This window comes from Cuculus canorus, chromosome 4 (genome assembly GCF_017976375.1).
Source record: "Cuculus canorus isolate bCucCan1 chromosome 4, bCucCan1.pri, whole genome shotgun sequence".
In the NCBI taxonomy this organism is placed as follows: domain Eukaryota; kingdom Metazoa; phylum Chordata; class Aves; order Cuculiformes; family Cuculidae; genus Cuculus; species Cuculus canorus.
Genome location: NC_071404.1, coordinates 4394433 through 5547865, shown reverse-complemented (window position 1 = coordinate 5547865; position 1153433 = coordinate 4394433). Strand labels below are relative to the sequence as shown.

The following is a 1153433-nucleotide window of genomic DNA, read 5'->3' as shown; positions in this document are numbered from 1 at the left end:
AAGTTTTATATAGGATATATATAAATTATCCACTAACTGATAATGCCACATGCAGAAAGGTCCAATATTTATCTTTATAATGTGTTCTGAAACTTGTTATAGCTTGCAAAGATATGTGAAGCCAACAAAGCAACCTGAATTAGGGAAAAGAAATTTTAGGTTGCATATCACAAACCCACACTTAATTGTGAAAATTACTAGCTTGCTTTAAACTTAAATACCTCTTTTAATGAAGATGGTCAATGATTCAAAATATCTCCTGCAATTTTGCATACTCTGTCCTTTATAACTCAGCAAAACCAACAATTTTACTCTCAGGATTCACGTATATAGACACAGCCAACTGTTTCCATGGACAAACTGGTTCTGCATGCAAATATTATTCTGTATATGCTTGTGGTTATATCCCTTATGGGTTGAGGTCAGGCTGAATTATTCATGAAAGCTGTTTTAGGTGGCTTTAAGCTTATCTCTTTCCATTAACTATTCAAGGAACTTGGGTCTTCTGAAAACCACTTAAATTAACTTAAAAAAAGCAGCTTAAAGTAGATAAAACAAACATCCTTGCTGTTAAATTTAGATATGAATTCATAGTTTCCCAGTGCCATGTGGATTTTTTACATCTAGATCTGTGATATAGAAGTTAAACTATCTACACGACTCCAAATGGCAGGATAATTAGGAGGAGTGTTATGGTTTGAATGAAATTCTTGTATGTTGTGATTAAATGCTGGTGAAAATTATGCAGTCACCTGAGAATACCTTGTTCAACATATACTAGCTGCTCCACAAAACCACAATTAACCAGAAATTTATAACCCAGGTAAATGTTTAATTAACTTTTCATAACTGAAAGAGCACAAAGCTGCCAGCGCTTCTTTATAAAGAACCCTCAGTGTAGCGACATGAAAATAAGACAGGTCCAGTTGCTATAAACATAACGTCACCTCAGGAGGGCAGATAGAAACATTGCCCAAAGGCTGGACACTTCTATTGCATTCCAATCTTTTACGTAGCCTGGGGCAAGTCACTTTGTTTACATTGCTTTATTTCCCATATGCAAAACACTGTAAACACGGGCTGTTTATTTTGTAGGGAGTTAAATCCTAAGCACACACCATAGATGTATAAGATAGGAGGGGACTTGCGTGTACTGTTACGAGCCCTTTGCCCTGGACTGACTTTAAAGAGCATGACTGCTCTCACAGTATAGACATGAACGCATAGATCTTTGCTTAGAATGCTTCCGAGGTCAATATACGAGATGTGCTATATGAAAGCAACATACAAATACCTTTAACCTTTACATTCTGAAATAAGTGGATTAACCTCTCTATTTCCAATGAAACAGTCATAAATTAGTTCTACTGGCAAAACATCTGGCATTTTTAAAACACTTTTTAACACTCAGTTAACTTGTCACCTCCTGATCTGACTTACAAGGAACTCACCTGGTAAACTTTTCATTTGGTCCCTTTTAGTGCAAAAGGAAACGTTGTCTAAAATTGGGTTGAGTACCCTCCAGGAACAAAAAATTGTGGGTTATTGCTAAACAACTGAGTAGGAATGGCTCCCTAAAATGTAGCTGCTGATTCACCCATGACATATATTGCTTTAAACTGAGTTATATCGTCATTCTTACTTTTTATATTCTATTTTTTTTGGAAAAAGAAAAGGATTTGTATTTAATGAAAGTCCACTGGCAACATGAAGTAATCAGTAGACACCACAGTCATGTTTATAAAAGTAACTGTCTAATCATCTTTGCTTCCCACTATATTTACTGTAAAGAAACATATTTAATTTAAAAAGACCAATTAACTTGTGCAATCACTGTCTACAGTAAGACATTTATTCTACTCCATACTGCATTGCTATTAGACTCGAGCTGAATGCAATAACTAACCCAAGGCTGACATATAGGAGAGAAACAAAATGTTTTTACTTCAGAGGAACCTGAACAACTTTCAGCTTCCAAATGATTAGAGCAAATATGCTTACTGTAAGGAATTGACATCATTAGTCATACATTTTATTTGATTGCTTTCCTTAATAAGCCTCTTCATAGTGCTTGGACATCCCTTTTCTAGTGAAAGTAGAGAAAATTTATACTTAGACATGACTCGCTGTGGTTGCTGTTCACGAATATACCAATATTAATGCACCAAAATCTTATTTATTGTAGCTGACAAATCAGGCAGACCAAATCTGTAATGAAAAACAGTGTTAAATTTTATGACTATGAAATCCTGTCATAAAAATTTAAAGGCCCAAAAACACAAGGGTCAATGGATGTCATTAATTTTATCCTCATCCGCTGCATTGCATTGGTTAGTGTTAGGAGGAAGGTCCAGCAGCTACTGATCAGAAATGAGCAGAATGAGTAAGCAACATAAATCTTTACCTATCTTTATCTGTGAACTATAAGTTCTATCTCCTTATATGCACACTTATACACACAGGAGTAAACAAGTGTCACAAAGTTCCCTCACTTAGAAATCTCCATATATGTCACTTCAGCAAACTCAGTGCCAAAAAAACGGATCTTTTTTTCCTTTCCTTCAAAAATAACGTTCAGGATTTCCTGGGTGTGTGAGACCAACAGTCACAGTCTTCACCCAAAACCTGGTTCCTGCATCTATCATAACAATAAATTCGTTGGGCAATGTTCACTCACAACTCACTCATTGGATCTACTGTCGATTCCAGTGGTGAGAGAATAAAGAATGTTTCACAACATATATGGTCCAGTAGGATTGCATCTTGCCTGCTGAGACATAAAGGTTCCTGCAGTGAATAAGTCGGTATATTACCTACAGGAGTCACTGGTTCAGTTAACCTGGCTCCTCCTCACAGAGTCTGCAGAAAGCCAAGGTTTGGCCAAGGAGAAAGTGAGGATAAAAGTTTTTTTGTCTCTCTTGACTTCAGACTTTGCAGTTATTGAAGTATTTATGTTGGGTATGAATAGGAGGTAAAGTGAAAGCCAGCCCCACAGGTTTAGCCTCAGGCTGCCGTGTTGCTTAACACCTCGAGCAGCACAAATTTTTGAAGACTTTTTATGGTGAAAAAGGCATTTGTTATCTTCTCTGTTGAGCTGGAAAGTGCTTGGCTTTTCATTTTGTTCCAGTAATATCTCTGATTGCTGCTGGAAAGCTTTTTGCAAAGATAAACTGTTTATTAAAATATATATATATATATATATATAATGCAACAATCTATCTTCTGTTTCTTTAATAATTATTGAGAGGAAAATTATTTTTATGTTTGCATATAAGTGTGAAGTTCGTCTCAGTTTTGAGATCCCCCAGTTTCACAGACTTGTTAACATCACTCAGATTTGATTCTAAGAATTGAAATGGTTATTAATTGTTCGCACAGGTTCAGGCACATTTTTGAAGAGAGTTTGGAGGACTGACAGTTGGACTTGGTGATCTTAGAGGTCTTTTCCAACCTTAATGTTTCTATGATTCAGTGAAAGAAAAGGACAGCTGAAAGAAAACTTGTCCGATTTTATGGCATATTATGCAATAACATAGCATGTAGCTTTACAGATTCTACACATTTCTTAGGACAATAAGCCTTCGATAGACTTGCTGAAAGAGTTAACAGAAGATTTAAGTCAGATTATGACTTCAAACTACCAGTTACATAAACAACCTCATCATTTCTTGGTCCATTAAAGAAAGATCAATGCATCATGCCTCCACTACCTTCGTGATTCCCAGATTACCACATCCCACTCAGAGGTCAGACTGCAATTCTTATGATTAAATTGTCTGACAAGTATGAGTTAGAGTCTTTACAAGTCATTTCCTTCTAAGCATATGCATTTTATTCCTTCCTCATCATTTGCTGCTAATCATTACGCAACTGATTGTCTAAATGCATAATCAGTTGGGTTTCAACAACTCGCAATGGCCAATGAATCAAGTCAGGGAAAAGTTAACAATTCTGTTTAAAGTTTAGTAGGGTTTGTAACTTAATATCTGTTCAGATTCTGTTTTGAGCTGGAAAAAATAGTATATTTTTATATACTATTATATATATATATAATTATATATATAAAAATAGCAGCCAATGTATACCTTCTCAGTTATGATAGCTTTCAATTATGCCATGTACATTTATATTAAGCAATGAAAAATATGGGTCACGGTTTCTTGCTACACTATGAGTGTCACACTTCTGACTCACAGTAGGATCAGATGGAGTAGAGTTTGAAAAACATGTCTGGATGAATGTTCAAAAACTAGTCAAAACATTCAAAGAATATTGTTTTCCAGTTTTGGAAGACTGCATGGACAATTTAAAGATTCATGTTATTATGTTTTCACCAAGTTCTGATAAAATTTGAATACAGAAGCTTTCAGCTGAATTTCATTTTGCTCAGAGTGACCTGGGAACTATAGCCCATTGTGAAGCCTAGTGGTTTCAAAGCAATATAAATGAAAGAAAATATTTTTGCTATAATTACAAGTTACTAGGTTTGACTCAGAAACTCTTAAGAACAAAACTAATTTTTTATCTTTCTATTTGTAGATAACATAGCCCAGGTTCATAACTAGACTTGTAGATCTTAACTGCAACAGAAATAAAGAAATGTTCCTAAAGCCAAGATGAACAAAACAGTACCTCCACACTGAACCAAGCTGATCAGTTGTGCTTTTTTTCACTCAGATTTATTGTGTCATGTCTCTTGATATCACACAGTTAATCCAGTAGCTTTTATCTTGCACTGGCAGCAAGGACAAGCAGAATGATGGAGAACATTCTAATTAATTTTCAAAGGGGGAACATTACACACACCCATGGTACATATGATTTCCCCTGAATTCCTGCCCAAGGATTAACAGTGAGGGTTTGGGCATATTTTTCCCCTCAAATCTATCTCATATTTACTTCAGATTGCCATCATAACATTGTTCTAGACAAAACAGACTCAACTTGCTCAAAATTATGTTATTCCCAATTAAAATAGATATGGTAGTGAGCAACAAGAAGGTATATATGTCTGGGCTGCTGAGAGTTGCCTGCTCCAGCACTGCCTCCTACACAGGTAGCAGGGGAATCTCTGACCCAGCTCCTGAAGAACCTTTTCCCTCGTCTCTGCTTCTGACCTTGGTATCTGCAAAGCTGTTTATCACTTTTTTCCCTCATCTCTTCTGCCTGACCAGTGTTTTCTGCTCTTTTTAAAATACATTTTCCCATTGGTGCTGCCAGTTTTCTGATGGGCTTGGTTATGTCCTGCAGTGAGGTTGGTGCTAAACTGGCAGGGAGGAGCTGTGTTCAGCACAGGGCAACCCCAGAGCTCTCCTCACAGAGGCTTCCCCACAATCCCACCCTCCAAACACCTTGCCATGGACACCCAATTAATTAATTAATTAATCAATTAACTTCTACCGGTTATTGCTAACTGACAGTGGGTGATGTGATGATGGGAGTTGCCAGATCCTTATTTAAAGAGTTCATCCTTACTTACGTATATAAAGTTGCTGATCCAAATTTTATTTGCAGTGCTAAGAACCACATCCTATTCCTCTTGTATAGACTTTAGAAATCAGCAGTCATGATTCTACATCTATATATATATTTTTTTTCTTCTAAGTTGAGTTTGTGATGAAACATAGACTTTTTTTCTGAGGCCTCAGGGAAAAGGGCTATAGTTTATAGTGTCATCAGTTCATACCTTCTTGTTAACATAGTCACACCTGCTAATATTTTGATCTGTCTCCAGGGAGAAGATGAGGGAAAACACTGCTCGGTTTTTTAAATGACAAATTTGTAGTCTTAATGCTCTGGAGAGGAAATACTCCACTGGCTCTGCTTGTTCATTACTCTAGCAGGCATCATGACAACTTCACAGAGTCCCAGCTACAGTTTGTCGGCTCTGCTCTGTTTGCCAGTTTGGTGAGAATTTTACACAAAAATTCCTAGCTGCTGTGTTCAGGAAGAACAAGCCCTCCTAAAAACCACATACCTGTACAGTGAACAGAATCTAAATCATATTTTCCCTTAAAAAAAAACCATGATCTGACTCATTGCAGCCTTCAAATAGGATTTCTGGAGGCCGCTTTCACAGTTGTGTCGAAGATAAATAGTTTCTTTGATGTATAGGAGATGACTGGTTTCACTAGATTTGTTAAAGGACAGGGTGTAAAAAGTTGACTAAAAACAATAACTTAAGTTCCCAGTTTGGAATAAAACATGTGTCATTTGGTCTGCCTTAAGAAGTCTGAAGGGAAGCATAGATATTGAAGCATTTGAATGGTTTATCAACAAGGAAACAAACAGGAATGAGTTCTGTTGTGATTGCTCGAACTGCCTGAATATAGCATATCAATTGCAATATATTGTCTGCATTCCTTAGGGGAATATTGCAAGGGAAAAAAAGTCCCCACACAACCGGTTGCTGGTAAGAACAACTAAACAATGTAGCTTAATACTTTTCACTTGCAAGACTTTAAAACAGGCTTATAATTTTCTAAAGCTTAAACTATCCACCGTAATGTATCCTCTGTCTGAAGTTTGCTTCACAGGACATGTGATTTTGAAACTTTCAAATGATACGGTTCAGTCTTCTCTGATAACAGGATTGAGATAAGTTGTTTTTATTAAAAAAAGAGTGTTTACAGACCAATCACACGGAAATAATAGTGCTTCCAATCTTTGATATAGGACCAGGATTTTGAGAGGTGTCCTATTATCAAGGGCAGTGGTAAAGCTCTTTACAATCTTATAAATATATATATAAACATATTTGAAATTTAAATGTTATACATGTTTGGAACAAACTTTTAGGAGTTTGCTAATATATGCAAATCATTCTCCTGGATAATATCTTACACGATGTAAATACTAATGAGCCACAATTCATTGCATCTACCACCTTATCACTTCATCACAAGAATGAACAAATCTCTGAATTAGTAGACTATATATATGCACCATATAGTGGGGAGAAAGCATTGATTGCCTTACTAAGAAGTAAGGAACAGAGGGGTGAACAGGATTGTACAGATGTATACAGAAAATTAGAGAGAAGCAAGACCAGAACTCAGTCAGAAAGATGACCAAGTGCCACAAAGTGTGATTAAAAAAAAAAAAGGGTGGGGGGAATTATAATAAGAATAGATGTAGCTTAAAAAAAACATTTAAATGTGTGGGAACAGAGAGATATGCTGTCATGCCCAGGAAAAAGTATAAATGCAGATAGCAACAGGAACTTGTCCTGGTTTTAGCTGTTAATTTTCTTCACAGCAACAGCTATTTTCTTCACAGCAACTGCTATTTTTTAGGTTTAATTTGAGAAGAATGTTAATAATACACTGATGTTTTTAATTCTTGCTAAGAAGTCAAGTTTTTTCCAGTTTCTCATGTTTTTTTGTGCTATGCAGCTGCAGAGTCAGAGCAGATAACCCAATATGACCAATGGAGTGTTCCATACAATAACAGCATGCTTAGTATAAAAACAGAAATTTGACCAGGGGGCAGGTCGCCAATCCAAATTCCACATTTGGTGTTCTGTGTTCTGTTATTGCTGCACTCACTGTGATCTCTGTGCTATTACTGCACTCACTAAAATCGCTCCTAAGGACAGACAAATCATGGAGCAGTGAGAGGTTGTATTTTAATAGGTTGTTTTGTATTTTTTATTATTCTTTATGATTATTTTATATTCTTTTATAGTTCTATTAAAACTATGTTTATCTCAACCCGCAAGAGGTTGGTTTTTTCTCTTTTCTGATTCTCCTCCCCGTACCACCAGTGGATGGAAGGAGTGAGAGAGCAGCTGCTTATTGTTCAGCTGCCAGCTAAGGGCTAAACTATGACAGAACTGTTGCACTGGGAAAACTCCCAGATTTCTTTTTCTTAACCGTCATGTTTTTGTCAGCCAGCATCACTAAATCCCACCATCAAGCTATATTTTTCTCCTTTTTTCTAATCATTGGCCGTGTGATGGAAAACGACCTCCTACAGCTGTCCACCACTGAGGCAGCTGATGTGATAGATGTTTGTTCTATGGTTTTGAGGTCTCCAGTCTGTCCAGTGATCCAAATTGGAACCCTCCTGATGCCATGCGGTGCGATAAGACACAAAACCCCCTTTCAGATATTTAATGATGAAAACTATTCTACAAGATGTTCTCTAAGGCTGTCTATTCAGGCACTTAAAGCTTACTGAATGCCAAAACCGGCAGCTGCCTTTGCATCTAACCCACTGGAGTGCTCACATTGTGGTAGCCTCCCAATCAAATCCTATGACGTTTTTCTGACAAGATATTTACTTATATAAATTCATAATCTGGAAGGAAATTATTACATAGATTGCTATATATATTTTTTAACTCATCATTTACTGTGCGGTACTTCCAGAACAGAAAAAAACCCACCATGAGAGCTTCCCAACACTCATCTTTAAGATATTTATTCCCATTAAGATTGATTCTCTTTACTTGTACCCTACTTTTCCTCATTTTTTTTGCTCTACCTTGTCTTCTTCAAGTCTCTCACAGGTCTTTCAGTATGGATAAGGAGAAATAATCACAGGTGATTGAGTTACTGTGGCCTAATAGTTACTCAAGTCTCCCAAGTGATGTTAACTGAGCTATTGAGTCTCTTTTAGTTTACCAAATACATTTAAAAAAGCCCCAATAACTGTATTACCATAGTAGCTTGTGAAGACAGCAGAAGCTAATACACTGCCTGTGACTGAGTTGAACTTGTTTTATACAGCCTTTGTTGCTCGGTTCACGATGAATCCTAACTCATTTAAAAAGGAGAATTCAGTTGCATCTGGCTGTCTCTCCTCACGTTTCAATCTACGGTGAAGAACAGATTAAGGGACAAAAGGTCTCCCTGCAAATGTTTCTCTCTTCCTCTAGTTCTGCAAATTTCCATAGCTGTGGCTCGAACAAAAGATCTACTGAGGTTTGTTTGTTTGTTTATTTTTGAATCAGTTAATTACAACTAAATGACTACATTTCTTAAAATGAAGATTCATTTTAAAGGCACGAAGGTTCTGTAAAAGCAAAAAGTATCATTTGTTTGTCTGTTTCTTTACACACTTTTTGTCACAAATTTAATCCTGTTATTTCTTAACAGGTTGAGGCATTTCATCTCTCATCTGGGCTTTTTATGGCTCTCATTTTTGCCACGTGTGATTTCCCCGTCTCCTTTGCTGCTGCTGCTGCTGTTGCTCTAACAGCTCTTGTTCGCTGTGCTGATGAGAAGTGAACCCAAAGCAAACACAGAGCCCAAGTCCCTAATCAGGGCGATCAAACGGGCAGCCCTGAGCTGACCCTCTCTGCCTCCAAGTCACCTTCCTTCCCTTTGGACACTGAAACTCAGCTTGACTTCCACATCTGGCCTCTCTCTGTGTCACTAACTTATATTTATTACTTCGTTAAAGGATAGACACAGTAGAAATGAGAGGGAGTTACACTCTGTGCAGAATAATAGATTTTTATATCCTGTCAACTGAAAATGTTTAATGTGTTCAAGTGGGGATATATGATAACCTGCATGTTGGAATTAAAAAAGAAAAAGAAAACGAAGCTGCAATCTGCTGGTGAGGATTGTTCTAATTACCAATGGACACTTGCACATAAATGAAGACTGACACACGTAGTACCTATAAAATCATGGAAAATAATTACTGAGACCGTAATTAGCCTGTTAATGTGATACAAGTAGCATGGCTGTTGTTTGGAAATAGCCTGGAAGTTATTAGACCAAACTCTGCTTCATTCAGTAATACCATTCCAACACTCCTAGCGGAATATCTCCCCATTTGGAGGTTTTTAGTACGAAGTTTAATTCTGCCAATTGAATCAACCTAAGCAAACTGAAAAAAAAAATCAACCTCGTGTAATGAAAATAAATCATATTATATTATGTATCTTTCTTTATACAAACAAAAAGCATATCTAACCTTCCGAAAGACCCAACTTGAACAACAACAACAACAAAAAATGCTAGCGCTCATTCTAACTTTATCAGATCAGGAATTAGAGCTTTGTTCTAAAGAAAGCCAACCTACAGGCTCAGGTCAGAAACCAAACAGCAGAGCAGGAGGGACAGTCCTATGGCTAATCAGGTGCTATTGGCAGAACATAAACTTCACATAAATAAGTTGGACTACAAATAGGAATGCTTCTAACTATCAACGGAATCGGTCCCTGCCTTTTATTGACATCCATAAAGGCAAACACTATAACTCATTTTAAAATAAAATTTGCTAAGTTTAGGATGGAAACTGCTTAGTAAAATTGTCTCTTATAAAAACAAAAAAGTACTAGACCTGAGAACCTTCGTGCCATCTTCATTTTAAAAAATGTAATCATTTAGTTGTAATTAACTTATTAAAAAACAATCAAACAAATAAACCTTGGTAGATCTTTTGTTTGAGCCACAGCTGTGGAAATTTGCAGAATTAGAGGAAGAGGGAAACATTTGCAGGGAGACCTTTTGTCCCTTAATCTGTTCTTCACTGTAGACTGAAATGTGAGAGCTATTGCCTGAGATCTCTTTCAGTCCTGCGTCCTCTTTTGTTATGATAGTAGGTGAACTGATACAGGTCTGAATTTTGATTTCTGTAAGGTAAGGCTAAATATCCTAATGTTTTTTCAGTGGTTAACCAAGGTGTTCCAGAATTTATCCCCATAGTATCATTTTTTTCGCTTTTTTGGTTTTTTTCTGTTGTGGGTTTTTTTTTTTGTTTTTTTTTTTCTTTTTGCTAGGTAATGCCTTCAAAATCCCTGAGAATTAACTGAAAATGTAGATGTGCTGTGGGAATGGAATCGTGCTATTTATAGTTTATAATCGTTTATGCTTTTGCAGCACCTTATTCAAGAAATTCTTTTTCTCCCTAATGCATTGTGATTTTACTCTTAAAAAATCCCACTCATTCTTGCTGCTAGAGTAGATGTGTACGAGTCCATCTTTGTATGTTCTCTCTAAAACAATCTGTCACCGCAAGGCGCAAAGCCTGGTCAGCTCTGAGAACTGGGTCCTATGCTGTAGCACGTGGTATTATTAAACAAAGCCTTGTCTACCTGGAGTAAGAAAGTCTTTAAAGAACACAAGATTCTCTTACAAGCACAAATAGTTAAACTAATTTACAGTGGCCTCACAGAAATAGTGCACGGATTTGTTGGAAGTACAAGCTGGGGTCTACTCTAATCATTTTTAGATCAAAAATTTCAGTGCCTTTTCCACCTCCCAGAAGCAGTGAAAGGTTTTTTTTTCAAAGCAAATTATACCTTACAGATAAACAGACAAAGCAAGACCCAAGAAGTTTCTGTTTTCCTTTGTGATACTATCAAATTTAAAGCAGCTCAAGGCTTTTACTTCTCTGAAAAGCTTTTGAACTGTAGCGTAAATTCATTCTTATTTTGTAGATATTGAGCAGCTTTGTGTAGGGACTTAGCGAGATTTGCATCACTTGCTTTAGCCATCTAAGTATGTTGGTGTTTTAATACAAGATAATCTGTTAGGCTTTGAAAATATTCAATTTAGGAGTCTAAAAAAGCTATTTTGATTCCAAATATCTTAAAATCTCTCGTTCTTGACACTAGAAGATCCTCGATGGCTAAATTATGGCAGATTTTAAAGTTTATCCATCTGAAGTCAGAGGAAATCCAGAGGTCACCCGAGGCAGACCAGTCTTTTCAATTCATGTATTTTTTAGAGCAAATCAGTGACTTTTACTTTGTTACCCATGAAACACTGGAGCTTTTTCAGGATCTGTGACAGGTTAAGAAGAAAATCAAGCCTCGTGTCTGTAAACTCATACAAGGAACTACAGCTTCCGTGGGAGATGTTTGAGAGTTCAAAATGTGAAAAAGTGTAGTACCATCTGTATTACCAAGACACCGCTCCTTAGTGTCATTAATCTGATGACTAAGCCGTTTATATTTTGGTTTTCTGTGTTTTGAAAATATCACACAAAATCTTAAGAGGAATCCAAAGTATTTGACACCAAGAAGCATAAATTTGTGTTCTCATCGGTGTTCTTTAAAGTCTTTTACACATTTTAAAATTGAAAACTCCTTAATAGTATGCCCTATCTAAACTAGTGACCTTTCAGAGAATTTTGCTCTTAATTAATTTTCTGAAAGTTATCGTCATAGATTTACTCTTTGTGGCAGAAGTATAAAGTTATTTACTTTGACTTGTAGCTGAGAAGAGAACATGGAGGCATTTCACAAGTCCAAGCTCTTCAGTTTGATTCAGAAGATATTTTTATAGCTCTTACCTTGAACCGTCAAAATACTTAACATTCAGAACTCATGTGCTCCAGGATGGGTTTGGGAATTCATTTTGTTATCAACTTCGATTCTTGTTGTTAGAGAAATGTAGGAATTGAGAAACACATTAGCTTAACCCTAGGGAAATGCATATATATGCTAAAAGCTGAAAGAAAGCAGAAGGCTAGAGAGATAATGAATTCACTAAAAGGCATATTTTTTCAACTGTATCTCAAATGTTATGTGGTACTTTGAGAAAGTAACCTTTACCACTGGTTCAGCTCACAGATTAAACTAGCCAACAGGCCAATTTATTTTATGTGGAAAACTGTCAGTCATCTACTTTCTGGTACATGTTTCATGAAAGAACAAAAGGGGACTCAAAACAAATGTTTAATACTATTTTATCTTTGAGAGTTGCCATAGAGTTGGGAATATCTTAAAAGTAAGGCACCAAGAGTCTACATTAATTTTTAAAACTGTTGTGCTTGTCACACCACAAACTTCATCCTTAATTTTTAACAGTGCACAGGAGTGGGAATCATACTACAACTTTTATTTAAAAGGCCTAATGATACTGATTAGATCAGTGCTGAAAACTGGTCATGGCTCTTCTAGTTATCTGCTGGATTAAATTGAAGTCACAATTAAATGAGGAAAACAAACAAAACCAAAATCACCTTCAATCTGATTGTGTAAGGTGCAAAATTTTAGGTTTTTGTTACTGCATGTCTTTTCACATTTTCAGTACTTCCTTATTTGTCTGTAATGACAGCCTTAGTCATTTTTTTCTCTGCAATAGTTATAATTTACCATATATAATGCACCAGAAGTTCATATTATGCTGGTATGAATTTTTTATACTTTTTGGTCTGGAAACACAGAATGCGCTTCTACCGTAGTAAACAAAGATTTGACAACAATTAAGGTCTTGTTATGGCATGTCCATATTTAGAAAGTGTTTCTTCTGAATGAGAAAATAAAATCTTTGATTTCAGGTCACTTTGAAGCTTCCAAAAAATGTGGTGAGACTCATCACATATATTGAAGTGTTAAACCATTTTTTCTAAATTCCTACTGACATATTCATCTGAATATTAAACACCCTGAACAAAAAGGCAATTATGTCATAAAAAAGGTGTTTTCTCCATATGATTAAAAAGCATGGCATTAGGCTTACAGAATTTAATGGAGTCATATTTGAGGCAAATTAACTGACTGAGCTTTATAATACATGTTCTACTCAACATCAGTTTAGGCATTTTTGTGGTTTTTTTTTTTTTAAATTACATTTAATTTAATAAACCATCACCTCAAATCAATAAATATTTATAAAGATGATTTCAATTTGCAGGAAACATGAAATAGCGTTAGCTCGACATGCATTCAAATAGCCTTTTCTTAATGAAACTGCAAGATTTTATTCAATACTCATGTAAGTTCTGTTAATGGAACAAATAGCTCTCTGCTTTGTGGTTCATTTGGATTTATGTGGTTCTCTTCTGGCATGTTTTACAGAATAATCTTTCTTTCTTATTCTGTGACTTTTCCTCCAATCTCTGTTAATAAGTACCATTTACTTTAAAGTTCTTTTGAATAAACATTGAATAGTAAAGTCATTTGCTTTGCTGAGGACATGTTTTCCTGTAATTTTATCTTTAGTTTCTGCTTGTGATACCCCAGCATTTTCAGCTATAAAGTTTTGCGGCTATCTAGTGAAATCTTGTCCTAGAAGTGTCAAGGTAAAATTGGCTTTAACTTAAATTAGAGGACAATTTCATCTATTGGGTTTCAGACTAAGAACATCCATTGCCAGAGCCGTAACTTAGTCATACCTCAAACAGACCATGTAATTTTAGCAAGTCACACTAATTGTGGATGAAATTAAAGCATGTGTTCTAAAAAGATGTCCGGTCATCTTGAAAACATTTCAAGTGACAGAATCACATCCTTTGATAAACTGTTCCAGTGGTTAGTTACCATCATTGTTAAAATACATGCTTTTTCCCTATATTTGGAAAGCCTTGGTTTTCATCCACTGAATCCTGATCCTGCTTTATCTAGTGGACTGTAGGAACAGACAACTGATCCAGTGTCTTAGTTTCCTTCTATCTACTTTACAGATATTTATCACCCATTAGTAGTGGCAGAATAGATTGTAACAGATCTAGTTAAGCTTCTTCTGTCAAACACTTCCTATAAGATGTGTGAGGTCCTAATCTGAAGGAGGATTGTGCTATAACCTTATTTTATCCTGTATGCCATGATTAAAGGCAGATGCTCCAACATCTAAGTTTCTTTTTTCATCAAGTATTTTTTCTACTCAGTTTTCACTAACCTTGGCTGGTTCTTCTGCTACACCAGTCTTTCCCACGATAAGAGACTGCCCATGTCTTTCTGCCTTCTGTCTACAGCTCCCTGTAGGGCCTTTATTTTTTTTTTCCTTTTTAAAATCTTTCATCGAACGCTTAAACTCTTCACGTATCACCTCGATCCTCCATCCTACTTGAAATATTTCTGGATTTCTGATTCCTTCTTTTTGGACAGCTAAGAAAACAAGCCAGTTCCTGGCTTGTTACAGCTGCAATAAACGACCGGTTGAGATTTACTGACCAGCTATTACCACTAGTTCTACAATAACACGGCACAGATATTATCAGCAGTATTTGGCATGTACTCACTTGCATAGATGTATCCAAGATTATGATAGGACCGTATCAGCAGCTTCAGTAGATTGACCAGAATTCATTAATGTGCAGTCAGAACTTTCAATTCATCATAGTGAGACAGAAATGGGTATTTTCTCCCATGTTTGATGACACGTGGTTGGGTCAATATATCTGAGTTTCTCCCAGAACAACAGCCATTCTAACTCTCTTGCAAAACTTGTTTCAGCTTTAGAGCTGCAGGGACTTGGAGATGTAAATCCTATAGCCCTGTAAAAAAATATACTCTGCACTTTGCTTTGGAGGACATAGTAAAAGGCTGAGAGAACTGGATTTGTTTTGCCTTAAGAATGTAAGGCTAGCGAGGGATTATGTTGCTGTCTTCAACTACCCAAAGGGAGAACATAAGACGTGACAGAACCAGACTCTTCTAGGATGAGCACAGGGAAAAGATAAGGGACAGGAGACACAAACTGAAATCCAAGAAATTCCAATTAAATATGAGAAAATGTTTTTCTCTGTGACAGGCTAACAAAACTCAGTCCTTTAAGATATTCAAAGTTCAATTGGACAAGATCACATGTAACATTTGAACTTGCTTTCACAGGGGTTGAAGCAGACACCTCCACAAGTCCCTTATGAGCTAAATTATTCTGTGATTACAGGCTAATCCTTTTCTGAATCCATTTTCCTGTGTCATTACTTATTTTGCATGGTCTTCCTTCAAGACTGCATAAAGCCTTTCAAAAAATAAGACACCTGTGTTACTGCTGGTGTTGTGGGCAGCACAAGGCACTGGTGTTCTGTCCGCACACAGATGGGTTACTCATAGGTCCCAGTTCCCATGTCTACTTCATGTTTAGTAGACAACCATGTAAATTGGTGTATACTTACTTCAGGCTGAATATTAGAAATCTAAGTGTTAATGGTAATCTATGTTTATTGAGCATTACTAAATGATTTCATTAATATGTGTTAATTTATCGATGGCAAAACAACTTTATAGAACTCTGATTTCCCTCCAGCACTCTCAATTGAAAGACTCCTAATTTTAACTTACTGAACCAGCCTAACAATGAAGCAAACAATAAGATTTTTTTTGACCTTTTCATTCTCTTGCTTATTGTTGTGCACTTTACAGAATATTTTAATCAAATACAGAAGCTTGTATAATTCTTAAGATTAACAGTTTGCATTTTCCAATACTGTAAGCGCCATTGTGTTAACAAACACTGAAATGTTAATTACAAGAATACATTACATGACACAGACTTTAAATATATTTTGCACTGAATAAAACAGTACTTTTTTTTCCCAGAATTATGAAGCAAAGCACAAAAAGAATGGACAACAGATAACCAGATGCAAAATCACAAGGCAGCATTTTTCATAGATTCATAGATCTTAGACACAAAAGGGACCAATATCATCAGGTATGTTCCTTCCTTTAGTGTGTCCAATTGTTGTCCCAGAATTTAAACCAGGTCTAGATTGCAAATTTCACCTAGTTGGCTTCTTTTTGAAGGTGGTAAAAGTAAGAGCTATTTTTCATCTTTCTACACTGAATTAAGGAAGCTCTCAACACAAAGCAGAAAGTATAGTAAGTGCATCTATTCAGCTGAAATTCAGACCAGGTTTGTTAAAGGGTATTAAAAAGTAATGTCATGGTAACATGGTCCTCGAATAATTCTTTGCTGTGTTATTAGTCAAGTCCATCATAATAGATTTCAGTGTGACTCTATGCTTTTTCTTTTCTGTCACCTATTTAATTTTTGTGCAGTTCATTCAATTTCAATTTCATACATGTTGAGGCAAAAGCTTTCTTTGCACACAGTTTTAAAACTGCAGATGTATTAACTGTTTCTGAATTTATACAGGTCTCGAAGCTCAAATATAAGTTGTGCTAAAAATTTAAGAGAAACCCTATATAAATTGAGTATATAGATCTTATTTATATATATATGACAGAGGAGAACTTAAGAATACTTCTGTTTTTCAGAAATTTGCCTGTTTACAACATGCACTGTATCTGTAATACAGAGAGATGAGCTGTGCTGTTTCTGTTTACCAGTGTCTCTCTTCTAATTAACATGAATGTACATTAAAAGTTCAATATACATTCTTGTATTTGAAAATAAAATATGTTTCCAACAGAATTCGCATGTCCTATGGGACTAGAGGAGTACATGTTTAATGGACTGAAACGACAATAAATAGTAAGAATAAATAACACAATCTGCTTTGCTTTACTCTTGTATAAGCTATTCAAATCTTAACAGAAGTATTCTGCACTGAATAAGCTTTCAGCAGTGCAGTGTGCATGGAATTCATAAATAGGAAGGTTTTCAAAGCTGTATAGAAACAAAGTGAAATATCTGTGCTTCATGAAGATATGTTAGATACCGGTTACCCAAAATTTGACCTAACCTACATAGATGTACTCACACACACAATCCTGTCTCTGTATGTGTGCACATATACCACATATATATATATATAGTGAAGTCCAACTGAATGTAATAAAATTGATTACCATTCTTACCTTAACCACTCTATAGAATATGTTAATGGAAATCATAGATCTGCCCCCTAGAATTGTGAGAGGTTTTCTTTTCAAGACATTACGTTCGGAAGTTTTAGAGTACATTTTTCAGAGCCTTAGTACACTATATTTAAAGAGGCCAATTATTTTTCCCCACAATAAGATCCTAACATCTTTAGAAAAAGGAAAAGACAGATGATACATCACAAATCATTTTACAATGAAAAAAAACTAAAATATGGGCTTCTCTTAATATGAAATCAAAGAGAATGCATTCTTTGTTTTTCATGTATCTTAAACCACTTACAGTGTTATCTCTTCTAAAGCCAAATATAATACTGGTCGTAATTACTTATTTCCTCTGACCTTTTCACTACTATTTAGTGACATTATCATTTTAACACATTAGAGCGGGATAATTACAAAATTAGCTGGTTTTTTAGAAACTAAAACAATCTTAAATGAGTTTAACCAAAGCAAGAGACCTGTGTTTAGCACTGCAGTGACAGAGACTGACGAGGAAGTAACTCGCCTTGAGCGAAGACCCAAACATAACAAGTTGGTACGTTTCCACATGAAAAAACCGAGGCAATTAGTTTCAATGGTTCTAAATTATTATACAGCTGTGAGGTAATTGGGACAAATACATAAGGATTTGTTCTGTTAAACTGTAAGATTGTTAGGTCCATCATATATTCTTTTCCTATCTGATTGTGAACTAGTGATTCTATTCCCCTGGAAACGTATAAAATGTATAAAATTAGTAAAAAACAGAGCGTAAGCAGAAATTCCTCCCAAAAGCTTGCAATAAAAAATTCATTTTGTTTAAACAGCCATTATGAACAATTTCACATTATGAAGGATGGAGTAGTTGTATCACTTTGCGCAACAAAGTATTATCTACCAAAAAATCATACAGAGGTTGAGTGAAATACACCCTCAAGATCCTATTGTGTCTTTGTTTGTTTGTTTAGTTTTTTTGGGGGGGAGGATTCTAAATGCGATAGGTTTAACGGTGAACTTTATAGTGTTTAAGCTTACTTAACGTGAATTTATATCAAAGCAATATTGACGTTCCCTCCTACGTAACTGGTAGATATTTGTGGGTAGAGATTTAAAACCATGAGTAGATTAATTTCTCACCCCTTCACTTCATAATTCTTTTTCCCTGACATAAAATGCAATGCTCCAGGTTACTTAGTCAAGTCAGCCTACATCTGATTTGCATTTAATAAAGTTTATTGTGAGTAATTATTTCTGTCTAGACTCAAGTATACTTTATTTCAATATCAATATATTCTCAGGTTTTTTTCACAAAGTAGCTGCCCTATACAATTTACATATGAATGCTAAAATAAATGTATTTTAAAATAAAAATTCCTTAACTGATCAGTAAATTAACCCTAAGTGAAACTCAAAACTGTCTGATGAACTGATAACATTATTACTGCACTAATGCTCCAATTAATTTTTCTGCAGTGTCTCTCACTGCAGGTTGCTGTGTGGTAAATAATTTATTTGAAAGATTAAACAGCCCACAGAAGCACTGGATTGTAGTAAGAAAAGAAAGCTGTGATGGTAATTAACTATTACAGCATTTAAGATTTAAAAAACAGGGAAAAATCTCAGTGTTTTGAAATATTACTGAAACAGTTTCTTACTACACTAAATATCCTAATAAATATTTTATAATTTAAAAATCTGTAATAGTGTTAGTTAAAAAAAGGAATATGTCCAAATAAAGGTTATTTTTTACTTACAGATTTTCAGTTGGTACTGTTAGCTGTCACTTTTAGGTCAAACACACCTCAGCAATGCAAACAGCTATGCATAGTTTGCAGTCCGTCCTACTCTCTTTTCAGTCCTCCGTCTATTGTATCTGTCCTTCTCATGCTTTCTCGCTTTTTGTAAAATACAAAAGACAAGTATTATAATGGCTACATTACAATGGCCAAGCACATAACCCAGAAGTCACCATATACCTTGATACACCTCCATCCTACAAAGTTCTTAATAATTATTTTCATGGCTTTTGTGAGTTGAGACAGAAATTACTGTTTGTTGGGCTGTGTCTAGTCGTACTAAGGCTATATGACCACAAAAATAAGCATCATTACTGAGAGATATACTATTTATAATTAGTTCAGAGACTTCTGAGGAAAAAGAGCAAAGTTTTAAAAACTCCTGGAATAATTACTTCTGCATGTCTATCATCCTGGAATGTTGCAGAGCTCAATTATTTGATCCAGTATCGCTTGCATCAACGTTAAATGGAAACCTGTTCTGTTCTTCTTCTCCTGGGCTTCCGAATGGGCACACAGTTCTCATCACAAGCTGCCTCATAAATAAGGAATCTCAGTTATCAAAAATCTCTCAGGCATGTCACACCATCTGCCTCAGCTTGTTGAAACATCCCCTACTATGCTATATTCAAAGAACACTGGCACCCATTCAACCTTCCAAAGGTTGCACAGCTTTGCGGTGTGTCATTCTTAAAGGTAGCCAGAATTGATTGTCCTATCACTGCTTTGTTTTTCCAAAGGACAGTTTTACCTTTCTCATAGTTTAGCACAACCATTTAAGGAGAAAACTGCCGAAAATGTTTATAACAGCCGTCCTTTTTCATTCAAACATCACGGAGCAACTGCTTTCCCATTTTCATGAACTGCTGGGTCCTGTAGCTTGTGATCGTGGCCCAAATGTGAGAGCACAGGTGTCACCGATTACCTTGTTGGAGCACAGAAGTAACCACTTCTGGCACACAAAGTGGTTAAAGTTGTTGGGCTTGTTCAGCAGCATGTTACAACATGACCATAACGCAAACTCCTCCACTGGCCTGGAGGAGCTACTAAAGCAATTTCAAATAAAATGCTTGACAATTTTAGGCAATTTTACAAATGCCTTAGACGACCTTGCTGTCATTTGATTCCTTTATCATAGAATCATAGAATGGTTTGGGTCAGAAGGGACCTTAAAGATCATCGAGTTCTAATCACCCTGCCTTTGGCAGGGACACCTCCCATTGGATCAGGTTGCTCAAAGCCCCATCCAACCTGGCCTTGAACACCTCCAGGGATGGGACAACCATGACTTGTCTTGAGCAGCCTGTGCCTCACCAGCCATACAGTAAAAGATTTCTTCCTAATATCTAGTCTAAATCTCCCCTCTTTTGGCTTATTTTATAATAAGATATAAATTAGACTCTTATAAATAAGATATGACTCTCACCATTCTCAGTGGGTTATTCAAACTCTCATTAAGTCTGCTTTAAGTCATTCTCTAAGGCAACCCTCAAACACCAGTCCCAAATGGAAGGATTATTGAGTGGTGGAGCAGGCCACCAGTCTGTATACATTGTATGAATTCGAAAATTTTGGTTAGACTTGGGTATACTTTTCATTGGTATCATATTGTTTGAAAATGCTTTTCCATAGCCAGTTTCTGCAGCCCAGGAACAATTTGCCATTTAAGACCTTAACCCACTCATCACCTGGAAGGAGAGAGAACATAGGACTATCATAGAAGCTAACAGGAAAGTGAAAACTGGACATTATGGAGTTAAAGGTGGGAAAGTTGCACAAAACCTAAAGGCAACCTAAAGCTGCAGAAAATAGCTTGACTGAAATGACCAAGACATGAGACAGGAACAGTTCAGCAAAATGGAAATTATGAGTCATATTGTTCACTTTACAAATAAAATTAATTGTGTTAAAGGTTCATAGTTGTGAGTCAAGTAATTTTTGAGAGTATGCGTCATATTTAGAACCGTTAAGGAATTTCTATGGATGGAAAGTGAGCTGTTATTTGATGATTATGTCTCTTTTCCAAAGAACCCTAAATTAAATTTTTAGAATGCCAGGCAAATTACCCATGTGTGCACTTCTGAGGCACAAAAACCTTTTAGGGATGTTTAAGACCCGCTATACCTTAATATACTCAGCACACTACAGCATCTGGCCTTTCGAGCATTAAAAGCTTCTGAAACTTCTCAGAGGATAAAGTCATTATGAGGTGTATTTTAAAATTAATCCAATAAATTAAGCAAGAGCTTATTCAATTCAATTTACATTTACTTTTTTTTTTCTAGTCCATAGCTATTAAAAAAATAATAGCATTGCTTTTGTTCCCTGTTCATTAACTACTGCATTGTTAAGTGTCTAGATGGCAAGTATGTAACTTATTCTCTTAACAGCTTTATTTCTTTCCAGGCATTAATTTGCTGGTTTGGGCATTTTTTAAATAACTATTTTTTGAAGATGAACACAAAGGTTATATATTATCTGAATGTTTTAGCACTTTTACTAATGCATTTACATTTTCTGCATGCAGAAAATATAATACATGACAAAAGATCTTACTTGAGAGAAATTAATATCGTTCATTTCATATTACATTTCACGGTGTAGTCCTGGTCATATCAGCTCCTTTTAGGTGATGTGATAGTATAGAAGACAGATTTTTCACCTGGAATCTGCAGAAAGCTTTGCCTCAAAGTTCATAGTCTTATTTCTGCTTAGACAGTGACATTAGCTCTTAGAGGAGTTTGGGAAATTGCTTTCACTGGAAGTACTCAGAACAGAACTCAACATTAAACTGGGGATGTTTGCAGAGAATGAAATCAGTTGTGTGATTAAGTGGCAGACACTTGAGGGGATGCAGGAAGATGTCTCACCAAGGTATAGCACATAGTTCACCTTGGCTGCTGTTTCTTTATAATCCCCAAATCACGGTCTCTGTGGAAATACTCTGGTACAGAAATGCAGCTCTGCCCTTTTCTGATTCGAAATCTGATTCTACTCTAACTTAACTATCAGCACACCGATGGATCCTTACTTTTCCCTGGCTTTATAAGCAGGAAAGACGGTGTAGGTTTTTATAAGTAACAAGAGTAAAATCAACTTTCCATGATAAACAAACAAACGAGCCCATACTGCCAGCATCCCAGTGTGAAGCATCCTAAGGGGCTGTAGGGGGCCTACAGGAAACTAGGGAGGGGCTTTTTATTAGGGATCGCAGGGACAGGATGAGGGCTAATGGTGTTAAGATGAGAGGGGGTAGATTTAGAAAAGATATTAGGAAGAATTTTTTTAATGTGAGGGTGTTACGACAGTGGAACAGGTTGCTCAGAGAAGTTGTGGCTGCCCCGTCCCTGGAGGTGTTCAAGGCCAGGTTGAATGAGGTTTTAAGCAACCTGATCCAGTGAAAGGTGTCCCTGCCCATAGCAGGAGGGTTGAACTGGATGATCTTTAAGCTCCCTTCCAACCCAAACCATTCTATGACTGTGTGAACGGCAAGAGGAGCAAGTGGAACAGGAATGACTTTTATAATGAGTTCCAAACAGAGTCAGGATGAATTACCTTTAAAATCCATTAAAACCTGTTCAAATGTAGACACTTCCATGAAGTTAGTCAAGTTTTCTGAGTCTTCAGGGAACCCTCTGGCAATGGTACCCGACATTCATGGGCCTACGGGCACTGATGTTTAACAAAACCTGCTCTGCGAGGAACACTATACTTTAATGCCTCTCAGTGGCCTTTTTCTTTAAATAAAGAGCTCTTTGACCATCATGCGACTATGAGCAGCGCTGGCCCACAAGCCATGAGATGATAGCATGGGATTCTTCACTAGAAAACTGGCATTTCTGTCTAGATATTAAGTGACTGTTATTCCAAAGCAGAGATTTCTGTTTTGCAGGAGTGACTCGCAGAAACCAGTTGGGTGGAAGACTATAAATATTCATTCTAAAAATGCCAGAATATGTCTGTCTCACCGATGTTTCAAAATTAAAGCATGTTGTTTGTATTGAAGAATAGAGTCCAGGATATTGGATACTGAAGACTGCCTTCCCCTTTACTCGGAAACAGAGCTGAGCAGTCACTGTTTTCATGGCATTCTGACATGAAAATTTAAAACTGAAGGTGCTTCACCTAAAACACATCTGAAGAATCTTCCATGTCAAAAAACACACCACTATGTGCTAAAATACGCTGATATTAGCTGTAAATGCATGAATAGGGTGCTAGACTGTTATTTTTGATTCAGTCTGGCAAGCGTAAAAGACAGATACTGAGTTAATAATCAGTTCCAGTGTTAGCGTAGAGACAAACACATAACCATTCCAGGTAGGTTATATGTGGTGCTTTATTTCGAGGCCCCTGGAACCAGGGGTATTCAAACCTAAATCAGGTTCCAAGACCATCCCGGAGCGTCCGCAATTTAACCCTTAAGTGTTTCATAATCTAATGTATATTCAACAGATTACATCATTTCTTCATGCATATGTATTTGAAGATTGTCTCATCATTTGTGGACACCTGCATTTCTTTATCTTCAGTTGACTGCCCTTGGTATGCTTCTGGCCTTCACAAATGTAGACTGTGTTCAGATAAGGTTGTTAGTGAAAGCGTAGGCTCCGCTCAGATAAGGTTGTTAGTACATTCTTTCTAAGCACTCCCTAATATGATACTTGTGAAGGTTATATGTGGTCTGTGAGAAAACCGTCACTGTCTACAGAAACAGACATGAAGTCTGCACAAACTTAACTATAAAGATCAACAAAATTAAATACTAAATACAATATATATCAATTGCTAAATACAATATACATCAAATGCTAAATACAATATACATAACCTATAATTCTAATCTTACTTAATTGAACCCTAATTCTTCAGCTAAATTAACGTTTTTCCAACACCAGGACTAAGCACACCTCTTTCTTAGCTTCATGCTGGATGACACAGTTGTGTTTCATAAATTCCTACTGTCTAGATCTGAGGAGGTGTGGATTTTTTTTTTTTTTAATTTTCACCCATGTCTGTTGTGAGTAACTTAAGGGGAGAAGAAACCCAGTTATTTTTCCTATTTTACTTCAAGAAATGATTCATTCATTCAAAAAGCAACAGCCATAGGCATATTTTAACTGTAGCTGCTTGAAAAATTGAAATGGCAATTAAAATGTTTAGCTTGGTGATGTATTCTGGGTGGTTTGTGCTTTCAATGCATCCACAGACATATTTTTAAAAGTATTCATTATCATCTGTAAGATGATAATTCTTTCCACAGAAATTAGTACTATATTAGTATTGATTAGGAGCAAATGGAATACCATATGCAAGCAGCATGCAGATTGCTGCCAAGGAGATAACTCATCTCTCCTCTACAGGATAATAAGGAAAAGATAAAGATAAATTTCTAGAGAGCAGTGCCTGATTGTTTGTGCTTCCAAGCTTTGTTAGCGTCGTTTAGAAAACCAGAGGAAGATCTGGATATGTAGCCACTCACTGGAGTCCCTATTGTGCAACATATTCCCAGGATGACCTTGGCAGGTTTTTAAGCATCTTTGGTCTCCCCTTTACTGTAAAATGGGAACAGCCTCGAGGCCAGCTGTGCGCTACCACAGCTCACACGGCTGCCTTCTCTCTACACCTGAAAGGAATACGAATACTTCAGAAGTCCATGACAGTATTTCTCCCGTTGCTCTACACACACTCTCAATGCGTTGGTTTCCCAGGATCAGGATGAAATTTTCAGAAATTTTGATTTGGAAGCCTACTGATTTTTAACAATTGAAAATGCCTGTACAATGTAAAGCATCACAGCAGTTCGGTGACCAGTAATTTAAACTAAAGTGCTTAGTGTCACACACACAGAATCACACAGAATCACAAGGTTGGAAAGGACCCATTGGATCATCGAGTCCAACCATTCCTAACACTCCCTAAACCATGTACCTAAGCACTTTGAGATGACCTCAAGTATCGTGTCTGATCTCCACCTGCCACTCCAGAAAAACAGAAGAATCATGTCAGTTCACACCAGTCAGCTCCATTTGGAAATATCAGATTCCCTACAAAATCTTTAGTGTTAACCTGCTGTTAAGTGGGCAACTGAATTTTACCCTAAAATTTCTCTTTTAACTCTAGGAACTTGAACAAGTCGCTGAGAAAATTTCTTGTAAATACCGTGTCATATTTGCCAACTCCCCTCAGATCAACGCAGAGTAACTTTATTGGAATTAAATGTCTGCTCAGGCAGCTGAGTTGCATGACAGCTTTATAAAATTGAGTAGTGTGATTCAGCTTGCTGATTTAAATGCCTGAATATAGGAATGTACATGTGGGTGCAGTATGTGGGTTGGGTGATTACTACATACAGTGTATCCTGGTAGTACACACAGAGCGTTTTAGAGAGCTATATGGCTCACCCTGAAGTAGGTTCCTACACTCATTCAGTCAGAAAAATTACTGTCTGCATGTCAGTGGGTAAAGAAACGAGGGGCTCGATAACATTGCTAAAACATCAGCTTCTACTGTGAGGTAAGATTTCCAAGATTTCCTGAAGTGTTTTCGCAGGATAGTAGATGTGATACCAAATGTTGTTAATGAAAACAACTTCATTGCCTTCAGAGATAAGACTCCACTAGATCTCCAGCAAAGAAGAAAAATTGAAATTCTATTTCTTCATTATACGTTTATCCATATGGATGGATGGATGTGTGGAACTAGTGGTTGGTGGGACCAGAGCTGTGCTCCACTGATTTCGGCTAAAAATCTATTTTATGACAAGTAAACATGCAAAAGTGTGACGTTCTCTTTTTCTGTCTCAAAATATGTGAATCACAGTGGAACTGAAAGAGACTAAAGTACAAACTAATATTTAGAGGCTTTAGGACTATGCTGTGGGTACTAGGAACACTTGGATAAAATGCAAAGAACTACCTGTACAATGGTGTGAACACCAAAAAAAGCAAGTCTGTTAATGGTACTGCTGCCCCTACACAGGCTTAGGTCAGCCTCCTCTGAACTCTACCCAAGGACAAATTATTCTCTAGCTTCAAGACAATGCATTCAGCTTTTACTGAGGGTATAGTTCCAGGCACTCTTTGATACAGGACACTAATTTAGAGAAAGATTTTTTCAAAGATATCTAAATTCTATTATTCGGTGATTCTGTAAATGGCACAGACTGCAAAGCTCTCATTTCTACAGCACTGTTCAACTCTCATTCATTCATTCATTCATACTAACCTTATTTATCACTACCTGAAGCACTTGATATGACACCATATTCTTTCTTCAACCGCAGCTGGCTGTATTTCTACCTGACTGCATTATCTCATTGAATTAAACAGGTAAAGGTATTGTGCAGATTCATCTCTATTTTGCATTAATTTTATTTTCCTCTGCCTGACATTGTAGACTGACTGTACCCGTGTGTCACTAACCAGTCAATACAGTTTTATATTGCTCCTAAACCTGTGTTTAAAGGCTTGACTGCAGTTAGGTACTGTTATTCCATAGACCAAAAATGTGAAGAGGTTCTGCCTTCCCAAGGAGAGGTGTAAGTGTGGGAAACTCGGAAAAAATCATTGGAATATAACGATATATAAATCCATTAGTAAGGGAGTAGCTGAGGGGTCAGGCCTGGAAAACATAGCACTTCTCAGTAAAGGAGCTGAAAGTGGATAAAAAGAAAATCAATGATCGAACGAAAGACATTGCATTTGTAGCAGTGAATTATAATAAAGAATTTGACAAGATTCTGGTTAAAGCTGCATTTCACTGAAGATAATGCCGAGGGAAATGAAGATGTGAGATTTCTGTGATTCTCATTCTGAGGAGGATTTATCCCTCGTTACAGTGCCTCTGAAGCATAAGGGAGCAGGAGACAGTTGAAGACACCAACCTGAAGACCAGTTTGCTACCTAACCTGAAAGTCGGAGGGCATTTAAAAAAGAAAGACTTTCTCATGTGGTCTTTAAGTAGAATTTAAGTTTTTGTTTTATTGTTATTTTTTTTTTAAATTTAGGGGCACAGGTAATATTTGTTTTGTTGTAATGGCTTCAGTCTTTGGGGCTAATAAAACAGAAAAGTTATTTCTCTGTGTTACCTGTTCAGAGTTTTCACTCCGTTCTTGCCCATGTGCTCAAAACAAACATGCTGCATGTCTCAGCTGCAAAAAATATTACTGCTTTGAGAAGAAGCAGTTCAGTAGTGTCTCATAAGTCCTTTGCCCTACTAACCCACTCCATTGCACATACATGCAAGTGTCATTCTTCTATCTTACTATCCAATCCCCCATTGTCACTGCAAATTCTTGCGACAAAAACTAAACCAGAAACTCACTTGTCAGCCTCCTGGCTAAGATCAAGTGTGGTATCTGTTCTTATCAGTTTAATATCTGATACATGCTTGATGAGAGGACATAAAGATTATTTCTTGCCCAGAGAAATTGTGGCTGCCCCATCCCTGGAAGTTTTCAAGGCCAGGCTGGATGAGGCTTTAAGCAAGCTGATCCAAGTGGGAGGTGTCCCTGCCCATGGCAAGGAGGTGGATCTGAATGATTTTTAAGGTCCCTTCCAACCCAAATCATTCTATTATTCTATGATTTTATGAAACACTTTTACCAAGTAAAGCAAAACCTAAATGCCATCCGAATAAATTCACCTTATCATGTAATCAGTGTTTTCCTTGAGGTAAGAAGTTTCATAGAGTTTCTTTTTTAGATGCTGTTCAAAGCATCACATTACAGAACTGTGTGAGATGTAAGCCAGAGTGTCTTATTTTTGCATGGAATAAGGTATATTTCAGACTATTGCATGTTATCGTTGTGTGAATTATATTTTATAGTATTTCATCACAGCATTCTACATATGTATTTTAAAACCATTTACATAGACACTTCATCCGGTACAAAGCATAGCTTTTTAGCAGCAGATAAAAGCTTCAGGGGAAATACTTCAGAGTGTAAGCTTGAACACATATGATTGTACAGAAATACAGTAGAGCACAAACGATGAAGGAATCTGAGAACACCGCTAATCGCTCTGCTTCTGACACTATGTATTTCACATGTTTACCTACAGGAAACACGAATTACAATCGAAACTACAGAGATTCTTTGCAGTGGGTGTTTCATTACAAACCACAAGTGTCTTGGTTGTTTTTCCAGCAGAGACAAGCTATACCCTTGGAGCATTCTGTAAGGGACCATTTCGGTTACTCACAGCCCAGGTTAAAATAAAAAAAAAAACCAACAATTAAAAGTGGGGCTTTTGGTCCCACTGATACTGGGACCACTCTGAGAAAGGCCAAGCAAGCTTTACTTTTCTTTTGCGAGTCCCAGCATGCATAGTCCTAGAAGGCCATTTTAGCTCACAGTATGTAAAGCATCTTAACCCCATTTCTGATGAAAAAAAACTATACAAGTGGCATTTCAAAATCAATGGAGAAATTCCTCTCACTTTTAGTCTCTGATTTGCTTGATGATCAGTATCATGTTTCACCTTTGAAGCACGACTCTAGACAACACCTGGCAGAAGTGTCGCTGAAAACTCAGCTGAGGGGAAGACACTGTTTGCTTTCTGGAAACGTATTCATACGTGTCTGTTCTTCATCTCTGGACACAACCCAGGCCAGTAACAAAAGCAGATAAGCAAGCTTAGAAGTCATACGCGAATTCAAGGAGGAACCTTCTACTGTTGTGTTTCAACAACTTACCAAAAGTGTTTAAGGAATGGGTTGATGAAGTGCTTAGGGACATGGTTTAAGGGAGGTGTTGGGAATGGTTGGACTCGATGATCCAGTGGGTCCTTTCCAACCTGGTGATTCTATGATTCTATGAAAAGACAAACTGTCCTGAAAACCTAGACCTGCATAGGTGAAAATAGGATTGGTTTTGAAATTTTGCTGAATTGTTTGCTCAGCTGCGGTATGCGGTTTTATTCCATTAAAACTTAATAGAAAGATAAATCACAGAGATAAACACAGAACTAGAAATAGAAAGTAATTTACATTATATATTTGTATAATTTCACTTAAAAATAAATAGTTATGCTGAAATGTGATCAGTTATGCATTTACAAATATCTCAAAGTGTGTTACACGAGCATTTTTCCAAAGTCAGAAGTGGATTCTTATAGAGTAAAAAGAAATTATGAACTAGTTCATGAAATACCCAGGAAATATATTCTTAAAATTTGATGGAATATTACATAAAGATTAAAGGAAGTATTCCATCCAGAAGTTTAATAAAATATAAGTTTAAGATAGCAAAAACGGTCCCCATGAAATGATCTTGAAATAATTATTTCATTATATTGCATAGAATATTAATGAAATTTTATTCCTCAAACATTATAATATTAATGAAGTTTCATAGAAATATTATGAAAATGTCAAACAAAGCATAAAGAAGTAATCAGAGCCACAGAAAAAAACAGCCCCATACATGAAAGTCACTTTTCCATGCTTAAAAAAGCGTACACTTCCTAAACTCATATATAAATAATATGCTTGGATTTTCAAAGAGCTTTTGAATGCAATTCTTTTCAGAGAAAACGAAGGTGTCATGGGGTAAAACGAAAAGTCCTCCCAGATATTAATTACTGATTAATAAATAGGAACAAAAGGTAGGAGTTTTCAAAATGAAGGGAATTGCCAACATAATCCCAAAGGATCTGTGCTAACACCTGTGCCTTTCAGTGCGTTCAGTGGTAATCTAGAAAGGGATATGGATAGTGAGCTGACAGATGTTACTGACAACTTCAGCGTAGCCAAAGGAGTAAAAGGAAAAGCTGACTGTAAGAATGGCAGAGGGATATCAAAGTTTTGAGTGACTGGAAAATAAAAAATGCAATTAGTTGTTGATAAATGAAAAGTGTTATAGGAAAAGAAAAAACCCAAACAGTACAAAGTATACAAATCAGAGCTTTATTAACACTCAAAACATGTATCTTAGGGTTATTTGAGGTAAACCTGAGAAAATATTACTTAATATGCAGTAATACGCCAAAAGGCAACACAATACCAAGTTATTTGGAAAGAAATAGAAAATAGAAGAGAAATTTATTCAGCCACTGTGTAGCTTCTAAGGAGTGGTGACATCTTGAATACAACTTCTCCTCACATCAAAACCCATGGAATAAAACTGGAAAAGGTATAGAAAAGAAAGAAACAAATGCCAAATGCCTACAGGCATGTAGCAGTATCTGTGAGACCTTCATGCCTAGGAGTTTAATTCAAACTGGAGCAATGGGAAGTGTTATGGAGAGATATGCTACAAATGCAGGATTTCTATGTTGGTTCGTTAACTAAATTATGTCCATCAGGAAAGGATTTAAACAAACTCTTAAGCAAGTCAATGCTTTAGGAATCTCCCTGCTCCTCTGTATCAGTGACCATCATCACTAATTCTCACAATTATGCTCAATTTTGCAGTTGTTAAACTGCTATCATCAGTGAAAATGTCTATATCTCTTACATGGTCAAATTTGTTGTTATTTTATTTTTACCTGGAGGAAAACCCCAGATTTTAAATATTGCAACAAAAGCTATAGATCCTACATCTGGTATTTATGGAGTGAGTTTGTAGAGCTGTAAATTCTGCAATGTCTTTCCCACACAGCATTCACACAATGCTATAAAAAATGGATCACCTTGCAAAAAATCGCTGCACACTACTGTTTAGAACGCTTTGAACCTGGAGGAGGCAAAAGAAAGGGTAATTGCTTAGCTGATGTAAAATGAGGCTCAAGGCTACAATTATTTAAACAGTGATGCCTGCCAGCCATGCCTTCAGCTACTAAACTGATCTGCTTTCCTTCCTCGTATCGAGTAAACTTGCAGAGGACTGACTATACCAGGTATAAAAATGTGTCTTTTTCATTCTCAATAAAGTTGTAGTTATGTAACTGATGAAAGAGTGAGCTTATTTAGAAATACTGCATGCACGGCAGAACATTTATTCATTCCTAGAAACAAAACTGAAAGCAAGATTTCAGTCTTTCAGATTACTCTCCTATGAGTTGTTTTTCGTGGTAGATTTTCATGAATGGTTAGACTAACCATTCTTTAACCATCTTTGTGGGATTTCACTGGATTCACTCCAGCATATCCACGTTTCTCTTTCTTTAGGAAACTCAGCACTGGACATAGCAGTCCAGGTGTATCTCACCAGTGCTTAGTAGAGGGGAATGAGCGCATCTCATTAATTGCTGGCAAATCTTTGTCTGAAGTGATTTTAATTTTTTAAAATGTTTTATCAGGATTCTTATGAATATAGAATTTATAAATGAATCCGGATTGTTATCTAGATGCATGTCAGCAACAAAAAGCACCGTTTTCTTTAAAAGAAAGCTGCTTGTCAAATGTCTACGCTGCCAAGAAACAGGTTAGTATCTAGATCTCCTGAAAAGTTATTCTAAACTCTTTTCTTAAGTTGTTACTTCCTCTTCCTGCATTCTCTTCCTATTAAGTTTAACATTTTAGAAAAGCATATATTTTCAGAAATTTAAAAGCACGATTTTCTCTCTTCGGTAGTAAGGAAGGTACATAGCACAGTACTGTATGAGATGATGGGAACAGTATGAAATGAAACAGTAGGGTAAGAGTCAACATGGTAATGTGATTTACTTGAACTGAAATGAGTGCTGACATACGAAACCAAAAGGCTGAAAAATTCGTACCTTTTATATGCTATCATCTGTATTTATTTTGTGTTCTTATATCATCTGAGATTCTTGTGTAAGGTGCAGCCCAAAGGTAAGGCAAAAAAGCATTCTGTGCTCCCAGACAACACAAATCATGTTAACTTGCAATTTAATTGAAGACTTCATCTGTATTTATTGGGAGATTTCTTGTAAAGCTTGAGGAATATGTAAATTCTTAATAAATGCAAAATAACCTTGATGATAAAGTCCATAAATTCTCTTTACTGTGATGTCTTTTATAATTACAGTCAGTGACTTAACAGCTAATTGGAGACAAAGGGCAGGTACTTCCAAAACTTCATAAAATTTAAAACTGAAGAAGTTAAAGGTATTCTCATGGAATTCCAGACTGACCTTTCTACGTTGGCCGAATCATTTCTCCCAGTGAGAGAAGCCTGTACTGATTCCAAAGACTAGAGGTTAAATTAGAACATCTATAGAAAGTTACTCTGTACTGTAAAAAGAATCTTAAAGGCCAGGATTCTAACTCAAGCTGTCAAAAAGGCGTCTAGTATGAGCTACACAAACATGGGCTTCTTCTTACAGTCAGTGAAGTTCAGGAGTTTGAAAAGAGCTGTCTAGGCTAAATGGAACAAAACATCCCAGAAGTATCAATTTTTCTAGATAACTAAATCATGAAGTCTAAAATTAGGAGAAATGCATCCCTCCAACTGTGAATTCCAAGCTTTTTGTCCTCTGCATCCACTGTAAGGTGATGACACTCCTCCACTGACTGAAGTGAGACAATGAATTCCCAAGAGTAACTTGGGTCCTGAGACAGGAGAAGTGGAAATGTTCTCCCATCTGTTTTTACTTCAATGTTTTCTAAAAATCACAGGCAGAAAGCCTTGTCAGAGCTGGAAAGGGGACCCTGATATTCTTTCCTGCTCTCTCCTTTATTGTTTAAAGCTTTCCAAGGTGGCATACCAGGATGCAGTTGTAACGTTCTCAAGGTTCTCCAGACAAACAGAAAAGTCAAGCTACTACTTCATAGCCAGACAAACACGTTTTGCAACCCAATGACTGACAGCAATTGTGCTTTACAAGGTAGTCTTTCCCAGCTTCTTTTCTATTTGCAGACCTGGAGCTGGAAGCATTAATATAATCTCACTGTTAAAAGCCCCTCTTTCCCCAGCTCCCACATCCAAGACTCCAGGATAATATGATATTCCTACCCATCCCAAATAATTTGCATGCTCCGTACTGTCTCGATTCGAAGCTGAGAAGTGCATATAGTCACACAACTGGTGATACCACATCTGCATGAGGGAATACATTCAATATATGAGGTTAAAACTCCAGTTATCAAGTAGCTGTTTAACAAATGCCTGCATACAGCCAGCAGAGCAATAAAAGCTGTAAGTAAAGAAACATCCACAGGACAGTCTGGGTTTGCTTGAATAATTTTAAGAGTGGAGTGGAAGGAAAAGGATCCAATATCTGCAGTCACTCTGGTATAGGCAAGCTATCTGTCCCAGTTCAGCAACACCTCCCTAACCAGGTCAGTGGCTAAAACTGGGCGGCTTTTAGTTTCAATCCCACCAACAGGAAAGTGAAAAGGGAAATGAGAGAGACTTGAGTGTTGGAAACTAACATTAAAATGGCTTTAATGAAACAATAATAATAAAAGGAAGATAAAAATATTAATAAGGAAATAATGTCTATACAAAACCTAATTCAAACTCCTCAATAACCATATGTCACCACTGATGCTGCAGGCAGGAGCTGGACTCGGGAACTGGATCCAGGAACAGGATTCAGGATCACGTGGATGGGTTCAGGAGTAGGCAGATAGGCAAGATCCTCCCTGAACGTCAGCCATCGAGGAAGAGAAGGGCAAGCAGTGTGATCTCTAAGCATTTATACTGAGTATAATGGGAATGGCAAGAAACACTTCATTGATGTTAAAAGATCATCAAGTTCCAACCCCCCTGCCATAGGCAGAGACATCTTCCACTAGATCAGGTGTCTTAGCCTCATCCAACCTGGCCCTGAACACCTCCAGGGATGGGGCAGCCACGACTTCTTTGGGGTCCAGCCCAAATCAGCACTATCAGAAGGAGAAAAGAAAGCTGCCACCTGACAGGGGAATCTTTTTAATTACTGTGCTACTGTTTAAATAAATTCTGTGGTTCTTTTGTTGAATACATAGTGAGTCTTCAAGCTGAATACATAATATGAGATTTCTCAAATTTTAAGAGTTACAGGGTAGTGCAGCAGGAGGTATGGGGCAGTTTGCAGAGATACTGTAATGCGTCTGGAGGCTTTTTTCCCTTCTGTACAACTCTAGGCTTTATTCACTGGGGGTTTTTTTTCTTTATTTTTTATTTTTAATATTTTTTTTTAGCATATTAAACTTAAATAGCAGAAAAAATGTTAAGGAAGCCTAAAGAGAAAAGGTTTTTTTATGTTATAATCATTCTACTGAACACCTGTGAACTGTTGAGTTTAGCTGGGTTACAGCTGGTGCTGGCTGTGCTTAGAGAGGGAGAAATTTGTGTGAGGAGGTGTTTAATGACTTATTTGCCATGTATTTACAGTGTGATGCCTTGCTTGATTCTAGCCATGCCCTCACTTTCCAACTTCCACTTTCACAGCAGCGAATTAAGAGCAGCCTGGACATCAGAGTGACAGTAACTTAGCTTGCATTAGCATTCCCACAGTCCTTGCAAAATGAGGAGTTTATTATAATAATAACACTCATTTGTAGCTTGGAAGCCAGGGTGAGTTGGGTGCCTAGTAGCAGGTCAAGAACAGGAGTTGAATTGCCATGTTAATTTTCCCCAGCCTGATGACCTCTTCAGATTGTAGCCTTTAAAATAGTAATTAAGGTAGAGGGTAACATGTTTCAGTTATTCCCATATGACAGGACAGCTCGAGTATGGTTCAAGGCATACAATCAGTATCCAACAAGGAATGAGCTTAACTTCAAGGCCTGCCTGGTACTGGTCACTTCCAAAGCTGTATGTTGGGAGCAGTCCTACCAGACTTAATGTCTTTGCACTCTTTACTCAGCTGATGATTTCCCAGCAGGTGGAAATGGTTTGTGTATGTTTCTGTGCACACGGATCTCAAGATCTGTAATGGTGATGGTCCTGAGGAATCATAGAATCATAGAATAGTTTGGGTTGAAAGGAACCTTAAAGATCATCCAATTCTACCCCCTGCCATGGGCAGGGACACCTCCCACTGGATGAGGCTGTCCAAGGCCCCATCCAACCTGGCCTTGAACACCTCCAGGGATGGGGCAGCCACGACTTCCCTGGGCAACCTGGGCCAGTGCCTCACCATTTTCATGGTAAAGAAGTGCAGTACGAAACCAGATGGATTTATTAATGAGATTCTGAAACTGGTATGTTCTATATCTGTTCTTAGTTTACTTAAATTTGCAAGTATTTCAGTATATAGTCTTAGCACTAGAATAATTATGTGCAAAAATACATGCTACACAGAATGTCAGATTAGAAAATCTTTAAGGGCCTTCCTGATCTTGATGGAATACTAGAAAAATGTCTGACAGAGGCTTCCAGTACATTAGCTATAAAAAATATTCAACGCAATCGATACAGAAAGTCAGTAAGAAAGGACCATCCTGAAAGGATACTGAGACCTTATCATAATCCTGATAATAATATGATACACCTTATCATAATCCTACATTATAGTTTTCAAAAGCCAAATCCATCATATTACTTGGCCAAAAGTCTGACTAATGATATGATGAAATATTTGATTACAGCAGAGATGTACAAAATATCTCACCATTTACTCCTTTTTTTTTTTTTTTTTTTTTTTTTGGGTAACCATGAGAGATTTCACAATGCGAGCTGCTTTGCTAATTATACCGTGACACAGAGAAAAGGATTTTCTGAAACGGGCAAACCCCATGAGACCTTTAGGAAGAAAGCCGACAAGCAGTCTGCTGTAGTTTCAGTTTCTAAAATCATTTGAGGTTCAAGCCATTGTATGCAGTGCACAATACAGCAGAGTATCTTTCAAGTACAAGAATATTGTCACAATCTGCCAGTTTTAAAATGCTTACCAGTCCTCTTGGTAAGCAGATGAACATCTGACATAGATGAAATCTGAGTACATGTAGGAGATAATACTTATTCCCATTTTTGTTCAAAAATAGATTAAATCCTGATTTTGTCTTTCATTGTTCCTTCTGATTTGCTGCATTATTTCCGCTTTCTCTCTCTAAAGTTTTAACTTCCTTTCAATTCAGTCTTCATTATGTACTGAGATGAAATAGCCATAGATCATGTTCTGATTAAACCCTCGAGCTTAGTTAAAGCTTAGTCAAAATTATCCATTTGTAGACTTACATACCATCTTAATCAGGAACTTGACACACCCAGCAGATAGATTTTGAATAAGCCACTATAGAGGCGGTTGGTTATGTCTTAATCCGTGTATGTTCCTGAAAAATCACTAATCCAAAAGAAAATCTAGCCCTTTGGAAGACAATATGTCTATTTCACAAGACTCTGGATAGTCTTGAGAACACTTACATTCCGTTACAGAACACATACAGCAATGAAGCCATCTGTGTTGAAACACTGACGTGTCTTCTCTTTGAAAACAAATCTCAATAATTTCAACAATATCATAGTTCAGAGATCACAGGTGGAGCTCTACATTCCCCTTCTTTTTTTCTGAGGCTGTGTGTCTACTTTGTCTGCGTATGTTTGTGGAGGTGTTTCTCGTCCCAGCCCTCCTGCATCTACCTCAGCCTCTGCTACCTCACTTCAGTACAGTCATCATCTGCCTACCCGATTATTCCTATTTTAAATCTCCCCTCACTAGGCTGGACAGTCAGTTTGCAAAGATCCATCTGCCCCACTTCCTTGGTAAAGGAGAGACCATGACATTAGTCTCTCTCAGAACTCAGAAATTAAGGTTTACATCCGTGTTGTTCATAGAGTCATACAATAATAGAATGGTTTGGGTTGCAAGGAACCTCAAAGGTCATCTAGTTCCAACCCTTCTGCCATGGACAGGGACACCCTCTTCTAGATCATGTTGCTTGGAGCCCCATCCGACCTGATCTTGAATGTTTCCAGGGACAGGGCATCCACAGCTTCCCATGCCAAATTATTCTAGTGTCTCACTGCGCTCACAATAAAGAATTTCTTCCCAAAATGTAATCTGAATCTCTTCTCTTTCAGTTTAAAATAATTACCCCTCATCCTATCACTACATTGCCTGATAAAGACCCCCGCCTCATCTTTCCGTCAGGCAGCCTTTAAGTAGTGGAAGGATGCTATAAGGTCTGACTGGAGCCATATTTTCTCTCCAATGAACAGCTACAGCTCTCTCTGCCTGTCCCTATACAGAAGGTCTCCATTTCTCTGATCATCTTTATGGCCCTCCTCTGGGCCCTTTCGAGCAGGTCCCTGACTTTCTTATGCTGGGAGCCCCAGAGCTGAACACAGTACTCCAGATGGGGTCTCAAAAGAACAGAATAGAGGGGGGAATCCCCTCCCTTGACCTGCTGGCCACACTTCTGATACAGTTCAGGATACAGTTGGCTTTCTGGGCTGCAAGTACACATTATCAGCCAACGTCCATTTTTTTATGCACAAATACCTCCAAGTCCTTCTCCACAGGGCTGCTCTCAATCCACACATCACCCAAGTTGTATCCATGTTTGAGATTGTCTTAACAGGTGTAGGATCTTGCACTCGGCCTTGTGAAACTTCATGATGTTCACATACGCTCGCCTTTTTAGCCTGTTGAGGTCACTCCAGATGGCATCCCTTTCATCAAGAATATCAATCACACCACTCAGCTTGATGTCATTTTCAAACTTGCTGAGGGTGTATTCAATCTCAAGTCTTTGACAAAAACATTAAATAAGACCAGTTATAAAATGTTAAATAATGCTACCCAGTATGGATCCCTGAGGACACCACTTGTCACTAATCTCCACCCAGATATTGAGCTGTTGACCACAGCTCTTTGAGTGTAACTGTCCAGTCAATTCCTTATCCACTGAGTCATCCGCCTAACAAATCCACACCTCTTCATTTTAGACACAAGGACATTGTACAGGACAGTATCAAATGCTTTGCACACATCCAGGTAGATGATGTCAGTTGTTTTTCCCTAAGGCATCAGATCTGCCACTAAGTTTATCAGTCATGATTTGCCTTTATTGAAGCCATGTTGACTATCATCCATCACCTCTCCATTTTCCATGTACCTTAGCACGGTTTCCAGGAGGGTCTGCTCAATGATCTTGCCAGGCACAGAGGTGAGACTGACTGGCCTGTAGATCCATGGGTCTTCCTTTTTTCCCTTTTAAAAATGGAGGTTATGGTTCCCCTTTTCCAGTCACTGAGAACTCCAGCAATCAGCCACGATTTTTCAAATAGAATGAGTAGTGGCTTAGCAACTTCATCTGCCAGTTGTTTTATGATGCTCGGATGCATTTCATCAAGTCCCATCGATATTTGCATATTCCGGTTTCTTAGGTGGCCACGTCATCAGCGAGTCATTCAAACAAATGTCCTTTCTGAAGGGTGAAGAAAAAGGAGGGACAAAACAGTAAGGAGCTATTCCTAAGTACTTCTAAAACTGCAGACTGTCTCATTGAGTGCAGCACACTTTGTATGTGATGACTGCTTAGCTGAGTAGTACCCTTTCTCTATATACCAAGTCATTCCATAAACAAATAAAAATTACATTCAAATGATTGGGTAGAATGATTAAGTTTCTATTTATTTTACCAGGAAGAGAAACAAAAACTAGCTTTTCATCTGGAGATGCATATTGATAGTAGACGCAGCTTAGAGAAAGAAATTAGATTACACTTCAGACAGCTAATTTAAGCGATGTGAATATGACCCTTGTCAGAGCATCTCATGCCTGTTTAATAAAGGGTACCAGTTTCATTTACATGCACAGCTCTGGTTTTAAGTCACCTTGTGATAAAAACATACTGGCGTGCTCTTCTCTTTTTACAAGATGCAAGACACATTCATGACATTTCTTAACACTCAAAGGAATTCAGTTGAACTTTCTTCCAGTTCAAAGAAAAGATTTAGGTATTACTGAACTAGATCAGTGCAAAGCAAGGACTATGTGATGAACAAACTACATCATTTACAAAGAAAATAACAGATAGTGACATTAATTGCTTAATTTCTAAGCTCTGTTCTGCCTATTAAAAGTTGAATGAAGTAGCTTGACAGATGATTTTATAACGATGCACTTGGGTTTTTCTGGTCATGGTTTTATTTCTAACATGCTCAGGATCTTGTTGGCTTCATTTGTCTTGACTTTTGTAATGTGCAACATGTTATCCCCAGATCAGATAACTAGATTCACTGCAATAACATTTTATCAGCTGCCAATAACTAATAGTTTAAAAGCTAGCGTTAATATTGATGTTGGAGTCAGCCCAACCACATCACAGGCAGAGGCAGAATAGTACCTACCTCCCGTGGCTGGAGCATGAGAAACATTTTGCTGTGGTAAGTACAGTAAAAAAAAGATTACTAGTACATTGGCAGGGGGCTGACATAACAGCCAAATATCCTAATGAGCATCCTCTGGTTGTTAATTCGTGCTGTCCACCTTTCTGATCATCAATTTCTTTTCTCTTGTCCTGTACTTCGAAGAGAAGGTCTTTAGAGGCACATTTAATTGAATATGATAGGCAGGGATTGTATTTAATACCCCAGGGGACCCTTCTCAATCTCATGTTCCTTCTCCGATGACAAAACTGCAGGCCAGTTTTGAGCTTTGTTTTATGGAGTTTCTGAGAAAAAGCAGATTTTAGTATTAACATGTCCATAAGAAGATTTTTTTCCCCTGCCAAGTCATCTACAGTAGGAAAAATCTAGAAGCCAAGGCGGCATGGGGGCTGAGGGGTCGCATATGCACAGTAACTGATGTTAAAATCTAGTTTTAGTAGGATTATAATGATTTACTAAAGTCTCTGTGCCTAAGGTTTCTTTTAGGACATGACCAAAATCCCATTGAGGTTAATTTAGTCAGCATAAAAGCTGAACTTGAGATAGTAACCTTTACTTTAAAACAGTAAGAGCTTCCACGGAAGGGAAAAGAGCTCACATCAACCTAATGCACAGATTGCCCCACCTTTTTCAGAAGCCATTAGAAAATTTTCACTGAAAGGCTTGCATTTGAAATACCATAAAACCCTTAAAAGAAAAGAAAAAAAAAAAACAAGCCACATAGGAACAATATGTTTAAACAAAGTAAAGGATTTTCTGCAGGAGATGTAATCAAATTATTTAGATGATAAAAGAGTTCTGACACTGAAGTGTTCCATATGAAGCTATTTTGATATTAAAATATGGCAACACAAATGTTGTTTATCAGGAAGAGTTTTTAAGTAATGATATGAGGAGGTGTTTGCTACACATTCTATTTCCTGTCTAAAATGCTTTTAAAGATATGAGGTTTAAATGTAATGGGTTGTGAGGGAGTGAAGAAAAAATTACCCTGGAATTCAATTTGTAAAATATTTATATTTGTTCACTTTTTTCTTAATATTATATTATCCCCTTTTAAGTCAGTCTTTCACAGTTGGAGCCCTTAACACTGCAGAAACACAGAGCTTGTAATGCTCCCATAGCCAAATTAGCAATTTTGAGTCTTATCCCTTTGCTTCTGCTCTTGATCCCACAAAACACATATTAAAAGCCATGACCTCCAAACAGGAAGGATTACATGCCAAGATATAATTTCTTCAGTCTACAGTTCATTTAATTAGAAAACAAACAAATGAAAAGAAGGAGCACAAAGAAAGCCTGCCTCAGGCTAGAACAGGAACCACAAAGTTTTCAACCAGGTATCCAAATTTTCACCTGCACAGTCCCAGCACTCACAGACATAAGGTCCTTCTTTCTGGGTTTCTTGCATCTATGTTCTACTAACTTTACTTAAAGATATAGATCTAAATAATAGATCTCGACAGAACTTATATAAACTTGAACAGGAAAATGTACCCATGTACAGGAAAATAACTACAAGAGCTTGTAACATCATGAAGGATCTGCTGCATGTACCCTTGGAGCAGAAACTTCAAAAACCAAGAACAATGAAATAGTTCTTGGATAAAAGAGACCGTATTCAAAATTTATACTGCTCAGTTTTTCTGCCTGCAGTGTTTTGTATCTTAGCGAAATTACCTGGATAGAGAATATTATACTTGAAGGTCATTCCTATGTGCATGATACTACATGACACTGAACTAATGAAAATGAAAATTTGTCTCAGCTCTATCACATAGAAAATGTGAATGTGAATTCAGTTTTGATGTTGTATCCCCAACAGGTTTACAACTGCAATCCTTTAGCTAAATTGTGCTGCCTGCTTCCCAGAGAGCAATTTATCCCAGCAGGTAGTCCCAATGCATTTCTGCCCATTTTTCCCCTCAGCTTCGTCTTCCCAGTGACAGTTTCCCGTATTCCCTTGTTGTCCCTGAGAAATTCCTCTCTAAAACCTTGATGTAAACGTTGGTACACAGCAACGTGGAGGGAGAAATCCAGGTGTCTTGGTTTTCCCACAGCCCCCGTTTTAACACCAGCCAGCCCCCATGCAGGTTTCTTGTCCACAGAGACATTTAAAGTGGCACGAGACCCATAGGCTGCCTGCATGATTCTCTGAATCTCCTCCTTTGGCAGTCACTCATGGCAAATGTCCCCCAATCATTACAGTGGCAACACTGGACAAGCAACAGTTCAGGCTGATCATGAGTGACATTAGCAAGTTTCATTAAAAAAATGACTGGGTAGTTATCTGCAGTTCAAGTACTGAAATATGTGTTCAGGAAAAAAAAAAAAAGATGACAAAATATTTGCACTTCAATATGTAATCATTACATATAGCAATTCATAAGTTAACTACACATAACATTGTTGGAAACATGGACTTCCATTTGAATTGCCTTCAGTGCTCGCTAGATTTCTGCACTAATAGCACTAAGTATAATTGGTTCTGTTACCACCTGTAGTGTAGTAATTTGATTTTAGTCCCATCCCAGCACCCATCTGCTCATAAACATCCGTTACAACAGCCTGAAGGTGACTCTGTATCATGCCAGGCTCAGGTGTATACACAAGAGTATTACAGTAGATGCAAAGTAACTGAGAGAGAATATTTGTCTGTGCTTGGATGAGATGCCCACAGAATGAATAAAACCTTACAACAGGAAAGCATTTAGTTAAGTGGCATGTATAATGTCATATAAGGTTCTATTAAACCAAAAGACAAACTGTTACATGACATGGAAAATTCTTCTCAAGTACAATGTACAAAACTGACTTGTTTGCACAAAAAGGCTTATTCAATGCAAAAGTACAAGTCTTCATCTTCTTGTTTTGAAAGAAGAGTGAAATGAAATGTGCAAGAATAGGTTCTTTGAGGTCTCTCTCTACTTGGTAAGAGATTGAGCACAAGAGAAGTTGTAGAGTTTTCATTTCTCATTTTATTGGATGCTATACAACCACAACCACAACAACAACAAAAAGAAAATAACAGTAAGAAAATTATTAATAAAAAAATGAGATACATACCCTGAAATTTAATTTGCATTCAACAGCCATGAAGATAAAAGTAAAAATATGAAACAAAACCCAGGGATGGAAGTTCAGAGATTGAAAATTACCCTGAAAAACACTGCTTTTTTTATTTCATAGTAAAGCCCTACCAAGCAGGAGCTTTAACTTCCTGCTAGACACATCAGAAAAAATCTAAAATCACAGCTATAAGCAGACTACCGTATCAGTATGCATACAATATTTGGTTTTATGTGTTTCTTATGTAAATGTGTTTCCAACTTTATAAACAAAACTGTAATCTTTCCCATTTTTTTCAATAAAACCCATTTACTTTGTACTTTTAGCTTATAAAAATGTTTAAAGTGGAGTCAGGTGCATTTCATACTCACAGCACAGCACTTCTGTGAAAGCAAAGATTCCAAATAAGTCAGCACAGATACACAATGGCTCCCTGGCTTATCTTCATATGTTAAGAATAGAGGTATTTTTCTCATTAAAGTAAAAGAATCAATTTGCCTCTGCCTAGTGGCAAGCGCGTAAAAGATAGAGACACTACCAGGCGGGATTGATGTCATTTTAGAAAGGGGTAAACCCATAGTGCTTGGTCATATCTGTAATGTCTCAGTGAAGAATCTCAAGGGAGGACAAAGTAGGAATGTAAAGGACTTATCTTGGGCACAGTAAGGGCCATTAATGTTTAAGTATTAAGTCAGTTGTCAATTTTTGATACATGCACACTGAGTTTTCAGAGATACCTAGAGAGCTCAGACCATGAAGCTTTGATTTTTGAGATCCAAACTTCCTTAACCTCCTGCAAAGCTGCAAACATTTCAGAATCAATTTCCCAAATGACAATATTGTTTTATAACTCAGTAGAATAGGTTTAAATTAGTTACCCATGTTTTATCTGTTAACTGCCATTGATGTGAATTAAATGCAGTGAATTCCAGCATTCTCATTCGCTCTGCGATCCTTCCTGCAAGCAGCACTTACTATCTTATCTATTTAATATGTATCATCTTCCTTTTCAGCAAAGCTGAGCACACACACTTCCCTTGACACCATTAAAAAAGCTAAATGCTGGAAAGATTAGGCTCTGTTAGTTTTGTATTTTCTGAGTAGGTGGAGAGATCATTTTCTGTGCTTGTTTGTTTATTTAAAGCAGTACTCTCTGTTCAAAGGAATGGATCATGAAATCCCAGGAAGATATAATAGCATTTGTGTCTTGGCTTTGAAAGTTGACTCCATCATCTCTATTGAATTATGAAAAGTTTCTAGACTTAGCATGTGGAAACAGCGAAATTGCAAACCCTTGGTATACAATAAGCCGTACACCTTCAAGGTTCCCTTCATAACCAATAGCACCCTAGAGTTGTTCTTCATATTCTTTCACTATATAGTGGATGACTTGATCTCACCAAGCCTCATGTGCCAAAATACATTTAATGCAATTAATTTTTACATTCTATTAAGAGGTATGGTTAGCAATTCACTAGATGGCATTCCATAGGAATCAATAGGAATTCTCGGTCTAACACAAGATTAGTTCCAGCCCATAATTTTGGTCAGCCTCAGAATGCAAGGCTCTGTTAGGATGCGTAGTGATGTTTCCTACTGAAGACTTAAATAACGGTCAGTGTATCTTGTTTCCACAGTTATGCTTTTCCTAACCTCAAATTCCAGAGTGCATCAAAAAAAAAACTATTACCCATTTGCTGGACATGCAGGACACAGACAATTTCAGAGTCTGGATGACACTTTTAGTCATATGGTTCAGTTTTAGGTAGTTCTGCAAGGAGAGGGGAGTTGGACTTAATGATTCTGATAGGTTCCTTCCAACCTGAGGTATTCTATGATCCCATGATCCTAGCCAAGTTTTTCAAATGACTCATGATTTTTTGGGATGAAAAATAAAAAGGCTTCTAAGTATCTAATTAAAAAAATACCAGACCTTCTGTAAAATTAATTTTCTAGATTAAAGTTTTCTGTAGCTTTTCAATGAAAAAAATTTTCTCTGACAAATATTGGTTACTTTTGAGAACTATGTGTTCTTTCTGTCTGGTGCTAATTGCTGTCATCTTATCAGATTCCTGCAGGAGCCTCACTAAAAGGGAAATTAAGACACTCAGGGGGTCTCTGCCTCAGATCCAACACAAACCAAATCATTGCAGCCAAACAGAACTGCTAAGAACCAGGCTCCATCGCATGACAGTTAGACCTGAGTGCTGCATTCACTGGGGGAAGTACAGTGACAGGGATACTGCAGTCTGCCAGGAGAAATCACGGAAAGGTACAGAATAGCACATGGAAATTAAAAAAAAATATTTCTGAGAGTGGTCGGGGATGCATGTAGGAAACATTTTTTTCAGGGGTCAGAGAAAAAAAGAAATTGTAGAATTGTTTAGACTGGAAGGGACCTTAGAGATCATCCAGTTCCAATCCCCTGGGACACCTCCCATTGGATCAGGCTGCTCAAAGCCCCATCCAACCTGGCCTTGAACACCTCCAGGGTTGGGGACTTCTCTGGACAAACTGTTCCTTTACCTGTTTCTGTTCCTAATAACTCTGATTGTCTGATCGTCTGTGATTCAGAGAAACATGTATGATCTTTTTCATCTGGTGTGAAGCTAATTTTTTATATAAATCCTCACTTAGATTTTGTTTCCTTTTACTTTCCTGCCTGCATGCCTAAAACGAAAACCCATAGGAATCATATATACAAAGGCACAACACATCTAGGCAAACAACACAGATTCCCTGTCTTTGTAACTGGCCTCTTACACATCCCATTCTGTGTCATAAATGACTTTGTTTTTCCACTTGACTCCCTTAAAAAAGGAGTTAGTTTTGCTTTAAATATAGTAATTTATTCTAGAATTAGGAAATGACAATATGAAAATTATTTTTTCTGCAGGACTGGACAACTATTATTATTCTACCAATTCTCAGTGGTCAAGTGATAACTCTGAGAAATGGCATCTGTTATGAAAACCTCTATTTTACAGTATTTTTTATTCATATCTGTCCCCTTTAAAATAGTCTGGCACATAGCCAGGAACGCTAAGGTCACTGAAAAGATGTGTTTTAAGATGATATGTCATTATAACCCTCTGCTATCTTTGTAATAAACGTTTTAATTAAAGACTAGCATCACATAGTCCAACATCTGGATCAGATTTAATTGTAATTCCTGATTTTCACAGTTCTGTACCCTCAGCTCTGAGAGAGTTGAAATGCTTTCAGCTAATTAGCTTTTGCTATTCAGTATTCTACAAATGCATTATAAATAGAACTTAAATTTTTAAGGTGCAGTATTATATAAAAGGCAAGGGAACTGTACTGTTCATCTTTAACAGCTGTGTCCTTAAAAATAGAAAAATGCCAGATTTGTTAAAATAAAGTGTGAAATAACAAAGTAGAGCACTAATTCATAGAGACCCGTCTTCAGTGACATTCTACAGTCATCTGTCTGCTAAAGTGCAGACAGATATTTATTGTAGAAAGAACAATGTTGGCTCCAAAATTTGAGGCAAATTGTTCTGTTGTTTTAACTGTATGCATTTTGGATCCATGTTGGCCTTCTTTAGCATGTTTCTAAACTGTGTGGAAAAATAGGGTAGCTGAATCATCCATGATCTATCTCAATAAATTAACAATAACAACAACAACAACAACATTATCAATAATTTTTTATTATTATTATTATTATCGTAAAGGAGCCTTCTGACACTTACTTATAACTTCGTAAAACTTATCTGATATGCACCATAAATAATATCACGGAATCTTTTGGGAAATTTGGAGCAAAAAGGTCCATCTTTGAGTAGATGCTGGTAATTTTTTAAGCCAGATGTACATTATAAAGTGTAAGAAACTCAACACCAGTAAACCCCACATGTTCACTTTATTTTATATAAAGCACTATTAGATGTATGCTTTGATATTTGACACAGAATGGTCACTTCAGGAAGACAGTAGTGAGAATTTCTTAGTGAAATTTGGCTTTGATATAATTGGCTGTTCTTTTGTAAACCTTTTTCAGTTTTCGTCTGGGAAAGACATATGTGTGTGTGCTCAACTACATTATGCTGAATTACAGGGGGACTTACCTATGTATAATACAATGAACCAAAATGCAACTTGTCCAGGAGACTGAGCGTCTTCTGTGTGCTCTTTGGTGGCCTTCAGCAGTCACAGTATATTAATGTAAGGACAGATGTCCAATTACTTGCAGATTCATAGAATGGAATGAAATTATTAAAATGAATGGAATATGTGCCTTTTACCCCAACAAACTAAATGCCAGATAGACCTTGTTCAGCGCTACTCAAGTTTTACACCTCATACAAAAGATGACACTTCCAGTAGCATTCTAGGGCAGCTCCATAGAGCAGAACATGGGGTTCAGAAAATTGACACAGGTTCAATACCTAAAAAGATGTGAAGGCTTAATTAAAAAATTGAAAGAAATGACGCCAAAATGCTCTGTTCTACTACAACAGTAGCACAACTATAGTGACCTGACTCTCTCACCTGCCTTCTGCATCAGGAAAAAGGCCGTGCTATCTGTTGCATTATGGTGCCATTGGTTCATCTCTCTCTTGCTTTGTTTTCTGATATCAAGTATGTCTTCTACTAAGAAAGTAGGTCACTTCTAGTTTTATAATGAAAAGACAGGACATCTTTCTAGGCAGTTACATAAACGGTAGACAACCATTTGTCTAGCAGAAGTGTGGGGGCAAAATTTTGTGAGCACAGATTTTATTAATCAGAAAATTTTAATTTGTGAAATATTTTTAGTTTAGGGAGTAGGAAGGGAGAAGAAAATGAATCTGATAGAAAATTTCAACATATCTAACATTTTGTTTTATAATCTTGCTTTTACTGTGAAACGATCTGTCATTCAGAAATGCGCAGATCCTGAGTAAAAATGTTCAAACAGAAAACAATAACCTGAAGACCTGAAGAAAATTGTAATGTGTATAAAATGCATCATAGAGTCCAGAGATTTTAATGCAGAAGGCATTAGACAAGAAAACTATCATATTAGAACTATCTAGACCTCCTTGTTGGCAGAATCAGTTGATATGCCATCTAATTCTTTGGGAAGGCCTTCACAGAACAAATGGAATTCTTTTAGCTGATAAGACTTTATATTTTCTATCTTTATTACAGAATAAATAAGGAATGTGTGCTCCAGGACTGTCAATCCTACAGCCTTGATATTTTAAGGACACTCGATATTTTAAGGATAAAGACGTACAGGGGGCTGAGGGAAATTGTATTATTATGGTTTTGAAAGTTTTCATTTTCAGATGCACTCTCTTCTTCCAAAACATTGTGTCATTAATTGCTTGCAGATACCTAAAATAATGTAATTATTTTCTCTGCTTTAATTCCATTTCTTGCTCTCACCATTTTTATAATTAATAAGATTGTGATCGTTTTGCCGCTCTGCTCCATCTGCAATTGATTTCAAATGCATGCATCTTGCCACTACAGTAGACGGAGCAGCTCTTTTCCACTGTCATCTCATTGCATCATTTCTCACGCAGACTCTAACATTTTGTGATTTACTTTTTTTTTGTTAATATTGAAGTATATTGTTATACATGTCCAAATGGAGACCAGTACTGTCCAAATGCAGATCAGTAAGAAGTGGTGTCCCTCAGGTCTGTACTGTAATTCACACTATTCAATATCTTCATCAGTGGCATAGACAGTGGGATCAAGTGCACCCTCAGCAAGTTTGCCTTTGACACCAAGCTGAGCAGTGTGGTTGATACCCTCGAAGGAAGGAATATTACTCAGAGAGACCTTAATAGACTAGAGAAATGAGTCGATGTGAACCTCACAAAGTTCAAAAAGTCCAAGTACAAATTCTTGCACCTGGATGGGGCAGTCCTCAGTACAGAGTGGGTGATGAATGGATTGAGAGTAGCCCTGCAAAGAAGGACTTGGGGATATTGATAGATGAAAAATGGGACACGAGCCAGCAATGAGTGTTCACAGTCCAGAAAACCAAAAGTATCCTGGGCTGCATCAGAAGAAGTGTGGCCAACAGGTCGAGGGAGATGATTCTACATGGAGGAGAAGGACCTGGGGCTATTGGTTGACAGCCAACTGAACATGAGCCAGCAGTGTGCCCAGGTGGCCAAGAAGGCCAATGGCATCTTGGCTTGTATCAGAAACAGTGTGACCAGCAGGTCCAAGGAGTATACTCTCCCTCTGTACTCTGCACTGGTGAGACCACACCTTGAGTACTGTGTTCCGTTCTGGGCCCCTCACCACAAGAAGGATGTTGAGGCTCTGGAGCGTGTCCAGAGAAGAGCAACGAAGCTGGTGAGGGGCTGGAGAACAAGTCTTATGAGGAGCGGCTGAGAGAGCTGGGGTTGTTTAGCTTGGAGAAGAGGAGGCTGAGGGGAGACCTTATTGCTCTCTACAACTACCTGAAAGGAAGTTGTGGAGAGGAGGGAGCTGGCCTCTTCTCCCATGGGACAGAGGACAGGACAAGGGGGAATGGTCTCAAGCTCCACCAGGGGACGTTCAGGCTGGATATCAGAAAAAAAATTTTCACGGAAAGAGTCATTGGGCACTGGAACAGTCTGCCCAGGGAGGTGGTCGAGTCACCTTCCCTGGAGGTGTTTAAGGAACGGGTTGATGAAGTGCTTAGGGACATGGTTTAAGGGAGTATAATGAATGGTTGGACTCGATGATCCCATGGGTCCTTTCCAACCTGGTGATTCTATGATTCTGCCTCTAGGCTACTGTGAGATTCCATCTGCAGTGATGTATGCAGCTCTGCGTCCCCAGCACAAGAAAGTCATGGACCTCTTAGAGCAAGTCCACATGAGGGTCATGAAAATGATCAGAGGGATGGAATGCCTCTCCTGTGAAAAAAATCTGAGAGACCTGGGGTGGTTCAGCCTAGAGAAATGAAGGCTCCGGGGAGACTTTATTTCAGAATTTCAATACTTAAAAGTTCTTATAAGAAAGGTGGAGAGAGACTTTTTTACCAGCTACAGTATTGATAGGACAAGGAGTAATGGTTTTAAAATAAAAGCTAGATTTAAATTAGATGTAAGGGAAAAAAATATGAGTAGTGAGACAATGGAACAGGTTTCCCATGGAGACATGTTGGCTGTCTCATCTGTGGAAATGTTCAGCATGAGACTGGACAGAACTTTGAGCAACCTGATCTAATAAAAGATGTCCCAGCTCATGGCAGGCAGTTAGACTAGGTGATCTTTGAAGGTCTGTTCCAACTCAAACCTTTCCATGATTCTATGAATCTTTGATCTGCTACTTGATACCTTTGAAAGAGGATCTAAATGCTGTTTTAGTTATTCCAAGAGAAAAAGGAAAAGGTGTTGGCAATTTTAGTAAACCAAACTAAGGCTGTTAAAATATCACATTTATTGCTATTACAATAAACAACATTCTTCCTGGACGGCCTTGAACTAGTTTTAATACTCTGAATATGTTTTTTAAGTGGAAAGGATAGGAAGAAAGGAATATGAAGTCCCAGTGTTTCAAATCAAAACATAATTGATTGTTATCTGATTTAGATCAACATGACATAAAAATATTTTTACTGAAAGTTACTAGAAGTGATTTAGATCCTTAGAAGACACATATATTTACCAGCTAAATGCAAGAACGTAATATGATGTACTGCATCCTATGGGTTCATATCTGCATACTTTAAAAAAACAAAACCAAGTTTAATATTATGTCCTACATTCAACATCTCTCCATGAAGTCCCTGGGGCCTTTCAGTTTAACTCCTAAGAAATTTAAGCTTTCTTTGGTATCTCCAAATAAGAAGCTACAAGGTTTGTTAGTAATGTAGGCTAAAAAGATATTCAAAGGGATGCAAAAGAGAAAGAAATACTTTATCCTTTTTATTATGCAAAAGAAATTGGAAAATCCCCTTCCCTGACCTATCACTGCCCTTTCCCTATCATGTTTCCTCATAGATCTCAAGAGAACTTGTCAATTAGTGAAAGAAAGCATACCAGAAAAGTAAAATGTGAACAGATGAGAGGGAAAGACTTCCCTATTATACCATTCCATTACAGACTATGCGACGTCTTGCTCTGCGTTTAAATTAGAATGGGAAAAAGAATAACAGCAAGGAGACAAGATGAAACAGATAAGAATATAACCTTAGGATTTGTGCTTTTACCATTTTGTGTGAATTTTAAACAATTACATGGGGAAGATTTAGAAACATGCCTGGTGTTCTTACTATATTCCATTTTATTGAATTAGGTGGCAAATCCTAGCTTTTAAATGATGGATTTGTTACTAATTTCTGATGGATGTTTATCCCAGCAGTAGCTGCATTTTATATTATCATTAAAAACTCATTGGAAAACATCTCAGGAGGCTTTGGGACAGAACAGAAGATATAAATGGAATATCCTATTAATATTCCATTAAGTTAATAATATCTGTCTAACTGAATCACAGTTATATTTCCTACCAGCTTTTAAATACGGTTTATTTTATTTTGGTGTTTGTATTCCCTCGTGTAGAGCTGTGCTAATTTCTGCGTGCTAGTTTTAGCTGGTTAGCTTGTGTTCTTCTAAATGTGTGATGGATAAATAATTGAGGTGGAGGTGGAAGTATAATAAACAGAATAGTCCAAGGCAAAATAATGATTTTGACATTGTGTCCAAAGCATAACGACATCTCTCAGTGAATTCCAGACTCTATCTGATTACACATTCACATACTGACGAATGGTTGTTTATCTGCTTTGACAGTGGGTCCAGAAAAGTGCTTGATGAGCCTAAATTGTGCTAATTTATATAGATTAGGGGGTTTTTTCTGAGATTAGATTTCTCATCAGGTTCCAGCCAGACCTCTTCACGCTGGTCACTTCACATTTGTATAGAATGTGTGCCACTTCATCAGATACTCTACCAGGTTTGAAGAGGCAAATAATTACAGAGACTAATAAGAGGGCATCCAATTGCTTCCATCCATAAATAAAATAGAAATAACCATGGCTGTGGCAGAAATCTGGAGAAGGTTAAGCAATCAATGTTATGTGGTTTCCTGTTTTGTTTTTCTAATTATAATTTTCCTTACTGTTGTTATTATTAAATGCAGATACTTCCATTCCAGGTTTTCAATGGGAACTATTCCTTTTCCTGCAGATGCACTTGAAAAAAATATGAGCTAACATTCTATGGATTACTTGTGGACCTCCAGGTTACAGGTCTTTGGTTTTGATTTCCATGTAAGTCTGTAGGGGTTTTTAAAAGTTAAATTTTGATGATGAGTAGTGTTGATACCCTCATTGTGGATTAGCTCTACTCTTCATTGTGGCATGATCTCAGAGTTACCCAGGAATTTTCCTGATATTAATAACCTGCACCTAAGTAAGATCAAAGCTAAATCTGAATAGTTTAACAAATCAAAGCCTAGAAAAGGAACAAGAGAAATTATGATTAAAGTTCTTTGTATGAGGTGACTCTGGAAGTAATGCTGTAAGCTATTTTATAAAGCAACCCAGCAGAAGAAATGCAAAATGAAAAGCCAGAAGCCCTGAAGGTAAGGGGAAAGTAGATATCAACTGCTTCAGAAAGGAAGAGAAGGAGATTAAAGAATATGATAACCAGGTAGACAAATTGAGAAAGATGGTAGAACAGAAGTATTTGAGCAAAGTGGTGGTTGCTGTTCTTCTCCAAGTAGCTCATCATTTCTTTGTCATGGTTGTGTTTATAAATCAGCAATGGATGTATCATCCATGTATGCCATCATTTATTTTTTTTTTATTACTTCAGTGATATCCAGCTGGAAACCTTAATGTTAAAAATAGACAGCTGCGTAGTTATGAGTCACCAAAAGCACTAAAAGAAGATGGAGCTACCAGAGGAAACCTAGTACTAACGTAGAGATTGTAAGCACTGTGCAGACAGCAGGATTTCAGCTCCTGAGCGGTACTTCCTTACAAAAGCACTTTCTCCTGGTGTCTCTTCTAAGTTTCCAGGGAAATTAATGGCTAAACTGAGCATGTACAGACTCTTCTCTGAGGTGGAGACATTACTTTCGCAGATTCGAATTTCTCAGAGGAGGACAAATGAGCCAGCACAGAAGAGTTTAGATGTTTACACTGGAATTTCAGTGGTTCATGATAGTACTATTTCCAGCTTTGCCAGCTCACCTGTCTCACAGTGGAATAATTTAAACAATTTGATGCCACACTCAGTTGTCTGAGATCTCTAACATGAGAAATCTTAAAATATATTAAAAAAAGATATAAAATTTATGCATGTGTTTAAAAGGCACTTTAGCATTGTAGGGTACAGAGGAAACTGCAGAAGGACAGCATTACTGGCTCCTGTTCTTCAATTTTGATGTCATGTAACATAAACTCCAAATGCCTATGTCTCTGCAAAAATTAAGAGACATCACTCAGTTCCTCTTGAAATTTTAAGTCTTATTTTCATAACTTATATTCTTCAGGAACATTTGTTTGTGTTAAAAAATATACAGTTAACATCTCAGTAGATTCTTTTCAATCAGAGTATTAGTAATAAAGTGTCATCTTAATCACACCTAAAGATTTCAAAAGCCTATTTTATATTGATTCTTCCAATATATATTAGATTAAATAATTTAATGGGCACTATAGCACAATGCATCCCTTAATTTTCCTTTCCAAGGAAATCATTAGACTACATTGTCATGTTAGTACTGTTTGCTTTATAACTTAAACTTCAATTATTCCGCACATAGTCACAGCAGTTTATTAAAGGAAATTAAAATATATTTACCAACTGACACATAGGAAAAGCTCATTTAGTGATATTAGAAATAACACGAAGATGATAGGAGTTTTGGCATCGGAGTCCCTGGACAGTCAAAATCAATAAATCCACATCCTGCATGAGATTTCATTCCTAGCACTAGTGACAGGTATAAAAAAAAAATCTCAGCTTGTGATTCTGAGAGGGATTAGGCAATTGATAGACGTAAAAGATCACTTTTATCAAGAGTAAGATGGTTTCAGAAATACTCCAGAGGAAATCCTAGTCTCCCCAGGGTCCTCTGCATCATGAGTCATGTTGCCTACAGATCTTTGGTTTAGGAAACACAGGAGAGTGTTGTCACAGAGAAATGTGGAAATCTCAGTTTAGGGTTTAGGTCTTGAATGCAAGAGTCAAAGCTGACACTTTAATTTCTTTTATGGATTCAACCCTAAATAACTCCCTTTTGTGATTAAGCTGTTCTGCTCACAGGAATCTTGTTGCAAAGTAGTGACTTTGACATAGTATGCACGTAGTAATCTACAGAGGAAACTATCTCTGCTTGGCAAAGATTCTGAATACATTAAAAAAAGGAGAGAGAAGAAATGCCCACTTTTAATGGAAAAGCCAATTTAGCTTCCTGCTGGAAAGACCATAACATATTAAATGAAATTAATGTCAGGAGTGAAGCAACTTATGGTTACTTTATTACTGATTTAGAATCAACACTGTCCCTCAGAGTTAAAATAAAACAGATAAAAAGAAAAACCTCAGTACATAGATAACTACCTGAGCCAAAATTCTCTCATACCTGTGACTCTTCCACCCTCCAGTCCTGTGTTTGTGATTTTGGGATATCTTGGAAAGACTTCAATATTTTTACGAGACCTGTGTTTTGTTGTGCACCCTTTATTTTGGGGCTGAAGCTTACTTTAATGACATTCAATATCATTGACCTTAAATCTGTAGGCCAGAACACAGATGGGATCAGCAGCTCTGTGTTTAGAATAACACAATTATTAATGTTAAGAATACTTCTATACCACAGAAGACAAACTATAATCAGAACATATATTGCCACTAGATGTGCAAATTAATACATTAACCTGCTTGGAGTACAAAATTATCATCAGCAATTGTCACTGCTACAAAGCATTAGTCTGGAAATGGGAATTTAAGCCAAAGTGACTGAAGTCTAATTCAAAAGCATGACAGGAAGAGAGAGAGGGAATGGATATAACTTAATCACATTATAAAGTCAATATCTATCCGCAGGAATACTAACTGTTTACTGTAATTTCCACAGGTTTCTTACTGACTTTTTATTTTTAAACAGAGATTTGCATAGGTTTTCTTATTCACAAGGGTTGTGAAAAAAATACTGTAAAGCACCATAAAAGCTAATAAGTTAAATATAACAATACAATATATTCACATAAAACATAATAGTATAATCATATAATACAACAACATCAGAATATAATAATATACATACAAAGAACAAGTATGCCAGAAGGCATTGGGAACAGCCCTAAGGAGAAGGACTTGGGGGAGCTCGACATGAGCCAGCAATGCTTGCTTGCCACCCAGAGGACTAAACTTATCCTGGACTGCATCAGAAGAAGTGTGACCAGTGGGTCAGAGGGCGTGATTCTTCCCTTCTACTTCACTCTCATGAGACTCCAACTGGAGTACTGCATCCAGCTCTAGGACTCTGAGATATGAAGGGCATAGACCTGTTGGAATGAGTCCACAGAAGGGCCATGTGGGTGACTAGAGGGATGCAACATCTTGAGGTTTAACAAGGCCAAATGCCAGGTCCTACACTTCGGACCCTCTGCAGCGCTACAGACTAGGAGAAGTCTGGCTAGAAAGCTGCACGGGGGAGAAGGACCTGGGGGTGTTGGTTGACAGCCGACTGAACGTGAGCCAGCAGTGTGCCCAGGTGGCCAAGAAGGCCAATGGCATCTTGGCTTGTATCAGAAACAGTGTGACCAGCAGGTCCAGGGAGGTTATTCTCCCTCTGTACTCGGCACTGGTGAGACCACACCTTGAGTACTGTGTTCCGTTCTGGACCCCTCACCACAAGAAGGATGTTGAGGCTCTGGAGCGTGTCCAGAGAAGAGCAGCGAAGCTGGTGAGGGGGCTGGAGAACAAGTCTTACGAGGAGCGGCTCAGAGAGCTGGCGTTGTTTAGCCTGGAGAAGAGGAGGCTGAGGGGAGACCTTATTGCTCTCTACAACTACCTGAAAGGAGGTTGTGGAGAGGAGGGTGCTGGTTTCTGCTCCCAAGTGACAGGGGACAGGACAAGAGGGAATGGCCTGAAGCTCCACCAGGGGAGGTTCAGGTTGGATATCAGAAAAAAATTCTTCACAGAAAGAGTCATTGGGCACTGGAACAGTCTGCCCAGGGAGGTGGCCGAGTCGCCTTCCCTGGAGGTGTTTAAGGAACGGGTGGATGAAGTGCTTAGGGACATGGTTTAGGGAGTATTAGGAATGGTTGGACTCGATGATCCAGTGGGTCCTTTCCAACCTGGTGATTCTGTGATTCTGTGATCCAGTGGGTCCTTTCCAATCTGGTGATTCTGTGATTCTATAATCTCCCATATGCAGACAGGCTGAGAGAATTGGGGTTGTTCAGCTGCTCTGGGAAGACCTTACAGCAACCTTCTAGCATTTGAATGGGGCCTGCAAAGCTAGAGAGGGACTTCAGTAATGGTAGGACAAGGGGAAATGGCTTTAAATGGAAAGAAGATTGATTTAGGCTAGATAGAAGGAAATAACTCTTCGTTATGAGGGTACTCAGGCACTGGAACAAGTTACCCAGAAAAGCTGTTTATGCCACATCCCTGGAAGGGTCGAAAGCCAGGTTTGATGGGGTTTTGAGCAACCTGGTTTCTTGGAAGGTGTTCCTATCAATGGCAAGGAGGTTGGAACTAAATGATCCTTATGGTACCTTCCAGCCCGAACTATTCTATGATTCTTAAAACCACGCAGGGTAGGTAGGATTTTTGAATGGACAAACACAAACTTTACCACAAGATAAAGCAATAAAATGAGAAGATAAGGTTTTAGACTTGTTACTTTCCCAGTTCATAATCCATGAAATGTACTAAAGAATTCAAGCCTTAACTTCAGGTGATTTAAACTGATAAAGTTCTAGAAAAAGAAGAAAATCTGTGCTGATTTTCATCATCTGAGGATGTGCCTCACACAGAGATGCCAAATTTCCTTCTTCACATTGCTGTCACAGGTCACATAAAAGGAGAGAAGCTGACTTTCCTGCAAAAATCAGATTATACAAAGAAGCTGATTGGAGTTGACATGATTTGATTTGGGCTGGAAGATTAATCCAGACTTCAGCTGCCAGAGTCTTTTAGATAAATAACACTTAGCCCACTTATAATGGATGGATTTTTTTTTAAAGGAAGGATTAATTAGAACTACAGTAACTAAGAGTGTAAGAAACCTGCAAAGACTTAGAATTCATGTGACAAAGGTTATAAAATGCTGCTGTCTCTATAGATTATTGAATCAGCATTTGAAATAGGACATGTGCTTCTATTGTCTGGCTAGTAACGATACTTCTGACTCACCTGATGAGGAAAAAATGTGGCATCTAAAAGCACTGAGGAGAAAATGAGATAGTCTACCCTGCTTTGACAGGACTATGAAGAAAGGTTTTAAAAATATTTCAAGTGTCAGTTCTGACCTGAGGCTGAGTAAAACCTTAAATCGAAGACAGGACAAGCATTGTAAAAATTTAACATGCACATGCACTGAATGGGTGACATAAGTTTTGTGTTGGCAGCAGTCAAATGTCCTCCTTCCACATGCATTTCCTTCTGATACATCCTCTCTGAAACATTTTTGTTTTGAAAATGTCATTACCCAAGTGTCTTGTTAGAGCTGGTTGTTCCTTAGACAGCAGAATTTTCTGTTATGTTTTCCTTAAATTAAAACTACCAGATTAAATAAAAAGAAATGTATTGTAAGTTGGAGAAGTCTGCAGTTTAAAATTCTTGGTTTGGAGGGGCACGATGTGGGATTTTACTCCAAGAAAAATGACAAAGTAAGACATAAATTTGGAGGAGAGTATTTCCAAATATTGGCCACAAAAATGATCAGAGGGGTGGAACAGCTCACCTATGAGGAAAGACTGAGAGAACTGGGCTTCATCAGCCTGGAGAAGAAAAGGCTCCAATGAGATCTTATTGAGGGCTTTCAGTACTGAAAGAGGGCTCATAAGAAAGATAGGGACAGATTTTTTAGCAGAACTTGTTGAGACAGGACAAGGGGTAATGGTTTTAAACTAAAAGATGGTGGATTCAGACTAGATGTAAGTATGATTTTTTTTTTTACAGTGAATGTGTACATTGGAACATGTTGCCCAGAGAGGTGGTAGTTGCCCCATCTCTGGAAACATTCAAGGCCAGGCTGGAGGGGACTCTCAGAACCTGATCTGGTTGATGATGCTTATTGCAGGAGTCTTGGACTGGATGATCTTTATAGGTCCCTTCCAACCCAAACCATCTTATTATTCTAAGAAGGTCTCAAAGAAAGTTGGGGGGGAAGAACAGAGATACAACTGAAACAATTTGTGAAACAAGCCTAAAGAATGAACTGGAAAGCACAGTTAATTGGTAAAACCACAGTAATGCTTTAAGGCTGCGATGACTGTCAAAATCCACTGTGTTAAACTTTGAACAAACACATTCCATTCATATATTCTAAAAAGATATAGCACAGCCAAGAGCAATGTAGAGGCTTTATTCATGTTGATAACAGAAATTAATTGCATTCTTAAGTTTCACGCAACAAATCTGAGGCAGAATAATAATTTTGGTTTCCCAAAGCACAGTTAACAACCCATCCTTAAAATCCTGAATGACTAACTCATGTTCCTAGTGATTTCCAAATAAGATTATATTAAAATACCATTCAAAAAGATAAAATTACTGGCAATTGCTGTAAATCTGAGGACAATGATAGCTAGCTTCATTTTATCCAAGTGTCAAGTGTTTAGTCTAAGGTAATACCAAGAGCTCCCTGTGGAAAATCACTGGAGACACGAGTCAGGTACATACACCCATCCTAAGTGTATATGATAGGTAAGCAGATGTGACCATATGAAAAATGTCCAAGAGAACTGTCAAGGTTATTTCTAGATATTTTTAAGTCCTACCTAATGTTTGAAACAGAACTTGGACAATGAAACTGAATCACCCACGGAATTTATGCCATTTAGCCAGGCTGAAGTAACGCAATATACCTCTGCATAAACAGACAGCATGGTTGAACAATATTAATTTGTGTGGTGGTGTAATTGGATGGAAGTTCAATTGCCTTCAAAGAGCTTTGCATAACCCACTAGTCAGGATTAATTAGATATATTCTCTTGGGCCTTCACCATCCTGTGGAGAAAGTCTGCAATTTGTAGTAACAAATTCACTCCTTAGAAATTTAAATTTTAAACTCTGCACGATATTTTATTGATTCACTCTCTGAAAGTGAAGAAAGTTAGACATCTATAAAAGCGAATATCTTTTCTTTCTTTTTTTTTTTTTTTTTATAAAAACTCCTGGAAGTCATGTCTAGGCAGATGAAGTATCCTTTCTAACAGAAATTGTTTTGTGAATCTAAGAGGTGAGACTCATCCTTTACTATCCTGTACTTATATTAAGTTTACATGGACAAGTGTTGTCCAGCTCTTAGGGCATTTGGTTCATCTGGGGAATTTGGATAGGTTCTATACTAATTACTTGCGTTGTCTCATTATCTTTAGGCAAAGGTCATGAACAAAGAATTTACTTCAGTAAATTCAAGTTTTGTAACTGCATATACTCCTTCCCATCTTATTTTTTTTTAATATTTAATTACTCCTACCACTTCATATGGGAAGGAAGTGAAGATTTCAATCCCTTTTGAATTACCAAGTAACATTATTCTAGCAACCAATTCCTAAAATAATGGCTTATTTCTTCTCAGCATTTATTTAGAGCATTAAAGTATCAATTCATTGTTCCTTTGAAGACTAAACACTCATTAGCTACTGCAAAGGCAGAAATACATCGTTTGCACATGATTTTGTTAAATAAAATCAAAGAAACTCTAATATCAGAAGAACTTGCATGATATCTTTATCATATTTATCAATTATATTGACAGCGAGATTGAGTGCACCCTCAGCAAGTTTGCACATGACACCAAGCTGAGTGGTGCAGTTGCAACACTGGAAGGATGGGATGTCATCCAGGGGGACCCGGACAGGCTGGAGAAGTGGGGCTGTGAAAATCTCACAAGGTTCAACAAGGCCAAGTGCAAGGTCCTGCACCTGGGTCGGGCCAATCCCCGTTTTCAGTACACAATGAGGGATGACGTGCCTGAGAGCAGCCCTGCAGAGAAGGACTTGGGATGCTGGTTGATGAGAAGCTCAACATGAGCCGGCAATGTGTGATCGCAGATCAGGCAGCCAACCGTATCCTGGGCTGCATCAAAAGCAGCGTGGCCAGCAGGGCGAGGGAGGGGATTCTGCCCCTCTATTCCTCTCTTGTGAGACCTCATCTGGAATACTGTGTCCAGTTCTGGAATCCTCAATGTAAGAAGCACATGGAGCTGTTGGAATGGGTCCAGAGGAGGGCTACAAAGATAATCCAAGGGCTGGAGCACCTTCCCTACAAGGACAGGCTGAGAGTTGGGCCTGTTCAGCCTGGAAACCTTCTAGTGACCTTCCAGTACCTGAAGGGGCTACAGGAAAGCTGGAGAGGGGCTATTTGCAAAGGCTTGTGATTATAGGACCAGGGGAAATGCGTATAAACTGGAGAGGGCAGATTTTGACTCGACGTTAGGAAGAATTTCTTCACTATGAGAGTGGTGAGACACTGGCCCAGGTTCCCCAGAGAGGCTGTGGCTGCCCCATCCCTGGAGGTGTTCAAGGCCAGGTTGGAAGGGGCTTGGGCAGCCTGATCCAGTGGGATGTCCCTGCCCATGGCAGAGAGGTTGGAACTGGATGATCTTTAAGGTCTCTTCCAACCCTAACCATTCTATGATTCTATGACATGTTTAAGCATGAAAATCCCACTTCTGCAAAAAATAACTCTGATGACTGACTGGCAACATTAAGCGAACAAGGAAAGTTTCTTCACTGATATTCTGACATCTCGTGAACTTATTTCAAAGAAGGCTCAGATAAGACTGAGCCCTGGCTATGCCTGTGCATATATATATATAGTCATATTAAAATACATATATATATATATATATATAATCAAAAGTCTATCAGATAAAGGTAAGAAAGTAATAGAAGTGTAAGTGATAACATAGTTGTGAATAAAACTTGGAACATTGGGGAGGTATGATTTCTCATTTAATAGTTTTCAGAAAACTCAACTCCTTTCTCAATGAGTGAATCCCTTCTGGAGAGAAGAAATTACTGTGTAATAAGTTTGCAGAGTTAAAATGTCCTTTACTTGCATTATGATGGCATATTATAGATTCTTAAAAGCTGCCACAGAAGAATTGATCTTTTTCGTACCTTCCAAGTTATACACTGATTTTGTAGATGCAGCTCTATGTATCAAAATACACATCCACACATTTGAGATATACAGATACAGATATAGATATATAGATATAGATACACATTTATGTATATATATATGAGTATGTGATAATATGATATAGATAAAATTATTTTGGATAAGAAATATATAATATTTCCTATCTGTAATCTTAGTTTCAGTAGACTATCCCCTTCACACTCATTCTCCTTATAGAATAGAATTTCAGCCAAAACATCCCATGGTTCACTGCCCAAGCAAGTTATAGTTAGATACTTTTTCATTAGAATTTGCATGAGAAAGAAATATTATGAGTTGTTGTGGTTGTTTTTTCTAGAGAAGTAAGTTTATTACAGAAAGCACGTTCCCCCCAAACACACATCCTTCAGGAATAGCAATTTGGAGATAATAGGTATAAGTACAAATATCTTTAAGGCCAACAAAATTAAGTTTTTGGAAATTACTTTTGGAATGGTTGTAATGACAAACTCTTTCTGAAAGCTATGGCAGACAGCTTCACACATTTTCTTTTTAAGATAGTTTATGGTTAGAGCTCTGTGTGTAAATCAAGAAAAAAGGTAACAATTTTCATGGGCTAGAGACGGTGAATATAATCAAGTTTCTCTATGATCTGCCGATACATGCATAGGTAAGAAAACCCTTAAACTGCACATTTTCACTCTTAACGTTGATTTGACACTTTCAAGCAATAGAAAGTAAATGAAAACAGAAATCTATGGTGTTCTTCACCATAAGAATATCAGGAAACTATAATAATTTTTTTTCAGATCTCCTGTCTGATGTGTTTATAATAATGTTCAGCTACTACCTAGTGTGCTTTTCATCAGCAAACTTCAAAGTATTTTTCAAGGCAGGTAATCTTTAGAAAGGTTTGGAAAAATTCCCGCTGAAACATGTTTCGTGAAGTTTTGCAGAAGAAAAAAAACCCAAACCAAAATGATTTGATTTCCACTGGTTTTCCAAGACATCAGGTAGGTTTCTCATAGAATCTACAAGCTACATCTGAGTTTTTTATGATGGAATGCTTTGTGTTGGCATAGACACCACAATTGCTTGAAACATTATTAGAGAAGGAATTTGCAATGTGTTTACTACTTCTATAAAATTGCTATTCTTCCAACATTATTGTATGGAGATATCTTGGTTTTGAAGTAATCAATTTACAGTTGTAATTAGGAGATTTACATGTATAAGTATTCTCTGACTGCTGAGCACAGTGATTAATGTGGGGAAAGACAAGGAGGGCATGTCCAGGTCAAGATACTGCTTAGAGAGGATAATGAAACTTCACTATCGGGTCCCACACATGAACAAAATTTTTAAAAGCAGGCTATTGAAAAGGCAAAATCACCTCAGTCCTTAGATGTTTGTTTATCTCCTAATGAATGGGCAGATCTAGTGGCTCGGTATCCTGCAATTTGTCTAATACTGTTTCTTTATTTTAAGTCTGAATATTTTATTATTCCATGTCAGGGAGATGAAAGCTGAAAGACCAAACTAAAGCCATTCACTAAGGTCCTGGCAGAAACTTTTTCACTGGACAACCTGACAGCTGAACAGGATTATTGTCAAGAAAGAAGAAGGAACAAAAAAACCACCTCTTTAACAGAAAGGTTTTCAATGCATAAAAGAGACTATCTGGTGTGATATCAATACAGAATACAGTGTTTGATGACCCCAGAGATGCCCTCGCCTCCAAAGATATATGACACTGTCTCTTACACTTGTCCTAATGGAGTAAAGGACTATATTTCTACAGAGCTCTTGCACTGCAGAGATGAGATTCATTAATGATTGTGGCTTCAGTACTGACTATGTGCTGCAAATAGGAACTGAATTGAAATCTCCATATTCATTTCAAAAAGGTCAGTGGACAGATATCATTGCAATACATCTTTTAAGCCTGAGGGATGTGATTCAATGTTATATCATTTTAAGTTTATGTCAGTTAACTTCTCCAAAATCAGTGTGACACTGAAATCAGTGGAGTTAGAAGTGGTATAAAGCTGGAAGAGAGTAGGGGTGAGTCATGCATTTTTATTTTCATATCTAAGAGCTGAGTGTTTACTGTGGTTTCAGCACGAAGCCAGAAAAAATGGGGAGAACTGGAGTGGGTTTTGGTGATTTGTCTGAATCTGTAACTCAGGAGGCATGAGTCTATGCAAAGCAAAATGAAAATGCAGGGCATTCCATCGAACAAAACCTGCTGACTTTTAGTTGCAAAGTCACATTCATTTGACATATTTTCCTTGATGAATTGTTCACAAAAGCCTCCAAGTAGTCAGATAGAGTGTGTTTGCAGGGAAGAATGGCTTCATAGAAAGAATGCATCAGAACAGATTTGCTGGTATATAAAACAGGTAAAAATAAAAATAAAAATAAAAAAAATTCCAAACGGAAAAGTCGTATTCTCTTCATCTATTTTTGTTTCTACAAATAGATCAGGCAACTGCCCACCCTCAAGCCAGAGTACCTTCTGTAGATTGTTGTCTTTCTGAATTAGTGGTAAAATCTCCAGACAGTATGCACTGAATTCATACGTTTAATGATGTGCAGTCAAGCATGCCATTCCCTTACAATACAGCCTATGGGTATTGTTCCCTTATCAGTCATCCAGGTAGTGATTTAGGACTGAATACCAGCAAGTACTGAGCCGATATTTCCCCTATGAGTATTACAATACTACGATATTGCATGGAGAGTGATGAAACTACAGGTCCTTTTTTCACTCCCCTGAAATATAGCTAGGTCCTGGCCTTAAAGCGGTGCAGTAAAGAGTGTAAGCACTGGCGTGATACACCATACACTCAGTCAATTTGTGAACACTAAGTCTGTTCTAAAGTTTGTGCACTATTTCTAACCATTGCATTAAATCTGGATCAATAAAGGTAGAAGCTCTCAATGTCTTTACGGAAAGAAAAGCAATATCTTTTTTGCGTGTTTCTGGATCAAACTCTTACTTTCCTTCTTTCCTCATACACACAATGCTCAGAGTAAATTTCAATAAAAAGTAGCTTCACCTTCTAACTTATCTGTAGTAAATATCTCAGACTTCATCTAGTATCTGCCATCCTAAGACTGGGAAATACTTTGTGGGTATATTTTCATCATAGAACTGTCCTATACTAATACTCTTGTCAATGCTGTATATAGGCAGAAAATGAGGAGCAAATATTTCCCAAAGCCGTAGAAAAAAGACTGGGACAGGGATGGTTAGAGAATCCAGAACTGCCACATCACACTCCCACGCTTTTTCCGTTTGAAAACATGAAATGCAAATAATGAAGTCCAGCAATTTGAAACCTCTGTAGATTGAAGATATCTCTGAATGCCATGTGGGGCACAGAAATTGCCCATGTGAGATATTTTTGCTCATTCAGGTAGTCCCATGAAAGGTAATAATAATGTTAAACAAGGAGTGTTTTGGGGAGCATAAGCATATTGAGCTGACAAATATGAGACTGCATATCCAATAGTTATTTTTAGAGTACTTGTTTTCACAATGATGATTTAAACCAACAGCTAAAACAATTTTAAAAAGTCCAAAACTATGTCAGGTGCTAATTCTTTAATATAAATTTACCCATACAAGTGATCACACTATATACTACAGATCATTAGTTTAAATATATTGCAAAGCACAAAGCGGAGATCTTATATTCTTTATGCTGTTCATCAAGACAAAGAGGCTATGAGGGAAATAGTGCAATACAGAACACCTAAAATTTGTTCTGTGGATAAGTAGAGTTATGAAGATTCAAAAACTGCCTTGGAAAGAGGAATTTCGCACACAAACAAAAAAGGAAGATGTAACACTAAAGGGAAATGGTTGGTAAATGAGCTCGTGATACACGGGATATATCTTTCAAACTCTGAACAGGAGGCAAAAAAGTATGACATATCTCTGCACTCAGAAAAAAGAGAATTGGCAGAAAGCCAACATGGTAGGAGGATGCCACGAAGCCTAATAGTTGTATGGATTGTGTGTTCCTTATGTAGGAACACTTGAGAACAGATCTTCTCCTTCAGTGTTTTCCTACTCAGCAGGAAACAAGGCAAAGAGGCTCTTCATGGAGGTGGACTGCTAAAGTAGATCACCCTGGACTGTGAAGGAGTTCACCTGGCAGCAGATGATAAATACAAGACATAGGAAGGAAAAGTAAATGAAAATAAACTATAACACTCTTGCTAGCCTTTCTTTTTTCTAAAATGAAAAAATATCTCAGGTGGTTTCTTATTTTTTCCCAGACCACCTGGTAACACAGAACCTTACAGCCAGAATAGCCAGTATGCATTGTTTCTCTGCCTGCTAAATTTAAAGTAGGTTCAGTTGTTTCTGTCAATCCTAAAAGATGCTTGTACAACCTGTTCATAATGATCTCCCATGCTGGCAACAACTTGGCTAACACAGTCTATATAATCCTGTGTATCACAGCCTTTACCGTCTTTTTGCTTCTGATATTTAACCTGCATTTTCCTTGCTATGAATAAAACACACTACTCTTCTTCCTTTCAAGGAGACAGAAAAGAGATAATTTCTCTTTGCAGAATTAGCCTTGGGGAGGTCCTATAATGGCTGTGGTCATAAGCAACACTGGAATATGAATAAGTACTGTAAATGTCAAAAGATGGCTTCACACAGACCAGAGCCTGGGGTAATTCTCTTTTTCTTATACATGTTTGAGGAATACTTTTATTGACATCTTTGGCATGCAGGTGTCAAAAATGCCACTGTAAGAAGTACCTCTTAGTCAACATGCAATAACACTGTGTGTGACTCTCAGCTGTCTGCGACTCTCAGCTGTCTGCTCTCTGGTTTTTATGACATTACTACAATCCTCAATTTTTTTCTCCATCTGAATTTCATTTTTTTTCCCCTCTTACCATATGCCAAATCTCTTCTTCCTGGCTGCTGCTAGTTCCCAAAATGCTGTGAGCTCTCAGAGTGTCTGCAACACTTTCTATGTGAACACAGAATAATATGCCAATTTGTGAATTTATTCCTAATGCTTAGCTTTTCTACTTTTTTTTTTAAATCAAAGTTTATTTGCTTACAATTCCTGTAGAAGTAAATAGAGTTGAAAACATTCACAGAATTAATTTTCCAGTTTTTGTTCCAGTTCTTGTTGAGAGTATTTTTGCCTTTATTTACCTTTCCAACTCCTCATCTACAGCACTGCACAGAATTTGTTGCAGCACAACAAATTCCTCCATGTAACCCAAATCACATAAGCTCTGTAATGCAAAATGTTACATGTGGTGTTGAGTTAGAAATATAATTGCCTGCCTTACCCTGAAACTCACTGGTATGCACTAAAACCTGTCTTATTCTCCCCCTTATTACCAGGTTAATGAAATTGAATAAGGATACTGAGGAAATAGGCCAGAGAGAAAAAACGATTATTAAACCTGGTGGTCATGACCTCACAAAAACAGTGTGTGTCCTCATCTCTGGGGAAAAAAATGGAGGTTCAGCAAGAGGAAATTGCCACAAATGCAGGGTCATGATGGAGAAACAAGTTTTATCACTTGACTTTCAGGTTTTAGGATGACATGGTCATGACATTTCACACTGGTATATGTATCAATCATTCCTCCACAGCGCAGAAGGTGCTGAAGGTTCCCCAAGGCAAGAGAGGTACAGGTGTGTATCACGGGATAGAAATGACATTTCAGCCCCTCTTTAGGAATGATTAAGCCAAGAAGATTCTCTAAAGAGCACAATAACAATTCAGTGGCAAATCACTAGATGCTTGGCAGCACAACATATACAATATATACTGAAATTCCCCTGCTAGATTTTGAAAACTGTCTAGATTGTTTTCCCTTTTCTTTTCCAATAGGAAAACTGTGCATTTTTGACTGTGCAAGTTGTTCCAGTGCAGCTAAAACTTTTCCTGTACCAAAGCATACAATACTGCTAACAAATCTTTATGACTATTATAAAGTAATGGTTCTCCGTGTCTGTGGAAAAGATGAGAAGACTATACTTCAGATGCAAATATTTTCAGTGTAGTATTGATAGTTCTCCCTCATTTACCCATAGTGACTGTGAATCAGACGGCACTATCATGTTTACTACATCCCTGCTTAAACAGGTACTCCTTTTTCAAGGCAGGTGTTATAATATTAATCACAAAGGAGACAGCACTTGTCAAAGATTGCATAACTGAATCAGAAATATTAATTTATACATACATCATTAAAATGGGTGAGTACTTCAGTAACTCATCTGCGCTGGAAGATATCTCCCGCTCCCTGTAGTGATTGACTTAATAGATTTACTCATACTGTGATAGGAAGTTCTACCTGAAGAAGGAGCTAGGATTAAGGTTTAAAGACAGTACAAGCTTCTGGTTTCAGTCCCAGTCATATTATTAACTGCAAAGTCAAGCTGTGCTTTCATTTAGGTATTGGTCCGAGCTCCTCTCTGCTTACATCACCAGGAAGATATGAAACACAGCAGTTTATTGATGAGAAGAAGATTACAGAGAGGAATAATGACAATTCCAGGAAAGCAACACCCCTGCTGTACTGAAAGCTACATAAGACAGGGAACACAGTACTGACCCATGACTCCAGTAGCACAACGAATATTGACTATTCAAAATTAATATTGATCATACAAATAACAACCATAATATTTAGATGCTGTCATGATTTAGCTGCGACACATTGAGGAAATGTGACTGTTAAAAAGCACAAAGAGTTATATTAAACAGGTGATGTTACTGCTTGATAAAACACACATTTGTGATGCTATGACAATCAATAGATGCGTCTCAATGCGTTTAATACAGAGCTGCATATTTATGCAGAACACTAAGGGTCAACATTGTTCGGTTCAGCGTCAGCATAGGTTGTGTAAACAGCTACACAGAGGAAAGCTAGAAGCAGCAAAGCTGAGCGACTATCAGTCAGTCCTGCCCAATGGCAGCCACACATCAGTCACTCATTCTCCTCCTCCTAGGGCAGGAGGATGGATTGCAGCAAAGACAGCAACAATTTAGTGCAACGCTGAGCAGCCTAACACAGCTTAGTTTCTTTTTCCCTGTTTCACTGGCCTCGGAGACGGAGCAAAGGGGTTGCAGAAGGCGGTGCTTTCGATTTCCACAGCTCTGCCAATCACTCTAATTAGTAAGATCCTTGTAAGCCCATTAGCAGTAGATGCAAGGTATCTTACGCTCTTAGGAGGGAAGAAAGCATTTTTATCCCCCTGGGGAAGTACGGACATACTTTAATGGAGAGAAGTGGACCACTAAATGGACAGCCTTTCCCAGAAGTCATTTTTCTTCCTGTGAAAAACAGGGAAGAAAGGTTGTCTTTTCGCCAGTAAACAAGGCCATATAAGGCTGTATAATGCTACCCCTAAAGATCCTCATGATGGACTGTGAGGGGGGGGAAAGATAAAGCACTAATGATTGTTTAAAATTTAGTGGATTGTTCATGTTTTAGTTCAGACATGGGATGGCTTCAGTTTAGGTACAGGAAAAAAAAAAACCGGTGGAAAGACAAGTGGTTAAAAGTTCCAACCTCAAGCCAAAAATTAGATCAAATACTAAGGGAATAAACAGGCTATTGGCATTTTTGGCTTAAGGAGGGGTGGAGATCCAAACGGTCTTTCTTTGGTGACACCAGCGGTGCGGGTTCAGTGGAGGGGCAGTGCTCGCCCCCCTTTTCCCCCCTTCTTGTGCCTATCGGACTGCTGAGGGGGGGGCGGATGGGCCTCATCGTTCTGATGGGGGGGACGGGCGGATGGGCCTCATTGTTCTGATTGGGGGGCGGCCATTATTGTTAACTGCTTTCCCGCCAAAATGTAATGGCGTTCGCTAAACGTATAAAAGAAGAGGGGAGCCTGGACCAGGGGTGCCTCAGGCTGATGTGATGGAGCCTCAGCGCTGCTTCCTTACTTTGCAAAAATTGAATACCTTATAATAAATTTTTCATAATAAACTTTTGTTTGATTGGCTAAAAGATTTTGCATTGTCCGTTTATGACATTTCTTCAATGAAAAGTTTTGGTTTTCTTTTTTCTCCTCATGCGTTGTTGTGAAGTGTGGAAAAAATCCGGTTAGTTTGGTTCCTCGTTCTGTTGTAAGGATTCTATCAAGTGAGGGTATGTTCCCTTGAAAATTATGCACTGGGAGAGTGAAGTGAGAAGTTTTGCTGAGGGATATATAACATGTTATGGTTGGACTCGATGATCCAGTGGGTCCTTTCCAACTTAGTGATTCTATGATTCTATGTTATATAGTTTATAGAAGGAAAGGTAAACTATTGGCAGAAGGAAAGGTAGACTGTTGGCAGAAGGAAAGGTAAACTATTGGCAGAGAATATGAAATTTTGGATTAGTTGGAGCACCTTAAACTGATGATCAGTGTTGCTTCACAAAAGATTCAACAATTGTGAAGAATGCAAAAATGTAAAGTTTCACCCTTGCTGTAATACAATTGCTAACACACACACACACACACAAAAGAAATAAGGAAAATATGTAACTCAGTGAAACCTAAGAAAATATGTAAACTAGTGCTTAATATACAACTGCAGAATGCAGTTATAGAATCATAGAATGACCATGTTGGAAAGGACCCACTGGATCATCGAGTCCAACAATTCCTAACACTCCCTTAAACCATGTCCCTAAGCACTTCATCCACCTGTTCCTTAAACACCTCCAGGGAAGGCGGCTTGACCACTTTCCTGGGCAGTTCCAGTGCCTGATGACTCTTTCCGTGAAGAATTTTTTTCTGATATCCAGCCTGAACCTCCCCTGGTGGAGCTTGAGGCCATTCCCCCTTGTCCTGTCCTCAGTCACTTGGGAGAAGAGCCCAGCTCCCTCCTCTCCACAACCTCCTTTCAGGTAGTTGTAGAGAGCAATAAGGTCTCCCCTCAGCCTCCTCTTCTCCAGGCTAAACAACGCCAGCTCTCTCAGCCACTTCCTTCTTACAGCTTTGTTTTTAAGAGATATGAATCTCAAAAGCCTCTCAACATCTAGGTGAAGGTCTAGGTAAACTACCTGGCTTTATTTTTTCTTTAATGGACAAGAAAAGATATTTCTGACAGATTTTTAAGAGCTGTGTCTTTCCAGCTAGAACTGAAGTTTAAGCACAGATTTTATTGTTTTGTTCAGCAGTGTCCTCTTGACTTTGAATAGTGCCAAGAAACAGCAAGAAAGACAAAACAATTAACCACGCTTTCTGAAATCTAATACTGAAGAAAGATACAGAAACAGATTATAAAGTGGATAAGTAGTCTTATTTACCTCATCGATGCTGTATTTCTTTCTGTAGATCACAGAATCAAAATTTCTACTGAAACAACAACCACAGAAACAAACCCCCAAAACTGCTTTAGAAAAATAAAATATTTCAGGGTTTATTTTCAGGAAAAGAAACAGATCCAGGCTGCATGATGCATTGACCCTATAACTAGCTTATATAGAGCTTATAGAGTCCTTTCAAGTTAAATACTTTCCCTACACAGTGGAAATAACTGAGAAATAAGACAGTCCTGCATTTGAATCATTTCCCTACATTTTATTTCTGAAACTGGTGACCATTTGAAATACTAGGATATCTGAATGACCTTTGAAAATTCATTCCTTATGAGTTAAATAGATGGGTGTAGAAAACCTGTTGTTTTGGAAAACAGTTGCTTAAATCAATGCGTCAATAAAACATTGCTTTTTATGGCAAATCTTCATTTTCTGATGAATATACATGGAATGTTCCAGATAAATATACACCGAATGTTCCAGATAAGCTCTCTGGCTGAAACAGAAACTGCTCTGTTTGGTCCCATATTGTTGAATTGCAAAATAAGATGCACAAGAGGAAAAAACTACCTAAAGCATGATGAAAGCTAATTAATACTTTGCTGGGAGATCAGATATCTGTACTTTGGAGGGAAAATACCAGCTCTGTTGGTTTAAAAATTAGGATGATGAGGACTTGGCACAACTCTCATGGTAGCATGTCAAAGAAGGTCTGCCATGAAAATGGAGCTGGTATTTCTGTGTTTATACATGATACCTACAGCAGTACTCACATATGAGACTTTCTTGAGGTTGAGCCTTAGGAAATATGTCATTTGCCTAATTTAGAACTAAAGATCTGTAGAAAAGCTCTGCACAGAATCGAAGTTTCCAGCACATTGCTTCATCTCCAACACTGTGCTTTGCTTCTCTCTCTTCTCAAATCCTCTCTAAAATCTGTTGCGCAACAGGTGGAGGGAGGCTTTATTGATCAACCAAAAGTACATTAAAGAAAAATATCAAAGCACCTGAATAATTTGTTTATACAAATAAATCGCTGCAGTGTAAGTGATGAGGTGAAGAGTCCCATTTGTTGTGGTGTGCCATTTTACTGATGCGGCAAGATGCGTCAGCAACTGTGATTTTGTCACGGTCTGCTTTCCATTCCTCCAAAGGGTAATAATTCTTGAGCTGTCAGATGCATTGAATATCCCAGTACATGTTGCATGTTTGATAGAGCACTACCTTAGTCATTAATCATGCGTGCAGTTAAATTTCCTCTGTCAATACAGTAATTCTGCAAGGACAAGAATGTGTTATCAATTTTTATTGAAGAAATGACAACAAACATGTGGGTCACTGGGAGGTAGCTTTAAAGCAGTTTCTTAAAATTAAAATTCTACTGAGTAGCTAAATTTCATAATATGATTTAACTTCAAAATGTTTTCCATATCCTGTTACATACCAAGTCTCAAGGATTGACTTTTTCTTCCCAAAGTGCATCCCTTTCTCAGTGTAATATCACTTCGGGCAGAAAAAGGATGATTTAAAACATAATCGTATGACAAGATCATTGGCTATGGCAATAAAAAAGAAGTCTCCAGGGTCTTGTAGGTTTTGGAAAACATGTTTGAAAACCAACTATTCTAACAAAGGCACTTATACAACCCCCCAAATTTCAATAGTCATTCAGATTGTCATACAGACGCAAAGACAAAGATAAAGCAATATGAAACATGCCAGGCATTTCTACTTTATATTCCTGTATTCATTTTACTGTAAGAGTCAAAAAGGTTACAAAAAAATCAAATCAACTTCAATAACATCAAAATTCGACTTATAGAATTATGGATGATCAGTATTAACACAAAAAGATTTCTGAGGGAATAGACTTCTTTGATCTAGCAGAGAGAAGTATAATGAGATGATATGTCTGGAAACTGAAGGTAGACATATTCAGAACAAATAAGGGGAACATCTTTAATGATGAATGTAATTAACCACTGTAATGCTACACTTCTGAGCACAGTGGATTTTTCTTCAGTTGACATTTTGCAATCAGTTATTTTCTAAGAGGACTGCATTAGTGCATTTATAAGTTGTTATGAGCTTGATACAGGAATCACCTTGGCGGGCCGGGAAGAAAAATAGGCAGGTGCTGAGTATGGGTTGGAGATCTGTTCATAGATGAAGCATCCTGTGTCTAATTGAATGCATTTATTTTTATTCTTTCTGTATTTTACTCATTAGAGTGATGAGAACAACTGTTATTTTTTCCCCTCACTTTCTGTGATTAGTGCAGCAACAGAAGAAGGGTTAATTCTGTTGAAAATATTTCATCATCAGTAGTTAAATTAAGAAGCTTTGGTAAGATATGCCATTATCTATAGGAGCGATGTTCAGAGACACTGAAAATAGGAACTGACATTTAGTATTGGTAACAATGATACACAAGCCTTAGAGGATGTAATTTTCCTTTCCAGGAGAGAGTAACTAGCTTGTAGGACAGGTTTTGGAGGTAGGGACGTTAGTAAATATGGAAAATATCATCTGCAGTAGATATAACTGAATCACTTTGAAAAATTGGATATTTTCTTCAAAGAATGGTTAACTAGTGAAAATCTTTGCCTCTGAAGACCCTCTGCTCATCTTCCTGTGGAATATTTGAATAATCTCCGCATGCAACATTTTCATTTGCAGACTGTGAAGTTATCCAGGGAAGAAAATTCATGTGAAATAAATAACTACTTTTTTTTTTTTGTTTTCTTTTTCTTACATTCTCTCTAGTTTTGCACTGAGATATGAGCAAATATTAAAGAAATCCCATAGCTTCCATCAAAAAAGGACAATTTGCCACTACCTGTAGTAGATTTCCTGGTATGCGAGGCAAATGCATTTTCATCAGGGTAAGAAAACATTAAAAATTGCTGAATTCAGCTTCAGCATCACAAAAGACAAAAAATACCTTATGCTTTATTTGGCTACATATCTGATAAAGCTTCATGTTTCACAGAGAAAATGAAGTTTTCAATATTCTCTAAACATAACAAGAAAAGAAATAGATGAGAGCCAAACACGGAACTGCTTATTTTAAGATTTTTATTATACTTATTTTATTTTATTTTTCATATTACTTTTTTTTTCTAAGTTGTCCCTATAAACTATTATTGAACTACAAGAAGCACTTGAGAGAGTCACAGACTTGAACTCTTTTCACTTTACATATTTCAGTTAATGTTCTTTCAGCGAGAAAAAACTGAGTCTGTTGATGCCAGGGCTGAGCAGGATTAGATTGATGTCTCTATTCTTTGCGCCAGCAAGTGACCTTAATTCACATATTCTATTTATTTTAATAAATTGTATTATTTACTGCACTGACTCAGTATAGTATTTTTTTACATATTTATGAAGAAGCCTTTACATACATACCACTGATGTTTATCCTTGGGCTGCTGCCAGAAAATGAGCAGTGTATGGCTTGAACAATGAGTTTGGATTATGCAGTACTTATTGCTTTTCTATTTTATCTCTTTTGCACAGTAGACAGAAGCTTTCATCTGTTGTAAAGTACAATTCTGTTTTCTCCACATGATAGTATTACTGCCTTACCAGATTTTTTCCCTAACCCACCCTGTCATTTCTGGTTTTGAATCTTCCTTTATGCATCTACACATCTTTTTATGTTAAAAGAACACAAATATTTCACTATTTTCTTGATGTCCCATGTTCTACTAATATTTTAAGAATGTCACACTCCATCCAAATGTCACAATGAAGACATCTAGTCTAATCTCTTCTTTCTGTAAGTGCTTCTGACTTCTTTTTTGTCTATATAATTCTGTCTTGCAAGAAGCCTTTTGCAAACCAATGTTCTTAAGAACTCTGTAGATGGAAACAGCTCACCTATGGCATTATAAAGAAATGGAACTGGCAGAGGGTGGATAGCTGGGGAAGTGAGATATTAAATAGAAAAAGAAGTAATGTAACTACAGTGAAAGAGTCTAAAAGCTCATAGCTGAAATGTAGGACAATCAATTAAAAGAGTAACATGTATTTCTTCTAAGTGAGCTAAATTCTGGTTAGAGCTGCCAGATCAACAGTTCTGGAGAAGTTGGCTGTGAAAAAGATACTAAGACTAGAAAAGCACAAGTTTTTTTCCATCACTAGGCATTCGATATGGCCTAGGAGGGTCTTAGTAAGGGCAAAGTATGCAACTAGGTTTTTTTTTTATGCATTCAATCTCTCTTGGTGATTTGGATCTATCACATATTGATCAGGAATGATTAATTTATTTCACATTAGGTCACCTTCAAGTTGTAATTGGTGATGGTTATTTTTATCCTACTGCACAGATTCATGTCTCTTAGGGAATGCTAAACCTTTGTCCAGATACAAAGAAATAGGAATAAACTGAATAACATCAACAACAATAATATATGACTTTATCTAGGAGGAGCTTTGGGGAACAGCTTCTCAGTGTGATAAAACCGTGTGGGGATTATGTTAGAAAACCACAGTTCTAAGGTTATCTATTAATTTTATTTAGCAGGCTTGTGTAAAACATTTCAAAGGCATCTATTGATGATAACACTTCAAGTTTTATCATTTCCCCATAAAAATGTAAAAATGCCGAATACACTAAAATAAATTTCTGTCTATGAAAACAAGGAGCTCAGTAAACTAGTAATAATCATCATGAGGATTCCTATAGTTTGAAAGCGTGGGTAATTTTTTCACTAAATGTACAAAACTGTGAGTGTTTTTATTTAACAAGGCAAAATTTGTCACTGTAAAAACTGCATGCATGCAAAAACTATAACTATACTTTACAAAATTTCCTGGAAAATAACATTAAGTCTTATTGGAAAATGTTTGTGTTTTCAGATGCTGCATCGTGATTAAAGTTGATAAAAATATCATTTCGGGAGTTTATACTTCCTTTCTAAAGAAAATGGAAGAGGACATGTTAAAGGGTTGACAGAAATAAGCTGAAGATTTGCAGAAAAACATTGAGTAAAGTAGTCTTAAATCAGAAGAATTGAGAGAAATTATGTGCATGTTTAAAGACTGCAGACACAAATTATCAATGAGTTCCTCTCTTGATAAATAGATGAGATTTGAAAGTAATGAAATTGTAGTAAAAATAATTAGAATTTCACAGGTATCTTGGGAGTGACTGTGATTTTTTGGGGCCCAAAATAAGATACTTTCAAGCATATGGAGAGACGTCCTATTGTGTCTCTGGTACACTGATCTTTTCAGTGTAATTTATACCATCTTAATGCTGACAATCTGAGTATGCGTATTGGAAACATTTCAATCAGCAGCGGATAGGCCAATAATTTCTTACATGAGACCTAAAAAAATTACTGCTTTTCTTCAACCTCCTGAACCACATCTCTGTTCAATCTATTATTCTGTTCCCAAAAGCATAAAAGAAAGAAGCTTAAGAAACATACATAAAGCTAAATCTTGCCCCTACCTGCAGGGAACTAGACCATCTCCAACAAAGTGTTTGCTATTGTTTTTCTAGAACACTGAACCTGACTGATATTCAACCTATATAGTAGATGTTATCCTATTCCGTCAACAGCTTTTGACTTTTTGCCCTTCTGATCCAGGGAGCAGATGAACTGACATCCAGTATGAACTGAGATGATGTTTTTTCTTTAAGTTTTCCCAATCTCTTCCACTAGAAAACAAAAATATCCTTAGATATTTTCTAATTATTATAAGCAGAGAAGTAAAAGAGTCCAGATAGCTAACAAAGCCTTTGCTCCATGAGAGAAAAAATATGCCATAATGATGCAATAAACATATGTACTAAACTGTGCAGCAAATGACCAGAGCCAAAATTCATGGCTCAGACATTAATGGGATAATTATTTCATAAAGCTTAAAGCAAGTGGTTTCTTTTCTTTTTACTTGAAATATAAAAAGAACAATAATCTTTCAGTGAGAAATGGCATCGTTCTACAGTTTATAAATATCCATTAATGAAATCATAAGCTATTGTTAATTTTTACTTATTCTGTTTTACTTATTCCTTTTGTTTTGGTAGGAAAGGAATCAGTTTAACAATGCAAATTATATATTTACCTAAAATCATTCATAGACATATTTTTTAATCACAGAATTGAATATATTTTGCAGTTAAGAATTACAGAAAATATGTTCTGTTTGTAAATAGGTACTGTATAAATTATGAAGTACTTTATGAGCCGAAAGAATCAAAAGCAATAAATTAACACTAAAAGGTCTACACAGCAGAAGTATCTGATACCTCCTGTCCTTGTATAACTTCCATAAAAAAAAAAAAAAAAGTAAATTTCCATCATTCCAAATAAAACAAAGTCAAGGTTTTCCACTTTTAACTTGACTTTTTTTTTTTGTTTCTTCCTACCCATTAAGTGCTTTTTGTAGCCAATAGTCTGGAAATTTTATCATAGAGGCCACTTTCTGCCTGTTAGGCATTAGGAAGAGAGAAGTGGTAACAGTATATCCCTGCCTGCCATTCTGGGATGATATACTTCGGACATGGCAAGGGGTGTTCTGGCCAGGCAACCAGGAGCTGAGAAACTTTTACGTGTCTCCAGTGCAGGTATGTCCAATAAGGGCAGAAAAATAGGGGGACGTTGGAATATTATACCATACTTAAGGCAATATCTAATGCAGACAACTTTACTCTCAAATATAGTGACAAGGGAAAGGAATGTCTAAAGCTTGGAAGTCAAGCTCTTTTTTTCTGTTTATGGTTCATGAGAAATGCCATCAACTGTACAGGAAAGGTTACAAAGCAAAGGATTTTTAAGCAAAATTTTCCTCAACAGAAATCATCATTAGCATGGTAAACAGTATTGCTGCAGAAGCAACTATTAAAAAAAAGAGTAAGTGGCCCTAAAGACAGGAACCAAGCCTTAGAATTCCCCCATCACATGCAGGATTATCATCTACATATAAATATCCTACAGGGAAGCCTCGATCTTAGTCCGATCACGTTTTATGGATATGCACCATATGGATGAAGGGGAAATGTCTATATTGACAATAGAAACCACTGAACAAACAAAATGTTATCTCTAGGGCCCAAAGATAGACAAATTTACATAAGAAATGAGTTGCCCATTTTAAGTAGAAGGTTAATTAACCATTGCAAAAGTTTATCTAAGAACATGATCAGTACCATCGGCTAAAGTCTCAAAATCAAGATTAGAAGCCTTTTTAGGTTATATTAGCTAGTTTAACTGGAAGGTTTTAGGAAATTAATGTAGGCATCATTGGATAAAATATTAGAAGTAGAACATTCTGGCTTTAGAATTGATCAAAATAAGAAAAGAGTTAAAGATAGTGGATGATTTGTCAAACAAGACTCCCACTGATATGGAAAATGACCCCAAAAGCTAATTGCAAACTAAAAAATTGCCTAGCTTTTGCCAAATATTTGCCTAAGTGATGTCTTTTCTTTGGAAATACTGCATTAACATCTCCTCACTGTGCTGTCTTTTACAATTCATAAATAAGTTCTCATACGCTATAGAAATAAGGATAAATTAACCAGTAATTAATCTGAATGTGCATCTGAATACACTTAGATGGAATGAGAGGTCTGTAGCTTTTCAGGTTTGCTTATCCCTAACTATGATGATGATATAAGTGAATCTGCGACGGTTTGAAGGCTTACTAATGTAAGCATGAAAAAACCAAGAAGCCTAGTTGAATGTATCCATAACCATCTGATCCATAAACTGGATTGGAAACATGATAAACAAGCTATCCCATGAGAGCTTTATATTTTGGTTTCCTGATATATTTTGCCATGCCCTATTTAATATCATTTTCATCCTTAATATTCAAAAACATTTTTATTAATCTTCTTTTTGAACTTTGTACTTCTAGAGAATATTTTTTCCTGATAGTGTATTTGGACATGGAAGCTGTATTCTTCCCCCCTGGTATTATTACAGATGCATGACATAAAGGTATATAAATGTCATTAACTCTCAGAGGACCTTTTATTCTGGTTTTTTGAACCTATCTTTGCTCTTGAAAAAAAGTCAAATTAAGACTGCTAGATGTGATATGTACAAAGAAAGCAAAGAAACTGGCAGGGTCAATAGCCTTAGCCATAAAGTGTATGTGAGCATTCAGCAACACTTTCAAACGCTCAAATAGTAGCACTTTGGGTTTGGGATGAAGTTCAAAACTGCTTTTTTTATTCTTAGGGCTGTACATGCCTAAGAATAAAAGAAGCCTATTAGCCTGCCTCCAGCTTTGCTTTTGCTACCAATTTTCTCTGCAGTCCACCCTGACATCTTCCCTGTTTCTCAGCACGTGATGCCTCCTTGTTCAGACTTCCAGATCCTCCTGTTTCATAGCATCTTGGAAGAGCCTACCAAACTCTTTTCATAGATTTAAAAGTTTAAAGTTATTAGATCACCCAGTCAGACTCCTATATACCACAGACCACTTAGTGTCATTGAATTATCTTTTAACTGACAGCAGTCATTTTTTATTCCATGCACTTTCCTGATTTTGAAGATTTCAGGAGACTAAGAAGTTATCACAGGTTTTGTAGTTTGCTGCATTTATTTTCCATGTTAAAGATTTGTGTTTTGTTTAGAATTTATACTAATCTATTTCTAAATTCCAACTGTTATACTTGATTAAAGGTCCTTTAATACTTGGCATTTTCTTCAATGAGAGTATTTATGTGTTGTAATGAGATCATCTCTCAGTCTCCTTGTGAAAAAACAAACAAGGAGAACTTAATACATTTATCACTCTGTGGTATTTCTTGAGTCTTTAAAGCCCTTTATTTGTGCCTCCCATCTGTGTATGTTTCATCTTTTTAATATCCTACTAAAATCACCAGGCACTCACTGAGTACACAGTATTCCAACACCAGGCTCACAGATGCCACGTGCAAAGCTACTGTTAACATTCATTTTTAATGCACTAATCCCTGGTTTATACATCAGGAATCACAGCCACATCATTGTAGAAAATATTTGATTTTCTTGACTACTCTAACTCTGAAATCCTTATAACCCCTTATAAATTTTCAGCACGCATTCTGCATGGCTGGCATTGGACAGCCTTCATTGTTCCAGGATCTCTAATGCTTTATTCAGATGTGCTGACATACTCTGTTTGAGAGGTCCAAGGTTACCAAGTAAAACAAACTTCTTCATGTGATTGGTGCACTCCCTTTTTATTTAATATAACACAAATCTTTGGGTCATCTCCAAATTCTATCAGAAGTAATTTCAGATCTGTCTCCGGATGATTGATCACCACATTCCATATCACACAGGAGTATTTGCTGTGAACATCTCCATCTCAGTATTTCCTTTCACCTCAATCTTTTGTGAATTTAACCTGGAAGACTATCAAGAGTTCCTGTTTGCTCTGACAGCAGAATAGCACGAGGGATTAAGCATTTGTTGACGTCTCTAGGTAACACCAAAATGATAACTTCACATTTGCATTTTTATAAAGACTAAGAACAATTTGGTCCTTTCCACATAGCACTGATCTCACAAACCAAAACAATCAGGATCCTTCCTAGATGAATAAAGCTGGAAGTTATATGCATAAAATCAATAAATACACATAAGAATGCTTGCATCACAACTGCAGTCGTTGATAGCATGGGAGAGAAAATTGCATCGGCAGCTGAAAACAGGTGGAATCACGACAGAAGTCTACTACTTGTGAATTAAATTTAGTAGCATTAGAAGCTGATCTAATACTGTATCACTGCAGTCGTGAAGCTTATTTCAGGCCTGATACAGGGTTTGGGGTTTTTGTTCCATGATTTTACCATTTACACCTCAGCCATCAGAAAGCATAAATGACCTGCAAATATGCAAGTCACAAAGAGCATCTGACAGCTTTGTGCTCAACCACCCTTCACAGCATGCATCATTTGGAAAATAATATAGGCATACCTTAGGGCACTGCTGTTAGCACCAGCAGCTGCATCAATGTTTCTATAAGGAATGCAGATTTCTATGGATTTTGGTTAGCTATAAAATTTGCTTTCATACTAGTGCTGACTGACTGTCATGAAGGGTTTCTTTTTTTTTAATATATTTTAAAAAGAGAATAAAATTGACAATTTTTTTAAGAACAAGACCACCAGCTGTATGTAAGTATTCACATCAGACAACTTTTTAAATGCAGTACAATTTACAAAGCCTTAACGGGGCATTTTTGTTTGTTTGTTTTCAAGACAGTGATTTATTCATGTTTAATTATCAACTGTTCTACAATCATTGAGCGCATCTAAATTTGCTACAGCAGAGTGGTTTGCTTGACTTTTATGGCACTGGTTTGTCCAGTAAAAGTAGGGTCCAGCCCTCAAACTAGGACAAAACTGCCAAAAGTATCTAGTGTAGTTTCTTACACTCTAGGACACCTTAAATGGCCTGAAACCACCTGTCCAGAGGAACGTGTTTTTCACAGGTCATGTGTCACAATTTACACACTTGTGGGGATGCCCCAGATCTACTACCATGTTTTAAATGGCTACAGGTGGTTGGTTTTCAGTAACTGACTTAAGAATCTCACATATAGGCATCTACATCTCAATTTATCCGTACCTGCAAGCTGAATTGTACCTCAAATTTTCATGTTTCTTCTAAACTAGGAGAAGTACTAAACTGTACAATTATAAAAATAACAGGAACTTCTGGGCTAATTCTGCCAGCAGTCTGATTTTGAAGTCAGGAAATGTTTTAGTATTCACTTTTCCCTACTGAATATTTGGAACAGGGGATATTCCAAATACAGGCTGCTATTTGTTGCTTAATCTTAATTAAGAAGCGCCACTTCACAGTGCCTCTGTGTCTGTACATTTTGTTCTGGTTGAAGTAACTAAAAAAATAGTCACCTGTAGATAGAAAACATAATATATTTGGTTGCCTCATATGAACCATCTTCCTGGAACATTTATGAATAATCAAGTAGTCTCAGCCTCTTATTGTGACTAGTAAGAAAGCTGAAGAGAGTAGTTGCTACTCTCTGAAGTTAGTAGTTTTATGTGCGCATCTTTTTCTGGACTGTTGCACCACCAAATTCCTCCCAGAAATTCTTGATACAAATAACCTGCCAAGTCGTGTGAATAAAGAGATGAGCAACATGGTTGTTTTGGAGTGTTGAAAGTACCGTATTGCTTTCCTCTATATAAAATCACAGTTCAGCAATTCAGGCTATTGAGGTCTGTGAGAAGTCTTTCTTTCCTTTCTCCCTATTCTTTTCTCACTTGCCTTTCTATAAAAATCCTCCAAAACTTCACTGAAGTTAATGAAATGTCACCAAAGTAAAAAGAATCAATTTCAGGCCATTTATGGTGTCTCACATTTGATCTTGTTCTTGATGTTTTACTTGTCTTTGTCTTCCTTTCTTATTTCCCAAGAGAACAATATAAGCAGGATCAGAGCCCAGTTCATCACTGGATTTTTACGCTAGAATAAAACCATTTATATCAGTGCTTTATGCAGTATGAAATTTGATTTATAATATTTGGATGTACACATTCATGAAGTGATAAGCTACGAAGGAAATATGTTAGAGAAAAGTTAATGAGCTGAGATTCATGATGTTATTTTTCAACTTAAAGTTTGTTAAGGATTTGTCTTTATTAAATGCTTGAGAGGTAAGATATCAAATTTAAGATTACAGAATTGAAATACAGAAAAGGTTTTAACTGTCATGACAGAAGCAGATGAAGTATCAATAATTTATATTTTGAGTACAATCAGAAACTGAATTTCTTTTATTCCATGACAAAGTTTATAAGAATGAAAAATGAAACATTCCAATAATGTACATTCCTTATTTCTGAGAATAAATATGATATAGATCTAGATCACTAATCTAGTAGTCTACCATTTCAAGAAGGTGAACTATTTAGTATTCTGCCAGTGAAAACTCTGTAGAAATCTTTATTTGACTATGTCTGTTAAACCGGAGGATATGTTTTGTTAAACATTTAAAATAGATCAAACAAATTTAGTCTTTCATTTTTTTCCCAGAGGGAAAGTTACAGTTTCCTTAATTTAATTTATTCTGGCCTCAAAGCAACTTAGCATTTAAACACATGCATAACTTGAAATACACGCTTAGTCTCCTTAAAGACAATAAGACTTTTGACATGCCTGAGTACCTTACTAGACTGGGACCTATAGACCTAGTTCAATTTCAAACTGCCTCTTCATTATTTTAACGACTATTAGATTGAATGCTGCTTGAATTTATTTCACCATTGTCATCTTCCAGTATTTTACTCTGGGGACTGAGTGCAAATACTTGAGATTCAACATGTGTTGCTCATCACTTCCTATTTGAAAATATGCCATGTTTCCTATCTTCCTGTTCTTTGGATGGAAGAACACAGAAGGGCTTCCCACAGGATGGCTTCCTGCACAGATTTAAGTCTCACTTTCAGCAGACGCTCGTATGAGACTTTGAGTTTCATTCGCTGTGAAAATTTGTGCTAGTAAAACTTTATTGTCTGGATGTGTGCAGAAAGTGAGCACAAAGTATAGGTGAGTGCATGAAACCCTTTACTGCTAAATGGTTTTTACATCTTTCACTGTGGCTGATGAATGGATCAGCATCGTCTATAGGAACTAGCTAGAGAATTTAATTTTGTCAGTCACATCTTTCAGTGGATTATTTGAAATTTCTCTAAATACCAGAGTGCTGAGAAGTTTATGAAGTTCAATACACGAAAAAAATCTTTTAAGAATATACCAAGGCTCAGTTCAGAATGGCAACAAAAATAACAATCAGAGTCTTACACAAAGGAATTTATGAACCTAAATGACATTTGACAGAAAATCTTTGAATATGCATTAATGTTGGGAAATAAGTAAGGCTATTTTTTATTTAAACTCTCACGTTGCACAGATGAAAATTGTTAAACAGCTTCCAGATTCAACTTTAGTGATTCAATTTCAATGGTGAGAAAAGTGTTAGTGAAGTGTTATATGCATGTATGATTTGTCTGCTGAACGGTTATATTTAATGATAACAGTTGTGAATAAATACACCAAATGTTTACACAGGAAAAAATTTCTCTCTGAGACAGGATTTTATCTGATTTAGGGTTTATAGTTATCTCTACATGCAAATGTAATATATTACAAAATTCTATAAAAATACTTACAAGCCAAAAAAATAAGCTTGCTTTATAGACAGCCTCATAAATCGCATAGTGAAGATGTTTGTGTCTACAAATGAAAGAAATTCCCTTCACACTTTAATTAGAAACTGGAGATCAAGGGCATAGATGAGAAAAAAAAGACTAAGATCCATTTCTTGTGGAAATAATATCCTAAAAGCTGGGTTATCAATCCAACAGGACAGATTCCTTAATACAATAGCTAACTTTTAAATTAGCTCCTGTAAATTAACCAGCTCAACTAAACATTGACAGGATCTTATCACAGTAATGCACAATAAAGTCTACATTATTAAAATTCCACTAAAGAAAACTTAGTGTGAGATAAGGCAGACGTGAATGATCGTTTAACGTTAATCCTGATGACAACCATTTCCACTTTGCTATTGAAATTCCCTCCTTCGTCCATTTTAATTTCTAAATACAATACAAACAACATGCTCTAATCAATCACATATACATCCACCATAATTTTTATACAAGGCCTCGTATCTTAGATGTATGAGCCATTGAAGATAATTTAACTTCCCTCTTGCTTTGCAGTCTCACAAAGTGAAAGGAAAGGTAGAGAAAGCTAAGGTGGTACAGAAAAGTAGCAGGCAAGCTATAGAGTTTCAGAAATGCTAGGTAGTTTCAACACTGACTTTTGCATTCAGAATTAATTAAATGATGAATAACAGATGTTGATAAGAGTCAAATATAGTCCAAATAAAAGAAGATCTATGTTACTCTGGCACAGTATCATCTAAAAGTGATTATGTTGCTTCCATATTATGTCTAAATCAGAATAAGCCATCTTGACTGTCTCTGCAAAGTGGTTCCAAGTTGAGGTTTGTCTCATATTGTGTCAGCTTGATTCTCATGGTCCGGAATACTCCTCTACTCCTAAGTGTAAGGAATAAGCTAGAATCCTAGTCATCACAGGCTATTTGTAGACACTGGATGTTGGAGAAGTGATGCCTGTGTGCTACAGTTCAGATTGCTTATGTGACTGGTCTGCTGACTATGCTTGAGTTGGTGTTTGTAGACACGGAATAGGATAAGGGACACTTCTAGTTCATAGCCTGTTCAGGTGGGGTAGGTGGTACAAAGACCTGTTCATAAATCCCTGGTGTTTACTCTGAACGGACCTCAAAATCTACAATTGTATTAGCATTAATCATTTCCACACATGGCCTACTTTTCAGAGCGGAATTTTCAGTGAGAGTATTTAGCATTTAACATGTCCAAGAACAAAAATACATCAGATCACCTTGGTAAATTGCCAATAGATGTCTTAGTTTAGTTCTCTGAGCTTGAAATGGTGATTTTATCACTCCCACCCCCCAAAAAAATCCATCTATCAATCCATCTATCATAAAATAAACATATGTACACATGTGGGTGAAAGGCCCTAAGGGTAGTGACAGGATGAGGGGTAATGGTTTTAAGCTGAAAGAGGATAGATTTAGATTAGATATTAGGAAGAATTTTTTTACTATGAGGGTGATGAGGGCCAGGCACATGTTGCCCAGAGAAGTCGTGGATGCCCCATCCCTGGAGGTGTTCAGAGCTGTGTTGGATGAGGCTTTGAGGAGCTTGGTCCAGTGGGAGGTGTCCCTGCCCATGGCAGGGGGGTTGGAACAGGATGATCTTTAAGGTCCCTTCGAACCTGAACCATTCCATGATTCTGTGAAGTATCTTTTCCCACTTCACCCTTAAAACTTTTAGCCACTCTTTATTTCAACAAATCAGCAACCTAAAATCTACAGTTCATAAAGAAAAATATAGACGAGAAATACTTTATCAAAATATGAGTTATTTCCAAACTTATCTGTTTAAACAATTTCACTGATCTCTAAGGAGACTGGCATAGTGGAGAACAAAAAAAAAGGTTCTTTTACTAAAAATTAGGAGCTTTTTTTCTGTAATATGCCATTCAGATCCATATGATGGTACCATTGAAAATTTTGCTTAGAAAATTATTTGATGAAAATGTGAGTTTCTTTGGTTTGTTTTGGTTTTTTTTTTGGGGGGTGTTGGTTTTTTTTTTCCCTGGAAAAAAGCAATTTGTCATAGCTACCACATGGAATAATTTTCTAAGTGAAGACAGTATTTCATTCAGTCTCCAGCAGAAGATGCAACTGCAGATTGCAAAAGATGAGCAGACTATAAAACAAGAAGGAAAGAGAATACAGCCAACAGTTTTATCACAATTGACAGTGACAATAGAAAAAGATGTTATGGAAAATATATGTAAAATTATTTGAAAATTAAGCACATATAACAATGGCTCTAAAAGAAACATGAACTAAGAACTACAATAAAAAAAAGGAGGATAAAATAAAACTGCTAGGCATGCAAACAAGAACAAGGGTTCAATCAAATCATACAGATGTAAATCAAGACCTTTGGCATTTCGAAGAAAAGCAATACAATACAGCTGGAAGAATTTGTAGACAAGAACACATTGTGGGGACCTGATGAATTCCACTTGAATAGCAATTCACTTATGTTAATCTCAAAAGAAGTATTTAGAATGAGTCATGGTGCCATCTGACTTCTCTCCATATGGAGTAGGTATTGGTAACCATGAACTTTAAACTTAAAATATCAAGAAGAAAAATCCCCGTCAAAAGTGTTTTGAGCATACCTACAAAAAGAAAACTGTTGTTAACAACCAGCATGATCTAGTTAAAGATGGGGTTTGGACAAGATGGCCTGTGAAGGTCCCTTCCAACCCAAAGCATTTTATGATTTTATGATTCTGTGACTCAAAGCACATGCTTTTACCAGTTGTCAGCACACACCAGGAACTTAGGTCCCAGGAAAACAAGTTCTAGAGTCTATGTTCTGTAGTATCAAAATAAAACCGGAATCAAAAGTATCTTAGCAATAAGAAGAAGAAATTCGATAGAGCTCTTATATCTACACTGCAGCCAAACATTGGGAATAAGACTAGGGAACAAAGTGGCTGATTAAAACAAATCCACAGGACCTCTCAAATATTTACCTTTCAGTAACATGCTGTTTACGGATAAGCAAATATACAGCTAGGAAATTTTCACATCTAAGAGTTTCCACTCTTTCTTTGTGACAAAAGTTGAGATGATCACCTCTCTTATTAGATAAAATGCCTTTATAACTAAAACAAGATATGATGTATTTTGAGTATATATGATGACTTTTGTGTATACATGATGCATTTTATGTATTTAAATAAACAGCTGTTATAATCTTCCCAGGTACTACAAATTAAGCAATGCTGTGAATCTCTCATGTGCTTCTGGGCTGACCAAGGCATGTGTAGAAGGCAGACTGAATGTGAGACTTGGGGGCAAGAAAATGCTTTCAGGAGAAAGAACAGATTAAATAAATTGAGAGAGACAGTTTCCAATAGCACATAGGATCGACAAAAAAAACCCAACTACCCAGACCAGAAGTACTAAAAATATTTCAGGGCTTTTAATGTAAATATTATAACTTTTTTTCTTCTAGGAAAGCATGTGCTTTTCGATCCCATGTCCTTAGATCACTGTAAAAATAATCTTGGTAGTGAGTATTCTTCACATTTCATTTTGTTTTAAGATCTCACATGGCAGATCTCTTCCCTCCTAGCATGTCCTCACTGAGCAGGTGATGTCTCATTAAATGATTTGCATAAGAACAGATTACAATTGCAGTTGGAATGCATGGAGATTGAGCCCTTGCATGGTATCTCGTTTCTAACTAGATTTTTTTTCCTTCCTAATTGCTTATTGCTCATTAGTAGGTCTATGTAGACACAGTAAGGTTCTGCTTTATTTCTCATGTACTTATGCCTCCTGACTACGTATTCTTATTTTTATGAAGTTAGGTCACGTTTTTCATATACGTTTGGTAAAAAAATCTCATTCAGAATTCTTTGCAGTTCTATACAGAAGAAGGAAATGTTTCACAAGGAAATAGCAGTTCCCATGGAATTTCATTAAGAAAAGCATTTCAGGCTGAGATACCTGATGTTCATTGCATATATAAATATATTCATGCATAAAAATATGAATTATATACATGCTAGTGCATTTATTTCTTATGTATATGCATAGATATAAATGTGTTAACATGTATTCACACAAACACATGTTTACAAAAAGAAAAAAAGAAACCCAACTAATCAGTAATTTGGTATTTTTGCATACTAACACTATGGACTATGGAAACTGCATTGCAAAACATATTCTAAATCAGACCTATCCATTCCAGGACATATATCCAGTGTAGACAGAAATTCATCCTGGATAGTATATATGTTTTTCTTCTTTCTTCATGTTAAACCATTGGAATTCTTCTTTTCATCTCAATGTAGAAACAATTTTTGGTTTTAAGATGTTACTAATTTTTGTGGAAAATTAACATGTCATTCCCTTGTCTGCTATTGAGTAACATAGAATCATAGGGTGGTTTGAGTTGGAAGGGACCTTAAAGCCCATCTGTTTCCAACCCTCCTGCCATGGGCAAGGACACCTCCCACTGGATCAGGCTGCCCAGGGCCCCATTCAACCTGGCCTTGAACACCTCCAGGGATGAGGCAGCCACAACTTCCCTGGGCAACCTGTGCCAGTGCCTCACCACTCTCATAGTGAAGAAATTCTTCCTTATGTCTAGTGTAAAGTTGCCCCTCTCCAGTTTATACCCATTGTCCCTCGTCCTATCACTACAAGCCTCTGTGAACAGTCCCTCCCCAGCTCTCTTGTAGCCCCTTCAGGTACTGGAAGGTCACTATAAGATCTCCTCTGAGCCTTCTCTTCTCCAGGCTGAACAAGTCCAACTGTCTCAGCCTGTCCTTATATGGGAGGTACTCCAACCCTCTGATCATCTTTGTAGCCTCCTCTGGACCCGTTCCAACAGCTCCATCTCCTTCATATGTTGAGGATTCCAGAACTGGACACAAATACTCCAGAAGAGATCTCACAAGAGAGAAATACATGTCCACATGTATTGTTTTGTTCATGGACAGCAGGGTGAACTTTGATCCCTTCCTCCTGCTTTCATACCCTCTATTCTCACCTTGCTATTTTACATTATTTTCCAGTTTCAGTCAACAGCAAGGAGTGATACTTAAGCTATATACTATTTTGACAGTGAAGTTACTTCAGTGTGTCACTGTGAAATAAAAGGGAAATTAGTAATGAAATCAGTGAAAGGAAAATGAGCATCATTTGACTAGAAGTAAAAACAACTTTCTAAATAGGAAAAAAATCTGCGATTTTAAGTTAATTGAAAGTCTGGCAAAACAGAGCTGCAGATATAATTGAAACCTATGCAAAAAAGGTCACAAGTCTTTTTCCTGTGTGAGAAATTCCTGCACTGGCTAAGAGTGGATTTCTCTTGTTGTTATTAGTGCAAATGTTTAGTCTTAGAAGATGCACAGCAGCATGCAAAAATATCAAGGTACTTTAGTGGGAGTAAACTAAACTAAACTAATCGATGCAAGATGAATTTCCCTGTGCTTTGATTTTTTATTATGACCCATTAAACATCAGTTAAGCTACTCACTCAGAGAGAATGTAGCACCTTGTCACAGAAATGCAGCAGAGCAGGAACATTGCATACAAATCCAACTCTGGGGGATCTTACCCCAGCTGGGCTTTTCAGAAGCATCATAATAAACTATAAATACCTAAAACTAATTTATCAACTGGGCCAATGCAAACTGAAGTGGAGAAGACATGAAGAAAGTCAAAACTGCATACACACTACAGAATTATTTTATCAGCTTAAAAATTAACGTGCATGATTTGAGGAAGAGTTGGAGGTCCAGAGGTATTTGCTTTACCTACACAGTAATACTAGAAAATAGTGACACTTAAAGTGCAGACAGTCTGAAATCTTCATTTAAAGAGCATTTAATACATGTAACTAAGTGCTATATTGAAGTATTATAGAAATAATTTTAGCTTCCAGTGTCTCCAAGGGCTAATAAAATTCATATTTTACAACCCACTAAGAACATTCAAACAATTAAAGACAGAAATGCAATCTCCATCAATAACAGTTTCCTTTCCTTATTTTTCAATTTTAGAAATGAAGGATTACCCCACAGAAAAAAAAAACTTCTCAGTAACCTCTTGATGAATAGGTGTATTCTCCATCCATTTTATGCTATTATTTCTCCAATCAAACAGATTTTGTTGAAACATTTTTTCACATTTTTTTTTACATCAACATGCAGATATGGAATTAAAATAAAAGGCATGCTCTTATTCTCACTGTTGTAGTTTGATCACCTTCTCCATGGTTATTTAACAAGAGTCATGCAAATGGTTTGACTCGGTGAGGAAAAAATTAAAACATAAAAAGGATTGTATTGTGGCTAAGAGCATAGGAAGCAACTGTGAGATCCAGCTTCAGTTTCCCCTTTATTAAAAGCTGGCCACGTTCCTGTAGGCAAGTCTTTTAAATGAGACATTCTAAAAGTGTTTTATTGCCAACAACTGGGGACAGACACTCAAAAGTGCTTCATAAATGGAAGGCTATAAACAATTGGGAAAAAAAAATCTCGCCTAGAGGTCTGTTGTAACTTTGATTCTTCAAGCTCAATTCTGTAGTCTTCCTTCTTGAAATCAGTGCAAGCTGAGGATATTTAGCTTACTGCAAAATCATTTTCTGTCCTTTGGTTTTCCCTATTTCTAAAGTAAAAATAAGAAAATATACTCCCTTCAGCACTATGCAAAGATGATATTATTTATGCTAGGAAAGCTTTTTAAGATTTATGGATTGAAGTTTCTTATAACTACTCTTAATTCAGGTACTTATCCAAACCCAGGTGAAATCTCTAAGCCTTCCAGCTCTCTACATGTGTCAGGTGTTTATTTGAAATCTCTCTGAGTCTCGTTCAAGGACTTTGACATGGTCCCACACAACATTGTTATTACTAAACCGGAGAGATATTGGTTTGATGGATGGACTGCTGATGGATAAGAAATTGGCTGAATGGCTACATCCAGAGGCACAGACAACACTGTGTCAGATCAGTAACAAGTGGTGTCCCTCCAGTCAATACTAGGACTGGGACTGTTCAATATCCTTATTAATGACCTAGACACTGGGATTGAGTGCACCCTCAGCAAGTTTTCAGATGATACCAAGCTGAGTGGTACATCTGATTCATTAGAGGGAAGGAATACCATCCAGAGGGACCTGAGACCTTAACAGGCTGAACAAGTGCGCCCATGTTAAGCTCACAAGGTTCAACAAGGCCAAGTACAAGGTTCTGTTGTGGTTTGTTGACCCTGGCTGAATGCCTGGTGCCCATCAAAGCCGCTCTGATACTCGCCGTCTCAGCTGGAGAAGGGAGAGAAAATATTCTTAAAATCTCATAGGTTTAGATAAGGACAGGGAGAGATTACTCACTAGTTACTGCCACAGGTGAAACAGGCTCGACCTGAGGAAGTTAACTGAATTTATTACTAATCAAAACAGAGTAAGACAATGAGAAAATAAAAGATAAATCTTAACTCACCGTTGCCCACCACTCTGTTCTTCCTGGGTTTAACTTCACACCCAATTTTCTCTACTTCCACCCCACCAGCAGCACAAGGAGATAGGGAACGGGGGTTGCAGTCTTCATCACACGTTGTCTCTGCTGCTCCTTCCTCTTCAACGGGAGGACACCTCACACTCTTCCCCTGCTCCAGTGTGTATCCCTTCTGCGAGGTACAGTCCCTCAGCGACAGACTACTCCAGCATCGTCCCTTGAGGGTTTACAAGTCCTGCCAGGAAACCTGCTCCAGCATGGGCTCCTCTCTCGATGGGTCCAGAGGTCTTGCCAGGAGCCTACTTCAGCGTGGGCACACCACAGGCTCACCGTCTCCTTTGGATGCTCACTGCACCCACTTGCTCCAGTATTGGGTCCTCCATGGGCTACAGGTGGATATCAGCTCCACTATGGACATCCATGGGTTGCAGGGAAATAGTCTGCCTCACCACGGTGTTCTCCACAGGAGAATGCCTGCTCTGCTGCCTGCAGCACATCCTCTCACTCCTTCTTCAACGACCACGCTTTCTGCAGAGTTGTTTCTCTTCCGTGTTCTCACTTACCTCTCTGGCTGCAGTTGCCATTGTGCAGTGTTTGTCCCCTTCTTAATTGTGTTATCTGGGAGGTGACACCACCATCACTTAGGGGCTCCACCTTGGACAGTGCAGGTCTGTCTTGGAGCCAGCTGACATCAGCCTGATTGGACATAGGCGAAGCTTCTACCACCTTCTCACAGAAGCTACTCATGTAGCCAAATTGCTACCAAAACCTTGCCACACAAACCCAATACAGGTGTATAAAAAGCAGCGTGGACATCAGATCAAGGGAGGTGTTTTCTTGAAAGAAGTCTTTCTTCTTCATCTAGAAAGTTAATTCTAGGTGCTCTGGTTTTGAAGGTTAACTTTTATTAAATTCTTAGCAGAAGGAGGAGTTTTCAAGAGGGAGGATAATCTGACTGTTTCGAATGTCAGCTATCTTGTATGTAGGGATTGTAAACGGTGCTAGAACAAATAATATTAAGGTTCTATTTTGCTGTAATATTATTCATATTATTGGTTAAATAACAGAATTATAAACATAACAAAAAGAATGTACTATAAAAACTTAATTCCTATATTTCAGTGTTTAGACTTACTGAGATTTGTATATAATACTTCAAAGCAGGAAGTTCCGTAACTTAATAATTATCCTTGTCTCTGCATTTATACCCTTGTTTCTTGCACCATGAATAAAATATGGACAAAACCATAGCAAATGCATGATTGTGAAAGCCTTTAGTTCTTTCATTCTGCTTCACGTTACAGCTATTTGATATATCAATGTAAAAATCACAGATAAGACTCTAAGAGAGTCTACGGTAAATGGCATTTAATAGAGATATGAAATGAGCACTTTATAGTACAAAGGACTATGATGTCTTTCTTGTCCATCAGAGATCAGAAGGTGATGTGTGAAATGACTTTAAAAGCTAACATGTACAAATTCAACTCAATGAACAGATGTTGATACAGGATCAGATGCATTTGGCTTTTTGTGGTTCAGGGCGTATTTGAGATCCTCTAAAATTTTCCTTGCTATCTTAAATCCCGTATGTGCCACACAGATGAGATTTGAGGCGATTCAATAGGTCTTTCCTAAGCACTAAGTAATCTTTGATTAAATAGAGATTGATAAATGTCAACATTATGTCTGCACTGTACAATCAAGTGCTTGTGATGCTCTCTATTAAAAAAAAACTGAAATAATTCAGAAGCAAACCACCCTCTGAGCTGCAATATATTTCTGCAAATCCTATAGGTCATTTCAGGTCATTGAGCACGTTAAACATTTTTTATGAGAAAACTGTGGCTTTATATATCCAAAAGATTGCTCGATAAAGTTTAGAAGTTTCAATGTCTGTCTAAGTCTGCTAAACCAATCAGGTTTAAAAAAAAATAATTAGTGGTGGATCAGTTGATTCCTTGCAATGAAAAGGGTTCTTGAAGTAGTGTTTTGTGGTAGAAGTGAATTCCTCCAAATCGGCAATGCAAATCGGAATATTCTGTTGTTCACTGAACTCAAACATAATGCAGAGCAGGGAAAACATTCTGTTAAGCAAACTTTCTGATGTGTGTTAGAATGGGAAATTTCTCCTTCTTTGTGCTTGCTGATCTATATACATAAGGCATTAGGACTTGTGTGTTGTCTGCTACTGGGTCTGACACTCAGAAAAAGCGTATTTTGTTATTCCCAGATCTGCAATACATCAGTTAAATGATTAAAATCCTTATCATATTCTCTGGAGCAGTACAGCATAGTGATAGTAGGCTTAAAATTTGCAATATAATTGTAATTAAATTCATCCATACCTTCATCTTTTGAACCAAAAGTTCAGAAGTTCCTTGACAGTCCTGAAATGGTCTTTTTGTTTGTCGTATGGCAAGGCACATATTGTCTTCAGTGCATAGTACAAAGGAGAGATCTGAGCAGTTTCACCTTTCACCAGCTTCACCCAGCATTCCCAAAAGAAGCAGATGAACTTTAGAAACAGAGAGATGTTTTCCTAGAATTGTGTGGGTTGTTATTCTGTCTAGCTTATTTACATGAGATAGTTTCCCTTCTCTTTTTTATCTGTAATGATCTGTAAAATAAGGGCAGACTCCTAATATTTCACAAGCTGCTTGTAAACAATATGTGGTTAACATAGTATATTTTTTACTACACTTATAGCTTTTGTGATCACCTTTTCTTACTTGAATAACTGATAAAAATTTGTCTATGCTTATGAAATAACACTGTCTATGATACACTGTCTTATTAGTTAATATCTTTAGAGGAAGAAAACCAAGTTCAGCTGGGGGCCGTGATGAAGCATTTTCTTTACCGGCTGTAATTTAAAAAGAACACAAAAAATGAAAACCAAACAAAGCCACTGCTTCAGTTACTTCAATAAGTTTATGTTATAAAAGATCAAAATCAATAAGTAATATATGTTTGTAGTTAATGCATCATTAATTAATCCATTCAACCGGTGTTAAACGATAGAGCTTCTTCTGCCACCAACATACCACAGGGGTCACATTGTTAAACTAAAAACACAAAAGGGCTTTTATATCTTCATTTCTTTTTTAAAAACCCCAAACCTTTATTCGTGAAGGTGCAACTCTGCCCTGATAACAAAGCATTTTGCATTGTGTAGCAGTGTAAGTCTCAGTGTGCTATTTCCTTTCTTCAGAGAGGATTTATTAAGATGCAGTATATTTTTGTTTGCTGGACATTGTTTCACAGAAACACAACAACAAACCACATACTGTAAACCTATGAAGAGATTACAATGCACCAAACTATAGCTATTCAATCAAATTGTAACAAGATTTGTATGGTCCTTAAGAGAGTTATAGAAAAAACAATTCCAATATGAAAAGACTTTGTTTTGTTTGTTTCACTGCTTTTTTTAAAAATTGTGAAAGTCTTAGATATGCTGCAGTGATAGATATAACAAAAACAACAGCACTGTTTTTGCTGCTTTTTGATATTCCCTCTCCATTTTCCTATCCTGCACCAATTTTGTTGATAGAAATGTATGTTACTGTTTTTCAACAATTGAATCTGATTCAACATATTTTGCTCTGCCCTAGGGAAGACATAGTTCCATACATCATTCATATAGAAACAAACCTGGTTGGCCTTATACTCATTGTACATGAAATTTTCAGTTTCTTTCATCAAGCTGCAAAGAATTATCCGCTAGGACCTGTGAAATTAAAGGGGAAATGCACTTGTCAAGAAATAATGATGGAGAAAGCCCAGAAAAAAAAAAGACTTGTGAATGATTTGTAGAACTAGTTTTAAAATGTGTTCTCCATTTAGAACTGATACTAATCTATCTGTCAAGGTGGGATACAGCCTTCTCGGTACTGCCACAGTTTGGTAACCACTATATGCTGATAATTAAACCACACCGAAACAGCAACTTTAGAAATAAAAGCAAGCAGTGTCTATGCTGATTATATTTCCTCCTTTTATTCTGATTTTGACACAAATGATGCCAAGATGCATTTTATTTATTTTGTGGGTTTGTTAATGTTTTTCTTTATGGCCCTTAGGGATAGAGCAGTATGGAAGTAAAGAAGTCTATAAATTAAAACAAAACATGTTTTATGGTAAATACTACAGCATCTTCATAATGTGTCAGCTTAATTGTGAGCAAACAACAGTTTTCATGGTAGTTCTTTTACATTTCCTTCCCTGCAGGTTCCCATGTATTTTGAGGTATCAGTACTTAACTTGTAGAAATTATTATAGTGAGAGGAACATTTAAAAAGCACAACAGCATCCTCTGAGTTTTCTCATCTCAACTATTTCTCGTCAAGTCATTTTGTTCTGTGCAGATATAGGTCTTCCTTGCCAACAGGTGGAGATGGAGTGTCTGAACTGAAACCTGCTGCTCATTTATTATCGAGACAGTAGGAATATGAAGAACACGTCTGGAAAAGAGTCCTGGTTTTCGATGCTTATTCATAAAGCTTTAATGTTTTGATCATCAGATGTTAAAAGCTATAATTTCACATCCTTAACAACCACGTGGACTATTATAGACTCGGTGGACTATTATAGACAGTCTTCAATGTGCAAAATCATTTGATAAGAAAAATTATGGTTTTTCCCCTTCCCTAGAACTGTTAGACTCTGCATGAAGGATGAAGAAGGAAAGATTGGGGGGGGGGATATTGTTTGTTTGTTTGTTTGTTTGTTTGTTTTAATGAGTGACTAGAACTAGCATTTCACACTGTAGTAGATATCAATCTGTCAGTCTTATTCTGCAAATTTCTCTGCTCTCCCTAGCATCAGAGCACTTCTGGCCAAAACAGATGCCTGCAAATGACAAAAATCTTACCAGAACACGTTCAGGAAAGGATGCCAGAGATAAGCTGGAGAAGAGCTCTTTATCAGGGAGTACAGTGATAGGATGAGAGGGAACATTTTTAAGCTGAAAGAGGGAATGTTTAGATTAGATACAAGGAAGAAATTCCTCACGATGAGGGTGGTGAGGCCCTGGCACAGGTTGCCCAGAAAAGTCGTGGCCACCCTATCCCTGTTGGTGTTCAAAGCCAGGTTGGATGAGGCTTGGAGCAACCTGATTGTGTGGAAGCTGTTCCCGCCCACGGCAGGGACGTTGGAACTGGATGATCTTTAAGGTCCCTTTCAACTCAAACTGTTTCATGATTCTATGATTCTACAATATGCCTGTACCCCCAAAAATGATAAATGAAATTAGTGGTTAAATTACTACTAATCTCAAAAGGAGAAGGATATCATCTTTTACCTTCTGCTGCTAGAAGTCATACAAAGCATGGAGAATCTCAAAATGTAATATATACTGCCATAAAGAGCTTCTATTGGATAGCCAGATGTGCACATCTTAAAGCACATCTCATTTTACCTATGGAAAATGTGCATATCATAGATGGTATGCATGACATACGATTAATTAGTATATACACATACACCATTATATAGCTTCTTGTTACACTCAGCAAGATTTAAACAACAAATGTTTTTTAAATTATTTATTTTTATTTTTGAACAGAACTACAGAGTGCAACACAACATTGGCTGCTTTAACAGTCTTCCATTACTCTTTCTAGCATGTTTTGCTTCTCCTTTTCCTGAGGAGTACAAGTGTGTCTGTCTCTGTACACACACATACACACTGTTCACACACACATACACGCAAAGATAAGCATATACACATATGTAGCATGTCCGACAAGAAAAATTAGAACATGGAAAAATTGCTAATGCTTTACTGCATCTTTCATAGGTGTGTTTCTCTTTATTGAAGTACTCTCACATTTTCAAACATATATTCTTGTGTTTAAAAAAATGTTATTATGCTTCATTCCTCCTATAGAGTTGGTGGGAAGAAAAGCAAATGTTTCATCTCCATAATATGCAGAAATTAATTGAGTGGAAGAAAGTTCTATTGATTCTATCTAAAAATACTCTGCTTTCAGTTGTCATCCTCAAGTCATATGCTTTTTAGGTTCTCATGCAAGTACATGAGATTAGTGTACACTCCATTTAATCTGATCATGATTGCCTGCTATTTTAATTAACCTTTATTGACATACCTATATTACCAAGAAAATATACTTGGAGAAACCCCATTAATAACACTATTATTTGTTAGTGGGTTTTTTTTCAGTTTCACCCGTCAAATTCTTTAGATGGAAAATAAATCTGTGTAGCCTAGGGTTATTGGTAGGCTGCTTGTTTTGTTATGTTTTTTAACAACACATTTAGGAGTTAATTTTCTGAGAAAAAGATACTTAAGAAAATAATTTTGTCCCTACCTTACAGAGAGGAAAACTGAGGCAGAGTTTATACAGCCTGCCCCCAACTCTACAGCAGATCTAGCCAATACTGGGTTCAGTTTGTGTTCTGTGACAAACAACCCAGATAATTCAAATGTTTAATCCCCCTACTGAATGATGACACCCTCCATACTTTATATCCTTCCTTGCCTCCCACTGGTACACCACTACCTGATCATGGGTCATCCTGGATAGGAGCAAGGAGATGGTCCAGATCGCTGTTAGGGTTTCTACTTGATCTTTTTTTTCACAACAACCAATATTAGTTAAATTCTTGAAACTTTCTTCTAAATCCAGAGGCCACCTGTCAATGAAAACACCTTTTAAATCTCCCAAGTCACTGATTTCCTCACCATAATGGAGTAAACCAAAGCATGTTCTTTTACACCCACCAAGAAGAAGGATACAATTTGGCGCAGCCTTTGAAGCACCACTGTGGCAGAGAAGTACTTATTTCCTTGAATGACATCTCTTCAGGTGATCGCCAGTAACCTGTCACCAGTAAAAAATTACTTGTCACCAGTAAACATTTACATTGAACTGAACCTCAGATGATCAGTCCATCCTTCCTTCTTTACTAAGCAGGATCCTGTGCCTGCCTGTATTTTCTAACATAAAACATGACTTCCTAAAGGCTGTACTTTGGTATATTTTCCAAGATCTTCAAGACATCAGAATTTTTCTTTTCTGCTATTTTTCTTATTTTGCAGTAGGCACTAACTCCATATGTTGCTTCCTGCTACTATAAAGTTAATAAACAAAGCTCAGCAGAGCCTCTTTCGCTCTTAATTGGATCCCTTCCACTTTCATTGGGAAGACAGAGTACTTTAGATGATATGTAGCTGATTAGTTGTTCTCAATGGAGTTTGAATGAACTCTCTTTACTGTCACCTTGCTCTGTATAACCACAGACATCTCAGCAAGAGTAACGTCTGCTGCTCTGCATCCACCATGGATTGCGCATTTTAAAGAATTAGTCTGGTCTCACATCTTTTTTTTATTTTATTTTATTTTTATAGGCCTAGTAAAATACATGTGTTGAAGGGGGATTTCCCAGTTGCTGCCATTTGAATCATAAACACAATCCTCCATGTGAGTACAAATCACAGCTTTGGCCTTATGGGCTACTCCTGAAACAGCCTTTTGAATGAGAAATTACAGCACATCATAAATACTCCCAATAATGAAAGACATGCAGACATAACAAGGAAAGAATAAGTCCTGTTTGTTCTCAGTTATGCTATCACATTTCTGGCTGCTTACCCCTTGCCAAACAAGTAAAATATTTTGTATTTCAACCATGATCTGCAAGCAGAAAGAGAAGGCATAAATTGAGAGGCAGAAATATCACAGTTAACTCTTTAGATTTTTATATTTTTTTTGACTGTTTCTTATCAGTCCTTGCATTGGTATTTAGTATAAGACGAGAAATAAGGTAAAGTCATTGGTAGTAAAATATCAGAGAGAGAAATATATTCCTTAACTGCAAGTGTGGGAGAAGTGGAGACAACAGAATGTTGAAGAGGGTGATTCTGCCACTCTGCTCAGCTCTCACGAGACCTTACCTGGAGTCCTGCATTCAGTTCTAGAGTCATCAGCAGAGGAAGGACATGGAGCTGTTGGAGCAGGTTCATAGGAGGGACATGAAAGTGATCTGAGGGCTGGAGAACCTCACCTACTAGGACAGGCTGAGACATTTGGTGTTGTTCAGTCTGGAAAAGAGAAGGCGCTGAAGAGACATTATCGGAGCCTTCCAGTACTTAAAGGGGGCTACAGGAAAGATGGGGACAGACTTTTTAGCGAGGCCTGTTGTGAAAGGACAGGGAGTAATGGTTTTGAACTTCATTTGGTTAACGATGTCTCTGCTCCTGCAGGGCAGTTGGACTATATGACCTTTAAATGTCCCTTTCAACCCAAAGCATTCTATGATTTTATGATTCTGTGACACAGTGGAAACTTAAAAGGAGAAAGGAGAAGTGACAGTTAACTTTGGACATGTAGTGTTCTAAATGTCTTTTTTCAAAGTTGTTTCTGTTTTCTTTTTGGTGCTATGAGAGAAATACAACAAATAGTAATGGCAGAGTAACACTTGGTTCAAAAGAAATTTTAATACAAAATCAGCAGAAACCCACGGACAAACCAATGGATAACCCAAAATGTTTTCCCCATGTGAATCAGGTGCCATGGATCCCTTATCCTAATGATAAATAATAAGTTTATTAGAATAAAATAAGAATTACTATTCACCAAAGCAGCTTTTCTTTCCTCTACTCATTATAATGCTTATGTGTAAAGCCATTCTCAGTTCTTTCTGGATGTCCCCTCCTGCTTTAAAGAAGGTGTATACATTTTATTTTATATGCTTCTCCTCACTACAATTAAATATACAGGCAAATAAACCACCCACTTTAAATTATTCTCCTTCAGAGGGAGATTCACAGGAGTATCCTTGTGTATCTTCTGTCCCTTAATTCTGAGGTTTTCCAAATACAGTCTGCACCTACAAATGGGGGATTTCAGGGAAATGCAGTGCGATCTATGTGGTACACTCAGTATATGATTGCTCTGGTGATACAGTAGTAGACATTTGATAGTAAAGATTCCTTCTGCTATCCCCCCTAGAAACCAGCCTTCTGGAGTCATTTCAAACACTGTAAATCTGTGGCACTTCCACGAGTCTGGAAGGTGTGACACATAACTGGTTAAAAACACATTTCTTCTGGACTGGTAGTTCCAGGCTATGTAGGATGTCCTAGAGTATCTTAAACTATACTAGATGCTTTTGGCATATATAGGTAATTTGTGCATTCTGATATTTGCATATTTGAGTGGGAAGGTTATCAAGATCACGTAAGACCCCAAAACTCACAAATTGGATCAGATACCCAATTCTCATTTTCTTTGAAAACGTGACTGCAGTATTCTAGTGGGAGATCACGATACTGTGTGTGACACCGTGTCTGGTCCTCTTTAGCAAGGCACTGTATGAAAGCAAGTTCATTAACCATGCTGCAGTGCTGAGTACCGTATGCTTAAACTTCTTTCTACATCCTTAATTCCAGCAGAGAAAACATTTTTCAATGGTCGAGGCCAGCAGGATCATTTCTTAATAGCAAGCACTGTTTAAGTGGTTCCTGGATGGACCATTACCCAACTCAAGGGTCATCATTCACTTGCATAATTCTCTCTTCTTTCTCCTGCCATTAATTTTTAAATTTCTGCCAGATACAGATTAATGTGTCTGACGAGTGATAGATGGTGACTTCCAGATAAAAAGAGTTTCAAAAAAAGCTTACCTACAATGCAGTGTCCTACCTCATGAATAATTATTGACCCTACATCAGTAAGCTCACAGTAGGACTGTTTACAAAGGCTTGTAGTGATAGGACCAGGGGCAATGGGTATAAATTGGAGAGGGGCAGATTTAGACTAGACATAAGGAAGAATTTCTTCACTATAAGGGTACTGATCCACTGGCCCAGGTTGCCCAGGGAAGTTGTGGCTGTCCCATCCCTGGAGGTGTTCAAAGGCCAGGCTGGATGGGGCCTTGGGAAGCATGATCCAGTGGGACGTGTCCCTGTGCATTGCAAGGAGGTTGGAACTAGATGATCTTTAAGGTCCCTTCCAACCCTAACTATTCTACGATTCTATGATTCTATGATTCTATGATTTTATAGAATATCAGATTTTATAGAATCATAGAATGCTTTGAGCTGGAAGTGACCTTTAAAGGTCATCCAGTTCAGCTCCCCTACAATGAGCAGGAACATCTTCAACCAGATCAGGTTGCTCAGAGCCCCATCCAGCTTGACTTGAAGGTTTACAGGGGTAGGACATCTACCACCTCTCTTGGCTACCTGTTCCAATGTATCCTCATCTGCAGTATAAAAATTTTTTCCCTACATCTAGTTTAACTTTACCTTTTTTTTAGTTTAAAATCATTACCCCCTGCCGTATTGCAAGAGGTCTTACCAAACAATTTGTCCACAAAGTGGACATAGACCCATTTGATTTCCTTTCATCTCTACACTTTCCCTGCCACCAAGCTGTAGCAGTTAGATTAATTCACTGGGAATTTGTGTACCTCGTCACTGAAGCACTGCAAATAGTTAAATATTCTCCTGCAGACACGGTCAACTCGGGCACATCTGATCTTGAGGACCTAGGGTACCATGCCAACCTTATCAAAGGTGACTGAAAGGTAACAACTTCACATAAGTATCATATTTTCTACATGCAATGACAATGTGAAATGTTTCTTTGTGAGGAACTTAGTGGCTTTCTTGACATAACTTAGAAGTATGTATCTCTTTCATTGGTCTCAAGTTGATGACAATTTCTAAAAAAATCTTTGATTATATCAAAGGCACCTTAGTTACTCTACCAGGACATACAGTCTAAAACAAAATCATCCCTCTCTTACACCTAGATATCCATCAGCCTGTTAAAAAGTTCTTTATTTTCTTGTTCTGAATTTTTAGAAAGACAAGTTTACTTAGGTGTTATCGTTAGTTATAGTAAATACTTTTGATTTCTTTTGTTCAGAAGGTAGGGAGGAATCAAAACAATTTTGTTTAATTACTGCTGCGATTTGGCTTGCTTAGTGAAGAAAAACGGTGTATCAAGTTTACAGGGATGGAATTTATAAACCTAATTGTACTTGGAATAAAAAATTCTTGGAACTGAACAATTAAACAGAAAGTTCTGAATTCTTAAAATTGTTCAGAATCTTGAACTATAATGGATTGTTCTTAGATTACAAACCAGAAAGAAAAATATGTCATTAAAATGAAAGCAAAGTTTGCTTGTTTTGACAGGGACAGAAGAAGAACTTGATTTTTTTTCAGTCTCACGCTAATGCTTCAGTGCACCGCATTAACAAATATAGTACTTCTGTAGAAATTTTACAAATGCAAATTCACAATATGCCTTCCATTTCATTGTATTAATATCAACTCAGTATATTGGCACAGAAATAAGAGCGAATTTGTAAACTGAAGTGGACTGCCCCAAACTAACACAGTAGGATACGAAAAACAAATTACATGATGTATTTATGCCACCTGAATAATGTTTTACACTCCATTGGTATGGGACGATTGAACAGAGATGTAAGAAATACACTGGCTAATCAGAACCCTCATTAGCTGAAAACTGGAGTAGACTTGCGAAGGAAATAAATACCATCTCAGCATTAGGATAATGACAGTGAGCCTTCGTCTGCAAATCCTCATACATGGCAATTGAGATTTCTCATCTGGCTGCATCTTGTTCAAGTGAAAGAGATGAATATCAGAGTAAAGGCTTATAGGGTGAGATCCACAATGAAGTTTTCATTCTGGTTTTGCCCAGAATGAAGAGTATTGAGTCTCAAGTAGTCACTAAAAAAAAACCCAACAGGTAGGTTATACCGTGAGGACAGCTCATTTTCCTTTACTAAATGGAAACAATGAGGTGTGACAATGACCAGAAGATTTAAGGAACAAGACTGGTCAATCTGTTAATATGAACTTGCCTTGGCAGGTCTAAATGAGACACAGTAACGTGAAAAGCTCAAGAAATTTTCATGGAGGTGTCTTGCTCTTCTAGTATGTACAAATGGGATTTCTGAAGACAGACAACTATAAAATTTCAAGGGCAAAACCACCTAAGGATTTCATAAAAATCCTTCATACTGATGCTGGGGCAGTCAAATGTATAACTGAACTCTGCATGCTTGAATTATTAGTAGTGAAGTGCATTTATAATGAATTAAATTATTTATTCAAGATCCTGCAATAGGTAGGGAGAGGAAATGTAAGCATCCTGTCTTACCTTCTGGGCTGTACATTTTGGGGGGATAGTCAAGATTTCATCACAATTTCTGGAGATATGGTAGCTGTACAATAAAAGCAGGTTCTTTTTGAGAATGGGAGTAAACATTTCCTTTTAGTTAGCACTGAGCAAAAAAAAAAGGGGTATTGCTCCTTTTTTCATTTCACAGTTACCATTTGATACATAACTCCACCTGTTTTGTTTCATTCAGAAACAAAGCAACCGACAACTTTATCTTTTCTGTAAGTTGGAACTACTTTATTAGTCACCTCAGAAATATATATCTGGAATGCAAACTGATCTGGGTGTACAGGATGATTTTAATTTTGCTCCTTCAAAAGAAGAAAGTATTTTGTAAAAGAGTTACCTTAGCTAATGTTTTGGGATTGTTTTCCTTTCCACTCAGTACAGAAGTTTATAATGGATGAGAGAAAATACCACACAATTATATGGTTAATTTTGTCTTGCCACATCCTTTAGTTTCCATCATTAACAAACATCCATAGACTAGAAAAAAAGACTTGTGATATAAGTTAATGCCAACCCTAATTGTGCTGCTTTGATACAGAGAAAGTTCTTCACTAGAACTTCTGTTAAATTCTGAGCGCCTGTGTGGAAATCTCCCAAAGAGTCAACATTTATTTTGACTTCTCACTGATCCACAGTGAGTAAAAACTAGAGGTACAGAATTAGAATTAAAATGATCTAAAATCTGTTTGAAACACCTTGTAGCAACACTTGTCCTGAATTGTATTTTTATTCTGGATTAGAAGATCCATTGGTTGATTAGTCACTGTTTCTTCTTAATTACACTGTGTTTTTTAAATAGCAGACAACAGAGAAGCTACTCCTCATTCGAAAACCAGATAATGCTATTACAAACTTAATTCTTTCCCGATCATGCATAAATATCAGATGGCCCATCGACAGTGACATCCATTTTATTTTAAATAACTTTTTTAACTACCTTTGATTTCAAAGCTTCGTTGATTATTATCATTATGATGGCTTAAAATTAGTGAAGTGATTACTCCTAGTTTACCTTTTTTTTCTCCTCGTAGGTCATTTCTGAAGGGAAATGCAAATATGTGATTAGAAAGTCTAGCATATTTGGCACCTCAATTCAAAATCAATCACTTTTTAATTCTATAAGTTTTTTATTTCACTTAGAAGATTCATCGTATATTTCCAATATTCAGGGGAGATATTATCTCGTTTACCTTACACTAAGAAGTTCTCATTTGAGGGCATCTTAAAACTAAAACTCAAGTGTATAAAAAGACATGAGGTATTACAAGCAGTGAGAAAACAAGAGAGTCCATGACATCTGAGAGCAAAGATACAAACAGATTATTACATTGTTTACAATGGTGTGTAACCGTGGATACTTAGGGAGTAAGAATAAGAAATTCAGCACCCTTACTATAAATATTCAGTATTATAACATCTAAATTCTAGTCCATGTAAAGAAAACCATGATAGATAGCTTTCTTATACAAACAAAAAGAGATAAAGAACCATCAGAAAACCTTTCTGAGATATTATAGCCAATGGAGAAGAAAAAATCCCGGCAAAAAACAATGTTAGAGGCAGAACCTAATCTACCTTTTTCATTAACTGAAGATTCAAAACTCTGTCAAGCTTTTTTGAAAGATGCCTACAATGCTTATGTTGAAATCCAAGAGCGGAATATAAACATCTCCTTTGTAAGAAATTACAGAATGTTTTAAGTTGTAAGGGACTTCTGGGAGTCATCCACTCTCAGTGCTTGAGAACATCTCCAGTGTCCAAAGACTCCTCCATAGCCATGACCATAACATAGGAGAGCATCCCACTTCTTCCACTGCTCATTGGAGAGTCAGAACTACAGTTCTCGACCCCTGGGAGAGGGCATCAATCACCAGCTGAGAGGTGATTGGCACTGGAGATGGAATAATCTATTTTTAATAGGTCAGCTACAGTCCTTTGGCCAAAAAGGAGAATATAAAGAAGGGAAAAGAAGAAGAAAATTCAACAGTTTGCAAATGTGATCCAGATTCTTAAAACTCCACGACTGTAAAACTGCCTTTGGACAGAGGATTTCCATGTTGCAGTTCACACCCCATAAATTATCTGTGCATTTTAGACATCAATCACCCATTCTAACTATGCACAAAGCTCTCAGGGCACAGACTTAAACTCCTGTATACTCATACTATGTTAACCACTAAGTTATGGAGATACATTATGATGTGCTCCTATTTCCCCCTTTCTTGCTATATGTATAAAAAAGTACATACTCAACAAAATACCTAATTTTAACTTGTTCCCCCTTTTACTTTCAGTGGAAATAAAGTACTTAATTTGTTGTGATACTGGAAGACCTGGTGAGGTTCCTATTTACATGTTAATATATATATTTATACCTTAAGATATTGGACTTCCTTTGAGAATCTACCCTTCCTGCTTCTCATGAGATCAAGCTCTGTAAGAATGCCAGAAGAACAGATGAAAAATCACGTGCCTTGCTAAAATAAACATTGTTATATTTTATTATACTATACTAATTAATCATAAACTGCCAGAAAAGTGACAGTTTCAGATTGCAAAAACAATACCTTTGTCCTCTAATTTTTTAAACTGAATAGGTTGATGGATAACTGGAAGCTGGAAGAAAAAGATTTAATGCAACTTCTGCTTTAGTGTTGCACATGATGGAAATGTTCTGGCATGAGTAATGATGTCTGATATTGTAACCTAAAAGTAAATTCCTCATTTTGAATACTGTTGGCAATACTTGTAACTTCTGATAGGTAAATATTTGGTAGAAAATTCAGCATTCCATCAGGATATTTATCAGCATGAAGACAAGTGTGTGATTATTTTTGACTGTTTGATTTTTGTGTTGTATGGAACTGTGTAAAAAAAAAGATACACTTACGTTACTTAGACATAGACGGCCCAAGGGTTCTTCCTTTCCTTTTACAGATACTTTGCAAGAAGGGCAGTAGAATTTTAATTTGTAAATTGAAGGGAATGACTTAAGAAACTTTACTTGCTAGACTCATGAAATGCACAATTTAGTGCTAAGATGAGCCCTACATAAAGATATTAAGCAGTTTCCTTTAGTTAGGGTCTGGTTTTCCAGAGTGACTGAAACTGGTCATTACAATTTCTGCTACCATTCATTGGCTCAATCAAACTATCTAAGTTAGAGTACTCGTGAAAATCCGTAGGACTGTTTAACTCACTAGTATTCCAGATTTTCTCTTCTATGTAGGCTATATAGAATTACTCCTTCTTATCTGCTAATTCCCCTTTAATTTCTTGAATTTTCTTGATGGAAGGTGGTGGTTCCTTGCCCAAATAGCACCATTACATTAGCAAAAAGTGATTTCTCTTGCTTTGACTACAAGAAAATTACAGGGTTTCTCATATGGATCTGAATGTATCTGTGTAGCTGCTTCACCCACAATCAGACCTAAAAACTTTGGAAGTTAATATCTGTTTGGAATAAATATAGCACGTAATTACACCACTGAGTGACTTCTGTGAGTGTAGACGGCGTACTCTCAGACTGAATCTGTACAACAGAATAAAAGCTGCTTGATAAAGGTGTTTAACATCAGATGTTTTCATTCTGGTGTTTTCTTTGTAAAATAATCTGGTTTGCTTTGGATGCCTGTACCCTCTCTAGAAAAAATGAAAGGATAAAAATAAAAATTAAAAAAAAAAAAAGAAGAGAAATAACTCATGAATTTGAATATAAATTTCTGGTCAAAGTTTACATGAGAAAATTGAGGTTTGTATTAATTGAAATCTTATGAATTACTGATGAACTGCTTAATTAAAATCACCTTTTCATTGCCTTTCAGAAGTTGAAGTCTGACTTTTCAACCCAACACTGTCATCTTCACATATTTTTGTGTCAGTTTTTATCTGAGTAAAAAAACGTTAGGTTTTTGGTAAAATGAACAAGTAAAATGAATCTTTCAAATGACCAAAGCAAATGTGCATTTAAATTTTAATATTCTGCTTAAATAGGTAAATTTAAAATTAACAGAACCCATAACCCTGATTAGTCAATTAAAGTAACATTAGAAAAATCTGTTGCCAGTGCAGTTCCAGCTGCTATTCAGTAATAAGTGTATTTTTAGCTATCAGTTAGTTATGGAAAAAAGTTTCCAAATTAATTTTTTTTTTTTAGGAAAAGAAAAAAATTCTGAAAGATGAATATACTTTTTTCTTAATTTAGACATGTTAAAAAATGTAAAGATTGAATGATTTGACAGAAACCTTGCAAGGAAAGGGATTGTGACTTTAAGTACATTAAAAAAACTATCTCAGATTTTCACTTTTATAGATGTAATTTTAAATGTCAACTTCAGGAAAGTACGTATGCATAATAGAAGTTCATTAAAGTACGTACTTGCTCAAGTTCGGTCCAAATGATTGTGAAATTTATTCTCAAATTTTAAGTTAGATTATATTTATTCAGTGATTTTTGTAAATCCCTTTATTAATCCCATAACTTCATGGAATGGGTAGATTTTATGATTCAGGATATGAGCAGAAAATATCTGTTGACTTGTTCACTCCTATTATATTTTCATCTACGTCCACAATATTCCCACTGATTTGGACCCTTTTCAAGAGGAAGATTGAAACAAAGGTCTCTAATTTCAAGGCCATTGAATTTGGAGAGATGTATGAGAATATATATTTTCTCATTTCCTTCATCTCAGTTTTCCTGTGAGATTTTACAGACTCAGTTGAGATCTATAGGTCACAACTATGCTCTTTAATGTGTTCTCAAATCCAGAAAGCCTTTTTTGGTGTAATGCTGATCATAGGAAGATACATTCAGCTTCAGATCTTGTGCTAAGTCTGTCTCTAGCCAGCATGGGCTAGATGAACATAACGCTTAGCAACCTCTAGAAAAGGGTTGTGGTGATAGTCTTTGTATGAGAGAGAAGACTCATCCCTCTCCTGACCATAGAAATCACCACCTGGAGCCATTTTTGGTGAAAGCAATTAAAATTTACTTCTAACATCAAATCAATAACACAGCAACAAAGATTTGTAAAGAAATGGGTTAAAGATTTGGTGGGAAGGGGACAGAAGAAAACTAAGATAACCAAGAATCCTTAATCTAATTATCCTAAGGACAAATCCCAAAGCTCTCTCTTTCCCACTTTGTGTCTATCTGACATACTCTCAACATTTGTCTTACTCTCATGGCCAGGAACATGTTCTCTTGCCCATTCCGTGTGCTCAGGTTGTTAGAACAAGGAACAGGCTTTACTTGGCAAAGCGTGCTAGTTTTTATGTTCAATCCTTTTCTTAAATCTCTCTGGGGTTCCATTTAGATTAAAATCCTCCTTCCTCCCACCAAACATTATTGATCCTTAATTTATTTAGGAGGCAGTTTCAGCACTCCTTCTTCAAGGTATTGACTGCCCTTACTGCCTTGGAAATGATAATGGCCCTTCAGAAAAATAGGTGTTATCTCTTGCACTTGAGTAGACATCAGAAAAATATTAACAGCTCTCCCCACTTGGACAGATAATGAGTAAATCGCCTTGTGAAGATTTTTCTATCCACTGAAACTTGTATTTCATGTTAATGTATAAACTCCTAATGACACATAACTGGAATTGATGCTTGTAGCTTATTAGTGGATGTCGGTTGAGACAGAAGTGAAAGTAAAAAGATAAAAGTAGATCTTAGAAGAGTTAACTAAACAATCTGTTTAAGGAAAAAAAACAAACCAGATTTCTCAGTTCGTTACATCAGGATCTGTAGAAAACCTACATACAACTGCAACATTAGCGTTATCTGTCTGAGGTATCTGCCTCCTGAAGTTACAAAGCACAAGCCCATTATCCTAAAGTCGAGTTCAGGAGTTAATTGTAACACCTGCAGGCTTTGAATGTCCTGTCAGAGATCATAATTACATCCTGCCATGGTTATGAAAGACTCTCCTGCATCCCCTGGTAGAACACTAGTCACCTGTTTAATAGAGTTTCTAAACCCAGAAACACTCCTTGATAACCACAAAGAATGCTTGGAAAACTTCTGGTGCATCACAGTTGACAGCAACTAACTGTCTAGCTTTATTATCCCGACAACATCTAAGCGAGAGGAAATGTGTGTTCATCAGCTGTTGACAGAGGAAAATTCACACTCGAAAAACAACAGCTCTGCAGAATAGAATGTCCACATTCTTAAACACCCCTTGGTCCACAGCAGTGTCTGAGATGCCACAATGAGTGTTAATGAACTAAACCTCACACTATGTCAGTGATACAGGAAAGTCTCAATGTTCCCTGGATTTACTGATGAAGAAAGATATGAAACAGAGAGAAAGCAGAAGCACCCCTTCCACCCCATGGTATAAATGAAGGATTTGGGTGTCCCTGAGGAGTAACACAATGTTCAGGCCATCTCTCCTCTTCTAGCCTTTTTGTATTTACACACACGGCTGCCAGAACAGACACCCTGGCCTTTTAAAAATCCATCATTAAGATTTCTTTGGTGCTTCCACTTTGACATAAATGAAACACAACTACCCTCTGTGACGAACTCTGCTGGGTAATTACATTTGCTATCAAAAAATAAATAAATAAATATGTGTGTTCTCAGTTATTGTTTCATGTGTTTATTAAAATAAATCAAGGCTAATGCAGTTCCTTCTCAGAGTGAATTCATCTCCTGGCAAAGCATTTAATTGCCAGCTAGACTATTGCTAAAGAAAGATGTGGACTTCAACACATAAAAGCAACATGGATGGACTCTGTAATACTCAAAATCATTATTAAGATAGTAGGTATCGTGCCTCATTACTTTTAATGATTTATTAATAACAATTATTAAAGCCATTTCATAATAATTTTGGAAGGGAATAAATCTGCTATTATTTGGCTTGCAAAAGTAAAGCATTAATTTCTAAGTGTTACTGTTTCCTGATCAAGTACTTGGCAGAAACAACTGTTCTCCTTCAACCCACACGTCCTTTGACTGAAATCCAGTGATTAGCTAGATGAGACCATCACTTTCCTGAATCAGCCATTTTATGACTGTCCCTGCATAAACGGAAAAGGGAGCCTGATGTTTCAGCGATATAGAATCGGAAAGCTAAAGCCTTCCAGCCTGAGCCCAGCCATCTCCTGCCTACAGACTGCCCCAAATTGCTCTATAAGAGGATGAAGCTGAGTTATTTGTTATATGTGTGGTGCCACCTTCTCCTCTACATACATCTGTAGAAACACCTGATCCTCCTGCAGAGAGAAAACCGGATATAAACAAGAAACCTTGATCTTCATTTAAATTTTTTGTGTATTTATTACATTTAGACCAATACCTAAAATCTCTGTTGTTACTGATTTCCGATGATCCCCATTGGATTCAGTTACCCCATTAAAAATATTTCTGAGTGCTGACTCACCCTCCTCAATGAATGAGAAAGTTAGGACGCATAGTTATATTCTGAATTTGCTAAGCTAAACATGAAAGCAGGAGAAAGAAATTCCACATCTGTGCAAAAACTGTACAAGAGGAAAAAGCCTACTGGTATTGCAGCTTTAATCAATATAGCTCAATTTCCCTATTAACAACTAATATTACACACGCAGAGAAAAAAAAAAATTACAGCAAAATCCCAAATCCCTATGGTCTGATATTTTGCTAGTATGTAAGAAGTACCTGATTCAAGGTGCTTTAAGTTATGTTCAGCATCATTTTGAGGTAGAGCAGGAAGAAGATTTGAAATGGGCCCCTCACCACAAGAAGGATGTTGAGGCTCTGGAGTGTGTCCAGAAAAGAGCAACGAAGCTGGTGAGGGGGCTGGAGGACAAGTCTTACGAGGAGCGGCTGAGAGAGCTGGGGTTGTTTAGCCTGGAGAAGAGGAGGCTGAGGGGAGACCTTATTACTCTCTACAACTACCTGAAAGGAGGTTGTGGAGAGGAGGGAGCTGGACTCTTCTCCCAAGTGACTGAGGACAGGACAAGGGGGAATGGCCTGAAGCTCCGCCAGGGGAGGTTCAGGCTGGATATCAGAAAAAAATTCTTCACGGAAAGAGTCATCGGGCACTGGAACAGACTGCCCAGGGAGGTGGTCGAGTCACCTTCCCTGGAGGTGTTTAAGGAACGGGTGGATGAAGTGCTTGGGGACATGGTTTAAGGGAGTGTTAGGAATGGTTGGACTCGATGATCCAGTGGGTCCTTTCCAACCTGGTGATTCTATCATTCTATGAAATCACACAAAACAGGTGAGAAAGGTTATTGAAAGTGTTTTTTTCAGCCCTGACATTAGAGCCTTTCAAGAGTACTGAGGTTGTCAGTATTACACTTTAACTGTTGTGCGTTGTACCTTTTTCAAGGGAATACACGTGCTGAGCTCATGCTCAGTCTGGAGAAGCTCCCTGCCCCAAACCCCGGCCGTCACACTGCGTGGGCTTGGAGACGGGCTGCTGCTGAAGCTGTGACTGGCATAACTCACAGGATCATAAAATATTCTTGCGTTTCCACTAAATCAAAGATGCTGTGGTAGCCAAGATGGTAGAGGAATAGCACTGAGTAAAACCAAAATGCTCCAGATATGATTTATTGGTTTAGAAAGGAAAAAGTCATCCTTTCCCCGAAGGAAAGGAGTGATTGCAAGTGGAAGGAGCAACCTGTACGCTTCTGCCATGCTCAGACTCCGGCAGGAACAGTCACCCATGAATACCTCCAGCTGTGGCATCACAGAGGGAATAGCATAAGGTATGACAAATCAGCACATAGAGCCTGCAGAAGAACACAAAAATCTCACTATGGAATGAGTAGTCCTAGTTTGATCCCCGGAACACAGAAAAATAAGATCAGATGAGCAACAAGAGAGGGAAGTGCTGAGCTGTGTGAACCCCAGAAGTGATTACACGTGGGAGGAGAAAGAGCAAAATGATTGTACTGCAAAGGAACAAAGTAGCCTTCCTGTAGCTTCTGTTCCCTGATTCCTTAGTCCTAACATCAAACAACATTTCAACAAAAACAGGGCGAGTACCTGAGATGTACGAGAACATTTACGAGTGTAATGACATAAAGGATGTTAAGGTAAAATTTTTATAAGTAATCTAATCTCTAAAAGCGCAGTTTCAAGATACTGACAGGGCAGAAAAATCAAAATAGGATTTGTTAGTTATAGCTTTAAGCTTATAGCTGCAGGCTACTGTTTTGCCCTTGAACGTATCATTTAATCCCAGATCTTAAAGCTTAAAGCTAGATGGGATTTCCCACTGGAGTTAGATGCTTGTTTGCCTTTGAAGATGTAGGCCTTTGGTTTTTTTAACTGTAATGGGGAGGATAAAGGTGATGGCCTATATCAAAATAAATTCTGAAGAGAACTATAATAAAAATTACAAATTAAATCATGTAGTACAACAGTGAAGTCCAAGTAAAAGCCATGAAAAATATATTTCACAAATTCTCCATTGTATTTCCAGTAGAAGCAGATATTATCCTTCAAACTCCAGGTAAGGTCCTGAATTTTGAAAGTGAAAACACAGTACGCAGCACCACGCTGAGCAAAGAGCCTATCTGGACTACAGCATGCAGAAGTGACTTAAGAACATACGGTGCAGTCGATGATAAAATGTTTGTTGTTACCTCCCTGGAAGTTGTAGAAAATCAATATACCCATCAGTACCAGACCTGCTCATTCTAACAGGCTCAGCCCTGCGGCAGGCTTTGATTTTTTATATTCAGTCTGCATCCAGTGTAGGGAGGGAAGCACTGTGCGTGTGTCAGTGCCTGCGTGTGTGCATGTGAGTGAGAGAGAGGTGTGCAGTGAGCTGGAAACCAATTAAACTGTAGTGTTAGATAGGTGACGAAACGGCCTCTATGAAAGCAGGATGGTGCCAGAAGCTAGAGTTAATATAGCACCTGGCATAATGTGAATAATAATGACATTAAAAATATTCTGAACTAATTACTTACAGGGAGAATTGTAGTTAAAAAAAAAAAAAGAAAAACACAAAGATCAAACAAAATGTCAAGTTCAGGCAGGAAGCCTGGAGGAAAGGATGAAGGAATGTCATACCTGATGCTTAAAAATATGCCCAATAGTATAACACAGAAGTTAATAATGAAAGGCTTGCAGGCTACCAAACGCTGACTGCCAAAACTCCATTAAAAATAACTCTAAAATATTAAGTGATTGTGATAAAGACTCTCATTGGGTGTGTTGGGGGGAGTATGAGTCACTTCAGCCAAACGGACAGGTCTCTTGAATTTGTCATCAGTATTCTCAAAGGATCAGGTCTTCAACAGACCCTGTTCCTCAAAAGACAGTGTGGCTTTTGGGCAACTATTGATGGAAATATGGTACGATTTGCCTAGACTTTTGGCTGACTCCACCATGCTCTTTGAGGCTGCTGCGCCTTCACTTCACTGCCGCTCATTCAGAGAGAAAAGAGCTGCAAATCTTACTGTCTCCTAGTTAGCAATGTGGAAGACAACAGAGACACTAGGAGAGAGTTTTACGTCTCAGTTTCAGCTAGAAAGTCAGATTGCCATGATCCATCTTCCTGAGGCAACGACTTGAACTGTCTAACCTGGAAGTCTAATTGTCAATGGAGATATGTCAATGGAGACATCAACAGAGAGTGATCTCTAGAGGCTGACTGAGATTATAGGAAACCCACTTCATCTTGCTTTGTATATTCTCTCTGTCTTTCACACACCTTCTGCTCTCTTAATTTGCTCTAATCCTAATCTCCTCCTCCTCCATTTGTAGCCCAGTCTAACTTTGACACCAGGAGAACTGCAGCACCATTCTCAGAGAGCATCTTTGCCTCTCAGACTACCACATCCATCAGCTATATAGCTGTGTCAGGCATGTTCACCACAATTTACTGAAGCATAAATGAAACAAAGTGCTCTTTATTTTCTCAGCCTTATAGGATGAGGAGAAGGGAGGAAGAAACCTTTCCTTGGTATGTTCAGTCGTCCTACTTACTCACAGCTGTTGGGAATCATCAGGTTGTTCAGAGAAAGTATTCCAAAACAACTTTCCGCCTTGAGCTACCTATGGCAAGAAGCTGAATAAAATATTGAACAACCATAGTATCACTAAACAAGATAATAAGAGGTCCTTTAGAAAGAGAAAAGTAAAGAGCTAAGCATTCCCTAGTACATACGTACAGCCACGCAGCTCCACTTCCATGCTTGGGCAGTAGATAACAAATCTGCGTACACTAGGGAGTGGAAATAATCACTGGCAATTACTGGACTGAACATTTCTGCCATGAGGACAGTTATTCGGAAGCAAAATCACACATGCGCACATGCGAATACCAAAAACAAGGCAAGAAGGGTACAGAGAGTAAATGGAGCTTTAACTAAACCAGCGGGAGAGTGTTGTTTTTATACAGCCAGACTAATTAGCCTGGTTTTGAATCTTGAAATAAAGAAATAGTTAGGAAAAGATAAGTCAGCATCCTTAATTAGCATTCTGCATTGCATAGAAAAGATATTTGCAGTAGGTTGACAACGGTCATTTGAAAGACAGGAAAAGAATAAAAACTGATTTCAACTTTACTTGTTGCAATCTCATTATTTTTCTACAGGATTGCACTGTTAAAGAAACAGAGTTAAACACTGAATTAAGCTCAAGGATATTGGCAAAATCAGGTGAAATTGTACACAATATTGAAGTTTAGTTTCTTTCATAAAGATCAACAAAAGTTTGAGGCTTTTCAGGAGCTTTCTTTCCTTATTTTTTTTTTTAAATAAGTGTGTTATAGCTGCTGTGTTCACAGACCTGACAGTATCATGGCCTGATGCTGTCTTGAAATCAAAACTCCACTCATTTTTATTGATTCTGGTCTAGTATTGATACCAGTTGCCTGCTGTGCAAGGTAAGTCACCACCACTGAAACCAACTAGAAAAAAAAAGAAATCCCTCAAACCCAGAGAATTTAAAATGAGAATCTGGCCAGTAGTGTTCTGGCATTAGTGAATGAGAATTAGTTGTCCAAGTTTTGAAGCACTTATAATCAATAAAGGTGATTATAAGCATTGCTTTATTAGACGCTTTGAACAAATGCACAGGCCTAAAAAAATAGCCATATTCACAGATTTTGATGTGGCTTCACTGGACGAGCCTTCAGCATAAGACTGAGCAGAAGCAATTAAAAGTGGCACCGGCAGGTTATGACTGTAGAACACCTTTGGAGCTTTTTGTCTTTTCAGGATATCTTAGTAATAATGTTCCCATCGGGATATCCATTTAGAAATCCTAAAAAGACAAATCTTTAAAAGCATAAACGATCCCATTTCACTCCCACAGCGTCTGCAAGCTGAATAGATAGCTGACATAGTCCTTTGAATCTCTCAGCCTTAATGGACAAATATAGGAAGACAGAAAAAAAACCATTCTTTGTAACTGTAATACAGATCCAGTTGGCAGCTCACCATTCAGCAATAACTATTCCATCCTGCATCTCTGAGCAAGAAAGATGGGACATAATATGATTTCACCAAATTTATTATAATGGTAGAATAATTAGAATAAGTCTACCAGAACACCTGAAGAGAATGATGGAGTATAAATATCATTTCTATTAGAAAGTCGATATGAGTCAAGCTCACCTACCAGCCAAAAAGCTCTCACATCTGCCTAGGATTTAGCTATGCTTGGTATCACCTGTTTGATTTTTTGACAGTCAGTGTCTCCTTTTCATGACATATAGGCTTTTTTTCCTTTTCTTTTTTCTTTTTTTTATTTTTTATTTTAAATGAATATGTAGGCCATTTATTATGCATGGTAGGGAATAATGCAGTCACCTGTCTGTGGAAAGAAAAGCACAATTCATGCAATTTGTCTGGTCATTATCTCAATGCAGTTCATATAGACTGCTATAGCAGGCTGCCAAATTGCTGTTCCATTCTGCATAAAGAATAGCACAGGAAAATAACTCAGCAGAGCTTCTCTTTAGCTGTGTTGTATTTTCAGGTCAGTCTTCCCTTCCTCAATCTTAAATACAACTAACTTATTTAATAAAATACCACAGAACCCAACAGAATAGAATGGAGGAGAACTAATTTTGAAAAGAAGGTCCTTTAGAGAAATTTTCAATGCTAATGTGTTGTAAAGATACAATACACAAAAGCTGTTTAAAATGTCTGGGTAAGTAAACACAAACCTCAAGGTCTCAAGAACTCATTGATGACTAATAACTTTTCCTGAGTAACAAAACAAAACAAACAAAAGAGTAGTCAGGGAAAATGAGGAGGGAGTGTTGCACTCTATGTCAAAAACTGGCTAGATTGTACAGAGATTCACTCTGGATGAGGGGCTGACTGTGAGTTTATCCATCAGGACTAAAGGGAAGGCAGAGGCAGGTGACATTACAATGGGATCTGCTACACCCACCAGACCAGGAAGAGCGAGTGGATGAGGTGCTCTATAGACACGTAGGCACAGCCTTGCATTCACAGGCTCTGGTCTTCCTCGGGGACTTCAACCACCCCAATATCTGTTGGAGGGATGACACAGCAGGGTGTAAACAATCCAGGGTGTTCCTGAAGTACATTGATGATAACTTCCTTCTCCAAGTTGATAGAGGAGCAAAAGAGAAGGGGAATGTTTTACAAAGGCATGTAGAGATAGGACAAGGGGTAATGGATTTAAACTGAAGAAGGATAGATTTAGATCAGACATATGGAAGAAATTATTTATTATGAGGGTAGTGAGGCACTGGTAATGTTCAAAAGCAGACAAGAGGGGTTAGAAGCGTTCGTTAGAGCTTGGTGTTGTTCACCTTGAAGACCTTGGAAGTTGATAATGAAGGAGCCAGCTAGCAGCAGTTTACTGATAAGTGGGCATTGGAATGCTGGCTGCATTTCATTCAGGAGTTTGAAAACAGCCAGAGGAGACTGAGTCTGCGCAAAGTTCAAAAGAAATATATTCATCCCGAGGAAGACTTCCTACTTCATCCCTAAGACCCTGGCCCATGACCATCAGGAGGCACTACACAGGCGCAAGACTGGAGCAAACTTTCCAGATCTAATTATAATACGAAGTGGGGATAGGGTATGAATATATAGTAGGCGCTTATACCTATGCATGTCTGTACACTATAAGTAGCTGCTTGTTAAGCTATACAGTGTGCAAGAGAGGAGGAGAACCCCCTTGCACCCCAGCGCTGGAAATAAACATGCCTGCTTTATAACCCATTCAGGGTTATAGGGTTTGATTCCGCAAAATACTGGCACAGGTTGCCCAGAGAAATCGTGGCTGCCCCATCACTGGAAGTGTTCAAAGCCATGTTGGATGGGGCTTTGAGCAACCTGATCTAATGAAAGATCTTCATTCCCATAGCAAGGAGCTTGGAACTGGATGATCTTGGTGTCCCTTCCAACTCAAACCATTCCATGACTCTATGAAAACAGAAGAGGAAGACTGTTGTAGTCTGTTGTTGCACAACAGTTGAATGAAATTGAGGTGACTGCTCAGGATACTTCTTAAATCTTCCGCAGGTCCCTGCACTCCAGGATACTTCTCTATCCTGCTGGAAAAATTGAGTTCTGTATTCCCCAAGGTATCCCTGTATCCCAAATATATCAGAATAGGTTTTGGTGAATTGTGACCATTTTCCCAGGCACATCAGATCATGGCCTTGGAGAGCGGGCCATAGAGAGCTGTCGCTTTCCAGATCAAGCCAACATTATTTATGCCCCAGCAACCTGTCTGCTGCACTCATGATTTGACAAGATATAGGTCATTGGATACAGGCCTGGAACCCACAAGAAACAATTTCTTTAATGACATCTCCCCATTAAGAATTTAATTTGAGATCTGTCTGTTATAAAATTATTAATCCACCTAATGTTCTTTTCTCATTCTATGTATGGAAAACTTCTTTTATTCAAATGTCAGGCAGTCATACATCAAATGCTTTAGAGAAAATCAAAGTTCCTTTATCACAAACAGACCTTTTCAGCTAGACCTGAAAAATTCTGTCAGGCAGACAAGTAGACCATCCTTTCCCAAACAAAGCAACAGCCTGTCTCTACACTCACCATCATAATTCGTAGTCTATTTGCATCTGACATAAGCTGCTGCCTCACCTTCTGCAGCAGCAGTTGTCTCCTCTTTACTTTCTACACAAGCACAAGCAGTCCTCCCCTTCTTATTATCCCCAGACTTGGGGGAAAGCAAATGTGTTTTTAAGATGTCCTGTTTCAAAGTGTTTTAATGCCAATGTCTGTTGTAGTTCACTGCTTCTTTTGATTTCTTCTGCAGTATTCCCATTTTTTTTTTTGTTGGCCACAAATTACTTGCACAAAGCAAACCTTACCAGGTAATAATCATGGGTTAGTTACAGAGCTGCTGCATTTTAAATTAGTGATTAACTTTTTACTGAGAATGTTAAAATTATCCCTTGCTACAGGACTTTGCAGCATTTCTGATGTTTTGAGAATTAAATGGGTTTTGTTGCAATGTCTAATTAATATTCCTCAGCTAAAATTGCTCAGTGTAACACAATTTTTGATGTACTTTAGGTCATTCTTTAGAGAGATTAGGTAGTCTATAATAAATTCCTGCCTAGTAATTTCATTACATGCAACTTTAATGAATTAGTATTTAGAGACCTGTAATTCTCAGTGGTCTCCAATTATGGGCATCTGATATTGACCCCAGTAATTCTCCTTGCATTATGATTCTTGAGAATCATCAGATCCATCGCATTTCTTTGCCAAGTGCAATGTTGGCAATGGTATATACATACTTGCTCTTAACAGGCAATTTGGGGTTTGACTCTGTCAGATGTAAAGGATTTCCAGCTCAGATATCGTGCCTGAGTCCATTTTTACCTTCCTCTCTCTTGTTTGTTTAAAGGTCTCTTGACTATGAAAACATTTAGATGAAGGTCACCACATTCATACAACCTACTCCCCTATACCTCACCGAACATTCCTTGATTTGGTGCCATTTAAACACTTCATTTCGGTATCACCTGGCTCCTTTCCTCCCTATACTGCAGGATAGTAGGCTTTCTGGGAAATTCATGGATAGGCTGGATATTTTTAACATTCCTCTTTCTACTCAGATCATTCAAGATTTCCAGACTCTGAGGAACAGCACCAGATGCTGTGTCACTTAGTCCAATACAGATGGAGCCAAAGGCAGGCTCAGTTTTTGGTCCTACAAACTTGCTGATTCCTGAGTCACGGTGTTTGCCCTCATTCCCAAAAGGGAACATATTTGACTTGATATCGCCTAATCTTTACATCAAATTCTGTCCAGATCTTTTAGCATTCTCCCTTTAGTGACAACTGCCAGTTATGGATACTCTGTTAGTCATATCTGCACCTTATTCTGTTTTGAGTTGAGTTGTTTCACCTACCTCAACCTTTAAAGGCCTCTCTGCCAAGAGTGCTTTCTGTATGGCCTTCATCAACACAACTGTGCCTTTGGAGGAGGAAATAGGCTCTGACTCACTTCAGCATCTGCTGACACCATAAGGAGATCTGAATGGATGGATGGGTTGGTAGATGGATGGACCAAGCTTTCCGAATTCACCTGCCAAACAGACAGAGGAGTCTTTCAGTTCCAGTTACAACTTCTGAACATGCCATCTCTCAGCTTTCACACCCTCTGTTGGCAGCTGAGTTGAGGACCTGACCCACCAATATGTTACACTCAGACTGAAGTTTAAGGATAGAAGAAAGAAAAAGATTGTGGAGCTTCTGGTATTCATAATTCTTCTGCTTCTAACATCTTCCTGGCACTGTTCAATGGGAAGTTAAAAGAAATTATAGTCCTTGTTCTCAGACTTTCTCTTCTCTACTCCCATGTCAGTTTGGACTGCTATGTAAGACAAAAGGATAGTGGAAACTGGTGCAAAGTGTATGACTTTTTCTTATGATGAAAAGGGGCCATTATTCAGTTATCAAAAGGGATTATGAAGATGTTGGTGGAAAACAGTCAAAAGGTGAGGTATGGCACTTTCTGCACACACTCTAATGACACAGAGCATCAAATCAGCATTTCCTGTTTGGTTTTAGTGACCTTCCAGTACCTGAAAGGGGCCTACAAGAAAGCTCAGGAGGGACTAGTGATAAAGGCTTGTGGTGATAGGATGAGGGGGAACAAGTATAAACTGGAGAGGGGCAGATTTAGGCTTGATATAAGGAAGAATTTCTTCACCATGAGAGTGGTGAGACACTGGCACAGGTTGCCCAGGGAGGTTGTGGCTGCCCCATCCCTGGAGGTGTTCAAGGCCAGGCTGGATGGGGCCTTGGGCAGCCTGATCCAGTGGGAGGTGTCCCTGCCCATGGCAGGGGGGTTGTAAATAGGTGATCTCTAAGGTCCTTTTCAACCCAAACTATTCTATGATTCTATGATTCTATGATTCTATGAAATCAGAACATTGCTGACAGTCAATCAAAACCCACTTCCAGGTCACAAAGTTTAATAGACTGAAAGAGAGACTGGATATTTTTAAGACTACAAAAAGTATGTAGAGCTATAGCAGTTTGTGCTAGTAAGTTCTGAGAGGTGATTAACATCATACTTCAGTTTTAATACAAACTTTGAGTATTAGAGATTAGCAGAAGATATAATGTAAGTAATGGGTGATTTCACTTCTGTCTAAAGTGAAACTGTTGTATCTTTTGGGGTGATATCTAGTACTATGTGCTGTAGAATACTAGATTCTCTGCTGGATATCTCAGGTTTGAGCCTACATTTCTCTGCTAACTTGATAGCAAATATTCCTGGCTGCTTAAGAAACAGCACTGATGTAGTTTAAAAGGGAACTTCTCCATAGAATGGTTCTGCCTAGAAGACGCCGCCTTTCTGGAGAGCAGGAATCAAACCAAGAAAGATGGGAGTCAAGTCACATTTTTTTTTCAGAACACCACAGGATAACTGTAAAGGCTGGCAGGTGTAGAAGTGGGTGGCAATAGAAAAGGTTTAGAGACCTCAAGGAAAAATTTTTCAAAGATTAATAATTTCAATTTGTACAGACACTGTTCTCAAGACTCTTTACAAATATTGGTTAGACAACTGAAATTGTTTCATCACATAAGTTCTTAGGACTTTAACAGTCAGAGTTGAATAGAATTCTGCTAAGACCTTTGCACTCCTGAAAACTTTAGTTAACTTAAGCCCATCATCCCTGAAGTGGAATAATTAATAACTTGTTGTAGACTTGGAGACTGAGACAGTGAAGACCATTTATTTTACTGAAAACAACATACAAAGTTTATTCTACCCTGCTTTCTTGAAGGCCTTTGTTTATTTAACCATGCCAGCACTTTTCTTGCTTCTTCACCTGAATCCTATGAGCACAGAATAGTCACTGTTATAATCACGGAACCATAGGATCACAGGATGGTCGGATTTGAAAGGGGCCTCTGGAGATCATCTAATCCAATCCTATCCTCCTGATAAAGCAGGTCCACCTAGAGCAGGTTGCACAGAACACATCCAGGCAGGTTTTGAATATTGCCAGAGGACACTCCACACACCCTCCCTGGGCAGCCTGTCCCAGTTCTCTGTCACTCTCACAGTAAAGCTTTTTCCTTATGTTAAGGTGGAACTTCCTGTGCTCCGGTTTGTGCCTGTTGCACCTTGTCTTGCCGCTGGGCACCATGGAAGAGATTCTGTCCCCATCCTCATGACACCTGACCTTTTGATATTTATAAGCATTGATAAAGTCTCCCCTTGGTCTTCTCTTTTCCAGGCTAAACAGAACCAGGTCTCTTGGCCTCTCTTCATAAGAGAGATTCTCCAGTCTCCTCATCATCATCCACTGGACTCTCTCCAGCAGTTCCTTGTCCTTCTTGAACCGAGGACCCCAGAACTGGACATAATGTTCCAGATGCAGCCTCACTAGAGCATATTCAGACAAGTACAATCTGCTACAAAATTCTCTAACAGAAAGCAGTAACTTAAACAATAATTATCACATTTTCCACATCCTAACTCTTGGTGCTGTCTTGGGGTTTGTTCTTTCTTCCTAAAATCTGTGGGCAACAGGATGATTGACATCAACAGTGGTAGCATAGAAACCTCATATCTATGTCCAAAGATCGCATGTTTCTAACTTAGGTAATTGTACAGACAGAATGGTGAAAAACACGGATAAACAGGTTCTATGTCTTCTGATTGCGTTTAAAATTAGTCAGAAAGTTGCATCTTTTCTTAATGAATTAGAAAAAGGTTGTTAAAAAAATTGGATATTAATTTTAATCCAAAAAAGAATAATTGTTTTTTATTATGTTAAAAAAGCCCCCTATCTTTTATATTCTTAGCATCTGCTGAAGTGTTTATTTTCATATAAAATAACTGTTTGGTCAGAGCTGGATTTCATTTCCCTTGAGTACAGGCTGTAGGAAAACAGTCATGGGCTCTGCTGAAAGCTTTTTACATTATTTGTAGATTTTTTTTTTCTTTTTAAGAAATCAACTACATCCACAGGAAACGAAAGGAATAGTCTTGGGTGGAAAACATTTTGAAAGTTCTGCATTTTGAGCAGCGAAGAAAAATGTCTTTAACAGCTGATACACTGGGCACGTAATTCAAACTGTCCCTCATTACAGACCTAAATTTATCTTCAATCCCACACAGATTTCTACTCTATCACACTTTTTCTACTTGAAATTATTCCTATCAGAAATGTAGGCTCATGAAAAGCAGGGTAGAAAAAGTGTTATTTATGCTAAAGAAACCAATCCCACTTCTTATTTAAGCTTTCTTACTGTGGGTTTATTGTGTCCTCCCTCTTGGGGCTAAGTCCCATATGGTATCTCACATTTGCACCCAAGCAGATTGAGAAAATGGTGTCTTTGCCTCTGAGAGCTTGAATTAATATACTAAGACTCAGTCATAAAGTACTATAAAGAGCTAGAGGCTTTATTGACTTTGAGCGCTCTGGATGCATTTTTGCCATGTGAATTATTTAAAGTCCTTTGCGAGCTTCCCTGGGGCCTTTTGAAAAGAAACTCACAATAGCTTTCAAATATGCCATGGCCAGCCCTCCCTTCAAAAAATCTCTGCTCTCTAAACACCGTGAATTGTGGCAGTGTCTACGCACCCCTGGGAGGGAGGCAGAGTCCAACACTCAAAATTTCCAGACCACTATACAGTTAGAAGTAATTCTGCTCTACATGACTCTCAATTTTTCTTTCCCAAGGTAATGGATAAAAAGTCCTGCTCATAATTATAGTTGTTTTGGTGCCCTGTCTTACTTCTATACACAAGATTGCAAGCACTGTTACTTGAATTGCTCATACACGTCATTATGCGGCCGTACAAGTTCAGAAATACTTGGTTTTAGCAAATTTGCATTAAATCTATTTAATAAAGTAACCATCATTCAGAAATTACTTCAGAATAGTAATAAGATTTTCATTTCAGTCTTTTGCAAGAATAATTTCTTCATGAAAACCAACTCCTAATTGTATAGGGCATTGGAATTCATTATGAAAGAGTTCTGATAATAGTCTGATGATTACCCCAAACAATGCTTCTGGGGAACTTTGTTCCCTAAAGCTTTCAGCTGATGAATCCAAGAGTTCAGTCGTAATATTATCGGTAGGAAATACAGCAATAAAAAAGCTAAATCACCACCAATATGCAGATGAGCTACGGCTCTTGTTCTTTTCTCCATCCAACAGTAGTGAAAGTATTTTATTTTTTTTCTGTTCCTATAAACCGAAGCAATTACTTTTTTTTTTTTAGCAGACGAGGAAATCATATTGCAACACATCAGCCAACTCAGGACACAGGGAAGATGCACCACCACCATGGTTTATCATTTTTGTTCCTCCATCTCTCTTAATCACCTGTGATGATATCAACCCCTTATTCAGGAACAGATATTCACCTCTCCATATATGCTAACTAGACTCTGAATAAATAGTTTTGTAGACTATACCTTCCCTCTCTTTTGACATTTTTCTTTCTATTTTTGAATTTCTGACTCTGGCAGGATTTTTCTAAATGAGTTCATTCGAGTCTTACCAAGGAAAACCTGTCTTGACTTATATTTGTTATGCACCACTTGCAGTGACAGTCTCAATAAATAATAAGTATTGATAATAAGAACACTACCATTACCCCAGCACTTTGCTTGAGCTGACAAGTGTGACACAAGCTGCTAACAACACAACCACTTTATTCACCAAACAATCACGACGTTATCTTCTCCAAAAATAAATAATCATCCAAATTATTTGTAAAAGTGTCAAGTAGCAACCTGTGTTTTGCTTTGCAAACCCCACTTACATGATGAAATTTGTATTTGCAGCATACTACAATATTTAGATAAGATACTACTCTTACTCTGAAAAAGATCCTGATGCAATTTAAGAGTTCTTTCTCAATTGGAATTAATACTAGATACCACTACATGAAGATCTGGCTTACAGTTTTAGTAGATCTCAAACTCATCATAGTGACATACCTACCTATTTTGTCAGAATCAATAAATTTCTTTCTTCCCTGCAGAGAATTTTTGATATTGAGAGCTACATTACCTCAAGCCACTGCAGGGTAATGATAATTCAATCTCCTAAGAAAGGTGGACTTGCAAGATTCCTAGATTTCATGCAGTTTTAGTCTAGGGCTAAAGTTAAATTGTAAAGATATAACCAGAAATTCGAAAGGAGGATCTCATTTCTTACTAGATTGCTTGACAGGCTGAGAGAGTTGGGGTTGCTCAGCCTGGAGAAGAAAAGGCTCCAAGAAGACCTTATAGTGACCTTCCTGTACGTGAAGGAGGCTACAGAGAAGCTGAGGAGAGACTTTTTAGAAGGACATGGAGTGATGGGACAAGGGGGAATGGCTTTACATTGGAAGGGGGAAGATTTAGATTAGACATTAGGAAGAAATTCTTCATGATGAAGGTGGTGAGACACCGGCAGAGGTTGTCCAGGGAAGTTGCGGCTGCCCCATCCCTGGAAGTTCTCAAAGCTGGTTGGATGGTGCCTTGAGCAGCCTGGCCTACAGGGAGGTGTCTCTCCCCAGAGCAGGTGGTTGGAACTGGGTTATCAAGCACTGGAATAGGCTGCCCGGGGAGATGATTGAGTCACCATCCCTGCAGGTATAGATGTGTAGATGAAGTGCTTAAGGGATACGATGCAGTAGTGGACAGGTACGGTTGGACTTGATGATATTAAATGTCTTTTCCAACCCAGGGATTTTATGATTCTGTGGTCTTTAAGGCCTCTTCCAACCTGAGCTGCTCTATGATTCTATTAAACTGAGACAATCTGGGCTGCTGTCTCCAGAGAACTAATTCAATGAAATCTTCCATAAGGAATTTTTTTTTTGACTATACATTTGCAGTAATTTACTTACTCTTCTCTTGAATTCAGGTTCTGATTCTTACTTTAATGTTGTAATTTTTGTCTCAGTTGAAGACAAAAAAACCTCATTATGTTTCAGGTCTATATTTACTTCAAAAAAAAATCACTCATGGATTGTCAGAATATCTCTAATAATGTACTGATACCCCAAACAGCCTTTTCAATGTTGTTAGTCATTAAAAACCGTGAAGAAAACACAATTTCTTCTTTATACATTAAAAACAATCAGTAGGTAGAAGATTTTGGAATCTTCCAATATTGTAGTTTCTTGGATCACTAAGATTGTTATACAGTGATCAAACAGGTCATTGGACAAAACAAACCAGAGGCAAGACATTCCTAGTTCTTACCTGCTTCTGGCAGCTGACCTCTACATGTGTCTGCAAGAATATAATAATTATTTCTTTAATAAGACACCTGTACCTTGGAAAACAGTAGGGGAAGGTCTCTAAATGAAAGTAAAAAACAAATATAAAAAAATAAAATGAAAAATTCCACTGGGAGGAGTGATTCAGAGATTATAAGAGTCACAGTGCTGAAGTCTGTATAGGGAGCTATCAACCAGAACAATAAAGAAAACTTAAAAGTAAACCACGTCCTACTCATATCCTCAAGATCTACCTCTTTTCCGAAAATAACCCAGTCTCAGACAAACACCAAATCAGCACTTCAGCTTTTCCAACACAGGTCATCTTGAAGCTCCAAGGACCTGCCTGAGCAGGAACCCAGAAATCTTTTACAGGCTCTTTATTACCTAAAAATAACCAGAATGAGATTTACCATTTACACTTAACGGGGCCATTATCTATCAAAAAATGATATACACCTAAGTTAGAAAGAAACTTTGTTAGGGTCCTCACTGGCAGAAAGGAGAGCAAAGATTTCAGACTTGTGGAAAAGTAACATTTTTTCTCAACTTGGAGTTAAAAAAACCTCTATATTTTTCTTTGCTGTTGCATTCTCCCCAATTCATGCCTAAAGAAGACACAGGAACAATCTGAACCTTTCTTGTATTTGCATCAGTCATATCATTTCCCGACAGCAGATGCAATACATTAGATTTTGCAACTACTTTGTTTTGTGTTGGCGTAAATTAAGGATAAAACCTCCAGATATTTCAATGAATAATCATATAAGTTCAGTTCTTAGGTAAACAATAAACCATTTAATAAATTAAATTGCTTTACTCTTTCTTCATCATAACACCCTAATAAAATCAGGACATTAAAAATAATTTAATATTACAAAAGTGTGTTTTAATAAAAGATAAATTCTTCAGCAACGTGGTCAAGACACTTCCAGGGACATTTACACTTTGAGTTTCTGCTTTAGCAGTGCAAGTGAGGCTCTCTCATTCCCCCTCTCTTTTCTGGCATATTATTTACCTGTTTAAATCTTAAATAAAACTCATATTTTGCAAACTCTCTGCCCTCAGTTAACTATTAAATGAGCTCCCACTGGATCTGTACAGCTTAATATTCTCTTAAGTGATGCAGTATGACTGAACCGGATGATAAATTTGCATATTAAACTATGAACAAGACTTTAAATTGGGAAGGTACAAAAATAAGAAACTCTACTGACAAAGCTAAGGCCTGGATCTCTCAGTAAGAATTCACTTCAAATCACACTGAAAATACCTATTGAACAGCATATAATCTCATTAACTGAAAGAGAAAATTACGCATAATTCTTATTCTCTGAAGGTATGAGTTATAATAAATCCTACTGACATTCCAGTGCAAGGGCCCAGGAGCTGGGATCTATTATAATCTACTTACCCTCTGAGAACCTAATTTCCACTTGAAATAATAATTAAAAAAAAAAAAAACCCAAGCCTTAAATACATTGATCTCTAATACATTCAAAATGCTGGAATAAATCAAGTAGCAGAGTTAATAATTGACTCTCTACTAATGTGCTCTTATGAAAGGAAAGAATTCAATATGCTTAGTGCCATCCCTAATTTGAAGGTCTGTCTAATAGTCTATTCTTCACGTTATTCATCCTGCCAATTTCCAAGGTAAATGTTTTTAAGTATTTGCAAGAAAGAACAAAGGTGAAATAAAAGTAAACTTGTATATACAGTATGGCGGTTAGAAAGTGTACATAATCCATTATTTTATGGCATATATCCCACACAAGATAAACAATATTTGTCATTTGCCTTTCAATAGAAACTAAGACTGGAGGTTCAGAGTGGCAAATCTTATAACAAGGCATTTTAAATAAGCAAGATATGAGTGAAAGAAATCAGGTCACATTCTCCTCATTATAGAGGATGAATTACGACATGCACAAACAGAAGAAACTGGACAAAAGCCACACTAAAAGATTGGGACAAACCAGAAAGTGAAGGCAGTATTTTCTGGCTGTTAATCAAATACTCCAACTAAATAATCGTCCTCCTTCCCTCATCAGTTCAATGGATGATTATGCATGGAATCTAAAATGTGCATACGCGCAGCCGTTCTCATTCTAAAGTTACAAGAACCGCTGATTAAAAAAAGACAATCAAGTTTATCTATGAATGAGGGAATTTTCAGCATAAATAATAAACAGTAAAAACTACAATGTTATACTTATTTATTATTTGCATCAAGGTGAATGAACAGAATATTTTTTTGAAGAATATAACTTTTTATTAGATACATTATCAGAATTTTGCCCAAGATGCATAAGAAAGAAAAGGGTCATCTAAATAGCATCTGAGTTTAATGTCTAAGTGCATTGAGATGTAGTGCCTGTGACGTTCCCTCAAAACTCAGTACTGCAACAAGCTACTAGGGCAGATAGCATTGACAAGAAAAATTGACATGTATGTGTCAACATAGGTTTTAATTGCAACGTTTTTTGGCTGAATAGGAACAGAACATATGCAAAAGGCAACAGTGATCTGTTTAATATTGTTATTTTTATGTTCCTTTTTTCATTTACATTTATTGTGTAGATGGAAAAAAGTATCTTTTCCCTTGAGACTGGAGACATTTAAGAGATTATTTCAAAATCAGAACCCACTGGATAACACGAAAAATCTCTTGTAGGGATCTGGGATGCTATCCAACAATGTCCATTTTAATACATCTGTACATTTATTAAATAAATTCATTAAGTAAAGGCATTGGTAAAATTCTTAATTGTGATCTTCCCAATGACAATCCTCATTGGTTGTATAGTTACATCAAAACACTTTACTGCATTTGCAATCGCATGGAAAGTCAACAAAGGGAGAATTGCTAAGTGAGTGTCATTGACTGTGTACTTGTATTATGATTTTATCATATTATTAATTAAAAGCATCTGGAAAGTATATTTCTACCGTATCTGTGAAAGTATACACACTACTTTGTCTTTAGCTTTTTGTCATGTAATTCTTCATCATGTAGCTCTTTTTGACTCTTACCAGGCATGGATAATACAAGCTCCTTGCTTTAGGTCTGTTAGTAGGAGGAAAAAAAATGTTTACCTTTAGGACTCTGTTTCTCATTATATTTCACTGTAATTAGGTGCCTGTTGATCTGGTCAAAAGCTCTTCCAAGGATATTAATTTGTTCAGCTTTGCTCATCTTGATCAACCTAGTTTTATTTGCTTGTCCACAATCAGATTTTGTGGCCCAATGGGTCCAGCTCGGTTTCTTAGTTTCTGGAAAAATGTTCATTTATTGAGGATCAATGTCTATTGCCAAATTAACCACTCTGTGTTACTAGTATTTAAGTAACTGAAGCATTTTATCTCCTAGTTTGATTTTAACATTCTCCTCAAAAGTCAGTGCTTTCAGAGAATAAACAAACTGTATCATCAATTAAAGTATTTGATTTCTATAGGTATTATCTTAGATAACTAGCAGCTCAGGCATGTACTGCATCATTCTCTTCACAAAAGCAATTTGTCACTCTGAATTAAACGTACCTGAAGACATATCAAATTGCTAGTAAATTAATGATCTATGACAAAGGATCACAACTTATATTATACCAGCTGGGCAAACTTGTAACTCTGATTCACTTGGAGTTCATTAATTATGTCTTTGCCTGGCATATGTTGATATTTAAATCCATGTCTTCATTGCTAATATTACAGGAGGACTTGTCATATAAATGTGTTTCCAATTTTAAGTCTTCCTGAACTAAGTAAAAATGTGCACGGGTGCATGGACATATAGACAGCGGTGGGAAGGTCTAGAGTGAGCATTGACTGGAGAAAGCATGGAAGTGTGAGACAGCCTCATGGTCTTTTCTTTTGCAATAGCATTGACAAGCATCAGAACTCAATCCCAGATGTCAAATATACAGAGTCAAATGATATGATTAATCATGAAAGAGAAACATAATCAGGATTTGACCTGACAATACCACAATGTTTAACTTTCATGATGAATGAGGTGATCAAGTTTGTGAGTTCACGGGCTTTGAATTCATGACTCTTGTTGTCCCCTAACAGGTTAACATGAAGGGACAAATGACAGCGAGAGGTAAGGAGATAGTGTTAGTCTTCCAGCAGCTGGTGAGTAATCTCGTAGATTTTTCTGAGAATTGCAATAAAATTATACATTTAACAGTAGGAAATGAAAAGGGAGGAGTAGGTCTCCATCCACATCTTCGCTTCTCTGAGTAGCAAGCTAGCTGGATAAGCTACGTTAAAGCAGACTCCCAGAAGCCTAATATGAAGGAGCAGGTAAATACATTCTTCATGTTTTCAATGGCTTTCTGGAGCTTCTTCTGCAAAATAAATGTTGTCCCCAAAAACCTTTTTGCACAATCCACAGAGTCATAGATTAGCCTTCAGTTACTCATTCATGTAAACTACTGATCCCCAACACAATTATTTGCATCCAGACATTAATTCCCACTGCCAGTCTGAGAATGACCACTCCTAATCAAACTAAACCTATTGCTAAATCTATGTGTTAGTGTCTTTATTTTTTTTGCCTTCCTTCTGTCTCTGAGGACTGATAGATAAACTTAATGTTGATTTGATACTAATCACATCTTCCTAGTGTTTTCACTAGAATTATCTTTTATACTTTTCTTTTTCTTTTAATGTTTTGTAGGATTCAATTTTAGTTTTCTAAAACTGTGAACTCCAAAATTTACAGTGATGAAAAAGGGATAATAAAAAAGGTATTAAGTTCAAATGATTTCACGTTCACTTGCCTATTTCAACTTAGAAGCTACCAAGTATGAATGCAGATTCAAACTCATTAGAATGTTTAACTCATTGCATAGAGAGCTTTGCATTGTCCCTGCCTCTTGAAACACTTGACTTCTTGCTAAACGTCCTAAATCTCTGTTGTGATTTAAGCCCAACTAAGCACCACACGGCCACTTGGCTCACAGCCAGTCAGCAAGACGGAAGGGTAAGAAGAATTGCAAGGGTAGAAGTTTAGTTACAACAGCTATAGTCAGTTAGAACAGTTACAACACATTGATAACTTTCAAGGAGAGAGTGATGTTTAGAAATACAAACTCTGAGAAATATGAATTCAGTAATCTAGAAACAATTTGCTAATTATTTATACAAAGGAAATCAAGTCAGTCTTCATAAATCAGCAGTAACTGTGGCTCTTCAGGGAACTGAAATTCATCTAAGGTTGTATGATTTGAAGAAGACAATCAGTTACATGCCCTGTTTAGAAGGACAGCACAACACTCTTACGAAATGCTACCATAAACCTATGAGCATTGGGAAATATTTGAAAGCTACTTCGGCGTGTATTTAGAGCCAGAGGCACATTCTTCTCCTATTAATGTGTGCATAATATGCTACAGCTACTATTTCATACTTACCCTTGTAGCAGAGTAGTAAACTTTTATTACTACGTATGTCATTATTTTGTAATTCATGCGGAGACTTGTATCCTGTTACTTTTTAGGAGTTTGTATAATGGAACCCACTTGTTCTGGCTGGGTTTATTTATTTATTTATTTCAGCTCAGAATGATAAAATGGTTCAGGTTGAAAGGAACCTCAGAGATCACTCTGTTCCAATCCTCCTGCCATGGGCAGGGACACTTGCCACTAGATCAGGTTGCTCAAAGCCTCATCCAGCTGAGCCTTCAACACTTCCAGGAACGGAGAATCCACAACTTCTCTGTGCAACCTGTGCCAGTGCCTCACCACCCTCATGGTAAAGAATCTTTTCTTTATATTTAATCTAAATCTACCTTCTTTCATTTTAAAGCCATTACCCCTTGTCCTATCACTACATACTCTTGCAAATTTCCACACTGCTTTCCTCAGTGATAAGATAAAATATATTGAAGGCTGCAGCAACTGGAAGAAACCTAAACAAGAGCTGACACTCCACAGAGGATGTGATAAAGTTTCTGGATGAAATTAGTTCTGGTTTTTATAGATGTATCTATTAAAAATGGCTGATAAAGCATAGGAGAGGTGAAGAAAAAAGAAGACAGTTCTAACCTGAAAAACGTAAGTGACAGCACAACTGGTGACAGCACTGGAACGCAGGAATGTGAGAACAAGACTCCCTTACAATAGAACAAAGAGCCTTTTAAGATTCATCTTAATGTGGCACCAAGGCACTAGTGGGTTGTCTTTAAGTTCAAAATCCAAGAAAATGTTTTGGGTCTCTGCTTAGATAAGAGATGCAAAGCTGAGCTTCAGAATTCAGTGAAACTTGTTTGCTTTTGCTCATTGGTATTGGGCATAATTTATAAAAGAGCAAAACTCTGAAACTTTTGTGATGGACAATGCAACACAAGGATCAAACCACTACTTACACCAACTGTTAGGAATACTATTCTGCTTTAGATGCTTTGACTCAGTCAAAAAATGCAAATCAGCCATAAGCTTGATTTAACTGTTATTGCTGCTTTTTGCCATCATAGTAAAACAGCTGGAGTATATTGATGGATCTAGCCCATCTCTGTACATATTTTATAACCATCACCTAGTCCATCTGCTTTCATAGGCAGAGATGTTTTTTTTATATACCAGATACTTTTCTAGGTCTTTATTTGATTTTTAGACCATTTTCACACTCCAATAAGTATCCAGCCCAGGAGATGTATTTTTCCCTTCCCTGCATATATATTTCAATGTGTTTGCATTTGTCATTTGCTAAATGCATTACAACACACCATGGTTTTGATTCCGTGAAGAATTCTTCATATGATAGAGTGATTTGGAAAGCAGCTGATGAAGGCACCGGGCTTATTAAGCTCCTAGTAATAGATAAATCCATACGCTTCAGCAAGGTAACAACAGATGTTAAAACGTGTTATTGCCACTGGATAAGTACAGTTTGCAAAAATAATTTCCAGTAACAGGCTTCCAGTTTTCAATTGCCATCACATTTATTCTGGTTGTAAAATATATGCAGAATGCTGTGTAGAAATATGTTCCTAAAGTATGCAGCCATTTCAGAGCGCCTTGATCACTGTTTTACCATCAGGATAAATTTCTGCTTAGTCCAGCTACCAGACCCTCTTGAGACTATCCAAAGAACAATGAGGCATATCTTCATCTTAAATGAATCTGGTTTTAAATGAGAAGAGACTAGTGGGAATAATTCTGTTCCATGACCTAATTGCACTTTCCCATTCATAACTCCTACAGTTAAGTTTATACTACTGGCAATCAAATTCTGCAATCAAGTACGACTCCAGGGTGTATCCAAAGTGATTTCAAAATTAGTTCACAACTACTGCAAAATGGTTCTTTTCGTGGTGAATGGAGTCTCAAATGCAGATGAGGATTTCGGGACTATCATACTTAACATTAGAACTCCTAATTTTGAAGGACTTCACCTCTATTATCCACACAAAGAATTTACTTGGGCTGCCAAATGATTGACAACTTCTGATGTGTTCACCAAGGAAAGATTAAAGAAAAGCAAACAAGGCATTCTCTACAATGTGGATGAATAGCTGTTCCAGCTTACTGTGAGACCCTGAAGCACAAATAGACTAGAATGCCATTTCACCAGTAATTCATTATCAAAGACTACAGGATACAGTATGTATCTTTAGCAACTACTACAAATTAGAACAGCTATAATCAAGTAAGACACTTCAAACGTTATGCATCACCACAGGGGTCCGTGGGTCCTTGTGTTTTTCTTGATGTTATTAGGTCAGAACCTGCTTCCTTCTGTTTCCTTCTTCATTTTCTTCTCTAATTACTAATTTGTTATAGACTCTTAGTTGTAACTGTGGAACAAATTTGTCTGCTGCTATAGAGACACTATTGACTTCACCTTTATCAGTCTTTGTTTTTCACTTCTCGTGGCTTTGACTGTCATATCACCTGCTTATTTTCTTTGGATGTTATTGGGGTTTGTTGTTTACTCTTTATTTCCTCAGTTTCCAGAGCACCATGCTCTGGCTATGTAAAAACAGCCAGATAATACAGGTTACACTTTATTCCAGTGTAAGATTTTCTGTCCAGTTCTTTACCTGTGGGCTTCTCGGTTACTTTATGTCCTGTACTGAAAACAGAGTTCCTTTTAAATCTTAACTCCTCTCAAGAACTGAAGTATTCAAATCGGATATATTTTTTTATCACGAGGCATCAGCACTACAAATCCTTTACTAAAGGCAGGCTTTTGTGATATTTCTTTCAATATCACAGTAGCAGACATGCCTTTCTTTTAGAGAAGAACAATGAAAGAAAACGGTGAGAAAAATGAGACCACACCTTGAGTACTGTGTTCAGTTCTGGGCCCCTCACCACAAGAAGGATGTTGAGGCTCTGGAGCGTGTCCAGAGAAGAGCAACGAAGCTGGTGAGGGGGCTGGAGAACAAGTCTTATGAGGAACACCTGAGAGAGCTGGGGTTGTTTAGCCTGGAGAAGAGGAGGCTGAGGGGAGACCTTATTGCTCTCTACAACTACCTGAAAGGAGGTTGTGGAGAGGAGGGAGCTGGGCTCTTCTCCCAAGTGACAGAGGACAGGACAAGGGGGAATGGCCTGAAGCTCCACCAGGGGAGGTTCAGGCTGGATATCAGAAAAAAATTCTTCACAGAAAGAGTCATCGGGCACTGGCAGAGGCTGCCCAGGGAGGTGGTCGAGTCGCCTTTCCTGGAGGTGTTTAAGGAACGGGTGGATGAAGTGCTTAGGGAAATGGTTTAAGGAATGATTGGACTCGATGATCCAGTGGGTCCTTTCCAACCTGGTGATTCTATGATTCTATGAAAACTCTCATTTAAAATAGAAGTTTAGTGACTAGCTTGCAGCTCTTGTAATGGGAATGAGGGACCTTCCTAAACTCCTTATCAAAGCTATTCCACCCCTCAAGAAATAGGTAAAGTTCCGGTGAACAGCAGGTTTCCTCTTAAATCTGATAGGATATTCACCTATGAGGTTAAGATATCCACACGCTACACTCCAGAGAAACAAGAGCTCTCACCATTAGGTGATGACCATTTACTTTCTCTGTTGGCCAATGCCTCAGTCAACTAACCTCTGCAGACATGAATGTACGTCTAATATGTGGTTCCTGTTAAGGTTTAAACACATCCTGTTGAATAAAAAGCTCAACAAAAAAAGAGGATGAGGAGGAAAATGGTATCAGGTAAAAGATTAGCAAAGAGAGTCTATATTCTCTGCAGCCAGCACTGAAATGCATTCGGGACCCAATGTTTCTCTTTAAACCACACTTGAACACAAAAGATGAAATAATGACAGATGTATTATTTTCAAAGGGAGAATAATGTCCCAGAGGTGTGATGTATTCATCTAGGCAATTAATGACATGAGAGCTTTGGGAGTCTGGTCATGCCAAGAAGCATAAGTTCGGAAGCTGGGGATAATAATATGGAAAGCCAGAGTTTAAGAACATCGGGGTAAAGTAGCAGCTGGATGGATTAAGGATTGCAGTTTTGGTTACAGATAGCCAAAAATGGAGGTGGGATGGGGCTTACCAATGGAGGAAAGATAGCAGGAGAGAAAATAAATATATAATAATTATATATATATATGCCTGTGACGTTTAGTAATTGCAAGAAATATAGTAAATGAATTCCATCCAGCTGTCCCACAAATGACCATTACTCAGTAGATTTCTTATCAGTCTCATACTGGAAGAGGGTGCTCAGGTTTTTTTTTCCCTCTTTTTTAACTTTCCTTTACGGATCACACTAATGAATCACTATTTTTCTGACTATCCTTATGTCTTCTGCAAAGTGGCACTTCATACTTCTTAATTCCCGATTTAATTATCTCTTAAGTAAGAGGCATCACTGTATGTGATTTATTGTACACGGGAATTAAAAATAATAGACAAAGTCCATTACTCAATTCTTTCCTTCTTGCATTTTTCCTGCACTCAATTACAAAGTGGAAGGTGAAAATTGATAAGCATAGCTTTCCAGTACCTGCAAATTTGGTGCCAGTCTTACAATTTCTTAATGTGCAAATTGACCGTGGCTTTATCAAACAATAAGATAAAACAGTAAAATAGCTGTTGCAATTGCTAATAATTAAAGAAGTAATACATTGCTAGTCAATGTATATATGCATATGAAATAATAAAAATATTATGTTATAGTAGGTCTTTTCCTACTTTAAAACTAAAATTATTTCAAAGCCAGAAATATTTATAATTATTAACTATACACGTTATTCCTGGTCTGATAAGTATGTAAGTCACTGCTTATCTTTTGTTCTCTGTTGGCTTTAAACTGAAATGCTATAAAGCTGCTCTACCATTTAGGTTGTTTTTTCTAAGCAAATTCAAAAATCTATGTAGAAGATGGACATTTTGATCATGGAAATAATAATAAAGAAACAAACTCAGGGAAACAAGATAGATCTTGGCAATAAGTAAAATCTTAGTTAGTTCTTAAAGATATTGCAAATGCATATTTCTGTCATGTGTTGATCCAGGCAGAGGAGATAATCTGATTATTTGACAGTAAAAGTATCTTTTCTCACCCTTTTATCTGTAAATTATCGCTGTTTAGTCACTTCATTCACGGAATGTTTTGAACATTTTGCTAGAATTTTCCCCAGCTATTCCCACATCAAAATTAAAAACTTGTGCTTGACCTAGAATGTCTTCTAGAAAGTCATTAATATTCAATTCAAAGAAGATAAATGATAGAGTTGTTGTTGTAATGACTAATGATATTAATTGTTAAAGTTGTGCATTTTGCAGCTTCTTTAGCTTTTTCTTTTCTGATGGACTAAAGTGCCCTTTACTTTCAGAAGTCTGCTCACCAGGCGGATGAATTTACATAGAACATCAGTAGATCTTCTCATAACCTTCATTTTTAAAGTTAAATGCTTGAATGTTTTATGTATGTATTCATTTATTACTGTTAGGCTGATTTTTTTACAGAACAACTACAGTCTTTTTCTTGTTCTGAAACTTATGAATTCAGAAGTGTTGATATTTTAATACTTTATATAGAAACAACAATATTTTTATAGTTAGTCAGTATTGCCTTGATCTAGGCAATCGTGCAAACAAGCAAGGCTATCGTGCTTGCTAGTTTAATGACCGCATCCTCTAGACCTTACTGCTTCTCTTACACTAAGACAAGAAATGCTTTGCAAGAATATACACATCTTTCCTTTAACCTGCTCCTTCCTATGTTGTATCACAATTTGAAATATACGTTCTGAAGTTTCTAAGTTCCCTAATGTGGAAAAATATAAAGATACACATGAACAGTGAATTAAGGAAATGAAGGGTGAGATTTACTATAGCTCACAGACTAATGTGCTCAAAACTTAGCTCTGCAGTGAGGTTGTCAGGTAAGATGCAATATCTGGAAAAGACTCTTGTCCCTTTGGACCAATAACTGGAGATCAAACTGGACATCTTAATGTATTTCTAGTGGCACTAGGAACTTATGTGTGGACAACTGAATAAAGTCCTTAGTTAGTCCAGTCAGCGAAATCTAGAAAGCTACAGAGGTCACCAAAGGTACATCTACTGTGGGAGACCTGAATATCTGCACTGACAGTGCTGATTAGATCTCCTGCTACTACAATATCAGCCTAGACAGCCTAAACCGGTTGTCAGGCTCACATTGGTAAGTAGTTTAGGTAGCTAAATCTTGAAGCTGAACCCCATCTAAAAAGGATAAATTGTGATGGTTTATAAGCAACAGGGCAGTGAAAGAGCTATTTCCCTGCTGCTGCGCAATGGAAAATAACTAAGGAAAATAATATTTGTGGTACCAGACATCAATGCAGCAATTTTTTTCCTGCCTTGTAATGTATACTATATTGTAACATGGACCACACCTTGTTCTCCCTTTTGAAGCGACACAAAGCTTTGCTAGGTTATATTTATATTCAAATCTGAAACTACTGTTTCAGATTTGAATATAATTTTTGGTCCAAATATTTATGGTCCAAGCCAAAACTTGCAGTGGAACTTTCCATTTCAAATTTACTTTCTACCTTTGGTGCACACAACTGGAACAGATTTCCCTGTGAAGCAACACTGTTCTCCTTTCAGTGTTACAGCTATTGTTATAAGAGTAAACTGAGAAAAGCTGAAACTATTTTTTATCTCTAAACTATTTTTTAAAGAAGAAAATCTTAAAACTATGAAAATCTGGAGTGAAAAAAAAACCAAACTGGATTTTACTGCAGTTAGCCAACTAACTCAGCCTGAAACCTTACCTTTTGGTGTGTGCTATTTTTATATCTGCCTGCCTCTCTAATGGCAGGAAAATAACCTTCCAACATTTTTTTACATTGTTCAGAAATTCTTTGGAGTCCATGATCTGATAGACATCTGTTTCATTCAAACTCTGAGCCCTAAGTAACCAGAAATGTGTAACCTGACCTTCTGTCAGGTCCCTATTGGCTCATACTGGGGCTGCACTTGATAGTGGCTCATCAGGTTCGAAGATTCATGGAACAGGACAAGCTTCAGTCTGCAAAACTTTGATTTGGTGATTATCAGGAAGCTGGAATAGTAAAATGCATCAGGGCACTGAGCTTCTGACAGCTTATTTCCAAGCCTACTGGTTTCAACCAGATGTGTAATTACATATAGATCACAAAACCAGTTTGAAAAAATTAGTATTAGCCTCCTTGTTCAGCTCCATTTATCATCCCAATAGTGTAAAATGAAGAAATCCTGAATGACATCTGGTACCTGGGTAGTAAACAGTGTTTTAAAAAAACCACGAATTGGGGGTAAAGAAGTAAAAAGAAGTAAAAAAAGCAGGAAACATATGCAAAGATGTTTGTTCTACAGAAACAATGGAGCACGATTCTGTGTAAAGGAGAGATCGTTTGGGCATTTTCTTCAGTCCTTCCACAAATCCAAAGGAAAATACGATGGTAAAATTAGGTTTCTGGAAATCTGTGAATATCTTTGAAAACAATACAGACATCCCAGAACTGCTGTGCTCTCGACGCTTGGTAGGGTTCCATAAAATAACGAAATGTCATGCAGATGAAAGATCATAAGAATCACAGCGCTTACAAACTTCATCTATCTAGAATGAATCACTATCAGGATTGCCAACCTGTAACAGATGGCTACTCTTAAGTACAACTGCAGCACTGCATACCTGAAGGTGGTTCATTAATGGAAAATGTAAAAACTAACATCTATTATACGTCACAAAATATTTAATGAAGAAAGAAAACAGCCTTTTTTTTTGTGCTGAATTGCATTGCATTGCATTGCTATTACAACTGTTATTTTAAAGTTTAGTACCAGCTTCAAAAAAACAAATAATCGCTGTTATCTGCCTTGAAATTGCACAGTATGGAAGTTCCTATCATGAAATGGAAGATTTTCCAATTGGCAAATTTTCTTATTGAAATTGGATGAAATATGAAAAGTGGTAATTGAAATCTTGAAGCATGTCAAGTCTGTATAATCTTTGAAAAGGTATGTTTGATACATTGATATATACCCATGAAAAATCAGATTGATTTGGTTTATGAACATACTAGATAATCTATTTGATCTTCATTTTATGCATGAATTCCAAGTAGGCAGTTAATAATTCATAACTAGTAGAGGCTTCAGAGTCTATCCAATTTCAGCAGCAACCTCAAGAAGTTATAGTTGAATGGTGGAATCTCTTTTAGGAAAGTCATTTGGTCTTGATCCCCAATGAACACGGACTGAGAGAATATTTTTTCTCTCTGTTTGAAAACTGGATTGTACCCTCCCTGTGGCTTTTCTAGCTTCTGCCTTTGAGCTACTGGATATTAAGATGCTTCTGTTAGCTCAAAAACTCATCCAGCATCAGATACTTTCTCACTTGTGTTATGTCTTATACATCTATTTATAAAGATTTTATAAAACTCTCCAAGCTTTCAAGAGATTTCTGTATTTCCTTCATGAAATCTCCAAATCTGTATTGATATTATGTTTGGATACTATAACATTTACAATTTCAGGCGGTGTTATCATAAAAGATATGAATAGAACTAGAATAGTAACTAGTTAACAGAGGTCTACAAAGGATAGACCATCACTAATACACAGTAATAAACCACTTTATTTAAAATTGCCTTTTGAGGTCCAACGTCAATCAACTTCTATCACACCTTAAATCATGCTAAAGTGTCCTAAGTATGCCATCAACTTTAAAAAAAGAATTAAAATTTGTGTTATTCTCTGAAAAAGAACAAAACAGCTGTGTAAAATGAGAAAGAAACTGCAGAGTATTTTATAGGGATGGGATCACAAGAGGGCTAGTAGCCTCAAAAATTATTTCATCCAGTACAGCTCATCATTCTTCAAATTTTAAACCGTCAGAAGAGAATATAAATATGAAACACCTCCTTTGAGAGGAAACTATCTTTCTAATTATCAGTTCACAGTCATACTTCAAACACAAATATCGTTGGACATGCATCTTCTAAGTGCTAAGAGCAACCTATTATTCACTTTTAGTCACAGATCCACTTTAACCGCATTTCTCAGGTCTGTCATTCAGAAGGTTTAAAGATCACACTCTTAGCACTCAAGAATAAAATTTCTGGAGCTAAAGATAAATTAAATAAAAAAATTGTCAGGTTAAACTATTCAAGGAGGAAAAAATGGGTTAAAAAAAAATAGCCGAGGAGAAAGCATATGCAAGAACACAAAAGCAGGACACCCACAAATCATCATGTAGCTGTACCAAGACAGAAATGTTGGCACAACCTTCTCAGGTAGGTTCCTTATGGTCACAGGACTGTAAATATCAGACAGAAGAATTGAGACAATCCACCTGAACCCTTCAGCTATTAAACATTAAACTGATGTGAATATTATGTGTATGTGTAAAATTTGGAACATAACTCATGAGAAAAAGGGAATATTCCAGGTTAGCAGAGATTTTTTTTCCCACTGCCTGGGTTAATTAAATAACACTTTCACACATTTGTTATGATTGAACAAGAATAACAAGAACTTTTCTGATTCGAGGCAGCATCTTGACATACACAAGATGATAATTGCTTCATTGGGAAAAACATCATATAGGAGAAACATCTAGATATATGAAACCCACAAACCTAACTAAACAAACCAAACAAAAGGATCCAACCAAGCTTAGTGGAATCTTATCTACATTTAATGCAAGAGGAGTTGAAAGGCAGAATCACGCAATATATTCCCAAGGCTACACAGGTTAGACACTAGAAAATATAGTGACCTGTGTAGTAAAGACAAGTAAAGGAGAACAGCTTCTTCTGTCCTAGCTTCCTTCAGGCACTAGTGACTGACAAGGACTGACTCCTGAACACCTTATTTGAGGTGGTGGAGATGACAAGGAAATGAAGTTTCCAATTCCTGCTATAAAATGCATAGCAGTTATTCTTTTTTCCTATAGAGCAAATGAGAGAATTTATGACTATATCCATTTACCACACTGGCATTGCATACAATCAGGTATGATTGTATTTGAATTCTGTACTTAGAGCAAGTAACTGATATCCAGCTTCCAAAATCTGCAGGTTGAACTTTCCTTATAGTCCAGAGTCATTCATAGGAGATAAAAATCTTTGTACTTTAATTTATTACCAGCATTTAGTCCCCAACTGTTCACATTGTTCCCCATTCTCCTTAGTCATACAAGGATTCTTCTCATAAACAAGAAAATGTCATTTCTATATGCAATATGCATTATCTTGGAAAGAGGTACTTGACAGTAAACTGAAGCGTTTATTTTAGTTGCTGTGGGTTCCAGTATACAAACCAGGGAGAATGCTGGCTAGGCTCAACTAAAAAGCAGTCAAAAACCCAAACATCACCAATGAAGCACACTTGAACTTAATTTTCACTTTATCACACTCTTTATCCAAGGATTTTAAAACTCTTAAATATATTTATGAAATCTTACAGCACTCCTGAGAGGCAAATTATCCTGAGTTGCCTCTTTAAAGAGTGGTGCACTGAAACCGAAAGCCAACTCAGCACTAGAGCTTGGTAAATAATTTCACACCTCTAACACCTTCCCTTTGGTCCTGACAAAACTGTCCTGAGTTGCCTATAATGGCAACCACTCAGACACCCTGGCAGCTCTGAGAAGATATATTTATATTTTCAATTAAATTACAGGAATAGATGTTTTATGTTAATTGATTTTCTTTCTTGCTATCCCTTATCTCTTCTAAACTGTCAGCTAAGTGTTAACAGTTCTCAAAACTGAACAGGTATACACCATTATAAATTCTTAAATAGGATTTTTCAATACAGATTCACAGAAATTTTGCTATTACTATGAAGTATTGCTGTCAAGTTAAAATTCAGATAATCCGGAGAATCTTGCTGAAAAACAAGTATCCAGACCACTTATGTCTCAGTACATACTAATCTGCAAATGGGACTGATTTAAAGTCTCATTTCAATGTGGAGGTTGACTGACTGTTCGGTGTCACAGGATATTTTGCTTATCAAACAGTCTCCCAAACAAAATGTGTAAATGAAATTATTAAGTTCATAGAAATGGAATGAAACTGGGAGAACTTTATGATATTCCTACTGATTTGGTTGTAGGTCCTTAGTATTATCTCAGTGTAACCAAGCAGAATTCAACCAACAAACCTGTTTTAACTTTGAGGTACTGAAAAGTGAAATCTGAGAAGGAAGAATCCCACTGAGAAAGGTGGAATATGCTCCTATGTGGACAAGTTAAATGTGGTTTTGTGGTGGCTAATTGCAAATGTGATGGAAACATGAGTAAATCTTAGAACTCTGTTTTTCCATCAATATAGGCATATTTTGTCTAATGAGACTGTAGATGGTTAGGAAAGGAACAACCTCTTTGTACATTTTGCAGATACATAGCCCTGATGCCTATGTTTATAACTGGAACTGTACCATCAGCAACAAACTTACCCTCAATCATGATTAAAATACAAAAAGAATTTTCAAGCATGCAATCTACACAGTCTACAAAGGGAATTTTTCATTGGTCAGCAACGGTGAGGTTTTTTTGTTGTTGTTTTAGTGGCTGTTTTTTTTTTTTCCCCTAGGCTGCTCTTTGGATAGATAAATTAATTCAACAAAGAATATATATTCATGAATTAAACTAAAGTGAAGAAAAATGGGGATGTTTTGATCTAGTACTTCTTGTTTCCTTGCGCTATTTTAGGAGTGAAGAGTGCATAACTCGGAACTGGCTAAGGCTTACTCTAAATTATATGGCTGTGCTTTAACCTATTCCTCAGCTTCAAAAAGAAGAGAGTGGAAATAAGGAGATTCTTCAGATGTAAATATTTCTGAGGGTGTGATGGGTGTGCTCAACCCCTTGACCAGATCGGCAGTGGTTTGGTGCAGGGCCAGCGGAGGTAAAGGCCTGAGCCATAGCAAGGCCAATAACTCCTCTAGTTCTAACCTGATCTCTGCAAACCCAAGAAGGAGCAGGGGGACAACACAGTGAGACATATGACCTTAGGACACCAGTCACGTGATTAATGCATGAATAGCAAGTGACTTTCAGAGATTCATTTATCAATGAACAAAAACCATTGTGGATACAAGGCGCTTCATGCATACCTTTTCCATCACATATACTTTGACTACAAGTCAAACACTTCATCCCACAAATGTGACAGTCTTAACTTTGATTTTGCCTTCTTAAATTTGATTGCACGCTGAATAGATACTAATGAAACATTATAATTCTGTCAGATATAAGCCATTGGCCAAGTCTTAGACTAAGTTTGGACCTAGCTACACCTATGCTCCATAAGGAGTTTAGAAAGAAAGGGAGTCCACTCTGAAGCTTGTGACTCAATGGGAAAGTGTTGTTGACCCTTTGTATCTACGGTCTCTGTGTGAATCACTCTAACTGAAGTCTAATTCAATTTTCTTTTGTGTGTTTCTCTCATGCAGTCATTAATAGACAGAACCTTGCATTGAACTCCGTTAAGTAGTACTTTCGCAATATCATATTAAAACCACTTTTGCTAATACCTTCAATGGTGATTTTTTGAGCATTCTAAATCAATCTGTTCATGACACAAGGGTTGTTTGGTTTGTCTTTTTGTTGTTTGGGGTTGGGTTTTTTCTCCTTTTTCTAAATGAGTTCCATACTCTCTTACTGGGTACCAGAGATGCACACACTTTGTCATAATTTAGCATGGACCTGGAATCAATGAGATGTGAAATTGCTGGACACAGATTACCATTTTGCAGGTTTCTGATTTAAGTTATAGTAACAGCTGAGTTCTAAAGACTGTGAAGGGAAGGTAGAATGTACTTTAAACTTCTTTATTTTTGGGATTTCTTTCCCTATATTTAATACTTACACAAGGGAATTCTTTCCCTATTGTGATAGATGGACCATATGAACACAATTATGTATTCTGTCCTTGAGACTGAAGGCATTCTCAAGGAGTTGTTCTTACTACTAAGAGGAGGATAATAATCGTTAGAGATCGCAACACTTTTTACAGTTTATCAATCCAAATCAGTAGGTCCATCCATTGATTTACTGACAAAGCCTAATAAATTTTTAAGAAATGACTGCATGTCATGGAAAAAAAAAATTACTGTTCAGAATTTTTCTGTCATGAAGGGCATAATTTTTAATACATTAGACTCCAGCATACTCCTCACTGTCAGAATTAAGGCTCAGTCTTAAAGCAGACACATGAATATTTTCTGTTGTATCACTATTGTGTAGACAGTTAGTTTACAGTTCTGCATCTAGTCTAATTTGTTTGGGTTCACATGCTAAAGAAAGTCAGCACCTGTTAATACTTATAATTCCATCATATTAACATAAACACGTCTACACAATTTGCCTACAACATAGTGGTTTTCATAATTATTTTGGTTCTGAGGTAGGGGATTTTTCTGTAGAGAGCTGTGCTAGAATATATGCTCTTAATTGCTTCTTACGATCCATTCTTTTCCCACTCTTTCTCAGTCTGAGATAACAAGATCTGAATATCACATATTCACTGCCAGCTGAATCTCATACCCTTTGAGAAGAAAGGTCTTCTCCTTTTGCAAAGAGATGAAGTGACTTGTCCTCAATTGCTTAGAAAATATGTAGACTGCAAAAGTGACTCTAGTGATCCTTAATCTGTCACAAAGCCACAATCATCCATGGCTAAACCTCCTTCCCACATGCTTGCTAAACGCTTCTCTGCACATGTTCAGCCACGTCGCATGGATCTTTCCAGTCCTTCCATTTTGACCTTTTACTTCTTTTTTTTTCTGTTCTGTCTCTAAATTTCTCTTCCCTTGAGCCCATTTACCAGATGTTGTGTTCTTCTTTATCCTGCTCCCAGACTCTTGTGATCAGCACATATTCTTCTTTGGGTCAGAACAGATGGCCTACAAGATCTCAAAGCTAGACCCTCAGTACACAGCCCAAATAAACATCCTACGTATCTAGCACATCTGCCCAACAAAGATGGAACAACTTGCTCAGCTGTGGACTCCACTTGCTGAAATGGAAGGAACTAATGCTTATCGTTATTCCTGCTATGGAGCACTGGCACTTCATACAACATGGCTTCTGCAAAACAGTGGTGCGAAGACTACTTCAGCCTTCTGAAACATATGCCAGAATTCCCACAGTGACCCACGGTACGGAGCTCATGGCCATCTGTTGCAGAGATCCACGTGCTTGTCACTTAAATTAAGATTACATTTGTTTGCTATAACAATATTAAGCTGCAACTACTTGAGGGTGATACGCCTAATGGACTATTTAGAGAGGTGCAGCCATACACATGCCAAACATAAAAAAGCAATCATGAAACATTTATGGATAAGCCCTGGAAAGTGGCAGAGGCTTCCCATGTCATCATTGAATTAGGAGGAAATAAGAGAAAAATATTGACACCCTTTATCTTTGCCCATGTGAGCCTTTAAAAAGGAAATGTTGTCATATTAATTAGGAGGAATTGTTTAATTTATTGATTCGTCTTTAAAAATGATGGGTGATGTTGTGTACCTAATCATGACATCTTTTCTTAATTTGATGCATTAAGCAATGTTATATTCAGTTTCATTAAATGATCTCCCTTAATTATGACAATGGGTAACGATGGTCATTAAAGTAATGATATTTGTCACCATCGGCAGTAGCAAGGATAATGAATAATGAACAAGGCAAAATTTCCACAGAGACTTTATAGTCTTACATTCCACTTAGCAGCAGGCTAGAAAAACACAGAAATCAGATAGTTCCCCGAGGACAAAAAAGTTTCAGAAAGCCAACAGAGAAGCTTCCCTTTTAAAATACTAAAACACATTAACCAAGAAAAATATGGATTCATGATATTGAATAAAACAATGCACCAAAACTTAAAAATTTTGCAAACAAATCTGTCTTATTAGATCTGCAATAATATCACCCTATACATTCTTTTCATAAAGAAATGTGAACCAGACTGGTATAAGAAAAAACAATTAATTGTGTATTATATTACCAGAAAGATATACAAAAGAAACATGTTACAGTACCTGCACAGGCTGGAAGAGTGGAGTTAACAAGAACAGTATGAATTTTAGCAAAGACAAGTGCAGAGTTCTGCACCTGAGACAGAATAGTAGAGACACCAGACTTGGCTGTGTGACTATGGAACAACCTTTCTGAAAGGGACGTGGGGGTCCTGGTGAACAAGATGAACATGAGTCAGCAGCCACAAAGGCAAATCAGATCCTGGGGTACATCCACTGGGGCATTACTAGCAAAGACAGAGATGTGATCACCCTACTCTACTCAGCACTTGCTGGGTTACATCTGTGTCCAGTTGTGCTCCTCACAATTCAAGAAAGATGTGGACAAATTGGAGATGGTCCATCTCATCTAAGCTCCCTTTCCCATAAAAGGTTGGACAATACGGTCTTTCAAGATCCCCTCCAATCTGTTCTATGGTGCTACGATTTTTACACTGGATCCCAGAAATTGTTTAAATCCTGATACTGAACAAAATAAGAACTGAATTAAGAATGCAGGCACGTATTTTAAGACTAAAGAAAATTATCTTTTTATCCACCCAAAAAAGTAACTGATTCAATCTTACAGTTCACCTGTCTCTGTGATAGCTATTTTTTTCCTCATATAATCACAATGGATTCCAAATATAACTACCTTCTATTATCATTTTTACATGAGATCTTGTATATGCAGAAAGGTACTGCATATATGTCTTACAGTTAACCGTTAGACTCTTCCATGAAAACAGATATAACATGGCATAGTGTATATTTCTGCCAAGAAGCATGAGGAAGTACCCAGGACAAAGAATCCAAAACTTCATACCATAAATATCACCAAACCTCGTGGTGTGTTTGTTTTCTCGGAATGGAAAAAAGAGAATGAGCACCTTACTAGTGTTCATTCTCTTTGCCCAAATTCTCTATCCAGCTATAGGACAGGGCAGAATATCTAGACTGCATGAATACAGTGATTCCAGCTTAAATATCATTATGGATAATCTCTTCTATTCCCTGCGGGACCTATTGCCCATTTAAAAATTGCAAGAACATTAAGGCTGCTCTGACACATGCTTTTTGAGGACATGACATAGCTCTGCTGATTTAAAATGAAAGTACACTTTATAATAGATGCCTTGATAGCTTTTAATCAAATGATGCGTTATTAGCAAAGATAAAAAGAACTAATTATGTACAGCATGGCAGAACGATGGCTAGCGGGGAGACAGAAGATAATTATCTCCCTGTATTTGAGAACTAAGCACAAAGAAAGAAAGGATTTTTAATTTTTAAGGCAGCAGAGGGAGAACATACCTCATTAAAAACAAAACAAAACAAAAAAACCCCACAAATGGAAATTCAATACAGACGATTTTGGGCTTAATATCAAATGTTCCTCAAATATCCTTAATATCAAAACTTCTCAAAGTGATCATGAAATCTCTGTGACTTTGTCTACTAAAAATTTGAGAAGAAAAAGCATTTGAGAAGAATCCAAAGGAGTATTAGGAATATTTGTGGAATATTAAAACCGGATGTCCTGGACATCTAAGGCAGAATGGACAGCTGAGCCAGGAGAAAAGTCAGACTGTGGGCGGTTGGAATGATAATGCTTCCTGCTGCTCTCGTATGGGTGTGATTTAGCTGTTATAGTGTGAGGATCCAAAGGCTATGAGATGAAGAAGATCGTATTATCATTTTCCTTACATACAAACCAGTGAATCTAAGGCTTCTTCCTGCACAACTTTGATATTATTTTTAGTAAATGAAAACATTTTAAACCAAATTTAGATAGCAGAATGACTACTGAGGTAGTCATGTCTTCTGCCTATTAACTGTGCTAAAGCCATACTGGAGGGCTCTCTAACCATGTACTAGTATAAAAAAATTATACTAGGTAATAGGTTTCAGCGTGGAGTGAAAGGATTTTAATAATTTGATGTGGTATGGATAAAGCATTTCCACAATTTCAGAGTGGAATTTAATAATTTTATATGTGCCTGTGAAAGTAGAGGGCTTGGTGCAATATCCCAGGAAATCTCTACCTGCCTCATGTCACATGGCCATACCAAATGAAGGAACACCGTTCATGGACGGAGTCTTAAAAGCAGTGGAAGTTGAAAATAATCAAATATCTTATCTAGGATGCAGCATATATATCCCCATGTACTTCTGGGCAGTATGGAGAAGACCTGGAATAGTATTTCAGTAAATGCTGTGATCTCCTTCTCAAGGGCAGTAAAACATTTGCATTCACTGTTTCTCTTTCCCATACTCCAACTATTGATATAGACAGACATGAGTTTAATGCTCTTATTTCCCCCTCCTCCCCTGCTCTGCTTCTAAAGGGGAAATAGCTGATGCTATTACTCCCAAGGCAGTCTCAGTCCATCATGAAATCAAACGCAAGTCTATGATTAATGTCATTAATTTAAAAAACTCATTCAGCTTCAAGAAAATTTCCCCCCCCCTCCCATTATGAATGTCTTATTCAGCTGAGAACAGTAAACAGTCTTCTGTTCAGTGACAGATGTTACAGTCAAACGGACTGGAAGTGTAATGAACTATCCAGATTTGTCCCACAAAGGCTACAGGAAGTACTGGAGTGAAACACTGATAAAATGGCAACCAACCAGCCTAGTTTTATGAGCAAAACAGAGTTCAGGGAATATGCAATATGATCAAGAGTATTTAATATCTGAACTTCTTTAAAATATTGAAACTTTAGAACGTTATGTTTGCTAAGTAAGACTCAGTTGACAAAGACATGAACAGGTAGAAGCACTATGTGGATTAACTTGGAGATGACTTAAAGCTGAGTGAACAGTCCAGAGTATATTTTCCCTGCTCATATAGCTTTATGTTTGGAAATTGGTCATGCATAAGAACTAAAAAATGAAGAAAAAAAAGAAAAAGAATTGGACCAGAATTACTACGTCACACTATGTTAAAAAAGAATTATGAAGCTCAATTGGAAAGGATAGTAAAACAAACAAACAAATGGATTGTATTTGATGTGGAAAAGGAGGATTCATGGACACCTGGGAAAAACGGACAATACAATCAGAGCAGTGAGGCAGGAAGAACATCTTACAGGAGCCTTTGAAATAAATTATAAGGGTAAGACAAATGTCCAGGGCATGTAAAGTGGAGGTTGTTGTAACAAAGATTCCAGACAATGAGTTTTGTGGATACTACTTGCAATTTTCAATCAGCTCTAGCACAAATGCTATAATCTTTGTGAAGAACATAAACAATTAAGTTGTAAGCACATTCTTTCTTCTGTCCTATGGTATGACTGTATTTTTTTCCTTTAACAGATATTGCAACAGGCTTAGCAGGTAGGATATAAGAGGCCATGTACTTTGTTTCCTTACTGTAATGTCCTCTTTCCCAACAGACAACTACAAACAAAACCAAGCCTAACTATATTATGGTTGATCTCCCAAGCTGAGAAATTACCAAGCCTGAAATTGGAAATATAGCAGACAATTTTTTACTTCCTTATGTTTCCAGAGTGGAGCAGAGTGAGATTCTCAGTTTAACTTGGGTTAAAACCTCGTATCAGATAAGACTCTCATGTCACAATTTTTGTTATACATACCAAGGGTTTGATAATGTTTCAGAAAGCTGGCATTAAAACTAGGGGCTGGATAAAAATGTTTAGGAGCCAAGGGCGTATTTCATCCAGGCCTCATTTTCTGATTTTAACAGAGTCTCTTACTAAAAGCTGGCTGCTAAAAGGCAATCAGAATTTATGCTGGAAAAAAACCACAAAACAACACCCACCACCCCCAAATCCAATAAACAAGGTAAATAAAATGAAATGATAAATGAAGAAACATAACCAAAAGTGGCAAAGGGAAAAAATCCCTTTTGGTGTTAATTCCATAAAATACAGAAATATTAACTTACAGCAACACAATATGTGTAAAAATTTTTTGTGCATTATATTCTGTGATGTGGTAGAAGTGAGATAATTTGTTTTCTTAATGACTAATGAAGTCAGAATTATTAGGGTATGGGTTTTTTCTACAAAGACTCAACCAGATGGATCTGTGAAGGCTTTATAAACTTCAAATTAAAGATGAGGATTTTACTCTCCGCTGTTTGCCTTCATTCTATGATGGAGGAGGGCTGTGAGAAGGAAGACTAACTGCTATTTCTTTGATCGAATCAGTTTAGGACTCTGCATGAATTCTGAGTACACCCTTAGGTGTTCTTTCCTTAAAGCAGTGTTATCAAGCAGGTGAACTATATTTATTTCCTTCTCAAGGAATTTATATTCTTATTTCTTAATAAGCCATTCGCAAAGGCTTTGTAGACGGCCACATTGCAATGAGGTCTTATTGCTATACAGTTGTATTGTCACTAGAATTCAGTCTCTGACTCAACAAAAGTCCTGTAGGCAAAATTAAATCAGTTTAATCTGATTTAACATCCTCCAAGGTCCTTCAGCAGAGGTATCATTGTGTAGGCATCTGGGATCTTTTTAGCTTTTGCAACTGTAAATCAGAGCAAAACACACTACTCCTGGGATTTCTAGAACAGAAATACTTGCCAAAGACATCATACACAGCACACGTGTAGCAACCTTGTTATTGATATAGGTGCACACTGGCGGATTTACTAATCATCACAATTGATGTTCTGAAGTTTCTTAATACATAGTTGTCGCATTGTTGTAGCTCTTGCTTTGTTAAGACTATCAGACTTCCAAATATTTTGAAGACAGGAAATCCTCACTGATGCTCTAAAAATGATCATAAATGGAAATAAAAGCAATGTAAAGCTTACATGCACATTCAGGAATGCAGACCGCTTACTCAGCCTAATATTAGTGCAGATGCTTTATCACACTCCCACCCTCTCCTAATTATAAATTGCCTCTACGGGATTTTTAATAGCTTCCAGACTGAGCAGAAAGACAGCTATAACAATCTGTATGTAGAAATTTGTCTGTCTCTGAGACTCATAAGCCCACGTGGAAAACTGGAATCCTGTGATCTAGGTGGTGTTCTCAGAAACAAGAATTCTGTCCCCCAAGGATGTCTATTTTCTCTGGTGAGGGCTGCTTCTTCCTAGAGCTTTGGGAGTTCAGCAGTGGAAAGGTCACAGCTCATGGAGCCAAACCTTTCTGTTTGTACAGGTAAGCTACAGAACTGCTAAAACCACCTGGGAGACAGAGAAATCAGCATCTTTGCATTAAATCACTGTACAGGAAGCCAAACACTCTAAGGCTTGAACACTAAGCTCTTCAACCCAACCAAAAGGGACTGGTACTGGGAATACATAACAACGGAACAGCTATAGACATGGGAAAATGCAAAGCGGTGTAGACTGACCCAAACTATTTAAATTTGCTCTCCAATAGTCTATGAGACAAGATAATACTAGCACGCATATTGCTTCTAGTCCTGGCATTAATTCGTTCGTATATAGCCAGGCATCTCTTCACAATAATGCATTGACCCACACAGGCAAATCTTAGCAAATTAGTTAAAAGTTTTGAAGATCACAATCAAACTCAGGCAGCAAAATGCACAACAAACACCATGGCGCTCCCATGACTTTCCCCATATCTCTGATTCAAATATTTATCTCAGGTCATTTGATGTGTCCCAATCTGTCACTAATATAAAATCTGCCATCATGCAGTCACTGTAAGGCAAAACTGAAATATGATATCGGAGACTGAAATAAGCTAAAATTAATTGCATTTATCTGGGACTGAAGAAATACCTTGTTATAATTAGAATGCTTTCTTGGACACTGTCTGTTTAATCACACATCAGCAGCCTGCCTGATTAGTTAATTGAATTTACTTAATTAATTTTCCACTGTCCACCACCCTACTTATTCTGAAAAAGAAACCTTTTCCAGCAGATTTCAAACAAGAATTGCATAAAATCTTTTCCAAAACTGTTCCGATGATCAAAATCATATTAGTGAAAACTTGCATACAAAATCTGAAGCAAAATATGAACTTGAAGCTATCACCCATATACCCTCTTTTAAAAATACGCAGGTTTCAATCTCATTGCAAGAAGTTAACTAAAGAGTTAAGAAAGACTTGTAAATATATCTGTCTGCAGTACTAGACTACGTGTTACAAGAGAAGGAAAGGCTGCTGTAAGAATATAAACCTCTAATAAGATGAGAGGCGTTTACTGATCCACTCATGCTTGGAGTCTATTGAAAGATAATCTTTGGTATGGCACTTCCAGAAAAGCAGTGAACTGAAATCAATATTCAGCAAAAAGAGATTAGGAGACCAAACGAAAGAAATCATAAGTCACTCAGCAGAACAGACACACACACCTAAAGATTATCAGTCATTGTGAAAGCATGGGGTCTTTTGGCTCTTGGGAGAGAACAATTTTAAAGGATGAAACTCTGTCTCCTCTTCACTCTCACTAAAGGCACAAGCCCGTATATTTCAAAGAATTTTATATCTCTACATTTTCATTTAAAAATACAGTGTGCAAAAACAGAAGAAGGTTCAGAGATCAGCTAATCATGGGGAAAAAAACTATTTTTGTGAAAAAAAGCAGTTTCTTTTCTCTCACATATGAATATATCTTTGTTTTTTCTTTCTATCTAAAGAGACAATTCCTTTATTGCCAATTTCTTCTTAGACCTTAGGCCAACCTAATTACTCCATGACATCATTTCCATCCGCAAAATGTCTATAGTAATACAATTGCGTCCTTCCTATTCAACTGGCCAACTCTTAGGATCTGCCATATACTCTTACTATGAAAATAAGAGCATGACTTTTTAACACAAACTTCTGTGTATTGTGATGGTACACTCCTATTTCACTTTCAGAACATTTAATCATAGAATCATAGAATAGTTTCTGTTGGAAAGGACCTTAGAGATCACCTAGTTCCAACCCCCCTGCCATGGGCAGGGACACCTCCCACTGGATCAGGCTGCCCAGGGCCCATCCAACCTGGCCTGGAATACCTCCAGGGATGGGGCAGCCACAGCTTCCCTGGGCAACCTGGGCCAGTGTCTCACCACTCTCATAAGTGAAGAAATTCTTCCTAATGTCCAATCTAAATCTGCCCCTCTCCAGTTTATAGCCATTGCCCCTCGTCCTATCACTACAAGCCTTTGTGGACAGTCCCTCTCCAGCTTTCTTGTAGCCCCTTCAGGTACTGGAAGGTCGCTATAAGTTCTCCTCTGAGCCTTCTCTTCTCCAGGCTGAACAAGCCCAACTCTCTAAGCCTGTCCTCATATGGGAGGTACTCCAACCCTCTGATCATCTTTGTAGCCTCCTCTGGACCCGTTCCAACAGCTCCATCTCCTTCATATGTTGAGGATTCCAGAACTGGACACAAATACTCCAGAAGAGATCTCACAAGAGAGGAATAGAGGGGCAGAATCCCCTCCCTCACCCTGCTGGCCACACTGCTTTTGATGCAGCCCAGGACATGGTTGGCCGCCTGGGCTGCGAGCACACACTGCCGGCTCATGTCTATATTTAATATTTGGTTTCTACTTTGTCAAGGCACAGTTTTACCTTCTTTTCCCTGTCCTTTGCTATATGTAAAAAAAATTGATTCGTATTTCACTTTCAAACTGTGACACCGAGGAATGCACTTCTTTAATCTTCTAATTACTAGTATTAAGATAAGAAGATACAAGATCCAAAGGATTCAAAGGCTATTTTTGCAGAAAAGTCTAACAGTGGAGAAAGGTCAAATATCTTAACAGAAATTGCAGGTGGCCTGTTTGATTTCATGTCTAAGTGATTAATATCAGCAAGTAAAATAAACCTGGTTTAGTGAACAGTATAGTTACTTATTTTCACTTTGACACTGTTCAAATCTTGGTCTACCCAGTACTAAAAATTTTAGATAGGAAAAATAATACCAGCAGTAATTATCATAGAAATCTATTTTGTTCTTCATTATAGTCTATTTAGTATTGAACTTTTTTTATATTTCCAACATACGCCCTTATCCAGCAGCAAGTAATGTGTAATCTCAAAATAACAACCTTAACAAGAAATTTATGTATGCAGTCCAACTCTATTTACCGCTGTAAAAAGAAAACAGTCTTTTTAGAACATATGCCATTAAATTTCCTTGTTTCTCTTGTTTTCTGGATTATATTTTTTCTGTTTTTAAAACTTTCTCCTGGTATTTTCTATAAAACTTCTTTTTTTTCACATTCTTAAGTGTTTTTTTTTTCACTGTGCTTCCTTATTCTATTTTTTTTTACCTTTAGAAGTAAAAGTTTAAGTATTTAAGCACATACGAGCTCCCCAAATCTTGGCAACCTTGAAATCCTCCTTCTGTTACAAAAATAGGTTCTTCTTCTCTCCAGGACTGGGTTTTAAATTTGCTACACTAGAGTGAAATTTTTCCTCCCAAGGCCGCTTACACACAGACAATTTTTTTCTCCTTATGCTTTCAAAAGAAAAAGAAATGGTAAAACATGAAATAAATGGTAACTGAAATTGTCTTCCCCAAAAGGCAAAAAGCTTGAAAACACAGCTTGGAGACAGCAAAGATCAGATGTCTGATCTTTTCTTTCTATTAAGAACTAGGGAGACTCATAGATGTACCAGGATGAGTCCAGCAAAGGACCACAATAATGATTAAGGGACTGGAGCATCTGTTGCATGAGAAAAAGCTGGGATCACCTGGATTGCTCAGTCTGGAGAACACTCAGGGGATCTTATTAAAAATCTGATGGGCAATGACGAAGAAAAAAAACACCGGGTCTTAGTTGTGGTCAGTGAATGGACAAGAGGCAATGGGCACTAACTGAAATTCCATGTAAATGTAAGAAAAATTGGATTTTATTTTGAAGGAGGTGGAGCATTAGAATGAATTGCCTAGAGAGATTTTAGAGTCTTCATTGCTGGTCCCTTTCAGCCTCTATGATTCTGGAGTCTACAGGTAAATCCTGAACTTTGAAAAAATAGTGATTCAAATCCTTCATGTTTTTTATTTGTTGTATTTTAAGAAGAGCTAGTAAGTACATTGCATCCCAAGCTTGTTTCTAATATCCCTCACAAGAAAGCAATCCCAGGTGTGCTATCTTAGTTGCCAAAACCTCCATGATTTTAGCTTTTTATATAATCTCCTGGGAAAACTTGCTTCTCTACCCCCAAAAAAACCCCACAAACCTGGGAAAAGATAAATGCTATCTACAAAACATGACCTGTCTTGGAGCCCATTCAACTTATGTAAGCTCACTTAGCTTTTAGACATTTAAAATAATGTTTCCACTGACTTTCTAGCACCAACAGCATATTAACTAATTCTGTATAGTGGTAGGTCACATGAGACTGAATAAAAAGGAGGTGTAAGAAGACTTGTGCTAACTCCTGTGCTGACTGCACCATCCACTTGTTTCTCACATCTTCTGCAATCTACAACATCCTATGACCTTTAGCCTGCCAAATTTTCTTTTGTTTTTTCCCCCTATTTTCCATTGCCTCAAAGTTAAAATAAAGCTGTATTTTCTCCACAGACCTTCATAGAGAATTTCTTATGTTAGTATCTTTCTGAACTGTTCATGGATCTTTCACCTCCTGTGATCAAGCACAGCCTTCAGCCTGAGTTTGTGGTTTCATACACTCTGCCTACGTAGAGGTTTGGGTTTGGGACAACTTGTCATAGTTCAAAGCAGTAGAATATTTCAAGACCAGGCTGGATGGGGCCTTGGGCAGCCTGATCTAGCGGGAAGTGTCCCTGCCCATTGCAAGGGGGTTGGAACGAGATGATCTTTAAGGTCCCTTCCAACCCAAACTATTCTATAATTGTATGATTCTAACATCCACTCTGGAAAGAGATAAAGCGAGTCTTTTGCATTGGCAGCTGTCCCGTTGTTTTCTTCTATTTCCTCATGTGTTCTCATGACCAACACACTTTCTCCTGATTCATCTCCTTTCAAGGTGGCAAACCCAAAAGAATCACAGGGAAAGATATGCTGTTTTCAGTCAGACTTGTATAGCAGCTCCTCCCTCCCGTTTTGACCCAGCAGACTGAAGATGGAGGCTCACAATTATGGCTTAATACAAGAAGAAGGGCAAAGTCCTTACGTGTAATCCTGTAAATGAACTTCACAGTGTAGGGGCTCAGTGACAGGCCAGATTAACCTTGCTGCTCAAATCTGGATGGTGAGTGACTTAAAGTGACTTTGCAAGGCAAACATACTCTAAAATAAAGTAAATATCACAAAGCTCCCAGACAGTTCAAACTAAGGAAATTACAGCACATCCTTATGTGTCTGTATGCCTGATTTCCTCAGGTTTTAGCTAAGTAGCTCTCAACTAAAATAGTGTACATACATTTGCTGATGTCAGAAAGCAAAATATTTTGGAGCTTTTCAGCAAGAGTGGGTTACTGAATGGTGTTTGAGAAGGAGAGTGGAAAGCAGAGGTACATAAAGAGTTGCATCCAGGAAGTGTTCTGTGCAATCATGTTTTAAGTGTTTCTTCCCCAATACATAGTCATAAATGTCAGCCGAAAGTTAACTTTGTTGTTTATTAAATGTATGTCAATAATGTTGGAAATCTAAGTGCTGTATTGATTGCAAATGTAAATTGGCAGCGCTGCGGTCCCCGTCTGTCAGTCAATCACAGCAGTGAGTTAGTAAGGTAAAAGCAGAATAAGGGGGCTGATTACAGAAAGCATTGAAGGAAAAGATAGATGGCAGAGAATGTTTTTGTATTTAGCAGCATTATCAGACTCCCTACAATATAACTCTTCATGCAGCAGTTGATAAAGATCCAATCTCTGTAGCCTATTTCTTTCAACTTATAGCTCCCATGTGCACATCAGTTCCTTTAGGAAAGAGGAAGAAGTGATGTGTGTTATAGGAGGCAGCCCTTCAGAGAGCACCATCTAGACCCAAAACTACTGGATGGAATCAAGGACTCCTAAAACATCTCCCTTTTCTTCCCAGTCATTAATTTACTGATAAGAATGTTACACTTTTTCTGTGCTAAAACTTCCAAAATTGTGACCACATCCTGAGTAAACAACACTGAACAACTACCCACACTTCAAGAGAAGGATCAAAAATCTTCCTTTGGGAAGAGAGAAGACAGCCAGCACTTTTGTAAAGATGAGATGGAGTTTCAAATCTGCTTTTCTATCAGGATCTACAAAGGGTTTTGCAAAATCCTTATTAGTAAAAGTGAACTCCTTAATATCACTTGATTTTGGATAAATTCATTTAGTGTCAGCAAAGACTTGCTAAGTACTAGAGCCAACAAGCACTTAAAACCTCAGGTTTATAACTTACCCCTCTCTGCCTTGCATTCCCAGCTATCAAACAGTATAACATTATTTTGTAAATCATCTACGAATGTCTTCCTACATTGTTTACAATAATAAGGCTTCAAATTCATTTGCGCTTCTAATTACCACTGTAGTTTGAGTAACAGTAAATCAGAACCACATTATTGTACTATTATGCAGACGGGGTCATAAGTGCTATTTGATTGACGCTATTTGTTTCCCGTACACAAATGAGAGTTTCCCTCTGAGCGCAGCAGATACTGTCTTGAACAATATTGTTACGGAGATAAGGCACTGTAGAGTTATCTTTTAGAGGAGAATTAAAATAGCTCATAACCAGCTGAACTAAAGAAGCCTGTTTTTCTGTGGATTTGAGTTCTATCTCCTATCTCCTACTGCTTTCCTTAATCATCTGTTCCCAAAATCTTTTTCCTGTTGCAATATTCAGTACAAGCAAATGACTGCAATGCTCCATCTGCCTTGCCATACATCTAGGCTATTCCCTAGGGAGCTATACCTGTTTTTAAGCTATCTACATGTCATTCAGCAAGCGGTAAGTGTATGCCGATTGATACACTGGCTGGCCAAAGAGAATAGGCTAAGCTTGTACAGTTTCTCTTTAATTAGAAGCACTAATTTGGGTTGTTTGCCTAATTAGACAAATTTTTCACAAAACATTCTGGTCTTTATCTCTCTGGAGACTTTACCACCTCTGACAAATGGAGAAACAATGACCAACAGATTCAAACAGCATAGAGAGGAAATTAAGCATCAGACACAAAGAACTCGACCTGATCAGCCCCATTTACACACAAAATTATCCTACCCCCCCTTCTTCAGATCTTATCTTTAGAAGATTTACTTCAAATTCCACCAAAACTACTAGGACTCAGACAAATACATAATAATCTGCTAATAATTAATTTATATAACTCTATAGTCTGCAAATTTCAGACAACTGTGTCAGATAAAACAACATAATTCTAACACTGGAAAAAAAATCCCAGATAAAGAAAAAGCAGTTTTGTTAGGTACACAACAACAATGCTGTAAAAATACCTGAAATTTAAAATGTCAAGTGACAAATTATTTCATAAATGACTATTTAAGTCAAGTAGTAGTTGACTTGATTTTTCAAAAAAACTATAATTGAAGTACTTCACAATTTTTTTGGCCTATAGAAAATAAAATAATTGCATAATTAGCACATAATTACTTTCAGGAGTGACTAATTTTGGGTTCTATTAAGTGCGTATTAATTACTACAGTGGCAACTGAAAAAAAAAGTCAAGAAGTAAAAATCTTCCCTTATCAAGGTCAGAAATTTGCATTATAAGACAATCAAAATACAGTAAAATCAATTAAATGTTCTAATGTTCAATGGCTGCAAGGCACTAAGCAATGAAATGCAAGGGCAGCCATAGGACTCATAAGGGATTTCTGGCAAAATTCAAGTTGACCTCAGACTCAAAGATCTGGTGTTGCTGCCCTGTGAAGATAAATGCTTCCCAGTGACTTTACTGGTGCAGGATTATGTCTGTTGACATGTTACCTGTTGACTGGTTTTCGTTAGCTATACAGAGTCCATTTTTTAAACCTCTTGTTTGTACTCGATCATACATAAGCACACTTACCATTCAGTCTGAGGAGTTAAGCAAAGATAATTAAGTGTTCAGCTCTTGTTGCAGTTGCTTGTTTTATTTCACCTGTGAATGGGAACAGCTAATAGGAGAAGTGCAATACGAGTAACAAATGAACTGTGCCACTGATTTTACTCCCTGAAATCAAGAGTCCTCTCTTCTCCTTTACTGTTTGCAGCCACTTATCTTTGCTAGCAACCAGCTGCATTAACTAGTCGACTGAATTAATTGAGAAAAAGAAGAGTCAGTAATCCGATACAACATAACAAACTGCCCCAGTAGAGATGAGAAAACAAGAACTACAGGTTCCCTCCACAAAATATCACTGCTTTAATCTTTCTGATGTCCTGTTCTTCATTTCAGCCACTTCATTAATGCCCGGTTTTACAGATCACAATTAAGGATATAAAGAAAACAAGGGACCTAGAAAAACTTGAAGCCAGATATGGCTTTGACAAAATGTTCCCTTGTTTGTAAGGGTAAGGAATTAATAGGCCCAGATAATTCTGTCCTGCAAACCAGACAGGATGGCCCATCAGCCAGTAGAAACAAAAGGCAGAAAACTCCAACTTCCACAGCACTTGCCAATGATTGAGCCCCCTTTGGCTCTACAGCTGGAATTGTTTCCAATAGAGTCAATAATCTTTCTAAAAATCTCATCTGAAACATCATGATCCCATGTAATTCTTAATTTACAGAGTAGAAGAACGTATAGCGTACACATCTTCGTCCAACATGATTGTGATTACAGGAACACTGAAATGAGAATACTGCATAGGCTCAGTTTTTCAAATCTTAGCTCATGTTTTGAGTTCCATTTATGAACAGGTAAGTGTATTATGTGTTCTTGACACCTGTTAAAACAAATGCTAAGCTTTCTTTGGTACTTTAGCACCACGAAGACAGTTTTAACCCATAAATTCTATCTTGTTAAATAGAATTCTTCTACTCTCTCTTCTAGTCTCTGTCTAGAAGTGTGTTTGAGGTTTTTTAAACTATGTTTTATTTCAAATCAGCTGCCAGTTCCCATACTCTGAAGACAATTGAGGATAATCACTCAACATGCATAGTTCTGTCCTCTTCAACCCTACGCCTAGAAGTTTTCATGTCACAATTCAGTGACAGAATTCATTTCAGTGCCAGAATAAATACAGATAGGTAACCGGTTTTCCCTTAGCTTTGAAGAAATCACAACTGGTTTTTATATGTACAGGCATCTTATCTGAAATCCTATTTTCTTTCAGTTCACACACAAACTGAAAATACCCAGTTTGCATTTCTTATGACCTTGGCACTGCTTCTTCTAGGCAGTCCAAATACCTAGCTTTGAAAAACATCTGAAATAAAGTTAAGGGGTATTGACGCATGTTGAGCTTTAAACGAATAACATGTTTGGCTTTCAAAAACAACAACAAAAAGAGAGAAAATCCTCAGCAACCAAGGACCAATGTTCTTCACTCATTTCTTTACCATCCTATTCCACTTGACATTGTGGGTAACAACTGAAGTGTGATGTTAAATTGACTATTCATTATTACAGCCAGGAAAAATGGAGATAATAAGTGGCAGCTTTACACAGAACCATTTTAAAGTTGCTGGGTTTTGCTCTTGCATCTTATATTTTCTATTGGTCTGAATAACTGTTTTTTTCCAGTAATAATCACTCCATATTCACATTTGCAATAGTGTCGGAGGGAGGAGGATAACCCCCACAGATGATACACACTAAAATCCGTCTATCTTCCTAATGTAATGCTTTGGAGAAAAGGAGAAGATACATAGACTGATTGAGCCAGACAACCGCTTTCAGAAATAATTATTCTTATTGAAAAGTAGACATATGGCCTTAAACAAAATATGTATATATGTGAGCAGAGCAGAGAGAGAGAAAATTGCTTTGAAAATATTTTCCTCTTATTATGAAGACTAACTTGTATATTTCCATCATGTATTGTGAAAAAAGCGATTTGTTCAGGTGCACAGAAAGTGGTACATTTAATGAGAGACTGAAGATATTGCTATATTCAAAAGAAATCGATAATCCTTTCTCTCCATGCTGATAAATTTACCAAATTTTGTTCTTCAGAGGTGGCATCTGCCCTACACAAGAGAACCTACATTGACTAAAATTAAGAAAGAGGTGTTACAAATAAGAAAGCATTCTAAAAACTGTCCTCTCAGCCAGCTTTATTTCAAGTAGAGTTGGATATTTAAGTTTGTTGTGCAAAGTAGATTCTCTGTCATTTTCAATACAAAGCCTGCAACATTTTTAAATTAGCTTTTAGTTCTCTACTAATTTAAAAAATTTTACATGATGAAGTAAATATCAGTGGACAGCAATGAGCTATCCCTTTTTTCTCTGTGAGAACATCTATTCCTAGGTGATAAATATTTTTCTTTGGCTTAAATAAATTCAATTAAAATTTTTATAGTGGCATACATAATTAACTTTGCTTTTCAAAGACATTGAAAAAAAGGACCTTTGCTCATAACTGTTGCAACTGAACTGAAAATGCTCATTGCTATATTTATATTTAAGAGAAAATGTCTCTTCTGTATGGATGGGGAGCATATTAAACTTTGTAATATCAATGGAGACAGTCTGATCAACCTTTCATACTTGTTACTCCACATTTTTATTTCATTAGATCCATCTTTTGGCAATTTGAAGCAGAGGGTAATTAGAATTAAGCTAAAAATTGTTCTACTAGGTGCTACCTTACCAAATAATCCCACAGATATTGATATACAGAACTGGAATTATGTTTCCAATAATTTACTTACAATATAAGTAGCAGTAACCAAAGAAGGCCAAATGATCATTGAGAGGCAGGATGGGGGAACTTTTGACCCAATTAATGCTACCAGAGACAGCTAGAATTTGAAGCTGCTCTCTAAATGAACAAAGTTGATTTTTGAAAGCTGCTAGTGGAGAAGAAACAAGATCTTCCACGGCTTGGATGCAAAATCTGGTATGCTACAACTCCGGACTCGATGACAGCATGCATAATTCCTGAACTAGGGGGAAAAGGGTTTAAAGGCTGAGAGCATCAGTTCATTTCTCAGTGTAGCACTGTTCCAGCCAGGGTGTATGAGAGTATCACTTGGCCTTAGCACTCTTCAGAAAACTCATGCCATGTGAGCTGACCCTGAAGAGCTTCTTCTTCTAAGCGCATCTTCTAAGACTTATGCATTCTGCACCCTCCTCTGAAACACCATTTCAGAGAAAAAAACTCAAAAGTGCCAGCTGACTACAGACTAAAAGAGTAAACTTAACCTACTTCCTGGTTTATGCTAATTTTTCAGACTGTTTTCACATCAGTTTTATCTGAAGATATGTTTACCTGCTGAATATTCAATACAAGCCTATATAAAATATAAGCATGCACAATACAGAATATTTCCCTTACATTTCATCCTATCCAGTATCTGCTTACAAATCACCATTGAACTTTGATGTCTCTAACAAATCCAGGCTCTGGCATATATACACACATCACACAGCATAAGCCCGGTCCAGTCTTGACGTCCTTCTGTTAAAGTAAAGATTTTCTTATACTTCTTTACTCTGTCTTGTCTTGACCAGGAAGCAAGTTGGAGATAATCTATTATTTTTTCTAATAATCTAGAGTTTCATTCACTGAGTCACAATGATTTGTGAATTGTTATGTTATTATTCAATCAAAAAGCATTTCACCATTTTCAAAGAAAAATAACTTCAATCACATACCATTTTTGTCTCCTAGAACAACAGGAAAACTTAATGTGATCCAATAGTTACATAAATTTATTAGCACTGCATCTGTTTCTGACAAGACCTACTTTAACAGGAGGTCAAATCCCATGTGGTCTCTGAAACTTGTTAATTTTCGTTTGTTACAGTTTTGATTATAACACATCTCTCAAGATCCTGAAAGCACCCAAGGTATCTGAAGCACTGTTAACATCAGACATCCTGTTTTAGTCACCTTTCATTAATATTACAGTTAACATAAGACCACATTACTATTTTCTTAGAACGTTACAATACAGTGATGTTGCAATACAGTGATCTTCTATTTGCATTTAAATCCCTTTAGAAATAAAATAATACCAGTTTATCTGAACTATTAGATGGTATCCTTGAAAATTTTCAGCCTGATCCTGCTCATGTTAACACCAATCTTGCAGGCAGATATTTTTACTTCCATCCTTCCTACATTTGCTGATTTGCATCCCAACCATATTTCAGGTAACTCAAAGTGATAATTAGCTGTACTGGTCAGTCTCACCTGTAGATGGACCACAAGTCATATAAATGTCTGTGGAATTACCTAAATATGTCAAAAATACTAAAAAACATGTCACTGCTAAAGAAGTTCAATCTACCCTTAGACAGCAGCAGCAGAGGGAGACAACATGAGTAAAACACCTCTTTACAAGCCTTTCATAAAGGGTGAACTTCAATGCACTGAGATTGTGTGAGAGAAGGGAACTCCTGCCAACGAGATTAAATTGTCAAAGTGAATGAGTTTAAAATCTCAGTTTTAACTTTCTACCTATTTACATATCACATGGAGTTTAACGATTAGCAAATTAGACACAAATCATGTGCAAATCAATGCAAATTGCTGGTTCGCACACACAATGTAAACTTCATTTCTCAAGTTGGGTTGTAGCCAATTCCTAGTTAACAAGCATATGGATTTCAGATCTGGGGTAAATGAGCTTCTGCGTCACAAGCCAAAGCTTCCCCTCTATTCCACCCTCCTCCTCTCCTTTTCCTCCACTTGGCACAAACCCACCAGACTTCTCATTCAGTCTACATAATTCAGTCAATACTTGCCTTATGTCAGACTTCGTGTAGGCAGGTAATAACTCCTAAAGTCATTAAATTAGGCTGTGCTTTCTCCAATTTGTGCTCTTTGGTTAGAGTTTTGGGGTCACTTATACTAATTAGATATGCTTGGTTTATTAGCTGAAGATATATATACTTTAGAAGGCCCCTTGAGATCACCATATTATTTATAGATCCTTCTAACTTTTATTTTCTTGACTTTTATCTTATGTCGTATATATCTACCCTCAACTAAGCTGACAAAAGCCCTTTGCTCTCACTCTCATAATTAAAAACCATTGCTTTAGCTGCTTTTCTAGTGCCATTTTTTATTTCAGAGGGGTTCTCCCTTTCCCCAGGAGAGATTATATACCATCAGAATCACAGATGGGCAATAGTTGTGTCTGGAAGTGACTTCTGGAGGTCTGTTCTGCAAATTCTTCCTCAAAGCAGAAGCCACCTCAAAGATAAATCAGATCCCTTGGAAAATTGTGCAGCTGAGTTTGGAAAGTCTGCAGGGTCTAAGATTCCGCTCTCCACTTGCTGACTCTCCATTCCTGTGTGGAAACACAGTGACGGGAGGAAAAATACATTCCAGTCGGAGTCTGCATTGCTGAAATTTGTGGCCTTTTCTTCTTGACCTTTCACTGTTCAACCTCAAAGGAATCTCTTTCTGTCTTCTCTCTGCATCCCCACAGAGAGCAAGAGGTTGCTGTAATTCCACTTGCATCTTCTCTGATCCACAAGCATTCTGTGCTCCAGTCCCCAACTCAGTCTGCTATACTTCCTCCAGTTTCTCAGCTTTGGGGGACTCTGCACAGTCCCACAGATCCCCCTGTAGCAGTTAAAATATACTACTGTACGTTGCTATCCTACAGTCAATTATCTGTGAAATTTGATAGATAAGCTTCTTATGCAACTACCAGACATATTTTGTCTCCCTCTCAGCAAATCAGTGTAACACTTTCCATAAAGACCATGTAGAGAAAAGGGCATCTGGAAAAGTCTGAGTTTCTAACCTTCAAATTGGCTTTGAAGCATTTCACACGGAGAAGATCTTAACAAACAAATCAAGGGAATGTGCCCACTGGTAGCACCCAATCTTTGAAACTCTAGTGTATCTCACAGAAAACCCTGCACAAGATGTATGTGCAGCAAAAGTTGAACTCTAACCACTGCTCAAGTCCCAGCATTCATTTAAACTGCCTCAGGCTGGAACGTCTAACTGGTCATGAGTGATTTCAGTTCCTATCAGATGTGAATAACATAAACAATCAAAGAAATACGTCTTCTCTGCCATAATCCTTAATCATAGCAAAGGAAAATAAAAGAGATGCTGACCTTGATTAACATTGTGCTGCTGAATTTGATATGAGAGATGCCACTGATCATGGATTCAAACAACCAGGGACATACAGAGTCTTTACTTTCTTTCTTTCATTTAATACCTATAGAATATAAGGTACGATCGAAACAGAGGAGAGCATTATACAGGCTGCATCCATAATTTTCTGCTCCCTGCTGAACGTGAAGCCCTATGTCTTTTGTATGAGATAAGAAAGAAATACTCATATAACCAGGGCTCACGAGGAAGTGCCAGTCAAGTTACCATTGAAATGCACATGCAGAGGACAAAGTTTAATTTCTGCAGGTAATATTTTGCCTCTGTAATTTCTGCAATCTAAAAAGAAATATGCAGAATCAAAAAAAAAGCAGGGGATTCTAGGCTCAAGAGTCAGTCTTCAAGCAAAAAAGGTGTTTTAGTGCTCTGCAGCAGAACTGGCACTATTCTACGACATTCAAATCTATTACTTGTGTAGGTTTTTTTAATTGTTAAAATTAACACCTTTCTGATAGCATTTTTTTTGTCAAGCTTTTTGCTTCCACAGGTCATCCTTCTCCATCTAAGTTGCTCTTTCCTTTGCTCCTTGCCTTGCTGCCAAAGAAATTAATTCTGTTACGACCATGGTTATGCATGTATAAAACATCAGCTATCAGCGAGCATTTTATGACCTTCTGCTTCTTTCAGAAGTCTGTTCATTGTTCTGTGGCTTCAAACAACTAGGTACTATTCACACTTTTTAGACTTCACGATCATCTATCTGGCGTGTTAAATGTTTTAGAGGCGTAGCCAAGAAATGTACAGCAAGCTGAAATTCACAAAAAGTAGCTATAGCCTGAATCTCAGCAAAAAATGTCTCGAAATAATTAGAGATCTCTCTCATGAGCCCCAGACATAGTTAAAGAGACTATGGTCATATTATCAATTCAGTATTCTTGCTAACACTTAGAGCCCCAAAAGCTACTGGAAAGGATATGTGGTTGTAGGTGCTGGAAAACAATAATTGATTGCAAACTGTTGGGAATGACCTCAGCAGTGTCCTTAGTCTTAAATCATGCTCTGAATTTGCTTCACAAAAAGCTTGTTAGCAACTTAGGGTCCAGGTTCATGTCACCAGGTGGATGTAACCTATATTCTAGGTCCTGGAGGTAGCAAAGGGGGTGCACATAATGGTTAATGATTTCAACAATAGAAAATCTTTTATAACATGTTGGAAAGTGAATAGGGAGTTACTTGCAGCTTTGGGTACTTAAGTCACTTTTGAAAGCCTGCCTTCCTGCAGACATCCACTTTTTAAAACACCTCAGTGCTTTGGGTTTAGGAATTAACCTACATGGGGACCATAGTGACAGTATTACTTCCTCAGCCAGGAGAGTTCTTCATTTACAGCCGTGCACTTGAGATTTTTGCCCCTGTTGCAGTATATAACAGAAACTCATTAAACGAGATGTCTGCCAGCCACTTGCTTTGTCTCTAAAGATAAGATCTGTGCCTTATTTCCACCATGCGATCAATCCAAGAGGGAGATGGTGTTTTTTTAAGAAATCAAAAGGTACCATCATGAACACTGAGTGTTTTTACATCAGAAACCATATGGATTCACAGAGTAAGTGAAGAGGTTGTGGTGTTCCCCCCCCACCCCTCCTTTTAGCTAGGTTTTTTTTTTACCTCTAACATCTGAGCATTGTAAAGGAAGGTTGAACACTAAACTGCATCCACATAGAGCATAAAGCTGTACCCAGGTTTGGCTCCAATGTGTCTATTGAATCAAAATAAGCTGACATAAGCTGGATAATAGAATGACTGGTTTTACGCTGTCATAGCTTTTAAACTGCTGTTGAGCTCAAGTTGTGATCAGGCTGAAGTTTAACAAAATAAAGCAAAGAAACCCTCCTGAAACAACTCTCTCTAGGTTTGAATGAATGTTATTTTTCACTGGCAAATGTGCCTTTCTTCTATGTGTTCAGTCTGTGCACTTTATCTGCTTTCAGAGTTGCTTCATTGTAAAGATGAAGACAAGTATGATACTGCTCTGAGCCATAGTTCCTTTGGGAGGATCTATCAGACAAAGCTATTGCTTTCTAAGCTTCTTCAGAAAATTCATTCCAAATACGTATCTCATATTAAACACATTTGCTTTTACTTTTTTAAATACATCTCCCTCTCGCCAAGTAAATGCAGCTTCAGTTGTAACTCAGATGTAGAACTTTGGATCTAAAGCAGGGAGAATCATGATCAGACTTATCAGGACATGGTGACTTTGAGTGTGGTTTCGATTCTAAATTACTTATCCCTTTTTGCTGTTCTTTTAATCTTTTCCACAGCCATCATCTCCAGACAGTTTATCAACTATTTTGTCTTTCTCTTGATACGGTGTTCATTCACAGTCTGGTACCAATACGTTTGAATGCAAAAATTGTACCACTTGCACCCCAAGTTTCCAACACATTCTTTCAGTTGTCATTGTAGGTATAGCAGGTCATTTGATCCTTTCCATTTTCCCATCTCCCCTAGGAATGAAGGAGCAGGGGGAGAGTTTTATCTCATGCTCCTAGTGACTGTAGGAACTCTCAGAAAACACTGGGATGAATAAAATTGGGGAAGAATTATTACAATCATAGAATCATTTAAGTTGGAAAAGAACTTTAAGACCATCAAGCTCAACCATAAACCTAGCACTGCCGAGTCCACCACTAAACCACGTCTCTAAGCACCACATTTACACATCGTTTAAATACCTCCAGCTCTCAACCACCTCCCTGGGCAGCCTGTTACCCTTTACCACTCTTACAGTAAAAGCATTTTTCTTAATACCCAATCTAAACCTACCCTGACACAACCTGAGGCCATTTCCTCTTGTTCCTTGACACTTGGGAGAAGAGACCCACATCCACCTCACTACAGCCTCCTTTCAAGTAGTTGTAGAGAGCCATAAGTTCTCTCCTCAGCCTCCTCTTCTCCAGATTAAACAACCCCACTTCCCTCAGCTTTTCCTCCTAAGACTTGTGCTCTTGGCCCTTCACTAGCTTTGTTGCCCTTCTTTGGAAACACTTGAGCACCTCAATGAGTGTCTGGTACTGATGGGCCCAAAACTGAACAGGGTATTCAAGGTGTAGCCTCACCAGTGCCAAATCATAGCATCAGAGAATCATAGAATAGTTAGGGTTGGAAGGGACCTTAAAGACCACCCAGTTCCAACCCCCCTGCCACAAGCAGGCATATCCCACTGGATCAGGCTGCCCAAGGCCCCATCCAACCCGGCCTTGAACACTTCCAGGGAGGGGGCAGCAACAACTTCCCTGAGCAACCTGTGCCAGTGTCTGATCACTCTCATGGTGAAGAAATTCTTCCTAACGTCCAGTCTAAATCTGCCCCTCTCCAGTTTATACCCATTCCCCCTGGTCCTGTCCCCATAAGCCTTTATGAACAGTCCCTCTCCAGCTTTCCTGTAGCCCCTTCAGGTACTGGAAGGTCGCTATAAGATCTCCTTGGAGCCTTCTCTTCTCCAGGCTGAACAAGCCCAATTCTCTCAGCCTGTCCTCGTAGGGAAGGTGCTCCAGCCCTCTGATCACCTTTGTAGCCCTCCTCTGTACCTGTTCCAATAGCTCCATGTCCTTCTTATATTGAGGATTCCAGAACTGGACACAATACTCCAGATGAGGTCTCACAAGAGAGGAATAGAGGAGCAGAATCACTTCCCTTGACCTGCTGCAGGGGACTATCCCTTTCTTGGTCCTGCTGGCCACCCATGTTATTGACCTTCTTGGATAGATGTTAGGTTAAGTTGGAGAAATACGTTGACTGCAAAGTAGAAACAGAGGAATGGACAAAGGAAGTCTGTGCTACAGCACAGGCTGGGGGCTGACTGGCTACAGAGTCAAAAATGACTTATATATCCCACTAGAGAAGAATGTGAGTGAGTGCATACTTTAAACACAGTGATGGTAAACTGCATAGTTGACTACATTTGAAAGAGTTTGACAAATTAGTTACAGGAAATATTTTTGCTCCTCTTTCTAATATGTGAGAGACCATTTCTCCAGTATTTTGTGCAGCTTTGAGCCTCTGCCCCTCTCAAAGGCACATGGAGAAACTGGAAAGACACTCACAAAAGGATAAGGAAACTGGATTTCTTTAGCTTGGAAGAGAGAAGAGTTTATAAAGTTGCTTTTATGTAAAAGAAGGATGACAAAAGTGTACAGTACACAATAAAAGCACAAGAGGCAACAGCTGTGAAAGAAAAACTCTGATTTGGTATAAGAATTGGGACAGGGAAAGGGGAAAAAAATGTTTTTCCTAATGGGAGTGGTTAAGTGCCAGAACAGAGGTCCAAAGGAGTAGTTTTAATCCTCATCCTTAGATATTTTCAAGACTCAGCTGGGTAAAGCCTTGAGGAACATGCTCCAGCTCTGAAGTTACTCCTTTTTTTACTCCTAAGGTCCCTCACAACCTAATTTTTGTATGGTTAGATTACATAGACAATACAAAGTTGGTGACCAAATGTGGGATTAAGTATGTACAAATTAAACCTGCAGATGTATCAAACAGCCTGTTTAGACTTCTAGTTAACTCTATGAACAATTTTTGCTCATTGGCTTCCACAGAAAGGTAGACTGACATACAGGCCAGTGTCTGCAGGTGGTAGTATTTGATTGTGCTGTTATTTAGGAGAAAGAAGGAGCTGATGGCATTGATTTAGAATTTGTGATTTTAAATAACTGACAAGCCAGGCAGCATCTGTGGATGGGTGTTTTCTATTGCAGTCAAATCAAAACAAATAATATAGTTAAGGGGCCATGAAAACTGTTTTGGTTATTGTCATATCATTACATGCTTTCTATTTCTGACAAACATTACTTACATTTCAAAGCATTTTTTTTCCCCCCAGCTTTCCATATGTCAGCTGCTACCAAAATACACTACTCAGAGTTAAGTGGAAAGAAAATTAAATTATTTTTCTCTACTCTCTGATCTCTAAGTGCTCAAAGAAAATTCCATGCACTGCTATATCTGTGCTAAATGTCCAGGTCTACCCACCTCTCTAGGACAACTCTACTGCCTCCAAGGCTTGTCCGAGTGATGGAGGACCACAGCCTCAGCCCTGCAGCAAATAATAAACCCAAGCCTGTCCCAGGCATTTCTTCAATCATTCAAATCTCATCTAAAATAGAAGACTCAAGGCTAGGATCGAGATTCTCTCATTTCATGTAAATGTTAAATGTATCAGTCTCTTTGGAGAGATAACAAGGTGATCCATAGTGTCACCATGCAGTGTTAAAAAGTTAAAAATAAGAATCAAAAGGAACAATATATGTTCTTATAAGAATAGGAACTGTGGGAAAATTTTGCAGAGAAGTAATCTTCTGAATGATAATTCTAGCCCTATAACTGAAATCCCAAACAAAGTTCAGATCAGCCATCCCATGAAGGTACAATCATAGAATGGTTTGAGTTGGAAGGAATGGTTTTAACCACTGGTTTTAACCACCATCCAGTCCAACCCTCCTGCCATGGGCAGAAGGATCTTTCACTATATTAGGTTGCTCAAAGCTCCATCCAACCTGGCTTTGAACACATCTACTGACAGGGCACCCACTTGTAGGGTGTCCTTGCCCATGGGAGGGGGCTTGGAACTGGATGACCTTTAAAGTTTCTTCTGACTCAAACCATTCTATGATCCTTTGAACCTGTCCCCATTGATGGTATATGCAACCTAAGAAGTACATTTGTGGACCTCAAAAAGGCAAAAATCTACTTCACCTCTAATTTTCTCGAACCAGCATGAAAAGTCATTTTGCAATTTTTTTTTAGTCATCCTAACTGAAGGCTTTGCTTACATTGTCCTTGCACAAGGATTTCCATTCATGCTCCAAGGTAGCTTAAAAGCACCTCATCCCAAATCGACACTTATCTGACAATTTAACAACACTGTGGAAGCAGCCTATGAATAGCTGCAATATTTAGTTAATTTCAAAGAAGAGATACTGTTTTCATTACAGTCATACAATACCTAGAAAATTATGCTTAAGAAAATACAGTATTATGTGTGCTGTGTATGGCAGCATGTCCAAAGGGCCACTTTTGAAGGTGATAATACATGGTATAAATAATTAGCCTGAGAAGTTACAAGAGCACATAATCACATATGGTCTTTAAAGTTTCATAAGAATGAGCAAGAATTGCTCCTAAATGGCAGTTTAAAGCCAATTTCAGGTCATAAGAAAGAAGGCATTCATCCAACACGCTTCCATTTCATCTTAAACCAAGCTCCAGGGAGCATGAACAAACACAAAAAGGAGAAAGTCCTGAAACTATTGCAGTTTTAAAGAAGAAAATACTTTTTGCATTACCAGAAAGGATATTATTCTGGAGTTCTCTTGACCTATTATGGAAAATAGTTTCTGAAAATTCAGGTAAGTGGTAGGTAGTCTAGTGGGCAAAGAGCTAGGGAAATCACTCGCTGTAATTAGCAATATAAATGCAGATTTCAACAGGTGAGTGACAAGCAATTGCTGAAGTTAGATGTACTTTCAGTCTTAAATTCAGATAGTAATATGAGACTATGAGACAGCAACAGCATGTTAATGTGAAAAGCTACTCAAAAAGTTAAGATGAAGGTTAAAACCTAGTTTGAGAATGTACACTTGAGTTTCAAATACACTGGTGGATACAAATGGAAGAACAGTTTGCTCATACAATACATTTACAGATCCTGATCTCATGTGTAAGAAAAAATGTTGTTGCCACCCTCATGTTAATAGATTGCAGAGAAGCAAAGGCAAAACAAAATATGATCAACTTTGCTGAGAGACTGATACGAGCAGGGAATTTACTTTAGACAGGTTCACACTACGCAGTCAATAAAGAACTCAGTTCATAAGATTGTGCATATATGAGCTCACAAAGAAAATTTGGCCAACAAATTAGTTGTAAACTTGACTGTGCCACTACCTTCCCATCCATTACCCTTTTCTTTCCTCTCTATAGTAGCATTTACCTTATGTCTCCTTTTTTCTACAAGGGATAACAGAGATTCATTCACTTCTCTTCAGAGCAGCATTCCTAGATTCCTTAATACCCTTAACTGCTATCTTCTTCAGCTGATCCACATGAGAGTTGATTATTTCTGCTTAAGTAATAGAATTTTGAACTTACCTCTGAAGAACCTCAACTTATTTTTTTCAAGCCATATCTCCAGTTTGTGAGGATCATTCTGAACTCTCATCCTGTCCTCCTATGCTCTTAGAGTTTTTTCCAGTTAAGTGTAGCCAAGCCAGTAAATGAAAAATAGTATTAATGGACTACAAATAAACACTGTGGAACAATCCTTTTCTATCTGAATAATCATTTTAGTTGAACTAAGTAAAAACTGAAAAGCTCAATATTTCTGAGAAGGAGGTGGCTCACAAGCTACAACTTTGCCTTAAATTTAGGCACAGAATCATAGAACAGTTTGGGTTGGAAGGGACCTTAAAAGTCATCCAGTTCCAACCCCTCTGCCATGGGCAGGGACACCTCCCAATGGATCAGGCTGCCCAAGACCCCATCCAACCTAGCCAGGGATGGGGCAGCCACAGCTTCCCTGGGCAACCTCTGCCAGTGCCTCACCACCCTCATTGTGAAGAAAATCCTCCTTATATCTAGTCTAAATCTATCCCTCTCCAGTTTATACCCATTGCCCCAATCCTATCACTACAAGCCTTTGTGAACAGTCCCTCTCCAGCTTTCTTGTAGCCCCTTCAGGTACTGGACTGTCGCCGTAAGATCTCCTCAGAGCCTTCTCTTCTCCAGGCTGAACAACCCCAACTCTCTCAGCCTGTTGTCATATGGGAGGTGCTCCAGGCATGTTTTTTTTCCCCTTATTTCCCCTTCCCCCACCCCCCTTCTTTTTTTTTTTTTTTTTAAAGAAAAACTTCAAAGCAATTAAAACCAGATTTAAATGAGGTGATTTAATCAATCTTTGATCTGGACAAATTACCATAGTACCAGAGTTAATGGTGTCTGTTTATTTACACAAGAAGTTACATAAGTCTCAACATAAAATGCCTTCTGTTCCTGCACTTTCTGTGGGCTAAAATACCTAATGTTTCTGTCACATAGCATTTCTCCTCTCTCAAAATACATCTTTATCTGTGTAGGCTTTTATATTTACCCTTGTCCTAATATGCTGATCCAACCAAATAGAGACATCTATAGTAGAAACAAAATCCAGGAAGAAAAAGCTTACTAATTCACTGGGATTCCTTAAATCTACAGATTTTCAATATAGTTACTGCTGACCTTGAAACTTTCTCTCAGATTTGTGGCCTAAAAGATAATGGCAGAAGTGCTGATAGACTAACTAGTGGTTTGGGATATGAATCTTTGTTGAGTTTACTCCCAGTAGCAGTATATCATTCTGTATCTGAAGTATTACTTATTCTATTACTCTTACCTCTGTCAGCACTATGAGTAGTTATCTCCCTCCATATCATTAAGGGAGAAAAATCCTGTAGAGTGGCAGGAAACAATTTACACCTTGGAACAAGAAAAAAAAAAGGAAAGGAGAAAAAAAGAAAGATAACACAATTTGAGTACAAGCCATAAGCTGTGTGGCTGTAAGAAAGGAATGTAGTCTCAAAGACTTACTGAAAACAAGACTCTGTTGTCACTTTACTGTTACAAGAGACTGAAAAACCTTAAGATGCTCTAAGGGGACACGTTTTTTTAAAATTTCCAAATAATTCAAGAAAATTGTTGGTTACCTTAATCCTTTTTATTGAAGACAGAAAATGAAGGGTAAAACTATTATTTTTAAGCTTTACTGTATGAAATCAGTTTATTTCAGTGGCAGGTGATGTGTTCAACGTTTTTTTCAAACTGTATCACTTACCATTTAAGATTCTGAGTCTCAAATCCTCATGACAATAAAAAGCACTGAAGTTCAGTTTAATTATTGGGACCAGATGATCAAAGGAGGCTTACTGATTTACATGCAACTCTGTCGTCACATCAGCTGATATACTATGATTTATTGAAAGAGAACCAAACAATGCATAACAGATTTTTATATCCTAGGAATCAATTGTTTGCACCAGAGCATCAAGTAGCAATGTAGAAATTAAAAAACTCCAATTAATCAGAAAACCCTAGAAGATCATATAGCACATTGAGATGCTTGTAAGATGAGTTAGAGGGATCATTTCTGGAGTTACGAAGTTCTTCCGTGTTCATGACCATCAGGCCTTCACATCTCTTGTAGGAAAATAAGTGCAGACATCTACTGTTACCAGTTTCCATAGTAGTTCATATTTGTCGTTTGAAAAACAGACTGAGATCTCTGACACTCAGCAGACAGAACTGAGACAGCACTGCTACAGAAAGGTTTGAAAGCTCTTTTTTTAGGTGTCTTCCATAAACATGCCAAGATCTAAATAACTCCATGCATTGATTTCCAGTGATCTGTGTCTCCTGGAAGTGGAGGAAACTTTTACTCAAGCGATCCTAAGTAATCCAACAGATTTCTAAGGAAAGGACTGATGATGCTATGGGAGCTGAACAGAGACACAAAGCTTCAAAACTAAGACTGGGGCAAGCTGGTGATTTGTTCAAATGAATAGGCTGTCTACTGAAAAACTAGGCATCCAAAACTGTGAAAGGCCACCTGACTGTTAATTTGTCAGTACTGTGGTCAAGTTACACCAGATTTAAGGATTGCATCACATAATTATGGCTTTATCAATAACTACAACTTGGCTTAGCACAGGTTAAGCCCTGCATATGCCATTCTAGCATGCTCCTAGCCACGACCATAATTTCCTTGAGTTCACAAATGTTCTACACTTTCTCTCCTTCTTCACACATCAAGAGGATACAAAATGGCTCTAGGCATACTCCAAATTATTTCACCTGTTCAATATTAATCTATTCTGGTACATCGGGTCCGGAGCTGTTTGACAAAACAGTATTGAAACGTAACTATAAAAAAATGGACCAAGAGCCAGAAAATACATTGCAAATTGCACATCAAGATGACCAAGCCAGGACAATTTTAAAGCAGACAATTTTCACATGACCCTAGGTGAGTCAAAGGAACATCATTTTAATCAATAAACCCGTCTGACACATCGGTAAAGTTAGATTTTAGACTTAGAGAAGTTCTGAGAATGATCTGTAAACGTTTTGCTATGGAGGTTTATTTTAAAAACCTATAACATAATCTAGATATAGGGGAAAAGAATCAGTGACATTAAAAATACTTCTCAAAATGAAATAAGGAAAAGGAATTAGTTCTCTGAATTTGAGATCAAATTGGCCAAGCATGTCTTAATGCTCCCTGACTTTTGAGAGCCTGTCCTGGGCCCCCAAGATAGACTGACAGAGGGAGGAAAAAGAAGAAAACAAAGCCCCATTGTCCCTGCCAGTGACTTGGGTTGTGAAAGGATCCTGACAATAATTGTAATTATTGTAAACAAGTGAACCTAATGTAAAATTAAGTTTCCCGTTATCGGGCACAGCCATCAGTCTAGGAGAGGGTAAGCACTTGGGGTACCGCAAGGGAGCGGACGTTGCTGGGTAGGTGCTCAGCCCAGTGCACATATCAAAGGGAATATGAAACTATCCAGGATATTACTACTTTCAGAATGTGCATAGCAGAGAAGGCAAATGTTAGCAACCTTTAAATATGCCAAGGATGCCATGGGGCTAAATGGAAAATGTGTCCTCTAAGTGAAAGAGGGCAAAGTTACACATAGTGTTGGAAGGAAGATGGAGGGCATGAGAGAGGAAAGCAAGGAATATACTATCCTTCTTTTACACACTTGCTGTTGTTGTACTCATGATGTGATCTCCATTTTGTTTTCTGACTAAATTTAGGGTAACTGAATTCTATCCTACTCCAGCACATTCATTCTGTTCTAGCAGTTGAATAAGGTTCCAAACATTTCAAAGCATACATTGTAACTATGTACCATAAAGGAAGTGGATGAGTCCATCCCTGGAAGTATTTAAAAGTCATGTAGATGTAGTGCTTAGAGACATGGTTTAGGGGAGAACTTGGCCGTGTTAGGTTTATGGTTGGACTTGATCTTAAAGATCTTCTCCAACCTAAACTATTCTGTGATATTCTGAAATCACAGAACTACTGCTTTTTCCAGTGCTGTTTTCCAGGCTGTTGAGTCAGGACCCAAAAGCCTCAAGTTCCACTTTTTGATCTTCTGTGTGACCTTGGGTAATTACTTTGCCTTTTTCCCCAACATTGCTTCCCCACCTCTGCAAAGCAAAATGATCTGCTTCTAACAAGTTCTGCAAGAGCTGTAGAGAGTCTTTGACTGTAGAAGTACTGTAATCAGGTAATGATACCTACTTAAATTATTTGCTTATCTCTCAAAGCACATATTCTTTTGGCATTAATAAAAATAACCTGTAAAAGGCATGAAGAAAGAGAATTTTAAAATATGAAATTAAGATCACCCTTATGTTCCTCCAAGATTGTTGGAAGTAGTACTCTTCCAGTTAGTGAACACAAATTATACAGCAATGAAATCTTGATTCTATGCTTACAGAAGAGCTCAAACACTTTGTGCTTGCAGGTCACACACCTTTTTTTAAGGAGAAGAGGGTCCACAATAATCACTGCTTATCATTTAAATCCCCTCTCCTGTGGAAAGGGAAAAGCTGTCTAGCTGAACCCTACTAGAGAAGGTACCTGTCATAGTCTGAGTCCTTAGATTTCTCCTAGGATCGCCTTCACACTTCTTTTGCAACCTATTGCCTATTATTTCATGCTGTGCTCTCCTGCCTACCACTGCAGCTACTGCATCACACTTCATCATGAAAGTATCCTGCTTTACAGTGTCAAAGACAATACAGAGCAAACAAATTCTGAGCCACCCAATATTGACAAGAACCTTCAGTGAACAGCAAAGCGTCACCAGTAGTTTATGGCACAACTTTCCTCGTCTTATACATCACCGTTTGCCACTTCCTCAGCTTCCACTGGACAAACCAAAAGCAGTTTAGTGACTGCATGTACGCACCAGAAATTATCACTCCTTTGGGTGCAGAAAGAGTCTGGATGACATTAGAATTTATCATTTGAATATTTTCTCTTTTTTAGACTTTTGAGTGTCACTGCTGTTGTTCTGGAAAGGCAGATAGACAGCAGAATGAACTCTTCCTTGTAAAATTGTATTAATGAATAAAAGAACTGATCTGTGATGTGCACTTTTAAATTTAAGTTTTTAATTTTTTTCTGATAACTGAAATAGTATTAGAACAGTTTCTTTGTACTGAGAAAGTGGAATACACAGTTATAATCAGATTAATTTTTAGTGGTGAGCTAGAAAGAGAACAGAGTCTATCATATCATGTTGTTGCTATGCTTCCACATTCACTGCTTATTTATTTCCCAAGAGCCTAGGATACTTTTACTTTCATCAGTAAATAAAGTGACTTTCATCAGTAAATAAAATTCCCCTAATATTTTTCAGTTTATACAATATCAATATTCAGGCCACCACATTGGGGGTTTTTTTTCCCATCTCTCAGTTGTTTTTTGTTTTTTTTGTTTGTTTTTTGGGGTTTGGGTTCTTGGTGGTTTGGGTTTCTTTGGTGGGGTGGTGGGGGTGGTGAAGAGGGAATAGCATTTGAGAAAGAATTGTATAACTGAGACTACATCCTCTAGCTGTCAGTCAGTAACTCCCAGGCAACAAATTCTGCACTCAAGACTCTCAATTTTAAATGAGGAATTAATTACTGGATTTATTTTTAAAGCAAAGAAGAAGAAGAAGAAGAAGAAGAAGAAGAAGAAGAAGAAGAAGAAGAAGAAGAAGAAGAAGAAGAAGAAGAAGAAGAAGAAAAGCATAGTTATTCCAACTTTCAGTATTATATATTGAATCAGACTATGATTTAATGTATTCTACTCCTGTTTCAGCCTGGTCATGTGCCTCTTAACAGATTTATATAAAAAAAGGATGCATAATCATTAGCAATTTGTCTTCTACTGTCAAAAAACATACAAGTCTCATCCATATCAAGAACGATCTCTCCGTGGTTCTTTCTGTATATGCAGCTGACAATTGTCACATTCTGGAGCTTTAAACAGCACAAAGGCTTCACTGATATGGCTTCTAATGCGTTCACACACTTCTGCACTCAAATTAATATTTGCAGCTAATTATTGTTGTCAATATAGAGCAAATAAATGAATTGTGGTGTTCATTTGGATTTCACATTTCACAGCAATATCTTAAATACATCCCATGAAGTTTGATCAGATGTGTGCCATACAGCATAATGGAAATAAATGCCAAATGCATAAAAAATATAGTCTCATATTGCTCTTTGAAAAACTGGCTCTATGATCAGATTATAGCATAAAATGTAACTTTGTACTTCTAATATTTTTAGTTTCTGCCTATATGCATGAGTGCATTGATAAGATAGTGAAACATGAAAATATGATATAACTGAACAGCTTTCCTGTATGTGCAGCTATGCAAGTTGAAAAGATCAAAATCAGCAGCAGAAGTAAAGCAGCTAAAAATTACCGTTTATGAAGGTCGTACGGGAAGATTATTGCATTACCTACAGTACAGAGGAGATACAGATCTGATTTAAACTGATTCCAAATCCATTTGGACTTCAAAACAGTTTGGAATGATCTGTTTTGCTCTATTTTGCTCTGAGAGCTCATCTTAAACACATATCATAAATAATAGGGTTTCTGAGAGGCATACAATGCCAACCAGTCCACTATCATTTCCCTAGGGTGAGTCAGCCTTACCTAACTCAGTTTTGATTAGAACCACCCACCACAAAAAAAACACACCGTGGTGTAAAATGGGCAACATCCTTCAGGCAGTTCCTGACTGTCAGAGACCAAATGGGGAACCCTGTACCGTATCGCATCCTACCTGTGACTGACAACTACGGACCATGGCCATGCCTTTAAACACAGACTGTGTCATCTGACACGAGATGCTCTGGTAGAATAGAGCCAATAGGACATGGATATTTATGGGAGGTGATAACTATCAAAAATATAGCCGGTCACTTAAAGCAAGCTCAAGGAAAGTTAAACAAGTCAAAGCAGTTTTAAGAAAACCAAAGAGAAAACCACAATTCATCAAGATCTTAAATTGAAACATCTTGAAGCATACATGTTAGCCAATTTTTCCTGCCAAATTCAATGAAGTTTAATTACTAGCTTTCACCCAATTAGCTTTCTCTTTCATATCTCATTTTTCCTTCCTTCAGTTCCCAAATCCCGCGATAGAAATCTATCAAGCAGTTAATGGTTTTCTCTAGCTGAAAGCATGTCAGCTATGTCAGATATGCGTTACTGATTCTCATACAGTTTTCTACTATCAGCTTGTCTTAAGAACACTGGGAGTGAAACTCACTTGCATTAAGTTTATTAATGTAAGATGAACCAGCTGAGCTGAATGCATTACAACAGTAGAAAAACAAGCAATCAAAACAGAACAATGATTCCTTAAGAAACACTGCAATCTTCTCAAACTCATTCCTGCTGAAGTACTTCTTATCCTGAGAGGTTCTCAAATAACAGGTTTTATTCTCTACACTCACAAGTGGCAAGGTGGTTAGTTTTCAGGTTTTATCTTTCAAGTAAGGTCATTTTCCCTAGTGATTCAGCACATTATCATTTCATTTTCTCTCAAAACATTAAAAGGGGGGAAGGAAGGTGTAGTGGGAGCACAGAGGCACACAAAGTTTTTGAGACAAGATGGAGAAGAAAAGGGTCAGATGCTTTCCGTTGTGCCAGGGAGATGATTCCACTAACTGGTTGCTTTATTTAGATGCAGTACAGACAGCTTGCAGTTTGTCCATTAGAACTGTCTTGCTCTTAATTACATTGACTTTTGAAAGCTTTGATTAATTGCAATACAGGGCAAAGGTTTTGAGCAGAGAGATGACTATGTCAGACAGCATCTACTGATCCTGACCAATTTAAATTACTGTTTTAAGTCCTATAATAAACTAGAGACAAAGCTGTCACCAGCAGGACTGCAGATGCTAAGAAACATTTATACTGATCAAAGTAGGCCATAATTGCAGAAGAGTAGCAATGTATATGTTTATTTTAATAGATGGAACTGAATGAAATGAAAGAGATAAATAATGGGCTTTTGGTTCAGTCACTGGAATTAAAATAAATCAGATTTAATACATGTATTTAATGTAGAGATGGATTTTTTTCCTCCCCCATTGAAATGAAAAGAATATTTTTTGGGTTTTTTTCAATTTTGGAAAATTCATTCATTGCTTGGGGATTGCATTAGTCCCTATATTGAACTGTAAGCATTCCAGAGCCTGTGTAAACTGTACAGACAGTCAGATGCTTTGCATTTCTCTATTTCATTTCCATCAAAACCCTCAGTGGCTTTCAGGCATTGGTGCTAGTCCTTTCTGATATCTATGGCTCTATTATGAAAAATGATATGCTTTCCTGAGTTGCATAAGAAAAAAATTTGCATTCAATTCCCCAAATAGTCATAGAAGGTTTATATGTCCTTGAAAGCATCACTTAAAGTAGGATCCTTTGAAATCTAACTGATAGTCAAGGTTTTGAATGGTTTCAGAAAGCCAAAAGAGGAAAACTGAATTGCCCTCTGCAAGTGGTGCTGTCTTTTCACAAACTGTAGATGGAAGTTAGATGACAAGGTTAGGCTTGATGCATAAAGTTACAGGACCTGTGTTTCTCTGCCTCATTTTCTACACCTTTAATTTGGTAATGTCAGTAATTCCCTGGACTACTATATGAGGGCATATTCATTAACACTTCAGGCCCTACTACTGGTGACAAGTGAAAGATTTAAGAGAATGACACTGGCTTCTTATCTGGTTTTATCGTGCTGATATTTGTGGCTTCATAAATTGACTGTTGAAGCCAAACCCTTCTCTGTGTACACTGGGTTGGTTTTTTTTCTCCAACCTTCTGACAATTTCCAGTGTTCTTTTTCTCCTTTACCTGTATGTCCTATTTTGATGTCAGTACCGTGATTACCTACTGTTTAAATGCCCCACAGAAATACATATCCTCAGATTTTTCTTTTTCCTGATAATCAGATATTGGTATTTTTTAGTATATTTAGTCTTAGTATTACTAGTTGAATTGTAAACTGTAACATGCAGTACTAGTCTCAAGACTGAAAGGTAAGTCTATTTGAATTACTTTACATGACATTTTAATTTGTTACCTGTACTGTTACCCCACCAACCTTCAGACAAAAGCTTAGTGGGATTAGATTATGGTACTCTTAGCTCAGGCTTCTAAGTCTCTCTGTTTGAATTTCAAGCTCTGGTTAAATCTGAACTACTTCCCAGCTTTTAAACTGCTCGTGGGCAGCAGGTCAACTAGGGAAGAAAACAGCATCTCAGGAGAGCATACATCAGCAGCTTTGGGGGTCAGGCAGTATAACACAAGAGACACAGAGAAAATTCAAGAGTCAGCTCATGATGTATTGCTTTCCCTGCTACCTTCAAAGGGGCTCTGTCACAAGCACAGTGATATATTGATACTGTACCTTCTTCATCCACCCCAGGACCTCCCCTCTCCAGATCTGACATGACTCTTGATACAAAATACAGCCTACACTTTCTCTAAACTAGTCTCTGGTCACTGGGATGTCCCTTCTGATTTTACTTTAAGGAAAGTTTATCACTAAGAGTTCAAGTTCAGATATTCAGCTGCTTGCCCTCACTGGATTTTAGGGTTAAGTAGTCATGGGACATTGTGAAAATGAAGCATAAGTGATGTCTTGATGCAAACCATATCTGCAAGATCTTGTAAGATGTTGCCTTCAGAGAGGGTATCACTTGCTGCACTACCTGTACTGGAGCAACAAGCAATAGAGGAACACAATCAGTAGGTAGCTCTATCTATTCTTCAAAGGCTGCACTTCAGACACTAATTACAGAGCAGTAAAAGGCTTGTAGCAGTGTCAGCGTGAGACCAAGTTGGATTAGGCTATGAGAAACCTAATCCAGTGGGAGGAGTCCCTGCCCATGGCAGGGAGGTTGGAATCAGATGATCTTTAAGGTCTCTTCCAACCCAAAACATTCCATGAGTCTATGGGAAAAAAACACAAACCTCTAACAACCATCACTTGAAAAATCATATTCCCTACTTCAAGTCATAGTCACGCACATAGCTTTCCAATCTGACATTTAGCATTAAATGGAACACCTGATATACTCTCCACATACAGAAAAACCTTTAGGAAACGCCAAGCACAGGGGAAGACACATAGCCGGTGAGTTGGTAGAAATAATTTGAACATTTGCAAGAACTTCTAAGTGAAAAAAGAACTCAAACTTCTCTGCAATTAGTACTTCCCCTCACTGAATAGGATGTTATTTCTGACAATAAAGCTGTAAGCATCTTCTGAAAATTAAGAAGTCCAACCTGTCATCTACAGTCTTAGTCATGGGAACAAATATTACAGTTTAACTGCAAACATTGAATATAATTTCACCAAGCATTTCAATGAAAAACAAAACTATTAAAGCTAAATTAATAATACCTCTGATATAACACTCGAATAAAAAACATAAGTCTCTTTTGCCTGTACTTGCAAAGACACCCTCAGCATAGCACCCACCAACTTCTCTTTCCTCTTCCTTTTACTAGGGGACAGAATGGGCTGTTAACAGGTCTGCCCATGCTGATTGCCTGAGTAGTTATTTTCTCCTGGCTATCACTGCTATGTGCAATATATTGCGCTTCTAACAAACAAGTTAAGTTTCCATCCTTTTGGCAAATTTGTACATTCTCTTCTGCCTTCTCTCTGTAGGGTAATAGGTTGATAACAGAACAAAAATGAAAGCACTGAAGGATGCCAGATCCTCAGGACTACTGAGTCAGAAATTCTCGAATGATTGTGGAAGGGGCAAAACATTAACATGTCCTGATAGTGATGATCTTTAAATTATTGCCCTAATTAAACAATTCACAGCCTGAGTCCAGAAGTTCTTAATCAGAGGTGAGTGTTTGTATTTCACAAAGGACTATGCTACAGGTATATCCTCTCTGTCTCCTCCTTAGAGTTTGATTTGTTTATATGTGTCTCCAAAAAGTCAGCTCTGCCCACTCATTCTTAACCCATTTATCTTTATCTTCTTTTCTAGAGAAAGAAGCTATCCCTAACAACCCGAGATTCTTTTTTCTCTTCTATAAAGTTTCTGCAGTGACTTTTTGTCCTTATCTCACCTGTCTCAAGCCTCTCCCTCTCTAACATCTATGACAGTTCTTTTAAAGAACTTATTATATTCCCATCAATACCTACCTTCAGCGTGACAGTTTCTAGCTACTGTAACAGAGACAGTACAAATGACCAGGCTCCAGAGAACAAATTCACACAAAATATTACTTGTAGTTTCAGAAGAGAAGGACATAAATAAATCAAAAATAAATCAGAGTCTCCTAGGTTGAGATTGTCAAAAACTACCTTGAAACTGCTGTCCTTCAAATCTCACTTAAAATTAGTGAGATTAAAACATTTGGTAATACAGATTTTATTTTATACGTTTCTATACTTAAGCATCAAGTTCAGCAAAGGCAACAACTTTTTGCTTTGGGTTTGAGCAGTGAAGTCTGAAATTGCTCCCCTTCTGTGCTACAAATGATGATTACAGTCTCTCTTCCCTAGGAGTAATTTATTTATTTTTTCTAAATGATCATTAGTGAGACAGTATTGAACTCATAAAAAAAAAAAAAGGGAATGAAAGATAAATCATTTTCGACTAACAAAGAGATGGAAAGCAATTCATATTTTTGCTGTGTTGTATCTCACATCCCTATAGGAATTTACCAGAAGAAAATTTGATGTAATACCCCATGAAATTTTATTCAGCATACATACAATCATACCCCCACGGCAGGGGGTTGGAACTGGATAATGTTTAAGGTCCCTTCCAACCCAAACCATTCTATGATTCTATACATATTCATACTATGCAATTTGAGAAAAGAGGTAATATAAGAAGAATATATTGAAGAGGTAGCAGTAAGACGAAAGCCTTTAACACAATACTCTAGAAGCCTGGGTTATGTGGAACTTAGAACTACTCAAGATTTTCAAGTGCTAATGAAATTTCACTGCCAAAAGTCATTCCTTTCAATTAGTAGGAAAGAATGTGATGATACTTTTGTAAAATTTTCTCCCTTGTGTTGTTTTCAGATACTTACAGATCTTTCAGATGGCTTTCAAACTTCAAGGAAAAAAGAGGCAAGCGCAACCAAACTTTGAAAACAATGTATGATTTTCTCTTTTTATGTTAGTCAGTCTGTTTAATAACTTCATTACATAATTTCAAAGAAGAAAGGAAAAAATGAAAAAAAATCTTGTTAATACTGCTGAAATATATCAGAATTAGAAGGGCTGAAAACATCCAGCAGGGCAAGAACATACAAAAGAATTTTACAGTGCTTATCACATGCTTAAGACCTAAACCTGTTAATTTGGTTTTATTTTCAGCTTGTATCATGGGAGAGAGGACATTTTTTCCCAGAGTTTCTTTAGAGTAAGTTATCATGACCAGCATCTTGACTTTGAACTCATGCAACATAAAAATGACAGCTTAAGATCTCAGTTCCTGTTTTACCAGTCATGCTGCACACTTTGCTTTAGTCTCAATCAAATCTAGTTGACCTTTGCAACAAAAGCAGGACAGAATCCATTCAATTGCATGAAAAGTTTAGTGTTCTAAGTCTAATTAAGGAAGAGAAAAGCAACAACTTCAAGGACTATTTGTATAACTAACAACATCAAAGACAGGAGAAATTATTGGGCCGTAGCCAGTTCTGTTCCTAGTTACACCTTCTCTTCAGATGAACCAATTAAATCAAAGGACTTTTTTTTATAGTCAGGGAAGTATATTGTCCCTAGTGAGTTTCTTTTATGGCACCATCTCCTGTGTTTTTTCTGTAATCAAACTTTTCTGAGCTGTTCATTATTTTCCAATTTTTTCCCTTCTATCAGTGCAAATTTATTTCAGAAATGCTCCTTAGCTCTTCCAGCTCTCTTTTCTACATGCTGGAAGAGACTTTTCCTGCTATTTTGTGGTTACTTTCTTGCCTCCTGGGACTCCTTTCATAGCCTTTTCTACTAGTATATAGGATAGAAAGAAAGCACAGTTTTAGTCTCTTTCCTACAAAACAAAATAATATATTTACTCTGTGTTTTCGGAACAACTACTTGATCTCTCATATCTTTATCATAATTTGTCTGGAAAACACAAGTGGAAAATCACACAGCCTTACTACATCTTTCCCAGGATAGCCTCCTGCAGAGGTGAGGTTAGCCCAAACAGTGCCAGTCTGCTCACGAACAGACTTTATCACCGTGACCAGGTTTAATTCCATAAGCCGTACTCATTAGTTGCCCATGGGAAGTCCCATTTCACTTTTAGACCACGATCTCAAAAGAACTTAACATCACCAGGAGAATTCATGTCTGTAGTCATTCTCCTATACATTACCAGCTGTGGAGAGCAACGTGGGACTTTGACAGTGATTCTTCTCTCCCTTCAATTGTCAGAAATCAGTTTAACTTGATGGAATTGCATTAGTGGAAAAATAGATAATGGACCTAACTCAATAAGGCACATTATTTGTTTGCTTTTTATCTGGTGCTAGTCCCACTGAAGTTAACCAGCCCTGAATATATTCCAGAATAGCAATGCTTTTTGAGTAGGGACTGGAATATAAAAATATTTAGCCTGAACACTTCACCCCTACTTAATATACAACTATATGCTTAGAATTTAGGAACCTGTGATTTAGAACAGAGAGAGAGAGAGAGAGAAAAAGAAGTGAAATATTTCATTGATGTGCCTGTTAAAAAGGGCTTTCTTTGGAATGGAGAACTATTACGTAAGATCACCAAATTACCAGCCATTGTCAAGGAGAAAGGATTGAGAAAGTGGATTCCTAATTAGGAACATAAGATTTGTAATCAAGGAAACTGAATTTGGCCTGATGATCATATACTGATTGCTAAAAGAAGATATTAAGCTATAAAAGAGATTCCCAAACCCTAGACCAAAGCAAATAATAAATAATTGTTAGTGGTTGCCTAATCTGGTAGCCCAATAGAAGTAAAATTGCCACAGGTCCAGCCAGTGAGGCTTAACATGCATTCCCAAGAGGCACACGTGGTAGACTATAGATACATGTAAAAACACATTTGGATGCACAAATTAAGACAGAGCGTCTCATGCAAACACAGAAGGCACAAACAGCCTGATGCTATACCCCCCCCGGCTGATAAGGATGATGATCCATTTGTGTGAAATATATATATATATTATATACAATACAGATCTCCCCAATAGCTGGACTTAAACAATCTAGTGGGTCATTGATTCTCCATCTCCCCTTGTCTCATGCACACACACGCATACAAACAGGTGTTTCAGTTGACTTCCAGGCCCCAGAATTGCTCCTGTATTTGACTTTGAACATTCTGACCCTACAACTTGTCAGCTTGCAGAACCCCTGTCTATATAGTATCTGTCCCAGACTCAGGCTGTCCTCGCTATCTGGCTCTCAAGTCTCTTACTTTACGTGAAGGATAGACCAACTTGATGTTCACTAGCACACATTCACACATGGTGACTTGTGCATCTACTCCAACCCCTCCAATTCCTCCAGTTGCTGGCACCATGGACATATGGACCCTCTGACCCATGGTCTGACTCTATTTACCGACACTCAGGCACACACATGGAATAGACACCCTCTTACCCAGTAAAAAAGTAAGAAATTAAGTTTAATGAGAAGACAGACCCAACTGCACTGATCATGTGCAGGACATGTCCTGATAAGCACACTATCCAGTAACTCACTTACACGTGATCGGCTCCTTTTATCCCCTAGCAAACCCCTTTGATCCCTCCTTTTCTCTGTCTTTTGCTTCTTCTCCTGAACATCCCATAGTAAGTCTTGTACAAACTCAAATGTCCTCATAAAATGTCTAATATCACCTACACGGCAAGCCTTCTAGGTCTGTAAGGTGATTTGGAAAGCCTCTTCTGTTGACATCTCATGATGGGTGTCATCCTGGCCAACGTGGCTGACAGCCTTCCTGGGACAGCTTCAAGACATCTTAATCTTGGAAAAAGTGAGGTGGTGCAAAAATACACCAGTTAACTCAATCCTGCTGCTGTGGCCGAAGAGTGCTGTCATGCAGACACAACTGTGCAGGTCTAAAAAGACTCTTTTGTCTTAAAACAGAGCTCTGTTAATCCCAAAACTCACAGTTGACCTGTGTCCTGCTGTTTCGTTATTTTTTTTTTGCCTCAAGATTCCGTGAAAAGTATGGAAATCCCCAGGGTAATTCTGTAATAAATGGAAACTTATGGTATAAAAACTTTTGTCTTATGTTCTTTTAAAATAAAATAGGCCACTTGAAGATATGAATGTTGTGCAGACATAAATGCATTGTCTAGATCATACTTGGCTTACCATGAAATACTGATGAGATTAAAAAGTTCTGTTCTCATTTCTGTAAGGTGTCTTCATAAGTGACCACTGATAGAGCCAGTTATAATGTTTAGAGTTTTCTTTCCTCCAAGAAAGCCTTAATTAGCTGTAACTGAAAATGGAAAAAAAATGCCACCACCAGATATCTGAGAACAAATCTGACTATCAAGAAAAAATGCACAACAGAAAAAAACAGTGAAGTAAATAACACAAAGATAATGGTAGAAAGATTTCTTTGATGAGTTTTAGAAAACCTAAGTTAAAGCACTGCTGCTGTGGCAAACTGTTACACATTGAAGGTAAAACTGGGCTACACATTTAGAAGCATACTCCATCTTTCTTTTCAAAAGAATAAATCCAGCTTTCGTTTATACCAGTCCAAATCTAACATACCTCAACTAAGTCACCAGAGAAGTTATTTTTGTAGTCCAGAGCAAAAACAATAGTCTGAGGAAAACCCCAGTTTTCACTAGTTATTCCTTATAAATTTTAATTTCCTCAAACTTTAACTCTAAAGGAAAGGATATTTGTTGTCAAATTAGAATTCCCGTGGTTAGGAGCTCCCTTCCACAGGCTGGTTGGCCTGTCTTATAAAATAAGGGTGGCCACTCACAGTAAGTCTGTACAATCTTCACGTCACATGAAGAACCGCTTTTTAAGCTTTCTCAGGAAAACACAGTTGACTGCCTTATCTCTGTAAGTACTAAGACTATAATAAATCAATAGTGATTTACACAGGTATCCAAATAATGGGGTAAAATGAAGAGGAGATTAGAATGATGTAAAAACTGTTACATACTATTTTGAATGAATACATTCTCAGGACATTAAAAGAAAAATGTTTTGATTGCATTCTATGTGATCAAGATTTTGTCTGTTTTGGAAATGGTGAGCAGTTAAACTATATTAGTGAGAGCCAACTTGTGAAGGAGCTCTGAAATACTATATGCACACAAAAATCGAAAGCCTACAAAGGAATAGGACAGATTTCCAGGCTTGTTTGGAAGCAGGGAAACCAAGAAAATCATTATGCAACTCCTAGAAAAAGGTGTGAAGGCTTAGAAGTTAAACTCACATCTTTTTCTGACTTGAAACCTTCCTGAAGAATAGCAAATATTTAAAAGGAAAAGAGTCTTTACCATAGCAGAAGTTGTAATTTCCTTTAGAATACATGGAGTATGGTTTGAGTTCCGCATTATGACTTTTAAAACAGGTTAAGTTCTCTGGTCCTTGACAGACTTTCTGTATGGTTTTAAGTCCTTATCTCTCATGTTTTCGATCCATATTTCTAAAATAGGTGTAATAGCATTTTTCAGCCTTTCGGGAATTCTGAGTAGATCAATACAGTAAGGATGCAAGGCATTTGGATGTTGTGATGTGGGCTGCACATCTCCTAGATGGATGTTTGCTGAGTGGAAGCCAAAACTAGAGTTTTAGGAGTATGAAAGAGATTTATTATTCTGGCCCTTAAACAGTGTAGAGCCGCATGAAGAAAATGTGACCTTGAGATTCTGCAACTCCTATTTCGATTGCCTCGGTGCCCAGAAAAACACTGCACATTAACCCAGACCCCCTCAATTTTCTGCTTCATTTGGGATTCCCATTAAGTGACCGTTCACCTGAACTGACCATTACCCTCTTACATGGTTAGCTAAAAGAGAAGAAAAACTATCACCTTCTTAATACAGTCGTGTACCTTGCCCTGATGTGTTCACCAAGACTGCAACATCAAGCGCAACCTGGTGATATTGTGGGTCTATAAAAAACTTACAGTCCCACACAGGAAATGTGTCACCCACACATTAAAATGCCTTTCCTCATCTATAGCACTGACTGTCATACACCTTTGCCTCTCAGTTCACCATGAGGCACAAGAAAACCCTATATTTAAAAAAAAATTCTTTCTTTACTCCTATCCCATCCTCCCAATCTGTCAAAATCTTCCAGCAAAGATTACTGCAAATGTAGACAAATAGAATAAACTTGTGAAAAAATGGAGATGGATATGGTCCTACGTGCTTTAACTTTTTCACTTCACTTCATAACATTCAAGCAAGCCTGCTAATATGTCCTATCAAACTCAATGCATGTCTAATGCAAGACAGAATGAATAAAACACTCTTAGAGTTGGAGAACTATTATAGCTGAGTAAAGATTCAGTTCAAGGTCAGAAAGCAGAATTCAGATCATTGTTTCCTGAACAGATAAAGTGGAGATGGGGATATAAAAATCCATACCTGAAAATCCAGAAATATGGCAAGCAAGAACAATATTCGAGAGGCCAAGGTGCTACAAGTTCAAGTTTTATCCTCCTCATTTTAACATGAAGGAGGATTAGAAAGTGTTATTACTTTCCTTAAGTTCTTTCATAAGAGCAGAGCACTGCTAAAATAGCAGAGAGAACTTCTTTTACTGAATGAAAGGAAAACTGAAGAGAAGTAGGGTACAGAGTATATTTTGATCTTAATGAAAGGCTCTCTCATCACATCCTCAGGATAAAGTTCATCTGTTGTCACAGAAATATATTGTGAAACAAAAGAGAAAGGGAACGAGTCAAAGTGGTGGAAATCTCAGGTAATTCAACACGAGTGGTTTCTAGATTCATATTCTTCATACAATAGTTAATGCATTCAGTATTTATTGATTCACTTGACCAATTCATATGCTACATGCATAACAAATAGGAAGTTGGGGAAAGCAGTATATCACTGTCTGCTATTTATGTATGAGCACTCCAAGAATTCTCATGAAGACTTAATATAAGATCACTTAAGCACCAACATAATATATAAAATATTTCATGGTCAGAACTAGCTGGTTTGTCCACTAGAACATTTATAAAACAAAATCATAGAAATTACACAAAAGGATTACTTAAGTACACATAATCAAAACCACAGAAATGTGCCAATGTACTTCAGTGTGCATTGTAATATATTTCCTAATTACATAAGCTCATGCTAATTCTTTTTTATTGCTTTCCACAGAGTGGATAGTGTTCAGTTTCCTCCTGAGCTCTTCAGTGATGCTTATTACTATGGTAAACAAATACTCCATAAACATTAACTAATTTTCAAAGCATTTCTGTGGAATTAAAGCCATCTGGACTTGGCTTTGGACAACTGGTTGTAGGTGGCCCTGCTTGAGCAGGGAATTGGGACCAGATGACCTCCAGAGGGCCCTTCCAACGTCAACCATTCTGTGATTCTGTGAAAAATACTGTTGTCCTTATTTTCTTGAAAGAGAACTGAGGTGGAGAGCAATTAAAACTGCTTTTTTTTTTTTTAATCTCCCTTTCAAAACACTTTTTCCCAATGTTTTAGGCATATTTCCATTTGTCTCTTCAAAGCTCACTCCATCTTTAGTTTAGTATTTTTGCAGATGAGATACAAAGGTTTTCCTTGAGTACTAAGGAACCAGTGGACTCAAAACTGAACCAGCAGTCGCAGTGTTGGCAGCTAGTAAACTGACCTAACGTTGTCTGAGGAGTTCTTAAGATTTCTTCAGGAAGAATCAGTCTCCAAGGAGCTCATAACCATTTTAATCATTAAACAATATAGTCAGTTCCATGTTTCATTAGGCAAATCCATCCAGGAAGAACTTTGGGTTAATTTTACATCTCACACAGTGTATAGAATAATAATCCCCAATGCTGCAAAGGGAAGTGTCTTTTAGTTACTTACTTCTTAATGTAGTTACTTACTACTTAATGTCTTCTAGTTACTTACTGCAATTTCAGTGCATAAATGCACAAAAACTAATTTAAGGTTGCTGGGACAATGACTGTTCTGAGAGTTTCTGACTTTTGTGCTTGAATTAAGACATAGCACACCTATGTTAAAATAATAAATAAAATTTGCATTTTTCTAGTGTTTACAACTGTTAACAAAAAAAAAAAAATCCAGTTGCAGTATAAGAAATTATTCTGACACCCACATGGTTTATAAGTGTGCTCGATGACTCACTTCTATCCTACAGCTAAGTAAGCTAGTTACCGATAGCCCTAGGGGATATCTATGCTTTACAGGAACTAATAGAATAGCAGAATGAACACAGTGATTTTCTCAGACATTTGCTGAAAACAGAACTCTTTCCTCAGACGAGACTTGAAACCAAGCCAATGTGTAAGATGCCCTACACCCCTGGTTACAAATGTGTTTGTTCCAAGACCTGACTTCTTCTTTTATGCTCCTCCTTTTCTTACATCTTTTTTCTTACATCTTTTTGGATATCTCTTGATACTCTCTCCAGTAATCACACCACCTGCTCCCGTTTTCCCCATTTTTGTTTTCTCTTTCATCTGCCTTTCTCCAACCAGCTCCTGCTTTCAAGTGCCCCTCGCTACCTCTTCAGGAGATACCAGCCTCCATTCTCAGTCCAGCTGGTCAGTCCCCAGTCTTAATACTAAACAGTTCCAGATCTTTTGTTTGTATTGCCCACTTTCCAATTCTCAGGATGCTCATCATAATCTATTGATCCTTAAATGTCAGGCTATAATCCTATTAAAGCACTTCTGTCAGGAAGACAGGAAACAATATTAGTGAGTCACTAAAATGTAAAACAATACCTCTTTTATTAAAGGTATTTCTTGTTTGCTAAGTGGGTAACACATCTAGGTGCAAAGAGTGCACTTACCAGATTTGAAGTCGGTGCATTCCTCATGTGACTGAGCTAATTTCCATCCTGTTCTGTCTCTACTTTGTGTATGGAAGTGAATTTCTTGTTCAACCCACAACATCGACTCTAATGTTAGAAATGTATTCTACAGTAAAACAAAACGGAGTGGGCTTGCCTTTTTACCCCTAGATTATTAGATCCCAGATGTGGAAATATGGCTATAACTTCCATAGAATCATAGAATGGCTTGGACTAGAAGGGACCTCAAAGATCATCCAGTTCCAACCTCACTGCCATGGTCAGAGATATCTTCCACTAGATCAGGTTGCTCAGTGCCTCATCCAACCTGTCCTTGAACACCTCCAGGGGATGGGGCATCCACTACTTCTCTGGGCAACCTGTGCCAGTGCCTCTACTCTCACAGTAAAAAAAAGTCTTCCTAATATCTAATCTAAATGTCTCCTCTTTCAGCTGAAAACCATGTTTGCTGCACTCCCTGATAAAGAGCCCCTCCCCAGCTTTCCTGTAGTCTCCCTTTAAGTACTGGAAGGCTGCTATAAGGTCTCCCTGGAGCCTTCTTTTTCGAGGCTGAACAATCCCAACTGTGTCAGCCTGTACTAGGATGGGAGGTGCTACAGCCCTCTGATCATCCTTGTGGCCTCCTCTGGGTTCTATCTAACAGAATCATGTCCTTCCCATGTTGAGGACAAACTATACCAGTACCAGAATGTCAATCTGTCATAGCAATCTATCACAATTGAATTGGAGGTCATAGACTTAGCTGTTATGAGGGAGAAAAAGGCCAAAAGCACAGAAAAGCTTTCCAAAAAGGAAAAAAAAAAAACCCTCAAAAGTAAATATCTAGAAATCAGAGTCCAATACAGACAGAATTTTAATTCATAAGGCATTTAGATAGAGCAGCTTAATTGTAATCTGTTCTCCAGGTAGGCTACAACTGCTCTAAATTAGGATGGGATTTTGTACCAGCTGAGCTTCAAACTTAGAAAGCCTTTGGATATGAGCTTTTGTCTAAAGCTTGGATTCTCTAGGTAGAATTTTAGGGGCTAAGAAACTTTGTCTTGCCCAACATGACAAATGAAATAAAAACAGTTGGTATTACACCAAGTAGTTCAGGGGTTTTATTAGACCCCTGTCACAGCCAAGCTTCCAGCCTAGGGTCAGTGTTACAAAGCCAGAAGCCCCTCCATAAACTACAGTAATGTGCTGAATTTTTCCAGCTAGGCAAAGCTTTACAGGTAGACAGATCCCAGTGCCATACAACTCCAGCCACTTGGCAGGCAGCAAACTACTTCATCAAATTAGCCCCATTGAGTCCAAATTACTAAACAAACCCTTAAAAACTGGCAAGAGATTAGCTATCACAAACTTCCAATTTTGTTATTTATTGCCAGAAAGAGCCAAATAGTGGTGGTTTTGGAAGCCCAGATCCTAACAGACACACTCACATGATTTTATTCTGGTGCCAGATTGAAAGTACAGTTGTAACAAGCAGAAAAAAAATCATTTTTTTTCCTATTTAATTTTATATTCTTCTTTCTAGATGTTTCCAGATACTTCCTAGCTGCTATTCCACACCCCTGTTTGGCACCATAACATCTGCTTCCAGCATGCCCGCATTCACAGTCAAGCTCCTAATCCCTGCAACATGCTGTTCCCCATCTAACCAACTTCACTGGGACATAGAGACATTCTACCTACTTCAACACTTCTCTTCCTATAAAGCACATATCTGGGTCAGGCAGGCAATGCCTGTGCAAACTGTCTGCTAGAATTTAGCAAGTAATGCAGAAGCAGCTGATGAGACCCTCAATATTTTCTTAAAGCGCTGATGACAAGCTCAGGGCTTTGAGTAATAATGCCAACGGAGTAATTAAATGCTGATGAGATTCTAAGAAGCAGGATCAAGTAAAACAATATATTGTTGCAGTGAGAGAAGAGAAATACAGAGTGAAATCTTTTTTCTGGGTTCTTATACCCTAAACTGTGTTGAAAATGTGTCTTATTGACAGTATAGCCTCTATAACGTTTTTTCTTCCTGCATTGTCACAGGTGGACAAAAATGAAGAGGAGTAAAAAGAGCTTACATCTGTTAGAAAAATGAGCATAAAAGTAGCTAAAAGGAAACAAATATTTTATTTCTTTACCAAGCTGTACTTACAGCATTGGATGAATCATCCTTCTCCCATGCTAATTCAATGTCTACACTACTGCTTCTCTGTCCTTTTGCACTGAGGCCACTCCATGTCTGCCTCTCTTACAGTCCTTATGGGATCCTTCTCAGTTCATGTTGTTTCCATTTTCTTAAAGTTATTCCTCTTGCATTAATGCCACTGTTGCACCTTAGCCTTACTGCTTCCCATGACCAGAGCATTAATATGCCCTTTACTATTCACTCTGTTCATTCCAGTACTGCCTACCGAATCTTTATAAACAATAAATCTTGTTTATTTAGGTAAAAATTCTTGAATGTAGGTTTTGTCTAAGTCTCTGGGTATGCAAAATTGAACATTAGTTGCCATATTTTTAATGCCAATAACACAACATAACAAAATACACAAGCCATAGAAGGAGTACTTCAGAATTGAAAATAAGAACAGTTCTAGAAGAAAAGCTTTCAGGTTTGTTCAGTCTTGAAAAGAAAGTAAGAATGGAACTTGTGGCACTGCTTAGGACAGCAATAAATGTGTGTAGTAAGATCCTACGTAGTTTTCATTTTTTGGACTAACCACAATTGCATGAAAATATTACTTCTTTCACTGTGTAAAGTTGAAGTCTAGATAAACCCAGGCTAAGCCTGTTTGCTTTCTTCGAATTTCATAGAAATACATGGTGATACTGCAAAAGCTTGAGTCTTTGCAGGCTTGAGGTGCTAAACCTCTCTAAAAAGACAGAATTTTTTGAAAACTGAGTGGAGTTTCCACTGATTACAAATTGTGATGAATCAGATGAATCAAGAGAATATGGTTATACTGTATAGATGTCATATCTGTGTCCTATAGTTACATTTTAAACACACACACCCCCTTTGAGACAGAAAAATTTTATCATTCCTGTTTTATAGTGAGGATTGAGATACAAAAATAAGTGCCTATTGTCATACTTCAAGCCTGCAGTGGAGTCAAAAATTGAAAGACCCATATTCAAACCATGAGATTCTTCTTCAAATATAAATTGCTAGTCAATAAACATTTTCATCAGTACTAATTGATTATTCAGTACTGCTGATTGCTGCTTTTAATGTACTACAGATGTTTGGATACTTTACACAATAGATTTTAAATCTTCATAAAACAAATGACCAGGTGTAGAGAACCTCCTAAGAATATTTAATGTCTTAGCTATTAGGGTAATTTTTTCTTGCAGCTTCATACAGTGAAGCTAAGAATAACAACATATTTAATTTTCTTTCTCCTCTAATTGTCTTTATAAGTTATCTAATTGTGCAAATATATATACAGAAATATAATATATGGGCATGTGAAAAAGAGCTCTGTGGTATCATAGAATGCTAATGTAGCCTGAAAATGTTATGACTAAGCTATGAATTTTACTGAGAGAGACACTGAGATTACTGATGCAGAAAGGAGCACTTTCTCAAGGTAGGTGTATTTTTTTTTGTATTCCAGTATTATGCCTACCATTTGCACAAAGTGGTAGGCATTCATCCCTTCTGCAGTGATGTTCTGGCCTCATACAAAATGTCTTCACAGCTCTGTTACAAATAACGAAACTCTACTCCCACTTAGGGTTTTGTTGGCCAGAGCTATGTCCAAAGCACAGAAGAGGAGTCTATTCAGATAACTTGCACTGGTGAAACCTCGTATATGCACTTCTGGTTACTTCATACCCATTTAAACATCAACATTCGCAAACAAATCTCATATATATAATATCAGTTTACTCACTACACCATTTTGGGGCAGGCAATTTCTTGAACAGTTGTAAGAGGTGAAACTGGGGAGTTTGAGACAATCATCTCATCCTGTTGCTGTTGTGAAAAGTGACAGTAGAAGACATTAGAAGATTCATCAACCCATATGTGTCAGATCTGCTAAAGTTTTGTAATAGATGGGGCTTGGCAGAGAGCCTGTTCTTGGTTTGCACATGGAGAGGTGGAAAATCTGTTCTGAAGTTTGACAGAAAACAAGACCACTCATGGGCAAAGGAAAAGGAAGAAAATCTCCAAAACTGAAGGAGAGAAGACATATGTATGTCATTTCTGTATTTTTCCCTGTTTAGATGCTGCACAGAAACATGGATGAAGCAAAAGGATTGCCAAGAAAACCCTTCTTTTTCATGCTGGGGACACAGGGAAAGTATCTGTCTCGAAGCCTGTAGCGGAGCAGATATTAGACAGACCTCATTTGCTACTGAAATGTAGGATGCAGGACCAGCACAGCAATTAAGTATCTAAAATCCTAAGTGGATCAAAGTGCATTTAAGAACAGAAAATAGATATTTACGTCTTAAGAATTAAGAGGTTTAGATAGAGAATATATATAAGGATTAGGGAATATATATAAATCCTCCACATTTCCTAAGGAGCTTTCCTTGATGCCATGCATAAAATAACTGCCTACCGTACAGTATTTTGCATTATCTGCCAGCCACCACCAAGCACAAGCTACCGAATGAAATGAAACTTCAGTCATAGCCTGATGAGAAGTCTTTTTCCTATGAATAGTCTTATGAAAAGGTCACTTACACAAAGAGTAACCCAAATAATACCGGTTTTGAATTTCAGTTACAGGTATTCAAGTATCCATGTTTTGGCACTGTGGGCCAAAACAGATAAAGACTGAACAGAAGTGCAAATCCCACATGATTTTAATATAATCATGTTTTCTGAAAGTTGAGAGATTAAAAGACAATATCTAGTTAAAACTTAAAATGAGAAGTAAATTTTCCATTCAAATAATCTAAATAGAAGGGTGCAATTTTAATTATTATAACAGCATGTAATTGTGACTAAATTGAGAAGTTGATTATTCGCAAAATAATTGTGCCATTCTTCTACAAATAAAATGAGACAAAATGCATTTTGTCGTTTGGAAGTTTAGCTAATACTAATGCAGTCACTATATTTACTGATGTAAATCTTATTCAATAGTCAAGTGAGTTCCAATCAATTTTCTCGTATAAGCTGCATGTATGAATTTTAACTGGCAAATTAAATAGATGTCATCTGCTGGTTCTTTGGGGAAATAAGAAATCCCCCTACCAGATCATCAAATTAGTTTTCACCAATTGTATGAAAAAATATTAAGTAATACCAGGCTACGTTTTATTTATTCAAATGTCTTTATCAGAAATTGATAAGTCAAATCCAGTAAAACAATCCCAGGTGTATTTTCTATTAAATGTCTATATCAAACCATTGAGCAAATGTGACAATTTTTAATTACTTGGACACATGTACAACTCACACACAAGCTCTGTAACAGATTAGGAGAAAGCTAGATTTACATCCCAGCAGAACTATTTGTAACTCAGTGATTTGGAGGCATAACCAGGCATAATCTGCTCCTCCTTGATGGGAAGCACCAGATTGTGTAGTTATTTGAAATCATCCGATGAAGGAGATCATCACCCACCAGAAAGCAGTAACATAGGGATGAGAAAGCCTCATAGATTTTGCCAGCAAATTTTTGCATTATATAGTATGACTTCCAAAACTCCTGAATGCTTCACTACAAATAGGTTAAAAACTGGTATCTTCTCAAACTCAACCAGAATCTTTGACTCTCTGAGCCAAACAAAAAATTTCATGTCTCGCATAGAAGTCTAATATATTTTACTAAATTAAGTTACTGTAAGATATATGAATATATTTATTTAATCAAAGTGTATCTATTACAAAAAGCCAACTTTAATGGCATTAAAGGTTATTTTTATATAAAGAAGGAGTGAAATTTGAGATCTGAGAACTGCAGCTATTTAGATATTAATGAACAGGGAACTCCACAAATAAAGACAGCTGAAAAAGGAAAATAACCAGTTTTCCAGTGGTATCATCAAGCCACTTGGAGACTGAATAGGACATACTTATTTTATGGTCATGTAACTAAAAATTATTTTATTTTTACGATTAACACATTTTAAACTTCATCTTAACATTAACTGTTAATTAATTTTAATTTATTTCAATGCTTGTGCCAATCCAATGGTTGGGGATTTTTATAAATTTATTTTGCTTAAAATCACTCAGTTTCAGCCTGGACTTGTAATACTCTAGTTGCTCAATGCCTCTTTGTAGGACTCACAAAAAACCCCAAACCAAACGAAATTAAAAAACTAACAAACAAATCACCCAATTGTTTTCCTAAAAAATTCTTGTGGATTTCCTAAAACAAAAGTAGTGTGTTGTTTCTCCATGTAGTCAATGGGGGGAGGTAGGTAGCTCGAAACAGGTCACAGCACATATTACAGCTGACACAGAGTATATTCCTTCAACGTGTGGTCAGATTATACTATCAGTCCAGCAAAAATGCTGTTATAGCCCAACCTTCACGGAAACTGGAAAACAGGAGGACTAATCTGTTTCTCTTATATATTATTTTATAAATTCATTATACACTGATCTAAAAATACACATCCAGGCTATTTTTTTAAGGTTTTAAAAAGAATATCTATCTGTATCCTTAACAACAGTGCTGACAGATCATTTCAATATCTGGCACCACTTACAACCTTCCAAGTCTTCTACAGTGCCAAAGAATAGCTAGGCTTTTTGCAGTATGCATAAAATACATACTGTTCAAGCATCAGAACAAGCTGCCCGAGGAAGTGGTGGAGTCTCCTTCCCTGGATGTGTCAAAAGATGTATAGACATGCTACTTTGGGAGATGGTTTAGTAGCCATGGTGATATTGAGATAATGGTTGGATTGGAAGATATTAGAGGTCTTTTCCAATCTTAATGATTTTACGATTCTACTCTATTCTATAAAGAGAGACTATTCCCTAAGGATTTCTATGTGAAAAATGCATGTTTGCAAACATGCTTCCAAGGAATCCTGAGTACAACTCTGTCCACAGCACTGGGCACAAAGGGGAAAAGGAGGAGGAGGAGGTCTGAGAGAAACACTCACTGGACTGTGTTCCTCTTCCAAGGCTGCAGTGAACCTGCTCTACTTCTATTTTATGCCATTCTCACTCAGGAAAATGATATTCACTGTGAACATAATGAACACATATTGAGAATTAAGTATAAGTAAACATATAAGGTTTTCTAAAGAAACCTCAAAAATTACACAAACAGTGCAATAACCGGCCATAAAAGAGCTATAAGAAGAAATTCTGAAATGCAGTCTATCCAAAATAGTTTCTATTTTTGCAAAAATACCGGGCGTGCAGCACATAACCAGAGTTCCTCAAATAACTTAAATGTCATTCTGCCAGCATATTCTAAAGGGGGATGACAAATAAATTTATGAAGTATTTATATGGGTCAACAGATAACAAATAGCAGCAACTTCCTATTATTAAATGATGTAACTGTAGCATAAATTAGTCAAGGAGATGCAGCCTCTGAAGCTACTTTAGTTTGTTCTAAAGCATCTAATCTTTGTGTATAGTCATGAATTCCTATGCAGGAAATGAAATATGTATGCTGAACTATTGATACATAATCCATCTAAACAGGGTGAAATAAACTACAAAATGACCCCTAACTTCAATTTATGTACATATATACACACATACACGCAAACATGTATATATATGTGTATAAAACACCTTGTATAGATAGAGTACTGGTTACTGAAGAGAGACTTTGTTCAGAGATTTGATATTTTAGTCTTATTCTCCTGCCTAAGGTCTAGCAATATAAATTTGATCCCACTTTCAGCTGGATTTAGAAAGATCCAAGGAATTTTTTTTCTAGCATAACCCTTAAAGCTTAACTGTGTGTAAGAGCTTCATATTTTTCGCTTTGGAAAAAGTTACTTCTGCTTGCATGGATTTAGTGACGCAGCAAAATGTCACTGAGTCTTCTGCTTGTATAAAGATCCAACATTTCAGCCTGAAAATCAGGCTCTACTGGAGTCAGAAAGAGTTTTACAGCGTATTTAAAGAGAGTCAAGCTTTCTTCCTTGCATTTGAAAGTTAGGACTGAAAACAAATGACTATGGCTGCTGACTAAACCCTAGCTTGAGGCTGGAGGGAATAAAAACGGAGTTATAAGGACAGAGGAAACAAAGCCAAAGAAATGAGAAAAAGGTTAAGAAAGTCTGCACACCACCATCCTAGTATTATCATGTTGGTGCTTGCTCTGGCCACAGTAGCATTGACAACTACTTCATAATATTATACACTAGGCAGAGAAAGCAGTGGGTTATCAGTAACAAGATTCATCTTCTTATTACGGTATAGGTTCAAGCTTATTTAAACTCACCAAGATTCTCCTAATCATTTTAAATGACTTCTCTGAATTAAGATTTGAGTCAAAAAATTCTGATTATTTTCAACTCCAAAGTTCTGAAAAAATGTACATCACATTTTTCGAATAATTTCAATAGGAAAAATATAAAACATATTTCAGAAAGTCCAAAATATTTTGGTTTGATACCTTCAAAGTAATCTTAGTGAATTTTGCAAGTTGAAACAAATTCCTTTCTGCTACAACCACGATCAGCACATAACAGTTTAAAAGAGATCACACACAATGAGATTTTTTGAGGGGATCAACTAAAACCAAACTGAAATATTATTTTTTTTTGCACAGTTCCAGATAGGAGTCTCATATTCAGCCAGCACTGAGTAGCAGGCTCAGCAAGAGAAGGAAATTAAAATGGAAAATAAAATAATGATCTTCTCATAATGGTCCTTCTTCCAGATCACTCCTGAAGTGCACAAAAGCTTTTACTGTCATCATCTACGCAGTACTTGCCTGCTTTGACATTAAGTGGGTGAATCAGTCATCACAGGTCCTGAATTTGCTGGAAAAATATTGGCCAGTGGAGCTATGCCAGCTCAAAAAAAAAAAGCTCATTGACTTCTCCCTTTCAGTGACAAAGGGTGATGTTCTCTCAGTAGCAAGCAGGATTGATGGCCTTTTCCTGTTGATTGTAATGGTCAAAAGTCTGAAGAAAAAATACAGTAAATGGACAGAGAAAAACTATCTTTGTTAAAGACCCCATGAACCATCACCGGCTTAGAATTCTTTGCTTGAGTTTGCATTGAAACTCTCAGCAAGGTTGACTAACTGCCTTCTTTTTTGTGTTATTTACCAAATAATGGTAACAATATATAAACTATGCTGACTTTTTTCCTTGCTACAAGTATGATTCCAAATCTGAGAGCCTTATTGTGATCTTTTGGATTAAAAAAAACATCCCAAACTTGTTTCCATACACCAGTACAGAAATGCAGCAACAGGCAGCACAGGCTGAAGTACCACTGTGTGCATGTGTTTCCCCAGGTCCTTTCTGAACAGTCATGATGACCTCTTGCCGCTTGCACCAGATGAAGCACAAATGATCATCCTCTCCTTTTACAAGGGGAGCTGACGAAACTTTGAGAACAGTTCAATGTTTGTTTTTTTTTCAGCAGTAGGGAGAACGCCGAGCACACCCTGGAATCCAGGCTTTTTAAGTAGCCTCAAAGCTGCAGACTTCCCATTATTTTTGCCCACTACCTCAACTGTCTCAACTCTTCTAATCCAGATTTCTGTAACTGACTCTTAATCCTTACACACTCTGTCCTTCTGAGAGGATTTGCTACCTGCATCTCCACGTATGCATTTTAGTCCTAGAGAGCCTTGTTACCTGGTCTAATAACCTAGGAATATCTGCCATGGTCAATATGAACTGTACATTGTCCTTCTTATTATGTTGAGACCATTTAATCAGGCCTTCTTGTTTACTTGCTGGAAAAACTGGTATATCCTCACAGAACAGCAGTAGATGCTGTACATGATATTGATAGGCCACATAAGACTGTATTTTAAAAAAGATGTTGTGGAGCTGTTATCAGGTTTCTGTTTTTAAATAAAAATACAACTGGAGCTCTTCTCAGTGTTAACTCTGTGCAGAAACCACAGCTGCAACACGTACCATCCCAGTATCCCAGTAAGGTTTCCTGCAAGCACAGAAACAAACCTCCTTAAGCATATTAGTTTATGTGCAACTCCAAACACGTGCTAATTTATACTGATTTATTGATGCCAGCATCTCTACCCAGTGTGGGGCAGCAGCTGCCCCACTTTAAAGAATTCACAATGTGCCAATGGGGGTAAATGGCTCTGCATCCTGACATCTCTTTCCTCCTCCCCGCTACAAGCATCATCCTCTTGCTAGTGCCTGTGCTCCCTGATCTCACTGAGCGGAGTCACGTCTAGCCTACAGCAGGCTCTCTGGAGGGAGCTGGGAAATCTTGTTTGCACTCATCTCCCATTTCCCTAGCACCTACACAGGGTCAGGCACAATCAAGCCTGTTGTGTTTGAACAACTCTTCTATTCATTTTTCTCCCCATGGGAGTTCACAGCTTGAGCAAGAGCTTATCTTTTATCTGGATGAAAAGAGTATCAGCTGAATTTAGCATCTTTTCTTGCATCCAGCTTGCATTAGGGGATCTGATCCAAAATCTATAGTGGCTTTTCCAGTTATCCAAAGAGAGCTGGATTGTGCTTTTAGCAACAGGATTCTCTTCTGATGAACCTAATTATCCCACAGACGCTGATGAGATATGTGCAGCCAAACTGTCCCAGGCTGTCATTGCCACTCATAAGTTAAGTTAGGTAGCCCTGTAACTACGCATAAGAGAGTGAAAAGTGTAATGTGGCATTTTTCCAAGTGCTGTGAATATTTGATTTATCCTGGGTAAAAGAGTCAGTCACTAATTCAGCATGTACTGATTACTGATTCAGTAATTTATTTCAATAACCTTTGGATTCTACTACCACTACGGAGACCAGTAAGTAGAAATCAAGCATTCATTCAGTATGTGTCTTTAAGCCTTTTTCTAAGCTCTACCAGCAATTATGGATACTACCCTGGAGAGAACATGTTTCTGGAAGTTACTCCACATTGAAGAGCTAAGTCTTGATACAAAGGCAATTTTTAAAGAAACACACATTCAAATATCCCTTGGTTCACACAACATATTTTAGCAAGATAACATGACTGCTGGTTCTCTTTACATACATACTAGAAGAGAGAAAAATACATTGCATTTCCTACGTATCTACACAGTAGCTTCCAGTCTTAACATTTGAATGCTTCTGCCCATAGGTCTACAACAACCCTGTGCTAATGACCTCTATACAGAGACGAGGTGGTAGATATTTTTACAACTGTTAGAATAAAGGAAACCACATAAATATAACTTCTTTTTAAAGCAGACATTTACCTTTTTCTTAGAAAAATAAATCCACTTACAAAAAAAGCAAAACACCAACTAGAATTAGATTATTCAGCCTCAAGGCACTGGGGGAAATATCAGTAATTTGTGACATTAATTCCTTCAATAAGTGTTATAAGAAGAATCAAAGAGAAACCAGGGTGTCTTCGTAGCAGAGAAGAGATGACTGCTGAGGACATTTGAAAACCAATCCTGTAATATTCTATATCACAGATCTCTCTACAATTTTATACTTCTGGTTTCATAGCACCAATATCATATGATTCCTGTCATTCTTTATTTCTTTGCCTTTGAGAGGCATGAAGCTCACTGTGTCATTTTTACGAATTTTTTGAAAGTGTCTGTCTAATGTGGCATATATGTAGCTAAAAACATTTTGCAGAAGTATCTGCATCTTGCTGTATGACTTCATAGAAGGAATAATATTAAAATATGTAAAAAATATGGACATCCACCTGCTTTTGGTCATCTTACTAAATCCCTATTTGTATTGTAAGTCACCCAAACACGTTGACAATTCAGATCCTTTGCTGCTGTATAAAGAAAACAATATAAAAATAGGTAGTATCACTGAATGTTGTAACTGTTACAATACCATGCACAGACCTAATTTCCACTCACGCTGATTTTTGGTCTGCCCAGACCAATCAGAGCATAAATTGCATGGCATAAACAGTGCTGTCTGGCTTAACCTGGAACTACAAATTTGTTTTACTTTCTGGCTCAAAGTAACAGAAAATTCCCAACATGCACACACCCCTCCCCAGCCCACAAAATATCTTTAAAGTAGAAGATCATTATTTTATAATTATATAATATACAATACTCAGTGCAAGTGATGTTGAAGATAAACGGCTTTGAAGTGAGTCATTCAAGACCTGTGACCGTAAGAATCAGACCAGGGGATGCAGACCCCTTCAAATTTGTTCTGACCATCCATTTTCCAAAATAAACAGCTTACCTGCCCTAAGTCCACTCGAAAAAACATGTCCCAAACCAACTCAAGTGCATTTCTACTATGTGACTAAGTTGCACAACAGATCTGCTGTAGACCTCATGAAAACAAGTAAGGGCCTCTTTCCAAGTCACTTGCACATCAATTTAGGGGAAAAGAAACCAACCAGTAGGTACCATTTGTATCTGTGTCAGCTGTGTGGGCTTGTGGGAGGTAATTTTTTTTTTTACAGAGCATGGACAACATTAACATCATTTTTTAAAAGAAAAACAAACACAGAAAGTCACGATCCCATCTCACCAATACATCAGCTAGCGGAGCCAAGCCAACCCGAGTTGGCATCTTAGTTGGCATCTAAGACAAACCAAGCCATACCAAGCAGAGATAGGCATAGTTTCCTATCCTCGAGAGCAAAGATAAAGCAAGGACCAAGTGTTTGTACTCCAAGAGTTTACAATTTGGATGCAACTTTGCTGCTAGGCAGGAAAACATAGTCCCTCAGTAAGGTCTAAAATTACTTCCACTAACTGCCCTTGTAGTTTGATTAGCAATATTTAAAGGCATGTTGTATTTTTACAACATAGTAGGCGACAGCATGTTGAAGAAAGAATATGTATTATACTGCAGATGGAGATGAAAATGATAAACACCTGAAGATTTATTTCGTATTTCCAGTGCTCTGTGACCTTACATCACAATGGACAATGCAACGTGCTATGTTAATAAATAATGACTCAGAAATCTGAAACACTTTAGGCTTCAGAAAGCTCAAACCCGATCTTAAAATAAACCACCTCAGATGTTTGCGCCTACAGACAGAAGGTGAGACTGAAGTTTCCCTACACATCAAACACAGCAAGTTTTGCACTAAAATGTCAAGCTCCCAAGGAGAAGTTAGACTACTCATGCAAGAGACTGAAGGGTTAATTACAGCACAGGAAGCTTTTTTCTCCACAGCAAGGGGAAAGTAGGACCCTATGTCACCTTGCACAACCTCAGCTCCTAATTTCAGGATCATCCAATTTCAGTCAGAGCTGCTAGTGACACAAATTAATAGGGAGATGAACAAGCTGGCTAATGTAAATGGGTTGGCTTATTTGTTAGTATGAATGCCTCAGGAGATTAAAAGGTCTCATTCCTGCTACAGGCAGAAACTTTATTATAAGTTACAGAAAGTGGATGAGATCCCTTTTATTTTACTATAATACTCTTTTAATTCAAAATGAAGGATTGAGTTGATACGCACAGGTTTCAGCTATTGATGTGCTGTTGAACACTATCTTTTGCTGCTGTTCATTTCTTCTTTTGTTGTGAAAAGAATAAACCTCACATATCTGCCTCACCCTGCTCACCTTTCTAGTCTTATTTAAATTTTTTTTCTTCTTTTTTTATTTTTTTTATTCCATCACATGTATTTATGGTGATTAGTCAAAACAAATTCAGAATTTTTCTTACTCTTTTCCCCCCAAATCTTTCATTTGCTCCCATATCACCCTGTTTCCTTTCTTGCATTAACATCAAACAGTTCATCTGTGAAGACAGTCACTCATCAAAGTCACTTGGAGTAATTTCAATTTCACACTGATCACGCAGATCTGAAACCTCTCCCAGCAGAGATTTTCATCATAACAGAAAATTTGGTCTCCTGTAGGCACTGTTGGTATTTCAGCTCTGCCTCTTGTTAGCTCTTGGAATAAAAATGTCATGGGAGCATACCTACAAAATTGAATAGATTGCAACAATGATTCAGGATTAAACAAGATTATTGTATTTCTTTCCAAGGAGCATTGGTACTGCATATTTTTCTTTTTTTTTTTCTTTTTTTTTTCTTTTTTTTTTTTTTTTTAAAATCCATTTTTCCACTGCTCTTTACCATTTTGAAACAAACCATTTTGGACAGCATAAAATCAGTTTCTGATTTTGTCCTACCTTCTTACTTCTTCTTTTGATCCTCTTCTTCTGTTGTTTTATGTTGCATCTGAGTACCTCGTTATCCAGTTGTACCCGGGAGTCCTCAAGAGTTACGACAGATACTGCCCTGATTGTGAAGACTGTCCTCACAGCTTTCCAATGCAAAAGCAAAGCCATGTAAAATGGAGCAGAAAAACAAAATGTATTTATTATGATCTTATGATCTACAAATGTGTCACAGCTCTTTTGAATTTTCTAGCCATGTTATATTCAATGTCTCTATCAATTTCAGATTAGAAAGGAAGTATTTTTGTTTGACTTAAAACATTTTGGACACATTTGAAAAGGGACATATTAGATACTATAGTAGTGATTGATCTGAAAAAGACATTAAGTCACCAGAAATATAAATTCGCAGAGCAACCTCAAAAATGTAATTTAAAAAACAAACAAAAAAAAAAAGCCACACACACACACACACAAAAAGAAGTAGATCCTGGACATAAAGTATAAATATTAATCTTTCTTCAATATTCATCAAGAAAGATAAACAGCATATCAATTTACTCCACTTTCTATGACTTTAAGGCTGCCACAAGTAATCGCAAAAGGCTGGAAAATTATTTAAGCTTATCCAACTTAATGAAGTCTTATCTTCCCTTTCATACAACTCCATAATTCAGTGGAAACCTTCAGCCTCTACTGTATTCTATACTGACAAGTCTCTAGTTTACTCATTTTTGTGTTTTTCTTTGTGGGGGTGGAGTTTTAAGGATTTTCTCTGGACACCAATTTGCCCCCAAAAATGTTTACACATCCAGGGGTTTTTTAGCATTTTGATGGCACTCTCTGGAAACAGAGGAAATGCTGAAAAAGTCCATAATCCTCTGGAAGATAAGTAAATGCAGGTAACACGTAAAGCTATCTGAACTCTGGAATATCTGGAAATATCTGGAAGAGTGGCTGGAGAGCTGCACAGAGGAGAAGGACCTGGGGGTGTTGGTTGACAGCCGACTGAACATGAGCCAGCAGTGTGCCCAGGTGGCCAAGAAGGCCAATGGCATCTTGGCTTGGATCAGAAATGGTGTGACCAGCAGGTCCAGGGAGGTGATTCTCCCTCTGTACTCAGCACTGGTGAGACCGCACCTTGAGTACTGTGTTCAGTTCTGGGCCCCTCACCACAAGAAGGATGTTGAGGCTCTGGAGCGTGTCCAGAGAAGAGCAACAAAGCTGGTGAGGGGGCTGGAGAACAAGTCTTACGAGGAGCGGCTGAGAGAGCTGGGGTTGTTTAGCCTGGAGAAGAGGAGGCTGAGGGGAGACCTTATTACTCTCTACAACTACCTGAAAGGTGGTTGTGGAGAGGAGGGAGCTGGGCTCTTCTCCCAAGTGACAGAGGACAGGACAAGAGGGAATGGCCTGAAGCTCCACCAGGGGAGGTTCAGGCTGGACATGAGGAAAAAAAAATTCACAGAAAGGGTCATTGGGCAGTGGAACTGCCCAGGGAGGTGGTTGTGTCACCTTCCCTGGAGGTGTTTAAGGGACAGGTGGATGAGGTTTTGAGAGACATGGTTTAGGGAGTATTAGGAATGGTTGGACTCGATGACCCAGTGGGTCCGTTCCAACCTGGTGATTCTATGATTCTATTAATTCCTGTAGGTAAGAATCCCACGGAAAGAGGCACACTGTTGGATCCAGGTGGCGTGCAACATGGCAAACGTTGTAAGCGAATGGGAAGTGGTCATAGGGGCAAGCATACCTTCAAAATAAGACTTACACATGGCTGCTTACACATGTTCAGGCATGAGTCAGCTCTCGCCTCGATGTATCACAGCCTCTGGGAGACTTCCCTGCACACACTCCCTCCCCTCCCCCCCCCCCTTTTGCCCCGGGCAGCGCACAGATTAATGGCCGAGCTGAGGAGGCACCTGAGGGACTTTGGAGAAGCGGACAACAGAGGAACATTGCCGGGAAAGCACCTACGGAAAGTACCGTAAACAGAAGAACAAAAGAGACAATTGTAGCCTTCTAATGCCCAAAGAATGAATTGGCACTGCGCATGCATAGCGAGTGATTATGGAATCATAGAATGACCAGGTTGGAAGGGACCCACTGGATCATCGAGTCCAACCATTCCTAACACTCCCTAAACCATGTCCCTCAGCACCTCATCCACCCGTCCCTTAAACACCTCCAGGAAAGGTGACTCCACCCCCTCCCTGGGCAGTTCCAGTGCCCAACGAGCCTTTCCGTGAAAAATTTTTTCCTGATGTCCAGCCTGACCCTCCCCAGCTGGAGCTTGAGGCCATTCCTCCTTGTCCTGTCCTCAGTCACTTGGGAGAAGAGCCCAGCTCCCTCCTCTCCACAACCTCCTTTCAGGTAGTTGTAGAGAGCAATAATGTCTCCCCTCAGCCTCCTCTTCTCCAGGCTAAACAACCCCAGCTCTCTCAGCTGCTCCTCCTAAGACTTGTTCTCCAGCCCCTTCACCAGCTTCGTTGCTCTTCTCTGGACACGCTCCAGAGTTACCTGTTGACCAGTTATTTTGAAGTTTGAGCGTGGGGACAGTTTACAATCAGATTACATCATGTTTTTTGAAATTTAGCAGAGTTGCATAAAAGCAGCCTGTTTTTGCAATAAAGGGTCTTCTGTTAATACAAGTTGAGGAGCCCGTGCCTCAGTCCCCTCAGAGAATAAATTAGGAAGTTTATTACTGATTGCTTTCTAATCAAGTAGATTACAAGCTCTCGAATGGGTCAGTATTCAAAACTACAGACTGAGACCGGTGATCATAAATTGCTGCAAAGGAGATTCCAATTAGAGAAAACCATGAGGATTATGAAATACTGGAACAAGTTGCACAAAGAAGTTGTTAAATCTCCATCCCTGGAGAAATCCCAAGGTCAGGCCCTGAATAACTGGTCAAACTTGGAAGCTAAGTGCAACTTTGGTGGCCTCATCTAAGCAGCACACAGAGGTCTCTATGACCTCCAGAGGTCCCTTCCAGGCTGCATGACTCTGAGTCTTTGATGTTGAGTTTATTCTTCAGCTCTCACTCTTAGCCAGAAAAGAAAATTTTCTCCGTTTTCTTTAACAGCCCAGAATTTAACACACTCAGCCAGGATGTGGAATGCATGCCTGATTTACTCTTTCCTTGAGAGTATCCAAAACCACATCTTTCTCCAGAAGAATGCACTAACCATTAGACGACAACTATCCCAGGGAAAAAAGCAGGAAGGAAATCCTCAGCCTCTTTTGGATCTGTTTCATTTCACATAATGCAATTAAAGATTCATTAGGTTAGAGGGAGAGAAAGAGTTTAAATCTCTAGCCTAGTGGATCATGACTTCATCTGGGAAATTTCTGATTTGTGTTTTCCACTCAAAGGACTTTTACAGTATTTTACACCAAATCTGTTTCATTGAGAGGGCATCATCAGTCTTGGATGTTCAAGTACTGACAAGAAGAGTAAGCGAAGTTACAAGTTACAGTGTAATTACAGAATTTTTTGTCTTACTTTCATCCCCTGCCCTCTCGGATGAATCACTGCTTTCGGTATATCATATGGCAAAGGTTCAAGAAGACTTTAACCTTGTCTTTAATTCGTGGAGTCATGAAGATGAAGGACAGAAGGGAGCTAACACCATTTTCCCACAATGCCTTAAGCACTGAGGTGTGTGCAACAGCTTCACATCATTTCCTTACCTCCCTTCCAGTGAATTCAATGGTAGGTACTATGACTTCATCAGATTTCAAGATATAAAGCCAACTCATTGCAGGATAATCTCATCAGGGCCTTCAAGCATGCAGGTAAAGAAATTCCTCCTAACTGGTGACTTCTGGCAGGGCTTGTGTGCTTGGATTTTTGGAGGTAGACAGGAGAACTCTGAAATTCTTTATGGATTTAGACTTGGGAGATGGACCATGACTAAGTTACTCAGGAAATTTGTGGGAAAGCCAAACTCTACTTTTTTAGACCCATATTAATACTAAAACCAGTGAACTCTCTCTCTACCACCTTCTCTCTGAAGAATGCATTGTGTGGAGGTGAGAATAAAGAGGTCAATGAAAGATGTACATTTAGTTTAAATCTTCACACAATTCCTTACATCTCTGTGGTATTTTTTGTGACATATGTCTAATTTCAGCCTCAGACAAACTATACGAATAAAGCAGAACGTTACACTTCCTGTTATCCCTTATTTAGAATACCTGCCTGCCAATGTTACATTACAGCATAGTTTCTTAATATATGTTCTTCTTCTCCATATGTCAAGAAATATCTTCTAGAAAAGCAATAACCTTAACAAACAACCAGCTTCAAACAGCATCTCAGTATTAATCTGACTTGATTGAGAGAACTCTTATATTAACAGGAAAATATATTTATAGGTATTAGTTATGTATAGCATGAAATATTTAACTTCCAAAACTTTAAAGGTTAAAGAGGAATAGATACAATCAGGAATAGAAAGGCTATATCAAATTAGACTGCAGACTGAGGTGCATTTGTCCTATAAACACCCCAGGAAATATATTAGGAACCATACGTTGTTTCCAAGAGGTAAAATAAGCAGCTTTTTAAATGGTGGCGTAGAGATCTCTTCTTTTTTATCTTCACACTCTTCTCATAGTTTAGAAAGTATTGCACTAGGAAATGCTGGACTTACTTTAAAAAACAACAACATTGCAGTTGTGCTAATCCTGGCCTCTTTAGCTGTGGAGAAAAAACTGAACTCTTCTCACAAGACGGAATATATTTTACTCATCTATGTGCTCATCATACTTAATTTATCCTTCAGTGGAAGAGTTGATACAAAGTTCATGTACATCTCAAAAAAGCCTTGACAGTCAGGAAAAGCCATGATAAAGAATTTTTTTTAATTCCTCTACTTCTTATTTAAGAGAAGATTTTTTTATTGTCTCTATCTTCATTAACAAGATGGTGTTAGTCCCTCACCTGCCTATGCATTTGCTAATGCTCTCTTCTAGTGTGTGCAGATTAGGATTCAAGTCTCCTGACTTGATAAAACTCCTGGGTGAGTCACCGCAGGTTCCTTTTATTTGTCAAAGGACAAAAATAGTTATCTTAGCATGTGATTTGCTTGACCAAAAGTAGATGCCTCCTTTCGTATGCAATAAACAGCATCCTGCTCTTGCTTGCTTGCTTTCTTTTACTATAAGAGAAGTCTTCAGTGACCCACTGTAATAATTTAAATAACTGCACTGTGGAGTCATTGTTCAGATAAATCTTTTCCCTTATATTATAGTCACACAAAGCATTTTTAGCCAGTTAAACCTTGAGCATTTAATCTTCTCTGATGATTTAGGCTTTCTCTGGAGACAACCTTGTTCTATACTGCGCACTCTGTGCAATGCCAGTTGCACATGAATCCTTATATTTTCAATCACATTGACTTAAATGCCCAGGAAATTAAAAAAAAAATATGAAGGATATCTGAATCTTTCAACGGCTTCCTTTTCCCAAAATACCAAAGGATTTCACTCAGAGAATGGTGGAGCATTGGAACAGGCTCCCCAGGGAAGTAGCCATGGCACCAAGCCTGACAATAGTCAAGAAATATTTGGACAATGCCCTCAGACCCATGGTGTGAATTTTGGGGTTGTCCTCTGGAGTGACAGGAGCTGGACATGATGATCCTTCTGGATCCATTTCAACTAAGGAGACTATATGATTCTATGACTTATTTGTGGGTAAGACAAACTCCCTGCAGACCCAATCCTAGTGATGCCAACACTTGTTAATCTCCCCAAGGAACAGGAGATAATAACAGCCGCTGCATTCCCACAACACACAAGAATAAGCAAAACTTTTCATAACAGAACAAATCAACACCTTCTCCATAGTATGGCCCATGTGCATGGCAGAGGGAGGCTATTCTCTTTAGAACAACTGATATTTTCTAGTAAGTTACTTTCTACCCATTTTACAGCCACCTTGTTAAAGGATGTAGTTTCACCAAAGTACTTTACATAGGCTTATAAACTATTTCTGTTTCTTTCCACAAAAACAAGCCTTCATGTGGCTCGTGTCTAAAAACCCATCTGTAAGAAAGTAGGAGTTTCTTCCAATTTTTTTTTCCCTTGACAGTTCAGATTTTCTGTGTACTCCTTGTCTCCAATGAAAAGCGGAACTGAAAAATCTGTTGTCCTCAAGGCTGAATCCTGTTTCACTGCTACTGACAAGTGTAAGATTTTCATGATTAAGTGGAAGGGGAACAGGAAAACAAACAAACTAAAACACCAAAACACAGCAAACAAAAAGAGGCCTGTGGTCAAAATTATGAGCTTACAAATTGCAGGAGAATTCAAGGAATAACTTCAAAGGAAACGTAAATCTATAATAGCAGGTCATAAAACTTCTTTAAGTATAACTCGGATTTGGTTGTCTCACAAATTGCACAAACAATTATGACACCATCAAGTGTTGCTGTCAGAGCAGGTTTGCTAATTTAGTCTTCAGTTGGTTTTACTTTTCCATTCATGACAGAGTAATTGATATATTTCTTTTTTCTTATTGGCTTTTCTCTAGTGACTTATTTATTAGATAAGCTCGATTCATACCTTTATACTTTTTTTCATGTGTTCACAGATTGTCAGTCACCATTAGAAAGAAATCTGAATACAGCTAAAAGTATCTAAATCCACCAGGTAATTTCATCAACATCTCATCTATAAGATCCATTCTCTCGTCAAGCCGGCAAAGCTATTATCAAATTTTCAAACTTAAACATGTTATCTTAGGTGATTTATACATCTTTGTAAGCACCATTCCTTGAAATTTTATTTCAAATACTTTGCGTGCTCAAATGATTTGCAAGAGGGAGGAGCAGTGAGATGTAGAAGACCTGTTGGCAGGATAAGAAAGGCTGGGTGGAGCCAGAGGATTTGGGGAAATCAGAATTAAAGAGCACATAGCTGGGAACCAGGGATCTAACCACTATACCCTTATCTTTGAATTACCTGCACGCATATGCAACTGCTACAGTGTTGGCTCAGGCAGTTTTATATTCTTTATCCTCACAAAAACACCACCTTCATCAACTGCATCTCAGAGAGGTCCTCAGTACCCTCTGCAGTCCCTTGCACTGACATAGAGTTCTGACCAAAAATGCAGAAGCCTTAGTAAAATCTTCATAAGTTCTCTTCAGGTATCAAACACATAGAGATCCTGGTCACAAACATCACTAATTGAAATTGGCACAGCCCAAAAAATAAAATACTTTTTAAAATAAAATCAAATCAGAATTATTCTGCTTGGGGATGGATTTAACCTGAGATGACATTAGTGTCTCTCCCAGCCATTCTCCTTCAGTGTTTCTGAACACTGAGATTTATGTCCATGATCACAAATGAATTAAGAGTCAACACTGTACACAGGAAATTAAAAGCAGCACTGCTGAGAAGAGATTCCTCTGTGAAATTTTCCTGCCAACACACGATTGCAACATGTACACCGCTAGCACTGGTAGACAGATAAACTGGTAGATTAAATTTAAACCAGTGGAAACACTTTTTAACTGGCAGAGGCCTTCAGCAGTTTGAAGAATCAATTTCAGAACTGATATTGATTCCTTAAAATGAATGCAAGTAATAAAAAATAAAAAATAAAAAAATTGTACAAGCCATCAGACAGAATAGGAAGCGGGGGTGGAGCAGATGGGGGATAGGGTGGAAAGAGACCATCTTGAGCAAGAACAAGCAGTTCTGGGGAAGGGGAATACTAAATTATACATCTTCAGCTAGTCTGATGTCTGATAGATGTTTCCTGGGAGTTATGTAACACAGTAATTGCGGGGTGTTTTTTTTCATACCATGCTGATTTTATTAAACCATTCAACAAATGCTATAATTTCAGAGTAGCTTTTTCAATTAGTCATGACATTTCATCGGTATCTCTGCTATTGAGTAGATTCTTCAGCCTTTGCTGCTACTGAGAAATGCTTTTACCCCCTCGAATAATGCCTTGTGCTAAAGATGATAGAATCTGTCCTCAATATTTTGCTATATGCACATCATTCTCGTAGTCTTAGGGTCAGTGTCTTTTGGACGTGATGCTCTCTGTGGTCAATAAAAAAGGTATATCTCAACATCTAAATTTTGATAGATGAAAAAGATTTTCGGTAATAACCAGGACTTAAAAAAAGAAAATGTTTTCGGGGAAAGGCTGATAAGAAATTAGTACTTTTCCACTTTCACTAGTTTAGACACAGTCGCTCCCAATATGCATATTCTCTTCTGAAAGATGAAAAAATCCTTGGTAATTCTTACTACAAAAAAAAACAACCAAACAAAAAAAACTTAAAACATAACCTTCCCTTTTTTTTTTTACGATTGATGAAAACAATTTTTTTTTTAAAATAAATGTTCAATAGGACATTTTTAAAACAGTTTTATCAGGCATAATCACAGCATATCATTTGTTCTTTTTTATCACGTAGATATTGCAGCAAAAAATCGTGATATCTGGCACAAGGAGAATGTCTTATCTATTGTATATTTTAGCAATTCCTAGTTTATTTTATTCAGCAATAAACACTAATTTCTTTACCTATGATGCACAATACTGTGGAAATGGCATTTTATGATATGTGACTTTCTGTTGTCTGTAACATAACTGACCAATTTCTCTATCTGCAAAACAGAGATAATGGTTGGGTTTATTTTATTCCTCATATTTTTTCTCCTATTTTATAAATAAAATTTCACCTATGAGAAGTGTTAATGAGCATCAACGTTGTTACTCCTAAAGAATTTTCAGTACAGTTGGATTTTGGTTAAAAAATCGTGATTACTTGCAAATATTGCAGGTTTAAGATTATTTTCACAAGTTTACAGAATACGTGAAATGCTGGGGATTCAAAGTAGACCTTCCTTCATAATATCCCTCAAAGTAAGTTCCAGTATCATAAGGTAAACTTATGTCTCCATTACTAGCGGACACAAAACTTATTCCTCACCACATTACAAAAATGTCTTGACAAAGAAGCTTGTATTTCTTAGGAACAGAGTCAGATGGTCAGCGCTACAGAGATGTTGTTAATATATATACTGTGTGTCTGCACTGATGTTTGCTTTGAGATTTCATTGTCTCCTTCCAGTATTCGAAAAGACTGAAACGTTTTCTTGAGTAAAATGTTTTCTTCCCCCCCCTTCTTTTCTACTTGAAAGACAGAAATTCTGAAAAACTTTCAAATTGTTTTAATAAGGAAAATTAATTTATTTTCGTGGGGTAAAAAATGTTGTAAAAAAACCTTTGCAGATAAAACTCTGTAGCAAAAGTGCTTCCATTTTACATTTACTTGATTTCCCAGGGCTCAAGACAGACAGAAAGCTGATTTTTGTTTCACACATCATTCACTAAACAGGAAGGCCAACACTCACTTAATCAGCTGCAACTCCATACTCCCATCTTTTAGTTTATTAGCCCGTGTTTTATTCACTCTGCCCTAGTTATCTTCAGCTTCAAAATCATAATTATGATTTTCTTCCTGAACATTCTAGGGTTCTCATCACTATAGAAACCAAGTAGATCATGAATATTAATTAAATTACCCTTTTTATAAGGCAACAATATCTCCGTTCTGCTAACAAGTAGCCAAAGCACAGAGAGATTTAAATCAAATATACACATCAATTTGGAGTGTCCACTCTCAACCACCTGGAATACTATTTTTTCAGGATAGGTATTCCTATGTCATATTTTTTTGCAAGCACAATACTCATTGACTTTGGCTGCTACTGTAGGAACTCAGATTCCTATCAGTCATCACTTAGGGTCCGGAGGTGAGAAACAGGAAAGAGAAGGATGCTCAATTAGTGACCATTTGTGCAAAGCTTGGTCTAAGTGACTTCCAGGGTATGACACAAGTTAAAGGCCGGGGTGGAAATATAATTAACTCCCTAGAGCAGCACGCTTCTGCCTCGCCATGAGGCTGTCTCCTCTTTCTGCAGTCCTTTGGCTTGCTCAGTTAAATTTCTGAGAGAAAGCAAAGATGAAGTCTGAATGACAGCCACCTCTGCTATGCAGCCACTACATATCTCCAAAACTCCGTCACATATGTGGAATAAGACATGATCTTGTGCAAAATAAATCGTCCGTGCTTAAGTAATTAAAAACTCTATCATAGTCTAGACCATCCAGGGAAAAGAAATTCAGCTACACAGGTAGCAGGTAGTTAGTCATCTTTAGGTTTGCCTAATTTTGTAATGTTAAAGATGTACTATTAGCTGTGTTTTGTATGCGCACATCAAGTGGAATTTTGATTTCACCCTTGGCAGTCACTAATCAAACTACATTTCCCTAAGAAACATTGCTCAGCTGACAGGCTTTGGTATTCTTCCACTGTCCTATTTACATTCTTTGAACAATATTTAATTTGAGAAGCTGACAGTGTGGACACCTATAAGCAAATCACCCTAAACTGCCTTCAGAACCAACAGTGAGAAATAGGCATTTCTGAGGGCTCAGTTAATCTCACATATTTCATGACTACACGTTAGGACATAATGAACTGGAGCTCAGCTGTACCCAGCAGTGTCATCTTTGACTGCAAGATTTACACATCCACATTAGGCCAGATGAATGTCTGTGATTTCCAATCCTTGAAAAAATAAATCTGAAAACACAGCAATCCGATATGCCCTGCATCCACATCCTTCAAATAGAGATTGTGCTAGTATTTAGATAAACCAAGTAATTACAGGCACATCAGTCTGACATTGGTTCTGAGGAAAATAATGGTTGGCGCAGGATATAAGGTATAAAGACCTGAAGGAATGCACTATAATTCACATTTTGTTCTGAAAGCAGATCCTATCAGGCTAATTTAATACCTTCTTTCATGAAATTGTGCATTTGGTGGATTGTAAAAGTTTATGGTGTCAGTTTTGCATATTGAGATTTCTACAAGGCATTTTTCATGGGATTACTCTACATGGGGGTTAAAAAAAATAGAATAATCTCTAACTCACAGGAGGAATACTTAACATGTTGAAAAATAGCTAACCAATAGCCTTCTTTTGTACTGAAATACAACCATACGCGAAGAATCATCCCTGCAAGGATGTGCTCTAGTAAAAAGTTGGTCCTGTTTCTGTTACCTTTTCCTCAGAGTCAATGTGAGCATCTCTACAAAAGCTATACTGTGCTTTGTAAACATACCCTAGAAGTCATTTGAGTTAATGCTATTATTTGAGGCTGGATATCAGGAAAATTTTTTCACAGAAAGGCTCATTGGGCACTGGCAGAGGCTGCCCAGGGAGGGGGTGGAGTCCCCATCCCTGGAGGTATTTAAAAAATGGGTAGATTAAGTGCTCTGGGCCATGGTTTAGTGGCAGATAGGAGTGGTTGGACTCGATGATCCAAGAGATCTTTTCCAACCTGGTGATTCTATGATTCTGTCAATGGCATAGTGAAGTGCTCCATTTACATTGTAAAGAGAACAAGGCTCACACAGGCAGTGCTCCTCAGAGATACCCACTGGTCACAGGCAAAGCAGGACCAAGAGTTGTGGGTTTGGCCCAGACAACAAAGAGCTTCCGCTGGTTCATAAACACACAGAAGCAAAATGGCCAGCACCCATAAAGTGGTTCTTTTAAAAGCATTGGGTAATTGTTCCAGTATGCAGACCCAGGCGAATCCTGCTTATGATACTGCAAGTGAAGAACATAGTAAATCACAGTGTTGTAAAAATCCTACCAGGTAATAACCAATAAGATCTTAAAGAGATTAAATTCTTACACCAGTGTGTCTATTTTGGCTTAAATCAGATGAGGATCTGCTTTGTGAAAAAGTCTCTGACTCTCTTCAAAGGGGAATTAGTTTGAAAAAAATATTAACTCTGTCTTTCAAAGAAAAAAGGTGTTTTTTTCATAGAAAGCTTTGTTTGATTTAAATTTGACAGCAGGAAGATCAGTTGCTCGCTGTAATCCTTCAAGGCCTCAGTATAGATTTTTCTTACTGAGAGTGGAAATAGATTTGGTATTTTGGGAAAGTGTAGTTATTGGATTTTTTCCCCTAAATAAAATGCTCAAAAATATTTATGAAATAACATAATAAATAATTTTTTCCCCTTAAAGTAAATACTAACATTTTCCTAGCCAGGTATGCCTGAGAAGGATGCAATTCAAAGCAAGGAATAATTTTTAAGTGTTTGTCTTATATTTACTTTAAGATGGAACTGACAGAAGAGAGGGAAGATTTTGCTTAAGGATACAGCATCAAAATACAAAGGCTTCCTCTCAGTTATAGTACTACCCTTGCTACTAGGAAGATATGATGAACAGGAATCTTTCAAGCCTTGAATATTTTCTAGAAACTAAAAACTTCATCAGTATCTCTTAGAAACTTATTACAAAATTATTCTTCATTTCTGTGGCACAAATGTTGATGTGGTACCTCATTTCATAGAATCATGGAATTGTTTTGTTGGAAAGGACTTTTGACATCACTAAGTCAAACCACATCTGTCCGTTACAAAACCATATTCCTAGGCACCTCGTTCACTTGTTTTTAAATACCTCCAGGGATGGTGATTCAGCCACCTCCCTGGACAATTCCAATAATACCTTATTTCTTGTCCTTGTACAAAAAAACGAATATCCAAGCTCTGACCAGTATGGCCCAGAGACTGTTGGATAGACCCAAACTGCCAATAGCTATTAATTGCACAGACCACCACAAGTCTTCTCTAACTGTCCTGCAAACACAGAGAGTGGCAAGAGGCTCCTCAATTTGCTTTAAAATGTTCCAAAACAGAGAAACCAAATTGTTTCCAGACTTTTTCTCTACCTACCTGTACATTTCTCCTGCTTGACATTTAACTCTGTTGCTGTCAAGCTGTTCCATGTTTCAGGAGTTATTCTTAACTCCAAATTTAATATGGACACGTACTGATTAGTAACATGGTTCTCTGAATTCCTTCCTAGTTTTATGATCCAAGAGACAGTGCTGTGCCTCCTATTTGCGGTATACCTCTGAGAGTACGTTTAAATGCCTAGAGCAAGCCCTTTTTGAATAAAAACAGAAATCTCGGTGAAGTCACAGTGCAATAATAAAAAGATACGTGCACGACCACAGCTGTAGTCAACATTAAACCCTTGACCATCAATTATTGATGAAATATTCTCCTTGTGCTTGCATAAGATTGTTTGTTAGGGTCTTATTATTTAGAACTCTCAGCAAGACTTCAATTAAATACAGTTTCCTGCAGTTTGAATACCTTAGAAGTTCACCAGAATCTTTAGGTTGTTTAATGTTTGGGTCGGTTTTGGTTTTTTTTAGCTTATCTGAACTCACTGACTCAAATAGCCTGCTGTTAAACCTGAATTTGCCTAAATAAGGGACCACGTTATGCTCATACTGGCATAAAAGGAAGTCTCACAAATTTGTAGAGAAATACAAGTTTACAAATTGTAAAAAAATGTACACAATGTATACTGTCTTGAAGAATCTGGGAATTTAATTCTGCATTAGTCTAGTTAAGTATCAGTAGTTGGCCCTTTCTCCTGGAGAGGAGCACAACTAATGGGCCAAGTCTTTACCTATGTTATTTTACATATGGAGAATGCAAAAGGCAGAAGAAGAAATACCATGGAGCTGGTATTTCTTTAAAGAGAGTCATTGAATATGATGTCAGAAAAAAAAGGCAGGGCAAGCATGTAAACGTGCTCTGCATGCCGGTCATCCGTGACGTGGTGCTAAACAGTCCCAAGACTTTCCCTCCTTACTCTGGTTCTTCTTTGGCTTCTTGCATAATATGGATTAGTCACTAGCTTACTAAAACCTATCACACAGTTCTCAGCTCAGTAAGAGCAAAAAGCCAGGCTCCAGTGGCCAAGCATTCTCAGAGCTGCCTGTGAAAGATTCTAAATGAAAAATGGGCTAGTATTTTAAATTCTATATATAAAAAAAAAATCCATTGAAACTGCAGTAGGATTTCAAAAACGTAGTGAGCTGCCATTGGCTGATACTAAATTGATTAAAGTAATGAAACATCCTCTTCTTTAAAATAAAAGACAACCAAAGAAAAACCCTGGTCATGGAAAAGATGTCCTTGATTTCTTTGCTAGTGCAAATTTAGATCTGTGTCAAATCACTAGTCAGAGAAAACCGATGTATAAGAACAAGATCTCTATTCATTATCAGCTTATTATAAGACAAGTTAACTTATGATTGAAGGGCCATTATGACAAATTAATTATAGGCAACTTATGCTAAAGAGAGTGTATTTTGAATTTTGTTCTGTTTAATTTGTATACATAAGGGATATAAAGTCATGTTTATATTATTGCACAGGACAAGAATCCAGTTATGAAGCATTAATATTACAAAATGATATACGGTTTTTTAACAGAACCTCAGGCAAAGATAATTAGAATAAAGGATGTTTGTGACAATTTCAAATAAGATTAATTTAATCTCCCGATAAAATTCTTCACAAGGAGTTGCAACATTGGTGATATGACTCGTCGCTTTAGTATAAGCCATTATTTGCTGGTGCCTCATCTGCCAATGTATAGATTTTAATATAGAATTAATTGTGGATAGAAGATTTTACATAGCATATCTCTGAAGTTCTTATTCATTGATATATATGTATGACTTCAGAAATTAGTTTTTGCAATTTCTTGATCAATTCTTGTCAAGTTTGTATTGGTTTCTGAAGCCTCCTTAGGCAGAGAGTTTCTCAGCTCAAGCGGCCTCATACAGATAATACAGTCAGATCATGCAGGTTAATGAGACAGGCAGACAGAAGTGAGAATAAAAGCAAAGCAAACAGATTAATCAAACTTTCACTGAGATTCGCGCTGTTACACATAGGCTGCTTCTGGTACTCAGCTTGCTGGAGCTAACTCTAATGCTCTCTGCGCTGCAGTCATTATTCTGTGCTGCAGAATTATTCTGAACTCGCAGACCGGGCAGAATGAAAAACTGCAGCGCCAAACTTGATCACAAAAGGCAGCCTAAACCTACTCAGTTTATAGTAGAAGTTCTAAGTGTTTTGAAGAGGTCGGATAAACTTCTGTCCCACCCTTATATGTCAATGATGGTTTCTTTGGTTTTCTTCACCAGTTCCCATAGCTTCTCTTTGTTTTTTAAGCAATGTCATTTTAAGAAAGCTTAGTTGTACCTCCAAATCCAGCTGAACCAAATAATTACATTAGATGCCACACTACTCTCTTTTATGTCCTCCTTGCAAAAACCAACCCAACAGTTTATTGTTATTCAGCATAGATACTTCTGTACTGCGGAATGCAAGCAAGTTCTGTGAGTCTTACAAACAAAGGCCTAGAAATGGAGTCAGTCAAGTGACAAGAGCAAATATACTAGCACTTCAAAATCTGCCTATTAATATGAGAGTTTAAAAGTCTAGGAAAAAAACTTACAGGCGAAGGAAGCCTCTGCAAAGAGGGCCAATGCTGGGTAGTTGGTTGCCACAGTAAAGAATTGTGCCATGCAAAGCACAATTTCAGTTCAGTAGAAAAGAACTATTGCAAACTAATCTCTCTTATCAAAGCCCACTTAGTGAAATTGCACCTTGATAAGACGTCAACGATGTGCAAAAAAAAAGAAAAAAATAGTAATGCAAACCACTTGCATCTTGCAAACCACTAAAACCCCAACAGAGCCAAAATGAGGGAAAACATGAGGAAAGGACAGGCATCTTGGGTGGACTACAGGGACGAAGTGAGATCGTGCAGGGAAAAAATCAGGAGGGCCAAGGCCCAACTAGAATTAAAACTCGCTAAGTCTGTGAAAGACAACAAAAAGTCTTTCTACAAGTACATTAACAGGAAAAGGAGGACGAGGGAGAATATCCAGTCTCTAGTGGATGCAGAAGGAATAACAGTGACAGGGGATAAGGACAAGGCTGAGGTACTTAATGCCTTCTTCGCCTCAGTCTTTAATAGCAAAGAAAGTTGTTCCTTCTGTTTACAAATCCAAGAGTTAGAGGGGCAGATTGAGGCTCCCGTGATCCAAGAGGAGGCGGTTAGAGACTTGCTTGCCCAGCTAGACGTCCACAAGTCTATGGGGCCGGATGGGATCCACCCAAGAGTATTGAAGGAACTGGCGGATGTCCTTTCCAAACCCCTATCCATCATCTTCCAGAGGTCCTGGCTGACTGGGGAAGTTCCACTAGACTGGAGGCTGGCTGATGTTGTGCCCATATACAAGAAGGGTTGCAGAGAGGATCCGGGGAACTACAGGCCTGTCAGTCTCACCTCAGTGCCAGGGAAAGTCATGGAACAGGTAATCTTGAGTGCTATCATGAAGCACACGCAAGAGAACCGGGTGATCAGGCCCAGTCAACATGGGTTTACAAAAGGCAGATCTTGCCAAACTAACCTGATCACCTTCTATGACAAAATCACTCAACTACTGGATGGGGGAAAGGCTGTGGATGTAGTCTTCTTGGACTTCAGTAAAGCCTTTGACACAGTTTCTCACAGCATTCTGCTTCAGAAACTGTCAGCCTCTGGCCTGGACAGGCGCACACTCTCCTGGGTTGAAAACTGGTTGGATGGCCGGGCCCAGAGAGTGGTGGTCAATGGAGTTAACTCCAGCTGGAGGCCAGTCACAAGTGGAGTTCCTCAGGGCTCAGTACTGGGTCCAGCTCTGTTCAATGTCTTTATCAATGACCTGGATGAAGGCATTGAGTGCACCCTCAGCAAGTTTGCAGATGACACTAAGCTGGGAGGAAGTGTCGACCTGCTGGAGGGTAGGGAGGCTCTGCAAAGGGACCTGAACAGGCTGGACTGCTGGGCCGAGACCAATGGGATGAGGTTTAACAAGACCAAATGCCGGGTCCTGCACTTGGGGCACAACAACCCTATGCAGCGCTACAGACTGGGGGAAGAATGGCTGGAGAGCTGCACAGAAGAGAAGGACCTGGGGGTGCTGGTTGACAGCCGACTGAACATGAGCCAGCAGTGTGCCCAGGTGGCCAAGAAGGCCAATGGCATCTTGGCTTGTATCAGAAATGGGGTCACCAGCAGGTCCAGGGAGGTTATTCTCCCTCTGTACTCGGCACTGGTGAGACCGCACCTCGAATACTGTGTTCAGTTCTGGGCCCCTCACCACAAGAAGGATGTTGAGGCTCTGGAGCGTGTCCAGAGAAGAGCAACAAAGCTGGTGAGGGGGCTGGAGAACAAGTCTTATGAGGAGCGGCTGAGAGAGCTGGGGTTGTTTAGCCTTGAGAAGAGGAGGCTGAGGGGAGACCTTATTACTCTCTACAACTACCTGAAAGGAGGTTGTGGAGAGGAGGGAGCTGGGCTCTTCTCCCAAGTGACAGGGGACAGGACTAGAGGGAATGGCCTGAAGCTCCGTCAGGGGAGGTTCAGGTTGGATATCAGAAAAAAATTCTTCACAGTAAGAGTCATTGGGTACTGGAACAGGCTGCCCAGGGAGGTGGTCGAGTCGCCTTCCCTGGAGGTGTTTAAGGAACGGGTGGATGAAGTACTTAGGGACATGGTTTAGGGAGTGTTAGGAACGGTTGGACTCGATGATCCAATGGGTCCTTTCCAACCTTGTGTGATTCTGTGATTCTGTGATTCTGTGAAAACACAGTCCAGTTTCAAAAAATGAAAGTTGAAAAATGAAAGTTGTCCTAAAATTGCATGGAATTGCTGCAGAGAAATATTAGGCTTCTATCTTCTGACTTCATGCTGTTGGCCCACAGTGAGGAGGCCCTTAGGTATCTTCCTGGACTATCCCAACCAAGCTACTCTGAGGTACCCAAGACTCAAACTGAACAGGAAGGTTTAGCAAAGAGGATCTCAAGGGTCACTGCTGAGTGTACTGTAACAAGATAGGACAGAGAAAGTTATTAGCCCTTTTCTCAATGTAACCACCACAGAGCATGTAATCCAGAAGAAGCATTTTGCTTCCAACACGTAATGCTTTGCAGATGGTCTGGGATAACCCTGCTTTGGACAATCATAACTCACACGCCTGCGACAGAGAGCACGTTTTCACCCTTCAACAAAGCACGTCAGAGACCCTCAAGTCCTATTTGAACAGACAGAAAAGTGCTAGGAAATGTGGTTAGGAGATCCTCCCTGGAGAAAGGGTGAAAATCAAATTCCAGAATGGGGAGAAAGAAGTTACAGAATAAAGGAGAAAGAAAAAGGACCAGGGTGCACATAGCTCAGAAAATAGCATCTATGAGATTCAGGTAGCAGATATGTAGTTCAGGCATTGAAGGAGATAGAGAGGGACATTCTTTGAGGACTGATTTTGCTATCAGCCAGAAAGGCTGTGATTAATGGAAACTAAGCCTGAATGCAAGGAACCAGCTGCAATAGCATAGTGGACAAAGGTAAAGTTGTTTATACTAGGGATTTCTTTTAAGACACTATCCTGTTTGCTCAAGTCACTTCTGCATTTTGGTTATGTTAAGAAGTATTATGACATACGTTCTAATGAATATTGACTTTTGCAGTAGTTTTGATCTCCTTTGGAAAGAATATTATAGACAAAAGACATCATTTCTTCATTGAAACTCTGAATAACTTGGGCTTTTTTCAGCCACTCTAATAATGCTGCCTATGAGGTTACTTGCATAGAATATGGCTGTGAAGCAGTTATATCGCTTCTGATTTCAGATGCAATCCAGACACAAACAGCTGGGTTATTTCCAGGCCATATTCCATGGCACAAGATAGAAACAATCTCAGAAAACAACACAGAAAATAGAGAGAAACTAAGCTAGAACCTAGACCCATCTAAATTGTTCAAGATTAAGGTCCTGTATCGTGGAAACACTTATGCTATAGAAGCACTTGGTCCAAACTTTCTTTTGCAGAAATGTGTGATGAGAATAAAGCTGTTTGACAACAACCTTTCCTGTATTCCAGGGTACCTGAAAAGCTTTCTGATGCTATCACAGTGGGGTATTATAAGATATCCACTTGTTTAGGTTAATGTAAATAATGATGTTTCCTCCGGAATATGAAATGCTGGGGCATATGAGAGCGAAGAAGTCACAGTTGCTATACCTGAGAGACAATGATAGCGAGTTTTAAACCTATAAAATCATCAATAATTAAGTATTTATTTATGAAAGAACAGAACTTTCAGTAACTTGACTGCAAACCTAACATCCTGTGGCTTTGGCAGGAGTGATAAGAATCTGAAAGTAAAAATTAAAAAGCAAGGTGCTCTGCATGATGGAGTTAATAATGTAGAAAAGATCTCTTGAATAAGAAACAGCAATCCTGAAAGGAAAATAGAACTTCTCTGCAAGCTAAAGCAGTTCATCAATAATAAATGAAATTCGCTTTTGAGTAAGTTCTGTTACCTCAATGTTTCCTGTAGAAAGGCTGTAAATGCAGGTTACCTACCAGGAGTAACCCGTGTGGTATCACAAAAGGTGTAGTCTGCTTTTCCACTCAGCTGTATCTAACAGCCTGAATACAAGCCTTTGAGACCCCTGCCTTCACCTTTGCAGCAAGCATGTCCTCATACCTGTTAGATTAATGTGAAAGCCTCCCTTGCCAATCGCCATTCCTTTACCACACAATCTTGTGCAGGAAGCACCTTTCATTCAACTAAGTAGGCTTTTACCAGGAGTGCCTCAGGGGAAGCAATTAAATTTAATGGGAGGTGTAACTCCTAAATAAATCCATCTCTTAGCCATGGCATCAGGAAGCAAAGGCCAGCTTACCCTCTGCAGCATGCAAGGTACTCTGAGACATTCCCACATCAACTTCTGCATTTCCATTTCTCAAGTTTAATTTATGTCCTCATTTCCTAATGAGCTGCACTAAAGCAATAAGCCTTGATGAGGAGGGCATTATCAAGAGACAACTTAGTATGCCCAACATATGATGCTCTGCAGGTCAATTATAAGGTCAATTAACAAATCATATTCTCAGTCAGACATTTTTGGTAGTAAAAAGAGTATAAATTAACAGGCTTTGGAGCTGCCTTGGTAATTTTCTTTTTCTAAGTCTGAAAAGCATTTGAGAAAGAGATTAAGAAAAAAAAAAAGTCATTTAAGGAGTGATTTCTTCACATCTTCATTAAACCAAAGCAGAAACTTCTGAAATGGAGACAAATGTCAGTCTTTTACAGTTATATTTGAGTCTGGAAGCAGTTTCCTGCTTTATCCTTCTGTAGCTTAAGGAAAGAACTTAAAAATCATCGTGGCTAGCTATATACAACTAGATGAAATGGGAACACGAGTCAAACTACTTTCTCAATCTAATTTATATTTTCACCTAGATTTAACCTGGCCAATACAATTGCTAATGTGAAAGTCTTTATCCATTAAACCAGCTACCTATATCCTGTAATTTCAGACCTACGCTTGAAAATTTTCCATAATGCACAGAATTCATATCTGGAAAATTTAAGACAGTTTGATGTTGAAAGAAGGTGACCACAAAGTGTAGCATTTTAAGGAGGTGAGTTACAGGTGTTGTTTATTTCATTTATGGTATAACACTGGTAGTTCTGTTATTTGGAAGAATTAAGCGACAATTATATATCTATCAGAGTGTTCTTTTTTGGTTCAGTTTGTTTTCCTCTTCCCCCCCCCTTTTTTTTTTTGAGCAGTTTTTATTGACTTGTGCTTGACAGGAAAAAAAACCCAGAAATTAATTTTTGTAAAGATTCTTAGAAATCGCACGGGCTAAATAAAAATTAACTGAGCAAACTGATGGTAATAAAGTAGGATGTAATAAAAATGAATGTCTGCAAATCCAACCCACGACAATGCAAAAAAATTAGATTGTCTTCCTGACAAAATATGCTTAACAAATTAAGGGATTAGTGGGTTACATGTGAATGTCTGGGTGCATGTAGGCTTAGATTAATACTGCATGTTTGGTTTTGGTTTTCTTACCACCACTTGGGTTATGAGTGTTGAGAATCTCCATTATTTGCTTCTCTTTCAAGGGAAACAGCAGCTATGGTGGTTTAGGACTTTTTTAGTCTGAGAATTTATGTAAATAATTTGTTGGCTTTTATTATTTTTACCTTGTATTTTTATTTTCTTCTTGAATAGAGAGATCGTACTACATGGTCTCCAGAGATCCCTTCCAACCCCTGCCATTCTGTGATTCTCTGAATATACAGTAAAACACAATTACCCTGTCTGTGGACCACAGACTGAGAGATGCTGTGGCTGCAAGAGCCTCTGCAGGTGTTACAGACTTCTGCCTATCTTATTCTGACCCTGCATGGCCACGTGCCAGCTGTAGGACTCAAGACAGTTGATGTCTATGTTGAACAAGGTTGGTCCAGCTCTGAACTCCTACAGATGATTTTCATGATAGTGATGCTACAAGAAAGCTGGAGAGGGACTATTCATAAAGGTTTGTGGTGACAGGACGAGGGGGAATGTTTATAAACTGGAGAGGGGCAGATTTAGGCTAGACATTAGAAAGAATTTCTTCACCATGAGAGTGGTGAGACACTGACAGAGGTTGCCCAGGGAAGTTGTGGCTGCCCCATCCCTGGAGGTGTTCAAGGCCAGGTCGGATGGAGCCTTGGGCAGCCTGATCCAGTGGGATGTCCCTGCCCATGGCAGGGGGGTTGGAACTAGGTGATCTTTAAGGTCCCTTCCAACCCAAACTATTCTATGATTCTATGATGCTGTGCTGGCACCTGTCCAAACACTGCTCTGTGGACCTGTGGTATTTACACAAAGCTGGATGGGAAACATTGCATCAGCCTGGGCAAACATGCTCGTCTGCATGCTGATAGCAGTATGAGAAGTCCTTAGGACAACAAGAAAGGGTGCAGAGAGACCTTGAGGATTCATTAAAACTTTGTGTTTCCTGCATTGATCCTTAAGGTTTATTAAATTTTAAATTATAAAATCTCGATACCTAGACTTCTTTTTAAAATTTAACATCAAATAAACTGCATCCAAATAAATAACTAAAGTTATTCAACTCTTTTCTCCACTTATTTTTCAAGGAAATGGGTATTTTTTTACATGACCATGACATAGCTTTGAGCTGACTATACCTGTAGATTTCCTGTTGTATCTTGGGATTTGTTTTTCAGGCTTCATTTACAGAGTGTCTTTTCAGTGATGCTGGAACAAAATGTTTTCCCAGCTCCTCCTAAAGATACTAATTTAAAGTCTTCAAGGTAAAAAGTACAATGGCTTTCAAACAAACGTCATACAGATATGAAATATAAAACCCTTTTCACGACTATTTTAAAAGTAAAGAAATTAGAAAAATTACTGACTTGGTTGTGCAAAACTCAAATACAATCCCTAAAATTTTAATAGGAGAAACAGTTATCCAAGTCCCCTTAAACTGTGAGACTTTAGATGAACTCTACTGTCTATAACACTTATATTTACACTTGCCTTTTTTTATGCTGAAGTTATAAAAGTTTATCTCTAAAAGAGAAAGAATAGGTAGAGATGGATCAGTCAAAGCAGGGAAAAAACAGTAAAGAAATAAAGAAAAAGCAATCAGCAGAGTCTTACCTTATACACACTTTTGTGAGTCAGGATACTGCCTATGATTTATGAACTTATATCACACCTTCCCCTTCCTATAGATATTTCTTTCATGTCATGTACATGGAAAATTGGTGCTGGGATGTGAGTTGTTTTGGCCTTTTTTTTTTCTCCTATTAATCATAAAAAGAGAGCTAAAGATGATTTCTTTGAGCAATAGAAGCACTTGAAGATACAGACACTGAGAAAAGCTAAAATCTTTTCCTGTGGAATGGCGATTGTCCCTTTTGCTCCCACTATACACAATTGTGTGAGCACCCAAATCAGCTCAGATCAGTGTATTAGGGAAAACCGGAGGAGCTTTGCTTCACAGGGTGAATAAATGGCTCACTGAAATACCACTGAGCTCTGCCCAGCTCTTAGCTGTGCAAACTGCAGATTTAAATCCCTGTCTTAAGGGACAACTGAAACTAAGAGGCACGTAGGCTTCACATAGCTCTATGACAAAGTCTAGTGATCTTAATTTATTCCACAATTATGGCTCATATAATAGATCTTTCTTACAGTCTCCACTGTAGACCAGGGTCTAATTAATAATGAAAATTGTATATGACAACTAGCAGGGCTTCTGTTAGATCCTGTGGGTTCCAGACACTGGGCTGTGTAACACTGACTAATGCTGGGCAGTAGCACTGCTGACAAGCTAATGAAAACCAGGAGGCTCGACTTCCCTATAGCTGAATGAAAAATATATCTACAAACATCTAGAGATACACATATACATATCTACGCATATATACCTATACCCATTTGAAAAGTTAAGCATCTCTAGGATCTTCAGAGATCTTAAAAACCTACTATGTCCCATACAGAAGGGCTTGTGACATTCTTGTGATGGTCCAGCTAAATAAAGGCAACACCTGCTTTCGGGGTAGAGGGTTAGATTCCAACTTGGTAAATGTTTGGGCTATCTAAATATCTGTATATCCTGGGAATTTCTGTGTGTGCACGCATGCACACAGAAAACACATATAAATAAAACCAGGCACAGTTATAGAAAAATCATCAAGCAGGTTAAGAGAAATGAAGATTAAAAATAATGGATTTTTTTTCGTTCATCTCCCTTGATGGCAGCCAAATGTATTGTTCAGTGCGGAGATGGAGCCATTAAGACAATTTAATACGATCTTCTGGAAAAGCAGGCCAAAGAAACTTTTTCTTCATAATTTCTGCATGAAATGTTTCGGAAAAAAATATAAATCACATGCACCCTTCTAGCAAAGTCATTACCTCTGAATATTCTAGGAGGTTTTTGGAAGCATTACTCTATTTCTCTATCTTCCTTGCATTTAATTTCTAGCAAGCTGGGATAGAGTAGGTAAATATAAACATCCCACATTCTGCAAAGATGCAACTCTTTTCAAATCCCTTATTAAGCAGAAATTACCAAACAACACTGTACTCTGAAATTTTACCCACAGGGAAAGGCTAATGTTGGGTAGTAGCTACTCACCTATGACATTATCAAAAGGAAACATCGCTCAAGTAATTAAATATTTGTTCCTTTAAAAACATAACTAGAGCACAAAAATACATTTCTACCTCCCACAGCTTTTATCAACCTGTCAAGTTCTCCGTAGTTTGGTGTTAACTGAGTCATAGAGGGAAAAATATCTAAAGCAGGAGATGTGTGAACCCTTGCTTGAGGATGCACTTGGTCATTCAGTGAGGAACTAGAAAAATTCTTGACTATTCCCGATTTCTGCAGGTACAAGTCAACAACAAGCTTGATATGTGCTTAACTTCCAAATCAATGCTTGAATTCACTGCTAAGATGGAATGGGATAATCTGTGTGTCATTGGACACAGCTTCAGCTGCGATGTTTCTCTTCTCAACAAACTACTCTTCAGGTTTGAAACAAAAACACTTCACTTTCTCTCTTCCAGCTTCCACAAGTGTATTCATCCTCTGCCTTGCAAAAACAACTAAACAATAAAGTCTGATGTGAAAGGTTGTTTGAAGACATATTTACAGACTGAAAGTGGATATATTGCCTCATTTCCCTTATAAGCCTTTAATTTTGATTCATACTGGGGGGTTAATTTAAAATAAAAATACTTGGTTTTCACTTGAAAAAACCCATAGAAATCTACAGTTTTATATGCAAAAATGTCATTTTTAGCCTATAAATATACATCTTTTATATTAAACTTGAGTTTCATAGAGGCACAGTAAACTTGTTTTGGCCAACTTTCATGCGGAGATATAAAACAACGTGCTAGACATAAAAATATCTACCCAGTATGTTTGTCTTTGTGGGATTGCTTCCCATTGCATTTCCACACCTTCGTCCACCTCTTTTTAAAATGTAAAAGAACTGAACTATTGATTACTATTTCACACTCTAAGGACACAGTAGCAAGAAAATACTGGATCAAAGTGAATCTGTGCTGAGCTTTATCCCCTGCTTCCTTATTATCAAAGCATTTGTTCAACTTTAAGCATATGAATACTGTCATTTATATGCAGCCAAGCACTTAAACTCATGTATAAGTTTAATGATGTAATTGAGATCACTGGGAATTAAGAATAAGAAAGTGCTATGTATGAGTAATGTGCTAAGTTACTTTACTAAACTCAGGTTTCATTTCTTCGCTTCATCCAAACCCTCAATTCCTTTGTAGTAAAATGTCTTGCTCAGTAGCTGCTCGACTACTAGTTCCTTGAGCTAGAATATGTATTTAGGTATTTTAATTCTTCTCACTTTCAAATTCCTAATTTAATAAATAAACCAATAAGGAAAAAGGAATATCTTAGGGAAATTATTTTTAAAGTTATCTAAAAATTCTCCAGCTTTCATTTTCCTGACTTTTCAATTGAGAAATTGGCTGTTGCTCTTTCTGAAGAAGTATATTATACTGAATATTGTGCTAGCCCTTTTTCTGTATTTTACTAAGATGAGAAGTAAGCTAAACTCCTTTCTGTAGCCTTTTCCTCATGGCCACAGGGCAAAAGATAACCACCATTTCTAGAAGATGCATATAACTCACTGTTGTAACTTGAGTATTTAGTTTCTAGTAGAGAAGAAACAACTCCTGGCATATGCATTACAAGAAGAGTGACTGCAGTTTGGAAGACTACACAAGGATAGAGGTGCCCCTAGCTCAGAGATACCTGCCTAACCTTCATGCTGATGTTCAAACCACTCATTTGCTGCAAATAAATCTAAATAATAATTTAAAACTAACCGAATTCTGTCATCAAGAAACATATAATTGTATTTTCTAAAAACAACAATGTAATTACATCTCTTGTGTTGTACCTACAACTTCATATTTTCAAGGTAGGATGTATTGAATGTTTCCAAAATACACAAACATTATTTTATACCTACACTTTATATTAGATTTAAAGGGCTTCTAAGTCTTTCGAGATGGAAAAATCTGTGGGATGAATTCTTGGTTTGTGTAGTCAATGGAATTGTTATCATTGTGGCAACTGTGACATTGTGAAAATAAATTCCACAGTTTACTTATTTTAAAAAGTGTATTTACTGTTTTTAAATATTGAACTTGCTGTTTGATAATTCACTGTGTCCTCCCTAATTATTGAGTTATACAGACCTTATTCAGTCATCTCATAACCTCACTACTGATGATGCTGATGGAACTGGAGACTCTTACCTTATTTGGTCTCTCCTTGCATGAAAGGAATTCCAGACTTAGTAATTCTTCTCACGTTTCCTTGTACATTTCCAGCCTACACTATTTGTTCTTTCAGATTAGCTAATAAAAACTGAGTGATGTATTCCAATACAGCACATCCCTGATGCATAGTATCATCCAATATTTTCCTCTTTTCCTTTTAACCCCTTCTCATCAATTGTACTTTACTACATAAGCTGAGCTCTCACTGGCCTGTTCTGGTTGGGTTTTTGGTTCTTTATTTCATTTCCATTATTTATCCACACTAAATTTTATTTCATTGTGCGACCATAAAGATATTTAGAGGACAGATGGGCTCCTTCAAAAGACAACTAATCAATCCTAAGGTAATCCTAATTCAAGTGAACTAAGTTGCCTAGGATTATTCTGGGTTTTACCTTCATGGTCTCTGATCTTATTTATCGTTTTGCAGACACCATCACTATTATACTGAGTGACTGATAACGGATTCCTTGTATTAAAGTCTTCCCTTTATGCCATGAAGCCTTAATCAGGGGAGACTCTACAAGTTGAGTTTGTAGATTTCACTGTCTTTCTTCTTTCATGCTTTCTTCTAAACATATATGAGATGCCTCTTATAGCATCAATATGATTTTAAAGGAATCATTTAGTTAATCCATCACAGTTTTAGATCAAAACCCTTCTGAAAAAGCATGATGGCTTTTATTTGTGGCCAATTGTCTATTTTCTTTTCTTGTCCACCATACCAGGACATTTTCGTCTGCCTGCTATATGCTATTTTTTCTTTAAACTCAGTATCCATTTTTTGTCTCTGTAATTTCATTTGTAGACATCCCAGTTACTTTTATGTAGCTTATTGGTACCACAAGTAGTGCCAATCTGTGTCACACTACAGAGCATTATAGGGAAGTCTCTTCAAGGACTTCCCCTCATCTTCTAACATATTGTGATCACGTGTTCTAGTTCTGATTGGGAAACCTTTTTAATATACAGTACAAGAAACCAAAGCAAAAATAGTAAATTCCTAAGCGGCCTCTAAGAGCATATGTCTTTATAAAGACTGTGTAGGAGGGCAATAGAACAAAAAGTGGTACATTGCTATTCTGAGGAATAATCAGTGCATCCGAGACAAGCATCCAAACATCCCTCGAAAGTACTGTAAAGGATATGCATGTGACTTATGGTGTACCTCACCGTTTATCACAGCATTTCAAATCCCTTCTGAGCTCACAAATGTTCTCTTAAGTTGTTTGAATTTAAGAAAAATAAATATGTGGTTATTGTTTTATTTTCATATATACCAAGACCTTTCCATACCAATAATACAATCTTAGAAGTTGAGCCAACTGTGGGGGCTAAAAGGGAATAAAAGTAGCTATATTTCTTTTCACAGTGATTTTTACACAGGTTTGTATTGTGTGCCATAATGGATTATTTTCAAGGTTCTGCGATGTCAACCTTATAAACTTAATAAATCAAATTATCTTTGCACTGTTTCTCAGGTGGTGTATTCAAACAAAAATATTCACCCCACTGAAAACCTGTCTCACGTATTTAGGTTTTGACCTCTGACAAAACTCTGGTTTTGACCCACTGACCATGTTTGGTTATCCTGGTTGCAAAAAATTAGAAAATCAATGTAATGTCTTTCCTTCACTAAATTAAAAAAAAAAAAAAAAAAAGGAAAAAAAAGGAAAGAAAACAAAGGAAGGAAGCAGGAGGCAAAATTAATCACTGTCCACATCAACTATGATGCAGGAGATATCTGGGCATTAAGAGACGAGCTATATCGAGGATTCCAAGGTTAAATGAGTTTATTGAGTTAGTGGTTACAATGGTATGTCAGATACCTGTAATCCAAGCTACACCTACATATTTGCCTCTAAGTTCTTACACTGTCAGTTTCCGTGTTTCTAAACATTCCACCACCAGGTCTTCTATTACTAATATTATAATAATAATCATAATAATAATCATAATATAAAAGGCAATGTCAATCACCATATTGTGCTTCATACTCCACCATAAGGAATTCAATTGGCAAAAAGTAAACCTCTGGTCATATTAATGGGATTAATTGAAATGTGAGCAATCATAACACTACTAGAATATAAAGAACAAAACATGATTTAAAAGAAGCGGTTTTTAAGATGAATTAGTTTGTATCTGTTTTAAAAATTCACATACTATGATGAAGATGACTTAAAAGTTATATCATTTAATTATTGGGCCACACATTTAAGCATATTGGCTAATACATTTTTTCACTGGAACAGAAGCAATACAAGCTTTATGGTCTACCATTACAATTCCATTTTTTTTTTCACTTAATATACCTGCCAACCTAATGTTTCTTGCATGCATAAAAATTTCTGGGTTTAGTCTTGAATTTATTATTCACCCCACACATACCCCCTGTGATGCGGATTCTTTGGCCAATTTAATGCTATAGTTTAAAAAGTAAGCTTGGAATCAGTCCATTTAACATCAGAAGGAAATGCCCTAAATTTTGGCATTGCAGAAAGTTAGTTACTTCAATAGAGTCTCAGGTCACATGCAAATTGACACTGCTTCCCCCCACCCCATGCCAGACGCATACAAGTCGGCAGGTATGCATACAAAAAGAATATAAAACCCTCCTGGTAAAGCTTAGTGTTTTAGAATGAATCCATAGCTTTAAATTCACTTAAGGCCTGTACAGGGGAAATATGTTTCTTCTGGGACCCTCTTCTCACTCTTGTCTGATATTCTTCCGGTTTTTCTCTCTTTACTAGAGGTTTCTTCTCAGGGGCCTTCATCTTCCAAGATACAACTGGTGAGTTCACTGCAGCAGTACCATAGACCTTCTGATACTTAGTGGAAGCCACATATGATGCTTTCACTGTAAGGACCACAGCGTTCATCAGATTTTTAGCTGCCTGGATGAGAGAAGTGGCACTGTCCAGCTACAAATAGAAAAGAAAATGAAATACAGCAAGGTTACTCCACAACTGGATCACTGGATCATCTCCTGACTGAAGTCTGGATACTCTCAGGTACTGAACTGTAAAGGTAAGACTGTTCTGCCTCACATTAATTTTTTTTTTAATAATTAAAAAAATTATTGGCTGTTTTTTTGTTGCTGATTCTTTTTCTGCGGGTGAGGTAGTTGCCTCTCTTTTTCTCAGAAAAATGTTATTTCTCACTTAAAACTTTAAAAATTTACATGTCAGAAATGGCAAAACAAGTCAACAGGGATTTTTCCAAGTGTTCAGGTTTGTTCTAATTATTCCTATTAGGCCCAGAATAACAGTCTCAATGATGTCTACAGGAACAGTGTGAGGCCAGTGCTGAGCTTGTTAGAGAATCCCACCTGAAAAGATGAAAGGAGATTTTGAAACCCCTAAAGAAACAAAAAGATGAAACAGTTAACTGCAGGTTTTTGTAGCTACTGTAATATTTGAGCTCCTTATGCTCACAAGGAATCTTACTTTATGATTAGCAGACGTTTTTTACATAAGCTCTTGCATTTCTCCCATGCACAAGTCTGCCCGAGATTTCTAGGTCCTCTGGATGTAAGAGGCCTTAAGAACTCGCTGAACTTCCAACCACTAAGACTTCCAGTCCTTCCGTTATGCACTGAAATCAAGTACATAGCCCTGGACAAGTGTTTCAAAATGATTTAAGCATATAATGAGACTTCCAAAAAGCAATGTCTCAATGTTCCAAAATGCAAATCAGGCACTTGCTAAATCCATCTGGACATCCTCAAATTAGTAGGCGCTAAAAATACGTTCAAGTACTATAGCAACCCAGATTCCTACTTAGGACTTTTAGTTATACCTTTCCCAAAATATTGAAACAGTGATATACCCTTTGTGATAAAGCCTTTCAGTTCTACTGTGGAAGCTGCCTCACTTTTTTTACAAGTCTTTCCCAGTTTTTAGGAACAATTTTGGTTGTAATATTATTTTAATGTTTTAATTCCATCCCACTTGAGAAGTAAATTTGTAGCTATTTTTATTTAGTAGAAAAGGTCTGTCTCCTTCCAAACCTTCCTTGCTCCATAGTTTGGGAGCATGTGGTTCCTTAACATGGATTCTAAGGAAGGTAACTAGGATAAATACTCATAAGGCAACAAAAACCATATTATACTTCATTTCAAGTATTTTTAATTATCAACAGAAGAAGAGTTCAGGAGAAGTCTCTTTCTGAAGCATCAGTGACTGATGTAAACAAGAATATTCATGACAGAACACCTGTGTCTGGAACCACATTAATCTTTAGACTTACCTATTTTTCGTTATTTCCTCAGCTGTGGCCTTATATTCATTACAATTCATTAAAAACATAAACAGCTACATACAGTGGGGTTAAAAACAAAACAGCATTTTAATGATTTTCATGTACTCGGCGCCGTCCCCTGAAATGCATAGTTAATTGCCTGCCTCTAGTAAATCTTTTTCCTCAGGACTAATTTGTATTTTCTGTTAGTAAAAGAAACAACGTTAAAAGATGGAAAATTACATTACAATGGCAGAAACATGACTGTTCAATAGGGAGTAATGAATTATAATTCAGTATAGTGTTACTCTATAACCACGGTACTGCAGGATTTATAAGGCAATCTGTATGTTTATTGGTAAATAACAGATCATACTCTATTAAATTAGGATATTCTAATTTACTGCAGAGATCTACAATCGAGCATTATTCATTGTTAAATGATTCTTTTTAAAACACTGGTGGATTGATATTGAACATAAAGCGATACTGTCAAGTAGTATTTACTTCATAATCAATGTGGATAAACTGACTGGATCAAACCTATATTGCACATTCTTGAATGAATTATATTTGTTGAAGGTTTCCAATAGCCCCACATTTTCCAGTGGTTTTTAAGAAAAGTATTCTGGTAGCCTTTTTACACGGCTACCAGATTATAGAACAGATATATATTATATATATATAATATATATATTATATGATATATAAGATATTATATATGTATAATATATATATTATAGAACAGAATGATTCTGTATATTATATATTATAGAACATATATTATAGAACAGAATGATTAAAGGAAGCATTTTGAAATGAGGTAGCAACTAAATTAGATGCTTAAAACCTTACAAAGGATGCATCTTCAAACACATTAGTAATTTTATGGAGTACATCGATAAGGGTTTGCAGAAGCATGTACTTCTGCAAGATTCAATGCAGATTCCAATGATGTATTTTAGAGAATGACGTTACATATTTTGATGCCATTTTAATTATCTTTAGTTTCAATCTGCTGTTATAGTAGATATGAGCTCCCTATTTTCACCATCATTAATCACATTTTAATAGGCAGATACTTAGTCCTTACCCTTAATATCCATTCATATTGCAAAATGCTTTCAAGTCTTGGAATCAGAAAAGAGACATAAAACCCCCATAACAGTATTAGGCTGTGAGTGTTCTTCAAAATCTGCTGGTAGCCATCCTACGTATCCAATGTGACCACCTAAGCACTTCCAGTGATTTTCTCATGGCTTCCAGTTCCTTGCCTGTATTGTGGCTGAGTAAAGAAGAATTAAACTGAACGAACATAATTTCAATTAACATTTAGATATTACTACACCTCTGTGTTATTTCAGTTTTAAACTGTGCTCTGTAATCAGCAGAGCTACAGTGGCATAAAGCTGCAATGAGGCAGTGCGGATCAAGTCCTTATTGCATTAATTCCTTACAAAATCTGGGTACAGAAACTTATGCACTTTTCCAAACACATAATTTTAATAATAAAAAAAAAAATAAGAAGGAAAATTAAAATTTCAAATACACGTATGACTAGGAAATTACTGCACAGAAGGAAAACTTCACTATCCACAGTAGTTAGTGAATTATGAATATAACAATAGTTTTCTGTGCTAACAGCTAACAGAGCCTTTCTCTCGCTACACGAAGTAATAGCATTCTGCTACTTAGATCTGCTTACAAATACATTTGCCTCCATTTAGGGAAAAAAACCTAAGTCCTCTTAAACATAAGAGATAAATTTAGGTTATTGGCCCATAAAACTCCAAGAACAGAGAACGTCGGGGAAAGTTCAAAATCCATAAAGAGCTTATGAATCACTGCATTGGAAGCGGTCACTTATTCAGGTTAAAACTACCATCTACCCGGGGAAGGGATAAATCATCCAGAAAAAAAAAAATAGCTTTTGCTATAACTTAACTTTGTAATTAGCGAATGCAAGGGCAGCAGAGCCTGGAGGAGCAGAGCCTATTATCAGCCAAAAATATAATTTCAGGGATTTTTTACCCCCAAAAAATCCATAAGTCTTTGTAAAGTTTTTTATCTGCTTATAAGCCATGATTTATTTTTCCTGCACTACATGGAGGATTTTCCAGAATCATGTGACAATCAAGATTTCTTGGTTATTTTACATATAAACATAATCTATATAAAATAACCAGCAATTATAATACCAAAACAGCTGAAGAGAAAGAATAAAGCTGGAATATATTCTCCTTAACAGTAAAGCAAATGAAAAGACATGGTCTCTCTCCTTTGTCACTGTAATGAGGACAAGTTCTACCACAGTTTTTGGAAAGGAAAAAATAGAATTTCAAGAGATTACTTTATATTTATAATCAGAAATATACCACAAAAAGTAAAAGAAGTAGAGGAAAAATAAAATCTGTATTTCCAGTGAGCAAGGGTAGAGTACAGGCAGTTTTAAAAGAGCTTGTTTTCAAGTGTTCTGTATTATTGCTGATTTTAACAAACCTTGTAAAGTGAGGAAAGACATCAAAAGAATTGTAGATAGTTCCTAGTCCTGAAATATTTGAGCAGCACAAATAAAATGACCTGTGAAATTATAGGCCAGTTCAGCCAACAGCATTCCCAAATAAAATAACACAATGTCTATGAAAGATTCCATAAATAAATGGAGGGGGAAAAAAACATAGTTAATGGTAACCAAATAGTTTCATGCGCAAAAATATTTTCAAAGTACATCATATTTTGATATGATTAAAATTCGGATTGCTTGAAACAGTACTACTGTTATAACTGGAGATTTGAAAGGTGTTTTGTTTAGCACTACATGACATTTTGATTAAAAACTCAGCTGATAAAAAATTAACAAGGCACATACAGAATAATTCCAAATTCTCTGGAAAGCTAAGTTTCCAAAAGCATTTATGCACAAAAAAATATTGCTAAATGGTGACTTTTGCAGCAGGCTCTTGCAGAAACCATTTGTCAGCTTTACAATATTAATGTTTCTGTTATAAACTTGAAAAGAAGTCACTTAACTGATGACATTTGCAGATTGTAATTGGGAAAGTGGTAAGTCATATGGAGGGCAAGTGATTGATATCTCATAAGCTGACAAGAAGTTAGAAATGTAGAATTCAGTCTGGCCAACTTTAGAGCAGATGATACCTGCTTATACAATAAGGAACTTTATCCTATGCAGGATCCTAGGAAATCACTCCCTGAGTATACAAAAAGAAGGACACTGATGAAATATTAAGAGATTATTATCATATTCAGTTTATCATGAGCTTACAGTTATGGAATACTGAGTTCTCAATGCTCGATCAACACTGAGGAACTGGAAAGAATTTAAAGAACCTCAAGAACAAAGAACACATTTATGGTAAAGACTTGGTCAGCTCAATTTTTTCCGTTAATAAAGTGCACTATTAAAAAATCAGTTGATCAAAATCAGCAAACACATAGTAATGTAAGGCTGATAATATTTCAAGTTCAACAAGTTAGACAAAGATATAATGGAACATTATGGCTGAAAGGTGAAGCAGGTCATTTTAGTTATTAATTAGATGAAAAATGTTAGCAGTGCTATTAATTAATCACAAGAGCTCATGAAAGATAGTGATTCTATCTCTAGAAATTGTGAAATCAATATTGCATATTTTTGCTTAAAAAGTACACTCTAGTTTAGGCATGACTACTGGCCATTTTAATACACATTAATTCCAGGAACCTGTGCATCTGTTATGCAGGGAGACGGCTTAGATGATAACAACAGCCCAGACTGACCTTGAAATGTATGAGTGCAAAAAGTATTGTTAGTAATTATTGATAAATAGAGTTTAGTCTGGTTTACTTTGTACAGACTGGGGAGAATAACTGTCATTTATTTAACTTGTTGAAAAAGAACCTATAACCCTTTGGATTCTCTCGGCTGGGGCTCGATTTCTGTGCCTTTAGCAAGTCATTTAGGCATTGCCAAGCCCTTAAGGCTGCCTGTGAACTCTGGATGTGTCCCCTGCTTCTCCAGCTTTTCAAAGCAAGTTTGTACTTTTGTGGACAGGTACAGTTGCTATTATCACAATCCAAAAGTCAATTAACAGCCCCTAGGGCAAATAAGGTTACACGAAGCAATTCTCTATCTGGAAGGTGCATCAGGAATTCCATTTTCCCAGATCACATTCTTAGGTAACAGAATATTTTCCTCTCAGCTGTGCTAAATCATAATCCCAGTCCTACATATGTACATAAATTGCATGTAAGAAAAAGATCTTTGTCATATTTTTTACGTCATATATTTCTGTGGCACTTTTCATACATAAAACACGATACTTTTAGTGATGGCCAATGTGAGAACGGCCTGTTTGCTCTTCAGATGCAGGAGACATCTGCTATTTATCAGCACCACTATGCAATGGCTGAAGCCGTATTTCAGTCACTTGAAAATGTACATAAGTTTTTTACTAGACAGGAGTCCATTGTAAGAAAATTATCCTATAACTTTGAAATTCTATTAATAAACAAAATGTCATTATTTGGAATGCAACATGGTCACAATGATGTCAGAAAGAGATCTGTGTCCACATAAAGAAGATAGTATTATAACTCTCTTTTCCCGGGTGTTTATTTTCACATTTGCTTTTCAATTGATCTACTCCTTTATACATTTGAATATTTATTCCACTCTGGGTATTTATGTTTAATAGGTGGCCAATCTATTGAATAACTGTTATGACCTGCATTTTTGCCATTACTTGTAAGAAATCCATAGGGATTCCCAATGTTGTATTTAACAAAGGTTGCCATCTCTTAGGACAACAGAAAGCACAGAAGTATACAAAGAACTACGGGTATCTTCTGTCTTCTATGGAGCACTGTCATTTTAAAACACATTTAATTTTCAAGGTCAACAGGTTATCAACTACTTTATGCAAGTTTGAAAAAAACATAAGAAAATAAAAATATTCCAAATAAAAGATGACAGACATAATACAGAAAATTTGTAGAGATGCATTTGTACAATTGATATACTTATCCCAAGCTTCGTTAAAAGAATAAAATGTAAAAGACAAAATGAAATCCCAATTTATTAACTTTGAGGAGAATACTTCATATGAAATGAAAAACAATATATATATAATCATAAAGTACAATTCAACACTGGATATCATTAAAATTGGAAGGTTATACATCATTCATTAAATGAAGAGGTTTGAAGAAATAATCTAGTTTTATGATAAAATAAGAACGCTGACCCTGTAAAGTTAAGGAATATCACATAAATGCCCTCAAATGTATCCAGCAGTCCAAAATAACCCACCTAAATTATTTCGTAGCAAGACATAAAGGCTACTTCACTGAAACACCAGGAGCCCTGCACATCTCGTCTCTAAATCAGCATTCAAAATAGTCAGCCACGCACCAACTCAGCAATACGTAGCTAGAAAAGACTATACTTAAATTTCATAGTGGGTGCCAGACAGCTGTTGCTTTTTCTGAGGAAAGCATAAAATCTTTTTGCCTTCTCAGCTGAGAGACTGAAACAGGGGTTTCAACCTCATGATCATATGCCTATTTACTCTGCTTTGCTTTGTCCTCTCTTCTCCCATCAGTAGCTACGAGTGGATGGATCTTTTAAGAAGAAGCCGTGCAAAAAGTCTCACTCATCGGTTATAGCATGAAGGACGCTGAATCTCTCCGGCCCAAGAGCACAGAACATCCCTAGAGATACTGGACATCTCCAACTCTGCTGTCCAGACAGCCCTAATAAGTTATGTAAGCACTGACATTGGGTCATCTAGTAACATAATGAAGCACCCATTTGTAAATTCGGCCGAGCTTTAGGATTTTGCTAAGCATGATAAGCTACCAAGAACAGTTCTGATCTGATTAACCTATCAGTGTGCGTGTTCTGGAACAACAAACACACATGGGGGATATTACTGTTGGAAACGCAGATGCTTTATATGGCTGGAATTTGAGGATAACAGTCCGGGATGAGCTATCTAGTATGAGTTTTATACAGGACTCGAACACTTCTTTTCTTTTAATTTAGTCCATCTAGCTTCACATATGATTGGTTGTACTTGTGGAAATCACTAAACGCCCTTCTGGTTGAGACATAATCAAAAAGTTAGTTTTATATCAACGGCTGATGTTCTATATTGTCAGTATTTGTCCTTCTAATGAGCCAACATGAAGGCTCATATTCTAAGATCTGAAAGGGTGAAATGAAAAAGACCCTGTCAAATGCATCCCAGTACAATTTCCCACTTTCATATACAATTGCAGTTAAATCTGAGAGAGGAAACACAGGATATTAACTAGTCCGTGCTACTAATCTCCCTCCTCCTGACTTGAGTTCTGACTTGGATGTAATTTAGAGATAGATATCATTTTTGAAAGCACATAATAATCTAGTGCTCTTTCAAATTGAGTTTTGGAAGAGAACCTTTTGTTTTTTTATCTGCAGAACAGGTATAATAACAAGAAAAGCGTGTTTTTCTTACAGTCTTACCTGAAGGGAGTCCAAATCGTGTCTAGTTGGCTGGAAATTGTACACTCAGTGATAAAATGCAAGAGACTTTGGATAAAGGGAAAATCAATAAAGCATAGAAACATTATATTCTTTACATGAGAATGTGTTATCTCCTGCTATTCCTCCTGATTCTGTCACAATGAAAACCAAAAGAAAAGCAGCAAAATAGAGGATTTCAGACTGCAATGCCGCAGAATGTGATATTTTTCCAACTTCTTGTTTAATCTGTACAAGTGTCAGAATGGTATCGGTATGTGAGTTATTTCCACATCTTTGGCTGTGAGGATCTGTCACATTTTGAGGCAAATTAGCCCCTTCTGCTAGCTTCATATCTCTAAAGTAACGCTTGCCCAGGTCAGCACAGGGGCACTTTGAAGATAGCTGCTCTACAGGCATAGCTGGCTTTTCTCGGGAAAGGGCTTGGAAACAATGCATAAAAGAGAGTCAAAATGAATAAAACAAAATCCACTTGTGGAATGGGAGATAGTACCAGGACAATTGTTCTTTGCTTCCTAATGTTTGCCTGCTGTTGTTCATGTATATTTTATGTCTCATAGAAGCAGATAAAGGGCTTGATCATTCAAGACCACTTCTGAGACGCTAAAAAGCTTTTAATTCTTTGGAACTGAGGGTCCTTGCAGTGTTGCTTAACTCAGTCAGTGGGAATGTTCCCTTCTCTTTTTTATATCCTGAGCACTTTTCAGGACTTTAAAACAGTAAGCAATGAAATAAAGAAAAAAAAATGCTATTTCCACAGTAGTCTTTAAAAGAGAGTGCCGCTTCAGCTTTTCAGAAAAGTCCCAGCATTGACAGAGCAAGCTTAATAACATGTGGCAAATAATTTGTAGAAGAAATTTTTACATTTTGTTTCAAATACGTCATATACATTTAACGGTTCTATTTCTTTGACCAGCTCAATCAATGGCTAAACAACATTCAGTAAGTGTTCCTTACTGGAAGTTTTTTTTCCCCTGGTCAATTGCTGAATATACAATTGTGAATGTTTTTACTTCCTAAATTTTTAACTATCAGCTAATGTTATTAAAACGCAGAAAAGCAGGTAAGAATTACTGGAGACTGCAGACAAATGAAACCAGAAGAAACCAGAAACAATTGTAAAGGCTGTTGCAGCTCAGAAGGAAAGAACAAGTAAAGATGACAGCAAATTAAGAATGAATTGGAATGAGCAAAATCTTGCTCTGACTCGTAATGGCTCATTTCTATTACTCACATTTTATTATGCAAATATTCTTATAATCACAGAATACTTTAGGATGAAAAGTATCTTTGGAGGTCATCTACTCCAATGCCCTGTTCAAAATAAATTGAGTTAGACAGGGTTCATGATTTTGCTCAAATCCAGAGTATCTCTGAGGATGGAAAATCTTTCACATGTCTAGACTAGAGGCCTTCACCCTCCACTTGGATTTGACTATTCTCGACATAAAACTTTTTTTCTTATATCCAATTGGAATTGCCCATGTTTAAACTTGTGTTCATTGCTCTGTGTCCTGTCACTATACACCTCTTAAAAGTCTGGATGTGGCTTTTCTCTAGATCCTTCTGTTTAAGACAACAACATTTCCCCTTAGTCTTAGTTTAGGAAAAACTGAGTAACTACAGAAGGGAGAAAAAAATGTCACCAATTATTGACAAATATTGAATAGCTCAGTAAAGTAGGTTAAGTCCTAGACTGCTTTCTTCAGAAAACATTCATATTAGGAAATCCTGATTTATTTGGTCTGTATTTTTTTTTTAAGATTCAGTACTTTGGATAGCATTTTCCCTGAAAAACAAATGCAGAAATACATAAAGCCTCAATGACTTACTCATATAACCCAAATAATTTCTGTGCTTTTCACCTCAGAAAGATATTCCCTACACACATACAAAAAAACCCACATTAATTCAACCACATCTCCATATCTTCCCTTTACTCCATCATTTATGTGATGGAGATGAAGGTATAAATTCAGTTATTATTTAGAAGAATGGCAAAATGAAATAGCATTTGCACTGGGTCTTTTCTTATAAAGCTTTTACTTAACAAATATCGTACATTAGTCACGAACATCTATAGACTTGTCTATAGCATCAGAAAATACGTGGCATCAGAAAAACTGCGACTGAATGTCTTTTAATATTAGTCAGGATCCAATAGCTGTTTGTAGCCGGTGGCACTAGAACTCCGTGAAACATTTGTTCAGATGTTTGTAATTGAACAGTTTTTACTGTTCAATTACAAGCAAGGAATGCAGGCAAGAAAAAATAGGGATGCTCGGAAAAAAACATTGATATGATGTGTTCAGTGACGTAGGCAATGTTTTCGAAGTTTCCATCTCTATAAACGAAGTCTTTTCCTGCACTCATCCTACCTAACTCCAGGTGCTGAACGAAGGCATTTCAGACTCCACCTGTGTTTGGTGAAGAAGACGGGGACCCATGGAAAACCTGAGATCTTCCATGGGTTCATTTTCTATGGAAATGGGCCAGAATACCTCACCTTTTTTATTACGTTCAGAGATCTCGAATTGCATTAGAATCCTAAAGACAGTATAGTGAATCTGGGCCTGGATGCTCAACATCCATCACAAATTGTTCTTGGATTTGAATTACTTGTCCAAGAATTCAATCAGATTTAATTAATATTTTTAAGATTCTTTTCCTTAACTCTTCTCTTTTGATCCCCCAAAGTAGGGGAAAACCAAATACTAGGAAGTATATCAATCCCTCTAACATACCAAAACTACTGAGACTGGGAAACTGAGAGAGCTGCTTTATATAGATAAATGCTGCTTGCAAAACTATTGAAATATTTCTATTCAGAAAAAAAATTTGGTAGTTTCCTCTCTCTGACTAAGTTCACAGGAAGTTTACATCACTTTAATATTAATATTTACCCTTAAAAGACCTCCAAGGCTTAATCTCCTGACTCCATGCTTTCCTGCTGCATTCAATTCACCTGCCCATGCCTTAGTCCTTTTTTTAAGATGCTACTAATCTAACTAGTCTTCAGTGTCTATTTGAAACAATAATATGTGCTCTCTAGAAATCCACTCTCTCTTCACCAATTATAAAGGAATCCTAGAGTGAACATCTCAGACACAGATGTTTACACTTGGCTAGATGGATCACACTCCACATCGCAATGGATAACAGTCAAAAACTCCTTATAATTTAAGCAAAATCTTTCTGAAGAATAAAATACTCAGTTTTCATTACACTATAGACTTGCTCTCATATTTTGCACGACCTGAGTGGGGTAGCCTCCCCCTTTTACTGCAAGATTTCTTTCCATAAATATCTTTTTCAAAACATATTTCTTACCTACAGTGAACTCTTTCTCCTGTAGTTTTTTTTTTTTGTGGTTTGGGGTTTTCTTTTTTTTTAATTTTTATTTGACTATCCAGAGGGGAAACTGGAATATAGAACGGAAGAGAGAGAAATGCTGGACCTGAAAATTATCTGAGTCTTGGAGAAGGATGTAATGTTTGAAACTCATCATGGTTCTAAAGATCTTTTCTGCCTTGAGTCTGGCTCACCATTCTCATTTACAGAAGGGAAATAATGTCAAATATTTGCTTTGTTTTCATTTTCACAAGGGTACACCATTTTGTTTGCTTTGAGACAGATAGGATTGCTAAAAATCCAAAGGATTATAATTGAATAGAATCATGCTTAATATCTTTGAGATGCAACTGTCCAAGAAACAGAAGTCCAAGGTGTTAAGGCAGTCCTCGTTTCCTCCAACTGCTATACTCAATCCAAGTCCTAATGAACATTTTTGTTGACAATTCAAATGAGCTGAGATCGAAGCTTAAAAGCACTACAGTTTAAATCAACACAGAGTCCTCTAGAATGTTGTGCACTACCATTGTGACTTCTTTTCCTTAAACAAGATTAAATCAAAAGTAAATCCTTTGGAGCCAATGGTGTTATATCAGCCTAAAACTGCAGCGAGAGAGGGCAGGGTGATGAGCATCTATCTGCCAGCTGACACCATTTGCAAACAGATGGTGCATTTCACAGCTCTCCCTCACTTCTCATGTAGAAAAAGAAGGTAAGAACCAACCCACAAAGTTTTAATTCAACTTGTAAGAGAAATCAGCCCAGCAAACATAGAAAATTTGGGAATTTTGCATAGCTATCTTAATCATACTGAAAAAAAATATGTTTGATCCTATATATGAGCTTACATCATTAAAGTATTGCTCACACCTTCCCAGCATGACTGAGGAACAACTCTGTAGTTTAAATGGTGACCTGCTTAAATATGTATGTATAAATATACTAGTTGCTGGTTTCGCTTTGATTTGGTAATATACAGTGTGGTTGCAAATATAAAACAACATAATTTTTAAGAACGCCTTATTGTAAAGTAACTTCCAATTTGCAAAACACTTCTGAAGATTTAAGTCATTTAACTTAGCGTGTGTCGGAACAAGTTGCTCAGATGTTTGCTTTCAAAAGTTTTCATATTACACAATAAATCAAATTAGCTGAAATCCAGGCCTTATTATATTTTACCTTAACTTATGCACATATAAACAATATACAGTTAAAACAAACGTCACAATTGACTGAATGCACATTCAAGCTGAAGCTGTATAATATAGAACTCTGTGCACTTTATAGATGTTTTAATTTTATTTTAATCATAGCTTCCAGTAAAATAAATTAACAGGGGAATTAGCTCAGTAAAAGTAAAACTAGGCTATTTATTCTCCCAGTGTTAGGTTACTCAGGCAAACCCACATCCTGGGGTTGTATGGACAAAAATTTATTAGATTGGCACAGGGAGATTCCAGGTTAATTACTGCAACAGTTTATGTCATTTTGAATATATTTTCCTCTACAAACTCCCCCCTATACATCAGACAGTCAGCTGCTGATTTACTCATCTTACAAGATAAATTCAGAGAGCAAAATTTTCTGGACTGAAAGCAATCCACTGACATCTTTATTCCATTATATCCCCTCAGTGCTGATCAGTATCTCTAATGCACCTTAATTACTGTATGATACCGATTCTAATTTCCTGTTCCAAATCCCTACATCGCTCGTAAAAAGAATTTCCCTCTCAATGCCACTAAAATGTATTCCAATCACTGAAGTAAGACGAGGGGCGCTGTACAGTCGGTCCTTACGTTCTACCTATTCTGTGCAAAAATTGAAGTCTCCTGCATTATGCAAAAATAACAATGTGCAAAACCAATTTTGCACATTTCAATATGCTAGACAAGCAAAGGATTTGCTTGGGATCTCAATTAAATTTTACCTCAAAGCATTTGTTTCTGAAATGAATGGACCTCAAACCGTCTTCAACAACAGTCATTCCTATAAGGTTTTCCCAATGAAACATTAGAGATTGACTAACCTGCTTTTCCGTTCCTACTTAAAAGATTCCTAGGAAATCGAAAAAAATAAATTTTCTAGGGAAGCTAAATATGCTAGACAAGTTCTTGGCTTTGCAAAGGAAGATTTGGAGACTTCAATGTTGGTTCGCTAAAGGAATAAGCAATAGTAGTAAAACTTCTTGCACATATTATTCAAAGCTAGAAAAGCTACCATCTGTCAAAGAGGAAATTTTTACATTCTTTGTCCTCATTTTTCTTTCTAACAGGAAGGGAAACAGTTATTAGTGAAAGTTTTGGTAGCTTTGTAAACAAGATTTTCATCCTCCTAGCATTTCATTTAGATCTCCTATGCATCGATACAAAGAGTATCACTGAGTCATCAGGGAGGAATATCTATCCATCACTGACCAATCCCCAATACATGCCAGTGACCAGAAGATGGAAGGCTCCGCATCTTATACCCAATTCCTCCAAGCCATCTAGTCACCTGAAAATAGAAGTACTTCATCAATCAGACTATGGACCACCTCTGCTGAAAGGGCTGCGAGTGCACTCTCTTTGTCTTTGATTTATAGAGTATGCATTGCTGCCTTTTAGTGCCTTTCACTGGGATACGACGAGACCCCACATGGAGCTGGTAAAGGCTTTAAATGAACGAGAGCAGCAAGATTTGCAGTATCCCTAGGGGTCAAAATCTCCATATGATCCTTCTTCTGCCCTTTAGTTTGAGAGCTCTGACATCTTGACAGCTTTAATAGATACCCAAGAGGCAGAACAAGAAAGGAAGATCTTCGTAGTCCATCTCGTCTTTTTTTTAAGTGCTGAGGGATATTAAAACAGTGAAGCAGTAATACTTGGTGCAAAACGAAATAGGTAACAGGACAGTGCTTTAAAGTCAAATAGTAATATTTAGGTAAGTGACACAAGCAGAACACTAAGAAATTCAGTTAGTAATATCCGTGCCCATCTTATGTTCTTATAATCAAAAAACCCAAACGCTTTCACTTATCATTTCCAAGGTTAAATCTCAGTTACATCTCCTGGGATGTGATTTCCTGCTTAGTTTTACATCTTCCATAATTTACTTTTGAATTTTATTTAATCTATAAAATATAATTTAAAAAAAGGTCTTATAATTGGCCTATTGCGAATACATTGCTTCACAAACATTTTGAATAAAGCAAATAAGAATAGTAACACATAATACAAAACATAAAACCCCTATCCTGTATAAACAGGCATTATGCACACTTAACAATGATAAATATATAAATAACACCATCTATCTTTAAGCACAATGTACTTTAGAAAAACAATGGGCCAGCACTACTGTAATTAAATTAAAGGAAGTTTAGCAATTGAGTTCAAGGGGACCAGAGTCTGCTTTTTAACACTGAAAGATAAACACTGAAGGATCAGTTTAGCCACCAGTTAATGGACCATCTCTGCAAAGAAATGTGATCATTGCTTTACAGAGGAAATTAACTGTAGGATTTCAGAAAAGGAGGAAATTATTTTATTCAGGTGACTAAGAAAACACATGCAGTTCATTCTGTGAGTCTATGGTTAATGAAAGATATATAAATATATCTAACAAATAAATCCCCCGCTCTCATGTCTTTTCCCTCCGCCCCCAGATCTAGAGTGAAAATTAAAGATATAGATGAGAGAGGAGGTTACTCACCGTCGAGGAGTCACTGCTTCCGGTCTCAAGCGTAGCTCCCTCAGCACAGGTGGGTGGGTGGGTAGAAAGTTGACTAGCCCTGCCCCCATCTATGACATCACACTCTACCTCATAAAAGGTAGTGAAAGTGCTCTGAACTCCAGTCTGATTTCCGAGAGATACAGAAAAGAGATAGTGAGAGAGAGAGCAAGAGAAATATTGTGCCGTAGCGTAGAGGTGAGGAGAGAGAGGAAAACGTGTGCTGAAGGAGCTATGCTTGGTCAAGGAAACAGGGACTCTTCCACGACGAGTAACCCCGCTGTCTGGTGGTTCCTCTCACTTGCTACCATAGCACAGGTTAAGCATGCAAGCCCTAAAGGGTTTGCTGATTGGCAAAGAGGATAAATTTTGGCCCCTTTTGATGAAAACCCACAAGGACAGATAGCTCTATCCCCATTAAAAGACGGTTGACATCAGATCGAGCATCAGTTTGGTTTATTGACTTCTGAGTAGCATTATTTTACTTGTGGTTTTGAACAGCTGTACTGCTGAAAAACTTAAACACTGATGCAAGCAGCTGAAATTCCAATGCCTACAACTGGAATTACACTTGTGTCCACCAGTGCCGAATAAACATTACACAATCCAGCCCCCGGGGCTGACCCTTGAATAGAGTAAGCCAGAGGGTCGGCCGCCTACACCATCACATGAAAGAGGTCAGGCAAAAATTATGTTTTTCTCACATTGAAAATGAGAACTGACAAACTGTGCTGAAAGAACAAGTGAGGGAAGTATAAAAATTCTGGGCATACATTTATTTACAGAGCACACTTTAAAGTTCCAGAAAATATCAACAAAATTGCAAAGAGGTGATGCTTTTGAAGACCGTTCATTTTTAGACAATGACAACCTCACAGGCTGAAGCATGTTTTTTTCAAACAACTTCCCAAAAACTGAAACTGGAGGGCTTAAATTGGGATATAAATTCTAGTTCATTGTAAATGGAATTTTTATTCTGGAATAGCAGGTTCAAGAGTAAACATAATTGGTTTTATTATCGACTTGGGTTTTCTTAATATCCTAAAATTGAAAAAAAAAAATACTACATGCTGCTAAACCTCACTCTAATAAATAAAACTGCTCAGAGAATGGGGGAACTATTCAGTGTGAGTAAAGTATGCTGGCATAAGAGCTTGCCTTTTGGAAGATGAAAAATGAATGCCCCTTAAGTCTCTTTTTAAAAGTATGTGCTATAAGCACACAGAGTTAATATTGATGTTTTCCCTTAGGCTTGCTTCTATAAGGATCATGTAAATTGTAATCTAATCCTGATTATTTTTTCAGTCTTAGTAATGATTAATGTGTATTCCCTGCTCTGTTTGTGTGTTCTTTGTTTCTCTCTCCTTTGCTGCTATTGAAAAAAGAAAGTGTGTGACTAATGTCTGGTACCAGTCACTTCACTTGACAACTGAAGTAAAGTATTTTTGTCTTAACCTTCAAAACTTTTATCATAATCTGCACTTGCAATATTTGCAGATGTTGCTTTAAACTGGTACATTTGTAGATTTAAAAACTCAGCAAACTATTTCGACTAAACAAAGAGTTATGGTGACTGTTGGAGATGATACATAACTTCAGGAACACAATGCAAAACTAGGCTGCATCTGAGTAATGAAAAGTGATGATAGTGCTGCAAATTTCAGTTTTTAATTGAATTACACATATATCTGTCTGACTTCTCATTTCATGATATTGATTTCAACCTATTTGCATGTATGAAGAAAGAGAGGAGGAAAAACATCTCTGGTACTCTGTATTGCATTTACCCTCTAATAACACCTGTCTACTAGTCTGTCAGACAGGAAAGAAAAATAGAACTTTTAAAGTCTTTTATGGTAAAAAGTATGAAGCAGAATTCAGTTAATTCATAACTTAGGTAACCTATGACTTGACTATTGCACCACCGTTGTTTTTGCCAAATAAAGTAGGAATATATTATGAACTCCTATGACCGCCAAACCGTATGAAAGGTAAGCAAGCTTACTTATTCCTGCAATGAAAAGTGTGTTCAGATGCTATATCTTTAAATATGAGATATATTACATTTGTAGTAGCAGTTCTGAGATCTCCTAAGAAGATTTAAGTTGTCTTTTATCGGAATAGAAACATGAGGAAGTAGCACAATTAAACTCCAGAAGATTGAGTATGGCCAATAATAGTCTCCACTAACAAGACAAGGTGAGGAATATGGAGAAACATGGTAGACTCCATCATGATTATGTAATATAAACAGTTCGATAGATTAAGTAGCAGATAATAGGCCAGAAGGTGTTTTGGGCTAGCACTGCTCAATTCTGAATTCTTGTTTTGACCATTTTAGTATGAGATTTGTAGTTGAAGAGCAAAATAAGACTGATTTGTGAACATATCTACAACACAGTACTCACCTAAACAGTGAACAAAAGCAGAGAAAGAACATACCTAACTGAAAAAAAATTAAAGAATGTATATGTTCAAGAAAGGAGGGAAATCCTCCAAGTATTCCAAGGAGTATAGCTAAGATGAATTAAATGGATGCATGGAAATGCAAAGAGACAGTAAGTGAAGACTTTAATACTCCAAAATATAGTTTCTTAAAGGATGCAAGTTTAGCCTAACAACATAAGAAAACTATGTGATCACAGATCAGGTCACTAATGTAATCATTTGGATCTAAGCACTAGAAACCAAGTTGAAAAATGGACCATGTTCATGTTGACATCAAAGATCCACTGGAAATAAAACAGCAAAGTGCTGGCTTTCTTGTTTAAGAAGATGGCCAGATGATGGTGAATGGGCAGGCATCATTGAGGGACCAGTGCCTGCTGTGTATGAGGTTTGAGTACAGCAAGACTGTGAAAAGCTGAGGAATACCAACGGTGCAGAAACACTTTACATACTACTAGTATACCTACCGAAGATAAAAACGGATGCATTTTATGAAATTGAAACAACAGCTTGGGAAGGCCACGTAAAAATGTCAAGCTGGCACATATCATAAAAGCTGGAGACACTAACACAGAGATGCCTTTGACCTAAAGATGTCCTGTTGCTATAGTGAATCAGCTTGATGGGAGAATGGAAAAATCTGCTTTGTTTTTTTTCTGTCATAGCTAAGGAACGATGAAATATGTAATATCCCATCCGAGAATAAGTAAGGCTGTAACTGCTCTAATTTTTTGACAATGGGAATGCTGCATCTATTTGTAGGTATAAAAAAGGATAAAAATGTTTCTAGCAGTCTTTTGGATCAGATATTGTTGCTCTAATATAACTTATTATAGAGTTCTAATTTGGTCTTTGATGAGATTTAGCACAAATCACTTGTATGTTTCATCTCATTTTCTAGTGATAATATTAACTATCTGGCAACCTAGTTTGCAAAGCATTTTGATGATGTATTAGCCAAAATTAGAAAGAAGTGATGTTAAAAGAAAGCATTTGAGAATGCCTAACAGTAGGAGGTTAGCATTGATTTTTCTGATACTGGATAGTTTTTTACTTTGACTCCATATCAATGTCTTGAACAGATAGGAAACAAACCCTTCTTTTGATGCAGCTGGTTATCAGTTGTGCAGGATTAATGACTTGATGTAAGAACGACATATATTTTCCTTTTCTCCTATCAAGTTCATAAATATTTATAGCCATAACAACATATTCCAAGCGTTGTAGGTCAGTTAAAGATATAAGGCAACTTTAAACCTTCCTCACTCAGTTTGATCTCTTCCTAAAGACCACATTTAATGGAAATAGATTCCTATTGTGAGCTTTCTTACAGACTTCATTGAAAGCTGTTTTGTTCAGTATTTGCAATTGATTCTACTCAGGCTGGGAAAACCTGTTGATGTTTTGCCTCAAGGGTATGTCTTCTTGTCTGTGAGTATTTCTATGTGTGTGTTACTCATCTGCAACTCAAGTCTTCAGGAACGATAATTAAAGTGAAAGAAACTGATGAGTTTGAACTGAAGTTGTTGTTCTTTTAATATCTGCAAAAGCAACATCTTATAGTACTTTTAGAAGTGAGATTAAGTCTCACCACTGTCCAAATCAGTAAGTTAAATAATTGCAAGAGATAAAAGATGTACTTCTGTATAAAAAACACAGTTCAAAATCTCCTATTTTGTCATTATATAAATTTAGTTTTCATTATTTTCATGTGCAAGAAACAAACTCATTTTTGTTTAAAGGCACAACATGTACTTATTAGCAAATGTGTGCTGTGCCCTAAGGAGGCTGAGAATGTCCTAAATGAAAGGAATTCTTATTTAACACAAAATAGTGATGCTTGGTCCCAAACCGCCTCCTTTAAAGGCAGTAAGACAGGAAACAAAGTGAGACTGCACTGAAGTCTTCTCTTTCTTTATAGCAATTTTTATAGGAATAGTCCTTTAGGACCATGTGTTACGGTATGTTAGAAGGGTTTCTAGAACTTGCTAATTATTACAAGGCTGGTGCAGTTTGTGTATCAGAAAGCCATAATATCTCCATTTTCTTCCCATCTCATTCAGCGTTGCCTGGAATAAGAAACCAAGCTGGACTGAAGCCATAACCGCTGTAGCTGGTGACCTTTAGATTTAAAATGGTTACTATTTTCAACACAAATGCAGTATATGATGAAACATATACATTAGTATTTCCTTCAATTCTCTAATCCTTTTCTATGATCATATTTGTTTCAAGAGTCAATCCTGAATCCGTAACACTTCCCTTTGTTGCCATAGAATTAAATGGTTTAACATTTTTTTTGGTATCAGAAATGCCTTTCTTTGTGGAAACTCTTCTAATTAGAAATTTCAGTAACTGTAATCTTCAGAAATTCATTAATATTAGTTACCTGATAAAACACAAGAGCAAGTTCCCTGTAGACAAAATGCTTTTTAATAAAGATAAAAGTCTAACCTGCCTCAATTTTAACCTACTGAATGTAGACATATAGATGGTGTGTGGGCTGCATGTCTCCATTAATATATTCTAATGAAGAAAAGTGCAATGTGATATTGCTTTGCAAATGAATTTCTAGATAACATCTTTTCATTTATGTGGGATATCTTGTTTCATATTTATGTGTATGAGTATTTATATGTGTATTTATATACAATGAGATATTTCTTATTCCTGAAAATAGCTTTTTACCCAAATACTGTAGCTTCAAAGGAACTAAAATTATTTCATAAAAAAATATTTTCTTGTTGAATTTTTCAGTTATATCTTCATTCATGCGCTTTTCCTTACATAATGTAAACTCTGCCTACCACCAATCCACCTTCACTCAGCTGCTTCGAAGAAATAAACATAACACTAGTAAAAATAAATCCACCTTTCTAAAGTCTTCTATGCTGTTCTTTATGACATCATACGTATGATCCTCCAGATGCCCAAAGCTCAGGATAGATACTATCGTTCAATCCAGTCACAGTTATAAAGGCAAACCCACGTGAACTCACAGACATAGAAATAAGATCCACTGGGATCTTTCACTTAGCTGAATCAAAACACTTTACAAATGTCACTTGAAAGAGACCTCAAGAGGTCAACTTTGAACCTGAAATGAGTTGATTGCCAAAACTAGATCCGCTCAGCTGCTGCAATATCTACCTGGGGCTTGTACCCCTTCAAAGATGCCTATTTCATACACCCTCTGGGCTCCTGGTCTGCACTACCTCTACTGGGAAGCAATAGGTAAACTTAACCTAATGAACTAAATACTTATTATTGTTACATATTTGAAAGAGATATTATAAATGGTTTTAGAGCCATTCTAGATCCATCTATCTGTGTCTTTTTTTCCCGTCCTAATCTTCGAACTGTTTCATAGTATAATTAGGAATTCTTCACAGTTTTAACTTTCAGCAAGCCTTAAGATAGCATTTCTATTAAATATATCATATATAATGAATATATGACCATGAGGGATTTTATCAGCACTCATTTTGATTAACTTGCATAACTCACTGATGCCTTTATCCTTTAGGAGTAGTAAATTGACTCAGTGTCAGGATGATAAATTTTTTTGTTACCGCACCACCCTTTCTTGGGCAGTATATTGAGGGATACAGCCTGTGCTAGTAGGAGTTTAAGACTCCTATGTTAGTTACTAATACTCAATTTGTTCCAGATAAAGGCTTATCAGAAGTTATATCTGTATAATTATCATGTTTCATATAGCCATATATTTGGGAACAGAATAGTTACTACGGTTTTATTTCACTGTCTCACATGTTAATGTCTGCATACACTCAAACACATATGCAGAGGTTACTCAAATATATCTCCATCCTAAAAGGCGTAGCTGAAACATAGAATCATAGAATGGTTTAGGTTGGAAGGAATCATGAGGGTCATCTAATCCAACCCCCAACATATCCCTGTATTTTTAATTTCTTTCATTTCTTCGAAAACAAATAACGTGAGCTAGTTGAATATACAGTGTAAAATAAGGTCTCCCACTTTCCCACTCTAGATCCAGCCTCCCTGACTCGGAAGCTATCTTTTTACAATGGTAATTTCAGTTGAAATATGGACCCTAAATTTTTACCTTCTCTCCTTCCTTGTTATACCTGGAGTATTAGGAGAGTAGGCATTATTGTGGAGTCCAACCAACTTTATGGTCCTGACTTTATCGCAGTCTTTTCCCACTACTGCAATTCTTTGAGGTCATATTCCTATCTTGCTTTTAGTTTGGCTTTTTCTTCCCCTGACCTTTTCATATCTCATGTTTCAAGATCTTTGGCTTACTTCCTTATTATTTCCAAAGTCCTCTCCTTTCCAAAGTCTTAGCTTAAGTGTTTTCTACTGACAAAACTTGACAGCTTGCCAGTCTAAGCAGCCCAGCCCAGAAATATCTATAAACTCTGGTTTTTATGCTGTTTCTGTGAGTATATTTCATGTAGCATTCTTCCATTTCTGCTACAAATAAATAATAAAACTTACTTTGTTGTAGCTGAATAAAAGGAGTAACCTTTTTGCACACCTGAGAATCTTGAAGAAAATGAACCTGGCAGTTTTGCCAATTTACCAACCCTCCCTTCAGCAAAATTTTCTTTACATATTGCTAAATTCTTGGCTGATTCAGGACAATTTAACAAATTCCAAAATAACATTTCCTCCATACTGTTAAGCATTTTAAACATAAACTTTCTCTCTGATTGCTTCCTTGGATACAAACAAACGAATGAAACACCAAGCTGAGTGGCAGAGTTGCCACGCTTGAATGATGGACTGTCATCCAGAGGGACCTGGACAGGCTGGAGAAGTGGGTCTGTGTGAATCTCATGAGGTTCAGCAAGGCCAAGTGCAAGGCCCTGAGTTGGGGCAATCCCCGATTTCAATACAGAATGGGGGATGATGCAATGGAGAGCTGCCCAGCAGAGGACTTCAGGGTGCTGGTTGATGAGAAGCTCAACATGAGCCAGCAATGTGTACACTCAGCCCAGGCAGCCAACCGTATCCTGGGCTGTATCAAAAGAACCATGGCCAGCAGGGCGAGGGAGGTGACTCTGCCCCTCTACTCCTCTCTGTGAGGCCTCATCTGGAGTATTTTGTCCAGTTCTGGAATCCTCAACGTAAGAAGGATATAGAACTGTTGGTCCAGAGGAGGGCTACAAAGATGATCGCAGGGAGCACCCTCCATACAAGGACAAGCTGAGGAAGTTTGGGTTGTTCAGCCTGGAGAAGAGAAGGCTCTGAGGAGACCTTATAGTGACCTTCCAGTACCTGAATGGGGCCTACAAGAAACCTGGGGAGGGACTGTTTATAAAGGCTTGTGATGATAGGACGAGGGGAAATGGGTATAAACTGGAGAGGGGCAGATTTAGACTAGACATAACGAGGAATTTCTTCATGATGAGAGTGGTGAGACACTGGAACAGGTTGCCCAGGGAAGCTGTTGCTTCCCCATCCCTGGAGGTGTTCAGGGCCAGGTTGGATGGGGCCTTGGGCAGCCTGATCCAGTGGGATGTCCCTGCCCATGGCAGGGGGGTTGGAACTAGACGATCTTTAAGGTCCTTTCCAACTCAAACAATTCTATGATTCTGTGAAAAAAAACAGAAAGGCTTTCTGATGCAGAGACACGTGAGCTGCTGTTAAGTAACTGCTTATGCACAGGCTTTTAATCCAAATTCAATCAAAGACATCCTTACTTGCTTTTATTAGCAGGTAAAATTCAAATTACATGACTTTTCTTTGAGTCTATAGAATTTCTAATTATCTACTTGCTACTCCACATGCATACCAACTTGCTCTTACAGCACAAGGCTTTTTAGGATGATTTGCCCTTAAGTGAAAGAAAACTAGGGACTTTAAAACGTTTTGGATTACTAGATGCAAGATCCACAGGGAAACTGTCGGCTTGCCTGAAGTAACCACTGGATGCATACTTTTCCTGTGATAAATAATAAGGCTTATTGGTTTTTGATGAGGACTACCTATTTCCAGCTTTCTCATCACTGATTAAGAATAAACATACAATTATTTTGCAGTATATCCCATATTTGTCAATATTTTCATGTATTCAATCTCTCAGTTCAGGTAGGATGAGAGTTTTCATAGTGTCCCGCCCACAGTTAATGAGGTGGCTCCAGCCCTTTTACCTTCCTTCTTCCCCCAAAGTCCTATCTTAAATTCACCAAGCAAGAACTAGATAAACTCACAATCTTTAACTAAACTGTCTTGGATCTGCAAAATGTTATAAGACTTCTTCTTTTAGCATCGTAGCTGAGCCTATTGCGTTAAGATAAATGGGCCTTTGAAAACAATTGGAAATTACACCCAGCTGAAGTATGTTTGGAGTGTGCTTCGGCTAGATTCAATATTTTTGGACAGTGTTCAAAGGTACATGGCTGTTACTCCATATGACATTACAGATCTGTCTGGCTCACAAGATTACGACTCTTTGGGCAAATTTTCTGAAAATACAGTTGATTATATCCGTAGAGTTCTAAATCAAACCTGGACCCATAGGGGGCTGCCTTGGATAAGGGATTTTCTTAGATTCTGTTCAACGTAATCCTGCAGGAAAGACTGTTGTGAAGCTACTAACATTAAAATGAATTTAAAAAAATGCAAGCTCATAGCCTAAATGGATAGTAGGTAAATGAGCTGATCGGCTTCAGAGCAGGGGTAAAACAGAACAAGTGGTTATCTATTCCAGAGTTAGAAATGTATATATATATATATATCTGTTTTATTGTAATGAGTGAGACAGGAATACTAAAAAAATAAAGCAGCCCTAGAGTTAGAAGTACTCTGAATTTTTATCCAAATAACAAATATCATGGTTAAAGCTAAGTCTATTCAACAAAAGTAGCTACAACAAAAAGGCTATCTATTAGCAGGAGCTAAGTATATGTAAATGGTATTTACTCAACTGAGAGTAGCATAAGCTCAGCCCCTCAGACAATTCATTCCAATACAATGGTGCAACTCGTTATGAAGTAAGTACACATTACTATAAACTTAGGCAAGAAGCAAAGAAAAAAAATTTGAAGTGCTTTTAGTTGTGATTTTATTAAAGGAAGATGTTTACTCTTAAAAGAGAACTGGGAATTGAATATTCAGATTTAAAATTAGAGATACATGCATTTTTCATGGGCCAAGGTGGAAGAGACTTTTATTAGGAACAAGGTTATAAACGCCACAGATTTGAAATTGTTCAAAAATAATTTGCATTTTTATCTTAATTTCTTTCTGCTTTTATCTAACTTCCTTCTTGCCCCTTCTGTATAATCTTCTTCAGGTTTACAAGGCCTCTCACTGATAACAGGTATCATATAATTTTTCCGTATTTTACTTCTCAAAATTCAACTGAATCGGGAATTAAGAATCTCACTTTGAAACATAAGGGGCCAACTCAACAGACAGTCTAAACTGGCCTTGCTCCATTGGTAATAATGAGGTTAGGCTGATGCATGCTAACTCTCAATTGCCAGATCTTATTTATCTGGTGAAAACCACTTTGCTATCTGCATGCAAGGAATTTGATGGGAAAGATCAAAGGAGGGAAAGAGCTAGGGGAAAAAAGGAACGGGAGAAAGAAAGGGAAAACCAACAGTGGGTTCTTTCTCTTACTGAAATAATTTACACTTCAGGAGTCTGACATTTTCTTACTTTTTGATCTTTTTTCCTATTTGCAGCAAAGTCAATGATGCCAAAAAGAGCCCCTTCTCATGCTATGCTAGTATCATATCAATCTATAGAGGAAAAAGCAAACAAGATCACCTTTATGCTTATTTTCAGAGATAAACCATACTGAACTCCTGAATCTTGTGGGAAAAAAAACAAATAGAAGTTTCACCAAAAGATATATAGTACATTCTACGTTATGTACACCGTATTTTTGAAGTTGTTGCAGAGTATTTTTCTCTAACAGAACTATAAGAACTGTGGGGTGGCTTTCATCTGTCTCTTAGGTTTTAATTAGTTTTATGTCTCTTTCCGTTTTACAGAAATATACACATGCCCACACATGGATTCATACATACATATGCATACATTCATTTCATTTGTAAATATTGATTAATATTTTAATAATGCAAAATTTCAGGCAGAGATTGCACTACCCATAATTGTTCTGAATCATAACTCATCTTTTGGTTCTATCTGAATCATACTCTGATTCTTCATAAGCACAGCAGTAAATTACAATATAATAATAATCATCCTGGTGCTTGATATTTACATCAAAACACTTAATTTTAGTGCATTGACATAAACTTGCTTCTGTAGTCAGAGGTTGGGAAGCTTGAATTCTGGATTTCTATTGCACTTCTAAATTGTACTGTATGCAGGTTGCCAAATAATGGTATTTCATTTGAATGTAAATAAAATACTGTTTATTTGTAACTGGCTATCCAAGAGAAAATGAAGAAGAAGATGGAAGCAGAAGCAGCAGGTAGACAAGCAGATGTAGATGTGCACTCAGATACCAAATCTCTGGATAGCAAAGGAGCATACAGTACCCAACGCCTTGAAGCTTGGAAAACACGATCAGGAAAGCACTGTACTAACTGTGTACCAGATAACAAGATAATGCTCTTGAAAAAGGATGTGCACAGGAGTTCAACTCTCTACTTCACCTCCTGTTCAGAGCAAAACCAGAAGAAGCAAGCTGGGCAGTCTTCAAATTTTCTGTATGTCAGTACTATTGAGTCTTTGGAACAGACCCAAATAATTTCTGTGGTTGAAGCTAGCTTTGCCTTTGCAACTGCCTCTAAAATCCCAACCAAACAGAGACAAAATGGTGATGAAGCCTGGTAAGCAACAGATGCTAACAATGCCAGACTGGAAATGATGAAGTCAAGCAGTTCGGCCACTTAAATTTCACAACGGATGGTGATGTTCCAGTAACGAATAGATGCCAGAGATTCACAATGGCTTATTCAGCATCCATGTACACTGAATAAAGAGACTCGAAAAAGAAACACACACACCACAAAAGCCAAGCTGGTAGAAGCACTGATTTGGGTAATTGTTGTAGATAGATGAATATGACAACTCGATGGGTATGAAAAGCTGGACCCAGATGGCAGTAAGAAAAGATCATAGCGTTTACTATGCAGCAAAGCTGTCAGCGATACAAGGACAGATCACTCCATTAATAGCAGGAAAATGGAAGAGGATCTTTTCATTGCTGTGGGAAGATCAAGGCATTAAAATTACATATGCACATATGTCAAGAAGTGAAGACCAATTGCAGGACTGATACAAGAACATTTAAGCAGCTCCTCTTAGGATTGAATATATGACTTTAGAATGTTTGATCCAAGACAGCCTGGCAAATGTTTAAGACCTTCTACAGTGCTTTGCAAAAAATTAAAGTGTTGTGTAGTTGAGAACAATTGCTCTGAACTTCTGATATGTGGGAGGAAGGCCAGTGATTTCACTGGGGAATCTTATGGATGAAATGAAGGCTACAAGTCAGTTGTCCTAACAATCTTCGTACTTGATTGGGCTTAAACAATGAAAGGGTGCTTCTTCCAAACCACATTTGAAAACAATCTTGTTTCAAGTATCTTGTGTCTCACAAATCACCATCATTTTGAAAACACACTCAGGAGAGTGAAACGTCTATATTTGAGTTAGACGATAATAAAAAAGTCGTGGCGCTAATATTAGGATGAATAGTTAAAAGAACAAAACAATTCATGAAAAGCAGCGGTTGCTACTGCTTAATTCTAGTAATCTCCCAGAGGAACAGAGTCAAATATTAGGCCAAGGAAACAAAAATATTTTTAGATAGTAGAAAACTCATTGCTTACAATATCACTACTGCTGCACATACCTGTCTTTACTCATAAAAAAACCCAAAAAATTGTGTGTAAAAAGTTTGTAGTGTTCATTGGAAATAACTGAAATAATTGTATAGGAATTAAAATATAGTATCATTGTGCTTGCTAATAGTATTTGAAAACAGCACGTGCATCGAAAATTAAAATAATTTGCTGGCCTTCCAGAGTTTTTGCTAAACCTAGTGTGCATTGGAACCTGAGTGAATGAAATCCCATTAGTCATCACCATCTTAACAATATGCACTTCATACAGAGCTGGCTTCTGCACAGAGGAAGGAAATTACCAGTACTAACAAAGGAAAGAAGATTTATAATGAGCAAATATACAAAAGCTCCAAATAATTATAATATTTAACAGCTTGGCAATGACTTTCTAGGCTATGAAATTACTTTTCTTTTTGGAAGAATGAAGATTTTACAAGGTTAATATAAACAAAGGGTAATTGGAAAATCAAATTGCTCTACACAAGTTATTGTAAGGCCTGGAATAATGGCGATAACATTTTAAAAAGCTTGCTTATGAATCACTATCTTTTTGTTTCGTACATTACTGCCATCAAAAAATGCTCCCTTTCAAGTGCTTCATGGGAAACATAAACAGCTAAATACAAATACCAGCTTACCCCTGATACAATAAGCTCTCCTCCCAGGTTCTGAACTTCTGCCTTCACTTTGCTGCAGATATTGAGCTGGTGGCAGTAGAGGGCAATGCGCTGCAGGTAGGCTAGCAGGTCCTGTTTGCAGGCTGAGTCAGGGCACTACAGACAAAAGAAATATTTGATTAGATGTAGCTGAGTTTGCAAGATTTTAGAGAGGTAATCAGAGGACAGAGTGGCAATGTGTGTGTATTAGATCCATTTCACTGTTACTTTCTGTGGGATCCCTGATGAAATATGAAAATTCACTCTACCTTTCATTTAATTCAAGACTGATGAATTGCAATCTGAAAATGCACTATACCTTTTTGTAAAAAGAAGAAACTTCTCTGTCAGCCAACAATCCTAGAATCCTAGAATAGTTTGGGTTGGAAGGGACCTTAAAGATCATCTGGTTCCAACCCCCCAGTCATGGGCAGGGACATCCCACTGGATCAGGCTGCCCAAGGCCCCATCCAACCTGGCCTTGAACACCTCCAGGGATGGGGCAGCCACAACCTCCCTTGGCAGCCTGTGCCAGTGTCTGACCACTCTCATGGTGAAATTCTTCCTAATGTCCAGTCTAAATGGATGTCATAATGAATGCTCCCATATGATATCAGTTTGTAGAGAAGAATCTATGAAAAGTCAAAAGACCAAGTTTGATGTGAAACTCCAGGTTGCCTGCTGTGCAGATTAAGAGACAACATGGACCATGCAAAGTCCAGATATACCCAGTTCTGACTGATTACATCCACTCAAATGCCAACTCTTGACTGTCATGCCAGCTTCCCTGGCATTTGTGCAGACTTCCAGAGGACACAGCTCTGCTTCAGACTTGGCAAACGCCAGTCTTACTGACGCACTAAGGATTCAAGACGTAGAGGTGAGGCTGCTTGGGTTTGTTATTGACAGATTTGGCAAGCTTATTGTTAATGTATAAATACCCTAATATGTGCCAGAAGGAAATTATTTCCTGAAGTGATGTATTACAGAGTCTCTCAGGAGGACATCAGTCTTGCAGCCCTTCTCAAGAACACAATGAGACAAGATGGTCCCTCTACATGCCTAAGGGATAGCCCAACATGCTAGAGGGAAGGCGACCTACAGTCCTATTCCATTTTGGATGCTGTGCATCTCACATGTTTTGATACAAACTACATTAGGTCAAAGGTAGTAGACTCAGTGAAGGTTTTTAATCCATATAATTAAAAAAGGCCCAAGCACAATTTATTCATAGTCTTTGGGACTCTTAATAGAAAATGCATCATCCCACACAATAGCAACAGCATAATAAACCACAGTCTTGCAGTTAATATTCAAGGTCTTGCCTCAAGAGAACAGATCGCAGTTAATTCACTCTGATGAAACATTCCTAAAAGGGTCCATTGCTAACAGCGTGCTTCCAATACATACTCTTTGGGGGTACCCAGCAAAGTCTGACTGACAATGTTCTTTGAATATAAAGCTTGGCAAACAAAGATTTAGGGACTTTCAAATATGTCTTTTTAGCATCTTACAAAGTTTGTGCTCAATTTTTGTAAAATACTATCAGAGCACCTCAACAAAAACAGAGTTAAACACATAGAAATCAACAGCATCACAACCTCTGACTTGAGATCACTGATCTATCCCCAGCAGCCAATCTTAGCAAGGAATATATTTGCAGCAAAATAATTGTATTTATTGCCTTCTATAACACTGAAAACAGTCACTTTGCGTTTTTTTCTCCCTTTCAAACTAACAATCAACAAAGCTGGAGGTTCATAGTGGTTGTTAGTTTTAATCGGCACTATATTTACGATAATGCTATGCCTCTTTTGCAGTTGCTACATCTTTCAGGTGTGAATCCCTAAGAGACCTCTTCTCCCTACCAGTGACAATTGAATATAGAAATATTTACCCAGCTCTTGAAGTCGACGAACTGAAAGAAATGAACTTTAAAGCAATACTTCTAAAGAGCTGACAAAGCTTTAAATACAAGTACCTTGGAGCAAATGAAAATGTAAGATTTCTCTCTTTGGAACAGTAATTAAAAATGCAACTGTCCATAAAAAGTTTATATTGCATGAGTGTCTCCAAAGTTCTATAAAATATCATTAAAGCTCAAGCATTAAAACAAACAATTCATTCTCATAGTGGTTTTACTGTTTATTATTCAAGTGTGCACATTACAGCCCTCTGAAATTTAATATGTGACTCCAGCCAATGCACCTTAGCATAGCAATTCTCTTTACTTCGCGTTTCTCTCTTTAAAATAGTCCACCTCTGCAGATATTGTAGACTAAGAATTTCATCAGCTGACAGATGGATTTCTCCTTTCTTATGCTAAAATGAACAGATGCTTCATGTGAAGGATGGGAATGGGTTAGCCACAGGTAAAATGTTTGCTGACGGTAAAGGAAACCTAAACCCCAAATTTCTGAGATTATAGAAAAAAGGAAAGCTTCAGGTTTCTTGTCACTTTGACCCATATTCAGACTATTACATACTTACTTGAAGAAGAAATGGAAATACTTTTTTTTTGAAGAGAAAGACAAGACACAGGAAAGTTACAGTTCCCGCTTCCAGGAAACTTTCTCCTCATGACAATGAAAAGAAAGAAACAACAGGAAGTCTTCAAGGGCAAAACCAGTTTAATTTAATTTGCCTAAATTTAAATCAGCTACCTAGAACATGCATTGGAAATTTGGCTCTTGAATTTAATGTGATGGTTCCTCTTGCTCTCTAGATGGAATAATAATCCAATCTGAAAGAAAGGAGCTGAATATAGCAAGTTCATCTCTTCATTTTTTATATGAGTTTGGTAATGGGACTGAGGACACAACCCCTAAAACACGGAGCAGGGAGGTGTAGGCTGAAACCACAATAACCTGATGCAAAGCAAAGGGAGTTAGGGAATCTTGAAAAAGTGCAATTTCAATGGAAACTGATGGAAGAACAATGCGAAAAAATATAAGGATTCCTAGGCACATGGCAAGGGTAACAGACCATCTAGGTATTTACTGCTTTCGTAACAGCAAATATATCAGTCTGCTTCTACTACAGTCACCTGGGTCCAGAAGTGAGGCTGTTCAACAATTCAGGCATTGCTGAGGTTTAGAGAGACTCATTTATGACTTTCCTGTACTGTAAATACCAAATTGGTTGATATAGAAGAAAGAACTTATATTCAATGGGTAGATCAGTATCACGGCAATGGTTTTCAGCAGCTAATTTTCTGCAAAGCAAAGATAACCTTTTCCTGCAAAAGGCAACTCGTTGCTAGAGGTTGCAATCTATTTCTGCTCTTTTTTTTTTTTTATTTTCTTTTTTTTTTTGTTACCTGATCAGCTACCGCCCGTGCCAACTTATCCATCCTTGATCCTGCCTCTGCAATCTTCTTGGCTGCATTAATGACATCTGAAGTATTCTTCAGGGGGCCTTTGCCTCTATGAAATACAATAGAGTTATGCACCATCTAAATAAATCATAAAGGCAACAGTGTTAGTGACCCCGTTTAGGTTTTTGTCATTTAAAATAGTAACATGAATGACTTCTTATTTTATTACAACTTCACCTTTTAATTACTTTGTAGTACAGCTTGATTAAGAAATGAGTCTGCTATATTCCCTGTGTCTTATAAAAATGCCTCACTAGCAATTTCGTCTGATGGCCCCTTCCAGCACATGAACTGTACTTAATAGTGTATACATTTTTAAGTGCCCATTAAGCCAATATTCTTTCTGAAATACAACTATTTCAAAATGTTATTTTTGAATCAGTGCTGAACAGTAAGCCTGCCATGTCTAGATCAAAAATGTCATGTTTTAGAAAACGTTTTTTTGGGAGATTTTTGTCAGAAAAGAGATATACCTGAAGCATAATCCTCATGTTACACTTATATTTTACACTTAAAACATGAATAACTTTAAGACTGATCCTTCACTATACTCTTAAGATGATGCACAAAACTCCGAATCTAGTCATTAAAGTTACCAAAATGTATATAGACAAAGAGTAAAAAGTCACTGCAGACTTTTCTGAGTCTGCTTCAGACTCAAAACTTGAATCCTAATTGTAATAATAAATTTGCTACTGCTCCTGAGAATAGCTCTGTTGGAAGCCAGCTGATTTTCCTCTTTATTCCTTTTGGGTTTTTTTAATACTATGAGGAGAAACAGAGCTCCAGATAAGACTTACAGAAAATAATAGTAAGAACATACTTCATTTTTTTTAAACTAAAACTGAAGGCATTTTTTTCTAAGCACAATGTAGCATTATTTTTGTGTTTTTCATCTATAATGCAAAGAATAAGATACTGAAACATATTTCCATTTTTGGCTTATTTCCCTACTTTCCTTTTCATCTTAAACAGATATTGAAATACAAAAAAATGTCCCACTTTCGATGAACTTTAAGTATATCAGAAATCCTTCTTAGTGACCACATTAATTACATCAGCAGATCTGACTTTCATGAACTCCACACATTTGAAAAATTATTCTATTTTAACACTGCTGAGGTTATAGGCAACCGAAAAGGTGCAAAAGGCTTTGTTCTGTTTTAATGGAATATATTAAACGAGGTTTTATTGAATCCAATGTAGGCAGAGGTACACTTTGATTTTTTCTTTCTCTTTTTTTTTTTTTTTTGTAATTTACTTCAAATGTGACAGTAGTTTTCTCCCATTCTCCTATTAGTTCTGTTCTTTTGATGGTAGAAAATGCAATTACAGAACTTTCAGTTTGATGCTTAATGTACCAAAGGTTGTCTGGGAGGTTGCAGAACGTGTTCATATTCTGGGCTGTTGCTTTAGAACATTAGTTCTTCCTTCCATGAAATGATGACATTGTTTGGACAGTTTTTCACTCCATTTTTGAGCAGAAGGATCAGAGACCCAAAGACAACACAAACACAAAAGTAATTAAGATGCCTCTAAAATGTCACCCTTTGTAGGAGGTTCTATACTCTTATTTGGTATATTAGAGTGGTGAGTCTACTGCAAAGAAATATTTGTAAAGCACAAAGTGAGAAATAAATAGAGAATAATTACCTGGAAAGAAGTATAGCAGTACGCTATTAGAGTAAGCAAACTTTCTATATGCACATTTAAATTTAAAATGGATAAAAATGTTTGCTGTTTCCTATTACAAATTAACTATCTATGCAAGCACAAATAGTTAAGCTATTTGTGAATTAATGGTATTCATACACCACCACCAGCCACAAGGTACGTGCAAACTCTAATCGCCTGGAGACTAAGAAATCTTTTTGCATTTTGATGAATAAAAGGATGTCTTATTTTAATTCTGAAGAAAGACATAAATATTTTTGTCCAGTTTTGTCTAATTACATTTTGATAAATATCATTTAAGCTTTTGAACTCACCCTAAAAAGAAACACTGAAAAATCTTTAATTTATTACAGAGATCTGTAATTCAAAGAATCTTGTAAAACGTTCTCCCTGGTGTGATTAACAAAATGACTACATTTAAACTTCTGTTTGTATGATATCGTTAATGAATGGTGTTTTGACACTTTGTAATTAGAAAAGAAGATATCAACAGAAAAAAGAAATGAAAGGGAAAAAAATCATTACTGACAGGTTCCAATAGAGTATAAGTTCAATATAGTTTCATTTGATTGGGGATTTTTTTTTTAAATAAGTTCAGTCTTCAAAATTATATAAATAGTTTTGCCATTATTTTTGATTGACACAAATTGCATTGAAATGTTGAAAGTTCAGAGAGGCACATGCATTTAGATGGGCACTAAATGAAATGTCATTTGAGTGTCTGGAAGGTCACAGACTATCTTTGCTGCCGAAATTCAAGACGATCTGCAAATAAAGTGGATTAGCAAATAGGACAAAAACTTCATGTGATTGATCCCATTTGGTGAAACATCCAGAGCAGTAGTGTAGAGAACTGTACAGCCCATCTTATTATGTATGATGCCTGGCTTTGCATCCCCCAAAGCAGTGCACATCATCTCAATAGGTTATAAATGGCAACAAAAAGGCAAGATGTGGGATATCTAAGTCTGTCCTTACCTAGTGAAGTCTGTCATTTCCATCATAATCATGCACATCTGCTTTGCCAACACAATGATGTCATTACCACTGTCATCCCACTTAGCCACCTCTGCATCCAGTTTGCTCTTTTCTTGGTGGAATATCTCGACCTGCTCAGCAATTTTTGCCTTCTCCTCCTGAGGAAGCTGAGCCATGATAGCCTGGAAAAAAAAAATGGGAGAAGTTGGGGATGAAAAAAGTCAGCTAGAAATCATTACATTTCCAGTGGTCCAAATGGAGTGCCCAACTTCTAGTTTCCTTTTTATGGGAGCTGCACATGCCAAGCAAATCCAGCAGACATTTGACTTCTTTTAGGACAGGTGAAGATAAATACACAGAATGTTTATAGCTCTTCTCACACCTTCAAGAAATTAAAAATATGTGTTGCCATACTATGCAGATTATTCACCAGTGGATATAGGAAGATTAAAGAAAATTCCTGTTAAACCTTAACTTTTAGGAAGAACAAAATGAATGACACCTATGGGAACTGCCAATATCTCCCCCAGTCTCATTCTCTGTCAGAAGTAGAAGTGTTCTTGTTAACCTAATAATAGAATAAGCTATGACATGAAAGATAACACATTTGAAATTAATTGTAATGAATGTACCTTTCAATAATATTTAGCGGTCTAATTGACTCATGGACAATATATGAAGAGGCACTGCACTGGTTGATACTAATCTGCCTTGACACCGCAACTAGGCAGAAAGTTTCCCGACCCCCCTGTACCAAAAGAAGAAAGAAAAGTCTACAAAACTATAATAACTACTTTTGAAGATCACATGGACACTTCCAATAATGACTTCCAAGCTGAGCTACTATTTGGCTTTAGGGGGTTCTCAAGACCACATTATGCATTTAATGGGGTGTGACACATATTTAAGTGTCATTACATTTTTTCTTGTTTATGTCACTTTCAATCAGCTGGAGTCTTTCTCTACATATTCTTAAAATGCTCTTGGCTTTTAAAAATTCATAATTGACCTTTTCCAAAACTGAAATTAAAAATGGTTATAAACAGTAGATCAGAAAATGAGAAATTTGCAAGGTAATCAAATTAAGATTCAACACATGAGTTTTAATTATGTCTTATCAATGTAGCTCAGCACTTTCAAATGTTAGCATATTAGTCTTTTCACAGAAAAAAAAGCAACGTAAGTCAAACTAATAAATAAATATATAAAATACATATAAAACAATGGAACAGATGAATTAACTGAAATTAAGAGAATGTGATAGGTGTAGTAAAAGATGGAAAGCTGATTTGTACGTCTTGCACGTGCTTTCTTTCCATGGACAGATTCACCTGCACACCCGTTTATACTGGTATACAGTGTTTGAACACTTCTATTCCAGCTGCCAAGGCATTTTTCAGAGAGGCTATACCCTATAGCAAATGCAGTTCACATATTCAAGTTCTAATTCTACTGAAGACCATCACTAGTCTTTATACTGAAATACTAATAAGCATTATGGGATAAGCATATGAAAAAAATACATTACATTTCACAAACAAAAATGCAGATTTTCAAAAGAAAAGGTTCTGCTTAGCAAACTCATTTCAATGAATCACTGAACATTGTGGACTGCATGGCTTCTGCTTAGCATGTTTTCATTTTCAGCTTTGCATTGTTTGTTGCTTTTCTCCTTGTGGCATATTGCATTCTATATTATTAAGGAATGGCACTGTCTTTATAATATACTATGTTTATACAGCGTGTAGCCGATCAAAGCATAAGGTATTAAGTGCAGTAGTGATAATAATCGAAATAAATGCAATAGAATTTAAGTCTCCTAAGTCCCTAGGTGAACTAGATTCTAAGTAAAAATATTACTGCAGTCTTTACTTGGTTTTCAGTTCAAGAAAAGATGTTATGTTACCCAGTATCCCAGATGTAACAAAAAAAAATAAAAAAGACTGTGAAATAACTGTGTTGTACCTCAATAATTTTGTAATTCAGATTTACTTTAATAGTCAACTCTTTGACTATAAAACAGGACTCTGTGCTCTTTAAAATATAATAATCTCTCCAAGATAGTCAACTGTATCCAGAAGATAGTTCTGTCATTGTTCTCAGAGGAAGGTATCCAACTATCATTCTGCAATTCTACTGATAGCATGTTTTTCAATGCCAGTTCCTGGTCACCCAGCTCTCTGGGATGGGACCTATCATCCGTCTGCTCTTTATCTATGTGATAATCATAGAAATAGTTTGAGTTGGAAGGGACTTTAAAGATCATCCATTTCCAACCCCCCTGCTATGGGCAGGGACATGTCCCATTAGTTTGCTCAAAGCCTCATTCAACTTGACCTTGAACACTTCCAGGGATGTGGCATCCACAGCTTCTCTGGGAAACTTGTTCCAGTGCCTCCCCACCCTCACTGTTAAAAAAAAATTCTTCCTAATATCTAATCTAACATTCCCCTCTTTCAGTTTAAAACATTATCCCCCATCCTATCACTACACTCCCTCATGAAGAGCTCCACCCTTGTAGGCTCCCTTTAAGTACTGGAAGGTTGCTATAAGCTCTCCCTGGAGCCTTTTCTTCACTAAGCTAAACAAGCCCAACTCTCTCAGCCTGTCCTCATATGGGAGGTGCTCCAGCCTTCTCATCATCTTTGTGGTCATCCTCTAGACTCATTATAATGATGTATACGATATGTCCTTGATATAACCCAGCTTTTCTGATAGATGCTATACTTTAATTCCCATCTATTCAATATTCAAGGAAGCAAAGTAAAGAAAAAAAGAAACCTCTGCCTGTTCCACTGTACCTATGTCTTACATTCCTCTCAGACCTCAAAGTAAGCTTCATTTAGGTTTGCATTACTCTACTGTTTCTTGTCAGGGTGTAAAATGTTTGAATCAAGCCCTAACATAGTGTGGGCCTTCCTACCGCAGCTGAAAACTCCTTCTTCCTGGTCTTCTGAACTGATCTTTCAAAGCGTCATTGTCTTTGCTTTTCAGTTTCTCAGCTCTACAAATGTTCTTTCAGAATTCAAGGTAAGTGATCACCTTTCCAGGTCGTAGCTTTTGCTACAGCGTTTAAGTGTGTATGAGGATGCTTTTTATTTAGCCCATTATTTCACTTTTAGCACTCATCAGAAGAAACCTGCAGACCTGTGCAAAACAGCCAGGAAAATAATTTGAGTAATTCCCAGTTCCCCCCTGGTTCTCTGCTGGAGAATTTTGAGACCTATTTTTTTTTAAATTCTCTTTCCAGTTAAACATATTTTCATGATGTTGTTTGCCCCCAAAATTACATTCTGATGTGTTTGGTGTTTTTTTATAATGTGATCTAAGCAGCCTATTTAGTAAAAGGTAGACATTCATCAGAGGCTGACATAATCCTGAGTGTTAACAAATTTCACTTCTCCAGCACCTGTGACCCCTGAAGCACTCATCAGCTTAATTTGCAATCCCCATGCGCAAGCGGAGGTCGCAAATCACAATGACTGGAGTTTATCATGATGTAATTACCCTGGTAAAATTACATTGACTCAGTAACAAATGTCTTCAATTACAATTAAATTACAGGGACTACTCGGTAGCTTAAACACATCTTCTTGACAGGTTTGCACACTGGGAAACATGACTAATGTAAGATTTCTCTGGATACAGCACATGGTGCCCTGGTGGGATTTTTTTTTTTTTTTTTTAATTTGTTTAATTTGTTGACTACTCCCACGGTTTCAGCACATTCCAAATCTGCAAGGCCTTCTCCTACAGAGCAAATGGCTGATGCAAGGCATCGCATAAGCCTAAGGTAGATCATTCAATAAAGCCAAAGCATTTCAAATAGGTGAGACATGAAAAAACTTTAAACACTTAGGTTAACTTATTCCGGTCCTTTTTTAAGTGACCCCGAAGATTTGAAATCACTGCATTTGCTTTCCAAGGCATAGCTTTTTATTTGTAGCTATACAGACACTTAATGTAGTATGTGGTTTTTATACTCACCCTCGCACTCTGCCCAGCAATAAGCTGGTCATCTTCAGTCTGAACACTTGTTCGACTGCGAACGTCATAATCTTCCTGCTCAAAATCTGAGTCATCTTCTAACTCTTCAGGGGTCTAGAGAGAGACAGGAGAGGGAAAGCAAAAGAGAGGAGATAAGCTTATAAAGGATACAGGCTAAGTCCTATGTACAGTAAGCTCTTATTTCATTGACTACCTGCCCAGGAAATGCTGTTTCTCTTTCTCTTTAAATTAACTTGTCTGCCCAAGCAGTCAAGAACTGAAATTGAATTGGCTTAAAAATTAAGTTGTTCCAACCCTAGTTTTCTTTACAAATGGCATTTATCATTAGCTTACTGCAACTTTTCTTAACTCTGTTAACATGATGAATGCAGTTTCAGGAACAAATACCATTTGGAAACACTAACAACTGGAGTGTGGCATGGCAAAATTATGTTAATTTTGTATATAAATGGATAATAATGCTATAATATTACTGGAATCTCCATGTAACCTTCAAGGGTAAATACCTGGGAGAAAGAAACATCCTGGAAAAAAAGTTATCAAAGTAAGTAAAGATGAATAACTTGAAAGAAAATGTAAACTATGCCAACTGATTTTGAAACAAATATAAAGTGTATCATCTGCTTTAGCTTGCTGGTTCAAATGGTTCATTTCTGATAGGGAACTTCAGAATTTGCCTGATTTCCTAAACTGAAACCAGGTTGCTGGTGCTACGAATGATGTTCACATCTCGAGGCAAACCGTATTTACACATAGGCTGTCTTATCATAGAATTATAGAATAGTTTGGTTTGGAAGAGACCTTAAAGATCATCTAGTTCCAACCCCCCCTGCCATGGACAGGGACACCTCCCACTAGATCAGACTGCCCAAGGCCCCATCCAACCTGGCCTTGAACACCTCCAGGGATGGGGCAGACACAACCTCCCTTGGCAACCTGGGCCAGTGCCTCACCACTCTCATGGTGAAGAAATTCTTCACAATGTCCAGTCTAAATCTGCCCCTCTCCATTTTATACCCATTCTCACTCATCCTATCCCCACAAGCCTTTATGAATAGCCCCTCTCCAGCTTTTCTGTAGCCCCTTCAGGTACTGGAAGGTCACTATAAGATCTCCTCTGAGCCTTCTCTTCTCCAGGTTAAACAAGCCCAACTCTCTCAGCCTGTCCTCGTAGGGAAGTTGCTCCAGCCCTCTGATTGTCTTTGTAGACCTCCTCTGGACCTGTTCCAACAGCTCCATATCCTTCTTATGTTGAGGATTCCAGAATTGGACACAGTATTCCAGATGAGGTCTCACAAGAGAGGAATAGAGGGGCAGAATCCCCTCCCTCACCCTGCTGGCCACGCTGCTTTGGATGCAGCCCAGGACACAGTTGGCCTTCTGGGCTGTGAGCGCACATTGCCGGCTCATGTCGAGCTTCTCATCAACCAGCACCCCCAAGTCCTTCTCTGCAGGGCTGCTCTCAATCACATCATTCCCCACTGTGTACTGAAAACGGGGATTGCCCCGACCCAGGAATTTTCAGATTGTTTAAAATGTTAGAAGGGGGAGAAAAAAATATAACTGATGGATTTATTTGGTTTTTTTTTACCTTTTAGCAAAAAAAAAAAAATAGGAGCAAAATAATATTTCCATATGTATATCCAGAGAGACAGAGTCTACCTTAAATAACTATTTAGTACTATATTTAATCTAGATTGTGAAAAACCAGAAATAGGCTATCGAAGAAAAGATTATTTTCATTTTGTACATGAATAGCATCTATCACAACGATCTGGCCACAAGCAACCTCTGTAGGTACGATGCATGATAGCAGAAGTAGAAAAAGAAGATCACAGTAGCTGTGCAGAGAAATCCTCACCTTACTGGATACCCATATGCCTCAGTGTTAACCTAGAGAGTCAACTATTACAGAAGAAATCACCCATGCTGGCATTTCATGCTTGGAGGCAACGTCAAGTTTGCTAGCAGAGGTGCTAATCATTGCCAGTTGTCATTACAGCTCTGTCTTGAAGATGCTCAGTCACTAGGAACTGGTCCAAACCCTCTAACGTAACATAGAGAAGTCTTTTGGCGGCATTTATATTACAGCCTGGTTTCCAACATAAAGTGCACATCACTGTTTGTAACAGAAAATCAGCTGCTTTGCTAGCTGAACGCTGAAGTGCACATGATGGGGAGAGTAATACACAGCCATCTTTATTTGGCTTAAAGAGAACAAAATAAATTTTGATGTTGAGCACTAGAGGAAGAAATACACAAGTATGACAGTACGGTAATGAAACTCAGGTCGCATCTCTTAAAAGAAGTATGTACTAATACTGTATACAAAAGGATAGACAGGACAGGAGATGAGATTTAGGTGAAAAAATGAATTTGTCTTTTTCTTTTTTTTGCTACAGGAAAAGAAAAAAAAAAGAAAGATTGATACTCATCATCATCATGTCCAAAGGTCTTGCTTTCTAATCAACTTTCATCACTTTATTCTTTCTTCTCACCTGCCTGAGGGCAGGATGTGACCATAAAATCTGGCATAAGCAAGTTACTAAGAGAATCATATAACTCTGAATGAAAGCAATTATTTCCTATCCTGGTGCTTGGCTTTTCATATATCTAGGCTTTCCTGTGAAGAATAGGAACAGTGTGGAGAGTTTCAACCCCTTCTTTGTAAACCAACTGGCTCTTCTCCATCCTCCAAGTCCATTCAACTAGCCAGTTGTTGCACTAGTTATTGTAAAATCAGTACTCTTCCCACTGCAGGCATATTCTTCTTAGTTTCTTCTATTGCCACTTTTATAGATAAGACTATAAAAGACAACATGCAGCCTTTTCCCAGGCTTTCATAGTTGGAGTTGCAGTAAAGTAAGAGCATAATATTAAAAATATTACATCTCAATACTGTAGAAAGTAAGGACACAAAGATTCCTCTTAAAGATCTATCATATTCTGAAAATTCTATGCTTCAGGGATTTAATCTCTAAGAAACATTCGGAAAAAATGTATTGCTGCTACTGTCTGACATTCACAATCTTAATGTCTGTGGTCTTTAAAACATTGAAACAATAGGTACAGACGTTGAATTTGAAGAAATTGTAGTGCAAACCCAAAGGAAAAGTTAATGCAGCTGCCAATAATATACCCAAGCACAAGAAAGCTCAGTATTTTCCCTCTGTACAAGTGATATCTAAATCAAAACTAACTTTCAGATTCACGCGTTTAAGGTTTTTGAATGTGGAGAATTTAACACCCTCATTTTCTTCCCAAAATAGTGACATTTTTCACTAAGATGAAGAACAGTAGGCAACTGTTATCTGTACGCTGCCATTGCAAACACGTGGCATTCTTTTCACTTTTGCATGATTGCTTTGTTTTATCTGATCTCTTGGAGATACGGCCCATATAAAATAGACTCTCCTGTGTTTATTGACAAATTGTGTATTGACACAAAATAGAAAAAAAGAAATATCATATTAAAGTACCTTGACTTTAAGATTACCAGGGCCTTCTAAACATACCAAAACAACTCTAATTTTTGTGCACAACTAACAGAACTTTGATATTTAAAACCCAGTTTCCAAGACAACAAAGTCTGGAACTTAAATTATCTTACTTGGAAGACAGAAGGACTGAATCAGTCTCACAGACACCTGAAATTATGGTCAAGCAGACATAGGAAACATGGATTTGAAATCTGAGACAGCTTCCAAACAAAACTCTGACAACCACCAGCAGCAGGAAGTGCTAGTGTAGTTTTCAAAACTAACAGATTTCAGAAGCTCATTAATTTCATTAGAAAAACTCACCATTTTCATTATTTTAGTCTATGGCACAGGCCATAAGACTTTTTAGGACTATTTTTTTTCATCAAGCCCATTCTTTACTCCTTTCATCTAATTCAGAAGAATTCTCCCGATGTATAAGGATCTTTCACAATCACAAATACATCACCCAGTAAATATATGCTTTCTCTTATATGATGCACGCTTTATTGCTAATATGAATTTGGTGACTTTTAGGTTCTCGTCATCAGATACTATTTTTTTTTTTAAATATCTCTTTGGTTTCTAGACTGAAAGTCTTGCTGTAAACAAAATACCTTCTATCAATATGATTTTGTTTCATTTTTTTGAAACTGCAGTATAAAAATGTGAATTATGCACATGAGTCATAAAATGGCATACACATGCAGATTTGGAAAAAGGCTATTTGTTTAATATTTCACTGATTCAAAAATACTTGATGAAGATAGAAACGCCACTGTGCTACAGTACTGCATGCACTTCAAAACTGTAAAATGCAATTAAAAGAATTTCAGTAAACACCAAGTCAAGCTAAGGAGACAGACTGAAAAGATATTCCTCCATATTTACCATGACCATATCCTCTAATTCAAAAGGCTAAGGAGAAAAAAACCCAGACATCTGTAATACGCTTTTCTATTCAACTCCACACTATTCTGTATGTTTGCTTTTGTACTAAGACAGCTGCAGCCTGAGTGATTCTAAATTCAACCTGAGAAGGAAGGATGTAGACAATGGATTCCAGAGCACCCTTTGGAGATCATCTACTTAAAAAAATGATGGGATTCTGCATCGGACCCTGTTTTCCAGAGGATTTGAGATGTAGCAGCACTTCAGATTTCACCACGGTGGCTACCCCATAGGAGATCATGGCTAAGCCTTAATTATAAGTGTCGAAGAGTAGAATAGCATTCACATATCCGAATTGCTGGGGCTAAGGACCCCACATTTGCACTACCCTCATTTCATTTTTATTCAGACTCACTGTAGTCTTCTCCCGTGGACCAAAAGTGCCTCAAAGAAAGAACAGAATAGAGGTGTATTTAAGATGCTCCTAGAGAACATCTTTCAGGATCAGCTTAAAGAATCAAGCTTTTTATGTGCTAAGGCTACCCTGCAACATGAATTAAAACATGGCAAAAGGGAGCAACTGAAGATTGCCTCCAAAAGTGCACTCCTGGTGCAAACAAATGTAACAATAAAACTAATGTAGATGCAGCGAACTGTGAGGTTGCCAATAGCAGAGTCCATGTGAAACCAGAAGACTGGCCTCAGAGATACATAAGAAGGACAAAAGGAGCCATTGTGGCTCTTACTGACTGTTGAGAAGATTTCTGTCTAATAATAGGGAATTTCATAAACAGCTATGAAAAAAAACAAAGTGAAATTTGATCCTGACCCAATAACAGAAAAGATGTGGGAACGAAGTTATTATTTTCTATCTTATTTTTAGATTCTATAATTATAATCCTAAATTTATTTATGGTACTTCTTAAGTTATAAAAGAGATTTTTTCTTCTATGCAAATCACAATTATAGTCTCCAATGCAAAAATGAGTCTCCTTTGTCCTCCAAAGGGACAATAAAATCTCCTTTTCTCAGGGGAAAAGAGAAGAACAGAGATTATCCCCCTTTCCTTCAGCTTACTAAAAGTAATAATACCAACAAAAATTAATTTAAAAAGTGGCTTAATTTCCTCCATGGAATGGGGGAATCATCTCAGATAAATTCAGTCTTTCACGGCATGCGTGTGAACAGCTACTGCCTGAAAATAATTGTGTCAGAAGTTCTAAAACATTTGCACATTTCTTTTCCCTTTTATAATTCTTCAAGAAGTTTTACAGCCTAAATTAAAGGAGTGCATGAGATTTAATAGATTATTAGATAAAAATATTCTAAAGACTGTCTTTTACAGCTTAATGCTCGCCCTTTAAATAAATGTTCCATTCCAATGTCCGGATGAGAATGCTAAAGAATGTCTCAAAATTAAACTAATTTTGTTTCCTACAGAAAATAAGGCTCTGATTCAGCAGCCTCTGGTCTACGCAAGTTTATATACATGGATTTTTCCCAGTTAACTCACAAGGATAATGAGTCCATTTATGTCCTTCAGTTCTCTGCCTGGGCAAAGAGCGCTATATTTAGCTCCATAAATAAGTTAATTGTCTGAATGCAAAAATACATCTTCCTAATCTGGAAAAGCAGAATTCATTAACTCATATCACACAAGGAGTGGAAAGCGGTAGTGACAGAATTGCAAAAGTAACCTGGGATGCTTCTAAGTGGACTGTAAAGCCTGCCTGCTGATCAGCTTTTCCAAGCTAGTGGTTAATAGAACTGTAAAACAGCAATGAAGTAAGTGAACGTGCCTTCAGAATTTAAAATAGTGCTTTGTGCTTAGCAGAAACATCTCACCCAGTCTGGACAGTCTCATGGCAACCTCTCTGGGACAACTCTGATGCACAGGGGGGAGCTGGAAGCCAGAACGCTGCGTAGGGGATCGTAGGTGAGTCTATAACAGATCCCACCTGATGACTGTGTCTCATGAAGCAGTTTAAAGTGACTCATAGGAGACTATAAAAGAGTAAAACATGCTTAGAAGTAGTTCTTGTCCTAAGAGACGTTTTGAAACTGCTGTTACAGTCTAAGGAACTGGATAATCAAAGGAAAAATAGAGCTTCATCACTATGCACCTTTTGTTTCCATCTCAATCCAGAAAAGTTGCAAATATCCCAATGTTACACCCTTAGAAAATAGAATGGGGTTTGCCCCAACATCAGCCATGACTATAATTCAGACTATCTGAGATTAGCATCGAGTACAGGAATGGAATTTATATTTCACAGTTATAAAATTAAGCCTGTGAAAAGCCTTTTCTTTAAATGTTAATACATAGTGACGGGTGACTAAAACAAAGCTATTTTGGAGTGCTCTAACTGCCTGAAGTCTTATATCAGTGCCATATTATACTCAAAACCACAAGTGTATTTTACCTGTCTGCTCAAAGGGATGGGTTGTTGGTTTAGCACCGTTACTTCATAAGTTTTCTTAGTGTTTTTCACTATAGCTTTATTTCTACGTGGCTTTCAGTGGGGCAGATTCAAATTTTGGTTTCAAAGAAGGGTTTGAATTACTGAAGAGATGTCCAAACCAGCTTTGGTTCGTTGTTTTTTTTAAAAAATATCTTTGTATACTACACTGAAAAGCAAGACACATTTACTCTGACAATAATTCTGTTGCTCTGTGGGGTATTTATTTATTTGGTTGGGATTTTTTTTAAGATACCTAAGCAGATTGAATCAACTGGGCAGCCAACACTGAAATGACACATTCTTTACCTCGGTAAACATTCAAAACCATTCCTGCAGAGATTCACTGGAGCAGCAAGATAATTTATTTATTCATTTAGATTTTAACCAGACTTACCTTATATCCTAGGCAACACACATACATGAGGGAAAAAAAAAGACCCAACAAACAACAAAAACCTACATAGACTTTGAAGAACTTTTCAAATTAATGCTATTACTAAGGTAACAGTAAAGAAGTTTGCATCTATCAGCAGCTGTGATCAAATCTTCTCCTAGGTGATTAACAAATTAATTATGGGTCATCTTCTAAAATATCCTCATCCCCTTGCTCACAAGTTCTTTTTTCCTTTTGTTCCATGTTTGTTTCAATGTCAAGATTTTCTGGCTTATTATGAAACAAAGTCGATTCCACGAAGCTTATTTATTCTTCTCATGCAACATGATACTTTCCTACAAGTCCCAACTTTTATTATCCGGGTGCTTTACATACCCTTATCATCAGCACAGCTTTCCTGATGTCACGAACTCCATCATAAACCAGGCGGGAGGCATCTATGAACTCATTCTCTTCAAATGGCTGTGGGACATTTGCACTCAAAGCTTCAATGGCAACCTCAACTTGTTCAGCAAAACGTGGCATAACTAGATTAAACAAAATGAAAGGCAGTAAGATTAGACACCTCCTTTTGTGAACATTTCCCCCCTGCCCTTGGGCATAAATACTTTCCTGTTGACATGGTACATATTGTTGTTACAATTTCAATATCCAGGAAGGCTCATGGCGTGGGGTTCTACCTAATCTACACACGCAGAGCTATGGCACATTTTCTGACAGCATGAAAATAGTCATCTTCATATTCTTTCCTCCATTTGCACAACAAAGAATCTAAAACTTTCTTTAATAGGTATAATTCACTAACTTTTAAAAGACTGCAAGCTATCTGAGCTATCAGTAAAGTACATTTTAAACCTTTACAAGTTGGAATAAACACATTACATATTTATACCAAATGATCAAAGCAAAGTGCAGCCATTATGCCTACTAATTTAGATAACTAAATGCAGTCTAGCTCATATTGAAAAGTAAGACTTGTAAGGGACAAAAAATGCTTAGAATGCAAAATCTAGTAAATTACTTTTGCGAATGCATGTAAATGGACATTGTTTCTTCACTATCATCACATATAAAACACAAAAAATAGCCATAGCTATTGGCTAATAGTATTATAATCTGTGGTATGAGCTTTTTAAATACATACCTTAAGCAATTATTTACTTATGTAAATAGTTTAAAGGCATTCCCTGAAGTAACCAGAGGCTTTTCTTCAAATGCTATCCAGCCTTTGAAGGTATAATCACTTTCTGCATATCACATATGCAGAAAGATAAATGTTCCCCAAACCAGTCCTCTAAAAACTTAAACCCAAATCCTACAAACAGGAACAAGAATATCAGGTCCCACTAATTATAATGCACCTACAGACCTGTACTTAGTTACTCTTATTCTTCAATATTTTGACTGAGCTTTTACATACTGCAGGACAAACAGAATCAATGCTTCATTAGAAGCATGGATACAAAATCCATTGGGATTACTTAAAAATTTAAAGATCTTCCTTCAGGTTTAAGTTTTACAGACACAGATCTTTTCATTATATTCACATCATTTTTATTACTTGCCTTCTTCTAGCATCTAGATACAAATTATGTACCATTGGCTTTATTATTTTGGCACCATAACTGGAAGAAAAGGAAAAGATGATTCCTAACTCAGTTGGTTTTTTTTGTTATAATGTTATCTTTCTTTATATATTTCCTTAGATCTTATTTTTAATAAGATCGTTTTCATAGCCTGATCTTGACCAATGAATATAAAGAGGAATTTCCACAATTTCCACTGTCATTTTCATCAAGAGCAGTGATAAACTTTCTTAGGAAGTAAACTTTCACTGCAGCAGGAAACCACATTTTCTACTTGACTGAATGTCCTTAAATATATTTTCTTCATAATGAAAACAAATTTTTATGCATCTTAGTTACTATGTGAATTAAGGTAAAGCACAGAAAAACATGATTCAAGAGGAGTTTAAATTATGCAGACGACTGGCATCAAACACGAGCTCAATCTTTCAGTTTCCTGCATTTAAGTATTACTCAACGGATGCTAAAGGGGAACCCTTATGAGGGTATATCTATTCAAATCTTGTTTGTTCTCACTATAGATAAACAAACATATTTATGTTTATTCCTGTACATAGATGAAAGAACCAGATTTTATCTTTCATGCAGATAATGTCCAATAAGTGCAGTAAGAGCTTGGGATATGCTGGAGAAAACAAGAAAAATGAGACAGCTACCATAGACTTAAAGAAAACAAACATTAACAAAACATTGCTAGGCATAGGAAAACATTTTAAGTAGAAAAGGAGTTCGAGAGAGATTTAAGTTTTGGAAAAAGTATTAATAAATGCATATATCAAATTATCTTAATTAATGGAGCACTTGAAATTGTAGTAGGTGACTAATATGATTGCATGAGGAAGGCTTTATCCTGAAAATCAAAAAGCATTCGTTAAAAATATGTTGAAAACAAGTAAACAAAGAATAAAAGAAAATTATTTAGGATCATAGGGTGAAACAAGTAAACCTAGAGATGCAATAATGACAACAGAAAAAGAGGCAAAGAACTCTAATTTTTAAAGTACTTAAATTTCTGCCTAGAATTTCCTAAATAGCAGCGGTAGTCGGGTATTTAACGTAATTAATAGCAAGTGCAACAGACCTGAATTAGGAAAGGGCAGTTTGGAAAACATCCATATAAACATAAATGTATCTATTAAATATGTCTTCGAGTTAATAGAGCATAATATAATTTACCCTGCAGTTCTTAAGAAAATAATCAAAGCAATTTTCAAATCATCTTTGAGAACTTAGAAAAACAATAACAGTGAAAGTTCCAGAGATTTAGAAAAAAAGAAGAAAAAGCACATACCTATTTAAATAAAGGTAGAGAAGAAAAGAAGGGAGAATTATAGGACAGTCAGCCTATGTTCAGTACTTAGAAAGAAAATGAAACATGATGTAGAGCAATTAATGTTTAATTATCTTGTAAATAATGAGCAGATGTCAGAAAGGCAACAGATTTGTCAAAATAGCTTGCATCAAGCTATCACAATACTTTCCTTGACAGGGCAGTTAACTACTGGGTTGGGAGAAGCAGTTGACGCGATACAGCTTGACTTCGGTAAGAGTTTTGACATGGCCACACATGACATTCTTAGAAGCAAGACAAGGGGACTATAAATTAAACTACTGTGAGGTGGACATGGAAGTCATGAGAAAAAGCATCTCAAGGAACAACTACCTGTGGTACATTGTCCAGCCAAAAACATAAGTCAAATAGATTTTTGCAATGTGTTTAACAATGTGATGCTATTGTGAAAAAAAGGCAAAGGTCAATCTACAATGATTATAATATATATAAAAAAGACTTGAGAACAGATACTGTGAAGTTGCACAGTGAGGCCCTAGCTGGAGTGCTACGCCCATTTTTTTAAGTACCCAATAGAAATTTTAGTTGCATGTATATAAGAAAGATGTGAAAATGCGTTTTTTTAAAGCATCATTATTTGTGGTTGTATCCAGATATATATTTCTTTCTGTGTTTTGATAACATAATTTAGTCCAAATAACATAAATGCTTCTATAGTCTCTACCTAAAAGCTATTTCTGAATCATGTTTAAAATACTCAGACGAAGGAATGTCCACCAACTCCTGAAGGAAATTGTTCAGAGCCTGATAGAGTTCACTGCTCAGATATTTTTCCAAAAAGAAGAAGATAAAGATGGTTATTTGGATTAACTATTGCAATTCAATTATCTTCTTGCAATATATATTGTAATTATACCTAACATCTAAACACTATGTTTAGTCTACAGCTATTGTTTCCAATTTGTTTTTTAATGACTTAAGAATATAAAAGGGATACATGCTGTATTTGTTATGCTAGTCTGGTCAAAAGGAAACCCCTTGAAGTTGTAGTCTTAGGCACAGAGATCTACAGGGGAGATAGAGAAGGGAAATATTTTAAGAGATTATTTAATTGCTAAATCAGAATCCCCTGCCCCCAGTATGATGGAAACTGTTAAAACAATTAATTGGCTGTTACAGAGTCTCTGTTCAGCGCTAGAACTTGCAAAATATGCTACAATAACACTCCTCGACAGAAACAGATATTTCATTTCTGAGAGATGCTTTAAACTCATACATTACTTTACTAAAATAATGTTACTGGGCTTACAACCACCCTTTGCTGGAAATGGATGTACAAGATGAAAAAATAGGTAGAGGTCAAAGCAGAGCTCATTTATCTAAGGGTGACAGACTCTTCCATATTTTTTCCATATTCTGTCTGTATGGGATTTTTCCATCCACTCCATCCACTCATTCAAGCAGCAGCAGTAATAGAGTCATAAGCATCAGGTCAAGGAGAGGAGATGGACAGTTATATTTTGTTCATTTCGGTGAACACGACCAACCAAAAGTGAGCACTGTGGGACTGCCCATTGGGTGTGAAAGCTTCTTTCAATAATTTTGACTTCGCAGACCTGGACACAGTTTAGTTCTTAATTTACATTTTTGCATATGAATGATGTCTGGAATTATTTTGAAATAGAAACAGCTATTAGACTGCATTATGAATCGCTTGCCAATTGCATTTTTACATCAGTGCTCATTTTTTATTAGACAAGCAAGTAAAAAGATCTTAAATTAATAAGATGCTATTACTTATAATTTCTGAAAGCATACGTTGTCAGTTAAGTTTTCGGAAACTGAGTTATTCAAACTTCATTATTCCCCAGTTAAGGTTATTGGGTCACATTTGAGGCACGGCAGTGATGTGTGGAGAAATACCGAACTCAGTTGCATCACAAAACTTCATTACCTGTCATTTACTGTACAAAGAAGGACATTCTAACGCTGAGAGTGATGTAGCTATAAGCAAAACCGAGGCAAAGTCATAAAATTGGTACCTGGAGTTGAAACTTGTAAATGCATCAGACAGTGGATGAATCATTTATTATGTATGGAGAGATTGGCTATGAATTTCAGATTCAGAAGCAAATCAATACTTTGGGGGAAAAATTAAATATTGGTTTCTTAGTTTGAGCTGTGGTCTTGAAAACTGTTACGCATAAATTAGATTGAAAAATGTGACCCATTATCATCTCTCAGTCTAACTACATGAATTAATTAGGCACCTGCATAAATGTTGACAGAATCAGGTCCCAAGTTAATAGTAACCCTTCTAATTTACCAACTTTGTCATTCTAATAAATAAAGATTTTTAAAGGCATTCTGTAAATGAGTTTTCAATAACATTGAAAGTAAGATCACTGCCAACAAAATCTACGCTGAACTACTGCTGGAGAAAAACTGGGAAACAAAGATAAAAAAACTTCTATTTAATCTTTTTTTAGTTTTGAGGGTTTTTTTTTCCTACCAGTATAATACAAAATTAGCATCATACACAGATGAATTTACGTCTTGATAACAATCTGCATTTTCTTGTGAACCACTCTACTTCACATAGAAAATATTTTCTCTAAATCTCCTTGTTTTTCTCCCACCTCAGCAGTAGTTCCTACACTTTCAAATTTCAAGTAATTATTGATTTTCTAAGAAGATATTATCTACGAACTTTTTCTTCTGTCTTAATCAGTTTGTACTGCAATGTTTGTACTAAAAAATGTAGCCACGAGTTTTGTATAATGGGAACAATAAGATCACTGATGAACAGGGAAAAGTTTGGCTAGATAATAGCATTATTTAGCTAAAAAAAAATTAAAAAATGTTTAGACTTTATTGTTTATAGCATTAGAATATTGAGTTTCATTACATACAAGATTAAATGAATGCTTAGCTACTTTTAAGCACTTTTAAGTCCTTATTATTGAGGAACTCGAATTCCCCATAATATGAAGTAGATGTGAATGTTCAGTAAACTAGAGAGGGATAATTAAGACACAAAAACCCAATAAAGGATAAGGTCGCTCTTGATGCACAGGTGTCTAATTCTCACCTTGGCCTGGTTTCATCTTACTTCATACGTCTGAAAGTTAGAAATCTATGTTTCCATGTATGCCAAACACAGAGCAGTAGATGTTTCCATGAGATATAATTACACCTACTTTAAGGAAGCATTTCAGCTTCAACTGAACCAAATACTGATATTCCTCTGCCAATTGATTGGAGAGGAAAGACAGATGACTGGCTTAGACCAGATATCTGCCTGGGACAACCAAGTTTAAGCATAAATAAATCCCATTCTTGCACCAGGTCCTAGAACACTTCTGGTTCTAAATCAGAAGGCTGCCTAGGAGGTCAACGGCTGCGTAAAAAGTAATTACTTGCCATTCAAATCTCACTGGAACTGGATAAATTGATCTCATCTATGTGGCCTTTTTTCTAGCAGGAATATTGGTTTTGAGTGGCATCAGCAGAGGTGCTTCTTAGAGCTTCATTCTAAGGAGACGAGCTCCTATTCGACGCTTTCTAGTATGCAGGGGATCGGATCCAAGGGAATCGCCCTTTTCAAACACCAGGGGTTGTTTGCCAAAGCCATACTGTTCTCAGAGAAACCAGATGCTCGAGCCCCTGAGAAATGACCAACCTCAGATACCCCAGCATACTCTGCTTTGACCTCTGGCTACCTCTTGGTAGCTCTGTATTCATTTAAGCACTTGTAATTGTCCTTCAGAAATGTTATTTTCTCCATGCTGTGTTCATAGACATCACATTTTAGGTGCCAATCACTTGGCTGAAATAGCCCTTAAGTGGCTGACAAAATCTAGTCTGATTTGGGCAACATCATTCAAGAATGACGTGGCAGTTTGAAAGTTTGGACTAGAAGTTGAAGAAAGAATCCCTGAAAATCAGACACAAAGAATCTGTGCTTCTACTAAACATGACTTTTGTATATGTCACATAAATCAACAAAAGTATGCAGGACCACTGGCAGTATTGTAAGTTATTAGGGGAGACGAATAAAGCAAAAATCCATGAATTAAAATGTTAAAAAATGATGCTCTATTAGGAAAAAAAGTCCACACTTCACCCAGATTTCAGAGGCTTTAGTACAGGAAATTCACAAAGCTATAGCTTAAAATTTAAGAATTTTTAATAAAATTTCTTCTAGGTTTTTGGGGTTTTTAATTTTTTTTTTTTTTTAATTATCAACCCATTATTTTACTTACCAGAGGAAAGAATAAAACCTACTATTGGGAAGTTTAAGTATTTTAAAAAAATATTAAAAAAATAATTCCTATGGGATGTCTGACATACTCTGTTGAAGACAGCACAGTTTCTTAATTTAGTTTGAAGGATGAATAAGAAATCAAACATGGCACTTGATTTAGCTTGAAGTATTTGTCAAATTCTGTTCCTAGCAGAACTGTAAAATCCATATCACAAGATTCTAAATACTTCATAAAAAGTTTATTAAACTCTTATAGCATATAATAACTTACAACATTTGTCATGATATTATAGTGCTAATTAAAAAGCTTTACAAAGTTGTACTGAAATAATATACAATATAGAACAGTATTAGACCAACTGGTTTTCTGAGAGACAGATTTTAATCTAAATATTTTTTTCCTTAGGCTGATATGTGCTTCTATGTATGAATCTTGGTAGAACACATAGTGCGTAGTCATATCATGCACACGCATACACGTATTAATAATATCTTGGTTGTCACAGTTGAAGAAATGGCCAAACAGAATTATGTCACCCCTGATTCTGACATCAGTGCTTTATGTTACTGAGTGGGTTTTCAGAGTGCTTACCGTGCTGTGCTCAGGGAAGTATTCACTTACTTCTGTAAGAGCTAAAAACTCATCAGTAAAAATGTGAATTCTCATCATTTCTGGACATTAACCCCTATATGTTTCACACTGGTCATTCAGGAAAAAAAAAAAGCTAAATTAGGGTGAAGTTTGCAGCACACTGGTTTAAGTGTTATGGTGTAGAAGAAGATGAAACATCACACACGGGACCACCTTTACTCTTCTTGCTATTTATCCATCAGTTTTTCCTGACTAAATAGTTGAAGCATAGATGTAAAATAATGACTACATTTACTGTATAGCTTTTTGCAGTGAACACAAGATTTTCTGGAAGATTCAGCCTTCCCTGCCAATACACTGCATCACTGATTTAGCTATGGTCTGTGAAACCAGTGCTCTTGGTGTGTCTGACCCTGGAGCCCATCTGTGTTAAATCAACCTTCTGGTACTTCATTGGAGGCTCCTACTTTTTCTGTGGATACAAGTGAACAATCTTACGAGGAGCGGCTGAGGGATGTGGGGTTGTTTAACCTTGAGAAGAGGAGGCTGAGGGGAGACCTTATTGCTCTCTACAACTACCTGAAAGGAGGTTGTGGAGAGGAGGGAGCTGGGCTCTTCTCCCAAGTGACAGGGGACAGGATGAGGGGCAATGGCCTCAAGCTCCACCAGGGGAGGTTCAGACTGGATATGTGGAAAAAAGAATTCACAGAAAGGGTCATTGGGCACTGTCAGAGGCTGCCCAGGATGGGGGTGGAGTCCCCATCCCTGGAGGTGTTTAAAAGACGGGTAGATGAGGTGCTCAGGGCCATGGTTTAGTGGCAGATAGGAATGGTTGGACTCGATGATCCAAGAGATCTTTTCCAACCTGGTGATTCTATGATTTGATATACAACTATGCAGTACCGATATGGTGATGCCACACTTTCGGCATATATTATATTTGCTCGTGTGCAATACAGGTGAGTTGTACGCTATAAAAATGAATAGGCTGTCTGTAGATAGGTTTCTACATATTGTGAGTTATAGACACTTAAAATAAAAAAGAAAACCAACCAAACAACCATTCAAACTTTGCCCTGATTGAATTGTCATTTGTAGGAAGATAAAATGTCAGGGGAAAATCAAGGTCAGCGGTGTCTGCAGGCAGGTGCCTCCTGGCCAGCGTAGTAGGTGGTCGTGTAATGAAAGGGTACGTCACAAAGCATACAAAGAAGGCTAACAAGTACGGGCTGCAGGGACATACACGTCTCACCAATTTCAGATGTCTCACTCAGTCTCCTGCTTCCTTGTGCAAATATACACAATGAGCACCCCCAAAACACTATTCCTACTCAAGGGGACTCCGTTCAATTTAATACCTCAAATAAAAGTTTGCTGCAGCTCTTCGAAAAGTCCCCTCAAGAAAACCGTTATGTGCTGTTAGACATAAAATGGCTTATATAACATGAGAAAAACACTCTTTCTGGCTTTAGTTCTAAGTTTGTGTATATCTGTTCGTAGGTGTGTGTAGGCAAGGGGATGCAAGGAATACCAGTGTTTTTATTTTAAAAGATTATTGTACAAGTCACACTTATCTCCACAAGAAAAAAAAACCAAAACCAACAAATGATGGGAGCTCGTCATTATTCGCTGCATTTTTCTGTTTATATTTTCCAGACTTGATCTAATTTTTTTTCTACCTCTGCAATGGTCCTTCTTACTTTAAAAAATGGCCTTAAGAAGAGAAGATGCTTTTGAGAAAAGTTTTGAAGCGCAACTAACTAATAACGTTTTATGAAAATTAGCACTCATTAAATAATTCAGTGACATTCAGTGAATATCCGCCTCAACAATTATGCTCTTAAACACTGATTTGAAGGCTGTTGTGCAGTGGAAAGGTATATTTGCCCAGCCGTCCGTAATGATGCCATATTGTTTCTGAGAGGATGAATTAGCTCAGAGACTTCCTGTCAGTATAGATAATATAGTTTAAATTTTTCTGTTTACTTAGAGAAATTAATTCAAATGCTCTTTATAGTATTGTCCTTATAAGGAAACTCCCCTGCTCCCACCAGCCAAAACAGGATTTTTTCAGTAAATTTTGCTTCTGTCAATTCACCTGTTAACTAACACACTACACAACACCAATCACACCGCTGAGCCCTGAAGCATCACAGGATTTATCTTTCTGCCTGCTGAGAAATGGTCACTTGTACTTTGCCTTGTAACCAGTTTTTAATCCATCAAAAAGGTTTTATATTCACTCCATGTTTACCTATTTTCCAAACAGCTGTGTGTGCATGACTGTCTGAAAAGCCTTTGAAACTCTAAATCAACTACATTATATTCTCCTTTGGTCTTATCTTCTATTTTTAAACTCCAAAAGTGGAGAGAAAAAGAATAGTATTTAAGCTTTCAGACACCATGATGATTTATTAATCTCATCTGTTATATTTAATTGTTTTATAATATATTTTACATGACTTCTTACTATATTCCTCTGCATATTGAAGGCAGTTTCTCTGTTTAAAAATTCTTTAGATGAAATCAAGCACTGGTGGAACATACTGTTGGGTATTCTCTGGTCCTTTTGTAAAATATCTTTTCTTTAATAATGCATTAAATGCGGGGGGTGGTGGTGTTTGTGATATCCTGACCTTTAGATTTCAGTTTAGAACTTTAAAGAAAATGCTATAGTGCTTTGTAGAATAAAAGCTATAATTTCATCAAAACCCCTGGATAAACAATCTCGTGTTCTCAGGATGATGGTACCCATAAGTTGTACTATAGCTACCTGAAACTCCCATAAAACATGAATATACCATCATTTATTTTTAAAATAGGCTCCATTTTGCAATTTTTAGCTCTCCCTCAGATTCAATATGCCTTTTCTTTGATTACAGCCATGCTTAAATTCATCTTCTTGCTTCTACATTTTGTTTCCCTTCATATCACTGCTGAAAAATCCATCTTTACTACATTTTAGTATTAGCTTTGATAATATCGTTGAGCTGCTTTTTCCAGTGATAAATATCTTTAAAGTTTGTCCTACTGCACTGATAAAACTCTCACAGGCTTATTGCTGAATTGCCAGTAGTGCTGAATCTGAACTTTAGTCCACTCTGATAAAGACAAAATACAAAATTTAGGTCAAAACAGAAGTCAGAGAGTGACCTACTTAAAACCAGCTACTTACAAAGTTACCAGGATATTTTTTAAAACATGCTAAAAGCTGAAACTCAGATTTCTGGTCTGAATCAGACAATTTCAAATTTCCAATGTCCTTCAGAGGAGGAAGAAGCCCAAATACTTTATTACTGCTTCTTCCGGAACGGTTTCAAGACATCTCAACACAAACTGAATGAAAAATATATTGGAAAGTATTCACAGACTTTCCCAGCCAGTTCTGGTCCCATTTGTTCTGCTTTTTTTTTTTTCCCTTCTTCGTTTCCCATCCACTCCCTTTCATTACAAACTTGAAAGTCTATTCAAGTTTCCCCAGTTTAGATTCAACCTTCTGACCTTTAAAGAACGTCACAGCTTTTTCTCCCCTCTGCATTTCAGAAATCTTGAAAAACAATATTCAGCCTATTTGCCTGTTTCTTGATTTCTTTCTGTAGACAATTCTTTTTACCTGTGTGGAAACTCATGCTTTTCCCCTTCTATGGTTACAGCTTCTCAAGCAATTGTTGAGTAGGTTTCAATCCTCTCCTTATTAAAGCCAATGGGATCCTTGCAGCTGCCCTCAGTCGCTGCTAGGACAGAGTGCTGAGCAGTAGGAAAGATCTCAATATTCAAATAGAAATCATGCCTTCTGTTTTCTCTTATTACTTTCCCTTTTTTTTTTCCTTTTCCTTTGACTTTTCTTTCTCCTCTCTTCTCTTTTCTACCCCTCTCTCATACCTTTTTTTTTTTTCACGGACCATTTGTAGCAGTATAATTTCGGACTTCTCTACAAATGCAGAATACCAACGTTTAACAGGAACCCTCAGCACAATCTGTCTACCAATCCTTGGGCTGTGTTTGACCCTGGTTCCCCTCACTGGGCCTGATCCTGACTCCCACTTGTGGGCTGACATCCCAGCCTGACATCTGGCCATCCCCGTCCTCACAGAGGTACCTGATGCCCAAGGCTGGGCTTATCCCCACTAAGACACTGCCCCTTAATCTTTAGGAAATCAAGCTAAAGATACTAGAAAAACCTCACAGCACCCTCTAAAAAAAAAACCTAAATAAATAAATTAAACCCTGAAGCTCTCATTTACTTCTGCACTATTAATATCCACTAAAATCTCTGAGGGTTGTGTTTGTTCCCAGCAAACCCTGTAGACTCTGTGGTTTTATAGTTTTCATCTTGGATTTATAAGAAAGGCAGTGAGTGAGAATCAAGTTTTTATTTTGGCTTTAAAGCAAAAGTGCACAATGTTAAAAAGACACTAACCAATATGTCACTCCCTAATATTGCTGTCAGAGATAAGAATCTTGCTGTTACCAAGTACTTGGCTACAAAGGCAATGGGTTATTCAAGCACAGGCAGGAAAGCTCTAAACCACTAAAAAAAACCCCACCCCATATATTCCAAGGGCTGTAAATGGAAACAACAAACTATAAAACTTTAAGGTGAAATCAGTTATTAAAGTAAGTTTTTTAGAACCTACCAATATTGCTTTCACTAAAGATTAATTTTCTCCCCTCTAAATAACCATTAGCAAGGTGTTTCTAAAATAGTGTATCCATATTTCTGCACTATCTGTGCATCAGACTCGGTACTCATATAGCACGAAATCCCTGGAAAAGGAGGTTTAAAAAGGTTTTCCTTTCCTGAGATAGCAGTTAAAAGTGAATAATATTTAAAAGAAAAAAGTAATGTGCTTATTTGCCTCCCATTGTCCTTTAAATAAATTTTTCCCAGGTTTTAAAAGGACTTAATTTAAAAATAAATCAAAGTTCAATTAAAAAAGGAGAAAGAAAGATGAAAATGATAAGGAGGTGTCCGTCATTGTTTTCCTAAGTGCATCTGTGTGAGGAGCCCGACTCCAAATAATCACTCTCATCATTCTTGAGTGCTTGATAAAATCTGCGCAGGTGATAAATAGAATTGATATATATGATTATATTCGTGGATACCCATGTCTCTATAACTGTAATTATACAGATGCATATGTAGACAGAGAACTGTTCTGAAGGAGAGGGCAGGGGCACAAAATGGAGTAGGATCATCTGACTATCATTTTCACCACTTTATTCTAGAGTGACAAAATGAGTCAGGAAAATCCACATTTTGTAATAAACAATCATAGAGAAATAATAATCAATGCCTTTGTAAATGGCCTGAAAACCAGCAGACAGAAATTTTGCTGTAATATTAATGATACAAATTACTGCCTGGCATGTATTGTTTTACCTTCGTTGGCTACACTGAATTTATGCCCATTCCATCTTCCAAACTTCTGTTGCACAATTTGCACAATGATGTACACTTCTTAACATTTAAAACATGGGTTTATCTTTAAAATATTTGGTTTTATATTGCTCACAAACTTACTTAGAAAGCAAATGCGAAATAAGCAATAACTTTGACTCTGATGAACAGCAGCTAAGTCTTAGGTATTGTATCTCAGCATTAAAGAATTGATATTGTTAAGATGCACTTAGTCCAGAGCTTCTAGCACTTAGTTTTAGTTCAAGTTATATTAAAAAGTGCATTAAACGTGGAACATAAATACATACCCTGCCTAGTACTGTTCTATATAACTGTGCTTTATAACTGTCAGTTATTCTGCTGAAAAAGTATTAATAAAAAAATTACAGAACATTAGGTTAGAATTTTAGCTGAAGAAAAATCTCAAAGATATGTTTTCTTTTGCTTTTTTAATTAAAAAATCTTAATGATAGGGAGAATTCTTCAAAATCTCTCCTTTACTAAATGAAGACTTTAACGCAAGAGTGTAACAAAATATTTTACCATATCAAACTGAATAGATTATTTTCTTTCTGTGAATTCACAATACCCGTTCATCGATTTCTTAAAATAAGCTAAATTTACCGTACTCATTGCATTGATCTCTTATTGGGTGGTTAAAATAGGAGATCTAATAAAAATAAGTTTCAGATCCACTTTCACATCTCCCATGTAAAAAACGTGATACACAGAGATGAGTAAACTTCAAGGGAAACAAGAAGCCAAACTTATTGTGTTATCTTCAAACTGTACAGGGGCTGTACCCAACCAGCTGATTTCAGCTAGATGGAAAACGAACATGAATGTTGCCTGCGGAATAGCTGTGTAGGGCCAAACAGAGCATGTGTCATAGGCTGAAGATCGTGTCACCGACCTGTCCCTAAAGATATCTCAGGAAAGAGTCTGGGAAAGTTAATTCCTACTAGTGCTGAATTATTGGTGCAAATCTACAAGTACTTTGGGTGTGCAACCTGGTCCAGTGGGAGGTGTCCCTGCCCATGGCAGGGGGTTGGAACTGGATGATATTTAAAGTCCCTTCCAACCGAAATCATTGTATGATTGTATGATTGTACAATTGTATGATTCTATGATTCCATGTTCAAGACACAACTTTCTAACCATACTCACCACCACAAGCGTCCACACTTCAGCTATAATTTCCAATAAAACATCAAGAAAAGTAAGAAAAAGAAGAAATTCTTGGTTTTGCTCATTGGGATTTTTCTGTGCAATTAGGGCTTGGGATTCTTTGGTGACAACAATAACACAACAAGTCATATTAAATCATCCCAACATATTTTTTAGATAATTTTGCTGATTTCTGTTCTGAAAACTAACACAGGGGCTGCCAGAGCTGCAACAGTTTTTGCTTTGCTATGTCACAGGGAGATGCCTAGCTGTTTTGTCTGAATGTAACATCTGCCACGTCCTGAACTGATGCACTCTAATTTGTTCCTTCTAAAATAATCTTGATGATTATAAAGTCCAAATGAATAAGTGCAACCAGACAGGGGAGGATCAGCTCAGACATTTTCAGTCACCTACACTACACACATCTCTATCACAGCCGGTCACTTGTACAGTGAGTGGAGACCTAGTATGTAATGTCAATGAAAATCAAAGCATAATTCATCCAAACAAATGTAGACCACTGCTTTAAGATGAGAGCACTTAACAGTACTGCCTGCATGGAACAATTCAGACACACATGGCAACAGATAATACTGAGTATAAAGGAGTCCAAAATGACCAGCTTAGATGTAATCACCTACACTAAGATGAATCCAACCGCTGCTCTGAGAAGGCAAAAACAAGTAAAAAAAAAAAAAATCAATGCTTTTTCTCAGTCTATCCATTTAGTAGTCTTTTGTACTTTTATATAATCTATATATTTTATATAATCTGTCAGACTTTTATATCTTTTCAACCAGATAATAAATTTTCAGTTTCTCAAAAGTGTTTTCAATGACAAATTGTTTTGTTTAGAAACACAACTTCAGTCACCAACAAATACATGCACAGACCAGAGTAATATTTGTAATGATTCTTCTAGAAGCATTTAATACATAATCAACAAACTCAGAAAGAACTTGAAGAAAAAGCTGTCTATTATTTACTCAAACGATTGAAAACTTTGATGAAGTAGACTAGCTTTGATGAGTTCCTGAATCTCCTCTCTTTTACGAGTCTTGTCAATAGGTACCTGAAGGGGCTACAAGAAAGCTGGGGAGGGACTTTTTACAAAGGCTTGTAGTGATAGGACTGGGGGCAACGGGTATAAACTGGATAAGGGCAGATTCAGACTAGAAATAAGTAGGAATTTCTTCATGATGAGGGTGGTGAGGCCCTGGCACAGATTGCCCAGAGAAGTTGTGGCTGCCCTATCCCTGGAGGTGTTCAAGACCAGGTTGGATGGGGCCTTGGGCAGCCTGATCCAGTAGGAGGTGTCCCTGACCATCACAGGGGTTTGAAACTAGATGAACTTTAAGGTCCCTTCCAACCCACACTATTCTATGATTCCATGATTCTATGATTCTATGAATATGATTTCTGAAACAGCATTGATTAGAGTATAAAAAAACACCACTCATGGTCATTAATTTGTTCATTTATATCTTGTTTTCAACGACAAGTTCACCTCCAAGTTACAGATTTCAGAGAACTAACTGGAAGTTTTATGTGACTTAATATTGAACGATATTTCAAACGAGCTTACCGGTTTCGGAGAGCAATTTGGTAGCTTCCAGTACCTTCTCAGTATAAACACCGGTTTCATAATTTTCCATCTCTGCATTAATGATGTGAATAACTCTGGCTGCACGGCCTCGGATTGCACCCGCAGTTCTGTCCAGTGTATCAACATCCCCCTCTTGGAGAGCAATCACACACTTATTCACATCTTCCAGGATATGGTTTTCTGGAACATAGGGGAAAAAAAAAATACAGTTCTCTCTCATAGTAAAACTTACTGATTTGGGTAAGAAGCAAATGTTAGTGCATTAGAAAATTGTTATCTATCTTTATTCAGTTTTGCAAAATAAATACCACTCTGTGATACTATGCCACCTAATAGTAAAAAATCCCAAGTGTACTGTTTGTCTTTATAAGGGACTGGGCTACATTCTTTCACCTATACTGCAAGTACAAACCTCCAGTTCATTGAAAAAGTCACATTAATTTCAAACATCACACTGAATTTAGTTTTAATGAAAGTGTAATAAAACTTGATCCAAAAAAGAAAGTAGTCAAATATTTTGCAGGTGCTCTAATAAGCAGTTGGGTGATTTCCTGAAGATGAATTTACACATTCCTATAAACGTTTAACATATTCGGTTGATTTGTGCCTAAATAAGTTAGAAAATAAAATAAACCATTTTGAAAAGATAACAGCAAAATTGCCTTTGTAGACAGCAGGGAGCCTTTGCAGAAGGAGTTCATCTCCTCTACTCTGTGTGTGCCAGAGATTAAGGTGTGAATTTTTCATGATACACAGAATAATCATATGTGACTCTGCCTATTCTGAAATGAGGGTTGACAACAGCGAGTCTGCTCAGATGATGTAATGTCAAGTAGCTTTGTTGAAATGTTGGGAGCTGCATTGTTTGTTTTTTTTTGGCTCAGAATCAGTCCATCTACTCTCATGTGCTGCAGTATCACATGTAGTATTCTCACATACAGATAATGTGAAAGGATGAAGCAGACTTTGACTATGTCAGATATCACTTCCCTGCAGCCAGTATAGTTAAAATAATTCCAGTGATAAAACCATGACTGAATTTCATATTTGAGCAAACTCACACTGAGAAACTCAGTGATTACAAACAATAACTTACTTTTCTGCCACAGACAAAACCTGTTTTTTGTTAATTATTCTTGGCCACAAAACTGGAATGGCACACTAATCTTCACTGCTAAAAATCCCAAGGTTGGATCATTTGAGGGTTTCAGAAATGTTCTACATGATGTTGAATTTTAAACTACAGCAAATCTGAATGAAAACTGAAAGTCCCCTGAGCTGTGAATCTGAGTAACTTGCAAGGCAAAATTATTTGTTTAAAAACCTCACTATCAACATTTAAAAAAATATTGCTTTGCCAAATTATTTCTTCACTATTTCCTCCTCATCGTCATTAATTTTTTTTTACCACGGCATAGTCAAATTTTACCCAACAAGAATTGCTATAGAGATTTGAACTGAAAGTGCACTTGGAATATAAAGTAACTGATTAAAATTATGGTCAATCTTCTTTTGGTAGACACTGTATTAATAAAACATGCTATCAAATGTGACACTCAATATGAAGAGGAGGAGGTGTCATTTCATGAAGTATGTTTAATCAGACACAAGCCCATTTGGAATGCTTCACTGGTTTAACATCCAAAAATAAAACTACCCTGTATAAGCTCAGGCTTCTAAGCTTACAGCCAGCACCAACAGGATTTCTGGATACATGAGATGTTTTCTCATTTTTAAGAGATAGAGATGTCTATGGACAGTATTAGAAAAAAAACCTGAACTCAATAGAAATACAATTTCTCAGCTGCCTTGGGAAGTTTGTATCTAAGTCAAGACTACATTAGAAGAAAATACTGTCAGGGAAAAACAAAAATGTCATCTGTTCAAATAACTTCTGGTTTTATGGATACAAGTGCTTGGAGTGAACAAAATCCTCAAACAAATAACCAAATGGCCATTTAAGTGTGTTTACCATCTCTTTGGCTTGTGGACTGGGTCTGCAGTTTACAGCTTGATCTGCCCACTCATTGTGTAATAGCAGTAGATCTGTTGAAAAGTGTTTGCCAGCTTCAAATATTGAATAAAAATCCATGTGCCACTGGATTCTGAAGTATCCTTTAAGGTTGAGAGTTCATTTTTATATCCTTGTCATGGCTTGCAATAAACACTCTAGCAGTGCTGTTGAACAGTGGGGTGTAATTACACCAAAATGAATAATTTCCCTGTTACTAATAATAGTGGGATACAACCAAACGAAATAAAGGTGTGGACAAAAAAGAAAATTAAGGATTTTTTTAAAGGATACTTTTTCTCCGAAGATCTTAAACTCTTAAATTTGGGAATTGTCAAAGAAAAGAACATAGAATGAAATACAAACTTAAGGCCAAGCTTTCTCCTGAAGTTTAGCCAGCTCTTCTGTGACATTAGTTTAGAGTAAGCTAACCACACTTGGCACACTCTATGTCCTTATTCACAATTAAATTCACCTCTTTCAAATTGTAATAGGAAAATGAGTTTTCTGCAGCAGACAATTAACCCAAGACATGCAGTACTTGGCAATTATAGTATTCAATTGCACATGGCTATATTATAAAAAATACACTCTGCTACAGGAGTGTACAAATGCTACTCTGCACTTCACAAAGAAGACAGAGAAAAGACTGTGACCCAAAGTGTCAACGTCCTTCTCTTCTCCATTCCTTCTTTACATAAGGACTACTATACATGTCTGGTTTTGTGAAAGAATTTGCTTTACATTGTAATCTTTCCTAGCAGGGTCAGAGAAACACAAAGATTTTCTGGCTTTTATACTACTTTACTACTTCTTTCCATTTGGTTGCATTGCTGCTCCAAAAGCTCTAGGATCCAGAAGTGTCTCCCAGCTCTCTGGAAATGTACACATTGGTCATGTCCAGACAGCATACCTAGATGGGATTCATATGCAGTATCTGCCTATTTCCCTTCTTCCTATCTCTCTTCAGAGCCTGGATACGCACTATGGATGATCAGAAGGCCAAGGACTGTATGGTACATGGGCCCTACTGCTTAGACTCAGCTGATCTGAGCAAAGCCACAAACTAAAGTTCATCTTTCCTTTTCTTCCCTACAACTCCACAAGGACTCTAACACTTGTTTTTTCAAATACTGTCAGCCTGTGACACATCTGTAACACATTTTTAAAAGGTGGCCAAATACCTACCTTGTCCCTGAGTTGAAACAAAACCTCTCTAGAAATAGAAGTACACATAGGATGTTATTTTTCATAGATGAAAAGCCAGCCATTGCTACCAGGTTGCATAATTGCACGGCTTAGTTGCTCCTACTGAGTGTAGAAGATCAGCATTCCAATATGATTAATGGACTATTGATGCTATAATAATTATAACTTTTCTTTGCTCTGACCCATTACTTTAATTTAGCGGTACATTTTTAGAAGAGTTCCTTGATCCCAGTACCTGAAACAGAGAGGAAATCATCCACTGAAGTGATGTCGTCAACAGCTTCGGTGAGAACTCGCACTTGTTTCTCCCATTGATCCTTAAACACATCCATGTTGTCCTGTGCTACTTTGCTCTGGGGTCTGGCAGCCAATGTGAGCGCGGCATTTATAACCTGTTATTCAAAAGTATTTGTTAGAAGGATCAGTGAATCTTTTTCACGAGGGAAAGAACAAATAGATATGGATGGCGTTAAAAATACAGCACTACCACCCATTCGATATTCAGGTCTTGAGATGTGTATATATTTTTCACAGTTTGTGGAAAGCAGGCAGCAATGTAATGACAAAGGCAAGGCTATAATCTTCATCTAGGCTGTTTTCCCTGTCTCAGCTAACTGATGCTTTTTAATGCCAAAAGAGTTCTGAAGTACTGTATAACAGGCATCCCACTTACCTGTGGGCACAGACTATCAATCTGTGTTGCTGCCATACGGACTAACTTCACACCTTCTTCATTATTTGAGATTGAACAGGCGAGATTTGCAACCTGCAATGAAATCAGTAGAATTAGAATCAAGTTTTAGACAAGCAGGCCATTTTATACCTTTCTCTCTTCTTATTGCTTCTTGCCTAGAAGGAAATAATTGTATAAAAGAGGAATGATAACAAAGGAATGATTCTGTGCTGGAGAACAGAAACCCTTGTAGATTATTTCCTTACTAGCAAACTGAATTTGCCATTTTCACTAGATTTTTCTCAAAATACTCCCTCACTGTCAAGTATTTCTCATGCACCTCTATAGCTTGAAAATGTTCTCCTGAGAAGTCATAGAGAGAACACAGATCATCCAGAAAATTATCTATATTTTTCCTTTCCTCATAGTTCCTTTTCCCTTTTATTAGTCATGCCTATTATGAATAATAGCAATCATTAGCTCATCCGTATACTCTGAGCTTTGCAAAATGAAGAATCTTTATGTTCTAACATATGAAACTGTGCTTTTCCACCCACAAACAAAACTCTGACACCTTCAATGATACTGGGAAGTTATAATAGTTCACAAGTACCTTCATTGTTTCAAATCCTAATGCCTTTATGCATGTTAAAAGTGCTTTAGTTCTCAAGTTGACCTTTTTATTTCTATATGATTATCAGAGTAAAATGTCCATTAGCAAAAGAATCATAAGTTGGTCATGTGAACTGTCTCTGCTGAAAGCCTTATTCTGTGATATATACCTAAAAAATCTCATTCAAAAGTGTAGATATTTACATGTGCTTCCTCTGGTACAGCTTTGGGAAGCCTGAAGCTCCCAAGACTGAAAGCCGTTTGGATCAGATGAAGACAGAGAAGACTTAGACAGACACCTAAATTAGATGTAGCAATCAGACCGTGTCTCCAGACATGACAGAGCTTCATTTCTGTGGCTTGGATGCAAGCGGCAAAGGATGTTCTCCCAGCTCATACAGTCCTTGAAAAAAATCCATTCCCGAAAGCTTTCTGCCAAGTTATTGAATCTGCCATGGGTTTTACAAACAGCAATTCATGTCACAGTGCTCATGGTTAAGCTCATCAGTGAATTTTAAATCACAAAGGTACATTCTGGGAAGGGAGAATACAAGATATTTTTTTTTACTCATCCAAAAGTTTGGCTCTTTATTCTAATTTTCATTAAAACAAACATAAAATATTAAGTATGCTTCCTTGATATTATTCACTGTGCCTGAAGGCATAACTATCAGTTGGAAATGATTCATGAATTAGTTCAAATACCCGCATCTTTCCAATTTTCCTCCAGTCTCCCCTTGTGGTATTAATCTGTTCTTGTCTCCAGTGCACATCGCCACGTTAGCCCTTGTCCATCTGTTCTGCATAGAACCTATTTCACTTCACAGTTGTGTAGAACATGGTTTGCATATATCACAGTGCCAAAGCCCAGAGAAGAAAAGAAACTAAGGCTTCAAAGAGTCTTGCAGGCATTTCCTAGTCAAGATTTTATCATAATGTTGTGATTTCTATTTTCATTTCATGGCAAGACAAATGAGTTAGTCTGTTTGTTAACAGCCTTACAGCACTCATGTCAAAAACATTCTCCTAAGCTGACATCTTCCAATTAATTTACCATTTTCTGGAGTCACTTCTTTGCACGCATCAAACAGACCACTTTAATCTTCATAAGAAACAAAAGCTAAGCAGGATAATAATTAGAATGCCATAACACGAGTGGAAATTACAGATCTTCAAAACTAGCAAATGGTATTAAGCTCAGCAAAAGCTATCTTCTGTCTTTTAAATTAGCGGCTTTTCAGATAGCCTTTTCATTTTGTGATTATCATGATAAAAATCTGCCCTAATGCTCCAGGTGCACCATATATCTAACCTTTTCTCAGCCAGCAGTGACATATGTGACTGAAAGAGTCTGGGTGTCATGAAATAGCAATCAAATTATTAACTAGGTCTTTGAGTTCTCATAAAAGAAATCTTTGCAGAAAAAAAATCAGTGAAAATCAAACATTTATTTCTGTCCCTGTTAATTACTCTTTCAATAGCATGTGATGAGATAATATCTGGATATTGTAAAGTGTCCTGGTTTTCCAAGGAAGGATAAGAGACAACCAGAGAAAACTTTTTCTCCTTTCTTGTAAAATAAATTAGAGTTCAGGACGTTGCTTTGAATGTTATTATCAATGTAGGAGGAGTACAAATGTAATCTACAGCTACATTAAGAGAACTTTACAGTTATCCATTTAAAAAAAATATATATACATATCATGTATAATCCTAATAGTTTCCGTAGTATATTTCAACTCTTGCATAAATATAGGGCTGGAGCATCAGAAGCCAGAAAGCAATAATGCCTTCCCAATTCCGCAGGAAGTATGCCAGCCTGTACCAGGGGAAGATCTGATTATGACAAATAAGCATAGAGATAAGCAAATCCTACAAAGGTAGATTCAATCTGGATAAAATTGAATTTAGCACTACAATCCAGAAATACAATAACTGTACCCAAAACTTATTTTTGAAACAGGGCAAAAAGTAGATATTACTTGCTAAAGCCTGGATTTCAGTGTCATAACGTAAGCATGAATATGTGAAACAGTACAAGTTTTAAGTGCACTCAATCACCAGATCTGACACTATTTCATTATTTTGATTGATTTTTTTTATCAAATACCCAACCTAGTTACCATCAATTAATTGGCACAGCAAGGTCCATATTCATACCCTTAATCAATAGAAACTGTGAGGTAATTTAATGAGGTTTAGCCTACCCTAAATTCAAGAAATTCAGGTATTTTTCCTACCTCAACCTATGACCAAAAAAGCTTAGGCCAGTTCCACTCCACTTAGCTGAAACACTTTGGTTAGATGCCCAACTGATCTCTTTGGATAATGGATAAAAAGAGTAAGGCATTGCCAGAGACTGTTTCAGGTCTTTGGTTGACTCTCTCATCCTCTATATGTACGTAGTTTATTTAAACATAGATTACAGCTGGCCCTGAGGACTGTTGAAAAAGGTATTACCGAACCTCTATTAATAACCAGTATTGTTAAGAGTTTTTCATGGTGCATTATTACCTGTCTTGCATGTGCATATTTAATACAACATGTTTCATGCAGAACTCCGACTCTTCAAGGTTGGGAATTCATTTAATAAGCCACTCCTGAGCTGGATGAAGCAGATAGCTTGGAAAGGAAAATAAAAAGGCTGTATCTTATCATAGCTGCCAATTTGCCAAAACTTTGATTTGACAGCCTTTATCTTCATGCTCCAGTACTCTGTCTCCACTGAAGCATTGAAGAGATTTCATGAGAGGCTGAGGAAGTTACCAGGTAATTAATTTTTTTTTCTTCTTTATTTTTTGTGTTGACTAAGTTCCTTGAGCATACTGAATTCACTGTTTGCCTAAACACAACTTAAGTCTGTATTAAGAGCAATGTGAACTGCCTGAAGAGTCTTTATATGAATGAATACATTTTTAAATAGCAGAACCAATGAGCTCTGAACCATCCTCAAAATGCGTGGGGAAATTAATAACACTAAAATTGTTGTGTAGATAAACATCGTCCAGAATTTCAGGTCTGCTAAGCTACTCCTATACCATCAAAACCATTGCTAAACACCTTAAACCTACCCTGCAAGAGCACAGAAAATTAATCAGCATGAAAGTAAACACTTCAGCTCCAGTGATGCTGTATTTTTCTGTAATCACCAAAGCCACTGAACTCATTCTAGAACTGAGAAGGTGAAAAAGTGCATACCAACTCCTTCATATTAATTTCCTCTCACTGGCACCGATAGCCCAAGACACAATTCTGCAGTTTGCCAGGTACCTATCTGTAATCATACAAATATTTCCATTTGTTTAAATTATTTAAAATACATGCAGAATCAGTCCCAATAAAATGTATTTGCGTGTATTTGGTTGCATTTCAGCCTCAAGCAGTTTTTGCTGTGTAGCAGATGGGTGAAGGGAAGGATTTTGTTTCTCAGGCAAGTTGTTATCACTGTTTTTGAAAGGACATACCACGGTCAGGATTTATTCTGAAAATATGCATATATGGCAGCTGGAAGTTTAAGTATGGAATGGATAGGCAATGCCTACACTAGTTTTCTGCTAGCTAGCAATTGAAGCATGGATTAGCATTTTTTTTCATTGCTTTTGCCATGCATACTACCTAGGACAGAAAAATTTCTGCCATGAAATTGCACTCCAAGTTACAAAAGTAATCAAGGATCTTTCATACTAATTTAGTTTATTTTTACACTGATGAAAATCAGGTGCAGTTACCTTCCACTGTGTTTTCAAACTAGACTATTTCCAATTATGACTGGAGCTCTTTGTATTACTAAAGGTAATTATGACAATCAAAATGTATCGCCCTTTAGTTCAAACTTAAATTAAAAGATTTAACATGGCCACTGTGAATTTAATGTAAGTTAAAAGGTTCAAAAAAAGAAATCCATCACTTAGAGAAAACATGGAAAAAAGGGAGCAGTATATGCTATAACAAAGGAGCAGAATATTGCAGCTAATGTATATTTAATTTCTTAACTTTTTCTTTTATTCTCCTTTCCACCACAGACCATTTAGAAGAAATGATATGCAAATAGCTCTAATCAGATTCCCCAACCCTTTAACCATTCAAAGGTAGAGAATGTAATCCATTTATATCTTAGCTTTGTGTAATCTTTGTAAATATCTTTTTCTCTTCACTTCCGTTATATGTGTTTTCTTAATTATGTTATTTATTTATTTATTTTTTTCCTGCAATTAACTGATGGAAATATCAGGAAGAAGAAAATTTACAGCAAGTTATTCTTTTTTTTTTTTTTTCAGGGAAATACAGAATAACTTAAACAGACCTGAGACACCACCAAACTTAACTTTCTACATCACACACTTGAGAAGGTGAAACTTTCTGACCTATTCAACTTGAGCTACACGTGGTTTAAAAGACTTTGATAACATTCACTGTGGACTAAAGCCAAGCAAATAAGCAGTTACTGTGTTTCAGCTGATGAGTGATAACTTGCTGAACTGTGGTATATTGACTACTTGTAGTTATTTATCCATCCACTTAATGATTTATCCAGATATTTTTACAATCTCTGAAGCCTTCGAAATGTTGACAGTTATTAATGCCGGTACTGCTGTAGGCAGCCCAGTGATATTCATGGAGCCACAAATAAGAGAGGTTTTTTTTCTGAAGGAGAGCACAGAGTTGAAGCTAAGTTACCCAAGACCTTAAACTTATTTATCCTCACTCTATTCACTCAAGCATTACATTACAAGCAAAACTCTATTTATCACTAGATGGGATGTTTTTGCACATACATAAATAAGTGCCAAAAAGCAAAATGTCACTGAGAGTACATATTGCAGCAGATTCCTCTTCCTCTTAGTGTAGTGCCAAATTGTACTAATCCCAAAAATACTAGACTGTGGTCTCTTTCTCAATACCTATTCCATACAGCACAGAGGGAACCTCATATTGTATAACATTGACAATATTACCTCATTTATATTAATCAGTCACATAGTCTTATCTAAAGAAGAGGTGTATTTCAAGTTGTTCACTTGTACATACATTCACATGTATTAAAAAATCTAATTGTGTGCACAGCAGTAAAAAAAAGGCATTTCTTTTGTACATTACTAATAATCTAATTTACTGGGTTTGACATTTGCTATGAGTTTTTTTAATAGTAAACCCTGAACATATTTAATATAAATTCCTCAGATAGTCACGATACCTTGCACATATCTAAGCACGTTGGTAACAGTAGGATGTTAGAAAGCTAGAGAGAATTTTAAGCATAACAGTTGAATATTTTATTTCATGTCCTATATGCTGTCCACTGAACCTATGAAAAACTCTTTTCACTTCTCAAAAGGTCAGCAGCATATGCACTCATACTTACTATAGGAATAAGATTTTTCCACTCACTCAAAATCCCTTGAGATTTCCTCCATATCAGATTTAGCTGAAAGACCTATAAAAGGTTTCCGCTTTTGGTAAAGTTCGAACTAACTCTGACTTGAATTAATTCATTTGGTCTCGGACTGAGATTTTTGAAAGAAATTTAGATGTTCGAGGCCTCATGTGCACTGAAAGCTCAATTCAAAATGCCCCAAATCCGAGCTGCGGATGATTTCAGTGAAGTGTTTTTAATGTAGCCTGGATCTCCCCATTTCTAAGACTGTTCTGGTATAGGCCATGATTACTGCCTGTAGGATGGAATAGAAGTGAGATCAAAACTGAAACACCTCGAGAAAACCTTCTAATTGACTATTTTCCTAATTGAAAAATACATACATTGGTTCATATTCAATTATGAAGCTGCCAGTAAAGAATACAAGAAAAGGATACTGCATTATATCTGATCCTTTGCATCTAATATTACACAGTAATAATGATTTTAGATAGGAATAAAAACAAACTTCACCAATTCACCAAATACCGACTCCTCTTTTTTTTTTTCCTTTCTCTTTTTTTTTTACACGGAATTTAACCATACCATTATTTCTTCCTGAAAAAGGTCAGGTTTCTACACCACACCAATGAGCACCAATCATGATAAATATGCCTGATGGCAAGCACAAGAAGCTCCCTACTGTGGCCCAAACCCCTACTAAAGCAAGTGGGGTGCAATGCTAGCGTGTATCTATGATTTTAGACCAACTCCCTAAGATCACTGCAGTTTCTCAGCAGAGTCAGCCCAAGCATTCTCTGTGGAAAACAGGGGAAAGCAAACTGGTCATAGAAGAGGCAGGTGATGGTTCAGAGTTTTTTCCCAGTTTACAACTGAGACAAATAATTCCAGAAACCTCTTAAGTTTCATTTGTGCAATTATTCAAGCAATACTGTTGGGTCCTTAGAGTGGCGCACTGCCCAGAACTTGCATCCTCAGATAAAACAAAGCTCAGAGCTGTTCCAGTTCTCACACATAAAGACCTGATCACACAATTAAAAATCCGGGCATATATCTGTTAGGGGTTCTGTGTTCCACCATGTCTCCAAATAGCTTGGAATTCAAGGACTTTAGAGAAATGGATGCCTAGAGTTGAAATGAATTGGAATATTTTCTGCTTTTGACAGAACACACCCTTAGGAATTACCGATGATCCTCCCTCACTTCCATGAGTGCGTTTCTGAGGCATGCAGCTAGAATCCAAATAGTAGTGGGGACCCCATATGCCTTCCAACTGGCCAGAAGGGAAGATGAGGACAGCAGAAATGGGTTTCTTTCTTGAGGTTCACACCCACAGGACTTGTGAAGTGCAATGGGACACTCAGCTTCAGATGTATGTGTTCTGTCCCTTGAACAATTTGCTCAATATATTGATGTTTTTCTCTGAATTTTCTCTGTATGCTTGTGGATCCATTGCTGAAGAAATAAGCAGCAAACAGCTGTAGTAAACCAAGAAGAATAAGGACAGGACTCAATCTCAAGAACACAGTTAAGACCAGATTTCTGTTTTAATTTTAACTACTTTTGAGCAATATAGCATTGCACTGATAAAATGCTGCAAATTTTTCTCCTCCAAGAAAGCAGTTTATAAAGCTGTAGGAGGTCTGCTTCCTATTTTCCATCTATTCAGGTGGGCCACGAAGCAGATATCCTGTTCAAAACCACATAGATAACACAACTGCTGAGCCTACATTGTATAGCTGGAATTGATTAATTTGATGTACTGATTTTCTGAGTTACAGGCATAAATGAGTTTTACATTGCAATGGTACACATTTATTTTCTTCCTTTCACAGAAAGCAAATGGAAAATGTCCAACCTCAAGAATTCCTGCTGCGTAGGTCAGGGATCAGCGACCCATCTCAGTGCTCTTCTAACTCTGTTAGCAAGAACAGGTTACTATTCTATTTAATTTAACAGTAGGTAGAGGCTTTCTAATACCTTTCTTCCACACTTGGTCTATTCATACTGAAAACCCAGTGAATAAAGAATACAGAACACCAAAAACTTCAGCAACATCTCTGAAATGTCAAACAGCAGAACCTTTAACCAACGATAACTTTTATGCTCCAAATCACGTGAAAAGGCTAAAAGAATGCCTCATTTTGTGATATCAACAAATGAGGAGGGAATTCAGGGTGTTTGTGTAGTAATCCTTCCCGGTCAATTTGCAACCAAGGCCACTGCTATTAAAACTTATAATGAATTATGAACAATGTATAATGAAACACTAAAGGGGCACAAGGGCAGCTGGTGTCCCATGGAAACAAGATTTACAAGACTGAGATGTGTGTGAGTTGATCCCATAAAACAATTTTGACAACATACCCCTGGCAGCGCTATAATTAATAAATATTAATAGCAAGTACTACCATCTATTTAATAACAGTCCACTATTTTGGCAAACTATTCAGTGACCCTATAACAGGAATGCATGCCTGACTAGGCTGTGATAATTAAACGTTAGTTATATTATCAGGAAGCTATATTTTGACAGCTGTTGCAGTAAAAAGGAGGATTGCGGTATGAACTCAAAAAAGTTCATGATAGTAATAGAAGCTTTGAAGATATTAACACAGTGTGATATCAGACACCTAAGGGTATAAACAAATCAGAAATTATCTTTACTGATCCCTAAAGAAATGTAACTCGTGAGTTAGATAAAACCAGTTTTGAGGCTGAAGTTCAGCAGATAAAGAAATAATGGTATAACAATCTATTGTGATTGGTAGCAGGTGTGGGGACATCTTTCAATTCTACATAAGCTCACGACAATAGCAATTAGTTCACATGAAAACCTAAAAATTGGGTATGTAGAACTAGTCACTCTGCTACGCGGTACTGCTATCTACGTAAATACTACTTTATTATCATTAAGGGGAAATGTATTTCTAGTGCTTGTGCTTCATCCATGACCCTGTCTTTGAGGCAAGGTTAAGATTTGTGACCAGTTTGCTGCTCATCCCCTAATTTACATGAAAGCCCAAAGTCAAGATGAGTGCCCCACTGAGGGGGAATTCAGCTTTTTTGCTTTATTTAGACTATCTGACAGTCTGGAAACGCTGGTCAGCATAATCATTTAATCAGCCACAGCTCATGCTGCATTTGTCCAGCCAGCAGAGGAGACACAGCTAGGAAACGTGGAAGCAGGTTTTTAAGATAAAATGAGGAAATTAATGAGGATGAAAGAATACGAGCATAGGTGGAAAACAGAGACGTTGCAAAAGCAGAAATGGGGATCCATCATCATAAGGACTGGAGGAAAATGTGCAGGTATTGCATGAGAAGGAAGATTGACAATATGAAAGAAATCTGAGATTATCACGGTAGAGGGCGTGAAGATGCAAATTTACTTTTTTTTTTTAAGAAATCAAGACTTATTAGTTCCCTTGCTCCCAGACAAAACCCTGTAAAGTACTATGATTGCTTTCATAGGGGTAAGTAAAGATATTTTTATTAAAAGTGACATTTTAGAGGCCTAAAAAGTCACATTCAGAGCAAGATTGATTTTACATGTATCCAATTTTTGTGCAATAATAGTCTATAAGATGTTTTGATAATAATTTATCAATGATTCAACAGTAATGCAAAATGATTTCATCTGCCTAGAACCAGAATATGTAGACAAGGCAACAGAATTAGATGTTCCCTTTTCTATCCCTACTGTCAACCCTGGCACAGAGAGAGCTCGTATTGGCTTGAAACATCATTTAATTTACTCATCTGCTTAGTAGCACTTTTCGCTGCTAATGCATCACCTTTTCCCTTGGAAAAATCATATTTATGATCATGATTCTTACAATATGAGTGCCTGACACAAAAACCCCAGGATATTTCACAGGAAAACAATAAGTAGATATAAGAAATATAAGTTCTCAAGACTAACTAGTCGGTTTATTAATTCTCCCATTTTGTCTATCACCATATACTTTTTGTATGATCAGAAACAGAGAGATAACTGACATACAGTTGTTTAAAAGACAGCATCTGTATTTACACTGGTAAGTTAATCACAGCCAAGACACAGACCTGAGCACTTATACAGACTGATCCACCTTTGTGTACTGTAAACATGATCCCTAGAAGAGATTTAGCCTAAATTAACTCCTGTATGTAACACACATTCTCTCTTATTTCTATTAAAAAGATGTGAGCAAAAGAGACGGCACTGAGAAACATCTCCATCTGTTCTCACAGGTAAGTAAAGGACAATGAGATGAGAAAAACTGCATTTATATTTAGTTCTTTTGCCTTCTCTGAAAGAGGAATACATGGGGAAAAATAATTCACAACAAGAACAAAAACAGCATTCATTATTTGACATGCTGGAATTCATATCCTCAAATCATATTTTCTCTTAATTTAAGACTGGATTATTCTGTTTTTTTTTTTTTTTTTCGATCCTTCGTACTCTGGTTTTCTTCCTTTCAATAAATTTAATCAAAAGTATTGAGATGGGCTAGTGGAGAGACACTGTGCAGTTTTACCTTGGACCCACTGGCCACAGACTTTGAACAAGCAGTTTGCAAAGGAGCCCAAAAGCATACTGATATTGCCATTAAGTCTAATAGCAGAGACAATGGACTTATTATACTGATCTCTGCACACCAAGAGGATCATAGATCAGAGCACAGTGAATTAAAGATCTCTGCAGTCCTACTTAGAATTTTGACGTCAGTTTTCATTTCTTAGATATATGTTTGTTTCCATTTTATGCTTAATGCTAAAAGCCACATGAAGAGCTCTTGATCTAAAAATATCATTATAGAAACTATTTGCGCGTAAGCTACTTTCACGTGACAATTATTTTTTTGAGGGAGCCAAAGCGATAGCCAGAAACAGCACTCTAATACACAAGAAATAATCCTAGTTTGTTCATATGGTTTTGGATATTTAGGAGCTAATGATGATCCTTTGAAAAGGTAATCATATTTCACACATACAGCTGCCTGGCTGCCCAGGGAGGTGGTTGAGTCACCTTCCCTGGAGGTGTTTAAGGGACGGGTGGATGAAGTGCTGAGGGACATGGTTTAGGGAGTGTTAGGAATGGTTGAATTCGATGATCCGGTGGGTCCTTTCCAACCTGGTGATTCTATGATTCTATGAAATGTATTGGAAGTAGGGTAAAATGTGAGACTGAGTCAGAATGTAATAGTTTTTAATCAAATCATACAATTTAGTTTACAACTAAGATGAAGAACAGTTAAATGTCAGTGTCTCAGTGACTATTAAATTCTTAGAAGAGCAACAAAGCTGGTGAGGGGCTGGAGAACAAGTCTTACGAGGAGCGGCTGAGAGAGCTGGGGTTGTTTAGCCTGGAGAAGAGGAGGCTGAGGGGAGACCTTATTACTCTCTACAACTATCTGAAAGGAGGTTGTGGAGAGGAGGGAGCTGGGCTCTTCTCCCAAGTGACGGGGACAGGACAAGAGGGAATGGTCTCAAGCTGTGCCAGGGGAGGTTCAGGTTGGATATCAGAAAAAAATTCTTCACAGAAAGAGTCATTGGGTACTGGAACAGCTGCCCAGGGAGGGGGTCGAGCCACCTTCCCTGGAGGTGTTTAAGGAATGGGTTGATGAAGTGCTTAGGGACATGGTGATTCTATGATTCTTAAAACATCAATGAAAACAAGAACTGTTTTGAGACACAGCTCTAATTAGCTTCCTAGTTTCTCACTGAGGAACGAGTTTGCCTGGTAGCCCACACCAAGGGATCATAGTAAGTGAGAGATTTCACCAATTCTGCGGGAGAACCTTCAGCGGGGACTGACACCTGACCACAAAATACAAATCTCTAAGAAAATAGGATTCATAACGTGTAGTGTTTACAGAACTGCTTGTCTAACAAAATATATTACTTCTCGTTGCAAAATTACAGCAAGAGCTGCACAGCTGAAAAAGCTTTAAGGAGGAAGCAGCAGAGTTACTGTGTTTCTGTGAGGTTAAATGTTGGTTAAGTGAAGACAGGTTTGGAGTAAGGTGTTTTACTGTGCTTTACATGACCTTTGTGCTATGTTGAAACTAACACTTTTAGTATCACTCTGGATAAGTGAAATCCTAGGTCAGGCTGAGGAGTTGCTCCCGTACTTTGGTTTCTTGTTTCTTTAAGAACTTTTCAGGAAATTAGCCAAAGGCAAATGAGTGAATTATGCAGCTACCCTTAATGAAATTACAGGTCAACATTCAGTTTTCCAAGATCTGTCTTTAGATTTAATGATTCCTGACATATCATCCCAGAACTGGGAAAAAAAAAAAATACAGTAAATGGAAGCACACATACAGTGAAATGAAGCACTATTGAGTCCCCTCTTAGGCCCATCCCATGCTGTTTAGAGAGGCAGTAGTTGTACCCATTAATATGTCTAGGTAAGGTGATGGATGCTAACATTACTTTTTAATTTTCTGAACAGATTGCTTATCTGAGGTGCCGGTGGGTAATAACACCTCCCTACGTTCTCCTTTAAAAGTAGGCAAATCAAGTTTCTTTTAACACTGGGAACATTCTGGAAAAGTTTGATTAGTTTTATCAGGAGACTAGATTCCACGGAAACATCCATTTCACTACACCAATATTAATACAATATCACTGCGAGCTATGGAAATTGAAGCCAAAAGGAAACTTGACAGATGACGCTCTGGTCTGAAGGCAAGATCACCTGTAGCTCAACCATTCCTGGCAGATGTTTGTTTCATTTCGTCTCACGAGTTTGCAGTGATACCAATTGTATGGATGTCTATTCTTGAACACGGAACATTTAATTAGGGAAAACGAATCACAATAGTGCCAGGAGGTCAGATTTACTAGACCAAACGCAGTGCGTGTGCACTAAACTGCACTCAGAACCCATTCAAATAAGAGAATAAAAATAAAATAGGCCCATTCAATTAAGAGACTGAATAATAGAGGCAAAAGAAAAACAAAAAAATAAAAACCTGTTTTCTTTCCCCTGCATATTTCTCATTTGCAGAGTCACTCTTAGCTAAAATCTGGATTTGAGCTATTCTACTTTGTTACTGAAGGGAACAAGACAAAAACACCACTGATCTACTGCACAGCAGTAAGGCTATTTGCATGCATTAGGACTATCTTTACATGCTCATAACAAAGCCACAGAACTTTAGCACCTTAAAAACACACAAGCCTAAAAACCCTTAAAATGGAACCTACTGAAAAGTTTCATAATCAGTGTAGGTGACATTTTTAGCTAAAAGAAATTGTGGCATTCCTTCATACTGTCTTTTTTTGCACGTGCATTTCTGTGCTTGAAACTCCACCAACAAAAAGATTATTGGTTAAGTGTAAACAATTCATCTTGTAAATTAAATTTCTACATATTACTCAAGTGTTTACAATATCTTTATGCACTTGGAAGAGCAAAGGAAAAAAATATTACAGCATCTTTGAAGGATTTTTCTTTCTCTGACAAGTTATCTTCAGAACAAGTGATATGCTGGTTCCTCTCATCTGTTTAACGCTTTGTTATCGCTTTCTCTACTCAGATGCTCATAGTATCTTAGACTTCCCAAATAATGCAAATATAATTATAAATTTTTTGATGACTACTTATGTCACGGTATTTAAAATCTACCATAGAAGCAAAGAATGCTTTAGGTTGCAAGGAACTTTAGAGATCACCCAGTTCCAACCTCCTGTCATGGGGAGGGACATCAGCTCAATTCTGTTTATTTGAAAATCAATTCCTGTTCAGAGTGAGAAACACCAACAGAAGCCCTGAACACACTCAAACATGCTAGCAAATTCCAAATATAAATTCTTTAAATAGTGTGAGTGAGAATAAGAGACCGAGGAGGTTCAAGTGCAGCAATAAACAAAAACAGTTAAGCACTTGCACAGTAAATAACTGCAGATCACATTCAACATTTCACTCAATGACATAATTCTAAATTAGAAATATGAAATTCAATAAGTCTAACAGAAAATGACCAAGCCTCTTCATTCAATCCTTCTAATGAGAAAAAGCTGAAGATCCTCACCTGATGTACAGCAGCTTTGTTCCACTTCAGCAAAGCTTCAGTGGTTTACACCTTGGCTCATACAACACACTCTTTGGTCAATAAATTGTAGCTTTGACAAACCAGGGTAGAAATGAATTCCACAATCAATCCACCAACGATACACAAATAGTAGTAAATGTTGCTCTGTTTTCATTTTTCTATATATACAATGGCATTCCAGAAACATTTATGGGACCTCATGTCTCTGTAGTGCCAGTCCATGTATAGAAAGAAGTAAATAAAACAGGATTTTCTAAATGTGGCAATGGATCATGAAAGCTTTTATTTCTTTGGCATAAAAAATGATTGGTTGCCTGAAGAATGTGTAGTAGTCTATAGAAAAAAAGTATATAGCATTGCTACCAGAAATAACGAGTAATGTATTGCAAAAATAAATTGTTTCTATATCCTTTTATTCTTCTAATCCACGTCTTTTTAATGGTTAATTTATTACGAATTCACTGAACAACCATCAGCTTATATTTGAACTACTACAAACTGGAAATTATTCATCTAGCTGCACACTGGGATTTGTTTGGTTATTAGGGGTCAGTGAACATGTAACAGAGTTTTATAAACTGATATTGAACAGGAAGAAACTGCATTAGAATGAAGCCAGAATAACAATAAGCCAAGGAGTCAGGTGAGTATTTCTTACTTCATCTGTTACATACCCATAGTCTTTTCACTGTCAGAAAGATGATGTGGGTTTTTTTTTTATTTTTTATTTTTTTAAATCCTTACTTTCTTTCCATTACATTTTTTTTTTCAACCCCCTTGGCAGCTACCGGGACGACAGCCTCCTGCCAGCTAAAAGGGCAGAGAAGGAGTGGCACAAGAGGTCTGACAGTGTGTGGCTGAACCAGGCATGTAATGGGGTTTTATCCCAGAGACAGGGATTCCCAAATGGCAACACAATGTAATGCAACTTTTCAGTTCTAAAAGCATTTAGTAGTGCTTTTTATTCTCTTTCTTCAAAAATTACAGTTTACTGTCAAACTGTTCATTCTTATCTTTCCATCTATTTAGCATTACATGGTCATCAGCTTCAATAGAATTAATCCTGATTTACATCAGTGTGAATGACAGGAGAAATGAGCTCAGTAGTGTGAGGACAACAGCTGTTGAAAGTGTTTATTTGCATAAACAAAAGGAAACCAATTTCATTTCTGAGTCAATGGAAACATAACCTGCCCTGTTCCCATCTGAGAAACTACCTTTTTTGAGACAATGACAGTCAATAGCCTGCAAGGTATTACCTACTACTTCATTAACATTATGCTCGATGTGTTAAAAAACACATCAAGAAACAATGCAAGTTTATACAGAATTGTGTAGAAGCACAAGAGTGACATTCAAATTAGGTTGTGAATGTGTTGCTGCAAGGCATGCTCACCTGTTTGGTTAAAATTACGACAAATAACATCACACACACAGACACAGCTACTCAGGCAGCTATTCACAATTGTTCGATTACAAAAAAAATCAAGTAAATGTAGTATTCAGTTTATCAGTTGGGGCTAAACTCCCTACATTTTCTTTTCCTAGCTGTCAAAACCCTATATAAGTAATGGTAAATGAGTTTGTGCTGAGCATATTTGAATAGAACATATGTTGAGAAAACAGTGGTGTACTTAAGATCAGCTTTCTTCATTTTAGAAGTTCACAGAAGAATAGCTGATTTTCATGTTGTGCTATTCCCAGTTCAGGCAAGCATTCAATTTGAGAAGAGAGCACAGAGGTGATTTACATTGAATATCTCGATCTCATTTCAAGAGAATGACTTAAAACGCAAACACAGTCAAGTTGAAAGTCTTAATGTTCTACTTCAACTCACATGATTTATGGGAGGGAAAAAAACCCTACAATGTTTCAACAGGCTGTGAAATGCTAGTTTTATCTACATAGGCGAAATGAACCCAAATTCAAGCAACAGACACTCAAACTAACATTTAACACTCCAGCTGACATTCAGCATTGACATTCAAACTAACATTCCAGCTAAGAATAAATCTTCTTTTGAAAAATCCTAAATAAAAAATAGGGCAGATATTCTGCATTCATCTATACTGGTATAATTAGACACTGGACTTAATACATGTACTTACTCTGGATTTACACAGTGTAATTGAGTCCTACTCTTCAGTCTTCAGACAAATGCCAAATATGCCACTGAGAGTGCTCAAGTGACTGTTCTTTCTCCTCGGAAATATTGTTCAAATTGGAATTAAGATGCCCAAACGTGCCAGTGCAAGCCTACAGTATTATCATGAAATATTCCGAAGTATTATGAAGCATTTTTATTCATTTTCAGAATCATTCATTGGCGTTAGTGAGCTGTTCTTCACATTTGAACTGCGCTTTTATATTCCCAAGTGGCCTACAGGGAGGTACTGCCTTTCCTTTTTGTTAATAAATTTCTATTTTTCAATAGCAGTCTCTTCTTTCCATTTCTGTAGATATTCACCTCAATATATGAAAGGTGACCATATAATGGTAGAAGTTGTTAATTCTTACTTGAACTTCTGTGCTCTCACCTCCATGAGATCTTTATGGTTCCTTGGACGTCTAGATCAGACAGCAAGCAGGAATAGTTAGTTCCTGCTATACCGCTATCAGCAAAGCTAATCCCTCACAAAATCAACTTAATGAGAACACACAGTGACAAGCCTATTTTTTTCAAGACAAAAGCTAGTATATCAGATCATAGGCTTCCCACAAAGCTCCCTAAATATGGATAAGAACAAATACATCTCAAGCTCAAAGCACTCCCCGAGAGCCTGGCTTTTATAAGCTGTGTAGCATTTACTTGGTAGAATGGAAGTTATTTATTTATTAAAGGACTACACAAACTCTCCTGTTTTCTAATTCTAAGGGGAAATCTTTCCTTTATACAGTGGTTAAGCCAATTAAAAAAGAATTCCTACCCAACCCAAATAATAACTATTCTATCAAACTTGAGAACAATTTATGAGGATTTGTGGGACTAGAGGTTTCTTCTCTAGATTGATTCACACAAGCTGTTTTCAAATTAACGGAAATAATCAGCTTCCTTAATATTCACTGATAGCACAGCTGCTGCTATCAAGCAGTTTTCTTCTTTAACAAGCTAAAGCTTAAAGTCCACTCTAAAAAAGGTAGATAACGTATAATTAGCAGGTCTAAATTTGGAGAATATTTTAACTTATCAGTGATGTCTCTACTCTGCTTTACGGGGAATTTATCTTTTGTCTGTAAGAAAAAAAAAGTACTGACAAAGATGAACCAGACGCAGTAAGAATCATTGTGTTTTTTTCAGCTGCATTACTGTTTTCCAAGTTAATTCAGGATGTCAGGTGGTTATGAAGGGCTATGCAAGTATGGGAGGGGGGAGCAAGGAGGACTTAGCTTCTGTATATCATGTTATGAATAGTAAAGTCAACTGCTTTTGTGTGCACCAAAGATATTAATTTTTCTCCAACTTTATGAGTTTATTTAACAAAATCTAGAAAGCTATTCTCACTCGCTTTCTCAATTCTCAGCTAGGCTACTTTTGCTTTCTGTAGCCAAAGGAACACTTAGGTTTTTTCATTCAACATTAGTGGTGAAAACTACCTTCAAGATCTCAGAGCAATTTGTAGGAAACTAACTTTACATAATCTCAAGCTGGTTTTGCTCTCATAGGACAGATGAGTGAAGGGAGACAAAAATCCTCTCACTACCACAGTCTCACAACTGATAACACTTTCCAGGAGGTGAGAATTTTTATCCTTTCCCATTTCGCCACCCCAGCAGCAGTGGTGTCTCCTTGATTTTGAAATATGTTGGGAAGAAGGGTTAATATAGTCCCATATTTGTACAACAACTTCATTTTTAGACATCTGGAGCTGCTTCCATTCTTTGCCTGCAGGTGCACAAATCCACAACTTTAATGTCTGTAGACAATGCCCAAACCATCAGGCTAAATGGCCCTTAGACTTGCTGCCTTTGTACCAAAGCTTTAACGCTATCCAGAAAAGCCTTCATGATCCAGTGAAAATCAAGAGAAGGTTTTGTTCTGAACTCAAACACGGTAAATTATACATCATTCAGAATTTCCTGCAAATGGAATTGTAAATAAAATATAGTCACCCCTTGGTAAAACTAAGGCTAAAGCAGTTAAAAGTGCCAATGCAAGGAAATTCTAGTTCTTGAAAATTGAAGCAATCCTTTCTATTCAGCTATGTCTCAAAAAAAAAAAAAAATCCAAAATAAAAAATTAGAATTTGCTCATTGCTGTATTTCTCCAACAGTTTTTTGTATTTCTCCAACTGAGTTTAATTAAAGACAGTAATTAAATATAATATTTTATATCTAGAGTATATGATCCCAAATTAAACTACTACAGGGTTTAGAAATACTAACATATATATACTTATATACTAATATATATACACATATTCCCTTTCTAAACTCTAATTTGTGTATCTCAGTCTATAGGCTTCAAAGTGAAAAGAAAGAAAAACATAGGAAATGAAACATTGTGTCCTTTTAATGGTTTCTAAACACCTTGAAAAAGAGCTTACATGAAGAAATAATCAAGAGCATATAATTCTACCATAGTATTTCTTTTCCTAACGTATGCATTAAATACAATATCAAGATCAATTTTATTTTAATATCTATGTGCTGGTTTTCATCAAGCTCCCAAACTCAAATTTTTGTCTTTTCAGAAAAGTATGGTGGCTTTAATAACGGATTATATCAGCTGTTTACAGAAAAATCCTGGCAATTTCACTTTTTCAGTTTAAGGAAGAAAATATTAACTAAACAAAAATGAGGGGGATTAAGTAAAATAGTTCCAACAGCAATTAGTCAGGGCATTATGTTTGATATTGCATACTACTGCAGGAAACATCACCAAGCATCTAAAATATGTGAGAATTCCCACACAATTTCAATAAGATATTATTAATACGGTAATTTATCCTTGTATCTTTCCTCCAGATCATTATTTTTTGTTAAGTAGAAGATATACATGGGTGACAGTTCAGCTTTATTATAAACATATATGACAGATTCAGAAAAAAATTTCATACTAAGAGAATAAAAACACAGAAACCGTGCCAGACTGACTATCTGTATGTGAAATGAGAGCCAAAAAATAAAGATATTTAAATAATTCTTTTTTTTTTCTGTTTGGTGGCTGTTGTCTCAGGTTGACACCAAGTATATTTTTATTGGCTGAATTCAGTAAACTTTCCGAAATAGTTTGTGTTGACCTAAAACTGCATTTCTTACTGGGGAAGTAGTCATATAAGAATTTTCACACAGCTTCTCTATAGGTTTTCCCAGAATAACTCAAACCCATAATTATACAGTATGCATTTCTGTAAATAACATATTGACAGGCAAAGAGAGTTGGGATTGTTCAGCCTGGAGAAGAGAAGTCTGCAGAAAGACCTTATAGTGACCTTCCAGTACTTAAAGGCGGTTACAGGAAAGATGGGGACAGACATTTAGCAAGGTGTGTTCTGACAGACAAGGAGTAAAGCTTTTAAACTAAGGGAGGGTAGATTTAGGCTGGAAATAAAGATATTTTTTTTTATAATGGGGTTAGTGAAACATTGGAACAGGTTGCCTAGGGAAGTAGTGGAGACCTCATCCCTGGAAGCACTCAGGTTCAGGTTGGATGGGGGTCTGAGCAATCTCATGTGGTTAAAGATGTCCCTGCTCCTGCAGGGAGCTTGAACTAAACAACCTGCAAATGTTTCGACTCAAAGCATTCTTTGATTCTATGTTATTTGTTTAGAGGACTCAGAAGACTCTGTGTTAAGCTGTACGGATTCATTGCATCAGCTTCAGAATGGCTCCACCCGCTACCAGGTAAAAAAACCCACTACTTTTAGCTGCTACCTACAAGCTTTACCCTTTATTATCAAGATTATTCTCTCGGAGTTTAGATTAGCATCTGACATTGCCAACAAAATTTAATGAGTTGTCTCGTTTTTTGCCTGAGAGCCTTTTTCATTGAAAATTCCTACAAATTTTTTCATGGAACCGACATTTTTCTACACCATCCTGTCATTTCTCATCCTTATATAGTCATATAGTGTAGAATCAAGTATATTCATCATACAATTATCATCCATTACCTGAGAGTTTGAGGTTCACAGATACTTTATGAACTCCTGAGGTTTTTTCAGGGTACTGACATGACAAAATATATGTCAATATGTTGTAAAATAGTTGAAACTGCTTAGTGAAAAAATGAGCTGGAAAAAAAACCCTTTCGGATTAAGAACCATTTGCTGTTTCCAATATCATCATCATTCTATTTCAACAGATAGTATTCTGGAAAGGAGCCTTTCTTTTCAAGAAGGATAGTCTTACAAGATTGACCAGGAACAGATTAATTTCCAGACAACACAGAATCATAGAATGGACCCTAAAGATCATCCAACCTCTCTGCCACAGGCAGGGACACCTCCCACTGGATCAGGTTGCTCAAACTCTCATCCAACCTGTCCTTGAGCACCACAAAGGATGGGGCAGCCGCAGCTTCTCTTCATAACCTGTGCCAGTGCTTCACCACCATCACTGGAAAATTTTTCTTCCAAAGATCTCATCTAAATCTCCACTCTTTCATCTTAAAACCTTTCCTTCTTGTCTTATATCTGCACTCCCTGATAAAGAGCTTCTCCCCAGCTTTTCTGTAGGGTCCCTTTAAGTACAGGAAGGCTTATGATTAATCACCGCCTCTCTGGCTCTTAAGATTATTTGTATTCCCAGTAGGACCCTCTTGTCTTAAATTGTAACTCACTCGCGTTACAAGGGACATAAATAGTTGTTTTAAGAAAAAAATGTTATGCTATGTCTATACCGTTAAATAAGAGAATTCCACTGAATTATGTCAGCTCTTGCATAAGCTCCCTGATCCTCTTTTGTTCAAATTTATAAATGTATCTATGAGGTCAAAATGCTTGGACATAAATTTCCAAGGAACTTCCAAAGGAACACGGATTACTTTAATGTCCATCAGACCAAGAAACTGCAAAGCATGTAAGAAACTAAGTAGAAACAAAAATTATATTGATCAATTCTCATGATCAATCATAAGGAATTACAGCAAGTCTGGTAGATTACAAGCAAAGAGAATAACTTTTCATAAGAGCCATGCCTGTGTAATCAATTTTCAAGACTAAACAGACCAGATCAGAGAGAAAGCATCTGAGACACAGGAGAAGATAAACATGTTGAAGAAAAAAAACCCACAGAGTGCTGACAATTCAAGAAAAAAAAGTAAATTTTTAGTACGAATCATTGTAAAACTTCACTTAGAATACTCACGCGTGTAAAAAAAGAGCAGTATGAACTGCACAAGCAGAAAGAGTTTATAGGAAGTTTGGGGAAATACGATATTAAAGGAAACTACAACAGCATTTTATAAATGTGTTTGAGATAAGTTCTTGGGAGGAAATAATAACTAGAGCTTCACATTCTGGTAAGGTTTTAAAATGAAATTTAGAAGTTTAGAAATCATTATGGGAATTAAATTCTGGAATGACCATCCAAATAGCTCTTTGACAGAGAGCCTGAAAGTTTCTGGAATTAGCAGATCAGAAATTGGACTGGAATTAAAAATCAGATTATGGGATATTTAGAGAATCTAATGATTTACCATTCTTGATGTCTTTTCCTTTTCTTTTCTTTTCTTTTTCCTTTCCTTTCCTTTCCTTTCCTTTCCTTTCCTTTCCTTTCCTTTCCTTTCCTTTCCTTTCCTTTCCTTTCCTTTCCTTTCCTTTCCTTTCCTTTCCTTTCCTTTCCTTTCCTTTCCTTTCCTTTCCTTTCCTTTCCTTTCCTTTCCTTTCCTTTCCTTTCCTTTCCTTTCCTTTCCTTTCCTTTCCTTTCCTTTCCTTTCCTTTCCTTTCCCTTCCCTTTATTGGCAGCCTCCTGCATCTCCATCGTGAGCATTCTGCTCCCCTGGTAAATACTCAATCTCATATATCCTACAAGAAGCATTTAAGAAAGTTCTCCCCTAAATGTCTTCTAACACATGGAAAAGCTCTCTTAAAGAGACATCAAGATGGAAAAAAAACCTAATGATAATTATCATGTAAATATGACAGCATTGTAGAAAGAATGAAATTTAATTTGAGCAGAAGAACTTCTTGATGATGACTTCTATAATATACATATGTATTATTAACTTCGTAACAAAGTTTCTTATAAAGTATATTTTCAAATCACAGTACTCTTCCTTTATTTTTCTCTCCTGCAAGTCATCTAAATAAAGATTAAATATTCCCTCTTGTAAGATTCAGCTTTCCATTTCTTTATGCACAGAAATACAAATGGGAATCTTTTTTTCCAAATCAATATTACAACAGAAATGCCATAATTACAGTATAGGATATGAAGAAGAATACACAGGAGCTTTCTTTTATTTGTATTACTGAAGAAAAAAGCAAGAAGGTAGAATGAAAACAAGCACAAAAACCTGTGGAGAAAAAGCTGCAGAGAACAGGATCAGTAAGCAAAAAGATATTAATTTCTGCTGTAAAAGATGTCTTTATTATTTAATCACATCAAGTTGTTTTGTCCTTTTTCTTTAAATACATTAAAAAAAATTAAGCCTTCTAGAACTAAAGCTCATGTTTAGTAAAGAAAGATCAGTTTTACCATGGCTATTTTTTTAGATCATAGTAGAATTACGGTTATATGTGTAACTTGTGTACCACATTTGTAGTTGGTATAACTGAAAAAATCAGACACAAAATCATACAGATTTTTTTTAAAAAACAATATTCCGTAAATATCGCACATTTGTAAAGAATGTCAAACATTTAATATATGCTCATTAATTCGATTATGTCATTTTTTTGGTAATATTTGAACCTCCAATCAGCATTTACCAAAGTGTGAACTGATTCAAGGGCATCTGCACTTCAGCTCGAGAAATGGAATAGGAGCTAGAAGGATGGAGCCTAAATTCATGTATGAAAACATGAATCCTGGACATGAGAAGGCATAATAATAATAAGCTTTAAAGAGAAAAAAGTATTGACAGAGGGTAAAAATTGCTAATGAGACCCTTATCCCTTTGTCAGAAGCTAAGGTGTATGGGGTGAATGTTCTTTTTAACTGCTTTATAATAACTTCTGACTTCTGATCTTCACATTGTAATAGATACATAAACTTATAGTGTTTATTTTTCTTCAGGGGATGATATTCTCGAGTTTTGTAATGGTACTCTTAAAGTCCTCTAGGAAGTCTCTGGCAGAAAATAAAACCTGGCCTGCTAATGATTTAGAGGTAGTAGCCAATGATGTTAAAATCCAGCCTAAAAGAAGGGTAAATAACAGGAGAAAAGAGGGTGTTAGGAACTGAAAACAACTGAACAATGATACTACAAAGAAAAACTTCTGAAGATAGTCCTAGTCTTGGGATAAAGTGTGCACTTGCAGAACAATTTTTCAGTTCCCAATGTTGCATGCCCTGTTTCTCCTCTTTCTCTTTTATTATACTGAAAAACAAGAGTATGACATTGGAAAAACACACCAGTGAAGTCTGTGTGCACTACTACTAATATTATTTCATGCTTCCTTGTCTTAGCAAGAAGAAAGCATAAGTTTTCTAGGCATTTCATCCCTATGGTCCTCATTAAAGTCAATGGAAGTGTGTTTCAGTCCCATGAAACCATTATGAAAACTGACTTCTTCATCTATCGCAATTACAGGATTGCAATTGGCACTTGTTAGCTTGGTCTACAGTGTGAGAAGTTCTTGGAAGTTTATTTTATGGTAATAAAATCAGTTTAGTTATTTAAATGCTGCACGTAGAGGTCAGCCAAGCTGCACTGTGTCCCATCTGTTGTGTTAAAGTTACATGCCAAGATAGCTTTCAACACACATAAGATGGAAACAGGAGCATCGTTGACAGACACTGCAGAATAAAATAAGCTCATGGAGCTCAAACAGGTTAAGATGCAATGGACCACAGGCAGTGGCTGCAGGTTATTATTCTTTCACTGCAGTTAAAAGGAAATGTTAGAACACCACATCTTCATCCTGCATGAGGTGGGAAATGTTGATGCTCTCTTTAGACACAGGTGTCACTGCTTGTCTCACTTTCAAAGAGACTTGATATTATAGTGTTATTACAAGGGAAGAATTTGATGCGAATGAAGTATCCTGGGCTGCCACGAGAAGGTAATTACAACAACATAACATCCTTACTGCAAGCAACTGAAGGCAGAGTTAGGAGTACACCACGGGCAATAGCAGCGACTTCTGTGGGTAAAAACTTTTACCACAGACGTGACTTTTGTCATTATAGACAGAGGTTCACCATTAACTCACCATTTTTCACTCGGCATTGGCTGTCTAAAAGGCATATTGCCACCTAATTGTCTGGGATCCCCACAAAGTAGCAAAAGAGGGGAAGGTACCTTCAGAGCCAGTGCAACCCACATGTTTTGACTGAGCACTCTGCTTTGGGACAGCAATCAGGAAACACCTTTTAGAAATACATCTCTCTACAGTGATGACCGAGAGGGTGTAGACAATAGCCATTCAAAAGGTTAGAAGATAAACCTGAGGCAAAAGTTAGGCAAAATTAATTTCATCTTGCATGTTACAAAGGTTCTAGCTATTTAAAACTAAACCTGGAAGTAAACTATGTTTACTTTTACTGGCTTATATATAGTAAAGCGTAGGATGCATCTAATGGTTTCTAAATGCTCAAAGCATTTTGCTCACTTGTATCTAGTTTACTATTTTAAGTGATATGTAAATAACAAGTCAACCAAATTTCAAAAGATAGTATGGTTAAAATCTAGAAACTGGAACAAGGACTGTGAGAGCCTCACTGATAAACCATTGATAGAAATCACAGTGATCAGATTCTTATTCCAGATCTGCCACAGGTCCACTAATACACTGTGGGCAAATCAATTCACCTTCTAGGAGGTTACCTACAAAGTGTAGATTATATTAATGTTTAAATTCAAAAGCATATTGAGTTCAACGACAACAAAAAATCTGATTTAAGACAGACTTTTGGTGCTCTTGAGCAGTATAAAGTGTTTGAGGCAAGAAGCATCACCCAAATCCTAAGATAACCTGAACTGTCATAGTTCTTTGTTCAGCCAAGTTAGAATCCTTGGATTTGCATCTCGTTGATGGAGACTGACATTGCACCTGTGAAACTGGAGGAACACATTTTACACCAAAGACTTACAGCTTGCAAAATGCCAAACATCTTTGTGTTAAACACTACAAAAAGAGAAGGAATAAAAATTGTTCTCCTGCTCTGAAGATGTGGGAAATAATTCTTCCCTAAAGTAGAAAAGTCTTTATGAAGGTAAATAAAGTAAGAAAAGACCATGAATGGAATCATATTCAGCAAAAATATTGGTGAAGAAATATTTATAACTCTTGTGCATAAAAATAATGAATTATTTTAATAATTGCTATGGAATTTTGTTATATTTAGGTAACACCTCATTCATTTGCTAACGAGTAAATTAAAAAATGGGGAGAGACATGTAACATTCTCAGCAGAATTCTGAGATTTTCTTAAAAAAAAAATGAAGTAAAAGACGATTTGGGACCATAATATGGATGTGAAAAAAGGTAACTTCTGCAGAAAATGGCAAAGAGAGAAAGATGTAAGGTAAGACTTCAGGTAAAACTGTATTTGCACATTTTACTTCAGAGCTCCTACTGCTTTCTGGCTTTTTGCCATCTCATTCTCTGTACATCATTTCAGTTGGGAAAACTGCTATCAGCGACTTTCAGAAATGAAAATATATGGTGTGACTCAGAAGTTCCTGTCTAATCCAAAAAGGGATTGAGAGCAGAAAAAAAGATAGACTTTTACCTGGGGCGGTGGGGGGCAGGGGTGATAGAAATAATGAATCCTAGAATATTACAGTACATTTCAAAGATTCATTAGCATCGGTTTTTAATTGAGCAGACAGTAAATAAGAGAATGTCTGAAAATAATCAGATTAAATTAATGATTTATGGCCTTAATGCTTTTATCTGAGAGGCTTTTCAAAATAATGTGTCACAAATCAGTATAATCAATATTTTGCACTAATGTCCAACCTTTTGTATAAGTTTGCCAGTGATCTATTCCTGCTGTATAGATTTAACCTTATTCAAAGAACCAAGCGAAGACCACATAATACTGAGATATTGGTGTGCAACATGAGGTACAGAATTCAATCTCCTCTTGCTTTCTCTTATACAGAGTGTGAATGCAAAATGTTACAGCTTCCTACTTCTGTTATTTAAGTGTTTGACTTTCTTTAAACCAGTGGATGTCAAGGTAACTCAGTGATTATTCCAATACTGTGTATGATTGGAGGTTTAATGTCATACAGCATTGTCAGCATAGAGGTCAGTAGCCGCAACTGCTACCATTTAAGATCTTTACTTCAATTTTTATAACTTAAACCAATGAAATTACTAAACATTCTTTTGTTAAAAGGGAAGTACTTCGATATTATTATCTGAGAGAAATAACTCAAAGCGTCAGCTATTTTCCTCTCATACATAAACTCTACTCAGCTATACTGGCATCCCTGTAAGGATAATTATCCTACTGAGAAAGTCAAACTCTGAGTCAAATAAGGTATCATTATTGCTTCTTTCTCGTTTTCCCCTTACCTGTCTGAAAAACATATGCTAATTTCCTTGATCTTTTGTTAATATATGTTGCTGAGTGCTTTCATCTTCCTTCTGACATTATGACAATACCATTTTTTGCAACGAAACCACATCCATGGGACTTTTCAGTCATGTCACAAACAGTGGTTTAAGATACTATAACAGCTCTTAACTGTTTCCTTGGGCATGGTAAAATTTACAAGTCCCTTTAAATTATAGAACAATATGCGTTATGTGTCAGGAAGGCGACAGCCAATCTGCTACTCACTCTTCTCACTCTTCATATCTATGGAAAAGAATTGCACTTACTTCATTAAAAGTAAAAGAAAACTTGAGTCGTTTAACTGGTACTTCAAAGGGTATGACTACGGAATTATGCAAGGGGACCCTGTAATGATAAAAGGTTCTCAATATAAAACAATGTCTTGATTTTCTTCTTATTTAGGTATAATGACCCATATATTAGGGTGATATCAATAGCCTTTAAGTCACAGATATTTTAGAGGCAGGGCCTCCACCCCACAATCCTTTTGATTGCAACAAGTATGGGCATTGATAAAATTTTGTCTTTTCCTCACTTCTCTATCTTGTGTTTTTCAAGAGCAGAGGGATTAAAGCTTACAGAGGCTCTTTTCCTGAACTTTTGAAGTCTTTGGAAGTACTTCAGGATCACCAAATCACAAGTCATGCTAAAATCCTTTCCTCAGGTACTTATAAGTTTCTTAAGAAGTTTTCCTCAGACTGAAGTTCCTCACGCTTGCTCTGAGGCCACAGGAAAAACTGTCTGAAACTCTGAAGAAAATCCATTTAATTATTTTATTTGATTTTCAGAAATCCAAGCTTGGAAATAAATCAATAAAACTAACAACTTTTCAAGCTAAGCCGTGAAATCTGTCTTCCTCTGTCATCATCAATACCTCATAAAGAATTTTCTACTGAAACATGACCCATACATTTGTTATAATGCTATTCTAACAGAGTAGTGAGGTGGTTGTTTTTTCCTTTGGAAATTTATCTCCAAAATAAGGTATAAAATACACTTTCAAACATTGAGGAAACCTATGATCAAGGTTATAGTATTCTACTCAGTAATATCTAGATATTTTCTAAATGAGTTTACTATTTTATTTACCTAACGAGGTATATCAGGGTTGCAACACTAGGTTTTCCAAAGTCTCTTCTCCTTCAGAACTGAGCTCAAGTTTTTGCCTAGGAAAATTATGACTGAGAATATTTATTTTCCAGATCCATATCTATACGAAATGCTGTGTTTTCTTGTTGAATCCATGGTTTGTCAATAAGTAGGGAAAAAAAAAGAGTAAATGAAAAAATTAAAATAGATCTAGTCCCATACGTACTTGACATTCAGCAGCAGCATTACAAGCACATATAAATAACTTCACTGAAAATTCACCATAAAACCCACTTTTCCCCCAACAGCCCTCCCAGACTCTTATTTCTGACAGCCTGCTCTGTGTTCATCCACAGCATCACCCTGATTCCTGTTACCATTTCCCTCATGCAATTCCGTAGTAAGAGCTTCCAGCAAGAGATGTAAATTTTGTCCAAATAACAGCTATCCTAGGGGAAACAAAGACACGGTTTATCTGACTTTGCTGGTTATCTGGAGGATCTGTTTTGACAGAAAAATATTTTAAAGCTGTGCAGACCATCCAACGCTCAAACTATAGGTCTGAAAACAGAATAACAACAGTCATTTAACTTATCCGAACTGGCAAAAGGTGCATTTCATTGCCGAAAACACCTGGAATTCCAGGAAAAGACAGAAAACATAACTGATGTGACGAGATGTTTTTCGTTCAAGTAACACCACAAATCACTATGCCTACAGGCAGAACTTCCATCTAGTAAATGCTAAGAAAGAGTAGGACATTTTACGTTTGTTCATAGAGATACTAGTGAAATTAATGGAAAAATAGGTGGCATAGAGATGAGTTATACAGGTAATTAAACTTTTGGAGGAATAAATGGCTTGTAGGGAGAGACCAAAGGACCTAATTTAACAGCCTAAAGTTTGGGATTTGTTGGATCAAAGTATCTAGTGAAAAACAGATTTATTATAAGAAAGATCCTTCTCAACGAAGGTGCAGATAAGATGTGGAACAAACTTTAAGGTCTAAAAAGATATGAAATACCCATCTTTAGACTACATATAGAGCAATAAACTGTAGTACTGAAGGCAATTCACTGTTGAAGTTACCTGGCATAATTGATTATAGAGCCGGTATCAGGGAAAAGTTTCTAATCAAAACTTGGGATGGAGGAGTTTTGGTCTTCCTGAATAATAAATACACCAGGGTATTGCAAACACATCAAGGGAAATTGACGTAGGTGCCACTACACATAGTTTATTGCAAAGTTCCCAGTGTCCCCTTTGACATAGGAAAACACAGAGAGCATCCCTATCCAGGAACATTTAGGCAATAAGGATTATTAACGCACTACCAGCTACACAGCTACAGTCTTGACACTGTAGTAGAAGCAGTAGGATATACCTATGATGGATGCATCATCATAACCATGTTAGAATCTAGCTAATGGGCTACAGGGGCAAAACGCAGGATAAGATACGCTATGACCCACACGCTGCATAAACTAAAGCTACACAGACACTCCTGTACAACTCTCGTGTACCCATGATAATAGTATTTGGAGATGATGCTTTTCTGTATTTCCATACTTTGTTCTGGATTAATAACCTTTATTACCCAAGGGTCTATATTTGGAGTTTGCTAAATATATATCTCAATTGCAATCCTTTTTAAATAAACAAAGGCTGCTATGATTTTTGTTCAAAATCATGAAATTTCTGAATTACAGTTTCTCCTTTAACATTTGTTCAAAAGTCCATCATTAAACATACCATTCTGTCCTCAAGTCTTTTACATGGCTTCTCCCTGGACAACATCTGCTGAGTTTTTGAGCATGTTTGAACACTCTCCTTTATTTCTGATTCACTGTTCTCTTGTAAACGCTCTTTTCAGTTTCCTCAGAAGTACTTAGTCCTTACTCCTGAACTTTTGGCTTCTTAAATAATTCTAGCCCCTCTATCTCTGTCCTCCATGCTGGAAATGGCTCCACCATGAATGACAAATTCCTTTTCTCCATAGTAATATCAGCAGAGTTTGGAATACCAGCACAGCTTCTTGTATTTCATCCTTTCATGTACTCCCCAACATTCCCCTTACTTCTCCTAAATTTCATGCTCTAAAACAGGTTATTTCACTAAGTTCTTCTTTCTTACAGTGAAACTTAAGATGCATATGTAAAAAGCACAGTTCCTAATACTCATCGATTGAAATATAACCATGCTAATACATCAAAGAATAAGGGACAAGATGCTAAATATTTTACATAGCAGCAAAATGTTAACCTGTCTTGAGGAACAATAATTAATCTAAACATATAGCTTTTAGAATACAGGTTGAAGTACCCTTTTCAAAGGAACACTGGGGAAAGCATCGGTTATGGTTAGGACTTGCTACCAGAGACACAAATAAAACACTTTATAAAATACCATCTGAAAGTAAAAATAAATAATGCAAGTAGCTAGGTGAGACTGTCTAGAAAATATCCCTTCGAATACCTAACATGCCAAGTATCTCATTCTCCCTGTCTTCAAAAGTACATACACCCTTTGGATTGTTGCAGCTGGCAACTGGAAGTAGGAAAGATGTCTGCATCACACAACACATTGTGGATAGTCAAATGAAATTAAGAGAATAAGTTAATGGATAGAAGCCATTCTGAATATTAAAAAATGATCTCAGCATTAATAAAAGAGTCTTGCTCTGGCGTAAAAACTTATCCGGAGCCCTTATTACAGCTGAAATGGGCTGAAAGACCATAGAAGTCAGCTGTGGCACTAGATGCATTTCCACTTGATATATTCTAACCACGTTAGTCCAAAGAGATATGTTTGCTCAAATTAATCTTTGGCCCTTTTTGCTCCAACTGTGTAGGTTATTACACACTGTCCTACCTGCTCTAACAAATTCTTCTTTTGGCTGCTAGAAAGAACAATGGGGAGAGGAACAGATAGTCTCATAAGTGATGCCCTGCTGACAAATGAATAAAGCAATGCTCATCATACAACTAACAGAAGGACAGGCAGTTATCATCTTCTTTCATTAACTTCTCTCGAAGGTTAATACCACTCCATGAACTTTCCACTACAAACTGCAATCCATTTTCTGGGGAGAAGAGATCGCTCCTTTCTGCTGCTAGAGCTTTCCTTGTAACTACTCGCATGTTAAAATTCCAGGCCAGTCTTTTCTTAGACACAGCTATTTCATAACTACTGTCCAGAACTGCTCCTGTATTTTGAGGTACAATAATAAAACTCTCTTGCCTACTTTGGGCTAGAATCCCAAGAAGCACGAAGGTTTTCTGTTGTCCTAAAACCGAAGAAGAGTTCACATGTCTACAGTTTCCATGTGTTTTTAAAAGGCTGTAGCAATAGCTGATGCTGAATAGAAAAATAATGCTTCTTGCTCTAGCAAGCAGTCTAAACTTACTATATAAATACAATGGGTTACCTCTCCCATGTTGCCGAAAAATAGAAGCTTGATCAGGGCAAAAGGCTAGCAGTAAATTCTATTTGTTTTCTTATTTGCTGCCTAGTGAAAAGAAAAATTAAAATCCACCTAAACCAAAAAGAAACTGCAGGTAGGCAAATTACACACCTGCCAGTATTGATTTCCAGCTGCTAAACAGAGTGGGCTGAGCAATCATACAGCTGGGAACTTTACACCATGTCATCACATAGATGCCAAGGATTCATCCTGACAATTTGAGAACAATGCCTCTGATAACAACTAGTTTTACTTCTCTCATTTATGACAGAGTAATTAATGAAGGCTTGTATCTGTCTCAGGAGCTTCCACTTACATTCATTTCTTCCCTGATGGAAGATATGACACATCTGTAAATAAAAATCATGTCTATCAGAAGTGTTTAAGTTCAATATAAAAGGACTTCTATGTTTCAGAGGGATCCTACCACTAGGAGGTCCACATATTCACTCCCTTCTAAGCATTCCACTGTATGGAAGAGTTAGGAGATGATTTTCAGCCTACACCTTAGTGTACTGCGATTACAAATTCAAACAAGTGGTTAGGAGGAGCAAAATCCATAATTTATGTAATCAAGTAATTAAAATGGTACTAAGAGCTCTTGATTGTATTATTAACAAGTTTTAAATCACATAGATTGCTATGTGATTGGATTGTTTGAGTTAGTAGACATAAATGGGTACAAGAGTTTGTGGGAGTCATTTTATTTTGGGAAAAGGTCCCACATGAATCACATAGCATGATCAGACTTGAGAATTGAGTCCCCAGCCAAGCAGGTGTTATTCACTAGAGAAATATTTTTACAAAATTACTCAGTGATTGAAAAAGGAGTAATTGAATTTCTTCTCTTTTACAGAGGCCATAAATAAGCATGGTTATAAGTTAATTACCTTTTTTAAAAAAAAATCATCTGCTAACCGGAAAATACTATGAAATTACTGAGAATAAATTTTTCTGCAAGGAGAAAACCAGGTATCTCTCATGAAAATAATTAATAGAGTATACAAAGAAAAGATATGTTGAAGTATTATAACAACAACAACAACAAAAAAAAAAGTGAAAAAAAGGCCAAGGCACATTTTCGTTTGTAGAAAACCATCCAGCAGGTTTTTTTTTCTCCCAGCGTGTGAAAACACACAATACAGTCACTTGTTAATAAATGATTCCTATAGGAAATCAGAAAACAGAACTAGCACAGCACTGGCTTTATGCTTACAGTCCCAAAGCTAGAGATGCATCCAAGCTGAGATGGAGATTCTGCAGCAATTTACCATTCACTTTATTTTATTTTTTTTATTTATAATTTTTTAATATTGTGCTCTCCTTTTGAGAAGGGGGGGAAAAAAGAACCATTATTACCCACAGGTTGCTAAAGTTATGTAGCATTTCCTTATTATGTACAGTACAGAAATACACGTGAACAAATAAATTTATCCTTTAGTCCTTTCAGGATTGCTATGAGATGTAGAACCTTAGCAACCTATGAATAAAGGAAGAGAATAAGCGAATAAAAAATGATTACTCAAGATAGTAGTCACAGTCCCAGATTCTGGTGTGCTTATTTAGCCAGTGGGGAAGAAATTCTGGAACTACATTGCCAAAGTAGCCATGAGATAAAGGAGCTCCTCTTCTTTCAGCCATCCTGGGTTTCATCAGAAACCTGCTAAGGGCAGATGTTGAGGGATCAGCACTCAAGGCCTTCAGCATCTGCTGAAGCTAAGTTCTCCTTTGCCAAAATATTTCATTTCATCCATATTTCTGTGCTAACGATGCGGCCTATAGATCACAGGCAGTTTCCACCACTGCTTCCTCCTATTGCAGACTTTGTAAGCCTCAGAGATGGACCCATATTGCCTGAAGGCAGAGATGGCTTTCAGATGAAAGCAATCTTGAAAATATAAACATTGATTATTTAACTTCTTTAATAACCTATCTTCTTCAGGGACATGTATACAAGAAGCTCAAAAATGCACAAAGCAGCAGTAATTTCTGTGCCTCATCTTTTCTATAAAACAATTTGATTTTATTTCAGTGTTAATCTGGAAACCAGAAGATGAAACTGGCATAGATCCCAGTGGACTACCGATACCCAATGGCTAATGTAGGTAAAAAAAGTCAGAGTAAAGAGTTCACCAATGACAAAGCATTACCAGAAAGTTTTATCTTGAAAAGACTTTGAGTTTACTTTGCCTCAAAGGCATATACATCTCCAAGGTGAAGAGATGGATTGACCAGATCTGGCTGCAGCAGGAACTCTGAAGAAATAAAAGTAAAGAGTTGAAGCTTTTCATGTTTTCATTGCAGATAACTGGACTCTTGGTTTTAGCTATCGTCGATATGCTCATCGTGTTTACTAGGAATTAAGAACACGTTGCCCACACAGGGAAGAAAGGCCTGAGATGGAAATTAAAACTAAAATGAGCAGATGAAACATTAGGACAGAGAGGTAGCCCACAGCTTTAATTTCAAATAAAATCTCCCAACTTGAAGGGCTCGAATTACACTAATCTATGACCTTCTTAACACTCCTTGATCAGCACCAAAGAATACTATCTAAATACTACTTCCTATCTAGCTTAATGTCACCTAAAGGAAAAATAGGGGAATAAAAGCTGATCAGTCTGTAAGAGGAAACCCACAGACGTGTACGTTTTTTCATGACAGAAATTGGATGCAAAAACTATGAAAGAATATTGACATTTTTTGTTCATTACCAGAAGCAAACAGCTACTTGTATACTATCATAGTGCAGATATGTGCAGTTGAATAAAAAAGAAGAGAGCTTTTCAAGTATGGATGGTATTTGTGAAATACATCTGTAGGAACACTGTTTCTTGAGCTACAGTTGCAGAGATAAACGAGTCGAATTTTTCCTCTTAGGCTTGTTACTCTGGGGTCTGCCTTTCTTAAATGAAAATCCAGCTCAGTTCATGAATTCTGCAGTATTTGCAAAAGCATCAACAAAATATTCTTATGTATTCCCTACGAAGAACACTAGAACCTCCTGAAAGTGAGCTAGAGTGCCACACTGTAAACTGTCAGAGCTCCATCGATCTCAAGAGCGTTGCAGATTTACACGGATCTTCACTCTGTAAAAGAAAATCTAGCTTTATGTTTCTTAGAGACTGAACACTATGCTTTCCTTAGAGACATTTCTGGAATGAAAAAAAAAACTCTCCTGGATATTAGTTCTCTTTATTGCTCACACAAATCTGGATTAAATTCATGGTCGACCACTACTGTAAAATTTTCTTTCACATTTTTTCCTGTCCTCTCATTACAAAATCATGTAAGCAGGGGTCACTGAGCAGGTCCAATTGCTTGGTTTGTTTGCTCTGCACAGTAGCAGTGTTTTTTTCCCTCTCGTCTTCAGTGTGCAAGCCTCCTTCCACATTTATGATGGGAAAACATATATTCAATCTGAATTAGGAAGCTACAAATAATACAATTCTCAAAAAGTGAATTTTAGCCTGCGTCGAGTCTTACAGAAGTTCAAGCATTTTCATTTTCCCCTTGACTTCGTAAAAGAAAAAAACCCCACATGCTAAACTCCCAAAAGTAACCCCAGTATCCTCTTCAAAATGGCAATTACATGGCGAGGAGAAAGTTAATAAAGACTTTTGAAAGCCTAATGGACAAAGAGACTATAAAACAGAAATAGAAATGCTGCTATTAGGTTTCATCTGCTACAAATTACTATCCAACCTTTAGGTACTATTGATTTGCTTGTGCTATATCAAATTTTAATCACCATAAACCATTGCCTAACACTGTTCTTCCACTAGCCAGGTGTTCTTGGGAGATAGCTTTGATTATTTTGTGTTTCTTTAGGTTTGTATGACATAAAACTGATAGATACATGTAGGTGCCACAAAATTCTTAATAAAAATTAATTCATGCAAAAAAGGTAAGGCACTGCCTTTTCAAAAGATTATTTTTAGCTGTTTCAAATTTGCTGCTGAATCGGTTCATGCTGAAGAACAAAAATCCCCTTCATTCCAATTCTGTTAGAAGTAAGTTTCAAGTAAAAATAAAGTAATTGGATTGAACACTCATCACTACATGGTGAAGTATTTAAAAACTCCTCAAAACTTAAATCATCACCTGAACTCTCTTGGGCTCTTTTCCAAAGTCTGAGATGGGAAAGTCTGATCCAATCCACCCCTTTAACTACAAGGCCCTGTAATCTGATTTTTCACAGCTCTTAATTAAACACCAATCATGTTGCCGTTTCCTATTGAAATAAACTAACCTGTTCACTGTCATGGCTCTGAAGACTTTACTAGGTGCTGAATTTCATCTCCCAGGAAAAATGGTTGGTCTTGATAATTTAATTTTGAAAGAAAAAAACAAAAACCAACAGTCTAGAGGATTAATAGTTAAATCAAGGAAGCTTTACTAAACAGAATAATAATAAAAGTTAGGTAGCTGCCATACAGTGTTTTGATAGATGCATTGAATAATTCTGAGCTGATTTAGCAGTCAAGTGCCTTTGGGTGGTAGGCATTGGAATTACCTGTCAGTAACCTTAAGCTACAAGTAAAGGTGCCTGCAGACAGAAGTTAAATGACTTCCAAGGTCACACGTGAAGCTGGCAATACAATTCAGGCATTTGTGGACTTTCAGTCATTAGAGATAATTTTCTTATTAAACATTAAAGGGATTTCATGAGGTAAAATCATGACCTGGAACAACACCATCACTTCTCTAAATCTGGTTTCAGGAGGCATAAAAGTTGAGAGATGACTGCTGAAATACGATTTGAAGAAAAGGAGTTAGACATCCAAGCCTGGAATGGTACCATCTAAATTCTGTTTTATTTTATTATTATTTTTTACCCCAGGTAGCTGTATGACAATTTGAGTCATTTTGGATGATTTACATAATCACTAAGCTGGTTCTCACCCTTGAGACGTTCTGCCTTCTTGGACTCTGTAGGACGCCTGAGACAAGAAGGCTTCTAAACATAAGTATTACAGATAAAGTGTCTCAAGTTTCAGGGGATGACACCTTACTCTCCGTTTCCAACATAACCCATAGACAAAACTGATTGCCAGCGAATGCCTAGAAAAATGAGAATTCATCTTTGTGATTATTATTCTCATATGAGGTATATCACAGCAAGTCAAGTGAAAAGGAAAAGACAAAATGTTTTAAGAGGCATAGAAGGAAAAATACATAAATAACGAAAACAGCTCTTAAGAGAAGATTTAAGTATTCTGCCATACGGACTATAAAAGAAAGTTAACTTCCATAAGCCTTATTCTTACAGCATTTTTGAAAATATATTGGCTATGCAAAGAAAATTTTGCCATTTGTATTCATCAAATATCAAGAAATGCATTTTTTTTTCTCAGAATGGTAAAATGCAGCTTTTACATAAAGAAGTATTAAAACATGGATTATTTTTCCTGACCTTTTGACGGACTTTCTATTGAGCTTGGTAAGACATCCAAGAAACTCAGATTTCGATTTTAAAATGAATGATTAATATTACACAGTTTTCACAGTATTAGATTTGCAGTGCAAAATACCTCTAACATAAGCAAGTGGAACTCCATATACTTCAGTGGAACTGTGTTTGCATATATTAGCAAGTAATTCTGGCCCTATGCCTGGGAAAGGATCTTACATTCCATAGTCACTTGATTATGTCTCATCTCGAAACCACATTTTTACTATTTGCAAAATACTTGACCCACAAAACCATAGAAGCCCATCTGCTAAGATACCATTGTGCATCGTTAAGTAAAAATGATGAAACTATTTTAAGCACAAAATCTAGTATATGAGGGATGTAAGTCTATTCCAAACATTTATTTTCTTGTGCAAGCCGGTGAACCTGAAACTTAGGTTTCAAAATTCCCCTTGCAATAATAATGCCTTCAAGTTACATTATTACTCAAAACAGAAAGAATCATAGAATCACAGAATGCTTTAGGTTGGAAGGGATCTTAAAGATCACCTGGTCCAACCCCCCTGCCATGGGCAGGGACACCTTCCACTGGATTGGGTTGCTCAAAGCCTCATCCAGCCTGGCCTTGGGCACCTCCAGGGATGGGGCATCCATGACTTCTCTGGGCAGCTTGTTCCAGTGCCTCATCACCCTCACAGGAAAAAAATTCTTCCTTATATCTAATCTAAATGTACCCACTTTTAGCGAAGAATCTATTTTGAACAATCTATATTGAATAAAAATATTAGGTCCAAGATATCTATTGTTGCTATCATAGTTGTTTTATTGGTGTAGCTAAAAATGACCACATAATGTTCAAAATCAGTAACCAAGCTCTAGTTTGGTCTCAAATGCAACTCTAAGATAATGTTAGACTTGTAAAACAAAAGGTTGATAATTATATCACTGTGGTGTTGGTTTTCTTCCAGTTTAAGGTGGTGGGGTGGGATAGGTTGGGTGGGGTGGAGAGGAGGGGCAGGTGTTGGGATTTTTTTAACTAGAGGCTTTAATAGGTATTTTTCCTCCTTTTATGTCATCATCTATTATTATCTTTTTTAAAAGATCAACTTAGCTAGTTTAAACTTTTTAATAATGCCATTAGACCCATAATTGCAACACTCTGTTGCAAATCTGTGGAGGAGGGGACTGCTATAATACTAACTACATATGTTCATTGCATATTATGTATAAGGCTGCAACTCTTGAATGCCACTACAGTATAACTATGAATACTGTGAAGGAGTTTTCTGTTTATTTGATTTTTTTTTTCTCTCTTTATATACGTACTGATTATTTGCTTTTTCATTGCCACAGCTCCAGTCACCTGAAGGCAGTAACAAATCTTTACATAATTTGGAGGAGTCAGGACTGAAAGCTTTAGACAGTCTCGTGCTCCTCTTGCAAATAGTAGTAATAAACCTGACTGTGTTCAGCATTGCACAGAATCCATCTAGAGCTTTCAAATCCTGGGACCTACCTTTACCTACAAGTTAAGTACTATAGTAAACACCTGACTTCCAGACCCTGGATGACATAACTTGATTTCCTGTTTTGTACATGGGAAGAATGAGACACTCTAGAATATCTTACTCCCACTAAAAAAAACCCAACACACATACACATTTGTCAAGGAACTATGTTGCTGTAGTCAATACTAACCAAGAAACTCTAACTCCTTGCTTTAGCTCAGGTACTAGAGAATTATGATAGTTCCTGTTTTAATAACAGAAGCCATTCAGAATTATAGTTCAGTACTTATCAAATCAGTAATTCCCCAACAGCACTTTCCTCTGCTAAAGAACACATCATATGGCTATGGAGAAAGGATGTTGCAGTGGGGCTACATATTCTTCAAAATAATGCTAGTACAGAGAAGCCAATAATGCCACATAATAATATCAAGCAAATCACTGAGTCATATTTGGCTTCAAGAAATACAAGAATTTTTTCATAGTTCTTGATCTGTTAAAGGGCAAAATGAGATGAACAATACGACTACTTTATTGGAAGTGCATTCTATGATTATTCAAGTTTCAATCATTATGCTTTGCAATCCTAATGGTATAATAGAGGTATTTCAATATCATTCACAAAGACTTGAAATTATCAGTCGACTTTATACAGCAGCTCTCTTTAGAAAGAGAAGACACATATTTGTAATACAGACCTTTTAAAGATAAATATGGTCTTGAGGCTATGCCTTCTCTATATGTCTTTTTCCCTATGTTAGTTCCAACTAATAAGCTCCCAAGTATGGAGCAGCCTTTGGGCAATACCAGATCAGTATTGTGAAGCACTTATTTGGCTTTTTGCTTAATAGAGATTAAGATCATATTGTTAGTAGAGCTGAACTGAAATTTACTTCTTGTTGCTTATGACTTTTGACAAAATACTGGAAATGCCATTTTTAATATGCTCAATTTCTTTAATGAACTACTAAATTACAGCACATGCTTCCTTCTGCCTGTCATCCAGACATTTGCTGTGCAATCACCGGGGGAAAATTGACCAGAACGCCTGAAACCTGTATTACAGAAATGCTCCCTCTAACATTTCAGGTGGTACATCATTTTCCGTGTCCTTCCTAGAGAGGCAAGATGGAAATCCAGTTGTGTTGATAGGATCACTTACCTCAACTAACTTGTTGGCGTGTTCACGGAAGACCTGAGCATACTCCTTCACTTCTTTCTCATTACCGCTTTTTGCAGCCTCAATGAGAACCAGTAATGGGACATTGGTCTCCAGGAATGAATCCGATATATGATCCATTACTGCCTTCCTTAGCTGTGACAAAAGAAAGCAGACCAGTAAATAAAAGTAGAATTATCAATATACTTTCCCCACTGTATTCATTGGTTACTTATATTTGAGCAGTGATGTGTCACATCTCACAACATTGTATAGGAGTCGGGGCTTTTTTCTTTTTTCCCTCCAAGTTATATATTTGCAGCCAGCAGAGAAAGATAAAAAACCTAAGGACCTAGCTCTGCAAAACCCTCCTGAGATTCGTACTGACTCATACATCTAATTCTACTGGACTGAATGGATCTATATAGGACGATGGTGATTACCCACATAATACATTGCAAATTGATGAGAATTGAAAGCTGCACAGTACTTAAAAAAAAAAAAAAACAGTTCAGCTCAATTAAAAGCCAAATATGGATTAAAGAGCTTAACTTCAAGCAACCATTAAAAATATCAGCCTGAATATTTCTAAGCCTTCTCTAATTCCTACATGGAATAGTATCCTATGCAATTATGAGTATTTCATTTATCACAAGCCTTATGCTTCATATTCTCTTTCAAATACCTCCAACAGGTACGAACACAAAACCTTTCTAAGCATTTTTGAGGCAGAATAGAAAACACACTACAATTTATTCCAAAGGAAAAAAACACACTTTACAATTTACTGAAGATTAAACACCTGTTATTTCATAAAAACATCTGTTTGAAACAATATTATTGTAAGAATGATGTCACTAATTTCTCTATCTTGCTAATAACCACTAATTAATATCAAACTTCACTAAAATTTGAAAGACAGACAGAGAGATGACTGAAATATTAAATATTTCTTCCTGGAAACTTAATTGCTCCATAGAAATATGGATCAGAAACATTTTAAGCATGGCTTTTTGGTCATTATGAATGAAAAACAAGCTGGGAGTTATTAAGCCTGGAGGTCTCGCTAGCCATTAGTCTCCATAAATCATACATTTTTAGTTAGATGAAACACCAGGAAAGGCAATTTTCTCTATTTTGCAGTCCAGCCAAGAAAACTCTAGCTAGACAAGGTGTCATCAAAACATCCAATCATATTGAAAACTGGTATGTATGTTGTTAGGTACTGTAAATACATGATCCAACATGCATTTTCTGTTTGACAGCAGCAATTGTCAGCTCTACCTGAATAAGGAGAAAGCTAACTTTTAATATTTTCCTTTAGTCCCTGTGTGGTACAGTAAAATCAAGCAAAGCAAAATAGCATTTAAGTGTTTGAACACAGTATTCCCTTTATTTCTGTTACAATTAAAACAGTCAATGCATTAAGAAAAGTAATTTTTAATTCCCTTTAAAAATTAATTCCACTTTCAAAAATAACAAAAAGCACTCAGAATAGCTAAGTTAGTAATACATGCAAACAGGAGAGGGGGGAGAAGAAAAAGAGAAGAAAATATTAAAGATACCTACTAAGAGTTAGGAAGCTGGTGTGTGATAAATACCTATCATACTGTCACCTTGCTCTCTTTCTTTTTTTCTCTCATCAATCTGCTTATATCCACTTGCTGACTTTCGTTTTATTCTTATATTGAAACCGTCTTTTGGGTTTTTTGCGCAGCATCTAATACAACGAGATCCTAATCCATGAGTAGTTTTCATAGATTCCATACCGATATAAAGACAAACATTAATATTGCTTCAAATACACCGAAGTGTTCCAACACCCTCCCCCCCAAAATACAGTAAGATGTAATGTTTCAGAGAACACTGCAACAGCATAGCACTCTGCATTATATAGCTGATAGCCTTCTATTCACCGAATATTCTGGTCCTTTCCCTGTTAAATGAAGGATTTCATCTATAGCCACTGTTAGGGGAGAAATGCTGCCAGAGAGGATTCATCTCACGCTTGCTTTATCACCCTCTGGAGATGTCCATCTCCCAACACTTAGAACCATAGAATCAGAGAATAGTTTGAGTTGGAAGGGACCTTAAAGACCATCCAGTTCCAATCCCCCTGTCATGGGCAGGGACACCTCCCACTGGATCAGGCTGCCCAAGGCCCCATCCAACCTGGCCTCGAACACCTCCAGGGATGGGGCAGCCACAGCTTCCCTGGGCAACCTGGGCCAGTGCCGCACCACTCTCATAGTGAAGAAATTCTTCCTTCTGTCTAGTCTAAATCCGCCCCTCTCCAGTTTTTACCCATTGCACTTGTCCAACCACCACAAGCCTTTGTGAACAGTCCCTCTCCAGCTTGTAGCCCCATTCTGGTACTAGAAGGTCACTGTAAGATCTCCTTGAAGCCTTCTCTTCTCCAGGTTGAACAAGCCCAACTCTCTCAGCCTGTCCTTGTATGGGAGGTGCTCCAGCCTTCTGATCATCTTTGTAACTCTACTCTGGACCTGTTCCAACAGCTCCATATCCTTCTTATATTGAGAATTCCAGAACTGGACACAATACTCCTGATGAGGTCTCACAAGAGAGGAATAGAGGGGCAGAATCCCCCACCTCGCCCTGCTGGCCACGCTGCTTTGGATGCAGCCCAGGACACGGTTGGCCTTCTGGGCTGTGAGCGCACATTGCCAGCTCATGTTGAGCTTCTCATCAATCAGCACCCCAAGTCCTTCTCTGCAGGGGTGCTCTCAATCACATCATCCCCCATCCTGTATTGAAACTGGGCATTGCCCCGACCCAGGTGTAGGACCTTGGGCTTGTCCTTGTTGAATCTCATGAGGAAACTTGCTGAGAAACTCCACTCCTAAGGTAGATGCCTCACCTTACTAACCACGGTTAGACTTATCAAAGCCCACTGCACTGAAATAGGCCAAATGGCCACATTTGCAAAGGAACACAAAGAGTTTTTAAAAATCCCATGATGCTTCCATCTCTTTATCAGGGAAAAATCCTTAAAAAATCCACTTGTTCAAGTTTGACACGAGTATCAATAAAATGTATTGCCCATTGCACTGAAAAAACCTCTTACTTTAAATGTTAGATGAACACTGACTTTTTTCTATTATTCCATAAGGAGGTATCTGTTTCCAAATGTTGTCTTCCATGAACAATCAATTCAATTTATAATCAAGGTTAATGTGGTATTATAGATCCGATTATAACAATAGGCCCTGTGGAACTGCAAGAAAAAGAAAATCTCAGAATGTTTAAGTACGCAGCTTTTTTTTTACGTGGGTATTAAATACCTTCAGCCTGCAACGACACACCAGAAATCAATAAAAAGGACAGTAAGAGCATCAGCTAACCAGCAATTTGGGGTTTACCACTGTTAAGCAGAGTTATATCCGAATCAGAGAATGGATATCTGGTTTCTAATGTTAACTGCATGTTCCCTTCTGCAGTTCAGACTTGCAGCAGCTGAGGAAAAGTCTGAATTCTGACTGTCACAGATCTGATAAATATAAAATTAACAAATTCTATTCTCCTATGCTGTGTTAATCATAGATGTCAGTAGCGCATTTCTCACCCCTCATGTAAACATGCATTATAATTTCTTCAGAAATTGGTTATCTAAGTTTTAGGATGCCCTTGCATTGAAGTTGAAAGGTATAGTTAACTGTTTTTATACATGCAGGAGACCACAAATTTTGCTATCCATCACCGGAGGCTATAAAGAATGACTTGACAAAATCATTTGTTATATGTGACAGGAGTATGAACAGAAGACATTCATCCAATAGCTGAAATGGATACATGACAAAGTAATATTAATTGCACAAGGCAAGACATTTAAAAGTATTAGCTCAGCATTACCAGTCCATTTGATCTAATTAGGGCTATTCATCAAGGTAAATAACTCCTGGAAAACTAATCTTGTGTGTTCCTCTGCATACTGCTATGAAATCCAGCCGAAACGATGGCTTATGCAGCCAGGGATTTCACAGTTTTGTACAACTAACATCAGTTCAGAAGGGAATGGGAGAACTCTGCGACTCGAATTTAAATGGTCATAAAACATGTGGCAAAACGACATCAAGTATTATTTTAAATATAGCATGTGATCCTGCACTTGTACATACATACATCTTTGCACTGCCTTAATCTACCCTTCATTCTGATGTAAATATTATGACACGTACTATTACTCATCAGAGTATGTGCTTTAGCTTTTTTCCCCACTGAATTTTTAATTTAATGTGAGTAGTTTCCACTACATGAAACTGCATTTACCAGAGGGGAAAGTGCATTAAATAAAGGTCTTGCTTAATTTATTTTGTCATGGAGAAAACTTTATTAAATAACATATAGTTAAAAGAATAATAAGTTGGCTAGATCAACACAAAGATATAGAAGAAAAACATCAGGATCTGCAAATACTTTTAAAGTATGAATCATGTACCACAAGGCAGATTTTATATCTTTCCAGTTCAGTCAATTTAGTCAGTTTATGGTGCACAGAGTCAGTTGCTGTTTTTGATAGCATCATGTTCTACCATTCCATGCACTATTTAGGGCTTTTTTATCATTGCTGGTTCACAGCTATAATTGAGCTCAAAGAGGTTAAACTGCCCACTGAAACGATGTTTTCCGTGGCTATATAACAATTTTAGAACCAAAATGTCTCAGTGTTACTTACAGTCTAGTAGAGAATTAAATGTCTAATCCTGACACTGGAAGGTAAAGTCACAGCAGGAGATTAATGACTTTAACAGATTGTTAAAGTCTATAAAGACTAGCAGTATAAAGCTATCTGTAACAAAAGTTTACCAAGGAGTACCTTATTCACCATTTTTAATGTAATGTGCGTTACTGGCTGAACCCAACTGCAGTTTGCAGCTACCTCCCAAACAGGTATCAATTTAATTGGAAGAGATTAAAAACAAAAAAAAGCCTTCTCTGCTGCAGTTAAAGTGTGTCTCCTCCAATACACTGTGAAATTGAATTCAGTAGAATAAGATAGTGACTATAAGAAGCTACTTCAGTATAGTGCTAAAAAGATATTCTCAAGGGATTCTGCACACTCCAACCCATGAAGATACGACCAAAAAAACGTTAGCTTGGGGAATATAGATGCTAATGCCATTAGCTATGTCTTAATAGATCAAAGAGTAAAAGGATCAACATTTAAAGCATGTATCACACTTGGACTCCCAAACTACAGATTTCTGGAATACACCAGTTAAAAGAAAATAATTAAGTTTTAGCCTAAAATAAAAAGCTCAGGACAAAATGCTGTTACAAAGCCTGGTCATACTTTTCTGTGGGCTTTCTTCTCTCTAGAAGAGAAACTTTCCTCATCAGGATGAGACCGGAGATGAGTTTACTAACGTAAAGCAACTTGAAGTGACAAATTTTGACTAGAAATTTGAAAGAGAATAACACACACACACACAAAATTCCTCCTTGTCATAGGTCACTACAAAGGATTGCTCAAAATGGTATATCCCAGAAGCACAGAAGCACTTAGTTACTAAGTACTTAGGTACTCAATCTTCACTGATCTAGGCTAGGACTAAATAGCCAGTGGAAACCATCTGTGAAGTTAAAATAATCCAGAGGTGAAAGACAGTAATTAACTTTCACATTGTGTATGACCTGGAAGTGGTGACAAGGAGAATGTGCAAGGATGAAGTTGCAGAACAGGACAATACAAGTAGGAACAAAGAAGGGCAAGATTTCAGGAGGTTACCTGAGCAAAGAAGAAAAAAAGATAGGACCTTGAAAATTATCCTCGTGAAAACTGGAGTACTATAAACTCTCAAAACTGTCACCAAGAGGTGTGACAAAGAGGAAGGTAATTAGGAAGAAGAAAAATCATGGATTAAATATTTGTGGATTAAACTGAGAATCACAACACATTGTGTATCTTCATGTATTTTCTCAGGTCCCACTGCAATAGTATTTCAGTCAAGTAGAATGGCTTTGAATCTTTATGATTATTTATAAATAACAGTAAATTAAAAAAATAAAATAATCAGAGACAAAACCATTTTGGGGAGATTAAATAGCGATTTGATCATAAATGGAAAGTTTTCTATGAAAACCCTTAATGAAGTTATCCTCAGTATGATAAGCATACCTAGTAACTTAAAAGCTGTTAGATCCAATAAGCTTTAAAGTGTTAACTTTAAAGTTAGCAAGTGCTACATGTGCCACACTTGCATTCCCATCTACCACAACTCCATGAACATGCTGGCGTACTATTATCATCAGTTCCTCTAACACCTAGGGATTTAGCTCCAATGGAAGCTGATGACAGCTTCTTTTGGCAGATTTTATTGGATTTTCAGACAATGGCTGAAACCAAATCAAAGATTGTTTGTGTTTGTAAAAATGGATTGCTCATCTTCCTTTCAGAGTCACTCAAAGCCACAAACTGCTCCTGCTCCGTGGATGGAGATGACTGATATCAGATAAGATCAATTATTACCCATAGCTTTTAAAAAAAGCAGTTCACTCACTTCACTTCATTTTAGCGAGACCACAATCTGCACTTTTTTCCTTAGGTTTGTTTTGATTTTCGTTTTTTTTTGGTTTGTTTTATTCTTGTTTGTTTTTATTTTGCTTTGTTTTCTTCTCCTTTGCAGTAATTTCTACAAAGCAAAAAAATGAAAGCAAAGCTTTTCATATTTCTCATTGCTTAATAACAAGCAACATTAAAGACATTTTAGAATACTGTAGAAAAAGTGTAGCTAAACAAAATTAATGTCAATTTAGAAACAAACACAATGTTTTAATCCAATTTGGAAATTGAATTCTATGTACTTCACCATTGCTCATAAATGCATTAGGAAGACAGAATTATAGAAGTCGTTGGAAAAGGGCTATGTTTTCCTTTGAATTTATAGTGCTTTCCTTCCTTATGCTACTGCATTATTAATAATGAACATCAAAATTTGAAGCTATCTTTACAAATCCAAGCTTCTATAAGTTTCTCTAGCTGATGCGACTACAGGTCATTCTCTGGCCGACACAGAACAGTGAAAGCTTCTTTATGTATAACTATCATCAACAGAAATTTCGTGGAATAGGTTCATTTTTATTTTTTTTTTTGTCTTGGTCTCTTTTATTTTCGAGTAGCAACATTACACACTTCTGTTGAGCTTCTTCCACATTTACAGTGTTGCTCATTAAAAAGAGTTTTAAAAACTCCGCACTTGTCCCTTTGCAGTGATTATAGAGCCGGGCTTCTTCTGAAGTTCCTGCAGTGAGTACAAAGATTTGTTGAAATATGGTAGCTTTTATGAAGTCTCATTATTTGAGGAATAATAGACGAACTCCGTGCAGTAATCTACTCTAATACAATATAGCCGTCACTGAGTTTTGCCTCATAGTTCCTCACAAGCCGCTTTGAAAGACCAGCCCTCTGTGCTCACAACTTCTTCCAGTCAAAAAAAAAACCCAAAGAACAATGCCCTACTTAAAAAGCAAAAGCAGCTACACCTACTACAGTCCTTGGATTTTACCAGACAAAAATAATTCATCATGAATATTACTTTGCAGATCAAATTCCCCTCCATTTCATGAAAATGTTAGATTGTGTAGCCTTACACAAAACTACCTGATATGGGTATGGTTTCCTGAAATATGGCACCATATGTGCATCAGTAAACATTATGTGTAGAGTAAATTAAACCCGGCCTTATAATTAGGCAGTAAGGAAATTACTGCAGACCTGAAAGAGTAAATCAGCACTGTTAAAACACTCTCCATTTCCTCTGAAGCACTTCAGAGCACCATAAAAATCTCAATGTCACAGTGAAAAACATCTAGAAGAAATGCACGTTGAGGGAGACACGTGCATTCAAATAAGTTCAAGTGAAAATCACAATTAAATGCAACTTAAATAACAGTCTATTGCCTCCAACTTTTTAGATTAGAGTTTTAGACATTTCAGTAAAAGTCCTTTCCTAAAGTAAATACACCAGTTTTTTCTATCAAATGGCAGCAGGCAAAAAGTGGATGCGGTATTGAACAGCATGCCAGGGGCTTTCATTTCTTTTGATCCAAGCTCGTGACATTCAGAGTATCCCCACTTCTGTTGCTTTAAGGAGTGGCTATAAATTCAATGGAAGCTGAAAAAGCAGAGGACTTTATCAAGCAGAGCATCACTATCTCTGCTTTATAACCCAGTATTACACAAGACTCCTGTCCAATATTTTTGTACAAGCTGCTAGAGAGACCCAGTAAAGAAGTACTGATGTACACGCAATGCAGTGCACCCACATTAAATGAGTACAAGAAATAAACATGTAGTGCTGGCACAGAAATAAATCTGTATTAGCATTTGATAGACTGCTTTCAGAAAGCCAGCTTCCAGATTTCCATAATCAAGAGCACTACAGTCACTGCAGGTGAAAACATATCCTACGAAGCAACAAGGAAAAGGCGATGAGTTTCTAATGAGCAAGAGTTGATGCTGCAGGTGGCCCTTGGTTCAAAGTAATTTAGACTGACTTATGGCTACCTCCCTTTAAAAAATGCCAGCGTTTTGTCAAGAAGTGGTTTCATGCAGCAGAATGAGGCAATATCACCAATTATACAGCACTTTCCCTTGGGAACAACAGATACCTCATCTTTGGTACCGCAACACAACCTTATCAAGACTCCTGTGGATCATCTGTTTAAGTATGACCTTGCTTCAACTTTGCCATCACAAAATAAATCTTTAGTAAGCATTCATACAAGACTAAATTTTGAAGTTAAAACCTTCTTGAATATCCTGCTGCTACGTAACAGTTGTGTGAGGTTTTGCATCTTCAAAATGCTGTATCAAATCTATTATAAATTCTCAGTGTTATGTAAGCTAGGTAAGGTCCACAACCCTTTCTCTCTCTGTTTTTAGCCCTCAAATTATACAGATATTGAATTAAAAAAAAGCCACCTTCTGGTTTTATAACCTTAAACAGCACCTTCTGATCTGCAGCAAAGGGCATGTCAGAATCTACATTTATGGTTATGAGAGGCAGAACTTGCTTCCCCAGCTCTCCAAGAAATGTATCTTTTGCTACAGCATTGACTCGTTCTATAACTTCAAAGTAAAGGGACTAATCACACAACCCTTACATTTAGCCTATCTTTTGTTTCTCAGATTAGGAAGCAGTTTGTTCATAACCCCCTATATACGAAGAAAGATAAGCCTTTGTGAAAGATATCCTTGAAACCCCAAACCACCCTCTGAAAGTGAACCCTCTGTTGACTGTTTAGGAGACTGAACAGCTTCCTTAAACTATCATTCAATATCCATACTTTGAATTAGCTGGTGTGAATTCTCAGGTTTGTCTTTTTTGTCTTTCCACCTGCTCGATATGAAGATTTGGGTTGGTTTTTTTTTTTCCCCTTTGGGTGCACTGTTCAGCTTCTCAAATGAGCTGAAAGGAATCAGTTATCTAATCTAATTAGGTTTGATTACAATTGCGTTCATTCTTTTCTTTGGAACATCATAGCTTTGTTTTGCCTTCTGAGCACTCGTAATTCCTCATACTGCTTCTGTCTTAATGCACAGATGCTGTGTACCTCTTCAAGCTGGCACAACCCAGAATGCCTAAGTTGAGGCACCTTCATCTTCGGAAGTAACTTTATTTTCCTATGTTTTAGATTATCCTTCTGAAAACTGGACAATAAATCTCGCCTCTCTTTGTAGAACATTTTAGAACAGAGAGAGGGGATAAACAAAAAAATTAAGTCAGTAACTCATGACTCAGGGCAGCAAGTTTTAATTTCAGGTTTTGAGAAGTCAGATGATCTGTCTATAAGATAGTAGCTTGGCTACAAAGTGATGATGATTGAATGCCCTCTTTTGAAGAGGCTCCTGTGTTTCCTTCAAAGTGTTTACATACTGTAAAGAAGGAACCTATACATATACTTTTAGATAGATTTAAGTCTACAGAGTGAAAACATTACATAAGCATCTATCCATAATATAATTTGCATTGCATGACTTAGAGGTGAGAAAATCATATCCAACAGAACTCCTTCTTTCTGTCTTAGGTATCCCTTTAGTCTAATTGCGTGAGCTAATATTAATATTTTTTTATGCTGAGAATCTCTCTAGAGTCTACATCAATTTTTGGCAGGTTTCAAAGTGCTAAACTTTTTTTTTATTTTTATTTTTTTACCACAAATAGCATTCATAAACAGCAGCGACACAACTGAAACTAAGGGGAAGAGACTGACATAAAGAGCAAATGGAGATACGCTGCCTCTCGAGAGACAGAAAAATAAAGATATGGCAAATAAGCCTAAGAACATTATGAACTAATTCAAACTGTTGTAACCCATACCAAATTATGGCGACTTTCAGAGACCTGTGAAGTAGGTAAATACTGAGTGTGATCAAGAAGTTCTCGTTTTACCAAATTTGCATGAATAAATTACAGGATGCATTTTTTTCATCTACCTTTAACCTTTTAAAAATCTGACTTGAATCCTAACACAGCTGCTGAAACGTTACTATACAGGATTAAAAGATAAGGAGAATAATGATTGTAGCTGTGCAATTGAAGGGAGGTATGCTGGTGACTATGGCTGATAACAGACAAATGAACACCATACCTGCAGTTCACCAACTGCCTTACAAAGGTATTTGTGAGAGCACAGCTTAGCACAAGGATAATGTAAATCAAAAATACCTCAGGGTTGTGTGAAAGGATTTACTAACTACATGATACATAAAGGATCATTTAGAGGTATAGAAAGGGCAAACGTGACTTGATATTTTGATATATTTTTTTTTTTAATTTAGGCTGCTGCAAAGTAGGTGACTGAACAAGACCAGATGTGTGGCTGGTGGAAAGGCACCATAGCACAATTGCTCTTAACACAAATTTATTCCTAATTGGCTAAACCTAATCCTGAGTATCACAGAATATTAAAATCATCAAATGGTTTGGGTTGGAAGGGCCTTTAAATATTGTCCAGTTCCAATCCCACTCCTGTGGGCAGGGACACCTTCCACTGGATCAGGTTGCTCAAAGCCTCATCCGACCTGGCCTTGGGTACCTCCAGGGATGGGGCAGCCACAACTTCCATGGGCATCCTGTTCCAGTGCCTCATCACCCTCACAGTAAAAAGTTTCTTCCTAATATCTAATCTAAATACCCCTCCCTTTCAGCTTAAAACTTTTATCCCTCACCCTATCACTGCAGTCCCGGATACTCAAATGTGTGTCATCATTCCTAGAGAGCTAGTAATGACTACTGGGGAAAAAGCAGACACTGGGAAGAAGCAATCAATATCCTGACCTTCATCAATATTCATAAGAAAGAGGGAGACAACTCATTCAAACTAACACAGTAATCAAGGAAGTGCCAATCTTTTAGCTTTCAGCCTTCGGAGCAGCTGAGATTCAATAAGCAACTTTTTAAGGACCACCTATAGCCATAACGTGAAACTGATTCTTGGAAAATTATATGGGGAAAACAAGCTACACGTCACTGTACAAAGCATATAGAAGGGGTTATTTGTGGCTAATAACATCCTCTAGTAATACATACCAATATTACTATCAAAGTATCACAGTAGGGGGTCCTAAAATTAAATACACCTTTGACTATTTGGAGCGTTGTTGCAGATTACGGAGAAAACCAGCACAGGACCATAGTCATGACCATAAAGGCTTTTGTTCCTAAACTGTTTTTGTAAGGAAATGGGACTTATTACAGTAACATCATCCATTTTTTTTCAAATATATTTTAATCCGTTGACCAATTTTAAAACCATCTGACAGGCAGAAAAGGTCTCAAGGATGCTAAATAACTGGAGTTTGATGAAAAATTGTCCAGGAAGGAGAACAGTGACCCGAATTAGAGTCCTACGAAGGTAAATTTGTAATGTGAAGCCAGTAGCTGGCTGGACAGGGTACTGACATAGGTACCAGCTGGTCGACAAACAGATGGGCACCAGCTGTCCAGCTGGCAGAGCAGGTGCAAAACCAGCCTCACATCTTCCTGCCTGTTCAGTCTGTAATGCCACCAGCCTGGAGTAACAAGTTGAAGATGTAGTAGCAGAGAGGAAAAGAATGGATGTGAGAAAATGAGAAGAAATATGAAACTCCAAGACCATGTGAACAAGGATAGGTATTTTGTGTCCAGAAATGTTGACAGCTTTCCATATTCAAAATCACCATCAAAATCACCTACTAACTGTACGCAGGATGATGATGTTATTTTGCTACTTGTGGTACCTGTCTGACAGATTGAAATGGATTGCACCAAAAAAACATATAGCCTAAAATTACAAAACAATAATCAGATAGCAAAAAAACCTTTTGATACTGTACACACAGATGACTTAAATAGCAAAAAAATAGCATTAATTTCTATTAGACATCCACTCCACCAAAACAAAAGCCTAGGACATCAGTGTAAACATTCAAAGAACAAAATGTATTCATTAAAATGCAACTGGTAACGGAATTATTTCTAGACCTTCCACTTCATGGTTCCTAGTATTATATTTTTATAATAAAATTTCATTGTCTAAAACTGCTAGGAGAACCAGAAATCCAACTTTAAGAAAAATATAGTACTTATTAATTTTTGGGTTTTTCCTACTTTGGAAAGAAATCTGAAAATTTTGAAATTATCAAAATGTCCTAAAACAACTGAAAAGTGTCTTGATAATTCTGAAAATGTGCTGTTAATTTTCAATATTTATTTATAAAAATATGTATAAAATATATAAATATATATTTACATTTGCAATGCTAAGCTAAAATAAACCACCATATCAAAATGAAAATTTGAAACTACTGAAAAAATCCAAATGTGACTTTTCAACACCATAAAGCTTTTTTTTTAGAATTATTTTCAAAATTAAATTCCTGGATAATTGCTGATGCTTTTCAGTTTTAAAGAAAGGGAAAATTTTATGGCGAACGCTTATTTCATAAAGTATTTCTAACTAGCTTTAGTAATGACTAAGTCTGCAGGAGGTGGATGAATTGTCCTTAACAGCTATAGGAGAGCATAATTTCCAGAATAAACTGAGAATTACCAGTAAAAAAAAGAAAATAAAATTCCTATTTCTTTACAGTTCCTTCTACTTGGAGGCATTCAAAGTATTAGTCTGGCTTGAATGGACAAAAAATGAAGAATTATTTGATTTCAGTCTACTGTATAGCATTCTGCAGACAGGCTGTTCTGTTAAAATTAATAGCAGTACAGATATCTGCTCCTTAAGAGAAAACTAATGGTTTTGGTTATTATATCTTGCGGTGAAACCGACTGGCTAATACAGACTGAACAAGCTCAACTGATCAACTGGAACAGGACACAAGGCAAAGAGACGATGGTAGCAGGGCAGAAGGCAGCAGCACTAACAGGTGGGACACCAGTGGTGGTGACAGCAGAACAGCTGCTGCCCTGCTCGTACAACTCCAAATGATCTATAGACGGTGTTGGTCCTCGCCAGGCATCCAGTTTGTGTGTTAGCCAAACTCTTCGGTACGTCCTTCCTGCTTATCTTTGTTTCAATGTCACCGCAGAGTTGCGATGCTTGAAATACAGCGCATGCATGCTGCTGGGTGATTAGCTGGAGTATCTAAACTATATGGTTAGGGTATTTTTTTTTCCCCTACAGAGGTAAAACAAACAAACAAAACAACTTGCATCAGTAAGTACCCCACTGCCGGTCTAGCTTGCTGCATCACAGTGAAAGATGCTTTTGTTCAGACCTAAAAGAGGTTTGTTTGTTTGTTTGTTTGTTTGTTTGTTTGCAACAGACTTGCATACTGTGGAGGGAAAAAGACCCCAAATCCTGCCAATTGGCACAACTTGTTACCAGACACAGAACGCTGTGCTTTTCAAAACTGTTCAAAATAAAGTAAGAAACGGCAGCAGCGAGCTATGGGCTGGTGAGATTTGTCTGCTTCCAAGAACTTGTTCAATCTGAATTACGTTGATGTTCTTACTGGCAGTTTATATTAAGACATATAATTAGATCTTTTCCAATGCCCAGGAGAGTTTAAATGATGAGTATAAAGATGTAATTCCATCAGAACAGGAAATACTGATGTGACTGTAAATTGGGAGGTGGAATTTTAGCACCATGTATCCCAACCAAAATAATTTCACGTGATGAACGTGATCTACATATCCTGTAGATAATCAAATAAAATCTCTGAAATAAAGAACCATGTAACCCGGTAAGAGAAAGTAAAATCAGTCTTAGATGGTTGACTACTGAAGATTTGCAAGGGAGCCTGACTACTAAATGAAACAGATATGCCTTCTTCATTATGAAAACATATTTTGTAGATTGTCCAGTTTTATGGTAGTAACATTAAAGTTCATAAATCTGACAATCGAAGCTGCTTTAAGAGTTACTCATTAAAAACAAAAGGCATTATGGTATTCAAAGTTGGATATCTCTCCCATGATTTAGCTCAAAGTAGAAAGGCTAAAATAGTGCAATCTCAACTGTGACTCATTTCTTTATCTTCAAGATCCTCTTCGCAGCCTTTAAACTAAGCCCTCAGCGATACCCCTATATTCCGAAACGTAGCAGAGGATGTATAGGCAAGTCTGGGTAGACACAGATGTGTATACTGTTGATTATACATGTGATGAAATACAACATTGACCATGATTCTGAAGGGTAATGATTTATAGTCAGAAAAAACATCGTGGAAAGAAAATACTTTGCCTAGACTACTCTTGTGTAAAACCTAGCTCAATTATGATCTAATCTTGATTAGTTTTCTAGCAACCGCAAAAAATTAATAAACGTAATACCTATGTGATTAACTTTTATAAATATCAGAAACTATATTACAAGCTTCATCTCCAAGTAGGAAAATATTTATATATGTGCTTCACTTTACCCACACACACAGAGTTCCAACCTTTCTGAGATTGAATTCAACACCCATGGGGCTGAATATACACGAGAAGCAGACAGTTTATTAAGAAAGGTGCCATTTCTATATCACGTTTTGGAGTAAATTTGGCTTTAGAGATGAGTAATTCAGGCAACTGCTGAGAACCTCACACAGAACAGCAACTCATGTGTTAGTCTGCTACTTCCTTCAAGCAATAAGAACAGAGGTGGGAGGCAACACATGGTACAAGCTCCACTGCAGAGCTTCGGATCCCACAAATCTGGAGGTCAGAATAGCGGAGATCCTTCTTCTGTCATTAGCTGAGCAACAGATGTGATGCTCGGATTTACAGCTTTACACAGGAGAGCCAATGGTTCATATTGTCTGTGAGTCCATCGCAATATTTTATTATTTGGAGAAATAAGCTCAGAAACTATGATCCTCAAACATGTTTACTGAGAGTTAAGGAAGCAATGAAATCAGCTGAATTTTAGCAGCACAGAGCACTCATTTCAAAATGCCTATAGAGGCCACTCTTTCTGAAAATAACACGTTGCAAATGCATATCTGAAGATATACTGAGTCCTTACTTGGTCCTGCACATATATGGATTTTGGATCATTTCCATAGAGGCAACCTTTGACTGATCAGGGAGAATTTCTTTTTTGTTTCATTGTTACAGAAAATGCAGAATTGTGGTGGAAAAAAAAAGGTAGAAGAGTCAATCTTTCCTGCCCTAACTTTAAAAGTGTAAAAAAACCCCAAACTATACAGAGATTCCTCCTTTTGTTGGCCAGTCTCCATTCTATTAATTTCCATCTTGAGCTTTTTGAATGAATCTTTTAATCTCATTCCCAAACACAATGATATACATTATATAAGAAAGTCAACCTTTATGGTTTAAACTATGCTTTACAGTTATTCATACAGTCATTGAATCATAAAATAGTTTGTGTTGGAAGACACTTCTAAGGATCATCTAATCCAACACCCCTGCAATAAGAAAGGACAACTTCAACTAGATCTGATTGCTCAGAACCCTCTCCAGCCCAGCCTTGAATGTTTTCAAGGGTGGGGCAACTACCACCTATCTGGGTAACATGTGCCAGTATTTGCCTTCTTCATATCTTCATAGAATCTTTATTTAATATGGTACCTTGGAAGTTTTCTCTGAAAATATTCTGCTTTCAAAACTTTTTTCATATCCTGCTTCTCATTCCTGTTATTTCAATTAGAGTATTTAAATACAAATAAGCACATATGCCAGTGTTTTTATGACTGGTGTTGCTGGGCTGCAAAGGCAGCGAAGGTCTGGCCAATCTGCCTACCTTCCTACATATTAAGACCATTGAGGATTACACTTAAAATAGTTTTCATTCTCCCATTTTCAGCTCAGGAAATACCAGTCCTTTGCTTTAAGTCAAGTGTAATGTCATATCACACCTAAATAAGGACACACATTTTCTATACTTTTATAAGTGTCAAACTAGTCTCAAGTTGAAAAGCAATGATTTCCACTGAAAATTAAGAAGCATTATAAAAAGCACCGATTACCTGTCTTCGAAGGTCTCGTGTTTTCTTGGTCATCTTGTCAATAGCAATGTTGAGTGGATCCCCCTTCTCCTTCCTTCCAGTCTGTTAAAAATGAAATTTTAAAGTCAGACAAAAATGCTACAGAAAATATACACTTTTAAAAGAAAAATAGTACAGATTTACTAAAGGAAAACTATGCATCTCTTTTTGTTTGCTTTCATCAAGTTGTGATTTCCAGTATAACGTGTTTAAAATGTTTACATGCGGGGGCATAGAAGATTATTTTAAAACAATCCTAAAATGATAAGAAGAAAGGTTAAGCTGACTCACTGGAGAGTTTAGAACTTTTCCACCAAAAAATACATTACAGCCCGTGCTCCTAAAAATCTGGCAAGACCTTTTACTATAAAACGAATATTAAGAGTTTCTAATCTCCATCCTGCCAGGTACTGGGAATGTTAAACATAATAATAAGCAGCTACACAGCTTGAGGACAGAAGGAAAATGGTCCCTATGCCTGTAACAGGAATCATATTGGCAGACATTAGGCGCACTATAAAGAAGACTTCACTTAAAACATTTTCCTGCAGAAAGTCTCAAAGCGAAAATCCTCACAAAGATTAAAAAATCTTTTGTGGCTCATAACAAATGAAAAAAAAATATATTTTTTCAGATTCAAAGGCACAAAAAGCATTAAGTGTCTTTGTCAGCTGTATTACCTTTCTCTTAAGAGAAAACTGCTTCTCTAAAGCTTTGTTACATCTCTTACCACATTGAACTCTGTTTGATAGCTTTTCATGAAGAATCAAATGATCTTCCATTCTTTCTGGCAGTACTCTTTCCTTCCCAATGCTGTTTTCAAATATTCCTATTTAGAATAGCTCTTTGCATATGATTAAGAGCAATTTTCCATTTCCAGCTGAGCCTAATAGCATACGTTTCTGGAAACCATTGAGAAGTCACTTTTGGGGTGGGATGGAGATTAAACATACCTTTTTAATAATGATCTCTCAAATGTACAGCACTGTTATCAGCTCTACATGGCCACGTTGGCAAGTGGCCTGTGTCCCAGTCTTCTTCTTTGAGCATTCATTTGAGGGAACGCCTGCTTTCTATTATTGTCTCCAATTCTAACCATGATATGAGGCCAATGCGTTTATGATCATTTAAATATCTGCAAAGCCCATCCCTTTTTTTTTTTTATTTAGAAATTTAAACACAAAAATACCAAGTGCCACCAGAATTTAACATAAAACATAAATTTACCCCTTAGGGTTTTAAAAAGAATCCATCACAAATTCTAGAGCTAATCATACAAATTGACACTAGAAAATATATATAGAAAGTGTTTGCTATAATACAAAAGGATGCATTTGTGTAGCCCGCTGATATTTTTAACTCGCTTTTCTTGTGTTGATCTTTTGACTGAGTTCTTCTGGTTCCCAGATCTACGGCTCTTTAGCCTAAGCAATTTCAGCACATGCTTTTAGTTTTAGATGCCCTGAATTCAGGCCCTGGTATTTTGTCCAAGAAAGCAGCTGTCATATGTGCACATAATCTATAGCTTCTAAAGCTGAAACTCCACAACAAAAACAAGGCAGATCTGGGCAGTTTGGTATAAAAAGCCTCTCCTAACTGTTAAAATGGTACAATGGGGACTACTAGATGAGCTATTATCAGCCAGGTTCCTAGTCTGTTAGATTGCAAGGTTATATTCTAAGAAAATTTTCAATTACTCTGTCTGTGTGCTGTGTTCTAGCTGAACCAAGTATCCTTGGTGACATTAGCACTCCGGGATTTTTTATTTTCCCAGTGAAATAATTCAATTTCTGTAACACTGTTTAAATTCTCCTCTTCTTCTCATTGCGTAAGCTTTAATACATTACCTCAGAAAGGTACATAAACACACAAAATGTTTTAAGACTTTTTTTCTGGGACAAACGCAACTTTTTTTCCCCCATAAATACAAGGAATGATTTGCTAAACTGTGCAAATTATAGGGAATATTAAGACAATATGAATAATCAAAAAGCAAACACCATGACCCCTAGGACTACATTGGGATGGAATGCTGCCTCTCGAAAGAACTAACTAACAATTTTGCACTGATGTCATGCAGGGCAGATATATTTTGTGTTCACCACCAGCATGCAAGATCAAGCTTGGCATACATTTAAGGGGTCAGAAAATTGTCCTGAATAGGAACCTGGGACTTTTTCCAGAGTAGTGAGATTGAATCAGAATCATAGAATAGTTTGTGTTGGAAGGGACCTTAAAGATCACCTAGTACCAACCCCCCTGCCATGGGCAGGGACACCTCCCACTGGCTCAGGCTGCCCAAGGCCCCATCCAACCTGGCCTTGAACACCTCCAGGGATGGGGCATCTACAACCTCCCTGGGTAACCTGGGCCAGTGCCTCACCGCTCTCATGGAGAAGAAATTCTTCCTAATGTCCAGTCGAAATCTGCCCCTCTCCAGTTTATACCCATTCCCCCTCGTCCTATCACCACAAGCCTTTATGAAGATGCAGGAAACAATTGCACTAAATAAAATCGGCACCTGATAAACTGCACTGTATAGAAGCAAAGGCTCCTGACATTCCCTGGATAGTCACTGGAGTAAAGTAAATTTAGAGATTGACTTGAAAGTTCGTAATTTATGTTCCTAACTTGGGTGTTTTGTATTGCTTATAGGAGGACACTATCAGAGAGAAGGTCCATTGTAGCGTACATCTAGCAGACTCCTAAGTGTATCTTCAAATTCCCTCTGTAACTTTTTTGGTCTAGTTTTAAATTACATAAACAGTGGCCCTTAAGGTACGTCCTATTGTGAAACATAAGACAACTGGGAACCCTTCTGTGACCCTTAGGCAACACAACACAAACTGTCAATATCCATCTGGACAGCCCCTTCTCCCTACAAAGTAGAGAACAGCCCATTCTATATCGCTTACCAAAAAAACCTCCCTGCTCTGTGAAATTGCCTGAATCGTGCCTACGTGCTGAGATCCTAAATGGTATGAACCAGTCCATGCTGGAAAACACGCCATCAAACTAAGTGGCCAGAGATCCAGTTGAGCTCTCTCAGTGGCAAGATTGTATTAACCCACATAAATATGATGAAGATGTAGAGACAGTGCTCACATTCTGCACAATTTTTACTTATCCAAGATTTCTAACAGTCCTTCAGGTTACTTGTAAAACGGCTACTGCTGTTTAATCGACGTACAAAACCTCTACTTCACTATATGATTTCAAAGAAGGAGAAATTTGTTTAGTAAATCACATTATTGAAAAATAAATAGCGTAGCATGTGATGTTACATAGCTCCAGGCAGGTCTGTCAAACACCATCTGCTCTGTTCTGAAAATATAAGTTTATTAAAGTTTATTTATTTAAGTCCTTAAATACTCCTATATTAATGTTGTTCTCTGATAAATTTTTGGCCGTCATTCCTAGAAAGGATAAAAAGGAATTTAGTGGTTTCCTGTGTTTCTGGAAAAAACATAAAGCTTCGTATCAAGCCTTATAGCATTTCTCTGTTAATCTTTTCTTGAAAAGAGAAGAAAGATACTTTTGGGTATCCACTTGGAAAGAGGTGGGATAAAAAAGAAGTAAAAATTGCTGCTGGTAGAAGAGGAGGAGAAATGCACAGAATTCCTTCAATGCCAAAATACTGGCAGACTTCCTGTGGACAGAATTCCATCTATTCATGGTATAACAAGGAGAACCTTGGTACACAAGAATATAGTAATAAGGTCCCTGATCTCTAGTGACCACTAACAGCATTTACATGCAATTTTTACTCAAGATATTTTCAATCTACATTTCTCCCATTCCAAATTCCTCCGAGCCTTTTGCAGCACGTTTGATTAATTCTCAGTTGATCAGGATGAGCTCATTTCCATGGGCTCCTCACCAGGAGCTGCGCAGTCTGCAGAGTCCCCCCCAGGTCAGGCATGAGTCTTCCTTTGCTCTTCTACCGCAAGGCTTCAGCCTCCCTCCCATATCACACAACGTAAGATCCAACTCCCTAAATATACTTTTCAAACATTTTTAAGTGTGATTTGCCACCTGGCACGAGAAATTGGGTATTTTTTTTAACACACTCATGTCCAGATAGTGGAAGAAATCTAGGTATTCCCCTTTTACTTTACAAAATGCCCATCACTGTCAGCAATAGTATTTGAACAATAAAACAAACACAGAATACAGTCATTGCCTTCCTTATATTAAGCAAAATTTAAAAAGCTTCACACTTAAAATTGCATAACATTAAGGCGCGCACTTGCTAGACAGGGAGCTTCAACTTCATTTATAGGAAAGGAAATAAAATGATTAAAATACTTCAGCAATTCCAGCATCTGCTAGAATGATCTCTGCTAAGTTAGCATTGTTTTTCCTTTTGAAAAAAAGACCTTTTTCATCTCCTTCTTTTTCATCTTTTCGTGAGCTGCTCACAGTTCTTACTAGTGGAATAAAATAAAAATATTCCAAAATATTGCACAATTAAGGACATTTATATCCCACAACTGGCTTAGAACAGAATTCTTTTGATCAGCATGAGGTACTTAATAGGACACTCCTACTAAACCTAGAGAATATCACAGAAACAAGATGTGGATAGACAAAAAAGTCCGCGCAGAGACATAGCATGTTTTGGATGAGACACAGTCGGCTTTGGAAGAAGATGCTTCAGACTAGAACCGTGTTGTTGGTTTAGAATAATTCCAAATACCACCAACATGAAAATAATAGAGCTGAAAGTTCAGCACATGAAACAAATAAAATTGCTACTACCAAAATTATTATAAAGAGGACTTATACGTTATGGTGATGAATATCTTTAGACTGAAAAGTTAGCATAACTTAAAATTGCATGAGATGCAAAACCACTATTTTGAGGACGTAACAAAAAAAATTATAATTAATGACAGAAAATCCTGACCGACAAAAGCAATCTACTAAAGAAGGGGATGGAGAGCCAAGAAATACACAAAAAGTGCAGCAACTGCAAACCTACAATGTCGTGTCACAGAAAAATACCTAATGCGTATGACAAGTATATGGATGATATTAGAAAGAACTGTTGTACGTATTGTTTAAATTGCATAATTTGGAAGCTTGGACTTTCATTTTTTTCAGTAGTAACAGCGGTGGTAGTAGTAGTAGTAGTAGTAATAGTAATAGTAATAGTAATAGCATTAATATTAATAACACTAATACTAATGCTGCTGCTACTACTACTACTAATAATAATAATAATGAGCTGTGTAGCTGTGTAAAGCATTTTGGGACCACTGTTTTCACACATTCCCATCTCCTCTGCTGCTTTACACATCAGACAAAACACCTGAGAGAGCTCAGTCTCCTAACATATAACATGTTGTATGTCCAAGACATCCTCACTGCCATTAATGGAGTAATTTAGCCTCCAGTAGACAGGTGGCAAGATTATCTATTGATCCAAAAGCTATCAAACCTTGATATACTTTTACATTTTCATCATCCCCTAGGTAGATGGTTCTATTATTTACAGTTTATTCAGAACTTCAATATCACGATGTTTTATTAAGGTGTAAATTGCTGCTCAAAAATATATCTGTCCTAATATTTTATTTTAAATGTTGAACAACATCACTCTTTAAAAACTATGCTCATGTTCAATAGCCCTTTTAAAAGTGATGAAGGGAAGCTTAGTACTAAGAAGAAAAACATTTTGAACAACACACATAAGCTGCATCAGTGCTTTTAAGCAGCAAGGTAGGTTTAAACACACCAATGCATAGTCTTCTTCTGACAGGTTGAGAAGACTAATTTTGGGTCAGGAAAAGGCTAAGCTATATATCCTCACAGAATTGAGCAGAGACTGAATTTCACTGGAAGTTGAAAAATCTAGGTTTCATCTAGGGGGATGGGTCAGAAAAATATATTTTAGAAAATCTGTGTGGTCCCTCTGTGGATGAGCTGAAAAAGACATCTTAGAATAAATAAATACTAAATTAAAAAAAAAAATGGAATTATGAGAACCGCTCTTAGGAGCAGTGTGAATGTGATTTACTCTTCTTGGTAATTTTATCCATTCTCTATATTTATTCCTATAAATGATTTTGGTTTTTAGAATTTATTCTAAGTAACTGGATAGGGGGTTCTGCAATCACCTGTTTTCCATCTTCAATTTTGCTAAAGGCTTTCTTCAAGGCACTTCCACAATACTACTCTGTTCTAGAATGTCATTCACTAAATAACCTGCTCATAAATTTATGTTACAGACAAGTTTTACTAAAACAAAACAATTGCTTTCAGCAGTTTTTAATTACCTTACAAAACTGTAACCAGATCACAGTGAATATAATTCGTTCCAGTGTAGCATAAATAATCACAACCATGCAGAAAATTGGGTAAGCCACATCTTTACAATCCCAGACAGTAAATAAAATCAATAAAATATAAATGAACCATGAGCTGGACATGATACCAGTACCTGATGTGCACAAATCTTGGCTTTGGCCTGGATTCAAGTTTTATCTAGATCTCTGCATACTTAAAACTATTGAATGAAATAAAGAAATTTGGAGAATTAAATCGCTAAATGGTTGAAGATGACTTTCTCTTACTCTATGCATGTTTTTTGTGTCACCACAATATCCGAATGGCTTCAGGTGGTGCATTGGTGAATTAAGCCATGTGCTTAACAGCAGTCATGTGTGGTTTCTTCTTTCCTCTTCTTACAAGAGGGAAAACTTGTGCGTAGAGGGGTATTTTACTTCGGTTGGTTTGTGGCTGTTGCTTTTCTTGTTTTGCATATTGCACTACTTCTTGTCTTCAGAGAATCACAGAATCATGGAATGGTTTGGGTTGGAAGGGATATTAAAGATCATCCAGTTCCAACCCCCCTGCCACGGGCAGGGACACCTCCCACTGGATCAGGCTGCCCAAGGCCCCATCCAACCTGGCCTCGAACACCTCCAGGGATGGGGCAGCCACAACTTCCCTGGACAACCTGTGTCAGTGCCTCAACACTCTCAACGTGAAGAAATTCCTCCTTATGTCTACTCTATTTCAGCAATAACCAAAGATTTTCAGAAACATTATCAGTGACAGCAGTTTGATTTGAAAGACCAGTTGGAATTAGGACTTCATCTTACTAGTTACCAAGTGACAGCTGTTACTGTTAATTGATATTTACTCATATTCAAATACTGGCATCTAAGCTTTCCAAAAAAGAGAACTGCCTGAAGAATTTACATTTATAAGGATATTAGAGATTGCCTAGAATTGATAACTGTTTCGTTCTTGAGAACGAAGGCAGCAACTTGATGGATTTAGTGGATTTTTTTTTCATTTGCAGATACACATTGAATTTTTCTATATTTCTGCATATTTTTTGAACTTAAGTTTCAAAGATCACTGTGGTAACGATACAGTCCTTCTAGCTACTAGTTAGGACTAGATTTTACAGCAGATTGAGGTATCAAAAATGCAGAAAAGTCAACTGGTGGGACTTTCCTAAGTCAAAAGGCAAGTGTAACATAAAATTCAAGCCATGCATCTATTGGGAAGAAATTCTTTGCAATGACAACAGTGAGATACTGGAACAAGTTGTCCAGGGAAGTTGTGGATGCCCTCTCCGTGGAAATGTTCAAGGTCAGGTTGGATGGGGCCTTAGGCAGCCTGATCCAGTGGGAGGTGTCCCCTTGTTAAAGAGGGGTTGGAAGTACATAATCTTTAAGGTCCCTTCCAATCCAAGCCATCCTATAGTTCTATTAGAAGTTCTCCCCCAAGGCAAGAATATCTTACCATCATTTAAGAGTTGTGTTGTTTAATCAAACTCAGATCATAACGTAATGCACACTGCCATTCAAGAAAGTAGTGATAGTTTTCAGGGTAACCTCATATCCCATAGGCCTATCTCATATAATTTTACCATCTAGAAATACGAAATAAAATAAAGTTATTTTAGCGACTTCTATGTCCAATATAGAGTACTCTTCTATCTTACATGTTAATTTTAATATGGAGATACGCATCATCACGTGGGGTTACTTCTCTTCATTGACAATGAAGAGGGTCTTGTGCTACTAGACAATTAATGCTTAGGCAACTAAGATATATGAGATAAAGCCTCTTCTTTATAAATGCAAAGATTGTCCAGCCCTCCTAATGATGAGGCTAGAGATTGCATCTTGGACAAATTTGTGTGTTTTGGACAATTTTCTTCCAGAGAATTTAGAAATATTAGCATCATAAGGGCATCTTGTTCAGAAGCTTCCCAGAAGATATTCCTGTACTTTCCCACTATTATAAAGAAACACATTTCATAAACATCAAGTAAGGACTGGTTCTTAACAATCTTACTCATTTCTCTATGCTTGTTTTCACCCTTCAAAACCCTTAAAATCCAAATGCATACACACACACCACTTTAATAGTTGGGCGATCACTACCACTGGCCTCAGGACAACACTGTGTAAAAACTGTTTCTTATCTTTGCAGTTAGAGGTGTGATTGCAAGAGACAGTTCCTGGTCACAGAAACATCACAACCTAACGAAGAAAACAACAAATAACCCAATTATAGCTGGATTTCTCTAGTTTGAACTTTCTCAGATAAAGGCATACACTAATATTAACCTAATTTGGAACTGAAGGTTGCCAAAATGAAGAGGAAATAAGGCAGTGAAGTTGGGAGAGCCAAACTAACAACCTGAGAAAGGTTTTCTGATATGTCCTCAATAAATCTCTCTAATTCATCAGTAATCTGATGAAAATTATATTACAGATGTCACTGCAAACGCAGGTGATACAGCTGTGAACATACTAGAACACTTCTGATCCTGGTTTGTGTCCTAATGTCCACAAGACCTAATGTCTCTGAAGCTTCTCCTCATTCCTCTCTGTTTGAGGGAGGGATTTTATAACGATATGTATTTGAATACTCATCTGCAGAATATTTATTTTAATGAAAGAGAATCTTATCCTTTGCAACGCTTACTCAGAGGACTCAAAGAGGAAAGCATCAGGGTTTTCATAGAACAAACTGCGTATTTCCATTCAGAACATGTCAGTTCACAAAATTGATGCTGTTATACTTAAATGAATATAAAAAATAGAATTTGAGAGGATGGGGATGTGAATAGTGCAAACTGTTATAAAATCATCAACTTCACTGAAGCCATGCTAATTTACACCAGCTGAGAATCCCCCACTCATCAGTTAAATGAAATCTTTCAGATGCTTCATTTAGAAGGTCAGAGATGTTTACTCCAGAATTCAAAATTATTCTAATTTCTTCACAGACATCTCCTTGCTGAAGGGTCCACTACAAACTCCTCATTCAACCACCAACTGCTTCCAGCTGTAAATTGCAATCTGTTTTCAAATAACTTCTGCATGGCTTCTCTTAACGTAAAATAACCAGAGAAAAAGGAGATAGTACGCATCTTTTCTTTCCCTTCAGATATCGAAGCCCAAAGTGAAGGTCTATGTATATAAGAAGTGTTAAAGTTTACCAAATTTAATACAAGCTCTTGAGAAAAGTCTTTTCTATTAGTATAAACATAATAATTAATGTTACTAAGCATTGAAAGAGTTATTAATAAAGCCCATTATTATTTTCTATTAAAATGCAGTCTGTTAAAAAAGTTTCGGTAATACCAGGGAACTAAGAAAAGAGGAGTGGTAGAGAAGTTTAAGACATCGTACAACATATAATGAACAATACTGCATTCATCTAACCTCAGAAAATGCATTGAGTAAATTGTTACGTCTCTGTTACAAATTAGTTGAAACTGATTTTAGAACCCTTAATGGAAGTGATATTGATGTCTGGTAGGACCACTGGCCTCAGTTTTATGTCTCATTCACTGGAAAGCACTCGTAGCCAATCTCTTCCTAGTTGGTCTCAGATTAAAGGTCGTATTGTGAGTCACAGGGATGAGTGTTAGTCACTGAATTAAATACAGGACTCCCTGAAACATCACAGTATTCTTCAGGTCTCCCTCTTGGAGGATTAGGAAAAACACGTAATGTTATTTGGTTGCAAACAAAAACTTTTTTGTTTGTTTATGTATTTAAGAAAAACTCTTCATTTGAACACAATACAGGACTATAATGCTGGGTTTTGTAGTGTGGACCTTCATGCATTTTTTTTCTGTAAAGGAGGTTTTTAAACAAACAGGCATCTCTTCACAAATGAAGTGGCCACTGGAAGTATATTAAACAGTTCACAACATTTACAGGTATTGAATGAAGGTTTCAAATGAACATATTGAAGTTCCAACTATGCAATTTAGATGCAGAATTGTCATTAATGGCATAAAGACAGGTATTAAATAACCTCAGAATTCAAACCCACCAAATCTCACCTATCTGAAGGAGGCATAAATTGTCTGGATTGCACTTACAGTGCTTTGAATACCTAATATCACCAGCATTTCAACTAGTTGGTTTTATCTGTCTCTAGCTAATAGATTTCTTTATGAAACATGTATCAAGTATTATATCTGCATTTCTTTCTTTTTAATTGCATCATTCTTATACCCTTTGGATGATCCACAAGGAAATGAATTCTTATTTATTTCCTATCAAAAACACGTTCATCAAAGTACGCAGCTGAAAGTCAATGTTAACTCAATATTTGTACTTATAACAGAGAATTACATTCTTTTTAAAATTCATTGCTACTTTCTTTTCCTTTATCTTGCCAGTTCCCTCCAGGCAACCCAGGTGGGGTTTTGTGGCTTTTCTTTTGTTTGTTTGTTTGTTTTCTCTTCATCCTCCAACCTGTTCTGAATATCTTTGATTACGGTCTCCACCGAAACAACCTTTGAAATGATTTTGGTTGATGTTTCTTGCAGCCAGTGAAACCACTGCTACTTTCCAACTCTGACAGCCTACTTGGCAGTGAGCTGTGGAGCCTACACATCAGCTTAGTGCACGTGTCAAACTTTCTGAGGGCAGTGACGTGTGTCTGGCATTAAGACTTTCCAGTCTGGCACATCTCCAGTGAAAACCCTACCTGCAAGCAAACAATGCCCATGAGATTTAATTGGACAAGTGCTGTAACTTTAGCTACCGTTTGGAGTGAATGGAGATAGAGAAAAGCCTGGGAAAGAAAATAACTCAACCCTCATTACAGCAATTAAGCAGTCACTTTGAGTACTGGCTTCTTTGTGTCCACGTGTTCCTTTATAGGACAGCACAACCATGAGGCATTAGCGATGAAATAAAACAAAATAAGAATAAAAGAACTATTTAAGCTCCAACCAGACATTGAAAAGAACGCAAGAGCAAAGGACCAGCTCATTCTGTTATTACAGAGCAAAACTGTGGTCTATTCCTGTCGCTACCTCAGATCAATGTGCTAAGTGATATCCATTCAAATTACTTGTCAGTTTAATCAGAAGAAGTAAAACACAATTACAGGGCATTAGTGTAAAAGCCAGCGCAAAATAACAGAATGTCCATGTGGGATATCTGAAGCAAAAGCCTGTTGAAAACAATGCTGTGAAATTTTCATCAACAGTCTTTTCATAGAAAAAATAAACCCTTCGTAAATGCTATTACAATATAATTAGGCATAAAATAAGGCTTTAAATCTATAAACTGATTAAAGTCCTCATTTCTCCTTGTAGCTATGAGAATTTTATTTTTTTTTGGTATTTGTTCTGTTCTTAGAAAAAACCTAAATGCATAAACATGAAGGCCTTCACTGAAATGATAACTGATGCTTTTACAAAGCCTCTCAAGTCAGCAGGACTTTTGCCATTATTTCACTTGAATGATTGGAACATTCACTTTTCATGGACATTCCAAATTTCTGCTGAATATAAGCTGTATTTTTGGAATCATCAATCAGATGGCTTGGATTAAATGGATGAAATGGGAGCAGGGAAGGGAAGGGATTCCTCCTTCTCACTCTGAAGGCAGGGGTGCAAGACTGGTGGATTCAAATGGGTAAATAAATGCAACTGTGCCACTGAAACCTTGCCTGGAGTCTTCAGATGGGATATGCTGAGATGGGATACGCTGAGATGGGCTCCAGTGCCTGCAGTATCTCTGACCCTTTTATCCCAAGTTGTGCCACAGCTCAATTGCAGCAGGACAGGTAAAAACATACCCCAGCCTGGAGGTATAAAGGAAATAAGGATTTATGAACCCCCACAATGGGGAATCAGATCAACCAAGGCCTTTCAGGAGAAAAAAAACCCAAAAAAACTAGGAGGCAGAATAACATGTGCAATGTAGATACAAAGGAACCTCATCATGATCAATGTGTGTCTTTGGGATAAAGCATAAACTGGGAAAAACCTTCTCCTTCCAGCCCTTACTTGCTTTTTAAGTTCCAGAAGGCAGAGGGTCTCTGGCAGTACTCAGCACAGTTAATCTCCTAAATTGAGATGAGTTCATTTTTTTCAATAGTCACAATGCATAGCCCAAGTCCTGGTGCCCCGGTGGTAAAAAAAAATCATTTAAAATGTTCCTGTTGTAAATCCAAGCTCATAGACTGTAAGGACTTTAACTGGATTTGGCCCTTTATCTTCTATATTCATGACACTACTTAATTTGACCATTCCTGCCTGCTCCACAGGGTAACTGAATTAATAGCTCCACACATCCACACAAATGCCTCCAAAAAGTGTTATTATTATGAATGTGCAGTAAGACAAGTTAACTCTGCTACATGGACAATGATGGCTTTGAAACTGGTAAGGTAAGTGCCATTGGAGCCCATCTCACAGTTAATGGGAATGGAAGAAAGTATATGAATATGCAACACACAAAACCACCATAAAATTTACACTGTGCCTCGCCTTTTAAAATAAAAATGTTGAATTTAACCCTATTTTTCAAGTTTCCTTGATAGTCCTTCATCTTCCGACAAAACTACAATCCCCCAAATATTGCAAAAGGGGTTAAAAGTAAGACAGCTCTTTTGGTAGACTGCCACAAAGATGTCTTGTAGGAAATGAAGCGTAAAACATTTTAAAGAATGTTAAATGAAATCACAGCAGACTGAAACCTGTGTTTCCAGTGCAAGACCTGAAATAACTTTGAAACAGATGCTAATTGGCACCACCTTCATTCTGATGTTCATAAATGAAGCTGAATGAGCCTTCAAAGGTGCCAAAGGGAGACTAGCCGTCCAAACAACATTAAAATGGGCTTGGATTTGGTTTGTCAGCTCCAAAGTCATCTAAATCCTGCTAAGTTAGTTAGACACTCTTGAAAATTCATCCAATGAGACAAGTGTGCACCTTTTAAAAAGGGCTGGAAGTCTTTGGAAGTTAAACTCTTCAATTATCCTGCATATACGGGTGTTATCACATAGCATTGGCTCTAGAGGTGAACTGCCAATCTGAGGTGGTACCGAGTTATTCACTGCCAATTTTTTACTGGAGAATAGTGAATGGTTTGTACCGAGACAAACATGATAGTTTGCAAGTCTCAACACAAATCATTCACTACTAAAAGTTACCCACAGCCATCTGCAGCTGGTTAGAATACCTTTTAATGACAGACACCTATAGAAACCAATTGAAAGTAGTAAAAGTGCCAACTGACCTCTAACATTCTTGCTATTTCTTACTTATATCCAATGCCCTATAATTTCACTGCTATTACCTATAAAATTATTATTGGCCAAACATGCCCTATAAAATCAATTATTTCAATAAGCCAGGAACAACTGTAGTGGTTCTGCATGCTACACATGGTCATGATGTACATTGCCAAGACAGCAACTGAATCTACAGTACATGGGAACTAGACTCTACTACCAATTCCCAGTCCAGTTCTGTTTCTACTGGACTATATTTTAGCGGAATTTTCTTTAGTAAGGCAATTAGTGTAAAGATGAATCAATTCCGTGATGATCAAACGCCGAAAGAAATTTTTAAAACATAAACTAAAGTCTGGCAAGAGAAGCTCTGCGGCTTTCCACACCGCATGATGCTTTTCATTTCAAAACTACTAAGTAAATTACTGAGAAAAAGTTACTGTGAATAAAATGGGCTACACTGTGTTAAGTAATTATTTCCAAAGTGTGAAATGGGTAGGAAGTATCTCATCTTAAAGTAGTGCCATGATGCATATTACTTCTGTAGTATAAAGTGAACAGTCTTTTTTTTTTTCTTCTTCGTCTTCTTTATCTTGCAGGAACGAAAGCAGGAATGAAAACTTTATTTTTCTAATGATCTTTTATGTGGGAGAGAAGTGTAAAGACTCAACCTGTGAAGCTATGCTGTATTCCGCTATTTGTACAGCACTACTGTTTCTGGAAGGATCTTCTAGAGTTTCATAACCTGTCAGAAAATGCCCAGTAAATGATAAATACATTTAGTTAACACTCTCCATTTAAGGAGATGTGAGCTCCTATGTTAAAGACCAGCATTTCTGGGAGTGTTGAGGGATACACCCTAGTTGAGGCTTAATTGGTAAAACAACACAGAATCACAGAATCACAAGGTTGGAAAGGACCCATTGGATCATCGAGTCCAACCATTCCTAACACTCCCTAAACCATGTCCCTAAGCACTTCATCCACCCGTTCCTTAAACACCTCCAGGGAAGGCGACTCGACCACCTCCCTGGGCAGCTGTTCCAGTGCCCGATGACTCTTACTGTGAAGAATGTTTTTCTGCTTGCTTTTAAGTATGTGTTGCAAATATGTCATTCCATTCCTCAGTCCTGAAAACCACCGGTGAAAGAAGGCATTTTTCATCGAAAAGTCACAATCACAGCATGGATTGGGAAAATACCTTTATGATGTTCCCAGGGGAACAGAGGGGTGCTTGCAGTGAATTAATACCTAGATGCATAACAATAAAAGTTGCAGAGACTGAGAAGAAGAAAGAGGAAAACCACAAAAGAAACAAAAAAAGAGCTTTCTCCAAGACAAACAGTGACACAAATTGGTAATAATGAATTGTGTATATTAGTTGTCTAAAATACTGCTGACCATTTAAAGGATAATTACAAAAACATTAAAATATTTATGCAGAATACATGTGAAATTCAGTCTCAGATCAAAACCAGGCAGTAGAGGAGATTAAATAAGAGTGCACATTTGGGTTTAATGACTGATAAGCACAATTTAGAGAAAATATTTTTCCTTAATAATCCATTTCAACAATATGCAGTATAGGCTTTTGTTTTGTTTTCTTCCTATGCAGAAGAGATTCACTCCAAAAAGATCAGAAAGTATTTTCTCAGATTAAATATCATACAGATATAAGAATTATACTTCGTAAGGTCATGACTTCTGAATTCACACAGAGCCATTTAGTGATCCACTCAGTAGAAAGAGCAAAAGTGTATCTACAAAGCGTAAACTCATTTTGGCCTCAGTGCTGAAACAGTGTTCGAGGTTTGACCTTCAGAATAACTCCACATAACACAGATGGGTTGAACAGGCTTGGCCACAGGAAAGTATTTAACAAGTCAGTGTTGCAAATCACTCTGTAACATGCAGAACAAGCCTCTAAATATATTAAGGAAGCTCTTCTCTGCTGAAATATCTGAATGTTAATCATTTGTTCTCTGGGATCAAGAAGTATGACCTCCAGGAGGGGACCGGATAGAACAGAAAAATGTCAATGCAGGGCTTTGAGATCATATTTTACAATTTCTAAATTTGATTGCTTTAATATTTAATATTTTTATTTGATAATTTAGTAATTCAATTTAATATTTTAAATAATCTTATGAATTTTTATAATTTCAAATATCGTATTTGTAAGTTGAGTTTAGTCTATACTTAGAGATAAGCAGTGGCCAATGCCAAATGGTTTTGGAAGATTCCCCATAACGTAGGAAAATCAGGAAAATTCAATAATACGATAGCAGGAGTATTTCTGGCCTTCATGTACACCCACTGTTGGCTGTGGTCCTGGTGTGCATGGACAAGACTGGGAGTGGACAACCTCAAATCCATGGCCACATCAGGTGAGGTACTTACAAACACTTCTGGTGAGCCTGTTTTATTAATATCACATGGTCATGTAGAACAAAAAAGATCGTGTTTAAGAATTAATATTCCATGGGCTTCTTTTCAGACAGAGCCCTATTTTTAAACAAGAAATGCACAATGACGCCTTAAATGCACAACGATGTGCAAACATTTACAGACATTTGTGTACTCAAGGATGAAATTTCATTTCTTAGATAACTTCCTAAGTCAAGATAAGTATGTCCATAAGTCATCCAATATAGCTAAAGCATTGAAATTTAAGGTAAAATTGCTTTTTTTTAAAAAAAAAACCACCAAAGAAACAACAAACTGAGGCTATCAGAATGACCGCTTATGCTAGAATTCAGTTTGATCGATGAATTCCAGAGCAGTTTATTACAACAAATAGCGTCTCCCAGTCAAATTCTCTACTTCTAATATCATTCTGTTCCCCAAAATGACATATTTTTCACATAAAAAAACAAATTGCAAAAACACACAGAAGAATGAGCTGTTGCCTCTGAAAGCTATTTCCAATATTCCATATAACTTCAAATTTTATCAAGAGAAACAGCTAGCTGGATGACACATTCTTATGTGTTTGTGTATGTAATGCATTTATCATTCAAATCCACTATGTTTTACCTTTATACAATCAAAATAAATGAAAATTCAAAATAGCCATGATTTCTTGACTGATATGTTTAAGATTTTCAGTGCTAAGAAAGGCAATGCCCAATATTAGGCATTATCTTAAAGATCTTATTTCAACTGCCACTTCTTTTTTTATGCCAAAATTTCAAATTGCAGAACCAGACACTTGAAAATAAAATATTAATATTACAGGTGCCTCCTCAGCTAGGATTTCCCATGTTCTGACGCATGTCATTGCACAGTCCTCACTTATACGATCAACATTTATTTTTTCCACAGGAACTCTGCTAAAGCGCATAGGACAGATAAGCATCATTTTTTGCTCAGTTGTTTATATAGCTAAAACACATTGTCTGCAAAATTAGCACAGGTTAATATAGGAGTCTAGAAATGTTGATGGATATTTCAATGGTTTCTTATAAAGCCAAAACCACAATTTAGCTGCAAGAAAACACAGTATTTAGCATTGTAGGCATGGCAGATCAGAACAACTTTTCTTTTTCAAATATCAAAGACAATATGTCTATAAGCAAAATGGTACTGTTCAAGTTGGCATTACTGTGGGATTTACAAAGAAATGTGAAGTGTCATGGGGATGTTCAGTTATCAGTTCGGTTATCGTATCTGCTCAGACCTGTTTCCATTTTAGAACCAAAAGAAGCTCCCCAGGAATGATGGGGAAGTGAGTTGTGCTGTAGTGAATGGTAATGGGAAAGTATTTAAAACTCACAAAATGATGAAATGAATTAATTATTTTAAATTCATTAATTCAATTAAGTCATTATTCAGTTAGTCTCTGCAGAAAAATGCTGTAGCACAGCAAAAACTGTGTGGAAATATATTTACTTCTAGTACAAAATATCACAAGGGGTTTTGGTATCATATCCTCATCATTATGACTTAAATTGACTTGAATTACGTTGACTTAACTGTATCATTTCCAATATATTTTCTTATAAAAAATGACAAACATCATTATAATTGGTTATTTTTGTAAACCTTGAATCTAGCACGTGAAATGTAGCCACGACTCCTTTCTTCAGGAAAAAATCCTAATAACCCCACTGGATTTACATCAGTCTATTATGTAGTACGTTCATGGATATAGAACAATTTTCAGTTTCTTGGGCAAAAGTCATGATCATGTCTGATCTCCTGTGCCTGACAAGAAGTTTATGACAACGAGTGGAAAAGCTCACTGACTTTAGAGGTCACTGAATGAAATCACAAAATGATTTATACAGAATGCTTATGAGTAAATAAATAAACAGAAACAACAGTAGGGATAACAGACAAATGTCAAATACTTTATAACTTTTTGTGTTGTTCTAAACTGCATTCATTTCATAGGTTATAGTATTCTCTAGATGACACGTTGAAATAAATAGAGAAACTCACAGCAAATGGAGTTGTTGTGGGTTTTTTTTCTTCTCATGAGTATTTTAAGAATTTCAAATTTCAAATTTTGAAGCTGGATGCCCCATGCCTGGAAATCTTCAAAGTCAAGTTGGATGGAGCATTGTGCAACCTGATCTAGTGAAAGATGTCCTTGTTTGTGCCAGAGGAATTGGAGTACATGAGCTTTAGAGGTCTCTTCTGATTCAAACTCTTCTACGATTCACTGGGATTTCGGTATGTATTTGTTATTCAATATTTCACTTCCCAATTAGAAATTTGAAAGAAATCAAATTTTGCCCTTTGTATTACTGAACTGAGAATTAATCCACTACTCTAAGGAGTAAAATTCGTATTTCTGAAAATGTCCCATGTTTCTTCTCTGCATTCTCCCATTCTATATGGAGTACATATACGAGAGCCCAGTTGTGCTCTGCTTGGAAACAGTGGCGGAATCAACTGGTTAATTCAGCAAATTGTGATGAGAAGTTGGGTACATATACCTCTCACCAGGAAACAAGAGGCATGTCTCTGCCTAAACTATAAATAATAACAGCCACTTTGTCATTTCCTGCACAGATACACACCGTAAAAAATATTAATTTTGAAATTAATGCACTGTGTTTAATTGAACACCATAAAATCAGTATTTAGTTACAATACGCTTTTCAAAAGAATGCACTGAAAATGAACAGACCTATTCATTGCTTCATAAACAGAGGGTGAAATTACTCTGCTTTGTAAATACAATTTGCAAAGAATTATTTTAAAAAGCCAACAACCTGAACATTCTTCTACCCAAGATTTTTTCTAAACGTCAATTACTATAGCATCAGAGAGCAAAGGTGCAGCTCTATGATGCTTTAACCACCTTGCTATAATAAATGTGCTATGACTGCAAGAGATGATCTATAAAAAGTTTTCCATTTGATTCAGTTGTAGGACTTGCACTGAACTAGGAAACGAGGAAAGTGGAATAAACTACTGATTCTTAGAACACGCATTATAAATATATATATTATATCAAAGTATATATTTAATATCTCTTCAAAATTCTTTTCTGAGCACCCTTGGGAAGTGAATTCCCTCTTTATATCCCCTGCAGATGGCATTAGCGTAAAGTACTGAACATAATAAAGATATGATCCCGAGACATAAGAGTTTAAAATCATAATATAGCCTATGAAAAGAAAAGAGTGTTGCTTAAAATACACAAGCTTTTTAAAAACATTTTTTTTTGTCTTATGCTTATTTGTCTTTTTGCTTTATGTCTTAAGGAACTGAGTTTCAAATAATTCTATGTATGCCCATCGGACAGAAGTTGCCTTTATTAAAACAAAATTAAGAACATTTTGCATGAAACAAATGCATGGGAATTTAGAGAAAACAAATATTTGGAGAAACAGAAACAGAAGAGTTAGCTACAGTAACTACAAAACATAAATAATATTTGCAATCTTAATTATCCTCCTACTCCCTCATATCATCAAACCCCTTCCATGTTCTAGGGCAGTAACCACCTACTCCCTCTAAATCACTTCAGAGAAGCCTGCAAATGCTATCTAACATTTATTTTCTGTTACACAAACATATGCAAATGCTTATCCATATGTATAAGCACATAGACAAACCTCCAGAATGAAACTCAAATCCCTTCACTCAAGGTCAGTGTCCTTAGACTTGTAGCTCCCATCCCAAAGAGTCTAATTGAGACGTGCATTACAGTGAGTGGGAAAGGGTGGGTTAGTAACAATAATAATATCATAGAGGCTAGTTACAGGCATGATAGCTTGATGATTTAGTCATTTGTCTCTTCAGTTCCTACATTCTTATGTTGCTTATACTTTTTCTTGCCCTTTTTAAAAGTACAATTCAAGGTTTGCTCCTGTTAGTACCACCTCTATTGTTTATTGTTTAATTTCTTTGTGTAGAAATAATCTCAAACTGATCATCCAGCTAGGGTTGATATTTTGTCTTACAGCAGAACAGAAATTATCTGCATGGTCCTTTACACGAGTTCATTTTCCTCTTTCCATACAACCACTAAAGAAGCTGGGTTATGTCTGTTAGACACTCGATATTCTGCAGAAAAACCTACGTGTGCTCAAGAATTTCCTTCTGTTCCACAACAGTGTGTTTTAGTTCCCTGAGCTGAGATGCTACCATGGTTCAATATGCTTTCTTATCCCTCCTCAGTCATCCAAGTCATTCTCTGTCACCCATGAAATAGTTTCTGGACTTGCAACCTGCCAACACCTAAAGAGCTCATGAGGCTTCAATGGAGGCACCTCCTGGTTTGTTAAACCACTCTGCTGCAAACGCGGTTTCTCAGTTAAAACCTCTCTTCTAGCTTGTTGCTTCCATTTCTTTAATTCAGCATTGTCCCAAAGTTTTGAACCAATTGACTATTCAGCCTTCAGTCTCTCCTGGCGTACAGGGTAAAGACAAAGGCTCACTTGGAACAGCAGGCTTGTACATTGTTCAATGACTGGTATGACTGCCCTCATAGACAGACACAAGTATTAATTAAATCTGGGAAGGCAGCAAAAAAAATGTATTCACAAGCCTAGGAAAATATTATTTTAAACATTTAAATTCTATATATTCTTTTTTTTCAGTGATTAGTAATACAGCAAATATAATAAAAAGAATTGAAACAGAAAATATTGCAAACCTAAATAATAGCATCAGTCATCTCTAAAATCATTATCAGACTTAAGAAATGCAATAATATTCAAGTGCATGGGACTTTCCTGAAAATTTCCCACATGCTTTTTTAAGATATCTGTTCAAAGCAGAAAAGTAGGGTAAATTTCTGGAGGGAGAAAAAAAAAAAACAAAACAACAAAACTCCTCTGTATCTTCCTTATTCACCCTATAGATTACACAATTTAGAGCAACTTCTTTGGGGTATTATATGACCTTTTCTGCTTGTATGAATTTCTCCTAGGCTCCAGGGCGCCCACAGAGAAGCTCTGAATCAGCTCTGTAATGCTTTTCCATGAGGAATAGATTTGGACTTTTAACCTGGCTTTCTGTGTCTACAGACAGAGATCCGTGTTTAACTCATTTGTCCCACTCAAATCAAGCGCTTGTTTTAAAGGGACATCCTCTACCACCCACAAAAACCTAATGTTGACTGCACTGTGAACGAATTTTGTTTCTACGATGATAGAAGGATAGCGCATTACACTGATGAAAATCACATTTAACACTGCCACATTTACAAACAGAGGCAAGAATTTAATCTAAATGTCACTTTAAATTTCCACTATTGGACTTCCTCACTATTTCACCCTATTCTTTTTTCCTTATTGCACGTTACTGGGTAACTTTATCTTCACAGATCTAAATTTTAATTGCGTACTGAACTATGCCAAAATATTAGGCAACACACCGAAGTACCAGTAAATTGGCATTATACTGTTTTCTCCATATGTTACACAGGTCAGGCTCTAACACCCATATGCTATATTTTCCTCTCTGCTGCAAGTAAACCGAATGAATTTAGTCTTTGTAGCTCTATAACAGACTGCAGAATTGCTTCAGCAGATCTTGAGGTACAAGGACCTATTCATAAATCACTCATATTGGACATCTATTTCCCCTAATATTACAGATACTAGATCACAAACGTGTATGTTTGGATACCTTTTCTTTTCAATATTAAATTGTTTCTACTCGTCCTACCAAATTCATGCAACTTTCTCACTATATCAGTAGCTGTAAGTTTATGGGGTTTTTACTGCCTTCATCCAATATTGTATTTCTCCATATCAATAACTTTCTGCTTTAAATCCTTCTGAATCAATTCTACCTCTGTTTTCTTTCTTTTCTCATTACTCACATGCTCGACCTCAAATTTCAGCCCCTATCCTCCTCCTGCCTCTCAAAGCCAGCTGTAATTCCTGACTCTCCATTTATAAGCCGTGCCTTAAAACAACTCCTCACAAAGAACCAAGGAACCTTGACCAGCTTTGGGCTTATTCTACTCATACGAATGTCTGAGATTTGCAGGAGAGAAGAAAGGGGTTTAAGCGCTGTCAGTGGTTCCTGCTTCAAAATTGCCAATTTATAGGCATTTTGTCCAGTTCTCACCCTGAGATTCCATTTCGGGCAGAAACAAGAGCATATCTACAGTTGTCCGATTTGCGAACAAAAATACTGGATATATTCGAGGGAGGTTAGAGTGGGGAACATGTAACCCACAAGGGAAGAACCTTATGACCAAAATGCACATTAATTTCCAAGTTAAAAATGGCCCTTTCAGAGGCAGTGGTGGCCAAACACCTCTCAGCAACGCTTTCCCCGTGTCTGTGACGTAGGTAGGCGCAAGCAAACAAAATACAGCGCAGAGATTTGCTCCTTTATCTGTAATTCATGACAATAAATGTGTACAAGAAGACATGGTGCACCTGAAAATATTCAAGAAGGTCTGTCTCCGTTTCCTAGCCAGTCAAAAAAGACATGCTGCAACGTGAGACACACTCTACATTATTTGTTACCAGGGATATGCAGATACTCTGCATTACCTGTTTCTAGGGATACGCAGATTCCAAAGCCATTGAAATTGCCTTTGGATCTGCCTTTGGTATTGTTCTTGCCAATGCCCCTGCATAGGTGTGCAGAAAACATACCGTCTCAAACCTGTGTGACCGCTGGCACGTGGCATTTGCCCACTGCAAAGCCCAAAACCAAAGAAGCAGGACCATCTCATGCCCTACAGGAAGGAGCATCACCAAGATTAAATGAGAAGAATATCACAGTTAGTAACAGAGATGATAGATTTTACCACACTGGGAAAAAAGAACCCTAAGTGTTTAATAAGGGACATGAGATTTGATGCTGCACTGGGGGAAGTTTCATATTATACAGAGCATTTAAAGACTATAACGTGATTCAGCAAAATACTTCTATAGAGGTTTTAAGCCTCTCAAGTCAAAAGGATTGAGCAGAATAGCTCTGAGTCCACCTGCTGCCAGCCCTTTCGAGACCCCATGGTGGAAATGTATGCCTGGAAGCCAGCATGACTTATCTGGACCACCAAGAGCTGATGAGATGGGGCATGTGAGTGCCTGGGTGCTGGGACAGTCCGGGAAATAGCCAGTGACAGTCAGCCTCTTCGGAAAGTCAGGTTACATCGAAACAAAACCCGAGATAAAAATAAAAGCATGAGAAATACAAAAGAACAAGCCACGTTTGGACAAGCTGTTCTTTTTTCTTTACATGCCTCATTAAGGTATTACGACCTTCTAGGGGTGAAAACCAAATCGCTACGTGGGGATGAGCAGAGAATGAAGTGTTTTATGCAATAAGCTATAGAAGGAAAGGGTTGGAAGCCCAGGGTGCCGGTTTATGACTTCTGAAGCACAAATTCTCTGCTTCAGCACAGGATTCCTGTGTGGTGTATGTCATGTTAGTTTAGTTTCTCTCTACCTTCTCTGTCTATTTATAAGCAGGAATATTTCACACAGGTATTTTGAAGATAAATGGCATAAAGAAAAATATCGTAAGTGCAAAAATACTATTGTACTGTAAGCTACAGATGTACTTTAGATAGCTAGCAGTTTCTAAGCATTGGGCAGGTGTCAAATAAATTGAAAGTAATAATATAATAGGTTATTCCATATCAGCCAAAGTTTCATGGAAATGCTGTTTAGGCAACAAAAAAATCATATCAGCCTGTCATTTATTGGGGATGGGAGGGTGTAAATAACCATCTCAACAAACCAAAAATAAACCCTTTTGGTATACTCCCAGGAGGATAATAAAAAATAAAGATACAGAAGCTTTATTTCAACTCAGCAAACCAAAGCTGTGAAGAAAGTCTCTTAGTCAAATATATTCTGCATATATGACGGTCGCTGACTAACTGGGATGACATTGAGGTGTTAGTGTAAGGTAGGCAAATATACATGCAACTTTATGGATCTAGTATATTCCAAGACTACACTGAAATAGTTAAAGCCTTTCAGAGTCCTCAGGGACATTCTATCCAGCTCTATAAATTTTTACACATAATGCAGATAATCAGGAATTCAAATGTTATGTCAGGCTCAGAGAGACAGGATATATGAATGCAGTATGTCTTCTGACAGAGACTTTACAGCTAGAAATGAGGAAATGTGTCTATTTCCATAATAGAACATTGAAAATATTTTTTAGAATCTTATTTCATATTAAAGAAAAAGTTAATAAAATACATAATTCAGCACCAAGCAATTTGTGCATTTAAGTGAACGCTTAGCATCATAGAGCTCTATACGAATGGCTCTTACACAGTTGAAATGATGAAGATGGGGGCTGTAGTTGTGCAAGTATCCATGATCAGAACAAATAGGAAGAAAATTCCTTTTATTGTGCTCCTTGCAGGCTTCCTTCTTCACATTATAGAGTTTATTTCTACTCTACAGAATTTCTGGGCACACAGCGGAACGAAGTATGTCTTCTGTTGCTTATGAATGTTACCTAAACACTCTTGCTTTCTCATTACAGGACTTCAAACCCTAGAGCGTGAAGGAGCAAAACTGTTTTGTTCTTCCTGTGTCCTGCCAGTGAGCTTTGGATAGCAACAAAACAAAGACACATAACTTCAGCTCAGACAAAAACTGAGAGGAGAAAACAAACTCCTACCGTAGGTGAGTTGTTTTTCTATCATCACTATTAGGTGTGGGTACTTCCTTACATTACAGTTTCATTAATATAATATAATTATCCATGCCATTTAATGAGATTGCTACCTAAAAGCAATACTTTGACTCAGAAATAGCACAGAAAAGCCTTCTCTGGGTCCATCAACATTTCATATTGTCATTAATGACCTAAGTGATAGAACACAGAATATACTTATTAAATTTGGAGGTGACACGAAGCTGAGAAGCACTGAAAGTTCTCTGGAAGGCAGAATAAAAATTCAAAATTATTCTGACAAATTTCACTTATGTCCTCACAAAAGAAAAAAAAAAAAAAAAAGAGATGCTATCCAACAGTCATGTGTAAAACATTCACCCAATCAGGAACAATTAAACAATCAGGAACAACTAAAACACAGAACAAGTAGTAACTATGTAGAAAACCTGCAGAAAATATTCCAGGGGCTTTTATGCATCACAGACTGAATAAGAGTCATAAGTGATACCCAGTTGCGGAAAATGCAAGCATTATTTTCAGGCAGAAAAATCCAACTGCAGGCAGGGAGATGCCGTTCTCAGAACCAGCAAGGTCTTGGCTGAGAACACCATGGGATTTTTCTGGCACCGCATATCAAGAAAACGTGGACCATTTAGAATGGATGTAAAAAAAGATCAAAAGCAGTTAAAAAGATCACTAAAACTCCACCAACAGTAAAAGCTTGAACATCTTGGGCTTGTTAACTCTAAGAATCTGAGAAGTGCAGTGTTGGAACAGATTTCCTTGAGAAGTCTTCAGTTCTGGAGTTTATGGGAGCAACCAATGTGTCAGGAATGACAAAACTAATACAGCCTTGGAGCAAAAAAAAAGGACTAGGCGATTTGTTAAATAAATTGCATTTTTATGAACTAAGGTTTATGTGGCAATGACTTGCCCAGCTATAACAAACAGAAGGAATCACGATAAACAGAGCAGAGGGGCTTCTTAATTCCTATTCAGAGACGTTTATACTTCTTTAAGAAGACTGGGTTAGATGGAAACCTCCAAATAATAAATGATTATTTATGTGGAAGCTTCAAAATACTGTCAGGGCCATTTAAGTGTACTGCAGACTTCCACATCCCATGATTTTTGGCTGATTACGCAATTAGCTTTGCTGTGATGTTGTCTAAAATGGTATTCTCGAAAATTCCAGTAGAGTAAACACATTGCAAGAAAGCAACTATATTTTTACAGTCTGCTGTAGTTGCTAAACCAATATATTCTGTTTTGTAGAGAAACATCTGGAAAATCTACTTTGGAATGAAAAGTAAGGAGTGTAGTGCATGGTATACAGAAAAGAATAAGATTTTTTTTTTCAATTCCTGCAGTTATTAGGCTAGAAATAAACCATGGAAATGGTTATAGGAGAAATTTTACTGTATATCTAAAAATAATTATTTCTATTTAATACTGGGCTACAGCCATAACAGTTGAAGTGCAACATCCATCGTAACACTTACCATTTCATTCAGATTTTAATGGCAATTCTTAGGTAATGTTGCATTTGAAATCTCTGAACACAGCACTCCCGGAAAATCCAGTCAGCAAGAAATATAAGATGAGAGTGTGAATGTGCTTATGAGATCTTCAAGCAACATGCCAGGAGACTTTGTCCTTGACAAGCACAAAGAAAAGCCAAACACCTGTCTGCCTGTTTTCCATTGCCAATCTCTTCTTAACACCGAACACCTCTGCATTTCAACAGATACTTCAGTCTGTAAAAACAGTGAAAGAGAATAAACGCTTCTATGCTACTACATTTTGTATACTTCAAATGTGAATCAGATCAGTAATGGGAAAGCTAGCAATTTGTTTTGGGATCATAAATCCAAAGTCTTTTCTAAGTTCATATTTTATCTTACCATCAAAATGAGCAGATTTTTCAAACTAGAAAAACAAACAAACAAACCAGTTGTTTTCATTTATTGAGGAAACCGCTTTTTTTTTTCCAGCAATACTTGCTCGTATGAGTAGGACAGAAATTTTAAGGAAGATAATTTTTATGATGAAGGCGAAGAAATACTGGAATAGGTTGCCTAGAGAGGTGGTAGATGCCCCATGTATGGAAACACTTAAGGTCAAGCTGGCCAAGGCTCTGAGCAACATGGTCGAGTACAACATGTCCCTGCTTATGGCAGGGGCATTGGACTGAATGACCTTTAAAGTCCCTTCCAACACAAACCATTCTATGTTTCTATGATACGGTCACAGGAGAAGCAATGCTGATCTTGATTAGATTACTTATGAACATGAACTTGCAGGAGGAAATGGTATTTCCACACTCTACTTCCCTCACAAATACTGTGCTCACACCAGGAAATGATGCACAGGATTTTAATGGCTTTTGCCAGTAGGAAAACCACAGAAGCTGGCTGGATGCTTTGTTTGTGCTCCATATTTAATTGGAAATAACCAATAGTTGTCTTCCCAATGCACGAGATCTTCAGGATACATTTCTAAACCACATTATTCACTGACGTGCGTGGCAGTTCAATGGGTTCTTAGCAGAGAAAAACATATAGCCATACAGTTTGGGTGGCAGGGAAGATCTTCAGATGTATGTTCCGCATTTACTAATAGGAGCACAAGGTCTTTTCAATACTGAAATAGAATTTTTGATGAAGTGCCTGGTGGCGAATTTGAAATACTAGCCCGGGGGCCCCATTGAGACATAATTCATTCCAGTAGCTAGAACAAATCTAGCTTCTACATCCATTCCTCTAAAGTCATTATTGACCCAAGGGAAAATGCTAGCCTTAAGCAAGTTTTAATAAAGACTCTGGTGGAGTAGTTTCTGTAGCACTAAATGCGATAATGAGAAACAAGCCACTTAGCTGCAATAGACCCAGGACCTGTATATAACCCGAAAGTCAGTTTTTTGAGCTTCTTGGGATTCTTTCCAGAGATGAAACAGGCATCCAAAAGAGATTTAATTACCTTGCTCACTAATTTGTTACATAAAAATCAGTCAGGCTTAAATGGACCAATATTCTGCTTGTCCTATATGAGCATAATTTATTTTAACACTGTTTCTGTGAAGTAAAAGTGTCCACAAACTAATCAAATCTGGGTTGAAAACCAAGGTCTTTACTAAACCAATAAAAAGCGTGAACATCTAAATCTGGCCTTAAACATTGCTCTGCTTTAGAATTTTTTGCGGTTTATTTAAAACAATAAATCTTTGTATCTGTGACCACAAGACCTCGTAGCAAATGGCATTGCTGATGTTACAGACTGTGGCAGTTTGAAAGCTTCTTATGCAGTTACTGAAAACTCTCTATGGATTTAGTATGTAAACAATAACAATAAAACCTGATAAGCAGCATGTATTCCTCTGAAGTTAGAACTGTATTTAATTAAAACAAAAAAAAAACCCCAAACAACTATTCCTCACTCAACCCCCTTTTAGCCATCAACCACAAAATAAAACCTTGCTAAACACAGTGGAAGTGATTTGAAAATTAAACTACAGTCTTGATACAGAGAGATAGAGAAAGGATCCTTTGTGTGACTGTTATGAACATTAGTCTCCCTCCCAGGCAGAGCAATCACAATCTTTTGTGCCTGTTGTTGATGTCTGGCATTCATTCACAGAGAGATGCTTTGTTTTATGTCTTCAAATTCTACAAATAAGTCTTTAAGTTGGGCAAGTCAAGGGAGGAAAACGGAGAAATAGACTCCTCTGCACTGATGAAGCACAAAGGAGATTGGGGGAATATAGCAGCGCTGTGAGCAAGAGGGAAGACCTGAGAATATTCTCACTCCTAACACAATGCAGTAAAGCCCTGGTTCTGGTCTTGCCCTCACCCAAGACAAGCCGTGTCTAGGTACATCACTACCAAATTCACAAAGAAATATTATTTGCAACTTTTTAAAAGTCTGATCAAGTACTTAGTGTGCACAGCAAAAATAAATACTTTAATGATGGGGAGGTATGGACTACGCACTTTACAGTCAAACCATCAAATTTAAAGCCACGATGCTGTATTTGCAGCCAACCCATTCATTTATTTCACATAAAAAAGGAAGTTTTGGGTACTAATCCTTTTTATGAAAACTCCTAAAATATTCTTAGAAGTTACGGGGGAATCAGTGTGTGCTTTATGATCCAGAAGTGCTTACAGGCTTCTTTTTTTTTCCTCCTTTTTGTTACCGTTTGAGTTCAGATCAGATACTACGTGATGATTTCAATAAACGTAAAATTGAATCACGTTTCTGTGAAACTCTCAGCCATTTATATAGACAAGATGCGGGCTAGGGAGGGTGCAGGAAGTATTTCTAGTTTGAATGGAGATTAAATGTCAAGAAGACTGGAGTTGCCATCTACTGGAGTGTGCAAAGAATGACAACTGACATGCAAAAATCCTGAATGGAAAGCATTAGTCACAGTAACAGTTTAGGTAAATCGTATATTACTCCAGAACTTAAAAAATAAAAAAAAACTAAAAAAAAATATAAAAGAACTCTCTAAAGACAAGGAATTATTCTCCACTCTTAGCTTTTGAAAAGTAAGAAGATGCACGGGGAGGCTGTACTGAAACAATCACATTCGCCTATGTCTTCTATCCACATTCAGCAAAAGATTATATTATCACTTCTCATAAGAACATAGATAATTCCACTTCCCAGCTTCAAAAGCACAATACAATGTCAGAATCTGAAAAGGAGAGAACATTAAATTCTTCAAATAACAGCATCTAATCACCACTGCATTTTTAAACAAGCGCTTTTAAACACAATATAGTGTTATGGAATATCTTTAGTCAATGGAAAACCGACAAACATAACAAAAATAATCTTAGAGTTGCTTATCATCAAAGACAGTTGCTCAATATTCACTGTGCAGTTCCAATAAGATGTAATAAATTCACAAACAAGAAAAAAATATTCATTCATGTTTGTAGATGATCTAAAGCAGAATTTTTATTTCCTACACGCAGGTCTTGCAAAAGACCAAGTATTTAAATAAGATGATTAATAATGTACACATTTAGACCTGGACAGACAAACAAACCAGACTTCTCCAGGACAATTCAGAGGATAAAAGAAAGAATGAATGTTTTTAATATGCTCTGAATGAAATTAGCAGGAGACATGATGTGGAGGACAGGTACAGCCTGGAGATTCAGTGTATTTCTAGATATGAGCACAACATACCCAAACTCACAAGACCAGTATCTAGTTAAAAACCATACACATGCACTGGTATTTTTTTAAAGCAGTTTCATATTTTCTCATATTTATGAGATGTTTATTAGGCTCTTACTAAATGTAGAGTATGAAGTGCCTGGACAGAAGTATCTGACATGTGAACTATGTTATTATGAGTAACGGAGTTCATACATAAAGGGTGATTTCTCTGGGAAACGTCAGATTGAATAATTACCAGAATTAATCCCAAAGGGCTTCAGAAAATTTTTCTGCCCAGTTTCAAGTTACATTTTTATCACATTTTTCTTTTGACTAGAGGGCAATCTTTAATTGCAGTTTTAAGTGAAACAAGTACTCTAAGCAATTCATCAAACATTATGAAAAATGATGTATATCTCTAACAGTCCTTGAAAGCAGCTAATTCACTTTTTACCCTCATCTCTCAGCAATATGGCAAAACCCAATCAATAAATAAACTGGTTTTGTTCTGCCTCTGAAACAAAAAAGCATACTGTTCCTATTTTTCATACATCAGGCTAGGTATAGATGATTCTAGAACTGATATATTGGAATATTACTGGCAATATTATTAAGATAGGTAGGGAACAGATGATAGCATTATTTGGTCTCTTGGATTTCTTAAATCTAATCAGTATTTAATGGCTACAATGGTGCCAGCAAATGCAGAAAGTCAGAGAACACATCTCAAAAGACTGAGAACTGAACGTGTTTTGGGGAAGTATCCCAAGGTCAGCATTACTTTGCAGTGCTGCAGATGCATCCAAAAGACTCCACGGTCTGGTAGACCGAAGACCAAGAAAAAGCTGCATGTATCAAAAGGAGGGGTTTTTGCAATAAATGCTCTTGTTACTGCTGTCAATATGATTTTCTTTGGGCAGAAAGTAAAGAAACAAACACCTTCCAATTTCATCCCTCTGGCCCTAGGGAAGGTCCTTCAAACAACATTTTCGATGTGTTTGAATGCTCAACGCCTTCATGGCCCGTATGGTCATGAAAACAGCCAGACATGACTTCTGCAGACCTTCTGTCAAGGCATGGTTCAAGCTCAGCTAACAAAACAGGCTGCAGAAAGACAACGGGACCAAACCTCAGTTGTACAGATTATACATCTATACAAGGTACAATTGTAGTTCATCATTTCTTGTCCAACAGTTATTGCCTTGAACACCCAAGCTGTGTTGATTATTATCATATTCATTAGGACACGGCGAAAGACAGTCCTTGCTGGCACAGGGACATAGGAAGAGGCAATCCCTGAAATTAAGAGTTGGAAACAAACAAACAAACAAAAAAATATCCCTAGAAGTATTGAGAACAAGGGCACAGAAAAAGCAAAAAAAAATATATATATACAATTAGAAGAAGCCGAGTGAGGATCAGGACACATAGTACTGCTTACTGATTTTTTAATTTTGTTTTTTAAAGCTTCATATATTTAATGTCTCTCTGCTCAGCAACTCTATGTTCCAGTCTTTTAAGTACAAAACCAATGCCTACTTTCCATTCTCGCTCCCCTTCTGATATCTGTTGGTATATTTGGCAATCACTATTGTAGCTTGCATGGAATCACAGAATAGTTTGGGTTGGAAGGGACCTTAAAGATCATCTAGTTCCAACCCCCCTGCCATGGGCAGGGACATTCCACTAGAATAAGCACTTTTATCACTAGAATAATCACTTTTGTCCCCTACCTGTCAATTCCTCAAATGGGCCCCTGTTGAGTAACGTACATGGCGATGCCACTGCAGGTCCTGGAGGCTTAAGGATGATGCTGAGGGACATTTTGGAACAGCTCCTCTGTCCATCATGCACGGGGCTCAGCAGAGAAAAGGAATCACTGGGTACAACATACCATGAAACATGAACCCTCAGCCAGCCTTGACAGACCACATCAAAGAGGGGCATCACTCAAGAGTTTCACTCCAGTCACTGCCCACACCTTTAGGATTGCTGATAGGAACATTACCAATGTAATCATGAAAAATGTTTTTTTTCTTCTGCAGCCATACACGCAACATACAGTATTCATTTAAACACCTAAACATCTTTTCACAGACAAAAATATCTGAATAATGGGGAAAGAACTACAATATATCTTGAGGCACAGGCATTTCACAGATACTGACCTTTGATTTTGATTTAGAGGCTCTAACTAATAAAGCTTGGCTATACACCAAATCTGAAGAAGAAAATCAAGCACTCTCTTGTCAAATTATAATTAATTTGCACTACAAAAAAAAAGAGCAGAAGTAAGCCAAGTGTTCTTTAAAAATGGTCTCTAGAATTCAAAACATACCGTAAAATATCCTATATCTTGACAAACAAGCTGATCTTTTCCTGTCTTTTGGAGTTGATTATGCATCTTTCCACTCGTTTAAAATACAAATTGAGTCTTAAGAAACAATAAGCTCCCTGTTTTACATGAATACTAAAGATTCAAAATTACAGCAGGAGGAGAGAAAACATGATTCTGAAACATACCTGAACTAAACCCTAAAGCTTTTTTACTAACCCACCCCTACCCCAAATATACTGTTTCACCTTTAAAAAGATATATAATGTGATGGTAATTTATATTTAATATTTAATGCATTTATTATTTATTATATTTATATTTAATATTATTGTATGTGTACTGAGAATGTGGTTCACATCCTTTCTATAGCTTTGCAGGTAAATTGAGGATCTTTGCATATGTTATTAGAATGTAGCATGTCTTTCTATACCTATATTCAGAGTAAAGGAGTAACATGAACTTTTGATTACATTGGGTGTTTCTTCCTTAATGGACATAAAAAGTATTTAGTAAGAATACATAAATATATTGAAATAAAACCAAAGAAATGACAGCAAGGCACATTTCAAACCTCATAAAATCAGCTGTTGAGCACAGCTGGGTTTCTAAGATCACACATAAACCACACACAAACCATCCCCACCATAAGAAATTGTTCAGTATTGCCTCAGTATTTTTAAGTTATTTAAAAAAAAAAGAGAAAAGGTCAGGTTATTCTCTTTTTATAGAAGGCATGACTAACTTCTGTTATGCTTTTAAATATGTCCTCTGACACTCCTGACCTCTGATTATTTCTCTCAGACATTACATCAGTTGAAAATAATATGTAATGAAGCAATAAATATTTCAGGTAGTCAACAAACCATCGTCTTTAAGTTTGCAAAAATCATAATGACTTCTCTTTGAAATGTGTGTCTTCAACCTGGTTACTGCATTATTACTTTGGTGTTTGTGCTAATAATTCAGACTCCCTCTGATCTCAATAAGATGCAATACAAACCCAATCATAATTTCAAAACATTTTATCCTGAGTTTTCTCTTCAGAGCAGAAGGATGATAACCTAAAAATCCTGCCTGCTCTATCTATCAAAATAAAACAGTCTGCCCGAGACCTAATCGCCTGTTTGCTATAGGCTCCCTTCTACAGTCCAACATCTATTGCCATGACTACGTAATCTATCCTATATTGTTCAGGTCTTAAGTAATTCCAAGAGTCAGAACTAAGAATATTTCATATTATATAATTTCCAATCAACATTATCCAAAAGCACAGTTTCCTTGAAAAACCCTCTTTGGCATCAACTCAAATGGTACCCTCTGTCATGGAAGAGAGCTAAATAAAAGTCTTTATTTTATTTCAAAATTCTAGTTTAGAATGACTTCACCACCAACCTATATTTCTCGCAATAATGTATCTACAAAGGGCAGCGCAAGCTTTGTTATCTTTTCTGATTGTGCTTTAAAATACATTTGGAAAGGAGCAAGAGTAACGGATTAAAAACAACTGATTGTCTAATACTGAGAAGAACAGATTTTCTGCTCTCGGAAAATTTTCCAAGAGCAGTTCATCCTTTTCTAAAAAGACTTTCCAGGACACTGCCAGGAACAGCTTTCATCTTGTTCATCCTAGCTTTCAATAATTGATTTCATAAATTCCTCTCCATTCTCTCTACTTCCTGTACCTTGAAAGCCTGAAAACTGTTTATTGACACTAAAGTTGTTTTGTTGATACAAAGAGTGATGGGTTTTTTCGCATCAGGAAGGCTAACACCCCGTAGCAAGCATGACTTCTCTACAGAAGGAGTTTTCTGGAATGGTTATACTGCATCCTCAGATGGGACTTGCCAGCTTTCCTGAGAAGGACACAAAATGCCAGTAAATTATGGACACACAATGGGTTTAGGGCCATAATCGATTTGGCTACAGGGGAGACTTTGCAGTCCTAACCAACTCTGCTATTCTGCCACTTCATAGTTCACATCATCCAACCTCTCTCTGGCTTGATGAATCTGAGTAAATACATCAAGATAAACCAATCAATGAACATGAGATGCAATGGTGTCAACAGTCACCTTGAATTAGCTACATCCTTCTAAAACCGGAAATTTTTCAGTGAAAAGGAGTCCTAAAACACAAATGAGAAACCATTTAGCACTATAGTTTATTAAAAAATAATCCTTACAATGAACTATCAACAGTAGAAGCAGGCAAAGCAGATGCATTCAAGTGTATGGATAAGCTGAGGCTCTCCTTGCTTTTAAGCTAATTGGAAATCAATTACAATTCATTCACTGGCACCTCCAGAAATGCTTGAGACAAACCTTTCTAGAGTGTCTAGCTTAGCATTTCTGAAAGTGGAACTAATTGATTTCCAATTAAATATGACTAACTAAAATCGTTACAATTGCTAACCATTGGACTCTACAAATGATTCCTCCAAGACTCCCCAAAACGTGTTTAGAGATATAAGTTTGCAACAGTTAACTGAAAAACAAGGTTTTCATTTCCACTTTCCCCATAAACCAGGAATTCCAACAACCCAGTAACATACCAGTCTTTGCTTAACCAGGATGCTACAAGACCTTCAGCAATGTGTTGATTGATCTCAAAAGTATAGCTTTTATTTGTTGTAACACAAGTCATTTTTCCGTTATCCCTGGATATTCACAACCGATAGCACTGTCTAGAGCTTTGACAGCACATCCAGAAATCCATAGGCAATTTTGCAGCTACTTAAGAGAATCAGTAACTCTTTAGCTTATTCAAGTAGTCTATCAGTAATGAAGGGAGAAGACTCTTTATCTTACCACTGACATATTTTCCTAAAAATTGCATTTCCACACTGCATTGACAATTCTGCACATAGGTCCTTACAGAGCTGTATGCAACTGCCTGCTATTGAACGCGGCTGAGGATGACAATGCAGTGACTGAAAGGAAAAAAAAGTGTTTATCACATTGTCAAAAACAATAAGATGATTTACATAAGAATACCTATTATTTGAAGGCTGTAAAAAAATCCAATGTGTATGTTCTGCACTGCAATAATTTAATGGCAGCTATCATTATTACTTTGACATCTTGAAGCACCAGAAGTATTTCAGTCAAACGCTTGGGTGGTATAGTGCATTTTTATATTTACTAAAAGAGACGTGTTATATAGGTGATGGACTTCTTATCGTCTGAAACCCTGAATTCTATATAGAAAGGACAGCTGGCCAAATGCCAGGGATAACCATCTTGGATTTAATTTGCTTCACTTGAAGTCACGTCTTTTTCTTCCTTTTTCCTTTTTTAAATGTTTCCTTTATACAAAATTTCATGGTTCGGTGCATTTGAAAATTAAAGACTACTATGTAAGATCGAGGTTTGAGTCTGTCCATTCATGAAAGGAAATTAAAATCATCACTAAAAGTTCCACTTTTTATTATACTGATAGAAACCACTTAGAAAATACCAGAAGGAAGAAGTATGCTCAGTATTTAATATACAGTTTTGTCTTTTCATATTTTATTGGTTAATATATTAAAAAATGTATATATGCTCGGCTAGACAGTAGTGGTCCAATTCTGATCTTAATCCCCAGACTGAAAACTCAGGCATGTTAAATATCTAGGTACAAACAGTAAAGCCATGCATTACAAGGAATTGGTAAATATGAAGTGATTCTGCGGCTATTTAAATAAAACGTGACATTTACATGTCCATCCCCGGAGGTATTCAAGGCCAGGCTGGATGAGGCTTTGAGCAACTTGATCGAGTGGAAATTGTTCCTGGTCTTGGCAGGGGGCTTAGAACCAGATGATCCTTAAGGTGCCTTCCAACCCAAACCATTCTACGATTCTATGTTTAATCTGAATAAAATATTAAAAATGTGTAGTCTAAATACATTGAAAAATGTTTTCCTTTTTCACCCTGAACAATTTTGACAATCACTGCTGGGTGTTGACCATGAATTATAATTGCCATGACTCTAAGAAATTGCTTCCCAGCTAAACTTTCTAAACTTTACTCACGTTGTTCTTCTGTAACCTACTTTACATCGATTTAATCAATCTCCCTTAAACACATATAAACTTAGTTTGGTCCTCTTAAAATGTTTTATAATAGCACATTTAATAAAGCTAATTTAAATCCGCTAATTTATAGAGATTTGCCAGAGGCTTTGAAACTTCAGAAAATGTGTAAACTTCACAGTTTGGCTGTGATAACAGCTCAGACAGTGGAAATTAAACGCTTTGCATTACAATCATGTTCGAAGTGGATTTCTAGTTTTACTGCAAAAAAAAAAGTACATTTCAAAAATAAGGAAGAAAACCAAATTTGGAAAAGATATTTCAGGGCTAAGACACAGATTCACTTAACTTTGCCTTTTCAGTTTCACATGCAACAGTTCTTGATTTCAGTCACTACTCTACACTACCTCAGCATCACAGCCCCAAACATACGTTGAGGTCTCATTAAAGACTAGCTGGACTCTTCTTTTGCAAACAAATTTTGGTCAAAGAAGAGCAGAGTATCTCCTGCAATAGACCTCTGACAGATCTGCAATACAGTGCACTTAGGGCCGTTAATTCTGGGTCCTTAATTTTTGTTGTCTGTTTTCCAGCTGATGCTATATAAGTTTGCTACTGTTTGCTCAAATTTCTACCCCTGGAACCCAAATGATAATAGATTATACGCCAGTGTGGGAATAGGTAGATTGGTTAGGATCCAAGCTGTATCCCAGGTGACAGCAAGAAGAAGCAGTGAAAAAACAATATTCTGCTCTTCACAGTGATGTATCTAGGAGCTTCATTTCTACTAGAGGAATTCTTCACTTTATATATAGCATTTAGATGGTAACTAAATGCTCATTATCATCATCTGATTTGCAGAAAATGTCGGTTTTCCCTGAAGACATAGTTGAAATTTTTAGAGCTGGTGTTGCAGATCTCTGCCCAGATTGTTATATTGGAGAACTCATTAGGTCCCACCTCATGAAGATTTGTAGAGTTGAAGTCTTTTGAGGGATACAGCCTTAGTGCTTTGAACCCTTTTTCAGTATCTGCAAAGTTCAAGTCATCTTTTAAAACATATTTTCCCACTAACTGCATCAAAATATTTGGTAATGTAACACGGAATATATTCTTGGAGAAGGTTTTTTTTAGTCTCTTCTGCTTCAGCTCTTTCTCCTGGTTCTGTCATTGCTTTCCCTCCTGCTTTTGTGTACTGAGAAACAGAATTAAGGTGTACTGCAACCAGTGGACACTTGCATAAACAGCCTGCTTTAAATAAAACAGCATGATCTTGGGAGAGGAAGAACACGTTCAGCTTTCCTGCTCAAATGCTAAAACATATAAAAGGTTCCTATACTACTAAAACACCACATTTCTGCTTTGAGACAACTGAAACGCAAGGGCTGTGACTAGCAGAAAAATGTGAATAAATGGAACAGAGAGCATAAAAGCACATTGATTCCCGGGGTCTGAAACACAGTCAAAGTGGTTTATATATCTGTCATTTATTTAAGACTTTGGCAAATACATTTGTAATGAATCTCCTTCACACATTTTTATGCACGAGAGCTTAAGTTTTCCAGGACTTCTGTAAAACAAGTTTTACTGCATCAAATTACTGCATTCCTTGATCTCTACCAGCACACAGTCACAGCAGCCAGTCACACTCAGAAACAACGAACAGCTCTAAGATTTCGCAGCTCTGTAACAGATACTTAAATAAAAAGAGTTTTGGGGTTTTTTTTAATTAATATGGTTGTGAAAATGAAAGCAAATTTAACAGTTTTGCCCTGCCTCCAGCATTTCACAACCAACGTTGATTTGAAATAAGCCTGATCTTCTGCAAGATTGTAGAAGACTGTATTTCCATTGAAGACTGTATTTCCATTGAAACTTCTTCATAGGGATTTCATGCAGAATCGTGAGCTGTCAGCTCTGATCGCATCCACCAGCACACAAGCTTTAGTCTCTATTTCATAATAGAAAAAGATGGCCAGTGTTTTCCTGACAGAAGTATATTTTTCAGTCAGTTAAAATTACAGAGAGAGCTCATTGTCAATGCATTTCCCATAGATAGAGAGGACAGCAAATTATCAAGCAAGGATTTCTTTTTGGTACATGGATGAAAAATCAGTACAATCTGCAGAACTTCCCAACTAATCAGGTTTTAAACCCCTTCTCTGCATGCTACCAACACAGTCAGAGTGACCTATAGGTTGATCTTATTCCAATAGCACAGTAATCTTTATGCTGCAAGAATTAGAGTTCTGTGTGCCATAGCGTACACTGGAGGAAAAAAAAAACCAAAAAAAAAACCTTTAGGAAAGGCATGTGCTGAACACACAGAAAATATGCAGGATGGAAAAAGACCAAATGTAATTAAAGCTTATATGAAACCAGACATTCCTATTTGCAGAGCTCTGGCTGCATTTCTATGAGAAAGAATGCACAGAATTTCAAATCATGCTCTATTTAGACAATGTCAGAATAAAAACACATTCCCCCTCAACCCCCCCCCCCCCCCGGCTCCCCACCCCAAGACCCCAAAAGGCAAATCGCATCATCAGAATTAGAGAGAAAAAAGCAATCCAAAGATACTGGTTTACATATTCCTTCCCAAAGCGAGAAATCACGTCTCTCCCAGCTAACAGTTTATAAATTCAGACTTTAAACAAAAGAAGAGGAGAAAACGAAAGAATCCTAATTCTCAAGCTTCCTACTTAGCACTGCCTCGCTCTTGATGATTTGTGCGGCTGTGTGTGCGTGCCTGTTTGAGAAATGGCGAGATAGGCTTAAAGTATTTTCCATTTCATCAAAGAGCATATATTACTTTCCTGGTTCGCTCCAATGTTGGTTTTATGCCCACCCCTTTTCAATCTGCCCATGTCTGAGATGCACAGTGCAGGCGTACAATCATGAGCAGCTTACGACACTCAGTGAACACTAGGTGCCTCTGCATGCTCTAGCAACATACTGCTCAGCTGAAGGGAAGGGATTCTTGCTGTCTCTCTCTGCTCTAAGCATCACCTAACAAGCAAAGCGAACAAAGAATGGGAAATAAAGCTACCCTTAGCCGGTCAGTGAATGAATGGTAACCTCTCTATGGAGTAAAGGTTGTGCCGGTCAGTGGTCGTTGCAAATGATGGACATTAAACAGATTGACAAATCCTGTGGAGTCGTTAGTAAAGAGTTTGGAGTTTTTTTCCTGCCACAGTGTTAACTGCAGAGAAAAAGGACAGAGGGAGAAGGAGAAGATCAAGCTCATGTACATAGTTCTGAAACTTGCAGGTCCTAGGAGTCAGCTAAAAAGCTAGCTGGACAAGCCTTTCGCTCTTTGAGCAGAAGCGAAGTGAGACATTGTGAGCTTGCCAGCCTTGCACAAAACTGAAAGGGACCGAATTTGTAGCACAGAGGGGTCTTTTTTAGCTCTGCATATAATTAGTCCAAACACAAAGGAAGCAACTGAATGGAGGTTGTCACTCTCTGGAAAAGGGTGGGTAAGACACTTTTTAATTAAATTCTTTCATGAAGAAAGATTTTTTTTTTTCTTTGCTGCAGCATTTAACATGAACAAAATCACTATCATTTTACCTTTGAATGTCTGTGAACTTTAATGCTGTACAGCTCCTGCATGCTGTAAAGTGAAATATTTGCCTCTGTGTTTGTTCTGTTTGCTGTTTTGCTTTGATTTTCTGGCTTTGTTTTGGTTATTTTTTATTTTTTTTCCCTTAAATAAATATGATGTAGAATTTGAAAAGATTCAATGGACATTCTCAAGCATATTTGGAAATATTCTTGCTAATGGATTTCCTTCTTATCGGTCTCTGTTTAAACTGGCTGCTGAGGAAGCCCCCGGGGTTGATATTGTGTACGCTGGGTATCTTTTCTAAAATGCTTCCAGCCGTGAATAGTGGGTGTCCACAGCTATGTCGGTGTGAGGGCAGGCTTTTGTACTGTGAATCACTGAATCTTACAGAGATGCCTCGCAACCTGTCGGGCATGATGGGCTTGTCTCTGCGGTACAACAGCCTTTCAGAGCTGCATGATGGACAGTTCACAGGGTTAATGCAGCTCACGTGGCTCTATCTGGATCACAATCACATTTGCTCAGTGGAGGGGAATGCCTTTCAAAAATTGCGGCGAGTTAAAGAGCTCACCCTGAGTTCCAACAAAATAACCCAACTGCCCAACACCACTTTCCGACCCATGCCAAACTTGCGCAGTGTGGATTTATCATACAACAACCTACAGTCTTTGGAGCCTGACCTGTTTCACGGGCTGAGAAAACTAACAACTTTGCACATGCGGTCGAACGCCATCAAGTTTGTGCCAGTGAGAATTTTTCAGGACTGTCGCAGCCTGAAGTTTCTAGATATAGGATACAATCAGTTAAAGAGCCTGGCTCGAAACTCTTTCGCAGGCTTGTTCAAACTCACTGAGCTGCACCTTGAGCACAATGACTTGGTGAAAGTGAATTTAGCCCATTTTCCCAGGCTCATCTCTCTGCACTCTCTCTGCTTGCGAAGGAATAAAGTTACCATCGTAGTAAACACTTTGGACTGGATATGGCAACTTGAAAGACTGGATCTCTCTGGCAATGAAATCGAATACATCGAACCTCATGTTTTCGAAAGCGTACCTCACCTCAAAACCCTGCAGTTGGACTCCAACCGGCTGACCTACATTGACTCCCGAGTCCTCGACTCCTGGAAGTCCCTCACTAGCATCAGCCTTTCTGCAAACGCCTGGGATTGCAGCCGTAACGTTTGTGCCCTGGCCTCCTGGCTGAGCAACTTCAAGGGTCGCTACGACAGCAACCTGCTCTGTGCCACCCCTGAGTACGCACAGGGCGAGGATGTTTTGGACGCGGTGTACGCTTTTCACTTGTGTGAAGACGCGGCAGACCCAACGAGCGTTAACACCCTCTCCCCGGTAACAAACAACAGCGACCAAATGTTCAGCTACGGCTCTGCCACTGCCACGTACGACGTGCAGGACAGCGAAGGGGACCAAACGACGTATGCCATAACCGTGACCATGCCCGGCGAGAACTCAGAGAACGCCGTTCAGATTCACAAAGTGGTGACGGGGACCATGGCACTGATTTTTTCCTTCCTCATCGTGGTTTTAGTGTTGTACGTCTCCTGGAAGTGCTTTCCAGCCAGCTTAAGACATCTAAGACAGTGCTTTGTAACACAGCGCAGAAAGCAGAAGCAAAAACAGACCATGCATCAAATGGCTGCCATGTCAGCCCAGGAGTATTACGTTGATTACAAACCCAACCACATTGAGGGAGCCCTGGTGATCATTAATGAGTACGGATCTTGTTCCTGTCACCAGCAGCCAGCGAGGGAATGCGAGGTGTGATTTTCTGGGGGGATTTAAACAGTGTGCAACCAAATAACAGCGTGCAGGCAGACAGTGGCACAGAGAGTGGGGGGGTTGCTGTGCTTTGCTGGTGATTTCTGACACGCTCCTCTGCTGAAATTGTTAAGAGGGGCTGTCTCAGAGACTTGATATTTTAGCTTTATCGTGTCTTAAAAATCTTCAGGACAGTCAATCTTAAGATTTCATATGCTAATACTCCCTTTGAAGATCTGTCAATATTCAGGAATCTGAGAGTGTAAAAAGGTACCAATTATTGATCTTTTGTAAACTAAGAAAACTGTTTAAAATAAAAAAAAATAGCATTTACAGTTTTTACAGACTGGTGTACATTACATGAATTGTTCCCTGTATACAAAATGCAACAGCTTAACCTCTTTTTCTCTTCATGCTGAGTGTTGAAATGAAAGTCTAGGAGCAAAGAAGCCACGTAAAACAGAAAGCTGAAAATGAACCAGATGGCTTCACATTGTAATTAGCACACATTCACTTACATCGTGTTACTGAAGATATGAAGCATGACACTGGAATTGTATTTTTGTTAATGTGCTACCTGTAACTGGATGTCAAGTACAACAAGGAACCAGTGCACCTCAGAAAGGCTAAAGTTTTTACCATGTCCATGGGACAAGATTTCTGAGGATTTTTAAGTAAAGATCACTTGTTAATTGCTGTAAGATCCATAAAACCTGTATCGTAACCCCTAAAAGTACTTTTTAATCAAAACAACATCGCAAAGTCTCACTGAAAAAAAAGCCAACAAGCAACAAAATCTAAACTACTGAAACACTGCCAAAATGTGCTTAGCATAATTTTCTTTAAGACAAAAAAGTGAAAAAAAAATCTAAATTTAAGGTCTTTTACTAGCATTTCCCACTTTTATGCTTGTTTTGAGATATGCTAAGAGCAAAGAAACCCTTGCTTTGTGCACTGTGGTGCTATAGTGAATGGGGAAGAGCAAAAGCTGTTCAGTTCTCAGTGGTGAAACCTGCGTGTTTTTCAAGAGTAAAACCTCGTCTGTAACACTGTCAGAGTAGGACAGAGTTATTAGAGCATACACCTGGGTCCTATAGTAAGCTGCCAGCCAAGCCTGTCTCGTGTCCCTCACTTTCACCACCAGCCTTCACTAACAAAACAACCCTAAAAGCTCTGCAGAGGCTGAAAGTAGACGAACCCTCCTTACTAATGACTGATAAATGGAACTGATGGATATAAAGCAGTGATTTAATAATGTAGAATCACACAGCTGTTTTATTTGACTGCCCTTAAATAAAGGCTTCCTTTCCTTGTATTTCGGATTTTTCATTCCAGTATGTGAACATCCTATTGATTGATTTTTAAAACAACTCCTCTCATACTAATGAAGATGAGGTAGTTTTATAACATCAGGAGAGCATCTTGAAATTTTCTTCATACAGCATTACATGCTAATAAAATGTTACAGATAATGAATTGGGTAACATTTCTATGCTTTGTACATGTTTCTTTATCCTTAGTTTATTACCAATAGAGGAAAATTTCAGAAATCTAAGATATTTTTTAATTTAACAAAGGTTGTTTTTTTTTTTTTCTTTTTTATAGCATCGAATTGCCACTTACTCTTAAAAGGCTACAGCAGACTTATAGAGCAAAGACTAGGCATGAAACGAACCTTTTCTTTTCCAGCACAGCAGGTTTTAGCCATTAATTTTAAACACAGAGTGAATTTTATATATTTTTTTTCTGACTAGCACTATTTGTAAGGAGTCAGAACTTATTTTCCTCTGTTTGGTACATCTCATCCTCTTTAATATTAAATGTGGCAATAGCCTCTTAACAACATTTCTGTTTAGTGAGACTATAATATTATCTGCAAAAGCAATGAGATTATGTCTTGAGAGAGGACTTTTTTCATAGGAAATATCATGAAAATCAACTGGGTTTTTTTTTTTTTTTCACTAAAACCACTGAAAATTCAACCACAGCTTTGCAAGAAGCCATCTCTCTTTAAAATAATGCACATTTCTCTTTCTGTGCCTCAAACCCACAAGGGCCTGATCTATCCTGAAACTCCCAAGTGACCTGAGAGGTTGAGTGTCCATGTATGAACCTAACAGTGAGAGCAGAGAGTAGGCGAGGAGCCCCTTGTCTCTTTGGGTGCTTGATCATATTTTAAGAGGAAATAGTTTATGCCAAGCTAGCCAAGGGTCAAAATATAGGTATTTTCCCCATTAAATCATTCTCTGAAATCAAAAGGGAATTTAAGTGAAAAATTGGCTCTATGTATTCGGATTACATTATATGTTCACAAATAAACATGCAGCACTGCAACCAGAAGGACTGGTTACAGCTCGTTGCCAGGAAGCTTCCAAACCCAACCAAGTTTACTAAAATACTGTCTGCATGTGGTAAAATACATATATATGTACATAGATGAATTTTCTTTATTTCTATAATGACCCCCGGTTGCTATAAGGAAATGTCTTAGTGCAGTCATAGTTTTGCCCCTGTAAATCTGATACAGGACTGATATGAACAAACAATCATTCCTTGGTTGTATTTCTACGTATTTTTAGCACATATGTGGGTTGTATTTTAAACACACTAGTGACTGCACCCCTCTGGAATTATTCCTGCTGTTTATTGGTGTTAGCAACCTCAAGCTACGTTTGCAAAGACGTGAGCAATTTTGCCTTATTCACCTCTGTGCTTCATGCATCTCTGCATTGACAGCTCAACTAAACTGAACAGAACATTTTTCTTTAAAGGTGCAGTGATTTCCTAAATGAGAGTTGATTTCTGTGTTGCCTGTTGCCATTTCTCCTGAAGAGAGGTAATGACCCCCAGTGACTTGCCACCTTTAGCAGGATGATGGATGGATCCTCCATATAGAGCACAGCACTTATTAAACTTCAGAAAACGATATATACCAAAATCTTTGTGTAGAAATCTTTTCTAAGGGTCATGTCTTTGAAAGACAACCTCCTAATGATCTCCAGAGGATATCTGGAGACCTGGATGCCCTCTGAATATCTCCTGGGGGAAAGAGGGGGTGTCACTGCTAATACATGCACAAGGTGGACTCCAAAGGATGCCCATGTGTATTCTGAAAGTTTACATAAAAAATATATGGATAGTCATGAAATAAAGGAGCAAATATTTCATTTCAACCCAACTATTGCAAGCCCAGTTATTCATCCTGCTCCAGGCTGCTTGCATTGCTATGTATGAGAGTTATCATATTTGTACTGCATTTATAGCAACTGCAGGAACAAATTTTCCCCAACTCACTCTTCCAAATTTCATGTTCTCCAACTGATCAGAGATATGTCATTCCCTCTCTTATGAAATGGCTCCAAAAAAGAAAAGGAAGAAGGGAAAAAAAAAAAAAAAAAGGATGCTTTTGGGGTCAGTTTTGAGTTTTTTTGTTTGGGGAATACTGAAGGAATGAATATATTTTAAATGTTCCCCTTTTAATGTTCCACTTAATAGAACTAATCTCCCTTCTATAAATAGGTGATTAGTATTATTTTCTTTTGATTTAAGTGTCTTTTAACCTACAAGACAGGGTGAAAGGCAAGCAAAAGAACTACCTTCTTTGAGCATGGTTAACACTCCCAGTGTTATAGATCTCTAATATGCAGTCTTTTGCTGCTAACATCAATACACACTCACAGTGCACCCAGTGATGAAGGAACTGTTGCTGTGTATGCTCTGAATGTATATAAGGGATGATTTATTTTCCTTTCTGTCTTTTTTCCTTCCTTTCTGTACTACTTTTTTTTTTAAAAAAAAAAAAGAAAAGTGATATGAAACCACAGAATCAATGCTAATGTACTACATACTGTTTCTGGCCTGAATATATGAAATACAAAGAAATTCTGTATTAAAGCTGCAAATTCCCTCCTTTACCACACTGTCTGAGTACCGCAGGGGGTTCGACCAAGGGGATGATCCACGTGCACAGCAATAGCAAGATGCTCTGTTCCAGTCCGAAGCTGCAGTCCCATGCCTGGTTTATAACTGCCTTGCCCACGTGTGCCAGAGAGAGATCATTAATGATATCTAAGGATATTTTTGTATGCTTTTAATATATTTTGCGTGTTTTTATAGCCAATGCATGGAGGGGCATTGGAAATGTGCCTATTTGATCATTTTACTTTGGTTCTGATAAAAAGCCCTTCATCTGTTTTCGAGATGAACTAAATTTGTTTCTTGTATGTGTCTCATTCTGCATTAACAGCAAAAGGACACTTTGAACAACCCTCCTCTTCCCCTCAGCTTCTCCAATGGTATTCAGAATGGCAAATAAGAAGGAGTATTTAATTAAGAAGCTTATTACTAGTGCTATACTAATAATAACAATAATACTAATAAAAGAAATGTAGAGGACACAAAAGAGAAGAGACAGGAGTAACACTAACTAAATGAGGTTGTTTCTGGCTCTCCTTGCCTCTCCTTGCTGAAAGATGGTAAAGCTAAAGGACTAGAACAGATGAAAAACAAGGAGTGAAGGTGGGTGGAGAAAGCAGTTTTGAAAACTGCAAGCAGGAATGAAAGAGCTATTGGAAAAGACAATACAACACTAAATAGCTTCATTGAGCAAGAAACAGGAATGGGAAGAGTGAGGGGACAGGGTGAAAGGGAAGAAGAGAAATGGTGAGAAGGCAAGGGGATCACTGTGCACACAAGGAAAATGAGATTTTTCAGTGAGTTCCCCTCCCACATTAAGGCCGTGGCAAGGACAACAGTAGAGAATTAACAAAGTCACCCAGCACCTCCTTCTCTCTCTCTCTCCTCCCTCCTGTCTCTTCAAACTCTCAGCCAGACACACACTCTCTCACAGAGGCACAGACAGACATGCTTTCCCAAACACACACGTGCGCAACCCCATCATTTCCTCCGCCACCTCCCTGCTCCCTAGGAGCACAATGTTCCCCTCATCCATCATTCTGTTCACTGAACTCCAGCACTGTGCCCCTTCCACTAATTTTTTTTGGCTGGACATCCTAGCTATCCTCGTCACAGTTTATCACAGAGAAAATCAGACTTTTCTACCTCAAAAATATCTCTTTTTTTCCCATCCCTTAAGAAACCTTCATTTAGGAAGAGGGGTGATCTTGAACTATTGGAGATTCTCCTGCTAATTATTCCACACTCATTCTCCCTCATATTCCACTTTCCTATTTACAGCTATTAAAACAAACAGATTTGAGATATTTTTGCTGTGTTCAATTTATCATTACAAACCAAGATTATACTTTTCCTTGACCTGATCAACCCAGGCTAATATTAACAAATTGAGCATTTATATGGGTTCCTTTCCAAGCATGAAGTTGATTAGGAATTTAGGAAATGCTGGTGATTTAATGATTAACCTTTCATATAATTACTGACATACACCAGAGCTATTAAGGTATTAGAAACAACTATTCAGAGTATATGCTATGTAAAAATACCCAAAACCTCACACTTAGAGCCATGCAAAAGACCACCTATACCAGCCACTTTTTATTTTTACAGCAGAAAACCCTAGTAAAAGGAAAGGAGTAAGTGCAATCTACCTCTAAAGTTATGTGGAGGAAAGCAAGGCTACAGAAATATTACAGAAACCAAGCAACAATCTTCTGCTGGCAAGACACAGCCTGTAATTGGGTGGGTGGCTGTGAAAATCTGAGATGAATGCTGCAGAGCACTGTAATTTTATTGCACTGTGTCTGCTTTAAAGGGAACATATTTGCAATGAAATCTGTATTTCCGTGAGAACAGGGCAATTGTTTTTTGTCATAAAGATAACGTCACTTGTTGGCATGCAGGCGCAATTATTCAGCCTTTAAGCCAATTGCTGCTCTTGTTCCCCTTTGCTGGTGTGATAGTTTGGTCAGATAGTCAAATTTAACAGGCTGCAGTGAAAGGAGTTTCAGTTCAAAGCACCCAGATTTGCATTACAAGAGAAGAAATTCAGTTTAAAATAAACATCAGGTTCACCTTTTCCTCTACTTCCCTTCTACTTTCCCGAAAATCCAAATATGTACTTCACTTATATAAATTAGAGATAATTGGCAGTGGCTAAAGGATAATATTATGTGCACCTGAGCTTGGCAAACAGCACCTGCTAAGATAGTTTTTATTTTAAACCATTTTGCTGCTCTTATGTTCTTCAAATCCTCACCAGACACAGCAAGTACCGCCAGAAAGATGTCTTTCAACACGGGTGCTATGGAAACATGACCAATTCGGTTCAATTTCTGAGCTAACAAAGACTAAATCCAAGATTTCAAAGGAATAGGTAAGTATAAAAATCTAATTCATCGCTGAATTACCATATTTAGCATAGCAGAATTCTCTGACTGACATGGTTCGACACTAAGCTCGTTCATTTATTACAAACTTTGTTCTTGCCTTTTTTCAAGACGTACCTTTCTCCTAATAGCAAACCAGAGCATGTCACTGGAGGGAGAACTAAAAATTGTATTTTCAGTAAAATCTAAGATTAAAAAGATACACATGGACATATCAAATTGATTTAAGGGCTTAGCCAACCAAGGCGATGCAGCTTATCTACACCAAGCCTCCCTCAAGCAGCACATCTCTGTACCCTAGTGGTGACAGCAAGGGATACGCAAACACCCTTCTAAGAGATGGGGACTCAAACTGAAAACTGATTTATGAATATCTTTTAAAATATATACATTCCCTGTAATTTCTATTCCTTCTTAGCCACTCGCCCATTTTTCATTCCCAGAACAGGCAGAGTGAATCAAAAAGGGAGGGAGGGTGGGTGGGGAAAGACTGGAAATCCCAAACCGAACTGCAAGCACAGTCTATAATTATTGAATTCCAGAGGTTTGATTCTTCTAGGAACTGCCAATCCCTAGAAACACACCTAATAGTAACCCTCTTTTCAAGACGAGAGGTAAAGTGAGTTCCCAGGAGTAAACCTGCATCCATCTCTGTAGTTCAGTGCCTCTACTGACAGCCCGCCTTGCTAAGAGAGCCTGGTAAATATTAAAAAATATTAATAATGATGAGATAAACCACACAGGGATTTCCACCACCACCCCTTTTTCCTAAACTTGGCTCTGTACTAAAGTTTACCTTGACAGAAAATTTACTTCTCTGATCCAGATTAGTTCCCAAAGCAATTTTTTTTTGACAGCAAATAGAAATGTGCAGCTGCTGCTAAAAGGTTTGCAATCCCCATGCTAAAGAGGCCATCACGTGTCAAATGTTTACCTTAATTTCATGTAAATGTCACTCCATATCGGACATTCTGTATTTCTTTACCAGCATATGCACCTGCCTCCATCTCCACAAACCTTCCCCTTGTGCCATAACTACAGCCCAGAACCCAATGCTGCTGTCAGATCAAATTCCCAAACAACCACTGGATGTCATGAATTTATTATGTAATGGCTGTAGTCTAATAAATTGAATGTGAATCCTATGGCCTGAAAGACAAAGAAATAATGGAGACAATAAATGAGTAGAAGATATGCATCTGACATACTCTTTATGGGGAAATAACCCCACAAAACAACAAAAAAACACAGCATGGGACAATGCCTAAGCTTCCAGAAGGTGGAGGGCATTGTGCATCAACGCAAAAAGGTGAATTACGCAGAACAGAGAAAATCACAACCAAAAAATGAAGAGGGAAGCTGAAAAGGGGACAGTGCCCATAGCAGATTAATCGTAAAGAGAATTACGTGATAACCAACGTAAGAGAAACTTGTCAAGGGAAACCAAAGCCCTGTGGGGATATCTGATGACAAAAATCTGTATATATATAAGGCAAAGATATATTTGCAGTGGAGGAATCGGCAGTCCATTAAGTCCTATGAAGCTGAATCCTGAGCTTATTCCTCTGGCCATCTCTGCTCTGCCACGGTAGGCTTTCTAGTATATTTTTTTTTTAAATCTGAACCATTTTATTGCTCTTATGCACAGAGATTGTGCTTTTACTTCATGTGAATTATGTTAAGCATGTTTTTTTTTTTTTTTTGATGGGAGACACTGCTGAAGTAAACCCTATTTCAATGGGTTTGTGAACACATTTCTCTGATTCCAGCAACTGTTAAATTAGGTTATTCTAGTAGATGGAATGAAGATCTTCCCATAAATCTCCCCTAAGTAGTTACAGTCTGTATCTTTAATAAAAAAGGGACTTGAAAAGTTTTTCTATTTTTTTCTCTGGTTGTGTTTTCCCATTATGTAGAATAATCTAGCCCGAATCTGTCATTTTTCATTAGCAAAAGAGTCAAGCTATGGCTGTTAATGATAATTCTTAATGAGGATTTGATGAATAATTCCCGGAAAATTAAACTTGAAACAATGACTAAAATCTATCTTATCTATTCTTTCCAGGTAATAGAGATATTAGCAATTGGGAAAAAAAATTACTTAAATCACTAGAACATTTAAACAACAAATCAGGACAAAGGGTGTTTTTCAAGAAATTTAAGGAAAAAAATAGGAAAAATGAGCTATAGGAACTAGTGAAAAACAAAGATTAATAGTAAAAGTAGTTGTTGCACCAAAACCTAAATAACTAAAATTTCCTCAGTTCCAGTGTTTTAGAGGTGATTAGAGATGATCACAACAGACTGGTAAGTCTTATTTCAGTAGCTACTAAGTTTGTTTCAAGATTTATTAAGGTTTGTGACTCCATACAATAGGGATAAACTGAGTGGTTTAATGTGAAGTAACATCACGCTTCTGTCACAACCTGCTGAACTTTTTGACTACCATAATACTAACAAAATTATATATAAAGAAGGCAAGTTTATATTTAGACTTTTAAAGATTTTTTGACAAAACAGCCTTAAAAGATATAATTTCCCATAAATAAGACAAGCTTTGTGGTCACAGAAGACTAGTCAGGCACCCAAAAGTACACTGGTTTGTTACCCAATACAGTGAAAAAAGCGAGCGCGGCATGGTCCAAGGCCAGGGATGCTGAACCATCCCAGCCACAATCAGGAAACGTATGGCATTTTTCAAATGACAGATTGTTTGCATCACAAAAGCAATGAAAATCTTGAAGATGCGTAAAAGAACTTTCAAAAGTTGAAAATTATATAAGCTTTGATGAATGAAATTCTAAATTCTCCAATACCAAGCAAAAGACAAGATATAAGGAAAACTCCTCATCCATGATTTCAAGATGTAAGCTATACGCAACAATTGGACAACTTACTGCCTGGAAATCTCGTTGAATATCTCTGCTAGCATCTAAAATATGGATGTAACACAACAGCCTTTGAGAAATTAAATAGCTTGATATAATTACTGCTATATCTACAAGAAAACTGTCCCTAGCTCTGTTAAGCCTAACTTAGGAAAAGATATAACTGTTTAAAGCTAAGGTACTGACAAGTAAAGGGATGAAGGATTTGGGAAAGTTTGTCTGTAAAGAGAGAGGAAAATAGTTCATTTTTCCTATTTTTTTCCTTAAATTTCTTGAAAAACACCCTTTGTCTTGATTTGTTTTTTAAATGTTCTAGTGCTTTAAGTACTTTAATTTTTATTTCCCAATTGCTAACATCTCTATTACCCGGAAAGAACAGATAAGATAGATTTTAGTCATTGCTTCAAGTTTGATTTTCCAGTTACTGGACCTGTAACTGCAGCAGAACAGCAAAACGTGTATCCATTCCCCCTCTAGTGGCCAGTCCACAAAGGGCCAGCACAAAAATCAAAACACAAATGGGAAAGGCTTTAAAACAAGCACACACCTCGCCTCTTCTCTCTCTTACAATTTGATGTTACTTCTATTTATACTCTTATTATTTTCTATTCCTCACTAAACTGCCTGCTGCTTTTCTTTGTTGTTTCTTGTCCTTACGTAGCACAGAAGGTGTTTTACAGAAGACGTAATTTTTGTTGCGATATACTTGTACCTGTCTGCAAGAAGAGGATATGGAGCGTGACAGGGGCCCATGCACCCTCTGTAATCGTAAATTAAAAAATAAACTTTGGAACTCATTGTACAAGATGTTACTGATGCAAAATAATTGGCTTATAAAAAAGGGAACAGTTGTATAGAAGTAGGAACACTGAATTAATTTTGTACACTTATCCCTAAAACTTTTTAGATTAAAATAGGGGTCTTTTTTGGGAACAATCTATAGCTCCGGGCACACCATGCAGTGGAAATGATCCTTTTAATTTCCTACTCATGGTCCAGTCACTAAATTTCAGTGTTTCCAACCAACTTGCAAAGCTACAGTCACCTGGAGAAACTGAGAACCTGGAGAATCTTTCACAGCCCCATACTTCAAATACACACAGGTTCTTTTTTGATCAGTTACTCCTTCTTCTGTCTTCTGTAGGACAGTTGCTAAAATTGGAATAATTGCCATTTTTACGAGTTTCTCTGCATAATGCACTATAACAGACCATTTTCTGTTCCTACCTTTTAACAATCCTACCCCAGGACATCTTGTGGTCAGAAGGAGCTGAGATGTTAAGCTGAATGCACTGAATGCTGTTGATGGGGAATGAAAAGGAGTTGTGCTCTGCTTCTGGTAGAGATAACCAAACACTTCATCAGGATGGTATATTGTATGTTTTGTTTAAGTTCATGTTTTCTACCAAAAAAACCCCATAAAAAATATAAGCCCAGAAGAATCTTGGTGGCTTGGACCAGAAATGAACACCTTTTGGTTGCAATTTCAGGCTGCTTATGTCCTTAAGCTAATAAATTCCAGTGTTAACAGGTTGTGGTTATAGGGAAGCTGAGAAATATGAAGGGATTAAGTTTTTATCTTGTAAAATCTGTCCAACATTTCAATTTTCTCAATCTCTGTTTCAAATGCCATCCTTATTAGAGTTTTTCTAGATAATGTTAATTTATGTATCAGATTGACAGACAAATTAAGTTAACTCCTTCTACAAGTTATTTGCAAAGAAATTGTCCAAGAATATCTTTCTAATGTACGTCTTGTAAAATACTATGCACTCTTCAAATTCTTCTCAAATTACCCATCAACAGTCTAAAACTATGTTTTGCTGTATCTTACAGGGGCTTTTCATGAAGAATGAATACTAGTCTAGATGGAGTTCAGAGCTAGCACTTTTATAATAGGTTATTATTATTAATTTGTTCAGTTGCAACTAAAGAATAACACAACAAACAAGGCACAGTTTGACTTCTCACATCTTAAATTTTAAACCATAAACCCATCTGCAATGTAACTTAATAATTTTATCTAATTGAAAATATTTAGAAAAGGGACTATTCAAATGATTTGTATATAATAATGTAAGCAATTTGCTCTTCCAGCATAAAATTAATTCATTACTATCCACAGTCAGAGCAAGTTTGATAGTCTATCCCTTACTGAGGCAATTTCAGATAGCTCTTTTATTCATAATGCCCACTGTCAAGGCAGTTTAAAGAACAAGAATGTAAGAAACTGTACAGACAATTAGGGAAAAAAAAGACATTTGAGTACTATGGGCGCAAGTAGAAGAAAAAAGCTTATGGGGAAACATAAGAAAAACTGATTTTCTGCTCAGTGGGGAAAGAAGACATCCAGGTTGATCCACTAATTGTAAAATCATAGAATCATTGAGGTTCGAAAAGTCCTCTTAGATCATGAAGTCCAACCATCAGCCCAACACCACTGTGTCTACGAAACCACGTCCCGAAGCGCTGTGGCTACAGGCTTTTCGAACACTTCCAGGGAAGGAGACTCCACCACTTCCCTGGGCAGCCTGTTCCAATGCTTCACCACTCTTTTGGTAAAGAATCTTTTTTCTAATATTCAATTTAAACCTCTACACCTCACTAAGGACATCTGCTTTTCCACCAGAAGTTTCATGTACAGGTATATACAAATTTCTGGCAATTAGAGAAGTGATTCTGAGTGAGTGACTAGGAATATTTGGCTGAGGATCTTATACTGGGTAGGAATTTCAAATGCAAGACTATGCTTAGTTCATGTAGGAAACGCATATTTTCAAACACAGAACTTATTATCAACTTTACTCTGTCAAATAATAAATACTGTTTTCCTATATTTCTCCTTGCAGTAGACAAAAGACAAACCCTGATTTTTAGCTGAAGTTTCTACAAATTGAAGAAAGGGGACTTCCTCAGCCCAGTGTAATCTGTGATTCCCCTCAAATGCCATTACTAGGGTAAACTGTCAGGCCCCAGACTAATTAATCAATTATTAATTAACAATATCAATGGCTCTTTTTTCATTACAGATAACACATTTTACAGACTACCAGAAGCATTTTTTATTACTAAAGTTATCTCAAAGGCTCTTCCTCAATATCTGCCATAATAATAATAATAATAATAAAAAAGAAACCATCCAATCATAATTCTAATGATAGATCATTTTTCCCTTCACTAAAATTAAATCTCAAAAACTATTTAATTAAACTGAATGATAACTGAATGACTTTAACCATGCAAAGAATTGAAACTAAGGATGCTCTTTCCCCAGTCACTAAAATATGGCTCGCCAATGTTTCACCACAAGGAAACAAACTTTAACAAACTATTATGAACAGGTGTTTCTTATTCATACATAAGTTCCCTCTTCAATAACGTCATTTCTTTGCATTTTCAATTGAAAAATTTTACCTTTACCTTTCTGAAACGAGAATTTGTTTAGGTCCGATGATGTATGCTGAACAACAGTAGATAGTAAAACTTCAGAACATGGTCCAGGTTCTGTTTGATATCTCACTTATTTTAGTGAAAAATGACAAAGTTTTACGCTAACTACTGGCATAAGTCTCCTGGTGTGCTTTACAAACACTGTTCTTCTTACATTATCAAATCAGCCTTGCCTCTGCTGCAGCTTTACAATATAATGAACACATTTTTTGTGCAACTTCTTCCTGATGTTCAGCTCCATCCTTAAAGACTGCTTGCAACCAGCAGTAAATACTTAGTTGGAGCAATTTCTTTTTCTTTTGCAATGGTATATCTATTTGCTCTTACTTCACCAGTTTTATCCAACCTATGGCTAACCTTGTTTGAATTTGTTTTCCCCTTCCAGCAGCTAAAAAGAGGAAGTTTCTTTATATTTCAAATACAATTCGCTAAGCCTTTTTCATGTGTATTCTGTGCTTCTGGAGGACGAAAGAAGAAATTTTATCACCAAAAGAATAGGAAAACAGATTTGCAAATGCAGGAATCAAAACCCGAAGTTCAGAAAAACGAGCACACTATCATCAAGAAGGAAAAAAAAAAAAATCATTTCCCAAATTGTCCAAAGCCTCTTCCCACAGAGACTAAAGAACAATGATGCAATTCCTACGTGACTCCTTTCAATTGCTTGCAACAACAACAACAGCTTTAATTCCATTCCTTCCATTATGCTCTCAGGATTATTTCCCGCCTCCCTCTCGGTTCATATATTCGTTGATGTTAGGCATTTTTTGCAAAGTGAACACAAGTTACATTATTCAGAGGTGTGAAAAAAGAACTGGTCCTTGATGCTTTAGTCAGGCTTCCATCACTACAAAGTAAAGCATCAATTGGGACTAAAACTCTATAAATCACATTTTTTGAAACTCTTGCCAACTATATAATTATGCCCCAAATGATTTTGTGCCAGGTGGTTTGGCTAACAGATGGAATGGTATATTTGTGCACTCTTTGTAAAGCAAGCTCCACTGCAAAAACTGTGAGCCAGAAGTATCTATATTATTGATAGACAGTTGCATATGCCTAATAATTAATCAACCTCTAGCTACAAATTGCAGTGAGTCCTCTGAGCACTTAAGAAAAAAAAAAAATCATACAGAAAATGTGTGATAATGCCTCTACAGTAGTATTTTTAAATCCTGGCAGCTAAAAATAATGGTGCGCAATGTTGCACTAAAGACAAAAGAGCTTTGGTATGAAGTATCTTAGAAATTCTTAAAGCAGGATACATTATATAACATTAAAAACTGTTCCTGTAAGATTTTTTGCAATCCCAAACTTCACCAAATGCTTACTTAAATCAACTAGGGGTTGGTTTAAGTGAACAGATCTAAACATTTGCAGTCAGGGTTAGGAGATGCTTCCCAAACAATGTATATACTGTACAATCATCGTTAATGCTTTGGAGGAAGAAAACAAACTAAGATCAAACCAAGAGATCATAGAATCATGGAATGGTTTGGGTTGGAGGGGACCTTAAAGATCAACCAGTTCCAACCTCCTTGCCATGGGCAGGGACACCTCCCACTGGATCAGGCTGCTCAAAGCCTCATCCAACCTGGCCTTGAACACCTCCAGGGATGGGGCAGCCACAGCTTCCCTGGGCAACCTGGGCCAGTGCTTCACCACACTCACACTAAAAAAATTTCTCCTAATATCCAGTCTAAATCTCTCCTCTTTCAACTTAAAACTGTTACCACTCATCCTATCACTGCACTCCCTGATAAAGAGAGATAACTGTTGCTTTTCTTCACAGAAAGAGTCATCGGGCACTGGAACAGCTGCCCAGGGAGGTGGTCGAGTCGCCTTCCCTGGAGGTGTTTAAGGAACGGGTTGATGAAGTGCTTAGGGACATGGTTTAGGGAGTGTTAGGAATGGTTGGACTTGATGATCCAGTGGGTCCTTTCCAACCTGGTGATTCTGTGATTCTTTATACATCCTGAATTAGGAGTTACCTAAGGCTCATGTATATCTTGCCTGCAAATCCCTGACGGAAATATGGATACCTTTGTCATCCAGTGTATGGCCAGAGAGTTCATTTCATCTGGATGTGTCAAAATGATTGTGCATGTGTTCAACTGGGAATGAAGGCAAAGACAATAAATACAGCGTGGTCTGAAGGTGCTGGAGTTCTAGCATACATGCAGATTAATTTTGCTGAGGATGCATGGCAGGCAATTCTGACTGATGAATGACACATGTCATCTGTCATTTTCAAGCTAGAAACAGGCTGGATTTTCTGTTGCTGTGCCAGTTATCCGGGCCAGAAAGGTACAAGAAGTTCAGAGTGGAGCTGGCCCTGTCTCACTGAACGTCCCTAAATTTCTGCAAACATCATTGGCTTTCCAGCCCATGGGATGTCCCTCTTCAAAAATCCCACAAAGCTGAGGGTAACCGTAGATACAGTCCCCACCCTCCCTGGGAAAACAGTAATTAATTTAAAAAAAAAAAAAAAAAAAACCACAAACAAAAAAACCCAGAAAATGAGAATAGCTTTTTGTCATAGTATATTAATATCCCTACTTCAGTATCATAAAGCTGTGCCAGAAACACTGATTTAATAGGCACTGCAAAGCAATTACCATGCAAATAATATTAGCCGGCAATTTATTATTTTTTTAGTAAAGTCCTTGTTTTGGCTAGCAGACCACAGTAACAGATTCCAATAAAACTAGGTAATTGAAAGAAATTTCAAGTGTCTAAATAGCTGTGACACCAAACAGATGAAGCAGCAGTTCTCAGACTGGCCTATTGGTCTGCTTGCAATTTCAAGTATGGACAACCTTGGAAGCCAATGAAGAATAAACTTACACAGCAAAAAGACAGCACTGAAGAAACAGGAAGGAAAGATATTCACGAAAACTCTCCTTTAGATGTGTATTGGCAAGGAGGACATTGAAGAATAACGTAAAGGGTTTTAAGCCACTTAAGAAATAGCATTCCTGCCATAATGCCTTCCTTTACCCCTGATCTTCATAAGAAATGTTTTATTTGGAGTAAGTCTCGTTTTAAGTAACATATACTTGCTTATTTATGGCACAGGATTGGAAACTTGCTTAGATTCACTGAAGTGCTAAGTTCCATGTTCAGCTGTAGAAGTTGCACAGCAATATTTTTGTCTTGGATTGATTGGAGTTATAAGATTTTACCTAAATTGCTTAATTTTTCTGTTCCGTTGACTACCAGAAAATGAACGAAGTTGCTTAACTCACACCAGAGTGCTGTGACATCCACATGGTGGTTCCTGTCCATTCAGTCCAATATGATTTTGTCTAATCAAATTAGTGAAATAACAGATTTGATTGTGTGTTATCTCTGCAACTAAAGATGAGTTAATTAAGATTCAACTTCCAGGCACAAGGCAGGACTCAATATTTTTTCTGATTCCCCTGTTGTAGGATGGTGATTATACAGCATACAAAAATACAGTATAAAAACATGTACCTTTGCAGTATTCCCCTTACTACTTTAAAGTTCAGATTCTTTCAATTAACGATCTAAATACCCCAAATATAGAAGCCCATTTCTGTGTATCTCATGAAGTGAAAATCAACACTAGTATGTGTCCTACAACTTCTAAATATTTTGGGGAGGAACAAAAGAAAAGTGCTTTCTAGTTAAACTGATGAAGACACAAATATTGACATCGTTGTGCTCAAGATCAAGTACAAATTGAATCTCTGATTTCATTTATGGAAATAGGTGAGCTGGGAAATGCAATTACTATCTATAAATCATTTCGCTATAACCTTCTACTTCAATATCTTTAAATAGCAAAATGCAACTGAAGCTATTTTAGTTAAGGCCTGAACAAAATAAATCCTTGTGGCAACACTCATCTGTCAAGGGATTTGATGTTCTCCAAAGTACTTGTTGGTATTAAGCAAGCAATCTCTCACTTCTAACAGACTTTCGTATTGATATGTATGAGCTAAGTAGTTTATTATTTATAGTTAAGTGTGAAGCGATATGTCAAAGAAAACACAAAATTAAGGAAACTGCATATTACAAGATCTAAAATATTTAATTCTCATATAAAGCAGCTCCTGACAGTTGTGTATTTGGAGACATAATGACACTTCTAACAATTAAATGGTGCCTCCTAAGAAATCTTGAGCAATAAAATATGTCATGGTCAAGTCTGTCATCCCTAGAAAGACCTATGAAGATCATCATATACCTGCACGCAGTTTAAAGATGGCCCCACAAAAGCCAGAAAGATCACTAAAAAGCTAGTAAAAATGCCAGTAGTAAAACAGAGAAACAATATTTTACACAAAAGGTTCAGAGTATTTTAGAGAGCATAAACCTCATCAAAATCCCTGCACTTGATTCACTAGACTGAACCAAGAAGGAACGTAATGGGAAGATCCTATATTGTAATACAGGTTTATGCACAAGCTCGGTGCCCTTTATCGAACCCGTCTTAATATAAATGAACAAACATAAATGTATATAAAAGACTATATATGCCTTCTTTGAAATAAATACCAGTCTTCTTAATCTCTTTATATCTCTAACAATCTTAACCTTATTTTACGAGGTTACCTCTGCTGGTATGATAATTGAATTAGTACTTCACGATTTTGCAATCGAAATCTGCCTCATTTCCTCAACAGCTCTTCAGGCAGGATGGCAGCTGACACGACAAACTCAGGCAGGAACACATTTGGCATTTGCCACAAAACCTATATCAGGATACACAGTCTTGACTCTCTGGCTTTGCCAAAGTGTAGGAGTATTCACAGGCAAAAAGCCCAGTTTTAGACACAAGATTTTAAATACAATATTGGTAGTTAATAAAGCACTAACTGTCTACACCTGAATTCAATGCAGGGTGCCAACACTTGGATGTATTTTCAAGCACTGGTGGATCGTTTTTCTGGACTGATTCTGTCACTGTTATTTTAGATAAGATTTTTTTTCTTGTAGAACACAATCCTAGGGTCACTGATGAGAAGCTGCCATTGCATTGCTGTTTCCATATAATGTGAACAGTAGGATATCTCCTATCCAAACACAGATCAAGGGCTGTGTTTTCTCAGGGAATGGAAGTTCAGCTAGATACGGTGCCATTAATGTCTGAAATCACAATGTCTGTAGGTGAGTTGCTTAATTCCTCATCACAGGAACCTTGTAGGGAGCCAAGCTAATTGTGCATAATGGGAGTTCAATTGCAGTCTATCTATTCACTGTATTTTTCGCAGTCAATAGATTATTTCTAGACCTGGCCTGAGAAGTTGGTAGCTCAGCTCAGTTCATTTCAAAGTCTGATTTTATCACAGGAATTTCAAAGACTGGCAATTACACCATTATGACGCAGAAACCAGAACCTCTTCGGTTATGAAGTTTTTTTTCCCTTCACCTCACTTCTACAGATGGGAGCTTTGTGTTGATGACGCTGATTAAACCAGAGCACGTCTGGATGGATTCAGAGAAAGATATTTTCTTAGACACATCACTCCATCAGGGCTTTGTTAAATTTCATACTAGTCTAATTCTCACCTATCAATACAGTGTTCCTAAATAAACTTATTGTTGTCTCCTTTCACTGTCAGTGGCTACCTTTGTCAAACAGTGCTTGACAGCTAATAAAATACAAACAGGGGTGATTAAACCATTCTTTTAAAGCTCTGTGAAAGACGCTGATTGTAACACAAAGAGACTTTAAAGACATTTTGATGAGATATTTTTCCAGGGTCATCAAATTTGCAAAATATGCTATATATATATATATTATTTTTTTTTAATGTTTTATTCTGCCATGGTAACTAAAATGCTTGATTTCAAATTACAGGTAGTCTGGTTAACCCAGAAAGTTTCCACCTCCCTAGTGATGTTACAGGCTTCATTTTGCTGATAGTTTCTGCTAAATTTGTGTATTCAGCTGTCTGGCTTCAGATTTTTCAAAGATGAGTGAAGTTTTTCCAGAATTATGCTGGGAGTATCACTCATCCCAGAGATATGGAGGATTCTTGGATCTGGAGGATCTTGCTTGCCTGAAGCCAGGACTACAGACACAACATTTCCTCACACAAAGATACAAAACGCATGGCCTCCTATTTTGGAGCTGATGAGGAACCACCTCCAAGCCACACGAGGACACACGTGTCCCACCAGAGAGGGCACCACCTTGCTGAAAATGGCTTTAAACAACTCCTTCCAGAAGTAGCCATAATTTTGGCAGCAAATTCCACTATAATAACTGAAATCACCTCCAGCAAGGTCCTTTATTTCTGACTGACTGTAACACAAGTTCCTCCATGAGGGCTCAGGAATTACTGCATTCTAAATTCACACTCTACTTCAGAGTAATTTTTTCAGGTAGGTAAGTAATGCCATTTGAAAATACTAGATTTGCTTAGTGTCAGAAAAGAAAAAAAGGATTTCTTGCAATAACATATCGCCATTGGCTATCAAATGGCTGAATTAAAGGTAATTGAATACTTCCAATTTAGGCTGCTCTAAATAAATAGCCAGTAAAATAGCATCAGATAATATTCATAGGACACGGAACTCTGTTCTAGACAAAAGTAGCTCTGAAAAAAGTCACAAGGTTTTCAAATCGATCATAAGGAAAACTGTCCAATCACCTTCTGTGTCTACATAAGGTAAGATAAGAATAATCAGCTCAATTTGCAACAAAAGAGATATGAGTTACACATAAAAAGCATTTTCTAACTGTACATACAGTTCAGTACAGTAGATGAAATAACTTTTAATTGTGGCAAGAATTTTGGTATTTTAATCCGCTATTACAACTGAACTGAATTCTTCCAAATAACCACCCCTATTGTATTGCTTTTTAGGAAGAAGAAAATTTGCATTTTAATGTGCAAAACTAAGTCCTTTTTCGCGTATTGTCATCTCATCAATTTTCTTAACTTACACAAAAATATTTAAGTGAAACATATATGTGCATGCATGTGTATTTGCAAGTTTTTGACAGCATGCAAATTAACATGTAGTGAACGCATTAAATTGGATAACAGTAATTGCCAGGGAACAACTAACCTTTACATTAAAGCTAGTGTGTAGAAATCCATACAGTTGGATTAGAGTATATCATAGAATCATAGAATGGTTTGGGTTGAAAAGGACCTTAAAGATTATCCAGTTCCAACTCCGTGCCATGGGCAGGGACACCTCCAATGGGACCAGGCTGCTCCAAGCCCCATCCAACCTGGCCTTGAACACCTCCAGGGATGGGACAGCCACAGCTTCTCTGGGCAACCTCTGCCAGTGCCTCCCCACCCTCATCATGAAGAATTTCTTCCTAATCTCCAGCCTAAATCTTCCCCCTTCCATTTTGAACTGTGAAATTACTGCGTGGCCATCAACTTTCACCCAGGGAAGCAGGTGGCCGTAGCGAGAATCTTACAGCAGGCTTTGATCTAAAAGGTGACATCACACATACAAGCACAAACTCACCCTTTTCACTGTAAGAACATCTACATATTGTCACAAATACAATGCAGACTTTCTTTGGGTTTGGTTATTCAGGATAGACTTAACACTACTTCAGGTTAATGAGAATTTCTGTTGACTTGACAGCACAGGCAGACCACTGCTTAGTGATTTTAAAAATAAAGTGCAAGCTTGAGCCAGAAACAAGGACAAATGGTGTTAGCTTTGTTCTATCTGCTTATTTTATGCATAGCACAATGGTGGAGTACGACAGAGGTGCAAGTCTCTGGTTTTATTTTATTAAGCTACTAGATTATAAATAGAACTAGTTTTGATCTCTGCATTTTTCATTTGCCTTTCATTCCAAGAATTTTTGTTCTTTTGCAGTACTTTTAAGGAGAAAGATTGCCAGGAGAAAGATTTTTCATATTCAGAACAGGACTAGAAATTTAGCTATTCCAGATGGGTTCGACAACAGTAATATGATACAGTTTAATTCAAAGATGTCTTTATACTTTCAATTTTCTAAAATATTGTATACAAGTGTATTAAATATTGTTATTTAGCTACTAAAATGACAGAAAACATAATTGAAAGCATTTTAAGAAGCTATTTAGCTCACTTTCCTGTAACAAGGCAAAATCAATTGTATCATTCCTGACAAATGTTTGGCTATTATCAAAACCCTTCACTGATAAGGATTTTGTAGCATCCTCAGGCAATATTCTTCTGTGCTGAACTCTCTTTACTCCTAATACATTTTCCTTAATTCTAATCTGAACCTTCACTGCTGCAATGCTATTCCAGAACTATTTCTCCTGCCCAGCAGGAAAATGAAACCGGCTTATTCTAGTCTACTTCTCAGTAGCTTCTCAGATCATTTGAGACCTAGAGGAAAAATGGTAGCAACTTTCACTTCTCCAGATGAAACTACACCAGTTCACTCAATCTTTTCTATTCAGTCCTATTTTTCAAGGTCTTTGATCGTTATTTTTACTTTCATTTTCAATCAGACGTCATCTCTCTTGCAGTCTGTACCCCAAATCAACACAGTATTTCAGCAAAGGTCTTACAAGCGTAGTTTGGTAATATGTCCCACTTATACATAGTTGGCCTATAAACAGGTTATGATGCAATGTAACTCACATACGTCCTTTTCTAGAGAATCTCTGCTTCCTAAATTAGTTATTTCTTTTTATAAGATGCATGTTTTATTATGTAAAGATATTTAGAGATGATAAGTAGACCAGGAAACATTAAGTATTTTGCTTTCTTAAGAATAAACATTGGAACTATGCATATCTGTGCTTACAAATAATTTAAACATATTTTTTCCTCACTATATCATGTGTTTTGTTTCATTAATATCTTAGTTGCATTCAGAAAGTTCAGTTCTCTCAATACTGTGTGTACACCAAACTGCATTCTATTAATGATCCGCTTTTCTTTTAATGAAGCACCTCATTTGCCTAAATTGACCACACGTAAATACATTTGCCCAAGTAGGGTTGTTAATTTACCTGCCTATTTCATTCAGGCACTTAAGTATATCCTTTACTGGAGATACATTTTATAGTGACCTAAAACTGGGAATAAGCCAGTCATACAATATAAATCCTTCTTCTCATAAACTACAGTCTGGAAATACATTGTACTGGAAAACATTTAAAAATTAGTTTAAGATAACAATTTTGTTTCAGAATATAACTTAGTAATCGGAATGGCAATATATTGGACAAGACAATATTAAACAATATTCTTTTTTTTAAAGTATACTGAGAAATTTTTTTGCCATATGAAGACAGGTTCATTTTCTTATCCCTTCCAGAGAATGGCAGCTCTCCTGACAGAACTGCAGTGCTTCTCCTGGATGTGACCCAAGCAAGCTGACATTTGAGAGACATTACAGAGCTGAGAGGAACTATATTAATTATTATAAAACGTCAAAGCTGTCTTCAGTATATCTCAAACATCGCCATGCAGTTCAGTACTGTGTGGAAAACATTTGGGGTTAAATTACACCCCAAATATTATCTTAAGCACTGATCTTTGTTATACCTCTACTTTTAATTAAACAGAAAACCCCATACATCAGGTATAATGCTTTACTGAGAATATGAATATGTAGAGATGAGATGTTTATCTGGTGACTATGCTAAAGGGTTTTAAGGCCTGATTCAAAGCCCATTGACACAAATGGAAAGACATCACACACACCAGCCCAGGATCAGCCTCCAGGTCAATACTGTCAAAGGTACCTCACCAACATCTGTTCACAATTTCTCTGTGTTTTCCTTCCCTGCCCTGAAATAGCTGTGTGCACACACAGAACTGCCCTTTTCCCAGTCTCCAAAGCTTTGGCCTGTTCACCATTCCTATGCACATTTGCATTTAAACAACATTCATTTCACTACATCTTTTTGTGGCTGATTTGTTTTAACCTTTTCTTGTGCATTTTCACACTTGACACCAGCATCTCTTCCTCGACTCTCTCTTGTTTCCAACTCTATCTTCTTCCACATTACTACCAGCAAAATGCGACCCTACAAGAAAGCTGAGGAGGGGCTGTTTGCAAGGGCGTGGAGTGACAGCACGAGGGGGAATGGCTTTAAATTGGAAGTGGGAAGATTTAGATCAGCATTAGGAAGAAATTCTTCACGATGAGGGTGGTGAGGCCCTGGCACAGGTTGCCCAGAGAAGTCATGACTGCCCCATCCCTGGAGGCGTTCAAGGCCAGGTTGGATGGAGCTCTGAGCAACCTGATCCAGTGGGAGGTGTCCCTGCCCATGGCAGGGGGTTGGAACTGGATGATCTTATGGTCCCTTCTAACCCAAACCATCCTATGATTCTATTCCATAACAACAACCTCACATGAACTCTCAAGAAAGGGTCTCTCACTATGTATGGACATTGGCTACAGACTTGATTTTAAGACTTATTTCTTGTATCTAGCTACATCCTCATTTTCTCTACTACAACTCTTCCTCTTTCATCTCTTTTTGCTAATCTGATGCATAAATTTCCTGCAAATGCAATGCATCCTCAAGGCTCACTGTTACTCAATGTGTATATTAAGCTAGAACGACTTCCAAATATATCAACATTCTAAGTATAGCTGTGATATCAGGTTTTCAGGCAGTTTCTGTTTGGGTTGTAATCTCTTTGGCACATACTCTGTCTTAATTTGCATTTTGTACATAACACTTGATTACTTATTTTAAATTTTGTTGTTGTTTTTGTCACTTGGGGCTTTAGCATCAAAGCTATATCATAGCTTGTATCTCAAAAAGTTCAGGCTTCAGAAAGTTTCTATTCAGTCTTAATACAGGCAAAATTTGACTGGATTTAATGAAATCTCTGACTAAATCCAGACTGATGTAATACTTAGATCTGTGAACACTGGAAATTTTCCATTACGTAAATGAATCCAGAGAAATAATCTAGAGACACATTATGAATGAGACTACTTACATAATATAATTTAATGCAAAAAAACTATGTGATTGGAAATACTTTTTTTGTACATGTGTGCATGAGTAACCATAGCCTGGTACTTCCTGAGTTTTACTGCTTTTTCATTACAGTTATTTCTAAAAATGATTACTGTGTGGAAGCAGACAGAAATGCTGATTACCACGCATTAGAAATTTTATTTTGTATATTCAGGATTAAATTTATTTTTTTATGAACACCTAAATTTTTTAAACACCTAATTTTCAGACTTTAGAGCAAGCACTGCCAGGAGCTTGAATTCAAACAATTTATTTGTGAGGTCACATGAGTAATCTGTGTAAACCATTCATATATGTCATATGGACACTCCAAGAGCGTTAAAAGCAGCAGTTCATCTCTTAGTTCCAAGGCAATCACCAGCTGAATTAATGAATTCACAGCCTGGCCTTGATGCTTTACTATTTGGTTTAGCACAGGTAGGGTAAGTATCATATATAATCCCTCCTCTACACCTCTCTTTCTCTCTCCATATATACTACATAAATACGGAGAGAGAGATTCATGCTGACTAATATTTCTGTTGCAGCCGTAGTATTAAATATTAGTCATGAAAAACCTGAAAAATCTTTTTAATTACTTGTATTACACTTACAACAATTGGATTTTATGAAGGTGTTCATATCTACCAGCTTTCTTTGGAGCTCTTAGAATTAATTTTAACAGTGAACCTAATAGCGTACCCACTCTGCTAAAAATATAGAGGAAGTGAAGAAAGCAAATCTTTACGAGAAAACCGAGACTCCATTATAAGGACAGAGACAATACTTCCTTCAGTCCGTCATTACTTACCTGTTTTTACTTAACTGATGCCATTGTTTTGCCTTTTCCAAACATAAAACCTTAGCGAAGGCCTACCAGTGATTCCTAATCAAAATCTGGCAAAGATCCCAAAGAAATTTGCAATCTTATCAGCTAATAATCCTGCTGCTAAAGGCAAGCATCCACTCCTTTACTAGAATCTTTATAAGGCTTTGTTAAAACATTTTTCTTTCTGAGTTGCCAGCAGCCAAACAAGACTTCAGTGACAAATGATCTACTTAACCCTCCAGAAAGGAATCCTGACTTGCTTTTTAGAACAGTTTTCATTTTATGTCTGAAAGATCAGACAAAGGCACACTACCTTTCAAGGAAAGTGGTGATGCAACTGCAACGTTTGGAAAAGACTCTCATTCCACCTGAGTGTTTTTGTCTTTTTGTTTGATTAACTTCAGGGGAAGAAGAAGATATATGCAGAATGCAATAAAAATCTGATCTACAGTGATGAGACTGTCCTAAATTTCTGAGGTGCTATTTTCATAATTGGGTAGGACAAACAAATTATCTATGTTTTTAACTTTAACATCCACACATCTCCACAGATTTTAAATGTCATTAATGAGTTGATGCAGTAAAAGAGTCAAAGTGAATAGGTGTAGATGATACCGTTAGGGTGATTTAGTGTCTCCCTTTCTCCTTGGCCATTGTTTCATAACTTTATGTCAGTCAGAGGATTGTTTTGTTTCCGAATCTCAGACTTAAAGTGAGTTTGCTTCATTTAATAGATTTACATTCAAAGAAACACAGCAAAAAAGATTTGGTGAAGACTCTTAACTTACAAGAGATTTCTTTCAGTGAGGGGGACTTGACTAAAGCAGTTATTTATCAGAAATGCATAAAAAATGAACCAGAAGATATCTGCAAAGTCATCTAGTCCTTATACAAATCTCAGAGAAGGCAATAATATGTTCTTATTGATTTCAGAATAAGGTGATTTAATACCATTAACAGCAACTTTTTATTTTTTTTTCACCCAGAACTGGTCAAAAGACTTCTACCCATGAGAAGCAGCTCTACATGAGTCAGCAATGTGCACTTGCAGCCCAGAAAGCCAACCATATCTTGGGCTGCATCAAAAGAGTAGCGACCAACAGGTCAAGAGAGGGGATTTGCCCCCTCTACTACACTCTCGTGAGACCTCCCATACGGGGAAAGGCTGAGAGAGTTGGGTTTGTTTAGCTTAGAAAAGAGAAGGCTCCAAGGAGATCATATAGAAGCCTTCTAGTACTTAAAGGGGGGGGGGGGGTACAGGAAAGCTGGGGAGATGCCTTGAGCATCCTGATCTAGTAGAAGTTATCTCTGCCCATGGTAGGGGTGTTGGAACTGGATGATCCTTAAAATCCCTTCCAATTAAAATCATTCTATAATTCTATGACTTGATGATACTCATCATGTTTACTGAGCCTCAAGTATTTCCGTATTTGTCTTGACCTTCTTAATGAAGAAATTGTTGAACTTCAGCCTTAATCCTTCTTGCATTCTTCTCAATTCTTCTCATCAACTTACACACCACTGGAACTAAGTTACATAATCACCTTCAACAATTTATCTTCTTAGTTTTGTTTTTTATTTCATATACATGCTTTTCAAACACCTACATACATATCACATCCTCCTTAGTTGCTCTAGATCCAATGTTTTAACTAATTCTTCATGACAGGATGTCAGTGTCAACTACTATTGAGCCTTAAACAGTGTCAGAGATTGCCAAATGTAATATTCAAGTATATTCCCAACCATTACATAGAAACTGCTAAAGGACGACTGCAGGGAGGGCTTGATACAGCTGCACTTACATTTCTGAACGGCTTTTAAACCTTTTTTTTTTTCCCTTTTAAGATTTGGTTCTGCTTCTCTGTTCTGAAGGGTGCAGCAGTCTATTGCTGTAAGAGCCTATTTGAAAATTATGTTCAATTTTCATCATTGGAGCAGAAGAGGCTACGAAGCCACAGCAAAGCAGCTCCTGACAAATAACGTGCGGTCCTTTTCCTTCATGTATATTGTGGAAATGATACGATGGTGCAGTTTAAAAGAATTTTTCATGGGCTTTTGAAAAATAAATATGAAGGTTAGAATTGTCTTTAAATTTTGAAATAAACAACCAAAGTTAAGGTGGATGATTCATAAATGCATGATATTATAGGAGCAGGAAAACAAAATTGTGAAAATGAAGTGAATTTATTTTAAAAATTGCTGTAATAGATTCCCAAATCTTTTATATATATACATCTTAAGAAAATAAAACCAAAAAGTCATGCCAGGTCACACGAGTGGAAATCTGGCATAATTATTACTCTTTTGACAACTGGGAAACTACTATTTTCAATCTGTAATTCAGCTGAGCTGATGGCAGACTTCTCTTCATCATCATTAATTTATGAGTTCATCTTGTCAACTTTTTCCCCTTCCCACGTTATTTACACAAGTTGAGGCAATTTTTTTTCTCTTTGAAGAAATGGCAACATTTCAAGAAACACTATCGAATTGTGTAAATCCTTAACTGTCTTTTGAAATTAAACATACTTTTTTCTGGACACTATAGCTCAAGTACTGTAACACTAGGAAATAATCCAAAAGCAAAACTAACCCAGCAGCATATAATGAGAGTCCGAATGTCTCAAAAGTCTTTATCTTTTTTTTTTTTTTTTTTCTTTTTTCCTATTTCTCACTCCAAAGACAGTTCCTCCTACCACAAGTGTCCTCATTAGGACTGTTGATTAGGATCATTTAGATTATGATCTGAAGAAGGGAAGGCTCTTCATCTGTGACATTATCAATATCACTCCAAAGAAGAACAGTGTTCAATAAGCATCTACCTTCTGTATTTGTAAAATATCAGCTGAAAATGAAATATTTCCCATTCCACAGCAGCAAGAAAGATGACATGGGAACTCCAGTGGAAGTCACAGATTTTAAATCAGCATTTCTAACTGAATTACGTTAAAGTCTTAAAAGAGTTAGATGGTCAGTGCTCTGGATGTAAGAGGAATAGAAATACAAAGAAGAATGGCCCTATGAGACACTTCAAAAGTTGAACAAACAGAAGGGGAAAGGAGATTTCTCTAACATACTTATTTTTGGGCTGGACGTTTCAGAACATTACTTTCCTACTGAACAACTCAACTTCTTTCTAAACTTTTCAAAATTCCAGCATTTAATTTCTCAAAATAAGACACATCACTGAGTTCTTCTTTTCTGTCTTTCTCTTATCTCCTACAACTTACACAATCTTTTTGACGTCACACCTTTAATATGATGGATAAGAGTTGGAAGACAAATTGTAGACATGTAATTATGACACTATTATTAGTAGATAGTATATGTCCTTCTGTGTAGTTGGGAAACAACAGCAGGTAAAAGCGCCTTCCTGATTCTTTTGATTAGCTGAATAATCAAGCTGTTGTTTCTTCGAATGACCTTTCCTGTTATGATATAGCTTATTATCAACTTCCCCACACTGTATGTCCTCTAAATACCGTTCTCTCTATTGTAATTTCATTCTTGACTCAGGAGAATATATTTTCTCCTTTACTTTTCTTCTATTGAAATTCTCAGCTTCTCCCACAGTGTCAGTTCTTTGACCTATTAGATCAAGGTAATTGAATGCTTATCTCTTATTTAAATGATACCATTTATAGTTTCATTTTCGTATCAGTCTTATTTCATACAATGTATTATATAGGCAAGCTTCTAGAATCCTGTCAGTATATGAAATTTCTTCAGAATCTAAAGTTGGACAATGCTTTCAAATCACTGGTCAAGAACCTTATTCCTTCGTTTACCTTGAAATACATACAGGGATTTGTTAATTGTGTTCAGATGTGAAGCTCTACAAAAACCTTGAAAGAAGGATATTGCGTAAGAGTTTCTTGGGTACATGGTCCAGTGACTGTGATGTGGAAAAGTCCAGTGTCTTCAAATAACAGTACTTGCAAAAGCAAGGACAGTTAGTATCAATAACTACCAAAGGGCTGGGTCCATCAATTGCGTTTGCTTTTTTCCCATCTCAGTCCTATAGAGATAATTTAGTTCACCTGTCTCAAATTCTAGAAAAAATAAAAAAAGTGCAAATAGTGTTTGTTGATCTAATTTATGCAGCTAGTTCAGAAAAAAACCCACGTAATGTCAGCAAAGGGAACTATTTTTATCACAGCATATTGTTTAACAACCCTTCACGGTCATCAAATTTAGTACACCTATAAAATGCAAGGCAGCTGCAGAGGATGAACCAGCAGTTTAAAAATACTAAAGAGCCAAAAATTATCTGATTCCCCATTTCCCCGATCCACTGACATTGTTCGTTCTGCACAGAAATGATGTGTATATACAGTGTTTACAAAAACTTGTCAAAGTTCTAAAATTAGACAATTTTAGGAAGCAATTTAAGCAATTATTAAAAATAGGAAAGTGAATGACTGTCCGGAGTCACAAGCTGAGTTAATGTCCTCAGAAATACTTTCTTTTGAATTAAGCAGTGGAGTTCCAAGCCTGAGGTAGAATTAACACCACTGAAGTTCACAGAAGTATGTTGGTGTCAAGCCGTACGCAGATCAGATCCAGAGGGCCAAAATCACAATTAATAGTAGCTGCTGAATTTCATTAACTTCTGAGGAGCTGTGCCAATTTCCATCACAGTTGTGCAGAAACCTCATGCATAACTGAAAACTGTTAATGGCCCAAGCCCCCATATTATAATATTTTATAAAAATATTATTGTAGGGGGTTTGACCTTGGTTTTGCTTTGATCCATATCCTGCTGGCGTGTGTAACAATCTTTGTGCTGACTCTCCAAGTTACTGGGGGAAAAAAGGCACTGCTTAAAAAAGCCTTGCTTTTCTTTTTTTTTTCCCCCTCGTTTCTACTTGCTTCCAAATATTTGGCTCCATGTTAACTATGTCTTTCAGCTTCCATTTCTGCTGCTGTCAAGCCCACATCCACTCTTTCCCCCACTGATATTTCCATCATCAAACCCGCCCTTCAACCCTCCCTACCTGCTCCCTTCCCAATCACTCTTTCAAGATTTTGTCTCTTCTCTTGGAGTCAAAGATGTAACTCAAAGATTAAGGCACAAAAATACTGCTGTGAAAAGCTGACTAAAATGCTAGAAAAATCACGACAAGGAACTGGATGTCTGTTCCAAGGAGCAATGAAGGAGAACTCTTCCATGCCTGGATGAAAATCTCCACGCCAGCACTGGGTACGACATCAGGGCAGTGACTGTATTAACACTTAGCTGAAAACTATTTAGCTTAGAAATCCACTATGTGTAGTCGTAGTCAATAAATATTTGCTCTGTAGTCTTAAATTGTGTGCATACTGCTTGTAGAATCTTCCTGTACACGGCAAAAGATGCCCAAACAAAAGTGGTGCAGAGGAAGGGATGTATAGGCAGCCAACTACGGGTTTTCTCACCTTGGCTGGGCTGAATTTTCCTAACAATCTGACTAGGGACAGAGTTGGTGAGCCATGATCTTGTGTCACTGCAAGGGTAATCCAATCCCAGCCAAAATACCACCATTCCGGAGGAAAAAAAAAACCACAGCCATTGTCAAATTTTGCAGCGGCTTGATAATTACTTACTGTATTTATGCAGACCGACACTTCAATTTTATGTCATGAATGCTATTTTACTTCCATTTTGTGCCGAACCCTTCAAAAGAGTAACAAACACCCCTGCACCTACCACAGCACCAGACATGGAAAACAATAAGAGTCTGTAAGGAAGCTGTTTTTCACTCACACGCGAACAGCACGGCACAGCTCGCTGGCTTAGTATCCCTAAGAAACAGCCCTGCCACCTTGCTTTGAAATCCTTCACTTAAAGATGGAGCAGGTCTTCTGCTTTCCTTGCTTACCTGGGAGCTGTTTTCAAAGAACCTCCTCTTATTGCAAGGAACCAATTTTTAATACTCCATTGTGTTTGTGGCTTTCGGTCTTTCCCCTAGTGAACTGGAATTTCTTAGGGGGTGTTCAAAAGCAGCAGGAGGCCTCTGGATTCTCCTCCTGCAGGTAATTTTGAACTCAGACAGGAGAAAGTGGGTTTGGTTATGGTTTCTTTTGATGTTTTATTTTTTTAAAGATGGATTAAAATCAGAAAAAAAAGAAAAAAAAAAGATTAGCAGGAGGAGTAAATGGGAATCTCTTGGTTCCTAAATGACCTTACGTAGCTGGATTTGCTGATTTTCACACAAACTCTAATGCTGCTTAGTCATATACTCCACTTTTCTTCTTTGTTTGTTTGGAAAAGCATATTAAAGTGACAAAATTTATCTAAATCTTATAAAATTATAGCAGACAGTAGCACTATTGTACAATTATATACAGTTAACTATTTTCCTCATATCTTCCCTTTGGCTGCAAGTGGGATTTCTACATGCTGGTATTTATTATTGCTGCCTTTTGGAGTCCTTAGACATCTCTTTTCACATTTTGCAAAGAGAAATTTGTTTTCAGCTTTGAGGGTCACTCTAAGATTAAAAAGTCATTGCTGATAATCAAAATCCTGAAGTTCCTTTGTGTTTGTGGATCTTTGATTCCAAAAGACCTACATTAAAATCAGTGCAAAAGGAACCGCATGGAATTTCACTGGAATTTCTCAGGTAATTCATCCAGACCCATGGCCAGCTACAGTATAGACAGAGACAGAGTTAATCAGAAATATTATCAATTAATGAGGGCCAAATTTACACATACAGAAGCTTTGGTCTTATTATCCCTGAATTATGAAGTCATCCAGATCTTTCAAAATCACTGCATTTCTCCCTGCCTTCCATGCCACAAGACAAGGAGGTCTTTGCTGTTAAGGAAAGGTTTTCCATATAAATCAAAATATTTTGGTTAACAGTACTTATCAACAAGTGGAAATAATAAATGACAAAAAAATATCCTACCATAAAGGACTGGAATACAGGGCTTTCAAGATGGAACCTGGTCTATTTAGGAAAAGGTCGATCATGGAATCATAAAATCATACCATGGTTTAGGCTGGAAGGGACATTGAAGATTGTCTAGTTCCACTCTCTGCCATGCGCAGGGACGCCTTCTGCTAGATCAGATCAGTGGACTGATGGTCTGCTCATAGCCTCATCCAACCTGGTCTAGAACACCTCTAGGGATGGAGCATCCACGACCTCTCTGGGCAGCCTGTAGCAGTGCCTCACCATCCTCACAGAAAACAAATTCTTCCTAAAATCTACTCTACCTCTACCCTCTTTCAGCTGAACCACTAACCCTCGTGCCTGGATGCCCTGATAAAAAAACCTTCCCCAGCTTTCCTGTAGCACCCCTTTAAGTACTGGAAGGATGCTATAAGGTCTCCTCGGAGCCTTCTCTAGATTGAACGACCCCAGCCCTCTCAGCCTGTCCTCGTGTGGGAGCTGCTTCAGCCCTCTGATCATCTTCATGACCTCCTCTGGACCTGCTCTAACATATCCACGTCCTTTCTATGCTGAGGACTACAGAACTGAGTAGAGGGGCAGACAATGTAGTTGATGTTAGAATGGGATGGGTTTCTGTACATCAGGCACCCCTTTCCTACTCCCTATTTCTAACCTATGGGTTCCAGAAGAATATTTTATATAAGCATATAATAATAAGTTTACCAATAGTGTAGATGTGGATGTTCAGCAGCAAATGCTTTACATAAGACTGGAGAACAGTACGTGCTACAGACCTATTTCTCTGTTCTGATAACTTCTGCAAACGTTCACACTCCTCTTATTTGTTTCTGTGAAGATATTCCCACTTCTTTGTATGGAATAAATAGTTCCAATAAGAACATAAAAAAAAATTGCGACAAAATAAATGAAAACAAACCCAGAAAATACGCATAACACAGTTCAGCGTTTATAGCTGAAATCAACCTGCCTGTGAGAACCAGCAGGGAACACAATGCAAAAGTCCCCTGAATATGACCATAGCTTTGAAGATAAATTGAAATCATGACAGCGAGGAAAAAGAGGGGGGCCTCTTCACATTTTTGCAGTGCTATGAAATATTCTGCAGACTTAAAGCTTTCCTGAGCTAGTTTCAGAGATAGCCCTGCAAAGCCACAGGCAGGGGAATACCCATTTTAAACTCAAATAAATGAATTACTTTAATTCACTCATTAAAATAGGTAAGATAATTACAGCATAAAGCCATTATTTGGTCACTAGCAGTGTTATTTACTTTTTCTAGACCTGTCCACGATGTTCCGTCTCTCAAGCTAACAGGTGACAACAGAGCTCGCCTAAGAAGACAAATTGATCCGCACATGTTTTTTTCCATGCTAATCGTCTCCCTCAAAAAGACACACATACAACAGCACAGAGAACTCCCACATAAATCACACAACTCAATAACTTTTCCACCTGCATATTTTTCTCATGTTATCTTAAAAAGATGCTGTGATCTTCCATAACAGAGAAAGGAAGTTCCTTGTCTCTCTGAATGATTTGCAAACAGAAAATAAACACCGCAGATAGCCTACAGTCAATGTTTGGGATTGTTCTATTTTTCAAGTTAGAGAATCCTGATTTATCAGTATTTGACAATTTTGTCAAGACTTTTTCACTCTCCCGAACGCACTCTCTGGAAGGAGGGAGACAGACATAAAATCATTCAGACAGACAAAGGGCAGAATAAATAATTCCTCTCTGTGTAGACCAATGAATCTTTAATTGTGTACACAAACTGAAAGCTGCAATAGGAGACACTAATTCCACACTTTTGTGGTCCTGGTAATTGTTTTGATTGCCAGGCTCAAATTTCTGTGTCAATCCTCGCACAGCAAAGTCTACGTTTCCTATATCCATCCATTACTCTGTTCAAGGAAAACAGACCTGTGTTTCAAAATGCCTTTTGCATTCCACAAGAAAGCTTCATGGCTTAAGAAATGGCTTTTCACCTTCATTTTTAGCGATTCATTCTGGTATATAGACATACAAACACACACATATATATGCCTATAAACATAGAGAAAACAACAATGACACTATGTAAATGACACACGTAACTGGAAACCACAGAGTGCAACACACGAAATTATAATTTGATTTTAAAAGATTATTTTCATTGTTAGAAATAACACTCCACTAATAGTAATTTAAGCCTAAATAACAACAATGCTTAATTGTTAGATTAATCAAACAGTAAGCTCTTGAATCCTTGCAATAAACTATTCCAGACCATCAAAGCAGAGATCTCTCGTAACTGAGATGTTGTGACAGAAAATCATACAGAGAGTAGAGCTTTTCTTCTCCTGTATTCTTTCCTCAAGCCTGAAAAGATACATTTTGGATAGGGAGAAGAGCACAGTGGGAGGACACTCTGGGAAAAGCAGACTAGAAAACTGTACAAGTATAATACTACATAGTAATGGATAAAACTTCCTTTTTCTTTTTATTGTAAGGTGTATGCACTTTGCAATCTAGATGTTTCAACATTAAAAAACAAACAGAAATAAAGAAAAAGCTTGCAGATGGTAACTGAACTGAGATTATGTGTTACCAAAACAGAATCTGATTTAACTGATTTAAAAGACTCTTAATGCTCCTCCAGCCTACACATCTCTTTTCCATTTAACTCTGCTTGGTACCAAAGGGATTATGGTTTTGCACCTGTTAGAAATAATTGATTTAGGATGAGCAAAAGTCTAATTTTAAGCATAGCAGCGATAACCAGATGTGGATGCAATCCTCAGAGAAATGTGCATCGTCTGTATGAATGAATGGTGATTCAGGGAAAACAAAACCTCGCTGCTGACTGTGAAAGCTGCTAAGAAAGATGCCCAGAAGTGACACATCAGTGATAGTAATGTCATTCTTCAAAGAAATTATAAAAAAATCTAAGGATTTTACTGAAGATTACGGAGTGAAGATTTGTGCCCATACCCAGAAAGCTTTCCAAACTGTTTAACTTAGCCTTAATAAAGCTGAGACACTGGTAGCTCTGTGTAGGCTGAGCAGCGCAAGAAAGGATAAGTAGAATAGAAAATTCAATATTAAGCGTACGGTCTGACAACCACATTCCCAACAGTTTACTGGTGCATACCACAGAGACCCATCACTAAATGTGCTGATAAAGATTGAGTGTTGCTGAACCAGATGCAGTTACTCACTCTCGCCCTCCCTCTGCCTACGCTCAGGTTTACTTTTCCATTCTCACCACCCCTTGAGTCTTTAGTGGCTCTTTTCTCACCCCTTAATTCCATATAAATATTTTCTAAAGGCTGCCTCAAATGTACAAAAGAGGAATAATTGAAAATCAAGCAAGCTAACCAATCTAAACACTAATTTTTAGCATTTTATTTGCAGGGAAGGCTATTTTTTTACCCACACTAATTTACCCAGTATAACTTAAATCCTTTGATGCTGTCTCACATCCTGACTCTGCCTATTCCTCACTGCAAACTGAAAATGCATCTCAAACTTTCTCCTAGTATTTTTATTTTATTAGCAAATAATTAATAATAATAGCTGAAAATAAATTAACCCCTTAGCATTGCTTGACTGGAGAAGGATAAACTGTATTTAAAAGAGAGTTAATACCTCCTATTCAGTCAGAAGAATCAAAAAGAAAATTCATTAGGTTTTTGGGTTTTTTTTTGCAAAGATTCACAGCTTTTCTAAAAGCAGTTTGATATACCTCTTCACTTGAGAAGCCTCACAGGAACGTTATATTCTATGATGTTTTTTTATTACTTTAGGTAATATTATTAGGTATCCAAATTATTAGGTATTATTAGGTATCCAAATATTAGGTATCCAAAATTAATGTGACTATTTATATATTAAATAATCCAAGATTACCAATCTAAGAAACTGGTTTGGCCATTTATTACAAATAAACTCAGTTTTAAAGGCCAAATTGATCTTCCTACTATAAAGTTACAGACTGTTAGGAACTGTATGAAAAAAATGTATATTTTTTTTTATCCTATAATATTACTATCATCATTAAAAAGTCATGGTATTCAGTCCATAAGCTACGAACACCATTCTGAAAATTAAAAGGAAAAGAGATTCTGAAACAGACTATATGACCTTCAGTTCTTCACCAATGAAGTTAAAATGAAATTACATGCTTCTTATTAATAACATTAATATTAATTAATATTAACATTAATATTAACATTAATATTACCAAAAAAAACAACAAACCCAAGTCTTAATGAAAGCATTTAAAAGAGCTGCAGAAGAATTTGATCCCCTAACTTTTTGGAACTCTAAAGGTTTGGATGATAATTGCAGCATGCTTATCAGAATCCTATGCATTAATCCATAATACTTAAAAAAAAAACCTCATTAAAATCTATAACGTAACTGTAGAAAAAAACAACTTTTTGGTAACTGTGACCTTCAGTAACTTAATCAATAAGATACCCTAAGCGTGCACAAAAATCTCCTACCTATTATCAGTAAGAAACAACAACAAACACCAGGTGTGATAATTTACAACCTCTGTGCTGTCTGAGAATAGATTGCAAACTGTCATCCTATCAAGATCACTTTCTACTGAAGTACTGGTGCATCAAGGCTTGAAATCAAATACTGGCCCTGTGGTCAACACAACCATTTTTCTTTCTAGCATATCATCTGGTCAGACTCTAGAAATGCGATCACGAAAACTGGAAAACCTCAAGTCTTAGATTATTCCATACCTTTGCCAACTGGATAGGTACTAGAGCAGCTGGAAAGCTGAACTAATTAATTCAGTTTAGTGCAACAATGAAAGCATATAGAGAGTCCTGAGCCATATATATCTGCGCTTAGCCTCAACTGGATGACCTTCCAAAAACCGAAGGGGCTGCAAGAACGCTGGGGAGGGACTGTTTGCAAAGGATTGTAGTGATAGGACGAGGGGCAATGGGTATAAACTGGAGAGGGGCAGATTTAGAGTACTCATAAAGAAGAATTTCTTCACCATGAGAGTGGTGAGACACTGGCACAGGTTGCCCAGGGAAGTTGTGGCTGCCCCATCCCTGGAGGTGTTCAAGGCCAGGTTGGATGGGGCCTTGAGCAGCCTGAGCCAGTGGGAGGTGTCCCTGCCCATGATTGGGTGTTGGAACTGGATGGTCTTTAAGGTCCCTTCCACCCCAAACTATTCTATGATTCTATGACTTTACAACTACGTTTTCTCAATATGCAATAGCAACAAAATGCAATAAAAATGTTAATGAGGTAAATTAAGTGCAAGAAATTAAATGATGTTGGTAACTCTGTGTCAGCTATCTTATGTATAATATTCACAGTAAGTTAAAGGAAGGAGGCGGTGTAAGCGATTTGTATAGAGCATGACAGCTTGTGAAACCTAAACAATCTTCTCAAATAATGGATTCACAAGAGAAAGTCAGAAAGAAAATAGTTTTCAGACATCAGTAGCGTGGAATATCTTCTCTTCAACGTTTAATTTCCCATTTGTTTTAGGCCTATTAAAATAAAGGAAAGGGGAGAGGAAAGAAAGAAAGGAAAAACTTATCATACACACAAAACAGAAAACATATTGGAAAGGTATTACAGATAGTGATTTCTTTCTTTCTTACTCTGTGCTCTGCATGTATTTTCAGAGCAGTTGGAGCATGCTCACATTGTCATGAACCTAAACTGCAGGGTAGAGTAGACTCCTTTCATTGACATAATTCTCCTTTCGGTGAAATCCTGGAGGAGTAAAACGACAGGCAGAAACTCCACATCCCACTGCCGACTGCTCTGCGCCTTTGCCCAAGCTCACACAGGCCCAAAGGAATACATGAATACCAAAATGCTTCAAATGCTGATTGTGAAGTTTAAGGTAAGCTGCCTCTGATTTCTAGAAATGTGAAGTACTTTGATGGTCCCAAATGGTTTGACTGAAGTTGTCTGGAATTGGAAAAAAAAGAGGAAAGGCACAGCAAACTGACTGACAACGCCAGCCACGAACTCTGAGTTGCTTCAATCTCCTGTAGGCATTTTTGCGACCCCACAGCAAGCATTAGCTTCACTGGACAGAAGCAATTCTTCTATTTTACAGCAATAAACTGCAAATTCCTTCTTTCCAGCTTTACACTAAGACATGTATTATTGATAATTTAAGCAAGATACACCTTGCACTCAGTTACTTCTTGATTGTACAGCTAGACTGGTTCATTACTGCCATAAATACAGTCAGACATGCTGTAAGTATATGATGCACTATATACTGAAACACCACGTGTACAGCTAAATTGCAATTACAGGCATCCTTGTGCATATTTATATACTATTTTTTTCTAGTCTCTTTTTCATATCCTAGTCACTTACAATCAATGTTTCTTCCCCTTAGCTCTCTGCATAACACTGCACCCTATTTTACCCGCTTGCACTGTTAATATTCCTTCCACACATGCATTTCCTGACCTGTGGGTCAAGGAAGGTTACCCATACAGAGTTCAGCACAAAGACGTGGTATTGACTGCCATCATATTTTAATTTATTTGCTTTCAAGTGCACTCAAGTGCTTCTCAAATAAGAATTAATTCTGGTTTATTTTTTCATGGTTGGATGAGACTTGACTTCACATTGATGATTTTTTCTCCACCAGAGAGCAGCTTGGAAGGTCTTTGAATTGCTTATGTCTAGCTTTATTTGACTTTTCTGCACCAAATTTTGCTATTCTTGCCTGGCTCTAACATTGGTCCTTCTTTTACTACCATGCTCTATACTTCTATAGCTCTCAACAATACTTACATCTGCTCTGCCGTCTTCAGTCTGTAGTTGCTGTGAATGGTTTATGGATCAGCACAATCTCAGCTCCCATCTTTCCCAATTTATGTGAATTTTTGAGAGTTGAATCATCAACTCATAGTCCATCTCAGTTTCTTATCTACTTTGCTGCATTAGGCTGATAACACAACCCCATTACCTCTCGGTAGGTTCTGTCTCCTTTTTCTTGTATCTATTTTCTACATTTTTGTTGTAGATGTCGTGGATATTCAAAACTTGCTTGGATAAGACCTTGAACAACCTGATCTAAAATGACCAGAGGCTTGGACCACAGAATTTCACAGGTCCGGTCTGTTCCAACCTAATTACTCTGTGGTCATCTCACTACACAATGGACAACCAAACAGGAAGCTGAATCTGGGTTGTCCAGTCTGTTTTAATGCTGGGTATTACCCATTAAATCTGTAGAGCACTACCCAACTTTGGTCTATTTTTTCTTGATTTGCATTCCTTTGAAGTCTTGCTTACTTTTTTATTTTGCCACCAATGTCTTTTGTTACTTTGTGGATATCAAGATGAAGTCAGCCTGTACTTAAATTCCATGTATAGCTAACTCTCTGTCCTTGCTATTTGGAGACATTTCATTTGCTCAGATCTGCTTTTCTCAGTAAATGAGTCACAATTCCCATGAACACTTCTGCTTCTAATTAGAGATTCCTTAACATTTTCAAGGCTATTCCCAGATATCACAGTTCTAACACTGCAGTATCTACTATCTTCCTTTTTTATTCCATGGAAGAGAAAATTGAGATAGCTCAAGAACAATGATCCAAATCCATTGAGGGCAAGAGTCATCAGAACACATACAATTTCTTACCTTAATGCCTCTATTTTCACCCTATTTTCTCCCCCAAACAGGGTAGATAATTCTTAATTCTGAGTTTGTTATTTTGGTTGCCCTACCACACTCAGTGATTTTATGCTGGCGGCACACCCAGTGACCTGGGGAGCAATACCTATGGAATTCTCTTCCAAGTTTTGTGATTCACCAGACAGACAGTAATCACTCGGTTTAGTTTGTTTCTGGAGACAGCTTTTAAAAGACTCCGTACCAGCACAATGAAACTCTTGCCTCATGAGGGGGTACTGACAGAGATTCTGCAACAAAAGGTTGCCTTCAAGACTAACCTTTGCTTGTGTCCTCCAAATCTTAATTTCCTACCCCTGACCATTTCTCTAGCTGTGAGATAGGCCACTGTAAATGCATAATTTAAAAGATGTAAAAAGGGAGAAGAGATTCACACTACATTTAGCTTCAGAATATTTGGATCAAGAAAATAAAAATGTCTCTTTCGGTGAAGACTCTTATTTTTTAATTTGACTGTCTTCATTGATTGAGTTTTAATGCAGTCCTATAAATAATTTCACTGAGAAGCACAAGTGGAAGGCAGCTTTGCATGTCATGATGCTGAAAATGAGCAACCAAGGATAACTGAAATTCTGGAATCATATTTTTGTTTTACTAGAGAAAGAGTAATATGAAGCTCTCCCCTAAAGGAAACTCTTATGTAGACCAGAGTCGATTACCAGCATGGCCCAGCCGCTCTTTTATTAAAGCATGTATTTGCAGTTGCAGAAATTAGAATCACCCAGAACTCTCCTGAATTGCTGTCATGAGTATGATGTGATAAAGGACGCAGACTCAGCACCGTATGGTCTGACCAAAACCCTACCTACCTCTGAGAAAAGTCTTACTCGTTTTTATAAGATTTGACCTATTTCTTACTGTAACAGTAGTTTCTTTATTGCTGGAGGAATATATTCTAAATTGTTCAGTCTTTTCAAGTTAAAAAGCATGTCTTGTAAAATTCCATTAAGAAAAATATTCAGTTCCAACCTTCTTTTGATTTATCCCACTCTAATTTCATATAGATCATTCAGGAGTAAACCTGAATCACTCCATCAGACTTTTTTTCCCACTGACATTTTGCTAATACCCCAAAATGATCAAGAAGACAAACTCTGTAATGGAGATGGCTACCTCCACTATCTATCAAGTTGGAGCTTTACACTTAAGAGTTCATGTTACGTGTAGCAAGTAAAATAATATTTATTTTCAATGATATTTAACAGTAGCAACTGTAAAATCACAACTGAACACTTTAGTTTTCCTTCCATCAATAAGAAAATAAAATAGAAATATCAGAGCAATAAAAGTGAAGTTCAGCCACATGGTAGAGTAGTTTAAAAAGAATATTTTTGGAATAGTCAAGTGAAGTTAAATCTTCCCTACTGAAATTAAAGAATAAAAATGATTTCAAAACATTCCTGGTTTAAATACATTCCTGAGGACACTTCAGCTTTAAGTGAGACTCTCAAGACAAAAATACTGTTTTATCTATAAAAAAAATCTCATTTTTTTATTTCCAGTTATGAGGAAAGAAAAAGAAGGCAGAGAGGCAGGAAAACACAAATTAAGGAAAAGTGTAAATATACTTAGAGCTTAAAAATGAGACAGAACACCTGTTTTCATATTCTTTTTCTGCATTATCATTACACATCTCCATCATAGGTTTCCTCTGCTTTGTTTGTTTTCAATCGCCTTTATCAAACCTGTTCTTTGCTTCTTCATATATTCTATTTTCTACTTTTCTGCCTCTCATTTCATTCTCTCCTCTTTTCCCTGGCAGACAATCATGCAGTTTTGCCCTTATGGCCCAACCCATGCAGCAGTGCTGCTACCCTGCTCCATCTAGTGAGATTATTGCAGCATGTGCTCCAAAACCCTGTATCACACGGGAAAAGAGATGAAGAGCACAGAAACCAGCCTGGCCACCGATAACAGCCAGCTTCCAAAGACTGAGGCTTATTATGTGGCTAGATTTAACTCTGAAGTCCACAGTTTATTTTACAGAATGTGGAGCGCACACCAAAATAGCTCCTTGTATTATCTGACACCATAGCAAGTGTTCTGCCTCTGAACACCCAGGGAATTTACAGACCATCGCAACCAGGTTTTTGTCTCATTTGTGTTCTGCTTCTGAACACCCAGGGAATTTACAGACCATCGCAACCAGGTTTTTGTCTCATTTGTGTCAAACAAAAGTAAACACAAATTATCCAACCCTGCCTAAAGACATAAGACTGAAAGCATATTACATGGGAAAGTTGAATCGATGCAACCCCTTCCTTGTTTTCAAACAGACGGTGTACATCAATTCGGTCAATAAAGTACTTAAGCCCTGCGTGGACTGTCGTAAGATTAATTTTTGAAAGCCTTTTGCTGTGTAAAATGTCTTTAATTTATTTTCACTCTAGGCATCATGGTCAGCAGCACAGCAAACTTGCTTTCCAGTTATTCATTTAACATCAAGGTTTTCGTGAGCTGGTGCACAAGGCAGAGCTTATATCTTTTGCTTCTATGTATATTCACTATGCATTGAGCCCTGAAGCGCTGACTCGAGGAAAGTCTCTTTTTAGCACACACTAAATAAATACGGATCTTACCGTCGGGCTCAGATTTACTCGCGGTGGTGACAGCTGAGTCAGCGTGTTTAGTGAGTTTGGAATTTAAGATGTTTGGGTTTTAGGGCCAGCGGAATGAGCTCGCCTGCCTCTGTGCCCAGCCACGAGAGGGGCTGCAAATGGATTTGTAGAGCCCTCTCTCCGGTGGCAGTGTGTCCTACTGGGTAATGTGACATTCAGACTGCATAAAAAACTCAACAACATGACCCTGATGTGACTGAAGTTGGAAAGACTTTTGAGGATTGAATGCAAACCCCTAATTTTACATTTTGCCCTATGGACCCAGTTCCTGGGCCAATGAAGCTGGCTTCAACATGTGATCTGAAATGCCAAACTCAGTCCTGTTCCAGCTGGATGCATGGCACACACACATACACCCACTCAAAGCAAATTGCACAGAAATCAAGACATTTGTATGCTGGTGCAGTATGTGGGACTGCTTTAAGTACGTGGCAATTTCTAAGTCAGTGACACCATGACGAAGATAACGCTCATGGCTGCCTCTTCTTTAGGAGAGGTGTGTAAGTAACAGCTCCAGAAATCATTCAACAGGAGGACTTCAAAAGTGCTGTCATCTTTTAGGAATGCAAACTACATCTATTTGGTACTACCAAACCTTCACAGGGAACGTTTAAATGGGTATTTGCCAACTAAATTCAGGCACATAATGTAGTCTGTGTTCTTCATATAGTCACTGGGGAAAGGTAGGTGCTCTCAGAAGGCTTCTAGAGCAGAAATCGAACTACTGTCTACCACAGGTGCTCTAAGTCATCCAAAGTTAGGTGCTGAATGGAACACAACTATCCATTGGTGCTCTCCATGAATGCTTTTGTGCAACGCAACTTCTGTGCCTCTGAATGTAAAATCAGCTGCCTCCGCGAGTGTCCAAGTGTATTATTATCCCAAAGCAGCCCATCTGCTCTGCATTCACACCCAGCAGTATGTTACTTCAGAGTCTGAACAAATTACATCTGTGATGTGGCCGTGTGTCACTGATCCAAACTGAGTAGAAGCCCGGTTCTGCGGTGTACCAGCAGAGCCACACACGTTCCTTGGGGATGGACATCACATATGGCCGTGAGTGCCTTGCACAGCACAAGAGTACACGCCGTACGGTGAGCGGCACCGCAGGGGATGGCCGCTCTAGTCACCACAGCTGCCTCGTGATTTACTCTGCCTATATGTTTAATGGAGTTTACTCTTAGGCATCTAACAATATGTGGTTTACATTGTGATTAAATGTCAGAAGTTTCTACAGAGTAAATTAAACATACTATAACGAATACAAATCAATGGATGTATTAAATTCTTTAACTTTTGCTGCAGCAAAATTCCCTTGTTTTATTTTCTGAGCATGCATATTAAATCAACCCTTTCAAGAGACTTGAACAGAAGATACACGTGTGCAAATACTACCACCTTCCCACTGCTATGTTTACTGTTTGCAAAGTGATCCAACATTCCCGTTAAAATTCACTATATCAAAGTTGCAGCACATCTATAAATACCCCATAATCAGAAGATAACACGTGGCAACGTGGACTGCTGTCTTGAGTTGCCTCCTGAACTAAGTGCTTTTAAGCAGTTTTGGAAGCCAATTCTTGTCCTGCACGTAGTATCTAGAACGATAAACGGTGAGACTGTAGTAAAGCAGAGACGACTGTTCATTGCTTTGCTGTGGAGTGTGTATATGTGTTTATTTAATGATTGCAGGAGTTATTCTAACTTCAGCAACCCTGCAGTCTCTGACCCAATATGCCACTCCACTGGATATAAAAGCCACATGCTCAGGCACAAATTGGCTCACAGATCTTGTTAGTAGTAAGCAGAACTGCTTTGCAAGTCCCATCTGCTGGGAGGTCAAGACTTCATTATCAGAACCAGTAAACGAGAGATTAAAATGGACTCTAGCCAATTTAACACATCTGCCACGGAGGAACATCAACCACAAGTGCTTTCAGGGGAGATGGGTTATAAAATGAAGTTTCTCCAGAGATATAAAAGGTATGGAAGACACGACAATGTGTCAGCTGCCTCTCACTGGGACAAATCATCTTCCTGATCCACCTTCTCCACAAACAGCCTTGGATGTATTATAACTCTATGTTCGCTGAGGTGACTGTGCTCTCATGTCTATCGTGTAAAGATGTAAATAAATCAAGACAAAACTTACTGGCACATGCCTGCTTACTTGACAGTTAGACATAAAACATAAGCTTTTGACAAATTCTACAATATGGCCCATGAACAAGTGAGTACTACAGATGTAAGTCAGATATATACTCAATAATAATTAAAAAAGTGGAATAACATCCCAGAAGAGTATAATTTCCAACACAAACCCAAATCAACTTGTAAACAGAGCCACTAAGCTGTAGGCAAAGTACATGCATACTGGTAAGCACGTGATGCTGCGAATGGTGGTTTGTAGTAATTTATTACTTTCATTTTCTTCAATAAGATTAAGAGCTGAACTGTAGTTTTGTAAGGGAACCAAGTGCGACTATACCACTCGTTTCCTTAACCCTGACCTATCTACAGAAAGAAGGAAAACACATTTCATCTTTTTCTTTCCAAGTGTTTTGTTGTACCAGTGAAACAGCGCTTAATGTTCCCAATAAATGTGTGACTCAAAAGAACCCCTAAAAAATGTCTCCTCAGACTGAATAAACTGTTGTTGGTAAATAGTTGTTTGGTAAAATCCAATATAATTAATTTGGTATCATTTTGCATAATGATGCTACACTGTGATAAGAGTCAAATACACCAGATATTCTGTTCTTCGTCAGGAAAAAATGTTTTCCTTTTTTCCTATAGTATGACTTGGGACAATAATTCTCACTTAAAGATAAAGCTAATTTTTTAGGATTACAAATAGCAAAAAATAGTGTATTTACAATTCTAAATCCTGCAAATCTAAATCCTGCAAATCAAGAAACATAAAATAAATCTCAAACAGAAAAGTGCAGACGTTTTAAAAAAAAAAAAAAAGCATTGGGCTCCCTCTTGTTAAGAGTCCCAACTTGACTATAAGTTTTTAACACAAAGAAGAATTTGGTAATGATACAAAATTCTCATACCTGTAACTAGAACAACAGCTCCAGGAATATTTTTCCCCTTTTTACTCCTGTCGTAAACAGTTTCATAGGCTTGGGTACATTCCTGTAGTTAATGCCAAACTCCACTAGGTGTCATCTACCACTGCATTTCTACCCGGAATATGAAAACGCTGGCTTCTAAAATGTCTTGGGTTAATATTTCTTTATATTAGTCATTTCTTGTGTTAAAGTTCTTGGGACACATCTATAAATTCCCATTCTATGTATTACTTATACACATATTATTATAGCCACTCTTTCTACTCCTAATTAAGCTTATTTTGTAAGAAAATGTACCTTCTTGAAGGTATGAAAAGCTGTTGCACTCTCAGAAAAAACATGTCCAAACTAACTCCAAAGGAAAACACAACCTGTTCCATGTCTTTTTATATGATGTTCCTTATGCCTGAACTATTTCTGGATGAATACACCATTCCTGAGATACAGCTAGAAATTACTGCAGTCTTGTAATAAACTACCCTGCATGGTGCTGAGAGCTTATAATTCAACGGATATTCCCACATATTCTGACAGCACCATTAAAAAACTACATAGCTGATATCCATCGGATAAATAGCTGAAGCAGGCTTGCAAGTGTAGAAATCACATTAGTACAGATACCCCGAACTATTTATTTTTAGCATTCTGACTTTCTACACGTTAAGGCAATCTTTACAACCCCCCTCTGTTTAGTTTCAATCTACATCTGGTCATAATTAATACAAACAAAATGTTCAGCTGAGATTTTAAACCAGCAAATAGTGAGATAAATAAGATTTTCAGAGGTATGATGCAGTTTATTTATCAACGTGTATAGAAAGGTATCATTACTGCTGTGTGAGGCATTGATATTGAAACACAATAAAAAAATCCATCACTCCTGTTCAAGATCTATAAACCTCAAATATAAGTACTGGAAGCAAATTGCTGTTAGAACACTCAGAAGCACTGGGCGGTCCAGGCAAGGAATGGGGCCCCAAGGAACTTGCTTTGATTAGAAGAAGAAATAAAACCAGAAGGATATAATATTATGAACAGCCAATATCTCTAGAAGAAAGGAGCAGAGAAGAGTGATTCAAGTTAGAGGGCAATTCTGACCCATGAAGACCTAGACATGACAATCAATTAATGTAGTTTTATTCAGAAAAGATAAATAAACATTAAAACCGTAACGTTTCTGAAATGGCTTCTTGGTTGAGTGTAGTAGGTGGCCAACTGTTTTTTAAGGTAGACATTTCTCAGTTTATCAAAGTTATGTGATACATTTCCCATCGGAAGAGGTTAAAGAAAAAAAAAATCAATGAATCAATGTTTTTCGGAAGCAAGTGAGCTAATATTAACTTTTTCTTCACAGTGTTGACATTAGCCATGGAAATAAATTTAATGTGATTTTACTTTTATTATCTTCAACCCATTTTACTATCTCAAAACATTTCACATATTTTCTCCCTCAATCAAACAACATACTATAAAGTAGTAATCACTTATCTGTGATAAGAAACCAGATGCATAGTCAGGAACAATTTACATTCCTTCTTATTTTATTATTTTTCAGGAAGTGATGTGTGAGCAGCTACCAGTAAGGTTCTAACATATTTTAATGAATTTATTCGTATTTTTATATACAACACTATTGTAATTTCTATTGAAGTATACTATGTCACTAGCTAGATGTCATAGCAATATCACAACGTGTTTATAATCCTGCAAAATTAATAGTTAAATTAATAGTTACCTTCTTTTGCATGCTACACACTGGACATTCGATTTGCAGGATTTATAAGTCAGTTTACCTCTTTTGTGATTAATTTACTCCTCTAACTCATATATGCCTTAATGCTTGACAGACACTGCATAAATAAATTAGGAGATACCTTGATTTGTGCTTTATACAGGTGACAGGTGCTTAGAACGAGGAAAAAAAAATGTAAATAGAAGCCAAAATTAGAAAAAAAAAATTACTACAGGCAAAATGCAAATATGAAAACTATATATAATAAATATACATAATAAAGATGGAAAATATTCTACAAAATTAAGCAGAATTTGCTCTGGGACTGTATGAGATGGACCAGCCATGTTGATGGGAAGCAGTGCAACTCCAACTACCGTCAGACTGGGTTCTTCAATGCATACATTCCACACCAGATAATGTTAGTGCAGGCAGAAGAAGACAAGATCCCTTTGTGTTGCCATTACACACGCTCATCTGCAGCCACACTCTTGGATCAGAACAATTTATTACAGCGACATAATGTGCAGTTATATTTTTCTGTGATGTTTCACACAAGAACCAAACTGGAATCTTTTCCAAAGTTTCCAATTTCCAGGTCAATTTTTAGGAATTACATTTAGCAAACTAAATCAAAGAACAGGAGTTAGGAAAACAAATAAACAAACAACTTTCTCCATAGAAATTTCATTTTGTATCTTTGATAACTTCACCCATGTAATCAGACAATGTTTAACTCGATGGAAAATGTTTCCCTTATTAATAACAAAGGTAGTACTGCCTGGTTGGCTTCCTATGTGCATCCCTATTCCTATAGTTTCTCTTAAACTTTTCCTAGCAACAACCTCCTCATTTCACTCTTTGTATTAAGAATGATAGGAATGGTTGGACTCAATGATCCAAGAGGTCTTTTCCAACCTGGTGATTCTATGATTTCACTCTTTGTTTTAAGAATGCTTGTAAAATATTGAACAAATAATGCAGAGTTACACCATATAGTTGTAGTTCAAGTTTCATACGCTAAATTTGAATTCCATACGCTAAAAGAGTTTTCCAATGGCTTCTCTCAATAGTCACTTAGTGAAAAGATTTACATTGCCCATGGATACCTAAGCAACTAAATCGCTTAATTTTCCATCATAATAGCTGTGCACAGAAGTCCCTCGGGATGGAGAATCCACATCCTTATTAGCTGCTGGTATTGTACTGTTCCCTCTTTTCCCATTCACTATTAACCAGAAACTTCCCAACTTACTATCTTGCCATTCCTAAGGCAAACCCACAAAATACAAGTGCTTCCCTCTGATCTTCAAGAGACATTCGGAAATTTCAGGTGTGAAGATCACAGATAGTCTCCAAAAAGACTGCAAGAGCAGACAGGAATCCGTAAGAAATGCAAACAAACTAGTGAAAATTCAAATGATGAGAGAAATCTAATGCTCCCAGATAAAAGTATAAGGAAAGATTTATTCTGTTAGCAGCTTGCCTTTTCATGCCCTGCCCCTCAAGCAAAGAAGGATTCACATCATATCCATCACTGAGATCATGTATTTCTGGTATGAAGTTGCACTTCCAGAAAAAAAAAAACCAAACATGTCTGGCACTAAATACTATGTATTTTCTGTAAAATGGAAGAGAAAGTGTAACTTGAAAAATAGTTTTAATGAAGAAGTGCTTTCACAAACCCCCGTGGGAACTGGATCACATGTTATTTTAACAAGCATCACCAAAGCCACAAACTAGGTGACAGGTTTGTCTAACACGGAGCATAAAACATGGAACTTTACCAGAACAGAATATTATATCAAGGTGAGCTATTAATCTTACATGGTGAAGACCTGCTTGTGGCCGATGTTCCAGACACACTGTACACTGTCTACCAATGTAAATATCAAGGTGTAAGAATTATTTACACGCCTTTCCTCTTTGAATCCAACTCCTTCACCGATGAGGTGATATTAGAGCAGACATCTAGAGCAACATGCTAACAAAAAGGTAAAAAGAAAAGCAATCATTAGTTTTGTAGTTAAAGAGTATGCGTATCTTTTAAAGGCTAAGCCCCGAGTGTGTAATTGCAAGGAAAATCTAATGGAGATTCTAATTTCTAATTAACACTTTCCATAGGCAATGGCAGGGGCAAAACTACAAAATTCCTGCCTTGCACTGAAGAGACAACTCTGTCAGCACGGTAGCTATCAAAGTCTCACCAGCTTTGGTCACATAAATAACTCAAAAGGTCTTTACTTAATGGGATTAGTGTGTAGAGTGAAAGCTAGATAATGGTAGATTTGGTCCAGCAAAGGTTACAAGTTACACGAAGAGATTCCAGACCCCCACACTCCCACTCATATGAAAATGCCCATTTTATCTTTGTATACACATATACAGCAATATCTCCAAAGTTTCCAAATTATTTCTTTTGATTGGGAAAGAGAGACTAAGACTATAATTGGGTGGGCTGTGCGAGCTCGTTCCACCTTCTGCTAGTTAAGTCACAGACATTCATCTTCCCACAAAGAGCCCAAATTGTTCCCATCTGTGCTGTATGTTTTGTTGTCTCATTTTAACTGACCTATTAGGCTATAAAGAGTGGAACAAGGCCTTCGCATCTCTTAATTGGTGTCATTAAGAGTCCTTTCTCACTTCCTATGAAAAGGACTAGCATCTCCTAGAGAAGAACTGAAAGCCTTACATGCAGTCTCTCAGATTTGAAGTCAGAGGTGATGTTGCTTAAATATAATTATCATTATAAAATACGAAATAGCCAGGACTGGCGCTTTGAGTATACAGACATTTCTTATTAAAGTTCAAACAAATAAATAAAGTTCTCTTGTGGTTTTCTCTATCCTGCGTTATTCCCCTCTCGGGCTGCTGGCTCACTGTGAAGGAGAGCAGCAGAATTATATTCATGTGACTCTGAAGTTTCACCTGTCTCCCGAATAAAATACATTATTTCTAATATACTCGCTGCCAGAAAACATATATCAGCTGAATGCTTTGACATTTCAATTAACAAATGACCTGTAGGCAGCGTTGCCCCACCGTGGTCCGTGAACACACATAAAACAGCGTATTAAACCACTGTTACATTAAACAGCTTCACAGAGCACTGAACACCTGAAGACACCCTGTTCTCTTTCTACCTTCACAAAAGATTTTGTTCCATTTACCAATACTGCACAATACAAACTGTTCCTAATAAGATACTCCGATTGTAAAACACAGCGATGACCGGTGGACAACAGAGAAGGACATTAATAAAGCGGCGATCCGGTGGCCCCTTGAGAGATCTGTTGCTATCTATGCTTTTAACAAGGATATTATACAGCATGAATATCCAGTAATAAGGTCATTGCTACTTGCTTGGCCTTATTAATAAGATAAAATCATGCTGACTGAATCGAGGCAGTTCAAAGGATAGCGCAGGAACGTGTGGGAGGGCAGAAAGGTGGCTGAAGCCTTGATTGCTGCTGTCAGAGCCGGAGGGCTCCATGTACACAGCAAAGCGGTGGCCAAGCTGTTCTGCCAAACAGAATACAAGAGCAAAGAATTGACTCACAGATATTTGGTGGTAGCCCTGAATGTAAGATATATTGCCTACCAGCAGTACATATGTCAACATTTTGGCTTAGACTTCTTTCACCAGTTTTAGCATTTACCCTGGAAAACAAAACAGCAACTAGAAAACCCTATAATGTATTCAAGTACCTGATTAAATTATACCATGTAACAATTCCGTTGGACTTTCCAGGGCTTATATCTCTTCATCCGGCAGTTTATGGAGCTCTTTCATAGAAACATATTGCAGCTCAACATCAATTTGGTAATTTTCATTCCATAGGTGATGGGATCTGTCTGTAACACCTTTCAGAAGTGCCTTAGGAACCTGCTTCCTGACTATCCTAGTAATTTTTCTCATTTAAAACAAGCAACAACTTCATTTTTTTTGGCACCATCTGGAATAGGAAAGCTTTCTCTTGACTGCTAATGATGCAAATAATAAAAACAATCTAGGGTTTAATTTGCCCTCCCCACGAAACTCTCGCAGTCACAGAAATTGTATTCACTCGTATAACAGCAGAATTTCACTCTCAGTTAATAACTAAAAGCACTCATTTAATATAATCAATGAAATAAACACATTGCAGTCCTCGTGCATCTCTTTTCGTACAGGGCTATATATTAACAGCTCTCCAAATAAGACTGCCAGACTGTTCCTTGCTAAGGGTTTTTCTATGTTTCAGAAATCAACTGATGGACCACAACAGACACAGTGAAATCCTATACATCAAGATGATTTCTGTTCTGCCTGGTCATGTCAACTTTCTTACCCTTTTATTGCCCTGCAGACTTCCCAGGAATCGATGAGTATCTAGGTCTCCAGGTCAGCAAGCTCCCTTCAGCAAACAGATAGATCTGAAATATCTGCGAGCATAGGAACACGAAGGAGCATCCAGCCCAGGGGCTGCTTCTGCACAAAGACTTGATATAGGGGAGGTATCAAAAATACCAAGTTTATGCAGTTTGCACCTTGTTTTTCTAATAGGTATTTTCATTACCCCTTATCAGAGCTATTTAAGATAATGACCGGAAAGAACAGTCTGAAATGTGAATGTCCTTTCCATTGACCAGGATGAGTTGGATATAATAATAGGGAAGATGTCTAAATTTATATGGTTGAGGCCAGCTGGACTAAATGTCATACATTGCAGAATATATAACATCAATATGCATGGAGAAAAAAAAAGCCAGTGTAAGTATATTAATTTAAAATGCCTTTTCAGATGAATTGATTAAAATGCTATTATATAGAAGGATCAATTATTATACCAGCTAATCAGCAGCTAAGAAAAATTTACTAATCTTATCCCTGATACTAACAGTTGCATTGAACGTGTTTTCACATATCTCTTCTGTACAACAGCTGCACTTTAAGGACTACTTGCTGCCAAAAGTTGCAGACCTGCTCCTATTAACATCAGTGCAACATGATTTGGGAAAAAAAAAACCCAAACAAAAACCCCCACTAATTCTTCACAGAAATGTAATTCCCCAGGAAGAGAGAAAAAAACAATGCTGTAACAATTTTCTTGCAATTGTTTTAATGGCACTTGGTTATTAATATCTGGAGGGAGCAGAGGAAGGTAAGTTAACATTAACAGGGTTCATGTGTCTACATATAGACAAAAAAAAATGGCTCTACTGAATAGGTATAAGTAGAATTGAGGTACTGATAACCCCATTGCTTTCCCTGAGACATTTAATAATCCTCAGGTGGAATATTTTGGATATTTATTTTGACCGATTGACTCAAACCGAAAGCCTGCATATGGATAGAGTCACTCTAGATATCTTGAAAACTTCAGATTAAATGCAAATGGTGTCTTTCTGATGCAGCTCATCTTCGGTTTTACTCCTCTCTATAGGAAGAAAAGACTCTGACTCAATCTGTAATGGCTGATAGAGATATATTTACGAGACTCAATACTTAGCTATTGGAGCAAATTCAGAATACCAATAAACTCTTAAGGAAGAATAATGAACCCAGAGGAAAACTGATCAAGGCTCAGTGAAATCTCAAGATCAAAGCTGCATGGGAAGGGTTCATATGAACTAATTTGAGCTAGTTAAATACAAGGCCAGTCTAAACCAAAGTGCAGGCAGTGGGAATGGACAAGACCCTCAGCAGGCAGCTCAATTTATTCCATTTTAAGTAACTGAACACATGGGATGAATCTTTCTTAAAAGGTGCCTCTCCTTTTTCTGCTTATTTAAGAAAGCCGAGACTATATGACTTTTTTTGAGAGAGAGATTAAGTTGGGCGAGATACATTATTCATGGCCTTTCAAAGGAGCACAGGCTTAATCATCAGACCTAATGCAGGTGGAAATTTATGTCATATGTTATGCCAAAGGTCAGATTACACATAATCGGAATGGCCCTTTTGACTTTAAAATCTATAATGGTTATAGATTAGGAACAGCTCCCTTGAAGGCAACGCAGTTACATGGATGGGGAATTGATGTGAGATGAAAGTCATTCATGACGACTCTGTTATATTTCTTTTTAATAATGGATGTCCATAAAGAACAGCTCTGTTCATTTTTAAATGACTGAACTTTTTGAAGCGATCTGCTAATGGCTTCAATGACATTGACAAAAGCTGAACAACATTTATCAGGTACATAAAGTTGAGAACATGGTTTGTACCTTGCATGAGAGAAATTTATCCTAAGCTGTCCTGTACTGGCTGACATCTTTTTAAAAAATGGCCTTTTTTTCCTCCCAATAAATATTAATACTGTCTCAACAGACAGATGATATAAAATTCTTCCATTTCCCAACAAACTAATATATTTTATCTGTATAGAATATTGGGTTTTGACTTGTGTCTGGAAATAATGCAAACAAGCAATTTAATAAACATAATAACTCAGTTGAGTGGAGGGGGAGGGGGAAGCTGAGTATTTACATCCCTTTTAAATAAAGATTGTCTGACAAGGTTGTAATATTTTAGCCCATACAGTTTGGATGCTTTCATTGGGATTTGCCAGATACATGTACCTAAATAAGGAGGAATGAGATACAACTGCGTACAGGACCACATTTTACTGGTAAAATACATACATTACAATAGATTCAGAGTACGCATTTTTCTTTAAACATGTACTATAAACCCTTCATATTTTGGCATCATCATGATTTGTGTTTAAATATGATTTTTTCCCAGTAAGAACAATAAAATTGACCTTCTATTTTGTTTTATTTTTTTTTTTTTTTTTTAAATGGCAGGAGATCTCCACTGACAAAATAGAATGATGTATTTTAGTCACATACTGACATTTTTATTAATACACTGACATAAAAGAAAGAAAATAATAAACAACAAGAGAAATGATTATTTGGCATGGCTGTGAAGGGTAGAGATGTTCAGTGGATAGCAGAAGCCAGATTTTATAAGATCTGTAGCTATAGCTACGATTTTCTCTGAAGTATTGTTAATACAATTTAATTTCTCGGTAATTTACTTATCTGAAGACCATTAAGAAATTACTATAAAAACAATTTGGACTCTCAAAAGTACTTAAAAAGTTGGAACTGAACTAAGTCACGTGGCAGCCTGCAAGAGTTGCCTAAGGGATTACAAAATACTTAAAAAAAAAACCTCCAAACCCTACAGTTAAGTTAAAGCCTAAACTCTGAGTGCCAAAATTAAAAGTAAAGCTGACAGCAGGGAGAGAACATGGCAGCTTATAAACATCATCATGTCCTGGCTCCCTTTAACCATATGAATTACACGGAACAAAGTGGTTCCAAAAAGTAGGGAAGACAACTCAGTCCCCAAAATCCTTGTTAATTTTTTTTTGTAATAGAGAAAAAATTCTTACTGATCCTACATCTGGTGACATTAACATCCCTAAGCAGAAGAATTTAACCCCAGTAGGAGCATCTTGTCTGTAACAGGTCTCTAGGCGAGATTCTCCAATAGCTCCTAACAAGCCAAAAAGAGAGAAATGATGAAACCAAATTAGGAAAAGGAGTAAAGTCTTAATGATCCTAGAAAGCCCTGAATTGTGAAATGAAGAGCGTATAAACACACTAAAACTATCAGGTATATCGAGAAGCTGTATTTTCAAGATAAATGTTCTCTGGAAATTAAATTCGTCTTAATCTTGTCAGCATAATCCTTGCTAGGAAAATAAGTAAAGAAAGCACTTCCTTACAGTCGTCTTCAAATATCGATTAAATTTGTTCAGATTTAGGTCCTGTTTCCCTTATACTTACTAGTAAAATTTTCTTATTCAATTGTACAACTGAAGTTTTTTAGTCAGTTCGTCTCTCCATATTTAGTGCGTTGAGGTAGAGATTTTAACATTCATCTACTGCATACAAGCACAAGGGTAGATGAGCAAGATATAATTATCTTTACAAGGCACCACCACGAGTAGGATTCTGTGACTGATTCCTTAATAAAAGCTCTATAAGGAGCTATTTGGTACAAGGGGAAATTCCCTCATAGATTTCTATACTCTTAAAAGATCAAACACCATCAATTTTCCCAGTGAGGCTGTTATTAGCAGAATCTCACAGGAATCTGCTTTGGGTCTTGGCTCATCGTTATGTTCATAATTGTTATGGAGCTGGTGAAGTGGTGAAATCTGCTTCTGATACCAAAATACTCAGAATGGTCAAAGCTAACTGCAAGCTGTTCAGAAACAAACAAAAAAAACCCCTATCTTAAATTCAGTATTTGTGCTCGCAGTACCCCAACATTATACTTACAACTATTTTCTACTTTAGCAATTCACTCAGGAAGGAAATTTTGTGTTTGTTTGGGTTGTTCTTGAAAAACACAGCTGTAATCTTCTTGGCTGATCAAGAACACAAACAGAGGGAATTATTCTGAAAGGGTTGGAGAACAACACAGAGACCATTGCCACGAATCCATACAGACGTTGGGTGTGCCTTTGCCTGCATTGGACAGGTGAACTAAACAATAGAAAATACAGAAAAGATCAGTAAAGATATAAAAATCCTTCCATTCAAAATGAGCTTTGTGGAAGAGGGAGGATAAAATAAATAAAAGGCAGACCTATGCATTTATATACTTAATGGAAAAGGTACATGGAAGGTAATTATTCATTGCTTACATTATACAAGACCTTGGAGACAACTGCACTGAATGATTAGACGGAAGAAAATACTTTCTGGCATGCAAACATTTGTCATAGATATCTTGGAGACACATATAAAAGGACTCGAAAAGCAGTAAAACAAATTCAAGAATTTTGCAATTCCTTGAATCCCAAAGTGAAGGATTACTCAACACTTGTCCAGCATTATTGCTTCCTAGAGCAGCTGTTAGCAGCTACTCTCAGGAACAGATTAAGCTCAGAAATCGTTAATCTCTAAACCTCTGCTGGTATAATTCTGTTCTCACTTTGTTGTGAACATCCTCTCCTCTCCTCTCCAACATCCCTTACTCTGAGTCCCAAACATGCCCCAGCATCTCAAACTGCTCTCCGCAAAGAACCCCAAATCCTCTCTATGTCATCATAACATCTCTTCCCACCTAATCTTCTCAGGCTGTGATGGAGCCCATCCATCCCCAAACCCTCCATACAATCCTAAGCTTTTCCCAGGCTCCTGCCTCATGTCCTTTAACCCAGAGACCCCATCCTGGAGGTCACATCTCCTCCTGCCCTGTTTGATGAGGTCTCAAATTCTGCTGTGACAGCCACAGCTCTGCTGCTGAGTTCTACAAGTTTCACTATCCCTGGAGAAGTAAAGCCCTTGCACTTGCTCTCACAAAGATCAAAATCCAACAAAACCCCCCAGGCAGAAATCTGTTATCAAAATATGACGTGATTCTAGAAGACAAAAAAAGAGGACATAAAGGATAAAAACAGGAATAGCTTGTTTCCAGACCTAATAGGTTAGGATAACTAATTTTCAGAATATCAGCTTCTCTTTTCAGTGCTTCATTTTGAGGGAGAAACATCCCGTGTAATTTACTAGTGCAAAATGCTCTTCTGCAGTGTGAATTCTTTTTAGCAATCAGACATTTTTTTTGAATGTCTAAAAATGGATATAATAGAAAATTATTTCCTTTCTGTCAGCTTAAAAAAAAAAAAAGGTACACCAAGATTCAATGTTTTGTGTATTTTTGCATCTTATCTTAGAAAGGCCTAAAAAACCTCTTAACCTCTTGAGAATTCCACAACGAGCCTGTAGATAGATTAGACTTCTGCGTTAAAAATTCGTCTTTTCCAGAAGGCAGAAATAAGTGCGGAGAAAGGATCATAAGTCTCAACTAAAGTCAGTAGGAAGACTCCTCCTGACATCATCATAACTGGATCAAGCCCAGCGTTTGTATCGTAGCTTAATGTATTTTTATACTGGCAATGCAATGAATTCCAACAAAAATAAAGTTTTAAAATGTTAAAGGGGGAAGAATAGGTTACACAGCTAAATCTAGGGAAATTTTGCAACGGATGTGCTTCCTACATACAGCGCATCAATTCTGCTCTTCTATTCCTGTCTACAACAACATAAAAATCCCAGTAGGTGTAGAAATCTTCTCATAACGCTGTCTCCTTTTCAATACATACAAGACAAAATGCACTCCCTAAACATATTTCCCTTCAGAAACTGGTAGTTAAATAACAGTTTCATCTCCTCCTCTCCTCCTTATGTAAGTCCCGTCTCCCCTTTCTCCAGCTCTAAACATTTAAAGAGCTTTATACCACTGCTGATCTCTGTTTGATGAAATTTGCAAGGCTGTTTATTACTTGCAGTGATTTGAGAAATAATCTATCAACGGAATTCTCAGCTTCTCAATAGAATATATTTGGGAACAGGTACTCTTTTCTTTAGGGGATAAATATGTTTTTCAGATGCCATTGCTTAACTCAGGCTGAGAGGCATCCAAATGAACGGTACTGAAACTCTTCGAGGAAGTTTTCTAGTGCAGGTAAGAAAAACCATTTTGATAAAAGTAGTTGTCATTTAAGGCAGAAAACTTTACCTACAAACACTAACTATCACCAGATTAAAAACAGAAAAAAAAAACCAAAACAGAAAAGACCCACAAATCAAATCCAAAATAAAGTATGTTCCTCTAGGGATTATTAGTGATTCCACATTTTGCACTTTCAAAACATGCCAGGGAAGAACCGGTGAGCAAGTTTACAATATTTTATTAAAACTATAGAGATGTTATGATAGAAAGCATGGCAATTTTTTCATCAGAGATGGAACAGCAGTGAAATCTCACTCCCTCACAAATGTCGGGTCAGCTAGGATCATGAATCTTGAATCTGAGTATTGTTTTTTCTTACAGCATGTCGGATGCAGCTGCTGGAATTGGGATGCGGTAGTTGGTTTGCGATCCAGTGCTGGATATCATGAATTTCAGAGCAGACTGTTGTCTGAGAGGTGAAAGACTGCAGGAATAAAAGATTAAGGACACGAGGGTATGAACTCATCAATATTTGTACTTCCAGAGGATCTGAACCTTGGTCACATACTCCTGCAGCATCACTGTATGGTCCTTAATGTAAACAACATTTTTTTTTTCTTTCTCCCTCCCTTTTCTTTCCTCCTTGACAAATGGTGGTAATTATATAAAACTGCATAGCTACCAAGAATTTAATTTTGTGCTTTAACAATACAGAAATTAGGCACCGGCACAGCTTCTCTAAATGAGATTCGCTTCATTTCCCTGTCTCCTAGACAGAATGCTCCCTCCTTCCAGAATAAAACACACAGAAAACTGCAATAGCCCAAGGGAATCCCCTTGACAATGGATCCCCTCCAGAACATGGGCTGATGGGAGTGAGAAGTGTTGGAAGGCTCCAGATAGCAGCCTGAAGGAAACCCAAGGCATTTGCCTGTCCCCAACCACCTACTCTTTCCCTTCCTTCACCTTTAAATAGAACACTTTCAGCTTACCCTAAGTCTACTAATGCCTCCTAGGCTTAATATTAAGTTTCTTCAGATATGGGTTAGACGTTTTTCAGCTGGTGAGGTAACGCACAACTGCAGATCACAGTCGGATCTGAACCTTTGCTGATAAATGGCAAATACAGCAAACTGAGCTCTGTGGGAAGACTTGGTGGGTAACAGCATTCTGAGAGCAACTCATAACTTGATCGATAATGTCAGCATGCTAGATTATGCCACGTTTAATTGACAAAGAAAAGCAGAACTATTTCAGTGGAACAGGATTTATAAATAAGGATTTAAGCATTACAATTTGGGCTGGTTTTATAGGGGGGACTGCTGTTTTGATTTTTAACTTGACCAAAGCTATTATATACTTAATGTGAAAATTGTCCTGAAAAATTACTGATTGTGCTGCTGAACAGATCAAATAAAAAAGAGCATCCTTTAATGTCAATATTGGACTGTATTTTAACTTCTAGTGTCTCAATAAAATAATCTGAAATGCCTATCCTTCCTCCAATAATTTATCTTTCAGAATTTTTTTTTGCAATGAATATTAATGCCCTTTGCTGATCTGATGTCACTGATATCAGTATTTATTGCAGTTTTTGATTAGCTCTGCTATTATAATTCACACAAAACAAGGCACAGCACAAATAAGAAATGCTGTAAATTGCTATAGAAAGGAAAGGCAATCAAGTTCCTATCAAGGCATGCATTTTAGGCTCAGTTCTAATAAAGCACTTTATTACGCATAGACTAAGACCATCTATACGTTTTAGGTAGGTACAGAATTTTACATCCTTTATAACATCAAAACCAGACTTCCAGATATGTGAATGTGAGGATGGTCATTATTACAAAGTGACTTCCCACTACAATCAGCACTAGGTTTCATGGGAGATATGGAACCCTCCAGAACACTGTGTCCAACTCTGGAACCCTCAGCACAGGAAAGACATGGACCTCTTGGAGCAGGTCCAGAGGAGGACCATAAAAATGTTCAGAGGGATGGAACATCTCCACTATGAAGAATGACAGAGAGGTAGAGTTGTTCAGTCTGGAGGAGAGCAGGCTCTGGGAAACCCTACTGCAGCCTTTCAGTACTTAAAGGAGACTTATATAAGGCAATTTTATTATCAGGGACTGTAGTGATAGGACAAGGGGGAATGGTTTTAAACTAAAAAAAGGGGAGATTCAAACTAGACTTAGGAGAAAAAAAATTATGGTGCGGGTGGTGAAATACAGGAACAGGTTGCCCAAAAAAGTGGTAGATGCCCAATCCCTGGAAATCAACCTGAGGAGACCTTATAGCGACCTTCCAGTGCCTGATGGCAGCCTACGAGAAAGCTGAGGAGGGACTGTTTACAAAGGCGTGTAGTGATAAGATGAGGGGTAATGGCTGTGAACTGGAGAAGGGCAAATTTAAACTAGACATAAGGAAGAATTTCTTCACTATGAGAGTGGTGAGGGACTGGGACAGGTTGTCTAGTGGTCAAAGGACACCTGCTTCTTGAGAGAAGTCTGAATAATAGAGGTCTGAGAGTATAGTCACGATGCAAACTGGTAACTGTCAAACCTAACAGAAAAAGAAACCAAAATTCTGCAGGTTTGGGCAGAGCACTCAATTTCTATAAAATTATAAAAAAACCCCAAACAAATGAAAAAAAAAAAAACCCAATCATAATAATAATAATGAAGTAGCACATACTGAATCTTCAACCTTTTAAAACAGAGAGAGTTTGCGGTGTGTTTCAGTCTTTTTTGAAGACTGGCATTTGCCCCAGGCTGTGTCAATGTCAGTACTGGAAGCAATCTTAAAAGCAGCGCTACTGCTTCTCCACCCACATGGAGGTTTATGAGGTTTTTCAGACAGTCACGCCTGCCTCAGATGCCAAACCCATTTGGTTTTTCTGTCATTGAGCTTAGCATGATGCTTTAATTATCCTTTAGATGGCAGGCATAAAAATATAGGGGTGCTTAACTCGGTGACAGACTTATAAAGCAAGTTACGTAAAATTTATTCCTATTTTAAAATACATCAGTGCAAATCATCAAGTAATTCTAAGGATGACTTAACTTTATGTATTTATGTACTTATTTACTTATGGGCAGAGAAAAGGGGTGTCTTGTAAATTAATAAATTTATTAAAACAAAAATTAACCCAACGTTATTGCCACGTAACTGTTGACCAAGAAGTTCTACAGAAGTTTAAAGGAAGCTCACTTGCAAAACTGAGCTCCTTCCACATCTTAGCATTGGCAATATCTGACACACTGATTTCTGGGAAACGTAACTTTGCATTAGAAAGATTGCACTTAAACAAAACTCTATTAAAAAGAACTTGGTTTATAATGAAGCAAACATAAATTGTAGGGAAGAAAAGACCAGAAGTCAGCATGTGAGGCTGATTAAACATTCTACAGAAGTCAGTTTTATATCATAATGGAGAATCTGCAAGCAAATTTCCATTGCAAATGTCATTTGTCTATAAATATAGATGCATAAATATTAGCTAGAACTATTTTGTACAGCTACATTACTACAACGCGCATATCCATGATGTAAATAAAATAGTTTACTATTTTTAATGTTACTACTTGTAAAACAAGATTTCTGGACAAGTTTTATGTGACTATATTACATCATTAACTAAATAAAATTATAATACCATATGCGCAGGATGGAACACGAGATTCATCATCATAGGTATACTTAACACTTCATATGAAAAAATCGTGACCATATTAGAGATAATAGTATAATAAAACATAAAATTCAGTGAGCAATATTATATTGCCTCTTTAGACACAAAATTAAGAATGCTCTATAGATAACTATAATAGTAAAACAGTAGTTATTACCACAACCATAATGCTGCTTGAAGTCCATTCAAAAGGAAGCCTAAAACTTTCAAAGCTCTGCCAAGCAATGTCTGTTTGGAGGTGAAATATATTTCCTTTATAAGGAGTAAATGATCTTTAAGTGGCAAACTAAAATATCACAGTAGGAGAAAAATTCGGACTTTGTAAGAAAATGGAATGAATGACCGAAAATGACACTTCATTCATCCTGCAAAAGCATTACCAAGAGATGGAGCAAAAGTGTTGTCCAAATTAGAAATCCTCCCATAAAGTGAATAAGAGTGAATAAGGAGCTCTCATGACAATTTGGGATGGTCATTCTGGCAAAAGGTCACCAAAAGTAGGACATTCAGCACAAATATGAAGGTAGAGAAAGGGAAGGAGAACAAAATTTATCTTACCTGATGTGAGTCACCCTAAAGTTGTGCCTATAAAATACATTAGACAGGAAAGAGAAATGCATATTCAGAGCATGATTTCTCCCATCCTAAGACAAGCACCCGAGGCAGGGGATAAAATTATCCTCTTTCCTCCTTTTGCTGACAATAAGGAAAACAGAGAGATACTTAATTTTACGTGTCTAGAGAGCAGGCGAAGTGCAGAAAGGACAGAGCTCTGGCTGTGTACCTGCAACAGCTCAGCTCACCAAATCAGCACCGGGTGGAAATGAAGAAAAAATTTCTATAAGCAATAGTTGGATTAATTTTCCTCATACCTATAAAGAACAACACAGAAACACTTCATCCCAACCTCACTCCCAAAAGCATAATTGCAGGCTGCTTCTTTTTCAGGGTGAAAAATACCTGAGCTTGCCCAAAACATATGTGGTTCTCATTCTTTTGCATAACAGAAAACAAACATAGGACAGAACCACAACGGGTTTTCCTGACTGTGTGTTGTATGAACCAAACTCCACTACCACACCATGAAAGTTAGTCTAAGCATTGTGTGAACTGAGCTACGATAAAAACGTTAGGTGATCACTTGGAATTGATTTTTTGTTTGACTAAAAATGTAATAAAATGTATGTTAAAATAAATGTAATAAATGTAATAAAAATGTCTGTTAAAATGAAAAAAAAAAATTATATATATAATATTAACCACACTCTAGGTATGGCATATAATTAAGGAATACATTTTTACCTATTTAATGCTTTTCACTGTACACTGTGTTTGTCAAAACCAGATCAATGTACCAGTGGGAAATAACATACAACTGCAGTAAAACCGAAGTCCAGGCATCACATAGTCTTTGTAAACAGTTTAAGGGACAGCAATTACATATAAATGACCAATTCAATCCATGCATACTTAGAAAAACCTTGAAAGGAGATCTATAGTGACAGCAGTAATCAAAACCTGAAATAATTACAGATTAGAATAATTCCTTCAAACTGAACCAATCAGTTCCTTTCTTAATCATAACCACAGCATGATATTCTTTAGATTTAAGACTTACATTTACATTGTACATGGAGACGAAAACTTGGGCGAACCACACTCTGGTAGTCATTGTATGAAGTTGTATTAACTTACATATTCTAAGAACCCACAGAGATATCTTCCATATCTGTGGGGGGTGGTGTCAATATAATTTAATATTTTTCCTGTCGTTTTTTAACTCTAATTTTCTGAATCGTCAATAGGGAAAAAAAAAATAGAGGAATTTTCAATGGCATATGCAAACTTAGGCATATTTGAACTATCTGAATACCAACACAGCTACCGTCTGCCTAAAGACACAGTTTAGATTGCTGCTGAAAAAAAAACTAATAAAATATCAAATAGTGAACTCCACGCCCATAGGGTGGACCCAGTGTTATTAAAATCATATCATCATTAATGTTTGAAAAGACCTCTAAGATCATCAAGTCTAACCATCAGCCCAACCCCACCGTGCCTACTGAACCATGTCCTAAAGTGCCCTGTCTACACTTTTTTTGAGCACCTCCAGGGCTGGTGACTCCACCACTCCCCTGGGCAGCCTCTTCCAATGCTTGACCAGCTAACGTCTCCATTCCCACCCCTTGTAGGTGATAAAAAAGGTTGAAACATCTTTACCTGCAAATCTCCTACTAAACACTGACAAAGCAGAGGGAAATATAAACTGGTTTTATTTAGTGTTTGTTCAGCTTTTTCCCAGTGTAACTGCCTGTTTCACTAACCAGAGAAATGGAATATACATGACAGGTTCCAAGAAAAGCTGGGACTACCTTGCCTATGAATGGGATTACCATTTTTATAACTGTTCTTTTGCAAGTGGCTACTAATAAGTAATTTCCCATTGCCTACACAGGCGATCACTTCCACAATACAAGAAATGTAAAGTGACGGTCTTAGCTGTCTTATGATAGCTTCCTATAATTCAAATAATTCTCCTACATAAATAACTGTGAAATAAATACCAGCATTTGATTAAAAGTCAAAAATGTGACAGCAGTAAATTGCATCCAATATTCTGTCTAGGAAAATACATAAATGAAACTATTGCTTCAGGGCAGGAAATGTAATTTTCTTTTAGTATAGAGTATTTAGCATCATGGGATCCAAATCTAGCTGATAAACATGTCTAGCCAAATAAAACAGTCTTTTCCAATAAATCTGAGTACTTTTAATCAACTTGTTTATCACAACTAAATATTTATTTACTAATTAAAATCTTAAACACAGGGCTTTTAAACTTAAGAGAATCAAGCACAGCAGATCTGTATTTGATGACTATGAATCCTATGCTCTTTGTAGTCTGTAGTCTCAAGGAACTGAGGTTTGTGTATTCGTGCTTGCTGTTAAATCCATCTGCAGGCTTTCACATTTGTACGTGAACTTACACAGTATCATAAAATCATGGAATACTTTGGGTTGGAAGAGACCTTTAAAGGTCATTTTGTCCAATCCCTTTGCAATGATCAGGGACATCTTCAACTACATCAGGTTGCTCAGAGCCCCATCCAACCTGACCTTGAGTGTTTCCAGGGATGGGAGATCTCCTACCCCTCTGGGCAATCTTTTCCATTGTTCCATCACCATCATAATGAAAAATTTCTTCCTCGTATATAGTCTGAACCTACCCTCTCTTTTAGTTTAAAAGCATTATCCCTGGTCCTATTGCATTGGATCCTGCTTTCTCATAAGTGCCCATTAAGTACTGAAAGGTCATAACAAGGTGTCTCCAAAGCCTTCTCTTCTCCAGGAAGAAATCTCTAGATGAACACAAGAATCTTCCTCTCAGTTTCATTGTAACTTGATAGAAAGGTAACAGCAGCTCTGAAAATTCCTAACATCTGAAAATACATATTCAGAAGGTAGAGGAGAGACATCCTATTTGTTTGGCCTTTTACAAAAAGGTGGTAATGTAAACTCAACCTTTACCATTCACCAGGAAACGCAAACAGAAGCCCCATACCCCTAAGAGACAAGTTCAGTGATTCTGTTATCCACAGAAGTGGTTTCTTTCCTATTCCTTCAGGCTAGGCTAGATTTAAGAGTAGAAAACTTATATTCTAGTTTACTTAGGCTGAGATAGCAAAAATCTTTTAAATTCAACTTAGCTAATGAATTTTTCATTTGCAGATGAAATCTTCTTTCTCCAATGATGCCAACAGACACCTGAAAAACTGAACTTTTAGTAATAGGTTTGATCCAATTCCCACTAACATCAACTGAAATGCTGCAATTTACGTTCCTTTATGAAGAACCAAATCTCATCTTAATGGCTTTACACTAACTACCATAGTTTTCAATAACTTATTTTCCTCCTGTACTTTGCCACTGCAGATATTACAAAAAACAAAAAAGTGGTTAAAATTGAAACAATACCAAAAGAATAAACATTTTAGTACTGAAGTATCTTAAGTGCATTTGTTTCTTCTCTATTCCCCGTTTTGCAGAACTAGTCCGAATTTGATCCCGCTCATAACTCTGAATGGCTCTGGCAACTCCGGCAACTGCTCTTTTATCTGATGGATTTTTTTAGAGTGAGAAGAGGTTCTTAAATTAATTCCTCAATTTCTTTGGGACCTGCTTTCTTGGATGATTTCAGCTGGCACAAAACTCACCAAACATATTTTGAGTCACACTTAAGTGACCTTAGGTTCTGTCGGTACTTTTCACTGTCAAACAGGTATTGCTCAAGCCAATCAGTTATACGAAGTACAAAATTCATGTTACCTGATATACTGCCAAGGTAACAAGCAGTAAACCGATGAATTATATCACATTAAAAACAACTGACGGATGAACCTGGTTTAATTTTTTTACAAGAACCTCCCTAGCTAAACAACTAGAAACTGGTTTATCTTTGATTTTCTGTTCGGTCTGCTAAATCTTGACACTATCCAACAATTTTACCCACTACTTCAGAAGAGGATTATCAGATTTAAGATACCAGAGTATTATATTACGAGTACTATATTACACACTCAATACTTCACAGAGAAAAGAGGCATAAGTGACTCTGCTGTAGTGGCATTCTCCATGCTCTGTGGAATTCCTCTTCATCATTGTCCCCTTTTCCCCAAATACCCTCTTCTCTTAAACCAAAAGCTGCATATCCCAAAGAGAAGAAAATGCAAATCAGAAAAGGATAAGCTCTTGAAAAGCATATTTATTAGCTAAGGTAAAAGTCATCTTATGCAGGGTTGATTCACAAATATACACAGAGGAAAATTTATCTATATATAAGAGTGAGGAAGTCTTTCTATAACATTTTCCTTAATTCTGAAAACATATATAAATATATAGATAGAGAGAGGGACGTGTATACATTACACACAATCACTTAGCTCTGAGTACACTTCAAGGTCTTAATAGCACCATAGACTTTAGTTTGCTGAAGCAGTAAGGTAGTTGGTAACAATAAGGTAGATGTGAATAGCCCATCCAAGTGAACCCCATTACTCGTAAGTTTAAAGACCAGTATACATTAAACACCTTTATGTATGCTACAAAACCTGAATAGTAAGAAACTAGAAATGCTTTTGGCAAAACATGCTTTTGGCTAAACATACTTTTGGCACAGGTTACATTGCCTACAACACAATGATACAAACATTCATGCCCCTGCATCTCTCTACATATTTTTAAACAACACGTACATTTATAAGTTTGATGCTAAGCTACATATCGAACATGCAATTCAGATGTAACCTAACGTCTCTTGCTTTTGTTTAAAATTTCCTCTTCCATTCTCTGCTCTCTCATCTTTTCCTTGTACAGAACTCCCTCATGCTTGCACTCTGTCTGACCTAGGAGACTGTACAGTGGGGAGAGCTCATCTTTACTGTCATGAAATTATTGAAAATAACAGCAATATATTCAGGGAAGCATCCCTAGGACAACCTAGTGCTTCTTTATTCCTCTTGGAATGGGCATCTCACAGCAACTTAGTTCGTTGCAAAGGAAACATTACTAGTGGGGCTTGGGGAACTCACAGCTACTGAAAACAAGTGGAAGCAGCATATCTTGCCAGATCACATACAGAATCACTCATACAAATAACATTTTTATTCAAAAGAAAGATAAAATTAGACTGCCAGGATTCCAAATCCAGAAGTGTAATTAATGCTGCAGGCTTGAAGAAAACCACCCACCCATAGAAATCCGGTTTCCTCTGGGATCCACTAATGCAGATGTAGGAAATAAAGAATACTACTAATAAAAAGCCCACAAAACTAGTTGGAAAGGTGAAGTATATTCAGAGCTACTGCCCATTTTGAATAGCTGCAATGGCTGACCTTCTTATATCCATCCAGGCTGCAGCATAATACAATTCAAAACAGGAAGCTTCCTAAACACAACCCAGATAGGTAACAGCAAAATCCCTTCTTATTAAGGGGAATAAAATTTATGATACAGACAATGCTTCTTACAATTTCAATATCCATAATATAAATATTCAAAACAGATATAATTTCAAGACAGCAATTAAGAGAAGGGGAAAAAAAACCCCAAACACTTTTCAGAATGTCGTTTGAAATAAATATATCTCCATATTAAAGTGGAAGCTTACTAAGTTTGTCAAGTGTTTTAATGAGACCTTCTTAGAGCTAACACAGAATCAATGTCTGAAAGGAAATCCAGCTCATCAGGCTGCGCCAGCAATACTCGCTAACATATTCTCCCCTTAATAATGTATTATCTTGACTTATACTTTATTTGAGTTCTCTTGTCTTAACAACAGTAAATACAGGCAGAAAGCAATGAGAAGTATCAGCAGGATGATGACACTAATTGTACTGTCTTGACTGGAATTAAAATTGCTGAGTAGTAAATGAGATTACTGGCCTAAAGATAATCTTAATTTAAATGAGCAGCTGCATTTATCTCATGTCAGATGTAATTTTCCAAAGTGCTTAAAAAAAAATAATACCAGTCAGTCGTCTAGTAGGAACCTTTATTTCTGAAGATTTTAAAGATAATTAAAAGTGCCCTCATATGTTTTGTTTTATTGCTATATTTTATCTCAAAAAGTAATTTGCAGGTCAGAAAAGAAAAATCAGATAGTTCCTTAAATTCTTGTAACTTTTTGTCTTTGATACTGTCTGCTAATTTTTGCTGGACATGTCCAACATGGAATGTCTTCGATGAACAGAAAATCAAATAGTTAAAACAGATGATATCTCATGGACTCATGATTTACAGATAGTCTATCCTGGATCATATAATTTTCTTGTAAGTATTGTAAGGTGTTGGAAAAGCATAATGAAAATTATTTTAAAATATTACTTAGCCTGCCAATTCTAAAGAATAGCTAATGTGCCATTTTTTTCTATTAAAAGATTATACTGGCAAGCTTAATTATAAGTTTCACAAACAGAAATAGTGCTTTTATTGTATTTGCATATACATCTGTCCCTAGAATAGAGGACTTCTCTGAAAACATCCTTTTCCTGTTTTTAATTAACATTAGACTATACATCGAATATACCTCCCCATCCCTGGAGGTGTTCAAGGTCAGGTTGGATGGGGCCTTGGGCAGCCTGATCCAGTGGGATGTCCCTGCCCATGGTTATAGGGTTGAAATTAGATGATCTTTAAGATCCCTTCCAACCCAAACTATTCTATGGTTCTATGATTCTATATGCAATTAGTAAGGGCTCCTGCACTCTGCACACGTATTTGCAATCCATGTTTGTTTGCAGATATTTGGGCATGAAGGAGGATCCTGACTGGCACAACACAAAGCCTCAAAATTAAAAACAATAAAACTCAAACAAACCTCAAATTCATCTGAGATAAATACTACTGAATGGATTAAAATGCTTTTTCGAGATCTTAAAATGCAGATTTTCACAGAAGAGTCAGCATTTTTGTCAAAATATGCCTTCTTCACACTCTTTTCCAAATTTCCTACACCCTTCTCATTCTGAAGTAATATTTATTATTAGTTAAGTTTGTTCACGGTAGTTAAGGAGTATTTTTGATACTCTAAAAGTCTTCAAGCAACATTATTTCCTATGTAAATTGGATCAGGGCTGCAGGTAGTTCCATTTCGAGTGGAAAACATGATTTTCAACTGCAAAGACTCTTCTACATAATATGACCTGAAGCAGAGATGATATATTAAAAATTTTAAGGGGTGTTCTGGCTACTATCACTAGAGCTCTCTTTTTTCCCACCAATAAATTCACAACTGAATTCTATGCCTGCCTGATATTTTTTATCACACTAACAATCAGTTTGAAGAGCAATAACCCAGGAGTGCTATAATATAAAACAGTGGGGGAGTGCAGCAATTAACAAAAAAAGGCATTTTAATCTGAGCACAGAAATATATTTACGATACAGATCTCTACTCAGATAGACGACTAAAATCCTTATGCAGTGAATAGGGCGAGGCACTTTTAGGGCACTATAAACTTATCTGCAGATAAATCTGTAAAGCACATCAGCTGAACGACCCACCAAAATTTCTTGGTTTTCCCATTACCTACTGGTGCCTTAGAGCCGGCTTAGATGTAGACTTCCACACTGTCAAAGTTGAAAGTATGGTGAAGAGACTCCTACTGCTTGCGAAGGACTGGCTGTAGCTTTTTGGAAAACTATATGAACGAGTATCTACTTTGAGGTCAAGCACGCTACTGTGCATCCGCTAAGCCTTGACAGGTCAGCTTCACTGGTAGAGTTGTATAAAATCCTCAAAAGACGGCTTACATCATCATCATATCCCAATATCCCTTCTCCGTTTGCACAGCTAGAAACTACAAACATTTTGTTGACTGTCTGCCTCTCCGTAAGCTATCTGTCTTCCAACAGGTTGCGACACTCTTCCTGCAGAGTTACATGTAGTAGAAAGTGGCGTCCTTCACCCTGCCGTTGCTCATGCTGTCAGGATATAAAAACTTCCCTGTGTTCCTACATTTGAATGCTTTCTCGTGTAGCTCTGTCTCAGTATGAGGATTTGTATTGATCTTCATTTGAAATGCAATTCTTTTTTATAACTGATAATCTTTCATGCCTTCACAACTCTAGGCTGGCATTTAACAACAGACTCCAGCAGGCTGTGGAAGTGCTGAAACGTAAAGGTCAAGGACAAAACAGCAGCTTTCATGACTTGCAGCTCTCCCACCATGTTGCTTACTAACATTTTTTTTTTTTGAATTAGCAAGATCTGTTGATGTTGAGCAGATGTATTTTATTACATTAAATAAACCATCTGATTCCACTTAACTGAGACTACCTTACTGTTCTCTCTATCCGGCCTTAAATTTGCCAACCTGTGTACACACCGATTCTGAAACAGCGCTCACAAGTCACAAAAAGCAGTGCTAACTATATTTCACATTGTGATAAAATGTCCCAAGATGGACGAGTAAAGGTCTATAGCAAAAGAAAAATGCTTCCTTTTTCTACATTTAGTGTTGAAATTGTCTGGAGTTTTAATGAATGAAACCCCCTTTTCCAGATACACACAAACATTGAAGTAGACTTACTCCTTCCTCACGTACAACCTATACTCCCTTAAAACATAATAAATCCATCTGTGTCACTCTTCCAGAAGGTTCTATCTACAAGGATCAATCAACTTTTGGTCTAGGTTTATTTACATTAAAAACCCCTCTTTCCTCTGGGTAGATGCAATTGCATATCGGTAAAATCAAGAAGTAGTCACATTATGTTTGAGTATAATATTCAGTTATTAATACTTTTTGCTTCCTTATCTTTTTGTGTCACTAAAACATACATTTATATAGTATAATCATCATTCTTCAATTCCCCTACTAATATTATGATATCCAATGATATCTCCTAACTAGATGCAAAGAGTCTCTTAATTTGGCGTAAATGCATAATACCATACAATTTATTAACGCTGGTGACTTTATAGTTATCTATTTTTTATAATGTTTCCATGATTTTTTTTTCCTATTCATTTTAAAAATGGAATTGAAAGTAATTCTTATAGAATTATAAGAATGGGGAGGGACTCTTTACAAAGTCTTGTAGTGATAAGACTCAGGGCAATGGCTATAAACCGGAGAGGGGCAGATTAGGATGAGAGGTAAGGAAGAACTTCTTCATGACGACGGTGGTGAGGCCCTGGCACAGGTTGCCCAGGGAAGTTGTGGAAGTTGTGGTATGACCACCATCCCTGGAGGTGTTCAAGGCCAGGTTGGATGGGGCTTTGAGCAGCCTGATCCAGTGGGAGGTGTCCCTGCCCATGGCAGGGGGTTGGAACTGGGTGATCTTTAAGGTCTCTTCCAACACAAACTATTCTATGAATCTAAGTTAGGTTTTTTTCTGTTTTGTTTTTGTGGGGTTTGTTGTTTTTTTTTTTGTTTTGTTGGTTTTTTTTTAATTATATATCTTAGCATTTGCTGTTATGCAGTTTAGAAGACTGCTTCCATTTAGAGATCTAGCTTGTGGACTTTGAGTAATTCTTCCATGAATATTTGTAAAGATAAACTATATCACTCACGTAATTAGTAGGCATAAAGTGTCACAATAAAGAACTTAATTAAAAACACAAGAGCCTTTCAAACTGACCTTCCATACAAATGACGTCTACAGTAATGTTAACATGCGGCAGCTGGGAGTTGCCAGAAAGACTAACAAATGGAAGGGTGGAGGAGGCGATGTAAAACACAAACACAAACCTTAAGATATTTCTATTTCCTTGATAAAAAAATACAATATTGGATAGCCTGTTGTTGTTTTCTTTTAGGAAGTGATGGAGGCTATATTGAGTACTTTCAGTCATTATGATTTCTGAGTAGAAAAATGAAAATATGCTTAAATAGATTAGTTTTTGCCTTCTGTGATGCTAATTGCCTATCCTGTTTCTCTTCTTTCAGACTCCTAAAGTGCTGTGTATGTGTATGTTGCATCACAATCAGCTCTCTGTCATATCTAATTATTGCTTCCATGGGGAAAAAAGATGAAAATGAAACATTAATACATTAATTTGCATATGAAAAATATGCACACAGATTAAGAGTTGGTTTAATTTCATCTAACCATACACATGTGAAATTGAGGCATCCAGCCTAAGCTAGTTATCTGGGTGGTTATCTTTAGAAACACGGAAGAGAGGAATGCTTCCTAAGAAGACATAGTTGAACCCTCATGGATAGCTATTCTAGATGAGGAAGAATCCCTTCTGAAGATAATTCTACTGAAAGCAGAATGATCATAAACAACGAGATTAGATTTGACCCTTCCATTTAAAATGGTTAGAGCTTGGAGACAAATTCTTCGCTCCGTGTTTTCCCTAAGAATATATAGCTATGGCAGAATCAAGAGAAAAGGGGTCTCATAAGTCCCTTAACCAGAAGAACATTTCCTGGGCAGCTGCATAACATGAATGCTTTTTGTAACAGGTAGAGGAGAAACTGATTTACAATTCAGTTAACAAACATTTCCAATCTATAATTTGGCTAAGGGGACACCATGGTTATCTACATGGATATTCCAAAGAACATGGTTGATCTGCCCAGAGAAATAAAGCCTTCAGAGGTCATCCACCCACGAGCCGTGGCATTGTGAGCATATAGACCTGTATGTAGCTCGCAGCACCTCCCATTTCATGGTTTATTGAGACTGGGCAGAAAATGTGAATGAAAATTTCCATCTCCCTTTATATCGTCGCCAAATTATTAAAAAAGATTGAAAAAGATTGAAAAAAATGTGGAATTTAAACAGAAAGAAATATGGATTTTTTTTACCCTTTGAAGACTATGCCTATTTGTACTTTATCAAGGAAAGCAGAAAACCAGAATTTATTTTTTTTATCCTTTCCTTTTTCTTTGAATTCTCTCCATATATATTCTTTTATTTACTGACTCTGTCTATGTCTACAACAAAATTCTGATTTCAAGAACTTCTTCCTCTATTTACCCCAAAGCTTTCTAAATATTGTGGTAGAAGTGTCCCGTATCCACTGACTAAAGTGGGCCCAAATTGTTTTTATGATACTACTTTTAATAACAAAGTACTTTTAAAAGTATGCTTTATAAGAACAAAAGTGCTACTTGTTTAAGAAGGTCCATTATTCTGTTTGGAGAGTTAAACACTACTTTCATTGTATGAAATAAAAAAGCACCATGTCCTAGTAGATGTGTAGCTGGAATTATAGATGAACCTTTCAAGAAGATCTTGTGTTGCAGAAGATGTTGAAAAAATGTTGACTTTTAAGATATTAACTCATGGAATTTCATCCACTAAAATGCAACCATAAATTAGGGCCTGTGTTAAAGAAATAACACAGAAACAATAATGCCCAAGTCAGTGAGTTACTGAAGGAAAGCGAAAGTAATCTAGGCTCAAGAGAAAAACAGATTCTATGTTCTTGCACTTCTGCAATACCCTCTTGAATCCTTTAAACCATATGGCACATATACTCTGATCCTGAAAAATTAAAGGATGGTAAAGGCAATTCTGAATAAGGAGTGTTGAAAATAATATTAGATGGATGTTGTTTCCTTCTCTGCTTGAGGAAAGAGCCCTCATCAAAACCAGCCTTCACAACATCTATTAGACATACGCTTTACTGGCAAATTCTATTCTACCTTTCTTTAGATCAATTTTCTAGAGTTATTCTCCTTTTTTTTTCCCCTTCTTTTTTTCTTTTCTTCTTTTGTCCAAGCTCAGTTTCCTGCCTGACTAAGGTAACAGTCTTTCCTTTATATTTTACTTACAGTCTCCTGTGACTTTACAAGCTCACCTATGACTGGATTTTTTCACAAGTCAAGTAGTCTTATTGAGAAATACGAGATGGACCGAGCATTCCTCTATCACATCTATGCCTCTCACCTTTACGCTATTTCATCCATTACCTCACTTCCATGCCCTCATATGAGTTAAATAGTCCATGAAAGTATCTCATATTTCTCCTAAACTTTGACTACATTGAGATAATAAGGTGTTTCCCCCACCCATCTATTGCCATTCCCATGTTTCCCCATGAAAATAATGCCCTACGGGTCTTCTATTTTCAAATCCTATTCCTCTTTAAATGCACTCTGTCCCTCTAGTGAGAATTTCTCCTCATTCTGCCTCTGTTCTGCAGACTCACCTGCATTCTCTTCTATTGCGAATAAAACAGCTTAACCTATTGTTATAAGTAAATTAATCACCATCTGCAATTCTTAGTGAAGACAGTAACCATCTCAGTAATAGCTTCAGCCTATTCTATAGAGAGTGATGTGATTTATTTTAGCATTTATTCTTTAGTATCTATTTATTTAGATTTACCTTTTTTAAAGATAAAAAAGACAAAATAAAAATACGGGACCTAACGTAACACGGCTGAAAATACCGCGATTTTTCTAGATTGCTGTAGCACGCAGGAACTTCGCTTGCATACAGCTCTTTGCTCTCTTCTCAGGCACAACAACATTAAATACAAGGTACGTAGCGTTCCCATGCGTTCCTGGCCGGCACAGAATGGCACCTCTACGTTATTTAAACAGTTGAGTGTACAGGAAAGAACATATTCAGTACTGTGCCTTCAACTACTGCCTACAGGAAAGGTAATAGTGGAACTTTGTGCATGCGTGGAGTAGCCTAGCAGTGTTCAGTACTTACAGAGAAAGCCTCCAAGAACAACCAAGGCGCAGCAGGAAGCGTTGGCAATGATGCAAGATTGCAGGTGGCCTGCTTCTCTCCATACCAATAGTAAATTTAAGACTTAGCACCAATCGAGATAGCGGTGAGTTATTAGGCATACTACTATCAACCGACATAATATCAAATAAAGTCTGAAAATCTTCAGGTCAATGAAAATGGTGATGTAAGCACTGCAAGAATAAAAGGCAGAAATCAGGGTGTTGTAATTAAGACATTCTGCTGTCAAACAGACGTCTTGCATAGCTTTGGGATATGCCACTGGATTTCTGAAATAAAGATACTGCTGTTCAAGTTAACTGTTATTCTACCTGATGGCACTACTTGTGTAGTAAGAAGTTGTTTAATGGGACTATCAGCAAAAAGTCTTCTTTCCTGTAGCCCCGCTTTTCATAATTAGACTGATAAAATACCCTTTACTCACTGCTTGCTTAGAGTGTATGTTCTTTAGGGCAGAGTTCGTTCTTTAGGATGTTGTGATATCTACTGTAATGGGCCTCCAAAGTGCTTCTGATCATTCCAATAAACATCCCAATTTTTGCCACATTCTAATTTGTTTAATTATTTTTTCTTATCCGCACTTCCACCCTAATATAATTTATATTCTTCAATACTTCCATATTTTCCAAATGCTGTTGTATCTTTTCAAAGCTGCTACAACCTTTGAAAGGATGGCTGTATTGTAGCAACAATTAAAAAATTAATGCAAGTGAAATATTTTGCATGTTTGAAGGGAAAAGGGATGTATACAACTCATCGTTATTGTTTTTAAAAAGTACATCTTAGGAGGCACATGGAGATATTCTTCTGATGCTGTTTTAAACCTAAGAAGAAGAAAAGAGAGGGAAAGACACAAAAAAGGGGAAAGGAGAAGAAGACAATAACAAAGAGAAAAAGAAAATTAAGTGAAATAAATACTATGAAGGTGACTAAAAGTGGAAGGAAAAATACATGAATCTCCAAACATCACTTCTAAAAGCACTATAATCTCCACTCACTTTTTGCTAGACTACCTGCTCTGTTTCTTTTTTTCCTTTTTTTTTTTTTGGCAAAAGCTTTAAGCTTCTCTTGTTTTGGAATATATCTTTGCACAACTTAACATGCCAACCTCAGTTTTACATTATGATGACTTTTATTTCTTTCCCAGGTCCTCTTGAAAATTGTCAGAATATATGAGGAAACGGTATCAATCCCTTTATTAAGGTCATTTAACAATTCTCATGGTACTCATTTCCCCAGCTGCCTTCTTAATAACCTTAATACTTTTATAATTTGCAATGACACTTTGAAATTTATCCAAGGGTCAGCAGCCATCAAGGAGATGTCCTCAAGCTAATCTGTTTGCACTTAGCCAAATTATAAGTTTCAGAAAATCACTATTTGCATGTTTTGCTGTAAGTGCTTGCCAGAAACGTGCTCCTAAAACCTTACGAGTTTACCATAAGGTCTATAATTTTCTACTAACTTGATTGTTTGGTTTGTCAAAATACTTCTTGGAGGAGCAGTCCACCAAAACTACGTAAACAAGAAACAAAACCGTATTTCTCATATAAGAGTAGTGTCACGTGGAACCCAGTGATGGTGTAAGAGTTGAATGGATACTGGAATTACCATGTCAGAAAAAAGATCTCTTGAGATGCAGAGGAGAGTACTTTTAAACAAATACCACACTTCTCATCACATGGAAATACCACAAGTTTTTTAGGAAAACTCAAGGTACCATTCAATTATCAAATATTTTCAGTCTTCAAGACCTATCTGGAGTATCCTCATCATAAGCAAGCACTAAAAAAGTGAACAGGGAGCTTGGACAGATGAAATAATCAAAATTTAGCCAAAACTAAGACTTTGAATCTCAGTATTTCCCACAGAAAAGATGTTATACTGGGAAATTTCCAGTCAACTTGGGTTATTCTCTTTTCAGACAGCTCAGACATATTGCAAATCAAACGAGGGGGAGATCTCGGAGCCATGTTTCCTTCAGATCATACATCAACATCAAACTCATATACACATATATTATAATTTTCCAAGCAGTTATCAGGAGTAGAAGAGCTCAGTCTGGGCATTAAGAAAAGGCTATACACCTTGACAAGAACCACACCAAAATTTTTTAAGCAAACCACCAAGACTGACTACCCACAAGACTTTGTATCTTTTTCTTTTGTCTTCCTGCTGCCTATTCCTGTTCTCAACTGCAGTCGTTCAACTCATACAGTTAATGAAGTAAGGAGCCTCATTCATTACATAATACAGAATGATCTCAAAACACGAGTCACTGATCAACGGTTACGATCGAAGGCTTAAATATTAAGTTCAATTAAAAAACAAGTTATGCTGAAGCCAATCCCTATCATTTAACCTGGGAACTGAAATTTGTCCTTTATATTCACTTCAGGTGTTTTCCAGCTTTAATTTTTGTGAGTCCTCCCTTTTCCCCTCCCCCTGTTTCACCTTTCATCATATATAATTTTCAAACAAGAGCTTTGTGTCCAAACCCCAGTAGTGTACACGAGTGAACTAAAAAGCCTTCTGAGATCCTTCCAGTTTATATTTTATAATGACTGATTTTTTTAATGTAATCTATTTTATGAGATATGTTAAAAAACATGAAGCTACTTTGAAATCATAAAAGCCAAACTATTTGATTATTGAAAATCAAAGATTTTTTGGTTTATTCTGTTCAGTATATGCCTTTTAAGTTCAATTAGGCAGCATGAAAGAGAAGAATCCACCCAAAGAGTATTGAAGGAACTGGCGGATGTCCTTTCCAAACCCCTATCCATCATCTTCCAGAGGTCCTGGCTGACTGGGGAAGTTCCACTAGACTGGAGGCTGGCTGATGTTGTGCCCATATACAAGAAGGGTTGCAGAGAGGATCCGGGGAACTACAGGCCTGTCAGTCTCACCTCAGTGCCAGGGAAAGTCATGGAACAGGTAATCTTGAGTGATATCATGAAGCACACGCAAGAGAACCGGGTGATCAGGCCCAGTCAACATGGGTTTACAAAAGGCAGATCTTGCCAAACTAACCTGATCACCTTCTATGACAAAATCACTCAACTACTGGATGGGGGAAAGGCTGTGGATGTAGTCTTCTTGGACTTCAGTAAAGCCTTTGACACAGTTTCTCACAGCATTCTGCTTCAGAAACTGTCAGCCTCTGGCCTGGACAGGCGCACACTCTCCTGGGTGAAAAACTGGTTGGATGGCCGGGCCCAGAGAGTGGTGGTCAATGGAGTTAACTCCAGCTGGAGGCCAGTCACAAGTGGAGTTCCTCAGGGCTCAGTACTGGGTCCAGCTCTGTTCACTGTCTTTATCAATGACCTGGATGAAGGCATCGAGTGCACCCTCAGCAAGTTTGCAGATGACACTAAGCTGGGAGGAAGTGTCGACCTGCTGGAGGGTAGGGAGGCTCTGCAAAGGGATCTGAACAGGCTGGACTGCTGGGCCGAGACCAATGGGATGAGGTTTAACAAGGCCAAATGCCGGGTCCTGCACTTGGGGCACAACAACCCTATGCAGCGCTACAGACTGGGGGAAGAATGGCTGGAGAGCTGCACAGAAGAGAAGGACCTGGGGGTGCTGGTTGACAGCCGACTGAACATGAGCCAGCAGTGTGCCCAGGTGGCCAAGAAGGCCAATGGCATCTTGGCTTGGATCAGAAATGGGGTCACCAGCAGGTCCAGGGAGGTTATTCTCCCTCTGTACTCGGCACTGGTGAGACCGCACCTCGAATACTGTGTTCAGTTCTGGGCCCCTCACCACAAGAAGGATGTTGAGGCTCTGGAGCGTGTCCAGAGAAGAGCAACAAAGCTGGTGAGGGGGCTGGAGAACAAGTCTTATGAGGAGCGGCTGAGAGAGCTGGGGTTGTTTAGCCTTGAGAAGAGGAGGCTGAGGGGAGACCTTATTACTCTCTACAACTACCTGAAAGGAGGTTGTGGAGAGGAGGGAGCTGGCCTCTTCTCCCAAGTGACAGGGGACAGGACAAGAGGGAATGGCCTGAAGCTCCGTCAGGGGAGGTTCAGGTTGGATATCAGAAAAAAATTCTTCACAGTAAGAGTCATTGGGTACTGGAACAGGCTGCCCAGGGAGGTGGTCGAGTCGCCTTCCCTGGAGGTGTTTAAGGAACGGGTGGATGAAGTACTTAGGGACATGGTTTAGGGAGTGTTAGGAACGGTTGGACTCGATGATCCAATGGGTCCTTTCCAACCTTGTGATTCTGTGATTCTGTGATTCTGTGAATATTAAATGTGACTAGACACTGTAAAACCAAGGAGAGAACTGCAACAACAGACAGTTGTCTACTAAGCTCACCTAACATACAGAATAGACAAACATCATTATTTCGGGTCAAAGGCAAAGGCATGTTGTGTAAAACACAGTCTTAAAAAGTGAAAATGAGACTTCATAGTTTTGCATTGATTTATCTTAGGAGGAATCTATACCAGCTTAATAGTCGCAGCCTTTCTGTTAGGAAAAGAATTAAAAATACAACAAAACCCAACAAAACCCCATTTCTGTACAGCACATATACGGAGAAGAGATGAATGATATATAAACTCAAAATCCAAATCAGTGGAGGGAGTTTTTTATATAGCAAGTGTAAAACTTCTTCAAATTATTGTTTAGTCAATTCTTTCTCCTACAGTGCACAATTTTTCAGCACTGTATCTTTTTTCTTCCCACATAATAAATCAGCAATTTTTTTCTGGCATTTTCCAGGGACAACAGATGCAATATTTACACTGCTTTCTGATAATGCTGAAAAGCACCTTAAGCAGTAAATATTCAGTTTTGCTGCCAACCACGCTGCTTTTCTACTATACATCTATATTTGTACTTTATGTAAGTATATACTTACATAAGCTATACATTTTCTCTCGTGCGCGCGCACACACACACAAACATCTGTGTTTAAATATCTATTGAATCATAACAATCCAACTTTTAAATGTTTATTTACTCTTGTTACAAAATGCAGACACTTAAAAAATGTTATTATTATATTATTAAACTATTAAAAGATCTTAACTTTTGGCACGCAGTCACAACATGTATTAATCTATGGAGAAGAAACCTTTCCTACACTCTCTCAGTCAGTTTGATCTGGGCTGCAAATTTTCAGACCATCAGCCCACCCTGCAGTTGATTATCACAGAATCATAGGATGGTTTGGCTTGGAAGCGACCTTAAAGCCCATCCAGTTCCAAAACTCCTCCCATGGGCAGGGACACCTTCCACTAGACCAGGGTGCTCAAGGCCCCATCCAACCTGGCCTTGAACACCTCCAGGGTGGAACATCCACAACTTCCTTGGGCAACCTGTGCCAGTGCCTCATTACCCTCATCGTGAAATGAAATAAAATTGCACGTCTATCAGGTGGTGCTTCTCAGATGCTGCTCTGATCCGGTTCTCCCTACACCTGCCCTGAACTGTAGTTATTGATCTTCCTAACAACTCATGAAGTGCTGAACAGCCGTTAGTTCAGTTAGTTGGAACAGTTAGTTCTTATTGAACTGAAAAATTCTTATAGATAAGGCTTTTCCTTAAGATGAAAGGCACTATAACCTCATAGCAAGGCTTGGTTAGGTGATACATATAAAGGTATGATGTGAGAAGATGATAATTAGATTTTCTAAGATGAGTTAGGCGTGTCCAGTGGTGACAGTAAAGATTCTTATTTGCAAAAACTGGAAGATTTTGGGTAGAGAAAAGTAAAAAAAAAAAAAAAATGGGGTAAAGGCACAAGAAAATTCCTTATCATAGAACAGTTTGGGTTGGAAAGGACTTTAAAGATCATCCAGCTCAAAGCCCCATGCCACCTTCCAATCTATCATGTTGCTCAAAGCCACAATCTCTGTGATAACTATCAAAACATGAAAAAATGCTATGAGTATTGCAACAAATACTAACCATTTGTATGACTACAAATGATTCTTTTGTTTCTTTTCTGGTTTATAAATGCCTCCTCGCTTTAATATCAAAATGCCTTTGTAAAATATTTTCTAGGAAGTTCTGCTCAATGCGGTATTTGTACTTCAGTTCCAGAGTTACAGAAGAAAGCAAAAAGACTTAAGAGAAATAATTAAATACAAAAGACATTTACTTAAAGAAAAGTTAAAAAGAGGAAAAAATCTACAGCTACTACACAAAGCACCTTTATTCATCGTGAAGCACCAATATCAATTCCACCTATCAAAGAAATATGGATAAACCCTTCTCCGAGGATCAGCAACAGGCCAAGCATTCTCGGCAAGGCGAGAGGGTAATGAAAGCTGATTCTTTCTTTCCCTGAAAAGAAGCAAGAAACGGTAATTCTGAGAAGCATCAATTTGAATGTGACCCCACGACTGAGAAAGCCATTTAGAGTTTATTACTTTTTTTTTTTTTTTTTCAAACAGCACCATCGATTTTATACGTGGTTCAACCTAAAGTTATGAGATGTAATGGAAATCCAATTTGGGTTGAAAACTTATTGGAAGCAGCATGTTCCAATGGACAGGGCATTAGACATGGTAAAATAACTTGGGATATTACTTTAGTCTTCAGTGACTTTGAGTAAAATAACAGACAGTACTTAGTTTCCCTATCTGCAAAATTCAATAGTGATACTTCTTATCCTTTGTCATGTATTTTGACATCTCTAGATAAAAGGCATAAAGGCAGATAAGTAATATTAAATTCTTTGTTTGCAATGGATGTAATTATCTTCATCCACACAACTTTCTATGACTTTTTTTTTTCTTTCATCTGAATTGTTAGTTACAGGCATTTTCAAAATCCAACTTTGCATTATGCTAAGTGATATTATTTTAGGAAAAAAAAAGAAAGAATAAAAGATCATTACACATGACAGTTCCAAGAGATAATTTGTTCCATCAAAAATACGTGCCTTAATAGTGTGTGATTCTTCCCCCTCTGTATCTCTCCCCACTGGCTACAGCAGGATGATTATCTGACATTTGGGGCAAAACTTCTATACAGCTGCAGTTTGCTAAGAAGCTATAAACACAGAATATCAGGATTTGGGGTCTAAACTCACAGCTTTTGGATTGTAAACTACAGAAGCGCAGTGTTTATAGCATTCGATTTTGAAGCTAAACAAATTAAAAAATGGAAGTGCGAATCTTCTTTACTTTTCCAATATCATTAATGTGATGACATGAGGAGTTGAATTTTACTGCTGATGTGCTACAAAATCATGGTTTTAATTAGAGAGGGATAAAAATATACCAGAGATTACGTTGTAGGGTCTTGATTGCTGCATTTTAAGAGTATATTGCCAATATTTTATTTTGTCTACAGACTATTCCTCTCTCTTAGTTATTTAGAGGAGCTCTCGATCACTGAGCCACTGCTCCAGGAACTTCAGTGGAATCAGTGTACCAGTTACTTTCTTATCAGGGGAAGAAAAGTAAGCTTGATATAATAACTTACGATTGACCTTTAAGCTGTCTTAAAAATTTCCATTGTTTTTTAATTAAGTTTTAAAAAGAAATATTCATATTTTTCTCTTTGTGTGTATAGCATTATGACTTCTCTTTAACTCTCTAAAATCTTAAAGCATCCGTTGCATATAGCTACGTACTGAAGTACTTATGAAACCCCTCAATATTTAGCATCAACTCACTTCAGAAAATAGAAATAACGAAGTGTTCAAGTGAACTACCTGGAAATAAACCCTACATATTAACTAATATATGCATATAAAGCCCTTTATAAATAAACCAGACTTTTCCACTCATCTTTAAATATATATAAATGTCCATGTCTTCCCTTTCAAGCTGAAGAGCTGTTATAAATAGTTTTCTCTATACAGTTCAGCTACTCAAAATAACAAAGACATTTTGGTGTTATTTTTCTGGCTAAAGCCAATATTTGTTCTGCAGCAATAGCGTATGTTGTTTTCATCTCGACATGTTTTGGACTGTTACAGAGACATCTCTATATTACAAGTAGTGGATTTAAAATTAATTCAATATTTATATTCTGATCGCATTTTCTATCATGTATCTGAAAGAATGCATTCTGCTGATGATAAAGTGCCACAGGAAGAAAATACTGATTATTTAGAATCAAAAGGGCTAAGTTGAAGCTATTTTAGGTTGAAAGGAGTCTATTGATGCTTTATTTGTTTGGTGCAGTCAAGTCACACAGAATCACAGAATCACCAGGTTGGAAAGGACCCACTGGATCATCGAGTCCAACCATTCCTAACACTCCCTAAACCAACTTGGAGTGTCTTTTACCTCCGCTTTCACCTTTAAAAACCTCACAACTACTCAACCCACAGATGTGACCAAGTAGGTGAGAAATCAAGGAGTAATTCCAGCAGAACTGGGTGTTTGATGTTCCCAGTGCTGAGAAAGAGCGGACATAACTCCTCGTGCCTCTCACTGCTCCCTGCAGGCTGTACTGCCAGTGGGGTGAGAGCAATCGCTGCCAGAGTTGAAAACGTGCACCTGCACCACTGCCATGGTGTGATGGTTCTGACTTCCTCATCCCTTCCCCAGCCACCTTTGCAGAGCAGCCAGGAAAGCTCTGGAAGCTTCATTCTCCTGTTTCTAATTATACAACTGCCAAGACAGTAATAGTAAATAACCATATCGCAGAGCTTTCCTGGCGGCTGCCCCATCCCTGGAGGTGTTCAAGGCCAGGCTGGATGGGGCCTTGGGCAGCCTGATCCAGTGGGAGGTGTCCCTGCCCGTGGCAGTGGGGTTGGAACTGGATGATCTTTAGGGTCCCTTCCAACCCAAACTATTCTACGATTCTATGATTGTAGCTTTCAGGTAACTCAGTCTCAACTGTACCGACCCTATGGATTGCCAATCAACAAATTGTAAGGGAACACACTCATAGAAAGGAGTGGAATCCTTTAGGATTTTCCATAGGAGTTGCTATGATTCCAATAATGGAATCACACGGTATAATACGAAATCCCGTATACCAATATTGCAGATGTCTCTTTATGTGTATATAAAACAGTAAATCTATGTGCCCTTGTTCTTCATCATCATCACCATCACAATCAGAAAGGTATCTACACATTTGTAAGAGACTAGGGCATCTTTTCCTAAGAAAAGGTAGATGTAGCTGCACGAATCATAGTATTTAGCTACATTATCCCAAAACACACAAATGATAATTGCCAGGGAAAACAGTGCAGGTCCCTACATCAGAATCCTTCATAACATAACAGTCAGTAATTGGCACAACTACATTTCAAGGTCAGAAAAAGGTTTCAACATCGCTTGCCCTGGCAACCATTATCTTCCCATTAGATAGTTTGAACAGAAAGAAGAAGCTGAATCACAGTACCAGCAAACCCCACCAGTACTGCTGAACAGCGAGAACTTTACACTTTAATAGGTTTGTTAATATATTTCAATTGCTTGGCACTTCACACTATCTGCATTTGGCCAAATATCTGTACTTGTTTGCAATACTGCCTATTTTCATATTTCGTAATATACCACTGCACATCTTCAACAGGTAAAAGGCTACGTATCTAAACACAAGTCTTGAAAATTATGCTTTAGACATAAACCAGTCCTGGACATGTTCATGGACTTTTTCATCCCCACAAACTATATTTTGACAATACTTTTACATAAGTACAAAAGAGGATTTGAGAGTTTCCACTTCAGAAATTTAATGTTCTCCCCTATTGCTTCTGGGTTTTTCTCTACCACAAAAGATTTGTAGTATTCTGCATTGCTGAAGGTCACGGATGGTTTTATCATCCAGCCAAGCAAATAACCAGAATTTGGCCAGGCAGCAGAAAGTAATTTTTCAAGTTGTGCTGCTGTCTGTCACAAAAAGATGATCAAGCCTCAAGACTTCATTAGAATTAGTCTCTTTTCTCCCTCAAGCTGATCTTCCCTTGATTCAAAGAAGGTCACAAAGTGACCCCATCTATGATTGCAGACATTGTTTGGAAATTTTAATAATAATTCACCTGAAGGTGGGATTAACTGCCTCAAATATTTTCAAATGTCAACTATATACTTTGTATTCAGTTAAAGAAAAAAAGAAAATCATATTAAATTTACTTTTTAAGCTATTCTTGCTCCATGAGAGAAATCTCTTACCTAACACAAGATGCTGCATACACATGCCTTCAAATAAAAATGTTTGCGTGACAGAAAAAGTCAGTTATGATATAGTACTTCAATTCAAAACATATATCTTGTTTACAAAATCACCTCCCTCAGTTCATTTCCATCAGTTGATTAGGTGATCTTTAACATAACATGCTTTACTTTATGATTTACTCTAAAATTAATGTTTACAACTTCCCACTGAGACTCATCTAACAATGGCAAATAGACCACAGTGACTACGGACTGGCCTTTCGCCAGGTGCAATGATCCTCTTTGAAAAGAATAACACTTTTCTAGGTCAAAATAAAACAAAGTAATGTGTAATTGATGCCTGTGCTTATGCTATCCAACCATGGCAGGGAGGTTGGAACTAGATGATCTTTAAGGTCCCTTCCAACCCTAATTATAATTCCATGATTCTAAAACACCTCAAACTGTTACCAGCTCTTCCTCATCATTGAACAAGGTTTGACTTTCAATTATCACCTACAGTTGTAATTGAATCAAGACAAGTATATTAAAGCAATAACAAAAAAGTCTATCTAATTAAATAAAATTATACAGTCTGAGACTCATAGATAGATATTAGTTCAGGAACTATTTTTTTCTTTGTAAAACCAGCAAGCAATTTTTTTCCTTTCCTGCTGGTAAAGAAGCCATCACCCTACTGGAAGCTCTAACTAGAAGAAAGTGGCATAGGAACCAGTACTGAGTTCTCAACCATTCAGGCTGCAGGGAGAAGAGCAAACCTGTCCTTCATTCCTTTGACAAAGGTAACACTCTTCACTGCAGGAGACAGCTTTTTTATTGCCTAGCTTGGAATCGTAGGGGGAAAAAAATAACCATGAAAAATAACACAAATGCCTATGTTCAACAAACATATAGAGAAGGCTAAAGAATATATAAAGATATAGACACATAACGACAAAAATAAAGCTACAGACATCGGAAGATGACGAAGCAGATTCAGAGAAGTATGTCATGAAAATGAAACATTAATAATGCAATACCTATCTTATAAAAGTATTCTTACTCTGAAAAGGAAAGATAAATAGTTCTTAAAAGCTATTTGGCACATCTCTACATATACATTACTGGAAAATACTCCAATACAATGGCAGCGAGACAGAAGAAGCAGGAGCAGGTAAGCATGACAGCAAAAAAAATTAGGGAATTCAACAGCTGAACTTTTTTAAAAATAATTGATATTTCAAGTTTGACTGCACAAGTATAATTTACAATGAAAAAAATCTATTTATTAGGACATTGGTTGAAAAAATCTCAAATGCAACAGAGCTATAAAGAATTAATAATTTGGAAAAAATAAATAAAACTAGCAAGCCCATGTGACTTTCTACAAGGTATTACAAATGCCAAATATAAAAGAAACTAGTTGGAAAAAATATGTCTATGTCATCCATTACATTTACAAATCAAAAAAAAAAAAAAATCCTGAGAGAACAAATCACAGGAATTGGAATGAAGCACTGACATCTCCCAACAGTCACTTCCTCTTCCCTAACATCACTTTGACTTTACTGAAAAAGAAAATAAAAAATCAGTGAATGACAGCAGCTGACTTTAACGCGTTGGATTTGCACATCTCACTGTCCTTTGGGCTGGTTTTCTACACCCGCCTTTCCACCTGCATCCAGAATTTCAACAAGGTAGCCGTGCATCAAAAACTGCTGCTCTTCTCTTCTCTTTGGCACACAAGCCTACCGTTCATACCAACCCCCAAACCAGAATCCAAACTGATTTACTGAAGTAAATAGCTTATTCTACCTGACTATCAACATTTACTTTACGCTGGTAGTTTAGACATTGTTAACTGGGAGTAAAGGACTAGAGCTGTGTTATGATGAAGCTGTTTTCCAAACCACACTTTTTCGTCATTCAGCATAACAAAATTTCATTCAGAAAGAGAATATTTTTATTGTTTTTCTTTATCCGGGACTCCTAAATGAACTCGTCCTGCAGTGAGATTATCTTTCCAATGTATCATAGGAGTCATCTACCTGAGAATACTGTTTCAATTTAACTATTCACAATTTGATTTAGTTGAATGCAACCTTGCTTTATTTCGATTTACCTTGTTACAGTTTAAGTTAACGGGGAATTGACTGAAGTTCTGTCTCAGCTGCAGAGAAGCAAACAGCTGTAGCGATTACGATGTTCCTGTTCTCCAGCTGCTCTCTCTGTCCCTCAGCCAGATATTACTGTCCCTAAAAATCCGGCAAAAGTGAGCCTGTGCTCAAGTCCCAGATGCTGTTGCTGGTATTTGCGCATATTCATGTAAATGCATCTTCACACGTTTCCTCTGTTAAATCTACTGAAGGAAAAATAACTTTCAGAGCATGGACACTGTCACTTGAACGTCATTTGAAGACGGCTTTCTGCTGCTTATCTCTTGATGAATACCACTGTTTAACACCCCGCACGAGGGACCTTCGGGAAACTGTTCTTCCACTGACATGAGAAATACACCACATTGTTAAGCCTTCAAAATTTTTCAAATATTCTGCATAATTAATAAATTTATCTGCATGCACTGCTCTGCTTGAATTCCTTGCTTTCGTGGAAACTATATGTCTTGCATCTGCCAGGTTCATTTTAGCTCTATTCAACAGCAGAAACGTTAATGGATTAAAACAACGGTGTGAGATTGATTCCAAAACTAGGAAAGAAAGTAAGAGAAATATTTACCACAATATCATAAAACGTTTGAAATTATTTCCCTTTCAACATACCAAACAGCATTTCTTAGTGAACTCTCCTGAGAAGGGAAGGCAAGGGAATGGCTAAGCACTCCATCCTGGAGCAACCAGCTTTCAAAACTGACCTTTAAAACAGGTGAAAGGAAGTGGGTTCCTACGTACTTAACACTTATAAATCCAGAACCAGTTTGGTTTTAGAAGTTTTGTGTATCTGTATCCTTCCGTGTTTCCTTGCTCAAGACAAGAGCCCAGAAATACATTAGCAGAAGGAATATTGGTTCCTCAGGGCTCGGTACTGGGTCCAGCCCTGTTCAATGTCTTTATCAATGACCTGGATGAAGGCATTGAGTGCACCCTCAGCAAGTTTGCGGATGACACTAAGCTGGGTGGAAGTGTGGATCTGCTGGAGGGTAGGGAGGCTCTGCAAAGGGATCTGAACAGGCTGGACCGCTGGGCCGAGACCAATGGGATGAGGTTCAACAAGGCCAAATGCCGGGTCCTGCACTTGGGGCACAACAACCCTATGCAGTGCTACAGACTGAGGGAAGAGTGGCTGGAAAGCTGTACAGAGGAGAAGGACCTGGGGGTAATGGTTGACAACTGACTGAACATGAGCCAGCAGTGTGCCCAGGTGGCCAAGAAGGCCAATGGCATCTTGGCTTGGATCAGAAACGGTGTGACCAGCAGGTCCAGGGAGGTGATTCTCCCTCTGTACTCGGCACTGGTGAGACCGCACCTTGAGTACTGTGTTCAGTTCTGGGCCCCTCACCACAAGAAGGATGTTGAGGCTCTGGAGTGTGTCCAGAGAAGAGCAACAAAGCTGGTGAGGGGGCTGGAGAACAAGTCTTATGAGGAGCGCCTGAGAGAGCTGGGGTTGTTTAGCCTGGAGAAGAGGAGGCTGAGGGGAGACCTTATTGCTCTCTACAACTACCTGAAAGGAGGTTGTGGAGAGGAGGGAGCTGGCCTCTTCTCCCAAGTGATTGAGGACAGGACAAGGGGGAATGGCCTCAAGCTACACCAGGGGAGGTTCAGGCTGGATATCAGAAAAAAATTCTTCATGGAAAGGGTCATCAGGCACTGGAACTGCCCAGGGAGGTGGTCGAGTCGCCTTCCCTGGAGGTGTTTAAGGAACGGGTGGATGAAGTGCTTAGGGACATGGTTTAAGGGAGTGCTGGGAATGGTTGGACTCGATGATCCAGTGGGTCCTTTCCAACCTGGGGATTCTATGATTCTATGATGATTCTATGATTATTTTAGAATAGTCTTCCCTCCCTTCACAACGTTTTCATATTTGGTGGAGAATTTTTATAAAATGAATGTGCATCGTTCCAAAGTTATCATTTTGCTGTCAGATCTCCCAAAAGAGTATTCATGGCATAGTACAGGTGATAGCTTATGCATGCCAGGTATTTTCTCCAAAAATCATCCTCCCACCATTCAGAGCTCATGATGTCATAGCAACTACCTAAACTTCCCCACAGCCAGATCTGCCTTCGAGCCCATCTGTCACAACTCCGTCTAAAATTATATTAGTGACTCTCCCGAGAAAAAAAAGACTGAATGTGAGAGGTCGTAACATTTAAAATCTCCATTTTTTTAATAGCTTCACTAACTGTTTGGGTAAAGTCGTAGGAAAGGTGGAACTAGATCTAAAATGCCTTAAGATTTTTATATTGATTCTAGAAATAGGTGACTTTCATGAAGTGCAACTAATCATCATAGTTAAACATGGTGTTAACCACTACATAACAGAAACTTCTGATACTTGAGTAATTTCAAGTGTTTTCCTTTTCAGTGTATTTATCTTTTTCTCCATAGAACTCAAAGGTCATATCACAATCAAGTAATTATAGGCATTTAACTGCATTGGGGCTCCAGCATCACTATACTCTATAATCCTGAAAACACTTGCTCTCTGAGGGCTATAATTTTTCAAGTTTTACTGATTCATTTATTGCCTGCAGTTTATTTTCTCAGCTTATCAGCTGACAAAACTACACTGTGCAGAAAAATGAATAATCTTCTGCCTTCACCTATTTGTTTTCAAATCAAAAATTATTAAACTTTAATAAAGGGATTTATTACTATAATTATTCCCTTAAAATTCCAACAACTAAACCAGAAATCGTATTAAAAGAATCTCAGCATTGCAAACATTTTGTGTTACAGCCCTGAAGATCTGCTTATGTTAGATGCAAGAGTCCTTTTTAATAATAATAATAATCATCATCATCATCTTATTTCTTTTTTTTTAAAAAAAAAGAATTATAAAAGACAGCAGCCTTTTTTTGAGGCTAAGAAGGACAAAGGTTTATCTTACATCTTCCCACTCCAGGCATAAATAGTGCTATCCCAAGGACTTCTTCCAGACTACCTCTCGCTGCATGGTTTATTAACTGATATACAATAAATCAAGAGCTACCTCTACCCAGTAGTTTTCTGCTGAGCACACTAGACTCAGAGTCACAGGAGACTTTGTTTTCTTGCTTTTATCAACTATCTTGACAAGAAAGACTTTGCCTAAGGTACTAGCCAAATTATCTAACACAAAGTTCTTCATCCTACTAGTTACGTCACCCCAGCGTGAATTAAAATACCACATACTGTATAACTGCATTGAACAAAAGTACAGTACAACAACATCTGAGCTAGTGTGGAACAAAGCAGGAACATTCAGACACTAAAATACAGTATGATACAAACACATAGTTGTTTTTGCTTCAGTGGATAAGTGCTGCCCCTTAACCTGACTGACTCCTCCTCAACAAAGAACCCTTTGGTAAGTCCATCTGCACAATCCCAGATTATATACATAGGATTTTTGATGAGAAAAAAAGCCAAACACGCCTTTGCAATGTAAGAGGAACCGGTGTTATTCTTGCATTTAATCACAAGGGCATTTTTGATATTTTAATGTGTGAATTATTGAATACAGGTTAAAATGGTAAAATGTTAAGAATATAACATAGTGCATGTGTCTGAATATGTGTATGTATATATATCACAGAATCATAGAATAGTTTGGGTTGGAAGGGACCTTAAAGACCATCTAGTTCCCACTAGATCAGGTGCCCAAGGCCCCATCCAACCTGCCCTTGAACACCTCCAGGCATGGGGGAGCCACAAGTTCCCTGGGCAACCTGTGCCAGGGCCTCACCACCCTCATAGTGAAGAGATTCCTCTTCACATCCGGTCTGAATTTGCCCCTCTCTAATTAATAGCTATTATGTGCACAAAAGCATGAATTCATGCTGAGAATTCAGGCTGCCAAACAATTTTTCAAAATTATTCCATCCATTCCTCCTGAAATGTCAAGAAAACCTATAGAAATGCTAGAACAATTGGAATTTAGTATCACAAAAAGGTGAACAAATCAATTACTTTCTTTGACACATCCGTGCCTCCAGATTCACCCTACAAGAACAACATTCCACACTTCCTCTAACCCATGTCCTCCTTTTTCTGGTGCTTTACTCCACTTGCTGTAAGCAGAACTGAAGATGGATTGCCCACACTTACAAAGAGGGAACCTGCCCACATACGTCCAACACAATACACTAAACGCACTCAGGTAAAGCAGAAATGGAAACTGTTAATGAACAACACCACAGCGTACCACTGAGAAAAGCAAGTTCTGATAAGCTTTATATGAAACAGAAGATTGGAACTGAAAATCTAACATGAAAGACAATTTACCAAGAAAACTGATACAATTTCATGAGTGGCCAGAGGGAGGAAACAGTCTAGTTAGCGTATTAAAAGACTGAAAAATGTTTCTTAGAAGTCTGAAGATCGACAGCGCTAGATAAATACTTAGTACTCTTCAAAGGAGTCAATTATTTTCAAACAGTAAATACAACACAAGGTATTAGGTTAGATATCTGTATTTGCCTTATAACTGCTTGAAGTATATTCATAATCACTTTTTCTACAGCACACAGGCACTTAGATATTAAAGATCAAACCTCATCCATGTTCCCCAGAATAGTATTAAGTCTGTCAGTCCTCACCAGCTGTCAGTGAGTTTTACTGCATTTCATCTAGTTCTGAATCTGGATGTCAAGAAGAGGGGAAAGAAACAAAGAGGAAGAAGGACGGTCTCTTTAGATCTCCCCAAAACTCATTTTCCCAACCGCACTCCTGAACTGCTTCCCTAGAATAGTGAAAACTTATTCCATACCCCAGAGCTAATGAATCTTTTCTTCCTCTTCTCAAAGGAGGCAGAATCTGATCTGCAAAATATTTAATTATGGCATTTAATAACTTGGCTTTCCTGAACACACAGAGAAAACAGATTAGACACTAATAATTTTTTAACCTTGATTTTGAGGAGAAAAAAGAGAAAACCATTTAAAATTATAAACAGTGATTGAGGGGAACATAAACACTACAAATCATCTCCTAATGTTTTGATGCAGTGTTTCAGCCATCTGCAAACCACCTTATAGCCTCCCACTAATCTGACTTTTCTAATACACCACAGGTTGACATCTATTGGCATCAGACATTAAAAATGCTTCAATCAAGATCTGTATAATCCTCATAATTAAAATGTCTCTGTTCTGTTTTATGATCAAACATTTCTGAAAACACAGCCACCAGTCCCAGCAAGTATTCAAGATGCTCACAGGTGAGTTAAGGCACAATAAAAAGAACAGTAATCTAACAAATCTCCTTGGAGAATGTGTTGTTTATCACTATGCTTGCAGGCTCTTACACTGCAAATGTATTGGCAACCACTTCTAGCAGATCATATACAAAGACATGAATGCAATTTGAAAAGTTTAGAGATGCAAAGAAAAAGCAATCAACAACCTCAATAGGAAACTTCAGTCAAATGTAAAATGATTTGGTAAACATGAGCTATTGTTAAGTCCTTCAATGGAAAAAAAGAGAGTGAACTGAAGCAGCAATGACCTTTTGTATCCATCCTTAAAGTAGTAGTTTTTGGAAACTTTTGTATTGCCCATAAAATTAGCTAGAAGATAAATCTCACTATGGTGATTTGCTCTTTATAAGACCAAAGCCAGTGTTCTCAGTTCTCACTGTATAATTACTTCCATATAGATAAAGCATGAGTCATCTGTTCTACTCTAACCTTTGCATTTAAATTTGAATTTTATTCTTGCTTATCTTTTTTCCTAAATTGATATTACAGTCTACTATGTTTATTAAAAACAACTTAAAGCCATAGTGCATGTCAAACTCTTCACTGAGGCACCATTTGTCGTGTTATTTTAATTAACGTGTCTCAGAGAGATTACAATTCTAATCATTTCTATTAACTATGTCAAAGTTTTCTTTCTCTTAAATGTCAGATTTTGTTTCCCATTTCAATTTATGCCTTAATATCCAAGAGGTTTTTAATAAACGCTGTGCACACCCAGCTATGAAACTCAGAGGCACTGTCTTCTTTTCCTGCTAACATCACAACTAGGGTTGATGAGGCAGCGTCTTTAGTCGGTTGCCAAATTTGCCTTCTCTGGATCTCTTCCTCCTCTCCCATTCTTAGTGAAACAAAATTTCCATGACACAGAACTCAGAAAAAAAAAAAAAAAGTTGGAAATAAAGCACTGAATGGAACCATAGTACTTTCTAAAACTCAGGAAATGCATTCCTTGACCAAGAAAGAGATCAGCCGGTACTCTTCTGCTCTCTGTTAATAAGCTCATCCTAGAGCAGGACTATACTCAAGAGGAAATTAATGTCGCCCACATCTAGACTACAGTGGCAGCAGATATTAAGGTTAAATACTTAAAATTGTACACTTTTGCCCACGACTTACTACAATCCTTCCAACACACGTTTGGATAGTAAACTGAATCTCAATGAGCCTACATGGCTGCAGGATGAGCTGCTACACGCAGAGGAAGCCTTCGGTTAATACTTTGTTTAAGTGAATTTCTTATAAAGTTGGCCCCAGGTTTCTAACAGTGACTCTAAGCCACTCAAAGAAGAAGGAAAACCCCACCTACGTAGACTTAAGTGGGTTGTGGTTACTTTTAAAGGTTCCCTTTTCAACCTCCTCCTTTCCTTTTTCACCCAACCATTTTATCTATTATTTTTACCCAGATGTTTTGGAACTGCATAGTAGCACTTTCTGATGATCTGAATAAATGAAACCACAGCAGTCATTGAGCATTTTGAATGGGACTCCCTTACACAACAAATACTCCTTTCTGCAACCAAGGGATATGAGCTGATTGGAAGATGCATTGAGCAGCAGAGTGCGCTCGGTGCTCATGACAGCTGTCGGGCTCCGCTACAGGGAGCTGAATCTGCAGAAGGTTTTGCAAATTGCTAGTAGAGAAAGCAGACAAAGGCATGCCATGCTTAGACACCACATGAATAACTTTCTTTATTATCTCCCCCCCCCCTTTTTTTTTAATTAAAGGATGAGTGGTCAATTCACTGCCATTAAGATAGTTTCGAAGTCTGAAAGACTACAGGAGTCTTTAAGCTCTTAGGCTTGAGATCGTGGGATGTAGTGACAGGTGTAGCTTCACTACTGCTAATTTAATTCTTGCCTTCCACCTGTGCCTTTGGAAATCCCAAACAACATTAATTGACTCTAGAATGAGTTTTCCCTCAGTCTTAAGAAAATGAAAAAAAAAAACAAACTGTAGATAGAGATTTGGTAGTAAAGTCAATCTTAAGATACATTAACTACTCTGCAAATATGCAAAAGTAGACCTTTCTCTTCAGATTTTTGTTAGGATTTTATTTATAGTAAGAGGTAGGATCTTTGAATGGAAGACTTAAGCGTTACCTATGGAAAAAAAATTCCTCAACTCTTTACATAAAGCTAGAATGTTTTGCCTCCCTTTTGTTATGTAATGCAAGAGAGACTACAAGAAAAGGCCCATTATTGTGCCTCCATCTGCCTCCACCCTTCAGATGTGGTTAAAATCAAACCCTTTTAATTCTTCCAAACTCGTCTTTTCATCCTCACCTAAAAGCATGGTATACTTTCCATACTCTTAATAATTTCTTCATAATTCTTTGTTCAAGTTTTACAATACTTTTCTTATTGCTCTCTGAATTTGCTGAACTATGTTGATCCATGTAACCAGACTCTTACAATTATTGGCAGGATACTAGATGGGCTTTCACAATTATTTTGCAGTGTTGTAACTCTTTGTATAACTTTCTATATCATAGTAGGTATATCCTAATCAGCAGAATAGAGTTTCAGCTGAGAAGGAGATAATTTTATTTTGCAATTTCTAACACACCTATGGTTTTTTCCCACCTATTTCCTCTAAACTTTTTTTTTTAATTATCCTTGACATTTGAATGTAGTTTTCTCACTTTCCCCCTTCTGATTAAATATATGTGGTTTTGATTTGAGAGTCCCTTAGTTCACGTTTAGAAAGCACATTTTAAAAGCACAGCAGACCTAGGAACGAGGAGATGAAAGACTAGTTTTAGCCTAAAATCAGAGGAATAGACACAGACACACACATAAAAAAATTAGATCAAATCCATCAGCCTTTCTAGTACTTATACAATGGATGCTCTAGTAGCACTCACATTCGTTTATTCACCACTTCAGTCCCTGAACAAGATATTTTCAGTATCTACTGTCAATCTTCTGCATTAAAGAGCTGAACTGACACTAAAGCGGGGTGGAATAAGGTCTTCCTTTGCCTCAGACTCTACTGTAAGCCTAAGGACACCATGACCCAAAGTCTTAGACAGCATGAAGCCAAATAACATCAGTAAGGTTGCAGAGAGTGTAATGAGATCTGTCCTTCTGGGAAATATGTTGTACAAACATCATTTAAGAGTTCGTAACATCCCTTTCAGAACCTTCTGGGGGAGTATTTAATAGGTGAAGGGCTCCTTTTACTAAGTTAGACTCTGGATTTAGAAACACACCTGTACTGTCTATCTCACTGCAGAAACTCTTAAGCACAACTCGGCTATAAGCCTGCATAGACACTTAATATTAAAAGGCCTTTAAGGAACTTAACAGCTTCCCCAGAATAACCTCCTCAAGAAACAGGTAGACACAGAACTATTTTTCTAAGAACTACTCTACCAATTTTAGCGCAGGCTTCTCTAAAATACAATGTAAGGAAATTCTTCATTCTCATCTGACCAACAACTAAATTTTGCATCACACAAGAGGTTGAGGTAAAACAGAAGGGGGGAGAGGGAGAAGGATACTCTAAAAGAACTCGTATAAAATCAGATTCCAGAAGAAAACCTGCAGGAGAACAGAGGAGAGAGAGAAGCTGAGGACGAATTCATCCAGGCAAATTATTTGCTGCCCATATCCCTCATTTTACTCTTCAGTGCATTTGTCCACAAGTCTTCAAAAAACCTTGGAATGTGATGGAACTTACACACAGTGGGACTAAATAATAAGTAGAATATTTTGATTTTGTGCATGTGTGTGTTTCACTGCTCATCCTGAAGCAATTTCTAGATTGATGGCACTGACCTGCACATGCAACGTACATATAGATTTTGACACCATTTCAATACTGAGCAAATTCTTGCAAAGGAGAGTTAAAACACTTTGCTAAGAGCTGCAAAGTTTGGCAGAGCCATATAATTAATGTCTTGTTGCTCTTCTCCATTTCAGCAAACTATTTAAAACAATGTGATATGAAATGAATTATTTTTGTTTATTTGGCAGCTATCCAGCATTTAAATAGCAGGGTGGCTGCTGTGCTCAGGACTGAATTGTCCCAGCACATTATATTTGTACAATTTCATCTCTGTAGAACACAAGCAGGCAAGGGAATAACATATTTTATTTTTTTTTTAATATTCTGCCTTTACAGCAAGCAAACAACCCGGAAGAGTGGATTTCAAATTTCAGCTGAGGATTAACATACAAATGTTCTGAAAATTAGGGATGTAATTACGTGAAGTCAATTGCAATTTTCAATTACATATTTCCTAGGGCTTTATATTAAGAAATGTCTGGCATCCTGGGCTTGTAATTCCTCTCAGTCCGCTGCATCTTCTATAAACAAACACCACAACAAATTGACTCACAAAAAATGGAGATGAGTTTCACAGGTAAGTGAATGTGAAACAATAGCTGTGTGCCTTAACTTCAAAAAGTATGTGAGGTGGCCAACCAAAGATGTTGATATAATGGTGACAACAATAGAAAGCTGAGTTATATTATACTGACAACAATATAAAGCTGAGCTCTATGTATTTTTTTCATTGCTGCGTCTGTTTATTTTATGGTTGAATTGCAACACAAAATAAAGACCGGTGCTAAGCTGGAAGAGGGGAGATTTAGATGAGATATTAGGAAGAAATCCTTTTCTGTGAGGGTGGTGAGCTACTGGAACAGGTTGTCCAGAGAAATTGTGGCTAGATCATCCCTGGAGGTATTCAAGGCCAGGCTGGATGAGACTTTGAGGAACCTGATCCAGTGGGAGGTGTCCCTGCCCATAGCAGGGGAGTTGGAACTGGATGATCTTTAAGGTCTCTTCCAACCCAAATCACTCTATAATTCTATGAATAAAATAAATGTGAGTGTATGTACACCTTTCTCAAATTTTATTCAGTTTATAAGTAACAAAGAAGCGGGAGTAAAATAACAAAAGAGTCATTGGGCACTGGAACAGCTGCCCAGGGAGGTGGTAGAATCACCTTCCCTGGAGGTGTTTAAGGAACGGGTGGATGAAGTGCTTAGGGACATGGTTTAAGGGAGTGTTAGGAATGGTTGGACTTGATGATCCAGTGGGTCCTTTGCAACCTGGTGATTATATGATTCTATGATAATTAATTATACCAAATCTAATCATAAGCCCATAAATTCTTTTTACTGAGTTACGGCTTTGCATACTAACGACTCATATTTCATTTTTTTTCCCTATACCTTTTCTGTGTAACGTGGTAATTGCATAAATTGCAGCGTTCCTTTTTAGTGACTATTGGAAAAAATGTATTTGACTTTTAAAAGAACCATTGTTTCCTTGCTTTTAAAAGAGTCTTGCATCTGTACATCTAAGCATCCCACATTGAAAGGAGCACTCTGGGGAAATATTCCATGACTGGTGAATTCAACTCTGATATTTTCCAGAATTAGAAGAGTCAACAATAAAGACAGACAATAACAAAGGTGACTGTGGCTGAGGAAAAGATCCGTAGATAAAGCACTGGATCCATTTAGGGCATCATATTTAATAACTACAAACCTCTTGGAGAACGTACAAATGGAAACTGAAGCATGTTGAAAAGATATAGAAAACACCTCCCATGAGGGAAGATTCTTTGTTTACTCTCAAGACAATAAAAAAGGATGGTTATGGATTAGTCAGGTACAGCATGAGCAATGCCAATCTCAAGAGGACCTTAGCAGGCTAAAAGAACATCTTTTGGAGAGGACCTCTATTTTATCCTGCTGTTAAATGAGAAGAAGGAATAGAGGTGTTCTTTAGATGTTCTGTAGGCAAGTCTATGATTCTCTTAAAATAAGCAGAAAAGGGAATCTTAAATTGAAAAAAGCCTTAAACAGTTTCATCTAGGTTTTTAAGTTTTACAAGAGCTAAATCAACTTTAATTTCCAGGTTACATAAACAATAATTTGTTCTGTATTTGCTACATGAATACAAATAGCAAAAAAAAAAAAAGTTTAAATTATGCATGGCTACAAGAATTTGCATGTTTTTGAAGCAAGTTACTGAATACCCGTAGCACACCTCACAAATGTCTCTATATAATAATGACCAAAGTCTTTGATAGTACTGTTTCTGCTATTCAGTCATTACCGTCCAGTTTCAGAACTTAAAACGTGTTTGATAAAATAAGTTTTCATCAGTTGCCTACTGCTAAGCAGAAAATAGAGAAAATGGTCATTTCTATTTCATATTGCTTAATATCCATCACCTTAATGGAAATGAGATAAAGTAGATAATGGTAATAAGAATAGTATTAGCAGCACATACATATATTACATATTTCTCAGAGGTACCATTGTTGTACCATTTACATTGTTAATATTAAAATGTCTGGAGCAGCACAATCCAATGTAACCAATACTATAAATATTACCTTTAATATAAAAGAGTTGAATGAGCTTTTAACCTTGAATTTGATACAACGGTGAAAATAACTTTTACACTTACATGGCTTAGCTGATGTGAATAGCTAAGTGCTTTTTCCCCTCAAGTAAATCTTTCTCCAAAGTAAAACTTGGACTATTCTTAGCTGTAATATCTATCGCACATTAAGTGATCATAGACCTTTTCTGTACTTCTTGAAAGTGTAACTCAGAGGCAGAAATGCCAATTCAGATGAAGTCTTTATAGGTAATGTTAAATATAAGGAAACACTTCAAGAAATATCATTTTTTGGGTTATTTCATTAAAGAAAATTGTTTGGGAAGGTTATCTATCTCTTCAAATATCCTGAGTCCAAGCAGAAATGTGTTTTAAAGTGGTTTTTGAATCAGCATACTTCACAAAAGGGGGGGGGGGGGAGAGGGAAGATAGAGAAGGGGAAAGAAAAAAAAGGAGGGAGATTTGCTTCTTCAGAACAAGCAGCAGTGGGACCATAGAAACTTTTAAGTTGGAAAAGCCCTCAGGAGGTCACTAGTCCAACCTTCTGCTCAAAGAAGGATCAGCTATGAGAGATCAGATCAGACTTCACAGGGCTTCCACCAGTTCATTCCATGTATTTGTACCCTGATGGGCTACACACTGAGGACAGGAATTAGAGAAGTAGAAATGCATATTGCACCGAGAGCGTAGTTCTGTGCAACTGAGCCAGTGAGGGAGCACATCTTCACTTTGCTCATCCAAAGGCAATAGGGTCAGGAAAAAAAAATGGGAAGCCTGAGCACAAAACAGGAATGACAGAGATTGGGCAAGGAGCAACAGAAAAAACAGTGCAGGAGAGAAGTGAACTCATTGCCAGATGCTACACGCAAGAGATGGAGACACAGAGCATGTGCCATCATTTATCCAGGCTGCTGGCCTAAATATTTTCATCAAAAAGATACTTGACTGATGTTTTTAATTTCTATTTAACTAAATAAATATGGAGAATAAAAGTTTTTCTTTTAATTTCATTTTTTTAATGCATAATATAGTGAATTTAATGTAGAGGAGACTAAGCAGATATTACCATCAGTTATAGACACTGACAGGCATGAAATTTGATTATGCAGAAAAATTGGGCAGACTCTTCAATACAAACTTGAATGGCTATTACTGTGAAGAACTGGATAACCAAGAGGTTTAAATATAAAACATAGGTTAGAAATTAAGAGTATGAAGCTCAGCTTCTTACACTGGGAGCCATTGATAAGATTTTTTTGTTAGTCAGATAATTATCAGGGGCAAATTGTAATGGAGACAAGATCTATTACTCTAAATAAGTATAATCTACCAGTATAATGTGCCTGTGAATAAGGCAAATGCAATACTAGGGATGTCGGGTGAGCAGAGATAGGAAATATTAATGGTATTCCATAAGGCAGTGGTGAGTTTTCATCCGGAACACTGTGCAGTTCTCATCATAAGTTCAAGAAAGAGGAATTTAAATGAGCAAAGCAGGTAATGGAGTTAGGAGGGCAGCCCAAAAAAAGCTAAAAATCTCTTTTAGCAAAAGACTGTGAGAGGACACTGTAGAACTGCTCTGTTGAAAGATATGAAATTAAACTGTACGGACTTAAGATTTATTTAAGATGAAAGATACTGCTGGCAGAAAACTTATCAGGTATGAATCGGCTAGGAATAAACACAATCAAAAAAAACCAAATTTTCTGACAATAACAAGACTGAGGTTCTGAAAGAGCCCTTCAGAAGTGCTGGAGCAAAAATAACCCTTCATTTTAATGAGAATCTTCATGGATTCACAAGCAGGATTAAAAGCCACGTCTGCAACAGTGGGGATCTGGTGAAAAGACATGCAAGAGGCTACATGTTGGCTTGTATTTCTTCTCTCACAAACCTATATACAGCCACACATCAATTGCTTATCAGTGCGGTGCTTTCATTCCATGTGCCGAGACACAAACTCCTATTTCCACCGTGCAAAGGGAAAAATAGCAACTCTGCCATGAAGAACACAGGTACTGGTTTACTTTCCATAAAACACTATGATGGAGTGATACAGCAACCAGGAAAAAAAAACCCAAAACATCAACTTCAGATCTCCCAAGAATGACATTAAAAACTTAAGCAGCACTTAGTCTTCTTTAAGATGTCATTTCTGTTCAGTGTAACTGTTAGGCGCTTAATGCAGATAGATGGGCTAAGCAGACTCTGTGAAGACAAAATTTCCTCCTTTACATCCACTCTAAAAGCTTTTAAAATCTCTCTGTCAGGAACAATTTGACTGCATATCAATTGCATTCTCTTACTACTGCAAAACTTATAATAAGGGAATATCACAGGGAAAAAAACCCACATTTTGATAACTGACAGTAAAATGAAACACTGTCAATCTAATCGGCTGGAAAGCTGAGACTGTACATTAACCTCACTTTGCTCATTAAAGTTCTCTTTTAATTAAAAAAGCAGCTGGGATGTGTCTGAGTGATGCCACGCTGTCCTGCTGCCAACAAGTTCATTTCTTGTGTCTCTCTGCTGACCTCACAAAGAATCTGGTTTTTCAGGGCTTATGATATGCTCATGGCTTATGATAGAAATCAACAAATACAATATAAACAGCTTATCTATATCCTTGACACAAAGGATGTGCAGTTCTTATATGTAAGAAATTATTCAGATATTTTCTCGTTATTTTCAATGTACACCTTGAGGTTTTATATACCTGTTCATTAAATGCAGCATTTATACAGATAAAACCACTCTACTTTGTAAATGAAAGACTGGCAATAGTTCTTACTTAATATTCTTCTATTTTTTCTCTCTTAGTTTTCTGTCAAAAATTAGAATAGGTACAAAATTCATAATTTAGCCTGCAGTTTTCAAATGAATAAAATAAAAATATCAGTTTTATCGACAACAACATACAAGTACGTTAAAAGGAGCATAATTGAACAATAGAATAGTTTGAATTGGAAGGGACCTTAAAGATCATCCAGTTTGAAGCCCCCTGCGACAGGCAGGGACACCTCCCGCTAGATTAGGCTTCCCAAGGTCACATCCAACCTGGCCTTGAACACTTCCAGGGATGGGGCGACCACAACTTCCCTGGGCAACCTGGGTCAGGGCCTCACCACTCTTATGGTGAAGAAATTCTTCCTAATGTCTAGTCTAAATCTGCCCTCTCCAGTTTTTAGCCATTCCCCTTCGTCCTATCACTACAAGCCTTTGTGAACAATCCCCCCCCCCAGCTTTCTTGTAGGCTTCCTTCAGGAATCATCTTCCATATATATATATATCTATAAAAACAATCAAACCGATCCCCATTTCTCAAACGTCTATAGTCTGTGTATTAGTAAAATTATAATTCTCTTCACATAGCCTCCGTTTAGCTCACAGTTTTTATCATGCCTCTAATAAATAGCAATAATGGTGGATATTTCCAAAAGACAAACCGGTGGCTTTATTCTCAACTCACAATACTGTCTAAGAAAAAGTAAAATAAATGCGAGACACGCAGGTAAGACTAACAGCAGCTCCATTAAAGTGAGTAGTTACACATAAAAATACATAAAACTGGGGAAAGAAGAATAAGTAATGCCTTTAGATAGTGTATGAGAATCACAGTGTGAACCCTCAGCAGAGGTACATCTACAAAGAGAAGTTAGTCATGAGAAACAATTTTTAACTTGCCATTTCAAGCTAAAGGATAGAATAAAAATTTCATAGCATCAGCATTGTCTGAAGAACTCTTTTGTGCTTAAATAGTATGTCCTGAACAATTTTAAAGCTCAAAGTACAGAAATTAGCATCACAATCCACTGCACCTCTTGCTTTCATTTGCGAATGGAGGTTGTTATTTAGCAGGACTGTCAAATTGGCATCTCCAGTGACCAGTGTGTTGCTTCAAAAAAAAGGAGTATTTGCATTATTTTCAAAAGCTTTTAAAGGTGATATTTTTTCATGGCTTAACAAAGCTGCAAGCATCTCTAATTTTCACCCCTGGCCCAACTTATTTGGTAAGAAGGAGGGAAAAAAAATATGCTTTATTTTGTCAAGGCTTTATAACAAGTTTTATCTTAGAGATGGTTTATGGAAATAATAGAAACTCGTAAACAGTCAGGATTAGCAATAGCAGTGCTGATCTGAATTGCAAGTCTACTGCTGAATAAGAGACATCAATGACACTTCTAAACCATGTACTTTGACATACCCTTCCATTTTCCTAGGAAAACAGGAGAGGCTGCATGGGCATTATTCAACAGAAAAGCACTGTAAACTGCCGGAGAAGAAAGCTGCGCTGGAGAAAAGGATCTACAAGGACAGAGCAAACAGGGAAACATTTCCAAACTTCATTAAATGCTGCACTATGACTTTCAAGTTTTCTCTACTCGCATGTTTAAGGATTTACAATATTCAAATATACAAATTAGAAAGCTCCTGGTACATCCTGGCATGCTTCCACCCAACACGAGGTAGACATACAGCTCTTGCCAGCTCAGTGTCTTCTCAATTTTACACTCTTATATTGACAAAGGATGGAACTTCTCTAACAAAGCAGATGTGTCCAACACAGACACGAGGTGTCCATAGTAAAGCCAGTTGTCTAAGATCTTTTTTAGAGTCAACAAGATGAATACAAAACTTTCAGAATATAATACTTGGTTCATTGAAGTATCTCCAAGAGAAGCAATTAGACTATTTATCTCCTTAAGAAAACTTATCTTCTACTTTGCTTAGACAATGAGCCTAAGTTAAGAACCACTTCAGCTGAGATTCATCTCACCCAGAATGGCTTGTCAAGATATACTTTCACAAAAATATGCAGTGTCCTTTCTGATCCATCTCTCTTGCTAAAGACAGTTGATAGCACTGATGAAAGTTGTTCTACTGTAAGTATGGCTACATGTGAAGAAGATAATTCATATTGCAAATAATCATATTCACTGCTCTTCCACAATGTGCTTGGGTTTCGGTGCTAGGACAACTTCATGAGAAGCATATTCTTCACCAGTATTAATGAAGAGCTTCATATATCAGGGAGAAGATAAAAAAGATTATCATCATATCAGATACTTCAAGGAACAAATATAAAGATAAAATAAAGTAAGAAAAAAAAAAAACCAAAACCAACTAATTTTAATGGAAATTGCATTTAGGTACTGAGGTGGGTTTAATCTCCAAATTCTAAATTTCTGTCTCCTTAAGAGCTACGCTGAATATGTTTAAATGTATGATGACTCTTCCTTGTTTTGTTCCACGGGCATGATTTGGTCTAATACTTGGACATTTTGCCTTTTTGTTAGGCAGTACCACTCAAATGCTAAAAACATCAGACCCCATAAAACCAAAGTCTTAGAGCAATACAAATTCTTTTTGCTGGAGTAAAGCCTACTGTGCAAAGGAACTGTGTGCTGTGTTGTCTTTCCTCTCCAGTTTGTACTTTATTACTCTGTCTACAGGAGGGGTTGAGTTGGGAGAGACCTTAAAGATCATCTAACTAAGGCAAATCTATGATTCTATACAAACCCCAGGTTCTTGAATTCTTCTCTTCTCCATCCACCTGTTCTACATTCTCCCTTTGCCGAACTAGCCAGCATGAGTTGACCAGTAAAAGGGACATTCTCCACTGGTAAATCACTGCTGTAGTGGACTGGTTACACTACATTACCCCATGCAATGTTCATAGGAGTGCAACTAAAGGTACAGAGAACCTATTCCCAGTTCTGCCATCTGTCTTTGAATGATGCTGTACAAGTTGCACCACCTTTCTGTCCTTCAGTTTTCCAGTTATTAATATAATATAATGGAGTTATTATATATATTATATATAATTAATATAATGGAGTTATTAATATTCAATATTTTATAAAGTAATTTGAAGTCTACAGCTGAAATAAGCCACTATTATTTTTTTTTTCTTACTTTTTCATCATTGACCCCTCTGATTTTCTAATTTATTATTGTCCCTCTCTTCATTCTGAATTTGTTGGTGGAGCAGGAGAGATTTAAACAGGTCTGGCAGCATGTTGTCTTATAGTCCTTCTCTCTGAGCCTTTTGAGTTGTATACTCAAGCTCCAGTATATAGGAAACTCAAGGAGCAGTTACATGGTGAAGCAAATGGGTTAACTTTAAGAAATATATTCAAGCTTTATGGTGCTGCAGATGCTCGTCAAGTAGTTGTTTGCTTTTAAACAAGACTTGTTTTGGTTTTTTTCTTAAATAATACATACGCTGCATTAATAAAATGCCATCTCTTGCTGCATATTTTACAGAGCTCTCACCTAGCAGTTCAAAACATTCAATAGATTTATAATGAACTTTATTGTCCCCAGCTGCACATGGTTTTTACATCCTTTCACACCTAATCCTCCCTATCTGCACATTCAAGATTAGACATGATCCCTAGTGGACCTTGCAGCTCAGTGGTGCTGACAGATTTCTTTCATCAGTCAAACCACATCCCATGCACCGACAATTATTTCATAGAGTTAGAGGGAAAGACAGAAACTCAGTTGAGTCAGAGAAATACATTAACGTTACTTTGCAATTATTCAGTACCTGGGAGAATTATACTTTTAAATTACTTATAATGTGTTAGCATATAGATGTTACAGGGTTTAAGATATTTTAAAATTTCATACCTAATTTTAGTGTATGTTTATTACGATATTAACACAGGGCTTGCCTTCCTATTACCCTAGAATTAGAATTTAAAATAAAATAGAAAAAACAATATGGCTACAAAGTATACAGAAATACCTTTTAAGAGTCAGTTCTAAAATTATCATTATGGTTTCAGTATTTTAGATTTTTTTGCAATTATTTGAAATCTAGACCTTGAGCTATTTGCACATAAAACCAGGTCACGCAGTTAGACAATTCTAACTACTTAAGACAGTAGGCACCATATAATTTACCTTTCACATCATTCAAAGATACTTCTACAGCTTTCATTAATACTGCAAAGTTAGCAGCAATATTCTTGGCTACAATGCCTTTGAAAACATTGTTGTCTCTGGCTGTAAAATCAAACAATAAGCTGATGTATCAGTTAGCTTATTAAATGCTGTCTCCTTTGATGTTGTTTTTTTTGGAGGCTTTAAAAATTATTTTTGTATGGAACTGATTCTACAGTCCTTTTTCATGTGAGAATTAAAGCTTGAAGGACGCAATGCAGCATTATTGCCCATGTGATCTACATGACAGTCCAATTATATAGCTACTTTTGTATGCAGCAATTTAAGAAACAGAAACTTAGGGTTACCAAATCAATGTGTTTGTTTTTCTTATTGGACAAGTATAATTCAATTGAAGAGTGCAGGAAGCCATGGTGATACTGCTCCAAAGCAAGGGAGTGACACAAATTCAGATTACCAGCACAGAGCCTCTGTAAATGAGTATGACAGCATCCTTTTAACTCTACAGCATCAGTAGATCCCCTATGTTCATGGCACACTTTACATCCTAGATGCTTTGGGCTGGGAGAATGTTTAAAATGCAGGTCTGCACAGGACCAAATTGATTCAAGTGGTCACATGAAGCCAAGGCAGAAAGTGCTCGAAGCTAGTCCTGATACACAGTTGATGCACAGCTATGAGTGCACATGAATCTGAGGATTGAAAACACCCCTGCATCCTTCGGTTTAGATGTATCTTTAAGTATTATGGGTCTCTTCCATCATTTATTACTGCTTCATTAGAGATCCTGTTTCAACTTGAATCATAGAATCACTATGATCACTAACTTGAATGGAGAGGTAAATCATAGTCTACATATACAGAACAAGCTACTATTTAAATAAAAACACAGAATCATAGAATAGTTTGGGTTGGAAAGACCTTAAAGATCATCTAATTCCAACCCCCTGCCATGGGCAGGGACACCTCCCACCGGATGAGGCTGCCCAACATCCCATCCAACCTGGCCTTGAACACCTCCAGGGATGGGGCAGCCACAGCTTCCCCGGGCAACCTGTGCCAGTGCCTGACCACTCTCATGGTGAAGAAATTCTTCCTAATGTCTAGTCTATAATAAAATGTCTAGTCTAAAATAAGAAATAATGATTAAAAAAGCCTACGGGACTTGGTCTCCACCATAACGTAAAATTAGCAATATTTTCAATTTACTGTAACAACTCCCTTACTCTCTAAAATTCTGGGTCTCAGAGAAATTTGAATCTATGGGAAATAACATTTTTTTCCTACAGTATTCCTCTTGTTACTTTGAAAATAATGAATAATTTTAAACAAAGGAGAAAACTAAGTTGTAATATCTGCCTCAGAAAAACAACTGCTTTTTCTGAAAAATAATGAGTGTGGTTATCTTCTACTGAAGTACAAGAATAACAGATATTAATGATGGCAGTTCTGCTAACTTCATAACACTCTCCCAGCTGAACAAAACAGGCTTTATTCTATGCACCTAAATGAATTCAACCATTTGAACACCATAGAGTAGCATTATACAGCATTCTTAAACAGTGTAAATACATGTATTTTAGATAGCTAGAGGAGATAATAATTTAGCTATATATGCAGTCTTCAATAACAAACACTCTTCAAAACAAAATGAGAGTTTAGAAAGAATATTTCAAAGGAGACTGTGATGTCACACAGCTTGGGGAAACGCAGTCACAGAATCGCAGAACGGTTTGGATTGGAAGAGACCTTAAAGATCATACAGTTCCCAGCCCCTCTGTCATGGGCAGGGACATCTTGCACAGGTTGTTCAAAGCCTCATCCAATCCATCCTTGTAAGCTCCCAGGAATGAGGCATTCATGACTTCTCCGGGCAACTTGCGCCACTGCCTCACCACTCTCACAGTAAAGAATTTCTTCCTTTTATATAATCTCAATCTATCCTCTTTCAGTTTAAAGCCTTTGCCTGTTGACTTATCACTACATGCCCTTGTAAAACATCCCTCTCCAACTTTCTTGTAGGTCCCCTTTAAGTATTGGAAAGCTACTTTACTCTCTCCCTGAAGTCATCTCCAGTCATAACAAAAGAGCCATTCCTAGGAACATGAAATACGGATGTCAAAACCCATCATGTATTAGACAGAGTTATTCTCTCTTAGAAGTAACATTAAGAAATGAGCATTGACACAGAATTCCTTGCTCATAGATATGAAATTTAATAGAAATTGTTGAAACAAATCAGAGTCTTATTATTCTGTGACCTACACAAAATGGGTCAATTTATGATCTTATCCAAAAATCAATGAGCGTCTGTTCAATATCCACACTACAACATCTACGTTGAGGTACCTGAAGCTGTACTGTATCATTCACTTCCCAACTGAGTAATACTCTGTCCTGGATTTTTGCAAATCAAATCTGAAATTGGTTCAATAAATGTATCTGCAGTCAGGAAGACAGTGCCACTGTTTTCACATAAACTTCATTCTGTCAAACGCCAGGGAACTGTTCTTGAGATGTCAAGAAAAAATACCTTGACGTAAGTATTTATTCAGGAAGTTCCCAAGGATGTGGAGGAGGTGGGGAAGAAGAGGGGACCTGGAAATGGGATTAGAAAGGAGAAAGAAGGACAGTTGCATGTCTAAAGAGAGTGGTATCAGAGAGGGTTGGGTAAGAGATGGGAATTTGCTGCTGATGTGAAGTGAATGATACAGGCTTTTTGCTGAGATGACAGCGTACGATAGCGTAATTAAATATTTACTATAACGAGTGGTCACAAGGGAGTGTCCATATGCAGAACTCGTATTTCCTTCTGACTGCTTGGCCTTGCAAACCTAATAGTGCTCTTTTAACAATCAGAGGGGGGAATATATTAAATGCAACACACACACGCACCTCACACCAGACATCAGTTTTCATATGGGGATACTAACATTCCTTACAAATTAATTAAGTCTAACGAGATACCCATAATTAAGACTGCTAAGGTTTATTATTTCTGTTTTACTATTGAGAAACAGATCCAGTGAGATTAAATGTCTTATCTAAGTAAATGAATCTCTAAAGTATGGTGGGAACACAGTACAAGGGCTCCGATTTCCAACCAAATGCCTATTTAAACTTTGAAGGTTCTCTGCATGGGCATAAAACCAATTTGTCTCTGTTTAGTTTTTAATGTGTCCTTTCCGAGATGAAAAATTTCTTCTACAACTGAATATTAACAGTAACAGCTGTGAATCTTCTCCTTAAAAAATTAAATCAATTCAACACCTTTCTGAACTTCCTCTCATGTTCTTAATTTGGGCTTGCTTTCAGATGACTTTCAGCAACACTTAGTCCATTTATGCTCATCTCTGTGATATGCGGGAACAGTGCCTTTACTAAGCCAAACGCTCTAATTAATTGAAATGTTTTTTGCAGATTGACAAATACATTACACAAATTACAGTTTCTTCCATCTAGCTGTCTGATCAATTTAGACAGGAGAACATACAGGTATTGAGGCATCATCTGGTTATTTTTTAACCTTCAGCTACACAGAACTTGATAAACAGCAATGAGATTTTTAGGGAACGTGTCTTCTTTTAGATCACAAATAAACACTAATTAAAGTACTGAAACGTGAACTTTATTTGTCCATCATTTTCACAGGCCATTTCTACCAACCACAGATTAAAATATGGAGAAAAGGTTATTTTTAAGAAAAAACCAAAAAAACCAAAACAAAACAAAAAAAAAAAGCTACAGGTAATGCAAGTTGCAAGCGTACAGAGGAACTGAAAAAAACCTTAGTGTGATCCAAAGTGGCAGTTCCTATATTCCTAATGCAAGGAAGCCATATCACAGAATCACAGAATCATAGAATGGTTTGGGTTGGAAGGGACCTTAAAGACCATCCAATTCCACACCCCCCGCCCCCCCCCCCCCCCCCGCCACGGGCAGGGACACCTCCCACTGGATCAGGCTGCCCAAGGCCACATCCAACCCGGCCTTGAACATCTCCAGGGATGGGGCAGCCATCACTTCTCTGGGCAACCTGGGCCAGTGTCACACCACTCTCACAGTGAACAAATTCTCCCTTATGTCTACTCTAAATCTGTCCCTCTCCAGTTTATACCCATTGGCCCTCGTCCTATCATTACAAGCCTTTGTAAACAGTCCCTCTCCCCAGCTTTCTTGTAGCCTCTTCAGGTACTGGAAGGTCACTATAAGGTGTCCTTGAAGCCTTCTCTTCTCCAGGCTGAATAATCCCAAGTCTCTCAGTCTGTCATATAAGTCAAATCCACTAATAAAAGTAATGACTGACTCACCTCAAATCACATTTTCTTACTCTCTGTTTAGTGCAAAATCATCGAACAATTGTGATGTCACACCTTCTGCATCTACGTCCTTATAAAACATCTACCTATGGGGAAGCTCTAACCAGTCCTCGTGACAGAGACTGTTACAGAAAATTCCAAGTTACCTGTACATACCATTCAAGAACTTGAAAGAAAATCAGACCATTGTTGTTTTAGGCTTGAAAACCCTCATTATTGATCCATGGGACATTAGGGTATTTCATGGTTTGTTTGCTCCATAAAAACAGGAACTATATTGTGTTAAAGTGCCACTTTTAAAAGAAAAAACAAAACAAACTAATGCGAAACAAGCTTCAGTGGGCAATTAGGTTCTGCTGATGGTTTTGGAAAAGGTCAAGACTGTCAAATTCCACTTTAGAAAAGCCAAAGTAAGTGATTTCTCAACAGCTTCACAACACCGATATATAAGCCTCAACTCTTGGCCAGTCCAGGGCACCAGGTAGACTCTCCAAGGGATACAGAAATGCACTTTGCTTTTTGCAGATCTGTATTATCTTAAAGTTGAAGTTTGACTGATCTCCTCTTTTGGTTTCCCTACCTCTACAATTCTCCCAGTGCACGAACTTGTCCTGGCCCTTCATGTGCCTTACATTGATTGCCCTGCCTTCTACCAGCTGAGCAATGTCTCAGTCATAGAACCACAGAACATTTTGGGTTGAAAGGGACCTTAAAGATCATCTAGTTCCATCTCCCCTGCAATGGGCAGGGACATCCCACTGGATCAGGCTGCCCATGGCCCCATCCAACCTGGCCTTGAACACCTCCAGGGAGGTCACTGTGGCCTGTATCTTTATTTCTAGCACAGAGACCCAATACAATAAAACGTACAATCAATCATTCCAAAAGAGAAGCACGAAGCCGTACATTAAGCAGCTATACTAGCAAACATATTTTTTTCCCCATTTGGTATAACGACCTTTGGTTGTTTTCCTGTTGCCAAAGGCAGTATGCGCTCCATAACCACTCTGCTTCTCTCTTCTTGCCAATATATTTTCCGTTGTGACTTACTGCTCTGCTGCAAGTACTCTCAAAACAGCCTGGTTGGAGATGCAAACACAGAGAAACTCAAGAATGACCTCCATCAGCAGTACAGGGAAACAGAATAATTTTGACAAAGTGCAAGTACAGCATCACCTTGTGAAACACAACAGATAATGAGCTTGGAATCAGCCTCCAAGCTATTTGAACCAAAAAAAAAGATGAAAGCTGGCCAAACACTGGTTAGTTATTACAAAGTGTTCAAAATCTGTCAGTCTGTAGGAACCTTTTGACAAATGATACCTCTCCCCACTCCTAAAAATGATGGATACAAAGAAAATATTAAGGATTTTGTTTTACTCAGCTTTCCAAACTTGGAGCTGAAAAGGAGTTCCTGGAAATCTGTTTTCTCTCTTGATCTACTGAGCCCCTCAGAAAGGCTCTAAAATCATCTGCTGACATCGAAACGTATCAACCACTTCAGCTACCTGCTCCCTTGCTCTATTTCTGGCTCCTGAAGAGGGAAGGGGGCTAAATGGCAAACAAAAATACGAGTATAAACAATTATGCAATGTTGAAACTATCAAATTTGGACAAGAAATAAGTATTCTTTTTAAGCAATTACAATAACTAATCATTAGAATGCTAATAGTTATGTTAGGTTCTCCATAATGAGACACTGTAAAATGAAGGATTTATTTCTGGAAGATAATCTTTACATTGAATGGGAATTTAATGAGGGAAATTCTTTGCTCTGTGTTATGCAGAGGTCAAAAACAGATGATCAAAATGTTCCTAGATTCATCTTCTGTAAATCTATGCCTGTCTTTCACCAGGAATTGTATTTATGTGCTTCTGAAGAAAGCTAAGAATGAAAGACACTTCACTAAGGTAGAATTAATTAAAATCTTTGGAAATTTTACTTGTGCTGTGTTAACTTATTATGCAAAGACTATCATGTGTTCACTATTATGCAGTGCCAATTATAAGAAGCCTAAACTTGGAAAAAACATTTCAAACTGTTCACAAATCCTTAACTGTTGAAATAGGGAGGAGAAAAGTGATCTTTAACTTCATGTGATATGCAATGGTATATTAAATAACACAGCTGTCAGATGTACAGAAACATACTAAAATACAGTAACCAAATTGTAGACTTAATATATGGTGACGTACCTGATAAATATAAGATGTAGAATAACTCAATGACATGCACTTAACTTGTGCACAAGATAATGCAGATTCCTAGCTTCTGCTCCATATATACTCCCAAAATACACAAAAATCCATTTCATTTAGAAGATAAATATAAATAGTTCTTCTTAGTAATATAATGCTGGCACTGTCTTCAAGCTTTTTCCCTCCTATGGTACCCGGGGTACTACTGGTTTTAGGGTTGTTTTCATTTGTGTATTTCTAAGTGCTCAGGGAGATTATATTGTACTTAGCCCTCTAAAATATTTGTTATAGTTTTATACAGTCTTATTGCAGAAAGGGAGGACCCAACATCCTTCTCTGCTTGCAAATAAACTTAGTCCTGAGCAATATTCTGTGTATTTTTTTTTTTCATACTTGAAACTAAAAGCTGTCAGAGCATAAGATTTACAAAACAAGTGCATGGCATTCTTCTCATCTACTCCTCCTCCTTTTAATTCTCCTTCCTCAGCTTCCTTTTTCCTACTTACTTTAACTGCACACTCTACATTTCTTTCATGTATACACCCTCCCTCACTTCACACTGCCTTGACTTTCTCTAGCAAACTACTGACAATTTCTGCAGCAATCCCTCTTCACCCAACAGACATCTGCACTGGGCAGATGGAAGGGCCAAACCTCATACTTAGTTTATCAAACACATGGGGAAAAAAAAAGAAGATTAAAAAAATGAGAAAAAAAATAATTACCCTTCAGAAAAAATAGAAATATTGTGGTTTTAAGCTGAATAATGATGCTTACACCGAGAACAAAAGCCCTATGAGTCAATGAACTAAAGATCCTCCTTTGGAAGAATTAACGATGGAAATGAACACCTTGAATTTCCATTTCTAGGGTCCAAAAGACCCTAGAAAGACCCCAGAAGATGGATTTTGGATCGTGGATTGAAATAGTGTAGAAAAAAATAATGCAGAGAGAGGATTTAAATGCTGTCAGATTTTCAAAGCCACTCTTCCTCTCATGCTCTAGGGCTCTGACAGTCCCCGACTGAAAAATCAACTTACATTGGGGTCTCCTTCTTTCTCTCTCAGTTTAGTTTAGTCCTGAATCACCTGTTCTGCTGCTCCTGGGCACAAGATGCTGTTAACAATTTGACATTCCTCCCACTGCACACTAACCGCATTCCAGCTCTTGCTCCTACTGGTTGCAAACGGGCATCAGGATCTCTCAAATACACATATTTGTTACGGTATCACAACCCATGGTTGTACTTACGCCTTGGCAGCCAACGGTAGCTATCGAGCAATAAAAATCTTAGGAATAAATAACTCTGACACAGAGCACGAAGATGTAGTATGGACAATTCGTATCTCTGAAAATGCCAAATTGTCTCTCAGTGGATTCATATTTATTGTATATTAAATGCCTATGTTGAAAAGGATAGTTACATTGTTTTATCATAAAACACAATCCGAAAGACATAAAACAGGCACAGTATGATGAAGAATGACGACGCCAGAGATGTGTCAACAAACTGTAATTGCAAATATAAATGGTAAATGCAATTAAATTGATGCCAGCTTGTCTTCATGTCTTCCACCAAAAAAAATGGTGTCTTTAACAACAGACCAGTTCCACCAAGCAGTTTCAGTGTATCTACTTCTTATTTAGTACCTACTTCTACCTGCTTCAGTTTTTAAATAACTTTTTGCCCAAAATACCTATGTTATCCATTACTTAAGAGTTCACACTAAATCTTTGACTCGGTTTCCCTTGTATACGTGACTACAACAGCAGCTAACATCTCATTTCCACTGCAGAGCTATGTTCATCCTTTAATTATCAGTAATGACCACCTTGCTTTATGAAAGATTTAAAATAGTGAAGGTATACAAAATAAATATACCTGAAGGTATAAAAAAGTTTGCTGAGAGATACTGTAAAGCAGATGGAAAAAGAAAAACTTTAGATAGTCTGTCTTTTTTGTGTCTTAGTGTGTGTGGATGAAGACAATAAAGACAATAACACAACTACTTGGTTTATGAAAAGTGAGGGAATAGGCATGTCAAATATGGAATTAACAGAGGCTGATTTTGTCTTCTTATATTCACAAACAATTCAACACTTGGTTGACATTTGAGTGTAGGTCTTCCCACCCCCCAACCCGCGCAACCTCTAGTTAAAAGACTGAGTAAACAAAACTCATTCACCAATAAATATATGGAAACTTAAACAGTTACCAGAATAAGTGTGCTAAATATAGGTAATTAATTAAATGTAAAAGCCTAAACTAGAGCTATTTTTCATCCTGATTTTTCTTTCCCATTCATGTGCAATATATAAATATACACACGTCTTTGGAAGGGGCTTATACTACTGAATTCTAATTCCCATCCTAACAAGCATGTTTTTTTCCATGTACTGCTCCATGCTAAAGAGCAGAAATGTTAAACTCTAATCTATCGTTCCACAAGCTGATTCAGCGAGCATCACACCATTTAAGACGACAACAAAAACTGTGACCAAGGAGAGAACTAAGCCTGTCTAAAAAAAAACAATCCCTTAAGCATAGAAGGCATCAGCTGAAGGAAACCAGCCCATCATCCACATCCCTGTATACTAAGACTGTCCACGTGGAAAAACATTTCTCTTTCCAAGATACAGCTTCCCATGTCCTGAAGTCAGAGCCATCACATCCCAGACACCATAGTAATGCTGTAGCTTGAGATTTTGACATTAATGTGTTTTCTTTGACGTATGATGGAGAAAATGCCTCATTTCTCCCCGTTTCTTCACAAAGATTTTAGGTTTCTTTAGTCAGCCACGACAACGCCACCATGTATCAGACAATTCTTACAGTTGTGAAGGGAATTTGCGTGGAGAAAGGGACTCAGTGTATTCTATGCAAGGAAATCAATTAATAAGCAAAACACTACATTTTATTTTCACAGGTAGGAAACGGGATCAGAGAGAACTTTAGTAAAGTCATGAGAGAGATCAAAAAATAGCACATGCATTAACTTCAATTATCACTGCTTCAAATCTTACACAACAGTCACTGACTGTTAGCTCTGCCCTTGCTCAGTGTTGCAGGAAAATAGCTACTTATTCCATAGAGAGCTGGAAATAACCAACTAGAAGATGACAGGAGGGCATGTTGGACATTGTAACCCATTCTATTCCAAATATTACAGTTGACTGACTGCACTCCAAGGTCTGTAGGAGACACCGCAGCTGCTTGGCCAGGCACAGTGGGCTTTGTCAGTCTATGCTGCCAGTAAATACGTCTGGTGACTGCAAATTAAAAGTTAATACCAACATAAAGTAAGAATCCCTGCAAACACCGAGTACAGGGGAGGACCCTGCCTTGGCACGCCCTCTTCCTATTCAGTCCATTAGGCTTTCCTCTTCAGGTGTCAAGTTATAGAGTTATAGGTAGAAAGACCTTCAAAATTCATAGCATCATAGAATAGTTTGGGATGGAAGGGACCTTAAAGACCATCTAATTCCAGCCTCCTGCCATGGGCAGGGACACCTCCCACTGGATCAGGCTGCCCAAGACCCCATCCAACCTGGCCTTGAACATCTCCAGGGATGGGGCAGCCACAACGTCTCTGGGCAAACTGTGCCAGTGCCTCACCACCCTCACAGTGAACAAATTCCTCCTTATGTCTGCTCTAAATCTGCCCCTCTCCAGTTTATACCCATTGCCCCTCGTCCTATCACTACAAGCCTTTGTGAACAGTCCCTCTCCAGCTTTCTTGTAGGCCCTCTTCAGGTACTGGAATTAAAGAATTTGGAAGATCTTCACCTATCACATAAGGAACGCAGAGGCTTCTTTTATTTATTATCACCCATTAAAATACAGATATTATTTACTTATGGCCTATTATCTCACAAGCAGGAAGAGATGCATTCTGTCGTACAAGTGCTATAGGTACAACTCCCTCATTCTTTGTTGCTGTTTTATTCAGTTAAGAAATTTGCATGAAACTTTAAGAGAACACATGATACATATGCATAGACATTTAGATATTTTTCCTTTTCCCATTCCTGCTGTTGTTTAGTGAAATTATGGCATCTATCACAAAAACAGCAATAAAGTAAAATGTTACAAATCTACTACTAGGAGGACAGATGTGAATAAAAGATACTGAAGGCAGAAAACTGTAGCAGAGATGTTTTAAATATTGTTTGTACTGTGACGTGCCCTTCAGGCTATGCGAAAATCAAAAGGGCAGATCATCACCTGTTACTCATTAAGCCAATTTTCTTACGCACAATAAGCTGTTAAGGTGATAATGAATACCCTATAAAAACAATTTAAGAAAATGAAGATATATATACCACACATACCACAGTCAAGTCCTTTACTATACTAAAAGAAACTAGTTTTCTACTAATGGGGTATCCACTATTTTAAGTTTTTCTTCCACAATGCAATCCATACGCAAACTAGAGGATTGATCCTGGCTTCACTCTCTCTCCACACTCAGACAGACAGAAAACTAAGAGCATGTGCTGTTGCATATTTTCTTCTAACAAAACAAATTTCTGGCAACTTCAGCAATAATATAGGTTCTCACAGCACTCAGTTAACCTCTTGGGCAAAACAGTATTTCTAACTATATATCCATGAGTTCGGAGACAAGAAAAAGGCAGGATAATTTTGTGTTGGCTTTGAAACACACAGAAATATTTTATTGGGCCGACATAGCTTTTGGCACTGACTCTCTGAAGTACTCAGCAACGCAGAAAGAAGCAAAGAGACAAGGCTAGAATTAATTTACTCAAGCACCATAAATGGGTTTCAGCTTTTTAAATGCAATGCAGAGTTCAATTTCTTTCAATTCACACTTATATTCGTGTTCCATTTTTGTTACACAGACTTTGCAGGAAGGGGTTTGTTGGTGTGTGCTTTTGCCCTTTTTTTTCACATTTCCCCTGGCTCACATGAAGATAGAGTTCATTACGAGAGATATCAATACTGTTTTTTTTTTCCCCAAACCAACCGTTATCACATAAAAATATAATGAAGCTTTTGTTTATAAGTCTAAACACGCGGTTCAATGAGATACATTTGCAAGCTAAATGCCCAACCTGTCCTGCAGGATACAGAATCACAGAATCATTTAGGTTGGAAAAGACCTTTAAGATGATCCAGCTCAACTGTTAGCCTTGCATTGCAAAGCCCACCACTAAACCATGTGCCTAAGCACCACATCTACTCATCTTTTAAAGACCTCCAAGGACAGTGACCCTATCTCTTCCCTAGGCAGCCTGTTCCAGTGCTTGACAACCCTTGCAATGAAGAATTTTTTTCGTAATATCCAATCTAAATCTTCCCTAGTGTAACTTGAGGCCATTTATTCTCATCTCATCACTTTTACTTGAGAGAAGAGACCAGCACCCACCTCACTACTATCTCCTTTCAGGTAGAGGGCAATGAAGTCTCCCTGCAGCCTCCTCTCCTGCAGAGTAAACAACCGCAGCTCCCTCAGCCACTCCTCGTAAGAGCTGTGCTCCAGACCCTTAGAATCATAGAACAGTTTCGGTTGGAAGAGACCTTAAAGATCATCTAGGTCCAACTCCCCTGCCATGGGCAGGGACATCCCACTGGATCAGGCTGCCCAAGGCCCAACCTGGCCCTGAATGTCTCCAGGGATGGAGCATCCACAACGTCCCTGGGCAACCTATGCCAGTGTCTCACCACTGTGATGGTGAAGAAATTCTTCCTAATGTCTAGTCTAAATCTGCCCCTCTCCAGTTTGTACCCTTCACCAGCTTCATTGTCCTTCTCTGGACACACTATAGCAGCTTCTTCCCTGGCTGACTCCCTCACCAGCTGAGTCAGGAAGTCACCTGCCACACACCTTAGGAACCTCCTAGATTCTTCCTCTCTGCGGTATTACATTCCCAGCAAATATCTGGTAGGTTGAAATGCCCATGAGGACAAGGTGTAGTGTGCATGAGGTTCTCTCAGGAGCTTATAAGAATAATTCTCTCTCCATCCTAGCTGGGTGGTCTGTAAACAGACTCCTATCATAGTATCTGCCTTATTTGCATCCCCCCTTGATTCTTCTCCATAAACACGCAACCCTATTTTCAGCATTACCTGATGATGTTATAACACCCGGTGCTGTTATTGTTTCACGGCACTTCGTTTGACAGCATTGTAATTGCACCGAGGACAGCACGACTACCCAAAACCACAAATCACACTACTTGTAAGGGCCATGACTGTGGCTTCACCTCTTGTTGGCTGACTCTCTCACATGTTTATTTATTTCTTTTAAGAAGGTAACAGACTGTAAAATCCACCCATTTGGAGCAGGTCAAAGAAATGCAGAGATATTCACATACAAAGCCGATGAATTGCTAAATTCCCACAATATAGGGTTAAAATCCTAGCATTTCTCTGACACTGCCTGGATGAATCCACATTTCTGCAGGGGTTCTTTCCTGCACTTCAGTTTCTGATGGCAATAACAATTTAACCTATGCTAATAGATGACTGTCAATTGATGCCAAGGGAATGAAGTTATGGCTTCCTCAAAGGTAAAATCCTAAATACAGTTATAACAATACAATATACTAAAAGTGGGTTAGATCCCACGGATTAAAGTCACGTAATTCCAAAATATCCCCTCCCTCTTTTAAAACCAAGTAATTTTCTTAAAAAAAAATAATTTTCAAAAGTAAGCAAAGAGAATCAGGGAAAGAGTCAGCCATTCAATGTTAAAGACAAGTTAAAAGAGACATTTTGTGTGACCAGGTATCATCAGTAATCAGTAGTTTTCACTGACTTCATCAAATCATGCATTTTTGTAATTTATGTAGCTCAAACTCAACATCTGACGCATGGTTTCCTTTGATTCAAGACATTCAGAGTGACAAGAAAAAAGTTTACTGTTAAAGATTAATCATGTTCTTCTGTTCCCACTCTCCTTCTGCTCTTAGTTTTATGAGGATGCACTCAGCTGTAGCTTTATTTTCACATCATGAAAAAATCTGTTTTATATTCTGTTTATTTGTAATCTATTCATCCACATTTCATACTCAGACACGAGCATACATCCTGCATGTAATAAACATTTTCATTCATTATTTCTGTATTTGATTAATCCTTTGCTTTCACAGAATCCTCCTATTTATCCATGATTCTAAACCACGTAGTTTTTCTTGTTCTTCTTTGTTCTTCTCACCTTTAAAATGTCCTTATGGTCATTATTTCTCAGTTTAGAATCACTTAGCAAAGTTTTTATTCCTGCCTTCCTGCTTTTGGTTCAGCAAGCATTGCTTCTCACCTTTCCTCAACTGTTTTAAGACACAGCTCCAATCCTCATTATGCCGTAAGAAAATGCATGTGCTATGCACACCACTTAATGATCCACAGGTTCTAACACTATAACATTATCCTCTTTAGCATAGCTTATTTTCTCCTTTGCTCTTGATGTCAAGCTTCATTCTGTATAAAACCTCCTACATCAGGAACAGAAGACCTGCCATTCCAAAACTGACCACATTTACCAAAACACACTCATTATTAATTAAAAAAAAACACGAAACCTTGTTTTTCAGTTCAAAGTATCTCACCCATTTCTTACCCAAAGACTGCCAAAGCCATAATTCCATCGCAAGTAGCGATACTTCCCACGATTCTCATCAATGTCTACAGAATTCTAGCTTTTATTTTAAATATTAAAAAGAGGCTCTGTCATTTATAGTTGCAAAGATAACTGCTGAAACATGAAAGCAAGAATATCAATGTGATAGCTGCCTCCTAAGCCTGACAGCTGCAGTGCCTCTACTGCTGCTCAGAAGATGCCAAGCAGAAAAAGTTATATTTTTTTAAATAATTAAAAACAAAACAGAAAAACAACTTTTTTTCACTTTTTCAGGCTGCCTCCTCCCCACTTGCTGTTGCTCCTAATAAACTTGCAAGCAAACTCCTTTCTTTTCTGCTTGTCTAGGAAGCCAGTATGTAACGATAAAAAGAAATAATTAGAAAGAACCGGACTTGAAAACTATTCCTCTTTTTAAAGGCAAGCACAGTGTTCTGCACAAAGGAAAAGAGAGAGAAAGACGGGATTGGAGGGGAGAAGGAGGAAGGATGGTGAATCACCTAGTTCCACTTTTATGTTCACTTTGCTTTTGCAATGTTTTTTGTCCTTTCTGGAATTCCACCAAGAGGAGCCCATTGCCTCACGTGTAGTTTTTCAGCCGCAGGCAGAGAGCAGGTACCCCTGACCTGAAGGATGCAAACACATTTATTCAACCTCCACAAACAGCACTGCTGTCATCTCTTTTACCAGTGAAGGATATGATTTTGTTAACTCATCTGAATCCAAGACTTAACATTCAATTCTAAACCCATGTATTTCAATTAAAAAAAACCAAAACATTCCCTTTCAACATAGAGGTAATCAAATACTTCAGCTACATTGCTACTGACGGGTTTTACCTGATTAAATTACTATTGGGAGTACAGATAAATACATTGATGACCTGAGAGGCTCCAAACAGTACAACAGAGTAAAAATACAATACATTATGTATCAACAACCTCCCGACAGTCACAGGGTTAACTGCAATACTAGAATGAAACATATAGAAGTAATCACTTTTTATTGTCAATTACTTGCAAATGCGTAGATAAGCAAAGTAAATGAATGTGACGTTTTCCTTTTAATAAACTAAATGCTGGATACCACATGTCACTAGTAATTAGACGATTTAGCTGTATATTAAATAAATGAAGTAAATATAATACTATAACATAGAGTACCTCTTTAAAGAATGAAGAAACTTTATGCCTTCCTAAAGGAATAGGCAACGCTGGAATTTAAACTGGGTAAACCTCAGTTATACAATTACATTAGCAATTATAGAGCCCTACAGAGTTAGTTATTGCCCTATGATAGTCTAAATCTTTCTGTGGTAATGGGCACTGCATTCAGAACTGAAGGATGATATTTTATAGACTGCTAGAGGCTTTTAATTCCTTTATAGCACATTAAAATATAGTCAGTCTTTTAGCCATTTTAACCTTGTTTAGCACAAATGATTGAACTTGAAATTCATCGACTTATATGGTCCATTGAAGATGTCATTAAGAATTGCTGTACTTGATTTTTTTTTTAACTTGTAATACATTTAATTATTAATGTCCCTCTATCATTCATGGCCCACTGTTTTTCAGATTTTCCACATCTTTCACCTTATCTGTTCAAAGAGTTACAGGAGCCATAACATAATATTCCAGATATTGACAAAGACATTTGCTGTTATCACTAAACCCTGCATTAGTTAAAAATGTCTATACTCTGAGTCTTGGTGATTATACAAATCCCCAAGGTTAGGCTGAACAGGAACCTGAGGCAAAGATATCATATACACAAGACAGTCAGTTTTGAGACACTACCTGCTCATACTCGATAGCATATATTTTTCATGCATATACGTCCTTATTATTTTAGCTGTTCTTCCTTTAAGATAAGATGACCTCTGAAAGTAATTTTATTTATGTTCCTGTGATCTACAGTATAAATTCAGAAATTTGGGATGACTATCTGATTTACAGTAACAAGAGGGCCCGTAACCTTCACAGATTATTAATTTTCATGTTTGCCTTGAACAATCCCAGTGCTGTTAGATTTTCACCGGTGATCTGCAAAAGCTGATCTTTCTGCAAAATTCAACAGCAGAGCCACAAGCAGGACTTGCCTTTGAAGTAGAAAAGAAAAAAAAAATCCTATAACCCCATTCATCTAGAAAATAGTTGTCTTTTACTCCTATATATGCTAAACCAATGATTAATTTTGTAACATTACTGAAGGAGTCAAGGGCAGTCTCTTTTTTTTTTTTTTAATCTGTACAAGAAGAGGTGACTAACTGCAGCCAGCGTGGCTTCACCAGGAGCAAGTCCTGTATGACCAGCCCAGCGGCTTTCTGAGATGGGGTAACCACAGCAGTGGACAGAGGAAAAACAACGCATATGATCTATCTAGAATTCTGCAAAGCCTTCGACACAGCCCTCCACAACACCCTTCTCTCTAAATTAGAGAGGTATGGATTTTATGGGTGGACTGTTCAGTGGATAAGAAACCAGTTGGATGGTTGTATTGAAAGGGTAATGGTCAATGGCTCAAAGTCCAGATGGAGATCCGTGACCAGTGGTGTCCCTCAGGGGTCTGTACTGGGACCGGTGCTGTTTAATATCTTCATCAATGATATCAACAGTGAGATCGAGGGCACCCTCAGCAATTTTGCAGATTGCTGAGACACCAAGCTGAGTGGGGCAGTGGAAGGACAGGATGTCATCCAGAGGGACCTGGACAGGCTGGAGAAGTGGGGCTGTGAGAACCTCGTGAGGTTCAACAAGGTGAAGTGCAAGGTCCTACACCTGGGTTGGGGCAATCCCCTTTTTCAATACAGGATGGGGGATGATGTGATTAAGAGCAGCCCTGTAGAGAAGGACTTGGGGGTGCTGGTTGATGAGAAGCTCGACATGAGCTGGCAATGTGTGCTCGCAGCCCAGAAGGCCAACTGTGTCCTGGGCTGCATCAAAAGCAGCGTGGCCAGCAGGGCGAGGGAGGGGATTCTGCCCCTCTATTCCTCTCTTGTGAGACCTCATCTGGAATACTGTGTCCAGTTCTGGAATCCTCAACATAAGCAGGATATGGAGCTGTTGGAACGGGTCCAGAGGAGGGCTACAAAGATGATGAGAACCTCCCATACAAGGACAGGCTGAGAAAGTTGTGGTTGTTCAGCCTGGAAAAGGCTCCAAGGAGACCTTGTAGCGACCTTCCAGTACCTGAAGGAGACGATGGGAAAGCTGGAGAGGGGCTATTCATAAAGGCTTGTGGTGATAGGTCTAGGGGCAGATTTAGATTAGACATAAGGAAGAATTTCTTCACTATGAGAATGAAGATATTATATATCTTAAGCAGAAAAAAAATTAAAGGTTCATTTCATGCAATTATATGCCCATTAATACTATCAAAAATATTATTTGTCTATGGGTTGAGCACAGTTTTCTGTTGAAAGTGCTAATTTATATGGATTTAAATAGTCTGTGAGATTGCTTTAACATCACCGATACATCAACTGGGCCCCATCTTACCTTCTTTCTTTCATGATCTCTGAGGAAAATTATCTGACAAGATACCAGGAAGCCCAGTGCTCCCAGACTGCAGGAACTGGTGGAATTGATATGGTCCTCAAATTTTTGGGAGTCAAGAAGTCATGGTCATGCAGCTGATGAAAACATTTTTTTTTTTTAAAAATGTAGTTTTCAAAATAAAGCTGGAAAATACAGAATATTTGGCATTGATCATCGTGCTGATGTGGACTTTTCTCCATTTTCTACTGTGGACACAACAAAAGCTGGCATAACAAGAAGTCTGTTTCTTTAAACGGTATCTGGATCTCGTTCAGCTTCACCGGCAAGCGCAAATGGCTTAGCTTCAGCACCTAAGAAGTTTTTAACTTTTCCTTTCCCTTCCTCGCATGCTCTCACACAATCCTAATTACTACAAAAGACCAGTTTGGTAGTTTTCAGTGAAGCACTAAGTGGCACAGCTCACATCAGCTTTAACACCGAAAAAGCAGAAAAACAACAAAAAAAACCAGAGTGTTCAGTGTTGTAAACTTATAAACCTGAACACACATCTCCGTGTGTGCATAAAGCAGGATCAGGCACATCAAAACCAGGGTTGTTTGGGTTTTTTTTTTCATTTCATTTTTCCTTTTAACTTCTTAAGTTCTTCATAACTCCTTTGTGACGTTACTTGACAAGCCAATGAAACAAAATAATCTATTGACTCTTGCAAAACAAAATCATGTGAATATCTTGAAAGCAACAAAGGGAGCAAAGATATTCAAAACCACTTTCTGTTTCTCAGTATATAAAAATACACACTGTATTCTTATACCTATGCCTTTCAATAAACCAATATTTTCTACTGAAAAAAGCAAACATAAGTGTACTATTTAAACTCCAGAGAAAAACAAATCTGAACCTGCTTAAACTTTCCAAATATGACAGTAAGTCAGCATTTATATATATCTTCACTCTGAGGGTGGTGAGGCCCTGGCCCAGGTTGCCCAGAGAAGTTGTGGCTGCCCCATCCCTGGAGGTGTTCAAGGCCAGGTTGGATGGGACCATGGGCAGCCCGATCCAGTGGGAGGTGTCCCTGCCCATGGTAGGGGGGAATTAGATTATCTTTAAGGTCCCTTCCAACCCAAACTATTCCATGATTCTATGATTTTATACATCTCCATTTTGAAAAAAATACATTTATGGAACCACCTTAGCAATAAAGCAATGAAAACCTCAGTTTATGCATCCCAAAACAAATTGGATTTACTTACCAAAACAAAAAATTAAGAAAGAATAACAGTAGTTAGGTTAAGCACAACAGCTCAGAAGTGTGTACATTACATGCATATTTTTAATATCTACACAAGGAAGTACTGGGAATAAAACTTTTCCACTAACATTTCGACAAACACATTTTCATCTTCAGTTTCATATAACTTTAGAAGCTGTGATTTAGCACAGCCTGAGAAAGCATTTTAGGGAAACATCACTCCACGCTTGTTCTATGGATATATTTTTTCCCAGGCACCTCCTGCTGCCTGTGCTGTTCTATGTTTTCATAATTTCATAGAAATCTTATCAGGAAATGTTTTCCCAAAAAGTTATGCAATTCATTGGGCATATTGAATTGGGGGGGGGGAAGAGGACTTATAGGTTTCTTTCAGAGATGGGATTACAGAAGCAGCAGTTTCCATGTGCAAAAGCTGCAATTTATATATAAGTCTCTATATGGTAATTCAGTATAATCGGAGCAGAATGTATTTTCTATACAGGAAGTAAAAAAAAAGAAACAAAAGCATGTTTAGTATGAATAGGAAAGTACTGCCCTAAAATTTCTGCGTGCTAACAAAGGGAAACTAAAGCTTTCAAAGTAAAATAAGAACAACTTAATCAGAGTACTTATCTTCTTTTTATAGCTAAACATTGTTACAATAATAATAACACCAAATCAACAACTATGTCTGCAAAGACCATCTGTTACAATTTTATAAGTTAATATATTTCTAATCCTTTATTTCCGCAGTGAAGAGTGGGTAAACTATATTTCATTGCTAGGATTTCTTTAATACACAATCCACGTTAAATAATCGACATAGAATGGCAGTAAGGAACCTAAAGAGTGTTTCCTTCAATTTTTAAGTTGCTCAGTTTCATTGGTTTGTGTCATAATTGCTGTCTTGCCTCTATTTTTTTATTCCTGCTTATATCTGGTAATAGATATGTAATTACTAAGATACCTGTATTTAGATTACGAGATATATAGAGATATATAGAGATATATAGAGATATATAGAGATATATAGAGATATATAGAGATATATAGAGATATATAGAGATATATAGAGATATATAGAGATATATAGAGATATATAGAGATATATAGAGATATATAGAGATATATAGAGATATATAGAGATATATAGAGATATATAGAGATATATAGAGATATATAGAGATATATAGAGATATATAGAGATATATAGAGATATATAGAGATATATAGAGATATATAGAGATATATAGAGATATATAGAGATATATAGAGATATATAGAGATATATAGAGATATATAGAGATATATAGAGATATATAGAGATATATAGAGATATATAGAGATATATAGAGATATATAGAGATATATAGAGATATATAGAGATATATAGAGATATATAGAGATATATAGAGATATATAGAGATATATAGAGATATATAGAGATATATAGAGATATATAGAGATATATAGAGATATATAGAGATATATAGAGATATATAGAGATATATAGAGATATATAGAGATATATCTCTCCAGTGTCTGCTTACAATCTATTAAAGGACATCGATAACTTTTTATTTGCTAGAAACAATGAGAATTCTTTCAATTTTTTTTTTTTATTATGATGTGCTTTTTGATGTCCCAGTGGCATCAGATTTCCTATGTGCTGGACTCTTCCAGTTCTACAAAGAGTCTGATTTTAGCTCACTCTTTTGTATTTCCAAAGGGATAATAGGCAGAAGAGCTCATTACATGTACTGCAAATCATTTATAGTCCCTAAGAAATTTCAAGTAAATTTAATTTCTCATTGTACCTTAAATATATGATGTCCAACACAAAAAAAAAAGACTAACTCTATAGCTCAGGACCAGAAGGGGGAATGGAGACACAGAGATATGGTCATAGAACATGTTCTAACCTGTCACAGGGAAACAACGTTCGGCTTGATTGCTTCACTCAGTATGAGTAGATACGTATTCAAATAGAGATGTTTTACTACTCTCGGTCGGAAAATGCTGGTGTGCAAGAGTGAACACTGAGATAACACCAAGTTTATTGTGAGACTGAAGACATTCACAATGGAAATTTTTCAATTACTGACCGAAGCTTACAGTGAAGAGATCTCAAAGATCAAATTGGTGCTCAAAATTCTTTATCAGCAGAAGATGTAAAAGCAAAAACAATGTGGATGCTTAACAGCTCTTCAGAACACGATATGCAGAACTACCTTAAACATTGACAGCAGCATATGCAGCTGTGTCAATTCAGATGGGAATCGTTTTGAAGGTGGTCATGGTTGATTTTCTTTATTTGTTAAATAAAAAGAGTTACAGGTTCAGACTCTTTGTGTGCGTGTGTGTGAAAGAAAGCCAGGCCACATGACCACTAGCTAGTCCCTATTCCTGTTGCACTCACTCTTCAATGAAAACATCTCCATTTCTCTCAATTTCTCACCTAAATTTTCTTGTTGCCAATGAAATGCATTCCTGGGAAGGAAATTATACGATACTTCACATCCTCTGGTCAAACCTTGAGATACAGATCTTCATTAATTCTAATGAGATTAATGGATGCAGAAATACTCTCTTTTTTACATCAGCCATTGAAAACACAAACCTATTAACTCGTTGAGAATCAACAACAACAAATATAAAGTTTCATGTCTCCTCCATGAGAAATTACAGCTCAGATTATATAGCACAATTTAGTATTAGTCAGTTATTTAGTAGTACTAAATTGTATATAATACACTTCAGTATTACTTATCAATATCAGAAAATAGAATTTTGGAAATGCATTTTTTTCCTCTTTCATTAATACTAACGAATTCTTTAAGGCAAAGCATTACAGACGTTGCACTCCATAATACCTTTCTCTCAATTTAACTCTTAATCCTAAAGGGACTCTTAGTTTTTGCACATTATAATCCAATGAAGGTGGTGTAATCAGCCTCATTGCGTGTGTGGGAAGGGGAATGAAGAGTGTGCTGGGGTCTGAGTATACTTAAAGGAGAGGTAAGGAGTTTTCTAGTGAAAGGCTCTGCTGATAAATGGTGGTTAAAAAAAGAAAATTGGTTATGCATTGAACAAAGTAGTGTGTAATTTATTTTACTTCATTAAATGCTGAATTCTTCAAACACTGCTAGGAATTAGAATGCTTTGAAACTAATTATTGTAAATACATTTAATCATAGCTTTGACGTTACTTTCAATATCGCATGCTCTTTTAGATTAAATGATATCTTTCTGCCGTTCCACTGCAGCTACCAGGCTCAAGGGCAGAAGTGGAGCAACAAATAAGTAAACATAACAGTAGTTTTGCCCCGCTTTAAAAAAAAAAAAAAAATATATCTCCATGACCTCCTATTGCTAAAAGTGTACTTCAATTTCCACAGACACTGGGATACAATTTTGAATACATAAAAAGTGCCATAAAATTAAACAATTACATTATTATACGTAATATAAATAATTGCAAGCAGGTAAGTAAAATACCAGGGAGCATAAAGATGAATGAAAATGCACCTGCAAGGTGCATGGATTTACTGGAGCAAAGATTAAAGTAGTTTAATACACACTTTCCCTCATCCTTGCTTCCTTGTACATATAGAACTGGTATTCAAGCGCTCAGCTATAACATATTTCTCTTTATCATGATAAATGCTTGCTGAAAGGTGCAATTTTGGTCTGGGTCTGCTCCCTGCTTGAAAGAAAATTTTGCTTCAGTGATTTAAGCAAGGCAGAGCACTATGAATATCCTCCCTAATCATGAGCTTGACTTTGAGGTTACCTGCAGATGGAACTAGCTGTTTGTGTACAAGCAATTGGAAACTTGATCAGTTTGATGAAAGAATGCAAATGCAGTTGCAAGTAGCTTTGCCAACCTCACCAATTTCTAATCACCACTCCTATTTTTAAATGTGCGTGCTGTACTTCACTGATTTAACTGGATTTTAACTGGTTCTGGATAAAACCCTAAGTGAAGAGAAAGAACGGGTTTATACTCTCCTCTCCGACTATTTTTTCTCTCTTTACTTTTGTTATGTAAAGCACCAATACAACACTGCAGGCATATGCATCACCTTAGGTAAGTCCCATCATCTCACAAACAACTACGGTGATGAAGGAGACAACAGTACTTTCCTTTCTATTCTTTCTTAGGTTTATTAGCTGTCTGTATAGAGAGTAACAATACATGGTAAAATGACCTTATGGTAGAAATCAATATATTTCTTAGTCTACTATTACATTATACATTTTTCTAGTATTTCCATTTCTACAGCGTGGGCACTTTATTGCATTTGGCTGAAGGGTTGGGAAGGTTAACCGGGTAAGATTTATTTTCCATCTCCTTGCAGACAAACCCATACAGCCTTGAATAACCAAAATATTCCACAGACACAGAAAGCCACAACTAAACACCTATTGGCTACATTGTCATAGTTTCATCATAGGAAATAGTAAAAAAAAAAGTGGTTTATGTGATCAACAGAGACAAAATATTTCCAAAAGCCAGAAAGTGAAAAAGGGCAAAGCATAGCCTGGAGCCATGGACTAGTGAGGGCAGTTAGAAACACCAGCACATTAAAGAGGTAAAGTAAGCAATGGCTTAGTCGATCAAATAAAGGGTCTTCTTAATAGGGTTGCAGCTATATACAAATAATGAGATATAAAATGGAAATTAAAGAACATGTATCAAATATTATCATCAGCATACGGAGAGTGAAAAATGAAAGAACATCTCTTCCTCCTTCAATTCAAAAGCACAACAAACAATTCCAGCCTGTCCTCCAAATGCTACCCAGCTGAAAAATAAAATCCTTAATGACACGAAGCAGTAGTTCTGCTTGTTCCTTCTACTTTTCTTTCTTTCTTAATCGCATATTCCATCAGTTTTGACTTTGTCAGAAACAGTGATTACAGGAGGCAAAACCAGTCTTCTGTTATCCTGTATCTAAAACTTCAAATAAGCAGTGGCAGTGAGTGAAACACAGCATTTTTCTTTTTTTACGACTGATATTAATAAATTTACAAGGCCTTCCTAATCATGCTTCCTGAACTTTCACAAAAGCAGCACATCACAGAAACTGCAAATACATGAAGACATCTAGTTCTGGTTTGCCACAAGCCAAGGACTTCAATGCATACACACTGTCTTAAGAGTTGGGAAGAAATAATTTAAAAAAACCCAAACATTACCTCCTAATGTTCTTCGGTTCCGTTTGTTTCACACACAATTAGTGATGTTCACTAACATCAAGCACTGGTGGACTCTACTTGTTTTACAACAAATATTTTTTAGAAAGATGATAGAATCGTAATATGCTTTATGTTGGAAGGGACCTTTAAAGGTCATCCAGTCCAACCCCTTTGCAATGAGTGAGGACATCTTCAACACAATCAGGTTGCTCAGAGCCCCGTCGAGTCTTGCCTTGAATGCTTCCAGGAATGGGGCATATACCACCTCTCTGGGCAACCTCTGCCACCACTTCACTATTCCCACTGTAAAAAAATTTCTTTCTCCTATCCGCTCTGATCCCACATCCCTACTTGTCCTCTCTTCCCTTGGTGGCTCCAAATGTTTATTCTCCATGATCCTGTTCAGCCTATCTTTAAATATCCACATCATTAGGAACTAAAATGATTGCTTCATCTGTTTTGCGTAGAATCATAGAATCACTTGGTTGGAAAGGACCACTGGACCATCGAGTCTAACCATTCCTAACACTCCCTTAAACCATGTCCCTAAGCACTTCATCCACCCGTTCCTTAAACACCTCCAGGGAAGGCGACTCGACCACCTCCCTGGGCAGCTGTTCCAGTGCCCGATGACTCTTTCTGTGAAGAATTTTTTTCTGATATCCAGCCTGAACCTCCCCTGGCGCAGCTTCAGGCCATTCCCTCTTGTCCTGTCCTGTCACTTGGGAGAAGGGGCCAGCTCCCTCCTCTCCACAACTTCCTTTCAGGTAGTGGTAGAGAGCAATAAGGTCTCCCCCTCAGCCTCCTCTTCTCCAGGCTAAACAACCCCAGCTCTCTCAGCCGCTCCTCATAAGACTTGTTCTCCAGCCCCCTCACCAGCTTCGTTGCTTTTCTCTGGACAGGCCCTGGAGCCTCAACATCCTTCTTGTGGTGAGAGGCCCAGAACTGAACACAGTACTCGAGGTGTGGTCTCACCAGTGCTGAGTACAGAGGGAGAATCACCTCCCTGGACCTGCTGGTGACCCCATTTCTGATCCAAGCCAAGATGCCGTTGGCCTTCTTGGCCACCTGGGCACACTGCTGGCTCATGTTCAGTCGGCTGTCAACCAGCACCCCCAGGTCCTTCTCTTCCGTGCAGCTCTCCAGCCACTCTTCCCCCAGTCTGTAGCACTGCAGAGGGTTGTTGTGCCCCAAGTGCAGGACCCAGCATTTGGCCTTGTTGAACCTCATCCCATTGGCCTCAGCCCAGCAGTCCAGCCTGTTCAGATCCCTTTGCAGAGCCTCCCTACCCTCCAGCAGATCCACACTTCTATCCAGTTTAGTGTCATCTGCAACATCATGAGCTTTTAAGGCCTATTATATAATATAAATTAACTCTTGGATTTCTACACCTGAAGCTGAGCAAGAGGCAATTCCATACAATATCCTGAATGCACAATTCATTTGACTGAATAAGGAAATAATTTAGTAAAGGTACTTCCATAGACATCTGCAGCCGAATAAGAGTCAGAAAGCGTGACCAAGCATTCTCTAAGTTTTATATGGAGCACCTCCCATATGAGGACAGAGTGCTCGTTTAGCTTAGGGAAGTCAAGTCACCAGCGACACCTTATAGCAGCCTTCCAGTACTTAAGGAGGCTTACAGGAAAGATGGGGAGGGGCTTTTTATCAGGGAGTGTGGGGACAGGATGAGGGGGAATGGCTTTAAGCTGAAAGAGGGGAGAACTAGAATAGAAAGAATTTTTTTTCCTGGACAGTGGCCTAGGTTGCCCAGAGAAGTCACGGCTGCCCCATCCCTGGAGGTGTTCAAGGCCAGATTGGATGAGACTTTGAGCAACCGGATCCAGTAGGACGTGTCCCTGCCCATGGCAGGGGCATTGGAACCGGATGAACTTTAAAGTCCATACTGACTCAAACTATTCTACGTGTCTATGATTAACCTTCACTGTAATAAACAAGTCAAAGCTTGGCATTGGAACCACAATTTTGGACTGAAAATCAGTAAACAATGTAATTTCTTCAGGACTTTTTCAAACATTTTAAATCATAAAAAGCTATTATATACAACTTTTCTGCGATAAAGATACTGCCCAAGTGTTTTAATTAACTTTTACCACATACATTCCATGCAAGTATATTCTGAATATATTTTTTAATACTATATGAATACTGAGAAGAATTAAAGTATGTAAACAAAAAGAATCTATTTCTATTTGACTTCTTACAGCTTTTCATGTATCTTATAGAAATATATAGCAATTAAAACGTTTCAAAGGGAAGAAAAAATGAAAATATTTACACAATTTTTCAGCATTTTGAATTCCCAGAAATCCAAGTTTAATAGCCATTAGTTTATGAGATGCCACAAACATACGTGTATTCTCAAGTCCTTGTTAACTGATAGAATAAAATGTAACAGGAAACATCTCTGCTGCTAATATAAAAACCAAACTGCTAAATAAAAAGTAATTTGAAGTCCTTTGGTTGTGGGTTATATAATTAAGAATATGATACAATTCTAATTCTTAAGCCTCTGATACTGCTATATTCTAAAATAGTAATGCACTGCTTTTGTTGCTTCTATGCTGCGTTTCTAAAGTAGCAATATTCATGTCAAATATGGCACACCATACATATCTGCACTGCATGGGTTTCTGCTTTATGCTATTTACTTTTTAGTTAACTAAATCATCTTTACATTTTACAAAGCCAACTTCTCAAATACATCGCTTTTAGAAAGCTAATTGCAGAAACTGCATATTTCTAAAGCAAAATCAGGTTTAATACGAAAGATGAATGTAGAAAATTTATGATTACACCTAGAAATTCTTTTCTTAAAGCCTCCATAAATGTATATATACTCTTTAGTTTACCTTGGTTCCATTACATTATGGTGTGGGAAAGCAGGATGAGCTTTCTGGACTGATTTATTGGGTTCTCACTATCAAAGAGATTGCAAACTTGTAATTTCAAAGGATTCTACACCAGATAATGACAAAAACTGTGTACTGCTCTTTAATTAAGTTTCTTATTGCAGTTGCATAAACTCAATGATTTTTTCAACAGTGTAAGCATGGAGACAAACTACAAGGGTGCTAAAATGACTCCAGAGAAAAAGCAGGAAGAGAACAGTAGGAAGCCACAGTCAATTTGGGCTGTCATCTACAGCAAAGTAGATGACAATATATAAGGAACGCAAAAACAGCTTTAACAGTTGGGCTAGTTTTCAAGGTACACATAGCAGCCCTGCGGAGAAGGGCTTGGGGGTGCTGGTTGATGAGAAGCTCGACATGAGCCGGCAACGTGTGCTCAGAGCCCAGAAGGCCAGCTGTATCCTGGGCTGCATCAAAAGCAGCGTGGCCAGCAGGGCCTCTGTGTCCAGTTCCAGAATCCTCAACATAAGCAGGATATGGAGCTGTTGGAACGGGTCCAGAGGAGGCTACAAAGATGATCAGAGGGCTGGAGCACCTCCCATACGAGGACAGGCTGAGAGAGTTGGGCTTGTTCAGCCTGGAGAAGAGTAAGCTCAGAGGAGATATTATAGCGACCTTCCAGTACCCGAAGGAGCTACAAGAAAGTTGGGGAGGGACTGTCCATAAAGGCTTGTACTGATAGGACGAGGAGGAATGGGTATAAACTGGAGAGAGGCAGATTTAGACTGGACATAAGGAGGAATTTCTTCACCATGAGGGTGGTGAGGCACTGGCACAGGTTGCCCAGGGAAGTTGTGGCTGCCCCATCACTGGAGGTGTTCAAGGCCAGGTTGGATGGGCCATGGGTAGCCTGATCCAGTGGGAGGTGTCCCTGCCCATGCTGGGGGGTTTGAACTAGACAATCTTTAAGGTTCCTTCCAACCCAAACTGTTCTATGACAGCAACAGGTGTAAAAAAAAAAAAAAAAAAAAAAATAGAAAAAAAATGCCTGTGATTCTTTTAAAGGCATGTGTAGCACTCCTATAATTATGGATAGCATTCATCATTATCATCATCCAACATGCTTTCACACACTCAATATTTTCTAGATTGTTCAGATCTGGATTTTCTTTTTTTAATTTATTATTATTTGTGAGGCATTCTTCAAAATTTTGCAGATTCTACGTTTTCCTATTTTTTTTATACCTAACAGTATCATTACATCTAGAGGTTTTATTCCCCACTATAATTGCAATGGACTGATAAGTCTGCTAAACCAAACTTGCAGAGAATTGTCAACAGTTAAAAAAAAATTAGAGGAAAAATGGAAGCAAGTTCAATACATTTCAATTTCTACTGTAGGAGGAATTCCCTTTAAATTTTAAAAGATTTTGTTAATCTGTCTCATACACTGATCCTACAATAATCAATGAGCTCTACAAGATGGCATTATGTGTCATAGAATCATAGAGTAGTTTGGGTTGGAAGGGACCTTTAAGGGTCATCACTCCAAAGCCCAAATGTAGAGCTGCCTAGGAAAAAAGTAGTCATGTTACGAAGCTTGACAATTCAGTCTTCTAGTCACATTGGAAAGATAATAAACTTTAAAATATTAAAAACAGGTGTGGGTTTTAGTCCTGTACTGACTTCAGGACTGTGACCTTCGTAGAAAGACTTGGCAATCTCACAGTCGCTACAACTCATTCACGATACCAAAGAGACCCATCAATGATCAGCACTGAATTCCTCTGATTACATTCAAAACACAAAATCAGATTTTCACCGTGCATTTTCTTGTGCTATCCAAGGATCATAATCTAAATTCTCTTTGGTAATTAAAGAACACAAAATCCCTTTTTTAGGACATATTATTCCACAGTGGCCACCCGAGGTAGTTTACAACCTGGCTTAGTTTCTATCAGTGCTGTTCTGACTACCACTCTAATGACAAGAGTAAACTGGACAGAACGACCAGCAAAAATTAATCAACACGGCAGTGTTAATTTAAGACTTAAAAGTGACAATATTGTATTTAGTGAAATGTTACTGCTATAAATTTAAGTGTTAAGAAGAGTGGCATAATGATGTAAGGAATCTATGATGGTTATGTGAAATAACCACATTTTAAAGACTCCCTCACTGATGTTGCAGGTTTTAGGGGAAGTCAAGAAAACCAAGAAGAATATAAACTATTTGAAAATAATACACACACACACATATTTGCCATTAAAGGCTTATAAAAGAAAATAGCTATGAAAAAGATGGACTTAGTAGTAGATATACCATTATACTACTGTGTTAAAAAATAAAAAAAAAAAGAAGGGATAAAACTATTCATCCTACTCCTAATTTATCATCTGGGGGATGGCAAACTGAACAAGCCCAGGCACCTACAGCAAGCTATTTTATTGAGGGATATTTTGGGTTTTGAGTGAAAAATAAAGAGATTTGTGAGAAATCAGAAGAAACACTTTCCATCAGAGATTTACAAAAATCTTACCTTACTTCATTAATACACAAGAAAGGATTGTGAGTATGAAACAGTGTTCAAGCTTATCAATGTGTCCAACTTCCATCCTCAGCGCTTTGATGGAAGCTGCATTCACAGCAATCTAAAGAACCAAGATCTTCAATTGGATCAAGGAATGTGTATCCACACTACTGCAAATTAGAAAAGCCAGGCAAAAGCCATCACTTATTTAGCCTCAAGTATCTTATTGCCAGTCACTTTTGCTGAAGGCTCTCCCTACTTTACAGCGAAGACTCGAGATAAACTTTGTGAACCAGCATTCTTGTGACTTAATCCAAAATACCCTTGTAAAGCATAAATAACATTCACTCTTGTTAGTAACAATCTAAATCATTATGGTCTAATTTGATAGTATAATTATACTACCAGTACCATCATTTATAAAGAGCAAGGAGATGTTTTCATTCTAATATCTCTTCATAACTCTGCAATGAAGGTATCAGCTATTTAAGATGAGGCCATAATGCAGACAGTCAACAAGAAAAATCCAATTTATCTACCATCCTCATCAAAAAGAAATCAAGGTGAAAAAGAACAGGATCACCTGGCAACAGCAGATGGGTTATGATAGCTCATCATGGGTTCTGTAATATTTTGTCAAAAAGGGGAAAATCAGAAATAACCACTCTTTTTTATCATTATTTACATTGATCTATAGTTTTCCAACTCTCACATGCAGAGAAAATAAAAAAATACCCTTCCCTGCAAAGAATCAGTACATTGCAGATTTATGAGAGCCTCATATTTCTACAGGAAACATCAAAAATACTTCACATAGCAAAAGTTAAAACGCTGTCTACAATCTACTCACTTTAACAGATGGGCTGTTTGTAGTACAGAAGAAGGGAAGGAAGGAAATGAATTATATCAAAGCACAAACCACAGTGTTTGTCTGACCGGCTGTTCGGTGATGCACAGAGCCCCAGATAACACACACATCACTTCTGCTCAGGTTCTAGAATATTCAGCGTTTTTCAGAATAAATTTGCCTCTTTCTGAGAAACAATTATAAAGGGAAAGGAATCACAAGGAACTGCTCTTCTGTTGTTTTCATGCACAAAAAACATATAGTACTGCACTTTCAGTACCTAAGTCACCTAGGAGTCGATTTCTACCTAGCTGTAACTACTTTTTTAACGTACAGTGTAGCTATTTACTTACTGTTTATTTTCTGGAGTACTATTAAATGAAAAAACAAACAAACAAACAAATAAAAGAGGGTCTACAGAAAAGCTTCAGGGGTGGGGGGCAGTAAGACTCTTTTTCAAGGAGTGCACGGATAGGATGAGGGGAATGGTTTTAAACTGAAAGAGGGGAGATTTAGATTAGATTTTAGGAAGAAATTTTTTACTGTGAGGGTGGTGAGGCACTGGCCAAGGTTGCCCAGAGAAGTGGTAGCTGCCCCATCCCTGGAGGCATTCAAGGCCAGGTTGGATGCAGCCTGAGCAACCTGAGCCAGTGGGAGGTGTCCATGATGATGACAAAGGGGTTGGAGCTAGATAATACTTAAAGGCACCTCCAACCCGAACCATTCTATGATTCCATATCAGTATGTCATTTTTTAGACTCTACAGATTAAATGCAAAATATGTCTTAGCTGGTGATGGTTCTGTTGCTTCCAAGAGCTGCACCCACAGTGGCACCAGAGTTGCGCACACACTAAAACCCATTTGGGTACCCTAAAAATTACTTCCATGATTCCAATATATTCTACCACACAGAGATACCTTTAGGAATGCCAGCTTTTCTGGAAGCTCTTGTTGCACCCCCTGCTAAGTTCTATCACTCATGTTACCCCCCACTGCTATAGGATTGAGATTCACCGTATTTGGGAGAGCCTGTGAATCTTTCTCAAAGCTCTCCTTACCACTGCTGCCTCAGCCTCCTTACTGATCTCATAGGCTCTGCGCGCACATACTTCTTGGTTTTCCCAAAGTAGAAAAGGCAGAGAGACCTTCACAAGAGGCTCAAAAGCACATAAAAGGATTACAGGTCAGATATTTCCCATACGGAGACATTCAGAGGTGCCCAGTACCTGGAACAAGCTTTATTTATGGAAGAAAAATAAAGTTTTGTGACACTGTAAGTGAAGATGGAGAATACAGGGGTCTAGGGCATAAGAACTTTATTCTTGGCAAATATAAACCATCCTGGGAATGCTCCATAACATCTTCAGGTAAGAGACAGGTCAGCACACCCGTACTATAAATAACATTTCTGGAGCCCTGACATCTTTTGACAGTTTAGAAACCATCCAATTTCATTTCTAAGACTGCTTTAAAATACTCTAAAACTTACTTACTTAGAAGGCACCTAACAGCCTCTAACACACTAGTACAAATAATAGTACTTGATATAACACAATCTGAATTAGGTGTTAGTCTTGACCATTAAGGTAAGCCCCAAAAGAAAGTTTCAGAGTTTACTTCTTCTGATAACGTTCATGTATCTTGTATGTGTTTAATTTCTCTCTCATAGCTTCCAAAGTTCATTTTAAAAAAGATCATTAACCAAAAACCTCAGAATTACTGTGATATTTCATGAGCTACTTATCGTCTTACCCCACAAGCTGATGAACCATTCAAAGCCACAATAACATAACTATGATTTAAAATTAAATGGCCAAGAACGTTGTGACATATCTGCTATAATAACAAAAGGAGATTTGTTGGTCTAAAGCTGGCTGTTTGTTTTGGTTTTTTTCTCCAAAGCATAGCCTCAAAGTACAAAATAGCACTGGGTCATCCCCCAGGCTTTCATAGCACACTACATGCTGCTGTCTCACTATCGATAAACTACATCAGAAGAAAACTATAACGCTTTAAAGAATAGTTTAAGGTAAAGCCTAGGATGTGGTTTCTTCTACAGAGCCCCTCTTCCAGAGCAAACAGCCTGTGACAGCTTTCTTTTTTTCAGGTCATATCTTGCCTCATTAATGAGACAAGTTTGACTAATTGGCAAGTCAAACTTCCCATTTACCTTCCTTTACCTGTTGCCTTTCTAATTAATTCATAGTTTTTCAGATTTCTATTTGCATTACTCAAAATGACAAAGTGATGCCTGTCACTGGACAAGTGCCTTTCTTAATATATCATATGACACAATATCTCATAGTTGGACCATATTTAAACAAGAAACAATCTATTGATTTCTGCAAATTCTCCCTTGTCCAAGACCTTGATTAGACAAAATGTTTCTGTGAAATTCAGTGATCTAATGAGCCTCTTTGATTACCTAAAATCAAAAGAAGCCTCCAAAAATATTAAATCTTTTCCATCACATTATTTTGCTGTAAGTAGAGAAAAACTGTATACTTCTCAGCACACAAAAATAATCAAATCTATGAAACTACACTCATTTTTCCCAAGTTAAAACACTTGTGACAATCTGTGATAAGCAGTCCATATCTTATCATAGTACGGCTAGAGTTAGAAGGGACCTTAAAGATCGTCAAGATCCACATCCCACTAACTCAGGCTGCTCAAGGTCCCATCCAACCTGTCTTTGAACACCTCCAGGGATGTGGCAGTCAAAACTTCCCCAGGAAATCTGTTCCAGTGTCTCACCACTGCCATGGTGAAGAAATTCTTCCTAACGTCCAGTCTAAATTTATTATTTAAGGCAATAGGTGAAAGGAGATTCACACGACCTGAGGAACGGGGACAGATGGAAGCCTTGGCCACTGATCTCTGTATCCTACTACCTCATAGAGAGGGTGAGTGAAAGCATCTCACACATGGAAAGCCTCCAGAAGCACCTGCAACCCTTCCTCTTTACCTCTCACTCCTGCCTGCCCTTCTCATGAAAGGCTCTCTGATGAAGATACTCTCATCTTGCTAAGGATTTGATTTATATAATATATATATATATATATTTTAAAGCACAGCCTGAGTCTTTGCCACGTTCAGAAAGCATTGCATACGTTGCCTATTACTGTGTCTTTATCGCTCGTGCACTCTTTTTACTGATTTCATATCACAATGCTTGAAACTCAAAGCACTACACCACATAGTCATTCACAAGAAGGCAGTTTTCCTTGACCTCATCTACTTAGCAACTATAAAACTGGAAAAACCACTCACAATAGAATAGTTCTTTCTTTTTTTTTTTTTTTTTTTTAACAGAAGGAGAATAAAAGATGGTATGCTCCGAATAATCTCATTTTGTCCTTCCATATTAAAATTCTGTTAAGACTCCCTCCCACTCATGATTAATCTCATTATTCTTCAATTAATTTGGGAAGACCAGCAACTCATTTCACACTACCATAATTATTTCTATAATGCTAGCAAAAGCAAATTACCTTAATACATTACAAATTAGCATATGATGGCTCACGTTAAAAGTTTTTCCCTCTAAGAAAGTTCACATGGATTAAGGAAATCTAAGGAATGTTACTAACATTGCAAGTGAATGTAGGCAAAATGGAGAGAACACATGTCAAATCTGCAAACTTATTTTCCCCATCATCACATCCCATTAAACAGCTAGCTGTAACTTTATTACTCTCTCATTTTTTTCCCAAGCATCCACTTTGTATTTTGATCCCTTGTTTGTTGTTAAAATGGCAGTAATGTTTTACAGAAATAGTCTAAAATTAAGGCATTATGCTTATTGCTGCAAGTTTTCAACTCTTTCCTCGATATCCTTTTCCAACATAACAATGACATCTCCCGAAAATCTAATTTCCAGAGTAATTAGCAAATTGTATTAAAACCAAATTAAACCAATCCACTCTGATTTGTCAATATTATTCAGCTGTAGATAACTGTCAGCCAAAGGTCACCGAAAGATAATAAACTGTGTAACATCAACATACACTCCTCGTGTTGTATTTCAGTGCTGCCATTGGCAGCACCAAAGTAGATACACTCTCTGGATACTCACCACTCCAATCAATGCCATTTTCCTACTAACAGCACAGCCAATTCTAAGACAAAAAAAATTACCAAAACCCTTAGCTGAAAGTGAGCTCTGTGTGGATTTGGATTTGACCTCATTCTTTTCAACTTTGTGAAGATGCAAAACAATTCTCTAACTGCCCACCTAAGGTTAATAAGCTGTACTGCATGACTTATCACATCTTTCTTCAAAGATATTATTCAGTCGAATACGAGCATCACCTCTACGGTTTTTAAATCAACTTATTAAATAGCACCCAGTTACTAAACATTTTATTAAAAAAAGGGATGTTAAAAAGATAATCATATACACACTGTAAGACCAGGGTATTCTTTCTTTAAGTATAAAATGACAGTGTAAAATATATATTCGAGGGCTTAGCATCTCTTGAAACAGTCGTAGATGTAGCAGTTTAGGTTCTAAACAAAGAAAATGGTCATTAAGTCAGCAAAAAAGCAAAAAGGGAAGAGACCATTAGTTTGTAACTTGGCTACTAATCAAAACATTAGGAGTTCTAAAACAGGATAATCAGGTAGGACATTTAAAAGGAACAACAATAATTACTATTTCATACAATATCTAATTTATTTCAGAAACTCATTGTTGCAGGAAGCTCAAACATATTAGTGGGTTCAATAAGTCTTTAGAAAAATATGTGGATTATAGGTCCGCTGATGGTTATTAAAACAGTGATTCAGACGCTAATTTCAGCTCAGGAAGTTTCTAAATCATAGCTGTGTGGAAGCTGGGAGGATATAGCAGTGAAAAACTCGCCCCACGCTTTCCTTGCTCCTTGCACTCTGCTAGAGCATCTGCTACCAGCAAATATCAACACCAGAATGGTGAGCTAAAGGTCTACGGGTCCACTTGCGTCTCAGCTTTATTTTTTCTGGGTTTGTTTTTCTTCTTTTTCAAAGTCTCATTTCTCCTTGTAAGCTATTTTTCTTTTTAAAGAAAGGGTATTTTTTTTTTGTCATTTTAAAAATAAAAGAAAAATACTGAGACTTTTCTTTTCAAATAGCTGGCAAGAAATGAAAACCATACTTTGCATGACTTTCTCTCTTAAAGAAAGGTAAATCTGCTCGTCTGGGTTTTGGTTTTACCTTTCACTTAGCCCATGAGCAAATATTTTCTGCTTAACTTGACACATGGATACACCCTTAAAAATTTCCCAGATATTGTTCTCAATTTTCTAGCACAGGCTTGCTTACTTCTGCGGAATGTTCATGGCTCATGTGGTGGTGCGTCCAAGTAGATAGACTATCATTTTCCACATATAAAACTCTTATGATCTTCCTAAGTAGGAACCAAGGTTTCAAGAGCAAAGGTTACAGACACACAACACACAGTGACCAAATCAAAAGATTGTTGGTTTTTTTGGGGTGGGGGGAGTTAGATGGACTTTTGCACACGTCTCTCATGAATAATAGTGAAAACTAAAACTAAACCCAAAATTCCACTGGCATTTTACCCTCTAACTCTCCCTTTCAAAGCTTTCTTGTACCTATGCTACTTCACCAACTTTGACATCAATTATTTCTGAAAAGTTCTATCACTTTTAATTCTCTGTGCAGTGGTATAATGCTCACCAAATTATAAAAATGTTAAAAAATGCAACCACCATCACCATTTCAGGCTATAAATAAATATTGATGTATCAGTCTTTAAAAAGGCTTGCAGCGATAGGACTAGGGGCAATGGGTATAAACTGGAGAGGGGAAGATTTCAACCAGACATAAGAAGGAATTTCTTCACCATGAGAGTGGTGGGGCACTGGCACAGGTTGCCCAGGGAAGTAGTGGCTGCCCCATCCCTGGAGGTGTTCAAGGCCAGGTTGGATGGGAGCTTGGGAAGCCTGATCCAGTGGGAGGTGTCCCTGCCCATGGCAGAGGGGGTGGAACTAGATAATCTTTAAGGTCCTTTCCAACTCAAAGTATTCTACGATTCTAAACACAAGTGGTAATAAAAACTTTTTAGTCTGTGTGAGAGAATTCTACTCCTCTCCAATTATATCCCAATATATTTTCATTTTATTTATATACTGAATTGGTAGCCTACGTAAAATCATAGAATAGTTTGGGTTGGAAGGGACCTTAAAGACCATCTACTTCTACCCCCCTTGCCATGGGCAGGGACATCCCACTGGATCAGGCTGCCCAAGACTGGCCTGGAACTCATCCAGGGATGGGGCAGCCACAACTTCCCTTGGCAAACATGCATAAGTGAACCCTAAATCCACTCCAGTTTAATTAAACTTTGAAGTGAATAAGAATGACGTACAAAGTCTTGGTTATAATATGTGAGGAGGCAATATTTTTTTATTTGTTTGAATTGATATAGGCCATATCTACTGGAGGTGGTGGCAAAAGTTCTTAAATAAATCATATTAACTCAAATGAATTAAACTACTGTATGTCCTAAACACTTTTTTTCCCAAGCAAATACAACAATCAAAACGTAAAGTGCTACAAGAAAATATTTAACATCATAAAATTTCAGTACTTTGTTAGTGCAATTATATTCTCTGGTTAAGATGGAAAAATAATTATCCATCAATCCCAGGAAAGTGATTTTTTTCAGCATGCATACTCTTGTGACAAAGTAGAGTATTTCATTTAATTTCAGAGAACATTACTAACTACTAGGAAAGGGATATAAAATGCAGTAAATTAAATTATGAGTAATAACCCTGACTTTTCCATTTTTAATTTTTTTAGTATTTTCATTTTTTATTTTAGCTTTGTAGTGACAGCTTTCTAAAACGTAATCATGTTATTTGAACATATAAGAAACAACACCTGGCACTTAGAATTCCATATTATTTGTGAATTCTTTTGAAAATAACAGTGATTTGATTCATGGGCATCAGGTGGAAACTACTAGTCATAACATCAGTGAACAGAAAAGAATGTTTAACTGGAGGAACTGAGTTACGATATGCGACTCCAAAGCTGAGGCTGTGTGGAGATCCTCCCAGATGTCTCTTTATAGATAAAGCTCCATAGAGAAACAACTTGGGAACCAAGAATGACTCCATACCTGCATTTTCCATGGAAGTGTTCACAGCTTCGCTGCGTGAGGCTCTGACCAATCTGATGTGGTGGAAGGCGTCCCTGCTGAAGCTAGATGATCTTTAAGGTCCCTTCCAATGCAAATCATCCTACGATTCTAGGATTTTAGGATTGTGCCTCCCTTGGTTCCCATTTACTGCACTTTTAGTAGCATGGTGTGGTTTTCACATATATGGACCAGACTCATTCCAGATAAAATTAAACCAAGTGGTGTAATTCAGAACCTCCAACCACTGCCACGTGTTCATGCCACGAGTCCAGACTAGATCTAAATCATCACAAACATTTCTGAAACAGGTATGATCTGGATGTTGAGTCCGCAGCACTGACTCCTATGTCCTACTGCTGTTCTTCTTTTCCTAAAGGTCTGCTCCTATCACACAACTCTCCACCATTTTTTTCTCAGCTCTGACACCAGAGTCTTGCTTTACTCCCAAGTAACACGAACTTTATTTTGCTATCACTTTTGTAAGGTAAAATTGTTGCCAAAGGAAGCTGGTTCTATTATTATTTTTTTTTTTTTTTTTTGGTGCTGTGACTTTGTCTCTACAAAGGCAAATAGGAATTCTCCAATTTTGATATAATCTTAGAGATTTTTTTTTTTAGACTGAATCTCCAGATTGGCAAGATAGCACTTTGAGACCTTACACCTCTTGTAAGACTGAAGTTGATTTATACTAGTAAAGCTACACAGAGAAGTTAACCCTCATTCTATAGAGAATAATGTAGCGAAAGAAAATTCAAAAATATAAGTAACACATTTACCAAAATGTGTTAAATTGTTACTTCAACGTTCAACAAATAACCATTTGCTGCTTACTACCAACAAAACACACATATGCACTGCCTCACAAATATTATAATATTAGGAAGTAGAGAGAAACAAGTAGGGCAGAAAAAAAACCTGTATTATTTTACTTTTATGGAAGTTGTGCACCATTCTACCGTTCGCTTGCTGATAGCTCAGTTTATCTTCTATGCTTTCATTCCCTTTCCACAGTATCTCAATTTTTGATCAGCCTTAAGGTTGAATTTAACACGTCCTTTTGCCTCCCATTGTTTTTTTTTTCTCTGGCTGTTGAGGAATTTAGCCATAATAAAGGAGAACAGACAACCTCATAGTACTGAAGGAACAGAGAAATCAAACTGTCTAAAGAGGGGAAAGTCTTCCTTGGAGCTGTAACTTAAAAGAAAGGTAATTTCAAAGAATGTGCCTTTAGTGATATAAGTATGGATGCTTTCTATACTGAGAAATAAACCAAGAGAAACCAAAGACTGGAAGAGTCCCAGTGGATGTTCTGGTTTGAGCTAAAGCAGAACCAATTCTCTAAGCTTCTTCTAAGTAACTTCAGTTTCTGAAAGTTATCAATAGGTTTTTCAGACAGTGTCTGCCTCTAGAAGTGATAACAGGGCACTGGTATATATACAGCTTATACTTCTTCCTGCATATATCAAAACCATCCTAGAGCTGATGGAATGCCTTAAGTCAAAGGGCGGAAAAAGATTCACACCTGCAGGAAGTAGTGGACAGAAATGGTGACCCATAACTGACGAATAATGTATGCCAGTCCATGTGTTACACTGAGTATAAAGCTTAGGGACCACAAGGCTCAAACCTTCCTCTTCAATGGCCAATGTTTAGTGATGACCTCGTCCATCCTTCTGCTTCTGATCTCCATCCATATGTTTCCAAATCCAATTCCTGAGTCCAGCTCACGTCTGCCACCGAGCCCAGTCCAGGACTTGCTCTGTGCTTGCCCTGCAGCATCAGCAGTGATGTATTGGTCATCAGGAAAGTTTGATTTGGTTTTATATCCTTGTACATATTTTTTAATTTTCTTATGAATATTATTATTTTCCTTTTTATCATTGTTTCCTTAAAGCTTTTGTGTCCAACCTCTAAGGTTTCTCTCATTTCTCTTTTCCTTTGGAGGGAGGGAACTGGGACAACAACTGCCCAGCTTAGCTGTTTACTTGGCCAGGGGTGTGGGGCTAATCCAGGACAGTAGAAGAGATGGAGAACTGGAGATTTAAAAAGAAAAAAAAAAAACAAAAAAAACCCAAAAAAGTCAAAGCAAAAAAAACCAAAAAAACACAAACCAAAAAGCTAGAGAGGAAAGAAAAGAAGCAGGAAGCAAAACAAAATGTTTCAGAGAAGGGAACTCAAAGCATTTCATTTAAAGTGTCAAGTGTTTGCAAATAATAAAGCATGTATCCTGATCTTTGTTTTAATAGATATTTTTGAAACCGCTCAAATTTGAGTGTTAGAAGTTGCACTTGTGAAATCTGAGGCTTCATTTTGAAGAATAAGCAAAGACAAAAGCAAAAATTTGTTGAAATGCATTACTTGTCCACTACTTCTGAAACACTGCAATTGTGCTTACTCTGTATTCCTGCATGCAACATTGAACTCATCAGGCTGCTGCCAGGTTTTCATTCCATATTGTATATTATTGAAGTGTAAAACTGCTGAATGTGTTCCAATGAGATTTTAATCCTATCATAGAAAATGTTCCAAGCTGATGTAATCAAATGCTTTTAATTATAGCAATCAAATGTATTATCAGTTTACTATTGCTAACCCATAGTCGGTACACAAAACTCTGCCTGAACTACAGCATGGAATAGCGGTGTCTGCTGTTCACATGTTATTTAGTTCAACCTTGTGGCAAAATGCCTCTTTCATTTCATGTACAAATATTTTACTCTCTCTTTACCGATTACCTTAGGAAAAAAAATACGTTAACAGAAATTTACACTTGATATAATTTTCATGAAAATAAAGACAGATAATTTCATGGCAAATGTAGAAAACAAAGTTAGTTTTTGCAGATTCCCATTATGGACAAGGGAATACTGCCCTGGAGAGAACCACGCCAAATTTTGAAACACATGCAGAGCCACGCACTTGCTCACATTCTATGCAAACCTCCAGTAGGTAAATTCACCCCATCAAACTCAAACTGAGTTTGACTGATGCCCAAGAAAAGCCTAAGCTCAGCTAAACTAAGGTTGCCCAAAGAGACAGTGGCGTGTCCACCCTTGAAGATAGTGTGAGAGGACAATGTCATCAGCAACCCAACCTAATGTTGAAGGTAGCTTTGCTCTGGGTAAATTTGAGCCACATAACATCCACTGTTCCTCCCATCCATCTCTGATTTACTATTAGTGCACTAAAGGTTCTTCATAAACATCAATTCTACACGCTGACACTGAGGGGGAAAAAAAAACCCAACTAACTCAATTAGGAGGACAGAAGAAATAACGGTTTTAAACCAAAGGAGGGTAAGATTTAGACTGTCTACATGGAAGAAATTTTTTACAATGAAACACTAGAACAAGTTGCCCAGGGATGCAGGAGAGGCCCCGTCCCTGGAAACACTCAAGGCCAGGTTGGATGGAGCTCTGAGCAACCTGATCCGGTTAAAGATGCCCCTGCTCCTGCAGGGGGTTGGATTAGATGACCTGTAAAGACCTCTTCCAACCCAAAGCATTCTATGATTCTGTTATGCTGTTGACAAGATAGTTCACAGTAAGAACTTATAAAAGAGGATTAACTTTCCTTGTTAGGTACATTGAGTTTGATTATTTAAATAAATCATAATTTCTTACTAATCAGACAATCTTTGCAGCACAATATAACAAGAAGCTGCCATAGTTACACAAGTGAATCAGTTTGAGGGGGCTGTGAGAGTTGTCATGATATTAGGAATTCTATTTAGGGAAATAATTATCCACACATGATGAAAATGATCAATCACTTCAGAGTTAGTAATAAATGTGCAGTGTTATATGGCTCATTAGAATCCATGATGCAGATACAAAACAGAAAGTTTCTTTGTTACTGATAGTTACAAGTACTGCAATATGGCTTTGCTCGACTGAAACAGATAGGAGTTCACAGAAAAAGAAAACATCCTCCTTTTATCCCAAAATAGTATCAGGAGTCAGAATTCTTACACTGTTGCAAGGCTATAAAAGGAAAAGCCTCATCACCTGTGATACACTCAGAATATCTGACAGGACTGTGAAGGTAACTGCCCCCTCAGCTGGCATGAAATAATAGATATGCCTGGCAGGACAACTCAAACCCTATAGGTGACATAAGCACTGGAATATTCATAATAGGAGAAAGATCAGCAAGCTCCTCTGAGGACCTAGCGTTAGGTAATTTTAGCATTTCAAAGGCTCCGGAATAGGATTCATTGACAATACTGACATAAAAGACTGAGTCATTGATGGGGACTCGCTCATTGACAATTTCAAATACTTTCCCCAACTGTGTTATACCCTGAAGCTACAGTTTGGAAAACTGTAAGTCAAGAAGAAGACTTAATTTAAACAGATCAGGACAAATCTTGGGATACCAGCAGCTGAATACAGAAATAGAAAGGTTACTGGTGGCAGGAGCAGCATTTTCTTCTTAGCACAGCCAAACCCTTGTCTTTTAGAAATTATCTTTTTAGTTGTTAAAGTAGTTATCTAATTACAAGGACAGCTGAGTTTCCCTGCAATAGTCCTGTTTCATGACATGAATTGACATCAATTCAATATGGGTTGGGTTTTTTATGGTCTGGTATTGGGTATTCAAATGTGGATACTGAGCACAAAGTACCTCTTCCCAATCCAGAACCAGTTTCTCCATCAGAGAGTAGATTCATGTTTTTCTTGAGTGAGACAGTTTTCTGGTGATTCTTGTCCATTGCTGGCTGTGTCTACATTAATAAGTAGCGTAGTATAATAGCAACGGGAGAAGTTGAGACAAATGCAAGATTTTACAAGGGTCATGAAATTCTAAATTGGGTAAAGAACTGTCAAAATCAGAGTCATAAAAATTCTAAACCAGGATATTTTAAATCATTACTAATTTTTTTTTTTTGAGCGACTAAAATTTGTCCAAGGAAAAGTAAATCTAACAGCAAGTTTTGAAGAATTAAAAACAAACAAAAAAAAAACAAACAACAAATGCTACAACGGACTGGTTATTAAGATCAAACCCTGCTGACACATATGGTTTTTGGGTTACGTTAATGACAGAAGAAACAAACCCTCTTACTACTTAGGTGTTGGACACAGGCAAATTTCACCAGGAGATGGATCAGAGGTTAGAACTGTCCATGTAAACATTCTCATAAAAACAAATTTATCCTTTAAAGCCCTAAAAAACCAAACAAAATCCCATTGTAGATCCATGCCCCAAAATTGGATTTGGATAGTAGGAAAAATTACACATTGGTTCTGGAATTTTATTCTCACCTCCAAGAAGGAGCATTACTACTCTGATGTGTGCCCGTTAGAAAATTGCAAAAGCAATTATGAAAGATAATAGCCAAAGTTATCATTCTATTAGCTCAATTGCTTATGAAAGAATGTGCATTTAAATAAACTACTTCAAGGCAGGATAATAATCATTTTGTGCCAAAAGGTCAACCACTTCAATTCAGATGTTTGGCATTTTTAAATTTATTGGTTGGCATTATTTAATTTCTGGGTGACACTCTAGATCTAAAAACGTTGTCCACTGAAATGTGTTTAATGAAAAGCTTAGGACCAGATTATCTGACCGTGTACTCTTCAAAGTTAAAAACAGAATAAAAACTTAAGCGTCACTTTTTTTCTTTTTTTTTTTTTTTAAACAAATACCATGAGAAAATTGAAAGAAGAAATGCAGTTTAAAAATGGATCTCATAAATTAAAGCCTCTGCAACCACAAGGCTATTTGCAAGGTGTTATCCAAACTTTCAACTCATGAAAAAACAGACCTGAGAAGAGAGAGTGTACTAGAGATCAGATGTTGAAATGAGCACCATTCAAACTTATCTTGAATAGCTTCAATTATAAAGTATCTTTGACTTCAAAATACAGAAAAATAAGTCAGGTAACATCTGAGGAACATCGTAGATTATCACTTAATATTATTTCTCTTATAGTAAGAGAAAGCCAACTGCATTGAAATATAACAAGGACCATCACAGATATATTTTGGTTGAGAAAATGCACATTTAACATATATTTTCTCATAAAATCCTTCCCTGGATGGTTGTTAACTTGCTGTTTGCTAAAGAGTTCTGATATTTTAGAAAACTCACTAATCACGTCCTAAAAACACTACACTAATTCGTATGTAAGGCACCTACAATAACAGAGCTCTGAACTGTGGTGTCGTTGCCTACTTTCTTCTGTAATAAACTCCGTTGTCATCATCATTACTTGTAATGGTGACCCAGTGTAGACATTTTATATCACACTAGTAAAACACAAGGCTTTAAAACTGTCATCTCTTTGGGAAATGATTTCTTCAAGATCCAATCAGAAGGAAAAAAAAAAAGAAAGAGGTTCACTAAGTTAATAAATGAGTCCTACAAATTTAAAACTCTGTGCTGTTTTCCTCTCCTTAATAGAACAAAGTAATATAAAGAGGAATCCATATATATCCAGAAAGATATCTTTTTAAATCTTGCTTTAACAAGCTGCATTGATGTGCAGGAGATTCATATGCAGCATATTAAAGTAAAAATGCCTCCATTTTGCTATGACTATGAGCTTAACTTTAAAAATTAAAGGAAAAAAACAAACCCTAAACATTTAAAGAGAATGATTTACCGCAAAGATTTAATACGTTTGAAGGAAAAGACTACAATGTCTTTCAAAGAAAAGAAAAATACTAATAGCCAAGTCTTAGGTCTAGAGAAATACAACCTACGCAACACACAGACAGCTAAATTATCCATAGGTTACTTCTATTATTGACAAATCATTTCCATCACAGACTGCAACAAAGCCTTTATGAGAATATCTTCTTTCACTTCCAACTAAGGACTTAAAAATACACTACTTTAACTAAAATACAAATTGCTTCACCTCTAAAAATACATTGGCATCTATATGTGTTCCTTCACTGAAGAAATTTTTAGCAACACACCCAACCGGCATCTCAACAGCTCTTTCAGGAATTAGCAAGACAAAGAAAGGGGCAAAAATATCTATTTCACTTAGGTCAGACAGCCTTGTGTAGCATCATATGACTTCTATAGGCTGCCAGGCAACAACACACTGTCCGGCAATTCTCATCTCCACTTCCTAATTTTTTCAAATTCAGGGAGCAAAACAGTAGAAAATGTGCATTAACGAGCAGAGCATTCCAATTTGTGAACTTTGCTCCCCAATTTCCCCCACTGTTCCTCTCCTCTAACTCGCTCATTTCAATCCTGGCAGGTTTTGTACTTTTAAATGGTAAATTCTTGGGAGTCAAAAAAAAAAAAACCAAAAAACCAAAAACCAACAACAAAACGGGGAAAAAAACCAGAGAAAAATGCATGAATATAGTTCAGTAGTAAATCAACTAGTATAGCCCAGAGGACTGGTAACAGGTATTCATTGCTTTCAAAATATCTTTAAATGATTTGAATATTGCTTAGCAACACCAACTCTATTGAAAGGGCTGCAACAGTAACATATGCACGAGTAGGTACAGAAAATAACAGTTCTATGGCATTCATACCAGTGCTTTATCCGGCAAGCTGAGTTTTTCTGTCTTGCGTCCTTCCACTCGAAGGAACAAGTTCTCATTCCAGAATGCAAATAAAATTTATAGGATCAGTATGTAGAAGAGCAAACTAATGTAGCAGGAACCACGCACTTCTGCCTTAAAAAAAAGGCAGAAGAGCACAATTCTTATAAATAGGTTATCACTAAAATTACTGTTTCTACTTTGGCAGCAGAAATCACCCCATCACCAGGTTCTGACCAGAACACCTTTGAAAATTGATAAAATGAAGGTTTGCTTAAAAGGTAGAAGTAAACAGGAAAAAATAGATGCAGTGGAAATCCTGTTACTACTTCAGATTATGAAAAGGAGACTGGAGAGGTGATACGGACACGTTCACGCCAGCCTAACTTCTCACAACAGCCTACTTCATTCCCACACAGAACTGGACTATGAAAACAAGATCACAATTGCCAAAACCAAAGTGGCGGCAGTAAGTCACGTAACATCTATCTGTTAAAAATTAAGCAGAGAATGAATCTTTGTACACAGCACGGCTTTAGCAGTTTAAAACAATATCATCCCTGCATGTGTTTTAGAGTTAAATTATAATAAGGGCTCGAAGAACAGACTCCAGCAACAAAAAAAGAAAGCACTGATATATATTTTACTATGGAATATAATAGCAGACATCTTCAGATGACAAAATATATATAGAATGGAGATTTGGGAATATTATTCTCTCCAAGTGGTAAATCATAGGCATGAAAGGGATGAGAACTTCAGAATTATTGCAAATAGTTTTGCAGAAGAAGCCATTTGCAGTGCATAGTAAGTTTTATTCATGCTACAAAATCCACAAACAATGCTGCAGGGCTGCCACCTACTGGAACTTGATAACATACAAATATAAAGACAAGACTGATAAATTAGTGACTGCTGGATGGAGAAAAAGAAGAGGGAGTGGCTGGTTGCAAGGGAAATTGTGATATTTATAGTAAGTGAATCCAGATACAATTGGATTAGATTCACACTTCTGAGAAATAAAACAACGATACACTCTCCAAGTACTTCAGAAAAAATTGCATTTAAGGATTCAGACTTCAGCGATATCTCTACACCTATCAGGAAGGTCTTTTTTTCCAAGAGGTTTGGGCAACGCTCCAAGACATGTAAAAAAGATAGCAGAGAAAACAGAATACACATCCTAGCCCAGAAGCATTCATTCTAGCAAAACGAAACAGCCATAAATCTCTACCATTATCAGTCATAGTACTATGAAAACATCAGAAATGACATCAATTGAAGTGGGTTCTTTAGTATTTCTATTGAATGGAAAAAGTATTCTTATTTTTATACAAACTGACAAAAATAACCTGGATTTCAGTCTAAAAAGTATATTTTCCAAATATGACAATTTCTGAGCAAAACCAATACCTAGATATTGATTGTCCTACAGCCTAATGTATTGCCACATGCCTTCCCTTTTTCTTTACTGTTCCGTATCTCCTTCTTTGTCTCTACCTTTTCATCTTCCTACAGTTCCTTTTACTTCTAATGTTTCCATGGCAATGACAGCAAAAAAAAAAGATTAAATATCCTTTGTGTTTTGGGTTTTTTTTATTTTTTACATGAACTTTTGAAAGACGACGATGAAAAAAATAATATCACATACCCTGCACAGAATGATGCGAGAGTCAGGACAATAACTCATTATGCAATCACTAAGATTTAATAGCTAACAGCTATTTGTAAGCTCATCTTCATAAGCATTTAAACTGAGAATAACAGTTCTAAATATATCATGTTAAAAAAATGGAGGGAGAAAAAGTAAGAAAGTATAATCCAATGGAGAGCAAAAGTTAAAGTACTTAACTAGAGCTCTTAGGTGTTAAAGCTTATTTTATACCTTTAGGACAACCTCCCAAGTACATCCTCCTTTTTTTTCTTTTTAATTGAAGTTCTTACATTACGTCAGAAAGTTGCAGATCTACACTTAAGAATAAACAGAGTTTATCATCCAAAGTTAAAAAAAATTCAAGAACTTCACTTGGAGGAGCATATCCAACATTTGCATTTTTTTAACCCTTCTCAAAGCACAGAGTTCTCCTTCAATTCCTCGTTAATTTGAAAAGGAATTCTGCAACCAGGCTGCAATCGCCACAGCTCAAGAACCTGGCAGATGCACTAAAAAGGCAACTGAGACTTTACACTACAAATAATTTACAATATAACAAAAATGAATTCATTTAATAAAATCTCCTGAAGCTCTCATGGATCAATAGTAGATGTCCCCTACTCTTTCATGTTAACGAGGACACACTATATATATTCAATATAACACTCTGAGAGATACAGATGTGCATGAGAATGTAAACTAAAAAGAGAACATATCACTGGGGGAACTCAAACTATCATAGACTCATCAGGTTGGAAAAGATCTCAGAGATCGAGTCCAACCATACCTATGGCCACAAAACCATCTCATCTATCCATCTTTTAAATACCTCTAGGGATGGGGACTCCACCCCCTCCCTGGCAGCCTCTGCCAGTGCCCAATGACCCTTTTGGTGATCTTTTTTTTTTTCTTAATGTCCAATCTGAACCTCCCCTGGCACAGCTTGAAGCCATTCCCCCTTGTCCTATCACCTGCCACCTGGGAGAAGAGGCCAGCACCCACCTGGCTGCAATCTCCTTTCAGGCAGTTGTAGGCAGTGATAAGGTCTCCCCTCAGCCTTCTCTTCCCCAGGCTAAACAACCCCAGCTCTCTCAGCTGCTCCTCGTAAGACTTGTTCTCCAGCCCCTCACCAGCTTCGTTGCTCTTCTCCGGACACACTCCAGAGCCTCAACATCCTTCTTGTAGTGAGGGGCCCAGAATTAAACACCGTATTCAAGGATACCTTTGCATTTGGAACTTAACTAAATCTAAATTTCCCTTCCCACAGCCTCCCTGTTTTGGCAAATATATTTGCTGTGAAAATGGAAGGTGGGAAATACCCAAACTCTGTCAAATTAAGCAAAGGAGAATGAATAGGGCTTTTTTTCCCCAATTTTTTTCTTTTATTTACTTTTTTGTATCACAAGAACAGTGATACAAAACATTCCCCAATTAAGACACTGAATGTAAAGTGATTGCACCATTTCATTTCAGTGCTACGTTTCACTTGAAAGGACTGCAGAGTACTACTTTCCCAAAAATTTTAAGAATTTATATGAGAATAATTGACCACTAAACATAATGCAACTTTTAGTGTTACAATGGACAGAAACATGCAAATCACCAAACTGGTCCCTTTTTTATTTAAAAATGTTTTAGACCAAAGCTAATCCAACTTGCCCTCAAGCTTATCTTCTAGACACCCACTTTAAAGTTCTTTGTTTCCTTCTTTAGACAGAGAACTTTGCTGAAAGCCCCCTCTTTTAATTTCTTGTTTCCGTATTCAAAATCTGGTAAACACTGGTACACTGACATTTAGAGAACTGGTCTATTTTCAGAAAAAAAAATATTAGTATTTCAGTGAGTTCAAGTACCAAATACACAGTTTCAGACATCACAAAAAGGAAGAGCTGGAAGCCATTGTGCAGCAGGAAAAATACATTTGCCATCATAGAAACATGACCTTGGTGCAGGGGAACGCTAAGGAGCAGATCAACTTGAGTGCCATCATATGGCACATACAGGACTACCAGGTGTTCAGGCTCAGTCAAGACAGGTACATGAATAGCAGGTCCTACCTGAGTAACATGATCTCCTTCTATGACAAGGTGTCCCACTTCATAGACGAGAGAAAGCCTGTGGATGTTGTCTACCTAGAGTTTAGTAAAGCCTTTGATAATGTTTACAACAGCACCTCCCATACGAGGACAGGCTGAGAGAGTTGGGCTTGTTCCTGGAGAAGAGAAGGCTCGAAGGAGATCCTACAGTGACCTTCCAGTACATGGAGAGGCTACACGAAAGCTGGAGAGGGACTGTTCACAGAGGCTTGTAATGATAAGATGAGGGGGGATGGCTATAAATTGGAGTGTGGAAGACTTAGACAAAACACAAGGAAGAATTTCTTCACCATGAGAGTGGTGAGGCCCTGGAACAGGTTTGCCAAGGGAAGTTGTGGCTGCCCCATCCCTGGAGGTGTTCAAGGCCAGGTTGGATGGGCCTTGGGCAGCCTGATCCAGTGGGAGGTGTCCCTGCCCATGGCAGGGGGGTTGGAACTGGATGATCTTTAAGGTCCTTTCCAACCCAAACAATTTTATGATTCTGTGATTCTATGTTTTGGGTTATTTTTAACTCTTTACCTCTACGCCATAAAAGATCCACCACATGTTAACCAATGTGAAATGCTCCAGCGCTTTCCTTCATCAAATTACACGGACCAAACAGGTTTGAGTGTGAGTTTAAGTTTAACAGCATCCTTGTATTCGTGTCTTCAAACACAACAGAGTACATTGATTAATACTTAAACAATATTTTGATCTACAAGGAGTTCATACAAATAACTCCACAAACCTAAGTTTTCCAGTATTAAAGTTCTACTGATAAGTTTAAAGCAGACCTTTATAAGAAAGCGATAAATGTTAGAACAGTGGTTATTATTAGTGACTGATTTTTATCTCCTGTCTACCACTGCTTACACAATTAACCTATTGACATGAAGATTTCTTACTAATAAGAAATCTGGAATGTGTGTGCCAAGAAGTTTAAAAGCTAATATGATGTATTACTTGATTCCTTTCCAGAAAAATAAGCATACTGGCTTTTTATTACATATCTAACCACCTATTTAATGTTCCTAACACAGATCTTACAATTTGAGCAATCCATATTATAATTTTTTTGTGACTAATTTTCCCCAGTCAGTACTCAGTGAAGTGCCAATAAGTACTTTTATATGGAAAAATATGATGCAAGGATATACTGAATCATATTTCAGAATGCAATACATGATATCATATATGTTTCTTAATCAGTAAAGTACATCTATGCTTCTATTCAGGTTTGATGTTTTATTTTCCTCACTTTGATTGTTGGCAGACTTTTTGCAATTTAAGGAATATGCTTAATTTGGAAACCTTTCAGGCCTCCTTGCCCTTTAATGACATTTCTGTGTAGATGGAACTACACAGTTCTATCCCTCTTACTGGAAAATCTTCATAGTTAGAAGTCACATTAAGGATTTTGGACTGAAGCCTGTGAACTCTTTTCCTTTAGACATTCCTGGCAGAATAAATTTCCACTGAAAAAGTTATTTTCAAAAAATAAAGTTGAACTTAATTGCAAGGCAAAACCAGCATTTCAGAGGATGAATGGTTCTTTGTCTAACATGCCCGTGTACTGCCTCCTCCATTTATTAACTTAACATCTCTGAATATAATACGGCTTATTTCCAAAAAATCTCCTTTTTTGCACCCAGAAGTCTACATTACATCGATCCACTCTCTATTGTTTTATTGATCCATGCACCAATCTCCTTAGGAAGTTGACAGCCCTTTCTCTAGATCCCATCCCTTATTTGGAAGATAAATTCCTTAACTGTCCACTGGTTTTTGATTGCTTTCTTTGCCACCACTTAAACTGCTGTGCACTAAATCAGCACCTAACCAGGACAAATTACAGTGGCAACTAATGTTTAAGTGTTTGCTTTTCTAGATCACTACTTTGACTTTAAGCCATTTTGATCTCATGTAACACAGACTGGATCATCACAAACAGGTGGCCAGAATGGACAGAGGGAAAATACTAATAAAACAACAATATAAATACGTTCACACATAAAGGGAGCTGGACTTTGCTGGTCAGTCTGTCTTTTCTGGAGAAGACAGCATAAAGGTCATCTTGCTTTGACAGATCTTAAGCTTTATAGATGTAAATAACTGGAACAAATAACTATTCTGGACTCCAAACAATCTCAAGCCCTTTCCCTCATCTTTCTGGTTACTCAGTACATTTTGATACTTATTTCTCTCCACTCCTTTGGCACTCAGTCTTTCACTCACGCAGGTCCATCAGTTCTCTGCTCATTCATTTAAATGTGAATTTTAAAACACTATTTTCCAACACAATGCAATACTATTCCTCATCTGCCAACACATCACTGGACCAACGTCCAAAGTGACAAATAGCACGTGTTCTTTAGGGTTGCGAATATGGACTCCAGCAGTAGGATGCAGCTGCTAGGATCATTCCTTAAACAAGCCAGAGGCCAAAGAAACCACACTCCTGTAAGGAAAAGAAACAGCTAGGAGTAAGAGAAGGCCAAATGCCTATTAACACCAAGAACGGTTATGTCTCAGCCCTAGACACCCAGCAACCGAGTACAAGAAGCTTCACGTGATGCGATTCCTACCTAACACCTTATAATGCCATCGCAATGATATCAGTGATGAGAATGATGTGTCCACCAGGAAAGACAGTCATGCTGAATTATTTTAAGCCAGAGAGGCAGACAAAGTCTTCATGAGGCTGGAAAGTATCAATCTGGTCCATCACGCTCTTAAGGTATTATAAGAGAATAAATCATATCGCGTGGAATATTTCAAAAAGGAAAACAGCCTCTTGCAATAAAAATGTGTTTAAAATAAGGGCACTTGCAGATACATTGACCAGAACTGTACATTCTCATACTCCTACATTTAATTGAGATTAAAAAGAAAAAAAACACATTCTCAGTTCTGATTTTTATAACAATAAACTAAATACAAAGAAAAGCAGGGAAAACCAACACTCAGAAAAGCCCATATCGTTCCTAAATGAATTTATAAAGGAAAACCACACTCAGGGAAGTTTAAACTGCTAATTTCAAAAGCCACGAGAAGGTTGTCTATTAGAAATTATTCTTGGTGGTATAAGTGACAGCTTAATTTGCCTATTTAAAATAAATATACTCCAATTCCTTTTTCAAATGTTCTTCTCCCACTCTAAAATGATAGAAGCTCATTTAACAACTGGTAGTCAAACATGTTCCAACAATAGCAAAGCAAACTGCTGAGCATTATTGCAGGCAAAAATAATTCTGCCATTCTAAAAAAAGTGGCTGGCAATTAGTGATTTCAGTTGGCCTTTTCCCCACAGTGTTTAGCAGAACGTTATATTTAAGCCTTGTTAAAATGTACAGAGATTCTAAAATCTTAAATATAGATTTCCTTGCTAATTCTCTTTCAAAGTCAAATAGATAAAACATAAATGTAGAAACAATCTTAGACAAAGGAAATTGAAAGGCCATATTGGGTTATAGAAGAAATCCTTCTATTAATATTGTCTATATTACCTTTTGACATTTCAGAGTAGTTCCTTAAATACTGAGGTTAAATCCTATTTCTACATAGGAGTATCTTGAAACTTAACAGGGCCAAGAGAAAATTTAAATAACCACTTTTAGAGTATATTTACATGTATTAAAGTTAAGCTCTTGGCTTCTTCCGCCTCTTAGTATAAAACTTACCACGCCTCACGCATCTTTGTGACACACATCAAAATTCACTGTTTCCTTTGTCAGAAATAATCTATTTATAATTGAAGGCCTATAGAAAACATGGATGAAATACATCCATGATTATTACATGAAGATTACCTGAAATCCTTTGAATTATTTTCCCAATTCATTTCTAAATTAATCTCAACATTCATTTTTAAAATACCATGGCATCTTCTTGGACTTCAGTAAAGCCTTTGACACAGTTTCTCACAGCATTCTGCTTCAGTAACTGTCTGCCTCTGGCATGGATGGGCGCACACTCTCCTAGATGAAAAACTGGTTGGATGGCCGGGCCCAGAGAGTGGTGATCAATGGAGTTAACTCCAGCTGGAGGCCAGTTACAAGTGGTGTCCTCCAGGGCTCAGTACTGGGTCCAGCCCTGTTCAATGTCTTTATCAATGACCTGGATGAAGGCATTGAGTGCACCCTCAGCAAGTTTGCGGATGACACTAAGCTGGGTGGAAGTGTGGATCTGCTGGAGGGTAGGGAGGCTCTGCAAAGGGATCTGAACAGGCTGGACTGCTGGGCTGAGGCCAATGGCATGAGGTTTAACAAGGCCAAATGCCGGGTCCTACACTTTTGGGCATAACAACCCTGTGCAGTGCTACAGACTGGGAGAAGAGTGGCTGGAGAGCTGCACGGAAGAGAAGGACCTGGGGGTAATGGTTGACAGCTGACTGAACATGAGCCAGCAGTGTGCCCAGGTGGCCAAGAAGGCCAACGGCATCTCGGCTTGTATCAGAAATGGTGTGACCAGCAGGTCCAGGGAGGTGATTCTCCCTCTGTACTCAGCACTGGTGAGACCGCACCTTGAGTACTGTGTTCAGTTCTGGACCCCTCACCCCAAGAAGGATGTTGAGGCTCTGGAGCGTGTCCAGAGAAGAGCAACGAAGCTGGTGAGGGGGCTGGAGAACAAGTCTTACGAGGAGCGGCTGAGAGAGCTGGGGTTGTTTAGCCTGGAGAAGAGGAGGCTGAGGGGAGACCTCATTGGTCTCTACAACTACCTGAAAGGAGGTTGTGGAGAGGAGGGAGCTGGCCTCTTTTCCCAAGTGACAGGGGACAGAACAAGGGGGAACAGCCTCAAGCTGCGCCAGGGGAGGTTCAGGCTGGACATCAGGAAAAAAAATTTCACAGAAAGGGTCACTGGGCACCGGCAGAGTCTGCCCAGGGAGGGGGTGGAGTCAACTTCCCTAGAGGTATTTAAAAGATGTGTGGATGCTCAGGGACATGGTTTAGTGGTTGATAGGAATGGTTGGGCTCTATGATCCTGGAGGTCTTTTCCAACCTGGTGATTCTGTGACTAAAACTAAAGTTTGCTTGCTTTGATTTTTCATCAAAATGAATGTAATATCTGATTCTACTTTTGCCATTCAATCATAACAAGATGCAAGTGCATCACACAATGTCATTTTTTTGTTGTTGTTTGATTTTGTCAGAAAAAGAATGCAGTGAGCCAGGCTACAGTGTTAGAAGCATCTTGCACAGACTGTCTTCAATCGGTTTAGCTTTTGCTAGAGGAATTGGTGGAGGGCACAAAACCACAGAGCAACTTCATAATCACTTTTCTACTGAGTTTCTAGAGGAAGAAAGTTTATGTAGGGGGGGGAAATAAAAAAAGTCATAGCAATGGCCCACAACTATATACCTTGGGTCCATGTATAGGCAGTTAAAAGCTAGACACACATTCTAGCCTGTCTCTTGCTTGCCCTTACTGCATAACTAAGAGGATTTAAAACACTTTTTATGGTGAAGTTCCTTCCGGTTCTATAAGCTATACAGCCCATGTGGGATAAGGAAACCAAGTGTGGATCCAATTACAGGCTCATATTATACTTTTCTTGCTGATACACTCAACAGGGGGAAAATATCAAGCTATCTTGCATCACTTATCACAGTATTATATTTTAAGAGTTTTATTACTTTTCAGCGCTGTGTCTCTGAAGGCACTGCAGCTACTGCTTCTCCTGAACCACCTGCAGGTCCTCCACCCCTGGCCACTCTTGGCACACAGATAATGAAAATTAGATCTCTGTTCCATCCTCTCTTGATCCACAGTGTGGGGACAGACCAGAACTTGTCTTCACTACTTCTCTCTTTGCTACTAGTGACTGTTTCTACCAACGGAAAAGCTGTTCCCCCTGTTATTACCTTCACCCTTATTGCCTCCCCACCATTATGTCAAACTGTAGCATAAATATTAACGTAGAGAAAAATATAGATGATAGAGAAAGGCTGTGTCATTAAACAGTAAAGAACAGGTTGCCTTCTGGAAGACATCATTTCAGCAGCACAGTGATACAAGGATGCAATGAAATCTCTGACAAATACTTAAAAAGAAAGATTTTGGAAAAAGTAGACATTTCCTCCCTTGACTTAACCAAAACTGAACCACAGAACGTACTTTAATTGCCATAAGGTCTCTCACTGACTATATAGGGAATACAAAAAATTAGAAACACTCCAATCGCATAGAGTAGAATAATATTACAAAAATAACACCATTACTACACGCTCCTAATTATCCAGCACAAGCACAATCTTTTGTCTTCTGTATATGCTGACCTGAAAAAAATCTAATTGAGCAAAGAAATTTTTTGCTCCTTAAAAAAAAAGTTAGGATATTTATACTAAGAAATTAAAACAGGAGGCAAGCCTGCAAGCTAGTGCGATGAAAACATTTACAGAATAACAATATTATTCACTGCCTTTCGAAATTTTTGTGACATGCATAAAACTTTCCCAGTACTATAAAGAGTATTTCAGAGACAGGTGATAAAACAAAGTCACTAGAATGCCTATGATTCTATTTTGAGAATGTGTACATATTGTACAAATTAATAAACATCAGTGAGATTAGAGTCGAAATAATGTATATTGTCAAGATAGCATGAAGTTTCTGAATCACTGGAAATTGCTACTATACTTCTTATTTATAGGAGCACTAAACAAATGTGTGATTATGTTAAAATACAGGAGAAGCCTACGTTAAAGCAGAGAAATCATAGCAAAGACTAAAGAGACAATATGCCACTGTCAGCAGACAAAAGGAAAAAAATACCATTTCTTATTGAACAGGGAAAAAAAGTCAGTTTCTCAGTTCACAAAGAAGAATGAAGTGAAAAAATTCAAGTTTTGCATGTATTAGAAATTCTTCACAGGTTTAAAAAATCTTAACAGTAGAAGGTGCAATTCTGATCATGTTTTTTGGCATTCAAGCCTAAAAAAAATAGGTACGAAATTCCACTCACTGTCTGGAAACATGATTAGAATCTCTGAATGAGGAAATGGTGAGAAATAAAAATATGTTTACATTTGTTTCTATCTATATAAACATTATTCTAGATTGTCAAATGTACTTCAGAAATAAGTAATAAATACCTCTAAATAAAGCAGTTCAATAGATATTTGTGCTGCATAAATGCTAAAGCAGATTTGCCATCATGTAATTTTCCCCAAGACCTTCACAACGGTTGATAAGGCACTTTGCACATGGCTCACTTTTGGAGAGGTGCCTTCATCTGCCTATGAGTTGATTTGTCCAAACCAATGAGACATCTACTTATGTGCATGTGCTGAATCAAGCATACAGGGTGTAAGCTTATAAAATATATAACAGCTCAATATACTCTATTTAACCAATAGGAAAGTTTTTCTCCAAATACAGTGCGGTTTCTGGGCTCTTTATAGAATATGAATTCACACAAGATCTTTATTACACAGAATGGTCAGCAATAAACCAACCAACTGCTTCAACCTTTCATTCTTCTCTTTGAATATCCTTCTCCTTAGTCAATCCTGAACCTCCTGGACATTTTAAGCCTCTATGGATCTCATTCCACACACAATAAATGCACTGTTCTGCTGAAAATGGAAAACCAACTATTTTTAAACATCTTGGATTCTATAGCTGTGTCCTTTTTCTCTCTAGCAACTTCATTTTCCCAACTCTCAGCACTTGAAGGGACATTTTCCCTTTTCTCTTGCTGTCCAGAGAACCCATTTCACAGACTGTTAGGCTATAACACATCACAGTTTAGTTTCTAAGATATATATATTCTGAAGGCAACAACTGCATGGTTCAGGTATGATGAATTATTACACATTCTGCCATTTTCTTTCCCCCAGATTTAAACCAAAGAGACCTCAACACACTACAAAATCCTCCACTTTGTTTTGAGAAAAATGGGCAGAATTGATACAATAAGTTTTTCTTACCGTCAGGGCATCTGTCCTTAGAAGACGTCTCGGTTCATGTCACCCAGAGAGAATAAGAGACCTCACATTTCTACCTGCCAGTGGAGGATGGGAGATCCAACATACACAGGTTGGTATGTTCTGGGAATCAACCTTCCTTTAATAAACTTCACCTGTAAGCTTCACCTGTATTTTCCTTTAACAACCAGAACTACAGGTGCTGTTTTAAAGCAACCTCTCCATCTGCACCCAGGTGAAGAAAATTTCAGTGAAATGTTACCTAATTACACAGAATTGATTTCCTCCCAAATGTTTGTTCCTATTTACAGTTTAGGAACTTCACTAAACTTCACTGCACAGGAGATCACTGAAGCAAGAAGGAAAAACAAACTAACAAAAAAAAAAGGATATATTTGAATGGCAATTATTTTCTGTCCCCCAGCTGGTTCTAGCTGTGATTTCAAAATGTCAGAGAATTCATTGCATTTTGATGAAGGCACTTGTTATTTCTTAGTTGTGAACAAGACAGTCCAGAGTACAGGGTTCAAAATACAGCATTCACAGAAGGCAATAATTAGAACTACTCAACAACACTAAGATGCTGTTGCAATTTAATAGCTCTGTCTGCTACTAGCAGGGTCAGAAATTTGATGTGGCAGCATTTGGTGCAATGGGTATGAAAACTGCTCGCTTATTTTCACACCTCCAGGGGAAGATAATTTTATTTATTTATTTATTTATTAATCAGGTAGAAGTACTCGTTTCAACTGAATATAAAAATATAAAAAATGAGAGAAGTAAAGGATCAGAAAAATAAAGTATATTATTTTATAATTAGCAGGTCAGAACCTTCTCTAGGCCAAATTTTTGTCAGAAACCAAAATTATTTAGTAAAGGCCTGAGAATTAAATGTTTCTGGACTTTTTTTTTTTAATATTTTTAATTTTTTTTCAAAATACCAAAAAGATTAGAGAAGGGATGGAGTGTGTTTTACATATTTTCATAGAGAGTTTTTATATTTTACCCATGGGAAGAAACTGCAGTAAAATGAAAGCAGAAAAAATTATGGTTTATTATTTGGTTCTACTTAGTATTTTGATTCCACTCCCTCCCCTGGGGATAATGGGTAAATCCTGCAGCATGCATAGAAGAAAAAAAGGCTCTGAACCACAGACTCTTTTTGGTATTTGCAAGGACTTTCCTTTAACGGTTGAATTTCATTTCACAACCTTCCTGGACCTCTGAGGAGGTGAAAGCTTGCAGTGAGATTAGAAAGGGAATGAGCATGACTTGACAAGCCAGTTGATGTATTTGCCTGTAATAACTTTGGCATTGCAACTTTCAAGGGGACAGAAAGCTGACAGTCAAAGAGAGGAAGCAAAGAATACAGTTCTGTGACTACAAAACAGTCTCTAATAAAAGGCTCTAGGTCTTCTACGAGGGAAAAAAAATAGATGCAGTTTGGGTTTTTTTTCAAACTTCTCTCATCCCGAAAACAAACCCAACCATGGAGTCATAGAATCGCAGAATCACTAGATTGGAAAAGACCTCTTGATCATCGAGTCAATTCAATTGCTAGATACACCGAATGATCAAGATCAAAACTTGTAATACTTTGAGCATAAAATAGTCAAAATGCTCTGCACATGAAGATAATCAGAGTATCTGAATGCACAAATCAATAGCGTATAACTGTTGGACATGTACTGACTTTACATTCAGATAAGGTAGTCTTAAATAACTAAAACTATTTCATTACTAATGAGGCAATGCTAGGGCATCAGAAAAAAACTTAAAGATTTTTTTTTTCCTTTTCTCTCTTTTCCGTCATTTAAATTTTGAGGTTTACTGCTTCTTTGAGATTCTTGTTTAGACCATCTTAAGTGCTTTCAGTTGTCTGCCCTCAGAAGTCATCTCAGAAAGGATTTCTGCCTGTCTCATTCTGTAAACACTGAAGTGCAGAAATCCCTGTAGAAGTCCACATATCTCGTTGTCTAACACCTTTGTTTACTTCTTGAAGTATTTCATTCTGTATGTATTCCTCTAAAAACTGGCAAACTACAATGAAGCATATAAAGAAAATCAAGCAACACAGCCCAATGCAATCATCATAAAAATCAGAATATTTCTGGATGGAATCTATTCATGCATTTCTCCACTCCTTTACTTTGAAATGAAAATAGAAGTATAAAGTCACTCAAAATCTTTCTTCTTAAATATGTAGATGTATCTTGCTGAATTTCCCAGTTTTGAGTCATGCAAGCTGTCCAGGAACATTAAAATATTGAAATACGTAAACTTGTTAATGGGCAAGGTTTCCTCAATGAAGAGCAGAAATAGGAGTATATCAACAACATTTCCTGAATCTGCTGGGACTTAAAATTCTTTATATAAGCTTGGCTGAAGATAAATGTTACCGCTGGGAAGAAATTCCCAAGAAGACTTACTAGAGGAAACATTAAGGATTCTGTCATCAAGCAACATGAACTTTGTGCAGAACAAAAATCAGAACTTTGGTATCAAAGCGGCACTTCCACAACTAGAAAAGCTTAAACTGCATATTTAAAGAAGGATCATTATTTCATTAATTTCCATTTAAACGTGTTTTTTGTGGGTTTTTATTTAATCAATGCTAGGATTTTAGCAGAATCTTCATATACTAAAAAGCGTATCTGAAATAAATAAATAGACAAATGGCTACTAAGATTATTTAACGATTCAGTTGACAGATTAACAAAATCCTTCAATAGTCACACCAGTAAATCCATACAAAACTACAAAGTTACTGGTTTTAAATTGTAAGTAGTAACCTTTGACAATAACCAAGGTCTATGAGGCAACTTTACCTTATAAAAAGCCTTTTTCTCTGTCTTGCAATATTTCCCAGCTAAAGTCACAGGCTGCCCTAAACCTGTTTACGCGGGTAAAAATCTGGTGACAGACAGGAGCCAAAACATTATACAAGACAAGAGAAATTATTTTGGCAGCTATTAATGAAGTTCTTTTCTCTTAAGTTTTTAAACCTCCAGTCCCCTCCCTTAATTGTAGGCACGGCTGCGTTGCTGAGAAACAACAAGGGAACTGCTTCATGAAATATTATTAGATAACACAGTTACCAAAATCTGTTTCAGTAATAGTAAATATCAAGATCCGGAATAGTAAATGTCAAAGCTCTTGCAGTCTTACAGCTAGCAGTAGCTTTTTGCAAGCATGATTTATTCCTTCTACTTAGGGTGCTCTCATTTCTTACCTGATTTTGCCTAAAGAAAGAGATTCACAAACGCTAGTATCAACTGCAATTACAGTCAATACACAGGAAAACGATTGCAAAAGTAGGGCACTGAAATGACGATGAAGTAAAAAAGGCAGGACAGAACAACTCTATAAAAAAACAAGCAGAACAGGCATAAAAGAGTACATGCAACCCACCAGCGTTAATCTTGTCTCACAAAGAAATAAAAATCTGTAAGTAATTGGCTGTAGGATTGCACAACAATGTATTTAGAAGGAAGCATTTAGGGAGATAATGGAGATACTCAAAGCCCTATAAGTCATGGCCCTGGGAAATCTGGACTAGCTGCCCCTGCTGTCAGATAGAGAGGTTGAATTAGATTATTTCCAAAGGTGCCTTCCAACCTCAACAATTCTGTAAGATCGGTGAAGAATGAAGAATAAATCAAACTTATCCTAAAAAGTTAACTTTGATGGATATTCTGAGGTTCAAAATGAAGTCCTTGGAACTGAAAATGTTGCTAATAAGATATATAATCTAAAATTGTTGAAAACTGGGTTACCATAGATATCCTCCTCCTTTATGCTGTTGAGATGACCCTGTTGAGCTCTACTTGGGCATCTGTGGTGGAGTTGTTCCCATATAACATGAAAACAAGCCACTAGTACTGGATTTTCTGAAGACTTCTTGATTCCAAAGCCATCCTCCAACTTTGTTGCATAGCCCTGTGTTCTTCCACTTCTCTAAATTTCCCCTAAAGAGCCTTCATTTAGAGTATAGTAGTACTTACATACTGATATAAGTATATTTAGAAGCAAAAAAAAAAAAGAACCCCAGAACTGCAAAACACCAGGAATGTATATATTTTAGTAGACCACAGAAGAAGAAAAATATTGGTTTTGACTACTATTCCTCCATACTCTCAGTTACATTCATCATTCACCAAAAGTGATTCATCTCCTTTGGCCTTTATACACTACTTAATGTTTCTAAGGAACTTAATGTAGCAAGTGGTGTAATCAGCATGGTAAGAGCTCTTTCTGCACAATCATATTTAATTAAGAGTTTAGTGTTAACCGAAGATATTTGTTAACTATTACAGACCCAATATATTATCTACCTTACAGAAGCAGTTTCCTCATAAACAAACAAGATTTAGGACCTAATTGTTGCCTCTTGAATTAGCTAGGTGCATTCGTATCTCATTAAATGTCCTTCACAGAGTAAAATGGTATTTTGATATTATTGGAAAGGTTTAGCAAAACCATAATAAGTACTTGAAGATTTTATCCATGATCCATTTAAAATGGAATAGACATAACTATCCATTAATTACTGCATACTTGAAAACAGTAAGTAAAATTACATTCTACAGAGTGAAGCGTGGATAACAGTTTCAATTATTCACTCTTGAATTGTACATTTTCCTCTGCAGACAGCTGTTAAAACAGCTCAGTGATAGAAAAGCATCTAGCATCAACTAATTTTGTTTCCTATTTTTACATGCATTTTAGAATAACATTTCACTATGATTCCAATGTGTATAGGTTGACAGTACTCCTTCCTTCTCTATGCATTACACTATGGAATGAAATAAAAGGATGGTAACATTAATTTTGTTCTTGTCCAGGTTTCTCCTTTTTTTTTTTTCTTTTGTTATTTTTTGCAAGAAATCAATGAACAATCTGGATCCTGTTGTTTTGTTCCCTTCGTTTCATGAATATCCCTACCATATTTTCATAGATCAGTATCCAAATGATTACCATGGATACGGGATATCTGGTAGAGCGCATACATCTGTATGTCTTTTCTCAAAATGGGCATTACCATCTCTTATGAAGAGGGTCTCTAAAGCATTTATTTTTCTATAGCTAGAAAATAAATACTACCTATTATCAACAAGCATTTGGGAGATGTTTACTGTGCTCTCACTATATGTATTTGAATATCAGAAGATGGCCAAGAGAAATTTCCTTCACCACCCCTAGGAGATCCTTCAAGTGATTTTGACTTAGGGATCCAGTGAACTGTAGTTTGCATCATTTTTTACAGAAAATTATTAGGTCTTACAGTTCGGTAATAGAGAAAATATATAAAGTAATTGCATATTTGTTTTGGCCAATTTTCAATAAGTAATTTATGCTATAAAAGCAATTTTGTCTGAATAACAATACTTAATAAGTCTCAAAGAAGTATTTTTTCAGAGATGCACTGATTTTTCACTGGAGAATGTTACCAGGTCAGAAATATCAATACCATAAAATATTATTTCAGGTTTTTTGTAACACTCTGTAATAAGTAATTTCATCCATTATTGCACTCTTGAAGAAGTAAATCAGAGTAGTTAATTCATAATGGAAATGCTTAAAAACTGTTTCCTTTTTAAAAAAAAATAAATACTTAGAGATGGGCTTGTTTTCCTTTTCACCTTCAAGAGATAAATATTCCAAAATTGGTTTACATTGTTAAGAAAATCTGAGAAGAAATAAAGACATTCAGATTTTCTTGCTAAAGTGATCTTCCATTTCCAGTTTATGTTCATATTGTCACTGCCATAAAGATAGAACTCAAGCTACTTATAGTCATGGAATCACAGAATAGTTTGGCTTGGAAGGGACTTTAAAGTCCAGTTCTAACCCCCCTTGTGTGGGCAGGGTCACCTTCCACTGGATCAGGATGCTCAAAGCCCTGAGGATATAAGGAACAAGACAGCCCTCAGCATGATGTAAAATGCAAGTAAATGCTCAACTATAACAAAAGATATCAAAAGGTCTACAAATGAAGACCATGGCAGCATTTAATTTAGTTACTTATCAGGAATACACATTATCACTACAATGAATGCACTATCAGCGCATAAGGTGCAATAATCCACAGATTTGTAATGACAAAATGGCTGTACGTAGTCACATGTAAACCAGTTATGAAACGTGAAATCTTTGCCTCACTGAGTACCATGAAAGTTTAATATTGACTTCAAGAGATCAACATTCCCTCTCCTCACATCAAACTCTGCAGGGTCTTAAGGAGTGTTTTCTACTGTCTTTTGCCAATCACCTTAATTATCTATATTCAATAACTGCAGACGGGTCAACTGAAGGATATATTTATGTACATCCCCTGTGAGACCAACGAGAAACTAAAGCACAAATACTGATTAAACACGAAGAATTTCTGGGATCGTAATGTGGAAATCTGGTGGAGAAAAAGTTACAAAGGAATTCAATGACTTCAAACTATCACACCTCATAAAACGAAACCTCAAACAAAATAAATACACCAAATAAGATTGGGTATTCATTGTATTCCTGTGCTCCCTACATGTATAGTTTACTCTTCATAAAAGAAGAAGAAAGCAGATTCATACACTAACATTCTAGAAAAAGTAGGTGTTCAAAAATTTTTCAAGTCTTCAGTGCTTAATTCTGTATTAAAATCACTAAAAGGCTCCACCAAACAAGCAAAACAACAAGAAAAAGGGGCATAGAGTGTCTTGAGGCATTGAAAGTAAGAGATGGTATTAAATAAGCAAAGTCTCCTCATTCAGATTTTGACAAGTACCACTTATAAAATCAGCCATCTTCTCAAAAAATGTGTTTTCTAATAGAGATTAGTGAACGTATGCAGGAACCTGCAACATCGTTCCTACCGAGGGTGTGTTATTTTCATACTTCCAGAAGGATTGATTACCTGTCTCTTAAGTTAAAGTGATCTAAACTATTGTTATCTACACATACAGGCACTAACAGACACTGCTTTGAGAGACCCCAAGAAAGCTAAAAGAAAAAAAAAAAATTTAAATACAATGGAAGAGAGGGAAAATGTAAAATAAATACTAACGTAAAATAGGAAAAAACTGTATTACCAACTAACCTGCAAATATACACAAGTAAATACACTTTCAGTACACTCAAACTTTCAAGACTATTAACTGTATCTTTGATGAAAATAAATCTGTCAAATATATATCAAAATGCTCATTCTCAGTTTAACAGAATAAGTAGAAAAAATCCATATGTGTGTATCTAACAATTCTTACTCACAAATTGCCACAAAAAAAGATAAAGCTCCTCCTCTTTGGAAATACCAAGATAGACTCCTATTCATAAAAGCAGGTTTGATTGACATCGACAGTTAACTCAAACTAGCTGTGTGGCTGCTGCAATCTACATAACATTTTCTATTTACCATGTCAAGTGAGTTAAAATATGAAGGCTTATTTTGCGTAGTCATGGCATTTTATATCACTATGAAATATAATGTAGATCAGTTGTAAGGAATGACATTGGTCAGCTGACGGAAGCAGTGAAGCAGAGCTATAGTTGTTGGAGCACGGGGGAATTTGGTGAATTTGAGGATATTTTTCATAGTAAAGCAGGAATTAAAATATTAGAAAAGAGTAAAATAATATTTGAAACAGTTGAGCTACATTCACTAAACTCTGAATAAAAAAATATTAAATTCTTAGGGCGCAAGAAAGCATATTGTGTTAAAGACAAAACACCACACATTCGCAAATTAGACCAAATTTTCCTTGTCGCCAATTTTAGGGATTTGCAAGCTTGGTTTCCAGGTCAATTTTTCTGCTGAACTTGATAATAACAACTTTTCCCAAATCTTGAACACAACAGTATAAGATTCAACAGGAAGCTACTTCATGCAACTTTCCATGAATATAAAAGGTAAAGAATACAATAAGCATTTATAATTAAAGCTTATTAAATTAAACCATAGATGTTATTCACTAAGAATGTCGTAGTTTGTGCCTCGTGAAAAAATAATGACTTTGAAGCAAGTCCTGAACTATTCTTCCAACTGTGTGGTAACAGTTTTATGCCTTCTCCAATGCTCCATAAAGTGCTGAATTTCCTTCCTTTTCACTTGCCACATCGTCTCTTTTTTCCCAAATCCTCTCTAATCTCAACTCTTTTGTATAAGCAGTGCTTTACCAGATGTGACATTTTTGTTGTTACTTAATAACTATGGAACCATCAGCTCGTGTATATATTAATAACAATGATCTCTACATGTCTGATTATTGGCATTTGAAGCCGTGACACTGTAGATTATTGATTCGCAGAATTCACTGGATATCGTCGCTAAATACAATCAGTTTACACGAACTATCAGACTCTTAACAATAAATGCTGTGAAACCAGCATTTTACACCTTGTGGTCTCAAATATGTTTTGCTATCCTTCCATCTTTACTTGGTTTTATAGTACATTTTTGCAAAGTGTTCCACCTGCAAAATATGTGCAAAGCAGCATAAAATAAACCAGATCATTTTGGCACTCATAAGTGACAAAAAAATGTCCTCCCAGTTGTCTCCTAAAAATGACGACATATCAGCTACAGAATCTACTAATGACTTAAAGCTAACATAAGGGATCTAAAAAGGTTATAAGGTAGCCTAAATATCATGTATACATTGTTTTCTAAACAGAAAAAAAAATTAAGCTGGAGGGAACTGAGAATAACCAGCAAGATGGGCAATGGATTACATGCCCACTTTGTGCTTAGAGTTCCTCTTTCAATATAAAATATCAGTTTTAATTTTCAGTAAGAACCGCTGGTTACAGTGACACAAAAAAAAAAGGTAAAGAAATGGGAATTTTATTTAGTTTGCTTTTCATGAGAACATGCAAATGTTTGATTACATATTTCTTTTATCTTTGGCTAGCAGTGGGAAATCCTTGTCAAGATACAAAAATACTCAAATTACGTTGTGGTTTTGCCTTTCCCACAGTCAGATTTAATGTCAGTGAACTCCAAAGCTTTCTATGAATGATTGCATACGAGCAAGATTCCATCGATAAGCTAAATTGTAAAAAAACACAAAAAACTTGCAGAGATGGTAAGTTACACATTTTTCAGTGATATAAAATCAAAATATTAACTCTAATTATATATTTATAGTAGAAATCAGAGATATTATTTGGGGCAGGGCTCACTGAAATGTCAGTTTCCCTACATATTTTTTTTTTTTTTTTCAGTCAAAGTGTACGCCAGGGGCAAGGTTATATGGAAAAAAAATAGGATATAACCCTTTTACCAGTTTCATTAGAAAATTATATAAGAAATGTAAACCATACATACACATACTTTAAAACAATAACAATGCACTGATTTTATCGGTGCTTTAAATACTTGTTAAATTCAGTTGATGACCATTGGATAGAAAAGTGGAAGAAATGTAAGCCCTGTTGGGGAAATGGTATAATTTTTCCTTAGTCTGCCTTCATGCAACCTGCAGGGTAGGAACTCTTCAGGTGATTACAGAGGACCGGCAGGATTATACAACACCAAACACTCTGTTGTCTGTGCATTTACATAATCCTCCTCCAAAATCATTTAAACTTCTGCATTCAAAACATTTAAAGGTAAAGAATCCTACAAATATGACATGTGAAAGAAATTACTTGTTTGCTTTAAATCTGATTTCTTAAATTATTATCTATTTCATTTTGTACAACAAAGTGAATAATCATTCCCAATTTACTTTTGTCATAACATTCTTGGCTTTATGAGATCTCTGACAACGTCTTCCTTAAGTAAGATGACAAATGATTTCCTTTATCTTTTCATAAGCATCTTCTGTGTTTCTAATCATCACCAATCTTCCTTGAACCTTCTCTGTTCTGCTCAATATATAGAGAAGTACATTTATTACTAAAAATACAGGTGTACAATGAATTTATGTAACGGCAACAAGACATTTACCCCCTTGCTGTCACTTTTTTCACCAATAACTCCTAGTAGTCCATTTGCCTTTTGAGGTCACTGAGCAGCTGTTTTCACAGAAGTATCCCCAATGACTCTAAGTCTTCTCCCCTTCCTCTCTGCTACCCTGACTGGAGTGAAAATAGCTAATATAAAGTTTGAAAACACAAATGGATATTTGGTGTGTTCTCTTCCACCTCATGCATCTCTGCAACGCTGAACTTACCAGCACTGAGTTACACCCAATTCCATTGAGCCTTTCTGTACGATGCCATCCTAACGGTTCTAAACAACACTGCACCACCTGCAAGCTTCATTACTTCACTATTTACACCTTTTCTAAATCATTTCTACAGACACATTTAATGTGTTATATAGTCAGACTTGCAAGTCCTATGTTCTGCCACCTACTTGTTAAGTCTCTCTTTAAAGCTGAGCTGTATTTGTCATCTTCCTCTCCTCTTGCACCAATGTCAAACCACATAAGAGGTAAAAAATCATAGTTAAGACTTCAACAATTTTACAAATAGGCTCCTTTTAGACATTTCCATGTTTACAGCTTATCTACTGCATTATTGTTTAATACAATGCAATCTCTTCCACTGACATTTCAACTTGAGACACTTTCATCATTTATCCACAGTAACAGACCAGCTGTGGCATGGGAACCTCCCTGAGAAATTAGTTTAAATATACTCAGAACTTCTTTCACACCATTACCCATTTACTATTACAGAGATATCTCCTTCTTCTGGCATATTTGAAATCAGCTTGCCCTCAGCAATATGTTACTCATTTCTTGTTGTGGTTTTCCACACAATTTACCTTTCCGTTATCCATTTTCCTCATTAGCATCTGACTTCAGCTTTTTAAAGAATGTCCTTTTATTTATGGAACGCATTTTCTTTGTTATTGAATCATGCAGGTGTGTGTTTATTAAGACTACTTCTTGGGAGTTTTCTGATTTGCATTTAGCCACATGTCTATAAGTATATTTAAAAGTTCTCCATAACATTTATAAACGTTACCTAATTGATTGTTCTTGTAAACAACAACTGAGATTTTTGGGGTTTTTTTTGTTTTTTGTTTTTTTTTTTTTTTGCTGGAGGAGGGCACTTTACATCCCTTTTAATACATTTTAGCAACCATCAGAAATCAACTATCCAGTACCAATGTCTTGAACCACGTCTGGTCCTGAAGAATGACTAGAGAAATGGTTCTCTCTCTCCTTGCTTATATCTTCACTAATTGCTCCAAGAACTAATGATTTTGGTGTCTGACACTTCAACAGGATGTCCAGTCTACGTAGAAATAGATAATGTCATTTCCAGAGACTCTAATCGCCTTTTCCAATCACAGACACTATCACCAAAATGGATGAAGGTCCAACAAAATAGGTCTAACATTGACAATAGTTCTGTAGTCTAAAATTCCTCTTTTGGCACTGAACTTCTTTCCAGAGATTCTATGGTACATTTTTGTGCAATAACTCCTTTATCTGATGTCATGATTTACCTCCCACTTCACTGCGGCTTGATCAGCAGCTAAAGATGGGCAGTTGTGACTCCAAACACCCATCAAAGAAGAGCATTTGACCCTCATGATCCCTCAGTTTTTATATCAAGTGTGAAGGACACAGAATGGAACATTCTGTTGGTCAGTTTTAGGTTACCTGTCCTGTCCACCCCTCCCTGCAGGTGCCACGATTTTTTGCCCCTTTGACTTAATGGCATTTCACTAACTTGACAGTGATCTTCATCTTCATAGGTAGAGATGTAAGCAAATGTTTTTTCTGCATACCGATGCCCTATTACTTTTGGCAAGACTCATAGTTTTTAAGTATTATCACTTTTGAAGACAGACAGAGTCTGAAAACATGTAGATAGCTTCCAGAAAATGAAGAGAGGCTTAACTGAGAAGTTAGAAAACTCATTCTGTTGTAGCTCAAACCAGAACATCTAATTTGACTCAAATGTTTCTTTTCTAAGGCAAAGTGCATGGCAAGACCGAGCCTGTTATTCCTATATAATTTCCACCATGGCATTACACAGTTCATTGTGAACTGTAAGCCCTATTGACAATAACAGAAATGTTTTCTGGGTGAGGAAATAGGCTAATACTCAAACAAGGAAATACATACTGTTTTGCCATTGATCCACCGATCAATAGGAAGCAAAGCCAAAGAGTCACATTAGATCAGTGTGACACCTAGCATAACTCACATGATTAAATTTCATCCAAATATGCTATTTAAGAAGACTTGAGTTGGTTTAAAGATTTCCAATCCTACTTGCCTTACGGTGACACGCAAATAAACAAAGCACACCACGGTAAGACAATAAAAATGGCATAGGCAATTGCAATGGAAGAGGATTAATTAGTAGAGAGATGTGGAAGTGATGTAAGGGAAAGGGTATCAGAGAAAGGCAAGAGCAAAACATTAAAGCAAGCACAGAAAGTTTCCCTGCCCGCATAAACTGAGGGAAGAATCAATTATATTGCTGTATCTAGAAGTTGACTCTATAAATGCTTCGGGAGTTACGTCACAGTGGTCAGGTTCAAAAGGTGTATTATTATTAGATGACCCAATCAAAATGGTTTAACGCTTTAGGAGGAAAAAAAAAGAACCAAACCAGATTTTTGGCAGTAAATTTAAAAGTAAATTAAAAAAAAGTAAAGCTTAAATAAATTTTAAATCTATGAAGACTGAGACATTGCACACGACTCTGTTCTGTATTCTGGTAGGCCACCTACCTATGGCCAGGAATCAGTCCTGACTCAGCAGTTCCCATGTACCCATGAACTCATGAACTCATTCATTTCCTAGAATCCCACCAAAGATAGGGACCTTGTGGGCTTCAAGAACAAACACGACAGAGCAAGTGAGCATGTGGGAATCCACAGAAATGTTCTCCATCATTCCAAACACATCTTTGGTTTTAGTCATTGAATAAAACCCAACCTGTTATAGATCCATAGAAAAGCTGAATACACCCTATCCCTCCTTAGTGAACTCCTGTGGGTTCACTAATTTCCTTTGGTGAGCTGAGAGTTTGTATGCACTGAGGAAAGGCAGAAGCCTTGTCCAGCTTCTTATACAAGCACTTTACCACCATCTTGTACAGCAGAAAAGGACCAAAAAGAAAAGAAATGGCTCAGAGATCCCTTTTATCGTTCTCCTTTGCCAAATCACTGATTAGCTTCTGTCAGACAATAACAGAAGATTTTGTTGCCAAGGTGACCTCATTTCTGAGAACCCAGATCTCTTCCAGGGTGATTACTTTTCCATGCTATAGCCCTGAAGGAAAAAAAAGAAATCCTCGTTGCTTGTATTTATTTTAATCTCAACAGTAATCAATAATTTTTAAAAGAGAAATTAATTACCCATTAAAAAAATTGAGTGGCTCCCTAAAAGACATTTAGAATTTTAATGTCCCACTACATTTATAACAGGCAGATTTTTCTGAACTCATACAGTACAAAGACAAGACTGTGAGCAACAGATCAGTCACATACAGCTGAATGTCACTTACCTTCACCTTGGTGAAGGCAGAGAACAAAGAAACAATTCCTCTGCCTTTCCCACATTTCAATTTACCTACTGAGTAACATAATTGTTATGCCTTAAGCACTCACCTGAAGTGCCTGACTTAGAAGACTGGATAACAGTTATTGTCTTCAAGTGAAAAGTATTGTAAGCATGTGGAGATCCATCAAAGGAAGATTGTTTTTTCCACAAAGCCCAGGGAAAAAGAAGTGAAGAGAGAATTTGTGATTTCTCTCACCACACTGAATATGGATTTAAAAGATTTGTCCAGAAGGTAGGGCATAATATTCATTTATTAATGAATGTATCTTTTAAAAATCAAGAACACACGTACAGAAAAAGAAAATATAAGAACAAAAAATATAAACAGACAAGGAAATTGTGCTGGAAACAATCCCTTGCCTAGAACACACGTGCAAACTTTCTACTGAGTTAAACTAGTTTCATGATAAAAGTGAAAGGTACTTTCAATCCCCCCAAAACAGCCAAGCTCCCGCTTAGCATATTGAATTGTAAGTTGGGAGGATAGGATTCCGATCCTCTCCAAGCAGAGGATATAAGTAACTTTTCTCCCTCCTGGCCACATGTTCACGGAGGGAGGAAGCCAAGAGGAGCAATTAGATGACATTATTAATCATCAGTCACATCGCCACCCGCACAAAGAAGAAAAATGAAAGGACTAGCAGAGCATAGGGGCCTCTTGTTAGAGCTTGGACTGGCAAAGAAATGTCTTTTGGAATGAAAATAGAATTTATGAACACAGAATTAGAAAGTTCTTATTCCTGACCATTATTTGAAAATCAAATGTTCTATTCAACATCATGGCTCCAGTCAAATCTTATCAGTGTGACTTGTTAGAGAGGACAAAAGGAGACACAACTGTATTATTGCTATTATATATCTCTGAATGTATTTTAAAATGTGTTAATTCCTCTCATTTTTGCATGGAACACGCAGACCTCTCATAATCTCAACACATGATCAACATCTACAGAATGTCCCTGGATTTTTCTGTGCCTAAATTGATCTCCACTGTATTAATACTAAAGTGATGAATTACTAATAGCATCTCCTTTACTAATTAAATATATGCTGCCAGGAAAGAAGTCACTTAATATTTTTAATCTTTTTTTTAAAGGCTTGCATCACAAAAAGTCAACGGGTAAAGAAAAGCCTATATTCTCATAGATTGTACTTTAAAAGCCTGTTTCCTATAGCAGGCAGTTGCATTTTCATAGTTTGAACATAGTTTATGTCACAGTCAATGTGTTTTAATTAGGTTGACCGAAAACACAACTCACAAGGAACTATCACAGAATTCAAAGAACATTCCCACACTCTGCAAAATTCCAGAAATACAAACTGCTGTCAGCTGGAAACTCAGAGGAACTCTGAATGTCAAACAGGCTGTCACTGTGCCCAAACTCCTTCAACTATCATAGCATTGTAAAATATTTTGGTCTGGAAGGGACTTCAGAAGTCACTTAGTCCAACCTCCTGCTCCGAGCAGGGTCGGAGATGAGTCCAAACCAGGTTGCTCTGAGCTTTATGCAGTCTGATCCTGAGAAGCTCCATGGATGGAGATTGAACAATGCCTGACTGCACCCTTGGTGGAAAACTGATAGTACAGTAAAATGCCAAATATACAACAAACCAAAGCAATCTGACTGCCACTCCACAAACCAAGGAAGCAAACAGAAAGGGAAGTTTGCCATATTTCCTTAGTTTCCTGTTAGAAATTACAGGTGCTAACAGTAAGGAAACCAGCAAATGGAAGATTAGTTCTTCCCACAGATGTAGACTTCCTTGGGCATTGTCCTGCTTCCCTTTCTTTAAACTCATTAGTTAAGTCCAAGGTGTATTTAGCTACAGATATTCTTTTCACCAAGTCAATAAAGGGTGTAATGCTTTATTGTAGACCTGCACATACGTCCCTTAGCCACTTTAGCACAACAACAATAACAATGAAAAGCAGGTACTGATTTCCCCACCACCACTGAATACCCTCTATCCACAGAACAATATGTTAAAATAACTCCTTGAAAATGGTTTTAAGTTTTAATGAGGGAAGTAAGAAAACAGATCTTCCCAACAGTCATGAGCCACTTCTGTCCCTTTACATATTTAAGAAAATATATATACCATGATAAGAAGAAACATTATTTCTAGAACTTAGAGGCAAATTGAAAATATTTATAGATTCCTCAAAACCCATAAAATTTAAGATATGAGGAATAAAAAAATAAAATAATTAAGACCAGTATAAAGCAAAATCAAACCAGTTCATAACTTATTTCAACTAAACTTTTCACCATCCCCCTCAGAGAAATACGATCACAGGTGCCAGACACACTTTAATCTCATAAAGTGACAGGAAAAGGTTGCATTTCATATCTCAGTGTCAGGGTTGTTCTGCTCCCTTTCTGCTGGGGTCTTCAAGCATTATGTTCCAGGTAGATCTTGTCAGTTATATGTCAGGAAATTCGGAAAGGAGACAGGGAAATGAAAATTACTCTACGAAGAGTAATACAGACATCAAGATAGAAATGAAAATGGTAAGAATTGTTCTGAATTCTTAATAACTCTTTCAAAAGGTCATTTAGCAACTCTGAGTTTATGTCCTTCTACCAGAAAAGGAGTTGAATTAATTAAAAGAAAATAATATAAGTACTTTGTTTGCCCAAAACTCACTATATTAGCTAGAATACATCCTTTTGCATCCTATCCTATATGCGGCACAACATGCATATAATTTCTTCACAAAAACATATCACAAAATGAAACATCTGCCCTCTTGCCTCTCTCTTAAAAATGGTTTGCAGTTCACAAAATGCTATGCAAGAAAAACCCCAAAATAACACCTAGAAGATAGACTGAGGAACTGGGCACTATAAACATCCCCATTTTTATTAGGATGTCCAATCCTTTTGCAGTACAGCACTTCAATTCTTTTTGCACTAGTTTATGATGACCTCAAAGAGGATGTAGGTATACCCTTCTTTCAATTCACAAAACCCGATGGCAGTAACCCTTTAGCAGGATGCCGTGAATCAGATGAGCGACAATAAATGCCTTTGCAAAGGCTTTTGTCATCTAGCAAAATAAAGAAAGCAAAATTTGAATCACAGAACCAGAGAACCAGAGAATCAGAGAATCAGGGGATACTTTGAGTTGGAAGGGACCTTAAAGATCACCCACTTCCAACCTCCCTGCCATGGGCAGGGACATCCCACTAAACCGGGCTACCCAAGCCCCATCCAACCTGGCCTTGAACATCTCCAGGGATGGGGCAGCCACCACAATTTCCCTGAGCAACCTGTTCCAGTGTCTCACCACTCTCATGGTGAAGAAATACTTCCTAATGTCTAGCCTAAATCTGCCCCTCTCCAGTTTATACCCTTTCCCCCTGGTCCTATCACTACAAGCCTTTGTGAACAGTCCCTCCCCAGAATCTCAACTGATGATTTGGATGCCCAGAATCAAATAATAAACTTCTTTCACGTGGCATTCAGATAAAAATCCAATAAGGAAGCCAAGGGGGTTCTCCTCCCTGTGTTGGTGATCGGTAGATGACGTTTTTAGTCAAGGGTAAATACTGTGTTTAAGAGTGATGAGGAATCCAAGTGAAGATCACTTTGAGAAAACAATGAAGCCAAAGCATCAATATCTCTAGGTCAAGCACCTCGTTGCCATTACCCGGAGATTTGCTTCAGATTGGTAATTTTAGGGTATTGAATAACATACATTAACACAGGAACTCATTTCAGTCTTCTACTATAGTGCCTGTGGTAAAAGCCTGTGCAAGCACTGAAAAACAGGTACTTAAGCCCAACATTTACTGGGGCTTCATCCTGTACCTCTGTCTCTGCCCACTGCTTGTCTGTCCAGTCTCTGAATCAGATAAAACACACAGCACATACACATATACAATATACATGCCAGAATGTATCTAGCTTAATGTCAAGCTGCTGCCCTCACTTTGAGGTTTAAAAAAGTCATCATACTTCTTTGACAACCCTTTATTATTTGCATTTTCCACAGTCACGACAGTTACAGTGGAGAAACCACATTCCCTGACAGCAGCACAAACTCTTTGGCTTAGAGCAGGGCTCAAACTAAGTGCAGGTGGGTTCTTGGGGTTTTTTTGGGTGGTTGCTTTTTGCTGTGCCTTTCTATTAGCTCAATATCTAAAAAACTAATGCCCTAAACACAATAAAAAATGACATTACTCATCACTGGCCTCATTGCTAACCAGTCTATAACTGGTAGTAATCTTTCATTCTACTTACAAATATTTTCTTGTGCCAGATTCCCAGGCTTCTCACTAATGTTAATTGTCTTTTCTTTCCGATTAAAATGTACTTTTAATTTTTCTTCATGTTTCCCCATCTCTCTAGCTTCCAATCCCTTTTCAAGTTATCCTTCTTCATCTCAGTTTTTGGGCCGCTTATGCAAGTCAAAATGTGCCTGGGGATCCAAAAATATTAACCTAGTATGTGTTTGTAAAATAACAGGTGGTTAAAGACACTATGAAATATTAAAATAGACATTTGAAAAAAATAAGAGCATATACGCAAAGACAATATATGAATTATGAACGCTTTAAGAGTTAAATTGCTCCGAGTATCCTGATAGTTGCACATGCAGTAATATTTCAACCTTATGACTTCAGATACACAGAGTGTGTGTTTCTTTTCAGGTCAGGGCTTTTTACTTATTTATTTTAAATAAACTATCACTCAGTGACTCATATCAGCAGGATGAATTTTCTATCCAAAGTAGTTGGGTTTTTTTTTTTTTATGTTGCTTAAATGTTTAGCACTTCAAGGACTTGAAAAACCCAGACATTCTGTAATTGTGTAAGCATTAAAGCAGGGCTAGATTTCTATTTTCTACAACAAAATGCTGGGTTTTTTAATGTGTCCATCACGACAAATGTGAAGATATTTAAGAAACTTTTTAAAATATTTTGTAGAATAAAAATTTCATAACAAGGTGGTTGGAGAAGCACTTATTTCAGGAACTTTTTTTTCACAATCAAAATTAGGTTACCTGATTGTTAGCTGATATACAAGAAGAATTGCTACCACTAATACCTACTTTTTATTTATAGCTTGTTGCAACTGAACATTATAAAACTAGAAAACTGGTTTGTATCCTATTCTTTGTGGATGTCACAAAGAATTCTTTATTACTGAAGATAGATTTAATCTCATTTCCATCAGCTGGTGTTGCACTTCAGTTATTATAGTTCCAATGGGTGTAATGAAATGTCACTGCACTGCAATACTGGAGTCAGGAACAACATTATAAAATCAATATGATGTTTAGGCTGTTCTTGGCATTCATAATACTTACGGTTTATTTTATAAAAATACTGAGTGCTAACTCTATTAAGGTTTCTTCCCCTTATATCCTCTACTTTTCAAATTTCCTATGATATTGAAAAACTTCAACCGTTCAACAGAAATTCTCCTCATTTGGCTCTAAACAGTGTTAGTTTCTTTCAGAAAATATGATACCTACCACCTTTGTGAACCGGCAAGATAAAAGATGGAGAAAACAGCAAGTTTAACTCTATTTAACCCCTATCCTACACAATGCTCCCCTTTCAAATCAAATTCTTATTTGGATTGAATAATGACAGTCAGCCAATGACTCAAACAGTGCTTGAGCGGTCATGAAAATGATCCAGCCGACACAAAGCTCCATCTGAAACCAAACCTTAATGGCTGTATCAGCAAGCTCCCCATGGCTTGTTTCTGCTGAAAAGTGGATATTTGGATTTGCTCACCTCTGCTGCGGATCACACAGGACAGTCAGGGACACAATCACGGCTGGCAAGAGATGATGCATGGCCCAGGCACTGAAAATATTACCATTTACTACACATGGACAGTGGAACTCTTTTGCTACTTAACTTTGCAGCTTGAAGGTGGTCAAACACTGGAAGAGGCTTCCTAGAGAGGTGCCTGATGCCCCAAACCTGTCAGTGTTGAAGCGGTACTCGGACAATGCCCTTGATAACGTGTTTTACCTTGGTCAGCCCTGACCTGGTCAGGCAGTTGGACTACACCATTGTTGTAGGTCCCTTCCAAGTAAAACAGTCTATTTTAGTTTATGCTAGTCTATGCTATTCTGTTCCCAAATATCCAAACTTTTTTAGCAAGGCAAAAAAATTATTCAGGAATTGTCTAAAAAAATAACAAGCTTAAATTTGATGAAGATGATGTACATCATTCAAGTTAAATACTCATTATCCAACATCATCACGAACACACCTTAAAGGGTTTGTTACCTTCATTAATACAGATTTTAGAGAAACGTATTCTATTTCATTGAAGAGTTGGGGAGAATCAGTTACTGTCTTCCAGACACACCAGTTAACAAAAATAATAATGAGGGTAAAATGACTTCAGGCTGAAATAAATTAACACACTCTGTGTGACAACTACAAAAACGTGACACAATTTGTTAGTGGACTGCATATCCATCAAACCAAATGCAACCCAGAGAACTCCTGCCAGCTGATCTAAATGCTAGTTGTAGGTTATTAGTCTGTTGCTCTCTAATTCTCCACTACCAAGATTAACATTGTGTCTATTATATTTCAAAGATGTTGACATGCCAAAAAGATCAGAACTATTCATGGTCAGTTTGGATGAAAAAGGTAGAGGCCATGTTTCGAAATAATAGAAACAAATCTCTTATTCCAATTGCTGTTTCCTCCCTCCTTTTTTTCTTAGGTCCACCTAATAAATGTAATGAACATAAAATCATAAACAAAGCATTAAATAAACATTTCTCAATTAACGACTGCAGTATTGAGGGTCTTCTATTTTGGAGCAGTTTGAACAGATTCTCCTTCTTTAAGTAAAGACAGTGAAATTTTAATGCTGCACTTCAGACAGTCACTCTGGTCTGCCGTAGCTCACAGCATGCAGATCACTACCCAGACACCTGTATGCATTGGCTAAATGTTAATGTATTCTGTCAAAACCAGATTACCTTCCACACTAAATTATTCAATGTCATTATCCGTATCAGCCATCTGCAAGCCTAATGCTCTTGTGTTCTAAAACTCCGAGCGCCTGCTGTATTATTTTTGTTTTACATTCTTGCATAAATCCGTTAAACTCAATATGTTACAGCAAATTCAGAAAATCAAATGCAATCTGCTGGCCTATAAAACACCAGTTAGTGAAAATCGAAAGATTTAATATAGTAACAATTCAAGAAGTCACTAAGCAGTCTTTGTGGGCTGAAGGTCGAACCACGCACTAAGTAACAAGTTAGATAATCCATGCTGTAAAACAAGGTATGTATTTGCTATACATAGCATGGCCTTGAACCCATTCGTGTATTTCATATCTAATAAAAATCTGAACAGTTGGTCTGATTGGATTTTAAGTGATGCAAATTTCGAAATCAAATACGCAGACTCCCTTTAGACTTGGTCTATTTAAAATATAATTGTAAAGAACTGCAAATTACATTTACAGTGCTACTGAATTCTCAAGAGAATCGGTAAGAATTTTACTGAAGGAAAAGTATTTATCATTTTAAATTTCTCATTAACAAATAAAAACATACACAGCGTACAACGCTCTATCATTCTATTATTACAATTTTGCTCACATGGCAGTAAAAATGCAACCGCTCTTCAGTGAATGGAACGCTCTCTAGTTTTCATAGCCATTTAATCATACAGTTTGACAAAAAACAGTTATATTATTGTCATTCTGTCAGTCTGGAAACACTAAGAGAGAAAAAAAAATACTACTTATATTTCCCAGACTACAAATTAAGGTGTGATTTGGAGACCAGATTCACATTTTCAGTTACAAAGTAGAAGTTTCACCTTCAGAAATAAATCTCAACAGCAATGATAGATTTGAATATAAGTTTCTTCCCAACACTTAATATTCAGTGAGAGATTTAATTTGTTTTTGGCTAACAGAGATAGACGATAAAAATGCGAGATATCTGCACACACACCCTTCCCCCAATACGTTGAGTAATGTGAACTCTTAGAAACACGAACTCAAATCAGGATAGAACAGAAAAATACCTCTTCATTTTCACTATGATTAGTGTTTCCATCAGAAGATGACCTGTGTTCTAGTTCTTGTAGGTAGGAGATTTGAGCACCGACCAATCACAGCAGTGTAAATATATTCTTGTGCTTTCACATCTAAAACTCATTCTCTATTTCTCATGTTTTGACACTGGTTTTATTCCTCCTCTGCAGAGGAAGTTACCTCATGCATTTTTGGCCCTGATTCTGACATTGACTGCTTAGAGGAGAACCCTTTTACGGAGGCAAAGATTTACTGAAAATTTTATGAAACTTTCTGACAAAGAAAATTCATTGGCCATCTGCATTTTGACCCCGCAAGTCATCTACCCTGAAGACGCTGCACTTTCTATCAAGACTTCTTTTAACACAGCATGATAAGAAAACATAGTAAAACTATGGGGTTCTGGATCATCTCCCACTCCAGTGTTGGGGTTGTTCATCCTGGTGGAGAGAGGGTTCTGAGAAGAACTTACAGTGACCTTTCAGTACCTGAAGGGGCTACAAGAAATCTGAGGAGGGACAGTTTACAAAGGCTTGTAGTGACAGGACTAGGGGCAATGGCTATAAACTGGAGAGGGGCAGATTTAGACCAGACGTAAGGAGGAATTTCTTCATTATGAGAGTGGTGAGACACTGGCACAGGTTGCCCAGGGAAGTTGTGTCTGCCCCATCCCCGGAGGTGTTCAAGCGAGGTTGGATGGGGCCTTGGGCAGCCTGATCCAGTGGGAGGTGTCCCTGCCCATGGCAGGGGGGTTGGAACTAGATGATCTTTAAGGTCCTTTCCAACCCAAACTATTCTATGAGTCTATGAACTTCATAGCTAATTTTAGGCAGATTTCCCACAACAGGAAACCTTTTGGAAGTTACCAGCGCTAGCAAGAAGCAGGTGTAGCAGGAAAATCGGAGCAGGTGCAAATTAAGCAACATATCTCAATGTACTAGGATGAAGACCTTTAAAAGGTATGATACAGCATGTTCAGTTTTGTTTCAGTATTCAAAATGAAAAGGACTGCATCTTAAAGTTGATCATGTCTACACAACATCATTCAAAAAAGTTTTTCTAACAACTACAAATAAAACTACCAAAATGTAACAGTTTTCACATCTCTCCTTTACTTATTGACTCAATTTCTCCCCTTTCCAATTAATTCTGGATGAAATATCTTGCAAAATCCAGAGGGGATTAAAGGGGTTAAAAAAAAAAAAAAAAAAAAGAGTCAGAATTATGTATAAAAGCTATTCCAGAAACATGTTTAAGTTCCTTATAACCTGAATACTCTCAGGCTGGTTAAGTTAGGATTCTACATTTTTCAGTTTTAAACAGTAAATATCACTTTTGGTTCTGGAACTCCCTAAACCATAAATTGCTGGAAGCTAAGACAATATATTTTGCTAAGAAGAATCACAATCACAGAACGTTAGTCAGGTTCTTACACTCTCCTTTACTCATCCCCCGTGACTGTTATCAGAGAAAAGATATTAGGCCATATAAAGATTTATTCCATTTTATGTTTTTATTCCCCCAAATGTAACCACATTCTTTGAAGATAAGGGCAAGTTTCAGTACTAAGAACTTATATGCATACCTATATGCAACAAATTCCCATAAGATGTGAGGAAATCACCGTATGATGTTATTCACAGTAACAGACATTAATTTGCTACATAAAAATTTCATTCAAATATGGAATTGCCAAAAGGACCATGGGTATTCTTGTGCAGAATACATTTGAAACACATTTTCAAAACCAGGTGGCTGATGTTGTCTTTCAAAAACTTCCCTCCTTTAAGTACTCCTCTCTTTAAGGCTGTTCTCTACGTCTATTTTTATGTGATTTATGAACCTCCCTTCTGTACGATATAGCCAATGCTGAGAGAATCATAGAATCATAGAATCACCAGGTTGGAAAGGACCCACTGGATCATCGAGTCCAACCATTCCTAACATTCCCTTAAACCATGTCCCTAAGCACTTCAGAAGAAGTACTTAGAAGAAGCACTTCAGAAGAAGTGCTTAGAGAGAAGCACTCCTAGAAAATAATCCAGGTCACTTAAAATACAGTATACTTTGAGAGTACCAATCTCTTTCAATTGACTTGGAGGAGTTCACAATGACCAGCTTCCTCACTTGTAAGACAGAAAAAGGTTTCTTGAGTTTCCCAAGCAACGAGTGACAGGACAATACGAAATACGACACCTCATCTGGAGTACTGTGTCCAGTTCTGGAATCCTCAATGTAAGGACATGGAGCTGTTGGAACGGGTCCAGAGGAGGGCTACAAAGATGATCAGATGGATGGAGCACCTTCCCTACGAGGACAGGCTGAGAGAGTTGTGGAGTTGTTCAGCCTGGAGAAGAGAAGGCTCCAAGGAGATCTTATAGCGACCTTCCAGTACCTGAAGGGGCTGCAGGAAAGCTGGAGAGGGGCTGTTAATAAAGGCTTGTGGGGATGGAATGAGAGGGAACAGGTATAAACTGGAGAGGGGCAGATTTAGACTGGACATTAGGAAGAATTTCTTCACCATGAGAGTGGTGAGACGCTGGAAGAGGTTGCCCAGGGAAGTTGTGGATGTCCCATCCCTGGAGGTGTTCAAGGCCAGGCTGGATGGGGCCTTGGGCAGCCTGAGCCAGTGGGATCTTTAAGGTCCCTTCCAACCCAAACTATTCTATGACTCAATGATTCTATGATTCTACAAAATGGCCTCAAGTTGCAGCAGGGGAACTTTAGACTGGATATTAGGAAAAATTATTTTACTGAAAGAGTGGTAAAGCATTGGAAGAGGCTGTTCAGGGAAGTGGTAGAGTCACCATCCCTGGAGGTGTTCAAAAAACTTGTAGATGTGGTGTTTTGAAACATGTTTTAGTAGGCATATTGGTATTGTGTTGATGGTTGGACTAGATGATCTTAAAGGTCTTTTCCAATCTTAAAGATTCTACGATTCTATATGAAACCAGGCCCAACAGAGCAACAATTCCTCATCCTGATCACCTGGAACATCTTAAATTCATAAAGAGAAGCAAAAAATTTATAAGAAAAAGTATATTAAAAAGTAAATATTATTCTCGTACTGTGCAGAAATATTCTTTTTGCATTTTACACGTAGCTATTTTCATCTGCACTCAGATATGAGGCAGTAAGAAAGGGTTTGATTAATTTCCTATTGAGGCATCCAATATAGATAAAGACAGTCAAAATACCTTTCTACCAAAAACAGTTTCCAGGGAGGATAGTATCTAACAAACTCTACACTACAACCAGAAAAGTTATTAGCAATTTATATGAAACCCTAAGAACTACAGAGTCAATTTAGCCATTTATCTTTTAAGGTAAAATACTCTGGTTTACACAGTTCTAGAAAAAGCTGTCCCTCTAGCTCCCGCCTCTAAAAAACAAAAGGAAAAGAAGAGCAATTTGGCTAAAAATCTAAATCATACTAATGTAGTTAGACTACTGTTGGGTTAGCCATCTGGCTTAGTGGCTCATTAGTAAAGAAATGACCCCTATGCATAAAACACAGTTGGGTCATTCCAAGCTAATGAGCCTTCGAGTTTTATTGTTTGGTACATACAAACGGTTGGATGCAGATCTACTGTGTAAGTCTAGTCTGACACACTCGCCATCAGGCATACCTTTTATTTATTCATTCACCTATTTATTTATTTACACTGAAAGGAGAGAAAACAAATTTGTGTTCATCAAAGGTGTGGGAAGGTTTCTCTAAAAAAAACCTTCTCCATAGCTTCTGACAAAAAAAAACCAAAAAAAACCCCAAACCTTTGTATTTCTGCTTCAAAATGTATTTTATTAATTTCTTTATGCTTTGGTTTTTTTAAAAAACAAATCTGATTTCATAAATTTCATTTAAATTCACACTGAAAAATGCTTACAATTGAACGTTCGGATTAACCATGTGATGGCTATCCATGCAGAACACATCAAGATGAGCCAGCTCCCATAAAACCCAAGACCCACATCTAAATATGTATATAATTGAGTTTTACATCTTGAGAATTAGCCTTACTGCCTTTCCTGGGGATATCCATATACTGGAAGTCAGGCGTTTTGTATTCCCAACTGAATCTCTAATGTGTTTGTGTAACAATGAATGACTCTTCACTGACATCCACGGGATTTAGCTCTATAGTTGTCATCCTATACGCAGAAATCAAAAGTACTGCATAAGGGCACAAGGGTTTGTGCCTAACTACCAGTCAAATAATAAGACATAATTCTGTAATGAACTGATGCATTTATGATTGACAGTAACAACAAACAAATTCCTCCTCTCGCTCCCCTGCTCTTTTTTTCTCCTTTTCTTTCTTTTTTTCTTTCTTATTTAGGTAAGTATTTTTTAAAAAATAATTAAAACTTACTCTTTTGGGATATTTACTGCAACTAAGGAGTTCTATTCATTATATAGACTCTTATTTTTATTTATCTAATAAATTATTCAGATTAAAGTTTGCATTACAGAGCATTTAGTCATTAAACATATTGCGCCGTTTTAATAAATAAAAAAAAGATGTGCTTAGAAATGAAATAGTGGAATAACAAATGAGTTCAAGTGCTTGAACTGTGTAACTTCTGTAAAATTTTCATCATCTGAATGTACCTATAAGGAGGACAAGAGGAAGTTGCCAGAATAAAGGTCATGCATCCAATAAAAATAAAAATTCTACTGAGCAAAACCATCATATGCTAGTTCATAGAGAAAAGAAATACACAAGCAAGTGTTCTGCCGTTTCACATGGCAGCAGCTTCTGTTCTGCTCTTTAAGGAACAAAAAAAACATACTGTTCAATAGCCTCAGTAAATTCCCCAGGTGAACGGTCCCACTAGCGTGGGAAAACTCAGTTGTGGACTTCTTGTTTATTTTTTTTCTTTCCCTTCAAAATGCCAAAATAAAACACAGCTAAAGCAATTTTCTTCAGTTTCTCGCATTTATGATGCTCCAGATAATGTGGTTATGTTATTAAGGGTTTAGGTGATCATGTTAGATACCACCATCCATCTTACCTATCACTGTCGATCTCTTTCTACCCTACCATGATGTCTCGTTTCAACACGAGATGGTATGGTATTTAACACAATAGCTTTAAGAGAACCAAAGGTTTCATTACCTTATTAAGTTTCTGGTTAATTGTACTTCATCTACTTATTCACCTTACCCCTAAAACCCAATTAAAATCTAATTGATCTGACCCCAGGACTCAAATGCTATCTGGCAATTCATTTCACAGCCTTATAGTAACTGCATTACTACATATCATACCCCAAGGTATTTTAGATCATGACAGAAAATGCTCAGTCAATGTCCACTTAAAGCTGCAGAATTGTATTTTTGAGATCTCTGATTTTACATTGAAATCCCTAAATTTCATTGCAATGTTAATGCATAATGATAATTATAATGCATCCATCGAGGTTATCACTGTTTTCTCTTTAAATAAATGCTTAACAAATGAAAGAATTAGTCAAGGTATTGTAGCAGTTAAGCAACCTGACAAATATCTAAAAAACCCAACATATGTATTGTGAATATTTGAGGCCAATATGTTACCCTAAACTTAATCAGATTTTACTTTACAAAGCCGATAAATTTAAAGCTTTACTATAAATAAATGAAAATCAGAAAAGGTTTCATTTCATTCTCCTGAAGCCAACTGCATGCTAAAATATTTTAAAACAGTTGCAATAACTGCTAAAAGAAAGGGTTCTGACAAAGTTTCCAAACACCAATAAATGTTATGAAAACCAGATCAATATTTAAAAGTCCCAAATAATCCAAAGGAAGAGGAAAGCACTTATTCCTCCAGCTCAGTCATCTTAAAAGAAATGAAACAATCCTCTTTCCCTCCTGCTATTTCACCAAAGAAGTTCAAGGGAACTGATTACAGTAGAAATGTGTTTTCTGTCTTTCATTTCTCAAGTAAATATATAAACCACATCTGCCCCCGGTGTCTGGATAATACACAATTCTGGAACAAGTGACAAGCTACTGCATCACAAGACATATTTGTCCTTGCAACTCTACAGTATTTAGGAAGTCAGAAGATAACTTACCAGGTCAAACCTGAAATCCCACTGAACACCGATATATCTCATTTCCTATTACCATACATGTGACTGTTAATTAGCTACTATTACAATGCATTTGTTATTGAGTTCTGTATACATCTATAACTGAAATACTTTCAGAAGGGCAGAGGAGGCTTTTACTCCTTCCATGCCGAATTCCTTATTGAAATCAAAATATCACTGCTTTCAAAAATGCAAGAAGAATTCAACACCTGATTTCTAGGTGACAGCTAATTTAATATAATATTTTATAATTTAATATAACATAATAATAATATATAGACTTAATATTAATTTTACTAAGATATTCCCCACTCCTCAAATGACATTATGAATCTATTCTTTTTTTTCTGATGATCCAGCATGTAATAACAAGATAACCTCTTCATTTTCTATATTGTCACAGTTTCTTTGATTACAGCTATACCACATCAGCGTACAGATCTTTAGGGATACACAAAACATTTCTGGTGTGCAAGTGTGCCCTCTTCTGGACATCTAATACCATCATTTCGGGTAAGAATTCCCTAAATTACATTGAATTCTTTCATCATTGACTTGCAGTGCCTTATTTTCATTCTCAAAAACGCTCCTTCTGTAAACAAAAACCAAATAATGCAAATCAATGCAGGATACGTGAACTGCAGGTTTACACATGCTGCTGCAATTTGGTACTTCTGTAGTTTTGATTGTTAAAAGAAGTGTAAATACTGTAATGCTACTGCTAATATGAAAAGAGCTTTGATCTTCATCTGTGGTAAAGTGTATCCTTGAATACCAAAATTATGATCTAATATACTAAATAGGACAAAATTCACTTCATATCCTTTGTCCTTCCTTTATTTTGATGTGACTTCCTATCATCCCTTTTAATGAATCATAGAATCATAAAAAGGTTTTGGCTGGAAAGGATCTTTAAAGGTCATCTACTCCAACCCTCTCCTGTAATAAGGAGGGACATCTTCAACCAGATCAGGTTGCTCAGAGCCCCATCCAACTTGACTTTTTCAGGGATTGGGCATCCACCACCTCTCTGGGTAACCTCCATATCTACTCTGAATCTACCATTTTAGTTTGAAACCATTATATCTTTCCCTGTCACAACAGGTCTTGCTAAATAATCTGCCCCCATCTTTTTTACCAGCCCTCAGAAAGGCTGCAATAAAGTCTCTCCAGAGCCTTCTCTTCTCCAAGCTGAAACACCTCAACTCAACTTTTCTTCAGAGGAGACGTCTTCCAGCCCTCTGATCATAATGAGAATGAAGAAAGACAACTACTATGTGCTCAGAGTTGATTTAATGTATATTGTGAAGTAGAATACTGTTGGCTATGTCAGATTTTGACAATGCTCAAGAGGAATTGTATAGAACTATTTCTAAACGAGGGCAAACGTGAACCTAACAATACTCTGCTGATTCATACTTTGGTACCCTGATAGAGCCCAAGCCTGCTTGCAGCTACTCCCTCCCCTGCTCACCGGCAGAATAATAATATCTCAGAGAAATAAGCGTGCATAGCTTATTTACTCTTTATATTTCCATTGCTGCCTTCAGGTTTTCCACATGATGACCAGAATCTGGACATACTCATACCCTCCCCCCAAAACCCCCACAACCCAACCTTAAACGAACAGAAAATGTTATACAGTCTCCAAGACACACAGATTTTTGATGTACTTTTCCTAAAGTTCACTAATTTCAGTAGGTCCACACTTAATGTATTTTGATGCATTCCAAGGAGATCCAAATGCATTGAGGAATATTTTCCTTTGCATCCAAAGGAATACCACGCACAACAACGTTAATCTGGACTGAGCAAATATTGAAAGTAAGATCCAGACATCACAAGCAGGTGTGCATACAGCTAATAATCATATTGCTGTTGGTAGAGTATAAAATGCATTAAAAACTCCTCTCATACTGTTACTGATTTGCAGACTTGGAGAAACAACAAATTAATGACCCATAAACGCTAACTTCAGTACAAAGAAAAATTACAGAAGTTATGAATTGCACTACATACACAAGATTGATAAAGGACTTTCTTACAGGTGAACAAATAGCTTTAATAACTTTATTTTCAGCCTAAGTCTTGCAAACATTAATGTAATGCTTCCCAGCATATTAAAAGCACTGATGTAGAAATCATTACTTCTGTAAGAACACACTTCAGAAAAAACAAGACTAATTAATGCAAAATAATATGAGCTAAAATATGAAAATCACTGGAAGAAAATGCAATGCGGAGGGGTTTTTTGTTGTTTTTTTTAAAAATAATACCATTTTTTATCTTAATGCACTGAGTCTAAAATGAGCACATAACTCTGATAAGGTATCAGAAGTAAACCCAGGCATTTTGTATGCGATTATATATATAGGAGGTAGAACAAAGAGTAATTATAAATACATTGGTCAAAAAAGTTAAGTTTTCTGGAGGCAAAGTATTGAAGAACTTGGGGTCCACCTAAGAAATCATTTATTCATTCCAGATCATGGTATGTAGGAAATGAATATCACAATTCCAGAGAATGACAGAACAGTAGGGGTTGGAAGGGAGTTCATTCAGTCCAACCTCACTGCTCAAGCAGGGACACCTACAGCAAGTTGCGAAGGAACATGTCCAGGTGGGCTGGGAATTCATCTCCAGAGAAAGAGACCCCCACAGCCTCCCTGGGTGGCCTGTTCCAGTTCTCCATCATCATCACTGGAATTTTTTCCTCATGTTAAGGTGGAACTTCCTGTGCTAGAGTTTGTACCCATTGCTCCTTGTCCTGTCACTGGGCACAGTTGAGAAGAGTCTGTCCCATCCTTCTGAAAACCTGTTCCTTAGATATTTATAAGCTTTGATAAAGTCCCCTCTCCATCTTCTCTTCTCCAGGCTAAATAGACAGAGCTCACTCAGCCTCTTCTCATAAAGATGCTCCTCATCCCTTCTTTTATAGGAAAACAGTTTGGGTCGTTGGTCAGAAACAAACAAAAGAATCCTACGTAATCTTCCCTATGACTGTTGTGCCCACTTCACTCTGTCCCATCTTATTCTTCACCCAATTTTTAGTTCATTAGGCAAACAAAAGAAATGCATTATTTGCCCAGTTATAGAAAAAGATCAGTACACATCCTAAGGAGATTCAGGTTGACTTTAAAGAGGAAGAAATTCAACTCAGAAAATTCCTATTCCTTTGAAGACGTTATACACACCCTTCACACAGTCAAATACAACAATTATACATATATTCCAATAGTAGTACAGATTTATTGACTTTTTTTACATGGGAAACTTCAAGGCACTTAACCTTTCATGAATTAAAACTGACATGACCTCAATTTTAATGTTGGAGTAACTCAGTAGGCTCAGAAAGAGTAAGTATTGTATGAACATACAAAATCACTGATAAAGGGCAAATAACTTTACTTTCAGGCCATGACTTAACTTGGTAGCCATTCCTTCCTACTATGAGAAATAGCAAAGAAAGAAGCAAACATAATTCATGGAATTTTCCTGTATATTTCAACTCATTATGAGACTGAAACATTTGAATTTGAATTTCCATGCGGGGAGAAAAGCAACTGTGTTGCCTGTGTTGCCATTCACCACTTTTAAAGGCAAAGACAGGAGAGAAGTGGAAAATTCAGAGGAAAAAAAAAAACCAAAAACTGATAGAGATTTAGAATATATTGGAAATATTAAGGATTAAGAAAGATGACATGAGACACCAAGAAAATAACTATTATTTAATAGAATTCTTACAAACTGAGTGACCTAATGCTGAATTAAGTTTTTTCTTATTTGACCTGACACGACTATCAAGAATGACATGGAAGATTCAATTCCTCTGGTTGAACTGGTGGTTTGGAAGTTGTTAGCTCTCGTGACAGCAAGAAAATGAGACTATTTATATAATAGTATTTGGTAAAACATTTAAACTTGTGACTAAACTCCACTGGAACAAAAAAGAGTCTCAAATTCAAAAAATGTGTAAAGGTTATACTGCGACCTGGGAAGGAGTAAAGGATGAAGAACATTAAACTCCTCCACTGCCACCAACAAAAACACAGTTGTGACAAAAATTATTTCAGGTTCAAATGTAAATCTGGTCAGTCTATATTTTAACTTCCACAAAACTTACATGGTCACATGGCAATTTATTATGAAATAAACAGAGTTATATTTATTACTATAGAGTATCATTATTTTCTGAAAATATATTGTTTTCAATCTTTCTTACAAACTGCCTCAGAGAACCTGAAAATAAATACGTAAGAATGATTTAGAATACTTCTTGAAATGCCAGACATTATACGAAATGTAAAGAAGCAGCTTGAATACATTGTAGTGGAACCTAGACAAGATAACAGAAAGAACCTGGATATCACGTATGTGTGCTCAAAACTGTGTGTCAATTCTATTAATCTTTCTTTAATCTTCTTGTACTTAAATTTCTCACAGGTCTCCTAAATATTTTATGAGTCGACCCACACTGGCATGTGCATACATACACTATTAAAAAAACTGTGTTTTTATCTTTGTCTCTTTCAGATGAGATTCAGAATAATTCTTCTCCTTTTCAATTCAGAGAATTTTGAGAAGGGAAGTGAGAGTTCTCTTTCTCATTTCTATGTTAGTAACTGAAACAGAAAAAAAAAACAACACCCAAAAAAATACGGCCCTTGCAAAGGTGTTTAAGAGAGAAAAAAAAAGAACAAAAACAAAAGAGAAAGCATTTGAAAAGATAAAGCATCCTATCTCTTAAATCAGATCTCTGTGAGTGCAACTTAAAATCATAAAATTAGAAAAAACACAGCTTTTTGTCGCTTAGTTTAACCATCTTCTACAAAACTGGATCAGATGTATTTCTATTATTCTTCTAACCTACCCTTTAAAAACATCCAGTGATGGAGATGTTGTGATCTTCTTGCGCAAAATATTCACCTAATTTTAGATGAATGAGAAGAGCTATTTTAGAATTCCACACAATATATGAGTTTTTAAAGCTTGATTTCTGTGTACAGAAAGAAAGATCATATGGATCCTTTCTGCTGGCTTCTCTGCTGACTTCCAATAAGTGAAGAGGTTGTGGAATATAAAATACGGAAAAATATGAAAAAAATTATCATAAGCAGCTGAGAACCAAATGCTTCAGAAAACAGTCCCAATCACAGCATCCAAGGTAACACCAACAAGAATACTAAGTAGAATAGATAGGATAAATATGGGGTAGTAAGAAGAAGCTCCTACATATCTTACCAGATCTACATGAGGTGGTTTACTTTGCAAAATATTACTTTAAAAACTATTCTGAGACATTAAGGTCTATAGGGTTTTTTACCCACATAAATGGAATACCATATCTGCCACCTCTTCATCTTGGAAAGTCACCATGGAAAGCCTGTTAGCTTCATGACCCACCACTTACCAACACATCTGGACAGGAGAAGATATTGGACAAGTCCATGTATGATTGCAGGGAAGTTCACTTTCACTCCTCAAGTTACAGAAACACTAAATGAATGGTTTCCAACAACGCAGATCTAAACAGATCATTAAAAGGGCAATTTACTTAATAATGGAATAATAATAAACTGACAATAAGGAAGGGAATTCCTTGAGGTATTGGAATGTAACCTGATTTAACTTTTTTTTTCCCCAACCTTTCAATCACTCAGCTTAATTAATTGTCTAGAGATATAAAATAAAGCGAGAAAATAAGTCTTTATATGCAGGCACTTGATCAGATTTACTGGCATTCTAAAAAAATTCCATGCTAATTAGGAGGGAAATATCTTGTCAGAAACATCACGCAACCCAATACAGCAATTCAGCCTTGGATTCCAAAAACTTCATGTGATTTATGTACATTTTAACAAGAAATACATAGCTTTTCTCATGACATATCATGGTCTGCCTTTAAAGACAAACACCTATGAAGAAGGCACCTATGAAACGCGCTCCAGTGGACACCAACAAGAAAGAGCTATCAGCGCGATGGTTCAAAAACAGCATTTCCTCCTATAAATATTCATTCTGTAAATTTAAAAATTCACTGGTCCAAACAGATGAAACACCACAGGGCTCTGTAAACTTACACCTGTCAGAACCTAAGACAAATTGATAGCATATTTGTAATGATATTTTCATTTTTGCATGAAGTCCTACTTTCTCACAAGGCTTTTCTATTTGCTTCTGATGGAAAACATCAGCGTGGTTCTCTGAATCTGCTCAGAAATACCAAACAAACATTGAACTCAGACTTGCAAAACTAGAAAATACAAGAACGAGCAAATAAATCAAAATTCATTTGTGCAATTTTAAGTGTTGCAGCATTTCTGTAAAACCATCAATAAATGTCGGGCACAGCCTAAGAGATTGAGGATATCATGAAAAAAAGAAGAGAGAGAAGGTTCCTTAATAGATTCATTTTAGATTGTAGGCAGCATACTTAGTTAACAATTTATGTACAGTCATGAGAAGTTGAGGCACTCAGAAAGGATGCATTAATGCAACAAAACCTAAAGTGACTGAGAAGCAAGGCTGTGGCTTATAATAAAATATTTGCCCATTTGAGAATGCATCCTATTCCTTCAGTCATAACTACTGCATTTCCGCTTGTATCTTCCACGTTAGGAAAGACTAACACTAAGACACAAAACTGCTCATAGAGCCTCTAAAAGAGAAACATGAATAGCAAAATAGCTTTTATTCAGTTTCAAGTAGTGTAGGAAGCTTTAAACAACCCGTTGTCCTCTAAATATTATTCAGAAAGTTAGGAATTCAACAGCAGTACCAATGGCAAAAATGTCCTGCTGAGTCAGTAATGCCTCAATCAGCCAACCCTGATGACCCAGCAATCAATCTCTTCTCATTCATCCCTGATTACTCATCTCAGGACAGTTACGGACATTTCTCTGTCTCATAACTGTAATTTACTGCTTACCGTCACCCAGATTAACCTTACGCAAATCAGCTTCAGAACTGAGATGTACAGACAAATCATTACTTTTCTCTTAAATATGAATTCAGATTGAACTGTTAAATATGGAAGCTGACAGTATCTTGAAAGTTTACGGACTTTCATTTGCTACCATGTTTTTCATTCTCAAATCAGCCACAATAACTTCATCTGTCCGTTCTGGAAATTTCATTTTCATGTCCTGCAGCACTATAATTTTACTTTGAGTGATTCAAATTTTCTACTGACATGTTTGTGAAGAAAACTGCCCATAGACTTTCTCATTCCTTCTTCTTATATTTTGCATTTTCAAGATACGATATTTTCTTCTCTGTAGGAAACTGGAACTAGAGCCTACAGCATCTCGATTACAGTGAACAGAAATGAGGAATGTGCAGTAACTTTGGCGAAAGGAATTACAAAGAGCAAACAATAAGCAATTTTATTCATATGGTAATATCAGTCTATTATCAACAAAAAAAGGGCCCAGCCTGCAGTGCTCTGGTCCCCAACTCTATATATTAAATGACTAGTAGTAGTACAAGGACTTCATTCCACTTAGATACACAGAAATATTCTCCATCTCAAAACAGAACTACAATAAAAACAAACTCCCCACCTCCCCCGAAAAGTTGGTCCACTGCTCCCAAGTGATTACAGAGGTCTTTAAAAATCACGGCTTACTTAATTGTCAACCGCATTCCAAATTTCTCTTTGATACATCCCGATAACCCAAAATTCAGTCTTTCTCTTATGGCCACAGAAACCCGTGACGTCAGAAGAAATTCAAAGCATGCATTTTTGAGCATATTTTTCTAAAGATGTAATTTTCTTCCTTTCTTATCTTAATCAGGCATCGGCACAGCAGCATCTGATGCTTGCTAGAAAGGGTGGCCAGCACTGGGTTATCGGAGTTTGGAAATGTGCCTCTAATCCAGGAGTCTGAGTTCAAGAGCTGGAATTCCCAAGTTTCTAGGATTTTTGCTACCTGTCAGCCCACAACAGAATTCATTAAGGATCCAGGAGAATAAACCAGCAGGAAACTAGACCACAATCAGAACTAACCATCCATTACAGATTTCTTTTCATTTAGACAAATGGAAACCAACTGTGTTAAGAGCTTTCATGGGGCTGTATTTATTTCTCTGTAGGTTAGAAGCCCAGAAATGTAATTTTATTTTGAAGTAAGTGATGGGGTTTATCGCATATACATAAGAACCTGAAATAAAATCTATCAATTTTTCTGTGAGAGATGTGAAAAAAACTCCTATGACTCAGCAGACTCAGATTCGTCCTGTGCTTGCTTCATAGAAATAAAAGATTTTAAAGTTCAGTTGAGTTTGGCATAGAAATAATAGACATCATGCTGGGAAAATATTTTGACAGAGTTTGTGATAAGACAAATGAAACTAATACATATCACCAGATACACAAAAGATAATGAAACAGTTTACGTCTCATCTCCACAGAAGGTCTTGCAGAGGGCTCATATACTGTGAGACTTCAGCCAATGCAATAGACTGTACAAATGCATAATTATTCATAGAACTGCTAAAGAATCTGGGGACTAATTTTCCAGCAGCAATAATAATTCCAAAACCTCCCACAACAATAATTGCTTAAATAACCTCTGAATTGGGACCAGAGCTGCTGAATATTAGTGAAAACATCTTGGGGGGGGGAAAAAAAAAAAAAGATAAATCTTATTTGACACGTACGCAATGGAACAAACCAACATTATGAGGAGAAGGAAGGAGGAACCAAAACACACCTCTCTAGTCATGCTTTCTTACAGTCCTCTAAATATGTTTTGGTCACTTTTTCTAAAATCTTTATATCAGAAGAGAACACAACTGCAAAGCATCATTATTTGTATTCCTCTGTCTTGAAATCTGCTCTATCCTCTTCCTTACAGATTTTCTTTTCATATTTTTATTTGGTAACCAACATTTTGGAAGTGGATATCTGCCCTTTTTTTAAAAAATTACATCCCTGCAACTCACATCTTGAGTTTTGTTTCACTAACCTGGTCCCCTCCTCATCAAATAATAAGATTATCTGTGCCATCCGTTCATTGACTTCTCTGAATCGCAAAACTGCTTTAAATTACTGCTCTAAAACTCTGGATAATACACTGAGAGATTTTAGTCCAGGCGTATAACATAACTGTAAGATGATCATAATCTACTTGTTGGTCTGTGAAGGAACCTTAGAAACCGTGCAGACAAATGGGGAAAACAACATTGCCGTTCCCTTTCTAGGTAGCTGAGCATATTGATCCACTAAAGCCAAATAAAGCTGACGAAACAGATCTCAGGTGCAGGGAATATATCAGGAGATATGATGGATGTACTTAAAAAGCCCCGCAGGAGCACAGAAGATAAGACACATGTCTCTCTACAGGGAACTTTTCTCCGGTAGAGGTGAGCACAGCAGGGATGTCTGCAGGTGGAAGAGGTTTTCTTATACATCTTGTACTACTTAAAAGGTAGAAGTTCCTACATTGTTCGGCTGGAAGCGATTTCCTTTTCTTGCACACAAACTCTGGGAAATCTCTTTTTTCCCTCTTGCATTGCCTTCAGCAGTTATCATTTGAAATGCACAGAAGTATGCAACATCGCCCACCTTGCATTTCATCTGGCTGCAACCCTGCGTGTGAACCTTCCCATTTCTGATTCATACCTGAACTACTACCCACCAGTCCAAAAGCAAACATCAGTGAAGCTTCAGGAACAACATCTCCATTTTGAGCATGTTCTTTTGCACTCAATTTTTTTTACTTTGATTCTATGAAAATTTTATATTAGACAGAACATAAAACACAAACAATTTACATGGGACTTTGCACCGTAAATACTGAACAGGTAAAAAGGAATATAAAGTCTACTTAACAAAAAGTAGAAACATCCTTGTATAGGAAGAAACACCCCTCAGAACCCAAATCACAGAGGTAAATAGAACACATAGTACTCAAAAGAAAAAAAATAAAGCTGGAGAAGGACTGAATTAACATCAACTGTACAGCACTGCACTTTGTTTTCTGTATCCTTTAAATACAACCACAAAATATTTAATTTGTTTGAATGTTCTTTATACCTCGAGGCAAGCATCAAAAGCAGTTTTCACATTTGATCAGCAATGATCAACCAAAAACTGATCCATTATTTTTCAGATATCATCAAAAGCAGAAAACCGTAAACATTGATGTCTGACTAATTTCACAAGCTTTAAAGCAGCAGCAGGATTGCAATGATTTAAGGCTAAATAGGCAAACGACTTAAAGATGTCCATCTTTGCCAAATCATCTCAAAGCTCTGATACTCTAGCCAACTCCAAACCAGATTTAACATTGTGTCATGTTTGGTTTATGCCTTTCAGTTTACCTGTTAGACATTAATCTAAGAATTTAAAAACTTACCAATTGAAATCTTTCATAATAATGAATACACTAAAAATTACTGTGAAGCTACGAAAATCCATCCCCAGGTTTCAAGCAACTGATTAAATACTAAAGTAAATTCTACCAGGACAAGCAAATAGGTGAAATTCAGTCTCTAGATAGATGCCTAAATAGGAGCTGCCTACAAAGCAGGTACCTAATCTTCTACTCTAGTTAATGGAGATTTAGTTATTTTAGTCAGAGGACTCTAGAGTTATTTAACTTATCCATATTAGATTACAACACTCGGTCATCTGAAGTGCTCTTCAGGTTCCCTTGGCAGTACTGGTCTGATCTCCAGTATTGATCTGTTCTTCATCAATTATAACAGGAATTAAGGAAACTGATGCTCAAATGATTTGATAAAGGTAGGAGTCTGGCCATTTGTTCTTCCATAGAGCATAGAGGACATGGAAGTGGAGCTGGCAGGTATGACACTAGACCCATGGAAGACCCAAATGCTTCAGAGTGGGAGATTGACGAGCCTCTGTTCAAATAAGCACCAGACTATTTAAACTTGTAGTTTAAATTGGCACTAGGCATCTGTCTTTAAACAACTGAATTGAGGCTCCTAGTTTATCTTTTTGCACCTATGTACAGAAACTTAGGTTTATGTGTATTAACCTCTTAACCGAATCCCATTTTCTGTTGCTAAGATCATCTTGGAAAACTGAGTAGCACTCACAACTTAATGCAGTAGCATTCACAATTTAATGCAGTAGCAATCACAAATTCTAGCACCCTAGATGTGTTTCAATTAGAAGTACTTCAATTTTCATTAAGTATACGCTCAGTTCTTAAAATGCTTACTGAATAACTGTAAAAAAAAAAAAAAACTTAGAAGTGATTATACTCCACTATAAAGCAGGGAAATAAATAAATAAAAAATACAGGAATCGTGCCTCTTAAACTGATCAGACCAGGAAAAAGAACCCAAAACAAAAAAAGAGGAGGAAGACAAATTCAAAAACATATCACGCTAACAATAAAAGCAGAAGCTTATACCATTGTATTTTTAAGTAAAAACTAGGAAACTATATTAGCTACCTTTAATATGATCATAAATACCTACAGTCAACCAAAACTCTCCTTCCTCTGTAAATGTGGTCAGAAATAAAATAAGAATGTTTCTGGTCCAAGGGTAAATTGCTTTATCACCAAAAACCCATGTACTTAAAGAGAAGAACTACAATTCAATAGGAAGCCCCACAATCCATCAGTTCTCAAAGTTTTCTGAAAGACCTTTAAAGATTAGACCTAACTAATAATTCTATAAAGTAAGATCCTGTAGGAAGCAATCCAGCAAGTAGTCTTCCATCACTGTCTCCTCACTCATTATTTAATGTTCTCTTAGTAATTTCTAACCTATAACACAACAGCACAGACTTTGCTTTCACTCACAAGAACCTTTCAATTATCACTTCATAAAGAACAAAGAGGAAATTACACATATTTTTAAAGTCTGCTCCAACACAAGAGTTCCTTAAGGTGATTCCAGTATATGAAATAATGTCTTTAAAAAGTCATTAATTTTGAGCTGTACAACCAAGTGACTAAAAGACTGAATTTTGCAGTATTTATACTGCCCTGTACAAGTCTGCCAACTAACAGTACTAACAAAAAAACAACAGCATTAAAAGTTTTATCCTTGAACAATCTTTCCAACGTTACTTTGATGATTCTAGCAAAATGGCATCAAAATGTGTCACCTGATAGTGTGGCAGCAATGACAGACAAGAAAAAGCAAAGTATAGGATGCTCAGTTGGATACTCATTTGCAAATATTTCAAGTCATATAAACCAAGTTTGTAAAGAGCATGTAAAAATATTAAGTAGTCTTAAAAGCCAGTGTTCAGTGTTTATAGCATCACAGAATGGCATTCATAGTTAAAATGACTGTTTCAAATGGCTTCTACCATACATTTAGAAGAGAAAGAATCTGTTCTCAACAATAAATTCAAATAAAAAACTAAAATATTGCTATTGAAATAAAAGAAAAAAAATAAATTCAAACAAAATTCTCAACAACAAATTGCATTTTTAAAACGGGGTGATCTTAGGAGGATGTGTGCAAAAGTCTTAAAATCACAGCAACGGTACTCCTAATATTTAATACGCTTGGTTAGGCGGATAAAGTTTTCTGGGATAACTTAGACAGAACAAAGGTTAATACCATGCTGAACAATTTAGCACCTCCTGAAACCCTGCACAGATAGCTGTATCCAAGATCCTGTGCATACGTCTGTCTCTGTGCGAACAGCACTCGGGCTAAATTCACTACTTTCAAGGCAACTGAATATTTAATAGCTCTAACAGCAAATAACGACCTTCAATGGTTTAACACCCGCAGCAGACGACATCACATGAGTGTCTATAGGTTACATGCTAACGTACAAACCACCATTGCTCAGAGGAAATCACGTTGCAATTGAACTGTATCCACTTCCATTAGGACAATAATTCTAAGGCCATTTCCAACTTACATTGCTTGCTTTTACTTTTCAATAAAAAAAGCATTTTTACCTTAAAAGGAATACTCAAGGTCTATTTACTTAATAAGAAACTTTAATGCTAAAGCTATCAGGATCATGGGGTTTCTTCGCAGGTATAAAACATTTCTGTGAACTTGTAATTTTACCAAACTTCTGCCAAACATTTCCAGTGTATTAAAAAGTCAAACAATTCAAAACGCATACCACAGAAAGTAAAATAATTCAAATAGCACCACCTTTAATCCTGGTAGAAAGATATACTGTGAATTTTCTTAATGATTAAAGTCACAGCAAAGCCTCTGAAAGGTTTAAACATCTACTGAAAAAGACCCCAATAGGAAAAGCATATAACTTACATTATTCATGTACTCGCTGAGCAGATCCTGCAGGGCTTGCCGCACAGCATTGCACTCGGCTACAATTCTCTCCCGGCGGTCATCTCGCGTGCATGAAGAGTCTGCCATCAGCGCTGCTCCACTGATGATACTCTCCAGCCGTTCTTCAAGAGATGGTCTGAAGCGAGCCTCACTGAAAGTCATTGGGTCCAAAATGATTTTGTTCTAAAAAACAAAATACAAGTGGGAAAATTAGGAGCATATATGGATCACTGTCATTTCTCTCACTTCAGTGGCTTAACTTGGGTTTTAGTCTTTCTTCTAACCATCTACCAAATTCCAGCAAAATCAATATTTCACAAATATCTGTTAGCTCTGAAATCCCAATCTACAACTAAAACTAAAAGTAATTCTATATACAAATAATTCACAACCTATAGTTATAAAAGGCTACTATCTAGAGCAACACAACTGATTCAAACATGAATTAGCAGCCCTGCAGAGAAGGACTTGGGGGTGCTGGTAGATGAGAAGCATGATATGAGCCGGCAATGTACACTCGCAGCCCAGAAGGCCAACCGTGTCCTGGGCTGCATCAAAAGCAACGTGGCCAGCAGGATGAAGGTGGTTATTTTGCCCCTCTGTTCTCCTCTTGTGAGACCTCATATGGAGTATTGTGTCCAGTTCTGGAATCCTCATCATAAGAAGGAGATGGAACTGTTGGAACGGGTCCAGAGGAGGGCTAGGAAGATGATCAGAGGGCTGGAGAACCTTCCCTACAAAGACAGGCCGAGAGAGTGGGGCTTGTTCAGTCTAGAGAAGAGAAGGCTCCGTGGAGACATTATAGCGACCTTCCAGTACCTGAAGGGGCTACAAGAAAGCTGGAGAGGGACTTTGTAAAAAGGACAAGGGGGAATGGTTATAAACTGGAGAGGGGCAGATTTAGAATACATGTAAAGAGGAATTTCTTCACTATGAGAGTGGTGAGACACTGGCCCAGGTTGCCCAGGGAAGCTGTGGCTGCCCCAACCCTGGAGGTATTCAAGGCCAGGTTGGATGGGGCTTGGGCAGCCTGATCCAGTGGGAGGTGTCCCTGCCCATGGCAGGGGGGTGGAACTTGATGAGCTTTAAGGTCCCTTCCAACCCAAACTATCTTATGATTCTATGATTTTATCAATTTGGGAAGCACATAGCAAAAACCAAACCGACACAATCTACTATAGCATGCAGACAGTATGTTTGTCTGTCTCTTTACCTCTATATAATATAGGTATTGATTTCATCTTGAACTAAACTAATATTAGACTTTCCTGAATCTTCTGAAAAATTCTTGGATATTCAGGAAATATATATGAGAGCTGCCAATTATTAATGACTGAGGAAAAAGCGGAACATTCTCTGATAAGTTATTCCTTCGTTTTCATTATTTTTATTAGTAGATTACACTGCTAAAATGCTACTTGATTACCTCAATATAGAATGAAAATAATGGAGGAAACTTTCATTAAAAAAAACATTGTTAGGTAATCATACTTGGATAAAAATGTGAAATAACTCTGACTCCCATTTTGTAATGCATCTTTTAAAACCTTTTTCTAAAGGCTTTGACAAGCTTTTTGGTGTTTGCTTTTAAATCAGGAAAAAAATGTTAGATTACCTAACTAAACAGGGAGCATTACAGAAAAACAGTCTAAAAAAAGTCTTTAATTTGTCCAAAAGCCTACTACTCAGGAAAATATCTTTACTGCTACAAAAAAATACTAATTTTCGAAGACCATTTTCTTTTGAAGACATTTTAATTTTTAAATTTTAAATTATGATTACTGCTAAACACTGGTGTACTTTACATATCAAATTTATTATCAAAGATCAAATAGGGCTGAACTACATAGATTCTACCCCTATTCGCTTTAAAACTTATGAAATATTATGAGGTTTGAGTCATTGCTAGATTATATTCTGACTTGCTTTCCTTCCTTTGTATTTCACGGTAACAAATACCAAAGAAGTAATTCTTTGCTCCCACTTAAAGGAGCATTAGCAACACCGTGTAATTCAGTAACCTTTTGCCGCAATCAAGAAGTTTCATAACTGCATGTTGTGTAAAAATGCTCTGTAAGACTTGTACTTCTTATTTGAGCTAGAAAGGAAAATAAATCATGAAATAGGATTACAAGAAAGTTTCTGAAAAAGTTTCAAGCGTTCTGTTTTCTAATAATCACATCTGTTTTAAAGCACATCAGGTTTTTGTTAATGAACCATTTTAATTTCGCCAACAGTTTGATGACGTTTTCCTTTAATATCCAAGAGCAATCAACAAACGCAAGAGAAATGATGCAGTTAATTTGAAAGAACATAACACAGTCTACTAAAATGTAAATCAATATTTAGGGTCAAAATACACATTGATTTAGGGTCAAAATACACAGCCAACATCCGCCTATAATGTCAAAAAAATGTACCCATTCGTTATGAATTGGAACACGTTCAAATGAACTTATTCTAGGCTAAATTCTGATGCTGAGTGAATAGATTTTCTGTAATTCAGTGGGACAAGTAGTCTATAAAAGATTTTCTTACTTCCCAATAAAACTTCCAATTAGTTCCACGTGCAAAAAACATAATTCTCATTACTATACAAAGAAAGATCAAGCCCTGAAAAATCTCTTACTTGTCTGAATGTGTAGCAGTTAAATAGTAACAAACACAACGGTGATAGAGAATTTATGAAGACTCAATAGTTAATAAAAGGGAGAAATAGAATCCAGATCCAAGAACTGCTGACTTTGCAGAAATAAAGACAGCATTACCCAGAATGTGAAATAATGTCTCAAAAGTCTCTTTGAGGGTCTATGTTTCACAGCAGTAAACAGAGCAGTTTTACAAGCATCTAGGTTAGAAATTACTTCTGTAATATTTGGGCTTATGAATATTTATATAGCTATTCTTTTCCATCAAACGGTAATGCCTAAAGAATGGAGTTCACTGCCACACTTACGTTCATAAGCAATTGGATTTTCAGAAATCAGCTACACAAATTCATCTTCACAACATCACACTTACTTCAGTAGTAGCAAGACTGAAATCAAATGAACTCTCTTAGAAAAATATGTCATTGATAACTTTATCAAAATAATTAGCTGCATGTTTTAGATTATTTTCTGTGTTTCCTTACTCAAAACTTGTGGTTTTTTTAAAAATAAATGACCATAAAATTATGATGTTAATAGTCATGGGGTTTTTTTTCCTAAATGACAATAAAAACGGTCCTGAACAAAGACAGGAAGCACTATTTATTAGAAAGTACAGAACTTCCGATAGCCAACATATGTTCTACTTGTAGCAAATCTCTTTTGTCATCCTATAAATGTGATCAAAGCAAAATCCATACAGCACCATTGAATTTTTTGTGTTTCAGTTACAGCAACATAACCTTTTCTTCCATAAACGGAATCATAGAATCATAGAAAAGTCTGGATTGGAAAGGACCTTAAAGAACATGCAGTTCCAATGCTCCTCATGGGCAGGGACACCTCCCAGTAGATCAGGCTGCCCAAGGCCCCATCCAAACTGGCCTTGAACACCTCCAGGGATGGGGCAGCCACAGCTTCTCTGGGCAAACTGTTCCAGTGTCTCACCACTCTCATGGTGCTCCAAGCCCTCTGATCATCTTTGTAGCCTCTTCTGGACCCTTTCCAAGAGTTCCATATCCTTCTTATGTTGAGGATTCCAGAACTGGACACAATATTCCATATGTCTCACCTCTCCTATTTCTTATTGCCATGAGTGAAAGGTTCTCTACCTACACAGCAAATTTCAAACAGCGGATCTTACACCTCTCAGCAAGTCATGAATGATATTTTTTCTTCTTAGAACATTCTGAAGACACTGCACTCCATAGTCTTCTATGAGACCCAAGACCTACCAAGATGGTATTCCTGGAATATTTCCATCCTTTTCAAGCCTTCAGGATGAACAATGTGTAGATCAAATATCTCTGATCACTGAAACCCATCTGGCTAATACTCACAAGCGTTTATCTCATGATCCATGAATAAATTCAAGAAGCTCTGTCCAGGTTACGCGCAAATACCATTTACATTTTAAATAATACAGTGTGTATCATTGAGGGTGTATAATTAATTTAAGCCAGCTTTTCTCACCACACAACATGGAAAAGAAACATATTAGCGGAACAGGTCTTTGAGCTTTGGGAAAAAAAGAGAATGGAGATGAGAACCTGCTACATGACAGCCCTCAACACTCAGTTCCCAGAGAGACACTATTTTTTGCTTATGAAAGGTTTTACTCCTTTTCAAAGAAAGTTTGGTATCTAAACGGAACTTCAGGCTATGCTACTGACATGTACAAAGTTCTTACACATATATTAACATCGTGTTAAAAAGGAAACAATGCTTTCTTGGACACAAGAAAAAAGAGTTGCCTGGAAATTTGCCTAAATAAATTCCTTTTAAAGTCTTGAGTTCCCATCATTTCTTGCTAATTAATGAATGATGAATGTAAATGTATCAGAACATTTTAAATTTCTAATTAGTTAACTAACACTAGAGTCATAAATCAAGAACTGAAACCATAATCCTGGCCTTATAAGTAAGTGTTTCAAACCTCTTTACACATGCAGTATAAAATGTATCTTTGCTATGAACATATATCATTTTTGTCTTCAAGTTTTGCTGGAGCACAGTCCAAGAAAATTAATTTAAAAATAATTGGAGACTTAGTTGAAAGCTATTAAACTTACGATATTATCTTCTTTAAACATATTACAGTTAATTATTTTCTCTTGTACTCCCTATTTTATTTAAATTATATAAAGGTGTGTTTATGGTGGTCACAATGTTTTAATAAAGAACAAAAACTTTCCAAAACCAGACCTCTTCATATTAATCACTGCTATAAGCCATACTTAACATGAACAAGCTACCACAAACACTAATAAACTACAGGCATCACATCTGAAATTTGAAATATCACACTAATTATTAATATTACAACTAAACATATTGAAAATAACCACATAGTCTACATAAATGCATTGTATTGTCAGAAAACAGTTTTTATTATAAGTAAAACAAAACCAAAACATTAAATTAATGTTTCAAAACAATTTTACAACACCAAAACAACTATGATTACTGTATCACTGTCTGTATTTTTCAAATTAAGTATTTGTTTTTGCAAAAACTCACACATTATGTGCATTGTCTTATTGCTCAAGAAATTCTGCTCATCTACTCGTTTCCACAAGCAGAAAGTCCTAAGGAAATTTCAGGAGCTTCTTCAGAACAAGAGATTTGTTTACTTTTTAAGCACATAAGTAACGTTAATGTTTTGACAGGCTGGAAGGAAGGAGTGAGATCCACTTCCAAAACAGCTGAATATCAGCCTACATAAAATTTATCCAAATTCATTCCGAAGTCAATGGGTAGACTCAAACTTTGACAGTAGTCAACATTTTGCCAAGCTTGAAAAAAAGCATATAGAAATCAACATTGTTGAAAGTCCTGAATAGCATTAACAAAACCACTACTATACTGTAATTACCTTAGAGCTTGTAACAAAAGATTCTTAAATTACAGTTCAGCTATAAATCATAATGAAAGCTCTGAGAGGAAAAAGGCATAGTCAGGAACATTTTGGAGGAAAAAAAAACAGGCAAAAAAACACTCCAACAAAGATGTCTAGACAGTTTTCCTGCTGATACAGGTGACTGTATGTTTGTAAGAGGGAAGGTGGTATTTTTATCTTCAAACAGATATTTCTTTCTAGAATCCCTTACTCAATTACATCACATCCAACCACTGGATTAGAGAACAAGAATTCATTATTTCCTTGCGCTCCTTTAATTTTTGTATTGTGTAAAAGGATGACAAAAGTAATCATAGAATCATAGAATAGTTTGGGTTGGAAGGGATCTTAAAAATCATTCAGTTCCAACCCCCCTGCCATGGGCAGGGACACCTCCCACGGGATCAGGCTGCCCAAGGCCCATCCAACCTGGCCTTGAACACCTCCAGGGATGGGGCAGCCACAGCTTCTCTGGGCAACCTGGGCCAGTGCCTCACCACCATCATTGAGAGGAAATTCTTCCTTATTTCTAGTCTAAATCTACCTCTCTCCAGTTTATACCCATTGCCCCTCATCCCATCACTCCAAGCCTTTGTAAACAGCCCCTCTCCAGCCTTCTTGTAGCCTCTTTCAGATACTGGAAGGTCACTATAAGGTCTCCTTGGAGCTTTCTCTCCTCCAGGCTGAACAACCCCAACCCTCTCAGCCTGTCCTCGCATGGGAGGTGCTCCAGCCCTCTGATCATCCTCATAGCCCTACTGTGCTCTGTCCTTTAAAACACATAAACCCCCCAATGAAACAAAAGCTATTTATTCTTGTAACTAGGCAAAAGTGAATTTTCAAAGAAACTATTATATCATATGAAAGAAGTCCAACACCAAAACGTTCTTTTCTAATGGGAATCAACCTTCTCATTTAAGAAAAGCAATATTTCAAATGTGTTAATTAGAAAACACACAAACACAAAAAAAAACAAATCAAAAATCCAACAAACACTGCATGCTCTTCCATAGGGCTGTGCAATGAAAGTTGAATTCATTTTTCAAGCTTGAAAGACAGGAAAGGCGTGTTTGAGGGCAGAATAATGCAGCTGCAAATTTAATATGAGAAGCTATGAGGAAAAAAACCACAGAAACGTAAATTTTGAAAAGTATTCATAGAAGAAAATGTAGCAGCATAAAATTGATAAAGCAGCATCTGCAATCATGTCAGTGTCTAGCAAGAGCTCTGCAGGTGGAGGTATTATCCTAGACAGAACAGAAATAGCTTTCAAGTAAGAAACTTCTGTACAACATGGTTTTACAAAAAATTCACATCTAAGGCAATCCCAGTAAACTCTGGAGAGGTTTTATATAGCGTAGTAAGCAGCACGGTACAGTGGAAAAGACAATTGGAATTTACTGTTTTGTGGGTCCTTTATTGACCCTTGTATTAATCTGTCGTGTGACTCTGGATAAATGATACCTTCTTTCCTCTCCCCCTTATTACACTTTATTAATTCATCTATTTAGCATGTAAAACCTTCAGCGCAGAGTACATTTCCTAACATGCTTCTCAGTGATTTACTACAATGACAATAAAATGTCTACAGCAAACGTCACTGTAAAGGGAACAATATGTCAGAAGAAGGAACCAAAAATCCTGTGACAAATGCCATTAAAAACTCAAATTGACAGATATCTTACATAAACAATGTCACAACCACAAAGCAGCATGAAAAACTGCTTTTGGGTAAAAGGAGCACCTAATATACTGAGACACAGTTTTTCAGAACAACCTGGAAGACAAGACTGTATAAATAAGAGTGTTCAATGTATTCCTTTGTCAGAAGTGACTGCACTACCATGAAAATAAATGCAGTGTGCTCGTAGGCTTGGTTTACGCATGTATGTCAGTGCCCCCAAAGTGCTAACAAGGCTAGTTAGTTCCTTTTTAGCAATAAATCAAATGTTTCTGCTTGTCACAGGGCTGTGTTTCACAGCCATGCCACATAGGTATAATTTGAAGAAAAACAAAGAGTGTGACAGCGCAGTGCCATAGGGAGGAGGGGAGGGCTCCCCCAAATGCTCTCCTGCTGACTACGCTCCAGCACCACAGCTTTCAATTAGATGGTCTGATGTGTTAAAAGAAGAGAAAAATAATAATTCATAGAAATAAATGACTATCTTTCCTTCTGGGTCAGTGGAATGGTTAAACTCACAGTACTTTGATGAATATCACCCTCAGGTCGAAGTGCACAGCCAAGAGCCACCGGAGAAGCAACAGCTCCCAACTCAACAGCCCCAAGCAGTCCCTTCCCGATTCTCCTCCAAATGTAAACGAGGATCCTGCCCAACTCAACAGCCCCAAGCAGTCCCTTCCCGATTCTTCTCCAAATGTAAACGAGGATGCTGCTTCCCTGAAATACTGGTGGTGTCACCTTCCACATAGTCGAGTTATATAAGCATCTCAGAGGCACAAAATAAACATACTTGCAATAGTACCAAGTGTAGTTGAATGAGAAAGCTTCACTTAGTGTTATTTTTTGAGCTATTATATGTAACCTGACAAGATTTTAATATAGCTTTGATTTAACAGTTCAGATATCCATACCTATTATTAATAATAAAAACAACCTGTAATCATAGAATCACAGAATCACCAGGTTGGAAGGGACCCACTGGGTCATCGAATAATAATGGAATAATTGTATTGCTACAGAATAAGTATTCCTCTAGAGAAATGTTGATTAGGGGTTTTTTTAAGTGTTTTTCTACCACCTTTGCGGTACAAATTTGTTCTACCACAAATTTGTCTGGATGAGGGTCCACTACAAAAAATCCATTGCACACAAAGTGGTTACTGCCCTTCGACAAACAGGTAAAACGTATTTTAGAGGAAAACACACAAAGCATCTGGTGGGTTGGTGCTCGGTGTTTTTCACCATTAAAAGAAGTGTAGCAATGCGGTATGAAAAATTTACAAACAGTATTTTTGATTGATTGCTAAATCTTTTTTCCAATACTAATTTACTGCAAAAGAGCATTTTAGAGGGAAAACAAATAAAAATCCAGAAACCCACTAGATGGTGCTCGTACACAGACAAAAGATCAGCAGCACTGCCCTCACTGTGAAAGGGGAATGAAGGTAATAAGATGCTCACTGCGGTAAGCAAAGGTGCTTCCCTCTACAGAGGTCACGTTTCTGCTTTGCATTTCATAGCAAAATTCTGTCATTTCCAGTGTTGTCCTTTATACTCCAGAGCTGTCATTTCCACAATAATATATATATACACACATTCCCATGCATACACAAGCACAGATGAAACATTAACCATAATATGCCGTAAAGCCAACTACTGAAATTAAAAGTAGAATGAACCTCTGAAACAGGTGGTTAAAACAATTCAGAATCACAGAATGGTTTGGTTTGGAACAGACCTTTCAAGGTCATCTAATCCAACCATCCTGCAGTGAGTAAGGACACCTTCAATTAGATCGGGTTGCTCAGAGCCTCATCCAATCTGACTTGAAATGCTTCCAGTGACGGGGCATCTCCCCACATCTCTGGTCAACCTGTTCCAGTGTTTCACTACCTTCACAGTAAAAAATTTCTTCCTTGTATCTAGTCAGAATCTACTATCAATCTAAACTCAATTTGAGTTTCTTGCTGCTAAACCACTCCTGTTCTGCATGGAAAAGACTGAGGGGGAAAACAACCAAAAGCAGAACACAGAAGCGGTTGTATTAGGCAGGAAAGAGCAACAACTACATGGAAGAAAAAGCTTGTTCAGCCCCTTAGCACCATCAGGACTCATTTACTCTGCTTTTTCCCCTCGTGAAAGATCAGTTCAGCATTCTCAAACATATTTTTCTGCAAGTAAGTTTTTAGGTATAAAATACAACATTGTGCTGGTTTTCATTATTATCTTAATACGTGAATATTGACCAGTCGGTGATTCTTCCCCACTCAGGGGACATCCAAGGAGAGCAGAAAGTACCAAATAGAAGCTCTGAAGTATCGGGATGCAGCCCTACTGCCCTTCACGTGTGAAATGATCAACTCAAAACCTCTTCAGTTTAAAAGCCACTTCAGCTGCACAAAGGAAACAAAAACCCCGCACTTCATTCGTAGTCATTTATGAGGTTATCTGAACTTGCAACACTTTCTCCAGTGCACACTAGTACAGGCATTCCTATTTAAATTCAATATATAAATGCTATTATACAGAAAAAGCCATTTGGCTGTGCTTCCCTAGGCACTAGAGCTCAATAAGCCTACCTTCAAATTGCTATGTGGGATGTACAGTAACATTTTTGCAGTTGCTTCTTATTATTTTGACACCGAAACAAGCACACTTCAATTTGTACTTTGAAGCTCACATTTCGTCCTTTTCTCTCCAGCATCACAAATCTCTTCTCTGAAGAACATACATTACTGAGATTCCATATATATTCCGTGAAACCCACTCTCAGGCTAAACATTTAGTACAGGTATTTGGGCAAAAAGCATCAACTTTTTAAAGGTAGTCAGTTAACGATACAGCATCTCTTCTGCCCACTAACCTTATGCCACATTTTGACTGCTCTCAATTTCATTACAAAAATAGCAGCCTTAGCTATTGTTGTACCCAAGTATTTTGCCTTTTCAGTGTCTATGGGGTTTTTTTGTTTTCTTTTTAATATCTATTAGATCCTTCATTCTATTTAAGGAGCGCTGCATGCACTAGCTCTGCAAAATATTCCCAAGCGATCATTAGTATCTTCGAGAAATATGTTATGATAGTCCATTCATTGAGTATGAATGTCATTTTACAGCCTGGAGGACAGTGATCAGTGTCATCAGACCCTTTTTCTCATAAAACGTGGTCATCAAATGCAGATTTGCACTGTTTAAATATTACTAAAGACTGAATTACTCTGCCTGGAATTATTCTGTTCAAATCCTTCTCATAACAAACCCAGTACATTTTCAGTACCTTGGGACCTACCCCAAATATAGAAATACCTCATGTACCAAAAATAATTTTAACCATCTCTTTCAGTTCTCAGTCAGATCTCTTCCTTTATAAACCAAATTGTTTTCAGAGTTATTCAAGACTCCATGAGATTTCAAAATCGGAAAGTAAAGGGAGGACACACAGGCAAAGCAGCTCAAGATGTAACATGGATTAGTGTTGCTGGTAAGCAACTGGAAAGACAAATGGATGTGCACACGCACAAAGAAACAATAAATCACTGGAGGATTAAAGTAACATCAGGTACAGAGTGTGTTTGAACTAACACATATTAAAGAGCAAAGACTAGAATATATGCATATATATTTAACAAACACAGTACCTTTTTTTATTCCATTGATACGTACTGAACTTGCCAATTTATTCTATACACACACGAAAACACAAAACTCCAGGAGAAAGTCAGCTAAGCAGATTCATCAGTAATACAAAAGATGTGAGACGTTTGGTTTAATATCAATGGAAAGCAGATTTTTTGGTCTTTGTTTTTTCCTTTCAATATAGCTCTTCTCCCCCATTTCAAATTCACAGGCATTATTTGTTTATTTTATCCTTGACTCATAATTTATTGTAAACAATCCTAGCCTTGTTCCAAACACAGAAATACTCCTTTTAATAGGTCTATTTTTCTTGCAGAGTAAACAGTTTTATATCTAAAGAACTGTTACACTTAACTTTGCTGTACTATATGAGAATGATTATCTCATTTTTCATATCAAAATCTAAAGCAAAATATTTAGAATTCTGTAAGATGAAAAGTACTTAATAGTACCCTGTTTGAAACCACTAGAATTTCCGCAATGGTTAGCACTTCTAACATTCTGTCAGCACATCTCATGAACAGTTACATTTCTAGAAACCAAGAAATCACAATCTCAATCCATTATCTGAAAGAAGGCACTCTCTAACTCATCAGAGATCCCCAGTGCCCAATAAATACTGTTTCTGCCCATCACTGCCCCCTCTCCATTCCATCCGGCTGAATGTGTCCCCCATGCACTGCCTGCAGCCCTCGCTGTGGCAGATACTCACTCTACATCTATTTATCCCGTCACTTTATACCTACATATTAATGTATTTTTAATCTCCATCCCACATATACTTTTAGCTCTATCCAGTTGCCAACCACATATCGCAGTGAAGATGCCATCTACCTTCACCTCAGTTTTCATCCAGCACTGATCTGCTCCTCCTCACTTCATTTCTTCGCAGTTTTTTTTTTAAACCAGTAATTTTACTGGTTTTTATATCTGACTCCTCACTGAACTCCAGTTTGATGAGTAGGTCCTGTCTCTGGTACACGACACGATGGCTTTGGGGAGATCCAGAGGGTACCAGATGAATCAATCCCACAACACTCAACGTGTGGCAACAGCGCAGTCCCCTCCCTGATCATCAGAAATGCTGAGATTTATGTAGACCTACGAGATCAAAATTACCATTTCCTCAGCACAATCAGAACATCTTCAGAATTCACAAAAAATGACATAAACTGCTCCAAATACCTAAAACAAGTGAAACAAACCTTTGTCTGTAACTTGCATGAATTTGGGCAAGTTCCATGAGAGAAGTAATCCAAGTGCATCTTTAGTTGCTGTAAGAACATGGTAATTTTTAATAAGCATAATATATACATTAAATTTTACTAATAAATTACTTATCTAATAAAATCAGATATATCTAGAAATAAATTATCTAAAATTAAATCAGGAGTATATGAAGACAGGCTAAGAGAGTTGGTATTGTTCAGCCTAGAGAATGAAGGCTCCCGGGAGACCATATAGAAGCCCTGCAGAAGAAAAAAATGAGGAGGGGGTCTTTTTCAGGGATTGCAGGGATAGGATGAGGGGGGATGATTTTAAGCTCAAATAGGGGAGATTTAAATTAGATATTAGGAAGAGATTTTTTTTCATGTGAGGGTGGTGAGGCCCCGGCACAGCTTGCCCAGAGAAGCTGTAGTTACTACCCCATCGCTGGAGATCTTCAAGGCCAGGTTGGATGAGGCTTTGAGCAACCTGATCCAGTGGGAGGGGTCCCTGTCTGTAGCAGAGGGGTTGGAACTGCATCATCTTTAAGGTCCCTTCCAACCCAAACTATTCAATGACCCTATGATTTTATAAGTTAAAGGATGAAAAATGAGGCATTAAACACACACTTTTGTAATCAATCAACTTCAACCAATACTTTAAAGCAGCAAATGTAATAAGAAAGATTCATGAACTCTCCTCATTTCTACGTAAATTAACTCTGAGAATCGATAAACGACAACTCTTTCCAAATCTTTGCTCCTAAGAGCTCACAGGAGACTTTATACCACAAATCACCATTGCATACAGTATTACAATTAGCATGACACCTATTTAAACACAACAGCTGAAGTACTTAAAATAGGCAGAATAACTATTTATATAACATGTGATGATATTATGACTGAGAAAGTATTCAGATGCAGTTATTTGAAGCATTAAGCAACAGATCACTGATTCTGAATTTAAAATAATGAAGGCTGAGAAGTGTTAAATATGATGGAAAAAAATATATATATTGCCATATAACACAAGGTTTAGTAAGTACTTCATACAAAATAGAAATTTATCTCTATACAACTGATGCTCTAAAATAAATATAATGTAAAATTATTTTCATTAGAAAATATAAACTTCCTTCTTGCTGTAGTAATATAGTGTCAATATAAAAAAATCAAACTTTTTATCCATCATCTTTTTACCCATGACATAGTTTCACTAATTTGGTAATTTTTCTTGCTTTCTTGCTTGTAAAGCAGAAGGGAAATTCACAATCATCGCATATATACATTTCAGCTTTTCCTGGAGCTTAGGGAATGTCATCTCCATCACAAAATTAGGTGTGAATAAATCTCATTCAGCAGCTAAGCAGTGAGGCAAAACAGGAAATATAGTTAGAAAGCAGATAAAACAATAGTTTCAATATTTGTATCCTCAGTAAGTCAGCAGAGAAAGTTTTCATTTAGTATAATTAGAAGGAGAAAATTATTTATAAAGACAGGCTGGCTTTCCACAAATAATTGTGAACATAACACATGCATATACATATACTATATTTCATATAGGCACTCATGATGCCTGCAACATCATGGAAAACGGAAGAGACTTTACCTGAGGAGAGAAATGAAGAACAAATATTCACACGAAGAGGCAGAGGACAATTTTAGATGTCTCGCGTAGTCTTCCCTAAATCTACTTTCACGAAACACAATGATTCTCTTTGCATTGAACAGCAGCCTTTTCCAGAGAGCAGCAGCATCATCAGTTTGGGACTAAGAAGTCACATGTTTTCTCTTACTGTTTGTCAAACCTCTGCTGTCCATAACATGCAAAATCCCACACAAAAGCCAAAGTGCAATCAGACCAAATAGGGATATTATTCTTACCAATAAGGGACCTGTAAGCTGAGAAGGCCCTGAAAACCATGCAGAATTCCTGCTGTCAAGCTTGCACTTCAAAACTCTTTCCCCTTCTGCTATTATTTGTATGCTCATTCTCTGCCTCTTTTCATTATCTTCATCCTGGAGCTTCCCTTGATCCTACAGTATTTCCCACTTTCCACTGTTGTCTCCCAAACAGACCCAGTGACAGTTAAGACACAGAGGCAGAAGACAAGCCCAGTCCAACATGACATGAGATGAACCACCTGCAGTACACCTCCACTTTCAGCTCTAAATACAGGAGGATTAAGTAGCTTTTGATTGTGTGTGACAGATGCGCACACCATAAATTTGTCTATTAATCAAAGTGAAAAGGATACCATTCCCCAATGATAAAATTTTAACAAACCCTTACCTAACCTCAGAATGAAAGAGGAAAATATTTTCAGGTACTGTCTGCACTTAAGGGGTTTTAGTCACATTCTAAAGAACAGTCTTCAAGTGCAAAATAATGGAAAATCTTAAAATGAGACTGGCAATGAAATTAACAGTTAAACAGTTAGCTGTCAAGAAAGTTGCATAAGCAGAATCGTAGCTATCGCTGGAATGCAGAACTTTGACTGCAGTGACTGGTATGAACTGTGGTTGAAAGATGCTTTTTCCATATCTTTGATTACCATAATTCATGATTCAAGTTGAATGTTAATGCCTTCAGAATGCTGAGCTCCATCACCATCATTATTTTATCGTCTTGACTTTCTGACTTGCCAGACAACCAGGATTTTACCATTCAACCAGTCACAGATCTTGGTCACAGAACTAAACTGCCAGATTGAGCAGATTTTGCATTATTTAGAACTATGTAGCTAGATTTTTCAAGGACACTAGGTCAAAAGAGGACTTCTTTCTCTGTATTACAGCCACTGCAAATGAGCACAAATAGCTCCTTATAATTCAAGTCCATTAGCAGCGAACAACTATTTTGCATCAAAAATAACACAAATTTATGTCCCCACTTTGCCTCTGCGGTCCGAGGAAATGGACCTGAATGAAAAGGGAAATTGAGGCCTGTTCAAGAACCAGGTTGTTAAAAGAGCTGTAGGCTGCATGGAAAAACACTTCTTCATTTTCCATTCACGACTGATACTTACATCAAATTCATTTAACGCGGCCGCAAGCTCTCCTATGCCAGTGTGCCCCTTGTTCTCATCAGAGGGCGAGGTGGCCTGGGCAGCGTTGGAGATACCAGCAATTGCTTCTTGTACTTGCTTGAAGACATAGTCTCTGTTGGCCCTGGTGGCTGCAACATCAGGGTGACGGAGAAACGCTTGGGATGCAGTATACAGCATCGTGGCGTTCTTCTTCAGAGCACCTCGAGCTGCGGCCATTTCATCCCTGCAGTGAGGGTCTTTCAGCTCCTGTACAAAACCACACGATTGTTATAGTCGTAAATGAAAGGGTTTGTGTTAGAACCTATTGCATATATAGCTGAAGTATCCATGCATAAACCATCCAGGCATTTTGCAGAGATGGACTCAATGACAGAATCAACCATAAATCACAGAAAGAAAGACCCCTCCTGCCCAAGAAAAGTCCATTCCTTCTACACAGCTGCATCTTCTTATGAAGCAACTATATGCTTCCCTTACTCAAAGACTCTCTGAAAATTTATATAATGCGTTCAAAATTATTCTTCCTGATTGATCAGATTCATTCTACTGATTCCATAAAGGCAACATGAGCACAAGAATCCTGTTGCAGAAATTGTCCTATTTTTTGAAGTACTATACCTATGTCCTTTATGAAACCGTCATAAGGCAGACCTTAAAAAAAAACCAAAATAAAAATATTAGACTAAGGAATGTTTTTAGTTCTTAAAGGCCTAATAAATGTCTCTTGTTTTTAGTGTTTACTTCATACTTTGCTCTATTCCTTGTATCACTTAATGTTTATTTAATGACATATACTTTGTTTTGTTTCCCTTGAAAACAAGCATCAGATACCGTACAAAATGTTATCAGAAGAATACACTGCATTATTGTTATTTAATCCATGAATTTATTTAACAATAGGATGCATCATACTGTCTATGAAATCCTTTCAAACATTAGGTAAGATAGTCCTAACATTATTCATAAGGAATAACAAAACATTATTACTTCTATTTTAAAAATATGAGCAAAGAACTGTAGGAAGGGAATAGTTTGCACACAGAATCCATACTAAAATTTAATCTATGGTAAAAATTAAAATAGAATCCAGCTATTCTGCATTTAAAGGTTCTGCCTACTGACTAATTTCAGTCTCACATCACTGACAGATAACAGTTTTCAGAGAGAATTAGGTTCCTGAAAGGTTCATCAGGCTACAAAACAGAAAAGATCAAAGGAAAATACATGAACACCTAAGAAGCAAGTTCTAATGGTGTCAAGATTTTCCATGTATATGGGAAACCTTACAGGCATTCTAAAAATACACTTTAAGAGGAAAATTTTAAAAGTTTTATAACTAAGATTTTCTTTTATTTTTTCATACCTCCAGTAAGAACTTAAGAAATACATATCCTCAACAGCTTTCAAATATCTCTCTTTTTCCCATATATGCAATGATATTTCCACAAGGGAAGTGTCTGAACATACCGAATAGCAACGTACTTATAGCCACTAGATTTTACATTTTTAATTTAGTTAATTTCAATATAACTCTGAAAATGTTCTATTTCTTAAAAAAATTACAGTACTGATCCAGAAGCCAATTGTCATTACTGTAACACAGAAAATAAAGCAAATGGGCAGGTGAATATAGAAAACACGGTGTGCTATGCTATCCAAAGACACACATCTCTGAATCACTGGTGGTATCCAAACACAACTGACCTTGGAGAGACCTCATACAACTCCAGAGTGACAGCACTGTCTAGACTCTTACAAAGAACAGTGTTCAAGAGAAAGTTATCTTTATTGCAAAGTTGCATAATTGCAGGCATGGAATAAATGTTATTGTGACTTTCTCTTCTTTTTCCATCTGCCTTAGTAAAGAATGCATTGATTACCTGTGTTTCTTAAGTATCTGAAAATTAATAATGATGGTTTTAAACACAAAGTAGATTTCTGTTCTTCCTGAATTTCAATTTTACTAGTCTACCACTAGCTCATGCTTTACCAGCTGTCAGAGTGACCAGAAATCAGCATAGGTTAGAATTAAATAGGAATAATAATAAAATGAAAAATATCCTTAACTGCCTGAATCACTTGCCTTTTCACCTTTCATTCTGTTATTAATTGAAGCCACTTGGAAAGTATTCTTTAAAGAAACAGCATGTTCGAAAAACTTCACCACATTCAAAAAAACCCCAATGTGATTAAATTATAACCCTAGACACAGCAATTACTTATTGTACATTTTAAACCAGACTTGGATATAAAATACCAGATCTTCAGAACCAAGATTTTCCCAACCAATGCTTGAAAATTTACTCACTTGTTGTCGTCTAGCAGCTACATAGTTCAGTTTTACCATCTCTTTTCCAAATTCTTTAAAGCGATTTGCTAAATCTTGCTCATTTGTCGCATTTTTCACTGCTTCTAGAGCTTCTTCTACCTAGAATATAATATAACAAGTGTGTTAGCATTTTAAACCTAACCCCTTGTTGACAATGTCTGTAACTATTCTACCAAATAGTTTATTTTATGGACCAAATTTAGCTTCTACATCCATCTCTGTGCATTGGCTTTATGACAGTCCCACTAACTTTAATTAAGTTTCTTAACAGAGAAGTTGCCTGATTGTCATTCTGCATTACTTTCCATTTACCGTTCTTTAATATTATGTAAAACTAATGTAAAAGGTATAACTATACTTTCTTCCCCACTCGCAACTATCAGATGAAATTTCGAATAGCTGTGGGGTTTAAGAAAAAAAAGATTAACACATACTTCAAGTGTGGTATAGGCTTTACAGGAAAAACGAAGTTTTTAATTCTGGACAAGAAATTACTTTTAAAAAGGAGATTCAATCTTAGCGTTAAGATTTAAATTTACCCCAATATATACAAAATATTGAATCATTGTGAAATAAATGAAAAAAACCAATAGGTTCAACCCAGAATACATTTATTATTTCCTTTTTCTTCATGCTCAGCTTTCCTTTCAGTTACTTTAAATTTCAGAAAAGAATCTACCAAAGCAAACATGCCTGCAGTTACTCAGTCATGCTGTACCTAACAAGCAGAGATATAAAACCCCAGTTATACCAACACATTCATCTACCAAATCTATCACGAAACTTGACCAAGAAAAAAAAACTTGAAGGGAGGAAATGCTTTTTTTCATTCAATAAGTAAAGGAAATTTTCCTGTTACTAGATTCAAAGTTGGATTTCCACTCAAAGATGGATTTCTCACCCTCAAAAGATAAAAACACAATTCCAAGTAAAAAGATAGAGAACTGAAAAGCTTCTATTCAACGCTCTTTCTAAAACCTATTGCTTCGATTCAGAAGAATATGCATAAGCTTTCAAATTTTCAGACAAAATTTCCCCTCGAAGAGGAACAGATAATTCTTATGGGCACATGTTCCTATGGAAGAACAGAGAATTATGTGTAGAACCTGCTTCTCTTAGCATTTGTGTTGCTTTAATCGAATTTTCTTACAAGTGGTTATTTTTATTGTGAGCCTTTCCCTCCTTACTGCAGGTTTAAGAATATCAATAAATTACAGTATCAATAAATTTACTACAGTAGTGTAGCAAACTCATACATTTCTATAGAAAAATGTGTAACCCAATCATATAAACCCATAGTTGTTATGTTAGAAATGTTACTCGAACAGATGCAAGCTACGTTTTATTCAGAAACCAATTACCTCTTCTTTTACTCTGAAAAAGCTCAGCCAATTGAGAAGCTGAACGATCTGACTGCCTTAACCATTAACTCTAATTACAAAATCATCATTGTAGTAAGTAATTTGTTCTTGTAGGATTCCTTGCAAAATATGAATAACTTCTTTTCATATCAAGAAGCATTTTTATTAAAACTACCTGAAACTTTCATCTTCAGTACGACATGCAAGCACAGGCATGACAAAATTGATATATATTTTCTAACTCATGCCCATTAAATAAAGAAGTCGTCCATTAAATAAAATTTCTAGAGGATTTGTCACAGATTCCACTTTAATAATCAGGTTTTAAAAGATGTAGATTGTACTTTATCAATGTCAGCCTATGGCTCAAGCCCATGAAATTCCAAAACGAAGAACCTGTTTATGAGAAGTATTTGAAAGGACATAAGCATGAACTCCTTTTTAATTAAAATTTCTTTTACAAATTCATGCTGGAGCAAGTTTTCTATCCTCAAATGAACACAACTTCTCTCAGCTATACAGATGAGTTCCTCTGATTAACTAGCATGTCATTAATTACAACAGCCTCATAATTCCTTATGTGTATGATCACGTACTATATTAGCATATGCTATTTGATGAGTGTTGCACAAGCTTCACTGCAGTAAGCACTATTATTAATTTTAGTAAAGCAAAATAGAATGTGAGAGAAATGACCGCACGTGCTTCCAGAAAGCATCTGCATATATTTGCTCTAAGACATTAATTAAAATGCACTGTTCCCTAGGAAGTCTGATGTGTAACTCACATGCTTTCCAGGAAAACTCGTTATAGTACATTTCAGTAAAAATCAGGTTCATAACTCTGATACGCAGAATGAATTCACTTTATTAATTCTACAATTAACTTACACCAGCCTTTCAATGTTAGCTTTGAGTCAATGCAAGGTCTGTTCCTTCGTTAATATTGTTAAATAACAATAATAAACACTTTTTTATGCTCAGTTCATTCATTTAAAACTAGTTTGCATTGCAAAATGCTAAGCTAAAATAATTTACACCGTCAGTCTTCAGAAATAAATTACCCTTTTTAACCTGGGGGAAAAAAAAATCTAATTTAAGGTTCCTAATTTGAATTTTGCTAAAAAATACTGGTAATCCTGGCTTCTTGGAAACAGGATGCACAATAACATCTGACATAGGCAGAGATTGCAAACTACATTGCTGTAGGCTGCCCTTGCAAATCGAGGGTGCAAAGTGTGTAAGTAAATACACCCACTTGCAAAAGCGTATTGAACATTTGTGTTTAAAATAACACAGCACCCTGCTCTAACAGAAGGAAGACATCTCAGATCTGAGAACATTTCTCATCGTCTATAAAAGAGCTTCAATCAGAATTTTAATCATAATGTTTAGAGAAATCTGTTGTTTATAATACTGAAGTGTTATTCTCAGTAGCAAAGTATCATTTGAATTATAGTTGCATAGAATATTATAGTGGGGTAAAATTAAAAGCGTGTTGGAGAGATGCAATGCTTACACTGCACATCATCAGAGCCACATGCTGACAGTTACAAGAGCAGCATTCTGTTCATTAGAGCAGAGCTCACTAGAAGCTGTGCAGAAAAATCTGCTTTTTTCATTTTGAAAACTGTTTTCAAACTATTTAGCTTATCTGCACAGTTTGCAAGTTGAAGGGTTCTCATTGTTTTCCCAGAACATAATATCTTTGTATAGTTACACCGTTAAAAACACAGAGAGAAAACAAAGTAAATCTTTTTTGTCTTTTAGTCAAAAAAGTAACTTTCCATCTCCTCTGCTAAACTCACACACGGACTCTGTATGTTTTAAATAATCTGTGGCTGAGTTTCTGAAAAATTTTGGGGTTTTTGTTTATTTGTTTACGCAATAAAATTGAAATAGAAAAATACGTTTCCAATATTTGAACGACAATGTTTTTTTAACATTCCTGTATAAAAGTGAACGGTGGCAGTCCTGAATGCAGATCCTTACCAAACTATCTGGCAATCTTTAATTTCTCCTTATTCTTTTTTCCCTCTTTTATGAGTGATTAGACACTGCTGTGTTATTCTAAATGAAAGATTCAATCTCCTGATACGTTTAGCACACATGCAGAGGAAAAAAGTAGAACTGTAGTACCTAAACTCTGCCACAAGATCGCAATGCACTACAAGGCCTGAGATGATAACCCAAAGGGGAGGCAAGTTAAACACATCTGTTCTGTTCAGAGCTGCTTAACAGCAGTACCAGTGCAGACACCAAAGATATCTGACAACTGAGGGGCAGATTTAGACTGGACATAAGGAGGAATTTCTTCCCCATGAGGGTGGTGAGGCACTGGCACAGGTTGCCCAGGGAAGCTGTAGATGCCCCATCCCTGGAGGTGTTCAAGGCCAGGTTGGATGGGGCTTTGGGCATCCTGATCCAGTGGGATGTTCCTACCCATGGCAGGGGGGTTGGAACTGGATGATTTGTAAGGTCCTTTCCAACCCAAACTATTCTATGATTCTATGATTTTTTACTCTAAGTCTCCAAAAACTAATATCTTCAAAAATAGAAAATGAATGAAACTAATGTAGAAATGTGCCTTCCTCTTCTTCATATCCAGCACATTAAGAAAAGCGGTGAAATAAAATAAGAAACGTAAACAGTGACATATCCATTACTGATTCGTTCCCTATTTTTACATTACAATACAACCAATTACAAACTATTAAAAATGCATACAATTTTCAGATGCGACAGAAGCCTCATGACATCAGCCATATCAGCCAGGATGAGTAAGCGGGTGACAGCAGAAAGCAAGGCACGAGCAGCCCGCACCATGGTGCCCCGTTTCACTGAGGAGCACGGGTCATCAGCAAACTCTGAAGAGGCAATCCTCATTGTTTCTCCTAGAATTGAAAGAGAAGGATAATTAAAGATAAGTTTTACACCTTTTTTTTTCACAGATAATATAAAAAAGTCACTAAATAAATTCTACTGTTATTAAGAAGAAATCAAAGGCTGAAGAGAAATATTTTTTAGAATATGTGGAGCAACTGCCTTGATACTCTCTGCCTTATTTTCTTTATTCCCAAACCATTCTTTCCTAGAGCAGTAACCTGTAGCAACTAAAAAGGAAACTTAAACAGCAAGAAAGACTGCTGAGCGCAATGAGCACAACACATGTAAAAAAGCAATACCCGTTACAGAAATACAGAACTCGCCTGTGCTGGTAAGGAGGATAGGACAGAACACACAGAGCCAACAGAATAAGCCCAATCGCATCTCTCTACCATTCTGCCTTCCCACTACATTTTTGTCCTTCACTTCTGCTCCCCAGTCAAATCATACATTCATAGAATGGTTCACGTTGGAGAAGACCTTTAAAAGTAGGCACTGCCCCTCATCCCATCACTCCAAGCCTCCGTGAACAGTCCCTCTCCAGCTTTCTTGTACCTGCTTTCAGGCACTGGAAGGTCTCTATATGGTCTCCTCAGAGCCTTCTCTTCTCCAGGCTGAACAACTCCAACTCTCTCAGCCTGTCTTCATATGGGAACATATTTAATTCTATGTTGTGTATAGAATATATATTATGTAATTGTATATTGTTAACTATGTTTGCGTTAGCGCTCTCATTACTTATTGTATATTTAGCACATGAACTATTCTGACAGGCCGAGCATCTCACCTTTGCATCACTGTCAAGTTGAAGGACTCTGGCTAGCAGGCTGGGTGATGATTATATGTATTTGTTTACTCTTGCAATGCCGTTTAGCAATAAGAGTCAAAAGGATTGATAAACTCTCCTGTAAAATCTCTCATACATATATTTTCAAATTTACCTGCCCATGATGATCATCACATTAACCTCTCAAAACATGACATATGGACAGAGCTAAACACTCTCTTGCACAACAACTGAAACGTGCTGGTGCCTGAACACTTTATTCCTGTTTAACTCTAGCAACAAGGATCTTATTCAACATGGTGCTTGGTAACTAAATTAAGAATTTTATGAACTAACTTTACTTCTTTTAAGCAGATGGAAGTATTTAGGAAGAATAAGCCCTACTTAAAGCTACCAGCACTGAAAGGGCTTGAGTTCTTCCCACAAAGCTGAGAGCTAATAGTTTTCAGCTACTAAAGGAAATAGTGCTTTTAAAGTACTAAGATTAGGACTAGGCTGAAATACGGCAGCAAAAGGAGGACAGGAAGATGCTGAAGGAAATATCTAAGGGGAAAGAAGTGTAAGCCACGATGCATTGAGAGAAGGAGGCAAAATGCCACCAGCAAAGACCTTGAAATCAGAAAGGGGAAACTTCCCCTCCCCTGCCTATTTTACAGCAACTAATAAGTAGCCTAACTGGACATAAAAGATGTTTAAAAACCATAGCCATCTTTCAAAAATTTTATAATCTAATTTAAGCCAACACAGTGTGAAGCTCAACCAAAAAGGTAAATGTTAAAAACAAAATTTTGCAGAAATGTGGTTAATATCACAAGAAGATCAGGCAAATTCTGATACGTAAGACTCAATGAGTGAAAAATGAACAGAATGTCACTGGAAATAAAATAAGCTAATAGTTTAATTAAAAAGAAAGGGCACATCTGTTCCTTTCATATACAACATAGAAGACAGTGAAGTGACTTCTACCACAGGATATTACCTCTTTTCTAACTACCTGAAAAGCAACCACATAGTGCATAGACCATACAGAAATGTAGAACATATATCAGCCCATTATTTTCCAAACAAATTCCAGACACTTGAATAAAAAGTTTATACTCCACAATTTAGTGTCATTAAAGCTAAAATGTAAATATGTATAAATAATAAATAAACTGTAAACATTGTCCTATCATCTTAAGTAAAATCCAACTGACTCCTAATTGTGCTGAGAACATCAAGGATGAATAAACTAATGTACAGAAGTAAACAATATTAAATGCTGAGGCCCTCAGTAAAACTGATTGATTCAGAAAGGTTATTAGAATGTTTTCAAATGAGCTGCAATCCTAAAAATTGTTATGAACAAATAGAATGTTATTCTAAGCATCAGGAAGAACATGCATCCCTCGCTGTCTACCTTTGTGCTTGTAGGAAATGGGTGATTATACCACCTAACTCATTAACAGTGTCAGCTGAAAAATAATGAAGCAAAAATGCATCCTCTTCCTTCATAATTCAAGAAAGGAGGGGAAAATATGCTTAAAAAAACCAGAAATTCACAGATGGTACTATTATTCCAATTGAGGAGAAAACCATATGTGTATTTTAGAGGATTTCAAGAGGCTATGTAAAACAACTCAATACAGAAACCTCCGAACCCTAATCCCAGGCGCTCGCTCCTTCTGTGGTCAGAAGCACCTTAGCTGTATCTGCACACGGTCATGTACCAGCTCACAAGTCTTGCTCAGAGACAATTCTAATTAGGTGAGACTTGGCCATGCTGATGATCAAGATCCAACCTGGCGTAGCTGCGTAGGGCTGCTCTGCTGTTAAGCAGCTTTACTAACTTCAGACCATCTTGGGTATCTCCAAAACGTGTCACGTTCTGCTATGCAGACCTGTTAAAAGCATTTAAAACAAAGAATCCCAGATATGGAACACAATCCCATTGACATATTCAGTGCCTTCCAGGATCTGAAGGGTCTACAAGAAAGCTGAGGAGGGACTTTGTAAAAAGGCTTGTATTGATAGGGGCAATGGGTATAAACTGGAGAGGGGCAGATTTAGACTAGACATAAGGAGGAATTTCTTCACCATGAGAGTGGTGAGACACTGGCCCAGGTTGCCCAGGGAAGCTGTGGCTGCCCCATCCCTGGAGGTGTTCAAGGCCAGGTTGGATGGGGCCTTGGGCAGCCTGATCCAGTGGGAGGTGTCCCTTTCCATGGCAGGAGCATTGGAACTTGATGTTCTTTAAGGTCCCTTCCAACCTAAACTATTCTACGATTCCATGATTCTATGACATTACCTGGAATTATGTTGTGGCTATGCCAAAGAAATGTGATTTCTAAGACAATTCAGGACTTTGCTTTCTTTATACTGTTATTCTTCACTGCAAGAAAGCTCTGTCGGCAAGTTGTTTTTTCAGCGTTCTCCCAATGCATCATAACCTTTCAGCAGGTTCTATAATTAAGATTGTTATGACCTTCTTTTCAAACTACATTTTATTTATTCATATAATAAAAAATATGACTGTGCAGCTGAATTAATAAGCTTCTATTAATTTTCACCTATCTTGCTACTGCAGTGCCTGAAAACTCACTCCCATCATATTTTCTCCATGACACTGTCAATCCAGCAGGAACAGCACGTGCTCTGCCTTGTCAGGACTCCACACGTTGCCCGACCAGCCAGCGGCAAAGAGAAAGCTGGATTGCACTTGCCTTTCCCTTGGTGTGAACACAAGTCTGAGTTCTTGTGTTTTCTTCTTTCTCTAATTCTGACTTCTAAAAACTTTTTATTAATTATGTTTACATTTTTTGCATAGGTTGAAACTGAACAACATTTGACATATATTAGGAGCTATTGACCGATCAATAATCCCTAGGAAATAGGGCTGAAAGAGAAGCAAACACCATTTTGAATGAGATTTTTATATTAAACCAAACTTTGCTATTATTTTAAAAAAAGAAAAAAAATTGTTTGTCTCCAATTTAGACTCACAGAAAGAAAGCACTTCTAATATGAAATCAAACCATATTTAAATTGCTTTTAGGATCATTATAACAACATCCAAAAAAAATCCCATTTGACAAAACTTCACACAACATAATACAAAGAGCAGAGGAGAACCTATGGACAGCCACAGTGAATAATTTCCATCAAAACTCTTGCCTTACTATATTACCATTACAACTGTATGTTCTGCTATGATGTGTGTGATGTATCTTGGCTGATCAGCTGATAATATAGAATTTGGGTATAGAAGGGACCTTAAAGATCATGTGGTTCCAACCCCCTGCCATGGGTAGGGACTTCCCACCAGATCAGGCTGTTCAAGCCCCATCCAACCTGGCCTTGAACACTTCCAGCGATGGGGCAGCTGCACCTTTCCGTGAAGAAATTTGTCCTTATGTCTAGTCTAAATCTGCCCCCCTCCAGTTTATAGCCTTTGTCCCTCATCCTATCAGTACAAGCCTTTGTAAAAAGTCTCTTCCCAGCTTTCTTGTAGTCCCTTCAAGTATTGAAAGGTCTCCTCAGAGTCTCTTCTTCTCCAGGCTGAACAACCTCAACTCTCTCAGTCTGTCTTCACATGGGACGTGCTCCAGCCCTCCGATCATCTTTGTAGCCCTTCTGTGGACCTGTTCCAACAGCTGCATCTCCTTCTTATGTTGAGGATTCCAGAACTGGACATCATACTCCAGAAGAGGTCTCACAAGAGAGGAATAGATGGGCAGAATCCCCTCCCTCACCCTGCTGGCCACACTGCTTTGGATGCAGCCCAGGACAGGGTTGGCCCTCTGGGCTGTGAGAGCACATTGCCGGCTCATGCTGAGCTCCTCATCAACCAGCACCCCAAGTCCTTCTCTGCAGGGCTGCTCTCAATCACATCATACCCCACCCTGTATTGAAATTGGGGATTGCCCTGACGCAGGTGTAGAATATAATATAAAACATATAATTTCAGTAGAAAAAAACAAATGTCTCATTTCTAAGATTGCAAGTATTTCTTAGGTTTCCATCAGATTTCTAAAATTCTCAAGATTTCTGAAGAGACAAGGGACAAACAATCATTGTCAGAGAAAGAGACAACAAAACAGATTTCTAAACATTCCTAAATGTTATATTGCTCAGCATCGCAGGGTTGAAGTTTGAGGTCTCTGCATAGAAAGAATAAGGAGGACCACAGTTTGCTCTATCTACATTCCCGTGTATCCTACCCAGGTACCAAAAATCACTGAAACTAGGAGCAAGGGACTCTAAGGTCAAAAAGATTTTTCCGACACATACTTGAAATCAAGCAGTTATTGGAAAAAAATACCAACAACACTTGGCAGAGAGTGTGCTAAAAATTTCAAATTCAGTTCCCAGATTTGTAAATATTATTGGGTTTGAGTCCGTGGTTCAAAATATTCCATGTAAAAGGAGAGGCTGAGAGTGACCACACAACAGCCTAGTCTAGCACACGAGTGATGGTTAGATTTGATTCTCCAAACCTAGGAATTTGAGCAAGAATGAGGACAACTGGATTCATCTATGTCACAGTTGAGAAGGTATGATCTTTCCTTTGGTTATTTATTAGAGGAAAACAACTATTACAGCTTTTTGTAGAAAGTTTGATCCAATATACACTCTTTAATGCGTATTCAGCTGATGGATCCCTGGGGGGATGCATGCAACTGTATGAAAAGCCCATTCAGGCTTTCAGCTCTTTATGATCCAAGTTGGATTCAGATGAGATGAAAGTGATTCTGAGCATCCAGCAATAAAGCTTCTGTATGTGAAAGTACTTGAACTTTAGGTATATCGAAGATGAGATGAAATGGCAGCCAAAGTAAGCTTTAGATTCTGGAATGAGATGCCTACAAATTGTTTAATTTCCATGTTGGTACTGAAGAGATTTTACAGTTTTCTGCCAAATTATCAGCCTGTAGCTTCAGATAATTTTGAACTATGAAAGCAGGAAATAATATTTGGTAATTGGCCAGTGGCATTAGGAAAGCAGGCAATAAAATTATCTTCTTAGGCTTGATTATCCAAGGAGATACAATTGGCAAATACACTTGAAAATCAGCACTCATGGACAGAGGGAAAATAGGCAAAGGGTCAAAACAACAGTTTAAAAAGTTCGGATTCATTATTTAATGTTGGAAAGCTAAAGTTAGGTGAAATAAATCCTCTCTGAAATAATTCAGTAGAATGCATTAAACAGACATAAATAAGGAAATCAAAAAAGTATTAATATAAAAGTTCATAGGGGGTCATAGAATCATGGGATCATAGAATGGTTTGAGTTGGATGGGTTCTTAAAGCCCATCCAGTTCCAACCCCCTGCCATGTGCAGGGACACCTCCCACTGGATCAGGCTGCTCAAAGCCCCATCCAACCTGGCCTTGAACACCTCCATGGATGGGGAATCCATGACTTTCACGCACAACCTGGATTGTTTAAACCTTATAAAGAACAAGTTGTTCTCATTTAAACTCTAATGACCTAGAATTCCAGATGTTAATGGGAGGAAGGACCATCTATCTCGATGCCAGCTAAAGTATTTTTGTCCTTGTACAGCAATGGTATCAAACTACTCTTAGGCCAACGGTAATATTGGAGCCACAGCTAGTCAAATTATTTTTCAGACAAACCTTTTTATCTGGAAAAAGCCAACCCTACTTTCAGTTATACATTTCCTTCCAAATTCATTTCAAGTTATTCCATGATCTATATTAAATTACTGCCAGTGAAAATTAAGTCAATGCCAGAAACACAGACCTCTTGGGCCACCAGGTCTGCTTCCTTGCCACTGCAGACATTCATATCATAATATAATTAATAATAATCTTAATATGATAATAACTACACTCACAAACTTATCAAGCTTCCATCTTAAAAGCAGCTCAGACCCTTAACCCCAATTAATCCTAGTGGAAGCAGGAAACTCATTCCAATATGAACTCCAGAATCTGACAGGTTTTTTTCATTAAAGAGACGTTAATTCCATGCGGACTGTATTTACAGATAATTTATATTCATTTCTCCTCATACTTCATTTGTCCTTCAATTTAAGTATTCGTCTTCCACTGTGTTTCCTATTGTCTCTTTTTTGCTTCATGCAATTTGCAATGAGCCATGACAGATGAAAGGCAGTACTTCGGTCTCTTCTTATTGCACAGAATATCCATTTCTATAATCATTCCAGTAGCCCTGTGAAACAATTATGTTCCTGGAATGCATGTGATAATAACTGCAGTATTCAAGGAGATATCATTTGCAGCTATGAGAAATTCACGTGATACCTTGCAGGACTCATAAGCCTTTCTTGTTAGACACAGCGTGTCAGGCATTTTCTCATCAAATTCTGTGGCACCTTGCTTTGAGAAAAATAGCATGCCTTTAAATCTACATTTTGTAATTAGAATGTCTTAGTTGAGCTAGAACATTCAGTAGAGAAAGGCCCTAGTAGCCACATTAAGAAATGCTCATCATAAAAAAAACACTAACCAAACCAAAAATATAACCAAAACCTTTGCCCACTCCAAAAAAAACCCTCAACACTGAAATCCAGCTTAATTCCTGAATTCTAATTATTACGGATAGAACTGCTGCTTGTGTGAAATTAGGAGTCACAGCTGGACAACGTTTCATGCCCCTAGGTCCATTTTGCACGCAATTTTTATTTGGTTTAAACTATTTTCTTTTTGCCCAGGGCAGCCCGAGATACCATTGGGCGCCTTTGCAGCATTGCCAGCAGGTCCAGGGAGGTGATCCTTCGTGTCTGCTCAGCACTGCTGAGGTCACACCTGGAGCACTGTGTCCAGCGCTGGGTCTCCCAGTAAAAGAGAGACATGGACAGACTGGAGAGAATCCACCTAAGGGCCATGAAGATGATGAAGGGACTGAAGCATCTCTGCTATGAAAAAAGGTTGAGAGAGTTGGGGCTGTTCAGCCTGGAGAAGAGAAGGGTCGGGGGGATCTTATTAAGGTCTATAAACACCTGAAGGGAGGCTGCAAAGACAATGCAGCCAAGCTCTTTGCAGTGATGCCCAGTGACAGGACAAGGGGCAACACACAGAAAACTGAAACACAGGAGAGTCCCTCTGAACATAAAGGAAAGACTTTTTTATACTGTGAGGGTGACTGAACACTGGAACAGGTTGCCCTGAGACGTTGTAGAGTTTCCATCCTTGGAGATATTCAAAAGCCATCTAGACACTGTCCTGAGCAACCAACTCTAGGTCCCACTGCTTGAGCAGAATAGACCATATGACTTCCAGAGGTCCCTTCCAACCTCAACCATTCCATGTTTCTGTGAATATAACAGCCACACAATAAGTCTTCCCTGCACTAGAAGATGTGTCCAAAGTCACTATTTAGATTCTGGGATCTCATCAGCTTGAGAAGGATCAAACCTACAGCCGCTGTCTCCCTGCATCATTATCAAACCATATAGCTTGTTATGATAGGATTTAATTGAGGGACCTACTGTATCTGTCCTTCCTTGAGGGGTAATGGATAAAGCTCTTCATGGTTAATACTCCGAGGAAACATCACTTTTCCAAAGTCTTTTAAGTGTTTATTAAGAGATAGAAGGTTTTGAGCACAAAACACCAATGTAAAGAACTGTTATGATCAGTAAGGGATGCTTACGATACTCCAAATACCTGGAAATAACTAAGGAAACAATAACAGCTTGATTGTGTGTACCATTCCTGAACAGTTCTCAAACGGAAGAAACTAATAAAGCTATGGTCTAATTGATCCATCTTTTACATTTTACCTTTTGTTCCACAGGCCCAAGATTAAAAAGACGTAACAACTGATCCATGACCTCATTATTTCAGAGTGCTTTTTTGTAATTAGAGCAAAAGCACTGTTATGAAACTGTTCTAAATTATAATGCATAGATCCAAATTGAGTTGGAACTTCCATATAGAACAGTGTTGATGACATTAAATGATAATATGATAGATTTGAATAACCCATAATTGCTAACAGGGTCTATTCAAATAAATTAAGCAGGGTTTTAATCCTTTCCTCATGGATACTGTCGCATTATTAAAACAAACAAAACTAAACCCTTTAGGATGCAAAGATCTGCTTTTTTATCCCCTTTAGATTCATCTAGAAACCCATCAATCAGAAGTAGAACCACATACTATCCATTCCAGTGCCAACAGTCAGGTTTTTGATTCAGTAATAATGAACTAAATCCGGTCTTCGATGGTTCATGTCTCCCTATCTATAATTCCTCCTACCTTAATAACCATATTTATTAGTTACTCCATACCTTAAAATGTCACAGTTTGTTTACAGTATTTTTAAATCCACTGTCCATAACTGAAAGTAGTTTATTTCAGTAGTTATCTGTATTTGGCATTATATAATTATTTGTTAAAATTTGGGAAGTAATTACTATTTTCATACTGAAGAATGCTGTATACTTACTAAATATAAATACACATTAAAAATGCTATCCAGAATTCCAAAAGCCTCACACAAACAGCTGCTAAGTCTTCATCTCCCCTTCCCTAATACTTTTCTTCCAAGATCTTTACCACTATTTCCCCAAAACTCATTCCCCCTTTCACTTGCAGCTGGGATTTTGTTCACCATCTGTGAAAGAATGACCACTGTTCTCATCATATTAATAGATTTCAAGGCCAGAAAAGGCCATATATGATCTTGCTTGATCTTTTCCCGTTACCTTTCAGCTACTGGAGCTGCGCATCTCTGGAATTGATTATACAGACAAACTAATTCACCCTAAATTTGCCTCACTTTATATCTGACATTTAGATGGAGTGATGGAAGATGAACCACTATGTATTTTAAAGCACAATGGATATCCTTAAAGCTAGTATGCATTTTAGATTCAATATTCACACTTAGATCCAATAGCACACTATCTCCTTCACTTCACAGTCCATTAAAATACGTGATTTTAATTAAACCAACTACTTCCTTCCTCAGGGACAGTAAAAAACAAGAACACAGAACTTAAAAGATATTTAGCCACATATCTATGACAATATAAAACAATTATTTCACAAATGTTACATTTTAGGAAGGACTTTTCTAATTAACAGTCAGATTAATAGTGCATTTGAAACATCAATGATAAGCCACTTAAGTATAATAAAACATTAATTAAATTTCAATTCAAAAGTAAATTGTTTTGGCTGTGAGAATACATCACCATTCCTAATCCTTCCTTGTCTGCACCTCTCATCTACTCTGTGGTTTAACATCCCCCAGGAACAAACTAAACAACTGATTAACCTTCACTGAACTGTTCATGAACACCAATATGAACGTGTTAGATGGTCAACATTGCAGTTGCTGCTGGAGAACAGGAAAACACATTGGAATTCTTAAGATATGAATAAAATAGAAGCAAATTGAAAAATTCAATTTCTATTGAATTATAAAGAACCCTTATTTGTATCCTGGCAAAAGTCATGCAGCTGAACCTCAATGTTCTACAGGAAGGAATATGTTCCTTTTATCTCACAGTAGCACCTGTGTTGCCAAATCGGCTCTCCCCTTGCTTTGTTCCAGTGACCTGACAAAACTCATTGTCCAAAGCTACACTCAAGCTAGTTTGCTCCCTCACTCCAGCTGGAGTGAGGGACAGAATACCTTTTCCAAGGAAATCTGGGTGTGCTTCTTGGAGTAGTTCAGATACTGAAAGTGGCAGGGCAATCTTCCAACAATTACTACGAAGCAGAACAGATTTCAGCCATGCAACAAGACACTGGGATGTGTAATTCAGCACTGCAGGAAAGCGGTTGTTTCATTGTACAGCTAATAGTTTTTCCACAATTTCTATGCTTACTCTAAAAATTGGAGATTTCTAATTAAAAACAAAAAGTGCTTCCTCCTCTACCAAATAGCTGCAGAACGCAGCTTTCTTACAGGCATATAAAAGGAAGCACTCTAAGAAAACTACAGTGGCATTCTCCATTAGGCAGACAAATTCCATCATTCTGGATATTACTTTCATTCTGGGGCTTGAAGAGGCTTACAAATACTATACAGCAAAGTAAATTAGTGGATAGATTATATCTATGCCCTAGGCACTGTGAACTAAGTTCAAAATCATAATTAGAATCAGTTCCATGATTCTCTATTATCACATTAAAAAATTGCCCAATTAAAAGTTTAGTTGAAATCAATATTTTTGGCGATAAGCTTCCGTTTCAAAAGGTTGATATTTTCAAGCAAGTTGTGTTTGCTCAACAAAATTTATTTCAAATTCCCAGCAAGCTTTGGGAACAGAAGGAGCAGGAGATTACGTTGTCATCTTATGGGAAGCACTGTGAGAAGGTGGGTAGGACTGATGACGAGATTGATTGATAAGCTCAATAGATGTTTTAAGGGGTCATTTTGTATCTCTCCTAACTTACGCTTTTTTTTATACTTGGTTCCTATCTGTGAATGACTTGACAGAAGCCGTAAGAGAAGCAGCGACCTCCTGGCTTGGAACGGAGAACATTTCCAAGCACACTGTAGTCCAGGAATTGATCTAACAAGAGGTATTGCTGCTTTCTGATGAGCCCGAGATAAAGAAAACGGGCACAAAAATGATGGATATTAATATTATTGTTAAAAATATGGGGGAAAAATGCAGTTAAAAGAAACCCTGACTTGAATTAAGAGAACAGACACGTTAATGTTGAAGAATTTAGGGTTTGGTGGTCAAGACAGAACAATAACAGGAAAAATTTAAATGCAAAGATTGAAAAGGTACTTCAGTACGAGATAGCATGAGAAAGGAGAAAAGCAGAGCAAGGACAGACACCAGCACAGGGAAAGTCTATCATATAGGCTTAAATAAGAAAATGAGAACGAAAGCTATAAAGAACGCAAAGGAGAAGACTTGCAGGTTTACACAACAGATAGAAGGCACAGCAGCACTTTTAAAGAATTAAGTCACTTCACTTCTACTATTTGTTCACATAATCTGCATGTATTATTTCTGGTAACCTATATTTGAGACCTGATGCAGTTATTCTTACACCATAAAGAACTTGTCAAGCATTTCTGAAATCATGCCCAAAGCATCAATCTACATGAAAACTAAGCTTATCTTTCCAAAATCGGGAAATTACATTAAAAAAAATAATTCTCACAAATTATGATGATATTTCATCTAAGGTTAACTTGGAAACATTTTAAATCCCTCACACTTGAGTGGCAATTCCAGTTGGAATTCATGTAGGTGTTAATAGAACACAGCATTTTACATAACAACATCCGACATATGAATGTTTCAGAACTGCAAGAGCATCTGTGCAGAGAGATAAAGACATACCTGAACTTCACGCTGTAAAATTCACTCTGGTGCAGGGATCAAACCACAAAGCTGAGCTAGGGACCACCACTAACAGAGAATCATAGAATCAAAGAATCACCAGGTTGGAAAAGACCTCTTGGATTGAGTCCAACCATTCCTGTCTGCCACTAAACCACGTCCCTGAGCGCCTCGTCTACCCATCTTTTAAAAGCCTCCAGGGATGGTGACTCAACCCCCTCCCTGGAGAATGGCAGATCAGTGTGGTTTGGATAATCATAGAATGCTTTGGGTTGGAAAGGACTTGTACAGTCATCTAGTCCAACCCCCGATGCTGCACACAATAGCTTCATACACAATATATGATTATTGTTAGTTTTTTAATGAGAAAAAGACAATCACTCGTGAAAGCTGCAAGTATAGGTGTCACTGCAGAAGCAAATTAAGAAACATGAGAGATGTAAAAAGTGTGTTTAAGCAGCAGCAACAATCAAACATCAGTCCACACAGATTTCTGTGCTAACCTAGCTAGAGCATCTCCTCTACTTAACCAAGCATAGGGCTAATTGAGTATTTCTACCTCACAAAAGGGCAGAAAAAGGAGATTAGACTCATAGAATCATAGAATCACCAGGCTGGAAAGGACCCACTGGATCATCGAGTCCAACCATTCCTAACACTCCCTTAAACCATGTCCCTAAGCACTTCATCCACCCGTTCCTTAAACACCTCCAGGGAAGGCAACTCGACCACCTCCCTGGGCAGCTGTTCCAGTGCCCAATGACTCTTTCTGTGAAGAATTTTTTTCTGATATCCAGCCTGAACCTCCCCTGGCAGAGCTTCAGGCCATTCCCCCTTGTCCTGTCCTCAGTCACTTGGGAGAAGAGGCCCGAGAAGATTAGTCAGGAAAATAATAAGGGGGTGGGGAGGTGAATCATGAAAAGGAAAGTAGAAATAAAGACAAACAAACAATGAAAATGAAAAGTTTATTCTACCCTGCAACCTCAAGGTATCCTTTGTAAAGAATCAAAAATGGGCCAAAATGATATTTTAAGCATCATGTATCATCCATACATTCAACCAGGATGCATTATACGCAGGACGGGAATACAGGACCGGTAGGATTCCTAGATCGTCAAGCCTAGCTGCTTGCTTCCCTCTGCAGTCATAGCATAAAGCCCGCCAGTATTCACCATCAACCGAGAGATTTATCCTACAGCTCTCTACCACCTTCTCCCTCTTTTATTGCTGTGTTTGGGTAATTCCAGAAGCTCATTCTTCTAACTTTGAAACTTTCTTTTAATTTCCCAGCGTGCAGTACTCAAAGAATTTACAGCTATTTCTTTTTCTTTCAGTGTTATGCTATAAAGTCAACATAATTTCTGCCATGCCCAGGTATCTATAAAGGACAGGCCTGAACAGTAATTTTTTCTACTAGCTATACAGACTCCGAACAAATAGAAAGAGGGGTTTTTTCTGCATGGAAAGCATTCTTCGATGTAGAGGCCATAGGGAAGGAGCGCAATACAAAACAAATGAGAGGAGAAAATGGAAACTGCTTCAGCCACTGGGAAATATATTAAGATTAACTGAATAGCAGCTTGATGCAGGCATATGTTTGCAGACAATATATCCAGCAAGTTAGCCACAAGGTAACAGCATGATCAAAGCAATAAAATTAAGAGTGATATAAAACCATAAGGTCCAGAAGGAACAGGTGAAATGAAGACAGGGTTGATATTTTTTTCTGAAGAAAAACAACATATGTTTCATCAAACACTGTAGAAATCACATAATAATAATATAAACAGAGGATTAAACTAAATTATCTGCCATTAAAAAAAAATTTTAAAAAAGCCAAGCACAGTTGAAACATTTGAAACAATTATGGATGAATGAGATTTGCAAACACCACAAATCGAAATCAGTGCAGAGTCTAGACTTTTATTTTTAGTAGCTATAAAAATAGTTCTAAATTCCATAGGCACTACGAAACAGTCTCCTTTTCCAGTTTTCATATATAAAAGGCACCCATAAGGGCTTACAGATTTAAGACTCAGAATTTATTTGTCTCTGATTAAAAGACTAAATCTGAGAGAAAACAAGACAGCTAGTGATCAGAATACTATAATTTTACACTTCTCAGAAGAAAGCAGCATGTGTCATTTGATGACAATATTTTATAGTCCCTCACTCTGTGAAGTATTACTTAGAAGACTGCCCTTTGTAATTGGTGAGAAATATACTTCAGAGATTGATAGTGTTTAAAATGGTAAATGGAAAGACAATAAATTAAAGCCTTTTATGTATTGACCAAGCACTTTTTAGGACTCAGACATTAGAACTTGTATTTCAAATTTTCATACTGTCATTTTTTATTGCTTCTCCCACTGATTACTGAATTCTGAAACCATATCCAAAATTAAAGCCTTATCCGTATGGGAGAATATTCTGCACAAGGGCTTTTCAGGATGCATGACTGCCGTGGAAAATGCAGTCAAAATGAAGAACACAGAAAGAGACATACTTTAGGCAAGGAGGACAGAGGAGGGTGCAAGGAAGATTCCCAGATGAAGCATATTGCTCTGAGGGCTCCTTATTTCTTTCCCATTAATTGTGACTGGGTAAGTAGCAGAAGCAATCCTGGTAACACGAATCAGAAGGAAAGCTTTTCATTTTTAAGTGAGTTACAGTGTTATTTACAATTACATTCTGAACAGAAAGCCCTTCAATTCTTTGAACTGAAAACAATTTACCACCTCACTTAGCATACTTACTCAACAGAACAAAAATCTTTTTAATGAACTTGTTAGTAACTTCTTTTTTTCTGTGTAACCATTACTCTTGAAATTTTCCATTTATAGTTCTTGAAAGAGTGAAAATTCTGTTTTCATTTTTCAGCACAGTGAGAGGGGAAGGATTGGAGAGGTGAAGGCAACAGGATGGGATAATGGTGGTGGTGCAGGAGGAAACATCTTTCCCTTTGGGTCAAGGTTGACTTTGTAACACATCCCATATTGTCCACCAGCTCTTCATCCAAAGCAATGTGACTGAAGCATAAAGTAATGACCAAATATCAATCTCATCTCAACTTTCTTCCTTGGACAGACTACTTCCCAATTTACATGTCCGGGACAGTGTCTCCGCACTGTTCCAGGTCCCCCTTGTACCCAGTCTCCCTTAGCCCTACCCATTGCTACATTAGCGGATGAAACTCACATTATCTTTGCTCGGTTGAAAACTTCCACAGAAAACTTCAACGGAAGTTTTTAGAGGGCACCTACACACAGTTATCTTTGGTCACTCCATTGCCAAGCTGAAAGGAACCACCATCCAAATACTTTCAATCTGACTGAGGCTGTAAAATCACTTATTCTCCAGTTCAAAGGGTGAATCAAACTTTTTTATTTTCTTTTTTTTTTTTTTAATGTTGGGACGAATAAAAAGAAATTTAGTTCAGAATTTCCACCCAGTGAATCAACAGTGATTTCAAGCACTCAGCTACAATCCAGACGATGTTTCACTAGCATGAAAATTAGAACAGCTTCCAAAGGAGAGGCCGAGATGCTCATCCCATGGTGCTCTACAGCTTTACAGTAACAGACTTCTTTTAAGGGGTCAGAGACTTCAATTCAAATCTCTGCATTGCATTGCACACAGAGAGGACTTAAATACAGATTTCACACAAGCTGGAAAATCTTCTTGCAGAACATTGTACATGGTTTTCTCAAAACTTAATTGAAAAGGCTCAACATTTAATACTGCTGGGGATTACTGCCTGTGGACTAAGCCTTCCCAGTTTGGGAATTACTGCTGGAAGACGGAACAGTCAAGCTAACTGCCTGTGGTACCTCTTCCAATTCCTAAGACCCAATTTGACTTATTTGTTTAAATACCGGTGAAACTATTTTCCACATCTGATCTGAATTCAGAAATTTCATGCATACTAACACTACTGTGTGATGGGTGGTACAGTAAAATATTTACTCGAAAAACATGCCCTAGTTACAATCCCTTGATAAGATTTTTTTATATATAACTCTGGTGTATTGCTGTAATCCGTTGTCAAATAAAACCTTTCTTAACAGAAATATTGCTTCTAAAGGAACAAGGAGTAATTTCAGGATCTGATTTTAGAATGCAAGACAAATATTTCTGGAAGACACACTATTTCTATAACTTCCAGTTTGTGAGTATAATTTAATTTTTGACAGCTGTCAGAAGCTGACATTCTAAAGCAATTTCATTCTTCCCTGCTCATCACGATAGTAATAAAATCTTCCAGAAAGACAATATAAATAAACACAGTATGAAAAAGAAAAAATCACCTTATATATTAATTTATATTATTTTTCAGATATATATCACTGCGCTTTTGTAAAATTTGGCTCAAACCGTCAAATTTGGCCAATATATCAAACGTCAACCATAAACATTTCTTGGAGATGTAGTTGCTTTCATCAATTTAAACAAACATGGGCTTAAACAAAATATTGAATAGTGAAATGAATACTAGAAAAGCTCCGGACAAGTCTGTAAAAGAAATAAATCTGAAAATGGTGCAGGGAATAAGCACAGGCTCTCAGTCCCTCGGCTTTACCTAGAACCAGTATCATCATCATATCAAGACCTCCCCAGCTGCCTGAACCATTAAGGACATGTACAGAATAACACTTGTATGCATTTCATATACCTCCGTTTTTAGCAAGAAAACCTCAAAGATACAGGACTCATTATGGGATGCAGGGGTAGAACATTTTAGCATTGCACAAGCCTTGTAATGGGACGTTTAGAAGAGGAACCGCAGTTGGGCAAAAGGAAGGACCAAGATTATTTGGGAAGGAATAAGCATAGAAAAATGGAGGCATAAGAGGATAAAAGGAGCCAGCCAAGTGTGAACAATTTGTTCGGCCTTGCCAGATTTCTGATTTCCAACTTCAGGGAGACTACAGCATCTGGAGGTTGACTGAGCATCTGCTTTCCAGGGCTTGTGTCCGTGTGTGTCTTAGGAACTGAGGCAACTGGAGAGTCCAGGACACAGGGGTCAGCTATAGGATAGATTGAGATGCTAAACCAAGCAAGCAGAGGGATCTACATTACAGCACAGGCATTTCCCACCAACGGACCTTCAATCCTCACCAGCTAGAGAGGAGAAGAGGATAAGACACTTGGTGCTGTTGGAATTGAGTGTCCGGTATCTGATTTGTGTCCTTAGCCTTGTGTGTATATATATATATATATAAATAATCATAGAATGGTTTGGGTTGGAAGCGAACTTAAAGCCCCTTTAGTTCCAACCCCTGGACACCTCCCACTGGATCAGGCTGCCCAAGGCCCCATCCAACCTGGCCTTGAACACCTCCAGGGAAGGGTCATCCACAGTTTCCCTGGGCAACCTGTGCCAGTGCCTCCCCACCCTCATCATGAAGAATTTCTTCCTAATGTCTAATATAAATCTTCCCCTCTCCAACTTAAAGCCATTCCCCCTCCTCCTATCACTACACGACCTTGTAAGAAGTCTCTTCCCAGCTTTCTTGTAGGCTCCATTCAGGTACTAGAAGGCTTCTATAAGATCTACCTGGAGTATTCTCCAGAGCTGTACGAGCTTTATATGCATCTTTTTGTGCATCTGCCTACTACATGTTCAGCTTCATTCCTGCTTGGACCTGGGGCCACGGAAGCAGCCTCACTACTGGATTTGGGAACTCCTAACACTACTTATCTGGTACAATAACTCTTTGAGTTTTTGTACAATGTTGCTCTTCCATCAGAACTGTTTTAAATCATTATAGAAGAGGAACTATACATCTTTCAGAAGCTAAATTCTGAGCTGAAAGATAATTATGGATTTGAAAAGGGTCTGAAAGAGCTAGCATTAGAGTATTTGCATAGAATGACATTTAGCATGCCATATTCTTAGGATGAGCACTGCAGACTTGAATAACAATCGAAAATGCTTCCAAATATAACAAGCAATTCAAGATACATTATGAATATTTTTGAATAACAAGATAATTTTTTTCAGGCTACAGCCTCAGTGCCTTGCTAAAAATAAGACTTCAAGTCTTCATGCTCAAAGCTTCCTGCTGGACAGGCATGAGCCATCAGAGAGACTGGAAAATAGCAGGTTGCACAGTACCACATCACAGGTAATATTTTTCAAAATAGAGAACACGCTTATTCTACACACAGGTTCTTCCAAAGTGCAGACCAAGATTTGCTCTTCCATTAGAAGGATTGACCACAGGTCTCAATTTGTCTGACAGAAATAGACAGAAAAATCCTTTTGCTCAAATAACTGCTTTGCAGTATTTTTTTCACACATACAGACTTTTTCTATTTAGAAATAGCAGTTACTAACTTCTGTAAGTAGAAAAAACTTAAGTTCTTACACGCTTCAGTGAAGAACATTATAAATAAACTTGACAACATAGGTTTAAGTGAAAAGAGCAGATAATTTCTTTTTATAAAAAAATTATTTCTCTAGTCCCTAAGCCATGTAAGAAATAAGTTATGTAGACACATTCTAAGTGATAAAATATTAGTATCAAATGTATTATTTTAAAGAAACTAGTATTCCTCTTTCAAACTAAAGACAGGAGAGAAGATAACTTTCATAGTGAACAGTTTAAAATCTTAATTTAAAAAATTTTAAAAGCTAAGTAGTTAAAAGCATTAAAGTAAAGCATTAAAAATATTACTTTTTAGTATGTTCCACCAGAGAGAAAAATGTTCCCAAGAAAGTTAGTCATGTTTCCGTGTCAGATCATAGAATCATTAAGGTTGGAAAAGACCTCTAAAATCATCAAGTCCAAACATCAGCCCAACACCACCCTGCCTACTAACCCATCTCCTCAAGTGCCACGTCTACACAGCTTTTTAACATCTCCAGGATACTTTCAAGCTTACCGACAGTCACGGAGTACATGGATCATATTCTTTTCATGTAGCGTGTATGAAATTGCATAAGCAAAAATTATCTGTCTCAACTTTACACTGTGTCTGAGCAAAAAAAAATCAACAGCTATTTTCTGTCCCTTGACTGAAGTATAAATTTCAGATTTTGGTGTGAAATTCTATCTACTCAGCTTGAAATAGAAAAAAATCAAAACTAAACAACCAGCAGCTAGACTACATCATGTTTTTAACAGAAGTTTTAGCTATATCCCAGAAAACTTCTAGGAAAATGATATTAAAATCAGGCAAGCACATACCTACAAGGTAGACGTTGCTGAAGCCATTTAATAGAATAAATTCACATAAATATACTATTTCCTTGGCAACCTAGACTGTTTCTTAATAAACTGAATCAGGCCTGAGTCCAACAGACCAGCAGTTCTTCGTAGATTTTTGTGTGAACTACAACCTCAATGTCTCCTCCACAGAGAATTTCCTTCTTCTGTAATGATTAATAAGGGATCAGTTGCATATAGACACCTATGCCATGAAAACCTGTTCCTCTGTTCCTCTCCCCATCCTGTATTTCTTATTTCTGTGAGTTCTTCTTCCCTTCCCTGACCTTCTCGGGTCTTGCAGTTTCAAGTCTTAGTGTAATTATAACCAAGTATATACAAAAAATCTCCCTCCTTCCAAAAGTTCAATATGCAGAAGACTGATTGCTTTCCCTCACCTTTAGTGTAACATGACATGAACAATGAACATCAGTATTTATTAGATCTCATATATCCCATTCGGGAAATCTTTTACACAGCTCTGACAACACAGGAATAACTACCCATACAGCAAAGATTCAATGGCGTAGCAGTTGGATAATTTCACTTAGATTGTTTTGAACTAAAGCTTATTTTCACTATTTTGACATTTTTAAGATCTACAAGGTCAAAGTATTCCCATTATGGAATTATTTAGGGCTACATACATACACTCACAGATACTCTGTTATGACCTTTATGTATAAAATATTTATTCCTTTTCATAAAATCATGCAAAATAATAAAAGAATTGTCTTAGTTGGGTTTTTTTAACTCAACTTCGTAAATCAGAAGTGTCAAACATCAGAGGACTATCTAAATGTATTTTACCTTTCCGTATTATTAAAGTAACAAATAACTTAAAGTTATACACTCTTCACATTCATACTCATTCCAAAGTATTTTGCAAATGATGCAGTAAATTTGTTGCATACCTATCAATGGAAAACAATTCCCTCCAGGGTGAACCGCAACAACCTCCTATAGTAGCATATAATAGTTAAAAGCAATAGAGGGCAGGGAATGAGGCACACACCAGAGCCAACTCTAAGCGCAAAGGACATTTTTAGGTTGACAGTGTAATTATCCAAGCTGGAATTTTGCCAGAAAATCAACTTGCAATACTCTGGCAAAACACAGCCTTAAGTTCATTAATCCAGCTCTTTATGTCACTGAACTCAATGTATCAGTTCACAATGCACCAAGGCTGGTCTCGTTCACGAGGCTCATGCGTGCTAATAGCAGTGCTTGGCATCTCCTGCTCTCTTAATCATGGACTCATGCTGTACAGACTCAAAAAAGCCACTCTCCTTTTCTGATAGAGTTTTTTTTAGCCTGCAGTATTGACAAAAGATGAATGCCGGTATCATTCTGCGTAATACTGTTTAAGATCTCTTTCTCCTTTCTGCTTCCTGCATCTTTATGCTTGTTTTTTTTAAATACAGATTAAAGAAAAAAATAATAAAAGGCTTATTATCAATTACACAGACAGAAATTTCAATAAAGAAGAAAATCAAAACGCTCCACAGCAAATCCTCTCAGATGCTTCTAGCTTTACAAAGCAAAAATCTATGAAGCAATCACTGTTAACTAATACAAAGCTCTAATGATAAAGATGGATAATAAGTTCTGATAACATGTCAATGAATATCATAGAGTCATTTGGTTGGAAAAGACCTTTGAGGTCATCAAGTCCAACTGTACCTGTCCACCACTAAACCATAACCCCAAGCACCCCATCTACCCATCTTTTAAATCCCTCCAGGGATGGTGACTCAATCACGTCTCTGGGCAGCCTTTGTCAGTGCCTGAGAACCCTTTCAGTGAAGATTTTTTTCCTGATATCTAATCGCCATTCCCTCTCATCCTATGTGGTATATTTGTCTGAATCAGGGATCATCCAACACTTTGGGTTGATGTCTCGCACTCAGTTGGGAGAAGCTTGCAAAACTGAGTCAGCATCACAAGCACAAAGGCAGAGAGCTGTAAATTCAGAGGGAACGAGGGCACGCGTGTCAGCTCTGAAGATAAGCAATGTAAGCAAGGGGAAACTGGAGCAGCTGCCAAATGAAACTGCATGCCAGCACAGCCAGGCATCAGCACCAAAACTGCAAAAAAAAAAACCACCCCACAAATCAAAAAAACCCAGCAACAACAACAACAAAAACCTACCCCCCAAAACCAAACCAAACCCCACTGGAGTACTGACATAACACTGCATTGAGCATGTAGCAAGTACTCAACTTAAAAATGAAAATCTGAAACGCATAGGAACACAAAAATAGTGAAACCAAATATCCACATAGTGGTTAGGAGGAAGCAATAGCCTCAGGACGGAACAGACTGGGATATTCATTTATCAGTGCCTGCTCATATGTTCATTGAGTCTAAATTTCACTAACTGAAACTAACATTTTATGAGCGCTGGGGGAATAACTCACTGAAAATCAGTATTTTATGCCTAAGTCTTTTAGACTTCTTTCTAAATCTCAGTTGGAGATCTGCCAGTCTTGTTCTAAAACCCAGGACTGATGATACTGGCAGATGGTCTCTTTAGATTATAGGATTTACAATGGAAAAAAAAAAGGAAAGGTACTTAATTTTGCTGCAATAAAGATAATTACAATCAAGGTGAATAAAAGGAAAAAGTTTTGTTAGGAGCATATCTTGAAAACATATTTTCCCCCACCACACATGTAATTATCTGACACACATTTTATGTTTGGAAGGAAAATTGTCAGTTGATATACACGGCATCACAGATATCCACGATATTTCTAAAATGGCAAAGCCTTGTTTAAGAGCAGTTTTCTTAACAATACACCTTTAAACTTCAAATATTAAGTCATGCAAAATCAGGATTACTTCTCCCAGGAAAATGTTGTTATTTCATGCCTGAGTCCCACGCCCAAGAAGGCAATTTCTTGTAACATTGCGTATCTCAAAACAGTCAGTTTAACCTATGCAGTATGCGAACTTATGTTAACGTTTATCTTATCATTACCACCACACACAAAAAAAATTGGTTTAACATTGCTATTATCTACATGCATTCAGACTTTGACAATCTCTAATATAAATGTCAATGTATATTTGAAAGCGCAGGTAATATCTCTACTATTTGGCTGATAATTGTTAGATTGCCCATAATCCTAATCCTATATTTGCATCCACAGGCTTTAAACCAGCGCTTAAATTCAGCTAAGTGAAAAATCATGTCATTTTGCTACACAGCAGAATAAAATGCAAGTTGAAAATTACACAATAAGTTTTGGCACTGGGCAGCACGGCTGCTAAGTAATATTTGAATTCACCGTTTGGCGACAGAACAGCTAAAAGGAAATTTTAAAAACATATTTCTTTTACTAAAGTTAGAATATTCTTTATACTCACTGCCATTCATGAAATACTTATTCATTTTAATACTTCTATGCCATTTTATGCATATACTGTAATATAGGACACAGTTTAAATTACATTATCAGAGCAGCTGACAGTTGTTAGGAAGAAATTTTGAAAAGCATGAAATTAAAGAATTACCAAGTTAAGCATTTGTTCTACACACCTTGTTTACGTACATCCTCTACAGCTGCAACCAACTCCTCCTTCAGATCCTGGCTCTCTTTAGCAATTTGATCTCCTTTTTCCAAAAAGTTTTGAGTGGCCTGCTCTACTGAAGCAGCCAAAACATGAGCTTTCTTAGAGCGTCCTTTCTTTTTGCCAGAAGGTCCTTTATTGCTTGTGTTAACAAGTGTTGTTACCTTTGGGAAAGAAAAACAAGGTTTTGTCAGTTTGAATGATTCCTCAACTACAAATAGCACAGTAGACGGCCACATCATTCGATACCTCCACTATTGTCTTCATCCTCGGAATGATATAATGGTCACACATATTGAATAAACAGCATCTAAAGTTTAAAATCCAAAGCACGGTAGGACATAATTCAAAAAAGATTTTTTTTCCTTCTAACCTCTCTTTAGTCTGGGTTAAGCAAATCACTTCTGTCACTGTTTTTTAATTTTAAAAACATGAATAAAATGAAAACCTAATACGTGTCGGTCAGAAACTACTCACAAAGCAATCACCCCTTGAGGCAAGGACTGTCATTTACTGTACATTCAAGTGGTGACAAAAACATCGTGGCTATTTTTCAGACAGCAGAAATGAATAGCAAAGATTATGCAAGTTAAAACTCTTCAGTTTAGTATTGCACAAGTGTACTTATAATATATTGGCATAACACAAGAGCAGAGAGTGAAATGATCCCACTTTTTTTCCCCACTGTTTAAAAAGAAAGAAAATCTGCTTCCACGTTTGTAGAATCTCCCACAGGAATTCCTTATCGAATTGTCGATAAACTGATTACAAAGCTTAACGACAAAGCTTAGCAACAGAGCACAGTGCATGCCACAGCTTGCTGTTGGACAAAAATAATCTTATATCACTCCATGAGTAAAAGGCTGAGTTTCTTTAAAACAGGAACAGTGAATCAGATATCATCAGGTGTTAAACACATGAAAAACCAGCAGTGGATCCATAATGCTCAGGAGGCAATTCACCAGAGCCAGGGTACATTTCAAAGCAGCTAAAGTGATCGATCTTTGTGCTAACCAAAAAATAATTACTGTAAGAAAACAAAAACGTTCGCAATAATGACAATGCAAAGCAAAACATTTCAAAACAAAATATAAAAATCCACTGTCATCCCATCCCTGTTACAAGAAGCATGACTATGAGTTCAGCACAGATGTGACCAAGGAGTGTTCTGTCGTCCCGTTTGTGCAAAGTTGTTTTGGTTTTTTTTCTCTTTCAGACAGGCCGTTTTGGTTTTTTTCAAATCACATCTAAAAACTACAGATCTAGGAAGAAGAAGAAACAAAAAAAAGATATTATTAAGGCTTTAAAACACCATATGTATGTAAGTGTTCGGTAAAAAAATATATTCCAGAGCCTTCTTTCAGGAAGGAGTCTGCGTGGCTACAGGAAGATGATATTCTGGTTGGGTTTTTCCCCAATATTTATATTTAGAAATAATATTTTCTTTATTAGTTTTCTCTTGAAATTATTCTTCATGAAATTTCTTGAAGATTCTTTTGGGGTTGGTCATTGTCTATTTAAGCATTTTAGAATTTTATAAATAAACCAACCTGGCCACCTCTGTAATCTAGACTCAGATTCAGCAAACAATGGTCTTGTCCAGTACATCATCAGCACGACTAACAAAAGCTTTCACATACAGCAGGCAATAAGATTGTTTAAGCATATGCTGAAATTCACACAGGAGACCCAAAGATGAAGTGAATAATGATGGAACTTGATCTTATTAATTTGAACTTACTGAAGAAATTAGAACTAGATGCCAAATAATACAGAGAGGAGAAAGATCTGAAGCAAAGAAAAGATAGTCAATAAATTAAGTCAAATAAGATCATTTCACAGATCTCTACTAGGTAGATGCAGAGGTCAACAGATAAACAAAAAAAAATCCCTCGAAATAGCACAAAGATACAGAAGTTGTATCTGGTAGAACTGTGGAAGCCCTATGAAGATGCAGAAACTCCCTGGACTGCAGACTTCTACCGGTACCCTTAAGTATTAGTTTCCCATTAACAATTATCAAAATCGCTGTTGTTCTGCCAGTGCTTCAACCCCCTCTTCATAAAGAATTTCTTCCTTATATACAGTCCAAATCTACTCTGTTCGTTTAACACCATTCCCCCTTGTCCTATCTCTGCATTCCCTGATAAAGAGCCCTCCCCTCCACAGCTTTCCTGTAGCCCCTTTAAGTCCTGGAAGGCTGCTATAAGGTCTCGGAGCCTTCTCTTCTCCAGGCTGAGCAACGCCAACTCTCTCAGCCTGTCCTTGTAGGAGAGGTGCTCCAGCCCTTGGATCATTTTTGCAGCCCTCCTTTGGACCCACTCCAACTTGTGTTGAGGCATCCAGGTCACACAAGAGCCAAGCAGAGAGGCAGAATCCTCTCCCTTGACCTGCTGGTCATGCTTCTTTTCATGTAGGCCAGAATACGGCTGGCTTTCTGGGGTGCGAGTGCACACTGCTGGCTCACGGACAGCTTTTCATCCACCAGCACCCCAAGTCCTTCTCCACAGGTTTGCTCTCAATCATCCTCCAGCTTGTATTTAAACTGAAGATTGCTCCGACTCAGGTGCAGGACCTGACGCTTGGCCTTGTTGAATCTCATGAGGTTCAAAGAAGCCCACTTCTCCAGGCTGTCCATCTACAGTTACTGAAAATCTACAATACCAAATATTTACAATTACCGACTAACGCGAGTCAATGACTACAGACCACATCTGTCGTAGAACACGATAAGTTTGTGCCTACAGATAGACAGTGAATGAAACATCTTTGATAAGGAAGGGAAGCTAGAAAAACAGATTGAGAGCAAAAAAAAAAAAAAACCCACCATATTAGATGGCTAAATTAAGCTAATTAAATCCCAAATAAATATTTTACTACGATAATCTCAAAAACATTTTGGTGGAATAAATAAATATGTATTTATATATACACAGACACATATATAGTGTTTATTCTTTAACAAAACGTTGGACTTACTAGTACAACAATGGCCTCAGCAGAACCAACAAACCACGTAACATACAGCCCTCGTAACCTAATAATTATCTCCAGGCAATTTTAAATAAAATGTACTTAGAGAAAAAAGTAAATATCAAGATTTATTTCACACCAATGGCGTTGAGTGACAAAAGAGGTCATCCTCTTAAAGAAAAGGTTGCTTTAGATTAATAAAAATTTATCTCTTAATAGAAACTATAAAAAACAGGAAGAGAACTATAACTTTCAGTGTGCACCACTGGAACATCTTAACACTTCCTGCTGTAACATGTCCTGCGGATGAGGACAGCACAGAGGAGACACCTATTCTACTCCCAGCATTGTCAGTCAAGTCTCTGGCCTTGTGCACAACATGGCTCTTATCTATGATTTAATTCCTTTTCGCTATTACAGACACTTCAATCTGCTTGGAAAATTATTCAATATTGCATCCACTTAAATGAACTTAACAGATAAAACTAATTATTTTGTTGAATCGGGGTCCCAAACTAATTTGATCAAAATAATACTATTCATTGATTTCAGAGGCAGTGCAGAAGCAAACACTGGAAGCACACACTGCACCCAGATTTAATTTAACATACACACCTTTCAGCTACTTTTATTAAAAGTATAAATTGAAAACTCTGCTGCATATTATAATTTGCACATGTAAATACATGTTTAAAAAAAAAAAAATTCTTCACCTCCTGAATTTATCAGTTGCAAGTAGAAAAGTTAATATAAACAGAATGACGTAGCCCAACATGGACTATTCCAAATGTACAGTTTCAAAAAGTAATTGGCATATCAAAACTAGGGAATACGAATTTATGCAAACAGTCTAAAAACTTCAGGTGTCATCAACTGTTTTTGCAGCTCAATTTCTGAGCCAATGAGAAAGTCTCTGGGCACTGAAGTGACACAAATTATAAAGGAAGCATTGACAGCAGACACAAAGAGTGCACACAGTCCTTCCAACGTGTAAATATTTTCCAAAGAACATGATGACATTTCCTAGCCTATGACCTATTAATAGAAAACCCTGCTGTAATTGTTACTGCTATGCCTAGAAAGCTGAGTATCGTATTCTAGTGAACACCCACGGTCATCCTCCTTACACACCGAGTCAGAAGAAACTATCATGGATGTGCTGTACTACTGAAAGAATTTTATATTGGTTATGTTTTGTTCCTCTGCGCTTATTTTTGGATGACTCATGGATCTCCATATCAGACAGAGAGATGACCTGGTGCCAGCAATAGGGCACAATCTCATCAAGTTTCAGACGACAGATTAGAGGTATCAGTCAATAGGCTCCAAGGCAAAGCTAACACAGAGGAACCCTATAAAAGTCAACAAGTGCAAAGTCCTGTATCAATAAAGGAGGAACATGTGGCAATAAGACAATGCAGGGATTGACTTGCTCGCTGGGGAACAAATCCGCTTCAAGGAATCTGAGGGACCTTCACAGACAGCAAGCTGCCGGTAGCATGCCCTGGCGCACCTTGAATACCGTGTCCAGTTTTGAGGTCTTCAATACAAGAAAGACAGGCACAACTTGAAATTAGTGCTTCAAAATGGATATAAGGAAAAATTCATGCAATGATTTGCACTATGACAACAATTGTCATTTGACAATCGTCATAACCTGTATGGTAACTGAAATGATTTTCTTCTCAATAAAAGAAGTTGGACCATCATGCAGCAAGAAATACAAGACTCTTAGGACCAAAAGCAGTAAGCAAGGACAGGTAAGGAGTTTCATTTAGGAGATGTCAGTTCTGGATTCCAGTCTTTGCACTAACATGTTGGGTTCTGTATAATACACAGCCCTTACAGTAATAAAACCACTCGTAAAAATGGGAATCTTGCGATTTTGCCCACCTTGTGTCAGCTTCTTTTAAATTACATTAAATTACCAGTTCGAAACACTAAGAAAGCAGTCTCTCCCAAAATTAGAAGTATCATTCAGAAAAGTCAGCTATATTGACAGAAAAATTTCTTATGCCACTGACGGACAGACCCACGGCATACTGGCTGCTTTCCTGTTTGTAAAAGGCCATGTACCAACCTATAACTTCATATAAACAGCATGATGGGAAAAAAAAATGCTATCTTGTTAACACTATGCTTGAGTTTTTTGGAAGTGACTACCCAGATTTCAACTGCATTTGTGTTAAAAAGAAAAAGAGAGAAAGATGGAAAGAAGAAAAAGAACGAAGACAAGAACACAGCTCAGTTTTCTGGCAGGACTTTAAAGCTAACTGGTTTAGTTTAAATATCTTACTTCACCTATGCTGGTACACGGGAAAGAATGTCTCTATGAGATTCTGTAACTAATTAATGCAGACCTCACCCAAAATTCTGTATAGTTATCAAATATATCACTTGACAATTACCATAAGCTCATTTGGCAATTCCTGTAATGATCCTGGCTTTGCGATCACACTAGGGAACCTTCCTCTCTTATTTTATTAAAGAAGCTTCACACAGTTCTAGCACTGTTCTTGGTTGGAAAAACAGAACTTCACTAATTAATAGTTCAGTCCCATTCGGAATTAAGTCTTCCTTACACAGCTGCAGTAGCACAGAAGAAAGGTGAGGATGTCTTTGCTACAAGCAGAAAATTCTGTTAGCATGGATTTCCCTGCTGTACAGGTCAGGTGTGGGCAGGGATGCCGGAATTGAAACGGGATAGAGCTAGGTCACATATTCATCAAATTAATCCCCAGTCAGCAGCTACAGCTCAAAGAAAAACATTCCCGGCTCTGTGAATTAAACTGTCCTCCCTACAGATTTGAAACGCATGGGCCAAAAGTTTAAGAATTTTAATGCTTCCCCTTCTGTCTTTTTCCAATATCTGCTTGAATTGCACTAGATACACAAGATCTTCCATGACCACATCACACAATATACTGATATGGAAAATTTAAGAGGAAAATATTGATAAGCTCCTTTTTTGTTGTTTTTTATGTGTTTTTTTTTTTTTAAATTATCCTTCTAATCCTTGTGGTTTGTCACGTATCACTCACTTAGGTCTGATGCCTTGTTATTATTTTTTCAGTACAGACTAGGAGACGAAGCGTTTGAGAGCAGTCCTTTATGGAAGGACTTGGGGATACTGGTGGATGAAAAAATTAGATATGGATCAGCAATGTACACTTAAAACCTAGAAATTCAGGCATATCTTGGGTTAACTCAAAGGGATGTGGAGGGAGGTGATTCTACTCCACTCTTGTGAGACCTGAATTAGAGTGCTGCACCCAGCTTTGGGGTCCCCAGCACAAGACAGACATGGACCTGTTAAATCTGGACACAAAGATGACTGAAGAGTTAGGGAAAAGAATGAGTGAGTTGGGTTTGTTTGGCCTGGAGAAGAGAAGGTTTGGGGGACAATTTATTGTGGTCTTTCAGTACTTAGAAAGGGGCTACAAGGAACCTGGAGAGGGACTGTTAGTGATAGCACACTAAAGGGAGGGACTTGTAGTGATAGCACAAAGGGCAATGGCTTAAAACTCAAAGAAGGCAGATTTAAGGTATAAGGAAAAACTTCTTTACTATGAGGGTAGTAAGGTACTGGAACAGGTTGCCTAGAAAAGTTGTGGATGCCACACCACTAGGTGTACTCAACACCAGGCTGGATGGGGCTCTGAGCAACCCAATGCAGTGGAAGATGTTCCTGTGCATGCGACTGGACCAGATGATCTTTAAAGGTCCCTTCCAACCCTAATCCCTCTATGACTCTGTGATTCTATGATTTTTAAATATCAATGACAGAGGTTGTTGGAGTTTTTCAAAAGGTGGACAGCATTTAATTGTTTGCTTGTTTTTAATAAACCAAAGCAGGTAAATCAAACATAGCTACACAAAAATGTACATTATGAAAGCCATTGACACAAATACTTTGTTTTAATTGTGACAAGTGAAATCAATGTAAAAGGTTTTCTCTGAAACCTCACTAATGATTTGCAAAAAAAAATTTGACTCTTCTCCACACTATCCCTTCTATTTTCAAGTAAATATTACTGCTTCATCCCAGTGGCACTTTCTGAGTGTGAACAAGTTATTCTCCTCTCATACGCTTATATATCATCAAGCTGCAGGAAACACTCAATGACCTGTACAGACAGCTCTGACATTTTAGCACAAGGGTCCTTTTACATCTAAATATAAGGCTACCCTTCCTCTCAAATGCAATCTTATTGCTTCACTGGTTATACTAATGGTATCCCCTCGAGCGTTGTTTTTCAAAATCCTCCTGTTTCCGCAAGAAGTTTGTTTCATCAAAGAAAAAAATCACTACGACTGTCTGGAACACGAGAACTTCAATTCCCAAACTGTCTCACAGTTGGGTTTTCCATTTTTTTTTTTTTTGTTTTGTGTGGCAGCGGGCAGAAACAAAGACCTTTCAAAACACTTTGAGGAGAAACAGATTGCCTTGTGGGTTAAAACACTGGCATGGCTGGAGGAAGGTAAGGTTCAATTCCTTGCTCAAAATGAAGTAGAGTTGCAGACCTGAGCATTGTGTTCATGACCTTCTTCTTTGACTATCCAGAAACAGAGCAAAACCACACCAGACTTTGCTTTATATATTCCAGACTCTGCACACCATAAACTTACTTTATGGCATGGCTTTCAGCAGTAGCTTATTATGTAATCCTGATCCAACTACAAGATATTAGTGAGTAAAAATACAGTTGAAAAATACTGTCAACAACTTCTACTTTTCCATTCACATACAAAACAGAGAAACAGCGAAGTTGGACTTTTTTCCATATTTGTGCTTATTCTATAGTACTATGTAAAGAATTGTGTTTTTTTCCTTATTATAAACACAGATGTTCCACTGAACACGAAACAGTCCTTAATATAACTCTTTTTTTGATAATAACCATTCTTCAATTTTCTCTATCAACTCAAGTAATTTGCCCCGGTCTTTAGCACATAAATCATAACAGCTTACATAATTAACTCCTGTAATTATCTCTGCACAATTAGCTCCAGCTGTCTACCAAATTCATAAAACATTTTTTTCTGTTATATATAGATATTTGAATTTTCATTGACAAATAGAAATTTCACTATATACAGCGAAATTGACTGTTCTCCTCTAGTAGTTCTGCAGTCCTTCTAGTTTCCTTCAGAGTCTGCAAACACATGCTGGTTAGAAAAAATAATAAATAAGCAAACTATTCTCTCTAACGTATGAATTATTAGCTAGGATGTTAAAAAATGCCACTGACCCACCTACCTTTTGGATGCAAAGTACATAGATAACTCAGGCAACACTGATTAGAGTCAGTATATTTTAATCCAATCTCGCTTGAGGGCAGCTGGCTGCTCTGATTCACGTTTCTGTTGCCAAATACAAATTCCTGAACAAATTTGCATATTTCTATTCTGTCTACATGATGTACCTTTAGGATGTAATTTAGAGATAGCAACAACGTTACTGTTAATTTATATTCTTCTTATCAGAGTTCACACCATGGAAGAGGCTTACATCCCAGCCAATGTGAATGAATATTATATAAGGCACTTTAAAAGTTCTTCAGGAAGTATTTTAAAGTTCCCCAGCAAGTATTTTAAAGTTCTTCAGCAAGGTGTAATTCTCTGTGGAATTTATTACTACTTTTCTGTTAACAAATGCAAGGAAAAAAAAAAGATTAAAAAACCCATCATGCTCCTTTTCCTCCCACAAATCCTCCTGAAAAATTATCTTTTACACAACAGACATACAATCCTGCAATATGTTTTCCCTAACTTTCCCACAATTGAAACAAGATTCAATATAGCTTAAACTAATAAAATATTTCCTCTATATATTACCTCTAATTTGTAATAAATTAGGAACAAAAAATGTTATCTTCTCCTTCTGTGACAAAGTTCTACTGGTAATTGACACTCCACTACCATGCTGTTATTTAGAAGGCTAATATGAATTCCAGCTTCTGTTCTTATAGCTCCATCACATAAGGAGTTACGTGGTAGAGAAGAAAAATGGAACGTGTTAATATTCCAGTCACGATAGATAGCAAATTTATACTCCTCAAGTCTCCTATGGACTCACTTGCTTCTGTAGATGATTGGAGGTTCTCCACACCACCCGGACAACTTGCCTCAACTGTGATCCCACCAAAAGCCCGAAAGTCCTACAGATACTGGAACAGTTGTTCAATTGCTACAGCTCATTCAACCTCCATGCAAAGGCTGACAAGAAAAATGTCAATTAGTGTCAAAGTTTAATGTCAAATTATATGGTGGTGCCGCACTGTGTTGTAGACATTTTTCAACTGGTAACACCACCGGGACCCACCATCTCATGGAACTGGTAGTGAAAACAGCAACGCTAATTACAAGATACCCTCTGCTCTTAGGACTGCAATACCTCCTTATAAGAAAAAAATAATCTCCTCTTTGAATACAAGTTTCTATTATCTTGTAGGAATTTTGATAATTCCAGCTTTTGCCAAGTTAGAGAAGCTTAAGCAGGTGTTTAGTTAGAGCACAAAAGTACAAAACAGGTTACTATTACTTTGAGAAAACAAGCTTGCAACAAAATCATTGGCTTAATCTGACTCCTAAAAAATCTGATCAATGCCTTCAATGTAAGTAAAATATAAAAGTCAAATCTTAAGACAGTCTTTTCTTCCCTATTTATAAATCACTCTGGTTCTTTTAATTGCACAAATGGGCTTGCTCCCACTCAAGTGCAACTGCCAAAGACAGTATGAAATACACAGATTCCCATTATTCTGGGTTTTTCCGGTTACACCAACTAAGTCAGGCTGTACCATTTAAATTATGATCAGTGTTAAACGTGTTTTCTGTCATTTATTGCTTCACTATAGATAAGAACAGGAGATAACTATACCGAGATAGATAAACAAGTTTTCTTTACCACATAATGGCATAATTTTAGCAGGATGGCTACCTTTAAGACCAGGTTATGAATTTACAGGAGTAAGAAATCCGTGTCTGAAGGATACCTAAGGCTCAGGAAAGAAGTGAACCACGTCTTCTTCCTTCATGGGTGAACGCCACACTTGTGTGGTTGGGTTTGAAAAGAAAAGAATGAGTAATTTTTCCACCTTGAAGGTGGACTTGGACTAACTCCAAGCAAACTTAGTCTGTTAATCACCATAAGCCCTCATCTGCAGGCTCAAGGTCAAGCATGTACGTTCCAGTAGAGGACAGAATTTCAACAAGTCCACTTTCTTTGAAATCTCTCCTACTTGCCGCCTTATAAATCTCACTCCTAAACATCTCTCTTCTCCATGTGTTGAACAGAGAGCCTAATCATATAACTTCAGCTTAATAATTATGCTCCAAGAGCTAGGTGCCTAAATTGACTTGGCATCCTCATAACTTTGTGCCTTCCAAAGCTCTAAACCAAGGATGCTTATGGGTTTTAGGTATATTTATATTGAATATATTTATTTATATAATATAATTATATTCAATTCTATTGACTTTTAATTGCAGCAACATTTGGCAAAAACAGTTCTTCTTGCCTGTGACTTGTGACCATCTTCCTATTGCTTACCATCGTCCTAGAGAGACAACATCACACAATCCATGTGCAAACTCAAAACATTCAAACCATTAAAGGCAAGTTAATTAGCTCTAAATGATCATCACTATGCAAGTCATTAGTGGTTAACAGGCTACAATTCAAAAATTATTCCCTTCACTAATAAAACATGAGGTTTATCTTGCCTCAGCTAAGAATAATCAGAAAGCTTAACTCTATCTGATAATCAGCAAACACACAAGAAGCAGTAGTGACATCAAAGCAGACTGAAATGTCAATTTTCAGTGTTGTGTCCAGTGGTCTTAGCAGCAACAAAGCAGTAATTGAGGATGAAGGAATTGTCTGCATTTTATTTAACTTCTCACAGATCACAAGTGGTCCCCTACTGATTTCTGTTGTTTTGCTGCTATAAGTGTTTTTTCCTCGTTTTCTCCAGTTTTATCATTTTTTAATTTGGGGTAAAATTTGTTACTCTATTTTTGTAAGAACAAGAAACATTATTATCATATGCAATTTGCTGTAAGCATATGAAGCCCTAAAGAAAAGCTGCTAGCAACCTACATTATAAGAATAAAAAATAACACCCAGATGATCTTTAAGATCTCTTCCAACCCAAACTATTCTATGATTCTATGATCAGCTCTAATTCCAAAAGAGAATACAGACAGTCAAGCTTACAAACACATAACATGCATGATGTGAGATACTTAGTGTAGCTAGGTATGTATTATTACTGCAAAATTAAGTCTTGTGTTACTCAAAAGGTATCAAAATTAAAAGACTATTAGTATTATATGTTTTGTGGAAGAAAATCTAGAAATAAATTTCTATACTTAGAGTCATCCGTATTAACCAATCAGAAATGAAGCCACTTTGCCCTAAATATTGGTAAGTGGATACTCAGAATCTCAAAAAAAAAAAACCCACCAAGACAAGCAAAATGTACACATCTGTTGTTGAATCAGAATCAAAAGCTCCCGTATTTGTGCTCATTTCCAAGTATCAAACCATCTGAGAGATGTACAACACTGAAAATACCAAAAATCTATTTAGTGTCAAAGTATCTCTCATTTAGCAAACAGTCTTAACTTCTCTCAGTAGAATAGATAATAAAATCGAAGGGTGTCTGACTTATTCAAGGAAGATATTTCATTGAACCACATGAGGGCACACCACACCAGAGTAACAGAAGGGAAATCCCTGGGTTTAGTGTACTCTGTGCTGGATTATTGGATTGGTATGAGACTTGTCACTATAAATATACTTTACAAAGTTAAATTCTTAGTTGATATGCTATCTATCACTATAAACAGCACATACTTTACAAAGTTAAATTCTTAGTTGATATGTTATCTATCATCTTCTTGAGGCTCCTTTTTGGTTTAAAAATCTGTTCAACAGTCTTAAAGGCAGCATTATTTAAGATTTAATTCGCAAAGGAACTCGACTGCAAAGCAGGCAACAGTTGGATTGGCTAGGAGAAAACAAAGCAAAACATGACAAACAAGCAAAAGATAGATGGCAATTTCTTTTGTAAGGGTCTCCAGCTTGTTATAACTAATTCTGGTTGGGGTTTCGTTTGGTTGGTTGGTTGGTTTTTGAGGGGAGGCATAGTTTTAGTTCATTTTTATTTTTTATTAACTCAACAGATACTGCATCTAGAATAGAAGTTTGAATATTATCTGATTTTGTTGGGCTTTTTTCCTAATGTCTAAAATATTGTATTAGAGGAAATAACATAAGAGGATTTCAATAGTCCTTAGCTGGATAGTCAGCTAAGACAGCAGGCAACTCTAAAGGCAGGTAGCACTACATCTATCATAGGCAAGTTGATCTCCCCAGGGCTCCACCAGCCAAAGCAAAGAAGCTGGGAGAGCTCTGCATGAGCTGTTGATGGAGCCTGGAAGAACTGAGGGTACTGTTTTTGTTTGGGAACTCCCCTAAAGAGCAGCTAAAACAATCACATGCATAACTAAAAACCTAAGGAAAAAGATTCCCAGGAGTTTCAGTTTCACTTAATGTAAAGTACTGGAAGCGAAGTAAGCAAAATACTTCAGACATATGCAGCGAGTTAGTAGCCCGGTTTCTCTGTAAGAAGTTATGTATTATTCTTGAATGAAAACCTTTCCCACAAAGAATAGTAGAAAACAGAAGCAAATAATCTCTTACTTTATTTATATCTCTGAGTAAACCAAACCCACCTTCAAAATGGATATTATTTAATTTTCTGGGAGTTCTTATTCCAGTAGTGTGAAGAATTATGAAATTAACTTCTCCTTCAAGCCATTTTTTTTAAGCAAGAAATAACTGGGGAAAACTATTTAAAAATACTACCAAAAAAAATGAAGGATATATTTTATTCCAAGAAGACTCTACAAACTTCTTTTAGGCAAAATGTGAGATAGAATCATAGAATCATAGAATTGTTTGGGTTGGAAGGGACTTTAAAGATCACCCAGTTCCAACCCCCCTGCCATGGGCAGGGACATCCCAATAGATCAAGGCTCAAGGCCCCATCCAACCTGGCCTTGAACACCTCCAGGGATGGGGCATCTATAGCTTCCCTGGGTAATCTGTGCCAGTGCCTCACCACTCTCATTGTGAAGAAATTCCTCCTTATGTCTAGTCTAAATTTGCCCCTCTCCAGTTTATACCCATATTAGAGCCAACGTTATTACCATGTTATTTCAACTCTTATCCAAAACAAACTTATTTAAATAAAATCACAACTCTACAAAACAGTATGATCTGAGGCAGATTAGATGACAGAAGGTCATTGTACTTTTTATTTTCTTTTCACAGAGTATTTTTTTAAAAGTAGGCACACATTCAGGTACCCAGTTTGAAGAAAGAACGACTTGAATGTGTAGCATAGTGACACAATGAGGGATAACAGTTTCAACCTCAAAGAGGGGAGATTTAGATTAGAGGTTTGGAAGAATTTTTTTGCTGTAAGGGTGGTGAGGCCCTGGCACAGGTTGCCCAGAGGAGTCATGGGTGCCCCTTCTTGGAGGTGTTCAAGGCCAGGTTGGATGAGTATTTGAGCAACCTGATCCAGTGGAAAGAGTCCCTGCCCATGGCAGAGAGACCAGATGATCTTTTAGGTCGCTTCCACCCCAAATCATTCCATGATTCTATGAATCACAGAGACTCGACATAGAACCATTTCTGATCATGAATTTTCAGATGCCGGCACATTTCATTCTCAGCCACCCATTCCACAGTGATGGCAACTTCCAGAATAGGTGCAAGTACACAGGCAGAAGGAAATAACTGTTTCATTCTGTCCATTTTCGTTTGTTAACTGTTTCAATTTAGAAATAATTTGAAATGCAGTCTTGAAAGAAGAGCAGCATTAAAATCCACACCTCCACCATTGAATTGCAGTCATACCTACGTCATGAACAGCAAAGAAAACACTGCAAAGAGAGTAAATATAAAGTGTCTGTAAATCCTCTCTCAAAAAGACAGAAGAGAGCATTCCGTAAATGGTGTTTTTTTAGGATGCTTATTTTTCACTTTTCACACACTGTATAAAATCTCCTTCCCTAACTTATACCTCAAAAATCATGTTGTTAGACATATCATCATAAGTTCATTTTGGCTGGACGGGACCTCTGGAGGTCTTCAGCTCATCAAAGTGGGGCCAATTTCCACATAAGATAAGGACTTTCTCCTGTATAGCAATGTCTTATTTACATATGAGCCCCAAATAGGACTCAGTAGTGCAGATGTGGTTTTACATCTACTGATTGGAAAGGAACAATCACTTACTGTGATGTTTATGCTTATGCTAAACCCACCAAAACAGCTCTGTTTGTGTTTGGCTTTCTCTCCCACAATGCCGCCCACCATTCTCATGTTCAATTTGTTGTCTCCTAGGACTGTTAAGTCCTTTTCTACAGAGCAGTGCCCAGGCAGCCCATCCCCAGCATATATCATGACAGCAGATTATCGCATCTCACCCCAGGACTTTGCATTGGCTTTGGTTGAGCTTCATTAAGTTTCTGTAAGCCCACTTCCTCAGCCTGTTGAGATGCTTCTCCTGGCAGCTCTAGCTTTTGAACATAACGACCTTCCTCCCAAATCAGTGCTGTTTGCAAATTTATAGAAAATGCTTTTCACGCTGTTGCCCAAACCAATGACAAGACATTAAACAATATTTGCTTGACACCAAGCCCCGCAGAATGCCCCTGGCAACTGTTGCCCATCAGTCTTTGACCATTACACTTGAAGTCCAGAAGTCCAGCCAGTTTTTGACCTGCTTTGTAGTTCACCTACCCCCTAAGCATTTTACAGAAGGCAAAGCCTGTATTTCATCCACAGTCAACTTCCATTCCCTCGACAAAGCACTCAGTTTCTCTCTATTGTGTACCTTTTGTACAGCAATACAGGAAAGAAAGCTATCAAAAAAAAAAAAAAAAAGAAAAATTAAGAATACAACTGTGTTACGACAAATTGTGCAAGAGACTTGAAGGAGTTTGTTGAAAGGTTGCTTTGTTTCTTTGTGGTTTGTTTTTTTTTTTATAATACCAACTGATTGAGATTTCAACTTATCACTATTAGGCTGAAGTGAAGCTCAACCTTGGCTGCAGATGGTCATATACATTGTGTATTTGCCACTAGAGAGCAATCACCTCACCCATTTGGGCTACAGGAGGGGAAACTACTCTTCAGTGAAGCATATTCCATGAATTAAAAGGGTATTGTCATCACTAGGGACCTTCCATGGCAGTACAGCTTGGTAATTCAAATAGCCTAGTCAGAAACAATTCTAGACATGGCAAAAGAGAACCTTTGCAGAAACCAACTCTGGTCAAAGTAGGACTAGCTTTCCTCTAGGATTTGCCAGGAATAACAAACATTTCCGTACTCTTCCTGCTGATCTTGATATTTCTGTCAGAACAGGGACCAGCAACATCATCCCACACAGATTTAACAGCTACTTCTGTCCCACGCATTCCACAGATAGATCTAGTTGAGTAGACATCAACAACTTCTTCATTGTTTGTTTCAACAAAACCATGAGTAACACACCTAATTACCTCAGCGCATATGGTACCCAAACCTTTCTAATCACCACAGGACTAGGCATTTGTCTGCCTACCTGAACATGGAATTTGGAGTTGTGTTTCCACCCCCCATGGTAATGGGAGCAGATTGTTTTCCCCTCCTGCTGCAAATGAAATAGTTCTTCATAACCGACTGCCTCTTCCCATTACCAGGATCAGCATCAATTTTCTGAATAGTAACACAGCGACAATAACTTGGGATTAAACTTAACAAAATTTGAGGGGAAATAACCCCAACTCGCAATGACAGCCAAGAAAAGTCTTAGAAATCTAAAAGAAAAGAATCTGATACATATATTCCCAGCAGTAAGTAGCAATTGGCAGAACAGAACAGCAAGTGCCAAAGAGAAGGTGTTATGTCAGAAACACAGAAAGTGACATTAAGTTGGGTTTCAAGTCATTCCGGCACAAGCAAAGGCACACAAAATAAGTTTTCAATTACAGAACAAATGTATTAATGAACATTAAAGTACACGGACTTCAGGCTGTATTTTTAACAATAAGCAATTTAACAAGGATGTCATCCTTAACGATATACAATTCCATATTACATTTTTACACCAATTATCTCAGTAGGCTATTAGTGCTAAAAATCAAATAAGTATTTTTTCTCCAGTCAGCTTCCTAACAAGCAACTCTTAACCGTGATTTCTTTAATTATGAAAAGTAAAGCCTTTCCAAAATGCCAAAATTCTCCAACATAACTGTTACAGAAGAGAACAAAATTGTTCTGTAACAGCTTTTTTCTGCCACGAACTACTGCTGAAGAAAGGAATGGTAGTTCTTTGCAAACACTACCAGACAGGTTGAAAACCACCCAACACAGTCTTGGAGATGCTGTTTAATTTCTTTGTCTTCAGAGCAATGAATAGAGTCAGTAGAAATTTGTACATCTCTAACTAGAAGAAAAGAAAGGATTGACTCATAAAAGATAAAAACATTATAAATAAATACATCTGAATATACAATATGGAAAGTGTCAGGCAGTTCTACGACTGGGAATGTGTAACAGCTTGTAAAAAGATTATCTGTAGGACAATGTAAGGGACTATAGAGATTGTGAACAGAAATACTAAGATGAGTATCTATGAGTTTGTAGAACACCACAGCGGAAGCATAGCAAAGGATTAAAAGAACAATCGTTTAGTCCAACTAAACATAAATATTCTTCCACTCTGCCACTTGAAAAATTGCCCATTAGGCTACGTACTACTCCGCTGTTTCAAGGAGCGTATTTACCCTTGGACTGGGTATTGTTTGTATGCTTTTATCTTAGATACAATAAAATATAATTAATCTCTTTTTTTATAATTTATCATGTTAATTGATTTAAGTTACATTTAAATATGAACGCATCCCCCACACTGTTTCTAGGTCACGTCTCATTTTCACCATTTGCTGTAAACTATATGAAGATCAGTATCAAGAAAGAAACAAAACTAACTTTCCTTCTATTTTTTCTTTGGAAGCGCACAGTTCTGAGTTGCTACAGAAATTATGTCCTTATAAATGAAAAGAGAATTGCATTAATAGAGCGCAATATTAATTTAGGTACATTCTGTAAAGAGCTCACAAAGGTGATTTTGCTGTTGAATCACTATACAACATTATTCCACATCACTGAACATCAGTTTCACAAGGATTTATCTATCAATGCAAACGCTATAATTTTTTTCTCTGAGAATTATCCACAAGGACGACAGAATGATGCGCTCAGCCTGTGATTGAAACCAAAACATTTCTTTGTTGCTAATGTCTGAAGTTTTGGAGGTGTCATCAGAGGATCTTGAAGGAATAAAAGAGTACTAAGCACCTAGTATAAACGGACCCTATTTATTCTGGATTGTTATAAAACTGTATTTAAGGACAGATCTGTACCACAAAGATTTGCTGCCGGAACTGTCGCTGATTGCTGAATCTCCTCTTCCACAACTGCGGCTGCTTTGCACTCTGCAGCCTCAACGGGGGCGTTTTTAGGCAGAAGCACTGGCCCATCACGAACAAGAGTCTATAACTTGCAGCTGCCTATTCTGCTACACCAACAGACCATAACCATACAGGATTTTACCGTGGCTCACTTAATTTCTTTTATTGACAACCCGGTTGAGTTAAACCAGTGCAAAGCTAATTACTGTGAATTTAAAATCAAGCATATTTTGCCTTATACGAGGGACTAATGGCTGGTTACAAATGGCTTAATGCGCATCATATAATGTTAGTCAGCAGAAATAAGAGCCCTCATACAAAGACTGATCGTATTACTTCGATGTTTAGACACTGCTTAGGATTTGGCTATGAAAAAATGATGATCTTGCACTTTTTCCATTCAGTATGTAAATCGTAGACCTCTTCAAGGCAATTTGCTTTGGTCAGCTTGACATTTAAAATACAATCAGTGCAGGAGGAACAAATGAACTTTCTTTAATATAGTACAGGTCAAAATGTTCAGACTTTATTCTTGTCCATTTTAATACGAGATTTAAAAGTTCAGGCAGGATTCTACTGCAAGCTGGTTTTGCTCTTTTATTCCATTTTTTTTTACTTCATCTTACTGCCTTTGGACTTAAGTTTTCTAACAAAAAAAAACCATGCAGACCTCCTCTGCACAGCCAAGTTTTCACGATAGAGCACTAACTAGAAGATGTTTCCTGAGTACTAGGATTAAGGATTGAAAATAAAAAGTCAGTCTAAAAATCATATCTGTTTTGTAACATTTCTTAAGTAAATCATTTAGCATTAAAAAGGTCTCAGTTAAGTGAACTAGTTTTCCATGAAATTTTGAAATGAATGTGATTCACTGTGTTGACAAGCTGTCAGAAAGTTGGGAAGAGGTTTTGGAAGTGCATGTAGGAGTGAGATATACAAAAGGACATGGAAAACAAATGTTGGGGAGATCAGTTGTTTCTTTGTTTACTTTTAACACCTGAACTGCAAGAAAAAACACGGAACATATACTGTAGAATATCGTTTTGGAAATTTGATCAGTTCTACATTATGTATTGCCAGTTACCTGTATGTCATTGATTTGTGGTGGTCAAGTCACCTTCCCTGGAGGTGTTTAAGGAACGGGTTGATGAAGTGCTTAGGGACATGGTTTAAGGGAGTGTTAGGAATGGTTGGACTCAATGATCCAGTGGGTCCTTTCCAACCTGGTGATTCTATGATTCTATGATAATGCAGTGTAGATTTAATTAGGTCATTACACTTCACTTGACACCATTTCATTTATATTCTCACTTTTACTTTCTCTCAAATCACCACTCCCAAGGAAGCAGAAAGAAACTGCTCAGTGCATATATTTCAGTCAAGTAATAATATTAGAACTCGAAAAATCCAGAAACTAGGAGACTCCCAAAATCTCTATGCTTTACCAAAAAAAATGCATTTCAACACAAACCAGCTCAATTTTGCTAAGTCATTTCTGTGTCAGATTGTTTCTAAAGTAGGAAAATACAACCTCGAGAAACAAAAAAACATTAACATATGCTGAAATGTTGAGAGTTAATCCATAACTTCAAGAGGAACTTCGAAGAATAATCTCACCATGTTTATCACAGCACTCACACAGGTCTGCAATAGAGTGGCAGATGTTCTGCAGTAAAATAACAAAATATTTAAAGTTTTTAACTTGTAAGGAAAAAGTAGGAGCCTTCTGCCTGTACGGGGCCTGCAAGAAAGCTGGGGAGGGACTGTTTACAAAGGCTTGTAGTGCTAGGACGAGGGGCAATGGGTATAAAATGGAGAGGAGCAGATTTAGATTTAGACTAGACTAGAATTTCTTCACCATGAGTGTGGTGAGGCACTGGAACAGGTTGTCCAGGGAGGTTGTGGCTGCCCCATCCCTGGAGGTGTTCAAGGCCAGGTTGGATGGGGCTTTGAAGAACCTGATCCAGTGGGAGGTGTCCCTGCCCGTGGCAGGGGGATTGGAACTGGATGATCTTTAAAGTCCCTTCCAACCCAAACTAATCTATGATTCTATGCTTCAACTGTTGTGAGCCAACAAGAAACTCTCTAAAGCGTAACAAACATCTTAACAAACATCTTGACAACATCAGCAATTAGAAGGATGACTTTAAAGAGAACAAATGTCTTTCTTGGAAGTATTTCTATGAAATTAAGAAAGGGATTACACATATTGAATAGCAGGAAATATGTCTTTTCAGGAAGATAAATAGATCAGTGTGCCATTTAAGAATAATTAGAAAGATTTACATTTCCTGGATGGCACCCTCTCTAATGTAATTCTCCTTTGTGCATTCAAGTTTTGTTCTTATTGTTGCTTGTAATTGAAAATTTTCAGCCATGACCGTGAATACAGTGTGGAAATCGATTAATTAAAATACAATCAGCAGGAAAGGTTTCATTCTTAAGTAACAAAATCAAACTAAGTTAAAAACCAGAGATATCCTCCAATATTAGACAGACAGAAACTGTTTCTATCAATATATTTGGATTTTCAGATCCTGCTCAGAACTGGAATTGACATTGGTATGTTTATTCTCTCCCAACGGTTTATTTGAGAATCAAAAATTCACACAAAGTTTTGTGGGGTTTGTTTTGGTTTTTTTAATAATATTGACTACAAAATGAGGTAGAAGTAAATCACATATCACAGAATCACAGAATCACAAGGTTGGAAAGGACCCATTGGATCATCGAGTCCAACCATTCCTAACACTCCCTAAACCATGTCCCTAAGCACTTCATCCACCCGTTCGTTAAAATAAAAATTAGTGGTATAGCAGGAAATCAAGTAGCAAAAAAACAAACGTTATCTATAAATGATATTTTGTTTCAGTTGTTTGTTGGTTTGACAAATAGAATTCCCACATAGATCCTCAACAGATCATAAAAGGTCTGGAGCACCTCCCACACAAGGACCTGTTGGAGTTGTTCAGCCTAGAGAAGAGAAGGCTCCAAGGAGACCATATAGCAGGCTTCCAGTATTTAAAGAGGGCCTACAGAAAAGATGAGGGGGAGTTCTTTATCACGGAGTGAAGGGATAGGATGAAGGGGGAATGGTTTTAACCAGAAAGAGGGGAGATTGAAATTAGATATTACAAAGCCATGTTTTTCTGTGAGGGTGGTGAGGCCCTGGCACAGGTTGCCCAGAGAAGTTGTGGCTGCCCCATTCCTGGAGATGTTCAAGGCCAGGTTGGATGGGGCTTTGAGCAACCTGATCCAGTGGGAGGTATCCCTGCCCATGGCAGGGGAGTTGGAACTGGATAAACTTTAAGGACTCTTCCAACCCAAACCATTCTATCATTCTATAACAGATAATACAACATTCCACAAATACATGTAATGAAAATTCTATAACAATATTTCCAGTATCTGAAAGCAACAATCAGATCTGAAGCCTAAATCTAAATAACTTGATGGTTTTCTTTAAAGGCTAATGCAAGTGGAAGTAAGGTGTTCAGGAGGCGTAAATATTCACTTATATTTAATAAATGACACTGAAGTCACAGAAAGGACATCAAGCTAGACAACCTTAGAAAATTATCACAGAAATCCACTTCACAAAACATTTTTGGCCAGAACATGAATTCAAGTGGTTATGTATTTATGATGTCTTTAATATAATCAGTTATGAATGGAAAACGGATTCATTTTAAAGTCTGATTGCACAAGTAATACAACAGATGAGTTTTCACACCTATTACCTTTTCAAACTTAAAATATTTCCTATTTAACTGCAGGATAATTTGGAGGTTGTCTGTTTTCCCACCTCATTTTTAATGTCTTTGGAATAATGTGTAGCTTCAGCAGCAGCCTCGCCTTTTGTTTCCAAGAATTGCCTCTTAAATAGCTTTATAAAAATTCCATATGCCGAATTTAAAAGATAGATGGACAAAGAACTAAAACAGGAACGCAGCACAGGCTAAGGGAGCAAAAATATCCTGGAATTATACACAGTCACTTCATTTGTACAACACATGGCAGAACAGGGCCCTGATCCACAGCAGCAATTGTAGATACTGAAGTCTAAACACGTGACATTATTCATTAGGCATATGATGCTCATTTTGTAAAGAATCACAACTTTGCTTCATTATGACTTGTGGCACAGCTTGCACTCAAAGATAAAGCCCCCATTTAAAATCCTGTTATCACAGGAAGAACGTCTGCTGATTTATCTCCAGCTGATAAAATTCTCGATTTTTAAGAAGACATTAGGTCACATTTTAGTCTCAAACTTGAGCACGAGCAGCGGGGGGTGAAGCCAGAACTTCCTTACCAAGAATATTAAGCTCTTTCAGAATACATGGAAGGGTATAATCTGCTACCAGAATAAGGAGCCTCAGTGCTGACCTGAAACTGTGCAGTCTCTAAAAATAATAAAAATGAAAGCCTACACATAACGCACTGCAGGAGCACATTCCCTGTTTGTTTTTAATACAGAGAACAGAATTGGTCTTTCAAGACATATCAGAGATTTTCAGAGAAAATGGCAAAGTACCATGAAGACTCCCACAATGCTTAATTAAAAACCGATTGCTCATTATTTCTGATTATTAGTCTCTGAGTGAGGACAAACCTCGTGGTTGTTTATTCCTGACCCAATCCTTGGTCCCAAACCCAACACTTAATAAAAATCTTACGGCTTTCTTAGAATAGTTGAATCTGCCAATCTTTTTCTTCCTAAAGAAAAACATCTTGAGAACTGAAAGAAGAAAAAGGTAAAAAAAAGCACCATGACCTTTCCTGCTTTGCCTATGACAAAAATCTTAATATTTTGCCTTGTGTTTCTTCACATCCTTTCTTTCAGGAAATTGTTCAGACTGTAGCTATAACCTTTCACAAACCCAAGAATAATGTAAATCAATAATAAAAGTAATTAAAATGTAACAGCCAAGTTTCCTGGACCCAAGATCTTACATGCAGAGTATCTCTAATCATCAAAGGTCTCCAGTAGTTTTCTTACTTTGTCTCAGGCCTACGACAGAGATTTTTAACTGAAATAATTCAGCCTTCAAATTTAGTAGTGGACATCGGAAAGATATTGGAGAATTCAAGAGCAATTTTGGTGTCCAGTATATGAATGAAGTAGAAAACGATGATGACACTTTATGCATAAAATACAATATTATGTTAATGAAATTAATCAAGACTAAAGCTGATCACAAAGAAGCACAGACATTGCATTTAGTGGTGAAATGACAGATAAACTTCAGTACTTAAAATACAAAGGTATGCACAGTGAGCAAAATACAAGGATATCTACAAAGCTATCGCTATTCAACAGAGATCAAAGAGATGCTGTGAACGCCAAATATCACTGATGATCAAAAAGGCAAAGATTTAACAGGAAAGAAATTAAAAAAGAAAAAAAAATAATCATTCTGGCAACACAACCGTGAACAGGATCTAAAGCTACTGGAGAGCGTCCAGAGGAGGGCCATAAAGTTGCTGAAGGGTTTAGAGCGGAAGCTGTATGAGTAGCGCCTAAAGTCACTTGGTCTGTTCATCCTGGAGAAGAGAAGACTGAGGGGAGACTTCATCATGTTCTACAGCTTCCTCATATGGGGAGGAGGAGGAACAGGCGTTGATCTCTTCTCCGTGGCAACCAGTGATAGGACTCAAGGGAATGATAAGAAGATGGGCCAGGGGGGTGTTAAGGTGGCTATTAGGAAAAGGTTAACTCTGAGGATGATGGAGCACTGGAACAGGCTTCCCAGGGAAGTAGCCTGGCAATATTCAATAAGGATTTAGACAACACAGAGACATTGTGTGAATTTTTGGGTTGTCTTATGAAGAGAAGGGAGCTGGAATCAACAATCCTTGTGAGTCCCATCCAAATCAGGGCATTCTATGATTCTAAGAAAAAAAATCTATGCTATCTCACCCCAAAATAGAATCAGTTCTACTTCTGCCACTGCCAACAGTGATATGGCAGAATAATTATCTAATCTAGCTTCAAAGACCAGGAATACCATCACATGACTTCCTTGGGAGCCCTATTTCAATGCTTCATTACTCTTACTATAAGAAAGCTTTTCCTGATATCTATCTGGAATCCTCCCCTCTTCAATTTAAGTCTGCTATTTCTCATCCTATCCACTACAGGATCATTCCCCTTTCACATATAATATTTGAGAACTGTTACATTCCCCTTCAGTCTTCCTTCCTCAGAATAACAGCTCCAGTCTGTCCAATAACTTGCAGGATGTCATGTTTTCTAAACTTCTGATCTTTGTTACCCAGACTCCCTGTAACTGTTCAAACCTTTCTTAAACACAGTGCTTAAACCGGACATCATATTGCACCTTACCTAACCTGAAAAGGGCTGAGTACCATGGGACAATTATTTTTCAGGAAGGTACATTTCTGTTCTAGAGCTGAATTCGGTGCCTGCCTGTTAAGCACACTACAACACTCTTGACATGCTCTGCTATGATCCAGAGCCATTCCTTGCCTCCTCTACTACGGCAGGTCACTGCTGTATGTTTATGTAGTTCATTATACCCGGCCTGTATGAAATTACATTCTGAGGTTTTTTTCAGATTATTATTTGCAATTTCCCAAGATGATGTTGACTCCTAATTCCATCTACCAGCATGCTTACAGCTTCAACTCTAACTTGAAGTGCTCTGCAAAGGGAATAGGTGTCTCTTCATTCCATCATCTGGATGATTAATTAAAATACTGAAAAAAACAGAATACTATTGCATTGACTCACTTCTATCGACAGTGAAATCTGGTAGTAAATCTCATTTCATAGCAGCTTCACCTAAACCATGGCTTCCTCCTGCGAATGTCATTTCAGGCAGTATTAAAGAAATTAAGTCAAGATTTCTCCTTACTCAGTCAAGTCTAGTCCCTGTGATAATTGCAATAATCCACGTTTCCTGTAAACTTGTACATACTCAAAAAAAAAAGCTGTTGCTGACACCTAGCTGAAAAACAAAACACCACTTCAAAAAAGATGCAGTAGAATCGGTACAAAGAACTGAGGAAGAAGAGAGAGCAAATCTTCCTCCCTGGACGCACATCTTTATGACGCTCTTGAAACCTCCACGAACTCTGTGTCCTCCTCCTTCCTCTCTGCCCCTGTGTTTGAGGCTCAGAAGTCTTGGCCCCTGCCAATGGGTGGTTCAAAGGCCATAAGCTCTGCGCATTTACTGTGCCTTATAATCGTCCATGACTGACTGCTGTTGGACATTGGTGTTGGACAAGCACCAAGTCTTATTAAAGCATCAGTCCTTGAGGATGTTTTGCTCATTTTTAACAGGATTTTGCCTTCGAAAGGGACTTTCTGGATAAGGCAGCTGTCTCCCAGACTGGTAATTCCTGTGCCAATGTGTTAGATGTTATAGGGTTTGAAGAAAAGTTCAACAGAATCATAGAACGGTTTGGGTTGGAAGAGACCTTAAAGATCATCCAGTTCCAACTCGCCAGCCATGGGCAGGGACACCTCCCACTGGATCAGGCTGCCTAAGGTCCCACCGAACCTGGCCTCGAACACCTCCAGGAATGGGGCAGTCACAACTTCCCTGGGCAACATGTGCCAGGGTCTCACCACCCTCATTGTGAAGAAATTCCTCCTTATGTCTAGTCTAACTCTGTCCCTCTCCAGTTTATACCCATTAATAGAACCAGTTAGATTTTTTTTAGCACTGAAAAATTATTTCTTGGCTACCAGAGTACTAAAATTCAGTCTCATCTGAAAAACCTGTTTAAAAATTGTCTAGCGACTGGGTGGTTCAACTCCACTGATATGTTTAACAAATAACAATAAACCTGTCCAGGTCTACTATTACATTTGATAGTGATGAAAGCAAAGACGGAATAGAGTAGCTGAATGAGTAATGTAAAACATTACTCGTCTAGGCAGTGGCAGGGAATGGCAACAAGCACTTCTTTTGTAGCACCATATTTTAATTACTGTTTTTGCAGTCTCTGTGCAATTGTGGACATACCACGTAATCCTTACTCTAACATTTAAAAAAACAAAATCTTAAAGCTTAAATAGCTCTTTTACTAATATATGGAATTAAAAAACGGCTTTTATCTGTAGCGTTCCTTCACAAGAAAGAGCATTTGCATGTACACAGTCTTTGAATATTTTTTTTTTACATTTGTGAGAATTTTTTAAAAAAAATTGTATTTGGGGGATTTAAATACAAATCAAGAGATAGTTGTACAATCTGCAAGCTGTAACTCTTATCAGTCTTCATTTTTTTTAAGACATTTATTTTACAGGCAATTTACCATGACACGCAAACAACTAAGTTAACGTAAGCATTTAAAATGTCACAAAACAATAAAAATAAAGATTATATCACTTAAGAAAAATGTCTATTTATTTAGTGCAGGAACAAAAATCAATCCAGGATAACCCTATTGATTTCCACTGTCAAAAGCTGAAAGGAATTGGTTCCTGCTCTTTTTCCTTTTTTTTTTTTTTCCCCCTTTTTATCCTCTTTAACTGGCAGTTGTACATAACAAACGAGCTAAAACGAAATAAGGGACTGAAAGTTACAGTTCCTACCAGGAAGCCATCTCAAGAAAATACCCGTAGTCAAGATGACACTTAAGTACGTACTTAGCATTAAACAAGTACTTATAATAGAATTAGCAAGAGTTTCAATTATTTTCACAAATCAAGTGAATAAGAATGAACCAGTGCACTGTTCCCAGTAAATCCCAGAGTAATGCAACAGAATTGTAAGAAACCATGTTGTAAATGATGGCTTCTATCAAACAAACTTGTAAGAATTAGAAAGTAGAAATCTGAACTACTCTCAGCTCATAAATAAACAAATAAGTAGTGAGCATTAGATTTGAGACAATACTTATACTCTGGATTCAAGTATTTATAAATTTGCATGAAATTATATCACAGAATCATAGAATGGTTTGGGTTGGAAGGGACCTTAAAGATCATTCAGTTCCAACACCTCCATATCTTCCCGCTTGCTCCAGTCTTCCACTCCGGATGCACACATTATACTATATTTTTATGAATAGGATCATCAACAATGGCTTTATCATTTCCAGACCAATAGTCCTCAAAACACATCATTTTGCCAACTTCCCACAGCCCTTTTGTTGAAGAGACACAGTGTCCTCATCTCTTGTACTGGAGATGTGATTTATAAATCATAGAATCATAGAACCACCAGGTTGGAAAAGACCTCTGAGATCATTTAGTTCAGCCGTACCTATGGGTCACTTAAGTGCTTCATCTACCCGGCTACTAAAAACCTCCAGGGATGGGGACTCACTCACCTCCCCGGGCAGCCTGTTCTAATGCCTGATGACCTTTTCGGCAATTTTTTTTCTTCCTAATGTCCAATCTGACATCTCTTGGCGGAGCTTGAGGCCATTCCCCCTTGTCCTGTCCCCTGTCACTTGGGAGCAGAAACCAGCACCCTCCTCTCTACGACTTCCTTTCAAGCAGTTGTAAAAAGCAGTAAGGTCTCCCCTCAGCCTCCTCTTCTCCAAGCTAAACAACTCCAGGTCCCTCAGCCGCTCCTCGTAAGACTTGTTCTCCAGCCCCTCACCAGCTTCGTTGCTCTTCTCTGGACACGCTCCAGAGCCTCAACATCCTTCTTGTGGTGAGGGGCCCAGAACTGAACATGGGATTCGAGGTACCGTCTCACCAGTGCTGAGTACAGGGGCAGAATAACCTCCCTGGACCTGCTGGTCATGCCGTTTCTGATACAGGCCAGGATGCCACTGGCCTTCTTGGCCACCTGGGCACACTGCTGGCTCACGTAATTTCTTAGTTTTCAATCCATAATTTAAAGACAATAATTTCACCATCCTGTATCAGACTACAACGAATCAATGTAGATCTCAAAACAGCATCTTTTGCATAACTCAGTAATAAAAAATATAATGCTTTCAAAGTATTTTGATTTTGGATTAGTTGATATACTTTGGATGAAAAGAATGTATTATATTTGTACCCCACACCTGGGCAAGCATTGCAGAAAGAAAAAAAATATACAAGTAAAAGCCCATAGAATAAATACCAATGTTTTACAGAAAACTGATTGCAAAGCATATTGGTGCAACATCATTGCAGCTCTCTTTTGAGCTCTAAGAATTTCAAATTGCCTACAGTATTCCCAAACAATTTTTTGTTAGACTTCTTTCTCCTTTCAAGAAGTAAGAGGTCTACTCACCTGTATCATCTAGGAATGTTTTTATCCCTTCAGCCATTTTAGGAAGCAAGGCAAAAGCAAGTCAGATTTTCATTATAACTAGATTATGCTAATCTTTTATACAACTCTGGTAAGAGACTAAGGGACAACATAGTTATCATAAAAATTTACCTTGGGTGGATAAGTCTAAAAGTAGTTTCTTTGTTTTGGATGAAGTGCTCAGAATAAGTAAGACAAGAGTGTTCCATGAGCAGCTGTTCTATGAGCATCTTAGTCTCTCAAGTGTTGTGTTTTCCCAGCTCCCCATCACTCACTTCCCAGTATGCCCAATCCACATCTCTCCAGCCGCAGATGGGCTGACTGGCTCACTACCATTTCCATGGGTTTTGATCAGTTGGCTTATGTCTCACTGTGTGGAACGATTTGTCAAAATAAAGTGTACGTTAAAGCAATAAATATGATAAGGCAAAGAGAAATACCTCATAAATAATGGAGTATCATATACACTTCATCTCTAAGTAGAACCAATTATAGAATATAAACTGTGCAGGGGAATACAATACAATATAAAGTTATACATGCGAGCGAAAATATACAAAATATATTTTCCAAAGTCATTTATAACCAGACAATCTGGTTATAAACAATCTGACAAAGTAAATCTTTTTTTTTTGGCGAGACAGTGCCCCTCTAAAAGGCTTCCTATAAAACTAAAAATATTTCACCAACGTCTGACCCTTGCCATAAAACTAATCAAATATGCAGTATTAAGCTAGTTAATCAGAATTAATCAATACAGTCAACAGAACATGTCAACTTGCTCAATACTGAAAATGTAGCGTGAAATGCTAGTATTTTTTTCATACACGTACCTTATATCAAGATAGAATCTTTACTAAACCCAGAATCTATTAAATCTAGATCTCTACTAAGTCTCAGATATATTTGAAATATATAGATTTAGTTACTTAAATAGAAAATGTGTCAAACAAGAAAAAAACTGAATAGAAAAGCCTCTGATCGTGTTAGGTATGTAAAGTTCTTCAGTATCTTCTATGAGTTTTAATAAATTAAGACCGCAGTAAATAAATGTACACGGACAAGCAACGTCATAAAAAACCTCATGAAAAGTAAAAATAAGTTATGCAGTAGTATAAAATGTAATTATAAATGCTAATAAAGGCTTTAAGAATATCAAGTTGCCCACACACTCTCAGCGGACAAAAGTGGAACTTAATGAATCCAGCATAAGGATTCTGATGAAACAATTAGCTTTTTGATAGTTCCACCCTACATAATTGGAAATGCAGCAACCCGCATAAGCTTCCCTGTTGGACTTTTGTGAAATGAAATGCTGATTACACATACGCATTTTCTGGCTAAACAAGCTTCTTGCAGAGTGTTCTGTTACTGTGGTGACAAATATATCATCTCATATAGAGAGCGCACAGTAACAATGTCACGTACCTACATAGCAAACCATATGACCTCAAAGTATACATCACACAAGTTTACAGCAATCACAACAAGGAATCAACAAAAATTATGTTCTATACAGTGCTGGGTAGTGTGACGGAGGAACGGGGTATAAAAAAGCATCTATTACATTCAAATATATATCTTAATTTGTGGCTTTTGAAGCCTCAGCTTTCTGACAGCCACATCAATGAAAGACACTCACATTAGAACAGCAGATGACTCACTGCAACGGAGTTGACTTATAAAGAATATACATTACCTAAGCATTCACCAACAGCTCAACGGAAAATCTGTAATTAAATTTGCAGTTCAGCCTGCCAAGTACATAGGACATTAGTAACATGACTGATTTTCCAATGAACGATGAGATTTCTTTAAATGAAACTTATGAAACCCAATATATAACCTGCCAATGAATTCAGCCCCAACAGCCTGTAAACCTAAAATAATTTTCTCTAAACAGGAAATTTTAAACTGCAAAATGCAACCCTGCTGATTCCTGCCCTTTCCTGTAATAAAAAAATACTCTAGCCCAAATCTGTGTTAGAGAGAACTAAAGCAGTACTTGGGAACCAGATGTTACCATGGGAGACTTAAGGAACTGATGTACCTACTGTAAGAATTTGGCAGAGAAAAATACAGACCACAGAGTGTGACCTGAAGAAAGGCACAAGAATTTCTGAGTTAAAAGGAGCAGTGATTTTTTTTAATGCAATGATTTTAAAAGAATCTAGACTGCCCAGCTATTACAAGCAGCAAGAAGAGGGAGGAAGAGAAAAGAGAAGACATTATCACAGGATAATAGATTGATGATGTAATAACTGGAATTTTTTTTTGCCAAAATGAAGTATTTTAAGGAGTAGTCAGAAATGCCCAGGTCCAATGAGAGCAGTAAGTGAATTCTGTGTAAAATTAATACAAGAAGCTAAAAACTGAAATTAAATTCTAAACCATCACCTCCAAAGTTCTAAAACTGCTTCTCTTTACTAAATATACACTTTGCAAAGAATGAGCTTGAATATTTTCAGTAGTTCTCCTTCCAGTTCAAAAGCATTTAATTACATTTTCTTAACATGCAATTCATAACTTTTATTGGTATTTTGGCACAGAAAGATACCTGGGGACAAACCCCAGCAACTGGCAAAAGCAAGGGACTAGAGGCAAGGCCAGAAGGACAAGGAGATGAGAAGACTACATTAAACTTAGAGATCCTTCGGCTTCTATGTCATGTTTTAACATTCAGTATCAAGTCCAGTGGAAGCCACAAGCTATAGGTCAGCAGAAGCAGCAGCAGATAATCATTTCAGGTCAAGGTTTGGTTATCCTTCATTGTAGCTCTGCAGTTGGGCCTGATTGTAATAAGGCACAGAGAAATATTCTTTGTGAAATGACAACTTCCCTGCTATCGGAACACAGATTCAAGAGAGGCACCAAAGTTTTTTTAATTTCTTAAAGCATATTAGCAATTCAAAAACTTCTTCAGAATTGAGATTCAAGAAAAAAATACTATCCAAAAATTAAAGGTTTGATTATTGCCTGACTTTTCCTAAAGATGCTCATAAAACATATTGTGGCTATGACCAGTGGGTGTTCTAGTGGTCTCTCTTTATAATGCTATATATTGGCCAAAGAGTTTAGCACCAATTCTCAGTTGGGCGCGACTGTGGTATGGCTCTACTCAGAAGTCACTCCACATCATGCAACATTTTAGAACAAAAATGAAAGGCAGAACAACAGAGAACAGTACTCCAGATGAAAGTCTAAGTGCTGAAGTCATCGAAGTCCTTAGTCTCAAGTAGCAGAACTATTGTATAGAATAAGGAATTAATAAAGCAATTGCTTAACAATTATTCTAATAAATGCATGTGAAAAGCACGTCAGTATGTATCTTCTTCAACTGATGATTTTTAGATCCACAAGAACAGAAAGCGCTTGACCAGCACTCCGGGCCGTGACACTCATGGCTATTTGCACTTTGACTCCTCACAGGATTAGAGATCCCACTTCCAAAAGAGTTAAGCACCAAATTATTTGCTACTTAATAGGACTTCTATGAGCGTCAGCTCACGAGAGCTCTGACAGACACATCTGCAGATGCAACTGCAGATCTCCTATTACAATTGGTGGTGGCTTATATCTACTTTCCCAGAAAGAAAAATGTCAGTCTTGCTTCCCAGCGGACTTGGAGGAACGGTTGCAGACAGAAGACCTCCAATGGATGCATCCCCCTTCAAGGCAAACCAGCATTGGGAACATCACTGTTAATGAATATGGAAGCATCATATAAGCCTCTTAATTTATTCTGACTTAGTTTCTGACATAATTGTCTTAGAATTTCTCTGCTAACAAAAGTATGTATAGAAACACAGCACTGACAACACTCAGCACAAACATACTCTGGGCTTCCTATCTCATCTCCACGAGAGATGTAAACTAAACGATCTATAGATGTTTAATGCCCTTGCTGGTTCATCCAGCCTCAAGGGATATTACTTGGTTTAAAAACAAACCAAAACAAAAACAAAAAAAAAATAAACCAAACCAAACAAAAACAAAAACCCAAACAAACAAACAAACAAAAAAAACCCAATAAAAACAAAAGCCACAACTAGAAAAGGCTAAATCCCTCAGGTTAATTGAGGATACTCTAAAGAGAAATCTGCAGGGCCAGTCACTTGAAAAGAGAACAAAATTGTGTAACTTGATTATACTAATTTTACTCTTGAACATTTTTAGTTCAATGAAAAAGGCTGAGAGGTGTGAAGAACATATGCACTCCTAAGCTGTCATTAAAGATGCATAAAAATATTATGCTGTGACCACTACACTGAGCTCAAAATTTCAGTCTTCAGTTTCAACGTCCTCAGTAATTCTCATTCAGTAAAATTTAAACACACACAAAAGCTCTAGGATGATGACTGTGATATTAATTTCCACTCTTGCAGTTCATCTACTGCCAGGAGTATATCATTTTTTATAGACTAAAGATCCTAAAGACCAGTAAAAGCACTGCATTTTTTTTTCAGTGGTACAAAGTATCCTCTCCACCTTTTGCTTTTACAAAAATCTCTCAAGACTTTCTACGTATTATTCAAAACAAACTAAAAAAGTATTTAAAAGAAGCACTCAAAATATGTCCTTCAAGAGAGAAAAAGAAATAGCTTTGAGCTGCATCAGGCCATTCTGTATTTTGTGCTACTATTATGTATCTATCAACAAAGTCGACAGGTGCTAATGGGAATATGTACAACTTCAATCTTTCTGCCAAAAGAATTTCTTATGTTTGTGTAAAAGAGTATATTAATCAAAAAAATATGTGGCCCGCAATGTCAGCTGGTAAGCATACTTCAAAAACCAGCATTTTCAGTTTCAAGCAATGGTCCAAACTAACAGTGATTGGGGAATGATGATAAAGTACATTTTGATAAAGTGCTAAAGCTCCTAAATTTTACCTTGACTGAGAAGAGATCAACTTTTCACTCTCCACAATACAACACTACAGCTTTCTACTGTTGGAACGAGTCCAGAGGAGGCTACAAGGATGATCAGAGGGCTGGAGCACCTCCCATACGAGGACAGGCTGAGAGAGCTGGGGTTGTTCAGCCTGGAGAACAGAAGGCTACATGGAGACCTTATGGTGACCTTCCAGCATATGAAAGGGCCTACAAGAAACCTGGGGAGAGACTGTTCACAAAGGATCGTAGTGATAAGACGAGGGGCAATGGGTATAAACTGGAGAGGGACAGATTTAGACTAGATATAAGGAGGAATTCCGTCACTGTGAGGATGGTGAAGCCCTGGCCCAGGTTGCCCAGAGAAGCTGTGGCTGCCCCATCCCTGGAGGTGTTCAAGGCCAGGTTGGATGGGACTTTGGGCAGCCTGATCCAGTGGGAGGTGTCCCTGCACACAGCAGGGGAGTTGGAACTGAATGATCTTAAAGGCTTCTTCCAACTCAAACTATTCTATGATTCTCCTTAGCTGCACTGCAGGTGATGAACCCAAGAAAACCTGACACACATAACCAACCCAGGAACACAGGATGGTCTCTAACAAAGAAATCAAAAGCCTCTAGCAACAAGATACGGACCAACATATGAAAACAGGAAATAATGCTCCTGAATTCTTCTTACTTGTCCAAGCAAGCTAGCAAGGAAGTAGAAACTTCTGTATCTGGACACGTCAGACACAGGAGAACAGAAAGCTCTTGCTCGTAGGCTGGACTTTTATATTCTGTGTCCAAACACAAGCATAAAATTAAATTATCTTTCTCAATGCTTGATATTTGGAATAATGAAATTAAAAATATGCTCTGGATGAGAAGGCATGTCTGTAAAATGCCACTTATTTCTGGTTGGAAATAAATAATGTAACCTAGATACATCTTGAACAAACAAGCTGGAACACTATTGAATTCAGAATCTCCCAAATACGGATATTTATTTGACAGTGAATTTATTCTTCACAGAAATGCCTCACAAAGAAAAGCTTATGTTGCAGGGCATGGACCACATTATAAAATGAACTAACCAATCATAATCAGTACTACACCAAGTAGGCACCTACATGTTTTCAGTTACTCTAACAAGTACTTCAGTTATGTCAAACAAGAACTTCTCAAATAAAGCCCATTTCCCTTCCTATAAAGGAGAAAACCACTGCCACAATTTTTTTATGCATTACATTAAGATAGTCAACAATGTCACATTTCATGTATGTGAAATCACTGCGTCCCTCAGTTTAAAAAGAAATTAAAAACTCAAGTATTACAGATCCACGGAAGCATTCAAAGATATTTCATGTGGTGGAACATATGAAGGAAGCAGATTAAAAGTATATGGATTGAGTAGAAGACAGAGGTAAAGAACACCATGGGGTAATGGGTATAAATTGGAGAGGGGCAGATTTAGACTAGACATAAGGAAGAATTTCTTTACCATGAGGGTGGTGAGGCCCTGGCCCAGGTTGCCCAGAGCAGTGGTGGCTGCCTCATCCCTGGAGGTGTTCAAGGCCAAGTTGGATGGAGCCTTGGGCAGCCTGATCCAGTGGGAGGTGTCCCTGCCCATGGCAGGGGCTTGGAACTGGATAATCTCTAAGGTCCCTTCCAACCCAAACTATTCTATGATAAATAAATTTTATATATCTTTATATACACACATATATATAGTGCCTGACACATTCATTTTCCACAATTTTTTTGAGCCAACTGCTTATTCAGAAAAGTGAAAAACTACCTGGCAATTAAAGTATTTCAAGCAGAGTAGTAAAAGCTTAATTATTTCATGCTATAGAGGGCAGATTCCCAGTGTAATTCGCTGGGGAAAAAACTGAATAGGTTAATATGTAACCACTGGAAACAACTCAATATTCAGTGGCCATTCAGTACAGTGAATTCATTATGCTTCTATATGAATGTCTTTTATTAGAAGAACTTACTATTAGCATAAGAACATACATTTTCATTACTATATAGCAAAATGAAATGAATCAGGTAAATTAATTCCTGTTGCAAATCTCATTTCTCCAAAATCCTTCCCTAAAAACAATTACAGTTTAACCGTTTGTACAAGCAGATAAGGTTTTAGAATTAAAAAAGTGCATGGCTAACAATAATGATGCTTACAAGCACAGCCCTAGTGTGTGATTCCACACTTTGAAAGGTCAGTATGTTGTTGTATATCCTAAGGATCACAATCGAACTTTGAAGAGCAGACTGACTCCCCATCTGATCATTGCTTAGAGGAGGGACTTGATGCCACAAGTGCTCCCTAGTAAATTAGAGAAAGTACATGACCAATGCGTCAGGAAGACAGAGTCAAGGATTCACATGTTCCCCACCCCGTCCATCCCAAATGCATGCTGACAGGCAAGATAAAGTTTGGAGAGAAAAAGCAAACAAATAGAAAGACAGAACACAGAGGGAATATGCCATACGTTGTCAAGAGTTTTCGTGGTGAGGCAAAAGGTGGAAAAACCTTCAAATGTTGGATTATACAATACAAGACGAGAGAAGTGGCCAAAGGAGTCATAGAATCATACAGTCATAGGATAGTTTGGGTTGGAAGGAGCCTTTAAAATCATTCAGTTCCAACCCCCCTGCTATGGGCAGGGACACCTCCCACTGGATCAGGCTGCCCAAGGCCAACCTGGTCTTGAACACCTCCAGGGATGGGGCAGCCACAGCTTCCCTGGGCAACCTGGGCCAGGGCCTCATCACTCTCACAGTGAAGAAATTCCTCCTTACGCCTAGTCTAAATCTGCCCCTCTCCAGTTTACACCCATTGCCCATCGTCCTATCACGACAATCCTTTGCAAACAGTCCCTCCGCAGCTTTCTTGTAGCCCCTTCAGGTACTGGAAGGTCACTATAAGGTCTCCTCTGAGTCTTCTCTTCTCCAGGCTGAACAACCCCAACTCTCTCAGCCTGTTCTCGTATGGGAGTTGCTCAGCCCTCGCATCATCTTTGTAGGTTCAGTAGTTGTACTTTGTAGTGAGGGTAGGTTTGAGTAGTTGTAGCTTTGAGTCAGGTTATATGAAAACTGTGCAAGATCCCAGGTCAGTCACCAAGTGCTGGCTTTATGCCAGAGCCAGGGGCTACACGAGGCCGCCTCTAAGCAATGGGCAAGTAAAGGCACCAAACCAGCTTGGGTTCACCACAGAGCTTTGTCACAACTCCTCTGCTCCAGGAACCACGATGCGAGGCATGGCCCAGAGCAAGGGACAGGGCACAGGATGCTGCTGGGATACCCACACCAAATATCAGTGTGGCAGTAGGTGAATTGGGAAAGGCAAGCAGATGGAGGAATATCTGAAGAGCCTTGTCTGCCGCAACTTTTAGCAGGTGAGGAATTATTTTTGGCTTATCCTCTTCCACACTAGCAGTTTCTTAATTTAAAATTAAGCCATATTTCTTCTTTTTTTTAATGGTATGTATATTCTATTCCATTTATTTCAATCCTGAAAACTAATTTCTAAAGAAAAACACTCACACAAATAAGGTGTCAGGGCTACTTTGTTACAATTATGGGGTTTTTTGCTAAACATCCTTTTATTTATGAGCTAGCTATCGGAGAAGAGTGAAAAATTGAGTAACTAGTCCTTTGCTCCACACTGATCTTACAAACTAAATGAGAATGAAAATTCTATTACTGATTTCATTTAGGATTAAAATAGAAGACTTATTCTCAAGAACATATATCCACACAAAGGAAAATTTCTACTCAGCCAGGCAACATTGGTTTTGTACTCTTCAAAGATCATCCGCACAATATTGAACACAGCCATGCTGAATACACCAAGCACGAGTTACAAATGCTTAATAACTTCATTAATCAGCAGTAAAAGGATTGAGAAGTCTCATCAATTAGTACTGAATGACTGTAGTAGTACACAGAAATATACTCAATAAGAGACAAACTTCAGCACATGAAGGGGGAAATATTAAACATTTCATTGAAAGAAGAGGATATTTCTTAGCAATCTGAGCATTTGCTGCTTAGACACATAATATTCAAGAACACCAACCACTTATAAAGTTGTGGGAAGACATACTAAAAATTAATTTACCAAAGAGGAAACTAACTATGGTAATTTAGAGTATGTGCTCAAGGCAAAAATGTAATACGCTTCTAAATTTCTTTGGCTGAAAATCAATCTCTTGTTTGAAATACACCAAAAGCTCAGATCTCACTAGTTACATACCACTGCATTTTATAAACCACACAAAACGTATTTGGCTTCATTAAAAAGTGGAATCAATATTCTAAAGGAATTAACATAGGAAAGAAACCAAAGAAGATCCATGTATCCACACCCTGAACTCTTTGAACTGCAAATAAATCAGTCAGTCTTCAGAAACACGTAATGAAGAGAAATGGAACAAAAATTGCCATTGCTTGGTTCTACTATTATTAGATTAATTAACATCTCAAAGCAAAATCTTGCAATTCATGTATTCTTTTTGTAAACAGGTTTATTTTGTAGCCTTTCTAACATTTGCGGATTCGTGGCAGGCAGCAAATTAAGTTAATGAAAATAAGAAAGTGAATAAGATTTTTACATCACTCTCAAGAATGGAGTTAATACAGATCACAAACTTCAATATCCAAATTGCTTCCAAAGTCATGAGAACCACACATATTTAATCACATAAGTGTCATATCTGTTTTCTCCATTTCCTGTCAAATCTGATCTATGACAGAAAACAAGCAAACTTGCTCCTGCTTCCAAACTGATTCATAAAGTGAGAAAGCCCATTATTGCACAGGGTTTTGTTCTTCCAGTAATTCTTTTCCCAGCTTTATAACACCTGGTAGACTTAAAGCATATCGTTAGAAAATATAGCCAGTTTTTAATCAAGGATTCTGGTAGCACCCATCATTCTAGAACTATTCCAGTGGAGATGTTATTTACAGTTTATATTTATTTGTAGTTTGAGTTTCCAGTTAGAGGATTTTCCAGATAAGAAAAAAAAACAAAAACTTCTCTGCAATAAAACTTTTTCTTCATACAGAAACTTAATTTAAGAGATCTTAATATCTTTTACCTTGCTACAGCCTACCCTGTAAGTACTTTACAATTCCTACTGAATTTCATTTTTAATGATGGGATGGTTTAGTTTCAGGGTGTGAATCTCATATTTGAATGTAGTTGAAATTAATTCTAGAATATTATTTACACTGTAAGTGGTACCAGAAATAGTCTTAAAATCTATACTGGCAGTTAATTTAAGACTTTTGTTGTTGTTGTTGTTATCGATAAGCCTACATATAAATGAAATACATCCAATGTCTTTAGTCTGCCACTAGAAGTCCAAGCTTTTATCATTCACATGACTCATATGATTGCCTTCCAATTTGTCAACATCTTTTTTGCGAATAGGGAACCTTTCCAATAATAACCTCATTAACGCTATGTTATAACAATAGTACTGCCACACTAAATTTCCTTTATATCCACCAGCTGATCCATCTTATCTTTTGCTACTAAAAGCTCATATTCAGCTGGATATTTGAAGAGCTATTTTGAAGCTGCTGCTTAACAAAACATACCAAGTCCCTGTTCATACAGTATGTGACTTATATTATTTCTTTTAATACATTTGATTCACATTTGGTGATAGTAAAAACAACTTTTTTCAAGTTAAGCCCCTGTTAAAGCACACAGTTACATTATTAGTGTCCTAGATTTAGTACTAATATATATATTATTATAATAATTCTGGAGGCTTGTAGTGTTAGGACTAGGGGCAACAGCTATAAACTGGAGAGGGACAGATTTAGACTAGACATAAGGAAGAATTTCTTCATCATGAGAGTGGTGAGACACTGGCACAGGTTGCCCAGAGAAGCTGTAGATGCCCCATCTCTGGAGGTGTTCAAGGCCAGGTTGGATGGGGCCTTGGGCAACCTGATCCAGTGGGAAGGGTCCCTGCCCATGGCAGGAGGGTTGGAATTAGCTGATCTTTAAGGTCCCTTCCAACCCAAACTATTCTACGATTCTATGGTTTATAAGCACTAGAAAAACAAATACTTTTAGTAAGTATAAGTTTATGATACCAATAAGAATTTATCAGCCAAAATGAAAACCATGTTGAGACATGACATGGTGATGTGGAAGCAAGTTTCTTTATTGAAGTTACATAGCTGGCCGGCGCACACTTGATCTTCACGTGCCTCTTATACCCTTTATTAACACACGCGTCTCCGCATGATTGGATTAACTTATATATAAACTTATATATATATTAACTTATATATATTAACTTACATATAATGTGAGTGGATGATACTACTTTCTCACGCGGTCCTGTATCGTTTGCCCACTTCCTGTCCCATGATCTCCCTCTGGGTTATGATCAGCAGGGGTCCTCAGCCCGCTGTGGACCCCTACACGTTACTTCTTTTCTAACAAGGCCACCATCTATTAATCATGCAATCATCTTTTAAAACATAAGCCGATACACCTATCCTGCTTCATTTTTGACAAAAAGATTGTAATTTGCTGATACATTTGTTGACTGTGCAAATTTTTTGAAATGACGAGTAGCTCACAAGATATTATTAAAAAAAAAATCCCCAAAACTTATAACTGCATTTCAAGCAAACTCAAAGGAATCAATTAAAAATGCAACCAAAGCCAACTCTTCCTTAAAATCTTTAGATGCTCATCTTCTACAGCAATAACCCCAATTAAATCAACAGATTTTTTAAGAACCTGCTGAGTTGTACATTTGAGGACAGAAAAAGGCTCAGCCCTGTTTCACGGCATCTTGCTACGCATTTTCAAGGCTATAAGTTGAAGAAAGATATTGCAATAATTATTTGTAGTAGCTTGATCTTCTTGCCTAGAGTATGAAAAACCCCGGCAAGAACTCCAGTTTCTGAAAACTCTTACATGCAATAGTTGCAGGAAAAGATTAAGTTTAGGAAAACCGACAAGTTTCAAAACTCAGGCTGTAGTATTTCAGTAGAGTAGAGTAGACTATGCTAGACTATTTCAGTAGGAAGGGAGCTACAACAATCATCTAGTCTGAGCAATTCAGGGCTGATACAAATTTAAAGCATGTTCTTAACAGCATTATTCAAGTCCCTCTTAAGCAGTGACAGGTATTTGACCACCCTTCTAAGTAAAAAAATGTTTCCTCATGTCCAGTCTAAACCTCTCCTGGCACAAATTTGCACCATTTCAACTCGCCCTGTCACTGGGCACTAAGAAATACTCAGGATGAAAACAGTATCAAGGAATTTCCAGGCTTCAGCTATCCAATTCCTTGCACTAATTTTCCCCTAATGGATGTCCTACAGGAAACATTCACCCAGCTTCCCCCTGCCCTGATCTGTCCACCGCAATCTTTTCATTCCTGCAACTGAGCTGCAAGTGGAAATAGCGGCAAAACTTCTCAATGTTTAGTCTAGCTTGCATTCAGCTACCTGCCTTTTCTTATTGCTTTTGTATTATATTTCACTCAAGACATAGCCCTATTATGATTATATTCTAATCAGCCATAATGAGGGAAACTTTACAGCAGTTCTCCTTCTCCTGAAGTTAAAACTGACAGTCTTTGCAAGGACAACTGGTATCCCTACTAGCCAAGCAATGAGATATGGAGTTGAGGGGTAATATTGATGTGCACACCATCTATATAAAGCTGTGTTTCTGTATGGGGTATGTCTTCTTAGACACATATTTATTCCCTGTGTCTCTTCTCTTGGTTTGGTTGTGATGAGAAGATGTCAGAAGCTAGGATCCAAAAAAAGACTCCACCTTCATGAATACAGAAACTCAAATTCTGAGAAGAGATCAGCTCTGAAGGTGGGAAAGTGCACCTATCTTCTGCTCATATAACAGTCCAGGCCATGTCACAACCTACACAATTGTATCAAGTCACATTGTTCAATTATTCAATGTATGTGCAAAGACATCCAGGAAACTCCTTCACAGAACTTACTCATTGCACTAGCACGTATTCATGGTGTGAATTTTGGTGCTGTCCTATGTAGGGATAGGAGTTGGACTCAATGATCCTTGTGGATCATTGAGTTCTTGTTGGATCCCTTCCAACTCAGGTCATTCTGTGATCCTGTGATCATCATAGAATCGTAGAATGGATTTGAGTTGGAAGGGACCTTCAAGATCATCCAGTTCCAATCCCTCTACACATGGGCAGGTACAGATATACACAGCATAACACTGGAGAAAGTCAGGAGGATTCTGTTTCTAGTAAACAAAATAACTTCATCATTCCTGTTAAAAGTTCAGCTTCAATTAAAGAATAAAAATTCGGAATTAGTTTTTCGATAGGTGTTGACATTGACTCCCTGACACAAACAGCCATCACCTAATTAGCCCATGTCAAAGAATAGTGTGCAGTCCAACTTCCTGCACTCCCAGAAATGCCACAGATCCGAGGGTGTTCTGAAACAGAGCTTAAACAGAAACTAACTTCACAATTGGGAAAACAGTCCTGTTCAAGGAAAACATAAAAGAGATTAACCTTTTCACAGAGATTCACAGCTGAATCGAGCTCAAATGATCAAACATAAGCCTTTATAACTTACTTGCCCCGAGATCCATCTGGAAGATAACTTCAGCTGAATCCAGAAAAATTGCACACAAAAATCGCACAATTACTAACCCAGGTGGAAAGTGTGTATCAGGCAAACAGTGCCGCCCTATTACCAGATAGTGTTTTTCTCAAAACTCTTCGAAGCATGCTTACACATGCACAAATCCTCCAAAAGTATACTCGTGTGTCTACATGTGTAGGTGTGGTTCAGATACAGCTCCATGACAACAATAACCAATGCTCAGGTGGTCGAGGAGGCCAACGTCATTCTGGCATGTATCAAAATTTGTGTGGTCAGCAGGACAAGGGAAGTCACTCCCCTGTACTCGACACTGGTGAGGCTGCAATACAAATCCTGTGTTAAGTTTGGGCATCTCACTACAAGAAGAACATCATGTTGCTGGAGCATGTCTAGAGAAGGGCAATGAAGCTGTAGAAGGGTCTGGACAACAAGTCTTATGGAGAGCGATTGAGGGAAGTGAGATTGTTTAGCCTAGAAAAGAGGAGGCTGAGGAGAGAGCTCATCGCTCTCTACAATTCCCAGAAAGGAGATTGTAGGGAAGTGGAAGGTGGTCTCTTCTCCCAAGTAACAAGTGATAGGATGAGAGGAAATGGCCTCAAATTGTGCCAGGTGAGGTTTAGATTGGATATCAGACAAGATTTCTTTACTGAAAGAGTGGTGAAGCATTGGAAGAGCCTGCCCACGGAAGTGGTGGAGTCACCATCCCTGGAAGTGTTCAAAAAATGTGCAGGTACGGCACTTTGGGACATGGTTTAGTGGGCACGATGGTGTTGGGCTGATGGTTGGACTTGATTATCTTATAAGTCTTTTCCAAACTTAGTGATTCTATGATCAATAATATATTTAGCATTTAGCAGATTTAGCATTCAAATGCAATAAAAGCAAGGTTCTCCAAATGTAAATAATATCTGACTAACAGAAATGGTTGGGAGTATATTTAAATCTCTCACAGCAAAACAGAAACCAGTCCATTGTCAAAATACACTGCATCAGGGATTAGATTAGACAAAAGTTATTTGAGAAGAAGTCATAAAGTATACCATCAGCCATAATTATTATGATTTTTCTAAATAAACTGCACTAATTAAAACTATTTGAAATTTTATCTAATTACTTGTTGATTTTATAGATACACAAATACAAAAAAACCCCAAATGATTAATCTCTGATTTTTTTCTGCCTTACAACATCCCGTTGTTTCATTATACGCTACGGGCAACTTAAATTTATGGGGAAAAAAAAAACGAAACACACACTGCAATTCAGAATTGTTTCTTCACAGCAACTCCAGAAGGACAAAAATGTGTCATACGGAAGCAAAACACAATCAGCCATGAAAAACTCTGCAACACAAACACTCGCCATTATTTGTGTTATTGTTACAGTTCTGAAATAATTCATAATAGTCCAAAAACTTAAAAGATTCTAAAAGGCACAACTGCTGCATGGCTCTGGTAATAAAGTACATTTGTAAAACATCCACACTGCTACTTAAAATACCTACCAAAAGCTACCCAAAAGAACCAAAGGTTGACACTAGAAAATTGAAATCTCATCAAAACAGCAAATAATATTTGCAAAAATTATGTGCAACTCCTTCATCTTTTCATCCATGTGTTCACATACGAGTATTCTCTATGTTTTAAAAAATATATATTAATGTTGCTCATTTATGGTTGGTTACTTTAGGGTTTTTTTTTTTCCTCTCCTTAACATCTATTACTTGTATTCATATTTGTATTAATTATTACACTAAACCACCAGAAACCAAAAAAGCGTCTCCTGAGTCCTTATGGGCAACCACTGCAATCACTATTTTCCAGCTACACATGAAACATCAATCAACAGCATTTAAGCCTTTCCCACAAATGTTTTTTTCTTACAAAAATTATCCACAGTCTGACAAACATAACTGCAACTTATTTTGGTTACTATGCATGAAGGTGAGAATGAGAGGCAGGATTCCTTCGGGATATATTTTAGTTTTACAGTTCCTTATAAAAAATCATAAAATTAAAAATTGTAAGCTTTCTAGTAAAAAGGTTAACTGCTACAAACTCTCAGAAAACAAAACTAGCAATAAATACAATTGCTTTATACTTTTAGATGATCGTGACATTGAAGCCAGAGAAAAGAAGCATATTAGGAGGAAGTTTTTCAAAATGAGGGCAGTGAGGCACTGCTACAGGTTGCCCAGGGAAGTCGTGGCTGCCCCATCCCTGGAAGTGTTCAAGGCCAGGCTGGATGAGGCTTTGAGCAGCCTGATCCAGCGGAAGATGTCCCTACCCATGGATTGGAATTGGATGAGTTTTAAGGACCCTCCCAACCCAGAGCAGTCTACGATTCTATTATTTCAATTATTAAATTCAATATTGTTGAGAAAAGATATTGTAATACATTTTTACTACACTACACTTGATCTTGGCCAAAAGACTGAGAAAGTTGGGGTTGTTCAGCCTGGAGAAGAGAAGGCTCCGAGGAGACCTTATAGCGACCTTCCAGTACCTGAAGGGGCTACAAGAAAGCTGGGGAGGGACTGTTCACAAAGGCTTGTGAGGACAGGACGAGCGGTAATGGGCATAATCTGGAGAGGGGAAGATTTAGACTAGACATAAGGAGGAATTTCTTCACATGAAGGTGGTGAGACTTTGGCCCAGGTTGCCCAGGGAAGCTGTGGCTGCCCGATCCCTGGAGGCAGGTTTGATGGGACCTTGGGCAGCCTGATCTAGTGGGACGTATCCCTGCCCACGGCAGGGGTGTTGGAACTGGATGATCTTAAAAGGTCCCTTCCAACGATTCTATGATTTTTCAGTCACACATTTCTTACCAAATCTCAACAACAATAATGCGATAAAAGATATGTGGCAGTGCTTATCTGTTACTCTTCAAATATGACAAGCACTGGGAAAACGGGTACTCGAGCAATACTCTTACATCTCTGACAACAGTGAAAGTTTTAATTAGTTTGCTAGTTCAAGGCTTCCTAGAATAAATGCAATTCTGTCATTTCTAATGTGTTCTCATGATCAGTTAATGGAATTTTTTTTTGCCTCCAGCTCAGACAACCTTCCCGTCCGACAATTTCTTCCAAATCAATTCATAGGTTATCTGTATTTTCTCATCTGGAACACTAATGAGCTTGTCTAAAATTCAATTTTAATACACCATTCTCGTGGTTTACTGAGGTGTTCTTTCTCAAATCCCCATCGCATTTCTGTACTATGCCCTGAAATTTCAGTGGAAACCAGTGGATGCACCACCATTTGAACATTTATCACTCATGCTAATATATACACTGAGTTCAGAGCCTAAATCCCCCACACACAGATACACAGACAGAAAAGGCTTTATTAGCAATTTTGGAGCCCAAAGACGTGTACAACCACTTCTGCTTTTTCAAGCATTCTCCAAAATTATACACAGCTTGGATAGGAAGAGAATATTCTTAATATCCAAGTGTGAATGCAAAATAAAACATTGGTTTGTCTTGGCCGTCCTAGAAACCACAGAATGAGAAAATTTTGGCTTCACAGGAGCTCAGGATGTCATCTACTCCAAACTCCTGGCCAAAGTACAGCTGCCTTTAAAGTTGGATGAGGTTGCTCAGGGAACTGTGTAGCACAGTTCTGTTGCATTTTGTAGCCCTTAAATCTCTCTCTTCTTACAAGTAACCTATTTTTTTATTGACTTATGGAAGAACTTCACATCTCTAATTTCCATGTTAAGAAGGATTTCTGAATCTACAGCAGCCTCCAGAGTAAAAATCGAACATGGATTAAATATTTATGTATTTATTTATTTGCCAAAATAAACTTTCAAATTTGATGTTCTCTTTAGGAAGGAAAATGTTTTGAAATTTTTTAAGGAGATCAAAATCTTTACATGTGGAATGTGCACATGGTGTCTTGTGGAAGTTGTCACTGCACAGGCAGATTGCAATCTAAGCCCAAACAGAAGTAAACGAGATACTATTCCTGACTTGACCAGACTGCATATGCAATTTAAGCAGGAAAAAATAGGAAAGCCTTTAAACTGGGATGATCGTTAACTTATCTGAGAAAAACAGAAAGAGCAGTTGAATTACTTAGCTAAAAATGCAACAGATAAACACAATCTGAAGGTAGCACATTTCTCATCACTTGAAGCTTTCGTGATTACATTGTGCAGCTCACGAAAACATGCTTTAGTCGAACATACTTTACTGGAATCAAAGTGGCACAAAAGAATTAAAAGTGCTTACTTCTCTAATACGATAAATCAAATTACATGTTCAAAAGTTTTTCCTATGTGTACATACTGTCTAGGAACCTATGGAATTAAGAAATCAGAATGGTTATATCTGTAAATGTTGAATGAAACACAACAGCCCAACATTTCTGTACCTCCTCCAGACTGCACTTTGTTTTCTCAAGTTCTGACATACTGCTAAAATAGTAATACATTGTTCATAATCAAAACACAAAAGTAAGGATCTTGGGCACCAAAGCTTCCACTCCTGAAGAAATCCATGCCCACTAGTTCAACCTGTAATTTCTTGATGGTTGGATTTGATGACCCAGTGAGTCCCTTCCAACCTAGTCATTCTATGATTCTATGATTCTCTATTTATATTTGTTGAGGCATGCTACAAAACATAAAACTATTTAAACCAAAGGATAACTAAAGTAACTTGAGTGCAACCAAAGTGCAATGCTGTTTTCACTTCTTGGCTGATGGATTCTCCTTTCCGGGCAAGGTAATTTGCTCTTTTCACAACAGATCGTGGTTCACAGTAGCTTCACTTTCCATGCCAAAACCAAGATCAGAATAACAGAAAGCTTGTGACCTAATTTTCAGTTGGTATCAAAATTAATTCAAGATTTTTGTCTGTCTTCCATATCAACAACCAAATTATCAAGGTTTATAATAAAAGTTCATTACAATGGTATCAACAGCTACATGAAATGAAACATTAACATCACTCAGCTTTTTGAGTCTGTAAAGTTGAGTGCATTGTTAGAGACTTTCACGTCCAGAATAACAGAAGGATAATGTTATATTTTTCAAAAACAAAGGAAGAAGAATAGGTATAATTTCTTTATAAAGTGACTCTCTGCCAGGAGCATAGAAACCATAGAGATATCATTTTGGGGGAGGAATTAAAGAAGTAGTAACTTATATTTTCTCTCTGTTTTATTCTGCAAATGAAAACATAAGTCTGGTCCCACACTGAAAAGAAGGCCTGTGTTTCTATCCAGCAGATCAATCTCAAGATCCACAGAGTGTCTATGAGAAAATCATTAAGAACAGGTGGATGGACAGATGGGGTTAGCTGGCATTCATTTTTAATATAATGAGCATTCCTAGAAGAAAAATTACTTGTGTATTTTAAATAATGGAGCTACACATCTTGTAGCTTACTGGGATAATATTATGCAACCATCTTCCCATTATTAATGGCAATTCCGGACAAGAAACACACCAGGTCACAGACTCAGCAAATCACACTGATGGTGACAGAAGTTTGATGTCTGCTGCCGTATTTCTCTGGACCACACAGCTCCTTCTCCTCTGCTTAGCACAGCTGATGTCAATTTGTACGGACATAGGAAATGTGACTTGCATAGATATACAAAAATAAAAAAAGAAACTGGTCTGCTCGGTTAAAAGCCAAATAAACCAATATATAGCAAATTTTACTCAGTTGAAAGATAACAGGTTGAGTATACACTCCTAATTGATCACAGCATGAAATGAAACAGGTTTTAACAGTTTCTTTAATTTAGTTGGTTGGGTTTGTCTCTTTTTAATGCGAACCTGTCTTCTGTGGTAATACAAGAATAAATCAAGAGTAGGTATTCAGTCAGACCCATGTCTTAAATGGTCCATTTCACAGATTTCTGAACTGCTTTTAAAAGATAAACATAAGTAAATAGCTGTTGCTACTGTATTCCCACTCATACTTGGAGTCTGTAAATTATTTAGAACAAGAACTTCTAAACATGTTTGAACAGAGCTTTCCACTAGAGATCACGAACAAAAACTGTTCAAGCTTTTATTATCAAAGGTTATTACGACAATTATTTCAAATGAGTAAACACAGCATCAGGGTAAAGGAAGAAGCAAACAAACCGAAGATACTTGCCTGGGTAACAAGTGGCTCCAGTAGCCTCTCCACTGTGAGAGTCCTGATTTCCAAACTTTTGGGGTCCCATTTCAAAATGATAGGTGATGTTGCAGAAGTCATACTCCCTATAACAGAAAAAATCACAAAATATCAATGTTCTCTGCTCTGTAATATCTGTGTTCCTCTGCTCCCCAGAACTCCCAGGTGCACTGCTAAAACATCCACAGAGTGCTTCAACATTTAGATTCAGAACTTTTTTTTCTTTCCTATACCCGTTACCCTATCACACTGTAAATCCCAAGGCCAGAGAAGGAGAAGCGAGGAGGTGCTCCAGGTGCCGGATCACAGATTCCCATGCAGCCCATAATGAAGATCACGGTATTTCCCTTCAGCCCATAGAGGACCACATCGGGGGCAGATATTACTGCAGGCCATGAAGGACCCAGCACTGCAGCAGATGGGTATGTCCTGAAGGAACTGCATCCCGTGGACAGCACATGCAGTAGGATGTGTATCCTGAAGGACTGTAGCCCATGGAGAGAACACACACTGGAGAAGAAGCCTTATGAACTGACTGCATCCCTCATTCCTCATCCCCTGCACTACTCAGATAGGAAAGGCAAGGAAGTAGAAGAGCTAGGAGATAAAAAAAAAAAAGGGAAAAAGTCAAGGAATAGTGTTCTAGATGTTATCTTTCTTTTTTTTTCACCTCACTATTTTATTAGAAATAAATTAAATTAATTTTCTCCAAGTCAAGTCTGTTTTGCCTCTAACAGTAAGGGCTCATCCTGCCTTTATCTCACCTACAAGGTTTTAACCCTATTTTCTCCTATTGTCCTGTTGAGGAGGTGGAGCGAGGGAGCAGCTTGGTGGGCATCTGGCAGCCAGCCAAGGTCAACCCACCAATACATGGAATACAACAAATTCAACAATCTTGTTCAGCTCTTTAGTAAAACTTTCCCAAAGTATGTAGGATTTCTTCATTTTGCACCAAAAATGGCAGTACACGTTGAAAAACAAAAAGGATTTATACTAGACATGAGGAATTTCTTCACGATGAGGGTGGTGAGGTTCTGGAACAGGCTGCCCCGAGAAGTTGTGGCTGCCCCATTCCTGGAGGTGTCCAAGGCCAGGTTCGACACGGCTTTGAGCAGCCTGATCCAGTGGGAGGTGTCCCTGCCCATGGCAGGGGGGTTGGAACTGGATGATTTTTAAGGTCCTTTCCAACTCAAACTATTCTATGATACTATGATTCTATGATTTTCAGATAATCGTAGCCTTAAAAGCTTAAACAAGATCTAAGACAAGGACAAAGTAAGTTGATGTAATTTTATTTCCCATTTCAGGCTTTCATGAAATTTTTCAAGAGAGTCTTTTTCAAGAGAATTTTCATTTTTGAAATTTCAAATACCGAAAAAACCAACTGTCAGATTGTAAGAAATATATATTGCACCTCATGGAGCTGGAAAGTGATATAAGTAGTTGATGACAAGCAATGCCACTGTAAACTAGCTTGTCCGTAAAAAAAGGGAAAGAAAAAAATAATGAAAAAAATGTTCATTTTAAATAATTCCAGTTTAAATAGTTCCCTTTATTTTAAATTTGGAAAAAAATAATTAGACGTTCCATAAACCTAGAACACCATGAGAGCTCTGGCGAGGAGAGACACATCAGTAATATCACATTGTATACTGCATAAGTGAGATCCAGGTCAAGCCCTCTGTACGTAATAACCCAAATGTTTAAAATTGTTTTTTCTAGAAAGCTATATTTATATGACAAGTTAATTCCAGTAACATAAAAAACTCAAACAATTCAGAGAACAAAATCAAAATAAATTCAGCCCACAGTCTCCTCTCATTTGCAAAGATTTATTGGCAGAATTATCTGATAATATCTAGTGTATGCTAAAATTACTATTAGTTTCCACTCTTACGAATTGTTTCTTGCTTTACAATGCTGAAAGTACAGAATCACAGAATCACCAGGTTGGAAAGGACCCACTGGATCATCGAGTCCAACCATTCCTAACACTCCCTAAACCATGTCCCTCAGCACTTCATCCACCCGTTCCTTAAACACCTCCAGGGAAGGTGACTCGACCCCCTCCCTGGGCAGCTGTTCCAGTGCCCGATGACTCTTTCCGTGAAGAATTTTTTTCTGATATCCAACCTGAACCTCCCCTGACGGAGCTTCAGGCCATTCCCTCTTGTCCTGTCCCCTGTCACCTGGGAGAAGAGCCCAGCTCCCTCCTCTGCACAACCTCCTTTCAGGTAGTTGTAGAGAGTAATAAGGTCTCCCCTCAGCCTCGTCTTCTCCAGGCTAAACAACCCCAGCTCTCTCAGCCGCTCCTCATAAGACTTGTTCTCCAGCCCCCTCACCAGCTTTGTTGCTCTTCTCTGGACACAATCCAGAGCCTCAACATCCTTCTTGTGGTGAGGGGTCCAGAACTGAACACAGTATTCGAGGTGCGGTCTCACCAGTGCCGAGTACAGAGGGAGAATCACCTCCCTGGACCTGCTGGTGACCCCATTTCTGATACAAGCCAAGATGCCGTTGGCCTTCTTGGCCACCTGGGCACACTGCTGGCTCATGTTCAGTCGGCTGTCAACCAGCACCCCCAGGTCCTTCTCTACCTATATCTATGATTAAAGAAAACTATGAGATAGCTTATAGTCGCTGTAAACATGGTTAAAGTGGGAGCTATTCTCATTTTTATAATAAGACAATGTTTAATTGTCTTCCAGAACCTCTTTTTTATGTAAAGATGGTTGCTACTCCCGCTGGCCTATGTATTCAAAAAGTAAGTTTTAAGTAGACAATTATCTTAGTCAATAATTTATGAGTTAAGATATTTTTAAAGATGTCAAATATAGTTTCTTCTTTCTTAATAAGCATGATTTTCCTCACTAACTGTTAACAGGTACTGAAACGTACACCTCTCATTATAAAAAAAACATATTCAAAGCTGTAAGATAGTTCAAAGCCTACAAAAGCAAACTCATTTCAGTAGGTGGCAATCATACTGGTGATAAAAGATAACCTGGATGATCAGTTGTTTCAATACAAATACTGCCTCTGTTTTAACCTTTACTAAGAAACAGGAAAAATATTCTTCAACATTCAATATGAAAGGGTGAGAAATGCTTTTAACTATAAAAAGGAAACACACAAGAAAAAGCCTTATTAAAAGCCTATAAAGTTTTTCATTTGCAGTAAAAACTACCACGCAAAAACAAATAAGTAAAATTAAAAAGTCAAATTAGTGCATTTTCCTCAACATTACTCTACCTGCTGTCACGACAGCAATTTTAAATGAAAAAAAGACTAAAAAGCAGTTACCTGCCCACATGTATGCACACAACAGATGGAATATTTCTTCCTTGCAATTTCTACAACAATCTACCTAGAACTGAACAGGTGAACCGCAATTGGATAAACGAAAGGATGCTGACTATATCTTAGAACTGTTTGACCAAATAGTCCCCAGACCATTAGCCTTAAGTACTTCTCTGAAAGCATCAACTGCTTCAGAGCTTACATCTGGATTGGGGTTGTGTAATACTCAGCAACATACTCCCACAATAATCTTTCTTCAAAATGTGAAATCAGTTTCTCATCCAGGTTTCAACCTTTTAGAAACATGTACTGATTGTTCTATGGGGTAAAAATCACTGAATTTAAAACTCATTGAGTAAAACTCATTGAATTGAAATTCACATTGTGTTTGTGCGATTGCAGAATTAAGAAAACATTTCATAGAATCGTAGAATAGTTTGGGTTGGAAGGGACATTAAAGATCATCTTGCTCCACCCCCCCGCCACAGGCAGGGACACCTCCCACTGGATCAGGCTGCCCAAGGCCCCATCCAGTCTGGCCTTGAACACCTCCAGCGATGAGGCAGACACAACTTCCCTGGGCAACCTGTGCCAGTGCCTCACCACTCTCAAAATGAAGAAATTCTTCCTTATACCAAGCTTAAATCTGCCTCTCTCCAGTTTATACTCGTTCCCCCTCATCTTATCCCCACAAGCCTTTGTAAACAGTCCCTCTCCAGCTTCCTTGTAGGCCCTTCAGGTACTGGAAGATCACTATAATATCTCCTCGGAGCCTTCTCTTCTCCAGGCTGAACAAGCCCAACTCTCTCAGCCTGTCCTCTTACGGAAGGTGCTCCAGCCCTCCTCTGGACCCATTCTCACAGTCGTAGCAGACAGTTTCAGTGATACTTATTCTCTGCTGTTCACATGTACTATCAACTGGCAACACGTGATTATGAAGTTTGAATTTGAAATTAGTTATTATCAAATAGGAAAGGAAATAATCAGCACTGCTAGTAATACAGATGATTGAAGTCCTAATCCTGAAAGCAGCCCCACACTTTTTCAAGAATATATTTAATTAATTCTATTACTTAACTTTTCTTCCTAGATACGTTCAACTTTTTTTAAAAGCTTTTAGCTGTTCCTAAATACAGCAAAACAGAAATGTCTCTACCTGGTCCGGTAACTCTTGTTCAATGCGAACATTTTTTTCAGGCAGTCTATCTTCAAAGCCTATCTTTACTTTCGTCAACAATTCATTGGATATTATAGGGTAATAATTATTGGATATTATAGCCAAAAATCTAACTATGTCATTGGAATTCTTTAACATAACAGTTGCCAATAACCTAACCCTACAACTACCCTTATTACCAAACTTTTATTTTACTTTTTGGTGTCGTCTACAAAATCCAAATGTCGTACCTGTGAAATTACCTGTTTGCCTATCAGACATAGTTTTCCTCTGCAATACTCCTGCTCTCCTTGCAACTGAGATAAATGTTCATTCTGATGGTCATAAACTGCTCACAAGAGGCAGTGCATCTCATTTCTATGCTGCAAGTGAAAAGTAACAGTAAAAATATTCTAACTCTACATGAGCAAAAGCAACATTTGTTGAAGCAAACAGATAATTTCTTAGAAAGAACAGGCCTGAAGTTGTTCGCCCTGTTTGTATCTGCAATGCAGAGCACTGCAGACATGAAATACAGATTCTAAACATTTCATACTGCATGAAGAAAAAAAAAACATTCGACCTGATTCATAGCAAATTGTTAGGATTGATGTGGTGGCAACACCAGATAGGGAATACTGGCAGCACAGTTCTATACTCCCAACAGCATCTTTGCAACCAGAAGGCAAAAAACAGTCCTCATAAATGAGAAAGAAAGATGTCCACCAAAGCAGAAAGACAGTAAGATGAGACGAGGCAAAACCATAACAATTAAGTCCTCATTTTCAAATATTAAATGTAATATTCTAATACTTCAAGAGAATCACATGGAATGGTAAAAGAAAAGTATGCTTTACAAATGATTCTCCCGCATCAGTTATCATCTTGGCTTCCAGTCCACACACCCAGACTCACAGAGCACTTCCACAGGTGCTTTAAACGCACCCGATCTTCCACAGTTGAGAGGCCAGTTCAGCTCTTTCTGCATGTTTCTATCCTTTGCACCTCGTAGCAGTGCTATAAATTCCATCAAGAACATAACCTTGTTGAACAGCAACTAATCCTACATAAAGATAAATGAGTTTTACGTTCCCTGTGTGACTTTGGAGCCACCTGAGTAATAGCACACGAAACAAGCAACGCACTGAATACCGCAGCAGAGGTGAAGGGGAGGACAGGAATGCCTTTTCAGCAGCAGGGACACAAACTGGTTTAACACGACAGAGAAACTGAATGACAGTCTGTGCTTTCTTGGTTCGCATCCTTAGATTGAGGACTATGTCAAAACAAACACCTCTCTACGCAGAGCCAGGCTTATGTGAAGAATATGGAACTCCTTAAAGCAGGATACACAGTCTCTTGTGACAGACACAGAAAAATTCTGACTGACTTCACAGAGGCATTTATGTGCTTTACAGGGAGCTAGAAATCGAAATATTTAAGTGGTTACATCCTTGAGTATGCTTATAGAGTACAAGAGCATGGCATTAGAGATGCCCAACCGGCTCTCAATTACGCAGGACGGGTGTCGGGTAGGCTGGAGCACAAGACAAACTCAGATATTAGAATTATTAGCCATGAACACAGTCCTAGAAACCCACCTTTTGACTGACCAGGCTGGTAGAGGACTGCAGTGTTACCTGGTGGTGTATACAGCTGAGATTCTGCTGTTACAGAATCACAGAATCACCAGATTGGAAAGGACCCACCGGATCATCGAGTCCAACCATTCCTAACACTCCCTAAACCATGTCCCTAAGCACTTCATCCACCCATTCCTTAAACACCTCCAGGGAAGGTGACTCGACCACCTCCCTGGGCAGCTGTTCCAGTGCCCAATGACTCTTTCCGTGAAGAATTTTTTTCTGATATCCAACCTGAACCTCCCCTGGCGGAGCTTCAGGCCATTCCCTCTTGTCCTGTCCCCTGTTACCGTACAACTATCCGCAGTGGTGAGCAATGCAGGTGTAGGGTGTGATCTGGAGCCTTGATATTCAAGGGAGCCTGGTTTCCAACACTAATTCTCAACCCATTTGCTCATTTTCTGTCTCTACTAATATAATAATACAAGTAGAGACAGAAGGACACATGGAAGAATGAGTACATAACAATTACAAAGAAGAGAAATAAAGGGAAAATGCTAAGAGGGCAAAGACTAACAATGGGGAGTAGAAGAGAAATGGAGAAAGGAATAAAGAACACCCCTTTGTATAGATAAAAGCACCATCGTTAGTCAATGACAGCCAAGCACAGCCTCCAGCAGATCTGGCTGATAGGAGCAGAGTTGACACAGGCAGTTCCCACCACTTCACCACCTTGTTTAATGAAAAAGGAGAAAGAAGAAAATAAGGGGGAGGGGAAGAAAAAAACAGAGCGGATGGTTTGGAGGAATATCTGTCTCCACATGTTTGAACAAGTTTTTGACATACTTTTGTTTCATAAATGAGACTCTTGTCTTTTCTTTCCTGAAACTTAGGCAGGAAAAACCAAGCCAAAATAAACCTTTAAGCCCCCCTCCCAAGCTTAACTAAGCAGAGAATCTTTATTTTGAGGGGTTTTTAAGCTTTTTTCCTTTTGGAATCTCAGCTCTCTCCCCTTCTGCTAAGCCTCCACCTCCACATTGGGTTGAGATACTGGTCTGGCCTCAACAAAACAAGGTTCTTAAATGGAAGCAGCCACTACACAGCCCCAGACTTCTAGATTTTATTACATCGTTAAGTGAGGAGGTAAAAAGGTCTTCACAAGGGGAGGATTGCCTTGGTAACAAAGCCAGTGGGATGGTGACCATGGAGTGCCCTGACACAGACATGGGAAAGCTATAAAAAGGCAATGGCTGAGTCATTCACACTCTTCAGTCGCATTAATCAGCTCTTGGAGACAACTGCCTACACCGGGACCTGACAGAGCCAGGAGGGAAAACTGCCTTAAGAAATCAGAGGCCACGCAGAACTCACAGGGAAGGCGGAAACTGTAGTGTAACAGAAAGGTTCCACTTACCCCCATCCACACGATCTGCTTCCTCTTCTGCTTTAACTAAAAACAGCGATATCACATTTCAAAATTCTGTGCGAAGCTCAGTTCTCTGCAACGTCCAGGTTTGGGTTTGGTTTTTTTTTTTTGTTTTATCTACTATATGACTTAGAAAAATAATTCTACTTTAAAGGCTCACACATCTACAGCAATAAATTTGGGTTCTCACCAGCATCGCCCAAGATGGACCTGAGGAACGTGGTACCACAATGTGGCAGTGGTTGTATAAACCTACATCCCATTTTGTCCAGCATACCTTTGAGCCGCATCCTGTTCTTCAGAGGGCCACTTCAGAAGGTTTAGACAAACTATAACACGAATCTGAGGACAGTCTGTGGACAGGAGGACAAGAAGCTGGACTATAAATTCAACTCCGTAGTGGAGTTTACTGTGCAGAAAGACCCTCGTGCTAGGACGATGTCAGACAAAAATCCCAAGACTTTTAGAATCACAGAATGGTTTGAGTTGCAAAGAATCTTAAAGATCATCCACTTCTAACACCCCTGCATGGGCAGGGACACCTCCCACTGGATCAGGTCGCTCAAAGCCTCATCCAACCCTGAATTCAACACTCCAGTGATGGGGCATCCATGATATCTCTGGGCAACCTATGTCAGCGCATCACCACTATCACAGGAAAAAAAATCTTCCTAATATCTAATCTAAATCTCCTCTTTTTCAGCTTAAAAACATTTCCCCTCACCCTATCCCTGCAGTCCCTGATAGAGAGGGACATATATAAGGTCTCCCCAGAGCCCTCTCTTCTCTGGGCTGAACAACGTTTTCTTAAAACACCTAAAAATCTAATGGTTGGTTCTCTACAAGTAACCTTTGGAGATTCACATTTGTTTGCCCTAACAAACATAAGAAGTATAATTCCCTGATGTGAAAGGTAATTTGCTCCAAGATAAGTAAGCGATGAAAATGCTTGCAGGCTGTTTTAAACAGCCATACATAAAATCCCTATATTCAAATAACTTATCTTACATTACTCATAAGAGAACGCTTTTGCCCACTAAGGAACTTTTACTATCAAGGCAGGTGAATTTCTTAAAATGCTCAGTGAAATTGAAGATTATAAGCAATCTATATCAAAAAGGAGCCTAAGCCCCCAGCACAAGATTGCCAAATTCCCTTCTGTAGAACTGAAGATTTTTCCACAAATCGCTCTGTATTCACACAGCTCTTAGTGCCTCCTAATAAAAGTCTTCTCACAGAGTTCTGGACGTGATCAAAGCCTCTGAGCTCACTGCTGCTGGGATGCTGGTTCATGTCGGGTCACACTGCAAGCCCAGGAAAACCAAATGATTTTAAATCAGGTCCTTGGTGCAGATCCTATACTCTGCATTCTCTGTCCATCACATTTCCCCCCCCAGTTGGCTGCAAATATCTACATGTAGCAAATACCTTGATAAGATATTTAGATTGCTGCAGATATGATCGATTGCATAACTGAACCTACTTTTTAGAAATAAAACCATTACATTTTAAAACTTTTTTCAAGTTCTGTTCCTTCATAAGGCAAACATTAATCTCACACCTTGCAGAAAAAAAAAAACAAAACAAAACAAGCTTTTATTCACTAAATCTGTTAACCCTCTTGTTAATTTTTATTCACTGTGTTGAAGTGGCACTGTCAATACCAGTTTACATTATAGAAGAGCAGAGATGTATTAAGCATCTTTAGTTTAAACGGACACATTTATTCCCCTTGCAACACTTGGAACACAGGATTTATATCTCATATTCCATCGGTTCTTCAAAAAAGTTCTTAAACTTGGCTCTAACCATGACTTTGCAAACTTCTGCTTCTGCATGTAGGGGTCATCCTTTCACTGTCAGTATCCTATTTACAATGCCGCATACTTGGAAACTACAGTTAACATCACCTCTGTATTTCCCTGCAGCTTTTCTTCATTTGAAAGAGAACTCTTTATTCCACAGGATCAACTGTTGCTACATTCAAATTCAACAATTTACATTTTTTCCTATGAAGATTTAGAGCTTTAGGGATTTTTTTGTGCTTTTTGTTTGGTTGGCTCTTTAAGAAGACTATTTTCCTGCTAGTTTCAGTACAGTAGAAGTACTGCTAATATCATATCTACGAGTTTTTCTCATCCATTAAGCTTTAAATTATCTAACTCCTAATTACTTAAATAAAGGAGTTTTGGTTTTGTTCCTACAGACGCAACACTATTTCCCTGCACTGAACAGAATTTTGTTGTTGTCTGAATTACAGCTACAACCAGCCTGAAGCTTGTATAATGTCACCGTCACATGCTCGATGACAACAGTCTCCGCTTACCCTTGTGAAGTCTAGAAGTTCCCACACCATGGAGCTCTTCCATTTTGCAGCTCCATAATTAACACATTAAACAGAACTGTTTTCAAATAAAGCCCATTAAGAACATAGTGGACGTTTTCCTCAGCAATTAATATTAAGGACAAAGAATACCTTTCTGAACATTCCCACCAACTTCTAGATGTGCACATCGTCTTGTTGCTGGTATCTGCATTTGTCAATCTGTTCATTAACTGCCTCCAAGAGATTCCTAAAAATCTTAGAGAAATTGATCATCTAACCTTTTGTTCATTAAATCTGCTTTTTCTCTAAACATATTAAAGGAAGTTGCTCTGTCCCTAGTGAACTCATTCAGAAAAGGTCTCATATTCTGATAGAAAACAAGGTACCATCCTGTATTTACCACTGTTCTACTAATCCAAAAAAAGGACAAACTACAAATCCGTAATGGCAGAAATAAATTTTAAGAATAAGAACCTAATTGTTTAATTGTGCTTAATCTACCATTACCGAAACTTTTCCTGATGTTGTTCTTATGCTGATGGATGTTTTAAATAACTCCTATCTTCCCCAGCTGCGTCTTCACAGGATTTGCTGTAGTTTTCTTAGTCCAAAAATAGTGAAATGCAATGTGGCAAAAGCTTCACATCACCATTATATTCTCAAAGAAATTAATTTAATTAAAGATAAGAAAGGTCTGTGCTCTCTATTCAGAACAGTCCTTTAATCAAAAGGAAATAAGTAATTGTGGACAATCAGAGAACGCATGCAATTCCTAATGTAAAAGATAACATCCAAAGCCATAACAGTGCAGACAGCACGCTTAACAAAAATAACTGGTTTCAAAAGCAGTTGTTTCTCTCAAAACCTACACCCAATTCTGGAAAAATCTAATGTGAAGAGAGAAATCAAAGCTCTGTTCTCTCTGTTTAATCTATTATACTGTTGGTTTCTACTCAAAATGTGGAGTATTGAAGACATTCCAGAAAAGCAGAAAAAAACCTTGTGCCTTTGTTTAAAATTCAAAAACAGGACAAATTCAGAATACGGCTGTGAATCCAACATCAGCTTCTCACAAAATAATGGGAAAACAGGCATGCGGCTCTGCTAACAAAAGATTACACAGATTTATAGATTATAAATCAAGAGAACTTCAGATATTTTTAGAAGCAAATTACTGTAACAAACTCCTCAATCCAGGCCAAGCTATACTAAAATCTGGTGAGTGAAAGCTAAAATTAAACAAGTATTTCATAAACAGGGTTTAAATTTAGGTTTTTTTAAACTACAGAAAACATTAAGGACCTGAGATGTATTTTCCATCACTGCTTATTTTAAATGCAGAATTTCACTAGCTCAGAGGTAAGGATTACTTTAAATAGGACTGGCTTCATTAAAAGATACGGTGTATGTTATGCAGGTGATTACACTAATCGCATCTCTCCCTTCCAGCACACCATTCTGTCAAAGTATCAAAACACACTGCTTGAAGTTTTGTAGAGGGAATGTTTGGTTCAGTCAAAATATAAAACCTGGAGGATCTCGCTACTTAACCTCAAATGCACCAAAAGACATTAAAAAATCCCAGAAAACAAAAGCAAAGAACAAGATCTTCATTTCAGAAAATTCTGTACCGCCATGTGAATACTTTAAAGGTTGCTTTATGGTAATAAAAAGAAATAAGCAGGTTTCCAGAGAAGCTGCTTCACCCGCTCCAGCATAAACTAAATTCAGCTTTTATCGCATTGAATTCCAGAACCCCTGAACTCTAGCAGTGAACATTGTATACAATCTCCAACACTACTTTCCATTAAGATAAGAAGCATACAGATGTAAGAGTTCCCGCTAATTACAAATGTGCCGGTAAGGGTCAGACAGGCCAGTGACATCTAGAGATTTACGCTCCATGGCAACATAATTCACATGGCTGGAAAGGCACTGGCACTGACTGGTACAAACCACTATTTTCTTTAAAACTACCCATAAAATATAGAAAACTATTTGACGTGAAGAATGAACAGGTTGGGTTTTTTTGTTTTAAGCAATGTTTCTCCATCTTTAGCTAAAGGGATTACTTACAGAAGCGAGAGATGGGAAGATAACAACCTAGTGACAACTGATGTTTACTTTATATGTACAGAGAAGTACTATAAAAAGTTACTATCATTGCAGCTAATTTCTAACCATACTACTATTTTAGTTTCCTCCTTTATATATTATTATGAAAAAAAGCCAGTTTTCAAGACAGTAGATTTATTTGATTTGGATCACATCCATGCCTTCAATAACTTCAACGTATGTTGACAGCCATCACAGTGATGCATGACTGGCTTGGGGTTTTACCAGGGTCCTCATAGTAGAACTGAGGAAAACAAAGATCATTCAATAGCAACGAGCGTCATCAGTCTTCCTCTTCATCTCACAAGCATGGGAAGTATCCCATATCACCATTTGTCCCTGCTCGTGGTATGTTCAATCATTAAGCCTGACTAGTTTTGGGGTTTGTATGCTGTATCCAAATACTTGGTCAACAGGTGATTCTCCTGCTGTCACTAATCCACAGCATCCTATCACTTGTTCTGCCACCACGTACAAAGCACCGTAAGCCTGTCCCTTGGGGATATTTTGTTGTTGTTGTAGTAAAAAATGACTGAAGGTGCTCAAGTACCACTCTTCAAACTCACTGTTTCTATGGGTATAAACTGGAGAGGGGCAGATTTAGACTGGACATAAGGAAGACATTTCTTCACTATGAGAGCGGTGAGGCCCTGGCACAGGTTGCCCAGGGAACAAGTTGTGGCTGCCCCATCCCTGGAGGTGTTCAAGACCAGGTTGGATGGGGCCTTGGGCAGCCTGCAATGTCACCTGCTATGCATACTTCAAAAACTGGCATTTTCAGTTTCAAGTAATGGTCCAAACTAACAATGGTTTGGGAGTGATGATAAAGAACATTTTGATAAAGTGCCCAGGGAAGTTATGGCTGCCCCATCCCTGGAGGTGTTCAAGGCCAGGTTGGATGGGCCTTGAGCAGCCTGATCCAGTGGGATGTCCCTGCCCATGGCAGGGGGTTGGAAATACATGATCTTTAAGGTCCCTTCCAATCCAAACTATTCTATGATTCTATGGTTCTATGATTTATCTTCACAACTGAAGAGTCCACTAAGTCTGTTTTTTTCCTATTCATACACTTCATGACAACTTCATTATTTTTTGCCTGAGATATAATTGTGTTGTCCTCTTAGTGTTAATTTGGAGTCCAAACCAACATTACTTGCAACACCTGCAGAACATTAAGGGCCCTTCGATAACATTGTACTTTTCAAAGGGATCAAACTCATATTTTAAAATAACCAATAATTTCCTCACATTTACGTTACTAAACAAGACCTGAAATATGAGGGGGAAAAAAAGAGAAAAAAAAAAAGCGGCAAACTAAATTTGCAGCTTTCTAGTTTTCATCAGTCAATTGTCATACTTATGGACACATTGTTTATTCCAGCCAGAATATCTACTATCACTGTTCTAGAAACCTGTAGGAAAATCTTTTTCTTTTTCTTTTTTTTTTTTTTAAATTAGCCGCTGATATCTATGGTGCAACCACATATGAACACAAGACAATTCCAGCAAAATCAGTGGCCAGTCTAAACTATATCTGCAACAGCTAATAGATCAAGAGACTTTCTCAGATTCATCACCTTGACTTGATAATTTGGCCCTATATCAACCCCTATTTTAAGCCAGATCTACTTGTAGCTGTTCTTTCAATTAAGCGAACCAAAAATACTACAACAGCAAAAATAGATTTTATTAGAACACAGCTTGGCTATTACAATACAGAAAATTCAGAGAGAGAGAGAGAATCAAAATCGAAGGGATTTATGAACAATCACATCTCCTTTCTACTGTGTCCTTCCAGGGTATCCTTTCCTTTGGTCTTGCTCTCAGGTCTAGCACTTTGTGGAGGTTTGTTGGGTCACCCCACATTTTACTACAACTTTGATAAACTGAAAAAGTCTATTTCCAACACTGTTTTAACACATCTTCTTGGGTGTCTGTCCATCCTTTTTAAGAAGGCATAAAGTTCATGGTAACACTACAGATTCCAGACTTGTTCTGTATCTCACACTGACTTCCTGATCCACCATATTCCTATAATTCAAATGACAGATAGTCCAAGCCTTATTATTTTATTCTGCTTCCATGTCCTTTCCCCTTTCTTTTATGTTTCTGAGAACTAATCTGTGTGAAATGCTAACCTACACAATCCAATGTTTAGCTTTTTTACTTTTTGCCTTCCTTCCCTTCCTTCAGTCAGACAAGAACTTTAGAGTAGAATTGTTCTTAAAATGGCTATGAAAAGGATAGATGAAATTTAATTTGGATAAATGTAAAGTAATAAAAACCAGAAAAAAAGGACCAGGATCCTGATTATATATATAATTATGGACTCTGAATAGGTCATTAATACCCAGGAATATAATCTGTGTATTATAATAACTTTATGCAAATGCCAGCTTAATACAGAGAAGCAATCAAAAATAAATTGAGGAATTATTCTGAAAGGAAAAGAGAACCAAACAGAAAACACTATTATGACACTATAAATCCATATCATGAATATCATTCGGCCATCAGTTTTCCACAAAAAATATCGCAGAACGGAGAAACACACGGTGGCAACAAGAACAATCAAAGGCTTCAAGGGACAACTAAACAGATTAAAAATCTTCATAAAGCAGAAGATGGAGTGGAAATACAATATAGCCAACAAGTCCTGAAATAACATGGATAAAATCGAAACAGTCTTTTCAATTTGTCTTTTTCAATGAAAAAAATATTACATAGGCATTGTAAAATAAAAAAATCTACAGGTTAAGTTACCAGGAAAGGGTTTGGAACTCCTTGTCACAGGGTACTGCAGATGCTAGGAATTTACATCAGCTCATAAATTAAGTCAATACATTCGTGAAAGGGAAAGGAATGCTAAAAAAAAAAAAAACACCACCACAAAACAAACAAAAATACTCCTAAGATATTGATCTGCAGCCCCTGAGCTGCAGGCTGCCCGAGCCTTGCAGGATAGCCCAGCAATGTATCATGGAGTGCTTTCTGTACGCTTCACTCTAAGGAGTCAACCGTTTCATCTCATTAAATGGAATCCAAAACTGTTGACACCCTGGCCTGCTGTCTACCCTGGTATAAAGAGAGAAACAAATCACTCGGAGACAATCTCCAAGAAGATAAGGAAACCTCAAGGGAATAAAAGATTGAGCCAACTTTTTGGAGTGAGATAAATTTACTCCCTTTCTTCTTCTTGTGCGACAAAATAACCAGGGCATGCAGTGCTATTAGAGCAGGAATAGCTTTGCCCTGACAAGGCAGATCAGAACTTGAGTAACCCAGAAGATAGTGAGGGTAAACACAGAGATGGCAGCTCCAATTTGCCTTTCAAGCACGAGCAGCTCCATTTACTAAAAGAGGCACATAGAGGAATCATTCAGCTTAGCACACAGGCACTCAAGAAAACTACTTCGTATCACAGATCTACAATGTTCCTGGAAGAGAGGAATCAGTACCGAGAATGACAAGCACAGAGAATAACTCAAGTGTTGTATCTGTGGTGACACTTTCTTCTTCAGTACCTAAAAGGCAGAGATAGAGTGGCATCGCTTCCAACGCCGCTCGCGCCACTAGAAGTCAAGAGGAGGTTCAGACAACACTCTGGGGGATGTTGGTGCCAGAAGAGATAGAAAACACATCACAAACAACATATGTAGACCACGTAGAATGTCCTATTTATTAGTCAAGGACTGTTCTCTTTGTCTTGTCCATAGAGGTAGTGCAAATGCCCTCCCCTCCCCTATGCCTTGTTTCAGCAACAAAATAGGAAGATCTCTTGTTAGTCCATGTCAAGTTTATCAGCTCCTTAATAGCATTTTAATTTGACGGTAAAATGTCATATTCGGTCAAACATTCACATTATTTTCTTCCTTTCTCTAGTCCAGTCTTTTAAAGGAGCTTTAGTAGTTCACGCATTCTCAAAAGTGGCAATATAATTTAAATCCTCTATACTACATTAATCCATTATGATCTTGTGCAATTACTTAATGGTTAGATAGTAGCTAACGAGAAAACTCAAAAGAAAGTGAACTCATTTCAAGAAATAGGATTCTATTTAACAGCATTTAATTAATTCCTTAGGTCACAGAGAAGGACTCAAACATTCACACCAGCAATTATTATTTTTAACATAAGAAGGGCAATCTCTTCTGAAACCAGATATCATTAAGAAAATACTTCCCTTTTGAATATTTTTTTTTCTTTTGTGTGTCATGGATAGGGAACTGTCCCACTTGAATATCTGAAAATAATATAATCTGACAAATCAAACAGATGCCTTAGCAATAAATATTCCACTTTATTTCTGGGCGATTCTTGCATTTGTGTTTCATTTGTCATCTACTATGATGTTAGTGTAACAGACATTGCTTTTCTCCAAATATAAAATTATTACCAAATCAACCCCCCCAATTTCTTTTCAATAAACTGTTTCCAAAGTAAATGCTATTTTTTTCCACAAAAAATAAATCATTAAACTATTACTGTTCTCATTTTTCCAGCACAAAAAAAAAACACTCTTAAACTCTCACAGTGGGGGAAAATTTAATAAACTATGAGGTCATATTATGAAATCCTATCAAATTATCCCCAGCTTTTCTGTTTCTGTTTTCTTTCATTCTTTTAAAGTGCTTACATGTTTAATTGCTACCAAGAAAAAAACTCTTGTGCAACGCTCAGATAACTTACCAGCTCCAGCTTTGTTACAAAAAGGATCAGAGTATAAATGACTGGAAAATTAAAAGAAAAAAAATCCTTCCATCCATTTCTTTTTACTTGTCTCCCTTATGTTTTCTCCAATGACAGCACCTATGACATTAAAACTTTCCAAGAGCAGCAGCAGCAGAAATGTACTGGTTCTTGATTCATTTTGTTCTTCATATTGTTCTACAAGAACCATTTATTCAGCTTCCCCTAGAAGTTCATCACAATTTAAAATACTGAATCTTCCATTACTTTGAAATCCCTTGTTACATATGAGTTAGATATGAATTTGGGAATATCATCATGCAATTGGCATCGGAAAGAAACTTTTGAGCAAGGATGGGTAACCGCTTACGCAATTTGGGGAGAAAATAAAAGTCCTATATAATTTGCAAGTAGTAAATTCAAATATTAACTGAAGTTAAATCTTAGCTACGTAAGCCTTGCAACAATATAATGCATCACAACAAAGATCACATGTAATCAGACCCACAAATTAATCTAACCTATTAACGCATGCAAAGCTCAAGCCCCGTTATATAGTATATTACCGAATCATACAAAATGCTAATTCTGTAGATCTACCATTATCTTGTCTATCTCTATGTAGCAAAATTTATTTACAGGAATACAGGTTTGAAAAGTTTATGTAGACGGGGTAAATTAAGATAATAGTTGCTAAAAAACTGAATACTGGAAGTAAGATTCGTGGACTAAAGGCTTTAGCCAGGACTACTGCAGAAAAATATATGTATGAAGTATTTTAAATTGACTTAGACAAGATTTTAACTTATTCTTTTTCCTACAAAAACAATAATAGACCTTAAAAATTATAAAGAAGAAAACCTTAATGTTTTCTTTCTGTTACTACTGAAATATCATATCCAAAGTCTGAGTTTGAGAAGATCAAATAACATGAGATATTTACCATAATGACATTATCAGACATCTTGAGAGCACTTACTCGGGAAGGCTGGCTTAATTTATGACATGTCCTAGTCTTTCCTCTCATTTGTACTCATCTCAGGACAAAAGGAGCATTGCCTCCGAGAATATGACGACCTAAAAGGAACAGACCTTCACCATTCATCTTCACTTCCCAAGTTACAATGTCACCTTTTGCAATTTCTATACAATTCTCTTCAGATTGGGAGCCACAAATTTAACTCTTTTCATTAATGTTTTTGATGCTACATATTTTGTTTAGAATCGCAGCGGTCATGCCTGAGAAGAAAGCATGAAATCAAAAAAGACTACTTAGTGGAATTAATTTTGATCCTGTCATCAGCGAGACAAGTGCCTACGAGGGAAAAAATGGCACTTTCTTAAATATTCAGTGCCCTAATCACTGCTGCTGTGTCTTACTTTCATTCAGACTTATCTGTTCATCACCCACAGTCCCACTGTCTTCGAATGCCTTAAGATAATCTGTTTCATTTTACCAGCAAGTAGCAGAGGAATAAAAAAACGTCAGCTTATCCTGGCCAGATAAAAGCCCTACCCTGTAAGGACCCGGCTACTTCTAGTTCCATTAAATAAACTTAATTAATTTAAATGTAACATTTTCAGAATAAGCTTTGTACGGAGTTGACCTTGCTCTCTGAAACAACCTTTTACACTGTCCTGTTTGAATCACAGAAATTGTATCTTTTGTCACTTCAATTCCTTATGGTTATGATTTCTCCTTTTCATATCCTGTCCTTATCAGCTGCCTACTACAAATACACCTCATAAATTACACTGTCTCAAAGGACCATAGTGTAATTTTCTACTGTTGTTGTAAACTGCAGCCTAAAATTACTAATAAAATTATATGGAAATCTCAGTTCTAGTCTAGATATTTAATTCATCTTCCTGTGAGATAATATGAATATATTTATGTGACTGAAAGATTGTTGTTGCTTTTGGAACTATTTCCTCCTTTTCTTTATTTTTACTGCCTCCCAGATTTAAAATAAACAAAGAAAAAAGTACTTCAAAATAACCTCGGAAAGTTATTCTTTCTAGGTAAAAGAAAAAGAAAGCCATATATAGTTCTTCCTGAAATTAAAGATCAGTTTGATAAGCTACTCTTAAGTTCCACAGAAGAACAGAATACATGGATCAGTTTTAGTAGGAATACAATGCTGTAAAAAGCCAACTTTCTAATATAAGAGACAACTTCTGTGCTTTTCATTGTTAAACAAGAAGGAGCACTAAGTTATTTACTTATTTATACAATCTTTAACTCCTTCTCCTCAAATCTGGCAATTACCAAAGTGTTTAAACATAAAATTACGCGCAACAGCTTTAAAATTTTATGTAAATCTTTTCACTTGGGTTTCTATTTTTCTATTCAAAATCAAAAATTCCTTCCGACTGCCACTCAACAGAACTCCAAAGCAATTTCCATTCTAACAAAGAGATGTTGGTTTGGAGGTTACGTGCATTTCTTGCCTTTCCCACTGTCTCCTTTCCGTTTTCCAGTGCCACTGGTTTTCCAGCCAGACCTGATAGCGCGAGAGTCCATTTCTAATCTCACCTCTTACAGAGGTCTGACTCACTCAGACTTGCCGAGCCACACAGTTCAAGCTGAAATGGGATTTGTCACACAGGATTTTTTCATGTAGTACACAAAAAGCTTAACACTGCACATTGCTGACCCAACAAAACACTGTAGCATCTAAATACAGAAGCCTGAATCCAAAAAAATCCTGAACCCTGGCTCCTGTTTACAAGCCTCTGATGAGTTTTTCATGCATTTGCCTCTAAATTCCCATTTCCTTTTACACACCATTAGGCATGAGTGGTAAACTAGCTTTTCCCCCACACAAGCACACACGTAGATTCCAATTATTAGCAGTGTTAGATCATCAGTTTATAGAAATTACCATTAAATCCAATATTTGCCTATCTTCTAATCTGCATATCCTCCTTCAGACAACAGCAGGTATGTTTTAGAGGACTTTTGTTAGTTCTTTGAAGAGATATATGCTGCCTGGTATTTAACCAAGTATTTAAATTGTCAGTATTTGCATCACCAAGGTCTTCATTACTCCCGCCGAATAACAACGTAATTTCTTCCAGGCTTACATACAGTAATTGAAGGGCACAATAATGCTGTTTCACATATAACACCATTTCCGATCAATGCAATATTAAAAGTCAGGATCCTTAGAGCATTGGTTGAAATTTCTAGATAAGGCTGAATGGCACTTCCAGTTTCACTAAAGCAAAGTAAAAGTCATTGCATTCTTCTACCTCAAATCACAGAAATTTCCAGTTATTGAACTCTTATTCTTCCCTTCTAGTGTAAAACAGAAAAGAAAACCCAGTTTAAGGAGATAGAGAGAGGAGGCGGAAATCAACCTTTTATCCCTTCGTACAAATGGTGGCAAATATTAAATATTAAGCAGTTATGGCACAGTTTACATTTCAATCCAGCAGAACAGGATCTCAGCCTGGTTCCAGTGCGGTTTAGAAACACTAGCACCTGGCTACAACACCAAGCTAACCTTGTTGGATCCACATGTTTGCTTGAGCACAGTCCCAAGTTATGACAACTCTACCATTTCAGACCAAAAGTGCATTATCACTTCCAATCTAGAAATCAAGCGGTGTCATCTGCCAGTTTGGGTAATTATGTCTTACCCCTGGAATCCCATCTTCAAATGTGGTCTGTCATGGTTCAGCACATTAAAGCATGTGCTCTAAGATCATCCAGTCCAACTCTCAGCCCAACACCATTGCGTCTATTAAACTATGACCCAAAGTGTCATATCTGCACATTTTTTTAACACCTCCAGGGATGGTGACTCCACCACTGCCCTGGGCAGCTTGTTCCAATGCTTCACCACTCTTTGGGTAAAGAAATTTTTTTCTAATACCCAATCTAAACCTCCCCTGGAAGAACTTGAGGCCATTTTCCTCTTGTCCTACCGCTCATTACTTAGGAGAAGAGATCAACACCCACCTCACCACAACCCCCCTTCAGGGAGTTCTAGAGAGCAATGAGGACTCCCCTCGGCCTCTTCTTCTCCAGAATAAACAATCCCAGTTCCCTCAGCCACTCCTCATTCAACTTGTGCTCCAGACCCTTCACCAGCTTTGTTCCCCTTCTTGGACACACTCCAGCACAATCTCTTTCTTGTACTGAGGGGTCCAAAACTGAACACGGTATATGAAATCATGAGTATGTAAAACCAGAATCTATAAAGAGATTTTGAAAATATCATACTTCAAACAAATTACTTTAACAGTTTCATCATTATCAAAAAAATAACTATATTCGAGTAATGACTCCACCAGCCATGGTGGAACCCTCCAGGCATAGAACATACATTTGCCCTCACGCTGATGCCACAGGTAACTACTTTTTCTTTTAATAACACAGGTATCGACTCCATGGGTACCTCAAGTAGTTCGTACATGATGAAATACTCAAAACCAGATTATAAGTAAAATATAGAATCAGGTTCTCTAATGACTATTTACTTTAGAAGGTATAATTGGAAAGGAAAAGTAGTTAAAATATGCCAGCAACTCTAGAAAAGCTAAATGAAAAGCTAAGTTCCCATTGACAGCCACATTATGATTCTTGAGATTTTCATGAAAGGTCTTAGTGGAGAAAAAATAAAGCTAAGCTTTAAATAAGCTTTTAAAATAAGCAAAAGAAACCAAGGTAATACATATATATAATTCATTTAGGACTCTAGAATTTTAAACCACTTCAGCTTTGTTTTATGCTGTGTGACTCCTACAGAAACTATCGAGTCATTTTCTTGTACTGCAGCAAAATGCATTATTTTTTCCCAAAATATCTACTGGGTTTTTTTGCTCTCCTTTGCTAACTATGGAAACAAAAGACTCAGGTATCAAGTAGACATCCCAGCAAGATTTTGGATGGAAACAATTTCAGTATAGGCCACCGATACCCATATGCTAAGGCATGTCAAAATGTTATAATGGCATTCACTATGTAACATAAAAGAAGCAATCATCTGAAATAAGGACCACACAGAAGACAATCTTGTACCCAAGGAAACAGAACAGCAAAGTATCTCATTCTTCACACCAGATTACACAAGCAGTTACAAATTCTAAAGGAAGTATGCTAAAAGGGCTACTTTGCAGTAAAAGAGAAAGGATATGATTTTACAAGCCCAATATTATGTTTTCATTCATAAAATCTGGGAAGAGGGCCAGACTTGACTGCATACATTCAATTTGACCTTTCAGGAACATTTATTTCACTGCAGAACCTCTATACTAATACATAACTTTAAATTACACCACTAATGCCAATCACAGATGTCACCTCCCAGTAAAGCAGCAGTTATTTATAAAATCCTTCTGGGACCATCAGTCAGAAAATATCCTTCCTACAGATTACACCAATGACCCCAGTTTTCTAAAGAAAGTGACAGTTCTGGATGCTAGCGATGCAATTCACTAAATTGTGTTGATTAACACAGAACTGTGCAATAATGGCAGTGACTGCATCCAAGAAAATAACGCTACTTCTCTATGGCTGTGCAGTTCAATTGTGCTTAAACGTTTCAGCCAAGAATATTAGCTTATCCTATCAATGGGAGGTGGCTGCAACCGCATCAAGAAGCCAACCTACACCTCAAGAGAAGTCATTGTAGACAGAATCACAGAATCACAGAATCACAAGGTTGGAAAGGACCCATTGGATCATCAAGTCCAACCATTCCTAACACTCCCTAAACCATGTCCCTAAGCACTTCATCCACCCGTTTCTTAAACACCTCCAGGGAAGGCGACTCGACCACCTCCCTGGGCAGCTGTTCCAGTGCCCAATGACTCTTACTGTGAAGAAATTTTTTCTGATATCCAACCTGAACCTCCCCTGACGGTGCTTCAGGCCATTCCCTCTTGTCCTGTCCCCTGTCACTTGGGAGAAGAGGCCAGCTCCCTCCTCTCCACAACCTCCTTTCAGGTAGTTGTAGAGGGCAATAAGGTCTCCCCTCAGCCTCCTCTTCTCCAGGCTAAACAACCCCAGCTCTCCCAGCTGCTCCTCAAAAGACTTGTTCTCCAACCCCCTCACCAGCTTTGTTGCTCTTCTCTGGACACTCTCCAGAGCCTCAACATCCTTCTTGTGGTGAGGGGTCCAGAACTGAACACAGTATTCAAGGTGCGGTCTCACCAGTGCTGAGTACACAGGGAGAATCACCTCCCTGGACCTGCTGGTGACCCCATTTCTGATACAAGCCAAGATGCCGTTGGCCTTCTTGGCCACCTGGGCACACTGCTGGCTCATGTTCAGTCGGCTGTCAACCAGCACCCCCAGGTCCTTCTCTTCCATGCAGCTCTCCAGCCATTCTTCCCCCAGTCTGTAGCGGTCAAATAATTCCTCATGACCATACATATAGCATGCACTCTACAAAAACAAAGATGCTTCCCAGACCGGGGTCCCTCATCCTGACCAAAGTTAGAAGCACGCAATGAGCCGTTACCAGCAGAACAAAACGTAACCTCACTCACAAGGTCCAGAGGAGGGCTACAAAGATGACCAGAGGGCTGGAGCACTTCCCATATGAGGACAGGCTGAGAGAGCTGGGGTTGTTCAGCCTGGAGAAGACTCCAAGGAGATCTTGTAGTGACATTCCAGTATCTGAAGGGGCTACAAGAAAGCTGGGAAGGGGCTTTTTACAAAGGCTTTTAGTGATAGGACGAGGGGCAATGGGTCTAAACTGGAGAGGGGAAGATTTAGACTAGACATAAGGAAGAATTTCTTCATGATGAGAGCAGTGAGACACTGGCACAGGTTGCCCAGAGAAGTTGTGGCTGCCCCATCCCTGGAGGTGTTCAAGGCCAGGTTGGATGGGGCCTTGGGCAGCCTGATCCAGTGGGATGTCCCTGCCCATGGCAGGGGGGCTGGAACTCAATGATCTTTAAGGTCCCTTCCAACCCAAATTATTCTATGATTTCCTCATAGACCTTTTGAGAACAAGCTCCAGCAAGCTAATTTTCCTTCCAGGCATACATTAGACAATATAGCGTGAAACTGACATGGAACTGGATTAGAAGCCACCAAATTTTGTTTCAAATCCTTCCTCAGCTTTGTTTTTTTTTTAGCTATGTCATCTCACCTGTGCCATTCTCTTTCCTTGCAATAAACAAACCCACTGCTTCCTCCAGTCCATCAAAGCACTGAAAAATTTATTTTGTGATTGTGAGATGTTCAACACTATGATTTCAGAACCATACGGCTATACAGGTATTGTATTAGGCAAGAAAAGAGACTATATAAAATTCAGAACGCAACTTTGGCGTACTCAAAGTAAGAAGACTTGGTCATTTGAAGCAACCAGCATCTTATTCACCCAGAAACTAAGGACTGGCTGTATTAGGATTAATTTTCATTATATTTCATTTTTTTAAACACCTAAACCTTTGTGTAACTCAATTTCTCTAATATTTGATTTTTTTCCTTAAGAAAGAAATCCAGCACCAATTAACTTTTCTGCTAGCACTCCACTAGTAAAATCCATGTAAAAATACCAGAAAATTGGAAACTACATTTGTTCTAGGATAGTCCCTTAATCTTTTAAAGGTATTTTTTATAATTTACTGGCAATAACTGAAATAATGCATACAATTTATTAATCTTTTGAGCTATGCCATCTTAGTAGATCCGTTAAAAAAACGCAGCAAAATAAAATTGAAAAAATCTGACCGCTTACATACTATACACATTTCAAAGACAAACCAGACTTTAACTGGATCTTTTTTTCAGATATTTTATCATATTCCTACTGACAAACCTGAGACTCAAGTCTCAAGTGATACTGTATCATTCTTCAGAATACATGAACTAACTTTAGTTTTCTTTTTAGGTTCTACTTCCTGGTGCTGCAGTCAATCTACCACATTTAAGTTAAAATTATGATCCTGAATGCTGCCGATTAAGATAGCATTCATCAGGCATTCGGCAATTCAAAGAAATGAAGATGACACAAAGGGATCATAGAAGATCCCTTCTATGCAAGGGGAGTTTTTTCTCCCCTTGCAGCCCATGATATGGGCTTCAAACCTGTTTTATTGAAACCACTATTAATTTTCTCTTCAATGGTAAAAGACTGAGTTCCTACTATGTAAGGTTGATGATGACTACATGGTGACTAAAGCACCCAAAATTCTCAAGCATGATGTACACCTTCATCTTTCTGAAGATAATATTTTGTTTTCTTTTTTTCTTTTCTCTTGTTTCCCATTCCCTTTCTATTGCACGCACACCTCATGGCTTTATTAATAACCCTTGGAGAATATTTCTAAATTTGTTTTCTTCAAATGACTTGCTCCAATTCTTTCTTCTCTTAGTAGCTCTCAAAAAGTTTCCTGATACGTTTTCCATCAACATAGGATTTAAAAGACATAAGTTACTTTCTGTTGACAGTTTCTGATTATCATCATTGCATTTTTGTTTGGTTTGAAGTCAGGAACATAACATGTTTGCCATGAACATGGTACATTCAAGTGTTTGCCATGTACATGGTACATTTTACCACTGAACATGGTACATTCAAGTGTTTGTAAATAAAGTTAATTCCATATATACCAAAAAGCAAAAAAAAAGGAAGGCAGATTTTGACTCATTCTTGTCGCCTTTTATACTATTAAGCTGATGGTGTATGATGCATTTAGCAGAATTAAATTATAGATTTCACATAATCCTTCACAATAATCAGGAGTAATTTCTCCCTAGTTAAAACGCCGCACATTTCAGAACCAGCTACATGAACAATAATCACTGGTAAATTACAGTGGCAGATCTTTGTTTACTAACTTTAGTCAGGAAAGCTCATAACACTTTTAGATCTGATTCAAGAAAAGAAAAGAATCTGTTTACAAAGGAATAATCATGACTGAGGACACTTGAGCTAGATCCATTCGTTTCAAGTCCAGGGACGCTACTGCTGCGCTACTGAGCTTTGCAGGGAGACCTTGACCTCAAAGCTTGCTTCTTGCGTTGGGTCAACAACAACTTTATTCTGCGTAGCTTTGGAGAGGCTGATATAAAGCCACTAGCTATAAAGCCAATATGTAATATGGCTGTTTATTCTACTTAGCCAAATTTTCTTGGGAAATAACCTATTACACCACTAACACTGAAGTGTACGGTCAGTTTGTGAACAGAATAGATAAAGTAAAAAGGAAAAGGACTGTGTCAGGCAACGCAAAATTCAATGATTATTCTGAATGCTCCCATTAAAATATTTACTTCTGTTCTTCAAACTTTATCTGCAATTTCTTCTGTTATTTAAATGCCTCATTGCATACATAATAACCCAGCAAAGAAGAATTTCCATAGCAACTATTCCAGGGAATATAGTTCAGCGATTCACACTATAAAATTTGATGGACTTTGACCAGTGCTTTTCTTTATCTAGATGAAATTCTTTATCTATATTCAAGTGGAAATATTAATATTGGTCATGAAGAGTTTCATATTAGCACATTATTAAAAACTAAACTTCAACCAGAAGAATGTTCTATCATCCCTAGAGAAATTGTGATGTTAATCTTCCAAAGCTTAGCATTTCCAAAACGCTAAGGTGATTCTAAAGGCAATTCAAGCAATAATTTGCTTTAATATTTGAAATGTCTACAGTGACATCACACAAGAAAAATCAAAGAGAATTTATGTTTTTACATTAAAAAAGAAAATTTCCACAGCAAAAAATATTTAAAGTAAAGCTTCTGATTAAGAAGCAAGAATCTATATTTACACTAATTGAGTGCAATTTTTTTTAAATCCTTTGTCCATGTAGATTGAATTTTTTTTTTTTTTTTAAGGTTTAGAGTAGTTTTACAAATCTTTTTCCTCTCTTATGGCAACATATAACTACCAGTGTACTATGTAACATATAATCATTCTTTTAGATAAAAAATGTAAACTACCAGCCTGAAAACCCTCAGAATGCATTCCGATTCTACTGGGACCAGAAAAATCTTAGCATAATCTTAGCCTCAAAACAGGAGACTATTGAGCTGGTAAGATCACAGTTGACGAGATGCATGGTGTTCCAAAATAAGGTCATTTAGGTAAGAATACTTATGACACACCTGGCTGCATTCTTCCCTATCACAAAATATATTTGGTAGTTTTCTTGACAAAAACGGGATAATTCTTATCAGGAGAAAATTCCTATCTATCAGTGCAAAATATCATTGCCTTTTCCTATTAGAAGATTCCCCTAATTTAGAAATGAAGGCACATTTGACCAAGAATTTTACTTTCTCTTCCCCAAGGAAATTCATGCTAAGTTGGTAAATCAGACTGGAGACATGAAATAGAGGACCATAGACACCGCACATGCAATTTTTTGTTTGCTTATGCATGACCTGCATGTCCTTCTGTTGAAGCCACCAGATTCACGTGAATCATATAATCGTAGAATGGTTTGGGTTGGAAGGGATCTTAAAGATCATCCAGTTCCAACCTTCCCATCTGAACATGGGAACCTGTCAGAAAATTCATTATTCCTGAGTAAAGTCTCATGTAAGTCTTTGTTGCGATACCAAAGTTCTCTGAAGGAACCTACCAATGGAGTTCAGCACTTGAACTGCCTCTGTGATAAACAGAGCTGCAAAGAGCCTCAAGTTAGATATGCTTGGAGCAGAATGCCATCCAAAGTAGTTGTTTGGAAACAGAAAAAGCTTAAGCACAATTTCTCTTCAAGACTTTAGGACTTGGCTCCAGATGGCAGTGCTGCAGATTGTAATCCAGAATAAGTAGAGCTCCTGCAGCAACTCATCCTGTACAAACAAGAGCAATGGTCACTCTCTATTTAGAGACATAGGAACTGGTGAAAACATAGAATATCATAGAATGGTTTGGCTTGGAGGCAACCTTAAAGATCTTTCAGCTCCAACCCCTTTGGCATGAGCTGGGACACCTTCCATTGGATCAGGTTGTTCAAAGCCCATCCAACCTGGCTTTGTCTCATCACCTAGCTCATAGCTACAAGTCTTTCTACAGCCTGGGAGAAAGCTGCCTTGAATGCTTCCCTAAGCCCAGAGTCTTTATTCCCTTGGAAAACATCCCAAGCAAAAGAGCACAAACTCCTTTCTTCAACACTCCCTGACTCACCTTTACAGGTGTGCTGCTTAGGAAAAAAGTCATGAAGATATCATTAAAAAACCCTAATCTGAAAAAAATAATTACATCTAAGGATACGTAAACAACACAACTGAAGATACTTCCATATCCATAATAGTCTGAAAAATCGCTCATTTTAAGACACTGAAGAGTCAAATCATAGAATCACAGAATCATAGAATAGTTTGGGTTGGAAGGGACATTAAAGATCATCCAATTCCAACTCCCCTGCCATGGGCAGGGACACCTCCCACTGGATCAGGCTGCCCAAGGCCCATCCAACCTGGCTTTCAACACCTCCAGGGATGGGGCAGCCACAACTTCTCTGGGCAACCTGGGCCAGGGCCTCACCACTCTCATGGTGAAGAAATTCCTACTTATGCCCTGTCTAAATCTGCTCCTCTCCAGTTTATACCCATTATAATGACAATTAAATGCAAAGATATAAAAAGCATCTAATGTCCCACCTGAAGAAAAAATTACTTAACGCTGAAAGTGAAGTCTTCAATCAAAACCAAGACAAAGAGTATTCATGTAACTGAACGAGCACAGAAATGTGTAACTGCTTGATTAAAAGCACACAGACAAATGTGCTCACAGTTTAATAAATAACACTCACGGGTAATTAACTTCAGTACTGGTAGGGACAGAGAAGGGACTACATATATCTCAACCTTTGCTTTAGGCTGCCTCATCATGATGAAATCATTTTACCACTTCTAAATATGATTTGTTAAACATGACAGGAATTCATGTAAACTTCAAGAGAAAGATCAAATAAAGAAGTCATAGTAGAAAGGGGGGAAAAGGAGAGTGCAACACGTCTATCCAAAAAGGATCACAAAGTCATAGGAAAAAGGGAAAGGAAAATAACCGATTGAAGGAAGTACAGAAACTTTACCAAGAGCAGAGAAAAAAAAACAGGGAACATGAGAAGAGGGTGCTCCAAGGTGTCCATCTGCTGCTCTAACCACCGATTAAAAAAGAAAATTCACAGAATCAGGAAATCCAAATATATCCCAAGGTCTTAACATCCAAAGGCTTTGAACTGTAAATTATTCACACTAAAAAGTCTATAAATAGATGTAAAGACAAAAAAAAAAAGGTGGGAAAAAAGGAAACATTAGGATGTGAAAAGGCTAAGTATAGAAAGTACAAGTTATACTCTCTTTAATCACACCAACTTCTCAAAGGAAACAGCTATAGGAATGCATGAGTGCATGTCAAAATTAAACTAAATCCTACTAGCCATAACTTCCATAAACTGAAAATACCTGGACCATCAGCAACAACACCGAGGTCTCCACAAGAAAGGAAAAACTAAAGCAAGAAAGGGCGAAAAGCTCATTTGATATGTAAAACATCTCATTTTAATCAAGCAATCAGTTGATTGCTCTAGAGTAAGAGGTCACTTAAAAATAAAACAAAACAGAAATAAATATTGACTCATTAAAGGAGTGGGGAGGAAAGGAAGGACCAAGTAAAACCTTTTCCAACCTTAGACAAAAAATCCATTTAAAACTTGCTGTTCTCCAGCTTACCAGTATGATTTCAACACAAGAATGCATTCTTAACCTAACGCTCGTGGACATTTATATGCCTCAGAATCCATGTATATACACATTGCGGAGTGTCTGAGTTGCAACCTCTCTAATGTGTTTCTGTATCTTTTATTCCACCATGTTCTTGTGTCAAGGAAATCAGCTTTGGAAAAGCTTTTCCCCAAAACTTACTATATAAGCTCCAATGGAAGAAACTGAACAGATGGTTCCTTGTCAGCAGGCACTGTATAACACGGGATTTGCAGGTAAAAGCAGAAAAACAATTTTCCACCAACACATTCCCCTCCTCCCAAAAACACAGTACCAGTATTTCACAGAATCATTTAGGTTGGAAAAGACCTTTAAGATCATTGAATCCACCACTAAACCTTGTCCCTACGTACCAAATTTACACCTCCTTTAAATACCTCCAGGGATGGCGACACCACCACTGCCCTGGGCAGCCTGTTCCAATGCTTGATAACCCTTTTGGTAGAGTAATATTTCCTAATATCCATTCTAAACCTCCTCTGGTACAACTCGAGGCCATTTCCTCTCATCCTATCACTTGTTACTTGGGAAAAGAGACCAACACCCATCTCACCACAACCTCCTTTCACGTAGTTGTGGAGAGCAACGAGGTCTCCCCACAGCCTCTCATTCTCCAGACTGAACAGCCCCAGGTCCCTCAGCTGCTCCTCAGAAGACTTCTGCTGTTGACCCTTCATTAGCTTCATCGCCCTTTTTAGGACCAACCTTTCCAACAGGTTTTTTTTCCTCTACATTTTGTATAGGAGAAGCTGTTTATGGTCATCAGAGCAGCTCAAGAAAGGAGAAAAAATACTTCTACAAAGGGAATTGAAATGACTGGTTATGTGTTTTTTGCTCAAAGGCAGATACATATGCAGATATCCCTGTAGGCAACCATCATACTGCAGCTGTATTTGCTCCATCTTCCTCATTTTTGCCTAACAGAGTTCTGGAGCAAACCTCAACTTCATGCTCCTAAGAGAAAATTTTAAAATAATATAAAAAGGAGTATTTGTTAGCAAGCTATAAATATTATATGAAATCGAGCCTTAAAAATTAAAATTTGTAAGATACGATGTGTACTCAATGTCCTTGATGCCTATTCTATAACATGAATTATTAAATCTGCATAGATCACATCCATCTGAGCAAATCAACAAGATTCTATTGTATTTTGAAACAGAAATCGCACTAGAGATCAACCCTATGCTGTCAAATGGTACTTACAGTTTTTAATCATTTAATTTTTAGAATTTCTAATCAATACAATGCACTTGTAGCTCACTAAGATGAAAACTAATGAGCAAAACTAATTTAAATTCGCAAGTTCATCAATTTATAACGAAGCTGAGGAATATTTTTTTTTTTTTTAACTGCACGTCTTTGGTAACTAAAATTTCACTTTCAGACAATTTATGACTGTCTTGTACAACTTAGCGAGTGGATGTAAGGGAATACTTCATTCTAAAAATTCAATCAATAGTTTGGTAAAACAACAGGAACCTGTCAGAACAGTGAAATGAAAAAGTGGGAAGAAAAAAGGTAGATCAGAAGAATTATTTAGTGAAAAAGATTTTTCTATACTTCCTTATTTTTCCAGAAATGATTTTCAAGATCATATTTTATTGGGGTTTTGCTATAAATACAATATTAACTTCTAAGACAAGCCTTAGTGCACTTATTACCCCATTCAAAATAAACAGAGATAGGTGGAGCATAAAACTGCCGTGTACTCTCTGCAGCAGTTGCCAGGGTCAGATTTTAAGTTCCAGCAGCATTTTTAGTGCTATTCATCTATAAATCACAGTTGGTTCTATCTTTCTCCTTTAGAAAATACTTCATTCATAATATCCACACACTACACAAGCCAGCGTTATAAAATAAAAAGAAAACTATCAAGGAAAAAAAAGTCTTCACAAAGGAGTGAGAGAATGTAAATAAATTAATAATGAAATATAATACCTTCGCTCCATGCACCCTATGGAAAGTTGAGCTGTTAAAGCTGGGGAATTTGCTGCCTAAAAAGCTGAAAGCAAACTCTGGTCCTGAGGCCAAGCCCTTCAGGAGGTGCGATGATAAACCAGGTTTTGTTTCAGTCTGTCTCTTCAGTGTAACTCTACATCTTTTCCATTCAAAGTTTAGGCCACGGGTATTTGAAAATGCTGGAAAGCTTTATTACTTCAATTCATTTGGGCATTTAAAATAAATAATAATAAAAATCAGTACAGTAACCTGGAAAGAATCAGAAATTTACCATTACTGAAAGGATATGATGAACACACAAAAGAAAGCACTCATAATTACAGATAGCATTTAAATCAGTGAAAGATATGTTAAGAAAATAATGTATTCATTGTGCACGCACATTTTATTAAAATTAGAAACATTTAACTGCCAATTTTCTGCATTTCCGTTGTATTTTCCATTCAAAAGCTCAACAAAGTATCAGCCTACCAAGTAACATCACTCAGGATTCTTTAAATGTAAGCTATTAAAAAATTAAGCAAAATCACTTAAAGAGCTTGTAAGCTGACAGACAACGTGAAATACTACAAAGGAAGGTAACTATATTGGGTCAGTTTGTCAAGTGTCTTCTGCATGAAAAATACGACATTAAAATTAACTTCAGTTTTATTGGTACCATTTTACTTCGTTATAATATTTAGAATAAATTGGTTTACAGTGAAAGACAAAATCTATTGTTTAAATAGGAATATTGTAGCGCTTCATGGCTTTATTTTATCAGGAACGTAAATGATCGCTTCTATTTAAATGTAAATCAACTAGTTTTAAAGGTCACTGATCAGAAAGAATTATTTGCCTCTTAGAAAAGTAACTGAGGATGATAAAAACAGATTAAACTCCATTTTTTTTTTCTTTTAATGACAATTCTTTAACATGAATGAGAAATAAGATATGGAAACCACAGAAAGGGAGATAAGATTTAGATGGGATATTTGGAAGTGAGGGTGGTGAGGCACTGGCCCAGGTTGCCCAGAGAAGCTGTGGCTGCCCCATCCTTGGAGGTGTTCAAGGCCAGGTTGGATGGGGCTTTGAGCAGCCTGATCCAGTGGGAGGTGTCCCTGCCCATGGCAGGGGGTGGAACTGAATGATCTTTAAGGTCCCTTCCAACACAAGCCATTCTATGATTCCATGATTCTATTTACTATGTCTTTCCAATAGTGATCTGTATTTTAGAGACTGCAGAAAGGACTTTTTGAAAGAGCATTTCCGATTAGAACAGGCACACATACTCGAAAACGTTGTTTAAGGGGGGGAAAAAAAAAACCAAACCCTGCATTGTCAAGAAGATCATCTGTGCAAACTTGACAGGTCTTTTCCCACTCTAATTGCTGGGATTTCGGGACTTGCAGAACATACATTACCCTACAGCAAAACAGAGTAAGAAGTGTTTAAGACAGCTCTGATGCCTAAAACACCAGAAATAAAATACCAGAAAAGAGATGATCTCCTTTCAATTGTGTCTACCAGCTGCGTGTGCTTACGTTATACAAATTCACTTAGAGCATTCTTGTGCCTTTTTAAACTATATAATATTTAAAAACAAAAGCACATAGATGTTATCGTGTTCCATATCAAATATGGAACAACTCCTCTGTGGTTGTAAGCAAACTACTAATCAAAACAAAGAGGAATTAAAAATCTTTATCTACTGTACACACTCCATGTAGAAACATGTGTAGAGACAGAAATATATACGGTGAAATAATAATGATGCTATTACCTTTTTCAGCTTGGGCAAGACTTCTTTATTGTTCTTTAAGTACTTATCAATATCTCCACTAAATGAAACTTTCAGATTTTCAAGTAAAAGGATTGTGTTCAGGATTTATTTCCACCATTTCCAAACATTATTCCACAGTCCAGACTAGTCTTTTAGGCTATTTTCAACCTTTATCTTCTTCTTCAAAAAAGAAAGAAATGTTTTACAACATTGTAAATGTAGTTTTAAAGCAGTCATTTAAACCCAGAATGGCTTTAAATAAGTTTAACTGTAACAGAACTTCTGGGAAAACATACATGAGACCAAGACGAGCAATAAATTCAAACTAAGCAGTTGAACATCTTTCTCATAGATGGTACCTCCAAAGCAGAGCTGGAATAAAACATCTCACTGCTAGCTTTTTGTTACAGTTTCTTATAAATTTGGGTCTAGCCACTTGGAATGCCATTAGCTCTCTACCTGATGTTGATTGTGGTTGGTTTTCAGCATTGTTACAGAGTATGGAGGAAACAGATTTTTAACAAGAACAATTCAGTGAATTCCTGAAGCAGAACCTGAGGAAGGAGACCTATAAATCTAACTTCCAACAGTAAGAGATTCAATAACTCCAAAGGCTAAGGCACAAAAATCTCAATATGCAAAAATGTTGGCACTGGGAAAGATGTCCTTTGGGCAAATTTTTCACAAGCCAGTAGATTCCGTTAGGCTGTAAGTAATATTCTCGGATCAGAAACCTGAGCTCCACAGGAAGTGCAGATGTAACCTCTAACGTGGCTTCAAAATAGGTTCTCCTACCAGTTCTCACCCTGTTTAAAGCTCTTAGCAAAACGAGGGTGGTAAACTTAGCATCTCTCATTAACACAAAAGTACATAAGAGTACATAAGGAGATGTTATAGTGACATTCCAGTACCTGAAGGGGACCTACAGGAAAGCTGGAGAGGGGCTATTCGTAAAGGCTTGTGAGGATAGGACCAGGGGGAATGGGTACAAACTGGAGAGGGGCAGATTTAGACTGGAAATTAGGAAGAATTTCTTCACCATGAGAGTGGTGAGGCACTGGCACAGGTTGCCCAGGGAAGTTGTGGCTGCCCCATCCCTGGAGGTGTTCAAGGCCAGGTTGGATGGGGCCTTGGGCAGCCTGATCCAGTGGGAGGTGTCCCTGCCCACACGGCAGGGGAGTTGGAACTGGATGATCTTTAAGGTCCCTTCCAACCCAAACTATTCCACGATTCTATGATTCTATGTTTGAAATATGTATGTGTTCCTGGAGCACATTCTTCTGCAGTGCCAGGCTGCACTACAGAGCATCTAAACCCTGCGTGCAACTAGTATGTAAGAAACAGTAACATAAACCATGGAGATCCATCCCAATTCATCCAGAGAGGATGGTGCAGCGAGAGGATAACAACCCAAACACCTGTTCTTTTATATCTACCCTATGTCTAGCTCCATACAAAACACGTTAGCATTGCTGATGCTGCCTGACCTGGAACAAAGACCAAAACCAATTGATGTGAGCTACTCTTTCACTTCTCATTTTGATCTTCATGTGACCCATGTTAGTGGATATATTTTTTTTTTAATATTTTACCTTTTCAAAAGTATTTCCACAGCAATCCAGACACTCAGACGTCAAAAAGCCTCAGTACTCAAACTAAATTCAACCTCAAAATTTCCATTACTGAGACTCTGGAATATTAGAGGAATAATCAGAACTAAAAGAGTGATGGCTATTTTTTTTTTCTTAATATATGAAAATCACTCTGCATCTATAAACTCTATATTCTAAAGAACTGCTGATCTTCTCAATAAGCAGACCAAACAAAGGAAGAGAAAGCTGTCAGAGGAGAAAGAGGTTAAATTGCCTGAAAGAAAACCAAGGATTTTCATTTTAATACTGATAATTACAGAAATGAAATAATGCTGGCAAATGTGATAGCAATTATACACAGAAAAGGAGTAGAGTAAAGGGAATAAAATAATTTTAACATTCCTGGCAAAATCTGCTTCGTGTAAATTAATATTTTTATATATCTTTTAGGTAAGAAATTGTAATATTACTTAAAAAAAAAAAAAAAAAACCACAAAAAACACACTTAAAAAACCCAGAAGTCAACGAAAGTGCTACCGCCCAAAAATTAATCCCAATCAAAAAAAAGTTGGAATCCATTTCTTTTTCTTGAAGCAGAATAACCTTGGTGCGCTGCTCAAAAATCTCAATAGTGCTCTAGATTAAATATTTTTTTATTCCAGTTGCTAGTTCAGATTTACACCACGCAGATATCTCAGCAAGAAGCAATGCAGCACAGCCTGTTTACACCTGGCAGAGCGACACCATGGTACAGGAGCTCACTTGTCTTGTCTTTCCTTCCCACGTTCAATCCCATCCCAGCTCCCTCGCCAATATGACCCAACGACGTTTCCTTACGCACTGTGACGCTGGGCTGCTCGAACAACCCAATTACCTGCACTCATGTAAGAGAAGCTCTAAAAAAGTGTTCTGCTGTTTTGCAGATGCTAATGGGAAGAGCTTTACTGAGGGATAATCTTGATTTCTTGATCTTGCTTGCTGGAGGAGAACACGGCTACTGCAATGGTTGCCTTGAGAGTGCTCACAACCCACTCAACCAGATCTCTCATCAATGAGCGGTTCCTCATCCAGCAGAACATGTGTGAGAGCTCCTTATATGTCTCTGATATGGGTTTAGCAAAAAGGGGAACCAAAGGTCTTTTCTTCAGGTCCTGCTCCCGTTTCCTGGGTGCAGCCTGAACATCACTTTCACCTTCACGGTAGCGCAAGCAGCTGCATGTCCTGAGCTGCTCCCATGGAAAACTGCGCGTGAACTACAAAGGATGCTTGAATGACAGCAGCAAAATATGGGGACTAAAATCGGGAAACTACACATTGCAACTTCGAGGGTTTTTTATGTCATACTCTCTGGTGTTTAAAAATTAACAAACTGGTGCTAAGGCAAGTCAAAAGTAAACTGGTGGAGGAAGAGATGGGAGGAAATTTCAGATGCCACTAAACTGGAACTTACTTAACGAACATGTTAATTTGACTTCCTGGCTAAAACTAGAAAGGAGATATATCCCTTTTCTGGTAGATGTTGCTCATAAAACCTCCTGGCCAACACAAACCGATATTTGCTTTTTACAACACCTCTATTTCTTCAGCTGTGAGGCCTCCAACTCCATAACACTGGCACGACTAGTACAACGGAACTAAGAGTGTTATTACTCTAAATGCTTAGAGGGATATGTTATAACCAGAAAGAGGGAGGGAAAACACCTACATTAAAAAAAAATAATAATAAATTTCAAATTAAATATTTGAAGGCATCCAATACAATTATTTCTTAGATTGAAAAAGATCTTCCTTTACTAATCCCACAGTTCTGACTGATCATGAAGGAACCAAGAAATCCCTTGTCTCTAAGAACAATTGTATTTTCATTCCAGCTTTGCCTTTGCAGGTCCCAGATGATATTTATTCATTACTTAAAGACTTCATGCCACAAAGAATTTTACCCTACAGATGGGAAATTCAGCATTTAGGCAAATCAGGAGTTCTCTTCAACCCAATAAATATTTCTTTTACAGAGAAAGAAGTTCACAACAAAATTATACAAAACTTCTTTCCATTTTTTTCATCATTTGCTTATTTATTTTTCAACTCGTAAGCCCACCACGCTGACTTCAAAAGTATCTGAGAACAGTTTTTAATACAATTTCATCATCAAAGAGCTTGTCTATATTTATATTGCCTTGTAAATGGAAAATTAACTCTCTTAAGCGTGCTAATTTATATAATGGTTCTAAAATCCAATCTCTTTTAAAAGAGATTGCCTTTGTCTTTTTAAAGACAAATTTTGACTACAGAGACATTTTCAACCCCATTTCAGCTATCACTTAAATTCTTGTAACTTTTTTACATTTCTCCAATGATATTAAGTTTCTTCAGTCTCTGAGGACATCACACAAGTGTGTCCTGCGTGAAATGTTTCACAAAACTATATCTAGAACATCCTAAATTTGGGGAGCAGGGATGGGGGGAGTAATATAAAATATTAATTGAATTTGTTCTACTTCACAACTTTCTGTGCCAACTTACAAGTATAGACTTCCTTCAAAAGCATGTAAGGAGGGTAAAAATTAATATACCTGATGATGCGTTCCTATTTTTTCTCAGCTTTCTGCTAATACTAGGAATGAGGCAACTAAAAACAACTGATAAAAATTCTTGAAATTACTGATTACTGTCTACATATGTCCCCATTCAAATTCAGACTTAATTCTGACTTCAGCCTTAATCTACGCAGAAAGTTTACTTAGCCTTGCAGGTAACTTCAGGAAAACCATTAAGTAATGAAATTTTCACTTGTTCCAATGTATTATATCAATGTAGAGCACATTAACCCAATATTTGCCCCCTCCCTCTCCTCCCCTCAAGAAAGGAAAAAAGAAAATCAATAAAAATATCTTTACTGCTACAGAAAATTTAAGTATCAGTTTAGAATACTGGCATATCAAACTTTAATGTGGAGCAACTGGCAAGGGCTTACATCAACATTCAGGTGACCAATACAAATAACCCCTCAAAAGGACGCTTTACCACTTTACCTTCCTTCTACCATGACTAATGAGCATTGATCAAATCAAAGGCTTTAACTATCTGCTATGAGTCTTTTCCAGCACAAATGCTTTCCTGCCATAATCAATTTATCTACCTGCCTCAAGAGAATCAGTTTAGATGTTGGCATGGCTTCTCATGCAGAAGAACATTTTTCAGCCTTTTCAGGCTGGAAATCCTTTTTTTAAATAAAATATTTTCCCCAAGTACCTTACATTTTCTATAGAAAAGTGAACAGAAAAAAGGAAAATAAAAAAAACACGTAAAGTAATGAAAACTGCAAACACAGCAAAGATAAACAGAAAACAATGACAATAGTTCAGCCACTAAATCTGAGTTATTTGGTAAATTAGGATCATTCAAGAAAACTGCTGTAATATAACAAAAATGCAAAAGTATAAAGTAAGACATAAAAATCTGGCTACTTTGAAAAGAATGGGAATATTGTGAAAAAGAAATATTAAAGGGTTTTAAAGGTCACATGGAAAACAGACGAACTGCCATACTGCATGCTGTCCTGATAGTCCAGATTTCAGAGCAGTTGCCAAGAAACTAGGAAGGTTAAGGAAGGAAGTCATGCGGCTTCTCTACCTTGTGTCTGGGTAATCATATCCAAAAATGAAATAACTGTCTTCTCTGCCCTGTTATAGAGGTATTATTTTTTTATTTCCTTTTATGTTGTCCAATCCAAGCTACACTTAAATCTTCCAGATATTATATTCTTATGGTATTCTGATTCATCGATACACCTGAAGCTACGCTTCCTCCCCTCCTCTTCTTGATATTCTCATCCTGCATCTCACTTTCTGTGCTTTCTGTTAACGTCAATCTTATTCCATCATATGCACTCAGGAAACTATTATGAAGATACTTTAGGTTTTGGTAAAGTCAGTGCTTTCTCAAACTTCTTCCACTAACTAAATCACCTTTCTGCATTATATCGCTCAACTTCACTTTTAAAGCTTTTCAAATCTTTGCTAAAGACACCTCCTGGGCAGTAGTTTAATGAGCTTTTCCTTCTGCAGCATTGATGGTTTCAGCAGCATCCGCCTATCCCTCCCCACCTCTTCCTCACTCCATGCTCTGCTCTGTGTTTTGCTCATACAAGTACTTTGTTCAGGTGCATAATGAACCAGATGAAACCAAGAAGAAAAAGATCCAGGTTTAAAATAAGCTGTTCTTAAAAAGAAAGTTAATTTAGCACAGATCATCAGTGCACAAATATTACAGCACAACTCAAGAGGTAGTGCAGAACAAGAATATCAACAGCAGCTGTGTAAGTCAGCCCTGGAGCGAAAGAGTTATGGAAAATAAGCCTTCTGCAACAGGACGCTGACTTCAGCTACAAATATCCTATAGAGCAGCTGACTAAACTGTTAAACAGGTAACTTTGCACCTTTTCAAAGCTGCATTTGACAGCTGCAATGAAACTCTTCCAAAGACTTGTCTCCTCATGAATTTCTCCCAGTTTTCTCCTAGTCTTTCTCTCAGCTGCACCACGTAAAGAAACTCCACAGCAGCTGGTTTGGGATGGGTTGTTGTCACCAAGCCTGACCTTGCTGATCAGTTCTAACTCAATCCCTGTTTGCACTCCATTTGTCCAAATCCAGTTGTGGCCTTTCATTTGCAACAGAGAGAAACTGAGGCTGGCTTTGCAGGGTGTTTCCATAGCACTTAGCACAAACAGAATGGGATCGTTCTGCCGCAAAGTCAAAGGCACTAAAATACATGAAAATCAGCCTTCTCTTTCTTCCCAAAGAATCATAAAACTTATCACTACTCACATGTGTGTGACAACTACAAGCTGAAGTTCTCTTGCTCCCCTCTGCCTCATTTTTTAAAGGAGGAATAAAATCTGGAAGTACTGGAATAATATTAGATGTTATGAATCAGGTCCTTGCTATACGCACACAGATTTAGGAAGGAAAATGGACAATAATGAGAAATAGAGAAAAATAATCTTTTCAGGGATTGCTAAATGGATGTCATTAATTAACTTAGATTGAACTTTAAAAAAAAAATCAACCTATATATGTCTATCATATTCTGAACTTTGAGCCTACAAACAGAAAAATAATTACTGAAGATATATTTTTTAGTCCATAAGCAAAACTAATTTTTTCTCATGATCAAAGAACCCCAGTCTGAGATTTCCTTTTCTTTGAATAAAAGGGCCTGAGTTTTGTTAGTACAATTTTAGCAACCTGCATGTCTTCCTGAAACGGTGGATAACCAGTTTGGAGAGCATTTTTCTGCCAATAAAATGTGATTGGTTCAACATGGACCTTCCATGTAATGTTCTTATAACAAGGAAATTAGTTGGTGACATAAAACTCTGAAAATGGAAAGATTGTAATGAAAGGCTTAATATGCTTTTTACAGCAATGCTTAAAAAAGTGATGCCACGTTTAAGTTGTTCGTGTTTTTATTCACACCCCCAGGCAAACCAGCAAAAACTCTACGAGCGGTGTGATTTTATTAAATATATTTATAATGCACAGTTTTCTTCCCCTTTGAAAACAAGTGGCTTGAAGAAACACTCCAGCATAGCGACTGCCAACTGGTGCCTGGGTACTACGGGCTTTTCAATTCATGTAGGATTTCCTATTATTGATCGAAGGTGAAAGAATCACGAAGGCAGAGAGAGAAAAGCAAAAGCAGTCTGAAGAAGCCAGGAGCACATGAATTTTAAACAGATGAGAAAAGTACAGCAACTTCGTAGGAGCTGGTGGGAAGCCTGCAACACTCAGAAAGCTGCTTAAATATCCCCTCTGCTGAGCCTCTAAGAGGATGGTCAGGACACCCATTGACTTCAAAGAAATCTGCAATCATCATGGATTAGAAACTGCCTTGATTGCATCCATTTGTACCAGAAGGCAGACAGCACTTGTCTTGTGAAAGCACACTACAAAACAGTAGAGAGAATGTACTTAGCTTTCTGGATATAAATCTCTGCTCTTGAGGATAGAGCAGAGGGCTATCAGACAAATACACAAAAGTAACTCAACTTACTTGGATTGTCCTAACACCACAGAGCAAAAAAAACTGTCTGACCCTCTTGAAATTCAGAATAATCCATGTGTCAGAAAATAAGTAGAATTTTAAAATGGGATCTTTCTACATCTCTTACATAAAGAGGTCTGAAGAACAGTGCTGGATCCTTAAAATATCCATCGCTCTACAACTGTACTTTCTGAACCAGCAGACATATATAAACACACAGGGATACAGAATGTACAGTTCCAGTGAGAGATACAGTGTCACATACTTTTCCAGATGAATGAATTTGGAGGATTGTCAGTGAAGTAACAGCCATACCCATATGGTCAAATTACTCCAATCTGAGATGCTGTCGGTTCTGTATCACCGAGTTCTGTAAGTAGCCAGTTCAAAATTAATATGAAATGCTTTAAAAAAAAACTTAATCTAAAAAAAAAAATTGGATTTTCAAATATTAAAAAAAAAAAATCAAACTTTATTGCATGAAGTTCTATGTGAGGACATTTTAAAGAACTAAAATTATTTCTTCACTGATACTACGACACTGTTCTCAAAAAGAAACTGATTTCACTACTAATGGATCTGAGATGAATCTGGAGAAGCATTACAAAAGAGAATAATTTCAGCTCAGGAAAAAAAAAAAAAAGAAAAAAAAAAGACTACATGTAGACACATAAATATAGAACAGCAATAAGGATTTTCCCTGCCTTCAAATCCAGGACAAAAAGCTGCAGTAACTGCAGGGTTATATTTTGAATTGTTTGCAACCTGTCCAAGCAATTATCATCATTATGTGCCCTGATCAGACGAAACCAGGAGATCTAACTAGTTTCTTTTTCTGTCTTCAAAACCTATCTGACTACAAGACAACCCTTACTGGAACCAAAAATCCTCTGGCGTTGAGGGGAAAGAAAAGAAGAAAGGAAGAGAATGCATTTTCTTCCTTCCTGACATTAAAACCCGAAGTAACTTCTTGCATAAACACAGAAAACATGGAAATTTTGATGGGATTAATTAAAAAATGACTGGTCTTTGCAGGCTAAAGGTAACACAAGGAATAAACAGGTGACAATAAAGTGCCAGTTCTTCAAAAAAAGCAATTTAGCTAACATCAGATTGATTTTTCCAAAGAAGAACTTTTCTTTTCATACACAGTTTCCATCTTGATAGTGAATCTCTAATCAGTGTGTCAGAAAAAATAATCTCTGGGAAGATTATGACAACAAAGGAACTCAGATAAATTCGAAAATGGCAATGAAACTTCAGGTCATCAGGAAAATAAACTACAACAGGCACCTCAGTGGAATATGAACCATTTTCAGATAGGTTTTTAATGGAAAGTGAAGTGTGTTAAAAAAAAACAACAAAACCCAAGGTGAAACTGTAACATTACATAACTTTCCAAAGAAAATAATGCATTAAGCATTAATAGAAATTGGCAAAAATCAGACAATGTCAATCCAAGAATTCTAAAAGATGAAACTAAGCCATGCTCACGGCAGTGTGAAACCTAGCACTTACGGTACCCATTGTATCTTAGACGGAGAGAGCAAGTGAGATCTATCATTAAAAAAAAAGAATACATGGTTATCTAATTTTAGTGACTCAATGCTATTCATTGTATCCATTTCCTCTAAAACACCTTTAATTAACAGTTCAGTCTCAGACACCTCTCTTGTAAGCTCCACTGTGAAAACCCTTCACAAGCTGTTTTGCAGTTAACAAGGATGCACAGACTCTCGCTGGCTTTCCTGCTTTGTGACTCTACCTTGTCTACCTCTATTGGCTGCCAAATTGCTGGAACATTTCTTGCTTCCAAATCCTTTCTTGAAAAGAGATTCATAATTGGTTTTCACATCTTGAATGTTTTTACAGAATTATTTTTGGCCTCCCTTATAATATTTTGGGCATTAAATATTCGCATAGCGCGATACTTTTTGAAAAATACTGACTTATCTAAAAATAGCTTTCTCTACTGTCCTGATTCTTCATAGTCTTTTCTGTATTTTCTATTTTAATGAATATTATTTATTTTCTTTACTGCTTTGAAATTGCTTAAGAACAAAAATCCCAAAGAAATTAGTATGTTTTAGTGTTCCTTCTAATTGCCTTTGAAGCATGTCTCCCTGTATATGCAGTTGCTTTTGGAGATGAAACACTACTGTAGTGAATTTAGCTTTTTCCCCCACCACCTACGAGGCTTTGAACCAAAATGTGTATGATCGCTATTTCAGATGGGTTTTGACAGTAATGCTTTTTAGTCCTATGCTCATTCAAAACCAAGAGCCTTTCGCTTAGAATCATAGAATCATTAAGATTGGAAAAGACCTCTAAGATCATCCAGTTCAACTGTCAGCCCAACACCACCATGCCTACTAAACCATGTCCCCAAGTGCCACGTCTACACATTTTTTTAATACTTCCAAGGATGGTGATTCCACCACTTCCCTGGGCAGCCTGTTCCAATGTTTTACCACTTCTTTAGTAAAGAACTTATGACCTATGTGAGCTCCAATGGAAGAAACCGAACAGATGGTTTCTTGTCAGCAGGCACTGTATAACAGAGGATCTGCAGGTAAGAGCAGAAAAACAATCTTCCACTTACACGTTCCCCTCCCCCCAAAAACACAGTAGCAGTATTTCACGGAATCATAGAATCATTTAAGAACATTGAGTCCTCCAGCAAACCTAACACTGCCAAGTCTACCACTAAACCCTGTCCCTAAGCACCACGTCTACATATACACGTCTCTTCTTAATACCCTCAGAGGTGGTGATTCTACCACTGTCCTGAGCAGCCTGTTCCAATGCTTGATAACCCTTTTGGGAGAGCAATATTTCCTAATATCCAATCTAAACCATGCTTGGTGCAACTTGAGGCCATATACTCTCACCCGATCACTTGTCATTTGGGAAAAGAGACCAGCACATACCTCACTACGACCTCCTTTTAATTAGTCGTAGAGAGTGATAAGGTCTCCCCCTCAGCCTCCTCTTCTCCAGACTAAACCGCTCCAGTTCCCTCAGCTGCTCCTGATAACCCCTATGCTCCAGACCCTTCACCAGCTTTGTTGCCCTTCTCTGGATGTGCTCCAGCTCTTCAATGTCCTTCTTGTACTGAGAGGCACAAAACTGAACACAGTATTTGAGGTTTAGCCTCACCTCTTCGGTCATCCTCTCCTACAGCTCAGCGGAGCTGTTTTCAGACAACTTCTGCCATTGTCGATGAGCTTTTCCTAATTCATCACAGAACTTCATAACAGTGCCTGTTAAAATAGTTAACTTGTTTGTCTAACTGGATTCTAAGCTTTCTGGAAGTTAAAGCAAAACCTTCCGTCTCCCCTGCAGAATTTGTATAGTACCACTAGTCCACAGGCTGAATTCCTGCCAACGCTTGGAAAAAAAAGGAGTTGAAGAATGAAGTGCCTATTTCCTAATGATCAAAACAATAAAAGTAATACTAAAAGCAGAGTACTTTACTACACAGTACTGCAGATCTGATCAAGTTCAGTGAACAGGGCAAAGACTGCAGATGAAACCACATCTTCCACTACTGAAAATATGGGGTACAACATTAGGAAAGCAACTCTACTTTGCATATAAAACGTTCGGCTTGAAGTCAGCAACTGATCCTGAAAACACAGTTGGAAGCCTTCTAATAACTGGAACTGCACAACTTTGTTCAGGAAAAGAAATAAGAGATGCAGGGGAACATGTGTACATCACTGTATAAATCTATTTTACATCTACATCTTTAATGCCACGTATATTTCCACCTCTGATAGAACTAGAAGGTGCATCTCTAAGGTCTCCAGGACCACTGAATACAAAGAGAGTCTGAACACACTTCAATCTTCGATTTTCAATATAAATTGCAGAGAAGAAATATGATTTAAAATCACATAAAGACAGACAGCACAGAGATTAAGAGAATTCAAAATATTTTCTACAATACGAGAACCAAAACGCACCTCAACTTCTTCAGTCATCAGTTTCTAAGTGTCAAGTGGGCAGTGCTGCTTCCTTTAGATTTATGAAACCAATTGCAGCAAGATGTTTCAGAGATGAAGGGAACATTAACGAGAGAAGTTATGAAACAATAACACACATGTCCTCAATTAAAAACTACTGTCCAGTTGTTACCCTGAGACTCGGGAACTCCAGAAACAGCTAGTTCTTACAGGCTAGGATGGATTAACCAGGGACAAATCAATCCACACGTGTCCTCTTCGTTTTGAGGTACTAATTCGGAAAGAAAACCAGATTTTCTTATTAACTTTGCTTGCAATCACCATGTTTAATATTTTCCAAGTTGCATAAATCCTTTTACACAATTAGTCTTATGCAGGTTGTGGCATTTCACAAATTTCATTGGATCAACTAATATTTCTGCTAAAATCCTATACTCGTTCTAACACAAGCTACTTAATAGTCAAGGAGGTTCATCAAGCTTTTGGTGTTCAGTTCACTTTCAAACTTTTGAGGCATCCTAGCACGTGTGTTCAGGTTTAGGAATCAAAATTCCTTAGCATCAATGGAGGCATCTTTAACAATTACTCAAACACCTCAAGCAGCTATTCCCAGTCATCGTAAAATTCTACTAAATCCAATTCATTCCAATATTTGCAGATTTGCAGATGTCTAAGGCAGCACTTCCCAAGTTTAATTAAAACTTTTCTGATCTGTGCATCTGTTAAAAGCAAAAACATACCACAAAAAAAAAACATTGCCCCCAAATGCAATAATAACAAACTACATGCTCTGCTTCATAAAGCTGGATTTCATTCACAAATATATCAGGTTTATTCTCAACAGAAGATGACTCACTGCAGTTCATTCCCTTCAGTTTTCAAACGTTTTGTCAATATTTGCAGGAAAGTGAGGATAGTTTGCTTGTGAAAAGGGGGAGGTTTTTATAAACTAAGAGCCTGCAAAAGATGGAAGCATTTTACTGGTACAGAAAAGAATATTTAGTAACAAAGACATAATGTCATTGGGATTTATCCATGTCTTGCAGAGTAACAGCAAAATAATAATAATGAGACATTGTTACTACATGAAGGTAAATTATCAAGTAAGTTTGGCCACATCTAGAGGTAAATATCAACCATTTATTGACAGCGGTTGACCGAGATTAGTTTTATTTACAGAAGAAATGAACAGAAAATAAACAAAGCCACAAAAGCTTACATTTTCTTTACTCAATTCTATACCAATACGCTTCTCTCGGCCAAAATGCAATGGAGAAAGCGAGAATGCTGAAAACAGTAAAAAACAGAATTTACTCTCAGTCTTTCATCCCCGCCTATTTTTATGTTATTTGACAGGCAGCCACCCTAGCAGCCCCTAAAAAGTAAGAACATCACAAATCTTACTTTCATTGCCCTTTTCATAAAAAGCTCTTCTAAAGCTCATGTTTCATATGTCTCCTTACTCAAGATAGTTTTTACTCTAATGTAAACTTTATAAAGATACAGGTATTTTAAACAGCCTTTCTTGTTGCGTTTCCCAGTTGCACATAACAGCTTCCAACCTCTCTTTCGTAAGTCAGAATTCCTTTCACTCATTTTTATTTCTTAATGTGAGCCAGAAAAATGCCTCAATTACTTTTTAACTCTCCATTCGGTATATCACAGAAATCTCTTCCAATCAAACAAAGGAAATAAAGACAGTTGTAAGACACAAAACAGCTTCTTACAATAACAAGGAAACATGTACAGAGATCTCCGTTTTTCTCAAAAGCACTCAGGCAAAGCTCTATGATTTTACCTCTTTTGGGGAAAAAATAAACTCCACAATTCCCTTAAATCAGTCCATAGGCTACTGCCTGTATTATCAATCATAGCTATTACTCAACTCTACATGATTCCAGTATCCACAGGCCTCTCCAGGCACTGTTAGAAAAAGCAGGAAGACCGTTCTTCAAACTCAAATACATTTAACTCTACCAGTGGCAGATAAGAGAGAGCAAACAAAAAACCCCAAATAAATAAACAATACATATATGTAGGTCCTACCATCTGGGGGTAACCGATGAGGTTACTCTTGTTGTACTCCCGTGTCTTCAATGAATGTTTACTTCTGCTGGCTTTACAGAGTTGGAAAAAAACAACTCACAAATGGGAGCACGGAATTAGTATGTTGAAATCCAAGCTTTTTCCGTTAGTAACCTCCATCATATTTTCTTGAAGGCTGCTTTTCTAGAGCTACTTGGAATACAATGGGAGACAGACTCCAGCTGACTTGTTCGCACCTCTTCCTAAATAAGACTATGATCATATTCCATTTTAGTGTCCTTTGGTGCAAGATCTGTGATTCCCTGCCTCAAAAGCAGTCTCAGCTAAGGAAAGTCAAGGTAGCTGCAAGATACAGAACCTGACATTTATGACTATTAGCCTGAATCAATTACTTGATCTCCAGAGCCCCCAGGTTAAGCTTCTTTTAAAAGATTCCAGTACTAAACCCAAACAAACAAAAATCCCCTTTAAAATTGTTTTTCTATATTTCACCTTATATGGATCTTTGGCTAAAGGAAAATGATTGCTATTTTCAAATAACATCTGTTTAAAATTGATCACAGGAGCTTATAATGTCCAGTGAGATTACTCTCTCTTCCCTTTTTTCCCCATTTACCACTACATTACTATAGAAAACCTTAGCTGTCTTTCTTGGATAGTTACTGTTTGACCTCTAGAAGCAAATTATTCAACAGTGTTTATCGTAAGTAAGTCACAGAAAAACAGTCACGTGAGCTGCAAGCTCCCAAATAATAAAAATCTTATCACAAAGGGCTCTCGTTTTCTTTGCCTCTGAATTACCCCAGTCTTTGAGACAGATGCTATACAATTCAGGATGAAGAAAGAGACCTGCTGTGGGGAAAACTCCGTTTTTGTCTTAAAACACGTTCAAACCACGTAATCATTAAAAAAAAAATAAAGTAAAAAATTAGCTGTTTCTGGTTTGTCACCTCTTGGATTTAAATGCAAGTAGAAATACAGGCTCCTTGCTCATTACGGGATGTTTATGAAACTGCACAAAATTAATTCACTGTGCTGGACTGTGACAGCAAAGCTGCTGGAAACCCACAATAAAGGAGACAGTGATTTAATTTCCAACACACCTCAGTGAACCGCAGGTGGTTGCTATTAAAGAGAGGGAGAACCAGCACTGGTGACAAGTCTGCTCCAGCCTCCCTCTTATCTAGGGCACCCATTTGGGTGGAAGGGCTATAAACCCCAGGAGTCATGGATAAAAAGTGACATTCTTTCTAGAGGACAGGCAGCTGTTGCTTAGAAACTGTTTACAGACAGATCCTGCTGGTCTATCTAAAAAAATTAGGTCATTCTTGGCTCTAGGTAGAAGAGATCTTTATTGATACAAAATCCTCCACATCGTGTCTTTATATTTACTGTCAATAGTTAACAATGCTTTAGGAAAGCTGCTTGGATGCTCTTTTTACCAATGACTGCACTTTTCTAATGGTAGAATTACCGATTATGAAACCATTTGGTGGCCAAACAGAGTGGATTCACACCACAGGCCACTTAAGGGGCTGAGCGTAGGCTCCAGGACCATCTTAGGAGAGGACTGGGATCAAAAGTGAAATCAAAAGAGGAGGGGGGAAGTGCTGTTAATCTTCTGATCCATCTCAGTTGTTGCAGAGGAAAAAAAAAATCTCAATATTAAGAAAAGAACATGCCAATATCACTAAGCTAAGAGAAGCTTCAGTTCTACTTTATAAATGTATGATGAAACCAGATCTACTGAAATAAAAGAAGAAGGAAAGGCCATAACACTTCTTTGAAGCCACAAGGGAACAAAGTTGGTCTGGAAGAAGAGAGGGTGAGGTTTGCTTTGGATCATTTTATCAAGAGAAACGTACAAGGAGCTCCTAAGTGTTCAAAAGCTGCAAGCACATTGAGCACTTAGTGCACAAAGAAAACAAATTAGTTCAGAGAAGATCGGAGAGAAAAATTATATCAGTCCAGAGCCAGTTTTCTCCTCTCCATAAATAATCCATGGTTGAACAGTTTTTCCTCATATAAATAACTATATTTATAAGAAGCCTCAAGTAACAAGGCTCTTATATCATTATTCACTTAAAAACCACTCCAAAAATTCAGACAAATCACTGCTTTCTAACTAAAAGAAAATAAAATGCACAGCTTGTGGTAATAAACAGCTCATTGTCATCATTCCAGAGAAAGTCATCTTTTTCTCTTCACTTAAAAATAAATGTACTACAGGCCTGTTTTCTTATATTAAGCAAATCGTAACAAGCAAATACAAGGAGAATGAGTACCGCTACATGGCACTTAGGGTAGTGATGGTCCAGATGTGATAGTGAGAACCCCAAAACACAAAGCTGGTGTTTTAGAACAAGTGCCTCCAGTTTAAATTTCAGGGGCAGATCTCAAACCCAGTTAACAAAGCACACATTCTCTATAGTGTCGACGTTAAGGTCACCATTTCATTCTTTAGGCAGGAACAATACGGACCACAGAGCATGTGTAATTTAATCACTGTTGCTTAATTCAAAGGACAAACACAACCTCGTGTTCTGACATCATGAGTGATAAAGCAGCTCTCTTAAGTTGACTTCTCGAAACCATACGTGAAGTTAACACACCAGATACTCGTTTGGGTTTCAAGGGTTATCACAACGCAACACGGGTTCAAAGCTTGTGAAAACTGTTCAACTACCTCATTCAATGCATGGCTTCCCACTGAAGGTAGAGCCTAAACAGGATCCCATCCTGCTCCCATATGCTAAAAATATTGACAGAAACAACAACAACAAAAAAGCCTTTTATGAACTACAACTATTCTTACCTGCAAATTAATCTACAAATATATATTTGATAAGAATAATCACACAAAGAACACTAATTATTTACAAAATTGAGGATAATGTGGCCCATTTCCCAATAGTACAAAAAGCCACACAGGAGTCTTGAGAAGCGTGGAGGAGAGGTCAGCTTGATCTTTATTCATGTATTTCTGTGCTTATCTACACGGAAAGCAGAAATATTTTCAATTTAGCCCCCTGTCAGGATTTCTGGATTTTAAAATGACTGTTAATGAAACCACAAACCTTCATCTCAAAAGCAGTAACAAAAATATCAGTAGGACAGTAAATATTGGACTACAGCAACTCAGAGCAGATGCACAGCAAAAAAGCATCTCCATACGTTCAGTTGTCTTGAGATAAAACACAAGGAATAACAGATTCCACTTTACTGAGGTCTCACTACAACGATTAGCATTTGCTAACAGTTTTCACACAAACGCAGCTCTTAAAAACTATTGTTTTCCTTTAGCTTGAGAACAAAACTTAACACAAAATAGTTCAGCATTGGAACTCTTCATTAGTTGAACTCAAAAGCTACACAGAAATCACCCAAAGCATACATAATTATTATAATAAAAAATAAGGTTGTCAGTTTTTTGTCTTTTCCACACCACTCTGCAAAATTCAGTTTTAACACATTCAAATGTTTTTAATTTAAAAAAAAAAATCAACATATAATTTTCTTCAACTTATTTAGAACTATATTGACTTACACTTTTGGGACTGAAGTTTGGACTGAAGTTTGGACTGAAGTTGAGGATTGTCAATAGACAAACACTTTCTTCAACAAAACTAAAATTTGTTGGGGTTTTGTTTTATTTTGCGCTTTCAAGTGAGAGCACCTTGATAAATTAGGCCAAAACCCCAACACTTTCTTTAGTAGTGATTAAACACGTAAAAGAACTGCACATGGTAGTATCATTATCATGACAGAAGAAATCCAAGTGATTACAAACTTTCATCAAATTCATCTATTTTAATTCATGGGTTCAAAAATGAAAATTCAATGGTCATTCATCACACACCAAAATTTGCTTGGAGAAACAAATAATGAAATCTCTCTAACTTATTGAAAATGATCACCATCCTTGACCTATCTTGCATCTCATCTCACAATGTTTTCCATAGTGCTCTCTGTATTTAGAACCACTGGCTCACAATGAATTTAGATTTTTCATACAGAATATTCTTTATATGAGACGCATACATCTGTAATACAGATAATTTTAAGACAATATTCATAATGTTGTCTTAATGTCATTCATTTCCACTTATCTGAGGGATCTCAGGAACGTCAGGACACTCACCAAATTTCAAGATTTCATGTCCCTTGCCACACTAAAGACTAGCCAAGAACTGTGGCTCCTCCCATAGCACTCTGCCACCTACATGAACACCATTGGAGAGAAATCTAACGAAACTCATCAAGTATCTCAACGCTCTGATATGGTTGGGTTTTTTCCAGTCATTGAGATGAGCTATAGAATCATAGCACCTTTAAAGGTCTTCTAGTCCAACCCCACTGCAGTAAGCAGGGACATCTTCAACTGGATCACGTTGCTCAGAGCCCTAGCCAACATGACCTTGAATGTTTCCATGTTTACTCTTTGGGTAAGAGCTTTGCAACATTAATGGAAATTCCATAATTAATTTTAAAGGCTCAGAGATATAATTTTGCATCATCTGACTGTCCAAATTAGATCCTTAGCTGAGACACCCAGAAACCCTTCTGCAACGCCGGAAGAGGCCTCCAGTAACATAAATCTTTCTACTTGGTCATTGCGAAGCCTTTCTCGCGTTCTACGCATTTCTTGAGATCAGTGAAACATATTTCAGACTCTGGGAACCTGAATTTTTAATTGTACAAAGGAAGTTAATCTACACAAGACAGTTGTTTGGGGTTGATTCTTTTATTTACGCACTTTACTCTTATTTAAAGAGTATTTCCAAGTATTTGAAGCTGTTGAAGTAACAGATCTTTCTCACAACAGCTACGTGTTGACTGTATTCCCTGCATCTCAAGCTGTAATGGTCAAAAGGGGACTTCAGTTCTAAGTAACTTCTAAGTAAAGTTACATAGAAATTATTAAAAATACATCTTTAAAAGAACAACCGCAAAATTCTTTTCTCGCTTTCATGACCTTGGTTTCATCCCAAGAAAATAAAAACTTCTTAAAGAAGAATAGCAATGAAAGAGAAAGATCCAAACCAGTGCAACCGAGAGCTGAGAGGACAAGGTCACTCAGCATCTTGGAGATCCAGGTTCAAAACTCTCAATTCAGACCATTAATTTCTATCACTCTTGAAGAAGTGATTTTAAACTCCAACATCTTATTTCTTTGGGGAGTGTGGCTTTCATCCTTCTTTAGAAGCTGTTCCTTTTGTGTAATTAAATGCCAGTTATTCTGATCCACCCTTGTCCTAATCATTGCAGAGTTTGCCTTGCTCATGTTCTGTTTCAAGAAATACTTAATTATTGTGGACTATCTCCTAAGGGTTGATGAGGAAAGGCCTTAGCCATGACAAATGCTGCAACACCTTTAGAGTACAACAAATCTATCTTCTGGATATAATGGCAACAGAATGGACGTCACACCATCTCCAACGCTTTTATGGAAAAAAGAAGAGATCCCAATTTTTACATCATGATGGAAAACTGCTAAAAAAAAAACCAGAAACCAGAAATAGTCCTCTCTGGTGTCTTCCCTCCTGACTGGCTGATCATTTTATGGAAAACTGGCCGAGAAGCTCTTCTTGGGCTATACAATTTTTGTTTCTTCTGGCTGACTGTCAACCACCCAGCAAAAACAAACTCATTAAGCTGACAGGAGACCTGAACACACTCATGCTGTCAGTGCATCTTGGCATCAGTCTCCTAAACCTAAAAGCTATAAAGTAGTTCAAATAAAGTTAATCTGACTCCACCCTTAGGATGCAACCAAGTTATTAAGGGTCAGCCAATCTAAAGTCGGCTTCTTCCAGCAGCTGAGCTAAAAGGTACAACTTCAGTACCTGTCAAGCCAAACGAGTCCTCAAACTAGTAGCAACTAAGGAGAACACGTAGTGCGTAGCATCAAAAAAGCAGCTTTGTGTCATCATTACAGCTCTCAACCTAATTTTGTTTCCAAGCCTGCTATTTTTGCATCCAAAACACACTGCTTTTCATGTGCTGAATCTGTCCACACATTATGATTTTCTGTTGCTGCCACCAAATGTGTAGCTTGCTGAATGGATACCCAGCTTAAGGCTCACACGAACGCCAGTAATCAGTGATGTTTCTACTTAAAGCAAGAAAAAAAGTCACCATGACTACTGCAGTCACTCAGCCTTCTCAGCTACTTCAAGGCATTAATTCTGAAGGCTTTGGGGCTACATTTGCACAAAATGTATGCTTCCATATTACTCTGTCATGTAAATTAGGTTATGCTGCAGAGTTGGAGATCACCTGGGATGATACAGTATTTCTGGCTGGCATTCCAAGAAGGCTCTGCAAGAAGCAAGGTGATAGATTCTCTGATTGCATTAAGGAAATTATAATTGACTATATTAAATATAATAAAATTTTATAATGAAATGCTATTTCTTGCCCTGCCAACTGAAGGTAAATATTGAACACAGATACCCTTTTCTTTTCTGATTCTTAGGCTGTATTCGTAAACAAAAATACTGTTGGTAGTAAACACAGAATAACAAAGCAAGTCAAAAATTATCGTAAGGCTGCAGAAAAAGCTTTGGAAACGTACTTCCATTATTTAGAATATGAGGAAAGCACAGGGGAATGATAAAATTTATATAAGGTTTGATGCTGGTTATCACACAGACAGACAATCCTGCTCAGAACTTGTGTCCTGGGTGCTCTTTAGCGCCTAGAAAGCAGCTGTACGGTTCCATTACTCTGACCTGCACTGACCCCGTATTCCCTGGGATCAGGCCTGAAGGCAAGAATTTGAATTTGAGTATAAAAGAAAAAACTTTGTTCAAGGATGCAAGTAACCTAAAAACTTTTCAGAGTGCAAGAGCAGATCAAAGATCCAGCATGCTCGCTGTCTTAGCCATACGTTGAATTCTCCCCAAGCCATGCAAGTAAAATCAATTTGTAAGACAGCAATAGTCTTTATCTCTCTTTTTTTTTTTAATGCTCCTGTTCTTGCTACATATCAGATGCGACCCAGAAACAATATTTAGCAATGAATGAAGCAGGCTTCAATTTTCCATGGGCAGCCCACCCAAGTACAAGTGACAGCTTTGCATACTGAGCCCCCTGACTACTGCTCCCAGCTGACAAGAATCCTCGTTTGAATCTATTTGTTCCTATTCTACCCCTACACAGCCTTTTCCTCCTTCATTCACGAACTTCCTGACAATTTTTTTTTTCTTAGAAGTATTTCTTCGTAGCATCTGAGAATGCAGATTACGGAGATAATAGATACGTTTAAAATTAGACTAAGCAGCTGTAAGTTTACATTTGCATTTCTGACTTGATTATAGTAAGCGCTCAAGACCATTTGTATGAGAACTAGAAATGAGTTCATATGCTGCAATAAAAATACACGAATCCCTCTCACTTCTACCCCAATCAAAAAAAAACAAAAACCTGAGTAACAAATGGCCGTTGTTTCATTCAATTCTGTAAATTCATTTTAAAGGTTCACTTACGGATTTTAAATGCAAGTATTAAATTAACCAGCTTTCCTATGTTTTACAAATGGAAGAACTCTTCTCCTGCTTCCAGATTTATTTTATTCTGCTTAATTACGTCAAACAGGGCTGCTCATGCTGATGAGTGATAGTCAACAACAGGAAAGCTCAATGATAATTCTTTTAAAGCCAAGCTTGGCTATGTGCACGCACTTTTGGCCCTAAAAGATGGACACATTTTTGGATCATCATCTTTAACCAAAAAAAAAACAGAAAAAAAAAAACCACAGAAAGGAGATACTTAAAACACACATCCTTCCTGCCTTGGGTATTTCTAACGTGAAATTTTAGTTATCTGTTTCATACCTTTCCTCGAAAGGCTGAACAGTTTTTTATTAGTTAAACAGTTAAAATTTGTAACCATCAGTCAAACATTTAAGAAGAGTTTTGATAAAGTCGCTATCAAAATCAAGCACAATTTAAAAACTCACAAATCATTCTTTTTCTATTATGATAAAAATGGAAATAAGCATTTTCATCACATCATCTTTTACAGAAATGCAGAAAAGAAACAAAGTAATTGGCTTCTATATTCAAAGTTTCTCAATAAATATGGTGACAAGTACTAAAGTGACTGCAGTGTCTGCTTCCAGGAGTTTAAGCGCGAGATCTAGTCATCTTAATTCTGCTGCTTTTATCAGGTGAAATAATCAGCTGCTCTATTACACAACACTGCCCATGAACAAATTTCACCTCCGTGCATCAGCCCCATCTTGCCTGCAGACGCAATATTGCATCTAGTGGGGGATTAGTAATGGTTGAGAAAGAGACCCAAGAATTAACCTTGGATAACTTCTCCCAGCTGATCATATGAGGAGAGATCATCCAATAAATGTTCAAGGAAGATAATATTGAATGATAGAGGATATCACCTCCATTCTCTATTCATTTATAGTCATTAACTTAATTATTCTCTATTTATTTATGCTCATCAACTTACTTATTTTCAAAAATCGCTAAATTGACTCAGAAGTTACAGAACACTAAAGTGTCTAAACACTAGTAGACCAAGGAGCAAAACACAAATTGTTTTTCCAGAAGGAGTGAAGGAGAAAAAAACAAAGTAATCTCATCACATATATTTATTTGCCTCAGATTATTTAGGGAAATTAACACTGCAAATAATTTTGAAGAGGTTTAATTCACGTTTGTTTCCTTTGGAAAGGACACAACTATTACTACTAACATGATGATACTACATTGTCATAACATTATGATATTACAATAGAAATAAAACCACTGCTTACTAAAGTTTTGTAGTAAAATTTACTCCATAACCTAATTTGAAAGCTAAATCTTTAGGAAGAAGTCCTTCAGAGTTTCTTTTCATGTTGGAAAACTGATACAAGCACTTTTCTCAGCTCTACACGGGATGAATACAGTTTCTGCTTTTATAATATAAGAAATAAAATATTTCCTAGAATCATAGAACAATTTGGGTTGGAAGGGACCTTAAAGATCATCCAGTTCCAATTCCCCTGCCATGGGCAGGGACACCTCCCACTGGATCAGGCTGCCCAAGGCCCCATCCAACCTGGCCTTGAACACATCCAGAGATGGGCATCCAGAACTTCCTTGAGTAACTTGTTCCAGTGCCTCGCAACCCTCATGGTGAAGAAATTCTTCCTTACGTCTAGCCTAAACCTGCCCCTCTCCAGTTTATACCCATTCCTCCTCGTCCTGTCACTACGAGCCTTTATGAATAGTCCCTCCCCAGCTTTCTTGTAGCTCCTTCAGGTACTGGAAGGTCACTCTAAGGTCTCCTTGGAGCCTTCTCTTCTCCAGGCTGAACAACTCCAGCCTGTCCTCATATGGAAGGTGCTCCAGCCCTCTGATCATCTCTATAGCCCTCCTCTGGACCTGTTCCAACAGTTCCATATCCTTCTTATGTTATGCGTTTCCAATTGATCCATTTCTTATAAGCAAAACAGAGATGACTGAGAGACTCAGCTGCTCCTACTGGGCTGAATGGGCTTCAATGGAGAATTTACATAAAGACAGATTCCATGGAATATAGGAGGGTGGCTTTTGTTAGTAAAATAGAGTATTAAAATTAAAGTTGATTAGTTGTAGAAAAGGCCAAACTGATTAATCCACTTACGAGAAGCTTTAAGTAAGTTAAAAGCTTAAGTCCCACTTGCAGAAGTCATCTGGGCAACTGGGAGCCTATCCTGATTGAAACCACTTCTACTTTCTACTTATAAAAGCACATTCAGATTTTAAGTTCCACTTATATTCAAATTGTCTTCCGTTATAATATTCTTGTTTACTTTAAGCATAATCTAACATACAGTTGTTTTTAAAATGCATAGCTTTAAAGAAAAGGACAAACGCAGGAGAGATATATGTGACATAATAATTATTATATAAACACCAGTGCTAATCACAGATTGCCATATCAATAAAAATAGCTTTAAAATTATCTAAATACAGAGATTCTTTTTGTGTAACTGCAAAATCTACTAATTTTCTCTACCTCTCAAATTAAAAGCCTGTGAGATGTTTTAACTGTTACAGGATTCAGTTTCACTTAACCAAACAATTCTCCTTCCTTAAGCAGCCTGAAAACTTGGGCAGCCTCTGCAGCAATGTTGGAAATGTTTCTCTACTGTTCTTGGTCTTAGAATACTAATGCAAGGGGTGATGTGACTGAAAAGTGAAGCCAGCCAAAAAATATTCCAAAGGAAAAAAAGGAAAAACAACTTGCTGTCAGAAATGCTGATTCAGCAGCATAGAAGTACTTCAAAGAAAGGTGTGCTTTGTCAACACAGCCAATGAAAAACTACTGAAAAGCTTTCCTCCTGCCCCCCGTGAAGTCAAAATGCTTTGTCTGATGACAGGATATGAAATTTGAAACAAAATTTGTATATCAGGAGTTAATGGGGGTGGTGATACCCCTACTCAGGGAAAATAATTTTGCTGCAAATTTTAAACTTCACCATGTTGTTATGACCCAAAATACAACACTGTTCCCAAAGATAAGGATTTTCCAAAAGCCCTGATTTTCAGCCAACTGTAAGTGATGCTCACAAGTTCATTTCCTAGAATAGCTGATGTTTTGTTATGCAAATATGACCTCAACCTGTCCTTCTGTATGAAAACTTTCAAGAATGCTTTCTTGTATAAAACCCTTGTTTAGAACCAGATACCTTAGCATTCTCTCAAGGGCTCATGTATGACGTTAGAAAACCATTTAGCAAACTGAGATGTCAAGCTTTTATCCAGAAAACTGAGACAAAATTCATTTACACCCATCAAGTGCCGAGTCTACCCAACTGAAGATTCAATACAACAGTGTTATCAGTCTTTGAGATATATTTAGATGTATTATGGAATCCCACGAGACAGTGAGTAGCTAGAAAGCAAGAATTACTTTGTTATTAAACACTTCTTTTAACAGGCCAAAATCTGGTTTCTGTTCTTCGCTGTCATGTCATGAACTAATCTGTTATTTGTCTCTTCAATTTCCAGCAATGCTCGAGACACGCTAGACTTCAAAGCGGTTTGATCGTAGCCAGGTTTAGGATGTTGCTGATACAGCTGGAGGACCATCCCCATCAAGAAGGGAGCTCCACAGAGAAACTAGAGTCCCTACTGCCTCAGCTTCCTCCAGAAGCCTACTCTGTTGGAAGTCCTGCCTTGGGAAAGTTCTGGCTGGTCAGCCGAAACACTAATACATTGTTTATCTAATTCCTCAAGAAAGTTTATCCTAGCAAATGTTATGTTTATACAAAATAAACAAGTTTATCTTAATCAAGAAGTAGCTCTTCTCTAGGCTCTAAAATCCCGTGCTTTTGTTGTTACTTTTATCTCCCCCTCCACTTCTATTCTTCTTCTCTCATCTCCTTGCATCTCACCTCAAATCACCTTTAGGGGAACAATTTCTACAGACCTGACCACAAAAATTCTGATCAAGTTATGACCTAAGTAAACTACTGTAATTACTGGTAGGTTAATGCTGTTATTCTTTATTGCTGTACGCCTGCCCTTCCCATTTCCAGCAATATATTATTTATTTATGTATACTTACCCTTCATATTTCCATTTGGTGTTATATCTAAAACCAAAATACGTCCTATACCTTGGAGTGCCAATGAACAAAATATGAAGAAAATAAAGAATCTGATTTCTTACAATGATTTCTCTAATTTCTTTAGCCAAGACCTGAAACATGCTATATTAAAAGGAAAAGTCTACTGAAATGTAATAAATTGTATAGCTGTGTCATTGTACACAGAAAAAAAACAACCTCATACTCGCATGTTCAGACAGCATGTAATACCTAGAAGGCATTGTCATAGCTGCTACAATTTGGCAACGAAACGGATTTCAATAAATACCGCTATTAGAACTCAGAAGTCATAAATAATGAGGAAAAAAAAAAGTATTAAGGCATAACAAGTTACACACTTTTTCAATCAGGAAGTGTAAAAAAAGTGGTAAGTGAGGATGAAGACATTTCTTGGCAACGGGGGAAAAAAAGGCAGTGGGAAGATATGCAAGAACAAAAGAAATCTTAGCACTCACAGGTGTGCTACTAAACAGAGACTTTGCACTAACATTGCACAAGAGCAGATCTAGTCAAGAATTCTGAATTTGCATAGAAATGGGATGATTTGCTGGTAACTCATGAGAATGATTAGCTATTTCTTCAGTCCATTACAAGTACAATGTTGAAATAATATTACTCTGCAATAAACATGTTTGGTCAGCAGGATGACCATAGAAGAGGCTTCTCACCAAAGTGTCTCTGCCACCCACATGAATTTTTAGCAATCCTGAAAATTTCAGAAGTCTGAATGAACACTAATGTTATGACCACACTCTAAAAGAGCTAATGAGACAGTGTTTGTAGCTACAGGGAGGATAAAACAATGGCAGTCCTGAGCAAAACTATAATTTAAGAAAAACTGTATGAGATTCAACTGGTAAAACAGAGCTATATAATAGAATAATAGAAAGTAAAATCAGTGAAAGTTGATCTTCTTACATTAATTGGGTTCTATTCTTTGATACATTAGATATTCCCAATTGGTAAAAAATGTCCTTATGTATGTATAAAAATCTATGGCATTTGGTATAGTAGTCTATGACAGCCTAGTGACAAAATAGCACCAATTAAGCAGGTGAAGAACTGGTTAAGTGATATCTCAAAAAGAAAAAAAAAAGGCTTCACCTTTCAAGAAGACTGCATCACAACATAAGTCAGATTAATGTGGAGTTCCCAAAGGTGGAGCCACTACCACAAGTAAGCTTTTCATTTGTTTGTAAGTCTATATGACATAGATGTGGCACTTAAGGTCACGGTTTAGTGGTGGACTTGGCAGTGCAAGGTTTATGGTTGGATTTGATGATCTTAAAAGGTCTTTCCCAACCTAAAGAAATCTGTGACCAGTCATGATCAAATTTACACAGGTTATAAATGGATAGAATGCTACACAAATGAGAATCAGAAAAAAGCATCAGGAGTGCTTGATACATTCAAACTATGCTAGAAACAAAACATTCTTTAAAACAGCCACGTACAAAGTTACAAAGCTGCAATCAAGAAACCCGTGCTAGTCAACAGAGTGATGAACTCTTGTAGAAAGAAACCGTCCTGCAAAGAGTTTGCCATAGTGAGTGTACCCACAACAGCAGATCAAAATGCAGTGCTGCAGAAAATAAGGGGTTAATATGTAAACGTGATGTATAAACAGACGAGTAACACTAGAGAGGTAATATTCAAATTCACAAATCAGCCAAGGCATTGGCACGCTGCACCCAGCTCACATTTTCAGAAAAATGCTAAAAAGTGGACTTGGAAAATTGCAACCAAGTTGTGAGGAAAATGTATGCAGTGACAATTTTAAAGAATTCTAGTTCAGTTGGGTTTTTAGAGATAGAAAAGAGAGGGAGTACTGTGTTACAGCAGATAAATACCTCCATGGTAAGACAATACTTTGAGTTCTTTAGCATAGTGCAGAAAGACACATCAGCAACCAGTGACTGGAAGTCCAAGCCAAATAACTTAATAAACAGCAAATTCTCCACCTCTTTCTGTCTTCCCATCAAAAATCCAATTTTTCTGGAAAATATGTTTCAGCCAAATGCAAGTTATTACACTCAGAAGTAACCGGATAAAACCCAACCAACTATAATAGTCAAGGGGTCAGAGGAGAAGATCTAATTGCTTCCTTTGGCTTTAAAGCCTCAGTGTATGAATACTCTTGGTTCCCAGCGGCTCAAAGGCATTTCTGCAGTAACATACGTGTTCAACATTAATATTAAAAGAAGAGCTTTCAGAAATCTGCATAAATTAGGGTTGTATTGCCATGCAAAGGCTCAAGTGACACCGGAGCTTTCCTGTTGAGGCTTTTGTCATCAGCCTCAATGGAATTACAGCTCTCTTGTAAGCAGCTGAGGTGGTATTTCTGTAAACAATGATTTACACAACTGAGCGCAGAAGTTCATTCCTCAGGTCAGTACTTTTCCTCCTCTGGAAAAAATTCTATTTGACCTGGAGTGTAAAAAGCCTGATAGAGTATGAAATATCTATCATAGATACTGTGGGTAGAAAGGAAAACCAGGAGCACTGTAAAAACCACAAAGTCAGTAAGATCTGGTTTTTGCATCAGCATTTAAGACTATTTATGCCACTCATCTACCGTGTACTCCAAAACACAAAGCATTTGCTAAAATCCTGACAAGGTAACAGAATCACCATTTCTTAGGGAATACATGCCAAGATAGCATATAGCAGCATGTGTTTATATCACTCAGGCTGATAGAGTTGCTCTACAGCATCAGCTGCCGTGGTATCTATAGATTTCTAAAACAACAGGGGTTTCAAAACATATCTATCCTGATGAAGTATAAACCAACTTCTAACTCAGCAAACGGAGGCTTAAAAAGGGTGAAATCGTCTGAAGCATGCTAACAACTCAATAAACGTTCTGCCACTACACAACTGATGAAAAGAGAAATACAACCACCAATGAATGGGTCATTTCAACTGACGGAGCACCACCTTGAAAGGAAAACAGGCATCGCACACAGAGAGAGAAGCAGGTGCATGGTACCTACTCTTTGCACTGCACCTCACCACAAACACGTAAAAAGTTACTTTCCCGAGCCCTTGGCGTTCCAACACTCCCCTAAGCACATGCATCCACAATGCCAACTCCCAAATGGGTAAGGCTGCCAGGGAAGTCCCGCAGCAGCAACAGTCGCTCCCCACCACCACCAGGTCTAAGCAAAACTTCTTCCACCCCAGAAGCCACAAAAGAATACAGTTTGGCCTTTCGGCCACCATCTACACAGCTTTTTGCCATCCCCAACACGCTCCACGTCAAGACAAAGCCGCACTTTAAACTTCCACTCTTTGCTATCAGAGTAAATCCATCGATGGGGAGCTGGCACCTTTTGAGCTGGATTCCGGCTGGGATATGAAGTGGGTGGTTTGAAAGGTCTCAGACCCTGGAAGAGGCCTAAGAGGGAAGGGATGGAAGAAGCTGCTTTCTGCCACCACCCGCTGCCCCCTCCCCAGTACACGGCACCGCTCCCTGCGCCCCTTCCCCACTGTCTCCCAGCTGAGACAATCCCAGCAGCAGCAGCTGGAAATTAGAGAGACGCACAGGGGATGGATAAAAGGGAGGAAAACCCTCTGATGCCTGAAGAAAGGAGAATAATCAAGGGAAAAAAAAAAAAAAAAGGGAAAGAAAAAGACATAAAATAATATAGAGATAGGTTTCATCTCAAAGTGATGTCAAATAAATAAAGGAATAAGTGAAACAACACATCTTTGACCCTTTCTCTTCTTCCCTAAAGATAATCCCCCTCTTCCAGTAATACACACACACCACCAAATGACCATTAATTCCAACCCATTCTTTAAAGGAAGGGGGATTATCCCTGTCTGTGATCGACTCTTTCTCTTTCGCTCTCCCCCTTTCACCGGGCGAGAATTACAATCGCATTTGGAAAAGGGAGGAAAAATAAAGCGGGGGGTTATTTATTTCTAGCGGGTGCGAAACGTGGGCACGGGGAGAAGGAGTCTGGGGGTGGGGAGGAGGGGAGAAAGGTGGCTAAGGAGAGAAGAAAGGGAAGGAGGACCAGGAAGCGCAAGGAAGGATGAGGGGAAGGCGAGATAAGGGGGAAGGAGGACGAGGGAAGAGGCATGAAAGGAAGGAGCTCGGGGAGGGGATGAAAGGGAGGAAGGGATGAGGGGAAGAAAGGAGGATGCTCTGCCCCGGCCTCACCTCAGCTCGGTGGGTGGGGGTGGGAGAATCTCTCGCCGCCACCGCCTCCTCCGCCTCCTCCTCCCGCTTTACTGACGGGCTGGGTGTGCGGCGCGGCTCCTTCGCCCGGCGCCCGCCTCCCCGCCCGCCTCCGGCCCGAGCCGCTCCCGCTCGGCTCCGAACGCGCCCGGCAGGGGAGCGGGCAGCGCGCCTGCGCCGCCGGGCCGCGGAGATGCGCGGAGGGGCGGGGGGAGCGCGGCGGCGGAGCGGGACCCGCTGTGGGAGCGGCGGTACCGGGGGGGGGGGGGCGGGGAGAGAGGGGCGAGGAGAGAGGAGAGAGGAGAGGGGATGGGATGGGGGTGCGAGGGGAGAGGAGGGGATGGGGAGGTGGGTGCCAGGAGAGGGGAGAGGGGATGGGGGTGCGAGAAGAGGGGAGAGGGGATGGGATGGGGGTGCGAGGAGAGGGGAGAGGGGATAGAGGTGCGAGGGGAGAGTAGAGGGGATGGAGTGCGAGGAGAGGGGAGAGAAGATAGGGGTGCGAGGAGAGGGGATGGGGGTGCGAGGAGAGTGGAGAGGATGGGGGTGCGAGGAGAGGGGAGAGGGGATGGGATGGGGCTGCGAGGGGAGAGTAGAGGGGATGGGGGTGCGGGGAGAGGGGATGGGTCTGCGAGGGGAGAGGATGGGGGTGCGAGGAGAGGGGAGAGGGGATGGGGGTGCGAGGGGAGAGGAGAGGATGGGGGTGCGAGGAGAGGGGAGAGGGGATGGGGGTGCGAGGGGAGAGGAGAGGATGGGGGTGCGAGGAGAGGGGAGAGGGGATGGGGGTGCGAGGGGATCGGGGCAGAGGGCGTGATGGGAGAGGAGGACGGGCTGGGGGTGCGATGGGAGAGGGGAGGGGATGGGGGTGCGATGGGAGAGGAGAGGGAAGAGGGGATGGGGGTGCGAGGGGATCGGGGCAGGGGGCGTGATGAGAGAGGAGCACAGGCTGGGGGTTCGATGGGAGCGAGGAGAGGAGCGGGGCTGGGGGTGCGAGGAGAGGGGAGTGGGGCTGGGGGTGCCATGGGAGCGGGGAGAGGAATGGGGTCGCGGGTGCCCGGGGAGAGGAGCACGGGCTGGGGGCTGCCGGGGGCTGCGAGGGCAACGGGGATGTGCGGGGAGGGGAGCGCGGGCTGGGGGGGCTGCGAAGGGAGCGGGGATGGGGATGGGAAGAGGGGGCTGAGAGGGGAGCGGGGATGGGGATGGGATGGGAAGAGGGGCAGCGGGGCCGGGGGCTACAAGGCTGGGCTCGGGGGCTGCTGCCTCGGCCTTGGGAAGGATCGGGCCGAGGCCATCGGAGGTGGGACACTTGTCCCGGCCCGTGGAGCGGCGGCCCCGGGGCTGACCTCACCGAGCATCCCCCGGGGACAGCGCTGGAGGCTGTGACAAACCGGGACAGAGAGCTGGGAGGGGGTTTGTGTGGATTTATGATGATGCGTTGGGCTGTTTCAGATGCCACACGGATGAGTGATCCGCAAATGTGCTGTGAGGTGGATTGCAAGAACTTTGTTTCTTCTCTTACGTTATGAAAACACATCTTTATGGCTTCGGTGTTGCTTGGGTGTTGCACAGCCCTACTTTATCTGCACCAAATGTCAGGTTTTGTCCCTCTCTGCAAAGCTTTGCGCTTTTCTCTGTTGCTTCGCTTGTATCGCTGATCTTACCAAGCCGGAGGTTTTTCTCTCTACGCTGCAGCACCTTCATCTGCTGTTTCCTTTGGGTGGAACACGCTGCCACCATCCTGCTCTGAAATCCCTGAGCCTGGAGTCCCGAAAGCCCCCGTGGCAGAGGATCCCTGTGGAGTAGGTGTCGTTGAAGGGACTTTGCGATGCGAATCCCACTGACGTGCTGTTGTTCCACACATTCTCTGCACTGCTTCTGGCATCCATCTGCTTCCCCAGCTTCTACGTAAACTCACAGGCGACAAGGAGGGGGACAAGTCTTCGCACGCTTTTACCTTTTCTTGCCTGTCTTAGGTTTGGAGGGGACTTGCCAAAACAATTTCCTTGCCTTGGGCTGTAAGGGAATGATGTTAGTAGTGCAGGTGTCTATCAGGCCTCAAGTAGAGACAGTAGTTGCCAGTCTTCTCTCTTCCACAGCCTGAGATAAATATTATCAGGATCTACCTTAATTTTTACAAATAATTAAGGAAGGAAGCTGAATTGAAGCCTTGTTTCCCTTTATCAAGGCACAACAACAGAATCCTAGGGAGAAATCCAGGGGAAACAGTCTCTTAGGCAAGAACTACTTAAATGTGATCAGACGCATCATGGCACACACTTGGTACGGTCATATAACAGATATAAGTAGTCACAGACAGTAGTATGCAGAACTATTTTGAATTATTTTAACCTCACAGTATCTTTTAGACTGGAACATGACCTATTCTGTGTGTGTAAATAGAGATCGCGCTAGGCTGACCTCCCCTTGATGGTGGTGTGTAAATTATCACTGTAAGGCAAAGTAGACATTTAGTTTGTGACTTTAATAGGCTTTCAGGTTGTATCAAATTACTTTTCTAGCTACTGTTATTATCTTTCCCATCCTGCTGAATGGAGCCATGTGGTGTTAGAAACTTACCTACAGACCTTCTGTTTCTTGCCTTCACTTCTGTGTGAAGTGGCAGAGGACAGGACAAGGGGGAATGGCCTGAAGCTCCGCCAGGGGAGATTCAGGCTGGATATCAGAAAACAATTCTTCATGGAAAGAGTCATTGGGCACTGGAACAGCTGCCCAGGGAGGTGGTCGAGTCACCTTCCCTGGAGGTGTTTAAGGAACGGGTTGATGAAGTGCTTAGGGACATGGTTTAAGAGTGTTAGGAATGGTTGGACTCGATGATCCAGTGGGTCCTTTCCAACCTGGTGATTCTGTGATTCTGTGAATGCCTTACTTTGTTGTAACTGACCAGTCTACTGTGATATTAATAGAAACGAGCAAGGTTCCCAAACAGGACCTAGTAAATTACCTACTCTTTTATCACAGTGCATTACATCAGTAATTGATATCAGCGAAATGTTTCTCCAGGGATTTGATTAACATAACCATGAGCTATAGTGTACACGCAAGAACCACAAATAGTTAATAAGCATAATTATGAAAGATGATACAACTTTTTCCTTTCACCGGTAACTGAGCTGCAAAAGCATCTCCTGCAACTTCACACCAAAGGATTCATTCATCTATCTGCGCATGTTTCTGTTTGAAGTGAGTCAATTTAAGAAACAAATCAGATTACTTGCCTTGCCCAGATTACTTTTGTCAAAGACAGAAGACACGGATTGCTGGACTGTCTGCTGGAATGTGATAAAAGAACCTGAAAATCTGGAAAAGCCGTAGGAACTTACTTTTTCATGACCATGAAAGTGGGCTCTGTCCACTCTTAACATTTCTGTCTTTCCTTTAGGTTATTAACCAAATTTTGGGACTACCTTTATTTTTTATCACTGCTAATTGTCTCGAAGAAAAGGAAGAAAACTGATTTTGTCGCCACTGTTTAGTAAACACTGAGATGAGCTGCTGTAAATGGCTGTAGCTCTTAGTAGTCAAGGGTTGGCCAACTGACAGCTCCTAAGAAACTCAACTGCCATGGGATCTTCCACTGCCAGCACTCAGTTACCTATAGGAAAGACACACCACGAAAGCATCAGAAATATTGGGCATTTTGATTAACAAGACAGACACAAAGACTATTCTGCTTGAATGAAACATGCGTGGGTGCTTTTTGTAACTAAATACAGGTTGGTTTTTTGGTTCTGTGCCAGCCATGGAACTGTCCGTCGTAATATAGAACCCAAATATTAAGCATGTACATGGAAAATAATAACAAGTAGAATAACAACTACAGAAAAATACCAACAGTTTACGGTTCACATGTATCAGTGGGACTGGTGCCCTGTGGGCCATTTAATTATTGCCTATACTTAAGATTTTTGTGTTTAGTTTTGAAACACAATGTTAATAAGAGAAGGCTCCAAGGAGATCTTATAGTGACATTCCAGTACCTGAAGGGGCTACAGGAAAGCTGGAGAGGGGCTATTCATAAAGGCTTGTGGTGACAGGATGAGGGGGAATAGGTATAAACTGGAGAGGGGCAGATTTAGGCTTGATGTAAGAAGGAATTTCTTCACCATGAGAGTGGTGAGACACTGGCACAGGTTGCCCAGGGAAGCTGTGGCTGCCCCATCCCTGCAGGTGTATCTACCCCTGCAGGTCCCTTCCAACCATAACTATTCTATGATTCTACTCAAAGGAGTAAGTAGTCAGTTACAATGTAGGGTTTGCTAGGAGCAGCTGATTGAAGTAGAAAGATGTGTAGAATTTGGGAGAGTATGCACACTCAGGCACCTAAATACACATGGGAAAAAGGTCCTGCATGAGTTGGGGTTCTTGAAGCAGCATCCCACGGACTCAGATGAACCCTCTGAATGGGTCCAGTCCCCTCCCGTAGCCCTCATCTATATGAAAGGCTATGAGGAAATTAACAGGGTCGTTGTTGGAAGGCGTTGATGCAGGACCTGAATCTAACGGCAATGTGATCAGCCAGAGGGCAGATGTGGAGGAGAAACCGTAGTGTCTTATGAGCCTTGCGGATAATTTGCAGTATTTATATTGTGGGGACCACGTGGCAGAGAGAAATTTGGGATCTGTAAGTGCAGCAATCTTCGCAGCTTTTGAAGAACTCAAAGCTGCATCATCCTTGGGTTAAAAAGTGAAGGAGATTAAGGTGTTTTAAAACTTCTCTCCTTAAGAAACCTTGTGTTAACATTTGTGATTATTTAGGCACATTGTTGGCTCCATAGCAGATTTCAAGCACTTAGCAGTCCCTGTTTTCAAGTACTGACCTATAGTTTACTGATGCCCAGACAGACCTGAACTTGACTTTCTAAATCAGCTACTGAGGTTTTTTTCTACCTTTTTTTTAATGACAATATTGCATAGCAGGTACTTTGGCATGATGCTGTGTACTGGAAATAATTTTCTTCTGTGTAACGTTTAAATCTGTAGCAAGTCAAACTGTAATCTGTTAGCCATTATTACAATAGGTATGACACGATATCCAGGAAATACAGGTTCCCTCCATAAAATTATGTGATACATGTGTTCTCTGACAAAGTTAATTTCAGATAGTGGGGATAACCAAGAATTTTTGTATTCTCTAGCATACAAGAAGAATTTACACTGAGGGTAGATCCAAAATTAATCCGAGCATATTTAGAAATATAATAAAAATATTATAGTTCGACGATAATTCCATTTTTTCTCATTTCTACTTTTTTTTTTTAACATAGCAATCAATCTTATTTTTCCCTACATTTGTCGTAACTTTGGGGCATTTAGCTTTTGCTGGAAGAGATACGTCATGTCATTGAGCTCTTTTTCTCTGTTTTCTTCTATTTTCCTAACACATGAATACTGTACAGTATCCTGTACAGTATCAGCTTCTTCGGTAAGACCTGATATTTGATGTGTTTTCAGTCCTAAAATGGATTAGTCCACTTCTTGAGGTATTACAAAGTATGTTTTTATTTTCACATCTAGCTCTTGTGAAAATGCCCCAGCAGGAATTATCGCCCTTACTCCAGCATAAAGTATCGGTATTGTGTCTGCACATACAAGAATATCCTCCACAATTTTTGCTCATCTTTTCTCTTGTAAAACTTCCTTCTGTGTGAAAAGAGATTATTGCTAAAAACGATCTTGACTGTTTGCTTCAGGAACATGAAGTTTTTTGAATCCTCATTTCCTCTGTTATTATCTTAAAACCTTTTTGTGTCTACATGGACTTTGTTTCTTTTACCAGCTAATCCCGAACCCCTGTTCCTATTTGGACAACATTTGTGCTTTATTGAAAAAGAATTTCTGAGAGCAGGAAAGCTCAGGCTAGTGGGATTTTTGATGGAAAGAATCAGTTAACTAGTATCTAAGGGAGAGAGATTGAGGAGGATCAGTATCTCTTAGGCAACTCCAGCAGACTTTCAAAGCTGCAGGTGGAACTTAAAATGCTTTAAGCCTCTTTTAGGCTTAGTTATTTTTAAAGACAAACCAACTAATGGGTTGTTTCGTGAAAGCAGATTGTTGCCTGCCTGTACTGAAGGGAGATTATCAGCAGGTCTGAAAGATATCGAAGTGCCTTGTGTTAATAAACATTACCTTTTGGGCTTCATTGTCTGACTGCACATAAATATATAGGGATCGTTTAAAACCATTCACCATCCCAAAGGACATTTGGGTTCCTTTTAGATAGGTGTTTTAGAGACCTGTGTTTCGGTTTAAGTGTGCCATGTTTGCTCGAGCACTGGGTTGCTAATATTTCTCGCTTCTCCTCTGCAGTGAGACACTTCTGTGCTAGATATTAGCATCAGCAGTGCAGTAAGCGACAGGAAAGCCTTCACAGCCTGCAGGTCATTTAAATTGGATGTTTTATGTAGAGTCGTCTGCAAGGTGGGTTCTGACACAAAGAGTCTCCTGCCTGCTATGCCCTCTGCCATCTCTTTTGACTATTTTCTCTGTCTGAAAAAGTCTTCGAGTCGCAGCATCCAGGGACTTACCCTGAATTGTACCTCAGAAGTACCTAGAAGGCAAGCAGCAGATGCAGTTTGTTTTGAAAAGAGCTCAAGGGGTTTGTCTATCCGCTTTATTATGCTGGAGAGCACGGGGCAAGTAGCTTCACTTCTTTCAGAATGCTGATTTTAAAAATTCAAAAGAAAGGCAAAAAGGACACCTACTTTTTGCTATTGTCAGGCTAATGTTGTCTAGATTAATGACCACCATAGCACTCTGTTATAAGGCCTTTTCCATAAAAGGTTACTTCTCAAAACCACAGGAATAGACTTTAAATTTTGATTAAATTTTATTTTGAAATTCAGTTGATGCCACCTATTAGCAGGGCAGGGGTGCGTTTGTGGGAGTCACCTCTCATCTTTTAATTGCAAGAGAGGCAACGTGCAGTAGATTTATTGCACCTCCATATTTTGAAAGGGGGGGCACGGAGAAAGAAGGGTTTAGAAATCTAGCATACGTTTAGCGAATGTGCTGTAAACTTTGGATTATTCAATTCAAATGTCAAAAAATGTCTCACATTTATGAAATGAATTGTGCTCTATCTGGCAGCAGCTAAGGGAAAGATTGAGACTCGGGGAAAATGTAACTTCTCAGCTCTTCCTCAAGCCTCTTTGAATGACCGACTTGCCTTTTTAAAGCTGCCTCAGTTTCTCGATACCTATATTGTCTGAAGTATACATATATCAGAAAAAAAAAATGTTATGTCTTTTCTAAAAAGCTCTTCTCTCCTGCAAAAACCTTGATCAGATAAGCAGCTCGTAAGCGGAGAGCACTGCTTTCCACGTTGACCACCAGAGTCTAGCTGCTTCCCATCTGTTGTTTGTAAACACCTCATGTCTTGTGCTGCTGATGTTGTTGGCTCCTTGGAAAGAAAGCTCTCTTTTCTTATGTTTGCATTCTGCATCAAAACAACAGGAAATCTGTCCGTGACTGTGAAGCCTACGCAATGCTAGAACATAAGTTTTTTTCTTGCTAGGGATTTCAGTTAATGAAACTCATCCGAGGTAAATAATTATGTTACAAAGAGTAAGACAATGTAGTTTATATGTACACAGAATGTATATGTTCATGTAGTCTGGTCTGTGAGGGAGAACAAGACCAGAGAGAGAGTGGCCAAAGGAGTGAGATGGGCTGAGTCTGTGAGAGAAGGGACAGGAGGTGACGGAGGGATTAGATGGAAGCTGCCCAGATTAAAAACTGCAGTATGTATTTTTGGCTCATGCCTTTGCAGAACTAGTTGAAGTTGTCTTCTGGAACTGCTCTGCTCCTTTCTTTTCGCAACCCAAGAAAGTCCTGGGGAGAAGGATTAATATCTGGATATTAATAAGAGTCACATAATAAGAGTGACTCTCTTCAGAATCTTCAGAGTGAGAAAGGTTTTCTGTGCTGTCACGGCTCTAAGTGCAGTTCATCAAATATTGCTCTGTTGAAGAAAACAGTCAATGGATTTGCCTCACTTCAGGGGGATTACTGCCCTCAGCTTTCCGCTTTTTCAATTATTACATCCTGTTGTGCTTTCTATACATGTGAGGTGGGATGGAAAGCTGCCTGGTACTTGCTCATCCATGTGAAAATTGCTGGATTCATCCCCTGAATTCCTGCTCTGCAATATCGTTTAAGAGTGTTGGGCTAAACTTTACTTAGTTTAGCCCAACTAAAGGGCCTTACTATACCAACTCCTGTTGTCTTTATGAGACTTTTAGTAGACAAAACGTGACAGAGCATATCCATATCTGACATTGCATCCTGCTAATCTAGACGTGACTAGATGTAGAACTTTGGTCTACTAGATAAAGAAACTTGGTTTTCTTTTCATAAGCCTTCCTTTTTGCTTATAATTTCTAGTTTGCACTACATCAAAGATTCTCTGCACTTAATTAAGCTTTAAAACAGATACTTGTGATATATCACTTGCTCAACATTTTTTATCGGAAGAAATGCAATCACTTATATATATTTCCTATCTTGTGGGCAAAAAGCAGTGATAAGAAAGGATCAAGATTTGGTTTAGACAGAGTAATGTTTACAGAAATTATCTCAAACGTCTTGAAGAATGTAAAATTTCTAATTTCTTTTTTATTTCTGTTGACAGAAGCGCAAGAAGATGCATCTTTCCATTAACATCTGTAAAAATGCACAGAAGACTTTTAACTAAAACATGGCCTAAAGAAAGTTAATGAGGTTGTTAATAGTCTGCGTCACAAATTAAAAGACTTTGGATGTTTCTGGTCTTTTCCTTCAGGCTGTGATGAATCATGAAAACAACAGAAAGTTGATTTTTCTAAAGGAGCAGCAGCTGTAAGTAAAAAAAGAGGAGAAAAATAATGAAAAATATAAAGAAAAAGGAAAGCTATGGCACAAGCTACTACTGTTGTGACCATTTTTTTGCAAGCTGAAATCTTCTTGCATCTTAATGGGTATTTTGACCTAATTTCAGAGTCTGTCTTGTTAATTAACTTTTTTAAAAAGGTCAAACCTTTTATTTCTGCTAAAGATCATGTACTTCAACTAGGAAATCTTTTATCATCTACAGTAGCAATACAGCAACATAAAATTCAGGGGGGGGTTTGTTATGAACAAATTAATAAATCATGAGCAATAAGCCTGCAGTATTTCACACCCCTTTGCCCTTTCCTCAGTTGTCAGTGACAGCTAAAGAATGATATAAAGAATTCCTTTCTCTGTTTGTCTGTTTGTCATGACCAGTATGAATAATTATCCAGGCTTATAAGGCAGTTTTGTAGCAGCCGACTCACCCTCTTCCAGTTCGGTGATGAATGTTATTTCCAACAGAAAGAAAATGACATGCTGAAAATCCACATGGACCTGTTCATTGTGAGAGCAGTATAAGTGTAAGAAGAATGTTCCACGTAAAATGAGCGTGCCACGTTTAGATAAAAATCTTGATTTCTGTGTAAGAAGTATTATGCGCATTCAAATTGAATTATGCAGCTTATTACTTCTGAAAATGGTTGCACCTCGTGATCGATCAGGTCAAGAGGTCATAAGGCCTTACATAAAGCACACCTCAAATGGGAATGACACTGCAGGAATATTTACATTTTCAAAGCATTCTTTGTGTTTGCATGACAGCTGAATGAACCATCCCTTAGGAAAAAGAAAGAAAGAAAACGGAGAATGCTTTTTCATTGAATTAATGAACCTGCTCTGAAATTTTGAAGGAATGTCTAGCAAACTATAATGATCACAGCACTTGCAATGAAAAGAACTACACTATCCATTGGAAATGTCTTTGACAGGATGCTAGAATCCACTCCACTTCATGGTTTCTTCATGCAAATTACATAAAATGCTTTGCAAAAATGGAGTCATTTCCATAGCAGAATTTTGGCAAATTAACCAAAGCACGTTGCTATGACAGTTCTTACAAATATTTCTATTTTAGCTTTGTTTTGTATTATAAATATGTCAAGATAAAGCCATTTCTGTCAAAACAGTTTTTTTTTCCTCTTGAGAAAATTTTCCAGGCATTTGTTTCAATGCCCTAATTTTCAGTATTCATCAAAGTCAAGATGGAGGCTAATTTCAAGTCCTGTAACTTGTATCTGCATAATCATAAACCCACAAGAACATCACTTTAGTCTTATAAATGAATAATGTTAGATACAGTATTGTTAGCATAATTGACTTTGTTTACTGCTCTGTAGAACAGTGGCTGGAAAATAAATGACGCTTTGGCTAAACTGTTTCTAGTGGTTTCTGAAATGGAAGCTGGTGGTACGGACACAAGCCATTGTCAGAAAATATTAACAGTTCTGGGTTTTGTTCCCGTAGCAAAATGTCCAGTGAAATCTAAGTGGATACAAGGAGTTGCATCCAGTCCTTTGTAAATAAGAAACAGGTGAACTCTCAAAGGTAAAGACATACAAGTAGCAGAGATTTATCTTACAGACCTCATTGATGAAATCTTACATGAGGAACTCATTTACTACCAGTGCTGGTAGAGCACTGTAAGTGTTGGCCAGCAGTGCAGCTGAACCTACGTTAGTGTCTTTCTGTGTCGGTGCTTTTCAACAGGATCAAGTTGATTTTTTATGGGGAATAGTATTTACCATGTTGAGAGCTGAGTCCTGAAGTCAGAGGTATAGAAAGGACTCTATATTTCCCCATTTTTAGACTTCTTTTCTATCAGAATGCAAGAACTATAGGTTGGAGAAGGAGCCGCAAAACAGCGTTCGCTAGTGTGGGGCAAAAAAGTTGAAAAATTAACATTAAAGGATATTTCTGTAATTAAAATTCCTGGGTATGCCTCCTTGAAATTAAACCAAATGTGCCCTATGCGTGAGTTAATCATGAGTTTTAAAGTAAAGAGGAGTTTTGGATTGTCGACTGAGTGAATTGTCTAATAGTGGCTGACACCTATGTTGCTTTATGCCACGGGCACTCAAAATGTGATCCAAGAATACAGCACGGCAGCAATATATGCTTGAGTTCTGTCAGGAAATTAGAAATTATTTGATTAATGGCAGCTTATTTCCGCTGCTCTGAAGTTGCTAAGAAAGAAAGAAAAGGGAACATCACAAAGCAAAAAAGAAAATAACCGAAGAGTGTATTCCAAAAGAAAGGGGAGACAGGCAGAAAGTATAATATTCCAAAAAGCAGGTAGAGAAGAACTGAATTAAGATCGAGGAGCTGCAGGAGCTGGTGTTGCCTGCGTTTTTTCAGCACGTGTTGAAAGGCATTGTGCATGAAGGGTTAGAACACAAAATTTTCTGTTCTTCTTTTCTCCCCCAAAGTGTGGTGTTTCTCAGAGATTTTAAGCAGTTGGGAATGGCAGAGAAAGATGGTCCATATAACCATGTATGAGATGTTATGTAGTCCTATGGAAAGTGATTTTTATCAGGAAATGTAAGTGAAACTCCTGATTTTTATATATATGTTTTTATGTTCATACTCTAGCTTCCTTCACTCTTTCCTCCCCGCACATGCACTAACATTAATAGGACTTTGGCAGTTGACTCATAAGGAGCAAGATCCATTTACTTAATGCATTTATTTTAATGCTCCGATTTTCTTGTCCTGTTAGCAGCCTATAAATGCATATGGTCTGGGAGAGCTTGGGTAGTAGGATTTAAAAGGAAAGTGCTCCTGCAAAGTTGGTAATTTGTATAAGGCCAATGAGAAAACAAGTGCTTTACGTGAGGGCTGTGACTCTGCTAAAGGACTGTTGGCTTGAGGCCAACATGCTTGGCACACTCAATTAGGTGTGTGTCTCCTTTTACACTATTTTGTACTGTGCACAGAAGTGTGTATAAGATGCTTTTTACTATGTATCTTTGCTATACCTTTCAGCATGTATTAGGAATAGACAGACTTCTGCTATCAATCAGAGACATTGTGCTCCAATTGTCAGGAAGGGAGCATGATTCCCGTACCTGAAGGGGCTACGAGAAAGCTGTGCAAGGACTTTGTAATAAGGTTTTTAGTGATAGGAGTAGAGGCAATGGGTTTAAACTGGAGAGGGGTAGATTTAGACTGGACATAAGGAGGAATTTCATCACCATGAGAGTGACGAGTCACCAGGTTGTCCAGGGAAGTCGTTGCTGCCCCATCCCTGGAGGTGTTCAAGGCCAGGTTGGATGGGACCTTGGGCAGCCTGATCCAGTGGAATGTCCCTGCCCATGGCAGGGGTTGGAACTGGATGACCTTTAACGATCTCTTCCAACATAAACCATTCAATGATTCTATACATTTACTCATAGAGAAACCGCGTAAAACTGAGAGTCAGTGTGTATCACACAACTTGTTTCAAGACTCTGCAGTTATAAAATTATGTAGGTTTGAAAAGGAAGTGAGAACTAAGAATATCTGTAATTGATTACTTGTTATGAACATGTTTGAGGGAGAACAATCATAGAAATATATCTATAACAACAGAAAATTATACAACAGAGATGCTCAGGACAATGTGGAAAGGAGAAAAAAAAATGGATGCTGACTGTATAGCATCTAATTTTCCAGAAGGGCATGGTCAAAACAGACCATCCTGGGAAAGGTACTGGAGCTGTACATTACTGATACTTTCTCAACTTATCTTACAGTTAAACGTTTTCAGAGTAGTGTGAATCTGTTTTATTTGTCTCTATAAACATTTAAAAATAAATCATACTAATGATTTAAGAAAAAGGTATGCAAACAATCATAAAACATGAGCATTATTTAAAAGTAAACGTAGGTATGGTGCTTTGACCGATTTGGAATATTAAGAAGTAGGCTGCATTAAAGTATTGTATATATATTTTCATTATTTATTGAGTGGCCAAAAATATCTTAAAATGCCTTTTATGTGGTGTGTAATAACATCCCCTTCCCAAAAGTGGGTCGGGGCTTATGCAGCTTTCATTTACGACATGGGTCCCGTCTTTCAGAAAAGAGCCCACTGTACAGGAGGAGCTAACACGATGAAGGGTCCAAACTCTATATGTCTTCGGACTTCCTTTGACCTTGATATGTCTAACCTTGGAGCAATAGCCTCAGGATGTGGTCTGGTATGTATTAATGACAAATTATCTTGAATTCTTCCTGTCTTCAGTCCTGCAAAAGGGCAATGATGATGGATACTGGCTCCTCCGTCTGCTTCCAGATGAAACTCCTTCTTTTCCATTAGAAGAACAACAGGGAGCCTCATGATAGGAGGGAGGCTGCCAGGTTATGCCCACAACAGAAGATTATGTGAGAACAAAGGAGCAACACGATCTGCATTTGACATAATGAAGCCCCTAAAGCTAATATCAGTAGTGAAAAGGGAAGGAGTGAGTAAAGGTGGTTATCACAAGACCCTCCGTTTGTTCAGTTAAGACCTTAATAGTTGTACCTTTTATTAGTTGCAGGGAGTTATAAAGATGTAAATTACAAGGTAGTTTCATGAATTATGGCTGCATGGATGTAAGATATAAACTGAAACCGTAAAAGTAAGATATTGGCCAAATAAGCTTTAAAATTATTGTATTATGCATCTTGCCTCTCCCTCCCAGAGCTTTTGGTAATACTACTTCCAAACAGTATGGTTCAGGAATAATTTTTTTTCTTATTAAGCAAAAATTCAAGTATTCCAACACATTCTAATATTCTGGGCACTTTTATTTTATAACAATCTTTCTTTTTCTTTATAAGGTGACAGCGGATATCTCTTGAAAAATTGCCTAATCTCTCTCTGTTTTATCTCCAGATTCCCTCTGAAAACTGTATCATTATAAATTATAATGAAACTCAAAAAGTGACCAGAATAGTAATTGAAAGAACATCGGGCATCTTCAAAATGAGACTTAGATGCTTAGATAAATGTGGTAGGACAGAACTAAACTGCCCTTCGAGAAACTTCAGCACAGTCCCAGCAGGTGTACAGTTTGTAATACAGCATTAAATGTGGTTCATCCGTGAAGAGGAAAAGGAAGTAATCTAATGAGTCGATCCAAATTACTTAAGTAAATGACCGTAATTATACACACTTGGAAAATTCTGTCATGATAGGACAGAAGAAATTAAAAATAAGGTGCTAGCTATCTGGAACCAAAATATGAGCTAAAGTAAAACTGACACCTTTATTCCGAAGTAGTGCAACGGTAACTGCAACGGTAACTGAGTGCTTAGACGTGGGACTGCAGCACAGGAGAGGAGGTGCTGATTCTGGCAGCTATGCAGACCTCCCGCGTGCTGGCTCATATGTGCTTTCTGAGCCTCCCCTGTCTTTAAATTTCATCTTAGAACAATTTTAGTGTCAGTAAAATGGAAATAAGAAATATAGTCTTTCCAGCCCTGAAGGAAAGTGGATTACAGACCGCTAGGCTACAGATTCATGCAATAAATGCATTCCCAAGTTCTTACTTTCCACGCCAAACAGCAGGAGTGGGGACTGCTCCCCTTCCCCTCACCTCCTGCAGCCTACACTGTGAACAGAAAGTCTCTACCAAATGCTACAAAACTAACAAAACTAGATTCCTGCTTTTTTTGTTTGTTTGTTTGTTTTTTCTTTTTTCACTTTTTCTTTTGGTCTGCAAAACGCCCCAAATTGTGCATTTCTGTATGTATATGCCCAGGCTCAACTGCAGCAAGCCAGGCAGTTGGAACACAACAGCAGTTGCAACTTTGCTCCCTTAAAGTGGGAACCGTCGGTCAGAAATCCCTTAGACTGGCCTTCAACACAGATACTCTTCCCAGGCTCTTAAAGAGCAGATTAGTTTGGCTCTGCCCCTGTCCTGGCGGCAAAATGACTGATGGATTGTTGCTTTTTGTCCTGTCCATCCTGTGCTGGAACGTACCCATCAGTTCAGGTTCCTCAGGTGATCCAAAGGTACATTTCTGAACTGCACGTAGCCTTGGGCTGCAGGGACACACCGATGCAATCAAGATGATCGTGCTTTGTGCAGCACAGGACAAATTTAGGTGTTTAGGAAGTTCTCTGGGGGAGGATAATTGTACCTATAGCTTCTTAGGAACTAAAACAGTTAGGCTAAAACAATAAAGGTGTCCCTGCCCAAGGCAGGGGGGGTGGAACTAAATGATCTTTAAGGTCCCTTCCAACCCAAACTATTCTATGATTCTATAATTCTATGATTCTAATATCCCTCTATAGAAATATTGTCTTACAATCAAGTAAATACCGAAGGTACCCAAAGGTTTTATCACCTCTTTTCTTGCTCCTATAGGGGCAAACATCCCTTCCCATTAAAACAAAACTCTACTAATGTGAATGTGGGACATAATTTTTCTGCGCTGCAAATTTCAATAGAGGGGAAAAAAAAAAAGATTACAGGGATAGAATCTTCTGTATTCTCAAAAAAACAACTCGAGGTTACTTAATAATTAAATAGCCTTAATATAGACAAGATATGACAGCTTTTCTAGGAAAATTCATGTTAAAAGAACTCTAGTATTCAGTTCTTTATGCATAGAGTGCAATAGGTTTTCCCCTGAAGAGCATTAAAAACTATCTTTCTGTGGATTTCTGTACTATATTTTCTATACATGCTCTTAAGAATATTAAAGTATCCCCAGATTTAGTGTGTCCAGGGTTTTTGACTAATTCGTTGCAAGAAATGGGTTGTGCTATGTAAAGTTTGCATATGCCAGTTACCCTGCTAATACACATATGCTGTCAGACCACCTGCCTGTTGGCAAACAGCAAAGATAAATATCAAATTCTTTCCTGTCCCCATACTACGAGGACAGCATAAGACTAATTTTCTGTTAACAGTGCAGTATAATTTCAGTCCACTGATTCAGTTTTGTTTAGATAATTTGCAATATTGCAGAAAGTAAACCACAATAAAGGGGTCAGTCACGTATATAGAAAGAAGGAAGTGCTCTGCCCTTAATTTCTCATGAGAAATTTAAATTTTGTGGTTTTAATTAAGTCTTCCCAACTTAATCCAGGTGGTGGTACACCAGAACTGATGAACGGTTTTCAGAGACCATGATTCTTTCCTCTATGTATTTATTTCTTACTAATGAGAAACAAAAGTCCAAATCATCAGATGGGGGAAAGCTGTGTTACACCATTCACCTAAAAAGAGATCAAATTGTACCAGATATATATCTGGCGCTTGTTAGTTCTGGTCTTGAAAGGAAAAGAAATTCTCCTACGTTATTTTCTCAGAACTGTCTTGTTGGGGATCAGCTGAACCTCCTCCACCACCATTCACAGGTTTTAGTTACATCTGGACCATCAGCAAAGTGGATTCGATAATTCAAAGGATTATTGAATAGTGAAGGAGTTGTACTCTGACATTTGGGAGGGGGGGTCTGCATGGCTTTGGGATGAGCAAGGATAGATCTTACATGATTAATCATGGCTCTTAAACCTGGGACAGAAAAAATGTTGAAAATATTTGTTGAACAAAAAAAAGCACCAGGAACATTCTTGTTCTCATGGACCGAATGGGCTCTACAAGGCATTCAGAATAAATGCGGTTGTTGAGCAGCTAGTGACATGGCATGAAAAGAGCTTTAGCGGGAGAACAAAAGTGATACTGTTTTGTCTTTACTGCTGATTAAAGTCTGTAAGTACTGTATCTACAAAATTATGCACATTTTAAACAAAAAATCTGCAAGATGGCACAAGCAAGAAAAACAAGTCACAGGGTGCAAGGCAAAGCTTTCCTCCTAGGCATTTGTGTTCAATCAGCCTGCTGTTACTGCCCCTCTCTCACAGTGACTACAGTGTCATCTGAGTTGAGTTGTGGACTTCCTGCTTTGTGCCAAACAGTTGCCATAATACAGCTCTTTAACACTTTCCTGCGCTCAGCTGAGCCGGGATAAATCCTAAGCCTGCAGTAGACAGAATTTGTTTACTGATACTGCCTTCCAATGAAAGATAGGCTCATCCTGAAATAACTCACCATACCCGACATCCCCTCCAGATAAGAAAAAAATAAAACCAGAAGACCAGACGTGAATAAATTGAAAGTAGAATGCCGTAGGAAAAAATAATCAATGACATACTGTTAAAGACAGTCACTCTGTGGAAAGGATTTGGTATAGCAAAAATCAGTCATAGTTTTAAACAGGGTAGTACATAACAGATAAGGAGATCCGGAGAAACTCTGGATAGAATTTTTCTCAGTACTAAATGATGATGAAACGTCTGTACTTTCCATCCATCACTGATTATGTGAAGGTACATTTGATTCGGCAAATTATACAGAGGCCTAACCCTCCAGCTTTTAGAGAGAGAAAAGAAATAGGTTATACAACCTTGAAAATGTCCAATTTTTCTTTTGTGTAGACAGAAACAAAATATTGGATTTTGTTACCAGGCTGTGTCTGAAGAGTTAGTCATTAAACATATCAGTTGTTTTCTCCTGTAATGAACAGGTTTCAAATGTACCAAGAAAATGTGCATTATTTTTTTTTAAATTAATTAAAGATAGAACTGCAGACTCAGATCGCTACATATAAAAGGTTTCATATCTACTTAGCCAAACTTGAACCTGTTCTTCCAATTGTAGTCCCAACTTCTCTTCAAAACCATCTGTTTTTCCCTCCTAATGCTCATGCAGAACATTCCGTAACGCTGTCCGTCAGTGAAGTCGTATTCATTTCATATTACTCTGATCATGTTTTTTTTTTTTAATTAAGTCCTTTTTAAAACGCAATTTTCTCCAAAGAAACTAGATGACACCTGGCAACAGAACCATCACTACAACAACTACAAAGTACCACCTCATTTTGTAGGTTTTCAGTCTCATTCACAAAATAGCAATGAACCTAAATTTTGAGTTATCCAACAGCCAGACTTTGAACATTAGCTCAAAGTTACTCCTAGCCCAAATATTGCATTCCTTGGTCTAATCTGTAAGGCAATCTTTGGATCCAAGGGGAAATTACTGTGTCTTACAAGTTACAGGTTGACATTTGTTCACAAAGGCTTCTAGTGATAGGATGAGGGGGAACGGGTATAAACTGGAGAGGGGCAGATTTAGGCTTGATATAAGGCAGAATTTCTTCACTATGAGAGTGGTGAGACACTGGCACAGGTTGCCCAGGAAAGTTGTGGCTGCCCCATCCCTGGAGGTATTCAAGGCCAGGTTGGATGGGCCTTGGGCAGCCTGATCCAGTGGGATGTCCCTGCCCATGCCAGGGGGTTTGGAACTAGATAATCTCTAGGGTCCCTTGCAACCCACACTATTCTATGATTCTATGATTTCCTCATGGGGTGCTCTTGCCTTCTAAAAGAAGTAAGCCAATGCAGTTAAATTTGATTGTCTTTCATTCTAGGATGGCTTAAGTCAAGTTAATTTGCATTTGGTATGGATGCACACACAGAGAATATATCACAGTTCTGTCATTCCTGGTGACATGGTAGATGTTGGTAACTTCAGTGTGAATCTTTGACGGTTAAGATGGCTAAGAAATAGGAAGCTAATCAGACTGTGTACTAAATGCATCTGTGTAACACGCTTCCCTAAAGAGTATCTTCAAGACTGAAAGTTTGATTAGTCTGCTCAGTCTGACATGGACTGGGTTGATTGAAATTGTTTTATGATCTGGATACAAAGGCAGTGATACAAGAACAATGTGGTAGCAAAGACATTTTGGGAGAATGTCAGAAGATCATCACCTCAAAGGAACTGCCAATTATTTTTTTCCACTTCTACGATGTGCAAAGTTCAAGACAAAAGTTGCTTTGAGAATTTGAATCAGGTTGTAACACTTCCAAATGCACAGCTAAGCAGCAAATGTCATTCACTCAAGCCATCATCAAAGTGTTTCTAATTACACCCCTGACTAATTATGTTACAGTAAACCTTTTAAGTATTGGTTTTAAAACTACAACATTTGGCTCAAAATTGATTCCTTATTTTTAGGCAATTCTTCCTATCAATTTGAACCAACAGTGCTTAATCAGATAAGTTTTCACATAAAATTGCTGATTATAGCCCCAAACTTGCAAAATACCGCAGGATCAGAGGTGGATGGAGTTGGAGGAGTGCAAAAGAAAAGAACAATTTCTTTCTATAATTCAGCTAGGAATAATTAGTGCAGTTATTTTCTATGATATCCTAAGGATATACTGAATCTCTACGTCCTCTGTGTGATATCAGGAATGGGCACTGCAGATCCTAATTGAAAATAGGCCAGAAATTTGAAATCATTGCTCCCCACAAGCATTTCTGCCACTGAATGGGACTTTCCCACAAAGCTAGGAAGTCCTAAGCCTGCAGAATCCATCATGTATCTCAGTTGTTGGTGAGCATAGGAGGTATATCTAATGCTGTACAATTATCTTTTGTTTCTTAAATACTTTGGCTACGATGGCATGAAGACGCTAACCATCATTCCAGAAGCCTACAACAACATTGCAATGTCCATTTGTCATGTACAACCCAGGAGCACGTGCAGAGCACCAATGGCTTTGGATAGACGCGACTTGTGAGAGAACATCCTGACTCAACAGGAATATTGTCATTCCAAACGACAATTAAAACCACATACACAATACATATAAATATATAGGTACTCTAAGCATTATTTGTCTGACTGCACTTGATACCTCGACGGGCAGTGGGTTGCTCCTTGGTTGGATATTTGGTTTTCTCTTCTATACACATCTCCCAACAGCAGCCATGTGCAATCAACTCAGTACTCCTCAAGGAACTGCACACTTGTGGCCAAGAGGGTTTGGCTTTGAAAGCTATTTAAAGTATACCAAAAGATGAATTTTCCTGTCCAAAGCTTCTCTAACATTTTTCAGACCTTTAAGCCGAGACATTAACTAAATTTTCTGATATTTTCTTGCTAAAAATTTAAACTAATGGCTATAGAAAAATCCTTTAAGGAATACATCATTTCTTGCCAACATTCTCGGCCAAATTTATGTCTTGTTAACAGTTTTGTACTTACGCATTAAAGAACAATTAAGTGCTTCCACTTGGCTATATAAATACAGTTATTTTATTCACATGAATATTTCTCTTCTGTATATTTGTTGTGAGATACCTGATCTAAGTTAAATCTGGAAAGGACAGGAAAAGTAGGTGTTTTCCATCCCTTTTTGGTTTGGTTTGGACCATAAATATAAAGTCAGTACTAAGGTCCAATCTTTTTTGTGGCAGGTGTTGCACAAACACTGAATGGAGAAATCATTGCCCAGTAATCTTTACAGATTAAGACATGAACACATGAAATAGGACATAAAGGCTGAATTTGCACATAAATGAAAATAACAAAGAAGTATTACAACGCTTTCTCTTGAATTTATGTATTTGAGTGTGGGAGGTTTTCCCTATCAATTCTTTTTGATGAAAGCAAAAAGAGGCTGAATCATGTCAACCAAAATGTGTGCATCCCGCACGAAAAAAAGGAAAAAGCTAGAAAAAATCATTTTAAAATAAAAATAATGTTGGAAAAAATCAATTCCTTTGTCATACAAAATCGAGCTTAAGCAACAACTTGAATTACTTTGTTTAGGGTCAAGCAAATACTTTTTCAATTCAAAATAATTTCATCTTTCTTTTCATTTTTGCCAGACCGACTAGAAATGAAAGTAAAATGAATTACCAAAAGAAAATATTGATTTTTTTTTTTCATTTCAGTCAGCAAACAATAACAAAAATGAAATCAGGTATTCATGCATTTCTAGTGGTTTTGTTGTTGCTAATGCAAGGGTAGAGGTTGGTAGTATACAAGTAGAAAAAAGGGAGATGTGAATAGGTTACATGAGAGAGATGAGCTGTAAACCAAGATGTGAAGAAAGATAAGGCAGAGGATGTTTCCATTTTAGCATGTTTGAAGAATAGTATGAGGGAAAGTGTGGATATACAGGATAAGTTGACAGCAAGACTGTGAAGTCCGAGAATATTGGGAAAGGTCAGCATCCTGACAGGTTAATGGGTCAGATAGGCTGGAGCTGGAAATCGATGGGGTGTGACTTTAAAGATGAGAAGCTATTATTTGATATAGGTGTGCAAATGAAGCTCACTTTTGAGTCATTCTAATATTTGTTGACCTTCCTGCATAAGAAATAAAAATACAAAATGCCATGCTTTAAACATGCTCTATTCATTTTCCTCATTTACTCCAATTTGCTGTGAAAAAAAACGCTTAGAATTAGGCTTACTCAGGCTGATACACAAGGCGTGTGGTTTCAGCTGCCTTTTCAAAGTAGCTCATATTTGCCAGAGGGAAGGAAATAAAAAAACCAAAAATCATATTTCCAGGACTCTTTCTATGGTACTAGAAATGTAGAGTGTAATCTGTCTCTTATTTCCCATTGCCACCAAGGTCATACCTACTTGGCAAAAAAACTAGGTTAGAGGCTATTTTACCTCACATCATTTATTTGGCTTTATTACAGTAAATTTATATATTGATCTTTGCTACAGTAGCATCTAACATTATGTTTAGTGTCCATACTCTTGTCATGCAGGACTCAGCTTATGAGAGAATAACACTCTCTGGGTAATATAACACATGGGGAACAATATATTTCTATGATTATATATATAACATTTAAAATTATACGTAATACAGAATTACATAAGCATAGAGAAGCAGTTTTTTTTCTGGAATTCCATTGACTGTAACAGTTTTTGCAGGCGAGGGGGGGTATTCCCCTTTCATTAAGACTTTTTTCCCTCTTACGTACATTTTTTGCAAACTTCTCAGAATTTTTCTACCTTTAACTTTGTAGTTGTCCACTTTTTTTTTTGTTTGTTTTTTACTACTTTCACACTTATTTGCATTTGGAAAAATATCAAAAAGCTAGATCCGTTGTGCTACTTTCATTGTCCCTTTCAATGAAGGAAAATATAGTCAGACATAACAAATAAATGTAGAAGAAAAATTAAGTACTGTGTCTCAGAAGAACATAGAAAAAGTGAGCCTATATATATATAGGCTCAAGTCGTATATAAATGACTTGATGAGTATTTTTATTTCAGTATTTGCAGGAAGATGGATCCCAGCCCATTAAAGCTAACATTCCCAGAAAGACAGGCACTCTGGTGCATCATCTGTCAAGGTAAGGGTACTAAGAAGCTCTAGCTGACGGATATGATGGATTTTCACTTTCTTCCTTGCTTTTAGAAGGAAGAAAGTGTGGAACTGAACAGCTGGTAACATTTGCTAAAAGATTATGGTGGTGAGATTCTGATTTAAATTTGACTTCTTGGCCGTAAACACATGAACAACACATGAAATGTTCCTATTCCTCAACATATTTTCAGTGGAGAAGAATTACTTGAAGTGCCACCTATATAAAAAACATGTAAGATTAGAGAGCAAAGGGGTCTCTAACTGAAAAAAAAAAACCCATGTCTTTCCTCTAAAAGAAAGTCATGTAAGAGGCACAAATCTTTCTTTAGGGTAGCTGCTACCACCTTCTGTAAGACTGCTGAAACACATGTAAAGGAGAAGAAAGGTTAAAAATTAAAATAACATAAGAATTGGCAGTGTAGTAAAGCTGTTGTCTCCTTTAGGTGTAGAGCTACAAAAGCCTTTGGTCCTATACATGTCAAAGTAACAAAATCAAAGTATCTCTGACTACTCTGCTGTATGCTGTAGCTTAGAAATATTTTAGAAATAGAACCTAGCCCATATGCTGTCACTAATGCTGTTAGCACCTCTCATATTCACAAGTAATGAAAGTAGTCTGTGGTATTTGCAGCCTTTGACCAATCACTACATAAACTCTATTAAATATTTTGGTAAATTTTAGAGAAAGATATTTGGTCACAAAACCTGGACTGAGAGCACCAAACCTTTTTTTTTTTTTTTTAATTGAAAGTAAATAAGTAATTAAATCAAATCATAGTGTTTTCCAAGCTTTTCTATCAGAAGTTGTCTAGGAAAGCCATCCAGAAGTGAAAAGCTGAACCAGCATGTGAAATTGCGATAAAATTGAATACAAGGAAGAATACGTTTGTGGGTTTTTGCAAACACAGTGTGAACATTCTGTGATAGAAATGCCGACAAACCTAAATAAAAAAAAAAAGGGTGTTAAAGGCCAGGTTGGGTGAGGCTTTGAGCAATCTGGTCTAGTGGGAGTTGTCCCTGCCCACGGCAGGAGGTTTAGAACTAAGCGATCTTTAAGGTCCCTTCCAACCCAAACTATTCTATGGTTCTAAGAAAATACAGACCTTAACTGTATCACACTGTAGATCTGGGGTAAGTGATCAGACAGCGTCCTTAAACTAATTATCAACGAGAGCTTTGAATTATAAGAAAGAATTGCAATGAAGGGCTGATTTCAGAGAACATTCTGAATCATTTGATGAGGTGGCCTGATTTAAGCTACGGAAATGTCAATAAAACTAGGAAAAGTCACATATATAGAAGCACAAAATAAGTCTGATATTTCACATATGAAACTTCATCCTACAAAATGGACAGTCTAGAAGAGTGTTTGGGTATGTAGAGGTCTGGGAAGCTTTCTTTACAGTCAAAGACTAAACAAGATCAATTTATTCAGTTTATCTGAGAAAATGTTTTTGATTATGTCACCTTCTAATCTATTAGTAGGAACATAGAAGGCTTCTGATAATGGGAAGCTCTTTAATCTAACTGTCAGAAGCATAGCAAGAGCCAATGGACAAAATTATTCAAATCATTTTGGGAATAAAATACACATTTTTAAACCATGGAGGTCTCTGTCTAACAGATTACTAAAGCATATTATTAATTCCCCGTAACTTTAAGTCTTCATGTTGGGATGCTTTTCCAGGAAAGTCCTAATGCTGCCTGAAGTTACAGCCTTGATGCAAGTAGTGCTCAGTGAAAGTATATATTATGAACTGTACTGAAGGTCAGATTAGGTGAAAATAATGATGACTTCTGAGTTTATAATCCATAAATCTTCACTATTAAGCCATGGTTTATGCAATTCTGTAGCTTCTGTCATTAGCTGCATTGTCCTTTTGGGAAAATTAAAGTAGATAATTCTATTGTTTTCATTTCAGGGCATCTTCTAATCTATCTGGCTTCTTTCTGCCTGCTGAAAAGGAGAGTTGATATCATTTAACACTTCACAAACATGTGACATATGTTCCTGGGCTTCATTTTGTACACTACAGCTCACTGACTCTAAAAATTAATATCTCCTGTCCTTCATTCTCCCACACGCCTTGCTTTTCTTTTTTTTTCTGGTTGTTGTCCCCAACACTTTTAACAAACCCAGAAAACTTCCTGCAGAGCAACTGCACTCTTAAAAGCTTAATTTCTGTGACATATGGGGTCACCTATGCACCTATTGCCTGCAGCTGAAGTTGTAGATGTGGTTTTAAAAGTCTAGAATGGGAGCAATCTGCATGGGAATATTAGAGGATATTGCTAAGAAGAAATACATTGACAGTCGGAACAGTTTATTGAGCAGCAGGCAAGTGTTTAAAAGGGTTTCCTATTATCAGTAGTTTATAATTGGTTTATTTCATAAAAAAAATAACAAAATAAGCTGTTTCCACACAGCAAAGCAAATCTAGATGTTCAACTGTAAGGGTGTGTGGGAAGAATGTCTTAAGTTGTGCTCATCAAACACTGAAAGACTTTACTGAGTAGAGGTTTGGTAGCAGAGATCTTCAGAAAGGGTACATCAGTGCTAGTAAATAGAACTGGTGAGAAGCAATTTTTGACAAATAATGCAGGAACTGGCAGCAATTTTAACAAACTGTTCTGATGATGGGGATTGACTGACTCCAGCACGGTAAAGACTTCGTTGTTAGAGATGTTTTCACTCACATTAGGATCCTGACTACCTGAAATCATCCCAGTCGTAATGGCCCGCTTTGAAAAAGCACGAAGCATTAAACAGATTGGCCAATCCAGGGCAAATAACCATACTAAAATTTATTGAAAGCCTGTTCACGAAATAACATATCCTGCAGTTACACTGAATGACTTTCGGTCTCCACATAGCTAGACTCCAGCTTGTGATTTCACCTCAATAACCTGACTCTCTAAAATACATCTTTGGAAGACTGTAGAAGTAGTAGACAGTCTGGGACAAGGACTACGTAAAGACAGAAGCAACAACAAAATTCTTGTTCTCTAAAGAGGAGGGAGACCAGTAGACTAACAGAATGATTCATCTTAACTTTAACCATCCAAAAGGTAGGTGTGGAATCAAAGTTAGTCATCCCTTTTTTTGTCACTTGTGGAGGAAGATGTATCCCGCCTGCTTTAGATTGCTACTTTGGGAATTGCTCTTTAGAAGGACTTCCCTCTCTCTTCCCATTAGCTGGTGGAGAACACCCAGGGGAGTGGCCACTAGAAAGCTTCATCTTCCAATCTACATCTCCACAAGACATCTCTTTGTAAGACCCACTGTGTGCTGAAACCAAGAACGTGGGGTTCAGTCTTTCAAGGGATACATACGAGCGTATGTTGGTTTCAGTGCATGCACAAGTTTCATTTAAAATAACTAAATAGACAAGAAAGCAAGACAAAGCCAGAATCAAGGTAAAATTGTTAACCATAAACCTCAAGAATTAAACTTGCTTCTTCAGCCTGTAGCAAAAATAAGAACGAATTAAGACAAGGAGAAAAATTGTGTCCACATGAGGTGATTCAACAAATATACTGTCATAATATTGTTGGGGGTTCATATAAAAATAAAAAACAGTGAAGAAGGTATAACAAAGCAGTAAAAGAGAAGTTTGTATTGGCATTTCACCTTTTAACAGCTCTCTGCTTCAGAATGATCTAGTACAGGGTTTGTATTGATTTACAATTATTAGACAGTTATTGTAATTTATGTTGATAAAGCAATAAGGGAGTACTGAAAATATTTATTAAATATGAGAAACTCTATCACACTTGGGCATTAGTCAAAGTTGATAATCTAGAATATATGTGCTAATAAACTATCAGTGAATATTTAACCTGCAAACACAATACAACAAACTGATAGATTACTTCCTTAAGGAACAGATAGACTTCAGGGGAATTTAGATTATTTAACTTGTGACACAGCACAAGATTTAAGAGTGGAAAGTAATTTTATCATGCAATTTTCTTATTTAGTGTCTGATTTCGTTAAGAAAAGAGTACTAGAACTAATTTTGTTTCTCGTAGATTCAAACATCAGCAATCCTGGAATTTGCAGAAATCTTCAAGATATTTATAAGGGTGAGTCAGATATTGTATTGCATAATGTAATAAGCTTTGTTTTGATTTTAATGCAGAAAGAATAAAAAAACTTGGGTATGAGAACAACCGCATAAGAAAAGCCTGAAGGAACTAAAGCCTCTCAAGACTTTTTTGTGGGTGTCAGAGAAAGAAGTATTGGGGGTCAGTTTAGCACTTGTGTAAATGTCCTGATTAACTGGAGACCAAACAGTAATTTGTTCAGCAAATGGTGCAAATGACTGGGCACACTTTTCTGACCAGTTGAGCTGGTGTCTTGCTAGGTAGACCTCCAGGACAGGTTTTCACATTACTCTCTCCTTGATAGTGTGGAGGGGTGCTGGAAGGGTCACTGCCTGGAAAGGGGTCACTGCCTGGAAAGGAGTAAATCCACTAACACCTCCTGGTAGATTCATTTTCTGCTTCGACTCATTTTAATTCTCATTCTGCTGATTGTTTCCTTTCAGGAAGGGCATTTGTAGGAAGGTCATAAATTTCTTGGAAAGACATACCAATGCCACTAAGCACAAACATAACCCACTTTTCCAAATGAAATTAAGTATAAAGAGCCTCAGACTGTCTTCATTGATGTGAATGGGAGTTTTCCTATTGATGAAGACAAGAATTCGGCCCTAAGCAAAATGTTTCAACTCTGAGTGGCGTGGATACTGCAACTGTTAAAAACCAATTGCTTTTGAATTAGGAACAGGGAAAGAAGGAAATGGGTTCTTACAAACCCTATTCAGTAATAGTGGGCCATGAAAATGCAACTGCTGTTACCAGGGTAGCATAATATGGGATGTGAAACATTAATCTCTGTAGATATAGAAACTCAGTACACAGAAGTGAGAGTTAGAATTACCAGAGGAAATGGTAACATTATGGCAGACACTGAGGACACATTATGCATTTATGAGAAAGAAATTAGTATGAATTGCAAAGGCTTCCCCTAAACTATCTTAACTAAAGGTCTTTCCAAACTTCCATTAATACCTTCGAATCACAGCATCATAGAACAGTTTGGGTTGGAAGGGACATTAAAGATCATCCAGTTCCAACCCCCTGCCATGGGCAGGGACACCTCCCACTGGATCAGGTTGCTCAAAGCCTCATCCAACCTGGCCTTGAACACCTCCAGGGATGGGGCAGCCACAGCTTCCCTGGGCAACCTGTGCCAGGGCCTCACCACTCTCATGGTGAAGAAATTCCTCCTATCTTTACATAAGCCACAAAAGTTCACCATGCACTGAAAATTTCTTCCAATTTATGAACCATTAATATTTCCTTCAATTTACTTTCTGTGCTATTGACAGATTAGAATTGTCTGCCTATGTAAACAGAGCTATTGCAGGCAGTTATTCCATTATACGGCATGACTGCTTTTGTTATTCCCCATAGCCTCCCCAGTTAAAACTGCCAGACTACACCACTTACTCACAGGAATGACTCTTCACCAGGATTTTTATTTCCCAACTACAACATTGATACGAAATACCTTCAGTTCTTGGTAGGTATTCATGGCATGCACTGTAATGGTCCATCCGTTAGTAACACCCTGCTATGCATAATATTTAAACCTTGAAGCTTAGGGGCGAGGATGGTTACGTTTATTTCTTGAACTATTCCTGTCATTTGCTTAACAGGGTGGTGATGGTAGGAAGGAGAAGCTCGCTTGGACGGTGTGTGGGTACTGATGAGTTGTACATTTTAATATTATCAACATGAGGTGCCATAGCAGTATATGTAGTAATAAAATAATCAAGATTAGTGGGACTGTTAGCAGAGACCTGATTTTAAAATGCAGGGATGTTCTGCTTTATTTTCTCAGAGGACCCTGCTCGTAAGTGTAATTGATGATAGAGGCATAACCTGTCTCTCTTATTTTATACCAGGTCTGATACCAGCAGTACCGATGGTTCCCAAGCCTTTTCCACACCATGTTTCTGTCCATGATTCCTCTGCTATCCTACTTTAATATTCACAGATCTAGCTTTGTTGTTTTCTATGAAAAGAAATCAAAGGGACTCAATAAGGGATGAAGATTCTTTCACTTGACGCTATTTAGTAAATAAATTTATAAACCAATACAAAGCTGCAAACATTTTTTTTCCCCTGGAAAGACCATCTGTCCAGAGCTTCCATTTCTGTCACTAGTTAGGCTGGGGGGTAGTGAGAAAAGAACTTGTAGGTATAACCTCTGATTTTCTCCATGGTGACATTTAAAAACAGGAAAGAAAAAAAGTTAATCCAATATATGCTTCAGTGTGGTAAGTTTTAGACAAAAAAGGTGCTTACCCCCAATGTTTTTACGAGTTCCAGGTGGGAGTTCTATGGCTTCAATGATTCAGCAATATCTGGAGATAGTGCAAGCCCATCAAAGGTACAGGAATTATCCTAGTCCTTCCTAGAATATGCAGCAATTCCCAAAGCCTCCTTACAGCATTTCTTTGATGGATTCAGATAACATGTCAAAGAAATGATTTTTCTCTTTGATTACTGCAGTAAAATAAAAAGCAATGAAAAAGCAACATCTCAAAAACTTGCATTGCAGTTACAAGAAAAGTCACTGTATTCAGCTGTCTGTAAAAAAACTTAATAACTAGGGAGTTACAGTTGATATTCCTTGTTACACCTTTCATTATTCCAGTGCCATTTTGAGACCCTCACGGTATGAAAGCAAGAAAAGGCAACTCAGCAATCAGACTAAGATACATCGACTCCAGATTTAGTGCATTTGGACTCTGCAGAAGTTCTCTTTGTTGGCTGAATAACAGTGACTGGAGGAGAACAACATTTTTCTACCCTGTTTTTTTTTTCTTTCCTATCCCTCCATCTGGCAGTGGCACTTATAGCAGGAAATGGAGTTCTGGCTCTAAACGTCCAAGAGTTAGGTATTATCTTAAGTAATCATATGCCAATATATATACACTGCTTTAAGTGTACTTAGGTGACATATCCCTCTCCCTCTTGAAGCTGCTGCAGAGAGCTGCTGCCTTGCTGAGTTGTGGGGTGGAGAGGAGCCAGGTGGAGGTCTGGTGGCCACTCCACTTGAGCGTCAATATCAAAATCCACCTGTACAGCCAGGATGAGTAGAGAAGAATGAGCCATTATCCCTCTGCCACTCGGTTGCCTATCAGGATGACTAAACTGGCACCTGGTCATCCCCTCCCTTATCAGATTTCAGAACAAAGACTCAGAGGTGATCCTCAAAACAGAAGTATTAATAAGATTTGTGAGTAGAAATCTAAGTACCTTGCACTTGGATGATTTAGACTTATGAGTTTTTTGTGATGGAAACATCCTGATCTGTGACCTTGGATTTTCTGGATTCCTACACATTGGTGGAGATGATTGCACTGACAGGAAGCAATCCATAGGAAGCAATCCCTCGTGTCCCTTACCATCGGAGCCACTGACCAAAGTAAAGGAGATGGGCCGACTGGTACACCAGATGCTATCACTCCAGAATGGACTATAAGAGAATGAGAGGAGCAAGGAGCTTAATCGGAGCTCCCTCTCAGCTGGTCTGAGATTCCCCACCAACATCAACAATATACAAACAATGAAGCGTTTGCAGAAACTTCATTTGCAGCAACTTCTTAGAGGAAACATCTAAAGATTTTATCACCGAACTCCGTACAGGTCATATAGTCCCACACAAACCCTTATTCGATGCTAATATTACTCTAGACTTAAGCTTATATTCTTGACTTAGAATTGTAACATTATAGGTAATAAACAAAACGTTGAAATACAGTTCTGGGTCCTACTCTGTCTCCCTTGGGGTGTGACACTTAGGTGCTTAAGATTCTCTAAAGCAATTTGGAGTTAAGCAACTAAATACCTTTCAGAAGTCTACAGATCCCTTTCAAGTTCTGCTGCTGCCTTTTTTAACTTCTTTTAAATTCCTAGGACAACAAGAACAGTCTGTGTTAGTGGCTTTATTTTCAGCACTGCCAATTATGTGCTGTTCTAATTAGAGTCAATGAGAAGTGTGGGCTTTTGCTTCCCCTGTAAAAACATTATCAAATGAAACAGGGCATTTTATTCCAGCCTTCTCACGATTCAGCACATCACAAGTGCATGGCGATGAAGATGTCAGCACACTTTTAGAAGACCTGAGAGTGAGAAAAGCAGGGAGACCTAATATTTTGCGTTAAGAGCTGTGCTACAGCCGTTTGGTTGCTCTGGTTTTAACTATAATAGAGGTGGAACAAGAACATGTTGACCCAAAGCCCATGCTGACCTCTCACACATTGCAGGCTCGCTACACGAGACCATACCTACAAACAAAAGTTCTTAAAGGACTCAAGGCCATATTTTCACTATTATAAATAATAATTCATCAACTTTTAATCAGCATGACATTTTCAATACAGAAGGATAATTGAGGTTAAGATCTCTGTATCCCCCGTTCAACACTTACTATTCCCCCTTCTGCCCCGAGTTACCATAGCTGCTACTGGGCTTAGTTGGCTCCACTTCACACTGACGTCAGATTTTTTTCCCTTTTTACTGAACAACAAATTGTATCATGAATAAAAAGGCAGGGATGGAGTTTAAATCAGCTGGGAAATTTGGAGACTGGAAATTTGGAGATTGGAAACTAATCTTGGGTCGTACGGAGCAGAACAATGTTCACTGTAGTTTCTCACCTTTATTACCCATCAAATATGACTGTAGTTATATATTTATCTGGGGAAGGATAATGAAGAAACTGTGAGTAGAAAAGCGCTTGTTACCAGTCAAAGATAAGCCCATGTTGTAGCCTCGACATCTCCCTGTGAGCACTACAGTCAGCAGAGCACAAAACTGTGTTTTACTGTTTGAGGTGCATTCAAATACTGTAGTAATAACAGAATACTCAGCTTTTAACAAGACAGCAGAATAACTTAGTTTTTTTATTTGGCTGAGAGATTCATTTACTCACAGCCGGTTTGCCAGATAGTCAGTAGGAAAACAGATTCCCCTATGGAGTTGTTTGTCCCATCAAAGTCCAGGGTGCTGAGTTGTCTTTGCGAGGCAATCCTCATTCACCCAAACGAGGTGGTTGTATACCAGTTGCATAGTTTTGAGGTTGCTGGTTAATTTAAGGAAATACTATGTGCTTTTGTTGAAACAGAAATAAAGTTATTAACGGACAAAGATCCGACTTCTGTTATATATTGCAAAATGCCAAAACTCTAAGTCATAAACGTAATTAAGATTTAGCATAGAGTGTCAGTGAAAGAGAGTATGTGATAAAACATCATTGAGGATATGAAAGAATTACAGCGTTGTTGATTCTTTATGGCTTTAGACTGCTTTCTAATTAATTATTCTGAAGAAAAAAAAAAAGAGAAAAAGAAAACTGTTGGTGCCCATTGGAAATACAGAACAAAGTTAGTTAATGAACCGCCATAAAACATGAACAAGTTCAGCTGGCGTAATGCAGATAAACTCAAGGAACAATTTCAAGATAGTAGTTTAAAAAAGGGACATTTTTCAGAAGTTATAATAACATTACCTCACAGTCCAGCTGTTTACATTGTACTTTCTGCTTTGAAAAGATGCCAGAATAAAGTAGATTTAAATATTATCTGCAGAGAAGTTCTCTATGGAATAATCACCAGAATGCTTTTCATTAGAACACAATTATATCATCAGCTTCTAATGATCAGAATGCAGAGCAGCTGATTATTTTCATAATGCAATTACTTCCTAACATTCTAGAAAACTCAGCTGCATGCAAACAGTTCTTTCCAAATACCTCATTTGTCTGATTAATCATATGATGGGAACTCCTCTCTCTTGCTCCCTTCTAAATGCTCACCTGTTTTCACTGTGCTTCCGAGCTGACTGGGGTCATTACAATATTAAACAATCAGGAGGAAGATGAGTGGTTTCTCAGGAGGTACAGACTGATCCTAATAGGTAGGTTTTCAAAGTGAGGCAGATGCAATTGTTCACAGATATTTGCCCTTGCCTTTTTTTTTATGTGTGCAAACCCCAAGGTATGCATATAAATCAGGTAGTTGTGCATGGCTTTACCAGCTTACAAATGCAGACAGCTGATGTGATGCTGCATTACACACACACCATGGTACTTGATATGTCTAGTGGGTATTATTATACACAGACATCTCCAAATAGCTGACTTTAACCCTCTGGTCCTCACTGTCAATACAAATCTCCAAGGCTTTTGCTAATGACCGCTGTCTTTCACGTATATTTTAAAATAACCGTAATCCTAGTGGAACGAACCACATCAGAAAATAGAAAAGGCTGCAGTGTTTGATTGTTCAGCAACATCATTTCTACATAGATGCCGGAATAAAAACAATTAGCATTTCTAATGACTTTCAGCAGAAGATCTGAGACCTTCTTTGTAAAAAATGAGTTAGTCTTACATTTGGATTATTACTTGTCCAAAACTCACTGACTTAAATAGAGAAGATACATGTGGGCCATTATCTTGTTTTGCTATTGAGGTTCTGTTTTTTTTGAAGATGTTTTACCACAGTTCACAAATCTTAAATGAGAGGGACTAGAATAGGACTACATCTCCAGATTCCAATCCCTCTTCCAGATCGATAACCACGTAACCTTTAGGGATCAATAACATTCTCAGAAGGTGAGAACTTAGGAAAGAAAAGCTTTCAAATAAATCTACCGAAGCCTAGGCATAATAAGCATGTTATTTACTTGAAAAAAAAAGAATCTGAATTAAATACGCTTGTGAGAAACAGACTTATGAGACTTTAAAAAGAAAATGATTGTAATAATTATAATGGCAATAACAATGCTGTCAGTGATAGGACTCCTATTGTAAATGCTTATGTCATTTTGAGTGAATAATTTATTCCTTTTAATTTCCTGAGACTGAAATTTTATCAGCCTTACTCAAAAGAGTTTATTTGCAATTTAGAAAGGGGAGAAATTTGTAAAATTGCAGCTACTTAAGCTTAAAATCTAATGGCAGTTAGAGAATCCCTTCTGCCTAACATTTTATTTCATATTGGTCCAAGTCCCATATTACACACCTGGATTTCTCCCCAGCTGTTAGCAACCCTGTACTTTAATTTTGCCAGATAGGTGATGAATGGCAGGTCTAGGCTAGGTTTTTAAGCAGAACTTTACACTGAATGCATTTTTACCACTGCCTATCTAAGACAGAATAAAAAAGCCATTGATAAATATTCCTACCTATGCTTTATTCTAAGAATTATAGACCTCACTTAGGAAAAATCATTTGTTTTACAACAGTTTCCACCTCCTCCCTGAACATTCTTGGAAAAAAAACTGTCAATATTTAGTACAGATTTTCCCTGCATGGCTCAAAATCCCCTTCAATAAATGACATATGGTTCTGCTCAGTGAGGGACATCACATGAGGAGCACCAAAACAAATAAACAGCATGTTTTATCTGCTGCTTGGAGTCCAATCCAATGCATTAAACTCGTTGAACTGATTCTTTAGGCAATTCAGTTATAGATGTGAAGAAGTTCTGTAGAAGGGTTTACGTAAAGCCAACGTAACTGTGAAAAAGAAGTCAAAAGAGAAGAAAAAAACAGAAAGCCAAATAGAATTCAGAGAGAGGTTTTGTCTGTGCTGTGGGAAGATATGTACTTCCTCGATGGGTGGCTTTTAATGGGTTATCAGGATGCAGGAAAGCATTTCAGGGAGCTTTAGCTAAAGCTGGGGATGCTCATGACTTGAGCTGTAGAAACTACAAACCTTTTATCTGCATCCATTGGCACATTTCAGTCATACACCAGGAGCCTTGCACGTGGCAAACACATCCTGTTGGATCAATAGGACACAAACATCTCTGAAACCTGGAGCCTCTGACCAAGCAGTAGGCAAAATGCTGCCTTTTCCCTTCATACACTAGCATGAAGATCTGGTAAACGTAGAAGTGAATTCTTCAGGATTCTCCTTCTTGGGATTCTCCTTCGCAACTGCTTGCATTCCTATCAGCTCTGGAAGGTTGTTAGTTGAACGCCTTCCCATTTTCTTCAGCACTTTAAATCAAGCCATTTTCAGTTAGTCATTTTTTTACACATTTTTTTAAACACTTTGTCACCAAAAGATTGGCTGAATTTGAAACAGAAAACTTACATTTGTGGCAAATAAAGCTTTTGGAGAATCATTTTGGAGAGATCTAAATAAAAACTATTTATGAGTAGGTTGAAGGACACAAACTTTTCACTACCTTGAAGGAAATGAAAATGTTTTTTTGATCTTCGCAATATGATAAATATTTTGATGTAATATAGAAACTTCACATTCTACACGAGAGGCCAACATACAGTAATAGAAAAGTATCTGCCTCTTTCTTTAGATGCTATATGTGTGTGGTGTTTAATGAAGCATGTCACTGCTGGTGTACTACCGAAACAGGACCCTGCACAAATCTCTCTTTTCATTCAACTGGTCTTCTGCCACTGGTTTCAAAGGCAGCGTGTTATTTCATAATTAGAGAATACCCAGCAAAACCACAAAAATAGGTCATCATGTTCAAAACAACTATGATTTGATGCTTCTGGCCAGTTATTTTCGTGCACTATGATTAATTTAAATTAATTTAATTTAGCTTGTTTTAATAATTGCATAACTTTTATCCGGATGCCCATGCCAGATGGCTCAACCAGCCTGAAAACAGAGATGCTGTAATTGTGGCAGCGCAATAACATTTATTTACTACAAATCTGAATGTCTCTGATCTCATCAGAGCTCTGCAATATTATGCCTTGCAGTATATTCCTTCAAGTCCTTTCTGCTTTTATCCGCACAATCTTTTTCTTCTCCAAAATTATTTGAGTAAATTCATTTTTTTAATGCACTTCTCCCTTTTTTCCCTTCTTGTGAGAACTCCACCAGGTCTCCCAGTTTTGGGTTCTGCCTCTATGCCACTGCGAATCATCGTTGTTACTTCAGAGTTAAACTAGTGTCAGGTTGAATTCCTGGATTAATCGTTGCCTGGATGACTTCCATGCTTTGGGAATTCTCTCATAACAGTTGGACTACAAATATATCTTCAAGTGGTTAATTCTCTGATTCAGAACTGTGGAAATATTCTGCCTCTAAGTTGTTACACAAAATCTTTCATTTTTAAAGCTGGAAAATCAGGAACTTTCTTTTTCCAACTGAGCAGCATTTCCTTTGGCTCATTTCCGCTTATTTAATTTACATTTGCACACAGTAGGAAGCAAAAGTAATTTTAAACCTCAGATTCCGCCTCAGTGATTTCCAGTATTCCTCCTCTCAGACCTGCAAATGCGAACCTCATTTGTCCATGTGCATCCCAAAACTCTCCCACGATTTTTCAGAGACTGAGCAGTGCTGTAAGAAAGATGGAAATATTACTGAATTAGCTTGTTTGAAAGGAAAGATCTGAATTATGGAGAACTTTTGGTGCATTCAGGTTAGTTTCTTGTCGTTACTACTTCTTTGCCATTACTACACCACAGATCATCTCCCCTGCTGGTTTGCTAACCCACCTCAATGCTCTTGGGCAAAGAGTATGTTAAAGAAAACTTTGGCTTAAATAAAATAAATCCATCAATTTGCACTTACCTGAGGTAAGATCCTACACGAGGTCCTGGATTGGGGCAATCCCAAGCACAATTACAGGCTGGGCAGAGAATGGGATTGACAGTAGTTCTCAGGAGAAGGGCTTGTTGGGATGCTGGTGGATGAGAAGCTCAACATGAGCCGGCAATGTGTGCTCACAGCCCAGAATTCAACCATGTCCTGGGCTGAATCAGAAGCAGTGTGACCAGCAGGTCGAGAAGGGAGGTCTACTCTGAGACCTCACCTGGATTCCTGCGTTCAGTTCTAGAGTCCTCAGCACAAGAAGGACATGGATCAGTTAGAGCGATTCCAGAGGAGGCCACAAAGATGATCCAAGGGCTGGAGAACCTCTGCTTTGAGGACAGGCTGAGAGAGTTGGGTTGTTCAGCCTGGAGAAAAGAAGGCTCCAGGAAGACCTTAGAGCAGCTTCCAGTACTGAAAGGGGCTACAAGAAAAATGCGGAGGAGCTCTTTATCAGGGAGTGCAGGGATAGGATGAGAGGGAGCAGTTTTAAGTTGAAAGAGGGGAGATTGAGATCAGATATTAGGAAGAAATCTTTTTCTGTGAGGGTGGTGAGGCACTGGCACAGGTTGCCCTGAGAAGTTGTGGTTGCCCCATCCCTGGAGGTGTTCAAGGCCAGGTTGGATGGGCCTTTGAACAACCTGTTTCAGTAGGAGGTGTCCCTGCCTATGGCAGGGGGGTTGGAACTGGATGATCTTTAAGGTCCATGCTGATCCAAACCACTCCGTGATTCCATGGTTCTGTTTAATGCTGTCATGCTCATTTATGTTGTGCTACCAGAGATCAAGTACTTCTGTCAAACATGCACCAATAGATCCTGTAGAAACATCTTTTTTTCCTCACTGTTTCTGTATGTGACAATTTCTGTCTGAAATAACATACTTTTTATGAAGTGTTTTAGGTAATGAGGATAGTTTTCATTGCTGAAGTGAATCAAATTATTTTCTTAGAAGAACAGAAATCAGTTGATTTGAGGAGAGAATTCGTTTGCAAGGACCAAAACCTGTTTTCACTCAAATCGGATCAGTAGGAAATTTGCAATGCATGATCAGCAGCCCATGTTCTAATTGTGATTAATCAGGTATCCAGTGTATTTTGCTGCTCTTTTTCTGTTCACAAATAATTTGCAAATCACACTGATTTTCTTGCATACTTATTTCTTGTTTGCAATTGTTCAGTGACTAATTTAAGCAAACACATTTCAGCTCATGGTGTGTTCATGCAACTTTTATTTATACTCCAGGTTTTTTTTTGCTGTTTCTGAACAAGATATGCTGCTCTCCTTCATTTAAATAGATGTCTGAAAATTTCAAATTGGGATGATTCAAAAAGAAATGATCGTAATCCATTTGGAACTTTCACCTTGTTTTGTTTATTGACCAAAAAAAAGTATTTGGATTTTCATTTTCTTTTCTTATTATCTATTAAAAGTCATAGGGAAATGAAAGATAGGGGAAAATAAAGAAAGGAATAGGCAGAAATTCTGATGTGTCATTTTTGTTTCCTTTTTGAAATACCAATGACTGCAAAATGCTGCGCAAAATGAAAAATATGACACCTTGAGGAATGGTGGTTTTGTAAAAAGAGAAAAAAACCACAGGTTTATCACATGGGAGGATAATGAATGGAAAATAACACTAATATAATATTGTGCACATAAGAAGGTAGCGTGCAGAACAGCTGTTCCTTGGGCAAATAGCTGATTATTCAGTTTTCAGTGATAAAAAAGGACAGAGCAGAGGCTTGGTGGAATTAACAGCCATTCTGAATGTTTGCGAATGCTGTTTTTACAGCAGTTAGGCAGCTCTAGACTTGCTTTCTTGCGAATGGATAAATTGGGATATTTTGCAAAGCCCATTGCACGCCAATGGAACGATTCTCCTTGGTATGAATGGACTTTGGGTCAAGAAAGGAAATGTAAAATGAAAAGAATGAGTAGTATGGAAAGCAACTTGAGGCAAGTAAATCCAGGCTATAGATGGGCTCTTGTTTATATATGTATAAGGTCCAATTTGCTAAACACAACTCTGAATAGGTGTCAGTGCTGGAGGATGGCATCCTAGGAATGCTTTGCAGGGTACAAAGCAGAGACCTTTAGACTTCGCATCTTAACAGGACTAAATTCTCTAACCGCCTCCAGTTGGCTATATGCAGCATGTCATTTAATATATCACCTTCTTTTTGACAGTTTTTATTTAAGTCAGAAAAACTTACAAATGGACTTTCCAGTCATCAGCTACTCCATTTAATTTGCCTTTATGGTGTCCCAGGATGATTAATTATCTTCTGCAAGTGCTATGTGTATCTCAGACTTCTGTTTCACTGAAATGTTAGTATTACCTGTTTGTTGCCTGAAAGTGCACCTGATTCTAATTAGATGCAGATGATATACAATTACAACTTTAGAGGAATGCAGATTACAATGCTTCCCTGACTCTTTGAGCTACCTTTCTGACATAAAGCTCTGGTTTAGTACAGGTATTAACAAAGATAAAAGCAATTAATCATAAAGCTTGAAATACTTTGGCTTGGGCACTGCAATTGGAAAAAACAAATTAAAGCTGGGGCCCCTTAATTATGAGTTGGGCAACAATAAGGGAAGGTTGCATTTTATTTTATTTTTTAATTTTTATTAAAAAAATAATAGTTTTTTATTTTATGTTTTAATTTTATGTACTTTTAAAATCCCTATATTTTCTTTTCAATACTTCCCATCATCACAGAAAACTGTACTGGCAAAATTTTGGATATCAGCTTAGGGATTAGTAACAGCCTCATTAGAAACCTAATTCTATGAATTACAGTCATCCAAAAAGTGATTTTAAGCATATAAAATGATGTCTTTGAGGATCACTGAACCTTTGAATACAGAATTATTACAGTCAAATATTGGCTAATGAGTCATAGAAAATATTCAGCTATGGATACAGATAGCGTTTTCCAAAGAAATCATAACATGGATAATTCAAGAAACAGAAATACATAGAGGTCAGAAAATATGTTTTTTAACTTTTTTATTTCTTACCATCATTATAGTAAATATCTAAGGATTTTCTGCATCTTAGTGGTATGTATAGAACTACAACATGTCAAAATGCATGTGTACACTGCAGACGCCTTAGCTCATTGCACTCTGTATTACCACTGCTACTTTCAAAGCAGAAATGTTTCAGTCCTAAAAATACCTCCTAATTCTCTCCTCCTGCCAGGTGTCTTCATCCGCCTGCTGCCAGCTCTGCAGGCATGTTGCCAGGACGAAATGTCATGCCAGGAAATACTGCATTTCCAGTAGCCGTCTCAATTTCGACAAGTAGAGATTAACGGATGTTTCAAGTCAATTTTTTGATTTACATAAACCATTCGGGATGACGTGATTAAAGATGGCAGTTCAGCCAAAACTGCAGATAAGTTTTTGTTATTTAATAACTCTGCAGTATCCTTAGTAACAATAAAATAATAAGGTTGTTAAGGCCGTATGTAGATTTGCAACAGGAATCCTTTCCTGGTACAGAACAATGAATTTACTGATAAACCAAATACACCTGTTATACTGTTCTTGGCATAACTTATTTATACCTTATCTATTAGTTAATAAAGAAAGAGAATTGTATTTCCTGGCTACCCTAGACACGAGACAGGGATTTCACCATTACATTCAAATGAAACACAAATATTTACCTACAAGGTCTCATAGCTCACACAGACACTACAGGATTGGTCAAAAAATTCTGGGTGAGAGTCTTCAAGTGGAAAGTGACCAATGAAATCTTGCACATAGCTTACTGAAGCACTGATAATTAATTTTGCACTATATGTTACGTTACTACTTATGATTTATTCTGTTTAGCTGGAAAAGACATGAACAGATCTGTGCTTTAAGAGGCTCTAGCTCAAATGAAGAGGGAAATTGTTATTCGATGATGTGGTACCTTCCATAATTTCACTCCTGTTGGTAAAAATGCTTGCAAAATTCTGGGCCGGGTGATTACTAAATGATACTTTCCACATCTGCCCTTCCATTGCACTCACTGTCCATTTTGTCCTCTTATCTCAGAGTGTAACTGAAACTTTGGAGCCATTCTTTATCAATTTAAATGGAACACAATTGACCTTGTGTTTGTAGAAAACTTCTTCTGAGCCATCCACTTTAAAGAAAAAAACACCTCCAATCAGTTGGTAATGGTGAAAGAGGGAGTCATATAATGATACTGATAAAATGGATATAAGGATACTTAGGCTGCATTTTAATTCAGTGGTGGTGAAGTTTGCATCTAATAAAATTCCTCTCAGGAAATTTCTAAGCTAACCTCTTCAAAGTAAATCACAGCGAGATTCACTCTATGCCACACAGCCAGTTTTCATAATCAGAGTGTGCAAGATAAAGTAATATTGCAGTGAGGCATGCAACTAGAGGACAATGGCAAACTATGATCCCACTAAGAATGAGTGGGGAAATTCAATTAATGTTCCGCTTTTTAAGAAGAATCATTGAGGATGTATTGTATTTATTCAGAATAAGAAATGACTTTCAGGATTTCAGCATTCAGGTTCTAGCACCGCTTCCATCCCTCTAAAGGTGAAAAGACTGCGGTTACTCTCCAGGTATGACTTTCTTTGATATTCTGAGGCCACTGCTGCATTTTTAAGCAATGTGGTACTGTAAGAACATCTCTATAGGGTGAAATATTCAGTGCTGAGCACCCAGTAGCCATTCTGTGTACATTTTAAGTGTTTTCATGCTGGACTAACACTAGTTATAGAATCATAGAATAGTTTGGGTTGGAAGGGACCTTAAAGATCACCCAGTTCCGACCCCCGTGCCAAGGGCAGGGACACCTCCCACTGGATCAGGCTGCCCAAAGCCCCATCTGACCTGGCCTTGAACACTTCCAGGGATGGGGCAGCCACAGCTTCCCTGGGCAACCTGGGCCAGTGTCTCACCACTCTCATGGTGAAAAAATTCTTCTTTATGCCTAGTCTAAACCTGCCCCTCTCCAGTTTATACCCATTGCCCCTCGTCCTATCACCACAAGCCTCTGTAAACAGTTCCTCTCCAGCCTTCTTGTAGCCCTTTCAGGAACTGTAAGTTCACCATAAGTTCTCCCCAGAGCCTTCTATTCTTCAGGCTGAATAACCCCAACTCTCTCAGCCTGTCCTTGTGTGGGAGGAGCTCCAGGCCTCTGATCATCTTTGTAGCCCTCCTCTGGACCCATTCCAACAGTTCCATATCCTTCTTGCGTTGAGGATTCCAGAACTGGACACAGTACTCCAGATAAGGTCTCAAAAGAGAGGAGCAGAGGGGCAGAATCACCTCCAAACAAAACGTGTAGCAGCTGCTCCAAGGCTGGTCCATGATGTGAACTAACATATGCTAAGTGGAGGCAGTTAACTCCAAATCAAGAGGTTATCCGAACTAGACATACAGCCTCTTTGGGCCTGACATGAAAGGATAAGCAGATACCATGCAGAAATTATGACATATCCCATCACATGGCAATTCTTAAATGATGTACAAAGTGCACTTTTTGATTCTTAAAACGTGGGTGAATTCCACACTGGTGATGTGAGAAGAAGACATAAGTTTTAATGCTGAGTTTTACTCTATAAGATGATTTGCAATAAAACCACTTCAAAGAAGAAACAGCTTTAAAATCCTTCTTAAGCTCTTCTTTCTCTCCAGACCTAATGCAGTTTTATTTACTCTTTAGAAGGTGATCTTCTTATTGGATGATATTGGATGTTTGCCTCGGACAAGCTCTGTTGAAACTATATTTTCTTACTACATATGGCATGTTATGAGGCTTAAGACAACTTTTAGAGGAAGAAAATCAACTGCAGTTGCTGATATTTTCAACCGTATGGTACTCATTTCCTTAGATTCAGAGATCAAAATGCAGAGGGAGAGAACATTGAAATAACAGACTCATTTATAAATTTTATAACGGCAAATATCAGACAGAAACCAGACCCTTACCTAGTGGTTTGAGTGCAGGCTAGGGAAATAAACAGAAGTTGAGTATATTTTTTTTTATTCTAGTTAATTTGCATAGACAAAAGAAATGAGAAAACACAGATCCTTCTCTTCCTCACCCCACTCAGTCCCTACCCAGTTGTCCCTTCTCACCTTGATGGGAATTTCTTCATTCTGTTTCTTGCAAGGAAAGGGACATCATCGTCTTCTCGCTGGATGTCTTGAATTGATTGCAATTGGGGCTGCTAGCATATGCCAGTTTTCTTCACATTAGGATGAGAAATTTTTTTCCACTGAGACACTCTGGGAAATACACATAAGGCCTGTAGGAGTACAGTCAAACTCCAGAAAAAGAAAAGAAAACAACTTCATAGTTATTTATAGGGAAGCTCCCAATGAATCTGGTGTCATGAGTTGGACTGAATCATTTTCTTGTATTTTTTTCTTGTATTTTTCCTTAAGATCCTGTTGCCTCAAGCTCAGTTATCTACATCTCTGACAGACGGTAAAGATGTTTGATTTGTCCTTGTACAGTTTACTCTGCTAACTCATGTACATTTTACAGTCTGTTTAAACATCAAGAGGGTGGGCAGTGGAAAAGTGGGCTGCTGTTGCTTTCATGATGGCAGCTGAATGGGTTCAGGTTGGACATCCATGTAGGATGGAACTGTGACAGAGATAGATCAAACTTCAGTTTACAGGAAGACTTCATGCAGACCTCTGGGACACATAATCATAGAACCATAGGATCATAGAATCATAGAATCACCAGGCTGGAAAGGACCCACTGGATCATCGAGTCCAACCATTCCTAACAATCCCTTAAATCATGTCCCTAAGCACTTCATCAATCCATTCCTTAAACACCTCCAGGGAAGATGACTCGACCACCTCCCTGGGCAGCTGTGCCAGTGCCCGATGACCCTTTCTGTGAAGAATTTTTTTCTGATATCCAGCCTGAACCTCTCCTGGTGGAGCTTCAGGCCATTCCTCCTTGTCCTGTCCTCAGTCACTTGGGAGAAGAGCCCAGCTCCCTCCTCTCCACAACCTCCTTTCAGATAGTGGTAGAGAGCAATAAGGTCTCCCCCTCAGCCTCCTCTTCTCCAGGCTAAACAACCCCAGCTCTCTCAGCCGCTCCTCATAAGACTTGTTCTCCAGCCCCTCACCAGCTTCGTTGCTCTTCTCTGGACACGCTCCAGAGCCTCAACATCCTTCTTGTGGTGAGGGGCCCAGAACTGAACACAGTACTCAAGGTGTGGTCTCACCAGTGCTGAGTACAGGGGGAGAATCACCTCCCTGGACCTGCTGGTCACACCGTTTCTGATCAAAGCCAAGATGCCATTGGCCTTCTTGGCCACCTGGGCACACTGCTGGCTCATGTTCAGTCAGCTGTCAACCATTACCTCCAGGTCCTTCTCCTCTGTACAGCTCTCCAGCCACTCTTCCCCAATCTTTTTGGAAGGGTCCTAGAGCTAACCTTCACAGGTGATGGGAGAAAAATGACTCCTGAGAGGACAGTTTTTCAAAGTAAATAAGGTAAAAAAGTATAGCTGGAAACGAGTACTGGGTAAAATGAACTGTCCTGCAAGGACATAAGGAACAAGCAGTTTTGCAGTCTTCACTGTCATCTGTCTTACCTAAGAAATTTGAGATTTTCCTACGCAGAGAGTACTCTTGTTCTAGTTTAGTGCTTTTGTTTTACTATAAACATAATGGTAGCACTTACAAACCTTTTGAGTCTGTTCTTGTAAATAAGTCCAATGCAAGTGTGCCCATGTATTCATACAAATGAGTGAGAGAGGATATGAGTTTCAGCTCAGGCTATAGCTTTGTAGGTAGCCCTCAAAACCCCCTTGTGAATAAGGACATCATCATTCCATTTTGCTTGAGGTTTCTTCTCCTCTCTACTCCCTTCAAGGTAATAACACCAAAAGGCACACAACCAGGGAGAAGCAATATCCTTTACCATTTTTCCTTACTCGTTTTTGTTTTTCTTGTAGCTTGGTTGTGTTCCTGTTTTTTCAGTTTGACTTTAGAATACTTTTCCAGAATGGTTCCAGAAAATGAAGCTTTGGTCTTAAGTTACCAAATTTCTGCTGACTTCAGAGGAGCCAAAATTTTGCAAGTGTTGTATCTGATCTTCTGGCAGTACGTGAGAGGGAGATGGGACTTCTGCAGTTATCACAGTGCTAAATCCTGAGAAGACAAACCTTGAAAGCTACAGGAAGATCAGCCACTTATGCACCTATCTGGTCTAGCATTTTTTTCCAAGATGAGTTTTAACAGCAGTATAAGTTAATATCCAGAGAAAAAATATAGCATATCAATAGCAGCTAGTGACATGAGACAGAAAGATTTAGAAGACAAACAAAATGGGAAACACAGGACTGCAGAAAAAACCTTGTTACAGGAAGAAATCCTGATCTGCACAGGTGACTCATCAGAACACAAACATTCTCCCATGGGAGAGTCCAGGGATGCAGAACAACAGAAGGAAATTCCACAAACATACCTGCACAGATGCACTTGCCGATACATTTGCCCACACTCCTTATTTTCTTGAAATATATATTTGTTTACTGTTGTGCAATGTGTGGATGTAATGTTAGAAAACCATGATGGCTCGCTGAGTCACGCCTGCAAAGGTACCTGATTTGACCATCCCATATTCTATCAACTTCACTCTCTTAATGACCCTCTCTTGCCTTGGAAAACATTAACAGAATTTTTGATACCTTATGAAACTATAACAATGCCAACGTTGCCTCAGAACCAATAGCTGGAAAAAGTGGGCTTGTTTCTTTAAGGTGAGTTTTTATATTAAAATAATTCTTCACAGGAAAAAGAAAAATAATGAGGAATATAATAAGCCATTATAACTTCCAACAGTTTGATATTGCGATCTGCAGTCCTACATACTCGTAGGGACCCTTAAACATTTCAGATTATTGGCCTTATGCTTATTCTTGTCAACGTGGTTATGCACAACTCAGCTTTCATGAGCTTTTTAACACTTAAACTTTTAATTTGGAAACCTTTAAATGCAATCAGCACAGAACCTGTTGTTACTAAGGCTTTTTTTATCACTAATTCTTCTTTGCAGTCTTATTTATTGTGATGGTTATGCATCTTAAAAGAGCAGCGTGGTGAGTGCTCGGCTGCCACTAGCTGTGACTCTTTTTTAGGCAGGAACAGTTAGCACGAAGAATTTCATTCAGCATAGAAAATAAATAAATTCCCACAAGCATTTCAGTGCCTGCTAGAAATCATCTTTCTATTTACAATTGAATGACCCGAATTATGTTTTTACATGTATAGATGAACAAAGACTCTGTAGGTAACAAAAAGACCATTGCAGAGTTTCAGATGCTGCTCTCTGAAATAGAATGTCAAGAAGTCCAGAATTGTGTTTAGTGGAAAATTCAGGTTTCAAAATAAACCTTCCAGTCTGATGCAGAACAGAACAGAAGATTTGCAAATGTATTTTCAGTTACATATACAAAAGTACCCCTTGCCTTCCCTAAAATATTCTGAGTCCTGCTCTGAGGTGTGGGATGACCAGATTCAATTCCTTAACTGCTCAAACGGGATAGAAGGATGTGATCCTGGGCATTCACCTTCTCAGGCTTTACTGGATTATTCTGTTATCATCTCATTTGGACATTGTCTTGGGGAACACTAAGAAAAAAGTATTTTTTTCACTGAATTAGATGTTCTCCTTGGGAAAGTTTTCATTTGGACAAATGATTTTGAATCTCTTGTACATGCGTGTGTGAAGGTGCCTTTTTTCTCTTCCCCTTTAAGTATATGCTCTGTTCTCTGCTAACCCGCTGTATCGCTGTGGGCTTCAGCTGGTATGGTGACACAGCAGAGGCAGCAGCGGGCCAAACCGCTCACACACTCCTCAGCAAGACTCCCTAACAACAACAGACCCTGCACCTTTGTGAGATCATAGTATATCCTGAGTTGGAAGGGATACACAAGGATCATCGAGTCCAACTCCTGTCCCTTCACAGGACAACCCCAACATTCACACCGTGTGCCCGAGGGTGTTCTCCAAATGATGTGCTGCCGAGCTTGAGAAACCATCATTAAATTTCAGATATCCACCACATGACTGTTATTATCTTCAAATTCCCCAGCCAGCTCCTTTCTGACAAGCTTTGATATCGTGTCATGCAAAATGCCTATTTATCCTTTAAAAAATTATTTTATTCCGGCATATTGGCTCCCATCATGAGGCCATACTCTGGAACCGATGGAATTGCAGCTGTTTATGGCACACATCACCTAAATGTTATCGAGTGCCTTTCACTCCTAATTTCCAATTGCAGCAACCTACCAAAGATGTGCTGTTTTACAGCTTGGGGCTCTAAGTCACAGGAGTTAAAGCACATATCAGAATAGTAAACTTTTTTTTTTTTCTCTTTTACTTTAAATTGAAGGAAAATCATAGTTGGGGCAGAGAAGAATTAATAAATCTGCTTTTTGGAACAAATAGCAACTCTCATGGTTTCCAGCAGGAAAATCAGGAAGAAAGGCCTAAAGACATTTAAACAAACAAGTTGAAGATCTTAAAGAAGAAAAGGCAGTGGGAGCTCTGAAAACCGTTGCCAACTTTCCAAGAAAGCCTCCTTTGTTTGTTTGGGTTGTTTTTGTACAGGAAGGAGGTAGGGGGAGAGAAAGTGTTTTAACTAAGGTCTTCGTACCCACATGGGTAGAGGTAGGAGACTATGCTTTCACACCGGGTGCACGCAGAGAAATAGTTATTTTGAAATTTTATAGGGGAAGCTCTTAAAAAATAAACAGTGGGTAGAAAAACAGAGAGAAATAACAACGTAACAGCAGAATCTCTGAAATGTTAAGTTTTGGGGAAGAGTAAACAACTGAAAATCTGTCACTGGTAGGTGTTTCCCTACTATAAGAAAAGTTCAGGAAAAGGACAATGCCTGAATCTCGTATTCATGCTTTCTATACCCTTTGGTGTCCAGAGACCCAGCTACAAATGTCTCTGCTTTTCTTTTTTGTCCTACATGAGCACTGGTTCCTGCAGCCTGTGCTTTATAACTTGCAGTGCATCTCCTTCCTCCGTACTCCTGTGATAGCCAAAAACTCACACGCAACCTTCTGTGTTGGATGTAGATCTGCCTTCCAAAGTTAAATGCCTGAGGAAGGAAACTCTAACTATATTGCAGGCTCTTTTTTGCCTCTCTTTCTTTCTTTGTTTCATTTATAACCCTTTTTCAAATTTATGCCAAGCCTTATTCCAACAAAGGTCAGCAAAGACATCTCTGTTAGAGACAGGGTCTGCCACAAAACTGAAAACACCCCATAAATATGTTATGTATTTTTCACATTTAATGGATTCTCTTAAAATTTCTGCACTTTACTTAGCAGCTGAGCAAAGTGGACCAGACTCCACTGTAGTATTTTGTTAACTTGGGTGGAGGGACACCACTCCTTCAGTGTGATGTGTTATTTAACACGGAGCCACAGACTACCCTGTCAAATGCCAGCATTCTTTCTAGAAAAGACACTATTCATGTTAAGAATTCACATCACCATTTAGTTATTAATTGTGTTTTAATTGGCTGTCATAAATTCATTTGCCCTTTTATCTGCAACAATGATTCTTTGGCATTGTTATGACTGCCTGCAAGTGTGAGTTATGAGTTTGACTTCAATGCAAAGATGTTAGAACAGCGTTGCTGTTACAGCTGGGGTGGCTGAAGGTAGTTGAGTTGTGGAGATAGTGGGAGGATGGAGAAGTTGTAGTCTTCTAGTATTTCAAAGCATGATTATTTCACACCAGAGAAGATTAAGGCGTAGACCAGCCAGTCAGGATAGTGACTGCAGTCTACATAAACATCTTCTCTCATAAATGATAATAGAAAATAAAGGGAAAAAATGAACAAAGGAGCTAAAAGGTGCTGCCTGTAAAAAAAAGTAGGTCAAGTTAACTGACAGGTCAGGTAAACTGGGAGGTTGCTGTGCATAGCTGAGCTCTCAAGTTGAACCATGAAAGTCAGATGACTTAATACAATGTGACACCAATACACAATATAAATCTGTCAAGTAATGCTTTACAAAAGCTGCCTATTTTCTGACTACCACAGTGCACTGGAGTTAATAAGAGGAGCTCTTCGGAAAGTAGTCCTGGAAGAAACGTTCTGTGCTTGGAGTCCAGTCCTCTCCCCCAGTGCAGGTGGTCTGGCAACAGATCCTGAAGACCAGTGAAGTCTCACATCCCTTCCTGTCACTCCTGCACATCACAAACTCCTCCACAAAACACCCTATGACAAACACAGATACTTGCACAAAATGCTAAAAGCCACAAAACTATATGGAGATATATGGAAGTAAATCTTTTTAGATCTCACTTATATAAATATATGCATATATAAATAGGATCTGTTAGAGAATATATTATTCTCTGATTTCCCTATAAAGTTTTCCACTGAAAAATGCACACAATAATGTGTCCCAAGCCAGTACTAGAACCAGCTGCTGACTTCTGTACAAGCAAGTTGGCTGCAGATTTGATCCAGGTCAGTAGTTAGAGAGAGAACACACAACTGAATTACGTAACTTGGCAAACACCTACCTTTTCCAGTCTCCTGCATATTCAATGTACCTTACTCCTAGCAATTTGGAAGTACAGACTTTAGGGAAAGATTTAGCTTTAACTTTAGATTTTCTACATCCTGCCCTGAAATAGCTTCACTTCCTACAACCATGTCCTACACGTTCACTTGAAAGAGGTTCCTTTTGTATGCTGTAGACTTTTTGCTTGCATGGATCCAACCAAGCTGAGGGCCAGATGATACCTGGCTCTGTCTGCAAGAAGACAACTTCCCGTCACGCCTGTTACTACAGACATTGTTCTGCATCTCCAAGGAAACAAGCAGGGAGAGACGCTGTCATTCCCCAACTGCTTTGCAGCAATGCTGCTTGGAAAGGATGGGATAATTCTCTCTCCAGGGCAACAAATTGGGATTTTCACATTCTTTCACCAGTGTTGCTCCCAAGCTGTTGTGTGGCCTTGGGGTGAGTTATTCCACCTTCTTACTCTTTGGCATTTCAGATTGTTAACTCACTCAGGAAACCTGCTCCCTGCCTTGCTTTGTTTTTTCCTCTTATATGATTTTTTTTTAAAAAATGAGATTTTACAGCATTCTGAAGTTCTTCTGCTACTGCTTCTTGCAAAGGGAAAACAATAAACTCTCTAATGTCATGAGTGTCTTCAAAAAGCATCCCTGGAGTCCTAAGGGATCTAAATGCCAGAGGAATTCAGAGAAAGAATGAAACTCCATCCTGCTACAGAACTTCTCTTTCTTGCAGCAAACAGTAGTGAAAAAGCTCTCAATTTCTTTATTCATCTGGGTGTGATGGGGGAGGGTTGTTTTCAATTTCATCTTTAAACGAGAGGGTCAGCCTGAAACAGGGAAGATTCTGAGCTTTTCCTCTCAAGACATTTTATCCCAAGCAGTTTCTGCCTCCAGCCCACCCACTCACCTGCCTGTCACCCTGCCATGTTCTCAAACAGACAGCACTCACCACTTTCACACCTCAAAGTCTCAAAAGACTTCTCTCTTGGCAGTGGCAGAGCAAGGAATTTATGCCTGAACACTGCTGGCCGATAGGAAGACCAGAAAACTCCGCAGAAGCACTAACGAAGAATCAACAAGAAATCCCTCTCTGATGCTAATTTCCTTTCATTTAAAGGAAAGATGGCGTATTTTGATTACCATAGTAATATTTTTCAAATAACAAAGAAACATAAAACATATTCTTCTGTCCCCAAAACTCCCTTCATTTAAAACAAGTTTTAAATAACCTAACTTTCCCATACCAACAATATCAGACTTTATTCTTTAGTAACTACTGAAAGTGCACACAGCAAATAAGAATTAGGGCTTTTTCATCTTTCTGAAGGATGGAAATTTCTGTGTCTAGGATAAGTGATATTCTTTGCCTTCCATTCATTTAAGCTCAAAACATTTTTCACTCAGAGCAAGAGCAATAATTTAAACAAAGTACTTTTCCTCACCAAAGTCTGGGAACTGCTAGTAATGACAGCCTCGGAAAGGTCTCTGTCTTGAGCATTTGTGATGGCAGCAGCTCACATTAACAACCTGTGGTCAGTCACATTTGCCTGTGTTATCCTTTCTTCAATTTAGCCTTGTAACACCTCCTTGTGGGAGCCTATGGGCAAGCTTGGCTGCAAGTCACCCACCAGCAGCTGAAATCTGTTCGTCAAAACCTTCATCCTACTTTCACTTTTATATATTTGGAGAGATGGAAAATGAGAAGTGATGATTTGCATCGTGAATAATGGGGTTTAATGTTATTATGCAAAAGAATTTGTGCCTACATTGATATATTTGTGGTTTGTCTTCACGTTGGGTTGAGTTCCTTCAGTGCGATACGTAATTTTTATCACCCCTCTTCAGGCCAGATTTATCTGCCCTCATTCCCATCACTACATATGTTTTGTGGTTGGTTTTAGGGGATTGATTCCCAGAATAAAGCACTATTCTGCATGAGGAAGAGGGGCTGAGGGACACCTGGACGTGCTCACTCGCTTAAACCCTGCATCGTTCCATCAGTAGACGAGAAGCCTCAGGGGCAGTACTGAGAGCCTCAGCTCTGTCTCTGCCAGCTGCAGATTTTCCAGCCTTAAACAGATTTGTAGCAATCAGCAGTTCCCAGTTTCCAGAGGGACATAGTTTCGTGTTCCTGGATCACTGCTAGTTTTTTTCATCCGAAAGCTCTTATGCACAAGAAAAAAATGCCAGGGCAAAACCTCACACGCTTCAAGAACAACCTCTTTTCTCAGGTTCCCCCGAGTCTGCTCAGTGTCTATCAGCCTGTTATCACGGCTCCCCAGCATGATGAGCCCTTTCTGAAAAGAAAGACTAAAACCAGAAAAAATAAAGCATAGGGCATGAAAAGAGAACGGACTTGACTATCCCTTCCAAAAAGTAATGTTCCAGAATGTTAATGCAAGACAAGCTTAGATATTCCAAAAGCTTTACAACAGACTTGGTTTGTATTCTTTTTTTAACTTGTGTATGTAACAACTGTGATGAAAAATGGTTGGTTTTAAAAGAAATGCTTCTGAGAAAAAAAAGCCCTCTGAAATTATTGACTTTTGCAATGCAGCCTATGGTTTTAGTGTAAATATTTGTAGTGCAAATGCATACAAGACTAATTTATTACAAAAAAATACATGGCACTGCAAACATATAAGGGTCAAAAAAGAAAAGTACGTGTTTATTCCACACAACAAAACAGAAACCATTTCAATTTTCAGGAAAATGATTTCCCTGTGGTTTTACCTGTTACAGTTAGATATGTTGAACAATTTTAATATATAAGTTCTGACACATATTTGGGATTACAAAGCCTAATCAGAAGCCTGAGCTGACAGGTTATGTAGTGTAGGAATGGAAGAAATTGAGGTCAGGCAAAATCTGGTGCTTGTATGATATTAAGATTATCAAAATAAAAGAAACACTTCTGAATGGCTCAGTTTTAATAATAAAATTAGTAATTTTAATACTCCTGGAGTATACATAATGAGTCAACAAATGTATTCAAGGAGAAATAATAAACCCCTTAAAGTAACTGACAGAATGTTGAGGATACTCAACAAACATCTTTATAAGATACCCAAGGATAGATATGGCTGTGAGCTTTGCCTTAAAATATGGTAACTTAGTGAACTATGCATTCATCCAAGCTAAAGTCCTGAGCTAAAATCCATCCTCAGCCTGAGAGTTTTCAATCTCATCTGTTCCATCTTGCAGAAGAAGAAAACAATCAACAGCCAATATATGTGGATCACACACTAGGTCATACAGTTATTATGAATTATTATTACTGATGAGGTACTTGCCGTCATGCTATTTGGGAGCTGCTACCCTTTGCAAACAAGAATGCACAAGTTAGGAGGCCAGGAAAAATAATCGTGTAAAAAAGAAGTGACAGAAATTATTTGCTGATGTATCAGCAAAAAAGGTAAATCTGCGTTCTCTCTGTTTTATCTGTATTGTTTAAACATCTCATATAGCGACTGCTAAATAAAAGAAACTATCCCAGGAAACAGCTGTAAACCAGACCTTCCCACAGCAAATAAAGCACCAATTTAGAGAGAGATACCTTTATGCCATTTTTCTCTCCTGTACACATGTATTGAATTGGAGCATTAAGAGGTGAAGTACAAAGTACTCAGAATAAGCCAAAGTTGAACAAGATCAAACTTCTATTCTGAGAAGCAAAAGATGTGGGCTGAAATCCTTACTGAATGAAAGGGGCAGTGAACTAAGTCTTCTGCTTTCATGTTGAGTTCTCCAGCCACCACTAAACAACCTGAAAGGTGAATAGTGCCTCAATGCACTTTTAAAAGACAGCAGTGAACTTTGATCGTGTTTTTCAAAGAAAGAGAAACTATTTCAGTTGACTCTTTTTATGCAAGGACAGGTTGAATATTTGTAAATTGTTAATGCAAGGACTTGTCATATCCATCTAGCTCTGGCAATTATAAGGAGTATAAATTATAAATATAAAAAGCATTTGAAGGAGTAAGCCTTCAAAGCATCAGTTTGCTCTGTCTCCTTACAGTAAGCCACCGTGCTGGATGAATAGCACTGACTCCCTAAAGCTGAAGTGGTCAGAGATGTCAGAATATGCAGAAGACAGTGAAAGGACCAATGGAACAGGGTTTAGAGAGAAGCAAATCTACATTTAAAACATAGCAGAAATACTATAGAATCCATGGACTAGCTCATTCATGAAGAAGCTTTGAAGAGCAACAGACAAGTAATGCATGAAGCTCAGCACTGCCAAATAAACGGATTAGTGAACACAGTCATCTCTCCTTAGTCCTCCCTTCCCTTAAACAACAAAGAATTTGCACAAGACCGAAGTGATGTGCAAGACAATAAATGTGCCAAGAGCTAGAAAACAGGTTCTGGCCCAGGCAGAAGCTGAGCTCCGAGATTCCCGGTGCTCCAGTGAGCAGGGACACCCAAACTCCGGCACCTCTACCACTGCATCAACTGTTCAACACCTCCACAATCCCTGGCCGTGTATGTAACACCTCCAATGTGGTTTTGCTTCAGCTCTAATGCAAACTTTACAGCTGCGAGCCACAGCTTTCCAGAGTTTTAAGGACTGTGGGAGACTTCGATTGAATCTCCTTTTGGTAGCCACTGGTCCACTGGCTCATTTTTATCAAAGATGCTCTGTATTTACTAAGGGTACTTAGATTTAATCTCAGAGAGTTTAATTTTGTTTTGATACTTGTGGAATAACTTCCAAATGATTTTCCCGTGCCATGTATATTTTTTATTCTGTGTTATCCCTATTCTTCTGTGCGGTGTGTGTAGCACAATTACTTTGCCTATTTGCCAGGCTCAAGTGGTTGGTGTAATTTTGCTGGATCTCAGCGTGTCCATTTGTTTAACATTTCTTCTTCTAAAAAGAAACTAATATTGTATTAGACGCAGTTCTGTGGCAGGTTCACTAGATCAGCGGTGGGACGTTATTATATCAGATTGCAGTACAATACTGAACTGCTTTTGCTTAATCACGTTCTATGTTCCAAGGGGCAAATGCTCCCCTTTTCTCCACTATTTTTCTGACTATAACAAAATGTCAAATTAACACTTCTCTGAAAATACATATAAACATAACACCTCATTTCAGAACTACAAGGTAACAAATTGGATTTTCTCCCTAGAGAAATGATTACAAGAAACAGACAGAATAAATGAAGCTAATGACCTCACAGAATTATTTCTAAAGCAGTTTCAATGGAGCACTTTGTCCAACAATACCAAATTGTGGGACAAAGAGGAGAAAAGCATTTTGAGCATTCTAGCCAATAAAAGACTGATCAGTTTGTTGCTGAGATATCTATAGCTCAATTTTGTTCAGGAACATTCAGGTGGATGCACTGATATTTGTCACAATAGAAGCAGAAAACAAAAGCTTCCCAGATACTGTGAGCGTGCCAGAATAGTCTCAATGGGACTGCTCTCACAAACACTTTGGAAAGCTCTCTTTTCAAAAAACCCACTTTACTAGTGGATTGTATCGTGTTGTGGCCATGTCTCATCCTTGCATGTGATTAGATTTAGTGGGTCAGTGAAAATTATTTTCGGACACAGAGTAGTTGTGCTGTGTCTGTGTCATGATTGATGGTCAAAGAGAAAACAGAGGGAAATATGATAGTAATCTGAGAGTGATTACACAGGATCACTCATTTATACTCCTAATACTAGAGGCTGGGAATCTCTAAATCCCAGAGGCTTTGTTCAGTTTGCAATATTTTCCATAACTTACAAGAAAATAGGGAGTGGCAGGATGGCAGATGCAGGTGGGGAAAGACAAAGATTTTTCTTGGCTTAGAAATAAGCCATACAAGTGTAGTGATATACTACACAGATGGGCCATAGATCATCTGCTACATTCTCCTCAAGAACAGAAACCTAGAAGTAGAAAATTCTTCCTTTTTAAAACAGTTTGGTATCAGAGAAGGGAAGAAGATGGATTCATCATGGCTATATGCTTTAAAGAAGTGGTTAGATCAGTCTTTGTCAGGGACAGTTGAATAACATTTGATTTTTCCTCAAAACATTGGTTTTAATTCATAGAATCATAGAATCATAGAATAGTTTGGGTTGGAAGCGACCTCAAAGATCATGCAGTTCCAACCCCCCTGCCATGGGCAGGGACACCTCCCACTGGATCAGGCTGCCCAAGGCCCCAACCAACCTGGCCTTGAACACCTCCAGGGATGGGGCAGCCACAGCTTCCCTGGGCAACCTGTGCCAGTGCCTCACCGCTCTCGTGGCAAAGAAGTTTTTCCTTATGTCTACTCTAAATCTGCCCCTCTCCAATTGATACTCATTGCCCCTTGTCCTATCACTAAGAGCCTTTGAAAACAGTTCCTCTCCAGCTTTCCTGTAGCCCCTTCAGATACTGGAAGGTCACTATAAGGTCTCCTTGGAGCCTTCTCTTCTCCAGGCTGAACAACCCCAACTGTCTCAGCCTGTGCTCCAGCCTTCTGGTCATGTTCGTAGCCCTCCTCTGGACCTGTTCTGTGACTATTCTAGAGAAAGATCTATGCAGCATTTTCCATGTAGGATTTCAATATATAGGAAATGCAAGTGGATTCAGAAGAGAATGGGAACATAGCTTTCAAGCTGAGCCAAGACAGCCACTGTAACACGATTTCCTTTTGATTATGCAGTGCTTGTGCCAACTCAGAATGCCTTATGGAGTAGATATTGCACAGAAAGCTTCTCTCATCCAGTCTATTATAGCTGTGTAGCAGCTTGGTGGATGTCACATATTAAAAGCAAGAATTGAGGCATTTACAAATGGGTGACTGTAAGCATTGTCCGTCTGAAATTAATGCCAAAAGTGTGGGGGTTGTTTTCAAACACTCGAAAAGCTGGCTAGCAGTGTATTTCTATAATGTGTACAGTTTTAAGGTCAGGTAGGTCTCTCCAAAAAAAAAAAAAGAAAACAACATATTACCCGAGGCTGTTTGGGACATTTCTAAGAAATTGCCTTTTCTTTGATAAAATGTGGTTTCATCAAAACCTTTCTTTTCTTTTCTTTTTTTTTTCTTGAAGAAAACTAGTTAGCAGTTTTCTCATAAAAGGTATTTGGATGCAAGCAGAATTTCTTGTCAAACTGTAGGAGAATGGGGATAAGGGGCAGAGAGACACCCTCACCTATTCCAAAAAGCCATTAGTTCAGTGGAAAAGAGATAGCATGCACTGCAGCTTTTATTCATAAGACAAGTAGTTAAATTTATGTGGTTTGGATGCTATAAAGTAGAAACGTGCAACACCATTTGGTTTCCTCTGTCTGCATTTTTTGTTTGTACCAGTTTGCAAATGGAGTTCAAGAGTAACCTCAGGTCCAGCCACCTTCCTTTCAGATGGTTTCCAAACCATTCTGATGTTGAGGTGAAGAAATCTTTTGGATTTTACTTTACATAAAATTGAGTGAATATTTGTTAGAACATTTTAGGACTTATAATTTAGTCTGTTCCTTTCTAATCTTCTAACAAGCAGACTTACCTGGGAGACGTGTTTCTGTTTTAGTCTCTCTAATTTTTCACAATTAATGTTGTTTTGAAGTTTGTCTCTATACACACAGCTACCATTCTTCAAATTGCACACATTTTTACAAAGAGAGGAAAACAGCTTCCTGCTCTGCTCTGATATTAGCTGGCTGATACTTTGGTTTTGATCCCATTGTTGCTCTCTGCACATAAATCTTGTTTAGTCAATAGGATTTGCTTGCCTGAAGGAACGCATGATCAACTGCATAGAGAAGCATAAAATAGATTTTTGTGCTTCAGATCCTTAAAATGTTTTTTGTCGGGAAATAATTCCCAAAGTGGTATTTGGCTAATATTTCTTTTCCTTCACTGAACTTTTTTCTTATACTTTTTGATTGCTGAAGGATGTGAACTTTCATCTCATTTGTCAAATCTTCCAGTCTAAATTTAACTTCTACATTTTTATGTATTTTAACAGTTATTTTGACATCTTTATTTTAACATTTCAGCGTGCTGCGTTCTCTTGTGAGAAGTTTGTATAGATCAATGCTAATTTACCAGTCATTGGTTCAAATAGGTTATTCTAAAGTAATCCAGCACAAAAGTATAGCATAGCACATGGAAGCAATCTGCCAATAGGCAAAAAACTCAAAGTAAGGGACTTTATTAATTATGTGCAATAGCTAATAGTGCAAAAAAGTTGTTAGTACGCTCCAATGGTGATGTACCTCTACATCTGCTACATCTACACATGCGATACATCCATTCAAAATGGCATGAGATTATCTAGGATATAGTAGGTAAACTAGAGCACCTGCAGTGTAAAAACTGAAGAGGTCTTTAATGAATACAAAATATATTCAGTCTCCTGGTCAGAGGGGATGCTTCCTCCAAGTGTCTGTCCTTTGCATATGACTGGCTTCCTTTTGGTTGGTTACATATCTTCTTAATGATACTTACCTCAAAGTCTGAATGTTACTGACAGTTATTTTTGAAAGTTGTTAAGCTTATTAACGGAGTTTTTTGTAGGAATAGGTTGCATGACTTAATTATAAAAGAAGTTCTCAGAACCTTACTTCTATCAATTTGTCTGTTAGACAGTGGCTACCCCCTTAATTTGTGCTGCCGGGGAGGGGAAACCAAGCTTTCCAATTCATATTTATGCGTAGTTTATTTTAATGTTAGCTTTGCATCTTTTTTTTCTGAATCCTGTCTCTTTTCAACAAATTACTTCTGAAAGAGAGGTGGCCACAACTGTCATGATGTTCAAGGCGACTGCACACCATTGAGTTAGGCCATTGCATTAGAATACGTTCAGCTTTAAAACCTACCTCTCTCTTAATACATTTTGACATTTTGTTTGCTTCTTGATGGCTGCTGTGCACCGAGCAGATGTTTTCATGGAGCTGTCTACACTGACAGCGAGATCTTCTTCTTGAATGATTACATTTAATTTATAACTCAGCTCTACGTATGAGCAGCTGAATTGTCCTTTCCAGAAAGTATATCACCTTGAATTTATCTGCAGTGAATTTCATCTGCCGTCAATGTTGTACAGACAGCTTAGTCTGACCATCTAAAATTCTTCAAAGTCTTATTTGGTCTTGGCTGATCTAAATTATGTCACATAAAATACACTTTTCCTGGCAAAAAAAAAAATATGTTTTGCTGCTAAAGGCCTTGTTACAGAATATTAACAATATTTATTGCTATTTGTCTCAGCTACTGACCGGACGATGCAAGATATTTTCTGAGTTAAAAGAAAAGAAAGAGCTATTCTCCAAGGAGTTCAGCTATTAAGCACAGTTTAGATGCAAGCAATACACAACGTAACTGGACAATTCAGAATGATCACTAGCTATACCTTGTTAAAAAAGAAATAAATTGCAAACTATACCTTTTAGTAATATTTGGAAAAAAACTTGACTGCTCCCAGATACATTCAGGCTGCTCAGTATACGTAGATAGTATCCCTATAGGCAACATTACAGAGTTTCATTCCTGCTGTGGATTCCTGTGACAATTGTCCTACTGTGATGAAATCTGACTATCAAGTTTGACCCTTTTTTTAATCTTTTAACCAGTTTTTAACCCCAGGCAGAACTTTACTTCATGACAGATTAGTTTCTTAAGTAGCTTTTTGTAAGGGTTGCTGTTAAAAGCTTTTAAATAAATAATGTTAACTGCATTTCCTCTAACGACTATTTTAACAACATCCTTAGGCTCAGATTCAGCAGTCAATCCATATTTAGTAGAACACTTCATCACAAGCTAAAACTAAACACATGCCACACTGCTTTGCTGAAGAGAACTGGACTTAAGCATGTTTTCAGCTTCCCTGAACAGGACACTTGCAGAGTAGATTAGGCAGCAGCTGAGCAGACACTTTCATATTCAAGGAACTCTTTGTATTGTTATCATAATCTCTCAGCCCTCATCTTGTTTTTCATCACAACCACCTGCTATGTATTTAATACATTGATTGTAATCCTCTTGGGACATTGACTGCTTTGCTTTGCTTTGCTATTTACCTGTATGATAATTTGTCCAAGAAAACACCTATTCCCACTACAAGAGGACATGTTGTACGTCTATGATGGTTCTACCGCCACTAGCCTGGTATCTAGTAGCCTTTCCTGTAATTTGGGAAGGCAGAGAACCCAGTCCTGCAGTTAATTATCATTGGAAAGTGTAATTTCTTCATGGAACTGCAACTATTACATTCCGCTCCTTTGAGGTGTATCGATTTTGCCTGAAACATTTGTTCTTCTGTAGATAATTCCCATTAAGAGAAGTTTTAATGTCACTTATTCCTATAGAAGTCTAAGATTCACGGTAACTCACAGATCAGCTTTCAGATGTAGTTCAATTCCTTCCTTCTTTCCCCAATTTATGCCACACTAATATTCTGCAAATCATTTCTATGTCTGGCAATGCAGAATGTTGACGTAGATTATTTTGACCATTACCATCTTGGCGATGATAGGCAAACTGAACAGCATTTTGCAGCATGGAATGAAGACTAAATCTATAAAAAATTAATTAATTTCTGCAGAGCTTATTGAATCCTTACTGAGTTTAATCACACTTTTTGTAAGCTAAGAAATTCTTGGTGTACTTTTGATTCTTGTGCAGTATTTTGAATTGGTTATATATAAAAGCCAAATTTATAAAATGAAATTAATAGATGCTGTTATGAGGATTTACTGGTGTAGGAATTGCCACCTACATGTACAAGCAAAAAGACATTTCTACTACAAATACAGCTTTTTGTTTATTTCCCTAAAATACAGATAAATAAAACACGACAGACAAAATAATAAAAAAAAAATGTGACATGAATCGATGCATAGAAACAAAAATAGTAACATACAATATTTTCTACTCTCTGGGCTTAACATGGCTTGTGCTCTTTTGGTTCCATAGATGTCATTGTGAGTTATGTCAGTTCATGTTCAAAGAGTGAGCTGGAAATGAGTCGCTCTGGAATGATCCACACCCCTCCTCTCTTTCAAGAGAATCAAGTTAATTTTTTGTTCTCCAGAACTAAAGATCTATCCAAGATACCTTTGTCATTCATAGTTTTTTATGGCTGTCACATCTCCAGCTCAGGGTCGTTGACCAACACTCCATTGACCAAGGCAATGATTACAAAGCAGAGTAGAGGAGGAGGAGTTTTGTCATTAAGAGATAAGCTCAGAGAGATGAAGGAGACAATTGAGTCAAAGGGAATGAAACCGTGCTGATGAGCCTGGCAGAGCAGGCAGCAAGGAAAGGAGTCAGGAGGAAACTTCTTGCTATGGGAACAGGAACAGGTAAGCATAGATACACAAAACCTTCTTTTCTATGTGCATTCTGCCCCCTCCACTCAAGCTGAGAGTGAAATACAACTTCTGATGCACTGATGCCTCTTTTTAACAAAGTGGAAAGAAATTCTTGGACCTGCTTTACTTCCTTTACGAGTAAATCTTTGTCCAAGTGTTTTTCTCTTTTTTCTGGAAGTTCACAGGAAGAATCCTAGCCTGCCCCCTACTACTGACAACAGATCTTAAAGTCAGACAGCAAAGTCTCGTGCTCTAAGGTAGACTTAGAAAGAAGCCATGTGTGACAATGGCTTCTTCAGCCTGGAGAAGAGAAGGCTCACAAGAGATCTTATAGCGACCTTCCAGTACCTGAAGGGACTACAGGAAAGCTGGAGAGGGACTGTTCATAAAGGCTTGTGGTGACTGGACCAGGGGGAATGGGTATAAACTGGAGAGGGACAGATTTGGGCTAGACATTAGGAAGAATTTCTTCACCATGACAGTGGTGAGACACTGGCACAGGTTGCCCAGGGAAATTGTGGCTGCCCCATCCCTGGAGGTGTTCAAGACCAGGTTGGATGGGCCTTGGGTAACCTGATCCAGTGGAATGCCCCTGCCCATGGCAGGGCGTTGGAACTGGATGATCTTTAAGGTCCTTTCCAACCCTAAGTACTCTATCATTCCATAACAATCGAAGAACAATAGGTTTAAAAGGGACATTAGGTGAGTGCTTAGTCTGTTGTCCTCACTTGGTACCAGCCAAAAGCCTGGCTATCTGCAAGAAGACAGAATGGCCATAGAATGTGCAAGAACCACAGAGGTAATCAATCAGTGTTGCCATCCCAAAGGAAAAACCAAGTCATTTTCCCACTAAGAAATATTGAGCAACGTAGTATCCCTCCCTTCCTCAGGGATCTGAGGGAGTGAAGTATTTATGCTGTTGAAGGTGTTTGAGAGGATCAGCTTCTGAATGAGAATCTGGCCCAGAGGCCCTTACACACAGCTTCCACATCTGATAACCACCTCTATCAACAATCTTTCCTCACTGGCTGTCTTTCTTATGATGTGTATATTTCTTTATCATTTTGCTTTTCTGCAGGCATTTTATCTTCTCTTCCTGATTTCTTCGAGCAGGATTATAACAGTAAAAGAAGGATGCATGAAAGACGTCTTTTCACCCTCATTTTCATAGTTAAATATACTACACTTTTTGTCTTTTTAAGTTACTGAGATAGATCAATCATAGATTTTACATTTGTTTAAAGAAAAAATAAGACATATTTGTTTTATATTGGTGAACGCAACTTATTACCTTCAAGGCTTAGGATGTAGGCTTAGAATATCTAAAAGACCATGTAAATCTCCAGAGTAAATATCACGGTCATGAAGTTCATTTCTCTGCCACACTATGACTTTCTTCAATAGAGTAAAAGGTCAGCTGTGCAATAAATTCACTGAGGCCAGGACACAATCTTTATAAATCTTACCATCTTGATGTCAAAGTGCCAGATACTTGCTTTTTTTTTTCCTATTTTTTTCTCCCTTCCGTAAAAATATATCAATTTAGTAGGACAGTCAACCTCCATACCACCTAATTAACGACATTCTGAAAAATTAAAACAAAACCAACCCCAGAACCCTTTGAAAGAGAGGCTCTTTACTGCACATAATTGTCTTGCTACAGAGACAGGAGGAGAACAAATGTGACAAATGATATCATGTTGATCAGTGCAGGATTGGAAAGTGTTCAGATGTTATGGAATTAATCTCAGTATCCATATAAAAGACTCAAAATGGTGGAAAAGTGATCTTGGACTAGCACCAAAATTTCAAGTGAAACACAGATAACAATTTTTCCCCCCCCCATTCTAACTTCAAAATACTTATTTCAAGAGCTGATGTTCTCAGCACACAGTGTTTCTCCTCTCTGCCTAAAGAAGAATTTTTCCAGTGCTGAAATATCTTATTTCAGATCATCAGCTGGCAAAAATCAGCTGATCTCCATAATATACCTATTTGTACCAGCTGAGCTTCTGACTACAGATTTTTCCTGCCATTGAGTAGGAAAGAAGCATACACTTGAAGCAATAAGAATAACCTGAAAGTTAGAGAGGCCTCTATAATCTATTCATGGCTAGAGCAAAAGAAATGCTATACATTCCTATTCGCAGAAGCTTTTATCTTCTGGACAACTCTATAACAAGGTTAAGAGGAAGCAGGACCATCCACACTTGCAGTACCGTGTTACTCGTGGTTAGGGAAAACAGATTAAATATGGCTCAGAGCTTTTTGTGAATCATTCTTCATTCTATATGTGCAGTCATATGTTTTAGTTACCATTAGTCCAGCTAAAAAGGATGAAGAGATAGGAAACATCTAAGCTAATGTTTGACAACCTCTTAATGCACAATAAACTAGATTAGTGCTTAGGAACACAGAATTGTTTGGGTTGGAAAAGACCTTTAAGATCTTAAGTCCAACTGTAAAACTAACAATGCCAAGTTCACCACTGTACTGTGTCCCTAAACACCATATCTATACATCTTTTCAATACCTCCAGAGATGGTGACTGAACCACTTCCCTAGGCAGTCTTTTACAGTGCTTGACAACCCTTTCAGAGAACAAATTTTTCCTAATATTGAATCTAAGCTTTCCCTGGTTCAACTTGGGGCCATCTCCTCTCATCCTATCACTTACTGTTACTTGGGAGAAGAGACCAACACCCATCTGGCTCCAGACTCCCTTCAGGTAGTTGTAGAGGACAATAAAGTCTCCCCTCAATCTCTTCTTTTCCAGACTAAGTAACCCCAGTTTCCTCAGCTGCTCCTCATAAAACTTGTGCTGCAGACCTTTTATGAGCTTCATTGACCTTCTTTGTACATGCTCCAGCAGCATAATGTCTTTATTTTAGGGAGAGGTCTGCTATATCATTATTTGGGATCTAGGGGCAAATGGTGCACCTGTTAGAGAGCTGGATATCTTAATTTACAATGTCATAATTCCTCTACTTGCTTATAGACTCTGTGTATTATAAGATAATTGATTTTTCAGCTTTCACAGAAACACTGTGGTTCATTCCACATCCAAGTGAGAGCACCCTAATCTCAAGGAAGAAAAACTCAACATTTAGTTAAGAAGCCCCAGAAGCTTTAAATATTTATGTTTAAAATAATATATTGGCTGCTTGAATCGTTCAGAGATTTTGAAACTTGGAAGGAACTCAGAGAGAGAAATAGACTAAAGAGTATAATGCAGGTGAGCAAGGCATAAAAATGCAGTTTATCACCTGCTTATGAGGTTTATTACATGAATATCCAGTTAAACATCATCAACATTTCATGGTAGTTAAGACCTAGATGCGAGTGCGTTAGAATGCAAGATACTGGCACTTCTCAGTATATCAAATATATATACTCACATTTTGCGGTAATGGTCATCACCATGGGCTGTAGGACAAATAGGTTTCAATGAGTCTTTTAAAATTCCATTTTAAATACTGCCAGGAAATGACAAATGTGCTATCTAGTTGCAGGGAGAGCTTGGGAAAGGAAAATGTATTATCCAAATGTGCATTTATCTCAGTATGTTTACTGAATACTCCTAACGCTTGTGGGCAATACCAAGAGATTATCTCACTACAGGCTGTCAAGGGCATGTCAAATCATAATGTTTAACTATATAGATATATATATAATGTTATAATTACACCAGCAGCTTTTGTTGTTCTATTGTCAAGACATTTTAATGTTTCCTATTTCCAGACAAACCACAACCAAATAAAAATTACCTATTTAGGTACTTATCTTTGCTTATAGCAAACAATTTAGGCCAAATTACTTTTTTCTAAGAGGATGCTAATTATTTATTCTTTTCTGCTAACTTCAACAAGGCTTTTTTTGCTGAGAATAAACATACTTTCTAGCCTGGCTTTTAGCCAAAGAAAGGAAAAAAGCCGCTGGGGAAAAAGAGACAGAACCTTGGTCATTGATCTGGAGCCTTAATAAGCATAAAGGCATAACAGTTATCTATTACTTTTTTCTGCATTCCTCTAGTAGGAAAAACGACCATTGCTAAGAACAAAGGTTGTCATACCTGGTGATACATATCAAGTATAATCATTGCTGTCAGTTGGCTTTCATTACTAAGAACAAGATTCCTTTCCAAGTCAAATTTAATTTCATTTTCCATATGTCTGAACTTTTTCCAATTTCCTTTTGTTATTTAAAGCACCATAACTCTGCATTCATAGGTTGCTTTCTATTGCTGCTTAGTTACTTTTTATGGAGAGAAACCCACTTACTATTATATCCTTTATTTAGGAATTAAGCGTTTAATCTTAACTCTGCATGTAAGTGATGGGGAGAGACAGATAGCTTGGAAACTCAGCCTTTTGGAGTCCCCACGGGTCATAAACTAGTACATAAGTTAAAAGAAGTGTATTTCTCTTTTTTAAGGGTTTATCAAAAAGTCTCATTTAAGATCAGGGTATTGTTAAGGTGACTATGATATAAACACATAGGAAGAGATGGGCCTTGGTTACCCAAAGAAGGAACAGAGGCACAGAAATCTGAAATGGGATTGTTAGTTTCCGACAAAACCCTTTGCTTGTGTCTTCAGGTTGTCCTCTTTCTGCCCTCCTTGCCTTTTCTTTACAAGGCATTGGAGGGAAAACAACACCAGAGTTGATAAGCATACCCACTGGCACCAAGAGGAGACTCCAAGTCCTGCTCTGTGACCTCTAGAAACTAGTTGTCTCACTAGAAAAGTTGGATGAGGCTTTGGGCAGTCTGATCCAGTGGGAGGTGTCCCTGCCCATGGCAGAGGAGTTTGAACTGGATGAACTTTAAGGCCTCTTCCAACCCAAAATATTCTATGATTCTATGATTCTATGATTCTATGTGATAGAACAGGACAAGCCTGCAGAACGTTCTGGAGCAGCAAAGAGCAGTGGGATAAAACTGGGAGCAGCATGGACCTGCTTTGCCAACATGCAGCCACTGCTTATGATACAGTCTCCTATTAAATAGTGATGACTCACTCTCCAGACAGTAATTTATTTATATGCCTTCTTTAATGTTTTGCAAATCACTGCTTTAAAAAAATGCCCAGCTGGAAAACAGGAAGGCTTGGGAGACAGAGAATGAGCTTGATAGAAAATCAGATTAAATAAAAATGACATGGAATTTGACAGCAAGTGCACGTGGTTGGAAATAAAAAAACCATAACGATCCCCTAAGCAAAAATGCAGCCTCATTGCTGAGACTGGTTGCTGTAGCTTGAGAGACCAAGTTTTTACTGTATCTAGTGAAACAAAAAATTGAAAAAGACAGGGAGAGGAAAAGAGACATTGGTTTATATTTAGTAACAGCATTTCTTCCAGTCTGAAACACCAATGAGCTTACATTTTTTCAAGCCAGAAGGGACAACTTTGATATCATAGTCTGAATTTTGAAAAAGTATATTTATGCCTTGTAAGGACAGACTAGTGGAACCAGCGAGAGACAGAAGAAACTTCTAAAATGTAATTAATGCTATGGAAGTATATATAGCTCACAGATAAAAAATTAGCATATGGATCACAAGGAAGGCTTCACTGCATGTTGTAGCAGGCTCAACAGTCTGGGTATCATAGCTGAATTGACAAGAAGGATAAGGCCAAGTGGATGATACATGGCTGAAATTTCTATTTGCCTTCTAATTCTGCCACTGAGGGTTTCCCATGTGTGTATGCCTTGATTCTCCTAAGAGTGTGTGGAGTGTAATGCCTTCCCTGGTAAAGTGCATTTAATTTCATAGGTATAAACTGCTTTAGAAAGAGCCAAAGAAGGGATTTCCAAGGGACTGACTGTTTCAAATCTAATGGGTCTGAGCATCATGTGTACTATCAGTGCTTTGGAAAAATCTCCCCTAACTGCAACTGTTATTAAAGCACTTCAGCAGATGCCCTCAGTCACTGCCCCAAGAGGTTCCCCAATTCCTTTCATGTGCATGACTTGCTGGAAGTTACTCCAGTAGCTGTGCAGCCTGGAACAGCTCAGTTCCTCTTGGCATTTTGCTTTCTGATGTTTATTAGTTTTAATATATCCTGCTTTTATTGATACTACTTCCATATCCATCCACCTGCCTTTCCCTGTGCGTGGATACACAACCCACGGTCTGAGCTACTCTTTCAGTCCAGAGCTGCTGCAGAGATTTTATCGCTTGCTGCACAGCAAGAACTTTGCCAACTTCATTCCCTCTCTTTATAAGGTGAATTACAGTTATTCCAACAACACGGCCAAACAACAGGACCATCTATTGTGTCTTTAAAAGGGGTCAGATGCTTCAGTGCAGATTTAAACGTTACCAAGGTCACGCCTGCATGGGTGGTGAAGACAATCCCAGTCTCCTCTGCCCAAGCCCTTAGCAGGCTGGATATGAGCCAACTCCTGTCCGAAAACCCTAAAGCTCTTACACAGTTTGTCTTCTCCAGAAGTACTAATGAGCTAACATGGTTATGCACCCTCTGAAAGACAGAAACTCGTGTCTTGGTGCATATAGGTATAGAATACTTTCTCCTCAAGTGTTCTATTCTGATGCCTCACTTAGTTTGTTCTTTCCATAAAGCTACAGACAAAGTCTGAACCTCTGTATTTTGTCCCTCCTTCCAACCACTGACATTGAGATCCCTGTTGCCTCGGTTCACGTTCCCTGTACTTAATTTTTTTAGGGGTATCCTGAGCTCACATGAAGATTCAGAGTTCCTTTGGTTAGAAACCAAATGCAAGTGGAAAGAATGACTCACTATAGTCAGGATTCTCTTAACTCCAGGATAATAAAGGAACACAGAATGGTATATCCTTATGTTATATTAATATTTTCTGTGTTATTTTTAGTTTCTAGGAGGGCACATTAATGCACATTAATTTAACAACATTTTTTTGGTAAGTCCTAGGTGCAAAATCAAATGATGCTCTGGATTTGTGCCACAACCTATTCTCACACGGCCTGCTTATCCATGGGTGAGTTGTTGTCCTAGATGAGAATCTCATTCCCTATGTTCAGCCTTTGCAGAATTTGTCACCTTATCTTAGGAAGGCATGTGCTTTTAAGGATAAAATGAATACACCTCTGGAATTATCTAGTATCAATTATCCATTGGCCATAGTAGGCGTTTAAGTAATTGGTTTTCAGTAAATCCCCGACTTAAATATCTGTGAAATGACTTTGAGGTTTAGACTTTGGCAGGCATTGTTACATTAGCTACGAGATGCAGATGTGGCTCTGATGTTCTGCTCAAATTCAGACTTTTTTAACCATTAATATTTATTTAAACATTGTTGTTTGAAAAGATATTTAACCACAAAATTAGGAGGAAAACACACACACCAGCCAACGATCTTCTCACATCAGTTCTTTGCTCTTGTGAATCGAAGCTTGTTATTTGTGCCGAGCTTTTGCTGTGAACTTTAGCGATGGAAAAGCAGTCACTGTGATAACTGATGCACAAAACTTGTAGCCCTCTTCACACACTGGTATAAGTCAAACCTCTGCCATGCCTGTGCTTTTTGTACGCAGTAATTGATCTCAGACCACAGCATAATTTGATTAATACTGTGTTTCTATTTAATGTGTCCACCAACAATTCACATCAAACCTGTTCCATCAGTTGGTTGCAAAGTGTTCATTGATAAATCATTGCCCAGTGGCTGCTTTAAAAAGCAAAAAAACATCTGAATTTAGGACTCAATTGTATCTAGAAGCTACCATCTATGGAAGTCAGGGCCAGATGTGGAGGCAAAGCACCATAAAGGAGGGTTGCGTGCTCTGTAGTCGGTAGTCAGATTCCTTCAGGAGGTCTGGGATAATGTAGATGACAGTGTCCTTGGGAACCACAAGCAGGAATAGAGATGGGGTGGGGTGTGTGGAGGGGATGGTTCCTGACACCTGGCTTTTTATACAAATACATGCATCCTGGACCCGCACAGGATCCAAGTAAATGTGATCTTTCAAGGTGCAATTCAATTGCTCTGATTATGATTATGGCGTTGGGTACTGTTATCCTCAATTTGTCTGCTTTTCTGCTTGTTGCTGCTACCTTTTTATCTTCTCCCCGCTGTTCTCCTCTTTGGCTAGATGCCTGTTGAGACCATTCAGTTCCACTTAGTTTTGATTTCAGAGCAATAGTTTTTGACGTACCGAAAAAGCTAGGATGGGGATTTTGTTCTGTCATTTTTCTGCGGTGTGTGCATTGCTCATATATCACTGTGTGGACTATATACAGGCTTTGCTCTGAGAGAGAGAGGGGGGAACATTTGTTTTGATCTGCAGACACTTTGCAATGTCATAATCTCTTTGTGTAACACATTCAAAATTTAACAGTAAGATAACAGTAAGAAAAATTAGGATATGTGTAGGATGGACCACACACCACAGCAGGAAGCACGGGTAATTTTCCATCTTAAATGTGACCTTCAATATGGCATAATTTTAATTTTTCTTTTGCCTTCCCTTCAGTCCAGAATTTATATCAACATTGCAGCACTGTTAAATTCATGCTTTCATTTGGGCATAGAGTCAGGATCCTGAATTTAGTGGAATTACCCCTGTGTAAGACCACAGTGAAGAGGGAATTGCAGCTCTTCAGCCTTGGCTCTTTTTCCTAGGCTCCTGTCTGGATGTTTTCTCAAGGAATGTATGCTTAAGGACTCTCTAGTGGATATCTGCTAGTGTGTTCATGCTATATGTCTCAAAATTTTGAACAAAGTACAGTGTAAATTAAAAAAAAAAAAAAGCTTTTTAATAATTTAACTGGTCTCTGCCTTTTTAAAAACAGCGCTTTGCAATGGTAGACATCAAACATTAGTATGAGGATCCCTTCACAATGGAAAATGGTCAAGAGAAGGCCCAAGTTATAAAAACCACAGCATGTCAACACAGACTTCTGTTGGGAAGGTATTCTTGACCCTATAGCTGTAATTACTGCAACAATCAGTAGAAACTTCCCTCATCTCCTTCTAGCAAAGGAAAAGTGTTATTTCCATCCTGCTCTGCTGGAGCTGGTTTTTTTTCCTTTGCTTTGTTAGGCATTTTTTCTGTTCACTGCTTTTGTTCCTGTTTAAATGTAATCTAATAAATCCAAGAACAGTCAGGTAAAGTCTTCTTTAATTTATCAAAATCACGTGTGGTAAGCTTTAAGTCAGGTCACTTATTTGCTTTCAGCCCCTACTTTAATCTCCAGCTTCCCCATTATCTATGTAGAGTCTTCTGTGTGCAAAACTTAATTTTAGAAATACTCAATTCCAGCCAGAAGGAATGGTAGACATCCCTTTTGTCAGCTGTTCTACCAATTCAACCCTCATCTGGAGATCAGTGACACCATCAGCAACTTAGAACACATCTTTATCTTGATCTTTTGTTTATTCTCAGATATCATTTGCCCAGAAAGGACAGGAAACACTATGGGAAAGTAGAAAAAAACCGCTGATTTCCAGGATTCCACAACCCATCTTGTGAGACCTCATCTGGAGTATTGTGTCCAGTTCTGGAATCCTCAATCTAAGAAGGATGTGAAACTGTTGGAACGGGTCCAGAGAAGGCTACAAAGGGCTACAAGAAAGCTGGAGAGGGACTGTTCACAAAGGCTTGTGGTGATAGGATGAGGGGGAACGGATATAAACCAGAGAGGGGCAGATAAAGACTGGACATTAGGAAGAATTTCTTCACCACAAGAGTGGTGAGCCACTGTCACAGGTTGCCGAGGGAAGCTGTGGCTGCCCCACTCCTGAAGGTGTTCAAGGCCAGGTTGGATGGGGCTTTGAGCGTTGATCTATTGGGATGTTCCTGCCCATGGCTGGGGAGTTGGAACTAGATGATATTTAAGGTCTCTTCCAACCCAAACCATTCTATGATTCTGTGATTCTATGATTTTGTCTTGTTAGGAAAAAAGTATAACTTGGGTTAACTGGGAGAAGTCTAAGTGGAGTTTGCCATTTTGATAGTCTGAAGATATTTGCCATCATGGGCTGTGTCTGCTTTAGCCTTCAATATGTTTTTGGCAAATGACACATCAGTTGACCCCCTATAAGGTGAAATTATTCTTTGTTCACTGTTTGCCCCACAGTGGCTCTTGCAGGCTAGCTGAAAGCATGCTCTAACTCTTTGTGTCCCCAGCTTGTGCCAGGCTGTGAATTCCATGGTTTCAGTAGTAAATCAGCCTCTGCTGTACTATAAATTTTGCAAGTTAAATATGACGCAATGGACTGAATTTAGATTATATTGCATCCATGTAAACCTTCAATAGGGTGCCACAACCAGCTGGTTTTGGATGGATGTGTTTTTTTATCCAGAACTGAGAACAAAAGAAAAGTTTTCTGAATATGTTTTTATTTTTTTTGGGGGGGTGAGAGGGATTGTTTGGTGTTTTTTGATTTTTCCCCAATATAATTTGATATCAGAGCCTCTTCTTTCACCACTCTCTCTACAGCTGTTATGAAGCAGTTTTCTGCATGTAGATGTTCAGAGAACTTAAAATAAAGCTGCCTGAATTGTTAGGGAAAAAACCTCAAGTTCCCTACGTGCACACAAAACAAACCACTACATACATATAACACACCACACTGACTGCTCTCTCTCCCAGCCCATACATAAATAGTGACTGTGGAGGGAAAATGTGGTAAAATATCATCTAGGGATTGAGGGTTACTGGGACTATGATGCAATGCCTACAGCTAAAGGCTGAAATTTCTTCATGTAACGCTAAAACAGCTTTTTTTTTTCTGTCCTGAGGGCAATATTTCACTCTGCAGTTCCTCAAAACAAAAGGCTAAAGAAATATTAAGACCTCCTCCGTGATTATTTTCCCCACACAAGCATGTATAGCCCACACGGCTTTATTCCGTTTCCTTTTAAACAGCAACTGCTAACGAGTAGCGTTGAATGTGTTTCATATATGCAATAGAAAATAACTAGGAAGACAAAAAGTTCAGGCAGTAAAGTCAGATATGTAAAACTCAGGAAATGCCACAGTTCAGGTTGTTCATGCAGCTTGACCTTGGCTCTCTCGTGGCTCTGCCCTGGCTTGCAGTTATTGCATGTTATTTTCCAAAGGCACATGTTGCAATTATGCTGTTTCAATCTGCTTCTTTGTGCCCCCTCGAAGAAGTATCACATTTCCAAAAAAAACTCCCACTCCACAATCTGCTTATTTTTACTGAGTTTTCAAGTCTTCTCTCCCTCTTGTCCTCAACTTCTGCCCTTCCTGAAAAATAATATTAAAAAAAAAAATAAATTAATAAATCAACCAACGGAAGAAGGGATAAAGTACACCTTGCACACTTTTTTTTACTGTGAAATTAGGAGAGCCATGGGTATTGCTTACTTTAATGTTGTTTTGGCCCATGTGTGAGAAAGATCTGTTTAAAATTAAGTGGAAGGTGGCAGTAGAAATCTTTACAGCCTTCCACAGCTCCTCTTGAAAAGAGCAGTGTTTTACATTGGGGCTGGCACTGCTATAAGGCATTCGGAGCTCCGGTAATGAGGGTTGATTCTATAGTCTGTAGAACAGTAACTCCTAAGGTTACAGAGGGTGTCTGCCATTGTAGCGTTGGGAAGGGAACAAGGTATTGGATCACAACTCAGCACCTTAATGGTAGGACCATTCTGCCAATTTTCCCATACCCTTTTCCTTCTTAATTCCTATATCCAACAATGGGATTACCTTAGGGATTAGCCTGGCACAAATGCCCTGACAAAACATCTTACACTGCTATTAAGATGGTTTATAAACCTCTTGTGAAACTCTCTCTCATAGATTTTTAAACACTACATTTCTCTCTCTATTAGTTTTCCTTCTTAGCCTTGTAAACTCATATGGAGTCAATTAATTTTACACAGTTATTGTCCATCAGTTATTATTTTATGCATCATGAGGCTTATTTGGAAAAGAAAATTAGGGTGCTGCTCCTTCAAGCATTAAACAGATGTTCAGTACTAGCAGTGAAAGCAGCCCCCTTGAAGTCAATTAAATTATTTATGTGTGGGAGGCTAAAAAAACCTGCCTGCATTTGCAGGAATGGGGACCTCTTAGTTAAAAATAATATATGTATTAGGTTAACATCCAAGATTTCCAGTTAAGACAGCTGGTCCAGAACTAGTCATGGAGATGTTGCCTGCTCTGTTTCTTTTCCCCCAGTGATCTCCTTATTAAATGTATACTAGAAAAGGGCAGCAGATAGACTTCGATGGAGCAATAGCAATGTTTCATTGTATTTGTCTGTGTATTTTCAGATATCACCAGCATATGGTGTATCCCCTCCACAGCCAATCTTCTCCTCCCCCTATCTAATTAAAGTTGACTGAGAAAGGAGCTATGAATCTTTTTCTTTTTTTTTTTTGGCATCACATATTAAAAGGTGACAGCTCCATCAAATCATAGCAGTGAACCTTTCCCTGATGCCTGAGTCATATCGCACTTCTCCAGACAGAGAAACCTGTTATTATTCTTACATTTTGGAACACGTGGCTACATTGTGTAATGCATTGTTGCTGTAATATAAGTATGATTTTGTGCTACCTGTACTTTGTTTATGTATTTTTTGTCTATTTCATTTTTAATTCCTTAGAATGACCTGTAGAATCATTTCAAAAGTTCATGCTAATGCCTACCAGTAATTTTTGTATATCTAAAACTTACTCCTATTTGCATTTCTTTTTATTCTTTATTTAATTATTATTTAATTATTATTCTTTATTTAATTATTAATGCATTAAGTAACAAAAGAAAGAAAATTTATGCTTTTTTAATAACTCATTTGATTCTCTGTTCTTTTAAATAACATTTATTATAGCCTTTATTTTTTTTTTTTCTGATAGAAAAAAGGGATAGAGTTGGAGCAGACTACAAATTCTGTCCCATGGTGAGAATGGGACCATATCACTTAAGTGCTTTGTGCCTCAGCTTCTTCATTTGGAAACTAGAAAAGCTAATAATGTTGGTTTGGATGTGGCCCATATTAAAATGATGTCCAAATTTCTGTTAATACAGAAGAAGAGACTTATTTAACTCCAAACTGGCAAATATCTTGAGAAGTGTGTAGCCTTCTCTCTGTACTTCAGGAAAGGCACAGCGAACAGAATGAAGTACACTTCTACACTACCAATTTTGCACTTGATTTGCCCAGGGAATTTCTAATTTCCTTGATCAGTGAAGGCAAAGTCCGTTTGGGAACCTCTTCCCCTCCCCTCATGCCATCACATGCCTGAAGTCTCTGACAGTACATATTTTTTTCTAGTTTAATAGTCTTCATCGAAAACATGCCTTGACTTAAGGCAGTGACAAGAGCTTTTCAAACCTCCTTGTCTCTGTACCAGGGAGCCAGACAGCACGCTCTACCTTAAAACTTTGTCTTTATAACGAGGACAGAAAAAGATGCGGGCAAACACCCACATAAATCACGGAACCTGAGATCTTCGCATCTCTCTGCAAACTTCAACTCCTTTGACAACATTCTGCACATTCTAATTTTTCATGAACAGCAAGTTTCTGGCCCTGAACTGCAATTGCAATTGTAGAAACTATTGCAACAACAAGTACAAAACCCAAAACACGCTTCTCCTCCCCTCCGAAAAAGGAAAAAGAAAACCCATTTTCTTTCATGGAGGTTTATAAATTTTTACCCAGGCTGAAAAATTATAGCTCAACTGAGACCTCTTAAATAGTGCGCAGTTTTCCTCAGATATTAATTTGCGTGAGATTGCAGTATGAAACCGATGGTCTAATTTGCTTATTTAGGTTAAATTCTGTTTAATGTCTTTAAAATGAAGGATGTACGGAAAGAAGGATTTGGAAAGGGAAGTGGTGAGAAAACAACGGAAAAAACCCCGATTAATATTATCATGACTAAGTAGCTTCCTTCATGGGACAACAAAGTGGGTTGATGTACCGTGCATATCAGAAACTGAAATATTTGTGGAGCTTGAGGATTCATTTGCTGCTTTTTCTGGAGCAATTTGTATTTCCTTCCTCTCCCCCATCCCTATCCAGGCAAACAAGCTAGTCCAAAGGTTTGGAAACTGAGATGTTACCTGCTGAAGTAATTATTGCAATAATATCTGCCAAATTCTTGAAGTGAAGAAAAAAAAAATTGCCTTAAATACCAAGAACATCTCTGCGTGTTTTCAGTACAATTTACAAAAGAAGAATGTAACGTACACTTAAGTAAAGCATTGCAAATTATGTGGCAAGAATTAAACGCAAGGCACAGTCAGAAGATAATCCATCTTTGAAGACCTCTGAACTCCTTTGTCAGAGGTCTCAGTGTCCAAGCTTATACAGAATCAGGCCCAGATAGCTGAAATAAAGCATCAAGGATAGGGTAGCACTTTTAGTCTCCTTAGCTTCTTGTCCTCCTTGACATATTGTCATTGGCTTATGTTGAGGGGTTCAGGCAATATCAGAGCAGACTTCTTCCTCCTCTGCAATGACAAAACTCATAGCAGGGAAAAATGGTATATCTTCATGCTTACACATTCTTTTCTTTCTTTTTTGTGTGTGTTCCTCTCAATGATGAAGAGGGAAATTTTGAAACAAAGCAAACTTCCTCCAGACTAGAAGCTGATATACATACTAAAGCAGATTAATAAATGACAGGGTGAAATTTTAAGCCACCCTATAAGGTGGTGACCTTTCCGGGGCCTCTATCTTACAGTCTCATCCCAGACATACCTTCTGCAACCAGCTCGACTTCCTTATACCTAAAGATTTTTATTCAAACCATAACCCAGTGAAGATAAAAGTGAAAAGGAAAAATCAAAGTGCAACGGAAATGAAAGATTTATTCTTGTGAAGTGGTTAATGTCATTAGCTTTATTATAAAGAAGAGCTGATGGAGCTGCAGTTTTGATCTCTCTCAAGCTTAGGAACTGTCGCCATGTCATACAGCACGCTGTGAGATCTCAGTGCTCTGGGCAAGGGGACAGGACCTTTGAAGTGCTTCTTTGTTCCTCTCTCCCTCTCCCTCTCCCTCTTTTTTCTTGAGTAGACAGGAAAACCAGAGAATGTATTTAAATAGTCTAGATTTTTTCACAGTATAGAACTGATCCCTGGGTAGGGGCAGTCTTCATGGTTTTTGCTGTGACCTCCAGTGTCAGGACTGATTGTTTTGAGCTGTTGGCTTAGCGCTGACTATAGTGATAACAGTCCCTTAAGTCCCAAAGTGTTTTATAGAGGTAAAAGGACAAGTTCCATTTCACAAATAGAATATTTGAGGTACAGAGAGGTTAAGAGACCTCTTCATTTGCTTCACCGAGTCAGTAATGGAGTTAGGAATATTCACCACATCTCCAGGCTCCCATCCACTTGATTTGGAAATTAAGTACACAAGTAGAAAGTGCACAAAGTAAACAATAGAAGCATAAAATAGCCCTGCCACCACCATGACCTCCGTCACCAATATCTTAAGCAAAGTATAAATTTTCTTCAGGAGCTGGAACAACATCCACTGGTCCTACTCTGTGCAGAATAAAAGCATTTTTTCGTATTGTTCCTTGGAGTGCTATTCATCATCAGCTTTGTTAAACTATTATGCTCAGTGTAATCCCAGTGGTTGTTGCTTTAAACTGGATTTAAAGGACTGAAGTCTTTGCCAGGAGGTTTGTGGATACAGCATTTGCTTGGAGTCAATGAAATTCTTACAAAGATGATAAATGCAGTTTGTTATTAACTAATTAGTTAAGAAAACATTTATTAGTCAAGAGGTCTGCTTTCTTCAAGGTCAGTGCAGGATAGAGTCATGGTATCCTGCCCTTCTGTTCATGTACTGTGTGTAGTGAAACTAAATGAAGGAGAGAGACAGGTCATCCTATCTGAGTCATTTACAAGGCAGGTTGTTTACCTCTGAGCTAGTTATTGATCATCTCTTTACAGTCAACTGAAAGAAAGAAATGCTCCTATATACAATTTATTTCACCCCAGGTAGAGAGTTAAATAGATACTGTGATGATCTATCCTGTGAACTCCTTTGAGAGCCATTTAAATGACCAACACAGACAAGGATGTCAACACTATCTAATGTCAAAGAATCCCAACAAAAATTCCTTTTTCTATACAACTTTTTTTCCCCTGAGCTTCTTTCTGGCTTGTTATAAATATTTTCTTTTGCTTGCATTTATGTAAATTCTATAGATGGCAATAGGTTTGAATGGAGAAATAATTACAAGAAAGCAAAGGCTGAGGAGAGGAAATGTATGTGCTGAGAAGGTAGCAGATGAAATTTCCAAAGGAACAGTAAATTCTGGGGGCTAGTATGATCTCCAAGAAGGGAGAAATTCAGGAACCAAGAAGACAACAGTGAAACTGAAAACTTACTCAGAAAATAAGCATGTGTAGGTAAGTACCTGTTTGGAAACCACACTGAGGGGACATGAATATCCTGGGAAAGCTGTTGTAGAATGGTGCAGAATAGGGAATAGATCAGATGGGTAATATATACGGGGGTAATATGATGTACCTGTGCCCTTGACCTCTAAGGCAGAATGCCAGAGGCTATGAGTTAACGACTTTACCCTTAAATAAAATCACATTTTAATGCAAAAGTTGCCAGGTGCTGTGTGACCTGTTGACAAGGAAATCAATAAGACAGCGTTACACAGTAGAGCTGATGGTTGTAAACTCTTATTATTACTAACTCTCCAGGAAAATATGATTGCTGTAACTTAGTCATTACTACTTACTTGCATGACAGTTATCTCCTAGAGATCCTATACAGTGTCCACAGGGGCATATTGACAGTAAGGAATTCTGTACCTCGAAGACCTTATTCAGCGTTATACCAGAATGAGAAATGTGTGCAGAAACTACTTGCCCAACAGAAGGACAGAAGCTGTCCTTCTACACAAGGAGTTTAGTAGCCTGTTTGCTGTTTATTGCAGCAAATTATGTCCCTCTGTTGAAGATAAAACCTTAGTGGAATATGTTTCTTTCTGTATGTTTTATTTTGCTAACATGATTTTCTCCCTGAGCCTAACAAAGTGCAGAATATCAAAGTCATAGTTCTTTAAGGACAAAGTTTTGTGCAGAGTGTCTTGACTGGAATACAAGGTAAATACACCGTCCAGAACTTCTCCCAGATTTAAAATTAAAAATAAGACTGTAACACCATATCCTACTGGTGTCTGCAGCTCACTGTTTCCACCATCAACCCCTCTGTTTTATAGGATTTATAAATCAGCTTGGAAAATTTTCTCTAGGCTAAATTTTGGCATAGAAGGTCACAGCCAAGACTTGGTTTCTCTAAAACTCATTAAAAATGGTTTGATGTTTTAAATTACACTGAAGCAAGAGAGGAAAAAAATCTATTTCTGTGGCTTTCAGCATTTCCTACCCTGCGTTCCCATCCTATTTGAATTAAAATGCATCTGAATAACTGTATTGTGGTACCACTTTCTTTTTTTGTGGTGTTGCCATCCAGTCTTTCTGTGGGTAAGACAGTCCCTTTCTAATCTCTAGAATGTGCAGCTCAGCTGCTGAACATGATTGGAAAACATTTCCACTTCAGAAGTGGTTTTCCGCTTTGAAAATACTGTAAAATCTTTGGCAACATAATACCATCTGGTCCAACTGAAAGCTCATCTAATTTTTTTCTGCTGACCTCACTGGACTCTGGAAGAAGTGGTTTAAGAACAAATGTCACTTCTTTAGAGATTTTTTTTATTTAAATTATGATATGGATGACTGGAAGAGGGAATGACAGACGAAATCAAGCATTGCTAAACACAAAGTAACCCAAGTGGAAAGAAGCAGCCATAAATATCCATTCTCTGTGAAAGTCTCTACATTAATTATTGCTACTTGGAGGAGGGATGTTGGAAACACTTCACACTGGTGCAGCCTTTAGAAGGTTTTTAGATGCAAAAGGGTTCTTAGGATTTGTTAGGATGGGAATGGAGATCCAAACCACCACAACAATTCTGTGTAAATCCATATCTGTAGTGTTTCTTGAGAATTGTGTCATCTCAGAACTGATATTTCACCTCAGAAGGAGGGGAAAAAAAACCCTACAAAGATGGCAAAACATGTGAAAGGTGTTTAACCACTTCTGCAATATGGAAGAACCCTATAAAATAGTGTCTTAACCTTGGCAACGACTGGGATGGACATGATCAGAGATGTTGAAAACAATGAATGACATTGAAAAAGTGAGCAGTAAATCATCATTCTTCCTTTCTTGAAACACAGAGAATAAGGTACACACATTACAATTATCAGGCAACCTTTTCAAAACCATCAGCGAAATAGTTTTTCACATGGAACGTAATTAAATTGTCTCAGAATGTTCTGGAAATTTGAATGAAAGTGCTTGGAAATGGACTAAATTTTTTTTAAATGAGACTATATCAGTCAAGAACTATTAACTGTAGTAGCAAGCCGTTACATCACTGACTGCCTGAAGGATTTGCCAGAGGAATGATTTCACTATAAATCTGCTCTTAGTTATGTGCATTCCCTAAGGATCTTCCACTAGCCAGTATCAGAGATAAGGAATTAGCCCAGATAAATTTTGTATCTGGCTCTATACAGCTGTTTTTAAGTTCTTTTCTTATTTTATTTTTGGATTTATAAATTCAGGCACTGGAAAAATGTGTTTAATTAATTAAGGTTTATAGCTTGTAGGAAGGGAAGTCTGTTCTGAACAGCTTAAAAGCACGCATAAATCTACCAAGATGTATTCAACTTGGAGAGACTACAGAGATGATGAGGGTTGATTTTAAGCAATAATGGTAATTGGATGCACCCACTTATTCATCCACTTAGCCCTCATCCTACATCTTTGCAGGCAGCTTCTACATCCACGGTGAAATCTGCAACCACCCTTGCCACTGGATGGTTGGGATCTTGAATGTGAACAGCTGGTGTATTCCTGTTACAAAGTACAGCAATATGTACATTTATGTTTGCTCTGGAAGCAGGATCATACCCAGGATCACACATTTCAAAACTGATTATTGCTCCTGAAAAATATAACCAGTTTATTTATCAAGTATGACAAGGTACTAAATTGGTGTTTCCAGCTCTTTAGATGTTACCATTCTTCACGCATCATCTCCAAAAGTCTTGTCAGGATGGGCAAATCTCATTTCGCACTTAAGAATAGGAAATATAAGGGTGCAATTTGTCATGCTATTGCTGAACAGCTAGAAATGGGGTGCTCAGTGTAGGCTTCTCCAATACTAAATGAAATCATGAAGTCAGCGAGTTCTTGTAGACTCTACTTTGTGAGACTGTTGGAGGGGCTTTCTTTCTATCCAGAGTGACTGGGTTAGCTTTCAACTTACATTCCTGACCTTAAGAAACCAGGAGATAGCAGAGATAGACCCTAAGTTAAACTCTATCTGTTTCCCCCCAAAAAATGCTGCTTAAAATTAACCAGAAAAGGCAAAGATACCCTTGAAATCATGAGATGAAATAACAAGACAAACAGCTTACCGCAATTCTTTTTTCTAAAGGGCTGAAGCTGTTCAGGTTTGACAAACACACATGATTAGCTTTGGGAAGACATAGCAGGAAAAAAGAAAACCCCAATAAAAGGAGAAGCTCAAAACAGTTGAAAGCTCTGTAAGCATGATAGCAGTGACTACACAGCTTGTCATTGCTCTACGATGTGCACATTAACTTTACTCAACCCAGAGCTGAAAAGATGATAGATAAGGAGAATTAATTGTTTGCTACTGTTTGCCTGGTGTTTGCAAAGTGCTAACAAGAAATTCTTCTTCCATAGCACAGATTCCTCAGAAATTTCTTTATTGGGGCAAAGCCTTACTGAGACCAGGTTTTACAAGTTGTTGGTTGAATCTGGTCACATGGTTTATGACATCAGATGATGTTTTTTTCTTAGAGCATTGAATTGTGGAATATAATGAAGTTTTTGAAAAATCTCTGCTTTTGCCAAGACAGGAACTGCTGTTCTCATAGTAACTGAAGAAACGCCTGAAGAGACAACCTTGTAATAATGTGAATGCTCAGAAAATAAATAAAAAGAATATAAAATTTACCTCTTCTAGAAACTTCATGATGGAGGGGCCAAGACTGGGCTTGCAATGCCTTTAAAAACTTTATCTTTCTAAGCAGCCATTCCTCAATTACTCTTTGAATATCTTTTATGAGTTATGATGTATAACAAGAAACTCTGAAGGTTTTGATTAGATGTGAACCCAAGTAAAAGAACACCAAATCCTTGCTGTGATTCAGGGGGCATTTGTTAAAATGCCCCTCTTCCACCTATCCTGCTAGAGAGGGCTGAAGCAGATGTACTATACTAATTCAGTATTTTATCTGTAAGGAATTAGCACCTGCTTAGCTTAATGCAGTAAGAGTAACAGTGTTCATGAAGTTAATCTTCAGAGATAGTGAATTTTGATTATGAAGCTTCTGCTTTTTCTTAAAATGGAGAATTTCTTTCAGAATCTTCAAGAATATAGATTTCCTGTTAAGAACTGGATTTTTTTCTGAGCGCTTTTTGGGGATTTATTTTGTTTGTTTGTTCAATTATTTCCCTTTAAGGAGAAATAGACACCAAATCTTGTTTAAGATCCCCAATGAAAATATACCATATGTTGAAACTGGTCATCTTAATCCAAATCAGCACCTAGATATAATCTTATACGAAAAAAACGAGATGGTTAACTCATCTGAAATGCTTTGTTCTTCTTAGCAATCATATTTTAGTTTAATTTAATTTTTTTTTTTTGGATAAAAATCCAGAGAGTCTGTATAAAGCTCAAGAAACCTGTTTTTTATCAGAAAAGCTCATTAGGTGATAATTGGTTTAGACCAGTTCTATGAAATATGTTCCTGAAGAACACTTGTACAAGCTTGTTGTCATGGTCTTGGTTTCTGATTTAAGAGCAAAAACTGATGTTATATTTTTTTAAAGAAAGAACTTTTCAACACATCAGCTTTTCTGAAGTTCTCTGTGAGAGGTTTAGGCAGACATTGTCAGGTATTGTGCTGGTTACATTTAGTCAAAGCGTAATGTAGAGATTTTACACGGTGGTGACAACACACATTTAAGTCTGTTTGCTGTTGGTCTAAATACTAAACCACAGCAAAATCAAAGTAGTGAATTGACATGAGAATTTTATGACATAAGAATTGACATGAGAATTTTATGGCCTTTTGTTATTGCAGAGGACAAAAAAAAAAAGGATGGATTGTGTTTAATAGTTGCTGTGTGCCCAACAAATAATTATCAAAAGTCAAATACCAACATGACCTGAAATGCTTCATTGCATTCTGCTACAGTACCTGCAGTTTGTGCTTTGCAAACTATATTCACGAGGATTTAAGTGCTGAACCCAAGTAATATTTGTGTGAGTGTTCCCCAAGGAAAACTCAGGCACTGCAGAAAGTGATGCTATCAGACCGTTAGCAGCACTATTGATCACACCTAGTCAGGATAAAACATTCTCGCTATGTAGCGTAGAGGGCTGCCTCCTCAAAATTGTTCTGCAGGTGCAGGGAATAACTAAGAGTATGACCCAGTGAATGGAGAGAGTGTCATATAACAGGAAACTAAAATAGAATCATATCGCCAAATTGATTTCATAGCGCTCTATTACTTCATAGTTAAAGAGTGGGGTGTGGAAACAGCTATTTGAGCTGTTACACAAGTTAATGCCTGACACAGGCATCAAAAATTTTCATTCTTTATGTTATTGGTAAGCACCTAAACGTTTCCCAGTGGGACTGTGAATCTTGGGAAGTTAGTACACAGCTGTTGAGTGTGTGTTGCCGAGAAGTCTCTGGACGCTCTCTGTAGATTACCCAGTGTCTGCACATCATGGGCTGAAAATCACAGTTCATTACCCAAATCTGAAGAAATTCACGAAGGAAATGAAAATGAAATTTCTAACTGCAAGAAAACTGTGGCTGGATGTCAGAACCTTCCAAGAAAAGAAGTGGTAGCACGAATCCTATTTATTTTCCAAGTTTGGCTGATTTATGAATGAGATGATAAAAGCCCTGAGAGTTTAAATTCAGGACTACTTTACAACTATGCTTTCCTATAGACGACTTCTACACGTTCCTAGAAAAAACCCCACAAAGATCAATATTGGAAGCCTTTTAAAATTCAGCTGAAATTTTTGAACATTTATTAGACCTAGAAAATACTTTGCAGGCTGCTGAACATTTCTCTGGGAATTTTAGATTAAAATTGAGAATATGTGCATGGTCACACATTTAGAGCTGTTTCAGTTAAGATCTGTGGATATATCATAGCAATCTGGAGGTCTTTTTCCTGCAGGCTGAACGTATGGGTATATGCAGTAATTCTGATGATTTTGAATAGACTCAACACAGATTCTGCACACTTGGATGGACCTACTGTACACAAGTTAAGAAAATGTTCACGTGGATCTGCAATATATTTCAAAATATTAATTGTTTTAATGGAAAACTTAGTTAAGTAAACACATTTTTAACACATGTAATATATTCTTTCAAGGCCATCCTTCTGCTGAATTGAGCCCTGCTGCATTTTTATATTCAAACAGCCTGGGATGAGGCTTTTTGCCTGAATCTGTATTCTCTTGAAGGCAATGACAGAAGTCCACTCGCTTCAAAGGAAAAAGACCTGGCACCGGTGAAGAAGCTTGGCTAAAGGGCCTTTGCCTGAAAATGACTTTCCTGGGTTCTGTTCTCTGTTTTGCAGACAGTTTGTTACCTCTTAAGGATATGTACTCTTAAGCACAATGCACAAACTTTATATTTCTTTTATGTGGCTAAATTGTTACCGATGACAGTTAAGCTAAGCTCCTGTTTTACAGAGCTAACTTATCTTACTCTTTTCCTGACTAAGCTGGAGTTCAGGGAAACAGAAATGTCACACAAGGCCTGAGCTCCTGGAAAACATTTGTTATCTATGAGGCAGATTGGTGCAATGCAATCCATTGACTCACTTTTAATATTGAGCCAGAAAGGGCAACTTGTATTTTTTAAATATCATATGCTCCTGTTTGGCCTCTAGGCTATATTTCTGCTTCACTAGAGTCAGGTAATTCAGACAACTCCTTCTTCTTCCCTTCTTTCACCTGTCCTAGGAAGCAGGCAAAAAAATTTATCCTCAGATTAAAGGATCTCTCTTCATTCTCACAGCATCAATACTACGAGGAAGGGCGAATTTTCTTCCTTGAAAAATATCCTACAAAGTGCTGCTTAAGGCCTGGCTGTGGAAAGACATGGCTTTTTATTTCCTTGGACTGAAGTGGAAATTAAAGTTATGTTAGCTGTCTCCTGGTATATTGATCTAGAAGCTGTTGACTTTTAAAGGCTGCTGATGTGCAATTTTTGCATAGATGACCTTAGTGATAAGTTTACTCAACCAGAGGCCCTTCGCAGCTGGCAAGACTTGCTTGATTCCCATGAACAGGAGCTGTGACTTTGTAGCCTTCTGTCTAGGACATTTAGGTAGGGGTAAGGAAAGTAGGTTTGTTTCCTTTGATCTTGTTCTGCTTTTCATTTCTGCTGCTTTAACCCAATAATTATCCAAGGCAAAATACGTAATCACTTGCTCGAGAAAACAGTGCCTTAACTGAAATAGTTCTCTGCTATCTATGTCTACATTGCAATGATACACAGCTCTGTAGCTGCAACCCTCAGAGACATTCTCAGCCATGCCAAAGACAGGTTAAAATGCAGACAAACCCCCTCCTGTTGATATTCTTGGCTTGTCATATTAATGTCATCACTCTCAATCAGGATGTTAGTGCTCTCCCAGAGCTTATGTAGATGCATAGGTGTTATGCCCTGTTGTGTGAGATGGTTGTCTAACGGCTATCTAACTTTAAACAGTAGCCAATGTAGATGGTTGCAGTGCCAAATTCATCTTGTAATTCAGTGTCTGCTCTCTAAAAGTCAAAGATATTGTTTCTTTCCCAGGACATCTTGTGAGGAACTTACCAAACAGATCAGGTTGCTCAGGGCCTTGCGCAGCTGAATTTTGAATATCTTCAAGCAAATTACGCCACCTCTCTGGCCTTCTGTGTGAATGCTTGTCAATTTTCATAATGGGAAAACATTCTTTCTCTCTAATTGGATAACAACTGTGTCTGTTGTCTTTTGTTACAAAATCACAGAAGCACAAAATGATTGGGGTTGGAAGGACCTCTGAAGATCATCCAGTCCAAGCCCCCTGCTAAAGCAGGTTCACCTAGATCAGCTTGTTCAGAAATGTGTCTAGGCAGATTTTGAGTATCTCCAGAGAAGGAGACTCCATTTGTCTTCACAAGGAGACTTGTCCTTGAACTGCACGCCATAAAGAAGCATCTGGCTCTGTCTTGCTTATATCCTCCCTCTATGTAATTGTGGACAACATTAACATCTGGCCTAAGATGAAATTCTGCTGAAAACTGAGCTAATCCAATTCCCTCATTCTCTCATTGACAATCAGTTACGATAGATGCTTGTCTAACAACAGGATGACACAAGATTATGTAAAAAGAATGGCATTTCTAGAAGGGCTCTGAACAGGAAAGCTTGTCCTTTTTTCTCCAGATCAAGACAACTATCTCTGTATAATTTCTGGCAGATTTGATCTACTTTGTTCTAAAAAATTATCCTGCAGTGGTGGTTTCACTCTCTCCCTAAGTGCTTGAATCCACCATCAGTCCTAGTCTCAGACTCCTCTTCCTTTAGCTTAACAATTCAGTCCACAACTTGATCACTCTCTGTTCTCCTTTGGTCCAGCTGGACCATATTTCTCTTCAGTTATGGTGTCCATAACTAGATACTGTCTTCAGTGGAGCAGAAAGGCCTGTTAATGCCTCTCAGTGAGTGTGTGTCTCTGCAATCGCCTTTCTCGTTTCTCAGTCTTTCACTAATTCTGGGGATCCAGCCAACAGGCAAAGTGCTTGCTTTGAAAATATCAGGATGCGAATGAGTGGCAAATCCCTGATTTAGGGAAAGGAAAATGTGTATCTTAATGCTTTGAAGTTTTGATGAGTAAGAATGTCCAGGACAACTCTATAGAGGGGTCCCCTTAACCCAGGAATCAGACTAGACTCCCTCATGCACTCAGCCACTGCAAATCTGTCTCCATCTCTGCCTTCTTTCTTCTGGTAGGCACAAGGATATGTTTTCCTCTCTTTAACATTCTGATGTGAAAAATGTGAGGCTGTCACTCAGATAGTTTGTCATTCTCAGAAAATCATAAGGTTATATTTACGCTGATGATAAATTTAGGAGCCTTCGGAGGATCTGGTTTAGAACAGTTCCTTGCAGCCAGACAGAGGTTTATGGAAGGTTCTGTGTCCATCCTCAGATCTTTTTTTTCACTTGATAGCTTATTTGCCATTCAGAGTAGAAAAGTTTTATTGAAATCATAGAATCATAGAATCATAGAGTTTTGAGTTAGAAGGGACCTTAAAGCCCATCTAGTTCCAAACCTCCTACCATGGGCAGGCACACCTTCCATCAGGTTGTTCAAAGATTAATCCAACCTGGCCTTGAACACCTCCAGAGAAGAGGCATTCACCACTTCTCTGGGCAACCTGTACTGGTGCCTTACCTCTATCACAGTAAAAACTCTCTTCCTAACATCTAATTTAAATCTCTCTTCTTTCAGTTTAAAACTACTATCCCTAATCTTACCTCTGCAGTTCCCGATAAAGAGCACCTCCCCAGCTTTCCTGTAGGCCACGTTTAAGCACTTAAAGTCTGCTCTAAGGTCTCCCTGAAGTCAAGTCTTGTCTTGTCTTGTCTTGTCTTGTCTTGTCTTGTCTTGTCTTGTCTTGTCTTGTCTTGTCTTGTCTTCTCTTCTCTTCTCTTCTCTTCTCTTCTCTTCTCTTCTCTTCTCTTCTCTTCTCTTCTCTTCTCCAGTTTTCATCACCAAGTGCACTTGCTACAAAAGCCCTCTATATTTAGTTACAAATTTAAGAGCTAATACTTAAAAAGCCCTTAACAAAAAGTGGAAGGACGGGTGTCAGGGGTCAGGTGTTAGGGAGGAGACTTCTCCAAAACACCTTATAGGCAAAAGAAGGTCCACGGGGAAGGTGATGCAACCAGCAGGCCAGCTGAAGTGCCTTTACACTAATGCACGAAGCTTGGGTAACAAGCAGGAGAAGCTGGAAGCTACTGTGCTACTTGAAAGCTATGATCTGGTTACCATCACAGAAACGTGGTGGGATGAGTCCCATGACTGGAACGTGGCTATCAACGGCTACAGGGGGTTCAGGAGAGACAAACCAGGAAGGAGGAGTGGAGGCGTTGCCCTCTATCTCAGGAAAGGGATAGAATGTGAAGAGCTGTCGTTGAAGAATAGCTGCAAACAGGTTGAAAGCTTGTGGGCAAAAATTAAAGATGGAAGAACCAATGGGAACCTTGTGGTTGGTGTATACTACAGGCCACCAGATCAAGGTGAGACAACTGATGAAGCCTTCTTCTTCCAGCTACAGAAGGCTTAGCGCTTGCAAGTTCTCATCCTGCTTGGGGACTTCAAACACCTAGACGTATGCTGGAGAAGGAGCACAGCAAGCTGTAGGCAATCCAGGAGACTCCTGGAGTACATTGAAGATAATTTCCTAGTCCAGCTGATACAGACTCCCACACGAGGAGAAGCAATACTGGATCTTATGGTCACCAATACATGCGAACTCATCAGTGATGATAGGATTGGTGGCAGCCTGGGCTGTGATCATGCACTGGTGAATTTCAGTGTCCAGAGGGAGATGGAACAGCTGAGGAGTGTAGTCAGGACATTAGATTTCAGGAAAGCAGACTTCCAGCTCTTCAAGGAATTACTCGGTAGGACCCCCTGGGATGTGGTCCTCCAAGACAAGGGAACAGAGCAGAGCTGGAAAATATTTAAGGAAGCTTTCCACAGGGTGTGAGAGCGCTCAATCCCCATATGTAGAAAAAGAAGCAGGAAAGGGAAGAGACCGTCATGGCTGAGTAGAGGCCTGCTGGTTAAACTAAAAAAGAAGAAAGAACTGCACAGGCAGTGCAAGCAGGGACAGGGAACATGGAACGTGTATAGAGATGTTGCCCGGTTGTGTAGGGATGAAGTCAGGAAGGCCAAGGGGCAGCTGGATCTGAACTTGGCAAGGGAAGTAAAGACCAACAAGAAGGGCTTTTACAGGTACATCAATTGGAAGAGGAAGATCAAAGAGAATATACCCCCACTGATGACTGGAAATGTGGATCATGTAAACAGATGAGGAAAAGGCTGAGGTACTCAACAACTTTTTGATGGGATGTCATCCAGAGGGACCTGGGCAGGCTGGAGAAGTGGGTCTGTGAGAACATCATAAGGTTCAACAAGGCCAAGTGCAAGGTCCTGCACCTGGGTCAGGGCAATCCCTGTTTTCAATACACGATGGGAGATGACGCACTTGAGAGCAGCCCTGCAGAGAAGGACTTGGGGGTGCTGGTCAATGAGAAGCTCGACATGAGCTGGCAATGTGTGATCGCTGCCCAGAAGGCCAACCGTGTCCTGGGCTGCATCAAAAGCAGCGTGGCCAGCAGGGCGAGGGAGGGGATTCTGCCCCTCTATTCCTCTCTTGTGAGACCTCATCTGGAATACTGTGTTCAGTTCTGGAATCCTAAACATAAGAAGGATATGGAGCTGTTGGAATGGGTCCAGAGGAGGACCACAAAGGTGATCAGAGGGCTGGAGCACCTTCCCTATGAGGACAGGCTGAGAGAGTTGAGCTTGTTCAGCCTGGAGACGAGAAGGCTCAGAGGAGATCTTATAGCGACCTTCCAGTACCTGAAGGGACTACAGGAAAGCTGGAAAGGGGCTATGCGTAAAGGCTTGTGGGGATAGGACAAGGGGGAATGGTTATAAACTGGAGAGGGGCAGATTTAGACTAGACGTAAGGAGGAATTTCTTCATTATGAGAGTGGTGAGGCCCTGGCCCAGGTTGCCCAGGGAAGCTGTGTCTGCCCCATCCCTGGAGGTGTTCAAGGCCAGGTTGGGTTGGGCCTTGGGCAGCCTGATCCAGCGGGAGGTGTCCCTGCCCGTGGCAGGGGGGTTGGAACTAGATGATCTTTAAAGTCCCTTCCAACCCAAATTATTCTATAATACTATATTATGATACTATGAAATAAAGAAAAAAATATTAAAAGAAACAAATAAAAAACACCTTTAGAAAGAAATTGCAAATGTTTTAAATGTTTTCTTGGGTTTTCCTTGAATTTCCTTGCAATATTTGAAATGCAGTCTCTTCATGGCAGCTGCTTATCTTGCATCTCTAGTGTGTATAGCAGCCTGCAGGCTTTAAGCTGAATCATACCTAATAGTTACAATTTTTTTATAAGATATGTGTGCTCACGACTGATGTAATCAAAGACATTTCAAAGGAGGCAAAGGCTTGTTCAAAGCTTCTTAACTTTACATGACCAGGATTTTCTAGTCTGGGATCTTCAAGTCAGGGTATTACATGCGCTCATTTAAGGATATGTCCTTGATTTTAAGAACAATGACTCACATGGGGACTGTTTTTCTAGAAATGCTTTAACCCTCCCTCTATCCACGAACTACAGATTTGTGAGGAGTTGATTTTGGTATATAAATTTGAATAAAAAGGCTAAAATATATTTTTATTTGAAAAATGGGGTTTATTTAACTTAAACCTTTAATTTAGACGTAGATTTGATTATACTGTCATATCAGATATGCACATGTGTGGATCAGCTGACAGTATCTTGAAAAAATACAGTTTCTTGTCAGGTGAAGGATTTAAAAGTCCCAGGTCAGGAAAGCTTATGAGTTTGTATAATATTTTGGAAATCTTGCCAAAGCTGTAATGTAAGCCGAGTCTTTTAAAGCTCACTGAATTGTACTATTAACCTTGGAATAAAAAAAATAAGATCATTTTAAAATCTTACTTTTATAATTAACATGCACGAGTGATAGAAAGCAAACAGCAACCTTCTCCTGGACACCTACTCCTCATTTGCACATGCTAATTACTTACATTTGCATACACATACGAAAACAGAGCGTTTTCCCCATTAGTACTGATCACATTCCTCATTAAGTTTAGTAAACACCCCCAAAATACAACCACAGTTGTAGCTAAACTTAACATTACTCTACACAGGCTGACAATCATGCCTTCTTCAAGATTTTTGGCTATCTGGGATAGGAACTTTCAAAGAAACAAATGACTACATACATATTGGAAACAACTCAAACTCTGGCTAGGTCACCTCCCGACACTGTTATAGTTCTGGTCTGCAGTGGTTGGATGTTGGAAAGCTGAGCAGCTGCTGGCACAGGCTGCTCGTCTGCAACCAGCTAATGTAATTTCCTTTGTGCAAATAGTGAACACGACTCCATTCAGCCCAGAGGGCTCAGCAGACCCCTCCATTCTAAACATTGATAAGATTTGGATGGGAGAGCAAAAATAAAGATATTGTATTTCTGCCTGGAAGTAAAGAATGACTTTGCCTTGTTATAGGTGCTAGTTTGTTGGTGGGTTTCGTTAAGGAACGTAGAGATAGTTTTAATAAAGCAGTGTGAAATCATTCAGACTACTACTACAAACTTCTTGCTGATGAAAAATTCATCTCAAGAGATCATGGATGGAAACGGCATCACACCAGGATGAATATTTAGCTTAAACGCACAGTTTGCATTAGAAGAGTAATACCTAAATACGTTATATAGTCTGAAAATAGCTCAGTGCTTGTCCATTCTGGATTTTCCAAAGACATGAGCTTTGCAGCAATGTCGTTTTTCTCCTACCCTGAGCTGAGCTGGGTTTACGCTTGCCTTTCATCACCAGAGCGATGCGAAGCAGTCACAGAATACCAATGTACCTCTTCCAGTCTGTGAATGTGTTGCTGCATGCAGGTATAATGCTGTGAGTAGCAGTCCTGGCATAAACACGGCAATTTGCTGAAACCCTTCAGTATTTCATTAAGGACTTAGGATAAGCTCATTTTTCCTCATGGCCAAGAGCTATCAGAATGGAAGTTGAATAGTACACTTCCAAATACGATGGTGTTTAAAGAACGCTTTAATAATCTACAAAGGATGGTAAAATAGGAAAGAGAGGAATTTGCAGTTAACAACTGCTATGATTTCCAGGGTAGAAGAAATTTAGGCAGAAGGAGTCTTCCAAGCTGGATAAACCAGCAGAGGAATTTCAGCATTGAGATGCAGAAATAATGGACAGTATCTTGAAATACTCACATGTTTATTTTATACAGCTGGCTATGCAAATTCTACTTTAACTGTTTCAGCTCTGGTAGATGATCCATGAAACATTAAAAATAATCAAAATACTTATTGTGGAGGCAAGGTAAACTGCACAAAGTTGTTAGGGTACATGTAGACCATAATGGAGAATAAGAAAGAAAATTATGCAAAACTTTATAGATCAAAACATCCTCTCACCTTGAACGCCATGTGTAGTTCCAGGCTCCTAAACTCAGAAATGAACACAGCAGAAATGGAAATGATTCTGCAATTTGTAGTTATTAAAAAGTGAGACCATTCCCCTTAGAGAGGAAAAAATTAGCTAGACCATGATAAATGTATATAAATAAGTAAGCTATACAGATGTAGTAACTGCAGAGGTCTGATCAGCCCTTTCTTAAAACATTAGAACAAAGAGCGTTTCCTGACATAGAGATATAACAAATATTAAATCCAAAAGGAAAATTTTTTTGCACCAAAGAACCTTTGTATTCTATTGCTACATGATATTGAGGTGATCGCTAAGTTGATAAACTTAAATAAATTCTTTAATAGAGGTAACCAACCTGGGATTCCAACAGATTTGTATACTAAATCCCTCCTCTTCCCTTATTTCACTGCTACCTTTCTTGCCCGCTGGATTAAGAAAGCGGTCTGTGTGCTTGGCAGGACACACATACTAATTAGGTAATGGGTATTTAATCAAGGGATGAGATTAACATGCTAATAAAACCTTCCTTCTTTCTTTTTCTTTCTAAAAAGGAAGGTGGATCTTGAGAGCTTGGAGACTTCTCTGGTTGAAACTGAGCAAGATATTCACAAGAGAAACAGATAGATAGGTTATTAGATCAAAACAAATGAGGATAAGAAAGCTCTGCTTGTCCCTAGAGAAACGTAATTTGCCCTCGGCTGCAGTTCAATTTTCATCCTGGAATAGCTTCTAAGGAGAATGATCCCAGAACACTACCAAATCTGGGATATTGCAAAAGATTTTGTGAGCATTTCCAATATTGGCTGAGCATTGAAGTCAGACAATGCTCCAGCGTTGGCTCGATGTGGAGCCAGGAATGTGCCATCAATGAGGACGGCTCTCCTCTTGCCCCCTGCCTGGCTTCAAAGCCAGCTGGAGGGGCATGGTGAGAGATGGAGAGTCACGCCTGACTGAATGCAGAGGCAGAGGATCAGTAGGTTTGCTGGGGGAAAGCCAGGGCTGAAGCCCAAATTTGACTTATAATAACTTGAAAATGTTGCAGAGCACAAGATTAGGAAAATTTGCCAATGTATTTCTGTTTGTTGGAAAGATCATGCGTCAAGTTAAGCTTGCTAACTCCTTCCTAACTGCAAGAGTTATTTTCTCCAGTGGTTGTGGGTGTTTAGTTTATATTCAGATAAGCTTTTTATTTTCTCTGACATTTTCTCAGAGAAATAAGGATGTTTTCTTTCTGATAATCCTTTTCCAGCTTACAATGCTAAAGGAGCATAAGCTGTTTCAAGAAAGAGAAAAGCATGCACTTTCAGTCCAACATCACCTACTCGGGATCAAACAAAAATATGTGCAAGCTATCTTCATCTCTTGGAGACATTTCATTATCTCTACACATCTCATCTGTACAAATGTGCAGCAGTTTGGAAAATAAAATGCCTTCTGCCATCACACACAGGCCAAGATTCTTCAAAATCAGAAGGTGCATTAAAAACCCAAACTTTCTTTTCTCTGTGGAGAATCTTGTGCAAATAACCTAGGTTTTGTCTTCACCTTACTATTACTTCCAGAGAGCAGCACTGAAAGATTGAAGTGGTATGTTTTGATCTAGAGACCCTACACCCTCTTGTTTGCACGGAAAAGTTTTCCATTAATGGTTCTTAAGCCTAATGTGAAACAACTTTAGGAAGTTGTTGTACTTCAGCAAGCCACATTGCATCTTTTTGATCTAACTTTAACGTAAGGAGCCAGTAATAGATTGGGTGCTGTGATACGATTTGAAAAGCAGGTGTTGTTATGGTCCAGTGAAAACAGATTTTCATGAAAAAGTACAATTTGTTGCAACTGAAAATATCTATGTTTAATAAATTTAAAGGTATCTATACTCTTACTGAGTATGTGTACGGTGTCTGTAAACTTACTGAGACAATCCTTTTGTGGGAATTACATAGAAAACCATAGAAATGAATGAGTTTTACTAAGAGGTCAGAAATATTTGCAGCTTATTCAAGGCAGATTAAGTAGCAAGACTTTGTAGTGGGAGGTGTAGAAATGCTTCCTTGAAATTCTCATTTCTCTGTCATTTTAGGAAATGTATGTGTGTGCCAAAGTATCTCGTCATTCTTCTGATGTTTTTATCAGATCCATGTGAAAAGCTGTTGGTTCCAGCCTTGAAATGTAAATTTGTCTTACACTGCTCTTACTGCCAGTAGGAAGACTAAAAATACATATGTAATGATGTTCATGGAATGCTTGCAAATGCCTTTGGATGATGATTCGAGTTTTTTTTTTCTGTTATCCAAAATACTGTTAATTTCAGAGGCTCATTTTGGGCCAAAATGTATGGAGTTGTATTTAAATGAAAAATTCCCTGACAATAAAGTGACTTAACTATTAGGAAAACTTTGCCAAGTAGGTAGGTCACCCAAATGGAGCCTGAGTTTAAAAAAAAAAAAAAAAAGAATTAGTTTTTGCCAATTTATTATGCTTACATCTGGTTTCATGATTTTCTTATTACTTTAAACATTCTTTGCAGCATTAGAAACCCTAAACAGCCCACAAGCCTAGTAATTCAGGAAGGCTCATAATAGAGGCAGATCTATTTAATTTTGTTGAGCATAGAAAAATGAGAAAAGTAATGAAAAAGTTAGAAAAATGAGCAAAATCATCATAACCATAGGTAGTCATTACGAAGGCTTCTGACTAATTACAACAGAGACTTTGAAAGTGGGGACATTTTAGGTCTGGTGCCTAAAAGTACGGATTTAGGAAAGTACGCAAAAGTGATTATTTAAAGCTTGGAGGCAGGAAAATGTATCTGCTAAAACCATACTTAACAACTGGCCTGACTGGAGGCAGAAATAGATTGATTTCTAGAGCCAAGATCATGTTTTTCAAGGGAAAATGTCCCTGTGTTTATTCATATGGGAACCAGGAGCACTCAAACCTTCTGAAAACCAGACATACTAAAGATTTTGATTCCATTAACTCCGAAGGACAAGATGGGACACATTTGGGCTCAATGTCATGTTTTTAAATAAAGCTGTAATTGTCAAATTTATCTTGCCCAACTTCAAATATACAATGTGGAATTTTCTATTTGGCTTGGTTGTCCACTTTGCCTTGAACAAATGGAGAGAAGAGGCATGACAGAGAATGAGTCATCTCATCCTTGAGTAGGTATCTAAAACTGGTCACATGAATCTTCCCCCACAAGGCCATATTTCTCTTCATGCCTCTAAAAGGAGTGTAGGATAGGTGTCAACACCACAGATGTCTGAAATCTGAAGAGATACATCTTGTCCTGGATACTAAAACCCGAGCACCAACCTATGAACATTTTACTTCCATCTTTATTATTCCTTTCACCACTTTTAATGTATGATATGGTGATGCCCCTTTAATGATTTCTTTTCCATGGTGTTCACAGGCGGAAAAGATTTATGCTACTTGGTAAATTTAACTTCATACTTGGTGCAATAAAGAAAGTGAAAGTGCACTTAAGGGTTATAAAAAATCTTGGCTCTCAAACCATAAAATTTCTGCAGTGTTGGTATTTCAGGTGTCTTATTGCTGAAGGTGCTTAAACTGGCTTAAATGGTCATTGATGACAGGAAATCAACATCAGTAGTACAGTAAATCTATGTGTTGTCTGGCTAGCAGTTAGAGGTTAAATACCATAGGCAATGATATCAGCTAATGGTACATAAAGAGTTTTCAGAAATACCACATAGAAAACTCCGGAGAAAGAGTTTTTATGGTAAAGCTAATAAAACATATAATGTGGTTAACCTGGAGTGATTCAAGGTGAAATTCAATTCCCAGAAAATTCTTGGTCCTTTGACAAGAGCACACTTTACTATTGCAACTACAGTTTCTAAAAACACGTCTATATTAGACTTAAACCCAAATATACTTCAAGAACTGGCTGGAAAAGGGGATTTCAAATTATATACAATATCAACAGGAAAAATAAGTAACTTAACAAAATTACAGGTTTTTAATGAGAATCAACTCAGCTTCATTTTAAATTACTATAGAGCCTGAAGGTCATTTCAGTCATCAAACAGTCATGATTTATTCCCTAGAAACTAATAGGCACACTCCAAAGCTAAACAGAAATGAAAGATTTGGAGCATATTACATTGTTATGTATTGGCACTTAGGAAGAAAGCTTCTTGCATGGAGGCAAATGACTCTTTTTTATCTGTACTATAATAGGTAATTGTTTGGGGACCAATAACAAAGAAAACCAACCCAACAAAAAACAGAGAAAGCCATTTCTGAAATATGATGCACCAACACAATAAGAAATGAAATTTAGCAAGGAAAATACATCTGCTGAAGACAGAATAAGACAGGAGGGAGAATTTATAGCCCTGTGCTAATTTTGTAATCTTAGACTCTGAGCTGGGTGGAAGAATGACGGAAAGGACCTTATCTAATAGATGTGACAGAAGCAATGAGATTGAAAGATGATAATCTTCATCTGAACTGCCACCAAAGATTCATATCCATAGAGTTAGATGTTAAACTTTCTCATAAAAGTGAAATGTTTGCACTTAGTATATTTAGAAATTAGAACCAGGGAGAGCTGCTCCTTCTGTCTCAGCGTCTATAGCTTTTTGGTGTAAACTAGATATCTTAAATAGGCAACAGAAATCAGGTAAGTGCATGCTGAGCCTCTTTGCTCATTCATTCGCATTACCAGATTGAAAGAGTTGTAAATGTGTTTGTAAACAGTATTTTATGGGCTTAGGCATTTGCTGTACTTCAAAGTTATGCAAGTCACGTAATCTCTTACATTTACTCTAGCAGAGCGTTCAAACAAGATCAGGCAGAGTTTCTAAGGGGTTGGGAGGCCCACTTGCTGAAAAAAACATTAGGTTCAATGCTTCACTATCTGGCAGTTTGCTCTTTAAAATAGTAGAGCAAGAGGGAATCAAGCAGCTTTACCAGTATTTAAACCTCAGCCTTGTACTTAGTTCAATGGGTGTAATTTGGTCTTACTTTTGCTTAAGGTTATGAAAATCTCAAGAAAGCTGTTAGGATGTACGCAACATGGCTTTGGGGTCTCTTTTGCCCTCGACTCTTTGATCCTCTCTTTCTTCTTGTGAAGTCAGCCTAGACAGCAGCAGCTCAACTTCAACATTTTCTAGCTTGATCTATGGTGTTGTCTACCTGAAAATTCCTTTTGGACCTGGAATCAGTATTGTCAAAACTGAATTTTTATCCTTCTTCCTACCAAACATCGACTCACTCTGTTTCTTCAGCTATGGGGAACTTGCGTGTTCCTCTCTGCTGCCCTGCTTCACAGGTTTCACGTGACTCCGATGCATCTCTGAGCCCTCCCGGCATAGCCAGATCCAAGGGGTGCCATTTAGGGGAATGTAATGTCTTTAGGATTGGGCTTGCCTGCAGGGGAACTCTCTTGTTCATGTAATTCATATCTCATACCCCCATTTCCTCCTCTTATCCCTGACAACCTCTTCTTCATGCATGTGTATCCTTTTAAAATATAGGTGAGGTAGCTGTTCCTGTAGTTCAGCATCTACGGGAATAAGGCACCTTGTCCCCGTTTTGCATTCCTTCACTGGAAATCTCTTGCATAGCATTCAGTATAAAGCACTTGTGCACTTTCACGGACCTCAACAGCCTTTCCCAACCCTGCTGATGGTCTCCTACACCTATTGAGGTGCGGCCATGGAGATGAAGTCTACGGAGTTCATGATTCTCTATTAAAAACATTACTTGTTTGTTTCCTTTTTTCTACTTGGTTCCTTAACTAGAGATGGGAAGGTAAACTAGATGACCTCCTCAACTCCTTTCAGGTCCCATTTGCTGTAATTCTGTAGGTAAAACCCACAATCTTTTCTTAGAGCAAATTCACTACTTCATATTTTGCTTGAAAACCCTTTGTGAAGCCACCGATGAGAAAAGACCCAGCCTTAGTAATGACTAGGAAGGGACTTTCATGCTGCTGTTTTTCAGGCTGATTAGATTGTTTGATATCTCTTTCTGTCTCCTACATTCTACAAAGTCTCAAGCCTTAACTCTGTGGCCACAACTCCCTCTTAGTCAGATATTTGCACAGTACCCAGTGAATGATAAAGATAATATCTGGGTAAAGATAACAGTTCTGAGTAGACACAGCTTGAGGCTTCACACCAATTATGCATAAAGGTGAAAGATTCTGTCCTTTCCAGCAGTAAGAATTTCCCTCTTACGGAACTGTAGCTGTTGTGGTTTATAGTGAATCAATCAAAGAATGTGTGTCTGTTGCATAAAGTAACAGAAATGACACAGATTAACAGAATGAATCTGGGAACTGAATTTCTCTATCAAATACTGACAGTCAAGACTGTAGAAAATATATCTACTTCTCTTCTCAGAAATGTTTGTGGTGTTTGGTAAGCCCATTTAACACTGAAATATTTGTTGTATAAATGAAAACCCTGCTAGCAATGACTGAATGCAAGAACTGAACGTTAACACATTACTTTTGATAGGAAAATACTTATAATCGCAAGCAACAAAATCAGACACAGATATGGAATTTGGGCCTGATGGAACCCTATATGGGTAGATTATCGGTGTTATTTCAAATCCTTATGTCTGTTTAGGCACAGAAGAATTTCAGCTCAGGACTGTATGTGAGACTTAGGAGCAGAATTCACCTTCCTGCTCTCTTTCACATAGATAGAGATGCTGCAATCAATTATACAGTATCCACACTCTTTGCTGGCTCATTTCTCTCCCAGTGAGGAATCACACCCTCCAGAAGTTCAGTTATTCTTTAACTTCTCAGAAGCTGGGACAACACGTTATCTAATGGAGATTACATACCTTAGGCGTGTCTGAAACTATGAAATTAATTCAGCCATCTGAGATGTGTGATTACTTCTGCATAACCATATCGCTTGAGGCATCCTGCTGTCTTTATTGCAAACCCATCCTCACACTTATAAGGAAATCACACATATATTTTGCAACGTGAATGTGACTAAATAATTTTTTTTCCTGACTTGGAATCAAAAAAATACCGAATAGTTCACCTCTGATCAGCTGATGTCATGATAGTGAGCAAAGCTATGAAGGTATGAAATGGAGAAAAAAAAGCGTTGTCTCTAGGTAAGGTAAAGGTTCATAGTTGTGTGACTTGTTTAGTCATTGACTAGTTAGAAGAGAGGAGTACAGAGACTCCTGGCAAGACAGTGAAACAGATGGACAACTTTGCCCGAACTAGAACTTTTTCCTCTTGAAAAGAGAAATGCTGGAGAATCTGTGATGAAGGAGGTATAAAAGAATATTCTAAGAAAGCAATGGGATTTAGGCTGTAAATTTAACTAGTGTGAACTGGAGGCTAATGGAGCAGAAAATCCATGACCGAACCTATTGCACCCTTCCTATCTCTCCTTTGACCAAGGTTGTTGAGAAAAACACTGTTGCCCCTGCCCAGGTCTGTGAATCTGCATGATTATCAGACAAGTCAGAGGAAGAGCAAAGAAAGCGTATTCCAGGATAAATGGAGCATATGTGGCAAGACAAACTGGGACGCTACATTATACTTTGCAAATGTATGCCTAGTTTTAAATAAAACATTTGCTACTAAAAGAACCACTTGAAGAAGGTAACCCAGAGCCATACTGACTGCAAATTAGGGAGAGAATCACACGGCAGGGTTGCCTGTTTGGGTCCAGGTTCAACCCTTGTGCAAGCTAGGACAACCCATTTGCACTTCAACGCTGGATATGCATCTGGCACCCAAGTTTTGTGATGCCACTGTATCCATAGCACTCAGAAACATTACTTTGCAGCCATACAGCATTTTATTGCTCATGGGCTGCTAAAGGATTATCGGTATTCCAGGTGATTTGCAGAGAACTCCAATAGCAGTCTTTCACTGAGCACATGAGATAATGATGAAAACATGTTTCAGGCTGGAAATATGGCTCCTATCTCTTATCCAGTCAAAAGCAATTCTATAGCGGTGAGGTACTATACTACAAGATGGATTTTAATCTCCCTTACACCAATGGAAATTAGAGAAAGTTCAGGTAGAATCAGTAGAGTTGCAGCAACATAAATCAATTCCTTTTACAGCTGCACCTGTAGCGAGAGAGACTTTTTTTCTAAATAAAGAAGGATTGAAAGGCAGAATTCTTTTTCCTCTTATCTTTGTCCCGAGATATACTGACAAATTTCAGGTAGAATGAATCAAGACAGGGTGAAGCACAAAGGACATCAAGTGATGTTGACAAGAAGTAGTTGGTGACAACAACGCTACGGAGACTGAGAGAGGATTTAGTGGTCATGGCGGTAGTACATGGAGGAAGATAAAGGCAGGAGCAGTCCGCGAAGCAGCAGGAACAGAATTAGCAAAAGACAAAAGGAATGAAAGGGGTAGCTTCATGGTTAGGAAAGGAAAAACCATTTAGAGGTATTTGTTCCTATTACAGCATGTGCTGAGCTGCAATCGCAGTGCAAGAGGACGGTGTCCTGACAGGAGAAGTGAGCCCTTTTATCAGGAAAGATATTTTTTGTGATCTATATCATCAGGCAGTTCCATGGCCCCCATTGCCGTCATCTCGGATGGCAGAGGCAGTGCTAAAATTCAAATTGCTGTGTGCAGCTAAGGTGACCCCTTTTGCACAGCAATCTCACTGTGTCGGTGAATCAACAGGGGGAAGGTTTCACCCCACAACCCTAGGGTGGGCTGATGAACGGGCTGGTGAGCTGAGAGCCTGGCCTTGTGACTCTATCATTTTGTTTCTACTACTAATACCATACATGAACTTTGCACTATAATTTACTCCTTTAGGCTGTGTCAAAAGATTGTTTTTCATAAGGTTGGTGGTATTTTTCAAAGAGCAAACCATTAATAGTTGCAGGACGCTGCTGCCACATCCTGAGCGCACATTTAGATGTTATCCTCAGCCAAGCAAAGGGGTGATCAGAGCATTTCTGTACCAATGTGAAAGGGAAAAATAAAAAATATAAAAGGATTTCTGTGTGCTTTTGAACCACTTGGAGAGTTTCTTCCGCTAACAGATTCAAAGCTTTGGAGACAAAATGCACAAAAGTTTTCTGAATAGGGATAAAAGAATCTTAGATTCAATGCTTTCACCCAGATGAGAGCATCCTATGGCAGCTTTCTGACAACACACTGGTGTTGTCACTTAATGACTGTATAGATAGGTCTCTAAAGCCGTGGCCCTGCTGACTGACACACTCTTCCAGCAAGAACAAGCTGCCAGCTCCAAGCATATGTTTGGCCCAGAGGACTGATAATTATAATTTCTCTCTTGAAGCACCCAGAAGCTGTGATCATGGTCCAAGACCCCCACAGAGTTAGGCCTTGACCCACTCCAAAGTGTAAAATTTTACTATTTTATAAGATAAAGCTGGCAAATTCTGATTCTCCTCTGGCAGAACATCTTTTTTTAGTACTTGTTTGTTTAAATGTGAGCAGTTTTAGAGTACTGTAAGACAGGCACTCATCCATGGGTACTCATCTGTCCTTTGGACAAGGAACTATTTGAAAGATTTCACCTTGTAAGACCAAATGCTCACCTCTGGTACCTAAATGAGAGTCTTTCCTTTCTCCTTTACAAGTAAATAGTTTTCAGTATGGATGTTTCAAATGCAGAATATCCAGAATAACACCAACAGGGACTAAAAAGTGTGGACAATACGTGAGCTCAGTGGAGAGAGCAAAAAATAACCTTCTTCTCAATTTTTGTTCTTGCTTTTAAATTATGTCAACTGCCCCAAAATCTGTTCTGAGAGTTGGGTACGAGCAAGATAAATCGGGACACATGTTTCTCCAGCAGCAGTCCTTTATCCTCAGCCACATCCTCTGTCCTGGCCAGGGTGAAACCATTACTCTGGCCATGAGGACTTTTAGGAATGCTGCCACAGCTCTCCTGTGATCACAGTGACCTTGGGATTAGTTTGTACTGACAACAAGCTGCAAAACAGCTGCAGTACAACTAAAGATGAGGCCCATGGACTTGGTCAGTGCAATGATTTGCATTTGGTATGAGCATCACCCAGCTCCAAGCAAATCTGTTGCAGAACAGTGGTGAGAGCTGCATGGCATTTAAACGAGAGCTTGAAAAGCATTTTGAGTTTTTCAGATGGTAAAGACATCTGCATTAAAAACCTTAGTTCCTGTTTACAAAAGGCAAGTATCTCTAAGTACCAGTGCATAATTTTTAGTTCACAGATTGCATGTAAAAATCAAGACAGTACATTCTTGACTGCTGATCTGTTGAATCTATTACCAAAAAGAACCAAAATAAACCACCCCAAGAAAATATTCAGCACAGATGACTTCAACGAGACTGGTCTCATCTCCTGCAGCAAGTTAATTTCCCACAGAAAATAATTGACAGGGAATGACAGAACCCTTGTATGTGAGAAAGAGACTGTCTCTGTATCTCAAAGCATATTTTTATGAGATTCTGGAATGGAGCTGGTCTGGGATAATTGTTGTTGGAGACACTGAGAGGCACCGAAAGTACCAGCAGGCATTTTTGACTAAACCCAAGAAATTCTTAAAGTGTAAGACACAGCGTGAAAGGAAAAAAAAAATTAAAGAAGAGAAGAAAAAAACCCGAAAACCACTAACCTCCCCCAACCCAAGCCCTGCTGTTGTGAAGTAAAGGAACTCACTGAAGGCAGTAAAGCTGACTCCCTACAACTGAGTTCTTGCAATCAGAGAAGACACAAGTGTGAATTTTCTTTCCTCATGCCCTGGAAAAAGCCTTTGATAATCTGGAGGGAATTAGGAAAAAAAAAAAACCAAACTGAAAGCAAGTGAACGTCACTGACAGTCGTCTCCCCTTCTCTGCCCCTTGGCAGAAGCTTTGGTATTAATTTGTGCTCTCGCTGCGTAAAACTGGTCAGATATTTTCTGACAAAATGCTTTCCTCTTTGAAAATGCTGGTAATTATTTTTCTGGAAGTCTCTTGTCTCCTTTCTGAAATCTGATCTGTCTCATTTATTCATATTTCTCTGTGTCCTGAGTTTTACCCTACAGGTACCACCCAGATTAATTGCACAGCTGTGAGAAGGACTTAAAAAGGTGTGATGCTTGGGTAGAGGTTCCAACACATGCAGAAAACCTGTTCACATCTTTTAAAAGCAAAACCAGAAACCAATAATGCACTTGCTTCAGTTGCTTCTGATAATTTATCACTTAGCTAGGAAGTTCACGGTTAAGTTAAAACCTGAGTAGCTCATTTGCCCAGCTTACACTTAGAATTACAAAATCATAGGACGGCTTGGGTTGGAAGGGACCTTAGAAATCATCCAGTTCCAACCCCCCGGCTGTGGGCAGGGACATCTTCCACTCCATCAAGCCCCATCCAACCTGGCTTTGAACACCTCCAGGGATGGGGCAGCCATGACTTCTCCAGACTGTCTGTTCCTGTGCCTCACCACCCCCACAGGAAAAGAATTCTTCCTAATATTTAATCTCAGTCTCCCTTCTTTCTGATTAAAACGGTTCCCCCTCATCCCGTCCCTGCACTCTGATCAAAAGCCCCTCCCCACCTTTCCTGTATTCAGTCCTGGAAGCTGCTCTAAGGTCTCCCTGGAGCCTTCATTTCTTCAGGTTAAACAACCCCAACATCCTCAGCCTGTCCTCGCAGGACACACTTCAGTCATCAGATGTTTTTCCCTCCCTCCAAAGGCTACTGAACAGAGAATATCCCTATCTTTGAAAAGCTCTGTTTTGTCATATGAAATACTCGTAGATTTTAAACCTTTCCTCCACAACACTCCCCAAATGAACCATATATAAAATGTGAGGAGCACAACAGCTGTTTTCCTTTATGTGGAGTGGTATGGAATAGCATACAGGAATGTTCCTTCCCTTTTTAGTTATTCTTCCCATGTAGTTACTTTTGAGGTCCCCTTCCAACCCCTGGCTGGTATAAGACACTCGAGAGTGGGAATACCTTACTCCATGAGATATGTGGTTCCCCAGCACTGTTGTCCTCCTCTATGGTATTTAAATTACACATTAAAACAATTAAAACTGACATCAGCTGCAAAAATGGCTGTGGTTCCCCATTAGAAATGTTGTTTTTCATTTCCATTAGGAAAAAAAAAATAGAAGGGCTTTTGCATTTGATTTTATATCTTTACTCTCTCCAGTTAAGACTCTTTCATGCACCTGTCAGTAACATACTATTGCCTCAAGAATGACATTTTCTCTAAGCATCTGTTTCAGCTGATTGAATATTCTCTTACTGTATAAGAGTAGTCCATTGTCTGATGAATACATGTTGTTTAATTTTTGAACAACGCGTCGGGGACTCCTACGGCTTGTGTATGCAAATTCTTCACAGTTACAAAAGAGCCATCATTTTTGCATTTCTACAGATCACTTTAAAGGGATAAAGCAGATAATTAATTTATATATAATTATTTAAAATATAAAAGCGTGATTTAATGCAGAGAACAGTTAAGTAGATGGGAAAAGTTTGCAAAATTAAGAGCACTGGCAATGCAGATCAGATGGGTCTTTCTCACAAAGAGCCTTTGTTGAGGACACATTGATATTCCAGATAAGTCCAGACACTTCTACTTTTTGTTGTGGCTTTTTATTCCTAGCTTGCTTTAGGGTCTCTTTTTTCTTCCTTCCTTTTTTTTCTTTTTTGAGATTGTCTGAGCTTTTACAGTAGAAGTTCTGAGATGTACAAATTACAGCGCTAAACATGAAATGAAGTGGGAATGGGAAATTAACGTACTGCACAATAAAGTCTGGCTGATAGATTGCCACAGTTCTCTTTAAGCTTGCTTTGAAAACAATGCTGCTTTAAAAGTCATCTTTGTGATCTGACTTTCCTTTTCACTTCAGAAAGAAAAGGAAAAAATAATACTTGTTCTTGACTTGAATTAACTTGGCATCATTACATTGTGATAAAATCCTAGGAAAGACAAGGCTGTTTGGCACTTTTACGCAGGTTACTGATTTAAATTAAACCCTTCCTGAAGAGACAGCCCCAGGGCAGTGTAAATCAGCAGCAGCCAGTCCAGGGGCTGGAAGAGCACGCTCTGATCCAGACAGCATATGTGACTCTCATGACTATCAGAGCACAGGAGGTTGCTGTGGCTACAGAGGAAAAAAAAGTGTGAATTTTCCAGGTCATTTTTCCAGGACCTTTTCCACCAATCAGCTATGTCCAGCACTGGTGGGTTTAACAAATGTTCTGCAACCTGACATATAAATATGAATGATTGGGCAGGAGACATGGTATCAAAAAGCCACAACAAGCCCAGTTTTTCTTGGATTCAGTCTGTTTTCCTGCCTACCATTTCATCCTTTAGTGACAATGGAGCTGAAATGTTGGTTATCACAGTCCTGAAATGGCCAGAAGCAAACTTTCTCCATCACGGGTGAGCAATTCAAGGGCCAAAAGGACTGTCTACACTAAATGTTTAGTATCACTGTAAACCTGATACAACCATGCCCTTAGTGAGCCCTTTGCTAACTGCAGAAGTGATTGTCTCTGCTAAAGTTGTTTGATTGCAATTTAGAATCATAGAATCACAGAATCACCAGGTTGGAAAGGACCCACTGGATCATCGAGTCCAACCATTCCTAACACTCCCTAAACCATGTCCCTAAGCACTTCATCCACCCTTTCCTTAAACACCTCCAGGGAAGGTGACTCGACTCCCTCCCTGGGCAGCTGTTCCAGTGCCCGATGACTCTTTCTGTGAAGAATTTTTTTCTGATATCCAGCCTGAACCTCCCCTGGTGGAGCTTCAGGCCATTCCCTCTTGTCCTGTCCTCAGTCACCTGGGAGAAGAGCCCAGCTCCCTCCTCTCCACAACCTCCTTTCAGGTAGTTGTAGAGAGTCATAATGTCTCTTTAGACCCATCCTGCACATCTTTGAGGTGATACATTTTCAGTGATATTAAAAAATAACTGGCTGGAGAAAAAGTAGCTAATAATAGTCCCTTAGGGTCCTCCAAAGACAGATGTATTATGTTTTTTTTTTAAAAGGCCAGTATGGGTATCCATACACCAACCTCAAACAATGTGGAATAACGTAAAGATTTTCTTTCTCATAATGCGTATGTGCTGTGAACAGGTTATGCATTTGTGGTTTATGAAAACAAGAGGGATTTCATCATATGCTGATTCATTTGGTTTTCTTTCTGGCACATAGGAGAGCCAAAATTGCAGAAACAATTTTAGACTAGTAACTTGCAGGACTGGTGAATAATCTTGTGTGCAACTGGAATGCAATTTGGAAAATGAGGAATATGGAGTCTCCTTAGTCTGGCGGGTAGAACCCCTTGTGGAAAGCAAGAGACTTAAGAAAGCATTAAAAAGCAGCAAAGGTCTGCCTCTTCCTATTTATGGTGTATGAAAAAAACAGTATGTTTTGTAGTCATTAAAAGGAATGGCCACACTGTGTCTTTTCTAATCTGTTCGTTATAATTTAGTAATAATTGCAGCAAGACTTTTTTTATCCCACAGGATTCAATTTATGTTATGTGTGAGTTGCTACCTGGGCACTAACAGCTGCTGCAAAAAGTTACTGCTTCATCTGCTAGGTCAGTGGTGGTTCTGGCATGTGTGAGCCTGCTAAGAGGGGTTACCTTCCTGCATCACTGTTGTATGTCCCCAACCATCCCAGGGCACATCTTGCCTGTATCTACAAAGACCCTCCTCCTGTCTTTCTGCTCTCTGTTGACTTGCTGAATGTTTTTTTCTATTTCATGATTACATTAAAAAAAATATAAAGGGTGATGTTATTGCTTGAGAAGTTTATATCAAGCTTATGCCTACAATATCACACATAACAACAGTGACACCAGCACAAACTACTACATCAATATGCAGAAAAGCAACAAAGAAAACTTTGGTTTTCCTGAATTCTTACAGTGTTACCTGGACATGCCAACAGAGATTAGGCAGTATTGTGTCAAGTTGTACGTTAATAGCTACAGTTCTTGTACAGAGGGCTTCCCAGCCTTAATAACATAGTGGACAGAATAAGCCTTATTTGTCCATTTTATAGGGAAGGAATGGAGTTAAGGGTGAAGTTGATGCTATTTGAGATGATCCTGCATGTAAGAGATACCCAGTAGGATTGGCAGATAGAGCGTCCTAAAGACTGGTGGAAGCCAAGTGCCTCTCTCTAGAGGGTCTAGAGTAGCACTGGTTATTTACATGTCTTTAAAGAGGTAAATGCCACGTGAGCGACTTACCTGAAGGCACAGATTATAATCCGTTTATCTAAATCTAGTGCTCTAACCTCATGATCCAACTTTCATCTCAAATCTCTGTTTTTCAGACATAAAGGATGCTTGGGTCCTAGTTGCCAAATTCATCCTCTAGAAACATGTGCTGCTTCTCACTAATGGTAGTCTGGAAGGTTACAACCAAGCTCCTGGTAAATATAACTGGGAAAATAAAGGAATGGCAGCAGATTGCTCTTATACAAGGAGTAGTTAATCACTGGATTTGACAAGGAGGCAGTTAGCAGGGAGTGTGCGTACACATGGGAGATGAGGTAATGCAGGCAGAAGCATTAAGTTTCTATGGGTCACTTTTTCATAGCTGATGGCACAAAAAGCAATTAGAGAGGAAAAAAATTAGATTTAGTGACTTCCCATCTATAAACACATGAGCTCAAGCTGCATTTCATGCCAGCTGCATAGACAAATACAAAGTATTGAGTAACTGTTTAATTTGAGAGACCGATTCCTCAAGTCTTATTTCAGGGTAAGAAATCAAGGCCAGTTATCTCAATATGGAGGAGATAAAGATTAGAAATTTCTTCTTAATTATTCATAGAGTTCTTGAAATACTCTGTGGGTATCAATTGAAAAAAAAAAAGAAAGTGGAAAGTGTTCCTGCAGTGGGGTAGGAACTGGATGATATTTAAGGTCCTTTCCTATCCAAACTATTCTATGATTCTATGTTTCGTTGAAGATTTTATATTTTAATTCAGTCAGGACCAGGGAGGGAGGATGGTTCTCCTGCTGCAGGTAAGCCAATATCTGTCTGAAATAGATGGGTTCTCTGCTACAAATTTGTTATGCCATCCACTTCCTTAAACACATTAGGACTCACTCCATATTTTTAATGTACCCAGGTGGAACCTCATTTTATTCTTCAGTTTTAAAAGGAAATAAACTGTTATGATTTCTGATTCTGGTCTAAAATTTTGAGGACTTGGAATCTCCAAGTTGGTAGAAAAGTTTGCAAAATGAGGCTCTGATTTCTGCTTCTAGGAATTGCAGTGACGCATTCTTTTTAATAATGATGAGAAAAATGTTTATTTTTTTCTAAAATCCTATTTGAAAATGAGTAATTGGGTTGCAATGTTCATTTTTAGTTAGTTCTATTTTAAAGTATTTTCACCCATCATAATTTAAAAATGCAAAAATTAAGAAAATAAATCATAGAATCATTGAATCATCGACTCATCGAGTCATAGAATCATAGAATAATTTGGGTTGGAAGGGACCTTAAAGATCATGCAGTTCCAACCTCCCTGCCATGGGCAGGGACACCTCCCACTGGATCAGGCTGCCCAAGGCTCCATCCAACCTGGCCTTGAACACCTCCAGGGATGGGGCAGCCACAATTGCGCTGGGCAACCTGGGCCAGTGTCTCACCACATTCATAGTGAAGAAATTCTTCCTTATGTCTAATCTAAATCTTCCCTTGTCCAGTTTATACCCATTGTCCCTCGTTCTATCACCACAGGCCTTTGTAAACAGCCCCTTCCCAGCTTTCTTGTAGCCCCTTCAGGTACTGGAAGGTCACTATACGATCTCCTCAGAGCCTTCTCTTCTCCACGCTGAACAACCTGAACTCTCTCAGCCTGTCCTCGTATAGGACATAAATGTAGAACCCCATTAATTTCTTTTTATTTGTTTGTTCTTTAATGTAACAGAAGAATCTGTCAGTCCTTTTTTGGTCCTCTGTTTGGCTGCTACTGAGAAATGAAATATTATAAAGTATTGCTAACATGGATTAAGTGTGGTCTAGAATAACAGTTGTGAGTGCAGTTGTGTTATCTGAAAGGAGTTGGTGGGGAAGAGATTGCTTTAACACTCAGTTGAAACTGTTATACTCAGGATCTCTGACTGAACTTTAGCCATGTAAGAGGTAAGTGTTTGACCCAAGTCAGTCATCTCTGGGAAGAGTAAACTGAAGGGTTTTTTATAAGGCTATTTGTCTTGCTTTGAGTTGGATAACCAAAACAGTAGCCTGAATCCCTTCAGGAGAGTCTACCTGTTTCCAGTGAAGGAGTAACTTGCCATGGTGTGACGTATTTAGTTGTATTTGATGTTGGATTACTCCTACCAACATTTAAAGAAGACAAACTAAAACCTCATTGCAAAGAATATCCACATAGATAGGAAAACATATATAAATCAGACTACTTTCCTCTTTTACAGACATCACCATTTGCAAATCATCTTCTATGTGTGTGTTATAAAAATAACTAATAGCCCAATTATAAGTTATTTTTTTCCCATTGTACTTTGGACACCTCAGGAAATTCCAGAAAGTGTCTGTTTGCATCTGTAGGAGCCTGGAGATATTTGAAAATCTGGTCCTGGGGGATATAAAAATGTTGTCCTTTGTTCTAGCCTTTATTATGTGAAATTTTCTGCTCTCACGTTTATCCCTTACACTAATGAAATGTTATGTGGCAGAAAGAGTGAAGTTTTTTTTTTTCCAAATATGTTTGAAAGCTACACAGCAACATTTACAAATTGCGTTTTTGACTGGAATGATTCGAAGACAGAGATTTTAACAAATCCGTTTTGCTAAAGACTAGCTTTGCCAAACAAATCACTGCCTTCAACAGCTGGTAGTGACCTACTCAGCACGTATGTGTTGCAGGGATGCTAACACCTGGACAACTTATGCAGCAAGAAACGGATACTGGTAAATCCCATAACATCGCTTTTGTCTTTAAATAAAATAAGGTGTGAATTCAACATACAAACAGACATCAAGCATGCTGTCTGATAATTTGGCTGGGATTCTAATCAACAGCATGTTTACTCAAGTGAAACATGATAAATACACTGAATCAGAGACACATTGTGATTCATGCAAAATCCTCAGTTTTAAATTGGCTTTTTCCCCCTCCTAATTGAAGCTCCTTCATTACTTGAACAGAGACAACAGAAAATGATTTCTTCAAGGAACTTTGTCAAACTCTGGATTTATCAGGTCTGCCTATGATCCTAAAACTTCTATAACGTTAGTTGTAGAAAGATGTTTTCAACAAAAAGTTTTCAACAAACTTTCTTCCATATTATTTTCCTTAATTTCATTTACATGACTGAGAATCAGGAATGCCACCATGGAGTCATGGAGAAGTATGAAGGGAAAACATCTTCATATGAGACCTGTTTAGATTTATTCTGGTAGTTGCAGTGAAGATTTAGAAGACTTATTTCAGTGCTGTTACATTTTATTGCTTGGTTCTCTGGCTGGATCTTCCCACTTTCTTTCCTTCCCACTGTCCTTTCCTCCTTCTCTCCTTCTGCTCTCAGGCCCTTTAAATACATAAGAAACAAACTTCTTACAGCAAACTGGCAAAAATATAAATCCTGCAGTACATCCTTTCCCAAGTGAGCACAGTCTCTCTAATTAACAAAGTATCAGAAAGAAAGATGGGTCCCTGGTGAGAGGACCCTGTGAATCACTGGGGCTGTTGTTCTGCTTTGCTCTGCAAGCAGTAATCCACAAATTCAGAAGTGTTCAATTCATCCTGTGACATTTATGACTAGATTTTCCAGCTTAGTTCACTGCCTCGTGTCCAATGTCCTTAGGAAAATCTAGTCTTTAAAGTAATTCTTCTCGCATGACTTTCACTCAATTGCATATGTTAGTGGTCTCTGAAGGCCTACAGCCACCAAAGAACATATCGGGATGAGGGATGAAGACAAAAGCAAGACTAGAGGAAACTGGACTTATTTCACTTCTTAAATGGAAGATGAGGTCTTTGGAAAAGCTAGTCTTTAATATGAATTCTCTATTTGTATGAGACAGGTAGCAGTCCTACCTTTCTTCCAATGGTTATACATCTTGTTTGCTTGGAGTGCAGACTCTTCAAGGCAAAGATGGTCTTTCATGAAGCACAATGGGCCCTTGATTGTGGTAAAGTTCATAGATGCTTCAATAATACAGATAGTGCAGGACCACCTCAGTTCCTACAAATAAGTGTGGTGCATATAATGTATTGATATTTTCCCTCTTAGTGAGTTCCTCTTTTCTCAATTTTTCTCTGATTTTTTCTGATAGATAAAGGTCAGAGGCCTCATAGAGCATTTTAATTGTGCAACAATAAAAAGAAATCTGAGCAAAATACCAATCTGCAAAAGGAAGGAAAAAAAAAAGCTGAAGAAAGACAAATTTTTTTTAAAAAAACTCCCCTCCAAAGGAGATGGAAGATGAAAGACAAATTATCTTTAAGAATAAAAAGAACTAGCCAAAGCAAAGTCCAACCTGATTTTCCTCTGAAGTAGTAAAGGGGAAAAACACTTTAAAAGACCTAATAAGAAAGATGGAGAAAGGTGGAGGGAATTATAAGTCAACACAAAACGCTGATAAGAAAGACAAAAGCAGAGCAAGTAGGAACCAAGAGAAAGGGAGAGTCTTTGAGGGTTAGCAAGCCCACACAGCAGAATATTATTCTAAACAACTGTCTACTTGTAGCTTGATGGAAAAATTTAGTATGAAAGTCTGAGCTGTTTTCTACATATCTGCTCTGTGATTTTAACTGACAGCCCTCTTTTCTAGCAAGGTTTTGCCCCCACTTCCTCTCCCCTGCCCTCTTCTCTTATTTATAGAGCAAGAATTTGGGTAAGTGAATAACCATGACCGATACTTTGTGTCCACGAAGGGTCTGCTGACCCCCTCCTGCAATAAGGGTGTCAGGACAAGGTGTAGCAATTGTAAACTCTGATTAACTTTCACTTTCTTAAGCTTCTCATTTTGTCTCAATGTCAGAAGTAAAGCAGGGAAACCCTAGCTCTGCAAATTTGTGGAAAGTGTGTTTAAAATACTCTTAATTGTCACACTTGAAAACTGTGATCAAGTAGCAAAAATTAATGTTTTGATGTTGAGTTTTTCCTTGACTAAAAAGTGATCATTGAAGGTGTACTTTCCATTGCAACATCAAACCCTATATGTTAGACTCTCAAAAAGAGAAGACAATTCTTGTTATAATGCCAGGGAACCCTCACCTGTGCCAGCACTCAGTACCAAACTGATGAAATCAATCTCTCAGTCCACTTCTTACCAAAGGAAATCCAGACAGCAACATCTGTGCAAAAAATGCATTTTCACAGCAGAGTTCATTTTAGTGGTGACCCCATGTGTGAGCAGGTGCTTGGCAAGAACTAAAATCCATTTAAAAATGCCATCTTGAAACAACCGATGAAGGAAAGCTGGGCATAAACTACTGAAAATGTAGGCCAGAGGTAGATGGGTAATTTTACTGCCTTGAATTTGAAATGAGGAATCATACTCGCTGACCTTCCAAACCTAACCTGTGTATGGTAGAATGCATATAAACCTAGCTGCAAAATAAATATATTGCCGCCTCCCTCCCTTAAACACTCACAAATATAGGATTTATTGTATATATGATTCAAAGCAATTTTCAAGGCAATTTTCTATCTTTTCCAGCATTTGTGCTATAAGTAAATGTCCCAGCAGTGGGTAAATCATAATCTTTACCTTTCTATAGGAAAAATAATAGTCCCGATTTCTTTTGTAAAATGTTTGATAAAGACCTCAATTAATTCTTCTACAGACACAGAAAATGAAGACTGTCTGTAACCTGTGAAGCGCAAAAAATGAATCTTAAAGAATGCATGATGGGTCCCAGTTAGCATAAAATATTAATAATACGAGTAAGGCTGCGTGGGTACTGAAAGACTGCCATCTAATTAGAGCAATTGTTTCCTAGTAAAGTTATAACAAATGTTTCTTCTGCATATTCCCAAAGCCTCTGCTCCCCACCCCCAAAAGTCCTGTGAAAATTTAGCATCTTTTGTGGGTTTTTTTTTTTGAAAAAGGAGTAATTTTGTCATTAAGTACCGGCTAGAAAAAAATGTTGGAGGCCAGCCTTCCTGAGAGTTCAAAATACATCCCTCAGAGACTTTCTTTTTCTTTCTGCTATAACCCAAGGTGAATGAAAATATGTCTTCAAATGCAGAAGAAAACACAGGGTGCTTTTTAAAGTCAGTATCTTTCTAAGCATCTTAATTACTGGAAGTAAAGCCACCAAACATACTAGCATATGCGTTACTAGCAAATCTGTCCCAGGACCTTAGTCCTGCAGGATGCTTCAAAAGGCAAAAAAGTTTGGAATTCAGACTGATGCCTTATCAGGTTCAAAACCATCTCAAGTTTCACTTGACTCACACAAGACCTTCTCTCATGTTTATTTTTTAGCATATTATAACAATTTTATATCTTTAGACACATACCCTTGGAGAGGAGATTTAAGGTTCTCTGATTGGATTAGTCCACATCATTCAGGTAATTCTTAATGGAGAGAGAAAACACAATCAGTGAGCAAAGAAAAGATAGTTAGTCTTAGAATATTGCTCCCACATCCTTCACTGCCACCAATTAAAGGTCAAATGTACCCAGGATGGTTGGTCTCATCACATTGAGCTGCTGGTGTCTAAAGGAGGAGATGAAGTTGGGGACGTAGATCCTTCCAAAATCTGAGCTGACAGCAGAAGGTACCCTTGTCTCCTTTGTCTGAATAGTAGTGTACAGATAAGAAGATTTTTTTTCTGAACTTCTTAATTATGAAGAGAATGTTAGGTAGGATCTGTGGCCATTCTTCCCAGGCGATAAAACTGAAAGCTCTGAACCAACTCTAGGGTATGGAGCCACGAACAAAAAGAGCGTGAAAAAAAGAGAAAGATCTAAGCACTTGAAATCAAAGCTCACACTTCCACTGTTGACAAAAATTGGTGTTTAAAAGTCAGGAACCAGCCTCAAAGATACAGAAAACTGGGTAATAAATAATCTATTAAAACTAGACATTTTGTTTCTAGCTCTGCTGTGGCATTTGCATTACATTTGCAAGCTTTCTTTCTCATCACAGTATTTTCTCTTTTCCTCAACGCCACACTTAACATGCCTTGATTTAGCCGGTTGGTGTCCTACTATCAAAACGTGTCAACATCTCAACATTGCGATGGGAACCAAGATGAGAAATGATATATCAGTGTAAAATAATTACTGTAGTCTAAGGTTCGTGCACATCTGCCAGTGCAAATTCTGTATCAGATTTTTTTTTTCAGAAGGTCATTTCCCCTTCATCATCTCACATAAGCATTTTACACAACACTGTGTTCTTGTTCACAAGGTATGGCAGGGAAGGTTTCAAGTCTTGCCAGATGGCCACTACTGCAGAACTGGGAATATTTAGATGATAGTTTCTCGGTTAATTCTGTCTTTACGTCAACTCTTTTCAACCACCATAGTCAGTGAATGACTTCCTCCCTTTCTAATAGTAGTGTTCAGTTACTTTAAAACAACTGACTAGATTGTAGCTTCACTACAAAGCTGAGTGTTAGTAATAATAAATCACAAGCATATATTTGGTTGCATCTTCTGTCTAAGGAGTGCAAAGAGTTTCACAAGAAATCATGTGTTTGAAGCAATCTTTATGAAAGTGTTAACTTGAAAAAAGGCAACCTCAAAGAAGAAACTGCTGGGAATTTGCCTGTGATGAATATAGGCCAAGATCAACTATTGAGATTTTTTAATATTTCTTACATGGTCTATTAAACGTGGCCATCACGTCCCATCTGACATGATCTCATTTCTAACTTAGATTTTTGTCAGCGATAGTTAGGGCTTCTCACATAAGTGAAGACATTCTCAGCCCCTGGCACTGACTGACCTTCTAGGAAAGCACTTGGCATTTTGATTGAAGGTCCTGCTTGAATCACACTCAGCTCTCTTCTGTGAAGGATTTTGTTGTATGAATGAGCAAGAATGTCTTATTAATAGACTTGATTAATATGACTTTTCAAAGCAATAAAACAAAAGGTTTACTGATTTTAAGTTAACATGCGTGGCATGAAGTACTCAAACCCCAGACCTTGCCCAGAGTACCCCAGACCTTCTTGCACTTACAGATAAGGAAAAACCCCAAATATCTAGTGTTCACAGTTATTGATTCTTGTCATTGAGGACTGATTCCTACGAAAACGAGTAACATTTCAACTCACTTGATATCCAGGCTAGTCCAGGAACATTTTACATCAAAAATGTGTGACTGCTCATTAGCATCCCAGCCATAAGAGTCATCTTTCTAATTATCCTCCCAACAAGGATATTTGAACAGGTGTCTTCTCTGGGGGGACATGATGAATCTCTTTCCCTTACAGATACAGTATTCATTAGACTTTCCTTTTTCATTCAGTATTGCATTTAACTTCTGTCATGGACCAGCAGTTTTTAATTTTTGGTTTCTTACAGCTCTTTAGTTTCTTAGAGTATGCCAACATGCTCTTTCTACAGGAAAGCTGGAGAGAGGCAATTCATAAAGGCTTGTGGTGATAGGATAACGCAGAATGGGTATAAACTGGAGAGGGGCAGATTTAGACTGGACATTAGGAAGAATTTCTTCACCATGAGAGTGGTGAGGCACTGGCCCAGGTTGCCCGGGGAGGTTGTGGCTGCTCCATCTCTGGAGGTGTTCAGGGCCAGGCTGGATGGGACCTTGGGCAGCCTGATCCAGTGAGATGTCCCTGCCCATGACAGGAGGCTGGAAACAGATGATCTTTAAGGTCCCTTCAAACCCAAACTTTCCTATGATTCTATGATTCTATGATTCTATGACATAGCATATTGGAGTGGAATGCTTGTCTCCCTGCTGTATCAGAAGCTGGTCTGTCTGGTGAACAGGAAGAAATACAGCTAAATCAGAATTCAGCTGATAAGTGGGGCTTTCTGTAACCATTTTAACACTCCACTGTTTTTTTGTGTTGTTGAGAAGACCTAAGGTAGTGCTTCACTTTGACGCTGCACTGTTTTGCGTAAGATGAACAAGCAATTATTTCTTTGCCACCTCTGCTTTCAGCTCAGGCGCTGTCTGTGCACTATACATAAAAAGAGTCTTTTCTGTTCCTAGAAGGTGTCAAAACAACTGTATGTCTTGGTAATTTCTAGGACTGTGAATTTTTAAGGATATAAGCTGCTCCAGAAAATGCCCCACATTTTTGGAAGAAATCATTCTTTCACTTGACTCATTCTTTCACTTGACTCTATGTTATGGAGTTCCTAATGTGGATGATTTTGCCAGTGCCCACAGTCAAATGGCCTGAACCCTGGCTGTTGGGGAATCCCCCTTGGCTATTTTGGGCTATTCTAGCAATTTATTTCCAGTGTGGTTCAGAGACCAAAGATCAGAGCTTAAGTTCCCATATGTACAGAACATGGTCAATCTTTCAGTAAAAAGTAATACGACCTACCTGACCTGAATGTAGAGTCCTGCTTTATTCTAAGATATCGTTCCATCCCAAAAAGCAGATTTCTAACAGCACTTAGAAATTAAATATATTTTTGTTAATAAATTCTTCTCAAATACTGAGAATCTGAATAGACAAAATACTGGAGTAACATGTCAAACCTGTAAAAGAGACATCCAAAGCACATTAGGAACCAAGTCAGGAAGGGAGATTGGGCTGCTCTTCTTCTTCATCATTACCTGCTTTCAGCAGGTAGTAAGAAAATTCAGGCTACAGATTCACTTATGTCTCTTTTCCTTTCCCCACAGTCACAAAAAAGTATATGCCCCTTGCCTCACTTTTTTTTGTGTGTGTGTCCACTGAAGACCAGGTTTTTTTTCATTGTTACTTCCTTCTTTAAAACCTGTAGTTTTACTTATGAAGATGAAAAACCTCCATCCCTGTGGAAGGCAACTCCTGCAGAGGCCAGTGTCACCAAGGTGGAAAAAGTTACACCTCAAGAACGTCTTTTATGATTGGGAAAAAAGAGAAAAAAAAGCTGCATTTGCTAAGCCATGTGGGAGAAATAGACTTTAATAAGGGCATAGATTCAAGTCTGCCAATTCCCTGCCTGAATTTCTTTCAACGTCAGCAAAGCGCATTTGTGTTGAACTTTTTCTGTTGCCATGAGTTCAGTGCAAGATTAGTCTTGCACTAATATTTGAAATTGGGAGTGATCTTAATGAACTCAGACACAAATATAGGAATAATTTGAATGTATACAATTATCTCCACTCTTCTGCATGTGGGCTTACATATGAGTAAACAAAATAGGTCTTACTTTCTGTCCTGTTAAAGATCATGTGGAAGCTTTTTTCAGTGCCAGGCTGATAAATTGAGTGCTTACTTTCCTATAGAGGCAATCAAAGTTTGCTTGATTTTAAATCCCCCTCATTTTTATCTTTCTGTCTCTCACTTCACATTTCACAGCTGTCATGCCATTACCTAAGGTGTTTACAATTGTCTTCAAGTGAACAACATATTTCTGTCTTCAGCATTAGATTATGTATGTGATGCATACTGAAGCAGGAGGATGTAAAATATACGAAGACAGAATTCAGTAAGTGTTTCCATCTCAAACAAACCAAATGGGTACTTTCTACCACAACCATGCTTTGATTTTGTATTAGTGAATAAACTGATTTCCGAGAGTGGAGATTCTATTAATGCAGGAAAACCTCAACAAAAAAATTTGACCTTTATCCTGACCTTTTCAGTTTTCAGCTCTAGCACTACCAGACCTGCTTCAGGGCTCTGCAAAAAAATCAGGATCTGTCTGCACTGATCACATTACAAACCCAATGCCTTTCCTTTTTGATTATTCTTAACGCCAGTATCCCATTGAGTAGTTCCAAAAGTGGCAGGAATACATCTGGTGAGTCCAATAACCTGTGAATCCCTCTCAAAGTCAACTAGGCTTAGAATATGCTTAATTTCCACTTCTGCCACAAAACATTTAATCATATGCTTAACTTGGAGTCCCGTCAAAGCCAATTACAGTTAAATATGTGCTTGATTCTCAACTGATCGTTCATGACCTTCACAAAAGAAACTGAAGTTTTCATTAAAGTGTTGTTGAGTTTTTTGAGGTAAGAAATGATTCGTGATGAGCAAGTTAATGCCTGCTTTTATAAATCTTTTAAACGTACATGAGTAAAGACAATTCATGATGTAAAGTGAACATTTGTTGAATCAGTAGCTCCAGTCCCTTTTTTTAAAGCATTTGTTTGACTGGCTGTGAGTGTGTGGTAGGTTACTTACATTATTTCTATCTTTTGAGGTACTTGGGCTGCTGTCTCAAAACTCTTGAGTGAAATTTCCCTTCGATAAAGGAAACTATTATCTCACAATAAGTCAAAAAGAGAATGGTCAAGTCCTCACATTGAAAAGTCAAAAGTTTTTTTCTTAAAACATGAACAACATTGCATCCTGATTCACTCAGAGAAGAATAATGAGTATTGTTCGAAATGAAGTAAATTTTACAATAAAAAAATAAAGAGAACATTCAGGGGAGGGGAAGTCTAGTATAGAAATTATGGTAGTCTCTGCTTATTCCCTTGAGAACAGATTGTGACAGTAATAATTTGCCTTTGCACAAAGACTCAGGTCCCACTTTGACAATACTTTACAGTTCCTCTTAACTTTAAGCTTGCGTCCTCATTTTTTTTTTCTTTTCAATGCGGGAGAATAATCACTATGAAATCGTGTCCGTATAGAGTGCCCTTTTACGAACTGCAGAGACCATTTCACATTTCTGCATGTAGCTAATCTACAGTCTTGATATTAAGAGAAGTCCATGTTCAGCATTTTCAGGAACACTGAAATAGCAACAAAATTTGGGTGAAAATCTATTTGATGGATAGAGAGAGGATCAGATTTCTCAGTTACAGACTGATTAGACAAAGTAATCCATGTGAACTTGCATTGAATACGTTAAACATAAGCATAAACAAATCACAATCATTTATTAGATGGTAGTTTAGTTAGAACAGCAACTCAATCAGATGTGGTCAGCAAACTGTAAGGAAAATGACAGAATAAGTGACTGTAGAAGCTAAATATGTCTATATGAAACTATGTTCAATATAATAACAGTGCTTAATATGTCTTTTTATAATCTATTATAATATCATGTGCTGTCAATTAAAATACAGTTTAAATCAAAAAGTGAAAAAAAAATTATATTGCCACAGTTGTTTAGTTGATTCTTAGTGAGAAAAAAATAACAGTCTCTAAAAGTCTCTGAGATCTAAAAGAAAATTGAGTCCTAGGAAGGAGTCACAATCTAGATTCATCCTTGGCTGAATATTGAGGTCAATGGCTTCCCAAGGAAAGTTTCTTCCATGGACTTGGGTGTGCTTCATCCTGCTTCTATACCTAATTCTTAATTATTTATTTGTCTTAACATAGTACCACGAAGCTGCAGTGTCAGAGCAGGATTCTCCTGTGATAGGTACTGTAGAAATACACACTGAAAGGGCAGATTTTCCTTAAAGAACTTAAACTTAAAAAGACACCAAAGATAAATTAATAGAATTACCTTGGGAACTAGAGGAAAAGAAAGGCACAGTAGTCTTCACTATGACGGGACACAGTTTCTGCTGGACTTAGGAGTTTGCAGAGGAAAGAAATATATCTAGGAATACATTTACCCGTTGCATCTATATTTACCCTAACAGCACCCTGTCTTCATGCCTGTCTAAAGAGCAGAAAAACATAACCTGTCAAGCATACCTGGATCTCTTCACCTGTTGTACATGCGCCTTAGGTCATGAGCTCAAACTAGATGCTGGACATGCCTAAACATTCTTAACACATTTGAAGCTAGAGAAAGTGGATCCCAAGTGATAGGAACTTGAATAAGAATTTTGCCTTGAAGACAATTAGGAAAGGCTGGATTGTTTTTGTTTGTTTTTATTTTAAGGTATATTAATATAACTCTTCCCTGCCCCCAACCGACATTCCTTGCTTGAAGGACAACAGAAGCAGAAAATGCTGTCTGAATTCATGGATGAGCACTAGAATGGCTATATAGAATGAAGTTAGCCCAGAGGGATCACAGGAAAGGATTATAAACTCTATTCTAAACTTCCTGAACTTGAACCAGTACATAATCACTCACAAGACTATGTTAGTTTGCCTGGAGGTAGATTCTGGAGTAGAGAGATCAATCTCTGAGCTTCCTGCTTAGAAATGATGAGCCTTTGTTTGAGATTTACCTCCAAGTGAGAGGTAGAATAACATCAAGAAGGAAAACAGCCTTGTGAAATCCAGGAAATATTTAGCAGATGGGAGGAGGCAAGGTGAAAACTAGCATCAGAACTTATTGTCTAATTCTGGGCTTGCTTGATGACACAATGGCTACAGCTAAACTTACCCTGACGTAAGTCATTGTCTTGTAGAGGGACTCAGGTGTTGTAATGAAGCTTTCAGCAGACAGATATTGGGAAGTTTTTCTGGGAATTCAGGTAGTTTACAAAGTTTATGAAAGGTTACTCTCCTCCTTGGTCATCAGGAGTAGGAGAAGATACACTGATTCAGAACAGAGTTGGTGATTCAAGAACAAGTTGAGGTTGCTTTGGCTAGACATGAGATCCAGATGTTCCAGTTCTCCTGTTCTTTAGGAAATGCTACACTCTTAATTCTTTGCTCTTCTTATGGCATTTTTTTTTTTTCTACAGTAAGCATGAGGAACAGCAGAAGCAAAATATTGTCATGTAGGAAATTTGAAAGAGGGGAAAAATACCCAACCAGCCAATCAAAAACCCACTCAGATCTAATGTAAATAAAATTCTCCGTGACAATCTCTTCTTTGCTCTGAACAATCCTACCTACATAAAGACAGTTAATCAAGAGAACTACATTAATACTAAGTGATCTTGGATTTTCTCTGTGTTCAAAAGAAGAAAAGAAGATAAATTCATTGTTTAGAAATTTTAAACTCACACTTCTGTAAGTGCCTTTTCCATCAAACATTTTTGCGTATTTGTTAAGTATTTAAACAAAGTGTAATATGATATATTATATCAAAACAATTACTTCTTTGCTTATTTCATAGACTCATAGAATGGTTTGGATTAGAAGGAAACTTCAAAATCATCCAGTTCCAACCCCCTGCCATGGGCAGGGACACCTCCCACTGCATCAGGTTGCTCAAAGCCCCATCCAACCTGGCCTTGAGCATCTCCAGGGGTGGGGCATCCACAACTTCTCTGGACAACACATTCCAGCGCCTCACCACCCTCACAAGAATACATTTCTTCCTAATCTCTAATATAAATCTCTTCTCTTTTAGATTAAACCACTACCCTTCATCCTATCCCTCTATGTCCTGATAAAGAGCCACTCCCCAACTTCCCAGTAGCCCCCTTTAAGTACTGGAAGGCTGCTATAAGGTGCTATTTCACCAATGATTACTATTTTCCAGTTACTAAGCATCACCAGATACAAAATACCGATTGTCAAAACAACAACCTCGTGATGCAAAAGTTGGCTTTTAAAAACAGTGACTACAAGTTGGTTTTGGCATTCATAACCACTGATAACCTAAAAAAAGAAATCCAAGGAAAAAAGGTTTGTATTGCGTGGCAGTAGTAGGATAAAAGTTGGAAAAGTGAGTAAATTTCTTAAGCAGAGTGAATACAAAATGTTCATTTAGCTGTAGCTTATGGGGCAGGAATAAAAGCTTAAATAATGGCAATAGCACAACTAATGCATTTGTAATAAAGGCTGAATCAATAATAGCAGAGGAATAGAATTTTACTGTTGTGGAAAATATTAGAAAGGGAAAAAATCGCAACCAATGCAGAGAACAAAGAGGAATATAAATGAATACGAAGAGAAAATAACTACCTGGCAAGGTGATCAGACTGCTGCTTTTCTTGTGGAGGAACCACTACTACTATAACCAGGTGAAAGAAGGTGGTTTGCCTTCCACTGTCCAGAAGCAAAGGCATCTTCTCCTCACAGCAGCGAAAGAGGTGTCAGACCTGATCTCTCCTACATCACTATAAACGATGGACTCACCCAGACTTAGTATAATAATATCCCAGCTTTGACTGCATCAGTTGCAAGGGCTTGTGTACTTGCTGCCTACACCCAGATAACCCAGCCACAAGTTACATGGCTGCTATCAGCCATAGAGAAGCTTCAGGCATGAATGGCAGAACTGCAGATAACAGCAATAGCTACAGACACTGGTAACAATTCTCACATCTGAGTTTAGAAAAAAATGCAAACAGAAACGAAGGAAAATCTGTATTCAATGTCCCGTGTAAGCTCAGATGCTAAGCACATCAACCTAGCACATCCATTCACCACTTCACTCTAAGATCAGTGTTGCACATTTTTTATCTGCTCTTCTTATCATCCAAAATCTCATCTCTTCACTACCCTAATTTTGTCTTCCACCTGCAAAAAATACACCCTAGCCTCATCATTCCTTTATGCACTCCCCCCAAACCCTGTCCCTGTACCCTCATGAGGAAACATAGGTCTTGACATCACTTGTGTCCTTCCCACCAGTAACAGAATGGGCTGAGAATATGTGGCAGTTTCAGCTCTTATTCCTGATGAGTTGAGCAGTGTTAATCACCAACTGACCAATCAATGTATTGAGGTGTTTACCAAGGACACCTCTGGGGAAACCAGGATTAGTAGCAGACTGCTGCCTGCTTCCCCAGGAAAAGCCTTCCACTTGAAGCTCCTGGAAAAGCCTTCCACTAGGAACTTTCATAGGGATTTTATACCCCCAGCGCTATGTGTAACAGTCTAGAAATGCTTGATATACAGATTTTTGCTCATGTGTATCTAGAAATAAACATCTACAAACACATGAACGCACCCACATGTGCAGAGGAGAGGCACGGGGGCACTTCAAGGCACTCTACACTGGGGTTGCTCTCATACTGCCCTCAATCCCATCCGTTTCCACCTGGTATTATTCCCTGACTTGCATTATCAGCACAGGGTAATGACATAGCTCAGGAAAATGGACTAGCCAAAACCTAAACTGACTAGTTTCTAACTGCATCAGCTCTGCGAGCCAGATCCCTGCATGACGCTCCGTAAAATATCAACCTTTATAAGATATCTGCCAGCGCCAAGTCAAAGATGAAGGTAGGAACATGAAACTGAGGGTGAAAGAAAGAGACTGACTGCAGCAGCTCTGGTTTAGATTAGCTAAAGCACTATGGAATTGCACTCTTTCCGTGTAGTTAGAGTTGCACGATGATTTATGAGCATCCTAACGCACACACAAGCTCAGGAGCGTGTGTGATAATAAATGTGGCAGAAAATCTTGCAGAGAGAAGAAAAAGCATGGTTAATAAAAGCTTTAGGGAATGACAGTGCTTAGTCTGTCTGAAAAGTATCTAGCACACAACAGCAGTCAAAAAATCAAATAAAAAAAATAAGCAGGCCTCTAGAACTGAGGAGGTTGACAAGGGAATTGTTCACAGCCTCAGAAAGTTCACAGCCCCTGTGTGTGGAAATGATGTGTGAGCCCTGCCATCAATTTAAACTGTAGCACAGATGATCGAATACAGTGAACGTGCCCATGTTAAGACGACAGAGACAGAAACAGATGATTCACCGCCACATGGTTTTCATCCTATTAAATGGAAATGAAGCATCCCCATCTGAGGCGCCAGCTCAGGGGAGGATTGAGGCTGTGGCCATAAAATAGTAATGGTTGAGTGATTTTTCCAATTATTCAGACAATGGTGAATGAGAAGGGCTGCCCGCCTGCTCAGAGATGCCATACGTGCTGTGGCCACAATCACACTTCCAGAAGAGTTATTTACAAACCTTTCTAAGCTCCTTCAGTTCATGTTTAATCTGAAACTTTAGCGCTATGAGATATATGGACTCATCTGGATCCATAATAACTTCTCCCCTCCCCAAGGGAAAAGTTTAATCATGCTGGAGACCCACACAGTCAGTCTCCTTATCAAGGTCCGGTCTTCCAGAACCATTTGAAAGTTCATCAAGATTAAGTCAACATCTTGTATTGTCTTCAATCATTTTTGGAGGAGGCTCTTAATGAAACCATCTGGCCAATGTCTTCACAATAGGAAGCACCATTTGGGAGGAAGTTTGAGATCATTGTTCTTCTTTGCCTTTTGTTTTTCACCCTTCACCATTTGATTAGTTGGAAGTCCTTAGGTGCCACAGAGAGATGTGGATTGTACCATGGAAGGTATGAACGACCCTCCATATTCTGGCTTTTGACACCCTCATGGAAAGTTCTGCATTAAGTGCTGTGAGGATCTGGACAAGAGGATGTCGCGGGGAGACCTTATCACCCTCTACGATTACCTGAAAGGAGAAGGTAGTGAGGTAAGTGTCAGTCTTTTCTCCCAAATAATAAGTAATAGGATGACAGGAAGTGACCTCAAGTTGTGCCAGGGGATGTTTAGATTCGATATTAGGAAAAAAGTCTTTACTGAAAGAGTGGTGAAACACTGGAACAGGCTGCCAGCGAAGTGGTGGAGCCACCGTCCCTGGAGGTGTTCAGAAAATGTGTAGGTGCAACATTTGGTGACGTGATTGAGTAGGCACGGTGGGGTTGGGCTTAATGATCTTAGACATCTTTTTCAACATTAACGATTCTATGATCCTGTGGGTTCATGAATCAGAACTGGAATTAAAGCTGTTATACGTGAACAAAGGTGACCAAACAATAAAATCTGCAACCCCTTTTGATGCTCCTTTCCTTCATGACAAACTTTGTCTGCAAACTGCAAGTGTCAAGATGTCTCCAGGTTAACAAGCTTGGAGGGGAAGATGGCCCAGTCTTCTTGATACCTATTAGTGGAGCAACAATTCTCTCCATCAGTCAGGGCACTCAATTCTTTGGCAGAGGCTGCTGTCATGAATTAGGTAGCCTTTACAGGGGTCCAGGGCTCTAGAAGCTACCTGCTGTGCTCTAATGGCTCCAACAGAGTCAACAAAAAATCACCTCCTTACTCAGGTGGAATTCCTGGAGATGTTATTGATGCTCCTTCATTATATAAATTACACACCTCATGTGATGTGCCATTTAGTGAGGGAGGAAGGACCTTATGAAGTATCAGATTTGAACCCTTTGGAAGAACCAGAGATGAGATGAAGTAGAGGAAGAAAACCTCACCTCATCTCAAGGCAAGCTGTAGGCTGAGGCAAGGAGAGATGACAGAAGGGATGAAGTAGAAAAACAGTCAATGCACAAAGCAATGCTATGATCTGAGCTGGATATTAGGAGAATCTACACAGCCCTGCCAGGATGGGTAGATACGTGATGGCATAGGAGCAAGAAGTGTGTCCTAAAGATACTGCTGATGTGATAAATTCTTAGCAGGAATGTAGGCACTAACACACAAAGGGAAATGCAGGTATCGTAAACCTACCTGTTCGGCTGCATCACCCTGCTAGGTGCGGGGCAGTGCTGAGTCAGTGTTCTATGAATGTTGATGTCTCTTCCTTAGGAAGTTGCTGCTTAAGGACACGCGTTCTCAATCAACAGAAACAATCTGGCATCTTGTATCGAAACAGGAAATCAGATCAGATCAAATGAGATCAAAAATGTACAGAAACAAAACACCTCCAACAAATCTTGGCCATCCTGAAGATTCAGATAAGCAGAAGAACTATTGTAACTTCTTTTTCACAGCTCCTTCAACTCTTCTTTCTAGGTGTGGCAAATATAACTGCTGAAGACTTGTCACTACTGTTTCCTTCTATGGATATTCTTCCTTCTTTGTTCACTGGATGACTCACCAGATTTAATTTTTCTTCTGCAAATGCAAACATTTCCATTCATCTAGCTGAAGGCTTGACTGAAAGCCAACAGGAGTCATCCAATGGGTGAAATATTTTCAGCATATTCTTTTAATTCACCTTCACACACCGTATAGAACTACTCTACTAGGCCAGCAGATGACCTGTTGTCTATGAAGGTGCTGCATAGATACTGATATATATATTTTGAAATAGTGTTTCTGTAGCTTTTTGCATTACGTATATCATCTTTATCAATGAAAGAGGTAAATTCCTACCTATTTGAAATCCGTATGTAAGTATGGGTTGAATCATACTTCTATAACCTTTTTCCATTGATTACTGAGAGAACTTAGGCAATGACCTTAGATGATGAACTGAGATTTTAGATGTATCTGCATAAGTTAAAAGTCTTTTCTGTAAATTTTCAAGGCTTTCATTACTTTCAGGGGTCAAATAAGAGCTTTTCATTCCTCTGATACTCTCTGCAGGATTGCCTGTGAATCAAGCCACATATCGCTTTACAGACATAAAGTGATAATGTGATTTTTTTTGCCACATTCCTGGAGCAGGAGGGGCTGTCCTCTTTGCTTTTTTCCTTGAAGCTGCAGTAGGTAATGCAGTCAGGCTTCAGCAGAGAAGAAATGAACTTCAAGAACACACAGTAGAATATGTTTGTTCATCATGTCTTGTGGGAGTGATGTAAAGTTAAACGCTCCCCTGCAGTGGAGATAAAAACTTGCCGAGTTGCAGCATGGACGTACATCCTTGCTACCAGGGGCATCATTTTCATGTGTTCCTCTAGGTCATCCTTAAATCACACTGGCTGTTGAAATGACTAGGACATCTAATGTGAACTGAGAGACTCACGGATATTCTTACCAACAGCAAGTATATTACCTTTTTTTTCCTCCATTTGTGGTCAAAATAATGTTAGGATTGTGACATGAATATGCAAATTGTGAGTTGGATTTAACTTCTGACTTGTCTGTTTACCTGGAGTAGTGCCTAAAGTGTCAGTAGAGCTGTATTATTTCCACAGTGCCCCTTTACACGGCTAAACCACTGACAAAGCATGCAAGCTTCTACTAAAGTGAATAGGAGTCTTATCCATTGCCTTAGAAAGATGTGATAAAGCCCTTGAGTGCTTAATTTCAGGAGGAATTTTGCAGCCTGGTTTGTTAGAAAGGTGGATGAAAGATTCTTAATGATTTTATTGTATACTCAAACTTGGTTCATATCTACCCAAATCACTTCTGAGACCTTCTGTCCAGCCAGTGCATTACTGCTTCTGTTTTCTATGATCCTCTGCTAAGCTTTCCCACCTGCTTTCCACTACTCTGCATTGGAGTTACTTTTCTTTAGAGCTGATAATAAAATAAACTTGACTGCAACAATGCAGTAAACGTTGTATTTTAACCCAAAAATTCTCATTGTTGACTTTTTGCAGTTAACTTGAAAAGTATAACAAAATATATTGTCAACACTTTGCTTTGAAAATTCAGCTGAGATCTAAATATAACAGATCAAAAACTGTCATTCAAATCAACGGCACAATATTGCCAGAGAACAAGCTGACCTGGTATTTACAGGTCATTTGGAACAACAACAACGGTGACCTAATTCTACCCCCGATATTATCCCTTTGCACCTAGGTTGCATTGCAAATATCCTGGATATTAGCCATATGTCTCCATGCAACATAAACCTTCTGCTAGTGGTTAGTTGGCATAGTTGGGTGATATATTGCCTTCGATTGCTGGATATGGCAGAAAGATACATGAAGACGTATAAGATAAGAAGGTCACCAGCAAAACTCGATGGGTAAATGGATGGTTTCTTGAGGAGCTTTGCTAGCTGATATGTCACTTGTCCCAAGGGAGAAAAAGCAGATAGAAAAGCCATAAATGTACGTATTTTCAGAAAGGCTTTGATATCAGAGTTTTTACATCCCATCATTGCAGTCAGGGCTTTTAATTTACTAGGTTTGTCAGGGCAAGCAGAGCTGCTAGAGGTCGGCATGCTTGCGAATAGTCCCCTGATCTTCCCTCGAATAAAAGATCCAAGCATTTACTGTGGCTTATATCTACTAATATGAGCTCTGCTAACAGTATTTTAACTACAACTACCAAACACAGAGATAATGCGTCGCATAAGTCCTTACGTGCCTAAAGAAATCAGAAAAATGGAAGTGCCTTATATCTATTTGGAATTCATGGCAAAAAAACTTAATACGATTAAAACTGAAAAGCACAAGTGGTAAATTTTTGTGTGGGCTGAAGCAAAATATGCCACAGTCGGGTAAGTAAATGTATTGTACTGTACCTACACTGAATATAATTTCAGCAAAGGGGGATTTAAAATGAAGAAGCTGTGAACATCACTGTAATTTCCTTCTTCTAAAGTTTATCTGCAGTCAAGATGTCAAAAGCAGGTGGAATGGGATAAGTTACCTTGAACTGAATGACCCAAAAGCTCCAAAATGATAAGAAAACAGGACATCTTGACAAATATATACTTTCTTGTCAGATACAACCATGACTCAGAGGAAAGATTTAATTCATTCCTTAAGCAAGATGGAACATCCTTAGAGGACATTTTGGGAATGCATTTCAACAATCCATGAAATGCATTCAGGAACACAGTTGCAGTGGAGGAATAAAGCATTGGCCATTATACTGGGACTTGAAAATAAGATACAAACTGGGTATATTTTAAGAATGTCATTGAAAAAACTCAATTTTCATCAATTTATTTGCTGTGCACTAGTAAGCTATTTACAGCATAAAAAGAAATTACTTAAAATATGTGTTTAGGACTTAATTTAGGCAGCAGAAATGAGGTACTTTAGTCTATCCATGTAAACATTGCATGAATTTTGGTTGTAATAAGCATATTTAGATATGATAAACAGCACTAGAATTTAAGGGTGTTCAACACCTCTGAAAATTAGATCATTTTATCTGTGATCTAAATATAGGAATGGGTGCCTAACTTTGTGCATCGCTGTTGAAAAGTTTGGCCTCTGGTCATAATTGCTCATGCAAAATGCAATGCAAGATTAAAAACAGCCCGAACAATAGCTTTTAATGACAAAGATAACTAACTTGATCTAAACTCACAAGGGTTTCTAATTTCTGAAATGCACTGACTTTAACACTTCACTATGGAAGAAGATGCAATTAGGCCTGCATATTTTAAAATCCTAATCTTAATGAATGGAGGAGCTAAAATCTAACTACAAATGAGGAGGAAGAGGGCAATAGTTCTCAAGCGTTAAGCAATGTTTTTTTCACCAGTTTTTGAGACTAGAAAATGGTGATAAAATGAAGGTTAGAGTGGAATGGAATGAGTAAGTAGCCAGGATTTATTAACTGAAAACACTGAAAACACAAATACAACGAGTTGGTCATCACCTGAAGCACAGAATGAAGCACAGGGCAAGGCTTGTTTTGAAAGATAGAACATATGCTAAGAATTATGTTAAACTTTAACTTTTGAGAATGTTATCTGATGTCCAGAATCTGAGCTGTATCACTCTGCCCTTCAAAGACATTGTCCTTTACCTTACAGAGTGTCAAATCTCTTTGACTGTGCCATCATAAGGATTTTCCTCTGAATGCAGCCAACAGAAGGGCTGAGTCTTGTATTAAAAAAGGTAATAAAAGGAACTCTATATAAAAAGCAAGAAGAAACAGGGTACAGAGTGGGAAGGATGGATGAAACAAAAAAGTACAGAAGGTCTGAAGCAAGAACTGACCTTTTCCAGACCTCCAGGGCTGCGACACTGCAGGGTAGCAGCTAGATCCTAAACTGTTGTCAGGTTGATAGAAAAAGACCCAGATTTAGCCTCTTACACTTCAGAAAGATCCCCAAAGGTAGGAATCCTCCATAGCTAGTGGAGTTAAGTACTTAAAGAGGGCCTACAGGAAAGCTGGGGAAGAGCTCTTTATCAGGGAGTGCAGGGGTAGGTCGAGGGGGGGTGGTTTTAAGCTGAAAGAGGGGAGATTCAGATTAGATATTAGGAAGAAAGCTTTTACTATGAGGTTGGTGAGGTACTGGCACGGTTTGTCTGGAGAAGTTGTGGGTGTTCCATCCCTTGAGGTGTTCAAGACCAGGTTGGATGAGGCTTTAAACAACCTGATCCAGTGGGAGGTATCCTTGCTCATGGCAGGGGAGTTGGAACTGGGTGATCTTTAAGATCCCTTCCAACGCAAACCATTCTATGACTCTATGGTTCTGTGATAATCTGACTGAGCTTGATAGCTACTCAGCTGAGAGGAAGAGGCATTTACAGGTTGTGACTCAGAACTGAAGAGGTTACTGTGTCCTGGAGATATTGGTCTTGCACTGTATCAGGAGAGGATCCCAGACTGAGTGGCCTTCAGAATGATGTGCCAAACAGAGTTAGATGGGAGCAGCTGTGTACACACTTTGTGGAGTTGCCCATGAATAGGTCATTACTACTGAAGAGGTATAAAAATACAGAAAAAAATCCAGCAAAGTAATGCTAGAGACAATACTTGCTCTAAAGTCAAATGATCTAAATAAAGAATACAGGTGAAGTGGCTTCCTACCACTTCATATCACCTCAAGAGAGCTGAAAGAGGAAGACAGAGATGCTCAGTGGGCAGCAGAGACTGAGCTCCATGTTGCCATGACTACACTGTTACCCAAGAGAGATGCCTGTATCCACACAGGATGGAGTTTTACTGTTGGTCACAGTATGGACAGACTTCACAATCTCACTAAAATCTAAACCTGGAAATGAGCCAGAACCTCCCTTTGGTCAAACTTGTCTTCTTTGACATGTTCCCAGGTTGAAATCCAAGGTAGTAACTATCCAAGTTGAGTTTCAGGCAATGTTTTTTTGAAAATGATTCGTTAAGCATCTGAAAATTTGCCCTACTACTCCAGATTGGCTGAGAATCTTAAGGAAAATATCTGATAGTTATATGGATAACATCAGTGCTAAAGCAGAAAAAAGTGTGCACTCCCAAAGGATCAGGAACACTAAGAGGAGAAATCCAGAAAAATACAGTCTAATGTGAGCACACACTCCCACCCTCAGTCTCAAGGAAATCTCACATCTCTTTGGTGAAACGTTTGATATTCCACTGTTTCCAGTTACAACACTTTGCAACCACCATCTCATGTACAACGTACTCCTGATAGAAAAACTTAAAAGGAAGAAATAACATTTTCTCTAGGGTCTGAATTGTTGCTGGCTGACTCTGTGTAAAGAAAGATACACAAATAGCAATTAGGACCCATACTACAACCAAGTGGGGTGACATTATATATTCTGCAGTAAAAAGATATTTAGAAAGGGCCTGAGAAAGAATTCAGCTCATTGTTTTTCAACTGTTTTTATCATAAGCGTGATAGATCCATAAACTGACACTTTTATGCACGGATATTACATCTTTATTCGCATTCTATATGAAAGGTATGAGGCACATAGAAATCAGCCCAGGAGGTTAATTTTAGACTCCAAAATCCAAGTTAATTCTACATAAATTCCCAAGTGGATTCCTCTTTCCTACTGTCAGGAAATTATGACAAATGATACGAGAAGGTAGGCTTAATATCAGGACAAAATGTAGGCAGTAATAGGTCTTTTGAAATTACGGTGAGATTTTTGTAAATCTTGAGTCAGACTTTTTTCAGAGCATTGTGCTTAGGAGAATAAAATCTCACTGTGTCTTGAAAGGCTACAGCAGAGTGTAATTAGATTTATCTGAAATAAAAGGGATATGCATAAAAAAAAGTCAGTAGCAAAACAAATACATTGTTTAGCAGTGTATTATTTGATGATTGAGTGGTTAATTCTACAGGAGGAATACAATTTGGATGCGAAAATGGGAATGAGACAGATCTACCCTGCTGGAGATCACAGATTCGTCAGAGTTGGTTTTCTTTGACTGGGAAATGGATGGTTTAAAGGGGACGTGAACTCACTCAAATCCCTGTCAAGGGATCAGAGTGACATTTGCGTTACAGCTTTCATTTAATGAAAATGATCTATGTTTGGATGCTTTAAATATAAAGTAGAATAAATGCTTAAAAGCAAACATAAAATATAGCATTTTAAGAATGACCTTCTAGTCCTGGTCTCTATAAAAATCCAACCCAAACAACAGCAGTCCAACAAATAAATAAAACCCAAATGGCTGATAAAATAAATCCATCCAAGGGAATTTAAGATTCAGTCCTCATGAGATAGCATCAGGAAAGCCAAGATTTTTGAAAGCCACTAATCACATTCAGAGCACAGTACATTCTGAAATTCAGCCTTCTTAAAGGTGTCTTTAGCTGAACACCTAATACCTGTACAACCTGGAATAATTAATTGTTTTTCCAAAACTTGGACTAGGACCGAGATTCCAGTCTTTGCTTAAAATTAGGACAGCAATTTCTGGTCCTTTAATGAGGTTTCTTTCTCGTGCAACACTCTTCTGAGATGCATGAAGGAGCTGTAATGTACAATTTTTGGAGTGGTACTGAAGCTTATACTGAGTTTGGAAACCTTCCTGGAGTGTTTTAGATGTTATCACGGTACAAACAGATCCAACAGTAACAAACCTTGTTTGCTATTAGATGTATTTTTTATAATAAATGTGGGGGGAAAATTGTCAGCAAATTGGACCATCTGAGTCTTTTTGACTTTCCTCCTGATTTATATATAATGTTAAAATGCCCCTGCAAATTTTAAGCTAGTATCAAATCCCTGTGGAATCTTTATCCGTTTTAAACCAAATAATTGTCTTCTGCAGTAATACCAATTTTCCTGTGCCTCTAGGCTTGCAGGCTTTGACAGAAACTTCTTTTGGATGCTAATTTATTTGGTTATATTACAGTGAGATAGATCTGTTTGCAGCCAGTTTCTGGGAGGGCAAAGGAATATAAAACCACATCATCAGTGTATATTCCAAAACCATTACGAAAAATAAAAACAAGAGGAGGAAATTATAGCAAAATGGTCCTCCTGAATATATGAGATCCCTCCAGGTAACAGCTTTATTCAATTTATATGGCTGTGCTCAAGGGCTACAATGGACTGTGAAGATTAGAGCGTAGGCCAGGGAGACTCAAGGGGTCAGATTAATTCTTGAGCAGTTGCAGCTTTCCAAAATTTTAACCACCTTTCCTTGCAAGGTGGTTATCAGGACTCTCAGTAGCTGCAGTAGAGAAACATAAGCACCTCTGGAGGGCTGGCTTCTCATCCCAAGGCAGAGGTCAATGATAGGTAGATAATTTTTCTTCAAAAAAACCAGATCCAGTTAACACCTTTGTTCTCATTCCTATTTTTTTTCCATTCAGCTTTAGTTTATACATAATTCCTTTCCATGAAGAAGCCAGTGTTGGGCCAAAGCCCCACTCATAGCTCAGCTTTCATGACATCTGAGCTGGAATCAGAAGATCAGCCTCCATCTGTTTCCAGAGTTTTGTCTTGCTCCTGGCTCCTCAGGTAGCTCATCATCTTTCAAGTTTGAAATAGCATCAACATCCTTCTTTCTTTGTCTTTTCTAGTCTGTTGGAGAAACAGCCTCATTGTTAGGATTATAAATTTTATAGTTTCAGTTGGCTTCTTTATATTAATACGTATGGACATAAAGTTACCTGCTTTCTGCACAAGCATTAGATATGCAATGCAAAACTAAGGTATTAATTAGCTCTTCTTTAATCTTTTTCCTCTGTACAATGCTTTAGTGTGACTAACTAATTGCAGATCCTCACTCACATTGATTACTAAACTTGACTTCTAATCTGTGGCTAAAATTCCATTGACACAGGGCCTTAAAGTTTGAATTCCCATGGACTTGCCAGCAAAGGGTAATTCAACCCTGAAGTTACCACTGTGAATTCAGGCCAGGATAGTGAGACTACCATCCTTGCTCCTGCACGAGTGAAAAGGGTTTTCTCTAACCTCAAAATAAATACATAAATAAATAACTCCCTTATTGAGATAGAGCTACACTAGTAGTAAAATATCCATATCAACAAGACTTAGGAGCCTGGAGTAACTGGAGTCACTGGAGTCCTGACTCATAGTACTTGGTTAAGGGATTGGTTCTTTGTTCCCTTTGGAATATAACCTTATATTTTAAAACATAAGTTGATTTTTTTTTAAGAAAATAAATCATCTGGTATTTATGCACATTGTTGTGAGTAAACAAAGGTGGTCCTAAGCATAAATCTTCCATCTACTGAGCTTTTTATGTTGCTCTTTTATAAGACTTTGGACATAATTGTAGTGACTTCATTGTTCATCCGCAGACATTTTAGAAACAAGTCATTGTTCCTGGAACTCTGCAGGCTGTGGGGAATCGTATTTGTGAAGATGCATTGGTCTCAAGAAACCAGTATTTCAAAATCTTTATTAACCATAGGTAGCTGCTGCTCCAGTAACCCCACTGAGTTCTCCTTCTCTTTTGCTAAGCAACAAGACAATTAACTTGACCTATGTCTTCATAAATTTAAGTCAGTTCTTCAGCAGTTAATTACAGCAAAATGATAGCAACATTACACTTAAGGCTGTGCAGTTTTCATTTCAGTAGGGGTGATAACGTTTTCTGAAAACCTGTATGCACTGAATTATAGCATTAATTTGAAATGGTTACTGTAATCTATGCAATAATTAAAGTTCCTAGGACAATTTGAAGGTAAAAGAGAAACCTCAGCTGTATTAAAGCAGAAAAATATTTAAATGAATTATCTAGGTGACAAGTAGGCAGATGGATTCTGGGCCATATTCTGTGATGATTTCCTTCCCTCAAAGTCAGGGAAAATTTTCCCACAGTAGCTTCCTTTATAAGCAGCATCTTTTCAGATACAACATAACATGACATTCAAGGTATATTGTCTTAAATTCTCCAGTACTTTAAAGTTAAAAATTATGTGATTCCATAGTTTCTCCCTTTTATGAATAAGTCATAAAGCAAGTTTTCATTTTGGGGTATTTCCTCTCAATGCACGTCATACAATGCGGCATTTTCTGCTGGTTTGATTTTGCAGCACGTCTACTCGAAAAATCCCACATCACTTGTGAACTTAAAGCAAAAAGTAGGGGCTTTTTGAATAAAACTATTCCTCAGCTGAGAACTCAAGTATATATTCTCATTTACTTAAAAAGGAAATCAATAATTTGGACAGGTGATGTATTATAGAAGCCGTGCATTGCATCATTGGCTTGCTTTAAACAAATATTAATAAAATATGCAATGAACGTTGCTCCTTGGTAAGTACCTGTAAATTGATCTCTGCAGTGATGTGATGCTGCAGAGCATCATATGCTGAAGGAATTTGCCTTTTTATTGAAATAATCCTGGGGTTGTTACTACTCAGACTGCTACAAATGCAGTTCAGCTTTGCACATTTGAATTTTAGTTGCCCTTGGTCCTTCAGAGATCCAAATTCTGGGCCACTGAAAATCTAGCTTTGAAACAAAAAAGCAGCTGCACTGCACGGCTATTTCAGTATAAGCCCTCATTACTCTGGGTATGAGAGGGAAATCACTCGAGGGTACTCAGGTGAAACCACTTTCTCACTACTGCAGCACATCTAGGTAATATAGGTTTATGATTATGCAATGCAGATACAAGAAACACAGTTACATCAGTGCAGAAATCTAATGCAGAAGAAAAGCTTTTTATCTCTGGAAGTTCCTCAGAGAAAGTGATGTTATAGAATCACACAGGGATTTCTATGTCCTCTATTGTAGTGAGTGCTTATTAGAGTTTAACTCTTCTTGAAGCATCCCAGAAGAGGATCTACCATAAATACAGTTGATAAAATGTCTAATTTATTTCTCTCAACCTCTTTCTCTTTTCATCTTAATGGTGCTGTGCTATTGAAAGTGTGGGATCATAGAGCAGATCCTCAAACAGCCACAAGTTCAGCACCATCATTGGAGACAAAAGACTACCCCTGATTTTCTCCTTGTTTCCTGTATAGGCATTGGGCAATATTGTCAGACAGCACCAACTTTGTAAAACTAAAATATTCCTTTCCAGAGAGAGCCTTTTATAGAGATGTTGATGCTAGTTTTCCTCCCGTGCTTATGAACTCATTATCGCGCTTCCTTCCATCTTCCTCCCTACCAGTTCTGCCAGGCTTGCTATGATTTAAACTTTGGTATACCAGCAAAATAATACAGCCTCTAGCTGTTCACTTTCTCTCTGTGATTTTTTTGGTAACACAGTTGTGTGTTTTTTCCTCCATCTAAAGTGAAGAATTACTGATTCTGACAATGCTACTGCAGGGCTTGGGAAACCGGAATGTGGGAACAAAAACTGGTGTTTCACAGGGCAGGACAAGAGGGCAATGAATTCACAACAAATGTCGAGCTCTTAAAGGAGAGTTGAAATGAAACACTGGTGCTTTGCGGTGGCTACTGTATCTGGTTTAGTGCTATCAAAAATTGATAAAGCTACATAACTGCATCGCTAGCTTAAAACTAGGGCAATCACAATTCCCAAATGCTTACCTAGAAAGAAAGAAAAAAGAGTAAAAAATCTACCTACTGGTTTTTTTATCTGTTGTTCAGTAAGGATTCACTGTTCATTTTCTTGTATTTTATATATATATATATGTATGTATGTATGTATGTATGTATGTATATGTAAATCTAGCATGGATAGGGCCAGTTACTGACCCTGGCTGAGGGTCAGTACCAAAGTCCTATTGCTTGAGAACACAAGTTAATGTAATAGAGATGGACTTTTTTCATTTCTTTGATTTCTTTTCCCCCAGAGCTTGAAGAATAAAGATAAACATCCTTCCATTAACTTAATTCATTCCTTCTTCCATCATGTTTGCAATTCATTATTAATTTCCTATGAAGACATAGCCATGCGATCTTATGTCTACAAAAAACAGCTCTCCTCCTGCTCTTCCCTCCAACCCTTCATGGCTTTTGAAACTCGTTAGTCAATCCCAATCAAATTTGAAAAGGAGGAGAATACTCAAAGAGAATTCAATATCCACAAAGGTGGTGAAATCTGTCATTGGGCGAAGGAAAGAGAAGGGAATTAGCACTCTCTATACCGAAAAGACATGAAGAACTCGTATTATCCAATCTATATGTTGTCAGCTGATGAGTCTTGCAGGTACTGGCCCACCAGCTGGCAAGCATCGCTCTGAAATAGGCATAACGTTACCCCTCTTCCAGCAGACACTGAGAGTCTCAGAGGGACAACGAGAGTGAGTGCTGTGAAGGCACAAGCATATAACAAACCCGGATTTGTTAGCTCCCCTGCTTGCAGAACGACTTCTTTCATCCACTCTTTGTTACCTATCAAGGAATCACTTCCATTTTCATCAAAGAGAAGTTACTGAACTTACTCAGGAGAAACCAAGCGAAATTTGGGAAGCTTAAATTACATGAAGCAAAAAAGCTCTCTGGCTTTAAATCCTGAGAAATTGTGAAAAAATATACAGATCAAAAGCGATGTATAATATGAACTCCAATGTGTCCTGTGCCAATGGATGGTAGAAGTTGAGTGTTTGGCTGGCCATGGTCATCCAGGTAGCACATCAAGCCCAGGCAACTTCTACAGCCAATCAAAAATATGCAATGAGGGTTACAATTTAATATTCATTCTTACTCTGTGACATTAAATTTCAGAAAAGGTAGCTGTGAAGTAGAGCAAATTCATTCAGGAAGTCAGTAATCATGAAATCATTTTCTCAACTCTAATGATTCCCTTTTCTGTTATGCACAGGATAGACAATGATGGGATTTCAAATGTAGTGAATGAAACTTTCACAATAGGGAGGACCTGGGACAAGCAAATGAGACAAAGTAGCTAATGTATGCTTCTGTTTTAGCTTTTCGCCTCTGGAGACATGCTTTCCAGTCTCATTTAGATCACAACAGGGGACATGCAAAAGAAAGAAAAGGGGAAAACTGGAGTCTGCTGTTAAAGTCGTATAATACACATACTTTGAGTAGTATGTGCTCAATGCCATCACTTGTACCCAAAGACACCGTGAGCCCAGTGCTCCTGTGTCTTTCTAATAACAGCATTACCCCTGAATGTCATTGGAGTAAGAGAGGAGAATCAGGCGCTTTCTGTATACAGTCCCTTGCAAGATGTCAACAGGGGACAGAGTGTATCAAAGGGGATTGTATGACACAGCTCTTTTAAAGAGTTGTTTAATGTCCCAGAGAAGTCAGAAGCTTGCCTGATCCATAATGACCCAAATCATTTCACAATACATTCTTTTAAGCGAGTTTGGCCATGTAGTTTCTCACTGACAAAATCCCTTGATTTTCTAGGGGTGTAGAGAAAGATTAGTGCATAAAAGACCATCTGTCTCCTTGCTGCTGACAGGCTAAAAGATGGTCTTTTTCTTCTCTGCAGAGCAGGTTGCAACCCTTCCAATCTGGAAGCAGTGAGCATTTGTTATCTCTGTGAAGCACTAGCCTGGAACAAGCATTTCCTTTTCCTGGGATTTGCTGTTGTGGGATAATCATTTGGCTGCTCAATGGAGTCACCCGTGTGTGAGCTCCTGCAGCCCCTCACACCCAAGAGACACAGACTCATATATCGGGTATTGATGGATTGCCTTCAAGACTGGATATAATCCTGTCTTTCCACCAGGTACACAAGCTGGCTTTCCAACAGGAAAGCTTCCCTTCCTGATTATCGATAAAGTCTTTTAGGAAAGGAGGGAGATTTTTCCAGTCATCAGAGTTAGTAAACCAGACGTTATCTCTTCTGTTGTGACCAGTTCTGTCCAATAAGAAGCGAAGAACTATTTGGCTTTTATTGTTGCTTTCATTGGTGTAGCACTTGGAGCCTTGGGCCCTTCCATGCAATGCACTTGGCAAACTTAAAATAATAGCCACTTCCCATCCTGGGGGACTTTATGAGAATAAGTAAACCAGGCAAAGAAAATAAAGACTTACGTCCCTGTTCCAGGGATGGAATATAGGCAGGGAGCGACTGAGCAGTCTGCCTGTCAAAACATGGGGATATAGGATGAGAAATGGGAGACACATTCAAACCTTTTCCCAGTTGCTTTACTGCTTTATCTCTCAGCAACTTTCCAGGTGGGGTTGTTCACATCCTTCTACCCCAGACACGTACTTAAACTTGTGTCAAGAGAATGTATAAACATATTTAGAGAGACTTCAGCATCTACAACATGTAGGTACAGGAAATATAATCCATAATTGTGGGTTATTCTGCCCTTGCTTTTGGGTGTCTCATAAAAAATACGATTACTCACCCCACTGCACATCACACATGCAGTAGGCTGGTGTCATATCAAGTTAATATTTAATAGTTACAAAATGATATGCTATCTCCTGGGAAAGATGCTTTCTAAATGTAAAGTGTAATCTCATATTTGGTGGATTTGAACTTTGAATATGTCACTGGATCAGCTGCTGCTACTAGCAGATAGGCTTATCTTGATGCTTAGAGAGCTAAAAAATTGCCTATGTGTATCATTTGGATTGTGGTCTGTATATCCTATCAGTCATATTCAACGATTTATTTCTGAGCACTAGGTTTGGGGTTTTTTTTGAAAGAAGACTAAGTTTCTTTCCTTCTCCCCTCCTTGTGTATTTTTTAGGCATCTTGGTTATCATGGTTATCACCGTGATTTTTGCCATCCAGTATGGATAACAAGATAGGGCTGCCTATAGCGTGAAATTGAAATCCGTATCTTAACCATAACATCAAAACACAAGCCACTGTAGAATTGACATCTCTTGTAGGCCAGCCAAGAAATCTCTTGTAGGTCCATGTATTTTAAGAATAAGGGCAGCTTCAGTTGTAAGTTGTTTAATGGAAACAAAGGGGAAATTTTTAACTGAAAATAGAAAAGCAAGTTCACAGAGAAGTGGGAAGCCAGGAGAGATATTTATCTCCCTTCCAGATAGAGAGAAGAAAAAGGCTCCGATGCTGGGTTTTTCATCTAGAGGTTCTCAGAGACCACACAGCTCACAAGAAAACACACCTCATACAGCAAATCCTCTTTGCTAGGAGAAGATATCTCTGGCTTTCACCATCTAGACCTTCCACCTCCCAGAGAAGTTTAATGGTGTTTTTTGTTTCCTCCATGCATTTATCACAATGGTGTATTGGAGCTTCCTTCTCACCAGCTGCCACAGCTTGGGGCCATGCCACGCCTCTGACTTGCTTGGCAAAGCAGCAGAGTCATAAGGCTGTGGTCTTGATAATCCACTGCTTTTTTCCTACAGCTGCTCAAGATCAAACTTAGCATAGCGGTTTTTCATCTTTCTGACTGACTATTTCTGCACAGTTTGCCATTAATAGGAGATCGTGAGAATGACTGTGCTGGGTTAGACCTAAAAATCTCTTAGCCCAGCACTGTTTCAGACAATAATGAACTCTGGGTGTCCAAGATCATAGGAGCCAGCATGCATGCCATCCTACTTCCTCAGAGGACTTGTTCAATCTCTATTAGCTTGTGGCTCCTAGCTGTGCTAAATGAGAAGTGGTGTTTTCACATTATACTGACCTCAACGTAGGGCATCATTTTCCTAAGAATCTCTTCAGGGTGTTTATGCACAAAGGCAAATAAAGGATAAAGGTTGGCCCATTGTGTTCCTTGCTTGCTCAGGCTGAGCACTTTCCAACTACACTTTAAATGCTTGGTCAAACTTGTGGGAGAAACTTTCTCCTGTGCAGAGAAGATGAATGAAGAGAAAAGCTTTGTTTTATGCTTAGAAAGCTCTACTGCTTTACAGAGAACATAATCCAGGCTCTTGCAGCCAGGATGGAGGAGATGCTGAGTTTTGAATGCCTGCTGACAAGGGTGTGAAATGAACAGTTTTAATTGACAATACTCGGATGATTTGTGGGCTTCATAACCGATTTGGTGGAAGCGTTCAAGCCCATTTCAAATACTTTTGCTTCTCTTTGAATATCTTCAAGCTTCTTACACTGTAGTATACTCCTTCTCCTCAAGGGCTGTGCTTCCACCACTCATTTTAAATAGTAAAATTTGTTATTGCAGAGTTGGCAGAAACAGGGTAACGTGTGTGCACGCTTGTGTCTCTACATCCGTCTGAGAGGGATAGCTGTAGCTCTCCTAAGGTCTTTCTTTCCTTGCCAGCAGATTAGGAAAGGATTATGGAAAAGAAGGATACCAATGGGAAACATCATTCCATGTCTTTACTTAGGCAATACTCCAGTTGGCATCAGTTGCTATTTACTCTATGTTTTACATGTGGGATCAACAAGAGAGATGCAAAAAGAGAGACCAGGAAAGCCTGGAACTAGAAAGCATATTGTCTGACTGTTTTCATTCCTTTATTTTTAGTGTAGTACCAGCCTGCAAGACAACTACAGTACAAACAGGAAGGATGGATTAAGGATTTGGGCACCAGCCAGCATTTGTGTTTCTACTCTGTCACAGACTTTCCATGTATCCTTGGGCAAGCTGTTTAGGGCCAGATCTAAAACAATAAGGTGTTACTACACCAAGTGAAGAAACACTGTAGTCTAATGTGAAGTTAGGTGAGTTGCAATGTCTCTGCAGAGTACAGAACCATGTAGAGACACAGCTTGGGACTGGCTGGTGTAGATTTCCCAAAGTTGTCTACTTCTAGTTAACGCGGCAGAAATATGGATATTTCTACATCAGGTTCTATTGCAAAGTGTAAGAAATATCATAGAGACAGAAAGCAGGATTCCTAAATCCTAAGACGAGATAATGAAAATCTCTGGTCTTCACATTCCTAAATTCTAAAGTTCTTGAACGTTTTTTAACTTCAAAATTCCTTAGGCATTCAAAAGTTCCCATTTTGCATTTGCCCCCAGACTGATCTCTTGTGGCTGGGCTGAGAGGTGTGACACCCATTCTGCGCCCAAGCCTGGCTGGTGCAGAAGCCCTCTCCAAGTCTCATGTGGAGAATCATAGAATCATAGAATCATTAGGTTGGAAGGGACCCACTGGGTCATCGAGTCCAACCCTTCCTAACACTCCCTAAACCATCATTCCCTTAGGTCCTCCCTGACTGTGTCTAACACAGACCAGTGGGACTGGGTTGCCCAGCAAAAGCAGTCATGACAACTGTCTGTTTGGAACATAATATAAAAATAACAAGCCCAACTTTGTGCAGAATGGAGCATTCACATGGGCTCTATCCCATGACCCAGATCTGGTGTCACCCATTCTCCAAGTATCCTACATATGCAGCTGGTATCCTCACCACTAGGCTGTTCTACCCCGCCTCTGGAAACTGTCAGCATCCAGGAAGCAATTCAAGATTCACTGGGCTGGGAAGAAAGTATATGTGACTACACGTTTTGCAAAGTATAAAATCTATGGAATTGGGGAGATATTGCTATGAAAGCTGTCATCCATATGAGGAAATCCCCACTAATGTCCCAATTTAAGTACCAGAGTTCTCTTTTTTTATTGTAGCTTAAAGTATATTGAAGTCCTTGGGACATAGACACTGTAAACGCACTTGCCGGTTGCTGCAGATTTGGACTGAAATCTCTTTCCAAGGAACTCAAGTCTTTCTGGAAGGAAAGCTGTTGTGCCAGCAAACAGCAAATGATGTATTTTAAATCTACTACACTGGGCCTGTTAAAGTCAGGGAACTTGTCTGAAGGGTTAAAGTGAAATATTAGTTTTACTGGATATATTTTTGCTGGAAAAAGTCTTCCAGATGTTAGATAGTAAGTCATCTTCTAGGGAGGAGGAAAAGTGCAAAGCAGTGCAACTCAAAACTCTTTGGACAGCAGGGCACCTGCACCAGGGAAGGCATTACACAAATGCACAAAATGAGTTAATAGGTCTGTTTTTTTCTTCCATTTGAAGTATATGATCCAGAAAAAAAACAGGCAAACATCAGGACCACCTCCTGTGACCCAATTATTTGGAAAGGATAGTGTCCAAGCTCTGCCACAGAGAAGTACTTAGGCTTTCTCATCAAAATGTGACTCTGGCAAAGCGAATACTCTGGGAGGTCAAATGCATTACCACTCAGAGCAGTATCACTTCCAACAGCCTGAATGAAGGATTAACGAGGATGACTTGACATTTATCTAGATTCGTGCGCAGCTAATAGGGTTGATAAAAGTGCTCCATGAATAATTTATATTGGGTAATTCACAGATGGAAAGATTCATCTTCTTCCCATAAGCAGAAAGGGAGGGGGAGGGTGGGATGTCAGAGAGAAAAGGTTGGTCTCCAGCTCTGTAATACGCTTATCAATGGAAAAAGAGGTCAAGACTTCCTGGTTTAATATCATGGTTACTTCCATTAAGGAAGTAATTCTAATTACACAGAAGGTTCCAGCCTGGGGGGAGGGGGAGTGTTTGGAGTAATTAGCAGAATGCATTGCAGCTGAGGTCCTTGTTGTGGGTACCGGAGGGGTTGAGCACAGTGTCACAAAATCACAGAATAGCGGAGCTCAGAATGGATCTCCATGATAAGAGAATCAACAGCTGCGGCAGTTTGTCCAGGAAAGTGTCTAGTTAAGTTTGCAAATCTCTAGGGATGGAATCTCCACAGCATCTCTGGGCAACTTGTTCCAGTTCAGCCATCCTCAGAACAAAAATATTTTTCTTGTATTTAAATTGATCTCTCATATTTTGATTTGTGACCATTGTCTTTTGTCCTGCCACTGGGCACCACTGCTCCATCTTCTTTACCCACCCATCACCTGCTTATATACATTGAAAAGATCATCCATAAAGAAGATCTCTCAAATCAAAACAACCCCATCTCTCTCAGCCTTTCTTTAGTGAGAGGTGCTTCAGTTCCTTAGTTATCTTTGTGGCCCTTTACTGCACATGCTTGGACAAACTTTCAAGACCTTTCTGTACTGGGAAGCCCAAAACTAGATCCAACACTCCACATGTGTCTCAGCAATAGTGAGTAGAGGCAAAAGATCACCTCCCTCAACCTGCTAGCAATGATCTTCCTGACATAGCCTAAGATAATGCTGACTTTTTTTTCTGTTGCTGGCTCAAGGACCACTTGGTCTCCAGTAGAAACCCCAGGCAGTTCTTTCCCAAACTGCTTCCCAGCAGGTTCCCAGCACGTACTGTTGCCTGGAGTTGTTCCTCCCCAGGTGCAGGACTTCACTCTTCCCCTTGTTGACCTTCATGATGTTCTCGTCAGCCCATTTCTCCAACCTGTCAAGGTACCTCTGGGTTAGCAGCACAACCAGACCCAGTAGCTCAGCCATCATTCAGTCCAACTCACTATCTGCTCACCCAGACCATACTTCATCAGTTTGTTTATGAGGATCTCGTGGGAGACAACATCAGAAGCCTTGCCAAACTCTATGTAGACGGTGTCCTCCGCTCTCCTCTTATCTATCAACCAGTCATTTCATTACAGAATTTTATCAGGTTTGTCAAGCATTGCTTCCCCTTTGTGAATCCGTTCTGGCTACTCCTGAAGCTTTCATGTGCCTTCATGTGCCTCACTATGCCTGATATCCTTCATGTGCTGGAACTGGTTGTTTCCAGGATAAGCTGCTCCATCACCTTCCCAGGGATCAGGGTGAGGCTGGCTAACAAACCTGCAGTTCTCTGGGTCTTCTTTCCTGCCCTTTTTGTAGATAGGAATGACATTTTCTTTCTTTCGGTCCTTAGGCCCTTATTCCAATCACCCCAATCTTTCAAAGACTATGGAGAGTGACCTTGCAATGACTTCAACCAGCTCAGGTCCCATGGATTTATGGACAGCCACTTTCCTTAAGTGTTCTTTAGTACTTTGGGAAAATATTTTCGTGTTCCAGATCGCAGTTAACAGGAGCAACTCTCCATTTTTTTCTGCTGTTCATAGGAGGTTTGACAACTACATTTCACTGTGCGTCAAATGTTCTTCAAAATTCTTCTTTTAAAATCTCTCAGCTACATTTACGAGAGGCCTAGAGAAGAAGTGACTTGCCTGAAGCCAGCATTGATGAGATTGGTTTTTTACTTGTGGCCATAGCACTCTGGTTCAGTTTGGAAAGCATTGTTGTGGGATTTTGTTCACTAATGTGATAGGACCACAAATCAAGTACAACTTTCAGAAGGATGTGTCTAGATAATTTAGTAATACCCCCATGAAGGCCATGGTGCCCTTTAAAGTCAAAAAGCTGGATTGTACGCAGATGTGAATAATTACCTTTTTAATTAGGACAACTCAAAGCAATTAACCAAAGCAAAGCAAGAATGAGAAGTTTTTTGAACAAGATGCTGTGTCCTTGCTTCTTCCTTTGAATGCGTTTAGCTCAGTGGTTTTCTAGTTTCAACAAATAATTTCTTTGCATAATCAAAAAATAAAATAAAATAAAATAAAATAAAATAAAATAAAATAAAATAAAATAAAATAAAATAAAACAAAACAATTTTCTGTGTAATTTCTTTGTTCTCTTCAGCAGCCTCCCAATCTTGACTTGTAGACCTCCAGGTCCTTGCTAAGTTCCTAATCTCTGCATCTTCCTGCACCAGCCATATCTTGAAGGTTTCTTGAGAAGGTCAGTTTAGTCCTAAAAGAAGAGCTTCCTCTCCCTCTGCAGATTTTCATCTGACCCACTCAGTTTTTAGAGGCACGGGGCATATGTTACAATTTAAATGAACCAGATAGCCTTTGTCATAATCAAGCAGCCGAAGAGACTCTGTTGTGTTGATATGGCAGCAAGCTGAGTTTCACTGGTGATCACAATTCTCCTTTCCCCTTAGCTGGCTCCACACCTCCCTTCATGTCTACATTAGAGACGAATTTTAGTCCAAAAGTGCACTTAAACGAGTGGTGAATTTCCTCCAGTTTTCAACAGAAGAAATTTTATCGCTTGAGTTGAATTTTACTCAGTTGAGAGTTCACACTTGTCTTGGTAAATAGGAAAAGACATAACCAAGCTGGTGTGAGGAATTCTGACCAAACTCCCTGAAGCTACACAGAAGGATTAAGTCTTCAGGGACACGAAGTCAGGACATCTGCTTCCAACGCTAGAATCTGCTTCTAACTCAAATAGGACTTGGGCATGCCTGGATTCCAGCAGCACAAGGCAGGCAAAGTTCTCATCAACATGACTGATATTGGCCCTCTTCTACCACCATCACAGGACCTCAAAGAAGAGTGATACCAATGTTAAGAGTGAAGTTGTTAGGGCTCCATAAAGGAGGTCAAAGCAGCCAGGGTTGTGTCCACAGACTGGTCATGAGCAGATAAAGCTAACATTGCTAAGAAAGGGGGGAAGCACCACAGCACAGCAAACATTGTTAAACCACTTTCTTCAAAAAAAGATCTGAATGATGTGGCTTCTAAAGATTGATATTTATGTAGGGGCTGGGATCCTTTTCTAGAACGAACTGTCGGAGGTACAGAGCCCTTCGTGTGGGGCTTTGTGTTGCTTCAGCCAGTTGAAACTCTGGCTCTTTGTATATTCAGAAGCAGTGTGAGACTGTGTGACAGCCACTGGCATCTGCATCTCCTCAGGGACGTATTCGTGGAATACCAGCTATTTAGTGCCATCTTGTTCGCTCAGTGAGCAAAATAGAAAGCACTATGGAACAAACCCAAAACAAGCCTTTCCTCTCCCAGAGGATTTGGTAGTAATGCACTTCTCTTATCTTGCTAGACCACCAACACGAGTAAGGTGAAATGGCATGTGGAATATCCTCAGGAGACTGAGCCTACCTGCACTCTATTGGATGTGTCATATCCCAGGCATGGTTTCTATGCTGCTCTGATACAGCATCCAAGACAAGGATTTTTGCCTTTTTGTGAATTATGGCTGAATTTTAAGTAGGGATAACTTCTAGTTCAAGACTGAATTGCTTCTGAGTGCATAGGACTGAATGCAAAGTGACCTGAGATTCATCTGCCAGAAAGGAAATAGAAGTGATAGCAGTGTGGGAGAAAAAGGAGTCAGTTTGGTGAAAACCGAAATAAATGAGACAACAGAAACATGTTCACCTCAAGCCAAGTGAAAAATCCACTTGCTGAATACAAATATTAAATATTTCTGATATGGAGAATCAGGAAGAAAAGCAGATAAGAACTGGAGGACTGTATCCCTGAGTGGAGAAGGGATGTGTCCCTGCCCCAGCTGTCAAAGCACAGACCCTGGATGCAGGAGGCACAGATTTCACCCCTATTTTTGCTTTGCTGTTTGAAAAAGCCAAATCTCCATATCCCTCGATCCTTCTGCTGTCAGTTATATGGGGCATAGCTCCTTCTGTTACTACTTCTCCAATTTTCTAGTACATTTTGAGTGTAGGTATCAGGAGATGGGTGTCTTGCCTCCTGTGTGTGTCCCCCACCCTATGTTTTGCCTCAGGGAACATTAAAGACAAAAGCAACCCCTCTGACAGGAGAATTTGAGGAAGAAAATAGTGCTACAATACTCACCTGAGGCTGCAGTCTCTGAAACGCACAGCATGTAAGGCTCAATCCTGCCATCAGGAACAATGATGTACCCATGGAGTTATAGACAAATCTGAGCTGGAGCTTACTAAATCGCAATATCATTTTCACTACTGCAGGGAAGAAGGAGGAGTTTAGCAGTCAGGACAATTAATAATGAAACCTTATGTCAGGTGAAAGTTTAATTAGCAGCGCCAGATGGAACTGCATCAACAGGAAGCACTGAATGCTCCTCTCCCTCAGTGGAATATACTACATTGCAGCGGCGCGGGTACCCCTCTGGGACGTGGGGTTGAAATCTCTTCAGGCAGAAGATGGAATTGGATTTAGGATTTCAGCTGTGGGCTGATGCCATAAACCCTGGACCATTTGTTAACTTCTCCTGCTGTGGCTGTTTCGCAACCATAACACTTCGTTCCCTCCTCTTTTCTTTCTATTTATACTGCAGCTACTTAGTGAATTGCCTAAAACCTTGAACAGTTTGGGGGAAAATCTATACGGCACTTTCTGCTGGTAAATTAACTTCTTGACCTTCCATTTCTTAACCAGTTCTTAAGTTTCTTCTATGAAGGAAACATCAAGGTATTGAAAAAATAATTCTAATTTTTCTTTTTTAAGCAACTCTTCCATAAATAAACTGCATCACTGCAGACTGCTCACTTCCACATTGAGGAGGTGGAACTCGCCTAATAATCATTACAGTACAATACTTCCCCTTGAAGCGCTCCCAGGAGGCTCTCTTTATCTGGGAAAGGGTAATGGAATATTCACACCTAATCACCACCACAGAGATATACAGTTCTTTAAATGGGAAAATCAATTTTCCCTTAATATTTAAAATACTAACAATGTACTTTGCCGGAGCTAAACAGTTAGATAAGACTATACACTCACTGCTGATGAACAGGAGCACAGTGTCTGAAAGGGAGTCAGGGAAAAGGAGGCATATTCTGAGGTTCAGTAACAATGTTAGAATTTAGAAGACAATTTATTAAAGAAAAAAAAAAAGAAAAAGAAAGAAGAAAAATAAAAAAAAGAGAAGTCTTAAAAGACTCCTCAGTTCAGTTCCACATGTAGTTAGTTTCAATTAAGATTTATTCCTATCATCCTAGTGCAAACACCCAAGGGTGTTGATCCCTCAGGTTAAAGGCCTGTTTTTCCATCCTTTCTGATGTTAGCAGGGCTTTTATCAGTCAGTGGTATCTGCTTGGATCTGCGACACAAAGACAACTTCTCAGTACTCACCTGAGGTTCTCATCTCTTTTCCCTTTGCCGTATCCTCACTGTAACCTCGTTTTGTGAGTCATGGCAGTGGCAGCAGTTCTGTCCCTTGAGAATGTGTTAGAAACTTCCACAGAAATGATGTGATGAAACACTAGATTGTCAACTAAACATTCCTATTTTTAATGAGAAGTATTTCATTTCTGCGTGGCATTCACAGTGCCTGCTTAAAAAAAAACCAAACAAAACTCCGAACTTAACTAAATTTCCATTTCTAAACTTTCATTTTCCTATGTGAAAAAAATCTATAGACTCTGCTTGTTTGCTTGCTTGTCTGTGTTTAAGAAAATCTATTCTTTTATGAAATGAGACTATGTAGAGGGGATGGCTAAACAAATCCAACCCTTTTCTTCTGTGCAACATCCTTGTCTCCTGAGAATTTCAGTTATGTCCCATTTGTTCCTGCAGTCATCCTGCAGTACTTCCTTTCTTCTTTCTTTCCTTCTGTTCTTTTTTTCCCTCTTCCTTCCTCCTATCCTCCCCCTTTTTCAAGGTCAATATGAAAACCCCAGCCCTGGGAAAATATGGAAAAATCCAGCATTGGGTATTATTGTAACCTCAAAGAGAAATCAAATTAAAAAGTCGAGTATTCTATGGATGTATGCATGTAATAGGTATGATTTATCGAACGCGTCAGGGGTCCACTTCGTCTTTAAGTAGGAGAGCGATGAGGTGTAACTTGATGACTTACTAAAAGAATGTCGCACTACCTAAAAAGAGCAACACTGTAGAATACTTAAATACACAAGAATTTCTGGAGAGGTTCTCCTCAGAAGAATATCCTGGCATACCATTTAATGGAAAAAAAAGTAATTATTCACAGATTGTTAGTTTTGTTTCTTAGAAACAATGAGTACAGTTAATTTTGTCATATCACTCGCTGGTGTTTACAAGCTTCAATCACTCCTTTAAAAAAGCCCAACCTTCCCAGGGCACACGGAATGAAAAGGAGGCATTTTAATGGTCTTGTAGCTAATTAAAAAGTGTGACATTCAGAATGCGGCTGGAACATGGCATAAAAAAGTAATTACAGAACAATACATCATGTCATGGACAAGTGGCTATTCTGGCGAATATTATGCTGGAAAATCCAGCTCAAACGAAGCTCTTGTAAACAATAATGACCTTGCATGTTTTAAGTGGACATGAACAGTGGATGTGTTTTTGTTATGGATAAGTTTCAAGACCTGTATTGCAATCCCAGCAAGGTTCTGCCTTTGAGGCCACAGAGAAGAATTATTTCTGTCCTAGCAATGGTCAGGCTTCTGGCACGCACGATCCGACAAACAACTTTTGCTTCCCAGGGGTAGCATTTTGTGCAGTGAGCAGAAGAGATTTTTATTCTTTGTTTGATGTTCTGTATTACAGGCTGCTTGGTCTCCTTGACTGCACCTACTAAGTAAATAAATACATTGAGCTTGACTAGTCCCATTTGTATAGGCCATGCAAAATGTGCTTTCCTGAGTTAATAAGGGCTGCTGAGCATCACTGGGGGCCGTTCAGCCCCAAAGGGCACCAGGTGCCTTCACATATGGCTTTCCACATAGAACAGCAGTTTGGCTTTGTGCGAGCAGCTCACCCACAAAGCCAGCCTGAATGAGAAAGGCTGCTGAAAAAGTCTCAGAAATCATAATACCTTTCAGAATAAGGTCCTGTGTGTGACACCTTCTTATAGCAATATCTACAGCCCAGTCATCATGTTTCTTTTCAAGTGTGTTCTCACCAGAGCTGTCTGTATCCTTATAGCTGTATACAGTTATATAAAATCATAGAACCATAGAATGGTAGAATAGTTTGGGTTGGAAGGGACCTTAAAGATCATCCAGTTCCAACCCCCCTGCCATGGGCAGGGACACCTCCCACTGGATCAGGCTGCCCATGGCCCCATCCAACCTGGCCTTGAACACCTCCAGGGATGGGGCAGCCACGACTTCCCTGGGCAACATGTTCCAGTGTCTCACCACCCTCATTGTGAAGAAATTCCTCCTCATGCCTAGCCTAAATCTGCCCCTCTCCAGTTTATACCCATTGCCTCGTCCTATCATTACAAGCTTTTGTAAACAGTCCCTCCCCAGCTTTCTTGTAGCCCCTTCAGGTACTGGAAGGTTTCTATAAGATCTCCTCGGAGCCTTTTTTTCTCCAGGCTAAGTAGCCCCAACTGTCTCAGCCTGTCCTCATATGGGAGGTCCTCCAGCCCTCCGATCTTTGTATCCCTCCTCTGGTTCCCTTCCAACAGCTCCATGTCCTTCTTACATTGAGGATTTCAGAACTGGATACAGTATTCCAGATGAGGTCTCACAAGAAAGGAATAGAGGGGCAGAATCACTTTCCTCAATCTGTTGATTCACATCACTGTGATTTGACTTTACACTCCCGTAACAACTCTGAGCCCAGAAATGCAGTAGAAATGCAGTATCTGCACAGAGCTAGTGGTAAGACATTGCTGCAGAGCACACGGAAAGAGGCAGGGAACCTCAAGGAAAGGGTAGGGCAGCTTGTTGGAAAGGTAACAGAACAAATTTAGTCTTATTTATTTGATGTCTAAAAATTGTAGCAGAAACAGGGGGTAATAAGAAGAAATTCTTTAAAAAATTAGTACAGTCAGGTGTGGATCATCATAACTGAGGTCTCCAAATAGATGACAAAAGAAAATACTGCTGTATCAGCTGATTAACTTAAATATTTTTTTTGTGTGCTAACCTTCTCCTTTCCTGCTTTTCAAAGTATTCCTATTTATGGCAGATAAATCTTTTCTTTCTTAGCTATGCATATTGGCTCGCACTTCTATAAAGATTAAAGCAGTTTCAGTATTTCCATTTAAAATTTTGTTAGAGTTAACCCCACAATCACAACTTAGCAGTCAAAACGGACTCCATGATGAAATCAGCAATTCATTTTTTTAAAAAAGACTATTAAGATTATCTATTTGACTGCTTTTCAAAGAGTATAATGCAAGAAAAGGGAAAAAGGGATTAAAGAAAGACAACAAAATGTACCAGTACTGTTAAATTTATTGTTTTTATTATAATTTCTTTGACTTATGTAGATTTATATTAATTTCTTCAGACTGTTAATCCATAATACAGACTATGGTCTTCTTCGTACTTAATTAAAAATGGATAGTTTGGTACAAGAAGAATGACATTTTTCAGAAGCTCTCAATGTTGCCTGAACTCTGCTTTGATTGAAGTCAGTGGTAAAACTCTCCCAGAATTCATTAAGAACATAGCTGAGCGTTTCTGAAGATTCTACCCAAATGAAATGTGGTGAGGGATTATTTTTAAGACATTGCTGGGAGTTTAACGTTGAAGTTTCCATTAAGTTGAGTTTATTCTTTTTTTTTGGACAAAAAGTGGCTTAAGTTCTTTTAAATATACATCCCAGATAGGATTTGTGGACTTTAAAGGATTTTCTTGAGCTGTTTTTGTTGAGTTCAGAAATTCAGACTGAGAAAGAATTCAGAAATTCAGAGAGAAAGGCGTTAAAAGCTTCCACAAAGAAACTAGGAGACATAGCAAGTAGCAGCGTTTGGAGGCTGAAATGAAACAAATAAATTCTGCAAGAATGGATTTAGATAGTTTTAATGGATTTATTACTTGCAGCTGACACAAATGTCCGAGGGCAGTAATAGCTTCCTCACCCCTGGCCTCTTGAAATTCAACGTGAAAACCAGAAAACGTGGGTGAACAAAGCACAACAGATGAGTCTTAGTGCACAGTTGCGAGAGAGGATCTACCCTGCAGCGTCAGAAAGGACAAACCGACTGAGATCTTAAAAAAAAAACCCATAAAATTCACTGCGATTCGAAGCATGAGGGGTGGGGGGTCAGAATTTCAAGTCAAGCTGTGCTTGCTACTATAGAGACACTTTTTGTTTACCTTTACCATTGCGGAAGACATAGTGAATTACAGAGGATTCTTTCCTAAGGGATGAGATTGAGAAGATATAAAGTAAAGCAAATGACCTGGCGGCTGTATCCCTAACAGGCCAAATGCCTATGAAAACATACAGTTCCTCTGCTACTGCAGAGGCTGTGGGAGAGACAGTTTAATGGGGCTCTGCACAGGAGTTTTAGAGCCTTTCATACCACAGATATAAATGATACATTTCATCTTTATGCTGCCCTTCTAAATCACAAAAAAGTAAATTCGGTTAATGCTGAAATGCAGAAGCCCTGAGCTGCTTCTCTGCTTTGCTATTTATAGTGCCGGGGCCAGTTCTGGCTTTATCTTCTAGGTGTAGTTCAATATATTCCGGACCCAACCAGGTAGAACAGAAGCCTTGGCTATATTTGCAAGCTCTCAAAGGTTTTAAGACAATCCCAAAGCTTTCACTGGAAGCAGTTTTCACAGTATACTGATAAATAATCTCAGGGAGAGTGTAATTGTCCAACAGAAAACATCAGCTGTAGAGCAGAAAAAAACCTCAAAATACAACACAACACAAAACAAAAAAAAAATAGAAAAGGGATGTACCGACTTTATTTTCCCAGCAGATGTCTTTGCTGAAGTCTCTCTATTCCCTGGCTCCATTTCTGCCATGTTAATTGTCATAACTATCCCCTATAGTTCCTTGGTAGGAGAATTGTAACAATTAGCCCGTGACTTCACACCAGCTGTCTTGGCGTAGACAAAGCAACGTGCTTTGGACTCCAAACACCTGCAAACCCAGTACATGGTGGATGTTTGAATGCTAAACCAAACAGCTGTTGCATTTCAGGCTCATTCTCTTGGGGAGGAGGAAGGGATGGAAAAAATGTCTATTTGTCCAAATGCTATAATTTCCTCTTTTTGAGGTTTATTCTGTGCGTTCTCTTCCAGTATGCTGCATCTCAGCTGATTAGGGGATGGTCCTAGCAGTTATCTGGAGATTATACAATCTGTAGAGTTCCATATGTTACCAGTCTTCACGAGTAGCTCTGAGTAGCTAAATACAGGGAGGGGTGTGAAGGGAGAAACAACCCCGCATTTATTTTGATTTATTTCCAATTACTCCCTTTTCAGAGCTCTTAAAGGACAGTTCAGTTTGGTTTGTACACTTCTCGATTAGTGTAATCTGGAAGCTGGCAGTTAGCACTTTGGCAGTTTTACCCCACTGAGTTTAATAACCGAATGAGAATTGCCGAGAACAGTGGTATCGAATGCACAGAAAGAGCCGTGGATGTATTTCTTTTCCCCAGAAACTATTCAGTGGGATTATTTGAGATGTTTAAATGTGGGTGGCATCAATTTGAAATGCAGATGGTGTATCTTATTAAACACCATTTTAGCTATTTGTAGTGTTCAGAGCAGTATTTGCCCTGAATTTAAATAACGATGTACAGTATTTGTTAAAAAACATGCTTGGGCATGTTTTGTTTAATTAGTGGCTTGAAATTTCCCAGCATATGGCTTGTCATTTGGTAAAAAGATATGCAATTATGAACTTCCTTGAAGTTTTACTATTTAAATACAAAATTAACTTACTATGTTCAGCAGTTAATGGCAGGCCATTAAATATAGTATTTACTAAACCGAAGACATACAGGAGCAGTTTAGCATGGTTATACCATCTGTACCTACAACACTGTAGATCTTTTGGTTCATATGAGATGGACTGCACTCAGTCTGCTCCCACAGTTCATTACCAGAGTTTTCTGCACGTCACCACGAACGACATCGTGTCTCTTTATTATCTTTAAAGGCCTGGATGCTGCTTTGGAAACATCAATTTAATTTTTATTCTTCAGGAAAGCAAACAGACCATCTGCTCAGATATCCAGTTCTTTCTGAAGTGCTGTAGATTTTTTTCCCTGTCAGGTTTTGGATGGCTTTTTAAAGGTTTTTTTTTTTTTTTTTTTGAACTTTTAGTTGCTCGTCTGTTCATTTTTCACTAGGAATCGGAAATCCAAGTTTGGAAGACTGAAGGATAATGAATATTTTTTTCCCCATAGCTTATCTGCTTAGTTCCTACTCCTCATAACAACAGAAGACTGGTTCGGCATCTGACTCCTTTTCACTTGCTTGAGCCAGTTCCTCGGTTGACCACCTTCATCAACCCAGAGAAAAAGATTTGCCTCAGGCCACTCAACCAGCCCTCATCGCAGCAATATCATGAACTGAAATGACTCGCAAATTGGAAAATTCTCATTTTTACTCTTGAGAAAGACTTATCTCAGAAAGCAGAGAGAAGTAATGAAGCCTGATGAAGCACTGTGAAAGCACTGACCCCCAGCCCAATACGTTAATTTCCTTCACAAGTCTTATTTCATGTCTTTATTACACACTGTACTTCTTCAGACACAGACAGCAGGATTCATCTTAGCACTTTGTAGACATCTACGTATGGGACAGACCCTCCTAGGATTAGTGTTTATTTATGAAAGAAATATGTTATTTCAGGATTTTACCTCTTCTGTGTATTTCCCTCTGGAAGACATGAATGACAGCTCTGAAATATCTGTTTCTCCTCATTAACTCTAAAGGGAGTGGAGGCATCTGCAATGTACTTGTCTGCTCTGGGGGATACACATTCCAAGTTCAAAGTTCGCAAGACCTCAGCTTTTGGGAAAATCGGGTTCTCACTTTATTTCCTTTCTTGTGTTCACTATGTCTTGATGCAATAAAAGCAAGATGCTCAGCACCATCAGCATGACCAGAGGGACAACCCACCCATGATGAGGAGAGGAGAGGAGAGGAGAGGAGAGGAGAGGAGAGGAGAGGAGAGGAGAGGAGAGGAGAGGAGAGGAGAGGAGAGGAGAGGAGAGGAGAGGAGAGGAGAGGAGAGGAGAGGAGAGGAGAGGAGAGGAGAGGAGAGGAGAGGAGAGGAGAGGAGAGGAGAGGAGAGGAGAGGAGAGGAGAGGAGAGGAGAGGAGAGGAGAGGAGAGGAGAGGAGAGGAGAGAACCACTTCAGGCACAATGTTATATTTTTATTTGATAGCAAGGTCCATATATTCCCTGGGCTCTAATTTATTCTTCTGATGCAGTGCTATTTGAAGCCCAACAACCACCGAACAACTGCGTCATATTTCCATTCCAAAGACACTTAATTCTCAGGTGCTTTATTTCCAGACCTGTCGTTGCCTAAAGCCCAGCCAAGATCAGTCAAGCACTTCCTGAGATTTTTCCAAAGTTCTACTGGCCACCTCCCTTTAGCCTGCCAGGAACCACTCACTCCCTTGACACTTCTGAAAATCACCATGATGCCGTTTTGCATCTGAAGTGCCTAAAGCCTTTAAATGCTGTTCCTTTGAAAAATGTAACTTCTTCTTTTTTTTTTATTTTTCTTAAAAAAACTCCATTAAACATTATGGAAGAAATAAGCCATGTTTTCATTGCCCAATAAATACTTGTGACTTAGAGCAAATGTGACTGGGAACACTTCACCTCAGGGGATATTTTTAAGAATATAAATATTGGTATTAAAAGCATAGGCATAATTCACTAATCTGTAGAGAATTTTTCTCGTAGGCATTAATACAACATTATTGTAAGTTTTGGCCTTTGAATTCATGCTTTCTTTTTACTTACTTTGCCCTACAGAATACTTCATTTTGCATTCAAATATGATGAGCTGAAATGTTGTCTTATCCCCTTGCTGGACAAAAGGCCATTTTTTTCCTGGAGACAAGAAATAAAAGGAAGAAAATAAAAAATACTCCAGATCATCCAGCCCTTGTGGCTTTAAACAATCACTCCAGCATCAAAATAAACACATCCACATCAGAAGAAACCAATGAGGCTTGGCAGAAAACCACTAGAGGAACGGCAGAGAGAGGGAATAATTAAAAAATCTGAAAATATACCTTTTAACGCCTACTCTACCACATCCAAATGGGATTCAATATGGTGCAATTTTGACCCACTTGGATGTTGCCTAGCCTAAGCAATGTTTATGCCATCCAGTCAGAGGCAACTGCAAAAATGTAACGACCATTAAAAAGAGATGGTGTTAATGATTCACCATTGGGACCTTTTACCTCTGGGTTGTTATGAACCAATACTTGAGTAGGAAGTTGGGGTCACGGTGTTTCTGGATGTCATTTCTTAGAAAGGAGATGTAAAAGGCACCTTGACAAGTTGTCATTAAAGATTTCATGGCAATATCTGTAAGTGCAGGCATGTCTGCTCTGTTGCCGTGGCAAAATTCACATTCAGATGATTACATTTTGCCTACTTACACTCAGCCTGCATTTTCAATTCCATATGTCATTCTTCTTGTCTTCTCATCTTAAATTGCTGTATAGTGCTGCTGTGCATTATTAAACAGTTGCCACATTTCACTCCAGTGGATCTTGCATTTAAATGATGAATTTGCAAAGTCTATGCTGTTTGTTAGGTTTATCTGTATGGCTTGTTGAGTTTTTTCCCAAGAAAAAGATTTTCTTTACAAACAGACTTGACAAATTACTGATTTATCATTAAAAGTTGTCAAAACCTTTTATCTTTTCATTTTTTTCCAGAAGTTTCTGGCTTTCTGAATTGAAAATGAAATGACATAGATATTTCTAAAAGAAATGGTGTTAAAAATAAATGTTGTTATTAACAAAACAGAAAAAAATTTTCCAATTAAGTATTCAAAATTATTCCAACAGTATTTTAGATATTGGGGATTGGATTTTGCTTTGAACTGAAAAATAAATAAAAAGGAATTCATTACAAATAAGTGAGAATGAAAAAAATGCCATAACTTGAAATATCACAACAAAACCATTTCAGTTATTCCCAGCAAGTTCTTTTAATGCATCATCTTTTGAAACTTGCAAAATATTGTACCATCCAGAAAGAAAAACTGCTTTTAATTCCGTTTCTCAGTAGATGTATAAATAAAATGAAACCCAAGTGCAATTTGGTTTTTCTTAGATTAGAAACTCAATGAGACAGGAATCACTACTCCATGAAATTAAACACGTTTTATGTAGGCTGGAGAAGTGCTCCTAAAAAGACTTAGTATTAGAATATGTCCCAAGGAGGATACAGTGGCTCTCTGGGGGATTGAAAGAAATGGAGAACTTTGTTTCAGGCAATGAAATAAGAAAACGTCTATGTTAGGGAGATGGTTGAAATGAGATACTGATAAGAGGTATTACCTGGTGATATTTGTTATGTATCAGCTACTGTTCAGTAGAGGCAAATGAAGAACTTAGATTGATTAGCCCAGTCAGGGAAAACATCAGAGTGTGCGAGTGTTGTGTTATCTCGGGAATACAACAATCCTCAAATGCAAAATTAGAGCAGTTAATACCCTCAGAAGAGAACTTAGCCTATTTTAAGACACTTGGAAAGATCCCTAAGGACACAGATTCCCTAGAAAACTTTAAAGAGCTTTAAAGCTTCACTTTTTATGTACAGACAATGTCATGAAGTCAGCTGCTAAAATTTGTTAAAATAATCTCTGTTGTAGAATCCTTATAGAAATATATTTCTCAAGATCAGGCTTCTAACCAGGGCTGAACATCTCACTCAGAGGTTAATACCTTCTTTGTCTTCAAGTCTTAACTGAAGAGGGAGCCCCAGGCAGACACTACTGCATTATAGAGTCATATATGACTCACCAACATGGGTTGGAAGGGACCTTAAAAACCATCCAGTTCCAACCCCCTGCCATGGGCAGGGACACCTCCCACTGGATCAGGCTGCTCAAAGCCTCATCCAAACTGGCTTTGAACACCTCCAGGGGTGGGACAGTCATGACTTCTCCGGGCAACCTCTGCCAGTGCCTCCCCACTTCTGGAGGGAATAATTTCTTCCTAATATCCAATCTAAATTTCCCTTCTCTCATCTTAAAAACATTACACCTTGTCCTATCCCTGCACTCCCTGATAAAAAGCCCCTCCCCATCTTTCCTGTGGCCCCTTAAAGTGCTGGAAGGATGCTATAAGGTCTGTATGGAGCCTTCTCTTCTCCAGGATTTATCCCCAACTCTCTCAGCCTGTCCTTGTATGGGAAGTGCTCCAATCCTTATAGCCTCCTCTGAATTTGCTCTAACAGATCCGTGTCCTTCCTGTGCTGAGAACCCCATAACTGAACACAGGACTCCAGGTGAGGTCTCATCAGAGCAGAGCAGAGTAGGAGGGACAGAATCACCTCCCTGGACCTGAATGTCACACCGCTTTGGATGTATCCTGAGGTACCGTTAGCTTTCTGGGCTGCAAGCACACATTGTCATCTCATGCTGAGATCACGTTGAGTATAGACAATTTCACAAAGCAAGAGGAAAGCAAATATGTCCCATGCATTTCAAAGACTTCACTTTAAAAAAAATCCCTTTTGTATTTGTTAAGACTATAAATAGTTTTCTTCAGTTCTGAGAACAGACAGGATTCTGCTTTCTAGGCTTTGCATAGGTTTGTTCTGACTGTTAGTAAGATGTCAGGAGTTATGCATTGCTGATGCAGAAAAAGAGTGGACTTCCTTCACCACCTGTGGTGCATCCAGCCTATGTTTTAAAGGAAAGCTGAGACTGCAATCAAATAATCTGGTTTAATGAGCTCAGACTCCGAGTGAAACATCTGGGATAAAATCAGGAGTAAACATGTTAAAGCTGGAAGAAAGAACTACTCGTTTTCATACTTAGCACATCATGTAACTAGTCATGTAACACATGGCCGAGAAGAAAACAGGCAAGGTTTTACCAAAGGCAGTAGTTTCAGAAGGAAAGGCAGCCCATGAAATACTCTCCACAGCCAGGCACGAGGCACAAGGAATAGTTTAGGAATAAGCACTAAACTGCTTTTTTTTACCTCAAACTGGATTAAATGTCTCTCAAACTAAAGGCAGCTTTGGAGATGAGGATGGACAACTGATGTATATAAGTCTCCTGGATGACTTTTGAGGGGCTGATTTTTGCATTCATGTTCAGTAAGTGAGGCAGCACCTACACAAATTATGATATTAAAGAAAAGACAATAATAACAACAGTCTATTTTAGAGGTCACTAATGTGTGGCTAAATGAGACAAGGCTCCTACTGGACAATAAGAATTGCACAAGTGAATTCCAACTATGTAATGCATTTTATTTTCAGATTATTCCATGAACGTTGACTAATAAATGGAGCAGGAAAAGGTAGCTATGCAGACTTGTCAGTAAATATTTACTTTTTCATTTTTTTATGAACTGTTTTCACAGAGAAAATCTGCAGACATGCTTATTGATATCATTGATATTAAAAGAGGGAGAAACTGTGAACTGATAGATAAGGCTTAATTTAAAATAATAATCCTACAGGTGACATAACGTTCAAGCAGAAATCATTTATTTCAGTAGGACACTGCAGAGAACAAATGAAACAGTAAAATACGCAGAGACAGATGCTCAGGAGACTCGCTTCTGAGATTCCCGTTTTATCTTTGACTACAAAGGCAAGGTGGTCCCTTGTGTTCAGAGAAGATGTGGCAGAGGAGAGTTGTCATGGCAGAGGATAACCACATTACGTCTCCCAATCCCCACACGTCTGCACCTATTTCCACCCACTCACCCATCTGGTCAGGGTGCAGGAGGTGCAATGCCTCGGGGCCCAGCAGACAGACTCAACAGAAAATTCTTGTCTGGGCAATTTGTGGCTGGATCGCAGCATTTCTCATCACTACCTGTGTTAAGGAGCGCAGGTGCAGTCTGTGAATCTGATAGATTTTCCACCTTGAATTATACCCTGGCCACCTTCCAGCTGTAGCATTTGGGATTATGATTTCGTTAAATCCAATTCTCTTGCAGGGTTAGGATTGATCAACACAGGACTCTTACTGCTTGCACAAAGGAATGTGTTCTGTGGCCAAATCCTGTACCCACAGAAGATGAGAATAAATCTCCCTTTGCCTTCACAAAGTTCAGCTTTTCAAATTACCCTCACACACCTACTGCGTCAGGGCAGGAGAAAAGGTGATGAGCACCCTTGTCCAGCTAAAAAGAGTGAGGGTAAGAGTTAACTCAGCACCTTTCGAGAATACTGCTTCAGGGCTATTTTATTCCACTTAAGTCAGGATTGATTCCACACTGTAGTTTCATGCTAGAAGGAATCCTACCTATTTCTGGTGGCTTTGCTTCAGAAGAAATACAAAATCAGTCTGCTGTATAAATTTCAGCTTGGAAAATTATATTTTACTCACACAAATTACTTTAACAATTTCAAAGAAGGGAAATTACTCTCTGCATACTCTTCCAAAGCTATTTGGTAGTGTTTGGAGGAGAGACAAAATGGGCCAACCCAACGATCAGAGAGGTGGTTGCATTTTAAGGGGGGGATGAAATTTCCCCTGTAGAGCTGTACTCTGTATTTCGTATAGGAACTTCAGTCCATCTCCTACATGAAAGATGGAGAGCTATTAACATCTTTTTGAAACCTCACAACTCTCAGCCTGTGATAGATCTCCCTCAGCCTTACTCTCATGTATCAGACTGTCTCTCTGACAGCTTATCTGGAATGGCTTAATAAAGGCCTATTCTTAACTCCTCGTTTTCCCATTGTAAGCTTGCTGGTTTCTCCCTTTATTTCCTCCATCACTAGTGCCTTTCCTTCGAGAAACATCTGTCACCTGGGCAGTTGTGTCCTGTTATTATCCTCTGACATCAAGACTGGATACAAGACTGCTTGGCACTACATCCATCACATCTCAGGGAGCCAGGATTTTGCAGACGAGCTAAACCTCTCGTCGCTGACCTGTGCACCCAGTTCTGCATGCCAGTGCAACACCATCCATCCTTGCCTCCGCTTGTGACAAACTGCAGTTCCTAAATTATTCCATTCTTCTTTAAATGATCCTTCTAGAGCCTGGCTGTGGAAATTATGCTTATAGCTATCTTAGTCCTTAGATCTTTCCTCTTTGTACCAAATCCAGTGTTCTTATGTATTATCTTAGACATCAAATCCATCATGTTTGTTCTTTCTTATTCTTTCTTGCCCTTCTTAAATTTCTTCAGTGGTCTCATCTATCACATCACTCATTTGAGCCTTGATCTTTCCATTGTCATTTATTTGTGTGTCATTCTTATGCCTAGAATGTCTCAATTTTTCACATCTTTTAAGACTGCGATGCAAAATTACACCCTTCCTGAATCAGGGAATCAGTTATATTATCTTTATGATTATTCATTAAACCGAACTTTGAGAACAGCTAATGCATATGCATAAACTTATTGTTCACAAAGTCTGATTGTTCAAACACTCATTCTGTGAATTTGTTCCCACACGATGAAATTTCTTCAGCGTAAGAGGAACAGACTGAAAGACGCTGAAGAGGAAAGACAGACATGTAGGTGTTGAACATATTGAAGTGCAATGTGTAAAATATTCAAGCAAAACACAAGATATTTGGAAGCGAGGATTATGCTGCAGAGTGGTAGCACATGACCCTGTTTCCCAGCTGCTTCTTGCAGGGAAGCCCTATTGATACTGGTATGGTGGACTTGGTGGATGATCTCATCTGCTTAAATGCAGAAATCCCAATATCCTTTCTCCCTCTAATAACGTTACTCCTGACGCTTGTTGAGCTTGTTCATTTGGTCAGATCTGAAAATCTGCAAAGATTTATGCGCTTCTAATCCGAATATTACCAGTACTCTCACTGATGATGTCCTATTCTTGCAGGAGTAAAGTATTGGTCTAAATCACTGCATGGGCTGAACTTTGGGCAAGGATTGTAGGTAATTCTACTCACCCGCTGTGGATTGATCCCAGGTGTCTAAAATGAGATATATATATTTTAAATCTTAGATTCTGCAAAGCAATCAGCACATTTCTAGGTGTTTTAGCAGTTTTAATGGATTTGAGGATTCTGACCTTCCACTCATATTCATACAGAGATGAACAGCCTAACGCAGAAAAAAAAAAAAGAAATATATTCCCTGAATATCTTTATAAAGGAGTGAAAGGAATCAATAAAACATAGTGTAAAAAATGTTTCATAAATATTTCCCAGGATAAAATGTTTTATCATATCAGGAAGTTAATTTCCAAAATTGTGGATGTATTTTGAACAGTAGAAAATCTTTCTCCCTGATTTTATTAGCTATTAACGTACTAAGTACTTAACGTTTTACTATGTTCTTCCTTTGAATATCCCCATATTATTAACATTTCCTCACTAAATATTTAAATACTTTTTCCCCTCACTTTGTGCAACTTTGTCCTTCTGTGCTCCCTTGGGCTTAAATGTTATATTTGCATATTTGTATAATATACAATGTGATGAAAGAACAGGACACACCATGGGTGCTGGACAGCCTGTGAACAGAATTTCAAGAACTCTGCCATAAATTATAGCAATGCTTTGAGCTGCTGAACTCCAAGAGAGCTTTGTTAACGTCATCTGGTGTCATGCCATAAACAAGAGCTACCTGAAGAAGAAAATTCGAGTTAGTATCATAGACCCATTAAGACTGGAAAAGACCCCTAAGATCACCCTGTCTAACCCTTAGCCCAACACCACCGTGCCTACAACACCGTGTCACAAACTGCCATCACCACCCATTTTTGGAACGCCTCCAGAGATGGGGACTCCACCACTTCCCTGGGCAGCCTCTTCTGATTCTTGACAATTCTTTCGGTAAAGAAATTTTTCCTAATATCCAATCTATCCTCTTCCCTCGGTGCCACTTCAGCCCATTATCTCTCTTCCTATCACTTATTACTTGGGAGAAGAAACCACAACCCACCTCACTACAACCTCCTTTTCAGGGTGTTGTAGAGAGCGATGAGCTCCCCTTTCTCACTAAACAACCCCAGTTCCCTTATCCTTTCCTCATAACACTCATGCTCCAAATTCATCACCTGCTTTATTGCCCTTCTTTGGACATGCTCCAGCAACTCAATGCCCTTCTTGTAGTGAGGGACCAGTATACAGAGTTCTACAGATGATTGTGAAGTCTTGGAATATTTTGAAACTTAATTCAATGTCAGAAGGATAATGAATGTCTTTATTTTTATTCACTGCATTCTTGTTCTTCAAAACTTAAATATTCCAGAGTTTCATTCCAAATCCACCCAGGTGGTCTGATCACATGAAGACTATTCTTAGTTGCCCAAAATCAAACTGTGCTTCCCATTGTCCCTGCCTTTCTGTTCAGATGGGCAGGAGAAAGGGGTTCTGCAATCTCCTCTGTGGCAGAGTTAGACAGACTGTCAGGGAACTGAAGCTTGGAAACTGGCCAGGGTTGCTGCCTGATGCCTGGTGGGTTGGAAATTTAATTTTTACTCAAAGGACTTGAAGTTCTGCGGTACCTTTAGAGGCCAGATGAGACTTGATGATTCCGGAAAGATTGGAAACATCTGATCCTAAATCATTAGGATTCAGAGCATCTTGAAAATCCATTAGGAAGTCCAGGAGTCCAGGTTCACTATTTGTAGGCATAATTTTCATCGTCTTCACTGAAAATAGATCCTCTAATTAAAGTTTCAGCTCTACAGTTTCTAATGGAGAAGTGTTTTCTCTAGCAACTCCTATCTGTAGTTGCTTGAAGTCTCTCCAGAGCTTCAGGGGTATATTCCAAGTCACAACATTTACACTGGGCTGACAAGAGAGCAAAGTAAATGTGGACTGCTTCAGCTGCGTTCTGTTGCACTGGGAAATTTCCTCTTTGTAGATCACTAAGATCACACTCGCAGAGATGAAGAGAAATGTTTTCTCTTGCCCTCCCCCAATTACATCGAAGTCTCATAACATCTTACTCGAGTAAAAGCATATTTTTATATTTTCTTTGCAGCATGGGGATTCATATTTTAAAAAAAAAATCTTATTTCCCTAGCAGTTCAAATCTGAGGAAAAGCCAAATGAATTTTGGAAGGAATGAATTGAAAAGGTGAGTGCCAAAGCATGGATGGATGGAGGCTGGTGAGACGGTAAATGCTCAGGTGGTTATTGAGGATGGTATCATCTTTTATGTGGGCTGAAAGCAGTGGACTTAAGCTCAGGTGTGGTGGAAAGAAGTGGGATGTGATGACAGTGCTATGGAGAGTGTTAGGGCTAAATATTTGAGAAAATGCCACCAGCCAATGAGCCAACAGCGGTTAGACTTCATTCGACCTTAGAATTGTCCTTGAGCTAGAAACCGTTAAATGCCTGCATTTCACAGCACTGTCAATTATTAAACATGTCTTGTAATTGGTTAGAAAGTCGTTAATGACAACTTGCTCAAAACCAAACATCTGGTCCGTGAACCTCTAGGTAACAACAAATGAACAGGAGGAATAAAAATAATTTAAATCCACGATATATCCAGTTACTGATCTAAATCCTATGGAATTAATTTTTATACATATATATTTCAATAACAAACTGATCTTAACTCCTTTTCTGTTCAAATATGTTACAACTGAGTTCTGAAAAGGTGTGGATTTATTCACTTGTTTCTTTATTTTATCAAGATAAAGCTAGTTTAGTTTGGTGTAGTAGATCTTGTTTGTGTCTTTTTTTAAAAAAATCCTCAAGAATCCTTTGTGTTCTTGAGAACTTCACTATCATAAATCAATACAGCTGCACTTACTTTAGAAATGCTACCATAATTTATATCATTTGTGGATCCAGCTCTCCAATGTTTGATGCCGAATGCCAGCACAAGAGTTCAGTGAATTTTACTACAAAGTTTCTGATCAATATGAAAAAAAGTCTCCATTTTTTTTTCTTTATTATGAGAATTTCTACTACCATCTTAAGAGTCTGATCCTGCAAGATACTTGTTCCCATGTTTCCTGCTATTTGCAAAGACCTCTTATTGAGTTCAGTGGGAAACTGGGGCTTTCGACCCTCTGCAGGATGGGACCTTAATAGCTGGAGGGAAATTGCCTTGCAACTTGTACAACCTGCTAATGTGCTTGTGCATTCATGCACAGCAATTGATCTTACAAGCTTCTGAACATTCACTGGACTTGCTATTATACTATGAATATTTTACAGCAGTACCACTGTAATAACAGTAATTACATTTGCCCTTTTACAGAACCTTTTATCTAAGGATTTCAAGGTACTTTATGGATGTTAATTAAGACTCACAGTCATCTTGTGGAGTAAGAATTATTATTACTGTGCTATTGTGAAAATAGGGAAAAGGAAGTACAGAAAAACTGAACTTGACCTTGCCCAAGGTCGTATCACAAGGTCATACCAATCCCTACCTGGACTAGAAGATGAATTCAAGGATTCTCGCATCAGACTTGTTGGAGTTATTTATTGATTCAGAGTATGCCAACAGCTGAAGAAAAGTGTTTAAAGTTAAAACTTTGGATATTTTCCTATTATTTGGAATATGGTACATACATTTTTACTGGGCTGAAGAGTCACTATCCCCTCAACACACCCTCACAAAATAATCGACTTGTCACAAGGTACTCCCTGAAAAGAATTTGAGGTTACACCCAAAGAACTTACTCCTGTATCAGAGATGCCAGCAGAGATATTTCACTAAACATTAGCCCCTTCTTGCAGTTACCAATACAAAGCAATTAATGCCATCAGGAGCTGTCAGTGAGCTGTGAACAAAGTCCATAGTTGAAAGGCACTTTTCTCTCAATTGCTTTACTAATAGTGAAAAAATGTCCCAAGGTATATTCTAATGTCAGTGCCTGTCATTTAGATGAATGAAAATGACTCACTGTGATTGCTTCTTTGATAAACTTATTTACTATGAGTGTGCTAGCCCTTGATTGCTTTGTAAAAAAAGAGTAATAATTATATAATGATTATACACTTAGGCTTGTGTCTAAAATGAACACGAAAAACACTTGTTCATCCAGGGAAAATGGGCACATTCCTGAATGGAAAGGTACTTTAATGTACCTTAATCAAAATGGGGTTCATGTTCACAGTCAGGGCAGGAGAGTTTTTAGGAAAGCAAACTTCCAGAAAGAAATCAGCCAGCCCATGTGCACAGCAGAAACAAGTTGCACTGCTTTGATTTCAGTCACAACACTGAGGGAATATGATATGTCTCCGTATTTCCAGCGTCACTCTTAATGTGACCAAAACTGTGTGTGTGATTTCTCTGCAGGTGGGGAACAGATGTGTGCAAGACTATGCAATGTGGGAAATGGGAACAGTGGTCCCATGTCCCCAGTTATTTCTCTCCATGACACTGAGCTGTTTTGGGACAGCAAAATGAACAGAAATACGCCTGTAAACATAAAATGCTCTCTGCTTCTTAAAGGGGGTAAAATTCTGGCTTCGTGAAAGCAACTTGGGAATTATTACTAACTTCTGCCCATCCAGGATGTCCTTCAGGGACTTCAGAGATACCTCTGCCAGTTAGGAAGACACTGTAATTACTTTAAATGAAGTAAAACCCCTTAAGGTATAAGGGATTTGCCAGTCTAATCGATATCTTGCAATAACAATGTTCAGCCTATTAAGAGCTATTGTGCGGTTATAACATGGTCTATGATTTATTCTGCTTGGCTTCCAAATTTTGAGTTTGATAAACCTATATCTTTCAGCAAAACAGTATGACAGAACAGGGCAGAATTATCTGGATATCATCACAAAAAGTGATGTGATACTGGACTGGGTGGTGATGAGTGGTGATAAGTGGTGAGCAGGAATAAAACAAGACCCTTCTCACTATAGAGAAATAGCCTAGAACAAACAACACACCTTGAGAAAGGAGTTGTTCTCTCTGCAAGGTTTTCCACCTTTTTTTTTCATAATTTATTTCTTTTTCCAGTGTTTTAGTGATTGTTCCCCTGTGCTCAGCACTGGTGAGGCTGCGCCACAACTACTGTTTTCAGTTTTGGGTCCTTCACTACTAGAAGGACATTGAGCTGCTGGAGCACATCCAGAGAAGGGCAACAAAGCTGGTGAAGGATCTGGAGCTCAGCGGTTAGAAGAGGCTGCTGAGGGACCTGGGATTGTTTAGCCTGGAGAGGAGGAGGCTGAGGGGAGACCCCATCGCTCTCTACAGCTCCCTGTAAGGAGGTTGTAGCAAGGTGGATGTTGGTCTCTTCTCTCAAGTAGGAAGGAAACAGCCTTAAGTTGCACCACGGAAGGTTTAGATTGGATATTAGGAAATATTTCCTCACCAAAAGGGTTGTCAACAATTTGAAGAGAGTGCCTTGGGAAGTGGTTGAGTTGCCATCCCTGGAGGTATTCAAGAGATGTGTAGATGCAGTGCTTAGGAACGTGGTTTAGTGGTGGAGTTGGCAGAGTTGGATTTGCTCTTGGACTTGACGATTGTAAAGATCTTTTCCAACCTAAACAATTCTATGATTTTCTTTTTTTCTTCCTTGTGTGCATGGATCCCATCCTGAAAAAGGAATGGAGTTACTTAACCCTAGGAGGACTGTATGAACAGCTTTCCCTTTCTTCTTTTTAAGAGGATAATTCATGGAGAAAAGGGCGTTACTCACTATACCTGGCTATAGTTACTCATCTGAAATAAAACATTGGACACAACAATATAGTACTGAGATCTAATAGCGACGTTCCAGTACCTGAAAGAGTCCTACAAGAAAGCTGGAGAGGGACTATTCATAAAGGCTTGTGGTGATAAGATGAGGGGGAATGGATATACCCTGGAAAGCGGCAGATTTAGACTAGTCATAAGGAAGAATTTCTTCACCATGAAAGTGGTGAGACACTGGCACAGGTTGCCCAGGGAAGTTGTGGCTGCCCCATCCCTAGAGGTGTTCAAGGCCAGGTTGGATGGGGCCTTGGGCAAACTGATCCAGTGGGAGGTGTCCCTGACCATGGCAGGGGAGTTGGAACTGGATGGTCTTTAAGGTCCCTTCCACTCCTAACTATTCTATGATTCTATGATTCTATGATTCTATGATTCTGTTTCACATATTGCCCACAACAGGTGTCTGAAGTGTACTTTGTGAAATAAACTATATTTTACTTCCAGATCTGATTTGCAAACACCTTAGCATAGCTTAAATGATTTCATTGTTGCCTTTTTCTTATTCACTTCAGCTCTTCCACCTTAACACCTCTCAGCTTTGATGCACTGCGAATCATTAGTAGGTAAAGCACATTTAATCTATGTTGCTGAGTTTATGTTTCAGAACTGAAGCAAAAACTCATGTGAATTAATTATTTACTGAGCTGGAGATTTCTAAAATGTATTTCAAGGAAGTTCACAGATTTATTAATTTCAGTTCATCTTGTTTGGAGTTTTGTTAATGGGATTTTCAGCAGATGAATAGCTGTTTTATTTTTACATGCATCATACTCAGTTTAAATGTCATTTCATTAAAAGTTGTTTATGAACAAAACACTTGAAAGTAAATATAAATTGCTCAAAGCATTTTACCATGTTGCCTGTGCTTATGCTGCTCCCTGAAATCAAAGTTTTCATGGATTTTTGTTTTGTTAGCATTACAGGTTTTTATCCCACGTCTATGACAAATGGAAACCATGAATTGGAGTGGACATTACATTTTGAAAACCACAAACTTCTTGATTTATTCAAATTATGTTTACATAGGAATTATTTCACCCATCAGTGAAATGCAGCTGCCTCTGTCTTGGAGGACATCAGTTTTTAAAAAGAAACATTGCTAAGTGAAAGAACTTTATCTGATATTAAACTTGAGGAGAAATGTAGGCTTGCAGAATGTAATTACTCATTTGGATCTTAGCCCAGAGGCCAAAGCTATCGTTCCCTCTTTAGCCAAAGCAACTTGGAATCTTAAGTGGTTACAGATAATGAAAGCCTTGATTCTGTACCGTTTTGGAAAATAAAAATAGTGTAAGTAGTATAATCACTCCCAAATATTTAGATGCAATTGCATTTAACATTTCCACAGCAGTTTAATCAAGAAACCTCCATGCACTCTGTAAGAGTAAAGGCATATTTAATTTTCAGGGCAGCCCTATTCACTACTTTTGGTTCTCTGTATTTCAAAGCCTGAAATATACGGTTTCAAGGGAAATAATTGACTCTATTCTGGCTTCTGAATTCATGCAGAATTTCTTAGTTTTTCTGACAGGCTTTTCCGCTTGGATCATTGGCAGATGTAGCTAAAAGGCTGTGGTCACAACACAGTGTCTATGGCAGCTAGGGTTGGTTTGAAGGATCAGCTCACCTTCCAGCCTATCGATTTTGGGTTTTGTAGCACCATATTTAGCACTAGTGTCAAAGTCATGGATGGGATTGTGATAAAGCTTCTGTGATATTTTAAAAGCAGTGAGACTGAGATTCCAGAGCAGGCACATCCATTTTCTGTGTGACGTACAACATCAGTGCAATCATTTCTATCCACAGCAAAATGTAACCTATCAGTCAGTGAGCACGTTTCAACAATGGAGATGTTATCCATTTCCTTCTGCATCCTTGACATTTTCATCAGTTTCCCCAAAGGATTCTCTGTCTTCCCTTCCCAGATTTTGAGTTACTGCCAGACTGTTGCCTGAAGATCTGTGTTATTTTACTCTGTCTTGGGAAAATATCTGTCCCATAATTGGAGGAGAAGGGAAATATTATCCAAATGGTACTAAAATCCATATTTTATGTGGTACAATACTTTCATAAAATCCATTGTGAAGATAGGAAGACAGACTTTACAGAGAATAAAAGAGGATGTTTGCAAAGATTGATGAGTAAATGAAAAGAATGAGAGTATGGGGTTTCTTTTTTCTCTTTAAAATGAGGACTCTAAATATACTTAATTTTTTTTTATGGTCTTACCTTACAAGATGTTAGAGAGTCTGTGATGTGAACTCTCTGTAATAAAAATAATAAAACAAGTAGTTCCACGTAGTTTATGATGTATCCATTTATTTTTGTGAAAGTGTAAAACACATCCCAATGGATCGCATGATCATTAGAGATTTCAAAGTAGATCTTGATGTTGGATAAACTTGCCTTCTCCCTCTCTCTGCATCAGGATTACAGCATCAAGATTTCCTGACAAGCAATAACGATTAAGGCAATTACAACTCTATTACTCAGTTTTGGAGCATGAAGTCAAATTTGAAAATCACATAAATTTCTCTGGTAGATAAATTTTTCTCTGTGTGCAGAGGAGACCATAGAAAAGCCTTTTTCTCTAAGATGGGTTGGTTACTTCCACATTTCCAAGGCAGGAGGACAAAGGGAGTAAAGGATTTTGGCAGAAAGAGATATTGTGACCTAAAAAAAAAGTCTTTACAGATAAAAATACTGGCTTCAAAAAATACTTCTCAGTCCATAAGTGTGCCCCCAAAAGGTCAAGATGTTCAGTAGAAACATCATCTTGGGTGGATGTAGCTATGAATGGGAACTTCATTTATTTCTAGGGAAGGCTTTCCTCATGATACTGAGGTACTGAATGTTATCTTTAACTCAGTCTTATACCAGTAAGACCGCTCTTCTGAAATCTAAGGAAGTAGAAACCAGAGATAAAGTCTGGAGAAAGAAAACGAAGCATTTGGTGGAAGAAGATCAGGTTATAGAATACTTAAATAAATTGGACACGCGGAAGTCCATGAGCTTTGATGAGATGCACTCATGAGTGCTGAGCTGGTTGTTGTCACTGTAAGTTCACTCTTAATAATCTTTGAAGGACGAAGATGATTGGAAGATGCTCCTGAGGGCTGGAGGAAAGCAAGTGTCGCTCCTATCTGCAAAAAGGAGGACCCAGTGAACTGCAAGATTGTCAGCCAGCCCCACCTTAAACCCTGGGAAGGTGATGGAGCAGCTCATCCTGGCAACCATTTGCAGGCACATGAAGGACATCAGAGGTAGTCAGGCTCATAAGGGTACGTGAAAGTATAATGAATAGTCAGCATGGATTCACAAAGGCGAAGCCACGCTTAACCAACATAATAAACTTCTACAATGAAATGACTGGTCCAATAGAAGAGGAGAGAGCAGTGGACATCATCTACATAGACATTGTCTACCTAAACAGTAAGGCTTTTGACACAGTCTACCATAAGATCCTCATAGAGAAGGTAATGAAGTATGGGCTGGATGAGAAGAGACTGAGGTGGACTGCATACTGGCTGAACTGCTGGATCTGGTTTTGCTGCCATCCAGAGGCATCTTGACATGCTGGAGAAATGGGCTGATGGGAATGTCAGAAAGGTCAGCAAGGGTGAGTGGTATAGTCCTGCACCAGGGGAAGAACAATCCCAGACATCATTATATGCTGGGGGCCACCCAGCTGGAAAGCAACTTGGCACAAAAGGACCAAAGGAACCTCCTGGACACCAAGTTTACCATGAGCCAACAAGGTACCCTTGATGCAAAGAAAGACAACTTTACCCTGGGCTGTTACAAAGTGTTTTCAGCAGATCAAGGGAGGTGATCCTTCTTCTCTACTCAGCACTGGTGAAGCCGCACCTGAAGTACTATGTCCAGTACTGGGCTCCTCAGCGCTATGGATGTATTGAGGCATTAGGGTGATGAAAGGGCTGGAGAATCTCTCCTGTGAGGAATGGCTGAGTGAGATGTGACTGTTTAATCTAAAGAAGGAGGTGATCTTATCAATGTCTATAAATACCTGGAGGGAGGGTGCAAATAGGCAGAACCCAGGCTCTTTTCAGTGTTTCCCAGTGACGGGACCAGAGGCTTGTGGATACAAACTGAAACACAGAAATGCCCCTCTGAACATCAGAAAGCAATTTTTGACTGTGAGAGTGTTTGAGCTCTGGCACAGATTGCCCAGGGGTGTTATGGGGTCTCTATCCTTTGAGATATTCAAAAGTCATTGGAGCATGATACCAGACAACTGGTTTAAGTGGCCCTGCTTGAGCAGGAGGGGATGGACAACACGGCCTGGAGAAGTGCCTTTCAACCTCAGCCATTCTGTGAATCCACGATGCAGCAATTTTGTGATTCTGAGTTTAAATAACTTTCAGCTTTATGAAATCAGAGAACTTCAAAATAAGATCAGAGATGTAAAAACATCTGGCTTTACAGATGCCCCTGGCTGTCAAAAGCACATGTTCTCCTAAGCCTACCACATGGTCTGAAAATTCCCTTTTAAATGCTTTATTATCTAATGTAAAATACCCCAAACCAAGAAGCTTCTAATTATACATTGTCCCAAAGAAGAAAATTGTGTGTTTCTGTAGTCCTCCTGTTGGATTCCATCCTTCCCAACAGAGTCAGGGGTAAGAGACTGGTCAGTGTGTGGTGGAGCAGAGAGCAACAGGCAAGAAAAGATGACACATCAGCCTGAGAGATTGCTAGTAATTGTGATCCAGCCCTTGAAAAATTCCTATCAAGAGGCAGCACCAGACACATGATTTTTCAGTAGTCTGTGAGCTTTCCATGATAATGAGAAAAGCTTCCTTTCCTTTTTTTTTTCCCTTTTGTTCTGTCTGAATGTGTTTGTGGCCACATTGCAGAGGTACGAAGGAGCTGTTAATTTCCTTGTGAAATGATTTTTGAAATCATCTTTGCCTTTTAACAAACTCATCCATCTTCGCAGCACCTTTGCTACTAGGCAATTTCTACAAATCAAGCTGAACATTCAATCTGTGTTGTTTTTAATGATCTTTCTTGCCAATATTTATAATGTGCCTTGAAAGCTGAGGCAGACCATGGGTTAGATATTTAGTTTTAATTAATGTGTTGCTCCCCAGAACATGCACATGCTGAGGAAACTTATAACCATATTTAATTTTACCAGAGAGGCTGGAAGCACTTGTGTACTGTTAATATATTTAAAAGGTGTCCCTCCCTACTTGTCTTTGGAGTTTGAGTTCATTTCTTCATGCTCTCCTCTCCCCTTTAATTGCTGCAATCTCATTTCTCCAGCCTGAAATTTACCTCTTTCTTGTGCAGACTCTCATTGCTCTGACTCTGGATACCTTAAAACTCTTCCTAGCATACTTATTAGAACATTTTATAATTGCGGTCAGCTATCATACAGTAGCACCCAATGGCGAAGACAGTTTTTGAAAGGTAAGAGAAGGCTCTGGAGAAAAGGATCCTAAATACAGAGAGGACACAGAGGTGACTGTTTTGTCAAACAATGCAGTATTTCCACACTAGTGTATAAATGAGGGCCAAATATGCTTACTCTGCTGTATATCCAAGAAATTTTCTAGCACTGATAAACTGTGAGTGAACACTAAGATAATAGATAGGATATAGAGATATTAACAGAATGATAGATAAGGCACAAGAACCTATGAGACATTTCTAGCTGATGTGATAAGGAAACTGTAACAGTACTATGGAGCCAAAGATGATCAAATTCGCCTTCCCTTCCCTTTTTGTGAATATAACTAAACTTACCTTCAGGACAGGCTGAGAGACTTGGGTTAGTTCAGCCTGGAGAAGAGGGGGCTCCAGAGAGACCTTATAGTGACCTTCCAGTACCCGAAGGGGCTATAAGAAAGCTGGGGAGGGACTGTTCAAAGAGGCTTGTAGTGATAGGACAAGGGTCAATGGATATAAACTGGAGAGGGGCAGATTTAGGCTTGATGTAAGGAGGAATTTCTTCACCATGAGAGTGGTGAGACACTGGAAGAGGTTGCCCAGTGAAGTTGTGGATACCCCATCCCTGGAGGTGTTCAAGGTCAGATTCGACGGGGCCTTGGGCAGCCTGATCCAGTGGGAGGTGTCCCTGCCCATGGCAGGGGGGTTGGAACTGGATGATCTTTAAGGTCCTTTCCAACCCAAACTATTCTATGATTCTATGACTTCAGTATCCTACACCCTAATGAACTGAGGTCTTCTTTTTGTCGATGTGAGTTTGCTTTGGTCGTTGAGGGACCTTATTTATCATGTACCTCTGTGCCTAACAGGATCTGCAGTACTTAGGTATAATACAAGAAGTTTTATTCTACCCTCAGAGCATGTAGGCTCAGGCTAAACCACGGTGGCTCTCATGCAATGATATCCCAGGTGACAAATGACCAATGCAGTAGTGATTATGCACATATCTTCCATGCTTCCTGTATTTATTTTCTCTCTTCCTTAGCAAAATTTCACGCAGCTTGTGCTGAATGTGTCACAGTAGAAACCAAATTATCCAAATAGGAGAAAGGTGAGGTAAATTTTTCTTCTCTTTTCCTCTCTCCAGCAGGTTGAGTCTGTTGGTGCCATTGTTAATTATCTTTGTTATACCCTTGAATTATCTAAAGCTCAGTTCCTGTGTAGAGGAACAGCATAAAGTGTCAAAATTGAATGATGTAAATGCTTGTTTGCATGTTAAATGTCATGTAAAAGCCATTAGTCTGAATTAAATTCCTAATTTGGATTGGGTCCTTTCTGCCTTTGTCCTTTTCTAGTAGGTCTCTATCCTTGTGTAATCTTAGACATTCCCTAAATCGTTTACTTAGGCCACAAATCCCCCTTTCTACATTCCTTCTCTCCATCTGCCTTAGTCCTTCTTTAATACCTTCATTATCATTTGAAGAGAAAGTTAGTGCATTTTTAAGGTGTAATTTCCCCTTTATGGATCAGTGTGGGATAAACCTAATCATGCGTGCTCTTTAGAATAATATGATGCCATTAGTGGAATTATTAGGAAAAGAAACCATAATAATATGTTTTCAAAATGTACCCATCTCTGCCCTAGAAAGTCCTTCAGATGAACACGAACTGAACGCACTGGGTTTAAGAGATATTAGCGAATCTCAGTAAAAGAAGCTGGATTTCACAGAGCTGTACATTTCCTGAGCTCACTCTTAACCGGAATATTGGTGACGTGCCAGCAGATTGATTTGCAAAATTTCTGTCTGTCTTTATAACATGCTATAAAGTACTTTACAGACCCAAAGGCAGATATATCCCTATCTTAGAGAGCTTCCAAATTACAGCTTAATTAAAACACTGTGGGACACAAAGGGAAGGCAAGGGCACAGATAAAAAACAGTGGGTTATATTCTTGCACAATGGATTGCCATTACCCTAAAAATAATTATACCAGGGAATGTGTGTCTCTCAGCAAGATATCTTTTATGACACTGTAAATATAGCCAGTACATGCTAAAGTTTTCATTCTGTTCGACAGGGAGAAGTGAAGGTCAGTCAGAAAAGAAGGGAGAATTTGCTGTGTGAAAAGGGCGCCTGGCACAGAGTGACACGCAGCATCTTTGGGAGAGCAGAAAGGCAGAAAACCCAGGTGGTGGAATACAGATTAAGACAATGAAAAGACAAGGGAAGAAATCTGTTTGTGCCAATGGATGGACAGAAGTCTCCTCTACGGAGCTACGAGTTCTGAATCACCCTCAGAGTCTTGTCACAGGAAGCAGCTCTTTGTGTTGGTTTAACTCCTGATCTGTTTATCTCTCTTAAGGTTTGGGTACCGGTGCAGAACCTATTACACAAAAAGTACACAGAGTATAGAGAAGGATGATAAGCCATGTGATAAAAGCATGTTTATGTCATTTCATTTTGAAAATATGATATTGCTTTTATCAAGGAAGCGACAGCCAAACTGAAGGTCTCTTGGACTCAACAGCAGAACACCTGTTTATTTCAGCCTGGCCCTAAACATTTAAGAGAGATAAGAAACGCTTCTGGGGACATGGAAGAGCAGTATCTGGCTACTTTTCAGAGATGTGACTGTGTATAGGTGAAACTAAACTGCCAATAAATATTAAAGCTGTTAAGTTCACTTATCCAGAACAGCAATGCAGGAAGATGAATTGTCCTGTCTTAGTTCCGGATGCCTGAATGCCAGGAAGAGGTATAAAATAACACCCAGAAACAAGCATGAAGAATTATTGGTTAATGTGAAGGAACTGATCTAAAAGGAAGGATAAAGTGAACCTAGAATGATGTAAGGCAGGTTGCTTCAGAGTTTCTTCTGCACTGGAGACACGTGATGCTGAGGTTGTGCAGGTCATGTCTCTAAAACGAGCTGGAATTAAGTTACAAAGGCAATATATTTGATCATCCATACTGGGAATAGTGTTTGCAGTCCTCATCATTGCCTAAATGCGTAAACTGCATACAAAATATGCATAGAAATTGTATCCTTGAGTGGGGTGTCTGGGGTATTGACAATGTTTGGATTGATCAGCTAGGGTTTCCTACTATGAAATCATAGAGGAATGAAGCAGTACATTATTTTCAGAAGGTTATATCGTACAAGGTCATCTTGAACAGCATAACATGCTGGTTTAATTAACAATTTCATAATAATAGCCGGAATATTCTTAGCTAAACAGAACTATGCAGTAAGACCACTACAAAAGCAGTTCAAGCCAGAATGCTTTACTGTCCAACTGAAATGGACTGAGAACCCAACTGGTGGTTTTCAAGGATCTGCCAGCGAGCGATAATTCAGTGGTTTCAATCATGTGTCCACATTCATATTATTTGGGAACTAACAGAGGGAAAACTATGCAAATAAAGCCAAGAGGTTTTTTACTAAATTTCATTTAACTAAAAATGGAAGCATGAAATGATGTTGAACAGGACATAAAATGTATTCAAAGGAAATTTTGGCTTTAGTATAAGGATAATTGCAAACTGCCAAAGTTTAACATTAGCCTGTTTGTACTGGTTGGGCTTTAATATTAGAGCTCTAGACCAAGAAAAATGAAAGGATTAATTCTTTCTTATGGTAATTGTTACTTTGCAGGAAAAGAAAGAAAATACCTAGAGCAACACCTAATTAGTTTATAACAAAAAATAGTCCTTCTTTGTTAAAATCATAGAATCATAGAATAGTTTGGGTTGGAAGGGACCTTAAAGATCATCCAGTTCCAACCCCCCTGCCATGGGCAGGGACACCTCCCACTGGATCAGGCTGCCCAAAGCCCCATCCAAGCTGGCCTTGAACACCTCAGGGATGTGGATCCACAACTTCTCTGGGCAACCTGTGCCAGTCCCTCACCACCCTCATTGTGAAGAATTTTTTCCTAATGTCTAATCTAAATCTTACCCCATCTGATTTAAAGCCATTACCTGTCACTCCAGACTCTTGTTAAAAGTTGTTCCCCAGCTTTCCTGTAGCCCCTTCAGGTACTGGAAGGTCACTATAAGGTCTCCTTGGAGCCTTCTCTTCTCCAGACTGAACAACCCCAACTCTCTCAGCCTGTCCTCATAGCAGAGGTGCTCCAGTCCTCGCATCATCTCCGTGGCCTCCTCTGGACTCGTTCCAACAGTTCCCTATCCTTCTTGTGTTGAGGATTCCAGACTGGATACAATACTTCAGTTGGGGTCTCATGAGAGTGGAGTAGAGGAGCAGAATCCCCTCCTGCTGGCCACGCTTCTTTTGATGCAGGATACGGTTGGCCTTCTGAGCTGTGAGCATGACTCTGGGCTCACGTCAAGCTTCTCATCAAAATCATCAGCTTGTGTTGTGACCCACATGCAGATGCCTCATGAGCATTGTTCTTTTAGCACTGTTAATTGTACCTGATGGTATTAATTGTCTTCTGTGTTCACATGTCAAATGATATAAAAAATGGTAAGAGCTATACTGGAATCTCTTTCTAATCTTCATTTTCAGAAACAAGGTTGGGGAAGACTGACTAGAAGAGGCTCAGAGACATACCAATACAATCTTACCCCATCTGATTTAAAACCTGTCACTCCAGGTTTTAAACCATTACCTGTCACTCCAGGCCCTCGTAAAAAGTTCTTCCCCAGCTTTCCTGTAGCCCCTGTGTGAGGAAAAGTCTCAAAAACCTCCCCAGGGAAACTTGTGGTATTCACGTTCCAACTTTGTAATAATCAGGGGGTTCAGTTTAACACTTTATGGAGTTTTTTTTTTTTAATTGGATGAGAATTCTATCTTAAGCCCTCATTAAAAAGATATGTCCTCCCCCCATGCTTATTTCTCCCCATCGAGCTGTAGATGCTGCTGATTGTGTCTTAGGAGTAATAAAGCTCCAGGTGGGCTCATGGGCAGTACTCATTTCACTTGTGTCAAAAGAGCAGCGTGTGTTATTCTGTGTATGATGTTAATTCTGTCTTTTATTGCAGTTAGAAGGTGAGCACACGTTCCCATATTCAGCCCCAGATCAGTCACGTCTGGTGGCACATACTCCAGCACTTTCAGCCGAGTGCTGCAAACCGAGCCCGCGGCATAAACTGTGTTACAGGGCTGTGGTCTGTGGCTCTGTAATAAATGTTACAATAGCTCAGGAGTCTATAAATGCAGAAGCCAGAAAGTCCTAGGGTAATCATTTTCCGTTATCCTTTCTACAACCTGGGCAAGAAAAACCATCATGATTTATCACAGATCCTGTAAACACAGAGCCTGCCAAGGATCTGCCTGAGAGGTCCTAATTGCAGCCACTCTATCTTCGCCTGCATAGGATACAGGGGGAGCACTGCATAAATGTGGGAAGAGAATTGCATGGGTCATTAGTCAAATTTCTCACTGCCTAGCAATTTTTGTTGTCATTTATAGGTTCATAGGGTAATTTTTGAATGGGTTTTATATGGGACCAAATAGGATACCATACAAAGACCTTGGTCTGCTCGACCATGCAAGGGGAAGACGCAGACCCTACTTTTCTCATCAATCCCTTGCTTGCACTTGCTGATATGGGAATTTGTCTATGAAGACAGATAGACAAAAAAAAGCAGAATAGCAAGCACGGTCTGCAAATATAAACCTTAGGTTTATCAAATAAAAAATCTATTGACTGCCTTCGGTTGTATTTGTGCTGGGCTTTTTGCTCCCCAGGTGAAAATTAAAAACAACAAAGTTTTAACAATTTTACATCAAACTGTATAGTTCCTTCAAGTCGTGCTACTGTATTAGGATGTTTGTTGCAAAATTTGGAGCAGCAGTCAGTGATTATAAAAGATACAATTGGAATAGCTCCACTAGCAATAATGTGAATTTGAGAAACCACCTTCCAAAACCGAAGTTTCTTCATGTTGCCAGTTCAGAAAAGAAGAACAGAAGAATCCCTAGGGACTGATGGAAAATCTGGGAAGCATAACTGTATCTTCATAGTCAGAGGATTTATTATCTTCAAGTTTTAGAACTTATTATAGTTCTATGCAATGCAATAGAAGTTCAAGCAATGCAACTTTTAAACCTCACCGTGTTCTCTTGAATTTATGTTTTTCCTTACTTTTAAGATTGTATGCCTGTAAGTATGTGTTAGTATGCCTGTAAGACTCAAAGATCCCCAGGAGACAATAGTTTCTCTGTGACAATTTCAGTCTGACTCCAGCTGAAACTGCTGCAATGGACAAGGGAAACAAGCACAGAAAGTGCAACCATCTCTTCCAGATCACACAGAAACACAGGTATTAAAAAAGTGATCTGTGATAATACAGACCCTTATCCAGCAGACAGCGTGACCTTGAAATTAAAAACCCAATCCATTTGTTGAAATACTCATCCAGAAAGTGCAGAAGGTCTGACCTGAAAAATAATTTTAATAAATGTTAAAGAGATGTGTTTCAAGATTTTCTGAGTGAAACTATAACCCATGATAAACCTGGTATGGAAAAAGAGAAAAAAAGAGAGAAAAAGGAGGAGAGACAAACACAGAAGGAAGGGAGGGAGGGAGGGAGGGAGGGAGGAAGGAAGGAAGGAAGGAAGGAAGGAAGGAAGGAAGGAAGGAAGGAAGGAAGGAAGGAAGGGAGAGAGAGAATGAAAGAGAGAGAAAATGAGAGAGAAAGAAAGGGAGAAAAAGAGAGAAAGAGAGAAAGAGAGAAAGAGAGAAAGAGAGAAAGAGAGAGAGAAAGAGAGAGAAAGAGAGAAAGAAAGAAAGAAAGAAAGAAAGAAAGAAAGAAAGAAAGAAAGAAAGAAAGAAAGAAAGAAAGAAAAAGAAAGAAAGAAAAATAACAAGCAACCAAGCATGCAGCAAGAAAAGAGAAAGAAAGATAAACTCAGAAGTAGACTGGTAAACTAATTTAGCAGCCAAAGAATCTAAAGTTACCAACTCTGTTATCAATATGAGCTGTGCTTCAGGCAAAATTTCTTTGGTGCATTATTGACCTTTAAAATTACATCCTACTCCCAAATATTGCTTCATGCTGCTATCTTTTATTATACTTGGCTTTCTCACAGCAATTGTTTATCAGTCTGCTCTTCTGTGTTTACCTTAAGCCTTTCAGAAGCAATTACACAGAGGATGGACATAACCCAAAATAACAGGCATAGCACAAAGCAGAAGAGAGAATAACAAAGCTCAGAGTGAGGAAAAAAAAATGAAGGAAGGGACTAGAGCTGAAAAAAGGGAAAACTAATATAAACAATACAGAAGAATGCTTTCACTTCTCATTTACTTACACGCAAGTTATGATTGAACAGTACTGCAGCGCAAAATATAGGAAAGATATAAAATAGACCACCCTTGATCCAACCAGATGTAAAGTATACAATCCATAAGTAAAATAATGCTGAGAGATGTTGATTCCTTATGACTAGAAATTATCTTTTGCTAGACTAAGACCCTAGACTTAGGTTAAACCACGATTTCACTACGGGAAGCCGAAATGCTCTCTTAATAAATGCAAAATGAAAGGGCCCATAGGTGGTACAAGGTATTACCCTGCTGCAGCCAAGCAGTTGTGTGGTATCAGCCACCAGTAATATATTTGGTAGGGCTCAGTCTTCAATATCTTCTGAGTTTTGCATTAAATATTACAGTAAATGCGAACAGAATTATGATTTCCTCCAATATGTGATTTCTGAAAAGAATCCTGTCACAGTTGCCAGTTCGTAGCTACCCAGATTAAAGTTTCTTTGCTCCTATTCCTGTTCACATTAGTCAACAGATTTCTCCTGGTCTTCATTCAGAGAAAGAAAAAGAATTTTATCTCTCTACATGAATTGCTCAAGCCATAAAGGATGCCACGGGGAAGAAAGGACTTATGCTGCTTTCGAAAGTCCTTTGCACTGTCTCATGAGGTAGAAAAATGCTGTAAAAAATAATATGAAATTAAGAGAATTTGAAAGACTACACAAAAAAAGGTAAACCTGTCCTTGAATCTTCCTTGGCTTCATATGGCAACCTGCTGATTTGTCAAGTCTGATTTTGCTGTTGCTCTGCGCAGGGGTGACACATACACAATGCATTTTTAGCAGGCTCATGTCAGCCCGTGGAGGGATATTGGGCACACAGTAAAAGCATTTTCCTTTATTCCTTGTTGTTAATTTTAAATGAATTTTAGAATTATGAGAGATGTCAGATTGACAGTTGAGCAAGCACTGAGCAAAGCCATCCAGACAAAAGGATGTGTTGTGGCCACCACATATCTGACTGGAAAATCAGTCATCAGTCCTGAGGAGTTTCTTTTAAGAAATTTGATCATAAGCTTGGTGACCACTAGTGAGCTCCATACAGCTCGGTAGATGCAAAAAGTTATAATGGTACCTAAAGGGCATGTAAGCCCCACATACTTCCCATATATTCTTTAGTTACAATGATAAACAGCTCTCACTTAATACACTGGTGTTTGGGCAGAGTTAGACTAGACATAAGGAGGAATTTCTTCACTATGAGAGTGGTGGAGCACTGGAACAGGTTGCCCAGGGAAGTTGTGGCTGCCCCATCCCTGGAAGTGTTCAGGGCCAGGTTGGATGGGGCCTTGGGCAGCCTGATCCAGTGGGAAGTGTCCCTGCCCATCACAGTAGGGTTGGAAATAGATGATATTTAAGTTGTCTTCCAACTCAAAGTATTCTATCATTCTATGAAAACTGGGCACAAGTTATCGAAGAGTTAGATTTTTCATGGTTGAATGCCATTCAAGAGCCATTTATAGAGTCGTCCCTGTGGGGACCTATTTATGTGACCTATCTTCTCCATTTGTAAACAGGATGAAATAGAATCATAGAAACACCAGGTTGGAAAAGACCTCTTGGATGATTGAGTCCAACCATTCCTATCTGCCACTAAACCATGTCTCTAAGCACCTCATCTTTTAAATACCTCCAGGGATGGTGACACCACCACCTCCCTGGGCAGCCTCTGCCGGTGCCCAATGACCCTTGCTGTGAAAATTATTTTCTGATATCTGGTCTGAACCTCCCCTGCCGCCGCTTTAGGCCATTCCCCTTTGTCCTATCACCTCTCATTTGGGAGAAGAGGCCAGCACCCACCTCTCTATAACTTCCTTTCAGGTAGTTGTAGCGGGCAATAAGGTCTCCCCTCAGCCTCCTCTTCTCCAGGGTAAACAACCCCAGCTCTCTCAGCCACTCCTCATAAGGCTTGTTCTCCAGCCCCTCACCAGCTTCGTTGCTGTTCTCTGGATACGCTCCAGAGCCTCAACATCCTTCTTGTGGTGAGGGGCCCAGAACTGAACACAGTATTCAAGGTGCGGTCTCACCAGCGCCGAGTACAGAGGGAGAATAACCTCCCTGGACCTGCTGGTGACCCCATTTCTGATACAAGCCAAGATGCCATTGGTCTTCTTGGCCACCTGGGCACACTGCTGGCTCATGTTCAGTTGCTGTCAACCAACAACCCCAGGTCCTTCTCCTCCGTGCATCTTTCTAGCCACCCTTTCCCTAGTCTGTAGTACTGCATAGGGTTCTTGTGCAGGACCCGGCATTTGGCCTTGTTAAACCTCAGTTTCAGCCCAGCAGTCCAGTCTGTTCAGATCCCTTTGGAGAGCACTGTCTCACAAGTGTCACACAGATAAACACATTATAAAGATTACAAGGTGCTTGGAGGACAAGAAGGTATAAGCTGTATTCACAGGTTATGCATTGAGAGTCCTGAGCTCATTTTCATGTAGATTTAATAGTTATTTGTCAACAGCTAATGATTCTTCCCCTTCACCTGCAAAGCCTAAATTCCAAGTTGTGGTGTAGAGTTAATTTGCTAGCATACCACAGTCAGATCCATTCACCTCCTGGGTTACTCCAGCCTTGAGATCCTTCTTTCCCATTGCATGTGTTCAAAGAGGGCAGATTCAGATGGCACAAATAATCAGATGCATTACATTTTCTCTTTTCAGACTGATGGACTTTGAACTGTGATGTTTTCAACGTGTTTTTTCCATCTAATACACAGATGTACTTTTTAAGGTGACAAGGAACATCTTGCACTATATTGCCCAGCGTTGCTTATGAACAAGCTAGATTTGGAGAAGGGAATACTTTTTATTTTTGGCAAACTTGTAATCATATTTGCTTATGAACCAGCAGGGAGGCCATTGAATATAATAGAAGCATTTACGCACACCATAATAAGCTTTGTGTAGGATCCATACCATTGTGAGATAACAGTGTATTATTACTTCTTCATCTAATAATCCCACACAGAGATGGCCTTGCACATATTACATTGCTTTACAAGGACAAAATTAGGCACCTGATCAATTTAACCTCTATGCTAAATTCTTTTGCCCATTATTCTGCATTTTTTCATTCCTCTCGTGGTGACTAACATCATCATCAACAACATTTCCATCTATTTTCAAATACCTGTGTGCAACGACAGACGTACACAAATCCTCTTTATCACAACAGACCACAATGGAAAATATGTATGTGTTGATGGATATCTGTGTCTTTATGTGTTCCATTAGGGATTTAACTCATTTTGCTCTGTTATCATGTATGCATGTTTGTTTTAGGACTGAGAGGACTGCATTTCTCCGTGGTTTCATAGATCATGTCAGACCTTCAGTTAAATTTAATTGCAAGTGCCAGTCTGAAGAAAGTCATTTTGTGGCTATTATCATTAGGCAGAACTGTTAGTGGTTTAATACCACCCTGTAGAGGAAACCCACAGAGCAAAACATGAGAGTAGTAATAGTTATTGCTTTCTCATTTTGAAGCAGGAATTACTCATCAGCTGATTTTTCTGCTTTAAGCATATTTTCTCATAGTCATCCATGCAAGGGGATTATAAATTTAGGGAAAGCGTATCTGAATAATCCTTCACCCTGCAAATTAGTAGGCACAGCATTTTACTCTGGTAGTGCAGTAGCTTGCTGGCAGTATACTTTAGACCTGTGGATAGCCTTTTGGCTCAGCCTTTGACCTAAATGGTTCTTGAACAGCCAGGTGTACAACAGCTGCTTTGGTTGCAGTCCAAGACAGAAGGGAGCCTTGTTGTATTAAGAATCTTGTCCAGAAAAACTCCTCTTTATTCATACATGACCCAACTCTTGTGCATGCTGAATTCATATTTACTGTTTTGGTTGTGCAAGGGCCATTAAATTGAGTGCAGATTAAAAAGAAAAAAATCCCTCAGGTGAGAGCCCATCCCCAACAAGAATAAGAGTCAGAATAAATATTTCTTTTAGGTGTAATTAAGAGACACATTTGGAAGTGTGCTGGAATTGGCGTTTGTTATTTCAAGATGTATGAAAACTTTGCTATGGAAAAGTGCATACTGGGTCAAAAGTCTTAATTATTTCCCAAGAGTCCTTTTCCATACTACATTGGTCTTGCCATTATAATGGCAATGAATATTATTTTTCCTTTTTCATCACTCAGCCTCTGCCTGCACCTTGGACAACAACAGAACTGTCATTTACTTGTGGTGTTATTATATCTTGTTGTATCAGTTAGTGAAGGCTGGGAAATGGACGGTGAATAATGGACATCAGTTGACATGTCGCTCTAATTTTTTTGCACTAGCCTACATGAACAAAACATCCTGCTAATTCTGATTCCAGTCCTGGCTTCCCTTCACTTCCTTTCCCTCTCCAACTCACTCCAATGGCTTCATCCTGCCTACAAGCAGACAGGTTCCCTCAGTCTCCCTCCAAGGACTGGTCACTGCACCACATCCTTTCCCACTTCCAGAATCCTTCTCTGCATGCCTACTCCCATTTTATTATTTGCTAGTAAGGACAGAGAAGTGGTGCAGTTACTATGCACAATTATCACAATCACGATGTACAGAAACCATCTGTCAGCAACAAACCACATAACTCAATTGTTGACTTCCAGTCTATTTCTTCTCATCTCTTTTCTTTTCCTGAAGTTTATCAGAAAAGCATCTTAAGTGATCCCATGTCTGTCATGCTGAGATAGCTACCAGATATGGATGCTGGACAGGGTCACTGAAGTCTCCACTGAATATTAAACTTCCATTCAAGTCTTAAATTCTTTTGTGAGAGTAGAGGTTTTTTTTGGACCACGGTGCAGTTTAGCACCAAAAAGTTACTCGAACCCCTTGGGAAATTCCATCTTGATCATTTTTGGCTATTTATGCAATGAAGGTAAGTTTGAATTGGTTATAGAATCATCGAATGCCAGGTTGGAGGGGACTTCTAGGATTATCCAACCCAATGTTTTTAGGTGATGTATAGTTTAAATGAGGTGGCCCAGCACCCTGCCAAGCTGAGCCTTAGAAATGTCCAGTGCAGAGCAATCTACCACTTCTCTGGGGAGATTATTCCAGTGTTTAACTGTTCTCATGGTGAAAAATTTTCTTCTGGAATCTAACTGGAACCTCCCCAGAAGCAACTTATACCCATCACCCCTTGTCTTTTCTATGTGACTCCTTGTAAAAAAGGGAGTCTCCATCCTCTTGGAGGATACCCTTTATGTACTGGTACATGGCCATAAGGTCTGCCCTAAGCCTTCTCCTCTCAAGGCTGAACAAACTAAATTGTCTCAGCCTTACTTTGTGTGGTAGGTTTCATAGTTCTCTGATCATCTTAGTGACCCTTCTCTGTACCCTCTCCAGCCTGTCCACATCTTTTCTGTATAGTGAGGACCAAAACTGAATGCAGTATTCCAGGTGCAGCAGGACAAGCACAGAGTAGAGCGGGATAATGACTTCTTTATCTCTGCCAGTGATCCCCTTCTTATTCTGCTGTTTCTTCACTTACAGTCTGATGGTTTGCTTGAGTATTCTCATAAGATATGAAAGTTCGAATCCCTTCAAGCAGAGAATGAAACTGAAACTGGAGAATAACATTAAAAATTGAATTTTGAGACCCGTGGGTTGATTTTTAGTATTTTTTTTTTCCTCCAGTGTTTTGACCTCACATTCACACCGCCAACCTGTTAGATCTTTCTGTGGTTTCCATCTCAAGAAGAACAACTCCCAGCTCTGGAGTCACTGTGTGCTATAGGGTCTTTTCTTAAATGACTGAAGCCCTGAGGCAATGTCGAAAGAATGCTGACAAGTAATTTGGAGATTCATGTAAGAATTAGATAGCCATATTTTTCCACTCAAACAAAAATAATACACTTAAGAACACAAACAGAGGATGAGGTATTTGGAAATTTTTAAGAAAAAAGAAATTCTAAGTGTCTGTAGATATGAAGTGCACTCATTTGTGACAGCAGATGAGTGGGATTTTGATTCTTCAGCTCTAAGTTACAGTCCTCAATTTAATTTGCATCCCTGTTTCGTCCTGTATGTGTCTGTGTTACAGATTCTAAAGTTTTGTAAAAGGCCCGCAGATGCACTGAAGGTGGTAACTGAATCACAATACCTGCTTTTTATCCATCCTTACCTTAACAAAGAACCACTTGCACAAGGACGAATTTAAAGGCTAAATTTCAAACTTTGTCTGGGACCTTTAAGAAAAAAAAAAAAGACGCAGATAGAGTTTCTCTTTGAAACGGGAACATAACAAATGGAGAAAGGGGCAAAAGGGACACAAATCTTACAACTGGGCTGCAACCAAAGACACAAATAACAGGAAATGCCTTATGGAATGTATAATAGAACCAGAATCATAGAATGGTTTGGGTTAGAAGAGGCCTTAAAGATCATCCAGTTCCAACGCCCCCACCACGGGCAGAGACACCCTCTGCTAGGTCAGGTTGCCCAAAGCCTCATCCAACCTGATCTCGAACACCTCTAGGGCTGAGAAATCTGAAGACATCAGTGTCCAATATGAACAGCTTTTTCAAGTGCATGGAATTCTCATTAATGTGCTCTGGGACTTTGTTCCACCCTTGCGGTAGATTTTCAGAGGGGCGTTGAATATTTGCTATTTCTTCTAGCAAACAGGCTTAATTTCCCATCTAAAGCCCACTGAAGGCAATGAAAAAAAAAGGACTGTCATTGAGTTTGGTGGACTTTGACTTGGTCTCTTTGGCATTTGACTGAGTAGATGAAACTTGTCCTCCTTGAATCATCCAGAGGTTTTGTTGAACTGAGCTTTCTCTCGCAGTGTGAGGTATAATACTAGATAGCCAAACATATGAATGAAAACTAAGTCCAGAAATCTTGCCTCCTTGCTAGCACTGCTATATAAATGATAAATCTCTTAAACAACCCACAAAACTTTGAGGCAGAAGTCACATATTGGTGGGGAATATGTATATTTGAAAGCCAAGTAGCAGTTGGCAACAGTTTATCTGTTTTGTTTGTGAATAAAGGAGAAAAAAATGAAAAGAACAGGCAAAAAGAAAGGCACAAGTTTGCTCCTATGTTGCTGTAAACATCTGTTATAGCAAAATAACACGGATGCAGAGCAAGATGCACTGCAGATCTGCACCTGACATGGCAGAGCAGCATCCAAGGCTCTGGAGAACTGGCCATGAGGTTCGCTGTACATAATGCGTGCCAGAAGCAAGTGTTTCAGAAAGAGGTTCTTAAAAGCAGAATCCTGAACCATCAGACCCAGGGTAATCTGCAGGGAGAGAAAGGCAGAAAGCAAGACTTTACCTTAATTTACCCCAGTCCCTTGAAGTACTTCATTATAGAGAAGTCCTTCCTATTTAGAATTTACAAATGTCAGCCCCTCTCCTGAAAGTAGGAACCAAGGTCCTTTCTTTGCACAGCTTGGCAGAGTGTTATTCCAGTATTTTATTGCACAGCAGGGAATTTCCACATTATATTTGCAAAATAGCTCTGTTATCAGATCACCTGGGGGAAACGAAGCAGATCGGAGTGCTAGTCTCTTCCCATCAGCTGGATTGAAACCCACACACCCTGCGCTCAGGATGTAGTCAGCAAAGTAAAAGAACATCTCCGCACCCATTTTTCTGAGAGTTTCCATTTTACATACAGGAACTGAGCATATATTATCCAGGAAAGATGCAAAAGGCAGATAATTTTTGAAGCTCTCTAAAAGAAGGTTAGGATTTGAGTTCAGGTTAGGGATGAAGACCCAACATCCTCTTTAAGGACAAGATATGTAAGGTAAATAAATTTAGAACCATATAAGCTGAAAAAACAGGTGCAAGGATATCCCTTTTTAATATGGTAGTGTTAAATGTTGTGTCAGGTAGCTTTACTTTTCTCCCTCCCTTTGGTCCACGCTTCCCTGAAGTCAAAAGCCAAAGATTCAAACCACTCTTTTCTTTCCACTCAGCCTGGGTGATTTGGGGTTGAGGTCATACAAGATAGGACAGGACACTAAACTTCATTCTCCCTGGCCCTTGGCGAGTGCTCCAGACCAGGCAAAAGAAGGAGAGGTTGCATGGCATCCTCCTCCACCACGAGCTATGGCAGAAAGAAAAGCCTTTCCAGCCCCATGTGCTGTATGGAGACTCATCAAGCCATATGTGCTCTGTGTATCCTTCTCATTCCAACTCCCTCGGGAGCGGGACAGAGGCATGCATAATTTGCAGGACTGGCAGCATTTAAAGCTGAGTGAGGCTCCACAGCTCAGCCAGCGTGAGCCTGAAAGCTGGATAAAATATTAGACCGCCAGCTTGGTGAGAGGGCTGCGATGCTCTATGTTTGCATGCAGCATTTCCCCACTATGACTGCAGTTGTAACTAACAGTGCTGAGAAATACCCACATTTCCAAAACAGAATAAATTAATAGCATAGAGAAATATATATCTCTTGCAATGGACCTGCAGCTTGACCTCTGCCTGCATCCCCCATGTACAATTTTTGCTGCACTCAAACCTCTGTTTCAGACATTTCTCACTGCAGATCCTGTAGGTTATTTTTCCCAACAGAGCTAAACAGCCATACCTTCCATCGTTTACTAAATCTTCTTTCTAGATCATTATGTTAAATATTGTTTTCTTGTGTTAAGCTAGAGGAAGACTGTTACTACTACTTACAGATCTTGCTCTACCTTGACAGCAATTTTTCACTGCAGATTTTTAACTCAAAGGATTCCCCTTTTCAATTTTATTTTTTTTTAGTACTTCTTCAGTGCAACCCAGGAATAAAATCATTCCTTTCCCACACTGAAATAGAAGAAAGCAGAGCTAAGTTTGAAAGCCCAATTTTCATTCTATCGCCTCTATTTAAGCTACATAGCATCATCTTCACTTATGTAACATGCCATGCACCAAACATAGGGACAGGAAGCATAACAGCACTGGTGTGATGTTTTGCACAAACCTAGCAAACTCTATCAGCTGAACAACTGCAGAAGGTGTTATTTTCACACATCCAGCCAACTTGCAATTTCTCCCCTCTATCCTTTTTGCGCAAACAGAGCGATTATAAAGGTGTCTAACGCAGAGCAGAAGCTAGTTGGGATAAGACTTGCTAGAGAAAGGCATCATCACTACTTTATGGCTTACTTGGCTGTGAAACTCTAATCACGTTGTTGAGATAGAGACTGTCTGTCAAAACACTTTTACTTTTTTTGAGATCTAACACATTGGGTCCATGTTACCATTTTTCCCAGAGGCGCCACCACTGTAAACATAATGGAGTGAGCTTATTCTGTGTTGTAACGTTTTCATGAGTGCCTGTAGGTCTAGACCGTGGACACTAGAAAATATCTACAAAAAACAGATGTTTCCCTTCCTGGACTGCTCATGGGTGAATATCCAGACAAATCAGAAGCTTAATGTACCTGGGTTTGACAATTTCATGATTTTTTTTGGATATGTAGCAAAAGAGAGATATGAGAGCAAAAGGAAAAGGTTTTCATTATAAGGATGACAAATGACAAGACAGAGGATGTTGAGGGAGCTAGTGATTTCCAGAGGCTTAGAAAGTGGGGAAGTGAGTAATGAGCAGCAAGTCCAAGTTATTACACTTTGTTACTTTATGCAAGTGGGCAGGAATATGAAATTGTAGGAGTGAGAGACACAGATAAGGAGCCGTTAGAACAAGGTGCAAGTCATGAAGTCATATGTACCTAAAAGGAGGACACTTACCAAGGTATGGAGTCCATCTGCCTCTTAGATTTGGCTCTGCAATACATTCAACATGCTCCATGCTGTGCTACATGGTTGGAATACAGTAGTAAGCTTTTAAGCTGTTTCTGAGCTAAACATCGTTATTTATGTCCCCAGCTGTGCCAGGGTGATTTCTTTGTATAACTTTTTATTGCAGAGCGAGAGAGAGATGTAACACCTGCTGTATCCAGTCTCATTTTAAATATGTTGAGCAATAGGATTTCTATCAGTTTCCCTGTGAGGCTATTCTGCAGCCTAACAGATCTCACTGTGTTGGAACATCTTTCTTGATACCCACTTTCTTCTTCTCTAAGTTTATCCCATCACTTGTGAAAAGCTGCACAGACCTTTTCATCATGAGAATGACTGTTCCCAGGATAAATTTTCACATTCTACTCCTAACCAAGACTAAACAATTTTATCTGTGCAACGGGGACTTTCACAGTTATTGAGTCAACAGCGTTTAGACTGTCTGGTGCTATTTATAGGCCTTCTCCCTATTTTCTGGCACTTTTCCTTAAAGGTTTCTAAGATCCTGTTTAGCCTGGTAGAGATTTACAACAAATTCAAATATGTTGTACCTTAATTTCTTTATAAATTGAGACATCAAAACCCTATTGACATAAGGGGAAATGGGGTGGGGAAATGGCTACAGAAATCTTATTAGGTGGGTGTTGCAACTTCTGTTTTATTCTGGTTTGACAATCTATCCTACAAGGCTACACTTAACAGAAGTTTGCTGTGTGTAAATTGGTGACAAATGGTTGTCAATTAAGAATGCCTAAAGAGTCTCTCTTTATTGACAAACAGCCTGCAGATTTGCACTTTCTTCTTTCCTTAGCAGCAAGAATCTTCAGCATGATTAATTGCTTTCAAAGCTCCATAGGTTTGTGACAGCAAGATATTTTTTATTCTTGTTTTTGTCCCCCTTTTTTCCCCCTCTGGATTATGGCATAGCAGATCTATTGAAAAAAAAAGGTGCCATTCCTAGTGCCATTCTTCTGCATGAAACAGTCAAATGTAGATGTAGATCATGAAGAGACGCTGAAAATCATTTGGAAACAAGGTGCAAAAGAAAAATATGACAAAAAGCACAACCCAAAAAAATCAGCTGCCTTTTCAAAACTCATGTAGATAATTTGAGTTAAGAAAGTAAAAAGCTTATATCTGGACTAGGGCTGACAACTAAGTGTTTGGTAAAGTGGAAACTGTGACAAAGTAAAATTTTGTATCTAAAAGGTGAATTTTGAGCCATAATGTATATGTTTCTATTTAATAATTAACAACTGGAACACTTAACTTTTGGTGAAGGGAGTTGCCCTTTAGGTCACGGGTAGATGATTTTGTAAAGTGTAGGAAATACCTCAGCATAATCAGCAATTATTACTGTCTTTTCTCTCTCTCTCTCAAAACATAATGGATGATCCTCTTTCCACCTTATAATTTGTTGGCATTTCTCCAGTATCCTTCAGTTATCCATAGTCAAGGAGGCCCTCAAAGATTTGTGTCCACTTACAACCTTTTTTGTGTTGCTCAATATTAACCAATGAACTGCGTCTCGCTCAAGACAACCCACCCTGCAGCTGGGGAACGTGTGGGACCCAAAACCTGTTCTTCTACTGCCAATGATGGACAGCACAGAGATGGTACGGAATCAGTGGAAATGGTAAGTTTGCACACAACATTAGCAGCTTCCAAGGAAAAGTCTCTGCCAGCAGGAGAATAAGTAGATGTTTTGAAGGAAAAGGATCAAAGGGCCAACAATCACGAAGCAAGGAAGTTGATTACCTTTGAATTTGGAACCACTAATTCAGTATTTCTTGCTGCTTCTCACCAAACAGGTTTTGAATGAGAGAGGAAATGTCCATCACCACACCTACAAAGAAATAACACGAAAGTGTCAAAAAAAGGGATGTATTCAGGTCAAAGACCATCTTGCAATTAAATATAGACAATACGAAGGCAGAGCAAGGTTGTGATTGCAGTGATGCTGACGCAATTTAATTGTTGGGAGGCACTGTGCAACAGCATGTTTTGAGGCTGATTGTTCTGTTCAGTGAGGAGACAACTGAATAACCGTCATTCATCCCTTTACTTTCAGTCTTAAATGGTTATGAACGCTGTTAATCCTGATAGGTGAGACCGGCTCTACGAGGCTACCAGGAAAGGCACAGCTTCAGAAATCCCTCTCAGCAATAAAGAGGGAAGGGGAAAAACAAAAGATTGATTGTTTAAGTACCAAAATCAATAGCAGTGAAGATCAACCGGTTTCTGAATAGAATAAAACAACTCGATGTTTGAAGAAGGTAAATATATGAAGAAAAGCATCTTTGAATCCAGAATCCACCAAGTAGACCAGCAGTTTCAGTAAAGCAAACCAGCCTTAGCAGTAGTAAAGAAATATACAATCAAGGGGAAAAGGAGAACAAGGGAGGAACAGGAGAGATGGAATGGTAGAGAAAGATGTTAGAAAGAAGACCAAAAACCCAGTATTACAGAAATCTTGACTTTCCGTTCTTACTCTTAACTGGCTTTTCTTCATTTAGATTTTATTTTTTATTATCCAACAGTGGCAAAGCCTTGGAGTATCAGTTATTTGTAGGCAATATATGTGTATATTTATGCAAATATGTGTATATATGTGCAAAGCATATATATGTAGTATTACATTTCTGTTCCTAAACAAAGGAATATTTTCTGATTCCTATTAGAAAGTAAACATTGTGCTACTTACTCAACAGCAGCAGTGGCTATGACCAGTTCATTCCTGTTGGTTGCAGGATGTCTTCTTTTCTCAGTAGATATTGCCCAAATCTACAAACAAGGAGAAATATTTGCTTCTGCATAAACAGTGAGTCATTATGTATCACCTAGGCTGGTGGTTTTGCAAAATATTAAATCCACATTATGTCAAAATGGAGTCGATGGAGTTGTGAACACACTGATGCATGACACACAATTAAGAATGTTTGTAACTTTGCATTTATGAATAAAATTCACAGTTAAATAGACACTCAACAGACACTAATGAGGTTTTAAGGACACAGCTAAGGTGTGTTTATACAATATAAATCAATGAAGCATATACGCTGAACAAATGTAAGCACGGATAACATGTTTCTTAATAAAAAACTCAGAAAAATACTGGCAGGTTTGCTGTTTTCATTATTGGCTTTCATGTGCTTTTGAAATAACTAAATCCTCGCTGCAGGACTCAGCGCTGGATCACCTTGAGGGACAGTAAATATTGCTCTGCTTGGATGAATTATGAAAATGTGCACTGGTTTCGCGTGACGCTTTCTGTGCCTGATTCTTCCCAGCGTGCAATCCTTAGCTACCCCTTAGAATTTACCAAATCAATTTTCTTTGATATAGTGGGTGAAGAAGCGTATTAGGACACAGCAGACATTTGAATGTGCTGGAAAATATTAGTGGTTTTTTTCCTTTCTCTTCCCTTTTTCTAATTTGGTGACTCTCCAGTGTTTTTCCTTGCTATATTTAATATAGACAGGTTTGGCTTTATTACAGCCTCAGGCATCTACACACGCAGATGTTCATAAGTAATGTTTGGAAGTACCAAGTATGTGTATTAAGTTTTTGCCTTAGGCAAATTTGATGAATATTTGAATTGGGCAAGAATAGGTGTTTTAGTGAACACAGTAACGTAAAATATTCAGAAACTATAAACTGTTAAAAAATGCTGGAGCATCCAGGCTGGATGCTTTCTCAATCCATGCCTACAAACAAGTTACCTACAGTATTTCTAGGCAAAGAAAGAGGTTAAACAGGCCTTTGGCAGCTTGAAATATGTTTCAAGGAGATTGGTAAAGCAAAGAAACCTGAGCCAAAAATGGTAATTGCAGGAAAAATAGCAAAAACCAGCTATTCACGAAAGGTGGCTATTGTCACCAGCTTGTAATTTAAGACAGCATTCATTTCTTGGTAGCTCCTGTGCAGGCACACATTGATAAATTGGAGGCAAACGCAAGGAAAGAAATTATTAGTAGGAAAAAAAGACTGACTTTTGAGAGAAGATGAGAAGAACTAATTGGACAGAGCTTGCCTAAAGGATTGCTCAGGAAAGGGGCATAAATCTGCCTGCGTCTGTAAGCTGAATACCAAGTCAATACCAAAGGCAGGATTATTTAAGTAGGATCATAGTAAAACTGGGTGATCAGGGGGGAAGAATGGAAAGAACAGCTCAATCACTACAAAATGCGTATTGAGAAAGGAAATGAAGATTCCTACTGATATTGATTGAATCTGAATTATATACACTCTCTGCTCCAAACCATTATATTTGAAACATTTCAGTAGACTATATTTACATGTCATGTTTTGGCTTTTTCACATTTGAAATGATACTTTAAGTTTCAAATAGTTAATCTTCATTGTTCATAACAATTAGAAAAATAAAATGAACCAGAACACCTTGGTTTAAATTAAAAGAACTCCTTTTTTTTTGACCTGAAAATTTCCATAGAGGGAGACTTTTGACTGGGGAGAAAAAACAAATGTTTTTTATTTCCAATCAATCTTGAATAATTCTCCTCCCACCCGAGTCCGGAAACAAAACAAAACAAAACAAAAAATAATCAATTATTCACAGAGCTCTACTCCTGGGGGCACAATTAAGAATAACTGGAAGAAATTAAGCAAGAGAGTACATAAGCTTCAATAGCAGGACTATCTCTTCCCCGAGTGAGAAACATAGGTTTGATCCTGTGAGACACTAAGTGATGTTGGTGAGATGCTCAGTCACATTAGAGCATCCCCTGGGAGACAGCACCATTGTAGCACTGTTAAACGCCCTGAGAGCACAGTTCAACATGACATTAGTCATAACTGCTCGGAAACATTCTTCAGCCCATCAGCGTTCACACTCTTATTGTCCAAAAATGGAGATGACAACCAAATAGCATCTCACTTTCTGTCTCTATTTTGTACTACTCCATCGGGTAGCAGCTGGTGTAACACTATGCAAGGCTAGAATTTCTTTTATTTGCAAGATCTTTGCCGTAACAAGTCAGATTCTGGAGTTCCCTGCTGGGTGTTAGGAACTATTTGAGGAGCATAAGGCTAGGATGGGTGCAGGGAACTGTAGGCCAGTTTGTAGTTAAACCATATACTCTGACCTCTACACATCATGATCACCTGTGTTTTACTCCTTAAATCAGCAGAACAATCTGTATTTGTATCAATGGTCTTATATTTGTTTCTCTAAGAAGTGATTTCCTTGTAGGTAAAATGTGTCAGGATGTATCGATATATCGCAGTGCTTTATTTTTAGTTGGAAATTTGTGCAATACGAAGGAGAGCATTTTAGGAAAGTCTGCAACATTTATCAGTATGTTTTCCAACCAAAATAGCAATCTTCTTGAAGAACAAAATGGGGTTTGTTTGACAAGGCTGATTTTCAAGAGACGCTTTTGATTGGCGCTAATTGTATTCAGAGTCTTTACCAAGTGAATCTCACATAAGCTTTTCCATTCTTTTACTTGGGATTGATAGATGTCAGGTCTCCATCCTCTTCTGTGTCTTATACAATATTATCTCACGTACACTCTTTCCATCTTTTGGAATTCCAGAGGAATGAAATGATTTATTAACATTCACAGCAGTAAATCAGCCGTCGCCTCTGCCAAGTCTGTCAGTCTTATGAAAGTTGTCTGAGCTGGCTGGTTATGAAAAGGGGTGGATTTGGTTGGTTTGGCTATTTTTTTACCTTGGTTTACTAAAACACTTACAAACAGAGCTGTCATCAATGAAAATATGTAATAAACTCTTGTCATTTTTCAGTGTTCAGGGAGCATTCCTTGATATTCTGTGATATTATCCATGCTGGTTGTCCTTGTCTCCAGCTTGTACCACTAATAAGAATTCTTTACTTTTAATATATTTCATAATTTCTTTCACACTGCTTGCAATGGCTTTTCCCCTTATGTCATCAGCTCCTCTTAGCCATTATATTTATCTCATGATTTCTCATTGGTACTAAGTGCCATCTATTATTATTTCCTACCATTTCAAGTTTTGCTCATTTTTGGTTTGGTTTAATCTTTTCAATGTCTGCTTTTCTTTCTGAGATGACAGTGTTCTTTCTGGTAACGAGTTTTTTATTTGGTCTAGACTTAATGAGGGTTTTTGGACTTTGAGTCTATTTGCTGAAAGAAAATCTGATTTCCTTATCTCTATTTTTATTCCCACCTTCTTTGACTCATAACTTTCCTCAGCACTGAGTAAGCTTTTGAAGCACTAAGTGAAAATACTGCTGCTTAGAACTGTCTTCTGTTTATCCTGCTTATAATCAGGTTGTGACCACTGGTGCCTTAACAACCATCACCATCTAGTCTGGTGATTAATTCATTTTCAGTCATCATACGCCGATCCCAAACAGAGTTATCTTGCATTCTTTGTACTAGTTTTTCATTGAAAATTAAGTCTAGTCTGGCAGAAGCAGCCTGGAGGATATTAAACCAGCAGCAAAGGTGAAGGCATTAAGGAAGACACTCAGTGTACGGTTAAATCAGCACTTAACAGAGAAAAATAAAAGTGTGGGAAAATGGAATGTTTTGAAGCTTTTGGAAAGAGTGCTGAGGGTGGAGGCCAAGCAACCCTGAACAAATACAGCAAGAAGAAATCAAATCATCTTCTCAACTGGCCCCCACAGCAATTCAGGAAGGCACAGAAGAATGGTTTAGAAAGTGAGGATTGGGTAATAAAGACTGTCCCAAAGCACCTGGAAAGGCCTTTCATTTGAGCAAGCCATTGTGAGGTGAATGTCTATTTATTTGGTCTGCCTCTTAAGTAATTCCAAAAAGCAAATGTTTAAAAGTCCATTTTAAGAGAAAAATCCATCTGTTCCTCCAACAGTTTTAAGAAACAGTTTGTTTTGCCTCAAATTAACTTGTCTGACACATTGTCATGCTTGGTTACCACAGCAACAGTGGCAACAGCTACGCCACATGATGTTGTTTTTTTCTGGATTTAACCACCTTACTTTTTACTTATACACATGTACATGTACATAATTTACAGTTCTGCATCAAGCTCCCACCCAGCTGAAAATATCCCATTTAGCTGACAAGCTTTAATAACTATAACCAAAACAATATCCTGAGACTTAATTTTTGATCTTGACACAGACAGCAGTTCTCTTAGTTCTCTATAAACAAAATATATAAACCCCTTTCCTGCTGAACCTCCTGTTTCATTCAGATGCATATCTTGGTGCTGACATCCCTGGAGCACTTTGAGCAAAAGCAGAGGGTTGAGGAGGTGGAAAAGCATTTTTATATCACCAAAGTTGTGTAAGCAAAATAGGTTGAAAATAAGGAATTTTTTTTTGCCAGTGTTTTTCCAACACATTCACCTTCTTTCTGCAGTGGAAAATTTCAAAACGGGGCCAGTCCTAATGGGGTCTTAACATTACTGATTTATAACTGAAGCTCTGAGGCTTCATCATTATAATAATACCATTACAACAGTGTAGTGAAACTGTGGATTTTAACAGTCTTCCTTAAAAATACATATGAAAACTTTTCTTGTCCTCTGTTCCCCCTGTAATTTCACCATCTATATCCACAGTAAAGCAAACGCAGAATGATTATCTTCCTGGTCATTTTGTAAGACTGGAGATTTCAACACTAGCAAAGCAGGAAAAAAAAAAGTCTACTATTTTTTATAAAACCTTGTAAAGGTAAGCTTAAAATTTCATTTAATATGATTGAGAAGGAAAAGGTATATTTGGCTTTAGACTTTCAAAGCTGTCGGTTTGTTGAATGGCCCTAGAAAGCTTCAACCTGCAAGAACCTGGAGGCAGAAGGAAAAATCAATGAGAAGAAATTATGCTGGCAGTACAGGAATCTATAATTATTTGAAGGCTCTCTTCCTTGTCCCAGAAAAACACAAACCAAAAGAAAAGAGACTTGGGCAACCTGCCCGCCACAGAAGAAGTGAGGGGAACCAGAAAAGCTCTTTAGATCCCACATGCCATCCATCACAGCTTGGAAAGCCTTTCAGTTAAGTGCCTTGTAAAGCAGCTGTGAATTTAATTCCTTGTGCATAAGTTACAGAGCGATGTCAAATAAATGCTTTTATTGCTTGCATAGTCTAATGCAAGTTTCTTCCTAGCTCATACATATATATTTCGTGAATCACATCAATTCTATCCAGGACTGTAATCTTAATGGGTGCTACCGGAACAAAAGAAAAAAGATGATGCTGATTTACTCCACTTACTGATCAAACCCCTATCTGCTACAAAATTACTTGGAGCCTCCATCCACACAAATGACTTATCCTCTTCTTTAATCGTTTTTGCTCTACCAGTGATGCCCAGGAGGAATAGATGCCAATCGGAACATCATCAACATGTGGAATGAGTGTGAAGTTGAACAAATCATGCATTTACAGTAGAGAAACACAAGAGGGTGCAATAAGCATGTCCAGAAACCCTTTCACTGTCGTTGAAACAACTCAGAAACTGCAGCTAAAAGGTATAACCATTGATTTGTTTCTGTTATTTAGAGGGTAGCTGCGTCAGAGGCACTGCTGGGCTATTCATCAGCATTCCAGGTAGAAGACGAGGTGCTGTGAATCTGCATTCCTGTAGCACGGGCAAAGTAGCCTCGTTCTGCAAAGACACGATGGTGCTGTCTGCGTGGGGACCAGGGAGAGCAAACCAAACAACATGCTAATGAATAAAGAGAAAAATAATCACAGACGGGCTATTACAGAAGGGGTAGATCACCTGCAGAAACTCATCGCCCTCCGTGAGCTGAGTCTTGCCCACCTCTGGTCACGGACTAGTTACCAAGGATGCTCCCTCGGATGTCCGCCTATCACAAAATGATAACCCTGCTCTCTGTCATTGAAGCTGACAAATCCACACTTTTGCTCCATGATATTCAGTTAGCTCCCTACTGACACCAGATTGGACCAAGACCAAGAGTTCAAAGGTTCCAGGTCACCCAGTTAGCTGCTGTTATAGCTGGATATCTCAAGTGCCTGTCCTCTGCTCTAGAAACTGAGGAGAACTTCCTTTTTATCAACGCCTGCCTCAGCTCTGTCCCAGCTGTGTTGAGAGGCTTGGAGCCAGCTTATAAAATGTTCCCTTGAAATCATTGGGCCTTTAATATTGTCCTTTAAATCCCAGTGGTGGTCACAAGACTTTTCCTGTGATGGAAATGATGGGTCCCTTATGTCAATGTGATAATTCTTGGATGTCCGTAGGGACGTCATGTTGCCACTGGAGACAGAAACAACATTGAGTCATCACGGATTGAATGGAACTTTTATATAAGAGACAAGGGTGTAGTCCAGTGCCATGGATAAAGTCTGCAGCCAGTGCTAATTTCCCCAAACCACACATTCTGCATTTATCCGTTTGAACAACTGAAAAAAATGGATCTTGGCTGGCATAAGTGAATGCAATCCCACCACTGTTACCTGTCGGATGTAGCCAGGGATCCAGCCCATTAGCCTTTCCTGCATACAAATAAAATGAATGTTTAAAAATGCAGTTGTAATTTTCTACTTGAGAACTTTCTCCAGCTGGGTTCCCGGCTCAGTAGTTTTCTATTTGTGACTTAAGCAGTACAAGAACTGCAAATTGATTTTATCAGGGTTTAATTAAATTTGTGCTGTGACCTGCAATGCAGTGTAGTTCACATAAGTGAAATCTCTGATTGCAATGCGGCTGAGCTTGGATATAAGGGTCTGGGTTTTGGACCTTCCTGCAATCAATAGGGCCCAACACTTGTCTTTCTAGTTTATCCAGCATAGTCCTGGGTGAATGCAAACTACTTCTTTAGCAACCGTCTATCCAATTCAGCCTGAGCATAGAAGGCAGATTAAACAGCACATGCAGAAACCCAGATCTACATCAGCCTCAGACTGGGATTTTTTGAGAGAAGTTCTTCAGTGGTATTCACATCAACACTGCTGTTCTCCATGATTGTATCTACTTCCCAAATGTAAAACTCAATGAGAAATCAATGGACTATTGACAGATCCACTGATGTGAGCCCTCTAGAACTGAAATTTTGATTTTGCAATGCAAGCCATTGACTCCTGGCTGTATGCAACAGTAATTATTTTAATTACAACCACTGTAGCATTAAGAAGGCACTTTAAAAGCCTAAATAGAGTTCTTTATTTTTATTGAACTGTGTGACATGATAGGAATTCAATACAATTCACTGTAATGTGAAAGCAGTAATGTCTGAATTCACAACCTCAAGTCAGTAAATTCACACTTTTTTGCCTTTTTTTCCCTTACTTTTCTGAATTCTGTTCACTGCATGACTGCCTATTCTTTCTTTTGGAGGAAGCTTTATTTCCAGAGGAAAAAAAGTGGAAAAAATTTACAATAATTATGTTTATCCTAGAGTGAAGAGGCTATTTCCATTCACCTGAGCCAACGAAGACTTGAAGAGCAGAACTGGTGCCCTCAGGCTGGTTCAATATTCTGTGGAAAGCTAAAGGAGAAAGCTAAGAGCAGGCTCAGTGTGCTGAAATCCCTGAAATGTGTTGATCACCTAACCTTTAGATCCAGATATACTGTACTGCCACTGTTAAGCAGTGAAAGCACAAGTACATGGTCCTCAGCTAGCCCTGGCTAACCAAAGGTCGCTGAACATTTTTTAATGGAACATTTTTTAATGAGCGTTGTTAGTACAGACTTTAGTGCCAAAGTGGACACCAGGAGTTCTCCTAAGCACTGAGGCGCAGTAGCTGGTATACGACTGTGGATATAGACATTTATGGGAAATATATGTCAGCATGTCTTTTTTTTTTAAAAAAAAAAAAGGCCTTTCATGCTTGGTAAAATTCAACCCCCAAACAATATTGCAGATTTCAGTAATTATCTGGCTAATCATTCATGTGGCCACTGGAGATGCACAGGTACCTACTGTGAAAGAGAACGTCATCTCATACCAATGCGGTTGGCGTGGCTTATCTTTAGAGAAGTCTACTCCTTTCCATCAGCTAAAGACATTCCGGAATTTTTGTTATTTTCATCCAGAGGGACCCAGAGAAGCTGCAGAAGTGGGCCTGTGTGAACCTCATGAGGTTCAACAAGGACTAGTGCAAGGTCCTATTTCTGGGATGGAGCAACCTGTGGTTTCAATACATAAAGGGGGATGATGTGATTAGGAGCAGCCCTGCAGGGAAGAACTTGGAGGTGCATGCTCATAAGCTCAACATGAGTCGGCAACGTGCACTCACAGCCCAGAAGGCCAACTGTGTCCTGGGCTGCATCAAAAGGAGCGTGGCCAGCAGGGCGAGGGAGGTGGTTCTGCCTCTCTAGTACACACTTGTAAGAACCCACTTGGAGTATTATATTCAGTTCTGGAATCCCCAAAATAAGAAGGATACGGAACTGTTGGGACAGGTCAAGAGGAGGGCTATGAAAATGTTAAGAGAAACTTTGATCCTCTGTTATGAGGACAGGCTGAGAGAGTTGGGCTTGTTCAGCCTGGAGGAGAGAAGGCTACGAGGAGACCTTATAGAAGCCTTCCAGTACCTGAAAGGATGCCTACAAGAAAGTTGGGGAAAGGCTTTTTTTACGAGGGCCTGCAGTGACAGGATGAGGGGCAATGGCTTTAAATTGGAAGGAGAAGACTTATATTAGACATTGGGAAGGATTTCTTCCCAATAAGAGTGGTGAGGCCCTGGCACAGGTTGCCTAGGGAAGCTGTGGCTGCCCCATCCCTGGAGGTGTTCAAGGCCAGGTTGGATGGGGCTTGAGCAGCCTGATCCAGTGGGAAGTGTCCCTGCCTATGGCAGGGGGTGGAACTGAATCATCTTTAAGGTCCCTTCAAACCCAACCCATTCTATGATTCTATGTTTATATTGGAGTATAAGGTACTTCACATTGGTAGTATCAACTGAATTAAGAAAAAATAAGAATGTAAAACATTACAGACGGACATTAACACATCAGTTGTTTGAGTTAATAAATCACTGATTTATTAATATTCATAACTATTTCAGGAAAATGGGTACATAGTTTTTCTGATGTAGATCACTATGATTGTTTTCACTGTAATCTTACAAAGCATTTGGAGTTCCTACAGCCTTCAAAGGGAAAAACCTAATATCGGAAAGTCAAAAGGTATTTTCCAGCAGAGTTTTTACCCTTAGTCACTCCTAACAAGAGAGAATTTGAGTTGGAAGTTTGTCAATAAATCAGAAACTGGGAAGCTGGTTTATATGGTACCTCAAGCCAACATAATGCTCAGTTACCTGCTTCAGTATGGACTTCATTGACCAGTTCCTGCCATTTCACCTTGAAAGCTGTAGCTGAAATCTAGAAAACCCAGTCCAAGCATCGTTAATGAAGAGCAAAAAATTCCACTGAACGATTAAAAAAAAATTTATGTACTAATTTAAGATAAAAATTTGTGCAGCTTTAAGCTAAAAACAAATATTTAAAAAGTTTAGCCTGAGAAGTCAATAAAAAACCACAATTTCATTTAAAATATTTTGTGATCAAAAGAAACCATCATATAATTTTGTACAAAAAGGCATCCAGAAATTCAAATTATATTGGACAAAACTCCCGATCCTCCTGTGGGTGCATTTGTCTTCTATTTTCAGCTTGCCCCTAAACCTTGGTTGATATTTAATGTCTTTGAGCTCTAGTGACTCTATCTATAAATTAATGATAATTTTTCTGACTTACTCATTTGAAAATGCATTTATCAATAATTTTGAAAGATTTAGGGATCTCCATATAGAAAAGTAAAGTATCATCATTGTCATCATGGAATAGTCAAACCACCTCCTTCACTTTCCTACCTGCTTACACCAAGCATAGTTGTATCTTTCTTGGAAAAAAAAAAGGAATTTTTTGTGTGTTATCTTGGTGTAAATGGCTTTTCACGAGCAGCTGAGCACAGATTGCTGCCATCTCTTGGTTTGACCAGGCTGTGAATATGTGAAGGGTCATCGAGGGCTTATGATCATCTGTCCAAACCAGAAGAAAAAATGTGAGCAAACCCTTACAGGGAGCTCCATATTACAGAACAACAGAATGGCTGGGGTTGGAAAGGACCTCTGGAGATCATCCAGTCTAACCCTCCTGCTGAAGCACGTTCACCCACAGCAGGTTGCACAGGAACATGTCCAGATGGGGTTTGAATACCTCCAGAGAAAGAGACTTCACACTCTCCCTGGGAAGCATTTTCCAGTGCTGTCATCCTCACAGGACAGAAGTTTTCCTCACGTAGAAGTTTTTCCTCATGTTAAGGTGGAACTTTCTGTGCTGCAATTTATACCTGTTGCTCCTTGCCCTGTAGCTGGGCACCACTGAGAAGAGTCTGGCCCCAAATTAATCCATACCCTGCTGGTATCCATTTGTATTTGCAGAAATGATTACAGAATTCCATATATATCCTGAGAAAAGATATTTTCCACTTATTGGGTATTACTGATGTTACTGTTGTGTGCTGGAGAAAGGCACTCAGGCATTTTATCAGCTTTTATTGACAATTTTGGATCCAAAATCTGCTCAGAGACTCTGCATGTGTCACCTCTGAGACTGATTTAATATCTTGATTATTAAAGCCAGGTATTAAAGTTCACTTTCCAGGAACACCTTCTTTCCGTATTGCACATACTTCGGTCTGAAGTATTCTGTTTACTTTAGCAGATGTGCTTGTGTTAATGCTGCTCTTCACATTATTTGCATACTTTGGGTGATAGATTGCCATTACAAGCTGCTGTTTCTCATTTATTCATTAGACAAGTATTAGCTGTGAGAGTTTTAAATGTATTAATGGTCGTGATGGCATTAATCTGCTGGGAAAGTGGTTTAGACAGAGTGTATAATGAATGCTAACAGAACAAACTCTCGTCTTGCCCCCATATAATTTTAAACCAGTGTTTTCTGTGGTGAATGCCTTCTATCTGGCACTTGTGAGACCGCATCTGAAGTTCTCTGTCTAGTTTGGGGCTGTCCAGTGCAAGGAAGACACCGTTATACTGGAGTGAGTGCGGTGGAGGGTGTCGGGATGAGGTGAAAGTAGTGGAGCAGAGAAAGTGAAGAGGTGGAAAGAATACAGTTTGCTTAGAATCATAGAATAGTTTGGGTTGGAAGGGACATTAAAGATCATTCAGTTCCAACCCCCTGCCATGGGCAGGGACATCCCACTGGATCAGGCTGCCCAAGGCCCCATCCAACCTGGCCTTGAACACCTCCAGGAATGGGGCACCAACAACTTCCCTGGGCAACCTGTGCCAGTGCCTCACCGTTCTCATGGTGAAGAAATCCTTCCTTATGTCCAATGTAAATCTGCCCCTCTCCAGTTTATACCTATCGCCCCTCGTCCTATCACTGTAAGCCTTTGCCTTTGCTTTGAAAGTAGGAGCAGGAAGTGGAGCACTTGACCCACAGAGGTCTCGTTTAATCCAGCCTACTCCGTCATTCTGTGATTTTATTCACTATCAAAAAGAATTAAAGGCCTGGGTTTAACTTCGTCACATAGGCAAACAGCTACATGTTTTCATACAACTCCAGCTATATCTGTGATAATAAAACAACCAGCTGTATGTCCCAATTTCAACAACTTCAGTTTTCAAGTAACAAATCTTTGTTTGTGTTGGTACCCTGGTGTCCTCTTCCACCTCCTATCTGCTGACCAACCACCAAAGACACTGCCATGTGGGGAATTAATCGAAGCAGAATGAAAGAAAGGTTATACATATTTTGTTATTGGGAATATGGTTTTTTGTAATATTCAGTCTGCCTTGGCTACAGGTAAAAATTCAGCCTATGGTTTGCCAAGCATCTCCAAGCACCACCACACTTTCTGCATGCCTGGTCTTTCTAATGCCTGTAGCCTCATTCCCAGGTTTCACTAGCCTTCCATTCCCTACCTCCAGCCCCTACACACCGCCAGAAAATACTCCCCCCAGGAACTGCTTTCCTCTGTCCTGCCTTGTTCTTCAAAAGCTGCCTGAGACCTGTTTCTGATGGAAATGGAAATGCAGTTACGGCAGCCACTGCCGTTCGTTGAGTCCAGCTCAGCTCCACTTGCCAAGATAAGCTAGCACAGGTCAGGGGAAGGGGAATGAAGCAAAACACGTCCCATCAAATAACTTCTCATTCCTCTTCGCAAAGTATGTGCTAGCTTTAACCTCACTGGCCAGCAGTAGATGTGAAACTCTAGAGAGGATTTTTGGTGAGTGAATGAAAGGGGAAGAGATAAGAAACGATAAGTGAAACAGTACAAGTAGGGAGTTTCTCTGCCAGGGTACAGCTTCCTACCTCTTGATTTGAAAGCAGTGGATGCAGAAATACCTAACTCAGTCTTCCTATGTGAACTTGAGCTGCACAAACAAATAATTATCTTACACTACATGAAGTATGAAAAGCTCTTTAAGGGAAACCAGGTAAACCAGCCCAGGCAGACTGCTCCACTGATGTGATCATCCTCTCACTGTCTTCCTATCTCTGCACTGGTTGTCGCATAGTACATATATATCCAGAAGTACTCTATGGTAATGGTTTCAATTCAGTCTATGGATCCCAAACCCAGTACTGTGACCTGATTTCTAGACAGTTTTGTCCTTCCACGTACTTTCTTTTTAACTTTATGGTAGGTTATCACAGAAAGGAATTTTTTTAAATGAAAACACAGCTTCAGAACAGGCATTTGAAAGAAGTGCGTTGACACTGAGAATTCAGATCAATAAGAAGCTCTGTAAAGAACAACGGATAGGAAAAGGAATTAGTCTCTGTTCTGCTGCAGGCCAAGTGACGAAGGTATTGATTTTTTTCTCAGCACAGGATGGTCTAAGAGTGAATTATACTAGGTTACGGTATGCAGTGGCTTGGACCTCTCTTTGCATGGCATGCATTTTCCATCAGGCTATAGAGTATTAGTAGGAAAGTTGGTAACGACTACCAAAAAAATGAAATGAAATCAAATTAAATAAAATATCAGCCATGGAAACACATCTAGTAACAAATCCCACATCTCCAGTGTCTCTCATCCAACTGAGCAACATCCCCCTCCAGAACTAATCCTGCAATTACACAAATCTTTGCTTAACTAAAGGCAAAAAGTCTTTCTGCTGAATCCAAAGTCAACGAGCGGAGCATAGAATTCCTGGACTTATACATTCAGCAAAGAGAAAGTGAAGCAACTTGGCCAAGCGCAACAGTCTTTTGATGGATACATTCAGCAAACAATAGGCTTCTGCATAGTGTTTACCATCAGCCTCAGGGGTACACTGCTCTGCTGGGCTGAAGCTTCAGGCTGCATCATTAAGATAAAATAACTCAGCTGTGGCTTCTTACATTCACTGTATTCTTCAGTGTTTAAATACTAAGGGAAGCAGACAAACTGCTAAGAAGCAGATGCCTCTTTGAAGCCCTCCTAATGCCAGGAGGCCCCAAAAGATTGCAGAAAAAGACCTGCAAATGGGAAAAAGAGAAACAGGTAATTCAACACATGAAGAGACAGATCATGGAGAAGGAGCTAATGTGTACTGGAGCAAAATCTTTTCTCTCAGGTAGAATCCTCTAGTCAGAGTTTTAACACCACATCTCCTTGGTTTCTTTCTGGGAGTAGGTTTTTTTTTTGCTTCATTGTATTCAGATTCAAGCAGAGAGGTTTCATTTTGTATGTCTTTTTTTTTTCCTCTTTAAGGTATCTCCTGAGCAGGTCAGATCTCAAGCTAAGGCAGAGACTGTTTCTTATGTCTGAGAAAATATTATTTAGAGACTCTTCACCTTGAACGTGGTACTTTTGCCCACAATTAGTGAGCATGTCAGTGCTTGCTGGAAGGCCTGTATACATTCCCTGGGTTTTTGCCTTTTTTGAGGTTCAACTACCAGTGTCTTCTCTCATGGGCAGAGAGACAAATTAGGATTTAAGATGGGCTCTTCCATCTTGAATATTTATGATCTTGTTACTGCTCTTTAACAGAGCTGATCTTTACAACCTCCTTCAAATAGTTGTTGCAGCCAGCCAGGTGTAATAATTTCTAATCAAGCAAGATTTAGATATTAAATGGGACAGCAAGATTTTATAAGACACTCACTCTGTATTAGTTTATCAGAAATACTCCTTGGATCTGCTCAGAAACAGATTGTAGAATTTTTGCAGAGTTAGCTAAAAAGATTAGGAAGATCCTTACGAAGTCTTTCACTCAAAGACAGTCTATATAAAAATCTGATTAACTGGAAATTGGGAACTTTCCAATGCTATAGGCCTGACATATGGTACTAATTCCAACTACCTTCAGTGAGAATTACCAAGAAGAAAACGGTTCCCTTTCGTTAGCAGGTCCTGCAACAACTGCCTCATAAATACAGTGATGTGCTACATTACTTGACCAGAAGCAATTTTAGAAAGGCAATTGTCTTACAAAAAACATCTCAATCTAGTGTATATTAGAAATGCTAGACTTAAGTCCTATCCATCATGTGGAATTCTGATATAGGGTATTGTAACAGCACACTCTCCACTTTTTTCCTTTCTTTGGCTGCAAGCTATAATCAATGTAAAGATTTATAGACTTATTTCTTCAATTATATGAAAGGGAAGTTTACATTTGTGAGTTATGAACATGAAATTTCCTTTACACTAATAAGGAAACCAGTCTGCTGGATTTTCCCCATGTAAGAAAGAGTAAGAAGTGATTTTTCTTTTTCACACTTATTTATTGCTGTATATATTTGAGATAATGTCTGAAATAATCATGCTTGGAGACACTCAAAGACTTTGTGAAAATCGGCAAAACTGTGTTTCAGTGTGCGTTTCTGAGTAAGTATCCGGTATTCATTCAGTACAGAGTATAGATTATATTGTTTTACTCCCTCCCTAAGCTAGCTAGGATAACTAAATCCAGATAACTCAAACACATTGATTCCTTGTTCACTGAGCTCTGAATAAACTACTTTTATTTTCTTTATTTAAACCAACAAACAGGAAACGTGGTGCTTCTGACAATTTTGACTCAAAGGGGCTGTTAGAAAAAACAGTTAAAATGCCACTTGTCGGTAAGCCGTCCTGCTGGGAAAAAAAGAACTGTTTTCGCATATGGAAACCTCACCGTTAGTGTGGATGTTTCCTGTAGCAGTTAAAGACTATAACATGTGCTGAAGGAGTGATAATTTGGCGTAAGAACACTGAACCCTGTTCATCTAAAATAACAACTTCCCTGGGCAATAACAACAGCCTGGGCATAGAAATTTACTGTTTCTTCAGATAAAATCTGTTCTGGAGATTTAATCTCAGTTTAATGTATAGATTCAGCCACAAGAGCCTTCTTTTTGATTCCTAGTGGATGAAACTCTAGTTCTCCTCAAATTTTAACCAAAACCCTCTAAATCTGTCACATTAAAACGAGCAGGTGAACCTACTTTATGGCACGATGTCCACACTGCAGGTGAGCTTTTATACGTGGTTTTTCTTTTTCATTCCCCATCTGCAAAAATCTGTCAGGTGAGCTTGACCTCAGGTTTAATTGCCAGTCGTAGACACAACAAGCACATTGCTTTTTATCGCAGTTTAATTTAAAGTACTTTGGTATTAAATTCATGTGGAAATCTGAGACATGCCTCATAAAATGTCATTAAATACCTTTCATATCCAAGTGCCAGTTACTATCTAATTATCTAAGATGATAGTCTCTTCCCAAAGGGGATACACAAGCAAAAGATAACCACAGAGCTGGGAAAGGTTCTTTAACAGGCAAATATTTTATTTAAATACAACTGTTTATGTAGTAGTTTCCTAAGTTTTCCTGTACTAAGGTATTAGTGATTATACAGTCTTTTTAAGTCATCTTGGTAAATATGGAGGTTTCCCAAAACATTAATAATTTAGTTACCAAGGAATTATTTTTAATTTTTATGGTACTTAATAATATTTTCCTTGTTAAATTCTTACAACCCAGTGACTTATTCCAGGTCTCCACGTAAATCATATTACTCAGATTTCATTAATTCCTCTGTTTTAACAGAAAATTATTCTAATTATTCTGATTTTTAGAACACTGTTTCCACCTCTTCTGTCTTAGTAATAGTAGAAAGTTGAAATGTTATTTGATATAGGAAGCAGTTCATTATCTTAAACTGCCTCATGTATTTTCTCAGTATTAAAGAAGCCCTCATATTTCTCTTCTCAGCCTTTTGATACCCAAATGAATCTCAAGACAGAGGCTTGCAGCAGTTCCAAGTAAGTAGCTGGGACATCGAAGGAAAACATATGGAGGAAGTAATGAGGTCAAGGAGCTGTATACATTTTATCACGTTTAACTTCAGCCCTAAGACTAAAGTTTTAGGGATTCATCTGGGTTCTATTTTGTGTTCCAGAATTAGGCCAATACAGTCTTTCAGCATGTCCTTCAGATCAACCCTCGCACAAAAGCCCCTTTGGCATTTCTCCAGCTGAAGATCAACGTGGATAAGATACAGCCTTAAAGAGAAGAAAAGCATTTCAAAATTCTAGGAGCTTGTTTTGAGCTCATTCATCTGTAATTTCTCAGTGACAAACTGCTTTCAGAAGTTTAGGCACTTCTTTGCCGAGTTCTGCACGAGCACCATGTGCTACCAATTTAGTGTAATTGTCTCCACTCTTAAGACTGATACAGCGGCTGTTTTGGTCCAAGAGGTGATGATTAAGATCCTGAAGTTAATTAATTTTTTACTATTGATTTCAATATACCTTGGATCAAATCTTGATGGTTCCTGAACAAAGTGAGTAGTGGAGGAGGTAAGGGAAGAGAGTGGAAGAGAGAGGAGGGAAACAACCTCTTATTCAGTAGAGTTAAAAGATTAAGTTTTGAAACATTGCTGCCTTCTCTGAGTTTTTGTCAGAATCTTTAAGCTATGTCCTTAAATACATTGCAGCTGAAAAATGCCATTGCTGGACCCCACTAAGAGCTCTTCTCCAAAATATCCTCAATAACAAGCCGAACAGCATTTAGAAATAGTTGGCCTCCACTTTACTTCTTAAATTCTTCCTAGAAGTCAGCCTTTACTTCTTATGGACGTTTGTTTTTACTGTCCTGAATCGCAATGAGTACTCTCTTTTTAATGCTACCAGCACATAAAATGTTCCTATCAGTAAGAAACTAGTCTATGACCGTCATTGCAGTAATCACCTGAATAACAGAATCACAGAATTTTTTATGTTGGAAAAGACCTTTAAGATCATCAAGTCCTTTCATAAGCCCTTCACAGCCAAGTCCACCACGAAACCATGTCTGTGAGCACCACGTTATAACTGAGAAGCTCCTCAAATATTTTCCCACCCATCTTCAGTTCTATCTTGCTTCTTGACCAAGTTTATGATAGATTGAGACTTGATTTTCATGTATAAAAGTGTTACTTCCCATTAGTAAAAATTTTAGAAGCAAGATCTGAAGTAAAATGCTCCACGCAAAGATTCTTAGTACTGTGGGCAATGCTGAATATTTGCATTCCCAGGAATGCTATCACTAAAAGTGAAGACACAGGTGGATAAAGACGGGTGAACTCTAAACAAATGTGGAGACTAATTTCTGTACAGACCTTCCACCCACAGTATCTTGTTTCCCACATGCACCTTTTCACCATCAGTGGCACCAACATCCAGCCAGGTTTTTCAAGGCACTGGAGTATCCAAAGTTGATAAATACATGCTCCCTATCACAAAACTGTTTACTTTGCTTACAGCTAGAACCAGCCCTGTGAAATAATAGCTCATAGCTTAACCTTGATCTCTTAGGAGGAAAAGCCTTCACAGAGTTGAATGGGATTTGAGCTGACATTATTTCGCCCCACATAGCAATGGAGCATTATAGTAAATTATCGGTCCCAGTAGTGGAGGCCACCAGACCGATAAACCAGACTTTAATCTTGTTTTTTCTCAAGCTGCTTCAGCAGTGTTTTTGCAACTATTACAGGCAATTGTTTTCTCTTATCATTTTCAGCAGAAATGACAGACTAGTCTTTTTCCACATCATTAATACCACTCCCGCCTATGGCTCTATGCACTGCGCAAAATGAATCCTTTCTTAGTCTGATGTTGCAGGATGTATGTTTTCCTACATTTTATCCAACAGCAATGGGGCTGGGTTTTATCCAAACACATTCATAATGCCCTTTATTCTTTGTCACAATGTGCCCTGGCTTCATGGATCTGTTTCCAACTGCAGCTATCACAACTTTCCATTCCCAGCACATCCTGCATGACAGCTTCTAATATTAACGGGGAGATTTCACTGTGAAATGACACATGCTGTCAAAGCAGGTTTAATATTCTTGTCTTCTTTTTTTCCATTTTGTTTATGTCATGAATAGTTGTGCGAAGTTTTATATATTGCTGTTGGATCTACAATGTGTAGGTGAAATCAGAATTTCTCAGGCTTGCGAGCAAATCTGACATGATTTCAGTCCGATTAGAATAATGTTGAGTCTCCATGCTAAAATCAAATACCAAATTTTTATTTTGAACCATATAAAAATTGCTTAAACACAAGCACAAGGTCATTGTGAACTGGAAAATTTACACAGTTCCTACTTGAATAAAAGTAATAAAATACTTTGGAATTTATATTGTTATTTTTTTATAATGGATGTTTTATTTGAAACAGTGATAAAGCCAAAAAAAACTTCTTACTTTTCCATTTATAAGCAAATGATTAGGAAAAATTTAAATTGCTTTGGACAATGTTTCTGTACATCTAATGCTGTACTCTTAATTAAAGTCAGTTATCTTCATGACATATTTCTTACCATCCTGTTTTAAGTAGCCTGTTCACCCGACTTTCAACAATATGTAAAACATGGTACCATCCCTATCCTGGGACATCAATATTTAAAGAGGAAGATTTATTGTCTTAGTCTTTTACTATCAGGGGCCTGAAATGGAGAAATTAAAAAACTGCTCAATAAAAATCTTGGATGTTGCAAGCTTGATGCTCTTGCACATAAATTTCAGAAATATGGTCTGCAAAATTGTCACAGTTTAGCCCTCCCAGCTAAATTTCAGCAGCTGAAAACCATGCAGTTGTGCTTCCAAAATCCTCCCACCCCTCAATGAAAAGGGAAAAAAGAGAGAGAGGAAAAAGACTTATGGTTTGGAAACTAAAACTGCAGCTTTAATGAAATGATAACAATAATAATAATGAAAATATTTAGAAAGCAGTAAAATATACAAAAATACTGTACTCTGCACTGGTGAGGTCGCACCTTGAGGACTGTGTTCAGTTTAGGGCCACTTGTTATAAGAGAGACATTGAGGTCCTGGAGCGTGTCCAGAGAAAAGCAACAAAACTGGTGAAGGGGGTGGAGATTAAGTCTTATGAGGAGCAGCTGAGGGAACGGGGGTTGTTTAGCCTGGAGAAAAGGAGACTTATTTCTCTCTACAACTACCTAAAAGGAGGTTGCAGAGAGGTGAGTGCTGATCTCTTCTCTGAAGTGATAGGTGATAGCACAAGAGGGAATGGCCCCAAGCTGCGTTAGGGGAAGTTTAGATTGGACATTAGGAAAAAATTCTTCACAGAAAGGGTTATCAAGCACTGGCAGAGGCTGCCCAGGGAGATGGTGAAGTCACCATCCGTAGAGTTATTCAAAACAGGGATAGATAAGGTGCTTGGGGGCATGATGTAGTAGTAGACAGGTACGGTTGGAGTTGATCTCTAAGGTCTTTTCCAATCTAACGATTTTATGTTTCTATATGAGATCGTGCCCCCGCCTCTCAATGACGATACGTCATTTTACAGAAATGATAAGCTGTTGCTTAACAAATTATCCTAGAGTTTCTCTGAAAAATTATTCTAGACAATATAATTTTATAGCATCATGCCAGTTAACATTTCCCAAAAACTTTACAACGTTCCCCTAAGAGCTGAGCTTCATCACCTTTGTGCTAATGAATAAACCAAAGCCTAAAGATGCTGGATGACTTATGCTACAAAAATTTGCAGATCAGGGAATAAAACCCCATGAATTCCATAGTCCATGCAATAATTAATACTCAAGATGATCAAGGAGGAAAAAACTAACCTCTTACTTTATCCCAATGCATGGGCTTGTCCATCTGTGCACTGTAAATATGTATATCAATGTGCTTCTTTCCATCAGGATAGGTCTTCTTTAGCAAAAAGAAGAGAGTAGGATTAATATTTATATTCACATTCAATGAAGTAGACCTTCAGCATCTGTGAAGTTAATGTAACAAAACAACATTTTCACATGTCATTTACTTTTAATTTCTTTTCTGTTTTTAAAAATGTAGTCTAATTAAAGAAGAGATTGTGAAGGAAAAGAGCAGGAGGTGAAGAAATCTAAATGCAGAGCTTGAAAGCACCATATTGTAATTTGGGATTAGAAGAGGAAGAGAGAAATTTGCATGATGATGCCTCTCATATTTATTCAGTTAGAGAAGTGTTTATTGAATGCGTTCGGCGGAGGATAATGATTACAGACACATTCAGAATCTCAGTCACTCAAAATAACCAACTAAAATACATTCTCTCCTTTTTAAATACAGTAGGTTTTAAACTCGTAGATCCCCTTGTACTTTTCTCAGTTCGCATCCTACATGTCCGAAGAAGCGCTAGAATCTGTCTTGTAATCCTTCAAATGTTTCTTATCCAAAAACACTCTAACACATACTCTTAATTAAATGTATTGAAGTTCAAGATGAATTAATATGTGTTGTTAGACCAAAGCCTTTGGTTTCTACAATTTGATGCGGAAAACTGTATCAGAAAAGGAAAATCAGTAAGGTTGATACACAATATACGGAAAAATAGCCAGAGCCAGAAAGATGTGATCTTGGCAATTATAGGTTTCATTAGTAGCAAATGAAAAGACGAGGGAAGTTTTAATCCTGATTCAATAGAAAGTGGGAGTTGTCAACAGATAATGCTAAGAGGTCATGATGTTTAATATCTTTTGCTTCAGCCTTCAGTAAAATAATTAACCTTGATCAGAAAAAAGATAAGAGGGGAGTTCAATTGGTGGTAATTCTGTCTGAAGAAGGAGCTTAACTATAGTATCAACCATCAGGAAGCTGTCCTCTGCACTCACCAGAATGGATGTGGCAACCCAGAGAGAGCTCCCACAAAAGCACGCAACCATCCAAGTCTCAGGCCACAGCCGTGCCAGAACTTCACTGGTAATGGATGGCAGTGGTGAGAACAGCTTTGTGAGGAGTCACCAGGTAGACGATCAGCTCAGCATGGTAGCAGAGCTACCCAAGGAAGCAGAAAGTTTGAGGAGCATTAAGGAGTGCAAGAGGTAACTAAAACTAGAAATCAAAACCAGATAGACAATGGGAAGAGATCTTAAAAGTTCCAATGTAACTTTAATTTTTCAGATGTATTCGTATAGATAATTTGTTAAAATAACTTTCAAATATCTGGTGATTTTTCTGGAGAATGGATATCTGAATTCCCAATACCTGGAAAAGAGAGAAAAACAAACCTTAAAAAGCATATTGACTATGTTTCTAAAAGAGTTAAGTGTAGAGCTAAGGAATTGTCATCACCTCTCCTAAGCTCCAGCTGCTGAAAAAGAAAAGGAAACAGCTAATACAAAACGAACAACAGACAGGAACCTATGAAATCAGGTTAGGAACAAATATGAACCTATGTAGGAAAAAAAGTTTCAAACCAAGCTATTTCTCTTTCAAGATACAATAATGGTCCCTAGGGTAAAACCAACTGATTTTGTATCTTGATTTAACAAAGCTTTTTGTGTTGTCCTATATGACATTTTTAGAGGTAAGCTATGAAAAATTAGGTAGAAGCGAAAGGAGTGTAACTGCTTTATCGGGGTTACAAAAAGAGCTGAAAAACTTTCCTTTAATTATCAAAGGTTGATTAGATGGAGCTGCATGGCACTAGAACTCTCTTGGGTTTGGTGCTATTACATATACTCAGTAACCCTGACTAATAAAAAAGTATGATTTTAGAGTCATAAACAACCTAAAATTTTGTAGCAAAGAGAGACTGTTAGCGTGTTAGAGGGGATAAGAAAAGTGCTGAATATTCTTGATAAACAGGGGAAACATTGTACTATCCATTACAAATAAGTGCAAGCTTCTTCATTTAGGCGGTGATAATCCTCTTTATAAATGCAGAATAAGGAAAACTGGTTAGACAGCAAATCCACTGAGAAGAGATTTGCTGAATTTCAAATTGGCAACCATTAAAGAAAACTCACAGCAAAATGTCACATTTCTGGAGAAGGACAGTCTTTGTACTGGTCTGTATAAACATGAGTGACATCTGTAAAACATAAGAAATTACCCTTATCTCCTGTTTTAAAGCCTAATCTGGAGAGAGCTGGAGTTGTTCAGCTTGGAGAAGAGGAGATTCTGAGGACAGCTTATTGTGGCCTTTTAATATTTAAAGGCTGATAAGAAAGATGAGGGAAAACTTTTTTAGCAAGACCTGTAGCACTAGGGCAAGGGGGAATGTTTTTTAACTAAAAGAGGAGAGGTTTAGACTAGACATTAAGAAGAAATTTTTTATGCTGAGGGTGGTTAAACGCTGACCCTGGTTGCCCAGAGAGATGCCTCATCCCTGGAAACACCCAAGGTCAGGTTGGCTGTGGCTCTGAGCAATCTGATCTTGTTGAAGACATCCCTGCTCACTGCAGGTGACCTTCATGGTCCCTTCCAAGCCAAATCATTCTATGATTCTATACTCCGGACCATGATTAGAATGCCGTCCTTCTGTAAAGCTAAGCATCTTAGCCCTGTGTCCAGAGGAGAGTTTAGCAATTTTGAAAATACACATCAAAAGGAAATATTCAAAGAACTGCAAGGATTGAGCCTCTAGAAAAGAACAGTAGGTGGGATCAGGGTGAAGATCTTCAGGCACATAAGAGGAAGCTACAAAAGCAAAATATTGTTTTCACCACACACAGCCATACGATGAGCTATTAATTTCCAGCTAAGAAGGTCCTCGAGCATAAGAGGTAAATGAAATTACAATTTAGCATCTCTTTGTATTTTTATATGCTATGTCTGCTTCTTAGAAGAGGGCAGAGCTTTATTTTGTGAGAGGGTGAGGTTAAAAAATTATCTTTCTTTTGTGGTTTCATGGCTCTCGTTTAACAGGAAACTTAGTAAGGTGCAACATAAAAGGAACACTGCACCACCCTACTCTCATTTTAGGAAAGCGCATTGCTTCTTCCAAATGTGGAGGAAATTATTTTAGTAACTCTTTCAGATCTATTAGTCAATTGCTTTAGAAATTCTTTTACTTGCCTGCTTGTTAAGTTGTGGTGGATTTCTCCAGGGCTTGCAATAAATCCATAAATGATAGCAATTTGACACTGGGATGCATTGTTAAAACAGCGCGAAACCGAGGGCTGTTACACAATCAACAGCTTTCATTCCACAGGCATCACACAGCATAAATAATGGACATTTTATTCTTAGAAATACATAAACCAGATTGCAGATGCTTTACTTGTGATTTTGAATACTTACTCCCATGGGTCAAGGCATTTAGAAACCTGGCGCTTTCATGCTAGCATGAGATTTCTACCAGGCTCTTCAGGAAATCCAGCTTCATGTTTTGTGATATATCTTGCAAAGAATATTTTATAGAACGGGGGGAATGGCCTCAAGCTGTGCCAGGGGAGGTTCAGATTGGGCATTATGAAAAAATTTTTCAAGCACTGGCAGAGGGTGCACAGGGAGGGGGTTGAGTCACCATCCCTGGAGGTATTCAAAAGACTAGTAGACAAGGTACTTATGGATATGGTTTAGCAGCAGATAGGTATGGTTGGATTCAATGATCTCAGAGGTCTATTCCAACCTAGTGATTCTATAATTCTATGATTCTTTTCAGTTGTGGACCCAAATGTTCACTGCCTGTTATGCACGATAGAATTTCGTATTGCAAGCTGCCTCGATACCCTGCTGTTAAGATGAAATTTGTTCTTTGTACTTCTTCTGTAAATGATTGGTGACGTTCGTTTCTAATGCTCAAATTAGAGAAGAAACGCAGAAGAGAGGTTTTTAATTAGACAAGGAATTTGATAAACATCAAATAATTGGAAGCGGCCACTTTTTAAAACCAAAGATCAAAAGAGATTCTAGAATGTATATAGGCTGGAATAACCATTCTTGTAGTTATAGAAAATGTTTCTGAAATGATAAACAAGAAAATTATTTAACTTCAAAAGAGTCTCAATTACAGAAAGTAAATTAATTCTACAATAACTGTCTAAAAACTTTAATCATGTGGCAAATATTTCCTAATATAATTGCCGTGGCAAGAATGGAAAGAAGTGAAGATATAGCCACTTCAATTTAAAAAACACACACATATGCAAACCCAAATAATTTTCATTGTTTGAAATCAAATGAGTGAATTAATTTCAAGATAAATGGAGATTAAAAGCAGTTAATTATATTTTATGCTGTTACTATGAGTCAAGAGGAACCGTTCATTCAGATGAAACCGAAGAAGCCTTATTACTATTTTCATATTTGGAATTGTTCTGCCAGTTTTTCTTTTAGCCACATCAAAGGATCTTTCTGGGAATTCTCTACATTTTGAATGCTAGACATGAAATGGAAAAGTAAATATGTGAAACAAAGATTTGCTCATCAGTTGACAAAACTATGTTATTTGATCCCATGTGATTAAGTTCCTTGGGCTTGAAAAATATACAGACAAGTTGAGCACAATTCATTAATCTGTAGTTTATTACTTGTCCAGGTTTTTGCTGAAGCCATAAAAGAAGCTATAGAAAACTATTTGAAGTTTGTGAAGTTTTAGGGAATAAAATACTTGAAACTCTGCTGCATTTTGTAACTGTCCCTTTTCTTTACATAGAGGCGTGCAAGGAAATGCAGCTACAGCTTCAAATTTACAAGGGGGAATTGTGAGCCATGGTGCCATTCAGTACCTTCCTGCTCAGACACTTTTGGGTGTTTTGACAAGTTATGCCTGTTTTTTTAAGACAGAGAAAAGTGGGCAATTAACTACAGCAGCATACAAATAGCAAACCCCTTAGCTGATGTGAGTTGCACACCACACTAAGAGGACCCAGTGAATGCATAACAATGCTTCTGCCAGGTTAAAATGTGATTGCTGTGGGAGAAAGCTCAAACCCAAATGTGATTTCCCTGTAGATGAGCACATCTGCTAAGCCTGTGCCGTTTCTACAAGGTGGTAAGAGGAAGGAAAAGAAATCTTGACTCTTTACTTACATATTGTAGGGGCAAAAAGGGCTGTGTCAGACCAAAGCCAGATGCTGAACCCAGCATCCTCAGCTCCTATTCTAGGTGATAGTGAATATTTATTTCCTTGCATATTTACTTCTGTTGCTTCAGAAAAAACAAACAACAAAACAGCCGAACTCTAGTGATCACTGAAAGGAAGTCCTAAATGCCAGTGAGGGAGGAAAGGGTCAGGGCACGCTACCACTTATTTTGCAGCATCCTGATTTTGCAGTGATTGCCCATCAATTGCCCATTCAAGGTCAGGTTGGATGGGGTTCTGAGCAACCTAAGCAAGATGAAGATGTTCCTGCTCACAGCAGGGGTGGGGGTGGACTAGATGACATTCATGGTCTCTTCCAACCCAAACCATTCCATGATCATGTAGTTTGGCACTTGGGAGATAACAGAAGCAGAGCTGGTTTTGCTAGGAATGGGCTGTGTCACAGTGACCACCCTCTTCAGACGTTTCCAAGCAGCTGGAGCCAAGATGGAGACCTTCAGCCTCATGATTTCATATAACAGTGAAGGGGTGCGAAAAGAGTCATATTCTGGTCCTGCACTGCCACATACCCTGGACAATTATCTTGCTCGGATATGAGGCTGTACCACAGATATACCTTTGCACTGTCCCCAGCCTATATCCCCTGCAGGATCCACTCCAGCCTCATAGATGAGAGGATGACACGTCCAAAACAGGGGTTTGTTCATTTTCCCGTTCAGGTAAACTAAGGAATAACTTTTTCTTCCATACAGAGACGTCAGTTTGTCTTAAAGAAGGAATGTGCTCCCAGGTTTCATAGAACCCTAATAAAATTATTTACTAGGCCAAATCTTGAATGAGATTTTCTCTGCAACTCAGCTACAGACATTTCTCCTATGCAGCAGGAGATTCCAGCACAAGTTCCTTTATTAACTAATATTTAATTATTTCTACTTGTAAGAGGAAAGAGCAAGAGATCTCCATTTCACAACAACATATAGATCATAGGCCACTCACTGCAAGAAGGATGTTGATGCTCTGGAGCGTATCCAGAGAAGAGCAACAAAGCTGGTGAGGGGGCTGGAGAACAAGTCTTACCATGACCAGATGAGGGACCTGGGGTTGTTTAGCCTTGAGACGAGGAGGGTGAGGGGAGACCTTATTGCTCTCTACAAATACCTGAAAGGAGGTTATAGAGAGGAGGGAGCTGGGCTCTTCTCCCAAGTGATGGGTGATAGGACAAGGGGGAATGGCCTGAAGCTCCGCCAGGGGAAGGTCAGGCTGGACATCAGGAAAAAATTTTCACAGAAAGGGTCATTGGGCACTGGCAGAGGCTGCCCAGAAAGGGGGTGGAGTCACCATCCCTGGAGGTATTTAAAAGACGGGTAGATGAGGTGCTCAGGGACATGGTTTAGTGGCAGATAGGAATGGTTGGACTCGATGATCCAAGAGGTCTTTTCCAACCTGGTGATTCTATGATTCTATGGGCACAGGCATAGACCCAGCAGGTAGGAGACAACAGTACCGGTTTGCAGTCTTTCTTTTCAGCTATAGGAATTAAAAATGAACCTAGGTTTGCACCAGCTTTTAGCTGTCTCTGCAACAACATCCAGCAAGATGACAGTCTGAGAATTTTTCCTGACTTTTTATTACAACCCCTTTGTAGCAGTTCAACACCTGCCATCTTCTCCCCCGGTACCGTGTAGGAGGCTCAGGCACTTGTCAGATTTGTTGAATCTATCAGATGACTGGAGGCCTACAGGCAGTGCTGAGTTTTAAGTCTTTTTTTGAGGGTTTTGCAGAAAATACGTGTCCTGAAAGGCTTTTCCCTTGGGAGACCTCAAGAGTTCTTGTTACCAGCAAAGAGAAGTCTGCGAATTTCCTTAAAGAGAGACGTTTTTGGTAGACGTTTCATTTCTGCCACTTGGTTCCTGAGACTCTTTGACCCCTTAATCTCAGTATTCTGCTGAACAGAATAACATTACAATAGGTCTTGGGGTCACAGTCTGAGATCCGTTGTAGAGACATGTGGAATAAGCATCCTCTTTCCAAGATTTTATATTCCTAGTAAGAAAGACAGAAAGATGGTGCTGTTATGACATATAAATAAAGGATACACACATGACAGCCATGCATATCAACACTAGAAAAAAAGAAGAGGTGATACCCCCTGGTCTCTACAAACTTTTTCTAGCAAAAACATGTATATACCCAGAATTCTGCTCTGATTATGTACAGCAGAGGATGGAGGCACCAGAACAACTAAGCACGTGATATGGGGTTTTTTTAAGATATAAGTACATAACAATTATTTTCCAAAATCTTGAATGTTCAGCAATGTGGATGAATGACTTCCTTCCTCTACAACATAGAAACACGTCTCAGACAGAAGAAACAACAAAGAACTGGAAATAGGCAAGTTGGGAGACAAGAGGAGTGGAAAGTGGGAAGTGTAAACTTTCCTATAGCAGCACAAAAGAAATTTGCAAAACCACTGCAGTGCTTTGGTGGTGAGAGTCTCTAGAGTTTATAGCTGTTTTTACAGCTTCTTTAAGAAGTTGTTTTGCTAAGTACACCGATGGACAGAACCTGGTGAAAGGTCCCAATCTCACAGACAGCAAGTAACCCAAATTATATTATTGCTTAAGTTCTCTTGTGGCTAAAATACCATGGTATAATTCCATATTTGAAGTATGCATATCCTTCAGAGTACAAATTCGGTTGCTTTATTCAGTTTGGGAAGGTAAGGATACAGAGGCAACATTTAAAAAGACACAGCTGGAATTTTTTCTAGGAGGGGTAAGTTGTTCAGAACACATTATCACAAAGAGTAGCACTAGTTGTGATTTTGTAACGATTATAAATCACTCACAGCACAGGATAAACACGGCATTTAACAGTGAGATTACAACCGGGCCAAAAGAACATATGAGGAAACTTCATAAAAAAGAGATTAACTAGCCAATTTATCAGTAAATGAGTTCTTTTTCCACACAACAGTCCTGATCAAGCTATCTGACCAGTTTATTCAATTCGATTCCAGAGCAAATATAAACTATTTTATGAGACTCCTTCCCTGGAATAAAAGAAAGAGGAAGATACAACTGAATAAAAAATAGCGCCCTAGCCTTTTCAATCAAAGTTTGAGTTTTCTAGGCTCATTTTTAGTGCTTTTCCATGCTCGTTTCACTGAAATTCTAATCTTTCACGCTGTTTAATATAGCTGGGCATCTGATAATAAAAGCAACATGGAAATTGCAGATGCTCAGAATTTATCTATGATTCATCAACCTGAGAATGTCAAGGATGATTTCAGTCCCACTTGCAAATAAAATGTCTCTTTCAGAATCCAAATGAACCAAGGTGACTCACAGTAACTAAGGGTCCTATACCTTTCACAGCAGTCAGGACTTTGAGTTTCAAAAGTCTCATTGGAGATGAAGTATTGGACATTTCTCTAGTGTCTCTAGGAGAAGAAACATGGTGGAAGGGTAATTTGTGAGTTGCAAAATGCCTTTTGGATCAGGAGATAGGTTCTGGGATCCTACAGAAAGTCCTTTAGTTGGATAGGACCACAGTTTGGGGCCAGCACTTGTAGGTATGAAGGTCAGCATTTTAAATAGCTCCCAGGAAAGCCCAATGACAGCAAACATCAGCTCTCTATTGGTACTCTCTATTGGAAGTTGTTTACTTTCTGACTGTCCTTGCTTGACCACATCCAAATACTTCATAAAAGAACACTTGCTTCTTGGGAAGAACTATTCAGCTTTCTTAATTATCCTGATCCTAGTATTTAGGTTTGTCATTGAATCCATGCCTATACCATAGATAAGCTACCTGAAGGAAGGGCTTCTATGAAGCAGTCATGGTAGCCTGAAGTGTCTAAATATGTTGGTATCCCTTCTGTACATAAAAAAAAGGCAACATAGAGTTAGAATCACTTACCTAAGCCACTCGTTCAGAAAAGAAAAAGGATTAGTGCTTTAGATTTAATACCTCAATAGAAAATTCTCATTAATTTTTCAGCATTAAGTCCTTTAGATCCTAGAACCCTAGAATTCTAGAATGGTTTCTGTTGGGAGGGACCTTACAAATCACCCAGTTTCATCCCTCCTGCTATGGGTAGGGACACCATCCACCAGGTCACGTTATTCAAAGCCTCATCCAACCTGGCCTTGGACACCTTCAGGGATGGGGATCCATGACTTCTCTGGGTGTGTGCCAGTGCCTTACCACCCTCACAACAAAAAAAATCCTTCCCATTATATAATCTAAAGAGTCTTTGTTATCTGGATTACACCTGAACCTTAGTGCCTCAAAAGGCACACCTGTGGGGTAAATCAATGGGAAAAGCTTTTCTGATAGATTAAATTTTTTTGAGAATATGCCAGAGAATTTGCAAGGATGGAATTTTCCCCAGGAATTTCAAATTGATGGATCTATCCTCATTGGAGAGATTAAACAATAGAGGGAAGGGAAGGACTGAACTTGCAAAACGTAGCTCCACATTTCACATACCCAAGCATTTGTCAAGGACATCATTTTCATTGGGTTTCTCTGAGATTCTCTGTTATTCAGGTTTGGATTTCAAAAATAAAAAGCATACAAGACTGCAAGACTGAAGAAACCGGCAGAATTCCGGTTTTGGACATCAACAGCAAATGTCAAATTCTTCTTGTAGATAGTCAAGATGTTGCTCAGAAATATTAAATTTTCACAGTCATAGAAATGGGCACTGGTTATGGAAACTGATTTGTTTGAAATTATCTGGCTCATCCCTAGTGGAAGCAAAGCAATATTGACAACACATCCTTTTATTGCTCATGAACACAACTGGTGGTGCATTCAAGATGAAAAAGAAAATATAAACAAACTCTGTGCTATTGCAGCATTTTGGCAAAATTTAAAGTCTTCAAATGATTATGGGAGGAAGTGTTGTGGTACAGATATTAGGAAATTTCACAAGAAGTACAGCCTGAGCCCACATGGGTTTGGACAACATTGACTATCTTCTCTGACCAAGCTGCAAGAGCCATTTTAGGCTGGTGGCACTCTTAGCTGAAAAGTTTGCATCGGGACAGAGGTTTCTCTTTCTTCCAAAGAGATCTTGCTCTAAGAATGGCAATGGTGTGAGTGTCAAAGCTTGCTGAGTAAATCTCCTTGAAGGACTTTCTCCTCAGCTGATATCTAAGAGAACTTTTCCTATTTAGACTGAGCATAGAGGGCAATGTCACTTAGGACGTGTTAATATGTCCCAAGTAGAGGGAACAGCTGCAGGATCCTTGACTCATATTTAGTAGAAACCATTATATTGGATGGAAACATCTTTGTGAAAACTAGCTGGAAGCAAATGCCTAGATTAAGAATAAATCACTTCAAAGTGAGTCCAGTCCGACACAAGTTGGAAGATCTAAGGACCTGTACAAGTCCCACTGCAGAGTAAGGATTTTCCATCCTGTTAGCTGATGGCCTGGCCATGGGGCAGTTTTAGGCGTACCTGATGGTACAGATGCCCCATCCCACTCTTAAAACGGTCAAGTTCAGGGTACTATGTAAAGAATCCTCACTACTCGGCACTGGTGAGACCTCATTTCTGTCTCAAATTCTGGGCTTCCAAGTAATGAAAACCATACTGGATCAAACCCAGTCAGGTGTCTTCCAGATAATTAAGGGCTTAGGGCATCTATCGCATGAGGAGATGTTGAGACCTCCCAAGAAGAGAAGGTTTGGGAGCAGATCTTCCCGACATTTATAAGTATCTATTGAGGGGAGTCACTTTTCTCAGTGGGGCCCATTGAACAGGCAGGAAACAATGGGCACAAATGGAAATGAATTTCTATTTAAATACAAGAAAAAATCCAGCTGTGAGGGTGATTGAACACAGGAAAACGTTTGCCCAGAGAGGTTATTTAGTTTCCATCCATGGAGATATTCAAAGCCCATCTAGTCACGGTTCTGGACAAGCTGCCATAACTGACATTGCTTTGAACTGGAGGATTGGACAAGATAATCTCTAAGGGTCTTTATCAACCTCAGCACATTTGTCATTGTGTCATTTTGTGCCCTGACACACCTTACAGTAGAGCTATTGAATGCTCAACGTAAGCTTTTAGAGCAGAAAGGTCTGAGAACCAGAGGTCAAAAATAGAGGAAAGGAAAAGTGCTATCACATAAATGGCCCAAGTAGTGCGAAGAAGAGGAGTCCTTTCACCTCTAAGGACTTATGACAAACATATTAAGACAGGAAATGTGACTTTTAGGTCAAGAGGCCATCTGCGGGTGCATGGAATAGAGTTCTAAGTTGTGCCTGTGAGTGGAATCTAGCAAGATCAGAAACTCACACATGATTCAGTTGGTAGTACAGGAAATTAAAAGTAAAATCTTATCTCCTCACCCACCACAGAGTTTTTAATTAAATTTTCCATATTATGCATAGTACTCGCTTACATTAGTTCTGTGGCCCATAATATGCACAATAATAACAGAAATCCCATACAAATGCATCATATTCCAGCTACTTGCAAAGTGATCCAGCTCGATTGAAATCAAAGAGGATGTAGCTAATGTATTATCACAGTTGTCCTTGTAGCAATCAGAAAGCACAGGCAATACCACAGTATGAATGAGAATGGAGTAAGAGAATTCAGGAGCTGATATTTTTTACATGTAGACACCAGCAAAGAATCCATAAGATTTTAATCAGCTACAACTGTTTTACATGTGCCATTCGCATCATTTGCTTATTTTGGGTACAACTTATTATTGTGTCTAGTCTACTGTAAATGTTAATGCATGTAAGTGCTAATCAAGATTCTCTCTCTGGTTTCCCACCTCACCTGATTGGATCTCATTAAAGCTTGTTTGAAAGTTTGCATTCAGAATTACAAATGGGATTGAGTCACTTCTGCCTTGTTTCAGCATAGTGGCATCTGTGCTCTAAAGAAAGAGTAGAAACTAACTGTAGTAGGGCCAATATCTCAGTGAAACCAAATCTCTTTTGTTCACGCAAATAAGCGTACTGCAGAGTTACTTGGAAATGGCCACACTCTTCACTCCAAAATGCCTAGAAAAAATAAGGAACTATATTATTTTATAACAAATAAAATAGGATTTATAGTGGAGGATAAAAAAGGAAAAATAGGATTTACCTTGACCAAAAGATTTAGATGAATTTGGGATTTTTTTTTAACAAAATGTAGCATACTAAAAATACTGTGACCACACTTCGGGACGTGGGTAGTATGAATTTCTTCCTCCTGCTATGAAGCTTGGCTGGTATTGAAACCCCAGCAGCAAACTGTTAGCTGCCATGTGGTTCTTAGTGCAATATTTGGACTTAATGAAGGTAACCACTTCTGAATCACAAGAATATAAAAATAAAATTTACTGTGCAGATAAGCATCTCCCAGTTTTAATGCACAACTTCTTCTGCCAATGGTATGGTTCTGCAAATATCGGGACTGACAAGTTACTTTACATTTTTTCAGGTTTTTTTTTATTGGCTAACATCTATATCACCAGAAACTTTACTGGGATTTAATGATTTCTGCAAAGAAAAGCATTTCTAGAAAAGAAGGTGCTTCTTTCGTCTTTAAAGATTTTTCAAGCTTTTCAGTGCATTATTGTGATTGGAAGAAAGATCCATGAAAACTACTCAGATATTTGCCTGCTGCTTAGCAACTTTTACAGAACAATCACAACACTTTATATAAGATGTAATATAAACATGTATATAATTTATAAAAATTGTCACAAATATTGCTGCTCAGAAATTCTTTAAGATAAATCTTAATCAAAAAGGAAATAGTTACATTAAACCTATGATGAAAATCTGCCAACTTCCCAGCTGAAACCTGAGTTTCTCATAGCTCTTGTGGGTGTGTAATAGGGAGATCAGCTTTCCGGAACTGATGGTCTGAAGACAGTCCCTGTTACATTTGAGAGCTGGGGAGTCCTACTTCCCTGAGGCAGAGACAGGAACCCTCTCTCCAGCCCCTTGGCACTTTCATCTCTTCCAAATCTCTGTCGCCAAAGGTTTCTTGGTTAGACTTGATAAGGGCTGAAAACAAGTCACCTGTAACTTTATGGATTCGAAGCCTTCATTTAATTTTTGTTGAACAACCATCTCTGTGTTTTTCTTCCCTCCACGGAGAATTTGAAAACATCCATTTTCCAATTTCTAAACAGAAAATCTAAATGATAAGAGTGGTTTATTCTTTCCTATTTGGCAGAAGTGGAAATAGGAGCTCAAATGTATTAAGAAATATAAGCCTTTAAGTGCTACTAAATATATGAGATTCAAGAGCCTAAATATCAGTTCAGTTTTGCTCTCTTGTATGTGATAATGCCATGTACAATGTTTTTTCTCAAATATTTAGCTAGCTAACATAATAGAAATTTGACATTTTATGTATGCTAATGTTATTTACTGAGGTTCTCTGTAAAACTGCCCAAGCCAAAATGTGTTAGACTACTTGTAATTTTATCACAAGTGGAGCCAAATAATAGGAAAGTACCAGGAGTCTCAACTATGGGGTATAAACATTTTTAATCGTTACACTCCAACTTACTGATACACACTGTCTCTCTTGATTCATAACTCAATGCCACAACACACTGTTGTTGTTTTAGAGTTTTCTTTATATCCTGGATTACTGGCAGGAACAAAGCCTCAAGACCAGGAGAGCAGCATGTCTTTATGTTCATCTTTGTGCTAAGAGCAGGACTGAATTAATCCTGTTAGTGGGAAATGAACCTTAGGATGATCTCTGAAGAGCTAATTTGAACCCATTAGTGTGTTGTGTAGTGATTCCTAACATCCCAAGCTGATTTGGCATTGATTGAAGAAGATCTGGAGTGAATTAATTTGGAGCAGGGGGAGAATAAACCTCCCATTGTATGCATTCTTTATTGATTCAAAGAGAAAGGTGGGCACTAGAGAGAGGGAGAGAAAAGAAAATAGATGCTGAAAGGCAGTTATTTTGTAAGAAGATGAAGGTATAATAAACACTCTGCGCCAACTGCTGTAGTCCTGTTGGTTAGTTGTATCTTACTAGGTTAAGTCCAGAGACTGCATGGTAAAACACCCTCTGGTTTTCTTATAAAACAACTCCCCTGTTTATTATAAACACAACCTGATTTGGGAACCCGAACAACAGTGGTGAAAGAATTACCTCTGCCTCGCTGAGAAGCTTGGCTGCTTTCCCATCACTAATGTTTTCTCTTTGCATCTCCTAACGGTTCAGTCCCATTTGCTGCAATCTTCATTGTGGGTGCTGAACGCTCAGTGTCTGTAATATCTTTGCAAGGCTGACATTGAGTAATAGCTTTCTAAAAATGCCTTGAAGGACACATTAAATGTGGCAAAATGGTCTGTAACAAAACAGGTAAATGCAAAACCTCGTGGGATTTATAAAAAGCCCTCGAAGAAGGAAAGGAAACTAATTGCCATCTATGTTCAGCTATTGTGTTAAAAATACCTTTTGCCTCAAAAGTTTTCATGGATACAATAATAATACTTTTTTTTTTCTTGGAGAGACATAGCTTTTCTCACAAGAATGTTTGTCATCTAGAGGATAAGACATTATTCAGTTCAAGAAATGCTCCAGGAAAGAGCATCACATATGGCAACAATTCCAGGTACTTTAGTATTCTCATAGATGCTACAGAGCCACGTGGAGGATCCTTCCATGTGTCAATCATCTTTAATGTCTTAGATTCTGATTGAGAGGTGTAATCAAATGTCTGGTAGAGGTGGTAAACAACAAAAAAGATCAATGAAAAAAATCTTTCATGGTTGCACATACTCTGTCTCCATAAACCGAACTATAATTTACATGTGCTACATTATATGTGGAATTTTATCCCACACTTATAAGTGCTTAGGCTGGTAGCCAGCTACACAAGATGAAAAGATTGACTCTTAAACAACTGTTTTCTCAGTAACAACAGAAAGGAACAACTAAAAATAATGCTTTTAAGATGAAAACCTTTGTTTAAACAATTGCCAAAGATTTTATCTTTAGATAACTCTTTTTCTGCCTCCATCAGAAAAGAAGCAAAGTCAATAAGCTTCATTGTGATAGGACAAGGGGGAATGATTTTAAACTAAAACAAGGGTGATTTATACTAGATGTAAGGAAGAAAACTTTTTATTTAGATGATAGTGAGACACTGGAAATGTTTCCCAGAGAGGTAGTAGATGTCCCATCCCTGGAAGCCTTCAAGATCAGGTTGGATGGGGCTCTGAGCAATCTCATCTCGTTGCAAGTACCCCTACTCATTGAAGGAAGGTCCCTTCCAACCCAAACCATTCTATGATTTTACCATTCATTGATATACATTTTATGTTTTGCTGTGATTGTTGCACACAATATTTGCATATTGTACAAATGTTTTGTTAAGGATGAGTGGGGATAGGGACACCACTGAATTTCTTACTATAGGTAGAGGATACCAACCCTATAATATGTTGGCAGAGAATTATCAACATATTATGGCAATGGAGCTGAGCACACAATGAAGAAATAGTGACTTGGGCACACTTTTGTAAGAGCATATATTCATGATCCTGATCTATGTTGTAAGTCACTCATTGTAGAAGTTGGCATGACATCAGTGGTGGAAACTGTGGTGACATTCAGGGGACCATAGAGCAAAAAGCTTTCGTGAAGTAGAAAATTATGTAAGCAACAATGAACATCAAGAGAATCATCCAACACTACATCCTCTATCAGCTTCTTCAAAAATGTATAAAGCTTCTTGTGTGGAAGATGCTCATTGCATCCTACCTCTCTGGGGCTTTTATGACCCTTGCCGGCTCTAGTTACCCACGAACCACATTGCAGTCCACATCAGACCTAAAGTCCCATTTCTCAGGAGTACTGCCACTGCCCACAGCCTGCAGGTATGTGCCAACAAAAAAACATTGCTGTATTCTTGCCTGGGGAATGAAAGAAGACATGCAAGTATGGGCTGTTCTCCTTACCACAGTGAAGAGTGCTTTAGAAATGCTTTTAAAAAAGAGAACAAACACAGAAAGAAAGTCTGGTAGTCAACTTGGCAACTTTCACTCAAGTGGAATTATTTCAATCAGCCACATGCTTACTTTTTTTTCCCCAAATAGAGACTGCAGGGTGTAGCCTGAGATGTCCACATTTTATTTCATAACTATTCAGCTTTATATTTTATTTGGCTTAGCTTTATTATTTTTACAGTCTACACAATGCATTGGAGGGGTATAGCAAATATTTTCAATGCCTTCTGTTTATCCTTGAGGCGTAGTTCCCTCCTGCCTGTTGCTAAACTGCTTTGAGTAATGTGGTTATTCAAAATATAAATACATTTCTGTGAAATGCATCTAAATGTGATCATCTCTGAAAAGCTATTTGAATTCTACACTACAGCCTTGCTTAGAGGTTTGGGGATATTTCTTTAATCCCTCTCTAGTCTTTCAGTCACAGAGGAGCTTTCCAGGAATAAAATTTAGAAGAGTCTTGTACGATTAAATTCTGCAACAGAAATGACACAAACTTTTATCCACAGGCTGGAGTAGGATTATTTCGAGAAATATATTCTGTTCACAGTACCAGTTAGGTTCCTCTGCTGTATGTAGTCACGGTTTCCATCACTTTGCATTTAAGGAGTCTCATGCTCTTTCTTTGTATGCTGTAGTACAAGCAGTGAGGACCTGTCAGCCTGAATTATTTTCATTCTCAGAGTCATTATCAGGAAGAAAGTCTTGTTAAGAAATAATATCCTCTGCTTTTCCATGTAGCCATCTTTATAATATTTTACAAACCCAAAATCTTTGCAGATATATGCATCGAGGGACGTTCTGAAACTAGTAATAAAAGGGCAAAGAAAGCAGATCTTTGCGGTTTCCCAGCTGCATCCAGTAAATTTCAGGACCAAAAGTCCTACTGATTTCAACCAAAGACATTAAAAAAGAAAATAATGCACTTACCCTCCAGTCCTGCAGCATTCCTGCAAGTGAGCATCACAAGGAGATGGCCTGGGCCCTTGGGCAGCTTAATCTAGTGGAATGTCCCTGCCCATTCCAAGGGGGAGTGGAACTAGATAAACTTTAAGGTCCCTTCCAAAAAAAGCTATTCTATGATTCTGAGTCTACGAGTCTATGAGTCTATGAATCTATGAGTCTATGGCTCTGGGCTAGAAGAAAGCTTCTGCAGCTCAACAGTATCCTCAACACAGTAACGTTCTTGGTTTGGGCAGAAAGAGGATGGCACGTAGAAGTAAGAGGATAGAAAACTGTGTTGGGGGAGGGAATGATGTTTTAGGTGGTCTAACTCAACAGCTCCTCTGTTTTACAACACAGTGTACACAGTAGCTAAAAGTATTTTATATCAGTGAAGTAATTTCCAACATCCTTTTTTAAAATAGTTAAGCTGTGTTGGAGAAAGCAAGCAGAAGCATTGATACCATTATGCAGAATATTTCAAAGTGGAATTTTTTGATTTAAGCTAAAGTACAGCTAAGTTTTATCTAAACAGTTGTGGGTTTTGAAACTTAGAACGTTTTGAAACGTTTTCATTCTCTGCTAGAATGTTTTCCTTAAAATGGTGTTTTTCAGACACTATCCTTTCCTTGAAAATGATAATGTGCTGTGTGAGGAATGATTCGTGCTAAATAGATGTCTCTTCTTCTGTAATCACCTCTGTTTGAAACCCTACCTAATCTTAAAGCCAAGGTCAAGCAGAGAGCTGGAGCCAGCTCCAAGCAAACAAGAGTTTTGACTATTGCAAAGTTTCATAACATTAAAATTAGACACTAGATAGTAATAGAATATGCATAAGATTTCTGGGAAAATTTATACATATACACATAAGTAGGAAGTATATAGCCTTTGTCTTGTTACACATGATTGGAGATCATTCCCACACGTTGCCCAGGCCTGATAAAGATTGCTCACTTTCTAGAACTCCAAAATGAGTCTTAGAGAGTTTTATTTGCTGACATTTTCAATATCAGTATCAGGTATCAGTATACTTTTCCCAGAGCTATAACACAGATGTGCAGCTGCTGAGGAAGTCAGTTTTACCTGCTAGAGGAGAGAAGATGCTGACAGAAAAGATTATGTGTACTGGCAGTTTGTATTTCTTTAGAAGTATTACTTTTGGGCAGCAGTTGCACAGAAAAGTTTTTCCACTGTGAGATACTATCTGACAGAAAAGTGCAGTGACTGATGCAGAAAATAGTATGTGTTCAACCAGAAAGGATTTATTAATCTGCCTCCCAGTGCTAATAAATATCTGATTATAATGAAGGTCTAAAAACATTCCTAGATTTTTAGTTAAACATGCTACTACACAAGTTATTCTTGGAACTTCCCCTCAAGCTTTTTTATTTTTTTGAAATGTAGAGAAGCACTTCTTTTAAAAGTTATTAAACGCCAAAATAGAAATAAAAAATTAAAATCTGTCAGCGTCAAAGTTCATCTGTAATCCAATTACAAACAACCCTTAATAACTCTTTATGACAAGAACTGAAAAAATATAATAGAGACTAATCTATGAGGTTAATAAGAGAGTCAACATGAAACTTCACATTGAAATGCTGCTCCAGTGATTAGATAAAAATGAACTGTGAACACATATTGCTTTTGGCCCCCAGAGTTATAATAATCACAGAACAAGAATGATCTCAAATAATCCAGCACGGATTTTTAATTGAGCTTTGTTCATTGCTGGGACAGGGGTCTTGGAATACAGTCATTTATGTCTGATTAATAAACATCGAGTTAATGGCCAGAAGGGACCAACGGATCAGTCAGTCTGATATCTTGCAAAACAAAACTCAGGAGATTTCATCCACTTTTCCTGCACTGATTCCAGAAACACTTCTAGTCTTGATCGGCTGCTGGCCAAAAATGGAAAATCTGTTGCCTCCATTGGGAGCATGTTTCACCGTTAAAAATATGTGCCCTGTTGATGATTTGAATATCTCTGGTCTTATTTTTTTCAGCTGTTGTTTCCAATTAGTTTCTTTTCTGAGTTAAAGAACTTTTTTTGTATTCTTGTATTTTTGGTGTTAAAGGACCATTTGTATTTGAGTTTTCTCCTCACCAATTTAAGCAATACTGACAAACCGGTTTTCTTTGTCAGATTTCTCATTGATCAGAGTCTGTTAGTGTAAGGCACCTCTCACAGCCCTCAAAAACTTTTTACAGCTCATCTTTTTATTTCACCAGAATTGTGGTAAGAGATCCTGCGTTATGTAGAGACCATCCCGGTAATGCTCCATATTTATGTGCTTAGATAGATGTTGACATACGTCAGCTTCTTGTTTGAAGAGTTTCTTCATTGTCCCAATATCCAACCATGATCTTTTTGCATACTTAGTGTTACAATGAGTGTTGCATTGCATATTTAACTCTCTCTGATCTTTCTGCCTACATGTGGCTAAATGCTATATATCTGGCACTCAAAAGCTCAATAAAGTTAAATATAGCACTGCATTATTTCTATTCATCTAGTATGTTAAGGATGTGATGCATTTAAAATTGACTAAAGAAAGTCAATTCAGATTTAGACCTCTACTTTCCACCTTGGCTATTCAACTTGAATTTACTGATCACACCATCTTTTTCAAGGATAAGAGGCGGTTTAACAGAGGCTGTGCTTTCTGATTTAGAGCTGACTTCTGACACTGTAATCACAGTTCTCATTGTGAAAGGCAAACTGTAGCTCCCAGTCAAGCTTCTGGTGGACTGTATCCTGTCACCTTTTGTGCATGCTCGCTGCAAAGTCTAAATACTCTCCGTTTATGAATGTGAATGATAGCCTAAGCATTGATGTCCCACAGAGGCCTCTTTCTTGGCCTGCTTTGATCTTCCAGGAATGGTCTCAATAGCCATAAGAAAGTCATTGTTCCCACTATAGTTTTATCATGATCTGGATAACAATTAAGGGTAACATTTTATACAAATGCATTTTGTCTGCCTGTATTTTGTGAAAATTAGGCAATCGGAACCAGATTCTTTTCCCTCTGCAATTTTCTCATGGGGTTCATCAAATCCCACTGTCTCATCATTGAAGATGACAATTCTTTTTTATGCCTTCTGCATGCATGTCAAAAAGGTGACAGTGGGGAAGATCAGAGAGAGCGATATGACAGGCTCAGTAACTGTCTGTAGGGAGGAAAAATAAAGAAGTTTCATAATATGGAGAGACAGTTTCTCTGTAGAAGAGAATTTTGGATACTTAAAGTCAAGGTGAAGTTATTGAAATGAGCAGCTGGTTATCTGATCCCAGCTCTCTGTTTTCTTAAGTAGTTTTTCCTCCCAACTCCTAGTTTAGATGCACCCCCCTCTAACTTGCCAAAATCTAATACGATTGCCTTACCTTCCTTAAAATTAGCAGGAAGAAACAAGCCATTCCAAGGTAACTCATATTAAGACTTGTATCTAGGGCAAGTTCCTTAAAAGAATTCTGCAGACAGAAGCCATGTCTAGCTGGAGAAGTGTAAAGGCTGGGAGAAATATTGCTTGGGATCAGACGATTACAGATGTGATGGTTTTTATGTGTTTTGAAAAAGCAAAACTCAAAAGTTAGAATTGTTCAAAAGAGAAAGTGTGTCTTTGTGACAGGCACACATTAGAAAGAGAGGAAATGTTAGCGTTTGCATCAGAAAAAAACCCTAATTATTTATGTAGGATTTGTGAGTGACAGTTTATTACTTTTCCTTAATAAAAACATTCCTGCTATGTGGTAATGATGAAAAAAAATATATCAAGCTTTCCTTTTTCAAATTGTGATTAGTTCAGAATGAATTTTGTTATTGAGATACTTTACAGTGAGAATTTCAAAAGTCATTGTGCACACCTAAATTCATTGTGCCCTGAAGTCAGTGGTAGCAGCTGCTCTTTGCGGTGAGAACAAAACGTACTGAATGCAAAGTGCTTTACATATTTACTTCGTTCACCTGTCTTTATCTTATTTGTCCTTTTGTTTTCCCACGCATGTCATCCTAAAACCACTCAAAAGCACCCATGACTAAAAGAACTGCTTGTACCAAGACACATTGATGCACATGACACTGTATCATGGTCTGAATTAAACTAAATTAAGGCTTCTGGCATCAAGAATTCCCTGTATCTGCATCTTGTTACCAGTTGCACCCCATCTGAATGCCATGCTGAGCTCATAATTTCACAATCCCTTTGAGTAAGCACAATAGAAAATGTATTTTACAGAATTTTGCTATAAATCTGGAGAAAATTTTGCCTTTCAGGTACTTACTGATCATTGAAACTTATGGGATGCCTCACTCAGTTGAATTAAAGAGAAATTGTTTACCCAGAATTGTCATGTTGAAACCAACATTTTTTTTTGCACAGTTACTTTTTATTATAAAAATAAAAAATGCATTTTATGAAGCAGCTGGAAGACTTTTAACCAAAGAGAAATGTGATTTAAAACGAACTAGAAATTCCATTAGACGGTGCTTCATGGTTATTTAAAGATGTACAGGTTCTTTTAACACCTACACAGATGAAATTGTCCTTCTGCATGGATTAAATCCTTGGTAGGGCAAGGACAACACAGCTGGCTTTTGTATTTTGTGTGTTCAAAGGATCTTTTTCAAGTATCTTATAAGAAATTCATTGGTTTATGAGGTCAAACCAGCACATTCATTGGTCAAAAGTAGACTTGTCAAAGTCTTATTTGGGAACTCAGAAACGTGACCTGAGTATCTGAATCTGTCTCAGTATGCACATGTTATTTAGTCAAAGTAGTTAGACGCCACATTACACATTACTTGGGCTTATGCTGGATTTACTGCAAACTTCAACACTGGGCTTCAAGATTCAAGTGGGTCTTCAAAGCCTCATTTGTTCCAGGGGCAGCTTTTGGACTAGAAATGCTGTAAGGACAACCTTGAATCATCACTGGAGGAACACATTATATGCTAAGTATCCCATGGCACAATTTTCAAAGGAGCCTAAATAGGGTGATTGGACTCCAAAAGTCACCCAGCGTTGTGCAGACATGGTTCAATAAAGGAGATTGGCTGGTTCCCCCACCTCCCTCATCCACAATCTCACGAACTCAGCTTCCATCAGCTCACTTTTTTCAGCTTTTTTGTCTCTGCAACCATGATTTTTTTTTTTAATCTATACAAAATCTATACAAAAGTTTGTCTCTTAGCACTGCCATGATTGTCTACTGAGTACATAAAACCTAGTGAGAGGGAATAATAGATGCAGCTATCATTTTTTTTAGCTTGTAAAGAAATTGTAAATAGCAAAACCTGTTTGTGATTTGCTTGTGTTTTCTCTTTCTTCTGATTATAATTTAACTCTCTGCTGAAGAATAAAGTGCTCTGTTCTGAAGTCCTCAGCACAGGAAGGACATCTTTGACATCTGTTTGAGAAAGTCCAGCAGAGGCCATGAAGATGATCTGAGGGATCCCTGTGAGGACAGGCTGAGAGAGCTGGGGTTGTTCCGCCTGGAGAAGACAAGGCTCTGCAGAGACCTTATTGTGGCCTTTCAGTACTTAAGGGGGGCTGCAGGAAAGCTGGGGAGGAGCATTTTAAGAGAAGTACATGGATAGGATGAGGGGAACAACTTTAATCTGAAAGAGGGGAGATTTAGACAAGATATTAGGAAGAATTATTCCTGTGAGGGTAGGGACGCACTGGCACAGGTTGCCCAGGGAACTCGTGGCTGCCCCACCTCCGGAGGTGTTCAAGGCCAGGTCAGATGGGGCTTTGACCAACCCAATCCAGTGGAAAGTGTCCCTGTGCATGGCAGGGGAGTTGGAATTAGATGATCTTGAAGGTCTCTTCCAATCCAAACCATTTCTTGTTTCTATGATTCTATAATGACATGCACATTGGTATTATTACAGGAATAGAAATCTACCACTTGCCCTCCCAAATGAAAAAGGATTGTCCTCCTCTTATGAGTTCCTTTTAAAATCACATGAAGCAAAAGACTAAAACTGAATAAAAAGTTCTACCTAGAGAATATACTTTGTCTTCATCAGTGGAGGTGAAGTGATAGCCTTCTGTTCAATATGGGACACTGCTGATAGAGGCAGTAAATATTTGCCAATAGATATCTGATGGGAGAATGACTCATATTTTCCACAACAAAAAGGAAATTAAAAGTGAGGAGTTGATGTAAACTGAAGAATAGAGAGACATTTCTCTCCGTAAAAGCTCTGTGCTTTTACTTGAGGATGATGGAGAGATGCTTTCACTAAGAAAGGAGAAGAGCCAAAGATATTCATTATTCAGGAGAAACAGGTTGTTTAGTATTGGAGTACTTTACATTATGGACAAACCTACTCTGATTCTCAGTTTAAAAATTTGCATTAAATCACCTTTGGGGTATGCAGAACAATAAAACAGTTTAGCTAGAATTTAATATGGTCATAGAAAGAATACAGCACTGAAATAGATTAGCTAAGACAGCAGGAACATCTTCAGCGTCACAGGTTTCTGAGAGCAGACACTGACCGACAGGACATGTTTACACAAAGTTGAGTCCGTCCTGAAGGATGAGGACAGACCAGGTGACCTTCCAAAGTCCCTTCTAGCCCTATTGCCTCTAGTTTAGTATTTCTTGTATACGATACAGGAATTAATTAATTTAAATACATTAATGAGAGAGTTTGAGCTGGGTGCTGAGAATCAGAGGTCTGCCAGGTGTGCTGCGAGGCTGCTTTCTTTTGCTGCACAGCATTTGAGGGTGAAAGGATTTAATTGGGCCATTAAACATGAAACCCTTTGTATGGTAAACATAATCTTTAAGGTTTGCAGAAAACATGAACCAATATTATGGGCCAGCTCGAAGTACATCTTCCTCTTCTACCAAAAGGGTTAGAAAGCAACGTCAAGGAAAGGTGGATAAAGCAAAAAGGCAGCCTGGGCAGAGAACTGATAATAACTAATCTGATTATTTTCTAGCATTTTATTTTATCCTTGCTTGAAAAAAAAGTTATTAATTTCAATATAACATACATATATATATTTATATATTATTCTACTTTCACATACACACGTAAAACCCCCAGAAGCTAGTTTCATCTGCAGTGTATATTCAGTCAGTCAGTGTCAATCTCTTTTTCCAATTATTATCCTGTAAATCCCTTTGCAAACAAAATCAGTGCATGGAACTGGCTGTGAAACTTTTTGGTAACAACAAATAGAATGAGGTCTTGATGAAAAGGTCACTCCAAATCCATACAGGACATCATTCTCTCTGTTCTGAAGCTTCTGTGAAGGGATTCAGAGTAAGACCAACTGAGGTGTGAAGTCTGACCCTTTCTTTGTATGCTATGTGATGACATGTAAGGAAAGAGGAAGGAAATAAAACCTTAGCTATTTTTTAAAAAAATCCTTACAAACAGAAAAATTACTTTTTTTTCTTTCTCTTTTTTTAAGATTAACAATATTTTTTCAATTCTTTCTAATTTAATTCTTTTCTAACTTATGTTATTGCAGTGATACTGCTGGTATTCAGACACATTTTGTGGATACCTGAGAGTTTTTAGTAGGATATTTGGAAAGGAAAAACAAAGATGAAATAGATTTTAGCTCCCCCCCCCTTTTTTTTTTCGGTCACTTTCTCTGACAAAGCACCATTTTACTTTAAATGCAACAGATAACTTCTTCCAGGGAAGAACTGTTCTAACTTTCAAGACTTCTCTTATCTCTTCCTTATTATAACTAATAATTTTTTGCTTGAAAGATAAAGATGATAGACCATGTATGACCCTGCTTCACTAGAATAAGTCAGTAAAAATCATAAGGATGACCTATGTATTTTTTAGGAACATGATGGCTAAATGAGGGTTATTATATCCTTTGTAATTTGGAGAGAGAAGATAGTTCAGACAGCAAGGTGGGCAAAGGCTTTAAATCACAGGCACTACAGTTCTCAGAGAACCTTGCTCCTAGAAGCCACCTCTTGGACTTCACGAACTGACCAGATTGAGTCTGGAGCATCAGAGCAAAGAACGGGAATATTATGTGGTTAAAAAGCAGAATGTGGCAAATAAAGTGATGCTGAATGTACAGAGAAGCAGGTGAAACTATACCACAGAAGCAGTGGCACATGAGAAAACACAGGTCCACCATATTTTTGAGGGAAATTGTGAGCCTCTGGGTAATCATACGTTTGTAAGACCTCAAGTGCTTTCACCTTTCTTTCTTGAATGTTATACTCATTTTAGTACGTAAAAATAGATCTATATTTCAAAGAGGCTGATCTGAGTTAGTACATCTTCCTTTGGGTCACAGCTGACAAAGGAAGAGGCTTTTGTAGGCTCCAAAACCTGCTGGATCTGCTCAGAATATGCTTCCTATAAATTAGGGTGGAGCATCTTAACAACATGCCACGAGAGCCAGAAAATCATTGCATGTGGTGTTGATAGGAGAGCAGTAACAGGGCTCATTCAGCCGAGAGGGTGCATTTCAGAGATATTTAGGAATTGAGACAGCTCATCCTGGAATCGCTGATGCAAGGTAATCATTGAACTCAGTAAAATATAATGAATGTTAAGATCTTTTCTGGCTCAGTACTCAGTATTATCTTTCGATAGATTTGTTTCTGCAGAGGGTTTAATGTGTGGATATTTATATTACGGCCCCCATCATAATACAGCTTCCATCACTCTTCTCCCTTCCCTATGGCTCCATTTCCTTGCAGATCTCATTTTGTTATTAATTGATATCACATAATGTGCTCATCTACACAACAGAGAAAGACACAATCACTGCTTAATGGAGCGTACAATTGAAGATAGACAAAATGATAGGTTGGAAGGCCTGCAGTTGAGGATCCACACTCGGTGATGTGAATTTTGATTATTCTGGCAGGTTTTTTTATCTTTCAATATATGTATTGTTTGTAGGACTGGGCACTGTTAAAATGTTTCACAGAGACATCTGAACATAATTAGCTGGATGTTTTTGATCAGATTTATCTCCCATCATATTAGCTATTGCTTTTGCATCAAAACCTGAAGAGTTTTGGAAATAAACACCACTATACCAGCTGCGGCATGGTCTTATACGAGACTGGCAAAAGCAGAATCCAAGGCAAAGTCTAAGGAAAATTTAAGATCAACACATTAAATTTTGTGAAAATTCTTCAGTGAAGACCAGACATCTCAGCCACTCTTGAAAAGCCACAAGTTTGAGAACATGATTTTTCTAGGTGGGAAGTAGAAATGGGATAAATTGATATATATTAATTTATATTGAGAGGTATATTATATCAACATATATATCGAGTGTCCAAGTTGTATGAGTCTTTGAGCAGCCTGATTCAGTGGAAGGTGTCCCTGACAATGGTGGTGTAGTTGGAACCGGACGATCTTTACTGTCCCTTCCAACCCAAACCATCCTATGATTCTACAATCCTATACTGAGAAGTCCTCTTGCAATTAGATGGCTTTTCAAGAGAGATGTTCGCAATATGAACTCAAACCTCCAGGGGATTGTAAAACCCATTCAAACCAACCCTAGTATTCAAACAACCCTGGGCAATTCAAATTGCAAGGCACACTTACTGGAGAAGAATTGCAGGCTCCTGATCATAGCTTACAGAGTGGGCAACTGTATGAAAGCTTTCATAGACTTTGCTCAAGTTTTCACAGAGTTGTAGTTAAACAGAGGTATTTGATCTCAAAATTTCTATTTACTTATAGTAAACTATACTACTGCAAGGCATGAAGTGACTACTGCAAATCCAATGAAAACGGACAAATAAGGGGTAATTGATTATATGTCTTTTTTTACTGTCCTTTTGGAAATGTAATATTTAAACAGATCTGTGTTTCTTCTAATCTCCAAGGCACAGAAATAAAGCAGCGTTAGTGATTAAAAAATGATATAAAAGAAAAAGACAGAAGGCAATAAATATAAAGTTAAAATGTTCAACACTTCAGAACCACGATTTGTGGGCTTTATCTGTTTTGGCAAGGGAAGGTTGTTTTGCAAAACAGTATTTCATTTTTCAGCTCTATTCAAAACCAGACATATCTAACTGGAGAATCAGAAAAGGTAGCACAAATGGATTTACACTACATATATTAGTAAAATTTAGTAAGATTTCAGCATTGACATTCTTTCCAGCTACATTTATACTGCTTTTCATGACTTAACCTGGTGTGGACCAGAAAGCCAGATTTACACGCTGTGTGGACTGCAATGTTTTGAAAGTCCGTGTTCAGTCATGTGCAATAAGTTAAAATGTTAGAATTCCAGGTTGCCTAGACACCGTCCAGGGGAAAAAAACCCCACATTTGGGCTGTGAAGCATGGTGGTGCATGGGGACAGAGTTGTACATATCCATAAAGGATGAGGTAGTATTAACGGGACATGATGTGATACCAGGTCATTTGTTTTAGGTAATACCCCTTATGGTACATCTCCTACAGAGGCCATCCTGGGCAACTTCCTAGGCAATGATATGTCAATGGCCATGAACACCCAATTTGGGCTGAAAAAGCTCAAAATACACCTTATAAATTGAGATAAAATACAAACAAGCCATAGCTTATTGTGAACAGGTCTGTTCCAAATCCTCCTGAAGATCATACATGTACTGATAACACTGAACATGGGATTAAGCCAGAAATTTGCATTTTGAGATGGTTTTATTTGTTTTGCTTCTAAATTACATCACCACAACCAGGAACTTGTGAGGATCTAGCCTGCTTTCTATTCCAGGACAGTGCCTAAAGTCCTGCAGCTCCTTGTTTTCACTGTTGGAAGATTCAGCGTTGCAACTCTTTCCAGCAGTCTTGGAAACTCATCATGTACTGAAGCGTGGATACACATACTGTCGTGACCTGATTAACTGTATTTTTCCCTAAACATCTATTTTGAAGCTCCTGGCTGTGACGAAAGCACTGCCAGTTCTCTCTATCTATTTTTTTAATGGAGTGCTAACTCCATTCCAGTGATCCTAAAAGGAGCAAAGGGCAGAAGTCACCAGTTTCCCTGCTGAGCTCAGATCTTGAGGTATCTAAAAGGAAAGTTCCAGAAAGCTTATCACATCTCTTACTGAAGATTTATTAATTGCAGAAATGTAAATCCCACTCAAGAATCCTGACTTGGCTCTTCCCATTGCAGATATTTGCAAGCTGTGATGTGGAGAGGGAGAACTGATGACCTAGAAAAGATTGTGACTATGAGCACCGGGGGAAAGTCATCAGTCAAACTTTCTACAAATATTATATGGAAAATGTCTTGATCCATGTTTACATAACATCTTTAGCTGTGATTATTACTGAACTGTGACCATTCTTGTGTGCACTGAAAGGCAGAATCTCATGAGTGATGGGTGCAATAGATACAGGTCCTTTATCCCTAACACAGAAATGGATGCAAACTGCTCCCTAAATAACCATTCACTTCCCTGAGGGTCCTTAAATGCTCAAATGTCAACAAAGGATTCTGCTTCCTACAAGAACAACTTGGGTTATGGGAAAGAAAAAGTAAACAGCTTAAGGTCCCTTTTCCCTTCCTTAACATCTATTGTCTTTTTTTTCCTTCCATTCCAAAGAGGAGTGTTAAACTACAAGATCAAGTCTCCGAAATGTGTTTTCAGTATCCCAAGAGAGGGCAGAGTCAGACAGGGACAAGATTACAGTGAGATGTTAATTAGCTGCCTGCTTGACCCTCTGTGCAACCCAGAGTGTGTTTGTGTATTTAATTTATTTCACACATGACTTGCTCCAACAATTCTTTTCCCACAATGCCAACGAGACTACACGGTAACCTTGGGCTCTGCTTCTGATATTAACTGCTCTGCAGTGTGCTAAAGTCAGCACAAGAAATACATTCGTGAATGTGTGTGCACAGCAGGTGGGATAGGGAGCATACTTCGTTTTAGTAAAACAGCTTATATTTCTGAGGCAAATTGTGTCTGGTCAATGGATTAGCAGGCAGGAACTTCCTTCTTCTGCAAATGAGGCATAACCACCATTCCCTCTGTTAACTTTAATCAATGCCCTCAAAACTGGAGTCAGTACCACACGTAGCTTAAAAGTTGTTGCACAGAACCACTAGGGTGGAAAAGACCTCTAGGATCATTGAGTCCAAGCGTTCCTAGAAACTGCTAAACCATGTCCCTGACAGAATCACAGAATCAATGCACCGAGCATCGCCTTTAAATATCGAGGCATTATGGGAAGCAACACTTAAAAAGCACCTTATTGCAGAAATGGCTTTTGCTGCTGAACAGGGAGAAAAGAAGCTGAGAGTGAATTAGGGGCCATGGAGCAACTAGGCAAACAGCAGCATACTGTGTGGTGCAGAACTGGGTTTTTCCCTGCTGGGAGGAAAAGAGATGATGTGTTTCCTCTGATCCATGGAGGAAAATCATCAAGTCTCAATTCTTAATAATACTGCCAAAACTTAGCCACTGATGGGCACTAAAATATCTTTCCAGAACTGCAACAGATGTGCATGATGTGGAAACATATTCCAGGAGAGATCACAAAGCACCTTTCAAGCCTGCTGCCACTTTTCTGCCCAGGTTCCTTTCCAAACAGAAGCATGAGGGAGCAAGGATTACACAGAGCTGTCCCTGAAATGAATGTAGATTTGGGTCAGAGAGAGCAACTGCAGTGCTCCACTCAGAGCAGGACCTTAGTGAGGACAGTATAATCATATGAACGCACCCACTTACTGATTTCCAGCCTCTGATTTAGCAGCAGTTCGTAATACCCAGAAGCCAACACAATTTCAATGACAACAGCAGTGAAATACTGTCACTAGCACTCAAATATTCAAGCTTCTGGCTTGGATTATTATATAGCTTTGCAGCTCTTGGCTCTGAACATTGTCCCACTGTGCTGAGCTATACAAATACAGAATAAAAAGATTATCTTTCTTTCCCAATCTAAGTACACAGCAATGAACTATAAGCAGGTTAAGAAGGAGAAAACATTATGATGGTATTGCTCAGCATGGAAGGGAAAAGAAATGACTTGTTTCTTATTATACTAAAGAGGAATGATCACAAATAAGAATTGACATGATCAGATGGTCTTCCTGCAAGTCTAGCAAAGTGTGAGAAGGAAAAATTGTACAGATGTGTCAACCTGCAACCTTCCCACTTGTAATAGTCGGGGCATGAAATCACGAGAGCTTTAGCTCTCTTGCAGTGATGCCAAAGTTATTTAGAGACACTATACTGAAAGCACTAGTAAGTTTCTGATATGACCTTGGTTGACATTGATGTCCAGATATAAACCCATTTGTTTTATTAACTGTAACCCTGTTTACATCATTCCCATGCAGTGAGAAACAACTGTAAAAGAGTTAACACAGCACAAGGCTCAACATAGATCAACTTTCAGGTGTTTCTTTTATGCAGTTTGACTGCTGCAGATAGCTGAGCTGTCTCATTTGAAGGTGATTTGACTATGTCTAAAAACTCTCCTGTTGTCAGCAATGTGCTGCACCCAGTGACTGTTGAGCAGAGATGCCCGCAGGTAACAAGTGGAAGTTTCCAAGGGATTAAGTTAAAAACTGACTGAAGGGTTCCAAGGAGAAGATTAGTCATTGTGTCTTAAACAAGTTTAGTGTGAACTAATGATTAGACACACGCAAAGAAAGCCACGGGTGAGAGGTAATTAAATGAGGTTCTTGAAATATATAGCCTGCTTCTCAATTCTATATCAAATAAGGCACTTTATACTCTTAACAGGCAGCTATTTTTCTTCTACACGTGTAAACTGAACCTAGCATTAAATACAGATCAAAGAGCACTCCGTGGTGTGGTGTACTAAAAGAACGAAAAAACGGAGCTTCAGTTTTGAAACTGATACTATAAATCAATTTGCCAGAAAAAAAAAAAAAAAAAAAAGCCTAACAAGCTTCAAGAGAAGTAAACAAGCACACTGTTTGCTGTTGGAAATTGTTTGCTTAGTGTAATGTGTCTTTTAGGTCACCATGCCAACATAGGTAATTACAATGAAATGCTCTGGTTAGCAGGATACAGTTGATATATACTGAGACGGATTCTCACCACTCCATCATGGAACTTTAAACAGCAAATGACTGGTGAAGTGTGTGGATTTTTAGAGATGAGTGTAGAATTAGAATGTCCATAAGTAAGAATCAATATGATTAGTTGAGCTACAGCATATTTTTTTTCCACAGCACAGAAAAAAACGTCATATCTAGGTGAATCTCTTCTTCCCAAACCAAGTGATCATATGTCCATTTTACTGCTAAGCTAAATATAAGGAGTCTAAAGGAAGCTCAGATCTGTTAGAGTGGGTCGAGAGGAGGGCCACGAAGATGATCTGAGGGCTGGAGCATCTCCTATACAAGGACAGGTTGAGAGAGTTGGGGTTGTTCAACCTAGAGAAGAGAAGGCTCTGGGGAGACCTTAGAGCACCTTCCAGTACTTTGAGGTAAAAGCTGGGGAGGGGCTCCTAATCAGGGAATGCAGGGATAGGAGGAAGGGAAATGGTTTTCAGCTGAAATAATGGAGATTTAGATGAGATATTTTGAAGAATTTTTTTACTGTGAGAGTGTTGAGGCACTGGCACAGTTTGCCCACAGAAGTTGTGGCTGCCCCATCCCTGGAGATGTTCAAGAACTGGTTGGATGAGGCTTTGAACAACCTGACTCAGTGGAAGGTGTCCCTGCCCATGTCAGGGTGGTTTGGAACTGGGTGAGCTTTGATGTTCCTTCCCTAGCCAAACCACTCTATGATTCTATGATCTGCCTCACTACCCTCTGACATTCAAAGCCTACTAATTAAACAAGAATTAGCAGAAAGAATCAATTCTAAGGCATATTTTGGAGTTGAGCACTACTACTGCCATTCATGTCCTTGATAATCTCCTCACAAGCCTATAATCACAGCTTTAATGTAGCAGGATGCATCTCGCAAAGAGATGAAAATTATTTATGCAGAATTATTCGGGAAGACAACTCCGAGACAACTCTGCTTGTTCTTAAGTGCTTTGAAAAACTATGAGGGTTTAAGGCTAACCTTTCTGGGCTGAAAAGCCTCTTTAGGAAAGGCATGGCAAGGGGCTGTGTTTTCATGAGCAAATGTGTTTGCGCACCAGGTACACACTGCAATACCAGGTGCACAGTACAATAGTTCGTTTCTGTAGGGAGCAAGTCTGAATAACATGACAGTGGTTATTCAGATGTTAAATTGCTTCCTGATGTGTGTTTAATGCAGTCTGTAACTGCTCCTTTTTGCTATAATTTCTTTCATTAGCGCCCAGTTGTGTTTTTCTCTGTTTGCTGAAACCGTTCCTTGCCTTATTAGGCTGTGCAACTGCTTGAATATTTTTTCCATCATTTCCTCAGGAAAAAAAATATTTAATGTCAGAGTAAGAACCAAGTCTGAAAAGTAACTAATGCTTCACTGGGTAACCCAGAGTGATAAATGCCTTAAAGACACTTAGAAACATCAATCAGGTCTTAGATGATGTTTTAGTTTGTGGTGTTCTAGTCCTTAGAATTTTAGGTCCAGATTTAAAGGCATTTAGGAAACTGATCTCCAGTAAAATCAAAACGATGTTTATCTAGTATCTATCTTTGATTCAGGTTTTCATCTGGGAGCTCTTGAGTGGTGTCGAATGTGAAAGCCAGGCTTGTCTTTAACCCCGCAATAAAGGTAGCCAGGCAAGGGGAGAAGGAAGAGGAGAGATACCACTTGGAAGGCAGAAAACATGCTCTCAAATCTCTGCGCTGCTCAAGCTGGAAGATGCTTTTTTTAAATCTCGGAAAAGAACTATGGTCTCAAACCTTTCTGTAAATACATCTCTTAAACTCTCTGCCTGAAGCTATCCCATTTTGTGTAAATAAATATTCATTGGAACAAGTGACTGACCTTGTCTCCCTGACAAGATATTGGGAAAATAGTATGATGAGAAGACTGTAACTCATTTTTTTTTGGCTTGTTTACTCTTAGGTGGATTGGGTATCATATTATTTATACAAAACAGAACAAGTACAGTAGGAATAATTTATCCAAACTGACACAGCAGCTTCATGATTAGAGCAACCTCTTTGACTGTAGAAAATCTATAGTTACTTCTCTGCTTCAAATTAAAGAGTATGGGGGTAACAGAAATAGGTTTTTCAAATCCCAGATGAATTCCTTAACTACTGAACTGTGGGGCAAAAATCAAATGAGATCCCTGTTGAAAGGCCCTATCCCAGACTTTCTCTCTAGGTGCACTGAGAACAGCAATATGTTTAGGACCCCTAGAAGATAAGATTTTTCCAGAGCTGCTGGATTGTCACCGAAGTTTTAGAGCAATATGAGCATTTGGATGATTGCATGCATGCCCACTGGTAGACAGTGGTACCTGGGAAACACTGTTGGCAGAAAATTAAGTACTACAGGAATATAAGTCACGTGGAAAAAATAGGGATTTTCAAACCTTCGCTGCACCTGAACATCAGGTTTCAGCATCTAAGGTATTTCTCTGATACCTCTCTTCCTTTCCTATATGCATTCAGGTCAGGTGCAGCTTTTTGTTGCCCTTGTATCAACAAGTTTTATGTCTTAGACTGCCTTCACACTGGAATGCTTATGATTCTGGACTTAGTGACCCAACGTGCAGTCTTCTGTATTTTGTCTGAGCAGTTTGTTTGTTAATAGGCAGCCTCACTGTTCCCATTACAACCAGAACTTGAGGTTGCCTTGGGCTTTTCCTTTGTTGCAAGACTGCCTATTTAGAGAAAGAAACACACAGTCCTGTTTCTCGCCACTCCACAGATTTCCTTTTCTTTCCTTGATTTCCTGAAGACCACATGCCAGCACTCTTACCATAAAAGTTGTCCAAATAATCTCACTGATCGTTCTGGAAGTATTTTCTGCTAATCCTCTGCTTTCTGCTGTGCCCTGTACTTGATTGTGTGTTGTTTCTAGTTCTGTCTAACCTATGCTGTTACTTCACCTCTATGTTCAGTAATATTCACCTGTGATTTTGGCTGGTGACCCTGTTGCTCAAGATGCTCAGCTTGGTTTAGTGGCTTAGATATCTGCTAAAGGAAGGTCAGATGTGGCCATCAGCCTCAGCCAATTGCTACTCAACATTCAGCATAACAGTACTTGAAATAAAAATGACACCAGCATAAAAATAAAACAGGTGATCCTGCACCTTTGTCTCTCAATGATGCTTTACAGCAATATACAAGACATCTAACTTTCTTGGGACAGGCTGGAAAGAGAGAAAAACAGAACTAACACAATCTTTTACAAACATTTTCCAAGTTTTATCAGGAAGGAGCTAGAAACATTCTACGCTCACAGCTATGTGGAAGCATTGAATTGCTTTTTTTGATCAACTAGAAATACAGTCTGGAGCAGACCAGATCCAAAATCCACAAAGTCATAGGGGACATTTTTATAGATGTCATTCTGGGTAAGAATTTGAGAATACAAGTAGAAAATCCAAATACCTGCAATGAATGTAATCAAACAAGGTGAAGGAAAATTTATCCATGAATGCCACAGCTGGAGCTGCTGTAAAGCACTTATTTTGACGCTTTGAAACACTTTTTTTTTGCAAACTTATCTCTCAATGAGGTCATAAAAAATTTGCCAGCGTTGCCTCAAGCTTTGAAGCAGTTTCTTCTTAGTAGTGTTCCACTAAAACTTAGCTGAAGTCTGGACCTGCGTTACGGTCAACTGGGCATTCATTTTTTACTTTTTATTTCTTTGAGAACTGTGCCCTTCATTACTTCCTTTGGAGGGTGATTTTTATTTTGCACACTTTTGTCTTTTTCAGGCACAGTGAGGGCTATGGTAGAGCTCCATGTCTGCACTGTGCTGCTCTGAGATCCTGTGCAATAGACTAGGAGTTCATACATAATGTTTCCAGTAAGATACTTTCAGATACTCCCACATATAATCCTAAATCTACCTAGAGCAGCTGACGTACTAGTAAAATAACCTAAAATATTACTTACTGCAGAAGTCACCAGATCTTTGCTGGCACTTATAGTCCTGCCAAGCATCCACCTGTCTGTCCACTCTTGTTACAAATCTGCTCAGACTGCAGGATTTACGTGGCAGGGGCTTTGTTTTTGTTGCGTATTTCTACACCTTCCACCACAGAGGGGCTTTGATCCATCTTTGAGGCTTTTAGATTTCACTGAAGCCAAACCAGTATGAATATAAAAAAGATGCACAAAGGAATGAGAACAAACATGAAAACATGTTCAAATCAAGAGAAAGCTGGTACAGCAGACCCAGAAAAGTCCAAATATTAAGAACATGTAAATGACAGGAATACCCTACTTGCTGCACTCTGTTTTCTAGTAATGCAGGCAGCCGTACAATGTAGACTTGTTCACAAGCACATCATTCAGCATCTTAAGACCAAACAAGATTTTTATACCAGCTTTTAAGTTTCCGAGCTTTAAAGATAAATATTTATTAAGGCCCTTTTACCATATTTCTAGCAGGCTGTACAGACACTGTTCGTACCTTGACAAATGCTGTGTCAGACCTTTTGAAGACAGTTTAGTTGCGCAGCTCCAGCACTGTGGTTTGTAGACCAATTCAGTAACTTAGTGTTCATACAGGTACAGAAATTGCAATCAGGTTTTCCTGAAAGGGAAAGTGAGCAGTTGCATAGCTAGTAGTGAAAAGGAGCTGGTATCTGACTTAGTGAATCCTTGGTCTCCCTCTTCTGGCTCAGTTTGAAGGAGCGCACTTCACCCAGTATACGCTGCATCTCACCATCATTGTCCCTGCCAGGTGGTGAACAGGACATCTTTGAAGTGGACATGTCCAGAAGCTATTTTACTGCACATGTCTGCAAGTACCATCACAGAGCAATAGGAGTTTTAAGTCTAGCTCTCTCACTCTCCTCCCATTTTTTGTGCACTGTCTTGAAACTGAGAAAATCATCAGATATCTCTTTAATACATGCAAATGGAGGGAAAAAAAAGAGGCATTTGGAAATAAAAGTGGGTAAGTATATACAGGTTGTGACCCTAGATGTTCTGATGTAGCTGCTAATGCTCAGCTATGGTTAACGTGCATGTTTTACACGCTTGCCAGCACTAAGGGCTTAGAAACTCTAAAGCTCAGTTACTAAGTTACCAATTATTAAAATAGCCACAAAGGCTTTTCTGCACTTTTTCATGCTGTTGCAAGTCATTCTGTTTGGAAATCAAATGGGAATTTGAGTTTCGTCTATAGATATTTTGATATGAAGAACACATTTTGTATTCTTTCTTTTTACCTTTGGCTTCCTGAACATTTCCTTCTCAAACAATTCTCTGAGTAATTATGTTTCTGTAAGAAAAGTAAAAGTGTGAAAGTTACAACTGTTTTTTTTCAAAATGCAATATCAAACTTCTGTGTACCGAGATTTTTGTATATTTTGAAGTTATATGTGAAACTGTGAGAAACAGCACCAGCCATTTAAATTGGCTTCCTTTTCACAACACTTGGCTTGCAGAAGTGGGTACTGATTGCTTCTCCCAAGAAACAAGTGATGGAAGGAGAGGAAATGGACTCAGATTTTACCAGGGGAGGTTTAGATTGGATATTAGGAAAATTTTCTTTACCGAAAGTCCGGTGAAACATTGCAAGAGGTTGCCCAGGGGAGTGGTGGAGTCAAAAAACCTGTAGCCATGGTACTTCAGCACATGGTTTAGGAGGCACAGTGGTGTTGGGCTGACATTTGGACTTGATGATCTTAGAGTTCTTTTCCAACCTCAGTGACTCTATGATTCTATGGTTGATTTAGAAAGGAATTTGACAATAGACCCCCAAAAATAGATGTTAGTAGGGAGCTTAAGCTCTGAGCCACAAAATAGTAGACCACAAGGGAAACGGTTTGTCTGTATTTTGGGATTGCTGCCTATGAAAGACAGCGACTTGTAGCCCACTGTGTGGCTATGGGTGGTATAATAGTCGTCGTTTTGTAAAACAGATGTTTTTGGGACTTTTTACTTGAAATGTTATGTGACAAAACTCTGCCTAGATCTGTAATAGTAATATCAGAAAAGCTGGACTTGTTTTTGCTGTGTTACCCATTCCTGCTTTTGATTTTTCTTTATTGTGTGTGTCATTGCTGATGATTTGTCCATGAAACAAAAAAAGACATTTTAAGTTTGGAAAAGAGCCTGATCTGAGTATGTTGTGGTTTGAATTGCCTACCAGATTTTTGTCTTTGTACAAATGCATGCTTTGTGGAGACATGTGCAAGGCAGAGAAGAGTCCTGCAAGAACCTGGATTTGATGGGAACCATAGCCCAAACCAATATTTGCTTAACCAGTTAGATCTTTTATGCCATACTGAGGTTTTAGAATTTTTAAAAAAGAAAAGGATAAATAAGAGAAGACTATTGGCATTATAAATCTGACAAGGTATGAGACACCAGTTCCTACACACCGTGGTACCTAAAAAATCATAGAATCATAAAATGGTTAGAGTTGGAAAGGATCTCAAACATCATTCAGCTCCAGTCCCTCTGTCATGGGCAGGGACAGCTTCCACTGAGTCAGGTTGCTCAAAGTCTTGAACATCTCCAGGGATAGAGCATACATGACTTCTCTGGGCAACTGGGTGTGGCAGTAAAATATTTCTTCCCAAATCAGTATCACACGTTCAACTCCCTGCTGCTCTCCCTGGGATAGATGGATTCCTCCTTGCTACAGCTCAGGTAACAGTTAGTAGCAAGATTAGAAATTTAAAAATTAGGAAAAACATTAACTATAGCTAGACTGGAAATGTTACAGCCCAGATAAAAGTTGGTAGTGAGATCAGAAGATAAGAGAAATAACTACCTGTAGCAAAATTAGAAACGTGTCTTTCTTTGTTAGGAAAAAGGAAAGATGTTTTCAAGACAAGATGTCTTTAAATTGTGGATTTAGGAGCACAGGGATGTAAATTTTGTCCTTTAAAGCAGCAGATTTCTGAGTAATCCTATCTGTAGGCAAAAGTGCCTGTGTCCCACCAGCCAACTGGATGTGGCACAGTTTGTATGCTGCTTCTTGTGATTCTCTGAGGTCTAATTAGAGCAACACTGAATGCATCGACTAACCCTAGAGGGCTCTCAAGACTCAGGAACACACTGTTCCTAGAAAATAAAGGATTGAAGTATCAGAGAAGACCCTTTTAGTTCAAGCTGTAAATTTGCTTCTCTGAAGGAAACACCTGCTATTATTTTGTGTACATCTTTATATTTTCAGATGTGTATTGGCAAGAGGTTTGGTGCAACATTTCTGAGTTTAAAATACTGTTGGGAAGTCTTTGGGGTTTTGCTATACCTTTTTCCTTTTCTTTTCCTTTTCTATCCAGGGAAAGAAATTTACGGAAGAGTACACAGGACAGCTGAATAAACTTAAAAAATCTGCTGATGATTTCATAATAAAATGTTAAATGTCAGTCAATGAGCTTCAATCGTTGGAGGCCTTGGGGACAATTATATAACTAACAGTGAATTGGAAGATTGAAAGGTGATGCATCTTCCCTCCATTTGGATGATCTTCATGTTGAAAAAAGCAAATGCAAGATCAGTGTTAAACTAGCAGGAGAGCTGCTTTCAGATAGAGACTTTCAGATATAGCACATGATGCGTTTCTTAGACATTAAATTCTCCAAAGCAGACCAGACAAATCACACTTTTTAGACTTTTTACATACAAACTTTGCCTTCACTTCTAACAAAAGAAATTTGCCTGTATGGGCCATATATTTAGTAGGAAGTTTTACAGTTGGCTTATTTTTGAGCCAGCATAACAGCTGCTGCTGCAGTTTGGAGCACAGTATCTTCTCATTGCAAGGGGCTGTGCCAGCAAATGATCTAATATCCCATGGCAAGATCTCAGCATTTATAGGAGCAGGCACATGTACATCACTGGAACACAATCACTTCCAAGATTTGATAGGAACTGTGGGTCAAAGACCATTCTTATTCATGTAGAAGGCTTCATTCAAAGGGCACAACAGCTGTGATCTGCTGGCTTGCACCAAATCATTGCAAAGCAGAACATGTTGACAAGACTTTGCAGTAAAGATGAAGCCTGAAAGTGGTGTTAAGTTCATTGATTAAAAGGGTGGTATACCTACTACTAGTAGTAGCGAAGGTCAAGGCAAAGAAAGTGACAGCATGGGACTAAAAGGAAGGTGAGTAAGGGTTAAGGTTTTGTGCATCCCTTCTGACAGTTCAACGAATATTGGTGTGCCCAGCCATATATTTCTTAGTTCTTATCTCATCTTCTTCACAAACATAACTTTAAACTACAGATATTTTTTGATACATCCGCTCTTTTGAACTTGTGTCCAAGGCTAGGTCCCATTAATTGTATTTACCGAATCAATAATATTGTTTTAGTACAGTTTAATGTGCTGGGTAATTTTTCTTTATCTGCAGCCTATAGCTGTAATTAAGCTCTTGAACTTAAAAGTATTCTGACAGGAGAAAGAGTTCTGTAGCATTAATAACACTTTACATTATGGGTTTTATAAATACACTAATGATTTTAATCCTAACGAAGATATTTTGTTCTGCTCCTCCAGAAAAGAAAGCCCTGGTCTCAACACTGAATTAGTTGCAAGATTTTATTTTTGCTGACGTTGTAATTATATATAGGAATTAGAACAAGACAACACTTCTAGCATCTTAAATGGAAATTCTATTCCTTTTTTTTTTTCAAAGAAAAGTATGGCAAGAAACTTCTTGCAGCTATGCCACAAAATCTCATGAAGATTTTCTTGTTTGTTTTAGAAAAAGCAGACAGCTTTAGTGCCAGGCACATTACCTTGATTCAGCTACATTGATTGATCAGAAAATATGTTAAGAATACAGTTAAAACATTAAACATAACTTTATGTATACTGAAACAAAACAAAAGCATAAAATAAAAGTAAAGCAACAAAACTAATCTGCCAGATTAATAGATACTTTTTCAGAATCATAGAATAGTTTGGGTTGGAAGGGATCTTAGAGATCATCCAGTTCCAACCCTCCTGCACCTCCCACTGGATCAGGCTGCCCAAGGCCCCATCCAACCTGGCCTTGAACACCTCCAGGGATGGGGCAGCCACAACTTCCCTGGGCAACCTGGGTCAGGGCCTCACTACCCTCTTTGTGAAGAAATTCCTCCTTATGTCTAGTCTAAATGTGTCCCTCTCCAGTTTACACCCATTGCCCCTAATCTTGTCACTACAAGCCTTTGTAAAGATTACAAATTCCTCAGGCATAAGAGCTGCCTTATATTTTAAGGCCTAGAGTAAACCCTCAGTTCACCCTCAGTTACTATCCACAGGCATAAGAATTTCTGTGGCACTAGTAATGCCAAAAAGGAAAACTTTTGCCCTCTGTGGCAATTTTTCCTCACTAAAGAAAAGAATATCAACCACCTGGATCAGGCTGCCCAAGGCCCATCCAACTTGGCCTTGAACACCTCCAGGGATGGGGCAGCCACAATTTCTCTGGGCAACCTGTGCCAGTGACTCTCAACTCTCATCATGAAGAAATTCCTCCTTATGTCTAGTCTAAATCTGCCCCTCTCCAGTTTATACCCATTCGCCCTCGTCCTAACACCGCAAGCCTTTATGAATAGTCCCTCTCCATCTTTCTTGTAGGCCCATTTCAGGTACCGGATATACTTGTATTTTTATTATATTCTCATATTTTTATATTCCTTATATTCTCTTATAACCTTCCAGTCTCAAAACCTGTCTACCTTCCTGTAAGATAAATAACATACAGCTACAGGTAAAATGCTACACTAAGAAAGAATGACCATCTGCAAAGTAAAGGCTTCTAATTTCTGAATGACTCAAGTTAAGTATCCTGTGCAAGTCTTCAGGTCTGAAATATTCCTGAATTAACTATAGAGTCTCAAATTAAATTTATTTCTTTGAGTTTATTAGTATAGAAATGCAGCTGTAGAGAGAATCCCGTTCCTCCTTGTAACTCCAAAAGGGATCTAGTAGGTCTGTGCTGTAAGATAGTTCTCTTTGAAGAGATGGTGAGGAGATACAGGATATCCAGTGTGAGTTGCTGTATGTCATTGCTGGATTCAAATATGTCTCTATCAAACAGGCAAAAAGATCGTTTTCAAAGCTTATAACAACTTGGATTGTAGGAGAAGAGCAAAATAACAATCTGACAGATTTCGAGTCTTTGCTTCAAAGGTTGAGGCAAGAGTAACGGTAAAGGATATGGCTTTGTTTTCTATTTTTCAGTGTTGCTTCAGGTTGGGCAAACAGGACATAACTTGTTTAATTAATTTCTCCTGAAGCACATGGAGCCCATATAAAGGAAATTAAAAGGAAGAAAGAGCCAGCTGTCCCCTCCTCATCTCATCTTATCCTATTTCTACACCCAAGGAAAAACAGAACAGCTCAAGGCTGACGGAAAGTGCCAGCATGGGAAACTTCAGGCCAAACTAATTATAGTTCTTATTTTAGATGAACATTAATTTTTCCAAGATACTTTCTGTATACTTGTGTAATGCCTGTTTCTACCTTACTGTCGTAATATCTTCCTACCTACTTGGACTTAACAAGCTCCTCACAAAGGATCATTATCGGACACTGGTGATACAGCAGAATATAAATGAAGAATTAAAACTTTTTCCTTTTCTAAAACCAGTTGTTCTGTTTGGGACTGCTCTTCAGGTATTAGAATGGGGATATTTTTCGTGCTTGTACTCGTTGTTAGGGATTTTATGCTATGTAAAATTTCAGCCACATCTATGATAAAAGAGTTCCTGGAACTGAGGTCAATTTTCTGGTTTCCTGTGGGGTTTTCTCACTGCACGTCCTTTAATTTCATGTAGTTGCTCCGAGACAAGGCAGACTATGGCTGAGATCCATTGTAAAACTGAATATTTCAAGGTGTACACACAGTAGCATTCCTGGAGGGTTGTTTATGGTCTGCAGACCATGCTGAAATTGAGAAGTAGCTAACTGTATAGGTTCCCAGACTCAAAACTCCTGGAAAGCCAAGCAGATTATTCCTAATCATAAGGGAAAAGTAGTCTGTCGTGTTTAGAACACTGAACTGGTGCACAGAAGACTTGGATTTCCCACTTTGATTTATACGGAGTGGCCTGTGAACAACATTTAATTTGGATGACCAAAATATTATTGTGCAAAAAACCTTGAGATGTCCTGTAAAATGGGCTGCAAATGATGAGAGGCAGAGAAATCCTGCAAACTGCTCCTGAAGAGGCAGTATAAAAGATTGTGATCGGTCCTTTATACCATTACTCAGCTGAGGCATAATAATGCATTGAGAGTCTTTTTCTGGTCACCTTCATCAGTCCTTGTATGTGATGGTTTCCCAGTATTGAATGGAAACGGAATTCAAGTGTACTTAGCAAACAGGCTGGGGAGAGACAGACTGTTTTCCATACCAAAATTCACACAAAGCCTTGATTGTTTTACCTAAAACCTCACTACCTTTTGGTAAGAAAACTCCTTAGCAAAGAACTCAGAGCAGACCTTCTCCAGTAACTCTGTCACTGTCTTTGACTTTCTTCCTTTGAAACAATGCCCTTTCCTTTACGTACAAATATGTACAAAAGTGATCAGAGGGCTGGAGCACCTCCCATACAAGGAATAGCTGAGAGAGTTGGGGATCTTCAGCCTGGAGAAGGCTCCGAGGAGACCTTATATTGATCTTGCAGTACCTGAAGAGGGCTACAAGAAAGCTGGGGAGGGACTGTTTACAAAGACTTGTAGTGATGGGACAAGGGGCAATGGGTATAAACTGGAGAGGGGCAGATTTAGACTGGACTTAAGGAGGAATATCTTCACCATGACGGTAGTGAGGCACTGGAAAAGGTTGCTAAGGTGAGTCATGGATGCCCCATCCCTGGAGGTGTTCAAGGCCAGGTTGGATGGGGCCTTGGGCAGCCTGATCCAGTGGGAGGTGTCCCTGCCCATTGGAAGGGGGCTGGAACAAGATGATCTTTAAGGTCCCTTCCAACCCAAACAATTCTATGATTCTATGTATTTTATACTCACTTTTTATTTCCTTGCCTGCAGTGTTACAGATAAGAACAGGAAAGAACCAATGAATATGGGCAGTAACGTGAAGCGGTTATGAAAGAAAATTCTAGGCAGCCTTGAAATTGAAATAGAAAATACATATTAAATCAATCAGAAGTGGCTTTGGTCAACATGAATAAGAAACAAGTTATTGAGACTGAGTCCAGGATGCTTGTCAGTCTCTGGATCAGTGTAAAATTTTCGTGACACTTATTCAAGCACACTGTTACAGCACAGTCAGAGACGACACAAAGAGCTCGTGTGAACTGCAGCAGCCTCTGTGCCTGCATGGTGAGCCACGCTGATCAACACCAACTGAATATTTGACCCAATGATTGTGTTTTCTGGGGACAACTACCCAGATTTCAAAACACTTAATGGAAACGAATTTTAAAGGATGTTATGTTGGTCCCTTGCAATGCAAAACTATGCAGATTCCTTTTCTTTCTGTTTCTCTCTTTTAACACAACAGCAACATCCTCGCCTTTGGGGATCCATTTTAATTAACAACATTCTCTGGTTGCACATCAAAGAGCTGGGGAAAGAAAATGAGTCAAAACCTGAGCTTTTGTACCCTAGGAGTTTCTCCATCACATTGAAATTACAGGAAATGAAAGTTGTTTATTCCTTTTCTTTAGCCATAAATTATTCCAGAAGAATTCAGGTCAATCCAATTTTTTGTTTCAAACATTATTAACAACTGTTTAAAAGATGCATAAGAAAACAGGGAAGTAAAACAACTACTTCCTGGCTATCATAGAATCATTAAGACTGGAAAAAATCTCAAGGATCCTCCAGTCCAACCATCAGCCCAACACCACCATGCCTACTAAACCATGTCCTGAAGTGCCACGTCTACATGGTGGCTCCACCACTTCCCTGAGTGTTTGACAACACTTTCGGCGAAGAAATTTTTCATAATAGCCACTCTAAATCTCCCCTTGCACAGCTTGAGACCGTTTCCTCTTGTCCTATCACTTGTTACTTGGGAGAAGAGACTAGCATTCACCTCACTACAACCTCCTTTCAAGGATTTTTAAAGAGTGCTAAGGTCTCTCCTCACCTCCTGCCACAAGCTAGGAACATCCAGGAAAATCTACGTTTCTACAGCTGTGGAGAGAAAATGTAAGAGGAGAAATGAAAAAGATACAGTTTAGTGTTTCTCTGTGGCGCATAAGCCAAGATCTGGCAGCCAAAACCCTCTCTGGAAATTTCATATTAATTTCGGTAATTGTATTTCTACTTCTGCAGATCTGAGGCTTTTGTTATTGGGAATGAGATGATTTATTCTTCAGAACATAATGATCTCCTGATTCTTCCTTCTCCCTTTCCCAGGTTTAGGTCCTGTATCCACCAGAGCTACCTGCTCCTCCAAACAGTCTCTTTGAAGCATTCAGCGTACTTTTAAGGTCACAGAGGTGCCCATTACTCTAACAACCTGAGACAATAATTTCCTTCCATGCATTCACTAGTAGAAGGACTCTTAATATTCAGAAAGTTGACTGGGGATATTTGACCAAATTTGAAAACCAGATTTACTTTTCAGTGTTATCCTTACAGTTCCCTTGAAGCAATTTAATATCTTGAAAGTCTCTCTATATTCTTTGACAGAAGACTTCTTATACTGACACTGATTTTTAATGGGTTGTCCCTTCAAAAGCTGGATTTTTATGTTAATAACGTATCAAACAAACTCCATCCGTACTACTGAAAGTCTTGATTCATTCCTAGGCAGAAGGAATTTTACGTGATTACAAAAAAGAACACATGGAAAATTCCTCCTGGCCCTGAATTCTCTGAATATCTATATTTTCTGTGATCATTTCTTTTTGACTTACAAACATTATTACAAGTTTGTCAAAGGAAACACATCGTTGCAGTTCATAAACAGCTTAAAGCGTGCAGCAAACATGGCACTCTTATCAAGTCACAGAGAGAAGCCATTCTCATCAAAGTAATATTTTCAGGATATTTTTGAAGGGTTAGGCTTCTAATTTACACCCCACAGGCATGAATTCTGTGAAATTTGGAAGAATTAAAGTCTTTCTTTTTATATACTGTGCAAGCAGTTGAAATTCCTTCAGCTAAAACCAATAAACTCATTGTTGAGCAAACTACTAGGGTCTTTTTCATGTTATTCCAAGAAGCCAAGAGCTCATTACACCATTTGCCCAGAAATCACAGTTAAAGACCTTTTCACAAGTACGTGCCATTCACAGCCTCAAAGGGCAGGACATCAGCTCTTTAGGGACAATCAATGCATCAAACCCTCCTACAAATCAATTACTTGCTCAAATGAATTTAGAGGCTCGGGAGAAATTTTGTGCAGACTTGCCCCTGGTGTGCTGCAAGATCCAATGGATAATCTTTGACTAGAAAAGCTCACAGATATCAGATTGCTTCACCTCATAGTGAAGACATTCTTTCCTCCAAAGAATGAGTAATTGCTGTTCCTTTAACTTTATTTCAGAGCAGAGAAACACAGTCTCTTTTCTTCATTGAGATATCATAATATCATAACATAGTTTGGGTTGGAAGGGACATTAAAGATCATCCAGTTCCAACCCCCCTGCCATGGGCAGGGACACCTCCCACTGGATCAGGCTGCCCCAAGGCCCCATCCTACCTGGCCTTGAACACCTCCAGGGATGGAGCAGACACAGCCTCCCTGGGCAACCTGTGCCAGTGTCTCACCACTCTCATGATGAAGAAATTCTTCCTAATGTCCAGTCTAAATCTGCCCCTCTCCAGTTTATACCTATTCCCCTCCCATCCTGTCCCCACAAGCCTTTATGAATAGCCCCTCTCCAGCTTTCCTGTAGCCCCTTCAGGTACTGGAAGGTCACTATAGGATCTCCTCTGAGCCTTCTCTTCTCCAGGCTGAACAAGCCCAACTCTCTCAGCCTGTCCTTGTAGGGAAGGTGCTCCAGCCCTCCAGTCATCTTTGTAGCCTCCTCTGGACCCGTTCCAACAGCTCCATGACCTTCTTATGTTGAGGATTCCAGAACTGGACACAGTATTCCAGATGAGGTCTCAGAAGGGAGGAATAGAGAGGCAGAATTACCTCTCTCACCCTGCTGGCCACACTGCTTTTGATGCAGCCCAGGACATGCATCAGCTGTCCTGGGCTGCCAGCTCACGTTGAGTTTCTCATCTACCAGCACCCCCAAGTCCTCCTCTGCAGGGCTGCCCTCATGCACATCATCCCCCGTCAAGTACTGGTGAGAAGTTGGACTGAGCCAGTAATGTGCGCCGGTAATTCTCCCCTCTACTCCTCCCGACTCCTCCCTCACGAGACCTGGAGTATTGCATTCAATTCTGGAGTCCTCAGCACGGGAAAGAAATGGACCACTGGAGCAAGTTCAGAGGATAGCCACAAAGACGATCGGAGGGGTGGAGCACCTCCCACACGAGGACAGGATAAGAGAGTTAGAGTTGTTTAGCCTGGAGAAGAGAAGGCTCTGGAAAGGCCTTACAGCAGTCTTCCACTATTTAAAGAGAGCAATCTGATCTGGTTGAAGATGTCCCTGCCCATGGCAGAGGGGGTTGGAACTGGATGATCTTTAAGGTAGGTTCCAACCAAAACCATTCTATGTTACTTTGATTCTATGAAAGCATCTCATTTGAAATATTCACCCCAACAATTATTTTGCCAAAACTTATCTGCATACAGATAGATGAAGTTGTGTGTGTTTTATGTAGAAACACACAGTTACATTTCCAAAAATTCTAAAAGTAGCTGCTGATGGGTTAGAGATTGCAGAATTTCTTTGGATTTAAGTGTTGAGGGTCAGGATTGAATTACAAACATACCAAAGCAGAAGATGTGCCTCTTCTTTGTGCAGAAGAACAAGACCATTTATTACACCAATTCCTTGATACACTTTGTGCTGCCAGATAGGTTACAAATGACCAGCCAGTCATATGTTTTCCTGTGGTATGAATAGTGTCTCCTAAAACCTGAAGAAGACATCCTGCTGTTAATCCGCACAAAAGGAGAGTGTCTGCAAGAATAACAATGATTGAGAACAAAAGATTCTCATTCCAAGCTAAAACTCTTCTGGTTTTAGCTCAATGTTCTTTTGAACTTCTCTGAGAATGACAGATTCTTTTACCAACAGTGTTTTCACAGCTCCTATCAGAACAGTTAGGAAAGACAATAGCATCCAAACCACCTTATCCCAGCCTCACCTTTAAAAAGTTTGCAGTTTCTGTGAAACTAGTTGATGTTTTTTCTGCATTCTGCATCAAACTACATGGTTTTATCCAAAATATAAAAAAATATATTTCTCTCATGTGGGATTCCAGATCTTTAGAAAAAAAAGAGCTCTTTCTATTCCCTCCACTCATACTTTTCTGAATATAGGATAGACATTAATCTAACTCCAATATTTTTATAAAATTAATTGCCCAATATGTCCCCACCTTTTACCCTCATTGGATGGCAATCAGTCCTCCGTCAAGGTGCAGATAACTCCACTGACCTGTCTCAAGAACAAGATAATTATTGTCATTTTCACCCTGGCCATCTTCTGTAATGCTCTGACATTTGCTAAACATTGTTGTCCACGAAGCCAGGTCAGATTAGAAGGGTGAGAACTGTAATCACAGTTCAGTTTGATCAGATAAATTGCTTCAGATTTGTTTTATTTTTATGCAGTGGAGCAGGATCTTGATGTTTAGGGATTTTAAGCTGCTAGTAATTTAAAAGTCATTGGGAATACATGCAATTTCTGGAAAATGTTAACAAGGATGAGGTAATTTCTGGCCCATCACTATGATGTTCTACAATGACATGAAGAGAAAGGGATCATTGCTTACATGGAAACTGTCTCCTTCCAAGAAGTTTAGACACTTGAATCCCATGTTTCACTCCCTTTCCCTGTTTTTCAGTCTTTTACTATTCTGGGCTCCAATCTATGAAAGAATGGAGGATAAATCAATAAATCACAACTGGTCCATACTTTATGGCTCTAGGAACATGTATATAAATATCAGGACCATATATTTTCCCTGAAACAAGTAAATAAATCTATTTCCATGTATTGATCACATGGCCACCAGTCATGAGTTCCATACCAGTTCAGTATCCTAAATAGACACACATTCTACAAAAGTGTTCATTACCTTTTTTTTCTCTGTCAGAAGTCAGACTTCCCCTTAACATTTATTTTGAGTTTTATGCAATTTGAAAAACCAACTGAAATCCTGCGCACTGCAGTGAAAATTGATTGTATTGCATAATAACATTATTTGTATGTTGATATTTTTGTGACTTTCTCATTTATAATGCATAGACGACCAAATTTGTCATCAACTAATCCTTTGTATAAACTTAATGCCTTGCATGAGTGAAACAGGTTGTGAGTCAATGCAGAATGCGATTCGTTGAGTGTTGTTCATTATAATTATGATGGCCCTAGCAGCCTTGCCAATCCTCACAAAAATATTTGATGTTATGTTCCAGAGACCCAGCAGCTTCTGGCTATTTATTAAACAATCCTGGAAGGAAAAGGAAAGCAAATTTTCTATCCCAGGTGTTGGTATAAAACGCTTGAGTACTTCTTGAAAATCCCACTGCTACCTAAGGGCTGAAAAGGATCTTTGGGGACTTGAATTCCAGAGACAACAAGTAATTCACTAGGAATATATGCAGTTTTCTGAAAAAAGTAACAAAAAGCCAAGAAGAATATGTAGAATAGTATTTTCTGGAAAGAGATTTTATTAGTATTATTTCAGATCTGTTGTTATGTGATTTTCTAATTTCAAATAATACTCATTTCAGGAGTGGGTGTCCCCTAATCTACGTATTACTGATTTTTCATGGATTCCAGCATTTCCACTTCTGGATGTAAAGTTGTGTGCTCTTCATCTTTATTTCTTTATGTGGGTGAGCGGTTTAGTTTTGCTTCTCACAGTATTAAAAAGAGCCCTTCTAAAAAATTCTAGCCTCATTCAGTCAAAAAGTATGTGGCAACTGTCCTGTGTTTGAACACTCTGATTTGATTTCTATAATTCTTCTTAAGGACAAGTGTCCTTGGTTGCCACAAGATACTTATTTGTTTTAATGAACAGGTCAGGAGTGCTGCAAAGTGCTCTCAGAAAAAGCACAGGACTTTCTCATTAATCAGGAAGCTGTGAAGTTAAATAAAATCCAATATGCTCTCAGAGGTTGTGCAATTGTTCAGTTTTCACCTCAGCCTTCTGTTGTTGGTAGTCAAACTATACCCCCATGAGAAAAATACAAATTGGTGGCTAAATGAGTATGAAATAAGATTATTGTAACTCACGCCCTTTCTCTAACATCTACCTACTCTTTCTCTAACATCTGCCTACTGTATACTGCCGTTTCATTCTTTTAACTACAAAGTTTTTTTCTCACCTGATGATTTCAAGTAACATCTCTCTCGTAAAACAGTACAACCTCCTTGGGATACAACCATGTTTTCTTTGGGTTTTGCCCATCTTTTGGACGGTAAGACAGGATAAATGCAAATGAGAAAGAAGATTTGTGTTTAGCTTCAAGGATGAAAACTGATAACAGTAGTGAATTCCCTATAGAAAGAGTGGATGCCTATCTAGAAGGTAAACTTCATCCAGAAGTAACACATGAAAGAATGGGTGAGATTTCCCAGATAATGCTACAGCAGAGGTCAAGAAGGATGATTAATTTGTTCCCCTCTGCTTCCCCTCTGACACGTATCTATGAATTTTGCAAGACTTACACAGTGTATACCATCTATATAATGGTATTCACTGCTCTGAACATTTTTGCAGGAACAAATGGCTTTGTTTTACTGCTTCTCTGCAGAATTCACATGCAAAGGTGCCCCTTCTAGTACTGTCTGTGTTATCTAATGTAATTGGAATTACAAAAGTTACTGAAAGTTACTGGTTAATTATATCTGAGGTCCAGCAAAAACCCAAAAGACTAGCCCTGTACCTCAGGAATCAAAAGTGCAAAGGGAGAGACAAAGAGATGATTATAGAGCATATTCTAACCTATTACAATGAGACAATGCTCAACTCCATCCTTCACTCACTGAGAGTGGATGTGTGTTCAAATACAAATGTTTTCTTACCCTCAGAAAATGTCGCTGTGCAAGAATAAACAGCAAGTTAACATCAAGTTTCTTGTGAAACTGAAGAAATACACAATGGAAATTCTTCAGTTATTGACTGAGTGCATGTCTTGTGCACATATATTTGGATCCGTGCTCCTAATTCAAAGGCACTCACTTCTTGCTCGTAGAATATGTGAAAGAAAAACTGATGGAGATCAGCCTTTCAGAAAGTGATTTGTAGAATTGCTTTGGATGTTGGAAGCATCATATGCAGCTGAAACTGGCTTGAAGGTGATTGTAGTTTATTTGCTAAACAAGAAGAGTTACAGGCACAGTCTTTTTGCAGTTTCTTGGGGTTTTTTTTTGCATTGAACCTCATATTCTATTAATCATCCAACGTCTTGTGGAAGGTTGTAGGATCTTTGCTGCTGGCTCCTAAGTCACATTGAAATTAGGCTTTGGAATAAGGAGAGAGTTAGCAAAACTACTAGAGGGACTTGCTGAGAGCTTATCTGAAATTTCCAGGGGTGGCATGAAAGAAAACAGTCTAGACTTTCATTTCTATTTCACAAGCTCTACTGTATGCTTTATCAAGGTATTGTTTGACCTTTCCTTTTGGCAGCACTATAGTGGTCCTCAGAGAGCTGCATCTGCAAAGACACAGGATTTTATTCCCTATGCATAGCAGTGGAGCACACTTATCTGAGGGCTGGTACAATTAATTAAGCTAAAGGAAATTTGTTTCAGATGTTTGGTTCACTGGTTTTCACAGCTGAAATGAAGACTAAAATCAGCTTCTTCATGCTTTTCTTATATAAAGAAAAATCCTTTTCCTTTGTATTAAATTAAACTTCCACTCCATCTAAACTAAGAAGTAGGCTGCCTTCTTGTTCTCCTTTCCCCACTTTCGTGTGTTCTACCAAGGAAAGATGTTTCCAGATGGAAAATATAAAATGAAGTAAATATCATAGTTATTTCCCGACAATTCTCTTTTTCCCATGTAACTGGTTTTCTTCAGAGAGTATATATTCAACAAAAAATAAACGTGAGGACATTAAATACTTAGCTGTCTGTGAGGGCATGTGAGATATGGTTTTCTACTAAAATTGAAAATTGGCTAGGAGATATTAAAACAAAACCGAGAGGTTTAGCAGAAGTGCAGAAAACAAGCAGAAAGAATATGTTCCTTTTCTTGAGATTAGAAATTGTTTGTCTAGAACTGCCTGCCTTAGACTTAGAAAATGCACTAGAGTATTTCCCGGGCTCTATTTCTGGATTTCAAATCTTATATGGTTTTGTTGAAGTAATCCTGTTATATGGCTTGAAGAAGCAGAACTGCTGAAGATTACATGAACATTTAGTTATTGCTGGTCAGAATAGAATCTTTAGGTAGATGCATTTATTATCTATCTCCAAGATATTTATCATGAAGAAACAATATATTACCCACAACCGTGATGGCTATGGATACATTGATTGGATCTGGATTGTTCTCTTCATGCTATATTATGCATTATATGTTACCAATGTGTTGGGCACCATGACACAGATTAATCTCATCTAATTCTAGGCAAATATGCCTAAATATTTGGCCAAATATAGGCAGATTGGGGGTCTAAGTGCTCTGAGTTGCCCCTGTAGTCAATGTAGAGAAACTGTCACATCTTTACTCAGCTGTATTGCCCTGTATATGTACATCAGCTATAGAGGAAGCTTGTGATAATTAGGGTTTAACATAATTGCAGCTGTTAACTGACTAATATTAATCAGACCTTCTACCCTAGGTTTTGCAATGCTGGGGGTTTGTTGTGTTTTTTTTCTTCAGATTTCTTATGCTGCTGTCAAAGTCATTTTTCTGTGCATGGAAGGCCCTCTGCTGCTTCCATTCTCTGGATAAATGTTGATGGCTTTTTGCTAACTTGCCCAAGTTTAACACCTAATTCTAAACAAGGTATATAAGAGCTTGGAAGTAAAAGACAAACACAAAGTTCTTAGAATTTCTCTCAGTGCCTTGTAGAAGTCTTTGTTTTCAGTTTTTTAAGTTAATTGCATCTCCTACCAAGTTGAGAACTAAGTGTATGAGGAAAAGAAATCTTAAAAATTAGAAAATAAATTTTGTGGTAGTTTGCCTCATTGCAAACCAAAGAGCTTCGTGTTTCAAATTTAAACTCCATGTCTGCAAAAAAAATGTTGTTTAAATTATAGTATTCAGCTATTCTCTGCCTTCAAAAGGTATGAAAATATTCTTGACACTTTCTAATGAAATGCGCATTTTTGAGCTTTGCTTAATGTGCCAATGACGGAAGTTTTTTTAGGGTATTAAATATTTCTTTGCCGTTAAGTTTTTTGGTGTTACAGCTAATGGAATTAGATATTTTGCTGTCCCCGAGGCAACCTCCAAAGGCTAGTTCGAAAAATATTTGATGTGGATGTGAGATTAGAGCATGTTTTTTGTCTGGGCACGTCAGTCTGTTATTCAGGCTTGCAGATGTCCTCAAACAGGTTTAGACAACTCAGCCTGCTAACTCCTACAGTACTTCAACAAGCAATTTTGTTAGCATTGAATAGTTCATGTAGTGCAATTTGAAAGCATAAGCCAAGAAATGCCTTAAATTTCTACAGCACACTCTATCTAAAAAGCTCACATTTTTTTTACCAAATAATATCACTAATTTTAGATGTTGTATTTAGTGGACTACGCATGCTGCCAATCTGACTTAACATCAGCTGACTCTATTAAAAATTGGACTTAAAATGCATCAAGTTGGTCATCCAGACAGAACTTTTTAGCTAGCAGATGAAGACATATTAAGACTTAGTTCCTGGAAACTAAATCTAGGAAAAATTGGGCCTATAAATAAGTCTGAATAGTTTTTACAGTTATTTCAATTAACCATGGTAACATTTTCTTAAGAATTGTGCGAAATTCACTGTCATTTGAAGTCTATAATGGAAGCTTATGGCTCCAAGTAAATAGTATGATGTGGGCTTGTTGAAAGGAGCCGTAAGATAAACTACTATAGTTTGTGGTTTTAAATGTCACATGGGATGATGGCTATAAAGTGGAAAAATGGCTATAAATTGGAGAGAGGCAGATTTAGACTAGACATAAGGAGGAAATTCTTCACGATGAGGATGATGAGGCACTGGCATAGGTTGCCCAGGGAAATTGTTGCTGCCCCATCCCTGGAGGTGTTCAAGGCCAGGTTGGGTGGGGCCTTGGGCAGCCTGATCCAGTGGGAGGTGTCCCTGCCCATGGCAGGGGGTTGGAACTGGATGATCTTTAATGTCCCTTTCAACCCAAACTATTGTATGATTTTATGATCTGATTTTATAATCTGAGAAACATGCAATCAAAAAATTAAAGTATCCTTGAATTTCTTGGTGTAATGAATCAATACTAAAAACCTGACAAAATGATATCTCTTCCCCTTTAGCCTGGAAGAAAAGGGAGGTGGTCGAGTCGCCTTCCCTGGAGGTGTTTAAGGAACGGGTGGATGAAGTGCTTAGGGACATGGTTTAGGGAGTGTTAGGAATGGTTGGACTCGATGATCCAATGGGTCCTTTCCAACCTTGTGATTCTGTGAAAAACAAAAGCCAATGTGCAAACCATATCACAGCACAGAGCTTAAAAATGAACACATATCTCTGAGTCTTTAGTGCCTGTGCTTTTCCAAAAAACTCTACTCACTCTGTCAGAAATATGTTAACAGGAACTGCCAATTACCTCACCTGCTACCACTACCCACAAAAGCAACCCTGCTGTCCTGAAACTCAGCCGCCCTCCCCTGCCAAAATCTCAAGTGATTCTAAGTCTGCTAAAAACAGTTTCTGAAAACAAGAGCATCAATTAACTTCTAGAGTAATTTATTAACTTCCACACTCATCACTTATCCGTGATTTGAATGTTTGTGGCTCTGTAAACCTTTCCTCATCTTTGCTGATCATGTTTTCATGAGTTCAATCAGAAAATAACTATAGAAATCCTTCTTATTCTATCTTTCATCCTACCCTATCACAATTCAAAGGTCTTCCAACTATATAATTTTCCTGATCATAGGCAGACCACAGAACATTAACTTCATTTTATGAAGAATTTATGAATGATTCTACTAATTTGTACTGTTTAATTCAAGTAAGTCTTCCCCTACTCGCCGTTGGAGGATTATACACCAGTGTTGTTGTGCCTTAGTACAGTTGAGTTGGACTATTCTCTCTCGTCTTTTCAAAATATAGACTAACAAAATAAGGTTATTTATCATAGAATCATAGAATAGTTTGGGTTGGAAGGGACCTTATAGATCATTCAGTTCCAACCCCCTGCCATGGGCAGAGACACCTTACAACTGGATTAGGCTGCTCAAAGCCCTGTCCAACCTGGCTTTGAACACCTGCAGGGACGGGACAGCAACAACTTCTCTGGGCAACCTGTTCTAACAATTATTTTGCAAATATTTGAATATAGAATCATAATATCATTGATATTGGAAAAGACCTCTAAGATCATCATGTTCAACTGTCAGCTCAACATTCCTTCTAAACCATGTCCCAAAAATGTACCTTTGTACAAAAGAAAATATGTTAATTTTCTTGAAAGAAGGTGAAGGGGGAATGGGAGTGGGAAGAAAATGAGGAGTAGTACACGCTTGATCTCATCTCAGAAAGTGATTCGTTATTAAATATAGTGAAGAACACTTCATTTTTGTGCCAAGTAGCTGCAAATAAGGGAACTGTGTGAAGAGCTCTTCTAAATTAATAGAGGTATATTAATAAAAAGAATTTTAATAAATTCTTTGATATGTCATTTACCACCAAAAGCACTTGGAAAAGTGGAGAGGAAAGTGGCTTTTGGTAGACACTCACCCTGAGAAGTGTGTTTGAACATGAGAATATTTGTGAGCCATGCCTTGAGTCTGTGATGTGCCTCGTAAAGTACACTCAGTAACAACTGGAGGGGGAAAGAAAGTCATGCACATTCCAAAACAGTGTTTTCTTATTTCTCATATGCTTCTTTCAGTTTTATTCTACTGAATGTAGAGCTTTTGCACTACTAGGAAAAAAACCCAGTTTCTGTATAGGTTATGTTTACAACGCCCCTGAGTGACAGACTGTGAGCGCATTGCTTTTGAAGAAGCATCAGATCTAGAGCCAATGATGTTACAGTCATATTTTTCACTTCTTTTACTAATCAGTCATAAAATGGTTTGGGTTGGAAAGGACCTTAAAGATCACCTGGTTCCAACCCCACTGCCATGGGTAGGGATACTTCCCACTGGATCATGTTGCTCATCGCCTCATCCACCTGGTCCTGAACAACATCGGTGATGGGACAATCAAGACAAAGTATCATGGACAGTTTTCCCAGGGAGTTCCAAGAGCTGAACAGGCTGCCCAGGGAGGTGGTCGAGTCGCCTTCCCTGAAGGTGTTTAAGGAATGGGTGGATGAAGTGCTGAGGGACATGGTTTAGGGAGTGTTAGGAATGGTTGGACTCGATGATCCAATGGGTCCTTTCCAACCTTGTGATTCTGTGGTTCTGTGATTCCAGGTATATCTTTGTTAACATACCATTAACAGGGATGAAGAGGCTGCCCCAACAGCGTGCAGCAACAGGAGAAAAACATATTGTCAGAGTACCCTTCTACAGCAGACGCTTTAGCTCAGATTACTGGAATCTAAGCTCTGAAAGACACATCTGGGAGATATTTCCTGCCTCACATAACAAAAAGGAAACATTTGGCTTATCTTGTATCAGCTACCTCCTCTCCCTGATACCCACAGCCTATGCTGTGTAACCCTCAGCACAGGGTAACCCTCAGCATTGTGTGCATCATGGGTAAATCACGTCCTCTTCAGTTGGAGCCACTCTGCGTCATTCCTCTGTCCTTGAGAGATCATCTCTTCTGCCCAATTTGCACCAGAATGTCACTTTAAGCTGAAGCAAGAGAAACTTTACGCTCCAGACCTTGATATATTAATAAAGACAATATATGTTGTGATGACATCTTACCGAGGTATCAGAACTGTGCAAGCCTCCACATACACAATGCTCAAGGCCTCCAGCCTTCGCTGTGTCTGATAGGGCTTGCTATCTTCCAATAAATTGCTCTAACTATCACAGGAAGAAAGGTGGAATGAAAATTAAAGCAAAAAGAAGTGACTGCTCACTCATTGCTACCTGATTTGCAGAATGACTATGCTATAAAGCTTGTTTGATCAAAGTTAACATTCTATGGAAAAGGAGGATTTAATGAAATGAAAGCATCTGCTTCTCTGATGCTTCGGAGACACGCAGTTAACAGATCTAAAATGCAGACAAGACTAGATGGGATCTCCTGAGCAGTTCTTGGTTTTTTTATGGCTGAGTGCTGCCTAGCCTGTTAAAGATGTAACAGTGCAAGTTATGACAGAAATAGAAACAGTGGAGAAGAACAAACTGTATTTGCACTTAGTGCTCATTTGTTTGGCAAACCTGCGTGGTCGCGTTCGGAGGATTCAATATCTCAGATTTGGATTTGTCATAGTCATTTTTTTTCAGTAAATGTCAGACAGAAGTTTGCAAGGGAGAAAAAGAAAAAGCCATATTCCATGAGTGATTAAAAACATTCAGCAGTTGTCTCGCAAGCCATCCCTGTTATCCATGCGTATATGTATATTTTTTATACATATATTTTTCCAGCTTTTCATAGAGTCAGTCCAAAAGCCACTGTGCAGCTGCAACAGTGGGGATTTCTAAAGAATAAATTTTCTGTGTGTCCACCACCTTATTCAGCCCATGCAGCTCTTTTGGCAAACCCACCACACCCTCATTCTAGCTGGAGCATTGCATTGTCTGGTTCTCACACAACCCACAAACACATTTCTTGGTTTATCTGGTTGTACACACAGCAACAATTCTGCGTGGAGCTCCTGGCCCCACCTACCCAAGAAAACCTTCTGCATCCCCATGCTGTTGTGTCATGCTCCAGATCTGTCATGTAGACTTGCTTCTTAAAATACTCTGGAGCAAAGCCACGTTAGCAAAGATTCTGCCCTATGTTCCCTATACTTGAAATATCCATCCTTTTTCCAGACTTTTTCAGAGCCTGCTTCAACAGTCTTCAGCTATCCCCAGCCTGGCCAAAGTCTAGGTGTACTGATGGTCAAGGAGACACTAACCCATTGCAGTGTGACGAGCCTGAATCATCAGTGATAAAAAGCAACCCTTGAACAAGATCATCAGAAGATATTTTTTGCATGTGTTAGAGCCATTCCAAGAATAGTGTAGAAAAGCTTGAGTATCAGCCCTTCTGAGTCTCCTGGTGACTTCAGTTTCCAGGGTCGATTTTCCCAAAACAGCCACGTGTTTGGAATATTCTGTCATATTGGAATGCCATGTCCAGCTGGTTAGCTTGAGTGGTGCTACGTAGGTATCTCCCCCTGGACCTGAGCAGCACCTGATTAGATTTTAACTAATGACAGAGTAGAAGACAGTGAGACAGATCTTGGAAGCTACTCAGGTCTCATGTAAACTAGGGATTATAAACCAGGATTCAGATGTCATGGCAGGGGGCAGAGACTGCATTTCTCTGAATGTAACATTCAGCAGATGAACAGTTCTAGAGGAACTGATTTTCACTGAAAAAAAAAAAATTAGAATTTAAAATTAGTACTAAACAAAAGTGTTTTGCGGAATATTGAAAATGGTGCGAAAATGAGTCGATTATAGTATCACATCTCATTGCTGAAAAAGTGCCTAAGTGCTTAAATTTTAATGCAATTTAAATGGAAAATTTTGACTATACATGAAATAAACATCTCAATGTTTTGTTTTACACCGACTCATTTCAGAATGTGATTATATATAAAGTTATTTTATAGTCTAACTATTTTATAGAGAGATGCACATATATTTATATATAAATACATATATATGCACATATAGGTGCTACATACATATTTTTAATGACTACAGTTTGTGTTAAAATGTTAAAAAAAATGTTTTTTCTTCCCCCTGAGAACAGCAATGTACAGAAATAGGCTTAAAATGGGGAATGAAATCAGATAGAACCAGATGATACTCATTTACAACATCATAGAATATTTTGGGTGTGAAGGGACCTTTACAGGTCACCAGTCTAACTCTCCTGCATGAGCAGAGACATCTTCCACTGGATCAGGTTGCTCAGAGCCCCATCCAACCTGACCCTGAAGGTTTCCAAGGATGGGGCAACTACCACTTCTCTGGGCAACCTGTTCCAGTGTTTCACTGTTCTCATTGTAAAACAGTTCTTCCTTATATCTAGCCTGTACCTGCCCTCTTTTAGTCTAAAAGCATTACTCCTTGTCCTGTCGCAACAGAGGCCCTGGAAAAAGTCCCCATCTTTCTTATAAGCCCCTTTAAGTATTGAAAGACTGCAATAAGGTCTTCCAGAGCCTTCTTTTCTCCGTGGTGAACAACCCCATCTCTCAGCCTTTCTTCATAAGAGTCATTCCATCCTTCTGACCATTTTTATGGCAAAGCTCTGGCTCCAAGAGATTCATACCTTCTTGTGCTAAGGACTCCAGAACTGACAGGGGAGGTCTCACCAGAGCAGAGTAGAGTGGCAGAATCTTCTGCCTTGACCTGCTGGCCACACTTCTTTGGATGCAGCCAGTATATGGTTGGCTTGCTGTTCTGTGAGTGCACATTGCTGCTCACATCCAGCTCTTCATCCAGAAGTACCTCCACGTCCTCTTCAGGGCTATTCTCCATCCCTTCATCCCCCATCCTATACTGATATCAGGGTTTGCCCTGAACCAAGTGCAGGACCTCATGAGATTCCCTCAGTCCCACTTCTAAAGATTGTCCAGGTCCCTCTGGATGGCATCCTGTCCCTCAGGCATGTCAACCACACCATTCATCTTGACGTCATTTCAAGTGTGCTGAGGGTACACTCAATCCCACTGTCTAGGTCATTGATGAAGATATTGAACAGCAGTGGTCCCAATGCAAACCCCTGAGGGCCACCACTTGCCATTGGGACACTGAGCCATTGACGACTACTCTCTGGATGCGACCATCCAAACTTTTCTTCATCCACCGAAAAGTCCACCCAAGCCCAGGAACTTCAGATCTCACTGTTCCTTAGGAACCAGTAGTATTTCACTCTCACTATATAATTACAACAAAATGATCTAAGGTAAATTCTTCTCAAAACAGTTATCAGGACTCCTCTTTGTCATGTCTTTTCATCCTGAAACCACAAGCTCTCTCAGGAAGAGTTTCCAGTAGTCTTCCAAGAAACATAGCTTAGAGTCCAGTGTCCTTCATGATGTTCTGTGTCCTCCAGCTTTCTTAGGGTATGTCATGACTGCCAAGCAATAAGTAAGGCTAGGATTAGGGCTGCTGTCATTTTGGGAGACACCTCTCAAAAAAGAGATTATGACCCCATCATGTCTAGAGAACATTCAGTCCTAAAGGCAATTACGACTTCTGCTGCCTTCACTGCTATAAAAAGACAAGTGAAGAATGGAACAGCATATTTGATACAGGTCATCATTCCTCTGGGCTCAGCTTCTGGGAACCCCAGAGTTTTGTTGGGCTCCACTACTTTCTCCCTAAGATCTCCAAGTCCAAACTTTTGGGAGGCGGGTTTGCAAGGAAATGCAAGAATGTCTTCAGAAACTGTCAGCCTCTGGCCTGGACAGGCGCACACTCTCGTGGGTTGAAAACTGGTTGGATGGCCCAGAGAGTGGTGGTCAATGGAGTTAACCCCAGCTGGAGGCCAGTCACAAGTGGGGTTCCTCAGGGCTTGGTACTGGGTCCAGCTCTGTTCAATGTCTTTATCAATGACCTGGATGAAGGCATTGAGTGCACCCTCAGCAAGTTTGCAGATGACACTAAGCTGGGAGGAAGTGTGGATCTGCTGGAGGGTAGGGAGGCTCTGCAAAGGGATCTGAACAGGCTGGACTGCTGGGCTGAGACCAATGAGATGAGGTTCAACAAGGCCAAATGCCGGGTCCTGCACTTGGGGCACAACAACCCTATGCAGCGCTACAGACTGGGGGAAGAGTGGCTGGAGAGCTGCACGGAAGAGAAGGACCTGGGGGTGTTGGTTGACAGCCGACTGAACATGAGCCAGCAGTGTGCCCAGGTGGCCAAGAAGGCCAACGGCATCTTGGCTTGGATCAGAAATGGGGTCACCAGCAGGTCCAGGGAGGTGATTCTCCCTCTGTACTCAGCACTGGTGAGACCGCACCTTGAGTACTGTGTTCAGTTCTGGACCCCTCACCACAAGAAGGATGTTGAGGCTCTGGAGCGTGTCCAGAGAAGAGCAACGAAGCTGGTGAGGGGGCTGGAGAACAAGTCTTATGAGGAGCAGCTGAGAGAGCTGGAGTTGTTTAGCCTGGAGAGGAGGAGGCTGAGGGGAGACCTTATTACTCTCTACAACTACCTAAGAGGAGGTTGTGGAGAGGAGGGAGCTGGGCTCTTCTCCCAAGTGACAGAGGACAGGACAAGAGGGAATGGCCTCAAGCTCCACCAGGGGAGGTTCAGGTTGGATATCAGAAAAAAATTCTTCACAGAAAGAGTCATGGGGCACTGGAACAGGCTGCCCAGGGAGGTGGTCGAGTCACCTTCCCTGGAGGTGTTTAAGGAACGGGTGGATGAAGTGCTGAGGGACATGGTTTAGGGAGTGTCAGGAATGGTTGGACTCTATGATCCAGTGGGTCCTTTCCAACCTTGTGATTCTGTGATTCTGTGTAATGTCGTTCCTCTTCCATTTGGACCTCTCTTACTCACTCTGATGTAAAATAGCAAGTCATCACTGTCATCACTGTCATGTGAGTGCAAAGCAAGTTAAATAGGAGTATTTTGCACTTGTCAGTCAGAGTTGACTTGGTGCAGGATGCTGGATCTCCCAGAATCTGCCTGCTACATCATTAACTCTAGCCCTAGGAAAAGTGAAAAACTGGCCCACAAATGCTCGTAAGTAGTATGTACAATATCCTTGGATCTCATTCTGTAGAACCCATGCCATATAGAGTATTTGCCACCAGTTCTGGCCTTACACGGTAACTCTTTCGCTCAACTAATAATATAACTCAGAAATCTTAAGATTCGGCATCGCTTAATGAAGGGGATGATAAAGTTTCGGCCACAATGTTGATGCAGACCTGGCATGTCACACACACTTGTTTTGTTTTGCGATGCATGTGGGCGTGCTGTCTTCTCTGTTTTGATTATAACTGTCTTGATTCAGTTGCAAAGTGTGTGGATTCAATCTTCACAGGAATATATCCAGATATCTCATAGTACAGCTGTAGGAAGAAAGAGCTGGGCATAATTTAAAATCTGGCAGCAACATCACTCTCCATTTCAACATCAATCTGTGCTGTAAATAACACTGTGATTCCCAATATGAATTTTCAGACTTCTTGTGGATTATACTGACTTGTCAACAAATTAATCTGATCAGTTCATTGCTGAAACATCTGTTTAGAATGAAGATGCCTGGTTGTAAGACAAACAAAATGTAAAAATCTCTTTGGCACTCTGCGTGATAGAACCGTAGATGAATTTTACACGTAGTGAGAGCAGAGTTATCAGCCTTCTCTCAGTGGTGGCAGGACTAGTTTGCTGCTGCTGACCCATAAGCTTTATGCTGTAAAGGCACCCAAAATTTTAGCACAAGTGACTATGTGTAGGGTTTTGTCAGCGTTATCATTCTTGTATACACTGCAGACTGTCACTTCTTCTCCATGGTGTTATTCTGGATAAGCATTTCTGCTGGAGCTTGAATGACTTGATCACCCTAAACTTCAACAAAGATACAGCTTGGGAAAAATGTGTGTTGGAATGGAGTGGTGAAGGTCAGAAAGTTATTTTAAAGCTCACTGCCTGAGGCAGGCATCCACGGTCAGCAAGGGCTGTCTAGAAAGAGCCTGAGACCACTTTCTTAGGGCACCATGAAGGAAGAAAAACAAACCTCTCCATTTAGGGACTGCCCTGGTTCCTGCTGAGTGAAAAGTCTGAAGAACCTCACCTTTAAGACAAATACAAGATTCTGCCTGTGGTATGTGATCCATTAAAACCTACTTATATTTCCATTAATTTTTTGCATTAATTTTTGAAAAGAATTTAAAGATTTTTTTAAACAGAATCTTAAAGATGCTTTTAATTCTCTACAACTTGACCGTTTTCCATTTTTGTTACACTTAAGGTTAGAATCATGCACAAAATCACTGTGAGTGGCCTCCAGAGATGAGCTAGTCCATCTTTCTCTCCCAAGGTAGAAACAGGCACAATTTCTGATGCTATCAGGTGCTTTGCCCAAACTCCTTTCAAAGGACCCCAGTGATAATGATTGAACAATAAAACAGCCAATTTATTCCAGCTCTTCACTATCCCTACCCTTAGAAAGCTCTTATTAATGCAGTTTGTGGTTGTTATTCTTGCAGTTTATGCTTCTCATTTCTTATTTTTTTCTGTATGCCACAAATATGGAACCACATTTCCGCCTTTTTTCCTTCATAGAATTATAGAATGGTTTTGGTTATAAGGGACCTCAAAGCCCATCCAGTTCCAGCTCCCCTGCCTTGGCCATCTTCCACTAGATCAGGTTGCTCAAAGCTTCATACAACCTAGTCCAGGGATGGAACACCCACAAATTCTCTTGAAAACCTGTGGCAGTGCTTCACCATCCTTCCAATAAAAAATTTCTTCCTAATAACTAATAAAATTTACCCTTTTTTGACTTAAAACCACTCCCTTTGCCCTATCCCTGCATTCCCTGATAAAGAGCACCTTCCCAGCTTTCCTGCAGGTTCACTTTAAATATCAGAACTTTTTTGCTGGAACGCTTTCCCTATATGAAAATTCATAGCTCACAACAGAGTGTGCTGAGTGGTGAATAACATGAGGATGGCAGCTGTGGATGATTTTTCCTCTGCAACACATTGCAGAGAGCTCCTGATGATCTAGGAGTACCAAACGGCTCATACAGAAGACTCTGCTGGTCCAGGGGTAGTGGAAACCTCAAACTGGACACCATAGTCTGTCCTCACTCTTTGAAGCCTCTAAGATTTTCATTGAGAAGATGATTAATACAAAAGATGACAAGTGCAGCAAGAAATACATTGTGCAGCATTAGGTGGAAATTGCAAGGAATGGATACCTCTATACGTTCTCTGGTGTATTTATAGTGGTTTTCTTTATTGCAGTAGGATCCTTGTGGAAGTGGTTGTATGTGAAGCTGGAAAAAGGTGCTACAAAGCAGACAACTCAAGCATCCTCACAGTACCCACTGGGCTGCAAGAAGGAATAAAAACAAAAGACACAGATGGCATTTAAAAGCTCCTACACAGCATCTTTTGCTCATGTGCTCTGTCAGAGGCCAACTTCTGACACCAATAACTACTCAAAGGTCAAAGTCAAGAGTAGCTGAGCTGATGGACCTACAGATAGAAATAAACTGTCATGCAGTGAAGAAAGTTTGTTCCTGCAAGGCCAGAAAAACTTGCAGTAAAACAGGAATTGCTGCTAGTGCTCATTAGATGGCAGTCTTCCTTTGTGTTAGGAAGGGAAGTTACAGCTTGTCTAACTTTGAATTCACTACAGCCCCTCTAGTAAGCATTGAAAAAAAAATAAATTAGATCCTAGCCACTTATTTTCATTGGCAAGTTTTTATATTAGATGCTTTGTCGACCCAGCATTTGCACTGAATTCACATCACTCACCTAAATTTTCCCTGTAACATCAACGCAAACCCATTCCGCCTTCCAGCTCAAGCTTTGCTCACAGCAATGCTGTAAAATGCAAAATGTGAGCATATTCCACCCTCTGAAGACACTTCCAAATCCCTCTTGGTTGAAGCAGTTCCTACACAGAGAGCTATGTATAAAGTTCTCCCTGGAATATTTTCAATGTGTGAGACTCAATCGATGCATAATAATATTATGCAATTTGGCAGAATAGTAATGCCTTGACTGAAAATTATTTCAGTAGAGAAAAAGAGTCCTGAAATGTGATGCAACATATAGTGTCAGCAGAGAGGGTCAGCGACACTTTCATGGAGTATCAAAATCATCTTAGTGACTTTAGTTTGATGTTTTGTCATTAGACATCAAACTCTGCTTTCAAACATTTTATGAAATTTTTTTGTTTTACATTAAATAAAAGCCTTTAGGATGGCCATGCTGATGATTTGCAGCTTTTTTTCTTCCCATATTTTTTTAGCAATAGAATACATTCCCTTTTCATTAGCTGAACATTTAATCTTTATTGTAAGCCCTTCTAATTGATTTTGACATTCATCATGCCTTTAATTGACTGCTTAGTCAGTTCATGATTTTAATGCCAAGTCTTTTTTCTTAGTGGGTGTCCCTTCTATGATTTAATTTTGAAAAGCAAGTTGTTAGCTTGCAAATCAGCTTTTTTCTAGATCTGAGTGAAGAGAACTTTGTTAACAGAACAAAAGCAAGCCCAGTGATCTATTAACCACTAACATTTTGTTCAAGACACATAGAAATTATATTATAAATTGCTATGAAACTGATTAGGATGAGAGTAATTCAAAACTAAAATACATCTCAAACTTCATTACAGTCACAAATGAAGCAGAGTTAATATCATCCGAGGTTAGTAGTCCATGTTTATCAGAAATCCAAGTGGTGTGCTTCATACATTTTTTGGTGCACCTGATATGATGTTAAAATCGATAAAGCAACTGACATTTACTAACTAAAAATGTAATAAAATATGATGTTTCAGTACCTGCATTTTAGCAATTCTCAAATTGATGCTCTGACACTGTAAATTACTCTGAATCATTTAATTCCTCTGAACACCTGCTCCGCAGCTTATTTGCAGACGTTTTGCCACATGAAAGTAGAGCTCTCATTCAACCGCGTTCCCATTTCTACTTGTGTAAACCTTCCAGTTCACAAAGATAAAAGGAAAACGAAAGCTGGCTGACCTGCTCACCCTTTTACTGCTATTACTGCTTTTATTATGTTTGTGCTTAAGGATTTAGGTCCCTGTTGTGCTTGGCATTGTGCTGAGGAGCAGACAGTGCTTCTTCTAAGGAGCTTATAATTTCAATAGGAATGTTACAGCCAGGACAGAGGGAGTTCTAACACAGAGCGTGGTGGCAGCTAACTTACTTCCATTTCAGCCTGTCATTTTTTAGAGTAAGGATATTTTTACTATGTATGGATGAGGAGACAGTGAGAAACTGGGGGAAGGTTAGAGGATGAGGTAGAGAAAAAGGGAAGGAGGGAAGGTGGAGAACTGCAAAGAGAAGAAAGAACTGAGTGATCAAGGAGAGAATTAGGAGAAAAAAGGCATAGAAATTCAACTGCATGCTGCAGACAACTCCTTGGATTCAGAGGTCTCCGCTCAGGTGAATTCCAAATAATTAATCATTTCATCAATCCTCCAATAGCACGTGGTGGAGTCTATTGGAGACGGGATAAGAGACCCGTATAGCAGAGCTAATCTGTTCTTTCTCAGGCATCAGCTGCAATTGAAAATGCGTAGTCAGTTCCCAGAGAAATTAATCAGAAAGCTCCCCATTAATGCTATTTGTCAGAAACGCTGAATATCATACTTGTCTTTTAGCTTTATTCATCAACATTCGGGGGAGATAAGAAAGCCCCAACAAAACCAAGAAAGCTTCTGATTAAATCAGATTTGACAGAACTATCCTCAAGAACAATGGCTTTAAAACCAACTAGAAAAATGCTTCTAAAAATAGGACAAATTGATCTGTCGCTTTTGAAAAAAAAATCAATCTTAAGATGAAAGGAAAAAAATCTATTATTCCTCTTCCACCTCTTATAATTATTTTTGAACTCTGGGTTTCACCAAGAATGTTATTTCAGTATGTTCTTTTAAAATGGGTTTGAGAGATCCTCCGTTCTTTTCTCTTCTTTATTCATCAGTGTGATAGCATTGTAAACAACAATTTTCATTTCTGTAATGAAATAAAGAATGTAAATCTAAGTCCCAGGACCAATAAAATATCATGAGGAAGAACTTGAAACTAAGTGTATTCCAATGTTCTGCTGTGGAACATATTATTGGAGTAGCTTTCATTTACTTACATATTCATTAACTTTTTAATCTCCCACTGGCTAAACAAACCCAATTGTGTAAGGTACATAAAGAAATTTCAATTAACAATTACTTCTCTGTTAATATTGGGAAGCTCAAGGTAGATATATACATCACTGCAAGTTCTGAATATAATCATAGAATCATAAAATACTTTGGGCTGGAAGGGACCTTAAAGATCACCTATTTCCAACCCCCTGCTATGGGCAGGGACACCTCCCACTGGATCAGGCTGCCCAAAGCCCCATCCAATGTGGCCTTGAACACCTCCAGGGATGGGGCAGCCACCACTTCCCTGGGCAACCTGTGCCAGTGCCTCACCACTCTCATGGTGAAGAAATTCTTCCTTATGTCCAGTCTCAATCTGCCCCTTTCCAGTTTATACCCATTGCACCTCATCTCATCACTACAAGCCTTTGTAAACAGTCCCTCCCCACGCCCTCAATAGAATATATAAACACACATATAGACAATTTAGCAGGGCCTATAGAGATATGACAAAGAGTAGTTTTAAACTAAAACAGGAGAGGTTTAGATTAGCTATAAGGAAGGAATCTTTTATGAAGAGGATGGTGAACCACGGGACCAGGTTGCCCAGAGAGATGGTGGATGCCCCATCCTTTCAAACATTCAAGATCAGGTTGGATGGGGCTCTGAGCAACAATATCTTGTTGAAGATGCTCCTGCTCTCGCAGGGGGGGTTGGACTGGATGACCTGTAATGGTCCCTTCCAACCTAAACTATTGTACAGTTCTATCATTGTAGTAATCCTGGTAAGATCAAGGCAGATATACACATCACTGCAAGTCCAAAATACCCTCAGTAGGAGATGGATGGATGGATGGATGGATGGATGGATGGATGGATGGGGTTTTTTTTCACACCCAAACTTTGGACCTGATGTTCACCCAAATCTAACTATGGAAAGATAGTTATTGATTGTAATAGGTTTTAAATAAGACTCATAATTGCAAGCTACTGCTAAATGCATCTGCCATCTCCCAAAACAGACAAATTATGATGAGAGAAGAGAGGTTTCTCAGTCCTCAGAGGCAAGTTCACAGGGAAATACAAATATTTATCTGCAAAGCTGTTGGAGAAAACACACTGACATGCACTCGTGGACTATTACTGGAATCTTATTATGTGTCCCAGATCATTAGTTGCTCAGAAAATGAACTAATGATCACTTGGCACCAAAAATCCTTGATGCCTGACTTCAAGCTTGTAACACAATTTAGCCACACCCCCGAGCTCAGTGTTAGTGGCTTGATCAGGAACCATTCTAAACCGAAATCTTCATAAAGTATGACAAGCAGGACCAGGACACTCAGACATTTCGTCTTGAATCTTTGGGAATGGTCAGTCTACCTATTTCATAGGACACTGCATATGAAAAATTCAGAATAAACTAACATATGAGAAAAAAACAAAGCACACTATCTCCTCAGAAAGCCTTTTCTTAGCCACAGTATGTGGAAATTGCTTTAAATCTTGACTCACTCGGTAAAATTTTTTGCTGATATAACTGTAATTGTTTGTTACCTGACTCATTCAATCAAGTGAATCTATGTCTGCGGTTTAAGATACACTTTTTTTTCAATGTTTGTGTGCCTTATCTGACAGGCTGAGTAATGAGCCTTCTATTATTTCACAATGTAATTATTACATTAATCATCAAGTGAATACATTAATCATTAAATGATTACATGATGTGGAAGCCTTCCAGACAACACAGAACTATGATTTATCTGTCTTCTGTGCTGTTACAAGTTCTCACAGTTTGGATTAGGATTTCTTAGTATTTAGAAATTTTTTTTTAGTGTATCTCTGATTTTTTTCCCCTTCCCTTGTCCCCTGTTCCTTTCCCCAGAGTATGTTGGTAAATACATTAAGCTCTCACCCCTAGAAGATTTTGTCTGTATCTCAGGATAACTACAGAACATCAAATAAATCCTGGTTTTAAAGATCTTAAATATGCACCGTCCCTTGAGATTTTCAAGGCCAGGTTGGATGAGGTTTTGAGCAACCTGATCCAGTGGAAGGCATCCCTGCCCGTGGCGGAGGGGTGGAACTGGGTGATCTTGATATACCTTCCAACCCAATATATTCTATGTTTCTATGATTTCTGATTAGCAGAGGGAATTTATAGACAATTGCAAACTACTGGTTGTTTATTCATTAGTATCCTTCATTTGTTCTCAGCATGCACTATGTTTTACATCTGGATATTTTGTTACATTAGCCTCTTCTCATGTCACCGTGAATGTATGCAAATACTTCTTCTTAGACGCTGTTGCAAAACTGACAGCCTATTCTCTGCAACGTCCTTTTAAATTTAGTGCTTTTTTAGCAGGCAAGGATTTATCTTGCGATTAGAAAAGCCTAGGAGGAGAGATAAGGATTTTAAAGGAGCTTTAGTATTGGCTGATGTGACAAAGCCACACCTGTAATTACCTCCAGCATGCAGTTCCTCGCGTAGTGTAGTCAGCTCCTTGAAAGACGTGAGCACAAAATCATACATGATTTGATGAACACAAATTCAAGCCTTTTGTTAAGCTGCGGTCCGATGTGTTATGTCTGCAAAAGACTTACAGAAAAGGCACATTTAACTTACTGTTAAATGGACAGTGACCTTGACTCAGGCAAACCCCCATGGAGATGCCTTCAGAAGAGCTGCTTCACATCCCTGTGCCAGTTTCATAGAGTCATAGTATACAATCATAGAATCAGCAAGATTGGAAAAGCCTTCTAAGACCGTCCAGTCCAACCGTCAGCCCAACAACGACTGTGCCTACTAAAACATGTTCCCAAGTGCCAAGTCTACTTACTGAACATCTCCAGGGAAGGAGACTCCACCACTTCCCTGGGCAGCCTGCTTCCCTTCTTGCAATGTATCTGTGTTGCAGTGGGAAAACCTTGGCCTCCCTGGTAATAATGATGTTACATTGGACTGAAATGGTCAACTACGGAAACCATGCATAGAGAGCAGAAAATCATAATGAGACCTTTAATTTCCCTACATCTTCCCAGGCTGTTGTTTAAGATGATAAAATTTTGAGCCAAGCAATAAAAATAAAGGGATAACAGAAGAAATTTGCTGCAGAATAGGTTTATTTCTCTGAGATCAGTCTTGACGGTTGCGTCCTCTGACTGAAAATCAAAATTGCTTGGTCATGAAGAGTGAGCAGGTGTGAATGGATGGATTCAGAGCACACATGAATTTTGATTTCTAGATGCAATCAGCCAGTCCTTTTATGTTCTTGACGAGATTTAAAAATGCAAATACTGAAACAAGATGAGAGCAGCTTACATTGATCAGTAGTATCAAAGGAAAAGGATTTAGTAACATTAACAGGGTAATCTTATCTCCTTTACTCTTGATTTCTAAGAACTCTTCACATAATAGTCTTTCAGGCAGTGATATTAAGTCTTCAGCATGCAGAGGGACAACACCTCCCCCTCTCCCCAGATTTTAAACATTTCGGATATTATTAAGGAGCATAATAATAATTCAAACACAGAAATATAGTTGGAAATGTAACCTTTACAAAAAAAAAAGCCCAAAACTTACAAAAGCTTTACTTATGCCTAAGACTGTTGAAATCTTTAAAATCTTACATCTAGACACAATTTGGGGGGAATATTCTTATTTTAAAAAAGTAATGGACTACATGACATTTGTTAGGTGTAACATCTGAACTCTTAGGGTTAGAAGAGACTTTACTGCAGATGGGATTTGCCATTCTGTACCAGGGTGCTTTATTGGCTTATGTCCAACATAATGTGGGGCTTTTTTCAGCAGCTTGAGCGAGTTTCACGTGGTTTCTACCCTTCAGTTCATATTACTTTGCTTGCCTATAATATTTTCACTTCCACGCTTCAGCAAAGGGCACAAATGATCACCATGTTCCCAGGAGCTCTCAGAAGTGCAGTTGTCTGTCCTTGTTGTTACTTTCAGAGTAAAAATAACACATAAAAGGGAAATGGCACAATATGAGTCTTGCTGTTAGGCTCTGGGAAAAAGGCGTTTGAGAGTTTTTTGTTTTCTCACTGTCATCAGAAGAATTAGGCTTGTCCAAATCAAAATGACTGCCCAATCTTCTTTGGTTTTCTTCTCCTTTTTTGACCAGTGGCTGTAACTGGTGAGCATCTTCACATAGTAACATCTTCACTGCTAAATACCAAAGTCTGGTCTCACCATGTCCATTCAGATATTCTCTAAGAATTAATTTTACCTGGCACTATATTACATAAATGCTAAGGAAATTTCCCCCTGGGAAAGGAAAAAGAGGAAAATGGAAGGTAACTGTCAACTTATTATTCCAGTGTACTAAAAATTAATACTAAACTTTATGCATTACTTAGACTTCAATAAAATTTCCTGTAAAGAAATAATTCCGTTTAAACTAAGGCTGTGTTTAGCAATAATGATGTTCAGAAATTATAAATCCTTCTTTGGCTGGAATAAAAAGTTCTTCAAATATCCAATATAATTTTTTATTAACCAAATATTTGATTGTGTTCATACAGTCTCGTAATTGCAGAGTAGTGATACAGTTCAAAATAAATTTCTCCATTCTAATATTTAAGTGTAATTCAAAAAAAAAAGGAAAAAAAAAAGATTCAGACAACGCTTCTAATGAATACTTGAAACATAAATAGCATTTCAACCAGATATGTTTTCTTGCCAGCTCTAGTAAACATGTCGTGTCAGTTAATAGTTTAACCTGACTGAAATTAATGCAACGTGTCCAGTTTGGTGTTTGAAGAATTAAATGAACCAAAAGATTTTACGGGAAGTTAACTTTACAGAAAGAATATGGGGAGGCATGAAGGTGTTTTGAATTGATTAATACCTCCTCTAACTCCACAGCTCTGAAAGCAATATATTTTCTCCCATTTTGATGACAGAACAGAGTGCAATTCTGCCACTGAATCATGGACAAAATAAGAGATGGTTCAAAAAAATCTTCTCTAGTTATTCAACAAAATAATATTACAGAGTTATTCTTGGTCTGCATAAAAGCTCGAGTAGAAAACTAATTTCCCTGTGGAGAATGAAGCAGGAGATGCATTGAGAAAAATGAAAAGGGGACCAATGCAGCCCCCCCCAAAATGTCAGAAACAAAAATTAATACATAAATCAACACCAGTAGACCACACTTCAAACTAATTAACCAAAAAGACTGGGAAATGGACTTCTGAGTTAGAGTATTAATTCTCTGGTAGGGCATGCTCATGGATAATAAAGATAGGTTTGGAAGAGTGAAAAGCCAGGCAAGCTGCCTAAGCATTAAAATCTAATCCCAGAGAATATCCTCTGAGTTGAATTTGTAAAATATAAAAGCGTCTCTTTGGTGTGTTAAGAAAAATGAGAGTGAGGAGATCAAGACAATACAAATTATGATGTCCACCTATGATGAATACAATTCAAACAAAAATAGAACCACTGTAGTTTGTAGTTCCTCCTTGAAAAGGATCACATTTCCAAATCATTGGTTAAATTAGTATTGAAACTGTTGATTACCGTAAAAACGAAGAAAGAAAGAAAGCAAGGAAAACCCACACTTGACTAATGGGCACGTCTTTCTTTCCCCTTGTCTCACCTTTTATAGTTCTTGTGCTGGAGTTTTCTTTTTCGGATGAATGCTAAAGCTCAGACCTAGGTGTAAGTGGCATAAACATCAATATGGCATAAACACATTAAATGGTTTTACTGATTCTGCATGTGGGTTTATTTTACCTCTTGTTTGTGTGATCTATGTTGTTTTAGCAAATTAAAATCTAGGAAAGGTGGTTTCCTCATGCTGAAATGATAGGTGGTGGATATAGGAGAGGCACTTGCATAATATTCCAAAACCTATGTTGACATTGCCCTTAGATAGTTTTGGTATTATTCAAGGGCTGATTAAGCAATGGACTGTTGTAGTTGTTCTGTTTATACTAAATGTTGTGCACATTTTCAGAAAATGCTCTTTTGTTTCTGCCTGTAAAACTAGTTGTTTTCCTCTTATATAACTTCTGCTCATTTTTTTTTCTGACTTGATACCCCAAGTCTCTCAGCCTGTCCTTGTATGGGAGGTGCTCCAGCCCTCTGATCACCTTTGCAGACTCCTCTGGACCTGTTCCAATAGCTCCATATGTTTCTTATGTTGAAGATTCCAGGTCCGCACACAATACTCCATGTGGGGTCTCACAAGAAGGCATAGAGGGGCACAATCACCTCCCTTGACCTCTGGATGCAGCCAGAGTTTTACAGAAGAGCAAAGTAGGTCTGGTAGGAACATCAGGGTCTCATATTTGTTCTCACTAGTAGTTCACATTAGATGACCTTAAAGTAACAATGGCACAACAAACTACAGTGGACTGCCTTGATAAAACTATGTATAGACAACTAAGACAATGTGCAATTTTTCTTATTGCATTACTTAAGCACTTCACAACTTCTATGCATATATTGTACTCAGACCATAAACTCTTCAGGCTGTGTTTCTGTTGGCTGTTTGAATAGACCCCAGCACAGTAAGACCCTTCTCCAAGGACAACATTGCATAGGAGAAATTGTATTTCATAGAAAACAGTATTATGGTAACTCTTCCACTCCATGGAGAGGAACTAAGACACCAAAATCCATATGAGTGCTCAACCTTGCTTACATCCTTTCAAAAATAGCAGTAGAAATGCCTAGCACAGAATCACAAAAAACATTAATGATAGACCAGATAAGAAGCCAAATAACCCCAAATATTTCAGTTGTCCCTGGCTGGTGGTTACTTCTCTTATCTCCTTCTAAGCTTTTTAGATTGCAGTCAGTGGGCTACTTTAGGTTATTCTCCTTGACTCTTGTTTATTTTAGAAGTTATTTTATGGGTGTCTATTTTAATATTGTTAGGGCTCATTTTCAATGCGCATATATATTTAAATTTATTCATACTCCCCCACCTTTCCCTGTAGTGACTGTCATCTGTCTGCAAAACCTGCCAATTATTGTAACGTACAGAACAATAACAGCCTAATTGATAGGCAAAGTAAATGGGGGAGCAATGAAAAGATCATCAATGCTGGCAAGCTAGTCAGAACCACACAAAGCGGTCACCACCTATTCCACTACATTAAGTAGTTCAAAGCAGATAATAGAAATTAATATTAAAATGCATAGAGAAGAAAGTCTGTGATTCTGGCTGTTTCATTTACATTGGGACAGAGTGGAGAACATAAAATTATGCAGGATTTTAGATCTTAATTCACTTGTATTTCAACTGTCCTAAGTTTTGCAAGGGAAGATCTTTACAAAGAAGGATCTCACATAAGTTTCCTTGAACTGTGTAGCTCCATATCACCTTCAGGGTCCAACAGTGTCCAAGCAAAGCAGGATAGTCCTTAGTCTTGGTAAAAATCTTTGTATTTTCAGTGTTTTCAGTCTCATCTCTACATTTCTGTGTAGTAGAACATAGGCACCCAAATACTCCAAGTATGAAAATATTTCTCTTACCCTTACTAAAATATGCGACAGAAAAAAGTTAATTCCCAAAAATGAATCTCAGATAGCAGAGCAATTTTTTTGTTGTCTTCTGGATGGTGGGCAGTTGATTTCTACTTTCAGTAGCATCTGCCTCCTACATTCTTATTGTCCCGATGCATTGATTTCTACGGATGCAAGAAGGAGATAAGCTCCTGGACAAAAGATTTATGAGATATTTATGTCACTAGTAATTTATAAAATTGCACCAAATAGCATCCTCAAGATTATTTGGGGGATGTTAGAGCAGAGGTTTAGGCTGTGGATCTGTTTCAATTTGTCTGGAATACCCATTTAATGTTTCATGTTACCAAGTGATACTATTATACCCATGCTGTCATCTTATTTTACTTCAATTACAGTTTGGGCTTTTTTTTTTGTTGTTTTTGTTTTAATGAAATAAACCCATTAAGACACACAAAAAAGGTGGGGTTTGTGTTATTTCCATCATGTTCTATGAGCTAATATTTCTCTTAGGGGGCTGTGCCTGTCTTTTCCCCAAGACGAGCTCTATTCTAGAACATATATAAGCCACACTTTTAATATACCCACACACTGCGTCATTGATTTCAGGACAAACCATCTTGCCAATTCCCTGCTGTAAGGCAGTGCGAAGTGTCAGGAGAAGATGATGATTTTAGCAATGGAGCAAGGTTTTCTAGGACGAAAAATTACATTAGCACCTATTTCTTCTGAACCAAAAGGAAAAGGAAAAATTAAAAGAGAAGCTGGAAGAAATCTAAGCATCCTAGAAGGCCAGGGATATGAATTCTTAAGAGTATGCAGATGCTTTTTTCTATCTTAGTAACTGAAGTTCATTACAGGGGAAGCATCACTTCAGTTGTATCTGCAACATAATGTGATGGATTTGTCTGTACTGGAAGATGTTAAGTGCCCCACTGCAACATGTGGAAATTCACTGAAGCACTGCTTTACAACTGCTTTTTTTCCTCAAAGCTTTACCCCACCTAGATTGTTGATGCAGGAAGACATCATTGATGGTAAACCTATAAGCAGCTCCTGGAGCAACAGACCCAATGTACAACACTGATATGGGAAAGGCTACCCCAAACCTTGAGAGAAATAAATACAGGAGCAAGAACAGAGAAGTACCAACAATGGTAGGGAAGAGAGAGAGTGGCTGCATTGAATGACATAAAATCAATGTTGTAGAAAACACCCTGGAGAGAGAGAATAAAAACATTTATTAGCAGTGTCTGAAAGGCTATGAGCCTGATTGCTTTCTAACAATTTTGTCCAGTCGTATAAGGAGATAAAAAACTCAACAAAGAGAAGTTCAACAAGACGAGCTCTCAGTTTGTGAATAGAAAACATGAATATTAATACATTAACAATTTACAGGTTTGAATGGTACAGAAACATCTGAAATAGTATTTTAAACAGAAAACCCTCAGTAGCCTACTCTTGAAATTTGCTCATGATGCTCTTCTCTTTTGTCCATCAACAGTATTTGCAAGTCTAAGCAGCCAAGAAAAATTGTACCGAGTGTCCTTTTTTCCCTTTTTAGTATGTGAATGACATTTCTTTTTCTTTACAGTGACTCATCAGAGCAAAGCCAGGAAAAACAACTTTGCTTTTACACGTTACTAGAGCGAAACAACAATGTTGCTTTAATAATTTCCTTGGAAGCTTCTTCCTTCCAAGTAATGTAGGGTGGCACCGTGTTCTCCATCCTGAAGTGTTTACAGGTAGCATATGATGATTCCTTGACCTTCTAACAGCTCACAGCTTATTTACCTAGAAATAAGCTTGAATGTGATTATCCTAAGGTAATGGTGCCTGTAATTCAAAAAATAAACCAGTGATGACGTGCAATTAATTCCCTGTGGTCACTTGGTATTTTTAGCTAACTAAAAAATAGATTCTTCATTACAAGGTAATTTGCTACATTTTCAAAGTTTGCAAAAATGTTTTTTGAGTGTTTTGAAGTGGACATCAACAGCCCTCAGTCTTTTCAAGTCCTATGACACGCTATGTAAGAAAAAAAAGAATTTGGTCAATGAGTGGAACGATTACTCTGATTTTGTTCAACCACCACTACAAAGATATCCCACCACATCTCCCCCCCTAAAATCCCAAAACCAAAAACAAGCTTCCCCACCTTCTGGTTGATTTTTCTCATTTATTGACTGTAATGTGGTAAATCGTTTATCTAAACATCAGATTGCTGAGAAACTTGGAAGGCTGGAGGAAGAATTGCTCTCTACATGCCCTCCTTGCCGTTTAGCTGCCACAACTTCCTTCACACACCACTTTCTGAGAAGGGATGTTATATTATGTGGTTCCTTGGTCTAATCTAGGGTGGAGGTTCCTTTATGGTTTTGGGTAAAGTGAGAAGAAACACTGGGAGTGACGAGTTCCTTTTCATTCTGTGTGTTGGAAAACACTAAAGTGTGAAATTTTATATATAGTTACATAAAGAGGGACATTTTGCCACATTTGGTGCAATTTCCTGCTGTTAAATTAAACTTCAGATTTCCACGCATTTCTAACATGCTATAAAGTATGAGGAAGTACTAGTGTTCCTCAACTAAAAAACCCACCAGACTAAACCACTATTAGTCTAATTGTGACCATGACTCCCTAATCTCAATGAAATTAGACCCCTCTATGGCTTTAAAACTAGAATATTCTGGAAAACCTGAAAGAGATTTTGGAAGATATTTGGGAGCCAATAATTTTTCAAAGAGTAGGGAACAACATTTATTGTATAGTTTCCAAATTTACTCCACATATCATAACATCACACAATTATGGTTTGAAATTTGACATTAAGTTTTCGTCTCATGGGCACAGTAAAACTTACTGAGTCTCTGTGTTCAGTTCTCTGTACACACAAAGATGCGATTATGCAAACACAGATGCACATGGTTGCTTTTAATGGTTTCATGTTATATCTGAAACCCCAAGAGTAACTGAAACTTGAAATTTAATTTCATAGTTTACAAACATCACTGTTTGTTTTTTAAAACTCTTCCAACTTTTGAGTGTTTCTCACTCAAAAAAAAAAAAAGTGGAAAAAGCTGACAGAAACTGCTTTGTTCCATTATTACTGCTCTGTCCCAGCAGAAAGAGAGTTTATGAAGCTCAAGAGTTTTCTCTGATACAAGAAATCTTTCCCAGAAGGGTTTATAAAATAGACCAAAGAGTCGAATGAACCTTTAGTGTAAGCTCAACAGAAATGCGCAGAGATTAAGAGAAGATTCCATTTAAGTGGATAATTTGTAAGTGTCTCCATCATGGAAAATGCTGCAGAGCACAGAAGCAGCCAAGCTGCCTTTGAACTTGTTTCTTCAGGTATCAGAGGGAATCCAAAGCACAGTAACATGGACTGAAACCTGGGTAAACCTACCCCACAGGCCCAAACCACAAATGTGGATTGCACTTGCCCTCAAGTTCAGTTTTACATATTCAGGAATCTGCTAACCCTAAAGTGGCATGAGATACTCTCCTCGTGACACTTGAAATTAGCACCTGTATTTTTCACCAAATATTTTCTTAAACTGATCAAATTTTGGACGTCTCCTTCTGCTTCCAATCTGTTTTAATTAGGAGCTGGTGGAGTGGAGGGCTGCATGTTTGAGAGCTGGATCAGTGTTCATTGGAATGTAGCTGAGGATCCTCTAAGAAAACAAGGACTAGGTGATGGTATTAAATATCTGGTTCAGGTAAAAGGCTGTTTTCCATGTCAGAAATATCACTTTAACATTTTTGCTTTGGCACGCAGGAAGACGGGGCCATTGCTGCCACTGTTACTGGAGGAAATTGTCTCATTTTTTTTGTGGTTTGGAAAAACCTACTCTGAACCCATGGATTTTGTATCAGTGTGTTCACAGCACTTGTTGCCCCCGTTGGCAGAAGATATGACCAAACCACAGGTGGGGCAACACTGGAAGGCTATCGGTCTGCCAATAGATTTCCATTCTGCAAATGAGAGACGTGTCCTTTGACTGGAAACACTTTAAGTTATTGCTTGTAAAAGAACTGCAACTTAAAAAGAAAATCTTCTTAAATCTCATATCTGTAGCATAAGAAAAAACTTTTAAAAAGTTATAAATCCTGAGAAAAAAAGACGACAAAAGCACCTGAAACAATGTGTGCCATAAAATTTTGGATATTTTGAACAAAATTTAGCTACTCTCACCATTCCCTGCAACACCACCTGCTTCGAGATATCCTGAGATGCCTCTGCCTGTCTCAGCTTTCACATCAGCTCCACATTTTATCGTTTTTCTTGTGCACTGAAAGCAGAATGTGGAAGAGGGCTCTGAGGAGATAGAACCAATACATCACAAAGAAAAGTCCCTTGCAGAGACCAAACTCTCACTTCCCTGTCTTTCACTGCAGAGGGTGCTGTCTGCCCACATTCCTTATCCTCAGAAACAGATAGGGGGGAAAAAAAGAGTTGAGAATTGTTTAAAAGTTGAAAAGGCAGGTCACAGGATATTATCAAAATGTATGAAACATTTGCACAGTTAAAGACATAATCATGCATTTCAGAGTGATGACCAAGAAAGCCACAGTGGAGCAAAGCTGCTGTGATAGCCTGACTGGTAATCTGAAGAGCACAAGGCAGTCAGCCCTGATTTATAACACAAACAAACAGGGGTCTCCTCTCTACCTTTAATGAAGTTTAAACCTTTCTGAAATCATTCATTTAGGCAGCAGCACTAAGGTAAAAAAACTGCCAACAACTCTTTCCTGCAAAAATCTCAGCATTTCGGAAACCTATTTTCATTTCGAGTTTTTACTCTAACTCTCGAAACCAGTTGAAACGTCAGAAATTTGTTATGAAAAAAAGAAATCCCCCCCAAAAACAAAATTCTCAGTGTTTCTGCAGGGTTTGGATTAAATAAGAGCGGTGTTTCAATTAGAAAGTAGCAGCCTGTACTCAAAGAAATACAGTCAGTCATGTCCTTTGCATCTTTGTGGGGACGTCAGGAAAGGTCTTGTTTTCCATATCAATCACTCATCTGGTAGTACCAGAAATTAGGATTTTGATCCCTGTAGCCAGAGGTGTTTATGTGCTTTTGTTTTGTTTAATCTATTAGTGTTATTTAAAATACAAAATGATGGTTTCTGGTACACACAGAATATGGCAGATTTTCTCTTAGTGAGAAAGGTCTCACGCTTTTCAGATTTCCAACTGTGAAACAGGCTGCTATGTCACCAGGGATGGGTGGTAACCACCCTTTACAAAATTCACTGGTGGAAATTGAGTATTCTTGGGTTAATGTTAAAGACAAAGAGGCCAAGTATCCCATGCTCTTGGTATGCTCATGGACCACTGTGCAATTACGCACAAAAGGTGGAAGTGGCATTATCGTTAGGCTACAACAAGGAACCGGCTCTGTTTCTTAAGAAGGTATCTCAGAATTAAGAGAAAGCAGAGATCTCCCTTCAGAGATCATCTGCAGAACAACTCTAGAGAGCAAGGTGGAAGGGAAATCACACTGACCAATGCCATTCCACAAAAATTAACACAGGCTTTTGTGATTTTACAGTCTCAAATACCCACATCAAGTATGGAAATAACTACTCCTTCCCAGGGAAAGTCTCTGAGAAGTCTCTGCTGCTTTTTTTTGCTTTATAATGAATTTTACCACTTTTATTTTTCAAGTTGCAGGTAAACACCTTAAAAGCTTTGGCCATTCCATGGTAGATTTGATGGTATGCTTTGGCACGTAGTTACCTTTACATATTAGATTTATGTAAGCATTCACTGTAGATCCTTACACTGACTTTGAGTCTGACAATTGGCTATGCGAGAGTGGAGAAGATAATTAACTCTACTCCAAGCTCCGAGTAATACAAAACATCAAAAAAGAAGGAAATTTTGACCCGTATCATCCAGAGATCCTTTGGGCTAACAATTAGAAGGAAGAAGCAACACGAGAATAAAGTGTCTGTACGTAGCACAACAGCAGGTAGATTCCTACAAAGAACAAAAGCAAACCAGCAACACTCATGGCTCTAAAAGAGAATGACCACACTAGTGTTATTCATGGAGAATCAAGTTAAAAATAACACTGTGTCTTGTAAAGTCAGACATGCTGACTTTGAACTAGAAGTTGAAGTAAAGGGGTGCAGAGATGGAGTACAGTGGCAGTCTTTGTAATCTTTTTGAGAAGGAAAGAAGAAAAGGTGCAGTAGAATGCTGGAGACGGGAGCACACTGGAAGTGGTAACTTCATCTCAAGTTGATGGGACAGAAATAGGCAGAAGGACCACAGAGACAACACAAGGAATTTCAACACAGATCCAGGGTACAGCTGATTGCTGGGACGGCCAGAGCAGCACCTTCAGGAACAACTAACCAGCACGGCTACTATACATGGCATGGAAATTGTTGCATGATTTGTAATGCTCATCATGTCTGAATGAGCAGAGCTGAAACGGACTCTTAATCCACCCAAACCAGCCATCAGGGTTCAGCCAACGCTGCCTTGCTTTGCCTGGCAGACACCTATTCACTTTGGGGTTTTTCATTCTCATGTTTTTAGAGAAAGATGTGGTAGCCTGAAATGTGATGTCTTAGTGTGTAAAATATGGACTGGGGGAATATTATGAATGAGGTCCTTTCCACCATTTGATAACAGCTCTGGAGGTTGAGTCATGGTGTAATTGTTTTCCATCGCTGAGATACACAATTTTTAGTGAAAATTCAGATTCTTTATTCCCAATAACGCAGCATTTCAAAGCTCTATCCTGTTGCCAAGGCTTACTGCTGTTGACATGGTGGTTTCCCTGTGTGAGAGGAGAGTAGTGAACACAATGAGGGAGGATGAGGTTTAAAACCAAGAACAGCCTTCACAATCCTGACAGCTAAAATAAGGACAGGAAGAAAAATGAGTAATTTTGACTGTATTATCCCTGGTCTTTGAGTCTTTTCTTAAGAAATAGTTAGATTCTGCCTGCATGGATCTACGAACAGAAAAAACCAAGGCTTGATTGCGAAAAAAAATAATTCTTTTAGTACATTATTTAATCAGTTATTTACTCACTTTCCATATAAGAAATTTGCCTTGACTACTTCAGCAAAGTCCATGAATCTTTAGTTGAACCAGGTGAAGAATCTCTTGTCTCTACATCAATAATTTTTCATTACATCAGGCTAGTAAAGGTGAAATCACAAAAATTTTGAAACCTCACTAGTTCTAACAAATATAAATTATATATTCAATGACCAGTAACAGTTCGATGAATTGTTTAACACCGTTTCCGCAACTGAAGATAGCATAAATCAAATTAAATCAACTACTACTCAAAAATGTAAGTAAAAAGCCTCACAGAAGTCCACAGTATTATTTCACTGCAAACACTAAGTATTCCTCACAGAAAGAGAGCAAATGGCTTCCCCTTGGGGATTTGTTTTTCCAAATCCTGGTTAGGAAGATGTCACTGAGCTCAATGGGGATTTTGCCTGAGCAAAATTTCCAGATTTGTCAGGATCAATCCCAGAAAACCAGTTCAGCAAAATGATGGTGAACAAATCATTGTCACGACACTCTCAATGCGGTGGTGTTGTCTGTACTTAACAATATAAGTGACAACACTGTGTCTCCTAAAGACAACATCATTGCATTCTTTTAGTTAACTTTTTGTATACAATTCATTATCTGGTTTATCCACAAACATTCATTCTGGAAATATGTTTTATTTTTCTTTTTCGTGTAGGTCACCCTCTCTCTCCTTGTGTTTGGGTGCTTGATCAGTGCATGTATGTTATTATTTTGCAGTGAGACTTCATCTGGAATACTGTGTCCAATTCTGAAATCCTAAACAAGGATATGGAGATGAATGGGTCCAGAGGAGGGCAACAAAGATGATCAGAGGGCTGGAGCACCTTCCCTGTGAGGACAGGCTGAGAGAGGTGGGGTTGTTCAGCCTGGAGAAGGGAAGGCTCCGAGGAGATCTTATAGCGACCTTCCAGTACCTGAAAGGGCTACAAGAAAGGTGGGGAGGGATTGTTTACAAAGGCTTGTAGTGATAGGACCAGGGGCAATGGGTATAAACTGGAGAGGGGCAGATTTAGACTAGACATAAGGAGGAATTTCTTCACTATGAGAGTGGTGAAGCCCTGGCACAAGTTGCCCAGGGAAGTTGTGGTTGCCCCATCCCTGGAGGTGTTCAAGGCCAGGTTGGATGGGGCCTTGGGCAGCCTGATCCAGTGGGAGGTGTTCCGGCCCATGGCAGGGGGTTGGAACTGGATGGGCTTTAATGTCTCTTCCAACACAAACTATATCATGATTCTGTGATTCTATAATTCTATGACTGAGTCATCTTTATAGCAAAGAATATTGCAGTTGAAGATACTGTGCAGTGGAATCAGTTGGACACAGTGTGCATGAATAGGATGTATTTAAACTGGTTAGAGAAAACCACTAAAACCTTCAAGGACCGTAGGAGAGCAGGTTTGCTAGTTAATGACTGACAGAATACAGCAGGATGTCCCACACAGTCAAGCAGAGTCCTGTTCTCCACTATCATATCTGTGATTTATAGAAATCCTTTGCCTAAGGAAACCTTCTCATTCTCTCAGTATCACACTGTTCCTTAACAGCTTGCCATGACAAGAAAACAGACCAAACCTGTGGTGAATACATTTACACCTTTGAAACATCAGAGCTTTTAAATATTCGGAGATGCCTCTCATAAACCATACGCCAAAGGGGATTTCCTGAATGCATAAAGCTGACGCACACCGGACACATCGTAGATCTTCAGCCCATCGCCTGATGAGCAGCATGTCTAAGCATACCTTGAGAGATACCCCCAAGTTCCCTTAGAACAGCAGAATAGCAGCAGCCGTAGTTGTGTAAACACAGACATGTAGAATCATTACTGATGCACCAGGATACCTCAGACATCGGCATAAGCAAGAGGGTGACTCACACAGCCAGACAAGATGCTCCAGGGTGTCTATGATTTGAAATTAAGTGTGCAAAAATGAGATAGAATTCAGGCAATATATTTTTTTTTGGTGTAAACTGCTTAGAAGACCAATTAACCTCAAATTTAAAGGGTGTATAGTGGAATATTCAATCAGCTAAACTATTAGTCATAACTCCAGGGAAACTTTGAGAAGATACAGTAGAAAGTACAGTCATATTCTCAACTTTGGAGAGCATCCAGTTCCAACCACATGGCCATGGACAGAGACACCTTCCACTGGATCATGTTTCTCAGTGTCCTATCCAACTGGACCTTGAACACCACCAGGGTATTTTAGTGACTTTTTTTTTTGAAGAAAATAGGGGTTATTTTAGACAATATGCACTCTGCACAGATTTCTACTACATTTACCTTAGGCTGAACTGCTTTCACTAATATTTAATGCTCATTGATTTGCCAATAATAACGATTCTATTTCCATCTTCTTCCTTTTTCCAATATTTTTTCTTATTTCTGTGGAAAACAGAAATGTTGTTTCCTGAATCAGCAGCAAAAATCCTCTCTTTGCCTTTCATACCAACAAGACTCACCAATCTTATCAACAAGGACTTATTTATAGCAGTGCTAAAGTCATCAAACATCATTCAGATGGATTATGAACACACTGAATATGGCAGAGTGCTGTAATTTTGATGTCACATTTCATATAAAGAAAGTCTGCAAATAGACAATACAGTAAATATTCCCTTTCTGGCATTATATGTGTATGATTAATTATAGAATTCAAGTCTTACATGATCCTGGAAGATTTTTCCGGTCACAGGCTCATGCATCAAAATTCAACCATCTTGAACTTGGATGGTCTTTGCCAAGTGTAAGGAAATTAAGTGGAACGTCAGTTGTAATTCTCAGACATGCAATAGTTACTAGACATATTTAACTACATTTGATGTTAATTTTGAAATATGCTGAGGACTGGGAAAAGAAAAAAACGCCTGTTTAACACTTCAGCATTTGCGCAAAAATTACTGAATCTTAAAGCAGAGATACAGGATGAAATGCGAACAACAAAGTTACTTTGACCTCTTCACTCACTGCACTAAAAATAATTTGCTTACTTATGAAACTAAAGAGACAATGGCATTTATAGATGTTATTAACTGGGTAACACCTCACTGTCACTTCATGAATTCCTTTATGCTCCTGCCAAGTACATTTATGCATTATAGCATTTTCAATGGCTATTAACTTCACTTCTTACTTTGAACTGAGGATCATAGAGATAGAAAAGAGCAACGGTAGACCCAAGCGTGAAAATTCTGGAGCTGCAAGCCTGGAGAGCATGGCTGACTTTCAGGAGAGATCATCAACTTTTCTAGATAATAAAGGCAAATATAAGACAAAAGTGCATTTAATAAATTTGTTAATACATGTTGTTGCTGGCAACAGATACTAGCTCCGAGGATGGAAGCTAATGAGGGAAATGAGGAAATATGATAAATATATCCATGGAGGACATAGATATTATTGATAGTTGATGCGATAAATATAGTATTGTATTAAGAATATAATAGAAACAGGTGTTGGATATTATTCTTTATGACAACTACAATTGTCATACTATATATGACAACAATTGTCCCATATATAGCCCCTGTCCAACTGAATCAATAGATGGTGTAAGAAATGTCAGACTTAGAACATTGGTATTAGATATTTATGACTGGAGGAGGAACGTGACCTGTTGAAGCATCACTTCTGAGGAAGAACCAAAGTGAGACAGCGGAGATGAATTATCAAGGTGGACTTCTATGGAATTTTGAGTTAATGAAAAATAAAGAACTAGGAGCACGTGGAAAAGCATCAAGAACTTTTCAAAGAAAACACCTCTTGTATAATGCTATGTAAATATCTGATGATATTTGAGGTGATGGCCCAACTCTGAATTGTAAATAAAGCAAGCCTAGAGTTACCCACCGTCTGGTGAAAATCCCTTAACACTAGTGAATCCCCATAGCTTCTCTATCCTCCAGCACTATGGCTTGTGATTAAGCATTAATTAATTCAGTGCAGATATTTGGTTATTAGCGTAAGAAAGACTGCTTTTACACAGAACTGACCATTATCACATTCATTACTTGGCTTTCACAGCATTTTTGAAGTACTATAGTAAGGTAGAAGATCAATTTCTGGATTCCCTTTGGTTATTTTCCTTGTTTTGGAGAGTTGCATTAAGTTTCTCTTGCAACTTACAGAACTTTTTCTCGTTTGCTGCATCACTTCCCAACTTCTCACAACACCTGACTGTGTGAATTTAAACATCTCCTTGTTAATGGTTTATAAATAGCTTTTAGTTTTACTTCCTGTCAGATTTAATTACAAGCTTCATGTTTTCTTCGCTACACGTGCCTTTGCTGATATTTAACCAATCTTTCTTTCGGGGAAGCTCTGATTATGTTAGAGATAATTGCATCTCATTTTTTTGAAGATTATGCTGCTAGTCCTGTATTCCAATGTGCTTGCAGTCACTGCCAGAATCTTCACAGACCAACAGCCAAAACAATACGAATGGGTAAATAGTGGTAAATTACCAATAGTCTGATCCTCTAAGATGCAAAATGACCTTTTAATCCCTCCATTTAACTTGTTGAACAAATGGTCTAACATATGGTCTAATCAGTAGTTCCAAGTAGCTTCTCAGTGATTTGTTGTATTTTGCTTATAGGTATATTCAGAAAGGAAATATCCCTTTTAAGCCTATTTCTTTCATTCTTGAACAAAATTCTGTTCTTTATTTCCTGTCAAAGAACTGCAGTGGCATTTCCAAGATCTTTGTCACCTCTTTCCTTTGTTTATTTTACATACATGTATTTTATTCTAGGTTGCTACCTAACATGGAAGAGGGGATATTAGATTGATTAGATATTAGAAAGAATTTTTTTTCCCACAGAAATCGTGGATGCTCCATCCCTGAAGGTGTTCAAGGCCAGTTTGGATGAGGCCCTGAGGAACCTGAGGACACATGAAGGTGTCCCTGCCCGTGGCAGGGAGGTTGGAACTAGATGATCTTTACAGTCCCTCCTGATCCAAACCATTCTATGCTTTTATGTTTCTATGATTCTATGCATTGTGGTTGCTGGGATCTCCTCCGCTTCTACTTCATCACAAACACCAAGGTCTTCCACCTTATCGATGCAGTCAAAGCCACAAGTTTTTTCACATGGAAGCATAGTAAACATAGAAAAAACTGCTTCACTTATTATTTTCCCATCTTCTGGAGAAGTTATTTGGGTTCTTAGACACAGTAACAAAAGGGCCAGTGACTTGCAGTCAACTACGAACTTGGTTTGATTTTTGTTTTCTACTTTCTGTTTGTCCAGTTTGTTTTCTGACTTTCACTCTGGAATGCGTCTGTCAGTATGTATGCATTTGTTTTTTTGCTTTTTCAGTCTTCCACATTATTTTTCCCTGCGTTGATGTCCTCCAGCACATTGTTACTGAGGATCCTACTGTGTCCTAAGTAATGAGCCGAGAAAGAAGTAATTAAACAGTGCTGCAGTGTTTTGGTGCTGCAGGCTTCAACTAGGCTTCAATGGTTAAAACTGACTTGCAGGGAAGGCAGGACGAAGGAAGGAAGAAGAAGAATGATCCGGTGACTATTTCTTTGTTTTGTAAAATTAACATATTCCAGAAAACTCTGGTGTGCAATACAGTTTCTGCCAAAAGAGAATCATTGCCAGGGAATGATAAGGTGTATTTGCAGAACATGAATTTAGCTCATTGCTTGAACGTATTTAGGAGAAATATCACAGGATATTTGTAATATTTATATATGTCTGGGGTAATTTTTTTTCCTTCTGAAGTGAGTTTAGCATTTTGCTGTCCATAGCTGCACCTGTACATTTAAAGAAATCTCCCAATTTCATAATTGCTTTATATGATTCCTTTCTTGTTCCAGAGAGACAATCGAATAGATGTCTTCTTTCTTTTCTAATTTTTCTTGCAGAATGTAGAAATTTTACTTTGTTGTATAATATAAACATCGAAAGTAAAGTAGTTCAAACAAACCCGCTGTGGTTTCAGGTTTTGAGATTTCATCTTCAAGAATGTTGACATTTGTGTTCAATATGTGTCAGCTTTCTTTATTCATTTTGTATGATTTGTTGTCACTGTAAGCTGGAAATCACCCAAATATAAATAAATACTAACTTGAATTAATAAATTAAAGGAATTAAATACAACCATCCTCCCCTGACTATGAAGGAACAGTGTTTATCATACTACTTTAAAGAGTGGTCAGGAAGAGGTTTCCATTGAAGCAGTTTCAATATTATAATGCTATAATGACCCATGTCCTCTCTTTTCACCTTACTTCTGTGAACTGAAGGGGATTGCGGTTAATCTAATAATAGCATACTCATCAGGACAAAATATAATACTTAAAAATGAGGGCTTCAAACTTACAGGTTCAAGAGCGGTGACTTTTGATGCAATATAGCAACTTTTTGGAAGTGACTGCGAACAAAGACTTGTGTACACTGACTGATCACATAGCAACTGTGACACTGACTTTTTCAGGTGCTTATATATAGTTTTTGTCACACCTTTGGTTTTTTCATGCACTCATGAGCCAAGAAAATGTATGGATATCAGTTGGTCATGCTCAGTGTTGCACAGACTTGAACAAGTCCTCATGTTAGACAGGAAATACTAATATTTCAAACTTTATTGAAAAAAATAGTTTAAATATTTTTATAATTTATGGGACAAAATGTTCTGAGATAAAATTTCAGAAATGTTTTGGCATTAAATAGTATTTTCCTGTAATGAAGAGTTATAATATACAGGAAAGATTCAGCCTCTGACAAGGAAGGGAGAGACTCATCTGTTCTTTTCTATATTAAATGTCATCAAATGTCCTGGGCTAAATTAACTTCACTCTAGGACACTTACAGAAGTAAGAGACATGGCACATTATTTCTGACTGCTTATGGATGATGATTAAGCTTTCAAAGATGGTAAAAGCTGCTATAACACTGGAGAGAACCATCAATGCATGTAGAATAATATCTGTGTCTACAGACAATGCTTCACCTCTCATCCTCCAGAAACGACTTTTCACTACAAAAAATGTTGGCAGAAAACTACTTTGATAATTGAAAACCCACCCATAGTTGTCATTGTCGTTGTTGTTATTGAGTCATTTGCTGCAGCTTGGATACAGTACTAAACAGGTAGTAAATAAAATATTTATTCTGGAGTCATTGCAGTACATAATAAGGGTCACTGCCATCTATGCTGCCTCAGTGCATCTGATCCTCAGGGTCTTCCAAAGGGAACTGGGGCCTCCCAGATGAAATAAAAAAGGGGGAAAAAAAATTCACTGAGAGCTATAATGGCAAGTTTCACCTCCATACCTGCTACAACAGCAGATATCCACCACGAATGGGTTGGAATCCTTGCATGTGCTTGGATATGAAGTTTTTATCTGATATGTCCTGCTAGAAATGCTCAGTATTGCTGCTTTCCTGATAAAAAGTATTGATCTGCTCATAATCCTGTAAAGTACTGTTGTGTTGTGGGAATGATGCAGAAATTCAGAAAGAAAAAGACAGGTTTGGTGTTTTTATTAGTTGCCTTGGTATGTATTTGTTATTTTCACTTTGAAACTCAATTTGGACATCCACATAAAGACTTGTAAAAAAAGCATCATTAAACACTTTAAAACACAGTCCTCAATACTACAGAGTTATTTCACAAAATAGTTGCTTGCCCATATCAGTAAAGACGGAACACAGTGCAAATTTAAAAGCAGATGTACTACAGATCCACCTAATACTGCCTTCAGCAGAACTCTTTGAAATGGCTATGATTCATCAATGAACAGAACAATTTCCATTTCTAAAGTTCTTTTTTATTGTATCTCTAAGTACCTCACAATCAGTGGAGAACTGTCATTTTCCAACCCACTTTATGTCGTGAGCTAAGTGACTAACCTATTTGAAGTGTTTAGTGTACAGCTTGAAGAACACAGAAAGATCCAGACACAAGGAGAAAATTAGCATCCCGAGGAGTATAAAATGCTCATGTAAAGCTGAAGATTCAAATAATCTGCATTCTAATTCTCTGCTAAATACCCAAAGGTCCACGAGCAAGGATTTTGACTAAATTTGTTGTTTTCCATATATCTGATACTGAGTTTTCCCTAAACAGAAAGTTTTATCGTGCTAGAAAAGTTGGCTTTTAGATTCCGTGAGACTTTGAAGGAGTCTTTCGAGCACTGTATGTGAAGATAGGGAAACAAATTAATAACAGAGTAAAATGCAAGTTGAATTTACTGTGTGTAGATAATGCCAGAATAACTTGATATCTTTCCCTGGAGACAGAAGACATTTTTGAGGAAAATGTTACATATTTAATCTGGCTGAATACGGGTATAGCATCTGATGCAATGCCATGGAGACACTCACAGAACTCTGTGGTGAGAAGACAGCAAGTAAAGGGGAGATGACAATGAACAAGAGGCAAAAAGGTCACTGGCAGTCTTCGCCAAGAAATAAGACTCAGTCCTCAACTCATTTCATGGTCTCTTTTATGAGTTGGCACAAAATTAGACTATGTTAATTCAGTTTCCCAGTGACAAGAAGCTGGAGGGTATCTTCTGTAAAGAGAAAAATTAGAACTTTATATCGTAAAAGCTGGATGACCTCAAGGACTGGAATTAAAAGAAAGCTCAAAGGAATTTAATAGAAGAAAATGCAATGTTACATACTTGGAGACTGACCATAGGCATTTCTGTTGCTAACTGTGTGTTTACCGATTTGAAATGAGTGCGAAGGGAGAACGGTGGTATAGTGCAGCTGATAGCAGGGTAACCGCGAAATGCTGGTTTGATGCCAGAAACAGGGAAGGAGAATGCAATAGCCAAGAGCTATTTCCAGTAGACTTAATAAAAAAGCCCCATGCATTAATATAAGAAACAGACGAGGTCTCATTTGAAATGTAGTAGTCAAATCTGGTCAAGAAAGACTGAGCCTTGAATAGGCATAAGGAAACACTGTCTTGATCGGGTGAATTGATAACCTTCTTGTGAGATGTTGAAGAGAGACAAAATCGACCTTGGTATGTCAGGTGAAAGGAAGGCCAAGAAAAGATGTGACTGTCCTCTTTCAATAACTCAGTGAAACAAATTCCAGGGGAAAAAAAACATCTTTTTGAGGCAAAGAGTGATCTGGGAACAAGAACAACTGAGTTTAACCATCCATGAGTATCTGTGAGCTGATTTCATTCTATAAAACTGATAAGTTTGGGAGCAGTATTTTAATAAAAGAGAAGGAAACAAACTGATTTCCTAAGAATTGCCATGTGGGACTCTGTAGTTTTCACTCCTTTCACAAGAACTCAAGAAGGGGTTTCCAAGTAAAGTATTGTTATAACTTTTTAGGCATTTCTGGCTGAATGCTTATTTCTGAACCTGCAGAGCAATGAAACAATGATTTCTGTTTTGGTGGATTGTAGTGTGGAAAATAATGGTAGATCCAGAACTTTTCTTGTATTCTCTTACAGTAGGGCATGATGAGAAAAAACTCCTCCCACGAGCTCAGGAGATAGGTGCATATTTCGTACCCTTACTGATGAGTACCTCTTTGGCTCACCTTGATCAATGCTTATTGAGAAAGAATTCCTCTCTAAAATATGCAAGTTTAGATGTTTATACCACTGACCAGGAGTAATAATATAAATGTTGCTCTCCTGCTAGAAATTTTAGATATATTTTCATTTAGAAAAATAATATTGGTTACATATGCCTTCAGTCACTGGAAAAAAAACCTGTATTTTTCTTCACTCATGCTCAGTTCCTGGCTGTTGCTGAATAGAGGCAGTGGGTGTGAGTGATTCCACAGCCTATCCTTGCAATAGGATTTTATTCCTAAAATATTTTTTTCAATGCAGATCACTACTTTACCTTTAAGCTCATTGTCTTAAATTTCTTTAGGTTTACTCATCATTCCTAACAATGCTGATCCACCAAACTTTAACTCCTGCTTCTTCTTCTCTGTTTAAATGCAAAGTGTCTCATTAGGTCCTTACTGAGCTGTACAAAAAGGTGCTTTGTGACGGGACCTTGAAGTTTCACCTATGACAAGGAACAAAACCTGATGCTTTCCATGAGACTTTTCATTTCGGATAAATATTGGAGATTCTCATGGGGACTATATACATGCCTTCTCATTACTACTTTTAAACACATGCAATGTGTTATTAGAAAGAAATGTAGCTAATCTATACTCTGTTCTCAAGAGAAGTTTGTAAATCTAATGCAGTTTGAGAGCCGTTTAGTCAAAAGTTACTTTGCATCCTTTGCACCTCCTCCATGGAGCTCCTCTCATGGAGCTATTCATGTCTCTTGTCAGGTGTTTTTTGAGATGACACTTAAGAGTTGCAAGTACCTCTAAGAAACGTGGTGTGTCCTTATCAGTGGTTGCTGAGATACCCTTCTTAAACTTCATCTCCTGTGTTTTCGTCACTATTTCCGATCTGACAAGCTCAAAGCCCTGCTCCAATGCCATATCTTCTGATGATCAGCTATTGGAAAAAATCAGAATCTTTAATGGCAGGTGGAAAAAGTAAAAAAAAACAACAACAAACACTTTCCTACTTATTTCTCTCCATCTTTGAAGAAGGACCTGACACAACTGTAAACTGATTTAACAAAGAAAAACCCCTTTATTGTCTCTGTTATTCCAGGTGAGATACAGTTTCATTTTAGCAGGATGACATCGAAAGGAATGTTGTTTCTGGTGGGAATAAAATATGCAGGATCCGATGCAGAGGAAAACTAGAAAGATGGGTCCTATTTCATTGTTTTGTTTTGAAGGATAACTCATTTGGGCCTAGTTTCAAAGGCAAGTTTTAATGAAAAGCACATTGTGCAGATTTGTGAAGAAGTGGCTAACTGTTAGAAGGTCAGCTGCCTTGTAAGCAGCAAGTCATGGGAAAATTGTGCTATTATGGGTTACATAAGCATAACAAAGCTTTCATCTCTAATTACTATTTAATTTGTCCTCTTTGAATTGAAGAGATTGAATAGCTCTGTTGGCCTTCAGGGTTTTCGTTGACATAGGGTTTGACTTTTTGCTAGTGGAAGCTCCGCCAGGGGAGGTTCAGGCTGGATATCAGAATAAAAAACATTCACAGAAAGAGTCATCAGGCACTGGAACTGCCCAGGGAGGTGGTCGAGTCACCTTCCCTGGAGGTGTTTAAGGAACAGGTGGATGAAGTGCTTAGGGACATGGTTTAAGGGAGTGTTAGGAGTGGTTGTACTCGATGATCCAGTGGGTCCTTTCCAACCTGGTGATTCTATGATTCTATGATACCTCCCAATCAGAAAAGACTATAATAAGACCTATTTCTTCACTTTCAGTGGGCAGAAGAGGGAATATACTACAAAGGCAAAAGATCACAAAGATAGCTGAAGCACAAACTGCACCAGGTAAAGGTCAACTAGGATTCCAGGACAGAGTAAATTGAAGCACAGAAATACTATGTTCATTTATGAAACATTGAAGAAGGGCATGTCCTGCAATGACTGCTAATAAAATGGAGTATAGCTTGTCAAACTGTGAAGAATAGACAGGTCTTAGGCAGTATGCAATATTCAGAAGGAGGAAAAGAATTGCTTTTCATAGCTATTTCAGAAACTGTACCAAACAATTGATCAGTCCTCAGGTTCAAAGCTTGAAAGCAAGATGAGTATGAGCGAGAATGACCATCAGCTGTAGAAAACAAGGTAACACAGGCAGAAGGCTATAGTATGGAAGATGAAGCCAGTATCACCATGTATCTATATATATCTCTAGCCATACGCTATTGGACATATTACAAAACAGAAGAAAGATTTAGGTGAACCTTTGACTATAGCTATTTTCATGTTCTAATATCATACCCAAGAGTCTGATTGCTTCAATAAATATATATAGAGGACTATATCTTGGCATCCTGCATTGAGGCATATTGGCTTACCTTCTGCTCAACTCATTCCGCTGTCTAAACTTCTGCTGAATAACATTTAGCCTAATGCATGCTAAAAGCTGGACACTGATTTTTAAGCACTTCTTATACACTGTTGTTAGTTGCTTTTCCCTTTAAACTCCCTTTTTCAAAAATAAATTGACAAGTGCACTAGTGGGTGAAAGTTAAGTGGTTGAACCAAGGTAAATTTGAGAGATTTGAAATGACACCATCCAAAATGAAGTAAAAGTATCGAAACTGGCCTGCTGACAGAACAAGAGAAATGCAATCTACGATTTATTTTAAAGAAGTTACATTCAATGAGAGCATCATTAGCTCATTCATTATGCTACGCAAAGCAGCTTCACTAACAAAACAATGAATTTTGGAGCAAAACTCTTTATTCATAGTTCTCAGTATGTCCAAAGCTAATGCAGTAATTTTCAAGGCAACATGTAATTTATGGGTTGTAATAAAGCTAAAATCCTTTCTTCTACAGAGCAGGAGATTGAGACACCGCTTCCTGCAATTATTTTGGCCTAGGACTATGAATTCTTCCTATTTTGCCAATTTGCATAGTGCAGATTGTATTGGAAGTCTTGAAGAAAATGTTACGTAAAGAACACAAATTCATCTTAGTGTTGCCACTGGTAGAAGATCATCACCTTTCATCCTAAAGACATGCTGATGTTCTCCCTCAAGTACATCGTATTTCAGACACTACTGTGTTAATTGCTATAGATATTTCGTTTTACTATAAGCTTCTTTATTTCCCTGGAAATTTTCTATCTCTTGCCACAGAGTTCAGACAAATTATCTTCTTCCTTTATAAAACAGCACAGAGCTGAAAATCTACTTGTCACATTTATTACAATAATTTTAAATTATTTCAAGATACACTTTTTCCCTTGAATATTTCAGTAGATTCTTAGACTATGACATACAAGTCTTGGTTTGGGAGAGACATAAACATGCTGGACTACACAGAAAAAGGCAAAGGGTCCACTTGAACGTGTGTTTTTGCAAACTGGAAACCTAATGTACCCTATAAGAATAGCTTATACCTTTCAAGGAACAAAACCTGGAAGTGTGTTTTCCCAACAGGTCTATTTTCCTTAATGCTCAGTGTTATTTGCTTTGAAGACTGAAAAATTACTCCCTGAAAATGCATTTGCAGATTGAAAAATTAATGCCTACCACATGTTGCATATGTTCTTTCATCATCTGAAAACAGCAAGAAAACATTACTTTGTCCATAAACATCTGGAGAAACATCTGCTGTTTCATTAGAACTAACTCACGTAACAGCACCTTTCTTAGAAGTTTTTATATCCTGGTTTTCACTCGCTACTTAAGCAAAAAGATAATTCTGGTTTACTGTCGAAACGCAGTATTTCACGCATCTTTCCCAGCTGTATTTTTTTCCCCACAGTTGCTCATGGTCTTTTTCCATATTAAGATGACAGGGTTTATCTTTACCTGCAACCCAAACAGTTAGTGCTGACTATTATCCCGCAGAGTCTATTTTTCCTGTCCTTGTCTCTTCCAAATAAGACATCTATCTGTTCCTCCATTTCACTTTCCACTTTGGAAGTACTTCTCCAGTGATTCTTGGAAACTTATGGCATTGGAATGAGATTCTATCTCACTATCCAATAGTACAACAACAGGATTTCCAAGACATATATTGCGACTAACCAATACAGGAACTGGAAAAGAGAAAAAGTCTGGATCTTCAGTGCTCCTAACATTTGAGTGTATTTCTGCCTTTACTTCTCACTCTTAAAACATGTGGCTTAGGAGAAACAAAGGAAAAAGCTACTCGTTTGTGGAGTATATTTATTAAAAGAGTGCATTTATAAAAAACAGCTTGCCTATTCCAGTCTCTCAACAGGACTTATACACAAAACATACTTCTTCTTAATTATGATCCTTGAAAATTCAGATCATAGAATAGTTTGGGTTAGAAGGAACCTTAGAGATCATCTAATTCCAACTGCATTTCCACAAGGATTAAAGGGCATTTATGTCACTGATACAAGATATGTTATAAATCTGAACTAAAGATGTCTTTTTGAGCAAGTTTTTGAGATCAATACTTAGGACCAGAAAGCAACAGTTACAATATCCCCTGGCTATAGATCAGTTTCTGGATCATAGATTACTTTGCTACTCATAATAAACTGAAAATAAGTGAAGTGGCAGAGTTGCCTACTCTCCAAATGTTATTAAATATTGATGTTGTAAACCACATCCCCACTCTAAAGACTCCTGATAACTTATAAGAAAGGTGAATTTTCAGCTGCAGAAAGTGTTGGAGTTGGAAAGAAAAGTTGAAACGGTGATTCTGTAAATGTTAGCACTACTCAGAATGATAACATTAATCCAGTCCAGCTGGTCATGATTTCTGAAGATTTGAAGTTGACTGGACCAGAAAGATTAAATAAAATTGGAATAGGGGTACTGCTATTTCCGGGAATATAGGCTTAATCAAGTTTAGGGTTTTAGGTGGTGGCTTTATGTGTGTGGATAGATGAAGCAAAAGATTTATGTAACTGACTACTACAGGAAGGACAAGACAGCCTTGCTCTTCAGGGGTTCAATCTCTTTTTTCTTAGAAGATTTATTTAAACCTACCATCTCCCACATCCCACTGAATATGCTGATATCCAATCAACATATCTTTATCTAGTCATATGAAAGGAGAATAGAATTGAAGCTTCCCCTCTCTCTTTGGTGTTTTCTATTAATTAATTTACACAGCTCACATGGCTCTTCAGCTCAAGCCCACTTCTACCTTACCATCCATGAACACTTAGGGTGGAGCCTAATGCCCGTGCTAGAGATTTAGCTATAGAAACATTAATTTCTTGGCACATGCATGAGCTCAGAGCCTAGTCAACCTCCCACCCTCTGCCTTGACCTGCTTCGACAGCTCTCAGTGGCCTTTTGGGACACCACTGAAATTTTGTTCTGTTGCCAGGTGTCACTCAGGGATGAAATTTTCAAGAGACAGCCCACAGGACATGAGTGTTTCAATCCTGAAATGGCAGTACCAATGCTGCTTTGACGTCCTCCTCTACTTTTCTAATACATACAACTAAACGTACTGTAAATACAAATGAAATTCCACTTCCAGCTCTTTGGTTTGTTTTCTCCTTTTGCCCTCCTTCTTTCCAGCTTCATAGAAGTCTAATCTTATCCTAGGGCCAATTTCCAGTCCAGGAAAACCACTAACCAGCACAAAACGCAGATTTCACACTGTGAACACTATTACAGCAGTAATTAACTCATTCAGCTCAAGTGGTTGATCCATACCCTTTGGCTCATGCATCTGTTTTTGGCTCATGCATCTGTTTAACAAACCTGGTTGCATTTTGGTCGTGAGAAAAGGAACTGGCATTGCTCGTCAGCTACATTTTCAGTAGGAGCTCACTTAGGGCCAAACTTCAAACAAGATAAAGTAAGAACTGCAATGAACTATTTGTTTTAGTGCAACCAAGCCATTGTAAATAGCACTCCTAGGGAGGTACTTCTTCCAAATAAAATATCTATCTTCTTGGTGATTCTGACTCAGATCAGCATAGACAAACCTTATTTATGTGAATAATAAATATTATTAATGAATACCTTGAGGGCAGGCAAAACATGAGGGATTTCAGGTGATGTGTGCATTTGCGATTAACAAATTTACACAGTGATAGTTTCAAAATGACACATTTGGTCATCCATTTCGGAAGTAAGCCAGCTTTTCAGTATGGAAATTTTCTTGTTGCTATTAGCCATAATATGTATCAGAGAGCTGAGGGAAAGCAGAGTACCCATTAATCAGTTGGACTGGGTTTATATGGTCCTAAGAAGTCCTCCTGGATTTACTCCTTCTCTCAGAAAGTAATTATCCAAAAGCCTGTTGTCCCTTGACCTACATGATCCTGGCATTGGGGCTGTGCTTCAAACTGCTGGAAAGCCTCATGAAACCATCACGAGGTACCTCTTGGACACTTCTGCATAAAAGATCCCATGATTTCCCTCCTTTCTTCTGCACTGCTCTGGATTAGTACCTGTCTCCCCAAAACACAGCCAGTATTCATTCAAAGCTGATATATCTACTCTTTTCCTGGGTAGATGGTTCCAGTTGCTGTTACAATAGGAGATGCAGTTCTCTTTTGAATATATCTACAGTTTATTTTCCAGATTTCTCTGGTTCATTGAGAAAGATTTTATTCCTTCATGCTGTATCTCTGTTCAGGTACTTACATACTTTAACCAAAGTAAGTCTCCATCTTCTGTTTTGGTAAACTTAAAGGTCTGATCTCTTCTCCTCTCTTATTGCAAAACCTTAAAAAAAATTGTTTGGACTCTTTTCTGAATTATCTGTAATATTTTTTCCAAGCCTTCCTGGTGCAGGAAAGCTACATATCACAGAACCGTCAAAGGCAGTAGCAGTAAGAAAGTCTGTTCAGTGTTTAGAACCAAATTAAGAAAACTCTAAGTAGTTTTCAAACGAGACTGTACAAGATGCATTTCTGTAATAAAACACAGAGGTCCTCTTAGTTAAAATAGATGTAATGCTGGGAAAGGCTGCTGATTTTACTAACAGCCTTGAAATTCCCTACAAAAAAAAAAAGGAAACTAATAATAATAGTAGAAGAATCTTGTAGTGCCCCAAGCTGCAAAATAAGTTTATATTCTTTTTTTTTCATGAAGCAATCAAATTAGACATGTGAAGAAATAAAAAACTGTGGAAGATATTGTACCCATCAATTAATGGAATCAAAACGCGAAATAAAAAGATTAAATTATAACAAAGAAATAATCGACCTTAAGGTTACGCGTTGACTCCAGACTGAAATTTGAACTGCAGTTCAAAGTGGAAAACATAGTTTTATCTCAAGAGGCCACAGATTAAGATCTGCCACCTGCCCTGAAGACTTTACACTTGAATAAATCAAAATGAGAGTCTCTCATAGGATTGATTAGTGGCCCTAGAAGGAGTCTTACAATTATAAGAAAATGACTTGGGCCATTTTGAATGAAATCCCACTTTGGAAAGGGATGCTCGAAGCTCTGCTTTCTTTTATCTTTCCATAAATCCACTGTAATTCTCCTGATAAAAACTTCGGCTTATGTGTCTTCACCATATCTAAAACATTGACAAGCATCTAAACAACATCTAAAACAAGCTATAATGTCGCTAGATTGTAACAAAAGTTGTAGAGAAAGCCTCTTCTGGCACAGTAAATCTTGGAAGATTAGCTAGAAAGTCTTTAAACTGTTGGCCTAATTTCTAGACAAAAAAATAAACCAACCCAGAAGTACAGAAACTAAGGCAAAATTTCCAGCTGAATCAGATACATTTCTGAACCTTCTTTCCCCACATAATGAAAAATAAAGACAATTTGCTGGCTTAGGAGAAACGCAGACTTCTGGGGTTTGAGCATCAATAACAGCTCTACAGCTGTCCTGAAAAGTGCTGGTTTAACAGCCCTGAACACTATTTATTCCCTGAGGAATTTAATCATTCACATAAATTTATCTTTTGTGGTTCAGTTCACAAGATACATATAGATTTTAGGCTGCTGCTCTTGCGATGTCGCTAGCATTGAGAAGAGAGGAGAGCGAATGGGTATGTATGTAAATTTTACCTCAAATCAACTTTTTTCTTTTTGTCAGGAATTTTGTCCAATCCCAAACTTTGCTTGAAATGATCACCAGAAGTGGAATGGAATCCAAATAAGACTGAAGAGCAATGAAGAAGAAGAAATAGGCTTTGACTTAAAGACACAAATAGATAAGTGTCATCCTCATAGCCAACTGACAAGCACTGGTTGAGTCTGGAACCTGTAGGGGAAGTCCTTCTTCCTGATCAAGAACTGGAGAAAGGTCATAATGTGATTCAGGATCTTGCAGTGCCCAACAGCCTCTGAGGTCAGGGGAGAAACCAGCTCAAGCCAAAAGGAAGTTTGTGCAGACAAGCAGCCCTATGCCTTGTCTCGCTATGCGTGGGAAAACCATCTATAAACTTATCTAATTCAAAGCCACATCTGTCATACATTACTTTGTGTAGTACTAGTGCTGGAGTTGCCCAAAACTTCTTTTTCCTTTATAAAACTGCCCCTGAGCTGTAAAACCATACCTGCATGTGACCGATTCCCATCATTAAGCTGGCACGCAGTAACTTTGTCTTCACAAGTCATCATTCCAGGGCTTGAGCTTCCATCCCCACTGCAAGATGACTTCAGTGTTCACTGAACTTTCATTTGCTATTTGTAAATTGGGCATAATGATACTCCCTTTCTCCCACTTCCTTCCTTTTCAAAAACTGATTTGGTATTTGTATTGACCCCATAACACTAATACTGTGCATCCCTTTCCTATCATTCCTGGGGTCCTACTGCAATGGCTAATAGAAGCAAGGAAAAGATATCGAGCATCAAAACTACCTTTACACTTCTAAAATTCCGGTGCCAAAAGGCAAAACAGAAGAAGGGATGTAAAATCAATGTAAAAGGCAAAAATCCCCCCAAACCAGTAATTCTCACAAAAATCATCAGTACAAAATAACTTCTTCCCATAAGTTATATTGTGGCACACAGCCACCTGAGCTAATGACATGAAAAATGAGCAAGTGGGCAGCCTGAGAAAAGTGTTACCTTTGAGATCGTTCAAAAGGAAACTTATAATAATTTAGAGATCCCAAGATGCCTCAGAGGGACAAGACTTCAGAGCATCTTCCGTGGAAAAAGTTACTTTTTTCCCATTCAAGACAGTACATGTATGTATTTCTCAGGAATAAGGAGTGATAATTGATAATGTGAAAAATATACAGGTACCCAATGCCAACAGGCAGCTTAGTCACACACAATAATCTCTGATGTATTAAGGCTGCAAATCAGAAAACCCATTTCCTGGAGCCTTATTTTGCACACAGGATTATTTCCACCAGGGCACCATTCAGTTTTTGGCAGGCTGACATGAAACACAGTAGAACAACCGGCAGAGGAGATGCTTAGAGACAACCAGTGCAGAGCCAGGAGATGCTGTCAGAGATGGTACTGCCTGTCTCACCATGTTCCCACTGTCTTTTCCAAGAGCGGGAGATTATTAGCAGGGGAAGATCTGTTGGAGGATAACTCGCAAGAAATAAGGATACTGTATTAAAACTTCAGTGCAAATCGAGAGGGCCAGACTCTATTCCTCAGAGGCAGCATCTTTTCCTAGTCTGACATTTGTTGGCTTTGACATGTTGCAGGAATGATACCTATGGTGCAGAGTTCTAAACATTAATTCGTTTTGAATTAAAATAAAGGCAAACTCTGAGAGGTTTCAACAGGTACTTTTTGGCTTTATTTTCATATCTCATCTTGGATGAAGAAAGTCTGTGGGCCACCTTCGTTTCCAGAGGGTGCCGCCAATGAGGTCTTAAGTAAAGTGTTAAGATATACTGTAAGGTACAGGACACTTTAAAAACATCAACAAAATCTCTTGTGTATGCATTTGTTATGAAGTTAAAATCAGCACTAAAGTTTTTTCAATGCCTTTAATTAACATGGTAAATTATGGGAAAAGATGCTACTCTATTGTTAAACCATTACAAGTGGGAAGGGATATACAGAGAAGCGATGGGATGACAAACTAAACATGTGGGAGATGCCACTTGTTCACATTTGGGAGCATTCGAGGAGATGATCCAAATGAAGAACAAGTATACAAGACGACACAAGTATTTCTCACATCAGTGACTTGTGAGAAAAAAATTGGTGGAAGTTTGTGGCAGTTTAAATAAAACTCCAAATTACAAAACTGAAAGCCTTAAATACTTAAAAAATAGAGTTTAATCACATTACACAAAGTACAGTATAATGAGGTTGCCTGGACTGAAAAGTCTCTGCTGTACGTAAATGACAGTATCTCATAAGTGGAAGTATGCCCAAAGAGTCCCCTCTGGAGAAGCATAAGAAAGAAAGAAGGATACTGCAATTCTAAATGGAAAAATTAGAAAAGTTGTTTTTGCTCCTTTAAAATGACACACTGTTGGGCTTCTGTATGGCATGGATTTCAACTGGTTTGCAGCAGCAGATGTCTGCTAAACAAAACAGTATTATTTCTGGATATATTTGGATAAGTAAATGACACATCTTTATGACTGCAGTCCCAGAGTTTGTTCTCACTGTATGATTTCACCCAGAAAGGCTGCATATAAAGCACTGAGAAGTAGCTGCAGCCAGATGAGAGCAACACCACAACAAATGAAGGTCAGCAAAACTGGAAGATGAAAGCTTCATGGCAATACAACTATCCTACTTCTCCATGCCTCCTTGTCTTCAAAGCAAACTGAAAGGAGATGAACCTGGGAGCTGACTTCTGCTCAAGTCTGTGGATTTTGCTGCAGGCGGTGAATCACCTCTTCAGAGAGGTGGAAGAGTGGCTCCATCAACCTCCTATTCCTGGAAAGGACGCACTGTTCTTCTCGCCTGAAGCTATTTGAAGGATTTTGGCACGCTGGACCTCTCCATGCCTCCATAAGGCAGGTTTGTATTTTGTTCTATGTCGGTGAAACCAAAGCATGAGGAGGTCAATTCTCTCTTGACAGCAAATCTCCTCGTTGCTATGGAATGTAAGCCCCCTCTTCAGGTGCTTTCTCTTCTGGAAAGCTAGCCATGAAAATATAAAACTGTATTTTAAAGTATTAAATATTTGATTAGTCTCAACATCCACTTCCCCTTTGCTACATTCCACTTCTTTCCTTCTCCACTTCCTGTGCTTCTTTTGCTCCTTCCCTTCACCCTCCCATGTTCTACCCTACCATTTCTACCCTGCCAGTCATACTGCTTTTGCTTCCCTGCCTCTTCTACCTACAACCCTAGCAGTATGCAGTGTTTCCATCACACATTGCCTTTATGAACCAAAGTTCTTGACGCTCAAAACCTCTCATCTACACTAAGTATCGCCCCTCCAAAGTTGCTTTCCAATTTGAGGGCTTATTTGGTCCCTTCTTTAGCTCAGTGTTGTATAAGGGACACAATAAACTATAATGCTATATCTCACACCATGGGACAGCTGTGTTCAGTCAGTTCGCATAGCAGCTTGAGAGCTGAGTGACCCAAACACCATTGCAGCACTGTCAGATGGACTGCTTTCAGGTCCTGTGTGAGGGGAGATCTCAGCACGCTTTTGCAAAGGGCTGGAGAGCTGCTGCTGCTGAAAGCCTCTTCTGAAGATTGACATCTTGATCTCTGCTGGTGTCCAGTGATATTAAAAGGCTCCCTTGGAAGTTATGCTGCTTTTACTATTCCCTATAGGGTTAATCAGATCAGCAAAGGATGAAGGGAATGAAAAATCTCATCCACCTTCTGAAGCATGCAGGAAAAGGAACCAATTTAAGTGTTGCAGAAAGAAAGGAGTTTCCATCCTCACTAAAGCAAAGAAACAACCCCTGACACAAAGACAAAAAGTTGCAAACTTGATATTTTTTGAAACACTTTGGAGACAGTTAAACTTTCACCAATTCATATTTATTATCACTTTGCAGTCTTTCAATTGGGTTCTGCGAACATCTCAGATAAAAAGGTTAGTTAGTTGTCACTTATGGGACAGTGTCTATGTTTATAGTTATTTCTCTTTTATTCCTCTGAGAGTTATCCTATAATCTTTGAAGCTGTAAGTTGGTGACAATTAGCTATATTTTCAGGTCTTTTCTATTCTCTAGATATCTCCTATGTTCTCACCCACTCAGAGCCAAACAAAGGCAGAAGTGTTCAATTCCATAAATTACTTGGCTATGGTATTTAACCAGTCTGTCCTCAGTAAGATATTAGTCACCTTATGTTATGTTTCGGTTCCCTGGATTTCTACATGGAAACACAGTGAGTAATCAGTAACGGACAAAGATGTTTCTTGCTTCCAGCTCAAGCAGTCCATCTACAGCTGAACAAGAATGTTTGTTATGAAAATGGTTGTTCCTTAACCTCCTGAATTAAACAAAAAATGTGTCTACACAAAGAATTACAGCAACAAAATACCAAGAACAAGTAAGTTTGACCTGAGCAGCTGTTAGGAATTGGAGTGTTGTTAATTTTGGATATCTACAACCAACACATACAAAACTATGCACTTTGTCCCAGATTTTGTGTCAAAGAGAAACTGAAGTAGCCCTCACTAGGAGACTGAGAAACATTTCCAGTGACACAGGGGTTGGATATGTGGCCCAAGAATTTGCCTAGCTTTACCACAGATGTAAGCAGTATTAAAAGTAAATAAAAACTAACCCTGGAGCTCCAACGCATAATACAAAATAGTTTTTTCCTGAGCCAAGGCACTGTCTGGAGTATAAAGGATCAGGCACAGACTGCCCACTGGCACTAACAGGGGCAGTATAAGACCTCAGTTCTTTTTAGTCAGGTAAATCCCATAAATCTAACTTTAAGAACCAAGCTGGAGCATTTCACACTCCAATATGAGTGTGTGGTCAAACACTGGTTTTGCTTCCCTTGGACTCTGGGAAATATCGCTGCACCTCCATATATAAAATCTAGGTTTCTTCCAGCAGGGTCAGTCTTTTTGTTCCTGCCCTTTATAGTGCTGGCCCCCCTCGGCTTCTGAGCAGGCTGCTAAAGTCCTACAACACTACAGACAATCATTAACATCAGTCCAAATCCTAATTCAAAGGGGACTTTTGCAGGAAGGATCCTCTTTCATTTCAGTGCAGTCAGTTTGGAGCAGTTGGGGTGGAAAGGATTTTAAAAGGCAGCCTGGAATTACCGTGCATGTGAGAAATCAAGGAAGATGACAGCCAACGTCCAAAAAAAGAAAGATCAAACTTTATTCTGCTCTAAGCAGTAGGGCACTAGGGGGAGTGTCTGTTCTTTTCCTGCCAAGGACCTCTAAGATATTAGAGCGAAACAATTTCCTACAAGCAGTGAGTTAAATGTAATTCATATTTAATCACATGGAATCATTTGAAGTGCATAAAATTGACACCAAGTCGTCACATTGACATATAACTGTGACCTCCAGACTGCTGCGTCATTGCTTCTCCCATATCCAGCGTGAGGTTCTCTTTATTCTTCCCTACTTTCCATCTTCAGACAGGATTGTAACCTGACAGGGGCAGATCTGCCCTATTCTCACCCTTTTGTGCTGTAGTAAATTCCTCTTTCTCCCTTAAATAATTATAATAAGAAACAGAGGCTCTAGTGTATTCATCTGGTCAGTTAAGTTAACTGATAATCCAAAATAAGTCTTTAAATCAACAGAAGATCATAAATTGGTGAAGATGCAAAGCTTATAACATCATAGTTCATTTTCACCCCAAAAGGCAACATAATATTATCATATTACAAATATTATGGGAAGATGATTTTATATACCTTTATTCATACGTATTTTAGATACATAGGTTTTAAAGTGTGGTTTATATATATTTATATATACATATGCATTAATGCATAATGTATCCAAATAGTATCCAAAGAAGAGTAAACTGTGTTAAATAAGACTAAGGACACATTAAACAGGCAACACATTGCTTGTTTAACCTGATGTATGGCTAAATTCAGGGCAAAACAGATGTTTTTCTCAAAGTAGCTAGATGACTACAAGGCCAAATAGCTCTTTGACCTCTCCTTTGTCATCTTGTTCTGCAAATAACGTTAAGAGGAGAAATGATTAGTAGAAAGGGAGAGTGGCCAGGATTTGCAAGCTCACTTGACTATCAAAGGAGCCGTGAACTCAACAGCTATGTGCATAGGAACTGAAAGATAAGAGGAAATTTCTTAACAAGAACATGCCAGTAATTTGAGAAGCTAATTAGTGTAGGAAGCAACATCCCAAAAGTTCTTGGAGAGATTACATAGAAATTAATTAAATTGATTTAAAACACTTCGAAAAATCAGCTATCATAAGTGACAGTCTTGGGTTGGACCATAAAATAACTGATTAAGTGGAAATAAATGCAATTGGATTTGGATAACTAAGTCATAGACAGTCAAAAGGGGATGAATTAGAAAGCTAATCTTGAAGGGCAAACGAAAAGAGAGAAACTTTCCAATCCTTGAATGATGTCATGTTCTTTGTTAACAAGGACAGTGTTTGGATTTGAGAGAAGTGGAGCAAGAAAGAGAAAGAGGTATACAAGCTAATAAATTCAGCAAAAGCAAGCAAGATATCACCATATACCGCCTTTCTTATAGCAAGGAAAATGAAAGAAAGCAAAGGAACCAGAAGACAATAGGTAAGTGGAAAAAATTCCTTAGAAGACTTAGTTCACAGTATCTCCATCTCCCAAGGCCTTGCAGAATTTCATGAAGGATTAGACACTCATACAGACACTGCATTCAGGAAACTGCATGAGCTAAAAAGGGGGCCTTTAAAGGTTAGACAGTCCATTCTCCACAGTTAGGATCCACTACATCTATCTTATCCTCCTAAATTACATTATCTCACCGGCAGTTTATCAGTTTCCATGCAATAAAGATTAACATGTTTTTCTGGGTAGCTCGTGTTACGGCCTTCACCATCCATTGATGCCCTCTCCCTAGAGGTGTTCAAGACCAGGCTGGATGAGGTTATAAACAACCTGATTTAGTGGAAGGTGTCCCTGCCCAGGGCAGGGGAGTGGAATGGAGAGGGCTCCGTTCCAACCCAAACCATTCTCTGATTCCATGATTTTATGAAATAAAAACTGGGTAATGTAGGACATTGTCCTTTGTTCTGTCCTGTCTGATGGTTCCTAGATCCTGAGACCAGATATAGCTTTTGCAGGTGTGTACAGAAATGGAGATAACTTTCCTTTGGGTAGATGAGCTGGGAATTCACAAGGTGGTCATGTTCAGATCTGCTGGCATTTAAATTAAAAAGGGATAATTATACCTATAAAAGTTTACAACATTTTCAAATGGAGCATAAAGAAATATTAGGGAATACATAAAAATTATTGCAATGATTCCATGTGAGAGTTAGCCCACAATGGCTCTTGGATTCAGACTTTGAAATACACGAGCTTCCGTGATCATGTCATATTGTCTCTTCTTTCCCCAAGGTTTGTCACCGGACACTGCCACGCTGCCAAAGAAATACAGGAACTCGAGTGTTGTATGAGAGCCATTATTCACAGGACTGAGTAGTCAAACCTATGACAGCACTGCAGACTTCAAAAGCCAGAAATAATGAGGGGAAAAAAGGAACAGCTGAAACACTATGCTCTCAAAAAAAGGTAAAAACTCATAATAAGATATGACTTAGAGGACACTCAGAGGTTTCAGTCAGTGCCAGGATCTCCTAGCGTTTAGGTAAAGTGCACAGGCACACAGAGCCTTCACCAAAGCTGCAAAACACCAAGATGACAGGTCAAACACAGAGCATGTGGTGGCACTCAGAAAGTGCCACCTTTACTTGCCCCAGGAAGCAACTCAGCTTGTGGACAAGCAACAGTTACTTGCGTAGCGTAAATATATGACCCAAAATTTCCACCGCCATCTGTGGAACCACTGTTAACTCTTAAAAACTCACAGATGAGCTATGTAGAGGGACGCTGTGAAAGGACTGGGCAGTGCTTTGCACTTTAGGGAGGAAGATGAGCCATCCTTAAGGTGCAAATCTTAACAAACTCACTCAATTAAAAATCTACTGCCCTTCTTCTGGCTCTGCATCTTGATGGTTTACCTTAGACGTATCTTGGCTAAGGTGCTAGGTTTTGCAACGTTCTTCTGAACTTACTGCGAGAATACCACTATGTGGCTGCAGGTGTAGTCAACAGGTTGCATGAAGAACATGTCTTATCACTGTCCATGGTGAAAGATTCAGCCTTGCGGAGCTAATGTTTTTGGAAGTGTCATTGCCTATATGAGCAGAAAGAGCAAGGACAGAGTTTTAAAGAAAGATATTTCAATCCTTTTTCCACCATATTTCCACCAGCAAAGTCTTCATTAGGGAAAATAAAATGGCCTTCACTCAAGTTTGTAAGTCTGAGTTATATAACTGAATGTAAAATCCAAATAAGGTGAAGATAATGTACTTCAGAGTTATCAGAGAACATAGAAAGTTGACTAAAAAGCTCAGGCTCCTCTGTAACCATAACTCTGCTTGCCAATGAAAATGAAAATCTGTCTAGGTAGAAATCTATCTGACATTCATGGTTTCATGTCAAGAACACTTGAGAAAACTTGAGTGAAGAAAAAGCCAATTTCCTTATTGTTGTTGCTGAAGGCAGGTAATGTAGTCACATCAACTGACTTAACTATAGTAAGTGGGCAGGAAAATAGATGGAAGATATTACATTGGAAGAAGGGGTTTCTGGTGAAGTAAAAGGTAAAAATTTGATATGTGATCAAAATGAAAGATGTGAGGGATCCTGAGAGAGAAACCATTTGGATACAAATTCAAAGTAAGTAAGAGACATATTCTGCCTTCAATGTCCAGTCTGTTTTGACCTCCCTTCAAATGTTTAGGAGCATAAAAAATACTTAAGATGCCATAAGCTACACAACTTTTAAAAAATAAAAAAACCCCAAAGATAAATGTTAAACAATAATTTGTAAGTCTAATATGATTTTAACTATAAGAACGATAGAAAATAGTGCTGGTACAGATTCAGAAGATCATCCCAATCACTACCTCTAAACTCCTAACCCTGTGTAACTGATCCTGAGAAAAACACTTTCATATTGTCTCCATGGCTGCTTTTTGTGGGAAGTGGAGCAATTCCCCACAACACAACCTATTCTAAAACTTAGCTCTCCTTATTCTCAGAAAAGTCTCCTGGGTAGCTAATACAAATCATTCTTGCTGCAATTTCAAACCATTTCTCCTTTCCCACCTACAGTGAACAAGAAGAGCATGGTTTTATATCTGCTGCCTTTAACTTAGTGGAAGACGCTTGCCACATCTTCTCTCAAAGTTCATTAATAACCATAGCTTTAGCGTAATTTTCTAGGTACTTGCATTGATTTTAAAATGCTTCAGAGACCCAAAACTAGCTCATTTCATTCTACTGTACAACAGCATCTGCATTTCTGCTAGTTCTTCTGATATTTCTTTGTGATCAGGAGAAACAAATATATATATCTGAGGCTCTATATTGACTACAAAGACAGCCATGAGGCAATTGCTCATATGGACGTGTCTTCATTGGAGAGTGATTCAGCTGTCTAATGGGTGTTCGGTACTACTCAAGGCATTTCAGAGTATATTAGACATCTGCATGGAGTTGGCAGATGTGCACGGCGTATAGGATCCCTGTGCAATTCTGCACTGTTCACAAAATTTCCCAAATGATTCTCACCCTTTTTATCTTTTAATATTTTTTCCCCATAAATTCTGTCTCCTTCCCCTCTATGAATCTCTACTGAAATACAGATCTTTTATCACCCTATTGTCTTCTAGAAAGACAGTTTCTGAGCCCTGGAAATTTAGAAGCTATGAGCCCTCTTCTAATTTCTCCCGAATTTTTCTAAGATCCAATAGGTCATGGAAAATGCTATATCCATTTGCACTTGTGCCAACATGCTTTTAGCATCAATAGCTCTTTTTATCTTCCCTGTTGTTGGTTGCCCTGACAAGTGCACAGAGAGAAATCATATCCTCTCTCAGGTCTTGTTCTCAGATAAATAGGCTAAGTTCTTTTGGTTTCCTCATGCAAAGCTTTCTGTATTCATGGTACTTCTAAGTACAAAACCTTGGAAATTTCCATAGCAATTTCACCCTGTTCCCATTATACTAGTTCTTAAATCTTTGTCCCATTTTTAATGTCTTTACCTTTTCTGCCTTAGTCAAGCTTCCCACTTCCTAACAATACAACTATTTTACTAAAATTATCTGTCTCACTTATTTGAAGAGTGCCACATTTTACTTCTATCAGTGTTGTGCCATTTTCTGTATTGTCATTCCTGTTATTTATCCTTCCAGTCCCTTTTGTGCTTTTGTTGCAAACTAAGACAGAATATTTCTTTTGTCTTCTAGTAGTATTCAACATAATTTGTGGGGCTTTGCATAGCAAACTCTTTTATTCCTCACTTTCTTTTATTTATAGGACTGAAGAACCTTTGTTAATTGTTTCATAAACATCCACTTGAATTTTGGCAATTTACACTGCAGTCATATCCTTCTTCATTGCAAGAGCTTATCATTCTTTTCTGATTATCCTCTTTTTCTATTCCTTTTAAGCTCTTTGTTCATTTCCTTAGAGCTAATTATTCAAAGAGAAACGCCTGGAACTCTTCCTTACTGTGCTTCTTTCTGCTTAATATACAAATAATTTATTATTTATAATTTTGGTATTTTTGGTTTAAAGAAACTCTAGGAAGCATCCATATGCAAGTCTTCAAACTTTTAACTTGAGGTGACAAAACTAGAAACTTCTTTCAGCCACAGGTAGTTTAGCTTTGGAATTTTACATCTCACTTGCAGTCTATTTTTGTGCTTGCATAAGTGTTCCAATGCTTTCTGAGGTCTATTTTTCCTAAATTATTTTTGGTGAACCAGACAATGAAGTCTGGCTTTCCATTCCAATTCCTATATCAACATTTTTTGCTAGTAACATGTGTTAGTCCTATAGCTTCTTGCTGTAGGTCAACCTGAAATCCGTATTCTCTTTTCACTGCCTGCTTCCTGCATATAGATTTGAAGAGTTATCTTCAAATCTGGAGTTTATCAGTAAAATTACCCTCTTCCCAAGAAACACACAGCATACTCTTGCCAGTTCTCGCTATCCCCAAACCTTCCTGAGAGTGCCAGCTCTGGAACTGTCGGTTGGCCACCTCCTCACTGACTTCTTTTCCTCCTCTGTGGAATGCAAGATTGCCACAAAAACGCCCCAAGACTCCAATGGCTAGCATTTCTCCAGGACTTGTATGCCGAACCATTATTTGGGAATTTTGCAGCATAACTTGTCCCAAATGATGACTGGATTGTTCTTTGCTCCTTTCATCACCTTTTCCAGTCTCAGATCTACATTTGTGCTCTTCCCCCTGACAGACAGCATGCTTTTATTTTCAATGCACTCGGGGGCTGCGAATCTTTCTCTTTAATGAGTACATGGCTAAAAGATTTGTTTTTTCCTCGATTTCCTATCACCTTCACAGTTTTTGTTTTCCTCCTATATGCAGTTCCTCTGTTTTGTGCTTCTTTTTCTTTTTTATGCTCTAATATCTGGTTATCTCTATTTTCTTCTTTGTGCACGGAAGCATCTCTTTTCCCTCACCACTGTCACATCTGCCTTTTTTTCCAGTGTAGATAATTCATGAGTTCTTTTTTCTTAGTCTTTTGCTTCCTCTGGCCTCACAATTCTATCTTTTCTTAGGGCACCACTGTCAGTTAGGGAATTTCTCCAGCCCAGCAAAGTGATTCAGAGATTTTTGTTTCCACGTCACACACACACCTTCTACCAGTACTCTTGGGTGCAATTTTGCAAGCCCTGCAGCTTCTACACTCAGTCATCTTTTAAGAAGGAAGCGCTATCCATCTTACAAACTCTCAGACACGTTTATTACTGTGTGAAAATAGCAACAGTATTTAAAAGTGAAAAGTGCAATTGAAATAAATGCTCCCACTGCACTCTTTACCCTAACAACTCAATGTAGGATTAAACATCTTCCATATGGATGAGATTGAATCATGATCTTGTACACCACACGACATTGCTGGGAAGGAAAATGAGTTATAGCTCATGATGTTCTCCAGGCAGTGTGTGGATGATAAAATCCAGCCAAAAGCTTGCTCTAAAGCACTAGGTGCTTACAATGCTTCACTCCTAGTTCCTGCCCTTTTCCTTGCTTGCAATACAAACAAGCACTATGTTAGGACAACGGGGAACCTACACAAGAATTTCCCTCTATTCTTCTGAAGAAAAAACATACTAAAAATTTTCAAGTGGCAGCCTGAGAGGACAAACCACCTACTGCTTCTTCTCTTTTACCTCTCTCATCTGAACATAGCAGGTTTCAACCTAGCCAAGAGGAGCATTGTTTTTCCAGCAGAAGAACAAATAGGGACAGATGTGAGACAAAATAAATAATCAGAAAACCAGAGCAATAATATGGTTAGAATGTACTTGCTGGTTACTTCCCTTCTTCTCCAGAATGTGTACATAAAAAACAATGAATCTCCCAACCAGTAACAAGATCACAGTGTTTCAACAGTGCTTGTTTGTAAGCTCTCACCACCCCAGCAAAGACCCTTTTATGGAATTATTTATCACCTGTAAAGTTAAACAGCACACTCCAGGAACTTGCTCTTGACTGATTTTTCAACTAGTTTGGATCAGAAATATTTGTGTTATTAAACCATACAAAACTGCATCCGTACTCGATCATTATAGGACAAGTGTAAACAAATTTCTGGAGTGCTTGAGCACGCGAGCTGTCCAAAGCCCACTCAGAGCCTTCTGGTGTAGATTCACAGAGCAGTATGGAAAACTGAACACAGGGATGGAGCAGTTGTATAATGCATCGCCTCAACCAGAGTAAGCGTAGATGTAATTCTGTCATCCCTGGTCAATGCTAGTCTAACCTGCTCTTAAAAATATATATTGATAGACATTACAGAATCTTTCCAGGCAAGACCAAGAGATGATTCAGGAGGTCATTTCCAACTTAAGCCTTAGTCCAAATGTGCCACTGTGTTGCAGCACATGTACCTTGTCATTAATTAACGCCACCCTTTCTGTAGAACTTCATAAGTGAATTTCTGTCATACTAAGCAATGGCTGCACAACAAAGTTAATGCAACTTTCCATGAATCCTAAGTATCACTAGTTTTGTTCTCTATGACTTTAAACTCACAAATACTTGAGTACACACTCTTTGCTTGCTGATTTTTCATTTTTCACCCCAAAAGGATTTACAGTCCCTTAAAACCTTGCTCATAACACTTGCTCATAACACTTGCAACTGCTGTTGCCCAGTAGGAGTGATGGCCAAAACCACGCTGCTTGAAACACAATGTTCATTGTTTCATTGTTAATATTTTCTGTTTAAAAATGTTTCAGTTTATACAGAGAGAGAAAATAATAAAACAAGTTAAAAACGGCATAAGCAAAGGAAGCTTCATAGTATTCTACTCTGATGTCCCCAGAAACCTCATCATTTTGACTAGAATTAGAAAAAAATTGGAAAAAAACAATCTATCTTACAGGGCTTTTTGGTAAACAATTCAATTCAAACAACATTTCATAAAGATTTTCACCATCATGAGGGATGGATTATACAGAGGGATAAGACAATAATACAAGCACAAACTTCTACTGTTTGAGATAACTTTAATTCCTTTTTTTACTGTCAGAAATGTTCAGTTCTTAATCTACTTGTAGACCAAGTGCTAGACTGAGTTGACATTATTTTTCAGCATTATTTTTATAATATTTATCTTGTAAACATAACCTCATTAATTTTGTGAAAATTCTTAATCTCTCCATTCACTTTAAGTAGATTCACTTTAGTAGATGAAAACAAGGCTTTGTACATCCATCATAAATCAAAAGAGCAGATTATTTTGTTTTCATTTCCTAATCTGAGCAATGCTAGGAAATGAAAAGACAGAACAGTTTTTTATATAGGTATAGAATACAGACACAGAACTGTATCAGATCTATTTGCTGAGACTTTTTTTCTTCTACTTAAACTCTTGCATTATTTAGCAAAAACATTTCTCACTCTAAAATCTGAATGTCTTGAGGGAATATTACCAAGCATAACCACATCCCAGTGCAACGCTGAGTTCCTTGACACTTGTCAAATCTAATGATTTTGCCTGCATGAATTTTCATCACCTTAAAATTTTATAGCCAAAATATAGATCAGGCATTTATACTCAATGTATCAATTAATTATTAATTAACCTCTTGGCCTGAACTGATTGAAATTTTGAAGATAAATATATAAGCACTTTATTCCAATAGATAATTCTTGGTTTGGTTTCGTTTTGTTTCGTTTGGTTTTTTTCCAGCTGTGGTTAGTGCTTACTAAAGATACTAAAATGTTTCCTGAGCATTTGGTACCAGACCTTTGCAGTCTTCCTATAAAATATAAGTCAAGATTTACTGTAGAAGAAGAAATCGAACAGTCAATTGAAGAAAAAAATGAATGCTCTTGCAAGCTGAACAATTTCTATAAAACACAGTGATTGTCTCCCACCTTGTTTGAGGTGGAACTCAACTTTGTAAGATACCACATGGTTTAATAGACATATGATAGGATGGAAATACTCTTTCTGACATTTATGAACAATGCAAAATTACATGATCTCTTTGGTCACATTGTCATCTTTCCCACAAGGCAGTAAAATTCTAACACATCTCACAAAGTTTTCAGTTTATATCCTCTGAAAAGTTACAAAGGTGAGAATTTTCACCTCAGAAGTCCAAGTCTTCTGCCTCAACATAAAACTAAACAACTAATTTACAAATTTAGATCTGGGCTTTGTTGTTCCAGGACTTGATCTGAATGCATTTATTATTTTGGTTTTGTAAGTCTCTCCCAGGTAGAAACACCAGGCACTGAGCAGTTAGTCATCCTGTTATTTACTGCTATTCTGTTGACAGTCTGTCAGCCTCTTTTCACCGCCAATTCATTCATTCAGCAGTGAAAGAGAAGTCTTGCTCCCTGTTACGGTCTATCTTGACAGCTAAGTGTGACCAGTGACCAGGGATATCTTCCTAAGGCCTCTTTCCTCCAAGCCACATCCATATTAGTATTATCCACTCTGTAGCTGCTGCCTTCAAAGCTGCAACAAGAAAAGTCATCTATGTCCCTAACTAATGGCCTTCGGTAATATGGTATCGGTATGAGTCTTTCCTCCTGTTTGTACTATTTGCTCTTTGACCTTACTTTACCCCAAGTTCTTTTTTCAAGTTTATCATGATAATGGCACTTCCCCAAATGACTGCATGGGAACTCATCCTCTCCCCATGGAAGTATGTCAAGAAGGTAAAATGTTCATCCTCTTTTCATTCCTTTTGCCCCCTCAGCAAGTCAAAAGGCACGTATATGTTAAAGATTGAGGCAAAGCTTGGGCTGAGGGTGCCAGAATCAACTCTGAATTATGTGAAGGTTGGTCTTGGATAAAGGAATAATTGAATTTCTCAAGAAACATTAAGTTGGACTAGTTTTTCTATGTCCTTAAAGACCAATGCTCCCTTAACTTCTTGTCATAAAGGTAGTTATGAAGGAGGAAAATCAAGCTTTTTTGAGGCTGAAAGACTTAGGAGATCTTGCCTGAGAAATCTTTCAGGTGTTCTTTCATTGGCAGCGGTCAGGGAACTGTTTATCTGAGAGGGGTAACATTAAGATGGGAATCTGAATCAGGCAAGATCTGCCTCCAGAAGTCACAATAGACATACTTGTATATGTTTAATTGTTTCTACAAGTATATACAGCAATGTTTTAAAGCAGGATTGTGATCAAGCAATTCTTGGCTTAAAAATCTCATCTTGTCACCATGATACTGCTCATGATACTCAAGATTCTTATGATAAGAAGAAAAAGCACAAGAAACACAGAGTGCATATACAGGACATTAACAACCAACATCAGGAGACACAAGGACAATTTCCCATTCTAGGAAACTGGCTAAGATCGATGGGATGAATTTGTTTTCAATTCTGGCTCTGTCTTTCTCTCTATTTAAAATAAAGGAAACTTATAAGAATAACTTGTACCAGACAACAAATTGTCAAGACAGAGAGCTCTACTGACTTGCTATGAAAATACATGAGTAAATGAATTGCAGTATTGCTATCTGGCAAAGATAAGAAGCCTAGTACTTAACAAAGTGTTTTTCCAAGTGCATTAAATGGTTCAGCATGCAAACACCTCTCTTACAACAATACAACCCGAGATCTATTAAATCAAGAAAGAAGATTTTCTGTCCATAGTAGAACAAAACGTCACCATTCTAAACTTTACAAAATCTGAGAACCTTCCATGTAAACCAAAGCAGTATTTTACTGCAAAGAAAGTGAGCAGTGAAAATAATGCTGTAGAGCTCAGTTTTTTTGGGTTTATATAATCTTCCAGTATTTTGTGTCCAGCACAGAAAGGTGGTGTAAGCAGTAAGACATGTTGAAGTGGGCCGTCACTGAACATTTCAAACTCACTCTTTCCCACCCTGCTTCTTTTGTGCAATCCTTGAAACTATAACCAATGCCAGAGTGAAAGAAAGATAAACTTTGTGAAGCACTTGGGAACATCAGTCACACTGCTTAGGATACAGTAAATAAGTCATGGATAGCAGAATATTAAATTTTTATGTAATGTTATGATTTTAATATTCTTATTTTGATGTTCAGATCTTCTGGACTGTGCTAGTTTTGTACAGTTGAGCACTAGAATCATTTTTCTTGACAGCTTGGGTGTGTACAACTACGGAGCTGTATAGTAGTAGATAACCAGGGTATAAAAAGGGTACACGGATGGCTGAATTCTGCCATTGTTGAGTTGCCAATCAAAACCCACATTATTATACAAAAATAGGTTGTTGCATCCACGGAGATGGAACTTGCCTGTCAATCTAGAGTCTTATACATAGGCACAGCCTCAGACCAAGGTCTAAAAATTGTTTGACTGACAACTGTACTCTGTAGCAAGAGCAGAATTCTCCCCTCTTGTTTTAATTACGTGTCTCTTGTATATACATATATTTAAAAATATTAGCTAAGATGCAGCTGTGTTTAACTATGATTTTCTGCCTAATTTTCCAGAGAGTTCTTTAGTATTTGTGCAAGACTTTGAAGAACTGCATGACACAGTAAGTATTATTGTTAAGCTGTCTGCGTCTCATGGAAAATTACAGCACAGCTAAAAGAAGGAAGAGTTTCCAATATAACACAGGACTTCTAGATGCTGAAAATTTTCAGAAACAAAAGGTCTTTTAAACATGAAACTTTTCCTGTCACTCTCCAAGCTGACTAATTTGAAAGGAAAATACAATTCATTTCTTTCGCTTGACATTTCCATTCCAACTCATTCTCTTACTTCCTCTCTTCTCAAGTTGACTCAAACTAACTTATTTTCACAGCCATAAGTGCAGCTACAGTGTCCTGACTCTGAAAGTCTGTGTATATACTGATAGATCAAGGAAAATTTTGTCAGAAGATCAATTGAATATAATCCAAACTGAGACATGTTTATGTTGGAAAAGAATTTCTGTTAAATCTACAATGTGTATATTGTTCTATATTACACAACGAGAAATATTTGAAGGCCATTTTGACAAGGATAGTTTATAAGGTTAAAGGGATTTTGCATCAGTGCAAAAGATGGAAACTAATTTTTCATGAAATTTTGTCAAGAGTAGCTGTATTTTGCAAGAAGTTTTGCAAGAAGTTTTGCAAAATATTTCTAAAATTTTTAGTGATTTTTTGGATGACATTTTCCCCTCAAATTTTTACATTTCTGTTTTTACAATTGCCATATGGATGCTAGTTATGATAATTTGTGTCTGGTAGTTTGGTATTTTTGTACATCTGCTTTTAAAATAAGCAGATGGAGTTTAGCTAAACTCTGTAGAGCTACAAACAAGTGAATATGGACCAGAGTGTGTGAAAGAGTGTGTTAAGCTTGTTCCATTTTGTTTGCCTAACTGCAAGAAAAGATCAAATCCTTGAGGTATACTTGCATCACTGATTACTGAATGGTAAAAGGAGGAATATAACTGGCCTGTTGAAGTTGCATCATATCAAACAACCTTTATAGACACAGCAGGAGAGCCTACTTTACAGAGGCTGCCTTGCAAAAATGATAAACACAAAGGAGTTTTTTAATAATTAGATCAGAAAGGACATGGAACGCAAGGAGCCTCCTATAAATTCAGCAGACTAGCCAGACTAACCATGTGCTCAACCTGCAGAGACTGGATTTTACCATTTCTGATGTACTTATTGTGAAGATATTGTATGTGACCAAAATATTTGGTTCCTTCCATCATGGCAGCATAAGGTAAGCATGATAGCTGGAGATACTGAAAAGTCAGATGTTATAAAAGACCGGTATCAGATCAGATACAGGCAGAGGAGACTTAGGGTCCTCACCACAGCTTCATGCTTTGTCTTGGTTTCTCTCCAACATTAGCTGTCAGAGACGGCTTTGCTTTCAGAAAGGAACACAATGACTGAGAGAAGGCTGTTTTTCTGTGGTTGATGACCTGTATCAGGATAGCCTCTAACCCCTCTCCAAAAAAAACCCAGCAGCTAGATCAGATGACATGTGCAAATGTGCAGGTGCAAGGGAAATTTATGTCACACATACATGGCTTATTGTCATTCATTATTAGCCCTTAGATATGGTACTATAAAGTTATCAATGAACATCTGATCTGGGATGCGTCTGGGAAAGTGAAGCATGGAGAGGAGGGCAGAGGAGAGGATAAGGTGTATTGAAACAGTCTGATGTGAAACAGCAGGAGGCTATAGGATACACTGGGCTAAGAATACAGGGAAATTTGCAGTCCTAGTTATTGTTGTATGGTTAAAGGTAGCAGATGTAGGTATGAAAGGTATTGAAGAAGTGAAAATTACTGAGCACAGGGACAGCAGAGAGGGGATGATAGAAGAGCCAAAATAGACCATCATATCTAGTTCCTTTCTATCCATGTCAGGTTAAAATGCAACAGTAAATACTTATTGTGCAAGCAGCCAGTGAACAACAAATGGCTTTTGCAGAGGTTACTGAAGCACTTGCTACAAATTCTTGCCTCTTTGATCTTCCGTTTTCTTTTCATTAATAATAGAAATTTTCAAGCTTCATACTAGTCATGTACTGAGAAGTATTTTGTAGTCTGTGGCATATGAAGTCAATGCTTTAGAAATATTGCAGGACTTAATGTCTGTTTTATCTTGTGGCTGGTACCCATCAGGGAGTGGAGCTAATAACTAAAGTGGTTCCCTATGATTTTGCCCTCCAAGTATTAAATATGGATATAGAGGAAAATGAGCCATAATGGGCCTCCAAGTCACCCGATGCATCCCTTCACCCACAGATGTATGGGGAACTCCTCAGGGGCAGCCACCGACTCCAATTTCTTAGCAGCATCTAGCATTCCTCCTTCCTTTGCAGTTAGGTGCTGGTGGCCAGCTGAGGATTTCAGTAGCAATTTGTGAAGTCAGGAGGTTTGAACCCCAGCACTTACCCCTACTGTTTGGCTTATTCATACTGGGAGCTCTGTGGGATAGTGGCCATCCTACCCTGTGCCTTCAGAGCACGATACAGCAGGGCAGAGACTCATCCAAGGTCCCCAGACAACAGAGCTCTGTATAAATAAATGGTTATTTCAAGTACATAAAACTATTGGTGTGACATATCATTATCCTTTACCAAGTACTTACTAAATGCCATAGACCTTTAATACAATTTCTTTTGATCATGTCAATTTTTGGAGTGTTTTAGGGCACTGAGATTCATTACAGATATAGCTACAGTGACATTTGGTTTAATTAATTTCTCTATTATATCACAGCTTGAATGAGAAGTAATCAGATATTATTTAAAAATGAGAGCACTACAATTCTTTAAAACTTTGGAAGAATCTTCAGTTTGATTATGAAACTGACCTGGAAGTAAATGCATAAATGCAAAGCAGATCACGGCTCTTGACTGGGACCGTTAGGTTTCTTTTTTCATTTTCCTTAGGGTGGAAGATGGTGTTGATAAAGTCATAGTACCGTGAGCGGTAGGGCCTCCTCGTTCTTGTTTTGAACAGTATCAGGTACAGTGGGATTTCTGTCTTAAGAAAGGGCTTCCTTCACCTTGCTAAACAAGTATCGATTAATAATAATAAAAGTGGAATACCGAGTTCAGCTTCTCAGATGACTGACTTATAAGATCATAGAATCGTTAAAGTTGGAAGACACCTCTAATATCACCATTTCCAACCACCAAGACAATACCAACATGTCTACTAAACTATGTCCAGAATCACTACATCTACATGTTTTTTGAACACCTCCAGGGAATGTTACTCCACCACTTCCCTGAGCAGCCTCTTCCAATGTTTCTCTACTCTTTCAGTGAAGAAATTTTTCCTAATATCTAATATAAACCTCCCCTGGTGCTACTTGAGTCCATTTCCTCTTGTCCTGTCACTTGTCACTTGGGAGAAGAGACCAACACCCATCTTGCTACAACCTCTTTTAGGGTAGTTGTAGAGAGCAATAAAGTCTCCCCTCAGCCTCCTTTCCTCTAGGCTAAAAAATCCCAGTTTCCTCAGCTGATTCTCTTAAGACTTACGCTCCAGGCCCTTCACCAACCTCACTGCCCTTCTTTGGCCACGCTCCAGCAGCTCAATATCTTTATTGTACTGAGGGTCCCAAAACTGAATTCAGATGTCTCCCAAAACAGGATCCAAGGTGCATTCAGCCAACACTGAGTACATGTCCCTTCCCTGCTCCTGCTCCACATACCACTTTTTAGACAAGCCAGAACTTATCACACTTTCAGCAAATCAGAGGTAAATATTGTTGGACAGGATCTGCCTGGCTTCAAGAAAACCCCCAGCACGGAGCAGTTGATAAAAGCGGACGTGCTGGAACTTGTCGGCCACAGCCCCTGGGAGGGAGTGAGGGAGAGGGGAACTTTGTGTCTTGATCGCGGGTACTTTGTTGTTGAACGGCAGGAAACTGTCGTTAAGTGAGGCAGATGTTTAGAGAGAAGACCCTTTTGTATTAGCCAATAATGAGCTTGCTTTTTGCAATATGTATGAGTCTTAATTAGCTGTAACTAGTAGTATAAATATATGTTAGCTGCACGATAAAGACGACATTTTGCTTGCATCAAGCTGCGTCCCGTCGCTCAATCGCGGCAAATGGGTGACCTCGTGTGAGGAGGTTGATAACCACCTATCTGTGTGGCACGCAGAACGTTGAATGAGCTGCTGAAAGGAAGCAGGATCCCGGCCAGGAACAATCCCTCTGGAGAATAGAGGTGAGCCGTGGGAAACATGGGGAATCAGATGTCTTCCCCCGAAAGAGACGTTAATGAATTTATGAAAGCCCTCCTTCGAAAACATGGGAGGAATCTTTCTGGGCATGATCTTAAGATCATACTTAAATGGGTACAGGCAAAAATACCCGCTGTAACTGAGTCTACTATTTTTACGTGGGAACTTTGGGATGACGTAGGGGTAAAACTATGGGATGCAGCAACTACAGGGAATGCTGAAGCACAGCGTATGCTCCCGTGGTGGAGGAGTATTTTTGAGACTTTAAAAGTACAAGAAAAGAGCCCCCAAGACAAGGTGAAAGAGGAGGAGGACTCTCCAGTTATCCCTCCGTTACCACTAGTAAAGGATGGACCCTCCGCGCTACCAGAACTGTGCGCCATCGGCCATCCTCCTGAGGAGGATCCCTTTGATCCAGGACCGGTGAACCCTGAGAAGGAGCCTGCTTATGACTCATATTGAGTTGTGCACGTCTTCCTTTCTCGACAAAAAACAAGGGCCTCTGAACCTCCCTCACAACAACTGGCGCCCGAACAGAGGGATCAGAGGAGGAAGAAGATGGCGTGGCAGAGAGGAGGAAGAAGATGGCGTGGCAGAGGAAACACCAGATCTTCTCTGGAAATCAGTTAGTTATGAAGCGATAAAAGAAATTCGAAAAGCTGTAAAAAGAGAAAGTACTGACTGTTTCATCACCAAGCTGCCCCCACCCTAGCTCTCGAAACAGCCACCGGCTCCATCGTATGCATGAAGAATTCACAGCCATCATAGGATAGTCCTCTGCCACGAAAATGCTCGAACAACCAAAGACTATTACCTGTTAAACAATTGATACAAACCTTATTTTGTGATATATGTGCATGTTTTGAGTGTTGTGTGTGTTCGGTGCCGTGTATAGTTTAAATATCCATACCATCATGCTATTCTTATTGACCGGTCGTAAACATTGTTTTATAGGTATATGAATCCAGCTCTCAAAAGAGTGGTTCTGTGTGTGTATGCGTGTGTGTGTTTAAAGCTCTTTAAACGTTTGTAAGACTTGCAAATTGTGTTTTGGTTATATTGAGCCTCTGTTTTGATTAATCTTAAAAATGCAACTCTGAGACCTTTCAATCTCAAACGTCCATTAAGCCGGCAAAAAGGGAGATTTACCTGGGACCTTTAAATTGAAAGGCTGCAGAGGACAAGATTTTAAAATACCTAGAAAAGAAAAAAGAAAGGAGAGAGAAAAAATAAAACAAATAGAAAAAATAGAGAAAAGAAAGAAAACAGGAAATACGGAAAGAAAAACAGAAAAGAAAACGGAAAAAGAAAAAATAGAAAAAAAAAATAAAATTCAAACCTGGAAATATCTTGAGTGGAAAATTTTGAATGCCACAATTGAACCCCAGCAAGCCAAATTGCAAATAGTAGTTAAAACAATTTATAAAGGCTCCTAGGAACAATCAATCGAGTTAAACCTTATCTGGGTATAACTAATGCAGAACTAAGTCCATTATTTGATCTTCTTAAGGGAGGACATGGCTTTAAGAGCATCTCATACTTTTAGGAGTGATGCACAACAAACTTTGGGCAAAATTGAAAAAGCCATTACTGAGAGAAAAGCTCATAGATGGCTTGATGGTCAGGCATTTGGTCTAATAGCACAATTAGTACCTTTTATAAGTAAAGCTCAAACTGAAAAAAAAAAGGGGGGGGGGGAGAAATGTTACCTCCTAGCGAAAGAATTGCAAAGGCGACTTATGTGTTGAACTTTAATTTACATTTAACTGGAAATAGAACTAGTCCTTCTATTGTAATCCATCACTGATCGCTAGAGTCAGGACTGAATAACCAGGACCAGCAAGGTATCAAAGTACTATACAAAGACTGGGACTCAGGTGGTTGGGAAGGACCTGTTGAGCTAAAAATGACAGGAAGAGGTTATGTTTTGTCATTACAGACAGCGGTCCAAGATAAATTCCAGCGAAATAGGTCAGTAACAATGGATGCTTGTGTAATGCATAATTGTACCTATAACATCACTCAGAAAGGTCAGAATGTAAATGCTACTTTACCTGTGTATAAAAACGCTGCAGTCTTGTATAGTCATATCTTTCCTAAAGTATCACGTTCTTTTTCTTTTCCAGTTGCTTTGCATGTAGAATTTTTTTTCTCTGATTAATGGAGGTAAAGTGTGCAGAGGAATATTGTCAAAATTTAATTGCAGGCTATGTAGCCTTGGATGGCTTACGTTACTCACTCCCAATCTCACTATGATTTATAACAAGAAACGAAGTAAACAAAATAAACGATCTATCCATCTATTTGGGGCTGACTGTGAGAGTGCAGTCACCTTTCTGGGAACCTGGAGAAATTGTAGCTGCCTCAGCATTAGCTCCTGGGGTAGCAACTGCAGCAGCCTTGACAAAGCTGACAAATTTGGGATGTTGGTTGAGTAAGCAGACTAAAGCTACTTCAATGGCTTTGAGTGGCTTGTTAGCGGATGTTAATAGTGTTAGGCATGTTACATTACCAAATAGAGCTGCAATAGATTTTTTGCTTTTGGCACAGGGACATGGTTGTGAGGATTTCGAGGGTATGTGTTGCATGAATCTTTCCGACCACTTCGAAGCATTCAACAGCTTAAGACTGGAGTCTCCAAGTTACAACGGAGTGATAGTTGGGACTGGTTAGATAAACTCTTTGAAGGATGGGGACTTTCAGGGTGGTTGAGAAGCCTTGTAAAAATGGTTGTATATGCTTTAGGTGTCTTTGTTATTACTTTTATTGCCATGTTTATTACAATGTTTGCAAAGGTTGGTAGCGCGATCTGTGAAAAAGATTCTTGTTGTGCAACAGGAAGGGGGAGATGTTGGACAGGATCTATCCGACTTCAAGAAAACCCCCAGCACGGAGCAGTTGATAAAAGCGGACGTGCTGGAACTTGTCGGCCACAGCCCCTGGGAGGGAGGGAGAGGGGAACTTTGTGTCTTGATCGCGGGTACTTGTTGTTGAATGGCAGGAAACTGTCGTTAAGTGAGGCAGATGTTTAGAGAGAAAATCCTTTTGTATTAGCCAATAATGAGCTTGCTTTTTGCAATATGTATGAGCCTTAATTAGCTGTAACTAGTAGTATAAATATAAGTTAGCCGCGCAATAAAGACGACATTTTGCTTGCATCAAGCTGCGTCCCGTCTCTCAATCGCGGCAAATATGAAAGCAATGCTATCAAATCCTAGCAGTGCCTAAACCCAGATGCCCTTTTCCTTTTCCCCTATATTTTCTAGACGTATACACATGCTGAATTCCTCCTGTCCAATGATCTGCTCAAGCTAGGCAAGTCCCAAGAGTTACAGTGACAGGGCTATAGCTGAGACCCGGGGCTGCACAGGCTGCTAGTAGAACAAAGCCAGGAAAACAAGGTTTCCCATCATGGTTGTTACTCCATCTTGCCAATGACACCACATAAGCCAACAAAATCAGTTACTGGACAGCACAACCACATCTACATTTAGCCTGTCTCCTGCAGTGAGGAAAGGTGAGTTTTGCCATAATGCTCTCTCTGGTAAAATCATGCCTAGAAAATTGTAGTGAAGTCTTGACCTGGTACTGTAGCCCTTTTCTCAGTTCAGATTCAGTAGAATCTAGATACAGATGCCTCAGGGGATGCTAAAAGGCAAATTAAAGCCCCTTACCCATCTGAGACAGCCTCTAGCTTAGTGCTGAGGCATTGTCCAAAAGTACTGTACTACAAAAATAGGGTTGCAAAATCCAGTAGTGGTCACTATTTGCTTTTATGACAGGAGTCAAGCTCACTTTTCAGGCAATAGGCAAGGATGTAGAGTATTTGCCTAGGAAATGGGAAGGCTACGCTCAGTCCTTTCTGTTCCTGAAAAATCTGTAACCTGGAGGCTGGACTCTGGAGAGTCGTTCAACGACCTAGCTGTGCAAAAGAAATAAATAAAATCAAGTTTTACTGAGTCAGAGACCTGACACTCATGAACATTATCTCTGCATTGCAGTCCCTGAAAAAGCCATCTCTCAGGGGACACTCAGATGCTGGTTTCAGCATCTGTTTTACATTTTACCCAGTGGCTTTTTAATACAGCAGTCAAAACACTTGATATCTCCCTTTCTTTGCCATAGGTTGGCATATTCCTGCTCCATGGTGATATATGTGACAGCAAAAATTAACAGGTAGATTCAGGTAAAAAAAGTTTTAAATCGTAGTGACAAATGGCAGACATTGCTTGGATGGGAAATAATTAAGATTTTGATGATATGGTTAGCTCAGGAGGTGGGAAAAACAGAAATAAGACCTAGTATTTGCAGTCATTAAGCAGTGAAGTATTTGCCAATTAAAATCCTACAGTGAAGGGAAAGCATAAAATACTTGCAAGATGATGACTCATTTCTTGCTCAGACAAATCTGCTGATGAAGAGTTTTGCATGCTTTGACAACTAGATTTCTTCTCACCTGAGTTCCATGCTATAACACTAGATTTGAATTGTGCTGAAATAAAATCTCCTGGAGAGATAAATAATCCCAATTCCTTTCAAAACCCAACTCTGTCTGGACAACCATTTCAGTGGTCAATGTTAAATTACGTCATCTCAAAAGCTACATATTGGTGATGGATATCTTTAGGTCCTGCAATTCCAAAAGCTAGATATTGTTAATGGATATTTTTAGATGCTACATAAGTATGTTTTGGTGTGGTTCAGACCATGCTCTCAAACCTACGTCGTAGGCTGGGCCGGTATGATATCGCTGCTAACATAAGCATCACATTAAAGAAGTGAAACAAAAAAAGAAGGAAAACGAAAGAAGAAAACAAATGTTTCTTGCAGCATAAAACCTTTGCAGTACATAGAGATTAGGCAATTGTGCCATGTGGGGGTCATTTTACAACAAGAAGTGAACAGCATGAAACTTAGTTTGACTCAAGCCTGATGAGTAGCTTAATTCCAGGTGCTTTGACTATTGTAAACACTTTCTCACACGGAAAAACATTTTCCTGCCTTAAAACTGCCAATCTCAAGTTTGTTAAGTATTTGAAGACTCCCAAAAAGAAGGATTACCTTTAAGCTTTTTCTGCCCTAGTGCCTAGAATGAAATTTATATGGAGTTCCTGAGCAATAATGCAAAAGTGAGAAACATAAGTGCAGAAATTTATATTTCAGACCACTGTTTAAAAAATAGGCCTTTTTTTCCCTAGCTTTACCCTGCATTCTTAAAAGATTAATTGAATGTATTATCGTTCGATTAATAGTAATATTTTTCGGTTTATTGCCCAGACACTCACAGACTGTCCTGTGTATCCAGTCCCACTCACAGAATCACAGAATCACTAGGTTGGAAAAGACCTCTTGCATCATCGAGTCCAACCATTCCTATCAATTCCTAAACCGTGCCCCTGAGTATCTCATGCACACGTCTTTTAAATACCTCCAGGGATGGTGACTCCACCCCCTTTCTGGGCAGCCTCTGCCAGTGCCCAATGACCCTTTTTTGAAAATTTTTTTCCTGATGTCCAGCCTGACCTTCCCCTGGCAGAGCTTCAGGCCATTTCCCCTTGTCCTGTCCTCAGTCACTTGGGAGAAGAGCCCAGCTCCCTCCTCTCCACAACCACCTTTCAGGTAGTTGTAGAGAGCAATAAGGTCTCCCCTCAGTCTCCTCTTCTCCAGGCTAAACAACCCCAGCTCTCTCAGCTGCTCCTCATAAGACTTGTTCTCCAGCCCCCTCACCAGCTTTGTTGCTCTTCTCTGGACACACCCCAGAGCCTCAACATCCTTCTTGGGGTGAGGGGCCCAGGACTGAACACAGTACTCAAGGTGCAGTCTCACCAGTGCTGAGTACAGAGGGAGAATCACCTCCCTGGACCTGCTGGTCACACCATTTCTGATCCAAGCCAAGATGCCGTTGGCCTTCTTGGCCACCTGGGCACACTGGTGGCTCATGTTCAGTCAGCTGTCAACCAACACCCCCAGGTCCTTCTCCTCCATGCAGCTCTCCAGCCACTCTTCCCCCAGTCTGTAGCAGTGTAGAGTGTTGTTGTGCCCCAAGCGCAGGACCCGGCATTTGGCCTTGTTGAACCTCATGCCATTGGCCTCAGCCCATCGGTCCAGCCTGTTCAGATCCCTTTGCAGAGCCTCCTTACCCTCCACTAGATCCATGCTTCCACCCAGCTTAGTGTCATCCGCAAACTTACTTAGGGTGCATTTGATCCCCTCATCCAGGTCATTGATAAAGACATTGAACAGGGCTGGACCCAGTACCGAGCCCTGAGGAACCCCACTTGTAACTGGCCTCCAGCTGGAGTTAACTCCATTGACCACCACTCTCTGGGCCTGGCCATCCAACCAGTTTTTCACCCAGGAGAGTGTGCGCCTGTCCATGCCAGAGGCAGACAGTTTCTGAAGCAGAATGCTGTGAGAAACTGTGTCAAAAGCTTTACTGAAGTCCAAGAAGACGGCATGCACAGCCTTTCCCTCATCTGCTAATCGACTCACTTTGTCATGGAAGGTGATCAGGTTAGTTTGGCAAGACCTGCCTTTCGTGAACCTGTGTTGACTGGGCCTGATCACCCGGTTCTCTTGCATGTGCTTCATGATAGCACTCAAGATCACCTGTTCCATGACTTTTCCTGGCACTGAGGTCAAGCTGACAGGCCTGTAGTTTCCTGGGTCCTCTCTCAGACCCTTCTTGTAGATGGGTATAACATCCGCCAGCCTCCAGTCAAGTGAAACTTCCCCAGTCAGCCAGGACTGCTGGAAGATCATATAATCACCAGGTTGGAAAGGACCCACTGGACTGTCAAGTCCAATCATTAAGATGATGGAAAGGCGTTTGGCAAGTACGTCCACCAGCCTCCTCAGTACTCTTGGGTGTATCCCATCTGGCCTCACAGACTTGTGAGTGTCTAATTGGGCAAGTAAGTCTCTAACCACCTCCTCTTGGAACATGGGAGCTTTGTTCTGCTCCTCTAACTCATAAGTCTCTACAAGTGCCCCATCCCTGGTAAGGAAGCCTGGAGGTGCATGGGCCAGTCCATGATCAGAAAACCCAAAGTTTTGCTCCTCACACCAGGTTTGGAGCCAGGTATTAATCGACTGATTCTTCTTGATCTCCCCTCTTTGTTCGCTGTTGTTGAACTGGAGGTAAACTACTCTACTTGTGCCCCAGAGCCCTTCACCATTTTTTTTTTCTTTTTTTTTTTTTTCTTTTTTTTTTTTTTGCTCTCAGCTTCTTCCTCTGTATGTTATTGTTGCCTAATTGGAACACTAGCAGAGGGTAATAATATGTGGGTTTCACCAGGGAAGGAAGTTTTCTAATGATGTCTTTCGCTGAGGCCCCCGGCAGGCAGCAGACCTCCCTGTGCAGCGGGTCCGGTCTGCAGATAGAGCCCTCTGTTCCCTTCAGAAGGGAATCTCCCAAGACAATCCCTCTTCTCTTCTTTTTCTCAGTGGTTGTTTTGATGTTCCTTTGAGGATGGCGCAGCCTAGGGAATGTTTCTAGGCTGTGGGAGCCATTCTCTTCGTCTGAGGGGATTGATTCCACTTGCAATGCTTAGTATTTGTTCTGCAAGGGAACCTGGGGGTTTGTTGAGTGAATGGGGACAACAGACTTTCTGCTCCGGGCAGGAACTTGCTGCCATCCCCATCTTTTTTCTCCTCAGTCTTACAGCTGGTGGATGGGTAGGTCACAACTGCGCTCGCTGTGGCAGCCTGCTCAGTTTGTGAGAGGGCGATGCTCCACTGGTCTCTTTCCCTCTCACACTCCTTGATAATCCTCAGTCTAGTTCCTTCCTCCCTTAGCTCTGACCCCAAGCAGAGGAGTTCCCCCTCACCAGCACAGCTCCCACAAGTGTATTATCCGCTGGCATTACAGTCTCACAGCCAAAGGGCAGAAATACATCATTCCAGGCAACTGATTCTAGTTACCTGGTCATTGTTGAAGCCCAAAAGACTAAATACAATTTTAGTGCTCCACTATTTGTTAGTATAAACACCGATTATTTATGTGAAAGAAGGTCTGTAGCCTGCTGAGGTTCTGTGGTAGTTTAGAAAAATGAGCATAACAGTTTGCCCTGTAACAGTTTGCAACATGTAGTTTTAGAGAATTAACCAGCTGCCCACTGTTTATTTCCAAGCAATATATAAGGAACTTATATTCTGTTTTTATCTGCAGCTTTAGTAGAGAGAAAAAAAAAAAAAGCAAAAAAACTATCACAAAATATATTATAATCAACAGATAATCCAAAATACTTCCTTAAACAGATTTTTAAGACTCTGTGGTAATCTGGAGGTTATATAAACTTCAGCTAAGCCTAGTAATGTAGATATTCAAGCATTATGGAAATTTGATTTTTAACTTAGTGTAGTATAAAGAGGCTTTTAACCTAGCAAATACGTCAGATAAATTTGAGTGCTAAACCAAGATTATTGATTATTAAAGCCACCATAAAGTGCAGATGTATTGGTAGTTAACATGAGTCACCCAAATTGAAGATCTCTTTTAAAACATTAAAGTTTCCATCAAAAAAATTAAAAGTAGAACAGCATGTTCATGGAATAAAAATGCATTTTCTACTGAAATAGTTAACAGCAATGTATTATATTAAGATAATATTGAACTTCATAGAGAGGAGGATGTAATTGATTATTCTCTAACCTACAGAGTTTAATCTTTCTTTATTAAAAAATAAAGTCAATGCACCATAGCCTTTCTGCTGTCCACCATAACATAAAGACTTCATGAATAATTTCATTTAAATAACCATCCACTGGTATATGGAAAATGAAGATATCCCTAGCTGATATCAGGGGAAAGAGCATATAGTAAGTGTAAACTGTTAGCAATCGGCTGCTCAAGAAATCCAAACTTCAAAGATATTAATTAACAGAATACCAGTTTGATTTTCTGCTTGTTTCTCATTGGTGATCAGTTCTTTAGAGGGATTCTTAGAGAATCATAGAATCAGATTCTTTGGGTTGGAAAAGACATTTGAGATCATTGAGTTCAACTGTACCTGTCCACTACTAAACCATATCTCTGGGCACCTTATCTACCCGTGTTTTAAATACCTCAAGGGATGGGGAGCCAATCACTTCCCTGGTTCTAGTGCCTAATAACCCTTACAGTGAAGATTTATTTCCTAATATCTAATCTGAACCTCCCCTGGCACAATTTGAAGCCATTTCCCTTTGTCCTATCACTTGTTACTTGAGAGAAGAGACTGACACCCATTTAACCACAACCTCTTTTCATCTCACAATACAACCATTACATGCTTTTAAATAGAGTACTTTGAAAAAGTAAGGAAGATAAAACCCATTGCTTTCAAGAAGACACGGAAGTATTTCAGAAGTGATGGGGTAAAAAAGTCACTCACTACTGTACTGCAGGAGGACATGTGATTTACTTTGATCACAGTCTCTAATCAAGAGGAGATTGGTACAAGCATGGAGGAAATGTTTGCCCCTAACAGCTACCCTCTTTCCTTTTATAGTCCTCCAAAAAGTGACAGGCAAGAAGAAGCATCAGGAGCTGAGGACTAACGTTGGCCTTGCTGTATCACACAACTTCCCAATGTGATTTTCCTGTTTGATCATATTTGGACTTCATTCTCAAAGAGATTTAATTATCTGTGATCGTTGCCAAATGAAAGCACTTAAAGGTGTTATCACTGCAAATGTATTTATTAACCTTTATGTTCCTTCCCAAGAAGTTTCCAGCTTCTGCAGCAATTTAACTACAGGGAAAGTACTAATTTTAAAAACCAAGATCTTTAAATCTGCTCCTGTTTTCTTTCATAGAATCAGAATCATAGAATCATTAGGTTGGAAAAGACCTTAGAGATCAACTCCGACCATACCTGTCTACTACTAAATCATGTTCCCAAGCACCTCATCTACCTGCTTTTTAAACACCTTCAGGGATGGGGAGACAACTACCTCCCTGGGCAGCCTCTGCCAGTGCTTGATAACCCCTTCGGTGAAGAAATTTTTCCTGATGTCCAATCTAAACTTCCCCTGGTGCGGCTTAAGGCCATTCCCTCTTGTCCTATCACCTATCACTTGGGAGAAGAGACCAACACCCACCTCTCTGCAACCTCCCATTAGGTAGCTGTAGAGAGCAAATGCTCCTGCCATGGAGATTTGAGCGTTTTAGAAGGCTATCTAGTTATGTAAATAATCAGATTTCACTTGTGTTGCTAAAAATGACATTTGTCCCCTTGCAGCTCTTTCTGCAGATATGCTGTCTTGTACTGTTTGGGTAAACAATGCATTTAATTGTCTTTGTTGTGCCAAGTGGAGCATAAAGTTTGTGTGGGGTAGCATTCATAGCTATCAAAACAGCTCCCTAGAAAGGATTGCTATGTTATTTTATGGTACGTGTCTTCTCTAAAAATTTCATTTGGCTTTATGAGAATCCTGGATTGCTACTTTTCAGAGTAATGAATAAAAGACATGACTCATGGCTCTTTTTTTCTTTTTTGGGGGAGTTTAATACAGTTGTTTGAAATATCATGTGTTTGAGAGAACATTATTTAATCCAGTGGGGACCTGGAGAGTTAATCGATGTTAATCAGGTAATACACTCAGGGAAAATGGGAGCTGTTGTCATACTTGATACACTTATTTGTTACATTTATAAGCTTATTCAGTTAATTACTTATAAAACTGTCTGTCAGAGTAGGACCCTCTAAGTATTTTTTGTCCTGTCTACAGTGCATCTAAAATGTTTCTTATTTCATAGTAAGGCTATGAAACTCCTTCTAATCCTTAGTCAGTACCTACACAAGTTACTATTTCAAATAAGTATCACGAGACCTAGTTGAGTCACAGAAACAAGCTTCTATAAAGCAATTAGTTTTGAATTTTTCACCTGTTAATTACCTTGTGAGATCTGTTCTTATGCACAGTTTGTAACAGAAACAGGTGTGTCATGATTTGGGGTAGGTTACCAGACTCTACAGAACCAGGAAAAAATCAGTTTTAGTTTGCCTAAGCACTAGAATAAGTGCAAAGAGAGCTAAAGAGCCGTAAATCCACACCCTATAGAGTTTAGCTTGTGGAAGAAGCCTACTGGATGAAACACAGTGAAAAGGCAAGTCTAGCACAATCCTACCTCTACCCTGGGGAAATCTGGACCTGGCTCAAGCATCACTGCAGCACCTCTCAAAAGGCTTCAAAACTGCATCCAAATAAAACCTTTCTATTCACCATCTGCTTAGGTTCCTATAAGCTTCTAACAACTTGAATTATATTATCACCAGAGGATATGTACTGTTTTGTTGCATGAAGATGCAGATCTCTCTGAGAACTCATGCTCTTGGCTGAATTTGAAGGATGTACATCAACGAACCAGAACCCTGTTTCCAGTGCAATCAACCAGTTAATACCTTTTTTTTACATATATTAATTGTGGATAACTGCTCTGGGCTTCTATTGTGGGAAACATAAGGTTTGTGTCTCAGGGGCAAAAAAATAAAACTCACTAAGTTTTAAAATAGGTTTCATCAGGTTTTAGGAGCTGCATGAAGTGAAAGATTATGACATGGTGCAAAGAGATGAGATGAAAAGTTGCTCAGAAGCGTTGCTGCCAAAGCTCTTGCATCCATGTGCCATCACCTCTGTTGTTACTTACAAAGTGAAAGATTTCCAAAATAGCAAAGATAACATTACAGCTGTAGCTTTACAGGTACTGCAAACTGAAGCACCTCAAACCAAACCAAAATAATACATTTTTCAGAGGTGTCCAAAACTTTAAGTCTTGTGACATGATACTGAATTCATTTCCAATCTTGTCTATTGTATTTTCACTTCCTTCTTCCTAACAACAGGCTCTTTGTAGTCTTCTGCATCAGAAAAGAGTACATTCTGAGTTTTCACGGGGCTGTTGCCGTCACCTGGTTTTTAATTCAGATTCTAATTCAGATTCCAGGGCCTTCTCCTTGAAGGATTCTCATTATTTATTTATTTTTTTTCTGGGCAAACTAGCTCTCAATTCTAACGTTATTAATACATTTGGTGTAGAGAGAGAAGGCTCTGGGAAGACCTTATAGCAGCCTTCCAGTACTTAAAGAAAGGATGGAGAGGGGCTCATTATAAGAGATTGCAGAGGGGACAGGATGAGGGGGAAAAGTTTTAAGCTGTAAAAGAGGAGATTTAGAATAGCTATTATTAAAAAACTTTTTACTGTGAGGGTGGTGAGGCCCTGGCACAGGTTGCCCAGAGAAGTTGTGGCTGCCCCATCCCTAGAGGAGTTCAAGGCCAGGTTGGTTGAGGCTTTGACTAACCTGATCCAGCGGAAAGTGTCTGTGCCCATGACAGGGTGTCAGAAATGGATGAACTTTAAGGTCCCTCCCAACCCAAACCATTCTGTGATTCTATGGCAGGCAGTGAGTCTTGCTTTAATTTACTACTTGTTTGATTTTGGTAAGTAGCACAGGAGAAGTTGCCTAAAATTACGTGAAATAACTTCTGAAAACAGTTGCAGTATTTAGAAAGATAATTGGATTGGCGAGAGATGAGTCATGAGCAACAAAATGCAAGGAATAAAAATTTGATGTTATCTTGTTTGGCTGAAACAGAGTTCCATTCCTTCAGGCCAAACCAAGTCAATAATTACGTCTTGTAGCTTCTATTTTCATGAATTTTATTTGCTTAATATCATGATACTATGCATCACAATAAAATGAAAACATAGTTGTTATAAGCTTGATCTAAAAACATAGCTGGTTTTGGTTATGACCTCAGAATTGTTATTTTTCAAGCCTAAGTCAATTCACTGCCTGTTTATCATTATTACATTAATATATCCTGTAAGATTTATGGAAAATAACAAGTAATAAATATGACTCTTCCAATATCAATCAGCCTTCACAAGGCATAATACAAGAAACAAGTCTTATTTTTACAAAGGCAGGAGCCAAAATAAGAAGTTTCAAACCCAGACTTAAGCATACACAAGATGAAATAAATGGATGGAGACACCACAGATCTGCAGTAGATGTATTAAATATCAGGGATTCAGCAGAAGAAGAGGAAACACATGTAGAGCGTAGACAGAAGAAGAGAATGATATATACATGGTTAATTTTAAGAACTCCTTTCCAACCTGCTATGACCAATTTCCTACCCAGCAGACAGGTATCAGGACACTGCCAGGAGCTGGGATTTCTGAACCACGGCTGAGAGAAACTGTTCTTCTTGGCACTCTACCTCTTGGAAACATTCACAGAAGGGCAAGGGCACCTCAAAACTTCCATGATAAGTCACAAACCACCCCTGTGTGTCTCTATCGCCTTTACTGCCTCAGAGCCTTTGACATCGTGCATCAGCCAAAGGGTGTTTGCTGTATCATAACTCTCTTCAGCAATGCCAGAGAACATCTCATTTCATTACACAAGGTGATTGCAAACACTTGTCATGTTAATTATAGACACTGCCTTTGTGATAAATCTCCAGCATGTTGAACGTTAACAGTTACAAGGCTTGGGAAAGTTCAAGATGTATATTATATCCTTCAATAACGCATTTCCATCTCCACAGCTTAGTGCTGCCTCACAGTCCTCTCAGTGAACTTAAGTAATAAACAAAGTGACATTTGTTGGGTACAGCCAGCTCTGTGGTCCACAACCGGACTGTCTGTGCCACTGCTTGGACAGTGTTATGGAAACTTCAGCAGCTTTCCATCCACAGCCAGCTGAAGTTTGGAGGCTTTCACATGTCTCATACCCTGAAGTCTCTGGTCCTCTCAGGTTTAGGCTCCTAGGAAAGGAGCACACTGGGCTGCACCCTGCACAAAGTCACCGAAGTTATTAATTGTCATCCCACTATTCACTAAAACTGTTAATCAACACCAGCCCAAACATATTGCACGTAGAAATGGTGGCAGCAGCCCTGGAGAGGACAAAGTCTTGGTGTTTTTTCTTCCTCCCTGCAAATGCCACTACCTTCTGGAGTGTAACATGTCAGGCTACTCAAGTAAGGCATATGAACATCAAAAAATTCAGAGAAGAGTATGAAAACCGTGCATTCAAACTGCTCCATTGCTTTATTTTGATTTCTTTAAATTCTCTGTACTTTCTTTATATTACTTTATATTATTTTTCTTGCTTTTTTTTTATATTAATGAGTAAGAAAGTTTTATCCTGCTTGCACTCTATACAAGAAAAAAAAGAAGACATTAGTGCTATCAAAGATTTATGGGATTTTCAGAACCTTGACAATAAATCTTTAATGTTTATAAGGCTAAATCTTCACCAGTATTTAACAATGCGTTAATAAGGCTACATCTTCACCAGTATTTATCTGCTGTGGATTTACATGATGGATAGAAAGTAAGAATACTTAATGAATTGTCAGGTCTCATTATAATACCCAGACAGCTCTTGCAAGTTGTCTATTCAACCTCAGTCACTCTTTTTCCTACAATATTCTGAGGCACAACAGTGTGAAAACATAATAGATGGTGCCACCAGGTCAATACTGAACTATTTCCAGTATGTTCTCATTTTAATCCTTTGCCCTCTGATATATCCTTTCATTGTGCAAATTTTATGACCAAAGGCTGCAAGATTTAAGCTCCTTAACTTCTTCTGTAGTAATTAGACCTCTGCTTTGCTATGCTGCCCACCCCAAAGACATTAATTCAGCACAGATTTTGCGTGCCAGTCTGTCTCGAAATGAAGCTCAACAGATGCAGCAGTGATTTATTTTTCCTTTTTTTATTTTATTTTTATTTTATTTTATTTTTCCTTTTTTTTTCTTCTTTTTTTTTTTTTTTGAGGGGTGGGAAGAACGACACGGCACACACAACTCAAAAAGCAAGCAACAGAAAAGCTTGGAAATATAATTTCCAACTGATAAAAGTATAAGAAGAAAGTATATTCAAGGTTGCTGCACTCACTGCTCTGGAGTTAAACTTTTTCCGCAGGCTAAGCTTGTAGCACACAGGAACTTTGCTGTGTGATAGCAGGAAATCTGCACAATAGATGAGGTATTCTACCTTCAAGCCAATGAAAATACCAAATTAGAAATAAAGGAAGATTTTTTTTTAGCTCCTGATGGAAATATGTTGAGTATTCCAGAACTGGAAACAATACTCCAGATGAGGTCTCACAAGAAAATCCCCTCCCTTGACCTGCTGACCACACTTCTTTTGATGTAGCCCAGGACACGATTGGCCTTCTGGGCTGCGAGCACACATTGCCAGCTCATGTCAAGCTTCTCATCAACCAGCACCCTCAAGTCCTCCTCTGCAGGGCAGCTCTCAATCACATCATTCCTCACCCTGTATTGAAACCAGGGATTGCCCTAACCCGGGTGTAGGACCTTGCACTTAGCCCATCCCTGGAGGTCTTCAGGTCCAGGTTGGATGGGGCCTTGGGAAGCCTGATCTAGCGGGATGTGTCCCTGCCCATGACAGGGGTGGCTGGAATTGGATGGGCTTTAAGGTGCCTTCCAACACAAACTATTCTATGATTCTATGATTCTATGATTCTGTGATTCTGTGAAATACGTGGTTATGGGATTGAGAAACTGAATTGCAGTTTCAGCTTCACACACAATGTGCAGAGGTTTCTATTGCATTTCTGTCTGTGTATTCACAGGACGTGTTTAGATTCAAGCTGAAGCCTTCGCATTATCATGTCTCCTATGGTGACTCAGTGTTGGAAATGAGCCTACATTACTTTACGCTTCATAAAATTTTTGTACTTCTTGGACTGTTTAAACTTTATGTTCCTGGAAAAAGACATTATTATAGCAAATCAGAATGATTAGGAAAGATTTACAGAGAGATAGTGCTAATTCTCCTTTTTTCAGCCTTTAGAGGTCAAAAGTTTCCCAGTGTGCATATTCAGCTCATGAGAACTAACACTGGCACTTAGGGTATTTCAAACAAATTAAATTTACAGGGGTCATCTAATTTCATTTCCCATTGGACTAGTGTCTAAATTTGCAATAATTTCCAGAAACCTATAGTATTAATACATATGGAGTTGCAAGACCTTATTATGGGCTAGTTGGTCTTTTCCGATGAACTTAGAAAGCATTTGACTGACAAGGATCTGTCAAGAGGGGTCTGTGGTTTAAGTAATGTCAAATACTTCCCTCTTCCAAGCACGTGTATGCCAGCACACCCCCATATACACCCTCTCTTCAGTATCAAAGCCCCACTGTAGTGGATGCTTTGAAAACATAGTGGTCAATGAGACTGTTTTCACCTATTTGCAACCTCTCATGAGGTTCCACAAGGGCAAGTGCAAAATCCTGCACCTGAGTCGGGGCAATCCCCGTTTTTAGTACACGATGGAAGGTGATACGATTAAGAGCAGCCCTGCAGAGAAGGACTTGGGGGTGCTGGCCTATAAGAAGCTCCACATGAGCCGGCAATGTGTGCTCACAGCCCAGAAGGCCAACTGTGTCCTGGGCTGCATCAAAAGCAGCGTGGCCAGCAGAGCGAGGGAGGGGATTCTGCCCCTCTATTTCTCTCTTGTGAGACCTCATCTGGAATATTGTGTCCAGTTCTGGAATCCTCAATGTAAGAAGGATATAGAGCTGTTGGGATGGGTCCAGAGGAGGGCTACAAAGATAATTAGAAGGCTGGAGCACCTCCCATAAGAGGACAGGATGAGAGAATTGGGCTTGTTCAGCCTGGAGAAGAGAAGGCTCTGAGGAGACCCTAGAGTGACCTTCCAGTACCTGAAGGGGCTACAGGAAAGCTGGAGAGGGACTATTCACAAAGACTAGTGGTGCTAGGATGAGGGGGAATGGGTATAAACTGGAGAGGGGCAGATTTAGACTGAACATGAGGAAGAATTTCTTCACCATGAGAGCGGTGAGGCCCTGGCCCAGGTTGCCCAGGGAAGCTGTGGCTGCCCCATCCCTGGAGGTGTTCAAGGCCAGGCTGGATGGGGCCTTGGGCAGCCTGATCCAGTGGGATGTGCCTGCCCATGGCAGGGGGTTTGGAACTGGATGATCTTTAAAGTCCCTTCCAACCATAACTATTCTATGATTCTATAATTCTATGATTTTGGAGAGTTATTGCTTGACAATAGAGTGTCAAACCCTGCACTGCTCAAGCTTAATACCCGGCTTCTCCAGCAATAAATAGACAAAATGATTTTGTGAAAACAGCTTAGGAGGTGATTTGCATTAAGCAATTCTGAGCTTGTTTGAGTATTTTACTACTGACATCAATCACAGTGAAAAAAATTATATATTGAAATGCTTGGAAAAGTTTCCACATTAAAAATATTTTGCAGAATTATTGTACAGACAAGACAATATGAAAATTATTTGGTTTGTATCTTTCAGGAGACTGTGTTAGGCTTCATTTATCCTAACTCAAAATGTCAGGATTTGAGCCTCAGAGCTAGACTTCCTTTCAAAACACTGGGAAAGACTTAATCTTATATTGGTAAATCCTACCTTGGGGGAAAATGAGTGGTGGCCTGGAAGCATCCATTTCTCTGCACCACATAACGACAATCTAAGCTCGGATACTTAAGTATACATTACAGGCATGAAGAGTCTGATGAGCTGAACTACACCACTCAGATCAGGAAGATAAGTTTCTACAGCAACAGTCACCTAGTTTGTCTCTGTACTACTAAATTAGTAAATATTTACTGCTCCAATTACTATCAATATTATTTTTGTTACCCCTATTAAGTATTAATATCATACTATTAAATATTGCTATTGACATTGTTAAAGCAAATTATTAATGTTTATTAACTTTAAAAATATTTACTACTTAAGTAAAATATTTGTGTGGGAGCACACCTTAAATCTTCTATGCTTCTCAACACCTAAAGTTTCTTAACTCTATAACTTGTGGAGTTATGGTCCAGGGAAATTTATTGCTGGCTATTTTACAATATTTTGAAATTGCAGATTGAATGCCCCATATCAGAGATATCCACATCAGGAATCACAGCTTCAGTAAGAGGTTCAACATATGTGACTGAAGGATGCTGAAACCAAGCCTGCAGACTGGTGCTGGGATCTATCATTCCAAATAGGAAAGCCAGCATGCATAAGCGTCACAGAGACAAAAGAGGAAAGAAGAAACTAATAGTATCTTGTTATTACTGATAGAAACAGCATTTGGGAAATGCATACTACTGATGTAAGATGAAGAGTTCTGTTATGTGAATATCAACTAATATGAGGACAATTCAAAAGAAATTAATAAAATAGCTTGATTGGCAGCAGAATATAAGACAAACTAGTCCAGATAAAGTGTTATATACTGATTAAAATGAGGCCATAATAGGTTACACATCCTCAATTTTGATGTTCAAGAGTCACTTGATACATACAAAATATTCAAGAATCAGGAAAGTACTATTTTACCCAGTCATCTCTGGTATTATAAACATTAACTCTCCTTACTTTGCTGAAGCAAATTAAAAGAGATTAGAGTAATTGGGAAGACAATTTTTATAGCCTGAATTCTGGCACACTGAATGTTATCAAGATAAATGCTCTGTTCAGACTTAGTTCTCACTTTTCTGTCCACTGATTGCATTGAGCAGAAAGAAAATATTACAAGATATCCAAGTGGTAATTGGCAAATTTATGTGGAGTGAAAAATTCACTGGAGTTCAAAGGAGAAATCAACCCCCAGTCCTTCCACCCTTACTATTTTCAGTCCTCTCACAAATATCAAAGTGCAGATGAACACAAATCAATGTTGCCTTCCCCGGGTGGGAGCAGAGCAGCAAAGTGCCAAGTTACATTGATTCTCAATGGGGTTAAATAAAGTTGAGGGACTTCAATATCTCTTGGCATCAACACCTTTAAATGAGAAAATAAAGACTTTTATTTCCAGTCAACATCTCCACTATACCTATTTTCAGACCCATTCTCTCAATTTGTTCAAATAATTGCTGCAATTAAGTGCATAGTTTGGGGAACTGCAGACAAAGAAATGCCAGTTCCAAGGTCTCATTTGTATTTAGGCTTACAGTTAAGAGGGACTCATCTTAAGGATGAAGAAACAAGAAGACTAAAGAAACAAACCTGTGTAAAGAAACATCTACAGTTCATCTGGCGCTTGCAAGAAGTAAGGAGGTTGTTAATGGTATTTAGTAGGTAAATTAAACCCTACCTTAGAAAATAATAGCAGGGTTTGTTCATTCTCTTCTGTATCTGAAAGGAATGAATAAGTTTGGAGTATTTCTTCAGAGGGAAGAGAAATCTGGGAGTGTCACACACAAACGAAATGCTGAACAGGGCCAATCTGGGAAAACTTGGGCTGTAGATCCTTTTCTAAGAAGGTTTCTACTTGCAGGGGCACCCATTGCTGTGAATCAGCACATGGTGATCAACCCTGAAGCAAAACACCCTCTTTTGGTTTTACTGATGGGAAGCTGCACTGTTGCTTCAGACGATGGGAAGTCATCTCTAAATGTGAACACAAAGACAAGAGTCAACTGTCAACGTTCTTTGCAAATTCTGTTCCAGTATTTTCCCAGTGAAGTTGCAGGGGAAAAAAGTAAACAAGTTCTTCTGAAAACTTTCACAAGAACTGACATTCCTATTAGGTATCAGGCAGAACACAAGGGGAAGGGTGTCCTGGGGTGATGTCTTGGACTACTGACATCTAGGACTGTAGAGATTCTCCTTAAGAAAAGTGATGCCTGAGACCATCTGGCTGGCTAGTAGTTGGTCTTGCTTGATAGGCATCAGGAATCTCAAAAGAAGCAAGATCTTCAAGGGCAAACCTCCTAAATCTGGAAAACCAGTTGCTCTGGACATACAGAAATCTATAAATATGGTGGTAACTGTGGATACATGGAAAGAAATAGATTTCTTCCAAGGTAAACCCTACTGAAATTCATTTTTTCACTGGCTTTGCACCTCTGGTAAGAAGCAAGTAAGAAACTTAAAATAAGTTTCTAATATGTCATGGAGCAGACTAGCCATTTAGTTTCTAACATTCTGTCCTGAAGACACAGAAATTATGTCAGAAATAACTGATTTCTCAGACAAAAATAAAATAAGAGCCAAAACAAACCAGTAGAGTAGGCAAATGTAAATGTTGGGGACAGAACTGAAAAGAAACACAAGCAATATTCATTCTTGGCTAGTTGTCTTATAAATAATAATCTTTTAAGTGTCTTAGTGAGCAACAAGAACAAGTTGTTTAGTGGCTCATTGTGCTTTTTTTCGTTTAAGAACAAAGACCAAATATAGCACAGCAGATTATCTCTTAAAATTCTCTGTTTAGGTGTTTTTTTACTGACTCAGAAGTTAGGGTTTCTAAAACTAGAAAATACCTTTTTTTCCCAGCAAACTCTGTTGTTAAATGGTGAAACTTGGATAGTCGTACGAGTTTTTAACAAACAAATTTTCTGTTTGTTCCATTGGTGGAAAAAAACAACCCAGACTTAGAAGCAGAGTGGCCCCTTGTAAAGGATGATCCTGGGCTCCAGGATGTCCTCCAGACCTTGTTCCAGCCAGCTGGCAAGACATGGAGCATTTGAGAAAGACACATCACTAGTGGATCTTTATAAGACTCTTGGAATGTCTCCCATCATCTATCCTGATCTCTTGGAATCCTTGCAAAATTCCCATATCACCTCTCACTGATTTTAAGATTAGCATAGGAGCATGTCTGATCCCGTAATGGATTGAGGGAGCTAAGACACTACCATCATCCAGTCCCTGAACGTTACTGCTTTCTTTTACTGTGCTCTCTCTCATTAAGCATCTCATTTATGTAGTTTTATGTTGAGTTTTTATAGCCTAGAGCAAACTTCTTGTTGCTCTGGCCACTGTGCCACCAGATCTCCAATAACATGAAAGCTAGGACAGGTAGAGATGTCCATTGTTACAAACGTGTAGATGACGTTACACTTTCAATGTCAGGTAAGCATTTGAATTCACAGAGCTGAGGTTCAGCTCCCTAATCCTTTGCAGTGATTGTGTGTTGATTGCGCTTAAGTCTGAAATGAGCCAGCTGGATATTACAAAATCAAGCCAGGGCAGGCATGACAAAGCTAGTGCCGGTACAGACTAGCATTCTCTTCAGGTCCAGCTTCATAAAATCATTTTCCCTCATCCCCACCATCCCTCAGCAGAGAAATCCATTTTTCATACTTCCTTCCTTCAGCTGCCCCAATAACTGGAGGATCCCCACAGAGTCACTGAGACCCATCTTTACTCTTCTGCGTGAGTCTCAGCAGTACCTCCGATCTCACCTCAGTGCCCACTCCTGTCTCTCTCCAGTGCAGCCCACCTTGCACATTAAGTCTGCCAGCATTTCTGCCCAGTAAGGTACAATGCAGGAGCAGACAGCAAGATAATGCAGCAGATATTAAAGACAACCTCATTTTGCATCGGAAGACAATGGGAAACCAATTGTTCCTCACAGACCAGCCTGAATAAGAGCAGTTAATTAACAGGTCAGTCTGCTAACAAAAAGTAGATAAACAATCTGTGCTACCCACACATTTCTATTTTCAGGTCTTCCTTATGACTAAGGCAGGGGCATATGTTTTGCAGAAAAAAGCACAGATAGAAATCTATACTGGTAACAAAGAATACTTATTAATACCAAAGAGGTGCTATTACCTTTGAGGACTGTTTTGCCACAGCTGGAATGTTGCACCAGTCAGCATTCATATTTTAACAATAAGAAAAGCCATGCAAACAATTCAAGGTGAGAAAAATGTCCTGTAGACTGAGAACATGTTTCATCCAGTAGTTCAGTTTGTGAAGAGGTGAAGAGGAGAAAAAAATCCCTTTAAGGAGGATCAAAGTGTCTGACACTGGAAGGTTTCTGAGTAGGCACACAGCAGCATCACAAGGCCGAGAATTTAGAGTCAGAGCTGTGAAAAGTGAATGTGTCATCAACATGCAAATCTTTTCGGAAATTAGCTTACCACTTAAATAATTCCCCCATTCATTCAGGAACTTCAAGTTGAGATTGAATTAGGAGAAAAGGTCACTGAAAGTAAATTATTTTACATTGTGTTTGTGACCCTTCCAGCACACATCTTTGGTTTAATCCCAACACTACCCAATCAATATAATAGAATCAAAGACTGAATAATTACTTCAAGCCGCATTTCTAAATTAATCTCAGCTACAAACTAAGTTCTCTGGACTAGAGATGGAACAAAATATGCCTGCAGTTCCCTCAAGATGCTCAGGGTACTTTCTGTGGAGCATTAAGATAATGATAATAATGCATATTCATGTTTCAGAATTTTCTGTCTCCTGGGTGAGTTGAGCAGGATTTAAATGTCTTTTGGTACAAAATTAGGTAGACATATTTGTGCATCTGTGCTTTGTTTTGGCTTGGTTTCCTTGTCTGCAGCTGGAGGCAAGGCAGGGAACAACGCAGGTCAGTGTGCACTGAAGCAGGCAAAGAACGTATTGCTCAGAGACTTTACTCACATCTGTGTTCACAGCATGATTCAGGCGGGGATTCAGGAAGAAATTGCAGGGGTTGCTGCCATCCACCCTTTGCACCTTTTTCCTTTGCTCAGATCCTGCAGACATCCCTCACCTAATCCTTTCTAACAGCCCTGGGTGTAACCCATGTTACAGGTAAACCTTTTGAGATAAAAAACCCACGTCATTCTAATGCTACTGGACTGACAGAACACTCAAAATCATGATGCATGGTAGGCAGGTCCTTTTTTTTCAGACTGGCTGGACATGGGCAAGCCTTAATCCTAAATGTACATGATTCCACGCTTGAATTAGCATAGCCTAAGTACTTTGTTACATCATCTCCCATGGAGTTGGCTTGCATCCTGCTAACTGAAAATTGACTTTGTATCTACCAGAAATCCATTCTCTATAAATAGAGATATCCAGGTAGGATTTAATAGCCAGCTTTTTCATAAGGTTCAAGGCCAGGAGACACTGTGACATTTATTCTGTCTTACTTTATATTACAAGTCCTAATATAAGGACACCAAGTTAGTGGATACATTTGACCTTTATCTTCCCCCATTTCAGCTTCTCGTCTGCAAAACAAGCATAGCAATAAAGGAGCCTTGTGTTCATGTGTTAGGTGTTGTGAAAATTAAATACATTCATATTCAGATGGCAGAGCAATGTATTATCAATAAGACTCACAGTAAAATCCAGAAGGAAGCTGATGATTTTGAACCATGTGTGGTATATAAGAGAGCAGCACCACTGATGGTGTGGGGAGAAGATAAATGATGGTTTCTTTTATAGGGAGTGTTGTCCATCCAAGGCCCTGAATGACATAGAGCTCCTCCAAAAAAAAGAAAACCAAGGTGTGATTCTCTAATTTCAAAACACAGACACATAATGGATGCCAGAATTAGACGACCAGGGAATCCTCCCTTTGCCTTTTTCCAGTTGCAAGTATCTAAAATAGTGTTCTTTGAAAAATAACAGAAGGAGGGTGCCATATGCTCAAGCTGGTTTAGAAAGATTATTGCTGTTTGACCAGGTTTCTTCCCTTTCCCACAAGTCTTGTGACTGTGAGCATTACTGTTTTTTCTAGACTTGTTTTCAATACTCCTGTGCTTTTCAGGTCTGTTTTTGCATTTCTCTCCTGTGCAAATGCAGAGCATGCATGGGCTCTAAGTCATAAAGACCAAAATCGAGAAATACAAGTTTGATTTGCATTAAATACTGGTTATAGCTAATATTAAGTATCATGAGATCAACATTAGCTTTTAGCTAAACCAGTAACCTTGTTATCAGAAGAGGACTTGGGAGTACTGGCGGATAAGAAGTGCAACAGAACCAGCAATGTGAACTTGCAGCCCAGAAAGCCAACCATATCCTGGGCTGCATCAAAAGCAGTGACCAGCAGGGCGAGGGAAGGGACTCTGCTCCTCTGCTTCACTCTCAGGAGACCTCACCAGACTTGCATTCAGTTCTGGAGTCCTCAGCACAGAAAGGATATGGATCTGTTAGAACAAGTCCAGAGGAGGCCACAAAGATGATTTGAGGGCTGGTGCACCTCCCATATGAGGACAGGCTGAGAGAGTTGGCGTTGCTCCATCTAGAAAAGAGAAAGCTCCGGGGACACTGTACAGCAGCTCTGCAGTACTTAAAGGGCCTACAAGAAAGCTGGGGAGGGGCTCTTTTTCAGGGAGTGCAGGGGTAGGATGAGGGGGGAACGGTTTTAGGCTGAAAGAGGAGAAATTTAGATTAGATATCAGGAAGAAATATTTTCCTGTGAGGGCAGTGAGGCATTGGCCCACATTACCCAGAGACTTCGTGGCTATCTCACCCCTGGACGTGTTCAAGACCAGGTTGGCTGAGGCTACGAGCAACCTCATCCAGTGGGAGGTGTCCCTGCCCATGGCAGGGTGTGGAACTGGATGATCTTTAAGGTCACTTCCACTCCAAACTATTCTGTGATTAGATTTTGTGGTTCTGTAAATGATTTACCCAATAGAGCTTATACTATCCTAAATAGCTTCTCCTGCTGAATGTCAGTTAGTTCTGGCAATTCGCTAATACTGCAACAAAAACAAAGCGCACCCCTGTGGGTACTTCTATTGTGCCTAAACATTTTGCGCTAGTAGTGCACTAGCGTTTGTGCACGATGGCAGTCACTTTGTCTTGTCTCTGAGACACCCGAGAAGGTCTCAGGCAGTCGTTCTGGTGCATTTTCACTTCTTCTTCTTGGAATTTCAACACAAAATAGGGAGTAGAGCCATTACCTCCTAGAACTTTCATTCCCCTCTGCGACCTTCCTGGAACAGATGTTACTGAGCTGCAAGTGGATTGCTAAAAGCATGTGTCATTGCTCTTTTAATTTATGCATATCCACAATGCAGATTACATTTACATAAAATACCTCCTCCTAGGCTACAGATTTGGCATTTAATGCCTACGTGGGTTAACTCATGAGCAAAAACCATTGGATGTGTTTGTGTATTTAAAACATTTATGTCAGATTAACTGCAACAGTTTTACAGCAAACTTATTTAGTCTATTTGTAATTAATTTTCAAATATTTTTCTTCTCTGTGAAGAAAAATATATGAGTGACAATTAACTCCAAAGGAAACGTTGGATTTAATTTTATCCTTAGTTACTCGAGAACTACTACAGCTTTAAATCCACTTTACATTTAGTATCTGAGGGTACAGCCTTGCACCACCTCACATCAATCAATTACCAGCGGCATCTTGCTTTTCTAACCTTTCCAAAGACTTATCACCTCTAGATTAATGAGAATTCCACTGTTTTTTAACTGAAAAAAAAGGTGATGCATAACTACAATGAAATGAAACACACTTTTTGCAACAGAACATACAGACAGGACAGGAAGATGAATATGTATATGCCAACAAAATATATGCTGGCTGTATATGTTGGTAGATGAAATACACAGAGACCTAAATTTGAATGTCCAGATTGCAGGAAAGAGTGCTCCTGTATAAAGCAGCCAAAATACACCATCAGTTCTTTAATGAACACAAGAAAAAAGATACTTTTATTTCCTGTCATTTCTGAATAATAGCACTGTATCCCAAAGCAATAGGTTTGAAGTCTTAATCATCCTTAGCATGCACAGAAACACTGGAGGGCTGATATCTCCTCTCTGATGCACAGAGGGAAATGTTCTTGCTATTAGGGTATTAACCCAGGACATGGGCATCCTGATTTTAATTCACTTATCAATCATTATCTTCCAGTAAAGCGTCTGACAAGTTACTGAGCACCAGTCTTATTACTCTCTTGAAACAAACAAAACAAAGCAATGCTCTTCTGTCTTCAAGAGCTTTTGCCACAATAAACGTTGTAAAAGTTGCCCGGTGTTTTTGTAATAGATACTCCCTACAGTACCCTCAGACAAATCTGTTAACTATGACAGTAGCTGAACAACTGCAGGAGAACTATTCATAATAAATATACTTGCTCAGACAGAGTTCACTTTAAAAATTCTGCCATAAAACCAAAAGTCGTCATATAACTCTGCCCTGAAATTTATCTTTATAAAGAAGATAGAAGACATTCTCATAGTTCTTCAGGCAGACAAAACTGTGTTAAGTCCAGAATGTGCGTTTCTTTCTTTCTATGTAAGGAACTAAATGGTTGGAGATAATATTAATTTATTCTCATCTCCTTCATTTTCAATGTCAAGTCTGATGCAACAGATGCAGAACATTAAAAAAAAAAAAGTGTATGATGTGTCTTTTTTTTTAAGTGTACTTCAAAACCAGGTTCTTATGTTTCCCCCAAAATTAAAATAGTCTCTTAAGTGGTAATTATTCCTTTTATTAAACAGAAAGTTTTTCTCGCTATTTTGATTCCCAATGTAGAGTCAACTGAGATTTGATTTCAATACTCCTAAAAGTGAGCTTCTATGTGATCTGCGACTTTGTTCAAAAACTTAGCAATTCAGAGATGGAAAAGAATAAAGACTCCTTAGTCTAGAAGGAGAATATTCAGGGAAATGAGAATAAGTCTTCAAAATAAGTTAACTGTTTATACAAAATAAAAATAACTACTTTTTTTCCCTTTATCTACCGTAGCTAAAATGAGCATAAATGTCAACTTACTTCAGACAGGATAAAATCTCAGAATCATAGAATGGTTTGGTTTGGAAGGGACCTTAAAGATAATTTAGTTCCAACCCCCTGCCATGGGCAGGGACACCTTCTAATAGTTCAGGTTGCTCAAAGCCTCATCCATATATCTAAGTCAGATTAAGGAGGAAGGCACATTTCAAACAGATACTACTGAATTATTGGGACCTCCTGACTGTGATGTCATGGAGTACGGTGATGCAAAGGATTCACGTCTTCACTTACCTCTACTATGCAATGCATCCAACCAATGGTAGATTTTGATCAGCCTGTTGGAAAAGCTGGACCTGATGCTTATGAATTCAGCTTTTTCCTAAAAATTCAGCTTCTTCCTAAAGCCTATTAGGCTTCTTCCTAATATGCCATCCTGTGCATATTAGCTCTGTGAGGACAGATGTTCCTCTTCAACCTTTTCCTTTGAGACCTGAGCATCTTCCCATGTTTCTTTAACCATTTGCTAATGTGACCTATAGTGGTTTAATTCTAGTTAGGTGCTGTTGTTTCAGCTCATGGATGCTGTGACAACAGCGAAATTTGAGGTATAGACTCAGTGAGTAGCAGAGGTTTCCAGCGATTTTACTTGTTATCCTCTGTTTAGCACTAGAAAACCTTAAATTGATCTTAATACATCTTCATCTTCAAACACACTTAAAGAGACAATTTCTCTTATTTGTGACACTTTCCATGACAGGGTATTTTCATTTAAAGTGGCCAGAAAGCAATGGTCTGAGTTTAAACAACCTATTTACCACTGAATTGACTCCTGGAATCAAGAGTATTAAGAGGAGATTTGCATTTAAATCCTTGTGTCATTATCTGTTTTATCTATTTATTTCTTATTTAATTTTAGAAGACTCTTCAGTGCATAATTAATATTCTAATAAAAGTGGTTGTGAGTTTCTTTTTTTACCTTCTGACCTTGTTGATATTTGTGGTATTATTCACAGTGAAAGAAAATCACCTACAAGTCCCATTGTCAGGAGTTAAATGGTGAGCATAAATATTGAATGAGGAGGTTTTGACATCACCATGACAGTGGTCAAACACTGCTACAGGTACCCGGAGAACCTCCATCCTTGAAGATACTAAAAATGAAGATGGGTAAGGCCTCCAGCAGCTGATTGTAATTTTGAAGTTCCTGCTTTGAGTAGGTTGAACTAGAGAGCTCCAGAGATCACTTCCATGCAAAAATCATGCAATAATTCAATACTGCTTCCAAGACAAGCCTTCTGCCAACTATTCTTCGAGGAGGACCTTAAATTGCCCCGAATGCTGTGGGGCAGGTTGGTTGTCATCGTCTGCTCACTTTTGCAGTGCCCCTCCAGGCACAGGAGTGTGATAAGAAGAGTTTTTGCTATGGGAGGGCACGTAGGGCCAAAACGTATTAATCAAACCTCTAGAAAGCACATTTTATCCAAGCGCCTTGTCATCTTTGTGCTTCGTTGCCCCAAGCCCGTTGTTAACGACACCTCTAGAATCCCATTAAAAATAGACCTCTTCAGCGCCCGGGCTCGGTCTCTTCAGAGCAATATATAACATCAAGCAACCTTTTGAATGCTATATAAATATCCCTATCAGAGCCTGAATGAAAAGTTAATAAATTGAATGCATTGTCCTCTGTGTAACAGAAGGGGACTAAATGCAGCATCCATTTAAATCAAATCATGATGAGTGATCTGAAAATATGCAACATTAAACATAGTCATGTTTTAAATAACAAGAATCACTTTCATAGGACTAGAGAGGTTATAAAACGTTTATGTTTGTATTCCAGGAGCTGTTACAGAGCTTTGTTTTGAAAGCTTTATATTAACTTGTAAAATCAGCCCAGAAAAGACATTGTTTTGTCATTGTCACTACAATGATGGCACCTACTTGTCTGCCTCTGTGTTTTGTTCTGCTTATAGTGCTTTTCATTTACTCTTCTTGCAGGCAGTGATTGGGGTGCAAATCTGTCAGGTGGGAATGACAGTAGCATCAAAGTCCCTTTGGCTTGAAAGGGACTTTAAAGATCATCCAGTTCCAACCTTCCTGCCATGGGCAGGGACACCTCCCACTAGACCAGGCTGCTCAAAGCCCCATCAAAACAATAGTTCTAAAAAACTTGGGAAAAAAATAAACAGGAATTTCCCTCTGACAAAGTAGGTCCTTACCTTGGCCCAAGTCACTCTCATCTGTGATGACCTGCCTTGAATTCTGCAATTGAAGACTTCTCAAGCACCATTCAGCAAATTCTGGATTTCAGTGCAAGGATTGTTCAGTGTATTGTAAAGCGTACTGAAAAAAGCAAATGACACAATTGCGAAGCTGGTTATTTGAGATTACTGGCTTTGTTATTTTGTCCTGGGCTCTTCAAACTCTCATAGAACCATAGAATCATGGAATGTTTGAGTTGAAATGGACCTTAAAGACTATCTTGTTCTAACACCCCTGAGACTTCAACCAACTTCACCCTTTCCACCTTATCTATTTCTGATTTTTAATTTATCAGTTCTGTCACCTTAGCACATTTTAAAGCCAAAGTTGAAGGTATTTTATTATTATTATTTTCTGTCTTCAAATCTTCCAAGTGCTCGGAGTTGTCATTGGATATCAGAGCTTTCTTTTTAAGAGTTAATAAAATTGCTTAAGAAAACAAACAGCAAGATTTATTCTTCACGTCACAAAATATTTCTTTTTATCCACTGGTGTCATGGAGGACAGGAAGAGGTTGCTAGAGAAAATATTGTCCTCACTGGGCACAGCTTTTGGGAACCTTTTAAACCTTGCTGTGTTGAGAATACCCAAAGCACTTCTAGCCAAGGTCAAAACACACAAATCCACTTATTTTTCACTTTCTCCTCCATGGCATACAGCTTTAAAAATTGCATTAGTTCTATCTATTTTGTATTTCTGTATTCTGGGAATATTTAAAACCCCAATTCCCTTTCAGCTTTGCATTTTATCAGTTGTATTAATCTATTGGTTCATAACCAAAAGTGTCACACTCAGTGGCATTAGGGGTTGATGTCCGTGTCTCCAGTGAGGCTGACATTGAACCCAAGGGAGGTTTTAATGATGACCCAATCTGGGGCAGACGAGGGAATATGCATAAGTTTTCTGCACTTGGATGAAGCCCCTAAGGTGGAAGCTTTGGAACAAAGATGCTGTCAGTGTCAGCATTTTCAAATTGCCAGCCTTTGGAGGTGGCAGATCAAGTTAATCAGACAGCTCTGCAGAGTCTCACATCATTAAAGCTCTCTGCAGTACCACTGGCAAAAATATCTTCCACTCAGCACTGAGCTTGGCAGTAGCCAAGAGGAACTGCTCTTAAAGGCCAGAGAAAATACGGTAAATCTGATAGCCAAAAATGTCCGTGTAAATAACACAAAACCTCTTACTTTCCAATGAACATCATTACAGCCTCTTTTTTTCCTTTGTTTTATTTTTGGGGAACTTTATATTTAAATTTATTTGGATTTGGTATGTGATTTTAAGCCTCAAAACTGGATATTTGCAGCCTTTAAATCTCCAGGTCCAATATGCCAGATTGACTGTCACAGAAATGGTAACTTTCCCCTTCCCAAATCAGTTTAGCTGGCAAGTTGTGGCACTGAGGAAAGACAAGCCTGAAGCAAAGGAACCTTTTCCTAGTGAGAGTAAAAGTCACTGATCAACACTGGAGAAAATAGTAGCATTTTAATGTGTTCTTACATTAGTATCAGAATTTCAAATGAAGCTGGGCTGAGCCTGGAAGGAAGCAGACTGCACAACAGATTGAAGATGTACAAGCTGGATTATTTTGGGTGTAGCCTCCGTGTAAGGCTTCCATTATTTCTGACAAAATTCCCTGGAAAATTTCAGGTATTCCTGGGCTTTATCCTATGCACATTTTTATAAGCAAAAGTTATGCACAAACTGAACACTCTGCCTTCATCTCCTGATTCAGACACTCAGCCCGTGAAAGGCTGTGTTGTTTTATTAAAAGAAGATCACAGGCATCCTGCTCACATACATGGGGACATCAGCCCTCTGCCCCAAGCCATTCACCTTGATAACAGACATCTTTTTGCAATATAATAAAGCTATAAGTTATAGTTCAAAGTTTACTGCTCTGGTAGGAACAATACTGTCTATAGAGATGTAGACTCTGAAGTCCAATGTGTAATCATTCACGCTATCTGGTTATCCTGCTCCACTCCAGGCACTTTCATGTGAGGAAAAGGGATTATTTCACAGCCCCAGAGACTCTTCTCTTTGCCCTGTAATTGCTGCAGCATCGTAAAAGCTGAAGATCACAAAGCTTTCTAACTTATGCATGACCAGATATACAGCCCGGACATATCTGTTTAACGTACTAAATGCTCTTGGGACTTTGCTGAAGGCTGCATGGGAAAGATCAGGAAAGAGGCAATAATAGCACCATATTAAAAGAAAACCTCTGCTTACTGCAATGTTAGCGGTGCATTAAAGTTCCCCAAAGCTACACAGAGGTTCCTCTCACTGATGGACATATGCTGCTGATTCACTCTGGGGAGGATTACAGTGTGATTTCTTAAGTTATGTCTATACCCAGGATGAAGGAAAATGTAATCAATGTATTCAAAGGACAGAAGGGAGCTTTTTTTTTTTCTTCTTGGTTTGGAGTTGTTTTCTTTAAAAAAACCAGAAAAGCTGAAAGATTTCTGTATGTCTTTCGGCCAAGTCCATGCAATCCATGCAGACAGTCCCCATGTAGGATACTATACTGTGAAAAGTGGAAAGGTTCTTAGTAACTTTTTTCAGCCTTCCTTTTCCCCAGCTTTGCATCTCAGGCTCCAAACATCTTCCTCTCCTCCTCTTTCCCCCTTAGATACATGCCGCCTTCTGTATTTGACTACTACAGATATTCTTTCCCAGTCTTATCTTGCTTGGAATAAAAATGCTTCAGTTCTGTCAGGCTTTCCTCATTGGGTGTGTTTCTTTAGGAATTGCTCTATATCTTTCAAAAGTAATTTTCTCAAAGATAAGAGTTTCTGAATTTGTATATTCTCTGTAGACACCTAAATAGCAGCAAAGAGAATAACCTGTTAATACTTCCTTCCTTTCAGAAACTGTTCTGTATAGTTAGCGGTTCACCAGAGACTTTCTGAAGTCAGACATGTATCTGAGGAAAAAATGCTTATAATTTGTACTGCATGAAATCCCAGAAAGCCACAAGAACACAGAAAATTTCCTCACTAATAATGGTTTCTCATGAGACCAAAATAAGCTCTACCCTCTGAAACCCATGAAAAGGCACTAAATTAAGCCTGAAAACAGAAGGGACTTTATCTGGAAGTGGAGGAGGAAAGGAAGAAGCAGTGCTGGCACTGTTTATGAAGAGTTACGATGAGTTACCACCTCTTAAATGGCACTATATGATCTAGATATGTAAGTTCACAGCTCTAAAGGTGTACTGAAATTTGCCATCTTTATACATAGATGGTTGGATATTGATCATTATTTTGGTGACCCATTGGACTTGATTTCCAAAGTAGTTTTGTGACTCCTCAAGGCGCTTAATCAGATATGCAAAAAAAAAAAAACCACCAAAAGAGCAACACTACTACTACCTACTACTGTCTAATTGTATTTCACTGTTTTTCCACTGTTCTTTTTCAAATTGAGAAGAGACTGTCATCTGTTTTTATGTATATTCCTTACATTCCCATGGCAGGTGGGTTAGAACTAGATGATCTTTAAGGTCCCTTCCAACCCTAACTATTCTATGATTCTATGATTCTACATTCGCTTAAAGAAGGCAATATTGTCAGCGACAACGTATCAGCTTTTTCTGAGCTGCCCATTTCTGAGATCAGGTTTTATTTCTCACCCCATTAACATTTAACCTTGAGATAAATAGGCTTATTGATTTGGCTGAGTGTTTTTTTTTAACAGAAAGTGACAGATTTTTGAACCCGGTTATGTAATCTCTGTGATGAAAAGAGAGACACTAGTATTAGTGTCCTTATAAAAATCAGGTGAACTTCACAATGAAAAAAGGCTCCGATTAGCGGTGTCTCTCCACAGTGGAAAACTGTCAGACTGCTGACCCATCCAGAGGTTCAACAGTGAGTCACACTGTCTCAGTGGGCAGAAGTCACAGAAAGTGGTATTGATTGACTTTAGTCATGATGCATAATGCATTAGTAAGAACGTCGTTAACGTGCATTGCTCCTCGGCAGCACATTAGTTATTACAGCGAGTGCTCACGTAACCTTAGATTTTGTTGTTTCAGAGCCTGAGGGGAGTTTAAGCTAATACGTTTTCCTTGCCATTTGCAACACAACTAAGGACACGGCCAAAAGAAGTTGCTGTGGCTCAGATGAGGATCGGTGATCCATTAAATGGAAGTAATGTGAATGCTTTTGGCCATAAAACCACAAAGTTAGAGCGGAAGAAAAGCAACAGTTTTGAATTTTTTTATGTGGCGCGGATTTACTTTGGCTTGAAAAAGCAGAGTTAGATGTTTGCTGGGATGTCCTTATAGATACATAACTCTTTTTTTGCATTTGTTTCAGACAAAGATCTGGAGTAATGCTTCCATTTACTCCATTTTGTCAAGAGAGATAAGTTTCTTTAATGAAGAAATCTGTAACAAGAGGAGTCAGAGTCTGCTAGTAGAGCTTAGATTTATGTACTGAAGTGAGAGGTGTATGAGTTTATTTACTTTAAGCATCTCTATACAATCACTGGAGGAAGTCAGGCATCTCCAGAGACTTAGATCTTAGAAGGGCTAAATCAATCACTTGCCAGAGGGGTATACAGTAGAGAGAAGAAAAAGGAGACCAGCTTCCAGTTTTGGATTTGGAAATATGAAGGTGGAAAATGAATCGCTTTCCTTGTTGGTTTGCCAGAGTAACTCATCACTCTGTAATAAGTTTCATAAATCCCTGCAGAACATTAAGGTAGTTAAAGCTGAGGGCATCTGCAAGGAGAGAAAAAGTCTGGATGCTGGCAATAAAAGAGAACAGAGTACCCAAAGCAGGATATGAATGAAGATATTCAGGTCTTAATTGCCTTTAAACTTAATAGTGCAGCTCATGAAAGTAGTAAGAATTAATTCACACCAGCCTTCTAGTTGGTCTGATTTTCTCTGATTTTCCACCAAACATGAGCAGAAACAATTGAGCAGAGCTCCTCAATGCAAAACATAGACACAGTACAGGGCCTCCTATAAGTGACCTCCATGCAGTGCTTCAGGCTTGGGAAGAGTGGCTGGAAAGCTGCCCAACCAAAAAGGACTTGGGGGTACTGGCTGACAGCCAGCTGAACATGAGCCAGTAGTGTCCTCAGGTGGCCAAGAAGACCAACAGTGTCCTAGTTTGATTCAGATACGTCATGGCTAGCAGGAGCAGGGAAGTGGTTGGGCCCCTACATTTGGCACTGGTGAGGCTGCACCATGAATACTGTACTCAGTTTTGGGTGTCTCAGTACAGGAAAGACATTAAGGGGCTGCAGTGTCCAGAGAAGGGGAATGAAGCTGGTGATTGGTCTGGAGCACAGGGGTTATGAGGACTGTCTGAGGGAACTGGGATTGTTTAGCCTGGAGTAGAGGAGGCTGAGAGGACACCTCATTGCTCTATAGCTCCCTGAAAGGAGGTTGTAGCGAGGCAGGTGTTGGTCTCTTCTCCCAAATGACAAGTGATAGGACAAAAGGAAATGGTCTCAGGCTGCATCATTGGATGTTTAGATGGGATATTAGGAAAAATTGCTTTACTGAAGGAGTGGTGAAGCATTGGAAGAGGCTGCCCAGTGGTGGAATCACTATCCCTGAAGGTATTCAAAAAATGTGTAGATGTGGCTCTCTAAGACATGATTTAGTAGGCACGGTGGTGTTGGGCTGGTGGTGTTGGGCTGGTGGCTATACTGGATGATCTTAGAGGGCTTTTCTAGCTTTAATGATTCTGTGATGCTGCTTCACTAGCTGTTTTCCACATGCAGTGTCATAACTTCAATGCCACTGATCAGGTTAGTCTGACAGTCCTGGACTGAAAGCTCTGGATGACTAGGCAAGAGGTGAAACAGCACTTATGTAAAGTGCATTATTACTTACATTGCATTATTACAAAGAAAGGGTAGGGCCTGTAGACTGGTTGGACTAAGGTCTTTTCCAACCTTAGTGATTCTATATTCTATGTTTCTGTTAAATATTCATAGATCTGTATTATGACTCCAAACCAGCAGCCATCATGAATCTGTCCACAGGGCATGAACGTGTCAGTCTCCTCTATGAAGAAATATCTCACACAAGACCATCAGTAGAGATGACAGAACCAGTGAGGAGATGATTGCAGTTTACTTTTAGCTGTCCTGCCTTGTCCCATGCACAGGACATCTGCTCCTCTCTTTCCTTAAAAGAGAACAGTCATACAGAACATATACATGCATTTCCCACTGTAGACAGGAACTCTGTGCTGGAGACGTGAATTCCTGGAGCAATGAAGTGATGGATTGGCTGAAAGTCTTCAAATCTGTTCAAAATATTTTCAATTCCAGTCAACTCTCAATGCTGTTTGGTCTCGATCCTAAACCAGAAACAAGATCTTATCCAAGTGGCTCAGAAATTTGCCTTTGTGATTATACCTAAATCTATGCCTCCAGCAGAGTCCTTACTCACAAAAGACTGTGGAATCACCTACGATCTTTGCTATCAGGAAGCAATGTGTTAGGCGGTCATATTCAGGGATGCGACGCTCTTAAGGACTTTACAGCGAGCTTATGTGACAGACGGAATAGATGATGGCAGATGACAGCATAAGATCTTTAAAGCCTGTCAGCAAATCATGTATTTTACCAGTCATTTCCTACGCTGAAAACTGTTCTCTGTCTGCCTAATTATAGCAAAACTGTACAGATTGTGTCAAAACTGCCCACTATTACCCAAGCTGTACCAGCTACAGCTGACAAAATATGCACATCTCCTAATTAAGAACGTTTTAAAACCGACTTACTTAAATCAAGAAAACCTCCTAACCTTCACTTTTTGACAACTTACTCTGAGATTATTGTAGCAGGAGAAGAAGGAAAGCGAGCGTATTTTAGGTTTCTTCCCTCTTTTCTGAGCTGTATAGAGCACTAAAATAAGTGGCAACGTGCAAACAATATGTCAGAAAGAAAGCTTTCGGCTTGACAGATTGCAGGGCACAGCACGAAATAAAACTGTGTTGTTCTGAAGATCTGAAGGACAGAAAGTAACAAGCTTTAAATACTTTGTTATTTTAAAGATCTCCAAATATTTGGACATCTCAGGTGACAGTTTAATTCATTCACATATTTAAGTTAATGGCATGTTTCTCTTGTTGAGTTCTTGTGTAAGTGAGCAGAACACACTTTTGCTTTGTGTAGGAGGGCTTCTAGTTTGGCTTTCTGAACTTGCAGTGTGTTCTGGGGATAACGTGAATATAGGGAGAAATTCCATCTGGCTTCCTTTACTAAACAGTGCAGTTCACTTTCATTTTGTGATTACAAACATACTTTGCAAAGCAGACACTTTTTCAAGCACTTGCAATTTTGTTCTCCAGCCTTAGTTTGGAATTCCTCATTTCCAATCAGCTCCATTTTGATGATGGACAAGGACAAAATTCTGCAATTAAGAGGCCATCAACTCAAATCCAGGTTACTTGTGTGTGTTTTAATTCTCCAAGGCCATGCCAAATTAGTTGGGCAAACCATAAAATGAGTGAAAAATGGAGATCCAAGGAGGATCTAAATGCAGGTTTCCTGTCTGAGAACTGATTAGAGAGTAAGGCTTCTACTCACTTCAAAGATCAAAATTGATTTAAAGATTCTGTTGAATAACAGAATTTTTTTTTACGAACAAATTAAAATTGTGACACAAAGTCATTTCCAAGTGAGTTGTAAGAGAGACGCAAAAGTAACAAAGCTCATGAGCTGAGGTTGGTTCATCTTGTCACAAGGCAGCAGAGGAGATTCCAAACTAACATGATGATCTTTAAGGTCCCTTCCAACCCAAACTGTTCTAAGATTCTATGATTCTGTATTCTAAACTGCAACTTATGAAAGAGCTAGGGTTGGATAGTAGGGCTCAGCTCCTGACTCACCCATGGGCAAGAAACACCCTGAGTGTACAAGGGCAGCACCTTATGTTTTTTGCAAGGCTCTGGGACAGACTGTTCCTGGAGAGATCAACAATCACACCTAGAATTTGCTGCAACCTTGTGTTCTTCGTTTGGTCCTTCGTGAACTTTTTGCAGTCAATGAAGTCTAATTCAGTTTTTTAGTTGAGTTGAGCTGAAAATAGTCAGCAGTGACAGCATGAGTGACGGACTGAAGCAAACGAATGTTGGTACTGGGTCATCCTTCATCTCCACACTGTTATTTTCACTTTTGACTTTTGAGAATTCTGATGAAAACATAATGTATTGCCTGCGGTAAGCAACTAATGAATCCAAATATATTGGATCCAATGCTGGATGTATGAAAGGAAAAAGGAAATTCCTCTTTCTCCAAAGCAGACATTCACACATGACACAGTCCTTCCAGGCTCCCTTTGTTGACACTAAAGGGAAAGAAGTGCTTCTTGGCCTTTACTTCTGCAACATATTGAGCAGAAAAACTCCTCTCCAGACTGTATGTTTATCTCATAAGCTCTTAGGAACTGAACATTTCACACCTGAAGCAAGAAAATTAATTTCTGAAAACAGCCATAAACACAGGCTTTCAATCTTGGCACATATTACTGACCATAGGAACTTGAAACAACACAGACCTCTTTCCAGGGTGTTTCATAGCCTCTAGAAAAAAAGCTTTAACGTCTCTAATCTAATAAATTTGCATTGGTGTCTTGGTGGGGTAGCTTATGATTGGACTTGTACTGACAGAGTTTTCCACACTTAATGCTTTTGTTTACCATATACCTGGAAACATCTTTCTAGGAGAGACTGTGATGGTCAGATCAGCTATTACTCGTAACCATGATGTACATTAAAGATTCACAGAAAAAAAAAGTGATATCTAGCTCCAATGATGCAATTAGTTGATTCCACAATTTAATTTAACATGAAATCTCTCTTTCAGGGACTTCCTGAGCATCTCTTTCTCCTTCCTGGGCAATCAAGTCTGATTATGGCTCCTTAAAGCAGCATGGCATGACATTTGTCAACAGCCCAGCCTACCTGCTTGGGAGAACACCCAACATTGCAAAAGAGTCTCTAGACTCACAGAGTTCACAGAATGAGCCTTCATTGGTGTTAATTATGACTTAACCAAGTAGAACTGGACTCACAACACTTAAAGACCAAATCTAGGCTTTGCTTGGAATAAAAGCTGCGTTAGTATTTTTGATCAAGTGGGTTTTTCACCTGCCTTTCACAGAGGTCACCACATTTTTAAGTAAAAGCACCAGCTAGAGGAGTATCAATATATGGATTGGTATAGATCATGTGAAGCTCCAAAAATCATTGTTCTCAAGCATTCCCTGAACTAGCTTCTGTCAAAGCTTACGCTGCAGTTTATCATTTCATTCTAGAATCATAGAATAGTTTGGGTTGGAAGGGACCTTAAAGATCATCTAGTTCCAGGCCCCCTGCCATAGACATCCCACTGGATCAGGCTGCCCAAGATCCCATCCAACCTGGCCTTGAACACCTCCAGGGATGGGGCAACCCTGGAATCATCTTTCATATTATTATAAAAACATTAAAATCACACAAGATTGAAACAATCTGATCAAAGATGCTAAAGGAAGGAGTTTACCTGGACAGCCCCTGTATCACAGGTACTTTGAAGCTTAATGATTTGCTAAGAATAAGATAGTTGTCTTCTTTACGTAGAAGGAGAGTGTGGAATTTTTCTCGGGGGAATAGCAAAAAGACCTCTGCGAACTGACTCCCTGTAAATTTTAGACTACTCTTTTTTGATAGAGAGACACATTTATATTTGTGTCATCCAAATCTGTCCTGTCTTGTGTGAAATGTGTTTTGGGCTTATAAACTCTTGGCTGTTGTGGAGACCATTTGCCAAAGGGAAAAGTGAAACAATTTCCTCCAACTTCAAAAGCGAATTCAAGTAGCAATCCAACACAAACCAATGGAATGCAACATGATGAACTCATGCCAAGATTTTCCTTTAAGAAAAGAGAATTAATTTTAAAATCCCCAGTCAATAAGACCTCAAATTAGATTTCTGGTTAAGGTTTTCATTGCTGAAGGAGATTAATATGGGCTTCAAACAAGCATTGAGCAGAAACAGATTTACAATTAAAATCTCCAGGTTTTAATCCATTGTCTTCCAGAACTCAGAGAAAATGTCAGTTTGAAATGTTTTGCCGAAAGGTAGTTGTCCAACTTCAAACCTGTTAGTATCTCACTGGCTTCTACAGGTTCATTTTTCAGTCCTTAAATATGTGGAAATCCAAGTACAGAGTACATGGAACTGATAGGGGCTATAGTACACTGTTATTGTGAATAAAAGTAAAGCTCTAAGAAATACTTCAATATTAAACACCACAAATTTCAAAGTTTCCAGCACAAAGCAGAATTTGGAATGAGCATTCTCAGTGGTGAGAAAAGTTATATTTTTAAAGAATAAAATCACTTTAAAGTATATTTTTGTGATAACTCTATAGTAATAATTAAAGTAAACCTGTTAAATCCTGAACTGAGTACTCTCTGAAAATTTGTGATCAATAATGCTTTTTCATTGTATTTTCTGGTCTCTTGATATGTAAAAATCAGATATGTCTAAGGAAATAATATAAGAAGAACAAGGTTAAAGGAACTTCATTTGCAGGAGAGTAGAAGTATATGTGTGTGAAATAAAAAATTCAGTGCCCTTTCCATCACATTTTGACCTGGAAATTAGGATTAAAGCAATTCAGATGCCTGATAAAAAACACTTTGAAATCTAGGTGAAGAAATTTTCCATTTCTGAGATGGATCAGAATCCATCTCAATTAAAATGAGTGAAAACATGCCTTACTGAAAAAAAATCACCTGCCTCAGTCAAAGACTGGCACGTTGTTTTCATCATTTTCTCTCATCATTTTGAATACTGTAATGAGTGAACCTGATGTTTGGAAAGAGTGAGAATAGCTGTGAGACTCTGAGACTCTCTTTTGTAAAACATGGTAATATCTAATTACAGACCAAATGCTGCATTGCTGCAACACCAAATATTGCATTTTCACCATGTCAGCAATACAATTTATCTGATTCACTGGGGATGACAGGTGTTCCTCTCTAATCTGGCAAATTACAAATCTGTTTGCTTCGTTATCATTCTTTTGTTCATATCTTAAATAATTCAGAAACTGCAAATTCAATTTTAGGTAGTCTCAAATGCTTCGAGAAGAGCTAAATGTATTTTATTTCACATATTTAAGATGGTCCGTACTCAAGGATTCATATACCCAGTTCTCCTTGCTCTGCAGTTCTCAGGTGAAGATGCAATGTCAAGCTTTTCTCTAATTTTATTTGTTTGATTGTTTATTAGTCTAAGAATTAACTAGAGAATGTATTTTTGAGCTCGTAGTATGTTGCTCACCAATTGCATAAGTGTACTTATCATAGAATCACAGAATCACCAGGTTGGAAAGGACCCACTGGATCATTGAGTCCAACCATTCCTAACACTCCCTAAACCATGTCCCTAAGCACTTCATCCACCCATTCCTTAAACACCTCCAGGGAAGGCGACTCGACCACCTCCCTGGGCAGCTGTTCCAGTGCCCGATGACTCTTTCTGTGAAGAATTTTTTTCTGATATCCAGAAATTATTTTGAGTAGTTCTCAGTCTTGCATACACTGATGGTTTTAACACTCACATTACAACCACTGAAAATTGATAAAGCCTTCTAGCTGTCATTCTAGGCAGTTGATCTACTTTTGTCTGAAGTGAAAGAGCGTGGAGGTGTTGAAGGCCACGTTGGATGAAGCTTTGAGCAACCTTAGTGCAAAGTGTCACTGCCCATAGCAGAGGGCTTGGAACTGGGTGATATTTAAGGTCACTTCCTACACAAACCATTCTATGATTCTGTGACCTGAAGTACAGAAATGAATTGTTTAATGGATTTTATCATGCTTATGTAATACCAAGCCATAAGTTGTTATAAAAATATCTTCTTGAAGCACAGAACCCTGAATCCCACAGCTCGAGGTACTTCAAATGTTAAAAAATGTCAGCATGTTCTTATTTGCACCTTGAAGCACAGTTGCCAGGCTCACAGAGACAACTATTTCCTTTTGGTTTTGCACGTCTCTTTTCCAGGCACTGATCCATACTAGTACGTTAATTAAACTGTGAAGGTTTTCACAACTGCTACTAACAAGCATGAGGAAGAGGAGGAGATGTTCACATGACAGTTTGCCTTGTGAACGCTAAGAAAACACTTACAGCTTCTTTATTTTTATTGAACTAGCTGAGCAATTGGTCCTTTCAACTGAGCCTCTGGCTTTGGAGGTACCTAGAAGCAGGAATCAGCTTCTCCTTGGGTAATGAATACAGGCAGCATGAATTTTTCCTCCATCGTAACCTCCCTGCTGTGAGTTATGTGAAGAACTTTTAGGAAGATGAAAGCTGCCTGACCTCATGTTGTCCTCTACCTACTGGATATTATGGATAGTGTTGACAGTCCTATTGGTTATTAACATACCTACTGCACACAGGCAAATATGGGTTGTATGACCTCAAAGTGACATGACTTAGCAACTAGTAATTAAAATCCTGCTGCTTTTTAAATAGAAAATGTTTTAATTTCTTGATGGCTTCCAAATACATTATTCAGAGGTCCTGAGAAAAAAATATGTACCCTCCTACAGTGAAGGACTGATTCATTTCCCCTCCCCCCGCCCGTAGCTTTATAGTTCTTTCCATGGACATGCGAAGGAAAACATCTCAGCAGTGGTTGAGCTATGGATTTCCTGAGGATTGGGGCGTACTAACTGTGGTCAGAATGGTACTTCCTAAGGATGAAATACATCTAAAGTCTCACTGTGATTAAGCACAATATTTATTGCAAAGAGATGATATCTAAGCAAGAAAAAAAAAAGAATAGAAATTGCAAATAGAATACAAAATGCGATGTCAGCAGATGTCACTTGAGTTGGATGAGTCTATTTAGGAGGTGAGAAGACACTGAAGGCACAAATCAACTCTGAAAGCACACTATTGCCTGTACTGATTTTCCAGGCAAGAGTTTATTTTTCAGCGCTGAAGGATATCTTACACTGAGAAGCTGAGACAATGAGGGGTTTGAAAGAAGCCAGGGGTGTACCTGGTTTGAGACAGCAAGTAGCTGTCTAAAGTTGTGTTCATACTGGTCTGAGCTGTAAGATCTGAACTTTGTCAGCTGTCACACCAATTTACATTTCTAAGGTAGGTTTTAGCTTAGGGACTTCATATTCAATTGGTTTAATGTCAGTTTGCATCATTCTTCTTCATTATGTTATTTTTCACAGTGCCAACGCCAACTGGTGGCGTCAGCCACGGATAATTGATCTCTCCTGTTAGAACTTCAGCTAGGTTGCTCCAGATTGCAGTGGTGAAATCTTGCAAAGCATGTGTTACCTTAGAGAGATGGGAAGAAGGATTTGGAGGAGGCAGTACCACATCTACAAATGGCAAGACGTTAGCTGCCATAAACATGTTTGGAAGTTTCTGCGGCACATTGCATATTTCTTTGGCTCCTGTAAGGCTGAATTCAGAGCCTAGAGATAGAAACGGAGTCCCTCTTGAGAGTGTTTTCAGAATCACTGAACAAATACAAGTGGACATAAACTCATATTACAAGCTTACTGCTTCTAAACCTTCCTGAGAAGATTCAACATGAAAAAGACTGTTCCTATTATTTCTGACAAAACCTCATCAACATGCTAAACAGTTCCTGCTATGGGGAACTGGGTTGCAACCTTGTAATAGAAATTTGCAATATACTATGGTAAATGCTATATAATGAGTAGCTCAAAGCAGGAAAGGCAGGCATGGCAAACATTTCAGATCGTTCACAGGCTCCTCTGTGCTCACAGGCAATAGCCAGTTAATATTTCCCTGCTAACAGAGATCCCTGTGATCACAATTGCTGGTTTTCAAGATCTGAGAATTCCAAACCTGTCTCTAATTTGCTCAGTGCCTGCACCTTATAATTATATTAATAGAGAAGTCTATCTTTTTTCACTGTCATAATTAGGAGCTGCAGAGTACAGTTTCAGGTTTCTTCTGAAGTGCAAGATGCATGGGACAGTTTCACATAAAAAAAAGACCTTCTAAAAGTCTAAATGTATGCAGTGGATCAATTGACTCCTCTTCCTGCCCAGCAATGTAGATGGAGAATTCTTTTGTGTGATGAGTGATTACAATCTACTAAAAATGTTACACATTATGATGATTTGCATTTATAAACTTAATTATTTTTTCTTTCAAAATTGATTTTTGCCTCTGTTCACTTAACTGAATGGTACTTAAAACATGCAAGCAAACAATCTCTTTGTGTCTAACTCATTATCATCGTACACTGACTGTTGAGAAACTACTGAAGGCAGAAAAACAACTCAGCATGGCAAATTTCTGCTTAGCAATGAGAGAAAAAAAGAAAAGGGAAGGTCTCCAGGTGGAATTAATCTGTTCTAACCTTTAAATTTTTCTTTCCAGTCATACATGAGCTAGTCACCCAAGGCTCTCTTAAGAATTAAAGGAGAGAACTAGGCAATTTTAAATCATGAATCATCAGACCGACTTTAGGCACCTGCATCATGAGCTGACTCATCCTCCAGACTTATTTGAGTATATTTACTTGATTTCCACCAGCTACCAAAGGTTCCTACAATGATTAGCTCTGGTGTAGATGTTTGTATTGCACATGTCCTCCTGTAGTTTGACAATTGCGTATTTCCTTTAGTAGGAGACTGATCGCAAAGCTGAGATTCCCACCACCTGATTTTTGGCATCCTGTGGAAAAGGATAATGAGGAGGGGTAAGGTAGCAGTGAGACTACTTAGACGAGGAAGCGTGGTTTTGATATTCAGCTCTTCTGGTGACTGGTGAAGCTCTTTCTTCCAGAAATGAAGCATAAGTTCCCCTTTAGAAGTGTTCCTCTCACTCCACAAAGCAAATCCAGTTTATACAAATTACTTTCAATGGGAAATCATAGTAGTATCATCCTGTACAGAGATGGAAGGCGTAGTCATATTTCTTCTTGGGACAGAAGAATTCCCTTGACTGCTCACTACATTTGCAGTGAAAATATGGACAGGACACACCGTTCTCCAGTTACAACCCTTCAATGGTCACTATGGGTAGAATAAAACACCCCAACCCAGAAAGAAGGAAGTTGTTATCAAAACCTGCAGTCTGTGTTGTATTAGCTTTAAACAACAGTAGAAGAGATCTCACTAGCTATTTACTATTACTCCGCACCCATTTAGGTTTATTTTAAGATTATCATCTATCTCTGCTGTCTGTCTATACCAAGCTTGTCCCATGATAACCAATCAAATTTGATTATAAGAAATTAATATTCAACAAGGTCTGCTGTGCAGAATAATTAGCATGTAGAGAAAAGACCAAAATATTTTTTTTATTTATTGTCTTAAACTTGAAGCAGAAGGTCCAGGAGACTGTACAGAATGACCAATCTTCACAGTGTAAAGCTTCTGAAAAATAAGCCAAGGTTTCTATGGCATTATCAGCAAAGTAAAACAAATTAAATGCAAACATTTCGATAAAAGCAATTGACAGTGCTAGAGATTCAGGCGCTGGCTTTAGAAGACGTGGAAGTCAAACTGCATGTGCTTCAATGCACTTACACATTTTCCCAGCTTCACAGAGGAAAAAACTAAACACACTAGGAAAACAAAGAGATGGGTCTTGTGTTGGGTAGACAGCTCATATCATCAGGGTAGAGAAAAATGTTGTCAAGACTGCCTCAGAAGAACTAAATTACTTATAACTCTGTTAATGAAATGGTGTGAACACAACTTCAACAAAACCTTTTAATCAGTGGTTATCTCTTCAATCATCTGCTCCGACATCGAAGAGATTTCTGCACTGCTACCACATAATCTGCACTGCTACCACATTTTATCAAAGTTTCTTTGGCAAATGACAGCAAGATAGGCAGTTCTATCAAAACACTGATAAGGAGCTTTGATGTCCCAGCTGCAAGAACGAATCTGAGGGTTTCGAGTCCTTGGCATCTGTGGCCAGAAATTTGGTGTGTTAGCAGCTTATTCACACATCGACTGCCGATCTTCTCAATCTCAACTTCTCTGAACTAAGAAACCATCATGTCATCTTTTATCCTCAGTCTCAGAAACACCTGTCTTTTCCAAAGACATATCATATTCCATCATCTGACTGATATTCAAGTAGATCTTTACGTTCAAAGCAAATTAGTTTACCAGTATCACTTTGCACTTCTCCTTCAGTTTTCATTGAAACAATAGAAGAATTTATTTTTTAAAAAAAAGCATAAATTGAATTAGGAAAGTATTGAGCGCAGCAATTCCCACCCCTAGTCAAAAGATGTTTTAGCTGACTATGTTTTAAGTAGAGTTAGACTGCATTAATATTGCAGCAAAGCATAGATGTTCCTAAGAATATTTGATTCTTTTATGACAAAGCTTTAATTCAATTTGGTTTTATTCTACTCAAGGCAGCAGTTTGGAGCACTGTGTACATGAGTGAAAAATCCGCATTCTCGGAACTCCTAAACTGGAAAATTTCTAAGGCCATATTTGCTTCCAGTAAGTTTGGAAGACAAGGGAACTACCCATTCTATTCATTGAGCATGTACAACTCAATGGCTTTCATAATAAACTGCATGTTTAAAAAATTCTGAGCTTTCTTCCCCAAAATTTCCTCATTAGTAATACACTTCGTGCTACAGCCAAAGAATACATTACATTTCTTCTTTATGAAGGTAGAACCCACTTTGCATCTTCTTGAACGCCACGTCATAATCAACCCTTATTCATCATCTAGCATTAATTATCATTCAGGATCAAACAAGAAAAAAGGAGAAGCTTGATTTAATCAACTTTCAGGAGTATGAGTGTAAAGTAAAACTCTGGGAATCCTAGGGAAGTATCTTGATGTGAGATTTTTCTCACATCCTACACAAAGTAGTCTCACATATTGGAAAAAGAAATGTTGGTGAGCTTAGTAGTTCCCCATTAGCAACAATATATCTGAAACTACGAGGTACATCAACTTATCATTCCATTCCTCCACTACCAGCTTTGGCTTCCTAAACCCCTCATTAGAAGAGTGAACGTCTGTCTCTACAGACAAAAAGAAATGAAGGTTCAGCTGTTAGGGAAATAATTTCTCCAAGAGCTTGATTGGTTTTTCCTAAAACCAGAATTTTATAAGGCTAAACAGTATGTGCAGACACTAGGTGGGAGGATATTTGTTGAGTCCTGCATGAGTTGCCTCTGGTAAAAATATGGAGATCCAGCAAGTGTGCTCAGTACCTTCTCATGCCCAAAAAGTAGTAGCAACTTCAATCCACACAGTAAGAAGGCTTTGTTCCTCCTGTGCTATGTGGCTTATCTTTCAATATTTCAGTTACAATCACAACTTCAAAGGATGTGCAAAACCCCCTCAATTTCTGCCTGGAGAGTAATGAGAGTGCTTCAGTGATAAGACTCACTTTTCAAAAGTCAAATGAGGTGAGGAACATGGGAATAACTTTCCCTGATTGCATGATCTGCAGAGCCTGTAGCGTTAGCTGAAAATGCTGGAGCTGGACTTACGTTAGGGAGAGCTTCAGCTAAGAAAAGGTGCTGGGGATGGCTGGTAGTAGGAAGCTGTAATATTGGCAAGTTTCACACAACTTCTAAAAAGCACAAGTTACTTTTCTGTGTGCTTCTTGCACTTCGAACATCTTTAGTTTTCCACCACTGGACCAAATTGCAAAGAAACTGCTGGATTTGCATAGTCAGGGTTGTGTGTATAGAGGGATGGAGGAGAAGCTGTTATTTTCCAATTAAATAGGTCTTATCTATATGCTGAAGGAACAGAAATCTGGAATTGCAGTGTGAAATAGTCTAAACATTTGGAAATCAGACAAACTATAAAAATTATTAGATGGACTTTCGAAAATGATTTTGTAGAAAATAGGAATGAAAAAAAAAAAAACAGTCATTGGTCACACTTGTTGGGCAAGATCAGAGGCTGTAGTCACAAGTCTGTGTGCTTCCTTCAGTCCTTACTTTCCGATCTGGTTTATGAATAGTGATGCCAACAAGAAGCACTGTGCAGTTTAAAAGTCACTAGAAAACAGTCTCCCCTACGGAGTAAGGAAGTTTGGTGCTAGGATACCAGGGTTCCTTTGAGGTGACATGATGCCATTAAACCTGAGGCTGTGCAGCTCTTGAAGTTATTCATCTTCCTGTGCTATTTCTGTATGTAAGCACTTAGGAGAATTAATGGTGTTATTTCTTGCAATAACCTGTAAGCCTGTAGATTGCTCTGATTTAATCATACTTGTGTATTACCTATATGTTTCCAAGGATGTAGGGACTTCGAAAAGCCTTAATAAAAGAAACCAAAGCTTCTGATGAGTCACAGATGATTAGTCAGAGGTGGGACTGGCTTCTAAGAGTTGGATGCCCTCTTGCAGACCTGCTCTTCAAAATTCCCAGCAGTTGTCACGCTTTCTCCCACGCTGCCCTCAAGAGCGGGAAGAACTCAGTAAATATCCACGCAGTCCTCTAAATCCAGCTCTCAAAATGACTAGAGAGGAAGAAGAAAACCTCAACAAGGTGAGCCCATTGCTGCGTTACAATTGCTGTATTTTATTACAGCACAAGTGTAAGTTTTCTTACACTGTTCCTAATGATTATTTCACAACGTATTTTGCTTTGTCTTGTGTGAGCTCTCTGGAACATAGTCATATACATGTGAATTTGTCTGAGGTTCATCCAGAAATAAATAACACCGGTTAAGTCACTGTTTTAGAATGCTACTGTTAAGTTGTGAGCATATGTGAAGAGTATATGCTTTAATTAAATCTGGATTATGTATGGAAGCTGTATCAAATCTTGTAGTAGATGAAGAATGACCCTCCTTCCCCTGATAATGGCCTTAGCAGCTGTTTGAAATTGAGCAGACAGGGCTGAATTCAAATAACTGTTTAAAAGAGCATTTTTGCTTCAAAAACCGTTTGCGCACACCCCAAGACAGAAGGCTTTGACAGCATCTCCAGCAGTCGTCAGTTAGATTGGAATAGATTGGGCCATTGAGACAAATAAGCATTTTTTACAGTGCCTTCAAATAAGACTGCTCATTCTTCTATATTTAAAATTGAGAGTATTTGTCAGTACCTTCTTAAATAGGTACCTAAACTCTTAATAGGGATGGAGATCCTTTCACCTAAAGAATCGGGTAAATTACTTGGACATAAGGCAACATCTAGTTTGATTAAACACATCAGCATCTTTTTTTTTTAAGAAATGGGATTGCTTGCAAAGAAAAGGTAACCTCAGTAATTATGAAAACCAATTTATTCATGCCAAAAATACAGGGCCATATATCTTTCTATATCTATATCTTTTTATAGTACTTCTGCATCCCCACCAAGGAGACAAAAGATTCCCTTGATGATACTCTCCAGTAATAATCCAACTCACCCAACGTGCCTAGACTTGGTGATCTGTCCCTTGGCCACACGCTCAAATAAAAAGCCATGGCATTGCGAATGTCCACTATGTGTCCATTAGGTGGGAGAACTGATAAAATTTTATTGATAACAACATTATTGCTTCCTCCACCACATCCCTAAACATAAGGAAACGCCTTCAGACAGAGTCAGCTGGGACCTATGTGAATGTGACAGAAGGTTCAAGACAAACAAAACTGGGAATAAACCTAACAACATATCTGTATCTATTCAAGCCAAATTCATCATGTTCCTGCCAAATGTTACAAAGATCTCGCCAAAAGGAAGGGACCTGTAGTGACCTAGAACTAAAGGTGGCCATGGATTCTGCTGTACTGCAAATCAGATGGTCTTCAAGATAAATGTTTTTCAAAGACTCAATTATAATTTTATAATAAAATCACACGCCTGAAATGTTGTTAGCATACACGTACTGTGATGTCCAGCAATTAAGCCTTTAATCATAAACACATCTATTAACATCTGATTTGATGTTCTTCAAGAAGTATTCGGAAAAGAGCTGGAAAAAAACTCAAAATCTGACTTTTATCTGCTGATTAAAACAAAACCCAACAGGTATACAGCAAATGCCACTGCTACTGAAAAGGCTTTCTTCAGCATCAGATGAATAGATTTATGAACTAGAATTAAGAATCAGAGAAAGCTATAACATTTCAAGGCCTAAAAAGTGTCAATATAGCTGACAATTCAGGAATCAAATCTATAATTACAGCAAATTGTGGGAAAAGTGGGTAAAAATTCAGGGCAGGGTCATCTTAAAAAATATGTGTTAAGAGAACCCTAAAGGCAGTGTTACCACATTTATTCAATGTATGCTGACTACAGCCGTGATTCTTAACAACATTGAAGGGTGCTAATCCCCACAAAAAAGGGTGCTGAAAAAAAAGATGAAATATTATTATTAACTAGGGGCCAATCATCACTAGATAGACAGTGCTGCAAATATTTGCATGGATACTTACTATCACATTGTAAAGACATGCCCATTGACATTTGACAAAGGCAGATTATATTGATCTCCAGCAGCTCGTAAAATAAAGATCTTTCAGCTCAATATGTAACATGCCAAGAAAAAGAGCCCCAAAGCTATTAGTTGTGTTGATTTTGACTTATTAATGTATGGATGTCTCTCCTGGGTGTTAGAAAGGAAAGATTTTGACCAACACGTAATTAACTCCATTGAAAATGCTTATCAAAGTGTTATAACTGATGAAGAGTGGTGAGAAGAGTGTATGCAGGTAGTATATCTCAAAGCTGAAGTTCAAATAAGGAGAATCAGTGTCACTATTTTTCCACCTGACAATTGACCTGCAGTCCTTTACAAGAAAAGAATGGCAGTGGCTATCAGTAAGGAAGACCATTGCTATGGAAATCTCAGATTATTAGGTCTTATTGATCAAATCATTTGAAGGTTTGAATTATACCGTGGAAACTGTTGTGTCTTCTCGCTACTTGACTGACCAAGATCCATGTTAAAAGGTCTGCAAGTCAACAAGCCCTCTCAGAACTCATTTTCAACCAATGACTGTAAGGCCTCTTAGGTAGTCACTGCAGGTTTGAATATGAGATCTCTAGGAAAGTCTGGGAAATACCTGAGATTGTTGTTGATCCTGAGTTGGATCAAGCAGACTTGGAAAAAAAATGAGACTTACCTCATGAAAATCAGAAAGGTACTCTTGAAATTCCTAGAGAAGCTCTTGCTGCTTCATGTCCTCACAACTCCAAGACTCGCTCACATATGCTGATTGTCCACATGCAAAGGATACTTCACTCTCACCACCAATAATTAAAAAGCAGTAAAGATATCATCTCTTTGCTTGAACACAAAACAGTTTTCCATATGGCAGTTTTAGAGACGAAGGACTGTGAGTGATGAGACTTCCTATATTTACTCTTAATGTGAAAGTTGCCACTCACATGTGCTAACCCACTCTGGTGACACTACCATCCACTGTGTGTCTTAAGGGAAAGATGAGATCCGAGAAAAATATAGAGAAGTTATTCCTGACTACTAGACATAGAGAGAAGGAGAGAGATGATATTTCAGACCCCTCAGAACTTATAAAAACATCCAGACCACCAGTATTTTCTACTGGTCCTTTTGATTTAAATCCATTCTACCAACTCCTGTAAATAAAGAAATAGTTTGTTCAAATAATGAACTAAACTATGAAGATAAGTCTACAAAATGGGACATTTTGAAAGTTGTCTGGTTAGCATCGACTGGATTATGAATCATATCAGGATACTTGAGTGGCAATTGCTGATAGTCCTTGAACTCTGGGTAGCACATATCCCACCAGGGAATTTTGGCGTTGGAGCAAGGACAACCCTAGTGTGATTCATAGACAGTAACTTTCTCACCCGGTGTATTTTAGGTGCCAAACTGTGAAGGATTGAGGGATGCCTGTATTAAAGCAATATCATACTGCACCAAGAAACTGAGAAATACGTATGGGCAGACTATCAAGGATGACCAAGCAGAACTCAAAGCCTGACTTGATATTTGCAAAGGAAAAACTGACCCAGGGTGGACTTTGCTGTCTGCTTTGAGAACAAACCCACTGCGGTCAGGACTGCAGCTACAGAGAATTTGGAAGCACAGTATTTTCAAAGAACAAGTTCACCACCAAGGTCAAGTACTATTAGCTTTCCTATCATAGCTAGAAAGAAACAATGTGTAACTAACTTGTGTTGTTAACAAGATGAGGCATTTCAGAGAAAAGGCAAATCTGGATCACCAAGATTTTAAACAAATTGTGGGGGGGAAGTTAGTTGTTTGGTTTTTAAATATGGGAAAATTTCAGATATTGGATGGAAAATCGGTCAGAACTATGCATAGACTGAGGATCAACTAATGGAGTCTTACTCTAAGTAACAGTCACGTTAAGGACTCTTGTTAGCTTAAATAACATATCTCAGCCTGAAGCAGATTTAGCGTAGGCCTGTTACTCAGAGAGCATAAGGAAAGAAAAAAGCAAAGAAAATTCCTTTGGACAGAAGGGAAAAATTCTGTTTTTGAGATCACGATCAGGTATGTGAGCAGGTTCCCTAAAGATATGTTGTATATTCACCTTTGGAGACATTCAAAATTCAGCTGGGTGAGGCTAAAAGCAACTTGATTTCACTCTGCAGCCAACATCAGTTTGTGTAAGAGGGGAAGTTTGACTAAGGATGACTAGAGGTTCTTTCCAACCTAATGTCTTAATTAAATCTATGAATGTGATGTCATGGGGAGGGAATATACAAACTTGAAAAAAACCCGCCCTAAAATTAATTTCACTTTAAGCAGTGTTTTTAATATCTTTAGTTTCATATTTATCGCCCGATTCCATTGCAAGTCACACTAAGACTTTATTTCACCTGCATTTCTTGTATTTCTAAGTGTATTCTTGGCTCAACTTTCCTGATTTTATTTTGCTCAATTTCAGAATTTAACACAGGCTTATTATCTTTTTACTGTTCTTTTAATTGCTTTTTTTGCTTTCAGCCTTAGTGTCATCTTAATTTTATGTTCTTTAAGAATTAATGAAATTTAATGAGTTAATCTTGGAGTTTTAGGTTTCAAGGTAGTAAAAAACATTAGATCTTTCGACAACATTATTGATTCCCTACACAGCTGCAACAGGACTATGAAGAAGCAATCCCAGGAGTCCTGTCACAGCTGAAAGAAAGGTCAAGCCAGGTCTGGATGCTGATGATTCATTTTTGGTAGAAATAAGCTTCTTTTGTTCTTAAAACCAACAGTAAAAGGCCAAGCTAAAAAAGTGAGGCGCTGACTTTTACAGCTGATGGTTCCCTGTTACTCAAGAGGGCTTTGTGTCCACCTATTTTAGCTTTCCTAGTCTCACACAGATTTCCAGTATGTAAAGTGGCTCTTCCCTCCCCAACACTTTTCCGAGAAAGGAAGGGCTCAGACCTGTTAGGAATATTTTCACAGATTTCCTTAGTGTAAATTTAAAACAGGTGCATTGGGAGACTGGATCTTACAGGTTTACTCCTTCTAAACTGCTTTATTTTCTCTGAATGATGATTGCAGTCAGAAATACAAGAAAATCTAGAATGTATTTTCAAGAATAGCAGAGGAGAAGTGAAAGAGATCTTTCAAATTCCTTTTAATACTGCCTGTGTCACAAGAGAAGTAACCAGAGACAGAAATAGAAGCCTTATAGCTCCATATATGAGATCCATCAGACAGCTTCATTCTGTTTCTGTCTCTCATTTAAAATGCAAGCCCTGGAGGTGTTTTACCTGACCAAAGGGAAAGATCAATAAATAAAAGCACTGAGACTGGATGGCTACTCAAAGAAGCCTTGAAATCGTTAGTATTCCTTCTCTGCTACTTCGATTACAGACAACCCAGAGGGAGCTTGCTTAGATCAATATCTATGAAAGCAATAGTAGTTTTGAGCTGTTGGAGTCTTGTTCTAGGATTGCCTCTTATTTCTTTCACTTACTGAAGTTTCTAAACCCACACAAAGGAGGATTAAACAGTGTGAGAGGTCTGAGTTAAGAAAAACAATCCGGTTTACCAAAAACAGCTGATGGGGGTTATGATTGGATTATGGAAAGTAGATGGAACAGACCCTTCAGTGCTGAAGAAATTGAGGTGTATCTGAAATGAGAGGAAGGAATTCTGAGTCCTAGAGGCTTCATACACCAGGTGAGGTCAAGAAAGTCCTACTCTTGTGTAATCTTTGAGTATTTCCTGCTCAGCCATGCTCCTCATGATGTGAGAAATTAAGAAAACTCCTACAGATGCCGCTCATGCTTTTCCCTGAGGACAACAGAGATTTATGTTTTCAGGGGTGTCTTCTCATCGAAAATATCCATACTGATGATCTCTAAAAGCCTGTTAGGAGGAACATACTATGTGTTTGCCAAAGCTAACGGAACAGCTATTGAAGATCTACAAGTTTCCAGTCTTGACTGTGCTTCTATGTAAAAAAAAATACCTTTCCTACCCCAAGAGAACTCTGTGGGTTTCAGAATATTATATACAGTGATCTACTTAATCTGCAAAATGAACTTAGAGAAAAAAAGTCTGCCATAATTAACTCCATGAGATACAGATTAATTGATTTGAATTTTTTTTAACAGACAGATATTCTAGAATGATGTGTATGGTACATGTAAGGGTGGACTGCAACTGAAAATACAGAAAAAAAGCTACTGGATTTCAGCAGTTGTTCTCGCAAGATCAAGGAAAATCAAATCGGATTGGAAGAGGATTTCAGAAGAGTTGGGAGGAGAGAGACAGAATGGAAACCCCACCATGGGAAGAAACAAAAAATTTGTTTATTGAGTCAATGTAAGCGAAAAGCTGAATGGATGATTTGCTTGACATCCACAAATGCCTTGGTCTAGAATGGAAATCACTAGTGAAACCAAGACAGGGGATGAACAAGAGCAAACATGATTAGTAATACGTTTGAGTTGGTAATCTTTTGTCATTTTAGAGCAATGAAGTTCTGGAAGGCATCCCATTAGGACTTGCAAAAGCAATTAGTTTGCAAAAGATAATAAACTAGTAGATGTCACAGATCACACAAGAACTGTGGAAGATAAGCAAAACATTCAAAATTACCTGAACAAATTAAAGATATGGTCTGAAATAAATGGGATGCAGTTCAATGCAGGAAATTAAAAACCACAGCTTTTCACCAGAAATAATCAATTACATAGAAACAAAGCTAAAAACTCCTTGCTAGAAAGTTCTGTAGGAAACAGACACAGAAAGTAGAGTGGGTAAAAGAAATCACGAGTCAGCCTTACCAGGAGAGCACACACTTCTTACTAGGATGGCTACAACATCACTGTCACAGTAAGGTATGTGAAGCAAAGCATCTTGCTTTCTTCTCAAGCACTTGCTATATCCCAGTCACTAGTTTAGATTCTATAAATGCTGAAATACACGGGTAATTCAAAGTCTTAAAAAAAGCAATAGTAATAGTGAAAGTTTTGGAAAACAGAGTTCCTAAAGAAAAAGCCAGAGTGCATTTTAATTTTATGGAAAACAGTATTGTTTCAAATAATCAATGAAGGTTTAAAAATATGATTCATATTTTTTCTTTTATTATTGAGTTAGGCATCCTGCTGTATTTATTCATCTGGGACTTGTGCCAAGTAAATATTTTAGTTGATCTCAAAACAAAGGAGCAGTGTTTCTTAGGCAAATAATACACATGGTGAACATATTTTTTAGACTATACACATGATGCAAGTAAGATACAGTGAAAGAATCCTATCTGGAGTAGTGTGTCAAACTTTATATGTATCGGAACTAGCATAAAAGTAATAGTAGATAAATTCCCATAAACTAGACACTCATCATTAATGAAAACATAGGTTGGTATTGATCCTAGTATCATAGAACCATAGAATCATAGAATAGTCGGTGTTGGAAGGGACCTTAAAGATCATTCAATTCCAACCCCCTGCCATGGGCAGGGACACCTCCCACTGGCTCAGGCTGCTCAAAGCCCAATCCAGCCTGGGCTTGAACACCTCCAGGGATGGGGCAGCCACAACTTCCCTGGGCAACCTGGACCAATGTCTCACCACCCTCATGGTGAAGAAATTCCTTCTTATGTGTAGCCTAAATCTGCCCCTCTTCAGTTTAAAGCCATTGCCCCTCGTCCTATCACTATAAGCCTTTCTAAAAAGTCCCTCCCCAGCTTTCTTGTAGCCACCTTTGGATACTGGATTGATTGTGCGACAAAACAAAAAAACCATATCTTTCCTTGTTTCTCAAGCTTCTCTACAAATAGAAACAGCCCTGGAGCTGTTGTGGAAATTGCTACACAGTAATAAGCAGTTATCTAGCATACTGTCATTTCTAATTAATTATATCATGTGATGTACTTAAGAAGTTCAATGGCATGATGATTAATTACCACAATGTGAAAACTCCATGTGTAATTGAGCTCTAAGTTTCTATGTTAATTGCAAACCTGCCACTTGAGGGTGTTACAAATGTTGATTTCTAGTTTAATGTCTCATTCAGCTTTTTTATGGCGTGTCAGTGTTCCTCATTATATTGGTATTCAAGTGCACGAGGACATAAACTTATTCAACAAGATAAGTTAGGAGGAGAATTAGACACAGACATTGCCCTGAAACAGCCCTACCTTAAAAAATGTTGCTCTTAAAGTATAATTTCCTGAACATGGAAGAGCCTGGAAGATAATCACTGGTAATATAGGCCAATTTGATGTCAGAAATATATAAGCAAGAAGTACTGTATTTCAATGTACAAAAGTAAACGTTGATTTTTCTATGGTTACTGTTTCTGCTTTAATTTGTCAAGCAAACAGTTCACTGGGAAATATAAATAAATAATAGAGTAAAATAGAACAAAGATGAAAACACCTGATGTGTCATTGATATCACATCTTGCACCTTTGCCAGCCACCACGATGTACCCAAATGTAAGCACAGCCTCAGCTAAACCGGGAGATGCGGCAGCCTCCAGGATGATTCTGCCCCTATCAAAAGAGCAGCAATTTGTGTCATGGTTGGTATTGGGGAGGACTAAACACTGGGAATTTACTACATGGCCTTGCTGAGTATCATGGTAGCAGAGGTGATTTGAGAGGGAAAAATTCAGTCCAACCTCTGAGAACTAAGTATGCACATAGAATACCAAGAGGACCGACAGATAATAGGATTACAATGACTCAGGACGGTAGAGCTTATTAAAACTTTATATTCCACTCACATAAAGGGACAAAACAGCTTTCACTGGTAGTTCAGAACACTTGTACCATTAGAGATCAAACATCTTTTTTGTGCACCTACAGCAAAACTTTCGGGATGAAGGTCAAGATTCTCAAAAGGAAAAAATACGAAGTTTTCAGATTTTCTGTTTGCTTTCCTTTCTTTTTTTTTTTTTTACTTGTTTTTTTTCCATTTCTTAAAAAAAAAGTCTTTGGTAGCCTGTACAAATATGCTCAGAGCTTTAAGAAGATGGATAAGAAGAGTCCATCTTAGTTTGTATTTGAGTCTGGCAAAGGTGAAGTTCAGTTCAGAGCAGAGGTTTGGCAGCTCCTCTGAGGAGTGCAGCTGCATGGAATAGATACCAATGAGGAGGAACATGCTAAAGCCAGAAGTCACTGCTAGAAGTGGTTTTAAAAGATCTACTCTATGAAATACAACTGGAGAAGTACACCTTTGCACCCTAAGCCCAGTTCTTTGTGTTTTACAGTTTCCAGCTAGAGTTTATTCTTGAAATCCTAATTACAGAATCAATCCAACAGAACACATCACAGTTTTTTCTAATGGTTCAACATTTGGTGTTTAAATGTCTGGAGCTGGTTTTGGAGCAGAGAGAAAACTAGAATTTTCCTCACTGCAGGACTGAACACATTTTAAAGCACCTGGTATTTCCAAAATTAGATCTAAAATTGGAATGAGGTTACAGGTTCTACAGAATCATTACAGATTCTACAGTGTGAAAAATTACAGATTAAATTGAATTTTTGTAACAATAGTGACTCCATCGCTGCAGTTTGTAGGTTCTTTTTAAGGTCCTTGACCTTTCCCAACAGATTTCACTATGCAGGGCACAACTGTAGACACAGCCCAGCAGAGAAGATGTGCCTTGTCCAATTTGCAGGTAACAAAAGAGAGCAGAAGAGGACTGTGAAGGGAAAGAATATAGTGCTCCTGGAAAACAGCTCCAGGGAGACAATGATCCTCAAGACACTACTGGTGAGTCTGCAGCTGCCTTGCTGCAAAAATCAGCTGATAGTTTCATAGAATCATAGAACAGTTTGGATTGGAAGGGACCTTAAAGATCATCCAGTTCCAACCCCCCTGCCATGAGCAGGGACACCTCCCACTGGATCAGGCTGCCCAAGGCCCCATCCAACCTGGCCTTGAACACCTCCAGGGATGGGGCATTTCAGTTTCAAACTGAAATAGTACATTGTTAGTCATATTGACCTGAAATACATAGATTTAACATTAAATTGAGAACTGGGAAATTTTGGTTAGAAAAGTGAAAAATTTCAGCAGAACATATTTTTCATGGTCTGCGATTAAAGGGAAAAAACCCAAAACCCAAGGAAAACCCACGTCAAGTCTTCATTGTCTAACTTAAGAATTGACTAGAATGAACCTTCCAGTACTGCTTCTTGTCAAACTTCTTCCCTGTCATAACAGGGCAAAATATAGATGCATGCATTCATCCTGAGGCTTCTCAGGAATGTCTGCCCTGTTTTTTGTTATTCTGTGAGAAAGGAAAATAAATGCCAACTCACTTCAGGAGATATTTTTTGTCCACTTTGTCTCTCACCTGCTAAAATGGAGTGGTTAAGACCTAAATAGCTGCTTATATCATGCCTGCTAACTTGTTTATTTGGCAATGCAAGTTTTTTTTTCCTTTCCTTTATTTCCTTTTTTTTTTTTTTTAAAAGAAGGGAATAGTTCATAAAACACAAAAAAATATTTTATATGGATTCCCAGAATATTCAGTTCTTGAGTCTATAATCTTTTCCTTGCTGAGGGCTACAGGGGCCTTTCAAAAGTATTCGGTGGGTCTCATAAACATGCACTTAGCGTTATTTATAAATTATAAAATTCAAGTGCCTGCAGGCTATAAGAGATGAAGTCTTAGATTTATCTGGACTCCTTTTACATGTTGATTCACAGCTGAGGTCTCCTAAGAAGGATACTATGCTAACCATATTTCTGTACTAAAGGTTTATTTTTTAATAAGGATTTTATTGGACTGTTAAATTGCATAAGACACTTTATATAAAATAAAGCAGTTGAAAAAAATCAGACTTTGGTTTCCACTGACGTGCTTAAGATATTGGCATGAAGACTGCAGTGATACAGAACAGTATCGCTGACAAAACTAAGCACCTTTCAAATCTAATAAGAGGTTTTGGATCAAATAACACAGGACTTAAATAGCAAATGTTCCAAAATATGATTGCTAGATATTATTGCTTGACCTTGTTATTTACAGTAAGGACACTTATAATCTAATTATGCTGAAAAACTTTGATAGTCTGTCTCTGCATCCTTCCAACACTAACTAGTCATGAGAGGCACGTGGGCTGACTTTCTCGAATAAACTTCATTTATCCTGTCTTTATTCTGACATGTCTGTTTAATGATGTCTTGTACAGCTTGCCCAGGAGAAAGAAATCACATGAGAACTATCGATTTCAGTGAATGACAACTCCAAAGCCGAGCAACCGTATTGCCCATAGATTAGCACTGAACAACCAGACAAAGAAATAAGGTGCGAGTGGAAGTTATGTTTCATATCTTCATTTAGAATCATAGAATCAAGGAATAGTTTGGATTGGAAAGGACCTTAAAGATCATCCAGTTCCATGGGCAGGGACACCTCCCACTGGATCAGGCTGCTCCAAGCCCCATCCAACCTGGCCTTGAACACCTCCAGGGATGGGGCAGCCACAGCTTCCCTGGGAACCTGTGCCAGGGCCCCACCATTTTCATTGTGAAGAAGATCCTCCTTATGTCCAGTCTAAATCTGCCCCTCTCCAGTTTACACCCATTGCCCCTCATTCTACCGCTACAAGCTTTTGTAAAGAGTCCCCCCCAGATTTCTTGTAGCCCCTTCAGGTACTGGAGTTCATTGAAACTTAATTAAACCTTGCTTATAATCAAACTTAAAGTATGTATTATAAAAAGGAGGAGCAACACTAGGATGTGACATGCTCCACAGCGGTGGATTTTCAAGGGGAGGGCACAATACTTGTCATTTTATAGCAGTATGTTAAACCAGCTGCAATATTTACGAAGTCGAAGAAAACCCTCTGATATTCAGTGTAGAAAAATGGCAATGTGATTTCCCAGTTTGCAAAACCTACTTTCAGAAGGTCATGTGAGGTGATTAATCATTATTTCGGACTTTTTCCCTCTGTAAAAGGAATAATATTTCTCACCAGTTGCCTTTAAAATATTACCAGAAGTGTCCAGAGATAACTGAGAAAGATATAATTACACAGCTTTATTATTATTTATACCTCTCTTATGCTCTTAAATTTAAGATCAAATATCTCACACGTTTTATCTTCATGAGCTGAAGTAATTTCTGAAGCTGCCTCCAAGATTTATACCTTTTCTGACACTAACAGCCTAATTTTGCCTCCATGAGAAATAAGACTTACGTAGAAGCCGATCTCCAAAAGCTTAACTCAAATAAGACTTACGTAGAAACTGATCTCCAAAGCTTACCTCAGCTTGGGCTTTAGACATACTGGGCTTTCAGAGTCCTTTCTCACCATGCTTTCAAGACATCTTTTTGTACAGAAACTTAAGAAATCTGAGTGAGTAAAGACTATCCTTAAAAACTCATGTTCATGGAAGAAGGGAACAGATTCAAAAGAACAGAAAATACAGCAGTATATGTTAAAAGGGGAATCAAAAGTACCTGAAGTTCCCTAAGCTTCAGCTTCTGGAAATAGTGGAATTGAATTATTAAACATTTCATAAGCACTGACATCAAAGGTAATAAAAATACAGCAAATGTGGCAATGTCAAGAACAAATTGCACTAAAGTAACCTTATTTCCCTTTATTACTGATAATTTAGCCTATGTAAGTGGAGAGAAAGTAGGTGCAACAGGTCTTAGAAGTTTTTCCGTACTGCTCTGATGTGAAGATATGAAGATACTGAGTGGCTGGAGCATGTCCAGAGGAGTGCAACAAGGCTGGTGAAGGATCTGGAGCACAAGGGTTATGAGGAACAGCTGAGGGAACTGGGACTGTTTACCCCAGAGAAGAGGGCACTGAGGGGCAATCTCATCGCTGTCTACAGCTTCCTGAAAGGAGGTTTGTAGTGAGGTGGGTGCTGGTCTCTTCTCCCAGGTAACAAGTGATACCATGAGAGGAAATGGCCTCGAGTTGCACCAGATTTAGATTGGATAATAGGAAAAATGTCTTTACTGAAAGAGTGATCAAACATAGGAACAGGCTGCACAGTGAAGTGGTGGAGTCACCACCCAGGGAAGTGTTCAAAAAACGTGTAGATGTGGCACTACAGAACATAGTTTAATAGTCATGTTGGTACTGTGTTTATGGTTGGACTGGATGATCTCAGAGGTCTTTTCCAGTCTTAATGATTCAATGATTCTATGAAGTTCTCAAAGAAATTGAGGAACCTGCCCTATATACAAATACCAGAAACTCACTGCCAAATAAATTGGAGGAGAAGAAAAGCACATGCTCTTTTTTTTCTATAAATGTTTCAGGTCGAGGTCCCACAGAATCTGTTCTGAACCTAATTTTATTTAATATTTTCATTGATGACTTGACTATGGAGATACAAAGTAATGCGATACCATTGCAGTTAGAAATGAGATAGATAGAATGATAACAGAACCAGAACTTTAAGTTGCCTTGGTAAATTTGACAGAAGTTCAAAAATCCTCTTGGTCATATGCAATTAAAGAAATAGGAAGTGGTATAAGAATGAAGCAAGGGGAATCATACAAAAAAAAAAAAAGGCACATTTAGAGGTGTCCCCTCCCCAGCAGATCAGGGCTGAACACAGACAAAATAAAACCAGCATGGACCTTGACGGAGCTTGATAGTCTGGACTATATTAGTACAAGGTGATTGTAATTCTTTATTTGTACTGTGATAGCTTCAATTGGAATAGTTCCTTCAGATTTGGGCTCCGCAGCTGCAAATTTAACAATATTGTCCCAAAAATGAGAAGAACCTTAAGACCATAACTTAAGGAGCAAGATTTGGAGGAACTGAATTTGTTTAGTCTGGTAAGGAGAGGTTTAAGAGGAAAGTTTGAGGTTTTTGATGTATGAGTTATCTTTATATGCATGGGAATCCTCAGCATTCCCAAGGAGAAAGGTGATTAGGAACAAATCAGTTTAACCAGTTAAGGCTGAGGTGGTAAAACCAGCAAAACATTGTGAGCACTACATAACAGATGCTAGAGATCCTATCCTAGCATGTCATGTATTTGGTATAGTGGTACCAGAGAGCTAAACTGCTGTCTCGGAGCACAGTATGAGCAATAATCCATTTAGTGTATTACAGTAAGATCTCAAATGCCTAAGATGAAAAGGGGTCATATCTATTTCTGTTATTACAATGTCAGGCACATTAACACCTCAGAAATTATATTCTTTTTTTCCCCCTGACATTGACCTGCTTGAAACTGAGTCAAACATTCAAAGAATCACAGAATCATTTAGGTTGGAAAAGACAAATATTTAAGATCATTAAGTCCAACTGTAATGTTGTTCAGTGTGGCTCAAACCATTCACTCAACAGTTTCAGCTCTCGAAGCATCATTCTTTCTTGAAGCATCATCTTTCTTTCTTGTCCAACATGAGACAACACTTTTTCTTTCCCTAAGTTTTCTTATGACACCCGATATACAATCATTTTAAGTATGTAGTCATAGAATCATAGAATCATATAATAGTTTGGGTTGGAAGGGACCTTAAAGATCATCTAGTTCCAACCCCCCTGCCATGGGCAGGCACATATCCCAAAAAAAACAGTCAACACATTGTTCATCAGTGCCTCAACAACCCTAAAGGATATTTGTACAAGCTTGATCTTATCCTATTTAGTGTAGTGCTTATTTACGTAAGAAACCCTAAATTTAAGAAAGGGGAATTAACAGGAATACAAGCCAAGTATTCAATGGAGGTTTTACTGGGTAGATTCTTCCATAATAAAAGCTTTGTTCAGATATGCAGACCTGTACAGGCAAAATTCACTGTTTGACTAGATAGCGAGCACTAAGGCACATCAAAACCCTGAAATCATTGCCCGTATACTCAGACTGTAGCCAGTGTGCTTTTACTTGATATTTCCACAAACTCCCACTTGCAAATTCTCTGTTGAAGAAAATGTCTAGTAAAGAAACAGATCAAGCAAATTATCCAGACAGGAGCTAACTCACGCTTGGGATGACATAGAAAAAACCCACAACAATTTAGTTTCTATTCACGATCCAAGCCTATGTAAAAATATTGATAATTCCCTGCATTGAGTTTGTCTCCTGAATCCACTGCTTTAAAGCTTTACTTAGACTATTCCCGACCTCCTCACTTTTCTGATCACAGGAGCAATTGCAGGATTTTCATGTTGAACCCCATCAGAGAAGCTGCTGTCCCTGAATGCTCTGGAGACCCTTCTCGCATTTACTTTGCCAGCTCATTCCCTACGCTAAGCAGAAAGTCATCATAATTCTGCCAATACTTTTGCATGTTCTTGGCTTTCTTTTACATCATGACTCTTCTCTGAAAGAGAACCACATTGCTAGTTGGAAAATCAAGGACTTCTCTATTAGTAAACGGCTCATGCAAACTGTCAGTAATCCATTATCTGTTGCAAGGGTCAGAAAAGCATAACATGAACAACAGACATCGATGGAGGTGGATGTTTCAAGGTGGGAGTTGGGACATCTGTTTAAGATTCAGCAGGAGCAAAGAGGAGATGCTGCACCAAAACATGATTTCAAAGATAAGCTGGTGAGAAGTGAGAAGCATCTAAACTTTGAAATGCAATATATTCTGACCCTATTGGATTTCTACCAGCAAATTTTTAATTTAGAAAGAAAACTATCATCTGATAAATGTGTTTGAAAGGCTGTCAAATCCTTTAGTGTCGTCAACTCTCCAGCATCCTGTCAATCATAGTGACCTTGAGTCTTGAATCACTTAGAGTTTCTTTTTCAATAACAGGAACTTTTTCTCTGATTTTGCCATCCAAAAATATGCAGAGGAGTCTGTTATGAAGAAAAATGTGTTCCCCTTGCCAAAGAACAGTTATGTTGTCACATTTAGCTATGGGCTCAGGAGAAGGGGATGGAGAGCTACAACTTATGTGTTTGTACAGATCAATCTGCATAAATGCAATTATCAAGATGCAGTTTGCCATTATTTTTGCGTCCCACAGACATAGTTAGTGGTATAGCTTAGTTTCTTCAAAAGTTGCTGAGAGCTCTGGACATTCACCCCATTTTTTCTCAGTTTGGGCTCTGCAGTTACACACACTCTTTTCTCTGATTGTGTTTGAAAACAAACAAACAAACAAACAAAAATTCCATTGGTTTATATTGCAGTTCTGCAAAAATGGACCTGAGGGTTCAGGTGGGCAAAAGTTGAACGGAAGTCCTGTGTGACCTTCTGGCCATAAATGTCCAACGGGATCTTTGGCTTTAATAGTAAAAATGCAGCGAGCAAGTCCAGGAGAGCAATTCTTTCCTTCTTGTCCTGCCACTGTTGAAACTGCATCCTTTGTGGGGCCTCCAGACAGAAGACAGATTTTGATAAATAGGATTGTTTCTGCATAAATTGTCTTTTGCATATGGATAAGATTGTGTTTTGCAGAAAATAAGGCATTTTTGGCTCAGTTTTCCTCTGGCACAGAAAACAAATTTAAACTAATGTTAAAACCTCAGGGTTTTTTTAGGTGGCCTCTTGAACAATTGCCTGCTTCGTTACCATGAAATACATGAGTACAAGTCCTCTGCTCTTACAGAGCCCGTACCCAGGAGTAGGTGCCCTTGTTCATTTAGAGCAGCACAGAGCTGGATTGAGCCTTCCATGACCTGTCTGACGGTGGGACATCACTAAGTCATAGACAGTAGTTTCCGTTAGGTGACTGTTGTTCTTCCAAACAGTAAATGTTTCCTTAATTTGCAGTGGTAAAATGACCTTTGTTGTTTAGTTGAAAGTTGTCTGCTGATCACTGAAAAAGGGTAATGCATTATGGCTCTCAGTCACAGACATTCCTTGCATCTATGAGACTGAAAGCTGTTCCCATCACCACTGCAGATACTTACGCACAGTGGAAAAAGCTCCAGAAGAGTATGCAAGAGTTATGTAGGCTACAAAGAAAATCCAAATTCAAACACTTTTCCAGATGCACAGGCAGTGGGAATGAGCAACTCTACTTACTGAGCAAGAAAGTTCTGCTAGTTGATCCAAAAACCCGGAGACAGTAGTTGCAATACATTTTGCAGAAGAATACAACCTCAGAGAAAGTCTTGAGCTCTTGAAACATGCCACAGGAATTGGATGAGGCTTTGAGGAATCTGATCTACTGGAAGGTGGCCCTGCTGAGGGTAGGAGGTTTGGAACTAGACAATCTTTAAAGTCCCTTCTGACACAAACCATTTTATGATTCTATGAATAAGAAGGAATTTCATTAAAAGATGTTTAGCAAAACGTGTTTTGTCCAAAGACTGGAGTCACACTTGAGATACAACCTAGACTGTTCCCTGAACTGTTATGTGTCATATTAAGAAATATTTTCAAAACAAAGGTTTTCAAGGGTTTCTTTAAGTGGCCTTTTGAGGGGTCAGCCTGGGAGTACTCTGAAGCAACTCGGTCTAGACTGAAATCCTTCGCTTCTTGATAAGGGTTATTAGTGCAGGCTCTGCAATGCTGCTGTAGCGATATGGGTTCCAGCTAACAGACTAATTCTAACTATTCACTATCTGTCTTCTTGCGGAATATTATTTGCTCCAATGACTCAATTTTTTTAAAGACTTGAATATCTGCACTTAGTCTCATAGATTTTCATTGCAATCCAACATTTTGGAAGGGAGGCAGAGAAAAGCTTTTATAGAAGACTTAATGAAAAACAAACAGTTTTCAGTATTTTATTTAATCAATTGACTTTGTAGATCCAAAATCTTATTATTCTCTTTCCACCTCTTTCTAGACCACAAATGTAGAGTTCTGTTAACACTCATTTAAACTGTAGATTATAAGAAGAATCAGAGAATGTCTGAGATTGGAAGGGACCTTTGGAGGTCACCTGGCGGAACTCCACAGCTCAAGCAGGGCCACCTACAGACAGTTACTTAGGAGCATATCTGGACAAATTTTTAATAACTCCAAGAATGAAGACTCCTCAACACCTCTGAGCAACTTGTGCCGGTGCTCAGTCTCCCTCACAGTCAAAAAGTGTTTCCTGATGTTCGGACAAGTTCAAACACAGTGGTTCCTGTGTTTCAGGTTGTGCCTGTTGCCTCTGGTCCTGTCATTGAGCACCACCCAAAAGAGCCTGGCTGTGTCCTAAAATTATCTTTCAAGCTTTAATGTAACCAAAGTTCAATCCCAAAAAAGAGAGGGGATAAAACTAGTAAAATCTGAAGTAATTTCTTTTTTCCACTTTTGTTTGTGTATTTGATTGCTGTCAATTTGAACAACTATTTCTGAGCGTACACACCGTTAGAGTTTTTTTGCTTCTCGACAAATGACACATTTCCTGTACTTTTATTATCTGTATCTTTGTAAGTTCTTCAAGTTTTACAAGTCATCCAAATTATTTCTCAAGGATTCTCCATTTATGCTTAAGTGAAACATGAATTTTTACTTTAAAATTCCTCTATCACACAGCTCCCATTTTTGACTAAATTTCACTGGTTCTTGATTACTTTATGTATTGCTGACACTACCAGACATGCTCCCTTTTCCTTTAAATAATTTCTACTATGACAGGTTGTAAATTATGTCCTAGGATCACTGCGTTCCCAACACCCTAGCAATCTATCTGCATTTTTAATGCACTGAACACAATATCCAAATGCCAGCAAGGCATTTAACCTTGACATTTTACCTGAAATTAGGTATTCAAATACCTTCTATTTGTTTTTTATTATTTTGATTTATTAATGAAAGCTTCTGTTTGCAAGTTGCCATTTCCAGAATTTACCAAATGTGTTTTAAAAGCACTGGAGATGGAAAGGAGATTTTTCTTCCCTGGCAAGAGTTTTCTGAAGATTATCCATGTGACAAACAAATTAGTACTTGGGTCAGAGGAGTTTTAAAAGGTTCACTGCATTATTTCAGAGGTATATTTTAAAAGCACCCCATTCACATAATTTATTTTATTGCTTTAGAAGAAAGATATGTTAAAGGTTATCTAACCCTTTGGCAAGATCTATAAAGAGTTACAATGATCTGTTACTGCCTTTAAAAATCCTGACAAGAATAGAATTGACAGGCATTCAGAGAACCTGTAGAGAATGCCTGTCAGTCAAAGGAATCACGAGTTCTTTAATTGACATGAGGAACAGAGAGGAGTCTCCTCTTTTTTCCTCCCATCTTCTTTTGAGGATTTTGTGATCTCATATGCAAAGAAAAGTATTATAAACAAGGATATATTTGTCCTTGATAAACACAAGACCTGCAGATACATTCTGCCAAAGCAACAGCCCATCTATTTGAAATTGTCATGTCAGCTCCTCTTCCTCCCTCATTATCAGTTTTGTCTACATCGATTTATTCGTTGGTATGTCGCAAATGTTTATACAGTGCTTCTCGTATGGAAGAACTTTTATAACTCTGTTACACAAGCAAGTCTTTCCAATAGAGAAGCTATTTCATCTTCGCCATAGGAGAACTGTCTCAATAGACAATTCTGTTCTACAGTATTATATAGCTCTTCAGACCCTAACCCTTACATCGAGTCGGTTTAGATTCCTTCTGACTTGAAAAGGGTGTTGAGTCTCTGTGCTTATACCTCGAGCATCATTTTACAAAGTTCTCTTGTTTAGAGAGAGTTGCAAGTTTTCCCCATTTTCGTAGGGTTCAGATATCTCTGGTGAAGAACTGGAAGTTGGAAGGAATGTAGTCTGATAGTAAAAAAGAATTACTGAAGGCATATACATTAAGATGGTTAACTGCAATATGCAAGTGTTCTTCCCTTAAACCTTGAAAGCTTTGCTACACCATTTCAGCCCACTCAAGAGGATGAAATCATAATCTAACTGATGACATAATAAACCAGACATGATCAAAGACTAAGGCTTCTCATTCGTACTTGGAAGATTTTACAAGTTAGGTATTCTTTTTTTATACTTTTTCTTTTACATCCCTAAGGTGCACTGTATGTCCACCAAGGTATTCTCAGGAGAGGCATAACTTGCAGAGATTTGAATGGAATTTATTCACAAGAGTTCAGACTCCTGTGAAAGACCTAAGGTACCCCAGAAAGTACAGTCAAAACCTGAACGTAAGCAGCTTCCTAGCCAAAAATTATCCAGTAAGATCATTTGGCAAAGGGACATTGTTCTCTTAAGTGCTTTGTACAGCACATAACACAATGAATACTTTATTACTAGCAAGCAGAACTCGCCACATGAATACAGAAGTGAAAACACGGGAAAGACCATGCCTGGCTTAATTTTACCTAGTGCAAACTTAGCTTCCTAGTATAGCAAAAGTCACTATCTAAAATCTCTCAGTTTCACTTCACAGTAAAGCCCAGTTTGCATTTTATGAAAAAGTAACAGCTTCAGTAGTTTTGACGTCTACAAGCGAGCCAAAAGCCTGTAGCACAGTTTGAGGCTATATGTCACATGGGATATACATGCATTTAAAGCCAAGCAGGCAAACTATGGATCCTTACTCTATTGCTTTTCCTGAAACCAAAATGTGTATTTTCTTATTTACTTTCTGGACTGCTACCGTGTTCCTTGCAACAGGATGCTCTGGACTTAAGCTTTCTACATTTCCCAGCTACATTTTTAATAAGCCTTCACAAAGGCTAAAAAAGAAACTTTTTTATCCTCCTTCACCACTCTATACAGTTCCAACTATTGGCACTCACTCCTAGAGCTGATATATCCCAACCAGAGTCTTCACCAGGCCAGGTAGAACAGGCTGATCAGTGCCTTTCTATCCATCTGCATTTGTGCCAAGGCAAATTAGGACTTTGTTTGGGCCCTTGATAGCCCTCATAATAAACTCTTCCTGCTAATTCCCTGTGTGCTCAAACAAATGTTTAGCAGAGAAGCCTGACACTGAAATCTTTATTTAATGTGCATGTCCCCAGAGTGTTATGTTCCTGTCCGGGAGAGAATGACAGGAGCTTTGTGAACCTTCAGCATTTGTTTGTATACAATAGTGGTGCCACGATATCATCCAAAGAATTGCTCTGAATAAATCAGCAAGTCGTTCTGACAGCTACCATGACCAAACCTTTGTGAAAGGATTGGAGCTGAGCTAGGTCAGTGGCAGGGCTCTGAGCAGCTTTACACTACAAGACCTGTT

The 1153433-nt window shown here is 38.0% G+C and overlaps 2 protein-coding genes, 3 long non-coding RNA genes and 1 pseudogene across 10 annotated transcripts; 4 read left to right on the top strand and 2 right to left on the bottom strand.

Annotated features, from left to right (window-relative positions):
• The first annotated feature begins 27577 nt into the window (after positions 1-27577).
• On the top strand, positions 27578-27756 carry LOC128852206 (U2 spliceosomal RNA; annotated as a pseudogene).
• Positions 27757-234463: 206707 nt separating this feature from the next.
• Positions 234464-754466, bottom strand: CTNNA2 (catenin alpha 2). Of its 2 annotated transcripts, XM_054064692.1 has the most exons (19): positions 754327-754466; positions 691850-691956; positions 644426-644621; positions 621435-621601; positions 617327-617446; positions 614998-615264; positions 599877-600080; positions 356290-356370; positions 339861-340013; positions 300508-300600; positions 300070-300226; positions 296594-296794; positions 281077-281228; positions 273455-273568; positions 269468-269649; positions 266759-266864; positions 263422-263556; positions 250494-250637; positions 234464-235605 (listed from the first exon to the last, which is right to left on the bottom strand). In XM_054064692.1, exons 2-19 carry the CDS (start codon positions 691949-691951, stop codon positions 235318-235320), a joined length of 2862 nt encoding a protein of 953 aa, XP_053920667.1. In that variant the 5' UTR covers positions 691952-691956; positions 754327-754466; the 3' UTR covers positions 234464-235317. The 2 variants fall into 2 exon arrangements, with proteins under 2 accessions (XP_053920667.1, XP_053920668.1); XM_054064693.1 differs by lacking the exon at positions 250494-250637.
• Positions 303726-306919, top strand: LOC128851989 (uncharacterized). The gene is made up of 3 exons (XR_008449577.1): positions 303726-303888; positions 305142-305207; positions 305397-306919. It is a non-coding gene; the product is annotated as an uncharacterized LOC128851989 (long non-coding RNA).
• LRRTM1 (leucine rich repeat transmembrane neuronal 1) lies at positions 395355-399250 on the top strand. Its single transcript, XM_054064694.1, has 2 exons — positions 395355-395898; positions 396153-399250. Exons 1-2 carry the CDS (start codon positions 395872-395874, stop codon positions 397770-397772), a joined length of 1647 nt encoding a protein of 548 aa, XP_053920669.1. The 5' UTR covers positions 395355-395871; the 3' UTR covers positions 397773-399250.
• Positions 754467-754488: 22 nt separating the features above from the next.
• On the top strand, positions 754489-764591 carry LOC128851988 (uncharacterized). Of its 5 annotated transcripts, none has more exons than XR_008449574.1 (4): positions 754489-754595; positions 755791-758075; positions 760669-760779; positions 762992-763197. It is a non-coding gene; the product is annotated as an uncharacterized LOC128851988 (long non-coding RNA). The 5 variants fall into 5 exon arrangements; XR_008449573.1 differs by lacking the exon at positions 754489-754595 and adding an exon at positions 763693-764591 and having other exon boundaries at positions 755576-758075; XR_008449576.1 differs by lacking the exon at positions 754489-754595 and adding an exon at positions 763606-764591 and having other exon boundaries at positions 755576-758075.
• Positions 764592-824341: 59750 nt separating this feature from the next.
• On the bottom strand, positions 824342-877864 carry LOC128852130 (uncharacterized). Its single transcript, XR_008449777.1, has 6 exons — positions 877734-877864; positions 865798-865855; positions 865043-865145; positions 864547-864626; positions 863364-863511; positions 824342-825154 (listed from the first exon to the last, which is right to left on the bottom strand). It is a non-coding gene; the product is annotated as an uncharacterized LOC128852130 (long non-coding RNA).
• Positions 877865-1153433: the final 275569 nt, after the last annotated feature.

What these genes read in the sequence shown, in the direction of transcription:
- CTNNA2 (XM_054064692.1), bottom strand. Translation starts at nt 691,951, where the DNA reads ATGACTTCTGCAACATCACCTATCATTTTGAAATGGGACCCCAAAAGT. An exon ending in CACGAGACCTTCGAAGACAG is followed by an intron (nt 340,014 to 356,289) that starts GTAATCGGTGCT and finishes CTTTTGTCACAG; the next exon opens with CTAAGGAAGGCAGTAATGGA. An exon ending in AAGCTGTGCTGATGATAAGG is followed by an intron (nt 273,569 to 281,076) that starts GTATGTAAAGCA and finishes GTCTCTCTCTAG; the next exon opens with ACCCCTGAAGAGTTAGAAGA.
- LRRTM1 (XM_054064694.1), top strand. Translation starts at nt 395,872, where the DNA reads ATGGAGGTTGTCACTCTCTGGAAAAGG. An exon ending in TTGTCACTCTCTGGAAAAGG is followed by an intron (nt 395,899 to 396,152) that starts GTGGGTAAGACA and finishes AATATGATGTAG; the next exon opens with AATTTGAAAAGATTCAATGG.